This window comes from Penicillium canariense (assembly GCF_028826845.1).
Source record: "Penicillium canariense strain IBT 26290 chromosome Unknown utg000001l_segment0_segment0, whole genome shotgun sequence".
In the NCBI taxonomy this organism is placed as follows: domain Eukaryota; kingdom Fungi; phylum Ascomycota; class Eurotiomycetes; order Eurotiales; family Aspergillaceae; genus Penicillium; species Penicillium canariense.
In genome coordinates, this window is record NW_026622728.1 from 24,883 (window position 1) to 1,090,160 (window position 1,065,278).

Sequence of the window (1,065,278 nt, forward strand, 5' to 3'; positions counted from 1 at the left end):
GCGTAAGATTGTGTAAGAGGGTAATTTTGGAAAGAGGGTCGGCGCAGGTCATATGGGGACCAAAACTTATGGTATGAGAGACGGCCGATAAAAAATGGGCTGAGCCAACCTATAGTCACCCAGAAGGGCACTTTCCCTTCCTTTCTTGCTCTAATCTTACTCCTCAAATCCTGTGATATATGTAAATATCGCACCTACCAATACATAAGTTTCATTTCCGATCAACACATCCTATACACGCTGCTTCTGCATGTCACATCCACATTGACACCATCACCTGTCATGGCATGCGAAACGAACAAGGTGATATCTGAGAAGAGCCCCGCCGAAAGCTCCTCCAACAATGAGACTTTCGAGACCAGTCACGTGGGCAACCTCAGACGACGCCTGCCTGGCTTCAGCTGGGAAGTTCGTCAGGAGGAGGGCAGCTTCGCTGCCACGCCGAGAGCCTCTAATGCTGACTTCGACCCAATTCCCCCGTCAAAACGCACCTGGAATTGGGGCGCGTATGTCGCCTACTGGATGGCCGATGCCTGGGCTGTCTCCAACTGGGAAGTGGCTTCTTCCATGATTGCAGTCGGCCTCGACTGGAGGATGGCCATTGGTGCTTGTGTCCTTGGCAACACCATCATGGGTCTCGTCATCACGTTCAATGGCAGGATTGGGGCCATTCTTCATACCCCATTCCCCGTCCTCGCGCGAATGCCATTTGGTTACTACTTCAGCTACTTTGTCGTCCTATCCCGTTGCGTCCTCGCCATTGTTTGGCTTGGTGTCCAAACAACCACAGGTGGTCAATGCATGGCTGTCTTGCTCACAGCCATCTGGCCAAGCTTCGCCAACATTCCCAATCATATTTCTGAAGATGAGGGCATCACTACGTCGGGAATGGTTGCATTCCTTCTCTATTTCCTCCTCCAGCTGCCCTTCCTATGCATACCATATACCAAGGTACTTTCTATGATCTATGCAGCCAACAACCCCCCAATTGCTTCCTCAGGACTTTCCCTGGTTTACTCGCCTGGTGGACTTTTACTAATACTGCCAAGGTTCAATACTTCTTTGCCTTCAAGTCAGTAATCGCACCCATTACCTTCTTGGCTATTTTCGGAGACACGCTGCACAAGGCTGGTGGTACCATCAGCAAGAGTACAGTCATCACTGAAGGACCTACTGTGAGCGGCTCAGTCCTCGCCTGGGCCTTTTTCGGAAGTTAGTCACTTCTCGTTGCAATTGTAGTTCCTTTAATGCCTTTGCTGACCTGTGCTGTTCTCGTAGATCTCAACGGAGTTTTGGGCAACTACGCCACATTAGGTTTAAACATTGCCGATTTCTCGAGATACGCCGATAAGCCTAGCGCACAGAATGTCCAAGCAATCGTCATCCCGTGCATCTTCAGTATGTACACTACCAGACATGTCCACATACATTTTCTCTAGTTCTCTAACAAATTGGGCGTCTAGCAATTGTTGGCCTGCTAGGCATCTTCACCGCCGCTGCTGCTCAGACAGCATATGGTGAAGTTATATGGAATCCTATTGAAATTATCAGCTTGTGGATGGAGTCCGGTTCCAGCGCTGGACGTGCTGCTGCTGCGTTCGCCGCTATCGGTTTGATCATCGTCACTCTCGGTATCAACATTTCCGCAAACTCCATTAGTGCTGCTAACGACCTCATGGCGTTCGCCCCTAAATATATCAACATTCGCCGAGGCCAACTGCTCGCTGCCTTTATTGGTAGCTGGGCCTTTGTCCCGTGGAAGATTCTCGCATCAGCCGCGAAGTTTCTTGCCTTCCTCGGAGGCTACACTATCTTCTTGGGTCCCATGACATCCATTCTCATGTGCGACTACTTCATTGTCAGACGCGGCAACGTTTCTGTGCCTGACATGTATAACTTTCACGGCATATACCGATACTCTCCAAAATTTGCTACCAACTGGCGCGCCGTTGTTGCTTTCTTCATTGGCTGCGCTCCGCCCCTGCCTGGCTTTGTCAACAACATCGTTGACGCTGGAGGAGATACCACCAGTGTATCTGTTGGCGGCCAGCATCTGTAGGTCACTTTAACTCCGCACAATGTTCTCTGAGAGGGGGCTTGAGAAAAACTCCACTTAGACTGAACCCAAGCTGATTTATTTCTGTACAGCTTCGCCATCGGGTACATCTACTCTTTTATTGCTGCTGGTGTCTTCTACTGGGGGTTTAATCGATTCTTCCCCCATATGGAATCCCAGATGGACCACCCCGAAACGGGGGAGGAAATCATTGCAGAGCAAGATGCCAAGAATACTGAGAAACGTCGTGCGGAATTGCCTGGACAGAAGCGAAACATTATCTGTCGGGCCATTCAGGTGTAGGCTTCTATAACTACGGCTACTATGACGCGACCATCATCTAAGGCGGTGCTGCTGGCTTACTGCCATGGGCAGCGAGTACCTTTTTGTACTCTGCTGTCCCTCACTAAGCGCTGCCATTTTTAGTGACCCTGACAGGCCTCGCTCACCTTATTGTGAAATACCTTGTTGTGTAATGAGCTTTTTCATCCAAAGGATCAGCTGGTTGCCTGGCCATCTTACTAGTCCATCAAATACTTATGTGAATTGTAAGGTGATAGGAGTAACAATCAACAACGAATAAATGAGAACTGCATTGTACCGTAAAGCTGTATCTGTTTCCGTAAAGCTCTTTGTAATCGTGATTCCCCAAGAGCCCCAAGACAGGGCCATGAACAAGGCAAAACGGAAATGGCAAACGTCTTCACTGGCGCAGCAGGGGATGAACAAAAGGCTTTTGCAACCAAGGATCATGTTCCACCGCGGAAATTATCATGACGTATGCACCTATACGGAGTAAAGCACCAAAAGGAATACGCATTGGATATCGTCGACAATACAGAAATGCACTCGCTGATAGGTTTATAGCTACGACGTGAGCAAATGACACAGAGGAGCGGCCGACAAGGAGGCAGCATCGCCAGACAGCTTTATTGGACACCAATCGGGCAACAGAGTGCTGGTCGAGCTAGCTGATCGAACCTTTGATTCAACTATGAGTATGTCATTGCCTCAAAAAGGCCAACTTAATTTCTGCTAGGAACAAGGCTGCAACTAGTCAGGAACGCGCCATCGATCGATGTGCAGGCAGGAACACCCCATGCCGACCAAAGCATTCGCGCGAGGCTCAAAGCGCAGGTCAGCAAGCTCCGTCATAATTCAGATGACCCGAGCGGGCCGCCGGAGCTGGGCCGCTGGTAGTCATAATAATTGATGAGCATCTGGATAAGACCACAAAGCCCGAACCTGGGACATAAGATGTACATAGAGTTGGAAGCACACTATTGTCAGTAGTACAACCCATGTCTATGGATACAGGGCTCGGGCAAAATCTGGTATGAAAAAGAGGAAGCGAACCAAGCAGAGCAGGAATTGGCACGATGCAGGTGCCATCGCTCGTCGTAGTTAGGCGTACTGGCTTGATTAGAGAGAGCCCCCGGGGGAGTACCACATGCCCAGCGGCGAGTTGGGGAAGACCAGGAATGACCCAGACCAGGTCGACCAAAGAACGCTAATTGTTGGTGTCGGAGCTGGCCGACTGCTAATGTCGCACATTATAGCCACCACGTCAATGGAAGTACACATGATCACTCAAGATGTAGAGGGCTGTCGCTGCCAGATTGACTGCAGCTGTGGGCTTGCGGCTTTGAAGTGTACACGCCTACCCCCGAGCACAACCCCTTGTATGCCGAAACAGTTTGGCTGCTCAGAGCCCTAGAGAATAAATGGCGTACATCAGGGTAATAAGACCATGAATAGCCGTCCTTCATGGTACTGGAGAGCTGCACCTTCGCTGGCGGATTAGTGGAGGGATATGTACTTATTTACCAGGATCGAGATCTTTCTAATGTGGCGGATGCACCCCTTTATACTCCGGGTCCCGTTCCTATATTTCCGGTTATCCTATCTAGCGTGGAATCCTTCCGCTGATCCCACTATGCTCTCACCTTAACCTAGACGCGTGTTGAATCGATCTATAATGATAATATTAAAAAAATATAAGCGCCGTCCCCTCGGTCTAGCTGGCTGATTTACCCAATACTAGCGTAAGTATGCTATTTTAGTCCGCATTAAAGCTTTGATCTGGCCGGACTACGTGAATTGCTTCCTACTACTCTGCTTGTCTACCTAACCCATCCTATATTATGGTTCCCGACGACACTCCTGCAGGGAAAAAAAGTACAATCAAAAAAGTCTCTTGTCGGAGGAGTTAGCTAGGGGTCCCATGAAGGAGCTAGCTCATCTAACTAGCGTGCGGCTGTTCCTGGTGATGATTGCGCTACTACTAGGCATGTTTTTGGTAGACCACGGTAGCTCTTGATGTCTGGATTGTAGGCTAACCGTTCGCTTGCGAGCTTCGGTTTTTAGGTTGCCCTGGACATGGTAAGTCTTCCGGCCGAATACGAGGACGAAGGCGAGGGCTAACAGGCGTATAACATTGTGTCGACGGCAATCCCAAGGACCACGGCTCAATGCTCTCAATGGCCCCACCTAGACCTCGGCAAGGACCGCCTAGGACCGGACCAGGACCGGGACCGGACCGCACCATGTAGGGCTTGGTCCTTACTTTTAGGACCGCTGGGCGGTCCTGACTTTTTTAGGACCGCACTACTGCGGTCCCGGTCCCCTATGCGGTCCTGTAAACAAGATAAATATAGGAAACCCCGTGATATATATATTTTATGTAGAATCAGTTAGTATTTTTTAGTATTCTACTTTTATTCTTTATTTATATAGGCTAATTTTAGCTTAAAGAGGATTTCTGCAGAAAAAACTAATAATAATAATTTCGGCCGAAAAAATCTGATTCTTTGTCTCTGCTAATTATATATAAAATCTATATTATATCTTAATCTTTTTAGGATACGCCCTAATAAATGCCTCTAGATATTAAAATTAGGTAGAGGGATCTTATTATCTTCTAGCTTAGTAAGCTAACTATTAATAGCCCTTATTTTCCCTAGTGCTCGTTAACTAGGCTACTAAATAGATACTTCTATAGAAGTGTCTATTATCCTACTTTCTTTATTATCGCTAATAGGATTAAACTTTTTATCGTCTTACTTAGTATTATCTTATTCTTTTTTTATATACTTCTCTTAGGTAGAGAGAAACTTATCTATTAGTATAAGCTACTTTAACTATATATTAAATCTTATTATATATATAAATATTATTAGATCCTAAATAGTCTATAGTTTTAATAAGCTACGGCGATAGTAATATATATTATAAGTAGAGTTAAAAAGCTTTTTTACCCTAGAGTTACTAGCCGGAGTTATAAAGATATCTCGAGTAAGGCTTGCTAGGATAGGATACTCTACCTTATAGGCCTTCTAGAAGACTAGGGGTATTAATTAAATAATACCTAGAGAGATATAATATTAATAAAAGCTAAGATATATTAGTATAAAAGAGTATTATTAGACTTACTACTTCTAAGATATCTTATAACTTTATCTAGAGTAGTTAGCGTTAACTAGAGAGAGGTAATAGATCTTAGAAGTATATTAATATTAGAGATATCGTTACTTAGTAACTAGGTAATTAATATTAACTATATCTCTATATAGTACTATTAGTAAGGCTCGATATAAGTCTTAAGGGACTCTTAATACCGTAGTACCTAGTATTTCTCCTATTCTAATATCCTAAAGAACTTAAGCTTATTTTATAGGCCTAAGATAGTCCTAATTATATAGAGATTATTTAGAATATTATTAGTCTAGCTATAATACTCTATAAGCTTTTCGCGCCTATACTCTAGCGCTAGCTTTATTACCTTCTTCTACCTAACTCTCTTTCGTACTAGCTATACTTTTATTTTATTAATATAGGTAAATAAGGTATTATAGATCCTAAATATATTATAGATAGTTACATTAGTTATCGCTAATAGAGATAAAGTAAACTTAAAGAAAGGATAGGTAATTAATAGTAAATAGTTAACCTATCGCTATTCATCCTTATCTAGCTTTATATTAGTTAGATTAAACTAATCATAAAATCTATTAAATATAGTCTATAGCCGATATACGTACCGAAGCATCAGAAAGGTAGAATTCTAGCGTATTTAGATATCTTATATTAGTATAAGCTTTAGTTCTTTAGTCTAAAGTATACTAAAGCTCTTATAGCGCTAGGGGCTTTTATTAATATAGATAGTAATCTTTCGAACCTAGAGGATATTATATAGTTAGTATTAAATAGAGAAATAATAGCAGAAAGGAGGTATAGTATACTTTATTTAGGATCTATATAATCTTCCGATTCTCTTACCGGGCGCTATCTCCCTAATCGGCCTATTCTATCTCTTCCCTATTATTTCGTAGGTTCGTATCTATCTAGCTAAGTGTTACGCGGTGCCGACTGGTCACTATGAGTTGGAGCGGCCGGGTTATACTTGCCTAGTTCTAACTGCGGATTCCAAGAGTGTCTCGCAACCGTACCGTTGCTATGCTTAGCCTTACGTCGGGTTCGGGTCCTGTTGAGTATCTTGCAGAACGTGCCAGAGGTGCGCGCTAAGTAGGTTAGTCACTGAGTGTTGCCACGAAGTGAGCTCCCCTGCTTGTAGGTTGGGTTATCTTAAAGGTGAACTGTGAAGTAGAGTACTAAAGGTAGTAACTAAGTAATAATATGTAATTAATCGCGAAGAACTAAATACATAATGCTAAATGAGTGTCCTTATATATCTAGTCCTTCGTGATAGTATAGGTGGTAGATAGTAGAGTGGTAGATGAGTCTTGGTACGATCTACCTGTATACTAATCTACCCTTCTACTACTAGAGGTTACGTATAGTTTTACTAGTACCTAGCACTTAGGGCGTAATCTGAGTGCGGGTAAAATAGTAGCCGTTTCCTACGTTACGCTAGCTACCTTATTGTGTAAGTAGGTATTGTCCGTAGTGGTTAGCTATAGGCCGTTTCTAGTTCTCTTTTCGGAACGTCTTGGGGCCTTCCGGGGTATGCCTAAGTATACCGAAATGTACGTAATGACGCTACTCCTTAGCGTCCGTAGGCGATTAGTTTACGGTTGCTCCTTAAATAACTGCGGTCCCTGCGCCTTCTTAAGGTCCGTAATATTATCCCCTCCCTTCTAGTCCTTTATCCTTAAAGGATTTTCTTTTAAATGTTAGTGCCCCCTTAGGTAGGTATAGTATTTTTCTGTTTTTCTTTTTGCCCCGTTATATCTATTTATTATACCTAAACGTAAGGCTGACTCTGTTCTTAAAGGTATTCCTAAACTTCCTATTCCCCGCGATTAGGTCGCTAGTCGTATTCGTTAAGCTAAATATATCGTTATAAATAGCTTTATCGCGTCTGTTCCTTACGATTATTATCGGGAGTCTAGTGAAGAGTATATAATAGATCGGAGTCGTCGATATTCTAAGTGTGCTTCTTATACTCGCGCTGGTCGGATATATAAGCGAGAGTTTTATACTAGCCGGGAATAGGATTTATTACGTCGCGCTAAGGATAAACTTTCCTCCGACATCGAAAAGAATAAAAGTAAACTTAACTTATTAGAACCCGAGTTAAGCGATTTACAGTCTCGTCTCGTAGAGCTATATTAATAATTATTATATAAATAAAAATAGTATTAGGAAGCTATATCTCGATAGCGTCGTTTACGAAAATAAATAGCCTTCCTTAAGTAAAAAGGTTTTAAAATATCAGAATATAATACTAAATTGTTAAGAATTCTTAATAAAAAGACGTCGTCCCTAGAGTAGGCTACTCCTTCTGCCTTTAAAGTTTAGTAGTTAGCGTCTACTACCGAGGATCCGAACTTTAATTAGATATTTTAGGAGATTACTTAGTTGCCTTTATCCTTCTAGGATGGTTTAGACGTTTCCGGGCTAGGTAGCTCTCTTTTCGTTAATAGAACTATTAAACTAGCTAGTAGTAGCCTATTAGGTTCTTAATAGGTTCCTATATATTTTCTGAGGTATCGTATCCTTACTATTTTACGAGGTAGTAAGATTTCCCGTTAACTTTATCCGTTACTAGGATTTCCTCGATCTTATATTCGTTCTCTATTTCTTCCTCGATTTCTATATTAGTAGCGATTTCGACGTTTCTAGGTGCTTTTTCTAATAATAAGATATAAAATATTATATAGATACGTCGTATACTCTCTAGTAGCTTTAGTCGATAATTAAGTAGTCCTGTTTTTTCTATAATTTCGAATAGTCCTAATTTAAGGTAATCGAGTTTCGTACTAGGTCGTCTAGTACGAATATTACGTCGTAGGAGGTAAACTTTCTCTCCCTCTTAAAAGTCTAGCGCCTCCTAGCATAACTAATCGTAGTAGAATTTTATATATATATTAAGAAACTCGATGTCTCTAGATAGTTAAAGATATAATTACTTTATCCCTATTACTAGTAGTCGTAATAATTCCGTAATTAGTTATTTACCGATAGGTTCTCCGATGATTATAGGATTAAGCCTATAATTTACGAAGAATAGTATTTCTTTAGTCGTCGAGTATATAGCGTTATTATATACGAATTACGCTATTAGTAATAATCCTATCTAATTATTTTATTAGTAGTTTATATAATAACGTAGGTATTATTCTAGGGTCTAGTTAACTCGTTCTGTTTGTCTATTAGTTTAAGGATAGTATACAGTAGAGAGTCTATACTTAATACCGATCTAATCCGTAAGTGATTACTATATATTAGATATAAAGAGTTTATCTCTATCCGAGGTGATCTTACTCGGTGTTCTATAGTTAGCGAATATATATCTAAGTAGTAGGTTAGCTATTATTTACGCGTTAATAGTTTCGGTTGTTAGGATTATATATATATATTTAGTTAGTCGATCTACGACTACTATAATTATATCATTCCCCTCTAAGATAGGTAATTTTGTAATAAAATCTATAGTGATCTACTCCTATAGTCGGGTCGGTGTTTCCGCTACTTATAGCTCTCTATATAGTGCGTATCGAGACGGCTTATTCCGTTAATATAAGTTATATTACTAGATATATTTTTTAACTTTTCTGTATATCGCTAGGATATAGTAGTTCTGTATAATTTTCTCGATTATTTTTTCGATTCCTAAATATCCTTATGTTAGTTCGTCGTGGTATAATTAGATAATCTTAGTCTGTAAGTTTCTAGGAACGTATACTAAGCTATAAATATAGACTAAGCTATTTCTAGTTAGTGCGGTGTTATTGCCTAAAATCTTCTATATTAATTCGTCGTTAGTTATAGCTTCTCGAATCTTCTGTAGCTATTTATTATCCTATACTTCGCTAGTTACTACGAGGATTTAGTGGTTATAGATAATATATCCCTTGTCGTTCGTGGTTAAGATAGTAGGTACTGCTTCTTTAGTCCCTAGTTCGTAGTCGGGTCGTCGACTTAGTGCGTCTACGACTACGTTTTTAGTTCTTTTATAGTGTACTATTTTAAAGTCGTACTAGGCTAAGGTTTCTATCTATCTAGCTTATCGTTGTGTGAGTTTTTTCGTTATCGTGAAGTATATAAGGTTATAGTAGTCTGTTTATACGATTACGGTATGTTTCGCTCCTTCTAGGTACGCTCTCTAGGTTTAGAATGCTGATACTATAGCTAATAATTCCTTATTATAGATGTCGTAATTAAGCTCTGCTAGGATTATTTTCCGAGACTAAAAGGTAATAGGTCTGAACTTACCGTCTTCTCCTAGTTATATAAGTTATACGCCGAGCGCGAAGTCTAATGCGTCGGTTTCTATAATAATTAGTGCGTTATAGTTAAAGATTATAAGAATTACCTCTCCTGTTTTCTTATTATATATTTCTTTAAGTTCTGTAAACGACTTTTCCGCTTCGTCGTCCTATTTAAATAGTACCCCCTTTTTAGTAAATTAGTAGAGTCCGGCCGTATATTATGAGTATTTCGGAACGAGCTTTCGGTAGTAATTAGCTAATCCGAGGAAACTCTAAACGTCCTTAACGTATATCGGAGTTAGCTATTTAAGAATACTCTTAATCTTATCTTGTTCTATCCCTAACCCGTCGGGGCTAATAGTATATCCGAGGAAACTTGTTTCCTGGATATAGAACTCGTATTTCTTGAGTTTAAGTGTGACTTTTACTTCCCTTAGCTTCTATAGCACTTTCTTATTATATTAGAGGTATTCTTCCTTAGTTTTAGAGAATACGAGGATATTATCTAGGTACGTAATAACGAACTCGTCGAGATATTCTTCTAATACAGTAAAGATAAAGCGTTAAAATAATATAGGTATATTAGTAAGTCTAAAAGGTATAACGGTGTATTCGTAGTGACCGAACTTAGTCCTAAATGCCATTTTCTATTCGTCTCCTGCCTTAATTCGAAGTCGATTATATACGTTAGTGATGTCGTATTTACTAAAATATTTCGCTCCTTAAATGATATCTTATATCTTACTAATTAGTAGTAGCGGATGTCGGTCTTTAATCGTAATATCGTTAAGTTATCGATAATTAATGTATATCCGAAGTTCTCCTCCTTTCTTAGGTACGAATAGGATTAGGTATCCTACTAACGATTTCGATTTTCTGATATTTCCTTTCTTAAGGTTATCCCTGATATATTCTTATAGTGTCGCTGACTCCTTTTATAATAGTAGGTAAATTAGTATAAACTTTAGTTCCTTACTTTCCTTGATTTTGATCTTATAGTCGAACAGGCTATATTCCGGTAGTTTACCGTCTAGTAGTAGTATAAATATATCCTAGAATTCGATATATTCCTCGGGGATCTTATATGCTTCTTCTAGCGCTCCCGTAGCGTAAAGGGATGTTTCTTCGTCGCTAACGAGAACGTATTCTTTAAGTTCCTTATTAGTTATATCCGGTTATTATTCGGTTATCGCGATGTCCCTAATATCGGTTAATCTCTTATTAGGCCTACCTCCTAGCCGAAAACTCCTCTTAAGTTCTCCTTCGTAAGGGTTCTTATAAGTATCTACGTCCCCTTCGCTAGGTCTCTTTAGCGCTTTTCGTGTTTTATCTCCGGTCTATATCTCGCTAGTTTATCGGTAGTCGTATCTGTCGAATAATATATATCCCTGTTACTAATTAATAGCTAGGTTATACTTCCTTAGCTATAGTACTCCGAGTACTATATTATATTCTCCGAGGCTCGTAATATCGAAGTTGATTACCTTAAAGTAGTCTCCGATGACTACTAGTAATAGTCTACTCTTATACGTGATCCCTAGTCCTAGGCTCTCTCTGTTAAGTCCGATGATAGGTTAAGGTCGTAGCTTTTCTACGCCTTAGATCTTATAGCGGTATTTATACCGTAGGCTTATAAAGTTTCCTACTGCTCCTAAATCGAGTATTACTTTAGTTAATCGAAACGCGATGTTAGTAGTAATTTTTATATACGTACCCTATATAGTAGCTACGAGATATTATAGTCTAGTATTTATTCTCCGGTCTCTATACTAGAGTCCCGTATATTCCGAACTCTAATTTAGTTTCTTTTCTCGTCGTAGTGGCTTTAGTTCTAGACTATTTTCGATTTTTCTTGCTATATATATCGTACATCCTTCGTCGTAGTATCCTATTATAGATCTAAGTCGGTAGTTAGGGTATTATACGTATCTTTAGTATATATAATAGTCTTGCTAGTATAGATAAAGTCCGTCCTCGATCTTTACCTTTAACTAGTATAGTTCGTATAACTAATTAGTGATTTCGAGGGCTTTATCGATTATCTAGCTATTATTTCTTTCTTTATTTTAAAATAAATCTTAGAGTTTATTCTGTAGTCGCTTAATATCTGCGATGATATTAGCTTTCTAGGGTTTTCCTTAAGGCTGTTCAGTCGTATCCGTCCCTAGGAGCTAGGGTAGAGTCTCTAGGATCTCTAGGGTTCCTAGAATCTCGATTAGTGTTTTTAGGATCCCTGCGCCCTATTCCTAGTACTTATCGGATAGTTCCTAGGAGTCGATAGTATTCCCGGGACTGTACTAGGTCTACCCTTAGCTCTCGATGTTTTCTTAGTCTATCTCGGGGAAATTCTCTATTACGTACTCTACGCTGTTTAGGCTGCGGTATTCGATATCGTCCGTAAAGGTATCCGTGGTTTTACCTTTCGTGGCGTTCCTTATAATCTCTGCTCGGTCGTCGTAGGCGTGTTCGGCCTCTTCTAGGCTTAGTTCCTATTCTTTAGGCCCCTTAGTAGCTCGTAGCTATTGGGGTCGGACCTTGCTGTCCTAAGTGGCCCTTAGCTATTGTGGCTTTACGTTATTATGTCCGTTGTCTCGCTTACGTACCTATAGCTTTATGTTATTACGTTTATTATATTTATGCGCCCGATATCCTAGCTTCCTATACTCGAAGTATAGGTTATTGTCCTTCCGCCGTTTTTCTTCTTCGGTCGGGAGTCTCGCTGCGTTAAGCTCTATTAGTCGTGGTCTATAGGGGTCGCTGTATAACTCCCTCGGCTAGTTTCGTCGTTATCCTCGCCTGTCTTCGTGACGGCGGTATTAGTGTAGTACCGTCCCTCGGTTATCTCCTTATTACTACTCCCGTTACTAGAGTTTGCGTTTATAAAGTCGATTATCGAATTTAACTGCGAGTTTAATTATCTTATAAAGTTCTTCCGGTCAGTTAATCCTTATAAGTTCGTCCTTAACGTCTTCCTTAAGTCCTCGTTTAAAGAGCTAAATATAGGTATCGTCGTCGAAGTTAAGGTACGAAATAATCTATTAGAATTCAGCGGTGTATATATTAGCTGATCTAGTCTATCGTAGCCGATCTAGTTATCTCTCCGCTATTCTTGCGGTATCGATATTACTAAAGGTTTATTCTAATTTTTTCTTAAAAGTTCTATAGGATACGAAGATTTCCGTAGTAACGTCTCCCTAATCCCCTAGGGGTTTATCGTTGAATTCCCGGATATAAGGCTTAAACTATTCGAATGCTTGTCCGCGGAGGTAGGTAGAAGCGTAGATCACTCTATTAGCTTCTTCTATATAATTAATTAAGCGGAGTTATATATCTATCTAAGTTAAGAAGGAACGAAGCTTAGTTCGTTTACTATAATAAAACTTAGGTTTCGGTGGTTTAACTATAGCTAGCGTACGGGTATTACTTACCTATACGAGCTATTCTTATAACTAGGATATCATCTCTATAAGTTACGTATTAGTAGGTACAGCGTTCGATCTACTCGAAACGTTACTTAAGGTGCTATCGTTACCTACTATAATGACTATGCTCTACGGTTTAAAGATAGGGCGATTAATATATTACGCGGTACCGACTAGTCACTATAAGTTAGAGCGGCCGGGTTATACTTACCTAGTTCTAACTACGGATTCTAAGAGTGTCTCGTAACCGTACCGTTACTATGCTTAGCCTTACGTCGGGTTCGGGTCCTATTAAGTATCTTATAGAACGTGCTAGAGGTACGCACTAAGTAGGTCAGTTACTAAGTATTACTACGAAGTGAGCTCCCCTACTTATAGGTTAGGTTATCTTAAAGGTAAACTATAAAGTAGAGTACTAAAGGTAGTAACTAAGTAACAATATATAATTAATCGCGAAAAACTAAATACATAATGCTAAATAAGTGTCCTTATATATCCAGTCCTTCGTAATAGTATAGGTAGTAGATAGTAGAGTGGTAGATGAGTCTTAGTACGATCTACCCGTATACTAATCTACCCTTCTACCACTAGAGGTTACGTGCAGTTTTACCAGTACCTAGCACTTAGGGCGTAATCTGAGTGCGGGTAAAATGGTAGCCGTTTCCTGCGTTACGCTAGCCACCTTATTATATAAGTAGGTGTTGTCCGTAGTAGTTAGCTGCAGGCCGTTTCTGGTTCTCTTTTCGGAACGTCTTAGGGCCTTCCGGGGCATGCCCAAGTATACCGAAACGCACGTAATGACGCTACTCCTTAGCGTCCGTAGGCGATTGGTTCACGGTTGCTCCTCAAATAACTGCGGTCCCCGCGCCTTCTTGAGGTCCGTAACACTAAGAAGCTCCTTAAGACTAAGTTATATAATATATATAATATATAGTATACGAATAATTAGTATATAACTAGGAAGCTTAAGAGACGAAATAGCCTCTTTAAGAGTAATTAGTAATATACTATTATTCGATATATTATTAGTTATAACTATAAGTATATAATTAGTAATTTAATACTTCTTAAGTAGCCTAAGTAGAATATTACTTAGATAGGCGCCTATATAAGAGCTATAGAGAGGTTTAAAACTAAGTAGAATCTTATAATAGTTCTACTTAAGATTAATAAAATAGCTAGTAACTACTATAAATACTTAGCGAAAAGGAGAGGTCTAGTAATCTAATATAATAGAAAGCTTAGTACCCTCTAGGAGTATTTAAAGTAGAGACTCCTAACGTTCTATAACTATCTTCTAAAGATACCGACGGATAGTCCTAGTATTTAGTATTTTAGGGATAGATAGGGTAAAAGAAACTATCTCGATAAAGGCGTAAAATTTAGGATACTTAATAAGCTAAAATAGTAGGCGTATAGTAACGATAAAGGTAGTTAACCTATCTATCTAAGCGTTTACTAAGAAGCCTTTTTTACTAGATAGGTAATTTACCTAGAGATAATTATATAAATTAGTATAAATTAGCCTTATAGATAGTATTTATACCCTATTTAAGATTATCTTTCTAATATCTTATATCTTACTCCTTCCTTTTTAATAGGTAATAGCTTATAAATAATATCTATTTATAGTTAATATTCCTCGGTACCGGTCGGTAGAATAAGTAAAGATATAATTATACTACTTATATATTACCTTAAGAGACCTATTAGAGATAGTAGTAACCTAGTAGAAGTATTCCTAAGTACCTACCTAGCGTTTACCCTTAAAGATATTTTATTCTATTCGGCTTCTATAGTTAGTCCTTCGCTACTAGTCGATAAAATCTTTATTAACTATCTCTATCTAAAGAAGAAACTACTTCTTTCTATATAGACTAATAGGCTTAAGGGTCTCTAGAATTAGGATAGGTATTACTAGTTATATAAAGATTAAGCTAGGAGTTAAAGTTAGTATTTCGTCTTTATCTAGATTAAATAGCCTATCGGATATAAGAAAAGAGAGTATATCTATAGAGTTATCCTTAAAGACTAATAAAAGATAGTTATTAGAGAACTAGGATACCTAGCTCTATAATATATTAATAAGTAGTATATAAGAGAAGGTAGGAAGTAAGGCTAGGGGGTAATAGGAAAGATATATAATTATCTTTTTATTAAGGTAAATAAATAATTAGGGGGATTACTATAAGGGAAAAATTATTAATAGATAATTTAAGATAGAACTAGCTAGATTCTAGATAGTAATTAGCTAATAAGACCTACTTTACTATAGTCCTTACGGTCTAAAATTGTAAAGACCGCTAAAGGACCGCTAAAAGACCTCTAAGACCGCTAAAGGACCGCTAAAGGACCGTAAGGACCGCTAAAGGACCGCTAAAAGACCTTAAGGACTACTAAAAGACCTTAAGGACTACTAAAAAACCGCTACCCTCGCTTAAAAAGCGCTATCTTAGGGATAGCGGATTATATATAGGTTTCTAATAGCTATAATAGCTATTAGAGATCTAGGTTAAGGATATTAATAATATCTTAGTAGATAGCCTATATTTCTAACGGCCGTCAAGTATTTTATAACTAGGGAAATTAATAGTATCTAGGTAGTAGATAGTATTAAATTCTAATAGCTATCGAAATTTCCGACGGCTATCAGAAATTAATACTAAGGATATTAGCTAGCTAATATATATTTCTAACTATAAAACTAATAAAACTCCTACCCCCCCCCCCCTAATCTCTCTACTAGAGTAGTAAAATACTTAAATTTTAGTTAGTTCTTATACTTTAATAAATAAGATTCTAATATATAAGCTTATTTTACCTACTTTATCAATAATTAGGCCTAGTTTATCATGAATATTAGTATATATACTAAAACAGTATTTAATAATAGTAATAAACGCAGCTGAATTATCAGTTTATGCGGCCGAAAATGGAAGGTCTTGGCAGAATTATGAACATGCGGGGGACCGCACGGGGGACCGCAAAGGACTATAGGGGACCGTAGTGCGGTCCTGACTACTTCAAAAAAAGACCAAGGACCGGAGGTCCCGGTCCCGGTCCTAAGATTTGGGACCGGACCCGGTCTTTGCCGAGGTCTAGCCCCACCTTTTCTCCCGTAGTTAAGAGAAAGCCCCTAAATAGAATGCACTGAATTTCACCAATCCCCATAGGACAGCAAAGACGGTTTGAGATACGTTGAACAAGTATTGTGCATAACAAACTAAGTTATAAGAATAGACTCAACGCCACCCAAGTAATCCTAAAGTTAACTGCGGGCACGCGAGCAACTCCTCCCTCTTAGCTTTCAATTCGTCTACGTCCCAGTTCGCCCAGATGAATTTTCCTCTCCAGAAATCTGCTTCAGGGACTAGTCGCCCATATTATGAATGAAGCTGGAAATTCCACTGCGTTTTATATAAGTTTATATTCTTTCTATTTCCCTTGCTCTGTTCTTGGGATATGCATGTGTGAAGATGTAACTTACAATCGTCAAGCTTCGATGTGAAAGCGCGTTTTGGAAGATCCTTTGTTGCTGTCTCAATCATTGCGGTGGGCAGGATACCTGGATGAACGAACATGATGCGAACATTTTGGGTTCTCGTCGAGCCTACTTACGTACCCCTATCAGAGAATTAATCCTGTGGCTCTTTTCCGCTAAACCGTTCTGGATCTTAGTTGTTGGTAATGTGTCGGTTTCGGAAATGCCCGTCATGGATGCTGTTGATACTCTATTAATTGGCAACAGTCTTTATTACTGTATTGATTGATCGAATTAAATGCACTAGTCCAGTAATTATTACTTCACCGCGACGGTCAAAATGACAAACAATGGCGAGCTGTGAAACGGCACGTAAAATTCAATTCGAAGGTCCAAAACAGAAGGTGCAAAAGCGGAGGTTTAAATGAAATTGTAACTTTACTGCCCTATTTGCCCCTGCCCCACCCGGGATTCCCTACCAAAGCAGATCTTAGGTTGACCAAACTCGTCATTCTTCCTCGTACATCCTAGCGTTAAAATTAGCTCGCTCTCCTCATCCGGAACCGGCGCATTTACCGTTCACTACTTTTCCACTTTTCCCCGGAGAAGCGCCAATATTTCTTGGTGGCCGTTGGCTTCGGCGCAAGTAATGGCGGTTATTTCGTCCCCCTCCTGCCATTCCATGTTTGCGCCCCATTTAAGTAACAGCCGCACCATTTCTACATCTCCGTTGCACACCGCAATTAACAAAAGGGATTGGCCATTTTCCGCAGTGACGCTCACGTCCGCCTTGCGCAACAAAAGCAGCTCAGCCACTCGGAGGTGGTTTCGAGGCGTGTAAATATTCTCATGATTGGCAGTGGTATCTCGCTGCATCGACAAAGAATCGCCAATTTTCACTGTGGCAGTCGGATGGGACTCTGGCAACAAGACCTGTTCATCCGCTTGAACATGGTTTCGAGTTAAACTGTCGCGCTTCCTAGGACTATCATATGGTTTTCGCTGCTGGGAGTTCATGACAGCCAGCGCAAGGGGAGTCAGACCGCTCGTATTCTTGACTTCCACGTGGGCTCCCATCATGAGAAGTGTTGTCACAACTTGATACCAGCCTTCATAGGCGGCCTTCCCAAGAGGTGTAAACAGCAAGTTATCCCGGGTCTCGATTCTGGCTCCATGATTGAGCAGATTCCTGGCAAGGGAGTGGAAATTATGCATGCTCGCCAACGCAAGCGCAGTAAATCCCAAATTATCTTTGTGCTCGATGTTTGCTCCATGACGGAGCAAAATCTCCACCGATGGCTCTGCAGTGTAATGGAACATAAATTCCACCCCCGGTTTCTGGCTGCAAGCAATCTGGAGAGGAGTTCGATGCTTCAAGTCAACATGTTCAAGATTTGCCCCGCGCTCTAACAATAAATCTGCACCATAAAATGAGTTGTGGTATACAGCGCGTGATAGTGCTGTTTGGCCGTCGACATTTTCGATCTCAGGATCTGCTCCATTGTCCAGCAAAACCCTCATAGTCTCAAGGCATAGCTTTTTAGTCAACTCATGTTTATCGTCAGGCTCACATCTATAGAAAGATTCCGGTTTTAACGGCCAGAATTCAGCAGAGAGACATAGAGCGCTGCATCCTCGAGGGCCAATGGCATTGACATTGGCGTTACTTTCGAGGAATACTTTGAGCGCACGGGGACGCTTTTTAGCTGCAGCATATAGGAAAGGAGTCATGCCCTTTTTATCCTTGTGGTCCATGTTTGCACCTTTGCTGAGGATCAGCCTGACTAGTGACTCATCGTCGGTCAAAGCTGCCCAGAACAATACAGTTCGGCCGGCTCGATCCTGGTATTCAAGGTTGGCCCCCCAGTCAAGTAATGCTTTTATTATGGAAATGCTTTTCCCGCGGCAAACCGCGTACCACAGAGGCGGATGTCCGTGCTTGTCTTTGCATTCGACTTTAGCTCCATATTCGAGGAGTAGATTGGCTGTTGCCTCATGTCCCTCTGCGGCAGCCAGGGAAAGGGGCGGGGCGCCGTTTTTTTTCCTTGCATTCACATCTGCGCCATGTGTAAGTAGTATTGTGACCATTTCCAGGTCTCCCTTTTGTGCAACCAACGACAGTGCTGTCTGGCCAGATCCACCTTGCGCATTCACAAATCGCAAAGGACAAATACTGTGGTAGTAGGCAACCCCTTTCATTTCATCCAGCAAAGACTTGACTGCGACAGGAATTCCAAGAAGAGAAAAGCGCATCAAGGAATTAGGAATATGTCGAGGATCCTCAGGGAGAGGCTGGGGATTGCCGTGGGATCGATCTTGGTACACAGAAAACCAAAGTTTGTAACGAAATGAAGTGGTGTCACATATGCGGAGAACGAGCCCTGTTAGGACTGAACTTGACCCAGACCGTGCATGACGGTTGTGAGCGATCCAATTGGGGCCGGCGTAAGCTAAAAAGTGGTGCCTCTTCAACCATTCTGGTACATTCAATGGTTGAGTCTCTGTTTGACCAATTGGTACGATGTCGAATTCCCTCGAAATTCAAGAAGGCAATGCACACTTGCGTCAAAATTAACTTGGTCTCTATTGGATCTAGCGAATGCTTCCAAGACCCGGAACCTGGTGGATTTTTCCCGAGCAAGAAATCTTTTGCGGTGTGGTGAATCAGATAGACCTTGTTGTCGATAACACTCACAAACAAGCCACATAAATTTCTGACAGTCATCTCAAAGGTGCTTTCATTCTCTAGATCCAGTTGATCGTAAGATCGGCTGTCTGGTTTCAATGCCAAAGCGACACGCATCTCTCCCAGAGTCAAGGGACGAACGGCAGAAACCACAAGAGTAAGCAGCTTGCGAGCCCGCTCGATATCAGGGCTTCTATTAAGGATTGCATCATAGGCTTTGTCTAGCGAGCTGGGAATAGTTCCAAGGATCCGACGTAGTTTCGTTTCAGTGACAGACAGTTCATTGTGAATCACCTCAAGGATCAATTTTAGCCAGAGGTATGTCCTGTGCGGCACACTGAGGAGCTCCTGTTCCAGAAAGTCTTGTTCTTTTGAACTCAGATAGAACTCTTCGGTGATTTTTGGAATCTCTGATTTGATCACAAGATCAATTTCAACGCTGATTGCCTTCGACTCTTCTTCCCCTTTTAGGTGGATCACGGAGGACTGTTTTGTCATTGGGCGGAAAGACCGTTCAATATCAAAGTAAAGGCGGCTGGTGACCAGAAGTTTCAGTCTAGCTTTCTTTTCTTTATTGTCGTGGTTGTTTTCGAAGAGCTCCGTCAGCCTCCCTATGAATTGGCGACGACTCAGTTCTTCGCATTCATCGAGGGCATCAAGGACACAGACAATTTCGCCTGCCTCGGGATCAGATGAGGCCCTGACCAGTATGTCCCACAACTGAAAGGCCAGTTCCCGTAGGTTTTCCCCTTCCACGGAGTAAGCCGATTGAGCATGCCTGATGAGCGCGGGGTTTTGCGCGAAGAGCTGGTGTAGCAAGGCGCAGAGAGCGACAGTTATAGTACGCTGCCTATCATTGTCTTCTTTGAAGAAGAAATAGCATGTGCTGCGAGAATCGGTGCTCTTCAACTCATTTTCGATCAAAGACCTTGCTAGCACGGATTTCCCACATCCAGGGTCTGCAGACACCCAGAGCAAGCTGTAACCCATTGTACTAGTTTGCCAGTCCTGAAAAACTCTATGCCGTAGAAACCAACTGCATGTCCCAGGCACTCGTTTGCCGTTTCGTGCTTTAAATGTTTCGTAGTCAGTCGTGCGGAGCAGTTCAAGAATTTTCCGACTAGTCTTCTCCTCCAGTTGAAAAATTTTCAGGACCTCTTGGACCCTACACTCTTGCTCTTCCATTAATGATTTCAATGATTGCATCCGGTCGCGTTGATCTTTGATGTCCAAAATGCGCATGATCTTGTCGCATTCGGTCTCAGATGACTTTATCTTCTCAATAATGCCTTTCCAGTTATCTACCGTAACCATATTTCTCACAGTTTGAACCGCAGTGTTTCGGTTGAATTGGCATGAAGATCTGGCCTGGTATTCAAGGACCTGGCGATATAGCTGCACAATCGCGACCTCCAGATCGTGGCCTTCCGAGGTGGGTCTGTCTTGCAAATAAAGCTGTTCAATGTCGACGAAACGGCTGACAACAACGGAGATGTACTCGAGTCCATCTAATGCATCGTTCCGCTGGGTCGTATCGTTCACAAGCAACTTAGGAACCAACCGCTTCGTTAGCCTTTTACTTAGCATCTCAGCTGGTACTAACTTACCGGAAGTAGAACACAAATTCCAGCCCATGGTAATCCCACATGGACAGGATCCAAATTAGCAGCCGCAGACACACAATCTTTTGCTATCATCATGATCTTGACAATCTGGTCAACCATCTCTCGTACCTTCACATCTTTCTGTCCGATTTTGAATCGCCATTTTCGATTGTTCATCTGCTTAATCTTTTCGTTGACTAGGAGCGACAGTCGCTGCTGCCGATTCTGTGGCTGCGTCTCCTGGGCGCTGCTGGATCTGTCCCATTCCTGACTCGCCTGCGATTCTGATGTCATAATGCGTTCAAATGATGCCACCAGATCGGCTTCATCTCTGCGAAGCTCATCATAAGCTTTCTCCCAAAGGGGCTGCTTGTCCTTGGATGAAGACTGCGACGAGGAAGGTGAGACTGCGGGGTTGGGGCCCGCGTCACTTCCCGATCCTCCTGCCTTCTGCCGAGTCGATGTCGGGTGCTGTGGAATCCTCGATTTGTTGGTGCCACTTTTTCTCCATTTAAACTTCAATCCGAAGCGCATTATGGACCACGGTGGATGCTGTCTTCCGGGTAGTAGTGTGGCATAGTGGAAGTCCCGTTCTCTTCCTGCTTGGCACGAGGCACTGGGGCTGAGTAATCCACCAGAAGTAGAATGTGCTTCCCACTAAGTTGAGCAACCCGCTTGCGTGGGCCACCCAAAAACACATAGTAAATGCGAAAAGTTACAATTCCATATCTGAATAGCCAGGCTATATATCAATTTAAATTTTGCTTTATATGCTCTTATAAGCACCAAAAACAGTACATTCAAATCTAAGCCCGTTAAGAATAAGATTTCAACATATTACTAGCATTATGATAAATATCGTATATTGGATCAATATCTATTCTAACATAATATCATAGTGAGACTCAGCTATAAATATAGGACAAATCCCCAGCTAAATAATATAATTATCAAGGTTTCTTAACATCTTTTTCTACTCTTCATCCTGCCTTCACTACCAGTATTCATCTAGCCATCTTATGTTCCTACGCATCCTCTGGCATCCTCAGGCTGTTGTTAACTACTCCTTGAAGTTTCTGGAAGCTGTACATAGTAATAGTAAAGTCTCTAGAGGCCCTAGAGTAGATCTAGTCCTTACTAAGGCTAATTAGTAGCTATTATAGTATTGTGATAGATAAACTAGAACTTTCTAGACTAGTTAAATTGCGCTTTAAGAATTCCGCGGCCTTTGCTTATGCCGCCTTGAATACCAATACTTTGGTCCAGGATTGTGGTTGGGACTTTTGCTCAGACAGTTTCACCAAAAGGAGGGAGAACATAGATATCAGTAAACATACCACCAACATCAACCCTAAGTTGATATCCTTGATTCATGACAGGATTTACTTAGTTTGATGACAATAGGGCAGTGCTGGCTATGGACAAAGAAAGATGTTGCAAAGAGTAAGAATGGATGAGGGGTAAAATAAATATAATACATAATCTGGAAGTAGGGTGGAGTTTGATATATATTACCCCTCGCACCAGATTCTTGACATATGGTAAGATTCTGCCTAGAAGAAAAGTAAGATCAGACAACACAGAGGACCTCGAGGGCCCATGTCCTGCTCATATTCATGTGGTGGGAGTGGGAAATGCCAATCGGTCATCACAGGGTGTGGGCTCGAATAGTGTAGAGTTTATTAACTTTTAGGTCCATACCAGTGCGTACTCTACGGCCCAGCCCATGGGCCATATACCACGGCTCGGGGAACACACCCAAGAGTTCCACATTAGGAGCAATGTGGGCTTTTGGTGGACCCCAGCGGGAAGCGGTGTTGGGCCGAAGCAAGAGGGCCACCAAGTATCGTAGTAGGTAATTCGGGAACCAAAATCTAAGAAACAATGAAAAAAGTGAAGGACAAAAACAATAGAAATAAAAATTGAAAAACCCCTGGAAATGGTACTGTCTCAAACAATTTATAAACAAGCGTGCACATGCACCCCAGTCGATCCACGTGACAAATAGAAAGATGCTAATTATCTTTCCTTCCTGGTTCAGGCTCAGTACGACGAGGATTCCGAAATCCTCAGACCATTCTACAATGCCAGTCAAGGACCAGGGTCCCCTGACTTCTACGGACGCAGAGCACGCAAACATCTCTGACTCTGCCGAAGAATTTGAAGTCTTCAAGAAAACCGCGGACGGTGTCAGTTTTCGCGATGTGGGTCGGTTCAAAGCATGCGTTCTGTTCGTGAAAGTTCTATTCGCTACTGGTGTGCTGTCGCTTCCTTCGGCACTCCTCTCGCTCGGTGCTGTAGGTGGTGCGATTAGCATCGTAGCCTGGGGCGCGTTCAATACATATGCCTTTGTGATTCTGGGCAACTTTCGCCTGCGTCGTCCTCACTGTCACTCCATTGCGGACATGGCCGAGGTAGCAGGTGGAGTTACTGGCAAAGAAATTACTGGCTTTTTGTTCATTGTTGGCTACGTTCTTGTCACAGGTAGTGGGATAGTTGGGGTATCCACTGCCTTGAACGCCCTATCGCACCATGCCGCGTGTACGGTCTGGTGGTCATTTCTAGCCATGGTAGTAGTGATTGCGACGGCTTCAATCCGCAAACTTACTCATGTAGGCTGGCTCACATACGCAGGGTTTATCTCTATTTATGCTGCTGTGCTGATTGTGGTCATTGGTGTCACCAGACGAGATCGACCCGCTGCCGCTCCCCAGACGGGCCCCTACGATCTTGGATATGTCAATATCAACAATCCGGGTTTCACAGCTGGTATGGTTGCCTCTAGCACCATCTTCGTCTCCTCCGCCGACACGAGTGCCTTTCTTCCTGTCATCTCAGAGATGCGGAACCCAAAAGACTACAAGAAAGCCCTGTATCCGTGCATGGTGCTGGCCACGGCATCATATCTTGCCTTCAGCTTGGTTGTTTACCGTTGGTGCGGACAATGGGTCGCTAGTCCGTCATTGGGAGTATGTATATTCACTTACCCTGGAGCCAATCTAACTTCCATTCTGAACTAACCGGCTTCTTCCATAGAGTGCCGGCCAAACAATCAAGATGGTATCCTACGGCGTTGCGCTAGTAGGTCTGATTGTGAGCGCCACGCTCTACCTTCATGTATGAAACTTTTTTATGCCCTTTTCATATGGACCTTTCAACTAAAGCTAGCCTCTAGGTTGGGGCAAAATACCTCTTTGTCAGGATACTTGGCAAGTCCCGTCACTTGCAGGCAAACTCTGCTGTCCATTGGGGGACTTGGCTTGCTTGTACAATTGCGTTAGGCGCCCTCTATTTCAGTCTCGCTGAAGCTATTCCCATTTTCAATTATCTGATTGCATTGGTTGGATCGTTATCCTTTGCTCCACTCGCCATATCCATCCCTGGATTGCTTTGGCTACACGACCATGCCCACTACTTGAAGGGATCTCTTATGCAGAAAGTCAAGTTCCTTCTCCATATCGGAATGGTCCTCCTTGGTATATTCATCCTTGTTGGTACAACCTACGGCGTCATCATCCAGATCATGGCCGCCTACGCTGATGGAACTATCGGTATGTATCGGAGCTTTAGGGCAAGACTTCAACCATTCATTAATCTGTGCTATAGGTTGGACATTCTCCTGTGCCGACAACTCGAATTCCTCCTAAGCAAGACAAGCTGGTGTTTCTGGTAAGGGTCGTCGATTGGCCTGCGAGGTGGAATCTCGTATGATGGTAGCTTTGTCATTTGTTCGAGAGAAATCAGCATGCAAGTGGATAAAGGGAAATATGGTTACAAAATAAATAGAGTTCGGACCCGGCTTCATAAAGGGCGTCCAGTGAGTCCAGCCACAATAGTCCGTCAGTCATTCTTTTGAAGCCCCAGGGTAATGGTTTCCGCTTGATAAGAGATCTTTCCCAAACGTGGGAAAAGTTCTTGGGTTAGCTAGCACGAGGAGTATAACAAAAGTATAACTACCGCAATCGCAAGGTCGACCCGGGCTTGCTAACGCTTGTCTCATCAGATGACCTGCGCACACCCGGGCGAATTTCCTACAGCCCCGCAAGGGTCAAATTAATTCCGCACAGCGTACCACTAAGACACTGGTTGATGAAACACCAGGAAAGCTACAATAGAGATGGCTAGAGGTAAATTCTAATTCTTAAATAATTTGCCATCTTTGATTATGCTTTTTCAAAACTGTACGTTTTCTAGGTAACCCACGGACGGCTAAAATCTTGGTGCTTCAACAACCGAGCATCAGCAATTCGAGAGTTTTTTTTCAGGCTGTCCCCGAATTAACAATCGCACTTCTATGGGAAAGTTGCCGCACTTGATCTCAGTCGACAGGTATGGATACAGTGACGTTCCATATGTTTTCAACACGCATCTCAGATTATGTAATACCTTGTCCATAAAATGACTAGTTATCCATCGCAAACCCGAAATTCCCAACTCCCGCCATTGAACTCCAAGATATTATCGCAAATATTGATTAAATGATCAGGGTAATCATCAAAGTGCCAGATTTCCAGATTTAGGGCAAGATTGCGACTCGAGGAATCTCCAGCGCCCATATACAGTAGGCAGTGATAGCGGGAAACAGGTGGTCCAACGTGCGACAAAAATTAATGGAACTGGACTGTGTTTTTCATACGGTTTCAGCTTTTTTTGACAACAGGCAAGCCCAAGCTGTTTCTCTATCAGTAGGTAAGGATGATGATGCTGACAAACCTCAATTCTGGTCCTACCAAGTTTCGAACAATTGTTTGACGCTCTGCACAGCGTCCCAGGTTGGACAGCCAAGTGTGTCGCGGTCAACAGCAATACCAGGACAACCGAAACCCGTGTTTCTGCCGTCGTCGAATAAACACAGTCCGTGTTGTGCTCGCATGTGTGGACTGCTATTGTACTGTAGAATCAAGATCCCCTGTTGCTCCACCTGAGACAGCACAGGTTCGGGTGAAATGGAACCTTGCAAACTGAAGAAAACCCCGCCTTAACACAGAAACCAAAAATTTGAACTATTGCTTCTTCCCGTCAACAGCCCTGAGTATATATCGTGACCATACCCACATCCTCCACCAGAGTCGATTAAGTTACAGGACCAGCCATTTCTAGCTCACTGTCGGTCTCGGGTGATATCTTGTTAGGGCAAGGCCCGCTTGGCGTTGTTCCGCCCCGGGCGATCCTAGCCCCAACTGGTCCGAACTGGCCACTTCCAAAAATTAAAATGGTAATTTTTGATAGGGGCCAGGAACGGTTGAACTTCGTGATTCCTTCGCCGAACTGAAATTGTTCGCCTTGAACTTTCGGACCGGTGGGATCGGGATCCCCTCTATGATCCACTCTGATTGTGGTAGTCTCCGCCGCGAATATCCCGCAAAGCTGGCACAGACGAACCCAAGTCAATCATTCGTATACGCTGTAGTGAATGAGACTCTTGACCCGCAGCTGGATACCTTGAAGTTATGGTGCCTCTTTCCGCCTCGATCACAGTTTGTTCAGGCACTCTGAGGTGCTGATTCTAATTGGCGGCTCTTATAAATGGTAATAAGGCGATAAAAGAGGTGCAATCAATAACGCTTACGCGTCCATACGAGGGAATTGAGAAGTCTGCACTTCCGTGCTTGGATTTGCTGTACAGTATCTGCAGACTTATCTGAAACAGATGACACCTCATGACAGTATAGTGGCTTGTTTCTCCGTTACTACTGTACTATACAGTGGTATATCTACAGTGGCGTTCGATAAGTTTGCGTCTCTCCGTTTGATTATATAATTTTCTGCTACCCTTTCTGCCATACTAAAACCTCGCATTCTATAACTAGTTAGTTAATAACTAGTATACTATCCACTATTATCAATTACCTGCTTTATACGGTTAGGCATCGTTATAGCTAAAGTATCTAGTATATAAATATCTATCTCTAACTAAGCCTCTTACGTAGTAGCGATCAAAATCGTTAAGGTTTCGTCGTTATTAGGTATACGTTTAATCTCTAGATATATCTTATAGATTTTAGCCTTAAGAAACGCCTAAAAGTTCTTAATTAGGTTAAGGTCTAGCGAATAAGGTAGCTAGGCTATAACTTTAAACGCTTATTCTTTAAGCTAGTCTCTTACGACGTATATAGTATAAATAGAGGCGTTATCTTATTAAAAAATAGTACCCTCGATACTATTAATTAACGTTAGAAGTATATATTAGTATAATTTAAGGATAACCTATCGATTAATACCCCTTTAAGGTAAATCTAGGTCTCCGAAGAGTAGTATAAGCCCTAATCGCCGACTAGCCCTCGAGAAAGCAGCCTAAAATATCTATTTAATACCTTTATATATAGATATTAGCTCGATATCTTATATTGTAATTTAGTCGGCTAGTTAGGTAAAAGTATACTCGTAATACGCTCTTTTATCTCTCTTAATAGTCGATTCGTCGGTCTAAAAGATCTTCTTCTATTAATCCTCGGTATAGCCTTATACTCGTTCGGCCTATTCGAGACGTAACTAGGCGTAGGTTTCGGTAAGCTCCGGTCGTCGAAGTATAAGCTATTTTCGTAGATTCTCCTCATAAAAGAGTCTCTAAATCGTTTATCGTTTAACCTTATAATCGACTATTACGAGAAGGTTATCGTATTTGACTCGTAGGTTCTTATTAATAGCTTCGAGAAGCTTAGCTTTATCCTCTTAATTAAGCTTCTTCGGTACGCTAGATCGAGAGAGTAACTCTTAGGTAGGCCCTCTCTAGCTAGATCTATATACTATCGATTTTATTATAGTAATCGGAAGGTAAAGATAACGCTCCTAGATCTCTTTATATATTTAACCGATCGATTTTAGCTTAACAATCTTAATACGCTTATAAGGGGTAAGCTAGTAGCTAGATCGTTGTATAGTAACGTTTAGGTAGCTATTAGGCGTATTATATTACTACCCTATATGAAGAGGAGGTATTATTAGCGTTTAGATAGCTTTAAATTATATATAATAATAAGAGAGATATATTATACTAAGCGTATCGTAGCGTGGTTAGGGGCGGTTAGCTAAATATAGTAAGCGGTAGAAAAAGGCAGTTAAACGGAGAGACGCAGACTTATTAAACGCTACTATAAACCCTAGTACTTCCTGATAGAATAGGCTGATTCTATATAGGCTAGTATAAAAGTTATCTAATAGGATGAGACATAATTAATCAGATTAATAATGATAGAAAATTAAGGGGATTACCTATTGAATAGCTATCCTCTAGCTGTATAGATATATTTCTATCTATATAGCTAATACTCGGCTATTATAAAGCCTAAGTTTCTCTATAAGCTAGTATTATATATAAAAATATAAGAAACCTAGGTACTTAATAAATAAGCCTATTCTTAGTAATAAGTTACTACTCTATATATTTTAATATATTTTTTTAGTAAGCGGCTAATTTCGCCTAATCTATATATAGCCTATCTTACCTAGGTAGTATATCTTATTCTATAACTATTACTTTTTTTACGAGCTTTTTACTATATATAATTAGCTAACTATTTTCCTCTTTATTAAGGCTAATATTCTAAGATAGAGTATCGATAATATTATTAGATAGTCTAAGATATAGGGCCTACAAGGGCCTACCTATAAGATATATTTGATGTGGTCAAAACGGCTAGATATCTCGGCCAGATATCTCAGCCAGAAATCTTATCATGAATTTACCTCCTGCTACTACATAGCAGCTACCTATATCATAACGATATCATAAGCTACTACATAGCAGCCACCTATATCATAACGATATCATAAGCTATATCATAACCATACAATAGCAACCAATACTATGCAACTGGTGACAACCAGTGGCAACCAGAATCAGATATAAATATCCATCAAATCCCTAGCCAAATAATAATTGAACTAAGCTTCCTTTATATCTTTTCTTCCCCTTCTAAGTATCTTTATTATATCACACCTACCTATATTAACTATCCTAATATAACTTCCTACGCAGCCTTACTGCTTGCTAAGAGAATATCTATATATATAATTACTAAGAGAGCTTTAAAAACCTTACTAAAAATGAATTTACTATTAAAACTAGTAATAGCGACTCTATTATTAAAGGTAGAGGAATAATTATCCTTTAGTTAATAGATCTAAAGATAGGTAAGAAATAAGAGATAGTAATAGAAGTACTATATATATCTAATTTCTATATAAATCTACTATCCCTTAGCTGTATTAGTAAGAAAAGCTTTAAATTCTATAGTAAAATCCCTACTATTATTAAGAATAAAGTATCTATTAGAGCGTTAGAAAAGAGGTATAATCTCTATATTATAGGAAATACCTAAGATAGATAGAAACTACCTAAGAGTACTTTTTTAGTAATAGTAATAGATTACCCTAGATATAGTTAAAAATCTTTTATATCTATTATTATACTAAAATAATAGTATTAATAACTTACCTATATATATAATTAATAGATTAAGAGGCTCTTAGAGATAGTTAATAGTATCGAGATTAAAAGAGATACTATAGATAATATAGAGTATAATCCTAAGAGATATAAAATCTATTAGTATAATATAGCTAAGAGATAGATATCTAGGAGATCTATAGTAAGAGAGTATATCTTTAGAAGATATAGAAGGATTTATTTTAACCTTATTTAGCTTACTATAGCTTATAATAGCTACTACTAGATAACTTATATATATATTAAAGATATCTAGCTATTAATCGGTGATTATATATTTTATTACTATACTAGAGATATAGCTAAAAATAATAATCTAGATATTTAAAAATAACTATAAGAGAGCGTCCGGAAAGATAGTAGACAATTTCTATCTAGATAAAGGTATAATTATCGAGTATAGCGTTATTAGAACGCCGGAAATAAATAGCTATAGTAAATAATCTAAAGGGATAATTATCGGAGTAGCTAGAGGGCTTCTTATAGAATTAGGCCTATCTAGAAATCTCTAGCTAAAAGTAGTTATAGTAATAATTTATATTATTAATAGATTACTTACTAGGCTACCTAATAGTAAATAGATTATTCTATATATTAAAGTAATATACTAAGACTAGAATCAGCTAAAATTCCGCCTAAACCTATTAAACCTCTATATATATAGTTATAGAATATATATATATCGCTAGGACGTCCTAAGGATAGCTAAGATAGAAGATTATATAGAGATTAGCTATCTTATTAGTTATATAGCTTCTAATATATAGTAAATCTAGTTTCTATATAGGGGAGCTATTAAAAAAGCGTATAATATAGTATTTAATAAGAATATTAAATTTAATTCCTAAGAGCTTTAGGTTAGACTATCCGATAATATTATTAATACCCTACCTTAGAATATTAGCCTTAATAAAGAGGAAAATAGTTAGCTAAATATATATAGTAAAAAGCTTATAAAAGAAGTAATAGTTATAGAATAAGATATACTACTAATATAGGATATCTTTTAGCTAAGTATATTAACTAAAGAGATAATAGAAACTTAGAAGGACGGTTAGAAGGATAGATAGATAGTCTATTAGATACTATTCCTTATATTATTAGTAATATAGGAAATATTATAGCTAGTAAGGATCTCTCTATCTCTAATACTAGATATACTACTAAAGGTATTTCTAACTAAATTTTATTAAGAGATCCCTAATAAATAGCTTTAGGATAAGCTCTAAGAATATATAATACTAAGAGTACCTAGAGATATCGATAGGATAGTCTTATAGACTAATATTATTATAGGTACATACTAGAGAAAGGCTCTATAAGGTTATAGCTATCTCGTAATAATATAAGACCCTAATAAAAATTATAATAGAGTATTAGCTATATATATAACTAGCTTAAACCCTCCCTAGCTATATTAATAGCTATACTAGGATAACTTACCTTCTATACCTATAAATTAGCTAGAGATAATAAAATATCTATATTATAATATATTTATTACTATAGTATCGCTAGAAGTTAAAATACTAGACTAAAAAGAGATATACTAAGAGATCGACTACCTAATAGACCGAGGTATCTAGATCTTATTATTAAAATAGATCTTTATATATAAATTTAATAGTAATAGATTCCTAATAAAATATAAAGCTAGAATCTATATATATAGAGACCTCTAAACTATTAGTAATAATAAAAAATATAAAGAGATCTATATAGAACTACCTCTTAGACTATTCTTTTAGGGGAAGAAGAAGAGAGTCTAGAGGCTTATAAAAGCCTTATATAGCCTATAGAAGTCTCCTAGGCTATAGTAATATAAGGCCTCTTAGGTATTTATCTCTCTAGATCTCTATATTATCTAGGAAGATCTTTATCTCTTTATTAGTAATAGAATTATTATATTCTTCTATATCGATAATATTATTACTATTAACTACTCTATAAAATAGATAGCCGTAGATAATCTATAGAAGAAGCTCTATAAGATATAGGAACTAAGGAAGATAGGTAAAATATAGTAGTTCTTAGAGATATATATCCTTAGAGATCGCCGATAGAAGGCGTTTTAGCTATATTAAGATTCCTATATCTTTTTAATAGCTAACTAATATTATCTTACTAAGAGCTATAGATAACTATAATAACCCCCTTCTAAGCAAGCAGTAAGGCTGCGTAGGAAGTTATATTAGGATAGTTGATATAGGTAGGTGTGATATAATAAAGATACTCAGAAGGGGAAGAAAAGATGTGAAGGAAGCTTAGTTCAATTCTTATTTAGTTAGGAATTTTGTGGGTATTTATACCTGAGCTCGGCTGGCTGGCCTTAGGCTATAGTTTATATAATATTGGTTATAATTGCATCATCTCGGCTATAGTTGTATGTAATCGGCTAAGGTTGCCTATGGTTATATCATTATGATGTAGTTATGTTATAGTTATAGTATCATGATATTGGTCTAGATCATTTGTAATTGTATAGTGGTAGCTATAGTCTTGAAGTTGTATGATCTCGGCTATAGTTGCACATTATCGGCTAAAGTTGCCTAATAAGCTGTTATCTTTGATAAGATATCTAGCCGAGATATCTAACCGAAATGCCTCACCAGATTTTATATATCTTATAGGTAGGCCCTGGTGGTAGGTCTTTGTGAGCCCTATTATGAGCCCTATTAGTAGGCCCTGGTAGGCCCTATATCTTAGACCCCTCCCTAAAATAATAATAAAGCTATATAATAGTATAGCTATACTAGAGTAGATTTATTAATACTAATAGAAGGTTAGGTCTACCTAATATACTACTATAATTAGTCGACTAGATATAGCTAAAACTACTAGAGATCTAGCTTAGTTTCTAATAAACCCTAGGCCTAAATACCTCTATACTATTAATCGAGTTATCTCCTATCTCTACTAAATAAAATCTAGGGCTATTATATACTATATATCTTTATATCCATTAAAACTATATAGAGAGATAGCGGAGGTATAGATCTTTAGTAATATATCCTTCGCTAGTAACTATAACTAGAAGAGCTCGGAGGGATATATCTATATAATATATAGTAGACTAATTAATTAGAAAGCTTCTAAATAGATAACTATTACTACTAGTACTACCGAAGCTAAATTATTAGCGATCTTATTAGTAAAGAGATCGCTATATATATAGACTCGCTTATTTAAAGCGATTAATTATCTACTAAGTTAACCTATCGCCTTAAGATATAATAACTAGTAGACTATTAGTCTATTAACTAAAGAAATACCTTAACTACGTACTAAGCTTCGTTATATCGATATATATTACTACTAGCTTCGTTAGGAAGTTTAGGCCGGTAGAATACTAGTATAATAGGTACTAATAGGCGATATAGTAGCAGATAGGCTTACTAAGCTACTACCTAGGTAAAAATATACTAAATTCGTTCGTTTAATAGGTCTAGAGGATATTAAACGGCTATTAGAAGCTTCGTACACCTAGGTAAGATAGGCTACGCGTAGATTAGGCGAAATTGGCCGCTTACTAAAGGGGTATATCGAAATATATAGAGTAGTAACTTACTACTAAGAACGGGCTTATTCATTAAGCGCCTAGGTTTCTTATATTTTTGTATATAATACTAGCTTACAGAGAAACTCAGGCTTTATAACAGCCGAGTATCGGCCGTACGGATAGAAATACGTCCGTACAGCCAGGGGATAGCTATTCAACAGGCAATCCCCCTGATTTTCTATCATCATCAATCTGATCAATTATCTCTCGTCCCATTGGACATCTTTCATACTAGCCCATACAGAATCAGCCCATTCTGTCAACTTGTGGTCAGTCACTGTATGATACACACCAAAAATAGTGTTTTGCACACGGTGGGGCAAGGGTAGTAATTTAGGGGCAAGTCTTGCTCAGCCTCGCTTCACTTCGGAGACCGCCGTCTGGCCGATCTTAGACCTAACCAGGTTCCACTCCCGGAACTAAGTGATTTCTTCGCTGATCTTAGAAATTCCCAAAAGCCAGACCAGGTCAGGACAACCAGGCAATTTTTGCCGCTTTGGATTTCAACATCAAGAAGGTCAATCTCAAGACATTCCTCTAATCCGTACCAAGCGACACTCTAGACCCTCGTTGCAAGATGTTGTTGGAAATATCCTACGGCTTAGGACCCGTTTTCATTCCGGCTAGAGTCTATCCGGAGACTCAATTACCAATTCTTGGTGGAAGCTTCCATGTTGCCTCGGAGTATTATGTTGAACCCTTGCGATAGGTGACCAAGAAACTCGACTTCACGATATTGAAAATCTACAACAATCGCACTGCAACCTGTCGTCCCACCGCCGGTAGGGCTGGTCTCTAACTTCTCACATCATCAATATGTCTTACACACGGTGACTCTTGTAGCACAAGTGTTGTGCATCATTGTCGTTACGATATTTGTGGTCATACGAATTTGGATCAAAGCCCAGTTTCATCACAACCTGAACGCGGAAGACTGTGGGCAAAGCGTCTCGTCAAGATGCTGTGGACTTTGATACTGACCATTACCGCCAACAGATCTGACAGTTGCTGGATGGGTAAGGGTTTCTTAAACTGTCTCTTGCTCTGTTCTAATGCTGAACAATCCAAAGGCGTTATTCATGGGGTTTTGTGTATGCATGCTTTTACGTGCGCGTCCATGTCCCTGGCAAACGATATGAGCATGGCTGATCAAGACATAGTGAATGTCTATGGCGGTGGGTACAATGCTTGGGATGTCACGGAAAACGATTTCATGAAGTTTCAAAAAGTGTGAATCAGTTCAAACCTTATATTTTCAGCACGCTAACAAGGAAATCTAAAACAGGTCTCGTACGCAACCACGCTGATTTATGTTCCGATGGTCTTCGTTATCAAGATCACCCTCTTAGCAGTCATGGCGAGGGTTTTTGCTCCCCACCACCGGAAGGTTGAAGTTATATACATCAGCCTTTTCATCATGCTTTTTTACTATGTCCCAGCACTGTTCATCAAGATATTCTTCTGTGACCCTATCTCTGCATACTGGCTTGGTACTTCCAATGGTGGCAGGTGTCTCGACCAACGGAAGGTAATTATTGCCGACTCAGTCATCAGCATCGCCACCGACTTGTGGATTCTAGTATTGCCAGTCCCATTAATGTGGCCACTTCATATGACAACGTCGAAGAAAATGCGAGTCATGGGAATACTTGGTGCTGGGGGACTTGCCACGGGTTTCAGTATTTGGCGACTGCTGATCATGGTGGTGGAAAGCAAGACCACAAACACGACGTGGTTCTGGATCCACTGTGTGTTAACAGCGTGAGAGATGTCGCCTCTTCCCTCCAAATAGATTGTGAAATCACCACTGATTCCTGAACGTCAATAGCAACGCAGAAGCCGGAATCGGGCTAATCTGTGCCTGTCTACCTGCAATGAACCATTCTTTCAGCTCCGTGAAAAACATGAGAAGCAACAGCGCCTATAATGGCTATGTTAAAGCCAGGAACTGGAAAGTTGGCAGTATCAGTCCAGTCACACCGGCGCCCGGAAAGCCCCGGACAATTGCTTCCTCCCGAACCAAAACGATCAGGCATATCTTATTTCCGCTGCCGCCGGTCCCGAGCATCGCGAGAGCTCCAGTTCCAGCCTACACTCTGAGCCACATACTGCGAAGTACGGGGGGATCAGCAAGAACGTTACCGTGTCGCAAGTTTTTGAGGCTGTGAAATGATGGTATATAGGGTAGCATCGGTGCAGATTATTAGTTCAGGTTGTGGGACAGGACAGATTCTGCATTATTGGAATGTGACACATAAATTTTGATCATTGATCCTTCGGAGGTTCTATTATGATATGGTGAAAAATTGCCACTTGTCTACATTTGAGGCTCAAGTGGATTTGCCAGGCGCGAGGTTTGTCTGAAATGGCAAGATAGGCGAGAGCCGCGATGGTAGATCTCTGTCAATCCTTTCCTCTACCTCGTTGGTAATATTTAGACTAGAGTAGTCTTGGCTGGCTATCTGAGGCAGGAAAAATGTCTCATTGAAGCAGTTGTACAGTGCGTCTCGAAACCGGTGCATCCAGAACACTCTTAGACACTCTTTTTGGCCCCACTGCCAAGACCTTAGCGCAGATCATTTATTGAGGTGGGCGCACTAAGTTGAGGACCTCTACAATGAACATTGATGGTATCGTACCTCCCCCTCGTAAAAATAGATCCTATGCTGTGGATGTAGTGCAAAGTTGGTAGTTACTATACTACAGTAACATGAAAATTGAGTGCTTTTTAGTGGTAGAACTATTACGTACTCTTTTTCCCGGTGTCACTTCACATTACAGTGCCAAAACCTTCTGGAACTGGTCACTCCCAGTCACCTAGAACTATCTAGTGTAGTGGGGGAACCGCTGACGGGTCGGTAGTAGGTTGTTAGCACTGCAGTCCGCCTTAGGTGCTTGGGTCTTCCTTGCATTCTTGGCATACAGCGCTTGTTTCATCTGCGCTTTCTTGCTTGGTTTGTTTGAAGGGCATATCGAGGAGAGGATTTGGGAATGCTTCATGGAAGAGGCAGCGGACCGTTCGTTCGAAGCAGATTGCTCTTCCTAGTCGCTCATCACGCCCAATTAATTAATACTCCTCGCATTCTTTTCTCGAGTACCCTACAAGCTACGGAGCTTTCAGAAGAATAGAGAACTTGCGCGATGAAGCAGTCCTTAGCCAGGTTCTTCTATCTCTTCTGTCCTCTTTGATTCCCGAGCGGCCAAGTCTACTTCCTCTATTTGGTGGTGGATATCCTATTGTGCCTCGACCTGTCTGTTTTGCTCAGACTGCCGTTAGCGCATCCCCCTGTTTACTACTTATTTAAGGCAAACGAAATAGATCCTTACATAGGATTTGGAAGCTCGTGGAGCCGAAGGGCTCATTCCATAAGCCCTGTAGGGCAGTATTATATACATAATTTCCCCCAGAGTCCTTTTCCACAAAGAAATTAGAAAATAGAGGAAGGAATAAAAATGGAGATCATTGACGGCTGCTACGTACGAAATCGTATGAAAGAAACCCGCCCTGATTCGTGTCCTAAGGCAAGTGAATTCCCACTTGTCGCTGAACAGCTAGGCTGAAACTCAGGAGGAAGCCATAGTGCATTTTTGCCGTTCAGGTTTATCCACTGTCCTTGCTCAATGAAGATCGCCAGATTTCTATTGGTTGAATTAGAAGCATGATTTTCGTGTCCGGATTGAACATCGAGGATGCCTAAGTTGGTGATTAGATATGAACCATCTTGCGAGAACTGGAGTTCGGTGACTATTCCCTTAGACTTTAGGGTCTTTTGCAAGGCGCCCGTCGCTATGTCCCAGAGCCACACCATTTGATCTAAAGAGCAGGAAGCCAGCAGCCGGCCGTCCGGCGAGAAGGCCACTGACGTAACCGAGCCCGAATCGTCCTCATACAAGATTGTATCCCTGAGCCGCACCGTCTGATCTAGAGACCCTGTCGCAACCACCCAGCGGCCGGGCGAGAACAACGCTGGCAAATCCGAACCCGAATGGCCTTTGAGAGTCTGTTCTATAGCGCCCGTCGCCGTGTCCCAAAGCCGCACTGTCTGGTTATAGAAGCCGAATGCCAGCAGCCGGCCGTCTGGCGAGAAGGCCACCGACGGAGCAGAGCTTGAATAGGGCTGCGAGTAGCGCATCGGAACCCAGCCCGAATTGACCTCAATAGTCTGCTGCAAGGTGCCCGTCACTGTGTTCCAGAGCCGCACCGTCTGATCATGGGAGCTGGACGCCAGCAGCTGGCCGTCGGGCGAGAAGATCACCGACCGAACCGAACCCGAATGGCCTTTGAGAGTCTGTTGTATGGCGCCCGTCGCCGGGTCCCAGAGCCGCACCGTCTGATCAAGGGAGCCGGACGCTAGCAGCTGGCCGTCGGGCGAGAATGCCACCGACCGAACCGAACCTACATGGCCCTCAAGTGTCTGCTGCAAGCCGCCCGTCACTATGTCCCAGAGCCGCACAGTCAGGTCCAAAGAGCCGGACACCAGCAGCCGGCCGTCGGGCGAGAAGGCCACCGCCTGAACCCAGCGCGAATGGCCTTCCAGAGTCTGCTGCAAGCCGCCCGTCTCCGTGTCCCAGAGCCGCACCGTCTGATCCAAAGAGCCGGACGCCAGCAGCCGGCCATTGGCCGAGAAGCCCACCGACCGAACCCAGCCTAAATGGCCTTCGAGGGTGTGTTGTAGGGCTCCCGTCACCGTGTCCCAGAGCCGCACAGTGCGATCGTCGGAGCCGGATACAAGCAGCCGGCCGTCTGGCGAGAAGGCCACCGACCGAACTACCGAATGGCCCGCGAGCGTCTGCTGTATGGCACCCGTCACTATGTCCCAGAGCCGCACCGCCTGATCCAGAGAGCCGGACGCCAGCAGTCGGCCGTCGGGCGAGAAGGCTACCGACCGAACCGAACCTACATGGCCCTTAAGAGTCTGCTGCAGGCCGCCTGTCGCTGTGTCCCAGAGCCGCACAGTACCATCGTCGGAGCCGGATGCCAGCAGTCGGCCGTCGGGCGAGAAGGCTACCGACCGAACCGCACCTACATGGCCCCTAAGAGTCTGCTGCAGGTCACCAGTCGCTGTGTCCCAGAGCCGCACAGTGCGATCGTCGGAGCCAGATGCCAGCAGCCGGCCGTCTGGCGAGAAGACCACCGACCGAACCGAGCCCGAATAGCCCTTAAGAGTCTGCTGCAAGCCGCCCGTCGCCGTGTCCCAGAGCCGCACCGTCTGATCCAAAGAGCCAGACGCCACCAGCCGGCCGTCGGGCGAGAAGGCTACCGAGTTAACCGAGTCCGAATGGCCCTCGAGAGCTTGCAATTCTGCACTCCAGGTTTCGTTAACTTGTGGGAGCTGGCATATCCAGCTCGGAAGCTCTGACTGGAACTCTCTACGGATTATTGCCGTTCGAGGTGCAAATACCAGCCCTGCGCAATAAATTTGAAGTGGCGCTTCGTCGGCCATCTGGCGATTTTTCAGAACAAAGCGCTTTGCATCATGTAGGAAACTAGACAGTGCGAAATTATTGTCGCCCTATATTTGTTAGCCACGGCCACAAGTAGCGATGTCTTATGTTACTTACTGATATGTATCTATGAAGGAGATCAAGCAGACCCACTACATCCGATAAGAGACCCAGTAGACTCATCACCTCCACCCAGTGCAGAAAATGCTTCTTGAGGAATAGCCGCACATCTTCTATATCAGAAGATACGGCCTGACTCCTTTCGACATAATGTATCCAGTAGCGACAAGAGTATTGTAGCTCAGGTGGTAGATGTTGGCGGATATGTTGAGCGTCGATGTCTGCCGTACACGTACCAGGGCTGTCTAGGTTGCAGATATTTGTCTGTAGGTGGCAAGCCATTGTTTGCAGACAGAACTTTGCAATATCCTTATGCTTTCTCGGCTCATCCACATAAAATTGAGTCCCAGGCTGCACCAGAAAATCCCGGAATGATAGATGCAGAATCCTGATAGGCTCATCGCGGTTATCGGGAATGCTCAAAACTGATCGAAAGAATTTCAATCGAAAGCTGATTTGGTCCGCTCCTATACCAAGAAAAGCGGATAGCCCGTTTATTGAAAGCGGATCAGCAAGTAGGATGATAATACCGACTATGCTTTGGAACTCTTGCAGGATCTGCTGCTGCTCTAAATCGTCGTTTTCCTGTTCGTTGAGTAGATGCGTCAGAATTGGCCGGTAAGTCTTTTCCATTTTCGAAGCATATTTGCGTTGGTCCTTAAGGAGTCCCGCGAGGCGTAATTTGGGTTCCCATGATGAATTCTCGATATACCGGCACACAGTGGCAGCCGCAATAAATAGAGGGATAGATATCCTGAGCAAATCTTGGATGACGTCTTCTCCCGGCCAGTCGTCAGAAATATATTTGTCGAGTTTGATTTTCGCAAATCGATTCCTTAGGAATAAGTGTATATCACGTTCTATCACTTCTTTAGGTATCTCGTGAAGAGCTAGGTCCTGATATTCATGATTCGCAATTTCTAAAAAGCCGAGGTTGATTGGGAGTTCGGGCCTGCTAGTAATAAAGATCCGAAAGCGATACGCTTTTGCCTTCTGGAGAAGCGGCAGTAATCGAATTAAATTTCGGACGTCTTTACCCTGTTCACATTCGTCTAAAGCGTCGATCACTATCACAGTAGTTTGAGATTGTCGGCTGAGTTAGTCAAGATTAAGCAGTGGTTGAAGGAGTAGTTTCTCAAACTGGTCACTGACTGTCTTTGACGCAACGTCAGGCTCATGATCGAGTGCTTTTTGCACTTCAGATCTCAGGCCAGAAATTCTGAGCATCAGTTGCCATGTTATTGTCGGGAAAAAATTCTTCGCGTTACCTCGATCCCCTTCGCCCCTCTTGAAGAAGAAGCTGGCACCTAGATAGTTGGTGTCCTTGAGCGACCTTGCCACAGTCCGAGATATTGTAGATTTTCCTGTCCCAGCCATTCCTTTCAACCAGAAGATACACTTTCCGTGTGGTGACGCAGCCCATTCTTCAATCTCGTTGAGTAGTTCAGTTCTAGTGCCTGGAAGACATTCATCCTCATGTCGGTTCCCAAAAGAGTCAATTGCTGCCTCTTGAATAACTGGCAACCTGCCAAAATCAATCTTCCGGTCCAAACATTCAACCCCTGTCAGAATAATCCTATTCAATGTTAGTGATAGTGCACTTCACCATGATCAACCGAACAGAATACTACTTTTGGGTGTTGTTAAGACTGTTCAATTCCTGACTGACTAGACGTGGTCAGTACACTAGCTCGAACGAAGAATAGAATGCCTAAAAAATATACTATAATATATAATATAAAGGTCACTGAGTCACAAAAAACCATGGAAGCTAGAAAATCAGAATGTAGGTTCCTAACCTTTTTGAAGTTCTTGAGCTACTCGCTCGGTCGCCTCGGCCCAAGGAGGCATGGCATCCACACGTTGCGGCCTTAGAACTAAGAGTAGCTCGCGTGCATATGCAGCAGCAGTGAGCGCAGCATATTTGTGCCAGTCGTCATTTTTGTGAGAGTCACAGTAATCGCAGATTCCGCGTATTACCAGACATGGAATACTATTCATTAGACCCGCGGCTTCCATCTCGAAGCACAGAATGTTCAATTGCGGGTCTTTCGCATATGCATCTCGCACAATAGCGTCCTTGAGCACAGTATTTCCTGACGCGATATTTCCGTAGTGAACATGGAATACACGGTGGTTGCGGCGCTCTGGGCGGACCACTACCGAGTGTGAAGTACTTTCGTTGCAAGTTTTTCCATTCACTGGAGGATATTTGATGGCATATAACTGGTCAACGGCTGGTCGTTGATAATCTTCCATATCATCAAGACGCTGGAGATGTTCTGCGAGTCTGTCTGGCTTCTTTTTATCACTGAATAGTCGACGCAACTCCGGAATCACTCCCAGAAGTTTCTCAGGCGGCGCGTTAAGTTGACCTGTCCTCTGGAACCGACCATCTTTGAACTTGCCCAGATCATACTGTATCACTCCGCCAAATCCATCGCTTGGTTGGCTCACGACAACATCTCCTAATCGGATGTCATTTCGGGCGGTCGGAGCGCCGCCTCCGATTCCCACCATTAGTGCGAACCGTAGATGTGGGAACGTTCGAACCATATCTCGGGCAACACGGGCAGCTGAATTGGTGCCATACCGACCAGCCGGAAGACAACCTATCACCACATAATGCTTCGCAATACGACCGTAGACGTATGTGTTGTCGTCGTTGTCTTCGCTAATCTCTGGCCCCGTGAATTCTTCGTCAAGCATACGGCATGCACAGAAATATTCTTCTTGCAGGGCACAGATCCATGCTACCATGTAGGAGTCTGTTGAATCCGGGTCTCGTTGATGAGGTGGATTCATTATATCAGTAGAGAGATGAACTCCTGTTTTCACTTGTCAAACCAGAAATTGCTGGCTGGATCAAGTTAGACTTGTCTCAAAATAGACGGTAGGACGGTGAAATTAGGTGGAACCAGGGAATGCTTCAGCTTGAAGCTTGAGGAGAAAGAGGGGCAGGCGCCAACAGAGGTGCGGTGTGGGGCTGTTTTGAAGACGCGTTTCTATTGGTGCAATGGCTGGGCGGGCTTTCGGCTGGACTGTCGGCCCGAACCGGCCCAGAACCATCGCTTTTGCCAGCGCCCTTGGGCCACCTCATCAACTTCTTCGGTTGACAGTGCGACAAAGACCATCATGGCGCCTCGATTCGCCCACTCCCAGCTTCTGATAATCCACGACATGATTGACAGCAGATCATTGACTACCTCTCAGGTGACCGAAGAGGCTGGCTGCAGCAAACGTTCAATCATAACTATCAGGAACAATCTACGAATGTTTCGCGATGTCCGAGCGCCCTTGATTCCCGGTGGCTGTCCTCGTGTGATCACACCGTTCATGCTCGAAGCGCTATGCGACCACTTGCTAGGGAAACCGCATTTGTACTTGGACGAAATGGCAAATTAAACATACACATCGAAAAGTCATATAGCAAGTCTGACTATTACAGTATAAAGCTCAGGAAAGCGTCATTATTTAACACAGAATAATGTGTACAGTAGAAGCTCAGAGATCCTCTGTTGATATGTTCAGCAGTGGAAGCGAGTTATGTTCGTCAACTTTACGCGCAGGGCACTGCAAGCCATTTGTACTCCACAACCCATCGCCACATTAAGCAGAATGCTCATGACGTAATGTACACAGGACCATTTATATATGTATAACCAATTCCTGCACTAGCGGCTTGACAGTGGGGCCCAGGAAGACTGGGTGAGTGTAAATTGGTGAAGCTGGTTTTGCACTTCTCCGTGGCTAATGGGCCATTACGGCGGATTATAACCAGTGTGGTGGCGACCTCAATAAATGATCCGCGCTAAGGTCTGGGCAGTGGGGCCAAAAAGAGTGTCTAAGAGTGTCCTGGGTGCACCGGTTTCGAAACGCACTGTATCATCTAGCGTAGGGACTTTTCTACTGAATTGGTTTCTCCTCGAGGTGCTCCTGTTTCACTCTTTGTATTAATTATTAATAAAATTAATGAGAAGATCACTATATTAATAGAGTTAACTTTGTTATAGGATTTACTAACTAAATCTTCTACTAAACTTTCATTAAGAATATTGTTATGTTTTGTTTAAGAGTCTATAGTAGGTACAAAAATGTAATATATATTTCATACATGGAGCTTCGGCACTCCAATGGAAGGAACAACCTAATTTCCGTCAACTCCAAGCTAAAGCTAAATAACAGATGCATTTACGAAGAACCTTGATATACCAGTCAAAAGTTCTTGAGACTTTGGCCTAAAAACTACCACGAAAGTTGGTTTACATATGCAGATGCTCTCAGCCAGCCACCAATTTTTGCACATGGAGCGGTCTCTGCTTGACCCTTTCCGAATCCACTTAGGCGTGAATCTAGGAGAAATTCAGAAAGATGTGGGGCAATAAGCTGAGCCTTATTTTGTCTCCTTGACTCCAAAAAGAAAACTTCTAGAGAAGAATCTCAATATGGAGAAACAGGTCCATATTTGCACACACTTTCTGGGCACCCGACTCTCACAGATATTGTAACTATGATTCTTATTTTTAGGTCTGAATATATATACAACAAACAAATTTGCTAGCTTTTCTCGGTGCATAAAATGGCAAAAGTATGTCTTAGTGCCCAATTATGCACATATAGTTAGGTGGATAGGTGTCCAGGTAGTGCAGTACAGAAAAGTTCTGCAAGATGAATATGTAAGTTGAGCTCGGTCCATTCATATAGAATGTGGTGAATCTTTCATGTGCCTTGATTTTGGGGGCTTCTTCCCTCCTTTTCCAAAATATGGGTATAAAGAGCCTTGGATGCTTGGGTCAAATCGCAGATTCTTCTTCCTCGCGATAATCGCACCACTTTTTCCGCATAAGCGTGATGCCTTTCACTGTATGTAAAATGGACTCCTCCGAAGTGCGGCCCAAAGAGGGCACTATTAGCAGTATCAATCCAAACTATACTGGCTTTGACTACATCAGCTGGTACGTTGGTAATGCACGTCAAGCAGCTACCTACTTTGTCGCCCACTTTGGCTTCAAGATCAATGCCTACTGTGGGCCGGAAACAGGGTCGTACCTGACATCTTCCTATGTTGTCTCCAATGGCAATGCCAGATTTGTGTTTACCTGCCCAATCACTGGGCCCGACAACACATCTGAGACGCGCGCTTCCGAAGATGATCGCAGGTTCTTAAATGAGATATATGCCCATCTAACAAAACATGGTGACGGGGTCAAGGATATCGCCTTCCAGGTCGATGATGTGACGGGCGCATGGGAACATGCTATTGAGAATGGGGCAACTTCTATTCAGAAACCGACATTGATGCATGATGAAGATGGAGCCGTGCTCTGCGCGACAATCAAGACCTACGGAGACACAGCTCATTCATTGATCAACCGTCTTGAGTACCGGGGGGTGTTTCTCCCGGGTTTCCATCCTGTGACGAATATGGACCGTTTGAATGAGCAGTTGCCCAAAGTGGACCTGATTGAAATCGACCACTGCGTGGGAAATCAGCCATGGAACGGGCTGGATGATATGGTGAAATAGTAGGCCTTTGTTTTTTTTTTCTACGAACACATTCCTAGAAGAATTGCTGAGACTTGTTTTCGCAGTTATGAAAATGCCTTGAATTTCCACCGATATTGGTCCGTAGATGACAAAGACATGTGTTCAGAGTACTCTGCCCTGCGCTCTGTTGTGGTCGCTTCACCGAATGAAGTCATCAAAATGCCGATGAACGAGCCAGCAGCAGGTCTGAAAAAGTCCCAGATTGAGGAATTTGTCGAGTACTACAATGGGGCAGGCTGTCAACATATTGCCTTTCGAACGAACAATATCATCGAGGTAGTGGAAAGCCTGATGAAACGTGGAGTAGACTTTCTCTCGGTGCCTGAAAGTTATTACATTGATATTCGCGAACGGTTGGGATCCAAGAGTATCAGTATTGCGGAGGATATCAAGCTTCTGGAGATGTACAACATTCTGATCGATTTTGATGAAGGTGGATATCTTCTGCAAATATTCACAAAACACGTTGTCAATCGTCCCACCGTGTTTATGGAAATCATCCAGAGGGAGAATTTTGATGGATTCGGGGCTGGGAACTTTAAGAGTTTGTTCGAGGCTTTTGAGAGAGAGCAGGCATTGCGTGGTAATTTGTAGAACTACCTGGTCGTTGAACAAACGTAATGAATATTGGCATGTTAGGTGTATCATGCTATGGGTCAATTTTAGTCAAGGGAAACCAATCAGAGTGATACCAATGTTGATTGACCAACTTGAATTGTTTCAACTCAGCACATTCTGGGCTCGAGAATTCCATTTTCCATGAAAATGGCAGTTTTCGAATATGCCATAGAATTCAAGATCTGTATATTGGTTGTTCATTATGGGGCTGTGAATCAAAACCAGCAGCCTTTTCACATTTGACATAGTAGTAATCAAAGGACAAGCTGAGCTTCGCCGATGCACAAATTCCAAGGTTCTCGATACATATGGAGAAAAGGGACCAGCGAACATCCATTTTTTCGGCTGTCTTTGGAAAATATTCAGCCGCGGTAAAATTGGTGACTAATGAATATTCCGAGAGCTAGTGGACTGATGAAGGTGGTTGTAAGGTAGAAGGTTCAGTAACATAACAACAGCTCATGAAACATCCATCGTGAGGATGAGCGGAAAAGTAAACTGGATGAGAGATTCGCCATGCCACTTTGCGCCAGAAGTAGGTTGTACATCAAGGAAATGTTTCAAAGTCCAAGGATGTGAATAGGAAATACTTACTACACCTTTTCAGACATTGTGATCTTTTTACCGACGGAACCTACCTAGGAAATCCAGGTGTCAGCACAATCCCCCCAGGACAACAGCGCACAACGACCGAAATTTGAAGATAAACTACGTTTTTCGGTTACTACTATTGTACGCGATCGGGATTTTGATCATATTCGCCACTCACGTCGCCGATAAGATACTTCGGGGGGTGGGAATATTGGTTATTGCGAGTTAATAAAAGGGGTTTTACAGACGGTTTCAAGTCTTTACTTTCTGTTTGTTGTGGTCGTTGGACATTCGTGTGATCTGAGGAGGCTTTGTTCGTATATAGCTTTTGCTCTCCCTGGAATTTCCCTGGCTTCTAGGGCATCCTGATGACTGGCGTTGCAATTATAGGCATCTCGAACTCTCATAATGGCTTTCGCTGGAGCTAGAGTGGGCTTGGGTTTATGAGGCGTAGATAGGTGTGAGTCGAAGTCGCCAGGCTTTCCACGTGAGTTTAATCAGCATCACTGCAGTGGCTATAAGGTTGAACAGGTGTTGGCAATGATCCTACAGGAGTTGCTGGATAGAGCTGAAATTTAGCCAGCCACCTAGGCTAATCAAACAAGGTCCTCCGCGAGGGATATCATGAATCGTGATATGTGTCAAAAGCCACGCTGTATTGTGGTGTCCCCCCCAACCTGGCAGCTTCTATCTTGTGAAAAGCTTTAGCTTCAATGAAGTGGAGAAGAGAGTAGTGAAGGAGGGTAGGGATTGTAGTAATTAGTAAAAGGTAAGTCTCAAATAAGATAACGGCTCATAACCTGATGGAGCCAGCGGAGAAGGAAGACAGGTTGACGATGGTGGATGTTTAAGAGGGCAGCTCCCAGCTACCTAGAACCAGTGAGCCAGGGGACTGCCATATACGGCTGGGGCATCCGGGTTTCAACATCTCCTAAGCACACTAGCGTTGTGTGGCTAGTGGTTTGAAGCATCCTCAGCAGCTATGCATGTTGACCCATAGAATGGTAAATATATATGTGTAAGCCGGGTGTATGAATCGGGTGCGTTTGAATACTGCCATGCTCTGTCGATTGAGGCACTATTTGGTGCAATGGGTGGTCGATAGGAACACAAATATTAACAGGTCGCCGATGCCATACTTTGATACAGGCGTACGGCGGCCGATAGCGATCACCGGCCAAATGCGCTAAATATGCATATTCTAAGACCGGCAGAAAATTTAGATACCTGAATTACTATTACAGTGCCTATATTAAATCATGTACGTCTATCTCAACGGCCACTTACCTCGCTGTCGCTATAATAATCATATTAAAGCTATTTTTATGGTGTATCTTGGTTTTTTCCGCTGATATAATAATATTGAAGCTATTCTTATAGTGTATCTTGGTCTATATTGCTACCATCGCCGCCGCCTAAGCCGCTGGCTTCGTTGTGATAGAGAAGCTGCTCGCGTCCTCGATGAAGAAAGATACTACGAGAGATATAGTACCCTCTACTATTACTATAGGAGTAGTATCCTCTACTACTACTATAGAAATAGTAGAGGGTACTACTACTATAGAAGTAGTAGAGGATACTATATCGTAGTTAAAGAGCTACTCTATAAATAGCTTATCCTCTTCCTTTTATTATAGCGCTACCTATTCCGAGGCCTATAGGATTATAATATATATCTAATATTTTCCCTTCTCTATCTAGAAACGCTAGTAAAATTTACTAAAACTTCTAAATAGGAAGAGGTTCTACTTAGAGAGAAAATAAGCGATTAACGGCCTTTTCCCTCTACCTTATATAATATTCTCGGCTAAAAGGAACTAATCTTATAGCTTTTTTTAGTATCCTAATTACTAAAGTATATTCTAATCGAGCTTTAAGACGAGGTCTCTCGCGAAAGATAGGATATCGACGAAAGTCTTAGAGGAGAGGGAAATATAAGAAACTAATACTAATTGATAAAAGATAGGTTAGCTAGCTCTTTCTAGTAGTAGTAGTACTTATCCTATAGCCGCTCTATCTCTTTTAGGCTCTCCTAGAGATAGAAGGATATAGAGATATAAATCTCTTATAGTAGCAGCGGTAGTAGTAGTAGAGGATATCTTTCTTATTAATATAGTTATAAATAAGAGCTCTAGGCTATACTTACTATACTAGAAAGTAATAAAAAGTATAAGTTTAGCTACGCTAGTACTATAGTTACTAGTAAAGTAATAGCTATAAGTATTAAAGATATTAGTATTAATAGTATAGATATTAAAGCTACTACTATTAAAGATACTACTATTAAAGCTATTATTAAAGAAGCTACTATTAAAGAGGATAATATAGCTATAATAGTAGTAGCTAGAGCTTCCTATAGGGAGGACTATAGAGATACTATTTCAAAGTACTAGTACTAAAGTTTCGAGATTGATCGAGGCCTTAGATAAGTAGATCGAGGCCTTAGATAAGCTAATCGAGGCCTTTAAGCTTAATATAAGATATTAATTCTATTTTAAACTATATCTTAGCTCTCTACTATTATCTTAGCTATCTCGGCTACTAGTAACTATAAATATATACTATATAGCTTTATATAAATACCTAGGATAGGCTCCTTACTAGATTTATAGTAATATAATATATAAAGCCGAAGCACTTTATATACCGCTCGGTATAGCTAGTCTCTTTCTCTATAGAGCTAAAGTAGTAGATCTTTAGGGATAAAGCTAATACCTATAAGCTACTACCTAATCTACTAAAACTATAAGTAATACTATACTAAGGTTACTAGAGGGAGATATTCTATAGGATCCTATCTTTCTATATCTTACTATAGTCTTTAAAAGAGTTCTTAGTTAAAGGATTACTAATAATGTTAGATAATATCGGGATAGTAATAGTTTATAACTAGCTTCCCTAGGATAGTATTTAGCTAGTAAGACTATTACCGAATTAGATAGATATTCTAAGTATTTATATATAAATATATATAAGCTTAGAGGATAGATATATAGATAGTAAGAAGCGATACCTATTTATATATATATTAGTAGATATAAGCTTAGAGGATAGGTAGGAAGATAGTAATATCTACTCTAGAAGAGACTACTTTAAGAAGATCCTATTATACTATAGTATATAGAAATATTTATAGAAGAGGAAGGCGCTTAACCCTATAAACTATCCCTACTAGGATTTAATCTATTAATTTTTAGTATTTTAGCCGTAGAAAAAGTAGTCTTTTTACTAAAAATCTTTATCTAATACTAATTAGTAAAGAGTAAGATATATATTACTAAATATTACTATTTCTATACCTAGATTAGCGTATATAATATATAGTAGAAAGCCCTTCGAAGCTATATAGTTAAGATATTAATAAAATATACTTACTACTATTTAGGTAGAGATTCTTATATAGATCTATATCATAAATCGAGAGTATTTATTAATAGTAGTATATATCTTAAATCTAAATAGTTCTAACTTTATATAACTATTAATATACTATATCTAGTTTAGCCTAGGATAAGTATAAGCTCCTCTCCGGCGTTAGAGGGCCGACCGATAATACTTAATAGCTTTAGGGTTAATTCTTTAATAGACCTCGTAGATTCTATCTCTAGGGAAAAATAAGTATTAGTAGAGGCTACTTAAAGAGAGAAAATACTTAATAAAAAGAGAAAACACTTACTAAGAATAATAAAAGCCTTAGTTACGAAAGAAGATATATTATAGCCGCCGACTAAAGCCTTTAATATCTCTAATTTAGTCCTCTATAATTAGAATAGCTTTAATCTTAGCTTTCTACTGCTTACGTTCTTTAGGATTATTAACCCGAAGCTATATTCCGAGCTACTTACAAGCTCTACAAAGAGAGATCTTAGATAGAGGTATTATACCCTTTCTTTTAAGCACTTAGAGGATCTCTTAAGTACTTAGAGAGAGAAGGTAAAGCTCCTTAATAAGCTTATCTATTACTTCGATTATCTCGGCCGTATAAGAGGGGTTCGATAGGCAGATATTCTATAACTATAAGCGGTTATTAATTATACTCTTCGAGACGCTAATACCGTAGTTATTAAGCAGGGTAATACGAATAGCTTTAGCAGAGCGCCTAAGTTAGACGAGATCCTCGATCTCCTACCTATACGTATTAAGAGGGATACCAGCTAGCATAGTAGAGGGCGACAGCGAGGGTATTCAGCAATAGCCACAGCGATAGCAACAGCGAGGGTATTCAGCGACGGCCACAGCGAGGGCAACAGCGACGGCCATAGCGAGGGCGACAGCAGCGCAATAGCGAGGGTATTCAGCGACGGCCACAGAGAGGGCGACAGCGAGGGTATTCAACGCCTAGGGATATCGAAAGTTAGCAGATTGTATGGTACGAATAGCTTCACCTTACCACCTGGGATAGCGGCAAGAAATGGCGTCAAATAGTGGGTCAGTAGAAAATGGAGAATCTTATTTTGTATGGGAAAGACAGTGTAAAACACGATTCCTGCGTTACAGAGCGGTCCCTAGGGCGGTCTATAATATGCATATTTAGCGCATTTGGCCGGTGATCGCTATCGGCCGCCGTAGCAGGTGGCTGTCGTATGGACTAATCATCAAGTTACCAAGCTCCAATATGCAGGCAAGGAGCTAGCAAAATATACTCATGCATTATGATACCCCGCCCCTTTTAATTCCCTTAAGGACTTTCAGCAGCACCTCTTCCACATTCCTTACCTTCATCAGCTGTCGATTTCTTTGCTTCTCAAGTAAAATTTCTACCGTCTTGTCACCATGGAGTCCAATGCCAACAGCAAGCCCACAACAAACCGATTTACTAATACCGAAGCGGCCCTCTTAGCCGAACAGAACTTTTCCGCCAAAAATTACCAATCACTCCCTATAGTCTTCGCCCGCGCGCAGGGTGCTTCTGTTTGGGATCCCGAGGGGAATCATTTCCTAGACTTCCACTCTGCCTCAACTGCCCTGAATCATGGTCATTGCCACCCGAAACTCGTCGCCGCGCTTGTTGATCAGGCATCACGATTGACATTGACCTCTCGTGCCTTCCACAACGATGTATATCCCCGATTCGCGGAATTTGTTACCAAGCTCTTTGGCTACGATAGAGTCCTACCGTCGAGCACAGGAGCGGAGGCTTCGGAAACTGCAATCAAGATCGCACGGAAGTGGGCTTATAAGGTCAAAGGTGTCCCACAAGACAAAGCTATTGTTCTTGGTGCTGCAGGTAATCACCATGGACGAACAGTAAGTAGTAAGCTGGCTCGTGAATAAATAACGGGTGTGGATGGATAGTACTGACATCTACATCTTTTCTTATAGTTGGCCTCGATCTCCTTGGCCTCTGATGAGATGTCACGTCGAAACTATGGCCCATTGGTTCCCAATATCAGCTGTTCAATTCCCGGGACTGACAAGTTGATTACCTTCAACGATAAAGGTCTTCTGAGAGAAGCCTTCGAGATGGCGGGTTTCAACCTGGCTGCCTTCGTCATCGAGCCAATTCAAGGGGATGCAGGCGTTATTGTAGCTGATGATGACTATCTCCAAGCGATAAGAGCGCTCTGCGACGAACATAATGTTCTATTTGTCTGTGATGAGATTCAGACTGGCATCGCACGAACTGGAAAACTACTTGGTCACTACTGGAGTGGAATCAGGCCTGATATGGTGCTGCTGGGAAAGACCATTACAGGTGGCATGTATCCTGTCTCTTGTGTTCTAGGAGATGATGACGTGATGCTTACCGTCGAACCTGGAACCCATGGTTCAACCTATGGCGGCAATCCACTCGGCGCTGCGGTTGCCATGCGCGCTCTCCAAGTTATTGAGGAGGACGATCTCATTGAACGCGCAAACGATCTTGGACACGTCCTTCGGAACGGACTGGCCAGTGTCCAGGCTCGGACCCCGGGTCCAGTTATCGAAGTGATTCGTGGCAGGGGGTTGCTTTACGCGATTGTTATTGACCAGTCCAAAACAAATGGACATACGGGCATAGAACTGTGTGAGCTAATGAAGAGGAAGGGACTTTTGGTAAGCAATCTACTGTCTGCTCGACGCATTTGTTTGTCTGGTATTCTTGGCTAAAGTCTCTTGCCTGTAGCTCAAATCTAGCCGGACAGGCGTCATTCGCATCGCGCCTCCCCTTGTCGTGTCTGATTTCCAACTCGGAGAGGGGCTCAGGATCATTGAGGAATCCATCTGGGAACTTCTAGCTCTCCCTGCGGCTATCTAGGACAATGGTATCGTATCTGAAAATGATGGTTGCGAATAGTAGCATCGGAGATTTAGCAATAGAAGACTTCCCATCAACATAGGACAGCTTCTCCTACGACACAAACTATGAACCATTTGAATTCATTTTTGGTAAATTGAGGTGTAGTTGAACAACTCTGGGGATAGGGAACCACTCTGGTAAATGCTTCATGAATTACTCATCACCCCGTTAAGCACCCCAGCCGAACATCTAGCTAGATGTCTCCATCGGAGCTCTCTACCGCATCCCCGACAACTCCCACAACTTTGTGGTCTGCATCTTCATGAAATCACTTACATCCAGAATCTCAGTCTGCTCACCGCAAATTCTGTTCTCGCTGTCGAGCGGGAAAAATACTTTAATCGCTTTCACCATGGCAGTCTTATCCGACCACGTCCGAGGAACCGACTCGTGTTCCCTTAAGACCCTCAGCACAGTTGGCAATTGGTACGCAGGGAGGCCCATATCGGTGGCCAGGTCGTCTCGGATAGACTGCAAATCAAACTTCTTACGATCAGGATAATCGTCATTCTCACAAAAGCGCACAAGGGCCGCTGTCCGTGTGTCACACTGTGGATCAGCCACGGGCATGATATATGCCTCCGAGACATACGGCAGTGCGCTTAGAGCAGCCTCAACATTTCCTCGGGGAACTTTGTAGGTGTAAAATTTGAAAACTTTTATCAGGAAAATTGGTATCAGCAGAGGTGGAAGAATAAAAAAGAACTGGGAATACTGACGATCCATGTTTGCTCTTCCTTTGAAGATATACCGTCCATCTTGGAGGATGGCCAGATCCCCAGTCTTGAAAAATCCTGCGGAATCAAACCGTTTTGCCGTTGCGTCAGGAGAGTTCAAGTAACTGCAGAAGAACATGTGTTAGTGCTTTTTTCTTTCCGAAAAACATAAATCTACATACCCGATGAACAGAGAGGGTGTCTTGACAAGGACCTCTCCTTCGTCGCCTTCAGATAGCTTCATAATCACATTCGGGAGGGGAGTTCCCAAGTCATCCTACTAACAGATATTAGCCATGCTTATGACAGCCTATGGCCAGCGAGGAGCTTTGTCATGGTATCGATTTCTGACCTCTAGACTCCCCACTTCTCCATCGCTGACAGATATCTCCTGCGTCTCCGTAGAGCCATACAATTGCTTAAGCGGTAGACCTCCACACATCTCTCGCCAGAACTTCTTGATACGGCCCGAAGCCATAGCACCTGTTGCGCATGTATCGCGCAGGTACTGTGCCCCCTTTACGTACTCATCAACAACATCCCGGGGAAACTTGACGGAAATATGGGTCTGGAAATAAGTCATCATCCCATACCAAAAAGTCGGAGACAGCACGATTTTGGTAGCCGTTTGCTCCCGCAGCCTCTCCCAGATTAGGTTATAGTTTCGCCCGAAATTATGGACCTCGACACGGATACCTGTCAGTAGCATCTGGAATAGTTTTGTGAAATAGATTGACCAAAAGGCACCGCGTGGTATGATGCAGAGCTCGTCATTTGGCTCGATTGCTTCTTCCTGTCGGGCGTATTTGTTTATTGTCCGGCGGGCGTGTAGGACACCCTTTGGAGGGCCGGTTGTTCCTGATGTGAACAATAGTATACTTGGTGTTTCTTCTGACACTGCGAGGGCCGAGTCCAGGTGATAGCTTGCCAATGGAAGTATATTATCGTCCGCAGTTGCGCTGGCCTCTTCAATAATAAGAGCAGGGATGTTGACTTCATCTTTGATTTTTGCAGCGAGGCTGGCCAGCTCGGAGGTGGCAAGGAGGTATTTTGCATCACATTGCGTAAGAATGTACGATGCTTCCGCAGGGAGTGCGCCTGTTGCTGTTGTTTTATGGACATGCTGTTAACTGTTTGTTTTTTCATTCAAAACCCTTTGAAAACGAAATTCTTACGCATCGGTACGACTATTCCACCGATTGCCAGAACAGCAAGAACCCCTATGATAAATTCATATCCATTCGGGGCCAACAGAGCAATATAGAAGCCACCCGGGGTGTCTAGTGTATACTCGTTGAGGAGTGCTTGTAGCTTTCGTTTCAGCCTGACGGTACCGTCGAGGATTTGAAAATAGTTAAACTGTGTGCCACGACTACAGTCATTGACGATTATCTTCGAACTTCTCCGCGTGGCTATTTTCACCAGTCGAGAAAAGAGAACGTCGTCAGGAAGCGTAGCGGGATGTGGGACTGTCATGGTTGTGAGAGCGTGCAGGTGTAACTATTGAGGTGTGGGGACAGAGGAAATTGGTAGACCCCGGGGAAGGGATTTATTTGAATTTATGAGAAAGGGGGGCTTGCTCCGGCTTAGGCTACGCGGTGGAGTGGGTACCTTTTGATTAAACAGCCGTGAAAATAGTGCACATGTAATATCCTATCCGCAATGGACCGCTGAAGTGCGTTGTAAGATCAATATTTCAATTTTACCAGGCTCTTGAAACACGACTCGGAAATCTCGGCGCGTTAAACCCGTCGTTCTTTAAATCGCGTACCACCACAGCTTCGTTCCAACGTAGTCAATGACATCCTGAGCTTTAATATACAACCTGACGTTAGCTGTTGAAAGAAGAGTGATTGTACTATAGAACGAACAATCACGTACTCGTGGTAAAATCGTTCATATCCTCGTCCGCGACGTATATATCAAACCTCTGAAAAGCCTGTCAACAATAAAACTCTCAAGATATCTTATGGCCGTGGGATATGAACCTCACTGAGGGCCGTTAATATCTGTGTCTTTTTAAGGTCGTCTGTAGCCAGGCCGTCCTTAAGTTTGGTGTCGGCTGTCACCTGAATATCCATCACTTTCAATACCACTATGTGGATTCTACCTACGATCTCAAAAAGACTCATACCTCATGGATGGGCACATCAAATTTTTGTGCGATGATAGCTTTCACATTGTCCTCGTGGTTCGCCATTTGGACGTTCTGGAATGGCCTGCTTGTAGTTGAAGATTTAGCACCCAAGTCAATGGTGGGGGGATGTCGCCGGGGCAAAGAAACTCAGTAGGAACTGTACAGAGTGAGTCCTCCTGATAAAAGAGGATGAGCAACAGTTACAATATGACAATATGGTAATATTTATATGACCTGCTATTGTCCTGTTCCCGAATATTAATATGTATAAATCGTGTAAACCGAGACACAAATGTGACGTTCCTTTTCCTTCACCTTGCAGCAACAGAAGGTGTAACTACTTGTAAGAGAGAAACCGGCCTGCTAAGTAAAGAAATTGGAGTTATGCTCAATGAACGGAAAAGAAACCCCCGGCTTGTCCAATTGGGGATACTACGATCTCTGTACTACAGGTGCTATATCGAAGCTCCACCATCCTCACCAAGTCACAAATCGTGCAAATGATCCTTACAATTTAGAAACCGGAGAAAGAAATCTGTGAAAAACCTTGAACAGAGTTAAGGACTGGACCAGGATTGTTAAGATATCTAAAAAGTTATATTACCACACCCAATTTATTATCTTTGAGATCATGCTGTGAGCATTAGGGTGAGCTCTGATAAACCGTGGTGTGTAATACTAAAACCAGGCTATTCCCATATAGCAAACTACATGTATCCATATCGAAAAAGATGTCGATCTAACACAAGTTACAGATTGCTTATGCAACTGTCTACATAGGAACCACCTCAAAACCATCCTCCCCCACGGCTCGATACCCATTGGCCCCAGGTCCATGAGTTGGGTCATTGTATGTCTGCAGAGATTGGACGGCTGATGTGCAGATGGCATCAATATCCCCATGAATAATGAACGCATTCCAACCCATCTTCTTCCTAAGCTCCACTCCAGAAGGCGAGATACCGAAGCCCATGATGGGAAGATTTCTAGCCTTTGCCGCATCACGAATCCTGCGAAGCGCGGACAGAAATACTGGTTCATCGCCGTCGAGTGACCCGTGAGCTAGTTTCAAACACATGCGCAGATCACCCGTGCCGATAAATAGGCCGTCCACTGCAGGGGCCAGCATCCAGAGTTAGCGTATAAACTGGAGACTCATCTTGAATTTTATTGGATGGTCGGAAGGAAACACCCACCCCCTGGGACTTGACATATCTTTTCGACATTCTCCAGCCCCTCTAAATCTTCAATCTGACAGATCACAGCGGCGTGTTCATTCCACACATCATACGTAGTTTTGCCTTCTGGAGTTTGGTTCTGCTGCTCGCCAATCAAAGCTGCAGGTGGGAAACTGCGCTCCCCTGTTGGTGGAAACCGGCATAGCCGGACCAGTTCCTGTGCCTGTTTTTCATTCTGGACGTGAGGCATGACCACTCCGCCAGCACCCGCACCCAGAGCATAATTGTAAAGCTCGGGTGAGCATTTAGGGATCCGGACGAAGGGAACCATCGAGCCATTGGAGTGATATTGGATTGTTCGGATGAGACTGACGAGGAGCGTTGCATTAAGAGGCGCGTGTTCCTGTCCAAGAATAAGGTCAATCATATAACACCTTAATGCGCGTCCGGCACCTTAGTACTTACCGCGTCCAGAAAACAGAAATGATATGGCGTTGCAGCAACAATTCGCGCGGCCTCTGGATGGGGGATTCGGCATCCAGTACCCCAGAGAAGCTCGCCAGAGTTCAGCATTCCCTTGAAATCTGTGGGCTGAGCCAGACTTAGGGCATTGTAGTTTTTTGTGTTAAGCATTTTCTTTTATTCTTGGAGTATACTTTCTTGGTGAGGATATTCAATCCGTTGGGTATGAAGGGTATTGTCTGAATTTATGTACGCTTCATCCTGTATTGAGACTATCCCAAAAAGCATATTCGATATGCCCCCCTCCTAGTCTGATAGCCATGATTAATTCACAGCTCGAAGCAGTAAGTAACCAGTCTTCCATAATCAGATACGCAATACCCCTCACGATGCTAGAGAGGTATATCTCCAAGGACGGATATGCCGTTGGTCAATAGGCAGCGACAACATAGCATTGATAAATGCCCGCGTAATATGCAATGGTAAGGCGATTTCGGGAATTGGACCAGTAGCCTGCACCGTACTTACCATACTGATCCCTCTAGACCTATAGTGGACCGAATTTCCGAGAGCAGTTGAAACGATCTGTTGTCTAACGAAAGAAACCAGGCGGAGAAGCAATATTTTAAAGCCTGTTTCCCTTCTTGAAATCAAGAGTTAATCTTTTTACCCTACTTCTGTCACAATCTATTGAATTTCTCCTTTTCGATATGGAGCCTTCTATAACCAGACGAGCAGAGCTAAGCTCAATCTCACTAGCCGGCCTGCTGGAAGGCAACGCAGATGCAGTGAACGAGCTCGTGTATGCCTGTAAGACTAACGGATTTTTTTACCTCGATTTCCGGAATGGCTCCACATCCAAGACGTTGGAGCAAGTCGACGAACTTGTGAGCGTAGGAAACTCGGTTTTCAAGCTACCACTTGACGAAAAAGAGGAGTACAGCACCGAGAACCATCTACCGTCAAGACTGCAGGGGTATTTTATGCTTCTACCTACCGTCGACTTGGAATAATGACGTTTTGTGCTAGATATAAACGAGCTGGTTGTTCTGTTGGACCCTTTGATCAGAAGAAAGATGGCTATGAGAGCTTCTCGGTGTGTCCCTTCAATTTCTGCGTCGCAAATTTGACTAATGCAAATTGAAGATTCACAACAACGGCATATTTGGGCAGGATGCCCTGCAGCTCCCCCGGGGTTTCCGGGACATCCTCCCATTGCTGACGGCTTTTATGAGCCAAGTCCACGACTACACCGAATGCATTTTGTCCATCCTGTCAAAGGCCCTCGACCTCCCCTTTGACCTGAAAGATTGTCATCGCAAGGACAAGCCATCTTCCGCGAACATCGCGCTGCTCAAATACCTCCCCTGGAACAGCGACAGTGAGAGGATCGGAAACATGGCACACACCGACATGGGGACGTTGACTGTTGTTTTCACCCAATCCGAGGGATTGCAGGCGTTACTGCCTGGACCGTCCGGAGGAGATGAATGGTCCTATATCCCTCCACGACCCGGACACGCCGTTGTGAATGTGGGCGACTCGCTGCGCTTCTTGTCCAATGGGGCCCTGGCCTCGTCTCTGCATCGCGTCATCCCACCCCCGCCGCCCCATTTCCCTGGCCAAGATAAGTTTTCCTGTATTTATTTCCTGCGGCCGGAATTTGATGCCAAGTTCACGGACAGTTCTGGGAGGCAGGTCAACAGTGTTGAGTGGCATAACCAGAAGTATTCTCTGTTTCGCGAGGCTAGTCTGGACCCAAAGCAGCATGGCGCGATGTTGACTGGGCGCAAGGGATACCTTGGATCGACTGGTCAGACTGTTTAACCTACATTTCCATGCGTTCATTCCTGACCGCAGTATCTGTGCAAAGGTAGTTACTAGTGACAGATGGCTTGAAAGTTTTCTGATTGATGCAAAGAGCCCGAACCAGAATGAAAGCACTATCATGCATGGTCTGCCATGAAAATGAATTCTTAAGCAGCAGATCATCAATATGAGTGGTTCAATATTGCATTAGACTTTCGGTATAATTTGTATTCCAATCCCACTCATTCAATGGCCCCAGTGCATCATTATACCCAGGACTGGACCCTGGCCTTAAATAGGCAGACTGGTTCATATCCATTGTTTGAAGAGGGGTGTTCAAAATTGGTGACCCAGGAATGTCAGTCGTGCTATTTTCGAATGGATCGTTCAATGGGACAGCCCAGTCTTCCGCGATAGAACGGCAGACATCAACACTGGCATGATGATCTAAGGAGCGACGGTTCACGGGGTATTCCAATTCCATTTCCATCTCCAGTGAGGGGAAAATCCTAGTGTCCAAACTGGCAATTAGCGACTCGGGTGGGGTGGGGTTTTGGCCCGGCTGTATAGTGAGGATATGACTCGATAATCCGCTGAAGCCAGGCATCGGACGCGGAGAGTTGCAAGAATCCTGGGGCGTGTCTCCTGAATCAGACATGTAAGCATCATAATATATCCTTCCGGGATTAAAGAGCTTACCAAGCGCTCCCCTAGGCTTCCTGCCTGTCAGATCCCTTAATGTCACTGCAATGTGGTTACCCAATGCTGTAAGTTCAAATTCTATCACAAGGTCCTCAATCCCTAGGCCTTTTAACTCATTGGCGATTGCGTGCATTCGCTCCTTCGTGCATCTTGATGTGTATGCTGAATGAGGCACGTCTAAAGGAAGTGCAATAAGATAGCCCAAGTCGGTTATATTTCGCTTGAAATGGCCGGCCCACTCATGATATTTGCAGCCTTGATCAACCCAGTTCAAGCTCCTATTCGCAGCCTTTTGGTCCCGGAACCGCTGCGGGAACTCCCGACACAGTTTGTTCGCCAGGGTAGTGCGCATATCCCGGATCCAGTGGGTGCCGGTATGATACCCAGCCTCGACAACATGCTTGTAGATGTTGTAGCACTCAAACCTATGGTAGATCTTCATCCGGTCCCGTAGATTAGCATTGTCAACCTTCGTAGCTATTGCAGCCTCCCAGCCTTGCCCCGTTGGGAGCACTGCTCTGGCTTCCCCAATCTCTCGTAAGAATTTTCCCCGGTCTGTCCGACAGCTTTCCAAAAGTATTCTCATATTTGGAGAGAATTTCGGCGTACTCAGGATGGAATCATCATCGGTTGTACTCTGTAGAGGCGTCGTTTCTCTTGTATTCGGCGATGGAGTGGCTGCGTTTGTGTCGATATCCGAACTTGCGGTGCTCTGGCTACTATTACATGGCTCTCCTAGAGTTGGGCTGCCCATTGCTTGATTATGCTGAAAATTGTCCCTTTCAGAAACTGATGACAGAACGTCATGCGACTCTTGTTGGTGGTCGTGGCCAGAGGGCGAAATAGCAGAAGGCTGAGGGTGTCGCGCACGAAATTGCGATCGGCGCGCAGATACCGTCCTCGTGGCCGCAACTAGGAGCCCATTGTTTAGGTTCGTAGATGAAGGATGGCCCAATATAGCAGTGTTCGGGTTCTATCGATCCCAGACAGAGTTAGCGTTTGGATATGGGGCACTCTATACCTGCAAATCAATCGATCTCTGTGCCTGCAAATCGATCGATCGGGAGTAGGGATCTTACTTGTTTGTCCTGGTGCAGAAATAACCTAAATAGGCGGTCGAGAGCCGAAATGTCGCTCGCAGGAAGACAGTCCTGGCATCTCGATACCTGCTCAGCTGAGATGCTGGTTTCGTTTGCCCTGTAGAATCGGGCGAGTTGGGTAAGCAATTCTTGGAGCATTGGTTCCGGCCTCATCCTAAGAGTCTAGGGGACCCCAGCATCACGGTCAGTACCGCCATCTGTTAAATCGATTGCGAGATACGCTCAGACCCTCAACAACACAGACCCTCCACGGGCCGCACCGCACAGCTAGCCACGTTTTCCCCTCACAACCTCACGATCTGGATTCGTCGGTGGATGTGCAACCCCAAGGGGAGCGATCTTCGTTGACCGGGGAGTTACGATTGGCCAGGCATGCATTGAATATGGTATCCGAGCGCGACATCTCCACTTATGCATGATTCTGCCAAAATTTCGCAACGATGTGGGCCTAGAGCGACCGATCGCTGAAAGCCAAGGATCAGTGACGAATTCGATCCGGTTTAACTTACCACCCACATAGTTAATCTGCAGCATTGTCCCAAAGTCTCAGTGACTGTTCAGGAGGTTCGTAGAATTGCCTTTTGTGTTGTTTTCTCCATCAGGCTGGACAAGATCTCCTGGGTCTCTCTAGGTACTGTGCCCTGCCTTGCCTATAACTAACCGGAAATTATCTTACTTTTAACCTACCGGGGTTTGTGTTGAAAGTACAAGTGCCTTGCACATCTTTCATTTACTCCGTCAGTACGAATCTAATAATGGCTCGCAACAAGGACCTGCACGTCTTTGACATTGAGGCTGTTCGCAAGCAATTTCCAGGGCTTGACGCAGGCTCTGTCTGCCTGAACAATGGCTCGGGAGCTTTAGTCTACAGGGGCGCTATTGAGAGGCAAGTCGTTTGCTGCGTGTAGTATTATAGTGAATGATCGATCAAACTGACAACCGAAAATCCGTAGCATCGTTCGCACGATGTCTGCACCCCATATGAATCTCCGTGGTTTGGACTCGAAAAGCTTGGTCGACGTCAGGGAGCGTACTGCCCAATACAAAAAGCTTGCTTCTTTCATGAATGCAGAGCCGGATGAAATTGGTAAGCGATCTTTCATTAGGGGCCACTCAATTCCCCGGTGTTCCTGCCTGATTCAGTTCCTACTAGCATTTGGACCATCCACGACTGGTCTTTCGCGGAGTCTTGCCGCATCCCTCCTCCCAAATCTCAATGCCGACTCGGAGATTATCATATCCGTTCTCTGTCATGAGGCTGACGTAACTGCCTGCGTTGCCATGGCAAAGACTCTGGGCATCTCCATCAAGTGGTGGATTCCAGCTGGCGGTATGGGAAACAACAAAGATCCCAAGCTCAGCCTTGAGACCCTTCGACCTCTCCTGTCCCCAAAGACTCGTCTAGTGTGCTGCGGGCATGTGTCGAATATAACTGGAACCATCGAGAATGTCAAAGAGATTGCAGACCTCGTCCATACAATCCCTGATGCGTTAATATGGGTAGATGGGGTGGCGTGGGCTCCTCATCGGCCAATTGACGTGAAACAACTCGGTGTCGACTTTTATGTTTTTAGCTGGTACAAGGTGTTTGGTCCTCATATTGCGCAAATTTATGCTCGCCGTGATGTTCAGAAACGTTACCTCACCAGCCTAAACCACTACTTCTTTGACCCAACCGCTTTGCATGTGCGTTTGGGATTGGGTAACAGCTGTATTGAGCTTGAACATGCCGTCACGCCCATTATCAATTACCTCGCTGATGACATTGGCTGGGACGCACTCATTGCCCACGAAGAAGTTATCACAGCAGAAATTCTTGGCTATTTGACAGCACATCCGGATCTCTACACTGTGTACGGCTCTCAATCTGCAGACCCGAATGTTCGGGTCTCCTTGATCAGTTTTACCGTGAATGGGATCGCTTCTGACAAAGTGGCGGAAGTGATTCACGAAACTTCAAGCTTTCGGCTTATCACAGGTGACTGCTGGTCTCCTCGGACCGTTCATGATGTCCTGGGGCTTCCGGAGTACGGCATCATCCGAACAAGTCTGGTCCATTATAACACTGTGGATGAGATGAAGGCATTTGTACAAAAGTTGGATGAGGTGGTACATACCATGAAGCAGTAGCTGTACGGATGTATAAATATCAATAAAGGGTCTTCTCAGTTGACTAGATGGTCATTACTAGTTCGTTTTAGTAACCATGAGCCTGTTCTTTCTAGCGTTTGTCAAACTTTCATCCCAAAATTGTCTAAATTGTGTGAGAACTTGCTTTGCTGAAACTAGTCTGGACTGTCCCATTCTCTAGATTGACCGCCACATGCCTTTCCGAACCAATGACGCCCAAGTCTTCCAGTGGCCACAGATCCGGCAAGTAAGCCATTTTGCAGCGATCAATGAAAATCGTATTGAAGAGCTGGTTCCCCTGCTCTCATTTCAGCACGCTCTTCAATGCTCAGATATTGCATATCACCACGCATGTGAGCAGCTCCACCGAACACGATTTCCGAACGCACAATGTAGGTTCCGCGCGGATCATCTAAGTTGTTTGGCACTCGGCAGTGGGATCTAGAGAAACGGTGCCTTCGCTGAGCTAGCTTTCATAGACTCTTTGAACTGGTTCGCGTAGTCGTTAATGGCTGAGACGATTTTGGGAAGGTTTTCGCGCAACCTTTTGAAGTCATTCGTAAAGTAGATGCTATGTGGGAAGTCGGGGAATTTCTATTGTTGTCAACATGAAGGCTGTACCAAAGAGTCAGCTTTATGCTACTCTGAATTAGACAGAAAAATGCTTCGCTAGGTTCTGCTGAGGGCTGGGATTCCTCAGGTTACTGGGCCTAACGCGTTGTCCACACTAATGTAGCTAGCTGCGTCGCTCGTCTTGTTAGCACATATAGATGACCCCTACACACACCAGTCTCTCTCTGCTCGCAGGTGGTGTTTGGCCTGCCAAGCATTCTGTACGAACTCCAGATACACTGTCGTCTACAACAACGGCCAAACGTTAATGGAATTACCAGAAACGCAGTCCAAATTCGTATCCCCACCCCCACGCCATGTGTTCTTGTATGCACTCGGCATAGAGAAAGCTCATCGAACCATGCCACATCTCCCCATGATCTCATTCTGTCCCCACCCCAGGGATAAGTAGAGCCCCAGAGGTTGAAAGTCGATGTTCTTTGAAAAGCATGTTCTCTCCTACTTTTGGATGCGCAAAATTTACCTCCTTCCATCATGACCCACACTTGGGATTTGCCCACGATTCAAAATGGCGGCGGTCAGAAAAGCCTCATCAGGGAACCGCTGAAGCTGAAGGGTCTTCTGGACAATTACAAATCCTTCAACGTCACCCCTGCCATTGGGAAGGAATTCCCTGACGCCGACGTGGTAGAATGGATGAAAGCCCCCAACAGCGATGAGCTCCTGCGCGACTTGGCTATCACGAGTATGCACTTAAAACCCGCCATTCGAGTATAGCTAATGGGTATCAGTCTCTCGTAGAGGTGTTGTTTTCTTCCGCGCCCAAGCTAATTTGACCGATGAACTTCAAAAAGAGTTGGCACATCATCTGGGTGTTCTCTCCGGCAAACCAGCCGATTCAAGACTTCACATTCACCCTTTGACCAAGCATAACCTTGACAAGGACCCCGAACTCAACGTGATTACCACCGATAAAGCCACGAACCCAGCAGAAGACCTGTGGAAAAACAGACCCGCCGACATCAGAAACGCATGGCATACTGATACCGGTTACGAACCAAATCCAGCCGACTACTCGATCTTGAAACTTGTCAAGCTTCCTGAAACAGGCGGAGGTACTCGGATTTTGCACTGACAACTATCTCATGCGATACTGACCGTTTTCATTCAGATACAATCTGGAGCTCATCTTGTGAAATCTATGACAAAATCTCCCCCGCCTATCGCAAATTCCTCGAGGGCCTAACCGCCACGTTTTGCCAGTCCAGACTTCCAATCGCCGCCGCTGCTAAAGGGTTCGAGCTATATGAGGAGCCCCGCGGGTCCCCAAACAATGTTGGCGCTTCCCTCCGCGCTGTCCACCCGGTAGTCCGCAGCAACCCCGTAACCGGATGGAAGAGTCTGTTCGCCGTAGGTAACCACGTCGAACGGATCAACGAATTGACACCCGACGAAAGTAGGCGGCTGCACGACTGGTTCCTACAGATGATTGTAGAGGAGCATGATACTCAATTGAGGCATCGGTGGGAGAATCAGTATGATATCGGTTAGTATGATCCATCGTCCACCCATCCCTTACGTTCAATTTCATTTTATCTTCACATATCAGACAATAATTACCTTGGCCGCAGCTATCTGGGACAACCGCACCGTTTACCACTCGGCCATTTTCGATTTCGCGGGATTGGGAGCTCGTACAGGTCACCGGGCAGTGAGCATCGGCGAGAGGCCCTACTTTGACCCAAACAGCAAGACCCGCCGTGAAGCCCTTGCTGAAGAAGGATTGATGTTCTAGCGGAACAGAAGTTCGAAACTAACTTCACCAACATGCACTCTTCCATTCTTTCCGCACTGCCGATATGCTAGCTTGAGAAATGGGTAGATCTAAGTGGAGCCTGGGTACATTGATACATAAACGCAGATCCCTACCCCTCTAAGCCCCAAGATTTGGCAGCAAAATATACTGTGCCTTCACCTTCACCATTCCGAGCTCCATCTTCGGTCTACCAACCTTCTGCAAGATTATTTGAACCAGGAAACTTTGCAGAGTAGATAGGACGGTACTATTTCAAAGCTTGCTGTACTTGGAAATATATTGGATATCTATATATTTTCATTCTTCTTCAACTTCAACGTTTACGTTTACGTTCCAGGAATGACCCTATGCACTCGTACACCTTATTCCAACGATGTTCAGGCTCGACTCGAGAAAGTGTCCAAGCTACTAGGTATTACCCTATATATTTCTGCCAATTTCGTTTTCCAAATGATTTGAGCTCTAAAAGGAAGTCTTCGATTGGATTCAAGTAGGGTGAGTGCGGTGATAATTATGGCGAACTAACACCAACACTTGAACAACACAGCTTTCTCATCCGTTATGTATTGGGGGAAGAAGCATTGTCCATAATGAGGACGGATTTGGCTCTGGCCATGTACCGCAGTAATGGAGAAGCTGTTAATAAAGCTCTCGAGCATTGTGACATCAGTCGACCCTTGGAAAACTCGCGATATTAATATATCATCCTGGCAGTATGCTAGAATTATGAGATGGGTAAATACAGGTTTAGCTAGGAATGTAGTGCTATTGGCGATATCTGAGAGTGAGCCATCTAGGCATAGGCTGGATGATCCTGAAGAATCCCCTCGGCACAGAAGAATTTGGTACCGCGGATCCCGCTGGAAACACACATGCTGCGGGGACCAGCCAGTTATGCTGAAACCAGCCTGTTTTTTACAGTCTGATTCATCCATGTAAACTAATTGGTATATGCAGAAATCCGATAGATGATAGAGATAGTTCAGATTCGCATCCCGTTCTTCTGCTATCCGTCGAGCCACTTGCCTGGTCCAGCCATGCGATCGAATGGCTTGATTGATAGTGCATGTGGCTATGACCCCCCAAAATTTATTGAACAAGAAGTCCAGGTACAAATCAGGTTTTTCCACGGCCAGCGTACGGAGATGGGCCTGGGTTGGTTCGGGCCGAGTGTTCACCCGGCCAACCAGCCAGGACCATCCATGGACGTACGCGGGTTGTAAGTACCATTTCGTCTCCAAATAAACCCACTTATGCGTGAAAATAAAGGAAAATCAGGTGTATGTGCGACTTAGTCTCACCGCTAACCCTTATATTGGAGTCTAGATTGGGGCAGCAGAAATCGCACAACGCAGACTCATGGATAAAATAAACATTTATATAAAGGGGTAACCTGCAAATAGGGTTCTTGATACCTGTTAGATCACTGTGCCGTCCTTCAAGTTCCTGCGTCGAGTATCGGATTTCCAGTACCAATATGACCTCCGCGAGTTCGACAAAAATACTCACAATCAGCGAGTTGCGCGCAGCAGCATCCTCCAAGTTACCAAAAGAAGTTGGAGGTAAGAAAGCTTAGACTCACAAAGTGCAAACTTTCACTTCCAACTGTTACTCATGGTAAGCGGAATGACTAGAGTACTTCAATGAGGGGGCCGGGGATATGATCACGTATGTTCAAGTGCCATTCGCAGATGTGTAACACATTATCCATGTTAACCTCAAATCTTAGCTTGAGTGACAATGAGAGAGCCTTTGATCGCTTCAAGATTCGACCCCGTATTCTTTGCGATGTGTCCAAGATTGATACCTCGACAACATTTTTAGGTCAAAAGGCAAATTATATCATCCGTTTCCCTAGAATCCAATTAACAAATCCAGGTCTCCTTGCCGATAGGATTTTCTCCAACATGCATACAGTGTCTTGCACATCCCGACGGTGAAGCGGCCACATCCCGAGCAGCAAGTCAATTAAATATCCCAATGGCCCTATCAACATTCTCAACGGTTTCATTGGAAGATGTCATTTCTGAGCGTAAAGAGGGCCAGAATCCATACGCGTTCCAGCCAATTTTCCCCAGGGATCGCAGTAAAACACTTAATTGGATGAAGCGAGCTGAAAGTGAGAGGATTTCTCCTTACGACCAAGCTCATTTTTCTAACAAATCTGCTGTTTCCCTCAATAGAATGTGGTTACAAAGCTATTTTCATCACTGTCGACGCTCCAGTTACGGCAAATCGTCTGAGAAAGAAAAGAAACAGCTTAGAGCTGCCCCCTCACCTTTCCTTCCCTCTCCTGTCGGCCAGTCGGGACAGATCGGATCACGAGTCTGGTCACGATCCGAGTAAAACTTGGGACGACGTTATCCCATGGGTGAAAGCTAATACAAGTTTAGAAGTATGGTTGAAAGGGAGTAAGTGGGACATTTATGCTTTCGAAGAGAAATAAAAGGATGCTGAAATATACCAGTCTCTTGCCCATATGATGTTTCGAAAGCAATTGACTACGGCCTTGACGGCCTGATCATCTCAACCCACGGAGGAAGACAGTTAGATGGTGTTCCAGCAGCCATTGACATCTTGGCAGAATGTGCTCCATTGGCGAATGGTCGCATAAAGGTTGGATTCGACAGTGGAATCCGTCGAGGAGCTGATATATTCCGTGCTTTAGCTTTAGGTGCCGACTTTTGTTTCCTTGGAAGAATTCCCTTATGGGGTCTTGCTGTAAGTGGGTATAAAGAAATTTCCTGACTTGATCTAATAAAATATGTATCCACAGTACGACGGACAAAGTGGAGTTGAGCTAGCGGTGAGAATTCTGGAGGAGGAGCTTCGCAATACTATGGCACATGCAGGGTGGGTAATACATTCAAATGCGAAGTCATGTCACTTCGATACTAACTGTGCACAAGTTGTGCTTCATTAAAGGAAATATCAAGAACACATGTATCAGTGATTGGCGCCAACGGGCTGTTATGTAATGTCTGATTTTGTCAGAACGGGGTGCTGAAACTTTGTGAACCGCCTTGCATGTTCCCTGAATTCTAAACTTTTTAAGGCCTAGCGACAGCGGGTGTTTCAGGAGTGTGGACTCACGCTAGTGCTGCTAGCACGATTTGCTGCGTTGAGACCGTCCTGAATTGGCTGCCCACTAAACCTGATTTGACTCCTACTCCATCTATATAGAGGCTATCCCAGTACATATGAATATTGATAACACAGTAATACCACCAGAGCAAGAGATCCAACCTTGTACGACCTATAAAACTGATGCCACCTCTCCACGAAATGTTTTTGGTAGCTGCGGGCATGAACAGTCAGAGAGGTTGGACTAAAGCAGTGAATCAAACCAAACCTGGTTCATATCACCTGGTCAGATTTTGACTTCCAAGGTTTTCACCCCTACCTTCCTATCAACTACAGTGCTGGGGCCACTTCATCGATGATTCTGTGAGTGGGATGCTCACCAGTATTCAACCAGACGCCTACGCAGCGTACACCCTCCCATCCCCGACTGACAAGCAGGCCAGAGCCCCCCTGCAAATGAGATTGATTCTATAGAACCAAGTATTTAATCCTCTTTACAAGATATTAGTTGAGGTTTCAGGATAGCACTCCTAAAGTGGGTCGATGTCTCCTGCCTTACTGGGGGTCTGAGACTGGACCAGTTGGCGGCTTCTGCAGAACATCTCCTCTCAGTGCATTTCTTCCTCACTACGTACAGTTCAAGGGCAGGATAACTTCCAAGTGATCACCGTCTCATATTCCAGAGATGCGTCGCTGAAAACATCTTGGCTGGCAACCACATCCGCACAGCCCGCACAACGAAAGCCCGATCCACCTCGTGACCGAATTTAATTAGGATCATCCGGGTGAAAAATGAGAGCTCTGAGCTCGATACTCGCCCTAGGTGCCTCATGTTCTGTCGCGGGGTTAACAAAAGCAGTATGCGGCACCCGTCTCGCCCTACCGTCAACCTTAGAATCAAAAAGTTTGATCAAAGTGACCATCTCCGGCGGTTGTTTGTAGCGATAGTACCACTTGATTTTTGGATCAGCTTTAACAGCCCACCCCTCCACCTGTCGATCAGGGAAATGAATCTTGACAGGGAAAAGATCGCTTTCAGGCGTGGAGTGTGCATCCGCGACCGCTAGTGGGTCCTTCAGGATCGTTTGGATCGGACGCCAGACGCTGATCATCTGGTAGCGGTGCTTGAGGAGTTCTGGTGCCTCATGAGGAAAATGGTAGCGGACTCTGGCCGCAGCTCCGGCGTAAGATGAGTCGATGTGGACGCGTTGGACAGGACCACGGGCATCTCTCTCAGTAGTCCAGTCTTTTGAGGCTTGACGGATGGTGTGGTCAAAGACGCAGAAACGAGTGGCACCCGTGCTACACGGTTTAGTTTTATTTCTTGTTCATTCCAGGTCCAAGGGTTTTGGTTTACTTACACGTCTTTGAGCAGTCGCTCCGTCTCTAGATAGTACTCTGCTCTGATCTTCTTCTCATCAAAAAATTCCTTCATTTTGCTTTCGTGGTAATAAAATTGAAATCCATGGCTGTCAAGTGTGTAGTCGAGTTCATGGCCGCTGATATCATGGATAGTTGCAGGAAGGGTGGTGATGGGTCTATTGTAGCTTTCTGGTTTCCCAATGTACATCGCAGGTGGAGCAGAACCGTCTTCGTTTTCTTTGCTGAAGGTCAACGTAGTTCGAACATTTTGAGGGTTCTCAGCGAGAGGGATTTTGAACTTTTCCGAGTCCACAAGATCATGGGACCAGGGCAGATGAACAGCTGTCGAAGCCATACTCCAACGTTGATTTGCGGGTATCCAAGTTTGACGTGATATTCTTCGTTTGCGTGACGGTTCAAGAGCGGAGGGAGAAAGATTATATACGTACGTTGATTCTGCGAGAAGATTGATTTTTCAAAGGACAATACGTAATCTAGAAAGCAAAATGCAGAACTCTTTTGCATATATATGTGGATAATGCTCCGCTGTCTGAGAGGTTGATTCAACGGATAGGATAATGAAGCTCGAGGATAAACGACCATACTAAAATGAGCCGCCTCCTGGCTCCACATTTTGTGACAGGGGGAAATTCTGGTAATAAAAATGGAACAAGCAAAAATTCATTTCGAGCGATTTGAGCTTTGATATCCTCGTAGTGATTATCGGCTTATTTGCCCTCGCTTATTTGAAGGCTTCCAGTTCTTCTTTCGTATCATTTGTGCCACCTTAATTCATGACGGAGGAAGAATTGGGTCCTGGCTTTCTTACGCTTTACTCATAATTGCGTAAGATTATATAGGATTCTGGTCGTGCCCTCGAATTACCCGCTCGTTTAAAATGAAGCTTCCACGGTACTAATTCAACAGATGTCGAACGAATAGGCGCTGACTGACCACTAAAAACACAGTTTCCTAGAAGTATCCTACCCATTTCTCATCTTTGTACATAATCAGGGATAAAGGGCAGTGCTAGACATACTAGCAATAAGCTCTTTTGCCAACACCAGTTGCCACGGCGTTTAATTCAGCAGTGTCTTCGCTCCTCCTGGATACACCATTATCGGGGAATCAATATTTCTCAGTTTTTATCTATTCGATAGCTCCTATACGTATGCAGGTATGTAAATGTTAGCCTGTCCAATTGACCTTAATTAAGGGAGGTGTATCAGCGATCCATGCGGTTTTCAGTACCGCATCATTCCTTTGTTCGGTCATTAGAAGTGAATTCTTCACAGAGCTGACAGGATACGGGCTAAATTGGTTTGGATGCAGGTCTCGAACGGATAAGTGTGTTCGGTATCAAGGTAGCTTGATAACGACTGCTGGCTTCCAGCTAGGACCTCTTAGGAGATACTCTTGTCGTTTCCCCGAACCTTCTCTCTCTTTCCATGCTGCTCTAAGCTGTGGAGATCAAGCATCGACTTGCTGGAGTGTCAACTGAATCGTCTTCCGTTATAATTTTCTTATATTTTGCGCACGGATCCTTTTCCTCAGGCTCGGCAAAAGCAAAGGTAAGCTAAGGCTTGTCCAGATGAAAGCCCCACATAGGCCTTAATTTCTATCAGATTCATGCCTAGGTGGGTTCAGCATGAGATGAGTGGAGATCATGCGCATATGGCCCAATTACCGTGTGTTGGAAGCCGGTCGCTTAGTACTACCGAAATCTGGATTGATTGAAATTCTCATATATGCCAATCCTTGATATTAAGATTTGATCTTCTGAATGACAGAGACAGAGCCAGCTCCTACACCTTCACAAGACCCAGAGCACCGCGTCTAGCGTTGATCGCCATCCCATCAATGTCGTTACCGTCTAACAATCCAGTGTCTGGTTGCATGGCAGCCCTGATTATTTTATCGCCAATGCTGATGTCTTCCGATCGATTTTGCGCCTTCTGTATAACTGTCAAGCAAAAGGCAACCGCCTCGGAAGCATCCTCCGGCGCGGCCTTTCCGGTAGATTCTTCTGCGGACCCCTGGATAACTGCCACCCATGTTAAGTTAGCCAACAGAACTTGCTTCTCGATCAACAAAAATATCATGGCAAGAGCACGTACTAGGACGAATTAATTCAAAAGCATTGTCAAAGTTGCTCTCGCCTTCATCATTGAGAATCGATGCTTCTTTTCCAGTGATCTGCCCATATGTGCTCGCGACCACGAGCAAAAACCTTGCGTACGCTTCGTGGACTCTCTTTGAATGCCAATCCGCCGCAAACTTTTCAGAGCAGTCGCCCCTAATCGAGGAGCAAATAGTTGCTGCGGCCGAGAAAGCTCCAGTGAGCGCAAGGTGAATACCCGATGAAAAGAGTGGGTCAATAAAACACCCAGCATCTCCAACAATCCGGATATTTGTACTTGCATAGGTGGATGCAGTGTAGGACCAGTCGGAAGCACTCTTCACGTCGGAAACAAGAGTGGCCTTTGCAAGAAGAACACTTATCTCAGGCGCCTCTTTGACCTGTGCCAAAAGCCACGTGCGAGAAGAAGGGGACTCCATCAGCTTCTTCTTAGCAGTGGCACTTTTCTGTTCCATGACAACTCCAACAGAGACTCTATTCTCTTCCAGGGGGATGAACCATACCCAGCCCGATCCATCTGTAGTAGTGGTTAGGTTTCTCCCAGTTGAGTGATACGGCAAGTATAAAAGTTAGACATACCTGGAAAGCTTGCAAAATAGGGGCAACCTTCAGCAAATGTGCCGACTCCGTACATTTCAAACCCCTCAAAGTAACCCCAAGTAGCAACGTTTTTCAGCCCTTCATTGAACGTGCGATTTTTCATGTATTTAGTACTGATCAAGCCCGCTCGGCCGGAGGCATCCACCAGGTACCGAAACTTAATGCTGCCGGTGGTCTTGTTTTTGCTAATCCAGGAAGCAGAGACTGGCTTTCCAATATGTGCTTGCTCGCCGCTCTCTTGTCCATCCTGACAACCTGTTGGCAAAAATTCAATAGATTGGACCTTAACTCCGTCGAAGGCCCTCGCGCCACATTCTCGGGCATGTTTAAACATGAGGTCATCGCATTCAGATCGGTCCACATTCCACGCGTGTTGACCATGTTGAAGAAAGTTGGAGTCTATTTGTTCAGTCAGCAACGCTTGGGACGATTGAAACGCAGGTGTTATTCATTACATGCGGCTGGCTTGCTGTTGAATTTAAATGCAGCACCGTTCTTTGTTCACCAGAGGTTAGCTGCCTGTCTCTCAACGACTTCAACCAGTTGAACTGATCTAACCTTTTTTCTGAACCCATGGCTTTCGAATTTGTCATAAGCATCAACAAACTCAAGAAAAGACCCTGTAGTCCGCAATAAACTCTCTCCAATGTGGTATCTGGCTTTACATTTAACCTCTGTAGAGAATGGATTCTTGACGACCTTGGATGATCCGAAGATTTGCCTCGAATAATATTGAGGTGAACTCACCTCGGAAACTCGTCTGCCTCCAGGAGTACCGTATGAATGCCTTCCCTAGCGAGCACCGAAGCAGCATACGAGCCCCCCGGTCCGCCGCCTACTACCAACACCGTACATCTATCAGGGATATCCATTTATTCGTGCTGTTGGGATGATCGGTGTGTGAAGTCTTGCAGGGAGTAGAAAGACAGTATATAAATCAGGGAAAATATCAACTGTCTGCAGTAACTGGCTTGGATTTCTCGTTGTTTATATAGCCTTGGTTTTCTTGGTTTGTGCTGATTTTGTGACGAGCTGTCGTACAAACCTTTGGGGGATAATACCACTAGACTAAAAACGCTCCATGGGCTGCATTCTTAGTCTATACGGTCATTTGTCATTTCGGCACGAGCTTTTTCTGTTGATACCGCAGCATAGAAGGATTTCCCAGAAACCGGAAGCTACAATACCCCAAGGACTCCACGACGTATGAGATGAGCGTAGAGCTGAAAGCCCACAAAGTTGTGCGAACGGGGCCCTAGCGTCAGCAATTCGGAGCTAATGAAACTATTGGCTGACCAATATGTTCCACTTCGCTGTTCCGTTATCTTCCGTGGCTGCCCGTTCCTCAATATTACGTTTACTAAGTTTGCGGTGTCCTCATTGCATTTGCCTCTGTCCCCGTTTTCCCACTCGGTGACTGTCCAGGCGCAAGTCCTTCGTAGAAGGGTTGTTTGTCTCGAATCAAGTCGACCTACTACAAGTAGTATCGACAGTTTGTCTTGATTTTAACTTCTTAGTAACGGATAAGATATGATCTTCGTCAAAGCTTCTGACAATTTTGTTGTTAATTTCTCAGCGGACCATGTTGAACGTTGATCACATGTGATTACAAATAACACCAAGTCATGAAGTTCTCAATCTTTAGTTCCTTGATGCTACCGAAACTTCGGTAAAGATAGTTTGAATGGTTGCAGGTCCCAAAAGCGAAGAGTAATTATTCCTTGCGGGGTTTCATGCCACGAAGAATCTGCAAAATGCACGGGAAGCCTACGGAACTAAAATAAGGGATTCCATGTGTGAAAAGGCTGTACAACCTTTTAATCTCCATGTGGCAATTGAATATCGCGCCGCCCCACGACTACGTATCAATATAGAAAGCCTCAAAGCCCCTCAGCAGCGAACGCCTTTCTAGTCGCCTCCCTCCCACCAACTGCTTCATACAATGCCGTATACCTCGGATACAAACCAGGCATATCAACATCACATCCCAAGCCCCAACGATGAAAAACAAACAAATAAGCATCAACAGCCGTAAAGTCACCACCCACAGCAAACCTCCCATCACCCGCTTCACCCAACCTCTGCTCAATAATCTCAAAACAATCTGTTACGATTGTCATTCCCCTCTTCTTAAGCCCCTCAAACTGTGTCTCATCATCCGTGTACCGGCGGAATCGAAACAACAATCCGAAGCCCTGCCCGTGTAGTGTACCGGAGAGCCAAGCCAACCATTCATAAACACGGACCGTTTCCAATGGCGTCTTTCCGAAAAAGGTTTTCTCAGGTGCCAGGTTGGAGATCGCTTTCATGATGGCCGGGTTCTCGGTTATGATTGTATTGTTTTCGAGGGCAAGGACAGGAATTTTGCCTTTCGGGTTCAAAGCGTAGAGTGCTGCTGTGAATTGGCCAGTTTTCTCTTTGTGGATGGAGAATGGAAGCCCGCTTTCTTGGAGTAGGATGTGGGGCGCTAAGGAACAGGCACCTGGGGAGTAGTAGAGCGTTATTTCGCTCATCTCTTTGTAGTTGGTTTGGATATGAGGGGTAGCTTTTTGTCGAAGCTGTATTTGCTGGTGTTGCTATTCTGGTTATTGGTTGCTACTGAGGAAAATGGAAGCTTTTGTACCCTGGTCATTCCTTCTGAGAATGCGATCGTAGTTGTTTGCTTGCCAACACATGCATTGATTTTTAAGCGGGGGGCGGAAACGATCCATAGGCATTAGTTAACTAACTAGAAGACACATACGATTGGTAATCAAATACCCTTTCGATCTCAAGATGGAAGGTATCAGTGCACGCTGATACTGTATAGCCTAGTATGCGAAGACGACGAATGATATCAAGCGGAACCAATATAGATGAATAATATTGATTGATTTAGTAGAAAGATGGGGGGAGAAGCGCTGTTAAAAACACACACTCAGATACACCGCTATTCGATGTGTCTGATGTCTCCGGTACTCAGCTGTGGAAATGGCTGCATTACAGCTCGGCTCCCTGATTACATAGGAAATACTGTCGAAATATGTGGAGTGGTAACTTACCACTAAGAACGGGCTTATTCATCAAGCGCCTAGGTTTCTTATGTTTTTGTATGTAATACTGGCTTACAGAGAAACTCAGGCTTTGTAACAGCCGAGTATCGGCCGCACGGACAGAAATACGTCCGTACAGCCAGGGGATAGCTATTCAACAGGCGATCCCCCTGATCTTCTATCATCATCAATCTGATCAATTATCTCTCGTCCTATTTGGGCATCTTTTATACTAGCCTATACAGAATTAGCCTATTCTGTTAGTTATGAGCCCGAGTGCACACTGAAGCATCAAGATATAATTAACGAAGACCGTTGCTCTGTATCTTGACAGTGAGAGCCTTCCTATCGCCGAATACCCCTGAACGACTGTGCAAAATCCTGGAAGAGATTAATAAGGACTTAGACTAGAGGAGACACCGTCAGGATCACGGCAAAAGATATATATAAAGATGTCTGATGAGACTGAATCTCAAGCAATTTAACCTATCCTATAGGACTAGCGGTTGAGGACGAAGGCCTAGTAGAGGGTCTGGATTAGTTACTTTGAAACTAAAGCTATCGAAAACGACCTTTAGGAGTATCTTGACCCTGTAAAGATAGATGTAGAGATTAAAGAGCTTCTAAAGAAGGCTCCCCTGCCGCCGGTTAGTAAGATTAATAAGAATGCGACAGACGAAGTCGACCTTACCGATGATGAGTATAAGAAGTATATACGAATTCTTAACAGATACGACCGCGAAGAGGCCGAACGAGCGAGGACTGCCCGAGCCCTTAATAGGTTTAGTGATGCTATATCCCGTTTGTTAGCCGTAGAGTACTATTATATGCTTGTAGGCGTTATCTCTGCTCGTAAGAAGTTAGTGAAGCTAAGGTAGAAGTTCGTATAGAAGGAAGCCGACCGTATAGAAGACCTCCGAAGATAGTGGCGTTAAATGCTAACGTACCCGTCTAATAATATATCTATCGATAAGTGATTAACCGCCTAGACGTCTCTGTACGAAGAAGCTAAAGCTGCGGGTGTACTAGATATCTTATACGGTCTAACGCCTGCTAAATTCGCTATCAGAGACTTCCTCGGAGCTATCCAGGTCTAGGATGATCTCTTCTGTTTAACCTAGAGTGATAGGTTAGAGATAGAGAATCCTACCTTTAGTAAGGTTATATCCGTATACCGTATACGACGAAGTCTGCTAGAGCGTTTAGGAAAGGAAAGGGCTAGAAAGCTAGCTATATTAATACTAGATAGCTAACCGGAGGTAATACCTAAGTAAGGAAACACTAAGGGTTAGTAAGATACTAAAAATCATTAGAAAGACAAGAAAAGGACCCCCTATATATACGGAAGAAACCATCCCTAGAGATTCTACTATTATATCGTCGAAAGTATTAGGCTAGACTACTAGAAGCTACGAGCCGAGACGGAAGAACTAGTCGCGAAGGCTATCAAGAAGCTTAGTAAATTCGACTAAGAGAAGATCGCGAAGATTAAAGAGGATAGAGACACTACCTAGGCTACTGCCTAGCTAGCAGTAACCGAAGAGAAACAGGGATCGATTAGGAGAGTAGCTATATATACAGCCAACATATCCCGTTAGGTTAACCGAATAGCTAAGAGATATCCCCTTAAGGACTCTTAGATACTAGACTTAGGAGCGAACGTCTATATATATAACTACCGAGGGAGCTTTGAAAGCCTTACCGAGGAAGAATTTACTATTAAAACCGGTAATAGCGACTCTATTATCAAGGGCAGAGGAATAGCTATCCTCCGGTTAATAGACCTAAAGATAGGTAAGAAGCGAGAGGCAGTAGTAGAAGCGCTATACGCACCTAATTTCTATACGAATCTACTATCCCTCGGCCGTATTAGTAAGAAAGGCTTCGAATTCTATAGTAGAATCCCCGCTATTATTAAGAACAAAGAGCCTATTAGAGCGTTAGAAAAGAGGTATAACCTCTATATCGTGGGAAATACCTAAGACAGACAGAAACTACCTAAGAGCACTCCCCTAGCGATAGCAATAGATTACCCTAGGCATAGCCAAAAACCCCTTATATCCGTCGCTATACCGAAGCGATAGTATCAACGACTCGTGTATATATATGATTAACGGATCGAGAGGCTCTCGGAGATAGTCGATAGTATCGAGGTTAAGAGAGACACTACAGATAATATAGAGTATAATCCTAAGAGATATAAGGTCTATCAGCGTAATACAGCTAAGAGACAGATATCTAGGAGACCTACAGCAAGAGAGCATGTCTTTAGAAGATATAGAAGGATTCATTTCGACCTTATTCAGCTTACCACGGCCTATAACGGCCACTGCTAGATAACTTATATATATATTAAGGGTATCCGGCTGTATACGACAGTTTCTTACGAAAGAAAGAACGGCTATTAATCGGCGATCATACACTTTATCGCCGTACTAGAGATACAGCTAAAAATAACAATCCGGGTGTTCAAAAGCGACTATAAGAGAGCGTCCGGAAAGACAGTAGACGATTTCTGTCTAGACAGAGGCATAATCATCGAACACAGCGTTATTAGAACGCCGGAAACGAACAGCTACGGTAAACGATCTAGGGGGGTAATCATCGGAGTAGCTAGAGGGCTTCTCATAGAATCAGGCCTACCTAGAAACCTCTAGCCAGAAGCAGTCATAGCAGCGGTTTATATTATTAACAGATCGCCCACTAGGCTACCTAACGGCGAATAGATCATTCTATACGTTGAAGCGATGCACCAAGACCAGAATCGGCCAAAATTCCGCCTAAACCTATCGAACCTCCGTATATACGGTTACAGAGCGTACATACGCCGCCAGGGCGTCCCGAGGATAGCTAAGATAGAAGATCGTACAGAGATCGGCTATCTCGTCGGTTATATAGCTTCCAATATATAGCGAATCTAGTTTCCGCACAGGGGAGCTATCAGGGAAGCGCGCGACGTAGTATTTAATAAGAATATTAAATTTAATCCCCGAGAGCTTTAGGTTAGACCATCCGACGATATCATCGACACCCTACCTTAGAATATTAGCCTTAATAAAGAGGAAGATAGTTAGCTAAATATATATAGTAAAGGGCTCGTAGAAGAAGCAACAGTCGCAGAATAAGACACCCTACTAATATAAGATATCCCTTAGCCGAGTGCGTTAACCGAAGAGACGATAGAAACTCAGAAGGACGGTTAGAAGGATAGACAGGTAGTCTATTAGATACTATCCCCTATACCGTCGGTAACGCAGGAAGCGTCGTAGCCAGCAGAGATCTCTATATCTCTAACACCGGATATACCGCCAGAGGCGAGCCCGCCAGGGGCATTTCTAACTAAATTTCGTCAAGAGACCCCTAATAAACAGCTTCAGGATGAGCTCCAAGAATATATAACACCAAGAGCGCCTAGAGATATCGACGGGACGGTCTTACAGACTAATATCGTCACGGGTACGTACCAGAGAAGGGCTCCGTAGGGTTATAGCTATCTCGCAATAATACAGGACCCTAATGAAAATCACGACGGAGTATTAGCCGTATATATAACTAGCTTGAACCCTCCCTAGCCGTATCAACGGCCACACTAGGATAACTTACCTCCTATACCTACAAATTAGCTAGAGATGATAAAACACCTATACCGTAATATATTCATCGCCGCGGCATCGCTAGAAGTTAAAACGCTAGACAGAAAAGAGATATACTAAGAGATCGACCGCCTAATAGACCGAGGCATCTAGATCTTACTATTAAAATAGGTCTTTACGTATAAATTCGACAGTAATAGATTCCTAGTAAAGTATAAGGCCAGAATCTACGTACGTAGAGACCTCTAAGCCGTTAGCAGTAACGAAAAATACTCAGTAACGTTAGCAGTACGGACAGCGAGGTCCGTCTTTATACTAGTAGCTACATTCGACCTAGATACCTATTAGCACGACGCCGTTAACGCATTTCTGAACAGCCTACTAGATAAAGAGATCTATATAGAACTACCTCCTAGACTATTCCCTTAGGGGAAGAAGAAGAGAGTCTAGAGGCTTATAAAGGCCCTATATAGCCTACGGAAGTCTCCTAGGCTATAGCAGCGTAAGGCCTCTCGGGTACTTACCTCCCTAGGTCTCCGCATTGTCTAGGAAGATCTTTATCTCTTCGTCGGTAACGGAATTATTATATTCTTCTATATCGACGATATTATTACTATTAACTACCCTATAAAACGGATAGCCGCAGATAACCTACGGAAGAAGCTCTATAAGGTATAGGAACTAAGGGAAATAGGTAAAGCGTAGTGGTTCTTAGGGATACGTATCCTTAGAGATCGCCGACAGAAGGCGTTTTGGCTATATTAAGATTCCTATATCTCTTCAATAGCTAACCGATATTATCTTACCGAGAGCCGTAGGTACGATACCCCCCCTCCCCGAGACGACGATAAAGCTATATAACGGTATAGCTATACCAGAGTAGATTCATCAATACTAACAGAAGGTTAGGTCTGCCTAATATACTACTATAATCAGTCGACTAGATATAGCTAAAGCTACTAGAGGTCTAGCTCAGTTTCTAACGAACCCTAGGCCTAAATATCTCTACGCTATCGATCGAGTTATCTCCTACCTCTACCAGACGAAATCTAGGGCTATTATATACCGTACACCCTCGTATCCGTCCGAACTATATAGAGAGATAGCGGAGGTACAGATCTTTAGTAATACATCCTTCGCTAATAACTATAACCGGAAGAGCTCGGAGGGATATATCTATATAATATATAGTAGACCGGTTAATTAGAAGGCTTCTAAATAGACGACCGTCACTACCAGCACCACCGAAGCTGAATTATTAGCGATCTCATCGGTAGGGAGATCGCTATATATATAGACTCGCTTATTTAAAGCGATTAATTACCTACTAAGTCAACCCGTCGCCTTAAGATACGATAACTAGCAGACTATCGGTCTATTAACTAAGGAAACACCTTAACTGCGCACCAAGCTTCGTTACGTCGATATCCACTACTACTAGCTTCGTCAGGAAGTTCAGGCCGGTAGAATACCAGTGCAGTAGGTACCAACAGGCGATATAGTAGCCGATAGGCTTACCAAGCTGCTACCTAGGCAAAAACACACTAAATTCGTTCGTTTAATAGGTCTGGAGGATATTAAACAGCTATTAGAAGCTTCGCACACCTAGGTAAGATAGGCCACGCGCAGATTGGGCGAAATTAGCCGCTTGCTAAGGGGGTATATCGAAATATGTAGAGTAGTAACTTACCACTAAGAACAGGCTTATTCATCAAGCGCCCAGGTTTCTTATATTTTTATATATAATACTAGCTTACAGAGAAACTCAGGCTTTATAACAGCCGAGTATCGGCCGCACGGACAGAAATACGTCCGTACAGCCAGGGGATAGCTATTCAACAGGCGATCCCCCTAATCTTCTATCATCATCAATCTAATCAATTATCTCTCGTCCCATTTAGGCATCTTTCATACTAGCCCATACAGAATCAGCCCATTCTGTCAAATACAGTGGCAGTGCAAAAGTTTGAAACTATTGCTCCTTACCGCCCTACGACCCACCGCCTACACCGCCTACCTCGTAGACGCGTCGCGCCCTCTACCATTGCTATATCGCCCTACTATATTACCTACTACACTACCTACCACACTGCCTAGATGCCTCCTATACGCGTCGGTAGGCGACGGCCTATCGCTAGGCCTAGGCCGGCGGTTACACCACCACAACCTCGTCGGCCAAAGGCTAAGCTTAACGCCTACACACGCACCAAGTTCGTAGAGCTAAAGGATGTAGCTGGTTGGACCTTCCAACAGATTACCGACTACTACACCGACTATTCAATTAGCACAATCAAGACCTCTTACTATCGATCGCGCACACGAAGCAATAACGAGACCTCACCGCGCTCTGGCCGGCCGCGCAAGCTTGATGAATCGGATAAAACTAAGCTTCTTGAGGCTATTAACGAGAACCCTCGCATAACCTACGACGACCTCCTTGCTACGGTCAATAATAAGGTTAAACGACACTCGATCTGGCGTCTTTTACACGAGGAAGGTCGCCGAAAGTAGCTTATTCTTGATCGACCAGGGCTAACACCTTTTCATGCCGCTCAAAGACTTCGGTAGGCAACTACCTATGCGCACTACACACCCGATGATTAGGAGCGTATATTTTGGTCTGACGAATGCACAGTTAAGCGTAGTATTAGCGAGCGCCGCGAGTATACTTTTACTCCCCGACATCGATAGATTAAGGAACGTAATATTCGTAGAGTCGCAACCAAGGGAAAACAAGTAAAACAGATGTTTTGGGCAGCGTTTTCAGGGGCTACGCGTCGTACAGGCTTAATTCCACTCTTTCGAAACCCCGAGGGTACGTCTCGGGGTATTAATACGACCGTTATTCGCGATCTCTACCTTCAAGTTTTACCTACGTTATTTTTCAATCGGGACGGCATTTTTCAACAAGATAACGCGTCTACACATACTACGCGAATCGTCCGACAGGCTTTGGATAAGCTTGGTATTGAATTAATAGAATAGCCTGCAAAATCACCAGATTTAAACCCAATTGAAAACCTCTAGACGTTGCTTAAAAATAAGATCTATAAGATCTGTCCGGAGCTAAAAACGATGCGCAATAACGATACTACGCATGCTATATTGATTAAAAAGGCCCAAGAGGCTTGGGATGCGTTAGATCTTGATATATTAGCTAATTTATCTGCCACAATGCCTCACAGAGTGCAGGCAATTATTGAGGCCGACGGATGGTATACAAAATATTAGTTTTAGGAAGTTTCGAGCTAGCTATATTAGGCAATTTTGACTGGCAGAAAAGTCTTGGCATTGAGGGAAATAGTTTCAAACTTTTGCACTGCCACTGTACTAAACGAATGTGGGCCCATCAGCAACCAATCAGTTGCTAGCGGTAAGTTATCCCTTCATGTGTTGACAGAAGATGTTGCGGTGCACATGCAGTACAACGTGATGTACTATCTTAACTACTTGCCGCCCTCCGGCCTCACCGTATAAGAATCCACAGTTTATGATACCATGACCTTACAGAAGGTGATGACGACGTGGAGTATTACTTCTCGGTTTAAAATGGTACTAGTTAGTAATATTTGCTGACACCCGACGCCTCATGCAGGTTGCCGCAGCTCACCAGTCCACTGAGTATTCCGGAGCTTCCCAGCTACACACATCCAGCATCTTCATCGTGTCTCCCTTCCCCGTAGGCTCCATAAATCTTCTATTAGGACTTTGAGGCAATAATTGTGAATTGTTACACCAATTATATATTCTATTATTTTCATGTCATACTTCAACGAAATTTGGCTGTTTAGATCCTTTTGATCTTTAACGTGTTGAAATACGAGCAGATTGAAAACACTATTTCATGGATTTACATACGCGATCTAAATCGGTCCAGAGAGTATGTTGTCCGCTGCTAGCCGTAGTCTCCAAGGAACGTGGGTACCAAGTACAACATTATGGAGCGTTGGAAATAGATACCGCGAGAGTGGCAATCAAGAGCAGAACGGCGGTGAATAGAAAGGGGATTCCAACCCAGAAGTGCCCCAGCTGCAGTCCCCACTGAAATATGCTCGCCAGTAGTGGCCCTCCGGCCATGTGACCAACAGAATTCGCAGTCGTGACTCCGGTGTTCACAAGGCCTAAATGGTGCGAATCGACCATAGCAGTCAGAAAGCTGTGGGCGGTGACCGTAAAAGAAAATCCAATAGCAAAGAAAATCTGCCCCAGGATGAGAACGGCGGGGGAAGCAGCGAGGAAAATAATAAACGACCCAAGAGCTAGACAAGCGCCACTGATCAGGGTAATATATTTATCGGACTGAGCTTGGCCGCACCTCCCTGAATTGGTAAAAAGTCGTTTGAGAGTTGGTATTAGTGTAACTAGGACGAGCAGATTTATCCCAGAACGAAGAGAAATGAGATATGATGCCTATACTGTATGGTCAGCTCTTGTGCGGCACCGGGCTAATTACCATGTCAAGAAGGCCAACACCTTTGCATATCCCCAATTAAACTTAAACGAGCTGTACTGAAGAAGTATTCCGGAAACTTGTCGGCTCAACTGGCAGCTGAAGAAGGCACCGAGCATCAAGCAGACGTCCATAGTAATCCATTGACAATTATCACCCAATTTGGCCATAGTGTGGCTTAACCGATGCCTGATCTTTCCCGAACGCACGGATTTCGGGCCCTGGATCAGCCTATCGCTTTGAGAAAATCGCGAGCTTTTAGCGGAGTTGGCGAAGTTGGGCGCAAATAACAGCGCGAAACATATTGCTAGGGCCAGGAAGCCCAGAGACCCCAGGACTGGTATCCACGGTTCCAGTGAGATGAGAGAAGAACCAAGTGGAATAGATATCAACTCCGAGATGAGCACAGCAGCGTATAATTGAGAGAAGGCGGCGGTGCTATGCTCGAGCCTGTGTCAGTTCGTCATTCAGAAGTAAAAGGTGGTGCTCACGATACGTACCGCTTCTCAGGAGAACAAACATCACCGATCAGTGTATAACACATGGAAATGACTGATGCGCCACCTCCTCCGATCAGCTGCCATAGACCAGACACCCATACTGCGCGAAGCGGGAAGACCCGTGGGAAACGACCTTGAATTTGTTAGATGGCGTTCTTGAGTAACTGAGGAGAAATGCGTTAACTCAGAACACACAGACTATTGCCACCCAAGTATCACAAAGCAGACATCCGGTGAGGGCAAGGATCAAAACCTTCTTACGTCCAATGCGATCAGCCAAGGCTCCATAAGGAATCGACACCAACAAGGCTGAGAATTCGCAAAGTCAGAAAATGTGAGCTTCAAATTTGGGACCGTTGAGGGGCACGGTCTACCAGGAATCTTTTCAAATGTATCCTTCCATCCATTTATCAGAGCCAATTCGCCCTGAACTGCATTTACTTTGCAGTCCCCCAACCTCGAAATATCCCGCCACGCCGCATAGTGGTTACGACAAATGATGTCCTCGAAAATCACCATTCGAGGTGCCGTTGGAACCGAAGACGCGATGTCCAGTATAAGCATCACCACACAGGCAGTTATAGTAACTGCAAATGCACTTGGAACTGGACCATGCTGAGACCTCTCGTCGGCATCACTTGGCAGTGAGCAACTTGACGGTTGTAAAAATGGGACTCTTTCCGGGTCTTGATTCTCCGCTTCATCAGCTGGTGTGCTGTGGCTCCGATACGTAGCTTTGTTGCATCGTGACTGCGAGGGGATCCACGATGCACTACCCCGCGATCGCTGCTCTTCGGTATGCATCGTTGACATCTCGGGCATACAGGAGGGGAGTTTGGCAACCGTTGATGATGGTTAGAATATGCTCAGGCAGGGCCGCGAATGCGGAGATGTTATGAAACTCGTGATTACGGTCGCACCAGGCGGTTATTTAGAAAACCGAGCCACGTGATCTCTGTTATTCCATTCAGATCTGAGTGGGGCCCATTCCAAGGTTCAACGTTCCCAACGGCCCGTCCCCATCCGACCCTTCACATGGCTCTAGCGAAGATCTTATCTGAAACAAGGCTAGTATAGATGTATATGTAAGCCCAAGATTACGGTGAGGCAGAATGGAGCGCTGGGTTGTTTACCTATCCCTGGCGGTTGCTCCCCTGTGGTACCCCACTGTCTTGCACGTTACTCGCCTGCATTCAGGTGCAGAGGTCGCCTGACAAATGTCTAGTCGTATTTACCCACGTGCAGGGAACACATTATGCTGTCACACGGAGGCCCGCACACGTGCAGCCTAGCAGGAGGAGGATAAAAATAATCTGAGCCTGACGGAAATGACTCAGAGGGTGGAGCCCACCTGTGTAACCCCGGAATAAATCCGGAAGTGAGTTCCACTCGTTACAGTACATACTACGTATGGTGTAATTTTAGATTCTCCGTGACACTTTGAACTTCGAGGTCGCAACGTTACCGCTTGATTAGCTTGTCAAGTTTGCTACGTATCTCACACATTCTTTGCAATAGCGATTGTACTCAAGTAATTGTGTTACAGGCCGAACAATACATGACAAAAAGCGGTGTAGCCGTCGAGGGGTTTAAAATGATCACACATGTTCGCTATAACCAGTCCCCATCTCAAGGACTGGTAATACACGTCCCTTGCAACTTTCCTTGCTACCTAGCAATTTAACCTATATCATGTCACAACCCCGTCGTATGGATGATCGAGATGTGGAGAACCAGGTACAAAATTATCCCCCACCCCCTATCCACCCACTGATGTTGAGATACTAACCCTCACACAATTCTGTCGTAGTTTTCATTGAACTTGAGATCTTCTAATTCGAAGGTGAGCTATACGCAACTGCAAACCTCCCAGAAACATCGGCCAGGGGTTACTGCAATCATACCAAAATCAATAAAGCTCGGCGTTCTCGCTATTCTGTCGCTGTTTTTGATCATCAGTCATCCGCCCAACGCCAATATTTGGCCCTTCAAGACTCTCGAGCAAAATCCCGATACCGACGGTGCGTCGCAGGGCAAATATTCCCCTGGGCAGCTGGGGGCTGTTGCTAGTGAGAGCTCCATCTGCTCTCAACATGGAGTGGATATATTGAAGATGGGCGGTAATGCCGCAGATGTTGTGAGTATACCCCCAAGGCTCGGAGAGAACTATTGGCGACTATGGGTGCTGATACAATTGAATAGTTAGTTGCGAGCGAGCTTTGTGTTGGTGTAGTTGGTAAGAATACATGCGGTCAACCTTTATAAAGATCAGAAATGGCCAACAGAGAATAGCCATGTACCATAGTGGGATCGGCGGAGGTGGGATCATGCTAGTCAGGGCACCGAACAGTAGCTACGAGGTTATTGATTTCAGAGAGACTGCTCCGGCTGCAGCGTTCAAGGATATGTATGAACATAACAAAAATGCATCGCTCTATGGTGGCCTGGCCAGGTAAGATATTAATAAAATTTCCTAAAATATGTGAGCAAAACTAAAAACTGTTCTAGCGGAGTACCCGGTGAGATTCGAGGTCTTGAATACCTTCACAGCAAGTATGGTGTTCTTCCTTGGTCGACTGTCGTACAACCAGCTGTTCAAACAGCCCGTCAAGGGTTTCCTGTCGGAGAGGATCTTATCAGATATATGAATCATGCCACTGGCGACGAGGATTTCTTTACCAAGAACCCTACATGGGCGATTGACTTTGCTCCAGGTGGAACACGACTGAAGCTGGGTGACACAATGACTCGGCACCGATATGCGGATACTCTGGAAGCCATTGCCAAGTCCGGCCCCAGAGCATTCTACTCGGGGCACATCGCAGAGACAATGATCAACGCTCTACAGAATGAGAACGGTACAATGACGCTTGAAGATCTAGAAAGCTACACCGTGGCTATTCGGAATATCTCACAGATCGATTATCGTGGGTATAAGGTCACAAGCACATCGGCTCCTTCTAGCGGAGTTATCGCTTTGTTTATTCTTAAAATTCTAGAGACATATAAGGGTCTCTTCGCGACGGAACATTCTGTGAACCTAAGTACTCATCGTATGAATGAGGCGATGCGATTTGGATATGGTAGAGTAAGGTCCTTGACGGCGAATTCTTTCAGTGCGGAGACTCGCTGATACGGTGCCAGAGAACTTATCTCGGTGATCCGTCATTTATTGATAATATGGCTACGTATGAATCACAGACACTAGGCCAATCTATGATCGATGCCACTCGATCTAAGATCTCGGATCACCGAACTCAGAATATATCGGCTTATGACCCAGCCGGATTAGAAAGTTTGGAGACGTAAGTTCATCATCATATCATATTGCCTTTGATATTTGACTAAACTTCATCTTACTATCAGGCCTGGAACCTCACATATTGTAGCACTTGACAACACTGGCCTTGCAATTTCTTCAATTTCTACCATCAACCAGGTCTTTGGTGCTTATGTTATGGTCCCAGAGACTGGTATTATTATGAACAATCAAATGAATGGTAATCTCTAATAAGCACCCTCAATCAATACAGATTCGCCGCTAGGGGGATTTCCTTTCGTTTTTCCAAAAAAAGAAAAAATCTTTTTCTTCTAACTCTGTCTTTTCCACAGACTTTTCTATTCCTGGATCATCGGATCTGTTTGGATATATTCCCTCCAAGACAAATTACATCTTTCCTGGAAAGCGTGCACTTTCTTCTATTACACCAGTGATAGTAGAACGACCCAACGGTACACTGCTTTTGGTCACCGGATCCGCAGGTGGCAGTCGTATCATTACTGCCACTGTTCAAAATGTTATCCATTCGATTGACCAAGGACTCTCAGCTGCCGACGCACTGGCTAAACCGCGTTTGCATGATCAGCTGGTGCCAAACCAGGTCACCTTCGAGCACAGCTATGACAACGATACCGTTGGCTTCATGAAAAGTCTTGGCCATGAAGTTACTTGGGTTGCACCTGGACAAAGTAATGCTCAACTCGTTAGAGTATTACCCAATGGAACCTTTGATGCTGCCGGTGAGCCGAGACAAGTCAATTCGGCTGGATACTCTATATAGTGTATAGAGGAGGCTAGGATTGCATACTATGGCATATACTACAGCGTCTTACGAAGCATAAACAAGATATAGAAAAAGGGATCAAGTCCTGGCAATGGCATTTACCACATATCGCGACGGGAGTTCCTGAACCAAGGGAAGTGTAGTGAAGCTGAGATATAATTAGCTTTGCTAATAACAAATCTTTTATGGCTGAATTTGAAAACCCACTCAAGACAGAGATTCAGAGTTTTTTAGTAGAGCCTTTCGGTTCATGGAAGTTTTCTATGCTTGTGTTCAGTAGTGATTTCCTTGTAGGCTCTAGGGATCAGGTCATTTATCTGTTATAGAAGATGGTTTCTCTCTTTGGCCTTCTCATCATGCCTGGAGACAAAGGATTTTCAACCCATAGCTGGATATTAATCGTTAGCTTAAAGATAAAAAGCTGTCATTTCGAAGAACTAGAGTGAGTATTGATATAAACAGTGAATGCATGCTGCATTTTCTAGAATTTTGAGAGAGATAAAGTCTCCTTCTCTATTTAGATCACAAAATACTATATGAGAACACAAAGGCCTCTTTAAACTGTATTATCTTGAATAGGATATTCATCTTACCTTTGGCTTAGTTACTTAGGATCGAATGACTCAGCGGTCGCCAAGTAATCACATGACTACTAGTCTGTAGGACACTGACCAGATCACTGAGCATGGGCCCATGCTGAAATTAACTCAGTGAGCCTAAGCCTGATCGCCCTTATAAAAGCAGTGGTAGCGCAGGCAGTAAAGCCCCTCAGCGGAAATTAGCCCGCATATATAGCTACCTACAAGTGTGTTCAGAATCATGTTTCCATGAGCATGCGATATAATGTCCACTGTCGAAACATGGAGTGGTAACTTACCGCTAGGAACTCATTGGCTCTTCATGGGCCCACATTCATTAGGTATTTGTATGTAATTGGGGTACTGTCATGAGATCAGGCTTTGTAATAGCCCAGTATCGGACGCACACAAGGGGATATTCAACATCTCTCCCCCCTGATGATTTTTCTTCAATCAATCACTGTTATTCATTCAAATTGGTTCCACTTGATCTCATTGGTCTCCTTTTCATACTAGGCTATACAGTATCAGCTTGCTTCGATATTCCAATAACTCCAATCAAGTTGATTAGACCCCGCTCAAATTCAGGGAATCAAGGGCCGAAACATGGACGCGGTCTTGAACGTGTAACAATGCCATTGCTAGTACATTTGGTAGCGTGAATGACATGATTTAAATAGCCAAACCTCGGAAGTAGTCAAATAAAGGTCGAATCGTGTAAGTTTGACCGAGACGGATAACATCCTATCCGGGCCAATTGGGGGTCTCCTCTAAAGAGGTGCAAGCGGGTCAAAAATATAATAAAATCTGTACTATTTCCCGTTTCCTCGATACATCTCGAATTCTACATTTACAGTTATAGCTCCATACCTAGCCTCCTTCCCGTGTTCCAACCCCACAAAACCCCCGCAAAAGCCTGTGACCCGCGACGTGCCCCCACAAGCCCTACAGGCGCTTCAATGCCCCACGATACCTTTTAATACTGAATCTTACCTCCGTCAGCTACCTTACCTGCGGTCTTGGCCTTGCACCTCCGGACCCATCCTCCAAGCCCCAGTGTCGTACTACTGTAGGGCAGCGTGTCCACTCTGCACTGCTCGCGTATACTGCCTTAGTCCATCAGGCGTGCAAGTGACTTTGTCCCTTATGTCATGCTTGACAACTTCAGATTGGATGGAGTGCCGAAAGCTAATGCCCCATGGCCCACTGAGGTACAACTCTAGTACCGGAGGCTTGGAACCATCTCCTGAACGGAATTGAAATATATATATGAAGTCAACCCACTTGCCTTCGTATGTTATCATCCGTTTCGCCATTGGAAACGGAGGCCAGCATCCACCCAACTACCTGCTCATCACCATGAAGGCTTATCGCTTTGACAGCGTGGAGGGCGGGCTCCAACTTCAAGATATTGTGAAGCCAAGCCCATCGGCTGGGCAGGTGCAGATCAAAGTGGAGGTTTGTGGCCTCTGCCACTCAGACTGCCATATCATCAATGGGCAAACGACGCAGATCCAGCGGCCCCTTACTCTCGGTCACGAGGCTGCGGGAGTGGTGACTGAGCTAGGTGAGGGTGTCTCGAACTTCAAGATCGGCGACCGAGTCGTCATCGGGCTGGGTGGCCATCCAACGAGACCCGACAAAGTAATCGGTCTCTCCTGCGACGGCGCATACGCGGAATACGCAGTCTCTCCCGCGAGGATGGTCGTTCCGATTCCCGGGAGTCTTAGCTGGGAGCAAGCTGCTGTCGCCACGGATTCGGTCGTGACGGCTTACCATGCTGTGGTGGCGGAAGGGAAGGTGAACCGCTCTATGAAAGTTGCGGTCATCGGTCTAGGTGGTCTGGGATCCATTGGCCTTCAAATCGCGATCCTTCAAGGGGCCGAGGTCTATGCCTTCGACATCGACACTAAGAAGGTGGAAATGGCACGCACTTCTGGGGCCAAAGGTTGCTTCAGGACACTCGACGAGGCCGAGGACGTCAAGTTCGACGTGATCTTAGATTTCGTTGGAATGACCGTCACAATGGCGGCAGCCCTGAACGCGATAGTATACGGTGGCCGTATCGTTATGATCGGCCTCAATGAACCCACAGTGACTTTATCAACCTTTGGCATGGCTTGCAACAACGTCGAAATCAGGGCTGCATTAGGTGGGAGCCTCAAGGAGTTGAGTGTCGTACTCGACCTGCTTGATAAAGGCAAGATAGTTGCGACAGTAGAGGAGGTACCTTTTGACAAGCTCTCGGAAGGACTACATCGGCTGGAGACAGGCAAAGTAGTCGGAAGGCTTTTCACGAGGCCAAACAGGTCTTAGAGGACAGCTCCTCGTCGTTGATGCCTCATTGAACGTTTGAATGATCTGGTGCTGCAGTGGATATACCAGCTGTTGACGCAACCGAGGGGCGCTTTGGCGGCTCTCAAGACGAAAATGGAAGTGATCACACTATGCAGCCTTGCAACCTTGCAGTCTACCAGCCTTATACTTCCAGTGTTTCACGCACAAAATTGATAACATTAAGGGCACTCACACTACTACTACATCTTTCCAGCGCTCGAGAGCTGAGTCTCAAATTCTAAGGGACAGATTACTGTACCTGTACATGTAGCATATTTTCGCCGGTACTCTCATTGACATTGCGTCCACACGAGATCAGCAGATTGCTTGTTGTCCCCGACGAGTATTTTGGGGGCACCTCAACGCCTAGTTCCGTATTGTTGATTGATAACAAGATGATAGAATGCAAGGTATGCGGATGAGGCGCGACAGAGTGCCGTGCTCCACGATGTGGGGGTTTCCCCAGCATGTCGGAATGAAAAGTGCTCTGGTCTCCGCCCGAGTGATCTGATCGCGAACCCACCTACCCCACACCCTACTACCACAGTAGACAGCTTCGGCCTTGGGAATGCGTGCCTGAACTGAGTTAGTGGGCCCCGACGATGAGACGAAGGGTCTGGAGGGATAATGTGAAGGGCACCTAGACGATGCCGAACGCCATGCCGCACAGAAGGACTTGTTTTCTTTGCCTTTCTCCAACAACAGATCCCCCCACATGAGCGATTTAGTCAGAGGTTATCTTGTTGCATCACCATCTGCGGGAAGAACCTCGAAGGTCAGTTCAAATTAGAGTTGCAAGCCTTGTACTGCGGAATATTAATTCGCTCTCTTGTCAATAAGTACCTCTATCATTCTCTCCCATGAATGTTCAACGGTTGATCGCCTTTTATATCCGGAACAATGGTGTACACGATCCCAAACCTCCCTTGCTCTCTTCCCGTCGCTACCATCCCCAGATACACCGACCTTGAGGCAGTCTCTAAAGACATCAACCATTCCCTGGAACTCCTCAGCGGGTCCCACTTTACTTCGAATGCCATATGGCGAGACAGCTTTGCAATGACAGGAACTATGCGGACGTTTTATGGGCCGCACGCGATCGGGAGCGCATGGCAGCAGACATCGAAAGCTACCCAGCCCTCCGCATTTAAGATGCAAGGTGGGCCCAAAGTCGTCCGCATGGGCCCCAATGCCTGGGTAGAGCTTGAATTCACGTTTGAGACCACCGGCCCACCTGCGACAACCTGTTCAGGTATGCTGTCTGTGGTTCCCGGTGAGGACGGGGAATGGAAAATTTGGGTCATGCGAACAATCCTGGAGCAGCTCAAAGGCCAAGGAAATGTGGATATCCTTCAACAAGTTACTCAAGGTGGCCACGCCGACGGTGTCGAGGGAGCCGATGGTGTGAATAGCGCCACTGGTGACAACGGTACCATCGAAGTCAATGCCGTCAATGTTACCAGTGAGCTCAACGGTGCCAATGGCATCTCGAAGGTCAATGGAGTGCACACCGGGGACACACATTTTGATTGTGTAATTGTGGGTGGTGGTCAAGCAGGTCTGAGCACTGGCGGGCGACTGAAGGCTTTGGGGGTGTCGTACGTCATCTTGGAGAAGCAGGCAGAGGTGGGAGACAGCTGGAAATCCAGATACGACTCTACGAAGTGTAAGGATCGCAACTCCGCCCGTCATTTGATCCTTGATCTCGACACTGATGCCGCTGATAGTACATACATGTCGTGAGTTTGGTGAGTCTCTTATCTAGGAAGGCCAGTGTATATTTGTAGCATAGTGCTAAAGTTCCAAAGCACATCTGCCGTTTGAGCGGACATTCCCGGCTTCATACAACGAGTATCTCACAAAGAATGATTTGGCTCGGGGATATCAAGAATGGGTGGCAAAATACGATGTGGTAAGTCATATTTCATGGCACAGTGGATGGCGTTGACACTTGCTGTCCCAGAATGTCTGGCTTTCAACAAAGCTCGAAAAGGGGAAGTGGATTGCGGACCGGGAGATTTGGGAGCTCGAAATCACGAAACAGGGAGAACCAAAATCCATATCCGCCTCCTACATTGTATTCGCCGTTGGCGCGGGCTCACAAGTTCCTGTGATGCCGACGTATGAGAACAGAGTGCGTCACCTTTGTTCACATTCGTTTCTATTGAGACCCCATTCCAACATGATACACTAGGAAGCTTTCAAGGGCATCATCCTCCACTCAGGAGAGTACCATTCTGCAAAAGGATGGGCTGGCAAGCATGGTGTAGTAGTAGGGACAGCTAATACAGGTAAGCGGGAAAATAAATATCCAGATCGCTGAGAAATTAACATTTGACAGGCCACGATGTCGCCGAGGACATGCTTGCAGCTAATCTCGCATCTGTAACAATGATCCAACGATCGAAAACATGTATGTACTCAGAGGCCGCATACAGCCCAGCTCACCTATCTGCTCTCGATTGACTTCTATTGTACGCAGACGTGCTACCAGCAGAGCACTACCGAGAGACTCAAACAAGTAAGTGAACCGGGCATCACAACCAAAGCATGAGTCATTGTGGACAAACTAACGACTTTCAGGACTATACAATAATCGTATACCAACTGAGACAGCCGACCGGCTGTATTTTTCAGGTCCTCTGGCTCTTGGAAGATTGCTGGGCACAAGACATCTGCATGCCATGGCCCGGGCAGACCCAGAGCGTTTTGATGCCCTTGAGAGGGTTGGGTTCAAATTAGATCGCTTCGGCGACATCTTTGCATACCTTTTCGAGCGTTTTGGAGGGCACTATATGGACGTGGGTGCATCGGCGAAGATAGCAAAGGGCCTAGTAAGCTTGTTCCACCTTTTCATTTCCTTTGACTTGGTTGTCTCCTTTTTCGGGGGACCGTGCTGAGATGCCAATCACAACGAGCAGATCAAAATCAAGTCTGACGCTCTGCCGGTCCGTTACACAGAGGACGGCATACAATTTGACAATGGGGACCACTTGAGGGTCGACGTCATCGTCTTCGCAACCGGATTCGTCTTGAACACGAAGCTCCTCGTGGCCAACTTCTTCGGCGCTGAAGTCGCAGCTCAAATTGACGACTTCTGGGGAACAGATGAGGAAGGAGAACTCAAGGGCGCATACAAGACATGTGGACGTCAGTCATACCCCAATCCCTTCCTTTGGGCGTCAAGTTACTGAATTTTAATTTTGTGTAGATCCCGCATTCTGGTTTCATGGAGGGGCTATAGGCCAAGCACGGTACATGGCGCGCTTCATTGCGCTGCAGATTAAAGCGAAACTGCTTGGAACTCCTCTGCCGCTATATGAGGATACTCCTCGGTAGCTCTCTCCACTTTAACAAACTGAAGTCGATTGCGAGGGGATATAGGCCTTGAAGGCTAGAGCTGTGAACAGTTGTCTGTCTGCATTTCCGTCTGCTGGCTGTTGGTAGAGAACTTTTATATAGATGCAATCAAAGTAGGCTACCTACTTCACGAGAGCAGACCAGAATGATCATTTGCAAGAGTGAAGTGCCATGCCATCTCAAGTCTAGTTCCCCCTCGCAAGTCTCCTTTCCGTATGTTAGAATCCAGCATGGGATCAAACTCTAGACCATCTTCGACTGCAATATAGTAGACAGGACACTCATGTTCGACATATGGGCCGAACAACGGGTAAGTCGCCTGAGGCCGAAGCAGGAACTCTCCTCGAAAATCCGACTCCGTTGGCTAAACACCCCTATCCGGTCCGGAGACGCTGAAGGTACTCGCTGCGCTTCCCACGGCCACCAACATGAATGGGAAGCGCAGAAATTCTTGGTATCGGCGCCAATAAGATCAGTAATCAGAACAATCCAGATGAAAAGGGGCGATTTACCAATGCATTTGGAGCACAGGGACGGAACAATTTTAATTGCCTAGCACCAAGCAGTTGGTTGGAGCCACCATTAAAACGATACAGTATCACCAAACAGCCCTCGCGTTTCAGGGACTCAGAAGGGAGAAAGGATATATGGGGCGTCTCAACCGACTAGGCCTGGGGCCAAGGGCCCGGATACCGTTCAGGTGCTGAGAGCATCCTTACAATTGTGAACATCGGAAGGCTTCATTCCCGAGCACCCTTAGGATGACCGTGGGGCCTCCGGACTTTAGAGATTGGTATCTCCTACTGACATTGAGGTGCGAGTATGGGGATGATTCCGGAAGTGGGAACATGGAGATGAAGGGCGGGGATAAGTGCAGGCCCGGGATAAGGTACATATTCTGGCTCGCTGTACGAGTTACAAGGAGGGCGAACCGCGGTCTTCACCCCACTCCACTTGGTTGTCTGTGATTACCAAACCTGCTAGTAATAAAATACAGCAATGTAAGGTGGGGGAATGGGTATACATAGCGTCATATACTGTAGCACAAGCTCAAGCGCTGGCGGTATTACTGTATCCTTCTGAGGAATGTATGTACGTCGGAGTGATCCACCACATTTTCTGCTTGGCGCCTCGTCTCCTCATGGTGCGATGGCGATCATATCTGGTGTGTGTGTTTTCCTTTTGGAACACTGGTCAGCAGCTAAGAGGCGTGTATTACTAATGTAGGGTGCCTTTCTTTCATAACGTATATTGTGCAGTTTGCAGGCAGAATGCACTCCGGCAATTTCGGCTGCCTAAGCTCAGAGTTACGCTGAGCTCTACGTCTCCATTATAGTGGACTGGCAACACGCAAGTCCTAAAAACATCCCCGTCAATAAATGATTCTCGATGCTTGCGAGTACGAGTCTCCACCCCCGGACCCCGCATTTCGCAGCGAATTGGAGGAGGGGGGAGGGGGTTTCTAGTAGTAACATAGTTTCTATGTGGAGAACTGTCAAGCCCCTTCCATTCCGGCCTTCCCCTTGGTACCATTGTTCACTTGAGCTCATTAGGCTTATTATCGCCCGCAAGTCTCCGTTATCTTCAACCGACACGGATCTTGCGCCCATGGACTTCAAACTTTCCTTCCAGAAGCTGAAAATGCCTGACTTCCACGAATACCGCATCACGAATCTCAAGACTTCCCTTGGAGAGCTGCCGCCAGCGGTGCTCGCATTGGCCTGCGTTGGACTCCTGACCAGTCTAATCATACTCCGAACCCTCCTGAGGGCTGTGTTAGACCCATGCCGCTCATTGCCTGGACCCTTTTGGGCGCGGTTTACACGTTTCTGGTTATTCAAACAGACCATAAGTGGAGAATTCAATCACCGAAATATCGCGATGCATAGGAAATATGGTGAGAGACCAACTTTAATCTCAGCGAGCTCAGAAAATTTCTACTCGAAAAGGTCTAACATGAATACGAAGGTCCTATCGTTCGCATTGCACCGGGTTACTACTCCATTGATGACCCCGAGGCCATTAAAGTCATGTACGGGAGTGCAACCAACCTGAAGAAAGGGCCATGGTATGGAACGGTCTCGGATCCCGATGCAGTTATCCCCGACTTGTTCTCCGATAGAAATCAGGCGCGGCATGCGATCAACAGACGCTATGTCGCCGGCTTCTTCTCTCTCACAAACCAGTTGAAAATGGAGGAGCAGGTGCAAAATTGCATAGCTAAGATTGATGGGAAGTTCCGGGAGATCGCAATGTGAGTAATGTTGTATTTTGATAGCGAAGATTACAACACGATGAGATCGGTGGACTTTCGGCTGATATACAGGCAGGGGCGAGCAAGCGGTGAACCTCACTACGTGGCTTCAATGCTATGCATTTGACGTGATCGCTGAGATCACAGTAAGAGCGCCATCTTCCGCCCTGGGTAGCGTCACCCGGCTAACGGTAGCTCTTAGCTGGACAAGCGTTTCGGATTTCTCGAGGACGGCAAAGACAAGCTGAACATGTTCGACAACACGCATAAATCGCTCGTGTACGTGACGTATGTAAGCGCATATTACGAGATCCATCCCGTCGCTTTTGCGATGCTGAAGCGATTCGGGACCAACGGACTGCTTGGAGTTTTCGATTTCACGTGGGCGCATATCAAAGAACGTCTGAAAACGATCGATGGCAATGAGATTGACTCGGACAAGTCGGACTTCTTGACACGGGTCTTGGCGCTTCATAAGAAAGATCCCAAGTTCACGATGGACCACGTTTTTGCCGCGTGTATGCAAAATATTGGAGCCGGCAGTGACACGACAAGTATCTCCCTCAGCGCCATCATGGGCAATCTGATCGAAAACCCAAGGACCCTGGAAAAGGTGAGTAGCAACTTGACTCACGTCGTCCTATGCTCCTTCCTTTCCGAGACCGGTGGCTGATACATGGTGGCAAATAGCTTCGTGCTGAGATTGACGAGAAAGTCGCTGCCGGAGAACTTTCAGATCCCCCCGCCTTCAAGGAAACTCAGAAGATGCCCTACCTTCAAGCTGTCATCCACGAGGCTCTGAGAATTCACTCAGCTGTTGGCTTTCCCGTGGAAAGACTTGTTCCCCAAGGTGGGCTCATGATTTCTAGCCAATTCTTCCCAGAAGGAGTGGGTAGCCTTTCCTACAGTTCGCTTCTTGCCATTCGAACACAATTGCTCACTCAATATTTCAGACTATTGTTGCGACATCTCCATGGGTCTCTGCCTACAATAAGAGCGTCTACGGCGAAGACGTGGAAGTATTCCGGCCGGAGAGATGGATGGTGGATAAGGATCAATACGCAGCTATGGATAGATCCTGGCTTCCGGTATGTTTTTGGTTGGGGTCTTTTCTCCCTCTATCACTCTCATCAGTTCGGGATGATTAATTGACATAACTGATGGTTAACAATAACAGTTCGGCTACGGGCCAAGAAGTTGTCTCGGCAAGAACATCAGCCTCATGGAGATGGGAAAGCTGGTACCACATCTAGTGCGCAAATTCAATTTCGCTCTCGCCAACACAGACACCAAACTTGAGAGCACCTGTATGGGTTTTGTCAAGCATAAGAATTTCATGGTCAAGATCTCGGAGCGGGAAAAGTAGGGGCAGTTTTGAATGGTGAAGGGGGAATAGATGGAGCACATTTGCTTCTTCATTCTTTCCTTGGGAGAGTCCATCAGACAGACACACAGACAGACAGAAATTTGTTCATAGTCCGCATACTTGTGCGAGCGAATAGTAATGCCATGTCATGCCACTCGAGCCTTTCCACGCTTCCGGTATGGATAGATAGACAGATGGACGAGATTGGATAAATATTCATGCATTATGATTTAATGATGACTCCCACTATGTCTTCAATCCTCATTACTATCACACGCACAGTGGTATCTCCTTTATACATAAAATATGCTGAGCTGGCCGTATGCCACGATTCTTTTCCTTTCCAGAGTCTACGAGATCCACAGAGAAACTCACAGAACGCGTGCGAAACCTGGGTGAACCCGTTTAGTATTCCGCTACGGACCGTTAATGTAGTATTCAAGACCAAAAAAGGCTCAGATGTGGGGATGGCGCAGCCTGTGTGGGGGTTCGTTGCTCTTGGTGGCGGGAATACGGGAAAGGTGGAGCGGGGCGGAGTGATTAGAGTTCGGTACCGTGGGTTGTATCTGGGGTTGGGTGGCATGCTGAGCGCCGGTCACGAGTTGTTTGGAGGGGGAAGATGGGTAGGTGGACTGTGTTTTGGATGCGTGAATAGAATGGTCACATTGGTAGTAGGCCCGGTGGTTGTCTTTGGTTGAGTTTGGTGATGTAGAATAGATAATTTGGGAGGGCTTGGATTTTTTAGATCTACTTGTTGAGAGAGAGATTGGAGAACGGTAGGGTGTAAAGTTTATGTATGATTGGCGAGGTCGACAGTCTTTGAACTAATTTGAAAACTATTGCTTCGCTCGCGATTATTGGGATAGAATGTAGATAGATGGCTGGACAGATCGGCAAACAGACAGACAACACCTTAGACGAGCCCATCTTGCAAGAGGTAATCAGAACATGCACGTCACTTCATTTGCGCCGGCAATCCCCTTGCTCCTGTCTCTTCCCTCTTTTTGATCGACGCCTCACTCTCCCCTGACTGCAGCCTCTTCACCAAATCCTCCGGATCAAAATCTGTCCCAATGGGATTCGTTCTGAACTCCGGCGACATCATAAACTCCGTTGCGATATCATTATCGTCAAAATTGTCCACCTGGGTCTCCAGCCGATTACCATCGGGATCTTCATAGTAGATCGAAGTCGTGATGCCATGGTTGACACTCCACGTCGGGGTCATACCCAGCTGTTTCCGCTGACGATACGCCAGCGCGAGGTCTTCGAGAGTCGGGTAGCTGAACGCGATATGTTCGAGGCCGGCGCTGGTCTGCATCTTGTCGGTCGTGCCAGGGATAGCGGCGACAGCGATGCGGTGGTGCTCCTCGTCAAAGCAGATGAAGGAGATCTTGCTGCTCTCAAAGCGGGCTTCGCCGCCGGTGAATTTCTTGTAGAAATCCACCATCTCTTGGAACTTGTTGGTTCGGAGGAAAACATGGGCGAGCGACGAGGGCCGCTTGACCACGTTTCCAGGGGCGTCAAAGTCGACTGTCATGATCGATAGATAGCTGTCTTGAATGATTGGAGTAGTGGCAATGATGGATTGGGATGATGAGTGGGTTTGTTGAGATAGGTAGAGATAGTCTGATTCACAGATGGTACTCGGTAGACTATATAGCGAAGTCTGTACTGCCAGGACGTTGCCGGATTATAAGTTGCTGCCGTAGACGGAATGCATTCCGTCTTACTCGTCAGCGTGCCCAGACGCGAGGGATGTCGGTTCTTTCTTCTCTTTTGCATAATCAAGAGCCGTGTGGAGAGAGCCTCGCCCCGGAGGGATGTAGATTGGCAATCGGCAACAATGCGTATCGACCCCACCTCGGTCTACCCAGAGAACATCCGCTTTTAAGCCGAACAAGGGATAGATAGGCGTGCGTATGTTTTCATTGCCCACATGACCCGTATCATGTGATGTGAAATGGAGCAAGGAATGTTATCTACTTTGAGAAATACATACATGACTGGAGGATGCGCAGGCGGAAAGCTCAGACAAGCCCGTGGTGTTTCCGAAAAGATTGATTGAGTCAGGTTTGCCCTCTCACTACTGTAGGGCCGTCGTCGGAGTAGTGGCGATTATGACGATCAGCACCTTATACTTCTTGCTTACGATACGAGTGTTGGTAGTATTCCGTGACACGATCCCGTAAGGATGACCATCTGTTGGAGCAATGTCATAGCTGCCACCAACAGAAGTTCTCTTGCGAGAATTTGTCCATAGGTAAATATCACGAAGCATATATATGTGTTTCTCGATCATCTATATTCAACTGCCTTTGTGCGGCGCGATCTAGCAGAGATTTCCAATATGAGAAGCTTCCTTGTACTCTCAAAAATAGACAGAACGATCCCAAACCTATTTACCCTGGGCTTTTTGCTGGTATATAGCCTTTTCGAATGTAATGATCATCTGGTTGATCTTCCGATCTCCAGGTGGGATAGCCTCTCCGCCATATATCCCACATACTTGTGCTTCTCTGTCAATGAACTAAAGAAGAGTAACCAGTCAGAGTCTCCAAGCCTTCAAGAATTGGGGTCAGGAGCAGTATAGCATACCCAGAAGGAGTTCAGCGCGCCGCTCCAGGTCAAACAATTCCTTCGTCGATATCCTGGGCCGCATTCATTGACATCCTCCATCGTCAACAAGCCACCCAATCCCCAGCTGTATTTGGTGTCTGGAGGGAAGTACCCAATGCTGCAAGGTCCCGACTGCGGTTGGCTCTTGTACAGCGCTTGAAGCTCGCTGCGACTTTCTTCAGCCAGCTGCGGCGTGAACATCATCGCCGAAGTTTCCTTCTTCAAAAGCTTCTCGTTATCCACAAGAATGCTTTGCAGAATCTTCAGGTACGAGGGCACTGAAGCATAGAGTCCTTGACCTCCCAGTGGCGCTGTAGCTCCAGCAACAAAGCTGGGTCCCTTGAAGGGAACGACGTTTCCGTCGGGTGAACGCACTGAACCAGCCACTCTCTTGGCCTGCACTTGAGCGGACTTACCGGGCCAGAAAGTCATATCAAATATTCCCAGTGGCTCGAAAATGTTTTGCTTGAAATAGGTGTCAAGATCCATTCCGGAGAGTCGCTCGACTACCAGTCCAGCCCAGTCTACGGAACTGCCATAGTGCCAGGATGTTCCGGGCTCAAAGATTAGTGGGGACGCGTATGTCTCCACGACCGATCTGTTGGGCGGCATTGGTGGCAGACCTTTGGACTTGTTGTATTTCTGCAAGACGGGTGCCATGAAGTCATAAGACTTGCCCGATGAATGGGTAAGAAGGTGACTAGAATCATCAGCTTCATTCAGTGCAGCCTAGCATGTGGGTTTTCTCATACCGCAAGGTAATCGGTTGCGTTCGCTTGGTGAACTTGAGATCTCCGTCGGGTGTTTCGGACACAATTTCCAACCTTGCCAACTCCGGCACAACGCAGGCCACGTCATCTTCCAGTGAGATCTTGCCCTGCTCTATCTGCTGCAGGGCAGCAATGGTAGTGATGAGTTTCGTGCAGCTGGCGAGGGCAAATACTGCGCTCTTGTCGAGAGGAGTATGGTCTTCAAGTGAGCTGAACCCAAACGCCTTGCAGTAGGTGAAGCATCCATCTTTGCTGGATGCTGCAAGGACAGCTCCGGGGATGACCCCGTTCGAGCAAGCATCTTCGAATGTCTTTTCAAGTGAGTCCATCTTGGAAATGTGACAGAGCACGATTTACGAGAGGCGAATGTTTCGTCACCCACAGATATAGATTTAATTTTTCTTGGTAGAGATTGAATCCAATCCTACTGGAGGTGGAAAGGCAGAGTCTGAGAAGATACGGAGCCAGCTTGAAGATGACGGCTTGAACTTTGCGAGGGATCGGCAAAAGCTGCTCAGGAACCACCGCAAAGGCCTTGCTTCATGACCATATCGACTGAGGCCGATGAGCCACAGGGGAGAAGAAGCACACGCGCGGTGGGGGAGCGAAACGATGTGGGGGATCAGCGGAGGTCTCCACGCAGGAGCTCGCGCAACTCCACCCTCAACCGACAGGGTGGAGATCGCGAATAACCTCTACTGTGGGGTAGACCACCGCTGCCACCACCGCCATGGCTGCTGGCCACCACCGTCTGGGCCAAGCTGGTCTAAGCAGCATGAGAGTTGAACCGGCCACGATCGCACTTATTTGCTGCGCGGGACTTAGGCTCTCCAAGTCGAAAAACAGCTCCCCGTCACCTTCTCCCACTCTCGCACTTTCCGACGTCACAAAGCGACGAAAACAGACAATTCATTACCATGGCTTTCGAACGGCTCGTAAGATACGAACACAAGGCAGAAGTCACGTTTGGCAATCTGATTGAGACCCTCGACGACGGCTTTAAAGTTTCCAAACTGAATGGCGACCTCACACAAGGCTTCAGCGCCTCTGGCGAGGAGGCCATTACCGTGCAACGGGCAAGACGGACCCCAAACCTTCATCAATTGACCACACCACTAACCAGGGAATAGCTTCTTTGCCCGCTTGAGCGTACTCCCATAGTCCAGTGTGTGGGCGTCAACTACCGCAAACACGCCGAGGAAGCCAAGGTAAAACCGCACCACGGCAGAGCAGACACCAAGGAGTATGGACTGACACTGCAGACGGCTCCATCTCATAGATGAAAGTCCCCACATACCCCGTCATCTTCACCAAACCTGCCGATGCCCTTACGGGGCCGATGGATGACATCCCCATCCACCCGGACTGCCAGGACAAGATGGACTACGAAGGCGAACTGACGGTCGTCATTGGTCGCGACGCCAAAAACGTGACCGAAGCCCACGCCCTAGACTACGTTCTGGGATATTGTATCGGCAATGATGTTTCGTGCCGGACCTTCCAGATGCCCGACGCCTCGGGTGGGCAGTTCTGCTACTGCAAGTCCTTCGACAAGTTCGCGCCGATCGGCCCGGCCATCTGGTCGACAAGCCTTATCTCCGATCCGCAGAAGCTGAAATATGTCACCCGCGTCAACGGGGAGGTCCGGCAGGAGACGGGTACGGACGATATGATTTGGTCGGTGAGGCAGATCATCGCGCATTTGTCAAGGGGCATGACGCTGAGAAAGGGCACCGTCATCATGACGGGGACGCCGGCGGGGATTGGGGCCTTCCAGAAGAAGTTCCTCAAGGATGGCGATGTTGTTGAGGTGGAACTGCTCGGTTTCGGCAAGGTGGTCAATAAGATGTCCTTCTTGTAGACCCTGGCGTCCCACAAGTAGCTGTTCTATCTCCTTCCGCTCGTGTAGTGGGCAGTCTGTTGAGTTGCCCAACTTGCATGATGTGACCCAGCACGCAAGCCGTAGAAATGAAACTAGAGGCCATTCCGCTTTTGAGAAAGAAGCTGTTCAGAAAAAAAATAAAAAAAGTAACAACAAGGGTGTTTGTCTAGATGTATACGAAAGGTGATCCGAACCCAATCGAACAAGGACCCAAAGTCGGAGTATCCCGACGGCTCACCTGTGCTGGTTTTGACTGTATGGCAGTCATACACTCGGCTCCCCGATAAAAGAGTTGACAACCTCGAAGCGGTATTGCTGGAATAAAAAGGTGCATCAAATTCAAACAGACCTGCAGGTCATATTAATTGTGCGCCGACCATGATGCCATAGATAGCAGAGTGGCTGCGAAAGAGCAGGTGAACATGGTGAGATTCGGTCGCACGAATCTCGCTATACGAACACTGCACCCGCGCGTTCCGATATTCCCCGCGTACACATAATTACATACCAAATTCAATACCAAAACAGGGTAACCCGATGCATCAGTCCCAAAGGTCAGGCCCCTAGTGGACCCTCTATTCGACCGGTATTTCAACCGGCCCTCGAGGCGCATGTTGATTTCCTTCACTCACTCCAACTCTTTCACCTCGCATTGGATCCGCTGGATCTCATTCGTTCTGCATGCATACTAGTCCATTCACTATTAGCTTGCTGTGATAGGGACGTTTCAAGCCTGCCGATCTGAATTTTGGTTATTATCAGATATACTCATTGCATATTGAAGTCATCAGCGATCTGTCAGGAATACGAAAACAGAGCAGACGGGCAAATGTCGCGATTGGAGTTCCTGCAGGCGTTTCGGGACCGGGAGAATGAGCCTCAGATCGTTAAAGCGAAATGGTACATCGTGGCTGTATGTGTGAACTGTTTCTCGACGTCTTGGCCCTGCTGACCGAATCGAGGCGACCGCCTTGACAGCTGCTTGCGCAGGGGACCAAGTCCCTGCGCTTTACCACTTGGCCACCGAGGGCCTCACCATAGAGGAGAGGAAGATCGTGCAGCGGAGGATCAAGGAGGCCATACTGAAGGGAGGTATGCTGTACGGGGTGCCTCGCTTAGCGGACGCCCTGGGTCCGTTGGGTAAAGTCATCCCGCCGGACGAGATGGATCATTACGGGCCTAGGTGAGTATCTATGGCAGTATGAGTCGCCTTCCGTTTCGATCGTCGATGGGGTCATACTTCTACTGACACCGCTGATCAGGTCGGAACGGCCCCGTACGAAGGAAGAAGAAGAGAAACGAGCAGCCCGAGGCAAACGGTATTTCGAGACGCTCTGGACGCCCGCTGTGGCCCAAGCAGAGAGTGAGCGCGTCGCGGCAAGTCATCCAGATAACTGTAAGTGATGGATTCACTCTCCTGCCCTTCCTCTCATCCATTGGTGAGGCATTTGGCCCTTCTAATGCATTCGTCAGACTTGTTGAGCCTGAAATTGCATTACGAGTATTGGATCAGTGAGGATGCGATCCTGGGGCCAATAGAGACACAGATGTGCAATGCGGCTCTGCTCATCTGCAACCGATCTCCAGTTCAGGCCATCTGGCATACCCGCGGAGTGGTTCGTCATGGAGGAAGCATGGAGCAGGCACGCTTTGCGCAGGATCTGGGCTTGGCGGTTGCGGAACAGTTCGAGGTCAAGACTGGCGACATCACAATCGTTGACCAGATAGACTTCTGAGGTCGACAATCGAGATCGGTGTTGCAGTGTGGCGGCCAGCGCCAGAGCAACCCATCGCAGCGCTAACGATCCGCCCGCGGGGCATATGCTACTTGACATCTCTAATAAGCCACATAGCTAATGGAATGTGTGGCTCGTGTCGCAGAGAACAATATTCTAGTCCAGGGAATCATTCTACTTGGGAAAATCTTGAGTGGCCAGTGCAACAAAGGGACAGGGATTGGCTGGGCGCTAGTCGTTCTTTTTCGAATGCCCGCGAGTTGAAATGCCGGCTCTGCTAGGTCCTGCCCTAACACCATTCACCTCTCTACGATTACTGCTGCTGCTGTGAAGCATTTTACCACTGCTGTTATTCCGAGCTATTCGAAAGCTGAAAAAGCGTGGTGCAAGACCCGATTTGCTCTCCCTCTAGAGTTGCAGGTTGTGGGACAGTACATAGCAACAACAGTCCCGCCCATTGGCTCATACTCTCCCCACACTTCTCCCCACACTCTCCCCACCTCCACAAGGACTTGGGACGATCCCATTGCAGTACCGCACGGTATGGTAGTTCGCGCGGACCAACCGGCCAACCAAACCCCCTGTTCTACTGCTGAACTGGAGCCCTGGCTTTGCTCCAGCTCCAGATTAAAACCCCGAGGAGAAAAACTATAGAGACGGCGATAATTTAAGTGACAATCGTCTCGCCAACGTTGAGTAGAAGACACCAGAGGCAACCATGCCTATCGATTCCCCCTATCCTCGTCTTGACTTGGTCGAGACAGACATATTCTCTTTCCTCTTTGACCGCAAGGGTCGGCCATTTCCAGACCACAAAGGCAACCACTCCCTCTCTGGACCCTATCCACCCCATAGTTGTGTTCGGGGCAGAGTTATAGACGTGAACACTAACAGACACTTCACAGGCATCTTCCAGGATGCGACCGATTTCTCTCGGAGGTACACCTTCGGCCAGCTTCGCGAACATGCAATTGGATTTGGAAAAGGCCTGAGGAAAAGCTTCGATTTCAAGAAATCGGACGTACTGGGCATTTACGCACCAAACGATGTCGACATGCCTCCTGTCATCTTCGGGACACTGTGGGCCGGCGGCGTGGTCTCACCAGCGAACCCAGCCTACACCGCCACGGAGCTGGCATATCAACTAGGGGACAGCGGCGCTCGAGTGCTCGTTACGCATATCTCGGTCCTTGATACGGCGCGGGAAGCCTGCGCACAGGTTGGCATTCCGGAAGGCAATATCCTTCTCCTGGGCATGGAGAACCAATCACCCTCACATTTCACACATTGGAAAGCGATCAAGGATACCACAGGAGCAAATGCACCTGCGAAGATCTCGCCAAAGGTTGACGTCGCGTTCCTCGTGTATTCGTCGGGGACGACAGGACGACCGAAAGGAGTGTGCCTATCGCACTACAACATGACGTCGAACGTCCAGCAAATTGACGAGATAGAAAAGTATCTCTCGTGGGACGGGTCCAAGTCCTGTCCTGGAATCCCGGATGCACCCCAGGGAGAAGGTGACAAGATTATCGGATGCCTACCATTTTTCCATATCTACGGCCTGACCTCGATGATACACCACCCAGTTCTGACCGGCATCCACTGTTTCGTCATGGCGCGCTTCGACCTCGAGGACTGGTGCCGACTGGTCCAAGACCACAAAGTCACCTTCGGCTACCTGGTGCCACCGATTGTTCTGCTCCTTGCCAAGCATCCCGTGGTGGAAGGCTACGATCTCAGCTCACTGCGAATGTCAAACTCCGGCGCGGCGCCTCTGAAGAAAGAGCTAATCGACGCTGTGTATGCGCGCAAGGGCATCAGAGTCAAGCAAGGCTACGGGCTGAGCGAGACCAGCCCGGGTTTATTCGGTGGGCGATGGGAGGACTGGAATAAGGCCATCGGCTCCGTAGGCAACCTGGTCTCCAACGCGCAGGCGAAGTTCGTCGCCCTTCCGGAGGGAGAAGGCAAATCCGGCTGGACGGACGAGCTACCACAGGGCGAGGCAGGCGAACTCCTCGTCAAGGGACCCAACGTCTTCGCCGGCTACCACCACAACCCCGAGGCCACGGCCGAGTGTCTTCGAGACGGCTGGTTCAAGACCGGCGACGTCGGATATATCGATCCTGAGGGCTTCCTGTACATCACAGACCGCATTAAGGAGCTGATCAAGTACAAAGGTTTCCCTGTCGCGCCGGCAGAGCTGGAAGGCTCCCTAATCGTACATGAGCTTGTTGCTGATGGGGCTGTCGTGGGCGTGGAGTCTGAGGCGCATGGCACGGAGGTCCCTATGGCGTACGTGGTGCGGAAAGGCGGCATGGCGGCTGTGAGGGCCGGCGATGACCAGAAGATCATTGACTATATGAGTACGAAGGTCGCGAACCATAAGCGGTTGAGAGGAGGGATCAAGTTCGTGGAATCGATACCGAGGAATGCTTCTGGCAAGATCTTGCGGAGGGAGTTGCGCATTGAGGCGAATAGGGAGATGAAGGCCCGGGAGAAGGCGACAGGAGGGCCCGTGGCCAAGTTGTGAGAAAAGCGCCGTTCTCCTACCTAGGTACCTCATTTCGTTTAAAGGATCCTGCCGTTAGGGGTATCGTTATCCCTACGTGCATCTGGTCCGGCCCATCCTATAAACAAACGCTTGGGCAAGAGAACTTTAGACAGACAGACGGTTGAGGAGGAATAAAGTATTTGGTCGAACCGCAGGGAAAGATTTCCGGATTAATGATTCAGCGCTTGCTTTGATCCGAATGTAGGTACTTCCCGCTCACGCCGCTCACCCTACCGCCCATGACATATCTAGAAATCAAGCTTATCGATACAGATATAGCCTAAGCGCGAGTGAGCATAATTATATAATCAGATAATTGTTCTAGGCTAGCAAAGTAACTTATGTCTTGTGGCGGTAGGCGGTACGACGTATATGGTAGTATCCAGAGATATATAACCCGTGTTATCCTGGCAGATTTGATCGAATTAAGCCGATAGATGACTACCTACTACCTATGGCTATCAAGAATCAATAGGCACCATTTATCTCTTGTACACGCAGTAGTCGCTAGAATAAAGTGCTTTTGTAGCTACCGTAGGCCAATCTAATCGCTAGTCGAGCTATTCGGCGAGACCTTGAAACGCCCAGTCATGTAGTAGGCCTTGGAACTATTGTAGCCTCAGCAAACCTACTGGCAGGATCGCTCAACTCGATCCAGCACCTAGATAGAAGAACACTGTCTTAATTGGATCAAACTTGTACTGCTGCATCCACATATGCTCTAGTCCGAGCATTTCACTACATTACCTAGTTGTGGTGAAGCCTGTGTCCTTTTCCTTGCCTTTATCTCAAAGACAGATTTTACAGTACATAATACGGTACATGCGTCCAGATACAGTTCATTACAATACCCTGGTAACCTTCCCTCTCGGCGCGCAGCCATCAAGTCTCTGGCGAGACCTAAATAATGCACAGGGAACCCATAACCCTCAGGCGCGTAGGGAGTGGGAATGGGCAGGTCCTTGTTCAGAGTCGCGCCTCGGTATAGCCACGTGGGTTTTTGGGTCGGAGATTCGGCGTTTCAGCAACAGGAAACAAGGGCTACTGTATGGTACCGAGCCCGTCGGACTTCGAAATTACGCGATCCGTTGTATTGTATTGTTATTGTATTGGTTGTGATGGACGGAGGTTCGGTTGTGGTCGTGTGTATGGATGTATGACTTGGTCCACTAGAAGTTGAGGCGCAAGCAATGACACAGAGCAGATAATGGAAGGGAAGAAGGATGAGAGGCAAAAAAGAAAGAAGGAAAGAAAAGAGTATCACTAGTTTTGCTCATTCCGCTCCTGTGTTATCTCCCACTTATCCTTCCGTGTAGCTAGCTATCTTGCTTCCAAATTCACCTTGACACAACGTGGTTCAGACACGTCCACCATGCTTACGATTCTGCCGTCCCATTGCTCCAAAATTTGCCCGTGTCTATATGTGGAGTTCGTGTCTGATTTGAGGAGTTTCAGTATCTCAATAATCTTCCGCGGCAGCCTCCGCCCCCATCCTCTTGATCAACTCAACATGAGCCGGGCTTCGGGGCGTGACCTTCAGCCTGAAGGGTGAGTGGTTATAAGCTTCCCAAGTGGTGTTGTACGAGTCGATGGGGGAGTCCTGGATTGTAGATATTAGCATCAAGGCACCTTGAACCCCCTGCTGAGAGGGGGCCTAATCAATCTTGCACCGTGGTGGAGAACTCACAGGATATTGTTCAAAGTTGAAGCAGTACAGCAAGCAGGCCGTGGCTAGCCACACGTTATTGAAGCCGACGGTGTAGCCGATGCAAACTCTTCGGCCTAGGAGTTGTTTGGTTCGTAGTTAGCGAAAGTCTACTTATCCCTGGACGATTTCCGTTCGAAAACTACCAGGAAGGAACGACATACCTGTTCCAAACCCCCATGTTCCTTTCAACGGGAATTTTAAGTCCTCGTTCAAGAAGCGTTCTGGAATGAAGTCATGCGCCTGGTAGTAGTCGTCCTCATTCAAAGCGATAGCCATTGCGTTCCATGTCACCTGTGTTCCCTTGGGGAACTTGTAGCCCTCGTACTCGTCGTCCTGCGTCAGTTCGTGCGGGACTCCGCTCTGGATAAAAGGGCGCCATCTCAATGTCTCCTTGGTTGCAGCTGAGATGTAGGGTAGCGCCTCCTTGTCGGCGAAGGTGGGTAGGCGTTCCGCGTTCGCGCCGCAGACTTCGTCGAGGAGTCCTTGTGCTTTCTTCACCCACTCGGGGTAGAGAGCTGCGGCCGCGACCATCTGGGTGATGGCCGTGCGAGATGTGTCGCTGCCAGCTTCTAGAAGGGTAGCATAAACGAACAGCTTCTCTTCGTGATCCATTTGGAACTGCTTCTTCTCGGAGCCTTGAATCACATCCAGGGCGAAACAAGGCCGAGCCGTGCCTGCCTCCATCTTTTTCATCAGGTTATCGACTTCGATCTGATAAGTTCTGTAGTAATTCAATGTTGGCATCTCCATTCTTACCCCTTTCACAATTCTAGGGGTTGAAAGGAAGCTTACTCAACAGTGCGTCGGTAATAGTCTTCTCCCCACGGTCTCCACCACTGCATGAACTTCGGGAAACGCGCCATAATCGGGAATATGTCAGGAAGACTTTTCAAAGGGTCGAAGAAGATCTGTGCAAATTCCTCCATCTGGGTCATGATCCTCCGCAGCTGCTTGTCGTCCAGCTTGGCCCGTCGGCCAAACGTGACGCTCATGATGACCGAGTTGGAGAAGCGTTGATTGGCCACGTAGAACTTGTCGGGATTTTCCAAGTAGTCAACTACTAGCTGTTTCGACTCAAGCTCCTGGTAAGGCATGAAGGTCTTGTTGGCATTCGGTCCATTCAGCACTGAATGCATGACCTTGCGTTGGAGCTTCCATCTCTCCGTCGTCGACATCAAGAGAATGCGTCGGCCACCGCTTAGCAGGTCCTGGGCCAGGGGCCGATTAGGACGAGCCGAGTAGATGGCCGCCCGTTTCTCCATCAGATCATTGACGACTCGGGATGAGTTAATGTAGACCCAGAGCCTTCCAGCTAGGTTGCATGTGTACCTACAAGATTGCGAGTATGTCAGGAATAAATTGTCAGGAACAAATTATGCAGTCACACCAGGCTCGTGAGAAAGTGAAGGAAAGTGAAGATAGGAACTTGAAGTTACATACATTTCACCATATTTCATGGCCATCTCGTGTCCCCACATACCAGACGGAATTGGCATATTCAATGTATTCCCAACGATGGGCCATCCAGGAATCGTTGGAGGCAGCTTGTATTTCCGCTTGAATTGGATCTTAGCCACCACTTGACGAATGGCGAATATGGCGAGCATGACGAGTAGAGTGTACACCACTGGTGGGCCCCCCATATTGGCCAGCTAGCTAGCAAGCAAATCAAGTCAAGCCAAGAGAGTAAATGAATCGAGGAAAGGTTAACTCCTGAAATAATAGATGGGCTAAATGCAAATAATAATGCATGCGAAAAGAAATAGAGACTGAATCTTGAGAAAGTCTTCAAACTCAAATAGTGTGGGTGAAGTTACTTTTCAAAAGCAACGTACTGCGGGGAGAGGTGGAGAGAGAGGGGGAGTCTACCAGGCCTAGCCTTTTCTGATCATATATGTAGCGATTTAGCGGGTTGTCCACAACCGGATGGATATTGGTCTGGGGTAAGCAATTGAACGCATACGCAAAGGGATCACTCTCCTCGCTTCGCTATTATGCTAATACTTCGGCAAGGATTGGAATCGAAGGACTTAAATCTTAGCCATCCACCACTTGCTGTCCAGTATTCTTATCCTTGGTGTCAAAGCTCATCATTCAAGGGGGCAGCAAGGATGGGTGAGGGGGAGCTCTGTGCATCACCTTTGGACACAAGTCTATGTGGGGTACTGTGGAGAGAAGGTTTTACCAGTCGACCGACTCGGCTATCTGTCTTGATACTCTTGGTCCTCTATCAGTTGATGGCTTGCAGGGTCGTCTGTAACCCTAAAGTATTGCCCTCATGGACATCTTACGGTTACAAGAGAGAGATTCCGCGTGAAAATTTCTCGATTATGCCAGATCTCATAGCATAACGTTGCCCAAAAAATAAAAAAGAATACAAAACAGAAGCGCATAAATCCATCCAGTAGTCGGAACGAGATCGGCTCTAGGAAGAATCCGTTGGTGTGGCAGGATGATAACCAAACATGTTCGGATTGTGTCTTGTCGGTCTATCGCTAACCCAAGCCCCTAGCTCTACCGGTGCTTCTCTACACCTTTCCAACCCAAAATACTAGCCAAGCCCTGGGAAAGGAGCTCCGGGGCGCCTGGTCCAAAGGACCGCCACGCCACCATGGTATCAGGGCGGACAAGAATCGCACCGCCAGCCCCAAAGTCCTTCACAGATGTCCAATGTGACTCGATGTCGACGTAATCGTCATCGGAGGCAGATTGTCGTGGCTCAACTATCTGTGCAGTAGTGATCCCAACGCCTAACTCTGCGCTGGCCTTCTTTGCAGCCTCAATCCAGGGCTGACCGGCGCCGTCAGTGATGAGAAGAAAGTCGCCCTTGCTGCCCACGAGGTCGTGCGTCGAGCAGATTTTCCCATCTCTGCCGATCCATGCATGTGGTAAACGATGCCCAGGCCGCGTAGTGGGTGTGTATACCTGATGTCGCGGGTGTTCGGGAGGCGGGCTGGTCCCGTCTGACACTATCGAGCCCTGAGGGTAAAAGAAACCCAGGTCCATTTCGTGAGCCCCAAACTCTATTTCTTGTCCGTTTATGATGTATTGAAGCTGCGCACGGGCTGCGCGACCTGTCTCCGAACTCCCATCGAACATATTCGCGAAGTGCGCTTTGTTAGCCTCTGGCTTTCCATCCTGGAGACCCATCGCCGCTGCAATTACAGCATGGCATTTGAACGTGAAAAATGCCCAGTCGCAGTTGCGCTTGCCAATAAGCTGTCTTTCTGGCTCATAAGTGTCAAGGATGGTCGGTTCAGCCTTGCATTTCAGGACGTAGGCCAGCTTCCACGCAAGGTTGTGAGAATCACCGATTGCGGTGTTCAGACCAAGCCCAGTTGTAGGGGGGTGTCTATGTGCTGAGTCGCCTCCGATGAAGACACGGCCCTCTCGATATTTAGTTGCGTGAACTCTCTCCACCACCCAAGTACTCAGACGCATGATTTCCACGTCTAGTTGTGGGAGCTTCAAAAGGTTGCGAACGACACTCGCGGCCGCATCATCATTGAAGAGAGGCTCATCAACCTTTGCCACGAAGTTCATCATCCACTGTTCGGAATGTCGTCCCCATGTCGGCCCAATTGGCAGTATGGACCCACTGCGAAGGCCAGTGCCAAGCTCTGGATTAATGAAATGCGTCATGCAGGTTCGATCGTCCCAGTACTTGGACAGATCTGCCTTGAAATGGATAGAGGAAATCTGCCTGATGCCAGTCGGACCGACCATCTGCACGCCAATTTTCGGGCCAACTGATTTGCCCCCGTCCGCGCCAATAAGGTACTTTGCCCGATACAGCTTGAAGTCTCCCTCCTTGCTCTGGACATTGACCATGACATGATCTCCCTCGTCTTTAAAGTCAGTCACGGTGTGGCCAAAAAGGATTTTTCCAGGGTTTCGTTTCTCAGCAGCGGCGCGAAATATCGGTTCGGAGAAAAGCAGCGGAAGATTTGACGGCATATGAGGAGCGTCACGCCTTTATAGAAGCGTGTTTCAGCATCATTGCACTCCATAGCGTCCACGACTGAGCGTTGTCTAAGAGAGCGTTATGAGACTGTTTGGACTTACCTGTAGGTTGCATATCGTTCAGTGCCAACCTGGCAGCCCCATGTATCCAGAGAGCCTAGGACTTTTCTATCCAGCGGCCCATCCCCAGCTAAGGATGTCTGCCACAGAACCTGACACATCTGTTGCGGCGGCGTCGCCTCCTTCTCAATCGCATCCACCATGCCGTGCTGACGTAGGATCTCCATTGTTCGCTGATTGATGATGTGCGCTTTTGGGAGTATCGATGTGCTCAGGTGTCGCTCACATAGGACATGGTCAACGCCTTGATCTGATAGGAAAGTTGATAGCGTGAGACCGCATGCTGCGCAGTGTTAGTAGCGACATTTGGAGCGACTCGCAGACTCGAAAGGTAGTGCTCACATCCTCCCCCAACAATCAACACTGGAATATCTATTGTGTTCGCCATGTTCACGCCACTGATCTCGTTGAAAGAGCACTTTCCACTGCAGAGATGTGAAGAGTTTGCACAAACGGAATGATGAATAAATTTTACGACAGCGGGCCAACCAAAAACGAGTCCGACAATAATAATAGTTGCCAGTCCAGGACGGAAAAGGTATCGGAGTATGTATCATCGTTCGATGCCCGCTCGAGCAGTACTAACACGACCTGATGCGGGGATGCCAACCTTCGCTCTGCTTAGCTCAAGGTGCAGTGTGGTGGCTTCGATCTTGTCCGTCGGGGAATGATGTGGTAGGGAGGGGCAACATTGTGAACTTGTACAGTACCATACAGTACCGGTCAACATCCAGTGCACCGAGATACGGACGGGGAAGTAAATTTCGTACGACACTCCCGTCTGGGACGATGTGGGGGTAGGTTTACCCCGGACCCACAGAAACAAACTTGTGGGGGAGTGGAGGTTTTCTCGTTCGGAGCTCAGGCTCTGGAGAGGCGACCTGGTGGATGGGCTTCTCTAACTGCATTGATGTTGACGTATTATTATTGATAGAGTGAAATAAGCATGGCTCTTTGTATGTACCGCAGGCAATGGTCACCAGACCAGACACCCTCTTTATCGGTTCAGGTGGGGTCTTCGCTGGTGAGTGTTGGCCTCGAATTGCCCCTCTGATCGTGTTTGGTCACGACTATCTTTTTGGGACAACCTTGGTTCACGCAGGTTGGCAGTTGTCAATGTCCGATCGGTGGAAGACCACTAGCGATACAATAGGACGGGTCTTCGACATTGAAATACGGCCGGGCTGGAGGAGTTCAACCCAGCCAACGAACTAGAAAGGTACAGTACCAAACCCAGAGATTCTGGTGGCCAAGGCATGCTAATATCTTGGAAGTTGTCTAAAATTGGACACAGTCCTCGCAATGACCGGGTCAAAAGTTGCGATAGTCACCGGCGGTGCGGCAGGCATCGGCCTCCAGATGTCCAAACGCCTTCTCAGCAAGGGCTACCGTGTGGTCCTCGCAGATATTGACTCAGCTCGAGGTACAGAATCGCAGAAGCAGCTGGGTGACCAGACACATTTCGTACACTGCAATCTCGCCGATTGGGATTCACAGGCGGCAATGTTCAAAAAGGCATACCAGTGGGCTGGACGGCTCGATGTCTTCATCGCCAACGCCGGAATTGACGAAAAAGAACCTTTCTATGACACACCCAGTGTTGACGATGAACCTCGAAAGCCTAACATGGCTATTATGGATGTTGACCTCAGTGCTGTAATCTACGGACTGCGCCTGTTCCGATATTACGTGCGCAAGAGCGGAACTGGTGAGGTTGCTAAGATGATTGCAACCAGCAGCATAGCCGGCCTCTATTCATTCCATGTCGCGCCCATGTATGCGGCTGCAAAACACGGGGTACGTCCATGTCGAGTGGGAATGCGCCTTTCCTAATTTAAATTTACTGCAGGTAATTGGGATCCTTCGTGCTGCGGCCTTCAGGTTGCGAAAGAAGGAATCCATCACCTTAAACGTGATCTGCCCAGGGCCTGTTTTGACTGAGTTGGGAAATCAGATCCGAGAATTTGTTCCCGACGAGAGCTTTACGCCGATGAGCGTCATTTTGGCTGCATTCGACAAATTTCTTGACGAAGACATCACCGGAAAGGTGGCTGAATGCTCGAACAAGGAAGTTCACATTCGAGAGCCTGTGGACTATCCGAACGAAAACACGAAATGGTTGATCGAGTCCATGAAGGGTCTTTGAGCACCGAGTTTGAGATCTTTCTCCATGGGTGGATAGAAATAGTCGTGTCATAGTTTCAGATCAAGTCAGACGTTAGCAAGAAAAACGTTCCGCATCTGAAGAGAAGTATAGATGGTGCTGCTGAGGGGTTGATATCGTGTCCCATGGACGGTAGGGTACCGAGTCAATGTCATCCAGACTGGACAAGTACTTGTCAAAAAGTCCATCCCGTAGCCAGATTATACGGCTCAAATATGGCATTGTTCAGGTTGCGGGCCTCGAAAGATTTGGTACAGCGATCTATTTCCTACACCCTCTCCTGTCTTTCCTTGAAGACACACGTCACGAACTAGCTCCACCTACTCTAGCTCGCCAGGTGCAGGCAAGTCATTTCCCTCCCCTCCCGACCGACCAAAGTAGAAGGTGATGGTGCAAGAGTGACTGTCGGAATGACCTTTGGGTTCCTCCCCGTATAGTCCTGGGTAGCAGTCGCTGCCGTAAGATAAAGTCCGGTAGCTAGAAGAGAGAGTTTTCCGAATGAGCACAGAGTCATGGACTCGCATAATTCCCTTTAATCATAGTCTTGTTAGGGGCAGAATCTGAGACGGGATTGTGCACTATTTGAGATTTTCTAGGGTTGCTTGGAATTGTATTCGGGCGGGTTTGGGCTAAAGTCCGGGGAGTGCGGAGCCCCGCAAATTGTCGGCTGCTGGAGCCTGTCGGGCGTGCGGGGTATAGCGGGTCTCCAGAAAGGTCACCCAATCAGAGCCCTGGAGTTAGCCAGCCGGGGCTCGTAAGCAGACAGGCTGAGCCTGGACGTAGAGTTGCCCGTTCCCTCCTTGATCACTCCCTGCGTTAAGCTAGCCGCCACACTCTCGGGCCTCTCGCTAGGCGACTCAATGCATGGCCTCAGTTGAGACTCCATCTCATCAAGTCAGATCAACGACTTACCCTACCCTTCTCTACGAATGCAGCCGTTGTTTCTCTCGAATAACGCCGATGTGAGCCGCAAGCGTGCTCCCTGCCAACGAGAGGATATTGCAACCCAGCCGCGGTCCCAGGTCCAACTGACAGGTCCACCGATTGAGCCTCGAGTTTGCCCAGACAACTTGGAGGAGAGCTTACCTCACGACACGCAAAGTGAAGAGCTTCGAAGGCGAAGGTAAGACTTCGCTGAGTCCACCTCGTTCACAATTGGAATCCGAAACCCGACGTTGACATGGTTGCAACCGGTGAGTATCATGCCTTCTTGTCTTCGTTTCTGTGCGTATGTCGGCCAGCCGAACTACCAGTGTCGCTTGACACCTACTTAGCCATCAGTGTTTTGTACAGGAGCTGAAGATGCGACTCATGTAGCACGACCACGCACAAATGGCTCTACTACGGGCACCGAAGGAAAACGTCGCAACCATGCTTGCAAGACTTGTCAAAGAACCTTCGTTCGCTCCGAGCATCTTCAGCGGCACCAAATGTCGCGTGAGTTTCCCGGTGGTCAATCCTGTTCTACCGCCTCTACAAACATTCTGACTGATATTTCGGCAAAGACGAAAACAAGAAACCAAATGTGTGCGAGGCATGTGGTGCGAAATTCGCCCGTGCCGACGCGTTACGCCGTCATACGAGGAAGTGCGCGGAATTTCAACAGATGGGTGAAGCCGCGGAGCAGATGCGAGCACCTTCCCCCAACCGCGATACTGCAGTAGCCGCTGTCCAGTGGTCTGGCCCAGCACCGAAGAATACTGTCCACCAGCTCGGGTAAGATGCACGCCTTTCTGCTTCCTGGTTGGCGAGTGGGAATTGTACTGATGCGAGCTTTTGCTGGACAAAACAGAAGCGCGCACTCGCCGCCTCTCGACCCGACGTCCGCCTCTGTAAACGTTGCAGACCTCCTTGCTAACAATGACTTCAGACAGCGCATGGGTTCGGCAATTGGAGAAGTATGTCCAACTACTCTCATCTAACCCCCAGCATGTCCCACCAGACTAATTGAGCTCAGGCAACTGTTCCTAACGGCAGCGTACTCACAGCTTCTCTTTCTCCTCATTCTGTCCGCACAAACCCACGCTCCGTGGACGGCCAGCTCACGCACATTGACAGCGTTGGGAGCCATGGCCAATCACTCACTGAACAATCGCCTAACCGACAATATCCGTCAGGGATGGTTAATCTGGATCTCAATACTTCTCAGCAATCTCCAGATATGCAAAGAAGGCGACAAGACCTCCAACCTTTCTCGGTGAATGCCTTCGCCAACTCTCATACTTATAGTACGGGGCCGCCAGGCATGATGGTGGGAGATCCAGGGATGCCTTTGTTTGCAGAAGCGGCTGATTTTCAGATTTCAAGTTCGTTCCCTCCTAACATTGAGTTGGATGAGGACATGGCGTTTCTGGAAGAATTTCTTTTTCCGGAGTATACATTCAACCGCAAATCGATTCCGGCCCCAGCACCGGCCCCCGGGATCATCCCGGAGAAGCTTGAAGAGTCTAGTTACGTCCATGCTCTCTTCATCAGTCCCGAAGACGTGGCTGAATTTGAAAAGCATTTCATCGAGGCGGACTCACGTCGCCAACTTACAAACTTCGTATTCCCTAGGCAGTCACGGATTATACGATGTCTCACAGCATATTTCGAGTACTTCGACCCCCATGCACCGATAATCCAGCACGCAACCTTCAGTGTTGCAGGAGCCTCACCGGCTCTAGTGCTCGCGATGTTGGCTTTAGGTGCTCTTTATATCAAAGAGCACAAGTTCGCCACACCAGCTTACGAGGCCGCATGCATCCTGCTTGCAGACTTTGTAGGGGATCAAAACCCGGAGAGAAGATCTACTTTCCAGTTCTGGCCAGTTCAAGCTTCGCTCTTATGCGTACAGTTCGGCGCTTTCAGTGACAACGAGGTCTTTGCTCGTCGTGCTCAACAGCAGTTTGCTTGCGCCACGGAGATGCTTCGAGACGGGTTACAGAAGATGAAAGTCAATGGACCGCGACAAGAAAATGACTGGGCAAGTTGGTCACTTAACGAGACATTCAGCCGTCTCGCGTCGTGGACTTGTGCATTAAGCGCAACCATCCTTGCCAATGACCCGGCGGACAGTTATGTTGCGCCCTACCAATTGTTGGAAATATCGTTGCCCCGCAATGAAGAATACTGGCAGGCTCGTTCGGCTCAAGAGTGGAATTCCGGGAAAAGCGCAGCCATGCGGTACAATAATCTAGACTTCTCTAGCCTGACGAGATCCCTGCTCCGTGGCGAATCGATCTCTGAAAACATCAGCTCCTTCGGCCTGCTTTCCCTCGTCGGCTGGATCCTTTCATCAGTTTGTCACCATGAAAAGCTGATGATGTCTATGGGACCAATAGACGTTTTTGGGAATGATTTCACAATAAAGATAGAGCTTGCTCTCGCCGCGTGGGAAGTCACATTCCGGCGTTATCTGCGGACAGACCAATTCATATTCCGCCCTACCGATCCTCTGTTATCTGACTGTTTTCCACTCCTTGGTTCGGCATATTATCATCTCCTTGTTGGCGACCAGTTACGTACCCTGAAGGGTATGGCGGACAGACCTGCAAGTGTGGAAGCAAGCTCTATGACCTGGGGCACACTCCCTGCTATCCGACCAGTATCATCGGTGCGCAAAGCAGTGCGCTATGCCGCCAACTCCATCCTTATTCGTGCAAGGATGGGCTTGGGTCACTATCAATATATGGGCCCTTTGAACTACGGCGGCTACGTGATTTCGACCATCTGTGAGTCTGGTAAGTTGTTCACTCTTCACATCCAGAACTGTGATAGGAGGCGCAATATCCCCTCCACATCATGCAATCTAGAGCTTGAGAGCCAATAATAACATGACCCGTCTACAATTCAGCGCTCCTACTATCCTGGTGGCTTGTAGTCGCCCAACTGTCGCCGGGTTCCGGGGTATTGAGCGAGGGCGAAGAAGACGAGGCTGGCAACAAATCGTTAGAAGACATCATTGCCGACGTCTTCACCGAGCTCGAGGACCAGGACATTCCCTGCACCGACCCGGTGTCGCGTGTGCTTGCCCCACTTGTGTTCTCCCGGCAAACCATACCTCGATGCATATACGCCTGTAAGTCAGGTTCTTTGTTTTTGAGTTTTCTGCATGCATTGACAACGAGCACATAGACTCGGAGGCTTGGAAGCGCAAACTCGACGCATTCGGTGTTGAACTACGGCGGCGAATACTCCTAGATAGAAGCCAGCAACCGTCCAATGCATTCTAAGCGAGAAGAAACCACTCACCACAGCTTCTCAGAGCAACATCACCCCGCTGCAACGAACGCGCTTCTCTGTGTGAGTATGGGTATATGACGTTGCAGGCACATGCCCTCGAATGAAAGCGCAAAGTCATGATATCTGCTTCGCATCGGTTCGAACGGCTTCAGGGGACTCGGGGATTACTTCGAGATAAGACTATCAATCCTCGACGTGGGTGCCCACGGATATCTGAAGGCGAACGTGTCTGCAAGTTGCCGACTGCACAGATCCCTTCAGACCTTCCACAACTACCATAACGAAACCTGGCTCTTTTCAACTACCGCCTCGGACTCTCGGGTAGGCTCGTTCTCTCCCTATACATAAGGCAAGTAGTACTCGAAACAGGGCAACGGAGATGAAAGCCAGAATCCAATCCCCCAAGCCTAAGCCCGATTCTGCTCACACGGCCGGCACCAGTGGAAATGTTGCATCACGTCTGGAATGCGTGGGCGACGGTGCTGCAGAGAAGGCAGAGCTGGCCGCAATTGATAGCAATTAAGACGGCCGTGGCCGTGGGCCCTCAGATTGGTGACAGCATCTTTTTCGGGCGTGTCAGGGATCGCAACAGGTGCTACCGGGTCGGGATTGCCCCTTGGATTGAGGGCCAGATTTTCCGTCTCATTCTGCAGCCTGCAGCTCTTCCGACGCAGATTCCGACGGTAAAGTCAAGAAAACAGCACCTTCGACACGGTGTACACCATCCAGCGACTGTGCGTCTCGGAGATGGCGGCCACGATCAGGAGATGGAGATGACGAGTGTTGAGAGATTATACTTGTCAGAGCGCGATTCAGGGGTGGCGGCGGGGACCCCCCTGGCGATGATAGAGGACATTGATCTGCGCGAAATGGGTTTCCGTTAGCATGCGTTTCCCTTTTACCTTGTCCTGCTCACTCATCGTGTGTCGTGTCTACTCCATATGCGTCGGGTACGGGATGAATCAAAAATCGGGTATCTTCACGGTATGCATGTCTTAGTCTGTTTGTTTCTCGCGTCCAAACTGACCCAGGCCCATACCCGTGGGCTGGCCGGTAAATTCATTCGAACGCTCGTTCCGCATTGTCCTCGGTGAATTCTTCTGAGCATAACGCCGCTGCATTGAATGAGGGATGAGGCGGTCGGAGCCAGTCCACTCCAGTCCACCCGGGGATTCGATGCGGTACAGAGAGGCAGGCAGTGCGAGGTAGTTATGCGATGGGCCGAGGGGACAGGATCATATCTCAGCTTCCCCACATAATGGAGCGCTTACTTAGCTTACCTGCATGGTACATTATTGACGAACCGGAGATGGGTATGACTAGGGCCAGTCTCGGCTTGCATGGATACGCACTGGCACTTGTTCGTTCACTGGGTGTGTGTTCTGGGACCCATGCTAATATACTTCAGGGACGGTCGGGAAGGCAAGCAGGCGTGTGGGGGACAGGCGGTGGCTTGGGAGTGGCGGGTGGGGTCCAGTTGGAGCATTCGGTCTCCTGCTTCGCACTGGTTGACTGACCTACCTCACTGCTCGTACACGAGGCATCAGGAGGCTAAAAAGGAAATCTATTTAGGGAGTCTGGGCTAGGCGGACTTTCATGCTTGTCTCTGCAGCGGCTTGGTGGAAGTGCAGGCTGGGCTGCTGTTCTGTTTGTTTTGGTAAGATAAAAGAATACACGGATAATCAAGACAGATAAATTAAGTCTGAGAGATTGGGTAGATGGTTATGGACCCTTCGTAGAAGCCTCATTAACTGCGATAGTACAAACTGGGCTGCGGAAACGACACTCAGCGGACTAGAGTATCCTACGACATGGTCTCAATGTGATTGCATATTGAACAGTTCAAGTGTATGGGATAGTATTTGGTGCGTCAAGAACAGGATTCAAGAACGGGATCGTGATACATGATATGGTCCACAAACTCATAGGGAAGACGCACGCATAGTCACACCAGTGGGGTCCCGCGAGGAGCTATCAGGCCCGGATTGCAGAGTCGCAAGCAAAGGAAGCGGATCGGATGGGTCTGAAGCATCTTGCTTCGTGGCGGATGCCACCGCTACAGCTTTGACTCCTGACGAGGCAACACCGCCTTGTCGTGAATACAAGTCGCGCAGACCTTGCCATTGTATATGAGTTCCCCCCTGACATTGGCGGTCCGTTGACCCGCCGCCATTACCTGACATACGACTCTCGCAGTTGCCCCTCGTGGAATGGGTCGTAGGTAAGTCATGGTGATAGTGCGACTGATGTGGTTCCCGTCGAGTAGGCCCGGCTTCGCGATGGTGAAAAGCGCCGTGGATGTCAGGTTGTCCAAGATCGTGCATGCTGCCCCGCCATGAAGCGTTCCCATCTTGTTACATAGGTGCGGGAGAATCTCCACCTCGAACTCGGTCCGGCCGGGGATGGCGGAGAGGAACTTCATGTTATTGCGAAGCGCCAATACGTCAAAGCCGTTGAAAGCTGGGTCGTCGAGAACCTCCTCTTGCGCGATGCGGACACGCTCTTCGATGGGTTCGTCGAGGAAGTCCGGCGCGGTAAAGACGCTCCCTTTCCGTCTCAGTTTCGCCATAGTGGCTAATAGATCCAGGCCAGATTCTGGAAGGGGGCCGGGGAGGGTCAAACTATCGCAGGTGCAGAGGATTGTAAGACAAATCAGGTTGTGAGATGCATGGAGCTGGACTTTAATCGGACAGTGAGGTGCTGCTGGCGAGGGGCAATGCAATGTCGGCAGATCTCGGATTGGGCCAGGGCACGACGATATATTGGAAAAGGCAACCCCTTGGAAGCTGGTGCAGTGGCAAGCAAGTCTTTCAAAGCCTCTAAGTGACTGCCATGCAACCTCCGTCTGATCGTCAAGGTATGGAGTTCTTCACCCAACACAGGCATGTGTGTTCAGGGGCCGATCTTTGACGATTCAATGCAGTAATATAAGGAGCAAGGTGGAGAGTTAATCGGCGCGGGATATCACTACGGCACATTGCTATGATTATATACCCCACACGCTAGGCTGCATACGGATCCCTATTTTGGTCCGGCGGAAGAATTAACGTTGGCGAGGGGTCTGGACAAATGAAATCCTCCATCACTTGTCGACAAACAGAGCCCAAGAAAGCGATGGGGGGAGTGAATGTCTCAGAGCAGGCATATCCAGACAATGGGTCCTTGTGTGGCGGATACAGGTATCACTCCTAAATGGGGGTCTCCAATCTGCTCACGGCGGCTAGAAGATTAACGGATTCCAGAATATCCCTCATTTTTAGCCAAAGTACTGCAAATCAAAGGATATTTATTTATAGGTCTTTAGTGATAAAGCCTTCTATATTAAGGTGCGTCGTGGACCAGCAATATAGAGATGGTCCTTAGCGGTTACCTTCGATGATGAAATCACTCATTGCTCTCAGTAACCGCGAGTATCTTGATCCACGCCACCTACCAAAGTCATCCAGTAAACGCAAATAACTGAATAGTATCTTTCTTGCAGTAATCTCACTACCTCGCTGGACCTCCCCCGCAAACGATACAGGCCCTCCATTTCGTATAAACTTGCGCGCTGACCAGGCTGGGTCGTGTGAATGCTGGGTTTCATTGCCTGGCGTGGCTAAACTGGTCTGTGATGTATTTAGCAAACCCTCCTGACCAAGGTTCGTCCAATCCACATCTCGAAGAAGCTCGAAGGGGGAGCGTTGCAATAACCCTGTTCCCGGCAGGATACAAACAGGTACATGCTAAGCACAAGCGCTGAATTGAACAAGAGAAGATCCGGTCTAGAAATATTAGACTCCTTCAGTCGCGATGAAGACAGGATGTCAAATATTTGAGCTGCATGAAGTGCGGCCCTTCGAGCGCCCGGTGTCTGTGCCCATTTTGAAACCGCCATCAGTGCAGTCCTAGCCAAGTCAGGACCGTCACGTCCAGAGGCAATCTCCAAAAGATCCAGATCCACCGTCAGAGAGAGATTTACATTGTGCCATGCGAATGCGCAGGTTCTGTGCCGTTGTTGGAATAGACTTGGATAGCTTGAAGGCAGCATTAAAAGCGAGGCAATGACGTCCCTTGCTTTGCGGCTTTCCGAAAAGACATCCGGGGGACTGTGCGAGCGGACCTCAAGAGGTACATAATTCCCAATCGGGAGCCTGTGACGAATAGCAGCAATCTGCAAATACCATGCGACAAGGAAAGTTTCGATCGAGAAGTGGTTCAGAGTGGCTGGTGGGTTTGCGTAGAAGGTGTGGAATGAAACCCGCGGCATCATTAGCTGGGTTCCATGCTTCACCAGCTCTAGAAATACAGCTGAAGTTGGGGCATCGAACAGAGCATCGTCGCATGGTTGATAAAGCTCTACCCTGTCAATATCCACAACACCAGCGCTGCCCATCAAACGCGTATATGCCATATCCATCCATAAGAGACAGGAAATCATCCTAAATTGAGATCAGACGTCGGTTACTTAATAGTCACTGTCGAAGCCCGTACCTTTTGATAGATTCGACGCGGACCCACGACTTCCAGGAACCTTGATGGTCAGAGGGGCCCACTTGCAGTTGGGAAACAAGGCTATCATGATCAGAAGCAGCGAAAATCCCGTGCTTTTCCACAACCTGGAGACGACTCAATACAACGGTAACTTTCTTCGACAGGCGTAGAGGTACTTACGTGTAACATTTGTACGCAAAGCATGTGCGCTTGGCACTCGTCCAGGTCCTCCTATCACTCGCAGTCAGCTAAAGAAATATTCTTCTTCGCAACGGAGGGGGTCCATAAATACCAGGTAACCTAATGCCAGGTAAACAACCAGCAAAGTAGAAGCGGTGGATACGAGAAGATCCGATGGCGGGAAACTACCGAGGGCCTTTGACGCCATCTCGCTCCGACAGTACCCCATCAACCTCTAAAAGACGTGTAAGCGACAGATGGCTCACCGGGCCCGGGTGGAGGGAGGGGGAATGAGAGCCAAGATCAACCTTTAGGTACCGAAGAACAAATTGTTTCGATCGTTCTGGGTACAGGGATGAAAGACCAATGAAGTGTATGGGAAGCAATAATGACATCGAAACAGTTTGTGCGTCAAACGTGGCTTTGTGTAGGAAGGGCAAGTGGACGAACTGGAAAAAGACGTCTAAACTAGCTTTAATCAACTCTATACTAGCAAAGCCGTCAGTTGAGGACACGGGCATCAACTGTTCATGTTCTGCATCGGAACTGCTTTCGGGAGAAGTTGAGAGAGGTGTAAAGTCGGCCAAACTGTCAACGTAAATCTCTCTTTCGAGGTCTTTGCAGAAATCAATCATAGCCATCCGACAAGTTTCGTCAATGCCCCAGCCGCAAATGCCATGACTGCCGGAATTTGGCTCCGCGCGACCGTTCTCGGACGGGTCGGGCCGCGAAAAGATACTGTCGGCTTGATGCTGCACAACACTACGCCAGAGTGAAGGGCTAACGCGGACTCCGGGACCTGGCCGATGGCCACGCCATAGGGGGCGCATCCGTTGTACTTGGTGATCAGAAAATAGTATGTCTGGCTTGCCCCCTGTTTCTTTGGCGACATCTGGAGGGGTGGATCCCGGCGTACGAGGTGTTATGAAGTCAAAATGATCCAATATGCCTGGGCTCAGGGAGCTGTAGCCATTGAAATCATTATCAACTATGAAAAGTCCAATATCGGCACTTCCCAGCTGGGTTAACAATGGCATGTGATCAATGGTTGGCAAGGCTGGGACCTCCGAAGGCAGCTGTTGCGCTTGTTCTTGTTCGTGTTGTTCTTGTTGTTGTTGTCCAGATAGATCTTGAACATTGTTTACATTAGTCATTGGCAAGACCGCTGGTTGGTCGCGTATCATCTGCTCAAGAGATGACTGAAATCCAGCAGGCTGTGCACCGGCATTTTCATCAGTTCTGGCATGAATGTTTCCATTAGATGCAACACTGTCGAGCCTGGCACTATCCTCAATGTCGAAGTTTGGGAACGGTGCTAAGATATCTGGGGGCTGGCGACTGGAATCATAGGTCGAGTCATGTGGGATGTTGCCCCGAGGATCCGAAATCGAGGAGTACAGGGCTGGACTCGTTTGACTCCCAGGGCCATTTGCGTACTTCTCGGGTGCGGGGAAAGATCCTTTACCTACGAGCTCATTGTTGTTGAGACTCGATGGTTCAGGTGGTTGTACCGGGGTTACAAGTACTGTCGCTGGTTGAGCGAACCCGATAGCAGGTGTCGGTAACTGGTCGTGGTCGTGATCCGCCAACGGAATAGGTCGATGTTCGGATAGGAAAAGGAGACCTGATTCGGGTTGATTGGGGGCACATCGGAAAGGGGCTTGGTCCCGATGCTCAGTGGCTTTTGGTGAAATGTGATTTACACCGTTGCCGGCAAATTCGTTTGGTCGTGCCGTCTTGGTGATCTCCGATGGATGTGTTTGAAGATGTCGAGCAAGGACGTCACTGCGACCGTATCTTCTGTTGCATTTATGGCATTTGAACGGTTTTTCTCCGGTATGGGATCTCTCATGTCGCTTGAGATGCTCCTCCTTCGTGAATGTGCGATGACAATAAGCGCATGGCTTCTCGTTTTCCTTCGCCCTCGAGCGCATGCGATTACTTGGCATCATGAAACGGTTACCGCGATGTTGACAGCTTTCAGCGAACGACGAGACTGATTCAAAAATCGAGGAAGCACCGTTGTTCCAGACTTATCCTGACTGTTGAGCCTCGATTACAACAGTTGTGAATATCGCGGTCGGCACCCGTATGACCGGTTAGCTATTACTCGAGGCGAAGGGAGTGTTGGCGGGAAGAGAAACTCCCAGCGGGCAGCGGTGGCTGAAGGACCAAGGTTTTTTCAACTCGAGGATAAACCAAGTCGCGGAGTGGCCAAGGATGCGGCACTCTGCGGCAGTGATGAGGGGACTTAGAGACAGCAGGCGAGCGACGACGTGGATCGTCGTGTCCTGGGCTCGGGTTAAGGGTGCTGCAGTCTGGGTGGATTGGCTGCTCGATATGGAGCTTGGAGCTTGGAGCTTGGCCGTGGCAATGCCCTAGCCAGCGAGCGCTCCTAACTTAACCGACGTTCTACGGCGAATGGGAATCAGGTCATGCCAGCCGCCTTATTGACTGGGTTCGAGGCAGCGGCTTCCAATCAATAGGCTCAGCGCAACTGAAACATTCAAAGGTGCGAAGTTTCGAAGATCCGTGCTACGTCTCCAAAATTCCCAATGGCGGTCACTACCATATAATTGGTGTTCATATACCCGCCTTGTCCACTCGACTTGAACTTCTGCCTATAGCATCTGAATTCTCGACTTCTGGCTTTGGGTGGCGTTCCCAGAGCTACAGACCCACGCACCCCCTAATGTTCCAAGCCTTTTTTCCCCCACAGTCAACCCTCCGCTTTCCAAGGCTGATTGTAGTCGCCACGTTGACCAGCAATTGTTTCCTGAGGAAGTCGTGGTGCGTATCACCTTTTGTTGCCAAGGTTGGTCGCTCTTGGATTGTCTGCTCCGATGACGACGTAGTACGAGACCGGGCATTGGTCCCAAAAACACACGCTGTTAGCGGACTGTCCGAAGCACCACCACGCTATGGGTCAAGCATTCTGGTCCTGCGTAATTACCGGGACCCTGAATACGGCCATGGAAGTTTACGACGGCAGGTACAGCTCTTCGTGAACGTGATGGGTATGGACAAGGCTGGCGATCGCCCTCCTGGGCTCGTTACGTGATGACACGCTCCAAGCTTCTGTCGGTAGCGTGGCAACATTCGACACATCATTTAAGACCAATTTGATACATTGAACAACCCCCGATAGCCAGATGTTGGACTCGAATCGGTTTCCACAAGCGCAGCAGAATGCATTGATCTCCAAATGCCATTCTAGCAGACCCGCCTATCTTATGAAGGTGATGAGGCTAAACTGCCCCATGATAGCTATGTCCTTTTTTGGACTGCTTTGCCGCCCCTAATGACAAGATCTGGGACTTCCCCACGCTAACCCATCTCACATTGCGTCTTTGTTGGACGTGGGGTAAAGTCACTCCCCACAAGACCGAAGCTCGGGGTTCGGAAAATCCTCAAGGAGACGCATTCCGGGAGCTCCAGACGGGATTCCGATTCCCCGTGCCCCCACCCACACACGCGGCTCCACCCGTCTTCACAGAAATTCACAATGACCACGATCACGAGCCTGTTGCGCCAATTGCTGTTGCTCGTCGCGTCGATATTAAGGATGAATATCGGCGGAACCTTAGACCTAGGACAAAACGAAAATCAGAAAAATGCTGGTCGAAAATTTGTTGTGAAAGCAAGCTGAAAATGCGTATAGCCTTGTCTGCGTTCGGGACGAATAAGATTAAGCGGGATCAAAGTAAGATGAGTTGGCTGATCCGTTAGAGAGGAAAGGCTTTTGAAAGCGTTTCAATAATTTCCGTAAGGCGATGGACTTCCTCTGCCGGATGGAAGATGTTACTAAGGACCTCCGATCGACGCCCCTAAACGACTGGCAGCACATGTTTAGCTCCCTACGCTGGGAGATCAAGGCTATCAAATCCGCAGTCCCACTACTAGTAAGGCCTACAGTTGGGTCTCTCGCTGAAGTAGCAGCTAGAGCGCTGGGTGCTCGCGCACTGGCTCTCCTCTTATGGCTCCTCTAGCTCCGGTGTTCAGCTAGCAGAAGTTATATATACCCGCGAGGTGGTGGTCTATGTCAGTAACTAGACCTGGGTTGGCGTCTTCCGTTGCCTAGTTAATAACTAGTTACTAGTAGAGCCTACAAAGCGGACGAATGAGGCCAGGCGGACGGCCACTTCGGCGACCAAGATAGAAGTACTCGAGATAGTAATAGTACCAGCCTTAGGATAGTTAAAATCTACAAAGCGATTGATATGAACCGACTATGCATCTTCCTAGCAGGTATCTGAAGAATATAACCTAGAGGCCCAATGCATATTGAGAAGAATTTCCAATGGAATTTCAGCTTCTAGCTGTTGAATGCATTTGTTCGGCCAAACCATCCACATCAACTGGATGAATTGGACGATCGGCCCATTCAGAGATCTTCATAACGGTTTGGAGCACAGCCTTTACGCTGTCAACTGTGTTCTGGATACCCAAAGTCGCTTTTATGTGACTTCTTGCTTGTCTAGTGGCTCCTAATGCAGCGATGGCAGTTACAATAATCAAGTGTGACTCATTGGGCTGAAAGACCTCCTCGTTCGCCTTTGCGATCAAATAGCCCCACGTGACAACTGTGGAGCAGGTAACTGGTACTGGTTAGATATGATCTTTGGGTGGGTTTTTGAAACTGGCCAAACTCACATAAATCTGTGAAGTACTGATCCATTAAACCGAAGATTTGGGAGTTTCCCACTCCGCTATAGATCCGGTCTCGGAGAACTCGACCTCGGTGGACATCATCCTCACCAATGGTATCCTTGCGGAGTACTCTGGTCGATGCGTATTCAGGGCCTTTTCGTTGCACAACGCCGACCATGCCATAGCATGCTGGGATACATGTGGGCATCCCCAGGTAGGGAAAAATGATGGTAATTGCTTCTCGAAGACAAAGAAAAATATTTTCGGAATATTCTGGAGACGCGTCGGTTGTAATGTCGTCGAAAAACCGGCCAACGACATCAGCCCGGCCTACTGCGCAACATGCAGCTGCCTATTGGGAATCAGTGGGCAGCCATGACCTGAAGGTGTCAATTGCAAGTTCGGAGAGTTACACTTACAATAATTGCGTGGCTGAGGGTTTGCAACTCTGGTTGTAATCGGAACAATTCATCATTGAGCTTCAGGAAAAGCCCTCGGTCGTATGGCCTTGCCCCGGGTTTAACATTGGTCGATACGTAGGTCTTGTCCCATTCGGACATGAGTTTATCATTGTCCCAGTCCAACATAATGCCTATTCTGTCAGTGCAACCAAGCCGAAGCCGTATGCATAGGAGAGAATCGTCGAGCAAGATATCACGGTGAGCATCCAGGACACGTGCCCTTGTTATCCCCCACCACATCTTGGGCTGTCGCAAGGCGAGAGCACTGTGGATACTAGAATGCAGTGTGGCCTCAAGAAATCGTATTGGCCCCAAAGTGGGGGGACAGTATTGATGCACGGCAAGTCCAACTTGTACGCAATAGTTGCAAAGTCTGCTGATCAAGCTGGAGTGGGGTAATAACCCTATTGGCCCATGCCGTTAAACTACTACCCCACATTGCTCTAATAAATCCAACTGTTGCAAAAGTTCTATGCATATCATACGAAGAAAGGATTTCCATTACAAAATTACAACGCGAGCTCTTTCAACATATAAAATGAAGTAAGACAAGGATGACCGTGTGTGAGCCTGGTCCCTGAGCTTGTTCAAGCCAGGGAGACATACTGGGTTGTGTGGTTAACCGTACACAATTAATGAAATAGATATTCACTGCGACGGAACTGGGAAACCAATTTGATGATAATTATTATTTGTTCTGTAGGTTTGATACATTAGGCCCCAACATGAACAAATTTTCTGTGTTTGGCTGTTGGCAACGTCTGTGCCCGGGGGCTCATATTGCCAAAGGGAGCTTGAAAATACTTTTCCGCTAGTCATGCAAGATTCGGAAAGCCGTTGACCCGGTGACAGGATGAGAGATTGTGCCGCCGAAATACGACTCTAAGCACGGTTGACCTTTTTTTAACCCGTGATGGCAATAATTTAAGAAAGCTCCGGACATAAATGGTCAGAATGCAGCGGTATATCGATTCAAATCTGACCTAAGCCGCCCTTCCCTAGAGCGCTGGGAGATCATTCAACAAGAAGCCGACAAGGCCACCAAGGAGCTGAGACCACTGGGAGCGTGCAACTTTACCAACGAGAAGATTTTCTTCCAGAAAAGGAGTACATATCGTACCTAGACTTGGCTCATTGATCACAATACTATCTAGATACTGAGGCTGTAGAACATAGAACAAAACGGTAACGAGAAAAGCTTAGTAGATGAATTATAGAAAGAGATTGCAGGAAAATAGACCCATAATCAAAAGAGAGGCATAACGTGTCAGAGAGCTGGCAGATGGATGATTCACTGAAAGATGAGCGTAATAACCTCGACAACTTCCTGGTACTTGAATGACAGCGAACATCCAGAGATCGGAAAGCATGAGTTGCTTCTTTGCTTGGGTATTGTTGGTTGCCAGTCTTTATGCTGAATCGGAAGTGTACACCTCTCAAGGTTACTCAATCATTGGTGTCGAAACCGGAGACCATGATACGTTCTTCGGCAGGTATGAAGGACTTTTCGTGTCCAGGTTCACCAGTCGGAGTGCCTAACACCAGCTGTGCTTTTAACGACCAACTGCCGGGGACATTCCATGCCTCCACAACTCTTTGATCGACGGTGGGATTTACGTGTTGGAGGTTACAACCAAACCCTTCCAAGCAAAGTGCAGTCCATAGATTGAACGTCGACATTGCGTTATTGTGCTCGGAGAATGCTTGCAGATGCCATACAAAACGGGGGAACCTCTTCTGATATTCTCGTATCGTGTCGAGGTCTTCGAATAAGAGGATCTAAAACAAGTTGAGTGACGACTGGCCAGGCAGTTTATCTCATAGCTACTCACTGTTCCGTAGGCCGCCTGGCGGTCGAGTATTTTCATCTCATAGCCTTTGTAGTCTTCGGTTGACAGTGTGACCTTGAAGCATTCTTTTGTTATTTTCCAGAACTTGATATGCTCGTCACCCAGGAGGATGAGATATCTAGTCGACTGGCAATTGAATGAACTCGGGCTGTGCCTGATGACTTCGCTTGCAACCTGCTTGATCCGATCGTCAGTGACAGGTGATTTCGCCTTGATCGAATAGCAAGTTTTGCGCTGCTTAATGAGTTCAAGATATTCGTCGGCCATTTTGGTAGGAGAGATTTTTCCGCCGGGGTGGGTGCGTGGGGTTTCTATCTAAGCCAGAAAACGATTCCAGTTGAAACTGGTGGGTGTTTTCTGTTCTTCTCCAGCAGGACTTCTTGAACTCTTGACTATCATGTAGCGCCTGCTCGCGAAATGGTCCCCACCTGGCTACGCTCTTTTTCCCCTTGGATGTGGGAAATGGAACAGATTGCAGCGCCTCGGCGATATGGGCCCCATCGTTCGGGGCCCCACCTCTGCGCATCAACGCGAGGTGGAATAGCTTTGCCCAAAGTCGTTGTGGGAAGTTTTTTCCTCGCATTATTGGGCGATATGGTAAACATTGCAGGAATATAGAAAGGCCCAGTTCATCAGGGACCGTTACTTTTTCAGCGTTACCTTTTCATTCCGAGAAATCCCCACCCAGAAGTTCAAAAGATTGTGAAATAGTGCAACATTAAGATTGACAATGGGCGAGAAAACGATCTTGGTCCTAGGAGCGACCGGCACCCAGGGTGAGTGCATGAAGGCAGTACTAATAATAGTGATGGTCGTTGATATATGACATTAGGCGGCTCTGTTGCGAAACTGTTGCTCCAGTACCCACACCAGTACACCACGAGATGTCTGACCAGAAACCCAACTTCGGATAAGGCAAAAGCCCTAGCAGAAAGCGGAGCCAAGCTTGTCAAGGCCGACCTCACTGTTCCTTCCTCACTGCCAGAGGCGTTCAAGGGTGTATGGGGTGTCTTCGCTGTCACGGACTTTTATGATACGGTAACAAAACCACTCCTCTGCCCCATTATTCCTCTGAGTCCCAACCACGCAGACTCTCAGTAACATATCATCGTTTAGGCCGTCCTTGAAGATCCTATGAGTGAGGAAACTCAAGGACAAAACATTGTCGCAGCGGCAAAGGAGGCCGGAGTCCAATGTTTCATCTGGAGTACGCTGCCTAGCTCGTATGAAATTTCGGGCGGTAAATTTCTCACGCGGCTTTACGAGGGTATGAATCGCTTCTGATTGTTGGGTTCTGGAAATTTTGACATTGTTGCCACAGGAAAATACGCGGTGGACTCTATGATTCGCGAGGCTGGACTTCCAGCATGCTTTATTCGCACTGGTAACTTTTACGAAAATATGGTTCTTCGAAAATACGCTTCCTACGACAAGGAAAAAGACATCATAAACATGAGCCGCCCCGTTATCGGACCAGATGCTGAGAGTGAGCCACTCGGATGCTCCTATCTGCAGATTGTCGACTTATTCCTGACTCATAATCATAGTTACATCCCTATACGTGGAAAAAGACTTGTCGGCTGTCTGCAAGGCTGTTTTCGACCTCTGGGATACGGATAAGGACAAACTCAATTATAAGAATATGCTGGCAGCCGGAGCACGCGAGACTCCAGGAGATATCTGTGCAGCACTGGAACGAGGTAAGTACCCAAAGTTTCAATGATTGGACGTTTGACCCCATTCGCCTAATGATTCAATATTTCCTTTGTGAATAGTGTCCGGCAAGAAAGTAGTCTACACTACCCGACTAACGACGGGGATCAAGGACCGCGACATAATGCTGCAGCTATACAATTCGTTGGGGATGTATCCGGGAGTAGAAACCCCCAGTCAAGAGGTTATGGATCTCGGGGTGAAGTTCCACACCGCAGAGGATTACATCCGAGAGAGGCTACTGCCTCACCTTGGCCTTCCGGCGGTAAACTAGACAATGTCACTCCTACTGTGCCCTTGATCAGGTTTCAGAATGTTCCATTACGCTGCTACTATTTCTGCTGCGCCGACTTGTTGAGTAGAGAAGGAGCTAGTCTACTAGATCATTTGCTAGGGTTTTGGCGTTGCTCTTGACGTGATATACAATGAAGCTCTGGATATTCAGCAGGTTATCTATATGCACATGTTCCTAAATCTGGCTTGAGTCTTCGCGAACAATCAACCCTGTTATTCAAGTCTTGCTGGATTTGTGTCAGCAGATGAAGGGATATCTTACCGCTAGCAACTGATTGGTTGCTACTGGGTTCACACTCGTTTAGTATTTCGTATGTAATTAGAGATTAGTCAGTAACTCAGGCTTTGTAACAGCCGAGTATCGGCGACACGCCTGTATCACAGGGGATAGTCTACAGCAGCGCTTCCCCCCATTTTCCTTCTCAATCAATCAATGTTATTCATCTATATTGGTTCCGCTTGATATCATTCGTCGTCCCTGCATACCAGGCTATACAGTATCAGCTTGCCCTGATAGTTATGAGCCCGATGGCCCGTTGATATCACCAAGAAAGACACGCATCATAACGCCTGGATCCTTCTGTCAACGTGAGCTTCCAAAAACGATCAGCCCCTGAACTGTCACCCAGCGGTGGTTCATCCAACACCGAGGGACTGCAGGCCTCACTCAAAGAGCCTGTAAATCAGCCTGATTTGTATGCGAATATGACGACCTTTGAGATGACTCAAGCGTCAAATGCGAACCCCTGGGACCAACGGCTCCGGTCGGAGGCTCAGTGGAGAGTATGGATAAGCCATATCGAATCAGCTGCGACAGCTATGAAGGTATGGGGGTATATCAACCCTGAGCTGTCAGACGATGAGGTTAAGAAGCCACCTGTTGAACCAAGGGACACCTTCCCACGACCGAACGAAATCAACAGTGCGGTCGATGACCCCATCCAGCTCAGTAAGGCCGAATATCTTCGTTATACCCGCCTAGTCTCGCTGTTCAAAGAGGAGAGAGCGTTCTGCTATGCTATAGAGAAGAGCCTTGCTCAGATAAACGCTCATATCTACGCGATGACCCATCCTGAAAAGCACCATATCTTGACCGGCAAGCAGACTGCAAGAGAGAAGATGGTCAGATTAGCTCAGGAATTCAAGCCGAAGGGGGCCACACGGAAGCAAAACCTTCGAAATGCATGGAGACATCAAGTGTCTACCCAAATGGGTAAGACGTCGATGAATGAGTGGCTGTCGAACTGGTCTACCCTGTATGATGAGGCCTATGCAGCTAAAGTGCCGGATGTCTGGCGTTGTGCCTGTGTAGCGGATGATCCTGGGGATAATTCAGCTATCAGAGACTTCCTCTAAGCCATCCCTAGCTAGGATAGCTATTTTAGCAACTGGTATAGGGAGAAGCTGGAGAGGGAAACCCTGCGCTTCCAGGACGTCTTGACAGAGTACCGGACATACCGAGAAGTGCAAGACCAGAACAAGAAGGGCCATTCGAGCGCTGCAGCCTTCGCAACGACGCTGCATGGTTATCAACAGCCTGATCAAGGATAGTCAAATACGAAGAGACCACCACGCTGTGTGTGCGGCAGCCCGAAGCATCAGTGGAAAGACTGCTTTCATATTAATCCATCCAAGAGACCTTAGGGCTGGCAGCAATATGAGACCTCTCGCAAGAGGGTCGAAGACAGCATCAAGAAGCTAAGCCTCGCTGAACAGCAAGAAATAGCTAAGATAATGAGCACCGATACCTCATCATCGTCTAAGAAGGCTGTTTAGACAGCTCAGCTTGCAATCACCAGTGGAGACGACGATGATGGCTTCGATGAGATGCCAACCGAATCCATGGGCTTCTTCAGCTTCGATATCACTCCAGCAGTATGTAATGCAGCCCTATCCCTTCCGCTCAGAAACAGCTGGATCATCGACTCCGGAGCCAATATCCACATATGTAACCGTCTGGATCGTTTCGAAGGGGGTCTCGTGGAGGAACGAAGGATGGTCACACTCGGTAGTGGTAAAATTGCTGCAGCTGGCAGGGGAACTGCAAAGGTTATCATCCAGGACCCTACTAGCAAGGTCTTATGGGCAACCTTACCGGATGTGTGGTATATCCCAAGCTTCAAGACCAACGTCCTGTCTGTCTCAGAGATAGCAAAGAACGGCTTCTTCTTTAACAGCCGCCACCCAGCCATCACCAAGGACGACAAGCCAGTGGCTATGTGTGTCAGACGCTTTGGGCTCTATCTCCTAGAGTATTACTAGGGTGATAAGCGTGTCCCGATAGTAAAGGGCCCCCTAGTAGCCTTTCCCACCCTCAAAACGTCTCAGAAACCACTTATATCCGTCGCCTCACCGCAGACATGGCACCGAAGACTTGGCTATATGTACGACCAGCGTGTTGAGACCCTCGCGAAGATGGTTGATGGCATGATCATCAAGGGAGACTTCAAGGACGATCAGCTGTGTAACCCTAAACGATGTGCTGTCTGTCAGCTCACCAAGGCAAAGAAGCAGATCTCTCGGAGGTCAGCGGATAGATCAAAGACATACGGCCGGTTCGGGAGGATTCATTTTGATATGATACAGCTAGAGGAAGCGTATAACGGTCATAAATGGGCCTCTCACATGCTGCTTAAGGGTATTCGTCTTCATATGGTCCAGACACACGAGAAGAAGAGCGGTTGTGTCCGCGCTATTACCATATTCGTTGCCATCTATCGAAATCAGTTCAATATAGAGATCAGAGTGTTCGTTAGTGATAACGAACAGACCCTCGGCTATGTATTCCAAGAATGGTGTAACCGAGAGGGTATCTTGGTCGAATTCAGCGTCGTTGGAACGCCTGAACAGAATGGTTTCATCGAGAGAGCTGGAGGCATCATCATCACTATCGCAAGAGCTCTGATACAGGATGCAGGCTTACCGAAGAAGCTTTGGCCAGAGGCAGTGAACGCAGCGGTCTATTTAATTAACCGGACCCCTACGACACTGCCGGATGGTAGGGTGATTATCCCATGGATCGAAGCTATGCGGAAACCTCACCACCAACAGAATCAACTGCGCCTCAACCTCTCGAATCTTCGGGTATATAGCTACAGAGCGTATGTGCGCCGTCAGGGGATCCCCCAAAAGGACAAGATGGCGCCGCGCGCAGAGATAGGGTATCTAGTCGGATACGTCGCATCGAATATCTAGAAGGTATGGTTACCACATCTTGACACTGTTAGAGCCGTCAGAGATATTATATTCGATGAGAACGTCCGATTCGACCCAAAGGAGTTAGAGAGACCACTACCGATCGATATCCTAGACAAGATGCCATAGACGGTAGGCGAAGAACCAACAGAAATACCTATTACCGACGATAAGAGCCTCGAGATAGCTCTCACGACACCAGAAAGGCAAGGATCAATGCCAGAAAGGCAAGAAGAACGGAGAGAGGCAGAGCAGCGCTCAAGGAAAGAGACCACGCCAAATGCCCTGGTTCCCATGATAATAACACCATCGCCGACGCCCTCCCGTCAACCGACAGTGTTAGAGAGGTCATCAGAAGTTCTAGGAAGCTTTTCTACAGAGCCAGAGCCACTCACACCATCTCCGGAGACCTCGAACCGCCTCGAAGCTGAGGGGGTAAGAGGGTCAGGGCCTGATGAACAGCTTCAAGGAGAGCTTCGAGAAGCATCAGAGCCACTAGAAAGATCACAGATATCACCATCATTATCACCATCATCTCCACCGCCAGGATATCGTGCACACGGATCTCTTGCACTAAGAGACATCAGTGCATCATTCTCGGAAGACAATATCATCGAGGGCAAGCGTACCCGCAAGCGGGCACATTTCGCATCGACAGAGGAAGACGTCACAACGGTAAACGATCAGGAAGACTATCACGAAGGCATTTTGTTAGCGTTCTCTGCAGAAATGAGCTCACCACAGACCTACCAGCGTCCTCACCGTAACGATCTACCCCCGGAACCAACGAACTAGAAGGAAATGATGCAGCACCCTCACCGAGAGGGCTTCGTCGAAGCTGCAACGCAGGAAATCAAGACATTAGACAGAAAGGGCACCTATTAAGAGGTTGACAGACCGACGGACCGCGGCGTCCAGATCTTACCGTTGACATGGGTATTCACCTATAAGTTCGACAGCAACGGACTATTAGTCAAATACAAAGCCAGGATATACGTAAGGGGAGATCTCCAGAAGATGTCGACTGAAGAGAAATATTCAGCGACGCTGGCCGTTCGGACAGCCAGAGCTATCTTCGCTCTCGCAGCAGCTTTTGACCTCGACACCGCTCAATACGACGCTGTCAACGCATTCCTTAACAGCCAGATTGATGAGGAAGTGTATGTAGAACTTCCTCCTAGCCTATACCCCCCGGCACGAAGGATGAGGTGTTGGAAGCTCTTGAAAGCCCTGTACGGCCTAAGGAAATCACCGAGACTCTAGCAGTAGGAAGCATCAAGAGTCCTGACAGCGCTAGGCTTCAGGGTCGTTCATGAAGATATCTGCCTGTTCACCGCAGATAGAATCATCATCATCTTCTACGTTGACGATATCCTTATCTTCAACCACCCATCTATACGCCAGGAAGCTGCGAATGTAGCCAAAAGCCTCAGAGAGACCTAGGAGCTTCGCTCGATAGGCGAAGCGCAGTGGTTTCTGGGCATACGCATCGTGAGAGATCGTCGACAGGGCAAATTATGGCTCTGCCAGGATGCCTATATCTCCACTATGGCCAATAAGTATCATTTGACAACTGGAAAACGCCTTGAAGTCCCTCCAGTTTCCATCGCTGACCTAAAACCATATAGCGAAGTGGCTACCGACGAGCGAAAGCATGAATTCTCTGCTAAGGTCGGCTCAGCACAATATACCACGACGATTACCCGGCCGGACGTAGCGAAGGCCACCTCACATCTCGCTCAGTTCCTATCGAACCCTTCTCCTGATCATATCAACGCAATCAACCAGGTCATCACTTACCTCTACCACACACGGACGAGGGCAGTCTGCTATCGAAAGCTGCCTGATTCAGACCCGACCACCGTGCAGTTCTTCAGTGATGCATCATATGGGGATAACCACGACCGGAAGAGCTCATCGGGCTACGTCTGTCTGATATACGGAGGACCGGTGGACTGGAAGGCCACGAAGCAGAAGACTGTGACAACGAGCACCACTGAGGCTGAATTGCTGGCAATGTCAGACGCTGGCAAGTCTCTATGCATGTGGAATCGTCTGTTCGCGGCTATTATGTTCGCTCCTAGTCACCCAGTCGTCCTGCAATGTGATAACCAGCAGACTATCAACCTATTGACAGGCGAATCACCTCAGCTGCGCACGAAGCTCCGACATATTGACATCCACCAGCACTGGCTGCGGTAGGAAGTTCAGGCCAAACGCATACCGGTGCAGTGGGTCAAGACGTCGGATATGGTGGCTGACGGTCTGACGAAGCTATTACCTCGTCAGAAGTATACCGAATTCGTCAGACAGCTTGGTATGGAAGATATTGGACGTCTATTGGACGGAGAAACGAATGCCTGAGGTTGTCAGATGAAGTGGTGCAGCAAATTGCCACAGACATTTTGCTAAGGGGGTGTGTCAGCAGATGAAGGGATATCTTACCGCTAGCAACTGATTGGTTGCTACTGGGTTCACACTCGTTTAGTATTTCGTATGTAATTAGAGATTAGTCAGTAACTCAGGCTTTGTAACAGCCGAGTATCGGCGACACGCCTGTATCACAGGGGATAGTCTACAGCAGCGCTTCCCCCCATTTTCCTTCTCAATCAATCAATGTTATTCATCTATATTGGTTCCGCTTGATATCATTCGTCGTCCCTGCATACCAGGCTATACAGTATCAGCTTGCCCTGATAATTTGTTACCAGGTAGTAATTATGTACCGAGCGCTGATCTCGTAAGCAGCACTATTGTTGTTTGGGTCTTATATCCTCTGCTCTCCAGTTGGAGGAGGGGGCATAGTGGAGAAGATTTCCGTCGTGGGGACGGCATTTGTGGACCCCGCATCTGGGGCACAACAATACCGGCTGGCCTGTACTCCGTACAAAGTACTCCATGAACGCCACGCAACGGCAATACTCCCCACACTTGCTGCGCAAATCTGGCCCCTCCCCAGACGGGTGTTGCTCACTCTGCAGCAGCATCAGGCGATATTGTAGCCCTTGACAGGGAGAAGAGTACCACAAACCACACAAGCCACGCGTGTAATATACATATACCATGACCTGATACGGTACTCTACCATGATAATCGCCCCACGCTGTTTCCCCACCTTGCTCACCTCTCCAAGTCGCTGCCCGCATCACATTGTGGGTGACGGGGGCCTGTGGGCTGGATGGCATACCCGCCCAAATTATTACCTGTCTAGGTTGGCATAGCTAACGTCCGATTGCACCATGTGGGCCTGAAGCCCTGTAGTTAAATACTTAGCCTAATCAGTTCCCAACGATACATTACCAACTGGCAAAAGATCACTGAATCTAGCGACCACTCGGGGTATGTTAACCTACGTTCATCGTCAAATCAAAGGGACACCGAAAATATGGAGAAAATCAAGCTGAGGTCGACAAATTGGCGCGAATTCATCCCACCACAAGATTGCCAACGAAGCATCGAACTTGCCAAATCAAACACATACGAATGGGCTGATCACCGGTGTCGAGAGCCGTTCGTCATTGGATGGAGGAAAACCTGGGACCAGCTGTACAATGAGCCTTACAAAGGGATCACGACCGGCGGCCAAGTCATTCCAGATGTGCACCACCTAGCACCTGAAAGTGAAGACCTTGGAGCACCGACGGTTGACATGATAAAAGCAGCACAAAACATATTCTCGGCAGCCACCCCGCAACAAAGAAAAGCTTTGGTCCGAGAGATTGATGCAAACGAATGGCGGGCCTGGATTAATCCGGAAATTTACATTTTTCGCCACGGTTTACGCTTGGAAGAGGTTTCCAACGAGATGGTTGACGCAATTCACGGCCTCATGCGCGCAAGCTTGTCTAAAGAGGGATACTACAAGGCATATGGCTGCATGAGGATTAATCACTTCCTCGGCGAGGTAGTGAACGGAAAGGAGGTACTTAACGCCAACTCCTACAACTTCACCATTTTTGGAACACCATCTGAAACCGAGCCTTGGGGCTGGCAAATGTTTGGACATCATTTAGATATCAATTGTTTTGTGGTTGGGAAGCAGATGGTCGTCACGCCGGTTTTTATGGGTGCGGAACCTAATGTTATTGACGACGGGCCATATAAAGGGATCGAACTCTTTACGGACCAGGAACAGACGGCTCTTAAGCTGATCAACGCGATGGACCAGGAAGGTATCAAACGGGTACGAGTTTTTGAGGAGTTACAAGGTCCAGAATATCCTGGATGGCGGTATCACCATGCAGATCAACGGCATCTGGGCGGCGCCTTCCAGGATAACCGGGTGATTCCATACGAGGGCTCTAAAGTCACCACCTTCTCAATTGCGGAACAAGATCTAGTTCGCCAGCTGATTGGTTTAAGTATTAACTACCTCCCTGAAAGAGCCCTGGCTGCGAAGATGAAGGAAATCGAAGCGCAATGGGAGGAAACATATTTCGCCTGGATTGGGGCGTTCAAAAGAGAAAACGGCTTTTACTACAAAGTGCATTCACCAGTAATCATGGTGGAGTTTGATCACCATTCAGGGGTATTTCTGAACAATGCGCTTGCTTTGCCGTTTCACATCCATACCTTGGTGAGAACTCCGAATGGTAACGACTACGGGAAGGAAATACTTCGTCAATACCGTCAGAATAAGGGATCAGCGAATAATCAACAAGGGATCTGAGGGAGTGGCAAGTCGTGGATAAGGAAGATAACAAGGCAAGGCAGAAACCTATAAACAGTCTTCAAGTAAGCGTGTGCTCGTTCGTGATAACTCAGGGAGAAATGCTCATGCCTTAAATTCATGGGGTTTTCTGCGCTATTGTAGGTAAATTACATCTACTGTATACCCGCCCCACGGCCCTCGCCGCTAACACATTCGGGCCCTCCCTAGCTCAATGAAATCCCGATCTAATGAAAATTCTCTACCATTCTTAGCCAAAACTGATACTAATCAACAGCGCCAATCCCTGTCTGTCTAGATGTCTAGACAATAAAGTGGCTCTCCGTCTTCTCCTGTCTCACAGCTAAGCTCTGTCTCCCATTTTTTATTTTCCTGCTCCTTAATTTGGTTCCAGCGAAGTATTTCATTGTGCTGCTGCTGCTTGGCGTTCCCCGCCACTTCCGCTTCCTTCTCTTCCTCTGCAACATCCCGCGAGAGTATGAGGGTATTCTTAGCTCCATCCATTTTCTCTGCCTCTATTCGCTTCTGTACGGTCTGGTATGGTCGATGGCGAGGCGTGCGATGGGGGTTTAGGCCCAATTTTGCCAACGCGTCATGTAGAACCACCACGCGCCAAAATTCCATTCGTACAGCCCCTCGGTGTCCTATGGCGTTGGCAAATCCATTTCATCATCAAGGATTCCTGTGTAAGCAATTAACGCCTTATCTGTGCCAAGGCGCGTTGAACGAGAATTGCGACCGTGAGCGCGTCGTAAGAGTCTCTGGGAGTTCACGCCAAATTCCCGCGCCAAGGGCTGGATTCTGGGCTTTTTGCGATGATTGTAGGCTGGTTGGTTTCTTAACGCGATTCTCGACATCATCAATCATTGTGCTGGTTGGAAAATAGAAGTAGAAGAGAAGTCGTTTGTAGAAAACTTTCATTACGATCGGGATTTCACTTGAACCTTCCAATGATAGTGCTGAGGGCAGCTGGGGCGTGTATATATATGTAGGATATTGAAACGAAACCGGGGCTTTGGTGGCGCTAATATCTAACATCCTGCTTTCTATCGAGAAATAACGTCTTTATAACGTGTCTTTTCCTATTCATGGTGTGCTTATTCTATTCACTAAACTGGTTCGTCGCCTCCTTCCCGCTCCAATGACCAAGCACTTGTTGTAACGCGGATCGTAAGGCCTCAGTAGGCTCATCAGGGCGATCAAATGTCCGCCAGGCAATGTGACGATCAGGGCGTACCAAAATTGCACCACGATCGCCAATCTCACGTAGATTGTACCATTCTCCAAGCACGTCATCGTACGGGCAACGATACCCAATCTTGTAGACCGGTAGTTCGATACCCAGTTCTTGGCTCACTTTTTTTGCGGCATCCACGAAAGGCTCGCCACCGATTCCTACTATGAGCCCAAACCGGCCGTGTTCAAATATGTCCAACGTTGAGATGCGCTGGGTCAGGAACTCTATCCAGGCATGTGGTAGATAAGCTCCAGGATGTGTTGTAGGTTCGTAGAAGAGCACTAGGTCCCGTTGATACCGGGGGAAGGGTGTTCCATCGTATACTATCGCGTCGGAGCCATGATACCGATGACCCAACTGTAGACCAAGAGCGTTGGACCGGCGGTTCTGCAAGTCCACAGCCTCTTTCAGTTCCGCCCGACGTTTTTCAGCTGTCGGAGAGTCCGAAAAGAGGTCTTCCAGTGATTCGTAGCCCTCTTCGGTTGATTGGCCCTGTTTGAAGCCTAAAGCTTGCGGCACTCGTGCAAAATTATAGAGTGACTGGACCGCATGCTGTACTATTTGCTGGGCTATAGGTTGTCTTTCCTGGTTATAGCTCTCTAGCAGTTGATCTGCCGCCTTTCCAGCCACAACCAGCGCGAGTTTCCAGACTAGGTTGTACGCATCTTGTACACAGGTGTTGCTTCCCAGTCCGCTGGCAGGCGGGTGGCGGTGAGCCGCGTCCCCGGCTAAGAAGATGCGTCCGTGGCGAGTCTGGGTCGCATACATATTGTTTACCTGCCATTTGCTGGTTTCTATTACCTTGATCTTCAGATCGGGAATGCCCAAGGCCTTTTGTGCGTACGCAATGATAGCGTTGTCAGATAGGTCTGGCTCCTCGCTGGTGTTATACTGTCGGTTCAGGAGCCATTCGTTGTATGGTTTGACAGCAACCAATGTTCCCGAACCCACCCAGAATGCGTTTCCAGGCTGTGCCATCATGTAAATGCAGGCTGGCCGGTAAGCTGTATATTGCGTGACGTCGGCTTCCAGCCACGAAGTGAGCATGTTGATGAGCCCAGGCTCGCCTTTGAATTCAACGTCAGCTTGCTGAGCTACCACTGACCGGCCGCCATCGGCTCCGATCGCATATTTTGCGCGGACTGTATATTCAGCACCTGTCTGTCGGTTTCGCACTCGGCCGACAACGCCCTCGACTGTTTGTTCAATGCTGATCAATTCGTTGTTGAAACGAACTTCGGCTCCTTTTTCCTGTGCATGTGCCAATAAAATTCGTTCAAGAAAATGCTGTGGTGTATTCATCATTTCCGATGGGCTAGCCGCAGCAAAGTCGGAAAGCTGATGAGAGCCGGCCCCGTAGCAGCTATAACGTGCTATTTCCATGCCTGTCAGACTAGTGCATATGACCCCGTTCCCCAAAAGCCGCAGCGGCGTTGACACCTCCAGCACGCGCCCTTCAATGCCCATATCTCGAAAGACTTCCATGGTCCGTTGATTGGTGACATGGGCTCGTGGCGAGGGCGCTGTTCCACGATGTTTGGCTATTGTGAAAGCTCGCACACCGGCGGTCGCCAGTAACCCTGCGAAGGTAAGTCCGGTGACGCCAGCACCGACAACAAAGACATCGGTTTCGATGTCCTGAGGAGCACTCTCTCTCTTGGCAGACATGTTGAGCATCGATTCACAGTTTCTCGTGGGAACAACAGATTGGTAATCCTTGGTCTCTATATTCGATTGAATGATATCCCCAGGGTGGAGGGGAGTAAGAATGCTCAGAACAAACTATCTGAGGTCAGAGAATGGCAACAAGATGGGATATCGCGACGGTGCTTCCAAAGCCGGGCAGGGTGAAATCTAGCGGCCCACGGAATTTCCAAATGAGAGTGCCCTGGCCCCCACCCGGCGCCAACCAATTGTGGGGACGGTAAATGGTAATTCTGGGGATCTTTACCATTTCTATTAGACATCGCGTGGGGAATATAATCTGCCCCCCAAGTGCCACATAATAATGAAATAGCGGGGAGCACTGGGGTTGACCAATGATGGTCTCTCCCCACAAAATCCAAGTTCCCTTTTGTCGCTCTTGAAACATCGGGGTAGGAGTCTCCAAAATCACTAACTACTTCACTTCCATCAATATTTGGTAATCAAGTTTGATATCGCAAGTCCTCCTTCTTGAACATCTTTACCTAGTATATTCACCTAAGCAGATGTCATCTACGATGCCATTTCAACAAGCACCGGCACCCCCTTACTATTCAGCTGGGCATGGGGAACCAGCCAATCGTAATAAAATTCCACATCCTCGCAAGTCGTCTCGAACAACTCAAAATCAAATCGACGAATCAAAGTCGTAATCATCATATACATCGCTGCATAAGCCAATTGCATCCCCAAACACATCCTCCCCCCACGCCCAAATGCGACGTTATATCTGCTGAGCTGCTTAACACCATCCGAGCCCCGTAGATTTCCCAGCCACCGCTCTGGACGATAAGTTTTCGGATCTGGAAAAACATGCTCGTTGGTGTGCATGTGGTATGTATCTTCCGAGATAGGGGTACCAGGCGGGATGGTATACTTGCCGTAGATGAACGGCGTGGGAGAAATCCGAGGACTTCGTTGCACGGTACCGAATCCAATACGTAGCCCCTCTTCGATCCAAGCAGAAAGATAGGGCAGTTGTTGTAGCTCGGCCCAGGTAAGAATCTGTGATGGGTCGGGTATGGCGGTATGCAGCTCGTCGCGTAGCTTACGATAGGTTTCCGGGTTGGCCAGAACATGGTATGCGATTGTTGCCAGCATCTCACGTGTTGTATCAAATCCTGCTCCGACTATACTCACGGCTTCGTGTTGCAGGCGCGTTTGGGTGAGCTCCTCCGGAGGTAGAGAAGAAGCGAGCAGCACCTCAAATACTGTCGCATTCTTATAACTGGGCTCTTCAGCTGCCTGTCTCTTTTCTTCTGGGTCGAAAAGACGTCTAATCCGCTCATCGAGCGACTAAATAGTCAGGTTGGTTTAATAATTCTGCTTTCATTAAGTTCAAGAAACCGTATGCACTCACCCGGCGAAATTGCACAACTGGCCCAAAAGAAGGTGTTTTCAACAGTATCCATTCCGGAATCGCATTTGCTAGCGGAACCATAAAAGGAAACTGACAGTTCAAGTGGATAGACTTCACCAGAGCATCCATGGCGCACACGAAAGGTGTCTGCCATGTTGGTGTGTTGATGAAACTGGGTTCATCGCCATAAGCCAGCTACAAGATGGAGTCTGCGGAGAAGCAAGCAAAGACATGATTCAGAACAAGGGGTGTCTGATGTTTGACATTTTCTGATTCTAGTCGCTGACAGATCTTGTCAATGAGCTGCTGTAGGAAGGGGAACGCGCTTGAATTCGACTTTTGGTGAAGAACAGGCTTAAGGCCGCTCGACGTTTCTTGTGCACCGCGTGGGCTGCCGTCGAGAAGGCTGCCGTTGGGATGCCGAACCGATTTTCAAACACAGATAACTTATCGAATGAGGCGGACGGGGGATAAATGGTCTCATAAAACTCCGGGTCGTCAATATGGAGTTCCCAAGGGTTTATCCGCACAATGGGGCCATATTTGGCATGCAGCTCCTTAATGTGCCTGGTAAACATGCCCCCTCCACGATACCACATCTCATAGTATGTCACGTACCATTGCGTCGCGGCCGCCAATTTGGGACCGGGGAAATGTCGCAGTGGACTTAGATAAAGCCGATGGATGACTAGACCCAGCAGGTAAAGCCCGCCTGCAAGGGCCGTGTAACTAATCCAGGATAACACTGACAGGGATATCGACATAGCGCTTTCTAATCATCAATTGTGGATTGGTTGCATAGAGGGTTTAGGATACTCGTGCATTTTATCTATTTTAAATGGCGGTTCATTGTGACCATGAGTAGATTGAAGCTTTCATTCTTGCCATTTGCTGACGCCACACCAACGCAGCGAGTATTTACGCATGAGGGTGTATATTATTATCTAGTAGCGTGCTTATCGTGCAGGTGACAATGCAGTAGAGCCATATTCGCCATCGGCACTAGATTCTGCTTATCTTGGATTAGACAGGCATTAGAGATTACCAATTGTGATAGCAACTCTATTAACCTAATATAGCCTAACTCTAGAGATTACCAATGCTCGCAAATCAGATTAATTAATCGCGCTCTGGAGTTGACAATTCCGACATTCAAAGAAACAAATCAAAGTAAACACCAATAATGGAGAATCATGTCAATCAATTATTTAAAAGAAGATGACCATCCTTAAAAGTAGGAAAAAGCATTTATCTGAGCAAAAGTTGCAATATACACCACCCTAGTTTCTCCAAAGTTGAAAACAAAAGCACCACAGTCATCATGTCTACTATCTTGATTTCCGGTGCCAACAAAGGTAATATAAGCCTGCACATTAATTATTCGTCTTACTTTACGTTGACTAACTTTCTCAGGAATTGGCCGCGGTCTTGTCGCCAAGTACGGGGCACGCGATAATGTGACCGTGATCGCAGCCGTCCGCAACCCAAGCTCACCGGAGGCAACTTCTCTCTCTGACTTGCCCACGGGGAAGGGTAGTCGACTGATTATTGTCAAAATCGACGCCAGCTCTGACACCGACGCGAAAGCTGCAGTAGAGTCATTGTCAAGCCAGGGTGTGTCGGCTCTGGACATCGTTATCGCCAATGCGGGTGTCTTCGACACAGACGCTTTCACCACCGTAGCCGATTCTACCATTGCGCAGATCCAAACCCATCTAGATGTCAACACTGTAGGACCTGTACGCCTCTTTCAGGCTACACTCCCTCTCCTCAAAAAGTCGTCCTCTGCTCGCTTCATCCTGAGCAGTAGTCTTATGGCAACGATTGGAGGCATCAAAGACATCCCGATCAAAATTGCTCCTTATGGTGCTAGCAAGGCTGCCGCAAACTTCTTTGTCCGGAAAATTAACTTTGAACATGATGAAATTGCGACCTTGGCTATCCATCCTGGGTATGTGGTTACTTTTGAACTCTTTCTCCTGCGTAGGGCGTTGACTAATAACTTCTATAGGGCCGTCAAGACAGATGCTGGAAATGCCGCTGCCCGAGCTGTGGGTTACCCCAGCGCCTTCGTTGAAGTTGAGGACAGCGTGAATGCAATTGTCACCAAAATCGATGGCTTGACCAAGGAGAACGGAGCGGGAGATTTCTGGGGGTTTGACAACACCCTCATCGGCTGGTAGATACCGGAGGTTGGAGATGGACAGAATGATATATAAACACCTAAATGGGGGTAGAATATACAGTGAGAGAGCAGAAAGTAGAACAATTCTTGTTTTTTCTGTTCTGGTTATACAGTGGCCGTTCATTAATATGTCACTATGGTACTTCCCGAATGCACCGCCTTTTATTATCCATACCTTACTTTATCGTGAGATGAACCCACACTCCTCCCCCATTATTTAAGCAGCGCTGGGACCGAGTTCAATCAAGAAGTCTGCTGACCCAGTTGACAGCATGGAGCTACACGCTTCGTTAAATCGTACAGGAGAGACCATGTTGGTCTTCCAGTACTCTGGATCAGCCTCTCCCCGCATGGGCGAGCCAAGGACGGAGGAGAACAGTTTGACTGCGGATAGGCTGGCCAGAGGTTTCCCGCAATGGGCCTGCAGCAAAGAGATGTACCGGTCACCAATCTCAACCATATACTTAGAGTGATAGGCCAAATTGACCTGTAGCAACCGAGCAAAATGGGTATCTTGTTGGAGCCGGTCTTTGACTTCGTTCAAATGCTCCAGCTTTCCAGAGAGCGTTACGCTAGAGCTGCTATTAAAGCAGGCAATTTGCACCGTATCGGAGTTCGGGCCGATATATCTCACAGCATCTTCTGCGCCCAGGCCAACGGCCATCATTCCGACGCCCGTTTAAGCTGCTGGGGCTCCAGCCAATTCTTTGGCGGCCTGGCCACGGAAGATCGCAATCTTGATCGCATCTTCGGGTGTCAAGAGACCTGCAGCGCAGGCCGCAGCAATCTCCCCGGAGGCATGGCCGACCACGCTTTCGGGTTGAATTCCCCAGGATCTAAGCAGATCAATCAAGACCAGCTGTAATGCAGTTACGAGTGGCTGGGAGAATTCAGGCTGGCGTAAATGCTCTGGGCTTCTGGGTTCCACCAACTCCTGTAGCAATGACCAGGCTGGTGCCTGGGGCAAACTCTGTAGTGCCGAATCTAAGCCTTGGAGAACCTGCTGAGCTTGTGGGAAGAGCTCCACCACGCCTTTGCCCATTTGAGACCACTGGGCACCCTGACCGGTGAACACAAAGCCAATCCGAGGCCTCTCAGGGCTCCTTTTGCCGATTATAAGAGAGAAATCGTCCAGCAGGGGCTGCTCAGTGAGCAGAAAGCCGCGGGTGAAGAGACTACTTCGCTGGGCCAGGGTATGGGCCAGGTCGGATAGCTGAACTTTGACTCGGGGGTCGAGGAGATGCCGTTGAAGGTCCGCAACATATTTCTTCAACGAAATGTCATCATTTGCGGAAAAGGTGAGCAATTGGAGTCGTGTGTTTGGCGTATCCAGGTCGTCGTCAAAGAAGGAGTCAACTTTGGCGAAGGAGGACACATGCGGAGCCTGCTCGTGACCCAAGAAGGAACCGGCATCTTGAATCACCACATGGGCATTTGAACCGCCAGAACCGAAGGAATTTACGGAAGCAATTCGAGAGGCGAAATCCGTGGGCCAGGGCAAAGCCGCACGGGAGGCTTTGACTTTGAGACCCTCAAAATCAATCTTTGGGTTTGGGTCAATAAATGTCGGATTTGCCGGGATGACACCCTTCTCCACCGCCAGCACAGCTTTGATCAATCCGGAGACGCCAGCCGCAGGCTCAGAATGTCCAATGGTACTATTAACTGATCCAATGATCAGAGGTTGATGCGCGAGCCGGGTGGGAGCGAAGACTAAAGCAGCAGCCGCAACCTCAATTGGGTCCCCTGTATGTGTATCAGCATCAGGCCTCTCGGTGAAAGACAGCGTACTGGGAATTCTTACCTGCCAAGGTACCTGTTCCGTGCGCCTCCAAATATCCCACCTCGTTCATATCAGTGATACCCGCGGCAGCAAATGCGGCACGCATGGCGGCGACCTGAGCCTCCCCGTTTGGACTCGCAATCCCTAGTGTCCAGCCATCGCTATTTGTAGCAGTCCCGCGGATTATGGCACGAATCGGATCACGATTTAGCAGGCAGGAGAATATGATGAGTCCACTCGGACGTGGATTTGAACCTGGCCACACTCAGTAGGATAAATAAAGGGATTCTGAGTATGGCAGTCGTGCCATTCTCTACCTGGGAGAGATGACCTATCAGAGGAAATAACCATGATGTCCGTACAGATGAGGAGGTCTTATAAGGCTCTGCTGAACCTTGGCTGGCAGAGATGCTTCAGGAATATGAGAAATATGAAGAGGAGAAACGTTTCATATCGTGAATGTGATTGTGGAATCTGCCGTGGTGATTTAAGGTACTTTAAAGGTCCGGGGCGTAGGCGTCGCAGGAGGATCGAATGGCATTTCAAGAAACCCAGCAGGAAAGACAGACCACTCCAATGAATCTTGGAGCCGACTAGCCGACTCCGGAAATTAAGTGCAAACATTTGGCATGGCGCACGATAAGCGACCAATAAGTCATACCAACAACCACCCTATTATACATCCTTGTAGTTTCCCTCCAACGACGCCAGTTGAGAGGACTCCGATATACCGCGTAATATCTCCAATCGTCATCGAACCATGCAATGCGAGAATGCCTCAAAACGTGCCTATGCGGGGCCATCGTCAATCAGACTTATTCGCACCCCTTCCATGCCCATGGTGGTGGCAAGGCGGTCCATCCAGTCAGAAGTCGGGGGCTGGCGGGTTTCGGGAGTAACTCGTGATTCAATCATCAGATGAGGTCGTCCAGGTGAACCTGGCGGGGTTATTGGAGGAGAGGACTGGTCGAAGCTTTTGCGCGACCCAGACCCTCTTGCAGCCTGCATTCGATGGGTGACGATGCGGTTCTCCGCTTCGGCGGCAGGCCGCTGAGATGGATCTAGGAGGATGATGAGGTAGTTGAGAAGGAGAATACCAGACCGAATGCCCTGCATTGATAGGGTCGAGAACCCGTCAAAGAAATGGTAAGGGATCGGTCCGATGAAATCAGTCTTCGGTTCACGACCGGCCCGCAGGGTCGAAACCGTCATGCTGAACTCGGTGTGAATGCCTCGGAGGGAGGCGCGGGTAGCGAGGATGCCACGCAACAGTACGGGGCGCCTACGTTTCTGCATGTGTAGCGAGGCACCTTGGATGTTGCGCATCTGCTTCACAAAGCCTGGAAGTTTGACAATCTCGCGGAAAGCACGCTCCGTGATATCCGTGTAGACGGAGGAATCCGGTTGTTTGGCGTTTTCCGCTGCAATGTGCTCGTTGAGCGCCTGCCATTTGGGTTCCTCCAAGAAACACTCGTCACCATTCACCAACGCCGAGGTGACCAGAGTATTGCGGAATGCGATATACAACGCGCAACCGAATCCGTCCAAGTGCATTTCCGGCCCTCGAAGCTGCATCAAGGCCCGGATCCCTGCCGCATGATGCATCCACCCATCCTCTGAGGTGCAGGAGTGCATTTCATAGATCGCAAGGGTGATGGCAGTGGCTAGTGTCTCGTCCGATGTTGCCTTGGACACATTGTTCAAAGTACGCGAGAGACCGCGCATCGCACTGCTGTAGAGTTCTCGGCCGGCGTCAAGGTAGTGGGGGTCATTGTGCCGACTGCCAGCGTACATAGTCGTTACACTGCGGACGGCCAAATCGAACGGGTGTTACCGCTATCTCTTGCGGCGACATATTCCACCCAATTGATCGGCACTCGGGTCTCGGTGGCTTTGAAATAGCACGGATACGCGTCTAGAACGAAGTTGATGTACAGTTGGATCTGGCCCGCAGCAGCAGCTTTGGCAACGAGCGAAGGGGTTACATTTTCGTCAATGGGCGAGAGGGTGAGATAACGTGCGTTACTCCGTCCTTCCCGGGAAATCCATAGCAACTTCTGGCTCGACGACCGGTCCGTTGTTGAGAGTGACGTCGACGATGATGTTTCGGACAGAGTTAAATGAAAGCGATAAGGTAGGGCGGGATTGTCCTGGCCTTCGGGCGTGCTACTTTCGACGCGACATCGGAAACGAGAGCTATGGCATCGCAGACAAGGGGATCTCCCGTCACACTGCGAGAGTCAGACAAGGTCCATGTGGTAAAAATGAAGGTGTTTAGTGTGGTTGGGTTGTTGTGGCATCGGCCGTAGTGTTGAGTCAAGAGTCAAATGTTGTCAAACACCAAGTGCCGGGTCCTAGGACGCTAAGCCCAATGGCAGGAAAGGTCGTGAGCTGAAGCTCACATCCTGGTCGGGAGTTGCATAATCAAGACAAAGACGCCTTGCGGCCCCGTAATGCGGAGAGGGGGGGGGGCCAGGGGGGGGCGGGAGGCGGGGAACCCACCTGGACAGAGAGTTGGGCGCATCGCAGACAGCGGCGGGGCGCTGGGACCATGCTGTTCAAGGCATGAAGGGGAACCCAAGGTCGGAAGAGCCGGCCTTGAGGGGTGAAAGGGGGACGGCAATTTCGAAAACTTAGTTCGGAGGGACAGGAACAGGAGTCGTTAGGAGTCGGGCGTGCATCGTAGAGGGGACGATCCGTCGCTAAAAGACCGCATAGCCAATGGGTGGAACGTACGGAGTACTCCATACAGAGTAGAAAGGAAGGGCACGAAAATAGTAGCGATTGGCGGTGGGGGCAGCCGAAACGTTAATCCGGGAAGGTTATGATTGGCAGAAGAATCATGCTGCACCGAGTTTATGCGTGAATCGAACAAACCCATCAATCATGACGAAGCAATGGCTATTTGCAGGCGGCTGAAAAGAGGCTGAAGTGGTGTCACGAGACCGCGTCTACGCGACGGTCTGATAGTCATGTGGTCTGAGACTTCTGAGGGATGAGGTCTCCCAAGAGCCCACCCCCGGGCGGTTGATCCTAGTGCATAGGGGAGTACTCCGTATACTTGGTCGATGTACATGGACGAGAGAGATAGGAACAGGGGGCATCACAGAAACAAGAGACAGACGACAAGGAGCATGAAGCATATGCAAAACTAGATCAATCACGTACCCCAGCCTCCCGTCAAAAAAGAAGAGAAAAGAAAAGAAGAATCACATTTGCGCCGCATTCGCCTCCCCAAAGCGAACTATACCAACCCATCGTACAGCGATAGCGCGGAGACAATAGTCTCGTCGCGCTTGCTGCCCTCCTTGAACTCCTCGATGTCCAGGCTGCCATTCTCATCCTTGTCCATCATCCGGAAGATTTTCCGCACCCGCTTCTCCGGTGTATCCTCGTCCTCCGGGAGCTTCACCATCGATCCCACCTGTGCATACGGTCAGTGATGTTACCAACAATCCGCCATAAGAGACCCCTGAGAGACTCCACCCTTCCCCGGGACATACCATTTTGTAAATCGCCTCGACAATGGCCAGCATCTCGTCGTAAGTAATCTTGCCATCACCGTCAATATCGTACAGTTGGAATGCCCAGTCCAGCTTGTCCTCCATCTTGCCGCGTGAGGTGACCGAGAGCGCGCAGATAAACTCTTTAAAATCAATCATGCCGCTTTCGTCCGAGTCAAACACTCGGAACACATAGTTGGCAAAGGACGATGGGTCACCGAAGGGAAAGAATTGCCGGTAGATCTTTTGGAACTCCTCTTTGGTCAAGGTTCCTGATGGGCAGTCCTTGAGAAATCCTGCAGGTGAAGCGCCCCCGGTCAGACTATCGGCGTTGCGGGATTGCTTGATGATGACAGCCTGTCCGCTCAGGATTCACGTACCCTTGTACCATTGCTGGAGCTCCTTCTTGTCGAAATGGGTTGCTCTCTGCAGCTCCTCGAGCTGCGAGGGCGAGAGCTTCGATTGCCTGCGGAAACCGAGTCAGCACCAATGCAGAGGGATACGAACTACCTAGGGCAGCAGGCGCGCATGGCCTGGTCGTGAATGACCTCCCGGTTCACTCCCACAGAGACATCGCCAATGTCCCAGGGGCTTCCGCCGGGTCCCCGGCGCACCGTCGGAGGTGAGGGGGAGGGTAAGAGAGGGTTCGGTCGGACTTACGACTTGCCCATGGTCAAACACCCAAAACCCAGACTGGTACGGATGGTCGCAAGCGCATGCACGTCGAATACTCGGCGATATCGTCAAGGACGAGAGACTGGGAGGCGAAGGAGAGATAAATATGTGACGCGGGGTAGAAGGGGGGATGGTTGTGTGGCTGAGTCGCTCCGGCGGGGAGTCTACCTAGAGGGAGTGCGGGCGGGATGTGCGCCCAAGATGAAGCGAAAGCAGGGATCGAGGCCGATAGAAATTCGAGGGATCGTAGAATCGCGAGCGAAATTGTGTTGAAGGAACTGCAAGGGGAGGAAACTAACGGAAGTTGGAGTGGCGAGGATGTCCAGACCATCCGGGGGGCTTGGCTTGGCATGACACGACTACGCCGGCATTGCCGCGGACTCCGTTCGACATTATTTACAAGGATGCTTGCTCCTCCCCCAATGATGACAGGAACATCTCTTTTCCCGCCCCACCACCAACAATAACAGACCAGTCTATCCTGTTGCAAAAGAACAACAACAAAAGGGATGCAAATCATTTCCAGCCTATCAAGACACAGGATGACTAGAATGGGTGCCGGGCGCAGGTTACCCCGGATGAAAGCGCGGCTAGATAGAGCAGAACTACAGAGATGAGATTAATCCACCTTGATGGAACCGTAGATGCGGTAGATGAATGCCCAGCTGGCAAAGAAGCCAATAGAGCCTGCGGAGGGGAAATTAGCGGATTCTCGAGTCGGGGGAGTAGGAGGAAGAAAAAACGAAGACCACATACCAGTCAGAATAAAAACAACGAAGCCAATTAGCGCCGAATAACCCACGTAGAGCACTGCGCCTGTCAGGCCGCCGAAGCTGACCCTCGTTGCCCAAAAGGTAAGGGCATTCAGGAAGACGTAGCAACCAGTCATACCGGCACCCGCAAAGGCACGCCAGTGCCACCGGTAATTCTCGGCGCAGAGCAGGAAGTATACAAGTAGGACCGTCGTGGCCGCAGAGGTTATAATCATCAGACCGTAGCACAGGAACAAGAACCCGAACATGTAGTAGATCTTGTTGGTCCAGAGAGAGGTCATGATAAAGTATAGCTCGACGAAGATGGCGCCGAAGGGGAGAATACCAGTCAGGAGGATCGACGGGATGGTGCGCAGGCTGCCTGACATGGGAGGCACCTGTCGGGGGATCTGATTGGTTTTGGTTGGGCCCTCGATTGGCTAGAAAGCATCAGTCAGTATGAAAGAAATAATGCGGAGGACAAAGACCCAAGCAGGCTAGAACATACCGATTGCCTAAATCCAACCCAGCTACCGGCCACACTCAATGGCACACTGATAACGAACCATATCAAGACCAGTGCGACCATGGTGCCAAAAGGTACGGCACCACTGGAACCCTTGGCCCAGACAAACAGGTTGAGCAGGAAAAATGTGCCGAATATGACCCCGGGAAGCAAGAGGGGGGTCATGATAATGTTGCGCTTCCAAGATTCGCCGCCAAACGACTTATACACGCGAGCCGAGACGTAACCTCCAATGGCACCGAAGAGAGCGGAAATCAGGAGGATGGCAGTGGCCAAGAAGCCACGGTTAGCGGGAGAGAGAAGGCCGAGAAGGGCGAATGCTGCATGGCACGGTCAGATGGACCTGGAGAACAAACAAGTCGAATTGAATCACTTACCAACAGTCACACCGGTCATCATGAAAAGCTGAGCACCGTTGCCTAGCATCACACTCAGCAGCAGTGGTGACTTCGGGCAACGGAAGACATCGCCGTGGACCAGCTTCCATCCTGAATCCTCCTGAATGCCATCCTCAATCGCAGCCGAAGTGCCATCCAAATCATCCAAGCTGATCTGGTCCAGCCGGTTGTAGCGAGCAATGTCCTTCTTGAGCGCACGCACAAGGATCATGCTGACCATCCCCACCAGGAAAACGACAAAGACGGCCGAGTTGATGAGGGAAAACCAGTGAATCTTCGGGTCGTAGACGTGCAGATACTTGTCCCAGCGGGTGGCCCATGCTGTAGGCGACTCCTTCCAGTAAACGCTGTATGTCCAGGTTACTGGCGTCTCTCCATCTTCACTCAATCTGAGGATATTCCCTTGGGTGCCGCACTCGGCGGTCCCATCGTCCAGAATCCGCGAATCGAGCCGGGACTCGGGCTGCACGAGCACCCCAACAACCCGGTACTTGTCCTTTCCGCTGAAACCCACACGGTGGTAGTCGATTACGATATCGAAGTGATTGTTGAGCACGGATTGGCCATTCTCATCTAAGTCGCCCAGCGAGAATCCTGGGTTGTAGAACTGGGTGTTTGTGTTTCCGTCGTAGTTTAGCTGCGCCGCTGGCAGTCCGTCCACGATCCAGTTGATATTATATCCTTGCGAGATTCGGCGATTGGTGAACTTGGCGCTCCGATCGTCAAATGTTACCTCCCCGCAGACCGCTTTACAGGTCTCATTCTTGGCCATGTGCAGCTCCAGCGGGGATGTACGGATCCGGTCGCCGAACAGAATACTTCCCAAAGATTCCCTAACATCCTGGGCACCTCCCTCCGGCCGGCAGAAGTGGAATGCTGGGTGATAGTAGTCGTATGAGAAGACAGAATGAAGCTGGTCGTCGCGCGACAGCCCGGGCGTCAGATGGTTGACAAAGAGGGGGACGGATTGGCCTTGGTCGTAAGAAGTCGGAGCGACACCGGGAAGGTAAAAGGCCGAGGATAGCGAGGGAATTGAAAGGAGGACCGAGGTGAGGAGGGGGGGCTCGGTCGGTGAACCGCATGGTGACCGTAGAGCGTTTGAGCGGGTTGCTCAGCCTAGCTTCATGTGTTTTGACGGCTGGCTATGTAATTTGGGTTTCGGGGCAGCGCCTGTGAATCTGACCACTTATCCCACAATCCGGAACAAATACAATTCCAAGCTCACGGGGAGTGCACTTGTGTCGTCATGCGTGCTGCAATAGAGCGAAGGAAATCGTGGCTGCGAAAGGACAGAATGGCCCCCGGAGACAGGAACGATCCGCGAGGCGGCCTTGAGATACACGTGACATTGTATTACGGTCAAATCACGTGGTGATAAGGCACGTCGAAGAAAAAAACCCAGCGGAGGGCTTCATCGCGGAATAGTTCCAAATATACGCAACCACCATGGCTTCAGCAGAGACTGCGCCTGCGCGCGCTCAGACTCTATCCACACTTCTTGAGGGTCTTACGTCTTGTCTCACCAGCGCTAGCTCCTCCCTCCCAGCCCCTCGGAAAGATGCGCCCACCGACGTATCGATCGCGCCTCCGCAAGACGGCATCTCGCTTCTTGACACGAAGAGCGAAATTCTTCTTTCTTACCTTCACAACCTCGTTTTTCTGATAATTCTACAACTACGACAATCATCGTTGAATTCAAAGTCAGACGCGCCCGAAGATGCGGCCGACAGCTCTCTCCGGGATGAGGCAGTGAAAAAGCTGGTCGAGCTCCGGGTTTTTCTGGATCGCGGCGTTCGTCCTTTGGAAGGACGGCTCAAGTACCAGGTCGACAAAGTTGTCAAAGCAGCGGAGGATGCAGAGCGGGTGGAGAGCTCCGCTCAACCCAAAAAATCAAAGAAGAAGGTCGCCAGCCATGGGAAGTCCGAGGACGATGACGAGGCAAGCGATAGCGAGGCGGATGATTCCGAGGAAGATGATATGGATGAGATGGCATATCGGCCTAACGTCGCAGCCTTCTCCAAAGGCAAGGTGGAGCAGAAGCAACCTGAGGCCAAGGCGACCAGAGAGGAGCCTAGCGATGGCATCTACCGCCCACCAAAGATCATGCCCACTGCTCTACCCACCACTGAGCGTCGCGAACGGCAGGATCGTCGACCGCGGCGGTCTAATGTCATTGACGAATTCGTCAGTGCTGAGATGTCCGCCGCCCCCATGGCCGAACCCAGCATCGGTAGCACCATCATTGACGGTGGTCGCCAGACAAAGTCCAAGAAAGACCGTGAGCATGAAGCGGAGCGAACTCGATACGAAGAGACCAACTTCGTCCGTCTCCCCAAGGAAACCAAGAAGGAACTGGCCAAGCGAGGTGGCGGCCGCGATACTACATACGGTGGAGATGAATGGAAGGGCCTCACCGAGGGAGCGGATCGAATTGAACGCCTTACCCGTCGGTCGAAGAACAGTGGGTCTGCTCTCGAGAAGAGTCGGAAGCGCAGAAACGAGGATGGGCAGCGCGGTGACGGTGTGGGGATGGGCGAGATCTTTGACAAACGTCGGAAGAAGGTTGACAGCTGGAAGCGGTAGATTTACGATGCGATCCTTTTCTGGTTTCTTTCTTGGTCCTGCGACAGGCGGCGGGCCTTGATCATCACCCCGGAGTTGGTATGGCAAAATAGGGCTTTTTTTTGTATGTAATTGCACACCACTATATCTGCATTGTAGCATCCAATTCGACACAATTGGCCGCAATCGGCATTGGCTCACCATGTAGCTTCTTTCAGGCTAACCGTCCACCTCTCTGCTCGGGATGCCGAGTCCTGCACCAGAGTGGCTGGGTTGGCTCCAGCAGAGTGTCGATTACCGACAGCGTGCCCGCGGGTGTTTCTTGGCGGGCAGCCTCGATCTCACTTGACGCAATGCACTTGAGCGAATCGAATCCTTGCCGAGCGCTGTCCCAAGCCAGCCCGGCGCATTCACATGTCCGAACGGGCCATGATGTCATCGTCCCCAACTCTTGATCGATATCTTCTCCAAGCTCTTCTGTTAACATTCAACTTCACCATTGCAACCGCTGCTCACAAAAATCATGGAGAATCCTGGTAAGCCGGACCATCTAACATATCCTCCCATTTTCAGCGCTGAACCGGTTTGTCTTTAGTGGCCGAAATCCCGACGGTGATTCGTCTTCTTACTCAGTCCACCCCATCTTTGCAACACAAGGTTCTGGAGCGATTTTACACCCCCAATGCCGCCTTTGTACATCCCTTCTGTCGAGTACCCAGCTTTAGGGAAAGTCGCTGGTGGGTGACGAAGATCTTCCAGTGGTATAAGATTCTATCACCTCGGATTGAGATGCAGATTCATTCTGTCGGTCAGTAGCTCTCATTCCGATCGACCGATCCGCGTGCTGATACCTCCATAGCGTTTGACGAGACCCACCTGAAGCTCTATGTCCACATGTCCCAGATTTTTTCCATTTGGATAGTGCCTTTTTACGTCGCACCGGTGACACTGACAACGGTCCTGGATCTGACCACAGACCAGGCCCAGAGCAACGCGCCAACCAATGGTAACCGCACGCTGTATTACATTGCCAAGCAGGAAGATCTATATCAAACTTCCGAGTTTGTAAAGTTCGTCCTTCCCCACGTCGGATATTGGCTGGTCCTCGTCTGGCACTTAATTGCAACGTTCTTCTGCGTCCTCGGTGTGACTGTTCTGTGGCCTATGCTGTGGCTGGAGGAGAACGGCTACCTCCCCAGTCGAATTGCGCGGGGGGAAATCTGGCTTACAACATCGAGAACAAGATCCCGGAGATCAAGGATCAGTGATTGCGAGGGAGTTACCGTCTGGCCTTTTTTTCCTTCCTTTACAGGATGGTTACAAATTGAACCTTGTAGTGCCCGATTCAAAGGGCTGGAACGTTTTGGTACAAGCGTATCATTCACTGCTTCTTATTTTTGGCTTTGGTGCACATCAAGGAAGCAAGTTGCAGGATTGATGCTAATAGGTTATCATCATAGAAATGCAACGCTCGTGCCACACATGCATCCTGTGCCCCATGTTCTGATCAGAAGTCAGCTCCTTGCGGCGCGCTATCGTCATTACTGAGTCTTGCCAGCGTTGCGCTGCTTGCGCAATTCCTTGCGAAATTGGTTCTCTTGTCCCACCACCGTCAAAGGCAAGGTCCGTCCAAGACCGAAGAACACGAACAGGGCCCACTTCCACCGGAATGGGTTGATGATCAGGACGAAGATGTACCAGTAAATGAGCTCGGCATATGTGAAAAAGTCAAAGGCCCCCGTAGGCGCCAATCGCTTCATGAACCGCGTAAAATCAATCCAGGTTTTCATCCACTGCTCAGTCGGGCGAGTCAATGGGTCGGTCATAAACATGATCAGAAATCGCGTATAGATGCCGATGTGCATGTTCCCCACCGTACCGATAGCGTTGATGTACGTGCTGTTGTTCGCGCAGATGTCTGGATACTTGGGTGGGAAGACTTGCAGGTACCAATTAGGGGGACCGTATGGCTCTTCGAAAACCTCTTCCGGCAGAAAAGACAGCGAAGGTCGTTTAAACCCAGTTGCCATGACGACGATGTCGCTCTCGACGAGGCGCTCCCTGCCGGGGCCTCCCTTTGGTACTCCCTGGGCTCTGTGATTGAAGAGCACACCCCTCTCCTCCATGGAAACAATATCACCTCGAAACCAGTGCGCCTTACCCTCACGGATTTGATTGAACAGCTCCGAGTTGGCCATGGGGGTTTGGGTAAAGATTCCATCATCGGTGGGAGCAATATCCTGAAGATCGCGATAGAAGAATTTGCGTAGGAGCCACTCGGGGATCCATGAAAACGAGGTTTCCATGCCGAAGATATTAACGGCCAGCAAGGATTGAACCAGCACATTTCGGGGGATGATCCATTTGTCGGAGCGCGACAGGACATCAATCTCTGCGGCTCCCGATTTGACCGCGAACTCTAGAGCCTCGATCGCACTGGCACCGCCACCCACAATCACGATTTTCTTGCCCTTGGCGTCTTTGCCGTCCAGATTAGACGAGTGGTAAATCTGGCCCTTGAACTTCTCTTGGTCGGGCAGGGTCGGCATTTGCGGGTCTCCACAGACACCGACAGCTGCGACCACGCCATCGAATCGACCGTATTGCTCTTCGTCATTGTTGATGATCCATTGGCCATTATGGGTTTTCTTGACCGAGGTCACCCGCGTGTCAAACACCGTGCGTCTCTCGAGATCGTAACGTTTCCAAAGCTCGACGATCTGCTCACGGATCTGTTTCTGGCTGGGATAGGCACTGTCATAGTGGACCGAGGGATGGAATCGGTACATCAAGCTGTGCACCTGGAGGGCGGAGGTGGAATTGACTCGCTACGCCCAGTCAGCATTTTGGCGTTGGTGTGTTTTGGGGGTGAATCATGGGCAGCTCACACTCCAGATACCCCCCAGGCCTGCATCTTGGGGTCTCGACTCAAAGATCTGCACATCGAATCCATACCCCACGCAATGAGCCGCCGATGAAACACCTGTCAGGCCGGCGCCGATCACAGCGACCCTCTTTCGGGGAATGTTTGCGGTGTTTGTGGTCGGGGGAGGAGGGACCGGCGAAAAGATATACCTGAGCACCGCTTGGAGAATGAGATAGAGCCAGGTAAAGGTCTGGACGAACGGGTGCCTGATTAGGGCGAGGATAGACGATTGGGAGGCCGCCATAGCGATTGGAATTGACGAAGAGAACCAAACTCGGCCAGGCAGGGCTTTGTTGAGATTTTTGTATCTGGGCCATGGCAGTGACGTGATGAGCGGAGCAATGAAATCCCACTTCCCATGTGATTGTGCTAGTCATCACGAATTGATCTGTTCACTTGGTGGGCTTAACTAGTTATTGTGGAACGGTGCATGATGTCATCTCCCCGGAGCCCGGTTTACGCTGCATGACGGTTGAGCGTTGAGCTTTACATGGAAAAACTTCCAAAGTGTCCGATGTACAGTATTTCGTTGTGGGTCTCATACTTGCGCACGCAGCGCACCCCCGAGAATTGCTTTTTGACTAGGCGTGATTTGTCTTATTAGCGTGCCAATTGAGCTATGTATGTACTTGGCAGTTTTGAGAAAACAGCAAAGTCCTCCACATACCCACCACGTCTCCTCTGTAAACACCATCGATGGTACCAACCCAATAATCCTAAAAGAAGGTAAAATTAGAGCATAGGATTGGAAATTGCTGATTTGATACGCTAATCGCACCCTAATCCCTAGAATACCTCGGGTGGGACGGTGGACACCATCTGAGGAACCAGGAACCAATACCGGCAGGCGGTCAGGATGAGGCATGATTCTGCCGACGGCTTGGGTGGTCGGCCGTTGCCTTTTGTTGCGCTCGAGGACCATTTGCTCCAGTCCACTCCAATTGACACAGCGCATGACTGAGGACTGTGTGCTGGCTGAGTCTCGCCTCACCATGGTTGTGTCTTCTCAAATAACTTTCTAATCATTCGACCACTCCATTGTCTTGTTTCCGAACCCGTCTCCGCCTCGCCTCGTCATGGCCACCCCAACTCCCATTCTGGACCAATTTCTGGGTGGTGTGGCCGAGCTGGTCCAGAATCGCGATGGCGCCAAGCTGCAGGACTTTCTCCAGATCGAGCCTCCGCTCTCGGAGAACTACTTGCGCATGATCCAGGAGCTCCGAGGAGGATATCCTGCGGGTGGCCCGCAGAGCGACGCGGGCCTGTTACAGCGATGTGAGGCGTTGGTCCCGCGCACCAAGGGTGGTTCGTCGTGGACAGCCTTTCCAACCTTCATGAAGCTCTATTTTACTTTCTTGCGCGATGTCAATACCGACAATCTCCTCGACACATACAATCAGCTCAAGGGATTGCTGAAGTAAGTTGCGATTCCCGGATTGGAAGCTCTGCCACCGCCAGGCACATCGGACAGAGGCCTCATAAACCGCGTGAGGTGAATGGCTAATGAGGGTCCTTTTCCAACTGTAGTCAATGCGTTTTAGCCCTCGGAGACAGCCAGATGGGTGTCGTCGTCCTCCCTACCGTCCTCTATCTGTCCAAAGTGCTGGCTAAACTAGCAATGGGGTTAGACCGCCGGCCGGAACTAATCGCACATATATTGCGCATGGAAGGGGGTGCAGACAATGACGATAGCATCGAGAAAGTGACATTGGTGGAACAGTCGGCAAACGTGGTGCGCGAAGCCTTCATCAAATGTTTGACGGATCGCACCGGCACTGCCGGCACGCATGGAAAGCCCGAGGGCAAGCGTGTGGGAATCTATCTCATGGCCAATCTGTGCCTTAAGCTCTTGTTCCAGGTATGCGCCCTGAGCGGGAGGGTTCCTTCCCCTCGGGACTGAAGAGCCGCTCCAACTGACTCGTTGATTTAGTGCGGCAAGTTGCGCAATGCCGAACAGATGTTTGCCAGCATCAGTGCCCAATCTCCTCCTTTAGCCCATTTTCCTGCCGCGCAGCGGGTCACATATCTCTACTACCTTGGCCGTTATCTATTCTCGAACAACCTTTTTTATCCCGCCCTCATCGCCCTACAGGCTGCCTATGACCAATGCCATCGTCAAGCGCTCAGTCAACGACAATTGATTCTCACCTATCTGATCCCGTGTAATATCATCATGGGACGCTTCCCATCTGGAGAACTTCTACAACGGCCCGAGGCAAATGGCTTGGTGGAGAAATTTGAACCCTTGTGCCGACTAATTGTTCGTGGAGACTACATTGCGTTTCGAGAACATCTCTCCCCCAACTCGCCCGCTGCTGAGTGGTTTTCCCGCAAGGGTATCTTGCTGACCCTCCGCAACCGATGTGAAATTATGGTATGGCGATCATTCTGCCGGAAGGTGTTTATTCACGGTGGATTCCATGGGGACCCGCAGGCGCAGGCGCAGCGTGGACCCCCGCCTTACCTCTACCTTCAGAAGTTGGCTGTGGCCACTCGATGGCTTCAGTCACAGCACCAGCAGACGAAGCTGACGACCTATGTCAATCACGCGACACCGAATTTCCATTTCTATGGGTCTCAGATCATTTCGGAGTCAACCGATCCTGATTTCGTCGGTCTCGGAAGCCCCGATACCCCGACTGCCCGGCAACTGTTAGAGAAATATGGCGATTATCTCGCACCTGACGGATTTTTCGACGAAGGAGGCAACTGGCAGCACAATGTGCCTGGTCAGTTGATTGGGGGCAACCCAGGTGCGGATTATGATGGGTTCGAATTGGATCCCTATGCCGATGCCACTGAGGATGGCCCAGAAGCAAACAAGCAGTCGCTCCTCATGGATGAGATTGAATCCATTCTCGCCTCTCTTCTCACACAGGGATTGATGCGCGGCTACCTGACCCATCGCAACCCCCGTTTTGCCATCCCTGGGGCTCGACTCCGAGGGGCTTTGCCGACAGGATTCCCCAATATCTGGGAAACGATCTCCACCCGTGAAAAGGAAGATCCAAGTGTCCCTGGGTGGGTTCGGCCTCCGCCGACCACCTTTGGGGCTCCTGCCCTCGGCGGCAGTGGTGGGCGAGTGGTTAATCTGTCAGGTGCGCGACCGGTTGGCGTGCAGTGAGGCCCCATGTTGCCTGACTCTCTTCTTCATGATATTCGATCCTGTGCTAGCGATACCTATACTTCATGCACAATAGAGAAGTACTTGATGAAACAAGCGTGGCTTGTGATTTATGTTTTCTTTTTCTCTGTACTGATACGCGTAAAACTACAAAGCTGCATAGCAAGCGCCAAACAGGATATTGTGGTGCTAACAAGAAGCACAGGATATCTGTGTACCTGCAAGAATCCAAGTAACCTCATCATAGCTTGGACTTGTTCCACCAGATGTCTGGCCGCCACATCTCATTCAAGAGTCGGCTGGCGTTGACCCTACCGGGCCTGACTGCTCGCTTGCTCGACTCCGTAAGAGGCCATCGATCGGCGAGACTAGCTCTTCGCCCGTCGGCTACCAACCACTTCCTGTCGCGAGCCGATCGGCTAGCTGCTGGTGTTCCACCTTAGCGCTTCCATGTCCGGCCGATTATTGGTGGAATCGCTGGCCTTACTCAGAACGGGTCAGGACCGGCGGCTTCCTCCCCACAACACCCACAGCATCCACGCCACTACCAGGGGGAGTACCAGGGGCCGCTGCCAGCCCGTTGCCCGGCGAGGCTGCAATCCGGGGGTTCCAAACCCCGCCGAATTACCCCAGTCGGTCGGTCCTCTCCCGAAACGTGAATGCGACGAAGCTCGTGGCCTTGAAATATCCTGCGTGGCGCCACTTGTATGTCCCAACTGGCTTCATTGCCTATCAGGCGGACACTGCGGAAATCAAACCAGCACCAGCATGGGCTTCCGAGCCGCCGAGGATCGGCCGACCCCCAAGGAGGTCTACAACTGGCGGTTGTATTCCGAAGCCATCGTCATCGCCACCGGATCGTTACTGTAAGGTGGATAGCCGTCGGAGGCAGAGAATATCGTGCTAAATCGGTATAGTTTTGGCTACGACTCGGCCTTTGTGGGCACGACCATCGCGCGAAAGAGCTTCCTAGCCGACTTTCATATCACCAAGGCCAACAGCAGCGCCATTTCCAGTAATATCACCTCAATCTTTCAGGCGGGCGCCTTTTTTGGTGCTCTTTTCTGCTTTTTTTGTCAGTCAAGTTCCGTGGTCTTCTTCCGACCGAAATAATAACCCGACTTCTAGTTACCGAACGCTTCGGTCGAAAATGGACGCTGCAACTCAATGTTGTGGTCTTCATCATCGGTGCAGTGATGATGACCGCAGCCACCCATCAGTTGGGCCTGATCTGTAAGAATTGATTCCGACGTGTACCGTTTCTTGTCTGCGCTCCTAACAGACAGCGCTGCAGACGCCGGTCGCGTGTTGACGGGAATCGGCTGTGGTGCAATCACGGCCACCGTGCCTAGCTATATCGCCGAGTTGTCGATTCCTTCCATTCGAGGAATCTTGACGGGCTTTTTCGAGTGCGCCTATCAGATTGGTTCGGTCATCGGGTTCTGGATCAACTATGGCATTACAGAGAACATGTCCGCCACCGCGTCGATTAGTTGGCGAATTCCCATGGCAGTGCAACTGATCCCCGCGGTGCTGCTGCTGATGGGCGGGTTCTTCCTCCATGAGTCTCCCCTCTGGCTGATGCGCAAAGGGCGCCACGCCGAGGCTTATCGGGCCCTCGAAACATTGCGCAAATTGCCAGCGGAACATCCGTATCTCCAGCAGGAGGTCCAGCTAATTCAGAACCGTTTAAATGAAGAAGCCGGAGTGGCGAGCAAGTATGGCGTGGGGTCATGGGCCTTCTTCCGCGGAGCAATGGACGAGTTCTCGCGGCGGGGCATGCGAAATCGGGTGTTTCTCGTATTTTGTGCTTTTGCGTTGGCCAATCTGTCCGGCGCTTCTGGTATGGAATCAATCCTCCCTTGATCTGAATTTCACAAGCATCTCATTCTCAGCTACAGCTATCAACTATTACTCGCCAACTCTCTTTGCATCTATTGGGATCAAGGACACGGCCTTATACACGGGCATTTATGGCCTCGTCAAGGCGATTGCTTCACTGATCTTCTATATTGGCTTCGTCGACAAGGTTGGCCGTCGTCGCCCAGTCGTGCTATCCTCAATCGCCTGCTCCTGCTGCCTCTGGTATGTCGGCGCCTATGTCAAGATTGCCAACCCTGCCGCCGTCGTTTCCGATGGAGGTACACTGTCGGACTCTACGTCTCGAGGTGGTCACGCAGCGACTGCAATGATCATGATCTACGCCGTTTTCTGGTCATTCGGTCTGAATGGTATCCCCTGGATTGTCTCGGCGGAAATCTTCCCCGGTGCTTTACGAAACTTCTCTGGCACCTGGGCGGCCCTTGTCCAATGGGCCACACAATTCCCAATCAGCAAGTGCCTCCCATATATTTTCAACGCGTTTGGATATGGGACCTGGTTTTTCTTTGCGAGTTTCTTGGTCGTTGCGACGGTCTGGTCCTACTTCCTACTCCCAGAAACAAAGGGCCTGACGATTGATCAAATGGATATACTCTTGTATGTGCAGCTTCACACCATTTGATAGACATCTTGCTAATATTTATAGCGGTTATCATCAACCTGGGCACCGCGGCATTCCTCATACTCGTGTTACGAGGGATCACTTGGCGGCGTTAAATTCGAATGGCCCTGAGAAGACTGGCCAGACTACGCACTATGAGGTCGTTTGAAAAGGACTTACTATCTTTAGGTCTCGACCCACGCGAGCGGTTACTAGAGCTACACCCTTGATAATAAGGAGCGCGCTGCAGATTTGACTCGGGATGATTTCACGCGATCTCAGGGTTTGTATCTATTTATTGGACATTTTATCGACCAATGAATCAATGTCTGCCTGTGGACATGTGAAATGAGCAAGTATCCTATGATGGATGTTTTGCAATTTTCTATAAGCTTGACGGCATGAGCCGGTGATCTGCGCCCCCGGTCATCCATCTTTTGCTTGACCATCACCCTTGTGCACTATGCTAGCGAAGATAATCATCTTCTTTGCGTATTACTTTATTGAACCCCCTTCTCCCCTTCTGGGTCGCTTCTTCCATGTTCAAACTGTCTCCGTTTTTCGCGCCTATGAGTCCGGGGTACGCCCTCGGGGAAATGCATGACTTGCATGCCTGCGTGATCGGAAATGGCCGCTGCCCTACGATCCAGGGCTTCTCTTATCTTTAACTTCATATGAACAATTAAGAAAGGCACGAAAATGATTCAATATCACGTGAAACCTGATATTTAGATCACAAGTAGCAACAGAAATGATCATAAAAAAGAACACAGCTCCCGTCAATCATCAAGATCAAAAACACCGTTCAATCAACTTATCTCCGGCCCATCTAGGCCATTGCCATCAAGGTAGTGGGACCTTGACTAGAAGCTGCAATGTGCTGTTAGAGGATAGTCTCCAAGACGCCAGAGTCAAGAAGCATACAGCATCATCATCTTCTCAGCGTTCATGTGCTCTGGTTGCCTGTCACCGCGCATGGGCGAGGCGACTTTCATAGTGGCCGACGGAGTGGCCATAGAGGTGGGAGTTGCTTGCGTCGTCGGCATCGACATCGACATTGACATAGATGTTGTCGCTGGGCGTTCGATTTCCTGGTGATGCTATGAGGTATTCGATTAGTCTTGACCCGTTGCATGTTAGTAAAGAGAAAAACCAACCTGTTCGCTTCCGCCGCGGGGCAGGGCACTGGCGACCGCCGCAAACAGAACGAAGACGATTTCGAAGCGCATGACGGAAATAGTGAAGGTAGAAGAATATGTTTTAGAACAATGTAAATCGGTTGATCGGATTTGGTCAATGTTTGAGACCGATCGAGGACGTGCGTGTTGATGGAAGAGGCCATTTCTGTCGAAAAGCTCAAGCCCTTTTATATGGTGTCTGGGAGCTACACAGTCAGTCTGGTGACGGCATCATTGCTAGAAGGGAAGGCTCTATTACGAGGCCTCGCGAGGTTCACGCACATCAGATCACCGCCAAATGGGGAAAACAAACTCCCAGGACGTCACTGCCAGACCGGCTATGTGCATAATGCCGGTTCCTGCAGACTAAGGCTGATGTCAGTGGAATGCGGAAAGCAACGCAGCCTCATACCGGGTGACACGCATCTCCTGCCGACTCCCACGCCCGTTGATCCGCATGGCAACATGGATCAAAGCCAGGCATAGTCAGTCGTTCGAGAAAACCCCAAGAAACACAACGACAAAGAGGCTGTATTGGTTCTCCTCTGTTTTGCTTCTGTCCCACAGTTATTGTTTCTGTGGAAAACAATCCCGTATCCGGACTGCGGATCAAGTATATACATGCTTCTCCTGGACGGCATGGTGCCACCGCCAACTCATCCACTTGAAGCAAATGCACACCACAAGACCCAATCCCGCGAGGCCAATGCACAAGTATAGGGCGCCTTGACATGCCTGCAAAACATGACGACCTGCGTCATCCACATGCGACTCCACGGTACCCGCAAATCCGAGGCCCATGGAAATGGAGTAGTCGACCGTTGTGGCCACAAGGGATGCAGCCAGCCCTTGATGGTGGCAATGCATCGCGTTACTAAGGATGATCGTTCTCGAGGGGAAGGACATGTCCCTGCGAGGGCGACACGGTTCGCATATGAAGAGATGGGGGTTGAACACACGTACATTCCCCAGGAGGTGATCAGGCTATCAACAAAGGCGCCCAGCACCGTGGCGAAGATGGATAAGCCGGTTGTGAACAAGGCCATTGCACAGAGCATGATGACACTGGGTGGCCAGCGACCCAGCAGGAATCCAGTGACGAGCCAGGCAATGGCGTAGGGGGCCGCCGTGGCCAGCAACGGGGAGTCCCCTTTGATCACCTCCACGAACTGGTAGAAGTAGTAGATGATAATTTTGAAGCTGGACCATCCGGCCGCGACACGCCCAACCGCCCACGCCAGATCTCCCGTGAAGACTGCCCGCGGCAACGGGCATAATGGCCGGCGCTCCACGACGGCGAAGACGCCGAGACAAAGGAAACCCACGCTCAGGAGTGTATACGTGTAGGGGTTCCTCTAGCCCAAACGCGCGACCTCGTTCTAGGCAAAGTTGATCAGCATGAGCCCTGCAATGCCGGCTCCCTCCAGCAGATCCAGCCGCTCCCAGGAGGGCAAACTAGTGTTGAACTTGGGCTGCGGGCTATAGGGGATGATCAGGCGGCCGGCAATGGCGAGCAATGCCCAAAGGATGCCCATCACCCAGCACCCCCACGGCCACCAGACCAATTGGGCAAAGATGGATCAAAACAGGCCACCGATGAACGCCCCCGGGGGCCATCGCCCCGAAGAGAGTGAAGGTCATCTCTTCCCGAACACCCGGCGGTTCGCCCTAGGATGGCAAGGGCATTGGGGAGCAGCGGCCAACGCTATGTCCCGAGGCGATGGACATGCCGAGCCCGGCAGGGCTCACGAATTGAGCCATGCATACCATGCCGATGAAGAGGATTTCCCGAGACAAGAACTCTGACGGGAACATCTGTGATTGCGATCCCGAGGCAAGGCCTCGGGATCCCGGCCTCGCCGCGTGGGATTGCGTAGATCGACTGACTGGCTGATCATGGACGTGGCGTCCAGCGTCCCCGATGGAGAAGAAAAGCCGCGGAATATGGAATGGAAGAGAGGATAGGATCATTCTGAAGGTTCTTTCTTTTTCTCTTTGGTCTCTCCGATGCTTTATCTGATCCGACGCAGTGGAGCCGGGCCATCGCCCATCTCGCAACCGTCGGGCCGGCACCCGCCGGAAGTAACACACTGGGGCGCCATGGTTCTAGTGGGGGTTCGTCATTCGAGATTATAGGTCGGCCCGTCTTGGAAATCTGGTCGATCTTCTTTCGTGCCAGTCCCGCGGCAGCGATAGTTCAAGAGGCCGTGCATTGGTGATCATCTATATATCCTGTCCCAGTGCCCGGCCGCGGGCAATCGGGGCGTAACTCCACGTCATCATACCTCCGAGGAGAGGGCAGAGACGAAAGCCATTCTGTCCACCATCTCATCAGATATGCAATGGCAGTGGATGCGAGGGTGACTTATGTTGAAAGGCAGAATGTTCTCTCTATCCTTTCGTCAGTACAGTCTTACTGTGTAGTCCCTGGAAGTTATGAGGAGGGCCGAGGCTTGCGGTTTCTGCCAGGTGGAGGGGCAGTTACATAAGCATCACATGTCACCCTTTTTCTCTCGTGAATTGATATTGTTTTCTGTTTTTCGATCGCAACCCCGCGGCTCTCCAGCGCTGCATCCTGCCTGGCCATGTTGCGTTGAGCTCCCTGGAGCTTCTGTGACCGGCGTCTGTCGCTGCTGCTGTCGCTGTTGGAGACGTCGACGGCCTTGGTGAAGCCTCCACCACCGCCCTCCTCGCTCACCCTTTCTTTGTTCCGCTAGCCTCGATGACGGAGGCTCCGCCTATTGTCTTCATTGCCCGGTATGTAATGGTTTTTCTTGGAACACCGCGTATCTAATTCTGACTCGCCAAGGCACGGCGCGCGTCTCGACGCGGCCGACAAGGACTGGCATTTGACCTCCCCCACCCCATACGATCCTCCTCTTTCCTATGGTGGCTGGAACCAGGCGCGAGCGCTTGGTGTACGCATTGCCAGTCTCCTACGAGCCCCGGAGTTCACAGGGAACAAACCAGGGGCTGATCGTCTCCAGTCTCCGGCCTCGGATACCCCGACAACAAGCCTGCTCCCGCCCCCCGCATCCTCAGACTTGTACAACCAATACAACGTCATCATCCACACCTCCCCATATCTACGATGTATACAAACAGCCATCGGGGTCAGCGCAGGCCTCCAGCACTATCGGCCAGGTGCTGAATCGCCAGATTCATCGGGTCCCACGCCTGTCTCCCAGGCGGAGGGGATGAGCCATGACCCACGGCCCTTATTACGCGTCGACGCGTTCCTGGGAGAGTGGCTATCACCGGACTACTTCGACCAGATAGTCCCGCCACCCGCTTCCGACAGGATGGTTGCCTCAGCCAAAGCCGAGCTGCTCCGTCGCGGCGAAGTGATTCCGGTGGCGCGGGAGGGAACAAGGGCGTTATCGGGAAACTTCCCAGGTGGATGGGGCAGTCAGTCTCATCCCACCTCCCCGAACGAGGATGAGGACCGCTGTCTACCATCGCAGATGTCATCGACCACCTCTGCCCAGCAACCCCAGCGACAGCGGGCTAGCACCTTCGATACTCCCCAGAACGCTCTCTCGACCGGCTGCCCTCCCAAAGCCCTGGGTCGCTTGAACACCGATCGCCCACCGATTGTGGATGCGGCTTATGTGCCTCCGACTCCGGGGTATGCGGTTTCTCCCTCGGACCCCATCCCCGCCGGTTATGTGGCGCATGCACGGGACGCATGCACCAAAATCGATTACCAATGGGATAGCATGCGAGCACCATACTGGGGCACGGGCGGCGAGTACGGTGAGGAGTGGAGTAGCATGCATGAAAGGGTGCATACTGGATTCCGGCACATGGTGGACTGGTATCGGCAGCAGAGCGATGCCCACCCCGACCGTTCGAGGGCCATGTTTAATGGCACGGCGCGCAAGCACGGTCCCGCCCAGACTGTGCTCATTATCATCACTCATGGCGCGGATTGCAATGCTTTGGTGAGCTGTCTGGCCGGGCGCCCGGTGCTTTTAGACATTGGCACCGCGTCGGTCACTCTGGCGGTGCAACGGGACCGGGTAGAGAAGTGCACGACCCCAGACTCCGACCGTACTCCCGACCCCCCCGTCAATTCCTCCTCGCCCGGCAGTCGAAATGACCAGTCAGTCTCCCAAGAATACACACTGCAGCTCATCGCCTCGAGCGACCATCTGCGTGCGGGGGTGAACCCCTCTCAGCTCACATCGCTGGCATCTCCCTTGGCTCCACCGCCGCTCCCACCGCCGCCTCCGATCCCGAGCTATCGTAATCGCCTCGGCTCTCGCGCATCAGCATCGACCCTGCAGGGCTCCTTCATGATTGACCCCACCCCCAAAGGGGGAACCAGCTCTCGTAGTTGGTCCACGACTTCTCGCCCATCCCCGTCCGCGACATTTCCGCGAGGCAGCTCCGGTCTTTGGGGCTCCATCTCGTCTCCAGTCGTGAAGGATGACGAGGAGGCGGAAGACGACTTTGTACCCAACTTTGGAGACCCACGCCCCGTGAGTCACGGCTCGTCTCATTCAGATGCAGTCATTGACCGGTCGGGCTGGACGAAGCAGTTACCACAGCGGACGCTCTCGCAGCGTGGGCTGTGGGGCAGTGCGCCATCCTTGGAGGATCACGACGCGGCCTCGAGGCGGCGATGGACTGTGGCAGAGCAGAAACTGTGAAGCGGATCTATCTTTCATGAATTTTGCGTACCTTTGAGTTTTTTGGTTCTTCATCTAGGATACCTCTTTGCATGGCGCCGGGCGTTGAGCAACTGCATCTGATCTTTTGGTCATCGAATAAATCCACTTTTCCCTCGGCAGCCATCAAATTCAGGCACTCCGGCACCCCTCCGTGGCGGTTCCCCGGATTTCGCTTTGTTCCACCTTCCCTGCCCTCGTAACAGTACTCTTCTCTCTTCACGTTTCTACTTTCCTCCTGCTTGCACAGTTGCTTTGCTGCTTTTCAACCTCATCGGAATCCCATTTCGTCGGGCTTTCCATGTCCAGCCTCGAGTCCGACGGTCTCTCCGTCACGTATGCCTCAGATCGTACCGGCTTGCCCGATCTGCGGCTGATTCACTACAATGATGTCTATCACGTCGAGTATGAACTCTTACGGCCCTCGGATCCACTAGGAATAGAACAGCGCTAACTGAAGCTTTTCAGATCAGGATCTGCGGAACCTGTTGGTGGTGTCCCCCGCTTCCAATCCCTCGTGAACTACTACCGCTCCGCCCCGCGGTTTGCCGGCAATCCTGACATCCTTACCTTCTTTTCCGGCGATGCGTTCAATCCCAGCCTCGAGAGCACCGTAACAAAGGGTCGTCATATGGTACCCTTCCTCAACAAAGTCGGGACCGACGTGGCATGTGTGGGCGTGAGTGCGGGGCTTCATTCGATTTTGGGCGGGGACACTGCTGACACGGTCAGAATCATGATCTGGATTTCGGTGTGGCTCAATTTCGGCACCTGTCGAGTCAATGTCATTTTCCGTGGTTGCTGGCCAATGTTCTTGATCCAGCGCTCGGCGAGGGCGTTCCAATCGCCAATTGCAGGAAGACATGCATGTTGACCTCGTCCAATGGGATCAAGATCGGTGTGATCGGTCTAGGCGAGAGAGAATGGTACGAACTCTTGGCAATGCCCCCTGTCCCTGTCTCTCTTCCACGCATACTTATCGCGTCCTAGGCTTGGTACCATTAACTCGCTTCCGCCCGACTTGATTTACAAATCTGCATCCCAGACGGCAAAAGAACTGGCACCGCTGCTTCGAGAACAGGGCGCGGAGCTGATCGTCGTCGTGTCCCACCAACGTGAACCAAATGACCATAAGCTCGCCAAAAGCCTGCCTCCGGGGCTGGTGGACCTTATCCTCGGCGGCCATGACCACTACTACGCCCACACCATAGTCAATGAGACTCATGTCCTGCGATCTGGGACCGATTTCAGGCAGCTGAGTTACATCGAAGCTTTCCGTAAACCCGGTGAAAAATCAGGGTGGAACTTCAACATTATGCGTCGTGATGTCGTACGGTCCATTCCGGAGGATTCGGCGACTGTTGCCATGGTTGATCGGCTAACCTCCAGCCTCAAGGCGAAGTTAGAGAAACCAGTAGGATACACAGTCACTCCCCTGGATGGCCGGTTCTCCACGGTTCGTCAGCGCGAGTCCAACTTGGGCAACTTTGTCTGCGACCTGATGCGTTTCTACCACGCGGCTGACTGTGCGATGATGGCTGGTGGGACCATCCGCGGCGATCAGATCTATCCCCCTGGCGTCTTGCGACTAAAAGATCTGCTGAACTGTTTCCCTTTCGAAGACCCGGTGGTCCTGTTGCGTGTTCGCGGCCAGGCTTTGCTGAATGCTTTAGAAAACGGGGTCAGCCAACTCCCGGCTCTTGAGGGTCGTTTCACGCAAGTGTCCAACATCTCCTTCGCCTTCAAACTGGATGCCCCATCAGGTTCGCGTATCACCTTCGCACGGGTTGGTGGTGAACCTATTGACCTTCAACGAGAGTATGTCGTTGCCACGCGAGGTTATATGGCTCGCGGCAAGGATGGATTCACATCGCTGCTGGTGAAATCCGAGGGCGGTGAAGTTGAAGAACTCGTGTGCGAGGAAAATGGAGTCCTCATCAGCACCATCCTGCGCCAGTATTTCTTGAGTCTCAAGATTCTCGGGAAATGGAGTCGCTGGAGTGTCAGCCTTCGTCGACACTGGGGCTCGGTGCACCGCAATCTGCATAGCGGTGGATGGCTAAAGCCACCCTCTACGACGCCATCGCCGGTGACAGAGAAAGCGCCCGCTCATCGGTTGGATCCGCGACCGACGCTTCAACGAACCAGTCGGGAAGCTTACTATTATGGGCGTTTCCCCCAAGAGGTTGAACAGGAGCAAATGGTGGCCAATGGAACGAACAGTGATGCCATGGATTCGGACTCTGATGAAGACCCCGAGATTCTCACATCACCTCGGTCCACGAGTAACTACGTGACGCACCCCGCGAAGTCCTCTGCGGACGAAGATCATCGCCTGCAACTCGCACGGCGTGTTGTTCGCAAATGGATGCGACATGCTGGTCTAGAACCATCGGCCATCAATACCGTGGACGGTGAGTGGGAGTTTACACCCGCCTGGACGTCTGGCATCTGCCCTCGGCTCGAGGGACGTATCATAGTGGAGTAAGGTCTGCCAATAGACCGGATATCCTTTCGGAACTTCGCATTGCTTTTTTTCCCGCTTCTCATTTGGCAATCTCTTCTCGAACTATTCTGCATCTTTGCTGTACAAGGTCTACCGGCGTTGTGGGTTCAGGCAGGATGAAATGCATCAATGGCTACGACATCATGAAGACTACTGCTACATATAGATCAGACGCTGTCCATGGCAGTTACAATGAATGCCACGTACTTTCCGGATTCGACACTTATGTTCATTCTCCATGCCAATTTGGAAACATCTAACAGTGTGGGCGTGTGCCGAGTACCTCGTCAAGTAATACTGTGGCTCCTCTTACGAGCATATCGCATTGCACTGGCCATTTCAAGTTTCCTAATTGCTCGAGTCGGATTTCTTTTCCTTTGAAGCAACACTCATATCATTCAATTTTTATCATGGTATATCTATATAGGAGTCAAAATCAATGTTGTACAATGCGCTCACACGGCCGCCTCGACTGCACCCCATCCACCACCGCCGGCGGTCATGATAACCACGCGGTCATGTGTCTTCACCGAGACAGTATTCTTGCCGCCAATATTGATCCGTCGCTCTTCGCCAGTCTCAGTGTCCTTTGTGATCCACTGGTTCAGACCCGGTTGTGCATCTTCGCCGCCTTCCAATCCGTAAGGCCGGTGTACACGCCGCTCGGACAGAATAGAGCACTGCATTGGAGCGAGGAATTCGATATCACGCACTACGCCCTCTCCACCGGGGTTTTTGCCTCGACCACCAGATCCGTCCCGCAGCGTGAACTGGCGGAGCAGGGTCGGATAGCGTTTCTCGAGAATTTCGGGGTCCGTGATGCGGGTGTTGGTCATATGGACCTGAACACCAGACTCACCCCGCCAGGAGGGGCCAGCACCGCTGCCACCTGCAATAGTCTCGTAGTATCCGAATCCTGGAGTGATCACTTCTCCTGTACTAGGATCAAGCTTGGGGTTGGTGCCAAAGGTCAAATTATTGCAGCAACCCTGGGATGCAGCACAGGCCCGGAAAGCTTTGAAGACAACATCGGTGATGCGCTGCGAGGTGACTACATTGCCTCCCACAACGGCTGCCGTTTTAGTTGGTGACAGGATGCTGGGTGAAGGGACCTGGATATCAATAGGGGCCAGGCAGCCCTGGTTCAAAGGAACATCGGCGTTGATCATGCACCGCAGGCAATAGATGATGGCCGAGTGGGTAATGGCGATGGGGGCATTCCAGCTGCCATACACTTCGGGGCCGGTGCCCTCAAAATCGAAGATAGCGGATCCATTGGAGCCATCAATGGTGACCTTGAGGCAAATGGGTGTACCGTCGTCCATGTAATCCACCGCTTTCAGGGGCTGGCCACCAAATTTCTGGTACAGCCCCTTAAGGAGATTTCGGACAGCCGTCTCAGCAGTAGCCTGGATGGCGTACATATACTTTTGAACTGTTTCAACTCCATACTCGGCGAAGAGGGCCTGGATCAAGCTGATGCCTCGAGTGTTGGCGGCAATCTGTGCCTTGAGATCAGACAAATTGTCACTGATGCAGCGTGCACCAGAACAACCAGGATGTTGAGAGGGTTTGGTAACTAGCAATTCGATCAGGCGCGCTTCATCAAAAACTCCGTTGCTGACGATCTTGTCGCCTTCGATGGCAGCACCCTCTTGCCACAACTCGGTTGACTTGGGAGGCATGGAACCAGGCAGGATGCCGCCAATATCGGCATGATGCCCACGCGATGCGACGTAGAACATGATCTCAGTACCACCAGGCCGATCAAAGACGGGAGTAATAACCTATCGTAATGGTATCAGCTTGAATAGTTCCTGTAAATTGAAAGAAGCAATCTCTTACCGTGATATCAGGCAAATGGGTGCCGCCACAGCTAGGGTGATTAGCCACCAGCACGTCTCCATCCTTCAAATTACCCAGCCACTTCTGATGCTGGTAGCGCACAGCGAACTGCATCGATCCCAAGTGCACCGGGACGTGTGGGGCATTTGCCACAAGCCCTCCATCAGGAGAAAATAGAGCGCAAGAGAAATCCAATCGCTCTTTGATGTTAGTGGACACGGAGGTCTTTTGGAGAGTTCGTCCCATCTGCTCAGCAATGGACATGAACCGGTGACCAAAGATACTGAGACGAATGGGGTCAATCTCCGAAGTGATTTGGGTCTCCGATGTAGAGACGGTCGGCTTGTCCTGGAGGTCGATGACAATGCAGGTTTCCAGCAGGTTTGCAACTGCATCAGGGGCAACAACGATCGTTTGTGTCTGGTCAATGATGACGGCGGGTCCGATGATGCGACTGTACTTCTTCAATTGATCAAGCAGATACACGGGGGTGTCGATACGCTTGGAGAATCCATCGAAATAAGCAGGGGTCGAGTTGGCTGGCTTCGTCGTCACATCGTGCATACTGGCTTCCTTGAGCTGGAAGAGAGGGCTGCGCTCCGTGCGGACTTTGGAAGAAGCGATAGTGCGCACACGAATGTCATCAACAAGAACGGCTCGTTCGGAGTTGAAATTGAATTCGCGGCGGTGGCGCTCTCGGAATTCAGCTAGGAAGTCAGACGATCCTTCTGGCCGTAAGACCATTAAACTTGTGTCTGAACCTTCGTACCGCATGTTCAGGTACTGCTCATGCCGCACTTGGCTAGATGGGAATCCCTGTTCTTGCATCTCTGTTGTTGCAGCCGCGGCCATATCATCAAATCGTTGAAGGAGGTCCGAATGAGAGGAAAGATAGTCTGCAGACACCGGCTCCTGTGACTCTTTGACAACTTCCGCCAGGGCCAACCCATATGCGGATAAAACCGAGGAATATTTGTGAATGATAATGCGCGAGATGCCTAGAGAGGCCGCAACTGAGCACGCATGCTGGCCACCAGCGCCTCCAAAGCAGGCCAAGTGGTGAGATGCGGTCTCGAAGCCTCGAGCTTCTGTGAGATTACGAATTGGCCGAGCCATAGACTCGTCTGCGACCTTGAGGAACCCCAGGGCAACTTCCTCTGCGGTATATTCTGGCTGGAAATGGTGGCGGCGCTCCACATTGATCTTTTGGGTCAGCTCGTGGAACATCTGTGCTGTAGTCTCGGTGTCCAGCGGCTGGTCCTCGTTGGGACCGAAGATGTGCGGGAAGTACTCGGGCAGTAGTCGACCCAGAAACAGATTGGCATCCGTCACAGTCAAAGGGCCACCTTTCCGGTAGCACGCTGGCCCAGGGTGGGCACTGGCTGATTCGGGTCCAACGTAGAAGAGGCCATTGCGCCATGTGAGAATAGAGCCACCGCCGGCAGCGACCGTGTTGATATCAAGCTGGGGAGATTGGATCAGAACACCAGCGACTTTGGATCCGAAGACGTGTTCCAAGTGACCATCGAACCGAGAGACATCAGTGGATGTGCCACCCATGTCGAAGCCAATAACGGGGATTTTCTCGGCGGAATCCCAGCTCGTTGCCGCAAAACCCACCACTCCAGCAGCAGGTCCGGATAGGATTGCCTTCAGGCCACTGAATTTGCGGAAGTCGACTAGTCCACCGTCTGATTGCATAAATTCAAACCGACAGGCTTGCTGGCTTTCCAACCCACCTTCAAAACTGGCCGAAATGGAGTCGATATAAGTCTTAATGACAGGGGTCAGGTATGCATCGGCTGCGGCGGACATGCCGCGGGGCACAATCTTGATCATGGGCTGCAGTTTGGAAGATAATGTAACAGAAAAGCCCATCTGCTCCGCAAGCTCTCCAATCTTGCGTTCGTGATCGGGATAGGCAAACGAATGTACTAGAGCCACGGAGAGGGACTGGTAGCCTTGCTCCTTGAGGCGCTGGAGCTCTGTCTGCACCTGGGCAAGGTCCAACTCCTGCACTACGCGGAACTTCTCGCCAGTAACCCCCTCCACAAGGCGGGCTCCAGAGAAGCAGTCCTTGTCAGCAGAAGGATGGCATGGAACCACTCGCTCGTTGACTTCAACAACGCCCTCTGGCAGCACTCCCGGTCGGGCCATGGACAGGTCAAAGATGGCCGGGCGGGACTGGTCGCCGATTTTGAGCAGATCCCGGAATCCTTTGGTGGTTAATAGTACTGATCGAGCACCCTTGCGCTCAAGTAATGCATTGGTGGCAACAGTCGTGCCCATTCGGAGGCAGCCAATGCGGTCGAGCTTCAATGGTTGGCCACGGGGGTGTGGCTCGCCTGTGGCGAGCTCCAAAATTTGACGAATGCCTTCTGTGGGTGCATCCTGATAGTGAGAAGGGTCGACTGATAGGAGCTTCAAGATGATATCCGAACGGCCAGGCACAATGGCGTGAACGTCGGTGAAAGTACCCCCGCGGTCGATGGAGATGGTGATCTTCCCGGAGTCGGCCATCGTGTGTATATGGACGCTGGGAGTGCGGGGGGAAAGGGTAAGGATGAGTGATTGGGAGAGAATAGAGGGATACTCAGTGGACTCATATACCAACAACGCCTCTCAATTTCCTCGGACTGCTCCAATTATGACCTGCTCGTCGCCTTCTATGATGGTCACGTGTCGGGCCGATGGGCGGGTCGGTCGGTATCGTCGGGCCGATGGGTTGCGGGCGATAAGCAAATGGACGAGAGGGTGGGGAATGGAGGGGAACGGCGAGGAAGATCGGAGATTTGTGCGATATATGGAGTGGCTCGGGCTCCAATTTGATAATATCTATCTATGGTTGAGGGCAAAGGAACAAGATGAATGGGAACCCTGCACCGGTGCAGTGGGTGCACCACAGCGCTATCGGTAAGACTGACAATCCAGGTATCTTCTTTAAATGTAGGCGGGAAGAAGCAGTCACATTCATTGATATAGTGCTATACAGTGCTATCGTTTCAAAGTATTCTCAATCCAGTCCGTATCCATGTCGATGTCGATCTGGTTCAATGCGCCCTCCCAAAGCGCCGAATCGTCATTGAGATCAAATTGGAAGGAGATGTCTCGCAACAACGAAAGATCGGGAGGCTGCGGCCAGTCCCCGGCAAGTACAGGGGGTGAATTTGGGTCAAGGGCATCCATGCCTGAAACAGGTGGTCGATCGCTCCTAGGCGAGTCAGGGACGTTTGGAGCAGGGCTCAGGCGATCAATATCGCGTTGGACGGGTTTAGGGCCGATGGCCGCCCGTAGCTCTAGAAGCAGGGAGTGGCGGGAGCCCAAATAGGCATTTCCCCTGTCAGCCATGCTCCGAAGGAGATTCAGCGCCGTCTCCATCGACCGTGCGTTGGTTTCATTGTGTGGAAAGGCGGCGTTCACCATCACAAGCAGCAGTGCTGCAGAGAAAATATACTCGCCATCAAGGTAGCCGTAGGTAGCTGAGGGTTCAAAGGTCAGTCTGAATTTGGCGCAAACAGAAAAGAGAATGAAGGGTTATACCAATGAGATTTTGCCTGGCGGCCGCGTCCATAATCAACGTTGTAGCGCGGGCAGCCGTGATGCAGCTTTCGATGACAGCGACAGTGTTCGGAGCCAGGCCCTCTTTCCAATCTGCAGCTGAAGTCTCAAGGATACCTGCATCGAGCCGTCTTTGGATGATATAAAACACAAGGGGACGTGCAGTCATGTTCACACACGAGTAAAAGTGCAGGTTAATCGACACAGTCTCACGGTTTATGTGTGTCTCGAGTGTAGTGAAATCGATTCGAAGGCGATCTGGGATCGATCGGAGCCAGCTGGAAAGATCATTGGTGATGCTCTGTACAGACATGATCAGATTGGATCCGGAGCGGGGCTTCTTTCGATAAATCTCTGTAGTATGCGGTCAGTGTCATGCAATACGCGGTTTGAGAAGATGAAAAAAAGCGTTCTCACCCTCGCCAATTCTTCCCAATATACGGGAGAGTTGTGTGTAGTGAGTCAGGACAATAGATGGCCAGGGATCTGAAGTTGACCCATCCTAGAAAACAAGTTAGAACAGGTCGCCAAATGGGGGTATCTGTGCCGCATACTAGCGCAGCTGGCCATGTTGTGCCAATATCTTCATCATGAATTGTAATGGGGTTACCGGATTTGACCGAGAGAACGCTGTTCAAGGACATTAATATCAATTGCTTCCAAAAGGGTGGAGGGGGGGTTCATTCTACCGGTCTAGACTGTATACAGACCACCAAGCTCGGCGGCGGCGGTTTCGGTCTGTCTCACTAATTCCTGGATCTGAGACCTCTTGGTGGAGTCCGAGGGAGATAGCCATTCGAAGCGCGAGGCCGATCTATCGTTCATTAGTTGCTTGTGGTCTGCTCCCCAAAAGAAAGGTCATCCGGAGCATACATATATGAACGCTGCGTCCCGTCGATTGAGATTCTGCATGTAATATGCCACATAGCACAGCACTTCGACGAAGAATATCGAGCCTTCTTCGTGAATATCCGGCAAGAATCGCAAGGCATGTTTGAAGTATTTGAAGCCCGGGGGTCCCTCATCGCCTGACCACTGGTTGACCGAGTACATGAGCCCAAATGCAATGACCAGCAAGGCCTGGCAGTAGATCAGGCATGTTTCACGGTGTGAGAAGTCGGGTGGCTGATGATAGACAAAATCTAGCCGATCTTCAAATTGCCGAGGGTGGATCAAAGAGAAGATGGTGCCGATGTAGGCGTATTGCACCCAGAAGAGTCGTTTTGCAAACTCAAAGGGTGGTAGTTGAGGCAAGGATCCTGCTACGGGCCGTCGCAAGGATGTGGGGTCATCGTAGAGAGGGCGCACATCCCATGCCAGGTTCGTTGAACCCGGGTTGAGGCGCTTAGCCAGATGGGTGGTGGAGGATGCACCCACAAAATCTTGGGGGGCGGGTCAGTTACAAGCAATTATTTCTTCTCTGATGAACTAGTGAGTGGGTGGATGAATCCATACGATGTTCTCCCGATCGGTTCAGTAGCAGGTTGTCGGCACCCTTATACCACCAGTCGTCTCGCTCCAACGGCACCTCGCCTTCTGAATAGCGGGTCACTATAGACGGTGTGCTCGAAGGGATACTAGAAGGGGTAGGTCGATCGCTCTCTGTAATGGATGAATCGCGTGGTGCTCGGGCTTGCATGGGTGACTGCGACTCTGCGTGTGACTGCGACTGCGACTGTAGTTGGCGATAGTAACTTTTTTACCGCATCAGCCTTCAGCTTCTGCATGTCACAACTGGGGCCCTGTTTGAACCCTCACCTTTCAGTGATCGATATGCGCTTCTCCGCCTCAGAATACACGCATGCCTGGCCAACATCGACGCACGCAGCGCAAGGGAGAGGCGGGTTGCCGGCACAGCGGGTCTTCCGGCTACGGCATCGGTTGCAGCTGGTTTTGAGATCAGTTTCGTTATCTTCAACATTTCGGGGTTATACTATGTTCACTCACGCTACCATGGACCGTCTAGCCGACCGGTCCTGCGACCGTCGGACGATGCCTTTGCCATGGACCATTGCCGGGGTCTCACGCGGTGCGAGCAGAAAGTAAGCAGGTTTAGTGGGGAACGATACTCGGTGGATGGATGTTATCTGGGGTTATCAGGATGTTATCGATATCGGGGGTTAGGGGGTTTATCAGGTTATCGGAGGCTTCTTCCACACTTTTGGCTCTTATCTCTTTGCTTTTGTCGGTCCGACGTGAACTTGGAACTTTCCGCCCTCGGGACTCCATCTGACTCCATCTGACGACTCCAGAGGCCTGTGGAGGTATTTCGTGCCGACTGCCGGCCGCTCGCCATTGGACGGGTGATTGATTTCATACGCGACTGACGGCTACCCCGGTATATACAGAAATATCTTGAACCGCTTGTGATACACTCGGCATACTCAGCCCACGCATAATCAAAAGATGGCTACGCCATTCGGTGGACTGGCAACCCCGCCAGGCACTTTCAACGGGACGCTGCTGAAAAAGAAGCTATAGCGGCCCCTCTGGCGACACTCCCAACCAAGTCGCTCCAAATCGAACAATTCCCCGATGGGAACGCCCCAGCCCGCCAGCAACCACTCGTGCAGGAAGAATTCCGCGTTCTGGCAGGGGTACGCCTCGAAACTTGGCATGTCACCCGCCACGGCCGCGAAACTATTCTCCCAGATCCACTGCAGCATCTCCTCCGACGATTGAACTCCGATCACGGGCGGTGCTTGATAGTTGGCCAGCTGCTGACGCTCTGCCACCGACAGTTGCTCGTACGCGCGTGTCCAACCGGTTCGAATGAACAGAATGTCTCCGGGTCGAAAAGTGATTTTTTGGCTGGCGGCCACCTCCTGAAGCTCGGAGAGGGGGATGGGTTGGGTCTGGAAGCAATTTACGGGAATGCCATTAGCTTCAGCCCAGGCCCCGTAATCGAGAAGCACCCCCCGTCCAACAATGCCGCCATTCTCCACCCAAGCTACGCGATGAAGATGGTCAGATCAATTAGCCTCGTTGGAAGGGAACCGACCCTCTGTGGGGTTGCATCTATCCGCCTACCTTGGATACCATTGCGCGTCGAGGTCTGGATATCCTTCAGCGAACACCCGTTGAAGTAAGTTCCCTCCTTGGATCCGTAGTGGCGAAAACCGTCCCATTGGGAGCTACTCTGGGTGTTGAAGGTCAAGATATCGTCATTCACCGGCCGAGGTGCCTTGTTCTTGACGGTATGCTCGAAGGCCGACCGCCCAAAGCATGGGAAGGCCATACTGTCGAGAGCCCAGTCTGTCGACACCCGCACCCCCTCAACGATTTCCTTCGCTGCCATCGCTGTGTTTTCGGGGGTGAGCAGATTGAGCATGCCCATCTGGTCTTGCTCGCCAAAGAGACCCCATGCATTACCCCGCGGTCCCTCTGGGTGAAGAGGCAGGGTCTGGAATGCGGGCTTCTGGACTGGCATGCTGGAAGGCGAGGCAGTTAGGTCGGGTGGGTTCGATGGTAGGGCTCGTGATGCTAGTATTCTCTCGCCTCATTATGGCATCCATTACAGCGGATTGTGACTATATATATATTCTCCCCGATTCCGTTGGATAGGTCCCCTCTGTATCTCTCCAAGTTACCCCGCAAACCGGGGAATTTGCCCGCGATGACCTCGGCCGACGGCTGTTCAAGCTGATGGTACCCTGGAGTGCATAGTGTCGCCTGCCGGCGAGCCCGGACACACAAGGAACAGACATCATAGAACTGCCCCAAATGCCACGGTCGCTCTGCAGATAAATCAAGACTGATTCAGCCGTCAATTCAAGTGTGTATTGGAAATGAGGTCATCCTCTTCAATTAACTTGCTTTCGTACTTGGAAGCTGTCCGTCTCGCTGGGAAGTCCGGCCGTTGCGCTATGTTCTCGGACGAGCTCCGACCCCAGTCAGGCCGTCCCGCAAGGCGCAGCGGCATACTTCGAAATACCCCAAAGAAGCCGGGAGTCTGACTGCGAACTGGGCTCGTCCACTGGAAGAGAGAGAGAGAGAGATCTACGCGAGAAGAAGCACACAGAGGAGGATGGAGACGAAAGTGAAGAAGAAGAAGAAGAAGAATGGAAGGCTTGACTCGTGAGATAGGGGTCGGCGGGGCGTATAATAGGCAATCCCCATACCTACTTGTGTACCTACATCTACTTGTGTACCTACATTCGATCTCTAGCTTCCGGGGCTACATGAGTACCTTGTAAGGAGTGGTATGTTAGATTATAATCATGCTACGTTTTACGGTTTTGGGAGAAACTACAGCAACCCACATAAACTGCAAATATTGATATGTATATTTTCTGCATCCGGCCTACTCCGGTTGAACTGTCATCCATGGATACTGACTATTGACTGCCGGCATTAAGTTAGATGCAGTCCTCGGGACAAAGGTACCCCCCTGGATATTGTTCTGCATACATATGATGGGCCTTTATCGTTACCTACACCGCATACGTACTAGTTGCCTACTCCTACTTCTTTAGGGGTCCAGTTGTACCTGGACCCGGGAATGGTCGCCTTGACGCCTGAGGCCGCCAAAACACCTGGGCCATCGGCGTCCCACGTGACCCGCACATTACTTTCCAGTCCACTACTGTAAATCGCCAAAAAAAAAGAGCCTCTACCATCATCCAATCATAACCGCTTCAAAGTGGATCCGCTATGGATCCGCAGTGGCGCCGTCGCGACATGGCGGACGTCGAATCAGCCCCTGCGGGCGACACAGCCGATCATTTCCTTCCGCCCGTTGTCGTCATTGCCCGGCACTTTCGGCGCCCCGGCCGCCACACAGCGATGATCAGGTCTTGGCCGCCTCCTTCAGATGCTGAAACCCTGCGGCTGCGGAGCGCCTGTGGGTGGCCGGTGTGTGGGTGCCAATGTGTCTGTGTGGAGGTGTGTGAGTGGACAGTGAAGTCCCCCCAGAACGCTTCTCCTGCGCTGTGAGAAAGGGATAGGCGCCTATGAAGGCGATCGAGGCTTGTGATGGGTCTCCAGCAGGCATCTCGGCCAATGTGAAGTCGCGTTGCGTTGTCGACCCCGCCGACTGTCTCATCATGGACGAGTAAAGTCTCGCGCAATCAAAGATGGAGGGCCAGCGTCCATCGCGCATCCGTGGTACACACTGTACTCCGTACACACACACATGGGAGAGGAGATTGGAGACATGGGGATTCTGCTTTCCATTGAGATGCGCCCACTTCCTTTCAATGGCCGATCCATGGATGATCTCGGCCAGTCGCCAGTCGCCAGTCGCCAGCACCGCTCTTTACCTGCGGCCTGTGTGGCCGGCGCAGGGGAAACGGTTGCCAGCCCGGCGTGTCTTAGGACGCGGATCCATCTGTGTGGAGTCGCAAAGGCACCAGATGACGAACGACAGTTGCAGATGCCTCTGCGCGCCTCCACTGCCTTCATCGCCCTTCATTGAGCACCGCCTGCGCCTCCAATCACAATCTGCTGTACCAAAAATATCTTCTATTCCCGGGCCAGTGCATCCAAGCCCCAGGCTACCCAAAGAATTCCATACGTCCCTATCCTATCTTTAGCTCCTCAAAGCTACAGTAAGTGGACTTTTCATTGTCAACCAGAATTTCAGTGTCTTCCATGCGAATTTTTTTTTGTGGCATCGTGTGCTGCCAGTCTTTCTGATCCGCCCCAGCCCGCTTAGAACGGATCGTCCGGACATGAGCCTGGCAAGGCTACGACGTGTTCCAAAGATCTGGCATTATTATTGACTCTTTGTCTTCTCCCTGGATGTTCTAGCGTCTTACCCGACTAGGACCTTGATTTTCCTCTCTCCCATCCTCTCTCCCTCTCTCCTACCCTGTCGTCTCTCTCGTTCCTTGTCGACTAGATCCGCTGTCCGGTACCTTCTAGTCATTGCTGTTGAGATTTTCAAGCTCTATTTGACTTGACAACCGATCGTCTTTCCCAAAACCCGTTGATCGGGGAGCTGTGCACAATGGGTACCCCCATGCCGACGTCTCCCCATTCCCCCCTTCACCAACCCCATCTCCTTCGCCTCAGCCAGATGAGAGTAGCCCGTACTCTCACAATGTTATCGGTAGCGTGAGTGATGAAGACGAGCCCCAGCGAAGCTAATGAATACTGCGGGGAGGGAAGTGGCTAACATAGTGTTGTCGAACTAGCACGGATATGGCTATGAAGATAAGACCGAGCACCCCGATAGCCAACAGTCCCTCCTCTACCGGAACCAACCGAGCCCCTTAAATGCGCCGTTCGACGACCCCTACACCTCCACCGAGTCTCTACGGCGCTACACCCTGCAAGACCCTGGTGTAACCATCTTTCCCGATGGACCCTACCAGGATCCTGCCGTCTCGTCGGGGCTCAGCCACCGGTCGGGCGTGCAGTCTCCCATGTCGGAGACTCCATCGGAGGCCTGGCAGCAACGACAGGCACCTGCTGCGGGTCTGCGCCGCTATGCGACCCGAAAGATTAAGCTGGTGCAAGGCTCCGTGCTGAGTGTGGATTACCCGGTTCCCAGTGCCATCCAAAACGCCATCCAGCGAGAGTACCGCGAATCGGAAGAGGGATTTCCAGAAGAATTTTCCCACCTGCGCTGTGAGTACTTTTAGCAACTGTAGGTTCCCTTGCAGAGGAGCAAAAAAGCTGACTTGAAGGATCAGATACGGCCGCCACTTGTGATCCCGACGAATTCACCCTGCGGAACGGATACAATCTTCGTCCAGCCATGTACAACCGACACACCGAGTTGCTGATTGCGATCACCTACTACAACGAAGACAAGGTCCTCACAGCCCGAACCATGCACGGTATTATGCAGAACATCCGGGACATTGTGAATTTGAAGAGATCAGAGTTCTGGAACAAGGGTGGCCCGGCCTGGCAGAAGATTGTGTGTACCTTGGTATTCGATGGTATCGATCCTTGCGACAAGAATACCCTGGATATGCTGGCCACAATCGGTATCTACCAGGACGGTATCATGAAGCGGTCCGTTGATGGTAGAGAAACTGTTGCGCACATCGTGAGTTATTCCTATATAAATTTGCTATTCTGACCAGGCCTGTTTTGTATGGCCGTATTCAGGATCTAAGAATCCCCTCCGTATGCTGATAATGCTTCTTAGTTCGAGTACACTACGCAGCTCTCCGTTACAGCCAGCCAGCAGTTGATTCGGCCTCAAGGGGATGAGTCGACCAACCTCCCGCCAGTACAGATGATTTTTTGCCTCAAGCAGAAGAACAGCAAGAAGATCAACTCCCACCGCTGGCTATTTAACGGCTTTTGCCGTATTTTGAACCCCGAAGTGGTTATTCTAATTGATGCTGGTACAAAACCGGGCAAGAAGTCTTTGCTCGCTCTATGGGAGTCGTTCTATAATGACAAAAACCTCGGTGGATCCTGTGGTGAGATCCACGCCATGCTGGGAAAAGGTTGGAAGAACCTATTGAACCCTCTTGTTGCCGCGCAAAATTTCGAGTATAAGATCTCGAATATTCTCGATAAGCCCCTTGAGTCTGCCTTTGGATACGTGAGTGTGTTGCCGGGTGCCTTCTCGGCCTACCGTTACCGGGCTATCATGGGTCGGCCTCTTGAACAGTACTTCCACGGTGACCATACGCTCTCGAAACAACTCGGAAAGAAGGGTATTGAGGGTATGAACATCTTCAAGAAGAACATGTTCCTCGCCGAGGATCGTATTCTTTGCTTCGAACTGGTGGCCAAGGCTGGTTTCAAGTGGCATCTGACCTATGTCAAAGCCTCTAAGGGTGAGACCGATGTTCCAGAGGGCGCTGCCGAATTCATCGGCCAGCGACGTCGCTGGCTGAACGGTTCATTTGCCGCCAGTTTGTATGCCATGATGCATTTCGGCCGAATCTACAAGAGTGGACATAACATCATTCGACTCTTCTTCCTTCACATACAGATGGTTTACAACTTTGCGGGTCTTGTTATGACTTGGTTCTCTCTTGGTATGTGGAGGAACTCCATCTCTATTTGGACGTCTTTAGAGTCACCTCTGACTGCTGTTTGATAGCTTCTTTCTGGTTGACTACTTCGGTTATCATGGATCTTGTCGGAACTCCGAGTGGTGCCAACAAGTTTAAGGGCTGGCCCTTTGGTGATCATGCTACGCCGATTGTGAACAACTTCCTGAAATACGGCTATGTGTTCTTCCTGATGCTGCAGTTCATTCTGGCTCTGGGTAACCGACCTAAAGGGTATGTGTTTTGTGAGCCCGGATTGTGGGTCACGCGTATGCTAACAGCCATAGTTCTCGCCTGGCCTATACCCTCTCTTTTATTTACTTTAGCATTGTGCAGTGTTACATTCTGGTCTGTTCATTCTACCTGGTCAAAAATGCCTTTAGTGGAGGAACCTTGGATTTCAATATGCACCAAGGCATTGGCCAGTTTATGTCATCATTCTTCAGCTCCAATGGTGCTGGTATCGTCTTGATTGCCTTGGTGTCTACCTACGGTATCTATTTCCTTGCCAGTTTCCTGTACATGGATCCGTGGCATATGTTCACATCCTCTTGGGCCTACTTTGGCGGCATGACGTGCTCGATCAACATTTTGATGGTGTATGCATTCTGCAACTGGCATGACGTTTCCTGGGGTACCAAGGGATCAGACAAGAGTGAGGCACTGCCAGAGGCTCAGACCAAGAAGGACGATGCCAAGTCCAACTTTATTGAGGAAGTGGACAAACCGCAAGCCGATATCGACAGTCAATTTGAGGCGACTGTCAAGCGTGCGCTGGCGCCGTACGTGGAACCGGATGAGAAGGAGGAGAAGAGCATGGACGACTCCTATAAGGCCTTCCGGACTAATCTGGTGCTGCTGTGGATTTTCAGCAACCTGATTCTCGTGCTGTGCATCACCAGCGAGGGCGTCAACCGGTTCTGTTTGACGGTAAACATTTCTCTTCTCTTCACCCTGGTGGTGGTCGTGACTAGCAGAACACTGATCCGTCTCCTTAGAACACGTCGACCCTCCGGACATCCCACTACTTCTCGGCCATTCTGTGGACAACGGCCGGCTTGTGCGTCTTCCGTTTTATGGGCTCGCTCTACTTCTTGGGCAAGTCCGGTATCCTGTGCTGCGTGTCCCGACGCTAAGCTGCCTCGGGCGGGGTGGCGGGCGCCACCGAGCCGATCACGTCTGTATATAACATCGTCCAAGTGTGTGGCTTGTGCCGATAATGATGTCTTCTTTGGGGATCTTTGTGCGATAAAAAAAATTTGATAGATGGTCTCGTTCACGTTCGGATTTTACGGTTTACTTCCTGCACGGCTGCATCATCGGGGTGGCATCTGTGCGTTGGATTATTGGTGATTTATCTGTATGATCTGAATCTTTGGGGGAAACAATATTTTTCTTTACCGGCGGTGTATTTTGGTGCCGCCCTGGCCAACGAATTTCATTTTGTATGTTGCAGAGACTTGCTGAAATAGATCGGGTTGTCATGATTCTTTTCATCCCTCCGGACTCCTCCCTCTGATTTCTATCTTCTCCGCACTTCTGGGGTATCCTGCCTGTGCAGTCTGGGGGATCGACTCCCCACCAAGCCATGGTATTGGAGGTCATCAAGACCAAAAAGAGGGCAAGGTGGGCCCTTCCCCCGGGGGAAGCATCGTGATATTTTGGGAGGCGCGATGATCGATGCACCCCGAGGGCTAGCAACCGCAGGTTGACGAGAGCGCAGACTCCCTAGAATATGCTCGGTTCACACCATGGTGGACCTGCTCCACCGCCCGTCGGACGACTAACGAACTAGCCCGAGAGTACTCCTTAGTCTGATGCACTCGTGCATTCATGCATTCATGGCCAGGCCCACGTCTCTTCCAGCTATCTTGCGCTCGGGCGTTGCAACGACAAACCATCACACCCTCTTTGCACCGCCGAAGGACTCGGAGTACAGGGATCCGACACCCTCAATGCTCCAAGACCGCCCGATGGCGCCCGCGGGGCCAATGGGAACTGCTCGCTCGGACGGAAGATCAGCGCCCTCAGCACGCATCAACACGGCGGCTTGAAGCAGCTCAATCCCGCACGGGACAGTGCTTCATCAGTCATCGCATCGGCTGGGCCGCTTCTCCTTGTTCCCCGTAGATGGGAACAGTCCTGAGGCTACCTGAGATGCACTGCCCCGGCTGGACCGCATACACGGCCGATGCACATTATCGTCATTGCCCGTGTCCCCGCATCGTCCGGTGCCGATCGCCTGTGACTCGGCGGATCCCTGAGAATGAGTCGAGCTGCTCTCTGATTCCGTTGATTTGCCGTCGGCCTGCTCCTCAATGCAGTTTCATGGAGCTAATGCTTTCTTAGCGGCGGTTGGCTGGGGTACCGGCTCCTCCATTCTCTACCCCCCACCGCACACAGCGCGTCGCATCAGACGAAGCCATGGTTGTCCCGAACTCGCGTGGCACAGGCGACAATGATGCTATGCTGTCCTCGGAACCGATTTTTGGACCGGCATACTCTTTGATTCTGAGGCATTTTCCCCTCAGCCCCTTCGGCCTAGCTGCGACAATGAAACGCAAGATAGAAAACTATATAAACCTCGCTTTTCACCTGGCCTTGCGGGATGTCTCTTTCCCGCATTTCTCCTGCCATTAGTTTTGATTCATTCCCCGTTGACCCACTCTTCCGTCGACCTGGTCCCTATACCCGATGTCGCAGTACGTTCCCCAGTTTTCTTCCGAATCCCTCGAGGACAAGGTGATTCTCATTACTGGTAAGCTTTTGCGCTTCTATCCCCACTTCACCCCCTGTTTGTAATTGTATTATTTCTGGGCCGTCTTGTGCTCACCTGTTCGATCCCAGGAGGTGCCAATGGCATTGGCGCCAGTCTAGTGCAACAATGCCTTGAAAGCGGCGCGAACGTGTGCTTTGGTGACCTGGACAACATTACCGGCGAGCGTCTGCTGAAGAAATGCACCGAGGAGCACAAGCCCACCGAAGCCCGTCATCTTCCACGGGCAATCTTCCAGACTACCGACGTAACCAACTATCAATCGGTGCTGGCCCTATTTGATCTGGCTTTCAAAACATACAAGCGGATCGATCACGTTGTCTCTGCAGCTGGCATCGTAGAGATCGGCAATTCGTTTGATTTCGGACTCACCCTGCAGACAGTCCGCCAGGTAAGAGTGATGGAGTGCCTTCCTTCGCCAATTCGTAGAAGTCGGAAAATAACCGTCTTCCTTAAAAAAAAAAAAGACTCCCACCCACAAAGTCCTCGACGTCAATCTCCTCGGTTCTATGTACGTCTCTCGCATTGCCTCTGTCTATCTGCGTCACAACCGCGGCCCTGGCGCCGACCGCTCCATCTTGCTTTTCTCCTCGGTCTCTGGTTTCAAGGAGAGCCCATCCCTCTTTATCTATCAGGCCTCCAAGCATGGCGTGATTGGCCTGATGCGATCCTTGCGCAACTACATCTCTTCCCCGGATAAGCACTATCTCCGTATCAACACCATCTGCCCCTGGATGACTGAGACCGAAACTATGAGGAAGATCGAACAGCAATGGAAGCAAGCCAGCCTGCCGACCAACACCGTTCGTGAGGTCTCACATGTAGCTACTGGTATCTTGGCGGATCAGTCTCTGAATGGCACGTCCATGTTTGTCGAGGGTGGGCGCGCCTGGGAAATTGAGGGCAACATTGAGCGCCTGGAAGCCCAATGGCTTGGCGAAGCCCCCTCGAAGGCTCTTGCAGCCGGTCAGGAACTACTGGATGATGGTGCGATCTGGACCGCGGCTCCTCGTAAAAGGAGCAGCATCTCGAACGGCATCCCCCCTGGCGTTCCTCTCGAGAAGCTCCAAGGTATCCAGCTGAATGAAACCGAGAAGAAAGCTGCCAGCGGTCTCGCCAACGGCCACACACACGGGTTTACAAATGGAACCATCAATGTCATCACGAATGGTGTGCACTAGGCGTGCGTCGCATATGATTTCCACTTTGATACGAAGATGTTTGGCGACGGCAGGCTTGGGGGAAGGGTTCACACATAGAGTGAAGATAATGATACACTGCATGTTAGATGAGATATGTGAGAATATCCTACGGCTAGGAGAACAACGATCAATCGTTTTCTTAGCATAGATTGACCTCAAGTGAACAGTTCGCCAGGGTGCCAACTTTCTCCTTCTCCCATTCAACGAGATTTTGATCGCCCTGTAGATGCAGGGTGCGCTAATCCACGCCCCGCAAGTGGATCATCCTGTGGGTAAAATCACGATTGCCGTTCGCGTGCGATATTTCCAGAATGATACGCAGGAGGGGAGTCTTCAATGTCATTGACTTTGGATGGAGCGACCTGTCTAAAATATGTATAAGGAACCCCCAAAGAATAGGTATCTCGTGGCGCTGATAATTATGAAAACCCCACAAAAAAAAAAAGATTATAACATTATTTCTATCGAGTTGGAAGCCCCATAGACAAAAGAAAAACACCTAGACCTATGCAGTGAATGAACCTTGAGCAGGTGTCGCAATTAGAGTCGAGTTCCCTTTTCGCAACGCCCCATAAAGGGCTTTCTCTATTTGAACGACTCGCGAGTGTGCACGCGGTCAATATTGTAGGGATTGCCCTCGTAGGTGGGAACGCGCCGAACTTGCGCGATATCAGTGGATCCAAGCGAGAGGGAGCGATGCATTGAGGAGATATCCTCGGTGCTCTCGTCTTGCAAAGTGTGCGACGTGATTGCTGCCTCTTTCTCTTGGGGAGACGGCTGATCGGGCTGGGAAGGCTCCACTGGGGCCACAGCTTTCTCCCCGACGGAGTGAAGCAGACTTTGAACAAAGGCCTCGGACTGCGCTGAGAACTTGCAGTACTTGCGAATCGACAGGCCCCTGTGGTAGAGCACAAAGGGGAAGGGAACACAAGCCAGGGCCAGGAAGGCCGGGACACAAGAGGCCCAATGAATGCCCAGGTTTTCATACATATAGGTCGTGAATAGCGGGAAGGCAAAGCCGAACAGTGACCGCAGCAGCGAAGTGGCCGCGAGAACAGAAGCCGCGAAGATTGTGTAGGCATCGATCAGGTAGTTGAAGACACTCAGGAAAACGAGCACCATGCCAAAGCCGAAGGGAACACCGGCCGCAACACTGACTAGCCAGTGGGTGGATGGGGCGTTGGTCCAGGCAAACCAGAAGAGGCCGGCGGGCAGGGCAATCGAGGCGATCATACAGGGCGGAAGTCGACTTTCCGGGGGGGAGTATCCGCCGTTCTTCTCCAGCAGCTTCCCGTAGCGAGTATTCTCTGGGATCGAGTAGGCAATCGCCATCAACATCCCCACCATAACGCCCAGGAAGGCCAGGGCGGAGATGCCCTGGTTCCACCCACGGTGGATTTCGTACACAATCGGGAATGCGCCGAAAAGCATATAGAGTGTCCCGTAGATGATCGACAGGTAGATCGAGAGGAGCAGGACGATAGGCTCGCGGAACAAGAGCAGAAATGGACGGGAGAGCGCGATTTTCAAAGCCTCTTTGAGGATGGGACGACCTTGATCGATATCGAGCTTACTGACATAGACCTTGCCGGTGAGCTTGGACAGTGTCTTTGCGCGCTGGCGGAGCAGCACCGGCGCATATGTTTCCGGCTTCAAGGCAGCGCCGACGCACCACATCACGCCGCATAGGATAGCCAACAGGCCCATCACCCATTTCCATCCGGCATCCATGCCAAGGAATCCACCGACAATCGGCCCAATGACCGGCCCTAGGAACGGCGCCAGCGCAAAGGCCGATATGGCCAGCCCTCTCTCCCGGGCCGCAAACATATCGGCGATCACGCCCCCAGAGTTGGTGAAGGGCGAGGACCCAAAGGCGCCTGCCAGGAAGCGGAAGATCAGTAAGGTGGCCATGTGCTTGGCCCCGGTGGTCGCGGCACAGAAGATGGTCAAGCCGCAGTAGGTACTGATGAACACCACCTGACGACCGAAGAGCTCACTCATCGGAGCCCACAACAGAGGGCCCAGCGCGAAGCCCAGCACGTACAGCGAGACTCCCAGCGTGGCTATCTCGGTCGTCGTGGAAAATTGCTCTTCAATCTGGACGATCCCTCCGGTATATGCGGAGCTCACCAACGCGACCACCAAGGTTTCTAGCGCCGCGATCATCGTGATCGACCATTTCATCGGAAGGCTCAGCTGCAGCGGGTTGCGAAAGTCCTTTGGCAGCCATTGCACCACGAACGGGTCCTCCTCCGTCCCGGAGCCGGCATAGGGATGATCCAACACCTCCTGAGTGATTGCTCCGGGCTGGGTGACCAGTCGCCAGAAGGGGATTGATCGAGGCAGAGGCGATGGGCTGACTGTGGCCTCTGTGGCAGGCGTCTCCGTGGCCATCTGATCCAGTTGCCGACAATGCCCCTTGGCAAACCGAACCCGGCACCGACAAATCCTGAGCCCGAAACTGCAAATGCCCTTTGACGTTAGCACTTGCTTTGGCCCAGGAGAGACTGAATAAAGTTCAACGAGGCTACTGCGATCTGCAGGGAAGTGGTGGTGGTGGTGGTGGTGGGTGTTTCTTGTGGTCTCTTCTCAAGAAAAAAGTCGCCAGCCCCAGGCAGGCCCGACCGGTTTTGTTTCCTCTCGCCCGGGACTCATAACTGAGGGCTTCCGCTGGCCACGATTACTCAACAGAAAGCGGTTTGCCGGAGGACATACTGTATCGGGGATATTTTTCGGAGTGGGTCCAGGGCCGAGGGGGGGCCAACAAGCCTGCCGGCCAGCAGGATGGAGAGATACCCTCACGGCAGCCCCCGTCTCGTTGGACCCGGCCTCACTGTCTCGGTCATCGCGGTGGGCCCGTGAACGGTCGGGAAGAGGTCGAAGCCCGACAGCCTGGCAGCATCGTCGTCTATCGCCGAAATAACGGTATCTCGTCGTTAATCCGGCTGAACTGTTCCCCCGATCTCCTGATCGCATCGCCTGCCCCTTTTGGCTCCATTGGCCTCGGGCGGAACCCGCCGCATAAAAGCCACTCCCCTACCCACTTACCGAGGCTCAATGCTGTAATTGGCGTGTGGAATTGTGTGGCGGACGCAGGATTCCTATTGACCGCTGGACGAAAGAGCGCCAACTGGCACCAAAGCCGGAGGCCTCGTGGCGGCCGGACCATGCTTTTGTATTGTATCGCTCCAAGAATGTCGAGAGGACAGGAGGACTCGCCGTTCGGAGCGCAGCTACTGTAGTATGGATTATGGATATGGATATAGATACTGCCGTTCTGGCCAGGGCCCATCAGGACCGTTCGGGCTCGCAATACTCCGTACCGACCTGCTAACAGATCCTTCGTCGCCGTCGGGATCCCCCCGGGCACGATGCGACAAACCACAATTTCAGCCCGAGTGGGTCGGCAGGATTGGACGGAGAACCTCCTTTGGGCGGATTCTCGTTCTGTCTCGAGTCAATCCCGCCACGGCGAGCGAACCTAATCGGAATCAACAGACCACATCGGGAATGTGGAGGCTCTATCCGCGAACCACTCACCACTTGCCGTGACGCTGCCACAATGTCTCACCTATCCCTCTTGATGTCTGCGCGAGGGGGAACGACATGTTTTGCCTCTTCCGGGATGGTGCAGGCGATCCGTGCAGCATTCGCTGAGCTGCCAGAGGACCCTGCCGAGGATGTGATTTCCTCGTTTCCCCAGGACCGCGAATCACAATCGCCCCCGGCTACAGTAGCTACAGTGCTTTGCACGATGCGGGGCAATTCGATATCGGGAATGCTTGGACCATCTAACGCGTCGCTTGACATCGTGCTCGGTCTATCAGGCTCGTTATGACATGCTTTTTTCCAGTTCTCCCACTTCCGCCATCACCTCCCGAACGGCCTGTTTGGCCAGCTCCCCGGCGGGCTCATATGGATGCCGCGGCCGCAACTTCTCCTCAGCACCGGAAATCCCGGCCAAAGCAGCCGAATAGCAAGCGACCGCATATTTGGTGGAGGCGATGCCGCTCTTGATGGGACTTTCCGCCAAGGCGGCCTTGGCCTGCAGCTTCATGGCCTCCTCCGTCCGGCCCTTCTGGTATAGCGCATAGATGCGCGACGTGGTCTTGGGAAACACGTTGGCAAACGCGGCAATGCAGCCGGCACTACCTGCAGCGAGACCGCCGATGAGGAAGTCGGATTGCCCGCCAAACGTCGCGAACTCCTCGGGCGGGAAGGTGGCGGACAACCGGGTGATCTTGCCCACCGAACCGCAGGTAAGCTTGACGCCCACGACATTCGACTGACCATTCGCATTCGATGCGGCCGAGTCACGCGTGATGGCGGTGATGGTCTCCGAATCCATATCGACTCCGTTACACACCCCCGGGAAATTGTACAAGACCACCGGGATCGGGCATTTCGCCGCGACTTCGGAGAAGAACCGTTGCACGACATTCATAGTGGTTGTTTTGCCGAAATACGCCGGGGGGAGGACCAGGACATAGTTGGCCCCGGCCGCCGCGGCGTCCTGGGCGAGTTCCAGCGTCTGCTTCGTCGAGTGCGCACCCACGCCGGCCATCAAGGGGAAGTCGGGCCCCACGGCGGCGCGGGCAGTCGAGATGAGCGTCGCCCGTTCCTCGCGCGTGAGCAGAAAGGCCTCCGAGTTGGTGCCTAGAATCACCAAGCCCGCGAGGCCCGTTCGAGACAGATAGGCGAAGTACTGTGACTGCGCCGCCAGGTCGACCGTGTCCGTCGCGGAGTCGAAAAAGGTGACGGCGGGGCACCACACCCCCGCGGGGGGAACATGGGGCTGAGGGGAGACGGTTGCATGAGCGCCCATGTTCGCGAGCTGGCACGGGTTTCGATTTTTCTTTTCCCGCGAGAAGCACTAGGTGTACAGCGAGTCCAGCGGCAGGGGATGGTGGGAGGAAGAAGAAGGATGGGCTTCGAGCGTGGCCGATCTATGAGGGTTCGAACTATAAACCCTCCCCCCGCTTGCCACCACTTTCGCGGCAGAATTGGGAAGAGGGGGAAAAGGGGGAGCGGTGAATATGCTATCCAGCTATCCACTCGCAAGGCAATCAACAGAGTCAGACTTCATCGCGGACTCCTGCACGCACCGGGCGGGGGCTCGGGTCGCCGACCCGATCAGTGGGCACTCGGGACGGCGACCCGATCGATCCGCTTCCACGGGACTGCCCCGATAAGCGCGAGAGACCGGCTCCATGCTCCTGAGTCGCTGCCATATCGGAGAGGGTCGCCGAGACAATACCACAGAGGCTGCTGTGCACACTCTGTCGATAATGGAGATGCTTCGGCGGTCGGGGTTTCTAACCCCCTTGCATTTTGGGGCAAAGATTGCGAGCCAGGTGATGAGCATGGAGGGATCGAGGAGGATGTGGTTCGCAGAGATGGCCATGAGCGGTCAAGTTCAATCCATAAGGCAAGCGCTGTGCGAACATCCGGTCTATTTCGGTGAATGTGACCGCATTGAGGCTGTTATAGGAATCGAGCTCTTTGACGTCAGTAGCTGCACCGGGGTCCTATGAACGTCTGATTCACCAATCAGTGATGTTTGGATTCCTGGGGCTGTCCCCGGAGGTCGGCTTGAAGCTGAACGGTTTTTGTTTAATGCGTTTCTACCAAAGCAGATGCTCGGGATGCTGACTCGCTACTGGTGAACAGTTGAATACCATGTCTACATGGTAGCCAATTCTCGGATCTCAATAGATGACCTGAACCCAGGAAATGTGAAATATGTTGCTCACTCGATCACCCAGTGTCGTCTCCAGGGGTAGGCGAGTCAGACGCCGAACCCTGCGTGGTTGCTGCTCACGAGACAGAGCATTCCATCGAAACCTCCATCGCACGACTTCAAGAAGCAGCCACTTTTCAAGATCTCCCACGGGAGCGTGACCCATCTGAACGTGGATAGTATATTACGGAGGCTACCGGGTTGAGGCGTGCCGCTCGCGCTGATCCAGACCCGTCTCTGCGAGGCCCGACGACGAGGGCTGCTGCTGACCACGGCCAGCACTCGTGTTGGGGACGGCGGGTACCCGCAATGCAGAACGGGCGGGTCTGCGTGTTGCATCCAACACCACTATCCTCACTCGGCTGGGGCGTCGCTTCTGGAGCGGACGATGGCCGGGGCATCATCCCGCCCACGGGAATAGCGAGTCGCAGACTAGTTGGGTTAATCTGACTGGTTGGCATATATGATTTTTTGTCAATCTTTGGATGGACTCCAGGTCATGGAGGAATTGAAACGGCCTCTGCAGATGCCCCCTTACCTCTTCTCCGATTCACCCCATTTTTCTTGAGCGGGTACAGTCTAGCCCTGGCGGTTAGCAAAGTGCTAGCACAGTTGAGGAAGTAGTAGTATTCGCATGATCGGGCATGCCGATAGCACCCATGTTGTTCTCCTGTCTCTGTTCCCTTGTCCAAATAAGTAACCCCTGTTTTTACCGGCCCTTGCCTGGCCTTCAGCTGTCCTCTGGCGTCCGTGTTCCCCAGCACCTTCGTGTTTTAAGTTGTCTCCCAGCCCCAGAATCTCCGACGTTTCCCCCTCGTAAGGCGGCCCCAAGAACTCCACCGGTGGAACAAGATGGAGAATTGGAGGATTAAGCACAACCGATCCGATGCATGCATGTAGCCAATACGACGATCAGGCTTTGACGCGTCTTCAGTACCCCGAATTTCCCCTACCCCAACCCTCAAAAATGGCGCAGTTCCCGATGCTTCGAAACGGATCCTCCGGCGACCACAACAAATCACGGAAGCGCGCCTGCCCACGGCTAAGTTGACTCCCCTGGCGCGGCCCGGACTGACTAGGCTCGATGGCGTTGGTGGCGCTCCGCCCTCCCCGCCCTCCCCGCCCTCTCCAGGCTCACGGATCAGCCCAACCAACACGGGGGAAGTCGGGGAAATGAACATTTTGGGAGTGAGTGAGCAGGAGAAAAGGATAATTGCACAAAGGTGCCGATTCCTGGTGCCAGTGGCTGGCAAGATAGTCCAACATGCTGCGTGTACTGAGTATACTTCGCGGTCTGGCTGTTTCCGGCCGCCCACGTGACCTCAACCTCCCGCCGCCAAAATCTTGACTTTGCGCCAACTCTCACTCCTGGCCATGTCATTGGGTCATACACTGCTCGGCCAGCGCCAGCCGAGCAAGGATCGGTCGCTTGTGGCGTGCAGCGTCCGCGATGCTGATGACACTTCCGTGCTTTTGATATCCTGGTTTTCGCAACACCCATCTTCTCTCCTCCCCGCATTATTTTCTCATAACGCGGGGGGCTCCATCGGATGACATCTCGTACCCTTGCTGGAACCCAATGTCACATTTCTTTTACCTAAAAACCGAAACCTTCTTATCGCATGATCAGCAACTGGGCGTATCGGGGCGCAGGCTGCATCTCGCCCAGCGGGCTGGCAGTGGACCCCAAGGGCTTCAATGGAACCACTTGCTGCTGCTTGCGGGCATTTTGTTGGGCGGCCGATCACTTGGGTGGAGCAGCGTCGTACTCCACGTGTTGGAGGCCACCAAGCAGCGCTCACAAAATGCTGTTAGTCACCGAAATCCGCATTTTGCCCTTTGCCCTCGAGTGATGAGCGTGGCTAGAGATAATGCCGGATCCGAGGGCAAAATTTCTGGCCTGTGTGCCTTCATTTATATCGTCGTGTGTCGCCTCTTCCCCCTTTCCTCCTCTCCTCCAGTTTGATATCCCCTTTCCCTAATCTCTACTTCCTCCCTCCCCCTCTCTCCCATTCCAGTGGCACGATGGGGTTCGACGACATCTCCAATGGTCATGATTCCGGCAAGGTCATCGATTCCGATGGCGAGAAGGTCTACGCCGCCCCGCCGCCATTTGAGGGGGATATGGTGGGCGAGATGAGCGAGGCCGAGCGCAACATCTACGACCATGGCATCAAGAGATTTAGTCGTCTGGGTTGGAAGCGACTCACCGTGGTGCTCATCGTTGAGGCCATTGCGCTAGGTAGTCTGTCCATCCCTTCGACCTTCGCCGCGCTAGGCATGGTGGCCGGCGTCATTAGCTGTGTGGGTCTGGGTCTGGTAGCCATCTATACCAGTTACATCGTCGGTCAGGTCAAGCTGGTGTTCCCCCAGGTGGCCAATTATGCGGATGCGGGTCGCCTGATGTGGGGTCGCTTTGGCTATGAGCTCATCAACCTGATGCTCGCGCTACAGCTCATCTTCCTTACGGGGTCCCACTGTCTGACGGGAACGATTGCCTTCATGAACATCACCGAGAGTGGTATCTGCTCGGTGGTCTTTGCGGTTGTGTCTGCGATCATTCTGCTCTTGCTGGCGATACCGCCCAGTTTCACTGAGGTTGCGATTCTCGGCTATGTGGATTTCGCATCGATTGTCATTGCGATTGGTATCACCATTATCGGGACCGGTGTGGATGCGACCAACGCGCCGGGTGGCCTCGCGGCCGTGAACTGGTCCGCGTGGCCGAAACCCGACCTCACCTTCACCGACGCGTTCATTGCGGTCTCCAACATTATCTTCGCCTATAGCTTCGCGATGTGCCAGTTTTCCTTTATGGATGAAATGCACACCCCGGGCGATTTCGTCAAGTCGATCTGGACCCTCGGTATCACCGAAATCATTATCTACACGGTGACAGGTGCGACCATCTACGCGTTTGTGGGCCAGGATGTGAAGAGCCCGGCGCTCCTCTCGGCGGGAAGCCTTCTGAGCCGAGTTGCATTCGGCGTTGCCCTACCCGTGATCTTTATCAGTGGGTCGATCAATACCGTGGTCTTCGGACGTCTAGTTCACGGTCGGATTTTTGCCAACTCGCCCATTCGGTTCATCAACACCCGGATGGGCTGGATCACCTGGTTGGCCGTCATTACCGCGGCCACGATCATCGCCTTCATCATCGCGGAGGTGATTCCCTTCTTTAACGATTTGCTGTCGATCTCCTCCGCCTTGTTCATCTCGGGCTTTACCTTCTACTTCCCCGCGCTGATGTGGTTCCTCCTTCTCCGCAAGGGCGGCTGGACCGAAGGCCGGAACCTGATTCTGGCCATCATCAACGGCTTTATCCTGATTATTGGCCTGGTGATTCTGGTGGCCGGCACCTATTCGAGTATCGACGACATTGTGAGTGATCCTTTCCTGCGCTCCGCGCTCCTCCCGGCGAGGAAGCCCAGTTGCTAATCCAAAATGTGGTCTAGATCAACAACTACAAGAGTGGCTCCGTGCGGGGTGTTTTCACCTGTGCGGCCCCGGAATAGACGGACGACCGGCTCTTTCTGATTTTCTCTTTTGGGGGTGTCCTGGTTGACCTGCACGATCCTCCTGGTGGGGGCTGGCATATGGCAGGTTCGTCATGGGCGTGGACTCGATAGATATGGCGCAGGATTGCATCGCATTGTCACGATAAGAGGTCCGAGGCTGGCATTCGACCAGCGAGCGGGCTTTGTATATATATCTATACCGCATTTAGCTTCATCCTCCCTTGCCCGCAGGAGCGTTGACTCGCATACATACTGTCATCCTGATGGACCGGCAATAGATTCGCCTGTCACCTTTTGTATCCCGTGAGTTGCCTGGCCGTGCGCACCATAGGTACACACGTAAAAAGCCCACGACAACCTCACGTCAGGAGAGACGTGGTCCAACCCCATCGGAGCGCCGCGGCCGCTTCTAGGTTGTCGAGCACGGAACCAATCCGATTTAAATTGGGAATGGGGGTCATGGATGGTGACTGACCACTCCAGTGACCGGTCGGTTTTATCCAGCTTATTACGGCAGCGCGGAGGGCGCGGCTGCTCGACGCCGAGGCTGATGCGCGGCAGCTGCAGACGTACAGCGTGTGCGGCCCACGTAGCATGGAGGGCGTGAATGGAGTGTCATTCTCCTTCTCCATCTCCATCTCCAGTTCCATTCTCCATCGCCTTCTCATGGTGGACCCTGGGCAGATTGCTTCTCGAAGGGCCCCGCCGGGCTCCAGTCGGCGATAAGCCGTGGGCGCGTTCCCCGACCAACTGCTGCCCCTCGAAGGCTCAAGCCACCAATGCGTGACGGCCACCAGCCCATCTCCATCACCTCTCACCTTGAGTCTGCTCATTGCCTTGATGGCGCGCGAGTATGTATGCGATGAGCGTGGATGTGGGAAGACCTTTCTCCGACCCGAGCACCTCTCGCGCCATCGCCTGAACCGTACGGCTCCAACGATGATGATGACGTCTTGCGTGGGCAGACATTGACCGCTCGCTAGATCGCCCCAAGCAGATCTTCCAATGCACGACGTGCCCGAAACGATTCGTCCGAAATGATCTGCTGCGGAGGCACCAGAAACGCCATGAACGGGGCATGTGGTTTCGCAACAGTGGCGGGTTTAGACAGGAGGAAGAGGCGCCGAAGCCGCGCCCCGCGCATACTCGGTCCTCAGAGCCCGCGGCTCCCAGCGTCACTGCGGACGATGGCAGCGAGCTGCCCGCCATTCAGACCGACGCGCGAGACGGTCCCGATCCGCCGGTTCCAAACATCCGTCCTTGCGCCGCAGGGCACGCCCCGACGGTGGACTCGCTCCATCCCCCCGACGTCGCGCCGGAAGGAAATGTCACTTCCCTATTCTTAGATCCGTATTTCAGTGCTCCGGACCCCTTGTTGGACTTTGACTGGTTGTTTGAGAATGTACCCACGGGCTTCAGTACGACCGACAAGGCCCGTCTGGACATGATATCTCCAGCCCGAACCGCCAGCACATCGGACCTGTCACCGCCATCTTTCCCCATGGTGGCCCAGTCCATTCGATTTCCCATGCCATCGGATTCATCCTCCTTGGCCCCCTGGGCTGTCGTACAAGGGAGGCTATTCGACGCTCTCCGTACCCTCCCCCAAGCGATTCTGACGTCGCAATTCTTTTTCCCGTCGAATTTGTCTCATTTCTTTGACTTATACTTCGAGAACTATCACCCCCATTTCCCCATCTTGCATAGACCAACCCTGGATCCGACGGCCGTGCCGGCGTTGCTGATCGCTGCAATCGTGACGTTGGGGTCGACGCTTTCGACCGATGCAAGCCACTTCGAAACGTCAGTTCAGATCCATGACTCCCTTCGTTACATTATCTTTACTGTGAGTCTGCATCGTACGGAGAGGAGGAACCGTGCCGCCCAAAGACTGATCACATGTAGACCCCCGACTTTGAACCACCGGCGTCGTTATGGTGCGTGCAGACACTTCTTCTCATTCAAGCCCACGAGAAGATGTTCTCGACCCGAAAACATCATCAATTGGCACATATATTTCACGGGGCAATCATTACGGTAAGTGTTGCTGTTGCTACACAATGTGGTTCCATCTCACCGCAGCGCGAGACCCTTGATCTTTCCTACAGCTCCCATGGTTGACCGTTGATGTTGATTAGCTGATGAAACGGGGGGTATCGTATGTCAACTCCTATGAAGGGGCGGACGTTGTGGAACAGTCATGGTGGCAATGGATTGAAGTTCAGTCATCGAACCGCACCGCCTTCTTTGGCTTCATTATGGACGCACAGCATAGCTTTATGTTCGGACATACGTGCGTACTCTCCGTGCAAGACGTTCGACTTCCACTCCCATGCCCTGATTACCTGTGGGAATGTGGGAATGCTTTGCATTGGAACCGAATGTTGGGCAAGATTCCCGAACCGCCTGGCTTTCTTCCCGTTCTCAAGCGACTCATCGCGCGCGCTCCCATCCCACCTGATTGTACTGCGTACGGCCGACTGATTCTTCTTCATGGTCTCTTCAGCGTGACGGCCCATCTGAAAGCCAGAGACGCCGTCACGCTGGGCGTTGGTGGCACCTTGTCCGGGAGCTCTCCTTTAGCGACGGCGGAGAGTTGGAGAGACACATTGGAACGAGCAATGGATACCTGGTCGTTTTGTCTTGTGTCCCGAAGCTCTTCGCTGGCCCTTGAAGCGTCCAAACCCCTACACCGAATGGCTTATGTTGCGATATATACAGACATCACGGACATGCATATCCTGGCGGGCGCTCCATCTCTACTGGGTAATCTGCTCTCCGAGGCCGATCTCGCCGGGGCCACCACGCGAGTGCGGGCGTGGAGTGGGAAGCAAGAGGCCAGAAGAGCCCTGTACCACTGCCTGTTGTTGGTTCAGGAGATCCTGTTTACTGGAAGGCAGTACCACGCCTATCAAGATAATCTGGCGCTTCGACCCTGGTCTCTGTATCACGCTGCCCTCATTCTATGGGCCTATGGATTCATGGCGAAGAGCAGAGCCCCTGCCTCCAAGCTGGACACGTCCGTGACTGCCGAAGAGTATCTGGTGCGCATGTTGATGCTGCTTAGAAGCGATGAGGATATCAATATTGTATCTCAACGGACCGGCGAGTTACTCAAGGCGGTTCGGGAGAGCCTTGAAGGTTCTCGGTGGGAGCTCTTACAAGAGGCATATGACACTCTTGGTCGCCTCATTGATAGTTCGTGAATCCATCAATATACCGAGTACAATTGGTTCGTGAAAGTGGGAAAAAATGCTGTTTACGAGGTTTTTCCCCTATGATTGTACTGCTCCCCTGGGGTCCAGTCCGACATTGGTAAACTGCTACGGTCTTGCACTGTTGTAGATTACCATCACGGTCTGGCCCAGGCTCTTCGCGGTAAGCCCGAGGCTCGGGTCTCGATCGTGATTGGCCATGTACACCATTTGACCCGTTGATGGCGAAGTAATCTGCAGCAGACTGGGCCAAGAATTCTTCAACTGTATTGTGTGGTGACAAATCTATCGTGAACGGTGGTGGGTCTGACGTGCACTAAGCTGCCGGATCAGCTGCATCATTGCTGCAAGATCAGCCAAAATTCCTAACGCTGACACGCCGACGCCTCGTAATCAGCAGGCTAACCATATTCATGTTAGCTTAACCGGTCAACGAGCTGGCCATATGAGCGAACCGGCCACCCCAAACACATAGTGAATGTAATATCTTACAACTTTTTGCTACAGCCACTTTATCTCTACAAGATAGAAACCCTGGTGGATCATATTTCTCGTTCACTGGTGAGATTCAGGCTTAAGACTATTCGCTAGGCAGCGGCATATTGGATGTGGTAGTTGGTGGAAGAAGTCGTTCGAGTAAGTATTAGATGACTAGGGGTGGCGGACAAAGGCTTTTATACTTGCATTCGACATGTGGCCGAGCGCTTGGTCTGAATCATGGGCTGATCTTATGCGCTTGGCAGAGATGAGATCTTCGAGGGTGGTCACGATGGCTTGTCGTCTACTATCGCCTGTGCTGACGCCCTCACATTAGTGAGTTTGTGTCCGCTTCACTTCTTCCTCGGTTTGCTTGCAAACCGCCCATAGCGCTTTCCCGGAAGCAGTGTCTCTTAGATATCTCCTCGTTATCCGACCTGGGAAAATAGCGTTTTTGCCCCTGGATGTTTTTGCGGACGCCGTGCAGATGCCTGAGCGGCCGTAATTTCCAGCTGGTAACTTGGGCGCAGGGTTGAGCCCTTCCGCACTAATCAACCATGATAGATTAGGAGCCACGGGAAGATGTGTGGTCCAAAGGTCTTGTTGGACATCCACATCACCCAATATACTATATCGAGATTGGTTTATTAGAGTAATAAACTCCTCACAAATATTCAGGCCTATTTGTGCGCTTTTTTCTGGTCTAACTCTCAGGGCTTGGTTCACTGATGGGAGTGAGCCGCCGGCCCAGGTGAGAGTTTAGAGGGTGAGCCGCTTTAGCGTCGCGGGACACACACACTGGCCCTCTCAGCTAAAGTAGAGCTACAACGATTGGGGAACCTCCCTCCACCTGAAACGTTGGTCTCTTCGCATCTGCACACAGCCACTCCTTCGGATTTGCTTCGGTGGTTCCAAGCACTTTGATTGTTTATTATTACCTAACACCGAATAACGTAGTTCCCAAGCGGGTGGGCCATCATATCCTACACTATATCTTCAAAATAAAGTTTCACGACGAAAACGGCATCATTTATCTCAAATAAGCTCTTTATACATATATTAATTTTATGCTTAGTCTTTCTGTATCCGCTACACCTCGGTGTCGCCCTCCTGCTGGCCGAGCCAGCTGGGTAGCCGGTAGAACAGCTGGTAGCGGTGGTCTTTGAACGCAATCTATAGCCGTGTAGGAAGTTATAGGATGTGCAAGGCCTAGAGCCTGTTATAATGCCTTCATACGCCATTTGCGGAGCAGACCTATTACCTGGTCGAACAAAAGAAAGCAGTGTCCAAAGACTGAGTTAAATAAGTCGTTGGTGAAGGAGACTGATCGGTTAGAAGTTCACTCATTCTTACAATATACGTAAACTGTCGAGCTCTAATTCACCGATGAGAAGCGGTCTGGCAGCAATAATCATATGTTTTGACAAGTCAGAACTCCACTGCCCGGCGCAACGCCAGCAGGTAGTACTTCCCGCGGGGAAATATGGCATTGGTAGGAGACATATTTGAGAATCAGTAATCAGTAAACAATATCCATTTCGAAGGTTACCAAAAGGCTAGCCACAAAAATAGTATGTTCTTGGTAGCTCACTACCACGAACATGATGATTACCATGTGCCCGCTTCTCCTCACCAAGGTTTTGTATCCGATCCTGGATTGCCCATGAGCTCGAGCGTTGTAACCGTCAAGTATCGGCCACATTGACATGCGGACGCTCTCCTTAGCGACTCGTCGTTGTTTTACCACCATGATCTATTAATATGATTACTAACTCTAGTCCAATTGGGTTTATCTCAAAAGATTACAACGGGGTAGATGAAGAGAATTCAAAATTTTACGTATCAGGCTCTGCCTATGCCCCCACTTCTGTAGCCTCTCGATATTTGCTGCATATTTTGACCCTAACGTTCAACAGGTCAATGAGCCATTTCTTGCCCCTTCAGATGGTGAAGGGATCAACGTTCGAATACATGATTACAATTATGCGAAGGGTTGATTATAAATTAGCTGTATTCCGACGCTCTATTGCCGGGTTGAAGAGCGAAACATATCAGAAGCAAAAACCATGTATGTGATTTAATGTGCAGTACACATTGCAACTGCCTGTACAGCTGAAATCGGAAGGGCCTTATGTCATTGGTATTCTGGGCCTCCTGAACACTGCCCATGTAGACATCGGCAACGTATTGTCCACACTTGTGGTGTCATCTTCAGCGAGCACAGCTTGAAGAGGGCCCCTTCCGTGAAGGTAGAAGAAGGGACCGGTATATTCATCCTGGTAGGGATCAGTGAGAAGATCTTTGTGTTTGAGTTAGTTGGTGATGATCGTAGACCTCGGAGTACTAATCCCTATTTGGCCACTCCGCTCGGACTTGTTCGGGACCCCACACACCTACAAAATCCACTAGACTCCTGTGAGCGCTAGCGCCTCATGGGTTAACCTTCATGAATGCACTACTCGGGCGCCACAATCCTACACTGGCCAGGGGCTGTTTGCTCTTACTCCATAAAAGGGCAGTTTGATATGTGTGACTACATTAGTTGCTTCGCGTTGATTGTGTCCTGTTGAGAAATATAGGAAAAGGCCCGGTGGCACAAGCTGCTTAGTTAGCTCTAGACTCGTAAATATAATACCGCTAGTTTATGATTACGCAGCTATTCCTCTCAAACCTGGCGTCCGGGGCCCCGCATCTCTAGTCAAATCTACCAGACTAGTGTGGGAGCTAGCGCTCCTTCACGAGTGCACTACTCAGGCGCCACAATGCTACGCTGGCCAGGGACTGTCTCATTTTACCCCAATAATAGGGCAGCGTGTGATGCTTAGCTACATTTATTACCTCGGTTAATTAAGCCCTGTGGATGAAATATAGGAAAAAGCCCGGTGGCACAAGCTACTTCGTTAGTCCTAGACGCGTATGTGAAAACCGACCTTTTCACCATTAAATCATTTCCATATTACCTACCCTCTTGCGGGGTGCATATGAAGCGGCCCAGATAATCCCGTCGGAACGGAGCCATTGCTCTCTAGCTTTGCGTGAACAACATCCCGTGACACAGTAAGGCTGCTTCACGCAAGCATTAGAAGTGGAAGAAAAAGTTCCGTCCAACCTAATCACCTGGGCCAAGGAGTCTAAAATTCAATATCCGGTCACATGGGACTGATTAATATACAAATTAGCCGACCCTTCAACTAGTGCTGCCGGGTCGGCGTATTGCCGTGGGCCTGCCAGTTCAACATCAGACCCTTCCAACAACCCCGCAAACGTACATGAATGAGATTTCTGAAGACTTTTCAAGCTTTCTATAACAAGCAAAAGTGACACGTTCTCCCTGTCTCAAGTTACAATCAATGCTTTAGTCCGTCTGCTTCAGGTAGTCCGTTTGACCCCAATTCCCTTGGTAAGTTCAATTGTCAAAAATTTTCGCCAGACCAATCTACTGTAAATCTGCCAGGATGTAGCACGAACCTTCATCTCATAACAAATTTTCTCAATTTTTAAGAAATGGCAACCCCCCTAATTTACAAATCTCAATTGCTTTAATATCATAGTATATTGATGATCCCTTGTATCTTGACGCTCTCATTTACCTTCACTAAAAGAGGAAATAGATTGGTTATATAGCACCACAAGCTAAATTATGTAATGTTTCCGATATGTTCACTAAATCCAGGTCGTTGAATTTACTTACTAAACGCCTTAAATCATGAGTTATATAGCCTGAAACGTTGTGTCGCTTAGATATCTTATTGAATCTTCTTGTGGTATTAACCGAGCTTCTGAAGGCTAACATTCGCTTATATTATTAAGCATATATTTATACTCCCCCCATGTTCATTGGAGGAAAATCCTCAGCACTCTTGATCTCGAAAGATCTCTAGACAGAGTAAATGGAAATTATAAAAAGGTGGGCACTGCGCGGGTTATTACCCCACGAAGTATCAGTCTACATCAGTGGTCATTGAAACATCGCGTCGCTGTTTCCAATCCACCCACAGGCGTGCTAGTTCTGCACTTTCATCAACAAATGTGGTCAAATATGTCCTCACGATTAAATATCCAACGCGCCCGCGTACTTGCTCTGAGCCTCGTTGCCACCTGCTCCCTGGTCGCCGCCGGGCCCTGTGACATCTACGCCTCTGGTAATACGCCCTGCGTTGCCGCGCACAGCACCACTCGCGCCCTATATAGTGCCTACACTGGCGCACTGTACCAGGTGAAACGCGGTTCTGACGGTGCCACAACCACCATTGCACCGCTTTCCGCCGGTGGTGTCGCAAATGCAGCCACCCAAGACTCCTTCTGTGCTGGCACGACATGTCTCATCACGATCGTTTATGACCAGTCCGGCCGCGGTAATCACCTCACACAGGCTCCACCAGGCGGATTCAGCGGTCCGGAATCCAATGGCTACGACAACTTGGCCGGTGCCATTGGCGCACCGGTCACGCTGAACGGTCAGAAGGCGTACGGCGTCTTCATCTCGCCCGGCACCGGCTACAGGAACAACGCCGCCAGTGGCACAGCTACAGGTGACGCGGCGGAGGGTATGTACGCAGTCCTTGATGGGACCCACTACAACAGTGCCTGCTGTTTCGACTACGGCAACGCCGAGACTAGCAGTAAGGATACGGGCAACGGCCACATGGAGGCTATTTACTTTGGTGACAATACCGTCTGGGGCACCGGTTCTGGCAGTGGCCCTTGGGTCATGGCCGATCTCGAGAACGGCCTGTTCTCTGGCTCCAGCGCTAGCAACAATGCAGGCGACCCATCGGTCTCCTATCGGTTCCTCACTACCGTTGTGAAGGGGGAACCAAACCAGTGGTCAATCCGCGGCGCCAACGCAGCGTCGGGCTCGCTATCGACATACTATAGTGGCGCGCGCCCAAGCGTGTCTGGATACAACCCGATGAGCAAAGAAGGCGCCATTATTCTTGGCATCGGCGGCGATAACAGCAATGGTGCCCAGGGAACGTTCTATGAGGGCGTGATGACCTCCGGCTATCCATCCGATGCCACCGAAAACTCGGTCCAGGCGAACATCGTAGCTGCCAAATACGCCATCACATCACTGACCAGCGGCCCGGTGCTTACTGTCGGCTCCTCGATCTCGCTGCGGGCCACCACGGCCGGCTACACGACGCGCTACATCGCACATAGCGGCTCTACCATCAACACCCAGGTTGTCTCGTCATCCAGCACCACAACTCTCAAACAGCAGGCCAGCTGGATAGTTCGTACCGGTCTTGCCAATAGCGCCTGTTTCTCGTTCGAGTCCTACGATACCCCGGGAAGCTTCATACGGCACTATAACTTCGAGCTCCTGCTCAACGCCAACGCCGGGACAAAGCAGTTTTACGAAGACGCCACATTCTGTCCTCTGAGCGGCCTCAACGGACAGGGCAACTCGATTCGGTCCTGGAGCTATCCTACCCGCTATTTCCGCCACTACAACAACGTGCTCTACGCCGCAAGCAATGGCGGTGTTCACACGTTCGACGCCGCAACCTCGTTCACCAATGACGTGAGCTGGGTGATCAGCGCCGGGTTTGCTTAAGTTCTGACCTAACCCCGAGGCACTTTGTAGAAGTAAATTCTACTCGCTCCACATTTTCTGCCGAATGACTGTTACCAGTGCGGTTGACGATCCGCCAGGGCGGTGCATCACATACATATATCCTCCACTTGTGGTCAACACTGCTGCGGGGGTTGGGAGGGGGGGGGGAGGGGAGGCTGCTTCTTTCAGGGCTCTCCGGCGACTGAATATGCCCAACATTTATGCATGCTACACTTTCAGATCTCCTTAATTTTAGGTAGTGTCTCTGGCGCATCATACAAGATATATGAACATTTCACCAAAGGTTGCTCTCGGCTTAAAATGAATATGGTTAATTTATTGCGTAGGACCTGTGCGATTAACAATCTAACTAAGGCAATTTTGTAGACTGGATCTCTATTATATGCAATCTAGAATATTGAATTTTTTTTAGAGCTAGGCACGACGCATATTTGGAAATTACCAAACGCCTGAATGCCTATCGGTCTTTGTAAATATATCGACTACCCGGTATCTGGCGAAATGAGCTACACCAGAATCACAATGCGCCAGTCTCGTGGTGGGCGTCCTTTTCGTGACCCATGGAGCCATGTTGAGCTCATGGGCAAAGATTCTCCTCCCTTATCAAAGGAATGGCTTGATAGGTTCCTGAGTATCAGGCACCACAAACTCAGGAGTAAGAATCCGCATTCAATTTCATTGGCTACGTTCTTATTATCATGTTCTTTTTTTTTGATTGACAGACGGGTCTTTGCAGGGTTGCACAATGTGTCAAAATTTATCGAAGTTTAAATATTATGGGAGGACCATGCCGTCATTTAATCCTGGGGTAAGCCACCGGATGTACTGTATATATAATGACGTTTAGTTTGCGGCTGTTGGGAAGCTACAGTAGAAAGTGATTTCCGGCACGTGTCTGAAGATCTCTGGGTTACCCACCAGCGACCGCAACATCGGTACCTCACGACAAGACACCTGACTTACAACAATTGTTGACCAAGGGATCTCTCACATCATTGATTGTGTAGGAAAAGGCTCTGGGAGTGATTAATGTCGTTTTAATTCTCTGGTGGCAAATGGCTATCGAATGTGGAGTTCCGACGATAGGAAATAACTTGCACGTGTTCAATCGACAGCTGCTGATCATCCTACAACAGGCATGGCATTGTAGCAGCGCCATCCTTGCAATGCCACTAGTTGATCGAGAGCTGAGGTTCGTCGAGGCGGTAGAAGTAGAATACGACGGAACAAAAATCTCTCTAAAAATATTGCGCACTACCGGAATCGAACCGGTGGTCTCTTGATTTTTCTGAGGAAGAATCTTTCAATACCAGAAAGAATCTTTCCATACGAATTCTAGGTAATTTATATACGGTTTACTAATATATTTTATAATACGAGTAAAGTTTTGTTACTATCTGACAGACTATGCACCATTAATATAGGCTGGTATAGGAGATGTCCAATGGGATAAGATAATTGATCAGATTGATGATGATATTAGAAAAATCAGGCTGTACAGACGTATTTCTGTCCGTGCGGCTGATACTCGGCTGTTACAAAGCCTGGAGTTTCCCTGTAAGCCAGAATTACATACAAAAACATAATAGTTAAATGTGGGCATTTGATGAATAAGCCCGTACTTAACAGTGGTAAGTTACCACTCCACATCTTTCGACACTATCTTTCTCGTGATAAAGGGGGGCCTTAATAAAATGTAGCAAAAGAGAAAACCTATCTGCTCGCGGTCGGGGTCGAACCGACAACTCTCCGTTTCAACGGATCTTAAAAACCTATTAATATTTAATCAAAAGAAAAATTATTTATTTAAGTTTATTTATTATTAAAATTTTAAGAAAACACAAGCTGTTTATTATACGAGCGGACGGAGAGCTACTAGAAAGTGAAAAAAAGAAAGGATCATTGCTCGCGGTTAAGGTCAAACCGACGAATCTTTCTGTTTCTTATGTATTTGATACTATCTATCCTTATTTATACTTATATCCACGAGAATCTGTTCTATGGCAAGAGTTATTTATATATATCCTCAATCACGTCTTATATCTTAAGGTTTATATGTAGTAAGTAAGGTCTTGCCTACTTCTATATATACGATAATCGAGGGCTAAGGTGTCGAGGCGGTAGAAGTAGAATACGACGGAACAAAAATCTCTCTAAAAATATTGCGCACTGCCGGAATCGAACCGGCGATCTCTTGATTTCTGAGAAGAATCTTTCAATACAAGAAAGAATCTTACCATACGAGTCAAGCGCCTTACTGCTTGGCCAAGCGCGCTCTTATTGATTCAATGAGGGTGGCAAAAGCTTTTATGGATATGATGATGATGATGAATTCATACTCGGCCCTGTCACCATGCCCCTTCTTGTTAGTAGTTACATACTGTGGTCGCCCATAAAGCAGATCATGTCCTCTGCATCCTGATCTAACTGCAACGCCTGGGCGACGTGGCTGCCGGACTATAGAGGATTGTGCATGTTGAAATCCCCCACTACGACGTGGTGATCATTCCCCATGCCTAGCTGCTCGCGTAGCTGTCGGAGCGTCCTTCTCGCGGCCGCTACATTCCTGGCTCTCGTTATAGCGTCTGCACTAAAGGCCTTCCCTGCCACATACACGTTATGCATATGGATTTGGCCCATTGATGTCTTTACCGTCACTCTTCTATAGTCTCTGGAGTGGTGCTTGATATACCACGTCTTCGGGTCGATACCCTTGCTAATGTATGTGCACACACGACGGCGGCCTTTCTCCCCTGCGCTGTTAGGCTTGGCCTCATCAGCACGTGGAAGCGGCCACCTAGCGTTTGCGAATACACTCGCATCATCTCGCCGCCGACGCCGTCGTCGAAATCCCACACCTGCGGTTCCTGCACAGCCAAGATCTCTATCTCTTGCACCTCCTTCTCACCAAAGAGGTACATCATCACCTTATCTTTCGACCTCATTGTGTTCGCCTGTAATATCCGAAGCGTTGTGTCTAACATTTCGGCTGTGACGCGCTGTGAGACGCACTATTACTGCGAGTGATAACGTTGCGGACGATGGCGGGGGGCGGCTAGTACTCCTGGCTTTCGAGACTGAGCTCATCGTCCGACTCGTCTAGCACGCGCCGGCTCTTGCCTCGGCGGATACTGCCCGTTCGCTTTAGGGCCTGGCCGTCGAGAGACGCGGCGTCGTGCCGGTCTTCCGTCGGCTGGTCGCCTGTCGGCTGGTCATCTATCGGTTGTACTGTAAGATCGATCGTTGGCGGGGCTGTGAGTAGCAGCTGGATATCGCCGATTCTGTCAGCGGCAGGCTGAGTAGCGGCCTCGGCTTGCCGGAGCTGAAGGTCGATGTCCATCTCCTCCTCTCCAGCGGAGTCCTCAACGGCCTTTCGCTTATACCGGCGCTCATCGTCCTTGCTTTTATGAGAGACCACGACAGCCTTTGTCTTGGCTAGAGCCCTGTTGATCTCTACGGCCTCCGGTGCCGTCTGTTACGCTGCCCCGGCGTGTCTGGTGGTGCTTCTCGCTTTGGCGGATTCGGCAGGTGTGGGATGCGTCTCTGCGATGGGAATCGATGGGGACGAATTACTGCTTGGTCCAACGCTGGACCATAGGGGTTCTTGGTAGAGCTTAGGCCCCTGGCTGCGGTGGTTAGAGACTGTCGCGATAGCTTCGCCTCTCACCGGGCACTCCCGATCGAAAGCGACGTGATTCAGCTTAGGTCTGTTATGTTTGATACACATAGCATACTTTGCCCGGCGACGGTCGCGGGCATGCGTGCAATCCTAAGTATCATGGCCTTGCGCATAGTATGCGCACTGGGCCTCGCGCTTGCAGTTGCGGGCGATGTAGCCATAATCCTGGCAGCGGAAAAACTGCTGCAGGCGATGGCTGCTATCGAAATACCGGCAGTCGTGGGGCTCACTATGTAGGGAGAGCCCCTGGCGAATTGCGCAGTTCGCCGCTTTAGCATTGTTGAATTGGACGAGCAGTGTAGCGTACTGCGGCTTCGTTTCTTCCATCTTACTTCTCGGCATCAGCTAGCCGACTCTGACAATCTCTGCGTCCGGCGGCAAACGTCCGACATTGGCCGCCCGGATCGTTGCCTTCGCCCTAGTGTCTTTGTACGGGTCGAAGCTAGCGTAGCGCACTCCGTTCATGGTCACCGCATGGGTAGCCTGCCGGATACGCGCGTTAGCGCCAAAGACCTTGCACCATCGTTCGTTCTCATGTAGAGTCCTAACGTCTTCGAGCCTGTCAACCTGTATTAGAATGTCTCCGCTAGGGAGCCCCGGTACCTGTCTCCGTTGGATGACGTTGATTCCAACGACCGCATAGCAGTTTTGGCTGCTATTACCGAGCTCGACACCATGAAGGATCGCCTGGACTTCAACCGTCGGGCGTCGGTTCGTAGGCTGACGGAACTTGTGGCAGCGGAAGTCGCGCGGATCAACCAGACCTGGGATAATGCGCTTGGAGGGTAGTGGAGTGATGGACTCTGGTTGTATGGCGTCGGCGCCATACTGGTTTAGTTTATCCGAATGAATCTTTTGACCGATTCCATTCCCTTCGTAGTCGTTGCTGTCGTTTTGTGCGTCTCCACTTTCCACGACATCTAAGTTCGGCAATCAGTGGCTTTCAGTGCAATCGCACATTGCTTGCAACGAACCGTTCTCTTACCTCGGATTGTGACAATCACTTGCTGTGAGGCTCCTCTTGGCTTCATCCCAATGAAGGGACTACTGCACTCCAGCACCACGTTGAGGTGGGAGCCATCGTCGCTGGAGGTCTAAGAATGTCAGTATAACAATAAAACACGACGTCATTACCACTATAACTGCGTCTTCTTAATCATATTTAGATCAGCGGACGCTAAGAGAGTACTGTACTCATCAGCCAAAAAAGACAACATTCTTGACGGGAGACTTAGTAATGATCACGAGCCAACGCTTGGAGGCTCCCCATCCACCCTGCCAAGGTACACACATCTCGACAGCCATTGAAGGCCACGATCGTGCTGGTCTTGAACGGCCTTAGATACCGACGTCCGCAAGGTGGGCAAGACCAGCTGATGGTCTTTATCGTAATGCCGACGCAAATGGGTCTGTCTCTCTATTCCCCGTGTGTACTGACACCCGGGGTAGCGGCAGAATCGCTCGCCTCGATAGATAACAGGCGCGTCGGGATCGATTCTCGGCAACCTTAGAACTTCATCCACGTCCAATAGCCGGTACTCCTTGACGGCCCCCTGGACAACGGGAACAGTTGTCGGATCGACGGGGCGACGATACCGGCTAGTAGGCTTGGATTGAGATGGACCGGTCTCACGGTCCGGGTTGTCCGAGCAAATCTTTTCATGTCGACTTCGGGTATCAATTCGAGCGAGCAATTTCCCACAAAAGCCGCAGGTTCTCGCTCTTATATCCCTCGCAATCGCTTCCTCCGTCACCGGTGGCCGATGCTTCACTGACTGATGCTTATCGCGCGATCCAGCCGTGAAAAACTCCTCGTTACACCCTGTGAACCCACACTTGTGGCGCGGGCCTGCCCAGCGATGGACATTCCGTTCATGGGTGTACCGGTGGAGCTATAATCGAACTTAGGTTAATCACTTATACTTCAGCATGATGTTGAAGAAGTTAGTACTGACCTCAAGATAATCCTTAGACAGGTTCATCTTGCTCGTGGCGATTGCAGGGACGAATTTGAGGTATAATTCAGTCGACCAGTTAAACTTGACGTCCGGATCCTCCTGGTCAAGGTCTCCCGCCCAAACGGCGCAAACCTGGTGGATATCGACGTCATATAAACAGGGTGGAGGAACATTTTCCTCCAAACGCTCATGATTCACGGAAAGAATTCGTAGATGAACAGAGACACTCTCCGGTCGAAGCACGAAAAGCTTCTGGAATGCTCCTTGGTTCGTAGTAAGGCCATCCCAACCACTCACGATAAGCAGGATATCCCGATCCTGTTGCTGGGCCCGGGTGAAGAGGCCATAGAAGAAGCTCATAACGTCTCCGGTTTGTCTGAATGGAGAATTCGACGATTGGATGAACACGAACTTTTCGATGGAACTACCATCGAACACGCCTGGGAAGGACCCAGCATATTGCCTACTCTCACCTCACTCCCCACATTGACATTACCCATCCAATTCTCTTTCTTCTAGGAATGCAACTTCTTCTTTAAAAAAATCCAAACCCTCATCAACATGACCACTGAGACCAGAAACAGTGGCGCCGCCGGTAATGGCGGCCGTAAGCCGGGCCCGGGTGGTGTTTCGAAGGTAACGTACTGATATTCCCCTAATCCAAGTTGCTCTGCTGCTCTGCTCTGCTCTTCTCTGCTGCTCTGTTCTTTGAATCTTTGAACAGACGGACCTTGAAATATTTTGTATTTGTACTGACTGTTTGAGATGTAGAAAAAAAATCGCCGTACACACAAATGCCACGTTTGTGGACAGCGGGGTCATTTGATGGCAAACTGCTTTGATGTCTACTTAATGGACATTTCCCGAAGAATGGTTGCTGCAGTAAGTAAAGACATGCGGTAATCTCAAGTCTAAGAGCATCTGTATTGACGTATTTATAGGGCATGAATCCTACAGATCCGGTTAGTCGAACGCTCTGTCCTTTACGGTCCCTCGCTCTGACCACGGAAAAAGATGGGTAGTCGTCCCCGTCCCTCCGCGCGTGTGCGCTCCCCGGCCCCCGAGGCCGGCGAAGACCCCGCGGCGCCTACACAGCAAGAGCTAGATGCAAGATTTCTAATTTTTGACAACTGAGAGACCAGACTCGGTATTATTCCGAGTAGTCATTTTTTGATAAAACATGGATTTGAATATGTGATGCGCGCTTGGCCAAGCGGTAAGAGTCTTTTGAATTGTCTTTTGAATTGTCTTCCCAAAATAGCCCAAGCAATATATCTCTCCACCCCGTGTCTTTTCCCTGTGCGCCTTCTTGTACGTAGGTGTAGAGAGACGTGCGTGGTGTATTTTCGATAGCTTGCAGTAAAGCAGAAACTAGGATTCTACATCTCTACAGAAAACTTTGAAGAGACTCAGACCAACGAATTTTTGTTGATATCATAGCTGTTGGTTCTAAAAATGAATATGGTCGTAAACGTGCCCCTTAAGAGATAGAGATAGGGCAAGATAAGGGGGGGAGAGGGGGGAGGGGGGGCAGAAGGGAGGGGGAGGGGAGAAGGAAGAGGGGGAGGGGAGAAGGGAAAGAGGGACGAGAGAAAAGTGCCGAAGAGACTAGGCTTCTGCCTTTGGGTCCGGACGGGTACTACTATTCATCAGTTTCGCCACGAGCAGCATCGGGGTAGGTTGACTAGGATGAGAGGGGAGGGATAGAAGGGGAAGCTGATGTGTCTTTGTCAAGACGGCAAAGCGTAGGGATGATAACAAGTTCATGCGCTCTGAGAGGACTTGAAGAGTAGTAGCCGCAAGTAGCCCATATCGAGAGCTCCAAGAAGAACAGAGTGCTGGAGGTGAAATAAAAGTGCAACAGGGAGTCTTCACTAGAGGAGTAGGACCCAAGGGCAGTAAACAAAGGGCCAGCACACAACAGAGCAGCACACGACGGGGCAGCACACGACAGGGCAGCACACGACAGGGCAGCACACGACAGGGCAGCACACGACAGGGCAGCAGGAGTGGTAGAGTGATTGCACACGTATTACTTACACACGGCTCTCCAACGAGGGCTCGTCATACCCCGGCGTACTTGAGATATCCAATAGGGGTAGTAGGTGTTAGGTTAAGAGACCAACTCACAAGATCTATGATAATCCACGGCTTAAGTCCAGAGAGAATGACGCATTCAGGAACCAGTATTAGGTGACATAGCGGGAACCCGCTGATAAGGGTTTTTCATCATAAGTTCATCGAGGTCGTAGCTAATTTTACGTTGAAATCGAGGTGAAATGGATAATATTTGTGTACAGGAAACATTCGACCTATTTATTCAAACATCTTCCCACTGTCTTGTGGCGGCCGACTTGTAGAAAGCTTCGATTGTCTTGAAGATGTCCACATTCATTCGTAAATCACAGCACCCGTCTGGCGGGAGTTTCACTTCGCGAACTCTCGAACCCAAAGTTTCTAGTTGTTCACGATAGCATCTTGGAATGTTGGAGATTCCGTGGGGGTGTTCCGTCGCCATCTTGGTCTCACCAGCCACGAACTCACCCCTCTCCGTGCGTAGGTATAATGTGGCAACTGGAAAATCGGGAATAGCATGCAATGATCCATTGGTTCCGTATATATCAATTGCCCACTCGTTGCACCATTCTGTCGGCTCCCAGGCTGTTAGATCCAGAACAATTGTCTTGTCAGGATACTCCAGGATCCCAGAGCAGACATCCTCATAGAGTAGGGTCCCCACCCCAAACTCGCCTGTTTCGACAGTCCCGGTGAAGATATCGGGAATCCAGCCGACAACGGGATGAGGGGGTCTCGCTGGTAGCTTTCGAATCGAGGACACCACTCGATCGGGTGCTCCAAACAAATCCAGAACATTTTCCAGTGTATGACAGCCTGCCGTTTGCATGATCCCCCCGAGATCCTCGGGAATCGACTGCCAAAGATCCATGCCAGCTCCCGACGGGCAGCCACCGTGGAATCGCGCGGTGGTAATGTCGCCCAAAACGCCGTCACGAATCACTTTTCGCGCGAATCGAAGCGACTCGGAATAGTGTAGTTCATAGCCCAATTCCACCGCCAGGTGGGGTCTCTTCTGCTGAATCTCGTGGGCAAGGTTATAAAAGTCCTGCGGTCTGGCAGCCCCGGGTTTTTCGAGAAAAAGACCCTTGAATGACGCCGGGTGGTCAATCGCGAATCGGGCCCACCGCGGTACATCCGGATCCAAGGCGTGAATCATCACAATGTCCGGGTTGGTATCTAGCAAAGCGCTGGGTGTGCTGAAACGGATCAGCTGTGGAAGCCTTTCCGCGAGCCCCGCAGCGATCTCACCGTTTTCCTCGTAGAACCCGGCGCACTCGAACCCCCGGAGCTTTTCGAGGATCGCAAACCGGTACATCACATGAGGGTGACGGGTTCCCAAGAATGCGATTTTCAAGGGGGCATGTTGAGCACCTTGGGGAAAGCTCCCCCGATCGAAATTAAGATCGAGTTTCCGCACGTCCATTGTTGTGTCGACGGCAATGAGCACGGGCAGATCTATTGGTCAATCTGGCTCTTGTCCATATGCAGCTGCATAACACAGCCGCGTGGCACTGAGAACGACTGGCGCGAGTGGACGGAAAGAGGAAAAACCGCCACAAAGGTGCCACCGCCACGCGGGGGTGCCACATTCGGTCCGCCGGTCCCACGCAGATGGCGGCCCACGTAAGGCTCCCGTCATTATCGCCTTCGCTCACCTGGTTGTACGGAGTATATAGAGGTAAGTCCCGCAAAGGTTGATGCAACAGCCATGGCACAAACCCAAGCAAGCTCTGGGAGTTCCTCGAGCGTGGAGGCGTTGCCGCAAACGCACCACCCGCCTCACGATGGAGCCTCCAAGGCCATTATGACCGGTCGGGAAAGCCCCACACCGTCCGAACGCCGGGCGCCATGTTCGTCGAAGATATAGATCCGGCCGACTTTGACCCGGGCTTCTTTAACATATCGACTGCTGATGCCATCGCTATTGACCCTCAGCAGCGGCAGCTACTCGAAGTGGTCTATGAGGCGATGGAGAACACCGTATTGTCGTTGGAGTCCCTCAACAGAGCCCCCGACGGCTGTTTTGTGGGATCATATGCAGTCGATTATCAAGACATGCAAATGCGTGATCCTGAGGACCGAGTCGATGGGATGACGATTGGAGTAGGCCGAGCGATTTTGAGTAACCGTATCAGCCACTTCCTGAACCTCAGTGGAGCTAGTATGACTATCGATACCGCATGCTCGGGGAGTCTAGTTAGTGTTGATGTTGCCTGCCGATGCCTTCAAACCGGCCAGGTGGAAGGCGCGATTGTGGCCGGAGCGAACCTCTACCTCAGCCCCGACCAGAGCCGAGACATGGGAGCCATGCGTACCGCCTCGTCAGCTAGCGGCCGCTGTCATACTTTTGACGCAAAAGCAGATGGCTATTGTAAAGGTGAGGCCAACTGTAAATGATAGGTTATGGGGGGAAGTGAAGGGTGTCTGTTCGTTCCGACTGTGAAGTCGTGGAGATTATATCGTTGCAGGTCAGCCACATAAAATACCAGTCTTGCATACTTCAAGGTGGAAATATAAACATCAGCGCTTTTAATATACCTTCTCACGCGAAATATAGGCAAAAGGCGGTGCGAGGGGGAAAATCCATCCGGCGCTCGGATGTACCTACAGGATTGAAGTTTAGTTCGAATAAACTTAGCCTGGGCTTTTGTAGAAAAATTGCATGATACTTCGGCTCCGATGCTGAAGATCTAACAACCAAGGCCAGCTTGGTTGTCGAGATTCTCGACTCTCATCACCGTTTGATTCGCAGAAGCAAGTTGAATCAACTCCATACTCCCTTTCAGCTTCTCCAAACATCACTTCATATCTCGTTCCTCGGTCCTCAGTCCTCATTTTCCAGAATCCCATGCCCCGGCCAGCCGGGTCGAGGGTAACGATGTTCCGCGTCCAGTCCACAAGATTCCAGAAATTCATCAAAATTCATGTTCCCTCGGCTCAAATTCATATGGCCATCATGTGCATTTCGCCCCTTCACCCGGCCGTATAGCAGTCCTTTGGTAGAAGGATCTTCCACGTCGCTCAGGAGTTTGGTCGCTTGCTCATCATCGGGATGCCAGAAGAAATGATCAATGTCCACCATGATAACGGTCTGATCCACACCGGACTGCTCATCAATGAAGAAGATCGGCATCTCGCAAGATGTACATCGTCGCATATCCCAAAAGATGCTCCAAATGTCGTGAATAGTCCCATCGGGTGCATTTGGATCCCCATCTTCCCAAGGGACAAAACAGCACGCCTTTTGGTGATCAAGGAGCTCCTTATCCGTGAGCAACTCTGCCTTCAACGCCCGAATTTGATCGTCCGAGAGCTTGTTGGTCAGATAGAACACGGCAATGGAGATGAGTCCTTCTCCATCAACGGGCTCCCACAAGGGAGGATTATAGTAGAAAGGATCATCCGGTCCGATCAAAAACTCCACCTCGCTCGAGTCGGGCAAGGTGCCCTCTCTTACCTTCTGCTGGAGTTGTGCAATCTTACCGAGCTCGCCGTTGGGGTAGTTCAGTTTGGTTTTGGCCATGTGGTCAAGAGTGTTGCGAGCCATGAGGACAAATCCATCATTACTATGATAGATCGATCCAAATTGGGCTTCTCCGAGGGCCTGTCGCTGCCGAAGGGAGGACTCGATGGGCGCCAAAAGGTAGTTCAATGGACAGAGGGCCGGATCATGCACTTCTTTCCAATGGTACTCCAAGTCCCGGCGGGTCGCATGGCGCTTGTGCTCCCATGGAACCAGTTGGACGTTTATTTGCTGGTGGTCGTCATCTCGTTTTCTTTTCGCTGGACGTCCGGTCCTCTTCCCAACGCACCTTTGTACCTCCCGCTGGATCCCAAATTGCAAATGTTGCCTCTCATCCTCCGTGGTTGGGAATGCAAGAAAAATGACTAGATTCTCCTTCTCCACCGATGGGGGAACGAAATCCGACTGGCAGCGATGATCCATGCATGAGACAATGCTGGTGACCAGCTCGGCCGGCAGGGGTGTTGAATCTAATAACGCGGCTTTGGTATCGCGCTCGAACTTCTCGCGTCCGGTGGCCGTCGTATCAGAGATGAAGACTCCGTGGTCCGGATCATGAAGCTCAAGGCCGTACTCGCATAACCGGGTCGTGATATCGATACTGCTACCTCCCAGAAAGGTATACGAAAGGTCGAAGGATCCGAGAAGGTTAGGTATAGACTCGTTCTCGTGCTCTACTGGGTGTATGGTGTATCGCTTAGCAATGACCCGAACGTGTTCGCTCTGGGCGTCCTCCTCAGAGCTAAACCGGGTTCGCAAAGGTGGTCGAATGCCAACCATCACCAGCGACAATACAGGACTTTCGCCCGGTCGCGGATCACCGGTGAGTTGACGCTTGGTCAACCGGTCTGCGACAAGGAAGCTCGACTGCCCCGTCCGAAGGGCCAGAACTGCAAGGCCGTAGATGTTGGCCTTGGTATCGCGGCGGTCTTTTTTCTTCGATAGTGGCTGGGGTAAGCCGACTTTGGGAGGATGCCATATCTGCACGCAATAACCGTCTCCGAATGTGTGTTGCAATGTCTGGATGAGTCGCGCTTCGTCCACGGGACCAAACTCGGTCAACGATGCCACCAACACCGAACCCCTCCCCTCGGGCGATGGGATGCCGTACACCATCCCGCTAGTGTAGAGGGATGGGGAATGCTTCGTACTTGGTGCAGAACCACGGAGACTAAGAGCACCAAGATGTGCTACGGCTGAAAATGCAACGCGCCAGGCATCCGTCGGCCCCCACAAGAAGACACGAGGGCTATGTCGATCTTTTCAGCCTCACGCAGAGCCGCACCGATGACGTTGGGGGAGTCCCCGAATCAAATGATGGCCACGGTGGTTGGCCTGATCGCCCGGCCGTGGCGAGGCTGAGGGGATAAGAGGCCACAGGTAAGTGTGAGGTAGTAGGTGGACGCGCAAAGATCTATCAGAGGCCGATGCTGGAACTTCCAAGAAAATCCTGGGACTACAGTTATCATTGACAGTGTTGCGTATATAACATAACACCCTTCCTCCTTCTCCTCCTCCTCCTCCTCCTCCTCCACCTGCACTGATGATCAGATAATTAGGTCAAGCCATCGCTGCCATGGATTACCTATCAGCTCCACTGCATTCTATCTGGGTTTGATGTACAAAGGGTATCAGCAAGATCCACAAACCACCCCCGGCATGCAGGGCGCGATCTAATGTACTATAAAAGAAAGACAAAAAGAACACGAAATAGTCAACGTCACAGACGACAACAGCCAGGGTTTCCTCTGGCCTAGAGAGGGGGGTTGCAGTCCAATTAGGGACATGAACAAAATAAATGAGGAGAGATGAGACTCGTGGGACGGCGTTAGGGAGAGATCAGATTGAGCTGAAGGCCCGCGACAAGAGGACCAGCTGAAAAAAGTCCGGCTTCCACGGCAGACAACCATCAAGGTTCAAGAGGAGCATTGCCACGGACGAGCAACCCGTCGGAAGGAGCCGCCGGGTCATTTACGGTCGAAGAAACCAGCTCGAGCGCTTGCCCGACGCCTCTTGCGACTGCACGCCCGCGACGTTCGCATTCGCCGGTGCGTCCGACCCGCCCCCGCCACGCAACGGCTTCGCGATGCGGGAGCCTCCGAAGCTGAAACCCCCACTCCCATCCATGGCAGGGAGGCCTCGGGTGGAGCCTTGCTTGGCAGCCTCCAGGCGCTCTTTGACAGCCGTGAGCTGAGCTTCGAATCTATCATGGTGGTCAGAATCAGCAAGAACTTCGAGCACACTTATTCCGAGGTGTAATGGAAATCCTACCGGTGGTTGGCTTGGGTTAATTTCTCCTGGCTGTCCTGAAGCAAGCTCTCCAGGCTGGCAATGCGCTCGTTTCGTGCAATGAGCTTCCGCTCTGCAATGGCAACTTCCTTCTTCAGGCTGCCGTTTTGTTCGACCAACTGACGCTGGACATGCGTCAACTGCTCCAGGTTGCGCTCCAGGAAGGCCATCTTCTTCTGCTGGGCACGGTTGTTGGAGGAACGCAGTACATTGTTGTACTGCTCCCGTGCGTCATCCAGAGAAATTTCGAGCTCAACAACCCGCTCGCAGCGGTTCTGGAGATCTCGCATGAGGGACTTCTTCATGGCATCGAATTCGGTAATCTGCTGCTGCAGCGTCTTGGTAGCGACGCCGTTCGTGGAGGATCTTGACTCGGTGTCGGAAAGCGATTGCCGCAGCCTGTTCAGTTCCTCATCCTTTCGAGTGATATCGGCTCGAAGTTCATCGACAGCGGCGGTTTCAACGTCCTTCCGGCTGATGAAGGCCTGTTCCAACCGTTCGCGGATCTCCTCAACGTCACCCTCGCCCAGGTTACGGGTAAGAAGGCCCTCGTATTCCCGTTGGACTTGACCCAATTTCTTCTCCAGCTCGACCCGGCGGCTGTCCTGCAGCTCGCCAAGCTCCCCTCGATCATTCATTGTCAGCTCGGCCTGCCGAATGAATCCCTGCGTCTCCAGAAGACTGGCACGCAGTTCAAGAACGTCATCGGGCGCGATGGTTTCCCCAGCGGCGCTGATCTCATGCAATGCATCAACACGTGCGATCAAATCCTGTAACTTACGCTCATTGTTTGAGAACACATCGTCACCGAGATCAAAGCCTGCCATCATCTTGGCCATCTTCTCCGCCTTCTTCTTCTCCTTCTCATCCAGCGCCGCCGTGGTCTCCTTAGCCTTCATGCGGACATCAAGAAGTTGCTGCTTCACCTCGTCCAGCTCGCCGGTCAGCTCTGAGTTGGCTTCCCGTAGGCCGTCCATGGTAATGGCCGCCTCCTTGCTCTCGTATGACACCTTCTCCAGCTGCATACGCATTTCATTGATTTCGGTGTTGAGACGCTCGTTGTCTTTGCCTGACCGTCCTGCATTCTCTCTCATCGACTTGAGCTCCTCTCGAGCGTCACGGAGGCTGCGCTCGACATTGGCAATATGGGTTTCCTTTTCGGCAATCTGGTCCTGCAGCTCATTCTCGCGGCGGAGGAACTCCTCGCGCTCATCCTTCTCCAGCACCAGGCTGGGTGTGCTTGAGCGATCACCCACCCGGGAATCAGGGCGGGGGGTTTCCGAGCGAGCAGTTTCCTGCAGACGAGATGGGGTGCCCGGTCGAGGTGCGCGGGCTTCGGCCTTTGCAGCGCTGACAATCTCATTACCACGAGCCGGGGTCCATTGATCTTTAGGGACGCTGTCTCCACTGCGCCACGAGCTGACTTCGGTCTCCAGAGCCGAGATGTAGGTCTCGAAGCTGGTAACTTGAGTCTGGGCCTTGCGCAAAAGTTGCTTGAGCTCCGAAGGGCTGAGCTCGGCATTGACCTTCGCCTTGTTCTTGATAGCCTTCGCACGAACACCGAAGCGAAGAGTGGAAATGGTTTCTGCGTCGTTATAACTGCTGGGCGAGCAGTTGATAATCAGTGTGGTACGCGAGTTACCACCCAGGGATTCTTGCAGGATTCGAGTGAGTTTAGAGTCACGATACGGGACGTGGCTCGATTTGCCGTCTGTGAGGGCGTTGATGACCATGCCGAGTGCGCTCAAACTCTTGTTGATCTTCTTGGCTTCTTCCAGAGTCTGGCCACTGGCTCCCGTTTTGCCGACCTTCTCACTACCAGCCAAATCAACCAAGAACAGCTGGCCGCTCTTGGCCGATCCAGTCTCGACGTTCTTCTGACTGACGGTAATGACAAAAATCGAATGCGAACGAGATGACTCCTGGTTCATGTTGGTCGCGGCCACAGCTCGTGCATTTCCACCCCGGCGCATCACTTCATAGACCTCTTGCACACTGGACACATAAACTTCCAACAATCCCTTGACGTAAACTCCACGGGACTTCTCCTCATGAACTGGCAAGTTGTCGTTCTGCGGAACCAGCAGATCGCGAATACGCTCCATGTAGATCTCCATGTAACTAACTCGCACAGTGTATTCGATGTTGCTCGGACTCGTCAGGATACTGGCGAAGATTTGTTCCACGATTCGCGGAATCACACCTTTGCCAACGTCGTCATCAATATCAGAACCCATCATAGTATACGATTTCCCCGCGCCAGTTTGACCGTACGCAAATACCGTTCCATTATAGCCATTCAAAATATCGTCGACGGTGGGGCGAATCGAGAAGTCGAAGATGTCGCTCTGGGCGGTATCCATCGGGAATACACGGTCGAAGGTGAAGGATCCCATACCCTCATTTGACTAGGCATGCTCGTTAGCATACTCCCTATTCCTTATTCGCTCCGTCTTGGGTCGTCCGCTCACGTTGATAATACATGATTCTTCGCTTTCGAATTCGACGACTGGTTTGCCACCAGAAGACAATTCAATCTTGTTCTGGGGTCGGAATCTGGCAACCACTGCACACGTTGGGGGGTTAGCTGGGCTCTCCGTGCCATTTCTTGTCATCCCACGTGGTGCGTACCCTTAATGGTGTTCGACCCCGAGGACCTATAGTTTAAGTCAGTAAGGCCAGAGAGAATAGTCTATTGCATATGCCATGTACTTACGCCATCCTGGCGGTTAGCAAGCTCGCTCCTGGAAAGAAACAGACCGCAAAGAGGGGCAGACAGATCCCGGGGGTCGGGGTGTTTCACGCTGCCTCGAGGGACCAGGGTCAGGGGCTCCACGTACGCACGGCAAGAGGGCCGTGGAGGAACAGACGAAAAGAATCAATATGCAAGAAAAAAAGGCAATGAACCCAGCACGCCAGGCGAATTTTTGGGAGGGGGGGCGGAGGGAGGGGAGGGAACGAAACGGTTCGGAGGAGAGTGGGAGTGGATTTGTTGACAGACGCCCCGTTTAGGATTCTTGGCCGACCGCCCCGGACTGGAGGGTTGCGCTCCGTACAGAACGGACTATACTGCACACTATACCGCCAGTAGATCGGAACGAAACGAGCAGCACCACTAGAGCCGGGGTTTTTTTGGGACAAAAATTTTCAATTAAATATGAGGGGTAGATTGGGGTCCAGGTGCAATGTGGGAAAGGCTGATGCAGTGAACTATGGAACGGGGAATGAAACGGCGACAGATGCACGGGAAAATATAATCCAGAACAGAATACAGAACGAAAAGAAGAAAAACAAGAACCAAGCGCCCAAACCCCACGCTGTGCAGATCAAACGGCCCGTCCGAATGTGATACTCGACCCGCATACTTTCATCCCCGGACCTCGTTTCGGCCCCAACGTTGGATAAACAGAAAATGAAAATGACTGGCTTCGAGCAGAACTTAAACCCCGGTTTTACCACCATCACTATTCAATCTTCCCAACTTTTTTCCACCGTTTCGCGCACTCGCTTGATGTATTCCTTGCGGTTGTCCTTGTAAAGATTCGATGCTTCCACATTGGCCGGAGAGGAGGTGTTGGGGTCGTTGAGGAGACTAGAAACCACCATGCAAGTTAGCATTTCCAAATCTCTGCTGTCATCTCATCTGCAGTAGCCCACGGATCTGAGTGGTCCATACCTCTGAATACTCGTCAAGATGGCAGCCACATCGTATGTTGGGCTCCAGCGGTTCTGGAGAATATCGAGACAAAGCTCACCGGTGCCGTAGACATTGGGGTGAAACATCTGGCTGATAAACTTGACGCCCGGTGGTTTGTTAGGGTACTGCTCCTCGAAGTTCATCACCAAGCGGAACGTGCCATCCTCAAACGGAGTGTCGGCCGGGCCGATAATGACGGCATTCCTGAGAACTCATCAACCGAGTGCGCCGCTGGCCGGAGTCTATCTGCACATACCAAGTCATGACATTGTCGGCGACAGGAGATGCGGAAACGCCCGCGGGGGGATCGGTTTGCATGCGCTGTGATCAAAGAAGCTCGTGGTTAGTGGAGGGGCAAATAACTTGGAGAAGAGGATCTTTGGCGTGGGATAGAGGGGGGTCCGTGGGAGGGCAGGAAGCTCGAGGATTTTCATTGAGGGGTCTCTCATCAAATCCGGCTGAGGCTTTGGATGGAGGCCCGACGCCGGACTCTCAATTTCATTGTGTTGGCCGCCGTACATACCTTGAAGTCCCGCATGAGACGACGGCGGGCAGAGGTCGACATGATGATGGTGAATGCAGATAGAAGAAGCTGGCGAGATTGGAGCTTAGCGACCCTGCTGCCAGAGAAGAGAAATAGAGATAGTAGGAAGAAAGCTGAGGGATATTGCTGCACGAGGTGATTATGCTCATCACTTGGGAGAGCAGGAGGAGGGGAGCCGGGCTAAATATCCTAATGGAGAAATACTCCATGTTAGGATACCTGACTAGCTCCATTATGTCATATCATGTGATCTGTAACAACCTCGGTCCAGGCGGTTAGCGGCGGCGGGCAGGCGGGTGGCATGCTGGATGCGGCGGCCGGGCTCTTCCATTCCTTTTCCTTTCTTTCTCCGCTTGTCGTTCTTGTGATCAGCCAGTTTCATTCACTTTTCGAATCAACTCCATTCTACACCATGATCACCGCCACAGGGCTGCCTGCCCGTCTCTCGAAGCGGGCCACCATCCCCGCATTCCGTGCTCAGCGGCACTTCAGCTCCGCACGCCCAGCGTTGAAGGAGATCCAGGATGCCTACATTCTTAGCGCCTCTCGCACACCAACAGGCAAGGTAAGTTACTACCTCTGGGACATTGGCACCTGACACCCGAGAAACCACCACTCACCATCTCTGGCCAGTTTAACGGTGCCTTCACCTCCGTGTCGGCTCCCGAGCTGGGTGCAGTTGCCATCAAGTCTGCCCTGAGCAAGAGCAAGGTTCCTGTGGAGAAGATCACCGACGTTTATATGGGAAATGTGCTCCAGGGATCGGTTGGCCAGGCTCCCGCCCGCCAGGCGTCTATTTTCGCTGGCCTATCCTCGAGCGTGGAGTCCTTGACCGTCAATAAAGTGTGTGCATCCGGTCTGAAGGCGGTTGCGCTGGCAGCTCAGAACATCCAACTGGGTTTGGCTGAGGCTCAGGTGGCGGGTGGTATGGAGAGCATGACCCGTGTGCCTTACTACCTGCCCCGCTCCAGCCAGCTGCCTCCCTTTGGTGAAATCAAACTGGAGGACGGCCTCATCAAGGATGGCCTCTGGGATGTGTTCAATCAGTTCCACATGGGTATCTGTGCGGAGCAAACTGCGAAGAAGTACGAGGTCACGCGCAAGGACCAGGATGAGTATGCCATCCGCTCCTATGAGCGGGCCCAGCAGGCGTGGAAGGAGAACAAGTTTGCGGAAGAAATTGCCCCCGTCACGGTGAAGAGCAAGAAGGGCGAGACCGTCATTGAGCGGGATGAGGGTTATGAGAACCTTCGCATCGACAAATTGACGACTCTGAAGCCTGCCTTCTTGCGGGATGGAACTGGCACGATCACCGCTGCCAATGCCTCCTCCATGAACGATGGTGCGTCCGCCCTTGTTCTGGTTAACCGAGATCTTGCGCGGGAATTCGGCAATGGTGGTCGTGCGCTGGCACGTATTGTGTCCTCGGCCGATGCTGCCATCGATCCCATCGACTTCTCTGTGGCCCCATCCAAGGCGGTCCCGATAGCCCTGGAGCGTGCGGGTATCACCAAGGATCAGGTGGCAGTGTGGGAGTTTAATGAGGCCTTTGCCGCGGTGATCAAGGCTAACGAGAAGGTGAGGACATTGATCTCTCAGAATGACATCCCAACAATCATCAAGATTGTGCTAACTCAGATACTGCCTAGATCCTCGGCCTGCAAGATGCCAAGGTCAACATGTTGGGCGGCGCTATCTCTCTCGGCCACGCTTTGGGCAGCTCCGGTTCCCGCATCCTCGTCACCTTGCTCCACCAGCTACAACCCGGTGAGTATGGTGTGGCTGCCATCTGCAACGGCGGTGGTGCCGCGACGGCGATGGTTGTGCAGAAGCTGGACCGTGTGGACTAGAGTCCAATGCTGCCCCAAAACATCTTGATGATACCCTCGCATATCCACGCTGGATGCAGTGGTTCTTGCCCTTGTATATATTTTGCGAGCTCCCCCCCCCACGACCAAATTGAAGCAACTTTTACCGGTTAATCAGATCAGCAATGCCTATAAATATTAGAAGTAATCAGTAGCGTAGCTCTGATACTACTCATTACTGGATCACACGTCCTTTGATATAATTCCTTTCAGCAGAGAACCAAGTAATAATGGACGAACCACCGTAGAAAGTAGCGCGGCTGCGCCAGTCTGGCAAGAATGTAAGTAAAGGCGCTAGGCCCGATTGGGTCGGTTCAAGACATCGCGCTTAGCGCTGCGCACGTTCCCCTTCACCTCCTTGATGTATGCCAAAGATGCAAGCTTAAACAGCAAATGCAACAGATTGTTTGCTTCTAGCAAGATGCTGAGCCCTGTGGAATTGTCTCTCTCCGCCTCCTGTTTCGACGCACTCGCATGGTCGCCAGATGGCGACCTTGCTGTGGCGGCTGGTGAGCATGTCCAAATCTTGGTGCGTACACAGCCACAAATGAACTCGGGGCAGTGGACAAAGGCTGACTTGCTCTAAGACGTTAAAGAATACTGGTCAAAGGTCTCCAGTACCTCAAGGCCAGGATCAGTGGAACATTACTCGCATCCGCGTCAATCTCTTCACCAATACCGAGTGGCAGCCTATCAAACCACAGAATCGAGATGACTTCTCGATTGCGGCAGAGCAGTCAACCAGTACGGTGGTGGGCATAGCCTGGTCTCCACCAGGGCTTGGGTGTTTTCGCCGAAGCGTGCTGGCTGTGTTGACGTCGAATCTCCTCTTGTCTTTGTGGGAGCCAGTTGGCGTTAAAGGTCAATGGACCAGAGTCGCCATCGTAAACCATGCTTTCCATCTTGATCCTTCTGCCCCAGGGAAACTTGATGGCCTGGAACTTCGCAGATCAAACATCAGATCATTCCAATGGTGCCCCCCGTTACACGCTCCGCCTTCCCCAAGTTCGAATTCAGCACCCGGGCCTGAGACTCGCTGGGGGGTCCACTTTCTCATGGCAACTAATGATTCCAACGAAATTCTTCTTCTGCGCATCCGCAGGCTGATTAGTGCACAAAACCCATCCCTGCCTTACTCCATTGAAAAGCTGGCACTTTACCCGGTGGACGATGACCAACGGCGTTATCCTGCGGCTTGCTCTGGATCACTTCTTCAGAGTGCCCTTCACTCTAAAGCACGCGTCTTATCTGTCTCTTGTGGTCCGTGGCTTGAGCCATCCCAGCCGACCAAAGACAGTGCTTCTTCTGCAGTTGCAATGGTTGCCGCCGTATTTGGAACCCTCCCGAGGGTTTTCAAGATTACCGTCGCATTGCATGCCTCGGATCGGGTTGATGGCGATGCTCCGAAATTTGAGGCCAGAGCTAATTTTTCTGACCACCCATTGGGCCAGTTCGCCCCAGAGTGGACTACTCGCTGCGTTAATGGGCCGCTCAAATGGGCACCTGCGCCAGTATGTCCAAGTCCCCCAAATTGGGTCAATCCCTGCTGACCTTGGACCAACTCTAGAACCACTCAGGTTCAATTGTTCTTTTCGTTGCTACCAACATTGGGCTTCTTACCGTCTCCATTCCTCGTGGTGTGTATGATGGTAGCGCGACTCAGCCTGATCAGTTCGACAATCGAGAGTGGCCTTTATCGACTTTAGCCAAAGAGGATGGCGAAGGTCCCAAAAGGTTTCTGGATCCTATTTCAGGTAGGTGACAGTGTCACAAACCACGAGCAGCCGTGCGATTAACGATCTGTTATAGCCATGACTGCATTGTGTGATGAAACGTGCGGGGCTTGGAGCCTTCACATGGGCACAACGGGTGGGCTCGGTGCCGTTCTTAATATGGATGACCTTGAGACGGACGACGCTCAGAAATTTCCACGATGGAGTAAACTCATGGAGGATCGCCTTGAGCAATTCGACTTAAATCATGATCTGGGAGGACAGAGCGTCGCCCGAGTCTGGGGATTGGCGTCCCGTCGCGGTGTGATCGCAGTGCTCTTCTCGAAACATCCAACAGACATGATCGAGTATCGAATTACATCCGACGACAAGTCCACCATTGTATTTGCCTCTGAGGATCCAGATTACTCGCCTGATGTGCAGACACTATTTGCTCCCAATAGCTCCGCTACAGAGTCCTGGTCCGCTCAGGACCAGCGCGAGGCAGTAATAGTTTTTCTACTGTCTAGCACAGGCCAAATCGATAAGGATGACAAGGAGAGCCAGAGGCTCATTTATGCCTCAGCTTGTTGTGCCATTGTTGATCAACAGGGTGCATCTATACGCTCTCAAGCTCGACAATCGTTTGAACAACTGGCAAACTTGACAGGCGCAGACTTGAACGAGGAGATCTCGAAATGCAGTGATGACTCTGTCACGATATCCGCCAAATCAATTGATCAGCTCAGCGGACCCGGTGCACACCTGTTTGAGAGGTGCGAGATTTGTGAGGCAGGGATTGCCTGGGCCTCTGCCACAGAGGCCCAATGCGCAGGAGGCCATCTTTTTGGTATATCCCACGAACAACTCCACCAAATTCGAGTTTGCACTGACACTTTTTCCACGCAGCGCGCTGCGGACTGACCTTTCTGGCCATCCAAGAACCTGGGATATCCAAATACTGCTCCCTCTGCCAGAAGGAATACATAAACGAAGAGATAGTTGCTCGATCGCGTGAAGGCAGCCTGAGCTCCACATACAGAAGTCTCTTTGAGGCTTTTGATACTTGCCTCTACTGCAGGGGCAAATTCCAGGCTGGCATCTAGAGTCTGCCCTCATTCACTTTTGATGAGAATACCTGGGTTCACACAGCCCCAAGACAAGAGAACCAAGAGACTTACGATCGACAACTGTCTTTTGCTGAATACGCTTTATTTACACTGATTTGATATTTGAGAGCTGCTACGTCAAGCCAAGCAAAGCTCCTGCAATGGGATCCCATTCATCATCCCACCGTCGGGCGCTTTCGGTTTGAGCCCCCGCACGGAGATGATCCAGTTTCCGATTGTCACCAAAGAGCTCGACCAACCGATCTGTTAGCTCGTCTGAACTTCCAAAGCCCATCCCGTTGACACCCTCCGTCACCAGCTCAGGCCATGCCTCAAACCGATCCCAGCCTATGACTGGTAGACCCGTACCAAACATATCAACAACTTTCATCGGGAGGTCCACTCCGCTGCTGCTGGTATGCAGGCTGATACCCAGAGAGGCCGATGCCAATAATTGCGCATAGTCTGGTACAGTCAACCATGCCGTACGTATGGTGACTTTTTCCAACTTCCCCGCAGCTTCCAAAGTAGTGATTTGCTTCAAATACATGTCCTTTTGCGGGCCCTTCCCGGTAATAATGGCTAGGACTTCAGGCAGGTGTGGCTGGGCCTTGGCCAATTCGGAGTACTTCAACAAAGCCTCAATGAGCACCGAAAAATCCTCATCCGGGGTCCAGGATGTGGAGCTGACCAGGACGCGAAGGGTTCCTGATGCCAACAAGGGACGAACGGATTCTGTCTCTGGAAGAGTCGCGAGAAATTTAGCACGCTCTTGCGGGCTGAAAATGGGCTGGAAGTGACTGGCAGGCCGATCGTGCAAGGGCAGAATGGGTGCTCGAAGCTGGAAGTCCTTCTTCAGAACGGAACCCATCGCATCTGTTACGCACAGGTGGGCCGAAGCTGATCTGCAGAAGGTCTTTTCATACCAAATCGATAGCTTCACAAGTGGATGGTTCTGGCCAAGCTTCAGTGCGAGAATCGAGTACCCAAAGTTATGCCAATCAATAATTAGTCGTGTTTGCCGTAGGAAGCAGGACAAAGATGCCACCGCCAGAGTGGGAATTGAGGGTGGGTTCTATCAAACTAAGCATGAATCTGTGACTGCCCTGTCATGGTGAAGTATATTTACCTGCACTAGAAGCCAGCGGGCTGGAGTAGTTGTGTATGCAAGGCATTTCCAGAGGCTCGCGATCTGGAAGAGAACTTTCAATGGCCCCAGGATTGTAAATAGAAGTTTATTGCTGGTTTGTAGGATAGATGGGTGAGGATGCAGGGGAACAATTGTGATATTGGGGCTGGACACGATATCGGGATGCGGATCGGACTCTGTCGAGCGGAGTTTTGTGATTAGCCATTTCCCTCTTCCTAGTGGACGATCGGGGGAAAACCCACCTTTGTATCCAATGATAACCACCTCCCCGCCCTTCCTGGCAATGCTCAGGGCATGGTATTGCATGCGCGGGCTCCGGCCTATGTCTCCCAGGACGAGGATCTGCACGCTCGGCTTCGGTTTCTCCGCCTGCCCAGTTGATGAACGGGGTGGTTCATACTGAGAGGGCAGCAGCAGGATCACGACAGTCAGGGCACTGAGCAGGTAGAATGCAATGCTAATGAGTATTTCGATCATGTTGGGGAGCGCAAATCCACCATTCCGGCTCTGCTTCGTGGTTCGCGTGTCCAAAGCACCGCGCCGCTATCAGCGCCCGATAAGAGTCACGTGGCGGGCTCCAAGGTCCGCGGCGCTACTCTCCGCACGGTCTACGCCGTACTTGGGAGCCCTCTGCGCGCCTCCGTTGCCTCCCTTGGCTTCCTCGTGTCCAACCTTTCCTATTGGCAAAATAGTGATTGGTGCGCTTCTATAGATTGTCCAACTGCGCCATGCTGTGGGCTTCCTCGACACTAAACCATTCGATCTGAGCTTTGTACGCTCCACTACCCCCCGGGTTCTTGGCGCCGCCCCTGTTCTGTCCGCCGCTCCAGTCTCCTTTTTAGCTACGCATCAATACCAAGGAGACAATGTCAACGGGGGCGCTGCCCTCGAGCGCGAATTTCGCTGCTCCACCGAATGGACATTCGCATGGCCACAGCCGTGGTCGCGGTCACGGTCACAATCGATCCGCTCGCTGGGCGCAACCGCCACTTCCCCCTCGTCGGGGAACCCAAGTGCCAGCAGCTCACCACCTGTGGAGCGGACCGACACCATGAACGCAAGCTATTCTTACAGTCATGCATCACAGCCATCGCTGTCTCATTATCACCCTTCGGATTCCTCCCACTCGATCGCGCAACATAATCACACCCACAGCGTGTCGTCGATCCATCATGATGCGCCGCATCTCCACACCCATAATCATGTCCACGACCTGGAACCGGAATCTCCCATGCAAGCGGAGTACAAAACGGAGCAGATGTATGTGGATAGTTCTCAATCGCAAAGCGAGAGCTAATATTGAATCTTAGACATGAGCTGCTCACGGGCGCCCTCATCGCATTGCCTTGGATCGCCCTCTCTTGGTACCTGCGAAAATGCGCGCAGGGAGAGACTTCTGGAACACAGGCAACTGCATCCACTGGGACAATTGCAATTGGGCAAGTTGGACAAAAGGCTTGTTTTTTGACCGCAACAATTTTACTCGTCTTTGGTTGTTGTCAAATTGCGCGCGTGAACTACCAGCAAGGTGGACCTATACGCTACTCTTCCATCAAATTCCCAGCAGCCACCCCGAAAACAGTCCAAGCGGCTCTTATGCAAGTGTGTTCCGTCGGTCTTCCAATCTACGCTGCCTTGAAGCTTGGAGGATTTTTGGTTGCTTTCGCTCTCCTTCTTACAGCGGCCTCTGGATTGCCGAACGTGGTTGGCACAGAGCTACGCAGTGGGCCTTCTGAGCGATATAGTAAAAAGACCTTTACTATTGCCAGTCTGGGAGGGGTTGTGCTTTTAAGCTTGGTTGGTATGAATCAGCCGTGGGATGCTTCACCGCTAATGGGATACGCGGCGCTTCTCATTTCCGTCTTTGTTATTTCTCCTCCTTTTCCTGCGCTGCGTCGCCAAGGACCTATCTCAGAGCCGGGTCTCGTTGCTGAGTCTATGGCTCAGCGGGGCAAGGTCCACGCTGCAAGCCAATCATCTGTTGTTGTTACGACTGATGCGCCTCTCGCGCTCATCACCGGAGCTTCTCTCGCTGGTCTTACCTTGCTTTTTTCTCGTGGCTTGCCATTCGCCATTTCAGATCTGATCTATCTTCTGCCTTCGGTCGGGCTTTTCGCAGCATCGCTAATGATGTCGTTTCCCTCGGGTCTTCGTTCCTCTAATAAAGTCGGTCTCGCCGCCTGCACTGGAGCTGCGGCGCTTCTCTGCTCGCCTCATATCAAAGATGATTTCTTGGTTGTTTACGCCTCACGTGGTATCCTCGTTGCTGTCTCTTTCTTCGCTGCCAGAATGGATGATAGCCACCTACGTCTGGACGCCCATTCGCACACTCACGCCCATCATAGCCACCACCATGGCCATTCTCATGGCACTGCAGAATTGTCACGAGTGACAAAGTGGCTTCTCCACCGCAGTGAGAAATATCCATTGTTACATAGCATTCTCAAGGAGAAGGATTCTCGCAGTATATTTTACTTTATGTGGTAAGCTGTCCCTGTCCATGATGTTCTATTGTCAAAATCTCTTGCTCACATTTCTAGCCTAAACTTCACATTCATGCTCGTTCAATTATCATACGGTTTTGTGACCGGTTCCCTCGGTCTCCTCAGCGATAGTATTCACATGTTCTTCGACTGCCTTGCTCTGGTTGTCGGGCTTTGTGCGGCTGTCATGAGTAAATGGCCTCCAAATGCACGGTTTCCTTACGGCTATGGCAAGGTAGATACCTTGTCTGGATTTGCCAATGGTATTTTCCTCATGTGAGCACCCCTACTCAACAGGGGCCAAAGATGAGTGTTCTAACCATTACCAGGATCATAAGCGTGGAGATTATCTACGAAGCGGTGGAACGTTTGTCATCGGGAAGTCAAATGCATCGCATCGGTGAATTACTAGCTGTCAGTATTGCTGGCCTGCTTGTCAATCTTGTTGGCATTTTCAGCTTCGAGCACGGCCATCACCATCACGGCCATGATCATGGCCATGACCATTCTCACGGCAATGAGAACATGCATGGAATTTTCCTGCATATTCTCGCTGATACACTTGGCTCGGTGGCTGTGGTTATCTCGACCATTCTCGTGCACTACTCGGGCTGGGCGGGCTATGACCCTCTAGGGTCATGCTTCATCGCCATTTTGATCTTTGCTTCGGCTGTGCCGTTGGTCAGTAGCACGGCGAAAACCTTGCTTCTAACTCTACCGGCGGATACTGAGTATAATGTTCGTGAAACCCTGGCCGGGGTGAGTACCTTGCGGGGAGTTGTGAGCTACAGCGTTCCCAAATTCTGGCTTGACGATACCAGCTCATCGTCCTCGGATCATGACCATAGCCATGGACACACTGGCCATGGTGATTGTGATCACAGCCATAGCCATAGCCAGAGTCAGAGCCATAGTCATCATCACCATGACCATCAACATGATCACGACCACGATCATGACCCCAGTCACAGCCACAGCCACAACCACGGTCATGATCATGACCATGATCATGCCCATGCCCATGAGCACAAGAACCAGAAGGTCCTCGGAGTGATTCACGTGGTTGCCTCTCGTGGTTCAGACCTCGAAGATGTTCGCCAGCGGACGGTAAACTACCTCCGCGAAAAGGACATGGATATTGTGGTTCAGGTGGAGCGCGATGGAGAAGGCCGTTGCTGGTGCGGAGGCGGAAACAAGAGTCCTTGAATGGCATAAGCCGATTTCCTACCAAGCGGCCAAATTCAAACCTAGCTCACAAGCAGCATTTTGCTGCTCGGCATATTTCTATCTTCTTGACCACCCAAGTGGTCTCCGGTTCGACGCATATACATGGGCGTTGCCCTCAGGCGACCAGCCGGATTCGCCAATCAGCAGCACATATCAAGTCTCGATCAATACTACATACTTCGACGGTCTTCTGTCGACTCTACAGCAATCTTTATCTGTGTCACATGTAAGCGCAACAAGCGTTCCTAGGATCATTGTAGCATCTGTGCTACCAGTCTTTATAGTCACCGGTATTAGCCGCCCTCTCCTGCAGACCCTTTGTCACAGAGCCTGGACCCAGATCCAGTATCTGGGGGGTCTTAACATTCCTACATAGTCGTACAAAGTCCATCCAACCTCGGCTGCACATGGCTGGAAAGCCGGATGAAGCTGAGGTATCATTCAATTTGGCCGCGACACAGAATGAAGCCAAGAGAGAATATGAGGTTGTATACGTCTTACCCAGCCCGAGCCCGCCGCCAACTATTGGGTAACTCATAGAATATTAGATACGAAGAGTACTGGCATCTTTTCACAGGATACATGCTAGAGTCACCATGAATCGTTGTCCTACCAAACCAGCGCCAGGGGCCCGGATTTTTAAGTAGCATTACATTGCCAATATATCGCCCATATTCCCAGATGGGAATCATGGGAATCCTACAACTCCTTGATGGTGCCCAGTCATTCCAGGCAAGACCACGAAAGCCAAACTCAACCCTTCAATAGCCCTGGGCATTTCGCAAGCTCCCCCAATGTCATCGCTCCCAACCCCAACCCCATCCCATGTCGATCGGATCCTTCGGGGAGGATATGAAAACCTATTCGAGAGACACACGGTTTTCCTGACCGGAAGCACTGGTTCTTTAGGAGGCTGTCTCTTGTATAAATTGGCACTTCAGCTGCCTACACGAAAAATCTATGCCTTGATCCGTGGCACGCCCGAACAGGCGATTGAAAGATGGAAGAAAGCGATGCCCAGTCATACGTCCGCAATCCTGGCGTCAAAGAAAGTGGAATTCGTCATTGGCGACATCACGACAGTGGATTTCGGTCTTCAGCCCGCTGTTTTGGAGAAGTTGCAAAACCAAGTTACTCTGGTTATACACACGGCAGCGAAGATCAGCCTGGATGCCAGTCTCCACGATGCCTTTGAGAATAATTGTCTCCCCTCGCTCGAGATGGCCCGAATTTCTTCACGATTCCGACATCTGAAGCTTCTCATTCAAATTTCAACAGCCTATGCCAACAGCTTCCTCCCCGATGGACCGGTCCTAGAGCGACCATACACACTATCCGACGAAGACCCAGAGGAAGAATTGTCCTCGATTCTGTCGCTGGGCCAGTCCGCACACGCCGCGCGCTTCTCTTCGACCTATGCACAAGCCAAGTATCTGATGGAACGACTTCTGCCAACGCGCTTCCCACTTTTACCCATCCTACTTGTACGCCCAACTATTTTCGGCCAGGCACTCCGGTCTCCCTATCCGCTCTATGGCCTGGAAAACTCAACGCCCATGAACAAGTTTTTCCAGCTCTTCATGGCCGACCGCGGCGCAACGCAGGTCTGGCATGCGGCGGAAGGCTACAAGACCGGTGCAAACATCATTGATGAAATCCCGGTCGACTTTGTAGCGAATGCATGTCTGCTGCACGCGGCGGCCGGCACGATAGGCATTGTCCAGATCGGCTCGGAGCTGTACGAACCCATTACGTTTGACGAGTACCTTGAACTCGCCATCGCCAACGCCCCGCCAGCGATTCGCCGTGAACTGCCTCAGATAGTCTTCACCGAAGATCGGAATGCACCCCAATGCTTCTTGGCCGAATTGGTGCAGGTTGCATCCCGCAATTGGCTATTTGATTGCGGTCGGTCCTATTGGCTCAAACAAGTGAGTGGGCCGCTGAGTCTACGGTCGAGCAAGTATGAAGTGGATGAAGTGAATAAGAAGCGGATTCGTCAGATCTACCGTCGTAGTGCAGAGAAGGCCCGGATTTAAGAAAAGTGAGGGTCTGGAGGTCTGGATTGTGGTATAGCGGTATGCAGGATATTTTGAAATAGCTGGCATTTCCATCTTCTGCTCTTTCCCAAGGTAGATAGCCTTTTGTATGTAAGCCGAGGCCACGGATAGCTGAGGCTAAGCGATGCCAAGCAGCTTGTCGCTTTCTAGATAGGATGGGCCGTAAAAAAGAAAGCCTCCGGTAGGTGAGTTCACCGGCCATCTGAGGCCACGATGATGGAACTGCCAATGTCTTCTGCCCGTAGAGAGAACCACTCTCGGGATTGTTGTGCTGACTCTTAGACGGTGCGACCAGAGACATATCTGGACGTGTATCCGTAAGCGTTGCTCGAGGAACAGTGCTCACTGGGACAGCCACGGTAATAAGCTTGGTCTGATCACTGGCCATAGCTTGGATCACGGTGAGCCGTGTGAGCCAAGCATACGTTGAAACTGTTTGGTCCATCCCAAGTGCAGATATCATAGGCCCATTTTTTCTTGGGGCCACGACAGCGACTCAGTCCACCGAGTATCCCCCGGGCGCAGGACTTGTAGCAGCTCCAAGACCAAGGCCTTGCCCGAGTTTCGAGCCCACCACCACCGGCCATCGAGCTCGCCCAGTAACACACCCCAGTGCATGAGGACCAGCAGTGCCAGCGGCTGGCGGCGCCTCACGTTATCTACAAACTCTTTGTCGACGGCCGCGAGCCATGCGAGCACGTTCGCTGGATCCTGGGAGTTCACATACAACGTGTAGCAGTGACGGAGATGCTCAATGACATCTTTATTGATGCGGTACTGATCGGTGTCAATACTAGCCAATGTCGCCTCATTCAACAGAGCGAGCCGGTCGAAAGCCGTCGATGCGTCCGTGTCCAATTCAGTCGGGCCGGACGGAGAAAGAGCCTTCTGACGCGACCACAGGTGGATCTTGATCCAGGGGCGGCCGATGTGGATGATCCTTTTCACCCCTTGAAGAAGCTCAAACACTATGGAAATGTTCTCGGTCATGTTCGAATTCTCATCGCGCGGGGCAGTGACCCGGGGCAGGGCGATGCCAATCACCGTTGTGACGATGGACTGCGCCAGTACGGCCTCACAATTCTGCGGAGTGAGATTATCGATGGCGGCACGGAACGGTGCAAATGACAGATTGTGATACTGGAGGGCAGTGTCGACGTAAGCCAAGGAGGTGGGCGGCTCGGTGGTGGTGGCTAGGTGCAGGGACGCCAATGCCAGGATCCCGTTCATCAGAAAATCATACTGGAGCGCCAGGCGCGGAATGACCAGTTGCCAGACATCGTATTCGGATTCCGCAGTACACAGGCTGCTAAATGTCTCCGTGGCGAATTTATGCATCAATTCGAGGTCCCGCACCCCGGAGATGGCGGATGGGGTGGAGGCCGGACTGATGGGTGCCAATGGCCGGGGGGTCCCCAGCTCTCTGGCTGGGGCCGGATCGTGTTGTCGTATACCTGGCGCATTGCGCGGCGGGGCTCTCAGGTACGTACAGTTGATCTCCCGCGAAATACAATTCGAGCAAGGAGGACCCTGTTCGTCACACTGCGTTTGCGTTAGCCTATCAGCCGGAGTAGGGATGATTCCGGTGGACCGCACTCACCTTGACCCGACGCCGCTTGCACTGGTCGCAGCCATTGCGAGACTTTGTATGCGCCCGGCGAGGCGGCATATCGACCACGCGCAAGTTGACGAAGCGGGCGTCGCTGCGCGACGTAAAAAGGCCGAGGGTCACGTGGCATGGTTGGGGCAAGCTTGGATCGCGTTGCTTCTGGCAGGTTATCTCCGGAGCTTGCACCCCTCACCAGGCTGCTAACCCCAGGCCCATTCGTGTGAGTCCTGAGTTTTGACCGAGAAATAGAGGCCCAGAGAGGGTCCCGATGGTTCGGTCCGAACTGATTCACCTCGGGCTCAGCCCTGGCGTGCGAACAGAGCCTCCAAAAAACAGCTCAAGCAGTGCACATTCCCGATTTGTTATGTCGTGGGCGACCACGATTTCCGGTGGATCGGTGGATTTGGTGGATTTGGTGGATTTGGTGGATCGTTGGGCACGGACTTAATGCAAGCGAAGGCGGGTGCGAGAACGAGAACGACCGCGACCGCGAGGCCCAATCGGCGCGGCGGACGAGGTCGTTTCATACATGGCGGCTCCACCCAGTTGGCAGCTTGGCGTCGGCGTCACCCTTAGCAAGCTTAGCAAGTGCTCACTCTTCGTCTGACGGGTTTAAAGGGTGCAGAGATCAGCATGGGAGGTTTTTTTTCTCTCTCGGCGGGAGATTGTCAACGCCTGCAATTGTGAGTGAGCGACCTGGTCTTTTACAACCTCCCTGAGCTCTGAGCGGCCCGTTGCTCGTTACTCTACCTGCGTTGCCCTCCTCCAACGTGTTGCGCCCATAAAATGCCAAGCTACGCTGATTGTACGGCTGTCAGCCCGTTGTGCCCTGTGGAGGCTACCACCTACGGCTACTATCCCAACTTTGGCGGCAATGTCTTCTTCGCGGTGTTTTTCGGTGTTTTGGGTGTGTTCCAGATCGGCTTTGGAATCTACTTTCGGACCTGGTCCTTCATGGTCGCCTTGGGCGTTGGCGCCCTGATGGAAATGGCTGGATATATCGGCCGAGTTCTGATGAATGCCAACCCTTGGAACGAGGGTGCCTTCAAGTTGCAGATTGTGTGTCTGGTGCTGGCACCGACCTTTATCGCAGCAGGTGTCTATCTCACTCTCAAGCATATCGTGTTGAACCTGGGATCGGAGCACTCCAAATTGAAGCCGCGTCTATTCACCTGGATTTTCATCAGCTGCGATGTGGGATCATTGATTCTGCAGGCGGCGGGTGGCGGCGTTGCGGCGGCCGCTGGGAAGGATGAACGGCGCCTGCTGAAGGCGGGTGACAACATCATCATCACGGGTATCGCATTCCAGGTGGCCACCATGGCAGTTTGTGGTCTACTGGGCCTCCACTTCTTCTGGCGCGTCTTCCGCAGCGGCAATGGCTTGGTGGGCGAGAAGTCCCTGGACGATCCTACGCCAGCGATTCCTCCCCAGCGGATGCGACTCGTGATCGTTGCGGAAATTGTGGCCTACCTAACAATTCTGATTCGATGCATATATCGGTAGGAATCCAACCAGGTCTCCAGGCAGATTTATCCGGCTAACTGTGCGTTCTAGTATTCCCGAAATGGCTGGAGGCTGGGGTAGCGCGCTGATGCAGATGGAGGACGAGTTCCTCGTTCTGGATGGAATGTAAGTATAACCTGTATTACCCGGAAGGTGTCACTTTGGCTGATGAATGCAGGATGATTGCTCTGGCTTGTCTATCCTTCACCCTCGTCCACCCGGGTCTTTCCATTCCTTCGATGCGCTCTGGACACAAGAACCGCGCCTAGACGAGGAGATTGAATATCTCCTCGCCCATACGTTCCCCAATCATAATTGTTCTTTTTAGCATTTTGGCTCTTGCTGGTCCCAGTTCGCATTTGATTTTGCATTTGATAGAATTGGACCCGTCGTGATATTACCCTGACCACAGCATGAAGACACACTGGATGGCTTTGAGAGCACACTCTTCGCATCCTAGAAAATATAAACCAACGTGGAATCAAATCTGCTAAACCCATTTCCGTTCATTGTTGAGCACAAGCTTTGGTCCCCATGCTGCCAACATTATGCTACGAGATTACGCCCGGAGAGGGAGAGAAAGCATAGTTTCAGCCAATGAACGAAACAAAGGAAAGGGGAGAAAGAGTCCAAACAAGAGTCCAATAGCCCACAATAGAACAAAAAGTTGAACTCCAGGCACCCAGATTCGTGCAAGTCACATAAAATATAATACCCCCCTCCCCTCCCCAACCTTCCGTCCAATAAAAGGTCCCAATAAGCGCTCGCTCTATCATGCAATCAGGAGAACAACACCACGAGCAAGCAAAAGCAAAGAATCCTAGAGATAGAAACCCCGGAGTAAATCCAGAGCGAAGAGGGAAAATAATAATAAGACAACATGACCCGACGCAACCCAGCAAAATGCACCATGGAAGAGGGGGGAGAGAGAGAGAGAGAGAGAGGGAGAGGGAGAGCGAGGAAGAGAGATAGCTTTAGAAATTCATTTAATCCTCCCCCAGACTCTCCCGCACGCAACGGCGAACGCGCTTCTTGAACTCGGCCGGGTCCTCACGCCACAACCGGGCGGCTTCCACGTTGGCGGGGCTCTCGTCGTTGGGGCTCGATAGCATGGAAATGACGGACAGCAGGATGGTCTCAGGGGTCTGCACGGGCGACCAGCGCTCAGCGGCAGACTCATAGCCGAACTTGTCCTCCTCAGGTGGGTGCAGGATGGAGATGCAGACGTCACCGTTCTCGTAGACTACCGCGATGTATTCATTAGCTTGATGTATTCGGGCATAGATTCAGTCGGTCGGTCGGGACTCTGCCGGGCGATCGAATATCAACTGGTCCCTCGAGTCCACGAGGCATCGGAATGACGATTACTTACTGTTCGGGTGGAAGAGAGGCGACTCGAACTTCATCTTGGGCGGCATGTGGGGGTACTCCGTTGGGAACGAGAGGCGAGCGCGGAAGAAGCCACCTGCACTCGAAGAAAGAAACATTAGCAATCCGATCTATACTCTTGCCCTCATGCCTGCTCCACCGAGAAGATTTCGCACCGTCCCGACAAGGACCGAGGGCAGAAACAGGGAGCGACCACCACCATAGACACTCGGGGAATGGGGGAAAAAGGTCGAGCCATACCGCCATATAACTTCACATCGTCCGAGATCATCAGCATGACCTCCCATTCGAAGACGTTGTTGTCGACCAAACCACAGCTGATCCCGGGAATGTCCTTATCGGACTGCATCTGCTGCAGCTGGCGGGAGAGCATGCGGCCGGCGGGAGAGGTCGCCATGGTGGAGGGTCGATGGAGAAATGGAGGCAAGGGTTCAGCAATATAGGTGAGAGGGCGTCCAAGGAGCAAAAGCAAATTGTCGTGGAGGATCAAAGGAGGCGCAGGTGAGGGGGGAGAACCTTCGCAGGCCCAAGAAAGACATGAAGGCGGTGAGGAGGGGGGGGGGGGCGAAGAGCCGGCGGGGAGGGGAGCGGGGCGGTTGGGCGGAGCAGTTCGATCGACGGATTGGTTTTTGGCAAGTTAAAAACTGTTGATGTTCAACTACAGTAGTTGAGGGCAGTCCAGTAGTCTCATACATAATCCATTACTAGATATCCAGAAGCAGACAGGTTTTAGGTGACCATTCATCTCCTAGTTCATGTCTCTCAGACACTCTCGCCGAGACGGGACGAAAAGTATACGGCAAATAGGGCATCACAAAACGCGTGCATATTCATCCGAACAAACGATCAAAAACAGGGGCTATGGTCAAGACAGGAAAGAGAAAGCGCAGAAGGAGAAAGGGATCCGTAAAGGAAGAGACAGTCCCCGAGAATTTCTTCTACGAGTACCATCCGTCAATGAATGACACAACAGTCACAACGATCGGATTCAAAGAGAAATTGGTTTACGCGGGAGAGGGCTCTGCAGAGCCCTCGCCTTGGTGGACCGCGCTGGGAGCCATGGTGAAGATCTGGACGGCCAGCAGGATCCCGGCCAGCAGGCCCAGAGCAAGCTCGATAGCCAGCGTCTTGCCCATCACCTTGGCGAAGCGAACCCGGGCGGCCCAGTCAAAGGTGGTCCAGGCCTCCAGGAGACCAATCTTGCCGCTCCCGCCCACAATCTGGGGCTGGACCTTGCCGCCGAAGGAGCGGTCAAAGGGCACAATAGTCTCGTCCTCCTCGGGCAACATCGAGGCAGCGACACGGGTGAAGATGACGCGGGCGGGAATGGAGATCAGGAAGGCGAGCAGTGCCGGGATGGCAGACACGGCCAAGAAGCGGCACATGCCCATCATCGTGTTCTCCTGGCCCTGGACAGTCTCCATCCAGCCGGCAAAGCCGGCGATCGCCATGGGGAAGAAGAAGGCAGCCGCCGTCAGGATATCCCCCAGGGCCGCGGCGGGAGCAATCTTGATCCAGGTACGGAAGCTGGGGATCCGCTGGTAGAAGCGCTTGGGAGAAGGCTCGGAGATGACGATGTGGACCCAGGCCATCTGCCAGGTGGCCAGGAGAAGGCTGACCAGGGACTGCGCGAAGAACTGGCCGATGAACGAGCTGGTGGGGATGGGCATGAAGCCCGAAATGATGGCCCGGGCCAGACCGTAGGTCAGGTACATGGCCAGGCCACGGAAACGGGACCAGAAGCCCGCACGGGCACGCAGATGCTTGACGGCAGTGCGCAGGCCGCTGGTGATGGGCCGGGGACGAGGGACATCGGCGTGTTCGGGCTCATTGGGGTCGAATGGCTTGATGGGATCCTCTTCGGAGGTGTTGTCGATCCGAACATAGACATCCGGGTTGGAGTCCTCGATGGCCGCGAGGGTGGCCACGACATTGCCGTATGTGTATTCCACCTAGCGATGTGGTCAGTCTCGATCATGCAGAACCAGCCCGTCGTAGCTGGGAGATCTCCCCAAACCCCGAAAAGGAGAAAATGAAAAAGAAATGAAAGCACGTACAGCCCACATGGCACATGCAAAGACCAGGATGGTCACCACCATGAGGGCCATCAGGGCCCCCGACATCTGCTGAGGCTGCTCCTCGGGGTTCTTCAACTGGGTGGAGGCAAACTCCGCGCCCCGGCGCGCGAGATGGCCAACGATGGACGACATGGTGGAAGCCAGCAACCTGGATGATAAACTGGATAGAAATCCGATGAAAACCCCGACGGTCAGGAGAGGTGGAGGGAGATGACCAAAGAGGGGCGGAGGCTGCTTTTAAATAAGACGAGGCTGCGACTAAAAGCGAAAACGACCAATTGCCAAAGCAGGCAGCACCGCCCTGGGCGATGTGGCGGCTCCTTTCGCATCTCCACTTTTCCCTGCAGGGAGTCCCTCTGCTCGGCTCTGAATTCATTGTCATTCTTGTCATTCTTGTCATTCTTGTCCGGTAAACTGAGGTACATATTGTTATTGTGCGGCAACAAGTATCCTGTGAACCCTCGATCACCCTCTCCCCAAATCATACGGAGTGAAGGCATTCTTCTGCTTCTGTTTAGCCCGAGTAAAAAAAAAAAAAAAAAGTAAATATAGAAGCCCCCCTAACCGTCGGCGTTGGTCGTCTCCGACCGTCCCGACCAGATAGATGGCTCTCAAGTGGGGGCCAATCCGGAGCACTCGAGCCATCTGGCTGTCTGGCCGTCTGGCAGCCTGGCACCACACGCCTCGGCGCTTATCCCAAGCCAGCGCAGGGCCCTGACTGCAGTGCGCCACCGTGGCCCCAGCCAATCGTGGGCCGTGCGGGCTGCCCCCAAAGGCAATGGGCGGTTCCTTCCGTCTATCCTCCGGAACCATCGCGAGAACCCAGTCCTCGATGAACCCTTCCCCACTTTCGATCTATCCATCTTTTAGCCGAACAAAATGTCTCGTTAGGGATTAGCCCGAGTCAGGCCGGATCAGCAACCCGCCTCCTCATCATGACGTGCGATCGGGGAAATCATCTGCATAGCTCTATGGTACTCCGGAAACAAGGACAGAAAAGAACTACCTCGCCTAAACCCCCAGGGCACGTTCGAATTGGATGCAATCACAGATTGGTATATGAAACCCGATCTATACAACAGACAAAAGAATCCCGGACACAAACGAAACCTCGGGTGTATCTCTGACCCGGAAATCGCACCCAAAAAAGATCCATGCAAGCCAATCGGCCGGTCCTCTCAACCATCGCGGCCGTCCATCCGCGGACGAGAACCAACGCTGCAAAGAAACCCACAAAACAAGGAGATATATACACACAAGAAACAAGAAAACAAAGGTCAGGGTCTAGTCGAAGAGCTTCTTCATGAACTTGTGGGCAAGTTCGACACCCAGGCTAGAAAGAGAAAATTTCGTCAGTTTCAGGGAATCGTTAATATTGCGCAGGGATACGGGGGAGAAACGTACAAGGTGGCCGCATTGGCAGGCACGGCACGGCACAGCGCGGGGCCGAAACCAGGGAAGAAAGCCTTGAAACCACCGCTGGCATACACCGAGCGGATAGTGCCCCCGATGGTCGGCTTGCCCGGTGCGCTCTGCAGACGGGACTTGATCGTGTCGACAGGGAAAACGGGGATCCACATGGCGATACCGGCCGCACCACCAGCAGTCACCACGGCGGTCAGGGACAGCTCGCCAGTCACATTGCCATTCTCGTCCTTGGGGGTCAGCGTCCGCTTGATGTACTCGTAGGCCGCGAAGTACGCGGCCGAGCCGGGGCCATCACGGGCCAGCGTCATGGCGCTGCCGCGGAACACACTGCGGATACCCCCCTCCTTGTACAGCTGGCGCACAACATCCACACCACCGGAATACTTGGGCTTCTGGCCGGGTGGGGGTGGGTTCTGACCCTGGATCTGAAGCAGAACCTTGACCCGCTCGAAGGGGGCGGTGATCAGGGTCATGGGGACGGCGGAGAAGAACCCAGCGGTGGAGATCTGGGCAATCGAGTACTGCGGAGTGTTGTTGACCACCGGCACAGTCGAAAACTTCTCGACCAGGCCCTTGCCCACATCGTAACCCTAGTGGTTGCGTTAGAAATCAGCGCACGCTCGTCTCGGTCATCGAGACCCGACTGTTCACGACATACCCAGAAGCTAACAGCAACTATACCGGAAGGTAGGTTAGCACATCGTTCGACCAGGCCGCCCGCTGGAAAGCCATTGGAGTTGATCTGGATTTACTTACACATCGGAGTCACACCCACAAGCGGGGCAGACACACCGGCATACAAGCCCTACATCATGCGCCAGTTAGCGTCACTCTCCTCTGCCACCCTCCTGGGGATAGATATCCTACCCGGGCCAATCCCTCGCGGGCCACAGTCTTGCGCACAACATCCATTGCGCCCGCATAGACCCCCTTCTCCGCGGTCTGCAAGCGGACTTTGACCAGGTCGAAGGGATGTCCCACGACCACGGCGCAGAGACCACCCGCGGCACCCGCGGCCAGCGAGCGGATCTGCTGGATGGTCTGGTTCACCGTCTTCGCCTCAAGGGCCTTGATCTCCTCCTTGAGCTCCTGTGCGGGGGAAGTGGAGGTCGACATGGTAGCGTGGCGGTCGGGCGGTCACGCGGGGGAGTTTTCGAGATCCCGAGTTCAACGGGCGCGGGGGGTGGTGGGGAGGCGGAGAGGGAGAGGAAGGAGGGTTGGGCGGAGGTGAGATGGTAGAAGAAGGGGTAAGAGAATTGACGTGGTGGAGAGTCAGAATGGAAAAATGATCAAAAAAGAGGACGCAAGATCGGCCTAGCGATGCGGACCGAAGCCGAGCGGCGGCTCCCTCTTGCCTTGGGCCTTGGGATTCCCCGGACAACTGCGATGTGCCTCGGCTCGGAAGCGGAGAAACCAGATGGCCGCTGCTGGATCGATCCACCATTGATGTGCCCGACACTGGTATGTCCTTTCTGGCTCAGGCAGTTTGGAGGCGGGCTTGGGCGCTTTTTAGAGCGTGTCGAGGTGTTCATGCTGCAGACAATGTGCGCCTCATTTGTCGGACGGCGCCACTCCGGATGAACGGGAAAGTCAGCCCTGACGCTGCCGCTTCCCCGCCGGAAAGATGGAAAGTGTTCATTGGGGGCCGCTGCGTCATGTCTTACGGTCCCATGGACCACGTCTGAATTAGAGTATGCACTACTACAGGCTACTATACAAGTTGCTCGCATATGCAGTAACCACAGCCTCCCGCCATAAAAAAAGGGGTCCGCAATCACATGCGTGAGACCCCAGCACGTGCCAGGGTGGAGCATGACTTCATTATATCGACATTACACAGTTAACTACCGTATATCATAGAGGACTCCGTAGCAGAGTACGAGTCGTAGTCCATAACCCACATTGAAAATACACTGGCCGCCCGGTCGGTCCAGGCGACCATAACATCCCAGCCGATGCTTACAGCACCAGGAAGGCAGCCAGCCCCATAGCGCCAACGACACCGCTGCCAACAGTGGCCATGGGGTGGGCAGCGCCGGTGCTGGTGGAGGGAGCGGCTGAGCTCGAGTCCGTGGAGGTGCTTCCAGAGCCGGAGCCAGAGCCAGAGCCAGAGCCAGATTCCGTGGACGAGCCCGACCCTGAGCCGGAAGTAGTCTCAGTCGCAGAAGAGCCGGAGCCAGTAGTGGTGGTGGTCACCATGGTGGAAGCACCGGTGCCAATAGCGTTAGTGCCGGTCATCTATCACTTCATTAGCAGGCCGAATCAAGAGTCAAGCAATCCAATTGGGTGCTCACGGTGCCGCTGCCGCTGCCAGTGGAGTTGGTGCCGGTCGCAGCGCTGCCAGTGCCAGTGCTCTCACTGCCGGAGCCGGTGGTGGTCGCACTGCTGCCGGAGCCAGTGCCAGTGCTTTCACTGCTGGATCCAGTGGTGGTCTCCGAGCCCGAGGCCGAGCCCGAGGAGGTGCTGGAGCTGGAGCTAGAGCCAGAGCCAGAGCCGCCTGCAGCAACATGGTCAGCGATATAATTCATTTCCTACCCTGAGAGCGAGGTGTCAGGGTGACATACTAGGGCACTGGGCGAGGGCCATCTGGACAACAGTAGCGGCATCGTCTTTGGGGCAGGCTTGCGCAGTGCAGTCGCGAATACCGTACTGGTAGTTCTCGCTGTTGCACAGGCAAGCCATGTCGCCGGACGTGCAGTTCAGATCGCCGGCCTTGGCGTTCATGTTGTTGATGCACATTTGCTTTACCGTCACCACATATTAGTACGGCCTCTTCACATGATCTAGGTCCAGATCAATGGCGACGCAGGGCAGGTAAGACGTACAGCGCAGTCCGAGGCCGAGATGTCGGCAGCAGCGACCATGCTGGTAGCAGCCAGCAAAGCCAGAGCAACGTTCGAGAAGGACCTCATCGTGATGGATGGTATGAATTAGGAAGATATTCCAAGTTATCTCAGGAATGCAGGTGGGTATCAAGGGTAAAGGGGATGGGGACAAGAGAAGAGGGAGGGAGGAGAAAGGCGGATCACTTGCAGGGCTCGGCACAGGGTCTTATATAAAGCACCTAGGGGTGCGGGCAGATGAAGATCTGGTACAGGAGGAACCCTAGCTCAGAACCAAACAATCAATCTGCAAGAAGCCTATCAGACCGGCCAAGGGGAGCGAGTTGCGGCAGCAAGTGGGCACTGGCCAAGGACACTAGCACGACTCTGAGTCTGCTTTGCACCTCGGTCAGGAAGCCATTCGAAATGGAAGGAGGATTGGGGCAAGCGAAGCTCGCGCCCAACCCCCCCCCCCCAAAAATCCCCTACGGTCGAACAGCTGTGTGGATTGCCTTCTCTGGCGGTGACTGCTGGCGCTGTTTTGCTTCTGCTGGCTGCTACTCCTGCATTAGTGCTACCCAGCCAACGTGGCTGGGACCAGCATTCAAGGGCCCGGCGACCAAGGAGGCTGCGAACCTCCATGAAGTCATCGTGTTGCAGGGGTCCCCGAGGATGAGCGAGTGCTGGGGAAGCACCGAGATCTGAAAGCTCGATCAGGGATAGATCGGCCAGCGGAGATGAATTTCACGCCCTAGTTGCGTCCTCGCGGTCGATCCTTGTCGATCTGATAGGCTCGTCCGATGGAGCCAGGGCCCCAGTGGAGTCGCGAAGTCCCTTGGGGTTCGGGATTTGACTTTGGAGGGTTTCCCAGGGTGTGGGGGGGAGGAGCACGAAAGCTGGAACCTTGGGCGAGACGAGTATGATTCCAATTTCCCAGTGGATATATCGCGCAGGACGCAGGACGAGGTACAGCAAAGCGAGCCTTTCAGCATTGGGGCAATCGCGGGCAGGGCAGTGCTCAGTGCGCGCGTTGCTGGGTCTGATTGGCCTACCCCAGGAATCGCCGCGAAAATTGATTGCAGGCCGTCATGGTGGAATGTCCGCCGGAGTGACGGAGCTGGAGTGCCTCGTCATAAGTCACAAAAGGAAGAGAGAAAACCAGGCACAGGGTGGCGCTGGGTGATCGACCACTCCATCCCCAAAGGGTCCAAGTCCCGAACCCAAGACCGAATAGTCGCTGGAGACCTCCCGATCGCGCTATTGAATTCTGTGATGAATTGGGACTGCCCTCGTCACTTATTTCCCGGAGTCACCGCCAGTGTGGCTGAGGTTAGCCACACCGTAAAGAGTAAAGAAAGCAGGTCAATGAGTGGAGACCGCACGGCTAATGTGGGCTGGTGGGCTGGTGGGTTGAAGAGCTGAAGAGCTGAAGAGCTGAAGAGCTCGGGTCCGAGGTGCTGCTACGTTGCCACCCTCTATACTGCTCCGGCGACATCATACAGTAGCCTACAGTAGCCTACAGTATTAATGAATACCCAATGCCCAGGCAACAAGCTCGGAATACACGACGTACTCGAAGGCTTGTTTACCTCCCCAGAAAACGCGGCTGACATGCAGGTTCATTTGTTGTCTGTCTCACCTTGGTTGACATTAAGTCTGGTTTTATTCGTTGCTTCGCTGCCCTCGCAGCAGGGAATTTGCTGTTTTGTCCTGCTGTGTTGCCCTATACTTCCTACACCGTATTCCGATCCTCCATCTCGCTGGAGGAACCAGCCCACCATCCATCACCGATCCATCCCGTGTACCCTAAAGGTCCGCCACGCGTCAAATGGCCTGCAACGCGTGCGTCTAGACTCAGACTAGATGCATCTACTCGCACCCGTGCACGCGCTGTGTTCGGCGGTTGCCTGCAACGACGTCTCCCAACCCTCTGGCTCTGACGCGCAGCTGTCACACCCCATCGGTCAAGGCAGTTAGGTTACCAGGGCAGGGAAAAGGACAGCTACCTTGCATGGCTGGTTGGCAGCAACACCAGACCCCTGGGCGTTTCAGCTGTCCCGCCGTCGACAACTCCTGCTTCCACGGACGCGGTCCAACCTCTAGACGCGCCACGACCCACGCAAGGAGTAGTTGGCGGGATCATTTCCGCAACGACCGAGGTGGGCCCGTTCGCCTCTGGCGACTCACGGCCCGCTGGAGACTCGAGGAAGCTCGATGCGAGCTGCTGCGCGAGCGCGATCGAGACTCTCGGGGGGGGCTCACTTCTTATAGCACGCGATGGACGTGAAGTGCCAGAGAGAGCATCATCGAGGCGTGCTACCCCTCCTATCTGTGCATGCAGCAATCCGGTGCTTTCCATGCGGTGCTCGTATACTCCGCACAGGATCCTCCAGTGGCGGGGCCTCTCATATTGGTCTCATTTATCATGACAGCAGCCGAAGCCGGAAAGCCAGCGAGGGAACCGAAGTAAATTAAGCCAATCGAGGATTTCTACAGAATGAATGGACGAGGAAAAAAGGGGAAGGAGAAGTCACAATAGGCGATGTGAGACATCACATGCGAGGCCAGAAATATCCCAAAAATGAAGGCACCAGCTCCTCCATCAAATCTAGATAGTTTGGCGCTGATATGCAGCAAGCCGCCTTCTATGCGTATAACCCCTTTGTCGGAATTTCTGAGTCTGTCCCTTCGGATGTGAAATTAGTCGGTATTCATGTACGCAGGCTCATCAGTCCGGTAGCGTTGCGGTATCGATTCCACCCAAGTCTTTATAAATCTGCTCCACAATACCGTCCGGGAGGAATGTCAGCGACACCATTGAATCTAAAGCCGGCCACAGGGAGGTACTGTATCCCACTGGATGCCGGGATAGACATAGTATGCAGTCCACCAGTATACTTCGCCATATTGACTCCACCGAAAAGAATAGTTCCTTCGGTCCCCGTCGGCCCGTCCACCCATGGACTATATGCAGCTGATTTGATGTACCCGCTCTCGATCAAGGCTTGAAGAATCGCTGCCGGCACATCTGATGTCTTGCCTGCAATATAGCCCAGGCCAAGAATATGATCAGGGAGTAAGCCGAAATTAACGGCCAGGTCCATAGCTGATAGTGTAACACCTTCTATCGTCACATTGTCATTTCCAAAGTCTCCAGTGAAAACATCAGCCCAGGTGGATGTGGCATTGAAATTCTCGTTGCCGAACTGGTACGTTGAAGAGGTATTGACCTCAAAAAAGACTGTTTGCACCATGTTGCATTGGTGGCCGTGATCTCGAGATACCCGCTACTTGCATCCAACTCAACTTGGGTCTCGTGGGGTGGGTTACCAATAGTCAGATTGGAATAATATAACGGCAGGAATCCTGCATCCTATGAGACTTCGACTTTGTTCATCAAGAGCTCTAGCAAAGAAACCGTACTGACACCTCAAATGCTCCCGAGAAGAGATGGGATTCGAAATAGTTTTCAAGGTCATGTGCCTTTTTAAAATGAAAAAAATGAAAAAATCCAAAGCCTCCGTGGCGGCGCTCTCAAGATGGTGTATTTCTGCCTTCCTCCAGAAGCGGCTGCTGAAATATGCCTTTCAATCCATGCAATCGATACTAGTCGATACCGCACTCGCAGCCTCCAGCCGTCACTGCCCTGGAGGAGGCCCTACGGCGTGTTAGCTGCGGGCTATGTCAGTGCTTGTATCAAATGGGCCGTCGCATGTCGCCGAAACAATTTCCTGGTGGTGGTATAGCTCTTCGGAGATTTCAAATTTGAGCTCGGCTGTCGGACGGAAGGATCCAGGTGGGTTCTTGAGGTTACTGTGATTGAAAATGACCAAAATCCGATGTTTGACGGACTATGGACGGCTTGGAATGGCCTCAACTAATCCCGGGTGGTGGCGAGGGCGACACTACAAAACGGAGTCAACGTCTTCACATGAACAGTTTGAAAGCTACATTTCCTTCACTCACTCTCTTTTAAGTCATTACTCTCATTGTTATATTCATTCCTTGAATTTTACTTTCTCAGACCGCCATGCGGTCCATTTCGCTTCGCTTTTGGGGCAGGCCACCGCGACGGCCAGTGATGCAGGATATGATCCGGTCAGCTGGATGCTTATCATTCTGTGCAAGACTTGCTCTTTGCAATCAGACGATGCTTCTGGATTTCAGCTTGTACAATTCTCTTGGGGATCATTCTATCATACCAGTATTTGTTTCGGTACAGCGGACCGTCAGAATGACTTGAATGCCTTGGTGGAGAAGCAGGAAACCGCAACCTTTTCGACCGGGATTACTGTTCCCGTAACGCAGTCCGTGGTCACGTCGCAGTGAGCCTGGATTGACTCAGCCACCAAGAGCTCAATCTCCGATGTAGGCACTGCTCTCCAGCAAATTGGTGAGTTTTTGAATCAACAATCGACTCAGAAAGAGGGTGTTTCTTGTGCTTGGTCTGGAGAAACTATCGTTGGCCTCGCTGACTCTCTGGTTCAATAGCCGGGTCTCCTTTTGCGTTACGTCCTTCAGCGGGTTGTCGTCGTGGAAATCGATCACACTCGCCGTCCCGTCTATCCCAGCATCATCCAGCAACTCCACCATCAGCCCCGCTCATACGACCAATATTACATCGAGGACCATCAGTGCCCTTCATCCGCGTAATGTAGAGGCAAAAGAAAAAAGAGTCATGGCACCTTTATTTGATAATCATAACAGACTTCAGTCCATAGGCAAGAAAAGACACCTCGCGGTCCAGCGCTGATCGAGGCTGTATGCAGGCCTACAGCATCACGATACCAACACCTCCCATCCTCTTCTCATCCGGGAGATTCTTTTCGTTGATACCGCCGGCAATAGGGGTCGTCCGGTAGTTGTACAGGTAGAAGTGGAGCTGGCTAATACCTGCGCCGAACTTGAGCTGTTCGAGGAAGAGAGGGTTGTCCTGGGTGGTGAGTGCGTTGAAGACGTCGAAGTGGGCCTGACAGACACAGGAGGTGATTAGTATCGACAAATAAGGCGAGCAGTGGACTCTAATGAATAAGATAAGTGGGCTTACCCGCTTAGCAAGAATAAGTGCATCGTTCATCAGCATAAGGAGCCGGTCCTTGTGAGCCTTCATGTCGTTGGTGAAGGCGGTTTCGGAGGCGTAGTAGTGTAGGTATGCAGCGCGCACTTCCTGGTGTTTCGGGTGCTGGATCACAGTGGACGGAAGGCTATAAAAGGAGAAGAAGTCGGTGATATTATGCGTTTCAGCATCCTCCACCACGTACGACCACACCACCTGCTCCTTCCCGGAGCTCTCTTGGTGCACCAGCCAGTGGACGACTTCCTCTTTCGTGAACGCCGGGTTCATATCGTAGCGGCGCAGGTAGCGCTCTAGCAGATCATGAATAGCGTCGATGTCCTTAGGTTCCATAGGACGAAGCCGCGGGGTCGACGTACTACTCGGGAGATGGTTCTTGGTAACTTGGCGGGCCTTGGTTGAGCCGTAGGGGAGCGACGAGAAGCCGACCTCGTACAGCTTCAGCCAGTCCAGGGAACGGTGATAGTAGCGGCAGGAGCTCACCGGGGTGGGCAGAAGTACACCGGCAGTGTAGACAGCCTGGTAGATTCCATTCAGGTAGCAGCGACGGGTGATCTCCTTGATCAGAACGGGGGCCAACCGCTTGGACCGCAGCTTCTTGTGGATGCAAAGGAAGTTGATCTCTATGACCTTCAGCTTCTGGCCCCGGACGCGGACCTCCGTAGGCACTCCACAGATGGACGCGACTAGCTTGCGAGACTTGGTCGCACGCACGCCGACGTGCCATTCCTTTTTCCAGCCGGGAGACATCAAAGCCCTATATGTATAAGCATGCGTACCATGGTTTGATCTTCACTTCCCCCCTGATACGGGGACCACGGTAGCACCATCAACTCCCGCCAACGTACCAGTGTAGAAACGACTGAGAGTATCTGAAGCGGAACATGGCGTCATCGTCTTCCACATAGTGATAGGTCAGCAGATCCCACAGCTCCTGGAGCTGCGTCTCGTTCGTCAAGTCAAGGGTCGCCCACTCGAAACCGTCGATGAGCGAATCGGGCTTCTTTGATACCTTCTCGGAGTCAATTATCTTGATCGGTCCATCGCTGACCCCGTCAGACTCGTCGAAGCGAGGCACCGGCTGCGTCTGCCAAAACTTGAATGAAGCCATGTCTTTCTGGTTCGTTCCCCCCACCCCTGGTCCGGTCAATAGATGGGTGGTATCTATCTTGCGAGACGTGGCATTGTCCTTGTCTATCGCGCCCAGCACGTTCTTTAAGGCGGGGCTGCTCTTCAGCAGCGCTTCCGCGATTTTCGGGGTGCTCTCCTTACCAGACAATTTGGTTGCTTTTGCATTGTCGATATCGGAGGCCTGTGTTTTGCTCTTGCCATTGAGATCCCCAAGGTTGGACATCGTGGTGGGCGATTAGCATGGGGGGAGAAGAGGGAGCGGAAGAGGGGAGAAAATTGGGCCCTAGGTATGGAAATGATTCAATCGCGAGTGCGATAAGATTCTCTAGTGTAAAAAATCCTACATCTCCTTATCTCTTCCTAGTTCCTTAGGTATGAGTTAGTCTTTATTCTAGATTAACTAGTTATACTAGTTCCTCCTTACATAATCGATAGGCCATCTCGTTACCCTGCAAGTAGATACTGTAAGACCTCCCCAGGGTAGGAATAACTTTATATAAGGAGATAGGCATTTCGGAATACTAGATAATAAAGATAAGAGTAAAATATCTATATCCCAATATTAATTTTTAACTATAAAACTAATAAAATACTTATCCCTCCCCTCCCTAATCTCCTTACTAGACTATTGATGTACTCGAATTTATAGTGGGATTATATATTTTAGTGTACAAGGTTTTAATATAAGCTTATTTACCTATTTTATCAATAGCAATATAGAAACTAAAATAGTATTTACTAATCTTAAAAAATATAGCTAAACTATTGATTTATATAGCTAAAAAAGGAAGGTCTTTGTATAATTATAAACTATAGGGAACAGGTTCTGAAAGTTAGGACCGGACCCAGTCCTTACCGAGGGCTAGACTAGCAATCATTCTCTTTACGGCTTGGGTAAGCGGTAAGCTGTCAGGTCAGATGATACCTTCCATATAGCCTTACAGTAGGCAGCAAAATTAAGTCAAGCAACCAAATTACCGGACCGAGCGACGCGGCCAAAGTCAACCACCCCGATCGCGCAGTTTTTAACATTGCGATTGAAATGGGCAAAACCAAAGCGCGTACAAATTTTTTTTTGGGAACCACCAACGCTTAATGGGTGCGACGTGGGTCACCACTCAATCGACCCCGCCAAGGACGCAATATCCCCCCATCTCATTTCCATGAAGGTTTTCTTTTGACAGTAGTGACACAGGAAACTTTAATTTGCCCAATTTTCATGCTCTACACAGTATCCACTGGGTCGCTATTGTGTTCTATCGCGCGCGGGCTTAATCGTGTTCCACACCGAACCCCTGGGTTGGACCAACCCACGAGACAATGCAACAGTCACTGTTACAGCACGAGATCGACGAGCGCATACATACTCTGTCGAAGCTTTATGGGTGTGCTGCTAGTCGACTTGGCGTGCGGCGGGTCTGGCAACCCCCCACAGGCCGAGTCTGCTCAATGTCTTGGCTCTCTACTACTCAAGCGAGATGAGACATCACTGGGCTAGGGTGGTATCGAGGTGCTAAAATAAGCATGATCCACACAGGCTACTATCGAAAAGAAAGTCAGACAATGCTTAATACCGGTGAGACATCTCAAGTCGGTTTAGGGGCTATCTGCCTCCGATGGGGCCTGGTGGGTCGTCTGATCCGTTCGGACCGAGGACAGAAAAAATTCGGGTTGCCCACCATCCCACCTATCAGTGAGCCGAGTCCAGAGAGCCAAAAAATTGACCGACGCAGGGGTCGAACCTGCAATCTCTTGATTCGTAGTCAAGCGCCTTGCCATTGGGCCAGCCGGCCTTGCTTGTGAGATAGGGCGTTTGATGGCTACATGGATGCATGAGAGTGGATGTGGGGTATCGGAAGTGTGATTTGGATCTGGTTACGCGCATGTGCCTCAGGACAAGGTCTTGCCCGTGCCCATGCAAAAAAAAAAAAAAGTTCTTTTGATACAGAGAATGGGAAGAGACAAGAAAAGAAAGGGACAAAAAGAAAAGTGATGGTAGTCATGCATGGGAATGCGCCGGAATAAAATCAAATCGGAAAAAAACCCCCCAGCCCTTGCGCCGCGCCTGAAATGTCACGCTTTTGCCGTCAATCTAAGCATCCGAATCGGAATCTGTCACGTAGATCTCCGGGACCACGAGGCTAGATTTCTCTCCGCGCGTCCCATCTTCCACGTACCCGGACCCGGACCGGCGGTGTTGCCTCTTCTTGCGGAGGCCGAGACGGACGGAGAGGGACATGCATAGATGACCGATCAGGAAGCCCAGCAAGCAGGCGACTAGGCCCGCAGCGGCCCCCAGGACGGCGGGCAGGATGACGGGGCGCATCAGGCGCATAAAACTATGGTCGCGGTGATGAGGGCGGCCGTGGCGGTGGCCGGGGTGCGAGTAGGCCGAGGGCGACCAGTAGGGAGAGAAGATGAAGCCGACCTGGGTTTCTTCCTCACTGCCATCGTCTGTCTGGGCGGCGCCGGTCGGCCGCGACTGCGTCGAGTCTTCCGTCGCATTGTGCGCGTGCTGGGCGGCCGAGGCCGGCTGGTTCTCCGGGTGCTTTTTGTTGTAGTTGACGATGGCTGCCATCTGGGTCTGCCAGAACTTCATGTGCCAGGGGCGGTCATGGCCGGCGCGATGGCCTTGCCCTGGCTCCATCCGGATGCGCGTAATACGCTGGCTGCCGTCGGGATGGGCGAGCAGATCCAAGACGACCGCGTTCGGCGTGACCGGCGCTCCTTGGGGGTCCATCAGGTCCACGCGCACGCGGACAATCTGGGAGGTCGCCCCAACTTCCTCGGAAGAAAGCGGCCGGGCCGACAGCGCATACAAGAGCACCAGGTCATCGTCACCTACGCGCGACTGGGCCTGGCCTCTGAATTGAGGCGCATGGAGTTGCATCGACATTGTCGGCGGGAAGATTTGATCCTCGTTGGCATAGAGGGAGCCGTTGGTCACGGCCCAGGTGAGAGACTGGATAGGACGTTAGTGCCCCGATCTCCGGCGGCAGGGACAGAATGGACAACATACCAGATAGGTATCGGCATCGTGTTCGGGGCTGAGCGACGGAAGATAGGGGCAGATGGAGCTCGTGAGAGCTGGAGAGGGGGATCGACGATGCAATCGCACCGACCACGGAGAGGGTCGACCACGAATGCAGCCGCATGATGAACCAGGCCCAGACCGATCGGAAAAGGGAAAATGAAAGAGAGGCGTGGCACAGAAAAAGAGAAGGGGCGAGCGTGGATGAAATGGGACGATCGAGCGAGCAGACTGAAGGCGTGTAGGTTGGTTGAGGGCGCTCGAGGCGGGGCGGAGCCAGACGGAGGGTAGAATGAGGAGAAATGGGTCGAGGTAGAATGGAGGAGAGCCGAGGGGAAGCCTCGCTGTAATAAGCAGGGGGGAAAGGAAGAAGAATCAGCAAGTCGGACGAGGAATCATGCAAATAATATACGGCAAAGAGGAGTAAGCCTTGAGACCGGAACAAGGACTCTGGGCGGTTGGGGGCAGTGCTTTGTGATTGGAGCCCCGCTGTGCAGCTAGCTTTGGTCCGAACAATGGCGGAGAATAGCGTGGAAAGAGGTTAAAGGGGGCCCTACAAGGCGGAATGTGGATGCCTGGCAGTGTAGACGGGGAGACTGTACAGAGGCACAGTCCCCGTGTTCAGTGGATTTGGTACGAAGTATGGCTAGGGAAGGACTCCTCCAGGCTGAACCATCATTCTATCATCATCTGTCACACTATTTCCGGCCAATGTTCCCGTCGCTAGAATTGGGCAAGCTTTTCCTCCCGAGCGCGGGGGGCGGTGATTGGTGGGCCTCGCAGTGACTTTGGGCAAACCACTTCGCGCTGGTTGGTCGGGCGGGTTTGGGGGGGCGTGTTTCTGGGACTTGGGCGGGCTCCAACTCTGGATCACTGGGGAATACGCTGGTTTCACGGCCAGCTGTGGGAAACCGAGCTAATGATTGGTACCTCTACGCTGGATCAATCTATACCCAATATCAATATATCATCTCTCGCCCGAACCCTTCTGGGATGGCTTCACCGGGCTCTGGCTCCACGCCTCATCCTGATGCCCGCTCATGACGATTTCGATTTCGATTTCGATTTCGATTTCGATTTCGATTTCGATTTCGATTTCGATTTCGATTTCGATTTCGATTTCGATTTCGATTTCGATTTCATTCCTGGCCCTTTCCCTCGCCCCGCAGAGGTTCGCTCCTCTCGCTGGGTTCGTGGCCCGAGACCGAAAGCCCATAGAGGATGCAGTATGCATCCCCTGGGGGGATCGGCGTTGCGGCTGTGCTCGCAGTGGGTCATCCCCAACCGCCGAGACTTTCATGTCTTACTCGGCTGGCGCCCAAACGGTTGCAACCGATGCCCCCGGACGAACCCGACAAGCTCTGGCACAAGAGATCGCCGGAAAGCCTTGGCCGAAGCATCCACCATGGCGTGCTGCGTCATCCCCGTCTCCTCCGCAGGAATAAGGTTCCTTGGTGCAGAGACGCTGCTAATTGCAGAGTTTGTGCCCCCCTCAACCCTGCAGATAGGGCTTCTCGAGTCGATTGGGTATGTTTAGCATGCCATGTCTGTTGCGGAGATGGTCCTCCTCGACCGTTTCCCCCTTTCTAGCCCCGATTTTGGGAGGCGACGCGGACCGCTGAAGATTGCGAGACAGATAAATGAGAGAGGCCCGTCTTGACACTATCCAACGTTGCTCCCTTGACCTCGTTGGGGCCGACCGATGATCAACCAGAGGGGGCCATTGGACCCTTTCTCGATGTGAGATGGGGCAGCGCGGCCCTCTCGTCTTTCACGGCCCCAGTAGTATTTGCCCGAAACTGTCAGTGTCACACCGGTTCATCACGGATCACGGATCACGCATCCCCCGTGGAGAGAAGAAGAGGAGAAAATGAGATAGCTTGGTGCATCCACAGAGAACAGAGACGCGGTGGGGCGGTGAGACAGCCGGCGAGCTTCCCACCAGAGGCTGCTGGCTTCGGCTGCCCTGGCCCGCCAAACGAACCGCCAATCGCTTCCCTCAACCGTTACATCCGATCAAAGCAGATCGAGGGTGAGCTTAAAGGGTACCATCAGCTGGTGACGGGATCTTCTGGCTCGTATCTCCTTTCCCCAGCTGCGCCGACAAACTAGAACGAACCAGTAGGAGGACGACGATCTGCACGCCCGGCCCCGAAAATGGGGCCGAGGATGCAGGCGATCGATTCCATGCTATGAATAAATCCCCGACAGGACCTGCCATCCCGTGGACCACCAGTTCCAAGAAGAGATAGTGTCAACATGTCACGAGGAAGGTATCGCGACTGGGGACTACGACTACTGGTCCCCCAGCGATTTCTCACTGCCCCGGCTGGCCCCAGACTGTGCATCCCATGAACCCATGGTGATGAACTGCTAGATGAAGTGGATTAGGCCGTCTCCGGTCCAACTATCCATATCTTCAGGGGCGAATGAGAATTACTTTCCATTTGTGGCCTCCATTTGTGGCCCCCAAACGCCGTGACAAGGCTGAGGAGGGTGCAACGGCGGCTCGTGGTGGAAGCCCAGCCTCGACTAGTGCATTACTCGGTCGTGAGCTCTATTGACCGTGTTTTGGAAAGCCCATAATTCATTTCATTGGTCCGTTCGCATCTCTCGCCAAATCCCTACATACAAAACTATGGAGGACTCTAGGCGAAAGGCGCAGTCTGCCAAAACCGACAGCGTGGGTTGTCAGTCGGGTCCCGCTCCGGGCTAATGGTGTGGTTCCCGATGTTCATGAGCGAGCCTTGCTGGCCATACGAGTAGAAGGTGGGGCCAAGGGGGAGCTGGGCCGGCCCGACTGGGCGAAGCTGGTGAAGTAGTCCTGCATGACCTGCGCGACGGTGGCGTTGCTCACACTCACCAGGCTCGCCGCGGCCGCGCTGGAGCCTTTGTTGTAGAAGGTGTACTGGGTGTCCTGGCCATGCAGGGCGGGCGCGATGCTGAACTCGTACGCGTACGTCTGGTTGTGGTAGGCCCGGTTGAAGTAGTCGGTGTTGCAGACGAAGATGGCATCGGAGATCACCAGCGCCGTGCGAGTGAGCGGGCTGGTATACCCATAGGAGCCGTCGTATGTGGGTGGATAGAGGACGGCCGAGATCTGCTCGCGAACCGTCTGCTTCATTTTGGGGAATTGCGCCTGGAGCACAACATCCAGCCCCGTGCTGCTCCGGCTATCGGGCGAGGTGAATTCCAGCCCCTCGTCAGCATTGTGGCCCACCATGATGTTGAGGTTGTGGTCGAAATTTCCCTGCGCGAGAAGCTGTCCAGGCATGGCAGGGACGAAACTACCATCGACGACCGGGCCATACGTGAAGCCGCCATAGACGGATTGGGTCGCGACCTGATATGCGTTGGCAGCGATCAATTTCGCGGAGGAGAGGTTCCGTGCTTCTTCGATGGTGCTGACATTCAAGATGCCCAAGAACTGCTGCAGAGTCTTCTCGGTCTGTTCGTCGTCCATGATCGGAACCCATCCCGGGCTCTGTAGGATGGCCTGCTGAAATGGCGAGGGTCCGGCATTACCTCCGTAGGCAGTGACTTGATGCATAATGGAGCCTCCGCCCGCGGACTCGCCCATGACGGTGACCCGGGTGGGATCGCCACCAAACAGGTGAATATTCTTGTATACCCAATCCAGAGCAAACCGTTGATCATGAAGAGCCGCATTGGCAGTCCCATTCTTGATGATTGTTTCACCCCCGAGCCAGCCAAACGCACCGAGCTGTGGTTGAAAACAAGACGTTAGACCCGATGGAGATCATCCCGACCATCTCCCAGACTTACTCGATAGTTAATCGCAACATATACAATGCCGTCACCAACAACCATGCTTCGCTCGATCAGGCCAGTCGCGTTCTCCGAGCTCTTCTCGCCCGCCACGTACCCTCCACCATAAATCCACACCAGGACCGGGGCCAGGTTGCGCTTTGGCACCAAGGGCGTGTGCTGCGCAGTGTCAAATATTTTCTTGGGAACCACTACATCGAGGAATAGGCAGTCCTCGGTGGTCCGAGGGTCCATCTTGGCCGGCACATAGGGATACGAGGAGATATTCGTGGACTGATTGAATGCGGTGCCCGACAGCAAGCTCAGGAGGAAGGCAGTTTCAATATCACTTTCCCACAGGGGGGTTGCCTGAGGGCATATCCGACCCACTTCACCAGTTTGAACCTCAGTGCGGTTCTGCTTGGGCATTACAGGTGCACGGAAGCGCAGGTTGCCCACTGGAGGGGCAGCATATCGGATGTTGCTGAAGTTATACAGGCCGGAGGTGTTCTGCCATCGCTGGTCAGGTCTGTGCGACCCTTATAAAAATGTGGAAAGCGTGCTTACGCTCAACGAGATTGCCTGGTGCAATTCATATCCTAGGTCGACAATGGGCAGACGAGAGGCATAGCAGGCCGACACCAACGTCAGCAGGGTGAAGATGACCGTCATATTGACTGTGGGCCGTACTCGTCGCAGAATGCTGGGGAACAGGAAGTCATCTCCGCTGGTCGGGTGTTCGGGATTCTATATAAAAGCCGTGCCTGGCACAAACTCCTCATCCTGGGCCGGGGTACGCAGGACACTTGGCAGGGGACCATCAACATTCAACCGAACTTGTGCCGATTTTGTAAAATCCCCGCAGGGCGCCTAAGGCTGCGGGGGGCTGAAGGTGACCAATTTGACTGGGGAATGCTAAGCTATCCATCGCCGTCAGCCTGGAGGGATCCGAGCTAATGCCTCCGCTATGCGGAAAATACTCCGTACTGATCCCGGAGGACGTAATGGCGGCATTCCAGGCCCAGGATTGCAGCCGGATGATGTAACTATCCCGCTTCTTGTCTAGGCCAAGCACACAGACCGCGGGGTTACTGTAGCCACCACGCAAGGAACGCAAGAAAAGAGAGTTTAACTCGCCAAGTGGTTTGAACACGTTAATCCAGTCGGACCCTTGGACGCAACGCTGATGACCGGACAAAAGGACCAGCGGTCGCGGCACGTGGGGAGGGGAGGCCAGTGCATTTTCTCTGCGCAAGGCTGTCAGCAGGAGATGCATTAGACTGTCTCCACCGAGGCGAAGGCGGCGGCCATCCACGCAACGTTGTACAGCCGGGGGTGTTCAATTCAGATAAATGTGATGTAAAGGAAAAAAGCCAAAACAAAACAAAAAGACAAGCAATACTATTCCATAGTTCCCCGAAAGCCCAGGAACCAACAAAGCTTATCAAAGGAGGCTATTTAAAATTAGAAACCCTTTCACCGATCCTCCACTTCCCGAATTGCATAGTTGAACATCTCGTTCGACGGCACCTGGTGCTCATTCTGTAGTTTCTGGGCAGACTCGACCCCCGCCGCCGGCACGCGGTATTCGAATCGGTTCCCCGCCGCCGGCACCCGCCCGTCAGGCAGGGCATACGGGAACGGGAGATATTCGGGCATCAGACCCAGCTGCACCAGCACAGTCGCCTGATCCCACGCAATATGCTCATGATATAAGCGATCACCCCGAATATTGACTACCGATGTGAAGGGAATGCGAAGTTGTTGGCCGGTTGGAGGCACTCCGGGGAGTCTAGGGGGACCTGACGTGAGACGTTGTTCCTATATGCATGCGCCTATATGCGTGCATACCCACGTCACAGGGGGGCGGTTTACTCACAGCCAGTCAACCTGCTTCACGTGGGTGAGGCAGAAGATAAATTCGTCCACAATGCGATCGGTCCCTACTGTGCGGCTGATCAGCTCGAGGGCTGTGTCGTCCGGGTTGCTGAAGATGAAGTGGTTGAGGTAAAAATGGCTCAGACGAGCTCGGCCAATACCGCCCGTCATCTAATAGCTTCGACTTAGTATTCTGCATTCCGTGCACACACTCGAGAAGGACCTGCTCTCGTACCGTGGGGATGTGGTTAACGTATGGTTCCTGGACCATGGTGGCCATGGTCTTCTCAACAGACCGATCGCCGAACTCATAGTAGGTATGCTCCTCCCAGATCTGCTCCAGATCAAAATAGGGCCCACCCAGGTGCTTTTTGAGAAACGCGAGGGTGCGAGTATGGGCTACCCCGGCCGTCGAGATCACAAAATCGGGATGACCAGGAATCACGAAGCCCGGGGAAATAGCATCAGCATAACTATGCTTTGTCTGACTATCCTTCTTGGGAATCTTGTCGCCGTGAGCCCCTGGTGCATGCAGTATAGATGGCTTGTTATCGCCAAGGTCCCAGCTATCGTAATAGACAGCGGCAGCCACCTGATGGGTATCGGCTACTGCCTCCTGTAAGGAGACTTTGAACCCGGGGAGATAGTCAGTTGGAGAGCCGTAGACTAATACGAAGGGTCAGGATCATTGTCCGATGTCAGCGTTGTTTGTTTGGAGCCAACCTATCAGGCCCAACGGGGAATCAGTCTCGCATTCACGTAATGCTTGGAGCCCGTCTTCTGCAACCTTGATCGCATCTCGTAGACTGGCGGTATTTTGACCAGCATCGAAGGTAATCTGCACCACCGAGAAACTCTCTTCTGCCCATTTCTGAAGAGGTTCTGGGTCCAGACTTGTGTTGTACTGCTGGCATCCTGCGTAACGAGCAGGTCGGACAAGGATCAGTCCGGGACCACGCCCACAGCGCGAGAGGGGAGGCTGCAAGACGACATCAGGCCGCAGCTCAATACATATCGCACATGGTAATCCAGAGTCATTAGACATAGTGATGGTGTCTGTGGGGGGACTTGTTTTGCTTGGAATCCAAGAGATGTGATCTAGGTTAACTGCCAAGGTTTTGATCTGTGTAGGCCGACAACCTTCATGATAGCCTGCAACCCCACTCGATGACAGCGTGCCAGCCACTCCCGGCGATCGGATATCCAAGCTTGCCCGTCTCGACGCTGGCTTTTCAAAATGGCCATCAACTAACCTAGCACATAATTTGATCATTCAATGACCAGTCGTTTTCAGCCCCGTCCTGCTCCTGCGGACTATATGCCCACGTGACCGGCCTGTTTGGCCGACTCCCCACAGCTCCGCTCGAGCTGCCGCACCGCGTTGTGTGCTGCCTTGAATTGCGCTGCCATCTGGCAACCTGGACGAAAACCGATCGTGAGCGCCAAAGTGCCTATTACTGCCGACACTGAACAGACTCGCATTCCATCACTCTCCCCTTTCTCCCTGTCGACACACCAACCGGAGCTTGGAGGCGGCGCGTCTCTTTCCCCGCACATCTCCAAAATGAATGCGCTTGTGCAGTCCTCCCTGACCGATGTTGAGTCAAAGCTCAATACTCTCTTGAAGCACCTCACAACCTCCCCGGGTGCAGCTGGAGCGCCGGCCGCGGCGGTTGCCCTGCTGGAGGCTGACGACACTCTATCCTCATCCATCGAGATTCTTCGACGCCACCAAGAGAATTACGCGAAGCTCCTTCAACTGCGGTCCGAGGCGGAGCAATTAGAGGAGCGTGTCAAGATTATTGTGAGGGATCTTGAAGGGTTCGACAAGGAGATCCGAACGGTTTGCGACGACGACGACGACGAAGAGATTGACAGCGACCTGAATTCGGAAGACGAAGGCGAGGCGGCAAAGAGCCAGGCAGCCACTCGCAAAGAGATTGACTACCGACTGCTCCTGGACTTTGCGCGTCGCATCAGCAAATACAACCAGGAAGCCGCGGCAGATGCTGCCAATGGTACCGAAATGCGGCATCGCCAGGAATCGCGACCGCAGATCGCGGACAAGGATGTGACGATGACCGGGCTCAATGGGGAGCCGAGCGCAGAGGAAGACGCGGAGCCAGTCTCATCGGTCACAAAGAATGCGACACAGTGGCTGGACGATTCGGCAAACGTCACGCGTGAGGTGAACATGTTGCCATACCCGATGGAGGAACGGATACGGTTGGGCTTGATGGGTCGGATTCAGCTCGCCGCAGGCAATGACCCTGAAAAGGAGGTGGAACGGTTGATACGCGAGGCAGAGGGCCTTGGAGTAGTCACAGAAGCGCCGGCACCCGTTCAACCAACAGATACGAGGCAGGACGAGGCCGCGAAAGCTGCAGCCCAAGCCGGCTCCTCTGCTGCAGGTCCGATAATGCCATCGAGGACAGCACCAGGAGCAGCGCCAGCGCCAGCACCGAAGCCTAAACCGAAGGCCACTCTGGACCTCGACCTTTATGATCCCGACGATGACGATTTTTGAGCATTTCCGCGGCGGACCGGACCATGCAATTATTTATTATGATACCAAAAGAAGGTGACTAGCTCAACTGTTCAAAAATGAAGCAGAAAATACAGAAGAGGCATACATTGATACTATAATGTCCATTCTCCCATATAATTGGCGCGTCTCTGTGCACGCGTCTCCTGGCCATTCCTCATTCCTACATCTTATGTACCCAGGACTTGGCGGTCCACCCTCTGAACTTCTTCCCATAGAAGTAAAATGGAATAGCACAGAGACACCACAGGGTAGCCAAGCACATATTTAACATAATGGGCTTGATAAACCCGCTCTCCTCAACCCACGGGGTGATGAACTTGCTGAAGCCGTATCCCCAGAGATTCTTATTGACGGTGATGGAAACAAAGATCGAGCCTGCGACAGGCTTATAGCTGTCAACCGCGTAGGTGCTTGCGATGGCTGGCAGGGCAGCGACTTGAAGGCCCGCCGCAGTGTAGCCGATGAGGACAATTACCTGCTGAGGTTAGCTTGGGGCTCACATCTCTTTCTCGGAGTATATAGCAACCTACCCGCCAATCCCATTTATACTCGTACCCGAACGCAACCACAAAGTTTCCGATAATCATGATGACAACATAGATCGCCATTGCGGGCAATCGCATCTCCGGTTCACGAATACCTCGGTTCTTACGGGTAGCCCTCATGGAGATCCAATCCGAGAAGGGGCCATTAGTGGCTAAGCCGATGAAGGCACCGACCAGAATGGCAAAGTTGAAGAAGCCGATAGTCTGGCTGTTGAAGTTGTAGGGGGGCTCCGCAAAGGCCTGGCTCTGAGTGAGGTTCAACGTCAAGAAACAACTGGCCGACCAAGACACAATGAAGGCAGCGAACTCGACAATGGGGAAGGCTAATAGCTTCCACGGGATCCAGAAGCTGAGAAGGACGGTCTTCAAATTATGTCCATCCAGCTGCCAGAGCTTGAACTGCTTCTTGGAAGGGCGGCCTCGATGCAAGTACGGGTCTCGTTCAGCGGCGTCTTCCACGTTTACCGTCTCTTGCTGAGAGACCTCGATTGGTTTCTCAGATGCTGAGTCGTTGACCGCCGGGTTTGGGTCCTGCCCTTCGGGGGTAATCTCATCCGGGTGAGATCGGTGCCACTTTGTCTCGGGGAAGAGAAAGATCTGGAAGAGCAGCACGATGCCTAGGATACCAACGTTCAACCAGAAGAAACTGCGCCAGCCCACATGCTCTGCCATTGGCCCAGCAATAATCGGGCCAACCTATCGAGATGTCAGTAATGATTTCGTCCCAGATGACTGAGCCTTCTCACCATCAGAGACCCGAAGTAGGCGGTAAAATATAGTGTATTATAGGCTCCTCGTTCATGAAGGAACATGATATCCGTGATGATCTCGGGCTGAGAGGTCTCCGCTGGACCAGCGCCCAATCCATTGAGGACACATGCGCCCATATAGCTTCCATATGTAGTTGCGACCGCACGCCAGATATTGCTGACAAGGCAAATCAATGTGGAAAAGATCAAGACGGGTCGTCGGCCGTAAGAAGCTTGAATGGGGATCCTATGCAGACGTCAGGTAAATGAGGTAGTCTGGCACCGGAGAAAATGGGTAGCCTACCAAAAGAAATTGCTGAATCCCAGGACTAAAATACAAACACCGGTGAATTGCACCACACTGGCAAGATCCGAATTGAAGGACTCCATCAATTGTGGGAACATGGGTGCCAGAGCAAGAGGCCCTAGACCTTGACTAAACGAGGTTGCGGTCGCGATAGCCATGGCGCTCATTTTCCAGAAGCGGTTCCAATTCTACGTCGTACATGATTGTCAGTAATTTGAATCTCTTGACTGGTTGACAAAGCAGCAACACTGACCAGAGGGTCTTGAGGATCTTGCGATGGCTGAGGTACCAACACCCGTTCGGACGCGGCCGAGGACTTCACGAAATGATGTGTTCCTACATCAGCCATGATCTCCGTTCCCGGATAGATGGTCGTGCCCAGCTCTTCCTCAATTCTAGAAATAAGCATTAGCGCATGGCTGATCATCAACGGGTTGGACATTCCTACTGATGAAGAGCCTGGAGGGCAAGAGCTGTTAGTGACAATGTTCTGATGGTGTTGGTGCGAGAACGCCTACCCTTTCATCATAGTTCATTTCCATGCTGAGCTGATTTCACACTAAAAGGCGTAACTCGACAGTGAGGATGCGTGCCAGTCTTGAGTGGAATTGTTCAGGCCAGGCCGAGGAACTAGTTCTACCAACTTGCCAGCGATTCCATCGAACCAACCGGGAAACTGTTATGTTAAGTACCCACGCGCCCAAGCTCTCATAGAGCCCTGCAGGTGCGGAATCAGGCCGGCAATACCGATTTGACAATTACCGACAGCTCGGAGGGGCCATGCAGAGCATAAAACCATGCCTAGCCAGGCCACAGCGTGTGGCGTGATGAAGAGCCCCTTTTGCCCTAGAAAAGTCAGCCACTGGACACCCTGCCTAAGACCTAAGGGGTGCGAAATTCCCAGCTGCTTCGTTTGGACTAGAGTACAATAATGAAGGGATGGTTTGGTCAATAGTAATGGTGACTATGTCCCGGGTGCTCCACATTGACCCCAGATTTCTCCCCCACACACCCACTTATCTCCTTGAGCGACCCTCCCTTCGCGACAAATCTAAGTTTGAGGAGTCGCCTATCATTGCCACAAAATGTACCCCACTATGTCCCGCGGTATTAGGCCGCGTTTAGTGAGATAGGATGGAAAAAACGTTCTCGGGCGAAAAAGCTGGTACTTGATGGGGTGAGAACCCTTAGAATGGTGTCGTCATCCCAGCGCATGATCTGTTAGCTTTCCTTGTGGCTTCGGTGCCATGATTCATAGCAAATATGGCCAGAGGCCAGATCGAAATCGCGATATAGCTGCTCGGGATATTGCGGTGCATGAGCTGCCGAAACGTGTACTAACGGCTGTTGATGATGCCGAAAACTTGCTTTTCGACCATTCAATAATCATTGGCAATAGCCTACAGAGGTAAGGCAGGAAAAATCAACATCCAATGATACCAAAGGAATTTTATTCGCTAAATACCTGGGAGTCCCAAGCGCGCCTGGTGATGGCCAGGAGTCGAGCTTAGTATACACACTAAACGGAGATGTTCCGCAGACTGCATCGTAGCAGCTTGCTTGTATTCTAAGCATTATAACTAATCGTAGGCTGGCATGGTGGCCTTACACTGAGCATGCGACAGATAAACTGAATGTTGGATTGCCAACCTCATCGATTCCATGAAGATTGGAGTTTCTCAACCGCGTATTCGGTGGCCCAGCCCAGGTCCGCTTCCACGCCCCGCAAAAGATCCACAATAATTTGATGCTCATCCGCACTCTCCAAACACTGCCCCACCGCAAATAAAAGTGGGATCATGTATACTCGGACTTCGCCCTGGGGCCGTCCTACGGCAATGCCGCATACTTCCCGACAGCGGTACTCGACCTCCTTCGTCACTTCTCGGTAGCTTTGCAAACGGTCAAATGCTGTGCTTGGCCCACTTATGACGTCCTGTGGACGATTCAACAACAACGCAATTCTGCCAAAATGGTAATGTTGCATGGCAGCTGCACATGTCGCTAAGCTGTGGAAGACTTCGGGAAAAGGAAACTGGCTACCATTGGGTGGCCTCGACACATCTCTGGGGTGTTCGATGCGGACACATGGGCGAACTGTCTCGGGGACGCCCTCGAACCAAGTTTGAAACTCAAAGCATAGGTCTAACCAGGTGTTTGTGCCAGGATAGGCCTGTTGAATGGGACTAACTGGCACGTCTTGGGCTCCAGATAGATTATCTGGTGGTGATCCTGTCCACTGGGCAATCTGCGACTGTTTGGATTTGGCGAGGAAATTCACGACCTTGGAGACAAGCCAAGAAAGACCATTGAATGTTTTATCTTCCCGAGATAGGTTTATAGACCAGTCTTCGATGATCTGGAACTTCCCTTGGTCGTCGATTGATATTCCGGCGGCCCGCCATAGAGGCAAATTTGTGGTATCAAGATGCGTGGCTGAACGAATATAGTATGCACCGAGATAGTCTTGGCGAACGAAATTCCAGAAAGAAGCGCGGATTCCATGGGGAAACGATATCGACTGCATTTGCTTCATCTGAAGGAGAGCATCGAAAACGGAACGGATGCCCGTGAGGTACCTGTACCCCAATTAGGAAAGAAAGTAAAATTTTGGAGCGGCAAAGAAACATACGCGTGCCACTCCTCCCCTTTTGCGTCCAATAATTTGAATAATGACAGAAGTGTGATCGTTGCCAGAATCTCTTCGGTCTTTCGGATGAAAGGGCCGTCATCAAAGTTCTGGCTGGTCCCTTGTGTCGCCTGTGTGTTCAGCCACCGAGCGACCATTTCAATGGGTGAGTTGAGAACGGATGATGTGGATAGGATGGAATAGCCGTCTGACGTGGATGTAGTCAGATCCGACACAGCCAGATAGTAGTAGTTAGCAGCCTTCAAGAACCAGTCGACTTGTCCAGAATTTGGATACAACTCAGTCGAAGAAGGACTGGTGTAGATCCCTCCCCCAATGCTTGATTTGGAACCTTTCACCCGACCAAGTTGTTTCGCCGCCAGAGCTGCGATGGAATACTTGAGAGATGAACAATTGAGAGCTCTGATCGGAACATAAACCGAGAAGAACTTCCCAGCATCGGATAAGTCCAACCTAGCCGACTGTCAGTACTGAAGAGGGTGTATGAATGAAGTTTAAAGACAAACCATACCATGGGCCCAGGATTTCTGCAAAATGGCGGGTAAGGAATGCAATCTCATGCTCAGTGCCAGTCACGAGATCTGAGAAAATCTCCTGGAATTCTTCTTTCTCGCTTCTTTGCGACAAGCTTTCCGAGGAGAGCAGTCTTTGGTAATGCGGAAGGTCGGTTGGCAGGTTGTTGTGTATATTTTCAAGAGTTGAAGGTAGTCCCAAGGTGGCGTGTGGTGATACTTCCGAGCTTTGCATGGGGCTTCTTGGCGACCTCCCACTGTCTCCAAAGCCAGAGAAACGAGTGAGGTCCGACCCATAATGAGCCCCTGTTGCATTGGGGCTGCGTAACTGAGCTGCGGGGGCTGTGATACCCGATTGGCTTGGGAGACCCGGAGGCTGTGCCATTTGCATGTCGGTTCTAGATGCTGGCCTTATTTCTTCCAATTGGAAGCTAAATGTAGAGGCGCCTTTCCTGATATCAATTAAGTCTTGACCAGGCCGCTCCTGAGTCATCCCCACTTGGCCTTCATGCTGCGCTTGGCTAGGCGCATGTTCACTCCCCTATTCGACATGGTCAGTTCCCAACCAAATAAATAGATTGGGCAACACAGACTTGATCAGCATTGATTGGGGCGCTTGGTTTTGCATGTTTCTCCTGATATGGAGCATACCGGCGCCTCACTGTGGCGCCTTGGTCGATAAATTTACGGGTCTGGACATAACCCGGGCAGTCCACCCCAGCGGTGGTACACCGCTGGCAGTGAGGTCGCGTCTCGTCACACTGAGCATCATTAGTCTGAGCTCCCAAAAACGAAGAAGCTTAGAAACTTTCTGGTGATAACAAACCTTCAAATGCCTTTTCTTACACCGCTCGCATGCCTTATTAGAGGGAACCCCCGGCATGGTGTGTTCAGCGCAAAGAGGGTGTCTTCACCAACCACACGTTTCGGAGGCTGTGCACTGTGTTCCCTCGGAGCACATAAGGAATCCCAGCCGTGTGTTCTTGATCTTACATACCGGGAATCCAGACAATGGAGCTACGGCTGTATCGAATTGCACGGAGAAGGAAATTCATCATGAATGATGCTCATCAAGGGATCATATTATGTAAGCCGGAGAAGTTTCGGCCGGGAACCGGGGATTGGCCCACTTGTCACGTGAGCTAAAGCTGGCCGGTTGTTCTTTCGCGTCGTTAGGGGATCATTTCCCAAGTCCTCTACTTCTCACGGCTCCCCAAGGGTGATCATGCTTCGCGCATCTCGCGAACTATTTTTGAGTAATGATGTCCAAAGAATCCCGCACCAGTCGTAAGACCATCAATAGAAACGGACCCAGTGCATCCAACTTCCAAAGTGGGGCATGGCGATCATTTTCAAAAAGGGGGTCTGTCCGAGCATGAGCAGAGCCGAATATATCTTGGCTGGATCAGTATGATATTTCCCTGCTATCTTTATCTCTGTGTTTATATCAATTGCCATAGATGCTGGAAGAAAACATGTCTTCGTCTGCTTGGCATGCTACCTCTCGGAGAACTTGATCGGTTGTGGGAGATGCTGTAGATCCTAACACACAATGTTTGCCAAATACCGCACTTCAAACACCCTCTGATGGCTCCGATGGCTTTCATTTCCCATCATGCAGAGAGAAGGGCTGAGATCAGAACCCCCCTTTGCTACCTGGGTCTTTTTCAGCTTCAACCACCCTTCGGAATGTCACTCCGACTGCACTACCAGGATTAAGATCACTGTATGGAGATGCCCCGGCAGTGTTTGTGGTTCCCCATCGATCCCTAGGCATAGCATGCCGGATTTTCCTTTAGCATCAGCATTTATGTCAGAGAGAGCTGATGCCGCACAGTATGATCATCCCTCGACCAATCTACGACCGTTCTCAAACATGTATTCCCATATCCTAGCCTAATTATCCCAGCCAGATACCCAGAACTTCAACCATAATCCAGAGTTCGTACGTCAGCTGGATCTGATGATAAAAGATGTCCAGGCACGCCAGTCGCTGCTCCAGAAAATAGCAACACTTCGGGAGCAGTTTTCGAGAGTTCAGATCGAGAAAATTCAGATCCGAACGTACCTCAATTCCAGGATCCCCCTCTGGAAGGGAACCCGCTCCTCCACCCCAAAGATCTCACCCATCCCAAGGTCAACAACAGGTACTAGCGGGCAATCCTAGGATAGCATTGTTTTGGATCTCATATAAAGTCAAGCGGGCGATTCAACCTGGGAGAAATGGCATTTGTTGCTTCCCACACGAGCGCTCATTCCGCTAAACCCGTAAGCTCGACTGTGCCCAGTCTTGGATTCATGACGCCCGAGGTTGAGGGAGCTTTTGGCTCGAAATTAAGTTTTGTTCCGGTACTACAGCTCGGGGTCGCTGTTTTAGTGTATAACCTGCAATATGTACATGCGGGATGGCAGGGAGAGTAAATGTTGGTTGACTGATTCTAGAAAAGCTCCAAGCATGAGGTGAGCTAACTAATACAGTTGGAGAGGCGTATTTGAATTACTAGCTGCTCTGTTTATCCTCTTCTTCATGCTTTCAGTGGCGCGATAGCGTGCTTGCTAACCGTGCGTATTTAGTGCTTGGCCTTCGAGGGACTTGGCTGGGTGCCTGCAGATCAGCGTTCCGTCACCGACCCCGTGTACATCCTCCGCCATCCTCCATCCCCAACCCTCTCTGGAGTTTCGATGTTTGCCCCCGATGTAGCGTACGGAGGTTACATGTGCGACAAGCACCGGGTGAATGCCCATTCCCCACCCGATGGAGAACCCATGACTCTCGCACAACGGGGGATCCGCGTTCCCCGCAGCTTGGGGGGATCATTCGCCCATCCCGCCCGGAAGTCAACAAGGATCGGCACGCGACGAGGAAACCTAGAAGTCGCATTTCCCTGCCGCTATTAAATTTCCTGGTCGAGTTACTGTTTCCAGTATGAAAACTGCCCATCACTGCGGTCACTGCCGCTCTGCGGGGTGTGCTTTGGGCGTGGGGAAAGCACGCGCCCATTGCAGTATGATCCGCCCGCTGTGTTGGTAATGGCTGGATTTTTGCCGATTGCCGGAGATTGTAGATGTCACACCATGCAGCAGCGGATGCGACGTGCGTCGCTCTTGCGTTCTGGCCAAGTCCCCGAATTCTCGTGGAGTTTCAATAGTTTGGCTGGCCTAAAAAGGGGCTCCAGCCCTGTCAATCGAGGCGCGTGGAATGCGCTCCCCGCATAAATAAGGGAGCTTGGGTCCTGCGTGCAACCCATTCTCCTGCTAAAATTGTGACACTGTTTCATCCGCTGATTGTGTGCTGATTGTGTACAATTATTGGCGCGCCGGTGTACTTCCTACTCGAGATCGCCATGTTGTTGCAAATCGTTCGGCCCCGTACTGCACTTACCACGGCAATCTATGGCTCTGTTGTCTTAGCTACTTTGGCTTCTTCGGCGGATAGCTTTGATGTTTTGAACTATGTCGACCCTCTGATAGGGACGGCAAATGGAGGTGCGATATGGTAGAACAGCTTTCGTTGACTCCGTTTGGGCAGCTAATGGGTGCTTTCGCCAGGCCATGTATTCCCTGGCGCAACCTTGCCATTTGGTAAGCACTGGAACGCTCTCCTTGGGCCCATGGCTAACAGGCATAGGAATGGCAAAGGCTGTCGCCGATACAGTAGGCGAGAATCAAGCGGGATTTGCATTTGATACCAACGTCGTCACTGGGTTCTCTCATATGCATGATTCTGGCACCGGTGGTGTAGGTCCCTCTTTCAACCTTGAGGTATTAAACACAACTAACCCTCGCAGTCCCCCTCCATGGGAAACTTTCCGATATTTGCCCAACCTTCTTGTCCAAATGATGATATCAATCAATGCAAGTGGCGGCTCAACGACAGAGCGGTGGCCTGGGACAAGAACTCGGTCAACGCTCGTCCGGGATATTTTAGCATCTCGCTGGCAAACGGCGTGCAGGCGGAGATGACTACCACTAATAGATCTGCGTTGTATCGTTTCACCTTTGACGAGTCATCATCCAGCTCGCTGAGCCCAGTTGTTCTGGTGGACTTGATAGATTTGCCCCAATCGCGCACCAACGGAACTGCCGATGTTGACTCTGCCACTGGACGCCTGAGCGGTAATGGTACGTTCAGTCCCAGTTTCGGTATTGGAAGCTATAATCTCCATTTCTGTGTCGACTTCAAGGGTGCTGAGCTCCGTGATACCGGTACTTGGACCAAGAATCAAGCGAATGTCACAAGGAAAACTGTATCTGTGCAAGCTGATGGGACAAACACCCCCGGCGGTACATTTGCTCGATTTCACAGTCCCCAGGACAACATAATTCTGGCTCGCGTTGGTGTAAGCTTCATGAATGTTGAGCAAGCATGTTCCAATGCCGAGCGTGAGCAGCCGAACTTTGACTTTGACGGCACTAGATCCGCGGCCGAAGTTGCCTGGAGGAAGAAGCTGAATGTTATGTCTATTGACGCGGATGAAGTCTCGAATGACCTGCAAGCGGTCTTCTGGAGCGGAGCATACCGGTCCTTGATTAGCCCTCAAGACTATACTGGGGAAAATCCCCTATGGGAAAGTGACGAGCCGTACTATGACAGCTACTACTGGCAAGAAAACCCTGTATCTGCAAAACTTGCGTGACCGGATTTGACTAACCCATCTTAGCATTTGGGACTCCTACCGAAGCATCCATCCCTTATTGACATTGGTGGATCCTTTATCGCAGTCTCGGATGATGCGCAGCCTCCTCGATATTTACCGCTTTGAAGGATACCTACCCGACTGCCGGATGTCTCTCTGTAAGGGACTTACCCAAGGAGGCTCTAATGCCGATGTTCTCATGGCAGATGCGTATCTGAAGAATGTCGAAGGTATTGATTGGGACACTGCCTATGAGGCTGTTGTGAAGGATGCAGAGGTTGAGCCTGCGAACTGGGATGTCGAAGGACGCGGTGGCCTACAGAGTTGGAAGACCCTTGGATACATCCCGAAGGATGATTATGATCCATATGGCGCAGGTACCCATACTCGCAGCATATCGCGGACTGTGGAATATGCGTACAATGACTTTTGTATTGCTGAGATGGCGCAAGGAATGGGCAAGCAAGCGGACTACGAGAAGTATACCACTCGCTCGGGCAACTGGGCCCACATGTTCAAGGCGGATCAAAAGTCCAGTATCAAGGGGGTTGACACCAATTTCACTGGATTTTTGCAGCCTCGCTATACGAATGGTAGCTGGGCTTATCAAGACCCGATCTTCTGCAGCCCCTTGCTGAGTTTCACCTCCTGCTATCTCAACCCCAGTGGCCACGAGACTTATGAAGGAAGTTCTTGGCTCTATACCTTGTGAGCATTAACGTGTTACCGGTTGTCAATTAATGCGCTAACACTGGTCCTATAGCTATGCTCCACATGATATGGGTGCACTCATCCAAACTCTTGGTGGTGCAGAGCAATTCACCTCCCGCTTGGAGTTCCTTCACCAATCTGGACTTCTCTATGTGGGGGATGAACAAGCATTTTTGACCGTGTTCCAGTTTCACTATGCCGGACGGCCCGCTCTTTCGGCAAAGTACAGCCATTTCTACATCCCGTCCCAGTTTAACACCACGACCGCCGGTATCCCAGGCAATGACGATAGCGGTGCGATGGGCTCCTTTGTGGTGCTGAGTATGATGGGTCTCTGGCCCGTTCCTGGACAGAATGTTTACCTCATCACGCCGCCCTACTTTAAAGAAATAAGCATCGAGAATGCTGTCACTGGTAAAACGGCTACTGTTCGCAACATCAACTTTGACTCCAATTATGAGTCGATCTATATTCAGAGTGCCAAGCTAGATGGCCAGGCATGGACAAAGAACTGGGTCTCTCATGATTTCTTCGCCGAGGGAGGTATTCTGGAGCTAGAGCTGGGCCCGACCGAAAGCAAATGGGGAACTCAGACGGAGGATCTGCCTCCCAGTATGAGCAGCTATCAGTGAAAGCATCAGCTATAAGAGTTGATTAACATTGACATCTTTCCTTTTTAATAGCACAGATTCTTACTGTGTCATATATTGTGGTTGTCGTGTGTCGATCTCTTCTGCTTTCTATATTCACTATTACTTAAGTAATGAGCTCCCTCTTTGAGCATGTTTTGGACTGTATATCCGCACGCACCAACCACAAGCCGTACTTCTTGCCTGTGCGCCCAGTTTGGAAAATGGCCCCACAGTCTCATGGTTGCATATACGCCCGGCTTCATGTAATTCAACCGGACGCCGCGCATTGAGATTACAACTTCCAATTATTTTACCTGGATTTCAATTCACAATGTTGATATATACGCAGCCCCCCTGTTCCCCCTTCTACCACATGCCAATATCTCCATTCTTTGCGGATTCGTACGGTAGCCATTCACTAGCCCAGGCAGTCACCTCTTGGCCATGAGACCGACGGTATCGAAGACATAGACTTGGGTCATCTGGAGTAATCTCGACATTTATAGAGTCAATACGAGATTCCTCGGGAATCAGGTCTTCGGGTGTTAGCCCGTCTGTCTCAATCTCAATCACCCGCTTTAAAACAAGAGCGGTTGCGCAGGTGGACCAAATTCCTTCCTGTCGCTGCCATTGGCGAAGTAACAGTAGCGCCTCCTGCCGAACCAGCCAGTCACGGCATTTGAAAACACAAAAGAAGAGGGGCGGGATTACCCCCATATTGACGGAGAATGCTGGCAGAGGATTCTGGCTTGAGTCTGATGCCAGGAGTTTCTTAGCCAATTCAACAGCCTTCTGGAATCGTGGTAAATATTCATCGTATCTTGTTTCCCGGGGTAGCGGACCGTTCTCCACAAAGAGGATGATGTAAAGAATCTCACTCCATATCTCTAGGAGGGTCAGTGTGTCGAGGTCGCGCTGCGACAAACGATCATTATGAAGTATGAGTGACCCTTTAATCTGGCTTCTCCACACACGCAGTTTACTTAATACCGCATAGGGTTCCCCTCCAAGGTCGGAGCTCGCGGGACCCACGCTAAATCCCCGTGGATGACGGCGTAACACCATTCGAGCCAGGATCACCAAGAAATTGCCCGCTTTCTCGATGTTGTCCACAGTTTCAGGTAGCGCTTTGGGAACGAAGAAGGGAAAGGTCCGGTCTTCGTTCTCTGTGAATGAGTCAGGGTTGGTAAAGGTCGACCAGACCAAATGTATCCCGGCGAAGGCCTGAGCAACGGCCCGACTTGTCGAACTTCGATGGGCATCATCTCTCAGATATTCTCCCAGCAGCTTATAACCGGATCGCAGATGACGACCAGCTGACTCGGCATCCTCTTGGAACAGGATGATGGAAACCAGGACGATGCAGGTTATCAACGCAATCTCCACACGTAAGCGACCCAGGCGGTTGTCCATTAGGTTCTGTCGGAGACACGCAATGGCTTTGTTACACTGCTGCAGAGAAAAGGACCTATCCAGAGGGCCCTGACTCTCCCCTTTTCGGAGCTGGACGAATCTATAGTTCAGGGACCCCATGCCAATGACCGCATGGCAAACTGCAGGCTGGACCTCGCTGACCTGATGGACTAAGCGCTGCCAGAACTCGTCGTAGAAGTAGCCCGCGCACTGCAAGGAGGTACTTTTCCGAAAAAAGTCCAGATACCATCGCTCATCTGGAGTCAAATCTACCTGGCCTGTATACACTAAGTGGGCGGTCGGGCCGAGCTGACCATCAAGGAAGTTTCCAGCTGGTCCGGTCTCCCCTGAGGGTAAACTGTTGCGAGAAACGCGCACGACTTTGTCGCCCATGCGCGCAGCCCTTGTGCGACGGTCCGGGGTCTCGATATATTGACATTTCCTGCCTGAGCTAGTGCACATGGAGCAAGATGGGCGGCCTTCGTCACATTTCTTGTGTCGGGTCCTACCGCGCTATAAGTGCCTGTCTTGCCCCGCAGGAGAGCGGGCTAGAGGAGAGAGCTTACTTGCAGGTCACACAGCCGGTGCGCACCTTTGGGCGACTGGCTCGCTTCCTCCTCTCCTTTTCCTGTTGCTCACTCGACATCGATTGGGTCATTGCGGCTCTTCTGGAACCCTTAATCTGTCGCCGGAAAAATAATGATGCAAGAGGGTGAACATAGGGCTGGCACGGAGGTTCTCCATTCGTTTCTTGGCCCCAGCCAGCCTGATCTGCGCAGCCTGTTGACCATCCAATCACATGTGGGCGTTGCCAAGTGCTTTTGCGGAGCGTGTTACACAGCATCTGGTAATGTTTGTCAGCGAGTTGGGCATTTCTCAGGACTTCTGAATTGGCAGAGAGAGTTATAGGAGGCTTGACCTGAGCTAGCAACCAAGCTACGTAGAACGACGGTCTCCGCCATAGCCGGTCTGTTAACTGTCTTCAGTTGCATAGTGACAAGGACTCTCACGATTGCGATGCGGACAGGAGTTCAAGTGATTTGCCCTGGACATGCACAGGTCCGGCCTGACATTCCTTATCCGCGTGACCGCCCAGACTATGTGATTGCGGAGACCAGAGCGTTCGCCCTCAATCCAACCGACAACCACCATATCGACTTTTTGGCAGGCAGGGGGCCAATCATTGGCTGCGATTGGTCGGGAATCGTACGAAAGGTGGGGGAATAAGTTAGTCGATTCAAGCCTGGGGATGCGGTCTACGGAGTTTGCCATGGAGGTATGACGCTTCTCAATTCTTGTGTTTTGCTATAGCGGCCCGGACAGGGTTGATGAAGCCAAAAAGGCAATTCAGTCGAGCCGGAAGATGGCACCTATGCAGATATCATTGCCGGCAAAGAACACACCACGATGCACAATCCAGAATTCTTGAGCTTTGAAGAGTCTGCATCGCTGGGGGTTTGGCTGGCGACGGTTGTACAGGTACTTTACCCTGTGATGAAGCTTCCATTGCCATCTCCACATATCCTCGCCAATTCGGGCCCCGCCCTGCTCGTTTACGGCGGAAGCTCTGCTACGGGAACGATCGCGATTCAGGTGGCCAAATTGTATGTTCTGGTGTCGATACTGAGGGCACATGGCTAACAGGTCCTGGCTAGATCGGGATGCCGTGTTTATGCTACTTGCTCGGCCGCAAACAACGACCTTGTTATGTCTCGCGGTGCAGAAAAGTGGTTTGACTATAATCAGCTAGACTTTGTCGAGCAAATAGAGGCCGCCGGGTTGTCAATCACGCATATCGTGGATTGCATTGGAACGGAGGAGTCGGGTATCGCTTGCAGCAAGATTCTTGCGCTCGCAGGGGGGCACTATCACTCGATTAGGGTCCCCTGTCCCGAGTCCTTCAAGGAAAGGAGACCAGAGGATACCGCACTTGCAACCACGGCTTTGGGATATACAATGTTCGGCGAGAGGTTCGAATTCCCTGGTGTAGCAGAGTACCCTGCCGAGCCCGCGATGGAGGAATTTGCCAAAAAATGGGTCCTCGTCGCCGAAGAACTCGTCAAGACCGGAAAGGTCCAGCCGCATCCGCTTGATATACGCGGAGGAGGCCTGGAGGGACTACTACAGGGTCTCCAGGAAATGAGGACACAAGCACCTCGAGGAAAAAAGATTGTATACTCGCGAGAGTGGGGTCTTATAGAAGCAGACGCCGGACTACCCATCGAAAGTGTGACTGAAAAAGTCGTATGTCTCCCAGTAGCGATCAATGCAGTTGACAGAAGTACTTTTACTTAATGTGCGGATCTCCATGGGAGTTTGAGTGGACCAGAGATTGAATGTTTCAAAGATAGGTGGGAAACATGCATCGCGGTAGTAGGCATCCATTGACGAATTGGGCAGTATTTGCGTTGTGGAGATGGCCCAGTTATGACCGGTCTGTAGCATTTTAAGCCCATAGGGGACTAGACCTTCTCTACATTAACTGGTCTCAGGCAAAAGCGAGGAGCCTAAGTTTGGGAGAGCCGTGGAAAAGCAATATGTACAGTACAATTCTCGATTGCGGGAAGGGGATATCATCTATGTACGAGGAATAAGCAAACAAAGACAAGGCTCAAAACAAAGTCGACACACCGGAAAGTGTGTTCCACAAAAAAAAGAAGCTGCGCTCGCGAAGCCAATCACATTAAGGCCACAAGAAATTGCGCTCCATCCGTCTTTCATGACGGGGACTCATTGCTGGCAGGCGTGGCTCGTCGGCCCCACCCACTAAAGAAGCCACCGCCTCCAGCACCGATGTTACTGGAAGTTCCCGGGGACTTGGCCGGCTCGGTGGGTGACTTTAATACGCTAGCTCGGGATGGTGAGCTGCCAATGAAGGAATTGCGACTTTCGAGACTTGGGCTAGACTGGGAGTGGGTTGCGCTGATCATCTTTCGCAGAGAATCGAGTTTGCCCTTCACTTCCTCCAGCTCCTGCTTGGCGATTGCTTCTGCTGTCTTCGAGTTGACCAGCTCTAGTAGCAGCGTCTCCTCGGCAACAGGTTTGTTGTTCTCGGTAGCCAGCACGCTCTGAAGGCCCAAGCTACTAGCGCGCTTGCTGAAGGTAGGGCTCTTTTGCGAGTGCGAGTTAGTGCGGACCAACCTAAGTTCCCGAAGCCCAGTGGGAGAGGTCGATTCGGAATCAGTTGATGTGGAGACACTCTCGGAAGGTGTAGTTGATTCAGGCGTCTTGAGTGCGCGCAATTCTTTGTTCATTCGCTCCAATCGCTGTCGGTCGCGGTATCCGTCTTGGATTCGACCACGCGCTTCGCGCAGCTGCTCCTTCAGGGAAGCGTTCTCCTGCTCAAAGTCATCCATCCGCCGGGTGAGGTCCAGGCAACGGCGCGCTTCCACCTGATGCATTTCCTTCCATCGGGTCATATCATCGTGAAGCTGATGTTTTGTTTGAGTGATCGATGCATCTTTGGGCTCGCCCGCTACAAACCGAGCTTGCGCTTTTGAGACCAATTCTGCAGGTTGCTCTTCGGCTGGCAGCTCGAGGATGTGGTTGAGCATTTGCTTCGCCAACGTGCGGTCCTCCTCGCGTTCCTCCCGTTCTTGTTGGAGTTCGCGTGTCAGGTCTGCTTGTTGACGTTGAAGATCACTCAGTGCCATCAGCAGGTCCTCGATCTGGGTGTGAAGGTCACGGTCCTTGTGATGCGTGGACATGTTTGATTTGCGTGACTTTTGGTCACTGTTTGTGGCAGCTGACAGCTCGGTAGGTGCGGTGCTCGCGTCAGACACGGACTCCACAGAATTGAGCGTAGAAGTCATGCTTTGTTTGGAGGTAGAGCGACGAAGAATGCTCGTAGGACGCGAAGATGTCGGGTTGGGGTTGAGAGACTTTACCGAGTTGTGAGAGTTGGAGCCCGCCCAAAGGCGTCCGAGGAAGCGTGAAGCTGTCGCCTGCATCTGTGGGAATGAAATGCCGGTGGGCATGCCCTGGGATTGGTTGTAGCTGGCTTCAAGAGCCTGGAGGCTCTCAATGGTGACGAGGGAAGTCAGTGAGACAAAGTCATTGACGAGATCATCTGCGTTAAACGCGTATCTAGACCGACGCGTCAGCATGTTGACATTTTGCGAGGAAGAAAACAAAGCACAACTTACGTGTCCCACAAGCTGCGCGACAATAGCAGCTGCATCACATCCTCGAACTCAGAGCAAGCCAATATCCGCTTCTCGTTGCGCTGCATCAGGGAGAGTGCAACACGCATCAAAGTTTCACAGGCGCCCTCCAGGAAAATGACGTCGTAAATTCGAAGGAGCATTGGCAGAGGGCAAGCCACCGCGAAGAAAGACAAGAACCACTGTGACACGTATATCGGCTCAACATTCAATGACTCCAAGTGTTCGAAGAGCTCCGGGCGATGTCGCGCCAGGAGATTTTGGAACTGATAGACATGAAGATGTAGGCCTGACAAATCTGGAAGATAGCACGTTCGAAGGTTGTAATGATCCATGAGTCTAGTAAATCCCGTTAGTTTTTGCTCCGACAGCCTCCATCATCGTGGAATCTTACCGAACAAGCACACAGAACGCTTCTGCATCCGACATGTGCATCAGCAGCGGGCCGACCACAAACCCAAGACCTTGACAGTAGCCAATCTTGGCATCGTACAAGCTGAAGCACCTCAACACACGAGCCAGCATCTGCTGACCCTCACCATTGGGGTCTCGGAACATCTCCACATTTGGAAAGCTGCGACCAATGTCCTTCCCAATAAGACCATCATAAGGACTGCTCTCGCCGGAGAGTCGCTGGAACTCTTCCAAGAGAGTTGGGTCACGGGCACCTGCTAAGCTGGGCCACACCACGCCTCTGAGTGGTGGAGGAACGCCTTGTTGGATTTTATTGGAGGTGAGAGTCGGCAGGCGCTGAGCGGTTTGCGGATAATCTGCAACCAGTGCAGCCCAGAACTCCAGCTCGGTCATTGGAGGTGGTTGAAGCTGCGAGTAGCGCAATTCCGACCGTGCTGGCTCGTTGATCAATTTCTTGATCTGAACGAGCGACTCCGAGCGGGACTGCCGTTGGTGTCTTTGGGTGCGAGGGGCACTGGATAAGGCCGATTTAGGGTTGGTGGCTAGCGCATTATTCTCTTGCTCCAGGCGAGCGAGCAGTAGAGCGGTCGACTAGATCAGGAAAGAAGTGTCAATCTCACATTCCACGGCTACCGCACGGTCCATTGGGGGAGGTGGGGAGGGGTTCGCCTGTCAACCTACATTGTCAGATCCCTCTCCACGCGGCTCCTGTTCCTCTGTTCTATCCAGATTCTCCCAGTCCACCTCGTTGTCGGCCTCTTCTTCTGTCTGTCTGGCATTTGTTTGTCCGGCTTCCGCTAATGTCGGGGTCGGGGGCTCGTCAACGGGGGTGGGAGTCGTCCTGGCGGCATCCTGGAGGGCCATCGGGCCAAAAGACTCAGTCTTGGTCTTGTTATCCTCCTTGCAATGGGTCGCCTGGACGGGTGTGGGCGGGATGTCGAGAGTCCGCCAGTCGGGTTGTGTGTGCTCCGAATTGGACTGGATGTCGGAGAGCGCAACGGTCACCATAGAGTCGTGGTTGGGGCCGTGGGGCGCGCCCGGCGATGCGGGCTCGGGGCTCTCCATCATGCTCGGATGTGGTGGAAATCTCGAAATACAAAGTCAAGTCACCGAGATAAGTCAATCAGACTCCGGAACAAAGTCACAGGGCGGGTGGTGAGGAGATAGGCAAGACTAGCTTCATCTCTGGCAGGTAAATGAGATCAGTACCAACGTAGCGGCGAGTGCGAGGGCAAGGGACGCAGACGAACCTGTCGGTGGTCCAGCACCATCAAGGACGACGACACGCTTTGTATGGAATCGAAGGCGCGAAAGGCTGGAAAAAGAAGAAAGGAGTCGAAATGCACACTATTTCGCTAGCCCCTTTAGCCTTTTCAGGCTTTCCCCTCCAGGAGTCTCGCCCCCGTCGATCGCCCATACACCGACTGTCTGACGGGTGCACCACCACTGTTTAACCATTTCCTAGATCTTGGCATGTGCAGTATTAGTATTATCATTGGTCTTTTACAGAGCAAATCACTAGTTCCCCACGACGGAGAGGTTCTTTCTACAGGTGGTTTGCTCGGCTCCCCTTTACTACGCGCCTCGCCGCGTCCCTCCGATCGCCGTCCCATGGGAGGAGTGCGATCCCGTGGATCCCCCACAGTTCACCTCAACTTCAGCTAGATTACCGGGTGCAGGGTGGGCGATGATTTCGAGTCGCTTGTTGTGATAGAAATAATCGAGCTCGCCAAATCGGAATAATATGCAACTGAAACCTCTGCCCTTTATCCTGCAGGTACAACCGCCCAGATTGGAGGGGGGGCTGCGCGGTATCCTCCGTGGTACTGGAAGTACGGTAGGATATACTAGCGTAATTTATTTCACTTTCTATTGGATCAGTAATATCCTTCCGTTCAGCCATTGGATGGTCTTCAAGATCGACTGAGGAAATGATGAAACCTCGTTACCAGCCCCTGGCTGCCCTGTTTCAGCTGGTCCAGCCTCTGTGGTGCATGGCGCGGGGGAGACTAAGGGGCGTGATAAGGAAGGGGAGAAGAGAAAAGAAGCTGGCAAGCCTACGCAGGAGGTACAGCCCCTCTAATTTGTATTAGCGGAGGGCCCCGTACGGATTACGAGTGGGGAGAGTGGAGGGTACCACACTGTGATCACATGTCAGTGGGGCCCCACTGAGAGTTCAGTAGGGTGCGCAACCTTAGGCACCAATTCCACCCACTTTCATTTCAAACGCTTACCTTACCTTACACCTCTCTACGCATCTCCTCCACCCACTAATACCAGTTTTTACCTGGTTTTTTACACATCTACATCTACTTCCTAACTGGGAAGTATCTAGTTCTCTGCTTCTTTAAATCCCCGACCGACAGGCGTTGGCAAGATGGCCAAAGTTAAAAAGAATGTGAGTTAACTAGTTCTAGACTTATTTGGGGACTCCAAAGCTGACAGATTTGCAGCTTAACTACTAGCGTTACCTAGACCTTAGTAAGGCTGACCTAGAGCTCCCTTCCCTAAAGGAAGACGTTAGTTAACTAGTTCAGAACTTATTTTGTAGCTTAGAAACTGAGAGATTATATAGGATAAGGGGTACTATACTGTTAAGGTTAGGGAGTGTTACTGTCGCGTAGAGGGCTGTGTTAATAAGGTGAATTCCTACTTTTCTTTTACTTTTCTTTGTTCTAAACTAGTTACTAACTAATCCTAGACTCGTTTTATCTCTGCTAATAACCTCCGTAAGTATATCTATAAGTAGTATCCTTTAGTGTATCTAACTAGGGAGGACTCCGGTAGCCGCCCTACCTAGGGTGAGGAGGCTTAGGCTATAAGTAAGTGAATTAATACTAATTATTAACTAGTCCTTAACTAGTTAACTGAATTAGGGTTTTATTTTATTTCTTTATTATTTTATTATTTTTCGAACTAGTTACTAACTAGTTTATAGAGTTCTATAATGCCCTTATAAAGGCCTACGACGATCGCGAGGTAGAGAAGGAGGAGGTTTTGCCTCCTCTCTCTCTTAAGTATGATAGATCCGTAATTATTAATCCTTAATTAGTTTCTAACTAGTTCTTTGACTAATAATTTTAGGTATATATTACTAGAATACGTTACGCTATTCGTACCCTAAAACTTCCTGTTCCTTACGAGGTCTGTAAGGATAACGGTACTCCTCGGCGTAAGTACTCTAAAATACTATAATTACTTATTACTAACTAGTTTAGAATGCTACTATAACGAGGTTATCGATACTTACGAGTATTTCGATATGTTCGTCGACCCTTGTGTAGAGGTTGATAAGGAGGATAAGCCTAAGGATAAGAAGGGTAAGGGCGAGGCTGAGGCTAATAATAGGGACGATATATAGCGTAAGAACCTAGTTTATGACTAGTTTTCGACTAGTTTTCCCGGCGGTTTTATTTTCTTCTACGATAGATTTTACGAACTAGCCCTTAACTAGTTCTTAACTAGTTCTAGGCTTAGCTAAGAACTTTATAAATATAATATTAGTTAATAAGTAAAATGATAAATTTATAACTAGTAAAGTACTAGTAATTCCTACTTTTTATTCTATATGCTTTCTAACTCTAGCTATATCTTTCTTATCTCGAGCTCTTTTTACTATATTTCTAACTCTATTCGTCGATTCTTAAGCCGTATCCTCTTATCTTACGTAGGGGTAGTATAGTTTTACTAATAAAGGTTTATCGATATAGTATAATAAAGACTAGGAGATTCTCGCTATAATAAAGAGGGTATTCTAAAGTACTAGTTATTAACTAGTATCTTACTAGTAAAGTAGCTTTACTTACGTTATACCGCTTGCCGAACTACTCGTTAAACGGCTGCGTAAAGAAGGAGTTTGATTACTTCTTCTTTTTAGTCTTTTTGATCGTATACGTTAGATTATATAATCTAAGGAGCTAAATTTATAAAGCTCTTGATCCTCTAGGTCTACTTCGTTAAGATTATCTTAGTAGGCTTAGTAACGTCGTTAGCGTTTAGTTTCCTCCCGGTATAGGCTTCTCTTAAATCGTGTCTCTATATTATCTATATAATAGGAATGGCGAATATTAAACTAATTCCGGTAGAGATATTAATTAATATTACGATGATTAAGAAGCTTAGACCTAATACTAGTTAGTAACTAGTATTCTACTAGTAGCCTGACCTACTTTAGAACCGCTTAAAGTAAAGAGTCCTAGGTATCTATATAATAGGATTTATAGTAACTCTGCTCTATAGCGTTTATATATCGTCTCGCTTCTTTAAAGAACTTAGACTGTATTAGTAAGTAAGCGTTATAAAGACTAGCTATAATTATATTAATTTACTTATAGTTAACCTATCTAGTAAGATCGGGATTATATTCTAAATAATACTAGTAAGTAACTAGTTAAATACTAGTAATTTAGATCTTTATCTTTAATTAGGTCTGTTAGTTTTATATAATTAGCTTTAGTCTAATATTCTATTAAAGCTAGTAGTCGACTTTGTGCTTCGTAGTATATTATATTATTAGGATCTCCGCTCTCTGGTATTAATTTATAGACTATACGAGTGAAATAGATCTTATAGAATATAAGGATATTTATAGTATACTATCTCTAGCCTAGATCTTAACGACTAGTATTTTAAAGCACTCTTCTAAGCCCTATTACTAGTTAGTTACTAGTAGTAGACTAGTAAGAATATTAGAAACTTACCTATTATCTGCTTTAGGTATATATCGTAGACGATTAACTTTATCCTACTACTATATAGATAGTGAAACTTAATATTATAGCCTATATATTTTTTAATAAGGTTAAAGGTCCGGGTAAAGAGAAATTTATATCCTTTAGTGGTCTCTTAGTCGGTAAATACTCGAAGTAAAGTTATGACTAGGGAGAACTAGTTAGTTACTAGTATCTACCTAGTATCTTTATTAACTAAGCTTACCTTTTCTATGCTCTAGGATAAATCTTATAAATATCACCTCGTTAAAGATACCTTTTACTCGTTTATATAATATATTAACTTCGAAGGATTCGAGAGAGGCGAGATATTAAAGCTATTTATTAAGTATATAAAATATAAAGGTACTATAATCATTTTCTGTAATATCGTATATATAGGCCTAAGAGTTTTATTAGTAGCTTACTAGTAAGTTACTAGTTTAATAGACTTACCTTTAAGGTTAGATCTCGTTCTATTTTATGATAAATCCCTAAAAGCTATCTACTATATAGATATACTAGCGCTCGTTATTTTATAATAATTATAGAGAACCGCTTAGTATTAGTAAAGCTTTAGTATAGTCCCGATAGTGTTTTACTGCTATATTAGCGGTAAAATATTCGAAGCTCGTTACTACGAAGGAAGATACCTAATACTAGTTAGCTACTAGTAAGGTACTAGTATAATATATATATACTAAGTATTATATTAGGTGTTTATATATGAATAAGTAGATTTGAAATCTCTTAGATAAGCTCGTATAGTAGCCGGTTAGGTAGCGGTAGCGGGTAATTATGAATTCTACGAGAGTAGAAAATAGCGTATAGATACCTTTCTAAATCGAGTAGAATAAACGTTCGAAATCGTACTTAATAACCTAGGAATTATTTAATGATTTTACTACGCCCCTAGGGGTAAATAGTATCTTTTTATTAGTTAGTAACTAGTAATATACTAGTAAAATTGAAGGTCTTACCGTATTTTACTGCCCGACTATTTATTTAATAGATTAAATTATATAACTCTATAATCTCTTTAGAAAGGCCTTTATTAATAAGGTATCTTAGAAGAGATATATTAAGAGTAGACTGTCTAGCTATTAGACTGTTATAGAAATGCTACGGACGATTATCTTTTATAGTATTGATGTATATAATATATAGAAGATCTTAACTAGCGATACTCTACTAACTAGTTAGTTACTAGTAATCTACTAGTTTAGTATTTTATCGGGCTTACCGGGTAGGGATATTTACTATATATAAGCTTATAGGTTACGTTAGCGCTTATATATACTTTTTAGTCTCGAAATCTCTATTAAAGAGCTTCGTATATCCTAAATACTTATTAGATACTAGTTAAGTACTAGTAGAAGTAATTACTTACGCTATAGAAGCTCGCTGGCGCTGTCTAAACTGATATAACTACTTATTTTGCTGTCTAAATGTAAAAATCTTGCCGACTAGATCACTATCGATTACTAAATGCTATATAGTCTTAAGATAGCTATTAAGGTATTCATAATACTTAATCCTAGAGTATATATATCCTTGTTTTTGAACGTTATAGCCGAGAAATGAGTAGAAAATGACCTTTAATAAACTATCGCGTAAGCGAGAGTATTAGACCTAGTAGGATATTAGTAAATAACTAGTACTCGACTAGTAAAGATATTAACTTACTACGCCGAGCGTTTCCTTCTTCTCTGCTAATATTATATAGCGGAGATTTACTATATATATATACCTAGCTAGATAAGTACTTAGATACTCTAGGAGTAGCGGTATAAAGTCGATTTCTGTAGCAGAAATTGTATCTCGGGTCGTATCTATCAACGGAGTTACTATATACTCGTTATGCTAGAAAATCTACTAGTTAGGTACTAGTTATATACTAGTAAAAGCTTTACGTTATAGTTAAGATATATATTTACCTAAGATATATTGCGCTTATAGAAGATACGATCATCAGTTGAATTAAAAAGTTCTACGTTAACCTCCCGTAGAGGATCCTGCTTAAGAGAAAAAGGCGCAGTATTAATAAGATCTGAAATCTTAGTAGATCGATGCTGCTACTAAGTCGATACGTATTGCGCTATAATGCTGTAGGAGAGGGTTAACTAGTAGGTAAGTAGTAGAAAACTAGTAAAACGTTTATAGGAGATGGTAAGAACTAAATACCGGGTAAACAAAACAGGGCTAATTCAGGAATATAACTGCATAGATACCACATATTTCATACCATTACCGAGCTTACATAATCGAATATAGGGGGCGCCCTGCTGAGCATTGACCGTCGCACCCTACTAAGGGCTCAGTGGGGCCCCAGTGACCGAAGTTCTGTACCACACTTCCCTGCCTCCGTCGGTGCCTAGTTTCCTGAGAGGCCGGTGACGGGACGCTCTCCCCTTTCTTGGTGGATCTATCCGCTGGTCTATGCGGTCCGTCGCCGAGATTAACCTCCGAGGCGTCAACAGTGGGCCATAGGTAATTGATCGCTCTCAGGATTGCTATCATGGATTACCGAGTTAAAAAGATAGTGGTCAGCCGTTGGGCCTAGAAGCTGCTCCCCCACCCCATTATGTATTTTTAGGTATACGATGTGCGTGTTCAACTTCGGCGTCGAAGAGATCTCCTGTTTTGTATGTTCTCTCCAGTGGAGCGTCACACTTGTCCGATCTTATTCTCCGAATTGGGCGACATGCAAGGGCTAGCGAAGAAGAGCTGCACGCCTACAGCGCGCTATTACATGCCTACCTCTCGCTCCATCGATCGGGGTGTAGCTAGAAGACGCGATGTGCTATAAGGTCACTTGCTGGTCAAGTGCTTGTCTACAAAATGTGGGGAGTACTCTGAGTAAAGTTGCCATAAAACAATGCTCAGTACCCATCCAACCTTGATCATCATCTGCTACGACTGGACCTAGCTGAAGCAGTTGGGGCGGAACAGAGTACAATTACTCCGTGAAGTACATACACCTACAGATGTTGGAACGCACTTGGTTATCATTCAGAGTTATCTACGCATTACACTCGCCCAGCTTGGTGTTTCCGTGGTGGATTGTGATGTAATGGGCACAAGAGATTGTACCTTCAGAGCTCATCGTACAAGCAACTACTTAGTCCTGCCTCGCTAGGCTTATGTATTGCCTCTCATTTAGTCGCTACCTGCCATTGCCGATATCTCAGAACCTGCTAGCAGGTCAGGTCTGTTTATCAACCTAGGGGTGATACTTCGAATGAAAACTCTTCACGGTGCCTATTAGTTTTTGTCAATTGACGGATGCTTTACTCGGGAGACAGCGGAGGGCTATTCAGACTAGTTCTATTTATATCCCGGCCACCCACGCGAGGACACCCCCACCATATATCAATTTGGCCTTACTACGGCGTTAAATATGTGACGAAGAGTGATAGAGCCACAAGTACAACTGGCTGCGCCAAATCGAGATGCCGGTTCATACGATAGTTGTCGAAGTCATCTTGGCAGGTTCGCACCTGCCTTGAATGTGCTGATGATTATTGGGGGCGCGCTTGACCGCTTGCGACCGTTTGTTTGGGAATTGCCTTTTTGGATTGCGGGCGGCACGGGCGGTGGGGAAGAATAATGATCCGAGTGGCCACAGCACTCACCGCCCTAGTTGCGCTGGCAGTCGCGTTTCTCGTTTGAAAACAAAGCGTTAAAGAATCGAAGCCGTCCCCTCCTTCATCATTCCCTCCCAGCACCGCCATGCTGGGCTTCTGACCAACTCGGCACCAAGTCTCATTTTCTTCCCGACCTCACTGATCCTGTCATTCGTTTACTTTCGGGCCTGAAACCGGTCTTCTCGGTTTTTCAGCGCCAACCCGCCGACTCTCATTCGCCATGGACGACTCCATCATGGATGACGACTCGATCTTTAACATCAGCGATGGTGGCAGCTCTGACTTCGTACCCGAAAAGCCGGCACCGGTTCGTTCTGCCCCTCTCACTTTGGTGGAAGCTACTGACTCCTTCGCGTCTTCACAGAAAGCCAAGGCCAAGGCTGCTCCCAAGAAAGCTGCGACTGCCAAACCTGCGGCCAAAAAGACTACCCAGACCACACTCAAGCCCAAGCCCAAGTCAGCTGCGGCAAAGAAGAAGGCCCAGGCTGACAGTGAAGGAGAGATGTCTGACGTCCAAATGTCCGCTGATGAAGACTCGCTGCTCTCGCACACTCCTCCCAAGGCGAAGAAGACTGCCGCGCCCAAGAGGGCCGGCTCGAAGCCTCTCGCTGATGTGGAGAATGAGTCTTTCGGAGGTGATGCTTCCTCCGAGACGCCTAAGGAGAAGGGCAACGCATCAGAGAAATACCAGAAAGTGAGTAGCGCGCGAAGAAATGTTGCCGATGTTACGGGCGAGGTTACTGACGATGATTCCCTTAGCTTACGCAACTTGAACACATTGTCAAACGTCCCGATACATACATTGGTTCGATTGAACGCACCACTCAGCCGATGTGGGTTTACAACTCCGAATCCGAGTTAATGGAGTTCCGCCCCGTCTCCTACGTTCCCGGTCTTTACAAAATTTTCGACGAAATCATGGTCAATGCCGCCGACAACAAGCAGAACGACAAGAACATGAGCGAGATTCGGGTGACAATCAGCCGCGAGGAGGGCGAGATCAGTGTGTGGAACAACGGACGTGGTATTCCCATTGAAATCCACTCTAAGGAGAAGATTTACGTTCCAGAGCTCATTTTCGGTCACCTGCTCACCTCGTCCAACTATGATGATGCTCAAGCGAAGGTCACCGGTGGTCGAAATGGTTTCGGTGCTAAGCTCTGTAATGTGTTTTCCACCGAATTCTCCATTGAGACTCAAGATTCGCGCCAGAAGAAGAAGTACAGACAAACTTGGACGGAAAACATGACTAAGATGGGCAAGGCAAAGATCACCGATGCCAAAGGTGATGACTACACCAAGGTCACATTCAAGCCCGATTTTGCCAAATTCGGTATGGATGGTATCGACGATGATTTCGAGGCCCTTGCGAAGCGCCGTATCTACGATTTGGCGGGTACATCAGGCGTTGCCGTTAAGCTCAACGGCAGCCGCATTCCCATTCGGAACTTCCGGAAGTACATGGAGATGTACACCAAGGCCATCCGCAAGGAGCGTGGTGACGAGGGTCCTGCCGCGAAGGATGAGATCATCACTTGCAGCCCTGATCCCCGGTGGGAGATTGGTTTTGCAGTCTCGGACGGTGCTTTCCAACAGGTCTCGTTCGTCAACTCCATCGCCACCACCTCTGGCGGTACTCATGTCAACTACATCGCCGATCAGATCTGTAATCGTTTGGCTGACCAGGTGAAGAAGAAGAACAAGACCGGTGCCACTCTGAAACCAGCCCAGATCCGTAACCACATCTTCATTTTCGTGAACGCTCTCATTGTCAACCCGGCCTTCAATTCCCAGACCAAGGACCAGTTGACTACAAAGACTAGCCAGTTTGGCAGCAAGTGTATTCTCGAGGAAGATTTCTACAAGAAGGTCCTCAAGACTGATGTCATGAACAATATCCTGCATTTTGCCGCACAGAAGGCAGACCAGATTTTGAAGAAGGGGGATGTTGGGCGTCGCACTCGCATGAACAACCCCAAGCTGGTGGAGGCTAACAAGGCTGGAACCCGGGACGGTCATCACTGTACTTTGATTCTGACCGAGGGTGACTCCGCCAAGGGTTTGGCCATGGCTGGACGTTCTGTTGTTGGTCCCGATCTTTTTGGCGTTTTCCCTTTGCGTGGAAAGCTGCTCAACGTCCGTGATGCATCTTTTGATCAAATATCCAAAAATCAAGAGATCCAGAACATCAAGAACTTCATTGGTCTACAACACAAGAAGGAGTACTCTGAGACCAAGGGCCTTCGGTATGGCCATCTCATGATCATGACTGATCAGGATCATGACGGTAGTCACATCAAGGGTCTACTCATCAACTTCCTTCAGGCGCAATTCCCCAGCTTACTGAAAATTCCTGAGTTCCTCATCGAATTCATTACCCCCATCATCAAGGTCTGGAAGGGTGACCCAAAAAATCCGACCAAATCACGATCCTTTTTCACCATGCCCGAATATGAAGCGTGGAAAGAGGAGCACAAGGAGGAGCGCGGATGGGAGCACAAGTACTATAAGGGTCTGGGAACCAGTTCCACAGAGGATGCCCAAATCTACTTCCGCGATCTTGATCGCCATCTCAAGGAGTTCCACACCATGCAGGATGGCGAGGCAGAGCTCATTGAACTTGCCTTCTCGAAGAAGAAGGCCGATGAGCGAAAGGAGTGGCTGCGTCAATTCAAGCCCGGCACATACCTCGACCATTCCATGTCAAAGATCTCCTACACGGACTTCATCAACAAGGAGCTGATTCTGTTCAGTATGGCCGACAATATGCGTTCCATCCCTTCCGTGGTCGATGGTCTGAAGCCAGGTCAGCGCAAAGTTTTGTATGCTTGTTTCCGTCGTAATCTGAAGAAGGATATGAAGGTTGTCGAGCTGGCAGGTCTTGTGTCCGGGATGACCGGCTACCACCACGGTGAGAGCTCGCTTCAACAGACCATTGTCGGTTTGGCTCAGACTTTCGTCGGCTCCAACAATATCAACACGCTAGAGCCTAGTGGTAATTTCGGTAGTCGACTTCAAGGCGGCGGCGACTGTGCCAGTGCTCGTTACATCTACACTCGGTTGTCGCCCTTCGCTCGGAGGGTGTTCCACCCAGCCGATGAGCCGCTGCTGACTTACAACGAGGATGATGGCAAGAAGATTGAGCCCGAAACCTATATGCCTGTGGTCCCCATGATTTTGATCAACGGTGCGGATGGTATTGGAACGGGATGGAGTTCTTCTATTCCTAATTACAATCCCGAGGATATTGTGGCCAATCTGAATCGTCTGATGGATGGCGAGGAGGTTGTGCCGATGCAGCCCTGGTTCCGTGGGTTCACTGGTGAGGTTGTCGCAATAGGCGGAGATCGCTACAAGTTCAGCGGAATCATCAAGGAGACGGGAGACAAGGAGGTTGAGATTACCGAATTGCCTATCCGTACCTGGACTCAGGACTTCAAGGACAAACTGGAGGATATCATCAAGGCCGAGAAGGTGCCTTCCTTTATCAAGGACTATAAGGACTACAACACTCACAACAAGGTCCATTTCGTGATTCAGCTTGACGAGAAGAATATGAAGGCGTCCGTGTCCGAGGGTTTGGAGGAGAAGTTCAAGCTTTCCAAGACCATTGCGACGACCAACCTGGTTGCCTTCGACCCCGAGGGTCGCATCACGAAGTATGCCACTGTCGATGACATTCTCAAGGAGTTCTTCACCGTGCGGCTCAAGTATTATGAACGGCGCAAGCAGCATCAGCTGTCCGAGCTTCAGAAGGAGCTGGAGAAGCTGAGCAATCAAGCCCGCTTCATTCAAATGATCATTGACGGCTCCCTGGTCATCTCTAAGAAGAAGAAGACTGTACTGATTGCTGAGCTAAAGCAAAAGGGTTTCAAGCCGATTGCCAAGGTTGCCGACGCCTCTAAAATGGGCGAGGATGAACCCGTGGTTGAGGAAGGCGAAGAGGCTGACGACAAGCAAATCGAAGTGTTGTCCAGCTCCTATGACTACCTTCTTGGTATGCCGATGTGGTCGCTGACCCAGGAGCGTGTGGAGAAGCTCCGTCACCAAATCGGTGACCGTGAGATGGAAGTCGACGCTCTGATCAAGCTGTCCAAGGAGGACATCTGGAAGAAAGACCTGGACGATTTCATCAACGAGTGGCGCTTCCAGCTGGAAGATGAAGCCCGCCGTTTGCGTAAGGTGCAGAATATGGGCCGCCGGGCTTCGTCTAAACTCATGACTGGCGCAGGTCGCGCCACCGCAGCCTCGCGTAAACGTAAGGCTGCGACTGGGGACGATCCCGACGACGAAGACTTTGCAGCACCGAAATCCAAGAAGACGGCTGCGGCCAAGAAAAAGGAACAGCCGGTCAACAGCCTGGCTAATTTCCTTAACAATACATCGGCCAAGGCGCCTACTCCAACGATCGACGGAGCTGGCGATTCAGATGATGATTTTGACTTTGACATGGAAGTCCTTCCCACGAAGAGTCGTGGCGCAGCCAAGCCAAAACCAAAGCCCAAGGCCAAGGAAGAAGACCACGATATCGACATTGAAGACGTGCCCGCAAACAGCTCTTCCCGCGCGTCAGCACAGCCTGCCGCTGATCCTATGGATCTCGTTAAAAACGAACCTGCTCCGAAGACGAAGCCGGCAGCGAAACGTGGTCCCAAGCCCAAGGCAAAGCCCGCTGAAGATTCCGGTGATGACTTCCTTGAGATTGCAAAGACTGAGGCCTCCTCCAAGAATGCTGCCTCGAATAGCCGCGCTCGCAAGCCTGTCAAGTACACCGCACTCAGCGACTCGGACAGCGACAATGGCGATGATCTTCTGGGAGACGTCAGCCAGATGGTGAGAGGTATTGGTGACGATGACTCGAATACTCGACCGCTCATCTCGGAGCGTTCTCGTGCCGGCAGCAGTGCCAGTCTCATGGCGCCAGCCAAGTCCAAGATAAGCGATTTTGACGCCGATGAGACTGACTACAGCAAGCTTGTGCCGCAGAAGTCCCCGCGCCGCTCACTTCTGGTCAAGCCTAAGGACGTGTCAAGAATCGAGGATGATGAAGATGATGAGGAAGATTCCCCTGTCAAGCCTGCCACGAAAGCGAAGGCTGCGCCCAAGACCAAGGCTGCTACTTCCGCTCCCAAGTCTCGTGGTCGCCCAAAGAAGGATGCCGCAAAGCCTGCTGGTCCAGCTGCTCTCTCTCCGGCAGCCAAGGCCTATGCCTCTAAACAAGCCAAGACCACCAAGAAGAAACCTGCGGATGACTTCTCAGAAGATGACATCGATGCCATGGCCAACGATATTTTGGATTCTCCAGCTGGCAAGGTGGACCTCTCTGATGATGAGCCTGCGCCTCGCCGCGCTGCTGCCAGTCGTCCGTCTCGTCGCACCGCTGCATCGGCTAAGAGGAGCTATGTGATCGAGGATGATAGCGAAGATGAGGTGTCCGCTGATGATTTTGAGGAGGATGAGAGTGACTAAATAGCACCTACTTGGGCGTTGAGGTGTATTCTTTCCCTTTGCAGAGATTCGATCTGGCCTTTTTATTTATTTTCTCGAACCATTTTTCCTTGATTCTTTTATGTTTTCACTGCACATCTCTTCTGTTGTGATCGGACAGAGCCGGCCAGGGTGTGCTAAGATGCGAACTTTGATAGTTTGTATCCTTGAGTTTTTAGACTTTAAATACTATATCTTGCCTCCTGTTCTAATTCATCTATCTATACCCCGGACAAAGACCTCTTCCCTAGGTTCCTCCTTTTTGCTCGTACCTCTTTGGGCAGCCTGGATACCAAAAATTATTAAAATTTGCCAAGTTAGCTCTTATTGACTTTTTTGGCCATCATGCACTACGCTCTTCGAGCCAATATTGGTCAAAAACTATTCGGCCGGCGAAGCTTTCTTATTCATGAGAAAAAGTCCCTATTGACCTCTTCGACTAAAGTCCACCGAGAAGCACATTCAAAATGGCAACGGAACAGACTTTAGATCCAAATCCAGATTTCCACAACCATTTCCCTAGCAATGCCCACCCAGTCTAACCTAGGAACCATCTTGATGCATGTGATAGAAAAGGTCAATATTGCCCGCCAGAAACATCCGCTAGCCTCACATCCGAGGCTGTTAATTCTTATCACAGAGAGGCACGGCGTCTTTTGCGGTCTTCCGGCACAAGGCATCCGAATAGAGGGCCAAGAATTGGCTCCCCCATCGTCTCGTCGCCATCAGCATCCTTGAATGAAGCCCTCTGCATGTGTAAATGGAGCAAGGCATGGGCTGCTTTGACCTCTTTGGCAAAATGGCCGGAAGCTGGGGTTCGCTCGCCATTTTTGACCTTGGCCGAGCGGGAGGAATTCTTCTTGGGTTTAGGCTTGCCATGGGTGAGTTCAATGCTAGGCAGACTCTTGGAGCCGGTCTCGCAGTATTCCTCGTCATCTACATTGTCGGACATAGAACCTTCCCCAGAGGAAGATATGTCAGACTCGTTAATCTCCGATTCTGTATCCGCAGAAACACGCTCACCCTCATAGAGTGGCGGAAAGATCGACGTCTGGCGAAGATCTGAACAGGGCGTCAACGATAAGTCGGTTTCCGAGTCACTCCCATCATTCTTTTCCAGCAGTCCGCTCTTTCGTAACTCGGTCGCTTCTTTGAGGAAATCATATGGCGAACGAGGGGTTGGATGCGAGCTGGGAGGCCTGTTGATAGGAAGGAAGCCTCTGTATGTCGGACTTTGAGGCGAGCCGCAGTAGGGCTCTGAGGACGAACCTCGAGCACTGCTGATACTATCAGCATAGCTGCGCCGCTGCAGCTTTGGGGGCATTTGAGGATGTGGCGGAACTTGTTGCGTCGGATATCCTCCTTTGTTTCCCGGATCCTGGGAATGGCAAGAGCTCGTGGAAACATTGTCGTGACTCAGGGGACGTTCCAGGCGCTCGAGGGAACGGTAGTAGTGTGCAGTCTCCGCTGCTCTATTCAAGATAGCAGGGTCTATGACCATACGAGCGAAGCGGCCTCGGTCTGATGGGGGGATGCACATCCCCGGAAAGTCGGTTCCGAACAGCGGCGTCAACAGGTAGCGGATCTCCCAGCAGAACGTGGTGGCAACGGCTTTGGCGGCCTCGAAGGGCATCCAGTATCCTAAGTAAACAACAGTCAATGTGGATACGTAAGGGTATATGCGGAACATCCTCCAGTCTTACCTTGAGCTGCAAGCGCTCCCCCGGTGATGCTGTGACTGATCTCGCGCAAACCAGTATTGGAATTCAATACCTTGCCGGGGGTGGTCTATCATGATAAAATCAGATATTATGCACACCCAACCAGTTTTGACAGGAAGCATACCTTGGAATAGCCCATGCATTTGAACAGGTGAGTCGTGCGGACAAGCCCAATGTTGTAGTCCCACGTTATGGTCCACGGCTCCACATCCACACCCTTCCTCTGGAAAGTGTATTGGAACACTATCGAGAATCAATCATTAGTCCTAGGCAAAGGATAGGACAGCCAATTTCGGTATTGACTAACCATGGAAGCTATCCCGTCCAGTCTTTTCGTGAAAGGACTTCTTGTCACTCTGATAGGGGATGTGGCGTGGGAACTCGGCAATATTCCCGAAGGGCTTCAAATCGGCTTTGCGATGCTCCTCCTCCAGCAGCTGATCGCGCTGCTCACATGGGGGATAGCGAAGCTCCCCTTGGACAGGTCCAGGGCGAAATACAGCACCATCTTTGGCTATCTTCGATCTTCTCGGGCGCTCTGAAGACGTCGGACTGCTCGTTGCTGGCCGTATGCTGGACATGATAGGCCCGAAAAGGCCCGAGGTTACCCCGGGGAGCGGATTAAGGAGGTCGCGAATGGAGCCCATGAATAAAAGGTACGAGGTTCGGATTCCCCAAGCCAATTGACAAGGGAAGGAGAGGTATTCGACGGATGGGAGGATGGAGAGAACGACGACAAGGGGGAGGGTAGAAGCAGCTCGGCCCAAAGTAGAAGTAAAGGTAAAAGTTAGTAGAAGGAGAAGCAGGCAAAGCAGATCTAGCAATTCTAGTGTTGGAACAAAAGACGTTTTCCAGAAGCTTTGAGAAGCGAAACCTGAATGTCCACCCTCAATCGTGGCTGAAGCATCAAGCGAGACAGTGCCAGGCTTTGTTCAGATGTTTGTTCCAGGCGGTTTGATTTCTCGTCTTTTTTTGGTTTTACCAAATCGGAGCGTGATTACAGCTTAAGTTTACCTGTTTGGGCAAGTATACAGCCAGTGGCGTGATGAGTTGGAATGATGATTGGGAACAGACAATAGAGAAGAGCAGATAGAGGACAGTTGGAAGAAAATGGCGACGCATTAAAAGAAGCAGCACGTAGCGGTGTAATTCATGCAACCGCCAAAGGTCAACCAAAAGTTAACCAAAACAACCACGCTCACTCGAATTGGCACGTATCTTACGGGTGCATCGTGGCTTCCTCGGGGATGGATCCTCTTCACCTTCACCGGTTCCTCGCGGGGCATCACGAGGCCGGTGAAGTCGGATGAGTCTCCCCGGGCTCGGGCCTGTTTGTCGCTCTCCACAAAGCCGGATGCGAGATGGGCAGAAGCCCCGAACAATAAGGCCCGTTCCCCTCTCGCGAAGATCTTCAATCTGGACTGACCTGCAGTGTCCATGTTGTCATCTCTGACCGTTATTGAAGCCCCTGGAGGGACAGGCCGGGGGTCAGCGTCAGAGGCACGGAAGTATAGAACCCATGTCTCCAAGCTTCGAGGGCCTCGCCGGTTGCACTACCGCTGTGGGCACCCAAGTTGTGAAAGCCCAGAAGACAGAGGAATCCAACGACTGGTCTGCAGTGCTTCCTCTGGGACCATGTGGATATCCTGTCTCGCTGATAGGCAGAGGTGAGGCCGCTCCAGATCATCGACGCATGCAAACAGGCAACGGTGGCAGTCACCGGTATGGCGGTATAGTCAAACATCTACCCTCGTTACATGATTAGGGTTTAGCCTTACTTCTCCCACGCCACCTTAGATCCCATCCCCGAGCGCCCGCTTCGCTGCAAGTCCTATGAAATATATGGAGTTCGGCACGTTGATCGTCACCCTTGACGCCAGTCAGACTGTCAACAGGCCGATGGAACAACCGGAGAATTTAGAGGGCGATCTGAGCACCAATCAGTGGTCTTTCATGGGGCCGCTCAACGATACGAGCCTACGGGCATCAAAGAGGCCAGAGGCCCGCGGCAAGCTGCAGAGGGACTTCTTTCCTGGACGGGAGGCGGCATGGCCTGCTGGCAGTTGACTCTGAGTTTCTCGGCTCTGCTGTGAAAGCTATGCAGAAACTGAGATAAAATGTTGGACCCGATCAAAGATACTCGTCCATGTAGGGACCAAAGCATAAAGAGAAATGCAATGCGACTCCGGCTCTCATAGACATCTCCGTCCAATTGACTCCGTCTGGGTTTGATCCCCTGTCCATTTCAGTGAAACAGCTATACCTACAGGAAAGACATCCGTCTCGGCTACCGTCAGCGCCTATCCATAAAGCCTCAAGACATATCCGAGGTGACGGCCCTTTCAGTCCCTGTATCAAATCTGAACCACCGTGGATCTCCCACTGGACACAACACCGGCAGGAAACACCAGAGAACCTTCCATGCATGCTTCTCTGCAGAGGTCCTACATGTTGGCGGTTATACACCTCCCTCTTCCATTTCTGTTTCGGGCTCAGGTTGTCGATCCCAGCAGGCCACACTGACTCTCCGCTTCAGCCCATTCTCTAAGACCTCGGCCGTATACTTCCATCATGCATGCGTGGGTACATTTTTCCGACAGACACATTGTGGAGCATTCCACCAATACATGATACACGCGGTGGCATTCCCAGCACACCGCATACATGATGCAAGCATCATGGGGGACAGGACGCATGAAGAAGTCTTCTAGAGGCACGGCCATACCATATTGCTGAAGCTAAAGCGGGGTGTCTCCTTCCAGGTAATCTTCACAATTAGATTTCTCCAGACCAGGCCATCCATGCTGACAGAAGTGCTAGGGCTGTCCTCTATTCGGTCTGCAGCCCAATGGTACGAGTCTGAGACTAAGGCAGGCTGGGATCTCAATGTCTAAGACAGCACGGTCATGGTGGCTGGTATGTCGGATCTCAAACAGCGGTAAACCTGAGTATCGGTCGTTCCTTGCGATGGAGGGTCTCTGTTCTACTTGGCTTCTGGAAAAGGGGGATGAAAGTGGGAGGTCTCATTTGGGATCCTTGCTACAAAGGGCTCGCCTTGGGGGGTCCCAGTCTTGACTACCCCCAGGCTCATACTCATATTTGGACCCGGGATCGGAGAGGTCTCAAATATCACTTCTCGGGACAAGCACGGGGCCATATTCTTTACCTCTGGTTCGAAGCCACAGCTCGCATATAACCCCTCGCATGAATCGACCGGAATCATAGTAGTATCAACGTCATATCAGCACGAAATAAAGTACGCCGAGACTCGATACCACAACTGCCACCGCAAAGCACCTGAAATGTCGAGAAACAGCCCACAACTGACCGAAGAGGGGGCCAAAGTCCCGATCAACCCCAGAAAAGACGAGTCTCGCTCTCGGCAAGGAAGATGGCCAGAAGAGGACAGCAGATTAACCACCAGCCGGCCCAGACCGCGATGCGGGGAATTAGAGGCCTGGCAGACCGGGATGAAACTTAACGGCCGCCTCGCACGGCGTAGAGGCCGGTTACTCATGCGGGAGCGCGAAGCACTACGGGGCCTATGCGCGAGGCCGCTGGCAGGCCCCGAAGACAACAACTGCCCAAGCGGGTTGAGTCGATGTTCCAGCGCATCGATTTACCACCCATTGGCCATTTTGGCACACGACCGAGGGCTCTCATTGTTATTAAATGAGCATCGGGCCTTGTACAGGGCACAATGGTCTAGACCTCAAGGGTGCTTGCCAGGGCACTCCAGGACCGGAATGTTACATCAAAATCGGGTTGAGAGCGAAAGGGCTCCGGGTCTAAGGGGGACCCGGCCAAACGTCAAGAGTCATGAATTTATGATAGCACAGTTGCATTAAAAAAAATATGAACCCGAAACGAAGTTAACAGGGGGATGTGGAAGAAGACAGGATCAACAAAATGGGGGTTAAGCAGGTACAAGGGGAAGAAACGAAGTAAAGAAAAGGACAGACGCGAGACGTGAACATCAATTCAGCGTCTGGGCGTTTCCACGTAGTTTTTGGTGTGTCGTCATCGGTACGAGAATAGTGCTGGAGCCCAGTATACAATCCATCCCAGCGTTAACCCGGAGAGCAAATGGAAGGACTCCGCCATCAATCCTGCGTGCCTTCAAAACATATCCGGGGAGAAAGAAATCAATCATCCGAAGCATAGTCCATATTTCAGTTCTCGTCGAATTGGGTGTAGTTGACAAGCGTCCAGGCCCGAGAATAGTGGCACTTGCTCATTTAGAGCGCCAGAAGGGGCTCCTTCTCCACGACTGCGGGTGCGGGCTCCGCCGACTCCACCAACTGCGCAACGGGCTCAATCTTGGGGGCTTCAGGGAAGTCCTCGGTCTTAATTGTGGGTTCTGGCGCAGCCTCGGTCTTCACAGGGGCCGGAGCCTTGGTCATCTCGGGGGATGCGGACCGGCGGCCAATGTACTCCTGGGCCTTGTGGCTGTACTCGCCGACATACTGCTTCATGACACCGGTGGCGTGGGAAGTGCGCTCACCGGCAAGGTCCTTCAGCTGGTTGGTCTGCGAGCTGACGATCTCTTGAAGGTTGGCAATCTGCTCATCAATGATTTCACGGTTGCTGATGTACACGAGGGGTCCAAGGTAGGCGACGGTCACGGAAATCACGGCCAGGCCCCAGAGCGGAACGAAGCGGACGAGCCAGTAGCAAGTGAAGGCAGCAGTGAAGGCCTAGAAATTGATCAGGGTCTTCCTTCTATTCAGGTCGCAGGGGAACATACGGCAACAGTGTGGACGACATTCTCGGCAAAAAGAATGCGCTGGAATTCAATCAGGAAGAAGTCCAGCAGCTGCGAAAGGTCCTCCAGAATAGCCTCGTGGGTCTCTTTAGGGATGGTATAGTAGCGGCGAGGACGGAAAGAGCTGGCAATGCCCTGCTTGAGGATGACCTGACCGGCAATTTCAAAGGCGGCGGTCACTACAACGCGGGTCAGTGGTTTCGCGCCAAGTACCACGGGTCACGCGACCAACTCACATCCCAGCGACATATACAGGAACTTGAAGGCCCAGCGGAGAAGAGGCAGATAACGGGCGGCAAAAATGAAACCGATCACGCTGGCATAGGAAACGGCGGTCGCGCGCGGTTGTTCCCACTGTCAACAAAAAAAAAAAGGAGGGGTCAGCAAAACCACAAGGGGATCACGACTCAAATGGGAATCGATAGAACTCACGCTCAGAAGGCTGTACAGCAGCGAGTGGTAGTCTATCTGTGCATCAGCGTCTATTCCACCCATATCATATGCACTACCTCAATTAGACGGCACGTACGGGTCAACGGCTGGCCATTGGTAGTGGTGGTCGAAGGAGTGACCCGGGCGTTCTTCAGGTCGCGGAACTCATCGGAGGTCTTGGAAGCCTCAGACTTGATGTTATCGATGACGGGGCCTGAAAAAAGCAAATATTAGACGGATATGGTCTGAGGAAAGCGATTCCAGGTACACCCAGTGGAGGGCACCCATTACCCTTTGTCACAACATCGCGAAGGTCTAAACCCAGCAGAATCCAGGGTCAGTCGCCGTCATTTCGGGGAGCGGTCGGAGTATGAGGAATTAGGGGAAGGAAGTTACTGCAAGAAATGGGCTGGGTCAGCATCACGCTACAGCAGCAGACGGGAGGAGTCGGTTGTTCTGGAACGTACCTTACTGCCCGGGTTCGGGTAGCTCACGTCACCAGAGTCGGCCATGGCAAATTCAGGAGATGAGAAAGAAGATCACTGTCAGGGAACAAAGGCAGGGGAGGAAGCTGAAGCTTCAGGAGCAGCGTTGGAATGGTGGGGAGAGGAGTAGTAGAAAAAAGGAGCGATAAGAGCAGGGAACAGAATTGTTTTGGTGTGATGCAACTGCCGACTGTCATGTGCGGGCGCCAAGTGTTTCCGGCCGACCAACAACTGATGATGTCAAGGGCTGACCAAGTACCGCATGGACTCAAAGCTTGGAAATGGAAAGGAAAGGCGGTTTCTCCCATCGGTCTTTGAATTGGTCCTTGATCATGCAATCCCTCAAAAAGAGCTGGCTGTGGTGCTGTTCCCTACCCTGCCTTTTTCCCTTATCTTGTTAGAGCACTTCCATGAATCTCCGCGGACTTTACCATCTCTCCCTGGCCAGGGCATGTCCAAAGTACGGTATTGGTTGGAACTACTAGCTGCTCTCGTGTCGTTTTTATGAACTAAATTAACACATCTATAGGATTTTTCCCGGCAAATCTTGAAAGTATGCAACCCACAGTTTAGTAGCCACCATATCTACAGGAGAAAGCTTGGGTATGAGTGGACCAACAGACCGACTACTAGGTACTCATTGCTCTATCTCTTTTTTTCCTGCCTTATTTGTGGTTCATACATTCTCAGGGCCATAGACTGTAGATAGTTAGGATTGATTGAAAGTGGCGCAAGAGACACGCAATCATCTTATCCGGGGGAATCACTAGGGCCGAACGCGAGGAAACAACATGATGCTAAATCCTTCTTGGGGCCTCTCCCTTCTACGGGCGACTACAATAATGCTTCCTGGTCCCTGTGGAGGCAGGTGGAACCCACTTTTCCTTGCGGATAGACTGCTTATTCTTCGCTTCTGTCTGGCTTTGTCAATACCGATTTCCCAAGACGATTAAGCTCAAATAAGCTGACCAGTGATATGAGGGCTAGAATGATACCTGGCTCAGGCGCTGCCAATGCACACACCGTATTCACTAAATGGCCAATAGTCGACTACACACCGAAGTAGAGAATAGCGGCAATATCCCCCGGTCCAACCAGAATCTCGCCATATAATAACAACCAACTCCTAAAGAGGACCCCGACGAAAGCCCCTTCTTCCCCTGCGTGATTTGGTTGGCTGATCCCCGCCCGCGTGTGGCCCGAGCAGGCAGCATCGCCCGGGTTTTCAGCCTCATTTCCTACGGCCACGGTGGGGTCGAAAAGAGTCATAACAAGCATCCCTTCACGGCTCCCTCCATCCACTTCATAGAAGTTTCCCTTTCACCATGTCTCAACCAAATGTCAACCCGACAAGTTTCACATCATATGACGAGCAAACGCAAAGCAGCCTCTTCGCTGTCTTACCGCCCGAGATCCGCTATGAAATCTTTTCCCAGGCGCTGACAAGCACGCCAGACTTTACGGAGACATTCGACCAAGAAGGATATTCGACGCGACCAGGATATGAAACCCGCCATCGAACCTGGACCGAGCTACTGCGAACATGCAAGAAGGTCTACCGGGAAGCGTGGTTCATGCCATTCATGGGCTCAGAGCATGCATTCTACTTGGCATGGACTACGCGGTCACCCCGCCGACAGATGACAGTCCAAAAGATGCAGCAATATCTCGACCTGATTTATCAGCGGCATGGTGATATCCATGGAGGTCGCATCCGAATCTTTGCCCAACAATGCGAACTCCATGCCCCCTTTAAAGGAATATTCAAAATGCAACATTTCCACCCCACGTCTGTTACTGTCACTCTCCGGTATACCGACACCTGGAATTGGGAGAGTGATAGAGCTCTCGACATTGGAGCAAGCTGGTGCAAGGATATGATTCTACCGGCCAGCGTGACTAGCTTCACCCTCGACGTTGAAAGTCTGGAGCGGCGCAGCTATGAAGTGGATTGGGTTTCACAGCAAGCCATGGAGAAATGGCACTTTGCGCGTGATGACGGCGTTCTCCTCTTTTCTTGTCCGGAAGACATCGCCATCTCCCACTGGACGGGCAGTTCTGTGCTGGGCCAGGAACGCTGGATACGCGATGAAGAACAGGAGCGGCCCGGTAAACTCAGCTATTATGTTGGCTCCATAACATGGCGGCCTTCAAAGGAATCTCTCAATGACCGTCCCGTGCAAAATCCAGGTCTAAGATATCAGGGTGACCGTGTCAGACCTGCGCAGAGGGCTTACAATCACATTGATTGGAGGAATTTAGAGGTAGCCAATATATCACTCGATATCCCACCGGATGAAGTTTGCGAGCTATATCTTCGATGGATGGAGGTGGGAGAACCGATTGACGATGAGGAGGAGGATCTAAGGGAGGATTCTGACCGTGGTGTGGATAATGATGGGCACAGCGACGACTACAGTGAAGATGGTGAAGGGAGTGAGTATGAGCCCAGTGGTGATGACATGGATTGAGGGAGCCCCGGGAGAGCCAGGTGGGACATGTGTCCATATAGCCGGAGAAGGGATGGAAGAGAGTGGGTGTTTGGGGACAGGAAGTGTTGAGAAAGTTGCCAGGAGTTATAAAGATCTTGCACTTTGAACTCAAGGAGGCCTCATATGATGAGATAAGTGCACGGAGGCTAGAGCGTAGTATGGGTGTGCAGACGGTCTACGTTAGTTGCGTATCTACAGAATGGAAAAGGTCACTGGCCCGTCTTGCTATGCACGTGACTAGGCATCACCACGCGTTTCCCCGTCGGGATGTCTGTTTTGATCTCAAACCCACTTTCATTCTCGACAACCCAAAACCCAACACCGGCACCTTCCACCACCTAATTACGACCCAATGGGTGTTTTTCCAGCGCTAATTTGACCTTCAACCTGCAGATTCTATCTTTTTTATTGCGCCATTCGACCCTTTTAGCCCCGAGGCCCGCAGCGCGTTGTTTACATCATGGCCACGACTGGCGCGAGGGCTCAGAAGCCCGTCGGCTCTGCTGCATGGATCCAAGCAGAGAAAGAAAATATGGCAGAGCTGGTCGAGCAGGAGTTGGAGGAAGTGGAATACCCAGTTCGCCATGAAATGGACTGGCTGAATGAACATATGACGGAGATCTTCTCCAAGGGCCAAGCGTGAGTCGCGACCGGTCGATCTTGCGGGCATTCGCTTCAATGCTGACTCGTGGCCTAGAAACTTCACAGATGTGTTTAAAACCCCAGGCAAGATGCGAGGCAAGACTCCTCGCACGGCGCGGAAGCGTAACGTGGAAGAGAATCGAGTGGTGAGTTGCTGTGGATCTACCGTGATGAACGCCACCATCGCCGACCTAACCACCTCTTCCTTAGCCACTGAGCGAGATCTTCTCTTCCGCTCATAAAACCGTGGAGAGCAAAGGGATGCCCAGCCCCAGTCCTTTTATTCATCGTGTAGTCTCGAAACCCACTACACTGGCAACCGGGCCCGCATCCTCGGCCACCACTCGCTCCAAGGGTGCAGACAAGGGGTCGCAACCACAATACCCGGATCTCACTCAGAACCTGAACTCTTTCTCGCATTTTAACACAGACTCGGGTTACCATGGGATGGAGGATGATAACGGCCTGCCGGATACACAGCCAGCGACCCAGACATCCACACAGCCTTTTGAGGCGGACGAGCCTATGGGATTGAGTTCTCAGGTGGATGTGTCGATTGACCAGCAACCGACGGAGGATTCATTTCACTCTGCGCAAGAGAACGTCCTCGCGCGAGGAGAGACTGTTGAGCCTATGAACATGGATTCAACCCCAACACAGGAGCGAAAAATGCACCCAGCAGAGTCGGCCACAAATGATCTGCAACCAGAGGCGAACTCTACACCGAAGGCCAAGACGCAGCCTGAGCTCACTATGAATGTGGCTTCTCGGGAGCAGCAAGAGTGCCCAGCTCCTCAAGAGGAACCCGAACCGTCAGAGGATGACGAACCTATGTCGAAGGTCGACTCTTCGCAGGAGAAGCTGGAAGCCACACGGTCTTCAAAGGATCAAGAACATCAGAGTCACGACGAGGAGGTGGAAGATATAACCAAAGAAGACACGGTTCTCGACAACAATTTTGATGATATCGGGTCTCCATCGGATGGTTCTACCCCTGAACGACTACCAATGCGAAAGAGCAGCTTGACCTTTGCTTCTCTACCAGCGCGAGAGCCTCTGAAACGCCTCTCCCGCACCTCCCATATCGACATTCCGAGGCTAAACAGTGCAGCCCGGTCCAGTCTCTTGGGCAGGCAAGTCGCGGGCCGCCGAGCAACACAAGTGGCACCGGAGGATGATATGGCCGACGCTTCGGTGATGAATATCGACGATGAGCAGGAATCTGAGGAGACTATGGACATGGGCCAGGCCAGCAAGTTGCATAGCAAGAAGTCGACCCAGAGCCTCCATGAAAGGATCAGTATGCTCGGGAAACTTCAGCCATCCCGACCTAAGAAATCAATTGCGTCGATCCCTAGTTTGTCTGCTGGCCAAGTTGCCTACCCGGAGCTTCCTGCAGCGAAAGCAGAGTCAAACCCCGAACCTTCAAGCCAGAAGACACGCGAGACTCCCGCTCTGGAGCCAACTTCAATGGATGAGGCTGACTGGATTAAGCCTCTGAGCTCGCCTCAACGACCGAACCTTACGAAAAACAAGACCGCAGACGTGATGGAGAAGATCTTCGATGTTGATAAATCAACCGGCAAAAAGGATGGGGCCAACGTCCCAGAGCAGCATTCTACTGAACCAGAACGTCCCAAATCGGCATACTCCATTTTCTCTTCTCCACGCCCACACGGTCACCAACAAAGTGCCTCAGCGTCCCACATTGCCGCGGAAGCTTCAACCACTCCTACTGGATCTCCCAGACGTTTCGATGGACCACTTAGTGCCTCAAAGATGAGGTTGCAATCCATTATGAAATCCGCCAAGGGATTATTTACAAGCACTGGCAGCTCAATGAGAATTGAGAATTCGTCTCCCGAGCAACCTCGTGTTCAGCCCCAAGAACGGGCCAGTGCTGAGGTAGATCACAAGGACGACCAGCCTGCTCCCCAGCCCCGCCAGATCTCTAGCCCATCACGACAAGAAGGTCGCCGAACGCGGAGTTCCACAGAAAAGGAAGAGAAGCGTCGACAGAAAGAGCGGAATGATCGTCAGCAAGAAGAAGAAACCCGACAGGAAAAAGCACGGGAGAAGGAGAAGCAGCGAGCTATACAACTCAAGTCTGCTCAAGACAAATCATCGGTTGAACCGGAAGAGCTGGTAAGCACCACCGCCCAGAGGCCAGTGCAGTTGCAGCACCAGCAGTCGCGTGAGCCAGAGTCGGTTCATGAGGGATCAAGGTTTGGGCTTCTCCAGCCGAAGCAAAGCGATCGGCGTCCCAAACCACCAACCCGCGAGCCTGCACAAAAGCCCAACCCACGGCCGGTCTCGATTCGTGTTGGAAGCACTCTTTCCCGTCCAATGCCTATTGCCTCCTCGGTTACTCCTAACGTCCAGGAGCCTGCTGTCTCCGCTCCCACCCCCGCTCCCACTTCAAAGACAGCAACTTTGAAAAAGAAGGGTAGCAACCAATCTCTACACACATCTTCATCAGCGAGCAGCTTCAAAAGCTCTGTCTCAAGCCAAACACAAGCACAGCGAAAAAAGCGGGAACAGGAAGAGCGGGAGACCCGCCGAAAGGAGGACCAGAAGCGTGAGGTGGAACGCAAACGGGCTTTGCAGAAGCAACAGCAGCAGGAGGAAGAGGCTCGTCGACAGGCTGAGGCTGAGCGAGAACGTCGGGAGCGCTCTGCTCAGGAAGATGCCAAGAAGAGTGCACATATGCGGGCAATAGAAAGGCGACGACAAGAAAATAATGCCCGAAAACATGAGCGCCAGGGTAGTCAGCAGGCAATCAGCGAGGTAGAGAGGCTTAATGACAACCGTTCTGAGTATCCTGCTAACAGAAGCCAGGCTCCCATGCTCCAGCACGAGAAAGCCGCCTCACAGTCCTCTCAGCGAAGTGACCTGGGCGGGACAAGGCCACCATCTCGCTTGGGCTACGGTCGTCCTATCAACCCCCCTGCACCGAACCCTGCCAAACCGCCCAAGAGAAACATGGACGAGGAAGCTGGCCATCGTGCTGCAGTCACCAACCCTAGCAACGTCCAACCTTCCGGCGAGGCCAAGCGACGCAAGACGGAAGATGAGCACAATCCCATGCAGCCGATCCGACCTACTATGGCACCTCCAATCCGCCAATCAAATATCCGCAAGGTATGTCCAAGATTGTCCATACAGGTCGATAAATCGCACTGGAATTCTAAGAGTTTGCACAACAGCCTTCTACGTTTGGACAGTCTGGATCTTCAATCTTCAAGACCGGTCAGCCCCAACGACCCGCCCACCCAATGGACATGGCGAAGTATACAAACGGCAAAATTCCATTCGCTGAGCCCAACCACGCACCACCTCAGGCTGTGCACAAGCCCGCTGCACCTGGCTCTGCTCAGCGACCGGCTGCCCAGGTCAAGTCATCTCCTAAGTACCCGAACGGGGAGAACATACATCTACCAGAGATTGCCACAGATAGTGAAGATGAGGATGACTCGGACTCTGAGATATTCCCAGTCCCTAAATGGGCCCAATCTAAGGAATTGGAGGATCTGCTGCGGCGGCAGGATGGAATGGAAGTTGACTCCATTTTCGGTCCCATTGCACCGTTCTCCCTGGAGGAGACATTCAAGGCGGACAAGAAGATCAGGAAGTACCGTGACCGCACCAGCAGTGCCAACTGGAATGGTCCTGATGGCCTGACCCAAGAGGAGATCCGCAAGGATCGCGCCGAGCGGCAAAAGCTGAGGCTCAATGGCGGATGGTCCTTCCAGCAATAGACGGCCGTGCTGTCTATGGACCGTTGGACAATTAGCTGGGCTATCAGTGTCTTATATTGAAATACAGGAGAAGTTGGGAACTAATTTTGTATCAGCTCGGTGTTTGGAGCGTTGGGACGGTGTAATTCATTGGCGTGGCTTAGTTTTATTTAGTCTGCTGATGGAGAAGGCTCAAATCTGGAACCCTTAGGACTACATTGGCATACGAAGCATGCATCGGTTTGGATATGGTCATTAATTGAATATTGTTCGATTATTCCGCCGCGGATATTCCTCCCAAGTGTTGGTGGCGAAGAAGGCTTTTGGCAGGCACAACAGGTCTCTGCGAGGTGGTAAGAGACAGAATTATAGTGGCAGCGTTGAGATTATTATTGCTGTGGAAGTCATTTAGCTATTAGATTTTATATCCAGCTCCCTAACAAGAACTAGCATCATTGGTCTAGTGGTAGAATTCGTCGTTGCCATCGACGAGGCCCGTGTTCGATTCACGGATGATGCACAAAAATTATCTTTTTCTTTCCTTCATTTCATTCACGTCTTCTGCAAATACTTGGAATTTTTTTTCCCTTTATCTTGCTTTTGTTCACAATGACTACCTAGTCATTGTAGTCTAGATTATCATATCGCCGCCCGAAATAGTATCTAATCTCCAATTTGACTCCTGAAAGTTATTTGACGTAAGTATATCCTATTCCCGTGGTGGATGCGTCCGCTATATATATCGTCGCTTGAATGGATAGAATGGGGGTAAAATTGAGTTGAATTATAGAACCACACCACCTTGACGTTAAAGATTGAATCCCGACAATGTTAGTGGATTCACGACGAGCAAAGAGACTCTCAGTACCCATCCTAGATACTGTAACCTTTAGAAGCTGTATTTTAGTACAAGACCATACATATCCGGTTGTAGATTACAATGTATTTTTAGATTATTAATATAGATTTATGCTAACTAGCACCAGGGAAAGTTTACGTTCAAAATGGGCCAAATGGGCAGCCCATGGGCAGGGGGTACCCGCCCATCTGACAGGTCCAGCAGTTGGCCATCCACCCAACTATTAAAGCAGGTGATATTCAAAGATAGACATGGTCTAAAATCACAAGGAACCGCGCTTCATCCATCGAGAGTGAAGGGAGCTGTTGCTGCGCGCTTGACAAGTAGCCTGATAACCATTTCTATGACCGATCAAATGCCCAGACAGCCTGGAAGCAATGCGTATCCACCTGGGCTTTCTGGTTACTGGCCTGGGCATTGTACGAGCTGTAGGCTGGGAAGAGACCGATGATGTTGTAGAAGTAGGCCTCGTGAGGTGTCAGCATCTCATCGGCAATCTACTCAGGCCGTAGCAAAGAATTAATTAGGAAACTCACGTCAACGGCACTTTGCAAGATGCGAATTTCGAAAGGAACTTTGTTCTTGGTTGTTTGGTCGATGGATTTCAGCTGCGCTGCGCTGCTCGATAAAGCGTCCATGAGTTCGAGGAGGGATTGTACGAACTATCATAATTGAGTATAGATGACTCTGAGTGACTTCTCTTTTGTCATCAACCTACATTTGAGTATCCCTCATAGACGTCCTGCTCCTCCGCCTGATCGGTAATTATCGGCGTGTTCGTCATAAAGTTTACATCTGTTAGAACCACAGCGACCATCGTGTCCATCTCAGTGTAGATGTCCTGAATTTCATTATGAGCTGTCGTCATTCATGGGACTAAAAAAACCGACTTACCGGAATTGGACCAGCGTCCGCAGTGGAATCGATTTCCAATACGAGATCCTTGGCGGCGAACCCTTGCTGTGCTAGTTCGTTGAGAGAGTTGGCAATTTCAGCCGAGGTCAAAGCAGCGACCGCCCAGCGCGTGTACAGGCAGAGGCCCACGACGACCGATAAAAAAGGGCGATACATTGGATGAGAACGAGAGACTGGTAAATGCACGGAAAGAATGTATTAAAAGAATGGATTAAAAGAATGGAATAGAAGAATGGAATAGAAGAATGGATGAGTGTCGTGTTATCTTGAAAAGAGTGGCAGGAATAACAACTCGAGCAGATGCAGTTTGCAAAAACAAGTAAGGACTATCACGATAATATATGCCTGGTTACTCACAAGGGGGCTCGGAACAACCAGTTCCCCTGACTAGCCCTAAAATGGACCCTTGCACAATTATAGGTACCAATCAGGCTAGCCCCTGTCGCCCTAGTCTTATATTGGCGTAGGCTGTACTGTTCCATATTTGTTGATTTTCTCGCGATCGGGACGCGCCGCCGGGCTTGACAGAAAATTCAATTAAATGGGAAACGTTGCTCAATGAAGTCCAAACGAGGGAAACGGCTTCAAGGTAAAGATTAATGAATTTGATTTGAGACTGGAAGCATCGCTACCTATCTAGTATCATATGAACATGAATATTAAGTTTCGACACCTAAAGAACTTGTAAAACAGTAGTCTTTGTATACCATATACAAATCCAGAACATGGGGGCGACATTTACCAAGTCTATCGCGCCCCAGCAAATGCAATTCACTATATTATAATTAATCCCTTAATCACAGTACCTACGCCGCAAAATGTCAAGTGGATGCAAAACAGAGCAAAAGAAAAGAAAACGCTAGTCAAGATTGGAACAGCGATCAAGGTTTCGCGAGTTGTTCCTTGCGATAGAAGATAACGCAGAGCACGTTGATGGATAGTATGAAGAGCAGGCAGACCCAGAAGTCTGCCTTTCCCAAGCCGGCTGCGACGCCAGCGGAGAAATCAGGGAAAACATCACCAGGGCCTAACTTATTCGGTGCTGTCGCGCGGGCGAGGATAGTGGCAATGGAACCGACTACCTGTGCGGCTAGAAGTGTGAAGGTGATATGAAATCGAGTCATTGTGTTGAGGAGGATCATTCCAAACCCTGTATTGGCGTGAATCAGTTTGTGTTACGTTTTATTCGCTGCGAGAGGCAACTTACCGACACCCTGAAGGGAATCCAAAACTCCTAGCCAGAGCCACAGTGCTCTACCAAGCATAGCTCCGGCTACGGGACCACCGGCCCAGGGGATGTACGTAGCTGTGTTGGAGGTTGCCCACAACATCTGGGCCCATCGAGGAGCACCAAGACCGACGGCAAAGATCGGGATGAACCAAGCGTGTCTCTTGGAGAAGACGTGAAAGACCCAGAGGGCTGCCGCCCAGACAACGATGAAAAAGAGGAGGACAAGGAGCACGATTTGCCACGCGTGTGCATGCTTGCTAGACCAGAGATAGAGCCAGTTTCGTCCGTAAGGTGCCGAGAGCCAGTAGTTTGATATGAACGCCATGTAGAAAAACCACTGCAAAATACAGCGTCAGAATCAAGATTAGCTTGAGGGAGAACTGGAAGAGACATACAAGAATGATGCGACGGCGGAAGAGCGATAGGTAGAATGTGGGCACTTGACCTGGTGCTTGGCTGTAATATGCAGGAAGTCCAAAGAAGACCAGGGCTCCCAAAAGCCACAGAAGACAGGCAAGTCCGAGTCCGATCCCGAGCAAAGCACCTGAATCGGTCATGGCAAGGCTGAATTGTGTGTTACCTTTTTGATTGAGAGTTGCCATCCAGCTACCCCAGTACCAAACGAAACTGATAAACAACTGCTGAGTGCCCTGGATGACAGTGGCTCTATAAATCCAAGACCTCAGAGGCGCTCCACCTGGACAAGAATGTCAGATAACTTCCATACTTCCTAAGAGAATTGTTGCATACCTTCATCTCCAAAGTTGAGGGCGAAGAAAATCGAACCACTCGAAGATGCAAACGAATACAAGCCTGTTCCCACGTTTTGTAGCCATGTCTGAGTCGTGCTGTTGTGGATGGGCCCGGCAAGACCGACAAACAGAAAGGCAAACCCGTATATCTGCGCGTAGTTAGCTTGCAACCCCGTAAGCCAGATAGAGGAACGTGAACGTACAAAGAATGGAATCGTCAACACATAGACTGAGGGGATTAGACGGAAGACCATCCACCATATGATCGAAGAGGCAAGATAGATGGATGCTAGAATATATAGCTTTTCGGCCGTCTCTCCAATCTCACCGTTCAGGAGTGTGATCTGGTACGAGTTCAAGGCAAGGATTTGGCCCTAAAGGAATGCTGTCAACATCTGTTATGAAAGTTTTGGTAGGTTCCAACTCACAATAGCGAGGAAGATGGAGTACACAGGCCAATCACCCAGCTTCATCAACATGAAACGCTTTAGACCCGTGGGAGTAACATAGTTATTTGGGAGAAGGAATTGCCCGGCAATTGGGTCTGAAACTGGACCAGTAATTGGCGGGGTCTCTGGCCCATCGGTCTCATGAACCTTGAAGCGAAAGACAGAGGGAGCAGGAGATGGCAAGGGGGACTTGCCCAGTTTGACATCGCGGTATCGATTGAACCAGTCTTTCTCACTCTTCTCGAGAAACTCCTCGATGCACAGCTGGTCTTCGGAGTTCTTGCTGTTCAGATCCGCAAGCTTCTTCTCAAACTTATCCGCGTACTCCTTATTCACATCCGTGAAAAATGGATCAACTTTCTGGAGGTTGTAGTCTAGTTTCTCCTTGATTATATTATCAACGCTGACCAGACTCATCAAGGATACCCTTGCGTCGCTTCGCCCCAGCAGACTGTCTTCTGGTCCTGCACCGAGAACTGGTGTGCTGGCACCGGATTGAGCAAAATAGACAGTAGGTGTCCCAAATGGCGATGGACGAACACTGCCATCCTCTTGGAGGGCCCCAGAAATGAGCTCGAGATCTTCTCCATCGATTGCCGCAGAGTAAACGATTCGTGAGTCTGCGAGAGGGTTGGAGGACAAGGGCCTGCGTCTTGGGTCTGTGTCAGAATCGGGCTCGTTGTTGGACATGTTTAGATTGAAAGACGGATTTGTCGGCGAGAGGACGTGGTCAACGCCTGGTCGAAGTCCAGACAGTCTCATATCAGCCGTAACCGGCCTGCTCGGCGGGACAGACACGATAGAGCTGCGTGATCGACTCTGTTCGCGGCTATTGTCTGAGCTCGACGAGATTTTGCGAGTGCTTTCTGGGACAAGGGTGCTGCCACGGAAAATCCTCCATGAACTACGATCGTGGCGTTTAGAGTACTTGGCGTGCATTTCGATCGAGGTGGTTTGTAGGATTTCCAAATCCTCAACCCACTGTAATACGGGGAAGCGCTGCTTGCCGGATCGTGCACGCATGAGCGCTCGTGTCTCCTGGGATGATTTCAGAGCGTCGTTGATGGCCATCTTGAACTGTTGGAGAAGATGTTTGGTTGTCATAGACTCGCTAGAATGGGTTAGTCTGAACAGATCGTGAGAGAAGGGAACTCACATTGTGTACCACCATCCTGGCATCTGTCCAAGGCCACCAACACTAAAGAAACATAGGTTAGCACTGGTGGTAGATTCAAGCCAAGTCAGTCTTACCGTGATCCCACGCCCAACGCTCCTTTCCGTCCGAATTCCACGGCCACCAGACCGAACGGTTCATCACGCGAAGGAATCAAGGCGAATTCAGCGCCACTGAAAATGAAGGGCGGTAGTGCAGTGAACTCTGGTCTGGAAAACACCCGCCCAGGGTAGAGCTCGATGAGTCGATTCAGTTTTAAGGCGGCAAACCTTCCATAGAGATCAATGACTGGACCAATGCACATCAACTGGACCTTTGGGTGAGCGTCTAGAATGGAGGGGAAGATGTCTGCAATCAGATCAACGCCTTTTTGCATGGACCAACGACCGACAAACACAAACAGCTGGGCCTCTGGGTCAACTTCGAGCCCTGCCCATTCTTGTGCTTGTCTTTTGAGCGGGGCACGTCTGGCTTCAAACTCTGTATCGATGATAACGTCTTCGAGATTGTTGTTTGCGTTATGATCCCAGTCGGCGATGTCAGATGGATCGGGGTTTGGCAGCGCTCCAATATTCTTGAGACCCCAGAAAATAGGATATCTGGCGTACGATCTCTTGCCATATTTCTTGGAGACACCGACAGCGCCGAAGCCATTTTGGTGGATTTTCAGATAGTTGGCAGCTCCATGAAGAAGGTTGAACACCTCACCGAATTGTATATACTTCATCACCAATGCATGGTCAAGGTTATAGACACTGCAAACCTCTTGATTTTGCTGTGGAGTTTTCATTGGCCAGAGTCCTTGGAATTCGGCATTATGCAGAGACACGCAACATGGAATTGTGCGAGGTAGAAGATAGAGAGGGGCAGCGGCGCCATGGTAATCATTGATGTGATAGAGGTCGATAGCCGGAAATCTCCTGATAGCTTCAGCAATACACTGATTCCAACTAGAATAGAATATTGCCGAGTTCATGTCATCCATGCGGGCAGGGTACGGCTCTGATTGGGACTGAGCTCGGAACACAGGCGCGTCTAACAAGACGTATGTGATGTTGTGCAGCCGATGATACTGGATATCCACTTGGTATTTATTCCCAAGGACGGTGATCACCATCGGCTCACCGGGGTCGGCCTTGGGGTAGTCAACTCCCCCAACACAAGGGACCACCCATATGAGGTCCTGCTGGGTCAGATGTTTCCCCATCAGCTGGGCCATCACACCGAGCCCACCGATCTTGATCTTGATGCCCCAGTCTTCAATATCGTACTCCATCGTTGCAATGAGCACGGTTCGTCGGCGGGTGTTTACCATGGCACCGACGACGCCTCCACTTTCAGATGGGAAGGGGCCCACATTGGTTAGAGCAAGTCCGGGATTGGAGTCCCTGTCCTTAGATCGATGGGCCACCTTTTGAAAGACGCTCACCAGTGGAGCGAAGCCTGATCTTTTCTCAGTGACACCGATTTGGTTGAATTTGACCTGGTAAAATGCCTTCAGGTAAACATACACCGCACTGACAGCGGTGGCGACAGGCACAATCGCTAGCACAATGAAGATGGCCAGCTGAACCCACCTGGATCCTGTGGGCGTAGCGTAGACCCTAAGATCGCCGTCATCCACAGACAGCTTGAAGGAAAGATAGGGTGAAGGGGGTGGGATGGTGATGTTGAATCGATTGCTCAGCAGCGTGACTGGAGGGACCTGATCCAGAACGTTGTCTCCATTGATGTCCCCAAATACCTGTGTTTGATCGGGCAGGCCGTCTTCGTTTAATCCCCAGGCGTTGAACGCAACCTGCGCGGGCCACTCGCTCATGAAGTGAATTTCCCACAGGCCAGTGATGTTGCTAAGAGCCATTTTGTTGGAATAGCCAGCGTCATATCCGAACTGGTTGAACTCGCCTTCGATGAAGAGGTTTGGGAAGCGACGGGGGGGATTGTATGCCCATTGCGTGTCTCCATGCTGCCAGTGAGCACTACTTCCGGTCAATTTGTTCCAGTATTGGGCAAGGATGTGTTCTCCTTCCCAGGCCTGCTTCGCAGTGCCGGTCCAATTTTTCCCGGGGATCGACGTGTTGAAGCCAGTGTATGTCATCCAGGCACTGAATGTAGCTCCAAAATCCAGCGAGTAACGCCACATGTCTGCACCAGGAGCCTGTGGCATTACTGATAAGGGGTCAGTTTCAGACGACGGGTTGTCGAACAGTAGCGTTCTACTGTAGTTGGCCAACTGTGGCCAGACCATCGGATTGTTCATCTGTCCGATACGGAAAAGAAAGTGGTCGACGGACTGCGCGACTCGATCAGTATTGTGACTTTCTCGACCTGTATAGCGAGGAATATACTCACACCTGTGGATTGATTTCCATCTGCTGTAGTCACGTTGCTAAGCGTGACTCTGTGGACCCCTGGAAAGACATTGTCCAAATCTATCTCGTAGCTGAAAATGCTAGTGAATGCTCCCGGCCATGTCACGACATCAGTCTCTTCAATACGTTTACAAGAGACCGAGGTCGTGTCAAGCTGCGGGCTCTCGTCGCCAAGCGCTTTGGACGTGATCGTCAGCGAGTTGATGATATCCTCGCAATCCATCTCCTGAGAGAATTCGAAGCCAATTCGTACCGTCTCCCCACTTGTTCCCTGGGGCACAAGTCGAGCGTCATGCCCTGGGGAGAAGCGTGTTATATATGGGGAAGGGTGCACGAATTTATCTTTCGGAACAAAGGCTTTGAAACCCCAGGCCGGCATAGTAAGGTTGGGATAACATCCGTTGGGAACGTCAGACCCTTCAAATCTACTCATTGTCAGTAACAGGAATCAATTTCAGAGCAGCAATAATACCCAAGCGTGATCGAACTGTTGGCCAGGGTAAATTCCTCGAACGGTGGAAAAAGGTTCTTGACCGTTGTTCCCGTGGGAAATGGCGAGATCAAAGCGTCCTTACTGCTGCAGTTGAACTGGTGTTCGACGGTTTTGTTGTCATTAGAATACACCAGCCAGACGCTCTGATTTCCCTGGCCTTGGCCATCAAGATTCTGCGCCTCCACAAAGCGTGATCTTATGACACTCCACATCCCAATCTCGGTCGCCGTCCCATTACTGCCTGGAAGGTAGATATCGAACGTCTGGTTGGACAATTGTTGCAGGTACCAGCCATCATTCAGAGCGGGATAGTTTTGACGCATCTCAAACATCATCTTGATGAGGCCTCGCACTGGGTGAGAGGGATCGCGGTGATCGAGACTGACGGAATCATCTCCACACCCGGTCAGGGAGCGGTCGAGCGGGAAATCAACGTATTTCGATGACCCCAGCTTGTAGCATCCGTGCAGCTGCCATGCCTGAGCAGATGACATGGGTCCACGACCGAAGACATAGTTGTCAGCCTGGTTGTCCAGAACGTAAAAATCCTGTTCCTCGCCCCAGGAGAGGATGGGGATTCCAGGCATGAGCAACGAAGCGACGTACAGACCCAGATTCTGCTTTCGGGTCCCGTTTGTGATCCCTGGCCACCTGAAGATATCCTGATTTGTGACACCAAACAGGTGGCGAGGATCGAACTTACCAGTGTTCGTGTTGACCATATCGTTGGTCTTCACAAGACCATTCCAGGTCTCCACAAAGTTGACTGGCGGGTCGCCTTCGGCAGTGTAGGTACCGTCTAGACTGAAAGGGACGATGTTAGCTTGAGCAAACTGAAAGTGGTGAGCGGGAGAAACTAACCCTAGAAACCGGCACAGACCACGATATAACGTATAGTGGAACGCGGCCCCGTCCAACGCGGACCTCTCCGCGGGTCTCAGGAAGAGATCCTCATCTGACTTGTCTGTCGTGTTCGTCATCATAAACGCTTCCGTCATATTGGAGATGGTTTGATTTGTCTGGCGACCACGACCGATATAAAGCGAGCCAAAAGCGTTTCCCGCCACAATCTCTCCGGGTAGGTAGAAATTGTCCTTTCCCACCTGCTTGGCGCAATCCCGCATATACTCGGACCATTCTCCAAGAGAGTCAAGGGTAACTTGTAGAGCTTTGTCAACGCGAAATCCGTCGATATCAAGCATGGTGATGGTTAGACACGAAAAGTGTTTGATCTTGGCAAGTACGTCCGGCCGCCATCCGCGTAGACGATCCTGCACAAATGCGAATTTGGCTATCTGCCCTTGCCATTCGGTGTAGTTTCCAAAGGCGGCAACTTCTCCATACTGTAGAGATCAGTCATGCTCCATATCGAAAGAAAGGGAATGTTACCTGATCAAATTCACTATTCCGACATGAAGGACCAAGGGTTGTGGTGGTCAAACCGGTCCCGTCATCATCCCAGAACCGAGGATGCTCCCAGGGACATTCACTCTCAACTTCATTTCCAGGCTGAAAGTCCCAGTATCGACGGTCATCCTTCCAAACATAGTCGTACTCGTTGGGATTGATCGGCGCGGACGTGTTCAAGAAACCCTGGAAACCGATAAGATCGCCCATTCTATCCACAATCAGCAGACGACATTAGAGGTTGCACAGATGGATCTCACATACGTTGCAAAGGTATTATCGAAAAGAACATATATCCCCCGTCGATGCGCCTCAGATATCATTGTGCGCCACTCCTCGATCGTACCAAAGTGATGGTCTAGCAGAGTCAGGTCAAGCGGGGAGTATCCATCCGCGGCCCAAGGGAAGTTGATATACGGTGTTCCAGCGAGATAGACGCCCTGGATATGGTCAATATATTTTCCACATCCAGTCTTCCTGAAGCAACAAACGCACCTTGATCCCCATCCCCTGAAGATAATCAAACGTATCGACCAACCCAAGAACGTCGCCGCCATGGCGGAACTCGTTGGAGGTCAAGATATGTTCCCACTGTGTGCCATTTGCATTATCGTTACTCGGATCACCATTCACAAATCTGTCGAGGAATATCGTGTAAAAGGGGAATCGCCAATTCTCTGGCGAGGGGTTGTATGTGTGGCCATCCCACTGACCCGAGTAGTCGAGAGGGTGTGTCGCTGTCTGATTTTGATTGAGATTCCAGTCTGCTTCCTCTGGGAGATATGGCAGGGATTGTGCAAAGCGTATAGATAATGCAACAATGGCAAGGTAATGAGTGATGGAAGTGAGCAACTTCATTCTGCACAGTGAATGCCACTATGGTGACATTCACAGAACACGCTGTTCGAGCCTCGACTGCAAAAGAACAGCCACAAAGTGCTTCCCAAGGAAGAAAGGGATATATCGCTCATAGAAACAGAGACACTGAACGATTCATAGAGTGCAGATGCGCAAGAGAAGCATGTAAAAGATAATGAATACCCCGGAGCCGCCCAGGCCAATGCAAGAGTTGATTCCGAGCGCGTGAATACCAATTCACTGTTTTGTAAGTCAGCCTAGGTGCGGGAATCAGACTAACCGCTGGAGACACGAGCCAGCCTTGCTGTACAGCCTCAATCCACAGCAAAGCATCTCCATACGATAAGTGGCTGAATGCTCCTAATTTTGGACGATGGATCTCAGGCTGACATACGCCATATTTGGTGGGCGTTGGGATATATCTTTTCCTGGCCAATCAATCCAATTCGAACTTGAAATTATGTTAAAAAATAAGTTCACCGCATTGTTCGGGCATCTAGACCAGGTTCCAGGCCCAAGCCGGAAGTATCATGTCTCATAGAACTGGAGACAATCTGACATGCATCGATATAGGGCCTTCGGAGTGGTCTACAGGACTGAGCCAGTATACGAAGTGGGTCTTTGCTCGATAGCTTGCTGAGATGGTGGAGAATGGTTCATACGGGTTCGTTGCAAAGTTATACGAGGTTTCAAGACGAGTAGATAGAACACGTCATACCTGATACAGGGCTGACCTATGAGACAGGGTGGGGGTGGATATGATGATAAGGGTGTGACTCGTCGTGCGTCTCGTTCCTGTCTCCTACTTTTTTTGCTTTTGTTCCCGGCCACTCTGTCCCTGGCATGGCCGTTCTTGATGGTCGGCAATTTGTGCACTTTGAGCTAGACTTCGCTTGGCTGAAACTGCCAATGTTTTGCTATCAAAGCCAGTAAGGGCCAACAGATCAAACAGTCTGCGGGAAGACCGAACCTCTCCTTATCTGACCCCACTGATGCTGTCCAGACCCAAATGGAACAAATCTCAGTCATATTTGGATCCCCATGTGAACCCGATCAAGATATCTCGTCATGGAGAAATGTATCATCACGGAGTGACAGGAAACCACAGAGTATAGGGGAACGGGAAATAACCCAAGGATTGCTGCGACTCTACTACGCGAATGTCCAAGAAATCGGGCCGGATTGCAATCAACCACGCGGCTTTTCCACTCCGAGGCCAGCACACCAAAGCAACATGTCAGCTATCAGGTTCAACCAGGCTAGCGTGGCCCCAACCGAGACGAGTCACTCGCGAACCAACCAGGGCCTGATCAGTGCCCTCGATCGGGATGAGTGGTTCGAGGCGGGATTTTTTAGGGGCCAGCGAAGCCGACCGATCGGGCCGACACAATACATGACAGGAACTGTAGGAACAGATCAATATTACGGTATATGTATTTCAAATACAATATGATACACACGTACATACATCTCACCATAGATCATTTTCATCAGCATATATGACATTGTCAATTAATTTAAGTAGCCTTTTCATTGTCGTTGGCTCCATCCGACATTTAATTCTCCTTCGACCTGTCAGCAAACGCCACCGACAATGTGGTGGTGGAAGGTTTTGGTGGTTGCTGCCATTGGGACAGTACATGCGGCTTCCCGAGACCAATGGCTCGGTCGGTCGGTCTACCAAGTGGTCACCGATCGCTTCGCTCGATCCGATAACTCAACCACCGCTTCTTGTGATGCAGCACTGGGAGAGTACTGTGGAGGGAGTTTACAGGGCATCATCAATAAGCTGGATTATATTCAGGAACTCGGGTTCGATGCAGTTTGGATCTCTCCAGTGCAAAGCCAGGAGTCAACTCGCACGGCGGATCTCTCAGGTATGGTCATCTTCACTGTCAGCGGATATGGACAACTAACGATTGATGGATGATAGCATACCATGGGTATTGGCCAAACGACCTCTATTCTATCAACTCCCATTTTGGCACTTCCGACGACCTTCAAGCGTTATCCGCAGCTTTGCACGCGCTTGGCATGGTGAGTCGCCGGCTGCCATGTCTACTCACGAAACTGACATGAAAAATAGTACTTGATGCTGGACATTGTCGTTGGTGACATGGCCTGGGCCGGAAATGCCTCCACTGTCGACTACAGCACGTTCAATCCATTCAATGATAGGAAGTATTTTCACGACTACAAGCTACTTTCTGTGGACCCCGCAAATGACACATGTGTTCTGGATGTAAGTCTGTCATCGCGTATTATGAGGGCATTGCTAAGCCTTCATCAGTGTTGGATGGGAGACAACACCATATCGCTTCCAGATCTGCGAAACGAGGATCAGGAGGTTCAGCAGATTCTGGGCAACTGGGTTTCGCAGTTGGTTTCGAACTACTCCAGTATGTCTATACGTTTCCTATCTCTCCAACGGATTGATTAACATTTGTCTTTTGTAGTTGATGGCTTGCGAATTGACAGTGTCTTGAACATTCCTCCCGTCTTCTTCTCCAATTTCAGCAAGTCAGCGGGTGTTTTCACTATGGGCGAAGGTGCCACAAGAGACGCGTCCGGTTACTGTCCTCTACAGCCCAGTCTAAGCGGACTTTTGAATTATCCGTTGTGAGTAGTTCATCGAAATGAACAGAGGGCTTGCTAACACTTTTTTAGGTATTACGTCCTCTCAGAGGCCTTCAATACGACCAACGGAGACTTGAACAGGATCGTACAGTCTATTGACTACATCAGGACACAATGTGAGGACGTACTACCCCTGGGAACGTTCACATCGAATCAGGATGTCCCTCGCTTTGGCTCGTATACTTCAGACATATCGGTAAGTTGAGTGCATCGAGAATTTTGTCAGCACGTATTGAGTTTTGTCACTCCTGATTAGCTGGCTCGCAACATTCTCACAACCAGCATGCTCGCTGACGGTATCCCCATCCGTATGTTGCTCCCCCACAAATAGAAACGAAAGCCAAAGAGACTTATAAAAAGAATACAGTCTACTACGGGGAAGAACAGCACCTGTCAGGTGGATTCAACCCTGTCAACCGGGAGGCCCTATGGCTTACCAAATACTCGGTTAACTCGACCTCCCTACCTTTGCTAGTCCAATCATTGAATCGCATTCGATCATACGCGAGCGGCGACGGAGAAAAGTCCACGGTCGCCCCGAAGTCAGGGAGCGACTATCTATCGTACCTCTCATTGCCAATCTACAACACAACAAATATCTTGGCCATGCGCAAGGGATTTACCGGTAACCAGGTTGTGAGCGTCGTGTCCAACCTGGGAGCCAAGCCAGCCACCAAAGCCACCACCAAAATCACGCTTAGCTCCGACGGCACGGGATTTTCATCCGGACAAAATGTGACTGAGCTCTTATCTTGCAAAACATTTGTGACTGATTCAAGCGGAAATCTCAATGTGGACCTCAGCTCGGATGGAGGCCCTCGGGTGTTCTATCCTACTGAAAGCCTGAACCGAAGCACCAATATTTGTGGAGATCACACCCAAACATCGACAACCTCCTCAGCAAGTCCAAAGACTTCCACTGGCGCTGAGATACCTTCATTCAGTTTGTCGTGGGAGATGAAATCATTGATAGTCACGACTGTATTGACCACATCCTACGTTTCTATCTAAATTTTAGACCGCCATTCCTTCTGTTTTGATCATGTTTCGTATACTTCGTATACTTCGTATTAGTTTTCGATTTTGTTTGTTGACGTTCTTTTCGATAGTCTCTGTAGTGGTTTTACTATAGACGAGATACCCCGTACAATTAATTCTATTACTTTCATATTATATCTCGTGAATTACCACAGAAAATAGGAGATATACTAAGTAACTAGAAACTCCGTACTCAGAGCAGAATTCCGATAGTCGCTCTTGACTATTACAGTAGGCATACACAGTAGAACGGTAACGTAATTCACTACCGGGCCGGACACGGTCGGCCCGGACACCTAAAAAATCATACGCGGGTGCAGGCAAAGAACTCTCTCTCCGTCCACAGACTCGGGTAATGAAGGAAAGCGGTGGCTTCTAATATCAGCTGTGCAGATTACGTGGTCTTATATCGATCATGAGATCTTGCAGAGACTGTCAGATAGTATGCCTAGGCGTGTGCTGGCGATTATTGAGGCAGAAGGCTGGTATACTACATACTAAGAGATGCGTATATATTAGTATAGCCAATATACAGTGGCGTTCGATAAGTTTGAAACACCCTCTTTGACCGCCTTTCACTACCGCCCACCATACTTAGCTAACCGCTGCCAAACGCGCTTTAACACGCTTTTTATATGTATATCCCTCTGTTGTTTATGCTATTTAAAGCTATTTAGATACTCAAAATGCCTCTATGTCCTAGTATTTAATGTGGAATACGAGGTTTTAGCGAGCAGAAAATGTGGCAGAAAGTTATGTAATCAATGAGTGTGTTTCAAACTTATCGAACGCCACTGTAGCTACTGTACCATGGCAACTTTTGCTGGCAGAATTTTAAATTACTAAGCAGTGGGGTGTTCGGACTTGCTTGTACCGACCGTGTACAGACCTACAGTACATATTTAATCCCTAGTACCTTTTTTTCTGACCGCCTTACTTACACCGCCTACCACTACGCCCTACTCGATCAAAAATAATATTGAACATTTTGACGCGTTGCTCTCTGCCTATAGCTTTCTTGTACACTACACACACAAACACACGAAAAGATGCCTAGAGGTCGTGTAAATACTAGAGATGAATGGAAGAGATTAGAGGTTTCTGCTGGCAGAAATATTAGTAAGCTAGGCGGGCCAAAGTAGAGGGGATGGAGGACTTTTGGGCCGCCACTGTACTGTAGCTTATCTGGTAAATGTTACCAGTTATGACCGGTATTCATTCACGGCTGTAAGAAACGATATAATACTGTATAACTACAATAGATTTCTAATTATAGTACTGTATGATAATCTCGATTTCCAAGCCCTATCGGTATTTAATGCACCTCTCAACGCTAACCTAGCGCTGACATGATAGTAGCGCTTTGCTAGAAGTTTAATCCTTTGTTAGCACGGACCGTAGGTCAAAATGCGTTTTGGAAACTATTGGAAAGATAAGGTGCAATGCTCACTTTGATGGACCCAGTCGCTGACGCAGAGGTGCAGTGCCCCTTCGTTGTTACCCTACGTGGGCACCAGAATGACCTCTGGATTTTTTTCAGTCTCTCCATAAGAGGCGCAGTTCATGTTAGAGATCATATTCTGGTTCTGTGCAAGGCTTGGACTATCTCGTATTCTCAATGCGCTCGGCTTCAGCTGAAAGTTACTGATTTCTGTATATAGATCTTTCAACAATCTAGTCCCCAGTCTATCGATCAAATATATATAGCCTTTTCCTGGGAAATAGTGGGACATTCCCCTAGCGTGCTCTCTAGTGATTCAATAATTCTATTCAATCAAATGCGCTATTCATTCACCGTCACCGCCTTGAGCCTCCTCTCATCGGCTTTTGCCATCACCGTCACCACTCCATCATCGGGCACGGTGTGGGATTTCTCTACTGCCAAAACTATCAAATTCACTAGCGAGTCTGGTGATCCTTCAGTAATCAGCATCATCCTTCGAACTCAGGATGGCTCCTTCCAGACCAAATTGGCGGATAACGTCAAGACCTCTGACGGCGAATACACGACCCAGCCTAACCCTAGCATCTCCAGCGGGTATGTAGAAGATAGAGTGGGTGAATAAAGAAGAACGACACTAATACCATTCTTTCATGGCTTAGAAACGACTATGAGATCCAGATAATTGATTCTGCTGGCCAGCTCGCCATCAGTGACATTTTTACTGTCAAGAAGGGCGCTTCGGATGATGGTACCACATCCTCATCTTCTTCCACCTCGTCTTCTACCTCCTCTTCTTCCACCACCACCTCCTCCTCCACTTCTTCTTCCGCGACATCTAGTGCGACCACTTCTACATCCGTCACTTCCACCCTTACATCCTCGGTGTCTTCAACTCCCACGTCGTCGACTAGTCCTTTGTCTTCCTCAGGCATGATGCAACTCCACACAATGTTACAAGGCGATGATACTAATACACCTTTTCCATCACAGGCTCCACCACCACCGCATCCTCTTCTATCTCTTCTTTCACGACCACCTCTTCCACGTCTTCCGAAACTTCATCCACCAGTGCCTCTGCCTCCGCTCCACAGTCCGCTGGTGCTGGGTCGTCTCAGTTCAGCGCTCCTAAGGGAGCTATGGCTCTACTCGGTGCTGCTTTCGCGCTCTTCTACGTCTAGATCATGTCCATCAGACAGTATTGTGCCTGAAGCGTGTATACAATCTCCTTTCGAAATAAGCAGAATCAAGGAAAACACGTGTCATTATTTTGTTGGATTCTCTTATTCTTGAAAGCTTGTGTCGAGTTGGAGCGAAAGCGTATATCCTAGTACGGCATAATCTAATTGTGAGAGGGTTATATCTATATACTAAGTCGAGTTGAGCGATCCTGCTAGTTCGCAGAGACTAGTTATATGGCCCGTACGGAAGCTTACGTCTTAACTATATACAAGGATAGGGTTGGTTCTAGGACTTTGAGGGAGTCAGGGTGTGGTCAGTGTGTGCTCAGGAAGGCTCAGGGCGGCACAACTTAAAAGTAAACTGAAATGAAATACCCCGAGCTCCCCCATTTTTTTGTCATATTTGGTAAATGGTACCGCCCGCACCATTCTGCAGTACAGTATGTACTCGGTGAAACTTTTAATTAACTTAATTTACTATAAGATCCAGACATATCAACCTAATATACCTAGTACTTGACGAGGGTCTGCCTTCGACGTCGCGCGACCGGGGTAAGAAGGGTGAGAAGGGTGAGTGCGCCATAAACAAAGTGAGAATCTAGGTTAGATCCCCCGTCGCGTGACTGACCCTCAGCTGAGATTTAGCATACTCCAATTGGTTATCTTGAATCTTCTGAAAGCGTTACAAACCCTCGGCCACTTGGCATCTGCACATAGCCACAAACCGCCATCACCTCCTTGAACGATCGAGCTTAACGGAGTTCAGATTCATCTTCCTGGTCTCAAGGAGCTTCAGAATAGCCTCTTCCCTGGAGAGCTTCATTTAAAGGCTCCGATTTTTGAAAGGAGTTGTTGAAAAGCACATGATCAGCTTGGGGCCCCAAGCTCCGCTGGGCCTATCAACAAAACCCTCTCCTCATTTACTACGCTCGGCTATCTCAAAAATTTCAATTATATTTGTCCATTGCGCTAGGTGCTTTTTTGGGGAGACGGTGATCTGGCTGAACCCCCGACATGCACGAGTGGTGCTCATGCTCGGGCTTCAGCCGCTAACCAGTTGAATGATGTTGATCCAGATCTGAGTTAGGAAGCTCTCTATATAGTTAGAAACTGGTCCTAGAGGAAGACCGCTTTTGAACTTAGTTGTAGCAACCGTAGCTCTAGAACTGCAGATGAATCTCATATTATTGTAACCTAATTGGAACCAAGTGAGAATACAGCGGTCTTGACTCCCACCTCTCTCAATCATTACAATTCTGTCAGTGTATAAAATGCCTACAATTCCAAGCCAAGCCTCAAGGGGCATGCACAAGGAGATACAAACCCTGGAGGAGAGTCATGATGTGTGACAGGAAAATCACATCCAGCAATCTTACAATGAAGGGTCATGAAGTGCTCTAAGAGAAAACTGTTGCCGGTTCCAGAGGATGGCGCTAGAGTCTAGAGCGAACTGGAACTTGCAGCGAAAAGATAGTATGTGGCTTTTCCATTCTGTATATTTAAGTGCATTCATGATAAAAACAGGTCTCTTCGCCATATCAAAATCCAAAATCCAAAATCCCCATCACCGCAATGCCTCCGTCATTTTGGCGGCCAGCTCTTTCACACCGGGGTTTCTCATCATCGTGAAATGATCGCCAGGAATCACTGCACATGTCACGGGCACTCCTGAAACTAAACTGTCCCAGCCGTTGGGCCCGGCATTTTTTCGTGGGTCCAAGATCCAATCTTCGGCTTGGTTGCGGCGAATGCGGGCTAGATCTTGGAATTGAGACATCTTCGCTTCGCCCACTGTTTCCCAGACTCCATTTTGCGCCCACAGGGCCGTGATGGACTTGGGTCCTTGGCTCGAGATGGGGATTGGCTTGGGTTTGTAGGTTTTCAGTGCCTTAATTGAGCCAATGAAGTGTTCACGGACTCTCTGAGGAATTGAGCTCTGCTTCGTTGGGGACAAGCCGTTGCGCTTGTCGTTCTTCAGGCCGTTGAACGCCCCAATTGTTTCGAGGAGGTCGACTGTCTCAATTGGGAGGGGTGGGTACACACTCGGACACGGGGCGTCGATTAGGATCAGCGACTCGATTGTTTCGCCGTGCTTTTGGATCAACTGCGACGCGACCTCGAATGCAAAAGATCCGCCGATCGACCATCCACCCAAGCGATAGGGCCCGAGTGGCTGGACGCGTTGGATCTCGTGGACGTACATGGCGGCGACTTCTGGGATCGAGCAGTCGAAGGAAGACGGCGATTTTAGGAATGGGCTGTTCAACCCATAAATTGGACCGGGGGCATTTAGCGAGGGCAGCCCAACATAGCTGCTGGCACTGCCCGAGCCATCAGGTAGCATAAACAGCGATGCACCGTGGGAGACCGAAAGAGATCCCTGAAGCAGAACCGCTTCAGCCTTGTATTCGGATGATGCTGAGCTGGGTCGATCTTGAATCTCCTCGAGGGCCTTTGCAAGCTGAGGGGATGACACCACGGGTGCAGTCCTACGGCCATCAATAGCAACTTCGATCTCTGCCAGGGTTGGGTGGTCGATCAGGAAGCTGGACGGCAACACCCTGCCGGTTTGGGTCTTGATGGTGCTGATGATCGAGATTGAGAGCAGGCTGTCTACGCCGAGTTCCGCCAGAGGGATGTGCTCATCGATCTCAGCCACGTCAATCTCCAGTTCATTGGCGATGATCTTTCTAATATAATCGGTGGAGCTCACGCCCTCGTTAGCGGGAGATGCTGCCTCAGTAATCGGAGTGTCCAGGCTGGAGTCTTCGTCACTGCTGGAGGGTTCGTTACTGCTGTCGCTGCTGTCACTCGAAGGCGCGGGCGCAGTCTTGGCTGAGGCGGAGAAATACCCACAAAGCTCTCGAACTGACGGGAAATTCACGAAGAGCGAGCTTGGGATCTCCTGGTTGAGCTCGCTGCTCAGTCGAGCAGTGATGCTGATTGTGAGAAGACTGTCGATACCCAAGTCCGCAAACATAACATCGTCTGCAAGCTCAGACACATCGATACCAACCTCGGAGGCAATGATATGGAGCACATTGCTGTGATGTGGCACGGCGGTAACTGTATTCGTCTTGATAACGATTGTTGATTGCTGCTTAACAGTTTGAGCGAACTTCGCCTCGACCCCGGCGGGGGGAGTCGCCAGAGCGGGAGGCAGCAAGTGGTCGAGAATCGCGCGCTTGATACGTTGGAACTTGAGCTCTTGGCAGACAGCGACCACTTCACCGTCATCCAAAAAGAATACATCACCGGACAAAACACCCTTTGTCCTAGTCTGCTGCATGCGTACATAACTCTGGTAGCTTTTTTTCTCAGAGAGCTCCCCAACGATCTTCATGCTCTTCCACCCGTGCGAAATGTACACACTGTCGGCAGGCGTAGTATCGGCACCGTTCAACACGAAACCAGACAGATGCGCCAGACTGTCGATCCAATACGGGCTGTAGGTGAAGGTGCCATCTTCTGGTGTGGTGCGGAAGCGGACCTTGGCAGTAGCCTCCAAGAGATCGCTGTCCATGTAGACCTCCTGCAAGCCCTGGTACTTGTCGTCGTAGTCGACTAGAGCAGCGAACAGCTTGTATACCATCGGTCGTAGGATTTTGTGAACATATCCACTGCTTGAGTCCTTAATAAGCTGGCTCATCCGGGATTTGACAAGGTAGCTTGTCCGGGTCCATTCGGACTTCCACACGTCAGCCTCGCCGCGATGGACACGGCAATGGGCATGGTCCTGGAGAGCGCCGCCATCCTCAGAAGAGAACTTCACCATGATGGCATGACTGGAAGGCTCCAATGTGGCAGTGACCCGAATGATCTGCTTCGTTGCGCCTGGTTTAATCAAAAGGGGCTTGTGCACTTCCATGTCTCGGACATCCATGGGAGCAACCGGCGCCGACGGATTCAAGACGCTTTGGATGTAGCCAGCCGCCGTGAATGCCATGTCGGCATAGACTGAGCTAGGGCACAGACCAGCACCATTAACAAGGTGGCCTCGCAATGCCTTGTTCAACTTAGGTTCAGCTGCCTCGGACGCAAATGTGACCGAAATGCCCGTCTCGCCATCGCGGACAAGACTCTCAATGCGATGAAGTCCACTTGTGGAGAAGGTAGGCGGCAAACTCTTGATCGGTGCCTGGCTAGTCTCAGATGAGGCGCCCTTTCGAATGGCCCAGTCACCCTCGTACTGCAACCAGTAGTTCCTGAGATCAAACGCATAGCTGGGCAGATCAAGGAGATGCAGATCTTGCTCGTATGGACGATGCACTTCCCTCCAGTCGATGTTCACACCCGCATCGTACGCCAATGCAATGGATTGAGTCATGGTCTTCCAATCGTCCTCGTCTCGTTTCAAGGACGGCAGAAGAACCTGGTCCTTGCCTGCGATGTTGCGGATCATACCCAGGCAAAGCGGACTCGGTCCGATTTCTATCCAGACTGGCGAGGCTCTATTACCTGCGTGCAGGGACTCAAGCGCCTGCACGGCCTGGGTGAATTGGACTCTTTGGCGGGTCTGGCGTTTCAGATACTGTGAGTCAATAATGTCGCCTGTTGTAACTACTGTTCCCAACTGGGTAGATGCGAATGGTATAGAAGGCGTCGCAAAATGAACGGTCTTGGAAAATCTCACGAGGTCGTCGAGAAGGGGCTCCATCTGAGCTGAGTGGAATGCGTATTCAACCTCGAGGTGAGTAGACTTCTTCTTCTCCGCCTGTAGAAGCGCGTGTAGAGAAGCGATTTGATCAATTGGGCCGCTGACCACGGTGGAGATTGGTCCGTTGACGCACGCAATCTCGCACCCAGACAGGTTGTCATTGTTGCTCAGAATGTCCTCGAGGTTGCCTTGGGTCTCCTGGACTGCCAGCATGGAGTGCGAGGCAGCTTGGCACTTTTCCAACATGAGGGAGGCTCTGACTCCGACGAGATAGAGACAGTCGTTGACGGAAAGGACTCCTGCAACGCACAAGGCAGCATATTCTCCCAGGCTATGACCGATCACAGCAGTGGGCACCACACCCATTGATCGCCACAACTCCGCCAGGGCAAGCTCGACAGCGATAATAGACAACTGAGCCTGAACGGGGGTTGCAGACTTAGCACTCATTGTAGGATCAATGATTATTGGCAAGAACGACGGGAAACCATGAGCAGTTGACATCCTATCACAGTCCAGAATCGTTCCGCGGAAGCTAGGCTGGGTCATGAACAGATCCTTTGCCATGCCAGCACGCAGCGACCCTTGGCCAGTGAAGGTGAAGACTACTGGCCGATTGTTCGCAGGCTTGGCCCACTGTGAGCCATCTGCGGTCTGTTTTTCCAGCTTGGCGACAAGATCATCGACTGATGAGGCTACAAGCGCACAGCGAACATTGTAGTGCATTCGGCGAGCGGTCGTTGTATAGGAAATATCTTGTAGACGGACCCCGAGCTTGGTGCTCTGCTTCAAGTGAGCCAGCAATTGACGCAGGTTGTTGATAGCTGATGTTGGGGTCTTCGCGGAAACCGCGACTATATGGTGGCTTCTGGGATCAAGGAGGGGAGAATCAGCGGAGGTGGACCGCGCAGGGGGATCTTCTATGAGCATGCTAGTGTTTCCACCAGCCGCATCGAAGTTGTTGATCAAGATCCGTCGCTTCCCGTCGCCAACTGTTCTGGAAAAGAAGGGAGTTTTCCCGAACGAGATGTGAGTATTGAGTTCGGCGAATTGGGGCAACTTCTGGTTGATGCGACCTTTGATGCCAACGTGCGGAGGAATCATGTTCTTCCTCAGCATCATGATCGCCTTGATCAGCGAGGTGACTCCACTGGCAGCTTCTCCGTGGCCCAAGTTGGGCTTGACGGTTCCAATGTATAGGGGATTGGAAGCAGTCCGACCGCGTGCCAGGACATTTGTCACGGATCTTGACTCAATCGCGTCGCCCGCCTGGGTGCCAGTTCCGTGCAGCTCAGCATAGTCGACATTGTGAGGCAGGACACCGGCCTTGTCCAAAACTGTCATAAACAAGCGCTCTTGGGTCTCTGCGTGGGGATGAGTGATGGAGACAGCCTCGGCGGAATGATTGGTGGCGGTCGCCCTAATAACAGCTAGGATGTTGTCACGCTCGGCCACCGCATCCGACAAGCGCTTCAACACAACAACACCCACGGCATCTGCTCGGACATAACCATCGGCATCATGGTCGAACGTCTTGCAGCCACCGGTCTTAGACAAGAAACTTCCTCTGCTCAGACCGGCGAACAGATCAGACGCAGTGAGCAAATTGGCGCCTCCGCCCACAGCTGTGTCGCATTCGCGAGCAAGCAACGCCGAGCAAGCTAGCTGTATGGCCGCAGCACTTGACGAGCAGGCCGTGTCTAACGAGTAGCTGGGCCCCTCCCAGCCGAAGTGGTAGTTGAGTCGACCGGGTCCAAAAGCGCGGATACCGCCTGTGATGAAGTAGGTGTCGACATTCTGGCTAGCATTGACCTCTCGCCAGTCGTCACTTGTCTGACCAATCCAGGAGCCAATTCGACGAGTATTGGTCGAAGGGCTGCCGTTGGGCGTGTATCCAGCCATCTCCAGCGCCTCATATGTCGTCAGAAGCAGCATTCGCTGCTGGGGATCTGTCTGGGCCGCTTCACGAGGGGACATGTTGAACAGACGCGTATCGAAATATCCTGGTCGGTCAATGAACACTCCGTATGGAGTCAAGGTCGTGTTTTTGATCTTGCCGGTAGGGTCACAATGCGTGTCAACATCGAACCGGTCTGCACGGATCTTTTCATGGAGATCCCGTCCTTGCTCCAACACCTTCCAGAACTCCTCGAGAGTTTCACTACCTGGAAGACGTACTGACATGCCGACAATTGCAATGGCGTTTTTGGTATCAGGCTCGTCCGCGGGTGTTTTGAAAGTCGCTATGCTTTTGTCGTCCACTTCAATACCGGTCATTGCTTTTAAAGAAGTGATGATCGTCTTATTGGAGCTGTTCGCGCCAAAGGAGAGGAGTGAGATCGACGGGCTAGCCAGGCTTGCCACCCCCTTGACGGCTTTCTCAAAGATAATGGGCTGTTGCAGAATGTCGTCGACGACCTGGATCAGTAGCTCGGAGAGGTTATCGGCAGCATAAGGCAGACCGGAGCTCGGTGAGATCAATGGTATGTTTGGCCTGAATGTCTTAAAGAGCGCATCGATGCAGGTCTGAGTGAGTTTCTTCCAGGGTACTGCATTGAGATGCTCTGCGTGGAAGGCGGCGGCGATTGGCAACGGGATCGTCTTTCGTCCTTGAAAGACTGACTCTTGCCGGAGCAGCTCTCTCGTGTATGATGGCGGACCGCTAATGGTTACTGAAGATGCACTTTGTGCGCTGATATACACCTTTTGGCTACACTTTGAGGGCATCTGAGCGTTGAATGAGGCCACAGCCTTACGAACATCTTCCACCGAGACATTGCTCACAAGAGTAGCCCAGCTACCCCTGATCTTCGAGATTGTGGAGGGCTGAATGTACTCTGATCGTCGAGATGCTTCCAGCCCGAGCTGGAAGGCCAAGGCCACTGCGTGATGTGCGATACGGACTAGCTCAGTAATGTTTCGAGAGCAGGAAAAGACAGAGGCTGCGATTGAGCCGGTACAGAGTCCCAGAACGGCATCGTGGCCAGGTGTAGATGAAGAGCCAAATTCCATGGCTCTCGGAAACTGTTCAAGATACCTAGCCAGGGTGGCTTTGTTAGCGACCTCCATACATTGCATAATTTGCGCAGATTATAAGATCGTTGGATCACTAACAAGATAACATGGCCCAGTTGAGAGACGCAGCAAATGGCAGCCTTCAACGCAGGGCAATGGGCAGCATCGCATTCAACGGCAGTAGCAAGGTCCGTCAGAGAATCCCATGAAGGAAATCTCTGTCTCTCACTGAAGGATGCTTGATATATCGCCTTGCGCAGACTATCCGTTGAAGAGCGCAGGAAGCGACGCAGTCCGTCCGAGTTAGCGGCGCATCGACTGAGGTCTTGGAGGCATGGAAGAGCATCGGCAATTTGGTCTCCAAAGAGATATAGAACGGAAGACTTGGTTGCGATCATTGTGGAAGATAATGCTTGGTTTTTAGTTCTCTGGATTGCTGATCAAGGCATTCATGATGGGTTCTTATAATTCTCATTGTTCGTATACAATCTATACGCCCCATCCGACAAGAAAATTATACTTTTAGGCCCCAATTATCCGATACCTTAGTTTGAATTAGCGCCCTGTCAGCAAAATGTTTGTATTTTTACAGTATTAAACACTGGATATCACTACACACCAATTCAACTACTATTTCAACACCGATTTGAACACCAATTCTGAGAACATTCGAAGAAAGTGGTAAATTATATATGCTAAGCCAGGCAGCTTAAGAGCTTAATAACTTCTTTGAATAATACAAGTAGTCAAGGATCTGGGAGTTAGAAAAGATATTAACCAGAAAATTAGAAGTAATTAGGGTCTGTTTAGAAGTAGCGTTTACTATAGACACTGGGTCGATAATAGCTATTTTGCCTGTTCTAATCTTTATACTGCTATTTTCGGTAGCTGATTCTATAGGGGTGGAAGAAGAGAGATGACCAGATATTGTGATCTGGGCTGGTAAATTGATACCGATAAGGTATTACGATCTGAGCCAGGGTGTTGTTGGACAGAGGCTGTATGCAATTTATCTTTAGCGGTCAGGTCACGTTCTGCCACGAGGCTTCCATGCAAGTATCGGAGAAACACGTCCGCTTGTAGGCCCAACTGGCTCGATTCAGCCTTCCTGTTGCCTGCTATGCCATTAGAGCATCAAAATTGCATGATGAATTGGCCTTCAATTACCAAGAGGGGGTCCCTTAACGAGAGAAATCGCGATCCTTCCGTTTAGCCTTCCTAATGTCTCAGACAAGGTTTCCGTTGATCCTCCAAACCTAGTTCCAGTTCTCCAACTCGAACAGACTGAAACGCAATCCCATCCTTCGCCCGTTGACCCTCCAAACCTAGTTCCAGTTCTCCAACCCGAACTAGACTGAAACGCAATCCCATCCTTCGCCCCTCTTTTGGCTCTCTTCCAAATAGAACCAGAGCGGTTCCAGGTCGTCTGTCACTATGCGTGCGCTTCTTAAATATCTTGGGTTTCAGCCTACGCCAACTTACTTGTCTTCCCAGTTTCTACGTTTCTAGCAAATCATAGCTAATGAAGGATTTTGCGATGCCCCTCGCCTTCACCTCCGGCTCGCTCTATAACGAGCGCAGCTTTTGCAATGCCATTCTATTTCTCTTCGGTGTCCTCACCTTGTGGCTCTACCGTACCTGGAAGAAGCAGTCGCATGTTCCTGGGCCATTCATGGCTTCTATTTCGAACATCTCACGTTTAATTTGGGCGCGCTCGGGCAGGGCACATGAGACTCACATTCATCTTCACGAGAAGTATGGGTCACTCGTCAGGCTCGGCCCGAATTCCGTTAGTGTGGGAGATCCTCGCGAAATCTCCAAGATGTACGGTATTCGCTCGAATTTCGGGAAGGTCAGTTGCGCACACCCGTTAATTCCCTGTTGGCGACCAAGAGACGATATGATCTGACCGTAGTCTAGTCTGACTATTACAAAGCTCTCCAGCCGATGTCGAAGGGCAAAATCATTCAGGGTCTTTTCAACACGCAGGATGACCAACTGCACCGTTCCATGAAGAAACCCATTGCGGGGATCTACTCCATGAGCAACCTCGTCAGCTTCGAGCCTTACGTCGACTCCACCATCAGCTTTTTCTTGGAGCGTCTTGAGGACGCGCAAGGAGAAGCGAATGGGCGAATAGATCTAGGTACCTGGTTGCAGTGGTTCGCATTTGATGTGATGGGCGAAATCACATTCAGTAAGCGACTGGGCTTTCTGGACGAAGCCAAGGATGTGGATGGTATCATGCGTTCTATCTGGAAATTGTTCCGGTATTCCTGCTGGGTGAGTGAGACTTCATCGCCCAGTTGGCGGCTTTTCGTGACCGTCGCTAATCACACTGATACATCGGTAACAGGTTGGCCAAATGCCATGGCTGGATAAGATCTGGGCCAAGAATTCATTTGTGAGTCGCTTACTGCCGGCGAAGAACTCACCAGTCGTCATGTTTGCTCTCGAGCGAGCACAGGAAAGAATAGCCGAGAAGCTGTTGCAGGGTTCTGACAGCCAGGAAGCGGCTTCTTCGTCAGGGTATAATTCGAACGATTTCATGTCGCGCTTCCTGGCCACCCGAGTGAAAGACCCGAGCATTCCCGAGTGGTTCGTGACCGCATGGACGACATCGAATGTGCTGGCTGGCAGCGATACGACCGCGATCATGCTCCGAGCTATAATCTACTTCCTGATCACGAACTCGGCCAGCCTCCAAAAGCTCGAACGCGAGCTGGGGCAAGCCCGGAGCCAGGGTCAATTATCTGACATCGCCACATGGAAGGAATCCCGCAACCTGAGGTACCTGAATGCCTGCGTGAAGGAAGCAGGACGGCTGCATCCAGCCATCGGGCTGACGTTGGAGCGGGTGGTGCCGCGTGGCGGCGCCACGATCTGTGGGCAATTCTTTGAAGAGGGGACCAACATTGGCATGAACCCTTGGGTAATACATCGAAACAAGGAGGTTTTTGGTGCCGACGCCAACCATTGGAACCCGGATCGCTGGTTGGACACCGATGCGGAGCGGGTGACGCTCATGGAGAATTGTCTTCTGACGGTGAGTACTCGGTGGCGCTTTGGGCTTGTCCGCAGATTTGAGACTAAGAGGTCCCTAATCCACAGTTTGGATCCGGGAGTCGGACGTGCATCGGGAAGAATATCTCGTATCTGGAGATCTATAAGCTCATTCCGACTATGTTTGCGCGATATGAGGTAAGGACTTCCGTTGCCTGAGATTTGCTGTCGTACTTTGGGCTTTGGGCTTACCATGGGGACTAACTCGATCTAGATTCAACTATGGGACCCGACACGGGAGTGGAAAATCGAGAACTCGTGGTTGGTGGTTCAGAGCGACTTCTTCATAAAGCTGGAGCGACGAAAACCTCATCTGTGATGGCGCGGACCTTTAAACCTGTCAGACAACGACTGCCGTACATACCACGGAAGCACCGAGTCTAGATGACACAGTCATACAATTACATATTTATTCAATATTGAAACATGGATACCTGTCCTTCTCGTACGTGGACTCGGACTCGAAATGCCTCCTTTCCGTGTCGATACATCTTGTCCAAAGTAGACCACAATTCAATATCCACACAAACCCAAGACCCAGAGCTCTACGCCAACGTGTTTATAGATTCGAAATCTTATAGAGCGACACAGCCCTCAAGATGGCATGGCTGGGGAGGTAGGTGCACGCCCCCTCCGCTAACCCTCCGCCAGATCGTCAAAGTGTTCGAACACAGACCAAATGAGAGGTGCACATGCACTGTCCTCAAGCTATCAAGCCTTGATGGACAGTAAACACTAGATAAACACTTCAATCATTCAAGCTTGCCTGATGGAATCTTGATTAGTAATGTATATACTACGCCTTCCCCCTTGAAACTAGAGGGGTGTACATCTACACCCACCCCACCAGACGAACAAAGTAATATTCCCAATGCGACAATGTCAGTCTGTCGGGCACGAAACGGGAGCGAGGCTCATCCCCGATTAAAAATTATTTTCTGCTTTCCTTCACTTAGCGAGTGATATGATGAGAAGGAAGGTAATCCATGAATTCTCGCAGAGGCCTCAAGGCAATAAGGAATATAAATCAAACAGCCAATCTCCTCCCGAATTCTTGTCATGTTTCGTAGAAATTGCTCCTCATGAGCACAGGACTCTGATAGTTTGACTGCCGGCCGCAAATAAAAAGTAAGAATTACCCGTTTATTCTTTTTATCTTCTCAACTGGCTTCGTGGGTCTAGATACAGGGTAAATTCATAGTCCTTGGTTATTTTCCAATCATGGCAGGGACGTGTCTTCTGCTTTCTCTCGCAATATTTGCCCAAATGCGTCAGCCTGCGCAGAGAATTTGCAACCTTTCCGAATGGCAGACCCATACTTGAAAAATATGAAAGGAAATGGGACACACGCAAGGGCGAGGAAAGCAGGAATCGATGATGCCCAGTGTATACCAAGACTCTGATACATATAACTCGTAAACAATGGGAAGACTGCACCAAACAGGGAGCGAAGGACTGCGCTCGCAGCCAATACTGAAGCGGCATAAATGGTGTACGAATCAATGAGATAATTCACCACGCTGAGAAACACAAGAACCATACCAAATCCAAATGGAGCCCCTGCTGCAATAGACGATATCCAATGAATCGATGGGCTGTTGGTCCAAGCAAACCATAGTAGACCAATAGGAATAGTAATTCCCCCAATCATTGAAGGAAGTAGACGGGTTTCTGGAGGGGCAAATCCACCAAGTCTCGCCTGAACGCGAATATATCGACTGTTTTCTGGGATCATTGCTGCAACTGCTAATATCATGCCCACCAAGACGCCTAGGAAGGCCAGACTTCCAATGCCTTCACTCCAACCACGATTTTCTTGATAGACAATTGGAAATGCGGCGAATAGCATATAAAGTGTCCCATAAATAATGGCCATATAAACAGACAGTAGCAAGACAATAGGTTCTCGGAAAAGCAATATCCAAGGACGTGACAAGGCCGCTTTAAAAGCCTTTCCTAGCGAAGGGCTAGTTTCCATGTCTGCTCTATTTTGGTAGACAAATCCGGTTATCTTTGACAATCTTGTGGCTCTTTGGCGAAGGATCACAGGGGCATATGTCTCTGGAATGATAAGTCTGCCTATAACCCAAATCGCACCCACAAAAATGGCAAGGGCCCTTTCAACCCATCTCCAGCCTTCGCTTTCTGCCAGAAAACCTCCAACAATTGGGCCGAGAATTGGCCCGAGAAAAGGGGAGGCGGCGTAAAGACTCATAGCTAGACCTCTCTCCGAGGAGGGGAACATATCAGCAATAGTTCACCTGCATTTGTAATTACAGATGAGCCAAAGGAGCCACTTAAGACGAAGAATGACCAAAGTCTGGATATTTCGTGAGCCGGCGGTACCGGCAGTCAACGCAGTCAAGGCAGCAAAAGTACCAATGAATAGCTTTTGACGACCGAAAACTTCACTCATTGGGCCCCAAAGGAGAGGACCAATAGCGAAACATAGAACAAAGAGCGACGTCCCAAGAGTGGCTACCTCATCGCCAACGCGGAACTGACTGAGGATCTGCTGTATACCACCACTGTAGGCAGAAGAAATGAGAGTAACCGCGAGAGTTCCCATGGAGGCCGCACCTGTGATGCCCCATTTTTGGATTCGGCTGAAGTTCATCGGGTCGCGAGAATCATTGTGGATCCAAGAGACTAAAAATGGACTCTCATCTGTTCCTGACCCTACATATGAATGGCGGAGAACCTCCTTGGTCAAGCCAGCCTGGTCGTATATCAAGAGCCAGTGTGGGAGTCTGGATGCACGCAATACCTTGTTTGCATCGCGATTTGTTTCCATCTGTAAAATGTGAAAGGCGGCGTTTGAGATCCAAAGAGATGCGGTAGTAAAAGGAAATCAAGGATATCGTTCCTCAAGGAAGGAGAGAGGCAATCCAAGGTATCCTGTGTATGGAAGGATAGTCTTGAATGTGGCCTTGAGTTTGAAAGCTGTAAAGTCGTATCACGGGATGAATTGCACAGTGGAAGGAAGGGAGCCGGCGACAGTTTGTAGGGGGTGAAATTTGGGAAAACGGAACAACAATACTGAGAAGTGTGAATAGTAAGAAGTTAAGCAAGGAGATACATGAAGCCAAAATATATTAACGAAGAAGGTGTATTAGGAGCCGCAAGAAAATTTTAGGATCAGTGTTTGCAAAGATCCTACAGTAAATCCGCTATGTCCAGAACATACCCCACCCAGTTATACGGAAGAAATATTAGCCAGGAAATACAGAAAGGAGACGTGTGTCCTCAGACTGTGGGCTTTTGCCTTTTTCCCCACTTGGAAAGTAAACACATGGCTTCTAACCTTGGGACTTTAATAGCGCGTTTGATCCATAAGCGTATAGAGGATAGGAGCAAAAGGTAGTTTCGAGTGGATAGGGTTGGCCCGTGATCGCGAGGGATCCTGCCAAGCCCTCCTACCTCAGGTCACAAGAAAAGTGGAGTGTCATCATGTTAGAAATTGGATCGGTTATAACTGTTATCTCCGTCTAACAGAAAAAACAAAACAAAGAAAAAGAATGATTGAATACGCAAAGCTCAAATAGCGAACTTTGCTCCTTATACTCAAGCACAAGTGGGACTGTGTTTGTGCCCTTAAATTGATTCTCTCTTAAATTCAGGAATTAGCGGACATATTTGTTTAGTCCCGCCGAATTGGTTCGACTATTCCTGGAACTTTGCCGAACTTCAACCGGAATGAACTCAGAATAGCATAGAACTACCACATTTTTCTACTGTGTATCTATACGTAGAGGGGTCACCGGCTAAACTTCGGACAATATCCATGACTGGACAAAAGATATATGCTCCCTGCCCCATACTACCGAGAATTCTGCCGGCTGAAGTCCTCATACAGTATATTATATATGGTGTATACCACCTACCAGACCTTATAACAGCTTCCACGCTAAAACATCATCTCCAAGAGGTGCTCCAAATGCCTTATTTATCACATGTTTGCTCATCAGTAGCTCTTAAAGCCCTCTTATTTAGATATTCATTCAGCATATGAACTAGATATAGACGAAAATATCTTTTGGCTTACAGTAATGCCCAGGGATTTTGAATATCAGTTGAACAACGAGGCTACTCCATGACCTCAATCTACATCTCAGCTAAGGCATCTCGGAGCGACAAATACAGTTCATGTTAGAGCATAAATATGCTAGAACATTGTTATGATCCGGGTGGACATGGACGCTCCGTGAGGACCAGGTAGGCCTTCTGAGTCACACACCTTTAGTTGCCTTTTTGGAAGGCCAGATCAGGCCTTCGAAAAGTATATCCTCTAGTTATTTTCTTCTTTTTTATAACAGTGTAGCCGCGCGCGAGGGACGGCATATCATATGCACCTATATATGATGGTCCGGTCCAGTATTGTGAGGGAATCAGGCATGATCGTAACAGATGCGTACAAAATACTGGTGAGCTAACTTCGGCCGGTAGGAGTCCCGTCACGGATGGTTTTGTCGCCTGCACAATATAGTGGAGGAGCCTCCTCTTGCAAATGGGGATGTCAGTAATTTGACTAGACTTAGACTTTCGCCAAGTTCCGTGGTTCCATAGAAGTTGTTCTCAGCAAGGGTTTTACGTAATATGCTCATCGACGTCAATATCTGTCATCAACTACTCCGTACCATGGAGATAACTGGAGATAATACGGGCTTAAATAATTCTCTCTTTTCTTCAATTGGGATCAGAAAGATTTAAGTATTTGATTTTCGGAAACAAATTGATTTCCCTTTTTTATTGACATCCGATCATTTCTTTTTCAACACATCATTTTTCAACGCCCAACATGGGATTCCCACCCTTCACTTCACAACATCATACTGCTCCCTACCCTGGGATTGATCCCGCCAGCCAGCTGTGAGCGCCGCCGGCAAAACAATTCTCATCACTGGCGGCGGATCTGGAATTGGGCCTCGTATTGCTGAAGCGTTTGCAATTGCAGGAAGCAAGCAAATTGCACTTCTCGGACGGACCAAATCAACCCTTGAAAAGACCAAATCAACCCTGGAGTCGACACATAGCGGATTGAAGGTCTTTATTTTCGTGGCGGACATCACCGATGCTTCGGCCGTCAACGCTGCCTTCCAGGGCACGAGAGCAACGTTCGGGCCCATTGACATCTTTATCTCAAACGCGGCATACCTACCGGATACGGTGCCACTGAAGGATATGGCCATCTCCGATTTTGCGAAGGGACTGACCACTAATGTTGTGGGCAATCTTATCACTACACAGGCCTTTCTTGCAACCGCCGCTCCATCCAATGCCGTGCTCATCAACGTCACCACCGGCGCCGTTCATCTCCCCTCCATGCCCAACTATTCGGGTTATCAAACAAGTAAGACTGCGGCGCTGAAATTTTTCGAAGCGGTACAGGCGGAAAACCCAAGTGTGCGGGTCATGAATGTGCATCCAGGCTATCTTCCAACGGATATGAATGTCAAGTCTGCCAAGGGGGGACTTGGCAGTGACAACTCCATTCCATTTTGATGACCTCGACTTGCCAGGCCATTTCATGGTGTGGGCTGCTAGTCCGGAGGCAGCTTTCCTAAAGGGAAAGGTCATTTGGAGTAACTGGGACGTGGATGAGCTGAAGGAGCGAAAGGAGGAGCTCCAAGGTGGGGACAAGCTGACCATGGTGTTGAATGGATGGCCACGGAAGGATTGAACACGCTTTGTTCCACAGAGCGCTGGTGCCATCCTTTTTGGATCAATTTACTCGTCGCATGAAGGTATTTTCATCGCAGAGTATTTTTGGGGTCAATTGAACCGTTTGTAGAATTTAACAGTCAAATCCGGCCACCTACTGCACACCTACCCTCCAAGCAAATTCTGTGCACAGCCCGGATGAGTGCATAGACGTCATTTGGGCGGCCAATTATGGGCTCTTGACTCTTAGGCCACCAGAATACGGAGTTGCATACCGTTAATACAGAGATTCATTCACAAAGGTCTATATTACAACAAATCAATCGGTAATATTTAGAGTTTTAGGCAGGTCGAGGTTGGCTCGCCCATTGTCGCAAGAACAAATTGCGGACTAGGTTTCCGGTCACTTTGCTTACTTTACTGGCTAGGCTAAATAAGTTATCCGGAGGGTTGTGGATTGGAGATGATATAGTACTATGGTAATTTCTCTACCTAGTTCTATAATTGCTACTAATATGTTTATATAGCCCTATCTACTGCATAATATTAGTACCTACCGAATCTACCATAAATACCTAGTAATATCAATATCAATTATAATAGTGATAACGCGTAAGAGGTTTTGGTATCTACTACTTTCCTAAGGACCTTACGATTAGTGACCGCGAAAATACTATATGTCTTAGTTTAGACAATTCCACGCACGATAGAATACAAGGAAGAATAGGTCCCTAGAGCTCCTATTTACTTAGTTTCTTACTAATCTTTTTATTATCTAGACATTTTTCTAGGAAGATTTGTCTTTTTATAAACGCTATATCCTCCTACGAATACTTATAGAAGACTGCCTACAACCACCCCACCAGACGAACATACTATTCCCAATGCGGCAGTGTAAGTCCGTCGGACATGAAACGGGAGCGCCCCGATCAGCCCTATCCACTTCCCCTTTAGGTAACTAAACTCCGGATCGTGCACTTCCCGATGGGGTAATCTGCTGGAGAGATTCCAGATCCGTTAATGTGGTGCTTGTGCCTCCTGGTGATTGGGTATTGCGAATCGGCCAGATGTAGTTTGATTAGGGCCATTTGGTCAGTTTGGCCAGTTTGGTTGGGGTGATTGGTTTTGTGGATTAGAAGCTCGCTCAAGCAAACTATTTTAGCGCACCGTCAGTTGTTGTCAATTTCTTCCCAAGGTCCATGTTGGTGGTAGGATAACTTGAACATCTTCATTGATATTTTCATCACCCTAGTCTTCGGCGCTTTCAACTTCGACCTCAGTTCGATCCTATACCACCTCCCAATGCCATCTTCCCAACCGTCTCCCATGTTCGGAAAGGACGTCGAGTCCGACACAACGACCGTCAACAGCCAGGTCACGACAGAGTTAGTAGCAGCAGAACTATCAAAGCCCGCAGGGCCCCCTCCGCCACCTAATGGAGGCACGAAAGCATGGCTCCAAGTCCTCGGGGCCTTTTTTTTGAACTTCAACACTTGGGGTCTCTTGAATACTTTCGGCACATTCCAGTCTGAATATAGTACGGGCTTGCTAAGAGACTCGTCGCAGTCTTCAATTGCTTGGATTGGATCACTGCAGGCATTTCTGATGCTGGTTATTGGAGTTCTGTGTGGACGCGCTCTTGATGCCGGGTATTTCTACACGGATATCACTCTGGGAGTCTTTCTTGAGGTGTTCGGCATGATGAGTGAGTTTTGCCACCTATTTACAACGAGAGAAATGCTAACCCAACAGTGACTTCCATTTGCAAGGAGTACTGGCAGGTTATCCTGGCCCAGGGCCTGTGTGTCGGCATAGGCGCTGGAATGTCATTCATCCCCAGTGTTGCCATCGTGGGCACGTATTTCTCGACGCGACGATCCACTGCGCTGGGTCTGGCTGCCACCGGCTCAAGCATTGGAGGCATCATATATCCCGTCGTGCTGAGGCGTCTGATCCTCCAGATTGGATTGCCCTGGGCGGTCCGAGTGATGGCGTTCATCATGTTGGTTACGCTTCTCATCTCGGTCGCTGTTATGAAGCCTCGCCTTCCGCCTCGCAAGTCAGGCCCGCTGATCAACATCGAGTCGCTCCGGGACCCCGTCTTCGCCCTTTGGCTCTTCGCTGCATTCTTTATCTTCATCGGTCTCTACATTCCATTCTTCTATGTCGAGCAGCATGCTATCAGCCTCGGCATGTCGCGGGACATGTCCTTCTATATGCTGATCATCATGAATGCGGGCTCGGTCCCCGGCCGTGTCATGCCATCCATCATCGCTGACAAGATTGGTAACTTGTCGGTCATGATCCCATCCGTCTTGCTCACTGGTATTTTGATGCTCGCATGGATCAGCGTGGGATCTCAGTCGGGTCTGATCGCCATTTCGGTCTTTGTCGGCTTGACAAGCGGCTCTATCCAGGCTGTGCTTCCCGCGACGGTCGCCTTCCTCTGTCCTGATCTGTCTAAACTAGGAACCAACATTGGAATGACCCTCTTTGCGTCGGGTCTGGGATTGTTGATCGGTAGTCCTGTAGCGGGTGCGATTCTAGACCACCAGCGAACCTCTAGGGGAGATGTCTTCTGGGGTACGCTGACCTTTTCCGCGCTCTTCATCTTGACGGGAGGTGTGTGCTTGACCATTGCTCGCGTGGTCAAGGTGGGATTCGCTTTGAAGAAGGCTTGAGATTCTGTATAAGACGGGCACACGCTGAACTTGTCAGCATATCTGAGGCAAGATCAGATCATAACTGTGATAGAGAAGGCAATGAAAAATGTAAAGTGATGGCTAATCTCTATTCTTTATTTATGTGTAGGTGAAGAAAATTATGTGCCTGCGGATTCGAATTTACATATCTTCCCACAAAAGGTCAGGCCTGGACTGAATCGTCGAAACTGATTCGGATGGCGCCATGGAATATGGTAAAAATAGATCGGACTGCATACCCAGACCCGGAGAATCTGATTCTGGGTAGAAGTCGCAGTCGCTCGGAAACAACGTCTGAATTAAGGGATCTGGAACTTGTGCATGGTCCGTCCAATTCGCCGCAAGAGGAGTGGGGGCACTTGGTGGAGCTGACGTCCTTGCGTTATTGAATCCCAGCAAGGCGAGTGTTGAGTCTTGGTATTCTCTTTTCAGAGAAAGCGCCATCTCGGTTACAACCTCCTCAGCAGCTGTAATACCGACCTGAAAGAACTTGGAATCCTGTTGTGAGCCGCCAAAGTCGCTGATTAGGCTTGATGTGATAGCTGTTGCGACAGCAAGGACGAGTCTCGTCTTCGCTGCAACCGGTCCGAGGTGGTATCTTCCCACTAGAATCTCCGAGAAAGCGTCTAGATATTTCAGCAAAAGCTGTTGGAACATGACCAGCGTGGGCGGGGGCCCATTGGAGACGGCTGTGCTCAGATTGATGCCAAGCAGGCGACCAATTACCAAACATGCAGTCAATGCTGCGCGGGCAAGGTCAGTCCAGAGTAGATGATAAGCAACGCTAGACAGCTCAAAGCCGCTCTGTAAGACCTCCTGCAACTGATAGAGAATGGATACCGAATTGTCCCATGATTCATAAAGATCGCCCCGCTCTGGATTATGAGACGGAACTCCTAGGACAGAATTGAGTGTGATGATGATCATGAAGCTATGCACGTGCACTGATAATAAGGCTTGCTGAAGCTTTTCAATTGGACTGCACGACAAAGCTCCCTCTTGCAGATTCGGAGGCAATTCACGCAGGATCTTGTGGAAGGAGGCGCGCATTCGATCGCGTACCTCGCTTGACAATTGAGGAGTGGTGGAGCAAAGCCGCTGGTGTAATGGAGCTCTCACTATAGCAAGCTTCATTGCAGCAATATTAAAAGCTTGGTCCGTTGCTTCCTGGGCTTGGTTCAACAAGGTACCTGACTCCATCATGTTTCCCGGGTTAAGGGTCAGAAGGTCGATAGGGCTCGGGAGAGGACAGTCCACATCTTCCAGTCGAAGACCAAAGTGGGATCCACTCCGGATGCAATATTCGAGGTTCAATCGGAAGAAGCACGACCATAATCGTTTCCGAACTTCTGCGTAGTAAGGAGTGACACCGGGGAAAAAGGCCGGATCCCGGTGCAAGCCCATGCTCAGCGCCAATTGCGTAGTCAGCCCCACGATACCCATGAGGCTATAAATCTTGTCAGTATCAGAGGCAGTGATGGTCTTCATGATGATCATCAACAACAAAGCCTGCACGACGCCGATACAAGGTTTTTGGAACCATGTCGATGTATGAATACGGCTCTCCGTTTCTTGCAGTAGCAGACGCCCGTGTAGTCGCTCTGACTTGTCGGTCTGCATGGCAATCGCAATGACTAACAGAATCTTGAGAGTATGCACTTCATTGGCGTCGACGGATGCGATCGATATTTCCTCCAGCTCAGTGATCAGGCAGTTCTGGTCGATCACATGGTAGATTCTACCGTATGTTTCGCAAAATCGCCTGATCCACTTTTTGCAGGTCGATCGATCGGGAAGGAGATGCAGTAGCTTCTTACCATCTCCATTCGCCCTGGCTGGTACCGAATTTGCGACGCGAAGGAGAGACTTGACTTCCCCGAAAGTTCTCCACATCGGTTGAAAAACAACGGTTTTCTCCAGCATGGCCCCTATGACGGGCAAATCATTGCACACGGCCATCCAATGGGTGCCGCTAATCAACCTTGTTTTGAAGTTCGACCCTTTAAAGGCACTATTGGCATGATTAACGGTGGTCTGCTTGTGGGGCAGGACCGATCGTAGATCGAGGTTCTCGCCATCGGAGGAGCGGGGTGTCGCCTGTTGCAGCGCGTGTAGATCGATCTCTGTGCTTCGAGGGGATACTATTGGTCTGGCAGATTCCAAGTCTGCTGGACTTTTGGAACGGGAGTACGTGCACTGTGTGTCCATTCCACGATCTTGGCACGGCTTGCATGGTGACTTGCGATCGCAGCGCACTTTGGATTTTCGACAAGAATCGCATGCCACGGGCTCCCGAACGCGGGGTCTTTTTCGACCGTTGTTTTTCTTGGGGTTCTCAAATGCGTCTGCATTCAGATGGCTGAACGTCAGCGACATCTTGTCGCCGCCAGCTCTTCAGGGTAATGATCGGGATAAAGAATAAAAAAAAAAGTTTGACAAAGAACGAGGGTCAGCCTACGGCGGACGATAGCGATCACTGGGAAAATGGATAATTATGCATATTCAAGACCGCCCTAGGGACCGCTCTGTAACGCAGGAATAGTGTTTTACACTGACTTTCCTATACAAAAATAGATTCTCCACTTTCTACTGGCCCCCATCTTGACCGCTATTTCTCACCGCTAATCCTAGGTGGTAAGGTGAAGCTATTCATAACATATAATCCGTCAACTCTCTATATCCCTAGGCGTTGAATACCCTCGCTGTCGCCCTCGCTGTCGCCCTCGCTGTCGCCCTCGCTGTCGCCCTCGTCGAACACCCTCTGGTGTCGCTCGCAGCTTCAGCAGATTGGGTAGTAGCTTGTGGACGTTAGCTTTGACCCTGAAGATCCACTACTTCGGCTCTATAGGGAAGAGACTAGCTATACCGAACGGTATATAAAGCACTTCGGCTTCGTGTATTATACCACCACGAATCAGGTGAGGAGCCTATCCTAGGCGTATGTATGAAGCCGCATAGTGCTTATTTATGGTCGCTAGTAGCCGAGACAGTCCAAAATAGAATTTACGTACTCCGTACATAATTTAATATAGGCACTGTAATAGTAATTCAGGTATCCAAACTTTCTGCCGGTCTTGAGAATATGCATAATTATCCATTTTCCCAGTGATCGCTATCGTCCGCCGTAGTCAGCCGCTTTGAACGGGAATTAGGGAAACGCCGCTAGTGGATGGCTAATCATAGTTGGGAGTAAACCGGTTAGCACGGCCAGCAGGGATGTGATATGCAGGCTCTTTGTCATTGGATGGAGTGATTTGTAAAGACTAGGCCGCGGCTTAAGTACGGCTGAGAGGACGGGAAGCCCTTCCAGGGTTTTATGCCGGTTTTTGTATATATTAAGCGACCACAATTTGTGTCTAGCGACCTTCTTCTTGGACTTGTACAAGGGCATACCGCTCTTTTGATCGATATTAGGGCAGATTTGGCGAAATATGAGCTATTCAACAGAGAGAAATACTATTACAATAGAAAGAAGCTATTTGAAAAAGCCTATTTTTCGGAATATAACGGCCGATAGGTCTCAAGATATCCCTCTCAAGAATAAAAACTTAAATTATCATCTTTACCTAATTTTTGACACGGCTAGATATATTGAGATCCTGATAATATATATTTCAAGACGAAATCTAGCCAAATAGGTTAAAAATAACGATTTCCTTAAATATAGTCTAGCTAGTAGCACTTAATATAGAAAGTATAGCTCCGCGCTAATCTCCCAAATTCTAGGACAACAAGACATAAAAATATTCCTAGAGCACTACTAAGCCCACTACTCCTCTATAGATATAGTCTTAGCTATGATTTGTACGGAAGTTCAAACAAAATATATTAATTACTTCCAAGGCTACGGCTAATTTTGTCAGCTAGACCTCTTGAATTACCTACTCACATAAAGCAGAGTATTTCGATACTACCCGAAATAGTGGAAATAAGAGCAGACATCCAAATTACTGAAGTACGCAATGACCAATAGAACCTTTAGGCCATGAAGTGGGAATATAGAGAGGCATTGGCTCGGCAACGTCGAGCTAACCTAAAGAAATACCAACATTTATGGATTTGAGATCAAAACATCCTGAATTAGGAAAAGGGGAAGCCTATAAAAGTGATAAAGGACATTTGCACACGTGCTCAATACCTGATCATGCCAGAGCTTGCACGAATCGCAACGGCCATGTCTTGTACAACTAAGCTGATCTTTGAAGAGACTTTCTTTTTGGAGAACCGCCATACCCTCGCTCACGCCAAGATGATGTTATTTATCTTCCCAATGAACAGCCATGGCGAAAGAAGCAACAAAAGATCGCATTGAGCCTTCACAGAGCGCACGCTACGATGGACAGGCAAAGGGTAAGGCTTGTGGGCCTTGGGATTAATACAATATTGAGGACTCCATGGAAAGATTGGAACAACGATGTGATGATGCGTGGTGTGAATGACCACATGGTTCTTGACCGAAATGATTATTGGGTCGACTCCCCTCAGAAGATAGTATGTAAACGCCTCTTGTTCACCGTTGCAAGCATTTTGTGAAAAAAGAGCGGACAACAGGGCATGAGAAGCCCGCATGAACAAACAACGCACTTACCGAATGATTTCATATGCCAGTAAAATTGAGCATTGTCTAGCTAAGGGTTTTAATCAAAAGTCACATCAAGCTCGTAGTTGCTTATTGAAACTTGTAAGCTGAGGGTCGTGTGTTTTTGCTATTGACCATTGAAAGACTGTAATAATGATAATGAACGGGCTATCATCCACAGTCAACATCAACTAAAGCTTCGACTCTGGATCTGAGCTCCAATGTTCAGGCATCGGAGGGACAATTGCCATAAGCTCTTTTGTCTCCTTTATCGATTTATCAAGACGAGCTTTCCATGCCTCAGTTTTTGCATAAAGCTCACGTTCTCTCTCCGCTTTTTTGAGGTCTTCCATACGACGTCCCTATGAGAAAGTAAGATTTTCTGACTGGTTATTATTATCCAATTGCAGAGACTTACCGTGATCTATTTCTTCCAAGAAGTCTCCAATCTCTTCCTCTCTGCTTCATTCCTCGCCTTTTCCTATTTTTCCCTGGCCAGTTCAAATTTCTTCGAACTCCAACCGACCGGCATCTCAGGGACCTTTGCCATCGAATCTTTTACCTCCTTTAGTCTGCCATCTATATAGGAGCTTTCTGCCCCAGAAGGTAGATCACGACGCATTCCCTCCAATTCCTTGATTTCTTGGTTGTGACGTTCCTATAAGAAAGTAAGTCCTCTGACTTCTTATTATCATTCAATCGCAGAGACATACCAGCCACTCCTCCCTAAAATCAGGCTGTAACCCCTTTCTTTCTGCTTCTTTCTTCGCCTTATCCGCTTCTGTCCAGACTAGTCGAACTGCAAGTCCCTTTGGACTCAAACCCCCCTATATTTATAAAATTCTTAGACTCCAAGCAATGAATTCAGGTCAAGATGGGCCAAATCTTACCAGGTGAAAAAACCACGCCATCCTCATTCATGAGGTCATGGAGCGTTACGGTTCGCCATATTGGGCCCTTAGGCCCATGACCATATGCTATCAGATCAAGCTTTCTATTCATCATGACGACCCTAGGATGAGGAGACACAAGTTCGAAGATAAGGTATCTGGTCGGTAGCTAGGAATAGTGTGATACGAAATGCCATCTAATCCAAATCAGTGTTGAATTTCTTAAAAAATGATAGTGGATGCTCACCTGTTCCAAATTTGACATTTTCATCGAGAAGAAACCTACTTTTCTTCCAATTGCCATTTAAATCTTGAGCATCACACTCGAGGTAAGTTTTGCGCTATGATAAGTCATCGAAATTTTCAGTAACGCAGCGAAAGGTTCGGCAAGTGTCAGGCAGAGACTTCCACGTGTGCCGAAAAGGCGCTGTAGCTTCTCTAATGGACGACATGGTGCGAATGCGCGCAGATGTTGTTTCAAGGATTCTTATGGGTTGTAAAAAGATTAATTGTCAAGAGGAAGAATAAGATAGGACTCTGAGGAAATATTTATACCCAGTCTGCAAGTGCAGGATGGGCGGTTGACCCACAATAAGTGAAGCTGAGAACAGAGAGTGTCGAAGATCAGTATTGGCGTATGTCTAGCTTTCCGAACGTGGTTAAGATCAGATGTGGATCTGCGGGGCCGTGGTAGAAATGACGGAGTTTGTGTAATATACTGAACCTATGAGAACTCAAATTTAGCTAAAGGTAGTCAAACATGTCACTTCCTTCAATAACCTTTCATACAAAGAGGGGTATTTCAAAAGTGAGTGGGTGGCAAAAGTAAGGAGGATGTCTAGTGCCAACCTAATGGTCGTTGCTGGCTGAACTGTGGCGCGAGTTTGGAGTTGACAGAACCATGATAGGCGAGATTAGGACAAATGGAGATACACACTACTGACTACTGTAGTTGATATCTGAAAGTAGTACAATCCGTATATGCACCAAAATCGCGCAAATATGCCGAATTACGATCTCGATGTTGGCATGCGCGCCAAAGAGGAGAAAACTACTCTGTCAAAGTCTCGAAAGTAAACAGTCTCACGGAGTACTGCGCGCGGAAATGTCATTCTCCAATATTGCCATTGCTAATGTCAACGTCATTACTTTGACCGATTCTTGGAAGCTGGACGGGAACGGATCGAGCGGCGGAAATCAGTACCAACCCCCTTCGTTTTCACACGAACATGCGAACCCACAGGTCAAGATCTAGAATAACGGGATACATACTGTAGCTCGAGATAGTGCAGTCAGTACGTGTTTATGAGTGGAGAACGGAAACATGGACCTATTAGGAGCTCGGGTCTACAGGATCCACTGTTCGTCTGGTAGGCAACTAGCGTGATCGCCTCAGTGCCAAGTCACTAGATTCACACCAGTGTTTTATAATTGGTCTATCGCTATTGTAAGGTTTATTTTTCAGATTTTCAGATTTTTGATTGCCTGACATGTTCATTGAGGTCTTCAGTAGCTTGGATGGCCACTTATTTGATCTTCACTTTCTTGGGAGGCGTGAATCCTTGGCTTCACCCTCAGTCAGGTATTGCTCTTGAAACTGCGACATATCGCCACCGTTTCTTAGCAATATACAAATTGCGTCTCTTTTCACTGTCATCACGATCTTTTAAGTGTTCGGTGGTGCGCTTTACTACTTGAGGACATATACTCTCGAGGGCCATTCGGCTCTTGTTAACTCGGTGGCCTTATCTCCAGGCGACCGGATTGGCGTCTAGCTCCGATAACAGTGCGGCTCTGGGACCCTGCGACGGGCACCCTGCAACAGACTTGAAGTGTTGAGGAACTGCCAGAATTGCCACTCTTCTTTAATTTTCTCCGGTGGCTCATATTTACGGACTAACTAGCGCTCCCTCGAATTCAGTTTAGGTGTAATGATCATAATCCTTGCCCACCTCACGTGTATCTGGAAGTTATCGAGCAGGGGCAGTAAATAGCATTGAACGGTGACAGGGTACTATGTCTGCCTTCTGAGTCTCAGCCTAGCCGTTCCTCGATTAATGGTAGTATAATTGCCCAAGGGCATGCATCAGGGCGGATTTCATAAGATTTCGTGTATAGCAGATATCAATGCCTCTCATTTCATTCCTTCCTCAATTTCCTAATATCTTTGACAAAAGGGGAGGGGGGATTGGGAGAGAAAAAGACAATGTATACGGGTCTATTACGCTCATGGAATGTGCCACTAAATTCTGCAGAACTGACAGGTGATACTTGCCACTAGTTACGCCTATTATTACCTATACTCTCATCACCAGTGTCTACCCAAACCCCCATATGCCTTGCATGGTAAATCCGCTCAATTCTGAATACCAGTGTCGTAATATGCCAATACTAATCTCCCAGGCTACTACTGTTTGACACTTTCACAACAGCGACCTCCTTGAGAATCAACCAATGATGTCAATTAGCTACCTGAATACTACAGTAGGGTGAACAGGTTTCCAATGATCCGACAGATTCCGAAAACCATAATTACCAAGGATTGGCTATACCGCTACGAGATATGCATCATTGAATAATGTACCCCCGGGACGCGTTGTGCTTTATGTCAGACGTCCGACGTGACGCCTTCATAAGAAAAACAGGATTCCACTTTAACGCCTAGCTTGATGACAACTGAAACTTGAGTGCATATGTGGCCTCGACCATTGTACTGAAACTTAGTCCTACCATCTACCATCATTAGTCCAAATTCTATTTAATAGTGGCGCAGCAGGTTCTACCGTGGAGTCGTATAGTACCGATTATTGCATGGATATGTACTATACTGTAGATTTGGACCCACTGTGGACCAAAATTACGAATTCTCCGTGCCACAACGAACGGTTATTCGTTGCATTACTGACGATCCGCTTGTACCGAATGGTATCAAAGATCCCTGTCATATTTTTATACCCCGCAGAACTACAACAACAGAGAAAGGGCAAATGGCATCAGCGGTGTACCCCCAGTAAGACTTCATGAATGGCCTCAAAAGGCACCGATCTCCAGCCAAATATCTCGTGACAATACGAGCAAGATCGCTCGAGTCTTGACTTTTACTCAGTGAGCCTGAGCCTGAGCCTGAACGCCCTCATAAAAGTGGCGGCAGCTTCAAAGCCCGGTTGGCAGAGGAAATCCACTACGTCGAGAGTTTGACGCTACTCCGACCGAAACACGATGGACCGGGCATGGGCTGTTTCAGCCTATTCCGGCACTGAGATCAGCTAGATCATTCATGTATGTTGATACTTTTATCTTAAAGACATAGCTGATGGCTGCAGTACATGTTTTATCAAAGACCACGCCATATACAAGGAGATCTCAGTTCCAAAGCACCGCGACAAAGAAGCCTGAACCCTAACCTCACCGCTCGCGCCATCGACACCGAATATTATACAATAGTAGCCACTCCAGGAGACCGTGTTCACGTCTAGAGAAACTTAGGAGGAACGTATTACTCCATGTCAGGCTCCATGTCGCTGTCACCACCCTCAGCGCCCTCGTCCATAGCGTCGGGGTTCAGATTCACAGCATCTGGGGATGCGCCTAGCCCTCCCTTGGATGTGTCGTGGGAGATGGTGCGCCAGCCGGCAGGAACGGCCGGGTCCTTGATGTATTCGGACATGGGGAACTGGCAAATTTATTATTAGCAAGGCGGACTCGCAAATACCCAGAGTTACGAGGTAACTCACGTAATGATCGTTCTTCTTCATGGTAACCACCCACGGAACGTTGTCGAATGTCACCGCGCGCAGGCGGAAGTAGGTGTTGTCGGGAACCTTGCGGACTTGCTCGACAAAGGCGTCAAGATCCGGGGTTGCAACGCCATTGACAGCGGTGATGAAGTTGGTAGGGGCAAGGCCGTAGTGGTAAGCGGGAGAACCGCGGCTCTGCATGTAGTGTTAGTTACAGACAGATAAGTCTTTGATAAACAAGATATACTTACCCTAGCGCTCACATAGACCTCGCTGTGGAGCTTGGAGATTTGCTGCCGCACGGCATGATGGGGCTTTTGCAGGACAGCGCCGCAGAAGACAACGGCGCGATCAGTCTCAAGATCTTCAGTAGGAACAGTTGGGACACGGATGCGCATCTCCTGGCCATTCCGAACAATCAAAGCGTCTAGAACCTCCTTCTCATACATGACATCTAGCTCCGACACACGAGTGATGAGCTGGTTGTCCAAGGTGAGGATGATGTCAGCTTCCTGGAAGCTGTCGACACCGGCGATTAAAGTCGACGGTGGGCAATCGACCTTGCGAACCATGAAGAGTTGATGGCGGGAAGGATTGGCCTGCGCAACTTTTTGAATCCACTCCTCAGTTACACCCATGATGCGCGCCTGGCTCATCTGCACGACGTAGCTCTCCATATTCAGGATGCGCAGCTTGGGGGTGACACCTTGCTGAATTTTGGAAGTAACCGGGAGCAGAGACGGGGTAGCAAACCCGAGGTGGTACTCAACGTCCTTGTGAGAACTGGGGGTGCGCTCGCCGAGGTAGTTGAGCCACAGAGCCTGCACAACGCCATCCTCGCCGATCAATACACCGTTGGTGCACTGGCCACTCAATCCAGTATCCACAGTGATGGCATCTAAGTTGATGGCGCGGTACCGGGGAGCGGAGGCGTTAGCAGGAATCGACACGGTGGTGATATCAGTAACCGCCGTCTTGGCTACGACGATGCGGAAATTCTGATTGAAACCAACAAATATAGTGTCCTGTCCCTGTTTGATATACTCGGAGCTGAGACGAGCGCTCTGCACAGGCGCCTGCACAAGGCTGGGGTCGTATTGAATGATGGTGTAGTTCTGTAGGGGGTGAAGGAAAACGACCTTGGCACTGAGGATGACCGAGTCGGCGACTGTGATGTTAATATCACAAAGGTCATAGGGCACAATGGCCCTTGAGACGACAACCAGACCCTTCGCAGCATCAATAACCAGACCAAAGCCGGTCTTTTTGGCCTGTGGGTAGCCATCAAGCTTCAAGGGCATTGTGCATGACACACGCACGAAGCTGCGCACAATCTCTGCGGCAGCAGGTTGGCTCACACCATCCAGCTGGATGAAATCTGCCTTACGTGGAACAGGAGTCTCAGCAGGAATAGGATCAGACAGGTCCGAAAAGTCCCAGATGCCTGTCTCATCATTGCGGACCGCTAGACGCATCTTTGGATGCCAGTGACGGTCCACATAGATGATACTTGTGCCCTTGGTATGCAGATCCCGAATGTGGCGATAAGAGATGACCACACGGGAGCGGTCCGGGATGGACTTCATCACCTCTACGAACTCATCCAGGTTGCGAGTCGGCCGCTTGTCAACCGAATCGATGATCCATCCAGACAGAGTGTTCTCAAGTTTGAATGAGCCCGCAGCCTCGCACACATATACTCCGCGGGTGGCAATGGCATAGAGTCGGGATTGTTGGTATGACAGGTCGTGGAATGTACCCCCAGCAACCGTCACAAATCGATCGGGTGTGATAGCATGGAGGTCACCGACTTCACACTCCACCTCGAGGTCTTCACCTCCTCGTTGAACGAGCAACCGGACGGTTTTGCCCACACTGGAGTCCAGAATATCGTCCAGACGAACGAATTGGGTGAGAAGCTCACCATTCACCTGTAGCAGCACATCTCCCTCCTGCAATTTTCCATCCGCAGGTCCTTCAGGTAAGATGATCTCGGCCGCAAGCATGTTGGTCTCGGCGGGAGCGGCCTTGCGAACAGCCGCTTCCCACTCAGGTGTAAGACCAAGGCGGCGGCATTCATCGAAAGGCTTGAGGATCCACTGGGTTTGGATGGTGCCGCGGGTGATAGGCTTGCCTTGGCGGATACATTCCAATGCACGGAGCGGGCGGTCCAGAGGCAAGAAGTAATCCGTTGCAGCCCCATCAGCACGTCCGCCTGCTTGCAGAGCGACAGCATGACCATCGATATTGACTACAGGACTTCCGGAACTACCACCACTGGCTGCGGCTGCAGCTTGAATGTAGTTTGTGTTGAAGTCACTGTAGCCCTCGCCGTACTCCGGAGCGTTCCGGTCCAAACGACTGATCACACCAGACAGAATGCTCAGCTTTTCACCCGCATCGTTACCAACCACTCGAATCTCGACACCTACTCGAGCTCCCTCGGGCTGGAGCTTGAGCTCAGTGAGCTTCATGTAGCGAATGGCTTTCGGATCAAATTTGAGGATGCCGAAATCGTGCACGGGGTCTCGATATACGGGGCGAACGTCACACTATCAATATAAAAAAAGTTAGCATCCAGACATCCAAACGAAGATGTTAAGTGGTTTCTTCGCAAATAAGCCTACCTCTTCATGGTTGTCGAAAATACAGTATCCCCAGAACGGACCCGCGCAGACCACATGCCGGTTGGTCAGAATGTATCCTCGCTCGGCATCGACCACAAAACCTGTTGCTTGACTGCTCATAGAAAGCTCTGTATCAAACGAACACGTCTGGCAAAAGTGGATGGACACCACACTCTTCACGACTGTTTCAATAGTCGCCTGCCACTCCGGCGAATCCGCCTGCGCAGGACCAACGGCTAGCATACGTCCAGTGTCATCTTCCTCTTCCACATCGTATACGGTCCCATTGGCCGGGGTAGAGTCGCCGGGGGTTAAGACTGAGCCTTCAGGCTTGAGATGTTTGGCAGGCCGCTCCACGGCGCCAGCGATGGCGCTGCGCTTGCGCTTCGCACCAATGTCACCATTCGCATCCATGATACTCGCCGACAGCGACAAAGGGCGATGGACGAGACCGGTAGGGGCTTGAAAGGACTGCAGCAAGGGAATTTGGTGGAAAAGAGCGATGGAGCGAAACGGCTGGAGCCAGCGCGGACAAAGGTGGCGCGCAGATGACGGATCAGGTGAAAGCCGAGGGGGGATGAAGGGCCAATGCACGACAGAAGCAGCAGAAGCAGTAGCAGCAAAGACCAAGAGACTTTGAGGGCTATGTACGCTTTGTCTGCAGCGCAGCAGCAGAGACATTCGCGTTGGAAAAGAGGCGGAGTGAAGGAAGGGAGCTGATTGGGCGGGCAGGGCACACGATACGATCCCATGGCCGAACCACGCGCCTAACGAGCGCCGATCCTTGCAGGGTAGCTGTGCGTCGTAAGTTGACTAATAGAATTTAGTATGGCATTTAGTACGCGGTAGGCTACGTTATCGGACATCTGACACACATTTGGTGTATCGCGGGCATTTCTGGCGCTCCAGAATCGAGATCCATGGTCTATTAGTTCGCTAAAGTGTGTTCTGATCGGTTTCATTCAAAGATTGTAGATATCTCTAAACATAACTAGAATACATGGGATAGAAGAGGACCTCCAAATTCCTCCGGACGGTGGTGCGTGAGGTAGCAAAGATAGCATAGCAAAGAAATTTTGGGGTAGTCTTGAGTACTCGTTCAAAAAAAAATTTACTATCACCTCCATTTGAGGCAGCTCTTTCTCGAATTCTTGCTTGCATGTCTGCTTGAAAGGAGGGAGTTCTCAAGCGGCTGGGTGCGCTAACACATCCCACACAATAAGACAACAGGGTTCTGTCCACCTCCTCGAAGGTATAGAGCAGGGCGCCTCTCACTCAGGTGGTGCAAACAGGACGGGCAACCGGATGGACGGGAGCTGCCGTTCCGAGATCCTCACCCTCCGGGGTGGGGGGAAGCAACAGATATGGACAGGGTGTAAAGAAGGCCTAGATCTTGATTTACCCGTTCTTGGATAGGCAGATTCGGGAATGAAGATCAGTCTAGCACCAAAGGAGGGAAAACTTGCCCACAAGGACAACCTGGCTCGCTCCTCTTCAGACCACTGATTCCGAGACTGGTGACGGACTGGGCCCGCCATTACCCTGCATCGTTCCTGGACTGAGCTTCTGAGGGGTAGAGGCCTTGCCCGATCGTGGGAACAACTCATTCAGTTTAGTATAAAGGTCATGGACCGCAGGCAGGAGAGGAGGCGGGGTCATGATGGCCGGAGCCTGGGGAGCAACGCCGCCTGACTTTTTTGCGCGGTCGGCTATCGTCGCGAGGTAAGCCAGATTGGCCTGCAATCGGCGCATACACTCAATATACTCCTGGCTCGGCTTGGAGCCGGCCTTGGCGATCTCTCCACCCTGATCCGTAGGGGACGCACTGGCCTCCCCGCCTGCCCTCCCAGATGCCTGTAGATTGACCACTTCCTGTAATAATGCTGAATTGATATCGAGCAAGGTTGCGACGCGGGCCTTCTCACGGGCCGCCATGTGAGCTTGTGCCTGCGCTTGGGCCTGAGCTTGTGCTGGGGACTGGGCTTGGGCCGGAGTCCCGGGTTGGGTCGTTTGGGGAGAGCTCATCTGGGGAGGCTTCGGCTGGTTGACAAGTAGATTGTTTTGCTGGATCGACGCCATGTTCTGATTGAAGGCCTGCTGAACGGCCGAGGGCCCGTTGGGTACAGTGCCTGGTTGGGAGAATGGGGTCATATTGGCAGGGACGGGGGGCTGGGTGAACGGCGCGGAGAACGCGTCCATCGAGACTGCTGTTATGTTAGCAGTCAGATCCACATCAATCCAAGTTAGGCTGGACACCCGAGAACCCTCGTCGGGAGATAGGACATGATTGCACGAGTCGTAGCGTCCATGCTTGCCAAGGAACCGTTGATGCGACAGCTGGGGCTGGCACTATCAATGATATCCATCACAACTGCAGGGTCTCCAGGGGAAGGGAAGGAGGGGTGGCAAGGAGGGGTGGCGACGCGCCGTCCAGGAGGGAGGGGAAATGAAAGACAGCTCAACGCTAGATTAACCCCCAAAGCGGATCTAGCTGTCGTTTCCCGGAACGTTCTGGGGCGACAGGTCGACCCCGCCAGGGAAGGCGAAGGGTGTGTCGGGCTAATCATAATGAAGGGACAGAATAAGGGGGTGAGAATCGACCACGTACCGGATGACTGATGGGGAAAATTAGTGGACATCATAGCTCCTCCGGGGCCGCCTGGCTGCATGGGCATCGCGCCAAAGGAATGCTGTTGCTGCTGCTGCTGCTGCTGCTGCTGGACAGGTTGTATAGGTGTCTTGGACAGGGGGTACTGGGGAATCGAATTCGGGTAGAAAGACATTTGGTTCGGGGGGCTTTGAGTCGGCACGGGAAAGCCAGCAGGATAACCAGCATTGGGGTCCATTGTGTAATAAGGGACCATATCACGGCCCCGAGCTATTGGTGTGAGGAGAGAGGGGCCGCGGGATCAGTATAGGCCCGCTATATTAACCCTTTTTCCCTTCGTGTCTTCTTGGATCTCGGGAAGCCACTGGGAGGGTGGGAAGCGCCGTTGATTACGCACGCCGCACGGACTGGAGGTGAGCGAAGGGGAGGCGGACGGAGGACCTCACTTGCGGGAATCCAGGGATAGGGCGGGCTCGGGAGAGTCGAAGGAAGCGGCTGAAAGGGCCTGGACGACAGAGAGATCTCGAAAGAAAAACAAATAAAAGGGCGTTAATGATTGGCCCTCAGGCAGAGAGGCAGGCAGGGGGGTGGTGTTTTGGTGGTGTTGTTGTTTGCTGGACCGCGATCGACCTCTCCTTTGACAGAGCTGGCCTCGGAGCCACGACAGAATTTTGGTGGGTTGCGGTCCGGATTCAGAGCGATCGGCCGTGGGCGGTCGGGCTAATGCAGCGGAGCCTTTTCCGTTGGTGTGGGGACACGGACCCCGATGGCTTGAATGGATGAAGTAGGAAGTGGGAAGTGGTTCTCGGTGAATTTCGATCGGGGGATGTTGTTTCGCAGGGGAGATCGAGATTCTGCGCGCCAACTTGGAAGGCCGAACGGCCTGGGGTCGGCGGGAAGAAGACGACTGGATGAGGGGGGAGTCACGAGACCACCAAAGACAGCCTGTTTTTGGAGGTGTATTGATACCGAGAGGGATGAGGTCGCTAGTGACGGTGCAGGCATCGTAACAACGTATAACAGCCGTATTAGAGATTACAGTGCCAAGCACCGGGCCTAGCATGTGATAATACGCTAGTCCAAACCAAGACAGTTCGCCATAAATAGTTCACTAACGTGAATATGTCTGCCTCAGGCGGACATGCTGACAGGGACGGGGGGTTCGGCGGAAATCCACGAACGGCTCCCTTAGTGAATCTTCTTGCTGCGATGGCTAATGGCTAGGTGACTGGAATGGGACGCACGAGTCGCCAGCAGTACGGAGTACTACGGAGTACTCGGAGTACACCGTACTCCGTACACCCTTTTGCAGTAGTAGCTGAGTTTGCTCATCGCCCATGGCCTCAGCCGCAATGCATCTGCTGCGCCACATAAAGTGGATCCGCTGTGGCGCAAGAGACCATTCTTGGGCCCGACACTGGCACTTCATTGGCTTCAATCAGCAGGCTGACCTCCAGGATTGATTGCGGCTAGGCAGAACCCAATCTGGAAGAGACGATCCCATGCGGTGAGTAAGGATTGAAATAGTATTTCACAGATCTTCTGACCTCTCAATTTTTTTCCGAAAGGAGATAAAGGTACGGCGGGAAAGAGGTTCCTGCGAATGCAAGCATTATTTGTCAGATGTGAATAGACAAGGCGTGGAGATAAGATAGCTTGACTGGGTCAATTCGCGCTCGAGACAAGTATATACGGTGAAGTCGTCATCCACCGGTGAGTACAAGGTCGAGGCCATGTGGAATGCCTGCAATGAAGGCCCCGCTCGATTGGCTTCCCCTCTGAACCACGGTAGAGTCGATGGGTCCATCGTCTGGGCAAGTCAACGGTAACTCCGAACCTCGGAGCGGATCAAATGAGACAATGCGACCGCCAAGTGTTCAAGGCCGTGCCCGAGAGGACCAGTGCCCTGGGTAGGATCTACGAAGTCGAGGTAGATGACGTCAACTACGAGGACAGACAGGACCTGAAAAAAGGAGAATGGTGGACAAGGCGCTCATGCCGCGGTGGTTTCGATTTCAAATCGCCCCACCGTCTTAGGAGGAGGTTATCTGGAACGGGCAACCTGCAGCCCGCTAAGGGAGGGAGGTGCAGGTGGAGCAGGAGGTATCGCCCCGACGCCACAGGGCGATTTTAGAGGGATCCAGTTTTTCCCAGTTTCCAGGAAATGCAAGTTGGAGATCCTTTCCTCGCGTGAACGGACTACGGACTATGGTGTTGTGACAGCCAAATGGGGGAGGACTAAGAACAAATGACAGCCTCCCGTTCAGCCAGCCACTGTGGCTTCGAACCGACGGAGATGGATTTCCGCACAGGCACAGGCCCGCGTCTGTTGCCTCGAACTGGGGTAGCCCACCTGCTGTCGAGGAGGCAACTGGTGCTGTGCAGCAGCCGAGCATGTCAAGGGGAGAGAAGATGCATCTCCGCATGCACTCACGGAATGTACTTACATTGAGCGACAGTAGGGAAATCAGTGATCCCGGTGCTCGGTACAGCAATGCATGAACTAGCCTAGCCCTATTGATGCTGTGAAAAACAAAAGCGAAACCGAAGGCATCTTATACGTCTCGAGTACGGAGTACACGACACTAGTTCATGAATACCTAATATGTTATATGTAGGACTCGCTCCAAACTCAATCTGCTGCCTTATGGCGATAAGCTCCCGTGGACTATTATAGTATGTATTAAACGAAGTACTCCATGCTTATTCCGCTCTGTCTGCACCAGGGTGACGAGGGACCCCGCCCTGCACAGGAATTTGTCAACCCTAAATCGGGGTTGAATGGCGCACATCGTGTGCATGACTTGCAGCCCGGATAACTCTGATTAGTGTTCTCCGTTACGGTATGGCTTTGACACAGCAAGGCTCGGTACCACGGGGACTCCGAAATATGCCAGGAAGGCCCCCTCCAAGCATCCAAGCTGGGTCATCTGGGACCGCTTGCGCAATGAATGAATGACTTACAGGCGCCACTACCTCCTTTGAGGCTGGAATTTAAACCTATTGGGGAAAGATCTCACCGGTCTTCCATTCCTAGTGATAGGAACGGGCCCCTGGGAGAGGAACTACGGGCCGAACCATAGATCGAGCCCTTGGCGACCCTGAGTTTCTCCGACATGGAAAGACATTGTAGGTGTGCATCGATCGACAGACAGACTGTCACCAATCTACGGATATCGGTGGGGTGCTGACGTTCGGGATTTGGTCTTTCCAGCACGCCAGTGGGTCGCCCGGTCCAGACTGTTCACGGCTGTTTGGCATCCATCATCCATATCCTTCATAGAAGAGTAAAGGGTGCGACGCGCTGCGAAAAGGGAGACAGGAACTTTGAACGGTGATTAGTATACCGGACTTGAAGAATCATCCTTCGCTTGATGTTTGGGCCGAGTTGGGGCCGCGCCGGCCGAAGCTGGTCGTGGTCCAGCCCCGTCCCGGGTGGCAAAACCTATACGATAGCTTAATGACATCCCCACAGAGAAAAGCAATGTGGCCCTATCGTGCACCCACCGGGTGATGGTGTTGCATTGACTCTCAAGTTTCAGCTCCCCTCGCGGGGGAGATCCCTTCGTCCGATGTTCACGGTAATGATCATCTCTCCTCTCAGGGATAAGCGTGCTCGGCGACAGCTAACTCAGCCACAGAGTGGCGTATGAATGCATTATTGACTTTGGGATCTGGCTGTCCGGTAAAAAAAAAAAAAAAAAAAAGGAAAACCCGCCTTCCCCACCCAAAAATGCAAGTCCGAAATGAGGTACGAAGAGACGTCCATTTCTGACCGGGATACCCATGGTAAGATGATCGAGGATCTTCACGCGCGTATCGCCCGTATTCAGATCTGCCACAATTGCATACACGTGCAGCGACGAGTCCGAGGGCAGTTTACTGTGTATAGAAAAGCCTCCTGAGGGGGAATGTTTCTTACTGGCGGTTCTATTGGATACTTTGATCCTTACCGTTCACTTTTGCTTCTGCTGTTGTGCACTTGATAGATCGTCTCGGCTGGTCCCCGGGAAGCAGTGCCCGTAAAAGTCCAGTCTCGAGGCGATAAGATGCGATTTGTCACGGACTTTGAGAGAGTTGGGAGGTTCACAACTGACAACCCATGCACCCTCAGGCTTATCCCCGCTTGAAAAAAAAAAGGTCATCGTGCAGGTGCCAGCGGGTTAACCGGTAGTCAGCCTGCGGGTAGAGGCCGTTAAAGGACGAGAATTGATGCAGGAGTGACTGGGGAATTCCGGCGGTGAATAGTGATAGCACACGGAGACACTGCTATGCTGCACGAAAGCATTCCTCAACCAATTTCAGCCACAATCGATGGCTTGCTCGGGTGGCTCTTCGCTTCAAACCGCACTGGGAAACATCCCACGGCACTGGTTCTGGTCGCTGACCCTTACAGATTAGTTCAGAACAAGCCACAAATCGTCCCGATTACCCTTTTGATATTTAGGGGCCGAAAAAAGAGGCGGAAAAGAAAATTGAGGGAAAAAAGCCATCGCTCGCCCCACACAAGCCTCGGCCATGTGGACGGGTATCGTACATACACAGAGATCCGATCTTCATGCATTGGGGGACGCGGCCCGGCGCAAAGGAGGGCAGTTGTGGGCCTTGTGCCCCAACACTCGCCAGCCGATCTTCATCCTGGGTCCTGACTAGACGAACGCCACACTGGCACTTTCGAGGTTGAGACTGCTCGGACCTGATTGGGTGCTCAACACCTCACACCCTTCATCCCCAGCTGAGAATCCCTGGCCGGACACCAGTGACGATGTGGTGCTTGAAGCCCTACGCTACAGCTGCTTATCCTAGGGTGTGGGCTCGCAGCGGATAGCCGGCGGTTTTCTACTATTTCGGGTGCCTGGCGTCCATCTCGACGCATGGAACCCAAAAAAGCAACCCAGAAGATCCTAGAATCTCGACAGAGCACATGAGGTAGAAGATCCGTACTTCTGTCACAAACGGCTGGCACGGATCTGCATTCCAAAACCCGGTACAGACCAGAATCCGTCGTAATCAGCTCGACCTAACCTTGCTTCAGAGCTGGAACAGCGCGTAGTCGTGGGTCTATTTAGGGCTACCATCTACTTTGATCGATAGACTGCCGCTGACCCCCAATGAGGATCATTAGGAGCGCCCTGAACACTTGCCTTGTCTCCTAGTGCCATCTGACGGGGTCTCTGGTACTCTGTACGATCACCCCATCACCTTAAAAGTACCATAGTCTGCAATTGGTCTGGCATGCACCAGGAGGATCACTGGATAGTACAGCAGAAACACGCGGTGTGTGGAGAGCGAGAATCCTCGGCAGTCATCGACCTTGCCAAAATTCCTGGAGCTGCAGAGAAGCACCCGAAAGAGGAACTAAACGAACTGGTTGCAGAATCTCGCAGTATACGGTTATACAGTTATACAGCTTTACAGCTTTACAGTAGGCTAACGGTAAGGAAAATACCTCCGGGAAACGGTTCGGCCATAGTGCATCCGCCTAGCGGCCCAACCTCGGGGGCGCGGTTCATCACTGTATCTCTGGGCTGTCCGTGCTTTTTTCTCTTCCCATCTCGCACAGCTTCTCCTCCTACCTAGGAGGTTGGCTTTCTCCACACTTTCTGCTTGTCTGCCCCTATGGTGCGCCACAGTGAGGGCGGCCGGTGGCTGAGGAGATCGTCTATAAATCTCCGGATCCCAAGTGTCCCTCCCCTCTCGGTGGGACCCCCGTTAGCGACCTTTTATTATCTTCTTTGTGCCCTTACCAATGCTGCTGTGTGATTCTCACTTTATCAGACATGATCCCTGGCTGTAAGCCTCCCTTTTCTTCTATTCCTTTCTGCGGCTGGAGTGCCTTCAGCCTAGACAACCATCAGGCCAAGTGTGCATCCAAATCCCCGTCGATGAGCCTGTGCTCCATGGTATTGTCTTTGTACCCTACCTTGCAACATAGGGAATGAAGAGGCAGACTGACGAGTAACATAGGTCCCACCAACCATGTCGAGGCAGAACCAGCAGGACGAGCTGGAGTTTCCGCACTTTGCCCTGATCTACATCGATCGGGACGGCAATCTCCGCCACGAAGCCTCCCGCTCCATTGCCGACAGCCGCGAAGCCATTCTATCCCCCCGAGTCACAAATGCATTTCTGCAAGCTGTGGCGCGGTCGAATGAGGCTGTCCCGTCACATTCCACATGTAAGTGTCACATACCCCGTCAAATCCAGAACGGGGAAATTGATTGACTGTAGTTGAACTTGGAGCCCCAACGCCATCACCACCTCAAAGAACACCCAGTGGACAGATCCCTCTCCGACCACAACTAAATCGTGTTGTCAATATCCCAGAGGCCCCCGGGCCGGAAGGGCACGAGCGTATTCCTGTGACCCCCGGGTCTACAATTCAGCCGGCTATGTGGCCGCCGCCGCCGCCAGCCCAGCAAGGACTGTGGCCTGCCTGGTCTAGACAGGGCACGCAACACCAGCAGCACCAGCAACACCAGCAACACCAACAAAGCAGGCAAAGATCCTGGAATGAAGAGCCCAGTATGAGGAGCAACCAGAAGGCTGTAATCTCAATCCGAGACAAAGACTTCCTGCGCCAGTACTATGAGAAAGTTTTCCAAAACTTACAACAGACAAATTGTCGAGTCCTGGCAAAGGCCTACATCAAGCTTGTCGAGCCCCGCAAGCAGGTCAACTACCCCTACAACGGGCGAAAGATCGTTGCTGGTCGGACCCAACAGTTGGAGCCGGACGAGACCAAGCCGCCGTGGTGGCCCTCAGGAGTAAGCCATCGCGAGCCCGACCATCTCCCCAAGGCCGGTAGGAGAGCACCATTTCAAAACGGACGTCTGGCCGACCACTAATGAGATAAAAAGAACGCATCAGACTCCTAGTGCATATCCTATGCGAGTTACGCACCAGCCATGGAGTCACTGCCCGCAGACTCAAAGAAGCAGACCAACCGATTCGTCGCCAAATCTCTCCGCTCGAGCGATTACAAATACTGGACGAGGTCTACCAAGTTAGAGAAGAAGAGGAGAAGTTTCAGGAGGGAGCGACCGGTAGATATGCCCACATTCACTCTGCGCATGCATGGAAACTGACCAGCTCTAGACGGGAAAGCCCTAGTGTCGATTTCGCGAGCGAATCTGCCCGATACAGTCGAGGTCAATTTGAGCCCCGAGGAACGCAGCAGGAAAGGTTCCCCAACCGAAGAGCCTTTCACACACGATCGAGAAACGATAGCAGAAACCATGGTTGTTCGCAGCGGCCCTGTCCGTGCCACTACGGCTACCCAAACCGCATTTACGCCTGGCGAAATCCCCCCGAACTTAATCCCGACGAACTCTCGCCCTCCCTCCCATAGCCCGAGCCAATATATCAACCAAGATCTACCTATACAGCCCGTCTTCGATCCCACAGCCTCTACATCGGTGTCGCAGCAGGAACTGAAGAGAAAACGCCAATGCGTGGAGCCTGGTCCCCCTACCGCTACAAGCCCTGACGCCGTGGGATATTTCCCACCCATGTTTGTTGGCTCTCAACCATTCATGCCCGAGTCGTACGAAGAGCTCCGAAGCTTCCCGGCCCAAGGCGTTCCGACCACAGTCCCGCCCGACGCTGAACCATATGGGGAGAATATGGATAGCTATGCGTTTCCATACTATTTTGATAACTAATGGGCAGCATCTATTGTTTTGAAGCTTTCATCTCACAATAACGAGTTTCCTTGATTTATGGCATTGATGAATGGGAGCAGCTAGTTCGGCTTATCTGCTACATCCTTTATCTTGACTATTGGAGCGAGCATTGATTTGAGAAACAAAAGGGTGGAGTTTTCACGGGTTAGCTATTGACGAAGAATCAATGACTGAAGCATACTTTTCACACAGTATATAAGAGATGAGAATCACTTAATGTGCTGGTAGCGTATCTGAGATTCAAAGCTTGTGACAAAAGGTTGCTGCAAGTAGCAGCGCGCCTCAGGAGAGATCATAAGCTCCAAGATTCCGAACATGAAAAGAATCAAGAGGTACTCCATAAATCCTGCTTTCGCGGGGAATTGATGATATAGAGAGAAAAGACCCCGAAGAAGAGTTTGAAGAATGTATTGAACCGAGAATTAGAATCTCAGCCTAGCATTTGACATAGCAATCTGGAAAAAATGGTTGGGCAACCTGGCCTACGATACTGATGATCGAATCATAGACATAAAGCCGGCTACTTCTTATATTGATAGGTATGATACGGGCCATATCATTCCATCCTGCTTAATGTTCCGCCCCGAATGATCTGCCAAGGTTGTACACGCCCTTATAGACACTGCGAGTACCAGGAATTGGCGTATGTGCAGGTATACCCACTAGCACAACTTGTCGCCCCGGTCCAGCCGGAGCCACCGCACTGGCCATAATGAGCGGCGACGCTTGTAGATGTGCTCGAAATGGACGTGGTCGACATGGTGGAAGTGGTCCAAGTTCCTGTCGCCGTTGTAGCACCTCCCAGAGCAGTGAGGATACCAGTGTATGCAGGCTTCTTCACCAAATTTTCATCCCAGGGGCACGCATCACCTTGACCCGAGAAAGTGCTCGGAACCCAGGAATACTTGTCCGTCCAGTCCCAGATGGTGATGCCTACACAGCCCTCAGTTTCGACACATGCGCCGACAGTATTGCTGTAGTCGGTCTGCTGCTGCGAGAGCAATGCCTGGGTTGAGGGGAGTGTCATCCGGATATCCAGCTCAGTAATAGCAACTTCCACTCCTAGAGCTGTATACGCCGCCATTGTGCTTGCCTGGGAGCTCTTGCTAGGCGTACTGCCGACAATGAAATGAGCTTGTAGACCGACACCGTCAATCTTAACACCGTAAGATTGCACCAGTTTGACGATATTTTGCGCACCAGTTGCCTTGGCACCAGAGTATTCGATATTGTAATCGTTATAGTAGAGCTTGACATCTGAGTCGGCAGCTGCGGCGGTTGCGAATGCGATGGGGAGGTAGGCTTCGCCGATTGTCGTGTACCACAGGCTTTCGCGGTATGTTCCGTCCTCGTTAAGAGCTATACAAAATTAGACATGTAGTAGATAGAAACTCAGACTCCACGCGAACTACCTTCGTTCACGACATCCCACGCGTAGCACTGTCCCTTGTAGTGGGTAACAACCTTGGTGATGTGATTCTTCAGTGCCGCCACCAGCGTCTCATTCGTCCAAGTACCACTGGTAACTAGTGTATTATAAGCAAGAAGATCTCCGAGTAGGCGAGCATGGCTCTTACCCCAGTTGGGTAGCTGGTTGTGCCACACCAAATTATGGCATCGCAGCTTTTGACCATTGGCTTCTGCCAGGTCAGCAATGACGTCCCCATTAGTGAAAGTGAAAGTATTCTGTGTCGGCTCCGTTGCGTCCCACTATCCAGCAACTGTCAGTAACGGTAACTGAATCAGGATAGGCAGTCGTCGCCTAGGCCCACCTTTTGTGAGTTTCCGGGTGTGATTTGACCGAAGTCCGCTGTGTTGTTTAGCTGCGTGACGTAGGCAGTGTCCGTCAGCTCGGGGTTGTCGGTGCCTGTTCCAAAATAAGTCTTTCTAATGGCCACAGCAGCAGTATTCAGGCCATCTCCATATGCGCTGAGGTCGGAAAAATTAGCACCCATCATCTCAATATGGCACTTCCCCCGCATGGACGTACAGCTGAGGTAGGATACAGGCAGCGAATAGCAGAGAGCTTGCGGATAAGTGCATCATCTTGAAATCAAGCCTAGATTTTAGCTAGTGATATGGTCTACCTGACTGACAGTTAGGTTACAGCAAAGAAATAGACTTGTGTGGCGTTGTCTGGCTTTTATAAGAGAGAGGAGTGGGCTTCGAAGTCCCTGAAATGATTTCTCCAACCGCTAGAAGCCCACTACTACTCCCCTGCATGCTAAATTCGGACCCAGTGCCCGTGGCGTACTAGTCACGGCTATTCCGAAGACAACAAGGCATTTACCTCATCTCATGTTGGCGAGACGCTATGACTGACCCTTTCGCCTGTGACTCACTTCCTCAATTTGACAATTTTAGACATCAGATGGTAAGCTTTGAACAAAATTCTTAGGCTGAGCAAGTCTCCCCTTAGAGGGAAAAGAGGATATGACAAAGAAGAAGGGGTTTGCGCGGGCCTTGGAGGTTCCCGGTGTTTGGCCGCAAGCCCCCCGGTTTCAAGTTTGATGAAGGCCGACGGGGTTGTTTCGAGCAAGTTGACTAAGAAATCTCCGTTTACAATTTTGTATTCCACAAAATCTGTGTATTTCCGAGGGAACTTACAAATGAAAAGTATTAGGTTACTTGAGTGCTCCGCAAGAGAGAGAAAGCGCTGATGGCGGAGCAACCTCCGTCTTGACATGCCGGCAAAAGTGCCAAAACAGGCCCCTGCAGATGTTTATCCCCGCATTCCTCACAACTTAAAAGGCTAAATGGATCGCCCAACATGGTATCAACATGGTATTTCGGATAAATGTGGTGAATATTGACGTTTGGCCCTGTCGCTCATGTCCGGGGAAATTATGGACCACTTGCTGATTGGCGTCTCCGTGTGGCTGCGGCATCGCTGGCATCGCATCACGCAGGTTCCGATGGCCATACGATCACTTAGCCTGGAGAACGAACAACCCCTACATGGATGGCTTGTGGGTTCTCGGCTGAATACTTTCGTCTTGAGCGAACCACCATGCCCGCGTCAGACCCGGACACGAGCCCCTCTGACTCGGGTGTGGCGGGCAGGAATTCCTCCAGCCCAGGGCAGCTGCCACGAGCAAAACTCGCAGCTCGTAAGCATCCTACCAATCGGCGGAGACTGCGCTGCTCTCCCTGTAGAGAACACAAGCTTCGCTGCGACCGGCATGTTCCCTCTCACACACACGGTACCGCCGAGAAGGCCTAAGCGAGTGATTATCATACACAGGACTCGCTAGTGGAAGAGATGGCCTCCGTTTTTGGAGGTGAACAGCCGGCTGGCAAGTACTTACGATGCTGTGAGGTTGGATATGTTCTGAAAAAACTCCAGTACGAGTCTTGATCCACCGCATGCTGCTGACATAGATGGCCAAGGTGACCATAAAAGTGGAGTGGCAAAGTCGAGATCAAAGCCTGGGAAATTCTGGACTGAGTATGACCAGCCGGGTTTACTGTTTACTGCATGACGATGTTCAACTCACGTTGGACATGTTGAGCTCTGACCAATGGTTGGATCTTTTGTTTCCAGATGGGTCTTTCCCGTTTCAATGAGATGTATCTATATAGAATCTAAAGACATCGTCTATGTACCACATATGACTAATTTAAACAGGGGTATCAAGTATGCCATAGCAGCATACCTTTTGAGATGAACACAGCACAGAAGCTTAGGCCATTGTGCTGCCGAAAGAAACAATCCAATCCAGTAGTGTGACATGGGTCCATCGAAATGTGAGGCTGATGTTTTAGATGGAGACGTGGCTGCCTGCCCGATCAGGGGAGCTGTCTTGATGCTTCATAACACGGAAGGAAGGGGGAGGGGGTCCAAATGGGAGCTGAGGGATCTGTATTTCCCAATGAGAGTAGTGCAGAAGACTTGAAAGTGGCCATACCGAGCACCGGAATCACGATCTCAGCCCTCCTTCCGTGCCTTCATCTCAGCGATGAAAGCGCCAGTTTTGGAAAGAGGGACAACGAAGATTTTGACAAGCTCGTCGACAATCTCAACCTTGCCGCCAGAGAGAATCTGCAACAAGGGCAGCTTCTTGCCAGCTTTGATTAGACCACCCGAGACAGTCTCCATGAAGCACTCAACGTTGTTGATCGAGTACTCCTTCTTGGTGTCCCACGGCAGCGGGAAGATATAGTCCAGGTGATCCACAATCGAATGCAGCTCGGAGAACGCTTTGATGAAGTCGGACTGGGCCTCCATGGGATAAAGGAAGACAGCCGGGAATTCTACCGAGCTCTCTGGCGAGAGGGGATCGGGAACCAGGCGGATCCTGGTGTCTTCCATGTCTGGAGGCTGATCAGTCCTGCGAGTGCGGATCTGCCGGGCACGAAGAGCCGTGCTTAGAACCAGGTTCTGCTTGCGTACGAGCTCTTCTTCAGCCTTCCGCTTGGCCACGACGCGCTCCACCTGAGCCTTGCGATCGGCAATCTTGGATGCAGCGGTCTGAAGGGCTTTGTTCTCGGAGTCGATAGCCAGACCACGCGAAGCAGCGTCCTCAGCCTCAGCTACCTTATCCAACTTCAGCAGAGCCATTGACGAACGGTAGAAGGCCTTGACATTCTTGGGGTTGACTCTAAGAACAGCAGCGCAGTCGAGGGTGCAAGAGCGGTAGTTGCCTGCGAGAAAAATGAATAAGCAGGAAATTCAAGACAAACCAGCAGATTCAGAAACATACCAAGCTCAAGGTGGCACAATGCGCGGTTGATATGCGAGAGTTCCTCCATCTGACGTAGCAGTTTCTCTTCCGCCTTGGGATCCTCAGGCTTTTCCCACTTGTCCTCCTTGGCGAAGATAACGGCAATACTCTTGGTATACATTTCCTTGGCATCGATCCATCGCTTCTCTTGCACAGCTTCGTTGCCTTGTTCCTTGAAACTCTGGGCGACCTCGGCTCGGCTTCCCTCATTCTGAAGAGCGTGAAGTGCATCCAAAAGAACATTTTCACCCTCTGAGCAATAGAAAGAAGATTAGCATTTCATTCTGTAACATCTCCGTGAGGAATAAGCGAGACTGTCCGACATACTTTCATCACCCGCATTCTCAATATCGGTCATGAACAGCGGGGTTTGGTTCATCATCTTCATCAAGTCTTCTTTGGTATTTGATTTGACCGATGCCATGACGGGCGGCATTTTGGGCGCGTTCGGGTCATTTTGGACCTCCTTCAGCCTCTCTTCGTTGATTGGAAAAGGCGCATCGTTGGACGCGGCGAAGGCGTCGAAACCAGGTTGCGGCAGGTCTTGAGCGACCTGGGAAGGTGGCTCATGAAGATTGAGTGCCTCGTCAAAATCATCTGGGAGCTCCTCAATCCGCGACATTGTGACAAAGAGAGGGAGAGTCGTGTAAAGAAACTCTGTTGGTCATGGACTTTTTTGCGGGGAGTAGAAATCGCCGACAGACAAACAGTGCAAACATGAGGGGAATGTGATGTAAGCTCGGGCGATGTTCGAGTGGATTCCGCGGGGATCCTCATTTCGGCACGTATACTTTTTAGTCTTCACAGTTCAAGTGAATTGTAAATCTTGCGTTGAGAATATAAGCAAAAACCATGCTGATCACCAGCGAACCAAACAACGTTACTCCGCTACCAACTATGATCACATCGCCGAGCCATAACGTGTGGTTTTCCAGCCCCAGATCTCCCTCTGGCTAACGAGTTAGTTATTTGACGCCTAGTTGCTGGCCCAGGAAAGACGATTGCTTGAACCAGCTCTCCAAGATAACAGCATCTTTTCGCGATCTTATGTTGTGTAGTTATGTCACGTAGTTATGGGCGTGCCTACTCATAGAAGCCAAAGATTTTCCCATGACTTCAATCGCCCTCCGCATATCGGAACACCATCACACCGGAGAATGCCCGAGACCCCTCAACCCCGCAATTGCTCGGTTGAAAGACCGAGCCGCCAATATAGGAGTGCTCTTGTGCTTGGAATGAGAATCGGAACCCGAATTCATGGACTAATCCCAGATTGTGACTTCTATCCATTTCGATCAAAGACGGACAGTGAAGAAAGGGCAGAGGCCAACAAAAAAAATTATGGCACAGACTCACAGCATCCTCGTTCTCCCCGGCGACGGCATTGGCCCTGAGGTCATGACCGAAGCCATCAAAGTCCTTAAAGCATTCGAAGGCCCAGAACACAATTTCCAACTACGCCAGGAACTGATTGGGGGTTGCAGCATTGATGCGACGGGCAAATCGGTCACCGAGGAAGTCAAGCAGGCCGCTCTTGAGTCGGACGCCGTTCTTTTCGCTGCGGTTGGTGGTCCGAAATGGGACAATGCTCGCCGTGGACTAGATGGACCGGAGGGAGGGCTGTTGCAATTACGCAAGGCAATGGATATCTATGCAAATCTGCGACCGTGCTCATCTAGCTCACCCAGCGCATCGATTGCGAAGGAATTCAGCCCTTTTCGGCATGAGGTTCTTTTCGGCTCCGAGCAAGACCCCTCTGGCGAAGGCGTGGATTTTGTAGTGGTCAGGGAAAATTGTGGAGGGGCTTACTTTGGAAGAAAGGTGGAGGATCCGACTTACGGTAAGTGGACTACTCTCTTGCCTGGAGGGCTCTATATTTCCAGCTAACGATATACCGGCTCAGCAATGGATGAATGGGGCTATTCCGAAGCTGAGGTCGAGCGGGTCACTCGCCTTGCCGCAGAGGTTGCACTGCGACATGATCCCCCGTGGCCGGTAATCTCTCTGGACAAGGCAAATGTGTTGGCCTCGTCTCGTCTTTGGCGCCGTGTTGTTGAGAAGACTATGACAACTGAGTATCCACAGCTGAAGCTAATTCACCAGCTAGCTGATTCAGCCTCATTGATCATGGCAACCAACCCAAGATCTTTAAATGGTGTGATCCTTGCCGATAATACCTTTGGTGACATGATTTCCGACCAGGCGGGGTCTATTGTTGGGACCTTGGGAGTCCTACCAAGTGCCAGTCTGAACGGGCTTCCGGGTGACAAGACATTGAAGACCCGACCATACGGTTTGTATGAGCCTACGCATGGCTCGGCCCCAACGTAAGTTTGGCCGCATATAAAGATGACAGATACTGGCATATGGCATACTAATTTTGTATAGCATTGCCGGAAAAAACATCGCTAACCCAGTTGCGATGATCTTGTGTGTTGCCTTGATGTTCCGCTACTCGCTCAACATGGAAACCGAGGCGAGGCGTGTGGAGGATGCAGTGCGAAAAGTGTTGGACAAGGGCTTGCGCACACCCGACCTGGGAGGCAAGATGGGCACAAAGGAACTGGGAGATGCAATTGTGGCTGAGTTATAGACTTACAAAGCCAAATCAATTATATTCAGAATTAGATTTTGAATTCTTAGTGATAGGCCATCATCTTCCATACCCGGACCCGAAGGAGCCCTGTCCAGAAACCATAACATTATGCGCCAATGAAGCCACAGTTGTGTACGCAGGTTCTTAGATAGTTGAATACCACAGATACTCCCATTCAACTTCATTTGAAATGACAGGACCCATGATTTCCTCTTCGATATTTGCACCGCATTTTGGGAAAGGCGTTACGTAGACTGGCCTGAATATGCTTTAATGTGATCCTTGAAGGAGAGGCATAAATTATGTTTAAAACAAGATCTGACGTTCGCTCGGCCTAGGCTTGAACAAGGAGCAAAGGGGGCAGTAGTCAAAGAATCCTGAAAAACATAGGCCCTGTTTGCTTGCCATTTTGGACGCACCTGCCATGTTTGATGGACACAGTGGCCCAAAACGCGTCTATGACAACCTCAAAGCCCGCTCTTCTTTCCTTATAAGGCTACCTTCCCTCTTGTTCTCCCCCACGCGTCCTCCTCCATTGACTCAGCTGGTCTTGATACCCATAACATCATTGCTCCCAGTCCGTACCCCTCTCAGCCGGCCAACATGCCAAATGGCAATGATTCTCCTGACCGACAGGGTCTGAAGAGGCCCCTTTCGCGAACCACGCCTCCCGAATTGGCCCATGGATCTCTATTCCAGGCTCCAAGCCCTCCTGGCCCAAGTCCCCAGCCGGGGTTCAACATCATGCGCCTAGAAGGCATCGAGCAACATTCCGATGAGGGCAAAACACGTATCATGAACTCAATCGCCGACGACATGTCCGCAACCTTCAGGTGCATCGCACATCATATGAGAGAGGGCAACCTGGACGATCGCCACGTGGACGGAATGAATTCGACACTCGAGAACATTTGCGATGCTAATGTCAAATACCGATTGAAGCTGGAACACCAGGTAGAGCGACTGCGCACGCAGAGGCGCCTAATGCGACAAGAATACCGGGGCTTTGCACGGGAGATCGATACAATGGGACAGAGATATCGAGGGAAAGTGCAAAGTTTGGCGAGCCAAGTGAAGGATTTACAGAAGGAGGTTGCTTTGTTGACGGGGGAGAAGGGGCTCCTGCGCCAGTTCTGGGAGGAGCAGAGTCAACGGGAGAAGATGGCGATCGGCCGTTGTGTCTCGGAGGAGCGGGCGACGGATGAGGGCTACAACGCCCAGGGTCCCGAGGGTGATGCTGATGAAGCATGGGAGGAAGAGAGCGACCACCAGGAATAGGTGGTGGAGTGAACAGGGGCAATGGTGATTTCTTGTGTTTTCTATGGAGTTAGAGGCGAGTTGCAGGTGGTCGTTTGCAAATCAGTCATGTTTCACAAGATGGCCAGTTGTGGCCGTCGACGTCCGATTATCTGACACCTTTTCGGTGGTGAATGAAAACATCCTACTAGTCCCATGGCAAAATAGCGATGGTCCAAGTTCTGCATCAATTTGATTGAAGCAATCAGCTTGCAAATTAAAAACATGTAGTCTCCGACCCGAGAACACGATCGCGTGCTATGCCGCAGCTGGCATGGGTAGGGCCAGTCGCACGGGTTGGCGATAACGTCGGCTTCCAAAGTTCCGAGGCATTCAGATCTACCGCCGCCGGCTTATTCGGGCAACGATGACTTCACCCGCTTATCGCGAACACGTTTGATCCAGCCCCAGACCTCCCAGAATGCTTTGGAGAGTGACCGCGAGAACGGCCGACCGTCGGAACATTTCGCACTCGTCGAAGCGGCCGGACCGCGCTGTCTGGTTGTGGCAAACGAGGCCATCGCTGAAAAGCTCGACACTGATAGAGGGTTATCGTCGACCGACGAAAAGGGACCTCGGCATTTTCGCCGTCGAATGCGCGCAGGCTGATTCGACCCGCGGATCCACTTGCTGTCGTTCATGTGGGAATACTCCAGACTCTTGACCCTTTCCATTTCCCCGATTTGCCTTTTTTTCTCTTCTGTTCTCATATCCTTCAGCTCTTCATCATCTCTCTTGAAGACCAGACCATAATCGCCACTGAAGTGAATTTGCGTTCCTGACCCGGACTTTCTTTTGCCTTCCACGAAACTTTACCCCAACACTATCGGCCGAAAATGAGTCGCCACGGGGACTATGAGGCGGTCCGCAAGGATATCGCTGCTCAACTGCAGAAGCCTGGATACGACGATGGTAGTGCAGGCCCAGTCTTTGTCCGGTTGGCATGGTATGTTTTCTGCAATCTTCTTCTTCTAGCCGGGCCGGCCGGAGGGGGGGAGATTTGGGTCGGCTCGGTCGGCAATAGACACGATCTCGACGGTCGGCATGCCGGTCATCACAAAGAAACAAGATTTGCTGACAGCACTTCACACGCACAGGCACTCCTCGGGTACCTATGACCTCGAATCCGACACCGGCGGCTCGAACGGCGCCGGCATGCGCTATGAAGCAGAGGGTGGCGACCCGGCCAACGCTGGTCTGCAACACGGCCGGGCATTCCTAGAGCCGATTAAGGAGAAGCACCCGTGGATCACATATTCGGACCTCTGGACACTGGCAGGTGTCGTCGCGATCAAGGAGTTGGGTGGACCTGACATCCCGTGGCAGGGCGGGCGGACAGACCTGGTGGATGACTCCAAGGTACCGCCCCGGGGCCGGTTGCCCGACGGGGCCCTGGGCGCCGATCACCTGCGATTCATATTCAACCGTATGGGCTTCAACGACCAGGAGATCGTTGCATTGACCGGTGGCCACAACCTCGGCCGGTGCCACGGCGACCGCAGTGGCTTCGAGGGACCGTGGGTGACGAACCCAACCCGGTTCTCCAACTCGTTCTTCAAATTGCTGCTGCAGCTGGACTGGAAGCCCCGTAAGCTGGCGACGGGCATGACCCAGTTCGTGTATGAAGACCCTGATGCCGAGGAGGATGATGAGCCGCTCATGATGCTGCCAACCGACATGGCGCTGAAGACAGACCCGGCTTTTGCGCCCTGGGTGCAGCGCTATGCCGAAGACAAGGAGTTGTTCTTCGATCACTTTGCCAAGGTTTTTGCGAAACTGGTTGAGTTGGGTATCCAGCGTGACGCGCAGGGTAATGTGCTCAACTCTGACAACCAGTTGGGGGGTTATGTGTCCGCCCCCAAGAAGAGCAACGTGGCCACGGGCCCAAGCAAGGCCAAGCGTGAGCCTCGTGCTCGTCTGTAAGCCGGCATTATCTCTTATGCCTTGTTTTGTGAATACTCCCTCTTCCTGTTTTGTGTGATTGCGTTGGATGAACTCCCCCTTTGTGTTGATAGATCTGGCCTGTAGCTATAGCGGCTTGGTTCCAGACATGTAAATAAATCATAGACCATGAATGAACTATACCTACCAATCAACTCCTTTTAGCAGCAACGATGTATCGTGGGAAGGATTCTTATTAGTCGTCTGCTTCATTAGTGACCAGGAAACATGCCCCATGCCTAAGGGTTTTTGCATCATAAACTCGGTGTGTTAACTGAGTATATTTTTAAGCAGGATTGGGAGATAAATCCACGCTGCAAGGGTGGAAGAGTAGATGGAGAAGGGGAGGAGTCAAGAGGGGGAGAGTGAAGAGAGGAAGGAGGAAGGGAAAAGAAGGGGAAGAGTCCGGGGTATGCGGGGATACTGGCGGGCGACGACACCGGCCGCCTCCACTTAGGTGATATTTTGGTGTGTGTCGCCGGAGTGTAGTTGGTTTCCATACAAAATGCATCCCCCGGATGGTTAATAGCGGGGCCGTGATTGGCACAGCCCGCCCGCCCCTAGTATCGGCCTTGTTTTCTCTCGCTCAAATACTACACAGTACTAAGTTTCTACCTTGCAACAGGGCCAATGCTCATCGAGAACAGATTCTGCACAGGCAGCAAAAGCCGGAAGAGCTATTTACATGAACAAATAGCCCAAGGCTATCAAATATTATCGAACTAGATCCCCAATGCCTAAATTAAACATACATCGCTTTCGCAATCAGTTATACCGCTACAATGGAGATAATTTAGAATGTGCAAATGATCAATACCTCCGACCGCCAGACTGCTTCCTACTGTACGTGGATTAGTCTTTTTTTTTGCGATACGATTGTGGGACATCGAATAATGCATGGTACAAGAAACCGCTATCGTGAGAGTATAAGCCGAGTATCATGAAACACAGGGGAGGCGGGGCCCCCACCCCGGTCGGTGACACTCTTGAGGTAGGCCTTAAGTGCACTGCGAGCGGTTCCTTGTAATCAACATCTTGACAGTCTTGTCTAATGCCGAAATACCCTAGCTGGCTAAACCTAATTTGGAAGATTACCTCCAGGGATAGTCATTGCTCTTGAAACATGAGAGACCAACTTCCCATACTAGTTAGTTGGTTTCATATTCGTGGACCCTTTTCATCTACGTATAGGTACGGATGTAACTGCAATTGCCACTTGATCAGAATCTGAAACGAGATTAATAATTACACAGGAACCATGGCAAGTGTACTCCGGATAACATGGCAAGCTCTCATCCAGAGATATTATGATGCATGCATGGTCGTATCCTCGTCCTTTCTGTATAAGTATCAGTAGTTACCTACTTGGATTCACTAGTTGCTCTCAATTTCATTCTCTTCCAACAATAACCCACACTTCTTCGCTCCTGCGATTCTCCCAAGAACTCTGCCTCATTAATCATGTTGCACCCCTTTATATTCCTAGCACTGAGTGCCGTTGCTCAAGCACACACAGTTGCTTGGATCAAAGGCATGCACTGCCTAGGAGGTCCGGACCTTTCGACAGACAACGCGAATACAAACACAGCTGTGGGACCCCTCTATAATCTCACCCATGAAGAATGGTGGTTCCAACACGATCGTGGCTGTGACGCAGCACCTCCAGCGGATGGCGATATCCTGCAACTCCCAGCTGGCGGAAAGTTTACGGTGGAACTTGCACACAACCGCGTGCAGACTACGCTTTCGTACGATGGGAAATATACCTCTGAATGGCCGGACGGGAAAGAGCACCCCGAGGACTGGGCCGGTCCTGGAAGCCCGCCCGACTGCATTCAGGACGATGGAGCAATGCATACCAACAACCAATCCATGGCCGCTGGCACTGCTTTTGCCATCAGCTATCAGTCTAACCTGGCTGCGGTAACGATGGAGAACTTGGCTGTGTTTACGGTTTTGGAGCAGTAAGTTCTTTTCTGAAGCTGCTAGCACAATAGCTGCCTGGTTTCCTAATATCCGTGTAAAGTACCCCATGGAAGCGGATCGCTACCTATAAAGTACCTCAGGATCTTCCTGCTTGTCCTCCTGGGGGATGCACCTGTGCTTGGCTCTGGGTAAGTGTATGAATATTTAGTTAGGCTTTACTTGGCTGATACCAGATAGGTCCCGAACGGTTGTGGGCAGCCCAACATGTAAGTGTCCCTAATCTAGTTCGACTCCGTTCACTGACAAGAGAATCAGGTATATGGCTGGTTATAAATGCAATGTTACCGGCTCTACCTCCTCCAAAACGGTCGCCAGCGCTCAGGTCCCTGCTTATTGTGCGGATGATGCCAGCCAGTGCGTTAAGGGTGCTAAGCAAATGATTGCCTTCAACCGTGAGTTAGTCAGTCTCCTGGACGATATGGCCAGAAGTAACTTGAGATTATAGAGCAAACTGGGAACAACGTTCAAGTCCCCAATGGCAACACACCGATGTACAATAAGGCCTGGGGTTGGGAAAATGGTATGTCTTCATCTACTATAACCCTACAATAAGAATTGATTTGCTAATAACAATTCGCTCGCCAAAGGTGCGCAAAATGATATTTTTGTTTAAACGAGGCCTGCGTTCGAACAAATTGCTGTAATCGAGCAGATGGAATGTACAGTATATCTGATTTGGAAAACTACTGTACAATATCAAAACAAGCCGCCTGAATGTCGAGATCAGGCTCAATAGAAAATAGGAGACCAAAATAAAAGAACCGGAAAGATGGCCGCCGTATAAAACCCTCCAGTCAGTTCACTTCTACTTCTGAGACTTTCTCTGCTTCTTCGCGCTCGGAAGCTCCTCGTCCTTGAGTTCCTGCACCCGCGACTTCCTCTTCTTCAGTGGGCTCTGACTCTCCTGCTCTTTATCCGTAATCCGCCGTATCGCTGCCTTGATGGACCTGACAGGGACACGGTATAATCGGTACGGGGATGGGCCGGAGCGGCAGTCGTGGCGGATGTTCACGACGCTCACCGTTTCTTCCATCGGCGCGTCTCCGTCTTTGTCCACCTCCGCCTCCGCCTCCACCTTGTCGTTCTTAGCCGGTGATAAGTTCAGCCACTTCCAGAACGGGCTGCTTTGGTTGCTGCTGCCCCTCCAGCTCGGTGTCTTCGGGAGGTTAGGGAAGACTGTCGCACCGCCGGATTGGGGTGGTCCACCCTGGGGCCACATCTCTACGTGATCGATGAGATCAACAGGGCTGTTGAGCAACGAATCGAACAGGTTTGCACCATCCATAATTCGCTTGTACGCGCCTGGGTCCATTTGGGACGAGTCGACCTGCGATAGGTCATTGACGAGTTCCATTGGGTCCACGATTTCCATATCCCGAAGCATCCCCTCAGATGAGGGGGCGTCTGGTGCCGATCCCATTCTCCAGTGGGCCAGTGCTTCGGCCACTTTATTGGTTTTGGGGGACTCGAAGAGACTCGATTCTTCTTGCATATCGGTGTCAGAGGCAAGGTTCTTTTCGTAGAAACGTTCGCCAGTGTCCGCTAGGATCCGCTCCAGAGGCAGATAAGGCGACTGGTGTTGTAAGTGTGGTGGGAACCAAGGGTAATGCTGCACGAGGAATGGCTGCTTCCGGTCTACGATCTGGGACATCTCGGTGACGGTTTGGTTTGCGGCCTGCATTATGTCTGGGGATGGATTAATCAGTAGCTCGTATATCGCAATTGGAATGCCATCCCGGATCCAATCGGGATCCACTCGTTCATCGAGATCGTATGGCGCGACGTCGCCAATGATGCATCCCCCCGCATCCTGACCGTCATACTTGCGAAGATTGCCCATGTCATATTCGCCCCGTTCGGTATCAGTCCAATAGACTCGCGTATGGTTGTTTTGGTAATAGGCGCCACCAAGCCAGCGATACGTCGCTGTCTGTTCTAGTCCGTTGGAATCTCTGTAATGAAAATCGAAGTGGTTGGTGTGGTTGAGTACTTTGTACCCCGCGGTGGTCGACACCACCATGCGAAGGGGGAGACTATGTACGAGTCTGGTCCTCTGCGGCCCCTTCACCACAGCACAGCTTGCACAGCTGTACTGAACAGGATCAATAGACCAAGTCCGTTCGATCAGCTCCGACATCTGAACACCGTTCTCATCGCCGTCTTTGGTGTAGGGAAGGAAGCAAGTACCAGTGCAATCATTTGTCCCCGTTTCCGTATACCCACAGTCGGGACATGGAGCTGCCGGGTGTTCAGTATATCGGATGTGAAATTGTCCAAAGTTTCTCGTAGACTCGGCCCAGGTCGCCCAGATGGGGACGGGGACACCGCGGTTGATGTCGGCAACATGGTCACATAGCAGGTTGTAAAACGAATGGCGAAGTGCAATCGAGACCTGGTCCTCAAAGGCTTCCCAATTCATGTTCGTGACTTGAATGAAAGCCTTTTCGATTTCACTGAATTTTTCTTCCGCGCCATTCCTCCGGTCCGCAATGGTACAGCCTGCATCGGTCAATATCCCCAGGACGATGGCTACATCAATGGAACAGGAGCCATCAGCCCAAACGGGACCACGGCCACGACATGGATATGGAAAGCCCGCGGGGTCAAAGCTGTGAGTGATCGGGTTCAGCAGCAACTCCGCCACAGTGGCGTGTGTTCCGACCTGAACAATACCCAGATCACGCTCAGAACTGGCAATTCTGGTTGTAACTGGATGTCGATTCGGTGCATGAGGATGCCGCTCTAGATCGGCGTAGGCCAGTTTCATCAATGTCCTTTCAATCGCCTCTCGGATGGGGTTCGGGTTGAATGCAGCGCTATAGACAGGCTGAGGCTGCGGCTGAGGCTGCGGCTGCGGCTGCTGTAGCTGCAATTGTTGTAGCGGAGCTGTCTCAACAACGCTATTTTCTGGCGTTGATCTGGTCTTTCGCTTTTTGGGCTTTGGAGCCTCAACGGTCCCTTCTATGTCTAATATGCGCCTCTTCCTCCGATCTGGTCCAGGCTGACCTGCCTCGTTAGGGGAAAGTGCCTTGTTGGGCAAGCTACATTGAATGATGTAGTTGTCAGGGACGTCGGCCGGTGCATCTACTGGGCGGGTGTAATTTGCACCCCCTAGCGGTAGCAGTTCATCGACCGAAAGAATACAGGGGTAGTGACGACTAATGGGTGGTGGTGTAGGCGTGAGCGAGTATTTCAATAGTCGAGGTCCACCGTCCCGTTGGCTGTCGAAAAGATCCTGCTCGTCATACAGTCGGTGCTCCTCTGATGCATAGTAGTGGACCTTCCAAAGGGCTCGCAAGATGGGCAACCTTGTGCGTCTGCCGTAGTCAATGCCCCACAGATGGTATGTAGCCAACACCTTCAGGTTCGCACTCGTGTAAAGCCGATGGCCATTTAATTTGCCGAAATGACGCCCAAGAAATTCGAAATCCTTCGGAGGATCGGGAAGCTTCCACAATGGATATAGTTGGTCTGGCTCTGGCGGCACTTGGACCTGGTCTACCTCCGTAGGAAAAGAAGCCATAGTTGCTGTATAGGAATATAGGAATCCCCACTGATTCGACGGGAAAGAGGAGAGAATATTTCACAGTCAAAGCATGCGGGCCCTCAAAACTCTTCCAGTTCACTAATTGCTCTCTGAGTGACAAAACCATCCACAAGCTAAAAGACTATAGGGAAATTGATGTCCTTTTTATCTTTCCGAGGTCGAGAAACCTACAAGGGCAGTCTCTCAGGCGAGTTCATCTTCGAAAATAAAGAAACAATCTACATCCTCGAGATCTGTTGAAAGAGACTGGGTTTGAACAAAGACCATGCGTCTGCCCAACCCTTGATCCTTGGATAAGGACACCCTTGATTGAGGGTACTACCTTTGAATTCGACTCTATTGAGTGTCCGTTACTATTATTGGCAAGAGGCGTTCCCTTGAAGTGTCTCGAAGTATAGAACAAAAGTGAAAAGAGAAATCATCCACTGGGAAGTCAGAGACCTCCGGTGGCGTCGACTGATTCGGAGGAGTGGGCCGTTTAACTTGCCAGGAGTGGGTTCAATCGGGCAACGAAAAGAACCCGATCGAGTTTGTACGGTTGGTAGGGCTGGAGACCCGACGAGACTTGTGCCACATGCATTGTGGTGGAGGTGCTACAACATACTCGACAGGCTTGACTGCGTACATGATTGATGATGGCAGTGGGTGTTTTCACGGGCAGGGTTCTTGAGGCAGCTCTTGTCGTAGAAATGCAGGGCTTAGGGTCAGATCATTCACAGTCAAAGAAAGTATTTAAGGATACTCAGGTGGTGCTCCCATCTCCAAACATAGCACAAAGACGTGGCTAAAAATTCCCATGTATCTGAGGAACTTGATCAAGTCCAAATTATTAAAATTGAGACATGTATATCAATCAAATAGGCAAAGGAGATGTATACAAGCACCACGAAAGAATGTGGACGAGACCGAGGATATTTTTGAAAGATACAGGTAATCACCGCCATTGATTTTAGTTAGTGTGTACCAATATTACATACAGATCAGATGACCAGATGCCTTGTGGTGCACATGACTGCACATGACTGTGATCACCCAAAAGGGGCTAGCGCCTCCATCAAGCGAGCCCTTTCCTCGCACTTTCCCCTATTGGGCTAGCGCACCAATTACCCGATCCCACAACGGAAGCAAAGTCACTCGAGACTTCTCCTCTCCATTCCTCTTGTCGACAATCAATCGCGAGCCAGCGCGCCCATCGCCCATTATGTGTACGTTCATTCTTCCACGCCAGCTTCGATCCTGAAATGCAACGAGAGCATCACTCAACCCGCCTGTTGCCTGAAGTTGGCCCCTCGATGAAGAAATTGCCAGGCTAACGTGTCGCCTTTTGTGATTTACAGCGCTCGTGTCCGGCGAGAAGACGAACTTCCAGTACATTCTGCGTCTCCTTAACACCAATGTTGAGGGTAAGCAGAAGATCATGTACGCCCTGACCCAGATCAAGGGTGTCGGTCGCCGCTACTCCAACCTGGTCTGCAAGAAGGCCGATGTCGACCTCAGCAAGCGGTACGTTCATCGAACACTATCAAGCGACTCTCTGCAATGTTTCCGGGTGTTTTTGGCGGTCGGCAATATGGGGAGAATGATGGGTCTTCGATTTGTGGGCTACAATATTGTCAGCCTGGATTGCACCAAAAATCATGTGTGGATTGTGTGACAACCCGGAAGGGGGAACCCCCAAAATACTTCGGGGACATTGCAGAGTTTTCGCCAACTGATAGAACTCTTGAAAAATTAAAGCGAAAATACTGACGGACTTTTTGAACAGTGCTGGTGAACTCACCACCGAAGAGCTTGAGCGCATCGTCACCATCCTCCAGACCCCCACCCAGTACAAGATCCCCGCGTGGTTCCTGAACAGACAGCGCGACATCACCGATGGCAAGGACTCCCAGGTTGTTTCCAACGGTCTTGACAGCAAGCTGCGTGAGGACCTCGAGCGTCTGAAGAAGATCCGCTCCCACCGCGGTCTCCGTCACTACTGGGGCCTGCGTGTCCGTGGTCAGCACACCAAGACCACTGGCCGCCGCGGTCGCACCGTCGGTGTCAGCAAGAAGAAGGGCTAAACTATTGTGCTGTCGATTTTCCGGGGGTTTATGGAGGAATGCCTTTATTGTTGGTGTGTTTCTATGGGCATCCGAGGGATCTTTTCCCCGCTGGACTGGGTGTCATGCCAGTCCTAAAAATTGAAAATGAATCATACCAATATGAAATGAACCTGTTTCCTTTTTATCCATGGCCTGGACTTGATCCGGCCTAGTGAGAGTAGCTCTGTATCATAAATCGGCTGCCCCAGGTGGTCCCCACCCCTCTCGTCCCTGGCCTCGTAGGAGCTCTTCGAGATGTGTGCAGTAGTATAGTAGAGTAGTCTTTTACCTGTATATTCGTGGTGCATCTTCTCAGCCCATCCCGGAATGCCGGTCCAGACCAGATCATCTTTTCGATCAATAGGTAGTCTCATAGTACAAAACCTCGATGCCAGCCGGTCCCTATTATCCCCAATAAGTCAAATCTCACCCAGTCATCGAAATGATGCTACGATCCCACTACACAACATGCTAGGTCTGATCTCAAAATGTTTCCATTCAAAATAACATCGCATATATATACTTGTCAACGTTGAGCAAAGCAGCCCTTGGTCTAAAGGCAAGCAAGATAACGATTAATTGTTGATCTGCATCCAAATTTCTAAGTGCAGGCAAATGCATGCAGCCCAAACTTGTCAATCACAAATTGGTCAGGTAAAGATAGAAGTATCGATGCAGTAATCACAGCGATAGTGAGATGTTCTTAGAACCACTCACCACCCAGCCAGCGGTTGAAGAACTCCAGGCTGGACTCGGGTTGGTCCATGGGGACCATGTGACCACCACCGTAAATGCGCATGAAGGTGAAGTTGCCGTGGGACTTAACCTGGCCGATCTTCTTGCCAACGTGCTCGTTCTGCTCGATGACGAGGTCCTCCAGCTCCTTGCCGGCGAATTTCTTCTGGCCGGGCCACTCGAGGGCCTCAGTCCAGGCCTTGTTGCCGAGCCAGTTGCAGATGAAGTCAGCGTCACCAGCGTAGATGAGCACAGGGATCTGCTCAATCAGACCCGGCACCAGGCGGTGGTAGGGCTTCATCCAGTCACCGTGGAAGAGGAAATTACGGTTGATGTCGAAGTTGCACGAATCATAGCCATCGACCTCAGCGCCAAGAGCCTCACGCACACTTTCCTTATTGAGGTACTCAGACACGTAGCCCATGCCCTTGTAGCACAGGTTGGACGAATCCTCGCACTTGCTGCGAACATCATAGACATTCTGGCCGGTCTGCTGGTAAGGAGCAAGAAGGGCGTTGTTGCAGTAAATGGAGGCAGGAACACAGACCCAGGAGCTCTCGCTGTCGTAGCAGGCCTTGATCATCGACAAACAGCGGGGAAGGGCGTTATCCATGGACTGGCAGGAGCCCTCATCAAGGACAGCGGGGTAGCCACCATCACCGCAAGCCATAGGGCGGTAGTACTCATACTGAGTCAGACCATCAGTTAGACCGTTGCCGATAAGCACAGACTTCAGGTTGATGTTGCGGTTCTTGTGAGACAGAATCTCAGAGGCGAAGACGGGGATATAGTGGCCAGCGTAGGACTCGCCAGCAATGTGGAAGTCTTGCTTGGCATACTCAGGGAATTGCTTGAAGAACAGGGACAGCAGAGCATAGATGTCCTTGCCAGCAGCGACCGTATCGCTGACGCTGCTGCCGCTGTAGGAGTAGCCGACGTTGACGGGCTGATCCAGGAAGATCACCGAGGCATTAGAATTCCAGGAGAAGTCATTGTGGACGATCTTGATCTTGCTGTTGATGGAGCTGGGGCCGAGCTCCATGAAGAGACCGGTCAAAGAAGAGCAGCCGGGCCCACCGTTCAGCCAGAGGACGACGGGGTCGTTCTCGGGGTCGTTGCGGGACTCGAAGAACCCTTTCAGAGGTCAGCATTGTCAAAATCGGCCGCTAGGCAAGGCCCAACTTACAGTAGAACAGGTGCTTGTCGTTCTCGTTGTCATCGAGGTAACCACTGTACTGCTTGACGTTGGGATCCACACCAAGGGAGCTGGGGTCCACCTTCTTGACGCGGAGGTCGTACGCCTCAAGCTTGCCGTCAATCTCGCGCTGCTTGGTGCCGTCGGTACCAGAGACCCAGAGACTCTGCACGTCGGCTCCGCGGATAATACTGTCCCAGTGGGAGTCAGGACGGCGGGTGTGCTTCTTGGGGAGGGACAGCATGGGAGCATGATCCATTGTGTTGGGGAAGTGGTTAGCAACCTCTTCCCAGAGCCCACGGGCCTCATCCGAGAGGGTGCTGAAGTCATCCTTAAGCTTCTGGAGAGGCTTCGAGATGGCATCAGAGCCCTTCTTAGTCCAGTCTTCGATGATGTTAGAACCCTGCTGGGCCAAGTCCTCAATCTGATCCCGATGGGTCCCCATGACCTGCTGCAGGGGAGGGACCACCGCCGAGGCGGCTCCCACCAGCAGAGTGGCGGACAGAAGTCTCATGGTGACTGGTCTTTACAGGACGATGAAAGAGGATGACAATGAAAGGTTGTTGATGAGGAGCGGGCACCTGGGGCCTGGACGGCAACTCTTATCAGTAACCGCTCGGCCAGCTCCTCAATATAGGAGGCGAGTAGCAAGAAAGAAGGAGCATAACTTACACAACCACGCTACCGGATGTTTAGGAATCAAAGGTCGGAAGCGATGCAAGACAGGGGCCTGCAATCGTAGGTAGGGAGGAGAGGTTGCGGAAGAAGAGGGAACCCTGGAGACGATGACGCCGGATGAGGAGTCTCCGCGATAAGCGGCAGCCAATCACACCCCGGGTGGTCTTGTGATCGGCTGAGTCAAGCGGGGCTTGTGACCCAAAGTGGAATGTGCTGACTCATCTCACCCTGCGCAAGGCTTGGATAGTGGGAGGGTGCGGCCAGTGGGGAAAGTTGCAAATAACTTTAGACGGCCACTTTTCGCGCTGAAATACCCTCGTTCCCGTTGGATTCTGTGAAGCTACGCAAAGCTTCGCAAGTACTCTCTTTGGTGTTCTCTTACCGATTTCGACGCCGCCCTTAAGTGGCTTCTACTCAGCATGCCGATCAACCAACCCTCCAACCAGATTAAATTCACGAATGTGTCGGTTGTTCGACTAAAGAAAGGTATAAACAACGCCGGAAAACCCCTTCGGGGCCTGCAACTGGGCTGACTCCCATAATTCTGCCATAGGCAAAAAGCGATTTGAGCTCGCCTGCTACAAGAACAAATTGCTCGAATACCGATCCGGGGCCGAGAAAGATCTCGATAACGTCCTCCAAGTCCCCACAGTCTTCCTATCAGTATCAAAGGCACAGACAGCTCCATCTGCCGAGCTCGCAAAGGCCTTCGGTCCCGATACCCCCAGGGATGAAGTGCTGCAGGAGATTCTTCGCAAGGGCGAGGTGCAGGTCGGCGAACGCGAGCGCAAGGACATTCTTGAACGAGTAGAGAAGGAAGTGCTGGATATTGTGTCTGGACGGCTCGTCGATCCAAATACGAAGCGGGTATACACGTCGGGCATGATCTCCAAAGCACTGGACCAGCTGAGCTCGGCCAGTGGTCAGGTGCAACAAGGAGATGCGAATGCAACCGGAGAGGAGCAGCCGAAGAAGCCTCTGTGGACTGGTGTTTCTTCCAACCGATCGGCGAAGAGTCAGGCACTTGATGCTATGAAGGCCCTCATTGCGTGGCAGCCTATTCCTGTGATGCGAGCGCGAATGCGCCTTCGCGTTACTTGTCCTGTGTCATTGCTGAAGCAATCTGTTAAGGCGGCTCCGAGTTCTGCACCTGCCAAGGAAGAAAAGGTGCCGTCCAAAGGCAACAAGAAGGGAAACAAGGGAACCAAGAAGTCCAAGCGGAATGAATCCGATGATGAGGCTAGCGGGTCCGGCCCCGAAGCTGCGACCAAGGCCCCTGGCACGGTGAAGGACAAGATTTTGAACTACATCGAAGCGATTGAGTCACAGGAAATTAGCGGTGATGAGTGGGAAGTGGTGGGCTTTGCTGAGCCGGGGGCGTTCAAGGGACTGAACGATTTCATCGGTAACGAGACTCGCGGGCGAGGACGAGTGGAGGTGTTGGACATGTCGGTGACCCACGAGGATTGAAGGAGTGAAAGCCCACAAGCTTATGCCTCCACGGAGCGTAATTCTGCATATACCCTGAGCACGATGTTCATGACGACTCTACCAATGACTGATAATATGGCTAGAAGACCAAATAGAAAAAAGAAAAAGTGCTTATGTTGAAATAAGTTCTAATAGCAGCAGGCTGGACTACACTGGATCTTGTAGCCGTGAAACTGATTGGCTGCTGATGAAGCCCTAAGTGTAGTACAAATAAGACCCTGAAGGCGCCAGGAGTGGCTGTCTTGACGCGCACACAAAGGTGAAAGTCACGTCGCACTGCATTTGCCGATGCTATGCTTCTTGGATTTCGAGTCTCGCTATAGGGTGAAAGCCAGTAGGCGCCACTCTCGGGCAGAGGCGAGAAGGAAGGGAGTATGATACAAACACCAACCACAAAGGCAACAACAAAGGAAACTATCTTGAAAGCAACGCGATTTAACGCCATGATGAGCCAGTATCCCCGGGGTATTATAAATAGCATCTAACGTGAAATGTCAGGTAGAAGAACTACCGTGAAAAAGCAGGGGGACCTGTGGCCCGGCAATTCCTCCCGCCGCTAGTCACCTCCAAACGCACGTTCCCAATCTCCGCTCGCTTTCTCCCCCCGCAAACCTTGGGAGAAAAACCAGACTCATAAACTTCCAACCCACGCATGCCAATAGCATCACAGCCGGTCACCAACAAAACAAGATTCTTGCCCGGGCCCAGTTCCCTTGCTAGGTCAATGGCTCTGCCTACCGCGTGACTCGAGTCCAGGCCAGGCAGGATACACTCATGGCACTGCAGAGTTTTGAATCCGTCCAGGGCATCCGCGTCCGTGGCAGTTGAGATTTCAACTCGACCAGAGGTCTTCCAATGGGCCACTTCGGGCCCCACGGTAGAGAGGTTCATGTCTGGCGAGATCGAGTGCGAGTCGAGTATCTGCCCGTCACGATTCTGGAGCATCAAAGTCCGCGCACCCTGAAGAACGCCCACCGAGCCCTCGGTCAGCGCGGCAGCCCGTGCGCTCTCGACGCCAACCAGTCGAATTGATGAGTTGTGAAGAAAAGGTCGGAAGAGACCGACTGCCCCTGTCCCGCTGCCAACGGCGGTGACAACAGCGTCCGGCTGACAGCCCGCCGCCTCATGCATCTGGGCCGCGACCTCCTCGCCTAGGAGTGCCTGGAACGTGCGGGTCAAAGTCGGCAGGGGGTCGGGGCCCACCGGACCGCCAATTAGGTAGTATGCGGTCTCATAATTGCAGACTGAATAGCGAAGCGCTTCAGTGATTGCAGCGCGCAGCGTGCCCATGCCAGACGGGGTTCGTGCAGTCAGGACCTTGGCCCCGAGCATCTTCATCTCCAGCACATCTTCTTCCTGTGCCCGTGCGTCGTCTGCACCCATGACCACCACACACCGCAGGTTGAGCCGTGCGCACATTGCCGCTGTGAAGTTGCCATGCTTGGCCGAGGCACAATCGGTGACCACCTCTGCACGGCCCATACGCCGTGCCAACAGGAGCTGGCCGATGATGTTACGAGTTTTGTGGCTGCCGTAATCGGTTTGGTCCTCGCGCTTCAGCCAGATATTTGCACCACCGGCCAGGTCCGTGAGCTTGCTGGCCATCTGGAGAGGCGTGTTCATATGGCGCTGAAAAGTGGCATATTCCGCCCAGAAGGATGGATCCGAGATGACAACCTCGAAGACCGAGGTCAGCTCGTGCAGGAAACCCATGATCGATTCGGGAACAAACCGGCCCCCGAAGGAACCATAGCCACCGAATGAGATCGGTGGCGGTCTCAACGTGCCATCCAGTTGCATGATCGGGAAATACGGTGTGCCATTGTCCTGGGGTGGTATGATGGCCAGCTTGGCGAGCGCGCCGGACGTCAAGGAAGGGCCATCACTGGTCGCCGACGTCGCGGTGACTATGGATTCTTCAAGCGAGACCCCGCAGGTGGATATACAAGTACTCTGAGTACTTTGTATGCCAGGTGACGTTGAGATGGACAGCGCCCTGGTGGCGACCCGGGTGGTCCCAGTATTTCTCACCCGCGAGGCAGGGAGAGGGGCTGTGACAGCTGCCTCGCCGATGGTCCTCAAGCGAATGACATTGTTCGACGTACTCGAAGTTGAGTCCGTATTTGTGATAGTCTGCTGGTGGGAAAAGCAAAGAAACCCTCGCATCGACCGGAACATGGTGGACAGTCAAACAATGAATGGGGGAGTGAGGGAAGCGATTAGGACCTTCAGTATGCTATAAGGATCTCAAAATGCATGTAGATTAGCAGATGGGGGGAATAAAGGAGCCAATTGAGAAGGTAATAAGTGTCTTTGCCAATTCAAAGTATACAACTGACGCGCGATGGGGTGTGGCCCACGTGGGAGGTGAGCGTATGGCAAGAAGGGTGATACGGATCGGCCGGCGAAGGGACTGAGGGCACTGTTGGGCTTAAATAACGGTGTGCATAGTTACAGCCTGTCAATGGGATGCGGTATCCAGGTGCCCCATTCGCACGAGGCTTTCCAAATGATGCTTATGGTCATCGCACCCCCGGGCGATCTCGGGCCTCCCATTCCGTCGCCATCCCACTCACCTCAGGTCAACCCTCTCTTCCAGTGGGGAAGACCCGGGAAGAAAATACATGATATCGGGTACTGTGCTCCTTTTTTGCTTCCCATGGTCTACTTGGTCATATGAAGTAGCTAACTTTGTCATGTCTTTCGAGGTCCCAAACTGTGAGAAACTACGCCGCTATGCCTCCCATCAGCTATAACACGCCGAGAACCTTCGATGTGACGTTCCTACACTGTGGGGCCGAATACATCGCCAAGGGACTGGCTCGCGGCAAATGCAGGTTATCTTGCGATTAGTTGCCCGTCGTCGATACTGATACTGTCTGTGCTGATATTAACCCAATAGACCCATGCAGATTTGGTTTGGTTGCGACGCTGCCGTCCCAGGCTTAAACGGAGCACTGCCTCGCCTTCCACAGTTGAGATATCTCCCTTAGCTTCGCTCAGTCAAGTCGTGTCACAATGATCACTCATGCGCTGAGCTCGGCATTTGAATTTGCAGTACACCAGAAGTCGGCTATCCTTACTCACCGAGACTAAGCAGGTGTCCGGCATGAGACGAATGGATGAAACACATTCTTGGGCGTGAAGTTACCTCTCGGATTTTCAATTTTTGCTTCGTGCCGATCTTCATCACGAACACCTGTTTGTCCCGGTTTATAATGGTTATGTAGGATTCCTCTTCCGCATAGATTGGAGATGGAAATTTGATTACTTCATATCACAGAAGCCGGAGCTTCGAAAACTAGGGCAGTAATTGGTCATGTGACTTGGACGAGCTGACCCGGAAAGGACGAGTGAAATTTGCCAACACTTACATCTAGCCATCGACAGGAGTAAGATCAATAGCAATCCTGGCTTGAAAGTCCTTCTCCACCCTTTTCATTTATGGGGCTTTGTAAAGTTTGAACTGGGCGGCCACCTATGTTCGGGAATAGGTTCACAAGGCGGGTGGTCTTCTGTCGGGTACCAGGGTTACTAGACTGATGGTCGGGTACTACATCCAACAAAATATTTCCTAGAATTAGGCATTTTCGTGCCATCACAAACTTGCTTGTACCTCACTAGCCCAAATGACCGCTCTATATACACTTGTCTGCATGGTGTTCCGACCGGACTGGACAATATATATTTCGCACTTCAACCTTACGAGCTCACTACTTAGCCAAGACTCAAAGAGTCAACCACGAAAAGACCTCGAAAGGGTAAACCATGGGTCCTCGCAACAGATATCACCCACCTACTCCAATTGGTCAAGCTGGAGACTTGCCAACCTACCGCCAGACCGGTTCACTGGTCCACGACCCCTGTCCCGAGTACATAGCGGAGTGCAGGGTCGCAGCGAGAGACCGGGGTTTCTCCCACCCATGCGGCCAATCCCAGCAACCAGCGGCGGAGAATTTACGCCAGTACCAGGTGGGTGTGCTGCCGTACATATATGAAGCATGTGAAGATGTAGATGTCCACGGGGCACTGGAATGAGATACCACAGTGTCCGCACGGGCTGCAGGACGCCTGAGCTGAGCTGGGCATATATACAAGGACGACCTGCCCACCAACCCCTCAATCTTTCCTTCGAGCTGTGAGTGTATTTCATCCCGACTGAACTGACGGATCTTTCCACGTGGCTCACACGGTCCACTTCACAATGCATCACACGAGGGCGATGACGGGGGACTATGCGTCTGCTGATGGCGCGGATTGGAAATTCGTCCTCTGGCTATCGTACAAGATCATGATGAAGCTTGCGCAGGATGCAGTGACGTCCTTGACGTGAGAAAACGATGTGGTGAGGGAGATGAAGCGTTGAGATAATCCAGTGCTCGATGGCTAATTCCGTGTCGCAGGGGCTAGCGACATGTAGCGTTCCATTGTGGACGCCCAATACAAACCCGCCTCCACATCTCTTGCAGAATACCTCATGCACTGGAATGACCCCAGTGGCGGGCGATAGGACGAATCCAACAGACGCAATAGTACTTGCCGATATCGTCTTGAATGCATAATCCGGCAGAGACTCGGGGCGAAGCGTGCGCCAAACCGCCATACCCAAGCCGGGGTGCACCAGCATCCAATCACCAACCAAGCCTGCCAGCACCCTGTTGTAACGCATCGCACACCATCTCACCTCGGACCTCCATATTCCGTATATGCACCTCACATCAACCCTGGTTGCGTCTCACCCATGCCAAGAAAACACTTCCCGGACCACCCATCTCACACAGCATGCCGCAAAGTTATCTCACCTCCCGGCGGCATGCAAGTCCCCCGTTCGCAAGGTCGCCCACTCAAGCCCCGCGCAACAGGGGGTTGACAGGTGACACAGCTGACCTTGAAGCATCATTACCTAGATCGTCGATGCCGAGAGATGATGTGCAGCGGTAGTGCGGGGAGGTGGGCTTGGCTTTGCGGGGTTGAAGGCAGAAGAGGGTTTCTGGTTCGGATAACGTTGGTCTTGGCTCTATTTTGAGTCTTTTGGTTTTGGTTAGTTTATTTTTATTTCGACTCCATCTATCTCTTCCTCGGTTCTATTTCGTCTCTATTCTGCGTGTGCTCGTTTGATTCTGTAGCGACTCTCGTATTTCTCGTCTAGTCCTGTTTATTTTATCCAGTAGAGTACACTCTAGACCGGCCAGCGTCGCAGCGACACAGGATACAAAGGTTCCCGCAAGCGGCAAAGCCCAAAAAAAGAGAAACGCCAGCAACGGGTATACGCTCAAATGCAATATGGGTGACAGGGGGCAGACCGAGGGGAGACTTGTGTGTCAGTCTTCCTCGGTCCGCAAGCCAAGAAAGTCCCTAGCTAGAGCCAAGGACGGACGTAACCCGATGGAAAGAAACTCTCATGTTCTCCCATCGTGAGTCGTGGCCAGGGTAAGGGGAGGGGAAGGCGTCGGGGCTTCGGTGTCCAGCGGTCCGAAACCCATCCGGCCAAAAAGAAAGGGGGTGAAAAGCGAGGTGACATCAAAATCACGTCCAGAAGGGTGGAAGTTACAAAAAGGACCCATCTCCGGGATGTGGGGACGAAGGTAGGAAGTGGTGGTTGAGTGAAGGTGGTACAAGGGTGGATGGGAGTACGCCTTACGCGCAGACCTGCACGGCATTCAGCGCGCGGGTCAGGTCCTCGGGCGCAAAGGGTAGACTCTTGGTCTTGCCCCAGCCTCGGGGCGACTTGGGGTACGGCGAGGTGGGCGACATGGCACGGACGATGGGCGAGGTGTACCGGATGGACTCCTTCAGCAGGGCGATAGGATCATCGTGGATCGCGTAGACCCTGACGTCGTGCTCTTCGGGCAGCAGCGTCATCATGGAGCCGGAGTAGCTCTCCGAGTTGGAGTTGACGACGGTGGAGGACTGGGAGCCCGTGGGGCGGAAAGAGTCGGCCAGGCCGGGCACGGAGGAGCCGGAGTCGGGACCGAAGTCGGTTAGAGCTGAGGGGCGTCAGGACGGGACTTCGGATAAATCGGCGAGCAATGGAGAATTGATTCGAGCCGAGGTGGGGAATTTCCCAAGGCTCTTATCGGTGTTTTTTTTTTTTTTAGTACATACCTGGATCGATCGGCACGCCGTCGTGGTCGGGTGAGACCTCGGTGTTGTTGCTGCTGAGGGGTTCGAGAGGGCCGGGCAAGTCGTACGTGGCGCAAGGGGACAGCGACAAGTCGAGAGAGCGCGGGCGGTCCTCCATTGCGCGTTCAAAGGACCACGCCGCTAGGCGCTTTTGGTGCGCTTTATCGAAGGGACCTCGGAACTTGGAGGGGGGCACCTCATTGCGGCGATAGTACTCCACGTTGGGTTTGCCATTGCCCTTGCTGGGCGACGAACGTTGGAAGACCCGTCTGACTTTCTCGCGGAACGTCATATTGGGAGAGGAATGTCGGGGTTGCACCCTTCACCAATTGAAGGTACAAGAGTTCCTGACGGCCTCACAGGTGCAGACCACTCCCAGGGTGGGAACGGACGCGGAGGTTGTGCAAGCACGAAAAGCGGGTGGAACGGGCCAGACAGTGTATGCTCATTCTATCGTCATGGAGTGGAGAGGGTGGAAGGAAAAAGGGAAGAGGAAGAGGGAAAGGAAAGGGTGTTTAGAAAAGGAAGAAAAGAACGAAACGAAGCGAGGCCAGGGCGGGCGAAGGCGATAGTAATACTACGGAGTAGAAGATTCGAAGTATGGGATGAACCAAAAGAGAGGGTCCTGAAATGGAGTAGGTGGATGCAACAGGAAAGCGGGCGCGATAAGCCCCAGGAACCGTGGGATTTGCTGGACGGGAATTGCTTCTTCCCCAAGGAGCGCACGAAGTTCGGGGGTTCGATGGGAAATTACCGCCACGGCAGGCCGACTCCGGTGAAGGCGATGGGAATAGGATCCAGAATGGGGCCCGGGGCATTCCCGCGTCATTGGCGACGCCCATCGGGCACGGTCTGTGCGCCCCCAACCTGATATGACACGACTGAACGCTGATTGCTCCATTTGGGCTGCCCATCGAGACTAATGCGGGCAAGATCCGGAACGAGGTAAGGGCGGTTAGACGGTTAACCGGAGGGGTAGAAGGATTTTCTGCGGAGACGCACTGATACTCTCCGGGGCATGGGGCAAGAGGCGGCAAGAGACCAGGGTACGAGTAAAAGTAAGAGTAAAGAGTAATAGTAATAGTCATGTTAACTGTAACAGTAACACCACAATCGAGCTAGTGTGAGGTCAGTGGCAGATTATCGACCATCGACCAGACCAAACCCGATCCAACCCGACCCTAATGAGTCGTGCAGGCGCTGGTTGGGGGGACCACCCGTGGATGGTCCACGCCGCGTGCCTTGCACACCCAAACGGAGAGGCCCCTCGCATCGCCAGAGTTTGCCAGCCAGATGTTGGGCCGAGGCGCTGCACCGATGTTTCCAGAAGACGCTACCGCCCCCAAGGCGAGAGCCTCACGGTTGCATCATTGCCACTATCGGACGAGGCCAAGCAGCGCAGGACTGGGCGTGCCTCATCGACGTAGATCAGTGGTGGAGGGGAATCGAGATGGAATGCATCCACCTCAGCACACCAACGAGAGGGAAGATGGAGGCGAGACACACGAGAAACAGCCGGAAGCGGCCGCGGGGGGCCCCAAAAGGGCCCCGCTTGCCTGCTGTTTTGGTTGGCGGTGAGTGAGAAGGAGCGGGGGCTGAGTGGGGGTCACGGCACGCTTTACCCGAGAGTTCTGCCGCTTTTCTTTCCCTCCAAGGTGGTCTTTTGGATGTCTTCCGGTTGTCTTTTGGCTAATAGAGCCAATTTGGGGGTCAGGTCTCAACAACGGCCGGCTGGCCCAATGGCAAGGCGCTTGACTACGAATCAAGAGATTGCAGGTTCGACCCCTGCGTCGGTCAGATTTTTGGTTTTTCATTTTTGCGTCTGTCCCTCCTATCCCTTCATCTGGTCTTGATGGAGTAAGTAGTACGGAATACTGTTATGGCACTCGACATCGTATAGAGATATACACACATATTGTGGTCAAGTCCCCGGTGGCTGGACTTGGTTTTCACTGGCTATGTCGCCCCGGTTGGTCCGGAGTGCACATCCTCATCCCATCGTGATGCAGGATCTCCCTCCCAAAATTAGTTCTGATGACGATCGTCGGCGCCTTTACTACTCTGATCATACTCATTAAACGGACCACTCATCTCCGGCGCGTGGATCTGACACACGGACCGGGGATGACATAATCGGCCCAGCCACGTTGAAGAATGCCCCAAGTAGAGCGAAGATCATGGTGTGCGGCTGCGAGGGAGGCTGTATACCCTCTGGGGCCGACTACTACTCCTATGCCCGGGCAGGGATGCAGGTACAGGGCTTAGCCAGGAGCTACTCCGTAACGGTCGCGTCCCCCTCTCGATCGACTCCCTTCGGGCCCCTCAAAGTACTCTAGCGCGGCGCACTCTTGCAGCAGCCCTATTACCCAATCGGGCATTAGGGCTGTCCGTCTGCAGCAAAGAGTCTTGGCCGCAGGCACACGACACACCCTGGAAGCGGAACTATGAAAGGAGATGCACACCACCCTGCGCGATCGCTTTGCTTGCGGGGAAAATCTGAAGATCCAGGGACGTACGAGCATGCCCGAGCAAGACAGGGCAAATCATTCCGTTCATCCCATAGAGACATGCTGCGAGCGGCGAGGGAATGCGCTCCCGTCGCCGTAGAAGCAAAACACAGGCAAAAGCAAAAGATGCCAATTGTCCTCTCCCGGCCCCGGACGTAGTCGACGTGTAGAGTCTCCTCATGTCGAGCAATTTTTAGCAATTCTCTCCATCATCCGCGTTCCAGAACCATCTGCGTTCGACGAACCACGGGTCCCGCAGTTGCTCAGCATACCGGACGCCATCCATCCCTTACTGTAGGGGATCTTGGCCCACTCCCGTCAACTCATCTTCCCATCTTCAAACTCGTCCGCTCTTCACCTCATCCACCCACATTCACCTACTGTAAGTCGTCCTCAATCACTTCGCTAGCCGTGCGCCGGCCAGCAACGCACCCTCTCGTCTACCCTCCGCATTCCTCTCGCCGGGCGCCGCACTCCTGTCGTCATCCCGGCGTGGTAATTCTGACCGCATCCCAATCCAGACACACGAATCGTCACGACCATCATGCCCAAGAAGGGAGGAAAGAAGAAGAGCAAGGGCGGCGCAAAGCCCGCGGCCGTCGCTGCCATCGACAAGGTCGCCGATACTGCGAAGAGCGTCGTGTAAGTGTCAATGTCCATGCCACAAAGAAAAAAAAAAAAGACCAAAATGAGAAGAACATAGTGGTGGTCGCGTGCCATCGGCTTTTCTCGGGTCGCAACCAATTTGTTGACGCAGCGCTGACCCTCACACTCCCAGTCATCCCAACCAGGAGGTCGAGGATAACACTGTTCATGAGAATGGCCAGACCGAGGCCGCCGAGGCCGCCGAGACGCCAGAGGCTCCCGCCGCCGAGTCACAGGTGGCCGATAGCACTGCACCCGCCGTGACCGAGACCAAGGAGGCTGAGAAGCCCGTGGAGACGGTCGCGGAGCCCACGGCAGCTGCAGAGCCCGTCGTAGAGGCGAAGGAGGAGGGCAGCGTGCAGGACGTCGTGGACAAGGCGCAGGCCTCCAAGGCCGGCCAGGTTGCTGAGGTGGAGAGCGAGAGCAAGGGCAAGGGTAAGCAGCAACACAGTGAAGCACCGGAACAAGCGATGACAAGAAGCTAACATGGCCCCTCATCCAGCCGTCCTCCCCACGACCGCCACCACGGAGTCTACCACCGCCGCCGACCTCTATCCCTCCACCACCGAGACTGCCGCCGAAGAGTCCGCCACGTCGACTGCTGCGACCACCGGCGCCGCCGCGCCCACCTCCTCCCTGCCCGAGCGCCCCAAGACCGGCGAGTCGCCCACCGCCGCGGCTGTCGTGCCGGCCGCGACCCCGGGCGAAACCGATGTCTCCCACTCCAAGCGTCCCTACGAGAAGCCCATCTTCTCCAACGACGAGGTGAAGCCGCACAAGATGGCCAAGACCGAGGAGGAGCAGGTGGCCGACCAGATGGCTCTGGCCGGTGCTGGCCCGGCCTCGACCGCCGCGTACACGGCTCCCGAGCCCGAGCCCGTGCCCGAGCCCAAGACGCTCGAGGAACAGAAGACCGAGGAGAAGAAGCAGCCCGCTGCCGCCGAGGCGCCTAAGGCCTCGCCCGACGCCGTCGCTGCTGCTGCGGCCGCCATCGGCTCGTCCAAGACCAACAAGGCCGCCACCGCCCCCACCGCCCCTATTCCGGTCACCGAGGAGCCCAAGAAGCCCGAGCCCGCGGCGAAGCGTGGCGAGGCGCCCAAGGCCAAGGCTGACGTGCCCAAGGAGGCTCCCAAGGAGGCACCCAAGGATACTGTATCTCCTGCAGGCGAGGCGGCGAAGAAGAGCGACGAGGCCAAGGCCGAGCCGTCAGCAGAGGCACAGGCCGAAAAGAAGAAGGGCGGATTCTTCGCTAAGCTCAAGCGCATGTTCAAGTAAAGAAGCAAGTCTTCTTTTCTGGCCATGAGTAGCTTAGTGCAGGAGTAAGAAGGAGAGAAGAGAGAAAGAGAGGAGAGAAGGAAAGAAAGAAAGAGTGGGTGTACGATATGCAGCGCCGATGAGGGCTGTGGTAGTTGCTGCATGCTTGGAGACGTGTTTGATTTTCCCTGTTTCCTTTTTCTCTCTCCTTTTTTTTTTTTTTTTTTGTGCAAGTCCGGTTTTTTTGAATGATACACCAATCGAAATTTATATAACATCTAACATACCCGAGTGTTGATTGACTAAGATTTTTCCCTGGAGGAATTTGGAACGCCTTCCCCTTTTCTCTACGTAGTCGAGACCCGACCTTACCGGAGTTGTCTGTGCTCCGTTGAGGGACTCCACGATATACACCGCTAGTCCTCCTGGTCCTGGCCCTGGTCCATGCGGTGGCTCCCTTGTGGGGGGACTGCAGGGCCCAACAACCTGGTATCTTGGTTGTAGCTGTAGGATGGAACTAGCGATGATCACGCCGTCATAGCTTAGCTTCTCTGGGGCATACGGGGCTGCAGTGGAGTCGTGGATGACGAGGCTGTGACGGGCTGGAGCTGGAGAGCGTTGGGATCGCATCTCCACTTACGCCAGCACACGATAGTTGAACGTGGAGGGGCCTGGTAGACAGGTGGGGAGCTGATCTAATTTGTTTTCTCAACTCATCGAGTCGGTCCGACTTCTCTCAGTGTACACCAATCCTCGGCTGTTACACCTACAGTAGTTGCTACTCTGGGCTACTTTATGGCCATGAGAATAAATTCTGCGTCTGCTCCACCAGCACCCAAAGCGTCAACGCCAAACCCAACCCTAAACCGCTCCATTTCAGTGGTCGGCATTATGTTTCCGACAGTTTGGTGACCGACGCAGAGACTGCTCAGGGAGTTTGCCCTTGGCCTGCATCCTTCTTTGCAAGTGTTCCTGAGACGTGCCAGAAGCCCGAGAGCTGAGGACGAAGAGAACTCGAGAACAGCTTGAGGGGGTCTCACTGGATGGAATCGACCGGCTTGCGAGCATCAAAGATTCCCATTCTGACCCAATCTGACCGCAATCAGGAGAATCAATCTCCATCACGCCGACATCAAGACCTCAACCACAACGGCATCGCACAATGACTGCGCTACTCCAGTGAGGCGGAGTTGCTCTTCCCAGTTTTGCAGAAGCCAACGACTCTCGTGCCATCTCAACTGCAACCAGTTCAGCCCTTTTGATGAAGATCTCCCATATATTTAGGACTTTTCTCCGTGGTAGCCATACTGCAAGGGCCGTGGTGGCTACTCATTGCAAGTTTGGGCTGGTCCCGGCTATCGATAGATTGCATCTATCTTTATATTGATGATGACGATACAACAAGCCTTGGTGCTTTGCTTGCCTCTCAAGAAGAGCCTATGGGTATCATGAAGGTACATTTTCCCCACGCAATGGATTGTATCTCAAAGACCCAGCAATTCCTGGAACCATCAGGTTCAAACGAGTTGGAACTCAGCGAAAGACGGTGCCTGCTTCGAAGAAATCCCCTACCACGTGCTTCTCAAGAACATGGTCATATTTCTCATGGCCAGTCTATCTGTCTTATGGGCCAGGTATCAGAAGGCTCGGTTGGCGTGTTTTTATCACTTTCCGGCGTTGAACAGACGATTTATGCCCTGGCTGCATATCATGTTCTGCCATTCAAGACAGTCAACGAGCTCAGCAAACCTATGTCTTTCCGAGACTCACAATGAGAGAAGAAGAAAACCTCGTCGGAGAGTCGAAAGGAGCGAACATCACCGCAAGAGAGCATCGAGTCGTCGCTTGAAAACATTCCTCCTGCATCTTCAATAGGCAATGGATCGTTTCTGCAAACTGGGCTTCGGTGCCCCCTCTGACCGCACTTCCAGCATGTGATGAATGCGTCCATATCCTGCGTGGATGATGAGGTGAGGGTGTTTGATGGAGGATTTGCAGATCGCTTGGTCGCCAAGATGACCAAGATGTGTCATATCCAAAGACAGAGAAGAAAAAATGTCGAGGCACTTGAGGATCTTAGTTACAGTCAGGACAGCAGTTAGAGGAGGGGGCGCGGCTAATCCACTCAGCAAATTCATGATCTAGAACAGACTCCCCGTCGCCAGCCTGCGCGGCTGCAACCCACCAATCTGCTCCAGGAACATGCCTACATATCTGGTCGCGGTGCCAGGCGGGCGTATGCCAATACCCGCTCTTCCGCACAGCCACCGGTGCGCAATTCGCCCGGTCGCGCTGTGCGACTCCCGCCCACACCCGCGGGGCTACGACGAGACGCTGCTGTGGAAGAGTGTTGGCGCCAAGCGGTACGTGATTCTGCGATTCGACCGGTTTGTCTTTGTGGCTTGCGAGGACAAGACAGAGCTTGAGAAGGCGGTTGCCACCTCAACGCGTTATTCGAATCGTAGTGGGAGTCGGACAAGTACAGCTGTCCCGATGGTACCTCCCCACCAATCCCAGCAAGATATGCAATAGACGCAGCCCGATCCGATAAGCCCTAGATGTTCTATCACTTTTGTAGCCGCATAGAAATTGGAAGCAAGCGCCATCTGGGAAAAATGCCGGATAGGTCCCGCATACCCCGGGCCCGGCGGGGCTTACCGTCCAGACCCCGCGGAGTTCAAGCGGGCTGGGGAAGCTTGGCGCGTCGGCCCTCGGTTAGTGGCTGGGTAATGAGGGACAATGAGTGATAAAAGGCACCGTAATCCCATCACAAATCACCCCTCGACTACCTAGACTTTGTTTTTTTATTTTAATTCGAGACTGATAGAAATGACGGCACCTCTCCCCCGCAAGCTCTGGGAGCATCCTGACCCGGGATCGACGCAGATGGCTCAGTTCCGGGGGAGCTGGAGCGGTCCGTGGGGAGGAAGTTCGACGTGAGTACCCCGAATGAGGCATACATGAATCCGGCTGATGATGTGTTTACTAGACATTCCACGATATGTATCTCTACTCGGTCCAGCACCGCTCCGCGTTCTGGGATTTCTGTTGGAAGTTCTTCCCGATCATCCACGAGGGCGCTTACGCCCGCGTCGTGGACGAGTCGGCGCGCATGGACAGCGTGCCATCCTGGTTTGCCGGGGTGAAGCTCAACTTTGCCGAGAACCTGCTCTTCTCGCGGAGCGCAGGAGAGACGGTGGGTAAGGAGGATGATAAGGTTGCCGTCACCGAAGTCCGCGAGGGCGGTTCCTCGAGTGCGGTCCATCTAACCTGGGGTCAATTGAGGCAACGAACTGGCGCCCTTGTGCAGGCAATGAAAGCCAATGGGGTGCTTCGGGGCGATCGCGTTAGCGTCTGTTCGGCGAACAGCATTGATACGCTGCTGGTGATGCTGGCGACGACCGCTCTCGGCGCGATCTTCTCTTCAAGCTCGACCGATATGGGCGTGAAGGGCGTGCTGGATCGATTATTGCAGATTAAGCCTCGGTGGCTGTTCATGGATGATTTTGCGGTATATAACGGGAAGAAGATCGACTTGCGAGGCAAGATGAGGGACATTTCTCACGGGATGGACGCAGTATCGGAGTTCCAGGGCGTCGTCTCGCTACCCCGATTCCCCTCGGAGCCGGCTGATATCAACAGCATTCCTCGGGGCTGGACGTTGTCAAGCTTTCTCTCCAAGGCCGGTGGTCGGGATCGCTTGGAGTTTGAGCGAATCCATTTCCGGGACCCCTTTCTCGTGGTGTACTCGTCCGGCACGACGGGCCAGCCCAAGTGCATTGTCCATTCGGTGGGAGGGGTGTTGCTGAATGCCTTCAAGGAGGGCAGTTTGCATACCGAATTCGGACCGCAGAGTGTCGCCCTACAGTACACGACGACGGGGTGGATCATGTACCTAAGCGCCATCCAGACCCTGCTCTTTGGAGCCCGAGCGGTCCTCTACGACGGCAGCCCATTCCTGCCCGACGTGACCTCGTTGGTGACTCTAGCGGCTCAAGAAAGGTAATTATCGTTCCGTTCTAGCCTCCTCTCCGAGACGGGATCTATCTGATTGACCATGCAGGGTGACCCATCTGGGTATTTCCCCGCGGTGGCTGCAGGAGCTGCAGCGAGCGAAGATCAGGCCCCGCGAGATGGTCGACCTCAGCGCTCTGAAGGTTGTCACCAGCACCGGCATGGTCCTGCGGGATGCTCTTTTCGAGTGGTTCTACGACGAAGGATTCCCGTCTCACACCCGCCTGAACAACATCTCGGGTGGCACTGATATCGCCGGTTGTTTTGGGATCGGCAATCCGCTGACCCCCGTGTATGTAGGCGGATGTGCGGGATGCAGTTTGGGTGTGCCAGTCGAAGTCTACGACTCGACGATCGAAGGAGGCACCGGCGTCCCAGGCGCTGCCATCGAAGAGGGCATGCCGGGAGAACTGGTGGCTACTTCAGCCTTCCCTAACATGCCCACGCAGTTCTGGGGCGATGCGGATGGCAAGAAGTACTTCAATGCGTATTTCGCCCGGTTCGATAGTATGTCCCACCCCTCCCCCCTGGCAACTCGTCTACGCTGGAGTCATTGCTCACTTCTACAGATGTCTGGACCCACGGTGACTTCGTAGCCATCCATCCCACCACCAGACAGCTTGTTTTCCACGGCCGCGCCGACGGGGTCCTCAATCCGTCGGGAGTTCGCTTCGGCTCAACAGAAATCTACCGCGTCATCGAGGGCCAATTCTCACAGGAGATCGCCGATTCCATCTGTGTGGGCCAGCGCCGCCCGTCGGATCCGGACGAGCGCGTCATGCTCTTCCTGCTAATGAAGCCTGGGGCCGCCTTCACAGCTGACCTGAGGACGCGCGTAAAGAGCGCGATCCGGACCGAACTTAGCGCGCGCCATGTGCCCATGTTCATCTTTGAGACGCCCGAGATCCCCGTAAGTGGCCCTGGCGCTCGACCCCTCTCTTCTCGCCGACAGGCGGGACTAACCCGGGACATATTTCACTAGACAACGGTCAACCTGAAGAAAGTGGAGCTCCCAGTAAAGCAGATTGTGTGCGGCAAACGGATCCAGCCCTCGGGGACGCTGCTCAACCCGGACAGCCTGGAGTTTTACTACCGATTCGCCGAGGTGGAGAGGCTTGAGCGCGAGAGTAAGCTCTAAGCGAAAACGCGTGTTTGGAGAGTTTGGGAAGTTTGGAATAGGCAGCGTGAAATCGACCAGCATCCACTTCCAGATAGAACGTGTCCGGATAGGAATGAATGATTCGTGTCTCACACTATCGCTGTATCATGGAAACCATTATCACCGACCGATTATTGAATGTGCCAGTATCGGGCGCACCCACACCGCTAGCGCTGGCTCGACGTGGCGCCAGTGAGGGTCGGCCAGCCCAGCGCCAGTGGCTGTCGCGGGGAGGGGCATGGGAGGGGCAGATCGGATGTACCGGGAGGGCCGATCGTCACTCTGCCAAGCTTTCACCAAGCTTTGTTGTTGAAAGGAGTATCGACAGAGCCGGGTTGAGTGGGGTGGTCCCAGACATGGAAGGGAAAAGGTTGAGGCACGCGAAATAGCAGGGCGATCGGATGAAACAGGAGGTCAAGCAAGACGGGCCAATGGAAATGCCGGAAAGTACGAGCTGCGCTGGTCGAGCTGCAAGCTGGTTAGCTGTCGGCCACGGCGGCAACGTCATCCCCCGCACGGCTTGTTTTGTCCTGCGTAGCGGTTGTGCTCCCCTCTTTAGCGCTCCTCTTCCTCTTTCCCTTTTCCCTTCTTCCTTTCCTCCATCTCTATCCCTCTCCCTCATTGCAATCATGGTTCATCTCGCCTCTGTGAAGAATGACGACGAGGTCTTTGACCCCAAGTCCCGCACCTTCGACTCCATCGTGGCCACTCCGCCTGACGAGAATGACTTCTACACCAACGTCTACGGCAGCCATTTTGCCGCCGACCACATGCCCCTGCATGAGATGCCCGAGCGTGAAATGCCCCGGCAGATTGCCGCCCGTATGATCAAGGATGAGCTGAGCCTGGATGGCAACCCCAAGCTCAAGTATGTCGTTGCCAATGGCATGCCCAACACCGAAGACACCGAACGATGGGCTGACTCGTCTCTTGCAGTTTGGCCAGTTTTGTCACCACCTATATGGTATGATCGCATCTGAGAACGGTCAGGAGGACCAATGGTATTTCAGATCACCGCTAATGCGAACGCTCCCATGTTTTGTAGGAAGAGGAGATCGAGGACATCATGACTGAGGCCTTCAGCAAGAACTTCATCGACTACGAGGAGTACCCGCACTCCGCTGAGATCCAGAACCGCTGCGTCAACATGATTGCCCGCCTGTACAACTGCCCGACCGACCCCGATAGTGAGAATGCCATGGGCACTTCAACCATTGGCTCGTCCGAGGCCATCATGCTGGGCACCCTGGCCATGAAGAAGCGTTGGCAGAACAAGCGCAAGGCCGAGGGTAAGGACTACTCGCGCCCCAACATCGTCATGAACAGCGCGGTCCAGGTCTGCTGGGAGAAGGCTGCCCGCTACTTTGACGTCGAGGAGAAGTATGTCTACTGCACCGACACCCGCTATGTCATCGACCCCCAGCAGGCCGTCGACCTCGTTGATGAGAACACCATTGGAATCTGTGCCATTATCGGTACCACCTATACTGGAGAGTACGAGGACGTCAAGGCGATTAACGACCTCCTCGTGGAGCGCGGCATCGACTGCCCGATCCACGTCGACGCCGCCAGCGGTGGCTTTGTCGCCCCCTTCACCAAGCCCGATCTCGAGTGGGACTTCCGTCTCGAGAAGGTGGTCTCCATAAACGTCTCCGGACACAAGTATGGTCTCGTCTACCCCGGTGTGGGCTGGGTGATCTGGCGATCGCCCGAGTTCCTGCCGCAGGAGCTGGTCTTCAACATCAACTACCTGGGCGCCGACCAGGCCAGTTTCACCCTGAACTTCTCCAAGGGTGCTTCGCAGGTGATTGGACAGTACTACCAGCTGATCCGCCTCGGCAAGCACGGCTACCGCTCGATCATGGTCAACCTGACCCGCATTGCGGACTACATGGCCGCACAGCTGACGCAGATGGGTATGATTATCATGAGCCAGGGTCAGGGCAACGGCCTGCCTCTGGTGGCGTTCCGCCTGTCGCCGAACCCGGACCGCGTATTCGACGAATTCACACTGGCGCACCAGTTGCGCGAGCGCGGCTGGATCGTTCCCGCATACACCATGGCTCCGAACAGTGGTAAGCTGCAGCTCATGCGCATCGTTGTCCGCGAGGACTTCAGCATGAACCGCTGCGATAGCCTGATTACCGACATCAAGCTGGCGCTACAGACCCTCGAGGCCATGGACCTGGCCATGATGGACAAGTACAAGGCGTATGTTCTTCCCACCCTGTCCGGTGCTGTCATAACTATTTCTCAACTAACTTTCAAATCCAGGCACATAGTCAGCCACCGCGCCCACCCGCGCCACAAGAAGCACACCCACAATCACTACCATGACGAGAAGCACTCGCTGCAGGGCAAGACTGGCAAGTCGCACGGGGTGTGCTAATTGGGTCGATGATCGATGCCGGGCATCGCAGATCCCGGAACGAACCATCCCCTGTCCGTGTCCATGATTGTTTTCGAGTTGCCCAGAGGGAATCCCGGGAGGATTTGTGGCTGGGCCCGATCTTGCCTTACTGTTGATGCCGCGGGGGCGAGGGGGGAGTCCCCTCTTATCTGTCCGCCATTTGTATGTATGTTCTTTTTCACATAGCAGACGCCTGTTCCGATGGGTTGATTACAATTTGATATTGGCTATGGTTATGGCTTAGAGACTTAATTGGTTTGATCCGTGACGTCACGTCGACGCGGTCTTTGATGTCTCCTGTGGTTGTAGACAGAGTAGGTAACGTGCTCAGCGGCATTTCTTTCGTCTGATTCTCCAAGATCATCAGGATCTCTGCACGGAATGTGAATCCCCAGCACCATGCAGCATATCTTCATCAACCCGGACGCGGACCGGCCCCCAACCCGCGATCTTCCTCGGGCAGTTGTCATGCCAGATCGACTGCCACCGGCAAAGGAGACAAAGCATCATCCCTCTGATGGCGGTAACGAGAACGCCTCGTTGTTCTTTGTCGGGACGGCGACGACCATCATGTTCGTGGTGCTGGACTATACTTGGGATCCCGGGCTAACAGGGACAGCGAATGGGCCGGAATCCGAATCATGACCGATGCAAGTGCTCCTCTTCGCGCTTCCCTCTTACCTTCGCACTGACTCTTCCAGCCCAACTTTCTCCCTGCCGGCGATGAGGCTGCCTTCGGTGCCGGTGTGTCGAGTGAACGACGCACCCATCCCGCCGTCGAATTACATGATCTGCCGCGCATTGACCTCGTCCTCCTTTCCCATTACCACAAGTAGGTCCTCTCTTCTCCAAGTGGACCCCCAAAGGGCTCTCACTCGGGAGGCAGCTAATGGTCGAAGGGACCATTTCGACCAGAAGGTCGAAGCCTCGCTCCGCCGGGATCTTTCCATCATCACCACGCCGCACGCCCGGGTCCAGCTCACCAACAAAGACGATTCATTCACCAATGTCTTTGCGCTCGCCCCCTTCGAGACGGGGATGGTCGAGGTGGCCGGCACCGGGGGACCGAAACGACCGCTCGTTCGCGTGACGGGGATGCCCGGGAAACACGTACCCTGCAATGCGGTGGTGGAGCGGCTCAATAAACTGGCCCATGCAGTGCGTCGTCCGACACCCCCAAAGTTCTCCCCAAGTTCCTGCGGGGCAGGTCCGAAATCCGATATCAGATGTTGTAGCTCACCGTCGGCTCTTCCGCTCTACTAGATTCCCCCCACCAACGGCTGGATGCTGGAACTCGGCACGGGCGCCGACACCAGTGACCCCACCGACTTCACCTGCGGCTACCGCATCTACATCGCCGGCGACACGCTGGTCTCCGAGGAACTCTACGCAATCCCAGAGCGCTTCGCCGACCAGCCGATCGACCTGATGCTAGCGCACCTGGGCGGCACGCTGATCCCGTCTCCGGCACTGGCGCCGCTCGCGTTTATGGTGAGCATGGACGCGACGCAGGGCGTGCAGATGATGCGGCTGATCGGGGCGGACGTCACCATCCCGATCCATTATGATGATTATGCGGTGTTTGCGAGCCCCGTGGAGGACTTCGCGAGGGAGGTGGAGAGGGCTGGGTTGGGCGGGAAGATGGTGCTTTTGGAGCGGATGGAGAGTTATGCGTTTCGGGTGCGGGAGGAGGTTGGCCGGGCGAGGGAGGAGGAGACGTATTTTGGGGGTGGGGGGCATTACTTCTAGTTCGAGCGCGAGACAGTTGTAGCCGCTATTGCCATTGCCATTGCCCATCACGATAGCCGCTCTCGTTATCGTTGGCGGTTGGAGCGTGGGTGGTGAGCCGATCTGACGGCTTATCATGCATACTGCATGTCCATCTCCTGCACGACTGGCACAATCCGAATGCGATACATCCCATAGGCGACGCATGGATCGGGCATGGCAGCGCCGTGGTTTCAGGTGAAGCAGGGTCTTGTTTAAGGCGGGGTTCCTGGAAGCCCCGAACCTATTAGCGCCCGCACCCAAGGAATCAACCTACGCAACCCCAGTGGCGCGGCGGGTGAGCCTCTGGCCCCCTAAACATGCGTCCGCGCATACGAGGCCTGCTCCGGGACTGCTCCTGGACTGCTCCTGCTGTTCTCCTGGACCTTGGATCGCCTGGGAACTCTGCTCGAACCCTCGAGGCAACCGGTCTCGGCGCCGCCAGCGGTCCATTGCGCATGGTTCACTGTCATGTTGTTGCTCCCATCTCCTTGATCCTCCTCGTCTTCCACATTCCTCCCCTGGACGAGGAGAGGGCGACATATTTAAATATAGAACAGCCGCCCAATGACTGCTGACCCCCGCCGATCGCACCTCCACCTCAGCCTTCCCTCGTCTTCGTGTTGTCCTCTTTGCGAACCCCCCCCCCCCTCCCCCTTGGATCTTGGATCTGGGATCTGATCTTGGAAAGTCATGCCCCTCTTTAAGAAGTCCAAGTCGCCGTCCAATCCATCCACCCCTGCTCGTTATCCTGCCCGCTCGGCTGAGCAACTGGTCCACCCCGCGTTTGTGGCTCCACCAGGCCCCAACACCGCCAACGCCAGCAACCACAACCACAACCATAACCACAACAGCCACCGTGACGACTACACGGACCACCGCATTTCCGACTACCGTATCGGTAACGACGGGTCGGGCTCGAACCCACCAACGTGGCCTCCGCCACCCCATCAGCATCCGCATCAGCATCCACATCAGCATCCACATCAGCATTCGCATCAGCGTTCACCTCCGCTTCAAGAACCCACGCAATCCTCCTTGCACCGTTCCCAGAGCCAGCGTCAGCCCCACCTGCAACAACGCGACCGACCGACCGTCGCCCCCGAGGATCCGCAGCCTCGTCGCACCAGAAAGGGCTTATTTGTGCGGCCGTCGTCCGGCTTCCTCGATCGCAGTCACTCCGTCAAGGGGAAGACCGTCTCCCATCCAATCTCTCAACCGACCTCACCGCAGCACCCGCCTCCCCACCACTCCCTGGCCGACACCACCGAGGAGGATCAGTACACCCCGCACAGCTACTCGGACGACCCGGCTCCAGTGTCGAACAGTCACTCCTATGAGCCGCGGTCTGCCTCAATAGCCTACCAGGAACAACATCACCCGCAGCCGCAGCCGCAGATCCAGCGTTCTTCACGCGACAACCTCGAGTGGCCCCCCCCGCAGCCACCGCAGCAGCAACCGCAGCGCCTCCCCCATCATCAGCAGTTCCAACGCCCCCTACCATCCCCTCTCGAGCGCTCCAGCGCCGAGCCAAGCCTGTTCGAGCAAAACAGCAGCCGACCATCGCCCACCGACGCGCCGCCCGAGTCACCTCGCTACACTCCAGATCAACAGGGCCACCGGGGCCAGCCCCAACCGCGCATCCAGCAGGATCTGGTATTCATTTCCCGGCCCCCTTCCCGGCAGACTATCGAGCCACTTTCCCCAGTCCGTCAGCAGACCCATCCTGACGCCATGCAGCAGGCTTCCGCACCGGTGCCACCGCCTCAGGGTCAACAACAACAACAACAACAACAACAACAACAACAACAACAACAACAACAACAACAACAACAACAACAGCAGCAGCAGCAGCAGCAGCAGCAACCACAGCAACTACCTCCTTCGAACGACCGGCCCCCGGGCGATTCCAGCCGACGGGGCAGTACGGTTCAGACCATGCCGGAACCGGGACGGGCCACTCCAACCGGAACTCGGATACGCGATGACGCTGGCGAAATTGATGTGCGAGCATTGCTGCAGAAACATGAAGAGTTGCGTGAGTTGCAAGAATGGAAAAGCGGGACCCATTGGAGCGCAGGATTCTAACTGAGGAGCAGAGACCAAATATTCCAAGGTGAAGCGCTACTACTTTGACAAGGAAGCCCAGGTGCAGCATCTCCAGAACACGGTGGCGCATCAGCGTATGGCCGTGTCCCGTACCGTGCTCGACGATAACGAATATGCAAATCGGTTTCAACGATTGGACGGGGCGATCAAGGACTTGGCATTCTCCGTTCGCAAGGACTGGCGCGCCATTCCGTCATGGCTACAGGGCCTGGTGACGGATGATGCGACGGCGGTGGGGACCAAGGAGATGACGGCGGTGGGCCGGGCTGTGATCAGTCGGTGGTTGGTGGAAGAGGTCTTCCAGCGACACTTCCATCCGGGCCTGGATCCCGCTCTAAGTATTCAGCTGAAGAGCATTGAGATGAACTTGCGACGACAGCAGACGCGACCGGCCACGGACGAAGACCGCGAGAACGCGGTGGTGCGGCTCTCGAACTGGCGCCGGACGACCTTTGATGGGCTTGGTGACACCCTTTCCACACCCGCCGCCCAAGAGCATCGCGCAGAACTGGTCGAGCACTCCATTGCGGAGCTTGCCTCCTTCCTGAGCGGCCAATTGCATGACAATGCCCTCCCGGGCTTGGAGGCGGGCGTGCGGATGATTATTGAGAACACCATCAACATCACCGAGAAAATCCCGCTCGAAGCCCGCGACGTTCATGTGGAGTACTTCCCACCCAACATCTCCTTTGTCGAGAGATACATGAAGGTGGAAGGCGGCCTGCCCCCTCTCACACACCAGCCCCCACCACCAGCAGACCACGCACCCGACGAGTCCGCCGCAGTGGAGGATGACTCCTCCCCTGGCTCCAACTCCACGGGGGCTGGAGATATCGGTTCTCCGCCCACATACAAGCCGCCCAAGAAATCGGTTTTCGGCGCCCTGATGGGCCGCAAACCCGAACCCACCCGTCCCCCGGCCGGGCCTCAACACGAGGAGAAACCCGCAACCGCCGAGGAACGCGAGACCCCGACACGCATCCGCTTCGCATCGTTCCTAACCGTCGAGGTGCGCGGCAAGGGTTCGCCGATGGTCCTGGTCAAAGCGCCCGTGTGGATGATAGAGTGAAGCGAATGCATCTCAAAACACAAAGGCCGAGCAGGAGAGCGCTGTTGTATATAGGACGCAGGAGTGGCACATGATGGCATGGCAATGACGACCACGATTGATAGCATTGATATCCCCATTCGTTTTGTTGGGTTCCAGTGGCCCGAGGATCTGGGTGTTGACATATAGGAGGATTAGGATTTCTTATCTTCACATTCTCTCCCTCTTTCCCTCTCATCTTCCCTAGTATGTATGGCGGCCGTATAAACCCCACTTACTGTACTAGCCAGGGTCTCTTATGATGCACATAAACGAAGGTCTTTCTTTTCTCGATCATTCCTCCACTGCCTCCCTCGGCCGGTTGGTATTATCGTATATCTAGACTGGTCGTCGATCAATCCCTCAACTCTCGCCATATATCTAATGATGGCAACCAACGAATGTATCTGGGGATAACGACCAAATTTTATACACCGAGATGCCCGAGCGAGGGTACGACGAAAGGGCAGGAGAAGGAAAAGCGCCATGGAAGAAGTGATTCAAATAACCTTTTTATAGGAACCAGAGGTAAAGGCTCACTCGATGGGATTCTCCAGTGAACGATAAACGCTCTGGACGACAAGAAGATGATGGTCAGCTATTACTGTGCCTGAAATTGAAATTGAACTTATTTTCGCAAGGCGAGCTCGATATTTGCTAAAGCACTACCACCCTAGAAGATGGGCCGGGATTCAAGGTATAGCAGGTCGACCTCGAATCATGCCATACCATACGGGCCGAACTTTGACATGAGCGCAATAGCGGGCCCTTCATACCGGCGGTGGACTCAATTCGAGGCCCTCCACAGTGAGCTTAAACGCATCACTTCGAGAATAACTCCCCGCCACATCCAAATCCAGCCGCCCGCGCTCACAGTCATCCAGATCGATTTGCGCAATGGCCAGCCCATTCCCAGCAGCGACGTCCTGCACGCCGCCATCAGCGGTCGATGTGCCCAGTGGCGCACTACGAACGGCCGCGTCCTCGCTGTCTGGTGCGTCGTCGGTGCAGACTTCCCACAGAGGCCCGGCGAGGACATCGCCGAGCGGCGAGATGATGCAGCTTCCGCCGCGGCAGATGTACTCGGATTCAGAGCTGCAGATGTTGAAGTCTGATGCAAAAGTGGCGGTGTCAGTGTCAGCCTGCGCCGCAGGCTGATCCGGTGTTTGGGTATGGCACTGCGGCCAGACAATCTCGTGCGGACCCTCCGCCGTAATAGACAATTTCCTCCCGCTAGGAGTCGTCTGTATCTGCGGTGGTATCTGCGGTGGTGGGACTGGGACATTACTTTTCAACGGTGACGGGGCTTCGGCTTCTTTTTCGACACCCTTAGTCTGGCCCGTAATCCAGGCAGGCAACTCGTTTCCCCGGACACACTGATTTGCCGATAGTACGAAGCACCGCCCCTCGGCGCCAACGGTGCGCATGAGTGCTAGCCAGGTATCTCGGGCATCGGCGGTGGGAGCGAGGTAGATGTTGACGTTTTGAGCGTACAAGCTCTGCCGGAGGAGCGGCATGTAATTCTCCCAGCAGATAGCCGAGCCCAAGGTCAGGGGGATACCGTTGAGGGTTGTCGTTACGGCGCGGAGAGTCGCTGGAGAGCCTTGGGCCCAGATGAGACGCTCTGAGCCGGTCTATACAATACATAGCAAATGAGCGCACGTCAAACTGAGGTACGTGAGAGATCACCAGAAGAGTACGGTCTATTCCGACTGGTGTCCGTTGACGATATGATCAGAAAAAGGGAAGGGGGAGGGAACGGGGAAGGAGGAACATACCGGCATCACCTTCCTCCTCTTGCCCAACACGCCCCTCACCGGATCCACATACACCACCGCGCAATACAAACTGCCCCCAGCCCTCTCGACTACCCCCACCACCAAAAACACCTGCGTCTGCTTCGCAATTCTCTCCAACACCTCTCTCGTCCCATCGCCGCGCTGCGCCTTACCCGCCGCAACCTCCAGCCTCCGCTCTACCCAGTCGTCCCCGCCGCCAGCCGGGGTATCCCCCAGATCGACCGCGGCCTTGAAGTACGCGAGGAACTGGTCGCGCCCTCGCGGGTCGCGGCTCCCCACGGCTGCGCCGAAGCCACAAGTGCGCGGGTATCCGCCCAGGTAGGCTTCGGGGAAGAGGAGGAGGTGCACGCCGCGGCGAGCGGCGAGGTGGGCTGTTCGTTCGAGGGCGGCGAGGGTGAGCGGGGTGGTGAGGAGAGTACGGGATTGGGAGACTGCGACAGTGAGGGAGGGCATGGTTGTAGAGCAGGAGGAAAAGAAACTCAATAAGGTGGGGGGCGGATATACAATTAGGACAGTCAATACCAATGAGAATGAAAAGGTGAGAACTGGATGAAAGAGGGAAGTATACTGGGGTTGGTGAGGAGACGACTGGAGCTCGCCCGAGGGTCCCCGCGTGTGGGGGTGGACCGAATTAAAGTACGTACTTTTATACTTCCCGCCGGTGGTGACATCATGCATTGTTCATCTCCAGCAGAATACGTCGCTAGCGCAGAGTATAATATACTCCAAAACTATATCTCTTGTTTATACCGACCCCCGCCGCAACACCGTAAGCGTAACTGACTGCATTCAATATCGCACACTATATACCCAGTCTGAAGATCTACCTACCCCATGGCACTTCCCCTCCCAACTTCAAGGGCGAGCGAGCATGCCCAACCCGGGATGAGAAAACAATGTATGGAACAAAAGTACCCGTAATTTGTAGTTCTGCAACACATCATTCTGATATGCAGATTGGTAGAGAAAATGCGACGAAATGAATATTGACACGAGGAAAGAAGGATTCCCGGGTATAGCGCCTCGCTGATGATGTAAAAAGCGCACAAAAAATGTCTCGAAAGAACCCAAACATAAAACGAAAGAAAGATATGGAAATGCCATGCGGTATGCTCAAAACGCCATGAGAAATCAGGTCAAAAGGGGTCATCCATACGCAGAAAGGAATTTTTTATACAGTCTTGTCTCGGATCAGATCGGATCGGATCAGATCAGATCAAACTGTGCGGTGCGTCTCCGTGGGAAAATGTTCCAGTTCAAGGGGAGATGCCGTTCGCAGTGGCAGCCTGTTGCAACACGCGCGGCCAGCGCGAGATCATCTCGACGTCGTCGAGCACGCCTTTGCCCCGGTTGCGCACGTACTGGGTGCTGGGGTCAACGCGCGGCTCGTAGTCCCACAGCGCGGGGGTGCCCTGGATCAGGGCCGAGTACACCAGGCGCCGGCGGCGCTGCGACCGCAGCACGTCCTGCCGGATCGCTTCGAGGTCCCAACGTTTGTGGGTCTCCTCGACAAAGTAGGCCAGCAACTCGGCAGGGTCGGTGGTGTTAGGCAGCGCGTGGAACGTGGCGGGGCTGGGGGATCGCGGCGGGGTGGGCGAGGGGAACGGGTACTGGGCCGAGGCGTCGATGGCACGCTGCGGGATGGGCGAGACACGCGGGGTGTCGATGGGAGTGGGCAAGCTGGCCGGCACGGACAGAGGGTTGGCGAACTTGACGGGGGCGGCCTTGGGCGTCGCGGGGATGGGCAGGCCCGCGACCAGGTTGGTCTTCTCCTCTGGGTCATTAACCAGATCATAGAGCATCGGCGGGTCGATGGTCGAATAGATGAACTTCCAGCGGCCGCGGCGGATCATGACCAAGGGAGCCTGGGTACCCTCGCCCATGTACTCGCCGTACACGGTGTCGGTGCGAGGACCATCCTCGCCGGTCAAGTAGGGCACCAGGGAGACACCATCGAGCGGGAGCCCCGGCACAATAGGCGCCCCAACCAGACCGGCGAACGTGGGCAGCAGATCCATCGTCGAGACGTTCTCGGACACCCGCTTCGCCGCAAACCTCTTGGGAGCGTGGAAGACCATCGGCACGCGAGCCGAATTCTCGAACCAGGTCATCTTGTACCACAGACCGCGCTCGCCGAGCATGTCACCGTGGTCACCCGTGAAGACGATAATCGTATCCTCGTCCAGACCGGTATCCTTCAGCACCTTGAGCAGCTTGCCGATGTTGGTATCGACATAAGTGCACGCGGCATAGTAGGCGCGACGGGCGGCGCGGATGCGCTCATCAGAAATCTCCTTGCCGAACAGATCAATGCACTTCAGCACACGCTGCGAGTGCGCATCCTGCTGGTCGTGCGGGATGGCCCCGTTCGTGGGCAACGGGATGTCGACATCCTCGTACAGATCCCAGAATTCCTTGGTCATGGCGTAGGGGTCGTGCGGGTGCGTCATGGAGACGGTCAAGCAGAAGGGCTGTTCGGTGCGGTGACGCACGTGGTCGTACAAGTACTGCGTGGACTTGTAGATGACCTCCTCGTCAAAGTCAAGCTGGTTGGTGCGCACCACGGGACCGGCTTCCAGGACAGAAGACATGTTGTGGTAGTAGTCGAGGCGGATTTCCTGGCGGGTCGGAATGTCAGCCTGGCGGGTCCAATTGCGGACAATGGAGTCAATTGGATGCAGGGGAACTCACCGGCTCATCCCAGTTGACCGACCAGCCGTAGTCGCCGGGGTAGATGTCGCTGGTCAAACGCTGCTCATAGCCGTGTAGCTGGTCGGGCCCACAGAAGTGCATCTTGCCGGCTAGAGCCGTGTGGTAGCCCTCGCGGCGGAGATAGTGGGCGTAGGTCGGTGTGTCGGCGGGCAGATCTGCCGCATTGTCGTAAGCGCCGATCTTGGAGGGCAGCTGGCCGCTGACCATGACGAAGCGCGAGGGCGCACACAGTGGGGCGTTGCAGTAGGCCGAGTCGAAGACCACACCCTCGCTGCCCAGACGGTCCAGGTTGGGGGTCTTGATGGGCGAGTCCTTGTCATGCAGAGACAACAAGGGCGCGGCCATCTGGTCGGCCATAATGTAGAGGATGTTAGGCTTCTTGGTCGCCATGATGAATTGCGTTGCCAATATTCAGAGGACGGCCAGGAGGGACGGAAAAGAAACCACGAGGATGCTATGTGAAGAAAAAGGAGGAAGAAGATGGAACCAGACTTGGGGGGAGGGCGGGTAGATATATGAAGCTGAGCGGATGGCGTATGTGGGGAACGGAAGCAAAAGGAAAAAGAAAAGAAAAAAAGATAGCCAGAGAGGCCCGGGCTCGACCCAAGAAATGAAAGGAGTTCCTACAGTTGGTGAGCTACCCACTGGATCGTGATCAGAAAGATTGTAGGCAGGACGATTATCAGCCAAGCCCTGTGAATGGAAAAAAAAAAGGTGGTAATGGGTGGTATGGCGCTTGTACGGAACAATTGCCGGGGTAGTCGCACTCGGTACGGCATCGTTACAGGAGTATAACTGTACTCCAGACCAAGCCTAGCCAAATGCCAGGCTGAAGGGCATGGGGCAGTGGGCCAATACCATGAACACTCCGGGTGCTTAGCCTCCTGCATGGGAGATCAGGGGGCGGCTGATTCGGCACACTGACGTACGCTCCCGCAAAGATGCAAGATGGGCTCATTTTCGAGTGCGATGGTGTGATTGAAGGCGAGCAACGGTGGAGTAATCCGTTTCAACCGGGATGAGTCAGCCGGCAATGGTATTGGATGGCGTATTGGATTGCGTATCTGGATCGTAATCTATCAGGTATGGTCAGGGATGCATACGGAAGATACGGAAGTATAGACCTGGTCGCCAGCACGATGAATAATGGGAATCCCGGTCAAATCCGCCGAATCAGCGGAACTGCAGATCAATGATCATGGTCATGTGGTCGCTGACAACGGCAGGAATGGACTCGGTCACCAGCTCGAGGCACTCGATCCTGTCCATTCAGAATGCTGGGGTCGTTGCTAGCGAGCCTTTGGTCGCGCAGTGGTGTGCCGAGTTGCCACTTGCAGCGAGAGTGGGAACAACTGACGGTCATTTATACCGGGTAATACAGACGTGATACACGGCCGCGCGCGTAACAATGGGCAGCCATCCCGCCCCCTCGCCGCACCACCCAGGGGAGAAAGGCATAATGTGCACTCCGCATTGGCAAGGTACACTTCCCACGAGCAGTTTTCTTGCGATATTCACTCGACCGCGGAGTGGTGTGCGTCTACTACGGCAGCCAACGGCGCTCGCGACAGACCCTTGTACCGAAGCCGATCCCCCCGTCGCTCCGGGCAAACTCTAGTCTCCACCGGATCGTGTCATTGCACGCAGATCCAATCAGCAGCCGGCGGAGTTGCCCCTGGGTTTCCCATTCCCAGCACTAGTCGCTCCCGAGGCCTCCTGACTGTGATGGGGCCCAGCCCGTACCACTGGCTAGTCGCTCCCAAGGAGGCTTAGCGGGGTCTCGCTCCACTTGCTTATCTGCATGGCGAATCAGGAGCTGCAGGCACCACATCCGAACCGCATGAAGAGAAGAGAGAAAAAAAAAAATAACAAAGGTCCCGGACCGAGCGAGCTAGCAGGACGGAGGTGTGCGGAGGTACGGATGTCAGGCAAGTGGGACAGGCGGTGTATGGGATACTCATCCTCGTTGCCTGTTTGATCGATCAAATCAACTAACTGGACAAGGGTCCCGGGATGCTCCAGTTTCACTATGGATGAGCAATCCCCCCTGCGCAAGCACGCCATGAGGTCCTTCAGCCGCCTCCCCGGATCTCCACAGAAGGGCGACGGACCGCCCTGTTCTCCTTGGCATTCTAAATGCCAAGCGGCGTCACCGCTGTTTCGCGCTCCTGGTTGTGCGCAGGCTGGACGTCCACAGAAGTGTTCGGGGGAAGGTCTCCACACCAGCCGGCTGCCGCACGGCATCATCGCTCGTGGCGGGACTATTTCACCCGATCCAGAATGGCGCAACCACAGCCGATCAGATGAATCCTGGCCGGGGTGGCGGCCCAGCGCCAAGTTGCGAGTCACTCCGTAGCTATGTAGTTGGTCTTGCAGGAATACTACTCCACCTATCGGTACGAGGAACTCCGTATACCTTGTGCGGTCGGCCGTCCATGTATACGTATCTACGTGGAGGTACTACGGGAAGTGCGAGGCATGATACCCCCGACTGGATCACCCGCGAATGAAGGACCAAGCACTGCCCCGATCACAGTCCGCTGGCCACGAGTCCATCATGACTGGATTGGTATCTCCTCCCGAGGAGGTTCACTTAGTGGCTGCACGATATAGGGGGATGTGTTGCTGTTTCGTTTTGTCGTGCCCGCCGGAGATAAACCTGCAGGCCCCCATAGGACGGGACGGCTGCGCTTGTATGGGTCATTCCTGCAGTGTGGTGATTGCTGATTGATATGGATAGATGGTTTGCATAGATAGGTCAATATGCAACGAACTCAGGTTTCAACGAGGTGATGGCGAGGCAGAATAATGCCTGAAGACGGTCATCGGGTGTCAGGTGGCGTTATCGGTTCATCGATAGGTGAATTATCTACGAAATCAATGCTATGGCAAGCAAGAAGGAGAGATGAGGATTGCTGGTCCATACGTGTTGTATCTTTGGGTTTTGGGTTTCTGGTGTAGAAAGCTTCCGCGTGAAACGAGTCACCTGCCGGCCCCAGCCCTCGCAAACTCCACCTCGTCCCCCTCCCGGTTCTGGCTCTGGCTCATATTATGCAGCAATTCCATTTGAGGAACCTCTCATCAGGTGTTGGACTAATCACGACGGGTTCCACTCGATCCCCGTGCTTGGAACCCCCTTTGCCACAATATCCTCCCAGCTCACGTGGACATAGACCGGGGGCACCACCTTCACCTTCATTTTGGCAGGCAAATTCTGGACGTACCAATGAAGCAAGTCACGGCAGGCTCGAGCATCCTCCAGGCTGTCATGTCCCCGACCTGTGCGCTGAATCTCGCGGCCCAGGTGGACTTTGGCTAGATTCTTCAAAGTGCGAGGGTGCTCCGGGTCAAATCGTCGGTCCTCACACTCCAAAGTGTCGATCACATTGGGGTGGAGCCAGCGCAAGGCAAGGAAGTCTTCACGGCCACCATGGGTGATGACAATGGTCTCAGGTCCCACGAAATTCCACAGCAGTTGGCGGGCCACGTCGCGCCCAGCAATGGTGTTGTCCTTTAGGTGGGCGTCGTAAAGCATCGGCCAGCTCACACCCGAGTACTGAGTGTTGAGATGCCACATCTTGACCTTGGGGAATACGAGCGCGTCTAGCAGCGTCTCGCCACTGAAATAGTCGACCGCACTGACGCGAATGAGCTCGGGCTCTCCCATATCAGTCAGACCCATTTCGCAGTCCAGAGCAATGCAACGGCGTGCGTGCTTGCAATCCTGGGGAGTTTCATGAAGCTGGAAGTCCTCCTGGAGCTCCCACACGGCTTGGGTCGCGCCGTGACGAGGACTTTGGTGGCAGCCAAAGTTACCGATACCTTTACCGCAGCAGGTGTATCGCTATGATGAATTAGAGTATTAGGTGATAAGACCGAAATATAAAGAATGGGGCATAACCTACCCCGAGACGAAGATGACCAGGGTGGCCGTGGCAGAAAGCTTGCTTCTGCTGGTGTTGCTTCTGTTGCTTCTTCAGATGGCGCTGGTATTCTTCCTCGGTAATGGGGACTTCATGATAGGTGGTAACATTTGTCGCCTCGTTCCACGCAATCAAAGTTCGGTAGTGCAGGATTGTGCCATCCGGTCCCGGCTTGTGGTGATTCCCGGTATCTGCAGTGCTGAATTCGGAATAATCCACCGCAGCGTCCGGCTTGGGAGTAGCTGAAGACGACGGTGAGAGAATTGAAAGCCCATCAGGAAGCACCACTCCGTTCAAACCGGGAGCCTCCTCAACTTTCGTGTCGGCGGTGAAGACGTCTCGCTGTGCAACCAGAAGGGCAAACTCCTGGTCTTCCATCATTTTCTTTTCCAAGGCGTTCTTCATCCGAGCGAGGTACTCGTCATCGCGCTTGCTCTGGGCTTGCATAAGCTGCATCTCACGTTCTTCCTCCTTGCGGTGCGCGGCGGTCTTGCGGCGCTTGTGCGCTTTGTATGAAAGGCGAACTGTATATGTCAGTCAGAAAAGCCGGCACAACAACCAACGGAAAAAGCAAATGTCAAACCCATAGGAACATACTGCGACAGATCTTACAGCGCCGCATCTTGACCAGCTCGTGATATGCAAAATCAGTCACCCGAATGCCCTGCTGTCTCATTTGAAATTCGGAGAGAACCAGACCCTGCATGTCTGCCCATTCTTCGGGAGTGTCCACGATGGTAATCAGCCCCATGTCAGCTTGAATGGCCGTGGGATCCATAGTGAGGAGTTGTAAGAGAGATCAAGGAATACGAAAGGGGTCGAGGTTGGTAGGGGAGAGATGAAAGGGTTGAGAAGGGAGCGAAGTGTAACGCGGGATATGTGACAAGATAGTTCGGGGTCCGAGCTTTGTAAATGGGAAAGATGAGAAGGAAAGTAGCAGATAGGTTGGGAAACTCCTGGAAGTCTATTGATATAGGACTCCAGGTCTGAATCGTGGCTGTTGGATGGGAGATAAGGAATGAATGAAGGGCGAGGAAAGAAGGTTGATAGAATCGCGGGGGAGGATGGATTGGGGGGAATGCGGGCAATTTTCACGGGGCGCGGAAGCTGGATGGCAAGTTCTGGAGGGGGTTATCGTATAAGGCTACGGAAGTTGGGAGTACCTACGCACCGGGGAATTTGGGCCTGGGACCGCAACTGGGATCGAGGGTAGGCATATACTCTTCAATGCAGATTTTCACGGACGTCCCCTCAGGTGCCAATCGTGGCCGTGAGAGAAGCCTACGTAATCAGAAGGGAACTCCAGGACCGTGAAATGCTGAGAGGACGTCGTGAATATCGTGAATACGATTGAAGGCCGCCGTATGTTCTACAGGACAGATATGTACGGACGCACCGGCGCCCACGATGCAAATACTGGAAGGGCACGAGAAGGCTCGGGTTCAATAAGGATAAATTGACGCTCAACGCAGTAAACACTGGCTAGCGCCAGCACCCAGATCCAACGGGGTGGGCCAGCCAACCGTGAATGCAGCATCGCCTGCCTAGGTTGCAGGATGACTCTGGTCAGATGGACACAAGAACGAGAGAAGTATGAAATGACAGATGGGAACAAGATCAGAAGGGAGGCGTGTAGTTGAGAATGGAAGGTGCTTAGACATTTAGAGTCAAGGCATGCAATTCAGGACAGGACGCCGTGGTGGTGAACAACACCATCAATGCTTATCGGACAGATTAGATCATAAGATATGTAGGGAGATAGAGACGGAATGAATCGAATGGTGGTCGAGAAATGGCCAGGACGTTTGACCCCGGAAATATTGAAGAAGGGGGTTAACAAGAGTGTTGCCAGGCTTAGTCGACCTTGATAGCGCTGCGGTAATCACCATATTAGTATGAATACCAGTCAAGTGTTGGTGGTATATGGTTACGTACCTATAGACACGCCGGACAAAGGTGTATGCGGCCAAGAAGCCGACGGTACCGGTCAGCAGACCGTAGACGGCGCAGGCGAGCAAACTGTAGCTGAAGAAGAGCAGTGTGGAGACAAAGCCGGTAATGTGCAGCTTGAACATGTAATACCAGATACAGTAGGCAAAGATCCAGAAGGCGCTGCTTCCACCAGTCAGGAAACTCTGCCACCACCAGTGATAATTCTGGAAGCATAGAGGTGAGTAAAACGCGGAAACATGTGACATAAAGAAAGAACTAACCTCAGAGCAGAGCTGGCTGTAGGTAGCAATTACCGTCACTTCGATGATCGTAACGATGAGCACGGTAGAGACGACGCTCAGGAAGCCAAACACATAGTAGTAGCCACTTTTATCTTGCCACAAGTTCTTGAACACAAAGAGCAGCTCAATGAAGAGAACTGCAAAGGGGATTAAGCCGGTCAGCAGGGGGCCAGCAGGGCTACGCAGGTACCACGGCTGCGGTGGAATTTGGCGAGCAATAGCGTTGGTCTTCAAAGGATGTTCCCAAGGGATCGCCCGCACATAGCCGAACCAGCTGCCGATGTACACAAGCGGAACCTGAATGAGGAGCCAAAGGGCGAGAAGGCCAATCAGAGTGCCGAATGGGATTGCGGTGCTGGATGCCTGGGCCCAAACAAATAAGTTCAAGATCAAGACGAGGCAGAAAGTCAGGCCAGGGAAAAGAAGAGCCGTCTAGAGTTCATATTAGCCTCGAGAATTCAACTTCATCCGTTTTGGCTGGGAAAACCTACAATCAAGGTGTTCTTTCGCCAGCCTGTCCCGCCAAAGGTCTTGTAGAGGCGGCCAGAGAAGTAGCCGGAGAAAACTCCAGCAAACACAAACAGACCCATGCCAACGCTGACAAACCCACCTCGGAAGCTGGGGTTCAAAATACCCAGGCAAGACAGCACAAGCAGACCCGTGGCCATAAACAAGAGCTGCATACCGGATCCCACGAGCGGGGCCAGAAGCCCGCTATAGGCTGGGACACGGAAAACATCACCGTGGAGAAGCTTCCAGCCGCTGGTGTCTTCGAAAGCCTCATCGTCCGAGGACATGTCTGCATCATGCTCGACATCTGCGTTATCCAAAAGGCCCTCACTTTTCTTCTCGCCAGAACGCTTCCGTCGAGACTGCACCTTCAGCTTACGGTCTTCCATAGCACCATCACCGCGGCCTTTGATGTCACCTTGCACAGTGCGGCTCCATATGACAAACACAGTCACCCCCAGCACCGTGGAAATAGTCAGGGAGTTGATAATCGCCAGCCAGTGGGTCATCGAGCCCTCCCCCTGGTTAGTGAAATACAGGTCCCAGCGATTGGCCCAATCGACCTTGTTCTCCTCCCGGAAGTAAACGGAGTATGTGTAAGGGATTTTCAGTGTGGCACCATCGTCATCGTCATCGTCCTCCGGGATATACGACAGCCCGCCATACTTCTCCCGCAGCCGAGACATGTTCGGCGCGATGTACAGGCCAAGGCCCTCGTTGTCCTTGTGCACAGCCTTGGGGCAGCCGTCCTCCTTGCGGTCATCTGCGGTGACACTCTTAGGATACACCTCGAACCCGACAATGACTTTGCCGCCCTCCGGTGCGCTCCGCCAGCGGATGACAATGGTGAAATGGTTGTTAATGAAGTAACGCGGTTGGCCAGTAGCTGGGGAGATATCGCGGTAGCCCAACTTGAACCCGGAGGCATAGTATTTGCGGCTGCGGTCGACGGTCACAAAGCTCGTTGCTCCGGGCAGGTTGTCGACGATCCACTCGATCACATAGTTTTCCTTGATAAGTTCGCGTGCCCACTTCACATTTGAGCGACTCACTTCCGCGGTGCAGAGGGACTGGCATTCCACGTCTTTGCCCATGGTGAGCTCAAAATCAGAGGTCATGATGCGATCGCCGCGCAGAACTTCGCCCAGGTTAAGCGAGATGCTCTGGCCAGATCCGAATGGTGACCCGCCATGGGTCCGGCCGCTCGGGGGACAAACGAAGGGGAGGTCAAAGTAGGCATATTGAAGCTGAGTGTGGTCGGAAAAGATCTTGTTTACGAGCAGGGGAATTGGCTGATCGTCATTGTACCGGGACACCGAGTAACCTGGGTTAGAAGAGATCTAGGTCAGAGTTGCATGAGCAGAGTAGGCCATGTTTTGGAGGCTCACCAGGGATGTAGAATGCCCAAGTAGTGGACACGAAAAAGAGAAGCCACAAAGCCCAATTATGAGCCCGAAGTGGCGCAGAAGCCATTGTGTTCATTGCAAAGGGGATCTCGGTTCGCCGCTCTACTCGGAGAAAAGGCAGTTTCTAGATACCCATGCACGTAGGTCGTGGTCGAGTGATCGGAGATGTGTGGGTAAAGAAGCGCAGATCAAAACGCCCTTGATCTTCGTCCAGGGAGATAGACTCGGGACCCGGGGAGGTTATATAGGTGATCGACAAGGGAGGTAGGTGAGCGGCGGATGCGCGGGCGATGCTGGTGATCGTTCGGCGGATTATTGATCACTAGAGTTCGGCTGCACAGGGCACGATGGGCGATAGCGGATCGGAGATGGCCGAGGGTAACGAGCGCAATCGGCACTGAATGCCGCAGTGCCAGCAATGGGTAATCCGATGCACGAGCAAAGGGTTGAGAGGGGTGAGGGTGTCGGCTTCTCCAGCGTGTCAATACAGATTACCTAATGGGCGGCATGCGGAAGGCAAATTGCTGGGATCGCCAATCACAGGAGGATTCCTTACTCCGCGCATGCAATGCTACTGAAAGCATACATCGCTGAAATCGCTCGTTCGGTGTGAGATTGAATTGGTTTCGATCAGGGAAAGGACGTTGAATGCTGAGTACTCAACACCAATCCCGAACCCACCAAAATATAGCCCCAAAGCCTAAGGCGAGTAAAGATATCTTTCTGCCTTGGCACCTGTTGAATCTCTGTGGAAACGCTACTACACAGGATCGAGATGCCTTCCATGCAGAGTCTAATTAAAATATGAAATCTAATATACCCCCGAATTTCTACCTGATGTGGCTGCAACAAGGATGATTATCGAGGAGCTCCAAAGTGAGAGCACCGAGTACCAAAGGAAATATGACAATGAAGATGGTTAACCACCGCAAGAAGAGACGCTAGTGGCAAGGCTAGTCCAAACTGCATACATAAAGACACAATTCATATCCAGGAAATTATATGCGAAAAGGGGAATGGAAAAATGATCGACATTCAAAAGGCCAGTCGTAACGACGCATCATAAAATCAAGGGCCATGAAATACATATGGTTTGAAAAAGGACATAACAAGAAGGTCATCGTCCAGAAACCAGAAAAAAAGCCAAAAAGCATCTCATGAGTCGTGGGTCAGCAGGTACTCGACAGCTCCCTGGACACTGCCACCCGACCGACGCAGAGCCTCAATATTTCGCTCGAATTCAAAAAAACCCATGTCGTTCAATTGACGAAGCTGATCGGCATATCTATCCTCTGGTGGTCTGTTATCCGGAGGTTGTGGAGAGCCAAAGCCACCACCCCCAAACAGAGCTGCTAGGGGATTGGCACCAGTGGCACCACCCTCAGCACCCGGTCCTCCCATTCCCTGCATCATCTGGCTAAGGAGGGCCGGATCACGTAGGAATGGGTTCTGTTGTGGGTCGAACGGGTTGATGCCTCCTTGGCCGCCATTGCCGCCATTGCCAAACAAAGCGGGGTTAAGAAGAGAGGCGAATGGATTCTGAGCAGTCTCGGGATTCGGAGCCTGTCCATCTCCAGTCGCGGATCGGTCTGTAGTGCTCTGAGCATCTTGGACACCCTCAGTTTGGTTGTTTCCCGGGGTGGCAGTGCTGGCCGGAGGCTGACCGAAGCCCTGGCCGCCAAAGAGAGCGGCGAATGGATTTCCTCCCATCATTGGGTTCTGAGGCATTTGGCCGAATGGATTGGCTGGTGTATTATTCTGGTTTCCCTCGGTCGTGTTGGTCACGCCAGGGGCCGGGAAAGCACTATCACCACCACCCATGCCGCCACCTCCCATCCCCATTGCCCGCTGCATCTGCATCATTTGGCGGAGAGACGCAGGATCGGTAAGCATACGGCGGAATGCAGGCCGTTGCATCAGCTCTCGTGCCATGGGTCCCATGTCGCGAAGCATAGGGTTCTGTTGGATCATCATGTCGATCATCGCAGGATTCTGCAGGGCCTCGTTGATCTGGGACTGGATTTGGGGATTTTCAAGCATGTTCAGCATCGCTTCGCTGTCCGGGGAGGGCCCATCTAATGCAGCCGCACGAAAGTTAGTAAACTGCAGACAGAAACAAGAAAGGCCGACGCAGTTGAGGGACCTTGAGTAGTATATGATATGGGTGATAAAACGTACCCCACCGTCAGGGCCAAAAAGACCTGCCCCAGGAAGCTGGGCAAAACCAGCATATCGGGCGCCTGTCAGACCAGCAAGAGGGTTGTTACCGGTACCAGCAGCGAGATTAGTGGGAACACCGGGAGCGGGCTGGCTTGGGGTGGTGCCGGCACCGGCTGTTGTAGCGCTGGATTGGGTGGATGTATTCGAGCGTTGTTGGTTGCTGGCGGCACTCTTTACCAGGTGAATGGTATGGCCATCCTTGATCTTATAAGTCTCCAGCGTCTCGCTATCTTTCAGTACTCGACCGGAGTAGATCAGACGCTGGCGATCGGAGGGGGTATCGGCATATTCAGGGCTCGAGAGCTTCTCCTTGAGTTCCGAGACAAGGGTTGAAAGAGGGAGAGTAAGAGTAAACTTGGCATCGGTAGAGGACTTGACGGTGAAGGTGATGGGAGTTTCCTCCGTAGCTGTGGTGTCGTCGGCCATGGTTGGTAGGTAGGTAGGCAGCCGCTGCCAAGTGGGGTGGAGAGGGGAGGATAGGGGAGCACCGAGATTCACGTAATTCGGGAGTGATAATGATTGTGAAAAGCAGTGAAATGAGCTACAGCCTGGTAAGCTGAGAAAGCAATGCCGGGAGAAGATCAGAGACAGTGGTAGGAGGGGTCAGATATGCGGAAGAGATGATGCTTTCTTTGATTTAGTCCAACAGGCATTACATAAGGTAAGGGCGGTGATGGCGGAAGGCGGTCGAATCCGATCGTGCGGCAACCCACGTGATTTTCCCAAACAGCTTTCGGCGCACTTGGAATTTTGCACCTTCTCCCAGCCGTCCGAGCTCCAACACAAACCCTCATTTTCCACCTCTCTCGAGGCCCCCAGGATTCAGGAGTATTTCTTTCTCTTGACTCCACTCGGCAGCTATGGGATTGGTGTGATCATCGCATCCTCTGGACTGCAATTGCGTGTGATACCTCCAGTCTTTCTGCTTCGTGTGCCGGGGTGCAAAAGACCTGGCGTCGAGCTTCAGTTGCCCACCATGGCCACCACCTCGCACATGTTTATGTACTCCCTGACGATCCAGCCTCCTACTGCGATCACACAGGCCATTCTTGGTCAGTTTGCGGGAACCAAGGAGCAGCAGATCGTCACTGCCTCTGGTTCCAAGCTGACCATCCATCGTCCGGACCCAACTCAGGGAAAGGTCACGCCGATCTATTCGCAAGATGTATTCGGCATCATCCGCTCCTTGGCAGCGTTCCGGCTGGCTGGGAGTAATAAAGGTATGTCTCTATTGTGGCCCGATTCTGAATTTACGAGTTCAACTTAGTGATTCTTCAAGCTTCCCGGGTAGCACGGTCTTGGTTTTCCGATCCGGCCCCTTGACGGGCGAGGGACCTGCCCCGGCCAGCAACGTTGACGCTGTATAAAAGCTTTATATAATGCGCGAACTGTGCTGAGTCTATTTTTTTTTACTTCAGATTACATTATCATCGGGTCTGATTCGGGTCGCATCACGATCATTGAATATGTCCCCTCCGAGAACCGCTTTAACCGGATTCACTTGGAGACATTCGGCAAGTCTGGAGTACGCCGGGTAGTTCCGGGCCAGTATCTGGCCGTGGATCCCAAAGGACGTGCATGTTTGATTGCCTCGGTGGAGAAGAACAAGCTGGTCTATGTTCTGAACCGCAACTCCCAGGCGGAACTCACCATCTCGTCTCCGCTTGAAGCACACAAGCCACAGACACTGGTCTTTGCCATGACAGCGCTTGATATCGGCTATGACAACCCGGTCTTTGCTGCTCTCGAAGTGGATTACTCGGAAGCTGATCAGGATCCCACGGGCCAGGCATACGAGGAGATTGAGAAAGTTCTCGTCTACTATGAGCTTGACTTGGGTCTCAACCATGTTGTTCGTAAGTGGTCTGATCCTGTAGACCGGACGGCGAACATGCTGTTCCAGGTTCCTGGAGGAGCAGATGGCCCAAGTGGTGTACTGGTGTGTGCCGAGGACAACATCACCTACCGCCACTCAAATCAGGACGCCTTCCGCGTACCCATCCCTCGTCGGAGCGGTCCCACCGAGAACCCTGAGCGGAAACGGACTATTGTCTCGGGTGTGATGCACAAGATGAGAGGCGCCTTCTTTTTCCTCCTTCAGACAGAGGACGGTGACATGTTCAAGCTGACTCTTGACATGATTGAGGATGACAATGGCCAACTGACGGGCGAGGTCAAGAGGTTGAAGATCAAATACTTTGACACTGTTCCTGTGGCGTCAAGCCTGTTAATTCTGAAGAGTGGTTTCCTCTACGTTGCCAGTGAATCAGGCAACCACAACTTCTACCAATTTGAAAAACTTGGTGATGATGATGAGGAGACAGAATTCACTAGTGATGACTTTTCCGCCAATCCCTCTGTTCCTTACGACCCGATCTTCTTCCGCCCTCGCCCTGCGGAGAACTTGAACCTCATGGAAAGCTTGAACTCACTCAACCCATTGATCGACAGCAAGATTGCCAATCTCACAGAGGATGATGCTCCACAAATTTACTCGGTATGCGGCACTGGTGCTCGCAGCTCATTCCGAACACTCAAGCATGGGCTGGAAGTCTCTGAGATTGTCGAGTCGGAACTTCGAACAGTACCGTCCGCGGTCTGGACAACGAAACTGACTCGCGGAGATGAGTATGATGCTTACATCGTCCTCTCCTTTGCCAACGGTACTCTCGTCCTGAGTATCGGTGAGGTTGTGGAAGAGGTCTCCGATACGGGATTCCTCTCTACAGCACCGACGCTGGCCGTACAACAGCTAGGCGAGGATTCTTTGATTCAAGTTCATCCTCGTGGTATTCGCCATTTACTCGCCGATCGCCGGGTCAACGAGTGGCCTGCTCCGCAGCACCGTTCCATAGTGGCCGCCGCTACAAACGAACGCCAGGTGGCAGTGGCTCTCAGCTCCGGTGAGATTGTCTATTTCGAAATGGATGCCGATGGATCTCTAGCCGAGTACGACGAGCGCCGACAGATGTCTGGCACAGTTACCTGCCTGAGCTTGGGCGAGGTTCCAGAGGGCCGTATGCGCAGCTCGTTCCTAGCCGTTGGCTGCGATGATTCCACCGTCCGAATCCTTAGTCTGGATCCTGATTCTACCCTTGAAAACAAGTCTGTTCAGGCTTTGACTTCGGCCCCTTCGGCTCTGAACATCATTGCCATGGCCGATTCGAGCTCAGGTGGCACAACACTGTACCTGCATATCGGTCTTTACTCAGGCGTTTACCTCCGTACTGTTCTGGATGAAGTGACCGGTGAGCTTTCCGATACTCGCACGCGTTTCCTGGGAGCAAAGCCTGTCAAGCTGTCCCAGGTTTCCGTCAAGGGTCAAACGGCCGTTCTGGCGCTCAGTTCGCGCCCATGGCTTGGGTACTCTGATATCCAAACAAAGAGCTTCATGCTCACTCCTCTTGACTGTGCCGGCATCGAATGGGGATGGAACTTCTCCAGCGAGCAATGTGAAGAGGGTATGATTGGTATTCAAGGCAAAAACCTTCGGTATGTTTCCCCTTTGTATTCCTCCTTTCCTTCTACAACTCCACCCGCCTCATACCTCCTTGATCATATGATGAAGAAAAGGATCCGAATTTCTATGTGGATGAAAATATTTTATATATATATCCAATTGTTCCTACTGAGATCAACAACACACGTTCCCTTTCGTCACAACCATTCATAGCCGTTTTTGAGCGTCGCAACTGACGAATATCAGGATTTTCTCTGTTGATAAGTTGGACAACAACATGCTACAGGAGTCCATTCCCTTGGCTTATACCCCTCGTCGCTTTGTTAAGCACCCCGAGCAGCCTCTCTTCTACGTGATCGAATCCGATAACAACATCTTGTCTCCAGCAACGCGTCAGAGCCTTATCGAGGACTCCAAGACTCGCAATGGAGAGTTCAATATTCTCCCACCTGAAGACTTTGGTTACCCTCGCGGTACCGGTCATTGGGCATCCTGCATTCAAATTGTGGACCCCATTTCTTCTAAACAGGTGGTCTTTACCCTTGACCTTGAAGAAAATGAGGCTGCAGTTAGTATTGCTGCCGTACCGTTCTCGAGCCAAGATGACGAGACCTTCCTGGTTGTTGGAACTGCCAAGGATATGACAGTCAGCCCTCCTTCGTCTTCCGGCGGCTTCATCCACATTTACCGTTTCCAGGAGGAGGGGCGCGAGCTAGAGTTTATCCACAAGACAAAAGTTGACGAGCCTCCTCTGGCTCTGCTACCCTTCCAGGGCCGAGTTCTTGTCGGTATCGGTTCACTCCTTCGTTTATACGATCTGGGTATGAAACAGCTGCTCCGCAAATGCCAGGCCCATGTTGTCCCTCGGACCATCGTCGGTCTCCAGACACAGGGCAGCCGCATTGTGGTTAGCGATGTCCGCGAAAGTGTTACCTATGTTGCGTACAAGTACCAGGAGAACATTTTGATTCCTTTTGTGGATGACTCCATCGCTCGTTGGACGACCTCTACCGCCATGGTCGACTACGAGACTACTGCCGGTGGTGACAAGTTCGGTAACCTCTGGCTACTTCGGTGCCCCAGCAAGGTTTCGGAGGAGGCTGATGAGGATGGATCTGGTGCTCACCTTGTCCACGAGCGTGGCTATCTGCAGGGCACCCCCCACCGTCTTGAGCTGATGATGCACTACTACGTCCAGGATATCCCCACCAGCCTGCACAAGGCGCAGCTGGTGGCAGGTGGCCGTGACATTATCGTATGGACCGGCTTCCAAGGCACGATCGGCATGTTTATTCCATTCGCCAGCCGGGAAGATGTCGATTTCTTCCAGAGTCTGGAGATGCAGCTGGCCTCCCAGCACCCTCCCTTAGCTGGTCGTGACCACCTAATCTATCGGGGCTACTACGCCCCCTCCAAGGGTGTCATCGACGGCGACCTGTGCGAGATGTACTTCCTGTTGCCGAATGACACGAAAATGATGATTGCCGGTGAGCTCGATCGCTCTGTGCGCGAGATTGAGCGTAAGATCTCGGTATGTTCAGTCGACTTGATACCTCTCTACAAGATTCATAACTGACCTGCCCATAGGATATGCGAACGAGGGTGGCATACTAATTTCATAACGGTACTTATGGCGTCTAATGCGGCGTTTGCACTCTCTGGCTGGTGTACTTCAGATACCTAGTTATTTGCTAATGGATATCCCGATGCGCGGTTTTTGCACCGCCTACCTTTCCTTCCCAATCTTCACACTTAAGACTCCTCCCATTGAAAGGTCGTCTCTTGCCTCGCTCGGTCTGCCGTCTTCACTCGGCTAATCTTGAGCTGGATGCAGTCCAGTCACTTTCGTGTCTGGTCTGTATGAGACAAGAATGGGCGTGGATTTCCATGCGTCGACGTTTTTTGAGTACGGTTCTATCCGCATTGCACCACGGATCTGCACCGTAATTTATCTGTCGGGACAACCCTTGTAAGCATTGATAGTGTATTAGGTCAGATTGAATGTCATGAAATCTTTCTCAACCAGAGTTCAATAGCGTAACCCAGGTCGATCAGAAACCTTCGAAAGTGAGGGGCATGTACTCTGTCTACCTTGTCGAGAGGCTCGACCACCTGACGGCGATCTCGGACCATCGTCAGGGTTCAACGCCGATGGTCGCCTCGTAACCCCGAGATGGACGGACAGCTTTGCCGCCAGCTAAACAATTTTCCTGATCCGGTCGCCGATCCGAAAGTGCATCCACCCGACATGGCCAGATGCAGGCTCGGTTACGGGTGGAAAATTCTGGAGCCTGCCGAGAATCGGCTCTGTTTCTCCTCGGGGAAGTCCTTCACCGGGCCGCATGTTGTCATGGCAGGGTCGACAACAGACCATCTTCGATAGGCTCGTAGAAAGTGCGCAAAAAGTTGATGTTAGCGCCTGGCTGACATGATACGAGGACAGCCAAGTTCCCCATGCTTTGAAATCCCCCGGCATAACGTCAGTTAGCCAGCTCTGCTCCAATCAGTTCCCGCGATAGCGCCAGGGAAGTGATTGGTTCCTTCTACTGTCAACGACCGATGTTCAGCGCGAGGCTGACATGATACGAGGACGGCCAAGTTCCCCATGCTTTGAAATCCCCCGGCATAACGTTTCAGTTGGCCGGCACTGCGCCAATCAGTCCCCACGATTGGCGCCAGGGAAGTGAATGTGGTCCTTCTATTGTCAACGACCGAGCGTCTGCCACGGGACAATGTGAGTGGATCAAGCCGGCTTTCGTAAGCCGCAAGTGGAGACATGAAGGACGCGCATTTGTCAGCGTAAGGCCTCCACCGACTGTCCCGGCCTTGCTCGACCCACTGCTGCTTCGAGTCAGAGCTTGGTGTGCTTCGCGATCAGATCGGATTGCAGTGGACGAAGTATTCCCATCAAGGACGCCGCTCAAGGCGTGGCTGTCAAGGTCACAAATTCCTTGGTGTCACTCTTCCTCTTCAGCTCGTCATGTCTGCGGGATACAGCTTTGATCCCTAGCCGAGCTAGCCAATGGTTTTTTTCCTCCGGACAATGCCCTTTGACGACCATGGGAATGTCGATCCAAGGGCGTGAACATGTCTCCATTAGGGAGCGAGGAAGGCGCCACCTACCAATCACTCCGCACCCTGCACGACACATTCGCTAGCTTGACACGTCCGCTTTCCCATTCACTACATTTTCTACGATCGCTTGGCCTGTCCGTCCACGCCCTGTGCACCCCGCTATCCATCCCGAGGACTTGGACTCCGGAAAGGAAGCCACAAAGATTAGCTTTAGGTGAGAGTGATGCAGATGACTCACGGCCTGCACCTCCCTCTAAGGCTCCCATGGATTTGTAAACCATCTCTGACGCGATCGAGGATCATCTGTTGGTGCAGTGATGTCGGTTCTATAAAACGAGGTGGCCCCTCCGCAACTTGCGCATCCACCAGACCCATCGTGTTCCTCCCTGCGTAATCGCACTGTATACAACAAGCCCCGGTGCGGTTGTCGACGGCTCCACTTTCTACTACTTTTTCTTCTTTAGCATCTACTTGCCGCATAAAATAAACGACCAGCTTACACACCCGATTTCTGCTGCCTTTTATTCTGTGAATCCATTGCGAACTTAGAATCGCCCGCGATAGTGCAGGGGTTCCAATCCAAGTCGCGTGCCTGTTGTTCCCCGCCCCGCAAACTGCAAGAAGCTCCTCGCTCGCATTCCACACTCCCACACTTCCACACTTCCTATCCCATCGCTGCCAGGCCCGAGGACCTGAATTTCAACACGATGGCCGCAAGATCAATTATGAGCCATGGCTCCGAAACGCTAGACCTATTCACGTGCCGGTCGCAGCCCAAAATCGAGATTGAGCTGGTCGGCCAGGTCCCGGGTCTCGTCAACTCATATACCACCGGCGACCTGATCGAGGGCACAGCGAAAATCACTGTGGACCACGAAACACGCTTTGACAAAGTTGAAATCATGTTCCAAGGTAATTAGTCTCCCCTGGAACATTTTGGTATCACCACGAGGGGCGTTTGGTTAACCCGACGCAGGCACATCGCACACGGCCGTCGAGCGGGCATCGTGCCCCGGCCGTACAGGGTCACAGCATATGTTCCTCAAGCTCCGCCAGCCAATCGAGGAGTCTGAATATCCCTTCCCCCGGATTCTGGAGGCAGGCCGCTCATACGACTTTCCGTTCACATTCGTCGTGCCAGATCGTCTCCTGCCGCAGGTCTGCACCCACGCACGAACCAATGTTCACATTCACCATGCGCACACCATGCTTCCACCGACACTAGGGGATCCTATGATTGCAGGCAATGGGAAAACCCTGCTGGATGATATGGTGCCCGATATGAGTCAAATCTCATATATTGTTCGGGCGGCTGTTCTAAAGAGATCTCGAACGGACTCGCACAACCTTAAGACCCTGGCGAACCTTGCAAAGAAGGTTCGCATTATCCCGACTGTGGAGGAGGAGCCTCCGATCAATGTTGTCGACCACCCCGTCTACTGCACGCGAAAGGAGAAGAATGTTAAGCGCGGGTTCCTGCGAGGCAAGCTCGGCCGACTGCTTGCTTCTGCGCCGCAGCCGAAGCCAATTCGCTTGCTTCCCCCGAGCTGCGAGTCCAGCGATACAGTCAGCACTATGACAACGGTACAGCTCCGGTTCGACCCTGTTGATGACGAGCAGCCACCCCGGCTCGGCTCGATGACTAGCAAGATCAAGGCTAGCACCTTCTACAGCGCAGGCCCCTGGGATGATTTCCCTTCGCAGTCTAGCACCGCGGCCTTCTCCCAGACTGGCCGGGGCCTCTTTACCGAGTCTGTTCCACTCTCCAACATGTGCGTCGGCTCCGCGAAATGGGTCAAGCACTCTGCATCGACCGAGTGTGAGCGCCGCGACTCCCTGCAGTCCACTACCTCGGATGATTCAACCGTCTCATCGGCTTCCTTCTCGGGCGACACCTACTACACAGCATCAGTAGTGGTGCCTATCAGCCTCCCGAGCAATAAAACCTTCGTCCCGACCTTCCACTCCTGCCTGATGTCTCGCACCTACTCGCTCGAGCTATCGTTGACCTACCACACCCCGAGCACAAACGTCCTCACGCCTACCATCTCTCTCCGTTTGCCCATTCAGGTCATTACTCCAAAGTACGTCGAATCGTTCAAGTCTGATTTAGGCATGAGTGTGACACAGGAAGAACTGGACGAATTCTTCCAGCCGCACTCGGGGGCTCCCCGCAGCGAACCGGTTGTCGATGTCAGCCTTGGGCCTCCTGGGTACTCGGAGACGGTCCTCAGCTCGCGTTTTAGAGGCGTGCGGGCTACACATTGAGCGTGGAGATGCAATTCTTACTTTCCTGTTTGTCTATTTCACCCTTTTTTATACCCTAATGCCCGGTGGCTTACAAAAAGTTTCTTCGTTTTCCTGTTGTCGTTGCCTGGCTTTGCATGGCAATCATTTACATTCAGAGTTTGAGCCTTCTATTTGTTTAGCACGATGGATATACCCTTTACCTATTCCGTTTTGATTTTGATATTTTCTTTTTCAGTCTTTAACCGTGCGCAATAGTGTACTCTCTCCCATATTCTTCTTATTAATATGGATGTTGTCAAATAGCTTCTTTTTCAGACTTGTAGAATCCGCCCAGGTGTCGATGTATCGAAGGAAGACCCTCACTTGCGTCTGCTCTTCTGGCGACCACACTCCCCCTCCCATCTTGAATCTTCGCCTTTCCCTCACCATCGCTGTACTCCTCTGCTCATCATCCATGCTACTTTTCTACCTTCGGGAGTCTCACGCTTTGAAGGCTAGACGACACTGTGGGGCGCCACTAGCTTGTCAGCCGTTTAGTGAGTAGTCTCAACGAATGAGCTGGGTCCGGGAGGTGGCTGGCAGTTGCCATCGGTAACACTAGAGCACTCCTTTGAAACATATCGTGGACTCCGCCAGACAATTTCCCCTCATCCTTCTCTTGGCTGATGGCAAACAACCGTACACACTGCTCGCCTCAGAGCGCACGCGCCGTTGTTACATCCGCTGTTCATTGGCCGAGGTCAGAGTCAAGGATTCGGGTAGATGATCTATGGACGCCAGAAGCCGGCGCCTATTTATGAAATATATTCCCGTCCGATGTAATCCATATTTAGGCTTCTTCAGGGAGCATCAAATTGATTAGTCATGGGTATTCTCGAGGGTATTTCAACCCCCTCTGAAGTCTGATAGTTCAGTGCATCACAATCAAAACTCTTTTCATCTCATCTCTGCATTACCCGTTTTTGATTCCGTTGCTCTCAATGGGTAGTAAATCCTTAGTAATCCATATCTTATAAAGGATAATTCTGTTACAAACAAGCGGCAAAGCAGGATAATTAAGTCAAATAATGTCACTGGATCCCCACTACAATATGTACGTTACGGAGGTTTGACGATACCCGATTATGCACCTTAAATACGAGCGCCGTGCAGTAAGATGAATTTGATGGAAGCACTTGGGGTCCTATTTAGCTATCCGTCCGAAGACGCGGCATTATCAAGAGGCGATAACTTGCCAAAGATATAGAGTGTATGTTGGCAGCCTCCCGTGGTCCTCGGGAGGATGGCACATAGGATTTATAAATTGCTATGCTCACTGAAGTTCACGACAAATATAAAATTGGCGGCTTGATCCTTGCTTTAAGTCATTTTCCAAGCTGAATTGCTGATTGTTTAGTCGGGGACGAGGGGAGCAGGGGAGGCTGAATGTAGACCAACTGGCTCTTCTTAATTCATCCTTCGTCGCTCTCTACATTGGCCGATCGCTTTCCCTATGCCAAAATGTGCAAGTGTTCCTTTTGCCTGCGTGCCTACACCTTTAACGGTTTTTGGGTGCAGAATACTCAGGTGGTTAAACTGCCGCCTGGAGGCGCCTGACGTGTGTCTGAATAAAGCTGCGAGTCGCCCACGACCGAAACGTGGGCGCTGGGCGACGCCGGCCATACTTTTGGTTACTGTATGTTTTTTACTGTATAAGCGCGCGTGTAAATTGTTCGCTTGCGGCTACTACCTATCACACGAGCCTGTCTAGTAGAATCTTCAGCCCTTTTTTCAGATTATAGCTTCTTCAAGGATCTGTTGATTCTTTGATCCTCTCTTTCTTTCTTATAAATGTAGTGTTTAGGCAAGCTGAGTGGCCCATGAGACGAACATTGTTCGTGTAGCATATTAATACAGCTCGACAAGGTTGATCACATGACTTTGTAGCAGTACTCTGGTCAATTCCGTCACCTATACGAGTAAGTGTCAAGCTCGTGACGAAGCTCGGAATTGGATGCAGGCAACTCTTGAGGAGCGGTATAGAGTTCTTGTGGGAGGTCCGTGTAGATTTGCTCTTGTGACTTTTCAGACTCCGTCTCCTTTTGCTTTCGCCGAAACATGAACCACGCAAGACCTGCAATTACAGCTACGCCTGCAACAGGTCCAACAACAGCGCCTGCAATCCAAGCCTTGCTCGAGTTTGACTCTGACGTGCTGGTAGTCGAAGCACTGGTCTGGGAAGGGATAGATGAGCTTGTTCGTGTTTGGGACTGGGTTGATGAGACCGTGGAAGCCGTGGATGAACCTACGAAGTATTATCAGTAAGTTGTTCAACTTTAACCTAGTCCTGAGGTGTAGGGAATGCTCGTACTTGAGCTGGAAGAGCTAGTTGTCGAAACCGGCAGTTCGCGATAAAGGGAGAATGCACTCCAAACCTCCGCACAGAAGATATTAGTGGCGGTTGGTGTTCCGTATGGTGATGTTTGGAATATCGTCATAGTGCGACAAGCTGCACCTCCACTACAAACAGCGGAGACGAAACATTTCGACTTAGCCTCCTATTTCAAGGTTTTAAAATCTTCATCATGTTCCAAGACTCACCAGTCATCTGTGACCCCATTATCATAGGTAATCTGGTTCGAAAAGCAGGCTGTGGCGTATGCACAAACACTTGTTCCTGAAGTTGCACACCCACGCGCATACGTCCCAGAAGTTGTCCAGGGAAGAGGGTCCGTCATTGCTTCGGCTACGCCGGGTGGGGTCAATATAAGTATGACAAAAACACACAATTCTCAGGAAGGATTCTCACTGGTCGATGGGCCAATATACCACCCAATAAAGTGAGGATCATCTTGCATTGTGATATTGACAGTTGTAGTCTGCGCCATGCTCCGATAAGAACCAAGGATGTTGAGGAGAAGCACCAGCCATGTTGACAATGGCACGGTAGAAGATGGAGTCATTGAAGGGAATGGCGGTTTTGCTTTTCTTCCCTAGGAATGGTCTCGTGAAGTTGGAATAACCGCACGCCCTCCTAAAGAGTCTCAATCTAATCAAGGCTGGCCGAGGTCGGAGTTGATGTGTTGCAACTTGGTCCGTTATGAGTCGTCTAGGCTGATCTCTAGCTTTGGATCATCTGCTAGAAAAGCTTTCCATTCAGACATATGTTTGGATATAGCAAGAAAATTTAGGATATGTGCGTACACTTTCAAGAGTGAGAATTAGTGCGGAATCAGGGGGCGGACGGAAAACTTGCGAGGCAGACTCCCTCCATGACTTGTGATAATAATACCGGCCATGGGGCTATGCTCTAGTGTCTTTAGTTGCCGCCCCATTGCTGAAGGATGCAGAGGGCTAGCAAAAGCGTCCAATTGACTATGGGTCTCCATCGACCATTTTAGGGCTTACCATTTAGTGCCCGGCCTAACGCGCCTTGGTGTTCGAGCCACGTACTCGTAGCGCTTAAGCCATTTTGGGCTGAGCCTCAACCAATGGGTAGCAGCTAGGCGGATCCCCATGTGGCTCCCTAGCCGCCTGTTTAACCGATTAAGGCAAAGATCTGTCAAGCTTTGTGAGACGGCCCCTAACTGATAAGCCTCCCAGACGTCCCGTAAGCCATCATGATAAATCATCGTATAGCGTCTTTCGCCCCGCTCCCATCTCCCCGGATATTTTGCGCTTTTCCATGTCCGACATTCTTCGCCAAAGCTTTCATTCCACACAAATTGACTCGAGTCCCCTCTGAGGACCGCTATCCGATGTTATCGGTCTCCACACTGATGACGGCGCGCTCTTTTCGCCTAGTCCTTGCTGCCATCATTTCTTTGTTTTTCTTTCACGCCCTCTATGTATGGGACCCCCTAGACTGGGCACTCCATGATGTGAGCACTGGGCGGGCTCAGTCTTTCGAAACAACTACAAACAGCGATGCTGGTGCAGCTTCCAAAATACCTTTGAAGACTGTCGGAACTAGCGAGCTGAAAACTCATTCCCTTATCCCCGACACTGCGATCCGTCATATCCCAGACAAGGTGTGGCACTCGGCCAAAGATAACCATGTCACGGATACTCAGCGGACATGGATCGATAGCTGGACAGACAAGAATCCCTCTCACCGCGAAGAATTGTTGACCGATAGTTCGGGTGAGGCATTTGTCCAGGCTTATTACCAGCAGACGCGACCAGACATTGTCGAGGTCTACAAAGCGATTCCGATCCCGATCTTGCGTGCAGATCTCCTTCGCTACTTGATCGTTCTCGCCGAGGGCGGGATATGGAGCGATTTGGATGTTACCTGTGAGAACCCAGTTGTCAACTGGGTACCTCCGGAGTACAAAGATCAGGATATTGATATGATCGTCGGATTAGAATTCGACTTTGACTGGCGAGGACCTGGGACCGAAGTTGCATCCCAATTTTGCAATTGGGCCTTTGCAGCACGACCTTCTTCGCGCAATTTGCAAGTTGTTGTCGACTCCGTCATCAAGGTATTGACAGATATCGCTCGCACCAATGGTGTTCAAATTTCAGGGATTACCCTGGAAATGCTCTCGGACGTTGTGAATGTCACGGGGCCCAAAATAATGACTATTGCACTTCTGGAGAGTCTTGGTCAATTGCTGGGCAGGGAAGTGGACGATCGCGATTTTTCAGGTATCAAACACCCAAAGTTAGTGGGCGATCTTCTGATTATGCCCGGAGTGTCCTTCGCTGCTGGACAGAACAGATATCCAAAGGACCAAGGAGATGCTCTCGTGACCCATCATTACGAAGGCTCCTGGAAGCAAGCAGATGCGGAAGCCAAAGAGAGAAAAAAGCAGAACCAGCACCCATGAGCGCATGTAAAGAGACGTTATGAAGCATGCTATCACCGGCAACATTAGATTAAGCAGTCAAGTTATGGGTTGCGTACAAGGGAGGTGGTGATGGCTGTCGGTGTGCCTGAAATCCCTAGAGTACAGTGTATTAGTATCGACAACGAGGGCGTATCGAGTGGATCGTCACTCGAGCCATGATTGTATTCAATAAGCGATGATTTCAATGAAGGATAGAACATGCCATGAAGTACGTAGATTTGCAAATACGATTTGTCTGAGACATTGTGGACTGCCTTACCTTACGGCGAAGTCACTGCCGGTGCACGAACAAGGCGACGAGGTGCCTACGTACAAACAGATCCTGGGCGCTCGATGAGGCCGGTTACGACTTTCGAATGTTGCGCGCTTTTGTCTGTTAAATCCATAACCTTGGCTTTGCCGTCCAGGTCTATCTCGGCGACATGAGATGCTCTTGTTGATTTCGGGTATATGCAAATGCATAGGTATGGTTGCTCTTTCAAGCGCCTACTACTCCGTACGGTTGCGGGCATCGGAATTATATATATTCCGGTGGTGGAAATGCTTCCACAATGAACGCACTGAGACTAACCGCTGATCAGAGCGGAAGGATCCGAGCGTGACCTACGAACAGGCATTGTCTATGGCCCCTACCTAGTCTAGGCCAAGTTGGCAGTGCCGTCGGGAGCAATGTGAACGTAGACAAAGGCAAGATCCAGCAATGCTCCGGTAATGATGACAGAAGCGTTGAATACCATGGTGGAGCTTCCAGGGACGTTGGTGGAATGGCAAAGGCTCGGGTCTATGGACTGCGGATTATATGAAGATCGCATTCCGATGGACTGTACTATCCCTATTGAGGCCAAAGAATTCAAATATAACGAAGGGTAGATATTGATGAAAGTGCTGATGTCTTATTTTTGGGATATTACAGGTCTTGTTCATGTGATGTCCGCAACCTTCCCTTCTCTTCTGTTCTCCTTTTCTGTTCCCCTTCTCTCCTATTTTTGTTTACACTGTAGAGATATACAGCCTGCTTAATCCACAGAGGTTCCGTCTACAGCTTCTTATGATCAATATTTGGGTCCCAGATCTTCCTTTTGAAATTAATGGTGAAAGGCATCAGGTGGACCAATGTGATAAATCTGCGGTCAAGGCGTCTCGAATGCTTATAATAAAGATCTGGTAGCATTCGTGGAAACAGTTATCCCAGGCTTCTATATTGGGAGTCGCATATACGAGCCGATAGTTGGCCCGCTCTCCATATCATTGGGTTGTTGCAAGTCGATGAACACCCCAGAGAAAGCTGTCAACGCGGGGGTAAGCAGTCACGGCCGAGACATTGTCTGACACGACCTCGAGTCCAGAAGCCAAGATGCGGGGCTGTGTGCTATCCATGAACAAAGCTCGTAACGGAAAGACTTAATCTGGGGTCAAGGTTTCATGAGCCAGGGAATTGCATCCTTGTCCGGGTGTGCTCCGGAAGATCGCCCGTTTTCCACAAGGTTGAGGTTTAGTCTCATCATGGGATCAAATGACATGTTTCGAAGGATATTGACTTGTCCTCTTTGAACATCCGTGTAGCATAGATAGCCTGAAAGGGTTGTTGTCATACTTGCGTTCACGCAGACCAGCCGACAAGCTGCTGGCTTACCGGGGGCAAGACCTCGTACGCTGATCACGCCATTGAACTACTGAATGCCTTGGGTTCTACACTTCGCGATATCAACCGCAACTGAAGACAAAATTCCTCGCTGTGGCCGTGTACGGATACCAATATGCCAACACGGCTGAGATGCTCAGCGTCAATCCTGGCTGGGGAAAGGAAGATCAGACTGGCTTTGGCAACATGTTTACCAGTCTCGTTGCAAAGTACAACCGCGATATCCTCGAGAATTATAGCTACACAACGAATTTCTATGCGAATTGGGATTTGTGTAATATTGCACCTTGGATGGCGATTGGGTTCCTCCTTGAGGCTCGTACTATGTTCAACTATGATAGCTATCTAGAGGCTCTACTCCCCAGGAAGGCCATTCTCTTGCAAATTTATTGATGTTAGAGTACTTTGAACGATTCGACTTAAAAAATTCAAATGACGATAGTGCTCAGACTGGGCGAATGAGTGCAATTTCCAACTGTAGTTTCTGAGAGTGGGGAGATATATCTGTTCTGAGATACCTCAGCCCGAAGAAGAACTTTAAGAAAGGCGATACACGAGGGTGCCAAAGCCAAGGCTATCAAACCCTCCCGAGGTAGTGGCATAGTTGCCCCCACCACCTTCCACGCCACTGGTGGAGTTGGCGTTCACCATATCACGATAAGCGTCAGACCACGAGGAGTTGAGTCTTTTCAGCTGACCGTAGTGAGCTGAGATAAGTTCAAATCCTGGGCGTATATTTCCCCGGGAGGTAGCGGAAATAACAGTCTGGTCTCCTTCGTAGCTTTCGTATGGAGTGTAGGGAACACTGTAGCCGACATTGTACTTTCCTACATACTCCGCCCTTTAAAAGCAGGTTAGTTAAGTGGGCACACATTTCAAGTAGATCGTGACTTACGCATTTAAGATTTCGTTTTTATATGTCGCGAATAGGTCGATGCCCTGGTTGTATGCCTGCTGAGCAATCACTCCTAATAGCATTATGTCTAAGGTAGCATGGCCTTGATCCCGACCAGCCTCCTGACCCTGTGTCAAGGTCTTCCCGGAGCCAGCCTCTGCGTAGTTGGCAATATCAAACACAGGCAAAGCTCCGTTAGCGGGCCCTGATCGCGCGTAATCGATAGCGTAATCGAACATGGTTTGGTTGTCGGTAAAAATCCCAATGGCGAGGAGGGACGCTATATTGCACTGGTCCCAATTGGCGTAGAAGATGTAGTCACCCTTCCCGTCATGGTCTTCCAGAAAAACAGTGTTCATTGGTGCAAAGATGTTAGTCAACATCTTCGTCGTTGCAGTCTTATTGCTACTGGCCCAGCCAGAATAGCTTCGCATCAGTTCCGCCGCATTGGCCATTTGGTATCCATATAGCCCAGATGCTAGGTACCTGTCGCTAGTACCGCTGATAGCCGTCAAGGTTACTGCCCATGAACTGAGAATATTGACGGCAGCATCTGCGTAGCTTGTATCACCGGAGATCAACCAGCGTAAGGCGAGCTGATACGCAGCTGCGGCATCCCTGTAAAGATATTGATAATTCTCTGCATTTACTCCATTGTATCCACGGTAGACTGTCTTCTGCGGAGTAGGTACATAGGCTGCCCGCGCAAAGGAACTGGAGGTTAGGAGGGTCCAAGTGGTACTCCACGGCTCATCCTCGTTGACAACGTGGCTTTTGATGCGCACGAGATCTTTAGTGGTATGCAGCGCACCTGGGTGAACAAAGGCAGCTATTGCAGGCAATGAAAAAGCTAGCAGAGAGAAAAGTGAAATCATTTCGAAGATTGAATGGCTGTGGATCTGCTAAGCATGTAGTTTGATATGTGCTTTCAAGCGCTTTCACGAAGCACTCGTCACGGCTTTTATACGTAAGATCCTGACTACCTTCAAGCGATACCTTCAAGCGACCCCTCCCAGTTTCAAAACTTGTTTACATTCTTTCTTGCAACAATGCCTTTACCAGACAGGCATTTGATCAGCAGGTTCGGCTAGAGAGAAGTCGTTAATGGGACAGGGAGGTTAGGTGCAACGGTCGGATTTCGCCAGCAGCGGTTAGATCCATTGCGGAAAATAAAAACTCCGAGATCAGCAATTTGGGGAGAAATAGGATATACATTGACCTTGAGTTTTTCCGTGTACTGTCCGTGCTGATGAATTATCGGCCGGCGATCTCTCCGGTATATCCTCCGAACAAAAAGTTTCGAGGCTCTTACTGAGGTGCCAGCTAAATCGCATTCCTTTCATCACCCGGCATTCCTTTCCTCACCTGGCATTCCTTTCATCACCCTTATTACTCTATGTTAGACAACTCTAGCACTAACGCGATACTATCACCAGAAAAAAAATTTGTTGTGGAAATCTTATCGTATGACTATCAATCACGGGACCATTCATAACTTCTTTGAAGATATGTACATATTTAATTCTGAAACTTACAGTAAAGAATTCCCCACCCATACGGGAGATATACCGGCGAATTCCCCGGTTATGTCTGTTTCCTAAGGACTTCACTTGACGAGCGGGCCAAATATTCGGATTATTAAATGTGGTAGAGCTCCTTTTAGGTCAATAATTTTCTGATATAGTTTTGAACACTATTTCCTTTGACGGACAGTTCCTACAGCCATACTAACGCGATGTTACTAGACGAATTTGCTATGGTATTTCTCCCATCCAATCACTGATTCAGTACTTGTTATGCCAACGGTTAAACTAGGAACCACAATCAAATGGAGTCAAAGCGCATGACCAGCACGACACAGGTATTTCTCATGATGTGAGCAGCACCCAAGGCTCTCCAAATGCTCTATCAGCGCGGGTAATGGAGGCGTTGTACTCCGAATCTGTGATGGCAAAGGTGTGGAGGATTGCAGCCAAGGCAATGGGAAACGTAAGTTCAGTTTCATGTTTCTTTCTCAAGACAAAACCATTGAATATAGCACAGACCAACCCCCCAGTGCTCTACCCCGAGTACACTGGCAAAGATGGCGCTACCTACGTCTACCGTTCCCTCGACTTCTGGACATCTGGCTTCTTTCCAGGATCTCTATATCTCCTACTCGAGCGCATAATTCGATACCCACATATATCTCTATCGAAATCAGCCGACGACGACCCGCCAACACGCCCTCATAAGCTTCAACTCGAGTACCTGTGTCGCTGGTGGACAGTCAACCTTCACCAGAATGCTCTGAAACGCGATACCCACGACTTGGGCTTCATGATCGCACCGTGGGCTATGAAGTCCTGGGACCTACACCGTGACCCAGCGGCATATAGCAGTCTGATTATGGCAGCGCATTCGCTCGCCAGCCGGTTTAGTTCTACTACGCAATGTCTGCGTAGCTGGGATACTTGTATCACAAAGCGATACTCCTTCACGGATCCCTCAATGGATTTTCTCTTTATCATCGACAACATGCTGAATCTGGATCTGCTCTTTTGGGCTGCAAAAGAGACGGAAAACCCGGAACTGTATCGTATTGCGCTGGCACATGCGCGCACGTCGCGGATACATCACATTCGCGAGGACAATAGTACATTCCATGTTGTGAATCTTGATCCGGAGACAGGTGATGTTAAGGCTAAATTCACAAATCAGGGTTACAGTGATGAAAGCTGCTGGGCACGTGGCCAAGCATGGGGGATTTTGGGCTTCATGCAAACCTTTCAGTGGACGGGCAAGATTGAATTCCTCGACACGGCAAAGGCTTTGGCTGATTACTTCATTGCGCACTTGCCAGCTGACGGCGTGCCATATTGGGATCTTACTGCTCCAATCATCGAGACCAGTCCACGAGATACCTCTGCGGCGATGATCGCTGCTTGTGGTATGTTGCTGCTCTATAAAGCGCTGAAACCCAGTTGTGAGGCGGACCGATTTTTGCGCGAGGCAATGAACCTGGTTGATGCAACAGTTGGCAAGTTTGTGGATGTGCCAACATTGCATTTCCAATCTACTCGGCCTCAGTCACAGTGCGACGTTTTTAGGGATGGTTGTGTTGAGTATTCTGATGATGCATTCGATACCCTGACGGTTGTGGATCGCATCGACTTGAAACTACGCGATACAATCGTGCATGGAGCTACAATTAACAATTATGAGTTTGCTCCAAGGAGATGGGCAAATCATGGGTTGGTTTACGCAGATTACTACTTCCTGCTGTTTGGCAACATGCTTCTCGAGTTGGGCTTGGTCGGTGTAGCTGATTGCAATATCGGTCGTCTATAGATCCCCTAGGGCATTTTGCAAACGTCTTCGTGTTTAGATAGCTGGGAATACTTCGAGATAGACTCTCTTCTGTTCAATCCATACATTGTGAAGAATAGGTTACATCAACTTCTACTACCTATTCTAGTACGAATAAGCTATTATACAAAAGACGCAACTAATCCAGAAGTATCTAAGTAGGAATAGTAACCTCGAACTCATTATTGATATCAACAATCCGTCCCTACAGACAAACATAGTCTCATCCTAACGCAAAACTGCATCCGGCTTATAAAAAGCCGCTTCAAGCTGCCGCACCAGGTGAGGTGGATGTGTTTTCTGTCACAAACAGGGCATTATTATTATGCTGGTGAATGCTGTTGGTGCTATCTGCCATTGCCTGGTATATTTGACCCTTGCGGTGATAGAATGGGTACATGGCTATCAGCATGTGTTCCATCATAGCGACTTATCCTCTGGCCTGGACTGGGTGTGAAGTTGAAAACGTAGGACAATTCATCTTGAGCCCCAGTTACAAACGGCAGACTAGCAGCTTGCCACTGGTTCATCTGCTGGGTGTGAAATGATTGGAGTCCCAATGGCGATGGGGCCTGGCCGTCAATAGCTTGTGTAAAGTTTGATAAGCCATCAGACGCCGGGAACCCAGGTTGGAAAGCTAGGGGGAGAGGTGGGTAAGCGAGACTCAAAGGGTCATCGTTGTATGAATCTTGCATGTATGCTCTGCTCATATATCCAGCCGGAGAGAGAGCTTCTTTCGACCTCGATGGGAACGTGTCCACTTCGCAACGTGAAGTGCTTGTGAAAGATGGTTGCAACTGCTCTTTAGACTCGTCTGAGTATGCGGTTTGTCTGATATCCAGACTGGGAACAGGGGCAGCTGGTACGTTGTTTTGCGCTTCGATCAATCGTTTTGCGAAGCTCGCGGCGAGATTGTCATTTTGTATGTCATAGCTCCCACTTCGACCTTTCCACCGCTCTGAAATTTCAAGTAGGCTTGCAGTCAAAGTACCAAGCGCGGATGGCATAGCAACTTGGTAGTATTTTGCATGAGCTAGCAGCATCCGTCCAGCAATAAAGAGGCAGAAAGAGAATTGGGGGTTAGTGAAAATGTGCGAGTGTGATAAGAACTGCTGGCCTATTCTTGCAATCTCCGAAGCTGCCTCTAGGCATGTCTCCGCCGATGAGGCTGACGGGGGTTTGACTGCGCAGATCTTCCAGTGTGGGGGTGGATAAGCGATGCCTTGATGCAATAGAATCACAGCCGTATTATGTGTAATATGGGCCAGTGTTAAATTGGGGTCCATAACTCCGTCGCCGTTAAGTACGGACGCCTCACGCCATTTTGGGGGCAGGTATAACTTCCATCTAGGGAGAATTATAGCGTTATTAATAGATCTTAAAGATAGCCAGAATATTTAGGTACTCACTGTATAAGTCGTAAATCCAACTCCTTGAATTTCATCATCCACATTTGGGCCTTTTCAGTATCATCAACAATAAATGCATGACGAAGGAAGAAGTTTGTCACTAAAGCAAGTGACTCGGTTGCCTCAATGTTATACGCTAAACCGCCGATAGAGTCCTGATCCTCGGGGTTTGCCGAATCTCGATTTTCCGAGAGTATAGAGCTAGTGGAGGTCGTATCCTTGAAGTCCGGGATCCCGAAGTATGGTGTGCAGACCTCTCTCTCTTTCTCCCAGTGAGCACCTTCACATGGAAGTCGGCGCTTCATATCAGCACTATTCAGACTCGTTTTCCAACCCGTGGACACGCTACAGAAGCGGTCCATCAAGAAAACCGCCCAAAATACCCGTCGACGCTCTTCTGCTTCATGCCACGATTTTGATGGTGTTAAAAACACCATACGTCGAATAAGTATCTCTCCTGTATTGGATACGCGGTAGAGATCATCTTCCTCCACACTCAGCTGTAATTGCTCCACGACGCCGACCATACTTCCGATTATAGACCATGATGAAGGACCGCGCCCCCGACCGATCTGCATATTGAATCTGTTAATTTGGGTATCTTTCAACATTTAGAAGCAACGACTTACGGTCTCAAATGCAACGATGACCAAGGCCTGTAGATTCTCGACCGAGAATGACTCCGTACTGTCCAATATCACTTTCTGCCGACTCCTTTCTGCAATTCGGGACTTCGTCTCTTCGTCCGGTAGTCTCTCGTGTTGACAGAAGCGGACACACACAGCAATAATCGCATGAAGAATGCACGTGATACGCGGAAGCTCGGTTTCTGACTTCATGCGCTCTCGGAATTTTGTTACATGGAGAATGGGAATCCAATGATGAATATTCACATAATAGAAATCAACCAGCTCAGTCATAATCTCGGGAGGCAAAAGCCCGCTCGGATCACTAGCAAGATCGTGCGTGATGTTCGGGGAATCGGGATCCGGCTTGTCAAGTCGTCGTCTCTTTGTGACCCGTGAAGCTGGCTCCAGGCCCTCTGTATCCTTGTCCGAGAAGTTCTGTTCAACACTGGACTTCGAACCCGATGCAGATTGGAGTAAGGATTCTCTCATCTGCTCTCGGCGTTGATCTAGCTCCGCGATGGTGGTTGATTGTCCAGTCGACTCTGGAAAGGTTTTATTGGGATGAAGGACCTGCCACATTTGCTGCCAGAGCATTTCTTGGCCAAGAAACATGTTCTCGAGTGTTTCAATGCGGCGATAGAGTTGATCGACCGCACCCGCGCGGAGGCCCGGCTTCATGCGTCGATCATCGTAGACGCAGGAGATGTTGTACCGAGTACATTGGTCACAGGGCTGTGAGCGGCTGCAGCGGGCCTTTTTCCTTCGGCACGACTGGCAAGCGGGCCCATCGTCCTCCGGCTTCGAATTCTCCTGCGCCTGCTCGCGGCTGGGATCACCGTCGGAGTTGTGGTTGGATTTGGGTGGCATTGGAGACGTTCGCGAGACAGATCTTCTGCATGAAATATGGCGCAAGGCACATCGCTCTTTTTAGGCGAGGCGAGGATCTGGTTTCTGAGGATGATAGGGGAATTATAGACGTCACCCTGCAAGAATCATGGGATGTGCGAACGAGGGCCCCTTTCTAGCCTTGGGTGTTCAATTTTCCACGGCGGTACCTGTGTCTGCAAATCAGGGGAAATGCAGAGGAGCGGGGAGGTGCTGACGGGGGAAGGCCGGAGAGTGTTTGGGGCCCCAGACTATTTCCCCGCATTAGCGTAATCATGTGCACTCTGCTGCTTTACACTAGTCCAACCCGAGGATGTCCGAAAAATTCTGATCGGTCGGATTAATCATACACCACCTCTGCTATGTAGAACCATGTGGTATCTAGTATCAAAACAAGCAAGAGCCTAGTATGCTTTCATGACGACTAGAATCAAGCGGAGTCTAAATCAGGAAGAAAAGCTTGATTGGGTTGAAGGAAGGAGACCCAGGGGGGTTGTGAGCGTACCCGTGGTACGGCGCGCTGATACCCGTACAACCGATACTTGGCGGTTACAAAGCTCGAGTCATTATAATTTAGAATTACACTTTTAGCTTACGACAACGTAGAACTCCGTTGTGAGCTATCACTTGCTAGCGGTTCTTTGAAGCAATAAGACTGGCTTAGTATAGCTTATTAATGCATACCGGATTTTCCTCCAACCAAGAGCCAAGCCCGCTGCTCCTCGCCAAATTATTGCTTCCTACCTATCTTCAATAAAATCAACCATGGAGTGTCTTTGAGATTTTAAGAGTCGAACTAATGACCGGGAGCGGTAACTTACCACTAGCAACTAATGGGTCGCATACAGTAGGAGACCACGTTTCCTACGCTTTTGTATGTAATTCTAGGTTCTTTTGTAACTCTGGTGGTAATCAACAAGCATCGCTGCATTCAACGCATTTGACACTCGGATATTCCGGCCCCTGATCGCATGTTTTCTCTCCATTTAATCAACCTTGTCATCCTAATATTAATTCCGGTTGATATTAGTCCTCCTGCATGCACACTAGACCATAAACTATTAGCCTGCTTTGATATCGAAGTATTCCCTCCAAGCTGGTGACCGGCCTCGTCAAATCTGCGATGGCGATGATACGCCCATCTAATTTCAGCTTCCTAGCTACACTGCGTCAACTCCGCCCTACCCCGGAAAACCTCCCCGAGCGGTCATTATGCTGATACGATTTCGGTCAGTAGTGTAAGCAACAGGCATATCTTTCTACGGCGTATCCAAAGATCTGCGTTCTCGGGCGGGTGGCCAGAATTCAACATGAGGTCTCTGTGAACGTTGCCTCCGATAACCTGTATCCGGATAAATAGGGTGAAAAGGATATCTCTAAGGGGAATTTCAATTATTGAGATCATAAAAGCCAGCCCAGTAAGCTCCCCGGCCCATTAAACTCACTTTACTGTGTCGGGTTGTTTCCGAGAGGAAAATTCGCCGTCCCGATCACATCGCGTGGACAGAGCAAGCTTAGCTGAGGACTGGATATCGGAAGGGCGGTCAACCAGCTCCACAATTTGGAGTGGATCCTCTGCGATGCCCGGAGGCGTGGATCTCCCCAGATTAACAGAGTTGACGATGCGGGAAGAACCACTCAAGACTCGACTGGTCGTCAGGGTAACCTTGAAGTGGAGTTTTTGGAGTCGTGACGCCCGACTACCCGTTCAATACTGGCAATTCAGGATCAAATATGTCAACCATCTTTCGATTGCTCATGCAATAATGTCGTATATACAATGATCAGGCATGTTATCGCGATGTAGTCCGTGGAGAGATAACCGAAGAAGGACCAAATTAGCGAAATGAATGTGTCTACCCAACATTCAGCAATTTCTCTCGTAAACGGACATTATGAACAGGTTAGATGGCTAGAAACTGCCGCCCTCATGATGTAGACGTTACCTCTGACTTCGCGTTTTGTCTCTGATAGTATCTTCAAAGTCTATTTTGGACTAGACTTCTCGGACTGTATAGAACGGGTGTCGTGGGTTTGATCATTCGCTATTCGTACCTCACGTGGGTTGCCCGGTTGCAGTGCCACCTTCAAATTCAATCTGACGGATCCGGACAGCCTTCATAATTACCCTCGCCGTCGGAGTTGAGGACCGCCCCTCAGCAGCAGCACAGACCGTGGTTTGGGCTTCGGACAATAGCATTGTGGCTAGTCCAAGCTTTGCCAGTGCTACTGCTACGGTGTCCTCGATTGTTTTCGCGTCTGCGGGGACCCCGCCCATCTACTCCATAGTACTATACCAGATCATTATTTGCATGCTAGTCAGTGGTAACGTTGGATTACCGCGCGATCGGATGCGCGCTATGCTCCCTATACTACTATTGCGGCTCTTACGTTGCTTCAACTGCTTTTGTTTCGGCCGTCTGACCGCCGAAGAAGATCAGCTACGGGTTCGCACTGCCCAGTCTGATTGCCAGCACGATGCTAGTTATTGATGTATCTTTATCCGGCCGACCATCTTATCTTTATCCGGCCGACCATCTTATTGCCTTACACCCGTCTAACAAGCTGTACTTGCCGGCCAAGTACATCTTTATCCAGGTCTTACCAGGCCCCAGACATCTCACTGCCGACACCGCTGTCTCATCTTTCATGACTGTGCGTGGCTATACGATGGCTGGAGCCAAACCACAGTGGATCGATTGCGGAAGTGGACGGTGATGGTCTGTTGGAGCCGCTGGGTGGTCGTTTCCGGGCCATTCCTGATGGTAGCGGGAATGGACGGGTGTTGACCAGCTACGGTCGGGGGGAGGAGAAGGAGGAGGTCCTGCGCCGACCACTCCAGGTCGACCCAGACCGGCTGAGTGGGCAATTTGGAATGACGGTGTTTTGACTTCTGGAGAGAGAATGTCATTTGATCGCACTTCCCAGTTAAAAAGAAAAGTAGCAAAGTAAAAAAGGTAAAAGAAAGAAAAAGCAAAACCGCAATGCTGGTCGAGAGTGCGTGACTCGTTAGCGAAATTAAGCTCAGAGAGATGCGGGTACGGAAGCCGATAGCGGCCACACGAAGAAAGTGTATAATATGCATATTCTAAGACCGGCAGAAAGTTTAGATACCTGAATTACTATTACAGCGCCCATATTAAATCATGTATGTCTCTCTCAGAGGCTATTCACCTCGCTGTCGCGATATTGAGGCTATTTTTGTAGTGCATCTTGGTCATCTCCGCTAATTTCAGGCGGTGCGCCCATATTAAATCATGTGCATCTCTCTCGAAGGCCATTTATATCGCTGTCGCTATATTGAAGCTATTTTTATAGTGCATCTTGGTCATTCCCGCTGATTTTAGGTGGTGCGCCGTCTAATTGAAGCTCTCTATACAATTTGAACTACCACCGCCGCCGGCGAAGCCGCTGGCTTCGGCGCATCGGCGAAGCTGCTCGCTTCTTCGATATAGCACCCTCTGGTACGACTGTAGTAGCAGCATTATCTGTTGCTACTGCAGTAGTAGCATCATCTATTACTACTATAGAAGTAGCATCCTCCGCTGCTACTATAGAAGTAGCACCGCTAGTATCACCGCCAGTATCACCACTAATAATCCATGGATCATCAAAATCAAACTCCCCCTGCTCTGTCTCCGCTGTCGTCATCCGCTCTGTCTCTACCTCCGAGGGCCGTATAATCACGACGTGCATATAATACTCTCCCTTCACCTTCCGTAACCGCTGGCAAAGTTCACCAAGGGTCTTGGATACGAAAGAATATTGCTGCGAGAGGAACTGCGCGATCAACGGCCCTTTACCCTGCCGGGTAATATCCTTGGCTATAAGGAACCGATCTTGTGGCCTCCTCTGGTATCCTCCTGAATATTGGATAGTGCACCAATCGAGTAGCGAGACGAGGTCTCCGGCGAAGAATGGTATATTAACGATGGTCTTGGAGGAGGGAAAAACGTGTGAAAGCGATACTAACCGATGAATGAGAGGTTAGCTAGCTGCTTCTATAGTAGTGGTCGTACTCACTTAGTAGCCGCTCTATCTCTCTTAGGCTCTCCCAGAGATAGAAGGACGCAGAGATATGAACCTCCTACGGCGCTGCCGGCGCTACCGGCGCTGCTAGCGGCGGCGGTGGTAGTGGTAGGAGAGGACGTCTCTCTCGCTGACGCATATAAGATCTCCGGGCTGCGCTTACCGTGCCAGAAAGAGAAGAGAGAGAATCAAAACGTAGGATTAGCTACGCTGGTGCTAGCGAAGATGCGGCCACAGGTGTCGAAGGTGTAGGCGTCGATATAGGCGTTAATAAAGCTACCGTAGTTAAAGATATTGCTGCCGTAATAGCAGTAGCTATAGCTTCCTATAGGGAGGACTGTAGAGACGCCATTTCGATAAGGGTTGAATCGATTAACGGAGGGAGGACCTTTCAGCTTAATATAGATGAAATTCTGATTTGAACTAGGCCTCAGCCGTAGCTATCGGAGCTATCACGGCCGTCTCGGCTGCTGGCGACCATGAATATGCACCACGCGGCTTCATACATACGCCAAGGATAGGCTCTTCCCCTGATTCGTGGTAGTGTAATGCACGAAGCCGAAGTGCTTCATATACTACTCGGTATAGCTAGTCTCTTTCCCCCTTGAGCAGAAGCAGTGGATCTTCAGGGTCAAAGCTAACGCCCACAAGCTGCTACCCAATTTGCTGAAGCTACGAGAGACACCATGCCAAGGTCGCTGGTGGAAGATATTCCATAGAATCCCACCCTTCCACGTCTTGCTGTAGTCTTCGAAGGAGGTCTTGATCAAAAGATTGCTGGTAATCTTGAACGTCGGCGTCGGGATGGTAGTAGTTTATAACTGGCTTCCCTAGGATAGTGTCTGGCCTATTAGACTGTGGCCGAATTAAGTGTATATTCCAAATATTCGTGTATGAGTGTATACGAGCTCGGAGGATAGGCATATAGATAGCAAGAAGCGACACCTGCTCTGGAAGAGACTCTTTTAAAAAGATCCCATCGCGGTGTAGTATATAGAAATATTTGTAGTAGAGGAAGACGCTCGAGCTAGCGAGCTGTCCCCACCAGGATTCAATCCGTTGATTCTCAGTGCTTCGGCCGTAGAAGAAGCAGTCTTCTAGCTGAAGATATAACGCTAACGGTGACGCTTCGTGTGAGGCTTCGGCTGATAGTGAGGCTTCGGCTGATGGTAACGCTTCGGCTGATAGTAAGGCTGATGGTAAGGCTGATGGTGACGCTGACCGGCGAAGGGCGAGATGCGCATCACCAATCATCGTTGTTTCTGAGCCTAGATCAGCCCGTATAACGCGCGGTAGAAAGCCCGTCGAAGCTACGCAGTCAAGATACTGACGTAGTACGCTTATTGCTGTTCGTGTAGAGATTCCTACGTAGATCCATATGATATATCGAGAGTATCCATCGATAGCAGCATATATCTCGAATCCGAAGGGTTCCAGCTTCATATAACCATCAATATGCCATATCCAGTTTGGCCTAGGGCAAGTATAAGCTCCTCTCCGGCGTTGGAGGTCTGACCGACGACGTTCGATAGCTTCCGGGTTGATTCTACGGTAGACCTCGTAGATTCTATCTCTAGATGAGTATTAGTAGTCTGCTCACTAAGGACGAGGATAGACCTTGACTCACCGAGGATAGAAATGACCTTGGTTGCGAAGGAAGATATATTGTAGCCGAGAACCATAGCCTTTAATATCTCCAATCTGGTCCTCTATGCCCAGAATAGCTTTAATCTCAGCTTCCTGCCGCTCACGTTCTTCAGGATCGTCGACCCGAAGCTTTATTCTAAGCCGCTTACGAGCTCTGCGAAGACTACGCTCAGATGAGGGCATACCCTGTCTTTTGAGTACTTGGAGAATCTCTTCAGTGCTTAGAGAGAGACAGAGAAGCTCATAAACACGCTTATCCAGAGCTTCGGTAGACTTCGCTGGGTAGCTGATATTCTATAACTATAGGCGGTTATTGATTATGCGTATTGTAACGCTAACGCCATAGTCGTTAAGCAGCATAATGCGAATAGCTTCAGTAGAGCGCCCAAGTTAGATATAATCCTCGATCTCCTGCCTATACGGGTCAAGAGGGATACGAGGTGTCATAGTAGAGAGCAATACACAACGAGGGCAACAGCGAGGCCGACAGCGAGGGCCACAGCGAGGGTATTCAGCGACGGCCACAGCGAGGGTATTCAGCGACGGCCACAGCGAGGGTATTCAGCGACGGCCACAGCGACGGAAATAGCGACGGCCACAGCGAGGATATTCAGCGAGGGTATTCAGCGACGGCCACAGCGACGGTCACAGCGAGGATATTCAGCGAGGATATTCAGCGACGGCCACAGCGAGGATATTCAGCGAGGGTATTCAGCGACGGCCACAGCGACGGTCACAGCGAGGATATTCAGCGAGGATATTCAGCGACGGCCACAGCGAGGATATTCAGCGAGGGTATTCAGCGACGGCCACAGCGAGGATATTCAGCGAGGGTATTCAGCGACGGCCACAGCGACGGTCACAGCGAGGATATTCAGCGAGGATATTCAGCGACGGCCACAGCGACGGTCACAGCGAGGATATTCAGCGAGGATATTCAGCGACGGCCACAGCGAGGATATTCAGCGAGGGTATTCAGCGACGGCCACAGCGACGGCCACAGCGAGGATATTCAGCGAGGGTATTCAGCGACGGCCACAGCGACGGTCACAGCGAGGATATTCAGCGAGGATATTCAGCGAGGATATTCAGCGACGGAAACAGCGACGGAAACAGCGACGGCCACAGCGAGGATATTCAGCGACGGCGACAGCGACGGAAATAGCGAGGGCGACAGCGAGGGCGACAGCGAGGGCGACAGCGAGGGTATTCAACGCCTAGGGATATCGAAAGTTAGCAGATTGTATAGTATGAATAGCTTCATCTTACCACCTGGGATAGCGGCAAGAAATGGCGTCAAGATGGGGGGGTCAGTAGAAAATGGAGAATCTATTTTTGTATGGGAAAGATAGTATAAAATACGATTCCTGCGTTACAGAGCGGTCCCTAGGGCGGTCTAGAATATGCATATTATACACTTTCTTCGGGTGGCCGCTATCAGCTTCCGTAATGCGGGGACCAAGCGCAGCCGTGCAACAATCCGACGGGCTCGGTTCCTGTTCACACCACGCCAAGCAGCCGTGGTTTCACCTTGTTCTCCGCAGCTTTGGCGTGCAGCTGTCTGAGATCAGATCTGAGACATTTATTCCGCAACCATACACTGGCTACCATGGCCCTGTTACGAAAAAAGAGCGATGAGGCTCTCTGCCGGGCTCCGAGTCGGGACACCCTGTCAGCCCCCTTCTTCATGCCCCGACAAATCTACTTCTGCAGAATGACGCGAATAATCGCGCATGCGCTCACCACCTCCCTCTCGTCGTCTTCTGAACAGCCAGATGTTAGGCCGCTCCGTCTTGGGTGGTATGGCACATGCCCCGGTCGCATGGTATGAGTGTTACATTGGCTTATCGTGCGGGTGATGCGTTCCTGCAGCTTGCGGGCGCCGAGGAGGAGGACCCTGCCTGATCTGATTCGCCCGTCGCGAACCCTGGTCGGCGGCCCTAGACGGCTTGTCCGCGTCCATCAGGGCTATCAAGCCTTCCATCAGGAGGTGGATGATACTGTGATCCGAGTTACATCCTTCACTGCAAGACCACCCTACGCCGGGCCTAGCGGGATAGCGCGATAGTGGGATGTGTACGGAGGATGCAACATCTTCAACCATGCTCGGGGCCCCGAGGTCAACTAGGACCCCAAGATACACCCCGAAGCATCAGGGGCAATCGGGGCAGTTGCTGCAAATGACAATGTTACCCCTTCCGGTGACTTGGCGCCCCCCTGATTGGATGCCGACATCAACTATGCCGATTGTCGGGAGCGGTACAGGATCCGACAACGAGGCCGCAGGGGTTCCGGATGAGCACGTTGTTCCATGCTCTCCTGTTACATATTTGAATGCAGCGATGGTTGCCAGAATCGGCTTGGCTTGGTTATCGGATGCCTCCGAATGGGCTCCTCGCGCTCCTGGGACACCCCCAGGAATGTGGCGTTCTCTCCGTTGGCTGCTGGAACTGCTATGGTGACCACGTTGGCCATGTGCGAGCACCGAAACCTCCGATCTTCCCTTTATTGTCCATTTTGATCAAACGGCATGGCAGTCGGGGCGAGTAAAAAGCGGAGATGAGATTACGGGGTTTCCTGCGTGCAGTCACTCTGCGGGCACCGTGCCGTTCGGTCTGGCGGACCATGAGGCGATCGGTTGAGGAATTCCTGTGGTCCGGCTGGGAGATGGTTAGGAGAAGAAGTGTGTTAGAGTTCTGTGCGAATACAAATAGTGACGTTGGCCTCTCAGACGTTACGTTCGATATTCTCCCAATTCAGTGTCGCTGGCTCGACGAGACCTCCTCTTAAGATACACCTCGAACTTCCCTTCACTATGCGATCTGTCCTTCCTTTCCTCCTCAGCCTGGGATGGCTCGCTACTGCGGCCGTCATTCCCTCCTATGATAAGCACACGGCCGAGCTGGATGCTCGCGATGCAACTGGATATCGCTCCGTTGCCTATTTTGTCAACTGGGTGAGTGCCATGACGTAACTGGATCATCTAGCATGAGCCGCGACTGGGGCTAAACATCTTATCCTAGGCGATCTATGGACGCAATTTTAACCCTCAAGACCTCCCGGCCGAGAGACTAACACATGTATTGTACGCATTTGCCAATGTGCACCCGGACACCGGAGAGGTGTACTTGTCAGATTCCTATGCCGACATTGAGAAACATTATACGGGAGATTCCTGGAGCGACACTGGAACCAACGTTTACGGATGCATCAAGCAGCTTTTCTTACTCAAACAAAGGAACCGAAAACTGAAGGTTCTTCTGTCGATTGGTGGGTGGACTTACTCCAGCAACTTTGCCAGCCCTCTGAGCACTGCCGCTGGCCAAGCGACCTTCGCTTCATCTGCAACAACCCTGGTGAAAAACCTAGGTTTCGATGGTGTTGATATTGATTGGGAGGTACCTTTTGCACTGCCTCCTTCTTAAACAATCCATCTCACTGACGGAACTAGTACCCTACCAACAGTGCTCAGGCTGACAACTTTGTTTCTACGCTCCAACAATTACGCTCGGTAAGGTTATCCGGTGTGAAATATCAATGTATTGGAGACTGATCATGGTTTAGTCGCTGGACTCGTACAGTGCAGCTAATGCGAATAATTACCATTTCTTGATCACTGTTGCCTGTCCTGCGGGTACGTTCTATTCCTCGGAACCATTACTATGCTGGGCTCTATATTAATGAAGGACCTAGGCCCATCAAACTATCAGGCGCTCCATCTATCACAAATGGACCAGTACTTGGACTTCTGGAATCTCATGGCATATGATTATTCAGGAAGCTGGGACACCATCGCTGGCCACGATGCTAATATCTACGCGTCAACCAGCAACCCGGCTAGCACACCCTTCAACACAGACCAGGCCATCAGCTACTATACTTCTAACGGCGTACCAGCAAACAAGATTGTCCTGGGTATGCCGCTCTATGGTCGCTCGTTCATGAACACGGATGGACCTGGCACGAGCTACAATGGGGTTGGCGGCGGCAGCTGGGAGAACGGCGTGTGGGACTACAAGGCACTACCCATGACTGGCGCATCTGTGAACTACCTGAGCCAGCCTGTTGCAAGCTACAGCTATGATTCCTCGCAGCGGATGATGGTTAGCTATGACACACCCCAGGTTGCGCAGCTGAAGGCGCAGTACATTCAGTCCAAGGGTCTCGGTGGTGGCATGTGGTGGGAGAGTAGCAGCGACAAGAATGGCTCGGATAGCTTGATCACTACGGTTTGTCTCCTAAGGAATCCCTCATTCGAAACATGCATTGACTGACCGTCCGATCCTGCTAGGTTGTCACCGCGTTTGGCGGCACCGGTGCTCTGGACCAAAGCCAGAACGAACTGAGCTACCCCGCGTCCGCGTATGATAACCTGAAGGCTGGGTTTCCAGCCACATAGCCAGATTCAAAGGACTGAGGATATCGCGGCGAATAACCAACTGATGAGCATCTCCTTTCGTTGGCTTTTTCTGTAAGACGTTATGGAAGAGATAGTTTGCTATGGGGGATATCTTTCGCTTGGTCCACGTTTATTCAATATCTGACAGTGATTGGGGTTGATCTTCCTTTTTTTTTTTTTTTTTTCTAAATTCCAGACGTATGGAGTCCGGAAAGCAAACGTATCTCCTCTCTATAACCTTCACGTAGGGTTGAGCCTCTTACGTAAATTGTGGGTCTCTGGCCAACCGAGCACCTCTCGAACCAAAATACTAGAGAGACTGGTTACGATCGGCAATTGTCCTGATTTTGTTTGGGCCTCATAATTAGCAGCGAGGCTCTCAGAGGGTGACATGGCAACATGGCAAATTGGTAAGCTAGAAACTCTCTACATGGCAACATAGGCATTAGTCCAGTACTCAAAGTCAGAACAACCCCCATAAACCCCAGTCGCAAGAAAGGGAGCCCGAGCCCCTACAAAAGGAATCACCAGAAGCTATTTCTTTCTGACTTGTTGTTCCTAATGTAAGTCCCGTCTCTTGAATTCAGTTATATAGTTTCGCTCTTGGACCCCTGACCCTGAGGACTTTCACTGATCGATCCTGCAGATGGCGAAGACGGGGATATGCTTGTGTCAACGTTCTGTTTAGTATCGACACTACCAGTCACAATTTCTGCTTTTCCTGTCATGCCTTTATAGACCTGCTGGACCTGTTGGATTCCACCATCGAGGAGAGGGTAGAAAATCGCAACGAGCATCGTGCCCCAAAGCCAAATGATAGCAACCACAACCCAAGCAATAAAGAACTGTTCAGAACCAGATGAGAATTTGATCAATTCCGAAGTGGCATGCCAAGAGAGCTCATTAAAAGAGCAGGAGCGGCAATGGAATGAAGCAGACGTACCTTCTTCTCAAAAACATAGCGAGATCCATACATCGGCAAGGGCCAAATCACCCAGTGACCCAAGAACGTTGCGGTAGACCAGACAGCCGCGATGCGACCCCATCGCTTCAGCTCTTTCGATTGTATGGCAGCAATATGGCCTCCATCCTCGGTGCTATTTTTTTCACTGCGACCGGGCGAATAGTGGACATGGGATGTGGTCAAGTCACTATCCAACTTCTCAAGCGCGAGCTTTTCTTTCCGGAAATCGGCCCAGTCATAGTTCTGCGGCCGGAGAAGCGTGATCAAAACTGAATAAAGAATTGGCGAGAAGCAAGATGCCACTGTGCCGTACATGCAAGGGAGTACTTCACCCGTACTTGCGACGGAGACCTCGCCTCCGAAGTGGGCAGCTGTTCCGAGCCAGACGGCGAGGCCGGTTGTTAGGCCCAGAATTGGGGACAGAATGGCTGCAGCCTTGCTCTGACGACGCCAGAGGACAGTGAATACCATTGGAAAGATCCCAGGGCAGGTAACCACTCCTGCAGAAGCTTTTAGTTCGGGGCTTTAGTGGAACGGGTCGAGTAAGTAGCTGACCTAGCATATACAAAGTCCAACCAAGGTCAATGCCAACATAGTGCAGCATGGTGCTAAATCCGGCGGAGAAAGCAGCAAAGAAGATGACGCCGAAGTGACTAGACCGAATTAAATCGCGGTCGGTCGCAAATTTGTTGAAATACTCGCGGTACACATCAAAGCTGAGAATTGAACTGACCGCAATGACTTGCGCCGAAAGGGTAGAGGTCACAGCCATGAAAGTCATAAGGAGGACAGCAGCTGCACCACCTTTACCTGCAATGGTGATCGCTGCATATGGAAGGACTAAGCCACCGCTGACCTCGGATGTCGTCATTCGCTATATGTTTATGTTAGTAAAGGCCTCCAAGCGAGCTATTGACGCGCTTACTCGAGGATATGTCGGAAAATTGGGCTGGTTTTCTAGACCGAGGGCAACAGAGCTCATCACCGTCCCCAGAGCCCAAGGAATAGCAAAGTAGGCAATTCCACCGATGGTGTAGCCGGGGACAACCGCCGCGGGAGATGCGGAGAAGGCCTTGATGAAATAGCTAGTATCCATCTAGACGCGTGGTCAGTAATACGTATCATTGTTATAAAGATATGAGGGGCATCACTTACAACGACCAGGCCAAAGTTGCCACAAGTATGCAAGATGCCGAATAGTATTGCCTATACGCGTCAGTAAATGGGAGTCATGCGCCAGAAATGGGACGCATCCTTACGCTCTTTGATGTCATGGTCAAGTATGTCCCGTTTTGGTTTCCGGAGACAGGGTGACGCTCGGCAGCAGCTTTGAGAAGCTCGAAGAGATTACCCACGGAGCCAACTTGGTCGGAAGAAAACGCTTTGACAGAAAAGTAGCATGCGATGATAAGGATGACCGCCGTGTGGAAGTAGTCCGTCAGGAACCTGCTAGATGTTAGGAGGCCTGGCCACATGACTGAGTCAATGGAACCCACGTTGCCTTGATCCCTCCGACAAAAGTGTACACCGTCACACCGACCGGAAGCAAGAAAGTTGCCGCAATGATATGCATACCGGATCTACATTGATTAGTGTGTGGTACGTATTTAGGACTCGGGATGCTCACATACACGGCAGAAATGACAGCAGCTGCGCCAAGAAGCATGTTCGCACAAGCGAAGATATTATTGATCAGGCATAAGATCATGAACACGATATGAGCCGTCCGGCCTTGGACCCGTTAGAAGAATATTATTAGCGAAGTCAGAGATACTCCGGGTATATGGAAATATGGAAACATACCGTAGCGAATCCGCACCACCTCCAGGGAGGTATGTGCTTCTGGAATCTTTCGCTTGCATGAAATCCCCAGGAGGGCAAAGAAAACGATCATAGGACTACACCCGGCAGCAAACCAGAACGGCCCGGCGACGCCGTAGTCATACCCGACGAAAGAGGAACCCAGTAGTGCAGTCGACCATAACCAAGACTATCGATTGCGTGTCAGCAAGGTTTAGAGTGTCCGCAAAGTGAAGGTCAACCGACAGAGATCACGGCCGATGCAGTAAGACCAGTTCGCACGGTGCGATTCGCTGTCATAAACCTGGAATATCGAATCAGGTCATGTTCATGAATAAAGATCCGTGGAAGAGTAGCGCTGGCGGTACATTTCAGTTTTCTTATTATCTTCGCCCGTAGTCTTCTTCAAGATCTTCGTGACAAGCATCATGACTATCATTTCATTAGTTTTGATTGAAGTAGAAGCAATCTTAATTACCATACCCAAAGCGATCATAATACCAATTAAGACAACGACAATATATCCCACCGCCTGTGGAAGCGGTGGTTGCACCGTAGAGATGCCATCGCGAACGTACAACGTGGACATAGTGGTAGATCCACGGGGCTGATGAAGGAAAGGGAGAGGAAGGCCCGAGGCAGTGTCTTGTGTGTACAAGTTGGCAGATACTGCACCGCAGAGACAAGGACAAAACGACCAGCTCAGTATATATTACTGAGACTATGGGAAGGCCAGGACTTATGCATATTTGTATGCCATCTGTCTTCAGCACTATGCAACCCGTCTCCCGGTACGGGGGCGCTCCTGATCTCCGGGGTGCAAGCCACGGCGTCGGCGTCGTCACAGCGAATGAGCACGATGTGACCCGCAATGATTTGATATATGCGATGAGGTGCTTTGGGGGATAGAAGGCGAGTGATAAAGGGCTGGATTTAACTTTGGAAGGGTCGACCTCCATGCAGCCGAAGAAATGATGTGCCGTGCCACCACAGGACAATGTTTCGACTTTGGGGATATCCGCAGCCGAATTAACTCTCTAGTTCAACTCCAATTCTCTCTCGATTTGGATTTACACGTGCGCTACTGTGGTATCTACGAAGAATGGATGAGTAGCTTCCCCTGGGACTTGAAAAGTCGGGTAAGCTCGCGCAAATAGTGATCACCAATAGCGCACATGATATAATCCCTGAGTTCACGCTGTGGACCATTCCCAAAGACCGATTGGTTCCTTGGGGTTCTCCAATGAGATTGAGGGAATTCAGGGCTGCTAACGAATGATCCCGGGCCCTTCGATGCATCCCAAGGTTTTGCGGCATCGCATTGACACAGTCTTTCGTCAGTATCCCTCTCGCCCGAGAGATCAAAAAGAGATCAGAAGCAAAAAATCAGCCAGTTAAGTCGTCGACTGAGCCAATTCTAATTACCTCTGAACCAGTCAGGTCGGGCGCAGGTACATTTGGGGCCCCTCAGGATCTCCCGCATCGCGCCATCCTGGCCCACTTTGATGCTATGTGCGCAAGCCGGCTCTGAGAATGAAGCGGAGGGTGTGATGCACGCGGGGATGAATGATGTGCTCGATCATCGCGGTACAAATTGTGAGCTACCCCTCCAGTTACGCTGGACTTTGCTAGTGAAAGTCTTTACAAGGTCATCTAACCGGTTACGCTGCTCGGTCTATAGAGCGTCTGACACCACCATTGAAATACATCAGCATTTGTCCAAAATGACCGAGAACAATAATGTTGCGCGGGCTGACAAACCCCGCAAGTCACTGATTCTTAATGCCTTCGTGGAGATGTGTGCGTCTCTGCTCGCGTCGTATCCCCTGATAGCCCTGCGTACCTAACTGGAATGCAGGTAGCGGACACCAGTCGCCGGGCCTCTGGCGCCACCCTGAAGACGAGTCGCACCGTTTCAACGATATAGACCACTGGGTGGAGCTAGCACAGCTTCTAGAGTCAGCCAAGTTCCATGGCATCTTTATTGCAGATGTTCTAGGTAAGCCGACTCGTGGTCGCGTGGACAAAAGGGCGATGTATGTCGGATGCTTATGCAAAGCCGCGTGAAGGCGGCTACGATGTGTACAAGGGACCCCAGAATCTCGACCCTGCAGTCATCTCCGGTGCACAATGGCCAGTAAATGAGCCCCTGGCTGTTGTCCCCGCCATGGCTGCAGCGACAAAGAATATCGGCTTTGGAGTGACCGTTACGACCACATACGAGCAGCCGTATCATCTGGCAAGGAGACTGTCTACGGTGGATCACCTCACAAAAGGCCGGTATGTGTATCATCCTATTTATTTCGTGAAAGATTGCTGAGCACTCAACTACCAGCGTTGGTTGGAATGTAAGAGTTCAATCCCACAGCACGCAAAACAGAATTGCTGGACAAGACAATTGACTACGCATTGTGTAGGTTGTGACAGGCTATCTGGACTCTGCGGCACGAAACATGGGTCAAGCTGAGCAGCCACATGTACATGGGCCCCTTCCCCCAATCATACGCATGCGTGAATTGACGATGATGCAGCACGATGACCGGTATGCCCTGGCAGAAGAGTACGTCAAAGTCACATATAAGCTCTGGGAATCTTCCTGGCGCCAAGATGCCGTGGTCCTCGATCGCGAGCGCGGTATCTACACAGATCCAACACGCGTGCGACAGATCAACCACGTCGGAAAATATTTCAACGTGCCCGGTCCTCATCTCTGCCAACCCAGCCCACAGCGCACTCCGGTCATCCTGCAAGCTGGTACTTCCAAGGCTGGAAAAACATTCGCGGCTCAACATGCGGAAGCCATCTTCGTGGCAGGTCATAGTCCGTCCGTAGTCGCCAAGAATGTGGCCGAGATTCGACAGCTCGCAAAGACGGAGTTTGGCCGTGATCCGCGGAGCATCAAGTTCCTGGCCCTGCTCTGCCCGGTGCTAGGGCACACGGAGGAGGAAGCCGTGGAGAAATTCAAGTACTACCGTAGCCTGGGCTCCATTGATGGTGCTCTCGCGCTCTTTGGAGGCTGGACCGGGATTGATCTGAACAAGTATGGCGATGACGAAGAGCTGCGACATGTTGAGAGCAATGCCATCAGGTGAGGTAATCACCGAATCAGGGCTGGATCACCGTCGATTAATGTCGTGAATAGGTCCGCCGTGGAAGGCTGGTCAAAGGCAACCCCCGAAGTCGCCAAGTGGACCAAGGCAACGGTCGGTCAGCATATCACTGTCGGTGGCCTTGGTGCGACTCCCGTGGGGACGGCTGCACAGGTTGCTGACAACATGGAACGCTGGGTGCAAGAGGCTGATGTAGATGGGTTCAACCTGGTAAGATCGTCATCCCGTCCAGAATTCCAGGCCAAGGCACTTCTGACAGAGTGTCGAATCAGGCCTATGCCATCAAGCCGGGGTCTTTCCTGGACATCATCGAACTGCTTATCCCTGAGTTGCGCCGACGGGGTCTCTTCTGGGACGACTACGCGGTACCGAAGGGAACATATCGCGAAAACCTGTATTCGCAAGCTGGCCAATCGGGCCCGCGAGATGACCACCCAGCGTCGAGGTACCGCTGGAAAGCAGGAGTCGCTTCTGCTGACCATCCAGTCCCGGAGAACTGAATCACGAAATGGTCTTTACGATGCGAGAACCGGGAGAAGAAATGGATGAGCCATAAAGGGTTACCGCAAACTGTATGAAGTGTAAATGAATAAGATTCTTTTTCGTAGGCTAATGCCTGCACGCCCTCCCAAAGGGGTCTATGTTACAAACGCCGAACAAATGCCGTTTTTCGTACAAGGGTCACCATGAACAACCCCTATGTCAACATATCATCAAGTCGCTCACCGAGCACACCTTCAATCTGCTTCACCCATTTCCGCACCTCTCTCTCAACGCTCTCGTCCTCGTCCTCCATCAGCTCGCTAATGTAGGGCAGCATCTCCGGAAGCAGAGCGAGCCATTCCTCACCAAGCTGCTCCGTAAGGGCCTGCTCGGCCTTCAAGGCAGCAAGACGGGTGAAGGGGTTGTCACCATCCGTAGACTTGGCATTCGGAGCAGACGAGGGACGAAGATACTTCATGAGAGCCATGTTGAGCTCCTTGTGGTTATCAGTCGAATCGGCAGCAACGGCCAGTTCGGTGATGGCGGGGACAACCTCCTCGGCGACAAGAGCCGCAGTCTTGGAGGTGGTTGCGTGGGCAAGCTGAGAAATGAGAGGTCCCGAGATGCTGGCGAGGTGCGAAGGAGATTGCCAGAATTCTGAATACAGGTAAGCGGAGTTTGTAGAAAGTATTTTCGACAAAAACATACCATCTTGATCATGTTCAAAGGAGTTGCGGAGCGTGCGGAGTGCTGCAAGCCAAAGGGCCTTGGTGGCCTTGGCGGGATCGACTGTGCCCAAGACCTCGACAACACTATCCAGGATATAGTTGGAATAACCAGTAACGATGGATTGTAGAGTACCGAAGAACACTTGTAGGAAGCTGTAGAAAGTGGTGAGACGCGAGACCCGACCCTGTTCATCCTTCTTCGACACGCCGGTGGTAGCCCATTCGACGAACTGGATGAAAAGCGGGCGGAAAGTGCTGTCATTGAGCTTGTAGATCATCTTGATCGTGATATCGTTCAATGCACTCTCAGCCTCGTCGAGGTCGGAGGAGTCAAAGTCGGTGGCGTCACCAAGGTTGGCTTGCTCGCGGCGCAGGTCGAAAGCGTCGAAAAGAATCTTTGACAGAACATTGACGTTCTTGACAACAGCAGATTTAGGATTCTTTTCAATAGCAAGGGCGAGGACTTCCAAGACTTCATTGACGGCAGTAGGGCCAGTTTCAACAGCATGCTGCCAGTTGCGGGCGATAGCACCAAGGGTGGCAGTGAGATCCATCTTGCGGGACGCCATGAGACGAAGAGTTTCCAGGCGCGTGTCATCAGAGCTTTCCCCAAGGTCCGCTTCGGTAGACTTGAACGAGAGCAGCAGAATCTTGTCAAGATGAGCAGCCGAGATCATGAATGGCAAATTGACCAAGAGGGCGGAGAACAGCGAGTACACAGCATCGTGGAGGCGCGAGTTCTCCTTCTCAGGGGTCAGGCTCAGCTCCAACAGCTTCAAAGACTGGCTCATCGCATCGGGAAGGGCGGGAATCATGGCTTGGCCCAAGACCTCAGCCATGGAGGCGAGGCACAGAACACCCATAATGCGAATGCGCTCATCATCGTGGCCAAGGCAGGATGTACTAGCGACGACCTTGGCGGCGGCAATAACCTTCGACGGATCCTTGCGACCATACTTCTCGGTGATGCGATCAATGCAGGCAATGGCAGCATGCTTGAGAAGCGAGTCGGGGGATGATTCGACAATGTTGACCAGAGTAGGCAGGAAGTCGAGAATACGAATCTGAGACTCGCTGTCACGCTCAGGGGTTTGGCGGAGACGGTTCTCCAGCAGCCGAAGTACCTTGCGTCGGAGGTCGTCATTAGGTCCCTGAAGCAGGACTTCAATGGTATCCAGGAAGTCGACGAGTGACAAGGTGCTGAACAAGGAGCCCAGAACCTCACCACACGCCTGGCTAACAGGCTTCATGCTCTGCACAGACTCACTAATGCCCAGGACCTGTTCGAGTACTCGAGAGAAGCAAGCCCGGACTTGGTCCGCAACCTCATTCTCGGTCTCGAATGCTGCCTCTAGCTTGGACTTGAGGGAGGAGTGCTTGAGCAAGTGAGCAAGATCGCGGAGCAGATCAACGGCAACCTTCTGGGGGTCGCGTCCATCGTCGCTACCAATTCCAAGGAGGACCTTGGAGATGCCAGGCTTGGGACGCAAGGCATCGATGACGAGGTTCAGATACTTGCTGTAGGTAGTGAGTTCCACCACAGGAGTGGTATCCGAGGCGACCCCAGTCATCAACATAAGTACATCCTTATCCATGGCATAGCGATTGGCAAGCATGGCCAGAACGGCAAACAGGAAGTCTTGGGTGCCAAGCTTAGTGATCAAAGCGTGGAAGAGGCGGAGACGGCGGTGCGACGGAATATGCTCAAAGGCAGCGGTGAAACTGAGCAAGAGCTCGGAAGTGCCTGATACAATATCCCGCTTCTGGTTTCGAAGGGACTGAATAAGAGCCGGAACAACCTGGTCGATAGTCTGGTCAATGACAGCAACGGAGTAGTCATCGTCCTTGCGGAGAACACTAGACCCCATGAATGTGAAGATGGGCATCACGCTGTGAAGGACAAGCTCAGGAGCAATGACAGACAGACCAGCCACGAGCAGGAGCGCGCCATTTTGCACCTGAGGGCTGTCCGTAGTTCGCACACAGTCCACGACGAGATCGGCGCGAATAACCGAGGTATCGAAAAGGGGCTTGGGGGATCCCTTGGATTGGTTCACAATAGCCAAGAGGCTTCCCAGAGTCAAGCTCAAAAGGTAGCTCATGCCAGACTGGATCTGAGATTTGAAATGGTGAAGGGCAGCAAGAGTCTGGAAGAGGCCGTCCGCCAGCTCGGGGTGCGAGCCGGGGCTCGAGCTATCAATGACCTCCAGAATGAAGGTCATCTTGTCCATGAGCTTGCTCAGCTCTGCCTCGTCCTTAACGGTCATGGCGACCATGTTGTTCTGACTTGTACGTCGGCGCTTGGGTGCGGGGCCGAGAGAGTCAATGTCTGTCAGAGAAACAGGAATTTTCTTAACAAAGTTCACAAGAATGGGACCGGACAGCTCCACGCTGCGGAGAACATCACGGCAGTAGTCTGCTACAGATGTGGTACCGGTAGACAAGCCAAGAGAAATGTCCAACAGTTTTTGAGCTGCGACCAATTGACCTTCCTCAGAAACCTTGGGCCAGATGTTCTTCATCCGATCAAACCCAGCTGCCACGAAGGAGGCCCTAGGAGACTTGGCGGGGTGAGCGATATTGGACAAAAGGACTTCGAATGCATCGCTCTCCTTGGCAGTAACAATAGCCACAATATGGCTGTCACTGTCAGCAAGGGACAGTCGCTCCTTGGCACAGATTTCATCAACATCTTTCTGGCTTAGATCACGCCAGTTCTCAAGTAACGGAAGAAGCTCCTTCGTGCGAGTAGTGCCCGAAACCTTCTTAACATTGTTGAGAATGCGCAGCAGAGTGAACTTGGGGGCGAAGACTGGCATTCGAATAACATGCGAGCAAAGGAAAGTGAAAAGGCTAGTCCGGATAGACTTCTTCAGCTCCTGGGCGCCCGGATCCTCGGACAGAACGCTGCCCCGCAGCGTAGCGTCAATAACCTTGCCAATATGATTGGGATCAAGAATGTACTCCTCCAATGCGGGGAGCAATGCACGTTCCAGCACCTTTTGCACATCAGAAGAAGACATCCACGAAATGCTAGTGGATTCCTTGCCCTTGCCATAGATGGCATCGGAGGCCCAAGCCTTCAGATTATCGGCCTTCTTGTTATTCCTATACAGAGAACCAACAATGGCCAGAACACCAGCCGCCTCGCGACGAATGCGCTCGGATGAGTCTGTAAGAGCAACAATGAGGAATGGCAGCAGGGCTTGAGGGTCCATGTCGCCCGAGATTGATGAGAGAACAGACGACAAAATGTTCAAAGCGGCAACTTTAGTGCCAATCGGGTATGGACCAGAAAGCACACGCACGAAGAATGAGATAAATTGGGGGCTCGTTGCGGCGTTACCTCTGCCCAGAATCGGTAGGCTGGCGAACTGTTCGATCTGAACGTCAGAATCCCCGGCCAGTGCGAAGACCTGCACGAGATTGTCAAACTCGGGAATAGATTGACTGCTGAGAAAAGATGTTGCGAAAAGTGATTCCTTGGTTAAGGACTCCAGGGCTGGCGTAAAGTTGTCCACCTCCTCATCGTCGACCTCCTTCATATCCACATCTTCAAGAGCTTGCGGTGGGACAGGTGCCTCCACCACAGTTTGCAGGTTGTGCTCCAGTGCCGGGATGTTGAGGGACGACTCGGTCAAGGCCATCTGGAAAATGGGCTGCAGCGAGCTATCTCGAGTGAAGCTTTGCACAAGCTCGGCAAGTTGGGATTGAGCATCCAGAGACATGCGACGCGTCTCATCAGTGGCGCTTGCAGCCTTAAGGACCAAAGTCATGGCCTGTTTCATGTCATTATCTTGTAGGACATTGGCTTCAAAAATAGATGAGAGAAGGGAAAGGCAAGTATTGTCCTTCTGCTTATCAAGATCGCTAACACACCCAGCAACAAGACCAAGCAACAGATTGGATGTCTGATACTGAGCAGTAACCTCGGACAATTGCTGCATGGGGTTCTCAAGCCGAATGATAGCTTTGAAAACCTTCTTAGGAAGAGTCCCTGCCGGTGTTTGTTGTGCCAAGACAGACAGACAGATCAGACCGGAGCTGAAAGTCTCTTCTGTCCAAGAGGTAACCACACTTTCCATCAAACCATTCAGCACATCATCGGTAAGCATGGCCTTCTGAGCGAGCACCACAGAGATCATATAGCAACTGATGATCAGCTCTGGAACCTTCTTCATAGCGAAGAAACCGCTCAGAAGCGGCAGAACGCGGATAAGAACATCCTCATGCTTCTGCTTCTCAGCTTCTCTCCGACCAGAACGAGCGCTATCCAACATGCCCGCTACTGCCTCTGTGATAATACCCGCCCAGAATGAAAGGAGAGTATGGCTTTGGGCCTGCTGCTGACAGGCCTTCAGAACGTAATCATTCAATGCGGCAAAAAACGCCTTGTTCGTGGTAGCGCTATGCACTATCGGATGCCGAGGTGGATTGATGAGACCGGTCTTATATGGGTAAAGCACTTTGAATGTAGGCGTCAAATCATTGGGCAAGATCGACAGCAGGTTGAGGAAGAGGGGTGTCGTGTGATAAGGAAGGAAAGTGAGTAGGATGCAAGCGGTATTGTATTCATGAATCCTAATTGTGATGGTTAGTTGTACTCTTCCTCTCCTAATCGTTAGATTGAAGTATGCGCACCTAAAACGTCTGACCAGCCAGTCCACAGCTTTGACTGCGGGGCTCAACTGCAATCGTCCTCCAACAAGAGCCAAGAAAGATTCAATTACACTGTCCAGCTCCTTGTTCTGGGCGCTGTTCAATTGCGTTCGGTCTTCGGCCTTGCTCTGCTCGCTGAAGATGGAGCGCGCAAACTCTTCGAATCGAGGATCCAGGGAGCAAAGCTCTCGGAACCCATCATAGCATATGTCGTAAATTGTATCAAAATCCTGCGCAGAGGCAACCTTCCGGTCGAAAATCAAGGACTGCGAATGGGAGACCCGCTGCTGTTTGAGGTCAAGCTCGTGCGTCGACTTGGCCGCAAGCTGCGACAGCTGCGCTGCGAGAGAAGAGGCCATCGTAGAAGTGGAGGTAATGCGAAAATTCTCAGAGTAAACCACCGTGACCCATCTCTGTAATCTTCGAATCGGTTGATTGCTTCCTCCCAGGTGAGCGCGCAAGTTTCTCGTCGGGCGGTTTACCAGCAACTTTTTTTTCTGTCCGGCCCGCTTTCACCGCCTTACTCACCCGGAACATCATTTCCCCGGTTTATCAGATCACTCCGCCCACGCGATAACAAAACCACCGGTCCACGACGATGGACTCGTCGAGTTCACAGGCAAGTTTATGATCTATCTTCAGGGTCAAATTGATATTCTGACTCTGAACTCAGGACAAAAAGTCCGTTCCCAGATTCTCTAGTTTCAAGCCCCCGCCAAAACCCTCGGACGCCGATCGCGTCACCGATAGCTCCCAATGGGAAACCTCGAAGCGCGACGATCGCGAATCTCGTCGTTCTAAGCATCTTCGCTATGAACGTCGATCCCGCTCTCCCAGGCGATCTGGTGAACGAGAGCGACGCCGCTCCCCTCGTCGTCGCTCTGACTCTAAGCTCCACCATCGTTCCCGCCCCCGAGATGATCGAGCTCCGGGGAGCACGAGGTGACACACGATGATCGCCCATCGCGTGGCAATTATGGCCGACTGGAGGTGGAATCGGGCCCTTCAACTGTGGCTTCAGCATCTTCTGTACAGCCTAGATCCGGGGACGCCGAGCTCTACGCCATCGACCTGAAAGGCGATCGGTTTATTATTACGTACGGAACATCGCATCGCTATGAAGTCCCTTCGTACCGCCGGGTTGGCTTTGGTCAGGTGCTGGGTGTAGCTACAAATCTGGTCATTGATCGAAATCAGCCAGATATCGATAGCGTCGTTCTACGCCCCAAAGGCACGGCAACTGCAAAGGATAAGGCTTCCCAACCGCTGTCCAAGCTTCTCAAGCAGCCAACACAGCTCTACCGTCTCCGAAAGAGTGATGACCCATCTTCTATTGAGGATTGGATGAATGACACTATTCAACTCAGCTCTTCTATCTCAGGGAAGCCTGGCACCACCGCCGATGACGGTGGCTCCGACGATGAGCGTCATGCCTACCGCTCTATCCTTGGCAAGGCAAAGGATGAAGACATGGTTCCAAGTGATATGGAACTTGTTAGTGGCCAAGAAAATCGGGATGATGACTTTCGTGTCAGTTTTGATGCGGAACGCCGAGCTCGTAATGCAGATCTATTACGTGCGGTTGATTCTAATCCAAAAGACGTTGCAGCATGGCTTCGGCTCATTGACCACCAAAATACTCTGGTCCTCGGTGCCGGGGAGGATTCCCGTCAATTGACGGCTGCAGAGCGCAGGAGCGTGGCCGATGTGAAGATGTCCCTTTATGACAAGGCTTTGAAAAAGTCTGGCGATGCTATACATAGAGACTTCCTGTTATTAGGACGCCTACAGGATGGCGGGCAGGTCTGGGACCGAAAGAAACTTTTGGCGGAGTGGAACACTACCTTGAAAAAAAACACTGAATCGATCAGTCTCCAGGTGAAGTATCTCGACTTCCGCCAGACGGACTTCCAAGATTTTTCCCTGGATGAGTGCAAGGAACTCTTTATCGATTGCATGAAATGCATTGACGCCAACCCTAACTATTCTCGCCACTCTCAAGTTCAATGCTACTTGCTTCTGCGTCTCACGCTCTTGCTTCGCGAAGCAGGGTATGCAGAACTTGCTGTTGGCTTCTGGCAGGCTGTGCTTGAGTTCAGTTGTTTTCGATCGCCTTCTCTCCTAGAGACGCAGCATCGGGAGGCCGTCCTCCAGTTCTCTGAATTTTGGGATTCAGAAGTGGCACGCATCGGAGAGGCTGGTGGAACAGGATGGCGGAGCGGCACAAGCCCCAAAGTTGATCCTGTGAATCATCACCTACGCGTCCACGTCGACCCTTCGACCCTTTTCCCATCATGGCGGGATGCCGAGAGAGCGCGGATACAATTGTTCCAGATGCCAGCCCGAAGTTTGGATGAATACGGAGCCGATGTGGATACGGCATACTCGGTGGTGCTCGGGTCAGACTTCCACGACATTTTGCCGTCATTTTGGGGTGATACTGTCTGCGAGTATATCATTGATGCTTTCCTGTACTTCTGCCATTTGCCACATTTGACTGTACCTTCAAATTTGAAGACAACTCGACTGTGGAGCGGTGATAATTTCCTACGAAACGAATTCGTGGCCAGTGTTAAGAGCAAACTCTCTGATTGGGTTCCTTCCGAGGTCGATGGCTCGCGAACTTCCGTATCACCTTTCTCATTCCCAGTCGCGAACTTCTTGCATACTACGGAGACCTTGTTCGCTCCAGAGAAGTGGTTTTATTCTCTTCAATCATGGAGCAAAGCCATTTTTGACACGCCGAGCTTCATCGACTTTGACTGGGCACGACGGACCCTGCGATCATTGGTTGACCGTTTCGATCAGGATTGCGAATTAGCTGAGTATGCTCTGGCGGTGGAATTCGCGTGCGACCGCGAAGCAGCAACAAAATTCGGAAAACGGTTGTTAAAAACCCGCTCATCCAAGTTAAGACTCTACAATGCCTTCGCTTTGATGCAGTGGCGGTCCGATAAACAAGATCTTGCTGTTGAAGTATGGTCCAAGGCTATCAATATGAGCAAAAGCTTCCGGGGGTGGAAAAGCTGAACTGCGGACTCCTCTGGAACACATGGGCCTGGGAAGTTCTTCAATCTGGAGACTTTCGGAGAGCATCGTATCTCCTGCATGCTATGTCCCTGGAAGAGGTCGACTTGACAGCATTCCATGCCGCCATCGCTCCCAATCAGTACAACCCCACTGAGAGGCTCAGAACGCAAAAGGTTAGTAGTCTATTCACTTTTTTTGGAAAATAAAGCAACGTGCTGATTTTCCCTAGTTCTTGCAAGAAACTTGCCACCGTGCCCTGGCCCACAGGGAGTCCCAGGTGTACGCGGCTTACACTGACTGCCTCGGCCTTCTTCTCTATATCTCAGACAGATCCCTCGGTGCAGCACTTGACGCTTACTCCGCGGCAGTCTTGGAACTGAGAAACTTGCCGCCTGATGAGGAAAACTACAAGGCGTTTACCGCCGAGCTTCTACATCAGGCGCGGGCCAGACTCATCTATTTTCACGTCAGCCAGAATAGGGAATTCAAGCCTCTTCAGATTCATACTTTCTTGAAGGAAAGTATATCACTCTTCCCCCACAACACTATGTTCCTATCCCTCTTCATGTGGAACGAGTTACGCTTTCCGATCTTTGATCGGGTCCGTGATCCCTTGGCTCTCATCAACGCTGACCCTGAGAGGCGGTATCAGCTGCATGAGCAATCTGCTCTGCCAATCATCATTCCCCAGAGGGTACCTGTGTCCACCCATCTGTTTTCCATCTACATGGAACTTTGTCGGCCAGTGTTCACGGGTGGGACCATACACTCTGTGCGGGCCGCATTTGAAAGAGCCATTGGCGAGCATTCAAACTCGGTGTCAAATGGAGCGGATGACAAGGTGGCAGGCAAGAGCTTCGATGGCGACAGCGCGCGGTCCAATCTCACCATCTGGAAGCTGTACATGCTCTTTGAGCTGGACCGTGCGCAGGATATCAAGGCCGCTAAGGCCGTCTTTTACCGCGCGATCCGTGCCTGTCCCTGGTCCAAGGAGTTACCCATGCTCGCCTTTGAGCGTCTTGGGGGGCAACAGCAAGGTCTGAGCTTCGATGACCTGCGTGAGCTGTACAATGTGCTGGATGAGAAGCAGCTGCGCATCCATGTGGACATTAGCAAGGAACTGAAGGAGGCGACTGTCCAAAGCTCGAAGGAGGATGCAGATATGGGTGCCAAGGGACAATCGGAGGACGGTGAGGGGGCGTAAGTAGCTGAGACGCCGAAAACGCCAATGCCACTGGGAGATTCCTATAGCACCTTTGTATACTACATGTGCGATCACCAGAATTATTGTTTTTTAAATGGATATTCGTCACTCGAAACAGTTCAGTATTCATCAACTATAGTACAGGGCATCAGACTATCCGACGTATATACGCTTCACTACAGGTACGTACTTGAACGCAGAACAAGAAAAGTCAGGGACAGATTCGTCACTCGTAATGTCGTAGGCGAGGCAATTGTGCAGCATCGTCAGAAGGTAAAATAAACCGCAAGAAAAAGACATGATAACTAGAAGTACTCCTTCCAGAACTTAAAACGCACTGCTTTCGTGGATGAGTTCTTGGCTGCGTCGCTAATCTGTCGGGCCGCTGTGTTCGGCCCACAGAAGTACACACCAATTTCGGTGGTAGACGCGCTTTGGAGGCCTTGCATGTAAGTCTGGTCGAGCAAGCCGATGCGCATGGCAGTGAAGAGACGGTTGAAATCCGGGCGACCAAAGTTCGTTTGAGCTTTCAATTCGGTCAGCGGGTCAAGAGCTTGACCCACGGAGTTGAGGTAGATATTTGCTGCGGTGTCGTCGTCCAGTTTCTGGGTCAGGTAGGTATGGATGCGCAAGAACTCGGTGCTGCCCTGGTGTGCGGCCGCGCTGGCAGATTGTGCTTCCAGTGAGGAAAGCAGGGCTTGAAACCATTCAAAGGATGTGGTATCCTTGCAGATCCAGATGAACTCCACACGCCTGAGTCGGCGAGGCGGGTTGGGGCTCGAGCGCAGGTGCCAGATATTCTTCAAAATAGAAGCCCACGGCGTGACCCCAATGCCAGTCCCAATGAGGACGGCGATTTCGTTTTCAAAGACATCTTCTGCCGGTGCACCGTAGGGCCCGTCAATCCGCAGCTTCGGCATCATCTGGCCGTTCTGCAAGGCGACTTCGTACATGCCGAGAGGGTCCAGGCCTTCCAGGTCCTTGGCCTGGGCGGGACCACATCCAAGAGCATCTCCGAGGGCCCGCGTGAAGTCGCCAACTTGGCGTACATGGACACTGATGTACGGATCAAAAGGGCAGGAAGTGATTGTGAAGGGATGCCACTGAGTACTGGACACGTCGGGCACCTGCAGAAAAAGCCATTGGCCGGGTTTGTACTTCATGCTTGGTTTGAGGAATTGGATCTCCATGGCATCTATTCCAGAATGTCAGCAAACAGTGTTTCAGGAGAAGACATGTGGAATCCCCACATACCATACGGATGGCGGATCACTTTGGTGATCACGGTCTCCCGACGAGATCGGATCTCACGATAAAGCCGTTCAGAGAGATAAAAGGCGCCTGCAACAAGCTCCCACCTCCATCCTTCATACCAGAGACAGTGGTTCCAAAATTGCTTGCCTGCAAATGGGGAGAACGGGTCGGCTGTGTCGCGAACAAAACATCCGGTGGTATGGGTATATAGAGCCAGCAAGAATGGAATGAACAGGTGGTGTGTGTACCAGAAGGTTTCATACGCCTGCTGTCGAATGCGGTGGTGTGCCGTCGTGTACATCAGCATCATGCACAGCAGCATGACGTGGCCTGTGATTCCAGCTGCCTGTGTGTAATGGATCTGTACCGCCAACTCGGGACGGATCTGACTCTTTTCGATATTATAGAAGCTGTGCAGGGATTAGCATGTTGTCTCGGCTGATAGGGGTAGATATCATGAAACCTACTTGACGTAGTGAGCTCCAGTATGAACCGCAGCAAAGACCACCAGGGCATAAGCTGTTTGGCGATGGAACCATACGGACTCGTCGAGCGGTAGCCATCGGACCTGGGGTCGAAGCCATCGGATCACATTCCGGCACATGGGAAAAAGGATCAAGGTTCCGTCCACGGAGAGCACAAGACCTGCACCTCTGGAAATCCAGACTGAGTAACTGAGGACATTCAAGCCCGCTAGTTGGGTGTTGATTGCTTGAAGATACCTGCATTGGAGTCAGTTGCTATACCAGCCACGTCGAGGGGGGGGGTTTCGTACCATCCAAGGGCAAAAAGGCCCCACTGTATCACCCAAAACACGGCGCAGAACAGTAACTTGGAGGGGGTGAGATCAGCTCGTCTGAGCCAAGATTCATTAGATGCGACCATGTTGCCGTCTTGAATTTGGAGGAATGTCGACCAGCGACAGCTTTCGTCCGGCTGTGATTAAAAGAATGACGAGCAGAGGTTGGCCAGCAACCGGAACTTTTGAATAGGAGCTGTCGATCTGTGGCGGACCACCGATCTGCTCGGACGCGATACTAGGTCAAGATGCCCTGACGCGCAATAGATGGTTATGTCGTCGGCGTCTTTGCTTCTCCATGAACCTAGTCCCAGAACACCTACCCCGACCGGGGAATTGTGAGGCCAACTTCGGCCTGACCGACAATCCACAGATGCAACGGAAGAAACTCTGCCTAGACCTTCAGAGTACGCGATCGGCCCGCAGCTCTCGCAAGGATAATTTTGCTAGGCGCACGAAACGGCGTGTTGGGTGGATGCTCTATGCGAAACACCCTCAGTGCAGAAGGGAAGAACACAAGCTCATGTGCGGTGAACGTCCTAGAATCACGGTGGTCGCAGTTAATATCCCGCGGGAAGGATGGCTAGAGACAAGAGGTTGGAGGGAGGTTCAAGATTCCCAGCGGTGTGGTTTTAGCTGCCGGACAGGGGGGAAGAGGGGGGCCGATCTATAATTACCTTCGACGCATGAGGGGGCACTTCAACCGAGCGCGAACCAGTGGATGCCCGAACTCAACCCTAAGTCAGTGCGTCTCCCTCTCAGCGCAAGGCCTACGGTGTGATCCATTGGGGAACCTTGCCCAGCACGCGGTGGCTGGATCCCTCTTCGACTACACCGTCTTCTCTTATCCAACCGCTCTCGCTCGTCATTGCCTCGCTTTCTCGAGGCTTCCTTGGCTGTGGCCCTATTGGAACCGATTGTTGCCGGAGCTGTTGCCGGACCTTGGCAGGGTCGAGATACAGATGGTCGCATGATGGTAGCATGTCTCCATGGTGCTATCAATCACAGAGGCTTTGGGCTATGAGCCACCTCGATTGTGATTATGGTGATTATGGTGATTCTTGTGCTCTCGAGGTCGCAAGGCTGCCAAGGTACAAGCGAATCCAGATAGACGAGGAAGAAGCGTGTTCGTCTCGAGTCAGTTTGCCTCGCACCTCGCACATGGCCGACTGATGGTGGCATGGGTGGAGCAACGCCTTCAGGGCCTAGAAACCGAAGGCTGCTGAGTGGCTCGCGGCAAGGGAAGCCACGGCAGGAGGTTACTCGGGGGCGGGCCTATAGAAGGCATTCTGCAAGCGCTCGCGGTCGTCACAGCCGTCACACGGGTCCTCCGGCGCTAGCAGTTCGAGTAGTGGGTATGGCACTGGGCTCAGACCTCCCCAGGCTTAGTGTGCAAGGGTAGCAAAAATAGCACCGCAAAGAGCATGGATGGACTGGAGGACGCTTGTGGGTGTGACTTCGTCCCCGCTTCGGGGGATCGGGCTTGGCACTGCATATCACATCTGCCATCACAATTCTCTCCTCTCTCACTGTTTCCGCATTGAGCTTCGCAGATCGGACGGGCTGGATGTGCAGACGCTGGACAGTAACGTCCAGTGTACGCCATACGACAAGGGCTGGCACGATGATCGGACCTGGTTGTAAACGTAAACATTGTCAACATTCCCTTGTCTCAGGCACAATAGCGGCCTAGACGGAGGACAGAATCAACCTCCCAGCCACTCGCCACAACAATTCCAGTGTGTGTGAAACGGGCCAACATCCCAGAACCGAAAGCCCCGGAGACGCGTGCCACCGGGTGCATCTCTGTATCTCGTCACACCAAGTCCATGCGCTGCGGGCTGTGATTTGCTCGCGCCCGCATCACGATCCGCTCCGTCACATCACCCGTCCGCCAATCAGCCCACGGACGTGCCCTCTTGAAGAAGCTCGATCAGAACAGCTAGCACACATCAAGCCATGGGACAAAGAGGGGATGTCCAGGACTCGTCCCCCGCCAGGAGAACTTATTGGCCCGCGGCGCTTAAGTGCATCCGTGCGGATCACAGCCAACAGCCATGCCCTGAGATGCAGCCGAAGTTCGGATCAACCCATGCACCCCGTCACCTTTTCTGGGCTTTTGGCGCCCAAGCGGCACAATCCTGCCTCGATTCTCGTAGGTCGGCTCCAGTTGCTGGGAGCTGGTCTGTCTAAGTATAGAATTCTTATACTCGACCCCTCCCGCGCCAGCTGCGGGAGTCGCCTCAACGCATCCTACCAGCTTTTTTCCCCAGGCCGCTACAATCATGCTCCTACGATAAGACGTGGGTGCTGGAAATTTCCCCTCTCTCTTTGAAGGATTGCCGTACTCCTCTCGGGAACTGGGTGGAATTTTCACTGGATGGACTGGTCGCAGAGCCTGTCGCAAAGCCTGTCGCAAAGCTCGTCGCAAAGTCCCATTTCCCTCCCACTTATATCGCCATAATCACCATCATATACGTTGTGCAGCGAAAAATCCCCGCTTCTACCCAAGCGGCTGCCATAAGAGACGTTGAATCTGTCGCCGGTCGAGAGATTGACTGCGCTATACGCTATTTCCTCAGAAACCTATAATCCAACCAGATGGGCAGGCTCATCAAGAACCACTGGGGGCGACTCATCATCCTCACAGCCTCCGCATGTATGTTTTCCTCAGCCGTCGGTATCATTTTCATCATAAACGCAGCTCTGACTGATTGTACCACAGTCCAAATCGCGAGCGCCATCGAGGGCTTCTTCTGGCCGAAAGTCTTCTGGGACTTCATCTCAAAGAACCTGGACGCGGCCGTCGCCCCGATCCCCATCCTCCAAACCCTCAACTTAGTGATGGGCCTCATTGGTTTGGCCTGGGAGTGGCCCTTACGACCTTTGGCTGGGTCATTTCCGCATCGCAGCATTGAGTTCCGACTGGTCGTATACCCTCTGAGTGCTACTCTGGCGGCCCTGCTCTACCAAGGGACCGATCCTGCACTATATTATTTGATTGGTATCGGAGTTTATTTTTGGGCCTATAGTGAAGGCGAGGTAAGTGGATTCTATGGGTTTGAGATTCGCACGGCACCTGCTAATCGGGGGCACAGATTGTTTGTCCGGAACCTTGGACATTACCCAAACGATCGAATTCACTGAAAGCATAGCATCTTGGGTCGGTCTGGTGTATTGGACGCATTGGACGCAGATCATGTACATATTTAATGGAACATATTACACATGGCATATCAGTCATTCTTCCCGAGTAGTAAACTGTATGCCTACTACCCAGGTATGAGGTTGTCTGCAGGATAATCTTACCGGTTTGCAGCGGGAGCCTGGATTCCATGGAAACCTAGGTACTCCCCCAGGTTTAGTTCCAATCAAGCATGTCCATAAGGCCCAGACTTATCTATATCTTACAGGTCGTAGATTCTAATCACGTAGGCCCTGTAGTCTCGAGTCGTTTGCTGCCGTCCATCCCAACGTGGACCATGTGACGCCTGATAAATAAGGCATACACTCTATACACGTGATCACTCAATCCGTTTGCCTCGAATCTGGAGAGTACAAGCCACTTCCGTCAAAACAGCAAGAGCTAATTGCCTCGATCGCCTCACGATTCGGTATTGATCGCAGGCGGGCAGCATCATTTGGTGGCACCGAACGAATCAGACTAATGACCACCCCTGAACCTAGCACATATACACACTGACAAGGCCAAGATGGCATCATCTACCATCTCGCGGGAGGACTCCTCGAAAGTGCATGAAAGCTCTCCAGAGCCCATGGCAGGGGACTTACCTGTCGACAGGATCACTACCTTCAATGGCAAACTGAATCGATTCCTCCTCTCAAGCAGCACAGCCACACGGTCGACCAGCAGGCCGACTCGTCCATCCAAGATAGAACGGGGTGCTCCAGAAGTTAAACGAGAATTACCAACCAGTGACCTCGACCATGCGGCCCTCAATGGGCATAGAGCTCGCAGTGTTACTGCCAGTCCCAAGAGGCAAAAAGTGGACGGCACTATCTCCGCGAGTATCGCCCAACCGCCGCGCCTTACTCGCAGCCGCTCCTCAACATCCATATCCCAGTCCTCATCATCAACAACAAGAACAACAACAACAACATCCTCTCCCAAAAAGTCACCTCGCCGGCGAAAATCTCCGCCAACCCACACGCCCACCGCTTCAGACTCCCTGCTCCGTGACACCATCCCCCCAAACCTCACGCTCCTTCTAGTAGGCGTAAACCCAGGCCTCCTAACCGGCACAACGGGCTTCGCCTATGCCCACCCATCGAACCTCTTCTGGAAACTCCTCTACTCCTCCGGCATCACCTCCATCCGACACCCACCGTCGGACACATACAAGCTGCCCGCCCTCTACAGCGTGGGCAACACCAATATCGTGGAGCGGCCTTCACGGGACGCCAGCATGCTCAGCAAAGCCGAGATGGACGCGGGCGTGCCCGTCCTCGAAGCCAAGGTCGCCGCACAGCGGCCGGAGGCCGTGTGCCTTGTGGGGAAGAGCATTTGGGAGGCTGTGTGGCGGGTGCGGCATGGGCGGGCAATTCGCAAGGAAGAGTTCCGGTATGGATGGCAGGACGAGGCGGAGAATATGGGGTGTACGGCGGAGAGTGATTGGGGCGGGGCACCGGTGTTTGTGGCAACGACGACAAGTGGGCTTGCGGCAGGGATGAGTATTGCAGAAAAGGAGGCTGTTTGGGCGGAGTTGGGAGCTTGGGTCATCAAGAGGAGGGCGGAGAGGGGATTCGTTGCTTCTGGCGGATAAATTATAGGACTATCTGGCGATGTACTGGTTTGCGCCATGTCAGTGTTTTTTTATTTATTGCTATATACTTTATATACCCGTGGTCAGGGCTGATATCTGGAGGGCTAGACCTCTCCCTACCATGCTGCAATATGAGCACACTTTGCTACGTGATGCTTCAACTGCTAAGGGGTAACTGCTCACGGACATTGCATAAATATTGTGATTGTATGACGAGTTCAATGACTCGTTCATCTCGTTCTCTCATGATATCAGGTATGGAATCGTGTCACTGCTAATGCAATACAACCCAGATAAGAACACCCCTCAGAGCACTCCTCCCAGAGGATCGGCAGCTGTTCAAGGTGCCGTAGATCAATAAATGGATTTCCTTTCAAGCGATGAACCCTGAACCAGCTGCGCCAAGGTCATACAAGCGAGACGGCAGGGATGAACAATATCGTAGATTGGACGGATGGCGACGATGGCATAGTCAAGAGCACTCGCGCGGGTGGCCGCGCTTCGTGTCTTCATCCACTTCAGATGCGTCAATTTACCGGGTAATTCCCAGGGAGCCCTTAGAGTCGTTCTTGCTGCCTTCACGCTCGCGTGTCTATATGGAGGAGAATCAGTATATCAATGGACCTGGGAGAGGTAGAACGGCAGACAGGGGGACGAACCGTGCTGGACTGGTACTCGCCGCCTTCCAGGATCTTGACCATACAGTCGTCCTCGTTGGAGGTGCCGAACTCGTTCTCCAAAGCGGCCTTGCTAGCGCCGTCCAGGACGCCCTGGGCTCCGTGACTGGTGACAACATGTGAGTATACATCGGACGAGAAACATGAGGGGCCAGAGGTAACTCACCCGTGAGTCAGGAAGATCTTCCAGCCGTTGAGCACGTCAGTCAATGGGATGCTATGGTCGCTCCTCCACTTCTTCAGGCTATCCTGGTCGTCCACGAAGACAATGAAGTCGTCGGAGCGACCCTTGTAGAAGATCTTGGAGGTGGGTTCGTTGGCACGAGGCATTTTGAGTTTCTGAAAGATTTGAAGATTCCAATTGGTGTGGAATAAGTGGTAGCAAAGATGGCGGGGGAAGGTTGGAGGCTTTAAAGTGATGAAGATGATGGATGACGTCACGTCCCCGTGTCTTTGACCAAATGCTCGTGTGTCATGGAAAGCTCCCTTCTCCCTGCTTTACGACGTCATCTACCAGCTCGGCTGGCCCTTCTGGTTGGTCGCGGATCCACTGGTGGAGAAGTCTCCATGCTTGGCTCTTCGTGATCATTCCACGCGCATTATGTTCCAGCCACAGCTAACCTCCTATTGTCTACGGTCACGATGCCTGGACTGCACTCCACAGTTGCGTCAGGCTCGACATCTTGCGGGGCGTATTTGTTGTGATTAATTCCCCACCAGCTCTCCACCCCTGGCTTCAGTTGGATAGCTTCAATTGGATAGCTTCAGTTGGATAGCTTCACTTGTTTGAGGTCTCTTACTGCACCAGCAGAAGCAGCCCCCTCGTCATCAGCTCCATATACTTTTTTGTAGTCAAGCTTTCTGATGATGAGTACCTTACAGCGCTAACGATCTCAAAGCCACGTCCGCCTAAGAATGCCCCACCTTACTACCCTAGAGTGTTTTTGCATCGGATGAGAGCGTGCGATGGTGTCAAATTAGCCGCTGATGGAAGCAGTGCTTTGAACTAGGAGCCTCTGAACATAGAGTATGCCCTTAGAGCAATTTGACTGTAAAAATATCCTGTCCTTCCATGCTTGCCATACCCACATCCCGCCTGTCTCCGACACCATATCGAGCTATAATAGCTGACGATCTTCTTCACCTTCCTGCCCGTTCCCCTGCCCCATGTTGGGTCGCGGCCGCATCAAATTCTTCGGTGAGAGCGCACTCAGCAGGCTGATGGGAGATGTCCATTTCTTCCGTAATGGAGACGTTCCAGAACTGCTTTCCTGGCTGAGGCGTTTCTCACTGCGTGGCGAAGATGCCGATTCTGAAGCCCGCTTGGGGGTGTTCTGAAATCGAAGGGTTCTCGAGCGTCCAAGTGTGGACATGGGTGTTTTCGGTGACTCACGGTCCGGCTCTGTCGAGGAGCGATGGTCGGCGCACCCATCATGAGTAGGCACCAATTCTCTCCCCTCCCTGCTGTGACGGTCTATGGAGTGTGCATCGGTGAGCACCGGCCCAGAATGAACCGTACTGACGGACCTGGATCGTTTGGTAAAGGTAGCATGGAGGCTGAGGCGTTGCATGATCGAACCACGCCGGAAGAGATCCCCTCGGCCGAGCACCATTCCCGGCAGAGGAAGTACATCGCGGGTGTAAACATCCGAGATCAGTCGCTCGAGTCGGATTCGGTCCACCCGTCTCGCAGTCACCGTCAGGGACCCTCGTGCAGCCGTTGTCTTTGGTCGTTCGATCTCCCCCTCGGGTGACGGACTGGTGGTTTCCTCCAAGGTGTGTGGGAAATGCGTCTTTTTGATGACCACATGCTGGACCTTAGCCTTCCGTGTGACCGCCGTGGAGTCCATTGATGAACGTCGGGCCAAGGAAGCCACCGCATACTGCACGCGGCCCAATGGTACCAGCGGGAGCTTCAGGATCGTATACTTTCTGGGGTCCCAGGACCCGCCTGGCTTGGCCATCCCAGCGAGCGCTGCAGAGCATTTCAAGGTCTCTGTCTTCCATAGTCTCTCCTCAGTTGCGCATGATGCACTGAGCACGAACTCGTAGTTCTCTTCTTGTCGTTGGAACTGGAATTTCCAGGAAAACGGGCACCCATAGCAGAAAAGTCCTGGAAGAATCAGAAGACTTACACAGATGCAGATGACGAACTGAGGGTTGCGTACCGTGTCCGTTTTGAAGAGTTTCCTCTTTCAAGTCATCCAAGTAGATACAAGCCATGACCTCCAACCGACGAAAATCGTCTAGTTCTCTGGCAAGAACTATATAGCAGTTGAAAAGAACACACGCCATGAATTCTCCAGTCGTGTGGCCTGGTGTCTGGTAGGTGACATGGAGAACGCCGCACAGAGTCAATGGGCCCAGATCTTGATATACATCCTGCAATGTGTACTTCCAAGTCTCAAAGAGTCAGTGTTTCTTCTCCCAGCCATCAGGTTCAAAATGCATACCGAATCAGAAAACTCAATTCTCCCTTGGAGGAGGATGGTCTTTTGAATGCGATCCTTTTTGACGGGATTCCCAGTCGCCGAATTGATTCGGACCACCAAAATGCGCAGGCTTTCCAAAATCTGCCGAATTCCATCATGGGAGGAAGGACAATCACCAACAGGGGTATGTCGGAGCAGGTCTTGAAGAAGGAGTGGATACTTGCACAGTCGCTGGATGGGCTACCTCGTTATCAGCTCTTGAAGCATATGAAAGAAAGGAGTTGCAGGGCTGACCTTGATCATCAGGTCGCTCATAGTCATAGACTTGTTGTCTTCATGTTTTCTACTCTCCACGGAGGCAACTGACTTGGACAGCGCTTCAATACCCTGGTCATACGTTGCCCAGTTTGGAACGGAACGCCGCAAAATCGCCAAATCTTGGGTGAACAGGTCATAGTTACTACAAAATTCCTCGTATGCAAAAAAAGACAGCGACTGGGGCGGGACATCTAATTAGCGCTCTTACAACACTCAACAGACAGAAACAGCTTACCAATTTCTCCACTGCGCATGCAACTTTGAGGGCCTCCAACGGCTCTGCTTGTATAGCCTTGAGTCGCTGGTTCATGGTCGCTTTCAAGTTTCGGGCTCTCAGGGACCGATTCTGCATACCTTTCAGTCCAGGTAGGTCAATACCCCCCAGGCGCATTGAGAGCCCGCGAGACACGTCGGACACGCCAATTGGGACTTGTGGAGAGGACATAGGGGATATAGTTTGAAGTTGGATCAGGAAGTGCTCATGAATCTTCCGAATATTCTGGATGTTGTGATATATCTGAGGTCTGGTGTTGAACATTGAGAGAACCTTGCAAGCATTGATTAGTTTGGTTTCTCCAGAATATAGAGCAGGTGCTATTCGACCTACCTCTGTGAGAGCCTTGAGTCCTAGAACATAATCGGCCTCAGTCGCGAGCATTTCCCGCAGCACTTGACGCCTCTTGTTTGCACGCATGTCTGCCTGCTCATCAGCGTGTTGGCTCGATGTCGGGCGAGAGCTATCGCCAGAGTCTCGAGTATCCGAAACGCTACTCTTGCCAGTGGTACTCTGGGTCGCCCCTCTCGATCTTCCGAAGCTGCGGCTAGTGATACTAACGGTGGTGGTCTTGACAGTCCCTAACTGTGATGAATGTCCCGACCGCAACGAGTCTCGACGAGCAGCCAAGTTGTGTTGTGAAAAGTTGGGTGGGGAGGAATCTGACCAGCTCTCGACATATCGCTCTGGGGTTGTCGAAGGCACCCGTGTGCGTACTCGGAAACTGTCCATCCATTTTTGAAACGGATGGGAGGTAGTCTGTCTCAGTGGTAGCAGCTCTTCCTCTTTCTCTGCTAGCAGCTGTTCAGTTTCGCTTTCCATAGGGGGTTCATCTGTCTTATCGTTGAACGCATCGACATCCGTGTGGTCCATCATGCCCACAAAGCGGCAGGCCCGCTGTTTGGATGTCGGACTCCTGATGCTGGAGTCATGAAGGTTGTGGACAGGGGGGTAATGTCGACACGGCCATAACAGAAGCTGCTACATCCGATGCTAAAGCACTCATCGTTCGGCAGTCACGACAGAGGATGCGCCGACCGGGGAAAGTGGTGCGCGCAGCCTGGTCTTCTCTTTCTCCTTCCTGTGCTTGCTCGCTTTCTCTCCGGGCTTCACAAGGTTAATTAATTCACCCGCTCCGAGCCTCCAAGGGAAGAACGACGTGTTTGGCGACATGGCCACAGCCGGGCTAGCTCCAGGCAGCTGTAAAGACCGCTGAGGAACCGATGATTTGAATCTGATCCGTGTACGCTATGACGTGAGGCAGCTCAACAGGTGGGATTTAAATCCTGCTTCCAGGTCCAGAGCGCAGGTGTACGCTCTGAAGAGGTGTTCTTTCCCTCCTTTGTGGGGATTTGATAGCATACTGCAGAGAGCGCGAGCCAGTTACGGACATGACGGAACATAAGCCAGGGCTAGGGTGTGGAGTATAGAGGTGTGTAGGTCTGCTGGAAGCCCCAGGGTAGATCGCTGTATAACTTAGTTGTGGCGCCAAGTCGCGCTTAGATAAAAGGCGAGCCACGCCCGAGACCCACCGCCCTTCACGCCGCGATGCTGCCAATTTCCCCACCTTCAGACTATGGGCATCCCCATGGACGACAATATCCACGCTCCTACGGTGGCCTCCGGACCGACGTCCGGAGGCACGCCTCTCGACTTTTCCAAGCTGTCGATGGCCGACCTCATGCAGGAGAAGGAGCGGATCGAGGCGGAGCTCTCAGCGCTCAGCAGTGTGCTCAACTCGGTGATTACCCTCTCTCTTTCGTCTGAATTTTGTGCTGACCCGTATTGATCCCTCTAGCATGGAGTCAGAATGAGCTCATCCCTCACGACATTTGACGGCTTTCCCCGCGACGATATCGACATTGCTCAAGGTGTGTGAAGATACTGGGAGAGGGCCGTGAACTACGACATGCTAAGACGAAGGAAGTTCGAACAACGCGGGTGCGGATTATCCACCTACGAAATGACCACAAGGAAGTCATGGCGCACCTCGAGAAGGGTCTCCATGCCCATTTCGCCCAACTACAAAATGCACAAGGCGCGATGGCGACTACCAATGGCACCAGTGTTCCCTCGGTCGCACCGGCGTCGGTGACAGATAACAGCATTGGGGATGCTGGCACACAAAGCACGCCGTTCGCGAAAGTCAATAGCGTGGAGCCAAGGAGTCCGGCTGCTGAGGCAGGCCTGAAGGCAGGCGATACTATTCGAGGTTTTGGAGGGGTTCATTGGCTGAACCACGAGCGCCTGTCCAAGGTTGCCGAGACTGTGCAGCAGAACGAAGGGGTACGTATTATTGTGCACCTCATTGCCTGGCTTATACTAATTCCCTATACAGCGCTCGCTTACGGTCAAGGTAACAAGGAAGAACGAGGATGGACCAGGGACAACGGAGTTGGACTTGCAGCTAACCCCACGGCGCAATTGGGGTGGTCGAGGACTTCTGGGGTGTCATCTCGTACCTTTGTAGTTACTAGTCCGAAACTGGTCTCCTTGCTGTTGCCGCGGCTACGGGGGTCGTCCTTGCTGCGTTTCCCTTATCTGTATACATTGATGATGCGCTTTGAGAATGAATCACGAGACACGAGCCTATTCTGTGGTTATTTTGTTCAGATGTTGTATTCGTATATGCCTGTAGAAAGGGTACAGTATGCAGTGCGCCTGGATGAAAGGATGTTCTTTCATGCATCGGGCTCCTTTGTAAATTTTGGGGGGTTCATAAAAAGGAAATCATATTTTGTCGACATTAGAGATTGTCTTCCAACAACCCTGTGGAGTAGTTATATCAATTGCCAACTGCTCACTAATCAAAGTCCACTAAAATCTCAATGACCAGCCCACTTACTTACATCGTACTAGTTCGTTATCACTTCGCACCACGCAGTGCGGTGCAAGTAAGGCGGTGTTGACACTACGTCAGGCCAATTGGCACCACACAGCACGTGACCTGCCCGCGCCCGGGGCAAAAATTCCATCGCGCATTATTCAGACCTTCCCCTTCTTTCTCCCCATCCCCTTAACAATCCACCCCCGTTCCATTCCTCATCCGCAGATTCCCCGTTCGGCGAATCCTATCTTCCTCAGACATCGTCTTTGCGAAAAAATATCCATCATGACTGAGCAGGCCCCACCTACCTTCAAGCTCGTTCTGGTCGGTGACGGTGGTACTGGCAAGGTAAGCCGCTCTCTTGGAGCTCTTGGGTTTCGATCGCCGGTCAAGGAGGAGGGTATCGAAGTTGCGGCCATCATTGATGCCTGATGGTCGCTATGACGGCCCTGTTGTTGGCAACGACCCCTCCCCTCCTCCCTTGCCCCGCGATTGCCAACTAGAATGAAAAATATCTGCCCAACGCTCCCCTCGTCGTCAGAAGGGCTTTCGCTAACGCAATCAATACAACAGACCACCTTCGTCAAGCGCCATCTGACTGGAGAATTCGAGAAGAAGTACATTGCCACCCTCGGTGTCGAGGTTCACCCTCTCGCCTTCACTACCGTATGCTATGCCCCGCCGAGCCCCGCTCCGAAACCGTTGCTCGCCCCCTCTCGTATGACGACCGACTAACTCGAGCACGATAGAACTTGGGAAACATCCAGTTCGATGTCTGGGATACCGCCGGTCAGGAGAAGTTCGGTGGTCTCCGTGATGGTTACTACATCAACGGCCAGGCCGGTATCATCATGTTCGATGTCACTTCCCGTATCACCTACAAGAACGTTCCCAACTGGCACCGTGCGTATCTTCCGTATCAATGCGACGACTAGTATGGTTTCATGTCGACTAACTGGTTTTCAGGCGATCTCGTCCGTGTTTGCGAGAACATCCCCATTGTGCTGTGCGGTAACAAGGTCGATGTGAAGGAGCGCAAGGTCAAGGCCAAGACCATCACCTTCCACCGCAAGAAGAACCTGCAGTACTACGATATCTCCGCCAAGTCCAACTACAACTTCGAGAAGCCCTTCCTCTGGCTCGCCCGTAAACTGGTTGGCAACCCCCAGCTGGTGCGTATACCCTGTCTCCATTCTACACCGCCACAACTAGCCTACTAACTACCAACACAGGAGTTCGTCGCTGCCCCTGCCCTCGCTCCCCCCGAGGTCACTGTCGACCACGCGGCGCTGGAGAGGTACCGCCAGGAGATGGAGGACGCGGCGGCAAAGCCCCTGCCCGACGAGGACGATGCCGACCTGTAAAGTGGTGCACCTACCAAACTGGCCCCCGATGGTTACCTTCCATTCCGACCCCCGGGAGCCCTCGCAGCCACTTGCCCTTTTGCCTCTGTTATTGACAGCGACATGAAAAAGGGGCGGCACATTCCACGACCGAAAGTTTGGGCTTGACCCAAACCAGTTCTGAGAATCACGATACAATGAAAGCGGTTGGGGCAGTGGCTGTTTGAAGAAAGGGACGGCACGATAATGCATTTCTTTTTTTGTTTTCCCCCCAAACCACACAGTAGCTTAGACTTTTTACCTACCATCTCAATGCCCTTTTTTTCTCTCCCCTGAAATGAGCTCACCTGCATGAAAAATAGCAAGTCCTCTTTCAACAAGGTCTAAAAAGCCGACGATCTTCTTTGCTTCTACCTATCTCAATGAAAACAAAAGGCATTTTTTCGCCAAGCAAAGCATAAATTGGTTGCGAGATTCTCATCTTGAAGAAAAACAACTGAGATAACAATCATAACGCTAAGCGACGAACTGGGAAGTAAAGCTTCACAAGGAGATGACAGGGTATATGGGGTACCAGGAGTAGAACCAAAAAAGTGGCCGCTGCGCCTCAAGCACCCGGAAATTAAAATTGCGCAAAATGAGATCTTCTAGATGATGGGCAAAACCCTAGGGCAGTCGTGGTGCTCTGGATTTGTCACTCAGGTACGAACTCCCTGTGTAGCAGAGCATGGTGAGCAAAAGGTTCTGAGCAAAAGATTTTGATAATCAAGAGCCATCAGTAGAGAAGTAGGAAACTTACAAAGAGATATGCTAGCTCCCGGATATCCAGTCGCGAAACATTCATAGAGCCGCCCTCATCGAGGGCGCCGCTGATAAGTTCTCGCTTCTGCTCCTGGAGATCGATAATACGGTCTTCAACCGTACCCTCGATAAGCAATCGGTGCACGAAAACATCTTTGGTCTGACCGATGCGGTGGGCGCGGTCAATGGCCTGGTCCTCGACATACGGATTCCAGAAGGGGTCGAACAAGATGACATGAGAAGCAGCCACGAGGTTGAGGCCGGCGTTGCCGGCTTTGAGAGAGACGAGCATGATCTTGACATCAGGGTCATCGGTGAAAGTAGTAACAGAGTCATTGCGCTCGTTGATATTCATGCTGCCGTCGAAGCGGACATATTTCCAGCCTTGGCGATTGATGGGGACCTCCAGGAGATCCAGGAGTGAGGTAAACTGGCTGAAGATGATGGTCTTCTCGCCCTTGCCACGCTCCTCATTCTCTTTGAGGATCTGCATGGATTTCTCGATCTTGGCGCTGGGGATCCAAGACTTCTCAAGGCGGCGGAGGTACCTGCGCTTCGCGCGCTTATTCTTCTGGGCCGCCTGGCGGAGCTCCGCCAGTGATTTCTTTTTGGGTCTCGCGGAGGATCCGTCGGTCTCTGTATCTGAGTCCGAATCATCGGAGTTGGATTCATTCGACTGGTCATCCTCTTCATCCGCTTTTGCAGATGGATCGGATGCAGTGTCTGAATCGTGAGCTTTCTTGAACGACTGGGCGTCAGTAATTTTGAGGGGGTCAACAGGGCCACGGCAGTTCTGGCATTTGAAACTGCCAGTGTCGTCAATACGGGCCAGGACCTGTGGGTCGGAAATCCGGGCGAAGCATTCACAGCAGACAGAGTGGCCGCAAGGGATGTAGATAACGGCATTCTCAACGCTGTCCATGCAGATGGGACATGTGCCATCGTCCTCGCCGCCTTCGTTGTTTTTGATACGGTCCACGACAGCAGCGCTCAATAACTTCGCGTTTGCAACCATATCCACACCCTGGGCAGACGGTGTTTCAACGCTGAATCCCTGCATGAGATGTGGGTGGCAGCATGCCTGCCGTAGGCGGAGCAGAAGAACCAAGACATGACTATAGTTCTTACCCAGAATACCGGCGTTAAGGAATTTCCGAATTTGCTCTTGCGTCCGGGAATTTAGTGCTTCATAAACCTCCTTCTCTTTCTCGTCGAAGACTACATGAATCTTTTCAATGACCTTCGGGGGAAGCTGTAGGATTGGCTGGCCGTCAATCTTGGACAACTTCGTGCGACGGAAGCAGACGGATTTGACAAGGATACGCAGCTGCTGCATCACAGGCTCAGGTACAAAACCTCCCTTCACGCGGAAGTCCTGAATGTAATTGTTAGCTTTATTCTTTTATGCAAGTGAAAGTGTTGGCTTACCCGTTTAAACTTCTCCTTGTTGTTGTAGGGTCGAATCCGAAGGAAACACAGTAGAGACTGGAAGTCTTCAAGCCGATTCATCATCGGTGTTCCGGTAAGGCACCAGCGGTATGTGGCATTCAGTCTGCAGCATGCCTTGGTCGATTTGGCCGATGGGTTCTTGATATTCTGCGCCTCATCAACGATGACGCGATGCCACTTGCTAGCCGGCGTGAACAGTGCTGCCGTGTCTTTGACCTTCTTAACAGTGCTAGCGTCCTTGCCTTCCTCCTCCATATTTTCCGCTCGCAGCAATATTTTGTGATTAGCAGTCAGAGTGCCAAAGGTTGTGATAACGACATCATAGGACTTGAGGTCTCTCCAACCCGCACGATTGAGCCCATGAAAGATGAAAACCGACAGCTGATGCTTTCCAGGTTGGACATGTCTCTGGATCTCCCGTTTCCATTGATCCATCAGAGCCTTGGGCGCAACAATTAAGGAGGGATGTCGTTCAGGATCGGTTGGGGGCCTGGCCATCATGAGAGCAATGGCCTGGATAGTTTTCCCGAGACCCATGTCGTCAGCGAGAATACCTCCTTTGTGGTTACTCTCCTCTTTGGCCTTCATCCATGCTACACCAATCTTTTGGTGCTTCATCAATGTTACTTTCAGACCCTTTGGCGTGTCATCCTTTTCGGCTTTGGTGGCCTCGCGAATGTCTTTAATACCGGTAATCAAATTCTTGATATCCTCAGGGAAGTTTTGCTCCTCATATCGTCTATAAGCACGCGAGTCAGTAGCCGTAATTAACAGAGCCGTGCAGGAGCTACTTACTCAAGGTCATCATCATCTTCTAAACCAAGTGGATTGTCTCGAAGGAGGTCCAAAGCCGCCATCTCGGGTGCGGGACCGCGCATCCACGGAAGGGACCGACCGCCCAGGGCAGCAGAACCCGATGCGCCGCCAAACATGGGAGTGAAGCGCGGTGGGCCAAAACCAAATGGTTCCGGATAGCGCGAATGAAAGTATTCCGCTGGTATCTCCCGAAGATCATCATCCTGGTCTAAATATGAACCAGGTGGAGCTGGGTTAAAGTCGAACTGCGTGGGAACAGGATAAGGATATAGACGTTGTGGCGGAGGGCTAATCAGTGAAGAACTGGCGTAAGGTCGTGGCGAATGGTAGGTTAAAGTGCGGTCAGGAATATCGAATATTGGCAGCGGACTCGGCGTGGGGCCATAATCGCTTTCGCTGCGTGCCTCCTCTGCCTGCATCATGCGAGCCATTTGTTCGTCAATGTCAATTTGGAATTCAGCGCGAATCGCATCCTCATCTTCCGCCTGCTCTTTTTCGATTTTTTCCAAGACCTCCTCAATTGAGATACCCTCCGCCATTGCCCTGGTTTGAACAAACTGAAAATCCTTTGCCTCCTCATGCATTTCCCGATTCTCATCCAGTCGGCGTTCCATCTCTGCCTTCACTTCCTCATATTCGGACTTGGTCTGGTCCACGACCGCCCTTTTGGAAGACTGGGGCCGGACTGCCGAGCTTGAGGAGTCTTGACGTGGTCGTTTGCGAGATGCATCAGGTTGGAACGATAGTGAAGGCTCGGGAGAGCGGCTGGGATAGGCAGCAAATGGAGAAGGTGCTGCAGATGGGTAATACTGTGCTGAGGAAGGGTCCACAGGCATGGTATGCAAATAAGAAGATTGCATGGTGGGATGCGGAGGTGGACGAGGGGAGACCACATTCTGGGAAACCTGGGGGGTATCCGAGGGGCCAGCCTGGACACCACCTATTAGGTTGGCAATCTGCTCCTCATACCTTTTGATGGTCTCATGAAGTTCTGAAATTCCAGCGGCATCACCGGGACTTTTCTCGATAAGATCTTCGAGGAGAAATCTATAGGTCTCCTGGTCTTCCAGGAGACTGTTGATTTGGCTTTCTTTTGAGGAATCCATGATTGCAGCTAGGAGTCGGGAGATCACAGGGTAATGGACAAGTTCGTCAAAATGAACAGGTAAGTAGAGCCGCGCGGTTAAAGATGATTAGAGGTGAGTGGTAAGCCAAAGAAAAGCGAATATCAATGGAGACCGATCCGTGTTGAGTAGCGGCAAATAATTTAGTAGCAGCGAATGATGGCCTCAGATAGATGAACGCTGGTCATGGGAAGGTAGAGTTGATCAATGAAAGGATGTTGAGCAGTGTATGCCAACAGAAGCCGGGTATCAACCGAGAACCAGCGATCGACAGCAGTATGGAACAATTATCTGAACAGAACGGATCAGCCAACGATAAATCCCCACAGAACAGCGAAAAGTAAGCGCCAGAGCCAGAGACAGCTGGAGATGGGGCGGATCTGGCAGGTGTATCAACCTTAGAAGCCCGGAGTCGCGAAGCGCAAACAGAGCAGTGGCACCCGGGCGGAGAACAGAATGCCAAAAAAGCAAATACGACGCACGTAGCGTCATCCGCCGATCACCAAAGGAGGGGTTGTGATCGCTGCACTGTCGAAGAACGCTATGAGAAGACTCACCTTCGTCCGCACGATCCGGCCCTGGCAGATGGAGGCAGTCGCGGAGAGTGGGGAACACGGGGAGGGGGCGGCCGTGCGGCAGGAGATAACGGGAACTGGGAGGTCGGATTAGGTGTCGGTGGTTGCACTAAGAACCACTCATATGGTAACCTCACTGAGGCTCGACGGTCTCCTTGGCCTCGTTGATCGCGCGGAAAATTTGACAGGCGATGTCATCCTAAGTATTGCCATTGCCAAGGCTTATCGCTAGCATGTCTGGGTTGTCATGCTATGCGGCTCCGCGGGGCTTACTCGACAACTCATGTCTTTACTATCAGGCCCCGGTACGAGACTATGGAACTATAAATTCTGACTCCTTAATCTATTTCTTTCTTTGGTGGAATCCGTCTATCGCTCCCTGGTTATCCCTGACCAGACTCAAGGCGCCTTATCTGTCCTTATCAGCACGTGCAGATAAGGCGCGCCCACGCGTTCGTGGGGGCAAACACAGCAAACAGAAGGGCTTCTTAACTCCAGCCCTAACTTCCAGTTAGGGAAGTACATCTCTATCTGGACTCTCAGAGGCGCTTAGCCGCTGCATTGCATCCATGACCATCGCCCCGTGAGCCATGTTCTGAAATGCAATTAAAACTGGTGAATATCCGGGTACATGGCAAGGACAGGAACTCCATGTCTCCATCAACTAGGCGACATGATATCAGGGCGGTTTCAAGCTTCCCGTATTCCTTCTTTTCTTCAAAGTCGAGGCAGTATAGATTCCAACGCCATCATTACCGAAGTAGAAGTTCAATTTGGAGATGCAAAATGCTTCAGCAGACAAACGCTATTGACTTTGTCCAAGCGCTTATTGTATCCCACTTCCCTTTTTTGTCTCTGTCCTTGGGGGGGGGCCCATCACGATCTGGCAGTTGTCCTGCCTCATCTTCCGTCTTCCCAACCTGTAGATTCCGACGTGGCTGTGAGGCAACTTGCAGCACTTCGGCTTAGTTACGGCCCGTTCTCTTTTCCAAGATAACAGTTCTATCCCATTGTCGTTCGCTGAGCCAACCATCAAGAGTATCTCTCTGTTCTTGAGCACATCGGGCAACTTATAGAGAAGGTGATATTTGTGATTACACAGGATACAGAGACCTCTCTTCTACCATTCATTGATCCGGATACGGAAAGAGAGCAGACATTGATTTTACATTCCTCAGCACGAGAAGACAGCGCCTAGAAACCCAAGTACGGGACCAGAGAAATGACGGATCTGCTAATCAGGCAATATCCATCCCTATTCCAGGCCGCCACTGATGTTCCCTCATTTATGCGAATATTATCTCTGATGAGGAACTTGCGCCACATGAGTGTTAGCTGCGAGAGCGAACTGCGTGGCTATTGGTACCGGTGGAGCGTGGTGGACTACGCGCTGATTTCGCTGTGAAGAGCGATTGAGCAGGCACCGCTAAAGTTTACGAATAGTCTTCCGTTTCTGTTAGTCTGCCCCGTAGCTTTAATCTGCCTTCAGCCAAATCAGGGGTTCGGTGCATCGCCTGTCTCTCATAAACGCCGGTCTCAACTCCGACACTTGATCGTTCATATGAAGAGCCGACCCCCCCATGCAGGCATGCCCAAGGATGATCTTAAGCTTCTTCATGCGCATCCCCAAATCTTACCCAATCTTTGGGCATTAATATTCCACTGGAAATGCGAAAGGGGCCTATCGCCATCACTGCTGGCCAAGTGAGCCATGTCTCCAAGAGTTAGTCAACACAGCTCAGTGGCTTCAGCGAGTGAGTGTGCCATTCCTGGAGCAGACGGAGCTGGTCAATGTGAGGATGAATGCATCGCAGGTAGCAGCCTTCATCTTCGATCACCGACACTCTTTGCATGGACTCAGCTTTCAAGACATCGACATTCGTACGTACCGGCACTTGGGACGACGGGCTTGTACCCGGGACTGGTAGTGACCCAGTGGAAACAAAATCAGGGATGAATGTGAAGGCACTCTAAACGCGCCGATGGTGGTTGAGTCCTCCAAATTTCAAAAAACAGCAAATGCAGCGGGTCATCTTTGCGGTGCAGCGACAGAAAGAAGAACTGCGCAGTTTGGCGGAAGCGCGGGTGCACGAGCGATTCTGGGGAAAGACCAATCATATGAAGCGGCGGCTGCCATCGTTGGGCTGGCGGTGACGTCGCGCCCACGCGAGCAGAGGCTTCCTCGGAGAAAAAGGGGGAAAGGATTGTCGGAAATTAGCGTCGCGATGAATACCGGATTTGTTAGAAGGGTCCATCAAAGTCGGAAACGGAATAATAGCTCCGGTTCAGGTGGAGTCCAAGGCAGAGGGGCATTTCCATGTGGGATTTGTTCCAGGTTTGTTGGTGAAGACAAGGCGCGTACCAGCACTGCCAGTCCGGGGAGACTATGAAGAATTAGTGGAGATCATCTCAGCCATAGGAGAGCAGTTATAAATGGGTGGATGGATCAAGGCTGTGTGCATACATCATAGGAGGCTAGCGCGAAGCTGCACGGAGCTCTCCTGGGTTGCAGTACGGAGTAGGCGTGTGGGGTGGAGAACGGGCGGATTCACGGGGAACGGGGGTCACGGGTCACGGGGGCCTCGGCACGGGTAAGGCGCCAGTTCACATGTTGAGCTGTCCCGGCGATTCTCTCATCTTTCGTCATATATAATTGCACCCGCTGAACCCTTCTTTATTCACTAGTCCCCTAGCCTATTTACCCGCTCTATCCTATCAACTCATTCACAATGTCTCTCAAGAAGGGTATGTCTCATCATATATCTGCCTCCCTTCACATCAGCGACCCTGGTCGCCAGGGAACACAAATCCACGAAGCTCTGCTAACCCACTTTCCTACCCAGATTCTTTCCCCTCGTCTGCCGCTTTCGATGCGATCAATCAGACGCTGCAGGCCGATGCTGCCGAGCGCAAGGATGCCATCGAGAAGGCCAAGGCCATCGTCGCCTTCAACTTGAAGAACGACAAGGGCGAGGAGCAGAGCTGGTACCTCGACCTGAAGAACAAGGGCGAGGTTGGGCAGGGTGCCGCCCCCGCTGGCGGCAAGGCTGATGGTGAGTGCGATCCTAGTTAGGCATATTAAGAACCCTACGTTCTTTAATTTCGGTCAAGACTAATGTCTACTCTCGCATAGTCACCCTCTCGCTCTCCGACGCAGACTTCACCTCCCTCGTGACCGGCAAGGCCAACGCCCAGCGCCTGTTTATGGGCGGCAAGCTCAAGATCAAGGGCAACATTATGAAGGCCACCAAGATGGAACCCATCCTCAAGAAGGCTCAGGGCAAGGCCAAGCTGTAAAGATCTAGATACCCTATGTTTTTTGACTCCGAAATATGTACATGAATACGCTCCCCTTGGGTAACGCTTGGACTTTCCGGTTCATCTTGCGCTCATCCGTAATGTTCCTGCTACTAGTGCCACCCTGCAGAGACATGAAGCTTCTTTGGTTTTGGAAGGAGCCTCACTAGTATACTGACTGGTCACTAGGATGACTTGGGAGGTGTGTTAGCAATAAAGGAGGGAATGAAATGGCGGGCTTCCTCGTTGATGTTGATAATTTCTGGCCGGAAAGGCATTTCAGTATTTCGTTGTATCTATATACGTAACATGCTCCCTATAGCGAAGGCACCACTTTAGGAGAATGAGCGTTAACGCGCATATCGAATTGCTTTAGAAGAAGATATACTATACGCCTGCTACTATTTCCTAGCTACTGTGGTCGGGGAGGTCCAGATTGATATAGTCGGCTTCTACCAAGATCCCGACGGGCTCTTGTGTTCACGGTATCCACTATATAGTATACAGCGGAGCGTCCTTGGCGGTCCTAGCATATTTCTATTAATTTAGGTACCGGAAAGCAAGAATCAATAATAAATGGAGGTTTGATTTCTGATCAGTAGTGATGAACATACTACCCATTCTCATAGCTCCAAATAGCCATCGACCCCTGAAGAGAATGATTCGGAACAAGAAGACCTCGAGCAGGAAGACCAACATCCTGCTAGAGATTATTCTCCTTCTGTGTACTCTGGGAGAAGGAGAATTAGCGTGTGAGAAGACAGAGACAGTGAGACACAACGCTGGTTCGAAGAAAACTTAATCCAGGCAATCCAGGAACGAGAGAGACTTAATGAGGACTATGGAACGAGAACGGCTTGAGCAAGAATGTGGACCGCTACCATTGGATACTTGACAGGATGAACCAGTGTATTCACGAGACAGTAAGGAGGTGCTATCTCATGCCGATACCACTCTCATCTTTGGAGAGGCACCACAGATAGCTTGGGAAACTGGGCAACTTCCGAGGTGTGGATGGCAGTGACCGCGTACACTCTTGGAGTATGTTCCATACAGCCCCTGTACGGCAGACTGAGCGACGTTTTTGACGAGAACAAATGTTCCTCTTAGCCTATTCTATTCTATCTATTGGATGCGTTCTGTGCAGCTTGAGCAGGTCGAGTATACATATGATGACTCCACGGGCTGTCAGTGGACTTGGTGGAGCCGGGTGCTGACCGTGGCATCAATAATCATAACTGACTCCGTGCCGAATGGATACGGAAAGTGTCGATCCTATATCGATTTAGCAACCACACTCCGAAGAAGCATTGGTGGTAAGTTCGGAGGTCTTGTGTTTGACACAACGGGCTGGCGGTGGCCTTTCTGTAGTTGACTTCTATCCTCTAGATTCTCGGTGTTGCTAATTGTTTTCTGCGAGTGAAGACTGTCGTGGCCACGTATGTGGTTTGGATGGCACCTTTGGCGGCACGACCGTTGGGCCGCCACTTCTGAACTAGCTGACTTACTTCCTGGGCTTCTTGCTGGGCCTGGTGCTCATTCGCAAAGGTTTTCCAGGCGCTTGAAACGGCGTCAAAGTCGCCGTCTTTAGCGCACAATTTACCTTCACACAGCGTTGTGGTGCACTACGAGATTATCGAAATGAAATGAAAGAAAGTATTTGTTGGCAGGGAGCTGCAAGAGACCTCGAGATCATGAAACGTGCAGTTCTCAATTAAAAACGGCTATTCGGCTACAAGTCTCGGGTGGTCCCCTGTCGAGAGACCTTTCCTTGGTCTAGTACCACAAAGTAGTCTGCATCCTTCACAGCTTCGATTCGATGCGCAATTGTGATCACAGTTGAGAGTTGTAACTCCTCTCGAATAATCTGCTGGATTTCAAGCGAGGTGTCATGATCAATGGAAGCAGTGGCCTCGTCGAGAATAACAACCGGGCTGCGTCGAAGAACAGCACGTGTGAGAGCAATGAGTTGTCGTTGGCCTTGGCTCAGGTTTTTTCCACCTGCTTCTATGTGCATATCGAGAGTCCAGCCATGGCGGCCGCAAAGGCGCTCCAAAACGTCCGCGCACTGTTGGTCGGAGAACTCTTCAGTGGGGTCAAGGTTGAGACGGATACTACCGGGGAAAAGAACAGGGTCTTGGGCGACGAAGGTGACCCGAGTTCGAAGCGCTTGCGTGTTGACATCGGCAATGTTGATGCCATCAAGCATTATGCGACCAGTCTCTGGTCGAATGACACTAAGAAGCGATACGGCCAAGGTGGACTTGCCACTCCCGGTACGACCAGTGAGCGCGGTGGTAGATCCACCAGGAATTTGAAGAGATACATCGGTCAAGGAAGGATCGAGGTGTGGGGCGTATCGAATGGTGACATTTTCGAATATGATATCGCTTCCGTAGGTTGGCCAGGCGGCCGGTGGGTCGATGGTACCCGGTGTTTCCTCTTCGATATGAAGTAATTCATCAACTCTTTCCACTGATACAAAATCCATTTGCAGTTGGCCATATTGCTTGCACAGGGCATGAGTAGAGTCGACAAAGTTGTTGGCAGCGATGAGCACGAACGCCACTAGCCCAGGGGCTGTATTCGTATATAGAGCCAAGGCAGTAAGGCAAAACGTTGAGAAAGCGGAAAGGCTCTCGAAGCGATACATAAGCCATGCCTGCAATGACCAGTAGAAGTGGTCCATCCCCTGGAACTTATCAACCACCGAGATGACGCGGCTTTGGAAGCGCTCTTCCGCAAGGAAGGCACGGACAGTAGTCAGCCCATGCAACAGTTCTCCAAAATTGGATAATAATGGGGTCAATGAGACCATCTCGAGTCGCCGGAGACTTTGAGACGTTGGCAGGAAGCGTAAGAAGATGAGAACGAAGGCTATGGTGAGGATCAACGAGAAGACGAGGAAGACCGGGGTGGCCGTAGCAATCACCAGTACCGAAGAGATCCAAGTGATTGCATAGAATGCAATCGCCTGGAATTGTTCACTAATGTTGCCATCCACCACGCCAATATCCGACGTCAAGCGGTTCATCAACCGACCCACGGGAGTGACGTCGAAAAAGCGGAAGTTGGCATGACTGACCCGGACCATTACCTGCTGGAAGAGCGTCCTGCCAGCGCAGTAGACAATGACCAGCATCAGCAGCTGGGAGACAAGGAGCGCGATTGCCTGAAAAGAAATGATACCAAAGAACGCCCATAACCAAGGGCGAACATCCTCGTGTGGGGGCGGGAGCTGGTCGACAGAAATTTGTGGCATCAAGTATGTGTCCACGCTCGTCACGGAGACCAGCGGAATGTCTCTAGAGGGCTTAAGCCAGGCTGAGAGGTGATTGAGAGTCCAAGGTACATGGCTATAAGCTTCACCCCATTCCTTAAGGAACCACGATTGTCCAACGGCCGTGAGCCGGTAAATTGCCAGAACCAGGACCAGGATAACCCACCATCGATACTTTCCGGCCTTAATGTAGTTCCAGTATACACGGGCCTTCACACCCCATTCTGCGCGGTGCTCTTCCTCAATGAACTTATCCGGTATTGCAACCGCTTCTTCCTCCATGCTGATTTCTTCATTCTCAGTTTCAGAGTCATTCAAATCCATCACAATCTCAAGTCCATTTCGAGTGAACGCAGAGATCTCAGCCTTGTTGTAAACAGTCGCGCGGCTTTCCTCGAGTTCAACAATCTGATCAGCGATTTCACGTACTAATGCAGTACGATGTGTCACCAAGACAACTGTGCGATCCTGCATCAAGGGCCCGGACAGGCATTTGCGCACTACCAACTCTGCGGTGTTGTGGTCCAATGCGGATAGTGGGTCATCTAGAAGCAACACTCGAGAAGCACTGTATACCGCTCGAGCAAGTGCCACTCGTGCCTTCTGCCCTCCTGAGAGGCCAATGCCATTTTCGCCAATGAAGGTCAAGTCGCCATGCTTGAACTGCGATAGATCTGGAAGTAGAGCACAGGCGTCCAAGGTACGCTTATAGCGTTGCTCTTCATAAGGAGCAGAGAACAGGATATTGTCGCGGATGCTCATGCTCTGAAGCCATGGTGTTTGCGCACAGTATCCCACCATTTCGCTCGGCAGGTGTGAGGTCCCACTAAGTTGGTCCAGTTCTCCTAGCAGAGATTGAAGGAGGGCAGTCTTGCCGGCGCCAACTTTTCCAATGATGACAGTGAGGCCTTTCGAAATAGTCACGTTGATGTCTCTGAGCACTGGAGATACTTGGCCGGGCCAGGCAAAAGAGCAGGAATCGAGGGTAAAAGGCATGTTCTCCAAAGGGTGGCTAGAGTCGGTTTTTTCCTTGTCCGGCTCCGCCATGAAATCCTCGATACGCCCAAGTGCGATGGATGCGTTGATCAGTGCGGTGATCAGGCCTGGGATGTCACGCAAGCGGGTCTCAAGCATTGTAAATAGCTGCAATGCAGGAAAAATGATATCAATGCGGAGCTCATGGCCGGCTAACATGGTGTAGGCATATAAAGCCACTACGGGAAATACACCGCTTGCGAAAGCATTGATGAAACGGATCAAGGTACTCCATAGGCGGGTGATGATTCGCAGGTTTAACTCGTGTTGTCGGGCTTCCATGACTTGTCGAAGCCAGTGATCTTGCCAGCCATACCAACGAAGATGGCGGATTGCTTCCACGAATTGCGATGTTCTTTGCAATCGAACATCTGTGGCTGCTCGTGTGATGCGTTCCCGCCTAAGAAGAGTCCGAGTGATGACAGCGTTAACGGCTTGTGCAACCAATACTGCCAGTATACCAAGGATACAGGATGGCCCGAAAAGGGTCCATACCAGGGCAACAGCGATGACCAAGCCCAAGGGCTTGTCGATGAGAATGTCAATCTCCCAGAATCGCTGTGCCACATCATACACATCGCCTCTGAGAAGATTAAAAATCTTGCCCAACGAAGCAGCCTCTTTAGCTTTCTTTGGCTGGGATTTCCGTTTCCTGAAAAATAGACAGTTCCATAGATTCTGCCTGGCCGGGGAAGGCTCAACCTCGTGTGTTGTGGCATCCTCACTGATGATTCCCTCCTCTTCATTTGCTTGCTTTCGCTCGCCCTCAACATGCAAGCCTATGATATTTTTGCGCGAGAGGGCCTTGCCGTAAACCATCATCACCATCTCCCCTCTAGATCTCTCATAGCAGCGTCTCCCATACCACAAGTTCAGGACCTGAGACTGCACACCAACTAGGCGAAGCACAAGTGACAAAAGTGCATAAGTCAGTGGCACACGTTTCGGTCTAGTTGGATCTTGCATGGCCTGCAAAAGTTGCTGTAGAAGGATTGGTGTAGAGAAGTCGCAAAACATCTGCACGGTGGCAATCCCAGAAATGATGAGAACATCAAGTCCATTCGCCTTCAGTACTCGGCGAAGGACGGATCCACGGATACGACGAAACTTCTCATGCAGCCGACTGTGTTGGAACTCAAATCCTAGTTGCCACACATCTTGCTCGTTAAGCTGTCTTTTCCGCCCGAGGGAGATCAGCGGTGCCATCCATGAGACAGTCAGAAATTGCCACAGTCGGAGATTGTCTTCTGGGCTGCGGAAGTCGCTGCATGGTGGTTGGCCTACGGCACTAATATCCATCGACGAAAGCGACGGTTTTCGAAAAGGCATCAACAGAATTGTGAAGCAAGCCACAAGCGCAGCGCAGGCAGCAATGCACCGAGAAACTGTCTTAAATCCTGGGTCGTTGCTATTATATGCAATGCTCAGAAGGATCTCAACAATCGATACTGAAAAAAAGAAGGCCAGCATCAATATCGAACAGGACCTCGGTCGTTTGGCCGCAATCAGCACGGCCGCTATGCCCTGAGCCTCTGTTAATCATAATCTGCCCTCGTTCGTGAATACTAACATACCCATGATGCGACAAGCACAATTGCAGAGAAATCGAAGTTTTGAGGGAAACAGTGCACGATTTCAGCAGAGAATCCAATGCTTGTGAGCGTAAGAAGAGCAAGAGTCCATCCAAGAGGTTGTTTTGCGCTGTCCAGCGGGGGGTCCCGATGTTCATCTTGCTCAGATATAAATGGGAAGGTCCAATTGGGTCGCCATCTCCGAAACAATGGACCTGTTAAATGGAAAGCGGCAACAAGCAAAACCACACTGGCCGGGGCGATCACAAGGTAAGGCAATGCACAGAGTGACAACCATGCATTATCCGAGTCCTGGATTGGTCAGCTCGGGAGCAGCGGTGCGGGATGCAAGGAGGTCACAAACCCAGAATTGTCGACAACTCTGCCTAGCAGCATCTTGAAGGAGAGGAATCTGATTCATCGTTCATCTCATCAAGAGCTAGACCAATCCCCGGCGTTCATGAACTCACGTTCGAGTTAGTGCCGAGGTGGTTCCGCTGCGTGCTCTCGCTGCTTTCATATCGCGGGGGTTGGTGGAACAATATTCCTCCGGTAGGAGACAGATCTCTATTTACTTCAAGAGCGAGTATTCCGTAGATTCACGATCTATTAGTTGATTTAGATTGAGGCTATTAGTGGCTATATCATTCATCCTGGTCCATGAGCTGGTGAGAGGACGTTACTATATAGTCCTCAATAATCAGAATAGCCTCGTGATGGGAAATTGACCAAATGTTGCTGCATGTGTTCCGCTGAAGGCAAATCGATCATGTACTCAGCTCGCCAAAAACAGACATTCAAAAAATTGCAAATGCATTTGGTGGACTAGCCACTCCACCGATTACCTGTTGCCAGAATTTGCATAAGTGCTTTCAGGATACGATGTACTAGGAGGAAGACATACCTTGATTGGCATACTGGACAAGAAGAAGCTATATCTTCTAGTCGCCTTGCAGTGCCGAGACAATTTCTCCAAGTCAAACATCTCTCCGATCGGCGTGCCCCATCCTGCCAATATCCATTCATGCAGGTTGAAATCTGGGTCTGCGTGACTGCCGCGGATCGGGGCGCGCTCGAAGCTCGGAGCATCCCCAGCCACAGCCGCAAATTGGTGATCCCACAACCACCGCACCATCCCTTCGGTCGCTTCCACGCCGTTGAAATCCGGCGACGGGCGATGTGCAAGATCCTTTCGCTGTTGGTCGTTCAATTGCTTATATGCATCGGTAAAGCCGCTGCGGATGAATAGAATATCACCCTTTCGGAACTCAAGTTTGTGGTCCTTGACCACCTGTTTGATACTCTCGAGCGTGATGGCCTGCGACTCGAGAGCCGAGACTGATACTGCATTGGATGCTGCCCAATCGGCGAAATCCAGTAGAATGCCGCGACCGGTCATGCCGCCATGTTCGGCAACGGCTACCATGAAAAAATGAGTGAGTGTGGAGCAGAAGTGGGAGTGAGTCGCGTTCTTCATACTGTGAAGCCCTATTACATCAGAACTCTCGATCTCCTCCGTCGTGTGTCCATTATAGAAGCGTCGCATTTTCTGGTTAGCTAGAAGATTCATTCAAAGTTAGTCTTGTCCACCTGAGCGCTCAAGGGTGGGTTTTTTGACCATAGTGTCTAAAACCGTCCCACTGTGTCGACCCCTGGCTGTTAAACGTTAAGATGTCATCATAAACACAATTCGGGCTTCGAAGAACCAGCTGTTGCTGGAATGGATTGCGATCGAAGCTGGGATAGGTCGGCATGCTGAGCGGCAAGTCGAGCGATATGCGTACTCCAGTCCGAATCTCCTTCGCAGCCTCGACGATGACCTCAGGGGTGAGGAGGTTCAAGGTACCGAGCTCGTCGTTCGGTCCGAATCTACCCCAGGCATTTCCGCGGGGACCAGTAGGGTCCAACGGGAGAGCCTCAAATGGTATCACTTTATCCTCGGAGGTTGCTGACATGTTGAGCAAGTCCCAAGCTTGTATAGGCCAGATTGGGAAGGGACACCCAAAATCAGTCGTGGGAATGGCACTCTAAATATACCGACGGCTTAGCCAACAAGCTGTCCTCGGGATATCTTTGCCTTCTCCGCCCAAGCTGTGGCCCCTCATCGCACCAACTTCTCCCCCACACCCCCCACCACCCCGGATCTCCACGCCCGGATTCATATCCGGCGGCTTGGGCACCTCTTCTGTCTCATGAAATAACCCTTGTAGGGCTAGTTGCTTACGAATGACGCTGCGCGACTCCTTTGAACCCTCCGTACGGTTTTCGATTTGTTGACATGTTCCATAAACAAGATATTTAATGTGAAGGACCAAGTTTTTGTTGAAAATCCTGTGCCAAACCCCCGATATCTTGTCTTTGGCGTAGAATTCGGAAGATATCAGGAAAATAAGTAGAAACGTCATTCAATAACTATCCACAAATCTGCTGACACATCTTGAATGCAAACCCCAAAATAGAATAGAATAAACATAGAAGAAAGAGAGTAAGGATGATCGAAGTATGTACTGAACATAAGAACATAAACCGAAAGATGGCCTAAAGAGTGAAATACGCAATGGTAGCAGCAAAAGTCGCCAGGTTATCACTGACAACTGCCAGTGAGCTGCCATCTTTGACAATCATGTTCGTTGTTCCCACAGTGCTAAGCGAATAAACCACCAGGGAGCTTGTGGTACCTTCGATACTGAAGATCTCGCTCTGGCAATTCTCGGGGGTAGGGAACGTAGAGCAGGCAGTGCTATAATTGTTGAAGAAGCTGTACAGGCCGGCTCCGTATACAATGATGTTCTGGCTGTTAAGAACCCGGAGTCCAAGTGCGTCGCAGTTTCCAGAAAGACATTTGCTGTAGTCGGGATCATTCAAGGTCGAGTTCGTTGGGTAGGGTCCATTAGCTGCGTTAGGGTTGGGTTGGTAGTACCTGAACAATGTATGTTAATTTCAAGCGACGAAGAAATGATTTCATCTGTCTCAACTTACGGCGTCTCTGTTTGGATGAATCCTGCCACCACTGAGCTAGCACCAGAGAATTGGTATTGATACAACGAGTGGTGCTCTACTGCGGTTCCGTACCTAAGATGGATGTGAGCGATACTTATCGTGGGTAATCGGGGCAGGACACGACTTACAGCCAAACATTCTTTCCCTCGATCAGCATACCACGGCCACTATAGACAGAGATCCGAGTATTATCGGCACTATCAAGGTCATGATCGGCTGTCCAAAGCCACACATTCTCCAAATACACGCCACTTGCGGTGCTAGTGATATGCATAGACATATATGCAACCTCGCAAGCAGCAGCGACAGCCGCCGAAGTGGGACACTGGGCAACCTGTTGTTGCGAGCCGGTGAATCCTCCAATCCTGGTGTGAACATCCCACATGCCGGAGCCAGATCCTGCAGCCAGGTTCCACTCAATAAGAACGGCCCCTGGCGTGGATCCTTGGGTGCTTACGATCATGTCTGACCATTCGACTGATCCAGACTCGCCGGATTTGCCCACCTGGATGACAGGAACAGGCTTAGAGATACTTGCAAATGTACTCCCACTGGCCATGATCACCGGGTAGGCCTCACCAACAATCCGAGAACCAGAGGGGATGTAGATAGTACCTGTGACTTTGTAGGTTCCTTGGTCGAAGAAGACTATCTTACCAGACGATGCCGCCGAGGTGATTGCAGACTGGATGGCTGACGTGTCATCAGTCGAGCCATCCCCGGTAGCACCTGCACCGCGAATGCTAACAAAGGAAGATGTAGGCGAAGCTTCATACTGAGGCTTGGTCTTGGTGTAATACCTAGACGAGCCACTCGCAAGTAGAGCACCCGGACGAGTTGGCGGAGTGAAGGTGCCTTGGAAGTTGGTGGGGCCACTAGGAGTGTATTTATGACCCTGGCCCCAGGCACTGATGGTAGTAGTTCCAGATGACCCGGCGAGAACAGTGCCACTGGTTCCTTTGACTGCAACAGGAACATTGTCCAGAGCAATGTTCTCCAGGATGAGACTACCGTTGGTGGAGGTCGAGCTCGCCCAAGCAGTAGTCACGAAAGTCGAGCAGTCCTGGATGGTACTGTCGAGAACGTTGACCGAGCCAACTAACTGGTTACCAGCGCCTCCGTTGCTAATGGAGAGGGCAGTGGAGCAATTGGTCAGAGTGAGACCCTGATAGGTCCAGCCCCAATCCCAAATCTGGGAAATGCAAGTCACCGCATCTGAAATACGCAGATTGCTCATAGTAAACTGCTGGTTACCGATATTGGCTCCATAGAGTCCACCAGTAATGGTCAGGTTGGTCAAGAAGCCTCCAGAGCCTTTGCAAAATATCAGTAAATATTCAATGTATATTGCACTTGGTCTTACCATTCTCGATAAAAATGCCTTGGTGCTGGGTGCCCGCCGCAGAACTCAACTGAATTTGAACATTCTGGATACTAGTAGCCTGGCCGGTTGGCCAGTGGATACCAGTAGCAGCAGAGCTGGCTGGGATTGAAGTCAAGTCCAGCTTCAAGTTCCGGATCTGCCTAAAGAACACATTTGTCGAGGTCCAGCCCTGGTTGCCATCGCTTTGGTATTGGTCCCCATCAATCAGCCCAAGGCCTGTGAATCCAGCAGTGGCCTTGATCACCGGCAGCGAATTTGGGTTTCCAATCAATTGGGTGAAGTAATAATCAATGATCGAAGACGAGATTAGGTAAGTACCGGCTGGGAAATACACTATGGCCGGACTTGTTGTGGTAGACTCGCGGCTTGCTGGGCTATAATGGCCACCATCGCTGATAGCATTATTGATAGCAGCTGTATCATCGGTCACGCCATCACCTATGTCGCGCGTTAGACGCGTCTTCCTATCAGTCTTTTACCGGTACACATTACCTGCAGCACCATAGTCCTTCACATTGCGGAAGACTTTATACCCGGATGGGTTAGAATTAAACGCGGCACGGCCTTGATGAGGAATGTCTGCCAGCCAATAAGAAGGATCACTGATGGCTTCAGACACAACATGCACGCTGGCGGCCACGGTTTGCACGTTCAAGGCAGAGGAGACACTCTCAGTGGGGCCATCATAGTCTGTATACTGGGTCAGGGGCTTCAGCGCCTCGCTGACCAGCTCCTCAACCTGCGGGAGATGCAATAGCTGCGCATGCGCACACGCGATCAAGGAGAGACAGGAGACCAGCGGCGCGTAATGCATGTTGACTTCAACCTCTGAGCAAAGCAAGTGTGGGCCACACTGTCAGAGCACAGGGCACACGGTCGTTCTTATACGCACCCTCCTTGCGGTGCTCAGGAGCTGAGATCAACTAGGCTCAATATGCTGCATGAAATGTACATGGCCATTAAAAAGGGGTGGAGCCCGCGTCCTCCACGCGCACTTTAGGGCATCGCAGATGCTAGCTCGAAAGCAATGCCACCCCCGAATACCACTCAAGGCGGGGAAATAAATGGCGCGAATGACCCTATATCCCGGGCTAGCTCGCAAAGGTGGTATTGAAGTCCATGGCTGAAGCAAGCCATCATCATCAGTCCGGCCTGTGAGGTTGTCACGCCGGCTTTTTTGCCTCATGATCGGGGGAGCCTAAGATTAAGAATGGGCATCAACCATGCCGATCGGGCCCCACGGGAGTCGAGAACGGGTGTCGGGCCAATCGGGGCACCGAGAGCTGCAACATTATGGAGTACATTGTGCGAAAAGAGGTCAGGAACACCAGCCCGGCGGACCGCAGCGAAAAGGGGAATAGAATGTGACTAGCTGCAGAGTTTATCGCCGCCACCTCCATGTAGGAAATGTGACTCAGGGGTCATGCTTGGTGGAACAACTACGGATCTTGGACGCGACTGGAGAATGGAAGGAGCCTTCGCATGGCTTAGCCTTCGCATGGCTTTGCCTTCGAATACCTAGGTAGGCAGGGGCTGGAAGTTATCATCAATGAGCGTTAATGAGAAGCGCGCCTTCGGATTTGCTGGTATATTCAAGAGCTACTGTAGGTATGTGGCAGGTGTAATGTCAATAAACACGGATCCACGTCCACAGTAGAACACTAGATTATATATTTTTGAGTCGTGGAAATACATGCACACCCGCCCGGAGGGATTGAGAACCATACTACATAACTAAAGAGAGGATCGAAATCTTCTGCTGTGACAAGTGCTGTACGAAGTAACCGGTCTAAAGCGAGGTGGGCGCTCGCTCGAGTCGTTCTAAACAAACCCACGCAGCGCGCGATCGCGATTGTGCCTGATCTGATCGGCGCTCAAGGCCCCCCCGTGCAAGCACCCATGCTCTCTCGAAAAAACAAATCAATGTGGGCTGTTCATGTTTAGAGAAGAAGAGATCAGACTGAGGAGCAAACCCGGGTACACATAATGTGCTGCAATACTGATTGACGCGATGAGAAACACCATTGCCGGCACCAGGATCCTTAGCGAATGACCATCTGCCACTCATCACTTGAACACGGCCTTGAGTGCACCGTGCACGGATGCTGGCAGCGCGCTGCCTCTGTCCAGCTAGACGGGTTTAAGACGGACTTTTCCCTCCAAGCTCGCGACGTCATGTTCGGGACCCTTTTCGAGAGCAAGAAAGCGAGCTTCCCCTTCATAGATCCCTAAGCGGGATTCTCCGGTCAAAAATTTCCCTTGAAACTGCGCATATGACAGCGCTCTGGCCGCAGCAGCATGATTCCTCCGTAAGACGAGCAGCTGGTACGCTGACGCTGTTTCCGCTCAGCGTAGCCGTCGTGCCAAGAACCACGTGACCTCATTTTTCTGCTGTGATGTTCTTGCCTCCGCGAGAGCCTCCGCGACCAAAAAAAATAACCAGGGTCGTCCTCACTCCTCCTCCCTCCCGCTATCCCGCCCAGACTGTTTCTCCATCAAGAGAACCAGATCTCCTCTACCCTTCTTCCATCGAAATTGACCCTGGTCACCCCCGTTGGAGCCAGCTCGCACGACCGATCGCGAACGAGGTCGTGTCCCGGAACGAGACACCGCCGACCACCAACGAGTCCAACAGGGACAAATTGGCGTTTAGTCTCTGCGCGACTGAGAATCCGCCCGCGGCGTGTATATACCCATCATCTTCATCCTAGTTGAGCTGCGCGTGGAATCCGAGCTCCGCCTGCGACCAGGTCCTCCCACACGCGGTTGGGACTCGAGTGCATCCGAGGTTCGATCGCCATCGCGAGACGAGAACGAACGTCCGTCCATCAGGGCCCATTCAATACTCGTGGAGTCGCGTCGTACATGAACGAGCGCTCGGATTGAGGATCGCCGTCGATCTGAGGAAGGAAGTCTTACTCGAGGTCCGCGAACGTTGAGCTTCGAGCCTTGTGCGAGCACGGGTGATCTCAGTCAGCCGTAGCATGTCCAAACGCACGGCGCAAGGTCCTCAAGGGTCCAAAGAGAGTGAACAGGAGTTCGCCATGTCGAGCACACCTGATGATAAGCCCCACCGGGCGACGGCCGCCCAGATGGCCAACAGAAAGTAAGTGATTTCTTCGCTTTTGGATCGTTCGTTGTATTTTCAAGTTTCGATGTACAAGTAACTATCGCGGACTGGAGAGGTCGAAGAGCTCGCATTACATGAGATGCTTTTGAAAGACAGCCTTGGCAGGTCGTGCAGGCCGGGTGCGCGGGAATGCTCTTTTACTTTTCGCCTGGTTGGGATTTGTCGTGACGGTGTTGAACCCATGTTGATACTGAGCTCAACTATGCTCCTCGGGCTTTTCTCTGTCGTTTCTTACCCACCACTTGCCTCTCTAGTTTATCTTTTCTTTGTCTTTTGTGCTACACCATCCTCCGCTTTTCATCATGTCCAAGCGAAGTGGGCAAGGTATACTGACTTCTGGCCCCGCCGCTTCCCCCAGGATTAAGGACATTCGCAAACGTCCTCGTGGTACAACCCCTACCGGCGGGACTGGTGCTTCTGAATCGTCGGGGACTTTCTCTCAGCTGTCTTCTACCCCAGCCTTCTCTGCTTCTACATTTTCAGCGCCCTCAAACCAGTCGGGTGGCTTCAATTTTGGTCAGAGCCAGAGTCAGAGCTTCCCAGGAGCTAGTGCAGCACCTAGCCAGCCCAGTCAGGCCGGCGCCGCGCCATTCTCTTTTGGCGGCAGTGGCTCGACGTCTTTCAACTTCGGTGGTGGATTTGGGTCTGCCCCGAGCAATCCTTTTGCGAACAATCCCTTTAGTGCAGCCAATTCTGCCCCTGCGCAGCCTGCTCCCGCCACCGGATCTACAAGCTTTGGCGGATTTGGAAATCAATCTAACCCCCGTCCTGCTTTCTCGTTCGGTGCCCCGCAAAATGGAAGCAGCTCAGTAGGCACCGGCCTGTTTGGGCAACCGGCGGCTACAAGTGCCACTGGAAACCCTGCTGCTGATTCCATGCAGACTTCTCCGGACTCCAAACCAAAAGGGCCCTTTGCGCTGTCTCCATCCTTCCCGACCAAGAATCTCTTCAGTGACTCGGGTGCCTCAAACCTATTTTCTCCAAAGCCTGCTACTCCGGCCAGCAACCCGTTCGGTGGCCTCAGCATCCCCCCTGCTTCGGAGAAGCCCTCAAGTGACAAGGCAGAAAGCTTAGCGGCCAAGCCTGCATTTGGCAGCCAGACTTCCACCGCTAGCTCTCAGGCACAGCCGTTTGGGACCATTTTTGGATCGCCAGCTACCACCACGCCATCGGAGCCTGAGAAAGCTGCAACGAACAATATTTTTGCACCGAAGGCAGCAACGCCAGGGTCTGTCTCCAGTAACCCCTTCATGCCTAAGCCGCCATCCTCCGAGCCTGAGAAAGTGAATACGACTCAACCGGCAAACAACAATATCTTCTCTCCAAAGCCCGCTGCTGTGCAATCTACTACAAGTAATTTGTTCGCTCCCAAGCCAGCAGAGCAGACCTCTACCTCCAACCTGTTTACCTCCAAAACTTCTTCGGGCGATACATCGTCTAACCTTACCAATCCGCAACCGTTCAAGAATCTCTTCGGAGCAACTACCGAAGCGCAGTTATCTCCAGCTAAGCCTGCTGCTGAACAAGCTTCATCGAACAATCTATTCGCGCCGAAGTTTACCACAGGTCATGGCCCCGAAAAGCCTGCAGAGAATCAACCCTTCACATCTATGTTCGGAACGACGACCAAGCCTGCAGCTGACCAGAGTTTGAGCAAGCCTGCAGAGGCTCAGCCTTTCAAAAATCTCTTCGGTGCCGCTTCTCCGACTCCGAAGCCAGCTGAGCCGGCGACGACATCGAGCCTATTCGCATCCAAGCCAGCGGCGGAGCTGCCTTCCGACAAGCCTTCAGACGGTCAACCCTTCAAATCCCACTTTGGGGCGACAACATCGACCCCCACGACCTCCGAGCCTGCAAATTCTTCGTCTATCTTAGCTGGGACTCCGAATCTCTTCGCGCCGAAGTCTGCTACAGAGCAGCCTGCAGCGAGCCCCGCGAAGCCATTTGCCAACCTGTTCGGTGGCAATAATGCAGCTCCCCAGATAAACCCAGTGAAGGCATCCCCAACAGCATCTTCTAGTTTCACTAGCGCCCAAAAAGCCCAAGGCGCTGCAGCAATGCCGTCGCCCAGTCTTCCGGCCGGATCAAGCAAGGAGGTGACTGAGAATGCGGAGTTGCTGTGGAAGATCCGGGCATTGGATACACATTTCAAGCAAGAATTTATGAAGTACGAACCTGGGACTAACAGTTTCGATGATTTGATTCTGTTCTACATCAACATTCGTCATGGCATGGGCGCCCCACTCAAAGGCGCTCCCGAATTGCGGGCTAAAAAGTTGTCCGAGAAACCTGTGAACGCCGATGGCCCCAACGGTTCTGTCACATCCAATGTATTTGCAAAGTCTTTCTCTTCGCCTAGTCCCAGCCCGGCTAAGCCAGTTGCCGCCCCCAACCAGACGAAGAGCTCTGCGGAGAATCTCTTCGCCAAGTCGCTCACAGATGGCAATGCTAATTCCTCGGCGCCCGCAGCTTCGCCTGCCGCCAAGTTGGCAGGCAACATGTTCGCACAGGCGACTTCGAGCAATGCTCAGAGTGGCTCTGCTTCTCCTGCAATTCCCAAGTTCGGAAATGGTACTGGTGCTGTGGATTTCATGGCGCAGTTTAAGCAGCAGGCGGAGAAGACCATGGCTGAAGAGAAAGCCAAGCGGAAGGCGGAAGATTTTGATTCTGATGAGGATGATGAAGCAGAATGGGACCGCCGTGATGCTGAAGAGCAGCGCGAGAAACGTGCCAAGCTCGAAGCTGGCAATCAAAAGAAGCCCGTTTTCAAGAATGGGAAGTTCGAGTGGGTTGATGTTGATGAGCCAACGCCATCGGCACCTGCAGGAAACACTTTCAAGCCTGTAGAGAAGGCTGCAGCTAGCCCTCTGTTCGTGCCCACCGACAATTCCGCTGCGAATGCTCTTTCCCCCGCCTCGTCCACTGGCTCCATCTTCGAATCCGCCAGCCGTCCTCTTCCCGCATCCGAGAACATTTTTGGTAGTCTTACTCCGAAGCACAATGACGCCGACAAGGACAGTGACGGGTCTGATGATGAGGGCAAGGCGGAGTCTTCTAAGCGTCAGGCCGAAGAGGATGGCAGCACCGACGATGACTTTGCCTCTGCCCTGCGCAAGTCCAAGCGGACTAAGCCATCTGAGACCAAATCTAGCCTAAATACACCTCTCCCGGCACCGACTGCTACTGCTGGTCGCAGTCTGTTCGATCGAATTGGATCTCCTACACCTACACCCCAAAAGGAGACCTCGACTTCTACTTCGAGTCTATTCTCGGCTAGCTTCGGCCAGTCTACTTCTTTCGGCCAGTCCAACTCTGCTCCAGCTGACAACACCTGGAAGCCCGACAGCCCAATCAAGTTCTCTAGTGACTCTACGCCGGCTGCTACTCCTGCTCCTGCATCAACACTGGCTCCTTCAACTCTGCCTTCGAGCGGCATTAACTCCGGAGAGGCCACTCCTGAGGAGGAAGCCCCCCCTGGTGCCATCTTTGACATGTCCCAGGCTAATGCGGGTGAGGAGGAGGAGACGCTTATCTTCGAATGCCGTGCTCGTGCTTTCAAGTTGGCCACCGGCTGGACCTCAAAGGGTACCGGTATCGTTCGCCTGCTGAAGCACCCCGAGACTGGCCGTGCCCGTATCGTGCTCCGTGCCGACCCCGGTGGTAACGTCATTCTGAACACGTTCCTTAAGAAGGAATTTGACTATGCTCGTCAGAGCAATAGCGTTCAGTTTATGGTTCCGCAGCCCGGCGAGCAGCAGCCGGAACACTGGGCCATCCGCGTCAATGCGAAGTCAATTGAGGATCTCTATAACAAGATCCAAGAAATCAAGAACTAGAACACACGGGGTTCGTAGTTTCGAGATGATGATCGCAAGGTTGCGAAAAGGGAAATCTTCCTGGTCAAAGCAGCGGATCTTTTCCATTTATTGATTGTACGATATCAAATTCGGTCGGAGTTTCCATGTTTGTGTTCTTAATTGCATTTCTTATTGACATACTACATCCGCCAAGAACATGCATCCTAGCTCTGTTTCTGAAAGAAGAGTTTCCGCACCGAGGACTTCATCTAGTCAAATATTCAGTAAAGACTTTCGTAGATACCAAGGGCATTACGGAGATAAAATCAGGTGACCAGGAGGAGATCTCGAGCCTGAGATGAACCTTCCGACTACGAAGAGACAACTACGAGAAGAAGCCATAAGATAACGATGGTGCAACAAGGTATTTTTAATTTTGAAAGCCCCGACCGAACCCCAGTTGTAACATGGAATCATAGAAGCAAAGACACCGATAGGATTAAACCTCCCATTTATGCGTCATCAACGGTAGCGGTGTGGAGACCCTTGGGGTTCTTGACGTTCACAGCCTGGACGTGGGAGTACAGACGCTCCTTAGCACCCTCCTCGTCGTTACGCTTGCGGGAGATGCGGATACGGAGGCGGAAAGGAACGCCCTTGATGCCAGCCTCCCAGACCTTCTTGTTCAGGGCGGGGTCGACACGAACATCCTTGGTGCCCTACAATGCACAGGCGGGTTAGGGATTAAGCCCAAAGGAGTTGACGGAATGGGAGTTCAGTCACTTACCATAGCCTGCTCGGCAAAGGCGCGGATCTCCTTGATGGCACGGGGAGCACGCTTCTTGAAGCTGACACCGTGGCACTATAACCAAAAAGAAGGATGCAATTAGTCTTCCGTCCGAATGCCATCTCGTAGAGATCGAGTCCCTGCGTCGTTCTGGTTCGGCCATAGAGGTGGACTTCATCAAACTAATTCTTCTTTTTGTCTGCCATGCCAACCGGGAGGGTTCCCTCCTCTCCTGAGGAAAATTCGGGAAAGTCGAGCTCCCTCCCAATTGTCAGACTGTCGTTCCGAGGGCGGTTGTGTGGTGTGGTTGGAGGTGGTTAAGGGAACATTTTTCAGTCGATCCCTTTTCGCACCCATGTGCGCACACACACTAATTTCCTCGTAGAAGAACTCCGTATTTCAGGAGAGTGTGTTCTCTGTCCATTGTACCTCCACAGATTCTCGCAGAATCGATTCTCGCGGGTAAGGGGGATCTCGAGGGGGTGAATTTTTTATTTTTCAACATACCCGCTTGTGGAGGTTGATGGTGTACTCGCGCGACACCACGTCGGAGATAGCCGAGCGGGTCTTCTTGCCGGTGTTGACGTTGGACATCTCTGGGGGATGTTAACAGAATTCTGAGAGGACTGGGATGCTGGGGGACTGACTGATGGGGGTGGTCGGCGACTGTGGGCGGATGTTGTCGATGGGGGAGAAATTCAGATTTGTGGCCGGCGGGTGAAAGTGGAGTGGGCCGAGTCGAGTGTGGCTCGCTTATCGGTGGGCGCGGATGTGATTGGTCTACAGTCATGTGATACGGCCCGAAGACGATACTTGCCTCAGGAATTAGGCATTAGTTTATGCCTGAGGTGGACATATACGCAGTCGACCCGGCCCCTTCAAAGAGACAGTGCATGGTCTTGCCGTGAGATGTCCAGATAATCAGTGATACAAAAGCTGACAGTGGTTGTGAATACATCATTCTAGGGATATATTCTGACACTTTGGTCTCGTGGGATTGATCTTGACTACCTCCACCTGTCTATTTTGCCCCCTCGCCGCTCACATCAGGGTACACATCAAATCGTCGCTGGGTGTAGATCGGAATGCCCTTGCGAATATTCACAATGGTATCATTATCCAAATCAGCATATATGATAGTCTCTTTTTCCTCCGCTTCTGCCAAAATGTGCGCGCTAGGGTCAGCAATCAAGCTGTGGCCGTAGGCATGATAGGTGGCCTGTAAATCGCGCGAGGGACTGCACAGCGCCACATATGTCTGGTTATCCACCGCACGAGCGCGTCCCAAAAGTGACCAGTGCAAGGGCCCCGTCGTGGTGTTGAACGCGCCCGGGTAGACAAGCAGGAACGCACCCTTGCGGGCCGCAATCATGGCTGACTCCGGGAATCGAATATCATAGCAGATGGCGAGGGCAATCTTGCCATATTCGGGGAGATCAATCACTGTCAGCTCATTCCCCGGCGACAGCACCTCACTCTCCTTGAACTTGATCTTTCCCGGGATATCGATATCAAACAGATGCGTCTTGCGGTGGGAGCCGATCAAGGAACCCGTAGGCGAGAAAACCAGCGAGGTATTGTAGTATCTCTTGGTTTCCGGTTCCAACTCTGGGATACTGCCACCGACAAGGTATGCGTTTGCCTCGGCGGCGATCGCCGACAGGGCGTGGAACGAGGGTGACTGCTCCTTCGTTGGCGGGGAAGGGTGGAGCGTCTCAGCATATGTAGGGAAATACTGTGTGCCATAGGGAGAGTTGAAGCACTCGGGGAGGACGATCAGTCGTGCGCCAGCTTGCGCAGCCTCGAGGACCTTGCTTCGGGCGTGGGAGAGATTGACGGCCTTGTCCGCGCCTAGACAGCTGTGTCAGTGGAGAGAGCCAGACAGGGCAAAGACGGGCCAATTACCGGATGCAAGTTGCACCAGGGCCAGCTTCAGGGGCTTCTTCAGAAAGGCAGCCATAAGTGGTTGTTTTGGTGGGATTGAGTCGAGGAAGAAGAGGAGTTGAGCAGTCCTGAGGCGATAGTCGGGGCCGCTCCGAGTTCCGATTAGAAGTGCGGGGAGTGTGGCCGCTGATAAGCCTGCGCCTCCAATATGCCTATACCGTTGGGGTCAAGTTGCTCTAATTCGCTGGCGATGGTTGGAGAAGATATGATAACACGAAGGTAAGACTAAATTGTTGTTGGAGTAGGGTAATACAATTGAGAGGATGGAGTACAGGATACTAGATATGTATAATAGCACCCATTGACGCGTAGCATAGTACATGACATAGTTCACTTGCGCAACTGATCAGTGCCAATCTCACCGGTGACAAACCGACACCAGGGCTCCCGTGTAAAGCCTGAAATACAGTGCTAGCGCAATATGAACATGAGCATATGCGTCTGATCCGCCGTTGGGTAATGATTGGTGAATATAAGGGGATAGGGATTTCCCTAAAGACAGTTCTGCCCTGACATTCCATCCCATATACTTTCTTTCAGGAATGCCCAGCTGCTCCGTACCAACTTGCCAGAAATTTACGACCATTGAAAAACTCAACCACCTTGGATTATTATGTTGAATTTGGGACTAGCACACTAATTGGCCGTGCTAAATAGGTCATGTGACTTGTCGTGGATGTTGTTGGTGCTGATCGATCGATATCAATTGACTACCTGTCGAGCGTGGTGTCGGTGCTCGAGGCTGGCGGCAAAGAGCCTCTCATCCTGGATGACTTGTCCCCGAAGAAGCACTCTATTCGCTCCGCAATTGCGCCAAGCATGCTATTACTATAACATCCCTGTCCATGGAGCACCTAGCCTGTGCGGACCCGGCGACGTCGTTTGTGCATGCCTACCCAAGGTTGGTGGAGACGGGCCTGATGCGCGAGTTCGGGGTAATCACTCGCACTGCCGTGAGTGCACTACTCGTTCTGGGCCGGCCCTGGATGGTGCCGCTGGATGAGAGTGGCAAGCGGCATCTATACGCCGCCACTAGCCCATGGTTTCCCCATGACCCTCCAGCGATGTGGAGGATGCGGCACCGGGTTCCGATGCCACTAAGGGCAGTGGTGCATATCTGGTCCGACAATGGGAAACGAAAGCCCCTACAAGAGCTGCGCCAGAATGATGCAGGGAAGTTGGTGTGGCAGCATACTATGGGTGTGCTGGAGTCGATTTGTGGCAAAAGAAGTGGGTACTAAATGGGGTTGAATTGAGTGTCTGTCTTTGTTTTGACCCTGCAATGTCACTGTTTCCAATGTAATAATCTCGATAATTCCACTCTAAACCACAGAGATACCGAAAACAAAAAGTTTTCCCGAGTCAATCTGAAACAAATGAAGCCAGCCCGAAGAAAGGCATTGAGACTGGGACACGATCACGTGGTCTTGCCTCCCTCCAACCGCCGGTTGACCAAATAGATTTTTCGTCCTGGGGCAAATCACAGATCGCCCGTTTTCCCGCGGTTACTATATCTCCATGCGCCCTGCCTCGCAAAGCGCTGGTAGACTTTGTTTCACCGCGGAATCGGGCGCAGATTGACAATTCGAACGACCACCTCCCGACCCCCTCAAGGCTACACCCGCCTCAACTCCCGCCTACGGTCACATACGGTCATGTTCGAGGACTTCTCCTTCTCGTCTCCCTCATCACGACCCAGTCACTTGGCAGTGGATGCAGATGACCGGCTTATGGTCGACTGCGATGGCGCTCTGATTTCGCCCTTGTCGTCGCGATGCCCCTCGCCGCAGTCGCACCGGTTCCGCACTCTGTCCCGCCCCCGATCCTCCTACTTTCGCTCCCAGCAGCCGCCTCCGACCTCCGTGCCTTTCCCATACGATCAAAAGCGTCTGTCAATTTCGACTCTCACCCAGAAATTGCATGAGCACACCCTGCAGACCCCCAGCCGCGGAGAGATTCCCGATCCTGGGTGGTTACGGAACAATGAGGCCAGACTGTCCAACCGGTATTCAGGCTATGTCCTGACGCCACCGGATACTGATCACGATGAAGACGGACCCTGGAACTCCTCGCCTTCACTATGTTCTAACCCCAGTCCAACGTCCATTCCGCCGGAGTTTCCCCTTCTAGACAGACCAGAAGCTCAGAACCAGACCTCGAATCTACCAGACCACCTGGACGTCCGGATGCAACGACAGCATATCTCACAACTGCAATGTAATGAAGGCGATATCGATGCAATCCGCCGAACTATCATGACGGAGGACTCCTTCCCTCCGGACACGCGCGAAGATGACTGCCACCCTAGTTCGTTGCCACCGCGGTCCTCCCCACGGCGCAGGGCACCCACATTGCACCGCAGCCGTTTTGGGCCAGCGGATTCTTCGGCGGGTGAGTCCCGCGGGCGAAGAAGAAGCAGCTCAGCCGCCATGCAGCCGCACCGGATAGAGAAAAGCCACTACAATTCCCACACGGGGCGGGATGCTTCCAAACGAGGCGATCACCATGGTCTCCGCAGGAAGAGCATGGTGAGTGCGGCTCTAGCATCAGTGGTGGAACAGCCTTGATCCTTGCTGATTTCGGCTTATACTTTTATCTTCGCTGTACATAGTTGAAGTTGATACCCAATTTTCCCCCGAGATACCTTTTCCAACCGGAGAGCACATGTAAACTCCCTTGGTAGTTTTCATATATGTAACAATGCGGAAACGAAATTCTATCTGCCTACACTTATCGACTATCAACCAAAGCGAGCTGCGCGGAGCCCGGAGGCTCCAGCCGCTAAGTTCGGAAAGTTGGCGGGGAGGCCTGACCGCGGCTTTCTCCGATATATTTCCGGGGATGAGACTTCCCTGGCTGCCAGTCCCAAGTTCTACAGCGATAATAAAGAACAATGTCCCCCAAACGAAGCAAGTCGGGAACAAAGCCATTCCATCTGGCCCCATATATCTTTGGCATCCAAACTGTTCCTCTCCTAGCCAGCGGGGTCTACAGCCTGTTATTTCCTGCAGCTGCAGCCGGTCTTCCAGACTCACCTTTGCAGGGTGTAAGCAACGGCACCATCCAGGCAATTAGGTATATCTCGCTCTGAGTATAGGTGAGTTTAATGCTGACGAGTGAGATTAGCCTTACATCCTTATCCTTAGGGACATTTTACGCCATCGCGTCATACCAGAACAATGTCCCTATGATGATTGCCGCCGTTCCTGGTCGGCTGTTGGCTATGTTTGTCTTTCATCGCAGTGGTGGTGGATGGAAGACGGTTGCACCATTCGAAGGGTTCATGAGCCTACTAACTGCTCTAGGGCTTTGGTGGGACTGGCATACGGCCAGTTTGACAGATGAGAAGCCAAAGTGAACCTATAAACCGGGTATTTGTGCCCTTGTATACTGTGTCTCTCTCCTCAATGCGAAGGTGATAAAAACAATATCCACCGTAACGATTGACTACTATACTTGCGTAAAACAGGGTAGTATAATCTTTGGAGAATGTTTGGATGGGACCGTCACAATCCGAGTATAGCCCAGCGGCTCCAGTGCACGGCATGTCCAATTGTGTACCGGAAGCCTGGGAGTTCCTCAATCAAGACCAGAGCTTAATCAGCTTGCCAGTTCTGGAAACGAACTCTAACTACAAAACAGTCGAGAGCGCGAGAATAACACCCTTCGCCCTTAATCTAATCGGTAACCCTCTACCCACCATAGCCCATGATCGAAAAGCTTAAATTAGACAGGCAAAAATTTCAGGTAGATCTTTCAGTGGCGCTCTGCCTCAGAAATACTTACATTTCAACTTTGTCGGAGGCCAATGGCTGCGACTTTTTTCCTAAAGATATGCCAACCCAGGGTAGCTAGCTGATTCAGTGGCTAATCGAAGTAGCCTGACCGGGTGCTGACGTATAGGAAGCGCATGCACTTATAGATGAAGAAGAGAAGGATTCTACTGTCTTTATATCAAACCCATCATACCCGCCTCGAGTCCCGGACCCAAAAAAGAGAGATATATGTATATAAAAATAAAGAATATACAAGGTATAAAAAAGACAAGATAGAAGAAGAAGAGAGAAAAAAGAAAAGAAAAAAAGGGAGACGGCAATACGCCACCAAATCGTAACCGTATCCATATCCATCATCATATCATATTCGGCCTTCGTGTCTGCTTCATAGACAATCCAGGCCCTCAATGTCCAGACCTCCAGCTGAAAAGCTTCTTGAGCCCTTTTTTCTGCGAGAAGGATTGCTTTCTGTCTCCCTTACGGAGCAGTCCATCACCAGATCCGGTCCCACCTAATGAGACAGAGCTACCAAACCTGCGCTGCAGATCATCCAGGGCACGTGCCGGGTGCCCGCGCAGACCCATGGTCTCCGCGTTCGCAGCTGCTAGCACGGATTGGACGTGCGGGTCAAAGTAAACGGGGTCGTAGGGATCGTAGTGCTGAGCATAGGATGGATTTGATGGCAAGGGAGTGGACATGGTGTTTGTGCAGTAGATGTCATAGGGAGAAGGCGGCTCGGACATCCCGGATGATGTAGCTGAATGAGGTGGGAGCTCGAGGAAGATACCGCGGTCGCGCTCGTCGACTTGGGCCCATTCGCCATTGGCGTAGACAGGCGAGCCCGGCTCGCCGATGTCGCTTTCTTCGGAGAAGAGAGTTGGTTGGGAGGAGGGGGATTGGGGTTCTGAGGGGTGGAGCTTAAGCTCCGGCTCGGAAGCTCCTAGGCGCTCGGAAATCGAAGCCATGCGTGTTTTCCGCGGGCCACTGACTAGTTCCTGGTACATTTGGTCATCTTGGGGGCAAGCATTGCCGTCGCGTTGGCGGTTTGGTGTCCAGTAGTCATGGTCGTGGAGGGAATAGTAGGAGGGCGATCGAACTCGGTCATGCACACCAGGTGACGACGAAGGCATATCAGCTGCCTGCCACTTGGGTGTGGAGAATCCCACTGAAGGTGAAGTAGTGCACAGAGATGGGGAAGAGTAATGCGATGGCAAAGAGGCATCTGTAAATTGCGAAAGGGAGACTCTGTCAAAGCCTTGGTCGACATAATATGGGTTGGAGGAGACTATAGACTCTCCGGGGGGATCCAACGACAAAATCGAGCAGCCATCGACATCCTCAATAAAGGAGACAATCCGAGCCACATCAAGAGACTTGCGTGGGTTCAGGATCTCAAAGGAGGTGCCACCGTGCGAGATGGTGGCGACGGCTGGCGTGTTGTCCAGCATCGGATTAGATGCTCGAGCACGGGAGAGAGGCGAATGTTGCTGAGCCTGACCCCGAGCCTGGCCGTTCTTCTCAAGCTTCTCGCGGAAGGTATTCTAAAAAGAGGAATGAATCAGAAGGGGGAGGGAAGAAGACGCTTATGAGTGTTTCAGGAACTCACCAATCGCTTCCTGTTTGGTCTAGGGCGTGTCGCCTTTTCCGAGACAAGATGCACTCGTGGGCCCTGGGGTGGTGGAAGGACAACTGCAACGGGGTCAGTGCTTAATTCTCTTGCATAAAAACACCGTACAAATCGGGATGTGGCTGCAACATACCAGACGCTGCCTCTGAAACCTCGGGCTCCTGCTCGCTCTGATAGGAGATGATGCTGTGCGAATACGACGGTGATAGTGGCGGAGGACTAGATGCCGTCGAGGATACCGACACCGCACAGGAAGAAAGCGACATGAGCGGTGATGGACGGTTTAGATTCAATGTCGCGGTCTTGCGCTTGAGAGTCTTCTCAGACCGATCGACAGGATCGTTAACACACTCTGCGGACTGCGACAAATACTTGCGATAGTCGTGCAGGGACAGCGCACCCGTGATGCCAGACTTGATTGACCGAGGAGGAAGTGACACCGCATCTGCAGGAAGGGGCTTGAGGGGCGTGCATGGTGCATGAACGCCATGAAGCTCCAGGCACTTGCAGCACAGCGAGCTGTCCGGCAGCTCGCCGTTGCGCCAGGCCCCCGACGGGTTGGGGTAGTCCAGATCTTCATACATCTGGTTTTCTTTCTCTTTGATAGTTTCCCCAGTTCCTCTTTCTCTCGAATTTACACCTGGATCGATTCACGAGTTTTGAGAAGAGGGGTTCGTCTCCAATTGCTTTTAGCGCGTTGACATATCTCTTGCAGGGCGAAGATCGGAAGATCGATCCAAAACAGCCGCTATACATCTGATTCGTCAGAGCGCGGGAACTGCAAGGGACAACGAGCCCATCGGCATACCAGTACACAGTCAATGCAAGGTACAATAACATCCACCAAGGACAGGACTGGGTGGCCAGGGCCAAGAGCGACAATAATGATTATAAGTAAAAAAGCGGCTCAACGGTAGCCTCCGTCCGGAGCCGAATGGAAATGTCTGGACTCCTCTTTTTCTTTTCTCTTTACCCACATCTCCACATGGGAGGACGACGCGGTCTGGAACCCGCCTGGTCGCCAGGAACACTGGGTCGCAAGAGCAGCGAACCGTTGGTTCGACCGGTCATGCTGGGCTCATAACCGGGCGGTAGCCGGAGATTATGTAGGATGGACGACGTCACAATGCCCCTTTCGGCGAGGAGGAGTAAAAAGGGCGAAAAGTCGGTCTGACAAAGTGTGTTGTATATGCAGCAAGTCTCCTGGTGGTGTGTGGGTGAGCGACCAAGTGCTGTGTCCTCTGGTGCCCCAGAGGCGTCCCTCCGACTGACCACGGACCAGTCACCGGCCGCGGAAACCACCCAGCAGACTGGATGTATCGCAGCTCCAGAAGATGACATGCAGATGAAGTGTCCACCCACCTTGGCTCGCGATCGCCCGCTGGGAATCTCCTTCCTGATCCTCTGATCTTCTCCGTCGTGATCTTAGTGATCTTAGCGCCTCGTTAGTCGCACACCCTCCCGTCCCACCACCCGCCAATCACCCGCCCCGGGCGCGCTTTTGACATGAACCCCGATCCACCACCGTGGCTTGCGACGGGCCAGTCAGTGCGCAGGGCCAGCCTGTGGGGTTTGGTGCGACTTCGCTCAGGGCTGAACGAAAAGCGCGATGCCTGTTGGGCAGAAATTAGAAACCGGGCCACTGGGCATTCGTTGGTTCCTAGTCATTCCGAGGGGCGCCGCCAGGTGGCAAGGCCCAAAGACCCAGAGTTAAAGAGCCCAGAAGGAGAGACTCAACGCGTAGCGGGGATCGTAAAAGGTCGTCAGCCTAGTCGAGTGGATGATGCATGGCGGAGCCGGTGCTCCACAGGGGCCTCCACAATCTCTGACCTTGATGAACTGAAGAGACTCCGGACAATGACACAATGCAACGGAATCAAGGGACAAGTCGGCATGGCCCTGGTGAGGAACTTTCCAACACTTGCTCGTTGGGGATTTCTCGCGAATTCTTTTCGGACGACCCATGGTTCACGCTGGCCAATCCAAGGTTGGGGGTCGTACCTGGCAATGCATGATTCATGAGTGCATCAAAAGGGTTATGGAGAGCGAGGGGAACAAAAGCATGGCCATGCCATCCACCAACAGTTGATCGTCTTCTTCATCTGGCTCATCTGGCTCATCTGGTTCATCTGGTTCGTGGTTGGTCCAGGCGATCGATACGTCGGGCAACTCGCAAAGGCCCAAGTCACCACCACTGCCACCTCACCCTTCAGGCAAACCACTCGTGCCTCTCAGCCCGAGCGGCGTGGCGGATTCGATCTGGAACGGTTTGACATTGAACTCGGGCCAGGCTGATGCCCCAATGACACTCCTACCCATCATTACCACCCAACAATACGGTTATGGTTTAAGTTCAGTGCCCAAGTTTCACATATTTTCGGCTGATGCCCCTGGATATGATGACGATTCGCTGGAGATTCAATCTACTTGGCGCTTGGATGATAGATGGGTAATCACAGGCATAATCCCAAAATAAAGCAAACCCAACCCATGCGCCCGAACAAATCAGATCAAGTAGAGTAAGGAACTACGGCAAAAGACGCCCAGATCATGCGTTGCAGAGCAGCAATTTTCAATGCAGTCGTCATCCGTCATGTCCCGGCAGGGAGGGTGGTATCATCGCAGCAAAAGCAGGCAGGAAGTGTATCTACGGGCTCATGTAAAACGACAAAGGGGCCAAATCACGAAAACACAAATACCAGAAACAAAACAAAAAGCAAAATAGGCGAAGGCCGTATCGCCTCGGTCGGCAGGGACGCCCCTGGATCAGGGTCGAGATCAGTGACGTTTATATTTCTAGAAATAGAGTCAGTTCTTGCATGTGCATATGCCTCCACTGAAAGACAAAGAATATGGTCCACTTACATCTTCCATTCGGCGCCGATTACTCGGGTCCAACGTGTTCCCGGCCCCCAAAAGCGTCTGTCCGACGGCCTTAGAGACTCCAATTGCTGGCCGAAGAATGACCGTCGGTGCGCGCCTCAACACTGCTTTGGCCGCATCCCTTGCGCTGCCGCTTTCAACGACCTCGCCAGGCACCGCGACGATCGCATCGCGTGCAAGGAGGAGATCACGCTCGAGGCCACTGAAGGCGCCCCGCAGACCCTGGACGACGCCGATCGGCTGATCGGCATAGAGTGAAATTTTCTTGGTTTCCTCCTCGTCGCCGCGGTCTTCCTCGAAAGCGGTGGATGGGCCATTCGGAGAGGTTAGCAGGTCTTCCGCGCCCTGCAGGACGGTTTGTGTGCCGATGGCCAGTTTGGCACCCAGTCTAACAAGCTCGTTGGATGTCGTCTTGGCAAATGCTGCCGCGCCCTTCTGGATGCTACGCACGATCCGGCCATCTTTCTTGTACTCGCGCATCGGAACGACAAATAGCTGTCGTACACCACCACCTACATTGACCAAAGAGCGGATAGGCGCAAGGCCGGCCAGCACGCCAGGAAGCTGGTTGCTCTTGACATCCGGCATCCAGATGTCATTCAGGGTGTTACCCAGCCGGTCAAACCCGGACACGCCGTAGATGATGACATGCCGTAGCACCATGTCAGACCCATCCAGAACGAAGAAATTCATAAACTCGGTTGTGCGACCGGATCGGAGCCCGGCATAGTCCACTCGCTTGGGTTTGAAGTCTAGCTTGACTTGTACGGCATTGACTTCGACACGCTGCAGGAACGGGACATCTCCGGGGGTGCTGGAGGCCTCGACAGATGCATCTCGGAACTCGAAGAATCGACTCATGAAGTCCAGTGCATCCTGGTCAACATGTAGTCGAAGGGGTAGAACGGTGGCCTGGAAAATATTAGTTCCAGCTCTAAAATGAACCCCCTAGAATCGCATTCTTACCTTCAAAACAATTTCAGATGCCGCAAGCTCCGGTATGGGCTTCACGGTCAAAATCTCCAGATGAATCATGCTCGTTCCACTCTCTCGCTCTCCCGCCTCATGCAGATATGTCGCAAATTTCTTCCATGTCGACGTAGGCACATGGTCATAGATTTCTAAATCCTTCACCCGAACATCCAAGGAGCTTTGGGTCTCTCCCGAGCCCGACGGGAACACAACCAAGTCCGCACAAACACCGGATAACTCGAATGTCATCTTGTGGTGTTTGCTGCGATGTAGGCGAAGCCTCTTCTCCCTTCCCGATGCAGGTCGACCCTGTCGATTGGTAGCGCCAGTAACGGTAGTTGACGTGGCATAACTACCCGTCTCGCTTGCAAGGTCATTGATGTCGCGATTGATGTCGCGGTGGAGCTCCCGCGGGTCTTTATTGGCAGGGATCCCGATATAGATCGAGTTAAAGAGAAAATCGCCAATGACAGATTCCTCTTCATCCTCGGCTGCGGGAGACATGCGGGAGGTTCGGGCACGCCGCTCAGTAGCCTTGACTTCGACGTCTTCGACTGCTTTAGAGATGGTGTCTCGGGTTCCCTGCCAGTCGTAGCCATCGAACAAATTCCAGATCACATGCACATCCCGCACTCTTACACGGAGAGGGCTCTTCTGGAGCTTTGCATCGTTCGAGAGGCCGTAGGTGTTGTACGACGAGTCCCACCGATGTGCAGTGCCCCCGACAGCAGACTGTTTCGCAAAATGGTCATCTTGGAAGTCGAGCTCAGTGAGGCTTGACGAGACATGAGAATGGAAACTGTCCAGAAGACCCTGATTACCACCCACAGCTGTTGGCTCAATATTCTCATAGCCGATGGGCCCTTCCTGCTGCTTGGGGTAGAAATCGCTGACATACTCAAGCTCGTCATCCTCATGCTCCTCCTCTTCGGGAATTCCGCCAAGATTGATTACAGGGTCAACTTTCTCGCCCAAAGAAGGATCAGCATTAAAGGCATCCCCAGAAAACGAGGCAAGCATATCCTGAATTGGCGTGACCTCGGTGCGGTACTTGGCAGTGACACTGGGAGGCGTTGGGGGTTGAAGGCCATTGAGAATACCGATGAGCGTCTGGGTTGAGTCTGCACACGTCTCCAGTATCAGGAGACGGTTCTTCAATTCAACGTCTAGGGATTTGGCCCCATCCTCGGCGAGACGCATCATTTTGACTACTACCGTCGCAGTAGATATGGAAGAGACAGGGACGTATCCCTTTTCGATGTACTCTTGAACCTGATCGCTCTGGGTGACTGCAGAAGTACGTTGATGGAGGTTATCAGTGTTACCCACATTTGCCACGTTGTCAATGATCATGATTGACGCTTTTCTGATGTCCAGTGTGGCTTCCGTGGACTCATCACCATGTAAAGTGCCATTGAATTTGGAGTTCGTGAGTACCACGAGTCCCTTGGAAGGAGAGTTGCGCGGGTTGAGCCCAAGCACGCAGTCTCTAAATACGACGGCTAACTTCGTTGGCTTGCTTGATGCTCCTGAAGCATCTGATCGGGACGGAGAGAAAGCCGAGACCCCAGTAGCTCGATCAGAGTGATCCGCGAGATTAGCGATGGAGTTTGCCATCTTGCCTGCCAACTCCCCGCCTGTTGTGTCCTGACCGAGCCCTAGGAATGCCATGACCGATGGAATCGTATATTCGACACGCAAGTGGTGTAATTTAATCTTGAAGGTGGGGTCCATTTCATCAGGGATGTAGCGAGCCATGAGGACAGGCGGGTGTGGTGCAATAGGGATTTTCTCTTTGCTTGACACTAAGGCCTCTCCAGCCAGCTCTTCCTTGTGGTTCCGGGTGATGGTTACCGTCCCAATCTGCGTAGCAGTGAGCGAGGGCATGCTAATCCAGGCTACCTCGACATTTGTGAAATGTCCATTGATATCGCCAGCCTCTCCTCCAAGATGTACTTGAGTTTCAAATTCCCGTACAAGCGTCAGAGTGAGAATTCCAGGGCGATCATCTTCTGGCAAGTATTTCGTCACATTTGACAAGCGGCCTAACTCAGATCCAAGGGAAGACAGAGGAGCCAGCCCAACGGTGTTGGAAATGACAGTCTTCATCCCCGCTACTGTAACGCGAAGAACAGATCCCTGTCTGCGCTGTCGCAGCAGAGTGTCGAGCATGATATCATCGTCATCGTCATATTTGTCCTTGGACGGTGTGATCAAGGTCAAAAGGCGATCAAGATCCACTTCTTTGGGCGAGAACAGGAATTCCACTCTGATATTGGTCAACGTCACCTTTGCAGGCGCATCAGATAACTCGTCGAGTGGGTGTGGTCCACTCAGTCTCGCCTTGTCAATCTGAACACCAATGCCCTCGAATCTGCTGACAATCTTGATTGCGGTCGTACTGAGCTTGAGGTAATGTGTCTCGCCAGTGACATCGAGTACGAAACCGCCCATCCGAGCATTCACTTTCCATGGGACAGAGGCTTTCTGGTCTTTACCAGCAGCTGGAGGTGGTGTCTCGAAGTGTACACCCCGTGGGCGCTTCTTGGGCGGCCGTTGTGCCCCTTTCATAGCCGAGGTAGAGGAAATAGAATTTCCAAGCTCTAGAATTGTACTCAAGCCGCCCATCCATCCCAGGACCTCCTCCAGACGTTGGATATGGAGATTGACATGAAGAGGGAGAGTAGATATATCAAGCTTGGCAGACTCGACCGATTTCGTCAATGAGAACGAGATGTCACCTTGAGAAGGTGTCATAATGTCCCGAGAAGATTCGCGCATTCTCAAAGACTCATTGAATGAGATGAGATCCTCGGAAGCAAATCCAAATGTGAGTTTCGAAATGTCGAGGTGAAGATTAGTGCGCTTTTCATTTGCGGAGAGATAAGTTCGGAGACCAGAGGCAGTAACCTGAAGAATGATGTCTTCCATAGAAGTGAAGGGTGGTGGCGGAGGGGGTGGGGAGTCCACTTGGGGGTAAGAATGCCCCACTACATGCTCTATGAACTTGACAGAAAGGTTGTGTACATCAAGCTTGAGAGCTGTTTGCTGGGAAGGTTGGTTAGGTAAGGTCTGCTTTTGGGTTTGAGCTTTCTCAGGTCCCTTGAACATCTGCGATATTCTTTGACCTGTTTTGACCAGAAGCCATCCAGTTGCTATGTCAAAGCGAGCTGTCACCGCACATAGCTCCACCTCCAGTTCATGAGATTTATTCTCCGTGTGCCCCTGTTGGTGGTCCAGATGGCTCCGTTCAGGCGACACTCGGTATTCGGCCGAGCCCTTCGAAGACCGTGTAGGTACATAGGCTTTCGAGGCAAACATGCTTTCTTCGGCGGTGGAATCGCGTAGACCAGACAAAAAGTCCTTGGGGTCACTCTCTGTCCGTTCTATAGGCATTCTAGACGATGCGAAGTCTGATTCTGCGTCGTCGATAGTTGATGGCAGCCAGATCAGGATCTTATCAATATTGAGAACAGGCTTTCTCGTCTCATTCATCCTGTGCAAAATCGGAGAGGGTGTGGACGCCCTGTCTGTGCTTGCAGATTGGGACTGAGCTTGACTTTCCTTTCGTTGCTCGCCGAAGTAGGACTCCGATGGAACCGTCAACTTCGGAGTCGACCCTGCGACTTCATCTTGCTCTTCTTGGCTGGTATGTATATCATGGATCGGTTCAGTTCCCACTTTGTGGTTCTCAGAATGATTCCCTGCATCTTCGCCAGGAATAAATGAGTCCCATGCACCAGGCATGTTTGGAATGAAGCTCCTACCAGTACCATGGCTCATAGCACTCATATACAAGCTTTGTGCCTCGTCATGTGAGAAGTACTTGGACTCCATCAGATCAGCTTCAGGAGTGGCCGCTTCAGAAGTCGCACTCTCAGGCTCAGATGGCGGAGCAGATGTTTGGGAGGGGAAATGTGGAAAGCTTTGCCGAGAGGTGGAAATGTCTTCATAGCCATGAGACTGTTTCGTAGATCGCGGTGCTATGTCTGACTCAAGATCAAACTGGCTTCCCCTCTGTGAACCATAAGCTTGTGGCGCACGAAAACTTTCAGCTTGCGACGAAACTATTTCAGAGTGCCCCAAATCGGTGGACCCTCCAAGTCTGGGGTTAGAACGCAATGCAAGACCGAGATGGTACGAACTGTCACCGCTCTCTTCCATGGGCTGCATTTGAAGCTGCGTTGCTGCGGATGGTTCATCATCAAAATCGTCAAATTGGGTATCGATCACTGAATCCAAATACCCGGGGTTGTCGTGGAACGGATCATCGTCTATGGTCTGAGAATCATCGGGGTATCTGTCATGCCGATGCTCCGCTTCTGAGTCTGCATCTGAGAAACGACCATCATGGGAGAATGTCTCATGGGAGAAAATCGACGTATCCATGCCATCGTCTGCGGCGCTTCCAAAGCCAGACCCAAGAGAAGGCTCAAAGATGGTTGACCTTGTCATAGCCAGCCCTGGATCGGAATCAGAAGGCGCCAAGGGTGGAGGCGAAAATGCTCGGCTTGAAGATTGACTTTCTTTCGAATGCATCGTAGTCGTGGGAGATGCAGGTGCGGTAAAACGCGCATAATTAGAAAACACAACGGAATCCGATACGAGGCCCAGATTGATATCAACGAGCGAAACCAGCCGTTTTCCTTCGCGCATCGGCAGGGATTCGCCGGAGCCCGCAGTGAACCCCGACACGCCATGAACATCAATCTCGCCTACACTCAACAACCCCGCGACGAGATCCGGCTTAGCCTCAGGCTGTCGCTTGGAAGGACCGTCTTGCTTCAGTTCCATGTCCAGTCGCACGACCACATTCTTTATCTTCAGCTGTAACCGATCCGCCACGCCTTTGAAGAAACCCGCCACAAAGCTCGGTAGCGATAAGGTCTCACTCCCCAACCCAAGTTCATCGTCTTCCTCGTCTGTAAAGGACGAACTCTTTTGCAAAATATGGGACTGTGATGATATTGCCGCCTGCAGCTCCTCCTTTTCTTCTTTTGGCTCCGCTTCGAGAAATGATTCCGCCAGATTGGACGGTGTCGGCAGGACTTGTCCATCCCCCGACCCGTGCACCCCCGCGGCGGATGGAGGTGGGTATTTTGTAGCTCCATACTTCCCCTGGCATGCTTCATCTGATAATAACTGAATATGCACGTTGATACCGCTGGCTTCGCAGATGATTCCGCTGCTGTAAATATCGGCAGGGACGGTGATTCTGAGCAACTGGACTCGGGCACTGAGGAGCTTGCATGTCGCAGGCAGGTTGAGAAGTGTCGCTAGTTTCTATTACAACCAATGCCAGACGTCAGCAGATACCTCCAAACACCTCGACCAGAGAGCAACGAAACGACCCCCCTGCGGGGTTCCCGCCTCACACTCACCTCCAACCTTAGTCCGATATCTCGCAGTTCCACCGTACTCCGCTGGCCCCAGCAAATACCCAGGTTGTCTAGGTCCAGCGCCTCCGTGTCCACAACGCCCAGCCGCGACAAGGCATATTTCAGCAGCCGCTTCTGGAGGAATGAAGGCAGAAAATATGCCATCTTGAAAGAGCCGCCACGAAGGCTCGGTCATGCAAGGGCAAGATTCATGGAAGGACAAACATCATCACAGGTCATATAACGAAGGAAGCGCGCACAACCTGCGGCGAAAGGAGCAGTAGGAGTGGATGGAAGGTGATGGTGAGGGTTGACGATGACGTGCGGAGCATCTGGTGGGCACCTGATAAAGCCGATAAGGGATCGGCCCAAGTCAGGCGGGCCAGGGGCCGTCTGTAGACACTCCACTCTGTCGCCGGTACCACTCAACTCTGTTACGACTCAATTTGGGTGGCAGAGGACTTCGCTGCGAGCTAACTATGATTCATGCAGAGATGATTTACAATTTACATCGCCCAATTCCTAGTCTTCCCCAGCCATGTCTCGTGATGTTCCGTCGGAGAAGCCCGCGAAAGCGATCACTTTTTTAATCGTCCTCATCAAACTCCGCAAACTCCAATACGACCCATTCACAAAACTTCTCAAACTCCGTGTGCCATTCTCGTAGGCGAGCCGCCTTCAAACCTTCGCCCAAGATCCCTTCCCCAATTTCATGCTTCCATTCGGCGGTCGACTGGTCCTCATAGCAGCTCCATCGGATAGAATTCTGAACCATCATAGCCAGACCGGCCAAGTCAACATTCTGCAGACCCTGCAGTGCCTGCCAAAAGTCGTGTGTCAACCCGTTCTTCCCGTGGCCAAGAATGGCTGGGTCATCGTTGCAGAGTGAGACGGGCACGCCGCGGGATAATAGCGCAGGTAATGGGTGCGACTTGATGGAACTTGCAAGGCGGAGGATCTCGTTCGAGATAGGGCAACATTCGACCATGATCTTCTTCTCCTTGATCAAGTCGATGAGTAGTGGGTGTTTGTACAGGGAGAAGCCGTGGCCGATTCTCCTGGTTCCCAATAAGATAGCATCGAAGAGGTTATGGTCTGTCTCGTCCCCGTCGCCCAGGCACTCGCCAGCATGGAAGAAAAAAGGGATATCGACCTCTTCCTCCGCGCAGCGTTTTCGGAACCAGAATAGCACTGGCACAAGATCCTTGAGAGGTCTTCCCAGGTCTTCCTGTCCGACCAGATCAAAGCCACAGATGAGATCGGGGAAGGCATGCTTGGTGGCAATACAATGCTTCATGCTGTCAACAATTTCCTTATTAGGGAAGCGCCGCAAGGTAGTCCAGATGATCCGCGCTTCGTAGAATGTTTTTCCTTCTTCCGTCCCCTTGAAATGTTCCACCTCTTCCTCAACTACTCGGCACCACTCCTCATAGCCGTCTTCGGGCTGGTCGCTCCCCTCTTTTCTCCACCGGAAGACAAACGCAATGCGGAATTCCACATAGCGAACCCCATCCGCGGTCAGCTGTCCTAGCATTCGGCGGAAGCATGCACGGAAAATTGGCTCATACATCAGGATAGAGTTGATCACTGGGAAGGTCGTCGTGAAGATGGCCCAGATCGCATCGACTCCGTGATAGTGGTTATACGAATGTTCCGGCATGAGCATGCACCGACTTTGTAGCCACTCACGGAAGCCAGTCTCGCCACCATTAGGAAATGATGCAGCAGCTGTCTTGATAGGGATCAATGAGGAGGACTCGTAGCCCTCTGTCCAGATGCTAGCCTTCTTCTCACCCTCTGCCGCGGGCTGCGACGAAAATTGGAAGAACACCGGTGCAACCTCATAATCCTTCTGCGACAGTAACGGCTTCGGCGCCAACATATGAATACCAGGCGTCGAAAATGCCTGATCGATCAGGAAGTCGATGTCGAACATGGCATCCATGTGGGCATGCAGGAGCGATCCCTTGGGCATTCTCTCGACAATTTTCCAGAGGTTCGTCTTCTCCATGCGGCCCTTCGCATGATGGAACATAACCCCGGGATAGAGGATCTCATCGACCTGGTGTGCCGTAGCCGCATCCAAGCCGGTACTCCACACCTCCTTCTGCTCGCGGGCCCGGATTTGCGAGACGATTTTGCAGGCCCGGGCGGCGATGGGCGACAAAGACACGCGATAGGTGGCATCTACAGAGATATTAGCATATATCTTCAGATATAAGGGGGCGTTTGTGGTTCATTTCACCGTGACGTCTCTTTTGTTCCTCCGCGATCAGCGCATCGCGGCCTTTGAGGTATTGTTGGATGAACGGGTCCTCGACCTGAGGAAGACCCTCCTCCAGCTCCCAGTCGGGGTTATCGCTCCCCATATTTTCGTGCTTGAACGGTCAGGCGTCAATAGAGAAGTGGTGAATAGTACGTGTCGAGCAAGCTTCTCAACCAAGGAACCTGATTTGGTGCGGGAGGGGTACCCCGCCTGCGGCCTGCAGACCGCGTCCGGCCATCGCCCTGGAATGCTGACCGATGCTAAACGCGTTTAGCAGCTCCTATCAACAAGAAGGATGGTCACAGTATGTATTCAATTTAGTTCTGTGGATCAGCCCATCCTATCCTGTTAGGTCGACGCTCTTTTTTTTTTTTTTTTTTTTTTTTTTTTTTTTTTTTTTCCCCCCCTCTTAATAGTCAATTTCTGATGTTATGCTATCTACCTACGGGTTTTCCCGAATATATCCGTGGTAACGACCAAAAGAGGCCTAGTCTGCTCCACTGGATCTATCACTCACCGAGGTAAATATGCGCATTCGCCGCCCGCTAGGTAAACGGTTAGAAATATGGGCTTTTCCATGTCCAGCCACTAGGGACGTGCGCCCCTTAGGCCCCCGGAGATCGTACGGTCAACCCTGGGCGATAGCAGCGCCATAAGCACTATGTTTGCCAAGATCAGCGGGCTAGCGTGGCGGAGGTCGCCTATGGGTGTTGGTGGACAAGGATTACTTCATAGGTAGGGTGGTATGGAATTCAAGAGCCAAGACCTGAAATTGTAGAAGTTGAATCTTGGCTGAAGCGCCTATCTATGTTCTTGAGCACGGTAAGACTGGGTGGAGAGATAGGCAAATTAGCTTCGCAAGTGGTAGGCCACCACATCCACAACTAAGTACGGTGTATACCACATATCCAAGACTACGGAGTATACACTGATGCTGTCCATCGCGCAGAAATCCCTAACACGGCTATTTTCCGCTATTTCCCCAGTCTTGGCTTGTTTTCTAGAAGGACAACAGGTAGGGCACACGACCTCCTGAACCCAAACCCAAAAACCCAAACACCACACGCTCCCCCACTTGCCGTTCGGTGCGGAGCTTCCACCCTTCTGAGCAGGGTGGATCGTCCACGCAACAAACCACACGCCGCCAGTGGCAAGATAGCAGCACCAGCGAGGCCAAAAAGGTGCGCGGCCCCCGAGATAGCGGGCGCTGGTGCCCAGCGTAGCGCTATCATTTGCCCGCGTCTCCTTGCGCAAAGACGTTACATGCGCCTCTCAGGTGGGACGGGGTCGTCCGTCGGCGAACCCGCCCTAGAGATATGGCCCGAAGAACCCCACCCCTGTCCATTGCTTCACTTATCTTGCGCTGAGTTCTTTCCCCGCACAAAAGAAAAAAGGCCTGCTGCTAGCGCGCTTGATAAACGAAAATTCGCCCCCCAATGGCACGCCCGGAATGCGCTCGCCCAAGCCAGCCACAATGAAACCTCCCTCCCACCTTTGATAACCTAGTCTTCTCCCGGACGCTCCCTGGGTCGGTGATAAATTGGCTGGCCTGCGCGTTCCATAGCAGATCTTTCCTGCGCTGGTTGATCTTGCACTTTTGCACCGTCCGAAGTTAAGCTTATTTCTGGCCTACGTGCTCGAAGGGAGGGCTGTTCACGCGGTAGATTCCAGAGCAAGTCAATAAGGCTCGATCACCACAGAGGACTTGGATTAAGCGTTCAATCCCCACCGACGACGCTATGGCCGAGAACCCCCCTGCGGCCAACACCGCGTCTACGGACACCGGGCCCTCGAGCTCGCCGCGCGTAGATCCGGTGCTGCAGCCCGACAATCAGCACCACCATGCGCACCACCACCACACAGCCTTCGCAGAGAAAGGCCGGGAGGACGAGATGATCTTTTCAACAGACACCTCGTTCGAGAAGGGCATCGTCTCCGAACCTACGCCCCTTGACCACGGCAGTCAAAGCCACAGCCAGGCCGAGAAGGATGAAGAAAACGGAGCGAACGATCCCGCACCGCGTCCGTGGCACCGACGCATGCTCAAGCACTGGAGGCACGCAATGCACGCCGTGATCTGGCTCCTGTTTACCGGGTGAGTAAATAACTGACACCATCCATCTCCAAGGTTACCCGGAAACCCAGAGAACTTATGCTGTCTTTTCTAGCTGGTGGATTGCCGGCCTCATCCTGCACCGGTATGATCTGGGCTGGCTGATCCCCTTCCTGCTGTACCTGGCCATTACCCTGCGGATTCTCTTCTTCTACATCCCGATCACCATCGTCACCAGACCCGCGTATTTCATCTGGAATAAGACCGCCACCCCATTCGTGAACATTATTCCCCAGAAGCTACGCACTCCCCTTGGAGCTCTCCTCTGCATCGCTGTGATCATCATCGGCTCCTTCGCCTCCCCCGAGTCTGCGGACAATACGCGTGCAAACCGCGCAGTCAGCCTATTCGGCCTACTCGTGTTCCTCTTCGTGCTGTGGTTGTCGTCGCGAGACCGCAAGAAGATCGTGTGGCAGACGGTGATCGTAGGCATGCTGGTGCAGTTTATCATTGCGCTGTTTGTACTGCGCACGAAGGCCGGATATGATATCTTTAATTTCATTTCTTACCTTGCGCGCGCACTGCTCGGCTTTGCATCGGACGGTGTGATCTTCCTTACCGCTGAGAACTTCTACACCATGAAAACGCCATTTTCCCCGGCGACATGGTTCCTTATTGGAGTGTGTCCAGCAATTATCTTCTTCGTGTCGTTTGTCCAGCTGCTGTACTACACGGGCGTATTGCAATGGTTCATCCAGAAATTCGCCGTGTTCTTCTTCTGGTCCATGCGGGTTTCGGGTGCCGAGGCGGTTGTGGCTGCTGCGTCGCCCTTCATTGGACAAGGCGAGTCGGCAATGCTGATTCGGCCGTTCGTGGCGCATCTCACCATGGCCGAGCTGCACCAGGTGATGTGCTCGGGTTTCGCGACTATCGCCGGGAGTGTGTTGATCGCTTATATCCAGATGGGCCTCAATGCTCAAGCCCTGGTGTCTTCGTGCGTCATGAGTATTCCTGCATCGCTGGCGTGCTCGAAGCTGCGCTGGCCGGAGAAGGAAGAGAGTTTAACAGCTGGTCGTGTTGTCGTTCCTGATAATGAGGAGCACCGCGCTACTAATGCTCTGCATGCCTTCGCCACCGGTGCTTGGCTTGGTCTCAAGATCGCCGCCATGATCACTTGCACTCTGCTTTGCATTATTTCGCTGATCGGTCTGGCAAACGGCCTGCTTACCTGGTGGGGCCATTACTTGAATATCAATGACCCACCCTTGACTCTCGAGCTCATTGTCGGCTACATCTGCTACCCGATTGCGTTTTTGCTCGGCGTCTCGCGCGACGGAGATCTACTCAAGGTTGGCCAGCTGATTGGTCTCAAATTGGTCGCGGTAGGCTTGAAACCCCCCTCCCCTGTCAAGACATGCTCTGACTAACTTCATTTCCACAGAACGAATTTGTGGCCTACGATGCCCTCCAGAACAACGAGGCTTATGCCGGCCTTTCCGACCGCTCGCGCCTGATTGCCACTTATGCTCTCTGTGGGTTTGCCAACATCGGGTCGCTGGGTAACCAGATCGGTGTCCTGGCTCAGATCTCGCCTGGTCGTAGTGCCGACGTTTCCCGTGTTGCCGTCAGCGCGATGCTCACGGGTGCGATCAGTACCTTCACCAGTGCGACGATTGCGGGTCTACTCATTACGAACGAGAAGCAATATTTCGGCTCATCCTAAGTGGCGATGTGTGCCTTACTTTTGTAATGCACAAAGAATATGGACGATATGTTTTACCTAGGTACATCGAGCGACGATGTGAAGTACAAAGCCAAATAAACAGTCCCAGGAGCAAAACTTAGGGCCGACACGCCTGTACTCGTATGCGTGTAGGAAAGATAATAAGAGACACATAAACAACCATAAAGAACAAGAACCAATAACTCCTAGCCCAATAATAACCAGGCCATTATGCATGTGCACCACGCCGTCCGCAGCCCGAAAGAAACGGCCGCGCCAGGGAGCATCCGGGGGGGCGACTTGACGCCAATACGGAATCTCTAAACCATGCAGAAAGGAGGGTCTACTCGTCGTCGAGATCGCGGTGACGGGCCAGGACATGCTTCTTGAACTCTTCTTGGTCAGAGTCCCAGAGCTCGGCTGCTTGGGCGTTCAGTGGACTCGCGCTGTAGTTACATGTTAGCAATTGGACCAGCTGGGAGAGTGACAAGGTAACTCGGAGAGTGCCGGCTTACTTGTTAGGCTCGCCCAAGAGACTTTGCAGACTCAAGAGCACGCTCTGCACGTTATACACAGCGCTCCATTTGTCCTTCAGGATATCCAGACAGATCCGGCCAGAGAAGTCGAAGTTGGGGTGGTAGATGGGGGTTTTGAAGAGGACGGTCGGAGGCGAGTAGGGGTAGTTGTTAGGGAAAGTGAATGAGAGCTTCAGCGTCAACCCCTCATAGGGCGTCTCCGTTGGGCCGGTAATGGTCGCAGTCCATGAGAGGAGGTTGCCGTCGGCGTCTGGGAAGGCGGAGATCCCAGGCGAAGGCGACAGCATGAGCTGCATCAGCTCTGCCTGCAGGCTATTCACAGAATCAGGACAAGTCAGCACTCCGCACCAAATCCCCACAATAGTGGTTACGAGCCGCTAGAACAACGAACCGCTTGGTCACGCTCTGCGTGTCATTCCGCTGGGCGGCGGAATTCAGCTTTGTAGCTTCCAGCGCATCGGGCGCCGAGTTCTGGGTATCCTCCATCGTGTAGTCCATAGCGAAGAGAGTCTAGAGAGCACGACAATTCAAAAAAGAGGTGATCTCGAAGGCCACAGATTCCCGGGCCGTCCGTGGAATGCGAGTCACTGTAGCACGAGGGTTGCTGTCTGGAATGACGACGGATCCGAACAACAGCGGACCCACAACGACCAAAAGCGACGGGGGGTAGATCGAGGCGAAGCGGGAGTGGAAGGAGAGTGGGAAACCTGTGGTTGAGAGGTAAATGGGAGAATGAGGGAATGGGATGACAGTAGTAGACACAAAGAAAGAGGAGAGGGCGAAGAAAGAGACGGGCGCTAGCAGAAACCAACGACCGTTTTGTTTACTCGGCGCCCCCCGGCAACGAAATGGGCCCCCGCTCTGCGAACGGCGAGCAGCAAAGAGACACCAGCTACCACAGGCTGTATGATGGGATAGACCAATTCTGTGCCACTCTGATATCCTAGGAAGGAAAATGGTATCCAAGGTGAGGAAATAAAATATTATAAAGTATATGTGCAAGGAGAAATACCTGCGAACAGTCCCAAGCACAGACCGATCTGCGGAGAATTTAGTGCGATCGAGGGGTCACCTGCGGGTCACGCTGCCCACGCTGGGTAGAATGATCTAGTGGTTGAGTGGTCGAGTAGTGATACTTAGAGCCAATACAAACCCAATGAGACCTATTGGAACTGTATTTCATCCTAGTATGCTATATGCTGGAAAGTCTTCTTCCCACGCTGTTATTGCCCCCCTAGTGACGCTATCAACACATTACCCAAACAGGATAAAGTGGCCCGCGTCTCGTCCCGCGTTTTGTCGCCTGCGCACTTCGGCCCTTGCTGCCGTCGCGCATCTCACTTGTCCATCGCCCATCTCTCATTTCACATCACGCAATGTATATTTAATTCTAGCGGCCGTCAGCCAGATTATCTGCCTGTACCCTATCCCCAGGTTCTCTCCCTACCCACACAGAGCCTACGATGCAGCACTCGCAGCTGGCCCCACTGCCAAGCGACGTGCCTTTTCGCATCGTCTCCAAGACAATCGGCCAGGGCGCGTATGCCTGGTAAGTACAGGCCCCAGTCGGGATCTAAAGAGATGTTCTAACCCGACGGCCATGATTCCAGTATTAAAAAAGCCTGTCCCCTCAACTCGGATAATCCCGTCTTCGCAGTCAAGTACATCCACAAGGACTACGCCGCGCGCCATGGCAAGATCAGTGCCAGACAACTGCAACTGGAGGTGACAGTACACCGGCACGTTACGGGTCACAATAATATCATCAGTTTCTTCCAGACCGGTGAGGACGAGATATGGCGGTGGATTGCGATGGAACTGGCCGAGGGTGGGGATCTGTTCGACAAGATTGAGGCGGATGAGGGCGTGGGCGAGGATATCGCACACGTCTACTTCTCGCAACTGATTAGTGCCGTGAGCTTCATGCATTCCAAGGGCGTGGGCCATCGCGATATCAAGCCAGAGAACATGCTCCTCACAGGAGATGGGAATTTGAAGATTGCGGACTTTGGCCTGGCAGCGCTGTTCGAGTATAAGGGGACCCGCAAGCTCTCGACTACGTTCTGCGGCAGTCCCCCGTACATTGCTCCCGAGGTGATCTCCTGCAGCACTCGTGGTCAAAACAAAGGATCAGGGTATCATCCAGACTTGGTCGATATCTGGTCCTGTGGCATTGTGCTGTTCGTCCTCCTCGCGGGCAATACGCCATGGGACAGCCCGACAGATGATAGTTACGAATTTCATGAATACCTCACGACGAATGCGCGAACCACCGATGAGCTGTGGCAGAAGCTGCCGCCCGCCACACTATCACTCCTACGTGGTATGTTGACGATCGACCCCAAGGGTCGCTTCTCGCTGGAAGATGTGAGAAGGCACCCTTGGTATACTCGATCGAACAAATACCTTTCATCCGAAGGTAAATTAAGAGACCCTATCAACCTCGCCACATCTATGTTCGAATCGCTGCATATCGACTTCAGTCAAGACCCTCTCTCCCAGAAGAGGAAGGGCGCCAGTCGAAGCTTCGACCCGATGGACATGGATATGGATGACAACGGTGACGCTACCTCTGGAGGTATGTCATCCACGCAGCCGGAGATGTTAGGGGGTGGCATGGTCATGGACTGGGACACCCCACACCTGGCTGGAGAGTTTTCTTCCACGCAGCCCGCCGAAAAGCCATTTGCATCGCAGGACATTGCAATAGCAACGCACCTTGAAGACGAGCCTTCGTTGTCACAATTCTCCCAGCAGCCTTCTGTGCCCTTGAGTCGAACTCAGAATGCCCAAAAGTTCCAGGACATTATCCCCTCGCGCTCAATGACGCGCTTCTATTCTGCATGGGAGCTGAAGCTACTGGTCCCATTGATCTGTGAAGGCCTACACCGTCTGGGAGTACCTGTTCCCTCAGTCCCTGCCGTGAGTGCTGGTGACACTGCTGCTATGATTCGGGTGATTGCCAAGGATGGTAGAATGTGCTCACTCCAGGGCAAGGTCCTCATTGAGTGTGTTTCCGAGGGACTCTTTGAGGTGGAGTTTGTCAAGATCAAGGGGGATCCCTTGGAGTGGCGCCGATTCTTCAAAAAAGTGGCTATCCTCTGCAAGGATGCGGTTTTCAAGCCAGACGAATAAACCAGTGTGGTTCCCCCTTGCTCGTCTTTCGTCTTTTTTTTTTTTTTTTTTTTTTGGTTCCCCCTGCTTATGTCGGCTTCGGATGTATGAGTAACGACGGGATGGAACATCTTGGGTTGAGCCGGCGTTTGGCTGTGGAGAACCCAAACCTTACTTCGCCCGCAACTTCCTCACTGTCCATATAGCGTAATGTCTATACACCTTTCACGTTCTTCGAATAGATTGCAATCTCATTCCGCTTGTGTGCCGTGGTGGACCTTCGGTGGGCCTGCTCCATGTAAATTGGGCCCCAGGGATTCTAGATCGAACCCCATGCACCAGAGAAGCGCCACGAGTGGTATCTGATTTTTGTATTTACCTCAATTCAATATAAACTCGAATGACATGCAATTCCCGATTCTCAATTCTCAATATCATAATCCAAGTAAACAAGGAAGACGCTTCTTTCCCTGAACCACGTGACGGCGTCGGCGCAGATCGCAGGGACAAGAGGCTTCTGGAACTTTTTTCAAGGCACAACATTACAGGCTACCTCGCCCTCGGTCCCCGTCCATCATCTTCTCCTTCATCTGCCCCTGATGCTGCAGTCACCCCGGCCTCCCTCATGGACAAGCTGCCGGTAGAGATCCTAACCAAAATCATCAACCGTAAGCGCCGCCGCAAACCCCTCCACTCCCGCGTGTTCCCCGCACCACTTCCTACTCCTCAACGCAAAAGAACGCCCACCGCTGACAACTCCGGGATACCCCAGTTCTCACCCCTCGTGAGAAGGTGCAGCTGCAACTGGTTTGCAAAAAGTTCTTCGACCTTGCACGCGATAACAACCTTTGGAAATTACATTGCTATGAGCAGTCATGGGCTGCGCTACAATCCGCCGGTCCGGCTGGCCGGACTTCCGAGAGTCTTCTTTCAAACCCAACGGCACCATTGAGTACACTAGGGCAGAGCTCGCTGCGTGATCTGATTCAACCTCTGGCTCCGCAGCCGGGAAATGGTGGATTAGAGGAGCGGGACTTTTCGCCGAGCGAGATAGCGAGGGCGGCCGCAGATTGGGATTCTTCGGCGGAGGGAGAACACGTGGATTGGTATTCAGAATATATTGCCCGCCATGGGCCTATGTCTCTATCATGGGCGGAGCAGCCTATGCTACAAAATGGTGAGGGTCGGAGGAAACATCCACATGAAGTCAAGGGCATGGGTTTGCTGAAGGACTGGAGCTCTGCGAGGGAGAACAAGATTGTGGCGCCTCTTGAGGATGGTACCGTCTGCATTTGGGATCTAAATCATTCCCACCGCGCGGATTCACAATCGACTAAAGGCAAAATTCTTGGCATGAGTGAGCCAGGCGTTCTCATGGCCAATCTTTCTAGACGGAGAGAGCATTCGCCTTCGAAATCTTCGTTGGAATTCATCAACCTTGGAGAAGGTGTCAGTATAGATTCGTTCCGGCGACGAGCCTATCTTGCTGTTGGCAACGTCCTCAATGAGGTTGATCTGGAGACGTTGAGGGTTGTTTCGCAGCAGCGATACCCTTGGTCGATCTTTGCACTGTCGCAAGAGACCGATTATTCAGTGCCGCTGACACTAGCTACTACACTCAGTCTTCAGATTCATGATGCCCGATTATCCGCAGTAGAAGAAGAGGAGGCTATCAGCTTGCGGTGCGAGAAGAACTCCGCGCTATTAGTGCCAGAGTTGGACATATTTGCTCGCGCAGACTCGCCATTACTACAACTGCAACCAAATGGACAGCCTCCCACTCGCATTCGCAGCCCTGAACCTACGGCCAGGGAGAACTATGCCCCTCTCTTCCAGCCTGGGCCACTTTCGATTCTACACCCCCCAGCCCCCCATGTTAACTCCATTCTTCTTGCGGGCCGTTTCCCCAGCATCCTCTGCTATGACCGGCGCTTCTTCCCTCGATTGCAAAGTACTGTGCATTCTGGCGGTCGGCTATGCAGTCTTGCCTCTGCTCCAGAGCCTCGGTTCCCCGTCTTCTCAGATTCGACATACCCACAATCCCATGCCATTGTGGCCTGTGGCGAGTACAATGGCAGAGGCTCGCTAGAATTATACCGCCTGGAGTCTTCATCACAAGACTGCAATGGCAGCCCATCCCATCATACATCGCTATTGACGCCAGAATATAGGAATCGACAAAGCGCAGCTAGTTCCAAGCTGCTCTCTGTGGCGTCACATGGGAACCGCCTCGTCTACTCCGACTCCGAGGGGAACATCAAATGGGTTGAACGAAATGGCCGGTCAGAAGTCCGCCGCTGGAACATTAACACCTCTCAACCACAAATTTCGTGCTCTCGACGCAGTCAACCACCGTCATTTGCACAACCAGAGGAAGCCTCCATGCCTCGTGGACTATGGCCGAGCTCAAACCCGCAGAACAATAGCAGCGAGGTAGCGCGTAAAATCCTACCCACCGGTGGAAACCTCTCAGGCGACGAACTGTTAATATGGACTGGAGAGCGCATTGGCCGTCTCAAGTTCTCCATACCGGCCGATCTTGATCGTGGCATGGGGGACAATGAGGATGATTTGTTCATGCATGCAGAGGTGGACGAAGACACCCGCACAGCAATGCGAAAAAAGCACCGTGACGAGTGGGAGAAGGAACAAAGGTATGCGAATATGATGCGTCGGGCACTTGAGCGGCAGGCCGATGAAGTTCGATGGATGGGGACCGATGGGATGAGTTGATTCCGCTCCATCTGCGCATCTTTTCGGCCGATACCTGTGCTATCTGTCTCGTTCTCCGGTAGTTATTTCACCACTTTAGTTCTTGTCTATACACTGTTACCTGTCTTTGCATAGTCCTAGTTGTTTTTTGAGCGATTCATGAACCTGAGAACAATTGTTTTGAACTTTAACGAAATATATATAATATATCGCAATCTTGGGAGCTTGGACTGAGAAGCCTCACTATTTGTCTCCAAAGGCACTGCGGTAGTTATACCTGTAAACTGCAAAAATACCTAGCCGGATCCATGATCTATAGCCTTTTGATACATAGCCCCATCCGGCTCTAGTATCTTCCACCCACTCACCGCCCGGCTCCCCGGGCTGATTGTAGCGTCACGAGCATTTCTAATGCACTGTCAGCGATTACGGACACTAGCAAGAGGCAACTTTTCTGGAACAATCCAAACTTCTCCTGGTTGTGTGATTTCTCGAGAACATAGTCCCGCACATACTTCGTTCAGGGGTCCCCAATTCCCCTCTTTTCTTTCACGTCTTGGAATTGCGCACTGAGGGGCAAAAATAACGGCGCCGATAACCCACACCCATTGCCCGAAGATGCCTTCCACCACAGAGGTTGCTCAGCGATTCGACTCGATCGAGGATACAATTGCCGCCTTTAGTGAGTAGCTATGCGACGATTGCTTTTCCTCCCGACTTGGCCTGATCTCGCGCCTCGGCGGCCTTCCGAGTGACTTCGTGACTGACGGTGACTCACCACAGAGAATGGCGAATTCATCATTGTGCTCGACTCGCAAGACCGTGAGAATGAAGGAGATCTTATAATTGCGGCCGAGTCAATTACCACTGCACAGATGGCATTCCTCGTGCGCTACACAAGGTGAGCACGCCACCCAATGCCGCCATTCGCGGAGAACACGGCTCCCCGCAGACACGACGGCTGCCACCGCAGCGAGCGGCCACGTGAATACAGTAGTCTAACCAGGCCCTACTTGACAGTGGATTAATATGCGCTCCCATACTTCCGGACCTGGCAGCCCGCCTCGCGCTCCCACAAATGGTTGCCGAAAACGCCGACCCGAAAGGTACCGCGTACACCGTCACCATTGACGCCAGTGACGCCTCCGTGACAACCGGCATATCCGCTGAAGATCGCGCGCTGACCTGCCGCACGCTCGCCTCCCCCAATGCCCAGATCGACTCCTTCCGCCGCCCCGGCCATATCATCCCGCTCCAGGCGCGCCCCGGCGGCGTGCGCGAGCGCAAAGGCCACACCGAGGCTGCGGTCGAGTTCTGCCGGCTGGCGGGCAAGGCGCCGGCGGGCGTGATTGCGGAGCTGGTGGAGGGTGGAGAGGTTGTTGAGGGTCTGGCCGAGATCCGAGGGAATAATGGGATGATGCGGCGGGATGGATGTTTGTCGTTTGGCAAGAAGTGGGGTATTAAGGTGTGCACCATTGAGGATTTGCTGGAGTATTTGGAGCGCACAGAGGGGGGGGAAGAATGGGCATTGATTGGCTGATTGATTGATATTGGTCTTAATATTGATTGGGAGTGTTATGCTTCTTTTTTGTGTATAAAGGGGTTCTTTTTCTTTTTGTGCCTTGTACATCACGGCGGCTTTGAGTGCATACCTTTAGATGAATGGACAAAAGCATTAAGGATTTGAACCTGAGTACAAAGAGGCAGATGTTGATACTGTTCAGGACAAGGATACTGGGTAGAATAGCCTTGGAAAGGCTTGGCCGTGCGCATCAATGGAAAGACGAGAGGACGTGAGATAGCAAGCGGTTTCACTGCTTTTTAGGAAGGCCACCAACTGACTTTCAAGAGTTTGTGAGTAAATTTTGTAGAAGTTTATCTGGGTATCTATCATTGTCATAATTTACAATCTGGGCAAATCGCATTGCCGAACTTGTGCAAGAAAAAGGCCACTCGAAGGAGGGCACCATGAGAACATACTAGCCGCCCATAACACCAATGCAATGCAGATAAATAGTAAAAGCCCCCTCGGACCAAGCATCCCCACCGAACGTCCCTACTTTTCAGATGAACTGTGAAAAGCCGATCACCGCTTAAGGTGAGAGTAGTCCCTCAGAATACCCTGCATGTGGGTGTTGGTCGTTTTGCCACTGCGTCGGGGCTTCTTGGTCTTTTTCTGCTCCACCTTCACCCGCGGCTTGATGACCTTGTTCTTGTTCGTGGGAATAATGCCCGCCTTATCCAGCGCCTCCTTGACAGCCTGCGGATCCGGGATCTTGATCTTGTCCCAGATTTGCTTGAACTCAGCGTCGAAGTGCTCGATCAGCGATGGGTCATTCGCCCAGACCATCTTGGCGTGATCGTCCTTCTTGTTCCGAGTCACGAGCAGTTTGCCTTCCTTCTCCAACTGGTTGATAGCTTCTTCGACATTCGGCCAGCCCTCTCGGAGTTCACGAACACTCATTCCGGTGGCAGTAGTTTGCGACTGTAGCTTTTGTAGAAGCTGCTCAGAGTTGCGGACATTGTGAGGGGGTCGGAATCTGAAGGTGCCTTCGCCACCAGCACCGGCCGGATCATAGTCCACCTTCTCGTGCCTCTGGAGGATGCTGCGGAGCGCCTGAACGTAGGCTGGTTCATGTGCACGGTGCTGGAGTGACAGGTAGGAGATGATATCCGCAAACCTGAGAGGCACGCCCTTGGTTTTCATGTGTTCGATCGCAAAAAGCACCTGAGTCATGATATCTTTGCCTGTGCCCGTATTGGCCGGCTGCGAGTAGACAATGTCGGCATCGTGTCGCTTCTTCTTCGGATCGCCGGTCGAGGAGGGTGTCGGCGCAGAAGACGGTATCTGTGAACTGCTGCCAGAAGCTGGAGGGTTGTTGGTCACCATCCGTCGCTGCTGGGGCAGGCGGTTCGCCGACTCCACAACGCTAGCGTTGAAGCTCTTGAGCTGCTGCTGAAGATACGACATGACTGTGACAAGGTATCCAGAATCACTAGATTTCGGACTCGAGAGACGTATAGATGGAAGGAAGCTGAGATGGACTCCAGTACGAGGTGCTGACAAGCAGTTGAGCTGGGAGAAGCTCAAAGAGTTCACTGGATCAGAACATATGAGAAACGGCGGCTCAAAGGAGTGCGAGGCAGTCCGTTGAACAGGATGAAGGAATGAGGAGGATAGAAGGTCGCCGCCCTGTCCGAGTCAAAGAGATCAAAGCTGAAGTGTAGGCTGCAATGGGCAGTCAAAGGAAGGATCACGTGATACGCGCGCCGCTAGCCGCCTTTGACGGAAGCAACCCCAAAGCGCGCGTAAGGCACCCTCACTCTTTGATTCTCGGCCTCACCTCATCGATCGATTGCCCTCCGACATCCCCTCAGTCAAGTCTTGCCTTTTCGATCTCTATAACTTTACCTTCCTTCGTTGGATCGCCATGTCCTAAGGTTCCCCCAACGGCGCTGTGTGTACTTGGCTCTGAGCAGTGCACACCGCGCGTTGAAACCTCGAAAGCTTCTCATACAGCTCTAGGACTGCGCTGCAACTCTCTCTTTCCCCCAACATAGCGGCCACATACTCTCACTATCGGTGAGCTTCATCTCACAATGGCGGATGCGGCAATTGAACTGCCGTATCTGTCTTCGCATTATGCGATCCCAGAAGCTACCCTCTCCACGTTGACTGAGGCCCCGACCGTCGACCTGGTTAACCAACTTCTACAATCGATCACAAAGAAGGCGCATGAATACGATGAGCTCAAATCTGACAAGCTTCGCTTGGAGGTTGAGCTTGAGAATGCCGTGCGCTCCAATGAGTCGAGGGTGAAGGTGTTGAAAACAAATGTGGAAAAGGAACAAGCGGAGGTCCAAGATCTAAGGAAGAAACTGCACGAATCTGGTAGGTATATGGTTGGAAATTTCTACAATTGGAGTTTTTCTGACCTCTTGCAGAAAACACGCGCTCAACCTTGGAGTCCGAGATTTCGCTGCTCAAATCGTCATCCACCTCAAATGAGACCGAGTTCAACTCACTCAAATCACGCATCTCGACCCTCGAATCTGAAAATCGTGAAAGCCTTGCGTTACTTGAATCCAAGTCTTCCGCGCACGACAAGCTAGCTGAGGAGCTCTCAGCCCAACACAAGAAGACTATTGAGCTGCGCCGTGAACTCTCCACTGCCGAGCAGAACCTTCAGGCCGCCAACTCGGCCTCAGCAAGTGCACGATTCCGCGAACAAAATCTCCAGCAAGAATTGGATCTTACCAAGAAGAACAATGAATGGTTCGAGACCGAGCTGAAGACCAAGAGTGCAGAATACACCAAGTTCCGCAAGGAGAAGACTGCGCGAATCTCCGACCTCCAACGTGAAAATGAGGAGGCGGTAACCACCATCGACTCTCTGCGACGTAGCGAGAACTCTCTCAAGGCTCGTCTCGACGAAACCGAGCAGCGCTACGAAGAGTCCCTCGTCAGCATCAACCAGCTGAAGGAAAATGCGATACAAGCCGAAGAGACATTCCGAATTGAGCTTGAGACTGCCAACCGACTTGCTAATCTGCAAGAATCATCCGCCAATTCTGCGAAGCAACGTGCGCAAGAGTGCCAGATCGCGCTGGAGAATGCCAAGCATGAAGCTGCGGAGGAAATTTCTCGCCTGCGTGTCGAGATGGAGGCGGAGCATTCTGACAAGGAGGCTGCTGAGGCTCATGTGACAGAGCTCGAAAGGACAGTCGCTCAACTTGAATCTCAAGGCTCCCGAAATCGGTCTGCTAGCCCTGCTCCTTCTCTTAATGGAGCGGGACCAAGCACACCTATGCGTCCAGGAACTCCTGGTAGTACTTTCTCACCAAGAACTTCTCGTACTAAGGGTGGCCTGTCACTCACTCAGATGTACACCGAATACGACAAGATGCGGACTCAGCTGTCCGCTGAGCAAAGGACGAATCAAGAACTCCGTTCTACTCTGGACGAGATGCTCCAAGAGCTCGAGTCTACCAAACCAGAAATCGACGACCTTCGGAGTGATCACAAACGCCTCGAAGATGCAGTCATGGATTTGTCGGGCCTTTTGGAAACATCTGGGAAGGAACGTGATGATGCCATCAAGGAGGCAAGGAAATGGCAGGGTCAGGTTGAGGGTCTTACTCGCGAGGGGGGTATTCTTCGCCAACAACTCCGGGATCTTAGCGCTGAGGTTAAGGTTCTTGTCCTGGAAGTGGCTATTGCCAAGCAAGGCGAGAACTACGATCGTGCAGAGCTCGAGAAGATTGCTCGCAACGAAATCGAAGAATCTGCGGCAGAGCTGAACGAAACTGGTCGTTTCATTAGCCGCAACCTGGTCACTTTCAAGGATCTCCATGAACTCCAAGAGCAAAACCTTACGCTCCGACGTATGCTGCGGGACCTCGGGGATAAGATGGAAGGCGAGGAAGCCCAAGCCAAGGATGCTATTCGTCAACAGGAAGCGGAGGAATTGAAAGAATTGAGAATCCGAGTCCAGACCTATCGCGACGAGATTGCCAATCTTGTTGCACAGACGAAGAGCTACGTGAAGGAACGCGATACGTTCCGAAGCTTGCTCACCCACCGTCGCCAGACCGTTGGAGGGGATACCTCTTTCTCTCAATCTGTCCCTCCGGGTGCTGCTCCCCCAGGTGCTTTTGATAGCCAAGTCAAGGACACCACGGACTACGCCGACCTCCTCCGCAAGTTGCAAGCTCATTACGACACTTTCCGCAACGAGACACTCACAGACCACTCCTCCCTGCGCCAACAGGTCAACGAGCTCTCGCGGAAGAACAGTGAGCTTATGAGTGAGATCAGCCGTTCTAACAGTCAGCTTGCTGCGGCGTCACAACGTGCCGAACTTCTGCAAACTAACTTTAATATGCTGAAAAATGATAATAGCGAGATTCAAAAGCGCTATTCTACCCTGTTCGAGAATTCCAGCAGACAGGAACTTCGAGCTCAGCAAGCTGCTGAGGATCTTGTCGAGGCTAAGGGTCTTGTCGATAGTCTGCAGCGAGAAAACTCCAACCTCAAGGCCGAGAAGGACCTTTGGAAAAGTATCGAAAAGCGCTTGATTGACGACGTTGAGAGCCTGCGGAATGAGCGCGGCCGCCTTGACTCCTTGAACGCAAATCTGCAGACAATTCTCAACGAGCGTGAGCATGCCGAATCCGAGAGCCGTCGCCGACTCCAGTCAAGTGTGGAAGCACTCGAATCCGAGCTTCAATCCACAAAACGGAAGCTCAACGACGAAACTGAAAGCTCCAAGCAAGCTGCCCTGCGTCGAGACTACGATAAGGAACAGTCTCAGAAGCGGATTAATGATCTGGTTACCAGCCTGAGCTCAGTTCGCGAGGAATTGGTCGCGACCAAGACTACGAGAGACCACCTTCAATCGCGCGTGGACGAGCTTACTGTCGAGCTGAAGAGTGCAGAAGAGCGTCTTCAGGTTATTCAATCACGACCGAGCATTTCTGCAGCCCCGACAGAGACCCCGGCCGTTACGGACGAAGCTGGAGATGGCAGTGGCCTCAGTCGCGAACAGGAGCTGCTTATGGAAATTTCCGAACTCAAGCGTGATCTGGATCTTGCGAAGGGTGAACTTGCTCATTCCAAGGAACAAGTCGAAGAATACCAGGCTATCAGCCAGTCGACCGAGGAACGCATGGAGTCAGAAGCTGAAACTCACGCGCAATACCGCGAGGAGACTGACCGGCTTATCGAGGAGAAGGATAAGAAGATCCAAAATCTTGAGGGCCGGATTGAAGAGATATCTACTGAGCTGTCCGCCACCAACACGGAGATTTCGAAGCTTCGTGATGAACAGGGTGAAGCGACACGTCATCTGGAAGAGCAGAAGGCGAATTTGGAATCGGAAATTACCCGTCTGAAGGATGACAACGAAAGACACGTCGCCACAGCTCAGTTCCACCAAGAGGACCTAAAGGCACAGGCTGAGATTGCGCAAAATGCGCAGCAAAACTATGAAAGAGAACTTGTCAAGCATGCTGAGGCTGCGAAGAACGTCCAAACTGTCCGCGCCGAAGCCAACCAATTGAAGCTTGACGTAACTGAGTTGCGCACTCAAGTTGAGACTTACAAGAAGGACCTTACCCAGAAAGAAGAGAGCTGGGCTGAGCAGAGGGCAAGATATGACGGCGAACTCGCTGAGCTGCACAAACGCCGGGAGGAGGTCAATCATCAAAACTCTGTCCTCCACATCCAGCTTGAGAATATCAGCACCCAGATTGCTGCTCTTCAGCGTGATCGTGCCGGCATCGCTGATATTGATGGGCAAGACGGCGAGCAGTCGGCTCCTAACCTGGAGGGTCTGCAAGAGGTTATCAAATTCCTTCGACGTGAGAAAGAGATCGTCGAAGTCCAATATCACCTCTCTACCCAAGAAGGCAAGCGGCTCCGCCAGCAGTTCGAGTATACTCAAGCCCAACTTGACGAGACTCGACTCAAGCTCGAACAGCAACGTCGCGCCGCTGCAGATAACGAGCACAATGCTCTCAACCACAACAAACTCATGGAAACTCTCAACGAGCTCAATCTGTTCCGCGAAAGCAGCGTCACTCTTCGTAACCAGGTCAAGGAGACCGAAGCTGCTCTTGCAGAAAAGTCCGCTCGCCTCGATGAGCTTACTCAACAAATCGAGCCTCTGGAGACCAAGATCCATGAATTGGAGGGTGTTGTTGAGGCCAAGGATGGTGAGATACGGTTGTTGCAAGCAGACCGCGACCACTACCAGAAACGTGTGCAGAACATTCTGCAGAAGTATGACCGCGTCGACCCGCAGGAAATGGAGGCATTGAATGAGAAACTGGCCACCCTCCAGAAAGAGCGCGACGAGGCCATCTCTGCACGCGACGAGGCTATCTCTGCTCGCGATACCCTCCAATCCGCGGCTGAATCAGTCCCAGAACAACTCAAAGCCGCGGAGCAGACGACGGAAACTCGCCTCGCTGATCTGCGGAAGCGACTTGGCGAGCAATTCAAGAGCCGTTCTAGGGAGCTTACTGCACGGATCAAGGCCATTACGGAGGAGAAGGAGGTTCTGCAGGGAGAGTTGGCTACTACGAAGGCAGAGCTAGAGACAGCCAAGACCAAGGCTTCGGAAGCCGCGGTCGAACCAGCGACTACATCGCCGGCGCCAGTTGCTGACGAGGCTGCACCGGTGAACGCAACCCCCGCCTCTCAATTCCCGACGGCAACCACCACTGTCATAACATCTGGCGACGATCAGAAGATCAAGGAGCTGGAAGCGAAGATCCAACGCTTGGAAGCGGCTCTGGCTGAGAAGAATGCCCTTCTGGCTGCCAAAGATACCGAGCTGGATGCCAAGGTCAAGGAACGTGCGGACAAGCTCAAAGACTCTTACAACACCAAGTTGGCCGAAATCAAAGCCAACCACCGCCAAGAACTCGAAAAGCTATCCTCCGGAGAGCTCACCACCCCTGCCACCCCTGGTGCAGGCGCAGAACCAACACCCGCTACGCCGTCCAAGAGTGGTGTTAATCTTCCCACCCTTACTGATACCCAGGCCCGTGAGCTTGTTGCGAGTAATGAAACTATTCGCACCATTGTCAAGAACAATATCCGTACGATGGTCAGCAAGAATGAAGATAAGGCGAAGCAGGAAGCCCAGGCAGCTGCAAAGACCCATGAAGAGACTCTGGTCACGCTAAAGAAGACCCACGAGGAGGAACTGAGTGAGAAGGTCAAGTCTGCTGTGCAGCTTTCTGACAAGAAATCAGCGGCTCGGATTAGCATGCTCGATACTCGCCTCAAGACCTCACTTGCGAAGATTGAGGTCGTTTCGAAGGCTGCTGAGGAAACTCCGCAAAAGCCTGTTGTCGAAGTCTGGGAGGTAGCCAAGACAGCGCGACCTCCGCCTCAAGCTCCCAAGCCTGTAGCGGCAGCATCGCCGGCCCCGCCTGCCTCTCCTGCCCCGGCCGCTCCTTCCACAGCACCGGCTGTGGCAATCAGCCCGGCACCTGCAGCTCCTGCTCCTGCAGCAGCTCCCACTCCTGCAGCCGAGCCAGCTGCCGTGCCCGCGACGGACGCTACTGTCCCCGAGGCCACTGCACCTGACGGACAGCAAGTCCAGTCAGGGGGTGCTGATACAACAGCTGCAGCACCTTCCAATCCATTCGGCCAAATCCAACAGAATGCCCAGCAAAACAAGCAGCCTCCCTCGCTGCCGACCAAACCACCCGCAGGCACGGCTCCGGGTATGCTGAGAGCATTGCAGTCAGGACTTCCTGTTGCTCGTGGAGGCCGTGGTGGTCGTGGCGGTGGCCAACAGAATCCCTTTGGACATGCCCAGCAGCAAGGCCAGCAGCAGCAACAAGGCGATCAACCACAAGCTCAGGGCCCAGCCCAGAGCCAACGTGGTGCTGGTGTCCCTAGAGGCCGCGGTGGTCGCGGAGGCCAGGGTCGTGGCGGAAACCAGAACCAGAATCAGAACCAGCCTAGCCCCACAGCCAACCGCGGAGCTCTGAACGTTCAAGCCCGCCAGTTCATCCCTCAGGGCAACAAGCGTTCACGCGAAGATGGATCTGACGCAACCAATGAAACAAGCGGTGGCAAGCGTATGAGGGGCGGCGGTGCATCATCCTAGAGCGATTTATTTCCTGTATCTTTCCATCGATGTATTCTTTCCCACTCATGAGGCGGCCAATAGGGTGCCACGGATGCTTTAGTCTGCCTTGAGGGCAATTCGGTTTCAGGTCGCAGTGCCAAATTTTCTTTTGTCTGTCTGTATCTACTTAATGTACGATGGAGTTTCTGGGAGTTCAATCGTTTCGCCAACTTGGCCCTGGAATGATCTTGATTTCGTAGCTGCCGGATCTCCATGTGGAGTATCAACCTTTATGCTGTGGGGGAATGGTATTTATGTCAGACCATTGTACGTAACTAACGCCTTGCACTCCTTTCGCAAATTGGTCGGGCCTGGATCAGCTAGAGGGTCTATTGGGAGGCGCCACGCCTTACACTACGGGCTTATTTAGCAACGACGTGGACTTGACCAAGGCATGTGGGAATTCATTGGATGGTACATAAAGGGTATTCAACAAGACCGAACTCCTTCGACGAGAACATGACAACGCCGCCCATAACCACCGATCAATCTCAACCCCCGGCCCAAACTTATTTCTTCTTTGTAGCCCCAGCCGGCACAATCATTCGCTCGAGTACCTCCCTCTCTTTCTGAAGCACCATCAGCCTCGCATCCTCAATGACCTTCCCTTCCGGCGCAGGCGGCGGCACAGGTATCTGCGCAACCTGCGCCGCAACCACGACCGCCGGCGCAGGCTCTTTCGCGCCGCGCGCTCTTTTCCGCCGCTGTCCAACCCCGGAGCCCCAGACTACCGTCCACTCGGGGACGCATCCATTCGCGGGGATCTGGCACCCAGAGCAGATCTTGGAGTGCGCGCCGATGTCCGCATATCGGTTTATAGTTACCAGGGACTCGACCGTGGCGGACGAGTGTACGGTTGCGCCGGGGAGAACGGTGGAATGCGGGCCGATGGTGACAAAGTAGGAGATGCGGGTGGCTGTTTTGTGTCCTTGGACTTGCGACGCGGGGGATGTGACATTGGTGGATGAGGATGTGGGGGACGGCCCTGTTGACGCGGACGGTGATGGACCGGTCGACCGTGATGTGCCGGGTGCCGCTCCAATTATGGCTTTTTCACTGACGATGCATCCGTCGCCTACGGAAATTGGGCCCTCGAAGGCATAGAATCGGGCGCGCGGGTGGATGACGGTCCCTGCGCCGATGGTGATGGGGTATGTTCCCTGAAAGACTGCGGTGTCTGCGATTGTGGCCGAGGCATCGGCCTTCAGGGGGGCTTTCGGTGGACCAGCGGGAGGATGTGAGGATGACGAGCGGCGCTGTGCTGAAGGCGGTTTGAGGGTGGCCATCGCGGTGTTGTGTTTCTTTGAGCGTTGAGCGGTGGTCGGTGGTGTTTTGGGGTCGGCGATTGCGGAGTTTGGGTGGCTCCGGTGGGTCGAGTCGGGGCCTGCGCACGCACTTCGAGGGCGGTCTTTACTACGGAGTAGCATACCTGGAAAGAAGCAATGCATATTGGCAGAACAATATACTCATATACTCATTCGAAGGGTCGTGGATAATCCGCAAATGCAAAGTTCCATAGGGTATCTAACATCGAGCGTCTAACATGTACAAACCAACGCCCCCATTATTCTAGTCCACGCAATCATCTCCCCGCAACCGTCCACGGAGCTCATCAGAAGCTCAAGCATCCTCCCCTGCAGTCTTCTGCTTAATGCCATTGCGCTTTCTCCATGCCCAAACACCACGATCGACCTCTTCCCGGGTCATACCATCCCGCACAAGGTAAAATGTCACGCCCAGCTCGGTCTCCACATTGCGGTTCCGCGCCTCATCATCGAAGAACAGCATCTCTTCGTACGCAACCCCGCTCGTCTGGTGGATACGTGAGAAATGCTGTGTCTTGTTGGCAGGGAAGATCTGGATGAAGTCAAAGTAGTCCAGGGCACGGATGGACTTTGCGTTGTTGGCCGCGAGATTGTCTGAGAAGGAAGGGATGATATGGAGGGCTTTGAGCATGTCGCGGGCCAAATCGGGCGCGTGGGTGCGCGAGGCAAGAGCCATGGGAATCGATCGACTCTTGCAGGCGTAGATGATAGAGGAGACGGCCGGGTAGAAGGCGAAGGATTCGCCCCAACTGCAGGAAGACATGAATTAGAAAGAAAACCCGAAGGTGCATGGGTGTTGGGAACATGCCGGTCCACAGCGCGCGAGTTGTTGTCGCGGGCCTTGACAGGCGCACTGACGTGCGTGTCGACCCAGAAGGGCCACAGCGTATAGTCCAGGTCGAAAGCAATCAGCTTGGGAAGCGGCAGGCCGTCGGTGAAGGTCGCGGGGGCCACCGAGGCATCCTCCAGGGGCTGTGTGTTCTGGCGCTTGGCGCGTACCATTGTGAGGGAATATAGAATGGAAAAGGAAGAAATGCAATTAAGAGAACACGGCTAAACCAAATGCGATGCAGGCGACGGCTGAAGAACAGAAGAACGGAAGGAATCCAGAAGCAGCCACCGCGGGGAGAACCCCGGAACCCAGGCACGTGCCCGTGGATCCATCCCCTCTATACATCTCTGTCGTCCAATGAAACGCGCCGAGGTTCAGACTAAGATCTAGCGTTGCTGGTCCATTGCATACTCACAGACACATGGTTGAATCATATTTTCGGTGGCCACTACTGGCATGGCCGAGCGAGTGGTTCCTGATTGAACATGAACCCACGAAACCGACATGTAGAGCCGTTCTACGAAGAAGAGCGAATCAATCTTGATAATGACTAGATTCAGTGTGCACGTTTCTTTCCAGGTTGACCGCGTAATGTTTTTAATTCAAGCAAACTCGAAACTACTCAGTCACAATTTGGGACAGATATTAATCAGAGCAGAAATCAAGGGACCGATAAGGAGCGACATAAAAGCGAGTAACGGCAAGGCAAAGAAAGGCTCGCAGCATCTTTGTCATCCCAACCTCTCTCAAACGGCAATCTAGCAAAGGATCCAAGTGGTTAGTATTGAAGCTTCAACCCCTACCAAGCATTCTGACACCTTATATTAGGACTGGTTGTCCTGATGAAGATGGGGCATCTTATCAAAGACAAGGCTGTCCCTATTCGGAGCCTTGAATTCAAGGGGATCTTGTTTACGCAAGACGGGGCGGGATTCTCTCTCTTCAAGGGGGAGTGGCCGCGGCACGGGACTAACCTTCAAGCCTTTCGCAGGGATTTGAACGAACCCGCCGGATCCGTTGAGTGCGGCTGCATCAATTTCCGCGAAGGAAAGGGATTTCTTCTTGGAAACACCGTTCGATGATCCATTCATTGGGGCGGATTCGGATGAGCCAGCCAGCTTCTTCTGCAGAACGTTGACGGCAATGGGAACAAGAGTGCTGATTACCTTGGGCGCAGCCTTCACAACGGCGCTACCAATGCTCTGCACTGCCCCCTTGATGCTGTCAAAGAAACCCTCGGCGCCGGTGCCAGAATCCCCCGAAGAGGAGGAGGCCTTCGCCAGATCGTCCGCGTTGAGTTTCATCACGGCGCGCAGTGCCGCCTCGGCCATGACAGCTCGCTTCGTGACGAGAGTGGCTGCGTCCAGATCTGCCTGGTCATCGGGCGAGAGAGATTCGGTGCTTTCGGTGCCAGATGGAGCCAGGGCATTATTCAGCATCTGCAATCCAATCTTTGCACCCGTGATTGCGAAAGGCTTGGCCACCGACACGGCCTTGCTGAGGAAAGATCCCAACCCGCCGAAGAAGCCTTCTTCGCCATCTACCGCCTTGGTAGGAGCCAACAGACCATCCACAAATGGCGAGCGAGCAATAGCCGACTCGGTACCTTCCACAATGTTTTGACGCTGGTTGAGCAAGATCGGCTTCTTGCGCAGATAGTCCTGGTTGACGGCCAGACGAAGAGCAGAGTCCTTCAACAGAGGGACTAGCTTGGGCGCCAGGTTGGTGACATGGGGTGACAGCTGGGAATAGGTGGCCTGCATGTCTTTCATAATCTTGCCGGACAGGTCGGGATCGTTGATCTTCAGGACCGACTGCAGAGTTGCTTCGGCGAGAACGGCTCGCTCGGTGGCTCCCTGAGAAGCCTTGGGGACATCGACAAAGGCCGACTCGGTAGCAGTGGCATTAGCGACTGCGCCCAGAGCAGCGCCCGCGATAGCAGAGACCGGGCCGCCCAGTGGACCCAGCAATGGGGATGCCAGGGGCAGCACTGTTTGGCCCACTTTGGAAACCACGTTGATCACAGATTTGAGACTATCGAAGAAGCCTTCGCTGTCTGGGGTACCGAAAAAGTCTTCAGTTCCAGGCGCAGCCTTAGGGTCCGAGGCAACCGGGACGGTTACAGTCGAGCCAGTGGAAGAAGAGGTTGGCTTGACAAACTTGATCCCGCCCACAGCCTTGACACTTGGGTAGGAAGTATTAAACACCGACAGGTACGCATTATAGTCGTTGCCAAAGTCGGGGCCAATGGGACTCGCCGAGTTTGTGTCTGCTCCGCCATAACAGTGAGCTCCAATGGATACCTGTCCCGCCTTCTTGCGGATCACAGGCGAGCCGGACTGGCCTGGGACCGAAACGCCTTCGTTAGACCGAGTCCTATGCAGGAATGACAAGGGGAAGAAGGATGATGGAACGGACCTCCGAAAGTGGATATTCTGTATTGCAGCATCTTCAACGCGTTGTCGTTGCGGTCGTACTTGATTTCGGAGAAGAGCTCATACATTTGAGCCCCCGGCTCGTCGACGCCATCGCTATCGTTGATTCGCATATCACCGGGGTATCCGACGACGCCAATCATCTCTGTGCTCTTCATTGGAGTGGAGACAAACGAGAAGAGACGGAGATTGCCTTTGAATGGGGTCGCCAGCTGAATAAAGGCAACATCACGATGGCGATTGTCTCGGCTATCCACCCACTCGCCCGTGGTGACCACTTTCTTTGCGAATCTGGATTGCACTGAGCCGTCCTTCAAGCCCGTGGTCAGGGAGTCCCGGCCATTATAACCAATGTAGCATTGCATGATCCGCAGCTTGCCATAGCCGTTGCCATCGTTGCCGGAGTGATCGTACACCACATGTCCTGCAGTGACCAGAAGATCCGGCTTGATGAGCCATCCAGTCCCCATGGCTCCCATGTCACTCCCAGCGGGCATCCCATCGTATGCCATCTGGAGCTTGACGATTGCTAGATATGGTCAGCTTGGAGAAGTCTCCCTTCGCGATGGGCAGAGGGCTCACATCGATACTTTCCGCCATCCCGGTAGTCATTGGAATCGACCAGACTGCGGTTATCAGGCTGATACACAGCTTCCGTGGATCCCGCGTCCAGCTGGATGAAATTCTCGGTAGGCGGGGCCTCTCCAACCTTGAGGTTCCATGTGGCGGCCAAGCCGGCGTATTGAGAAGGAGCAGCAGCCATGATGCAAAGATGCAGAAAAAGGTCACGAGTTAAGGGCCAGAGGAGGTATGTAGGAGATTGAGACTGGAGTGAAGGCTGATGGAGTTCATTCCCGGGAATTGGGCTAGTATTTATAGCTTTCTCTTTGTAGGTCAATTCTATCTCGGCTCAATTGTCTCATGCCTCTTTACCTTTTCCCGTTTTGTCAAGCAGGATGCCGAGCACCCCGCTGCGCCTTGATTTTCAGCTCATCCTGTCAAGCCAGTTCCATTGTGGCTGCACAGTCACTGCCTGCCGACGGCGAGACCGTGACCTGTGATTCTGACTGCATGAGTAGACGCTCTTGTATACACTACCCTCACTACTCCTGGGATGAGCTTCACGAATCTTTCCAATGGTGTTCTATATCGTTATCGGGCTCGATGCGAGTCCTGATACAGGTTTCGTCGCTATAAGACCAGCGTGACAGAGAGTATAGTTGATTCAGAGCCGATAGATCATTGAGCGGTGGTGCGTACTCTCCTATTTGATTATTGGATGGGAGCAATGAATTGGATCTATCTCATGGACGTGGGGCTCAGGAGACTGCCAAGTTCGTCACGTATACTTCTGAAACTGTATAGTTCGAATGGAACCAATCTTTCGGTACCGATGACGTCTGCCAGGGACAAAAACCGCCCAAAAAGGGTGGGGTAAAGTGAGAGTGACTGGAGTTTAGACCCTCCGTCAGCTCTCCGGTTCGTCCATGCTCGGCGGGTCAAACGGGACGACAAGTCATGATGTGGGGATTCGTCGAGACGTGCTTCTGCAGTTGGCCGACGCAGAGGCTAGATGTGCCCATGCCGCCACTACGCACCACGTCCTCGTGTTCGCCTGGAGTTCCCAGCCTTACGGGCATTAAGTTTACCAAGCCAGCTTGACGAACTCCGCGCCAAGAAACTGAGATGTGCGGAGATGCATCCTGCAGCAGACGCGCTCTCCTCGGATCGGCCCGGTCAGAGTTCGGACCATATGCTCTCCGACTGGCATCGGCAATTATCACCCGCCTTCACAGCTGGTCTCATCGCCCACCAAAAGGGTACACGCCACACTTTTCAGCTGTGGAATTGCGGGTGGCCTGGATTAAGGCTATACGAGGATCACGGTTCATTTCTCCGCAGGGCACGGTGGAAACGTCTGGGGTCGTTGGAAGAATGAATTTTGTGGGGGGAAGAAAGAAGAAAGACCAGTATCAATTGGCGATTTGAGGGGCTTTCCAGGGAGAAAATGGGCAATCGCAATCGAGCCGCATGCCATCCCATCGACCAGTCGTTAAATTACCTAATTTACCGCGGATTGTTGCCTGCAGCACAGCCAACAAAGCCGTCACATGAGATGAGACTCGGGGTTTGCCCCCCGATATTGAGGCTGCAGGGGATTTTGGGACATTGGCTGCTTATTCCCCGTTCGCGAGGACACGGCCACGCTGATATAGTGCTGGGGAAAATACTTATATACAGCACCAGACTCTAGACTCTACGTGCACGGTTCACTCATTTTATCTCCATCTGGATTCGGAGAAGCAAGCGAACAACTGGGTGGACTCTACTCTACACGTTGAAAAAGATGTCGCCCCAGCCCTCGTTGAAAGCAGTCCAGGGTCTCCCAAACTTGCCTTATGGAGACACGGCTGATTCCTCTTCTCCTTCAAACGGCAACTATGTAGTCAAGTCGGACCCTTGCAAAAATGAGCATAAGCCGCTTGTTTCAGGCGATTCAGACGCTATCGAAACTCGCATTTGGTTCAAAACGAACGTGGGTATCCCCCCATCAAAGCCGATGTTGATGCTTTCTTTCACTAACGAGCCATTAGGCACTGAATGCTGCGACCATCAAGAGTTTCCAAACCATCCAGCTCTTTGCAGAAACACACGATCAAGGTCATGCAGATGATTCCTCCATGGGGAACTGGACTTGGCTAGAGTTGGCCATCTTTGAGGATGAGTCGTCGGATAAGCCTCGCGTGAAGGACGGCGTGGAGCTTGTATGGTTGAGTCACAAGAACCGCTTCCTCACAGACGAATATGGCTGGGTAAGCTGCCTTCTTTTCACAAACCGAAAAATGGGGACATTCCTGACAATCCTGGAGGGTACAGATGGCTGGCCAGATTTTTGATCGCCATCACGATCTGTTGAGGCTGCTAGAGGTCAGAATGCTCATCATCCCCCCATTGTGTTGTGACTGACCGACGTAGCCGAGTAATGTTCTGGCCATTCGCGCCTGTGCTCGTTTCCCGGGCTGGGAGCTATACGGACGAGACGCATATCTGATCTTCGATATCGGTGACGAGAAAGGTGGGAAAAATCCAAATCTTCACATAGTTCGCCAGCCATTAACGAACAGGAAACAGACATTGACCCGCCACCCGCTTATTCCAATATTATGGAGCAGATGATGAGTGTGCAGCAAACACTCGATGAAGTCAATGAGCTTAAGCTCAAAATTAACGATAAAGAGATCGACCGGCAAAATGACGCGTTCAAGCCCCAGATCCCTCTTGACTTGACGCGCGCAGATGCGTATGCGGGTAGAGATGAGCGCCCTCTGCGCGTGCTTTCACTGGGTTGGTTCAATATTCTACTTCAAAATTCAAGCCGATTCCCCCAAGGCTGACTGAACGGTTTGCTCCAGATGGTGGCGGGGTTCGTGGAATTGCGAGCCTTCTGATTTTGCAAGCCGTTCTCGACAAAGCGGCTCCCGGCAAGAAGCCGTGTGAGATCTTTGACATGATCGGTGGCACTAGTACTGGAGGGTAAGTGTCCGTATTTTCCTTTTTGTTGATGTGCCCGGCAATTCCATCCATCTGCCGTGGTTCCCTTGCTGAACGGTGCATTAGTCTGATCGCCATCATGTTGGGCCGCCTCCAAATGAGCGTCGCCGAATGCATTACCCAGTATGATAACGTCATGAAGGAGGTCTTTCCAGAGACGGGCGATATCAAGAAAGCTTTTAATCTTGCTACGCAAGGCGAATTTTACGATTCCAGCAATTTGGAAAGTATTATCAAGAAGCTGATCAAGGACAAGCTCGGCGATTCTGAGGTAGACTTGCTGGACGAGAAGGGTGCTTGCAAGATGTATGTATACCATACCGTACAGCGGGCCCTGATCCACGGCAGTAGACTAACCCTCTTTCCAAATGTGCACAGTTTCCTCATGGCGACTAATTCCCAGGCTGCGAACAACCGTGCTCCTATCTTCCTGCGCTCATACACGAACCCCAATAACGTAGAAGACAGCGCACTGGTGAATATGAAATTGTGGCAGGCGGCTCGCGCCACCTCGGCTGCTCCGGCATATTTCAAGCCACTGCAGGTGAACGGATATACATTGGTCGATGGCGGCCTGGGTGCAAATAACCCATTGGGATGGTATGTGAAAATCTCTCAGGTTGGCAGACCCATAAAAGCCGGAAGCTAAAACTATAACTCTCCTATAAAGGCTCTGGACCGAAGTCCTCGGGGTCTTCGGCCCCACCCGAGCCACCGACTGCTTCCTTAGCATCGGCACCGGTATGGCTGCCAATGCCCCGGTCCTCCAGCCGGGCATCATCCCGTCTCACGCGGTCGAGGAAAGTTACGTCTCCGTCGCCACGAACAGTGAGCTTATCAATATCATGTTCCGGACTCTGATGGATGCATTTGCCCCGCTGGTTCGCCAGAGTAAGTACTGGCGGATGAATGTACACAAGGATATTGTGAATGAGAAGAAGGTTGTTGAAGGGGGATGGTTGAACTGGAAAAAGGATGCTGTGACCGGGATTAATAACTATGAGAACCCGGGAGCGTTGGATGATGTCAAAGCGGCATTGGGCAAGTTGACTGATTGGACGAAGGAGTATATCGTGCAGGAGCAGACAATGATTGGGGAGTGTGCGGCTGCTATTGGAAGGAATATCCGTGGTGAGAAATGAGGGGATCCATTGCTGATGTGTTGATTAATTTGGAGTTCACGTATTCGCTAAGGATGTATCAAGTACACAAAGAGACTCCGTCCATTCCCTGGTTATCATCACTTAATCCATGCTGCATAGAGGAGCGAATTCCTTCCCCTTGGCGCACAATGGCATGCCGTGTCCGTCATAACAAATATCACCCATTCTCGCCATATTGCAGTGAATAATTAGTATCAGAATTTCAAGAAAAGGCCACCTGGAACAGCTTATCCTAATAATGATGGATGATATCTTGGAACTCTTCCAGCAAAAGCCGATCGACATCGTCCCATCCGGATGAACTATCCGTGGACGGGAGGTGCTCGTCGTCTACGAACGCCTGATCAACAGCAGCCATAGTCTTCAGTTGATGCATGGTGCGTCCTGTATTCAATTCAGGAAGATGATATTCTGGAGACGGAGATTGTTGAGCTCGTTGCAAAAACAACTCTTCGTAGGCTTGGCAAAAACTGCCCGACTTTCGAACTGGGGGGTGGATAACGTGCCCGCTTGATGCAGCAAAAGGGGCGGTGGTGATGGGGCTCTCGGGAGCATCGAGACTGGTGAAGACGTGTTTTCCAGATTCAGGTGTAGAGGTGTCGGGAATTTCAATAATGTCGTGGGGTTGGGGGATTTGGAGGGGTTGAAGCTCCTGGGTTTGGTTTCTTGTCGATGTGGGCTCGATGTCTGGGAATGGACTAATAACAATACTATCTCCTCTCTGGGGTGAATGTTCGGTCACAGCCAAATCAACTTTAGTAAGACCTGATCCTGGGTTTTCCATAATCCAGGAGAGCGGTGGCAAATCATTGAGGCTATCGTCATCGAAGTCACTAGAGAAGATCTTTGGTGGGTCTCTTGACTTGCACTTCACCTTCCTTGAGGCGGATCGCACCGTTTTACTTTGGGTCCTGTTTCGTGCTTGATTGGAGGCTTTCCTTGTGGCCGGCAATCTCGGAAATCGCGACTGAGAAAGATTGCTTGCGTTTCTTTTTGCCGTCAGCTTGGGAACCTGGTTTGCCGGCTGCTTTCCCTTGCTGGAATTATCTGGATTGTCTCGCTTTGCAATCACAGCAGATAGTGTCAACTGATTGAGATTCCCTGCTTTGTGGTTTGAAGCAGCTCGCCTCCTGGGCCTTCGTGGTTTCTCCAACCCCTCCCGACAGCATAAGTGTTTGCAACTATTGCTGTCAAAAGCGATTTCGACCTTTCATAGGAAGTGTCATACCTTGTCTTGTCCTTGCATTTGTGGCTGCAGGCCCAGTTTCCGTTCGGAAGATGAATAGGCTCGAACTCATCCTCATCTTGCTGTCCCATGTCTGTGGTCCACTCTTTCTCCTTGCTTAGCGCCTTCTCTGGCTCCCGTTGCGGACTTGAAGAACTGTTGTGAATTGAAAACCAGTCAAGCTCATCTGGCTGAGCCTTTGAGACACCGATTGGTTTCCTTTGCATTTCGCAGCGACGAGACACTGCCATGAAATCATCCACTTGTAAGTCTTCCCCATCGAAAGAATCCGACCCGGCACAAGGTCTGTGAGGGCTTTTGGGTGAATCCCGATTCCTTTCGCGCGACCTGTTCGGGGAAAATCGCTGTGAAGTTTTTGGACTGCCCTTTTCGAGTCCATTGCTTGGGAAGAGAGACCTCAGCAAATCGGGTTTGATTTCAGCTTGTCTTGCAGTTCCAGCTTAGGGAATATTAGCATAGGGTAGTATAATTGGACGTCCAAACCCACCAATGTCATCACACATTACATGACAGAGGATATACTGGTCTTTCTCTCTCAGATATGCAACCAGGGTGACCTCCATGCCGTCTTGAAGCTTGCTGGCACTGTTGTTTGTCAGTTGGGAAAAACAGAACGATCCGCGAGGCACTGACTTCATGCGCCGGAAATCGATCAATCGGCCGTCAGATGTCTCTGTCAAGCAGCAAACATAGACTGGCCTTCGTTGAAAGAAACTCGGAACCTTATCATTCATGAATGCAAGTTCAATCTTGAAACGATTTCTGACACTGCCACTCATCGATTCCTAGGAGATAAAGTTAGTAGCGCTCATAATATAATCTGAGATAGTCACTCGCCTTGCCTAGCAACTTCACAGCTACCCTCAACTTCGGGAATTCTTTCAACCTCGCCAACAACTTCGACCCAAAAGGCGGATTCTTACTCAGGATCATATCAATCTGTGGCGCTTCAGTAGCTTCAAGCTCCTCGAGGTTTTTAATACCCGCAGTAACCAGTTTTCTGACTGCTACTACCCCAATCTGTTCAATCTGCTTCATCTGGAGCGGCGAATGATCCCAAACCCTAGCGCCGAAACTGCGGGCCAGCTCAAGTGCATTCCGAGTGGCCACTGAATCTTCGCGGATAATCAGACAGTCGATCACACAGCGAATCAGTCGGTTCACATGGGCAAAGACGAGGCTTTTTTCCTGGTGGAATGTGAACCTGTGCTTCTGGAGTTGGTCGCTGGTGGGGAAGTCGATTGCACCGAGTTCGGACTGGAGAAGTAGCGATATTTTGTGAGATGGAAGAGCTATGTCAACCTTGATCGGATAGCGTATGCCCGGATCCTTGTTTATTTCTCGATAGAGCGACTTCTCGCCGACTTTGAGACGTACTTCGCGAAATTCTTCGGCTTGAGTAATTAGATCATGCTATTTTTGTCAGATTGACACAATAAATGGATCAAAATGGACGCACGATCTGAGGTAGTGTTGCCTGGGCTTCCACGGACAACAGTATCTTCATGGTCTCGAATCGGACATAATATCGAGCCATGGCATCGCCGAATCGAGTCGAGCAAAGCTTTTCAGCGTCCACAAGACCACACTCCCGAAGAAGTTTGATATCCTTCTCGCAGATCTGACGAAGCAACTCATCCTCATCTTTCTGACTGGCTCCCTCCTTGAGCTTATAGTAAGTTGGATTTCGACGGAGTCGCACAAAAAGAAAGGTACCTGCGAGCCACCTGGTCGCTGATTGAACATCAGTCACGCTCCCCAGACCAATTTCCGCATTCAAGTGGTCGATGAGATTTAAATGCAGACAGCTTTCAAGACTCTCAGAGCCTGAGACTAGTCGTTCATAGTGAGATACACGCTCTTTTCGGGTGAATATAACTGCTGTTGCGCTGTCGTCGAACTGAGGCCGTCCTGCGCGACCGAGCATTTGCATCATCTCGAGGTCAGAGTACTCTTTGCAACCACCACCCTGCCAGCCAACCGTATTCTTGATAATCACCAGCTGACAAGGTAGGTTGACGCCTATGGCGAGAGTTGAAGTGCAGCAAATGACGTTTATTTCCCCTTCCAGGAAGCCCTTTTCGACCAAGTGCCTGTCACTTGCACCGAGGCCAGCGTGGTGGAATGCAACTCCGGCAGTGATCGTTGCTGTGTTTGGTCAGTGTCATTCACTTCATTTTATTGGAGCGACTGACCTTTCAGATCGTCATTGTTCATTTCAATGCGCTTGCCAGGGCCGTTCCAGAGTCGAGCAGGAGGATTTGTCTGGGTCCACAACCGGGCAAGCTCTTTGGCAGTTGCGACTGATGAATTCCTGGTACAACAGAAAATCATTATAGGCTTTTGACAAGAGTGCTTCCCAATAATCTCAGGCAGACTGTCAGAACTATGGTTAGCAGCACGGTATTTTCACATAAAACAAACTTGAGGATAACTAACTGCGATGCGCAGACTTTATCGAAAGCAAAATCATTCCCAGTCGACCGATACCCATACACGAACTTTTGCAGCTTGACAGGACGAAATTCCTCCCCAAAATGCTCCCGGTGCGCAGGAACATGTTGAGTTGTTGCATCCTTGCCGAGCCATGTCGCAATGTCTTCGGAATTTGGAACAGTCGCACTCAACGCCACGAAGCGGACATTCGATCCAATATTCTTCATACGCGATACAACAGCTTCAAGAGTGGCTCCACGGGACTCTTTGAGGATGTGAACCTCGTCGATGAGGAATAGTTTCACGAGTTGCATCAGCCGCATGTGGTCCTTCCACTTACGCGTCATACTGTCCCATTTCTCAGGCGTCGTGATGATGATCTGGCAGGTTTGGATACTGCGCAACTGGATATGATCTGTATCACTAGTCAACTCTGCACATTTCAGATCCAGAGCTGCGAACTTGGTATTCCAGTCTCGGAATCGTTCGGAGCAGAGGGATTTTGTCGGTGCTTGGTAGACCACTCGGAAGCGCTCGTCTTTCAAGACGTTAAAAAGTCTGCATATAGCAAGCTCCATGACGACAGTCTTTCCGCTTCCCGTTGGTGCTGAGAGGACAATATTGTCATTGGTATTGTATACAGGGTGGAAGCATTTGGACTGGATTGCGTTGAAAAGTGGGAATGAGTACATGGAGCGATATCGTTCGGGTAACTCGTCCACGGAGACCAAAATAATGCCTTGTACCGACGGCAGGATGTGGCAGAATGGAAGGTTTCCTTGACTTCGCTGGCCACTTGCGGATATGTTGAGACTGGGATGAGAAGAGGGGGATGGCTGGGATGAGTATTGATTCGAGTCAAACTGCTGCGAATCAACCTGGGGTTCCAGGTGTCCTCTTCCCAGCCATGGTTTTTCTTTGTTTTGATGCATCACCATCAATGGGTTCGAGAATGGACCAGAGTTACTTTCGGAGGGGCTGGACCCTACATTACGAACAGGCGTGGCCCTATGGAAGGCTACTAACCGTTAGCATCAAAGTATATCGTACTAATCAGTAACAATGAACTATTGGATGAGCACTGACGGTCAAAGAAGCGGGACTTCCGCAGTGGAGCGTTCTCATGCTCGAGGCCCGCGGAGTATATTGTTTGCTGTGCACAGTGGGCAACATCTATATTTGGTGGTTGGTAGATGCCAGGGTGATGCTCCTGTGCTAGTAACTCGAGATCTAGAACCACCTTAGCTGATCGCATCGGAATTCGTAGGGCGAAACGCACCAAATGCATCCAACTGTGCATCCTCTTCATGAAAGAACGGAATGAGCTCTTGGGTTGGTGAAGGCTGTCGGGCAATCGAACTGGAATAATCCTGCCGCTGTGAGCCCTCTATCAACTTCTGGTCGATGACACTGAGCCTCCTGGCCTGACGAGAGCCGGCAAGCGTAGTGTCAACTCGGCGCCGCTTGGGCGAGCACTGGAAGGAATTGGGTCGAGGATAGAAACCCCGCTTCATGATGAAGGATGGAGATCAAAGGAGATGGGATGGGGGAGGAATCTCAAGAGGAAGTGGGATGAGGTGCATGGGCGCTGGGTATGAAGAACAATGGCACGTGGATGTAAGTCCCGTGCCGACAGCACCGTTGCTGGATCTTGAGTCGGAATATATGGAAGTGTTTCATTGCTTCGTATATATGCATACATGACCAAAAGTCCCAACCAGTTCTCAACGTTATACAACCCACCGCACATCGACCGGTCCCAGCCCACAGACAGCTAGATAGAATGCTACAGATGCCTCATCTCAGGTTGGCTTGCAGCAAAGCGGTCTTGCCGCCTCTATCAGCTATCCAAGATTCGTATCTCCATTAACACATCAAAATGAGAGCACAGCAAGTTTAGCCAAGGTGTCTTCGTTGGATCACTATTCCTTTTCGAAGAAGTTTCCTCCACTGGCGTTCCGGCTGGAGCTTACCCGCGTCTGGCCGGGGTTCGGGGATGTGGGGCGGGAGGATGACACGCCGTCTGAGAGGAAGGGAGTGGTCGGAAGCTTGATAGAGAAGTCATTCGGGGCACCTGCAACAGAGGGGCTGTTGTCATGGCCGGAGTCCTTTTCGAAATTGTCGACCCGGATGGGTGGCGGACGCATTCCGCCCGCTTTGGCTGCAGTGGGGCTGAAACTTGGATTGCCGTAGTAGTGGGTGGCTACCAGGACCGTAGCAGAGCCAAGGAGGAACTAGAAGTTGCTGCGTCAGTATGTGGTCGAGATCTTGAGAGAATAGTGGACTTGGACCTACGCTTGTGGTGAGCTCAAAGTCAAACAGCCAAACGCTACCAATGATGCTCAGAACGATGCTGACGGTTATGGCCAAGCACCCGGGATCGCGTTGCGTATTGCTGATCGAGAATGTGGAAACGATACCACCCAGAGCCTGGATCAGGATCGTGGCCCAGACAGCCCAGTTGTATCCCTGGAAGAAGCCATCATTGGCGATCCGATCACCATCCCGGAATACCACACCGATGAAGAGCGCCGGAAAAATAGAGTATATCGCCAATTGTACATTACGCACCCACATGGAGGTATGGCTGGAGCTATCCTTCTGAACTTTCTCAAAGTAGACACCTCCAAGGCCAGAGGCAAGGGCTGCGCCAATGATCGCAAGGAGGCCCACGGCGGGGTTCAGCCGTGGCTCTGCTGTTAGAATGTCCTCTTCGATACCCTCGTATGTAGCAGAGCGCTTGTGCAGGTTTGCAGCAGCACCACCGCCCTTCATGGCCTTCCACTCCTGCAATGATCGGGGGAAGTGATGGGGTGACGCCTCGTCGTGGAGCGACATCTGCTCAGCATTGGCATCAGGGAACTGGATCAAGGTCACGCCGAGCAACAGGAGCAGTAGCAGACCCCACTTGCGGGGGGCAATGCTCCGCCGGAGAGCTATCAGGCCAAAGATCGCTGTCGCTACGAACTGCAGCTGGAATGTAACCTGGAAAGTTGCCGCGCGCATATTCGAGAGCGCAATATATTGGAGAGAGTTCGAGAGAACACCGAGGCCCGCGGGGATCGCCAATTTCCAGCTGTCACCTGAAAGCACGGCGCTTGAGAGTGAAAAGAAGAGGGAGGTTGCGGGCATGGATGGTGGCGCAGTTTTTGAGACATCGTAGAGCGCCATTGTGAGGGCGATCGCTAACTTAACGACTTCGTTCAGGAAGACGGCGGTAGAGGTAAGGTATCGCTTACCACCCGCCGGTGGCATGATTCGGGAATAGTGAGATAGCTTAGTGCGCGAAAGATGTGTTTGTTAGTCCGCTGAAGCTCAATAATATCATCGTGAATGGTGAGGCGACTCACCAGCACAAACCCAGTGGACTGCGCAGCGAGCTGCAATAACGAAACGAAGTCAGCGGTTGATCTCACTTAGCCAACTCCAACATAATCACAATATCGATTCATACCAGTACCCACGGCACATTCTTCGTTGTACCTCGCAGCCACGAGGGCTGGCGTTGTGTGCGGTCCCCCATGGTGACAAATGTGTCGAAATAGTTGTTCGCGCCTTTTGGGGGGGGGATTCTCCGCGGAACAAAGACGGGAGCCTCCTAGCTAAACAGTGCCAGCGCAGCGCAACGGGCGCACGAAATGAGGTTGGAATAGGGAGCGACAGAGGCCTGGAGGGAAGACGACAAAAAGGGAAAACAGATTCCCACAAGCCAGCACAGGGGGAAATCGAGGATCACCCGTCTAGGGCCCAGCGTCAGGGCTTCGGATGATGATCACAGTAGGGCTCCGTGCGAGGGTGGCTGGGATGCTGCAGAAAGGAGAGGCACAGTGGATCGGCCTTTCTCGAAGCGTCATAAAACGGTCGCGTCGTAGGACTGACGGGGTCAAGTAAAGGAATGGACAGGGCACAGGCGAGGAGCAGAGAAGGAGTCGAGCGCTTGAAACCAGAACCAGGATCCGGGGTAGCGATGGGCTTGGGTCAGGCGAATCGGCGGTGTGGATCACGGGGTTGCTTGTTGTCACGGGCCCAGAACTCGACGGCTTGGCTGTCAACGTTAAGGTTTGCTGTCCTGTGGGCATCCCAAGTTACAAATGCAAATTACATCCAGACGAATCTACGTCCCAATGACGGATTGACGGCCTCAGCGCGGTAATTGGGAGGCGTGTTTTGGGAGCCCAACCTCCAGGGGCTTATCGACTGACGTCAAACCCACCCACCGCGTCGCCTCGTTAACCCCCCTCATTCCGATGCCATCATTCGCCCTTCTTGTCCCTCAATACTCAAACTGTCGTGGAATGCATGCGTAGTGAGGCAATATCAATCCACCAGGCACCTGCGGCCTCAGATCGATTGTACCAGTCGGCACCACCCCAGCCAGCCACGGTCTGATTGGGCTGGGGCCCATATGCAAGTCAGCCACACGGGCTAGGGTTTGCCGCGACCGCCTTTTCTGGAAGGGAGAGAACGAGGTCTACGTGCGGCGCAGAGAGATATTCGCATCATGTAAATGCTGCAGTGGATTTGGCGGGTTGCTTGCTAGCTAGTGAGACTGGTAACGAGGGCCGGGCAATGAATGAATCCCCTTGTAAAAGCCGAAGGCTACCAAATGCCTAAGTCTAAAAAGAAAATGAAGAAGAGAAAATGAAAATGAAAACATAGGAGCGGGTATATAAGAAGCCTATGAGGGGGAGGAGATAATTGGCAAGGAAAAGGGTGACGTAAGAGAAAGGTGAATAGACAGAAAAGGTCCATCAGACAAGGTTTGAGAAGACAGAGCTCGGTGGTTCCAATTGGCCAAGACAGGACAAAGAAGAACCACATGCAACAATGATGCAAGGTACGAAATCAAATATCGGCGGTGAAGGATGTTGAGTGGCTGAGGAATGTCCATTCCGGACGAAAAAACAATGCTTATACAAAAGGTCGAAAGGTAGGTAAGATGTTGAGTAAATGAATGTGTGGCGCATCGAAAGGCCATGCATCTTCGTGCAACTCTAATGCACAGGGCCCACGCTAGCCCGGTCGTGGTTCCAATCGAAGTCGAACGACCAGAGCGGAAGATCGTGCTTTAGTTGTGGCTCACCATGGTCGTTCAGCATGATAGCCTCGCTACTATCGGTGCGACGGCGGGTATGCTGCTTTTGATCCTCGGGGATAGCCGGCGGAGGGCCGCGTGGAGGGGGCTTCGGCGAGGGCAGCGGCGAGAAACGGTAGATGGGGAGGGTCGGCGTAAGGGGAGAAGCACTGCTCGTGGCAGGGGATGGAAGGCTTTCGGAGTAGCCCATACTGAACTTGGGCGAGGCAATCGAATTACCAGTTTTCTGTTCAGTATCAGAACCTGAACTCTGCGCGGGGGAACCGTCTTTGTCCATGTGAGTTGCACCTTGGTCTGTCCGCCCGTGAAATGGCGGGAACGCAGCGCTGAGGCGCAAGAAAGACGTGTCGGAGCCGCAGAACGAGTCCCGCGACGGGCCTGAGGCCATTGAGTTACGGTCGGTTTCCGGCGCGCTGGTGTTGTACTGGAAGATGCTGGGTGTGATCTTGCCTTTCCGCTGTCGCATCGCCTCAAGGAGATCCTGCTCTTGCCGGGTCACCGCGATGACTCGGCTTCGTCGGTTCATCTCCTTCAATTCCTGGGGGGTACGCAGCGGCTGTTGCGGGAACTGCTTCAAAATATCCGGTTCGGCGATAATGGGAACATGGCTTGACCGCTTGGAATTAGCGGTGCGACGAGTGGTGGTCGAGGACTTGCCGGTAGAGGCAATGGAGCTATGTCTGCGGTTTGATTGGCTCCGTGCATTCGGATGAGATCCCCGGCTGCTAACTGATGGTACTCGCTCAACCTTTTTAACGGTGGCAGCCTGGGCAGCCTGAGCCGTGTAGATCTCAGGCTCGAATTCACCGTAGGTGGTCACGCTATCTCGGAAGATCTTGTGGGTGTTCTTGCCATTCACATTGGTGGGTGTCTCCCGATCTTCCTCGTCCTCATCCTCCGATGAAGAGAGACAGAGGACGCTGGAGTTCTGCAAGTCCTGGTTCCTCAAGGTGCTCTTGCTGCTTTTCTTGCTCACAGCACTCTTCCCGCCTCGCGAGGTGCTTGATTCAGTGGTCAACGCGCGGTGACGAGTTGGCCCCTGCTGTGCAGTAGGATTCAAGTACAAATCCTTGTGTTGAATGTTAGCAGGGCTGTGACCTCTCCGAGCAGCAAGTCCGCTTTCCGTGGGACGCTGAATATCGGCCCTTAACTGTTCCCGACTAGCCGCTGTGTAGAGACTGGACCGGCTTAAAAGCGAGCGTCGACCGGCGTATTGGTCCAGGGCGAGGTCAATTTCGCTTGTCCCCACCGTCCGCTCAAGCGGGTGATCATGCCACTCGCCGCCCTTTGACTCGGGAATCGAAAGCAAATCGGAGCGATCAGCAGTGTGCTTGGGCCATTCATTCTGAATGACGGATGCCTGCGACGGCAAGGGCTCTCCAAACTTCTTCGCAGAGGAGGCGCTTTTAACTTTGTCAATTCGGCTAGATGGATAGTCTGAAACAACAGTGGAGACAGATGAGGGAGAATGGGTCATGCGTTGGGGTGACAATAACGGAGGGGCGGGATTTCGAGGTTTCGGGAAGAGAATGGACAGATCAATGCGGTGAGGGCGCAACCTCCGCTTGGGTTCTTTTTCCTTTTCCTTCTCCTTCTCCTTCTCCTTCTCCTTTGCTGCACTGCGAGATTGTTTGTAGGTCACTTGAGGGTCCATGCCCAGTTCATGACGGATATGCGGCTGGAGGCTCGGGTGCTTGGGCGTGGTCGGGCTGGATTTTGAAGCCGATTTTGTCGACTCCTTGGAGCTGAAATATGAGAAAAGAGTGGACGAAGATCCGGTGTGATGGATCTTCTTGGAGGATTTGGGCAACGGTGGTGCTGGTTCCTGAGAATGATAGTTGTGGCCGAGCAGAGGCGACGAGGCGCGAACGCGCAGGTTCGGAGGCGGCGCCATATGCACTCTTGACGAAGGAAATGCGGCGAAGCCCGAGTGCTGACTCTGTTGTGTCGAATTGTTATCGGGTGTCCGCAGGCTCTCTCGACGAGACTTTTGCGGCTTGTCCCATCCAGCCTGGCGGTTGGGGAGGGGCAAGTCGGTGCCCAAGATGCGCTGCGCCTTAGAGGCTTTCCGCTCGACATAACCAACGTCCTCGTGGCTGTTCATTGCACCGGGTTTGCGAGGGTTCCGGCTCGAGGTTCGAAGGGGCACATGCACCGGGGAGGGATCCCGATGCGCCATTGGATTATTGCAGAGCGGACGAAAGCTGGTCGCTTAGCATGAACCCCAGCGAGATCATACAATGGTCGTTCCCTGGGGGTTTGAGTTCGTCGAATTCAGGGTTTGCGGCGTCCGATGGGGTTCAGGTGAAATTGGGTCCCTCTTCGCTTCCAGCTCGATTTGATCTCTGCCACTGTCGGAACGGTTAGTGATTCTCTTGTTAGGTATTCAGCTCCCGTCGGAGCCGATAGAAGAGTGGGCTTTCTCACGTGGGCCTCCACAGCGTACCGTGTTCGAGTTGAAATGATTTGTGGTTCGAGATGAGAGGGCAACGGAGACCAGGTCGATCGGGAGGTAGGGCAGAGTAACCGAGGGGGACGGGAGAGGAGAAAAAGGAAAAAGGGAAACAAAGAAGATACAGTAGGATAGGAGATCAGGCTGAGCCAGGGCCAGGGATCTTTTTTGTAGAAACGACGGGGATTGATCGGAGGAGAGCACGATCGATTGGCTCGGCCCTCTCAGTTCTCGTCCGCCCATTCCTCCCGCATGCTCAGTGTCCATTGCCTGCCAGTGTTCAGTCCACAACCCCATCCACCCTGATTCAATACCCACTAGCCGCTCACTTAGTCGCGAACTCACGACCAGCATCGTCAATAGGGGCGACCCACCCTGGGCTGTCGCTGCGGCATTGACCAACCCTCCCATCCAATGAATATAGACTCCTCCTAGGCTGCGACTAAGGCCATCCTGCCTCATGGGTGTGTTTCATTTCAACCGGTGGAGCACGGCATCAACGACGGGGTCTGCCATTGGAACACCAACTCAGCCGGTTCCTGGCTTTCTCCCCAAGGATCCGTCTGTGATGGGCCGCGATGGGCCGTGATGGGCCGGAATCAAGATGCGATCGACACCACAGCGGCTGGATCCCTTCGCCTCGACCAGAACAGCAAGTATCGACAGGCACCCACCCTAGCACTGGGCCGATATCACAGCGCGAGTCCGAGTTTTGTGTCTGATTTGTGTTCGGCGGGCTGCAACTCCGGTTCCTGGCGCACGGAGACCCATGGGGTTCCATGGGTGCGCAGCTGTGCGAAGATGCACGCGGGAATTGGACTTCTCACCTGCCCACTTGCGTACTCCGTATGACAGACGCAATGATTGCGGAGTACTACTAGCGACGAAGAGATTTTGCTGCTTTACACGAGGTCAGCACGAATTCTTCGGCCCTCGTGCGCCTCCGACGCCCCTTACTGCGGTTGACTGCGCTTCGGCGGTAACCACACCTTAAAAATACACGTGTTGCTATGCACAAAAATAACAGCAATTATAGCCATGCCCATGCCCATGCCCAAGACCCGGACCAGGGTCGACGGGGGATCAAATGAACAACTTCGACGTTTGACCAAGATCCACTAACATGGCGCTCACGTGGGTACCACTGGATCTGCTCCTAGAAAGTCCCCGTGGAGCGCGTGGCAGACTAGGAAGTCTATCGAGGAGTCTCTTCCCAGTGTCGTGGCCATTGCGGCTTGGTCTCTGCAGCCCCATGGCGTGCCTCCCAATTTCCACCCGAGCTTCTTCTGCTTCGTCTGTTCATCTGCATCCCCATCGCTTACAGAATGCTCTAAATTTACCAGCACACTAGTGCGTCACCCCCCTTTCCATGCTCCATCCATATTTAGGGTCAAGCGGGGTGTTTGACGTTCCGCGCCATCAGCACGGTTAGAACGGCCGAGGGTGGATTATGCCTGGCCGAATAGGGGAACTATGGAGCCTGCGACCGCCATAGTGTCTGTTTCGCTCATCGCAGGCCTCTCACACATATGATCGACAGTTCGATCGTTTATCGACCCAGTCCGCCGGCGCGTCCACCGAGATCGTAAGCAAACTGCCTTGCCCCGTGGAGCCAGTCCTCCACTCGATGTGGCGCGTTGACAAATACTTGGGCTGTTGCGTCCGTCGCATGCCCAGATAGAAAGGTAATGATCGCCATATCTGCTCCCGGGGGTTCTGGTGATGATCATGGCTATGCTGCCCACGCTGGGGCGGATTTCCGTGGCAACTCGACAAAATACTCAACCCCTCCTGGTAATAGTCCTCTCCGCTCAATGGATGGCTGAAACATTGCTCACCCATGGACCTCGACCCTGTAACAGATTTGACAGGTTGACACCCGCCTTAGCCGGCGGAGCTGTCTCGGCAGTATCCTGTCAAGAGTGTCGAGCCCAAAGCATCGAGGATCGAGGAATCGGTGAAACCCTCAGCATGACGGCTGTTTGACGGGCAGACCAGTGCAGGCCAGCGACAGGGACTGGTCCTGTCGCGTTCTAGTTCGTGCAGCTTTGATCCTGGTCCGAGCAAATCAACTGCGATCTCAAGGAGATCATCGTGCCGGGCTGCTCTGTTCTAGCCGTGTCTGAGACCCACCAATGACGGAGCAAGATGCGGTGACACTCCGGGGCAATTCCGTTCACTTGTGAGATTGTGAGATCGAAGAGTGTTCCGAGTACAGCGACCGTGTCATTGGCTCACAGCCGATCAGGCTAACCCCTCTGGTGCAAGTACAGCAAAGTAGTACCCACCATGCCGTTTCGGTCGGCTTGGGGTATCTCAATCTGCATGAAATAGGGGTAATGGCAAATTTAGAAGATCAAAGCAGCGAACACGAATAGGAGCACAACCGCACCCATTTTGCAGCCCTTGCGAATTCCCCGAGACAAAGAATGGCCAGAACGTTGAGTCTGGAGAAATGCCCACCAAACACTATTGAACCCACACGGGCGGTTTGACAGGTGGAAGGCCACTTCATTTCCCATATGCCAATGGCTGGGCAAGCTAGCGTCTAATGGTTCCCCAATAGTCCATCTCAATATTCGCCAGACACAATAGTCGACTGTTGGCCCATGAATCTGGGTTCGTTCCAGAGTCCTGAATATTGTGCCACCCTTGAGGTTGCAGATCATGGGTACATCATTGCCTTCAAAGGCAAACTACACGGGAGGTCTGAACGCCGCTGACCACGGGGTCGAACTGGGTGGTCGGCTATCCCCCATCAGCAAATCATCGAGGCCCCAAAAATGGCTTTCCGGGAAACCCCCATGCAATTGCCTGATTAAAGTTTCATTTAAGTTCTATACAGTCGGATCAATTTCGAGGGTTTTTTCGGATGAACCCCAATTTCCCAGGTGCATTTTTGTATCTCTACGCTCGTTCAACTTGCGGGTGGTGTAGTATGTAGCTCTATTCGAAATGTTGCACTCAAATTGGCGTGAAAAGAATATGTAGTAATATTGTCTGACGAAGAGCTCAAACGCATTTCCCATCGTGCAACTAATCATACATTCCCTCCTTCTGGTCGTTACCTGCTATAGTCATGCGGAAGGCGCCCATCAAAGAAACCCGAGATCAACAAATCGACTTCTGCGGTCGTCACATCTCTGCGCAGTCGATTCAGGCATAGCCACAGAATCAACGCCCAATGGGATAGGAGGTGTGAGGTATGTCACTTTCAGAGTAGCACTTTTGATCATTAGCCAAGCCAGTCAGAATGAGATGCACGACATAGCTAATTTACGTGTAGGATCCAGTGTCAATGCCACCACAGGTGACAGTTGTTCTCGTCCAACTGGGAAGTCGGGGGTAGCTGATTCGCTCATCGTAAGTCTCCGCGAAGCCGTGAGATTGATAAACTTCTGGACAATCAGGGGTATAGAGGAGGTGGAAGCCGAGGGTTCGTTCATCTGCTACATCGTCAGTTCATGAGAGTCGATGCGTACGGAAGGAGACTAGGCTGTAGTACTGGGCACAGTGCTAAGCCTGGTACCTAGCACGGTGATCTTGTGAAGCATGCGCATGATGCCCTTCCTGGCCTCTAGAGATGACTGCCAACTCTCCTTGCCGGCGAGCTTTCGATCTGGGGGTCCGCGATTTCCATTGTAGTCCAGTGAGATAGTGTATGTCTCGAAGACATTCGTTCGACCGTCCTGGCTCTTGCAGATCGCGATTTGGACGCCCTGGAGTCTACGCGTCATCAGCGCTTCGAAGATCCCATGCTCCTGCTCCGATGTCAGCGATGATCGATCGTGGATTTCATGTAATACCGCTTACTAGGAGGTTAAGAATTGCGTTCATCCGCTCATCCTTGTCTCGCTCCATCACCATGATTCGATCCATGTGCACGCATTGCGGAGAATAGTTGGGGTCTGGCGTGAAGCTGCCTTTGAGAAAATGCTCTTGGTAGCAGAACTTCTCATCGGTCAAGTCGGTTGGGAAATTTCGAGCACCGAAGCAATCAGCTGGTAGAAGTTCCCTGTCGATTTGAGTTAGAAAGGTTACTAAAGTGTACCTGTTTCAGCCGTGGAAAGCAAACCGAATATAGAACAAAAATGAGATCTGAGGTACAGGAAGTCAGCACCATTTGTGCCATCGATCAAGGAGAACCCCAATAGAGCACTTTCCATACCGTCGCGTGCAGCACCACCTTCAGCAACTCCACACTGGTCGCCTGTTGCATGTTAGTATGATCAGGAAACCTTTCGACAGGGCCCCTTCACGCCGGATCACTATTGACCACGCATGATAACGGAGTATCGGTATGGACTCGCCTCCAGTGGAGATGGGACCTGAGATACAAGTGGCAGTTGCCCCCGATGGGATGTAGCAAGCGCCTGCGTTCTTCTTCCATTCTGCCTCTTTCTCTTTCTCTTCTCGCTCCTCTCCTTCCTCTTCGCACCTCCGTCAACCGTTCTCGCAATATCAACCATGACAGCTTCTCCAGAAAAGCTGTTTGAGAATGGTTGTATATGGTGAAGGTGGTCGACTGCCTTGGGGCTTGGTTCACTGTAGACCGATTGGCCCTTTTTTCTCACCGCGCCAGCCACCGCAGCATATGCCAGTCGGCACGTGTCTTCCTACACCATCTCCTCCATTGTCATATGTTCCCATTTAAGCTGTACCCAGGCTCTGTGTGAGTAGGCTCGATCTCACTTTGTGTCTGGATAAGGCAGCTGTTCCGGGGAGGCCATTTGAATCGCCTCGGGTTATCAGCCTCTTGATGAGCACATTGCACCAGATGTTATTTGTGGTATGAACGCTATTTAGCATTCCTCCGATAGTTCTGCCAAATGCGGTGTCGCAGGATGCTTTGAGTCTTCTTAGATTACCTGTCAATTGGACCTGCGAAAGACGACCGGGAAACTGTCATAAGCCATATACGTTAAGTTAGGAACTTCAAAGGCTCTGGAATTGGGGCCGCGCAAGGAAAACATGAGGAAAGCTAGAGCGCTCGCAAGGACCAATGACCTGGACAATTGAGCGTGGAAAGCCCCCAAGGACGGTAGCGATCTAAACATTACCATTCACTATCCTGAAAAGCATGATCTGTGCTATGCTACCGACGAGGTTGCTTCTGGTACCAGGCTTCACCTGGATCTCAACTTGTCACGCTATATTGACACTCTATATTGACACGCTACATGAAGTTTGAGCCCTGCTGGGCGCTTGTCGAAAAAGTCCCTGATTCTATCTGTGGCTGTTTGTTGGAAATGAAACCTGTGCGGGATAGAATGCTCGAGGAGGTATTCGACCATGAACTGGGAATTCCTTGGGAACCAAAAGACCAAGCGCTAGCTAATCAACAGCATCACAAATGATGCAGCCTCTCCACTACCGCGAGTATCATAGTTATCTATAGTTTCCAGTGAATATCCGAACATATCTGATCTTCAAAGCACATGTGGATTGTTCAATTCTGGAAACTAACACTTGCTCTGGCGCAATACGTGGGTGATAGTTCTAGACAGATCCTACCAGTTCTATCTTTTTTGTACAGGTTTGTGTATTACCTGGAAACCCCATATTTGGTCTCGGTTCCTCTTGAGCTGTGTTACACCTCCAGTATTCCGTGCTTGTGAATACCAAATTCTCAGTTCTGGTTAATCCATCCTCGTGGGTTGGAGAATAGTAGACTTATGTGTATGTCAAGAGGAGCAGGGGCTGGGTACCTGCAGGTGACGCACAGGGTACCGACGAGTCTAGGGGTAGTGGAGACCTAGTACGAACCGGTATCCCTTTGATCAGATCATGTGGGGACTGATTTTATTACCCCTGGAGGGAGCTATTCCTTTGTCACCTTACTGGAGACTTGTGGGATAAACAAACACTGACGCGTGGAATACCTGTTGATTCCGCTGAGAGCGTCTCCAAGAGCTATCGGATTCATGTATCATCCACAACCGGAAACCCCCTGTCCATTTTTCCAGATTCCAAGTTCAAGCCCAGTCAATATTTCTCGGTTTAGTCCTCGGTCTTACCAACAGGGGTTGCCACGTTGATAGAAGATGTGTTCATAGAGTGGACTCCGGGCCACAGCGCCCCAAGCTAACCAAAAAGAACGGGGCTCCCCCGCCCCACGTGACTGGGAAGTGGCAAGCGTCTGGAACCCCCCGGCTGCTCTCCACAATGCCCCGACGAGTCGTAAACAGGTTTGCTCTGCATCCGCCCGAGATGGTATCGATCCCGGAGGCCTGAAGATTTCAACTAGCTGCATATCAGGCAGGATTCTGTCACCTAAGGCTCTCTCAATATTTGAAGAAAATTATTGTGAGTGGCAAGTCGAAGACAAAAGCCGTAGAACCAAAAAATCGGCAGGGTTCAAAGTTTTTCACGCCGCAGAAAGCACCCGGTGAATTTCTCGGTCGCGCTAGAAGGTCAGGAGAATGGTGAAAACTCATATAGAGGGTGCATTCAGGTATTGAAATGCAGAAAAAAGAGTGCTGTCCTCTAAATATCAGGCTGAAGAGAGCGAAATCCCACTACAAAGATGAGGCGCACGTTCGGCCAGCCATGACATCGTCCATTGTAACTGAGGTGTAGCGTACTTACTGCCGGCCCTCGGATTAATTGTTGTTCTCCGCCCCAACTCGGCCCTTGTCAGCCGCCACTGTCTCTTTCCTCCCCTTTGAACCTTCCTTGCTTCCATCCTCCTCTCCTCGTCCTTTGATCTTCTTGTCCGCAATGTTCTAACCTCTCGCTGCTCCCCGTAAATGGTTCTGCAGCCCTACGTTGACGGGGTGTTGTGCTAACACCCCCCCCCCCCCCCCCCCTCTCCATCGAGGAACCTGATTCTGGTGGAATCGGACCGTTCGATCAACAACGCCTCACCAACAACCCCACCTGAACTTGTTCAAGTGTGAAATGTCTTCACTCCCTCCCACATCGCTTCACGCCACCGACCCCGACTCAACGGCCGACCTGAACGCGTCTTCATCGTATTCCCATGTCACTCGCCACGCGGATTCCCGCTTAGTTCAGTCTCGAAGACGAGATATGGATGACCACGAAGAACGCGAGGTTGGGCAGGGTCCCTCCAATAACAACGACTCGTTTGGCCGGTTTTCCTTCGCACCCACAACCCGGACAACAGTGGTCACAACCACTACTACCACTACCACGTCTTTCCCGCCTCTCATTATCAAACCCCCGCGCGCCACAAGCCAACTGGACGCGAGACTCTATCCCCTCGCCTCTGCCCCGACCCCGGCCGCCTTGAGAAGTCTTCGGTTCCGACTTGGGGACAAGTCGATTGTCTTCAATGAACCAAATGATACGACGGCGGCTATCACTGAGGTGCGCTCCTTCCCCCCTCGGTTGGTCAGGCCCGACATGCTCACATCATTTTAGCTGAACGAGACGAACGACGCGCTCAAATCTTCAAATGGTTTGATCCGGTCTATGAATTCGTTTACCACCGAGGATGATAGCTCTTCCCGACGACTGGCGCCCCCGCGGTCGTTCACTCGCATCAGCCATCCCACCCCTCAGCACCGACCCGTCTCCCCTGTCTCCATCCCTGATCCTCGCCCAGCCATCCTCCCTCGGACACGAGCAACTCGAGTTCCTTCCGAGCCTGTAGCACGTCGCACCCGCCATTGTGCCTCGACTTCCACGCATTTGTCGGCTGCCGGCCTAGCCACTCCGGAGACCGAGCACAATGTTGAGAGTCTGGGTGAGGGCCCCGCCTCGAAGCAGAGGTATCATAGCGCAACATTTCCTCGCAGAGAAACCCTGTTGCGGTCCCCGCTATCCTCCGAAGTTGGCCCGGCCGATTCTGCTGCCCAGAAATCCTTGGAAGACTTAGCGAAACAACGGGAGCTGCAAAACACTAAACCAGACGCAAATGCGGCGGCTACGTCCGACCCAACCTCCTTCAGCCAAACAGCATCCTTTAGCGCTACTGAGCAAGCCTTTCAGCAGAGGCCGGACTTGAGTGCTCAGCTTTCAGCTATTGACAATGCCATGGCGCAAGATATGTGCCTGCCGAGCCCTAGTCTGTCTCCGGTTGCCGCCATGAATGCATTGCACGGAGAATCCTCTTTCGATTCCGAGGGGCCGGACGTTGACACGGATTCCAGCTTGGATCACAATGTTTCGCGACATTCGAAAGCCGTGCGCCTTATCGATCCGGATGCCTCTCGGGTGAAGAGCCTTGCCACATCCAATACGTCACGACCTCCGCCGTCTCTGATGGATATGCCCAAAGTGCTCGAGTTCTTTGACTCTGTACCGGAAGAACTGAAAACTTACCTAATGTACCAGTTTCTCAGGCGCTGCCCTAAGCCCACCCTGCACTTCGTGGCCGATGTCGTCAACCCCACACTGAAATGCGATTTCTTGGCATTGCTCCCTCTCGAACTCAGTCTGAATATTGTGAAATATTTCGATGTTCAAACCATGTGCCGCGCGTCGCGGGTTTCCAAGAAATGGCGCCACATTGTCAGCTCTGACGAGAAGACGTGGAAGGAGTTACTTGACCGCGATGGTTATGCCCTGTCTGAGGGCGAGCTGGAGCGAGCGATCCGAGAGGGCTGGGGCTGGCAGTGTAGCAGCATTGATGATTTTGAGAAGGATCTTAGCACACCTTTCTCGTCCAAGGCTGAGAAGGATGCCTCACCAGTTCCTTCCTCCTCTCATGGTAATGAGAGAGCTCCTCTAGCCTCTTTGGCTCTGAACAGACGCCCCAAACGGAAAGCAAACACCCGTGCTTCGAGTCGCAAGCTAGCCAAGCGGAAGATCTCATCCAGTGGCACCGACCACTCAGAGCCCGATTGGAGGAAGGACATCGCTGCATCAGAGGCTCCTTATGCCGCGGCCAACGCGGCAGCTGCAGCTGTTCCCTACCCTGATGTTGGTATGCCCTCTCTCCGTGGCTTATACCTCTACAAGGCTCTCTACCGCCGGCATCATGCCATCCGCAGAGGATGGATGAAACCCGAGGTCAAGCCCCAACACATCGCCTTCCGTGCTCATGATCGCCACGTAGTCACTTGTCTGCAGTTCGACACGGACAAGATTCTGACTGGAAGCGATGACACAAACATCAACGTCTATGACACAAAGACCGGTGCTTTGAAGGCCACCCTAGAGGGTCATGAGGGTGGCGTCTGGGCCCTCGAATACCATGGAAACACGCTAGTGTCCGGCTCTACCGATCGATCCGTTCGCGTATGGGATATTGAGCGCGCTAGGTGCACCCAGGTCTTCAACGGTCACACATCTACTGTTCGTTGCTTGCAGATTGTCTTGCCTACTGAGGTGGGTAAGGATGCAAATGGCCGTGTGGAGATCATGCCCAAGGTTCCTCTCATCATCACTGGGTCTCGTGATTCCAATCTGCGCGTGTGGAAGCTCCCCAAATTGGGCGACCCCACGTATTACCCCGACGGACCTCTAGCGGACGATACGGACTGCCCTTACTTTGTCCGTGTATTATCTGGCCACGCCCACTCTGTGCGTGCAATTGCAGCCCATGGCGACACCCTGGTGAGTGGCAGTTATGATTGTACTGTGAGGGTTTGGAAGATCTCCACCGGTCAGGTGCTGCATACACTACAAGGCCACTCTTTGAAGGTTTATAGTGTTGTGCTGGACCACAAACGCAACCGCTGCATCAGCGGTGCAATGGACCACATGGTCAAGGTGTGGTCGCTGGAGGATGGATCTCTCCTGCACAATCTGGAAGGTCACACCTCCCTGGTTGGTCTGCTTTCCTTGCAAAGTGAGTACCTTGTCTCGGCGGCGGCAGATTCCACCCTCCGTATCTGGGATCCCGAGCACGGTCACTGCAAGAACATGTTGAGTGCACACACTGGCGCCATAACTTGCTTCCAGCATGATGGTCAAAAGGTGATCTCCGGATCGGATCGGACCTTGAAGATGTGGGACGTGGGCACTGGTGCATGCGTCCGAGACCTTCTCACCGACCTCAGCGGCGTGTGGCAAGTCAAATTTAATGACCGTCGATGTGTTGCTGCTGTTCAGCGCGACAGTCTAACCTATATCGAAGTAAGTTACTTCCCTACCGACATACATGACTATTTGATTCTAGCCTAATAATCCAGGTTCTCGATTTCGGTGCTGCGCGAGACGGCGTTCCCGAGAACAAACTCGGCAAACGTGTAGTTGTCAACCGTCGCGGACGAGAGATTGCTCCCAGCAATGTCGACTCGGACTCTGACTCGGACTGAGCCTGATGCTATTTGAATCAGCTCCCACAATTATTTCCAGACGTCAGGCAACCCTCCTTTCTCTGCTCGTCTTGCGCTGTTAGTCCTTTTGCTCTTTCCCATCTCCCTATTTCCCAACGAGCCACCTATTCTTCGTTACACTCTATTCACGATACCCTATCCTTATGGCTCTTGTCTCTTCCCTTGAAAAACCCTTTGCATAGCGCGGTCGGCATTCTTTGGGTCATCCAGCATTACGACGGGGGGACAGGCGTTAGACGTTTCCTGATTCTCATTTTCATTCTCATTCTCGATTCTCGTTCTCAATCTTCGCAAGGGGTTTCCTATGTCCGTCATCTCAATATTCCCACTGTCGGTCCTCGCATCCCTTTCCTATCCTGCATTCATCCTATCATGTTATGTCTCTTTTTTTCTGTTATATTTTCTTTGTCATTGTACTGCCTTCTATGTTATTACCATTCCTTGTATTTGAGCCCTTTATCGATGGTAACTGGCTTCTGCGGTGTTCTGAGGCTGGTGCGACTTTTCCTCAGGTTTTACAAATCTTATCTCCCGTTTTATGCTTGTTAGGTAGTAATAGATGCATTGCATTACAATTTGACTACCGACATAAGTTCTTGCATGTTTTGAGCTAGAAGAGTCTGGATCCTGCTGGCTACCAGCCAATCCCCAGGGCTATCTTGCGCAAGGGTGAGTGAATAAACGACCACCGGGGATAGTTCCATGCGTTGATTTGAGGACTGGTGGGCGGGGCTTGATCTTGACCAATCTAGCTAACAAGCAGGGGGGGATTCATCACTGAAGAGGGCGTTTAGCACTGGCGTATGGCACCATCATGACATGGTGTTCGCGGGGTCCTCGTTAGTGGATGACCAGAGTAGGTTGGTATGCAACCCACTTCCAGCATGGGTGTATGAAGTGCCTTGTCTCGGTGATCTATCCTATCTTCCAAGGTGGACCGGAGGAACTATATCGAAGTCTCCACAGGGATACTTCAGGCGAATCAAGTTGAAACAGCCGACGGAGGCTGTACACCCTCTAAACTCCCATCAATGCCCGCCGCCGACAAAATAGCCCACCGCACTGCGTCAACACCCAATACCCGGCCAGGTCCTATGGGCGTATCTGCACTGCACGTCAAAATCTCACCAAGAGCACCAGGCCCCTCCGAGGCACTCGGGTCCGGCTGGACCTTTGGCTTTAATTTGTGCAGCAAATCATGGAGGCGCTGGATACCAATGGCCGACGCGCCAGTTTTCATTTGCTTCTTATTCTTCACAAGGACTTTGTCAACCTTGGAAAGAATGATTTGGTGGGGAATCGCATAGCGCCGGAAGAGGTTTAGAATGTTGGCGTCGTTCTGTTTGATCCCGTGTTCGCTGTCGATGAGGATGAAGGCTCGGCGGAGTCTGCAACACGAGCAATCAGTCAGAGTAATCATAAAAATGGCTCGGCAGTATTAAGGCTTACTGTTTCCGCCCCTGGAGATATTTCATAATCTCCATCCCCCACTCCGCGCGACTCGCCTTGCCATATCCAGGCATATCCAGCAGTACAACCTTATGCTCCCCACCCTTCGTGCCTCCAATCCCAAACGCATTCATTTCCCGTGTTCGACCCGGCTTCGAGGATGTCCAGCATATATCCTGGCCCATAATCGCGTTTAGCAGCGAGCTCTTGCCAACATTTGAGCGACCGAGGAATGCGACTTCGGGCTCGACTGAGGAGAGTGGCGTTGTGCGGAACTTGCTGGCGGACCATAGCTTGAGGGGCGAGTGGCGAGAGGGTGTAAATATTTTGTCGGCGAAGGCTAATTGGGATGGGTTTGGGGGTTTGGTGTCCCAGTAGTAGCAGAGGTCGGAGGGCGTCAGGTCTTTGAGGTTGCGCTTGTTTGGATTTGGTGGGGATGGGGGTTTTGAAACAGTTGGGGAGTGTATTGAAGTCCTTGGTATGGATTCCAAGGCCCTTGTGGGCGCAGAGGCCCGGACAGCACGTATCCTCATCTTCAAATTGCTGTTGGCAGTGTTGTTGAAGCAGGCCCATTGCGATCTCCAGAAAATTGACCGCACGGGCCAGGCCGCGCCGCAGCTATCAGTGCCGATAAGCGCATCGTCATTCAAGACCAGGGCTCGACTCGACGTCCACTGCTCTGCTTTGCTTGACTTTGCTTTGCCGCCAGGCCTCAGTCTACAAGATGATCAACGCAGTACTCGTCTTCAATAACAATGGCCAGCCTCGGCTGACCAAGTTCTATACAACGCTGGTATGTCCCCCGCGCATCCACCATCCACGCTCGACAGACCCGCTAACGCAGCCTTCAGGACACCCAAACCCAGCAATCGCTCATCGCGCAAATATACCACCTGGTGGCTCAGCGCCCATCTAGCGCCTGCAACTTCCTGCCCCTCCCACCCCTCCTCTCCCAGGGCGCCGCCAGCTCGACCGGGCCCTCCGATGCGCCGACGCAAATCACCTACCGCACCTACGCTACGCTCTCCTTCATCATGATCTCCACATCGACAGAGTCCCCGCTCGCACTGATTGATCTGATTCAAGTTTTTGTGGAGGCACTGGACCGCATGTTCGAGAACGTTTGCGAGCTGGACCTGATCTTCGGGTATGAGACGATGCACGCGGTGCTGAGCGAGATGATTGTTGGTGGCGTGGTCGTTGAGACGAACATTGAAAGGATTATCGCTGGCGTGCGCAGCCAGGAAGGTACGTCTGGGAAGAGGAAGGCCGTTCAGGCCGCCAGTGCAAGTTTGGGACGTGGAGCGATGCCAGGGTTGGGGGCCTGGCGGTGATGCTGGAGCAGTGGCTCTCTGAGTAGTCTTTTCTCGCTTACTCCGATGCATCTGGTGATGGTACTTGCATTGGATTTCTTTCTACGGCGTCTTGATTGCATATAGACTCTTTCTTGCTACCCGCCGGTATGTGATATGATAATGAGCCATGGTTTTCGGTATACCAAATAGCTTCGGGCGGTCAAGCAAACAATCCAAATCTACCTGTTCGAAGCCAATAGAAAAACCCGCAAACTGAATCAAATTAAGGCTCGGGCACCAATGACAGTTGGTACTGCCGCACCCATTCACTACGAAACACTGTCACGTGATCACTATATCGAGGTCCTTACATGGTTAGCCCTAAGCCCTAGTCACATGCCCACGCTAGCGCGACCCACGAGAAATTCATAAGATCGTCCACCGACCAGCGAACTTTTTCTCTCTTCTTCTCCCTGTCAACCGTCAACCAGCGCACCCATCTCCAGTCGACAAAATGGTAAGCATTTGAACACTCTTGTTCAGGCTTCGCCCGTTGCAGCGATGCCTTAAGACAATTCTGTCTCGCTTCCGATTTTTTCAAATCGAAGCACAATTCCGTTGATTGCCCACGGCCTCGAAAGAGACGTGGACAATCGGCGATGATTTGGCTGGAGTCAGTCATGCATTGAAAGCCCGTAACACGGCTTTCAATTGCATGGCGCTCCTTAGAGTTTAAAGAAGATGCAGCCCGTAGTGGACCCGATCGCTGATCTTCTTTTCTCAATGATAGCCTCCCAAGTCCGGAAAGAAGGCCGCCGCCATGCCCTACCCCCAGGGCAAGGCTGGCTCGTCCAAGAAGGCCGCTAAGGTTCGTACTTCTTCTTTCCCTGGGAGCGCGAGAAAAGAAGGTATCGTACTAACGGGATTTTGCAGAGCCCTCTCATCGAGAAGCGTACCCGCAACTTCGGTATCGGCCAGGACATCCAGCCCAAGCGCAACCTGTCCCGCTTCGTCAAGTGGCCCGAATATGTTCGCCTGCAGCGCCAGAAGAAGATTCTGAACATGCGTCTGAAGGTTCCTCCTTCAATCGCTCAGTTCCAGAACACCCTGGACCGCAACACCGCTGCCCAGACCTTCAAGCTCCTCGCCAAGTACCGCCCTGAGACCAAGGCCGAGAAGAAGGAGCGTCTCGTCCAGGAGGCCACCGCTGTCTCCGAGGGCAAGAAGAAGGAGGATGTCTCCAAGAAGCCCTACCACGTCAAGTACGGTCTGAACCACGTCGTCGGCCTGGTTGAGAACAAGAAGGCTTCTCTCGTCCTCATTGCCCACGATGTCGACCCCATTGAGCTGGTTGTCTTCCTGCCCGCTCTCTGCCGCAAGATGGGTGTCCCCTACGCCATCGTCAAGGGCAAGGCCCGTCTCGGTACCGTCGTCCACAAGAAGGTATGTTTCATGCTCTCCCACTGCATACTCCAAGAACCACACTAACCTCTTCTTTCCAGACCTCCGCTGTTCTGGCTCTGACCGAGACCCGCGCTGAGGACAAGGCTGAATTCTCCAAGCTGCTGTCTGCCATCAAGGAGGGTTACACCGACAAGTACGATGAGTCCCGCCGCCACTGGGGTGGTGGTATCATGGGTGCCAAGGCCAACGCCCGCCAGGAGAAGAAGCGCAAGGCTGTTGAGACCGCCATCAAGGTCTAAGCTCGCCCTTTCCAGGATGACTTATTTTGTTTGACCGGATCGGCTGCTTGGCAAAGCGCTCCCAAAAAGTTCCAATGGGAAAAATCAAAAGGTGTTCCAAGGCTCCGGATGACTTGTTGACGGCCAAAAATTCTTTAGCTTTAGATGGGTGGGACAGAGCCCTGCAGCCCTTGGAATCCCATTCTAACCAAAAAGAAAAAATATTTCTCACGAACCTCCTCGACGGCCTTATGTACCACTTTTCCTGCAGATACCCATGAATGCATTTCTCAAACTGTTCAATATGCCCCTGTCGCATTCCCGTGACGCTTATGGCCAGTGTAGTAAATGTTTAGAATGGCATTCATGCAGTCTGCTTGTACTCTTTTTAATTATCCATCTTTATTTTCGTACTATTCTTCCCTTCCGACCTCCGTCTGCTCGTCCATACCTACCTCCGCGAAGACTTAAGGACCAACACAATTCGTAAAGTCACGTGATTGGGTGTATATTCTGAATCGAGTGAAGTGCCCAGGATCCCATTTTGTACTGTACCTAGATAAGCAGTTAAGACGATAGTCTAGTAATAAGGTTCTTTACCTAGGTAGTTCTGATATTTCGTATTTATGTTCTGAGACGAGGATTCTTATCAATGTCCAGGACCAGAGCTCAGTTCCCCGGGCAGGAGATATATTTGACCTCACCTACTGCCTTTCCCTCGATAGATCACTCTACCATCAGCTGGAGAGGATATACAAACCGTGATGTTTCAATCACGTGCCTGCTATTCATCATACTAGTCAGTGGCTGGACAAAGCATCGTCTTTCCGAGTCATATTTAGCGTACTTAGGGGGAGTAACATCCGGAATGGCGAGGAGGGTGCCTGCGAAGGTGCGGCTTGAAATCCCTCCGTCGGTTACATCCATGCCGGTAATCCTCTCTCCTCGTCCACTTCTTCACATACGAGTGGCATATTCCGTCGATCTAGTTCTTCTGGCAATTTTTTGGTGAATAATTCGCCTATCACATACACAACCAATATGAGCGGTGGGAGGCCTAACCTCATCTCTACTGGGGATTATCCTATATTAATTTGAACTTACTGCAGAGAATCACAACAACAGGGAAGCTCTCCACATCGGGGTGGTCCTGTATCCTGGCTTCCAGGCTCTAGACGCCTTCGGCCCCCTTGATTGCATCAACGTCCTCTCTTGGACCGAGAACATTTCTCTAAGCCTCCTCTCCACGACCCTGGACCCCGTATCAACGAAACCACCCACATCGCCAGGCGCCACTGGCCAGTCCATCTTGCCAACCCACACATTTGCAACAGCTCCGCCGCTGGACGTCCTGCTCATCCCGGGTGGTCGAGGCTCACGCGGCTCCAGCCCGCCGGTGCAAGAAGCTATCGCTTTCATCACGAATACTTATCCAAGCTTGAAGTATTTGATCACCGTATGCACTGGCTCGGGGCTTGCGGCACGCGCCAGGGTGTTGGATCGCAGACGCGCTACTACGAATAAGTCCTCGTGGCAGGAAATCACGGCTATGGGGCCAGATGTGGATTGGATTCCTCGAGCGCGCTGGGTGACTGATGGAAACATCTGGACATCTTCGGGTGTGAGTGCAGGAATTGATGTGACGCTTGCATGGATAGAGGAGGTTTTTGGGAAGCAGAAGGCGCGGAATATCGCTGAGGAGATTGAGTATAGCCGACATGAAGATCCGAATTTGGATCCTTTTGCTGAGCTTTATGGCCTGTAAGTGTGTTTGCTACCTTGGTATGTACCCTTGAAACCAGCAAAGTCTACGCTTGATCATAGAAAGCAAGCTTCAAGATAGAGAGTACTGGCCATGAGACATGGAAGGCCGCTTTATAATAGTTATTACGAATTCGTTCTGTAATTGCGAATCGCTAGATGTTCCAAAAATCAAGTGAGGTTAAAGAAACCTAGAGAGAGCATTGGGAGAACCTAAAAGAGTTACTCATAAGGAGTCAATTTGTATTGAAGGACAACATGAAAGAGATGAAGAATGCAAAGTAATCCAGTTATCTAAAAAAAAGGGTATACCCCAAACACGACCCCTATGATACAAAAGGACGACCTTGAGCACAAAGCATCGAGAGAAGAAAAACAGCAAGAGGGTTGGTATGGAGAAATTACACGAAAATAGAAAGCTCCAGCGCAAAAAAAGTACAAACCCCAAGAGATCCAGCCCAAGCCCAGCGCGCCTAAAAGACCAGATATGTCCCCTCGAAAGGTCATGAATCGTGTTGTATTCACGAATGAAGCCTAGTCTAAGACACGCGCAGAATAGAAAAAGTAGTTAGGTAAGTAGGTAGAGGCGTAATCATGATCAAAGTCATCCTGATTGGTCATTAACGTGGTGCAGGGGGTCGTGAGAGTCCTTGTCGAGCCTATTTTCAAATGTCAGCAGTGGATTCAGAAGATGACAGAGAGGTGGAGGTGAAAACTCACTTTCATCTGTTCGATTCTCGCCTTCAGCTGGCTGGTCACTTCCGCAGCACGCTTCCAGTTTTCGGCAGGCTCTGCGGACCGAGGCGCTGCCTCATCCTCAGTTGCGTGCAACGAACCCCGAGATGAGCGTGTTGGGCTTCCAATACCAGAAAGTCCGTAGGTAGGGCTCAGCTTGCGTCGGCCCAGGCCCAGGCCACCCTCCCGTCCTCCTGGTGACTCTAGCCCATTGTTTTCCTTCTCCTCACTTGGGCTGGCCGAGGCATAGCTCCGTGGGCGCGTACTTTCAAAGCGAGATCCCATATGGAGACCCGATCGGGCAGCGTGTCCATTGCCGGCAGATTCTTGGTAGATAGAGGTGGTCTCTGGAATGCCCAGGCTGCCGGCTTCGGATCCCGCGTTGGGCGGGCTCATCGCGGATGCGCGGAGAGCTCGTGCTAACTCGCGCTTCAACCGTTCGATCTCACGCTGTTGCTTTTGAACATTTTGCTCGGCAGCTTCAGCGTCACTTCGCGCCCGGACCAACTGTGTCTCCTTAGCCTTGATGCTCAAAACGTCTCTGGTATGATCCTCAATCAACTGTGCGTTCTGGTTCTGTAGCTCTGTAATCTGCGAGTTGAACCTGGAGCGTTCAGATTTCATCTCTTCGCTTATCCGAGTGAACCTGTCTTTCTCCGCTCGAAGCTCCTCCAACTCGGCACGGTCTGCTGCAGACATCGCATTCATAGCTGGAGGAGCCGGAACCGGAGCTGGCTCGACAGGTGCTGCAGGCTTCGCAATGGGACGGCCAGCAAGACCGCGTCCAAGGCCAAATTTGGGTGCAGGTGCTGCTTCTTCTGACGGCGGAGAGGCGATTCTTCGCTGCGGCGAACTCGTGCCTCCAGGACCGGCGAGCTTGCGCTGAAGCTTAAGCCCCGCCCCCGGAGGAGCAAGGCCGGGTTTTCCAAGCTTGGAGGGAATTGCCTTGGGAGCTGCCTTGACTGGAGCTTCTGCGGCGGCTGGGGCTGGTTTCTTCAACCCCGGTGCGGGCTTTTTCCCGGGAACAACCTTCCTGCCAGCGGGAGCAGCGGGCTTGGGGGGAGCCATGATCGGCTTTGGTCGTTCCTTGGCCTTCACCTCCGCTGTCTCAAAGTACTCCTTGATTTTGGTCTTTCGAATCTCGTCCAGTCCATCAAGGTAAGGGTTCATGGCCCGTTCGCCCAAGATCTTCATCAGTGTACCCAAAATCTCAGCACCGCCTGATCGGATAGCTTCCGTGGATTCTGTCAGCAATTTTGTGCCTGCATCGGCGATTGACTTGATCTCCGGCTTGGCTGGTACAGTGCGAGTCGTGCGAAGGCAGCGAATCAGGAACTTGACAGTCTCCTGCTTCACCTGCGGGTTCTTGTGCTTGAGATATTCTAGAATTTCCTCCAGACAGTCTGAGAGGTTTGTTGACAAGAACACCGCATCCAGTGCCTGACCCAGCGCATCTGCCACAGACTGCTTCTTCTCCTTCAGACGCTCCAGCATAGGTACCAGAATCGTAGATCGATACTTCATGAAGCCATTGCGCAAGCCCTTTGCTAACAGATCGACACAGTTGGCGGCCACCGTAACGACTGCAATGTTGGCATCTTTCATGCACTTAGCTAGACCTCTCACAATGTCATCGTATGGACCATCCTTGATCCGAGGCACGTTAATGGCATTATAGAGAGCGTCCAATGCTTCCTTTCTGTCTTTCCATTTCGATGAACCGAGCTGGTCTTGGAGGTCCTTGGGAACTTTAGGCATGACGTCGACGGGCTCGGCCAGATCAAACACTTCCACCTCTTCTGTTTCCTCCTCGGCGAATTCATCACCACCATGGTCGTCTGCTCCATCGCCGCCTCCCGGGGCGGCACTGGCTGCAGCCATAGCATCCTGCTGGGCTCGGGTGAACCGTTCTTGCTTGGGCGAGGGCTCTTGCTGGACGACCTCGAAAAGCTTCTCCAGATCCTGCTGTTGTACCGGCTTTAGGTCGGCCCAGAAGAGAGGCTTAATCGCCTCCCGCAGCCATCGATATAATTCCACCGTCAAGTTCTGTGCTTCGGCTCGGACGTTCTTGTCTGCGTGGCCGAATACCTTCGTGAGCGCCTTCAGTGTCGGTTTCGGGTCCACAATCTTGCATCCAAAGTTATGGTAGATGGTAGTTAACGCCGCGAGAGCACCAGCAACGACTTTGGGGACTTTGTGGCTCAGGGTAGGCAATATATCCTCGAGTACGTGGTCGGCTCTATCGAGTTCGATGCATAATAGGAGGGCTTCCTGGGCACTGGCCTTGCCAGCTGGTCTGGCGCAGGGAAGACCCTTTTCCGCGATCGGGCCAACGGTCATGGATCGGGTCCTAGGACATTGTCAATACCATAACCAAGCATGATCACCGGTAAATAGAGGATAAGACATACCTTGTGCATGCCTGGACTCCACCAAACTTCAAGAACGCGCAGTATGACCCCATACCCTCCACTTGCGCGGCGACATTGGAGTCTGCGACTGCTCCCTTCCACAACCCGGGATCTTGCAGGAATGGCGCAAATACCGGGTCTGATTCATCGGGAGACTTTTCGAACTGTGCTTTGGCGTCCTCATAGCCCTCCTTGCGCACTTTCCAGTTCTATGGAGTTGCAATGTCAGTTCTCTGTCCACGGACGGCTGCACCGCAACATATTCAACAATGCACAAAGGAGATCGAACCTTGTGGGTGAACCGGTCGGTTAGCGGCAGAGAGGAGAAGTCCTCTTCCCCGTCAGCCATGGTGACGAGCTAGATTATCAAAGGAAGGGTCTGAGACCGAGCGAGGGCTGGGTATGCCTTCTAGTTAGCACACCTTGCCATCCGTTACGCAGCGCATACAGCCACGACAAAGCAGCGAAGAAATCAGGGATCTCTGAGCTGGTGGGGATCATATTCTCGTACCGGGAGGCGTTTGATGCCCAAAGAATTGGACGGGGGAGAATGCCGGACAGTCTCAGTTGGCGATCAGGGATGTCGATCAACTAAAGGAGGGAGCACCGGGTGGCATTCAAGACACAAGAGGCGACCCCAAGGAAAATAGCCCGACGATAAATAAGAATGGGCGGGTCTGGCAAGGGTCTGGATTCTGGAGAAAATGGAAATAAACAGCGGGCGGCGCTGGAGATCGGAGAGTAAACAAGCGGGCTTGGCGGTGTCGAGGGTTGTTTTTGTTGTGACCCCGCGGTGGATCAACGCTGGCCTCTGCGATCCCGACTTTCCACTTTCTTACGCAATTCCGATCAATCCTGAGGCCTGGTTCGATTTCCCTTCAAGTTCTCCCGGCGCACTTTTATCAAAATTCCCTTGTCGACGTGGGCCTGCGAGCGACAGCCTCCGGTGCACGCGGAGGTGCATTGAAGGACTGCCGGGGAAACACACAAATCCGCCGGCACCATGAGCCAGCTACTCACGGCGCGACAGGCGGAGGAGCTGTATGTGCCCTGATCGGGATCTTCATGGCTACAGAACTGACAGAGGGGTCTTTCTGCTGCAGACACAAGTCAATAATCGCCTACCTGGCCTCTGCGAACCTACCCCAGAGTTCCACAGCGCTACGTCAAGAGCTCGGCGAGTCCATTTCCGTTGATGACAGCACACTGAAGAAATATGAGGGGCTGCTAGAGAAGAAATGGACGAGCGTAGTCCGACTACAGAAGAAGGTGGGGGAGTCATCTGCGGCACACCGCATACGCGGGGACTAGAAAAAGGGGACTAATGAGCTGTGGGCATAGATTATGGACTTGGAGTCCCGATGCGCCTCCCTCCAGACCGAACTGGACACTGCCACCCCGACGTCGCTCTCCCGAAGAAACCAGGATCCGGCATCCTGGCTGCCTCGAGCTCCGGCTCGCCACGACCTGGAGTCGCACCGGCAACCGGTCACCTGTGTTGCCTTTCACCCTATATTCTCCTCACTCGCCTCCGGGTCCGAAGACACAACAATCAAAATCTGGGACTGGGAACTGGGTGAACTGGAGCGGACAATCAAAGGCCACACGAGAGCGGTGCTTGACGTGGATTACGGCGGACCGCGAGGGGGAACTCTCCTTGCGTCATGCTCCTCTGATCTGACTATCAAACTGTGGGATCCTGCCGATGAATACAAAAATATTCGCACCTTACCCGGGCATGATCACAGTGTGTCAGCCGTTCGCTTCATCCCATCAGGGGCCGCGGGATCCCCAACGTCCGGCAACCTGTTAGTGTCGGCTTCCCGTGACATGACACTACGGATATGGGATGTGACGACTGGGTATTGTGTGAAGACATTGCAAGGACACTCGGCTTGGGTACGAGATGTAGCACCATCCCCAGACGGGCGTTTTCTGTTCTCTGCTGGAGATGATCAAGTCCCTCGTCTCTGGGATATCACTTCAGGGGAACCCAAGGCCACTTTCCTAGGGCACGAACATGTCATCGAGTGTGTTACCTTTGCGCCCACGACAAGTTATCCATATCTGGCGACTCTGGCAGGGCAGAAAAAACCACCCCCTGCGTCATCATCAGCCGAGTTTGTTGCTACGGGTGCTCGTGACAAGACCATTCGTCTGTGGGACGCCCGGGGCAATCTGATCAAGACATTGGTTGGGCATGACAATTGGGTACGTGCCCTTGTTTTCCATCCTGGTGGGAAGTATCTGCTCTCGGTGGCGGATGATAAGACACTACGATGCTGGGATCTCACACAGGAGTGCAAATGTGTGCGCACCATTTTTGCTCATGATCACTTCATCAGCTCGATCCGCTGGGCACCTCCTCTGATCAAGGACAGCAATGCCAATGCAGATTCTGGAGCCAACGGTTCAGCAGAGCCTGCAGCATCAAACGGGGCGAAGGAAGACTCCAACGCGGCGAGCAAGATGTCCATTCGGTGCGTGCTCGCCACTGGCAGTGTCGACCTCAAGGTGCGCGTCTTCGCCTCATGAGAGCCGCTATATGCTGTCAGGGACAACGCTCATAGCAGGATCTTGACGAGACCTGATTCAGCACAGCCTGGGAAGCCACGAAGGGCCATCCAGACCATTTCGTCTACGAAGATACGGTACGTCGGGGTTGACTCCCGACACTGGAGGATTTGGGATTTAGAAGCATCGCCGTTCGTCGTTTCTGGGCAAAGGAGTTGGTTTCTCTTCCGTGATACCAGTGACTTACTTTCCATTCACAAGTGATCAGATCAAGGGATTGGGGATGATCAGCCACGACCGGGCACCAGAGAAAAAGACCTAGGAAGTCTTTTTGTTGCGGTGTACACACTTGTTTACTTTCCTCCGGCCGGGCGGATGGGGCTCTATTCTCGTACATACTCCTCTAATGCCGCTACGTTCAATTATTTGCTTTCTGTGCCCTCATAAATATTTATTTGACAGAAAGAGGAACATTTCTGGACACCACAAGGAGTCTTCAGTGATGGAGAAGAGATAGAAACCCTCGAAGAAAATGGTGAATCAGTAAATAAATGCTGTATATAGTATAGTACAAATGATCCGATATGCAACCCCAGCGCGGATATCAAAAATGACAAGCCAACAGGCCTGATAAGCTCAATGGCTAGTGTCCAAAGTTCCTTGAAATTTGATCCTACCACAAATCTAGACCTGGACCTCGGCAGTCCGCTCCTGCACCAGCTTCTTCACCTTTCCAATACGCTCCTGTCCTAGGAAAATCCGGTGAATCAATGCTGCCGTAGAAAGTGTTTCACCCTCCTGCACAAGTCCCTCCTCTTGGGCGATAGCCTGGAGATCAATCTCCTCACCCAATCGCCTCGACTCCCTGCGCACGTACTTTGCAGCCCAGCGCTTTTCGCGCTCCTGCTCGCGCTCCTGGCGCGTCAGAACGGCCGGACGATCCTCAATGGGCACAGCGAAAGGGGTAATGATGCGCTCGACGACGTGGTGGACGTGGCGGCTCTTGGGGGCACCGGACGAGAACTCAATCACGTCGCCGGTGCGGAGGGAGTTCTGCGGGTCCGATACCAGCTTCTTGTTTTCCTTCTGGTAGTATTTCCGGATGTGCTTGTCCCACTCGTTAGAGCGGTAGACTACGGTGACGGTGCGGTCCATGCGGCCGACGGAGACGACGGTTCCGGTCTTGATCGAGGAGGCATAATCACGGAGCAGAGTGGGCGGCTTGAGGGTTTGGGATTTTGGGAGAGTCGGAATCGATGTGGTGTTGGAGGTGGGGGGTGTGGTGATGTGTTCAGGCGTCACTTTGGTAGTTGTTGTCGAGTTGTATCGAATGGTCTGAGTCAAAAAAAAGGTTGAAGGAACAATCATTGATCGCGTCAGGCTCATCGGCGATGCAATTGAGCGGAGAGGCATTGTCGCCCGGAGGAGGTGGCTCGGCGCCATGGTTGAAGGCTCCTGTCGCGCACAGTCCTTGATCAGGGTGTGGGAAGATCGTGAAGGCAGTCCCCGAAAGGCGTCGAGCAGGGGCAAATTGGCAAATTGGAGGAGCGCCAAACACTGAAGTTGCGGAGTCGCGGAGTTCATTCTGAGAATTTCTCGGGGCATGTTTGCAGTGTTTGCACCAGCTCTCCAACCAAGCCAACACCGTCTGCACGCCCATACATACTGTCCCATCTATTGCACTCCGATGAATTGCATGGGGCCTGCTCTACGTTGCAGTATGTTAAATCGAGTGTGATAATTAGAGATTGAAAAAGTATGGGAATAGTGGTATCCGACGAGTCCCTCACAAGAAGCTGTTCTGATGCCACCCTATCCAACTCCTGGAAGAAGAAGGTAGGTTCTCACTCCGAAACTGATCCTGACCTTGCTCTGAACACATCAGAGAGAGTGTTTCGCCACGCGGGATCTGATGTTCCATGCCAAATGTTTTTGGCCTTTTCCTAAGCATCTAAGCTCAACCATGTGGCCCGCAGACTGTTGCTTGGACGGAGAGATATACTTCAGCCTCAGAACATCTGTATAGAGATAGGAAGAATGATTAACCAGTGATTACGTCTTTTGTTGGGTGTCTTCGGCTGCGATTGATGCCTCTTCTGGCTATAATCACCCCCCTGCTTCCGAAACAACAAATTCTGAGCCCATGACGCCTCGGATGGAGAAGGCGAGAAATATCAAGAGTGGCAAACCCGCTGGTGGAATGAGAGAATTGAGGAGAGATTCGGCGCGCTGATGACAAACACCCGGCTAGACTGCGTTGCTGCCTTTGCTTCTGGAATTTGGAAGCCTACCAAAAGCGGGGGACAGGTTGAAGTCTTCCAAGTGACTGATATCAGGAAAGAAAGAGATGAAAGGAACTCTGTGTACTGCCATGTAATAAAGATGGGATTCATCGGATCCCAAGAGTTCCTCAACTGGGGCACAAAATCAAGTACTTGGGCAGCGATAGATGCTCGATCTTTGCATACCGAGGCCGAAACAATACGCTCTCTGCCGCAGAAGACAAAATTTCCACTATTCGAGCTAGTGGCACATGCGACAATAAACTCAACCGTCCGTTTGTTCTCGTGAGCTACGTACAAGGACAGCTTGCCGAAGGTCTGGTTTGGCGGATATACCGGAAGACGTTCGCTGAGAACAACGAACTCGGTCACTACGAGATATTGCAGGCGCCATGAGCTAACCGGATGTATTCTCATTATGTAGGGAGAAATTACTGATCATCCGGAAAGGATGATCAACTAGAGGGAATTGGTTTCAAAAGATATCGTTAGACAGCTCCTTAGAGTCTACGTACGTGCAAATGATATTCAAGGTCGTGAAATATCCATTTTGAACCTGGAACCCTGAACCCCAACCGGGAATGTCGCTGAATTTCACCTCAGAGGCTGGTTTATCAGATGAAGGCTTTTCCACGACCGCGACGAAGTGTTCATGTTTCAGATTTTGAAACTCCATATTAGAGAACTGCTTCTTCGTGACAAATTTCTCCCTTAACATATTTATACGTCCAAGCCTTTGAAGTCAGCGTTGACAATTATGATCTTATTTGATAGCTTTTCGATATTGCGTATTACTCGAGGCAAGCTTTGCGCGTTCTATCGCAACTTGGAACTATTCTATATATCCTGTTAGCTCTCTGGTAATATTTTATGTAAGGTCGAGATTGTTTCACACCCTTATCCATTATGGCACGGGGGCCGACTCTTGGCTCCTGCACAGTTCGATAGGCTTGAACTTTAACTGGCCTTGAGAGGATTAGAGCTTGGTACATCGGACCAAAACAACATAGAACTTACTGCTGAGGGCTACAATAGTCTCGATAAGAAGGAATCCAAGAATAATCGGATCAAAAAGGTCGAAAAATGAGTTAGAGAAGGAATTTAACGAGGAGTCTGGGGAGTTTGAGGTATGCAGATGTTTGATAAGGTAATTTCGTACGAGAAAGCTGGTAAGAAAGATACATTGAAAATGTTTATAAAGTTAGAGCCGATTGAATAAACGAGACATCGTGATATGGCTCCCTTGAATACCCGCAGAAAGCTGAAGACTAGCCTTGAGAACGGCGAACTGACGTTTCTGCAGCGGCTGTTTGACTGTATATAGAGCCGCGTAGCTGACGAAAGCCATTTGCTTTGATTCATCCAGATCTTTCAATATTTAAAATCACGCTCTCCGAGGATGGCCTACTGCAAAGAATCATCAACTGGAGTGACATCAGTGTTGATTTTGGGACCCTAGGGTACGAGCCCGCATACTTCTGATGCGATTGGGAGAAGGTCAAGATATTGACAAGCGCCACCTACAAGTATTGTGATACCACATTCTTAGCGAAATTCTTGCGGTTGTAGGGCGCCCTAACAGTGATGTCCTCGTCTGGGTTAAGCGTTATGTTATCGATTAATGTCCGTGAGAACTCCTCCGTCCTAGCAGAAATATCAACATTGAGAATCCAAGGAGTTTATGTGATTAAGTCTGTGGCTATTAGGTCTGAAATTCCAGATAGGGGAAAGATTGTGGAGCAAGACGAGTGTCGAATGGCGATATCAATGTTCTCCGATGTACTTTTGGTGAGAACCTTTATAGGTTCAAATTCATAACTGAGGACTTCTCGGTGACTAGCGTTCTCATTATAGTGCCTAAGGACACGGACTCAGGAGAACATCCATCTTTGGAATAGATGCCGCTCAATTGATCTATCTGATATGTGTGGCTTAGGATCCACGGCAAGGTGACGTGGAAGGCTGAACGCCTCATCTGGGAACCACAAAATCATCGATATCTCGAAGCTAGCCAATCCGTCAACACTTCCCATTATTGAGTCGCTCTCCACTCCAGCCGGACGATCTTCGACATGGCCCCTGCGCTGCCGATCGCCAAAGATTTCAGCTTGTACCATCCTGGGCGATCGGTTTCGCGGCTGGCGGTTCCGTGGTGGAGCCAAACTGTCGTGCGTGGGTCTCGCGGCCCGCACACGTCTGCTGCCGGCGATATGCCCGAACCCCAGCGTAGACGGATCCCATAGTCCGCACAGTCGAGATTACGGTTCTAGCAGTTCTAGCAGGCGAGTCATTCGCTGTCACATTTTCTTCGCAGGGCTAGCGGTCCGCATGAGACCGTTTGAGTGGCAGGGCTCGACCTACTGGATTTGGGATCATGGGATAGAAAGGGCTGAGATGGCGGAGAGAGGGGATACGCGGTGAAGAGCATACGATGCGCAGTGGCTCAGCCTGCCCATTGTGGGACGGTGTGAAGGCGCGCAAACCTTGAGGCCGCGTGGAGGGATGCGTGAGGGTTGAATCTCATTCATTATTATAACTAATACTAGTCCAGACGCTTATATAGCACCCAGTATATGCAACCATAACCACGTAAAGACAAAGATCATATAGATAGGATTATATACATAAGATTATATAGATAAGATTATATAGATATCAAACATGCCGCGCTGGGTCGTCCGAGATCACTGAAATCTCGACCTGCTTGGTGATGCCGGGATGCTCCCGCTCCAGCGAATCGGGGCGCCCTCCAATTGTGGTGCTGGTATGCGTGCTTTGATCGAGAATCCGCTCGATGCTGTCATTGTCCGCCTGGTGAGACTTGGTGAGACGCCGCGACCGCCCCAGCCGTGAGTGGCTCGTGTCGTTCCCTCCAGTCCGGTGGCCGCTGAAGGGTCCGCTGAGTTCGTAGGAGCGGGTGACACTCGAGAACTTGCGCACCGAGGAGATGACCAGGGGGCGGATGCAGGGGATGGAAGAGGTGATGATAATAATCGTATTTTCAACGTAGCCCCAACGGATCAGCTCGAGGCCGCCCGTGGCACCGAGGTTGGTGACGCCGGGTACCTGGTCGAGTTTGGTGGTCTTGATGATGGAGGCGATCATTGCGCTAATGGAATTGTTAGCTTCGGTCTCCGAACAGGTGGTGATTTGAGGGGAGACGAACACACTGCCCAGGCTCAACAGACCGATCAAACTGATCTTGATGCCCAGCTTGAGGTTAAGGTTCCAGAATACCAGAGTCGGGAAGATCGCCAGGAACAGGTCGGTGGCGGAGTTGAAAGCTGCAGAGATGTCAGCCTATGCGGAACGAGACGAGTAGTTCCAAACCACATACTATTGGAATAATAGGCGAATTTAATGACGTCCCCCGTATTGCCACAGTGAACATTCACGAAGGCCGCTGGATCCCATAGTACGGCGACATTGCTACAGATGGTCAGCGGTAGCACCGCCGAAGCAATATTCCCCGCTGCCTGGATAAACAGAAGAATCCATAACACAATCACGTATGCCTTGTTGGTACTGAGGACGCCGAGGAGGTATATCATAAAGGCCGAGCGGGCAATAGTGGTGCTGAAGGTCACGATGGGCACTTGAATGGCGATATACTTCAAGACCATCATCTGGTCGTAAGGGGCCAGCTTGGTCAGATCACCACCAAACCCATGCTTCACGCTCAGCGTCAGGAATACCGTTGACACTATAATGAGAATCTAGACGTGGTCAGTGCACTGCGCATCCAGAACCAAGCAGATGAACTACGGAGTAGTTCCGGGCGCATACCTCCGCAAGGATCATTAAGACATCGTCGACCTGGAACCGTTTGATTTTGATCTTCGCAAAGACCCTCAAAATTAGGATCACTAGGGCGACCATCACCCCGGCCCAGATGCCCCTTTCGAGGGATTCGCCCTTACCATTCGACATGGTGACAACCCGCGGGAGAGAAGGAGACGAATCGAATCTCTAGAACTCCCGCATAGCCATCGGAACCGCGCAGCAGAGCAGCGTTCCTTAATAAATCAGTTGCAGCAGCGCTGCCGCAAGAGCCTGGTGCTGGAAATTGCGGATTATACTTTCCAGCTACAAAGTTACCAGCATCGTTGAACGTTGTTCCTGAGCGTGTGTGCGCCACCCAGGGCCCGTGTGTACGCGACTTCCACGGTACGCTGTGGTTATAAATTGCTTGCGGCCCATGATGAGCTTCCACATTAGCAGCACTGGTGTGGTGAAGCCCTAAAGAGAAGCCTTGGTCCGTCGCTTCCGGCGCATACGAGGATGGCGTTGGCTCACCAAACTCTGGTAGAGTGGGAGTGCCCCATTGCATTTCCACCAAATCTCCACCGTTTCCACTCAACACCTGCGGGATTTCCCTCTTCAGGCTTGACGGCTCCAACCCGTGGACAGCACTCCACTTTCCCTCCCAAGACTGGAGCCATCCCGGCCATTGATTGGCCCTGAACCTCCCCTGCCTGAGACATGCGATCGATCGGATCTCAGGTTTGTGTTTGATTTCCCGGCACACAGTTGCTCGTCTTTTTGCAGAATCCGGCTATGCTCCCGTCGCTTCCGCTCCAGCGGATCCCAAGGTTGCACTGACCTGCCCGTGGTGGACATTTTAAGCTTCCTGCAATCTGTCTGGCTTTCCCTTCTGGAAGGACGTTCTGTTCCAATGGCAGCTATCCATCTGGCGTGAACGTTGTGGCAAAGGATGTACCCTGCCACTTGGCGTCTGCAGGTTGATGGACCCGCATATCCCTCCACCTCCCCCTGGGAGTTGCTAGTTGCATAAAGCTGCACAATCCCGGTTGTAGGGTTCGTCCCGCAAGACCCAGCTGTCACTGGGGTCAATACCGGCAAAAACATTTGCGCGGTTACGGTGGAAGCCTATGAACTGGGATCCCTCGAATGCCACAACCCACCCGGTGCCAGCCACCATCCGTCCACGTTCTGATGAACTATTGTCTAAGCTAGACGCTCTGGGGAACATCTCCGAGCGGCTGGGAAATCCTGTAGCGGCCCGGCCGAGGTGTTGTTGCCAACAGACACTCCATAAGTCAAGCCATGTGGCCGCCCCCATGTGGCCGCCCCCCTGGGGATAATTTAAACTCGCGATCGGCAAACTCACCCTCCAGTTTTGTCTGCCATCTCCAGTCCTCTTCCACCTCACTCCACCATGAAGATCTGGTCGGCAACCATTGTGGCCCTTGCCTCAACGGCAATTGCCCACTCGCCTTTGCGCGGTTCGCACGGTTCGCGCGATTCGAGCTATTCGAGCTATTCGAGCTCTCAGTGCCGCTGCTTGCCCGGGGATGCCTGCTGGCCGGCCCCGTCGGCCTGGGCGTCGCTCAACAGCACCGTCGGTGGCCGTCTCATTGCGACCGTGCCAATTGGCAGCCCTTGCCACGATCCCAACTATGATGCCGTTGCCTGCGCCGCTCTGCAGGCGGGCTGGACGGAACCGCAGACCCAGTATGTAGAAGAATCCCCTCAATCTCGGTTCCATCAAGGGGATATTAACCAGTCTCCAGCCTCGCCTCCTCCTCGTCCGTGATGCAGGTGTACTTTGCCAACCAAACTTGCGATCCCTTTACCGCAGAGAGCCAGCCGTGTCAGCTCGGCAACTTCCCTGACTACTCGGTCAACGTCTCCTCCAGTGCCGATATTGTGGCCGCAGTTCAGTTTGCTCAGGCCAAGAACATCCGCTTCGTGATCAAGAACACTGGCCATGAGTAAGTTTTGCCCCCCCCCCCTCCCCCTTTCGGCGGCATCTCCGGCCCTGAGGAACTCTAGACTGATCCGATTGATGCAGCTACCTGGGCCGCTCGACTGGTGCTGGTGCGCTCTCCGTCTGGACCCACAACCTCAATGACATCGAATACCTCGATTGGTCGGACTCGACCTACCAGGGCCCCGCATTCAAGGTCGCTGCCGGTGTGATGGGCTACCAGATCCTCGAGGCCGCTACGGCGAAGGGTCTGGTCGTCGTCACGGGTGAATGCCCCACGGTTGGCCTCGCGGGTGGTTACACCCAGGGTGGTGGCCACTCCGCTCTCAGCACCGCCTTCGGTCTCGGTGCCGATCAGACTTTGGAGTTCGAGGTGGTCACTGCTGCGGGTGAGGTAGTGACCGCGTCGCGTTCCCAGAACTCCGATCTCTACTGGGCCCTCAGCGGTGGCGGTGCTGGTAACTACGGCGTTGTCGTGTCGATGACCGTCAAGGCTTACCCGGATGCCATCATCTCTGGTGCTGCCCTCGAGTTCACGGCGGCCGGCATCACCACCGACACCTTCTACGAGGCTGTCGCTCAGTTCCACAAGCTGCTGCCCGCGATGACCGACCAGGGTACGACCGTCATCTACCAGATGACCAGCAGCGTCTTCATCATCTACCCTGTGACTGCCTACAACCAGACCCAGGCCCAAGTGCAGGCCATTCTGACTCCCTTCACCGACGCCCTCACCGCGCTTGGCATCACCTATGCGATGGGTCTCACCCAGTTTGACTCGTACTATGATCACTACAACCATTACATGGGTCCTCTGCCTTGGGGTAACCTGGCCGTGGCCACGTACCAATATGGCGGCCGTCTGATTCCCCGCGATACTCTGGACAACAACTATGAGGGCATGGCCTCCGCCCTGCGCAACATCACCCAGTCCGGCGTGGTCGCCGTTGGTGTCGGCATGAACGTCACCAACCCCGGCAACGTCTCGAACGCCGTCTTCCCGGCCCTGCGCAACGCCGCCGTGACCATGCAGATTGGCACCCCGTGGAACGAGACTGCCCCGTGGTCGGACATGGTCGCTGATCAGTGGAAGCTGACCGACGAGTACGTTCCCCAGCTGGAGGCTGTCACCCCTAACAGCGGCTGCTACCAGAACGAGGCCAACTTCCGCCAGCCCAACTGGCGAGAGACCTTCTTCGGGGGCAACTTTAGAGCCCTCCTCTCGGTGAAGAACAAGTGGGATCCCCAGCACTTCTTCTATGCCCTCAAGGCTGTGGGCAGTGATGCTTGGAACGTGTCCGATTCGGGCCGCATGTGCCGTATTTAAGTGGCGCAGATTCATGGCGTGGGTGGTACAGTGTCGCGGGACGTGACTTGATTTCTGTATAGAGATGCATTTTAGATGCGCTTGTTTGGGGAGTTTTGATCCCATCTTGTATAAATGAATAGACTTATATACTAATTTACTTCTACAATCTTTTTTTTTTCTTCTTCTTCCTTGTTACATTAGCCTATCCTCGCAATTCGTGCATATTTGTAGCCGGTTCTAACGTGAGGTGGTCTATCATCCATAACTGCCTTGGCTGCGAGATCCATATATCACTACACTAAGTGCACACTAAGTGCACAACATTTGACTTTTTCAAAGCACCAACCTTGATCCACCTGCCACATTTGACATCTTGAATCTGGCTAGGAACAAGGGGCCCGGTGGGGGCTGGCTCCGCAGGGCTTTGTCACAAGAAGCTTTGTGTATTCGGAGCACACTAGCGGTGACGCTCTACAAAGGCTTGTCTCCTCTTCCCGTTTATGGAACCATGGTCTGCACACGCGGCTATCGTCAGGGGCGACATTGGGTCGTGGTGCCGAACTTCCGAGCCGGAGCAATCTTCTCGGTGGGCTCATCAGGTTACCGGCTTTGCGCCGTCCTGCTCTAAATGCGGATCAGAGGAATTTGGCATGTAGTGCTAACATTGGACTTATTGCCCTCTCAAGTGTACGGCTGATGGAAAGGGGGCCCCTAGCAGGACGAGATTCTCCAAAATAACAAAATAAAATGAGATGAATCTCTTCAGTCCGTGCGGAGAACAGAATGTCACACTGTGGACTCGATGCAGTGGGGTGGTGCCTTTCAGAATCCTCCCGCCGGCCGGGTGTGCCCGAATCTACAAGGAAGCTAGTAGAGGAAGCTGAATGGAACGGTCTGAATGAGGAGATGGTATTCGCCTTTTTGGATACCAGGACCGAATCCACTTATGCTATCTTGACGAATCCCTTGAGAAGTAGCCCGTACAAGGAAGAGAGAGAGGATTCAAAGGCATCGAAGCCATCCATAATACCCACAACTCACCACATTCTCCTATTTCTCCGGCACCCCACAATCCTGTGTTTCTCCAAGTCCCGTTGGGTCATAACTGCCGAGCATTTGGGGCACAGGGCCTGGGCCATTGGGCTCCCGGCACGGCCGCCGCGTGGCATCTTGTGCGCGATTTCTAACTTAGCGCTCCATTCTCTGGCAATTTGCAGCATTCCCTCTCCGAGGCCATGTTCGAAGAACCCCGGTAGCATTTCCGTCTCATCCCCCCAGCTCCCCCGCGACAGCTCCGGGCGTATCTCCCAGGGAGTGGTGATTTGCACAATAGCCTTCCAATGTTGGAGGAAGTTGAAGCGGGCCCGATTGAAGTTGTATAGTGCCCTGAGCCCGCCGCCGGTCCCCTTTTCCCGTCGGGCGACGTCGAGAGCCGAGAGAATATTTTCCTGCAGTTGCTGGAAATTGCCCGCGTAATTAATGATGGTAGCTGTTTCAAACCACCGGAGACATCTGTCGGTGCTCAAAAAGTGGGTCAGGACGTCCAACATCTTCTCTGCTTCTTGAAACAAGGGCTCCGACAGACACAGCAGATAGTTATGCCGTGCCTTCAGCGCGTCCCACAGGCAGTAGGTCATGGGGAAATAGGAGTCGGGCCACTCCGTCGCGAGAAGGCTCGAATCATTGCTTCGCAAAGCCTCGAGATGCAGCATCGAATCTGGACAGTCCGTAAAGTACCACACGGCCATGGCACCGCGGTACAGATCTCTGGCTTGCCGCGTTTGTACCAATTCCGGCAAATCTCCCGCCTTTGCATATCTGCTTGGGTCTGCGAGATATTGATAGACGGAGAGGTGCACGAATCGCAACTCATATGTTAGCGGCGTCGGGCGCAGGACTTCGATTAAGGGCGCACCAAGCTTTTCCGCCAGACCCGGCGCATCAAATGGCATATTGCCCCCATTGACGAAGCGAAAGACAAGGTCCAACATGCCTCGCTGAATGCTATCCATGGCTTGCGCCAGAAAGTCGGGCATATAGTTGCTGATATCTGCGCACAGAAACAAGTACCGTGCGAATTCCTTCTCCGGACGGGTCATCTTGGCCTCACTGGTCCACAGAATATGATTGTAGAGTTCCTCCAACCCATTTGGGAGAGAATCCAGGCACGCTTGAACCACCTCGCGGCTCGGTGCACGCTCCATCTCATCCAGAAGCAGCCGTGCATATAACCACAGCCCATCGGCTTGCTCGACCGTCTTTCTCACGGCTTGCGTACCCAGATCCGTATTGGCGAGGTGAGTCATTTCCTGGATGCGAGCTTCGGCATACGCTCGAATGTGCTCCACAGCTTTGCTCGGCTGCATGGTGATCGCAAGAGGATGGGGGGAAACAGGATCTGGGGAGGAGAAGGTGGGTGATACTCGTCCCAGCAGGACAATCTTGACGGGAGCTTCCGGCGGCAAGCTGGTTCGAAAGTGATACTGAGAGCTGGACCAGTCCTTACATTCGTCGATCCCATCAAACACAATGTAGTAAGATGGGCTACCGGGTTGACGTGGCAGTTGAGAAAACACCTGCCCGAGCATGCTCATCACCTCGACCAGAGAATCCGCGACGACACGCCCGCTGTTCTTGTACGCGAGCAGGATGTTCTCCGTCAGCTCGGGGTGGACGTGGATCAGTTGCGCAAGAATGGTTCTCGACGCATGGAGCATGCTGTGTCTTTCCGAGTCCTGTTTGTTGAACAGGAAATATAAAGTCGTTCCACACTGCGACAGGTAGCGGATCAAGTAAGCGGCCATCATACTCTTTCCACTGCCGGGTCGCCCGATGACCTGAAGGGCCGTGTTGAGCGGTCCTCCAAGTGACGAGATGTCCGCCGCACCATGTTCATCGCTCGAGGGGCCGTACCACTGCCTAAACTCATCAGCCTGCAAGATCCAGGCACAAGAGCCGTCGCGGTAGCCGGAGAGGCGCTGGAGATCGTCCTCGACCCGTGCTGGAGCTAGCCAGCACTGTAAACGGCGGATATTCTGCTCTATACGCAACAGTCAGCCATGATCACACCGTCCGAACGGCCTCGGCTCACCTCGCGTCTCGGCCAGCAATCGGTCCCTGGCCGCCTTCGATTCCTGAAAGTGAGCCGCTTGGGCGGCACGGTCAATCTCGATTGCACGTTGATCGATTGCAGTCCCGACAGTGGCAAACTCTTTACCAAACGGGTTCATGATGTACCGGATCCGGCTCGTTTCATACGTCGAGATGCAAGCACAAAGCCGGAGGAGCTCGCAATAAAGTCGCCCCATCGCATCTCGCACCCCCTCATGGTCAGCGAACAACGTCTTCAAATTCTCGTAACGCTGAGTCGACTGGGCGATCTTGTCGAGAATAACCACCAGTTGTTCCAAGGTCGCCAGATGCTGGCTAGCTATCTTAGCGGCCGTCAGCGAGATCCCACCCGGGCCTTGGCCTTTTCACCGTGAAGACCAACCGTGATTGCCACTCGAAGAGGACCCCAAATCGGAGAAGCGATTCCCGCGCTGACCTGTACGACCACATCGATCGCGCCTTCGAATCGTCGCAAAGGATCGATGAGGGGTCGCAAGAATTCGAGAATCCGAGTGAAGGCTCGTCTTCGCCCGCCATTCAGCACGACGGTTTGCAAGCATTCATCGACGGTTGCGGGTGCTTGAAACTGCTGTCGCTTCGATGGGCCCAGTCCGTTGACATAGAGTGCAAGAGCCTGCTCCCACGGGTCTGTAGACGCTGGTTGCGCGGGCAATCTGCTGGCTGCGTAGCTGCGCGTCCCGAACCATATAGACGACCGGGAATTCATATTGCGAGGCACGCCTAGCTCAGGTGAAATGAAACGTTTCTCCAGGATGAAGCCCGTTTATGATGCTCACTGGCAGCCTCATCTTCGATCCATTGACGCCAATCGCTTCCGCTGCCCCGCCGCCAATACGAGGGCACGCGGCGCAGTCGCCATGGCGTTTTCTACGCAGACTACAGAGATACTGCGGCCGATTCTGGAGATGTTTCAAAAGAGCATTTTAGCCGATAGAAAGTCCACACCCTTTAACCGATCTTGCCAATCATGTATAACTATGCTGTATAACCTACCGTCTCTATGAAACGCCGGGCTCGAGATCAAAAGCCTGCCCTAAGTGAATAGAACATGTCAAGAGTAAGACCACCATATCCCAAAAATAGTTCATCCATACTCTGACAGAAACTTCACCAAACAAAGGAATCGATCACGGTGAGTTGGAGGGCGTCATACCCGTCATCGTCTCCTTGTATACTTCATGCCTGGCTTCCTCCGCTCCTCTGATCAGGCAATGGGAGAGGCAGTGGGGGTTTGATCTTCCAGAACAGGCGTCTGGCAAAGCTTCTCGCTGTCTGTCGTTCGCGTTGCAAAGATTCTTGAATACGGTTTCTAGATTTCTGAACCACGCTTGAGCGCTCCCTGTAACCATTCACGCGACGACTTCACCCAGTTGCAGCCTTACTCTTGGTAGCTAAACCTAGTTGACATCTTACCCTGCCTCGGACCCATGATGGCTCGTGAACAGGGGCATTACTCAACCCAAAATATCCCTCTGAAAGAGGCCACTAGTCTTATAGTGATACTTGAATATATAGTTCAAGATCGCCCGTTGGTTATCATTTGCCTAGATAAGGAGTATAGCCTCCAGCATAGTCTACTATACCGGATCAAAGTCGGACTCCCACTCAAAGAGGACACTAGCTGGACCTGCCGTTTGTTGTACGAGAGGGAGAGGCGGCAGTGCGACTCGGCATGGGCTACCCGGGTCTGTTAGGAAATAGAAAGGTTGGCGATTCGGGAGAACAAGGCCAATCAATGGCGGCCGACTTCTTCGCGTCTGGCAACGCGCCTTGTTCTCAGACAACTACCCGGCTACCATACGGTAGATCCAGCATAGGCGAAATCCCGAACAGAGAGAGAGAGGATGAGCGCGCAACGGATGGTTTTGTATATAGAGCCAGATGATTATTCCTTAGCCCAACTGTCGGCAAGAACGAAACAGACACAAAAGTGAACAAGTAAACCCATGCAACCCCAAAGCAAGAGAAGAAAGTCAAAAACATTTCGCCACATCCATGTCGTAAGACCATCTATGGTAATTTCATTGGAACGCGCCCTCGATGAACCAAGGGCCGATTACGCAAGCTGCTCCGGAGTCACGTTTCCGTCAGCCGAATTAGAAGCACCCACGGCTAACTTCTTCGCCTGGAACTTGTCGGCGGACTGCGCGGATATGCGGGTGAGTTCGGTGACGAAGGATTGGCCCCAGAAGGCACTGTTGGGGGAGGCAGGGTCAGCGCAAGTGATGGAATGGTAGTCGGGGCAAGAAAAAATTACCTGGTATATTTGGAAACGTATTTGTCAAGCTTGGCGAAGTTCAGCGCGCGTTGTTCGTCACTCATGGTCACAGCTTCTTGGTAGGCACCCGCCAGCTCTTCCGTATTCCAGGGGTTCACAATAATACTGCCGTTCAAACTCTGGGCCGCGCCGGCAAATTCGGAGAGGACGAGGACACCGTGTCGCTTCTGCTGGGTGGCGATGTACTCATAGGCGACCAGGTTCATGCCGTCACGAGTCGACGAGACGATGCAAGCATCCGATACGGCGTAGAGAGCAATAAGTTCGTCAAAGTTGACGGACTTGTGGAGGAAATGAATGGGCATAAACTCGACCGTGCCAAACTTGCCGTTGATTCGGCCCACCAACTCGTTGACGACAGCTCGCAGGTTCTGGTATTCCTCCACATCCTGTCGACTGGGGACGGCAACTTGTACCAGAACGACCTTGCCCACCCATTCGGGATGGTCGCTGAGGAAGACCTCGAGCGCATGTAACTTCTGCGGCACACCCTTGATATAGTCAAGGCGGTCGACGCCCACCATGAGCTTGACACCCTGGAACTTCTGCTCGAGCATGGCAATGCGCTTCTGCACCTTCTCCTTCTTGAGACCTTCCGTGAACTTCTCGGGGTCAATACCAATCGGGAAAGCGCCGCAAGTGATGATCTTGCCCTGGAATTCGATGCCATTCGGGGTCGTCGCCAGTCCACTGCCTTCATTAGCAAACCGCCCAGGCGGAACTGATGACATTCTCCACTTACAGTAAGCGCGAGCAACTGCTCAGGAAATGCCGAGTGTAGTCATAAGTGTGGAAACCAATCAGGTCGCAGTGCAGGACTCCCAGGAGGAGCTCATTGCGGACGGGGAGAATCCGGTAGATCTCGCTACTCGGGAACGGAGTGTGCAGGAAGAAGCCGATCTTGACGTTCTGCTTGTCGTTGCCGATCTCTTCGCGCAGCATCTCTGGGAGCAGCATGAGATGGTAGTCATGGACCCAGATCAGGTCCCCGTCCTTCACTTCTTTGGCAATGGCTTTGGCGAAGAGCCGGTTGGCCTCCTTGTAGGCATCCCATGCGGACTCGTCAAAGGTAATCTCACCGGGGTGATAGTGGAACAGCGGCCAGAGGATGGAGTCTATCCGCCAGAACGGCCAAAGGTTAGTATATGCCCCCGCTTCGTCCCCGTCGATATCTATAAGAGCAACTGACTGGAGAATCCATTGTAGTGGCGATCCGCCAGATCATCGTCGATGAACACCGGCACGGCACCATATTCTTCCTTCAACCGCTGCTTGACCACGGGAATCTCGGCCTCGGGCACTTCCAAGCCCGGCCAGCCGTACCACTGGAAGGTGGTCGACTTGGACAGTCCACTCAGGCCACTCACCAAGCCCCCGGAGGACATAGAGAAATCGTATTTGCCATCTTCCGACCGCTTGATGGTAATTGGGAGACGGTTCGACACGAGCAGCAGACGCGCCTCATTCTGCTCGGGTTCTTCCAGCGACGGCATGACGGCGGACAGCGCGGGGGTTCAGCGCGCAACGTTGGTGATGGGAACGAGGATCAGGAATCAAAAAGAAGAGTCCAGCGTCTTGGGACGAGAAAGAATAAAAGGTAAACAGACGAGGAGCACTCCCTACAGCGTGGAACAGGTCGCAATTAGCACGGCTTTTCTTCCGAGTGGTGGGTTCGCGGGGAAAGACCAGCTCAGACTCACCGAACAAGCACGATGGACCAGGCACAGATGACCGCCAATCAAGCCAGCACACTCGATTGGGCACTTGAATGGCAACCGATACTTGGAATGACGACTGACACTTCAGGGCACGGGCAGCGCAAAAGCAAAAGGCGGTGGTGACAAAAAAGGCGGGAGCAGCAAGGCGGGGAGGGGGGGGGAAAGGAAGGGTGAGGTCAGCGTTCCGAATCTTGGAACAAAGCTACAGTGGAGCTCCTCAATAGCGCTCACATCAGGGCTGGACCACAAGAAAAGCCAGCCGGCGGGGGGAGGGTGGAAGCCTCTAGAGTCACTGATAAACTGGGAATTTTGGAAGAGGTGGTAACTATGATCTTATACATGGGTCGTTGATTTGGTTCCAGCTGCACGCCGATCCCGTCGGGTTAGCGTTGTCCGTTTCCCCTCCTCCTCGGGTGTGACAGTTCGACAGACTTCGGAGATTCACTGACGATGCCACTCCGATGACATCTGTGATTGGGTCTTCCATCCTCCAGCCAGACAGCAGGTGGCGGGCTCTAGGGTTCTCTCTGCAGCGACTTATGACCTTGGTACTGGCCTGGCCCCGTGGGATGACCGCTCACTGACGTCGACGAGACCGGCCATCTTACGTAACAAGGCCCGGGCAAGGACAACTGAACTCGTTCACTAGTTACTGATGCTGATAACTGATGCTGATAACTGATGCTGATAACTGATGCTAAAAGAGCATCAGAACAACCGCTTCATCGCGGGAATAGCTTGCTGGGGGACCTGCCGGTCCCCACCGAGAATCTACCAATCCAACAAGCGATTGTGGAATGTTATTGTTCTCCAGACAAGTAGATACTTCTAGAACAACCAGCTCATAACGCACTCCTCTTCTCGGCCAACTTCCACGCCCCCGAATCCGCCTGCACCGTTCTCCCCTCCCCTTCCAACTTAGCCAAAACCAGCGACACCCCATGCGACGCCGGCAGATGCAGATTCTCCGGCACGCCAACATAGATCTGCCGAACCAGCTCAAGCGGCGTCCATGCCTGCCGCTGCTCCGGCTCAGGTTCACCAGCCGCAACATCCAGCTTGCCATACCGCAGGACCCGCAGCACCTCGTCCTCGCGCTGCTGCCGGTGCTGGATGTACTCGGTAATGCGGGCAGTGGCGCTTTCCACTACCGCGCCGTGGCCGGGGTACCCGCGGCCCTGGACGCGGTCGCGCATGCGGTGCAGGCTGGCCAGGTAGGTCGTCAGGTCTTCAAAGACGGCGGTGCCGTGGCCGAGGACGTCTGGTCAAACCCCCCGTTAACACCTGGTATACTCGACATACAGTATACATGGGACGTAAGAGAGAAGAGGAAGAAATGGGGGCTCACGCACTATCGCCCGTAAACATAGCATCCTCCTCCTCCAGCACGAACACCATATGGTCCTCCGTATGCCCCGGGGTGTACAGGGCCCTCAGCGTAGCCCCCTCCACGCGAAACACCTGCCCATCCTGGATATCCGTATACTTGTCCTCAGGCTCACGGTGGTGCTTGAAGACCTGGGCACCCGGGCAGAGCCGCTGCAGGTCGGGTAGCCCGCCGACATGGTCGCCGTGCCAGTGGGTGAGCAGGGCCTGGTGCACGGTGGCTTGCTCGACGGAAAGCACGGATTGCAAGTGCTTGGCCCACGTGGGCTCGCCCTGGCCGGTGTCAATCAGGATGCGCTGGCGGCCGCGGCCGATGAGGTATGTGTTTGTTCCTGGTGGTGTGTCAGAGGATAGACCACGGTAGGGGAGTGCGTGTGGGTAACGTACCTTGTAGAGTGAACTATGTAAGGCGCCGTGCAGTGCGGTCAGCCACTTCGTGCCCAAGATCCTCTTCGAGACATCTCCGCTGCTCACCTTGCCGGGATTCCCGCCCAGAATCCTGATCACCGACGCGCTGAGGCGCTCGACTTCCGGAAGCGGGACGAGCTGCGTCCCCATGGCTGGGAGATGCTGTATCGATGCCCGCCCACGGACAACCCACTGTCACTGGATGGGCACGGTCCAGAGATGATATTGATCCACCCTTGGTCGGCCCGTCTCAATACTTAAGTAATAACCGGCCTGATGGCGGGGAAGTAGGAGCTATTCGGGGTATATCTCAGCACAGTCGCGTGTTGAGGAGTTGGCCGGAGTGAAGTCGCCGTCCGCATCCTGGGCCAATGGTCGATAGGGCTGATATGGCTAATATGACTTATACACCAATCACGAAATCCCTTGATCCGATTGCGCCGCAGCCTCCCACAAGTTTGGAGTCAATTCCACTCTTCCCTTCCTGCGGGGCAGAGACGGGCCTCGGCAGATTAGCTCCGCTCAGTAGGTCCTCGGGAGCTCTTTTCTGAAGACTAGCTGGTAGACTGCATTTACTTCCCCCCACCTCTACGCAAGAAACCTACCAGGGTCAGTGACAGAGTACGAGAACGGATAGAGGTAACACAATGAAATAGTGTATGCATGCTATCCTGAAAGACATACGAAAACATTGTAGCGAGAAAATCAGATAGTTATATCCATTGAGCCCACCCAAAACATAATCGGGAATCCAACGCAAGGCCGAGGCCTAAAAGACAAAGATCATAAAATTTTCCCAGAGCGCAACTCCTCGTACCCGGCTCAAAAAGGGTCAGGCACGCATACACACAATTGAGCGATAGACCTTCCCCGCCCAAATCACCCCCAGGCGGAAATGGAAGGGGGGGGAGGCGACCACTCTGCACTCTTTCTTAGGCCGCTAAACACATCGAGAGAACGTAGTTTACACGGGACATGCCAGCTCAGCCGAAGTGATCGACTGCATGGCAGGCCCCTGGAGAACTTCCGAGACCAAAACACAAATTAACCACTCTATCTGGAAGGATAACTTCCATTTAGTTGCCCGCCTTGCGAGCCATGGTGTTCAGGGCGGAACCGTCGCGGAACCACTCGATCTGGGACTCGTTGAAGGTGTGGCTGAGGGAAATGTCGAAGGGCTCGCTGCCATCAGCGGGGTGGACACGCAGGGTCATGGGCTTGCCCACGGCGAGCTCAGTGCACATCAGGTCGACCTTGTCATCGGGACGGATCTTGTCGTAGTCGGCGGGGTCGGTGAAGGTCAGGGGCAGCATACCCTGCTTCTTCAGGTTGGTCTCGTGGATACGAGCGAAGGAGCGGGTGATGACGGCCAGACCACCGAGGTGACGGGGCTCCAGAGCGGCGTGCTCACGGGAAGAACCCTCACCGTAGTTCCAGTCACCAATGACAACCCACTTGACGCCACGGGCCTTGTAGTCACGGGCAGTGGCGGGGACGGCGTCGTACTCGCCGGTGAAGGCGTTCTTGACCTTGTTGGCCTCGCCGTTCTCCTCGTTAATGGCACCGATCAGCATGTTGTTGGAGATGTTGTCCAAGTGGCCACGGTACTTCAACCAAGGGCCGGCCATGGAGATGTGGTCAGTGGTGGTCTTGCCCTGGCACTTGATCAGGATAGGGATGTTCTCGGCGTTCTTGCCGTCCCAGGCGGGGAAACCGGCAAGGACCTGCAGACGGTCACTGGTGGGGGAGACGGCGACGGAGACAGATTCACGGTCGGCGGGGGGAGCCTGGTAGGTGTTCTGGCCGGGGTCGTAGCCACGCTCGGGCAGACCATCACCGGTGGGAGCCTTCAGCATGAACTCGTTGCCGTTGGCATCCTTCAGCTTGTCGGTCAGGGGGTTGAAGTTGAGGGTACCGGCAACGGTCATGGCGACGACGAGGTCGGGAGAGGCAACGAAGGCGTGAGTGGCAGGGTTGGCATCGTTACGGCCAGTGAAGTTACGGTTGTAGGAAGAGATGATCGAGTTGGCCTCGCCCTTCTTCACGTCCTTGCGGTCCCACTGACCAATGCAAGGACCGCAGGCGTTGGCGAGGATCACACCACCGTACTCCTCCATGGTGGCCATCTGGCCATCACGCTCGATGGTGGCACGAATCTGCTCGGAACCAGGGGTGATGGTGAACAGAGACTTGGACTTCAGACCATGGTCAAGAGCATCCTGGGCAATCGAGGCGGCACGGGACATGTCCTCGTAGGAGGAGTTGGTGCAAGAGCCGATCAGACCGACCTTGAGCTCCTCAGGCCACTTGTTGGCCTTGACGGCCTCCTTGAACTGGGAGATGGGGGTGGCAAGATCGGGGGTGAAGGGACCGTTGATGTGGGGCTCGAGCTCGTCCAGGTTGATCTCGACGAGCTGGTCGTACTCGGCACCCTCGTCCTCACGGAGCTGAGCGGCGTACTCGCGGGAGAAGTCACCGATGTGCTGACGCTTGGTGGCCTTCAGGTAGTCGTACATGCGGTCATTGAAGGGGAACATGGAGGTGGTAGCACCGATCTCCGCACCCATGTTACAGATAGTACCCATGCCAGTGCAGGACAGGGAGTTGACACCGGGACCGTGGTACTCAATGATAGCACCAGTACCACCCTTGACGGTCAGGAGACCAGCAACCTTCAGGATGATATCCTTGGGGGTGGTCCAGCCAGACATCTGGCCAGTGAGGCGAACACCAATGACCTTGGGGGCCTTCAGCTCCCAGGGCAGACCAGCCATGACGTCGACAGCATCAGCACCACCGACACCAATGGCAGCCATACCGAGACCACCAGCGTTAGGGGTGTGAGAGTCAGTACCGATCATCAGACCACCGGGGAAGGCGTAGTTCTCCAGAACGATCTGGTGAATGATACCGGAACCGGGCTTCCAGAAACCGATGTTGTACTTAGCGGTAGCGGAGGCAAGGAAGTCGTAAACCTCCTTGTTGATATCGTTGGCACGGGCCAGATCCTTCTCGCCACCAACCTGGGCCTCAATCAAGTGGTCACAGTGGACGGTGGTGGGGGTCTGGACGGAAGGCAGGCCAGCGGACATGAACTGGAGAATAGCCATCTGGGCAGTGGCGTCCTGGCAAGCGACGCGGTCGGGGCGAAGCTTGAGGTAAGAGGTACCACGCTCGATCTCCTGGCCATGGGGATCGTCAAGGTGAGAGTACAGAACCTTCTCGGCGTAGGTGAGAGGGCGCTGCAGACGAGCACGAACGATGTCGAGGTTCTCGGACATCTTCTTGTAGTTGATGTAGTTACCCTTCTCGTGGTTGGTCATCTCGACCTTCTTGTCCAGAGGGTCATTGCCAATGGTAGCGAAGGCCCGAGTTCCGCTGAGCTAAACAAAGAAGATTGCCATGTTAGCCGCCATCACGTATGTCTTTCGTCATGCCACGGTTGTCTCCGTGAGCCAGAGCCGCGGGCGGGCGATTGCTTTGATGCTATGGGTTGTTGCTTACGAGACGGAACTTGGGAGCCTAAAGAGGGAGGTCCGGTTAGCTTTGATATGAACTTTGTAGAGGGAATCAATCCCAGGTTTGCAGATGAGCGATACTCTGCGCATCGCCCACCGGCAACCCAAGGACGCAGGGCTGAGAGCTTACCAGCGCACCGGCACGCGCAAGCCGAGTGGAGATCATGATGGACAGCTCTCTCTATGAAGAGGCAGCACAACGCAAATAAAGAAAGCAACCACCTTCACCTGTGGAAGCAACAAAGAGTGGAGAATGGGAAGAGAAGAGAAGGAGAAGAAAAAAGGAAAGCTTGGAGGTTTTGAGTGGGCGAGAGAATTCGACTGGGACGGAAGAGCCGTGACCGCTGTTACCATGGCGATACACCCATACCGTATCGGTACTGGCCGTGTGGCCTCCGCATGCAACGGAACTGGGAAGAGGCTGGGGAGGTGGAGCGACTGCTAGTCCATGCCCTTGACCATGCAGCTAGCATTCGAGAATTTTTGACTATACCATGCGAACATCAAGCAAGCTCTCTGCTGATATCTCTCATGCTATTGAAGAAAGTAGAGGCTATACCTCCTTGCGACTTCCATGTGAGAGCAGCTGGACAACCCGAGCGCGACCGTAATGACAATACGTGGCATGTGACGAGGTGACGGCGGCCACCAATCATGGAGATGGCAATTACAGGCATGGGGAGGGGAACTACCAGGAAAGGCAACCCTCGGGCCAAAGGGCAAATGGAGCAGTCAATGCGGGTTTGGGGGTCTCAGACACTCGGCCTGTACCCCGTTCATCCGCAAGAAGTCCTACAGTCCACTCCCCGGATACCTCGACGTGGATGTGGCTGGGCCATACCCCCTCGCCCTCGAGGAATCAGTGGATACCGTCCTCACTCCCATAGAAACTATTGAGACATCATATACACAGACCCATGTCAGACATATCATTCTTCTTGCCTCCATGCAATTAGGGAGTCTACGGGCATCAACCCGTGGCCGCAACGAGACCCCAGAACTACGTGCCGCGATGCAAACGTCATAGAATACCAACATTACTGACGATACCAGCAATACGGACCCCCGTAAACCGGTGACGAAACCGAGCGAGCCGAGGCGAGCCGACTGCTTCTCCCGCCCGCTACGAGCTGATGGCCGACCGCCAATCAGACCCGAGGTGTTTCGAACGCTCTTGCGGCCCACAAACCGGCCGAAATTTCAATCCAAAACTTCGCCCATCGTTTCTTCCTAGCTCGTCTCCGTGCTCCACTCCGCCCGAGTATCACTCCGGAATCGGCGATAACGCTTTTTTTCTTTCGTCTTCATTTTTTAATACTAGCAGCGCGGAAAGCCAGCCGGGTCTAACACAAGATGGGTGCTCTCAGAAAGGTCAAGAACAAGCGTCGCACCAGGTACATACGATCGACTATACTTTTAGATGCATTAGAGGTGTGCTGACCATCTGTGCAGAGACTATGACCAGGTCCGCGCCGACATTGATTCTCCTCGCCATCTCGCGCAGTACCAGGCGACCAAGGATGCGGAGGATCTCCCGGGCCTTGGACGGCATTACTGTACCGAATGCTCGAAATGGTTTGAGAGCGAGTACAACATGAAGGCACACACGAAAGGCAAGAACCACAAGCGCAGGTGAGTGTCCAACCAGATCCGTATAGCCTCTCTCGCGACATCGCTGACCGACCGACCTATCCTTCCAGACTCCGCCTTCTGCGCGAAGAGCCGCACAGCCAGAGGATTGCCGAAGCTGCAGTTGGACAGGGAGCACCAGATAACGGCAAGCGATCGGAGGACGGCAACGTGGAAATGCAAGACTGAGCTGGACTCCGGGTCGCGATAACCAAAAACCATCGGGAAAAACACACACACCACCCTTGCGGCTGTCATCCAGCTCGGTCTGGACACGACTGGCTCACAAAACCCCCAAAAGTATGCACGTCGAACACGATTCTCATGTCCAAAACACGCGACTCTGGTCTACTGCAAAGTTCGGTGGAGACTCACGTGAGGCATTTTTATATGCCGATATTCGGCGGGTTTCCGTTCTGCCGGTTCACGGTCCCACGGGTAGAAACCGCCGGTGCTCGGCAACCCCGACGGGCTGCGAGATCTGGCCGAAATTTACCCCCTTACTAGCAGTACTCCGAAGTAATTCCAATAGAAATCCCTCAATACCAAAGATTAGAGTCTAACCACAATCGGGTGCTCGGTCTACATTCATTGCTTGGCTCATCCCTCTCCTCTGTATGAATCTGTACACATCTATAGACGGTCCGCGCCTGACAAAGGTGTGCTCGCATCGTTAAAGCTCCTCATCAACCATTCGTAAGCCGCCCACTGGACTCATGTTAGCCTTGAGGCCCTAAAGCATGGCAGACTTCTGGAAAGAAAACCCACCTGGACAGCGTTCACGATAAACGCTCTGATACTACAGATCCCGAGGCCCCGATAGAAGGCCGCCATGCCCTCGGTCTGGTAGACTCCTCGGGCCACCTGAAAGGAATTTAATGTTCCTCGGGACTGCCGCAAAAGGTTCTGGTTTTCAGTTGTTCCAGTCTGCGTAAAGGAAGTATCATGCATTGTCTGCGCCTGCAGTCTTGTCTTAACCATATCCAGCGGGAAGACTGAGCCCCAGGTGACAATGCCTGCAATGCCACCACAGAGAAGAATCTTCAGTGTAGCTTGGTGAGAAGTTTCATTCTCATTTGTCATAAAACGCTTGCAAATTTCATAAGACCAGAAACTACAGTGGTGGGTTAGTAAATATTTCATAGGTGCGAGTATTCTGCGAGGGAAGGGGCTGTCTTCGTACTAGAATCCATAACCAATTGAATCTCGAGCACTCGTAATCCCTCCTCCAAAGTACAGGCCTCTCCAGCCGCGGTTGCGATATATATCCTTGGCAACGCTCCAGGACGAGACCTCTGGGCGTGAATCTAGCTGCGCTCTGCACTTGATGAACTCTGTCGGAGACGAAATAGTCCAGCTGGCTAGGCCACCTATGGCACCAGCAAGCCAAATTTTGTACAATGGCACACCAGCGGGGTTGGTAGGATCTGCAATGGTGCTGTCCATGGCCATTAGCGACCGATTGTAGGCCACAAAGAGCAGCGCATTGAGAGCTCCGTATCCCAGAATTGGGGCGGCCGCACCTATGGCTGGAATCAATACACATCTTCATGGATTTAAGAACAAAAATATGACATCAAGGTCACAAACGCACCTCGTACAAGCGAGCTGGCCCTCTCAAAGCGGCTCAATTGTGATTGGGTAGATACATCTCTTGAATGCCCTGCTTGCAGCTGAACCTTGATCACATCCAGGGGGTTGCCGATAATAATCCCAAGGGCACCGCTGAGGTAGCCAGCCCAGAAGTCCGATGACATTGAGCTTCGATATATGACGAACGTGCAGTCCCACTTGCGAGACCCTCCAGCTTTCCATGGCGGGGAGACCCGGGGTCACGTGGGGCCGCGGCACTTTGGTGTTGCAGGCAGACGCGAGGCAAGCACGCGTCGGTGGCAACCACCTCAGCAACGCCCAGCGCCTTTTGCATTGGGGAATTTGTACAGTTAGATCTGATAAAGGATTGGTATTTGATTTGATATTGCACTGATCTATGTTCGTTTCTCATTATCAAGTCTCATGGAGCCTTTGCTTACGGCTAAACAGGTATCGCCCTCGGCCAGACGCGGCAGACGGCGGTGTCAAGACGCCGTTACAGCCAAAATCTGTGAACGCCCTCGATCGCCTCGCCAAACCATTCAAATGTCCAGGCACTGCAACGCCCACTCGAGCATCCGTCAAACCAGCAAGGAAAAGGCGCAAGGTTAACTATGCAGACGCGGACGGTAGCGTGGAGGATGGAGCAGAGAAGGCGTACACAAATGATGATCGACTCGCATTGGCGACCCGAGAAGTGAATAAGTTTCCCGTGTTCAAGCCCAAGGACAAAGACGCAGCCTTCAGGCAGAGATTCCGAATCCCGTTGCTCAACAAGGACACGGGCGAATACGACCCCGGCCGAGCTGCTCCCACCTTGGGCATGCGACAAGGCGCGACATTTGTCGCCAAACCACTGCATGACCCGAGCGGAGAATTTGCGATTGTGCTATACGACCCGACTGTCGACGATATCCCCGAAGAGCCCAAACCCACGGACTCGGAAGCACCCAAGGAAGAGGCCGAACAGAAATTGGATGAGCCTCTGGTACATAAAAGCCTGGCAGATATTCTTGGTATAAAAAAGAAGGTGGAAGGGAGACCAAAGGTGCCCGTTGTTATCGATCCGAGGCTGGCCAAGGTCCTTCGGCCACATCAAGTAGAGGGAGTTAAAGTACTATTTCCTCCGAACACCCCTTCCCTCTTCCTTTTCGCGGAATCAAATGCTGACGTTACTGGCTTGGAAAGTTTCTGTATCGATGCACGACAGGCTTGATTGATAAGAACGCAAATGGCTGCATCATGGCAGATGGGATGGGGTTGGGAAAAACTGTAAGCAAAAGGATACGAACTACGTACATGGTCCTGGCTGCTGACTTCTCCAGCTTCAATGTATCTCATTGATGTGGTCATTGCTTAAACAAGACCCAGAGGCTGGGAGAACAACTATTCAGAAATGTGTGATTGCATGCCCATCCAGTTTGGTCGGCAACTGGGCGAATGAATTGACTAAATGGTTGGGGAAGGATGCTACTACTCCTTTTGCCATTGACGGAAAAGCCTCCAAGGCCGAACTCACTCTTCAAATCAAGCAGTGGGCAATTGCATCGGGGCGAAGTGTTGTGAGACCTGTTCTCATCGTTTCCTATGAAACACTTCGCATGTATGTGGAGGCACTAAAGGATACGCCTATTGGGCTGCTTTTGTGTGACGAGGGCCATCGACTCAAAAATAAGGAAAGCTTGACGTGGACGGCTTTGAATAGTCTTAACGTCAGTCGTCGCGTCATTCTCTCCGGAACGCCTATCCAGAACGATTTGTCGGAGTATTTTGCTCTACTTCACTTTGCCAACCCCAACTTGCTGGGTTCCCAGAATGACTTTCGCAAAAGATTTGAGCTCCCGATTCTTCGAGGACGAGACGCAGCCGGTACAGAAGAAGACCGCAAGTTGGGCGACGAACGTCTCCTGGAACTGTCTGGCATTGTCAACAAATTCATCATCCGCCGAACTAACGACATTCTATCTAAGTACTTGCCTGTCAAGTATGAGCATGTCGTTTTCTGCAACATGTCTAAGTTCCAACTCGATCTATACAATCACTTCATTCAGAGTCCTGAAATCCGGAGCCTGCTCCGAGGAAAGGGAAGTCAGCCTTTGAAGGCGATTGGTCTTTTGAAGAAGCTTTGCAATCACCCAGATCTCCTCAATTTGGCAGTAGATCTTCCAGGATGCGAGTACACGTACCCCGAAGACTTCACACCTCCAGATGCGCGAGGCCGCGACAGAGATGTCAAAAGCTGGTACTCTGGAAAGATGATGGTGCTCGATCGCATGCTTGCACGCATTCGCCAGGATACTAATGACAAGATCGTTCTCATCAGTAACTACACCCAGACCCTTGATCTATTTGAGAGGCTTTGCCGATCGCGTGCCTATGGCTGTCTGCGGCTGGATGGATCGATGAGCATCAAGAAGCGATCAAAACTGGTTGACAAGTTCAACGACCCCGATGGGGAGGAATTTGTCTTCCTCCTCAGCAGCAAGGCCGGTGGATGCGGTCTCAATCTAATCGGCGCCAACCGACTCGTCCTCTTCGATCCAGACTGGAACCCAGCCGCTGACCAACAGGCGCTGGCTCGGGTTTGGCGAGACGGACAGAAGAAAGACTGCTTCGTCTACCGATTCATCGCCACCGGATCAATTGAGGAGAAGATCTTCCAGCGCCAGTCACATAAGCAATCTCTCTCATCCTGCGTCGTAGACTCAGCCGAAGACGTGGAGCGTCACTTTTCCCTGGAGTCGTTACGAGAGTTGTTCCAGTTTAAACCCGAGACTCGCAGCGATACACACGACACATTCAAGTGCAAGCGCTGCCGCGAGGATGGCACACAATTCGTCAAGGCACCCGCCATGCTCTACGGTGACACGAGCTCTTGGAACCATTTTGTCAATAACGGAGACCAGGGCCCGCTTTCTAAGATTCAGGATCTGCTCATACGGCAGGAAACCAGCGAAAGGGATGTCTCAGCTGTTTTCCAGTATATCAGTCATTGATAAATTCTAATGGTCGGGATCATGGTTTGTGCAGGGCGTGGTTTGTTAAGGGGGGATTTTGTCTTCTGTAGCGATTATTGGATAGAAGGTTTCAGTTCATAAAGCCATTTTGTCACTTATTCTTAACAAACCCGACCTTGCTGATTTGGCTACGATGGAGTACGCTAGCGAATTTTCGAATCGTAGGAAGAGGGAGGAAGTGTTTTGCAGACTGGGGTTTTGCTATAGAAGGAAACATTATACAGATGAGCATACCACCCTAGACCCGTAGTTTCATCTGATTCTCAAAATTGAATACCGATAACTGCCACGAGTTTTGTTCAGCCACGCTCTGATTTCCAACCGCTAGCTTGAGGAGAAGAATAAACGCGGGGGTTCCTGGCCGATGAGATAGGGCTAAGCAAGTTGTGGGTTCCAGATCTACTGGTAGAGTTAGTATCAATAGTGGTAAGCTAGCGATCTGGAAACCCTACCTTGCTTAGCCCTATCTCGTCGACCAGAAACCCCCGGCCTTTATTCCTCTCCTCCAATAGTAGGGTATACACAGTCCACGCCTGGTATGGCTTGAGTCCCGGACCGATACCAGGTATGTGCACAAGGGTCTAGCGGAAGACAGGATTGGACTCTTCATCATGCCGACGATCGGATTCTCGCAGGATGAACTTGAAGAAAAAGAGATACCGCTGCTATCGGGCCTTGTCGGACCTGGAGATTCGGTCCATGTTGGCGATCAGGGTGCGGCTCCTAGTAGGTATTAAGTAAGTCTAGATAGAGCATGTCACTTAGGTAGGGACAGACTTACGCTTCAGCAATATCATAATCCACGGCAGTACTGATAAGGCTATCAATCACCCTATCCTGCCCAGGGATTTCTGCACTTGAGGGGGACGACTAGGGTCGGAGAGGTCAGGAAGGTAGGTTATAGCAAATTGTCACGGCTGCGATGGCAAGATGCATGGTCATCCCTTAGGACATGCATCTTGCCACCGCAGCCGTGACAATCTGCCATAACCTATGTAGGGATCAGAGCAGAGAGCCTGTGGTATGAGTAGCATGGTTAGCCTCTGATCTTGATCGGAGCCTCACTGACCATAGTCAGGCTTGAGATATGTCTCCGTCATGTGGGTACTGACCGGCTCACTTTCCACTGGCCGTGGCACTGCAGGAAAGGGCGAGGGACCTAGTAGCATACAAAGACAGTCTGAGATGCTGATGATAAGAGTGATAATAATGAGAATGATGGTGATGAGAGTGATGAATGCGATAATGAAAGTAGATCAAAGTGGTGATGGAAGGGGATGAAGGTGGTGGTGGAGGAAGGATGTAGGATGGAGAGAGATGGAAGAGGAGGAAAGTAATGGAGGCAGATACTTGAAATGGAAGCGATGTAGGGAGCAGGACAGTAGTTGACGGAATTTGCCTGGAGCTCGCATCATGTTCGGAGAGATGGATGAACATCGTAAATCTTCCAACGCTACAAACCCAGATTGTTGGGTCACAATATCGGAGGTATTTGGCTTCAAGGTATTGCTCGGTTTTTAATATTAAGGGGCAGCTCCGCCCTCCACGTTTGTCTAAAGAATATATATCCCAGAGCCAGAGACTTCTGCTGCGCAATTTTCCAAAACAGTAACATGCCACCAAGCCCCATGCCTCATTTCCGCGTCAAAGGCTGGAGTCTGCTACCCCGGGTCTTCATGGAAGATGCCGTCGCATTTTATGACCCTGCACACAAGCAAAGCATGAGGCTGTCGGAGAGGGTATGTGCCTCCAAGTTAGGGTTTTAAATAAATAACATCATTTCAATCACGATGTATGCTTGACTGTGCTTCAAGGCAAATTTCCTGCCTCACCTTGCACTTGTCGGTCCAAGGAGCTGCTGCATGGATGCCCGACACGGAGGGCTCTTCACTTTTGACCAAGGTATAAACATCTTTGAAAGTGCTCTTGACGAGGTACCCCATGAATTTAAAAACAAAGGAAAAGAGTACTTTTAAATAAGCTTAAGCCTTCCGCATTTCCCTTGTTGGCTCAGGCAGGGTAAAAGGAGAACGAACGTGCATGTTATCGGGCCGAGCCCAGCCCGTTGCTGACATACGTCACACCGCGCTTGGACTCCCATCTCCGCGTTGACAACGCATCTTCCTTCCCCCACTATCGAGCTTGTGCGTGTAATTAACGAGGCTCTGCCTAGTCGAAACACTCGAGGCCAGCGATATTCACCGATCTACGTTCCCTGCGAAGTGGTCTCGGCCCGCGAGCTTGTGACCCGACCCCGACCGACGCGAACCTCTACACCATGACCATTGCCTAGCCGAAGCTCGGAACAGCTATCTCTACCTGCTGGAGCGATGGACCACTCAATCCAGCGGTTGCTCAACGATAAGCTCTACGACAAGAGGAAACAGGGGGCTCTCGAGTAGGTTGTTTTGGAACGGGGAGGGTCGTGCGGTGACCGCTGCTAACACGCGACACTACTTCAGGCTAGAGAAAATCGTCCGAGATGCTGTTTTCAAAGGAGAACACGAGAAGATTGCGAAGATTGTTGAACAGCTCTGCCACGATTATGCCTACGCTGTACACCAACCGCACGCCCGCAATGGTGGCCTGATCGGGTTGGCGGCCGCCTCGATCGCGCTAGGATCTGTGAGTCACTGGAGACAAAAGTAAGCTTTGGAGAGCTCGGGCTGATACGCTGGGTCTATAGGAAGGGGTTGCGCCGTACTTGAAAGAGATCGTTCCTCCGGTCTTAGCTTGCTTTACCGACCAAGATGCACGAGTTCGATACTATGCCTGCGAGAGCATGTATAACATTGCCAAGGTGGCCAAGGGAGAGGTTTTGCTCTTCTTCAATGAAATATTCGATGCGTTGGCTAAGGTGAGGATGGCTTGGTATTGTGGTCACTACCTGGAGCTATGCTAATGCGCATCATAGCTTGCGTCTGATTCGGAGCTCTCCGTCAAGAATGGCGCGGAGCTTCTCGATCGACTGGTCAAGGACATTGTGGCTGAGTCCGCGGCATCATATGTCTCAGTGCTGCAATTGACGGGAAAGGAGACAGACGATCCAAACGATGTGGATGAGACGGAAATTCCCACCGCATTCTCTCTCGCGAAGTTTATACCTTTGCTCAAGGACCGAATCCATGTGATTGGGCCGTACACTCGCAATTTCCTAGTCTCCTGGTTGACTTTGCTGGATACCATTCCTGATTTGGAACTGGTCACCTTCTTACCTGAATTTCTAGAGGGATTAATCAAGTTTTTAGGCGGGCCTCACAAAGATGTCAACGTTGCTACACAGGGACTTCTAGACCGATTCCTGGTGGAGATAAAAAGGATAACCCGTCTGAAGAAAGGAATTGAAGAAAGTCGAAAAGGACAAGAGAGTCGCAGACGCTCCGCTGCTAGTGACACCGTGAGCGCCAAGACTGAGCAGACAAGTGAGACTACCGGTGCGGATGGCGGTGAGAGGGATGACATCGCTATTGATGATTCGGCTTCGGGATCAATGTTCGATGACGAAGTGGTCCAAGCTGATGGTGACTGGATTCCGGGGCAAGATGTCCACATCGACAACCCGAAGATTCTGGATATTCTGGTTAGCTTTGTTGACACCTCATACGGTAAAACCAACTCATCTTTGTGCTTGCGGGGTGCGGTACTAACAAGTACATAGAGGAGGAAATGCAGCTGACTGCACTTCGCTGGATTGATGCATTCTTTGAGATCAGCCCCGAGGACATCCTTCCGTTTGTCCCACGCCTGTTGACTCAGGTACTGCCGGCTATGTCCAGTGGTTCAGATTCAGTGCGACAGGCAGCAAATCGAGTCAATAAGTCCTTGCTTGAGTACATCTACTCCCTTTCAGATGATGCGCCTGAAGAACTCGTCCAGTCCTCATACAAAGTTCCATCGACGGCCCCTAGTAAGGAGAGTATGGACAGGAAATCATCAGAAATCACCAGCGTCGATGCCAGGAAAGCAACACAGGAGTCTTCTAGGGCTGCGACACCGCTGAGCAGTATCATTTCAACACCATTGCAGCCAGCCGATCTCGATTACGCCGCAGCGGTGAGCTCGCTCACTTTGCAATTCTTAAATGAGAACGAAGCCACTCGAGTAGCTGCACTCTCTTGGCTGATCATGTTACACCGGAAGGCCCCGCGAAAGGTGGTTGCATTCAATGACGGGACCTTCCCAGCTCTGTTGAAAACTCTCTCGGACCCTGCAGAAGCGGTTGTGACCAAGGATTTGCAACTGTTGTCGCAAATCTCAAGAAACAGCGAGGATAGCTATTTCACATCGTTTATGGTGAACCTGCTTCAGCTATTTTCCACCGATCGTCACTTGCTGGAGGTTCGTGGCAATCTGATCATTAGACAGCTTTGTCTGAATCTGAGTCCGGAACGTATCTACCGGACTCTGGCAGATTGCCTCGAAAAGGAGGAGGTAAGTCATTCGGCTCCAGTCGGGTGAGATTTTACTGATGCCTTGCCAGGACATCGAATTCGCTAGTATCATGGTGCAGAACCTGAACAACAATCTTATCACCGCGCCTGAGCTGTCGGACATGAGGAAGCGGTTGAGAAACCTGGACACCAGGGTATGCTTCCGATGTTGTTCCGGTGTTTTTGACGTGGAAACTAACAGGTTCTTAGGAGGGACAAATGTTTTTCGTGGCCCTATTCCGGTCCTGGTGCCACAATGCTGTGTCTACCTTCTCTCTCTGTCTTCTTGCACAGGCTTATGAGCAGGCCTACAATCTTCTCCAAATTTTGTAAGATTTCCGCCACCCAGGGTCTTGCATAATCTTTTCTAACCTATCTAGTGCTGAGCTTGAAATGACGGTCAACATGCTAATCCAGATTGACAAATTGGTGCAACTCCTTGAGTCTCCCGTATTCACATGTACAATATCTTCCCTTCCTCATCCAGAAAGAGCCTCATGCTAATCGCGTCTTCAGACCTCCGCCTCCAACTCCTCGAACCCGAAAAATACCCCTACCTGTACAAATGCCTCTACGGCGTCCTCATGCTCCTTCCCCAGAGCTCCGCCTTTGCCGCCCTCAAAAACCGGCTGAACAGCGTCAGCAACATCGGTTTCCTCCACGGTGGTCCCCGCAGGTACGCAAATGGAATCCCGCCTGCCAAGACACCAGGCAGTCCTCCCTTTGAAAGGACGCACATGCTCATGACTCCCACTAGCACGGCCCAAACTGCACCGTCATACGATCGTTCCTCCAGCGCGCGTGGCAAGACCCGCGATGACATTCGCTGGACCGAGCTTCTCGATAAATTCAAGGCTGTTCAGGAACGGGCGCGCCGCGCGCAGGCTGCGCAGCGACACTCGCTCGATCCGACAGACATTCTGCACAATCCCTCGCTGACTGCTGCACTATCTGCGGCTACCACTGACCGAGCGCGAGACCGAATGGGCTTATCTGAGCCGCCGCGAGCGGGTATTGTGACTGTGGGCGGCGTCCCTGGGGTCCCCGTGCCTGGTACGGCGAGCATGGGTGGTGCCGGGAACCGTGGATCGCTGGATTCCAAAGGCCCCAGCCCCACGTCTCTGCTGGGCGCTGCACATAAACACAAGTCAAGTCTGCCGAATCTAGGGCGGCTGGGAATTGGCGGGCGCAAGTCAAAGAGATGATGTGACGAGGGTGGTTGTCGTGTTCGCATACTTAGTTTAGCTCGGTTGGCGGTAGGATGACGAAGATACCCCACGTCCGTTCTTACTGCAGATCTGGAGCAGGGACACTTGATTTTGAAGTCCGTCTACATGCGTGCTGTGCGGTCGATCTCAAGGGATAAAGTCAGTTCTCAGGTATTTGTACTTTAGCTAGTACTTGATCATAGATCAAATGTCGAGCAATTAATATCTACACCGTACTGCCCAAAACAGCCCGAGGGAGCAGGACCGGAGCCAGAACCAAACCATTGAATTTAGTGCTACAGTATGGACAAAGACGACAAGCATCAAATGCAAGCTGGATAACAGAGAAAAGTGAAAAGAACATGAAAATACCATATGCTCACACAGCAGATGCAAAGAGAGAAGGAGAGAAATTCACAAGCATGAAGGAAACATATCCCAAAAAGCGGAGTATCAAATGCCAAAATCAACAGAGACCCCAACTTTTTGGCGTTGGCATCACCGAAACAAAATCATGAGCTGCTGCTTTGTGCAGCGCCGAGGTAGGGTAGGGTGAGGTATACATTTCAAAGGAACAGGCATGGCGACTATGTACGAGGTCGTCAAGAAATGAGTCGGTCTTCGCAGGTACATCACGCGAAGAGCGATAGCCGAACAAAAGCAATGCTAAGAAGAGCAGAGCCGCAAGGGGCCCGAACGGAGGGGAAGGGAGGTGTAAAAGGAACGGCGCTAGTATATCGGGTCGCACCGAGGTCAAGAATGCAAGAGTGGAGCGATCATGTATCACCTCCCGCGCAAGTCGTGCGATCCGCGCAATCCAGAGGGGCGCCAGCTGCCGGTGGACTGCTTGGAGACGGTGCTGGTGGGCGAGTTCGAGCCGGTGTTGAAGACGTACTCGCCGTCGACATACTGGGCGCCCGTGGAGAAGGTGCTGCGGTGCTTGCGGCGGGCGTAGCGCTGCTCGAGGCGGTACAGCTCGAGTTCTATTGATCCCACCGTTAGCTTTCCTGTGTTCATGGCGGGGGTTTCCGTGACCGCGTGCGACGTACTTGCTTGTAGCTTCTCAATCAGACCCATAGTAGCGATGTAGATGCAGAAGCCCAATTATGGCGATTATTCCGATCGTGTCAGTTCAACGGTGCGATAGGCCGTAGATAGGGCAGACAGCTGATGCGCCGATGGGGGCTCTCGTGTCTGTGCCTGGCGGGGACGTTTATATGAGGAAGCGCGCTGTCAATCCTCCCCACGTGCAGCGAGCGGAACGGAATGTGAGCGGTTGACAGTGTTGTCGCCGGCAACGGACGGAAGTTTGGATTCACGTTACTATCGTTCCAGGTCAGCCCAGTCACATTCAACCATATAGACAGCTCAATGGGCGGGGGTATTGCTCACCAATGTACGCAATAATTCAGCTTCGACACTGAAAAAGGGGACTGTGGAGGGCGGAGGGGGAGGAGGGGAGGAGCAGGAACGCAATCGCGGAGGAGGGGGACACGAGTTGGGGCGCACGAGGGCGAGTGGAACTGGTGCCACAAGGGGTTTGCAGGTGGCACGTTTCCCGCTAAATGTGGGATTGGCTTTCAAGGACGCAAGGAATGTTCCTCTTCCTGGCCGGTTGCGGGAAAGGAACGCGAGGGTGAAGTTGAAAGAGCGTGGTGGCTGGAATGTGCCCTGGGAATGAGTGGCTGCAGGAGTGCGATAAGAGGAAGCGGAAGAATAGAAGGCGTGGAAGGCCACAGGAACGAAGGAACGAAAGGAAAGGAGATGAGTGGGGAAATGGCGTGGGCATTAGCGCCGAGTCTCGAGTAGTCCAAAGTAGTTAGTTGGGGAGTTAGTACCTGGTGGACGACGTCCATGCGCGTGTTTACCAGCCCCGGCGGGTCCTGATTGGTCCATTTCGGGTCTAGCCAGGGGAAAATGACCGGAGAAGACTCCAAATCAAACCCGACGACGCTAACCTCCCACTAGCGACAAATGGCCCGCCGTCTGGACACCAGTCGGCTCCCATTGACAAGGTTTACAATGCAGCGGGGGACCTAGACCGTGCGGCGTGTTTCATCAGTATTGATTTGGCTAGATTGTGTGGTCGGGATGCAAGTATGGCTTGAATTTGCTGTTCATCTGCTTCCCACATGGCTAAATAGGACTCTGTATAACGGGATATTACTGGAAATGGCTGCTTCACTCAGGTGTCTTCGTCTGCTCCTGCCGCGTCTCGTCCTCCTCGTGCGCCAGCGACAGTTCCTGGGCTATGGGGCACGTCAGCAACTGCATATCATTGAACCCACTCGGCCCCCCACAGGAGACCGCGTGGTTCCTAATCAAGGGATCAAAGCACTTACCGTTCCAGAGCTCCGCATAAACGCCCTCCAGATCCAAGAGCTCCCGGTGGGACCCCATCTCCACCACCTGCCCATCCTTCAGCACCAGGATCTGGTCGCTGTCATAGATCGTCCGCAATCGGTGCGCAACAAACACGCTCGTGCGGCTCTTCTCCTTGAGAATGCCGTTGATGTTCTGCAGGAGCGCCTGCTCCGTGTAGGTGTCCAGTGCGGAGGTCTACCTCATTTCCGGGGGAGTCAGCCACATTACGCACGCATTGCAAAGCATTAAAACCTTGATCTCGCACTTACCGCCTCGTCAAAGAATAAAAGCTGCGGGTCCTTTAGCAGCAGCCGCGAAATCGCCAGCCGTTGCTTCTCGCCGCCCGAGATCATCATGCCGCGCTCGCCAACTGCCGTCTCATATCCGTCGGGCAGCCGCTCGACCAGCTCGTGGATGCGGGCGCGCTCAGCGGCCTGACGCACCTCTGCATCTGATGCATCGATCCGACCGTAGCGGATGTTGTGGCCGATCGTGTCGTTGAAGAGCGGGGTATCCTGCGGCACCACGCCGATGGCCCGCCGAAGGCTATCGATACTCACGTCGCGCACGTCCTGGCCATCAATCAAGATGCGGCCCGACTGGGTGTCGTAGAAGCGGAACAGCAGGCGCAGGATCGTCGACTTGCCGCAGCCACTAGGGCCCACGATGGCAAACTTCGAGCCAGCCGGAATCGTGAACGTCGCGTGCTTCAGGATTGGACGGTCCGGGTGGTAGCCGAACGTGACATTTTCGAAGCGAATCTCGCCGCCGCGCGTCAGTTCGAGCGGCTTGGCATTGGGCTTTTCCTGGATGGTCACGTTGACCTTCTGCAGGTTGAACAGCGTCTCCATGTCCAGCAGAGACTGACGCAGTTCGCGGTACACGGAGCCGAGGAAGTTGAGCGGCACGGAGAGTTGGAAGACAAGCTGGTTGACCATGACCAGATCGCCGACGGTCAGGGCGCCAGTAGCGACGCCGTCGGCTGCCAGATACATCATTGCGGCCAGCGCAGTCGAGAAGATCATGTTCTGGCCGGAGTTCAGGAAGGCCAGGGAGGTAGTGACTTTAATCGAGGCATCTTCGTAGCTCTTCAGCGCCTTGTCGTAGCGGGCGACCTCGAACTTCTCGTTATTGAAGTACTTGACGGCCTCGTAGTTGATCAGCGAGTCGACGGCGACAGTAGCGCCACGGTTGTCAGCTGCATTGGCCTGTCGGCGGAACTTGGTGCGCCAGGCTGTAGTGGTAATGGTGAATGCCGTGTACGCAAGCATCGTAGTAGCGGTGATGGCAGCGAATTGGAAACCATACTGATAGGTCTGCACGAAGAAATTAGGAGAGGTTCATAGCAGAATACAAGCAGGGGGCCCTCACAAGAATACCGCACACGAGCGAGATCTCGAGGGCAGTCGGTACGACATGGAAAACCATAGAGGTGAGCAAGAAGCTGATACCCTTGGTTCCGCGATCGATGGCACGGGTGAGGCCGCCCGTCTGACGCGAGAGGTGGAAGTTGAGATCCAGTCTGAGAAGATGATCGAACACATTTCGGGCCACTTTGCGTATGGCCTTTTGCGCGACACTCGCGAAGACTGCGTTACGTAGTTCCTGGAAGATGGTCGCCCCGATGCGCGTTGCGCCATCTGTAAATGATGGTTAATGACAGTTCTCGGAATCGAAATGAAACTTCGCTTACAAGCTATGATCATTGAGCCTGCCACGGTGTAGGCCGTGCCTCCGAGGGTCGCAAAGTCGACGTTCATGGAATCGACAATGTTCTTAAAATAGAATGGTACCTCGACATTAAGGATCTAGAAGCACTTTCTGTCAGCAACCCAGACGGCATGAACGTAGACATCAGACAAATACATGCCTTTGCACCAATGAGCAGTGACAATGCTGTGCCAACCCGGAGCTTGGTTCCCCAATCATCCTATCATACCCGGTCAGTGCTTCTGAGGCCGAATATACTTCGGTCGTAGGAGCATTACCTTTGGCCACAGGTATTTGGCCATCTCCCGCATGATAGCCCAGTCTGCCTTGCGCTGTTCCTTGCTTGCAATAGATGACTCACTCAGCAAGTCTTTCTTCGGAGTGCTCTTTGCCTCGCTACCCGGTGGCTTCTCGACAATACTGGCATTTGCAAATTCGGCCGCGGTCGCAACGGGTGTGGAGTCATTCTTCAGGAAGTTCGGGTCTCTGCCTTCCGGTGTATGCTTTCGCCATGGACTGCCCGAGGTGAACACGCGCAGCTGGATGCCATTCGGAGTCATCCACCGTGCCCGGCCGGCGAAGCTCGGATGTGCGTACCGCGTCGTGCGCCAGCATGGAGATCGGGCAGCTCTGAGCAGCATGGCTGCTGGTTGGAAAAAAGGTTGACCGCTAGAGGTTTGTTGCTGTACCAATTGGATTCACAGGAGCATAATGTAGCACTCGCGAGGAGAACGACGTATGCAGGTGCGCTTTGCGATAGCTCGTGGGGGGATCCTGGGGCGTCGCCGGCTTCGGAAAGAGTCGTGTTGCGCGAATGGACACGAATAGGCTCGAGATAACGGAGAATATTCAAGAGAAAGGTATAGAAAAGAAAAAAGAACCAGACCTGCCCCGACAGAATGAGGTCTTCTCTTATGTGTGGCGGTACAAGACAATGTCGCAATCCAATGCGGGCGTGGTGTACCTCCGCTCGCCGCCCGCCACCAAACCGCGACCTTCGGCGCCACGATTTCCCGGCTTGATTTCCCTCGCGAGCTCCAAAACTGACGTAAAGTCTTCCAGCACCACGCGGTCTCCGGTCTTTTTCCAAGCACCATGAGTCCAGCCCTCCAGCGAGGTGTCCGGACTCTGTCATGGACACGAGTTGTTCCTCGCGCCCACCGACAGACCAGATGCATCCAGATTCGCGCGGCGTCCTCGGAAGAGCCCTCCGCCAACGGGGACCATCTGCCCCTCGCCAGCACGCCTAGTTCCGCGGAGTCGCGAGGTAGGTTCTCTCGGCGGTGTTTGATACTCAATTCCATTAGTGTGGCTTTGGGCTGACCATGATTACCTGCAGATGCGCGGTTCGAGGTCATCGGCGCCCCATATTCGCTCCTCTCGGTATCGCTCTCGGCTTCGCAGAACCTGTACACGCGCCGGGGAACCTTGGTGGGGTTGAGCGGCAAAGCGGATAATGTATGCAACTTGATTGCAATGGAGACTACAGACTCATGTCACGCTGACATTCCGTGATCGCAACAGGTGGTTTCAACGCTGAGCGTCCTCGAACCTTTCCGCAGAGCTCCTCTTGGTGTGCCCTTCCTCTATCAGAAGGTATGGCATGTGGAATTGGTTGGTAAGGAACTGTAAAGCAGCAGCTAACGATAACTCAGGTCTCCTCCGCGAGCCCAGTCACAGCCCTTGTCTCTGTTCGGTCGCCGACGACCTCCTTCGCGGTCGTGAATCTTAATGGCTCTGTTGATTGGATGGTGGCCCAGCGGCGCGCTCTGCTGGCATGGACGGGCCGGTCTTTGTCCATCAAGCCAACCATCAATAGCAATCTGGTTTGTGGCGCTTCTCGATTGCAGTGATAGGATAAACGGCTGATTTTTGTGCAGAGCTTGGCTCATTGGGGGAGCTCCGAAGTCACTGGCAGAGGACTGGTGGCGTTGGTCGGCAACGGTCAGGTATACTCCGTGGAGTTGAAAGACGGCGAGCAGTACATCGCTCATCCCAGGTACGTCGCACGCCGACCCAGCGTCGAGTCACATTTTGATAGAGCACTAACCCAAATATTGCAGCAACGTCGTCGCCTACACCATGTCCTCCAACCCCCCTCATCCCTACCGCTTCAAATCCACCACTCTCAACTTCCAGGTCCCCGGTCTGAAAACACTACCCCGATTGCTGCAGAGCAACAAGTTCATCCGGAACATGTCCGACACCAAGACTTGGAAGACTACCATGAGTTTCCTGCACAAGGTGCGAACATGGTCTCGGATGACCATCTGGGGTGATAGAGTACGTCATTGATCACGATCATTCTTTCCGGAAATAGCACGGGCTAACGATGCTTTCTTTTTTAGCTGTTCCTGCAATTTGACGGACCCGCAACGATCCTCATACAATCGCGCGGCCCTCGTGTGAACGATATCCTCTCCGAACGTCAAGTCAACGAGATCGCCGACGCTCCCCGCGGAGTCACCTCCCCCGCCTCTCAAGAGGCTGAGAAAGCCGTCCTCTCCGAAGCCGATATCTCTCGCTCCGTCGAGGATCTTAACCAGGAGCTCCGAGGAATCAGCCAGAGTGTTGCGCAGATTCGGAAGGATGGCACGGTCGAGGTCAAGGAGGTTGGCCGGACAAACCCTAAGGATCTGTAAGGGCGGGTCTTCTTCTCTACCTCTTTCTGCACTAGAGGCGGGTTTCTTTTCGAATGGTTCACTTTGCATCTTGTACAATATCCTGGGCCTCTCGACATCTAGCTATAGGCCCTTCGAATCAATCTCTAATTTTCTTTGCCTGGCTCCTTCCTTCATGATTCTCATCGGCATAAATCGATGGCACCAGGTATTTCACTCAGTCTGAAGAATAAGCTCCAAGTTCATGGACTGGACAGTGGCAAATACACCATTCGATAGGCGCATATTTCGCCTCCCCCAGCCTCTAACTCAGCACCAGATGGAACGCATCATCCTATGATCTCTTGTGTTTCTCAACGGCCTTCTGCAAGATCTCTAACAACCAATAGATCCCGCAACATCTAACTTCCTACCGGAGATATTGCACCGCGCGGGATTTAAAACCCAGTAGTGGTCTGCGGTCCTCCGATATGGTTGGCTAATGTTACTCCATCCGCCTGTGGGTAGATGCGTTGGACTACTGCAGACCATCATGCAGAACTGTAGCCGTTTCTCATGCCGTAGGACCCACTTGAGAGCCCCTTTTCCGATATCTCCGGACTGCGCGGGTTAAGCCGCCTCCCGACCCAAGCACAACCCTACCAAGCACAAACAATCCCCCTGGAACTTTGAATTCGGCCTTCGGCCTTCGGCGTATTGCAGTCGATATCCGAGAGCGTTTGCCAACTTGCGCCTACTCTGCACCAATGGTCCAAAAGAAGTCTGCTTTTGGGGGTGATCCTTAGTCGACCACGAGGTCGAAGTGGAGAAGAAGCTATGCCTTCCAATGGCACGGGCCGTCGACTTCCTCCGTTCGTGGTTAGTGGCACCGTCAACACATTGGTAATGAGCCCGGAGAATCTTTAACTCGGAGTTTAGCCTGGCGCAATGTCCGAGTCCGCGAGGACTTTTCCTCCTCGGTGCAGTCGCCGGCGACTTCTCTTTTCCTGTTTGTACGTCGGATATCTACATCTTCGCCATACTCGCGCCCTGAGATCATCCCGCTTGGATACACAGAGTCTATAGGAGGACGGCGTATACCCAACCCCCAAAACCCAGATCTTCCAACCCGAGGTTGGGACTGCAGCTGGTTTTAGGTTTTCTCGTTTGTTGCCGAACGTTATCCGTCAAGGCAAGTCGCATCGCATGTCAGCTTCAGCGGGGGGTTTCCGGTCAAATGGACTCTTATACTCCTGCTAGCATCGTGCCTCCTCATCGGAGCCCCCTGGTCGGCAATGCGCCTCTAGAAATCCTCCCTCAGTGACACGCCGGGTATCCAAGCATACAAGCTTCTAATACATCTACTGTCGGACAGACTACCATTGAACCGACGAGAAAGGCACATGTATACTGCCTGTGCGCGGCCGCGAACGAATCGACCATGGGCGCTACCAATGACCACCCCGCTCCCTCCATCGACAGTGCCACAACACACACTGCGACGTCGGATCATTCCACTCCAGCCATGAGCGATCAAGTGAACGATGACCCCGAGAAGGGGATGCGCACAACCGACCTCGTCGAACCAGCGACAACGGATGCCAATGCGGAGCCCGTATCGGAGAAAAAGGAGGGTTTTGCTGCAGCTCCTGCAGGTCCTCCGGGTCCAGGTCCTCCCCCGGATGGAGGAGCTGAGGCGTGGATGTCTGTGCTAGGAGCGTTTTGCGGGCTGTTTGTCAGTTTCGGATGGATCAACTGTGCGTGTGACAGGGCCTGGTCAATTCCACGTAACGCTGATCATGTTTAGGCATCGGGGTCTTCCAGACGTACTACGAGAGCCATCAACTAAGCGACATGTCCACCAGTACTGTGACATGGATCACGTCAATTGAAACATTCGTGATGTTCTTTGCGGTGAGTTGGCTTCTTTATAGCTCGGAGCGAATAACCAGTCTAGTCAAATGCTAACATCAATATCGTGTAGGGCCCGATATTCGGCACCCTCTTCGATAGCTATGGCCCCCGATATATCCTGCTGGGCGGTACCTTCCTCCACGTCTTTGGCCTTATGATGACTTCGCTTTCAACTGAATACTACCAATTCATCCTCGCGCAAGGAATCTGCAGCCCGCTCGGCGCCAGCGCCGTGTTCAACGCCAGCGTGAACTCGGTTAGCACCTGGTTTGCGAAACGCCGTGGGTTCGCGCTGGGGGTCACGGCTTCCGGGTCGAGTCTTGGAGGCGTGATCTTCCCCATCATGGTGACAAAACTGATTCCCCAGGTCGGATTCCCGTGGGCGATGCGCATCTGCGCCTTCTTGATTCTGGCCTTGCTGGCCGTTTCCAATCTGACCCTGAAGTCGAGGTTGACGCACACAAAGAAGCCTTTCGACATCATGAATTTTGTTCGGCCGTTGAAGGATCTTAAGTTTGTCGTCACGGTTGCAGCGTGTTTCTGTTTCTTCTGGGGCATGTTCTTGCCGTTCACGTTTGTGATTACTCAGGCTCAGCGATATGGCATGTCGCAGAACTTGTCGCAGTATCTCATTCCGATCCTGAATGCGGCTAGGTAAGCTTCTCTCTTGCTTGTCATAAGTGACGATGTCAATGGCTCATATGTTCATGCAGTATCCTTGGCCGTACGATTCCCGGTTACCTGGCAGACCGCGTTGGCCGATACAACGTGATGATCATCTTCAGCTATCTCTCCAGCATCCTCGTACTGGCCCTGTGGCTCCCATCACGCGGCAACGCGCCCGCAATCGTGTTCAGCGTCCTATACGGCTTTGGATCAGGAGCGTTTGTGTCCCTCACCCCAGCTCTTATTGCGCAAATCTCTGATATGCGAGAGGTGGGTGTCCGCAATGGTACTTGCTTCTCTATCATCTCCTTCGCCGCTCTCACTGGTACCCCGATCGGTGGTGCCCTGATTCCCGATGTACTCCACGGCTCGTACACAAGGCTACAGATTTTCTGCGGCGTGGTCATGCTGGCGGGTGCGACTTTATTCATTGTCGCCCGAATTATTCTTGGCGGACTGAAGTGGGCCAAGGTATAAATGAAAACTGGTGCTGATCAACTAGAGCTGGCTGGGGAGGCTGAGCCCGTCGCGTCTTAGCGGATTTGCATCAAAAACGGTATTAATTGAGCATTAATTATAGACGGGGCATTATAGATTTCAATCAAAGAATAATTGACTCATCACCTTGTAGACCTTATCGAGACTGTACCGGATCATGTGCATCCTCGGGTGAAGAGATATAAACCAAATGGGGAAAACTTCGTTGTTCTAAATAGAGACAAGTCTCAATCTGCCAGAGCTAGACCTGAACGCCCAAGCACCATCGCTGAAGGAAGATGAATGAAAAGTAGACCAACAAAAAGCCCGAGTAAATGCTCAAGACAGCGAAAATGCAAATGCAGGTCAGACCAAAACTCCATTTCGCATGTTCTCCACCGTGCGAACGCCCACCCCCTTCAACGTACTCAGTTCGGCCAGGCTACTCACTTGGAACTGAGGATGGTCCGAGATCATTTCGTCGGCTGTGGTCAATGACGCCTGGTCCATCTCACAAAGGCAGTCGACAATGGCCTCAGCCTTTTTGGCCCCAACGCCCTTCAACAGCTTGATTTGGCTCACATCTCGTGAGTTGATGATAGAGAGGAGGTGGATAGTTCGTGGAGAGACGGACGGGTCCTTGTAGTCATCCAGGGCACTCCGATCACCCAACCTATGACGAAGAGCTTTGACCGTAGCGCGCTTCTTTGACACGGGGAGGATACTCTCCTCGCCGCTAGAAAATCCGCCGCCACCAACCCGGTCCACATCGTCATCGTCCATGTCCCCCACCTGACGCTTGCCGAGAGTAAGAGTCGGCTCCTTCTTGAGAGACAGCATGCTTCCGAATCTGCCTTTGGGCGGAGATACAGGGGCAATGGACTGACGAGCCTTGGAATTTCCGTGCAGGCTTTCCTTCAGAGCAGCAATCTTAGATGCCAGCTTCTCATTGTGCGGGAAGTGTGGAAGAGCCAGTTGGTACATCCTCAAGGCGGAGCTGTTCTCGCCGCGGGCGTGGTGCTGCTTGGCCATGAGCAGATAGGACAGACCCTCGGCACGAGCATCCTCGGTGCCCTCAATACGCTGCTCTAGCTGTTCCAGGCGCCGCTGAAGTTGTTCGTTGAGTTCATGGACTTGGGTCTGTCTTGACTGTTCGCTCACAGCCCGCACGGCCAAGATCTCCTCAACTTTCTTCTCTACCATCTCCTCGATTCTAGCAGCGGAAATATCACCATAGCTTAAGGGAGCCTGAGAGGGAGCAAAGGTCGGGCGAGGGGGCTTCAATGTGCGAATAGGATGCGCCTCTGAGGAGAGAGACGTTCTCTTTGGCATCTCAGCCTTTCGAATTTGGGTCACAGGCTTGGGCTGTGATCGATCAGAATAAACGCTGAAGGCTTTCAATGGCTTGTCATCGTCCTTCTGGGTCGGGTCCTTTGCAACAGCAGCGGGCATATTGACATTGACCGACGCCGTGAGAGGCTGCAGCGGCTTCCGGCTTGCTGCCATGGAGGGCCGAGCTGAGGGCCGGGCAGGGCCCTTGAAGATTGGATCGTTCTCAACTTCCCGCACCTCAATCTTCCTGGTGCGGTTGGCGACATTCAGCGAGCTGATTGTGTCCAGGTGATATGATCGGACAGGTGCAAGGTTGAGAATCATCACCGTCAGGCCGTTGTTCTGTCCTAATGACAAGATTCGGGTCATCTTCGACTCGCGGTACGGGATGCGGTGTTGCTTCTTGGTGATTGCCTCCACACACTGTGCCAGGACGAAGAGACTCTTGTTGATGCTGGCCGACTCCACCATGCGCTCCTTATCATTCTCTGTTCGCCGATTGTCTTCCGATCCTGCAAGATCAATTGCAGAGGCGGTGCTGATGCGGGTTTTCTCCGGTGTCGTGATCGTGACCTTCACTCCAAGGATTGCATGGGAACGAGATGAATGGGCGTTCAACTAGTAATCTATCGTCAGCCACTACGTAAACCCAAGATATAGTCCGAGTACGGTGACTAACCTTCGTGGCAGAAGTTGAGCGATTAGTGTTTGCTTGATCATAAAGCCCTTCAAACTCCTTCAAACTTGTGCATGTCTTCTCCGTCAGACCACAGACCACTGTCTTGCCCCCGTTATCCCGAAGAGGAAGCCCGGCCAGAGTGCGCTTCTCCGGCGGCTCAAACAGATCATACACCTTATCGTTGTAGATTTCGTAGTAGCTCAGAGATACTTGGACAGTAGTCTCTCCATTGCTGTCCTTTTCCATCTTCCGGCTCCGTCTGTAGATGCCACTCAGGAGTCGTGGGATGACACCTCGATCCGCGAGACTCTTACCGCCGCGCATGGTGTGTGTCTTGCCGGTTCCGGTCACACCATAGGCAAACAGAGTGATATCAAATCCATTGAAAAGATGCTTGATCGTCGGAGCGACTAGTGTAACAACAATTGATGAGCGTCGACCATTGACAACGCGGAGCCTGCATCAAACTCCGACTCGAGATGGCACTCACCCTCGGCATCAAACAACTCCTGTTGCGCCACATCCGCATCGTAGACGGCATTGAATTGAAAGGTATACTCCTCCCCCTCGTTCTTGGGGTTGGGGATGCGAACCACGTTATCCCTATCCCTCAACGCCGCCAGCTTTCGGTCGCCATTCAGTGACTGCTGCGACTTGGTCTCGGCGGCACCAGCAGACGCACCCGTGCGAAGAATAACATCGAGCTCCCGTTCGGACTTGAGAAGGGGTCGAACCCGCGCGACGACCCGGACGCTCATTGTGACCGTTCACACATCCACCGTTGCTGACCAATTGTGCTGAATATCCAGGGGGGATTGGACCAATCCGAATTTCACCTCGCTGAACGGACCGCAGGAAAGGAAAAGAGAAAATATAAATAAAATCCCCCCAAAAGAAAGAAAAAGAAAAAGAAAAAAGCTACCTACAGTGGCGGACGTTGGATGCAGAACCGGAGATTGAAGGTGTGGAGGTGTTCGCACGCAGTGGAAGACATTGTGGTTGGGCCGTTGGCAGGGCAACGGGTCTGCCCTACCTGGCCACATTCTTTCTCATGGCCATGACTCTCACACTGCGCGATTGAGATAAGGGACTGAATGCGGTGTGTGAAGGCATCGTGGTTACTACGAAGAGAACCCAAGTGCGCTAATCGACTCAGCGAACATCAGTCTATAGGTTGATGGGTCAGTGCCTTCATGCATAGACTCGTGCTACATAGATTATTCGATTTTCAGATGCTCCCGCTGGGTACGAGGATATATATCCAATGGTCGTATTTCATATATGCTCTTCATCTTATGTGTCCCCTAGGTTCCGATCACAAATCTGGACCGCCTTCCTCGCCCATCGCCTGTAGTTGGACTGTAGTACATCTCGTAGTTTGGTATCACTTTTCCCTGTTGGTCGTGGCCGAGCTCCCATGTGCCCGCGACCCCGTGATTGGCTGGCCTGCCGCAACCTAAAGGCCACCTTCGCCATCACCGCCTCCTCTGCTTCTCTCCCCCTCCGGTGTTTTGTGTCCTCGGTACGATCTGAACCCCCTCCTGTGCTTTTGTGCTTCTGTGCTATTTTGGGCCGTGCAGCTGTGATCGCTGGTCCCATCTTGACACCCTCCTGGCTGATGGTAAAGCTGATTGTGGGGTTCTAGCGAAGCTGTCACCCGCGACCCCATATCAATCCAAATTCCCCCTCCCCCCGAATTCGTTGCCCTCGCCCAACCCGACTCCCCATTCCCGTGGAGGTATTTGTTTCTGCATACTACGACCGCTAGCAGTCCTTCATGGCAGCTCCACAAGGGGGTTATCCTCCCCAGGAAGGGTACGCCCAGCCCGGCTATGGCTCCCCGGATCTCACACAACAGCAAGAGTCTGCAGTCCCCGCGCAGGGAGCGCCGCCCGCTGGGGCCGCAGCAAAGAAGAAGAGAGCATACGCAGGCGAGGCTTTTGAGTTCGGTTCCGGTGCCAATGCTGCGCTTGGAGGACAGCCCACCGCGGGAGGCGCCTACGGTGCCTACCCCCAGCAGCCGCAAGCTGCGGGATATCAGCAGCCGGCGTACGGCGCCGACCCAAGTCAACTGCAGCCGGCGTACGGCGCCGACCCGAGTCAACTGCAGCCCTCCACCGCAGGCTATGCTCCCACTTCATCAGGCGTCGCGCAAATGACGCAGCAATTTGGTGGAATGGGCATGAGCGAGCCGCACCATATGCCCCCTCCGCAACCACAGCCCGCGGTGCAGCCCCAGCGCCAGATCCAACTCAACCAGCTCTACCCGACAGATCTCATCTCTCAGCCCTTTAATGTCGCGGAGCTGGACTACCCCCTCCCCCCATTATTCTGCCCCCGCAGGTATGCCCTGGAGCTTCTCTCCCCCCACTTAATGAGTTTGCGGGCGAGATGCTGATATCCCACAGACCAGTGTTTTCGAGTCTCCTACCGCCAATTGCCCTCCTAAATATATGCGGTCCACATTGAACGCAGTGCCCACGAACAATTCACTCCTCAAGAAGTCCAAGTTGCCATTTGCCCTTGTCATTCAGCCTTATGGCGCTCTCCACGACGCGGAGGACCCGATTCCTGTGATTCCGGACCAAGTGATTTCACGATGCCGACGCTGCCGTTCCTATATCAACCCCTTCGTCACCTTCCTCGACCACGGCCACCGATGGCGCTGTAACATGTGCAACCTGACCAATGATGTGCCCCAGGCCTTCGATTGGGACTCGACACACCAGAGGCCGGCCGACCGCTCGCTCCGCGCTGATCTGAACCATAGTATGGTCGAGTTCGTTGCGCCGCAGGAATACATGGTTCGGCCTCCACAGCCGCTGGTCTACCTCTTCTTGATCGACGTGAGCTATGCTTCCGTGACTAGCGGTCTTCTGGCCACTAGTGCACGCTGCATTAAGGAGAGCCTTGACCGTATCCCCAACGCAGACCGACGGACCCGCCTCGGCTTTATCGCGGTGGACTCTAGCCTGCACTACTTCAGCATCCCTCGGGATGGCTCAGACAGCTCAGACCCCCGGATGCTGGTTATCAGCGACCTGGACGAGCCCTTCCTGCCCATCCCTGGTGACCTTCTGGTGACGATGAGTGAATGCCGGGAGAACATTGAAACGTTCTTGGACAAGCTGCAGGAAATGTTCCAGAACACCCAGAACAACAGCTGCGCCATGGGCTCGGCTTTGCGTGCCGGCTACAAGCTTATCTCGGCCGTTGGAGGCAAGATGACTGTTCTGAGCGCATCCCTGCCCAACATTGGTCACGGTGCGCTTACGATGCGCGAGGATAAGAAGGTACTCGGCACCAGCAAGGAGTCCAGCCTTCTGCAAACCGCAAACTCCTTTTACAAGAGCTTCGCGGTGGAGTGCTCCAAGTCCCAGGTGTCCGTGGATATGTTCCTCTTCTCGTCCCAGTACCAGGATGTCGCGTCTCTCAGCTGCCTGCCCCGGTACACCGGTGGTCAGACCTACTTCTACCCCGGGTGGAACGCTGCTCGAAGTGAGGATGCTATCAAGTTTGCTCGCGAGTTCTCCGAGTATCTCTCTTCGGAGATCGGCCTGGAGGCCGTTCTCCGCGTACGTGCCACCACGGGCCTGCGCATGAGCACTTTCTACGGCAATTTCTTCAACCGCAGCTCCGATCTCTGCGCTTTCCCTGCCTTCCCTCGCGACCAGGCATACGTCGTCGAGGTCGCCATTGATGAGACCGTGGCCAAGCCTGTCGTGTGCTTGCAGGCCGCTGTGCTCCACACCACCTGCAACGGCGAGCGCCGGATTCGTGTCCTGACTCTGGCTCTCCCTACTACCACGAACCTGGCCGACATCTATGCTTCGGCTGACCAGCAGGCCGTGGCCACCTTCTTCAGCCACAAGGCCGTTGAGCGGACCCTGAGCAGCGGCCTGGAGCCCGCTCGTGAGGCTTTGCAGGCGAAGGTCATCGAGCTGCTGACCACCTACCGCAAGGAGCTTGCTGGTGGCAGCGTCAGCGGTAGTGGGCTTCAATTCCCAGCTAACCTGCGCGGTCTGCCTGTTCTGTTCCTTGCCATGATCAAAAACGTGAGTTCCCTCCCACTCCTTTGCCATGTCCCCTTGGTTGCTAATTGCCCGGTATAGCTTGGTCTTCGCAAGTCCGCCCAGATCCCGACGGATATGCGCTCTGCCGCGCTCTGCCTCCTGTCGACCCTGCCCCTGCCGCTCCTCATCCAATACATCTATCCCAGGATGTATTCCCTCCACGACATGCCCGACACCGCTGGTGTGCCTGACGAGCAGACCGGCGAGATCACCCTTCCGCCGACGGTCAACCTGTCGTCGAGCCGGATTGCCGCGTACGGCCTGTACCTCATCGACGATGGCCAGACGCAGTTCCTGTGGGTCGGTCGCGACGCCGTTCCCCAGCTGATTGAGGATGTGTTTGGGGTGCCGGACAAGAGCCAACTGCGGGTGGGCAAGCAGAAGCTGCCGGAAGTGGACAATGAGTTCAGCCAGCGGGTGCGAGCGGTCATTGACAAGAGCCGGGACCACCGCTCGAAGGGCGTGGGCAGCATGATCGTGCCGCATCTGTACGTGGTGCGCGAGGACGGCGAGCCTGGGCTGCGCCTTTGGGCCCAGACGATGTTGGTGGAGGACCGCGCGGACCAGAGCGTCAGCCTGGACCAATGGATGACGACGTTGCGGGAGAAGGTATGACCTGACAGATTCCTCTGCTTCTCTCCCCGGTCTCCCCACTGACTCCCTCGTTCAGGTTGTGCAGTAATTGCTCCTCTTGGTCCGCCGTTCCGTTTACCCCATTTCCCCAGCCCCATTCCCCATTTCCCCATCCTCAATGAAGTCCACGTCCCTCTTGTGTCCTGTTGCTCGATCTCGCCCGCCTGTACCATTACGGATAAAGGGCTCGGCTCTCTGTGCGGGCATCTCCCCCCCTTTCCCCATTGGAAGTAGACCAGGGTTCTCTCTTTCTTTTCTCTCTAGGGCACCTAGAAGCCCGCTGACCATCTATGCCGGCCACGAGTCGTTTCCCGAAAATCGATGTTATTTTTGTATCCCACGTTGCGCCTCAGCCTCAATAGTGTCATTAGTAGCCTTAGTTTCAGCCCCACGGCGGGTGCATGCGGTCTCTCCTCTGGGGATGCACCTCCGCCTCTCGGTCTCGACGTCGCTGGACAGCCCGACCCCGAGTCGCTGGCGCCTCGTTTGACGGTTTGATCATCACGCCAATCAGCAAGCATGCGACGCCGGCCCCTGGTGGTGAAACGGGGAGGAGGCCGGCGCTCCAATCACACGGCTCTCTGGCGGTGCACGGGTGGGGACGGCCAGTCACTGTGATTGTGACCAGTTCCGACAGTAGCGCCGTTCAGTCGGGCTCGCGAGAAGAGGAGCGTGGTCCATTTGGCGCTGGTGGCGGGAACTCTCTTCGCAATGGCTCGTGTGGGTGGTTGGTAGTGGAGGGTAGGAGGAATATCCCTCTGCGCGTGCAGTTGACTCTCATAAGGTGCAGCGTTCTGGCCGTGTGGAGAAAAGGGCCGGGCGAGAGCCACGGTTCAGCAGCAGATCCGATCAACAACTGGGCACCAAACCAAACCACGAGCATCACCAGGTTCGGGCCTAGAAGCGTCCCTGGGAGATCCAAGGACTAAACCCAGGAGAGCACCGTATTGCCTCATTGCATCAACGCATTGGAGTCCGGCAAGACGGGAAGACGGGCATACACCTGTAGAAGACCAAGACTAGAATCCGGGATCGCTGGATGACAGGATAGATCCCATCTTCCGCGATGAGTCTGCCAGAGCCCATACCAATCAACATAGCTGAGCGAGTCGTTACGGCGTAGCTCCTCCATAAAGGCGGTCCTTTCCCCTTCCGCCTTTCCTTCTTTTCCCAAACCCCCTGCTCGTCTGCCCCACCACCACTCTGCGGCCCGTGGCTGAGTTCCGCTGATTTCGTTCTCTCCCCCACCTTCGTCTCGCTCCCTCCTCCAGGGCCCCGACGGTACCAACAACCGAGAACAGAGACAAGTGACGGGTACGTCGTGTCCGTGGCTGTTGCCAGCCGATCGGCGCCAACCCCCGCCTCGGCAACGGCTTCACCACCACCGCCTTCACCTCCACCTTCACCTTCCTCCGCTAGCAGCTGGCGCGGCTAACCAGACACCTTTCAGCTTCCCGAAACTGTGCCCACTCCCCGCGGTCTTCCTTCTTTCCGATCCACGCCTCAAAGCTCGCTCGATCTACACCCTGTCGCGGACTCCATCTCCCTCTCCCTCCCCCTCCCCCCTGCCCCTGATCGCATCGTCGCCAGAGCTCGCCGTGCAACCCCTCTGCCCTCCTTTCCTGTCCCCGGACTCGCGACCCTGATTGTGTGACGAAGACCCAACAGACGCCAGGGACGGATATCAATATCGAAAAGGACACGCATTCAGACCCAGCGCACAACCGAATGTAAGCTTGTTTCCACCCCCTCCGTGGTCCTCCCAAAATCGGATACTCGCAGTCAGCTCGCTCGGGGCTCGTGTGTTTGCTGTTGCTTCCCAACTCCCTTCGGCGTAGTTGGGCCACTCTGTCTCGGAGTGTGTCAAGCCTCTTCGTGGGCCAGCTTTCCCGTCCTCTGGGGTCGGAATCTGCTCCCCCAGCATTATGGAATGCTTCTCTATCTCTCGCGCCCTATCCTGGGCTCTCGCACCTATGATTGGAGCTGACATTGCACCCCTGCTCCACAGAAACGGCGACATGGTTCAGCAGAACGCCTCGCAGGGAGGCTCGCGGAAGATCTCCTTCAACGTGTCCGACCAATACGAAATTCAGGATGTGATCGGCGAGGGCGCATACGGTGTGGTCTGGTAAGCACTGCTGGAGTGGGGTAGGATACCCCGGGCCATAGCATCCAGCTCATGATCATCTAGCTCCGCCATTCACAAGCCTTCCGGCCAGAAGGTCGCCATCAAAAAGATTACCCCGTTCGACCACTCCATGTTCTGCCTGCGGACGCTGCGTGAGATGAAGCTGCTGCGCTATTTTAACCACGAGAACATCATCTCCATTCTGGATATCCAACGACCCCGTAACTACGAGGGCTTCAACGAGGTGTACTTGATTCAGGTACGCTAGCTGCCGGAGAAGGTGGTATGCTGGGACCCTCCCCCCAACTGACTTCTTCCTCCAGGAGTTGATGGAAACCGACATGCACCGAGTCATCCGCACACAAGATCTGTCGGACGACCACTGCCAATACTTTATCTACCAGACACTGCGCGCACTCAAGGCCATGCACTCGGCCAACGTTCTGCACCGTGATCTCAAGCCCTCCAACCTCCTGCTCAACGCCAACTGCGATTTGAAAGTGTGTGACTTCGGTCTGGCCCGCTCCGCCGCCTCCACCGACGACAACTCTGGCTTCATGACGGAATATGTGGCCACTCGTTGGTACCGTGCGCCGGAGATCATGTTGACATTCAAGGAATACACCAAGGCCATCGACGTGTGGAGTGTAGGCTGCATATTGGCCGAGATGCTGAGCGGCAAGCCGCTGTTCCCCGGAAAGGATTGTATGCGACAGCCCCCCTTTCCCCCCTACCCCTGGGAGCTTTCTTTGAATCGCATTTCTCTAACTTGTTGTATCCAGACCACCACCAGCTCACCCTCATCCTGGATGTTCTCGGCACGCCAACAATGGAAGATTACTACGGCATCAAATCCCGACGAGCACGCGAGTACATCCGCTCCCTCCCATTTAAGAAGAAGATCCCCTTCCGCGCCCTCTTCCCAAAGAGCAACGAGCTGGCCTTGGATCTGCTCGAGAAGCTGCTGGCCTTCAACCCGGCCAAGCGCATTTCCGTCGAGGACGCCCTGCGCCACCCATACCTGGAGCCGTACCACGACCCCGATGACGAGCCGACAGCGCCGCCCATTCCGGAGGGCTTCTTTGATTTCGACAAGAACAAGGATGCGCTCAGTAAGGAGCAATTGAAGGGTGAGTTCCTGCATTTTACTCCCTTCGCCCCCGCTCTCTGGCGTGTGTGTGTTGTGTGGGTATTCGCTAACTGACATTTGGTTAGGCCTGATCTACGAGGAGATCATGCGGTAAAGGGCGCCGTACGAGGGATCATAGCAATTCCTTTCTATTTCTGTTTAAGCATGCAATCGATCAAACGACCCATTTCAATCCGTCCGCTTGGACGCGATTTCGCCGTGATTTAGATAGCAAGGGCAATCCTGGAAGTAGCAATCCACATGGTGTTTGCCAAAGTCAATATCAATCCACAATGAAACGAGCAGCCGTATCTAGCAGCCAGCATCCAGCATCCACTCCCATTTTCTTATTAACAAGCTTTGTATGGTATATACACTGTTCTATAAATATGTACAAAAGAAGGACCTCCCAGTAGCACGTGTAGATCTACTCCCCCCGTCGAGCCTCCATAAACCTGCGAATCCCCTCTCCCCACACCTTCAGGACTAGGCGTTTCCGCACAAACGTCCGCCTCAAATGCAAACGTCTTCCTCAGGAAATCCCTCGTCGTCGGCCCAATAGTCGCAACAAAGATCCTCCGCGTCCCTCGGTCAGCCGCACCAGCAGTTCCGAACGGACCGAGCCCAAGAACGCGGAGCATCGCCTCACAGCCCGTCGGCGAGAAAACAACGACCCAAAGCGCCTCGACGCCCTCGTATTTCTGCACCGCGGCCGCAAAGTCAGACTCGAACGAGTCCATTTCCCCAGTCTCGTAGACGACGATCTCGTTGACGGGGATTCGCTCGTGCGCGGGGCGGGCCGGGTCCATTAGCGTTTTGGGTATGATGTCGCGACGCTGTTCGCCGACGAGAAAGAGGAGGGCTGGGTTCGTGGACCCGCTGTGAATGCCATTGTAGTGGTCCAGCATGAGGTGCGCGAGGTTCTCGCCGTTGCCGGCGTCGGCGCCGTGAATCGTCGCGGTGGGGAGGTATTTGTCGCGCAAGGTAGTGAGGGAGCGGGCGGTGGCGGGGCCGACGGTGTAGAGGAGTAGTGGGGGTTTGGATGGCGTGGATGGGACTATAGACGGTTGGTGATGAGTTAGGTGAGCAATTTGGCCGTCGGTCCTCTGCTTGGAGTAGCTTGCAGAGCGCGCGGGACTCGAGTAGCCAAGGCTGCGATGGGATACGTACGGCCGTTCTCTTCGATCATCTTTGCAAATCCCTCCACTGCACGCTGACTGGTGAAGATCATGCCGCCATACTTCATGTCATGTCCATTGGGTTCGGGTCCATGTCTAGGTGGCGTATCGGCATCTGTGTCGAATGCGCCGGACGCGAAGAGCTTGCGTACGGTAGCTAGGTTCTCGGTGTGGAAGCGGTGCTCCAGAACGGGGATGAAGGCTGGCGTGTAGTCGGTCGCGGAGAAGAAGTCATCGTAGCCGTCGTGTGGGGAGGATTTGGTTTTGAGGAGGAGGATGGGGGGTTGAGGGGGCATTGTGGTTTTGATGGGTGCGGTTGGAGAATGGAAGGTGAGGAGGTGTAGATATGATGTTTCTCCGATTGCGGGGCGGAGCTTTTTCTGCATTCACCACGGCGCATTCATGCCGGAACGCTACGGGGGGGGGAGACCGAGAGGTAGAAAGGCTGTATGACGGAGACTATAGAGGGATTGAATTGAGAAAACAAACGAGAATCTCGTTTTGGGTGAATCCAGACAACACAAGAAAATCGGATTGAGTCTAGGAAGCAGCTTATGTACACATTAAAAACACAACTACTGGTCATCCAGCACATGCAGGTACTTCTTCTCCTCGCGGGCCTCGCGCTCGGTCGCCGGGGGAAGATCGTAGTAGGACGAGCTACGGTAGCCCTGCAGGTAGTGGAAGGTCAGGTCCGCCAGGTCGGCGGTCTCCTCCATGCCGAGATCCTTGAAGGTCTTGGCCGTCGGGTCGATTTCCTGGTCCATGAACTCGCGCTCGACCTCGTCGGCGGAAATGGTGTGCCACCACAAGTACTTGTTGAGGTAGTAAGCAAAGGGCTTAAGGAGAGCCTTGGGGACGTTAATGTGGGTGCGCTTCTTGACGATTTCGCGATCCACCAGCTCGGCGATCTCCGCAGTGGAGTAGTTCTTGGGACCATAGAGCTCGAAGGTCTGACCAACGGTGCTCTCGTCATGCAACATCTTCTCGAGGGCGGCGCCGACGTCAATGGCCTAGAAAAATGAAGTGTTAGGCTGGGAGTATCCGTCGGGATCTTGTGACAGGAAGCTTACGTGGACGGGCCAGTAGCGCTCCTGCATGTGGTTGGCAGTGAACAAGTTGGAGACGCCAGCAAGCTTGTGAAGGAGATTGTCCTCGAAACCGAACATTGGGGCAGGGCGGACAATGGTGGTCTCGGGGTAGATGGAGCGGACGACCTCCTCACCCCAGGCCTATTTGTCTTGTATCAGAATCCCTGTGCCGATCCACAACAGATCAAATATGACCAACCTTAGTAGCGAAGTACTCGGAGGGCGAGTCACGGCGGGCGTTATAGGAGGAAACGTGGATGAAGCGGTCCACATCGTACTTGGCGACAGCCTCGGCGATGCGCTCAGCACCGTCAACGTGGACGTCGGCGTAGGTGAAGTTCCTGGTTTACTGTCAATTGACTATCCTAGCAACCACAGGCTCCAAAATTGCGCTCACTTAGTAGGGTATTGGCGACCCGTCAAGTTGTAGACGACATCGGAGTGACGGACGCTCTCCTCGATCGACTGGGTGTTGCGGAGATCGTATTCCTGTGGGCGGGTCAGACAATCTGCCTCTCTCAACCACAATCTCGCCTCAATGGGCTCCATACCATGAAAGTGACACGGCCCAGATCACCAGTCACCTTTAAGTGACGCTTGGCCATTTCCTCGCGGTAGGGGATCACCACGTTGCATCCCTGGGTAGCTGCGGGATGTCAGTCCTCCACCCCTCTCAAGTGTATTCTGAAGGGGACGCTCAACCTACCGAGCCTGTTGACAATATAACGACCCAGGAAACCAGTGGCGCCGAAGACGGTCGCGGTGTGGCCTAAAATGAAGTGGTGAGCATATGCCGCACGTATAGGCAGTATCGAGTCAAGGGCTGGGCGGTACCTCCGAGAGACGAGCTGAGGGTCGAAGAGACATTAGCGACCAGGAAACTTCGTAATCAGCGCAATTGAGTGCTTACCGGCCACCCTGGAGCTTCAGAATAGGACGTCCGGTACGACTAATAGCGACATCCTGGAGGTTGCGGCGCTGGAACTGAACCTGAACCCGCGGGGCAGGGGCGAAGGCCCGCGACCCCAGGGCAGGATTGATGGACCGGCACTTTTGCATGGCCTCTGCGTGCGAATCGCGAGACCTGGTGGAGGGGAGTGGTAGCCGAATGGCGTGGTGAGGAGCAGTTGAATGGGCTTTCGCAGGTCGCTGCAATTCGGGAACACGGGACTCTGACGCTAGTCCCTATTCGGAAGTCAGTGACACTCTCCGTTTTCCCTCTTTGTGGGTGCTAGTTTTCTTCTTGTTTTCCCTTGGAACTGAAGGCGAAAAGCTTGAACCATATGTTAAAGTGATCTCATAAGGTCATAGTGCATGCATTGTGGTGTTGACAACAATTCGACCTCGATCACCCACAGCAGGTCTGACAATATGCCGAATGTGATTGGATGGGCACTAAGCCCCATCTCCAACCCAAGTCTTCCATCGGCGTCTAGATTGAATAGATTTATTTACTGTGTTATAATTATATATGAATCACCAGGGCTATCTGGTGCCATTTTACCGTCTTTTAAACCCCAACGGTGTTCTATGTTGCGGGTGTATATGGCATTTGAGATTCACAGGTTTTGAGGCACTCGAGTCCCGCCTATTTAGAAATTCTTGGCAATCTCGTAGCAAAGAACTATACCCATTGATAGTTATTCGGCAGAAGAAAGCCAGTCCTTCCATCATTGAGCTTCCTCTAAAGCCAACGGAAAGTGGTGAATGCACGCCGCCATGGAATCGCTCATCGTTCCCCCAATACGTCATGGCGTTAGTGTGTGCGGGAAAACCGGTCGGGGCCTGAGTCCCTCCGTATAGCAGTTGGTCTCACACCGCGTCTTCACCTCTGACACAACGAACGTGTTGGAAGTGAGACAGCTATATAAATGGCAGTCAGAGTTGCAGTTATAGGTGCAGGGTGAATATCTCTCTTTCGGCCCTCAATATCTACTCTAACCTTCTCTTCCCGACAGCCCTGGTGGCCTGGTGGCCCTCAAGACCTTACTAGAGGCATCGACGCCGGAAAAACAGATCGAGGCTTGTCTATTTGAAGCGTGTGTACCCGTGAACCTTTCCCCGTTGACATCGAATTCCCGAATTCACCACCCTAACAATATCACACAGCGAAGCAGATATTGGTGGTACATTCAACTATCGATCCTACCAGAATGCAGAACTGGTAAGCAGCAAGCAGTTGACGACCTTTTCGGATCACCGCCTGCCGCTAGATACTCCGGACCATATCTCACTGCCTGAATATGTGGATTACCTCCGGTCTTATGTTCGCAGATTTAAGTTGGGGAACCATATCAAGCTAAACAGCCCCGTTGTGCGTGTCGAGCGACTTCTAGACGGCTCCCAGTGGAAACATCGAGTGACCTATCTGGAGACAGACGCCGAAGAGAAGCAGGAAAGGGTTTATGATTGCTCCCATATCGCTATTTGCACCGGATTACATGTTGAACCCAATATTCCATCGATCCCCGGAATTGAGAATATCAACGGAGATGTGTTTCATTCAGCACTTTACAAAGATCGCTCTCAGGTGGCAGGTCGGAATATCTTAATCCTGGGATGTGGTGAAACGGCCATGGGTGAGTTCGTCTGGCGATTGGTTGCTTTTCCTCCCATTAATGCGTTTGGAAGATATTGCCTACGAATCCATCAAAGCCGATGCCAAATCCGTCACGATGTGCTTCCGGACTGGGTTTCTCTCTTTTCCCAAGTCACTCAGTCGCTTTCAGGTATTCGGCAAGACTTTCAGTGGAGGTCTTCCCATTGACGGCCTCATCACAAATCTATTCGAGACCGCATACGTGCACCGGGCGATCGCTCAGAGCAGGTTACGCTGGTTCGTCTCTGACTTTGTCATCAAGCGAGTTCTGTGGTTCCTGACTGGCACCCAAGCTGGTATGAACCAGCATATCGGTGGTCTTCCTCGTGAACGACTAGGCAGGGCTTTTGTGTTCCTCAACAAGAGTAATAAGGCGATGCCCTATCTCAACCGGCCCTACCAGCGACATAACCCTTTCTTAGCCTGTATTGGGAATCGCTATATTGACCCGCCAGAAGATGCAAACTCCGACCGAGTAGTCGATACTTGCACATGGCCGGAGTCCATCGATGAGACAGGAAGAGTTACTTTTCAGGAGATTCCCAACCGCAAGGATTGGCAGCGTCTGAAGAACAGGGTTATCAAGCCAGACTGTGTGGTCTACTGCACTGGGTCAGTGTTTATATAAGATATGAAATTTTGGTTGCTCGAGCTAACTTGCTAGCAGGTACAAACAAACATTCCCATACCTCGATAGGACATATCCCACGTCAGCAGATGCCAAAATTCGAAACATAATTCATCCATCCCACCAAGATATCGCCTTCATTGGCTTTGTCAGACCCGGCGTCGGTGCCATCCCCCCGATTGCTGAACAGCAAGCCATGTGGTGGACTGCCCTTATTACAGGCCAAATGACAATGCCGACGGACCCTCCACACTATCATCTTTTGGCGGCCAAGAGGTCTCGCATACAATATGGGGTCGACCACAGCGCCTACATGAGTACGCTCGCTCGCGACTTCGGCGGGGCTCCGGGGCTGATAGAGCTATATCGTCACCACGGATTGCGCATTCTACTTACCTATTGCTTCGGTGCGTCTTTTGTCACATTCTACCGATTACTCGGCCCCTTCAAGTCGCCTGTTGCGCCGGAGATTGCGGGAACAGAATTAGCGGAGACAATTCTTCGACGTGGAATCATTGGGAATATCTTCTTTGGGCTTATACCTATGTTGTTTTATGGGATGATCAATACAGTGGCCTTTTTACTCGAAAAGGTTGGGTTGATACCTGCGGAGAGCAAGGTGGGCTGTAACTGGGCCGAGGGAAATTATGAGTAGTACCAGGAGGGCTATATCGATTCAGTCAGAATAAATACTCATCTCGGGTTGTCCTTATGATATTTCTTCACTCAAACTAAGTCAGTACGCTGGTGGTTTCAGCCGCGTCGGAGCGCATCGTGTGTGCGCACGGCCAGCGGCCGTACTATATGCACGCACCCATATCGCCAAAACCCCCAACAAACCACCCCAGAGACCCGGAAAGTCACTAAAAGAAAAAGACAGGCCGAAAGCAGAGAGGATGAATATGGTGCAACTGTAAAAAAGTAAAAAATGAACGACGGCTATGTCGTAGCAGGTTGTGTCCAAAGATTGAGTAGAGGAGTATTGTGGGCAAACCACGGCCATCTCTGGTAAAAGGCAAGAAATGGGTTCTGTACTAGCCTGTCCCACTCCTCGGGGGAGAGACCCATTTTTGATACATAACCCCCCTCTTTCTCAAATTTGCTGACCCGCGTTCGAACCCGAGCCGCATCGCCTTGTTTTTTTTTTTTTTTTCGGCGACCGCCCACAGCTGCGGGAGCTGACCCCGCATATCGATGACTTCAGTCTGGTAGGTCGGTCCACGCTTTCTCGCGTCTACGAACCACCCTGTTCAATCTAGTCCTCCCGAATTCCTATTCCCACCGATAGAAAGGCAACAAAAATCCGCAGGAAACATGTCTTCTAGCGCCGCGTGTATCTTCTGCAAGATCATTAAGGGTGGGTGGTCGTCTCGACGCGCTTGTCGTGAAGCTCTTACGGTCCCATCCGAGGCTGGATGCAATCAGTCGCTAACACTCCATTCACGGCCCAGGTGATATCCCTTCCTTTAAGGTCTTTGAGAGCGACAAGGTCTTTGCCTTCCTCGATATTCAGCCGCTCAGCCGCGGCCATGCGGTATGTTGCGTCCCCTCTGTATACTTCCCCGCACCGGTCGTGGGTCACCTCGGTGCGGTTCGAATTCGCGTCTCGAGGCCATTCTTGTTGCTACCAGTCTTGTTGTTAGACACGATGGGGGACTGCTTGGATATGGATGGTCTCGAACTGCAAGGATAGACAGGAGGCTGATTTGCTTTCGAACAGCTCGTGATCCCCAAGTTTCACGGCGCCAAGCTGACCGACATCCCTGATGAGGACTTGCTCGAGGTTTTGGTAAGTCGATCAAACAAGTACTGTGGCGGACAGAGGTGAAGATGGAGAGAATAGGGAAGAGGGGGCCGACAGTCAATGCGGCAGGCCGGCAGTGAACCACGGGCCGCCAACCCCCCAGGGTCCTTGTCCAGATACACAACTAGACGAACATGATGCTAGTTTGAGAAGGCCACCCCGCTAACAAGATTCATCTTACCACAGCCCGTCGCAAAGAAGATTGCCAAGGCCAGTGGCGCTGAGGACTTCAACATCCTGCAGAACAACGGGCGCATTGCCCACCAGGTCGTTGACCACGTACGTTTACCGCTTCCTGATACTCATACGGGTGACAAAATGTTAATCTATGTCTCGTTAGGTTCACTTCCACATGGTATGACCCCTTCATCGACATTGTTTACCACCTTCTCTAGACCCTCTCCCAGTTTCTGTTACTTGGGTCTACCCAGAGGATATATACTTACCCCCTTCATATAGATCCCCAAGCCCAATGAGCAGGAAGGTTTGGGCATCAGCTGGCCCGCCAAAGAGTCCGACATGGACAAGCTGAAGGCCCTGCATGAGGAGATCAAGTCGAAGATGTAAACGGGGTTCCCATACATAACAGCAACAGACCGTAGCGGCTTGCCTGCCTACCTAGTCCGATGTGGCTGACGTCCTATCAATAGCATACTCTTTGAATGCCATCGAGTCCCCATTTTCTTATTAATCTATTCCATCATTGGTATGGCTTGACATGCACCAGCTGTGTAAAAAAAATCTTCTCTCCCAAATGCTCTCTGAATACATAGATCCTGTGTATAATCTCTAACTGGCGATTCAAGAGGACCAGTTCTGTTGGTATATACTACACAACCATGCAGCACGCACGATTCGAAACAGCCAATGTGGCAAGTCTAATCAAAACGGAAAATCAAACGAGGAACGCAGCCACCAACAATAATCTGGTGCCTTAAGCAGTCTAAGCAGCCCCTGTCGTCTCCGCAGCCGCATTGCTGCTGGCCTTCTTTTCGTCCTCCCGACTCTTCTCCGCCTCAGGATAGAACTCGATCTTGCCGTTACCCTTGAGAATGTTGAGGCGGTCGTACAGCGAGCGAGAGCGGATGTAGGGGTCCAGGATCCAGTACTGCTCACGCAACTTCTCAATCAGGCCGTTGCGTTTGTTCTTGGCGGCGGTCGCGGCATCAGTTTCCTTCATGTAGCTGGCACGGATCCACTCAATGGTGATGTCCTGAATCTCCTTCGCCAGAGCCTGGCGCTCGGCGATCAGCTTATCGCGGGTCTCCTTGTCTTCCATTTGGGTGTTCTCGCCCTCTTGGATCTCGGCGTACTCGTATTCCCAGTTCTCATCACCTTCAAGTTCCTTCATGATTTGGCTTGGGGGAATGAAAGCTTCGAGGTCTTCGCGGTTCTTAGTGAAGTGGATCTTGGAGGCAACGACGGGGTCGAGCCAGCCCTTGATGATACTCCAGATACCTATAGCTGGGTTAGCAATGATGTTGGGGGTGATAGCGATGGAAATAGACGAACTAGAGAAGATCCACGGCGCCTTGTGGATGAGAACGGTGCCCAGAGATTCAGGGTAGTTGGCTTCGAAGCACTTGATCATGAATTTGACAGGTGTATAGTCCTGAAGGGAAGAATCAGTATGTGATAACTACCAAAAGACAAGGGAGAGAAACCGACCATGTTCGCCACTGTGAAGTTAGTCATATCAAAAATGATAGTCTATGATCGTCAGATGGAGGTTTCAGATTAGATTTGCCAATGCTATCTTACCGCAGTCTCAACCGGAGGCGCCAATAGCAACCGGGCAGTCTCAATAGTATAGACCGTAAATCGCTCCAACGATTCTGCCTCCTGCTCGGCAGCCCGGTGCAGCCGCACACGGACAACACAGATCGGGCGGCCAAGCTTATCCACGCCGTGCAGGAAACTCTTACCCAGGCGCATCTGCTTCAGAAAGTCCTCGCCCTTCTTCTTCTCGGCCGCGTCGGAACTTGAGGCCTGCTTCAGGGCCTTGGCCTCACCGTTGGCCATGATATCGTCGTCCACGTGCACTTCCTGCAGGCGCCAGCGCATAGTCGAGATCAGCATGATGAGCGCTTTGTTGACGTCCCACTTGCGTGCGCGCAAGAACCGCAGCAGTAGCGCATCCGGGTTATCATGCTTCACCATGTTCCAGAAGGCCGTGCGGATCTCCTCTGGTTGCAGCTCGACGAGCGCCCGTTGGAACTCCTTGGACTGGCCGTGCTTGTCGTCGCCCTCGGTGATGCTGATCGAGGCCAGGCTCGAGGTGTTGCCGTTCGCCGAGGAGGCGCTCTTGGTGTCATCATCGTCCTCGTTGCTGCGGCCCCAGAGCCAACCCCGGCGTTTGCCGGACTTCTTCTTGTCTTGGGCCGAACTGGACGGGGCAGCGTCCGCATTGCCCTTGCCATTGGCCGGCTCGGTCTCGAGCGCATCGAGCGGCACGCCAAAGACTTTGAGGGTCAGCACCCAGAACTCCTGCAGCTTCGCCTCTTGTTCCGGGGTGAGGGTTCCGACGGTACCCGGAGCGGGCTCGGTAGGCATGGTGGTGAGGGTATCAATGACACCGAGGAAGGAGGGTATGTGCGGCGCGGCTGGGGAAGGATGCAATGGCGGGTGGTCAGTGGAATTGACGTATTTATCGTGGAGCCAGGCGCCTCCGCCAAGGGCGAGTAGGGTGAATGTGATAGTCCAGAGAGCGGATGCTTCCCTCGGTTGTTCCTGGGATCGCGGACGTGTGGAGAAGGGGCACGCGAGTGGGAAAGACCGGGGTCGACGAGCGTATTGGGAGGCGATCTGTGCGCCTCTTGCCGGGGAAGCAGAAGCAGAAGCAGACGTAGATGCAGGGCAATGCACAGGAAAGGGCTTGGCCGAGGGAGAGATGCGGCGCAGAATCGAACAGGCCAGCATGTGGCGGGCTAGAAGAGGGCTTGGGTATGTTTTCGTTACAGGAGGGCGAAGATAAGAGGAACTGGCCGGCGGATTGGGATTGGGGGCAGATTCCAAGGGTCTCGGGGCGAAGTTGAGACCGGCGGATGGCGAAAAGTGGATTCGCTCAAACCAGGACGATGGCGATCTGCCCGGCGATGCGGGGAACGCCAATTCCTTGCTGTAGACGTTATGGAATGGGGAATTACTTCTATGTGTCTTCTGATCCGTACGGAGAGCTCTAGCTCGAGTCGATGTACGGAGTATGTAATGCACTCCACGATTCTACCGGGCTGGGACGCTACCATATGTACAGTAGCCGTGCATGCTTGCAGCCGGGCCAGACCGGTGGAGTCATGGGCGCGTCAACTCGCACGGATCAACACCCAACCTTCCAGCAAATCGCATCGGTCGGAACCAAATACCCCGAATAAGCCCAATCGCCTGTGGTCTCAGCCCAATTTCCAACTACTGGCCGTTGCCAAAACGCTCACGTTAACCCACTCGGAACCTCTCCTTCCACCCCACCGATTGCCTCCTGGGCCTCGAAATCCCTCTCAAAACAATCAACACCGCCGCAGCCCCAACGATGGACGCAGTTGCACCACGATCCTCCTCGCGTCCGAGACCATCCTCTCGCCCCACGACGCCCTTGCGACCGAGTTCGCGCTCTTCGCTCCGGGAAGCCCATGGATATGGTCATAACATCAGCCATGTCGGGTACAACCAGCCCGCCATCAATGCCCTGGAGCCTCAATTCGCGGAACTCGCCGACTCCATGGCAGACCTGGAGGCCAACTTCATGCATCTGCAGCTGATGCACGAGAGCTTGACGCGCTTTAGCGAGAGTTTCGCTAGTTTCTTATACGGCATGAATATGAACGCGTTCTGTGTGGATTTCCCAGAGGTATGGCTGTCGGAGACGCCGTCCGGCGCGGACCTGCACGCTTAGATGCTGATGAGTTTCAGGCCCCGATGGCCGATTCCTTCAAAAGAGCAAAGCAAGCGGCGGCTCAGAAAGGTATGGAGCGCACCAGCTGCAGCATATGGTTGGGATTCTCCGATGGCGGCGGCTCACTAATAGCTCGCGCAGAAGCGGAAAACGAACCAGCCCGACCGGACGATGGCGAGATGACTTTCCTGTGAGTGATGGCAATTCGACATCACAGATGGCGCAATAGTCGCGCTCCTCTACCGGCGACCCTCCTTCTCCTTATTGACTTCCCGCCTAGGACGACGGACACATCCTTTGTCGAGCACCCGCCCAGCACCGTTTCCTCCAAGCCAACATCGAAGTACCCTGCGTCCACCCGGGGCACCACTCGAGGCGGCGCCACTCGAGGAGGTACGACACGAGGCTCGGCGACCAGCCGGTACACAACGAGAGGGTCCAACCGGGCGCGACCAAGTGCGCTACCTCGGGGTCGCGGCGTGCGGTGATCGGCTTCTGGCATTGTATTCTGCCCACTACACTTGCGATTTCCTGCGCGGGGCAAGGATCTGATATGATTTGGGAACACCGTAAATGGATCATACTCCGAAGATCCCTCTGGGCTTCCTCCATCCAAACTAGTCGGGACGACTCTTGTTGCGCGCGACTACGAGCCCGCACTGGGCCGCATGCGCGCGGCCCTCGGGGACGAATGATGAGCATCTCCTGTAATTGTGATGACTGTACATGAATAAAATTGCATAGAGCATTAAGAACCTCCGAATAGAAAATTATCCATCAATATAGTCATTCTTCTGTGTGTGGGCCGCATGGTGGTTGCATGGTCCTGTCCCAGTGGTCCCTTGGCAGAGGATCGCGGCACCTCCGAGATCGATCCGGCGGTAAATCGGTTCAGGCGAAAAAAAGGCCCGCCCGATGACAACCTCTCCGCCCCCGAGGACTAGCAGGACCGTCGCGGAAACCGGGGATCACCGTGTATTCTTTTCCCAACCAGTTCAAGCAGCTTCTCATCTGGTCTCTCGCTGCTTGTGGGATCGTTGCCTTCCATTGAACCAGGCGGGGCATGGTTGCGGCCTTGCAGGCGACGTGAGCTGCCGCGGCAACCCTTGGTGACAGAGCAGCCCTATAGCGCCTCTGTTCACGCATCCCCCCCTCCCCAACACGACAACGTTTATTCTCTGGCTCCTATTTTGTAAGTTTCGTCTTATCTGTGTGCTTGTGCCGTTGCTCAGTGATACTCATTGTTCGCCTGGCAGTGCAATGCTGGTCCTCCTCAGGGGGAGTCCTTGAGGCTGAACTGGATATCTCTGCGCATCCCACGGCTAGAAAGAACTTGAATCAGCCTAGGAGATTTCTGGGTATCATTGAATTTGTCGTTCTTCTCTTCGATCGTTGCCGCGAGGGCTGGGTCCTTCGATTAACCTGTTTCTCGCTCTGCCTCTTTGCATTATACCTCCCACTTCACATCTCCCCGACGTTTATCCCTTTTTCATCCTCTGCACCTGAACTGCATCATCGAGGGTTTCATCCAAAATGGCGAGCCTCGATTCTATCCATCTCCTTTCGGAGGCGGCGTTTGGCTGCGGTGCGTATATACTTCCTTTTGGTCCCCGGTCCTGGTCCAGATCATACTGACCCCAATTAGAACATCTTGCCACTGTCCTGCAGGATAAATCGGCTGCTGGGCAGTTCAAGAGTGGTTATCGCAAGCAGTTTGAGTCCCTTGCGCCGTACACCAAGCCCGAGACCGTCGCAGTGCCTGCTAGTGGTCTGCGGACGGTGGCAACTCTGAAACCAAAGTACCACTGTTTGACTTGTTCTGAATCCTGTCTCAACTCGGAGCGGCGGGCACACACAAAGAAGACTGGACATGTATTCTGTAAGTCTGAGAGCGGGCTCTGATTGGCTTGTTTTCGCCCTTAACACTGGCCTTCTAGACCTGGAGTCACGCAATCGCTTCATTTTCTGTGAGACTTGTAGGGATTTCGTCTACGACCATGGCCTGGAGAGGCTCTGTGGCCCTGCTGGCAAGTTTGAGGCCCAGGGTGAGTTTGGTAACACCTATCAGCCCTGCTTATAGTATGGCCCAGCAACTCACTATCTGCTAGATGGCAAGGGCCGATGGAATGATGACTCGGCTGCCGAGCTTTATGTCAAGACCAACGCCACCAAGAACCCCTGCTCCCGTCGTGGGGCTCGTGGTGTCTGGAACATGGGACAAACCTGTTATCAGGCTGTCATCCTCCAAGCGCTGTTGCACGACCCGATTCTCAATGCCTATTTCCTGGCTGGGGGTCATGATATCCACACTTGCAAGAGAAGCTTTTGCATGGCCTGCGCTACCACTGAAGTGTTCATGGAGTTCAACAGCGGCGAAAAGACCGAAGCGGTGTCGGCCGCTACCCTCCTCTACCATGGCTGGGATGCGTCTAGAGTACGAGAAAAGGCCCGGAGATGAGAATGCCAAGTAAAATTCGGCTAACCTTGCTTTACAGGAAATGGCAGGCTATCGCCAGCAGGATGCCCACGAGTACTTCCAGTTTCTAGTGAATGCCCTGCACGCCAGCACTCCCGGCCACTCCGAAAGCTACGACACCAAATGCGAATGCTTCTTCCACCGCACTTTCTATGGCGAACTCCGCAGCAGCGTGATGTGCCACAAGTGCGGCAAAACCACCCATACCTACGATCCCATGGCCGACCTGAGTCTTGACGTACAGCTGCAGAGCAAGAAGCGCAAGCTGGGACGGTCGAGTGCCGCGGGCACTGCGACCCTGATCAGCTGCCTGGAGAGTTTCACTGCCGTCGAGGACCTACAGCACCACACTGAGGCGGCATACCACTGCGAAAAATGCGGCAACACTCCACAGCGAGCCTCAAAGCGGCTGCAGATCAACAAGCTCCCTTCTATCCTGTGCATGCAACTGAAGGTCTGTATTTCGATTGCGCTTAGTGTCTGGCTAGATCTAATGTGATCCTTTAGCGATATGAGCACCACCAGGCATCTTCGGAGAAGATGGATGGCCACATTGACTTCCCTATTACTCTCAACATGCTCCCATACACCGTGAAGAAGGACAAGGAGCGCGTCGACACATCCAAATACCTCTATGATCTCTCGACCGTTGTGGTGCACCAGGGTTCTATGGACTCTGGTCACTACTACTCTTACACTCGCCTGGGAGGCGACAAGGTACGTCTAGCCCTGCTGCCGTTAACTCACTCCTGATAGTTGTGCTAATCATCCGTTCTATAGTGGGTGCTGATGGACGACAACAAAGTCACTGTCGCCAGCATCGCCGATGTTCTGAAGCAGAATGCTTACCTGCTATTTTATGGCATTCGCTCCATTGACCCGGAGAAGGGGCAATCTTGAACAATAGGCGGGAACAATATGCGTGAACAACTAACGTTAACAAAATGTCGTTTCTGTTTGATCATGGGGCTCGGGGTGTTTAGCATACGGTTCTTTTGGCTGATGTACATAGCGCGAAACGGGATTTGACCAACAATGGATTCTTCGTTCAACTAGATATATTCGTAAATGGAGACTCTGAAGAGGTATTCACAGTGGTTGGTGTTGACTACGACCACTAAAAGAGCAGGTGGGTGCAGGTTCCCCAGAGCCGCCATAAATCAGGATCTACAGCCATTTCTACCCGAATGCGTTGAATACCATGATAGCCGGGGTATGGACTGGATAGACATTCACGTCTCCGAGAAAAATAGGGCGAATTTTGAGGCGAAGGAGTGCCCAAGATGATAATTCGTCATCTCAGGCACCATCCACACTATTCCGGTAGGCAGTACCAATGTCCAAGTGAGAATCTCAGTAAAGAAAATCCGTCATTGATATTGGTTAAGGAAAAAAGGATGAGGATAAACATGACAACCTCGTTTTGCGAATTCTTCACACAACAACCCCAGTCCCCTTCGATCCATCCGAGACACCAAGCAGACGAATATGAAAAAAAATGTCCCCTCCATCAAGAGCCAACAACCATTTCTGGAGCCGCCATGCGAAAGAACGGAGCGCACGCGCAATGCATATTTTCCCGGACGCTTCGAAACATTCCCCACCCCTGGACACTATCGACACCGAGGAGCGCCAGGGTACGTTCACGAGTCAACGGATCGTAGACGTGAACGGATCGAGAAGGGTGTTAAAGGGTGGACATGGTTTTTGTTTTGCTTAGCGGTACTGTAGGTGAGAGCAGGTGAGTTAGTATTACTTTCTCTCTTCTGGTGGTCGACAAAACCCAGGGCAGTCCTTGAGAAACACTCCAATGACATTCATCTCTGATCTGGGCGCTCGTCTCGAGTCGGCAGAGGCGGGTGAAGGTACGAACCTTGGTGAAACCGATGTCGGTGGACTTCTCACGGAAGCACTGACGGCAGATGTTCATCTGTAACACCACCCGTGTTAGTGGACCAGTTCACTTCTGCACATATGGCACCCGGTGTGCGCTCTCAAAGAGATATCAGGGAAGATTCCACGTACGCCGTACTTGCGGATCAGACCGGCGCGGTGGGCGCAGACACGGCTGTAATCGACCAGGCACTAATTAGCATTCCGATCTCCCAAGCTCCCTGATTTCAATGTCTATTCCAGAATCCTCCAGCTGTCGTATCCAATTTGTCGTTCTCATCGGGGAATTGCAGATCTGAGGGGCGAACACACCATTCACGGGAACCCTTGCCGTACCTGTAAGGTGAGAGTAACGAGTCAGTCGCTTGGCGCCATTTTTGTGCTGCGGTCGCTCTCGAAGTTGACTTACTTGCGGGGCCGGGAGTACCAAACGGACTCGTGAGTCATCTTGAGATGTCGAAGGGGGAAGTTGACGGGGGGTTGTTGACGGGGGACGAGGGTCGTTGGCGCTGTTGAAGAAGGACGAAGGTCGAATCGAACTTAGGGTTGGAAAATCGTTGTGTGCTGCCCCAATGGGGAATAGGGCACGGGCCAACTCGCTTGATCTAACACTAGTCCGCTTTTAGTCGTCATGTGTAGCTGCTTATGTCATCGACTCTGGGCGGGGGTGGAACTGGCTGTACATTTACTGAGCCTCTTCACATTAATCAGGAAAAGCTTACATTACTCTGATCTCATGAGAATCACCTCTAAATGTTATTAGTTTGGGAATTCTATCAAATTGGCTACACAATTTCTAAATTGAATCGTAGAGTGCACCCGCATAAGTCCAGTTCCCAATAAAATCCTCCTACGTAGGAAGCAGTTACGAGGAAGAATGGCCGGATAAATGGCTGGAAAAGGATTTTGAAGAGGCAATAAGTGAGACATTTCAAAATGACCCCAGGAATAATCCTCTGGAGGAAATCACCTACTACAGACTGAACATCCCCTCTCACAATTCGAGCGTTATCTTCTTCCAATTTGGATGGATGATGCTAACATCACCGTTTTGACAGCTTAACAATGGTTTCAAGTAGGGTAGAAGTTATAACTATACACAACGGACTATAATGGTACATTTTGCCCATCTAGGATGACAAGTTCCTATGTTCGTGAAGAACACTGCAGCGGCAGGTTCTTCACATTCCCTTCAAGCTGCTCAGTCACCTCCCCAAATTCAGTTCCATGATCATTTGGATGAGCTTTTCCCTAGCAAGGTGACCCTGTAGAAATTGTTCGACAACTTCGAACGAAGTTCCCACCTAATCCACACGGCCTCTCGGAGTCATCGTCGACCGCATTTAGGGATGTGTCTCCTTGTTGGCTTTTTGATAGTATTGGTCAACGCGAAAAGCAGCCTCAAGTAGTGAAATAGGAGGTTACGACTGTCAGCAGTCTACCAAAATGTGAAAATATTGGCAGACTCTAGCTTCTTCAGCTTCATCAAGCTCCAGACGGAGGGTCATTCTGTTTTGCGATGCTTAATGGCAGTGAAATTGGGACCTAGTCCAGCTAGAAGATGAGATAATTATTTTCATTCAAGGGCTAATTTTGCATTATGCAAGCGCCGTCGTATAGGAAAGGCGCCTATACTGCTAAGGAGCCTCGTGCCAATCATGCGGGTACTCTTATGCATGATGCAACAGAATGTATCTTCATCAACTATTGTGAATAGCCAAGAGCTTTTGTCCCCGAAGCGCCTTTCACATGCCATATCAGGCCCTTCAGACCCTTGAAGTTCTTCCCACTGTCTCTGAACGCTCTATCTAACCATAGATGCTTCCACGGATCCCCGTAGCCGGCGTAATTCAGAACCCAGAGCTGTACATTCATTTTCCATGCTTTTCTATGAAAAGGCAGAGCCACAACCTTTCTATCTTACTCTCAGGTAAGATACGCGATTTTGATATTTCAGAATGTAGGGTAAAGACAATAGTGCTTCTATCTAAAGTACCTGGGGCGGGATTTACATCTCATTCTACCCAACAGGCACAAGAAATCAAGCAAAGATCCCAAACCTACCATTCTTATTATGACCTGGCCTACCGAGAAGGACGAAATGTAGAGATCTGATGAATCTTGTACCTGATGCGTGTCGCGACATGGCCTCCTCTGAGCTCTACCACAATATATTTTCGTAATAACTAGCTACGTTGGAAAGTAGATCAGGATGAAACCAGCTCGTCTAGAGTACCACAAAGTGAAAACTGGGTGGGAAAAGGCCTGGAGCAGGTTGACACGGAAACCCCCGATGGTGTACTTTCCTAAGTGACACCTCATTTCATTGATTTTATGCAAGTTATTCGTATTCATATCTCATCCAGACCAAAAATACGGTCCTTGCTGATCGCGCGGGATGAGAGACCAGGTTCTGGCGGCGCTGATTGGGCACCCGCGGTGTCTGGGGAACGCTTAGAGGGAAGTACGGCTTGTGGGCGGCGGTGGTGCCGAACATCCGATGCTCTGCAGGGCTGTCTTGCTGAAGATGGTAGTACCGCTCGAGTCCGCTTCATGCGGGTCGATCTGCTGATCGGCATGGAGGGGCTGGGTTAGGAGGTCACCCTGAGTACGGAGTCCAGCAGGGGGCATGAGGGAAGGGAGACAAGGGCCGAGAGTAAGGCCCACTGAAAGCTAATCAGAGAGCACAATAGTATCAGCCGAGCTATAGAGAAGGAACCATTGGCTATTGACTACGCTAACTGAAGAAAGCCCGGCTCACCACTCAGGCCTTTCACGAGCAAGCACGAAGTGGGCAGGTGCATGAGCCTGTCACACCACGTCTGATCTCAGCACCCGCAGCACGGATACCGAAGTACACGGGAACAGCAACTTTGGGTCGACGCGCCCATGCAATGCAGCAACAAAGGAGGGGAAAAGCAGGAAGGGAGCAAAAGAACTACTTCGAAGTGACTAGAAGGGGGACCCAGTCCCGATCAAACGTCACCAACAAGCCTGAAAGAGTGATTAACAAGCATATGTCATATGTCAGCTCTGATGGAGTCACCACGGATGCAGCGAATGTCCTCGGGCTTTGTATTCCGCAAGAGAAGAATTGAGCACTAAATGAGATCGGCCGGGCTTGGGAGTGCGTGGTGGGAGGTGCGTGTGCGTTGGCCCGCCCCCACGAAAGCGCAGCGGCGCCCGGAAGCTCGCGGATGTAGATTCAATCGCGTCCAATCGCGGCGCGGCGAGGATCGCCAGGTTAGCAGGTGACAACGGGCCCAAGCTGGACCTGTTCATTTTGGGTCTTGGCTAGTCGGATTTTTCTGTTCATTTCTAATTTATATCTTGCTTATTGCGCCTTTCTCGAATAGAGCACGCACGGTTTAGGACGTGTCGTTCGTGGGCAAGAACTATCCCCCTGCGTACTTACAATCTATATAGACAACTGGGAAAGCCCACCTACCAGACAGGTCAAACCCGCCTCCTAGTAGTTATGCACTAGTACTATGCTCTTCACGATCAAGGGGTCCGAGCCCCGAGAACCGAGTGGGTCCCGGAATTATGGCTTCAAAAGCCTGTTAACTGTGTCCCTTTTTCTACTGTCGCGAGGAACCAGGTGCCCGATTGCGAAGCGACATCTAGCTAGCCCGAATTAAAGCCGAATCCCAAATGCCGGTTCTTCCCATTTGCAGTGTTACACTTCGACCAAGATATGTCCATTGTGATGGGATGATCCAGCTGCATACGGTGACGAACAGATGACTGACGGCATTTCAATACAGTAATGAGTAAGGGGGTTTCCCACTCCGATCTCAAAAGTCAACTGTGGCCGTGACCCACTCATATCATTCATGGCTGCTCGTGCGTCGGCTTGAGCTGGCCCGGATTTTCGCCGTTGTTCGAGGATCAGCTCAAGTACCCCGCCTGGTGGAAGAAAGTATTCAAACCAACACTCCTATGGTGGCGTCTCATACAGTAGTACAGTAGGCTAGCAGCCACCACTACGTCCTGTACTGTTTGCTTCAGATCTGCAGATCTGCAGAACTATGCCTTTCCACAGCCTCGCATCCAGGACCCCCGCGATGGAGGGGTCAGCCCTTTCGAAGTAATACTTGAAGATCTGCTTTTCAGTCCGGCCATGGAGATTTGGAATCTAGTTTTGCTCTTTGTTCTTTGAGACTGTCGTGGTAATCGCGCAAGTGCTTTTTGATGGCGGCATGCGGGAGGAGTCGACGAAGTAAGGCTGTTCAGTGCTAGGCTACTGTCGACAGGAACGGGGTGGTCGACGCCTTTCTTTGACGAAGGTTCCGGATCCATTTTTGAAATAGATAGCATCCAGAATGACTCAAAATATCTAGGGCTAGTTAACTAACCATCGCAGCTTCGCATTAGTAAGCGGCGGTCGGATGAAGAACGGATCTGGCTTGGCTCAAGAAGCCGTTTGGGATAGTGCCAGAGCAGGCTTGGGCCTCTTTAGCTGAGGATGAGTACAGATCGTGACACAGGTTATGGTGTCTGCTCTGCTTGAGTGGTCTGTCAGTTGAGCTGCTGGCCCGGATCACAACAGGCGACTCTGCTCATCTTTAGTTTTATATTACTTGAATTTTATGGTCTCTCTAGTGCTATGCACTAGATTTGGGCCGGGGCCGGCACGGTGCTAGGAGAGTTATTTAGCCCGCGGATCACATCATTGTGCATCGAGGATGATTCATACTCCCATGCATGACTAGGCCCTACGTGCATGTGGACATGTCTCGACCAAGCCCTGGGCGCCGAGGGGCCATGCTCGAAGAGAGGGGCCCATTCTCCCTTCCGTGGAGCTCATGGCTGGCGACACTATACATGGCTTCCCAGCCACCAAGTGCGCGCTATCATGGTGTTTACGAGGTTCGAGGCTGGGCACGCCCGACCGGAGCTTCGGGGGTTGGCGCACCGCGCCGCACGACCCCACCGTAGCGGACAACTCAAAAGTGCGGCTCGGAGACGGAGGGCGTGCAAGGCCGAGACACGGATGGTCACAGGCCGCTGGAGATGCCGGGAAGGCTGCTGACCGAGGCGGGGACTGGAAAAGGCCAATGTCCAGGATCGGCCATATGCGTCCTAACAAACACTGTAACCGGCATAGTATGTATTTTCTTGAGGATACGAGGATTTTCTAGCCAGATGACTGGGTGGGGCCAATTGCAGACGCATCGTCTGATGTTCAAATCTGGTCGCTTTTCGGACGTGTTGGTGAAGCAGACCTATACTTCCAAGGCTGACTCGACCTCGACCTTGGAGCCAGTCATGATGGATAACGTAAGATGTGGAGTAAGCTGATGCAGTTGTTGTGTTCTGGCATGAACAACCAGAACTACGACTGATGTGATTCCGGCAGCCGTGTCCCAGAGTCCGCAAAGCCGAAGAATTCCTGGCGGTGTATGCAAATTCCCAACAGGGCAGCGATCGACTATGTCATGGGAAATACAAACAAACCCAAACAAAGTCCAGCAATAGCAGGATTTCTACAATATGCAAGCGGTTCTTGGCGTGCCATTAACTTCGTGCTTATTTCCTGCCCCGGCCAGCCAGTGCCGTGGACATGAGGTCACCGGGGCCCAGTCCGCTAGCCAAGATGGATCCTGCCCTGAGCCGTCTAGATCCCGGCCTATCCGAATAAGAGGGAAAATATTCCACCTAATGGCAATTATCGAAAAGCAGAAATAGGATATCGCCAAGACTTTTCCACTCTAGTCGAGCTATCCAAGATGGTGTTTCCTCTGTTGTCACCGTCAAGCGAGGATGCTTAGAGTTATAGAAGGGGTCTGGGAGGATGAGGCGGGTAAGGAATAGTCGAATAGGCTCCCAATAGTGTATATAATATACAGTTCATACCACCGATGTACTGTAGGCACAAGGTATGGCGGCCTTCAGTGAAGAGAACATTTTGACACATGCCGTATTCGTCCACGCGACGACAGGAAAGGCAACTCGGACGAAGCTCGTGAATCATCAGCACAGGAACGATCGGCTCTCGGAAGCGCAAGGAAGAGGGAGAGAGAGCTAACGCCGGAGCTCCTTGGTACTGCCACGCACCCTCGGTGCCCGCAATTCTTATCCCCGCCCAATACGAAGCATTGGAAATCAGCGCCGATGCGGAAAAAGAAAAAAAAAAGGTTGGAAATCAGAAAATACTCATTATTACTATTCCTTAATTTCTCGGGAATCCGTGACACAGCTCCCGGTGCTTCGTTCCTATTGCCTTATTTATTCCCTGCTGCCCCGCCACAGCACAGCTCTTTTAATACTTGCGCCCCCTCCCTGTTCAGAGAGCTGATCCGCCTATACTTCCCCTTCAGCCCTACCACCTAACTTGCCCCTACCACCACCTCCCAGTTCCCAAGTCTACCCCCAACCCAGGATACCCTTTTGAAGTTGTCCGTGGATTCACCGCTTCCTCGGTTGACGGCTTATTTTGACCCTGGAGTTAATCAGGAAACAGGCAGAAGCTTGACAGTCCCCTGGGTTTGGCAGCGTCGTTACGTCACGATTCGGTAGAGCTTCAATCTCGCGCTGATTGGAGCTCTACAGTCTCTTTTCCTTTCCCTCGTAACCATCGCACTGGTCATCCCTCGGAGTAGAACATAATTTTACCCCCCAGGGAGCTTTGCGAATGCCTCCTCTGAGCTCGATGCGGCTTCTAGCTACTCGCGCTGCCTTTGTGGCAGTTTTTGTCGCGTCGCTTGCGACGGCGATTCCGCATGGCGACGACGAGGAAATGAGCATGGATATGCATTCTGCTGCTGCGGCGACGCCGTCACCGACGGCGCATGCAAATAGCGAGGGGCCTATGAGCTACTTCGCCTATGGGAAGCACTCGGGCGCCATCATGGCGCACATTACGCTGATGATGCTGGGGTGGTGCCTTGTCCTGCCTGCAGGTAAGTTAACACGAATTTTATCCGCAGTTAAAAGAGCGCGTAGCAATTGACTCGTTTGCGATAGCCGTCATGCTCAGCATTGCACGCTCGCGCCTCGCACTGCCGTCGCAGTTTGTCTTCTTGCTGTTTAATGCCTTCGGTCTGCTCCTTGGTATTATCTATAACAGCCAGACCCCCGATCTCTACGAGAATAATGCCCACCACAAGATTGGCTGGATCGCGACCTGGGTGGTGAGCGCACAAGTCATTCTGGCTCTGATTTTCGCCTACGCTGGCCGCGGCGAGTTGGACTCGAGCTCGAACTCGAACTCGGTCTCCTATGAGCATGCTAGCTTCCTGCCCGTCGCGACGGACGAGCGGGAGCAGCGCACGTTCCCGACTGGCCCGATGCACGGGTACCGCTGGTCTAGAGACAGTGGCCAGGGTACCGAGCCGAACTCCCCTAACCGCAGCCCCGGATCGCCCTCCTTTGACTCTCCTTCTGAGTGCGATGGCTTTGAAAAACCCGATGAGGGGCTTCCGGTGCCATCGGCCGAGCCGCGCGGGTATTTTCACAGCACTTTTGTGGACCGATTCCTGTCGAACCGCGTGCCGGGTATGGTCTCTAACCGGGTGCTGCGCATCTTCAATGGGGTGTATAATGTGATCGATCGCATTATTCTGCCATTCGGATTCGCCGCTATTGCGACTGGTGCGGTGACCTACGGCGGGATCATGCGAGGCAATGAGATCTTCAATGGCCTGGCCCACTTCATCAAGGGTGGCATCTTCTTCTGGTATGGTGTGCTGACACTGGGCCGCTATGTTGGATGCTGGGCAGATCTGGGATGGGCCTGGAACAAGAAGCCTCCCGCGTCTGTTGTTGGCTGGAAGGCAAAGGTCCCATCGGGCGAGTTCACCGAGTCCTTCGTGATCTGGCTGTATGGGGTCACGAATGTGTTCCTGGAACACCTGTCCAGCCCAGCGGGGGAATGGTCTGCAACTGATCTGGAGCACGTCTCCATCTCTATCATGTTTTTTGGTGGTGGCTTGGTAAGAGACCCTGGTCGATCGGTCCACAGAATGACCATGACCATCCTGCTAACACCGATCTCCTAACAGGTCGGTATGCTCTTCGAGTCCTCGCGCATTCGCGACGCCCTCAACGATGCCATCCTCCGATCTCCTGCACAAAGCACTCGCGATGAGAATTGGCGAGCTCCCAAGTCTCAGGGCGTACCTCTCAACCCAATGCCGGCTCTGATCATCCTACTGCTGGGCATGATGATGGGATCGCACCATCAGACCAGCATGACCTCGACTATGGTGCACAAGCAGTGGGGCAACATGCTGGTGGGCTTCGCCCTGGCCCGCGCCATGACTTACGTCCTGCTGTTCCTGCGCCCGCCCCCCTCGTACCTGCCATCTCGCCCGCCCACCGAGGCGGTCGCGGCGTTCTGTCTTATGGCCGGTGGTCTGATCTTCATGCTGAGCACCCGCAACGTGATCGACGCTATGGAGTACTATGAGGTGGATGCGATGTTTACCTTCACGGTGGGCCTGGGTTTCACCGCGTTCATCATGGCGATGGAGATTCTCTTCATCGCCCTGAAGGCCTGGGCAGTGAAGCGCGAGCAGCGCCCGCAGCTGAGCTTCCGCTTCCCCTAATGGGCGCAGTTAGCCCTCTAATGATTTGTTTTCGTTTGATACCCCTTTACACTCGGTGACGTTGATTTTGATTTTGATGCGGATTTCTATGTGGGATTTCGGACATCTCGCCTTCTATGCATACGGGGGGAGGGGGACGACAGACACCGTTCCGATAATGATCGGAACGAATGCTTACGGAATTAATGATGCAGTAATAACTTGCGCAAATAACTGGTGGATGCATAGCTTGCTGGTCATCTACTGCATATGTTTAGTATAGATGTTGGCTCAAGATATTTGAAATGAATGGAGGGTTTTGTGAATATATACAATCTCCCCTCGACTTAGCCCATAGGACCTTCTTCCCTTCTGTTGATGCTTGATGCTTGATGCTCGTTGCTTATGGTGGCAGACGTAGAATTCGTCTCCGGCTTCGGAGCTAACGATGCTTAACGCCGGGCCGCGTGCCGAGTACCGAGTGGCGGCTTGAACGTACCTGTCGGAGTGCCCCTGGATTCTACCTGTCTGGGTGTCACGATATAGATATGGCCTGGAATAGCGGGAGCTGTGCTATGCTAGCACAATATCTCACATCTTACCAGGGCTCGGCAGAGCGCGCAGTCCGGCTGGTTACACATCCATGTACATTAATGATGCACAGTACCTTCCCGACCCGACCATGAGGGGCAGTGGGCCAAGTGGGTCAGTCCCAATATGGAGGGGGAAGCCCAATGCGCAAAAAGCTTTCCCGTTAGCAACAGCTGCGATTGGGTCACCAGAGAGCAAAGGTGGATGATTACCGAAGAAGAATGGGGGGTCCTGTCGTCCTCGCTGGAGGGGCAGTCGAGATTTAATAGCTGCTCCGGTTCTCCGACCTGATATCCGGACACTCTCTTTTCTGTCCACATTCACCACTTCACCAACTTCATCATGGCCTCCAACCCCCCTGCCGCCTGCTGTGCCACTGGCTTCAAGCACGAGGGCACCCCCGTCGGCGAGGTGAAGAACATTGATGGTGGTAAGTGACAAAGCTACTAGGCACCCTTTATGGCATCACCAGCCCGTCCGAAAGCCTGCAACCCCAACATTCATCGAGTTAATCATTGCCACTCTTCCCTGCACAGTCAACACCTACATCACCTACCCCAAGGACAACAAGACCCCCGAGAAGGCCATCGTCTTCCTGACCGACATCTTCGGCATCTTCCCCAATGCCCAGCTGCTCGCCGATGCGTTTGCTAAGAGTGGATATCTGACCGTCGTCCCGGACTTGTTCCAGGGCGACCAGATCAGCGTCGCCGACATGGAGTCTGGCAAGGCCGACCTGGGCGCATGGTTCCCCAACCACCAGCCCGCAAACGTGGACCCCGTCGTCGAGGCGTCTATCAAGTACGTTCGTGAGACTCTGGGCGTGAAGAAGGTTGGCGCTGTTGGTTACTGCTTTGGTGCCAAGGTATGTTGTGTTTCCTAAGTCCAGTGCAGCGTGCGATATCTGTAAGGACAGAGTTCTCTAACGCTTCCGCCTTTTTGATAGTACGTCACCCGCTTCCTGAAGAACGGCAAGGTCGACGTCGGCTTCGTCGCACACCCCTCATTCGTGACCCACGAGGAGCTCGGTGCTATTGAGGGCCCCTTCTCCATCGCTGCCGCCGGTAAGTTTCCCAAGTGAAAAACCAGCTTGAGTTCCATTATACAGAGCAATGCCACTAATATGCCCGCTCTCACAGAGACCGACTCCATCTTCACCACCCAGCTCCGTCACGAGTCCGAGGACACCCTCATCAAGACTGGCCAGCCCTGGCAGATCAACCTGTTCGGCGGTGTGAGCCACGGCTTCGCCGTCCGTGGCGACCTGAACGTCAAGGTCCAGAAGTGGGCCAAGGAGCAGGCTTTCGTCCAGGCCGTTGCCTGGTTCAACCAATACCTGTAAGGAATGCGCCGACTACCGATATATAAGGGCTGTTGAAGGGGCCTTGGTCGTGTATTGTATGGTTCTTTTCGGCTGGAGAATCAAGCCGGATGGTTCCGTAGAGATGTTGTCAGTGATATACGGACAGCAAAATTATGAGGAATGAAATGATATCCTTTTTCTGGTATATTAATTCACAGACGCTGTTATGTGAAGTTATAGAAACAATTGCAACATGTGCATACCATGAGGACCCCATTGATCGTGATTCTAGGTGGACAGGTGGATCCTCAGAGTGGTCAGCATAGCGAGCCTTTTATGCCCCGAGGATGCCTGCAAACCCAGTCACTTCCTCGGCAAAATAACCAGTAGACAAAAAATGCACTGTAGGAAATATTCTTAGTCTATACCGTCATTTAGTGCCATGACACTTGAGCTTGGTTTGTTTACAGCCGTATTGCGGTCTTCTGTAGCCCAACGTTTCCATATTCTCATGATTTCCATGAACATTCTACCGAATATTACTAAACTTTATCTCGGACTCACGGAATGACAAAAATTCAAGCAATATATGACGCAGGCCTATCTAGTAGCTGGTCATGGACAGATGCACTTTCGTTTTGAGAAAAGCCCGGTACGAATTACGGGTGATATTTAGGCAAAAAGGTTTTTGTTGAACTCATATTTCCCATGTCTGGCCCTAACTAACTAGTTCAGAACCGTCTTCACTGATGAAGCCGGCAAACAAGACGTACCCATGCGATCAGCCCCCAACATACAAGATTCCGGGTACAGAAACATGAGAGTAAACTGAACTGAAAATTCCCCGGTCTACCCTTTTCATCCAGGTCCTCTCCTCTGGCTCGCCTTACATAATGCAATGGTCAATATTACGCCAATATGAGATCTTTCCTGCATAGTGAGAAGGCTCTAGCCGAAGATTGATGTCCTTATCAAACCCCGTCTCCCAGGTCATACCCGGAAGTTCTGTTGATACGCCGTATTTCTTTTTCCTCTTTCCGCTAAGAAAGAAATCGAAGGATTCCAGATTCAGAGCATATCCTCAACCCAGAACTTCAACTCAAATGGCCATGGCAGAAAATCCCGATGGCTCCGTTGATTTTCTCTCCTCGAACGCCCCGGACTTGCCCAGCAAAAACCTAATTAAAAAGCTTTGCAGGGAGCAGCAACGAAAAGCGTCTGCGTTGAACAAGAATGACAACCATTTTACATATAATCACTACGGACAGGAGATTTTCATCAAATTCGGCATCTACAATAGCGAATGGCGGAACCAGCAATTTTTATTTCATCAAATTAACCAACGAGCTGATCTAACTATTCGAATTCCAGAGATATACGCCTGTTTTGGCAGCTAAAACTACTTGTATATCATCATGGAGTATATCGAGATTGATCACACTGCCTCTGATGCACAAAGGGCTAAAGCTCTTGCCGAAATCGTATCCATCAAGCCTCCATTCAATGCGACACCAGGCCCCATTGGCGGTGGTCGTATTTATATGCATACTTTTTGGCAACGAGGGGGTTCAGATATGGAGTATACTTCTGTCCAGGCTTTAGAGAGCCATATAAACCGCGTAAGTTCTCCTCAACTTAGATCAACACCAGTTCTAATACGGTATTTATATTAGGTTCTGGAAGTATTCAAAATGCCCCAACAGGAGCAGCACGAGGTCAATTTCAGACATGAGAGGATGTTATGTTGCTATACAGCAATTCATAAACCACATTTCCTAGTTGACGCAGATGATCAGCTCTGGGTCGTCGCGTTTTCCCAGTTCAACGTTCTTCCCGAGTCATTCATGGATCTTGCTCTCAGGATGGATGCAGTTGAAAGGAGATCCCCTCCCACCGCAGTATCATGGCTTGATTCCGATTGAGCACACCGATAATCTAAAAGGGATGTGTGCTGCAAGAAGGTGGTTCTTAAATGGCAGTAGCTTTTCTTGTGGGTCACATTCCCCGATACTTTCGGGTCTATGAGAATAGTGCTAACTGATTTGAGCCGGTAGACATTGATAAAACCAAGAGTTACCATATTATGCATCATCAGTAACCAGGATCAATCGAAAGTATTTATTCGGTAGGCGGGGAATTTCGGCCTACCTTAGCTCACTTGTCTGTCGTCCATTAGCTTAGCTTTTCCTCATGGACATATCGTACACACAGCGGGTCCAGCCACCTTCACACTGTATTGATGCAAGATTCGACAGTGCCGTGGCTTTATATAACTGAAATGAATTTCAAGCATGGCGTCTGCTTTACGGAATCCTGCTTCATTCTTAGTCGATCGAGGATCGGTGTCCGTCTGAAGGTTTCCCCTAGTTATCGACGTGGCGATGTATTCCTCCGCGGCCTCTTGGTAGGCCGCGGCTCTGGCGTTCTATATACCTAGCATCTTCACTCCCTATGCCGTTACTGGTTGGTTTATCGCCAGCAGGGGGCGCCGGTCCGATATCGATATGCCGGAACTGTCCCAGTAGGCCTATTCTCAGTATAAATTCGGCCACGTAGCGCGTGGCCTGCGAGTCCGACACGATCGCGCCATAGTCGGTTACGTTAACATCCGTCCGTGCCCAGATATTCTAGCATGTTCTTTCTCAGATCAGCGTACAATGGGCACTATAGCAAGATATATATCTCGGCGTTTAAGACCGTTCACCACAGTAGCACTCATCCAATTCGACCGCGTTGATCTTTGTAACGAAGTGTTATAATATTGTGCGCTACTATATATATCGGTCCTGAGCATGTTAGCCTTGACGGCTAACATAGTGGTCTTTTTGGCCTAGTTGTACGCTCATGTGACTCAGGCATGTTTCGTAACACTACAGCGAATATCGGGGTTTCTTATAGGGTATTTTAGCAGCCGGTATTTCCCCTATTGTTCTGTTCAATCAATCAATATTATTCATCCAAATTAGTTCCGCTTAGTCTCATTCGTTGTCTTTGCATACAAGGTTATACAGTATCAACTTACTATGATAATTTATTAAAGCTGGGTCGAGAGTTGGCGGGGAAGAAGAGGAGGAGGAAGACGGGGTAGAACTCATGCTTTGAAAGTGAAAGAGCATAAAATATGCAAAAAGCAGCAGAAGAAAGAGATAATATACGATGTAGAGATCCATTGTATGGAGGAAAAGAAAGCCTATAGCAGTCCTACTAAGTATCAGTGCCCTTCGGCGTTAGGGAGCCTTTTAAGCCTCGAGGATGCGTGACACTAATGTCGTGACCTGATAGAAGATTCCCTTTGCACCTTCTTTTCACAATAAATCTCTCGCGCATGTGGGGTAATCTTTCCTTCTTCCGTTCTCTTTTGTCCTCATTTTCTTAAACTAGCGTTCCCTCGATGTATCTCGTTTCTGCTTCCTCTGCGCGTCACAGCGTCCTTTCTGCTGCGCTCCCGAGTTTTACCTTCCCTTGCCCTCCTTGCGCCTGAAATCTTGACTTCTCGGCTGTATCATTGAATCAGCCTCCTTGATTGATATATCTAGAGGCCGACCGAATCCTGCTTCCTATACGTTCACACCTTCCCCTTTTGTAATCGTAAGCCCTGTGGTTTCGTCCCAGACTCGCACAAGAATGAAGGGGGGGGTTTCAAACCAATCTTGGCCGGATTCATGCGAACTGTCTAAAGGCGACCTGAAGAGATTTGTTACAAGGATGGGTCTGATAACTCTACAATAAAAGTCTACTTTCAATATTCCGTGATCGAGCACGCGACTTCAGCACCAAATGTTCCCAAATTTTACGGCTACGAAAATTCTGTCTCCGCCGGAATCTTGTCCCAAGATTGCGAGCGAGTAGCCCTGGGTTACGACTCAAACGCTACCAGCTACCATTGAGCGATTGTGTGCCCTCTGTATGAGTGGCAATATACAGAAATCTCGGGAGATTTTCGACTCTTGCACCCCGATCCTGTGCCACAAGACTTCGAGATATGCGGAAGAGATAACATCTGGGCTTCTTGTCTTTTGGTCATGGAGCTGATCCAAATCAACAATGTATTAAAAACTATTAAAACCTATTAAAACCTATTAAAACCTATTAAAACCTATTAAAACCTATTAAAACCTATTAAAACCTATTAAAACCTATTAAAACCTATTAAAACCTATAGGAAAACTACTAAACCCTATTAAAAACTATTAGAAAACTACTAAAAACTATTAAAACTTACTAAATACTATCTAAATTCCAAGATAATTTCTAGTCATGTTGGGTTGAAATAGCTAATGGTAGGCGAAGCGTCAAAATATGACGGTGAAATAGGGATAAGGGTAAAGCCGGGCGCACCCATAAGCGAACGCGGTGGGTGCGCGAAGGCACGGATAACACGATGAGATACTATCAAAGCGGGATAGTTTGGTGGGTCTACACGGATGGTAGTGGCTACGAAGGCCGCGTGGGCGCTAGTGTAGTGGGTAGTGGGGATGAGATCACCCGTGCCCGGTCGCAGATAGGCATGGAAGGAATCTCCATAGTCTACGCCGGCCCAATCCCCGATGTGTAGGAAAGCAGACGACGGCGTGCCGTGTACGGAGGTGCATTTCAAAAGTTCGGCGTCGCGCACCGACCACCACCTACTACACTAGGCGATTTTTAGCTAGATTATATTGTATTGTATTGTATTGCCTATAGCCTACCCTCTTTATATTCGTTGCTACCATCTAATTCGATAATCTTTTTGATATACGTAGGGATACGCTCAATCTAACGCTGGATCTTCTCCTGCGGTATCTCTCGCTATGTAGCTTGCTAAGCAATATAGGCCTCCTGCCTACTTTTTGGTACGCCTTTCTTAGTTATAATACGTTTCAACTAAGGCTAGGCAGGCTTAATTGGATTTACAGTCAGATTGCATTAGTATTTGCACTGTAGTACCTTGGCATGCCAAGGTACCCACTAATTCTTTCTGCGCTTCAAGTTCCTCCACATCAATTCCCGTAGGAAGTTCCCAATTAATAGGGTACTAGCTGTCGTATCAAATTCCCTAAGCTCTATATTATAAGGCGATACTAGGTAGAGGATAGAGAATAAAGGGGGAGGGGTGTAGGTTTATCTTATCAATAAAGGAAGGTATGATTAATAAAAGAAGGCGGTATATACGGGAAGTACTATAGTGTAAATACTAATGTAACGCTATTATAGATTAGGCGAATTACTACACCAAATTAGCCGATTAACCTTAGCTATATCAAAAATACGTTGTTAGATATAGTAGCTATATACCGGTACTTTATCCTCTTAAATAAGCGTATTCGGCTGTTAAATAGCGTATTCCTTTATAAAAGGTAATAGCTTTAGTATCAAAATCAGTTTTTGATATCGATACTAATCAATTCTACCTGTACGACTACGACCAAGCTTACTAGTTTTCTAGTTAAATTTCTATATAGGCCTTTTACTAGTAGGTTATCGTCGAAAATTTATATAACGTATCTACGTTTTAAGCTCCTAATCAGCTTTTAAAATAGGCTCAATCTCGCAATTTAATTACTCAATCTCTTACTCAGATTTACGTTTCTCTTACACAGTTTTAGGTTTCTAATAATAATAAGGGCCTTTTTTATTATAGGTAAAGCAGCCCTAAAATATAAATTTATAAGCGCCTTTCTAACGCTTACGAATATAAGATCGAATAAAAGCTTTATCCTTAGAACGCTAAACTCGATAGCTACTACGTCGATATAGTAGAATAACCGAAGTTTTATCGGACTATATTATATTCTTCTAATCATTAAGTGTCTAAGCTTAGTATTCAAGATACTAAATAAGCCGATTAGCTTTTATCTTCTTCGTTAACCTAGGCTTCCGAGTTAGCTTCATTTTACGTAGGCCGGCGTTCTTAAGGATACGCTAAATAGTAGTAGTAGAGATATTAATTCCTTCCTTACTAAGCTTACCAGCAAGATCAATATAAGATTTCTCTCGGCTATAACGATCTAGACGTACCTTAGATAGGATAGTCGTCGTTATTAGTTAGTCTTGCTTAGTTAGCCGGCCAGTACGTTAGGCGTCTTATACAAAAGTATCTTAAATATTATTATAGTTAACCTTAAAGCCTCGCTCGATTACGTATACGTAGATCTTGTTAACTAACAGCTAACGTAATTCCCGGCCGACCCGATTACCCGGCCGTCCCGATCAACCCCCCCATTAGAAAACTTTGAATCAAAATATATCAACCAAAACGCATCAATTTAGCTATATCTGACGATTTTTACATTGATTGATCTTATGGCCAATTTCCCTACACCCACTACACCTTGGTGGAGCCCTAGTTGCTGGCTGGGCTAGTTGAATAGCCTCATCGGCCTGCTCATGCGAAACGACCCGATTAGCTTTAACTGGCTGATTTAGCTGCGTAACTAGCTGTTGACCCTCTTCGACCGATAGGCCTCCTTCGTGAGCTATCTGCCGATTTGATCGTGTGCGTTTTTAGCGTATTTTCTTATTCCCTATGCGTAGATTAGCGTTTTCTTGCGCATATATCGCAAGGTTATGAAGCGATATATAGTAGCCTTTGATGATTTGATCTAGAACGGTTTTTGATGGGCTCGGAGGGCTATTTGACCGTTATTTTAATAGATCTTTGAGTAACGAAGCTGATTTTTCAAGTTGAACGACGGTTCTAGGTATTTTTAGGCTAAAATAGCTATCGCTGCTAGTGGTTAGCCGGCTATTCGGTAGTAACGGTGTTTTGAGTAAGATATTAAGCTTCGAAAGCACCCGTTCTGGGTTAATTAGAATAAGACCAGTAGCTGCGAAGGCGCTTTAAATAATATTTAGTTAAAAGGCCTCTGCGTACGCCCGAGGGTAATCAGCGAGGAAATCAAATTTGTCGATGTAGTTATATAATACGCGAGCCAGATCGCTTACGAAGCGGCCGTATGTGCGTTTTAATATAGTAAAATAGCTAACGTTAAGCGGTTGTAAGAGATGCGAACTATACGGAGGTATATAAAGTGGTATTATATTATTTTTAGCGTAGATTCGGTCGAATTAAGGTATAAGATAGCTACCGTAGCTATTAAGAATTAATAGCCGATATTCTTTTCGTATATGTCGTCGTCGCTAGGATGAAAAGCTTTTATAGCTAACGAAGGCTAATTTTATCGGTTGTCTAGCCGTTTAGCGATACCTCGATACGCTAGTCTTTTAGAAGATGAAGCTATTCGTCGAACTAAGAAGCGATGAAGTTTTTGCCTTTGAATATTATGTAGGGCGGCAGCGAATAGCCGTCAGCGCTTACTGCTTCGACCGTAGTAATCTATTTACGATTGCCTAGTTATAAAAGCGATCGCCGACCGTAATATTTAGCTCTCGTAACCACTTTTTATGTAGCTATAAGACCTATAGCGAAGCCTATCTTATTAAAGTTATAGATATCCCCCGGTTAGATACTTTTCTTATTAATAATATGTCGGACGGTCGTAAACCAGGCTCGTAGTAAGTTTAGGTCTTCGTTTTAGGCACGTTGGTAATCGTAGCGTCGTGAGAAGGCTAAACGAAGCTCGTCTCGTCGGTTAACGAAGCTTGATAGCTAATTCTTGCCTACTGTAGCTAGAGGGTTCTTACTATACGTAGCTAATAGAATATTAGCTATTTCTCGTATAGTAGACGGCCTAGGCGCTACTCTACGCGTATCTATAGAGATAACCTACTTAGTAAGCGAATCCTCTTCTAATTAGGTTAATTTATAGCTAGATAGGCGTTTATCAACGCGTAGGGCTCGGCCGTCGACGCGGTGTTGTAGTGTTGAACGCGGTATTCTATATAGCTTCGCTGCTGCGTTGACAGACTTGATGCGGCCATTTTTGATATCATTAATAGCCAATAAGAACTTGCCCTCTTGGTCAACCAATTTTGACGCGTTTTTGACGCGTTGTGGTGGCATAGTAGGTGGTTGAATTAGGTAGGTGGGTAAAGAAGCATGATTTTGGATGGGGTTGCTCGGTCGGCCGGGTTGCTCGGTCGGCCGGGAATTACGTTACGAAGATTTACTAGTGTAAGCCTTCAAAGTAACTACGGTCACTCTTATAGCGATATCTAGCTGTTTTGGCATATTTTAAATAGCTCGTAGGTTAGTAGGTAGGTAGGCAGGTAGGTAGGTAGGTAGGTAGGTCGGTCGGTCGGTCGGTCGGTCGGTTAGTGATAGGTAGGTAGCTATAGGAAGATAGAAAATAATATTATTAGGGGGTAGTTCGACGTTACTGTGTGTATTCGTCTGTTCGATATGACTAGTGGTAAATATGGTGGTCGGTGCGCGACGCCGAACTTTTGAAATGCACCTCCGTAATCGTACTGGTGGCCCCTTTAGGCTTTGGGGGCCAAAGTTTCGACACCTCCAGTCTCACGGCGACTTCAGGTGGGTTCGTTCGGATAGCCCGCGGGCTTCCGGGTCATCGCTGGTGCGGCGTAGAACATAGGGAAAGGGGGAAGGTGAAGGGAGCGGCGAATGTGAGACCGTGAGGGAGAGTAGGAGAAAAGAGGGAGTGAGAGCTAGGGCACGTGGCCCTTAGCGGGTGCAGAACCTGGCGTAGAAGCCCGTGGCGCGGAGGAGTTCAGCAAACTCCCCTGATAGTTCTACACGTGGGTGGGCTTAGTGTCGGTGAATCTCGGGCCCCCTGTAATAGACCTCGGCAAGGACCGCCAAGACCTGCTCTTGGCGGTCCGAATATAGAGCTCCAATGACCGCCAAGATATTTTTCCAAGTATAAATATACATAGAGTACCCTAATTAGGAAACTACTTACTTATAAATCAGTATTTATGTATTATTATACGTCTTGGCGGTCCTTATAGCGGTCCTCCTGGCGGTCCTGGTCCTAAGATTTGGGACCGGACCCGGTCTTTGCCGAGGTCTACCCTGTAATGAAAAGCTTGAACCTTTAGCTAGTCTTATCGAGTATAGTGGCTGTTTATTAGTATAAGTGGAGCATGTTACATGTGGTCCAAATACTAATGAACGCTAACTATAGATGAAGTGCATACCTACTTACTCTGTGAGTATAGATGTGGATATGTGAGTATAGGTGTAGATATGCCAGAAGTGTATTTATGTCTAATAAAGAAAAGAAAATAGGAAATAAAGGCGATATAACCTTGTACGTGCTTATAGATATGTTGAAGAGCTGGCTCTCTTGGGGGGAGGGGGTGGTCCAAGGAGTTCCTTCTAGGGGGGTACCCACTTGGTTATTCGCTGGTAGGTAGGGGTGGATTCGGTAGGGTGTCGGAAGCGATAGGATTTGGTGGGGGGTATCGGAAGCGACAACAGAGCGGGTTCTTGGTGCCATAACTCCTTAGATGACCGAAGAAGAAGAATCAGAATTGTTATAGTATCTACTTGTAGGGTAGAGGGCCTGTCGATTAGGTAAGGAGAAGTAGTATAGTCAGATTGGGACAAAGACTGATTTTTAGGGAATTAGAATGGAATAGAAGATAGGGGATTCTTCATACCCGAGCAAGGGTGTATCGGTGGTGTTGGACCACGGGGTCGGCCCAAGATTAGACTGCGCCAAAAACCGCAAAACCGCAAATTTGGGGCCAATTCTAGAAACCGTAATGGTTTTTGGTTTCTACAGTGGTGTTCGTTTAGTTTGAAACACCGTATTGATTACATAACTTTCTGCCACATTTTCTGCTAGCTACAACCTCGTATTCCACACAAAATGCTAGTACGTAGAGGCATTTTTAGTGTCTAAATAGCTTTAAAATATATAAAATAATAGAGGAATACACGTATACTAAGCGTGTTAGAGCGCGTTGGGAGTGGTCAGCTCAATATGGTGGGTGGTAGGAAAAGGGGGTCAAATAGGGTGTTTCAAACTAAACGAACGCCACTGTAGGTTAGAAACGGCAATGATTTATTGGGGGCCCCATGGTTTTTAAAGTTGGGGCTAAAATATCACGTGTATAATATATAAGTTAACTATTGGCTAAGATAGCTTACTAAGCTTTTTTTCCCATGGATTTTATGAAATATCATGAAATTTTATGCAAAAACCAATGGGTTGGTTTGGGGGCAAGGTTTGACCCCAATTGCGGTTTTTGGCGTAGTCTACCCAAGATACGTGGTGGAACGCCACCTTCCAAAGATAGGGGTAACGGCGGGATCACATAGTGGAAGATAGGGCTTACCGATAAGATATCTGTAGGGGGTCGGTGTCTCAGACGTAGAGGCATGTGGCCCACATAAATAAGACCCATGCCTTAACACCTTCCCTCAACAATCTGTTGAACATCATAAGACAGCTCTCATCAAGGTAAGTCTAGCTTTACAGTCCCCAAACAAAGATATTAAGCATTATTCAGATGAAGTTTCAACTCCTTGCTGCTCTGGCACTTATATTTGCTGCCTTCGTCAATGGCAATGCCGAGAGCTGTCAATGTAACAATGATGCTCTCTGTTGCTGCTGCGCGGTACGTGCTAATTGGATTTAACCAGACAGATCTCGGATATTTTCCAGTTGCTAACTATTGAGTATTAGGACGATGAAGTAATCATAGAGGATGGCTATGTGTTAACTATGTGGAGTGCACGTCCATTATGTTTCGGCAAGACAACCTGTTTTGATGCGTGCGATAGTCCCGCTGTGAATTCTGGCAACGACTGCGAGTTCTATGATCCTAAAGGCTATCCTTCTTGCACGCTGACCAGTGTGCCTCCGGTTGGGGCAAACTCCAACTTCCGTTTCAACGGCGATGTCCTCGGCAGTGCATGGGCCTGGGAGTCGGGCACAATTTGGGGTGTAAACCTCCATGATAATGGTCTTCTTACTTGGAATCCTTATAATGACAAAATCCAATCCGTTTGCATCGCATATAAGAACGGAGGATATTACTGCTACTTGAGACAACAGCCGGCATGTGTGATAGTTACATCACCAGAGGGCATCGAGAATATGTGGGGCTTTCCTTAAACAGGAGGAGATGTCTTGGATTCAAATGGGGGCTTAAACTGAAGTCTAAAGATGAGATTAGACAAGAAGGCTTGATTTATCTGTCTAGTTCTATTTCTATTTACATTGCTATCTCTATTTCTATTTCTATGTCTATTTCTATGATTCTTCTATGCTCGAGAAACAACTCCGATAAGTACCACGATTTCAGTGAACATCTACTTTCGAAGGGGTAGATGTCTTTAAGATACTAAATGAGATCTCGTGGCGCACGGGAATCGGAACTAAACGCGGACCATCAGGACAGCCAGGTCAGCCAGGAAACGGGCGCGGTCGAGTGTCTAGGCGATGTGATAGAGGAGATAAGGATAGATCAGGCCACCCGGGCCAAGGAACAGACCACACAGGATAGTGAGCAAGAGGTCGAGGCCGCACTTGTGGAGACGCGCTTTGCATTCCGCAGGAAGCGAAGATTCTAGGGATCAGGCGGCGAGCCCGTCGACTCCCGGCACCGGGGACGGGGAGAAGGCCTGGACTACCTCCGAAAGGGCTTAAGCGGATCTAAACACGTCAAAAAGAAAGTTATGCTAGGGGGTAGCGGGGATTTCGAAGGAATGGGATCACTCAAGGCTCATTCGAATGCTCAGACTACGGACGAAGATTTACGTGCGGACAAAATCAACAGGAAAAGAAAAGAACGTCGCTCGTCAAGGTCTACATTGTCGTCGCCCCAATTCTGAACAATCTTTGCAGTATCTGCCGCAGCCAGAACCGCCGCCCGACGCCGCAACACTGCTTGGTCGTACTCAACATGTGTAAGTACCAGACCGACCCCGCCGAGCCCAGTTAATAAGGAGCGACGATCGTTAGAATCGACGTCAAGCAAGGAAGATTGGTATCGGGAGCAAGGAGGAGGTACACTGCGCGAACGACCGGCTGAAGGAGCCACCGGAGAACGTAGATCACCGGTGTTGACAGCCGTCGTGGCCGATGTAATAGTCACATGATATGGAAGGCCCCGACATGGAAGGTTCCGATGTGTAGTAGCAAAAAGAGAGCTCATCTCTGTTTCTCTTTCTCTTTCTTTTACCTTCTCAGATTCGATACCTTCGTTGAATGGACGTTTCTTCTTGATAACTTGCCAAGCATAACAAGACTTACGTTACTGACGAGTGAAACCCTTCCTATTATTCATGCCGAAGGTAAATTTTGGAAGGAGATCTATATTACATGCCATATCCGACCGTCAGATTCTTTCCCTCAGACCCAGCACGTAATAGGCAAGAGCGCCCACGACCATACTGAACGAAGTCAAGAAATTCAGAGGTTTCGAGACGAGTAATGAAGTGGTAGAAGTTGTAGAGTTACACCGTGCGGACTGGTGTTGAGGAGCTTAGTGGGGGCAACCACATGAACGAATTCTAGGTTATAGTCACTGGCAGATTGGCTCACAGTAACGCTTTCTGATATCATCAAGTCTTGAATAAAGCTCACAAACAGTTGGATTTTCAGCAAATAATGATGTCTTTGGCCTCTACTAACTTGCGGTAGTAATTTTATATATAATAGGCTCTAAATATTACCGTAGTCCCTTACGGTCCCTACCAAGGTCTACTACATAGCCATATGACACTAGTTAGGCTGTATTAGGTTAATAGAGTATCATCATCATCATCGTCACGCTAGAATGCAGGCGAGGTACGGCTATACCAGTCGTTAATTTTCAAACTCATTTTAGGTATCCACTTATTCAACTCCTTTAGTCCTGCTTTAGGCCTCGAATGATTGGATACGCCCAATAACTGACATTCGTTGTGCCGTACTCCCAGCCCCTATGCATCTGAACCTGACCGGTGCAGGCCTATCTGAGAACCAATTTCAGCTAGGGCAGAGTACTATACTAGGCATGGGCATGTTCTTTACTTATAACAGCGATAATTAGCTATAGTTATAGTTAGAGCTTGTTGTCGAAATACTTAGGCTTTGTACTATAATAGCTGAGTATCGGCTATGTGGGCGCCTATACGTCCGTCCGGATAGGGGAAACCTCTTAATAGGCCGTTCCCCCTGATTTCTATCTTTATTATTATTAATCTGATTAATATTATCCTATTAGATATCTTACATACTAGCCGATATAGATTTTATATCGTCTAATAGTTATAAGCCTGAATATATACTAAAATTATCAAGATATAATCAATATAGACTATTACTCTATATCTTAATAATAAGAGCCTTTCTACTATCGATTACCTCTAAATAATAGAGATAATCCTACCTTAAAATGTATAATTTATATAGGTCCAGAATCTTAGTGTGTTTATAATATTTGTTACCTAATTAGATCCCCAAGGGTTGGGTTGGGGTTGGGTCGGGAAAACTTGGGTTCTGCCGAAGCCTATACCTAGATAAAGTCCTAGCCCACCCACTCTGATTCATTTTCGACACCAAGTCGGTCTTTCTCCTTAGACACCGGATACATTCTTCGATTAAACTTCATTATCTCGGGTAGAGGATGGCCGCCATTATGAAATCAAGCTCATCTCTCGGGCGGGTGTTGACGGTAGCAGCGCTGTCCCTACAGACATCAGCCCTGCAGTTGTTTAATACTACTCCTTCAGGGGTTCCCTCCGCGTGTGGAGATGCTTTGATGACCAACATCACTTGAAATGAACTCATCCCGGTCCCCGTGGTCACGAATCAGCAGTACATTGGGAATACAACACTTGAGTCGCTGTGTGCTGTGGACTGCAGAGACTTTCGGAATGAGCGCATGAGGAACAGACGTATATAATTTTTCGGGGGTGATATTAAAAAGACCAAATCCTCTACCACGCTATCAAATGGCAATCTGCGCGATCAAGTCGTCAATGTTCTGAGGCAAGGAAGCGTAGCTCGTACGCTCTTAGCGCTGCAGTCAAATGTCTTTATATACTCGACGTTTTGGACGGATCTATCTTAGGCGCATCACCATATACGTAGATTATGGGCAGCACGAATACAACCTGGTGTAGTCAAATTGTGTTTAGGCCGGATACATACTGTACATGAGGTTTACATAGCTGTCTCAAGTAGTGAAAACTGCATTTGAGCGATTATTAGACTGGCCCGCGCTGCCCGTCGAGTTCAAGGTCTACCTAGCACGAGGAATCATAGGCTCGCATTTCACGATTGATTGATTGATTGATTGATTATTGCCTTATACTCGATTTCAGCTCCCGTCTGGGGCTCTTTCCGAGTTGCCAGCGGCCGCGAGGCCTTATCCTGTGGGGATGAGGATGGATGCTTATGTACAGATTCCCCCTTTCTTGGCCAGTTGGCTGTTCCTCGCTTTCCTACCCCTTTCCTATGGTTCTCTTCGCCTCTTCCCTTCCTGTGCGGCTTGGTGTGCGGTTTGGTATGCGGCTTGATGTACGGCCTGTGTTGGCTTGTCGGACTGTCTGGGGAGTGGCTTAAGGTATGGTTCGGGGTGTGGTTTGGCGTGTGTCTCGTAGTGCGGCCTAGTAGTTTTCTGTGTACCCTTGTTCTGTGTCTCTATCCTCTAAGTACTGTATCCCTCGGACTAGTAGTCTCGTAGCTCGTACTGACGGTTGTATCTTGTAATATAAGGTTCCTTCTAGAATGTTGAATTCCTTAGGAGGGAGAATTAGGAATACGGTAAATCGGAGGTAGTCGCGTATTATACTCGCGTCCCCTACGTAAAGCCTTCCTACGCGGTTGACCCGGCATCCTTGTGTAGGGCTACCTACCGTTAGTGATCCAGAGAGAAGTATTCCTGTGTCCTGCGGTGGTTAGTCGTCCGAGTCCGAGTCCCGGTCTAAGCTTTCGATATCCGGCGGTGGAAGTAGGTAGGTAAGTCGGCCTGTTACTAGTAGGAAGCCGGCGGGGCCATTGGCCCGTTCAATCCAGCCCGCTTAAATGCAAGCCAAGCCCTGACAAGCAAGAGGGATCCATTCCTTAACGTATTTTATGTCGTTTAAGGCTTGGTCTAGTAATGTCGGGGGTCCGTAGGGCTAGGAGTTTCGCCGGAGGTCGTTGTATGCTAGGCAGAAGAGGATGATGTAATAGGTTGTTTCGTTGTCCTCGTATCCGGGGTAAGTAGCTGTGTCTGCTTTTCCGATGTGGTAGAGCGAGGCATTTAGCCCGATGTAGCCGGTGCGCGCTTAGACTATCGCGGCCCGCTCTGCCGCCGATAGCCCGTGAAAGAGCTCAAGATATGATTTTGAGAGCTGAGGCATGATCTTCCTTAACGCTTAGCCCGGGGCGCCCGCGGGAGGGTTGCCCTAGGCGTCCTCCTACTGTTGCTTGACTGTACGGCGAATCCAGGTGTTAATAGAAGATTGAAGAGTCTTCATTGTGATTCCCGGAGGAGGCGGGGCGCGGGGTCCGAGGCAGTCCTTCTTCTCCGCTCGCCATCCGGTGGCTTGCTTGGCCAGTTGGTCCGCACGTTCGTTGCCGGGCACCGCTGAGCTCGCATTTCACGTAATTGCCTTAAAGCAGGAAGATTGAGATGCGCTCATCCTCAGATACCTCAATATATATATTTATTTTCTCTTGGGATCGGGTTGGTTCTTTTCGGCGCAGATACCTTGTTAGGTTGAGTCTTCTGGTTGAGCAGCACATGAAGTACCCCTTTGAAAAGGGATGAGTGATAGGTAATAAAAGGTACTACAGATGGGATACGAATGAATATCGCCTAGCTAACGGAAGCGGAAGTGGTTTGGAAATCTCAGCTATACAGGCAGTCACTTCCATAAAGGAGCTTCCGACCAAACATGACAAAAGTCCCCCTAGACGATATTTGGGAGCCAACTCTATCCAAGGCTATTGGAACCAGGTGGTTACAAGTTCAATCTAGCACACGGGCATCTCACTGCCCAGAGATTACGGAGAGACTTATCGTAAGAAATCAAAACAAAGCAAATTTGACCGTGGCCGACCGAGGAAGAAGCAAAACATTGCATATACGAGGTTTGCCCCATGTAGGTTCCGACTCCGTGTCGAGGGTAAATAGGGGCTTAACAAGGAAGACGGGAGAAAACGTTAACAAAACTGTTGACGTTGGGAGAGGGGGCTGCTTCTCGTGCACAAAAGTCCGAAATTGCCAAGGACGCGGGCATGTTTCTTTTTGAAGGCGATTTGTTTGATCTTCCTGCCAGAATGACAACGCTACGCGAGGCTGACGGGGCAGACTCGAAAGCCAAGATTTTATTGAACGGACAATCAGCACTAATGACTGGTGAAAGTGATAGCTCATTTCGGTCACAACAAAGAATATATCCCGTAGAGGAATTAGGGTGTCTATTGGATGCAAGACGCCGGGAAACTCGGACCAAATGAGGGTCGACAGGCCGAGCCCGGTGGGCCTCAAACGCATTAGCGATGATTGATTGGTGTTTTGGCATTGAAAGGCACGCTATGCTATGGGCGCTTATAGCCGGGAAGATCAGATCTAGATATGGAGCTATCACTACGTCGTGCTGTGACAACTCGTGCAGTAGCACAGGTGTTTCATTCCAAAAATGCGCCGGATATGTGTAGATACTGACATAGTAGTCCAATACGGAGGGATAGTACCATATCGGATCTCTCGCCAACTCTGCTCCCGAGAACCCCAGGGTTGACCGGGTCCGCAAAAGGACCAATAAAGGTGGCGCCAGGAAAACTTTCCTGGTCGTACGGAGCGCTATATTTATAGACTCTTTTGCTGATCGTTCTAGAACAAAATCCCTCATAAAAAACAAACATTTATTCGAGAGCAATGGGCGCTGTAGGACGAGTTACAACATAGAAGACGAAAGACGCGCCGCCCCCCCACCTTTTTTTTGGAGCCGAGTCATGCATACTTTCGAATTGAGAACCCGTGCTGATTATAATCCTTGAACATTATGATTGGAAGGTGACAGATCCAATTTTTGGAGCATTCTATCTATCCCCTGTTACCTGCCCCGAGCTTTTGGCCACCGGCTCATAAGATGGGGGGCTTTATGTGAGTTTTAGATAAATAGGAGTTGGAAGCAATCATAATATCCAGTGAGACCGCATTTGACTTCGATTAATACCTCCTTACCATCACCCAATAATCGTTTCTCCATTCTTCTTGGAATCACTCAGAGGACTACACTAGTGGCCAAAATGGGCAAAGACGGCCCTTCGCTTCCCCAGGGTCCGCGGTGCAGAGGATCCCTGCAGAATCTCAACTTTGTAAGACGCCGCAAAGATATTCAACTGAAAAGTCTCGATCATGCGCGAAACAACTTGGATCCCATATACCGACAGATCGATGCCTACTCGAGTCTTCTTGACGACGAGGAAAGCCTTGCTCTCTACATGGATGAGAGATTGTCTACCCGTGAAGTGGAGGCTCAAATAAGGAAGACATTCAATCGCCATGCTCCACTATTGTCAGAAGCTGACAACGGAGTATTTAAAGAGGCCATCGGCATTGGCTGGATCGACGTCGCTCGGAAAGCCAAATTAAGTCAATTTGAGACTCGGACAGAGGGGGGGTATCAGATCTATGTCCGGGATCAACTGATCCAAGTTTCCGAGACAGAAATGGAAGAAATCCTCAGTTTCCCGATGTGGCTCGTGGAAGTCTGGCCAGGAGATGTAGAAAAGGAGAACGAGGTGACAGCTGAAGTTATAAGTCATGTTGAGCAGCTGGTGGATGCTTGCAGAAATGGTAAGTGAGCCTTTTGAACCACCCCCTGTTCTAGACTAGCGGCTAAACAGTTAATGGATTTAGTGACTTCATCCGTTGAGCAGCTTCGTGCGAAGCTGAACCGGCGAGGCTCTGAAGTCGGTGCCTTCCTCACATCTCGAGAGGAGCGGTGGTCTCACAGCCCACCTTGTCCCAGCCCTTCTGAAAAGTCCTCTGTCAACTCCCTCGATACGGAAATGAGAGGTGATATTCCCTATTCCTCATCCCACACAACAAGTTACGTTCCTCTAAAGTCTCCGAAGCAAGGAAGGGGGGGCTGTAGGAGTGTGGTGACAACAGTCCACGACTCGTCCGTGGACTGCTCGCGTGGCCCACCTCTAGCTCTTGACGGCCTAAACAGGGATTTTGACGATGCGGTCAATACACCTAACGAACTAGTCGTGTCTCAATCAGACCAAACTCACATTCTAGATGTTGACACTTACTCCCAGAGTAGGCCATCTGCGAGGGAGGCTGGGCAGTCTCCAAAGATTAGGGAGCCCGAAGCATCGCGATCCACCCGCAACAGCGCACGGAGGACGAGACTCGAGTGGGAAAAAGGGCCAATTTTCTGCCACATTCGATTGTTGAGAGGAATGGAATGGGATCAAATTCGGAATGAGTATCTGGAAGAATTTCCTTCCGTGGCCCGCAAGATTGTGACTCTGAAGAGATTCTATGACGAGGCTTTGAAGCGAGGCAGGTTGAGAGGATACGTGGTATTGAGAATCTCCGTTCCGTCGTGTCTACACAATAAATCATCACGCAGTTGCTCATCATTGATGTCGCAGGCTGAGTCTGCCGGAGCCGTGCTCCCAGCAAGAGAATATCGGGCAATATGTCCTGTCCCAACGAACAATATACGTCAGAGTCCATCCGCAGAAGCGACCTCCACTCAAAGCGACACTAAGAGAGAGCTTCCAATGCCGACGTACACTCCCACGCTGTCTGGTCTGCCACCATCCCAACCAGAGAAGGATGTGCAAGATGGGGTTGGAGATTCTCCGGGCATTCGTCCTTCTGTTACCGTTGATCTTACTCAAAGTTAAGAAGCTGTCAGTAGAAGCTTATTTGACTATATTTTGGGGTCTGCTGAGATGACCAAGTTGGAAAGGCTGAGTCTGTATTTCTTATAACAATGTCTCCTCATATCAACAATATGAGACAAAGAGATCTATCAAAAATGACTGTTGCGATACATTGCTTTTTAACATCACGAAAATCGGAGCCTTGTACTGCCTAAAGAGTCGAAAGAGGGAAGATAATAACGGGTAAGCAAAGAAAATCAAAAGGGGGCTGCAGAAAAGAACATGCAACAGTCGATTTACGAAGGCAGGCTTTATAACAACATGGCGCCGAAATGACACGGATCGGATTCGGAACTTGACCAGTCACAAGAGGTGTTACCGAACCCACTTACCCCTCCCCCTTTCCCAAAGATTCAAGACTCAAAAGTGAACTGAATAGTAGTCACAATGAAATAGGCAAAGCCGAATCTATGTATTAGAATTCTGATTAAGCTGAAGGCCGTGGCTCGCGCCGCTGGGCGCAGAGGAAACGGAAAAATCGAATGTCAAAAAAGGCGTAGGGAATCGGGCTATTTAAGCAAATCTACGGAGTAAAAGAGACGGAAAGCGTAAAATCAAAGAAAGGAACCACAGGCGCTGCGGGGCATCACACACGGAGCCCGGAACATCCCAAAGAGGAAAGCACTAGCTCTTTCATCAAAACGAAATTCACCAATGAGGGCAAGCTGACTTTTCAAATACCCATAGCCGCTAAAAACAAAATTAATTTGCTAGCGGAAGTAATCTTGATGAAATATCTTATCGATTCAATGTTGTTAGCTGCTCTGCAGCGAAGGTAGCTTTGTAAGGCCAGATTCTAAGGAGACCATGAGACTTGTGATCCCTGGGATCCGAACAGTTGGGAAGTTAAGCTTTGATTTATCAGTACATGGAGTATGGCTGCTGGCGAGTGAATTGATGAAAGCTCGTACTTGATTCTTGACCAACCAGTTAGAACCCTTTGACAACCTAGTTTCAGTGAAGGTAACATAGCAACATGATGCATTATCTTCATGTATTCAAACAACACCCTAAGGTATCCAAATTATGCCACTGAAGCAGATTAGATTTGGCTGGCAGAACCTGACTCGCGGCTGGAGGGGCTTTTTGGGTTCTTGATAATGTTATGATTGCCTTGAGAGATAGGGGTTTGTCAGTTTTGCGCAAGGTTGCTGCATGTTATCACATACTATTGAAATCTGACTGACTCTCCAAAGAAGACCGGCTACACTTTGGGGTAATTGATGAGGTGGCTCCTCCTACGATGACTGCTTATTCTCTGATAGTTTTTAGCTTGAGCAGCTATGCTGAATGAAACGTGACCTTACTAGCACACTGTAAGTAAAATGCTCTTGCAAATAGCTTACATTCTCATCGAGTACTTCTACTCGGCAATTATCAGTATTTCAACTTGTCTCATACAATCCAAATCATTCTACCGTGGGGCGATAATTTGTGGTCAACAAATCCAAGCCAGGGGACGGTTTTGCTCTGGAGTTGCTGGGCGAGCTAATGTCTTAGAATTGTAGGCCCTTTTGTGGAAAACGACCATCCCTAGGCCACGCACTTGTACCACTTGGTTGGCGCTGGCTGGTACCAGTAGTAGGTGTTCTTCATGAACGGCGGGTTCGAGATACTCGAGACGACCTCGCTCCGCGGCGAGATGCAGACTATGACAAATGTGAGCGGGGACTTGCCAGGAGCATTTTATTAGTGCGCGGCATAAGGGCTTCTCATACCCATTGCCTTTTGTCTCCATGTTCCCCTTTCTTTCGATCATGAAGAGATATCAAAGATTGCTTCGAACAATCTATGCCAAATGCTGTATTGTATTCCTGCGAGATTTGATCCCAAGCCATCTTAGAGGCCAGCCGGTCTTTGACAAACTTATATCCACTTTTCTTCTCCTCTTCTGACTGAATCAGTGGCGGTCGTCGCTTCGAAGTTGGAGTATGAGGACTCTCCAAGTCCCTAGGCTCCGAACTTTCACAATCAGAGAATGCCATGGGATTGTTGAGCAAGTCATCCATTGTCCAGCCCGCCGCCTGCGGGGTGCTTGTAGGTGGACGTCCGTTGAAAATTGGCATGTCAGTGTCTCGGGTTCCTTCTCTCTGCTCCGTGTTTGGTTCAATATCCATACTGGGTCCGAGAGAATTTTCAGTTTGATCCCCATGTATTTCCATGTTCTGCTCTGAGTATTGATCAGTGCTCAAAGGAAGCTGGGTAGGAGTCGCGTAGGCTATGTCGCCTCTCGTATCATGTATGATGGAGTTCACAGGAGAAGCCTCCTTAGATGGCAAACGAGGAATGGGAGAACCAAGCGTCGCAGACGGTTGTGATTGAGCTGTCAAATAGTGACGAACCATTTTACGGCGTTCATTCAATTTTGTCACAATTACCTTCTTGCGCTTAACGGCTGACAATACAAATTAATATCAATGAATCTCAATACTGATTTAGGAGCTACTCACCAGCCATCAGTGCTTGCTCATATGTTTCCAACTCTCCAATCAAGTGCCGAACTATCACATCCTCCATCTTCAAATCTTGTGGATGTGGCCACGGTTCAAGAAGTTTAGGGAACCCGAGAATGTACCTCCATTCGTGCTCAGATAACTGAATCAAGAGCCCCCGGGTTTGATAGTGATATGTGCCATCATCTTGGAGGGTGAAATCGGTATCTTTTGCCTCTCGAATAATATCGACCCAGTTGAGGGAATTTGTGGGCTGATCTTGTGCGTTGTCCCCTACTACCAGATATGGCTGACGATGATTGAGCTCTCTTCGTATATTCTCTTCGAGTGTGCTCCCGTAGAGAACATAAGGGTCTCGGTAGGAATGCCGAGCAAGGCTTCCATTTCCGTCCAGAATAGATTGGCATCTTTCGAGCAGTTTGGTAGCCCTGTGTTCTCCATCAGGATTGCATATCTCATGATCCTCGTTGTAAGTCACAAAGTCTAGATCAGATGCGCGTGTGTTTGCATCCGGATCTGGAGTAGAATTGCGGCCAGACTCCATAATAGCGACTGAAAATGGCCTTGATAGCCCAAGCCCCTATATGCTACTCTCTGTGAAAAGCAAGTAAAAATTTGAGATAGGCGAGAAAAGGTAGCACCGGAGTTGTAAGGTGAAAGGGTATAAGTTATGGTAGATCTGAGATTAAGTGAGGCGAAACTGGAATTAAATAACTTTTCCGTCTTGCTGCCTCCCCTGAAAGGTGTGCATCATCCGGCAAGGCAGAAAGTAAAATCTGGCAAAGGAAAACCTATTTTAGCGACTAGATTGTTATCACCCCTGCTAGGCTGTAGACGAACGGGCAGATGGCAAAGCCACCGCGCGTTAGAAGCTAATGCGATGATAATTAAATCCAGCTGTGGCTACCACAAAATATGGAGGCTAATGCATGGGCTAACTAGATCTATTTTAGACAAGTCATGCGACGGTGTAAAAATAAGTCTGGTGTCCATGTTGGGAGATTGTCGCTTATCTTGTAAATTTGGATCAAGCTTTCTAACTTAATATAATTAAACGCCGTACACGGTATTGAAGCCTGATTGCCAATAAAGCGATGGGGTAGGAAGTGAAGATCCGCCCCCTTGTTTGGTCCCTAAAACTCGTGGGTTCCTCGTGCCCAATGGATTTCTTGGTCCTCTCCCTTCCTCAGTCAAGGCTAGTCGATATTCTGTTTTTTTTTCTATCTCTAAATAGAATCCGTGCATTTCAGGGGAAAACTTTTCTTATCAATTAATGCGTTTACCTAGTTTGAGATTTCCTACGCCCACATAGGTAGACGAGATCATACTGTGTTGGATTGCGCGTGTGGAGCCTGATTTTGGTGACTTGGTACTTTTGCATGCATGAGAACTTGGCTTAATGGAGAAATCGCGATCTGCCTTGCACCGCCTCAAATTATTCTCGTCAGGTTATGCGGGCTCTGTATCCATACCCTATTGAAGAGATCATAAAAAATTGAAGGTCGAGGAAACCAAGATCGAATACCGACTTCCAGCACATACCCCAGCCAACCGAACTTTCTCTGGCGGCGCAGCAAGAATTTTTCAAATTGCAGCATCTGAACTATGATAGAAATCACTCTCTTAATAAAAGCCAATATCTCCACCGTGATAGCAAAAGGCTAGATCTCATCTCTGGCAAGGTAGTCGTTATCATTATCATGACCATTCCTCGTATTTCGGGTCATGCTCGTATGGGTCGATTGCAGAGTCAACTTTCCTAATTGGGATTAGCGGGGATCGGCGCGGCGGCCCTTCTTTGCCGAAGCCCCAGAGTCTACGGAACGCCGGAGCATTCACGAACGCCTCTCTCGACTGCTTCCTTGTCGTGGGAAGATTGCCGTCGCTTGCTTGGCTTTGTCGCCTTTGATTCCTTCAGTCTTTGATGGTCTGTGCTTTATCTTGCCCCGCTCGTCGCGTCCTCGAAGCCTGACGAACCGATCGCGTGCGTCTCGTAAGTCCATCCCTGGCAAACGCTGGACACCAAGTCGGCATGTTCAGTGACAATCATCCCGTGGACTCACTAACTGTGATCATTACTCTACAGTGATTTCCCTTCTATTGCACCGTAAGCGACAAGATCTCTGCCGAATCGAGATCTGTCCCTTGGTCGTCGCGCGTACTTCACCGAGAAAAGCCAGATCGTCCTACCTGCCCCCTCGAAGCCCGAGTCTAGAGTACGGCGATCGTCTTGAGATCCCACCTAGAAATCGGCATACTTACATCTGGATCCACGTCACTTGTGGTCCTGTACACTTGACTTGTTTTTAAACTTCCATTGCCCGCCGCCCGCTGCCCGCCAATCGACATGGCTACGCCGGCTGCTTTGCCTCCGCTGCCCTTCAACCCTGGCAGGGTCCGATCCTACCTGGTGCGGTTGCCGCTTTTTACGCGTGTTGTACTTTTGGTAATTCTCGCATTCTGGTTGCTAGAACTTCAGAGTATCTGGAGCGTGGTACCATGGGGGTCCTTAATTCCGGATGAAATCAACCTTGGGACGAGTATGTGCCACTCTGCTGATAATCTCGGCATTCAAAACTACCTTAGGGAGACGGTGCTAACAAATATTATAGTGTACCGACTCAATACTTACCCTATCATCCATACTGGTTTCTTCCACGCAGCATTGAATGCGCTGGCGCTGACACCACTCTTGGAACGGTTTGAGGCGGAGCATGGCACACTTACCTCGATTGCCCTTTTTGTTGGACGTGAGTTTTTCCATACGATACCAAGTATTAGATGTGATAGGCATTTGCACAGATCCAGGGTTCGTTCAATTTACTAACTCGATACGTCCTTGGACAGCGCTTTCTACGTTCCCAGCGGGGTTGTACATTTTAATTGAGAAGGTTATCTTGCACAGCAATACCCCGGTCGTTGGCGCAAGGTGAGTTCTGTCTAATTCGCAGGTCTTTCTGAATTGATCTAATTGAGTTCAAAGTGTTTGGGTCTTTTTGCTTTTGGGCTCGGAGGCGATCCGGACGTACAAGTCTAACCCCTACTTCAGGTGAGTTGAATTATCGAGACTCTTCTTCATTCATTGCTAACAGACTTTCAGCCTGGGCCCATACAAGATTCCCACTTGGACATCGCCGTTGCTTGCCTGTGCCGTCCTTTCCATCCTGGTGTCAAGTGTCAGCTTTCTTGGCCATCTCTGCGCTATACTCGTGGGGTATCTATGTAAGAATCCTCCCGAGTCTCCGCCTATTCATCCCATAATTTATCAATCGCTGACTTATCCAGTTGGACTCGGTTATCTGAAGATCTTTGTGCCCCCCGAGAAGGTCCTGCGATGGATCGAGGGCAAGTTAAATCTCCTAGGAAGACTTCCGCACTATGTGTCCGTCGACCAGAAGACCTACGGCCGATATGGCGTTCTGCCCTCGAACAGCGCAGCTGGCAACAACGGAAACCAGGTGCCTATGAGCTTCCTGGGTTCCAACCAGCGCCTGGGCGCTTGAACCCTCTCTATTATGCCAGTATCTACTTAATCTTCCGTGTATATTTTGCCATAGTTTTTCTTTTTTGTCTGCAGGGTACAAGGCTGTGGGGTTTGGATCGGATCATAGCATAGCGACTGCATCTATAATTCTGCGCATTTGGTCTATTCCGTCCGTCGTAAATTCCCCATTGACAAACACCGAGCTCCGCGGTCCGCAACAAGCTGGCCACTGACTGTCCAACTCGACGGACCATCTCAATTGACAGGCTCGCCGTGGAGGAGTGGGAAGGGATCCGCCAATGGTTCTCATCCAATGGCGCTAAAATGTGAGTTTGGGAATAAATCCTTGTTGAACAACCATCCCCCTTCCCCCCACGAAACCCATTACTCGAAACGAGATCAAAGCCCTGACAGGTATATCATGCCAGCTGCGATCCGCAACCTGCGGAGCGATCCTCAGCTCCTCTTCGTTCGCCTTCCAAATCTTCTATCTTTGCTCTGCATCGTCGTCGGCGTTGTCTGGCTGCTCCTCCTCCCCTTGAACGACTACTCCCGACAAACCTACATCTCCGAAAATGCGCTGCTACCGGGCCAGGTGCATGCCTATTTCACTGGTAGCGAGCAGAATATCTTCCGAGGCTACAAGAAAGAACTGGAAGGTTTGATAAACGAGGAACGTGAGGACGGGGCCCAGAATCCCGAGGTGGAATCAACTCCAGCGTATGTGCAGTGGGTAGGAGAACGATCTGAGATGAAAAAGGCGCTGACAAGGAGAAAAGGATCTCGAATAAGATCCACTCGATCTTGCAAGCTGCCGGTTTGAAAGTTGCGACCCAGAAATACGAATACACATCTGCCGGTATCACACATCGGGGAGAGAACGTCTATGGGATTATTCATGCGCCGCGGGGCGATGCGACAGAGGCAATCGTGTTGGTGGCAGCATGGAAGACTGCAGACGATGAATTGAACCTGAATGGTGTGACCCTGGCCCTCACTTTAGCGAGGTACTTCAAACGTGAGTTCTCCATTGGCTTTGGGCGCCATATCCTTGGATAAACACTGATGCTTTCCGTCAGGCTGGTCGCTGTGGTCCAAAGATATCATCTTCATTTTCCCACCCGACAGCAAGACCGGAACTCAGGCATGGATCGATGCCTACCATGACCTCCACCCATCATCTGTGCAACCTCTGCCATTGAAGAGTGGAGCATTGCAAGGCGCGCTGGTCATCGAATACCCTTTCGATCACCGCTTCAAGACGCTCCACATCGTCTACGATGGGGTTAATGGCCAATTGCCGAATCTCGATCTCTTCAACACAGCCGTGGCCATCGCAGGTGGGCAAATGGGCATCGGAGCCAATCTTCAAGAGATGTGGCAGCATGACGACAGCTACGAGGCGCGTCTGAAGACCATTCTGCGAGGCATGACCAAGCAAGGACTTGGCTATGCCACTGGAGCGCATAGCAGCTTCATGCCATATCACATCGATGCCATCACTCTCCAGCCTAAGGGCGAAGGCTGGGAAGACGAAATGGCTTTAGGTCGGACGATCGAGAGTCTCTGTCGCAGCTTGAACAACTTGCTCGAGCACCTCCACCAGAGTTTCTTCTTTTACCTGCTCATGCAGTCCAACCGTTTCGTCAGTATTGGAACATATCTGCCCAGTGCCATGCTGCTTGCCGGTAACTTTACTATCATGGCAATCGCACTGTGGATGCGGACAGGCTACCACTCGGACCCTAAGCTGAGTGGCCCCACTGGTTCTGAGTCTTCCAAGTTAAAGAGCGAGAAGTCCTCCAGTCCCGGTACTCAGAAAGATGTTGCTGAGACCAAAACTGATGGAAGTGCCGTTGCGGAACGAGTTTTGGCTTTGCCACTTACTCTTGTCAGCGGACTGCATTTGCTGGGCTTGGTTCCGTTGTGGATATTCAATACCATCTTCCATCAGGTAAGCTATTGAAACGATGATGATAGAATGAATCATACGCTGACTGGTATGATAGTATTTCACGACCGTGACATATATCTTCGTCGCCGTAGATATCGTCCTTCCATTACTTCTGGCCGCACTACTCTCCAATGGCTTGGGTATCTCGACGCCCATCGTTCGTCAGCAGTACCTCTTGATTAAGTCTTTCGCGCTGCTCCTGCTTGGCCTCTCGCTTTCCACTCTGGCGACCCTCAATTTCTCCCTCGCCTTTATGATCGGTCTTCTCTGTACGCCGCTCAGCTTTGTTGTCCGTCTCGAAGGTGCTGCGCCATTGCGGTATGCCATCTCCAGCCTGGGGCTAGTACTGCTGAATATTCTTTCTCCACCCACAGTTCTCATCGGCATCTGTTGGTATACAGGCGTGCCTATTGAGACTGTCTTGACACAAGCTGCCTTTGGCTGGGATGTGTGGGGTATGTGGACACAAGTGGTGGTCTGGTGTGTGTGGTGGCCGGCCTGGCTGATTGGATGTGTCTTGCTGGGATCCTCTATGTTTTAATTACTTTGAATGGCCACGGAATCAGTCCTGGCCTGGCCTCAATTTATATTTCTCGGAAATAATCTGAGCAGGCATTGCTTCAATGCGAGAAGTAACCACTCCTGTTCATTATAGATAAAAGCGGCTAGAAAGAATACAGGTAAAGCGTCTATGCAGCCCAAACATCCTTACCAACGCCCTCGATCCAATGACCAAGCTGATTAACACCGGCATCCCAGTCCTTCAAACGGTTCCGCATGCCATCAATCTGCTTCATGTCCAACACCTTCGGCTGCACCCAATGAATCTGCGCCACCTGTCCAACCTGATCAATCGATCCCTTCAGCAAACCCAGCGACAGAGCCTTCATAACCAGATGCTCAATCTCGTCAGGCTGCACCTTCGTCTCGGAGGCGATATCACCGAAGGCGAGTGAGCGGTCGTGCGGCGGGCGCCGGAAGACCATCTCCGTCAGCGCGGACAGCGAGATCTTCTGGTACAGGAACATCCGGTGTGACTCCAGCAGCTTGTTCTTGCTGATGTTGCCGGCAAGCACATCGTATGCAGTCAGGTCGCCCCGGTTGAAGGCGAAGAGGAGGTCGCGTAGCCAGTTGTGCGGTGTCTCAGTCAGGGAATCCAGGATTGGGTGCAGGAGGAGCTCGCCGAAGTTGTAAATGGAGTCCGAGACCAGCGCGGCGACGCTGAGGTTATAGGCGCGAGAGACACGCTCGCTCTCGGGAAGATCTTCGAGATCGATACAGGCCAGGTAGAGGAGGGCGTTTTTGTAGAAGGAGGCGAATTCTTGCTTAGTCTGCGACAATGTTAGTTTCACGAGGCTGTTCTTCCATTTCCCACGTCGTCGCCTCGTTCAGACTCTGGTTTCAAGGGTGATGATACGTACGTGATAGTAGTCTGCGTTCACTTTGTAGAATGACGCATGTACGACGGTCTCGACCGAATCAAACGAGTCCAACACCTTCTGGCTGTCTGCGAGATCCTTCTGTGCTCCATCCAAATCTGGTAGCCGCAGCTTGACACTGGCGACATCGGCGAGCGCATAGACGTATGCATCTTGTGATTCGGGTTTGTTGACCTTGTTGGCAAGGGCTGTGAGGAAAGCGAGCCGTTCCTGGTCATCTATCATTCCCCCGGGGACATTTAGCAATTCATTCAGAAGGCAGGACATGAAAAAATGGGCCTCGCAATAATTCACCCAAGTACAAACTCACCTGAGCATTCTGTCGATGCCATCAACCCCAGCGACACGAACTTCAGTTGGTTGATCCGATCAGCGAAGCTGAGCACGAACGCCTTGAAGATGGCTAGGCGCTGCGGGGCGCTCTCTGGCATGCGGAAGAATTCCACCAGCGCGTCTGTAAGCTGATGCCATAGCTTCCGCTCCCAGAAGTCTTCAAAGGTGAGGAAATAGGTCTGCGTCTCGGGCGTGCCTTGTGCTTGCTGCTCAGCCAAGAAATCCGGGATCTTGGAGGAGTCCATGGCGGAGAGCTGGACGCAGATCAATGAGGATTCGTAGATAAGATCACAGACAGGAGGAGATGGTAATTAGGACAAGAGATAGAGGGTCAGGAAGAGAACTCGTTAGATGTGGGGATTGGTGGAGGACGCTGGCGGACGGAGCTGATGATGTCTTTTTGGCAGTTTGGAGCTCGCGGGCGGTGAGGTAGCTGTTCTGTTCCTGGCCCCGTGCCCCAGGCTCGCTATCCTCCTCATCTTGGTTACACAGCCTGTCCGCCTCGTTGGAGAAGCATGGTTCATTCCAACTGGTTATTTGTAAATATAATGAATGGCTACTAAAAATTGGTGTATTGAAGTCTGGTGCTAGAAGGTGCATGGATGCCAGCTCCATCCGCAGTGAAAGCCTGTCAAGACAGTGGAATTTCCAATAATGGCTTTAGCTCTTGCTTCACGCTTTCGGAGACATTTAGACTTTTAGGTACCTTGAAAACTACGTATATCTCCGAGGGGTTTTGATGGTTGTCTTATTCCGTAGAAAGCTGACTCCGTGAGCGTTGGAAGTCTCCGAGGAAGTCTCCGAAGCACCACATACATAAACACTCTTCCGTTCAACAACGGTTCATCCGTCCACACTACACGGCTTTCCTCGACCTTTTCAGATTCATTTGACCAACCACCTTTATTCGCAATTCTTATATTGACCTCCTTGCATAATGACTGAATTCACAGAAGCAAATCGGAACTATTTTGAGTAAGGGATTTAGCACTCAATTTACTCCGAGATATACATCATTTGGAGTTGGCTGACTCCGACATTATCTAGTCAAATGGCAGCTACTTACCAAAGCAAATTTGCCGATTCCATGAAAATACTCTCCAACCAGACTCTCAAGCACCGGCTTTGGCTAGGTGATCGATGGACCGATACCGAAGCGGGCAGGGGCCAGGAAATTAAGATGCTCGAATATGCCTGTGGGCCTGGCGTCATCTCAACGGTGAGCAACCTGGTACCCCACGATTGCAGTTAAATGTTGAAATCCGTACTGATGCACCGGAAAGACGCTGGCACCATTCCTGACGAAAGTAGTCGGGATCGATGTCTCCGAAAAAATGGTGAACGAGTTCAACCGCAATTCCAGTGCAATCGGACTAAGCAACAAGATGATCGGTTACAAGGCCGATCTACTTGCTGAACCTGCCCCAGCAGAGTTTTCTGGACCCGAGTTCACCGACTTTGATTTGGTGGTCGTCAGCATGGCGCTGCACCACTTTGAACACCCTGATATGGCGCTGCAGCGGCTAGCCACGCGGTTAAAGAAGGGTGGCGCATTCTTGATCATCGACTTGGTGCCGCACTCAGGGCATGACCATGAAAACGATCATGGACACGGTCACAGCCACGGGCATGGCAAGCCTGGCCACGATTTCGGCGAGGCGGCCCACACTGTCAAGACGCACGGATTCTCTCAGCAGGATATGGAGAATTTGTTTCAGGATGCGGGGCTGGATACTCAATTTAAATATGAGGTAATTCCGGAGGAGTTGGTCTTCAAAACGGAGGAGAAGACTCACCGCAAGACGGTCTTTATTGCGCGCGCTCAACGCACTTGATGCCGATGTTGATGCCGATGTTTTCTTTTCGCGATCTGAGATTTTTCTTTGCGTCTTGTGTTTTTAGGAGATCAGGAACAGCCAAGAGGCTAGGTAGTTAGTCTGAATATTCAAACTCGTTCGTTCCATGCATTCTTTTCGAAAAGGTTGCCTTCTATACTGGGTATTCAACTAGTGTCATAGTCGCCTAGAAAGGACCCTGAGGCGGCGAGGCAGCGAGGCGCTCCAAGTGTGGGAAAAGTGTGGGAAAGCATGACCCACGCGCGACTGTCGCAATCCCCCTCGAAATTTTCCCCAATCATGCGAGCCAAAATAAAACCTCCGCTGGGTCATATCCCCACTGGACATGATTTCCCCCAACGCGAGCGTTTTCTATCGCGTCCTATGATTGTGATCCATGCTCCACGCTATAAATAAACCCCAGATCGGAGGTTCGGCATCAACTTCTAGGGGGGCAAAACCCTACCAATCAAACAGGCTGAACACCCCTGGCCCGAGCCAGGATCCGAAATTTCCCCCAGCAAACAGGACCCTGAGGCTCACTAATTGCCAAATGGCTCCTCCACCAGGCTCGGTTCGAGCCCGGCAGTCCAATGGCGCGCCGGCAATGGGCGCCACTCATTTCTTGGCGGGGACCCCAACTGCACCTTTTCTCGCTTTTAGGCGGACTAGATGGGCCCAAATCTAGATGTGGCCGGTGACACCGGCAGAGAGTTTGGTGCTAGATCTAATACGGGTTCCAAAGCCGGAGGAACAGAAATGACACATAAACCAGCACTCGCGGGCTTTCTGCTGAAGCGTCTTGCCGCGAATGATCGAATTTCTACGCCGTCGCTCGTTTGAACCGATCAACTAAGACCACTCTTTTCTTGCATTCTGCACCGTCCATTCGTTATATACCACCCGCAAACATGAAGGCCTTTGCCCTGCCCGTTCTCCTCGGCCTTGCTGGCCTCGCAACTGCCCGCACCGACATCAGCGGCTGCATCTCCTCGCAAACCACCAACCAGTGGCAAGAAGCCAGTATGATCTGGTGGGTTCCTGACACCGGCGAGATCTGCGACTTCGTGGACTGCGGCGGCGGTCGTGCTCCCCCAAAGACCACCCAGCCTGGCTGCCCTCTGTATTCCGGCACCGCGACATTGACCCCTAGCTACATGCCTGGCTGGGGCCCCAACGGCAAGCTTGCCGCGACTACCACCACCATCTCGCAGACTTCGTCCTCCACCAAGGCGGAATCGACTGGTGACTTTACCGAATCGTCCGTCACCTTGCCCGTCACCCTATCCGCCACCCATACTCAAACCCGTAGCAGCGTGATTACTGCTGCGCCGACTAGCTCGCCTGTTGTTTCTATGAAAACTACCACCTCGCCTGTCTCGAAGGCCGGAAACTCAACCTCTTCTGCTGCGACTACCACTCAGACTGGCGGTGCTACTGGTCTTGCTGCTACCAACTTGGCTGGCATCATGGCCATCGTTGCTGCTGCGATTGCCGCCGTTGCTCTCTAGTACTACACCCGAGCACTCTATGTGCATAGGAACCAGGGGTCAAGACTACTAGAGGTCTCTACTTGTACTCTAGACTAATACTCCTAGAGGAAAATCTTTCTAATACCTATCCGAAGTTAAATAACCTATCTTTAATATTATTGTTCTTGTATTCATAATAGCAATTTTTAACGATATGTTTACGGCAGATAGTATCTTCCGCCTTCCCTGAATTCTCTTCCCGGCGCATATCAAAGCCAGTAGGATTGCAATAACAGCATATGACGGTGCGGAAGCGGGGAAGATCTTTCTAGTAGCTTTAGGGAGGTATAAGTCGAGATAGACTATGACCTAAATGGAGAAAGAGACCATGTTTTCTCACTCAGACGAATCTTTGTGCTTTCTATTAATCCCTATTAGTAGGTCTATAATCTACCACCATTCAGTACTTCCATGCACCTATGCAAAGCTCTTCCCCACTCTAGTATGGACCTTTCACAGCCTGTGCGAATGATTTTTCAAGCCACCCGAGGGCCCCGTTTGGGCCGTTCCAATACAATTGGATAGATATTTCCCTCCTCATCCTGCGCTTCCCCAGTTCCACCATCATAGACGGGGATCAAACCCTCGGGAACGGAGAACAAATACGGATAGGGAATCGACTCGCGCATATTCTCCCGGCACAATTGGCAGTACAAATCCCACAGAGAACGGACATACACCCGCATGAAGCCAGTATATCGCGGATGATCCCGACTTTCAGGATACAGCCCATCGATCATACCAACAACACCTAAGCAATACTGACCCATATTAGGCGATCTCCCGCCGAGCCAGGGCTGAGGGACATCGCTGAAAACAATCGACTTCAGGGACAGTTCATCAATGACAAGGCATCCTTTGAATCGGCCATAGATTGTGCCCTTGCTTGCACGAAGATACTCGCGAAAGTGTTGACGAATCTGCTCAATCCCGGCCCTATCCCAGAACCTCTTGTCTGAAAAAATGACATCCTTGCGCGATTCCTTCACGAGTCGCTCTGGCTCTTCATTGGATTCCGGGTCCTCGGGCCTATTATGACGAATCTTAGCGTGGAGTCCGGCGTCAATCGAAGAATTTATAATATGACCGAGTTTTTCCATAGCAATGGGCCATAGCTCGTCTGATTTAGGAGTGTAGACGGTTCGATATATGATGTAACCCCACGGGAACTTATACTCCATTGAGGGGGAAAGAAACCGTGTCGTTTGGCCTTCCGCCTGTCTGCGCCATGACGCGCTCCAAGCTTTAGTGTAATCGCCGGTGAAGTCTGGGTGCGACCATCGCTGGGGCCAGGACGGGTGATGGTAGAAAGAATTTTCGTCAATTTCATCCACCAGTTTGTTCATTGAAGCTGGGTCGACGGTCGTCGGGGAAGAAGAAGCAGAATGACCAGGGCGGACAAGAGTCATGCGTTGAAAGTGAAAGAGCATGAAATATCCGAAAAGCAGCAGCAGAAAGAGATAATACAATATGTAGAGATCCATTATCTGGAGAACAGGGAAAGTCTGAGACCGGGGGTAAGACCCTGAGTGGGAAGCCCAGTCGTACAGTCGCACTTATACGATTCTGGAACAACTAACCAGTTAGCGAGCTTGGCGTGGCGCTACTGAGTACTGATCGGGCAAGTCTGGTCTACCGGCAAATCGCCCTCATTTTTATGGCAGCCATCCTGACTGGAACATTACCGGCTGTAACAGGCTGACCCTAGCGTAATCCACGGGTTGGAGTACCTACATAAGTATCAAAAGTCTGTGGAAGGTTGGGAAAAATTAGAGTAAATGCAGAAAGTACCTATAGGAAAGTTTGATATAAACCTGAAACTAAAATGCTTCTTCACATATCTGCGACTGTGCCTTCTCCTGAGCCTTTTGCCTGCGCCGGTGTATGTCCTTTATTAATTCGATTCTTGCGGGTATCCTAAAGATTTCGGGTAGTTTAGCACACGGTCCTTGACTCAAGTCACCAGGTTGTTGAATTAAATTCCGGGTTTCTAACCCCCATCTAAGGCTAATGGATAGTTTGGTTAGAGTGGATCGTACTTTTGAATATACCTCCTAAGTTTGCTTATCGCCTTGATAGAAAGTTAATCGTGATAATGGGACGATTAGTTATCCGATTCTATAGGAAAGTGTAAATGGGAGAAAGCAAAAGTAAACCGCTAGAGGCGTAAATAAGTCGTAGAAGAAGAAGAAGAAGAAGAAGAAGAAGAAGAAGAAGAAGAAGAAGAAGAAGAAGAAGAAGAAGAAGAAGAAGAAGAAGAAGAAGAAGAAGAAGAAGAAGAAGAAGAAGAAGAAGAAGAAGAAGAAGAAGAAGAAGAAGAAGAAGAAAAAGAAAAAGAAAAAGAAAAAGAAAAAGAAAAAGAAAATGAAAATGAAAATGAAAATGAAAATGAAAATGAAAATGAATAAGGACTTAGTAAGCCCTTAAATAGCGGAAGGAGGAGATCTAATCGTGGCGTGGAGTAATCAACATAGATTCGAAAAATTACTTCCGAGTCAAAATCCAACGAGCATGAATTTAGCCTGAAGCGCTTGTTCGCGGATAGTCTCGAGGACTGGCCATGAATCTTGTAGGAAGGGAAAGCGCGGACGCGTGAAGTCCACCGCAGCGGGACGCATTAGGGGGCCGAATGGCCTTTGCTTGTCATCAAGCGAACTTGCCAATACGCGCAGAAACAAGCAAAATAGGAAGTAATAATAGTCGAGCATATTAAACGTTTTGATGGAAGAAATTAACGTTAGCTCTTGGGGCGATCTGCTGAATAACGTTCATCAGCCACATCTCCACGGTTGGAGGGGGTAAGTTCCGGCTCGGATATAAGATGGTGGGGGGACGGTTGATCTGCGGGGCCTGCTAGTGGGGACATCTTGGTTTAATAGCCCCGAACATAGCTCTCGCACCTATGTTAGCTTTGAGAATGTAAAGTCCATTCCACCACCCTATCAGTTATGGCTCGTCCAAATCACGGTGCCTCAGTGCCCGACGTCGTTGCCATCAGCAGCGAGCGAGAGAGTGTAACAAAATGGCAACAGCAATGCGGCATCAAGAAAGGCGACCAAATTCGCCTGGTCAAGCTGGCACACATGCGGTACCAACATCCCGATCTAGATCAGATCACCACCTTCCTTGAGGGTATGTTAGGGCTCAACACTCTATTATCCTCTTAGTTTCGGTATGTGAGCTCACACTTAAATCGTCTAGACTTTGGTATGACGGTGGCAAAGCGAACGGAAGAGCAGATCTGGTATCGAGGCTATGGAGATGATCAGTACGTTTACTACGCTCGCAAGGGGCCTAAGGAGTTTCTTGGAGGCACTTTTGCCGTGGAGACTTACCAGGATCTAGAGAAGTATGGAGCCTTCATGCATCTTGAACTACAAATCTAACAGGAATTTTGACAGAGCCGCTCAGCTGCCAACAGCTGGCGAAATCCGAGAGCTGTCTGATGCTCCTGGGGGTGGATCTATGGTGACATTGACAGACCCTGAAGGGTTTCCCGTCAACTTGATGTTCGGACAAGAAGCACCGAAGAAGACTGAATTTCCAGAGAAGCTCATACTCAACTACGAAACGGAAAAGCCTCGGACGCGTAGATTTCAGCGGTTCCAGCCAGGTCCTGCCGCTGTGCATAAAGTGCGTACCCTCCCAAAGCGTTTACATCCAACTTTCACCTAACTAATCTCACTGGTGATAGCTTGGACACTTTGGAGTTTGCACGCAGAGATTTGACGATCTAGTCACTTTCTACACCACAAACTTCAATATCGTGCCAACTGATTTCCTCTATGTGGAAAGAGAGGGCCAGAAGAAGAACGTCGCGCTGTTCGCTCACATTGACCGTGGCGGCGATTATGTGGACCACCACAGCTTCTTCATAAGTACAAATGTGACAACACATGTCCATCACTGCTCATTTGAAGTTCATGACTTTGACACACAGAAGCTAGGACACCAGTGGCTGTCAGGCAAGAAGTATCAATCCGTATGGGGCGTTGGCCGACATATTTTAGGTTCACAGATTTTTGATTACTGGTGGGACACCACCGGTAACATGATCGAGCACTATGCAGATGGTGATCTGGTAAATGATCAGACACCTATAGGATACGGGCCGGCTGGGGATGAGTCTCTAGCAGTTTGGGGACCAGAGGTCCCCTCTTGGTTTTTGAAGTGATTTGATGGAAAACGCATGCCTTCCTAGTTCGGTTCCTCCAGCTGCCCGGATGGTCGGTGATATATACTCAAGCCATGGAGTAGGATTGAATGTGCGCCAACTGGCCCTGTTTTTCGACTAGAAATGGGAACCCCTTTTCTTTTTTTCTTTTCTTTTTTTTAGAAACTAGATCCAACACCAAGGCTTCACATGATTACCAGAATAGCAGTACTATATCCTACGCACTCAAATGTTCTTGTCTATGCTCGCCTTTCCCCCCCGGCCACGAAACGAAAACCCGCTTGAAAAGACACTAGACCGCCGCCTATAACTCGACGCCCTATCTATGGCAGGATCACTCCTACCCTTCTTCCCAACCCAGCTAGCATTGATCGTAGGTTTCTTTGCGTTCTGGTAGAGCAACCAACAAATCATAACCACTACCGTCAAAGGCACCGTGATCCCCACCCAAACCCACCAAACCTTCGCTCCAGTAATCTCACCCCCAAAGACTCCCGCGCCGACGATTGTACCTGCAAACGTACCCGGCAAGAATACCATAGTCAAAGCAGCTATCGCATTCATAGACGTAGAATCCTGCTTCATACTATGAGCAATCTGGATATTGTTCGCAGCATCCTGCTGGGTCACGAGGTTATAGACCAGCGACATGGTACTGTCCTTGCGCTGCTTGTAGTTTAAGAACCAAATTTTCTGCTTCTTCATTGAACCAATGACATAGGATATTGAGTCATCTACTCGTTGGTAGATGAAGGGACTGGATCGCGGTAGTGATGGTATGAGGCGGGAGTGTGCGTTTTGGATAGCCGTGGCTGTGATGATGGCCACATCGGCGTTGCCGATATGAGAATCAGCGTTCTGGGAAATGATCTGGAGTTGTTTGGTGAGATCTCCTAGTTTCGCTCGGTCGCTGGTCTCGAGGCCGCCGAGATGGTCGTCTACTTTGTTGATCTGGGCCCACATAAACCTTTGAAAGCGTTTGACGTGAAATTTTGAGGACTCAAATGATAGTGTTGAGAGAATGACATGGATATCGAATGGGTCGTCTAGGAAGACAGCTGGTTTCTGGGCCGCGGATGCCGTGTTGAGTGCTATGCCCAGGAGAGATTTCAGTGTGGTAACGGAGGTATCGAATTCTTTATGGGATATGATGTATGTTGTCAAGTCGCGAGTAATATCGTGGCGCATATAAACTGAGAGTGGAGCCCCTTGAAAATGGAGGTTCCAGCGAGGGTGTTGACAAAACAAATCTGAAGAAAGTTCAGAGTTGTCTCATAGATCTTGAGTCTCTTTCTTACCGCAAGCCAGCAACCTGCCATCATCATCGGCTTCCCAATGAGTCTGCGGTGCCCAGTAATCAGGCCGACCGATCATGTTCAACAAGAACAAAGGATTGACATCAAAAGTCTTTAGGAATTGGTTGGCATTTTCCAGAGTCATTAAGATGCGGGAACCGTAAGAGGTATTCTCAACAGGCACCAAGGGTAAAAGGCTAACCGAATCAGCACGACTTCAAGCGGTAGGTAGGGACGAGCTTCTCACAAAACAAGCATGTTGCGACCACGAGAATTATCGATCGGGAGCGGAAGGGAATTCTCAGAAAATGACTCCAAATAAATTAGTTGAGTAAAGCTAGTTCGAAATGGGACGAAAGTACCCGTAGAAGGTTGTCCATGCCATCCTCATCCAGACTTGACCACTCTAGACCACAATCAGCCTCAAATAAAAGAAAAGTCAGAACAGCTGAACTGGTCTGTAAACTTACCTCCTCCCTGTGAATTGACCTTCAAACACTCAACACGAGTCTTAAGCGAAAAGTTTTCTTCCTTCTCCAATTCGCGATGACATTGCACAGCATCAAAGACCTGCTGAAGTGATCTGAGATTGCCTAAAGGATAATGGCCCGTATCGAGGTCGTAATTGAAGTCCAGCTCATTGACAGAAAGATCAGAGCTCTCAGCATGGCGATAGACATCATTTTGTGCCCTTGAGTTCGGGCGCTGTACAACCTCAGTTTGAACAAGTGAAGCCTCAAGCTTTGAAAATGTGGTGAGATCGCCTGTCTCGGCCAGATCGAGAGGATCTTTCCGCTCAGACATGATGTTGTCTCGATGGTGTGAGTCTAGGGAAACACAAGATAACTGATGGGCCACTTCGACGAAGAATGAAATGTGGATGTTCAAGAAACAAACTTAGGATTTTTTGAGGCGCGTTCGGTAGCAAAGGAGCCTGGCCCCATGGGCTTGCACCTGGGTAAAGATGTGTTTGAGAACACGAGACGGGTGAACCTATCGAAACACCCTGAAGGATTGGCATTTTTAGTCCATTGGCTGATTCATGCAGCAGTCCATTTTCTTGGCGGCAATACGCAGATGTCACGCGGATTTCGTTTCACCAAGGTTATTTTATCTCAAAGCTCGACCTGGATGTGATGATTTGTTGGATGTAAATCTGCCCCAATGTGGCTTGAGGGCAGATCTCGGCTGTGGAGGCTGGGGTTTCTCGCAAGTGCCTATTGGTGTATGGAAGAGGGGTATCACAACCTTCGTGGGAAATAAAGGTGGCGGGATAACTATCTGACAGGCTGGATAACCTGATTCTTATTCGATAAGTAACTGGACCAGACCTAAACCAGAATAGATAGGCGTATTCCGTGTTGCATATAAGCGCTAGTGACAAGCCACTTCGTACGGTAGTCCAAACCCCAATATTTGCCTTGTTCCAACGATTTTGCTTCCTTTCAGCACGTGTATACTTTATCATTGCAGCCATTTGATAACATTGTTGGCGGTGTACTCTGCGAGAAAATATATACAGTGAACAATGTGCACTTTTCCATAATGCGCCTCCCTGACGGGAAGCCTTCAAATCTTGCTCTTGCACTCACTGAACATAGTGTGAAAGCTTCATGCTCACTCACCACTAGTTGACTTACCCAAAAAAAAAAGTAATGAGGAAGAAGATGGATCATCATATTCGACTTCGCCATTGTGATTGACATAGCGTATCGCCATTCACGCCACTACAAAGTAGATCATGTGTTAACCGAACCTTATGCTCAACCATTCTCGTCGGATAAACTCTGCATACGAAACTATAATGCTGATGAACATCTAGTTGGCAGCCAAATATCTGCCTATCTAAACAGTGGGGCAGGTCCCGTGATCTCTCGGACCGTGTTTCTGCCCCTCGATTCTAAACTTGGCATTTGCCTCATCAATCTGATAGTACGCGTTGGTCGTCACTCTGAGCGTGAGATCTCTTTTCCGAAATGCCCCTCAACCTAAGTTACGAAGAAATATGCACCACATTCGACCGCCTCATCTCCAATGGCACCATAACCTACCAACCCAGCAAACCAATCCTCGTCACAGATAACGGGATGATCGTTCGTCCCCACCGCCCTCGCATCCAACAACCAACTAATCAATATAAAAATAATCAATGCAGTTCTCTTTCCACTTCGTTGAGTCACTCAAAACCAAACCCCAAGCTGAAGATGCCCCCGAGACCACAAAGTCAAGCATGATCAATGGCGTCGCCTCTCAGCCCATATCCTTCGGCCCAGGGAGCGACATTGCAAACGACCACCCAGATGTCTGTATCACGACGGTCAATGAGACGCATTACCTGGTCATGAATAAGTTTCCCGTCTTCAGACCCATGTTGCTGTTGTTAACGGTTGATTCGTACCGTCGACAGCACGAGCCTCTTGAGCTTGATGACTTGGAGGCTGGGTGGAGTGCCATTTGCGGGCTGAAGGAAGAACATTACGTTTTTTTTAATTGCGGGCTTTTGGCCGGTTCAAGTAGGGAGCACAAGCATTTACAGGTTATTCCGGCACCAGGGAGGCATGAAGGGTATGATGAGGGTTTCAAGTTCTTTCTGGATGATCCTGAACAGAGAGAGCCTGGGTTTGTAAATTTTGTGCAGAGGTTCGAGGAGTTACCAGAGAAACGGGTGAAGGACGGTCAACAGCTGCTAGAAATCTATCAAAAATTGCTGCAACAGGCCCGAGAGGTGCTCAACTTGTCGACTAATGTTGCTTGTCCTCACAATTTTGTTCTCACGCAAAGGTGGATGGTGGTTATTCCACGACAGGCCAAGGAGTTCCATGGACTTACGGCGAACTCGGCTGGGATGATGGGTTCAATTGCTATCTGGACTCAGGAGCAATTGGATTCATGGAAGGAACTTGGGCCCATGAATGTTTTGAGGGGGCTCGGGCTGCCAAGGGGAGAGTGATGAAGCTTTGCAAATACTTGCCAATAGACTTGACTCACGAATGCATTCAAATATACATAAACTACATATTGATTTCTCACCATCTCGCAATTTCCATACGTTCAATCATAAAATTCCGAGCTATCCCATCAACCCGACAGATCCAACACCACACGACCCCCTGCAACTTCCCGTCTCCCGTCTCCTTAACCACCTCAGTCAGCTTATCCATCTTCTCAGTCCTATAATGAGCCGTAAGAATCCCCCTCTCGGCAAACTTGAATGTCTCAATAGCCTCCGTGCGATTCCTACCGCCGACCCCGTAACAGTCAAATGCTTATTGTTAAACGAAGAAGGGAACGCCGACCCAATAGCCTTAGGCTCATTCTCCGGAATGGCTACACAGACTAGCGTTCCATTAAACCTCAACAACGGTAACGCCTGCGCGTACGCTGCATTCGCAGCTGTACAGACCACCGCAGCATGGGCAACGAGAGCCCATCTGCCAGTTCATGGACATGCTTAGTCAAAGTCTCGCCCTTATCATCGGAGGGGAACTGTGTAATGTCGACGAAATGTTCAGCGCCGGAAGCTTTCGTGAGCTCAGCTTCGCTGCCGTGGTCAATTCCGATTACGCGCAGGCCCATGGCTTTGCTGGCGAGTTGTGTTGCGAAGTGGCCTAGGCCGGCGCCGGCGCTGGAGATGACTACCCACTGGCACGGGCGGGCGTTGCTGTGCTTCAGGGCTAAGTAGACGGTTACGCCGGCACAGCGCATTGCGCCGGATTCGGCGGAGTCGAGGCCGTCAGCGATCGGAGTTACATATAGTCGGTCCGAGCGAAGATTGACCTACCGAGTTTCTTTGGGCTAGAGTTACTTGTGTCGCTTTGTCATATAATCTTTTACCCTTGTCAAGTCTGCTGTGACGTCTCTATATTCTCAAACCCTTTGTCTATCAGGCTAGGAATAAAATCATCGCATTATTATCTCAACAAACGCTAGCGAGTATCGTAACGAACTTTGTTGACGAGAGTTCCGATCTGGTCAATCTGGATGGAAATTTCGTCCCCGTCTTTCAGCACCACTCTCGGCTCGCGGTAGTGACCGATGCCAGCGGGTGTTCCCGTCAAAAAGAGAGTTCCAGCTTCCAATGTCGTACCTTGAGAAAGATATGAAATTTGCTTCTTGATGGAAAATATCATATCCTTGGTGTGGCCATCCTGGACCGTAGCGCCGTTATGAATTGCCTGAATGGACAGTGCCTGGGGGTCATTAATCACGGACGAAGCTATCAGAACGGGCCCTGTAAAATGGTTCAAGATTAATCTGAGGCCGAATTAAACCGTTATGGTGAATTGGTTGACCTACCGATTGGGCAACTCCCGTCAAGGCCCTTGGAGAACGACCACTGTGTAGTAATCAACTGCAGGGTTCTGGCAGACACATCGTTCGACGCCGTATATCCAAGCACATATTCAAGCGCTTCTTCTTCCGGGATGTCACGGCCACTCTTGCCAATTACCACACAAAGCTCAGCTTCATAGTCACTGGTATCATCTTGTGCACACTTGGGGACATTGATAGCGGCCGGGTACGGTCCGATCAGGGCAGTGCGCGGCTTGGTGAAAAGGATCGGGGCCTTGGGGATAGCCAAGTTCGCTTCCTTGAGGTTATGAGCCTGTAAATACTTCTTTGTAGTGTACTATTTCCGCTTACATTGGCATGATCCCTGTAGTTCAGTCCCAAACATCGAATGTAGTTGCATTCTTCCCTAGAAACGGGCGACAATAACTAGAGAAGTAAGTCTTCTATCTAGATCAGTTTCCGGAGGCCAGTGTACCTGCTTGACATGCAAGATTTCCTTGGTGACCTTGCCATCAAAAATCGTTCCTTCAATCACGTAGGCTGCAATCTCAACCCCATCCACGCTGTCGCGACCGATATCGCGAGTAGTATCGACAAGTTGGCCGAGGTGGACGAGGCTATCCTCCACCGCGATGAAACGAATCAAATGAGTCCAGTAAGGCATGTTTTGCGAAATTATTAGGAAATTGGTTCACGATTTCGAAAAGTAGAAATATGAGTTGAGCCAAGCGTCTTTACCATATAGACTGCCGGACAGTTGGGGTCCCCACATTTTGCGGAACGTGGGGCCGGGGTGACTTTGGTCTCGGATATACGAACGTGTGTCTTTCACTACGGATATAGTATCTACTGTATGCACGAGGACGAAACTACCCCACACTAGGAATGTAGATTCCATGCCCCACGTATACTGTGCAGCAGTCGGTGCTCTGCTTCCCTAGTGCGGGACTTGTTTGACTGAATAAGCGAGATCCGCTGAGTAACGTGGGACCCTCCGCATCCCTACTGGGAAGAAGGGATGAGCGGCTGTGTTCGTCAACCGAGGATGCGAAGGTCTCTATACGACATGTTATAGATTGCTATATTGAATATTTGGCTGTCTTTTCCATTCGCTCGAAATGTCCGACCTAGAGTGCGAAACCACAGCCGTGGTCATTTGCGGCTGTGGCCCAACTGGGGCGATGTTGTCTGCGTACCTGGGCAAAATGAACATCCGCAACATTGTTTTGGAAAAAGAAACAGAGATTACAACAGACCCTCGCGGCATTGCCTTGGATGAAGATGGTATTCGCTTGTTACAGGGAGTTGGCCTGTACCCATCGGTCTACTCAGAAATCGGGACTTGTGAGACGCTGCCCTCCTTGCCGACCGACAGAATCCGGGAATTGGAACTCAGGTGCTACTCAGGACCAGATAGATTGGCTAATTTATATGCAGGCATGTACACATTCAAGTTTATTGGAGGAACTGACCCCGTTTTGGATAAGCGAGCGTTTATTGAAATGAACTACGCAACAGTAAGATGCCATTTGGTTCCAATAGGAGCATACTACTGATCATCCGATTGTCTGTCGGTAGACTGAGGGAGGCACAGGACACGTAGGGTTCATCTGTCATAAACAGCCTGCTTTGGAAAGATGCCTACGAAATGCAATGGCAGCCTCGAAGGACTGCAACCTGCGATCTGGGTGTGAAATAATTGATCTCTCAGAAGATGGGGAAGGGACGCTATGCCAATATCGGGATGCGCAAGGCAAAGAGCGCCAAATACGATCGCAATTTTTCGTCGGTGCTGATGGCAAAACCGGCTTCACACGGAAGCAGTATCTTGAGCCCCGGGGAATCCGTATGGAGCAGGCTCACCAGTAAGTGGTTTTAGGCGCGATCAGAACGGAACTGCTCTCAACCTTGACAGGTCATTTTATGAAGAGACATGGGTCGCCCTGAATTGGGAAATAAGCCTTCCAGATGAGAAGACTCACCCCGATTTTCCGTTGTGGGCACTTGGGTACACGCCTGAACAAGTATACGATCTTTTCTTTCCGCACAACTTTCGGTTCCTTTGCAACCCAAACCGGCCAGCTGTCTGTGGACGCTTCGGATTGCCATCAGACCGGCTGTGGAGATTCGAGTTTGTTGTCCAGAAAGATGAGGATGGGGAAGAAATGTCGAAGCCAGAAATGATAAAGAAAGTGGTTTTCCCCTACATAACACACGCTGGGAGCCGATATGGGTACATACACCCCCGGAATTCTCTTAAATTTCTATGCTGAAGATTTTCCCAGCCTGCCCGAGGAGGTTGCTTTCCCGGAGGACTGCATTAAAGTGCTTCGATCGCGGCCCTTCATCTTCTCCGCTCGGAGCTGCAACAGATGGTCTGATGGTCGAGTTGTCCTATGTGGTGATGCAGCCCACGTCTTCCCTCCATGTTTGTTGATATAATGCCCTGATTCACAATTTGGTCAAAGCTAATCGTATTGGCAGTTGGAGGTCAAGCAATTGCATCTGGCTTCCGTGACGCAATTTCTCTGGCTTGGCGTCTTGCTCTACTCTGTCGCATCCAGTCAAAAAATTCCAGCTCTCACAAGCAGGTTTTGAAGGCGTGGTACGAGGAGCGAAAGCAGCAACTTGAGAAGTCACTGGCATCAACTATTGAAAACGGACAATTTGTGACGGAAAAAAATACCTTGAAGATATTCATACGAAATGCATACCTCTGGTTCATACAGTTGATACCATCCTGGCGGCATGAAGTGTCTCTGGGGCGACGCAAAGAAGGGCTCGTGCGTTATGAGCATTCCAGTGGGATGCCATTCCTTCCCGAATATAATGGGGGATTGTGCCTTCCTCAGGTCTACTGCAAGTCCCTGGCAAGTGATCAGTCAGAGGTTTGCTTCACCGATGATGTTTTATTCGGACCAGAAAAGAAGGGCTTGTTTCAGCTTTTGGTCTATGTCAAGACAATCGAAGAAGTCTCTTCAGCCCAGGAAATTGTGGCAGATATTGATGACATGTCCCGTGGTGAGGTTCGTGCTAATGAAGCCATCTTTATCGTTGAGGATACGACCTGTGATCCGTGCAAAATTGGCCAGAACCTCTATCGCCTTGCTTCTGCAGAGGAATTTGCCCAGTCTCGGTTGTGTGCCAAGAGGCCCAAGCCGGAATTCTACGACCCTTTCTACCTTGGAAAGGCATTGAGACGGGTGCGGTTCGTCATTGTCCGGCCGGATAGATTTATATTTGCAGCGTGTAATAGCAGAGGAGACTTGAGAGACATAGCAAGAGCTGTAGTATCATACCTCCAAGGATGAATAATGGGATGTGGGTTTCGTGGGCAACATCGAAGCAAGGAGATCTAGTGCTTGAAAGATCTTTTTGTGATAGCTGTGATGCACTAGGTGACGATCCAAAGAGCATGCTATGGGCTTCACTTTCTTATTTATCTGACGCATCTCGTATTCAATTTGGCACTTCTTTCTCAAATGACCAGACGGGATGTTGTCGCTAGGTTCGCCAGTGTGACCTGGTAAGCTGGGCTTGCACGGGTATATCTCATTCCATACACGCCTGATACATGCCTCTTCGTGGGCATTTCATATTCTAATTTGCTGTGTTGTTGTTTCTCACTCAATTCCTTGACTAACCCAGCTCGGCCACCGAGCACGCGAACGGTCTACCGACAATTCCGGCCTTCGACTCTGATATCTATTTACCTGGATTAGCTTCGAGCGACATATTAGCCGTCACTTGACTTCACTTACCAGATTCAGGATGTTGGCGTACATGCCACAGACCAGAACACCTATGCCAAACAGGAAAACAACCCCATTGTAAAAAGCGGTCCGAACATTTTCTCCCGAAAGCAAACTCCCGTCTTTGAGAAGAACGAGCCACATGACTGAGGGCACGTAAAAACACAGGCCCGAATTAAACAAGGCAGCACAGATGGATAACATGTCGGAAAACACCGGGATAGCCTCGGCAACTATCCATGAGAGGAATGTGAGAACAGACACAAGCGCGATCCAGGTGATCCACCCCATTTTCGTATTCACATAACGAACGACGGAATTCCGGTAAACATGTCCATGCAGATACCGAGCGATAACGGAGGTATTGATGGAACCGGATATAAAGATGACTGGGAGGGCAACCCCGAAAGCGATTCTCGAGACAAGGGGACCAGCTGATAGCAATGCAGGGGACTGCACCTCCTGGCCAACAAAACAGTAGACAAGAGATCCAATGAGTGTATAAAGGATGATCTCAATAAATCCGATTAAATAGACGGATTTGACATAATCCTTCGGTGTATGCATCTCGGTCATAAACGTTGGCAAGGTGGGAGCGAATGAATATGCGAATACGATATTGTTGATTGCAACCATCACCTTCGGAAAGTCGGCGTCTTCTTTAGGCCAGGCCGACCAAGTTGAACTTGCTAGTCCACCCGGGTTTTGAGCACGCTGTACGCCCGTGGCAATGATCGTGATGCCTATGGCGATAACAATTGATGCAAAATCAATATAGCCCAGCACAGCGAGCTCCGCAAACGTTGGTGGGATAGCAGCCAGGAGAAGGATAATAGCGGAGACCAACCCGAATATCACTGTGCATATATCACTTTCAGTGATCCTCACCAAGGCAATTATGCCAGTGAGACAATGTGAACCCACCCCAAGCAGAAGCGACAACACGAAAACTGCAGTAATGATCCAAAAGCCCGCCTCTCCGAGTAGCAATCTTCCGATATCTCCGTAATTTTCAACTTGTGGATATTTGATCTTCACAGCGCCAACAATAAAGCTCGCGTATGTGGCAATGAGACCGATCACAACAGAGCAAATGACACCGGCAACCATGCCGAGTGTTGCAAATGCTGCAGGAAGGCTAAGACTTCCAAGAGCAATGGCTTCCACGATGAGGACAATAGTAAGACGTTTCCAGCCAAGTCGATTGAACTTTTCGCTTCCTTGGATCATTCGATCCCTTTCAAACTCGGTCTGAGAGCTATGCGATGAAGGATCCCTATCGTCAAGATACTTCGGTGGCTGGAAAACCGTCGGGTCCTTTTCCTCGTCAAGTGCGACAGCATTGTGATGGTGAGGAAGTTGACTGTTGATGGCCTCATTGCCCATGGTTGAAATATTATGGTTCGTTAAGGGAGGAGCACGTTGATTAATCGATGGATTGAACCGGGCTGCACGTCTTTCCAGATCTCAAATTTTACGTCGGACCACCTTTCGCGCATGCTGCGCACTCTTAAATTAGAGATACTGGCCGTCTTCTATCTTTTCCGAGATTCGCTGAGGGGGCACCCCGGGAGAACTATGCAGACGGCCCACAGAAAAGGTGCAGAATCATGCAGGATACTGCAGTGACCAAACATGTGAATCGATGAATGAATATGACACGAGGCCAATCATCTCATCCTGAGAAAGGCAAACTCATCGCGATCAGACTTTGAGGAGTCAAGTGGAGAAGAATGAACTGGTAGATAGGCTCGTCTGAGTTGCTAGAAAATTCAATAGCACGTTTCATGCGCTATCCTGCATAAACCACTCAAAGGGAACATCCCTTCACCACATGCACAGCATGCACAGCCAACAGGTTTGTGTAATCTCAAACTTTGGGCAGTGCAGGTGAAAAAGCAAAAATGATAGGTCATGGCCAATCTTTAAGCCTCTCCGAGAGGTCATGATGAAGCAAGGGTTATCACGTGCCCTCTTTTCCTTCTGGGGATCCGATGGGCTGGACGGTAGGTTTTTCCATGTCCCGTCCGAAGTTTGAGACTAATTGGAAACCCAATACCGAGAGCAGAGGTGAGAATGAATAATTGGTGTCCTCAAGAATGGAGGTCGGTTACTGTTTGACAAGACAAACTTTGACCTACGGTGGAATTAGACAATTGATATATGAACGAAGATTTTCAAACAGAAGAGCCCCTGCCCACCTCCCCCCTTGCTGAAATAAAGAAGTTCGGATTATTGCGGGCCGGCTTAATGCACAGTCGAGCTCGACTGATAAGAAATAATCTAGTCAAGGCGAAGCCCCGCAGCCCCTTCTATAGAAAGTCAATCTCTATAAATGAGGCGTAACTAAGCTTTCTGGATTTCTACAGTTAAGAGGATAAACAACTTTGGCAAAATCATCCGATCTCGTGAATTGAATATGTCTATACGCATAATGAAGCTGGAGAAAGTGATGATACCAGTATCTAGGGGAAAAGAGCCGATCGGAGAAGAGCGAAGGAAAAGAAAAGATATGGGTATCCCGATGTGGCGTGACCCCACACCAGCTTTCCATACGGAACTTCACCACGCCACACAATGCCGCGTTTCGCGGGGAACTAATCAAAGATAGTTATTCCGATTATGTATGTCATATAGATCCCGTATTACTCCAGAGTCTTGCCCCAAAACCTTATAAAAGAGGCTGAAGGAGTTATGGTATCTTTCAGGGCTTCCCAGGGGTCAAAATTAGTCAAAAGCGATATCTCATGAGTGCATTCAACTATGAAAGTCAGCGCGGGACTACTAATCAAGCGAAGCCACAAGTGGGAAGTCAGAAGTCATGCATTGAGTCATAACCGTGACAGCAGGTACCACTCCTGTCTTCAAATGCCTTTGAATGCCTTCGAACTTTGGATTGCTCCAGCACACGCCTCGGGAGCACCACCGAACAAATAGTCGGAAAAGGCACGGTGCCATGCCTACGGACCCATACGCAACAGGAATCTTTGTATAAAGATAAATATCAGACAGAAAGCAGCAGAGAGAAAATCAGAAAGAAGTGTTTCCTTTAGTCAGCACAGCTGTTCGTTGGCGTAGGTTGGCCCCCTGCCCGGCTAGGAACACACCAGAAGCCGTTTAGGCCCCTTGGTGTTTGACTGGCGAAGACGCTTATTAGAGAGCAAGTCAGGTAGCTTAGTGGCTGTAAAGCTCCAGGATCCGACGGATTGGGGGTTTAACAGGACAAGATAGATTAATTTACTTGGATGATATCTCAAATCAGAACTTAGCATACTAGGCTGAGATACTTCACGAGGCCGAATGGCCAGCTTCATGCGAGTCGGCTTATGGATCATATTTTTCGAAAGCTCATACACTCTAACAGATAATTTATCTGAACATTGAGCTCTCATTACTAGGCTACTAGTGTTCGTTAATCATTGAAGCAGGAGGAGTGAAGTCAACGGACTCATTTTGTCTCCCAAGGTCTGGATTGGTGGTGGGTTTTTTTCAGAACGGGCTGAGATGCTGCTTCCAGGACTGCTCTGCGGGCGACATGTTTATGACCGTAACGAGGAAGTTGTATTTGTGTTGCCTGAAAGTAGATATCAATTAATTAATTAATCATGCTCCGCGGGTAGATTTAGAAGGCACGCTATGGCCGACTCTGGCCGACATAGTGTAACTAGAAGGTGTCTTGTTAGGGGAGAGGAGGGGGTTTGCGGCTCTCTTAGCTTTTTCCCAGCTTCACTTCGCTACAGGAATGCTTCTTAGAGGTCTTCGACAAGCCCGACCAGTTTTCTTGACGCGACGGCCGCTGGGTCATTCCGGCTGCATTCTCCACCAGGTGAGTGATTCTGCCCATCGACGACCACCAAACCATTCAAACGGCGCACCGATCTGGCTCTGTTCACTACTTTGACCTCAATCTACGCCATTAACCACACATTTAGCCATTCCTCGCGCTCCGCTTCAAATCCACCATGCCGCTCACCCGCTCCAATGATCCGCTGGTCTGGATCGACTGCGAGGTGCGTTTCCCCCAAGCACCCAAGCCAGGCGCGTCACTCACCCCCTCCCACCAGATGACGGGCCTCGACCCCGAAAACGATACTATCCTTCAAATCTGCTGTTTCATCACAGACGCACAGCTCCGGCTCCTCGAGCCCCACGGCTTTGACGCGGTTATCCACCACCCGGACACCGCCCTTGACCGCATGTCGGCCTGGTGCATCGACACCCACGGCCGCACGGGCCTGACGGCAGCCGTGCGGGCCTCGACGACCAGTGCGGCCGACGCCGCCAACGCGCTGCTGGCGTACATCCGCCAGCATGTCCCGGCTCCGCGCACTGCCCTGCTAGCGGGCAACAGTGTCCACGCTGATAAGGCCTTCTTGGCACGTGGGCCCTACGCGAAGGTGCTCGAGTTTTTGCATTACCGCATCTTGGATGTGAGTACTATCAAGGAGGCTGCGCGCCGTTGGGGCAACGAGGAGTTGTTGGCGCAGGTTCCGCCCAAGCGAGAGGTGCATCTGGCGCGCGACGACATCTTGGAGAGCATTGCCGAGATGCGCTTCTACCGAGAAAAGTTGTTCGACTAAAGGCGGGTTTCTAGGCAGTTCTTATTTATGTGTTTCCACGTTATTTGATACCAATTGAGTCCGAGATCGGTTGTTGCTGTGGTTGTTGTGACTTGTAGAAAATGTTGGGGAGCTCTCTGCCCCGCGGGCGAATGGTTAGATTTCTCCCCGTGCGGAAACAGAGCTCTGCTGGGGCAGGGGGCTTCCAGGGTACCACAACACCTCTCTAGGACTATATACAAGATGTGGCCAGCTAAAGCAACAAGTCTGGGTGGAATTGAAAGGTCCGGGCAGCTTCGTGTTAAAAAATTTCGTGGCAGGGGCCCGGTGGGATGCATGGCTGAGCTGTCTCAGCTAGTGCCACTCAAGGTGGGATGTGGGATGATCAACACATGACGCCAGCCCCTCGTCTGTCGGTGAACTTCCCCTTCTTCCTCCCCTTCACACCCTCACAACGTTCACCATGTCGGTCCAAACGGTCTCCATCCAGCCCTTTGCCGACCAGAAGCCGGGCACGTACGTTGAATCCCGAATCCCCTCCCCCCCCCCCCCCCTTCGTTGATTCTCCCTTGCTTACCCCCTCCCGCCCCCTCTAGTTCTGGTCTCCGCAAGAAGGTCAAGGTCTTCCAGCAGCCCAATTACTCCGAGTCCTTCATCACCAGTATCCTTCTGTCGATCCCGGAGGGTGTCGAGGGCTCCTTCCTCGTCATTGGTGGCGACGGCCGTTACTACAACGATGAGGTGATCAACAAGATCGCCAAGATCTCCGCCGCCTACGGCGTCAAGAAGCTGCTGGTCGGCCAGGATGGCATTATGAGCACCCCCGCTGCGAGCAACCTGATTCGCGTGCGTAAGGCGACTGGTGGTATTCTTCTGACTGCCAGTCACAACCCCGGTGGTAAGTGGAGAGGAGAGAGACGCTTGTTATGTCGTCAATGTTTGGTGCTAACCTTGTGTTCATCTCACAGGCCCGGACAACGACTTTGGCATCAAGTACAACCTGGCCAACGGTGCCCCTGCCCCTGAGGCCATCACCAACAAGATCTACGAGACCTCCAAGTCTCTGACCTCCTTCAAGTACGCTGACATCCCGGATGTCGACATCTCCAGCATTGGCACCAAGACCTACGGTCCCCTCGAGGTCGAGGTCGTCCACTCCACCGCCGACTACGTCACCATGATGAAGGAGATCTTCGACTTCGACCTGATCAAGGAGTTCCTCAGCACCCACAAGGACTTCAAGGTGCTCTTCGACGGTATGCACGGTGTCACCGGGCCCTACGGCGTGGACATCTTCGTCAAGGAGCTTGGGTTGCCTGCCAGCAGCACCATGAACTGCGTGCCCAAGCCGGACTTTGGCGGCGGCCACCCCGACCCCAACCTCGTGTACGCTCACGAGCTCGTCGAGGCTGTCGACAAGGGTGGCGTGCACTTCGGTGCTGCCAGCGACGGCGATGGTGACCGCAACATGATCTATGGCGCCAATAGCTTCGTCTCGCCCGGCGACAGCCTGGCGATCATTGCCCACCACGCCAAGCTGATTCCCTGGTTCCAGAAGCAGGGTGTTTACGGCCTGGCCCGCTCCATGCCCACCTCTGGTGCCGTCGACCGCGTCGCCGAGAAGCAGGGCCTGCAGAGCTATGAGGTGCCGACCGGCTGGAAGTTCTTCTGCAACCTGTTCGACAACAAGAAGATCTCCATCTGCGGCGAGGAGAGCTTCGGTACTGGCAGCAACCACATCCGTGAGAAGGATGGCGTGTGGGCGATCGTCGCGTGGCTGAACATCATCGCCGGCGTTTCCAAGCAGAAGCCCGAGGAGACTCCCAGCATCGCCTCCATCCAGAACGACTTCTGGAAGACCTACGGCCGCACCTTCTTCACTCGTTACGACTACGAGAACGTTGACAGCGACGGCGCCAACAAGGTCGTCGGCACCTTGTCCGACCTCGTCGCCAGCGACTCCTTTGTCGGCTCCACCATCGCCGGCCGCAAGGTCGTCGATGCCGGCAACTTCTCCTACACCGACCTCGATGGCAGCGTCTCCAAGAATCAGGGTCTGTACGCCAAGTTCGACGACGGCAGCCGCATTGTCGTGCGTCTGTCCGGTACTGGCAGCAGCGGCGCGACTATCCGTCTGTACATTGAGCGCTACGAGAGCGATGCCTCCAAGTTCGGTCTCAGCGCTCAGGAGTACTTGGCGGATAACGTGGCCCTGGCCCTGTCGCTGCTTAAGTTCAAGGAGTATGTCGGCCGTGAGGAGCCGGATGTCAAGACTTAAAAAGCGCAGGCTTTCTCTGGTTTGCGTGTGACCCGCTGGATGGCGATCGCGATATTTCTGTTCGTGCAAGTTTTTTGAAATAAGCGGATATGATAATGGATGAATCGGATGAAGTATGAAGTGCCGACGCAACGTATGGCATAGACCGAGGACTTTTGATTCGAGTAATATGAAAACGATATTCACTTCCCAGCGCAGACAATATTCCCAAATATTTCCAACAACCCTTACTCACACATTGATTTTCGATCAATCGTAATGTAATGCATAGTTGTGTGTAAATATATGGAGCGGCGTTTGCCTTGTCCACGAAACTCTGTATTCTCGTATCTGCTATAATGCGTTCGCATGCAAGCCCTGGAACTATCTTCGTAGAATCGAGTTAACAGCAATAGATACGTTCCTGCTACCTAGATAGGACCGACAGGCAAGCAGTAGGTTGAGACATTCATATTGGGTCTACATCGGGTTCCTGCCGACGAAAAAGTTAAGAGATTTCCTTCGTGGTCCAGTTATCTCGTCAAGCACTGATCAAAGCAGCATCATGATCATCACTCATCACATCGTGGAAATCATACACGAAGGCAACTTGCAAGGCATAATTACCCCGTACAAGCAGCAGCCGAGCTCCTCAATTTCTCCTGCCACCATTCCTTCCACTTTAGGACCCGCTCCTCGCGCCTCGCTTCCTCGGCCGCAAACACAACGGCATGGCTTTGAACTGCCTCCTCGAGCGTACACCCGATAAACCGCGCCTGTGCAGTTTCGACATCCAGCCCGCTATTCATCACGGCGTCGACAGCCTTCACATACTGGCCCGCAAGGCCGTAGTCCCCCCCACCATGCGACTCGGCTCTCTCAGGAGGTGGACGCGGTACGTCAATAGTAGTCGTCTCCGCGGACGCAAAGTTATAGATCGAAATCCTGCTGCTATCATACTCGATCTCACCGGTGGTCCCGTACACACGACCACGGCGCTCGCACTGCTTCTCCGTCGGGGCAATCATATGGAACGTCGCCGTCTTCGCGAGCCGCTTCGGCGCAGCCTCCTCGTCGTCCCACGCAAGCATCACAACCTGGTCGTCGCACACGTTGTTGTCCGCCTCGTACACGCACCGCCCATACCACGGCCGCGCAGCAACATCCGCGTCCGCCTCAGCACGAACATCGTAGTCCTCGCGCAGCCGGGAAAGCAGATGCTCCTCCGCAGCCGCCGCCCCTTGCACCTGGTACACATCCTCGATATCCGGGCATACGATATCAACCGGCCAAGTACGATGCCCCTTCGCCAGGTGCCGATCCTGATAGATCCGCACCGCACTGTAGCTGCACTCTCGCTCGGCGGGGCACGAGACGCAATTCGTCGCGTCGCCTGCCGCAACGGGCTTCCTGGCGCGTCGGAACTGCGTCAACGAGCCGGCTGACGAGATCGACCGCGGGAAATGCGACTGGTAGCCTGCGGCCCGCGCGCCCTCCAGCGAGGCCGGGGAGCATAGTAGCCACAGGATGAAATCGATGTCGTGACAGGACTTGGTGAGCAGCGAGCCGTCGCCGGCGGGCGTCTCGCGCCGCCAGTTGCCGCGCACGTAGCTGTGCGAAAAGTGCCACCAGCCGACAGGCTCGGTGTGCTCGAGCGCGACGATGTCGCCGATAATGCGGTCGCTCAGGAGAAGCTTGCGGAGGAGTATGTTGTGCGGGCTGTAGCGGAGGACGTGTCCGATGGAGAAGATTGTTGTTGGAGGCCGTGGTCGTTCGTCGGTCCCTTGGGGCGGCTGGAGCGTCCGGTAGACGGCGAGACAGTCGGCTAGCGAGAGGGCGAGTGGTTTCTCGCAGAGGATGTGTAATTGTAGCGGCGCAATGGCTTGGATGATTCCGACGTGGGTGTCGTCCAAGGTGCAGATGAAAACTCCGTCCACGCCTGTGGGAGTTGTGGCCTGCGAAGTGCCGGAGCCGTCGTTGTCGCCGTTGGTCTTCTTGCGCCGCTCAAATTCCCAACGCAGCCAGTCTCTCCAGTCTGCAAATTCTTGGCCTTCCCTTGGAGACCCTTCTGTACCCCATATATATTTCCGTCCGAATTCACGTCGTTTGAAATCGTGCGGCTCGGCGACGGCGTGGACAACGCCAGGCGTGGTGGTTGCTACGGCGCGGGCGTAGGCATTACCGCGAGAACCGGCGCCAATGACGAGAAATCGGGGGGCTCTTCGTCCAGTAGAATTCGATGAGCTGAGAGTGCTGACTGGGATATCTGCTGGAGAAAGCTGGGGTTCTTTCATGATGCTGGGATGAAGTCGGAAAGCGCTCAGTGCTAAAGCGTGCGCGCTGAGGCTATCCTCTCTCCAATATCGTTGGTTTTGGGACTTAGGGATGGTCCTTCGCCCAGATCAATTTGCGAATAGTGAGATCGAAGAAAGCGAGGGAGTATTGTTCCTTCTTAATAGGGGCTCGAGAATAATGAGGTTGCACTGGTGGGGTGTTGCATGCGGGGAACGAACATATCAGCAGCATCGGGGCCGTCCCAATTGGCTGTAGATCAAGTATATCACCTCCGGGCTTCACCCCCCTTCCTCGTATTTGAATGATAGTATCTTCCCTTGAACGACAAGTTTGCGGTAGAAGGCAGAGTGATATTCTCTCGAATCTAATATTGCTATCTAGCGAACGCCTCTTTGAAGATATCGAGACTACCAAAGTCAGGGGTATCTCCACTTACCCAAAATTCAATTTAAGCTAGAAGAGGGGGAAAAGATCATTGTATCGTCCGATTTCCAAAAGCTAAGATCCTAAACAAGAAGGGGTAAATTATTAGCAGATGATCGGCGCAATCCATAATCCAAAGAGGACCGGCATCCTCTAATTGTACTAAGATCTTGAGGTCATGATGTCATTCGGACCATTTAGACCTTCCTCTCCATGCGATCATCCATGGATGGCGATAGCGCCCAAGCAAGCTCGGAGTACCTGCTGACTGCTATGATTTGACTCGGGTTATAAATTCCTACGCCGACCCAACTGAAGGAATATGCGAAACACTCCGAGCACGACATGTCCACCTGCACGGTTTCGGCTAATAGCCCCAACTTTTTGACCGATGAGACCTTACAAGAGGCCTACGAACTTGATCTACAGTCACAAAATGGTGAACATATCCGATTTGGCGAGCTTGTGGCGGGAAAGGGGGACTCAGTAACCACAATTGTCGTTTTCGGTGCGTGGCTTCGGTTTGTAGTTCTTCGAATCTGGCGCCTGATCATACCTTCATACGCTAACTTCCGAATTCCAGTGCGCCATTTCTTCTGCCTCTATGAGCAAGGCTATGTCAGAACGCTTGCTCGACAACTCAGCGAGTCCCTCCTTGACACGATCCCAGCCAGCGCCAAACCAGCCCAGGTAATCATCATTGGGTGCGGAGACCACACCCTTATAGGGCCATACATGGAAGAAACATCCGACGCATTCCCCATCTACAGCGACCCGTCTGAGAGGTTATACGACCAACTACTTATGAAGAGAGCCTGGAAAGGATTTACTGATCCTCCACCCTATGCACCTGGATCACTCTACAGCGCTTTCGGGAAGTGTCTCAAGCAAATGTGGAAGCGGGGGTGGGCGGGGCTGAAAGGCGGGCCTTGGAGCCAACAGGGAGGTGAATGGATCTTTCAACGGGGGAAGCTTCGGTATGCACATCGAATGGAGGGCGCGAATGACCATCTCACGGCGGACCAATTGTTCAATATCTTGAAGACGGGCCAAGAGAAGGACTGCTCTTCATTCCTTGAAACGTCATCTCGGAGCCGTGACGAAACGGAGGAAGGATCTCAGGGTACAACATCCTGAAAAGCATACAGGATGATAGAGAAGAAAATATGCAATGGACACCGTGTACAGTTAGTTCTCAATATTCCACTGCGTAGTAGATAAAGTCCTTTCTCACCCTTAACTATTATATCTCTTGACTCTCACCCAGTACCCATCGCCGCTGGCAACCACCAGAGCCAAAAGTTGCTTCTCTTGACCAATTGGTTCCCTAAATGCCTTGCCTTCGGTCATTCCGATGGTCTCAAATGTCTGCAGCAGTCTGGTTAAGGTGTAACCAGCATCGAGAGTGCACAGTTTTGGACCTAGGCACACACGAGGTCCCATCCAACTTCCTTCCAGGAACCATTTTCCTACCTCTCACGACGAAAATTTGTCGGCCTACTACTGACTTCCTTCATAGACAAATTTAAGCCCAACGAAAAGTGACCGCATCGGGGCGAATGATGATGCTAACAAATGCTGGAAACAGCGAGACAAGAGTTGACGAAGACATTCAAATTTGTGACAAAAATTGTTTTGAATTCAAAGGATCAGCTCAAAGCCACGTCTGTCGCAGAAAAAGATGCAAGCCGCGGAGATTGAAGCTGATCGAGATGACTTGGGGGGGCGGGTGGAAAGAGGGCAGTCCAAGGTGAGCATTGGATTTGTATAGAGTTCGAGAATCTGATTCTTTATTTTCCTGGACTATTTATTCCTGTTTCATTGTTTGGTTCGACTACCTTATTTGATCTTTTTTAATCGTTGTGAATATACAAGAATGCAGTTGCTTATTTTGCAGTAGTATCTAAAGTTTCGCCAATTTTTCCCCATAAGCATCGCCCACTCATATATTCAACAGCGTACTTTGATTGATAGCGCCACCGTACTTTCCTACCCTTCAGTTTTTGTGTCACTGGAATCCTCACTCCGCACTTCCTTCCGATCAAAAATCCTGGAAACCTCCTCCAGCGATCTCCCCTTCGTCTCCGGAAAGAGGAAATACACTGTTGCCAAAAACCACATCAAGCATCCCACATAGACAAGATAGTACTTCCACTGCATTGCTGAAAATGCAAGCGGATTTACATACTGATTGAAGAAGCATGCAACAGCATCCGTTGACAGCGTGATGGCCATACCCTTTGCCCGAAGCGGAAATGGCAGGATCTCAGCAGGATAGGCAATGAATAAAGGCGAATATGCGAGGTTGAAGCCGGAAAAGAAGAGGAAGATCATAGGAACCACGGCCAGACCGGCAGCTGCTATGTGCTTCTCCTGGAAAAGGCCTGCCACGATTGTCATAATGGAAAGGAAGACGAGCATAATCATTGTTCCTAAGAGCCAAAGAATGCGCCGACCATATCGCTCGGAGGCAACGGCGCCTCCTGCAGAGAGAAATAGATTCCAGACTTGCAAGCCCAAGTTGACTGCTGCTTGATCTGCTGCGCGAGTTACCCCGACCGATGCCAGAATGGGGGCCAAGTAGTATGATATAATGCCTGCGTTTAATCAGCCGATATCCTGAAGTTTGTGAGATAGCGTTCATACCGTTCCCAGCCCATTCCTGCATAAGACCAACCATGACACAAATCACTACACGATGTATATCACCTTTGGACGAGAAGAATGAGCTCCAGTTGCTTGGCTCCAGGGCCTCGACGCTGATGGTATTGCATATCTGATGGAACTCGTGCTGAACCAGCTCATCATGTTTATCGCCATTTGCATGGTATTTGGCCAGCATTGCAAGAGCCTCGTCATGTCTTCCCTTGGAAACCAACCAACGAGGACTCTCGGGCACAATGAATAGACCCACTAGCTGGGCCAACGGAAAACAGGCTTGAAGGAGACAAGGGACCCGCCATGACCAGCTGTTACTCACAGCCAGCGTTGCGAAGCATATACCAGCCGATGCAATTGATCCGATGGACCAACACGCATTATACAGGGCTGTTGCTGTTTGTCGTTGGCGTGGATGGGCAATCTCCGTTGCCAGTAGTGGTGCCGCGGTCTGGGCGGTCCCCACGCCGGCGCCAGCAAGGACTCGGCAACCGAAAAAGACCCAGTGGTTTTGTACAGTGACCTGTATGACGGAGGAGACAATCACCAAGCAGCATCCTACACCAACGCACCACTTCCGGCCCAATCTATCCGCCATATAGGATGCTGGTGTGAAGGCAAAAAAAGCGCCCAAAGAGGTCGCAGCGATCAGGAGACCGATGATACTAGGTTTCAAGCCGCCGTAAATCATGGAAACTATACAATGACAAGTGTTCAGTACCTTAATCTCTTTCAGATTACTTCAGACGAAACCATACATTCGGGCAACACAAGCAAACCGTTGAACAGACTCCCATTATACCCCGTCCCAGCCGAGGACGCGAACATGAACGCAATCCCAAGGTTCAGCTTCCGCAGACCCCGATCCTTGATCCATTTCGGGTGCGTATTGTTCGGAAGAATCTTTAGTGCCTCCACCGGTGTAGTTGAATCTGTAGTCAGCGGCATGGTGATCTGTTGAGTTAGCTACCTCGACCTCGAGGCCCCGATGTTCATCACAAGAGTAATATACGAAATCAGAAGCTCTGCTTTTAGGTTCTAATAAGCTTTATATTGGATGGAGCTCTACGGACAAATCCTGCGGAACAAGGGATTACCCACATTCTTGCCATTTCTGCCCGCGAAACCTCCCCAGCGGCGTGGTCAAGCGGTGATCTAAAAGCGCGGAGAATGAAGGGAGGAATGGATAAGCTGGTCGGTCCTTGTGCAAGAAACGGCGACCAATAAAATGGTGAGTGGCCAGGAAAGTAAGTGCCCCCATGACACTATGTCACTTAGTAAAGCAGGAAATGATCGAGGTTGCTGGCCGTGACGAACTATATCAGATTCACCCGAGCTATGCAGCCCTAGTTATTCCTCCCCATAGTCGTCGCCCTCCCCCGCCAGCGAGGCATACCGGTTCCCCAGTCCACAGAATCCCTCGCACTGGTCCCCAACCTCCCGGTTCTTCTCGAGGATCTCCTCCAAGCTCCAAGCGATCCTCTCGGCGCCAAGTCTGGCTCCTTCAAGATTTGGTGCGCCAGGTCCCAGTCGTAGACCCCCTAGTCGCCCCGTGATGTAGAGAGGCACATCTTCCCGCCACATGAGATCATCTGTGAGACAAGGAAATCCCTCCTTGACTTCGATAGGAAACTGATCATTAATATTACTCAAGATTGGCATTTCGCGGACGTCAGAGCGTGCTCCGGTCGCGAAGTAGATGTAGTCGATTGGGGGCAGATTCGGGATCGGTGGGTCGGTAGTTAGGGCCCACGTCCGAGTTTCTGGGTTATAGCTATGAGAAGTAACTTCCGTGCGTGTGTGAATAGACGCTCGGTGGTTTGCGACGTGTTGCTTAACGATTCTCGTGTAGCGAGGGGTGATGCTACCTCCATTGCGAGCGGTCTTCATCATCTCGAGGCGCTCTGTTTCCAGAATACACATCAGACGAAAACAGCATCTTTAGTCTCATCCTCATATATCAAGATCGCTTACCTTCATCGGTATCGGCTGACCAAAAGGCTGCTTTCTCCCAATTCTTGTATTTTCCCATCCACTGCAAACCAATATCGAAATGCTTGACTATGCGTACCCATTAACCAGAGTCTCCGGTGCACATTCTTCAACCATACACTCACCTTTGTATTCGGAACGCATCAAGAACCAGACTTTGGTAACGCCCTTTCGCACGGCCATATCAACAATCTGGGCTGATGATAGTCCACCTCCGACAACGACCACATTGGTCTGCTCTCTCTGCTGGATCTTACTTCGTACATTGGGACTCGGGAAGGTCCTGATTTCCATGCTGTGGCAGCAAGCATCGGCCCCTTCTGTTTCATTTGAGGGCTTCCAGGGGAAGATCTTTTGTATTCCAGCGCCACCGGCACCCACTGCAAGCACAACGGCTCGGCTATAGAACTTCTGCCCGGTCGAAGTAGTAAGCGTGAAGACTTTGGAGTTCGGGGCTACAACCTCTAAATTGCCGGGTAGGTAATCGTAGCTGATGTCTGTGACCTCTTGCTTGAGGATCTGGCCAGCTTCATTCAGGCCGTATCGTTCGATGATGGAGGCGCAGTAATCGGCGAAGAGATCGGTTGAGGGCGAGAAGTAGTCTTTGCGATCGCGCTCATCGATTTCAACGCCCAAGGTCCTATATACGATGGGACAATGAGTGCTGCTTGAACCATCTGTGGTCGCAAAAGGACAATTTCCAGTCGCAGAAAAAAAGAAGGGGGGAACCGCCACTTACTGGGGTTTTCCACTCTGCCGTCTCTTCTTTTTCTTATGCTTGCTCATTTCCTTCCCAACACACCCCGAAATCTCCCACAAATCCTTCTCTCTTCCAACCTCTTGCGTATAGGCCAACATACCATCCCGGTCGCCAGGATCAACATGGAAGAACATCGGGCTCCTCAGTTGCTTGATTTCCAAGGTCCGAAACGCGTTGTTCCACCGCTGCAACCACTGATCCCCTGTCCCATCCAAAACCAGCGTCGAGATAGATGCTGCAGATGATGTCGAAGAGTCCGAGGAAAGCGACGGTACTGATGAGGCAGAGTCGGTAGACCCCCGGCGTGCTGAAACAGCCCCCCCATCTTCGTAGGGGCAAGTCCTCTGTCCGCGATTCCACTTTTCCGCCCGCACGCCGTTTTTCTTGCAGCGGCCTGCTTGCACAAGGTTCATCTTGCCAGTGTGCTTTTTGATCCAGTGGTACCGCTGGTGCTCCTCGTCAGTGAACACCGCTGAGGGCGTTTGTTCGTGAAGACGAGCAGCGACGGCTAGGCCGCAAGGTCCGGCGCCGACAATGATAACATCGTGGATGTCGCTCGCTGGGGTCAAGTTGGCGGACATCTTGACTGGATCGACGAACACTAATTGTACACCAATATTTACACACTATGAAATTACATGGAGGTCTCTACCCCTTTATAAGTATGCAGCCGACCGGGTCGTCTTACCGTCTTCTGCAATGTCCTCGGTGTACTTGGCCATCGAGGTACTCTTTCCCCAAGGTCCTTAGGGCTGATGTGACACGATGAATGCCGCAAGAGGAAATCTCCCTACCCCACAGCAGTAAACGCTGATCTGAGCGCCGATTGGGAGCTGTCAGGGTTTTGAGGACCTTGGGAGAGGTTCACCTTGCTCATGGGGCATGTGCTCGATAGACCCTCTAGAATACATGATTAAGCTTCAAAAAGTCGTAGCAATAGCTAATATATGATGTAGAAGTTTAACCAAAGGTTGTAGATGGCTTGTCGAGGAGATATACAGGCTGGCGCGAACGATGCGAGAAGACATCCAAAGTAGTGGTACATGGAAAATCCATAGGTCAGAGAAGACAATCATGTAACTCAAAGCATTACATTACTGTCAAAAGGCCAGAAAACCACTCGCCAATGGGGAATCCCAAAAAAACCAGCCATAGCCACCATGAAAAAGCCACAAACAGACACAATCCAAACGCAATCCCACCGGACCAAACTGAAGACAAAAAATCAAGTTAAACACCGAAAATCAAACAAAAAATAACCTGATCATGGAAAGAAAATTTACTCCAGCCCAAGCCAAAATGCTCCATGCCTTACGCCTCTCCATGCCAATCAAACACCCATTTATTTATGCCACTTCTTCGACTTGCTCTCCACAGCCCTCGCCCTCGCCGCACCACCCCCTTCTCTGCGATGCCACGCATCGCCAGGCCAAACCCAGCCACGCACACGCTTCGCATCACGGCGCTCGCCAATCTGCGGCTCGGGAATCCATTTATCTTTGGGCTCGGGCAGGATTCGCTGCCGCGTGAGCGCGCCCGGCCCGCCCACGTTGAGGTGGGCGGACGGCTGGTCGGGTAGTGGGACAGACTTGGACAGCATGAGGAGGAAGTACAAAGCCAGGCTCGCCGTCATCGGGGCCGTGAATCCCTCGTCGTCCTCAGGCGTCGGCGAATCATGCTGAAAATGAACCGATGACGCGTGCGAGGAGGACGAGAACGACCGCACGCTGATAGGCGTTGCAAGAGGCGGCGCGTCGCGGGATCCCGGGTGTGACTGGGAAGCGGCTGTTTTGAGGGGAATCGGCGCGGCGATCTCGAGGAAGCCGAAGTAGGGCACGTCGTCTCCGGCGTCGCAGCCGGCGCGCACGCAGACAAGCTCGATCTCTGTGATGATGAAGCCGTAGCGGCAGGAGTGCTCGCGCATGCAGCGCTGTAGGTGCGCCAGCCCGTTGAGGTACTCGACGCGCCGGTGTGGCGCCTCGTTCCGCATGCCGGAGTTCCAGCGATCGAAGCTCTTGACTATGCCAACGAGGCGGCCGCGTGGGAGGCCGGCGCTTGTGCGCTCGGTGTCTGTGGCATAGTTGGCGAGGAAGTGCGGGTGGCCGTGGTTCTTGTGGCCGGTGTGCCGCATGTCTGGAGCGGCGTAGAGCTGGAGATGCTCGGTGCCCTGGGAAACGGCCAATGCGGCATTGACGCGCGGTGCATAGAGATCCCTGATCAGGCTGACCAGGGCAGGCTCGGATTCGGGCCCCAAGCGTCCGGGGACAACGCCCACTGGAGGTGCGAGAGAGCTCGGGATTTCTGTTTTGAGGAGCTGTGTGAGGCCGCGGATGGAGTCGAAGGTTGGGATTGAGAAAGAGGTCCAGCTGCGGAGGTTGCGGATATCCCACCAGAAATAGTCGTGCATGCCCCGAGTGGGAACAACGCTCACGTTCCGGACGAGGTTGATCGCTTGCGTGGGGGAGGTGAGGTATGACAGCAAGTTGGTAGATGGGGGTGCCAGATCTTCCCGGGGGCTGAGCAGCGCAACAGGCGATTGCTGGGCTACAGGTGTCTGGTTGTAGTTGTACGGGGGCGTTGGCACCGTCAATGGATTTGGAGGTCGTACAGGGGCTTGTTGCGGCACCTCTGCTGTCGGCTGTTGAGAATACGACTGAACAACAATGTTCGGGGTGATTGGGGTCACTGGTGTAGCTGGTGTGTTTGGCATTGTTTGTGCCTGCATTTGCGGGACATACTTGGGGAGATGCCGATAGGTGGGATATCCATACCGGTTCAGGGTAGCTTCATCAATGCTGGATGTCGACACTGAGCGGACGTGGCCTCCACCAGCTTTGCGCTTGTGGGAATGATTGATGGTCACTGGAGAAGACAAGGCAGAGGAGCTGCCATGACCAGTGGTGATGATGGGCGAAAGCGAAGATGCTAGGGCTAAGCGGTTTGAGACATCTACCCCGTTGCGCTGAAGGGGTGGCCGGCTAGGATAAGGCACAAAGCCCGGTGGATTCCGCGTGTTGGATAAGACCCGTCGATGCCGCATGGGGCCGCCGGCAGACACGGGTTCGATTACGACATCTTGAGGCCGGATCTTGGGTAGAAGAGCCGGGCCATGGTGATGCCGAGTAGGCGAGGTGGTCGGGCTGGTGTTGCCCGTCATCGTCGACCATGGAGACGAATCATTGGAGTAAATGGATGAGTTGGACGCATTACGACTATGTCCTGACCCAATATGCACTTCAAGAGGCATACCCGGTGGAGTCCTCGGTTGATAATGAGCGTATCCGAGGGACATCATCATGGAAGAGGGTGGCGAGGGTGTAGGGTGTTCTGAATTGGGTCCACCGTCTGCTGAGATAGGAAGTACCAGCTTCCCGGCGTCCAAGGTCACAAAGAGGAAAGTAACGAATGTAGATCAAGGTCAATGTCGAGGACCAGAGCAGGGTCGTTCAGATCAAAACACCTTGTGCGAGAAGAAACAAGGACATGATCCAGAAGCGAGAAGGTTTGGATATTAAATGCTCTTCAACAAGGCAAGTTTTCAAAACAGCCAAGTTATGGAGTGATATATAAACAAAGAGCCGTAGCCAGGCCCACTGACGAACCCAAGCCGATCTGGATAACCTGAAACATGGAGTAGCACTCCATCGTGACGCCAGCGGAGGCTCGAATTCTTTTTTTGGGATCCTGGCTCCGATCCGAGGAACACCTGCCCACGCGATGAAACGCGAAACTGCCGACCATTATGCCTGAGGTCGTGCGACAGGGCAGAAATTAGGTATTGAAACTCCGGCTAGGGGCTCTGCTCTGGGGATAGTGCGGTTTCAGCGGACAGTCGCGCGTTAAGGTGTTGCTATATTTTGCATCAACTTCGACGACATTCTTCAGATTCCTTGTTGGGTTTAGCGGCCTGCAGCGTGAGTGAACGCTTCTATATTCAGCAACAATTAGGTCGCAATTCCTGGGAAATTAGTGGCCTCGCCGGCCAAAGACCGGTCTCCCGGTGGGAGCGCCATGCCTCAGGAATCGCCAGATGGGCGGTTAGAGTGGAAGGCAAGTTAAAAATAGTTCGGCGTGTGCTGTGACAGTGCATCGAGCCATGTGGATGCAGCTCAGTCGTCTATGAGAGGTGGAAAAGAAATAACATATGGGGGAGGAAGGGGGGGGGGTTTGATCCGAGGCGTTCGCGGAGTCGCGGAGGGAGTGTGATATCCAGGGTTCGGCGGCTACAGCTGTACGCCAAGTCTCAAGTACGCGCCGGGCGATCGGCGTCACGCACTTGACCTTCCTGAGACGAATGTCCCATAATCCCATAATTAGCAGACAATCACGTCGCTCGCGTATGAGGATTTCGGGCTAATTGCTCCAGAAAAAGAAAGGAGAGTAGAAAGAAAAATAATAAGCCCATGCACGTACCATCGGTTGAGTTTCTTGGCCTTCAGCCTAAAGTAGGCTGGATGCAGCTTATCTCATCCTGTTCATCTTTGCCAGACGGGGAGCAAGATAACATAAGCCAATTAAAGTCACAGTAAAAAAAACAAGTAGAAAAAACAGAATATGCTGTCCTCTCAAAGATTACCACGCCAGCGTTCACATAGTAATATTTCCACTTCTCATCTAGAGCATGTCAAGCATCCGCAAGTGTTCGATCTGATATCCTATGTAAAAGGTAGAGCCGGTTGTTTTATTCCGTGTAGTGTAGACTATTCGGTTCTTCCAATGCTAATAGACTGTTGCTTCTGCACAAACCCCACGGTGGTACCACGTTGCGGCATCGAAATATCCGCTTGAACAACGGAAGATCGGGGTTCCGATGAGCCATGTATTTTTATCAACCTGTTTGATGGAAGACCTTCGCGAGTCCCTTGGTGCAATGCGTGGCTGTGACTAGGGTACTATGCCCCCCTCGATAAATCTGATCTTATGATGCAGAGATAAATAGAGGAGTGAGTTGGAATCTGGAAGCTACGGGAATGTAGAGCGAGATATTGACACATGTTCATATTACCCATGAAATTTGTAGTTTGGAGTCCTGCCAAGAATGGGCGAGGATGCAGCTTATCTCATCACGTTCATCTTCGCCAAGAGGCGAGAAAAATAGCACAAGCCATTAGAAATCACAGTAGTAAAAAGTAAAGATAAGGAAAAGAAAATATTAGCAAAGGTCGGGGCCCTTGCATGGTCTATACCGAAGCAGAAACGCAAAAAAACGCTCGGGGGAATCTTGTCTGGAACCGTCTAAACAAGGGTCATATCCAACGGCAAAAGAAATGGAACGGAACAGCACTGCTGTCGTTTTCTATGCCTTGATCTCGTACTTGCGGCGGAACATGTCGTCGACCTCGGTGAGGTAGTAAGTACCCTTCTGCAGAGTCTCGACGCTGCCAGTGGGCTTGAAGTTCTTCTTCAGGTGGGCGTGCTCGCGCAGCTTGCACATGTCGTCGTAGGCCTGGGGGGCCAGGATGGTGCGGGAGTCCAGGCGGTTCTTGAGGTCCAGCTTCTCAACCATCTGGGAGACATCACCGACGATCTTGGCGCTGAACATGGAGGAGGCCAGGCCACTGCCGTAGGAGAACAGAGCGATGCGCTTGGGCTCACTCGGGGAGAAATCGACGTGGCTCAGCAGGCTGGCCAGGCCGGCGTAGACGGTAGCAGTGTACATGTTACCGCACAGGGTAGCAACTTGGAGACCGGGTTGCACGCGCTCGGCGAAGCGCTTCTTGGTGAGACCCATGAAGGTCTTCTCGACGGCCTTGTCGCTCAGCGAGGCGGCGTAGTCGAGATCGCGCAGCTCAGGGGCGACCTCCGCGAAGGCGGGGTGGGAGGGGTTGGTCAGGAAGTCGTTGTAGAGCATACGGCCGTAGGACTTCTGGACCAGCTTGCAGGTGGGAGCATGGTACAGGATGTAGTCGAAGTGGTCCAGAGGGGTCTGGGACTCGACGGCAGCACCGTTGGTGCCGTTCTGGTTGGCCTTGAGGACCTTCTCGCGGGCGTGGTAGGCCTTGTAGCAAGCATCGACGGCCTCGGTGTAGCACTTGAGAGAGTGCTGGCCATCAACCACGGGGTACTCGCTAGTGAGGTCAGGCTTGTAGAAGTCGTAGGCGTGGGTGAGGTAGGAGCCACGGAGACCGGGCTCGATGACAATAGGGGCGTCGGGGCCAATCAGCATGGCAACGCAGCCAGCACCACCAGTGGGGCGGGCAGCACCCTTGGCGTACAGGGCAATGTCACCGCAGACCACGATGGCGTCCCGGCCGTCCCAGGCAGAGGACTCGAGCCAGTTGAGGCTGTTGAAGACGGCGTTGGTGCCACCGTAGCAAGCGTTGACGGTGTCAATACCCTCAATGTTGGTGTTACCGTGAGGAGCAAACAGTTGCATCAGCACGGACTTGACAGACTTGGACTTGTCCAGGAGGGTCTCAGTGCCGACCTCGAGGCGGCCAACAGACTTGGGGTCGATGTTGTACTTGTTCATGAGGGAGGAGAGAGTGGTGAGGCACATGGAGTAGATGTCTGTAGGAGCGCCAAATGTTAACGTCTTCTCCATCAATGCCTATTCTCTTGCCATTGGTAGTACATACCCTCACGGTCGTCGCAGAAGCTCATCTTGGTCTGGCCGAGCCCAATGGTGTACTTGCCGGCACTGACGCCATCGTACTGCTCCAACTCGGCCTGATCAACGCACTGAAGGGGGAGAAGAAAGTCAGTATTAAGCATCTCAGGGGCGTCTGATTTCAGGGGCCACTCACCTGAGTGGGGAAGTAGACCTCAATGGCCTTGATGCCGATGTTCTGGGGGCGGACAGACATGGTGGGGGAGGGGTGAATATTTGGTTTGGAGAGGGACGGGTCGCAACAACACAACACAGTCAGAGAACAGATGGGGAGGGAGATAGTGAAGAAGAGAGGAATGCAAAGAGAGGGGATTATTTGTACAAGGAATGGGAGTATCAACGGGCGCCGCCCGAGCAATTAAAAGGAAAAGGAGGTTGTTGTGTACTCGGATCTACCGTGTACGATCAGTCACCGTCACTGTTTTTTTCTGCGGTGGGGAACCCAAGCAGACTGACGGCTGATCTTCCTTTAAGCCGAACGAATCTCAGTTGCAGACTTCGCAGTCCAGAAGTACTGAGTACTCCAGAGCGAACTCGAAGGGGAGAATCCCCAGTTGATTTATAGTTGACGAAGGCTTCGGATTCGAGCGCAGAGGGGAATCCCCGCCTGGTCTCGTGCCTCCAGCTGCCTTGGTCGTCACCCCAACTTAAAACTCCAGTTGAACATTGACGGAAGGTACCGATTGTACAGATAGTAACAGATAGTAACAGATGGTAACAGATGGTAATTGAGGCCAACGACGCTGCAGCAGGCCGCGCTGTACATCTCCTCCTGCAGTAGTGTGTCTAATTCCTTCTGGTGCGTTGGCCTGTTGCTCTTCACCGCCTGCTTCTTCTTCCTCCCCGACAGCGGCCGGTCTGAAGTCTACCCCTTTCCAGTTGCCGTCCTCGATGTATATTTTATACTCCTGTCCTCTGTTTTGATGTATACTCCGTATTCAGGTTGAAGTAGTACTGTACGCTTCCTGGGACGGTCCCTTGCTGCCTAACCTGTGTATATCTCGCTTCGTGTTGATGGGACCTGTCTGTCTACCCTTGCGGGATCTTTCAAGGGCCAGTACTGACCTACGCCATACTCGCTCCCCGCTTCCAAGGCAGATGGAGTCTCTTATGGCCCTTCCGTACTGCAGACGCTGACGGCGTGGTCACCTATGGCTACGTGATTATGGCTACCGAGTATAACTCAGCCGGCCATCTTATCTCTCTGCAGCGGATCCACTCTTCCGTTGCGGAATTTTTCTTTTGGGAAATGAATCAACCATCGGAGTGGATCACCCGATCCGATGGTCTCCGTACAACAGCTGCTACTAGTGGCATCACTTCGGATGCCCGAGACCCCCTGCCAAGTTTTAGTAGGCCGTACAGAGTAATGTCCCGTAGATGCCCGTTACATAGTTCCTGGTGCCTGAGTACTTGAAGAGCCGAAATGGACCTCTCAGGAGGAGGTACCGACTACGAGGCGAACTGTGGGTGGACACCGTTGATTATTTAGTTAGGCAGCATTCTGGGGAATGATCGCCCGCGGTGTCATCAGCCGGTCTTCAAGGTGCGATTTCCTGGGGGTTTATAAACCGCATGAAACATGCAGAAGGCGGCATAGGTCCGCATGTTGCCAATACTTGCCAATGTGTGCAATCGCGACGCGTGTTGAGAAGTGATCTCGGCGTGGGTCGCTGCGCCACGAGCAGTCCGGGGGTGCCTCATGGCAGCGAAACTTCCCCCCCCGTCCGCTACTTGGACTTCTCACACCTCCCCTCAAACCACATCCACCGCCACAACCACCCCCGTCCCTTCATCTCATCCCTACCGTACAGAGCGGGGATGATGCTGGTCGCTCGTTACCCCTTCTAGAAAAGCAGATCATGATCGTCCAGATCGCAGTATCCGCGCCCTCCGCTTGCCACGGCTCCCCGGAGCCTACCCCGTGCCGCCATGGGCGACGATAAGTTCGACTACCAAGCCCTCCCCATCCCCAGCTACGAGGAGGCCACCGCCCAGCCTTCCTCCTCCCGGTCCGATGTAGGCGATAGCACCGATGCCGAACGACAGGGGCTCCTCGATCACAATGCCTCCAACTACCAACCCCCGACGGTGGAATCGGCGCGCGGCAGTCTCGATGACCTCGCTTCCTCCGCATCGGGCTCGACCCGGGGCTCGACCGATCAGCTGCGGAGGGAACTGGATCAGATGGATGTCGATGACTCTGCAGTAGGCTCCTCTAGCAGTACTCGCCCCCGGCTCCGACATCACTTCTCCAAACGCCTCTCCAGTCTCACCCGCACCTTGTCTGCGATCCAACGACCCCTGCAACGTTACCTCCCACGCATGCCCAGCTTCCGCTTCACGATCAATCTCGGCGAGACCCGGGCGCGCATGAAGGATCATGGCTGTATCATGCTCTTGCGGCTATTTGCCTTGATGCTGGTGGTGTCGCTGGTATATGTCTTCTTCATCGGAGATATCTTCAATTTGAACAATCGCATGGTGATGGGCCAATCCTACAGTGCATCTTCCGTCGAGAACTTCATCCAGGGGCACATCAATGAAACCAACATCGCCGAGAATCTGAGAATAGTCAGCGGTAACACTCGTGTCGCGGGCACCGAGGGAAGCTTTGTGTTGGCAGAATGGATCGAGCATGAGTTCCATAAGGCTGGGTTTGATAAGGTCCAGCGGGAAGAGTTCCAGGTCTACCTGAACTATCCTCGCGACGATGGCCGTAAAGTGGCCATCGTTGATCCACCCCATATGGTTTGGGAAGCCACTCTCGAGGAAAACGGCGCGCAGTACCCGGTATTCCACGGGCATTCCAAGTCAGGAAATGTGACGGGACCTCTGGTTTATGCCAATTTTGGATCCCGTGCCGATTTCCAGCTTTTGGCTGACAAAGGCATCTCGCTCAACGGCTCGATCGCTCTGGTGCGCTACTACGGGACGGAAGGAGATCGAGCGTTGAAGATCAAGGCCGCCGAACTGGCTGGAGCGGTGGGCTGCATCATATATTCCGATCCAGCTCAGGATGGCTTTGTACAAGGCCCTGCCTACCCGAAAGGACGCTTTATGCCGTCGGACGGAGTACAGCGAGGCGGGGTCAGCCTGATGTCTCATATTGTTGGCGACGTTCTTAGCCCTGGCTTTGCATCCACACCCGAGGAGAAGCACAGGTTGTCACCGGAAGACAGCCCTGCTTTAGTCAAAATCCCAAGTCTGCCAATCGCCTGGCGCGATGCGCAGCGACTCTTGCAGGCCATTGAAGGCCACGGCTTCAAGGTACCGCAGGAATGGGTGGGCGGTGTGCCTAAAGTCCAGGAATGGTGGACAGGCGATGAAAGGTCGCCCACCGTGCACTTGATGAATTTGCAAGATGAAGTTGAGCGACGGCCCATTTATAATGTGCATGGGACGATCATCGGACTGGAGGAACGTGACAAGAAAATCATTGTTGGCAATCACCGAGACGCATGGTGCTTGGGCAGCGTCGACCCTGGCAGTGGTACTGCGGTCTTTTTGGAAATCGTGCGAGCCTTCGGTGAGCTGCTCACCTATGGATGGCGGCCGCTTCGGACAATCGAGTTCGTCAGTTGGGACGGTGAAGAGTATAACCTCATCGGCTCAACAGAGCATGTTGAAAAAGAGATAGACAACCTCCGAGCCAACGGATACGCCTACTTGAATGTCGACGTGGGCGTGTCCGGTTCTAAGTTCCGCGCAGCAGGGTCCCCAGTTTTCGAGCGCTCGGTCCATCAGATATTGGGCCGCCTCTCCGACCCCTTCGCCAACAAGACTCTAAAAGAACTCTGGGATGACAGAGGCCAGCGGCTTGAGCCCCTCGGCGCTGGCAGTGATTACGTCGCATTTCAGGACATTGCGGGCACCTCGAGTATCGATTTCGGATTCGAGGGTGAGGCATTTCCTTACCACACTTGCTATGAAACATACGACTGGATGGAGAAATTTGGCGATCCTGGCTTCGTGTACCACAAACTACTTGCTCAATTCTGGGCCCTGCTTTTGCTCGATGTCTCGGAGAATCCGATGTTGCCATTTGACATGGAGGCCTACGCTAAATCCGTGACGGGCTGGGTGAAGGACCTGGACGAATTCGCCAAAACCAAGAAAGCCGAGGTCGACATGCAACTTTTGTACAACGCTGCGGCTGAACTCGAGGCGAACACGGCTCGATTTCAGTCCTGGAATGAGGTCTGGCACGATAATGTCTGGGGCTCTGGTGGGTATGAAAGTAACGTCATGGCGATCCAGCGGGTCAACCACAACGTCCGAATGGCCAGTTTCGACACCCATCTTCTAGATCTAGACGTGGGCGGCGGTGTACGTGATCCCTTTCTGTCATTTATCTCGTTGTTTATCTCTGACTGACGATATTTCTTGTTTCCAGATCCCCAACCGCACCCAATTCCGCCATGTCGTCTTCGGTCCAGAACTTTGGTCTGGCTACGATGCTTCCATCTTCCCTGCGATTCGTGATAGCATCAATACGGGTAACTGGTCGCTCACTCAGCACTGGATCAACCGGGTTGCCAACACCATCCACTATGCCAGCAACAAGCTCCTGTATTAAATGTAATTTACCTCCTGCTACATTTCCTCACCCCCTCACCCCGTTCCTGTTTTCTCTCGTCCTCCCTCTCTCCCCCCTCTCTCATTGTCCAATCATTCATCATAACTATGCATACCCCACACGCTTTCTGTCTCCTTCCTCGGCATCTCATCTCCGTTTTGTTTTGACGGGTCCACTTCGAGCATTGTACAGCCTGGCTCTGGTTGGATCCTTTCTCCTTGCTCGCAGCTATATTTCCGTTTCTGCATATTCGGCAAGATCCATCCTCCGTTTTCTTTCGTGCGTCATATACCAGCCGAGTTACTTGCCCTTTGTGCTTGCTTTAGTAGCGACAGGCTCTAGACTTATGGATCTGGCTGGGTAGCTACATCTCTTGATATCAATCAATACATACGCTCCTGGATTTCACAGATACTGCTTTGTAAACCGACAACTCCGGCTAAGCCTTGACTGCCACAAAAATTCCATTTGGACTGCACTGGAAGTCTCGGAGCAAAGCTGCATTCTGCATTCTGCATCCTTTCTGGGCGTGTCGATACATCACACACGGCTACAGCCCGAACTTGGGGATGTCGGTCGGATTCCCCGATGTGGCACGAACAAGTGAATTATGTGTCGATCCATGAGAACCCTCATCTAGAAGAAACATCTCCCTGCATCGGCAGGGTCTAGCTCTCCATTTTGTATCATCTGTTCAAATGCCGGATACCGCGGTTTGGTAGTTCTGAAATTCATTGTACTTGGTGTTTCGCCCTTCGATATTCGCTGGAGGTACTTTGTCTTTTGACAGTGGACCTTCCGGCTGATGGCAGATTGGATTTTATCAGCGTTATCCGCATGACGTCGTTCACAACACAACTCCACAAGGGCAACATCCATATTCAAGGGCTTCGGCAACTGTTAATCATGAGGTCTGATCTACCGAGGCGGGATAGCAAGAATGGCAGGGTCTCGCAAAGTTTGCTCTGTCACACGGTGAAACATGATGCCATGAAACAGGGTCCACCGTTTCAGGGGCGTTCCCAATTGCCCGATGGGTCGAAGTCAGGTATACCTAGTGCAGAAGTTATTCATGAGGAAATAACAAATAACACAATATCTTTGTCCTCAGCCGGCCAGTCTTGGCGTTTCAAAGGCGATATAAAAGCCGTCGTCTTACTGCCATGGGAGTCTCTCAAGCGCCTCCTTCAGCGGCCAACTCCTTCATCTTAGAAGTTGTATAATCTTCAGAGCTGGTCTCTTGCGTTTTCTACTTCATTCTCTCGTTACCGTCAGCATGAAAACTGTCATCGTTCTCTCCTTAGTTGGTGCTGCCCTGGGGGCGCCCACCAAAACCATTGAGAACCGCCAGCTCAGTAGCGTGGGGAGTGGTCTTGGATCTAGCAGTGCCTGGGTGCCCCGTCGTCCCTCCTTCCAAGCTCCGGCAGCGGTCTTAGCTCTCTGGGTTCTGGCGGCAGTAACGGTCTCGGTGCCCTATCGTCAGTCATCCCTAGCTCTGGCAGTGACAGCGGGCTCGGTGCTCTAGCGTCACTCCTCCCCAGCTCTGGCAGCGGCCTCGAATCCCTTGGTGGGTCCAGCAGTGATAGCGGCTGGGGTGCCCTGTCTTCTCTGATTCCAAGCCTGGGCTCAGGTCTGAGTGACGCTTCCTCCGACTCCGGGATCAGCAGCCTGCTAGGAGGCATCGCTAAGCGGCAGCTCACTGGCTCGATGACAGCCAACGACGTCACTGATAACGCGGGCTGCAAGGCACTGACCTTCATCTTTGCACGGGGAAGCGATGAGATGGGCAACATGGGCTCCATCGTTGGGCCCGAGGTTGCGACTCAGTTGAAGTCGCTGACCGACCACAAGGTCAGCGTCCAAGGTGTTACTTACAGTGCGACCGCCGAGGTATGTGTACTCCCACCCGATGATATCAATTCATGTTTGCATTGTTGGTCGTGGAATCAGACTGATGAGTCAACACAGAGCAACGTTGCGCTCGGTGCCAACGGCGGCCCGATTATGGCCAACCTGGTCGAGACGGCTCTCAAGCAGTGCCCCAACACCAAGGTGGTGCTAGGTGGATACTCGCAGGGATCGATGGTCGTGCATAATGCGGCGAACAGACTCACCGCGAGCCAGGTGTCTGGTGCTGTTCTCTTTGGCGACCCATTCAAGACCGAGGCCGTTGGTAAGCTCGCGAGCAGCAAGGTCAAGGAGTACTGTGCCAGCGGCGACCCCGTCTGCGGGAATGGATTCAACGTTATGGCGCACTTGTCTTATGGCAGCGACGCGAAGGAGGCGGCACAGTTCCTCATCCAGGCCGCCGGACTTTCGACTTCCTCGTGAGTGTCACCAAAGATGGATAGCTGGTGAGGATGGCGTGGATTGCCTCAGGATCGTGGAAATGGAAGATGAGTCAGTTGAGCCTCCCAGCAACTCGACCAGCCGGGCTTAGGCCTTAAGGCTATCACCGCGTGATCGGCGCTAAAGTTTCGGGATGGCGTGCGATGAATCACCGAGAGTAATGGAAAAATGCCAAGCCAGCTCCAGATTGTGAATTGTAAGCAGATAGATTAAACCTCGTATTCAGACCTCGCGCCGAGCTTGCGCGGTCCGAAGACTTTCGTATAGTAGGCGCTGTCACGGAGATAAGGTGGTTCGGCTTCGGGCTTCGGGGCAATTTGGACACCTTGACATGCAAGAATATTGACGTAATGGGGCCTGAAACGCATCTTTGGTTCGTGGGCGAGAGTGTGATTGGACGAAGAGCTGGATTTCTAAGGAGATTAATAATATGCAATCCCAGAACGGGTTGGAGAAGGCCCTGTCTTGCGTTATAATTCGTTGGTTGTATTTGTTGCTTACCGTGGGCACGCCTTAACGTTATGCATGAGATAGGTTGTCTCGAAGATATTGGAAACGGTCGTAAGAAGCTACCGATAGAATCAGCATCATCATAATTATAAATCCTCCTCTCTTCCCTCGTACAGCTTCTATCATTTAATTAGCTATCCTGTCGCATTTGCCATTTCTTTCTGGTGACCTCCATACTCCAGTTATTAGTTCCGCGGGTGGATCAAGATTGTCAGCTACGAGCCTTATAATTCTCAAACCAGCCAATCAGCCCCTACGAAGGGACCCGCCAAGGCCTCCATACTGCGGAACATTCACACGCAACATACTTCGGAGTATTGAAATGGCAGCTGTCATTCGAGATGCCCCCTTCGGGCAACTAGTTCGTTATTTGACGAAAAACAAATACTTCCAATATCCTGAAGAGAAGCCCGGCTTTGAACTGCCCGAGACGTGGCTTCAATTATTGAACGAGTTGGACACTGCAAAGGGGCCTGATCCAGAGAAGGACGAACCGCAACGGGAGCCGCGAAGTCACGACGCGAGCAGTGAAACTATCAGTCGTGCCTCGACCCAACACACCCTCCCCTTCACAGAAGCCCGGCTCCAAGCTGATGAGCAACAAGAAATTGAGAAAGTCAAGTCTATTCCGATCCAACCCAAAAAGACTAAGGACGGTGCCATCCTAGTCGACTGGTACTATACCGATGACAACGAGAATCCCCACAACTGGTCGAATACCAAGCGCGCTCTTCTGGCTACACTTATTTGTCTCTATACATTCGTGGTCTACACTACCTCGGCCATCTATACATCCTCTGTGCCGGGTATCATGCAGCAATTCGGGGTGAGTGACTTGCTTGCCACCTTGGGGCTGTCGCTGTATGTGCTTGGGTATGGTACTGGGCCGTTGATCTTCTCCCCCCTGAGTGAGATTCCCGTCATTGGACGCAACCCCGTTTATATTGTGACTATGTTCCTTTTCGTCATCATCTCTATCCCGACTGCATTTGTGGGCAACTTCCCGGGCCTCATGGTGCTCCGGTTCCTTCAAGGGTTCTTCGGTTCGCCATGTCTCGCTTCCGGGGGCGCTTCGATTGGCGACATGTATAGCCTCATGTCTCTGCCCTATGCCATGATGGCTTGGGTCTCTGCCGCCTACTGTGGACGTAAGTGGACTTGTCCCATTTCCCGCATTGAATGTTGACCTCTAAACATGATTCTAATATCTGTTCTATATAGCCGCCCTTGGTCCGCTCCTCAGTGGCTTTGCTGTCCCCGTCAAGGGCTGGCGCTGGTCCCTGTTTGAGTCTATCTGGGCCTCTGCCCCGGTGTTCGTCCTGATGTTCCTCTTCCTCCCCGAGACCAGCACCGCAACCATCCTGCTCCGTCGGGCGGAGCGCCTTCGCAAGATCCACAACAATGACCGCTTCATGTCTCAATCGGAGATCGACCAACGCAATATGAAGGTCTCTGACATTGCAGTCGACGCCCTGATCAAGCCACTGGAAATCACCATCAAGGACCCCGCTGTGCTTTTTGTCCAGATCTATACTGCCATTATCTACGGGATCTACTACTCTTTCTTCGAGGTGTTCCCCCTGGTGTACCCGGTTTATTACAACATGAACCTGGGCCAAATTGGTCTAGTTTTCCTGTGTATCCTGGTGTCGTGCCTTATTGGCATCGCCATTTACTTCTCCTACCTCTACTTCTGGATGAATCCCCGCATTGCGCGCTTTGGATTCCCCGCTCAGGAAGAACGCCTCATTCCCGCTCTACCCGCCTCTATCGGCCCCACGGTTGGTCTGTTCCTCTTTGCCTGGACAGCCCGTGCCTCTATTCACTGGATTGTGCCCACGATCGGCATTACGATTTACGGCGCCACAGTCTTCATCGTCATGCAGTGCGTGTTTGTCTACATCCCGTTGAGCTACCCGATGTATGCAGCCAGTCTGTTTGCGGCAAATGATTTCTTCCGCAGTGCCCTGGCTTGTGGTAGTGTCTTGTTTGCTCACCCACTGTTTGGTAACCTGGGCGTTGCGCGGGGCACCAGTCTCCTTGGTGGACTGAGTGTCATTGGCATTATTGGTATCTGGCTGCTCTATTTCTATGGTGCTCGGCTTCGTGCACTGAGTAAGTTTGCTCTCTCGGAGTGAAAGGCTCAACCTGGCTTTATGCATTTTCTTGACACAATGTGTCGCGAAACATCTTCGGTCTCGAACTTAAATGGCGGAGGTAGATTAGAAGAAGGTATTTATTAATTGGGGATGGAGTTTTGATGCGTTACGATTAGCAAAGAGTGTTTACGTTTAATAATGCTAATCCGCAATAATAATAACTTATTGACCAAATTGTCTCGATTTACTGATATAAAAACATGATACAAAGGGACAGGCTGTTAACTTTCAATTATGGACATTGGGAGGCAGCTCGCTTAGTGCGTACCCAGGCCCGGGGGTAGAGTCCAAATTATGGAACGAGAAAGCAGATATGCAAAAGAAAAGACAGCCACCTGATCACTCAATAGTAATTAAATATGAGGCTTTTACAAACGTCGCATGACACCAGCGGCCACAAGAATATGCGCACGATATTTGCCACTGGTGTGTTTTGGGAAAGACATCAAGGGAACGCTTTTCCCTTAGCACACTGTAATGAACAGACCAATACTGAAAGCAAGTTAGCAGACACTCGATAAAAAACAGAAACCTGCTTCTGAAGTACTTACGGAGCGGGATTGAAATCCTCAAAGAACTCCAGATTAGTGCTGCCAGCGTTCTTCATCTCGAAGGCAACAGTCTGACCGGCAGGGCAAGAGAAGGTTGAGACAACAAACGAGTTGCCAGGGGAAACGGTGATTGTTCCCAGGTCAGCGGAGACGGACGGAGCATTATTAAAGGTCGTGGAGCTCGAGGCAGGTTGAGATAGCTTGGCAAAATCGATCTTACCGTCACCGCTAAAGGTGAAAGACGAGGTTTGCAGATCGGCTTTCTGGGGGAAGAGGAAGACCAAACTGCAAGTCTTGCCGGAGTCGGCCTGGGGAATGTCAAAGTTGAAGATGCTGGAGACGGTTGAGGTCACTTTGCCGTTGAACTGGGTGCTGTGGGCGGTATTAGGAGACGACGAGTCAATCGGGGTGATCAAGTGAGGAAACTCAAAGTTTCCTGAGGTTAGAGTGGTGGGACAGCTGTTTTGAGCAGGCGAAGTCGAGGTCGAGGGAATGCAAGAGTCGGCTGTTAATTCAATGGTTTGACAATCGCTGAGAGCGGAACTCAAGGTGGTATGGATGTTCGAACCGCCGTTCTGGCCAGTCTGGCAGGAGAAGAAAGTCGAACTTCCTTGGAACTGCAGCATTCCAGTGGAGCTAATGGAGAAGCCCGAAGTGGGAGTGGCACCCACGTCACACTGGAACTGAGTAGTCGGCGCTAAGGTATTCATTAGTGGGTGAAGCTCTTCCAGGGGATCAGTCCTCTGTAGCACTCACGAGTTAGAATACATCCACGGCCACTGCCATCGGTAATGGAGCCATCCGAGCTGATACAAAACTCCGCGGGAGATAGGCTATTATCGCCGATGCGGTTTTGTCCGTCACTGAGCTGACCCACCGAGCCGGAGGAGCCACCAGAGGCGGTTAAGTGGAAGCAACAGCTTGCAGCGCGGCTCGCAAGGGCATGAGTACCAACAGCAAAAGCTGCGAGGGTGAAGAAGCTCTTCATGTTAATCAATGAAGATGGAAGGGATACAAAGCGTGACTAAATTGCAACTCTTCTGGAAGATGAGGAGGAGCTTAGGTCCTGGAAATCACAGTAAATTTATACCTGGGGGTCAAGAAAAAAGCCTTGATCCCAAGAAAAAGATAGTAGACCGAGGTCAGCTGGGCAGTGATACAGAAGAGATAGTAGACGTCATCCAGCATCTCAGAACCCTAGGGGTCCCCAACAGCACGATACTGTTGAGCCCCAATTGCAACCTGATTCTACTCCTTTCGCATTTGCCAGAACGGGGCATAATGTAGCGCAGTATAGGTGGCGAGCCTGCTTACCACGGCTCGCATCCTAAGCGTCTCTATCTAGGACGGGTTGCTAGTGGCTACAACAAGTATGGAACGGATGCAAGCTCCAGTAACCGTGGTTTTCGTGCGTAATGTCTCTGATCTTGGTTGCTTATTTTGCCTATTGAGTCTGCAAGTAGTCAAGGTATCCGCAACAGCTAAGCGTAAATGGAAAGACCTCCCCCGCCCCGCAATTCCCCAGTCCTTAGCTGGGAATACCATGGAACAACTTTGATTATGGCTGAGGTGATCGGGGTACTCGTTCAGTTTTCATATAAACACGCAGCATCGAGACCGCACATGCAATGCTCTGTCGCCTTTGAAAAGGGTCTTTTGTGAGTACCCCGGCGGATTTACCTCAAGCGTGGGGTACTATCTCTCAAATCTGGGCTATGAAAAATGCATCCTCAGGACCTAGGTGGTTCTGGGGCAACATTCAAGGGCCGTAGAACCACTCACAACCTATTACGAGTCAAAAAAACAAAACAAAGGGATCGAATCGGATCGTGAGGGGGTTTATGACTGTTGCAGAGGTAATTAGTGGGTCCGGGTCGAGACTGGACCCAACGACAGCCATTCTATTTTTGTTCGTTTGGTCCGAACCACGGGTGCACCATATTTGGATACGAATTATGATCACTTGTGATCCTGTTTGTTCTGCTCGGGTACGAGAGGGAACGAGAAGCTAGCCACTCTGCGTCATTACCACCTGGTGTCTTACTGGATTTAACGTCTAGATAGCTGCGGGGTGTTACATGATCGACATACTCCTGAGTCAATTCTCAAGAATAATTGGCGGTTGACGGTCAACGGACGGAAGCTCGATAGGACAAGCCACGAGAGTCCGAATGCCCTGTTATTAGGGCCCCCGGGCTCTCGTTCTATTGCGATAGTCGACGTCAAAGATATCATACATGAGGCAATGGTGGATCCAACACCCCCAAGGACGGATGATCGGCCAGACTCTGCCAAAATCCGGCTTCGAAATCCCAAAGATCTTGACTCAACAAAGCTGCCCAATCTTCATTGGCATCATCATGCCCCGCCTCGCGAGGGGGTTGCCCTGTGTCTGTGTTGAATGAGTCCAGGAACCGTTGAATCGTTTGCGTGGCTTTGGATAGCAACGCATAATTTGGATCCCCCGTTTTCACGATTGTTCCGATCTGCACCTCTGCGACAAATACGCTCAGATCTCGCAGCATTTTGGTTCGCGATATGCCAGGTGCTGAGTGAGAGTGTTGTTTAAGTAAGGCGAGGAGAATAATTCCCGCTGCTGGGAGCCCGTAGTACGCGACCTGGTAGATACCGCTGCTCAGTCCTCTGGTGATACAGGTGTAGTATAGCTTGTGTTACATACCTTCCAGATGAGACCAGTCCCAGAATTGATCAATTGGTCCCGAAGCAGGATAATCTCCACCACAAGAGCGAGCATTTGCCCCGCTGTTTCTATAATGGGAACGTCTGGCTCAGTCAGAGTATTCAGAAGCAAAAGTCTGAGCAAAAACAGAACATGTAAATGGTTTAGCCGAACATGTGCGAGAAAATCCCGATCAAAGGGGCTCTGCGCGCACTGCTTCAAACTACTCTCCAATCGAAAATGAGCAGGTAGAGCCTGCCACTGCTCCTCAGCTCTTCGCTGAATAACGCTAGATGTTTATCAGCCTCTTATCTCCTACATAATCACGCTTTTAGAAAGATATAGGAGCAAAGAATTAAATGTTACCTTGCCTTCCGCGCACAGTCAACATCCTGTGCATCCTGCAACAGCTCCCATACTTCCTCTTTCAACGAAGCACAGAGCGCAGACCAACAGGTATCTGCCCTGTATCCAGCTCTTGCATCTGGGCTCCAGGTATGATGACGTCCACGTGAAGGAAATCGTGTTCCGCAGGCTGGAATCTGAAAGTGACAAAAGCGTTTGTTCATCCGCGGTGGGCGGCCAAGAAAGATGGCAATATTCTTGTCGGCAGAGTAAATCCTGGCAAAGGCTGTTTTGCGCAGCTCCATCAAGAACTGTGGAATTCCGGCCTTCGCTTCGAGGTTCTCATGATAGCCCAGCGCAAAAGTTGAGGAGATGACATCGCCCAGTTTGCGCCACGTGTGGTAGCCTTGACAGGTTAACTGATGAAGGAGTGAAACAAGAGGATAGTTCGACTCGGCTTGGAATAAAGACTCACTTTGATCCCCATCCACGTATGAATGGACGATAAAATTCTCATACTGCACAATCAACTGCAGGTCATTCAAACAGTCCAGCGAAAGAGCAATCTCCAATGAAAAGTCACTGAGTTTGGTCGCAAGGCGCCTCAGAGTATACTGCTGGTCCTCGGTGTTGTATAGCAGCGGAAAGAAGGGAATGTCAATCGTCGCTCGGCTGACCGCCGCAAAGAAAATCCCCAATGTTTCCCATCGCGCATTGTGATCCAGAAAGTGGGCTGAAAAGCTCAGGAGATCCGAGGACTCGTCGAATTGCAACGGCTTGGCAGAATTTTGCAGTAGCCGTTGCGCGTACACCAAATGCCATTTCTCATCATGCGAAGTAAATAATTGACTAATGCTCTCGGCGCATTGCGCAACAAAAGGCTCCGCAAGCGCTAGATTGGCGCCCTTGGCCAGCCAGAAGAGAACGAGGTCCTTCATCGCCGACAAGGAGTACATAGTTAAAAGGTGTCGCAGGACATCGGCACCCTGTAGCAGCAGATGATTGTCACCAATCCATTGTGCGCTCGGATGATCGGAGCGCAACAGCTGGTTACTCGCGCTTTGCTCGCCCTCCGCGGACGGGGTGATATGCTTGAAAATCGCTGCATGGCTCGACGAGCCCAAGTACCCCGGATTCGGGTACAAATTGCGCCTGGGCTCGAACGAGGGCGATAGATCAGGCGATCTCAAGCTGCTTTCGGAATCAGCATCTTCTTTCCATCAGGGGGGAGGGCGGGGTGTTGGAGCCGCCATGCGCCTTACCGCGCCCTACCGCGCCCTACGGGCTTCCTACCTCGGTTTCTCGACCCGCCGCCTTTTGAACGGGGCGGTGCGGTAGATACACACGCCGCGACTCTTCTGGCAGCGCGAACACACCGGCTGCTGGTGATCGCACGCGAGCTTGGCCTTGCGACATGCCTCGCAGGCCGCGAGTCGCGAGGCCATGCAGGGGTAAAGACGTATATATACGATAGTTAGCACGGGTAACGAAATGGTCGGAGGGGGTGAAAAGATTCGGCTACCGCCGGGGCCGGCGATAAGAAAGAAGAGTGGGGCGGAAGGCGGGGCGGGTAGTTGGTTCTTGGTATAAGATGCAGCTCTCGGCTCTCTCCAGGCGGCCTGAGCTGCCACCTCACCCTCTTACGCCATGGCTTCAACAGACTCTCTCAAGCTGGGTGACTACCTCTTTACCCGGCTGCGCCAGCTAGGCGTCAATTCCATCTTCGGCGTCCCCGGCGACTACAACCTGCGCCTGCTGGACTACGTCGTACCTTCTGGCCTGCACTGGGTAGGTAACTGCAACGAGCTCAACGCCGCATACGCCGCTGATGGATATGCCCGCCTCAACGGGCTGTCTGCGCTGGTGACGACCTTTGGAGTCGGCGAGCTGTCGGCGGCCAACGGCATCGCCGGCGCATACGCCGAGAGGTCGGCCGTTGTTCACATCGTCGGGACGCCACCCCGGGCACTGCAGAGCTCGCGCGCGTTGATGCACCACACCTTCTCGGACGGTGAGTACCGCCGTTTTGCGGCCATGTCGACGCATATCACGGCTGCCCAGACGAATGTAATGGACTCGGTAACGGCACCAGACCAGATCGACTGGATCTTGCAACAGGCACTGATCCACTGCAGGCCGGTGTATCTGGAGATCCCTGATGATATGGGCGATGTGCTGGTATCGGCAGCAAACCTAAAGACGGCACTTCGTGTCCCATCGGTACCGAGTGCCCCCCATGAACCGAAGGTCGTCGCCCGTATTTTGGAGCGGGTGTATGGCGCCAAGAAGCCGGTGATCTTTGTGGATGGCGAGAGCAGAGCTCTGGGCATCTTGGACCAACTCGATGCTCTCATCAAGGCTACAGGTTGGCCTACATGGACTACTGTCTATGGCAAGGGCCTCGTGAATGAACAACTCCCCAATGTCTATGGCCTGTACGCCGCGGGATTCGGCGATCAGCCCGCAAAGGAATACTTCGAGTCGGCAGATCTAGTCTTGACCTTTGGCCCGCACTACAGCGATACCAACAGCTACTTCTACACGACCGTCCCCAAATCTGCTGCAGCGATCTCGTTCAAGGACAGCACAATACAAATCGAAAATGACATCTTCCGGGACCTGTCGGCTAGCGACGTCCTCGCCCAGCTGCTGCAGACTCTTGACTCCACCCGCCTGGTCAAAGCCACCGGCCCTCCCAAGGTCGAGATAACGACCTCCGACATCCAGGGCTCTGACATCATCGCCCAGAACAACTTCTACCGCCTCTTGAACCCGCTCTTCCGCGAGGGCGATATCATCCTCACCGAGACCGGCACCGCCTCCTACGGCGGCCGCTCCTTCAAACTGCCCCCCAACTCCCGGCTCTTCGGAGCCGTCACCTGGCTCTCAATCGGATTCATGCTCCCTGCCACCCTAGGCGCCGCCCTCGCAAAGAGGGAGCTCAACAAGGCCACCGGCGGCAAGAACCAGACGGTGCTGATCATCGGCGACGGCAGCATCCAGATGACGGCGCAGGAAATCAGCGTGATGATCAAGGAAAAGCTGGATATTCTCATTTTCATCATCAACAATGAAGGGTACACCATCGAGCGGGTGATTCACGGCCGAAACCAGGCGTACAATGACGTCCCCTTCTGGCGGCACACGCAGGCACTGACCTATTTCGGCGCGGATGAGGAGCATATTAAGAATAGTACTTTCCAAGCGTGGACATGCGGAGAGTTGCAGGAAGTGCTGAAGAATGAACAGGTACACAGTGGTAGCGGAGTGCGAATTGTCGAGGTCTTCATGGAGCGGGAGGATGTACAGGGCCCGCTGCTGTACCTGCTCAACAAGCAAATTGCGGAGGAAAAGGAGCAGGAGCAGCCGGGGCAATGAACAATCATGGTAGCCCAGGGGCGTTATATGAACTATACGAGCAAATAGTCTAGACCAGAGAACGAAAGACCTCGGAAATAATACCCAGCCCGCCATTCCATCCATTCCAGATCAGAGTCGGGACGATGGAAGGTTCCAATTGAGTTATGATCTCATTATGATTACCACGGCAACAGTGTGCATCTTGCTCCAAGAGAAAAAGAAAAGTAGGAGGTGGCGACAAGTGAGTCGAAAGAAGAAAAGCAGACCAGCCCAGCCCATCAAATGAAGAAAATAAAATCAGGCTCGAGAAAAAACGCCGGTACCTATGCCCCCAAGTCCTGCGATGCACACGGTGCAGTGTCGAAGTAGAAAAGACCAAAGATGAAAAGAGAAGACGGGAGAAAGGAGAGAGGAGAAAGGAGAAAGGAGAAAGGGAGAGGAGGGAAGAAAGTAAACGCCACCAAGATTATTAAACACGGCTGCTTCCATTCACTGGAAGAGCCATGGGACGTCTATATTCGCTTCAGTGGAGGGAGGGGAAGGGGGGAGAGCGGGATTAAAGGTGTGGAGGTAGTGGTAGGCTTGTTGGTCTCGCGAAGAACAAATCAAAGCCAGGTTCGGAGTGAGCGAGTCCTTCTATTTCCGAAAGTTCTCTACGCCCAGACTGGGCGTTTCGACCATGCGATCAGATGGCACGCCCTCATCGCGGCGGCGTGCGAAGAAACTGTCGCATTCGGAGACTATGTGCGCCCATTCGGCCAGAGCACGGCCGGTGTACTTGCTAGCCACGAGGTGATCGTATGGCGATCGAGGCGGGAGCTCTGGAAGAGGCGAGTCTTTAGTAGTTGGTATCCTCGTCTGGCTGTCCGCGGCTAGTTCAAACGAGGGGTCTGTGTTGTCTTTGGACGCTTCTGTCGGGTTTTCATCGGTTGTCTCATCTGAGGTGGACACGTTCTCCGCGGTGTGGAAGTCGGTGGACTTGGAGGGCGAGCGGCGGTGTTGTACATGCAGTTGAGATGCCACGGGGAGGCAGGGCGTGAATAGGCGCTTATTCTTGGTGGGCCACTGCGGCCTATCCATCCATTCCAGTGAGAATTTGAAGAAGTACGGCTGATGAGGCGTCTTGGGCCGGACAAGCTCATCACTGCTACTGTGCGGGGGTTGCTCATGGTCGTCCATGCACCGGCTATCAGGTGTCACAGTGAAGTCCATGGCACCGTTATCAGACTCATCTGAGCTACTGCCACCTGCAGGATCCCCAGATTTGGCGGAATTGCCAAACATGGCACGGAGAAGACCCCATCGCCGCTTAGAGGGCTGGTCATCGGACCCAGTGGAGTCGGAAGAGCTAGATCTCCGGTGTGACAGGACCTGGTCCGACGGGACAGGAGGAACCACTCGGTCAAATGACACAAAGAGGTTCACCGGAGATAACTGGTTATCACATCTAATGATGATGATCCTCCGCCCTGGAGCCGGGGTGCAAGGAGCAGAAGACAGCGGCGCTGTAAGCCCCTGCTCTGCCTTAGATTGGAAGCTAATGTAATACTCCCAGACCCGCAGCAGCCGGTCAGAAAGGGTCTCATATACCGTTCTAAAGTTTCATTCATTAGCAAGAATATCACGGGTTTCAAGGCATTTCGCACTCACGAATCAACCGGCGAGGGTTCTCCATGAAACCGACCAACCCTCCAGCACAGAACGCGATGGTAGTAGGCGCGCACCATCGGACTCCAATGATTAAAGTAGTGATAAAACACAGGCTCATGCAACAGGAAGTCCATGCAGAGGCCCGCCTTCCGCTCCTCCGTCGCAGCCCAGGTGCCCCAGATGGAGTAGAGGAAGGAGAACACGCGCACTTCTGTCAGCGAGTTGTGGCTCTGCATCATCTGCCGGCAGACCTCCTGCCAGAAGCTCCAATCGAACAGCTCAGTTTCAATGGACTGGGCATATCGCGTGATTATCGGGATTACCTCCTCCAGAAAATCACAAAGGAGGAAGCATGCATTGTGGTCGAAGAGAGAGATCCGTTGAGCAGCAACCTTGAGCAGTCCACAGAAGGTCTCCGCATAAAGCAAGCGGGCACGATTAGGTTCAGCAGAGGATTCAGAGAGGAAGTCCCGCAGGAGGATAATCAGACGATTTTCGGCCATGGATCGGTGGCTGTTCCTACCGCCTCCAAGGGGGTGGGGGAAGCCGAGGCATCTGGTGACTCAATGAAATCATCAAAGGTGATTGCTGCTGCTGCATGGGTGTTTTCCGGCTGGTGCAAGGACTGCTTGTAGATCGTATCCTCCACCGCAACCAGCAGCTGCGCATGGACAAGAAGCAAGCCCGGCGCCAGAATCCTCTTTGCTTTCTCCGTCTCCGGGGGCATATATTCTGCGTACAGAATATGAATGTACTTCACGAAGACAAAGAACAAATCCGTGTCGCGCCCGCACCAGCGTGCGATCCAAGGGCCGTGCCAAGGGATATTAGTGGTATTCAAGGGTGCCTCGGGTTTGTGACGGAGATATCGCAACAAAGGTGCATGCGAGTGGAACGCTAAAGGTTGGAGGGCCGCGGGGAAGCTCAGAGCCAACTCCTGGGTGAATGAACGCATATTCCCCGCGCGAGACTGAGAAGTATCGGCCAGAATGCGGCGGAAGATGGTTGGGGACGTGTTCCACAGGCGAACCATGATGTCGGCTACTCCTGGGCAGAAAAAGAAGGCGTACGCACTAGCTTTGCCACAGAAGGCCACCAGGCTCGCGGGTGCATGTCTCATGGACATTCGCTCCACTACAAAAGCCATTTGCGAGAGGAGATTCTGGATAAAGATGTTGCGGATGTTGTGGTGGATCGACTCCACCAGAAAGTCCGATCCGGACGAGCCTGACCCTTCAGAAGTCTCGGACACTGAAGTCGACGCATACTTCAACGAGTCCGTAGGTGAACCGTCTTGCTGAGCGGTGGGAAACGGGATCCGCCATTCTGGTCGGGTCATGATGCCCACCACCGCCTCGAGAAATACAGGTCGGTCGGTTCCAGATATCGACTGGTTGTTCTTGCCGTTGAGCATCTCCAGCATCCCCATCCACCACTTGTTCAGAATATTGATTCGACGGTCCAAATCCTCGGGTCTAAGGTTCTTGCTCGAGGCGTGCAGATGATGGCGGCCGAGAAACGGGAGCAGAGAGGAGCGAATGACGTTGGCTTTCAAGGAGCTCGATTTGGATTGGAACCTGATGGTAATCAATGAGCAATTGGCCATCTACCATGTGAATAGCTCCCTGTACTCACTTTTGGAAATCCGCTTCCAGACCACGGAACATGCCCCACAGTTCATCCTTCTTTCGCAAGCTCTCACTTGTACTGCTGTTTGCGAATGACGCTGCAGTTGCCGCGGCCCCCTTTGGCATAGGTGGAAGAACCGGTGTCGAGACGGAGAGAGACGCTGTGAATTTTTCGAATGAGGTTCGGTGCCGTAACGAATTGGACGGACTGTTCGGCGAATCTGGAGAGTCCGAATTCCCCTTCTTTACCACCGCCACCATGGGCCGCCGCGGGCGTTTGTATAGTACCGTTCGCTTGCGCGATGGCGGGGTCCCGTCCAGATCGGTTGTCTCCATTTTGCGTCCCCCCGACCGGGTAGGAGATTGCTCTTCGACCCTTTGCTTGGTCCTCTTCGCCGCCGGGGACGGGGATCGAGACGAAGATCCCCATGGTTTCCGCGCCAGACTAACGATCCGTCCGGACATGGAACGGCTCTTCGAGGGGCGAGCCACCGGCTCGGGCACCTTGGTCGCATTCACATGCTGTGCGTCCGTGTCCTTCAGATCTTCGGAGGAAGAGAGGGTGAAATGAGCGACGGAAGCGGGCGACTTCCCCGGCTTGTTCTTGGAGCGAAGGGAGGTCCGGCGCAGGATGTCCTTGCCCGCCGCCACGGTCTCCTTCGTCGGCGAATCGGACAGGGTGGGCACCGCGTAGTCGGAGAATGTTCGTCGGAGACCCGGGGAACTGGATTCCACAGATTGGGTTGGGAGGTCGGTGTAGCTCGCGGCACGGGAAAGCGCGGCATTCTTCTCTTCGTTCGGGTAAATGCTGCTTGTCGTCCTCGTCGTTGTCGTCTCGGGAAAGAGCGAAGACATTGTCTCAAAGACAGGGGAGGCGAGGCGAGGGGAAGCGGGTTAGGGAAACAGCTGTCGACGAGTGCACATTTCCCCCGGGAGGGCACCGCAGACAGACGCGAGGTTGGTGTCGAAAAAGTCCAGCTCCTCCATGCACACCGAGTGAGTCCTGTGGTTTTGGTGATGGTAGGGTCGGTTCTGCTCAGGCGCGTAGCATTGCAAGGCAGAAGAAATAACACAACACAACACAACAAACACAGGCGTCCAAAAGCAAGCTCGATCAGTCCGACGCGGGAGTCGTGACCAGTCACACCGAACCTAGCAACAGAGGTGATCGTCTGCGTGCAGACAAGCGCGCATCCAGCAGAGGAGAGTCGGTCTAGAAAACGATAGTACGATGGGTCGATCGTCTATGCAGCTGCACACCCGCTTAGACAGGGCGCCGCGGGCACCAAAGCAGCAACTGATCGGCAGGTTTGGCAGGTTGAGGGGGGAACTCCAGCGGGCGGGTTCGACTGGGTTACCGGAACAAGGGACCTCTCTGTGCTCTGTCTTTCTTGCTGGTGTCGGGGCGGCAGAGGCCGGAGAAGCGGGACAGGGTTTGGACGTGAGGGAGGTTCAATCGGCGGGGAATAATTGAGGCGTGGAGGGAAGGGGGATTCCTCGGAGTTAGAGGGAGGTGAGGCCCGCACTTGGGGGGGGGGGGGCGTGGGGATCAGCTACAGAGTAGAAGAAAAGAAGAGAGGGGGAGGGCAGGAAGACAAGACCAAAGACTAAAGACGAAATGATGAGGAGAGAACAAAGTCAATGATGTCTCGTGTTCTGTGACGCTTCCTAGCTCGGCCCTAGTTCATACCTCACCACTCGTTCGTACAGGACTATTTTGACTCCAAGACTCCGTAATAACTGGAAATCTATTTCAGCCCCTTCTACTCCACCGCTGAGACACGCTGTCCACCTTTCCCATTCGTTCCGTCCACTCCGTGCACTTCATCCGTTCTCCCCTCGGGGCCAACCTACTGCGGAGGACCATACTAAAACTATACTACTCCGACTGTTGCAACCCGTTTCTCTCCAACCTTTCAACCCGCCATCCACCTTTCTAATTCCCTAACCCTTCCTAGCCTTCTCCGCCCACGGATCCCCGGGGTAGCCATCATTCTCGCGTAATCCTAGAGAGGCTGAGTGTCTGTACCGCCTGCCCGTCCTCCTGCATGGACGAGTCTGGTTCGCGCTGGCACCCTCTCAGCCCCGATGGTAAGCCCGGGCGCCAATCGCAACTGCCCCGCAGGATTAGAGGCAGAATCCGCCGAGGCGCCTCGCTCCGGACCTACCGGGTGAGGTACCAGACGAGAGATATCCGGCGAGTCGATGGCGAGAGGCCCAGGTATCGGGACGCGGACTGTATAGACTAGGCCCGGTGCCTGGCCCTCATTTTTATTGACTTGTTACCCGATCCGCCACTTCCGCTGACGTCCAAGCGTGTCGACCCGCGGGTTTCATTCTTCTTGGCCAGGGACCACAGCATTCTCGCTACCACATTCGCCCCCCCAGGCATACCAGATAGCCCTGCGCACTCCGGAATGTCGCTTCGGTCTAGCCGGACGACCCATCGGCAGCCCTAACAGCAGAGCCGGGCCATACCACGAACCTAAACTCGGTCGCGCATCCAATAACATGGTCTGGCGTGTGCGGAGGAATAATGCCGGCATAAACTACGTACGGAGGTGCATTTCAAAAGTTCGGCGTCGCGCACCGACCACCATATTTACCACTAGTCATATCGAACAGACGAATACACACAGTAACGTCGAACTACCCCTAATAATATTATTTTCTATCTTCCCATAGCCACCTACCTACCACCAACCGACCGACCGACCGACCGACCGACCTACCTACCTACCTACCTACCTACCTACCTACCTACCTACCTGCCTACCTACCTACCAACCTACGAGCTATTCAAAATATGCCAAAACAGCCAGATATCGCCACAAGAGCAACCGTGGTTGCTTTAAAGGCTTACACTAGCAAATCTTCGCATGAGATTGCTACGATTACCAATCTATCTATCTCAGCTGTCAACAAGATCTACGCACGCGCAATCGAGCGAGGCTTTGAGGTTAATCATAATAATATTCAAGATGCTTTTGTACAAGACGCCCAACGTACTGGCCGGCCAACTAAGCAAGACCAACCAACAACGACGACTATCCTATCTAAGGTGCGTCTGGATCGTTATGGCCGAGAGAAATCTTGTGCTGATCTTGCTGGTGAGCTTAGCAAGGAAGGAATCATTATCTCTGCTGCTACTATTTGGCGTATCCTCAAGAACGCCGGCCTACGCAAGACGAAGCCAACTCGGAAGCCTGGGTTGACGAAGAAGATGAAAGCTGATCGGCTTGCTTGGTGTCTTGAACACCAAGCTTGGACACTTGATGATTGGAAGAATGTGATTTGGTCCGATGAAACTTCGGTTATTCTACTACATCGACGTGGTAGCTATCGAGTTTGGCGTTCTAAGGATGAAGCTTTTGTTCGATCTTGTATTCGTGAGCGTTGGAAAGGCGCTTGTGAATTCATGTTTTGGGGCTGCTTTACCTATGATAAAAAAGGCCCTTATCATTGTTGGAAACCTGAAACTGCGCAAGAGAAACGTGAATCTGAGCAAGAGATTGAGCAATTAAATTGCGAGATTGAGCCTATTTTAAAAGCTGATTGGGAGCTTGAAACGCAGATGCGTCGTGTGAATCTTCGACGACAACCTGCTGGTAAAAGGCCTATATGGAAATTTAACCAGAAAACTGGCAAGCTTGGTCGTGGTCGTAAGGGTGGAATTGATTGGTATCGATATCAAAAACTGATTTTGATACCAAAGCTATTACCTTTTGCAAAGGAATGCGCTATTCAACGGCCGAATACGCTTGTTCAAGAGGATAAAGCACCGGCACATAGCCACTATATCCAACAACGTGTTTTTGATGCAGCTAAGGTTAATCGGCTAATTTGGTGTGGCAATTCGCCTGATCTAAATCCAATTGAGCCTGCCTGGCCTTGGTTGAAACGTGTTACAACCAAGAAAGGCGCACCAAAGAGTAGGCAGGAGGCCTATATTGCTTGGCAAGCTGCATGGCGAGAGATGCCGCAGGAGAAGATCCAGCGTTGGATTGAGCGTATCCCTACGCATATCAAAAAGATCATCGAATTAGATGGTGGTAACGAATATAAAGAGGGTAGGCTATAGGCAATACAATACAATACAATATAATCTAGCTAAAAATCGCCTAGTGTAGTAGGTGGTGGTCGGTGCGCGACGCCGAACTTTTGAAATGCACCTCCGTACAAATGGACGTATGGTCCCGCATTCCTTACATCGTATACGACAAAAAGAGGCAATGGGCAAATTCTATACTCCGTACTCCGTACCATCAACTGCCCCTGGTTCGCATGACAACTCCGCTGGGGCATTCAGCCTCGCCCTTGACGAATGCTTTGGCTTTCCCCAGCCAGCCTGGATCACCGTCGAATGGGCGTTGCGCATCGGGTATCGGGTAATGCATGCCCGGCCAGACCAGTCCAACCGCCCTCGCAATGGTCTCGATCCGCCCAGATAGGGCTCGTCGCCAGCAACTGGTTAAATAGCCATGGGCCACGCCGGATCCTCGTGGCTTGCCCTCGGTTGCGCCCGATGTTTATCCCCCAGAAAGTCCAACTGCGGGTGCAAGCCGCCCAACAACCCACACGCCCCCGCCCTTCTGCCCCAGACCGACCGACCGATCAATTGGCGAATGGATCGATGGATCGGATCCGGCACTGCTCTCAGGCCCCAATAGGTCCCCACAGATGCCACGTCGAAAATGCAGGCCCGTGAGGTAGTCTCGGCACAAAGGTCGAGCTCAGCGGCTGGGCAGTCTTCTCGCGATAAGCAAACATGTAAGCGAAGCGAGCCCGAACAGACCCTACACTAAATAGTTCAACTTAGACGAGGCCGGGGGTGAAATAAGCTTGCGCGACTGCTCCACCGAAATGGCACCACGTCGACGCGCAAGGTGCAGTCCAGCCCGACCCCACCTTTACGACGCCCGCATCGGCCCTTCCGTGGATGCCCTCGGCAGATGAACTAAACTAACGATGTTGTAGTTAGTGAGGAATCCTCCTCATACGACCGAATGGCAACGGGTCCATGCATTATGGGTTATAATGTTTAAAGTCAAGTCTCTTTCCATCAGTTGGTAAGATGGCCGAGTTGGTCCAAGGCGTCAGGTTAAGGTCCACCTTAGCATAAAATCCTGATCTCGTTTACGGGGCGTGAGTTCGAATCTCACTCTTATCACTCATTTATCTTTTTGCCTTCACTCTAATGCGGGGCTTTTTTTTATCCTTTTATAAGTGAGACAATCCCAGAACGGAAAAATAAATGGACGAGTAATAGTGGAGGAAGGACATCGATTCGCCTTGCTAGCTTTTCAGGCGCGAACGGAGACAGCCCAGAAATGTCAGCGTGCGTGTGAATGAACACGATGGGCTTCAGTCACAAAGGGGTTTTTCAGCCTGCAGTATCCCATCCAGTCATCAAATCATTACTTAAAAACACAATTACAAACGGGAGCGTCTTCGACAGTGGTCTACACGTAAGATTGACATGCACGGCCAACGCCATCTTAAATTAGAGAAGCAGCACATAAACGGGCCTATGCAACACCTTTTTTTTGCAGTTTTTATCTGATGTAGAACATAAAACCGGATGCACATCCATCGGGGAAGCTGCAGAACCTATGTAATGACCGTGCATAAGAATTGTATGTCAAACCTGCTTACAACGGGGATATTTGAAATAGAAAATGTAAAGAGAAAAAGAAACAGGAAAAATCAAAGGTCAGCTAAATCGTCAATCTTTCGTGCCCTAGTGTGCCCTAGCAGTCATCCAGCGCCTTCAGCCTACGGGCAGCTTGTTCATATCGCCCTTGCCATCCTTGATCCATTCCGGGTCGATGAGACGCTCACGTTGAGGATAGATCTGCTTATATGCACCACGAATGGTCCCGTCGCTGACGTGGACGACGGTGGAAATCACCTTGGGGGTCCGGGGATCGCCCATAAGGTGGCAAGCCATGTAGATGGCAGCTGCGACAACAGACAGCGGAGAGCGCCCAGCCAAGATACCCATGGCCGTGACTTTGTCCGAGAGTTCTCCAGAAATGCGGGGAATCGGGTAGGGGAGATCCAGCATATTGCAGAAGCGGTTGCATAGATCACTCGGCTTGGTCGAAGTGGTGGCGGTGTAAGTGTCATTGTTGTCGGGCACACCGCCACTCGCCAGAACAGCAGCCTTACGCGCATCGTTGTGCTGAGTGAAGAACTTCTCCAGGGCCTTGTAGATGCGGCCGATCTCCTTTCGGCTGACCTTGGTGACGGCGAAAATCTCGGTGAAAGAACGGGGGACCTTGCACTGGCGACAAGCGATGAAAATGCAACCAGCGATCAGGACATCCTGGGACTTGCCCTTGAAAACTTTGTTGTCGTCCACGATCTTGAAAAGGTACTTGGCAGTGTCGGCCACATTCTTCTGGATATTAAACCCATCGCACATGGCCCCGATCTCCTTGTATGCTGCAAGCAACTGCTTGTTTGCCTTGTCGCTAGACTGTTTGTTCTGGGCGCGGTAGAGATCACGAGCCCGACCCGAGGCGCCACTGGCGATCGAGGTTTCCAACTGGTCACCATTCAGCAACGGGTTCATGGCATCTCCAACACGAGACGGGTCGTCGGAGTTCTGGTCGTCGTTCGAAAATGTGCGCCATTCAGAGCCCATGTCAATTCCGCGGTCTCCAAGAACCAGCCCGCAAGTCCCACAGGTCGTCTGATGAGAGTCGAACTCAAGGTTAGGAGGCACTTCTTTGCATTCACCACAGATGACATGCGCGGAGAGATTCTTCCTGAACGGAGCCGCGGCCGCGGCCGCTTCCGCTTTCGCGGCAGGTGACATGGTAGCCATCTTTTTCACTTGTTGAATTCCTTCGATCCGGGCCAGGCGTCGTTGGGCGAGGTTCCTGTACGAGACAGGAATGTGGTATTTTCGTGTATAATACCGATGGAACAGAGGCGAATACAATTTGGCGGCTTGCGAGAGACGGCCGCTTATCAAGCAAGAACCCGATGGGATGCAGACAGGAAATAGGCTATCGCCTTGGATCGCAAGCCACTACTTGCATAGTCACTGTTAGCCCAGTTCGTGTTTTCTCAAACGTGAAAAGGCAAGACTAAGCCATCATGGTGTCGTTCCCGGGATGGAAGCATCCGCGACGCCACTACCCTCTCCGTTCTCTGAGATGAGGCTGGCATTACCTTTTCAGCTCGTGGCCACTGGCAGCTCGATGGATCACCCCCTCCTTGAAGGCGTGGAAGAACGGTCACCAAAATCTGCGCTTTCTGGGGAGAAAAGTGAGAAAAGTGAGAATCCTTGATGCCTCGGTTTTGTCCGACCGCGATGAACCAGTCAAGGTCTCGTAAGAGAGAAATCTCACGAAAGGGGTCGTAGAACCGGCCGAGTCGCTGCAAATGCGGTGCAAAGAACAACGTCAAGGAGTCGAAGTTCCACAGAGACAGGCTGAAGACGAAGGGGGGGGGGATCGAGGGGCGAAGAGAGAGATGGTGTCAGGTCAAGGCGGCGAACGAGGTGAATCGAAGTGAGGCTGCCGGACGAATGCATGGATCACGTGATGCGGGTGCGGGTCAGATGACTCAGCACGCCAAGCCGAGTTTCCGAAGAGAAGTCGTTTCCAACCTCGCCCTGCACGGAGAACCGATCAGATCCATCCTGTCGCGCACCACCCCTCCCTCATCCCCCCTCATCTTCAACGCCCACCCGTCAAGATGATGTCCCAGTCTCTCCGGGCTTCGGTTAGTGACACAGACTATCGATTGCGCTGCTGGACCTGCTAACGCGGAACATCTAGCGCTCTATCCTCACCCGTGCCTCTCGGCAACAGGTCCCTGTCGCTGCTCGCCGCACCTTCCTGACTTCCGCTGTTCGCCGGGGTACGTCTTTGCTCCCAGAACTCCTTAAGCCACCTCAAGGGATGATGCTCAATCTCCGTTCGCCCTTTCGCTAACTCGCATAATCCCCCTCTAGCCGACCAGGTCCAGGACCTCTACCTCCGTGAGCTCAAGGCCTACAAGCCCACCCCCGTCAAGCCCAGCGACGCCGAGGGCAACGTTCACAAGTTCGCCCTTCCCCAGGCCCCCGCTTCCCCCGAGGAAGCCAACCTGGCCAGCGAGCTGTCCGCCTACGAAGCCCAGCAGGTTGAGGTTGAGGGCCAGGCTGCCGCTGGCGAGGCTGCCCCTGTTGAGGAGAGCTGGTTCGAGGAGGATGAGGAGGAGGCTGCTGCTGCCCACTAAATGCTCTCTTTCCTTTCTTTTGGTAAGGTCTGGGGAAATATGAGGGGGCGGTTGTGCATTCTCGTGGCATCACTACTCCGGCCGCCTCCTCGGGTCCTGAAGCTTGTAAATTAGACCACCCTTGAAATTTTACACCTCTTTTACTTTGTTCTCCACATATCTTTTCTTCCCTTGTTGCGATACCATCATTGTGGACTTAGCCCTGTGGATCATTCGGTCGCAAAAAGGCGAAAATGGCCCTTCGCCCTGCGGGGGAACACAAAGTCTCAAAGAGTATGTATTCATACAAAGGCGTGATTGATCAGTCTATTGCTAAATGACTTGGGCGTTGGACCAGGAACACAATGCATATACTACGATTTTTACTTGAGTTAGTCATAACTCCGATGCCGGAGGTCGTGTTTACCAATATAGCAAGCATACTCGACATGTGCTGATGACAATCACATTCTTTCAGCACGCTGATATGTCATATCATCGCACGAGCCGTGTGTCTTATCAACGCGCAATGTAACCTGGCTGAAGAAATGTGGGGGGATCCAAGGGGTCAGGAACAGCGAGCTCACAGGCACGGAATCAACACGCCACATACCTGACCATATCGAAGCCAGGGTCTCACAAGAGCGTGTCACAGCCTACAGATATCACAGGTCCCGCTTGATACTACCAAGTAAACAGCATCTGCAAGAGTTCATCTAGGTAGACGACATGCTTGTATACTTTTGTTGTACCTAGATCTACGGTATCAATTCATGACTACTACCAGCGGGCACGGCTGAAAGGAAATATCTCTACTGGAGTACCTGGTTTGAATTTTATCTAAGTACCGTCGATTTCCAGATATCCTAATTTACTTGACCCTAATCCTTGATACTCGGGTGCTTAAAACGTATACACAGCCCGGGATCCAGGTGAGAAGAAAAAGCGGAAAGAACGCATAATTTGGTTCGTGCATCTAGGCTAGATGTCACGATGGGAATGAATTTATGATCTCAAGGACGACCACTCATTAGAACGCACTGATAAAAGACAGACGTAAGGCTTGACAAGGTCTGGTTGGTCAAGACACTTGCCCCCAGTCCCTGTTGGGCATGGAGTGTAGTTTGATAAGAAGCGAGTGAAGACAATGTATGAAATAGAGTAAATGAACAATTGCTTAAGCAGATGTTTCCTCGTCGTGAATTTCACCATCAGATACCCTCTTGCCATCGGCTGATGCAGCCATGTCCTCGAGAGCGTCATCCACCTCGGTCGAGGAGACGGCTTCGGCGAGGGGGCCGGGCTCCAACTGCCGGTCGCTTGGGTTCTTCTGGCTTGGAAGTGAGCTCAGCGGCTGATGGAGGGATTTCAACAGGAATTGGGGACTCTATCGAGGCTTGCGCCTGGACTGGTTCCTGAACTGGTTCGACCTCCGGGGCTGCAGCAGTGCTAGGCGAGACCTTACCAACTACAGGAGACTCTGGGGTCGGATCAACAGGTTCGCCGGCAGTGTTCTTGGCTAACTCTGGTGCCATTGGGGTTTCGGAAGGAATAGAAGTCTCAGTCGCGGAGACAGAAGGCTTAGTATCTTCACTGCCCACGGTTAGGTTGCCATCTGCACCAACTGACCACACATTCCACGTTTCAGTGATCTTGATCTCCGGGATAGTGGGCAGTCTAGCATTGGCGTTTTCTGCCGCGGGCTTTCGTCGAGCCGGGCCACGGGCTCTTCCCTTACGAGCATCACTAAGCGGCTGCTTCTCTGCTGGTGGTTCGGGCTCTTTCTCCTGGGGCTTGGGTTGCTGGGGACCCAACTGAAGACGCGAGTTCAGATCTGTGAGGAAACCGGCCTTCAGAGCCGCAATCTTGCTGCCACCTGGACGGGCGGGAACCGCGGGCTTTGGCTTTGATGCAGCAGCGGCTTCGGGTGAGGCCTGAGAGACAGACTTAGCTGGTCGAGATGGAATCTGAGGCTTCGGTCTGTCTGGAATGACAGGTGGTTGACGCTTGTCGGTTGGCGATGTTGCCTGTGCTTGCTTCTGCGGCCGAGGAGGAATTGATGGTTTCGATGGCACTTCTGGGCTCTTGACTTCATCTGTAGTTGGCTCGACAGTGGTCACCAGTTGCTGACTGTCAGGGGCATCTTCCCAGATGTCTCTACTAGGGAACCGTTGCTTAATCGCATCGGGCCGAACAGGCGCTTTGACTTTATCGCGAGCGCCCTCTCCTTCAAGAATTTGACGCGCGACTTGATGCGAATTGACCTTGGAAGTTTGCATCTTCCGCACAGCCTCTTGTTCGGGGGTCTCAAAAGCCCCAAAAGAATCACGCTTCGGAATATCTGGGGTAGTCACAGTGGCGTGGAGCTGCAGACTGTTCGGGGTATCCTCCCAGATATCTTCGCTGGGGAATCTGTGCTTGAGCATATCCGGGCGCTTCTTGAAACGCTCAGAGGCTGAAAGAGAGCGTTGCTTCTTGGCATCCCCCTCATCGGGGAACAGGGGCTCATATTCCTCGACGTCCTCCAGGGGAGTGAACGTTTCATCATGCAGCTCACGGGAATCAAAGCGAGTCAGCATAGGCGCACCTTGAGCACTTGCGGATCTGCTGTTGGAGCGACTGTGCGAGGCGCTTGGGGTGCGGCTGCGCTCCTCGTCAAAGCTTGCGCGATGGTCGAACGTGGGCGAAACTGCGGGGTGCAGATAGGCGGAATCCGGGCGCACTTCATCAGCAGCCAAAATAGGCTCGTCTTCCTCGAAGGGCTCATCAACCTCCAGTGCATGCTCGTGGGGTGCCGGGGTAGGAGCGAATCCGTCTGGATGGTGAAGAGGGTGCATCGGATCATCGACATGGATCACGTCGCCGTCCGAATGATGCCCGCGCGAGGTACTCCGGCCATGCCGCAATGGTGAGGCGGGAACTTTAGGCTCAATCTCGGAGGCCGGGAAACTCATCTGCCGAAGAGGGGATTCCACGGCGGGTTGGGTCTCGTGGCGGGCATCGGGCGGCGGAGACGCAATGCGATGCATGTACTCGTCCGAAGCGAGGTATCCCACTTCTTCGTCCGGGGTGCCCGCGATGGCAGGAGACGTGCCTGGGTTTGACGAGAAGTAAGTCTTCATGCCTCATTGTGCGCAATCACAACAAATGTTCTTACCAAGGCCTGAGCTACCAGAACCGTAACCGCGAACAATTTTGTTTAAGTCATCGCTGCTCAGAGCCCAATCGGGTCGAGGGGTTCCCACGCCAGGGCCATATTGTCCTTCTTCCTTGACGAACTCATCCGGATGCTTGTCATACCATGCCTTCTCGAACTTATCAGTGTGCTGAACGCCATGCCCATGCAGGCCGTAACTTCCGGGGGGCAGAGAGGAATCCCGGGCACTGCGAGAGCGGTGATGATTGCGGCCTTGCCGCTGTGAGCCCTGTTCAAGGTAAGGACTTGGGGATGGTGCCTGGACGTCACCGGCGTTCGGGTACATGGGAACTCGGAAGCCATGCTCTTCGCCGAGCTGTGCGGAAAGCCGACGGTCGGATGACGCGGTGGACTCGGCCCGCGAGCCACTTGCCCGGGAGTGCAACGTGCGGCTAGAACGTTCCTGCTCCTCCATTGCTGGGGAATCAGAGCTTTCACGGCCCAACCCCGCGGCTGCGGCCTGCCGGGAATCCGTACGGGTGACCGCCTGCACTCTTGCCTTAGCGCTTGATGTGGGCAAAGAAGGGCGTGGTGCATGGATTTTGAGGTCAGTGCTGATGTTGCGCGTCTCTGCTGGCGCCTGATGATGGCTGTCCGACATATTTCCGACATCAAGATCAGCATACTCAATCCCCTCCTCGCCTAACGATGGTATTGTGACACTCGGTGGGCGTGGGGGGAGATCATTCGATATGGTACGGCTCATACTGGGTCCGCTCCACTCATTGAAGGGAGATGGCGCATAGCTATCCCGCATCGGAGAGACCGATCGGTCCAGGCGGCGATTCGCCGGGCGTGGGGGTATCTTTGGCATGTCTATTGAGGCGTGCGGTTGTGGTGATCGAGCCGGTCGAGGAGGGACGACCGGAGCAGTGTGGGTAGGCATGATGGAGGAGGTTTTGAAGCTACCGTCTTTCAATATCAGCTAAATGCCCAACAATTCCAGCCCAAGAACCATAGGCTGAGGGTGACAGCTTGGACCCTCTCTTCCCTTCTGACTGTTGGTGCCAAGAATAAATCACAGGATCGAGACGAGTCTGGGGTTGACCATTCAAGGACCTGCATGGATGCAAGGAAGATGGGGGTCCCATAACCCGGCTATAGCCAAGGAGGGGGAGAGGGCTGCCGCTGATAAGCGGATGCAGGGTGATTTGCTTACCCAGATTGATATACCCGATATCGAGGTCTGGAGAATTTCCAATTGGATTAGGTCAAACCGTGAAGAGAGCGGTCAAGGAGTTCAGGGGAGTAGAAAATAGCAGGATTGAAGCGATCTGGCGAGCGACAAGGATGATGTATGTCTCGTTCTGCCACGACCCACCGGCCGCGTGACGTGCTCTGACCGCATCCAGTCCAGCCGAAGGCCGGATTACCGTCAGATTACCGTACGGTTACTTCTGGCGCTGGCCTGCCGACGGTTGACGCCCACAGCTAACTATAGCAGTGCTTGTCTACAATATTCCCATAGAGCTCATCATGGAGCTACAGAATCCCTAGTCATGGACTCGATCATTCTCGAGGGATTAATTCCAAGACCTGATTTTGAGAGTGCATGCTTTTGCGGCATTTTTGAGCAAATGCCTCATGACTGGTCGCCAAGTGGAGTGGTCAAGATCGTTTACACTCGGGGGCAAATCATGGCCCAGGCAGCTTGTCCAACCACCGCTTTCTCGGCATTGCGTGCAGGTAACAGGCGTCTTCTCCTTTTCGTATGGGGGGCATCGGACCGATAATCCCTGGTGGCTAGACCATGGGCCCAAAGTATATTAATAGCGCTGGTATTTCTGTTTCAGTCTCCGTGGCTGTGCTAAAGAGGGTTTTAGGGGCGTCTAGGGGTCCATTTTAATTAGTGTGGTTTCTCGACTCTTCAAGGAGAACAGCACGAATGCTGTAAACTCTCTCTCGTCCCTCGCGATAAGGAAAGACTTGTCTCGGCCGCCGCAGATTATTTCTTTGCCTTGTGATTGGCCACCGTGTCCGAGGCGGTGAGAAAATAATTCATCCTCCGCATCCCATGGGATTGCATCATCTAGCGTCTGCTTTCCGATCCATATATATCCTAAACATTCCATCCAATAGATAGGATGCTCATTAGTGGTTGATAGTTGTTATTTCTGCGAATTGCTGTTCTTTATCTCTCTCTCAAAGTTTTCAAAAACAAAAGCGAGAGCGTGGATCACGTGGGTATTATTGTACTAAGTGAAAGCGTATGTGATCCACTCCCAATAGACCCTACTGTAGCCCTGTGAGAATTACCGCCACTGGACCGGGTGTATGACGCGGGACTCCTAGGAAACCGGACGTGGTTCCTGAACAGGCTTACACTACACACAGAAAGGGCTAGGCCAGATTTACACTAAGGGAGGGATGGTCATGTGGATTGCAGAGATTTACCACCAGGTGGTCTCTTCCCGGTATTGTAACTGCAGTTCTGGGGTTGCGGGGTGAAAATCGTGATGGTACATGTATAGACCGGCCACGGTAGATGGGAATTCAACAGAAATAGGGCCTGGCTCGAAGGCGGAATTCACTGCTCATTTGCTATGTGACAGTCGCAGCGAGGGCTAGGCTGGCTTCCCGTGTCTTCCTTTTTACTGATGGAAGTATAAGAGAAAACAGAATAAAAGGCATTAGACTGGAACGTGACCGGTGCAATGCACATAGTGGGGAAAAAAAGAAAAAAGATAATTGAGTGATAAGAGTGAGATTCGAACTCACGCCCCGTAAACGAGATCAGGATTTTATGCTAAGGTGGACCTTAACCTGACGCCTTGGACCAACTCGGCCATCTTACCAATTCCATGTAAGTAGAGAATAGTTTTGATTATATTAAGCTTGCTATTATTTCCATTGATTCTATATGGCAGTTCAGATCATGGATCTGGATATCTTAATTATGTGCCCAAATCTATGCGTATTATCACGAGCTTGCCTCGCCTATTGTGTTTTGGTCGCCTGGGCAGGGTTGGTGGAATGTCGTAGCATTTTATTTAATGGCGACTCTCCGTTGTATATATATCGTACTCTAGCTGTTGATCGGAACCGCAGGAAACAGTGGACGAAGTCACTCAAAAACCCTCCATAGTTAAACAACATAAGACTCATAGATAAATAATAGGTACTCCCACAAAAGCCCAAAGAATAGTGCTATTGCCGACTCCACCGGGCCTGCGCGACCAACCCCTACTCTACTCCGTACACAGATATGGATTATGGAAGTACCCAGGTAGTCGCAGATCAGGTAACACAGAAATTACACCGTCATTGTAGAGAAAAGGACAATTCTCAAAAATTATTATGAATTTGATACCTGGCATAAGAACGCTTCAAAAGCAGCAGTACTCGAACCCAATAGCGCGGGCCCGAACCACAGATAGAAATATCAAATATGTCCGCGCTGCGAACGTGTTGAGCAGGCGTTCCCCAACATGGGAGACATACAAGTACAGAGGACAAAAACGGTAGCAAGTAGGGTCGTGGCGCATTCTAATGTGTGTGGACCCTGGGGGTCATTATCCAGAATTTCGCATTGAGCATTTCATCATTTCACCCAGATATTGGACCAGCCAAGGGACATCCTGTTCCGCATATAAGCCGGATGCGGGAAGACGCAGAGGACCTGTCCGAAGCCAAAGGCTATTAAACAATCATCTGTGCAACACCATGGCCACCCAAGGTCTTGCTGCCGACAAACTCCTGGCTCTTCAGACCAGCAAGCCCGTAGCAGAGAGCGGCAATAAGGAGCATGACGGCGGCAGCAATTAAACTAGAAGCACCGGTACAGAGGCTGGCCCACTGGATAGCACTCATAGCGGTATACATAGCGGCGCGCATCCAGTTAGTGGTGAAGCGGCGGATGAAAGCATCGAACTTGGCAGACGTCGGGCAGATGCGGAGGAGAAAAGGTACTTCAATGAAAAGGATGACGAATGAACAAGCACTGCGGATGTTAAAATGATGTATCACCCCTCGCGAGAGATTGGTTGGACTCACAGGCAGATGACGGAGAAAATGATCCGGACGATGGGAGAAAAGATGTTGGCGATGCCGAGGGCAAAGCACAAAATCATGCACACCACGCCGGTCCTAAAATAAAACCGTCAGAAATGCTGTTTTGTGCAACCCAGGGAGAGCTACAGAGGTGCCCGAGGACCTCTCGAGGAAAACAGGCACCCGTCCGGCATCTCGCCACAATCCACTCTTCCACGATGATGTTTGAGCTCGAATGAGACCCGACTAGGGCTGCGGAGGAGGCGAAGGAATTAGTTCACTAACCATTGGCCGTAGATGCCTGGGTGAGTGCAATGTTAGCCAGACTGTCAATCAATAGGCTGATCGACATTTGCCGCCGCATCAGCACCAGGGGGATACGTACTGAAATTTCTCGAACGGAACTCCTCAGCAAGGGTCATGATAGGCAAGTGGACGATAAAATGACAAAAGCGACCGCAAAGAGAGTCAACCTGGGATCACTGGTGACGGAGTAGTCCAAGAGTCTTGAGGTGAAGTGGTCAGAAGAGAAAGGTGTACACGCGGCTGATTAGCCAGGACGCCGGGCGGTCAACCGTTGAAACGCAAACAAAACAAAGCGAAAAGCACAGCGAACGGGCTTTGTCGATCAGGTACGAGGGAGTCTGCAGAACTGGGGTCCAAAGGATTGCTGATTAGATGGAGACCTACTCAACACTCGTTCCAGGGCGATATTCAGCCCCCTTTAATCAATTGCATTACCAGGCAGACACCAACTTTTAGTTACACCTTCATTCATGCCTCACCCAACCCGGAAGGCTCCAACATTTCACTACCATCCGAGTTCTCTTGGACCGGAAGGTGCATATGTAGTATGGAAATAGACCGTCTGGGTACGGTACCAGTCAGTGTCCATAGCAATAATGTACGGCGCACCCGGTGAGAGTCTCATGATTCTAAAGGCTCTAGCTGACTAAATGTGATATTAAACAGAACAAACATACAAGCTTACGATATATTAAACTCGCACCATGTGACCAAATAGCACGAAAAGGAATTTATAGCCTATTCTTCATAACGTGACGTCCAGAATGGCAAAAATAACAAGGCAAAAAGTTAATGCAATGACAAGAGTGGGATTCGAACCCACGCCCCTTTCGAGACACGGAAGTTTGGATCAGGTAAACCTGAACCGTGCGCCATAGACCAACTCGGCCATCTTGCCTTACTTGATGAAAGCTGCAAAAGATTTCGTATCATGATCCAGAACAGAATATGTATATGATCATGCATGCTAAAATCATTCGACTGGCTGCTTCCCACGAACTGTTTCAATCTTTCTCTGGGTTGAGAATACAGTGCAAGCGCAAGATATTCTACACCCGCAAATTTTGCACCACTGACCCTGATACCCTTGATCAGGAACTGGAGTTATTGTCTGGCTTAGCCTTTCACAGCCCCCAACTCATCGATAGCGCGGGAACCGGTGGCCAAGTCAACGGCCACATGCTTGTCTCTACTCTCAACAGCAGCCTGGGATGATATCAACCCAGCCTGTGGGAGGGTTTCGACTTTGTGAGGGTATTCCTCTATCAGACCTGCGGGACCCCCTTTTGTCGGAATTGACTGCTCATTCCGATGAGCAATTGGCATCACTGGCAGCAGAATAGTCGTTTTGTTTCAATGACCAATGACTCTTACTGAGACTCCCTGAACCACATACAAACACCATCACTCCTCGTCGACCGGACAACCCGCGTGAAACATCTTCTACATAAGTTCAAACTTTCAATGATCGGTATGCCGCATGTTGTCTGGGCCTAACACCTTATACATGTATAAGTATGAGGAAGGAAAAGTCAAGGTACACTGTAGAGACCAAGGGCGAATCGTATGTATTTTGCCGGAAGAGCTTGAAGGTCAAAAGAAATTAGCTAGCGATCCAGCCAACTTTCCACACCAAGAAAGGCAATTTGCCGACAGGTGTCCTTAAACTGTACTAATAGAGATTTAACGACTGATTTTGAGATTGGAGCTCCTCTTCCAAGACATCTTCATGGGTGGTCTCGGGCTAGACCGCTCAAAATTTGAAGAGCATCCCGATGGAAGTGAAGAGAGAGCAGACGCGCAGCAAAAGAATGACGAACTATCTCAGGGAGACAAGAAAGCCTGGAGATACGATGGATCAGCAGGGAAAGTTATTCAGCTTCGAGCAAATTCTGAGCGATACTCACCATAGACCTTCTTGCACCAAGCCACCATGGCAAAGGAATCATGACACCCGCAATACGAACTATGATCCATAATTGGGCTATTCCTCAAATGAATGCCCAAAAGTTGAAGAGCTGGGCATTTGAAGGAAATGGGGGCAGAATGAACGGATTTTTATTTGTGGACAATGCTCTGCAATGGTACCCTGGACTTGGCACCGGTCTCTGAAACCAGAGGTGGAACAAGTCGAATGCGGTGGTGAAATGGCAAGGAGTAGATTACACAGAAACCATCCCCTCATCAATATTGCACCAATAAGCGATTGGTCCCAGAGTATGGAGTATTTAGTTTGTGGAACTATTGCGACCCTAGCATTACCATCTAGGCCCGCCTTTGAATCCATACATTGTATGGACACTACCCGCACATTTAACGTAGATCGAGAATCCTACAACAAGAATCCTACGACGGAGGGGAGATAAAAAGTGACAACCGCGCCCTTCATGTCAGCTCATCACCCAGGGCCATGGGTGTTGATTCGACAAACTAACTACCATAAACTCTCGCTGTAGCTGGTGTAGCACCTGGGTAAAATGTGGTTGGGACAGTCGGGATTGCAATGGATTTGGTGAGCCCCAACCCGGCAGTCAGCTGCCCGGGCATTGTCGTCGCCGAGTAGCCTGATGGAGCAGATGTCACTGTTGAGGTCACTGTACCGTACTCGGTATGTGCTGTTCCTGAGTGCAAGCAGTAACCTGAGCCCCAGGCATCAGCACACTTATAGTACTCAGTGCTTCCAGATTCAGTCCACATGGCGAAATCCTCGATGACGATGTTTGTACAGGGTTGACTCGAAGGGCAGAGCACGTAGAGAGGGGCCTGAGTAGCACCATTTGCGCACGTACCCTTCCAGTTGCTGAAAGTGATAGAATTGTAAAAGACACCGTCTCCCGCAGCCTGTGTTTGTGACGACCAGTATGCGTCAAGGTAGAGGGAATACGCATTCTCGTGCCCAATGAAGTTCTGGAGAGTAACTTCTGTAACTGTTGATATTACGTTGTTAGCAAATGCTTTTCAATGAGGCGTATCCAGAAAGCTACTCTTTCAGAAACACTTACCAGATCCATTTCCTCCATTGCTTCTGTGTGACAGATTAGATCAAATTAATCAGGATCAGCGTTCAGATATCAAGGGAAAGGAGCATACTTGAACATAAACATCTGGTTTGAATTCACCGTGTAGATATTGTTGTAGACGACTTTTGTAATGTCTTTAACGACCAAAGTTAGCTTTCTTTATATCTATCCCTCTTCTGCTCTCTACTAAACAGTAGACCACTCTAGTACAGTAACTTACCTGTGTTAGTTCCCAAGGAGCCCATTGCACAGCCGCCAGACCAGTTGCAATAGATGTTCTCAACGAGGATGTGATTTGCCGGGCTCTTGACAGTGACGCATTCGTCCTTGTTCGTTACCTCGACATCATGAACCCAGATGTCAAATCCCCACAAGTCAATGCCATCAAGACCTCCTTCGTTTCCACCTCGAATGATCATATTATAGACTTCGCCCTGGTTGCAAGTATCGAGAGTGAGGTGAAAAGCTGGAGAATCAACGAGAGCAATATCATGGATGGCAAAATTTGTGACTACAGACAATTAGCGTGGGTGCCTGGCATCCGGGAAAATGACGAGAGTACTTGCCCTCATAAAGGCGCAGGAGACGCGGGCCATACTCTCCCTGAGAGTGAAATTGATATCCGTAGCCCTGGATCGCACCTTCGCCTCTGGAAGAGTAGATCTCGAAATCAGTGCTATGCTCGATATAAATCATGTTTCCCCCGGAGGTTCCGGTGCGAACGATGATGCCTTCTAAGTTGATGGCCCATGCGCTTCCACCAGAGAGTGTGACCCAAGTCTCCATGGCAAAAGTCCCCCAGGGAATGTTCACAACGCCTCCTGAAGCGCAGGCATCAAAGGCCGCTAGAATAGCAGGCCCAGCATCTGTCTCCCCATCTGCAACAGCGCCATATTTGGTGATGTCACAAACTTTTTTAGCCCATTTGGCGGCTGACGAAGTTAATGGTCCGATCGGGTAGTCAGAGGTATCCGCAAGCTGTGCCAATGCCACAGAGACGCAGCCAAGTAGAAGGATCGCGGCATACATTGTGCCTCTAAATGATAGTTCCGAGGATATGAATCAGGTCGAGAGTTGCGAAGCTTTGTTTTTTGGGGAAAAAAGGATTCAGCTTTGTTTTAAGTTCCCATTGATGTTGATCGGAAGAAATTTTCTCAGCTTGCCATCCTGCGTCCATAAGGTTAGGGACGGACCAGGCTACTGAATCCTGTCAAGACTAAATGGGGCCAGATCCTAGGAAAAATAACCACTAGACCAAAAATGCACTATAGGCAACATTCTTAGTCTATACCGTCATTTATTGCTCCGACACACCCCCTCAGGATATACTGAATCGGAGTATTCCTGATGAAGTGTATCCTGGCCATCTCGCGGTCTTGTGCGCATATCATTCGATCTAGGTCACTTCCTATTCTGACGGAAGGCCGTGCTCCATTCTGGCTCCGGCTGGGATTGAACCCGTGACTCTATAGATCTTCTCAAGCTTTATCGCGAACCGCTATCGGGCTCATAACTGTCAGTGCAAGCTGATACTGTATAGCCTAGTATGCAAAGACGACGAATGATATCAAGCGGAACCAATATAGATAAATAACATTGATTGATTCAGTAGAAAGATGGGAGGAGAAGCGCTCTTAAAAGCACACACTTAGATATACCGTTATTCGATGTGTCTGATGTCTCCGGTACTCAGCTGTGACAACGGCTGCATTACAGCTCGGCTCCCTGATTACATAGGAAATACTAAACAAATGTGGGCCCATCAGCAACCAATCAGTTGCTAGCGGTAAGTTATCCCTTCATGTGCTGACAAATCCTCCATAATATGGAAACACTCCTATTGCACTCAAATTATTTTTTCCTATAATGAAAGCATGGTGCTGAAAGCACTAGCTCGGAATCGGGCATTGAAGGCCCAAGATCCTTCTGCGTCTGCGTTCTATTCAAGGGAAAATTACAGGAAGTGGTTCATGTGATGCTACCTTCTTAGCCAAGCCTCACCGAGAACCGGCTATTTTCCAGAGAAACCCCGCAAAGCTTGAGATGACTCGGGACATATAAATGCACCAGTTATCTTTTTATCAATACCCGTTATCGTGATAGTAAAGACGACAAGCTTCCATCTCCAATTTTCAAATAACGTGGTATGTAGCCAAGAAAAGCTTGCGTGCTGGATCCACCTGGACGGTTGACGACTACGTTCAGTGTTGTGATTTCTGTGGAGCGAATACCACTAAACCTGTAACTGATGGGCTTTTAAGGGCGGAGCCCTTTAATTAATATTGCACGCCGACTGCTCGAGAAAAAGCGAAGTCACCAAGGTCCTATAAAATAATTTGGATTCAAATGCTCATAAGACTAGACTTTTTGTCTTCGGCTGCCTCGACACCTCGTCGCTGTGGCCATGACTGATTCGCTTAAAATCATGGGTGTATCGCCATATTTCAGCCTCAACAATGCAAATAGCCCTACCTTAGCAACTCCTTCAATCTTGTCTGCTAGGGCCATGTCTGATATCTCTTTGAGTGGGGGTTATTTCATCAACGATTCCTGTCCAAGCCTCCGTTCCAGAATTGTGTGTTGAACTTGATTATAGGTGGTAAGCAGCGAGATATGGTCGCGCGCCAGAAACTCGTCGACAATACCGTAGACCAGCGACGACACGAGGACATTTACTGCCGTGGAGGCTTCATGCGGCGTCGCCACTCTGTGGAGGATTGGCAGGGTTATGAAGTATCGGACGTGCAGACTACGGGTGCGGACGTTGGGGGTTTTTCCTTCTCGGGGGAATAATCTATGGGTGAAGAGGTGGAGATTTCTTGGTCGCTCGGTCACCCGGCGGTACAGCGCATTGCGAATTTCGCGTCTCTTGAGGGGTGTGAGCTGGATGGTGTAGAGAGGACTCGGTCACGTCGTCCAGAACTTAGCGAGATATTGACGGATGCCACGAAAAGGTCTCCTTTGCTGTCGCTGTTGGGGACGTCCGAGTCTTCTAGGCTGGTTGCCGTGGGCCGGCGGCGGGGGAGCAGCAGAGTGCCGACTGCTTTGAGAATGCTCTCGTTTAAAGGGAATCTCTGAGGAATATTTGGCTCTGGCGTTGTCAGGGCCAAGAGTGCGGGGAAGAGTGCTCCGCATCTGATCGATCATGGCGCTTTGGGTGCAGGGACCAGGCTGAATTGGGAGTCGAATCGCCGGAGAAATGCGGATCCAATCAGGTTGCTGAATGGGGTGATATCTCACCCTACATGGTCGACTGCAAACAGGTGGTAGTTAAGTTGGCGCATGAAGTTCTACTGGTACGGGTAGAGAGCCAGGAAGGGATTGTTTCCGACAAAGTACAGTGGAGGCTGAGGCTAAGGATGGCGAGGGATGAGGCTGATCCTCGATGCGGCTCTTGATGCAGACACATACTTATTGAGCGGGGTGAGGAAGAGGGTAGAACCAGCTACTGTACTCTGTATTACTGTTCTACTGTTCTACTTTCTACTGTTCTACAGTACTATCCGATCGGTTGATGTGCTACTGTATAGTTCGTGGAGTTGCCGAATTTGGCAAGCCCCCAGTCCCAAGCCATCACGTCATCGGAACAGGGGATTATCCTTTCCCGAGCTGAGTCAGCTCTCACGTGCATTACGTCATGGTCCCTCACCGCATCCAGTCGACCTCCACTTTTGACGAATCCAGTTTGGTTTCGCATTCTTCCTCGCTGCTGAATGGCCAATGGCCCCTTCCACGGCCCCACCTGCGCTGGCCCGACAGCCGGGACACATTCCTGTCGTCGTCATCGTGAAATCATCCATCGCCCAGAACATGCCCAGGTCGCGTATCCCGCGTATACTCGATACGTTCTGTCATACCGCCCGATCTATCTTACAGTATTCAGCCGCTTCAGATATGCGATAGAAAACCAGGGAAGTCTCACTCACCACTGAGAATTCTAGTGATTTCACTCGGTGCAGCCTCACATCTTTCCGATCGACCAAGCGAACCAAAATATTACGCAATTTTTTTTTTTTTTTCACAGGAAGGCGAGTGGCCAATCTGCCCGAGCAGCGTCCAGTCTCCGCTTCTGCCATACATAGTCCTGATTGGATCAAGACGATACCGGGAGCCCACCAGCTCTCCAGGTTGGTTCGAGATGGACATTCGCCCCCATCCCTGTTGATTCCCACCCCCCTTCGTGGATGCGAGGGAAGGACTTTTCGCAACTGAGGTCCATGGTTTCGTGATCGCAAGCGTGATCGGTAGCCATGGCAAATTCTATGAGAGAGTTGAAAAAGTCAGTGTATCAAACGCGACCAAAGGAGTCAACAGTCTCCCCTGAAGCAGAAGTCCCACCCTGGATCCAGGCCGACTCCCGCCCTTTGTGTAGACGTTCGAGGCCACCCCGAGTAGCATGGGAGCCAACCACAACGCCAGGTCAACCCCCTCCCGCCCCGAATATCATTTCATCGGTTTGCCATTTTATTGATTTTTCTGGCCTTCCCTGATACGAATGCGACCAACGCTCTCGGCCGTCCCTGGCCAGTTACATCGGCCTTACCAGCTATCAGTACCCTGTCGCGTGGGCTGTGAACGTACCGAGCGAGTGCACTCCGTCTGTTACTTCTGTACTGTCACGGCTGTAACGGTACCACCTCCCCCCCCCCCCCCCCCCCCTTCGATTATTTCAGCCAGACGCGGACTGCACTTACTTAATGTTTTCCCTCCCCTAAAATTGTCGTCATCTCCCTTTCCTCTACGTCACTTTTTTTCCTCTTCTCCATTCTCATCTTTCGCTACAAGCCACGGGATAGCCTCTGTAGTTGCGCGTTCGCCACGCTCTCTTTTGACTTCGGTGATGTCTGCCGCAGTCGCTCCTAGTGTGTCGACTCTCTCGAACACCTTGACCTCGATGGACTCCAAAAAGATTGCCCACAAAGAAGGTTCGTGCGTCAGGAATGCCTCGTGATCCCGTTCGACCCTCTGTTGCCCTACCAGCATCTATCTATCTGGCCTTCTTTCCCTTTTCCTATTATTCCTCTCCCCTCCCCTCTCCCTTTGCTGCAATTCCTCCGTATAGGGTCGCGGTCGCATGATAAACGCGAAAAAAAGAAGAAGGGAATTTGTGTTCTCTCCCTATCGGAAAATTCAGTGGCGGTGATTGATTATACATCCATCTCTTCTTCGCTGGTTATCCTTTTCCCCCCCCCTTTCGGCTTGGTAATACGCCACCTGGGGGTGCCGATACTTTTAACTCAAGCCCCTCTGCCCGTTGGGATGATCTCACAACTGGCGTCATCGACCTCCTCCCACCACTACCACTTCCCCAGGCCCTCCACCTCCACAATGAAGGGCCCTCGTTCTCGTCCTGCCGGTACCTTTGCGCTGTCGCTGTCGCATCGTCTTCTGATTCTTGGGAATTGCTAACTCAACCCGACAGACTCGCGGGCCGTCCCTTCAGACAATAAGGACCAAAGGTCGGTTGTAGAGGCGCCCACCTCGCTGGCGCCGCCGCCTCGCCCTGCTGGTACCACCGCCAGCGATACCCCTGACTACTTCAATTCCGTCCATAACCCCTTCTCACTCGAGCCCAACCCCTTCGAGCAGTCTTTCGGTACCGGGAACTCAGGCGAGACCCCCGGAAAATCGCTCCTGCCGCCCGTCGCGTCCCTCACCTCTCCTGCCCTGCCTGGGCCGTCCTCCGCTGGCGGCTACAACTGGTCCAACTCCCTGCGCTCAGGGCCTCTCAGCCCGGCAATGCTTCCTGGCCCAACCGGATCTAATGAGTATTTCGACAGCATTGGTCGAGGCTTCCCGACCCCGAACGAGTCCTCGCTCCGTACCGGCCTGACCCCGGGTGGTGGTGGCTCCATGTTCCCGGCTCCGAGCCCGAACTCTCAAGCTTTGCTGCAACAACTCCAAAGCGGCGGTGCCACCCCGTCCACCATCGAATTTCACCGCACCGCTCTGGCCGCCAAGAAGAACAGTGGGAGCGGTCCTACCTCGAATGCGACCGAACAAGTACAGAACGCGCCCAACACAACCATGGATGCAAAGGTCCAGCACACGGCTGCTGACTTCACTCAACACGACGCCACCGATGCCGCCAACGGTCTGTTCATGCTGGCCAAGGGTGGTCAGGCGAACAATATGCAGATGAACCAGGCCGCGGCCATGCAGAACGAATCCCGCGCGGCGGCTGCGCGGCGCGTGTCGCAAAATACGAACGGCACCAGTGGCCGTGAGATGAGCGGTGATGGATCAGAGCAGGAGCTCTCGAAGCCCGCTGCCAAGGGTAAAGGCAAGAAGAATGCGCCCAAAGCCAATGCTGCTGCCAACAACCGACGCAAGGCGGATGATGCTGGCAAGGGTTCCAATAAGAAGATGAAGACGATGGAGTCGCCGTCGGATGATTCGGATGATGAAGAGTTGAGGAACGCCAACCTCGACCCGAAGAAGATGACCGACGAGGAGAAGCGACGCAACTTCCTGGAGCGGAATCGGTATGTCTCGTAGCCTTCCTGTTAATTATTTTACATGGCCCATATCTAACGTGATGGCAGTGTCGCGGCTCTGAAGTGTCGTCAACGGAAGAAGCAATGGCTTGCCAACCTTCAGGCCAAGGTCGAGCTCTTCACGACGGAAAATGATGCGCTAACCGCCACAGTGACCCAGCTCCGCGAGGAGATTGTCAACCTTAAGACGCTCCTGCTGGCTCACAAGGACTGTCCCGTCTCCCAAGCCCAAGGCCTAGGCCCTCTCATGATGAATGGCATGTCTACTGGATTCGACCCTCACGGCTACGGCATGGGTCAGATGGGTATGCCGCCAGGTGCGCCGATCCCTACCCAGGGCATGCGCCGGGCGTGAATGTGAACGAAACCTCAATTTTCAAAACGTCACTTCTCATTCTGGAGCCGGTTATAAACTATTTTCTTGCTCCACCGCATAGCAGGGGGATGTGATGATCCTTTCCTTAGACTCGGCGGTTGCTTTTCTCTTCGGGGGGAAACTATTCCCGTTTTCCTTCTCCCCCAAACATCTCTTTTTTTCCGGCTATGGCTGTGGCTATGGCTATGGCTATGGCTCCGCCGAACCTTTGGCATGGGCAGGTGTTAATGATTCACACGACTCAAAAATTGGACGGGCTGATTTCGGTGGTCTGGAATGGAAACGAATGAATCTCGTTATCGTCTTTGGAGGGCGCGTCAATTTCGGCGTCTTTGACATTCTTATGGCTGCTTCCAGGTTGTTTCTGCTTTTCCATGGCTCATGTTTACTCTTCCTTCTTTATCGCCCCCCCCTTCCCACGTTGTTCCCACGTTGTATTTTTTACTCCCTCCTCCCATTTCCCCTTTCTAATTTTCTCGTTCTTTTGACGGCCTCAAGAGAACTTTTTTTTCTTTTCTTTTTTTCGCTTGTCTAATACTTGACGGACCCGCAGGTGCATGTTTTTTGATCCGGGTTGCTTTTGTGTTGAGATACATGATTTCAGGGCGGCGTAAGAGGTGGCTTTGTGTTTTCTGTCTGTTTTGTCTGTCTGACTAGTTTCCTTACACAGGATACTTGAGCAATCGACCTGAATTGTCGGCTCTGTATTGGATATTCCTTTTGTAGTAGTTTATTTAAGGCTGAAGATTTATAGTGGGTGAAAGTGATAAGCTTGATAAGAGCCCCGACGCGCCCCTGCCAAACAACCCAAACATCGCAAACACGAACCCACGCGCTCAACGCATAACCTTCATCTCAAGGATGGCCTACAATCCTCCGAATCAATTCCAATTGCACGACCTTTCCGAGCCTGATACACCAGTGTAGCCGGATTTGAGCGGGGTGCAATCATTTGAAACCTCAGCCCGACCGCATCTCGTTGCCCAAGACTCTCTAGAACCCAACGTCCATCACCACTCCGCAATCAAGCCAAACCCGCACCTCACGCCCCAAACACCACCGACATTGCCCAATCGGCGGGGGAAGGGCAGGATCATGTCGGCTTCCACCCGCCCAGCCACACGCCCGCGCCGCATCGACGACGCCCTCTCCCAACTAGTCGACTCGCTGACCCCCGCGCTCCCGCTCTCCGCCATCCCCCAAGACCACGATTACTCTGACGACGAAGAAGCCCTCGCCGCTGCTGAGGAAGACCGCCACCATGCCCAGCTCGACCGCGTCTGGCGCATCATCGACGCGCACTCCGCCAACGCCGCAGGCCCGGGCTCTCCGGCCGGCCGGCGCGGCAGCTTCGTCGGCGAGAGCGTCAACAACGCGCCAGATCTGATCAAGCGTAAGCTACGGCGTGAGAACGCCAGTCCGGACAAGGTGGTGCGGTTCTCGAACCTGTATACGCGCCTGCTCACGCAGCCCGTGCTCTCACAGAAATGGGGTATCTTGTACCTGCTCTACAAGCTGGGCGAGACCGGAGCCGGGGTCGAGGACGGCGAGCCCGTCGAGCGCAGCCGTAGTCCACTCATGGACGACGGTAACCTGCACAATATGCTTGGTCGGCGTGCGGGGCGGCCGCGCCGTGGGACGATCGTTGAGTCGGAGGACGATGAAGGTCCTGCCGTGAGCTCGTCTGCGTCGCAGCAGCCGCGTATGTCGCGCGAACTGAAGGCAGAGCGCCCGAGTTCGCTGCGCAGGGATTGGGAGGGGTCTACGGAGCGGGCAAGCGCGAGCCGGGCTAGTCACCACGAGGCCCGGGATGAGGGCGAAGATATAGCGTCGCCGACTGAGACGCCCGGCAGCGCTGCTCGCTCGGCGGAACTTGTTGAGTATAGGCTTTTGCGGGATCTCCCGTTTAATTTGCAGGGATTGTCGTCGACAAATTTGCAGTTCCAGTCGTCGTCAGTGTTGAAGTTGCCGCCGAATCTGCCAGCGCCGATTGTCTCGCTCCTGAATGCCCTGGCAGAGCCGTGTTTGCTTTATAAGGAGCTTGCTGGGTTTGTGGAGGGAGTAGAGGGAGGACTGGTGAGTCAGAGTTTGAGGGCTGCCATTGCGAATGAGTTGCGCTCGTATTTGGCCTTGGTTGCGACGCTGGAGGCGGAGATTCGGCAGGCCTTGGCTGCCATTGGGGATGCGAGTGGGATGAACGGTGTGAGGAAGGGTGGTGTTACGTTGAAGAGGTGTGTGGTGTGGACGAGAGATGCGACAATGGCACTTAGGTTGATGAGTCTGATTGTTGAGGAAGCTCGAGGTTGGTTGCGCCGAGAACGCTTCTAATCTTTGCTTTTGCCTGAAGATACTGATATCAGAGACAGAGAAAAAGGGAGGGCAATTAGTTTCCTTGATTCACGGCTTCTCATCGTCCCATGGTGATCCGTTCGTCGGCGCCTTTGCGGAGAAGCTTCTTGTCCATGTTACCCGTCCATTTTACGACATGCTCCGATTATGGATCTACGACGGCGAGCTGTCGGATCCGTATAAGGAGTTCTTCGTTGCAGAGCCAGATCACCGGACCAGCACCGACCCCCGGCGTATTGCGACGAGCGTCTGGGAAGACAAGTATAAACTGGACGACGACATGGTGCCTTCAATTATCACCCAGGACTTTGCCAAAAAGGTCTTTTTGATCGGAAAGTCTCTGAATTTCATTCGATATGGCTGCGGGGATGCTGCATGGGTGGAAGCTTATTCTAAGGAAGCGTCGAAAGAGCTGCGATATGGCGACACAGCTACACTGGAGACGTCTATTGACGAAGCCTATAAGACTACAATGGCGCGACTGATCTATCTTATGGACGACAAGTTCAAGCTTTTCGACCACCTACGGGCTTTGAAGAAGTACCTCTTGCTGGGACAAGGTGATTTCATCGCTCTACTCATGGAGTCGCTGGCTTCGAACCTGGACCGCCCCGCAAACTCACAGTACCGCCATACCCTCACGGCGCAGTTGGAACATGCCATCCGCGCTTCCAACGCGCAATATGACTCGCCAGACGTGCTCCGCCGGCTGGACGCACGTATGCTCGAGCTCAGCCACGGCGAGATTGGCTGGGACTGCTTCACTCTGGAGTACAAGATCGACGCCCCCGTTGACGTGGTCATCACTCCCTGGGGGTCAACACAATACCTGAAGGTATTCAACTTCCTCTGGCGCGTGAAGCGCGTCGAGTTCGCCCTAAGCAGCACCTGGCGCCGTTGCATGACCGGCGCACGAGGCGTGCTGGGCAGCGTGGACGACAAGGTAGGGCCAGACTGGAAGCGGGCGCGCTGCGTCATCGCCGAAATGATTCACTTCGTCTGCCAGCTACAGTACTACATCCTCTTCGAGGTGATCGAGTCCAGCTGGGACCAGCTGCAGGCCGCAGTCTCGAAACCGGGTTGCACGCTCGACGACCTCATCGAAGCACACACCAACTACCTCAACTCAATCACTCACAAGGGCCTGCTGGGCTCGACCTCGACCTCTCGATATGGCGTTTCTACCTCCGCCTCCGCCAAGCAGCCTGAGGAAAGTTTCCTCAGCCAGCTTCACCAGATCCTCAAGATCATGCTCGCGTACAAAGATGCCGTGGACGGCTTGTACTCTTTTTCCGTTGCAGAATTCACCCGTCGCCAGGAACTGAGTGCAAAGATCGAGACGCGCACCGCACAGGGCCGCTGGGGCGTCACGGATCGTGACATGCAGCCGCGCCGCGCGAATAGCCGCCCCGGCGCATCAATAGCGTCGACACCGGATGTCCGGCCCGCCAGCGCTGGACCCGACAGCATCGACACCCCATTTTCGCTCTCGGCGCAGGACCTGGCCGCGGACGACAACATGCTGGCGTCGCTGCGGGTACGACTCCGTGATCTTTCTGCCGAGTTCCGGTCCCGCTTGAATATCCTCCTGGGCGATCTGGCCTACCAGCCTGACGTGGACATGCGCTTCCTCGGCGTCGTGATGAACTTCAACGATGTTTACGAGCCTGCCCGGCGCCGACGGGCGACGGGGCCTAGCTCGCGGGATAAAGAAAAGGAGAAGGAGAAGGAACGGGCGAAGCGCAAGGCTGCTGCTGCTGCTGCTGCTGGCACTGCTGGCTCGGGTACGGAATCGAATATATCTCGAGAGATGCGGCAAGAGCGAAACACTGGTGGTCCCGAGCTTGGGAATGGTAATGGGAATACCTCCGCAACATAGCTACTGCATATTATTACTATTCCAATGAAGCAGTGATTGTAATCATCACCATTACGCGAGACGAATCTATGATTCACTTTCTTTCTTTTTCTCTGTGAAAGGCAGGATATATCTATACATACAATGTAAAGAGTTCTTTCTATAATGGTCCAAGCTAAGCTTATCACGGACTTGCCGCCCTCACGTGGACCGGCAGAAAAAAAAAGTTGATTCCGCCCTCGACAAGCCCAGCAACAGCGATAGGCCTGGGTGAACTTTGGTAGGACACACGAAACAAGCCACTCTCACAATTGGATCTCTCGGTCTGTGTGCCTCAATCGAACATACCTGCTGCAATATCACTCCAACAATCTGCTGCAGCAACAATGGCCAAAGACAAGTCCCAAGAAGGGACGCAAGCCAAGAAGATGGGCGAGAAGCTGAAACACGCCAAAGACACTGCTGAAGAGGACATGAGCGCCGAGACACAAAAATCCACCTACACCGAAAAGACCAACAAGTCTGAAACCAAGGACAAGAAGAAGCGCAAGAAGTCGTCCAACGAGACCGATGGCGATGTGTCTATCAAGAAGAAGCGACGACACAGCACGGAAAACGATAATCAGGATAAAGAGGAGGACAAGCCTAAGAAGAAGAAGAAGAGGGTTTCCTTCGGACCTGACACGAAAACCAAAGACGCAGACAGCGACAGCGACAGTCCCGCCGACGATGAGCACGATGACGACGATAGCTCCGAGACAGTGACGGGCACCGATTCCGAAGCCAAAGAAGCCGAAGAAGCCGAGAACAAGTTAATCGAGGAGATGAAGAAGCGCAAGCGCGAGAAGAAGAAGGCGCGCAAGGAGGGGACGAAGTCTGGGTCTACGTCCACGGCCACATCATCAGCTGCAGAGATCCACGAGACGCCTATCCTGTCCTATCTGAGCTGGTACTATCGTGACCGCGCGTCGTGGAAGTTCCAAAAGAATCGCGAGACCAACCTTTTCAAACACCTCTACTCGGCCGAGCATGTCCCCGCGCCTTACAACCTGCCGCTCCTGACGTACCTGCAGGGTCTGAAGGGCGACGCCGCAAAGGCTCGGCTTAGGCAGGGCGCGGTGCAGATCCTCAAGGGCGACGCCGACGACGCGGGCGTTGAGTACCAGCAGGCTGTGAATGCGTTCCGGACATCGTTGCTCGGCGGTGGTGATGAGCTGAACGTCGCTGGCGCCGTGGACGGCTTAGATGCCGAGGCGGACAAGCGTCTCCGGAAGAGGCAGAGGGCGGAGCTGGTTTTCTTCGCTGTCACAGGAGAGGTGTTTGATCGGGAGGAGGTTGTTCGCAAGCAGAAGGAGGCTGCGAAGGCGGAGGCGCAGAAGCAGAAGAAGAGGAAGAATCGGACTGTTGTTGTTGATATCTCCAGCAGTGAGAGCGACGGCGACGAGGATAAGCCTGCGAAGGCTAAGAAGAGTGTTGCTGCGACAGAAAGCAGCGATGACTACACCAGCAGTAGTGGCAGTGATTCATCAAGCAGTGACGGTGACAGCGACAGCGGCAGTGACACTGCTCCTGCTGCGAAGAAACGCGCACCGAAGAAGTCTGCACCGGCTCCTCTGAAGGAGGAGCCTGCTGCAACCGTGCCTAGCAAGAACAAGAAAAAGCAAAAGCGCAAGATGCGGACTGCGCAGATTGATATCTCGAGTAGCAGCGAAAGTGATAGTGATTAGGGGCTGAGTGGATTTCGACTGGAAATTGGGGTCTGCATGGGTTCTTTTTTTGGTGTTTTTATTAAACTTGCATATTCTATACCATGATGATATATCATACCAAGTGTTTATATGAGAATTGGTATATGATGATAGTCTTATCGGTGATTATCTATTGGTATTAAAACTCAAGTCGCCCTGGCTGTGCTACCTAATCTGCCTGTATTAAGTTGGAACAGCGAGTATCGATAGGCCTGGTCATAATTTTGGTGTAAATGCCGAGTTGAGATAACATTGATGCAATTACATGGAAGGATATATAGGTGAAATTGGATCTTTTCTCACCCGCCGTGGCGATTGTAAGCTAGCCATAGAGAGCTCTATGAAATCACATCTTATTTGGACATTCCATACTTCGATATTTGATGTTGCTTGGTCATATCGAGTTACATACAAAATCTCTGTGGCCGAATGCTCTCAGCAGGGCTAAACAGCGGACGAAGGCGGTGAGCGGTGCTGAAGCTCAAGCTGAAGCTTAGGCACCGTTGGCACGCGTCACTGCCAATCCCACCTCCCATCCACCTGCCAACCTCCGTCTCTCCCCTCAATCCTGACATTTGACCATTCTCCTATAAAAGAGTTCAGAAACCGCCATCATGTCTGGTATGCAGCCCCGAAAATGCCGATGCTGGCCGGCACCCAAGTCCCCCAAGACCTCCACCCCGACTCCGACTAACGTCCATCTTCTCCACACTAGGAAGCGCAGGCTACGACAGACATATCACTATCTTCTCCGACCAGGGTCGTCTGTACCAAGTCGGTACGTACTTCGCGTCCCCCACTGAATGCCCGGCCACCGTGGCTGCTTACTGACTGCTGATCAACGCTCGCATTGTCATGACCGCTGATCAACCATCTCCATTCTCCAGAATATGCGTTCAAGGCCATCACCTCTGCAAACATCACCTCTATCGGCGTGAGGGGGAAGGACTGTGCTATTGTCGTCTCCCAGAAGAAAGTGGCTGTAAGCATGATGCCTGAAACGACCTTTTTGGCTGCGCCGGAGACTGACCCGCTTTGCTTCTAGGACAAACTAATCGACCCGTCCTCCGTCTCACATGTCTTCAAGATCTCGCCCTCCGTGGGTTGTGTGATGACCGGCTCGATAGCAGATGCCCGCGCCTCCGTCGACCGAGCCCGCGGAGAGGCTGCTGAGTTCCGCTACAAGTTCGGATATGAGATGCCCTGCGATGTACTGGCGAAGCGATTGGCAAATATCAACCAGGTCTACACACAACGAGTAAGTACCCTAGACGTCACTGGTACTCCAAATCATATGGCCTTTCCGTAGGCTCACTGTCCAATCTCTCTAGGCCTACATGCGACCACTCGGTGTGGCCATGACCCTGATCTCCGTCGATGACGAGAATGGTCCGCAGCTCTACAAGTGCGACCCGGCTGGCTACTATGTCGGGTACAAGGCGACATCCTCTGGCCCCAAGCAGCAGGAGGCGCAGAACTACCTGGAGAAGAAGCTGAAGAACAAGGATGCGGCGCCCGGCAGCTGGGAGGAAGTTGTGGAGCTGGGCATTACGGCCCTGAGCAATGTGCTGAGTGTCGACTTCAAGAAACACGAGCTGGAGGTTGGCATTGTGGGTGGCCCGCAATCAGACGGCAAGGAGGGTACTACTACAGGGTTCCGGGCTCTGACAGAGGAGGAGATTGATGAACGGCTGCAGGCCATAGCCGAGAAGGACTAGGCGGACCGTGTGCAGAATTGGCGGATGGACCGATGAAGGAAACGAAGGCAAGAGACAGAGAGATCGGCCAAATAGGTCCGGGCCGTGTATGCTGCTCCGGTGATATTTTTTCTATTATTTTATGTGCTCTAGAGAGAAAGATTCATGGACGATCTGTGCATGACCACTTCATTGGCCCATGTCGCCTTTACTTTTCTTCCTCTTCCTGCAAGGCTTCAAGTTTCGGCCGTGTTTCACACGCACAACGGCCGAGGACCTGCCAACCTGCTCTGCCGCACGACTGCACCGCTGCACTGCTGCACTGAGGGACCGCTCCCTTTGCGCCAGGCGGGCCCTTCGTAATGGTCGGCCCCGGCAGATTGGGGATCACCTCAGCAGCATTCAGCAGAACCTACGAAGTGGGGCACTGTTCTTTGCCACCATCAGTCTGGAGACCGAGACCCGGACAGCGCGAGATGGATCACTCTCGGCTGCTCGTCCCTTCGGACCATGAAAGTATACAGGACCACAGGGCCACAGGACCACAGGACCACAGGACCACAGGACCACAGGACTACGACGAACATGCAGGCAAGGGACGACGATGTGCGTACGCTTCAGCTCTTGTGTGCCAGCGCCACAAGGTGCCACCTGTGGCTCAGCACCTGGTGGCTGAGGCCTCTGAGGGTTCATCGTTTGCATTGCACGAACTAGTCGCACTATCGATCACTTCGTTTGCGAGCTGAGGCATTGACCGGCCAAACAGCGACTAGCCCCCCTTGAACCTGACTCGAATGAACCTATGGCCCTTTGAAACCACCCGCCAATCTTTCCCCTCTGATGCTCGGCCCTGGTCGGGGCGGCGCGCTGTTCATCTGGCCATTGTTATTTTTACCTTCTGCGCTTCGATCCGCTCGGGGGACGCGCCACACTGAGCCCAGCCCGATCTCGCCTATCATGCAGGTCCCCTCTGGATTCTCTGGATTCTGGATTCTGGAGTGGATGTGACAGGGGTCCCACGAGCCGTGAGGCGATGGTACCCCCGGCTCGTCCGTTCCTGTCAAAGTTCAAAGTTCTCTCGTCTCCACCGACTCTTGAGGAGTTCGCACGGTGCGCTCCAATCACCCGTCCCAAGAGCCATCTCGTCCTTCCGGCCGCTGAAGAAGGCCGAGTTGGCCGCACAGGAACCTAATCTCTGGTCGCGGCTGCTGCTCCACCTCGTCATAGCGCCCCATTTCAGAACTGCCGCGCCCCGCTCCAAACACCTACACGGACGGACTGGCCAACTAACTATTTGACACTATCCAGTAGGAATCTGAGCTGGTCGTGTACGAGTATGTACCCTGCCGACGTGCACCGACCGATCGGACTAACTGCCTCCCTCCCCCCAAACCCACAGACCGTCCATGCTCCACTCGCTTCTGATCCCTTCCCTTGGGAGGAACAAGGATGTGCCCGGACGCAGTAGTAGTCGTCCTCTTGATGCCGGTCCTGCCGTTGTGACGGTTGCTCGGAATCTATCGTTGTGGCTTGATCCATCCTCGCATTTCGTCCCAGCTGTGCTCGACTCCTCGGCGTTCCTGATCGTGGTTCTCCACCGTCTATTGGTGCAGCCCAGCCATGCACCGTCGATGATCCTCCTGACGTTCGTCTCCGCTGTCACGGGCTGATAATTCCTGTGATTTTATTTTGTGCATTTTATTTGAATTTTATTTCGAAGTCTTTAATTTTTATATTATCATTGTTCTTTTATTTTATTTTATTTTTCCCTCACCCCAAAAACCCTGGCTCTTACTTCTCTGGGAGATCGCCCTATTCCAGAAGCGTTTGGTTGTCATGTATGGGGTAATGAGGGAGACTCGAAGTTCGGTGTTTCCCTCGCTCTGAGTCCAGATTATAAAGATCTCAGCATCGTCGTCTCTTCCGTTCTCCCGGGACCGTTGACAGCACGCCCGTTGAACGCTTTTCTTCTCATGCCTATCCACTGGGCTTGAACATTTCTTTCTTTAATTGGTCTCCGTTGATGTTATTGCGACGACGTTCCCTTTCCGTCCTTCTCTCTCTTCTCCTCTATCTTCTACTCTTCTAATAATAACGTGCAACACGCTCAACGATCACTTCCTGTTCTCAATGGCGGACGGACGTAAGCATTGCTCACCTCGAACCACCCCGCTTGATCGATGCCGTCGCTCAAATACTGATTATCCACCGGAGCAACTACAGTCAACCAGGCCCGCGCTGTGCGAGTGGCCGAGCTCATCAATGATTACCGGACTCTGTTGCTGCACATCTCCCACCAACAAGTCGACGCAATCCCCGAGGACTACTACGAAGAAGGCTTCGTGGTGCTTCGAGAATGCCACGCCGCCGCCCAACGCCTCCTCAGCGCCAACTATCAGCCATGCCCAGTGACCGGACGGGGGAATGCGGAGACCGAGAAAGCAGAGCTACAACGGTATACATACCTTTCCATCCTGTGACCTTGGAGTCAATCGCTCCCGTGAGCCCATTTCTGATCATTTCTGGGGATTCTGGTTTACAGAGTCATCATCGACAGCAGCACGCGCCGATTCCAAGCACACAAGATCTACCTCCGGGCCGCCGCCGCACGGCGATGGGCAATGACCCGGACGAACATCCTTCGCGGCCAACGGCCCACCCCCGCGCACGCAGCAGCTCTGAAAGGTGTCCACGCTACGCTACAGCAGGAGTTGGCTCGCGTCACCGACCAGCACGTTGTCGCTGACCTGCGAGCCGCTGACTTGCGAGCAGGTCATTGGCTTGACGACGATCCGTCCTTGGATACGATGCGGCGCTGGATCCAAGGGCGGTAATGGTCATGCACATGACCTCACGACACCGACCTTGATGCACGGCCGGTATTATTTGTTGGTGTTCCCACTAATTCCCGAGCGTCTGCGATGGCTCGTTGGTATCCGGGAACGTCTGATCTCTTCTTTTGTAATGGAGGGTGTCTACGTGGGATGCGCAGGTGGGCGGACCTTTTGTTTTTTTTTTTTTGGTTTTTACTTCTTTGCCTTGGCGGGTACAGCGCAGGTCGCGATCTGGCCGGGGAGGACACAGGAGAGACGGAGAGAAAGACTGAAAAAAAGCAAGGCTGGGTTTTTTGTTGAGCTTGTTGAGCATGGCGACGATATCCCCTCTTGTCTTGCTTATGGATTGGATTCATTTGATTGGGTGGTTTTGAATTTCTCTGCATTGTTTTACCTTGGCTTGTTGCGGCGTTCGGGCTGTTGTATGTGGGTGGGTAGACTAGAGACTGCGTTGCATCATCCCTCCCGGGGAGGACATTCCCAATACATGGCTATGGCTAATTTCCACACCTTACAACGGATACTATGGAGATATGGGGTCATTCTCCTCTTGACCACGGGATCTTCAGGCCCAGAGCGGGGGCTTTTCGTCGTCGGAGCCAGGAATGTAGTCTAGAAATGGGGAACGAGCCCCGATGGAGGCGGCTAGTCTGTCACTCTGACAATCCCTGTTGCGCGAGGGTTTTGCCCAGTTACTCATCTCGTAACCCATACGAGATACCGAAGTCGGGACGCTCGCAAATCAGTGGCGGTTGGGAGAACGTCAGGGCCGTCTGTTTCAACCCTGGTTGATGGCGATGGGGCACTTCGCACAGACCGGAACCAGACACCTGGGTCGCGAGGCAGACATGCCAGCTGAGAGAGGAGTCAAGAGGAGAAAGAGGGAAGGGAGAAAGAGGATCAGGGACCACACCGGGTCCGCGGTTTGACGTACCGCCACTAGTGAATGGGGGACTGCGGACTCCTCCATGCCTAAGGTATCCAGTCAGAAGGACCGGAGAGCTGATGAACCGACGGTGCCATGCCATGCATGGCACTGCTTTCGGTAGCTCCTCGGTCCCAGGATATGGGATCGACTGCATGGACCAGCGCCAAGGGGATTCGACGGAGTGGGGAACTGCCAGAGAGAGAGGGGGGGGGGGGGGAGGCGACAGGATGGAACTCCAGAGTGGCGGATATATAAAACGGTTTGGCGCGACCCTCAATCTGGACAGCGAATCGCTATGTGTTGTGCGAGGGATTGGAGAAGACGGGCTTAGATCTGGAGTGGATCCCGGGCTAAGATGTTAGTACGCCCAGCGCTATGCCAATCGGCGTTGAGATCGGCTGTCGGTCGGCCTCGAGTTCAGCTGGTGTTGGTTGCTGGCGGTCCCCTTTGGGTGTCCTGGTTTTCCAGGAACAAAAAGGTCTGCTTCCTCCTACTCCACTTAACCTTATAATGATACGGTGGGTACTCATAATTATTGCCCGGAGTGATTCCAGGCCTGTAATGGCCTGCTCGTCGCTTTTCGATGGGGTCCGTTTCAGCTGGAACCAGCAGTGTGGCCGTGGGGTTTTCTGGGTTCGGCGCGTCTCAACAGTGCCCACGATGTCCCGTACGTAGGAGTGCCTCATTGGGAAGTACTTGTCCACTTTCACTTTCACTTTCACTTTCACTTTCTCCTCCTACTGGTTTCGGGTCATGAACAGCCATGTGTCGAGTTCCCTCGCGTGTCTCCCCGATCAATTGATCTTTTTCAGCGTCCCACGGCCCGCCCGGCCTGGCTCCACTACGCGTGGCATCATATGGGTCTTTGCAATCCAGAAAGCTTCTAGCCTCTAATCCACAAATTAGCGTGCTGAGTTTCATTTTTCATTTTCATTTTGCATAATTCATGCATCGGGCCCTGAGCTCGAGGATCTAGCTCCACCCAGGGGAGCTGTGGTAGTACAGTACTTTGGTGCGAAGGCACAACCTGAGATGTGGGCAAGTTTTATTTCGTAACGTGATGTGTAACTGTATGGAGAGTGATGCATGAGACCGGCCTTGCGAGAGATCTAGTAGACCCCATTTTGGATAGCCTCTGCTTTGATGTAAAGTCTTGTCTTGTCTAGTAGAAAAGAAAAGAACACCATCGGTTTGCCTCTCGATGAAAACCCACTCCCCTTTTCCAACTCGGATTCCAATAACCCGTGCTTTCGACATGGCCCACCGGCAAGATCATACCAACTACGAGGGCCTCCGCATATCCTCAAGCTTCCAGCTTTTCATACTATGGTCATTTGTCGGGTGGGGGTATGATGGCGAGCGATATGTTGATTCGAGGCAATCCACACATCCAGGTTATATGTCCCGTGTTCTCAATGGTCATTCTAAATCTATCAAGCGACAGATGTATATAGTTATGATAGCTCTCATGACCTCAATCTCATCCTATTCACAGCCGATGGTGACCGAACCCCTCCCGCATCCGATTTGGTAATCGAGGTTACCACCGGTGATGAGGCCTCGTTACTGGCTTTTTCAGGCAGTAAGAGGGGGAATTTGCTTTACCAAAGGACTAATCCTACTCGAGGACATGTTGCAGGATCTGCTGGCAACATGTCTGATCTCTCAGGTCACACGGAGACCCTGCGCAGGTGAAGATGTCACGCTGCATGCTTCCATGAGTTTGTGTGATCGCCTATAAGAAGGGAATTCCGGGCTCATGGTCAGACCCGCTCGCAAGTTCGTTTTGATCGTGGCTAAGCCGGGCACGTTTCGCTTTGTTTGTGGATCGCTAAAGATCACCGTATACCTTCTACGTGACACCGCCACGGCAATCCCGGGACTCCAGCCACACCGGGCGCACCGGACGCACAGCCACCGCGCACTGGCCAATGTCGTCGTGTTGTTATTTATAAACTGGCAGGTACATTGGCCCGCTACCATTTAGGCGGCGATATTAGGTACCCTCTCATCCCTCTATTTATCAGATTGAGGGTCTCTTGGTGCGTCTTTCACAACGTTGGAGCCCAGTTCCTGAATCATCTTTGATAGTGGCTGTTCGACATCAGCTCATCGTCTCGCTCACCGCGTTTGTGGTGTTTGTGGCTTTCCTCGTGCAATATTTATCCTTCACTTGTACGACCCCTCCTGCACCAGCCATGTCGTCTGGGATGAAATCAGTCGTTTACTTCGTCAACTGGGTACGTTCCTGTTTTGTCTTCCATCCACATTCTCTTGATTACATGCATACGGCCTAAGTTGCCCCCCGCATGCTGCGCGGATGGCCGCCCATTGACCGTTCAAATGTTGACCCCGCGTCGTCGCAGGCCATTTATGGGCGCAACTACAACCCACAAGATTTGCCCGCGGAGAAGCTGACGCATGTCCTCTACGCATTTGCTAATATCCACCCCGAGACTGGTGAGGTGTAAGATACCCCTCGCAAAGCTTGTGCTGCTGGACAGTGAATTGATACCGTACTGGCAGATATTTGACCGACAGTTGGTCTGATGTCGAGAAGCACTACACGGGTGACTCGTGGAATGAAACCGGAAGCAATGTCTACGGTTGTGTCAAGCAGCTGTTCCTGCTCAAGAAGCAAAATCGCAAACTGAAGACACTGATTTCTATCGGTGGCTGGACTTATTCAGCCAATTTTGCTGGGCCTGCGAGCAGTGAGGCCGGGCGGGCGACATTTGCGGAGTCGGCTACTCGACTTGTTCTCGATCTCGGACTTGATGGTGCGTTTCATATCTGTTTGGACGGCAAGGTCGAGGCCATGGTTAATTGATATTCGCAGGCATTGATATTGACTGGGAGTACCCTCAAGGTAGATACCATCCCTCCCAAGTATTGACTGTTTCACCTTGAGCAAGAACGGACGTCTGACGCGACATGCAGATGAGAACCAGGCCCAGCATTTGGTTGAGCTGCTGCGTGCGTGCCGCGAAGTATGGCCTCATACACCCTCTCTCCGCCTCTCGATGGAACCAGCTCCGGTACTGACAGGACTCAAAGAGCCTAGATAGAGCGGCTGGCCCGAGCCGTAAATTCTACCTTTCAATTGCTTGCCCTGCAGGCCCAGGCAACTTCACAAAGCTTAAGCTGCCCGAGATGACACCTCTCCTGGATTTCTACAACCTGATGGCGTACGACTATGCCGGCAGTTGGGACAGCACCGCTGGCCACCAGGCCAACATCTTCCCATCGAACCCGAACCCGACCTCAACGCCGTTCTCGACCGTTGCCGCCTTGAACCACTACATCAATGTCAGCGGTGTGCCTCCCGAGAAGATGGTCCTAGGCATGCCGCTGTACGGACGTGCGTTTGAGAACACCGATGGCCCTGGCAAACCATACAGCGGCGTTGGCCAGGGTAGCTGGGAGAACGGGGTCTGGGACTACAAGGCACTACCGCGCCCCGGTGCCACAGAGCATATGGATACGGAAGCGGACGCGTCGTGGAGCTACGATAATGGCTCGCGCACACTGATTTCGTACGACAACGTCGAGATGAGCCAAAGAAAGGCTGCTTTCGTTAAGGAGCGCGGGCTGGGTGGAGGTATGTGGTGGGAGAGTAGCGGTGACAAGGGAGGCAAGGACGGCAATGCAGCAGATGGCAGTCTGATCGGCACCTTTGTGGACGGCATCGGTGGCGTCAACGCACTGGAGCAGGCGGACAACGCTATTGACTATCCCGAGAGCAAGTACGATAACCTGCGGGCGGGATTTCCTGAACAGTAGATGGGTTATCGATGTATGAAGCCGGGTGTGATGCTCGAATGAGGTCCGGACCGTGGATTGTCGGTTCACAGCCTTTCGTTACCTTTCCGCAGCGCACGCATGCAGCCTATCGTTTACAGTTTACAACGGGCAATTGAAATTGGCAAGAAGCCGAATTTGGGTAATTTCTTTTTGTATTCATAGCAGTCCAGGTTCCAACGTAGGTGCCCGTCAACCATAACATCCATCGTGAGACCCCCATTACTCGCATCCTAGCCTAGTGTAACCCATGCCCGAACTCGATGACAGAAATCCCCCGGTCAGACGCAGTCCATTTACTTGGACTCGTCGAAGACGTAGGTGAGGTGGCACTTGCCGCAGTACTGACGGTTGTGCATGGCAGCCATGAAGATACCGGCACCGCACTAAAGGAAAAGGATTAGTCACTGCCATGAAATATTCGACAGATTGTCCGCATATCACATACCTCGGGGGCGGGGCACTCGCGGCGCAGACGCTCGATCTTGCCGTCACCGTCGACCTTGTAGTACTTCAGGATGGCGAGCTTGGTCTTCTTGTGCTTGTGCTTGATCTTCTTGGGGGTGGTGTAAACCTTCTTCTTGCGCTTCTTGCCACCACCACGCAGGCGGAGCACGAGGTGAAGGGTCGACTCCTTCTGGATGTTGTAGTCCGAAAGAGTGCGGCCGTCCTCGAGCTGCTTGCCAGCGAAGATCAGACGCTGCTGGTCAGGGGGAATACCCTCCTTGTCTGTGCCGGGAAATCATCGTTAGTCTCGCTTGGCGATATGTTGGTTTTCGGGGAGAGAGATGTTCATACCCTGGATCTTGGACTTGACATTGTCGATGGTGTCGGAGGACTCCACCTCAAGGGTGATAGTCTTACCCGTAAGGGTCTTGACGAAGATCTGCATCTTGATGAAGGCCTGATGGTGGGATGTTAGCAGCTGATGTGGGATTTTTCAGTGTGCGCGCGCGACAAGAGTGCGCGAGGTCAAGTGCGCGCATGATGCTTGCATCTTAACCTGCAGTCTCAGGCGTTGAAGCGCATCAATATAGGGACGTTAGACTCACCTCGACAAGTTGTCTTCCTCAACCTTACAAGAGTAAAAGAAAATCAGTGTGTGTGGAACTCGGCTGGTGGTTAAAATCGTTGTGCGGTCACGTGGATTCCACTGATACCAGTTTGAGACTAGCGTAGGGATATGAGGATTAAATATAAGCCGAGACCCGGACCCGTCAGGACTGAATCTATAATCACATGATCTTGAATAGCTGAATGTCGGGGCCTTGCTGCCTGAGGCCACATATGACATCGTTCGCATCACAAGTAACAACCGCGATCAGAACCTACGATCCAGTCGAGATTGGCTGTGTACTATTGCCGAATAAGGGATATCTCCATGGCGACTATACTAGGAGGGCGCACCCCCTACCCAGGGAGGAAGCGATGCCTAATCTCCTCACAGGACGATTGCGAACCCTTGCAGGGTAGGAGAGCAGGGAGATGAAGGAAGTCAGGGACCTCGAACAAAAGAGGATGTCTGCGAGGCCTGGATCTCCAGTATGAAATAGCATGATCGTTCAAAGTGGGCAGAAGTGGGCCCATCCGTCGTCACAGCCGTGCAGCGCTGGTTTCCCAGACGCCCGGCACGGCGCGTTGCCATGCCAACCTGCGGCTTGTTGATGGGAACCGTGGGTGCACTTGATAGATCGCCAATGCGCTCGGTGGCCCGCTTCAAGGCCCGGACCTTCACACTTATTGAGTTTCTTCCGCTCTTCTCTTCAATCCTCCAAGTTCAGAATCCTGAACCTGTTGCGACTGCCATTACTACAGTACTGCTATAGCAGGGCGCTGGTGACTTTGAGAACGATCCAATCTACAAACCCCACAGAAAACATACTCTATTGACAGCTGAAACCCTCGATTTGAGGCTCTAGCGTCGTCGCTTTCCTTTCGTCTTTTTCGTTTTAATTGTTGCGTTTTTTGGTCAGGCTCACAGACTGACACCGTGACAGGGCCGTGATCACCGAGAGGCTGGATAGCCATGATTTCCGCCAACTCGACGTCGCTACGTCCCGGTCACCACCGCCGTCAACTCTCGACTCCAGCACCCTTCGACGCTGCAATCGCACCTCAAGCTATGTCTGCAGGCCAACCTCGCCGAACACATCGTCGAGGACAGACAATGGACTACGGCTCGTACGGTCAACAGATCCCCGCAGTTGACCTGCGACATGCGTCGAAGACGGTTCCAGAGCTTCGAGATTTCTTTAACGCAAAATCAGCAGGTTTCTTTCAACAGGCAGGGGCTGCTCAGCAGTTTCCCGACTATCTCCAACAAGCAGAGCAATCTTTTATCCCGTCTGGATTGCCTGCGCAAGAACCTTATCAATATCAGTCATCGCCAATGTGGAGCCAAGAGGAGTTGCACGGACTATACTCGGCATCTACTGCCACGACTTCGCTTGCGACAAAGATTGCCCCCCCTCTTTCAAGATCCGCTAGTGAAAGCTCCGACAAGAACGCTTCATTGAAAAACGCTCTCCACCGTATGCGCCAGGAGCGCAATCTGTCGATGATGCAGAGAGAGCAGGTCACCGGATACCCTCGAGCGATGCAACCACTCTCTGTTCAACCAGAGGCTATTTCTCCCAAGATGAACCCATACATTTCGTGTAAGATGAGATGCCTTATGCTGCACCATTCTAATAACCAACTGACGTTGTGCGACAGACACTTCTCCCCTTACCCCCGAGTCTACCCCGATGAAGGCTTCCTTTGATTTTACCATGTACAGCAATGACCAAACCCCCACAAAGTCCCAGAGCTTTTCAATTCCCCGTACCCCAGCCAGCTCCGAAATGCAGAGGGCTCAGTCTCTGCAGGGAATCTCTTTGGCTAGTCCGGTGCAACTTAAGCACCAAATGCCTTCCCCCGCTGAATCCCCCTCTGCCTCATTTGCCGAATTGGCCGCAATGCCCTCTCCCCGCTCCTGTGGTCTATCTGATATCCCCGAAACACCTTCCACTGGTGATCGCCACCAGCGTGCAGATTCAATCGAGTCCTCCCTTATGAGGTCCGGGTCTGATCTGGATGCCGAACCCGTTGCAGAATTCGACCTGGATGCTCGAGTCAAAGCGTCTGTTCGAGAGACCGGTGTCTCTAATGATGAGATCAATAAGTATATCTCCGGCCCCGATCCTAAGGACGGCAAGTGGGTGTGCTTGTGGCATGATTGTGAGAACTGTCGCTTCGGTCGCAAGGAGAATATCAAATCCCACGTGCAGACCCATCTGGATGATCGCCCCTACAAGTGCGACGTTTGTGATAAGAAGTTTGTTCGAGGGCACGACCTCAAGCGCCACCTGAAAACCCATACCGGCAAGAAGCCGTTTGCCTGCCGCTGTGGCGCCAGTTTTGCCCGACAAGACGCCCTGACCCGCCATCGTCAGCGCGATATGTGCGTTGGAGGCTACAATGGCCACACCCTGAAGACCACCCGGCGTGGCCGCCCGCCCAAGAAGAACCGCCCAGATATCGAAACCCGTCAGACCAAATCCACCCGTACCCGTCAACGCGTGGCCGATAAGCCCCAGTCGATCACACCCATCAAGGCAGAGGGCGCTCATCTCCAACAGACCCCTGTCTTCGGGTCGCCCAATTATGCCCCGTCTAACAGCATGTCGTCGTTCACGCCACCTACTTCTCCCGGTGGAAGCCTCAGTGACGTCTCATCCCCTCTCCCAGGTGGCAGCTCGTTCGCCTCTCAATTCGACGATGACATGCTGCCGCCTCTGTCGCCGCCCCAGATGGCCCACGCCCGATACGAGCAAGCCATTGCTCAATTCAACCCAAATATGGTTGGAGACCATGCTACCCACGAGTATCTTTACAGTGACACTGCCCTATCTCCTTCTCACGACATGTCCTCGCCTCATACCGCACCTACGCTCGCCGAGTCCTCTGTGGGCTCGGAGATTGATCTTTTCATGACCCAGGATCCTTCGGAGCAAGTGCAGGAGGAGTTCCGCCATATTACCAGCCAGGCTTTGTCAAGCTTTTCCAACACCTACTCCTATGTCGATACGTCCGATTTTCCCACCTCGTCGTTCTATACCGATATGCCAGAGAAGACCTTCCCTGGCCTTAACCCCCTGGACGACCCTTACGCGGATCAAATCGACTCGCTCTCCAACGAGTTCCTGGTTGACCCATGAGCGGGAGCACCGATATTTCACTGCGGCCTTAAAAATCTGTCTTCCACCATGATGACATACACGATGTTATTTGCCTTTTTCTCTTCTTTCCGGCCTGACGCAATTTCGCGATGACACGATACGAGCCTGTACAATCTGACGATGCACGACAAAACACGGGGAGTTCTTCTTTCGGCATGACCGTCCACTCGGTTTTTTTTTTCGCCGGATGCCGCTGGGTAATTGGTGTTTTCCTTCTGCACATTCAGACTTTAGCGCACATGACAACGATCCTTCTGACGAGGGTTTCGGGGATTATTTGGTTCAACTTGGGGACCTTGGGAGTTCTGGCTCTTGCTTTTCTGTCCCCCATTTGCTTGCATATTTGCCCCCAATTTTGTATTTTCTTTTCCATTTCCCATTGCGACTTTCTCAACATGATTCTTTGAAATCCATGGGATATGGAAGAGTGTTTTCTTTTTTTCATTCTCCTCATCGGCGACTTTTACCACCTGTGGGATTGCTGGGATTTCGAGATTGCCTTGGTGGCGCGCGTTGTTCTCTTTCCCTCTCCCTTAATTTTCTGTCCTTTTCAACATTCGTTGTGTACTTCATGGGTTCTCAATGGAAATTTCTGTAGCTAACTTTGTGTGGGTAGACTATCCTGGTGTACTTTTATCTGCAGTAGCGAAGCGTGATTGATAGCCTGTATTCTAAGAGTTTATCTTGCCTGCCGAGAGATCTGCCGCCAAATGCAATATCCTACTTCCACATCCATTCTTCACGTATACCTCACCGCAAATAGCGTAGCACCTATTATTCCCCTCGTTCCCTGCCTGGGCTGGTTCATGTTCTGTGAGGCCAAAGGGGTCAGGTACTGTGCGCATCACATCAGAGTACCAGGGCCGAAGTTCAGGCTCTGCCAACTAGCTAGATTGGAACATCATGCATTAGTGCCTCCCATGACCTGACACTCGATCAGACATTGGCAGTTGGAAATCACATCAAAATCTCTAACATTTCGCGATGTCTAAAAGATCACCTTTTCAAATGCCTCTTGCAGCCCTTTACTCCCTAACCATGCCTCTAGTGCTTGCATATCACCTCGATTGGCCCGCTGCCCACCTCGTTCCCCCAGCGAGTCCGTAATCTCTTCCATCCTTGCAAACACTCTCTTAATACCCTCCGTCTCTCGGAACCTTTCGCTGACTTTTTTCTGGTGACTGGGGATGTCGCCCCACGAATGTGTCTTGATGAAGCTCATATAAGCGTCGATATCGGGCGAAGCGCCTTCGAGGCATAATACGCCTGGCTTTCCCGCCAGCACAAAGCCCGTCAGAGAATACCCGGGTGCGTGGTTGACCATATCGTCTCTCTTTTTCCGTGTCGACAAGGACGGGAAATAGAACCAGACTCTCACAATTGGACCGCGGGAGCTCGTATGTGCGTCCGTCCCTGCTGAAGCCACAGCCTGGCTTTGCTTGGTCTCAAGAAAGCGGGCAGATTCTGCTTGGATGTATTCAAATGCTTCTAATGCATCATCTTTCGGCATCGACGCGGCAAGTTGCGCGACCTCCGCTTTAGACATCCAGTCTGGCTGTCGAAGTGAATAGCCTAGGGGCGGGGCCTGGTCGATTGACTCTGGGCCCTCAGATTGCAGTGGCACGGAGATGTTGACAGGAATGGTTTTGTCTCCATTCGCGATTGGTAGGCATACGGTGAGGGAGATGCTTGAGGGCATCATAGACGGCGTGGAGGTCGGTTCCTGGCACCAATCTCGGAGCCTCTCGATACACTGCATTGTGAAATCAGGGATTTCAAGCTCGCCGGGGGACGGAAACATCGCCATTATAAGGTCAATTGTAGACAATTGAGACTCTATAATGTCCACTGATAGGGTGGATAGTTCTTTTGAGGCCATTCTGGATACGCGATATGCCAGGTTGCCAATATTGAAGAACTTTGCATACACCCGAGTGAAAAAGGAAGATTTGCAGCTTTTGAGCCTAATGTGAATCGCTTGGAATCACGCACACGCTTGACTAGAAGGCTGGAAGGGGCAATTGCGCCTTACGAGTCACCTATTCGGGAGTTTGACACCTGGGTGTGAGCAATGCAATTATTTGAGAAACAACGTCGGTTTGTGAGGTGTGGTAGAGTGTTGCCCGCACGTCTCCGTGTCGGGTAGCGATCGGCTGCGGTTTTGGGTTCGCCAGTTGGTTATCCGAGCGCGAAGGTGTGAATGCAGTGGCCATTCTTTGGCAGGTATCTAATAATCGAATATAAAGTTGAAATATGATATTGTAAGCAATAAACTCATAATCGTAAGCTACCTATCTCATCTCAACGTCAATCGCTATAGTATCGAATTGGGGGCTCCATTGATCCATGCGCCATTAAGTACCTTCCGGATACCACGCATTAAAACGAACACCCGAATAAAGAGGGAATAGATAAAGACTCATACCTTCTGGCCGGATCCGTACCCTGAGGCAGACTTGGGTTCATTGTTATCTTTCCCAGCCCAGCAAACGAAGATGCCGAATCACTTGGCTCTTGGAGGCAATTTCGCCATCCTCATCATACGTGAGACCATTCCAGCAATTTAAGTCATGGTGGTAGTGGAAGAGAGGGATTGTAAAGTCTAGAGATGGAAACTAAGAAGGTTTCGCTCGACAGCACCAGTTCACATCGATCAAGATTCCCCAGCATCTTCAAGTTTACTCTCTAAAAAGCTCCTCAGCGTGGCTACTCGAGTCTATTGTGATTGTACTATATCTTTGTATCCCACGCCCTGGGGAAGCCTCCTATGCAAACCTTTGGCTCCTGATCCACTCACCAGATATATGACAGGCATTTATATTGGCGCCTGAGTTGGGGAGTGCTCTAGCAGAAGGCCTACTCTGGTCTCTCCCAGTGTATAGGATGCCATCTCCCTTGATTCCTCTTGTCTGGGTCTATAGTTGGCGAGAACGCTGCACAATTCGACAACCCCCGTTATTTAGGTTATCTCAATTCCAGTAGAAAATAGATACCATGGATTGCACACCCAGCATTTGAACCACCCTCAATTCAACCTTTCGGTCTTTGGCTGCTGTCTCATTTCGCGGTCACGAAGGAGCTCAACTTCCAGGATCACTGATGGGCAATTTTCTGCTGTGCCATCTCCGAATGCAAATAGACTTGACCAGCTGGCTCAAAGTCTGGTTCAATGCAGTCTCCTGAAGTCTGGGAAGACTAGGCAGACTTGGCAGACTGGGGGCAGAAGTGGTCGAATTTTTGACGTAGACACTTCGCAGCGTAGTCATGGTAATTCTGAATACCCATATTGTCAGCATACTACCCGCGTACTTGAGAATACTTCAATCCCAGCAAAGTTCATTCAACTTACTTTGAAATGGTTAGGTAGGTGAATTGATTTTCTTGATGATTATTCAGGGGAGGATAGGGGATAGCTAGAAATATAGATAGGGTAAGGACGACTAGCCTTATGACCCTCTACTATGAGCATAACTTTGGTCCATTAGGAGGCTAAGCTTTGTAGTGGAGGCAGGCAAAGCTTAACAGCAAGGGGAATCAGGCGCTACGTAGTACCTTCTATAGGTGCTATCGAAGTACATATTTACTTTCCCTTTAGTTGTATCTTATCCTTTTCTTACTTGATCTCTAGATACTACTTTCTACTCAAATTTTCAGAGAAAAACGTCTTCTTTTCCTTCTGAAGTCCCCTTTTGACGCAACTGGAAACAATTTTTGGCAAGGGAACTCGCCCTGGGCATGTTATTGGGGCTACAATTGGTTTGGTGGCTTTTTTGGCATTGATCTTCTTCTGCTCCACTTGGTGGTGCACTTTTCTTGCACTCAAGTAAGACCTTCTCTTGATAAGCCTCGAAAGATGTGTATTAACAGCCTATTGCAGATACATCACAATTGATCCCATCCCCGCCGATGCCTCCGCTGAAGCTCGTGCTTTTGCGCTGGAAGCGCTACATGAGAGCCGGCCAAGTATGCCCCCCTGATTGGATATATCCCTAGATCTTAGAATCTTTGCTAACATATATCATCTAATCGTAGCTTGGCCGAAACGAGTGGCCCGCGGCCAAAAACTCGCTCGCTCCGACGCAGCCTTGAGCCGACCGCAGAGCGTGGTAATCAGCCACGGGGGGTGACGATGCCGCTCGACGCTGTGGAATTGCTAGAGCCTGGGTGGAAGTTCGGGACTTTCCCCGCCAGCTTGGGCGAGATTGCTCCACGTTAGCTCGGGCACCAGCACTAGCGAATATTTCAATTTTTACAGTCATGCTCCCAATTGGTTGTTTCAGGTGTCGACCAGGGTACAGACAGCATCATACATTCCTCGGCATTACACCTCGGCATTATACCACATTCCAATGGCCTTGCTGAATTGTTTGCCTGTGACGATGCTTGTTGGATTGTTTATCGTTCTGGACAGCTCGGCTTGGTACAATGAATAAGGAAAGCAGTGCCAAACAAGGAAATCTTATTCCTGACGGGAGATTGTTTGGTTTGACACCATTTGAGCCCTTGGTGGAAGCGGTGGGCAGTAAGTTCCGTAGTAGCAAGATTCGAGTTTCGAGAAAATCACCGCCTCGCAGGAGCAGTCCGTCGAATGACCACAAGCAATCGTGAACAAGAGCAATTGGTATATCTGTCTGGACTGACTACTCCGGCAGTGGTTCTTTGAATCTCACGTCCTAGGCTTCGGCTTGTTTCAAGTAGTGCTTTGCAGTCCGACCCTAGCTCCAGAAACTCTCATCCGCAATCTGACTCTAGGGATTTTGCAATTGTGTTAGTAATTGAACAATGCGCATTGAAGCGTGAAGGATATGAGTTTTGATGATGAAGGCCTTGGACGCGATTGCTCGTTTCGGAAGGGTTTTGTCGGAGTATTTCCCGCCTTGGCACCGGTGCGCAACCTCCCCCGCACTCCGTGGCTTGCCGGCCCTGAAATGTCCTAGTTATTTACCGAAGAGTCCGCACACAGACAGTGCTTTTTGACCAGGATTGTGACTCGTAGCACAATATGACTTTCGGTGTGGCACTAGTAGGGGGAGGTATCTGGGCCAAAGAGGAGCATCTGGTAGGTGGATCGGAGAGTCAATGTGAGAGACAGTAGCTAACTCCGCACTCATAGCCGGCGGTACTCGCATCGAAGGACTTGTGTTTGAAGGCAATCTATTCTCGGTCCCTGAAATCTGCAGAAGATGTTGCTCGGGCTTCCGGAAAGGAGGTTGATCTGTATTCGGACGACTCGAAACAAGGCTATGAAGATATGTTGAAAGAGGAAGATATCAGCGCAGTGATCATAGCGTGAGCATTCCCCTCTCTAATTCATATTTCATGTGTTCCATTCTCATAGTTCTCAGTCTTCCCATTGCTTCCCAAGCCTCTTACATCCGCACTGCGCTCTCTGCAGGAAAGCATGTGTTGTCAGAGAAACCTGTGGCCGAAAACGTGACAGAGGCTATGGACTTGATCAAGTGGTATAATGAGCACATTGAGCCTGACCGAAAAGCCACCTGGAGTGTAGCCGAGAATTTTCGTTATCTGGATAGCTTCCGATACGCTCGGGAGAAAGTCCAGCATCTCGGGAAGATAGTGGGCTTCCGTGTCAGGGTGTACGGCAACATTCAGCAGGATGGGAAATTTTTCAGTAATTCACTCATGTTTGTGACTTACCTGGACATCGAAAAGCTGACATTCATCTAGACACTGATTGGAGAAAAGTGCCCACACACCAAGGCGGCTTTCTGCTCGACGGCGGAGTGCATTACACGGCTGGGCTACGGTACCTTCTTGGAACCGACACCTACATCACTCGATTGTCCGCCTTCACCACTCTACTAAAGGAGCACTTACCACCTGTCGATACAGTTGATGCCATTCTCAAAACCAACACTGGAGTCCAAGGTACTTTTCAGGTGTCCTATGGAACCAGCCTAGTAGGCCCCGAATGGACGATCGGGTGCGAAAATGGGAGTATAAGTGTTGAGGACTCCAAAATCACCGTGCAGACACTGGATGGCAAAGTGGACGTCCAGTTTGTCGAAGATGAGCGGACAGGAGTCCCACCCGAAGTCCGACAATGGGGACAGGCTCTAGCGGCCGGCAGGATTAACCCCGAACAGAGTCCAAGCCAGGCACTGGCAGATCTTGAGCTGGTAGATCATCCCCATCCCCCATCCCCATTCCCTTCTAATTTTCACGCATATTACGGAACTAACGTGGGATAGATTGAATTGATGCTTCGCAGTGGAGAAGCTGAGGGCCAGCTGCAGACGTGCCACTGTCAACATTCAGTGAATATCTGATTAGATTGCCATTTGATAAATTCTCTTATCTTATTAAGAAACGACATGTCGATCCTATCCACTGGTAAAAGAAGCTCATTTGTACATTTGTGTATTCACATAACCCTGTATAAGTGGTATGGCTCCGTTCTAAAACAGCGAATCTAATAATATCACAACCCGATTGAGAGACGAAGCTACTCCCTGGGTAGATGCTAAGGAGTATCTGACACAAAACATGTAATCAATATGCGCCTTGTGACTTCCAGGTAATCTCTAATTCGATCGGGTGATCTTCCTGAGAGGCAAAGATGGTGCTCTGAACCTGTCCCTTGGGAGCCTTGTCAGCATAGAAAGTCGTATTGCCAAGGTAAGAAAGCCTATCATCTTTGACCTGTACCGTAATAGCCGATTAGCAATCAGAGTACGCAGACGGCCTGACCATCGGATGAATAACACATACCGTGAATTTGCTTGGAGTATTGACATGAATGCCACAGCTCAAGGCATCCCCTTTGATTGCGCAAAAACCCTTCCTAGACTCCAAAGTGAAGGTATCGTCTGCCAAGTTCGAATCAGCCCCCAGATATGACAGATATGAGATAAAAATCGCCGGAGATGACAAAAAGAGAACGAACCTGACACTTTCTGCGCCCGGAAACTAGCGCAAGATCCAGACGCATACCATGTTCCGTAGCTGATGATACAACCACGTTTTTGATTGAGTGTAGACACCATCAGGTTTCCTCCGCCCGAGAACGGAATCCCCGTGACTGTAGGCTCCACGCCATGGGTAGTAGTCCTTGTTGGCTCAGGCTGAGATCGTTTAGGCGGGTAATGAATGCCGTTCCTGGGACAGTTTGAAGATTGCCCATCTTGGGTATTCTCAGCACCCTGCTCTAGCAGAAGGATTCACCTTGGATATGACGAACCTGGAGATGCGGAAACAAACTTTCCAGATTGCAGGCTTCCGGCAATATTAAAATGGTACCAGATTTCACTCAGGGACCCATAGCGACAATGGACCGTGACGGGAGCACCGTGACCTCGCTCTAACGCGTCTTCGATATCCGCAAGTTCGTAGGTTTGGGTATGCGATGGAAGGATCCCAGCCGCTTGCAGGAACTGAATGAGACTGAGTAACATGATCAAACACTTGGGATGGGAGTGTAGCCAACCTCGTAGGAAGGAACCTGCTTAAAGACCTCGACTGATTTACTGAAATAGTCGACTACCTCCTGCTGTGGGATATAGTCCTCGTAGCAATGCGTCTCCAGGGTGCTGACGCAGGTTCCATGCTTCTCCCACTCGTGTTCCCACAAATGAGCATCATCGCCGCGGAAATCTTTCCAGAATTCGCTCATATATTCGAGCAAGTCTCCGCGGCCAGAGTCGATTAGGATCAGCGAGATATTACTATACTTGCGTTTGGAATCACAGAACTGATCAAAACCGCCATTGCAATGATCGGGCCTTGTTCTTGTTAGCATTACACTAACAATGAGCCTTTCGTGGCGGTAGACATAGCTTACCATAGACCATGAATGGTCCAGGAGTCATCGGGTCCAAGCGCGGGGTCGACGTCCCAAAATTGCGTCTGCAGCATTTGGCCACCCGGATAATTGAAGCAGCAAGTATCTTGACCATGATACTTAGCCTGACAGCTAACTTCCGACAGGGGGCAAGATGTCGAAGCTCCTGCGACTGGCTTCTCATCTGCGGCCGACGACATCCACAAGGTGCCTAGCGCCTTGAGGATCTTCCGGGGTCCTGGGATCCCCAGGACCTGTTGGGTTGGGTTCCACATGATCGTGGATCGATTTTGTTTCAAGAGCCTTGATGAACAGCGCCGACAGAGACGCAGGTAGAATCTATTCAATTCAACAAAGAAGAAAACCAAATGGAATAGAGGCTGGGGTTGTTATCGCCCCAGGCTGCCAAGCCCCCGATGACTAAGGCGATCATCGGGCAGGTGATCTGATCATGCTCTCCGGACGGCTCCACAGTGGATACGGCTTAGAATAATGGACACCAGAAGAGTGAAGGGGTATCTTGTTATTGCATGCTACAGGATGATCCGAGAGTATGTGAAACATCACACAGTCCTAGATTCAGGTGATCGTTTCCGCGCATTCTCCTCTTTCTCGTGGACCCTCTCCTTCCACAACCGCATCACCTCGAAGCAAACCTCGACAGCAATAAGGAGAATGATGATCCATTCAAGCCGAAGACCATGCGTCTCACTAAGACGCTCGCGAAGCACGCTTGCGATTTCTTGCGCATAGTCCATCTTCTCATTCAAGAGCTTGATGCGGATCCCCACGTCGAGGGCTCGGCCCACCTGTTCATAGTATCCCTCAAGACCAAGCTCATGTCGACTGTCCCAAAAAAGGTCGGGAAGTGAGTCTGTAAGCTCCGAGTAGAGATTGAGCTGTGCGCGCACACTCAGTAGCTGTCCGGTCTTGCGGAGAATGAAGTCCCGCGTGTAGGGCAGGCGGGAGCCCTGCGATAGGAGAGTGGGAATGGTTCGGGTTGATTCGAAATAGTTAGACAGAAGGCTCTCGAGCACTGCGAGCTTAGTACTTCTTGCGAGGCCTGAGGAAAACGCAACTTTGGTTAGGACTGTGTCAATTGATTGTTGTTTTGCGAGCGGCGTTTCCAGTCCTTCATCCCCCGGCCTAGTGCCCAGAATGATGGTGTCACCCTTGATGCTGCTGTTTTCTCGATTAGGATCCTCCACAAACTCGAGGTCTTCAGTTTCCAAGTCATCGGCATGAGCCCCTTCAGCCGCCGGAAGTAGAGTTCTCGTCGCCAAGAATGATGTAAAGCCCTCTGGGAGTGACCATGCCACTACAGTACCGGACGGGAAAACAAATACATCGCCAACTTCATCGGATGGTAAATCAGTTGTGGAAGGGTTTCCTACCCGCCGTATTGCATCGATAGGTATTTGGACGTGAACCACTTGCGGGTAGAGTCCGGTGGCCAGCGGATCGGGCTCATAGCCCTTGTCTTGTAAAATCTCTCGTACTTTGCGTATATTGAATTGTTCGGCTACGGCGTAAGCAGTGACTGTCTAGGAGACAAGGAGACAAATTTTAGCATCAGAAGCTTGTGGCTTGTTCACGGTGGCATTTACCTTAGTTTGATGAATGCCCTGCTCCTTCAGCTGGACCTTGGAGAGAATTCCATCTTTCGACCTTTGCGCTTCTACTGCGACTCGTCGGAGGGAAGTGGGGGCTGCAGGCGTCCTGCTACTGCGCCTTCGCTGCTTCTGGGAGTCTAGGTTGTCCGAGAACCCCTCATTTTTGCCGAGCTGTTTTTGCGCAAGGTGAGCGTTAGAGGAGAAGAAGTCCTTCCGGCGCGGAAGCTCCAATGCCGGGGAGGCGTGGAGGTATTGACTCTGCGGCCGCCTCAAGAGACGTGCCGCAATTGGCCGCTTACAAGCGGAGCAGACGAATGTTCTTGTGAACATGGCGGGTGTGGAGTCAAGTAAAGAAATCGCGAGAATGCGAGCACCTGCAGAAGCCGAGGATCCTTCCCGCTTAGTCATCTGCTCCACCCCGAACCCCAGCTCCCAGCTGCCAGCTAAGTCCCGCTCGCTGCTTCGTGCTTGTCGCATTTCCATTTTAAGTCGCCTGGGAGCTCTGGGCGCCACGAGGGACTCGCCATGGTTGCGCCTGGTGCGATAACGGCGAAAGAGGGTGCTAGTAGAGACACCTCGGAGCACGACACGTTGACTGCACGGAGCCGATCATCCTCGGGCGCCAACCCTGACGGACGCGAGGAACGCCATCGAGATGGCGACCATGACTCCGGGGCAAGTGATGATCACGACGAAGACGAAGACGACGAAGAGGAGGAGGATTCAGACGATGAGGATGAGGAGCCCCGACTCAAATACGCCTATCTTACCAAGCACTTGGGATCGGTATTCCGCAACGGAGACGCGACCAGTACATTCCTTGTTGCAGGAGACAAGATGGTGCGTCTTCTTTAGCTTAACAGCACTTATTTAGCTGATGACCAGTCATAGATCATTGGAACGCACAATGGTGTTGTTGTAAGTGGCTTATTCTTGTTCGCATTCATCAAAAGCATGGACTAACTCTTGTTCAGCATGTCCTATCTTTACCCCTTCTGCAGCCCCTCCGCGTATATCATGCACACTCAGCAAGCGTCACCTCCATATCTATATCACCTTTCCCACCTCCTCTGCAGAGTATCAAGCTCGATGCCTTCAATAAACCAGTCGCAGATGACCCCCGACCTCCGACACGGACATCAACAAGCTCGGGCAGCATCCGCGGACATCCTAAGTCGAGTCAACAGACGCCTATCCCACCCACACCGTCAAACTCAATATACATTGCATCTTCCTCAATCGACGGTATTGTGTGCATATTCTCCTTGGTAGACCCCAAGGATATCATCAAACGGAATTTTGGCCGGCCAATTCAAGCGGTTGCACTCTCCCCAGACTACAAGAATGATAGGACATTCATTTCTGGCGGACGAGCTGGCGAGTTGATTCTCACTACTGGCGGCCGTATTGGGGTCAGTTCAAATGCTACTACAATGGGAGGTGCAACTGCGACAGCTTCGAGCTGGCTGGGATCGATGGGCTTGGGCACTGGCAGCGGGAAGGACATCATATTACACAGCGGAGAAGGTGCTATCAGTACTATTCGGTGGTCATTGTCAGGGCGATATATCACCTGGGTCAACGAGGAAGGGATCAAGATCATGCGATCCAATCTGCACCTCGAATCTTCTGAGTCGGAGTTTGCGTGGAAGCGGATCAGTCATATTGACCGGCCAAACCGACCGGGATGGGAAGAAATGGCTAGTGTTTGGAAAGCGCGCGCAGAGTGGATCGACCAATCTGCTTTGGACGATGACAAAAATCTAGATCCTAATGACGAGACGACGGAGAATCAGGCAGCCCGGATTGTGGCAACTGAGAAAACCGAAAAGCTTGTCGTAGGCTGGGGAGGTACTGTGTGGGTCATCGATGTCTTCCCTGATCGGGCAAGCAAGTCCTCGAAAGGGGAGAGATATGGCTCTGCAGAGGTGTCTACGATGTAAGTTGCACGCCTGATGGGTCCTTGGGGTTCAGCATTAATATTTCAAATACAGATTACGAACGGATTGTGTGGTATCTGGTATTTCGATGTACAGTCCTCGTCTTCTTGTCGTTCTCGCATTCATCGAAGCCGAAGACGATTCTTCAGAGAATCCAGTGAGAACCTCTGGGCGGCGTCACCGACAGAGGAGCCTCGAGCCTGAACTGCGGATCATCGATATTGAAACAAAGGAAGAGCTGAGTGCAGATACGCTGTCTGTCAGCCGATTTGAAGGCCTCACATCTTCGGACTACCATCTGAGTGTTTTGCCTCCGTGGAAGACCCCGGAGGGACAAGTGGTCCAGCGGGGCGCTTTGGGCACTATTGGACATGGCCTTCTGGATGCTACGATGTACTCGGCTCGGCTCTTCAGCTCTGCTGGCAGTATCCGCAGCACTACCAGCAGCGGGGACAAAATCTCAGCCAGAGTGGCCCCGTCCTTCACCTCCAGACGTCTCTCCGCCGATGAACCCCTTCCTAAGGAAGTGCAAGATATCTCAGCAGCTCCAGGCGCCAAAGTTTTTGTTCACAGCCCGTACGACTGTGTTGTTGCGGTCAAGAGAGACCTCTCAGATCGGCTTTCGTGGCTAACCTCTCATGGCCAGTATGAAGAAGCGTGGAGCCTCATTGATGAACATCCCGAGGCCGCAGGACTGGCTTCAGACTTGGTCGAAGTCCCCTCTGGGTCCCTCAAATCCCAAAGCAGCCTGGGAGACTTTTTCGCTGATGATCGAGACTCGGTCACTACTACTGGTCGACCAAAGGTCTCCGCTTCCGACCAAGAAAAGGCTCGGATCGGTGAACTTTGGGCTGGGCAACTTGTTAGTGAAGACAAGTGGTCAGAAGCTGCTGAAGTCTGTAGCAAGGTTCTTCCCAATGCCTCCCGGTGGGAGCATTGGGCATGGATATTCATCAAGAAAGACAAGTTGGATGAGATCACCCCGCACATCCCCATCGACTTGCATCCTTCACTTTCTGCTGAGATCTACGAGTTTGTTCTCAACCATTACGTTTCGCGGGATTTCGGCCGCTTTAAGGAGTTACTGGAGGCTTGGCCCTCGGATTTGTTTGACCCTAACAAGGTGACTTTGTCGATCGAAGATCAGCTGAAGTCGGATTCAATAGCCGTCGAGTCAGAAGAATGGCGAATTCTCACCGATTGTCTTGCAAAGCTGTACCTGGTGGGTGGCCATTACTGCGAGGCTCTGCATTGCTACATCCGTCTCCAGGATGCAGAGGCGGCAATGTCTTTGATTCGGGAGCACCGCCTGGTAGATGCGGTGTCTGATGATATTCCTGCTTTCATCATGATCCGGGTGACAAAAGAGCAGATGAAATCAGCACCAAGATCTGAGCTGGAAGAGATGACCGCGGAGCCAATTCAGCTCCTGGTCAGTGAGGCTTACACGGGCATTGTCCCTCCCGAGTCTGTCGTTTCCCAGCTCAAGGCCGCAAATCGGATCTTGTTCCTCTACTTCTATCTTCGTGCTCTCTGGCGCGGTGAAGCTCTACCCCACAAGACTTCCAAACCCAGACGAGGCCGTGGAATCCATGCCCTTGATGCAGCAAGCAAACTGGCAGCGGACGAAGGGAAAGCTTTGATCGATGGCTTTGCTGATACTGCCGTTGAGGTTTTTGCCGATTATGACCGGCCCTTGTTGATGGAGTTCCTGCAAACCAGTATCTCGTATACCTTTGAGACAGCCACTCATATCTGTGAGCAGTACCACTTTACTCAGGAGCTAATCTACCTGCTGTCAAAGATGGGGCAGACGAAACGAGCCTTGAACCTTATTCTATCAGATTTGAAGGATGTGTCTCAGGCCATCTCCTTCGCCAAGTCGCAAGAGGATCCAGATCTCTGGGAAGACCTTCTTGATTACTCCATGGACAAGCCGAAATTCATTCATGGGCTCCTTGTCGAGGCTGGAACATCCATTGATCCTATCAAGCTAGTCCGTCGGATCCCGAGCGGGCTTGAAATTGAGGGCCTGCGGGACGGCCTCACTCGACTGATACGCGAGCATGATCTACAGGCTAGTATTAGCCAAGGTGCTTCTCGGGTCATGCAGAGCGAGGTTGCCCTGGGGATGGACACACTTCGCCGAGGACAACGACGCGGGATCAAATTCAATACTACCGAGGAGAGCGCTGTTGATGAAGGGAAGACCGCACGTATAGTCCAGACCAAGGACCAAGGTCGTGATGACCTGTCGGATTCCAGTGGTTCAACTCGATGCGCGGGCCCCGGACAAGGGCGATGTGGTGGTTGCAATGCCCCATTCCAAGCAAACGGTATGTCACTTTGCACTACTTGAAACGGCAAATTATCAATGAGATTATTAAAGGCTAACGATTTATATTCTTCCATAGAATCTGAAATCCTTATTGGGTTCGCTTGTGGGCATGTCTTCCATCTTTCGCACCTGCACCCCGCGCCATCGCAGCAGCAATCTACTGTGGGGACTCCCGACCGGTCCGCAGACCGTACACCCCGGCCGTCATCTCCATCCGAAGAGCCCACCTTTTCATCTGCCTCTCGCACTGTGGGTCCCAAAGTTACCACCGCACGTCTTTTGCGAGACAAGATCGGTGAGGGATGTCGGATCTGTGCTCTGACAAGGAAGATTGAGTCTCTTGGCATTGAAGGCGAGGTCTAAACTGTTGGCCGTTTTCATATATCTAATTCTGCCTGTGCATCCCCATGTATACCCTTTGTTTCCTATCAGATACCCCGTCAATTTCCTCGGGCCACCTGGCCATGCTGAAAGGCACCATTCGATACTTGCGAACCCACCGCCACGGGCGTATAAGTATCACGCATATACCTTGATCGGTTAACAGCCTGGTAACAGCCCCCCGTTTCGGACTCTCGGATGAGGCTTTCCATTATCAGCTACCGTGTAAATAAGTCTGTAATGTTAGTTAGGATTGCAATATATATGCTAAGTATCTGGCCATTTCTGCTACTATAAACTATACAAACATCTTGCCTCTGCGACGGATTAAGCGACGGGTTAAGCCCCGGAATATTGATCCTCTGAAGAATGAGGCTCCATGAGACCAGGGTAATAGGACCCAGAGGCAGAGGCTTGCCCCGCATAACCTGCTGTTAGTCACCTCAAAAGGTCGTCAACGATCGCACTTGTCCAAATTGTGGCGCTCTATCAAGCGAGCGGGAAAGCCGCGGCAGCTGAAGCAATTCAAATGGCTCTGGTGGGGGGGTCAATCATCGATGACGGACAGCAGCAGAGCTGTCCACCGTCCAATTCCAGGTGCACAACACCCGGAGTCCGGCCGGAAATGCAGCAATTGGGTCCAACTTCTGCCATGCAGCTGGCAAATTGCGATATGCTCCATATTGGTCATTTCATGCCTTTGGGTGGCACAGGGCCGTGCAGTGGACTGAATCTTCCCGAGAGCATCACCAGCTGCTCGGTGGCTTGATAACTAAACCCGATCTCCATCCCGAAGGTGCAGCTGAATTGGGCAATCTCCGATAGATGTCATCATCCGCTTTGGTTAGCACTTGACGGTTCATATGAAGTGTCACTTACGTTACTGTTGCAATGTTGACCAGATTGCTAGGCCTCTTGTGCAACGCTCAGTGGGAGTGGCCTCGAGTCTTGCGGTGATTGCTGCTAGTTGATAACCTATTTAGCTTGTTTGCCACGGAACATGGCGCAGCAAATAATGAGTTATCTGAAGCGAGGTTTTTTAATTTGATACTTTCCAACGTCTCTGAGATCGCTGCCTGAAAGAAGGTGATTGATATTGTGACTATAAACAGGTGAGATAATGAGAAAAAGAAACAGGAGACATGCCGTCAACACCACTGTAGATCAAGCAAGTGAATAAATAAAAAAATCTCAAATCTGACAGGATTCCGTAGTTGGTCTTGTCGCAAGCAGCGCACTGCGTCGCCCGAGCTCCCTGGATCTCAAAGAACGCCATCAATGCCATCAACCCGCTCAATTACTGTAGTGATGGAAACAGAAACTAAGCAAAAAGCACCATCGTCTGGCTTCTATCCACTCGTGGTCTTGGTTGCGGTTTTCTCCAAATGCTTATACCTCCACTCGTACTGTGCTAACTGCCTTTTATCGGTCGGCGAGAGGCTCTTGCCTTTCTCTGCTAGCTCCTTCTCAAGTTGTTTGAGCATCTCCCATCGCTTGATGATTTTGGCCTGGGCTTCCGAAATCGACGCGAGATTGGTGTCCTGGGAGGCAATGCGCTCGTCAATAGTGGAGTGGTATGACAGCTTGGCGTGGAAGAGGGCCATCTCGGATTCGTCATACTTGAGCCCTTGTGCCTCGGGTATCGCAGAGGTATCTTGGGCTCCCTTAAGAGGCATCGTGAGGTTATTAAGTAGGCAGGTAAATAGCGAGCGACAGGTCTCACGGAAAAGCTGATGCCGAATTCCGCCTGTTGGAGGTTGGGCTTCGGGGGAGAGGACCACGAAGGTGAACAGGAGGCAGGAGGGGCAATATATCATACTATGTGAACGAAACGCGATGTATAGAAATCCCGAGCAATCGAAAATAGAAGAGTGGTTCACCGAGCAATGTCTTTTCTGGGTGCAAACAATTTAGATCATGGTTTTAAAAAAAAGGCGATTTCAAGGATGGAAGGAAAAGGACCGACGATGGGGAATTCTAGTAAGAGGCTTGATGAACAAAGTATCCAATACTCCTTAAGTATATAGCAGTAACCCGTAAGCTCACCTTATTTGCCCTCCATGAAAGACCTACCCTACAACCCACCCCCAGGGTGTCACCAAAGGGGGAGGGGGGCAGCGACCACAAAAGCCCCCCATTGCAGCGCGGGGGGGCTGTAAACAGGACCAAGCCATCCCGGGAAAAGAAGGAGATCGAAAGGCAGGCACAAAGTTCATGAAGCCTTTCCAACAACGGGACCCTCGATGGGACTCTTTAAGCGGGACTCGAAGCATTGCCAGCGCGCACCGAAAGGTGACGTCCCGTTTACGTCCCCAAAGAAAAAGAAAGTGACATTTGTCTCGTGATGACGATCATCAAGCCAATGGACACCACTGCGGTACTCTCTCAGGTGCCTATTGGCAGTTCGATGGTGACACCATTTTTCCTCAACCGTCCGCACACCCGGACAAGCACGGCTGGAAGGGTCTGTTGATAGCAGAGGCATGGACGATGCAGCAGTACTGTCTCGGTCCGTATGGCCGTGCGCGCATGTTGAGGCCTGTGTGTCAGGGTCAAGAACAGAGAGGCAGAGAGGCAAAGAGGCAGGGAGGCAGAAAGGCACGGTTACAGAGTCGCTAGCAGCTTGTCTCAGGCTGTCGCCAGCCAGTTGGATCTTCGCCCGGCTTACACTGTCAAAGATTTGAAAAGAGAAATGGAGCACGAAAAGCCAGAGACGAGACTAACTCCACTACTCATCACGCGGGAAATCGGGAATCACAAGGGCGGAGCTGCTCAACCGATGGGGAGCGAACGATGTTGATAGGCGACCCCTCCAAATTACACGAAAATAGAGTTGATGTAGCCTCCAGTAATCGAGCCTACCCGCCGTCTCACCATCGCTCCCTATATTTTGTCGTTCTGTGGATGAGGAGAGTCGCAAGGTGGGCCACTACCCGCTATGCGGTCTAAGACTCTTCGATATCTGCATGGAAGAATGGAACAAGAGAGAAGTCCGTTCCGACTCTCCCCAAGGTTCCGACGTGTGCTATCTTAAGCATTACAAATAGAGGCCGGTACTGTGGGACCCAGGAAGACAAGTAGAATACAATGATCTCGAGAGCTTTCCAGCAACGGGGATCCGCCTGATTTCTAATGATAATCTGGAATTTTGACAATGGATGACAGCAATCAGGCACAGCAAAACCCAACCAAACAAGCCAATGGCATGATATTTATTAACAACATCAGCCCTCCCGTCATGCGGTATACATGATGTGTATGGCAGCACATCATAGCACCTGTAGCACTGTTGGATGCAAGGAGTCGGTTGATCACTCTGCATTTAGAACGATACATGATATCCCAATCCAATTCTGGAGAGACATCTATATGGAACGTTTGGATCTCTGAATGTAGAGGTTGCAGTGATCGAGGACAAGACAGACAGGGAGGAGGGAGTTTGGGGGGTCACGTAACTCGGTACCTGATCCGTTCGTGTTACGCTGCCTGCCGACATGTATGAGACCTCTTAAGATTTGATTTGAATCCAGCCTAGTGGCAATGGTGCTCGGAGAAAAAAAGAGTTAAGGTTGACACTATTTGTCATTGGGGGTGCATTGGCGTGGGTCGCCAGGCTAATTAGGGCTGAGATGTATCATCTGATTTGGCGCGTTACCCGTTAAGCGTAAAGTCGGGAACATGGCCCTAGTGCTCCATTGACAATGACCAAATCTTGAACCGATGCTTTGATGCTTTCTTTGCCATGCTATCGGTGGGGGTAATGGAAGACGGAAATGGTGCAACAGAACGAAGCACCGCTCCCGACGGGTAGGCGCAGCTACATCGGATCCAACTTCGTTTCATCCATTCCGCACAGACACTTGTCCTTCTAATATGTGTAGCATATCCTAGGAGAGAGACTTGATCTTCCAAATCCCACTCTTCTGGGGAGATACATAATGGCTAAGAAAAATGCATGTCCTCGCGAAGCAACTTTACACGTCAGCTAAGTGCAAAACGGGAATTGGTGAGCGGATAGATGCAGATTGTTGATTTCAAGTGCGGCCCCCGCAATAAAAGTCGCAGACATTTGACCCTCGTGCTATATAAAAAGCTTTAGCAGTGGCGTCTGAATGGCAATGCACACTATCGCCGCACTACCTAGATCGGGCCTCCTCATCTCGTGTTGCTGCCAATCTCTCCTTCTTGGCCCTTTGGATATCCAGCGACATTTTGACAGGGGGCACGCCAGGTGTTTCAAACACAGTGTCTATCTCCTCCAAGCTAAGACCGCCTGTCTCCGGGAAGATGAAATAGGACAAAATCAGCTGGACGGTGTTGTAGACGATGTATACCACCCAGATCTTATATCCCACTTTAGCAATGCCGACGCTAATGCCATATGTCTGCGCTGCACTCGCACCACCCTGAATGAGACTGTAGAGACCCATACCCTTCGCACGAAGTGGCAGCGACAGCACCTCAATAGGGTACAAATTATGCATAGTCGCAATGAGCGTTGCCGAGAAAGTCTGGTACAAAAAGATCCAGAGGAGCGTAAGCGCGGCCGCAGCATGGGTTGCATGGAGACTATACTGCCACGAAGTGATGGTTGTTGCGGTCTGGAAGATGATCATGCTGATCAAACCCGATATGATAAGAGTTCGTCTGCGGAACTTATCGACAAGGAGAGAGCCGACGGCCGTAAAGACGAAGTAGACCGCTGTGGTGCCGATCGTAATACCGAGTTGTTGCTTCGTGCCGGTGATACCGACGGTTTCAAGTGCATCGACCATCTATCAAGGAGGTCAGGGAGTTTGGTTAGTAACCGCAGAGATACACGCAACAGAGAGACAGCCTCTTACGTAGTATGTGATGATGCTTCCTCCATTCCATTGTTGGAAGACTGAGTACAGTGCCAGAACCAGCAGACGGTAGCGAGCCATCTTTGTAAAGAACACCCGGTAATCCCAAAAGGCTCGGAAGCCAGTCTGGTCATTCTCAAGGGATTCCTCAATTTGAGATACCACAATCTCAACCACAGGCTCATTGATGTCGGTGCTGGTGGTGTGATACTTAGCCACGACCTGCTTAGCCTTTTCACGGTTGCCTCTCATGACATAATAACGTGGAGATTCAGGAGTCAGCAAGTAGATGGTCAAGCAGACAATCGCCGGAAATACCGCCTCGAGAAGGAGGGGGATTCTCCAGCATTTATTTCCAGCGAGGTTGGCGAGGCCGATCATGGCACCCAGCATGGCCAGACTACCCACCTGGAAACACGCACCAAAGAAACCGACCATGCGGCCGCGGAGGTGAATGGGGGAAATTTCACCAATATACTGGGAGCTGGACATAAGTGCAGTGCCAAAGCCCATGAAGAAGCGGCCAGCCATAAACATTGGCAGGTTAATCGCGCAACCCTGCAGAATGGCGGCAAAGATGACAATTGCGTTTCCGAGAAAATTGATTCCACGACGACCAATGACATCGGCGAGGGCCATGAACGGAGCGCCGCACACCGTGCCGATACTCATCAAGGCATTGATGAGGCCGTATGTGCCACCGCTGGTGCCAAAGCCAAAATATGTGTGCCATGCCTCCAGCGCATTGATGCCGCTAATCACGCCCCAGTCAATCCCGAAGCCGGCTTGGTTGCAGCCATGCACAAACATGATGAGACCCAGGCGAAATCCAGTCCATGAAAAAACGGTTAGGGACTCCTGAGATAACTTCCATAAATCCTCTTCAGTCAACCGTGCCAACACCACCTCCTCAATATGCTCCTGTCCTTTCTCCTTGACCACCTCGGCTTCAGTGACGTCTGTCTTCGCCATGATACCAGAGTGTCGGAGATCGATGTCGGTGATCGATATATCTCAGGCAAGAGGGTCGTTCAAGGAACGAAGCCAGCCAAGAATTGTCGGGCTATGAAGTTATCCTCCGTCACACCCGATGGGAAGCAAGGGGGGTTAACTCGTGGTATTTCTGCACCGGCGGGCATCAGTCACCCAACCAAGCTAGGAGATATAAGAATTCAGGCGGCTAAGCTACCGATTACCCCAGCCAGTTCTGTCACGGATATGCAGATGGGCCGAGACTAAAACAGAAGCGCGTGAGCTTGATGGTCGGGGTCGGTAGACTCGTCATGGCGTGACCTACCTGCAAATACAGAAACCATTGGCGGTTTATCGCCGTTTGTGGAAAACTGGCGCTAGTCACGTTGACCATTTGGAGGTGGACTTCGTATTGATTGGATTCCATGTCTCGCTAGCAATGCAAGCTTTGTTCGCTGGACGCACCCTAATTGGGCCTTGGTCTCTTAGTCTCTTAAGAGGCCAACGCCAAATGCAAGAGATTCTCCACCACTGAGAAGCGAGTGCGGGGAACCCAGTAGATGGTGGTGGCTAGACCGGGATACAGGGCTGATCATTCTTGGCTTTCTACGCTAGTCCTGATATTCGGTTCAAAGCTAATCTGGGTGGGAACATCCGGGGCGTGGCTAAAATTTACCCGGTTTGCATCCGAGGGCGGACTTCATGGCTGAATTGAGAGATGATAAGGTGTTTACTCTTTACTCCATTCGGGTATTCGGGTATTAGGGTATATTACATATTCCAACGCCTACTGCACCTCACCTCATGCCAAGCTGCCATTCGCTTGCCCGGAGATTAGCTCATCTCAAGTCACTCTACACACGCGCAAAGGATATAGTCGACCGATCGTTTCGTACACTCGACTAAAGCAGGGGAACAAGATGAGCAAACTTTGGTACAAGCAGCCCGCAACTAGTTGGAATGAAGCCCTTCCAGTGGGAAATGGGCGCCTGGGTGCTATGGTCTACGGCCGCACCGAAACAGAAATGCTCCAGTTGAACGAAGACTCGGTGTGGTATGGGGGTCCTCAAGACCGTACCCCCCAAGATGCTTTACAATATCTCCCACGATTGAGAGAGGCTATCCGCACAGAAAACCATACCGAAGCTGAGAAACTGTCCAAACTCGCATTCTTTGCCAATCCAATTAGCCAGCGACAATATGAACCTCTCGGCACCCTTTTCCTGGACTTTGGTCATGTACCGGATCAAGTCACGAACTATGAACGCGAATTGGACCTTGAATCTGCTACGGTGAATGTGAGCTATAGTTATCGTGGGACGGAATATGGACGACAAGTCCTAGCAAGCTACCCGGACAATGTTCTCGCCGTTCGAGTTGTCTCTTCGCCGAAGGCCGAATACGTGGTCCGGTTGACCCGGATGAGCGAGCTGGAATTCGAGACAAACGAGTACCTGGATGATGTTTCTGCTTCAAATGATTCTATCATGATGAATGTTACACCGGGGGGCCGAAATAGCAACCGTGCTTGCTGCATTGTTCGTGTCCAATGCGACGACGTGGGGACAGTCACCAAGGTTGGAAACAACTTGGTGGTTAAGGCTTCCGAAGCTCTTATTCTGATCGCAGCGCACACAACGTTTCGTCATGGATATCCCAGTCAGGGAGTATTCGAAGATATCGGGAGGGCACTTTGCTACGACGTCGCACAGCTAAGGGAGAGACATGTCACGGACTACCAGGCGTTGTATAACCGGATGCATTTGCAACTATCCTCTGACTCGCCAAACATTCCAACGGACATACGGCTACAGACCGCTCGGGATCCCGAATTGATAGCATTATATCACAACTATAGTCGATATCTTCTGATATCATCCAGTCGCGATGGAAACAAGCCCCTCCCTGCGAACTTGCAAGGCATCTGGAATCCCTCCTTTCACCCAGCATGGGGCTCTAAGTTTACCATCAATGTCAATCTGCAAATGAACTACTGGCCCGCCAATGTGTGTAATCTGTCCGAATGCGAGGCTCCACTGTTCAGCCTGCTCGAGCGCATGGCAGAGACTGGGAAGGCCACGGCCCGTGTCATGTACGGATGTCGAGGCTGGACTGCCCATTCATGTACCGATATATGGGCGGATACCTCCCCAGTTGACCGGTGGATGCCGGCGACAATCTGGCCACTGGGGGGTGCCTGGCTATGCTATCACATCTGGGAGCATTTTCAGTTCACTCGAGACCACGCATGCCTGCGGAAGATGTTCCCTGTCTTGCGAGGATGTGTGGAGTTTCTTCTTGATTTTTTGATTGAAGATGCCTCTGGAGAATATCTGGTGACAAACCCTTCAGTTTCGCCGGAAAATTCATTCTATGACCTCCAGGGGCAGAAAGGGGTGTTGTGTGAGGGATCTACAGTCGATAATCAAATTGTGGATGCTATTCTAGGCGCATTCGAATCTTCTACAGAGCAACTCGGCATTTCGGATAGCCTTCTTCCATCGGTCCACGCGACACGAGGCCGACTGCCGCCCATGAAAATAAGCGATTCGGGCTATCTTCAAGAATGGGCCGTTGATTATGCCGAGGTCGAACCTGGACACCGTCATACCTCGCACTTATGGGCGTTATACCCCGGAAACGCGATCATACCCGCAAAAGAGCCTGACTTGGCGCACGCTTGTGGTGTGGTCCTGCGTCGACGCGCTGAGCACGGCGGCGGCCATACAGGCTGGAGCCGAGCTTGGCTTGTCAATCTCCACGCTCGGCTGTTTGAAGCTGAGGAGTGTAGTAAACACTTGGATCTGCTCTTTGCCCAGTCCACATTGCCGAATCTACTGGATAGTCATCCGCCATTCCAGATTGATGGCAACTTTGGCGGTGGTGCGGGAATCATCGAAATGCTGATACAATCTCATGAGCCAGGGTTGATTCGGTTGCTTCCAGCTTGCCCAAAGGACTGGAAAGGGGCCATTCGGGGAGTACGCGCGCGTGGAGGCGTGGAACTGAATTTCAGTTGGGATGCTAGATCTCTTCTCTCGCTGACTGCCATAATACCAAAGTCTGGGGGACTGTTTACCATTTGCTTCCCCTATGGAGATGAGACCCGCCTGGAAGAAGTTGAGGGTCCGGGTCATCATATTATAATTGAGGCATAGAATAACCCAATGTATAGAGAGAGAGGCAAAAGTCGAACAGATCCTGTAACACAAGGAGTGTTTCAATATGTCGTAGTCGAATTCAGTCATTTTGTTTCTGGACCACTATAATTCGGTGCATTTGACGCATCGTCCCCACATAAACTAATCCCTGCTCGCTCGGCCTTGCCTAGATCAGCACGGAATAACCTCCGTGTGTCCCGAGTCCTGGATAAAATAAAACACAGAATCCGACAGATCATGAGCCCTTAGCCGGGTAGCTCATTGATGAGATTATTCTGAAATTATTGGACCGCGCAAATTAGCGATATCAACACCGCCCTCCTAATTAAAGACATCGCCTCCGGTGACAAACCATAACATTCCTCGACGATGGATTTGCAGTCTGTGCAAGATCTCAAAGGCGTTCTCCGGTCTGATTTTTATCACGGCTATGCTACCGCGGCAGCGCAGATTGAAGGTGCTTGGAACAAAGATGGCAAGGGCATTTCGATCTGGGATACCTTCGGCCATACCCCCGGCAAAGTCTCCGACGGAAGTACGGCGGACGACGCGGTGCGATCGTACGAGTTTTATCGCGAAGATGTAGCGCTGATGAAGACCTACGGAGTGAATGCATACCGTTTCTCGATCGCCTGGTCCCGCATTATTCCGTTAGGTGGCTGTGATGATCCCGTCAACGAGCAAGGCATTCAATACTATTCGAGCTTGATTGACGAGCTTATCCGGAATGGCATCACCCCGTTTGCCACGCTTTTTCACTGGGACATCCCCCAGGCCTTGGAGGATCGGTATGGCGGTATGCTGAACCAGAACGCGTATACGCCGGATTTCGTGCGCTACGCGCGGGTCTGTTTCGAGCGATTCGGCGATCGCGTTAAGCACTGGATCACTTACAATGAGCCTGGGGTCTACACTCTGGCCGGCTATGCGGCTGGTGTGCATGCCCCCGCTCGATCGTCTTTCCGAGAGCGCAATGCAGAAGGCGACTCGTCCACCGAGCCTTTCATTGTCGCTCACACCGAGCTGGTGTCCCATGGATATGTCTCTCGAATGTACCGCGAGGAATTCCAGCCACATCAGAAAGGTAGCATCGGGATTACCCTACATGGTAACTGGTCTGAGCCGTGGGACGAGGAAGATCCCCTTGACCAAGCCGCAGCAGAGCGGGCACGCGAGTTCGAGATTTCCTGGTTTGCCGATCCCGTATACAAAACAGGGGATTATCCGGCATCCATGCGTGCGCAACTTGGCGACCGATTGCCTCGATTCACAGCTGAGGAATCCAAACTGGTCCTCGGAAGTTCCGAGTTCTATGGCATGAACAGCTATACGACCTTTTTCGTGAAGCATAAGACGACCCCACCGGATATCAACGATCACAAGGGCAATGTGGAGATCCACGATGAGAATCGCCACGGCATTCCACGAGGCGAGGAAAGTGATACTCCGTGGCTTCGCGCTGCCCCGGAGGGGTTCCGGAAGCTGCTGAACTGGATCTACAAGCGGTATCAAATGCCGATCTATGTCACGGAAAATGGTACTACCGCCAAGGGAGAAGTGGCCCCAACCCCGGATGTCCTCGACGATCAATTCCGCATCAAGTTCTTTGAGGGATATGTGGGAAGCGCTCTCGCGCGAGCCGTCAAGGAAGATGGGGTCGACATCCGATCTTATTTCGCGTGGACATTCACCGACAATTGGGGTAAGTACCCGGTCCCCTTCTCGCAACTCACGACAACGACGACTGACTGTCTGTAGAATGGGCCGCTGGATATTCCGATCGATTCGGGTGCACATTTATTGACTTTGAATCGGAAGAAAAGAAGCGCTACCCCAAGCAGTCCGCTTATTATCTGGACAAGTTGTTCACACATTTGATCAGGGAGGCCTAGAGGCTGGCTGGTCTGTCATTGTCAGAAGGATGAATCAAGCCCCATTGAATTAATTTATCAAATTAGAACAAATTCTGTACCTCTGATCCTTTGTCCCAATTAGCCCGTCATTCGCATATCATAGGTACAGTACGTCGGATGGTTCATCGCACCATCTCTAGCGCATGGAGAGTGGAGTACGAAGCAACTTGAACTCATATCTGAGTCACCCAGAGGCATCATCATATCTGTACGCAGATAGTGTTCTCCGCAGCATAGACCTTCCCTTCCGAGGCACAATCTGACAACATGGCCAATTGGGGGAGTTCATTGCGATGGGCTTATCGGCTAGTCCCCGCGCGACCCCAACTGACGGAAGCGCAGCTCGGCTGTTGACGGACTCGGCGTAACCGCCGATAAACGACTCATTTAACAAGCAGAGACTCTTCCTTGGTGATTTTGGACATATCAGATATCATATAACTGGAGTGAAGGTTAAACGAACGCACTGCGATGGCCGACGGAGGACCGATCCAACTTAGGCTGAGGGGTAGCCCGCAAGAGGTACTGTGCTTTCATGCTCGGGGGTTTGGGATTTCCCGTTGTATTTGCCCAGGTGGAAGCTGACATGGGTTTCTTATACAGATTGGTCTTGAACATGGGCGGGCATTGCGGGACCAGATCCGCAGTCAAATCAGCATCTACGAAGAGATGTTCGAATACACCTCCAAGCTATCCTGGCAGGCGGTCCGCGAAGTCGCTAAGGAGTTTCAGCCTGTGCTCCAAAAACTGACTCCCCATCTCTTTGCGGAGATGGAAGGTATCGCCGAGGGAGCGGAGCTCGATGTACTCGATATCGTGGCGCTTAACTGTCGCAGCGAGATTGCCCTGGGCAAGTTCTCCGACGGATGTACGACATTATGCTGGAAGAAGAGTGACAATGCTCGCGTACTATCTCAGAACTGGGACTGGACGGCGCGAGTGAAGAAGAATCTGGCTATGGTCTCCATCGAGCAGCCGGGAAAGCCGACGATATACATGATCACCGAGGTGAGATCTTCCATGGTTCCATTCAGAATGGATTCGTAATTGATGGATTAACTCCGGTCGTCTTCATCTAGGCAGGAATTGTTGGCAAGATTGGATTCAATTCCGCCACCGTGGGGACCTGCCTGAATGCCATTCGTGCCAACCCGATGATCAGCAGCAAGCTCCCCATCCACGTCGCTCTTCGACTATGTCTGGAGAGTACCTCTGTTGCCAACGCTGTGAACACCCTCGAGACGCTGGGCGGTGTTGCGTCTGCCCAGCACATTCTGGTCGCCGACAGCACCACGGCATTGGGGCTCGAGTTATCGCCAGTGGGCGACAAACATATCCCTGAAGACGCATCTGGGCTGATTGGCCACACCAACCACTTCATTGAGAACCGATTTGTGGAGGAGCCGCCGTGGCTGTCGGGCTCTCCCATCCGCCTGAAGCGATTGGGACAATTGACCTCGGAGCTGATCGCGAGTGGGGTGAAGGGCGATGCCATTACGCCTTCCTTGCTGCGGGAACGGATCTTCTCCGACACTTTTAATGCCCCGCAGGCAATCTGCTGCCGCGAGGACGAGTCTCGTCACATCTCGACGCGCAGTAGCTCACTGTTCAACATTATCATGAATCTGGACCCACAGAATCTCGGCGCGGAGGTCGTCTGGGGTCGACTGGGCTCTGGAGAAGAAGGCCCTGTCTTGAAAATGCCCTGGTAAACGTATGATCTGCGGCATCGTTGATCTATGACCCATTTGGTTGGACTTGTTGAACGGAGAATGGCTGTAGAGGCTTGCAGACTGTGTGATAGGCCGAGACTAGGATTGGAAATGAAAGCCCCCGCAACCACCATGGCCATCTTGGTAGAACTGGGGGTTCTGTCAGTATGATCAGACCAGGGGATCCTACCTGATCGAGACTTGGGATCCCAGATCGGAGTAGAAATACGGACTTCGTAGATAGGCTTGCCAAGTAGCACCACCAAGTAGCACCATCAAGTAAGGTGTTTGCTCCCTGCAGGATTGGGGCTGTCTGGACGTGCGCTCTCGAGAGTGATTGGCAATTGGCAATTAGCAATTAGCAATTTGTAGCAGTGGACATGGCTCGGCAAATTGGGCCTCCACTTGCCGACTGCGTACTTTGGATCGTCATTTACGCCGGCAATCACGCCAAGTCCCGGCCTGTTGTAGTTGATGCCCATAGTGCATTGCCTCGGTCGTGCAGCGCATAACAATCGTCCCACTGCATATTTATGATCGCCCTCTCGGCCTGTCCAACGCCATAACGTGGCCCGCCCCCGGCTGCGGTGGAATTGGCAGCTCAGATACTGTTCCATTTCAGTGCGCTTCATTGAGTCTCATAGAGTCGGCCTCGTATGGCGGAAACTGTTCAGTCTGGGGAACGCGAGCCCCTGCTGGGCCAGGCTGGCCACACGAACGACATTGTTCGCAATCTGATTACGGGTGACTGCTTTCCGCATTGCATATCTCTTCATCACTGACGGACTCTAGGCTCCGCCAGCGTGGCCCAGGCGGGGATTTGGATTGTACGTGGTTCCTCGCGCTCGTTCCACCGATCCTCTGATCCTCTGATCCTCTGATCCTCTGATCCTCTGATCCTTCGATCCTCTGATACTTCGATAGCTGGCTGCTCTTGTCTGGTCCAACCTTCTGGCCCACCCGCTCGCGCTCTTCACGGGCCATCCTGTACGTCTCCAGTTCCCCTCATGCAGCCACCTCCCGCTCGTCTTCTCCTTGATTGCGCTTTGTCTAACCCCCGCTCTCCTCAGCTGCTCGCTAGTTCGGCCCTACTTCTGCAAGTCCAGGCAGCCCTCATCCTCCAACCCACCGCCACTCCCGACCAGAAACGTCTCGGGACCCGCATCCACTACAGCATTCAACTGCTCAGCATCCTGTGCTTCCTCGGCGCCTTTGTTGTCATCGAGCTGAACAAGGGAAGTCATCCTCACTTCGTTTCGCCGCACGGTATCCTCGGCCTGATCACCGTCATTGCCGTGGTTCTCCAAGCCTCAGTCGGAGTCGTCCAGTTCTTCCTACCCATTCCTGTTCTCGGCAGTGCCAACGCCGGAAAGCGGATCTACAAGTATCATCGCGGGGCCGGCTATGTTCTGCTACTGCTGGAGGTTTCGACTGTCCTGGCGGCGACCCAGACGCCGTACAACTTCAATGTCATACACATCCCAACCTGGCCGGTCGTCGTCGCGATGATCCTCACCGTGCTGGGTGTGGGTGCCCGGATTAACACACATAAATTGGGACTGGGGGATACTTGAGATGCCGAATATGACGGATGTGCCCGCTATACTACCAGCTAGTCGGATTGGACATTGGAAGAATTGTTCAATAAACTTTCATGAAATTAGAATCCCAAATAAATCGAGTAGACGGGAGCGCGCGTCCCAGTGGCCCCACCCAGCGAGCCCGCGCGAAACGATCCACTTCTTCCTTCTCCAAACGCTCTCTTTCTCAACCCTCTCGTCCATGGCGCCCTCTCCCTCGCCGTACATCTGCTTTAATTGCAGATTAACGCCCCAAAATGCATTGACCCGACTTCAGCGACGCACCTTCTCCACCACCCGGCGCCACCAGCAGATTCTCCGTCCTGCGACTGCGCCAAAGCCCACGCCGGACGTGAAGCATATCCGCAACAATGTCGAGCTCTACGCCCGGAATTGCATAGACAGGAACTACGCCGGCCATGCGGAGTATCCGTCGAGAATCCAGCTTCTCTCTGATGAAGCGAGGCAACTCGATCAAGACCTGAAGTCGCCGCGCTCACGGATAAAGCAGCTGGAAAAAAGATCGCCGAGCTGGCCATCGCGGCGAAACAAACCCCCGCCAACGGGACACAGAGCAGGGAGAAAGGGTTGGAGTCAGAGGGAGAACTGGAAAGCCTCAAGTCCGAGGCGCAGCGCTTGAAGGACGACTCGCACGCCATGACCATCCGCAAGTCCAATTGTACCGATGAGATCCACCAACTCGCCCTGTCCCTCCCGAATCTGTCATCCGCCGAGACCCCCGTCGGCGACGTCCCCCGTCTCGTCAACTACCTCAACTTTGACCCCCAAGCACCACCCGCCTGGACGCGTCAGTCACCCGCCGAGCTCCAGGCTCGGTCGCACGTCGCCATCGGCACCGAGCTCGGCCTCCTCGACTTCACAAGCTCGGCAACCACGACCGGATGGGGGTGGTACTTCCTCGTCAACGAAGGCGCCATGCTCGAGCAAGCGCTGGTCCAGTACGCGCTGGGCGTGGCACGCCGCCGCGGCTGGAAGATGGTCGCCCCGCCATCCATCGTCTACTCCTACATCGCCGAGGCATGCGGCTTCCAGCCGCGTGACCAGCACAACGAGCAGCAGATCTGGTCGATCGAGCAGAACGAGCGCGACCGCGACACCAAGCCGCCGCGCTCGCTAACGGCCACCGCGGAAATCCCCCTCGCGGCCATGTACGCGGGCCGCGAGATCCGTGCCGCAGAGCTCCCCATTAAACTGGTGGGTGCGAGCCGGTGCTATCGTGCGGAAGCCGGCTCGCGCGGTGTAGACACGAAGGGGCTGTACCGCGTACACGAGTTCACCAAGGTCGAGCTGTTCGGCTGGGCGGATATTCTCGACGCCGCAACCGGCCAGCCGACCTCGGACACGCTCTTTACCGAGCTGCTCGACATTCAAACGGAGATCCTGACGGCCCTCGGGCTCCCCTGCCGTGTACTGGAGATGCCGACCGGCGATCTGGGCGCTAGCGCAACCCGCAAGCGCGACATCGAGGCGCTCTTCCCCTCGAGATACCGCCCTGCGGCTGCCGCCTCGAGCGCTGTCGACCCAGCGGTGTCAGAGCTTGAATCTGCCTGGGGCGAGGTCACCTCTGCCTCCATCTGTACCGACTACCAGAGCCGGCGACTAGCGACCCGTGTCCGCGGCAGTGTGCCGAAGGAGTCGCGGTTCCCGCATACCGTCAATGGAACTGCTATGGCTGTTCCACGGGTGCTAGCCGCTATTCTGGAGCATGGGTGGGATGCGGAGCGTGGTGTGGTAGTTGTGCCGGAGGTCCTGCGGCCCTGGATGGATGGCATGGAGATCATTGGCCGGCGGGACTAGCATAAATGGGTGGATGATTCTCCAGTCTCCATTTCTAGGATTTGTATATTATTGTAGTAAATCTCGGGGGCTGTATGTATGTATGTATGTATTACTTGGATAATCGAGATATCCAGTTTGCGTGATGCTTACTATCTGCTTTCACGGGGATGTCTGTAGCTACATTACGGCATCCCCGACGTAGATGGAACCTCGACGCAGTGGAGAACCAATACCGATGTATTCAATTGAATCCGAATAGAGGAGGATCAAGGCACAGATAAAGAGGAATGGGCCAGCTGCGGATGGTATGCTATAGTACACGCGCGGAGCAATGATAATCCAAGGGAATACAACGGTGGTGATAGATTAATGCACAGCGACCGAGCCCAGGCACGGAAACCGCAGGAGAGAGGGCAAAATAATACAACAGGGAAACAATGGTGGGGAGAGTCATTCGAAATGAGCCCGCAGTTTGCAGTGCGCCAGGTCGTTAAACGATTAATTTCGGTCGTTGAAACGATTAATATCCAGTTAATTAGTGTGCCGCCACCTTGCCAGTCGTTTTGGCTATAGTGTCATCACCGATTGAATATGAGGAGCTCCCGTCGCCAAACATGGAAGAAATTTCGTTCACGGAACATGAAACATGGCGATTGCCGTATCTGAACGCATGGCGCGTCATACGCTGGTAGAGTCAAGACGACAGGGACAGAAAGGAAAATATGAAAATGAAAGACATGCCAAACATGCTATTGTGATAGAACAGAGTTCGGAAAGAACAATTGCTGAAGATCATGCCGTGGTTCCATTGGTCATGGGCATGCTTGCTTGTTCTCGCTGGCTAGCAATGGGTTCGCCCGAAGCACCGTCGGGGATGTTAGACCCATCGATAGACTTCAGATCAGACATGAAATCTTTGGCGTCGGCGGCATTCGTCTGGTCCGCATCGCCGTCATTGAAGTTAGGCATCTCCAGCGCAACACCGCTATTCTTCTTCACCTTCTTCTTGCTGGGCTCTGATGGACCTGCCTTGGCCGCGGCGGCATTGGGCGGTGCAGGGCGCTTCTGAGGGCTCGAGGTGTTTCCAGACACACCAGCCATGTGAGGGATCTTACCAGATGCGGGAAGACGAGGCTTAGTAGCCATGGGCCTTTGCTTGGGGGTAACTCGAGATCTTCCACGAGCGGCTCGTCATTGTTCGCATCCAGCTTGCCCTTGAAGTATTGTTGAACCAGCCCGATCTGGTCACCCACATTCTCCACCGTAATCCGAGGATACGGAGGCGGCGGGGTGAAGACATCTTCAGTCTGAATGGAAGTGGTGTTCTGTGCCTGCGCCGCGTTGAACATGCGGCTCGGGAGCAAGTGCAGTGGCACACTATTGAAGGCAATGCCGAACTCGACGTCTAGTCCAAGTTCCTTGAAGCCAAGGAAATCATCATTGATATCGTCCGCAAATGTTCCAGTGACAAACTGATCGCTGCCATCGGCAAAGGCTTTGGAACCGTCCTCGCCACCATCTGTAAGAGCCGGGCGCAAGAGCTCAGTGAAGAGATACTTCAGGCGATCGTGTGCCGAGGCAAGCTTAGTTCCCAGTCGTTCGACGTCGTCTTTGATGTAGGACTCAAGCTCCTCAATATCAATACCAACGGCGGCCAGAGAGTGAAGAACAATTTCAGGTTCAGTGTACGCAGGTTTCCATTCCGCGGAAGACGTAGCATCCTCACATTCAGTGACAGGAACCTTCGGGGCTTCGATATAGGATTTAACTGTCTCGCCAATCTTTTGGAAGAAGTCCGCTGCGATATCGGTCGCGACCTCGAGAGCGGAAGGCTGGTACTCCTCAAAACCAGTGTGATAGAAGATTTTAGCGACAGATCGCTGCAGTGCTGCTCGGCAGGTTCCAGGTGCAATCACAGGGCCATTATCGTTCATAACGTGAGGTGAGATGTCTTGTTCGGCAAAAGGCTCAGGGTTGTACTTTTGAAATTGATTTGCATACATCTGACAACTTATTAGTCTCACATTCCAATGTCGTCTGAGGTATCGGGATATTAAGTGTTCATCTAAGCACATACCTGAGCCTGCAGCTGCATCTGTTTCACGATGCCCATCTTCGAACAAATCTTACGCGTGTCCTGCATCTGTCGCATATTGGCATCCAGCTTGCGAGACAACTTGCTATCGGGTTGAGTGAACCTGCCCTGAGGGAGGACCCTGAGGAACTCTTCGGATGCATCCACGATATTTCCGTCGGCATCTTCCCTCCAGGCAAGACGCTCTGGAAGGTCGGGTACACCAGACATAACATCGTAGTAATACGGAAGCATTTTGTCTTCTTCGACCTCGATACCCTCTGCCAGGGATTCGCCAGCAGCCTCGGGCTCCATGGCTTGGGATCCCGGATCATGTACCTTGTCACCTTCAATCGCAGCTTGCTTTTCGTGACGAAGCCATCGGCGCATACCGGCTTTGGTTCGGAGCAAAGCTGGCTCGTCAGGATTGAGCTTGTCGCCCTTGAGGAGACGATGTCTCTCCGCGGCGATTAGAGCTCGATCTTTCTTTGTCACCTGCTTCCACACTTTGAACTCGGGATCTTCAAATTCCACGCCGGAAACTGAGAGCGCACTGAGGGAAGTAGTGGAAGTTGTGGGCACGTCGATCTCCATCGCATCGCCCTGCTGGCTAGCTGCAGTACCCACGCCTGCACCAGCGGGATGATCGGAAGGAGTGTGGGACCCAGGAGGCGGGGTGGAGAAACCGTTTTGGCTTGCTTCCATGGCGGTATCCGAATCCGCACTAACAAGAACCGGCGGTTGGCTGGAAGGGGCAGCTGGAGGTCCTTCAGAACCACTAGGGGTGTTGCGAGATGGAGCTGTACCCTTCTTAGAGGATTTGCCCGGAGCCTTCCGTCCCCGAGAAGACATGATGGGTTCATCATCACTTTCTTCAGCACCATCGAGCTCTGCAAGCTGCAGTCGACGTTCCTCAGCTTCAACCTCGGCACGGTCCCTAATGGTGATTTCAGGGATCAAAGGTACAAGCTTCTCAGTCTCCTTTCGCATGTACAGAGCATGCTTCCGTAGAAAGTGCTCCGGGTTTGTGTTGTACTTCAGACAGTTCAGCCAAATCAGATTGAGGTCATCCACAAAATCTTGCTTCGACTTGTATTGCAGGCCCTTGAGCTTCTTGGTCATCGTTCCGAGATCCATTGGGTGTTTAATGACTGTTACAAGGGGTTAGTGCAAGGCAAAGAAGGTAAGAGTGCACAAGTCTTACTTGTGTAATAATCCGGCGCATCACGCTTATTGACGCGAGTCAAAAAAGCAGTCGAATGTTCGGTCATAGCTTTGAGTTCGCTGAGAACCTTCTCCGCAGCTTCATACAGCTCCTCCTGGCCAATCTTGTCCTCGCTAGCCCATTTGCTGCGATTCTTGCGGACTTCGCTCAGAAGACTACGAAGCTCGGCATCAGATGCCTGCACCATATCGCGCTTCTTGTCGATTCGAGCGATGAGGTTCTTTAGCGTCAAGCTGGAAGCACCGAGGTTCGTGTTGCTCAGGGAGCTATACCCATTGGAACCGCCAGCCGCATTATTACCACCATTTGCTTGCTGGCCAGAAATTTCAGCCTCAACCTGGCGCTCAGACTCCTCCAACCGTTGTTGGTCCAGCATAGCGTCTCGATCGCTCTCGAGTGTATAGAACAAGGTATGGAAGCTCCGCTTAGCAGCTTCTTCCGTCGCCTTTTTGTCCTCTGCAAGCTGTTTCCGAATATCCTCAAGTGTCTCCTTCTTTGGTTCTTTCATCCCGTCGGCACTGATGGAGGCTGCGGTGCCCGGGCGTTGCGCCGGGGGTGCAGCGCCGGGGGTATCTTGCGACGGCAGGAAGGACTTCGCTTTCACAGGGGAGTCGGTGGAATCAGCCATATCCGCATCGTCATCTTCGTCGTAGTCGTCATAGTCGTCATCGAGTTTGCGGGCAGGCTTGGTGGGTGCCGTTGAAGGGGGTGCCGGCGCATCGACGCGTTCAGGTTGGCTCTCCGGCTGGTCGGAGTCCGTGACCACGGCGCCGACAGCATCGTTCTCAGAGTAGCGGCCTGAAAAGAGCGCGTTTATTTTCGCTTCACTGCGCCGATACAAGTCACGGAATTGGGCAATGCGCGGATCCTCCTCGATCGCGATATCTGGCTCCGATGTCATACTACCGGGGTTCGGCCCATCGGCGCTGATAGAGCCGCGCATTTGGGGAGTTCGCGAGCCTGATAGGGTCTTGACCAAGCCATTGACGGGGCGCGGTGAGTCCTGATGCTCATCCGGAGGACGAATATTGCCCGGGGGCCAGGCGTTGTGACCGAGCGACATGCTCGCTCCAAAACCCCGGATATGGGGCGGGCGAGACTCGATCCTCCACGGTTGGGATCACAGTCCGAAGAAATCACGACAAATGCGTTTGACAAGGGGAAAAAGGCATAGAGATGTGCCTCACAAGTGGCCGAAGCAGCAGGCGATGTCAAAAAGCCCAACAGCGATGGCACGGCGGCGAGGTTTGATGAAGAAGATGACGGCTTCTGTAGGGAAGTTTCTCTGGACGGGGATGAAGTACGCCAGGCGCGAAGGCGGAGAGACGCGGCAGATTGCAAGGGAGCCATCGACGGCGACGACATACACTCTGTCATTGACGCTGGACTGCGCGACCTCCCTTAGTCGATTGTTCTATTGCCTCTTGGATTGTCCTGCGGGATATATTGACTGCCTTGGTACTTTCACCTCGCAGCGTTCAGAAACACCGTCCAGCTCCACATATGACGCACTGGCACCAGCTGGGGCCAAGTGATCATCGTCCGCTTTACTATCACTCCGGTGCTAGCTGAGAACTGTGCTGCCACCCTGTCCACCGGGACATTGTGTAACTTTAGACCAAAATCACCAAGCTTTCTCTTCTCTTCTCTTTCTTCATTATGCGGATCCGCTACCCTTTTGCAGGTATGTGCTTGACAGTCAGAGCATCCTCTGATAGCCCATTTCCGCTAACCACCACACTTAGGAGCTTTCGTCTTCCTCCTGATCCTGGCTGGGTATATCGGTCTTCTCCCACACAGCACCTCCTCCACTATCCCGACAAATCTCCAGCCAAATGATAAGCTCCTTCACCTCGTCACCTTTTTCCTCCTATCCGTTGCTTTCTACTGGGTCTTGGATACCACGCGGCGGCGCACTCTACACATAACTCTGCTGGTCTGCACACTGGGTTTGGGCATTGGCTCGGAAGTTGTACAGGGGTTCCTTCCAAACGACCGCGCTTTCGATCCTTTCGATGTCCTCGCCAATGTTGTCGGCAGCCTCGGCGCCGTGGGTCTGTGTGGCTGGTACCACCGCCGTATGCTGGACCGTCGCCGCAAGAACCGCTTTGGCATGATGGAAGGTGAATCTGATGACGTCGAGCTTGGAGTCGGAGTTGGGGGCTCCAGGGAAGAAGATGGGCTCGAGCCACAGGAGTCCGGTGTGATGAACTTGGAACAAGAAGTGGACAATTGGGATGAGAATGCTGTTGACAATTGGGACAATGAGGATGGCCCGGGATCTTCCGAGCATCAAGCTGAACCTCCAAGCTACCATGAAAGCCAACCGGCGGGAGAGGTCACGACGAAACGCATTGACTAACGGTTCTAGGCCTATTTGGACTACCTCGAATCAACAGAACGACAAATTGATGCACCGCCGATTTTGATGTTGGCTGTCGTATTTCCCGTTTCATGATTATTATACTGATGCCTTGATCGATCTCATGGTGATATGATACCAGTCATTTTAGTTCTGATGTATTTTGCACAGCGTTTGTGTTGTTTTTGATTTCACTTCGTTTTGGGGGTCGGCAATAGCTCTACATCGGATCTTGGTGAACGGTAGATCTTGCTTGGTCTCGAGTTATATTGCAGGTTCCTTTGTCGACAATTGTTTCCCAGAAACTTCTCCAATGCCGGTGCTTTTCTGGGCAACACCCGGCACAATGCAACTAAAGCTATAACCAGCTACAGTAACCACGTTGGTTTCCTCATAATATATATAACTTTTCAAGGCTGGCGATATGTAAAGTTACCTATGGAGACAGACGGTTCATCAGAGCCATGAGGCATGAGAGGGACTATTATGTCTACCATAGACTTCCTTACAATTTGTATATAGATTGCTGGTTGCGCGAATCTGGAGTTCGATCGACCGAGCAGTTGCAGAAACCATTCGAGAAACCGCTAATATACAGCAATTCTAAGGCAAAGACTAGGTAACTCCAGTCAACGGGCATAGAACTACAGAGGGGGCCAAGGGGCGAAAAACAAGTGACCGTGCAGACTGGGGGTATTTCAAAAAAGGGCAAAGTATAATCAAGGGTGTTTCAAACGCAGGCGAAGACATGGAAGGCAGGATAGGTAAACAAGACAAGTAAAGAAGCAATCAGAAAGATAACAAAACAAGATGATCACAAACACCGGATGCCATGGTATGATGCAAGAGGACAAATGAAATCTTCAGGGACTCATGATCAAATCGTGTCGAGTAGGAAGGGGTAGATAGCACGCCGAGCCCATCTAGCAGCGGATGCAATAGCCAGCTTCCGAGAATAAAAAGATAGAAACAACGGTGACGAACGGCTGAGCTGCGCATTAATCATTGTCGGAGACCTCGGACGTTCCATTCGGAGTTGCAACTCGGTCGGGGACAGCCTCCAATTCAGGCTTCGACGCAGGCAAGTAGTCGGGTTGGTCGCCCAACTTGGCCACCTTGGCAGATCGCGGCTCATCCGGTTGGCTTTCAGGCGACTCATTGTTCTGCACTGGGATCTTGCCCAGCTTCGAATCCGCCTGCTCTCGGAGAACCTCGTAGATGAACTGCATCTGCATTTCGTTGTAGACCATCATCATGCGTTGTTCCCGCATCTGATTCACTGTTTCAAAAACAGGGTCGGTCTCGGGATCGGCTACCTGCAGCAGCTGGCCCGATTCCAGCTCTTGCAAGAGGTGGTCGAGAGCGATGAAGGTTCCTGTGCGGCCGACGCCGGCGCTGCAGTGGACCACACGTGGATTGTCAGGGCTGCATTTGGAGGCCGACAGTCTAATCAGTTCAAGCAGTGCTTCACGGTCGCTTCCCTCTGGCTTGGAATAATCCGCCCAGCCTGCGAAGAGAAAGTGCCAGACGATCTTCGACTCCGAGCCGATGGTCAGCTCAAGCTTTCGGATCTCTGAGCGTGATTTGGCATCGAAAGTCGACTCTAACAAGCTGACCTTGCCAACGCCCCGGGAAGGTTCCTCCTGGCTGGATTCATCATTCACGAAGGGGTCCGACTCCTCTTCCGATAGAATCATCGAAGGCTGCTCCGAGTCCAGAGGGAAGTACTGGGCGCATTTCTCCCGGCCCGCCTCGAAGGTCTGGGTCAGCATGACAATCACCCCCACATCCTTGCTTTCATGGAAGACCATGTGCCAAAAGTGTGAGAGATGGCCAAGCTTGGGTCCCTGCAGCATGAAATGAGTGGTGCGTTCCACCGGTGGCCCCAAAGAACCACGCATGCCCAAGGGGGTTGTCCACGTACCTGTGTCGCAATATAGCTCCTCTCCTCCTGCGTGACGGAGTCCTTCAAGGTGATGGGAGAGGCGTTGATGAAGTCACACTCGCCCTCGGGCACCCGCAGATGGATGCGGCAGTTGGCCCACGCCTGCACATTGACATATCGATTCCGGGCCTTGACTTTCGGATCGCCCTCGAGGGCGTAGGGGTGGGCGGGATCATTGGACAGCATGCCCTCGGCCAGGCGCGTCCGCTGCATCCACTCGAGGTCCTCAAACTTGTCGTGAATCTCTGCAGGAACAAAGCGGTCAGTCCACAGGCTCCCACGTGTGTGTGCGGGAGGAATTTGGCTATTCTCCGATCGGCGCATGCACCCCTCACTCACCCGAGACCGATTGGCACAGGAACGGCGGGACATCGTCCGTATCTCCCACCTCCAACCGGGGATTTCCCTGCTCAGGCATCTCAAGGCCATCGCTGTCAGCCGGCAGACCTCGCTTGGTAGTCTGGACGGTTGTGTCGATCTTGATGGACGGATGCGACATTTTGGCGGCTGCAATCTTTTGGAATGCGCGAACCTTGCCGATCACGCCGCGCGCCTTCCGGGAGACGGCTTGGCCCTTGGAGCGTTTTTTGGTGCTGCGCGGGGCCGGGGCCGGGGAGGGGTCGGGGGAAGGCGAACGAGAGGCTTCGTGGTCGGTGCTGATTTCCAGTTGATCGATACCGTAGGCCGCGGCCGAGACCTGTGATATCTGCAGCGATGACAGATCGGGACAGCTATGAAAGCTGTCCCGGGAAGGTGTGTCCAGGGCCAGAATTTTAGAGATCGCGGGGAGGGGACGGGGCACGTTTGGGCGTCGAGCGAGGGGGCTGAGAGCGTCGCAATACGCAAATCGTGTGACCTCGTATAAGGCCGAAACGCATAGAACCCGCAGGGTCGTTCGAACCTTTGCCTGAGCGGGTGATTAGGTTTCTGCAGGAGCCGAAGCAGAGTGAGACGGGAATGCGGCGAGGGCGTTTTTCAGATCTGGAATCAGGGACTAAAGCGAAGGGCCCGAGGTCCGTCTAGCGGGGAGGGAAGTATAAAGACCGGTGACTTGGACGGTGGACTGGGGATTGGGTATGGATCAGGTTCAGGTTCTGCCCTCGGTCAAGCATATATTTATTTTTACAATGCCATAGATAGACGCCCCCGGAGGCGGCATTGGTCATGGCACCATCCGGTCATTGGTAATTGGCCAGGCCAGCGCTTTGCCACTTCAACTCAGCTGCTTGCGGCGATCCACATGGGACCACAGCACGCGGGAGAGGACCCATCATGGTTAACCGGAGATTTCCAGGAACAGGACCATCGGTGATTCTGCCTGGTCTTTCTTTGAAACATCCATCGAGCATTCTGCCTTCCGCTCATCCCACCCAACCCCGTGCTCTACGGGATCTACTGGGCCCCTCTCTACTTGCGACCCGGCGTCGAAGAACCAGGGAGCTGCACTAAACTCCGCCTCGGGCCCGTCGCGGCAAAACGAAAACATCCCGCGACAGCAACGCCCTGAAACAACTCGCCCGTCACCACATCGTTTTGGACTGCCGTGGATGTCGGCCTTCGTGACCGCTGGAAGGTGTTGATCGCCGTGCTTCCTCTGCCCCTCTTGCTTCGCAGACCATGCCAACTGCCCAGCGTTCGCGCCCTCGCAATATGGTCTCACAAGCGCAAATCGTCGATCGCATCGCGCCCCTTCAAAGCGCCCCCTCCCTCGTGTCGCGACCCTCTCAGTCCGGCCACCGACACCATCGGCCAGGCCGCTCACACCATGGTGGCTCCATGCAGTCCTACTCGAACGATTTCCCCATCTTCACCTACACCGGCGACACCGAGATCGTGATCCGCGCTGGCTCGCAGGAGCGCCGCTACCTTCTCCACCGCCTCATATTAGCACAGTGCTCGGGGTTCTTCGAGGCAAGCACCAACGAGGACTGGTCGCGTCAGGGTGCCCCTCCGCCGGCGAAGCCAGACGGCACGTTGTCGCGCGTGAGTGAGGACTCATTGTCTAATGGATCAACGCTAGTCCCCTCGGACCAGGGCACGATCCCGGCGCGCGCGGAAGAGAAGCGCCGATGGAGGTATGAGCTCGATTGGGAGAATCGCGGGGAGGATGAGGAGCCGATCCTGGTCCAAAAGGTACCGAACTCAGTGCCTCTATCTATACCAAGCGCTGAGTGCGGATGGCTAACATGCGCTCGAACAGCAACCCACCTACGCCCCAATGCTCAGCGGCGCCCAAATCGTATACCCTCCGACATCGACGAAGCCGTCCAATGCGCAGGCAGGCTTCTTCCGATCTATGGCGAACTTGGCTGGTATGCAGTCGGTAGTCCATCTACCACAGACCGGCAGTGGAGACCATGGCCCCGTCGATCCGTTGATCCGCGACTACGACAACTTCTTCCGGTTGTTTTACAATCATCCGCCAGTCCTCAATAGTGTCAACATTGCCTCTGCTTACACAGAGTGCAAGTCTCTCCTCGCCTTGGCGGACATGTACGACGCACTGCCGGTGACCGGTCCACGGGTCGACCACCATCTTTTGGGATTTGGCTCGCGCCTGTTCAAACAAATCGCCAAGTACCCGCCCAGCTACCTCAAACTGGGATACCTGGCTCGCAGCCGAGTCATCTTCTCCGAAGCGTTGATTCATGTGGTGGGCCAATGGCCCGCGGCCCTACCGAATCTACGCAACGGCTCATACGCCCCTCTGCCCAACTCGGTTCTCGATCTTATAGAGGACAAGTACGAGGATCTCGAGGACCTCAAGGCCCGCGTCGAATCCAAGCTCTTCCGCCTTTCCCTTACAACCTCCCGCGGGGAACGTGTCGGGCCGTCGAATGCATACCTGGATTGGGTAGCCGTCTCCTTATTCCGCCAATGGCTAATTGAAAACACCACTCCCCCGCCCGCGCCCATCCTCAAGAACTCTTCCAACGCCTCCAGCACCGCTCCGCCACCGACAATGTCCGGCTCACAAACAACCTCCACAAAACCAACCGCCCCGCCCGACCCAACCGCCCGCGTGTACCGCTTGATCGGGTCCCCCTCGTCCCAGGCATACCTCGGCCACGATGAAGTCAAGCGCTTCCTCAAATTGCACCCCACCCCCTCCTCGGATGCTCTGTACACGCGCGAGACCCTGAAACGCTTCGAGCGCAAACTAGACGAGATCAAGCGGCTGGCCCGCGAGATCGTCAAGCCGCTAATGCGGAACTTCCTCGAGCTGGAGCTGAAGAGCAGCATTGAGCAGGCCACTGCTACCGCCAGTGCCCACGACAGCGGCACCTCCGCCGGACTCCCATATTTGACCTGTACCCGCGTAGAAGAAGCTGATTTACCCTGGGACCTGGGACCTTTGAAATGATTTGAAACTGTGTCGTAAGTGCGTTGCCATCTATCTTGCGACATCTATTGGAGTCACCACTACCTTGGCGCTTTTTGAGGGCATTTTCGTCTGCGGCCCTTCTCCCCAGACTGCTGGTCTTGTCTCGTGGGGAAGGGTTAGGACCGGCTGGCTGTGCTACTGCCTATCTACAGACCGTTTTTACCGTGATGATGTGATGTGTATTTGATTGATGCCCCGTGTTTTACTTCTACCCGAACCACTAGTTAATGCGTCTATGATACCATGAATCACTCTTATACTACATATGTTCTTTTTTCTTTTTCCGACTCTCTCGCGCCAGCTTCTGTATGACTGAGGGTGATTCAATGATACCTGCAAGCATTCCAAGGCGGGTCCTCGGAGTGAACTCATTCAAGGGCTCACTAGCTGTCGCCATAGCCTTACTCTCATTCCTGGGTAGTATCCTGCATTACGGAGTGTTGTACCATGATTCCTCTGGAACACTGAACCCGGAGTGGACGGGGAGCTTTGGTTAAAAGGATATTGAGCTGGGGAAGGCTATGATATTGTTGATCAAATGGACTGTTTTACAAAATATCCCTCTATATATTCTTCTGCAATAGAAAGCAGAATCTAGAATTTTCTGTGACACCCTGGTGCAGATAAGGTAAAACAGTAGAGCCGCGCATTAGGGTCTTTCCACTTTTCAATCCTAATTAAAAAGACACGAAGCAACCGAGGATAAACCGTGTCTATTATTTAGATAAACTGCGAAAGCACTTAATCCTGCCCCTTAGCCTCTAAGACAGGCCAGAATTGAGGAATGGCAATAGCTGCTTCAGCCAAACAGGCTGTTGCTAGGCTCATGTACTACCCCTCTTGTGGTGGTTATTGCAGCCCTGTGGTTGGTGCAATCCCAAGGGCATAAAGACCACCCAGCCTCACTTTTCTCACAACTTCAGATCCGTTTACCCTCCAGCTTCTGGCGTTGGTATATTCATTATCTCGTCTCTGACAGAGGAAGATATTTTCTGCACTTCTTTGAGCTTTTTTGCTAGCTTTTGCTATCCTTAGCTGAAATGCACCCGAAAAGCCGCCGCGATTTTGCAATAGCCATTATTTGTGCACTTCCTGTGGAAGCTGACGCTGTGGAAGGACTTTTCGATGAAACCTACGACCGGTTGGGAAGATCCTACGGAAAACAGCCCGGAGATACGAACGCATATATCAACGGAAGGATCGGCCATCATAATGTTGTTCTGTGTTATATGCCAGGAATGGGAAAAGACAGCGCAGCAAGCGTGGCCTCTACCCTTCGCATCAGCTACACTGCAATCCAGGTTGCACTGATTGTTGGGATCTGTGGCGGAGTACCATCACCGTCCCCTGGTAGGCAGATCTACCTAGGTGATGTTCTTATTAGCGATTCCGTGGTTGCATACGATTTCGGTAGACAATACCCGGCTGGTTTTCGGAGAAAGACAAATGTCAAGGACACATTGGGAAGGCCAAATCTAGAGATTCGATCTCTTCTCGCCGGCCTCAAAGCAAGTCGATCCCAAACTGAATTTCAACATCAGATGTTACTGAATCTTCGCTGTCTCCAGAAAGGAGAGACAAGATGGCAGCACCCAGGACGTGAAGATATTCTTTTCTAGGCTTCTTATCTTCACAAGCATCACCCACAATTCTCACCTAGCCGATGTGGCTGCTCCGCTGATGACTCGCCCTATAATATATGTGATGGGGCACTGGAGATAGAATGTTACGATCTCGGGTTTGATGATAACCGAGTTATTCGTCAACGAAACGATACAACAATAACCAAACCCTCCGTGCACATTGGAACAATCGCGTCCGCTGACACAGTGATGAAGTCTGGAGAGCATCGCGATGCAATAACAAGAGAAGAGAGAGTTCTTGGGTTTGAAATGGAGGCGGCAGCAGTGTGGGATAACATTCCATGTATCATCATCAAGGGAATATGTGATTATGCAGATATGCATAAAACCAAAGCGTGGCAATGTTACGCAGCAGCAACTGGAGCTTCAGCAAGGCCTTTTTGGGATACTGGAGACCTGTTGGCACAGGTGGTGAGTACAGTACATGCAAGAACTATTTTAGATGATCTACTAAAGATAATACCATATAGGGATCATGATTGATGATGAGATAGCACACTTGCAGTGTCTATCTCTTAGCTCCCAAGCAAATGACGAAAGCAACCAAACTCCCCCTATAATGGTTGATGAGCAAAGTATCCGGACCGTACAGGGGTCAGAGGGGAAATCGACAGCCCTACAGGAGCACACGTCCACGAAGGGAATCTCGACTACCGGTCTGGTCAATGATACAAAGCTGCGCCAGGTAGAAACGCTTGGATCTCTGCAAACACTAGGCGATGCTCTTTACTGTCAAGCAATGTATGGTGAAGCTGAGAGATCATACCGGGTCTCCTGGAACGGCCGCAGGCGAATCCTTGGGGGGATCCACTCAGACACACTCAGGTCTCGTAATAGTTTAGGGGATGCTCTCTACAGGCAAGGGAAGTATGCTCTAGCCGAGACAACATACCGGGACGCCTGGGACGGCCGCAAGAAAACCCTTGGGGACGACCACCCAGACACACTTATGTCTCTCCATTGGGTTGGTCAGGCTCTCTATTCTCAGGAGAAGTACGTCCAAGCGCAAGCACCATACCGAGACGCCTGGGAGGGACAAAAGCGAGTACTTGGTGAGAAACACGCAGACACGTTAGCTTCTTTCCATGGACTAGAGGATGCTCTCCGTAAGAGTCCCTTCGCTCCAAAAAAGAAAGCGCCAACACCGAAAGGAATTACCACAACGTTGAGGAGTGTAACGAAATGTTTCCCTTATCAATGCACATATGCGAATCTCTTTCACATTCCCTCTGTCAACACTACATTTCGAGAGCTAAAGCTCCTACTTCCGTAGACCTTGACTTTTGGATTTTGCTCAGATCGCAGATGGATCGCATGATTGCCCACCCATACGCAGCTAATACACAATAGATATGATAGAATACCATGACTCATTACTTATTTTGAAATGCATTTTTGAACGGTATCCAATCTTCCCCCTAAGTGAAATTGGGCCATGTAAGAAAGATCCATGGTTTCATTGATATATTGCACCCGCAAAGTTAAGGATGGTAAAGTGAGAGAGTTGCCTCTTCGAATTGAACCAACTACAGTTAACTGGTTCTCTGCGAACATACGAGCATTAATGTTTTGGTGGTGGGAGGTGAGTTTATGTCCGAAAGTGGAAGGTGCCGGAAGGGGGGTGGAGGGAGTGAATGAGGAAAGTGCGATGACACATGCGATGGAGACGATGGAAGCTGTGATTTACTGTCTGGATGGTGAGCCTTCGCAGGTGAAGCCTCCAGCGTGCGAATCTAGCTGATTTTAGTGGATATTGGCGAGCAAAGGCCTCACCCAGTCAATAGTCTCAAGCAACTAGAGTTGGCGGATCGATATAGACGACACGAACAGCTTGCTTGAAGTGGCTCGAGGTCACGAGTTCCTGCCGTTGTCTCGGTCAGATAATAGCCTCTAACCAAGTTTGATTCCTTTTGACTGAAGTGGTTGACTCGGATTCACGCCTATGACTAGTACGTTCAGAGGCGCATGCACATGATATTTTCTGTATAGAGGGACGAGTCGGCATGGTGCTGGTAAGGCTAGACTTTCATCAAAGAAGCCTGTGAAAGTTATTTGATACATTGTCCCCCTACTTGGCTAGGTATTGCGCTACCCCTGGTTGGATTGCAGTGATCGTCGGGGTAGTCGGGTAATATCTAGCAAATTCAACAAATCATCGGAGCAATGCAAAATTTACGCCTGCCAATGGCAAGTACTACCGAACGAGGAGAGAAAAATTAGATCCGTAGATTAGAGTATCATTGGAGTGTCTTCACTAGTTGCCGGGAACTGTACAGGTGTAGTGTGTATTGCGTCAAGAAGAAACTCCCCGTCAAAAATAATGCTCAACTTGGAAACAAGAAGACTGAATCGCAGGGCAACCGATGCCCAAGGGGGAAGAAGGAATGCCGATCAGACCGACGCCGACAGATGCAACGGGTTCTAAGACAATCGAGGAGATTCCTCATCACATCCCTCATGAGGCCTTGGCTTCATCGAGAACGATAGGGATGTCATCAGATGGGAATCACCGAATTTGCACGCCTCGCAGATGAAATGAAAGATTTCGCGTGGTAGGTGGCGAGATTATACACAGAAGATGAATGGTAGCGGTAGTTTGTTGGGCAAATGCAGGTGCTCAGCGATATGATCCTGTCCACGTTCAATGTTAGTAAAATCTGCGGGTATATGGCCAATCATAGATATGGGTAGGTGAGAGAGAAAGAAATCTCCGTGCGACTTACCACCATACGGGTTCATACCAGAGCTCTGGGCAGCCCCAAGCCCTCGCACATTAGCTGGGAGTGGAATCTGGCTGGTAGAAACGGGGATGTCAATGCGTTGGAGAAGGTCAACCATCTTCTCTGGCGACAGACGTGAGATATTGTAGGAAGATGCGGGAGGAATGATGCTAAGAAGATGAACCACGTCCCGGGGAAGGGGAGCCGGTGATCCTTGGGGCTTATACGCGGACGTAGTCTGCCCGTTCAATTGGGTAACTCGCTTCGGCTGATCGAGACGGCGGCCCTGAGTACCCTTGAGCGGAGACTCGGCGCGGACAAACTTGCGCGGGCGGTCAGAGTCGTAGTCAAACTCATCCGCGGGATAGGGTCTCTTCGGTGAGTTCAAGGATGTATCCTGGTATGATGTGGGCGAGCTACGAGTTTCCGGTGCAGCAGCAGCAGCATGCAGTGTCTTGGGCCGGGTCTGCGAGGGTGACAGGATAGGGCGGACAGTCATTGGGTTGAAGGAGGGTGTCGCGTAGCGGCGCGAAAATTGTTCCAAGGCCGGGTCTTCCGGGTAGAGCTCGCGCATGCGATGCTCCAGGTTGACTACCTGGACTAAGTCGCCGTAGCGGGACTCATATTCATGGAGGAATGCAAATATAGGCTTGGCCTTGTGGGCATTCTCAGCATTGGCTGCCAATCTCCTGACAGTTGTCTCGAAAACGGCACGAGCATCTGACAGATGTTAGCAAACGTATACCACACTAGACACTTGGGGTCTCCTGCTTACTGATAATGTCGTTGATGTCAATCAAATGCTTCAAATACTCCAGAGCAAAGTTCTCGTCCTCCGGGAAGAGTTTTGCACCTCGCTCAAAAATCTTGGTAGCTGCGGGGTCCTTGTAGCAGTGATACTCCATAAGAGCGCTAGCAATGTAAACATCGCTGGTGATACGGCCTCGCTTCCGGGCTTCGGCAAAGACCTGGCGAGAGCCAGCCAGCTCTCCCGGCTTTCCTTTACCCTGCAGGCGGCGCATAGCACGCATAAGCGCAATCCAGGCAAAGGAGATCGTCTTGGAGAGAATGTTGATTTGAATAGAGTGAGCCTTTCGAACAGCATCAATCTGAGTCTGTTTCGCAGCCTCCTTCTCCTTCGCTGCACTCGGGGCACCGTCATCATCCTCGTCCTGTGCGGTTTGGGCTTCCGGGTTCAGCATCGCGAAAGTCTCTTCAATTCGGGACACATCCTGTGACTCCTGGGTTCGAGCCTTGGTGATCAATTCGTAAAGAGCATCGAGGAGCTTGTCGTACGGCTCTCTGACTTTCGCTGCGCGCTTAGAGGAATCCTGCTCGGAGTCCGTAGTGACCTCAAGTCGGTCTGCCAGTTTGAACGACAGCAAGCAGCTTTCGGGGTTTGCCTCGATGCCCTGCTTCAACAGATCGGTGCCATCGCTTTCCATATCGTTCAGGAAGCAGAATTCGGCGGCCTCAAACCAGATCTCAGGGAGGAATCTCAGAGCCATAAGCGCCTGCTTGTAGACATAAAGTACGCGACCTTTGAATGCAGCGGCGTCGTCCTCTTTCAGAACCAGGGGGTCTCCTTTCTCCCAGGCAATCCAGCGCTTCCAAATGTCGACTTGTTGAGCAAACTCGACATCGCCTTCAGAGCCAGGAACAGGAGGTAGCCTCGGCAGCGAGGTACGGACCAGGTCGCGAGTGATATTCTGCAGTTCAGTGTACGAACTACGAGCGGTCATGTATGACGGCGACTGCTCTTGCAGGAACTTCCGACCCTAAACATTAAAGTTAGTCACAGGTAGAAGCTATAGAAAAGAAAGGCCGTAGGTACCGTAAGCTTGTTCAAGCCCATTTCAAACTGATCATATTCCTTCCACAAAGCGTTGACAGCCTGGGTGGGAACACAGAGTGCTTTCTGGTAGGCCTTTCGAAGCAAGTCCATCTTCTGCTGGTCCTGCCAGCCTGAACCTCCAACAGTGCCTGGCCCAGAGCGAATGAACTCCACGTAGTCAGTCCAGATATTTCCAGAGTCTTTGTCCATCCCCACATATTGAAGAGCCAGGTCATAGGCCGACGAGATCACCCGCCGTGCCTCTCCACTGGTGTCAGTCGTCAAGGGGTTCCGGCGACGAACATAATCCAGATAGACCGACCAGAGTTGGACACTGGGAATAGTAAGAAGTGTTCGGTTGAAGATCTGTTCCAACCGGAAGAGCTCATTCAGCTCTGACTCCATCGTGGCATACGCCACCCATTGGTCAGCCTGCCAATCCATTGTTAGTTAAACGCTGTTCATCTTTGCGCACAAGCAAGTCACAAGCTTACCGCCATGGGGAATTCCTTCAAAAACCGCTCATAAATCTCGCGTGCACTGTCCAGCCGGTTACGAGCTCTGTGCTCCGCAATCAACTCCAACCAGGCCGAGAGATCTCCGCGAGGATCCTCGTCGACCCTGTCCTGCAGGATTCCCACGCGGTCATGCGGTAAGCGGCCTCTGGAAGCAGAAGGCGAGTCAGGTACAGGAGTAGGAACAGTACTGTTCTGCATGCTCGGATCATGCGAAGCCCACTGAATAGGACCAGAAACAGAAGGATCGATATTTGGAACAGGAGCAGAAGAATAAGAACTATTGGCAACAGTTGGCACAGAGGCAGAGGACTGCACAGTCAAGTGCGATGATACATCAGGGGAAGTGTCTTGATTTGGATTTCCTGAACTTGGATCTTCAGACATGGTCATAGGCATGGCATTCGAGTCATCCACCCCCAGCGCCGCCGGCGGCTCATAGTCCGCCTCCTCTTTGTCATCCTCATCCTCATCCTCAATGTCAAATCCCCCAATCGTTCTGGTCTGGGGCTGCGCCGACGCACCCGCGCGGGGGACCGGCGTGGACGTCTGAGACTCAGTACGGGAGGGGTTCTGGAAAGGATCGGGCGCATCACCAGCAGCGCTAGTGTCCATGTCTGATGATGTAGACGGGTTGGGGGCTGTCACTTCTTCTGCTGCTACTGCCTCCTCTGTCTGCTGGGGCTCTGGCACGGGGCTTTGGTATTGGTCATCCAGTCTAGAGGGGTCGTATTCTTCTTCGTCCGAGTTATCAGCAGCTTCTGCCTCGTCGGCGATAGTCTCTGTGAGGGTGTCGTCCATTGCCTGTACTTCAGAGAAGGTCTGCTCAGCTTCATTGTCCGCCATGGCTGGCGATGTCTGAGATGATCTCTGTGACTGGAAAGTGAGAACCTATGACACGAGCTTTGGGGATTGATTGTTGCGCGGAATTGGGGGAGAAGGAGGGTTAGAGCGATGGGTGGACTGGGCAGGCTGTCCCACCAAGCAGCAGCATCAGAGAAGGGCGAGAAGTCCGGTCGAAGTAAAAAGTTGATGAGCAGGCGGATGGGGAAGCTCCTGAGCTTCGCTTCTGAATGCATCCGAGTCTGCAGGCCATGGGCGCGTCACGTGGGCGGTGGGCGCGCAAGGGACGCGAAGGCGCGTCGAGCGACGGGCTCCTCGCATATGCCTCGTTGCGGCCGTCGAAAGTCCCCTTGACATTCCTTGCGGTGAACAACTGTTTGTTTCTCTTTTCCCCGTCCCCCAGATTCGAGAGTTTATAAAACCCTTTTCCTCCTTCTACCCTCGCAGTCCCACTCGTACATAATCGCACATCATACCCTAGCACTATGTCTGTCGTCTCGCTACTTGGGGTCAAAATCCTCAACAACCCAGCCGCCTTCACGGCCTCTTACCAATTTGAAATCACCTTCGAGTGCCTGGAACAGTTGCAAAAGGGTGAGTGTTCCACTCTGTGATGATTGCTCCCAACCTGTTAATCCTCCTAATATTTGCCTCCTTAGATCTCGAGTGGAAACTGACTTATGTCGGATCCGCCACTTCGTAAATCCTCCTGCTCACCGCGCCCATTTGCCCCTCACTAACACTTTCTTAGCTCGGAGTATGACCAGGAACTCGACTCCCTCCTGGTTGGCCCTATCCCCGTTGGCGTGAATAAATTCATCTTCGAGGCCGAGGCGCCTGATCTGCAGCGCATTCCATCCTCGGAGATCCTGGGTGTTACTGTCATCCTCCTGACCTGCAGCTACGACGGCCGAGAGTTCGTTCGTGTGGGTTACTATGTCAACAATGAGTACGACTCTGAGGAGCTGGCTGCAGAGCCCCCTGCGAAGCCTGTGATCGAGCGGATTCGTCGCAATGTTCTCGCTGAGAAGCCCCGTGTGACTCGCTTCGCCATCAAATGGTACTATCCTTCCTTATTGATTGACCTCTCATCGCGCAATACTAACATATCCTCTCAAGGGATTCCGAGGAGTCTGCGCCCGCTGAGTACCCGCCCGACCAGCCGGAGGCCGACAACCTGGATGACGACAGCAATGCCTATGGTGCTGAAGAGCGCGAGCTGGAGGCCGCCCTTGTCAAGGAGCTCGAGGATGCCAACAAGCAGGGCGAAGGCGAGGGTGAGGACCAAGAAATGGAGGGTGGCGACAACACTGCCGGCAACGAGGAGGATGATGTCTCCGACGCCGGCAGCGAGGACCTCGAGGAGGAAAGCGATGATGATGATGACGACTTGGACGAGGACGAGGCCGGCGAGGGCGATGAGGATGTCGAGATGGGTGACGACTCCGAGCAGAAGGACGAGTCTGGCAAGCCTGCCCACCAGGCTCAGCCCGAGGTCATGGTGCATTAAACGAACGATGAGCCCATCGCCGATTAGACCCATCCTCCCCCTCCCCCTATCTTTTTCTCTCCCCCCCCTTCCCATTTTCTATGATGACAGCCAGTATGCTACGTTTATGACACCTGGACCAAACCTACCTTATTTTTTTTACCATACCCTTTTTCAACGTGGACGTTGAACAGGGTATACGAAATAGAATTCAACGTGATTTTGAAAAATCAATGCCATTGTGCGCTCACCCATCGTATCTAGGTAGGTGTCGAGGACATGGATCTTGTCGGGTATGTAGGAGGACTAACCGGTAAGTAGATTTCCGGAGCTTTTCTTGGAAGGCGCTCATTGTCATTTTGTGGTAGCGATATCCTCAATGGCCCGTGGCCTAGTCTAGGACCTACAGGATCGGCCTTTCTTGAGCCGTGGCTTACATTGAATACAAGGTGAGCGGGTCAGATATATACCTACCTAAACATTGCTCGTCCTCGAATGTAGCAACTGTGGAGATATGTACCCATGACTTCCATGCCCGAGGAGGTGGTACAAAATATATCTCGATCCATACGAGTGTGGATATCCTACATCGAGGCTAGCGAGAGGCAAATGTAAACAAAAACAAACGGGTTAAATAAACACAGCTGTATAGCGCGAGTACCCATGGTCTATGCCATCCTCCTGTACAAATAAAATGCCTGCGTAGGCGAAACTAAAACCCGAATTTCGACCCCAGCGCTGCGCAAAGGTCGGTCAGTGTCATGTACCTAATGACGCAAGGGGGGGGGCGGGGGGGTTTGAGAAAGGATGCCCTCGAGATCACTTACCGCCAAAGACAGCCTTCCTCTTCTGGCTCTGTACGTACTTTCCCACGTCGCTCACAAAATTGCTGCTGTTCTCCTCTAACCGGTCCATCGAGTCACCGACAATTCCGAGACGCTCGGTTCGTTCCTGGACTTGGCGTGACATGTATGCGAGGTAGCCCTCTTGGTTACCCTGGGGCTCTGAGGGGGGCGCACGACCTTCTCGAAGTGCTTGGCGGCGCTCTTGCTCGTCCAGCCTCATCTGTTCGATCATTCGCTTTGAAAGTGGGCGGTCTGGGCCTCCAACTATTCTTGACGTTAGATGATGGTCTTCAACCTCGATCATGAGTGTGTTAAATGAGGATGGTCACATACTCAGCAGGTCCATATCTGCTGGCGAGACATATTGAGTGCCAGAGATCCACTGGATGTTAGAAATAGTAGGACGCGCGGGAATCACTTTTTCGGGGTCATAGAGACGATCTTGCGAGGGGCTCCTGTGAAGGTCGTTAGCACTGCCCTGAGGATAGAGATCGAGAATCGTACAATGTATTTCCAGATCCCCAGACATTGAACAGTCCGACCTCAGAAGGGCCAACCCATGTCATGACGTTACCAGAGGGTGTAATGCATGCTTCCGAGAGTCGTCGCATTTCGGCAATGCGGTTAATACTTGCGCAGCCAATATCCCGGAGAGCAGGAATGGAGAAAGCGCGAGCATTCCCATCACCGAAAAGGCCAACCAAGCTATATCCGCGTCCTTCAACCTTCACGACAGCGGCTGCATCGCAGAGATAGTCGTCCCAGGTCTTATGAGCACCCTTGGAGGTCGGGGGTTTGAAGATGCGGCAGCTTGAGGGGGTAACTGCGACAACAACACCGTTGGTCTTCACGCCGTGTCTCAAGCCACCGACGGCATTGGGAGTGGCAAGCGCCGGGCTGCCCGAGTCCGCATCAATCGGAATAAGCTGGATGATTTTGTCTTCGACCGGCGAGAACCCAGCAAAAGCGGCCGAGTAAGTGCCATTGGATGCAGGGAGAATCTTGAAAGTTGCTACGTTGCCTCCGTTTGTGCCCACAAAGCAGCAAATGCTGGAGTAGTCTGAAGTTAAAAAGTCAGTTGAGAGAACGGGGGTTTCAGTGATGACACAAAATCCATACCATCGCCTTCCAAAGTCATCACCCCAAATTCAATGCTGGTTGGCCACTCCACCGAAATGTCCTCTGAGCCACGGGGCTTGCGGAAGCTGCTTCGTTTCGGAGCCTTGATAAAATCGGACAGATGCGCTGTGTGAATAATTGCAGGGCCGCGCAAGTCAAGAATAACTAAGCTACCACCTTCGAAACCAGCAGCGACAAAGCCAACCTGGCTATGCTTCAAAGCTGTCACCGGCCCGAGCTGCATATCAAGAAGGGTCAAGGGAAGCAGACCTGTCTTCAGGCCAGGGTCCGCCCGGTTACTGATTGGGGTCAACTTTCCAGGACCCTGATTGGCACCGGGGGACTGTTCGTTGCCGTACGAGGCATTGTTGGCCCATCGGAAAACAACCACCTCACCGCTGCGGAGGCCAACAGACAGCTCACCTGTTGTGCTAGCAAGAGACATCTCGGTCACCTCCACGTTACCAACTCGGCCAACAGCCCGAGCCAGATCCACCTGAACCACCTCGCCGTTCTCAATTTCGTCGTCATGGCCAGCATCCCAGAGCCGGATTGTTCCATCGGCATGAGCAGTAGAAAGGATATTCCGGTTCTCGAAGCGCTTGAGAGGATTCTTCGCTTCTGCGCCTCCAAACACAAATTTGGGTCCATGCGCTCGGCTCTCCTTCAGCCCTAACCAGGCACTGCGATCAACTGACGTAAGAGTAGCCTTGTTCACAAACGGATGAACGAAGGATAGGTATGGGTGGATCATATTGGTCGGTGTAATTGCGTGGCCACTCGGGAAGCTCATTGTGATCAACTCCCCCGACGAAAGCACAACGATAATGACAATTGGGTCATGAGCACCTCCAAAATAGGGAGTGGAGCGAGGGATAGGGCAAAAGTTGATGGCGTGCGCACCCGGCGGAATCGGAAGATTCATGTGACGGCGAGGTCTCTCAAAGTAACCCGACAGTACCTGCCAAGACGAGGTGGAGTAGTTGGGAGTCGGACCCATATCCAGGAAAGTGAGGCCTTTGTTTGGATCGCCTGCAGCTTTGCCGCCGGCTACCAGAAGACCAGTATCATCCGGGTTGTCTTTGGCACACCATGCAACTTTCGTGATGGGTTCCTTGGGCCCGGTAGACGAGCCAGCCGAGCCAGCCGAGCCAGGTCGACCCGAGGAGCCTGGCTGGTCAACATTGGCGGCCTGAATAGTCCTGGCATGAAGCCTGCGGCCGTCTTTCGAATCCCAGAGGACAAGGCTTGTGTCTTCATGGACAGTCAACACGAAGATACCATTTGGATGCCAGATCGCATTGGTCAGCCTGGGTCGGCGCACTCCCATAGAAGACAACTCGGGGTCCCCGCCCCGGGCTCCAGCGGGAACCTCATAGACAAAGAACTTCTGAGCAATATTTTGCTTGAATGAAAATGTGACTGCTCCCTCCGGATATCCAACGAGAATTTTGCCAATGTCACGTGTAGAAAATGCTAGCGAAATAACCGGACACAGCCGTGATCGGGGATTGCGTTCCAACCACAGGTTCGGGATCTTGAAAGGCGTCAAGCCCTGTCGGTCGAGATCGTAAGCAATGGTTTCACCTGTTCCGCTGTCAGTGATTTCAGAATCCCCGGAGCATAAGCATCGGGGACCAACGAACCGTTCGACAAGCCAATGAAGGCGTACTCCAGGCTAGGGTCGGTTGCGAGCGCAGTGGGTTGGCCCGGCGGCGCATAGGATGTCACCAGGCTGTTTGATTCAAGGGAGAATATGCAAATCTCATTCTTTGAATCAACACTGATGAGCTTGTCCGCGCAAAACTGGAGGAACTTCGCGGAGGCCTTGCGCGGGAAGTTAAAGACGACCGCCACGCGCCGTTGTCCAAAGACATAGATCTGGCCACTCCCAAACGAGGTATCATTGGTGCCGACAGCGAGGAGAGATTGAACCGGATCGTAGGCGACTGCGCTGATCTGGGAGTTGATGCCGCATCGCGCAAACTGGGAGAGCCGGTCTGTCAGTGTTTCGACCGCAGAAGAGGATGCCTAGACCGCTAAGAACGTACGTCGTCGAGCTGAAACAAGTCCGGGGACAAGCCCTCGGACAAGTCCTTCTGAATACCAGCTTGCTTGCCTCTCAGAAATTGGGCCATTTCCGGCAAGTGAGTGGTGGCAGGCTGTAGAGGTAGGAAGGATGGGGAAAAAAGTGGTGAATCTGTCTGCGGACCGCTCCCAGCTGACGACATGGCGGCGGCGGCTAAACAGATCTGCCCCGCTCCCGCCTTACCGTCGGGACGCCCAGCAAGCTAAGCGGCCATCCTATGGAAAGAAACACTTTCAGGCTGGAGAAAAAGAAGGGAGATCAAGAAGAGATTCGGTATAGTACGTTCATCTATATAATTTGAAACTTGCGGGCAGTCCGTGGATTTCATCACTGTCGATGATAGTATGTATGAGAACCCCAAGTATCACATGCCGAACGGTATATACATGGAGGCTCCACAGCGGAACGGTCTGCACAGCGGAGGCCGCTGAACAACAATTGATGCAAATCGCGCTGTTTTAGGTGTAATTCTGGAACTCAAGGGTATCATCTCATCTTAATGCTCCTCCCATGCAAATGACCGTCTACCGTGCCTCTTCATGCCGATTCAATCACCATCAACTTCGCGATGGCGGCGGTCAGTCGCCTTCGCGCATAGAATTCCTTTGGTTCATCGCGACTACGATAGTATTGTATGGTGATTTGGCATACCAATCGGTAGCAGGAATACCTAGTCGGATGCAGCATGTCAGTGAGACCGTCGATCTAGGGGTCGGGTGGATGGGGAAAGAGCGGGACAATCAACCACCTACATCAGTACACGGATATTCGCTTTCTTCGTTCGGAACAAAGGTAGCGCGGCTCCTTCTAACACGGCGGGTGATGGATCCTCGAAGATTTCCGCCATTAATAGGTCGCCCCAGAAGGCACTGCTGAAGTCCACAACACCAGAGAGTTGTTTGGATTCCTCATCCAAGAAGACATGGGTCGGTCGACCAAAGCCCACCACCGTGAGACGGGGCAAGGTGACTTCTTCAAGCGCAGCGGCTAAGCGGACCAGCTCATGCCGAATCTCTGCGTAGGGTAGGTGAATGAACATATCTTCGGCGTCCCGGAGCACGCTCTCAAATAGAGCACAGAATGCTTCCCGCCACGACCGTTTCCCAGCTCCGATGGCGACTTGCTGCAAAGTGCCAAAACCAGGAGCAACATTCTGGCCAATCGTAGCGGCCAGGAATCCCAGATGACGGTCAATATCGTTGCATTGTCGGGCAGTGAGTCGGCCTTGCATGTCCGAGAGTCTACTCCCCTTCACATACTGCCGCACAAGGAAGGCAGATCCTAAATGCGCCCCGCGAGGATCGTAGTGATAGAGTCGAGGAATGCACGGATTTGCATTGTGCCCTAGAAGAGCCAAGACACGGGCTTCCGTCTCCAGATAAAGACGTTCGTGCCGAAGAAGGGGGGTCCTCGGGAGAGGAGAACTTTTGAGCAGTAATCGAACTCTGTTGGAGAGGGTGAGGCGGCGCAAACAATGCATATGACCGAGGATATTCTGCGATTGTTGCACACGAACCGTGGGAGGGAATAGCAATGACAGCACAGCATCTAGTCGCTGGTATTCCTCCGATTCAGCAGCCAGGGCGTCATGATAAGTGGAGGGCATATTGAGTCCCTTCAGGGATAAGAAAGCAGACTGCGTCGTCACATCGGAGTGATGCATTCTGTGCTGTATGTGGATCGGGGGGAAGCCCGCCGAAATAGATGATCAGAGAACCCCTGACCGTAATCAGTGGTTATCAGAGATACAGTAGGATACCGAGCAGATCCCTCCGAGGACATTGTTTTGACATGCAACGCATCCTTGACCCTGGGGGCGTTTTCGGCACTAGGAGGTAGGAAGAAATGAATTAACTCCACGGTATCCATCCACAAAGGGGAGGTCTCCCAGCGAGGGGGCCCAGCAGACCGCCATCGTTGCACGCCCACGTAACCCTCAATCCTCAGCAGGGTAAGTGGCCGCGGGGCCCAAGACGCGCCATGACATGGACCTACGGTAGGTTTAGCTACGCGAGATACGGGGGCTGGTGGAGGCTCGACCCGAGCTTGTCTGGAGACCGTGAGCTATAGTTGGGCATTGGTCCGAGAAATCTGACTTGACCATGGTGCAAGGATTGTGTCATTTACAGACTCCACTGAATGATTGTCGAGCAGGGCAAATGAAAAGTAAGGAACCGTTCAAAGCCCCAACAGAACGAGTAGAGAGGCCGGGCTAATCAAAAGAGGCGAGGATGTCAGCGATGCTTTCTCGCCTAAGGATCCCGCTTGAAGACAACGCGGACATCCGAGCACCCGCCCGCGGGCCAATCACAAGCGCGTCTTGCCGAATGTCCCTTGGTGGATCTCCAGTTGCGGGCCTGCGATGGCACCAAGAATCGCTGGCGTTTCGGCAAGCCCTTCCCAATGGTTCCAAAGGTTCCAAATGTTCCACACCTTCCTTCATACATCCAGTGTCATCACCCTAATTCTCGCCTTGCATCGCCTCGTCCCGAGATTGCTTTCGTTCCCGATTGCTGGGCGTTCGCTAACCGCCCGCCCCCTCCCCACACAACCGGCGCTCCGGAGACGGTATGCAAGCCTAGCACGGGCTTACAAGCAGACAGCCACAAGCGATGGTGGAATTGTTGGCCATGTGCTGAACTTCTACCGTGGACACCCGATGGAAAACCCTGACCCGATAGTCGGGTTGTAGGCTCCCCAGTTCGTGCGAGTAAGAATTTGGAGACTCGGACAGGTTCCGCACCGTGGGAGCCAACTTGGGGGTCCTTGAATCCTATGAGGTACCGGGGTAGGCATAAACAAACATTTCTTCCCAACGGGTGAGCTGGTGGCTGCATAAAATCGCTCCGGGCTAGGAAATATGATAGATTGCTCGCGGCTCGACCCGCGCGCTCGTATGCAAAGCTACCGCAATATATCATCTCGATTCGTAAGTGGTTTTCCACCCTGGGCTTGAGAGGTCTGTCGAAGCAACAACCCTGTTGATTGGCTCGGTGCCACACGGTACCTAAGACGTCTCTGCGACCCTATCCTCCGGACCCGGACCCGTCGGGTCTTCCTTCGGGGCTGGCTTCGGGGCCGGATCGTAGATCTCGGCCAGATTAAACCGTTTCAGCTGATCGTAATCACTTCCCACGACGCTCATCCCAATGATATTCTATCGAGCCTGTCAGCCTTTCCTGGGATGACTCACCGCGTGTGAACTCACCTGGCTGACATCCACCAGAATAATCTGGTCGTAGTTTTTCAGATTCACGGGGTGCTCAGGCCCCACAATGTCGGCAACAGTCTTGATGATAGAGTCTCGATTGAATTTGTTGTTTCCTCGTACCGAAGGCCGAATCGCGTACTACAACCAACAAGCCATCAGCACAGTCCCCAACAAGTCTGACAGCTGCCAGCCCCATCCCGGCTCAAATGCAGGATCGGGCGTCGAGCCAGCAACGGCACGAAAGCCGGCGCGGCAACAGGGGCCTCCCAACCCACCTTCTTCGGTGGACCCCCAGAATGGAAGTGCGGCTTGAGAATCTCGCGAGCGAAGGCTTCGAGATCCACGCTAAGAGTCTTCCGGACCTCAGTGACCGGGGTCATGCGCTTAATATATCGGCTCCGCTTCGTCTCCGGATTGGCCTGTGCTTCAGCACACAGGCGGTGCACCAGCTCCACCGGATCAATCGACTTCTCGAGTCGTACGAATATCACTTGTTCGGGGTTAGCAGGGGCACCATGGGCTGTTTCGTGAACCGACCGCTGCTGCACGATTGCGTCAAGGAAAGATCGCGAACGCACCACAGGGCATTTCTAAGCGAATAGCTTCGAAGGGGCGCTTTTTATCCTTGTTGGGTTTCAAGCCTGCAAGCTCCTTCTGGATCTGGGCCTCGATATCGCCGTCATCCTCATCCTCGGGCTCATCTTCGTCCACCTCTTTTGCCGCCGAGGTTTCAAGAGCCTAGAACATCAGATTAGTGGCTACTGCGACCATCTTGGCAGGCTGACCACATGCAGGACGCGCAGTCTGTTCGGTGAGATGGACTCACCTGGGAGAAGATGTCGAGTGTTTCGGCGACGCACTTTCCCTCCCTGCCCATGTCGCAGGTCACAATCACACCCACATCACCAGTGTCGATGTTGATTTTGCGGCTGGATTTCTGCCATGCTGGTTTCCCGCCCTGTGGAATAATTTAGCGTCTACTTCCTTCCAAATGCTTCCTAAGGACTGGGAGGAAGCGGGTACGGGCACGCGCGCACTCCGCACTCCGCAAACCCTTGTGATGCGCGTACCTTCTGGCGCTTGGCCGACTGACCGGCGTTATTCGGCATACTGCGTTTCTCCCCAGCCATCGGGAAGGAGGAAGAGAGTGGTTGTCCAGCAGCAGGCTAATTTTCTGCGACTGATAAACTGCTAGGCGGAGGAGTGGGGGAAGGCCCCGAGGTTTGTGTGATCGGCCCTTTGTCAATTGGGTTTAGCGGGCGCACATCAAGTGGATCACCTCGAGCTGGACGGCTGCCAAAGCTTAAGTATTTGGCTGTTTCCATCTCCGTTCTGCTGACGAGATCAATCAGTTACTACAGAATCTACTATAGTAATTGATTGGGAGTTGGCTGGAGAGCAAACCAAGCCAGTTGTGAATATAGGAATTGGCCCACCGGCCTCGTGGTCCATCCCTGTCATACAACCATAAACAATGCGGTGGTGGTGATGACATGACATCAACGGTCCATTCATGACGTAGTCCAGGTCTCAGCATCGCCAGAGGTTAAAGGGCAAGCCCGAGTGCCCTGTTTCTCTGTCGCAGAATTCTGATGGCTCATCACACTGGCTAAAAGGTACGCTGCTCACCCCGCCCTTGACTAGGCTCGCCGACCTTCACCTTTCCCCTCGCCAACTCGCCAACCCTCCGTCAATCAATCCACCATGGTGTCCGACGATATTGTTACGCGGGAGCTCGAGAATCCAATGGACGTCGCCGAGTACCTTTTTCGGCGTCTGCACGAGGTCGGTATTCGTGCGGTGCACGGCGTGCCGGGCGACTACAATCTCGCTGCATTGGACTACCTGCCCAAGTGCGGTCTCGACTGGGTGGGGAACTGTAATGAGCTCAATGCGGGTATGTCTTTAAAAACCCGCAGTGAAGAGTTTGTGGTCGCATCTAACGCGGGTTATGGTGATAGGTTATGCGGCCGATGGCTACGCGCGTGTGAAGGGCATCAGTGCTCTGATCACTACATTTGGCGTCGGAGAGTTGTCAGCCTTGAACGCCATCGCAGGTGCATACTCTGAATTTGTCCCCATCATCCACATCGTTGGTCAGCCAACTACCCAGTCGCAGAAGAATGGGATGCTGCTGCACCACACCCTCGGCAATGGCGATTTCAATGTCTTTAACCGTATGAGTGCGGCAATCTCCTGCTACGTTGCCCGCCTTGAGGACCCCCGCGATGCGGCGACTCTTATCGACAGCGCAATTCGTGAGTGCTGGGTCCGTAGTCGTCCAGTCTACGTGACTCTCCCCACCGATATGATTGCCTCCAAGGTCAATGGCAACCGCCTGAAGCAGCCAATTGACCTGTCATTGCCCGGTAATGACCCTGAGAAGGAGGACTACGTTGTTGATGTGGTTCTGAAGTATCTCCATGCCGCCAAGAACCCTGTTATCCTGGTTGATGCCTGTGCCATTCGCCACCGTGTTCTGGACGAGGTCCATGATCTGGTCGAGGCCTCTGGCCTACCCACCTTCGTGGCACCAATGGGCAAGGGCGCAGTGAATGAGGCACACAAGAATTTCGGCGGTGTCTACGCTGGAAATGGATCCAACCCGGGCGTAAGCGAGGTGATCGAGTCATCAGATCTCATTCTCAGCATTGGCGCCATTAAGTCCGACTTTAATACGACCGGATTCACGTATCGCATTGGCCAGCTGAACACCATCGATTTCCACAGCACCTACGTGCGCGTGCGGTATTCCGAGTACCCCGATGTCCACATGAAGGGTGTGCTCCGTAAGGTTGTTCAGCGTATGGGCAAGCTCAACCTTTCGCCAATTCCCCATATCACCAACAAGGTCCCCGAAAGTGAGCAGACTTCAAGCCAGACCATCACTCACGCCTGGCTCTGGCCGACTGTTGGCCAGTGGCTCAAGGAGAACGACGTGGTCATTACGGAGACAGGTACTGCCAACTTCGGCATCTGGGATACTCGCTTCCCTGCCAATGTCACCGCACTTAGCCAGGTGCTTTGGGGGAGTATTGGGTATTCAATGGGCGCTTGCCAGGGTGCTGCGCTGGCTGCCAAGGAACAAAACAATCGCCGCACGATCTTGTTTATTGGAGACGGCAGCACCCAGTTGACGGTGCAGGAGCTCAGCACGATGCTTCGGAATAAGCTGAACCCCATTATGTAAGTCCGGGCTATGGGAAGAAGGTACAATACCGTGATTTCAAAACGCACGTGCTGATGATACCATATCTAGATTTGTGATCTGCAATGAGGGTTACACCATTGAGCGATACATCCACGGATGGGAGGCGGGCTACAACGACATCCAGCCCTGGGACTATGCCAATATCCCCAAGGTTTTCGGCGGCCAGGATGCGTACAAGAGCTACCGCATCAAGACCAGAGATGAGCTGACCAAGCTCTTTGCCAACAAGGATTTCAGCACCCCCAACCAACTCCAGGTGAGTCGTTTCTGCTGTTCTGCTGTTCTGCTGTTTGGATGTTTCACCGAAGAAAGTCCGAACAAGGCTAATTCGTTGGCTAGCTGGTCGAGCTGTACATGCCTCGCAACGATGCTCCCGCTGGGTTGAAGCTGACCGCCGAGGCCGCAGCTGAGCGCAACAAATAAGGGATCCGTTGAGGCGACCGGTCGCCAATTATCGCGAGCTCTTCTCCTGGTCGTTAGATTTGATCCCCAGCATTGCGCTTCAACCATTTGGATAGTCTCTTCGGCAAATGGCTTCGAACGGCTCGGGACATGTGCGCAGCCCCTCATATGGCCTGTATCCTGGTTTACGTCTCCATATTTTCTCCTGAATTTCTATCCATTTAATGGCTAGAAAAGCATCTCTCCTTCAGAAATTGAAGTTGATATTAGAAATTGGATCTGGACAGCTACATTGCCCACCAGGACAGGTGGTGATCTCGAGGTAGCATTGGGCAGAAAGATGCTACTTACATAGTAAACTAGTTCGAGCCATGTTGGCAGGCCGACCTGACCGCCAGACGGGCGGGACCACCGTAGCTGCTTCAGCTGTCAAGTCACCCGCCCCCAGGCCATTTTTCGGTCTGAAGCCTGCCGGCCGGGGAACTGGTCAAACTTGGCGGTTTCATGGAGGGAAAGGGGGCCAGGGATCCCCGACGCGGATATGACACCGGCTGGAGCTAGCGACGTTCGAACAGGGGGCCCAATCCCTAGCTACCGCTTAGCCCTCAGGGGGAGAGAGGAGACCTGTTGGCCTTGTTACTCGTGTCTTTTGCAGAGTCTCTCATATGTGTGTGGCCGCACGCAGTAGTCGGTAGTCAGTACAGAGCAGCGAGCCAAGTGTAGCCCGACCCGACCAAACGGGGCCCATCCGCCACAAACAAATCCGCGTCTCCACTCTTGACTGCGGGCCCACGTGACGATCGCAGCGCCCTGATCATGAGGCATCCAAGCTCTTTCCCGGCCCTTTGTTTCCCAAACAATATCTTTTATCCCTCGAGATTTCGCCTCGGTTAGTAAGTGTAAGTGTATGTGTGTGTGTGTGTGTGTGTGTGTGTGGGCTTCCTTGGGGATGAATTCTCCGAAGCAAGGAGCCCATGACTGGATTGCTCACCCGTCGCTTTTGGTTGCGCCGGCTTTACGATCGGAGGGGGATCGCCCTTGCCGTTCCTTACCTTGAGATTTGCTGACGATAAGACTTATTTGAGCAGCACCGAGCCCAGCCTCTTTCAGCTGGTTGTAAAGTTTGGTCGTGCGCACGACGACGCCATCCTTCCTACTCGCAACTCGAATCCTGGCCTCGACACACCCTGGCCTTCGGCGACAGCTTCGGACACGCCGATCTGGACCATGTCGGCTACGGAGTTCGCTATCTGAAGAGCACTGTGATGCGGAGACACTGGCGAGAATCTCACTAGACTTTTTTCTCCTCGCCAAGTGGCCTAGTGCTCACAGCTTGAGATTGTGCGCTCAGTGAGCACTGTCCACCATGGACGGTCAACGACAATACATCCCTGGGCCACCAACCAACCAGCATCCTGTTAACCTGCCTCCGCCTCCTCCACGACCCCCCCATCAGCAGGTACAACAACACCAGACTGGGGTGCCACCTCCACCTCCTGGTCCCCCTCCTGGGCCGCCCCCGGGAACCGGGTATGGCGCACCTACGGGTTGGCAGCAAAGCTGGGGCAGACAGCCGATGCCTAGCGGATTTCCACCTCCACCCCCTCCGCCGCTTCACCAAAATCAACATATAGCAGCATACCGTCCACCTGCTCCTCTAGCGATTGTCCCCCAATCCGACACCCAACCACTCACTTCCGCAACCTATATACCCGGAAATGATACAATTGGAGTTGGTATTCCGCCCTTGTTCGAGACGAACGGACAAGCCTACGACTCCTACCCCCAGCAACGACAAGCGAGTAGCCAAACGTATCACCCTGGCACCGATGGAACCTATAACCCACAAACACCAGCGGCCCGAGTTGCTCCTCCGTTTGCCCTACACAACAATGTTCACGAGTTGGTGACCCACGAGAATCCGCTGCAGAATTCGGCTCAAGGCATAGACCTCGCGAAATCACCGAGCCATCGACATCAACCCAGTGGTGCGTCGCTCGGTGGAATGTCTCCTAGCGAAGCTGCTATTCAGTGGCCGCTGGACCGGGTACTTCTTTGGCTTGCAAAAAATGGCTTCTCCAAAGATTGGCAAGAAACCTTCATGTCCTTGGAGCTCCAAGGAGCTGATTTCCTCGAGCTTGGCTTGGCATCTGGTGGACGAGGAAATCTTGGGAAAATTCACAAGGTTGTGTATCCCCAGTTGGCCAAGGAATGTGCGCGAAGTGGCACCGGATGGGATTCAACTCGCGAGCGAGAGGAGGGCCTGCGCATGCGCAAGTTAATCCGCCAGATTCACGATAATGGATCTGACTCTTCGATCTCCACACCGATGCGCGGAGAGCCGCCGGCATGGGCTAGCACCTCTGCTGAGAGTGGGACTGGATTCTATACAAGCCAGATGATAGAGCCTCGTTCGGCTGGCCCGACGCCTGGTATCAACGATATTACTCCTGAGCAACTGACCAATGCTCAAAATTCGTCAAATGCGCAAAAGAACCTGCAAATGCGCTCTGTCACCTTGCCCATCCCCTCCGGTCATGATTCGCCAATGTACGATTCTCCCTCAAGAGAATTTCCCACATGGCTGCGATCTGACTATTCTAGAAATGCCTTGGCGACAGTCAATGATCATCGGCGCCAGAGCCCTTCCGTTTCTAGCGAGAACGGCACCCTTCCTCCTTCTCTGCGGGCCCAGGATAGCCCGAAGAGTGGCAGTCCCGCGGCCCAATATGTGTCTCCTTCATATGCGGGGCTAACATCCTCATCTACCGGGGACCTGACATTGAAGTATGAACATTCTCGTGGAAATAGCACAGAGTCTATTCCTGGGGTAGGACGGGGCTCTGCCACAATGGGTCGGTACTACGACAGCCGCAGGCAAGGTCAGGATGGTAACCGGCCGCAGGACCCAGGTCGACCATGGAGCGGAGAAACTTCTTCGTCGTATTCCAGAGATCATGGAAAGGGCATCCTGAATCTTTTTACCCGGAAAAAGGCGCATAAAGCCGATTCTTCGAGCCATCCCTCACCAGAGGATCTGGAGTCTCCCCCAAGCCCCGAACCTCGCACAAATGGCTACCTGCCATATCAGCCTGGTTTCAATACAAGTGACATGTCTCTGGGCGAGCGTCCTTCTTCGGCCACAACGGTTAAGTCAAAGAAATGGATCTTCGCGACCATGGATGGCGTCAACTACCGCCTGATTGATATCTCCGATTGGGATTCTGTGGAAACTCTACGCGCCGGCATTTGCCAGAAGTTGGGCATCTTCGACTGGAGCAGTGCCCAAATTTTCCTCACTCAACCTGGTCAGACCGAGCACGAGGATCCCATGAGTGATTCAATCTTGGCAGTCAGCCGCCGGACTAAGTCTGACGCCTATGGCTCTCTGAAAGTATTCGTGAAAGGGGCCGCTGTTCAAGCCCCAGCAAACCACCTTCCTCGGTTCGACGGCCTTGGAGTCTCGATACCCGTTGACAAGCCGGCCTCCCCCACGGCGGCGACTCATGCCCCAATCCATCGGAAACCACTTGAAGAGGGAGCTCTTAACAGACTATCACCGCATGCCCAGACTAAGCCTAGTTCTGACCTTCTGGGCTCTCGGCAGACCACACTGAAGGCATCAACGCCGAAAACGCCGGCAGACGGTTCTCCGGACCCTGGCCAAGCCTTTGATGCCGACAAGACGGATCTACTTGCTCGCCATGAGGCACATATGCGCGAAGTCGAGCGGAAGCAAAAAGAGCACCGCATTTCCCGACTTCCTCCGTCCACCACACAACAATCACGGAAAGATGCCTACGGCGAGACAGGGTATAGACGTGAAGGTGTGATTGACTTTGATACACCACGCATTTCACCGTACGAAGAGAAGAAGTCTGACAAGTCTGACACGCTGGTGCCTCTTCGGAAACCACCAGTTGCGCCAAACGAATCTAACACCCTCACCAAAATCAACTCGCTTAGGAAAGCTCCAGGTGAGCGCGGAGATCGTCACCGGCCCCAGCCACAGTCTGCAGTGCAAACACATGGTCTTGGAGCAGTACTTGCGAGCGTTGGTCGAATGACGAGTGCCATTGGCACTCCATCCCCTTCGGTCCCGGTGCCTTCGACGCCGTCGTCAACCAATCGGGACAGTGCTGGCTCGGATTCAGACCCACCGAATACGATGGATTCTGCCGTAACAGCTTCAAGTAGGACTACCTTGGGTAAGGCACACAGGCAGCTTGGCTATTATTCTGCAACCCCTTCTGTTGTAACCATAGATACTGACAAGTTGTCCGATCCAGACTCCTCTAGGACTGCTTCCAAATTTGCCGCCGAGCAAGGTCAAAAATCACCTTCATCGTTTGCTGCTCGCTCTGCTACAAATACTTATTCGCCCCAGAGCACGATCTCTCAAAAACCGGGCTTGGTATCTCGCAAGTCATTTGGTCCCGAGTTCGATTTCGAAGAGTCGGAAGTGTCCTTTTTGCGAACGCCACAACAGCCTGTGGCGCAAGCAGATGATGATGGTGATTCATCTGATGATGGCCTCTTTGCAATTCGACCTACAAGAAACGAGTCCCAGAAGCCCGAGCCCGAGCCTGAAAAGAAACGGAAGCCTTCTCTTACCCTGGATACGGATAATAACAACCCGCGTCGGGCGGTCAGCTTCATATCTCCGAATACTGCTTCCGGTGAGAGCTTTCCCGGACCAGCGGGGCACAGTTCCGGTGGAGAGGCTTCCGAATCTCCAGAAAAATTTTCAGGCACCTTTTATGGGACAGACTCTTCAGACGACGAGAAGCCCCAACGGAGAGATTCGTTTGCCAATGGAGATGTTTGGGCTAGCAGACCCGCCGTAGAGGGCGTTATCGACAACCTGGATAGTTTCTTCCCGGATGTCGACCTGGATGCTCCTTACCTCGATGAGCCTCCGTCGCCAAATGCCAAAGGGGACGTTGACAACGGGGCAACCATCAGAGGCAAGCAAGAGGTTGCACATGCACCGCAGCCGCCTGTCGATATAGGCAGTTACACACCGGATGTATTGACAATGCAGCCTCCACCACCGCCACAAGGCGCATCAATCGTTGCTAGACGCAATGTGGACCGCAGTGGCGGTCTGTCGCGGAAGAAGTCAATTCGTGAAGTGGCTAGAGGTGCTGCACACAGAACCAAGAGTATCAGCTCTTCGGGCCCTCAGCGATCAGGCGATCTACTTCGCCGTAAGAGTACCAAGATGTTCGGCGCGAAGATTATGCAAATCAGTCCCAAGCCAGGTACCAGACTCAGTCAGCTCGATCCCATCCCGCAAAACACCCCTCCAGGACCGAGCGGCTCTGTCCCACAGCGTCAGCCCACTTTCCGTATCATCCGTGGTCAACTTATTGGCAAGGGAACCTATGGTCGTGTGTATCTGGGCATGAACGCAGACAATGGTGAAGTCTTGGCGGTGAAGCAAGTCGAGATCAACGCCAGGATCGCAGGAACAGACCGAGACCGTATCAAGGAAATGGTTGCTGCCCTGGACCAGGAGATTGACACGATGCAACATCTCGAGCACCCAAATATTGTGCAGTACTTGGGGTGCGAGCGGGGCGAAATGTCGATTTCCATCTACCTCGAGTATATTTCTGGCGGTTCCATCGGAAGTTGTCTTCGCAAACATGGCAAATTTGAGGAGAGCGTTGTCAAGTCTTTGACCCGCCAAACCCTTGGTGGCTTGGCTTATCTGCATGACATGGGTATTCTCCATCGCGACCTGAAGGCGGATAATATCCTCCTCGACCTTGACGGAACTTGCAAGATCTCCGACTTTGGTATCTCCAAGAAAACAGATGACATCTACGGCAACGACTCCACCAACTCCATGCAGGGCTCAGTCTTCTGGATGGCCCCGGAGGTCATCCAGTCCCAGGGCCAGGGCTACAGTGCTAAAGTCGACATCTGGTCCCTTGGGTGCGTGGTGCTGGAGATGTTTGCTGGCCGCCGGCCGTGGAGCAAGGAAGAAGCCATCGGGGCTATCTTCAAGCTGGGAAGCCTCAACCAGGCTCCGCCTATCCCCGACGACGTTTCCATGAACATCAGTCCTGCAGCTCTTGCATTTATGTACGACTGCTTCACAGTGTAAGTTTTCTATCATGATTCGTATCCGAAGAACCAGCATCTGACTAATTTCTTAAATAGGGATTCCTCCGAACGTCCCACTGCGGGCACCTTGCTCACCCGTCACCCCTTCTGCGAGTCAGATCCTACTTACAATTTCCTGGACACGGCGCTATATGCCAAGATCCGTCACGTTCTGTGAGGTGGTTGCAGCTTTTCAAGAGGCTGATGGAAAGAAATGCTGTGCATCTTTCATTGAGCCTGTGGTTTTATGTTGTGCCTTTTGCTCCCTTGTCCTGCATCGTACATACATACCCTTTTCTCAGTTTCTCTTTTCGTTCGAGCGAGGATTGGCCAGGATGGATTGCCTCTTCGGTGCTCGTGGGCTGAATTCTTGTACATAGTATCGTTTCCCGCAGATACCTAATGATTGTGCATTGCACGTAAATACAATGGTGCCTTTCGAGGGTGGTTGTTCTGCGAAACAATCTTCTTCCATTGCTTCTCAAATAGACTTGGAAATGCGTATCAAACATACGGCGGAAAACTATCCAGGATAATGTTATGTTGGGGGCACCAGTTTAAATGAATCTACAAAGCGTGGGTGCCTTTCGTCTTCTCAGCCATCACATGGGCACTTTTCACACTCTGCAAAAGAACCTCCTTATCCTCAAGCCCAACAGAGACCCGCACAATCGTCTCTCTTAAGCCATGACTAGCCGCCCATTTCTTTTCCTTCTGAAGCACCATCTGAACATACGGCTGGGCTAATGTGATATGCGCACCTAAAGATGGGCCCTTCCGCACATCTAGACTATCAAAGAAAGCTCTTGAAGCCTCAATGGTGTCAAAATCGACAGTGAAGAGACACCCATAACCCGGTATGAACTCGTCTGTTGCTTGACGCATGCGTGATTTGTATTGCTGCGCGGACTCGCAAGTTTTAGGATAATGGACCGCATTGACGACGCTTGATGGATCGGAGGCGAAGGGAACGAGGTAGTCAACCACGCATTCGGCGGTATCGTTCATCTGCGCTGCGCGCTTGAGAAAGTTGCGGCTGTTGCGCTCGAGTTGGATTGCATCGTCGATATAGAGAGTGTTGGTGTAGCCACCTGTCAAGCAGGCCTTCAGGGCTCCATAGTAGTCGGAATTCGGATTCAGAGTCACACTGCTCTTCGTATGTTAGCCTCAGTCCGCGGTTGTCGAGAGTAGGGTATCATTGGTACCTCCCCGCCAGCAAATCGGCATATCCATTGAAGGACTTGCTCAATGAAGTCACCACGACGTCTGCCACACCCAAGGCGTCGACATTGGCGAAGCTGCCGATTGTCTCATCAACGACCACCACAAAGCGATGCTTGTCCGCGAGTCTTCTAATTCTCTCCATATCGACGGTTCGTAACAACGGGTTCGAAGGACATTCGCACCAGACGGCTTGGATCATGGAGCCAGCTTGTGCCTTGGTGTCGAGATATGCCTCAAAGTCGTCGATCTGCTCATCCGTACCGAGACTATAAAACTTGTACGACGGACCATAGGTTTTCATCATCTTGATGGTCAGTTCATATGGGAATCCGATGATCACGCTCTCGAGGCCTCGCCATTTCAAAAGCGCTTGGTGCACATGGTAGATGGCCGACATGCCGGATGGGTAGAGAAAGACGTCGGAGTGGTTCACAGTCAGACTTCGACGGGGACCAGCCGGGGCACGTTCCATCAAGCATGCGATGCGAGTGCAAATGGTTCGGTATACGGGATGAACTGTGGCCATTGCGGAGTAAAATCGCTTCACAGGTGGTTCAATCCGTTGCATCGCCTCAATTCTCCGGAGGCAGTGCTCGGCAAAGCGAGATGATATACCAGTTCCCGTGAGACGCCAGAAGAAAGCTCCAATTGGTGCTGATTCTTCTGGATAAACCACAGCCCAGAGTGTTGTCGGCCGGGGCGTGTTGCCAGCACGTACCATCGTGGGATGAGACTCCCCAATTTCAAGAGCAAATACTGATACTGACTTAGCTGGAGCAGCTTTATCACCATTAATTGCGGGTGAAGTCACAAAGCTTTTGCATGCTTGGGCGTGCCTTTGTTCGAGGAAGAGTAGTACTTTCGCTGGGGACGAAAGAAAGCGCCTCTGGCATGCTTGAAACAGCTGAATCAATTGTTAGCACCGATGCTTCCAATCTTCCGAGTGAACCCCCTTCCAAAGAGATAAAAACATACCTTTTGGATGTCCTTGTGCACAAATGTGCGGGGATATCCATTTCGTAGAGCTTTCATGACCTGAGGGTCGCCCCGTCCTATACTACACATGCCATTCCATGTCGGTATGTGGACCGAGATAGCATGGGGTCCTTCTGGGATGGCCCTCCCGAGCGGCGGCAATGTGGTGGTGATGGTCATAGTAACTCTGTCATAATGAAAAGTTTGTATCAAGAGTTGTCAACACTAAGTTCCGTGGGTGATGGCCAATATATTGGTGGTGCACCTTACGAAAGCGGATATTCGCAACCGATGCCAGCATTCCACGTCAATCACTACCTGACACAGCGACGCAGACGCCGCGAAAATCAATCCCCCATGCAATCATAATCATAATCAAGTTGTTTTCCCTGTTTTACTTCGGACATTGAACTTCGTTCTCGGAATCTTTTTCTTTCCTAGGAGTGTTGATCATACGCACCCATTATGATCGCCGTAATCCTTGCTGAACACCCCACAAGCTACCCAAACCCTATCGAGGGATGATCGTAACCCAGCCGGAGCGAAAGCAGTTTGATAGAAAGATGTGCACCTCGAACATGCTGTCGACCCTACATATAGCTACGAAGAGACCCCGGCATGGAGAATAGCAGCATTAATCGCACCATGTTCCTAGTTCATACATGTACATGACAGCGCTATTCCACATGGTATCTATGCTCAAGATGCGAGGCTCAAAATAAGGATAAGAAAGGGTTGATCTCTAAGAGCTGGTGCTCAACAGATCATCGTCGTCCTCATCAAGGCCATCCACCTGCTCTGATTGGAGACCCGCGACGCCGACTCGGAAAACGCCTTCGCACCACTCAGCAAAGGTCTCCACATTCCAGATAGCATCGTCCCGGCCCTTGCCCTTTTTACTGAGGGCGTGGCCTTTGGCTTTCTCAGATGAGGTGTATTTATCGAAGAAGTCCTCGTAGACCTGGATTGTACGATCCTGCACAGCGCCAACGAGGGTCTCTTTCATTCGCGTATCGTCAATATACTCGTTCAGGATCTTGCGCAGAGCCGGTACCTCCTTCTCAATGGTGTGGCAGGAAGGGTGGATCAGTTCCCCGGGCTCCAGGTTGCGGGTATCGACAAACTTGGTGGGGAGGGAAGCTGTCATGCGAGAGGCGTAAGCGTTGATAAAGTCGTTAATCACAGTCCGGAGACGGCCGTCCAGTTCGACTTTAGCGTCGAGCATGTTTTCTACAACGCGCGGAAGAAGGCCGTGACCGACCAGGCGCATCAGGTTGCGCGGGTTGAAGAGGCCGCCGCGCTCACGTAGCTCCCAGAACGTGCTCGTTACGCCGGAGAAGTCAAATGACACTTCTGGGGCGACGTATTCGATATCGAATGCCACGATCTGCTGCTTTAGGATGAGGAGATGGCTCATGAGGAAGAGTTGGCCATCTGCTGCAGTGGATTTGCTTGAGATGAGATTACTGGCATTATGAAGAGATAAGGTGGTTTGATGGACGATCTGATGAGCGAGATCGTCGAAGACGGTGGACTGGAGTGGGCCGTTAGCATGAAGATAAAACATCACATCTGAGCAAGACCCTTACATTTACGAGACGGTATATCCGGCTGAGAAGCCAGATAGCCTTTCGCAAGGTGGGATACCATCCCTTAAGCGCAGATTGTGTCTCGAAGTCCCAATTCCCATCATGCTCCGAAGGAGCCGTAGTATCGTCACCCTCTTTGGTAGATTTGGTCATGTCGATCATAGTATCCGCAGATGTATCCTTCTTTCCAGAGATTTGAGTATCCGTCACGGTAAGCGATACTTGTTTACTGTACATGGGATAATCAATGTCCTCCGGGCGAGGCTTGTATCTCTCAATTTCATCACGAAGAACCGCCTGGGCCCGGAAGACTAGTCGAGTCTGGACGTCTTGCAGAGCAGGCTGAATCAGAATAGAAAAGTCGAGCTGGTTCACATCAGCTTGTTCTGGCTCTTCTTCGGGATCCAGAAAGTATCGAGTCTGTAGTAGCGTGCAGAGTTGACAAAGCTTGCGAATGTCGGTCTCGTGGATGATCCGGGGACGGAGATGATCGTAGAGAGGCTCGCAAATGGTTTCAAGGAAGTCATACAGTCCTCCCTGGCCATGAAACCATTCGCCCCATAAGTCGAATTCATCCAGGCACAATCCGCGGATGTAGCTGATACTTGCCCGAGCAAACGCCATCAGGTCTTTCGATGAACTGGGTGTCTGCATGATTTCATTGAGCTTTTTGCGGGCCAGGGGTATGATGAGCCGTGCCCGGGTCGCTGAGTAGTTGGTATGCAGCTCATTCATCAGGCTCTGGTACTCTGCCTCATTGTTCTGGTTTGGGTTTAGCGGCGGCACCGCTCGCTTCTGAATTTCCACTCCAATCTGCTTCAGCTCTGGAGCCCCGACCCTGAATTTAGCATAAAGAAGAGCCGACAGGGCGGCATCGTTCAGTGACTGATCCGAAATTTTCTTTGAGACACTTTGGTAGATATCTCGAAGTGAAGACACGAAGTTGCCTCGGATCAGCGTGAGGGCGCGTGTCAAGAGAAGCCGGTATCGAGAGCGATAAACTTCCGCCTCCTTTTGCTCAGGCTAGGAATGGTGTCAATACAAGCTATCACGAGATCAGATAGTCCAGACAAGTCTCACATGCGTTTCCATGTAATCCAAGCAGACATCGAGGCGGCGGAGCATGCCAGAAAACTCCGGATCGCGAACCGTATTTCCAGCTCCTGGGGCATTGAGCCGCCTTGAGGCAGGATCCAAGAAATCATAGTAATGAAGATTGGTCTGTATGCCATTTGCAAGCTTTGTATCTCGCTCCTGCGCAGAGAGAAGCCCCTCGCATTGTTTCTCGAAGTTGGAGGTTTGCGACTCGACGGATTTGAAAGATTCCGACAGGCTGGAGAGGTCATCAAGGAGGGTCAGGGTATTCGTTAAGATTTCGTCAATGTGCTCGCGCGATTGCTGTAGTTCATCCAAGCACGTCCTAGAACATATCAAAGGCCCGGGTTAGCCTGGATAAACATATCCCCCGCGCGTTGACCGGACATACTGGTATTGATCGTAGCTCTCCTCGATCAAGTCATCCTGAACGTCATTGAGCCACTTAGAGAACTCAAGCTCACTTTTCCAATTGGGTATGCTCCATTGCAGAACGCCAGCTGATTGTTCCTGTGTTGTCTCGAGGTTCGGCTGTGTTTCGTGGGCGGTTGGCTTCCGCGGCGGGCCAGATGGTGCGGTCTGGCGGCGTGCGCGCTGCTGCTTTGTGGATGGCATGTTGCAGTCAGGGCCCTGAGTGATAAGGAGAGTTTACTCTCCATTCATGTCTTTCACGAGCCGTAAAGTTACTGAGAAGCGGAGTTTTTGGAGTGATTGTTAGGCCAAGTCGTGATGTGTTCACTGCGGTAGCCTATTCTGCCGCATGATCCCGCCCTGTACTGACGCAACAAATTAAGCTTCCCCGGTTTCCTGTAAAGCTCACGGACAATCATCGACAATGTTGGCAACTCGAACGCTACGCCCTGCGGCAAAAGCTACCCGTCTCCTTCATCCCACCCCCGTTGCCGCTCGGTCGGCCCTTCATACTCCATGGCGAAGACTAGCAAGCAATAAGTCGAGGAAGTCGGGTACGTCACCCAACTGGATTGTCAACTCTCTGGGTGTGGCAGTTGCCGGCGCTGCGGCATATTTCGGTTATTCCTACGTAAATGGCGACTTCAAGGGTGCATGGATCGAGAGTCAGACAGGTGGAGAAAAGCAGGTCATTGATGTCAACGACCTTCGTGCCCAGTTTATCCAGGAGAAACGAAGCCTGAAGAGCCCTGCGGTCTACATATGGGGCTCGAATGCCTATAAGGTGGTGGATCCAGGATCGAACGATAAAGATATCAAGACTCCCCGGCGCTTCAAATATTTCAACGGCCAGGTCCTGCGGGATTTCAAGGTCGACGAAAAGTCCGGCGCTGCGATCACTGAAAGTGGCGATCTCATTCAGTGGGGCAAAGGGTTCTCCGAGACCGATTTCAAGCCAAGCAAGACTTTGACTGGCAAGAACCTGAAATCTGTCGCGCTGTCTGAAAACCGAGTCATCGCGCTGTCCTCGGACGGGAGTGTTTTCTCTCTGCCTATCTCGAAGGAGGAGCAAGGCACTGGCCCAAAGCCGCGGGAAAGTTCTTGGGTGCCTTTCTGGGCCGGTCAGTCTACTTTAAGCTATCGCCTCCTGAAGCCCTCGTTGGGACTGGGTGAAAAGGTCACCGCTGTCTCAGCTGGCCAAGAGCATGTCCTTCTGCTCACCAGCTCCGGCCGTGTGTTTACTGCTGCCGCGTCTACCGAACACTATCCGTCACTTGGCCAGCTTGGCGTGTCTGGTTTGACCTGGTCCACACGGGCTAAGGGCCCGGTCGATGCATGCCATGAGGTCACAGCTCTCAAAGGCTCCAAAGTTACTCAAATCAGCACTGGCGACTATCACGCTCTTGCGTTAACCAAGGATGGGCGTGTGTTTGCTTGGGGTGACAATTCCTTTGGCCAACTGGGCGTTGAATATGAGCCTGAACTGCCTTACAAAGACACTCCCTTCGCCCTTCCTCTGCACAAGCTCTATGGACGAGGTAAATATTCATCAACAGCTACCAATATTGCCGCAGGTGGAGCCGGCAGCTTCTTTATGGTGGACGCCAAACGAATTCTCGGCCCCGAGGAAGAACCCAAGGATGTTCGTGACTTGAACAGCGTGACTGCCGATACATGGTCTTGCGGCCGGGGTATCTGGGGCACCCTAGGCACTGGCCGGTGGATCCATCTGCAAGATTCACCTTCCAAGGTGAAGGACTTGAGCGGACTGGCTGAGTACGACGAGAAGAAAAAGCAGATGTCGCCGATCCGCCTTCGCTACATTTCTGTAGGCACAACTCACGTCGCTGCCGTAATGGACAACAAGACAAGCGTTAGCTCGGAAACTACAGAGTCGCTCGACAAGTCGCGCGACTTTGGCCTTGATGTGCTTTGGTGGGGAGGCAACGAGCATTTCCAGCTGGGCACTGGAAAGCGAACCAATCTGCCTCGGCCAAGCTATATCAAGGCGCCCTCAGAATCGAAGAAGGATGAGCCAGAAGCGCGGTTGCAAATTATGCCTCAACACAAGGGCAAGGTGGGCAACCGCTCTGTCAACATGGAGCAGCGGGTGGAATGTGGGCGTCACGTTTCTGCCATTTACTCGGCTGTCTAAGATGTGACGAAGCAAAAGCAATGTACATTATCTGTCTAACTATATCTAATTACCGGCAATTAACGACCATCCCAATTCGTTTACTCGTGACTTTCTGTCAACCCAATCAATGCCTCTGTCTGCATATTGCGCGGCCAACATGGATCCGTCGCCAAATGATGGGTGTGCTCCTCAAATATTACTGGAAGCACAGCGGTGATGACTCTAATTCAGTAGCTGGGGAACACCAGCTTCTCGCACTTGTTTCCTCGAAAATAAGCGTGGACGGTATCAATACTCGTTGCCCCAGTCTGAATACACTAGCGCGTAGTTGCCGCGGGAGCTCATCAGCAGCCCAGCAACACTCCTTGTGGCCTCGACCCAATGTTTCGTCGACACCGAACAAGGTTTTGTCAATTCGCTTTTAGCGCGAACCAAAGCGGTTACTATCATCTGGAACAAATGGGCTATTGGAGTCATGAGAAAGTTACTACTTGTTGAACAGGATTTAACTACTACTTTCAAGATCCCCAGTAAAACCGACTTATTACATGAGAGCAGCTCAAACATCTAGAAAGATTGAAGATTAATTCCAGCTCGCGCATTGTTCGCTGGGTGGACGATTGAGTAGGTGCAAACCAGACAAACAATCGCCGCGGAGACGCTTGGACCACTGCTTATCCAAAAAATTTCCCTGCGCGGCCTGTCGGTTTTCTCTCCCCAATCACCATCGCCATGCCCCGTGAAAAGCAGAAGAGAGGCCGTCGGGCCGAGCAGAAAGCTCAAAAAGATGACTCAAAGCACGAGTACGATGATGCGCTTGAAGCGCCCTCCGCAAAACGCATCAAGCCTTCCGACGACACCGATCAGAACGCCGAAGCCTCGTATGAGGAGAACGCAGACTACATTCCCCTCGCCATGGGAGATGATCAGGGAGATATTGAAGAGACCGCCGATGCAGGAAATGGGGATATGCCATTCTACGGTCTGCTCGACACGGATGAGCAGGAATATTTTGCGCGCGCCAACGAGATGCTCGAGGCGAACCAATTCCAAGACGCCGAAGAGAGGAATCTGTTCGTGGAGAGTGTATACCAGGAGGCCAATGGCAAGGAGTTAAAAATTGCTTGCAGTCAGGGCTGTTCGAGACTTATGGAAAAGTTGATCTCCATGTCAGATGTCAAGCAAATTCGTCGGGTCTTCGGCAAATTTCTCGGTCACTTCCTTCACCTTGTGCAGCACCGATTCGCGAGCCACTGTTGCGAAACACTCTTCATCCACGCTGCCCCGGCCGTTATGCAGAAGACACCGAAAGCCCCGCCCAAGAAATCGGAGGACGGTGAAGACGAGACGGATCTGTCACTCGCCGAGATGTTCATGAGTGTGATTGAGGAACTGAAAGAAAACTGGGGTTATCTCTTGACGGAACGGTTTGCGTCGCATACAATTCGAGTGCTACTACTAGTTCTCGCTGGAGAGCCTGTGGATGTTACGTCGAAAGATTCGGTGGTCGCGAGCCGCAAAAAGGAAAGATTGGGTCTCCCGGCAGCCGGCGCGCAAGAGGAGAGTACCCCTACGCAAAAGCGGAGCGTTCCGGAATCTTTCGAGCCCGCACTGAAGAAGATGATGGCCGATATGGTTTCAGGGCTGGACGACACGTACCTGCGCGCTCTGGCTACGCAGCCCATCGGAAATCCCGTTCTTCAGGTGATGCTCTTCTTGGAGCTCTGTCACTTCGGAAAGTCTAGCGCCAAGGATCCGAAGTCCATTCTTCGTAGACTCGTCCCCGACGAGTCATTTGAGGAGGGAACAGACAGTGCAACATTTATCCGCGGTCTGCTATATGATCCAGTGGGCTCCCGATTGGTGGAGACTATGGTGCGGTATATGCCCGGCAAGGTGTTCAAAAACTTGTACAAAAACAACATTCGCGATCGCATTGGTTCCCTGTCCCGAAACAGCACTGCAGGCTACGTTGTTCTGCGGACCTTGGAGAGACTTGGAAAGGACGACTTGCAGAGCGCAATGGATCTCATCATCCCCGAAGTTCCAGGTCTGGTCGAACGGTCACGCCTCATCGTCCCTCGGGTGCTAATTGAGCGTTGCGTTATTCGGAATGTTGACACGAAACCTTTCGCCCAGGCACTCGAGGAGGCGTACGATGCGGACCCGACGACCCGGCTCCGACAGATGCTCAGACTCGGCGAGCCAACAGACAAAATGGTAGAGGATGAAGAGGATGAAGAAATGGGGGATGTGGACGAGGGTAGGATGGAACGCAAGCACAAGACCCACACTGGTGGCTCGTCGACGTCTGCCGCGGAGAAGCTGCACGGCTCTCTACTGGCACAGGCGATGCTCACTGTGCCGGGGCCTCTCAGTGAGCTGGTTTACTCCAGTCTTCTTGCACAATCGTCCGAGACTATTGTCCAGCTCGCGAAGGAAGCCACTTCCTCTCGTGTTCTGCAACAAGCCCTGACTCTTCCGACTTCAACCGCCCAATTCCGGCGACAATTCATCACCCGGTTCCAGGGCCATTTGGTCGAACTCGCCCAGGACAACAGCGGATCCCACGTTGTGGATGCCCTCTGGTCCGCCACCAAGGATATCTTCTTTGTGAAGGAGCGGATGGCTCAGGAGCTTGCACAGAACGAGATGACTCTCCGCGACTCTTTCTTAGGTCGTGCCGTGTGGAGGAATTGGTCGATGGATCTATACAAGCGCCGGCGGGGCGAGTGGACTGCTCGGGCGAAGGGTATTGAACGAGACCCTGCGAGCAATGAAGGCACCGGAGAACGGCCCAAGTCGAAGTCGAAGCTCGAGTTGGCTCGCGAGCGATTCGCAGCCAAGGAGGCCGCGGCTGCGAACGCTTGACGAGATTGACGAAGTAAATAATTCAATTGATGACCTTGTTTAGGAGGTTAATACCACCACTCTGGATCGAGCCAGGCTGCATGGTTACACTGCAGGAAAAATGCAGACCCATGCGCCGCCGTTCATTTTTTATTGGCTGCCCTTTACAATATCCTCTGTATTCAACCACTATGGTCTTCCATTCGGCATAACCCACACGTTTACTGTCTTTATATAGATCCAAGTAGTACAGCCGTGGGCTGCGATAAGATTGCCCACTGCGGGGCACCTTTGACAGTCGAGAGGCGCTGCAAGAAAATAAGGGCCCTCAATTTGAAGGTTGGGCTGCTCGTCCGCTCGTATAACGTCGCATACCTATCCCTCACAGATCTATTGATCTATATCTCTTCAGCTTCATCAAATGATCTGCTTATCGACCGCGTCCCAGCGTGTCCGCGGGGTACTCTCCGGCCGATGATGTAAGGCGCTCGGTGAGTGTCGCCATCTCCGGCGACATCGGCTCGCGAGAACTTTTTTTTCGCTGCTGCGGTGGATGCCCTCGTCTCCAATCCCTTTGCTGGGCATCTTTTTCATATCTCTTGATACCTGCACATATAGACTTGGCTATTTGAGATCTCTATTGCACATATATTCCCGTAGACTGCGATCTACATTCAGCCAAATGTCAAACCCACCGTCCAGTCGCGCTGACGAGGTGCAGAATGTGAGTCCCCCCAAACCTGCCAATGCCCCCGTCCCTGCTTTTTCTCGCATGGTTTCAGCATTGAGTTGATGGCCAATGGACGATATAGCTTCTGAAAGCCGTCGAAGACCTTCTTATTCCCTTTATCCGATCCGCAGACGAGCACTCGGCCCTTACCCAAAAGAACGGTGCAAATGGACATGCCGCAACACAAGGAACATCATTAGTGGATTACAAGAAGCCAGGGGAGCTGCGCGATATCCTCCAGCTCGGGATCCCAGAGAAAGGCCAAGCGCAGGATGGCTTGATCGAGGTGCTGCAGAAGGTCCTGAAATACTCGGTCAATACCTGGCATCAGGGCTTCCTGGACAAGCTTTATGCGTCCACGAATGCACCAGGGGTGGCGGCGGAGCTTATTCTCGCTGTATTAAACACCAACGTGCATGTCTATCAGGTTTCACCTGCCCTCACCGTCATCGAGAAATATACCGGCCAGCGGCTGGCAAATCTCTTTGGGTTGAACGGGCCCCGAGCCGGAGGCATTTCGGTTCAGGGAGGATCGGCCTCGAACACAACGTCCATTGTCATCGCTCGCAACAATCTCTACCCGAGCACGAAGACGGACGGCAACGGCGGGTACAAATTTGTGCTCTTCACCAGCGCCCATGGCCATTACAGCGTCGAGAAGGCGGCGCAGATGCTCGGATTCGGTAGCAGTGCAGTTTGGCCTGTGCCCATCGATAAGCAGGGCCGAATGATCCCAGCTGAGTTGGAGAAGCGTGTGCAGAAAGCGCAAAGCGAGGGTCGCACTCCCTTCTACGTGAACGCCACGGCCGGTACAACGGTTCTGGGATCCTTCGATCCCTTCGAGGAAATTGCAGCCATCTGCCAGAAATATAATCTGTGGTTCCATGTTGATGGATCCTGGGGTGGTTCCTTCGTCTTCTCCCGCCGACAGAGACAGAAGCTGGCAGGCTCCGAGAAGGCGAACAGTATTGCGATTAACCCGCACAAGATGATCGGCGTGCCGGTGACATGCTCATATCTCTTGGCCTCGGACATGCGCCAGTTCCACCGGGCCAACACCCTGCCTGCAGGCTATCTTTTCCACAATGAGGATACCGAGCCGACTCAGAATGGAGATGCGCACGAGTCCGAACTGGAAGTTGAGTCGCCTGAGGTGTGGGATCTAGCGGATCTGACTCTGCAGTGCGGCCGCCGCGCCGATTCCCTGAAGCTGTTCTTGGGATGGACATACTATGGAACCGAAGGTTACGAGCAGCAGATCGACACTGCATGCGATGTCGCCACCCACCTGGCTACCCTCATGTCTCAGAACCCGAACTTCACTCTTGTTAGCGAGAATGCGCCTCCTTGTCTGCAGGTCTGCTTCTATTATGCGCCCGGCAAGGAAATGGTCTATCCGCGTGGCATTGTGTCGAATGAGAAGCAGCGGGCCAAGAACAATAGCAAAGTCACCGAGCAGATCACGCATGCTATTGTCCGCAAGGGCTTCATGGTCGACTTCGCACCTCCCAGCGGGGACGAGGATGCGGTTGGAAATGGCAAATTCTTCCGCTGCGTGGTGAATATTTTGACTACCAAGCAAACCGTCGAGTCTCTTGTGCGTGCCATTGAAGAGGTCGGTCCTGGTATTGTTGAGTCCTTGAAGTCGATCACGCCGGTCGTTCCTCACAAACGACCTGGTGAGCACGGGCATGGTCCAGTTGTCCACCACACGTGATGTAATTTTTAATTCTTTTTTAGAGAAACATAGATTTGAGCCGGAAGTCCCGCTACTGCCATAGACTTTACATTGCATTCTAGATAGATATACTAGATTATTACACGTAGGCACTTGGAGCTAATAAGTCAGATGTCGATCCTTGCGGAAAATGGGTTGATGCGATATATATTATGTCCCAAGTTCCTAACCATGTCGAGGGGGGAGGGTATTCCCTCTGCTTTTTCTACTTCGCCATTTGGTAGACTCAGGATTGGTATCCAGCAAACATCAGAAGGCTGCCTCCCGCAATGCAAGGCTGTAGAACAAACTTCTCAACTACCAATCTCAACCCTTCGCTCCAAGACAGATCGTGCCTCAGCTTCAGTCAGACCATCTATCTGCAGCTCAGCAAGCACAGCGCGGGCGCTCTCATTGTCCCTGAACAGCCTCTTCTCTACATCCCACAATCCTATTGCAGCGCCAGCTCCGTCCATATTTTCCGCATCTGGATCCGCAGATGCGCTCAAGTTAAGCAGACGCAGTCCCTCTTTGAGCTTTTTCACAATTCGCATCGAACCGCCCACATGGCCCGCCACACCCAGAGCGTTATCAACAACACTGCACAGATGGTCGGTATCGCTAGCCAGCTGAGCGGCGCCTACGTCAGAGAAGGTATTCCTCGTCAACACGTTGTCCCAAATGTAAGTCTGGATTGAGAGAAGGAGCTGACGCGAAACTCGTCGGAGAGGTGCAACACCTAGAGCTCGAGCAAGGAAGTTGAGCTGAGTCGACAGAGTGCGCATTGCATGCGCCAAGTCAGAAGAAAGCGACATGGAAGATGCGGTTGCGCCAGCTGAAGGGTTAGACAGCGTCGCCCAAGTGGCCAGGCGGGAGTAGGGTTTCAAGGCTGCGGTGATATTCGAGGTCAACGTGGATGTGATGATTGATTCGGATTGCAGCCGGAGACGACGGTATGCGGAAGCGGTTTCATCGAAGAGGGCGGCGCCATCCGAGGTCTGGGCACTGGCGGCACCGTGGTTGGCGACAGCGGGCGATGTGCGGGATGCAACTTCCGCGACGGACATGCTGCCGGCCATATTTCGGCCACCGCCACGGTTTTGCTGAACCCGTACTTGGAGCTCGGTCCAGAGCTCAACGAAGAAAACATCATTGCTCCAATCTTCCATCTTTTTCTCCAGGTATTCGGCACTGCCGAAAACCCTACAGAGCCGTTCAAGACCCGCCACGCCCTCCACGCTGGCTTGCCCGTCAGATCCCTGGACTGTACGGCCAAGAGTGGAAGTCATTGTCCGATAAGCGCCCAATGCCTCGTGGAGACGCTCGTGGAACTGGTCGAAGATGGTAATTTGGATGTCAATGAGGAAGCGCAGCTTCTGGCTGAAGGATGACAATGGCTGATAACGCTCGGTAATAGTTTCCAGCAGGTCATTTACTCGGATGGCGGCCTTGGTAGGCTTGGTAGCTGTAATCTCAACTCCATCGTAGTCGATCTCTCCGCTATCTGGGGTGTCGATGATATCCTGGTATCGGGCCAATGCGAATTCTTTCTCCACCTGAAGCCAACGATCGTACCACCCTTGCTTTGTGAGGACTTCCCAGGTTATTCCTTTCCAGTTTTCCTCCGCATAGGGGTCTGGCAAATAGTTCCATGTTTCCTGGAGGTCGTTATCAAAGCTCATCAACTCGTGGATGAAATGGCTGAGCAACCGAGGATGGTTTGCGATTTGTGGGAGAAAGGACTCGATCTTCTGTCTCAGCATGGGAAGCAATGCAGTGATGAAGGCATGCAGAGCATTATAGAAGTTCCATTCGAAGCTTGGGCCGGCGACTTGTGCTTTTTCATCGAGAATTGGTTGCAGATATGACGTGAAGAAACCACCAAACTGGTTGATAAGATCCATAATGTGGGCCAGGAAATATTCGGGCTAATAGAGAAAATTAGACAATGTAAACTCTCGACGAGGTAAGACTATTCACCTTGTCCAGTCGATTTGTTGGCTTGTCACCGCTAAAGTGGTACTTGAACCGTAGGTCTAGCGGATGCACCATCACTTCTAAGGGGAACAGAGCGGGCGGCACAAGACTGTTAGCAATATCCAGGACATCGCGACATTCAAGCTCCCTAGACATATTTATTAGAAAGGGATCCATCATTTTGTCAACGATCCACATACGGCATCTGCAAATCGATCAAGAGCTCAACATCCTGCCTCCATTGACCCAGCAGTTTATCGGTGATGTTCAGCTCGTGCGTCGGCCATTTCAAACTCTCGAGTGTCTTTTGGAGTCGATTGCTGAAGAAAGTCTTGAGTTGCAGTCGCAGAGCGGACGCCAACTTCTCCGTATAGTCGATAAGATGAGGGGCAGCTCCCTCGGCAGCAGGCTGAGCTTCTTTCAGAGACAGCACGATACTTCGCAGTCGAGCATAGGGTTTCAAAGAGGCACGAGGATCCGAGGATATGCTGGCGAGAGCTTCCTTGCTGTATCGCAGTCTTCAGCCTCTATCCGTTATTGTTGTCCACCCATCGGCGACTCTTACCTTAACTCCTCGGCCTCCTTCAGCAGCTCCACATACCCCTTGGAAAGCTCCAGTAGCTGCAGTCTTTCCATCCCATTCTCGAGCCGCCGTACCGCTTCATCGGTAGTCTGCGATGGTGTGATGGCCTTCAGCCGCCGATCGATGTCCGCCTGCTCTGCCGCAAATGCCTCGGCACGCATTCGCGTGGCCTCCGCATGGTCGTTAGAGGCCTTGGTCGCATTTGAGAGTGCTTCTTGCGCTTCCGATAGCTAATTGCCCGCTGTGTTAGTCGCATGTGCCAGTGGAGATTCGGCGTCGGGGAACGAAGAGGGAGGGAGTGTACCTGCTTCCGTTGAAGCTCCTGTTGCGCGCGGAGGCTGGAGAGCAATGAATCCAGGCTTTCAAGATCAGCAGAAACCTGGATCTTGTCATTCAGATAGTCCTCTACCCTTGTCCGCTCGTGCGACGACAGGGACGTGGGAGGCGCCATGGTTGTGGAGGAAAATAATTGGCAGAAGCGCAACGGTGTCGCGATTGTTAAGCTCCCCGCCTTTGCGGACTGACGTACGGATACCTCTGGCATCCGCAACCCCAGCTCCAGTGGCAATTGCGTTGCTTCCCTGGAAGATCCACGCAATGAAAACATGTCAAGCCCAGCTAAAAAGCGCAAACGAAATGACGCTGAATCCTCGCCGCAGCAGATGCGAAGTATTGAATCGTTCTTCAAGGGGCAAGCTACCAAGAAGGCACAGCAGGCTGAGCCGGAGCCGGAGGTGACTGAAGGGACCTTAGCGGATGAAGCTTTGGCACGAAAGCTTCAGGCAGAATGGGATAAAGAAGAAATCGCACAACCTGCGAATACAGACAATAACCACGCTGTCGCAGCAAAGCCTGGAGTAAGTCCGGCTCCATCGGCGCCTACAATACCGTTTGATGCGATTCCGGCGACTCCAACGACACCTAAGAAGAATACGCTGTCTTTACAATCCTCTGCTGGTACAGAGGATACTGTGTCACTTGCAGTGCCCTTTGATCAGAGCCCGCAGACCTTTGACGCCGGCAAATATGCCGCTGAGTTACGGTCGCATTGGGCCATTGAGGGCGGCGATGCTTCCTACGCGCTTCTCACAAGGGCATTCGTGCTTGCCAATGCGACCACAAGCAGGATCAAAATTGTTGATACGTTGGTCAATTTCCTCCGCGTTTTGATCGAAGGGGACCCGTCCAGCTTGCTTCCTGCGGTGTGGTTAGCAACCAACTCCATCTCGCCGCCTTACGAGGAGATAGAGCTTGGACTAGGAGGCTCTTCCATCTCCAAGGCCCTAAAGAAAATATACGGCCTTGATAATCAAGGCCTCAAGTCTCTCTACAATAAACATGGCGATGCGGGCGATGTCGCGTTTGAGGCAAAGAAACGACAGGCCTTTACCTTGGCCAAGCCGAAGCCACTCAAGATCAAGGGCGTGTACCGGTCACTACTGAAGATCGCTACTAGCAAAGGATCTGGTAGCCAAGAGACAAAACAAAGAATAGTCGAGAAACTCCTGCAGGATACTCGAGGTGCGGAGGAGAGCCGATATATTGTGAGGACTCTAGTCCAGAACCTGCGAATCGGCGCCGTCAAAACTACCATGCTCATTGCTCTTGCTCGCGCATTCCTTCACTCCAAGCCCGATGGCGCCGAGTTCACGATCCGGTCGCAACATGAGATTGCACGCTTAAAAAAGACGAGCTCGCCGAAATCTACACCAATGCGGAAGAACTGGTCAAAGCATCTTATGCAAGGCACCCAAACTACAACGATCTTGTGCCATGTCTTTTGGAGATTGGCGTGACGGATGAGCTTCTCGTTCGTTGTGGCTTGGTGCTGCATATTCCATTGCGACCTATGCTAGGAAGCATCACACGCGACCTGTCAGATATGTTGACGAAGCTTCAAGGAAGAAACTTCAGCTGTGAATATAAGTATGACGGACAACGCGCCCAAGTACATTGCGATATATCGGGCAAGGTATCGATATTTTCTCGACACCTGGAGCTCATGACGGATAAATACCCCGACCTCGTGTCTTTGGTGCCTCAAATCCGTGGTGAAAGCGTTTCCAGCTTCATTCTCGAGGGTGAAGTCGTGGCCGTGGACAGCGAGACCGGCGATCTGAAATCTTTCCAAACACTCACCAACCGCGCAAAGAAGAACGTTGAGATCGGGGCTATCAAAGTCAATGTCTGTCTTTTTGCATTTGACTTGATGTATCTCAACGGAGAACCATTGCTGGATCGGTCATTCCGGGAACGTCGCGAGCTGCTCCGGAGTCTCTTCGTCGATATCCCGACCAGGTTCACCTGGGTCAAACATCTGGATGCGACGTCCGCCGATTCTGAGACGGTACTTGAGTTCTTCAAAGGCGCAACTGATGCCAAATGCGAAGGCATTATGGTCAAAGTCCTCGACAATGTGACAAGGACCAACGACACTGTCCAAGCCACCGATCAAACAGACCGCACAGACAAGAACAATCAACTCGAGCCACCAGAAGCAAACAATGGCACCAAAATCCTCAAAGAGAAGAGCGGTCGTCGCAAAGCCCTCCTCTCCACTTACGAACCAGACAAGCGCCTAGAATCCTGGCTCAAAGTGAAAAAGGATTACAGCACCTCCTCCGAAACCCTCGACCTCATCCCCGTCGCAGGCTGGCACGGCAACGGCCGCAAAGCCAAATGGTGGTCCCCCATCCTTCTCGCCGTCCGCAACCCAGAAACAGGATCCCTCGAAGCCGTCACGAAATGCATGTCCGGCTTCACAGACAAATTCTACCAGTCCAACAAAGACAAGTATGCTCCGGGCTATCCGAACGTGATATCGCGGCCCAGCTACGTGGAGTACTACGGCGAGCCGGACGTGTGGTTTGAGCCGCAGGAGGTGTGGGAGATGGCGTTTGCGGATATCACGCTCAGCCCGACGTATACGGCGGCGATTGGGTTGGTGAGTGAGGAGCGGGGGTTGAGTCTGCGGTTTCCGCGGTTTTTGAAGGTTCGAGAGGATAAGTCGATTGATGAGGCGACTACGTCGGACTATTTGGCGCTGTTGTGGAGGAAGCAGGGGGACAAGGCTCAAGTTCAGGGTGAGGGTGAGGGTGAGAGTGGAGTGGAGCGATTGGGGTGGCAAGAGGAGTGAACCTCACAAGACCTCCGCATCAAGAGATCTTACCTTGTTTGCAGGAATGGGTTCTACATGGGTCCCTTGACAGGATAGAGGAATGGATATACACGCAGTCAACACTGACAATAAACCTGACATGGACTTGATTTATCAAGACGCTAGATACATGTTGCGTTTTTGTGCCAAAACTCGAGCAGACTCGTCATCAGTCTTCAGAATTGGACTAAATACACAACTGGATTAGGAAGCCTGGTCACCAGCGGCAATCGGTGGTGAGGTGCAAAATATCGTCACAAGGCACGTTGGATGCACAGACAAGAACACATGCAATGAATGGCAGAACATGCCATATGACAGAAGAAACATTCACGGGGGGCAATAGAAAAAACGAAACGTGATTCGTGATAACAAGAGAAATGCAGGACTCGGGCCCTGCAAGGGCATGGGAAATAGTCGAACGCCATGAATGCAGAGATGGAAAGGTGCTGTGAAAGTAATGGGATACCTCGGGATGAAGATGCAGAAGGTCCTCGGTCCAGACAGCAAGGGGGTTTACAAAGGAGACAGAACACCGCAAATGTGGAACGTGCAACATAGAAGAATCGTTAAGCCGTCATAAAAGGAAATCAGCAAAAAGGATAGCGGGGCAGGTATAGACAAAGAATTGGAGTAGATAAGGAGCGGTCCAGTTTTAAGGCCGTAGCTCGCCACCAAGCTGCAGAGCCAGTCCGCTCTCATTTCCACGAAAGCGGGGACTCGACGTACTGGGCGGAACTAGCGCGTCAAAGTTCAGTCGCTTGCGGGCATCCTTAGTGGAAAGAGGCGTACGAGCCGGATTGCCCGGAGTACGGCCTCCCCATGCAGGCTGAGCCGGACTGGGAGTCACGTTGACGAAATCAGCAAAGTTGAACTGCTGGCCTGGAGTCCCCAGGTTGGGAGTGAGGGTCGGCAGGACTGTATGCTGGCTGGGTGGTGTGGAAGGTGGGAACACCTGCTGCGAGCCGCCGGCCATGCGGGCTGGAGTGGGCGAATTGGCCAGGTATAAAAGCAGATCGGCTCCATCCTCGTGCTGCGAGGGACGGTCACCCCGGGACAAGCGGGCATGCTTGGGAGGTGGGGTCCGAGGGGGCGAAGAGCCCACCATGGAGCTCACATGCTGGAAGCTATGTAGAGGGAGATCGGGGTCGTTCTCCTCATCAGAGGGACCGTGATATGCAGGGGAGGACAGCTCGGGGATCGTGGCTTCGGACATGGAGACATGAGTTCGCCGGCTTGTCAGATGCCGATTGAGGCCTGGAGAGGACGCCGGGAGTTGGTAGGAACTCTTCCATGACACTCGAGCCGCCTTGGCCGGACGTTCAGCATCAGAATCGGCCCGGACACGCTTGCGGCTGGCCGACAGCATGGGCTGCATGATCCGAGAATTGAAGGTGACAGCATGCTTGTTGCGGGCCGACCGAGGCAGCTCCTTGGAATAAGTTGCGGCTCGGAGGGGAGGGGAGGTCATCGGGGTCTCGCAGCGGCTGCGAGAGAAGTTGGACGAGGAGTCGGAGGGCTTGTCGCTGCTGTCCTGAGTCGGCATCAAACCATGAAGCCGGCCATGTTGGTACTTGAGTTTGGCGAGGCCGAGTCGGTCCTGTAGACTCAGAGAAACCTGCGAAGGGGCAGTTTGAGTCAGCTAGGTTGGTTCCTCCGTTTTTCTCTCCAGTTTTTCTAGTCGAGCTGTCCCTTGGGAGTTGTTTCCTAGGGCGCAGACAGCCTGGATGCAACCTGCACCTCTGAGGGCCCACCAGCTGAATTCGTGTTCTTTTCCATTTTTTTTTTTTTTTGGTGAGTGCATAAGAACGAGAATTTCATACCTGAGCGATGTCAATCTTGCGGATAGCCTTCTCCGCCGAGCTAGGCTGCGACGACAGGGTCATGGTGGGCAGTGAGCAGAAAGAAAGCCCCTCGAAGCAGAGAAAGGATGGTCTTTGCAGGGTCGGGCTGAAGTCACTAGAGTCGAGGCAAGGGCGGCTGGGAAGGGAGAGAGCCAATTGGCGATCGAAAATGGATCCGCTTAGCCCGGGATCGACTTTTGGGCAAATGAGAGCAGGTGGAATAGCCAATTTAAATTGCGATCTTATTCTCTGGGGGAGGGAGTAAATGCTCGTGTGGTCAAAGTTGGGCCGGGTTGTGTACAGCTGAGGGTGACGAGAAAACGCGTGCCGCGCAGGTTTGCAGGTTTGCACGCGTTTTCCCGCGATTCCTTCCGGGCTGGCTGATCCTGCTTCTTCCCCGCCATCTCCTACGACTACGACCAACGGTGTATACACTGCTTACTCGCCATTGTCAAAGAGTTTGCCGGAGAATTCTTCTCGCCTGTCATGTTGCCTGAGACCCTGACACGCCGAAAAATTCGATCTATCCAGCGGCCTAGTGGGCTCGCCAGCCTCGTTCTTTAGTGCCCCCACTTCCGCAAGCTCCAAGCTCCAGGCTCTGGGTTTGGTCCTCTGGGCCTGTGGAAAGGACCTGAAATTTGCATGGCAAATTCCTGGCCAACCTCAGTGTGGGCCTGGCTCCCCCTAGAAACGATCCGGAATGCCAACCAAGATTCCGATCCACTGCCATGCCGGGATTGGCGACCCCAGTAGCATGCGGCACCCTGCCTGATGTCATCGCCTGGAGGAGAAAGGAGACATTCTCCTCCAAGCGCTCTGTGATCGGTGCGGTATGCTGGGCGTCTACGCCGTGCGGTTGAAGTCGCCGGAAGGGTGTTGGAGTCTCCAGACTCTGCCCCCAATCTGGATGCCAGACTTAATTTTTTCTGTTATTCTGTATTCTGTATTCTGTATTCTTGGTTGTTTTCTTGGGAGGGATGTGACCGAGCAACAGCAGAAGAGATGGGGGTCAATTGGGGAAAAAGCAAGCTCCGGTGGCTTGTCAATAGCTCGAGCCAGCAAAAACACTATCGCGACTCCCGATCGTGGGGATGGCATTTCCAGCCCGGTGGACCACGGGTCGGGGATGAAAAGGAGCTGGTTAGAGGACGGAGTACTCCGTATAGTTGATTAGTTCCAGGGATCTCGAGACCCCAATGCGAACCAGACGTGGAGGTGCCGTGCCATGTATGTATCAGCGGCAACAATTGCCCCAGTCCAGTAGATAATGCACAGATCGCGTGTCTTGCGGCAGACTAATGCGGGCTTAGGGCCGGCGTCAATATTGGGAGAGGGCCGTCCGACCAAGGAAGGCCCCCGGCTTGGGAATGGAATTGGCAGCTGGGCATTCGTCAGAGATGGCAACCTACCGAGTCCGGTTGTGTTGGACGATGGCCGGTGTCGCCCGTACTGAAGGACTGAAGTGACCTGCAGGCTAAGAGAGTGGGGACTCTGGGCGCCGGGGCTGAGAAGCTCCAACAATATTGAAGATCCGAACATGCAGCATAACTGGAAGCCGAAGCAAGTTTGCGTTATCAGCGTCGACCCAGCCGCCAGCCAGCCGAGGGGGGGTCCAGTCAGAGGATCACGACTTATCACGACCGCGACAACGGCACGGGAGCCAGTTGGCTTCTGCAACAGGCCGTGGAGGTGGAGGATGAGATACACCTCAGACGTGGCATCGTGGAATCGTTGAATCAGCTACGAGCATTTTGTGAGCCCGCAAATAAGCCAGAAACAGCAGGGGTAGCCCCATCCACGGGCCTCCAACATGCCTTGGTATGCGATGGTTAGCCCAGATCTAGCGTCAGAGCTAGGAGCAGTAGGGCGATCATTCAATATCCACCGGTGAGACATTGCGACTCCTAGCGACAGACATCATGGCCGTGAGGGCGGGGGTACGTAATGGGCCTGCAATTGGAGCCCGAGGGCCTGTTGAGTTTGCGTGCTAAGTATAGCTAGCTAGCTAGCTGGCTTGGGCTGCCTCGTGGGAGGTTGGTGGTTGTTGGTTGATTACACCGTGTACTCGTCTCAGCAGATGGCCCCCGAACTAACTAGGAGCCTTTGTTTTCCTTGTTTTTTCTTTCTTCTCTTCTCTCTTTGGAGCCATTGGCAGGGTTCTGAGTTTTTTGGACATTGAATCTGGACGTGCTCCCTTTCCCTCCTCTCGCCCCTGCCTCCTTTTCCCGCGCAACCTGCCATCTCCGGGTTCTTGCGGGGCGGCTCCAGCGTCGTCACCCGCAAACGGTCGTGCTCTCCTGTTCCTGACGCCCCAACTCCCACTCCCCCAATTACGGCAGTTGCCCACCGCCAGGGCTGAAGGGGCCTGGTTCGACTTCTCCTGGCGAGAAGTTCCTGGCCTACTCATCTCTGCTGGTACCACACCTCCTCCGTACTGGCCTCGTCATGTCGTTTCTCAAGCAGCTGCGCCGCCGCTCGAAAGCGAGCTTCCATGCGGCCGACTCCAAGAGCGCCTCGCATAAGGTGGAAGTCGTCTCGGGCAAATCCACCTCTACGATCGACACCTCCTCCCACACCTCCATCACCCCGCCCTCCTCGATCAAGCCCACGCTCTCCTCACCCAATCTTCCCTCGTTAGTCGAATCCAATGACGGCAGCACCCCGAGCACACCTCTCCCGCCCGCCCCACAACGGCCAGGACCTTTCGTGACCCATCCGCAGCGGAACAGCGTCGTGGTATGTATTTGTCTCTGGTGTTATGTCGCGCCATTTCGGAGCTGATGTGAGATTTCCATGTGCAGGGCAGCTCTTCCTCATCGATCAATGGGTTATACCGCTCGCCGACACCAAGCTCGCCTTACGTGCCAAGACTGGTGTCGATCGCTGACAACTCGTGGGTCAGTAGCTCTCGCAGACACCAACGACCACGTAGTATACGGAGGAAATAGCTCACACAATGGCTTTTAGGTCCATCAAAAAGTCCTGCTTATATACGGCCAGATTGGAGATCCGCGACATCACTCGCTGGATGGAACGATCACGGTCTATCACCATCAAGATAATTTCCCGTCGATCGGCTGGCCCGTCACGGCCTCGCACTTCAAAACCTTAGTGCACCTCGTTCCTGGTCCCAATCGCCTGCGTTTCGACTTCGTGTCACCGAAGCTATCCTCGGGGAGCACTCAGCCGGTCATCCACTCGGCCTGGATTTGCATCAACTACCTCCCGCTGGTCAACTCCCCGCCGTTGCATCTGGTCGTTCTACTCGGTAAGGATTCGGACGGAACCTACGACGCGGTTCCTGAGAGAGCGGAGCGCGAAGGGAATGGCCTGGAGACGGCAATTCGAAAGTACCGAACAGCGGCCTATTTATGGCAAGCATTCACAGGGGAGCAAATGTTCCGCAACAATTTTGGGCGGCGTTGCTTTCGTTTCGAGGAGGAGTGGCAGTCGGGCAGTCTCAGTCGACGCGATTCAACGATGGGACAGATGCGCAATGAAGCGAAGATCCACGTGATTCGCACCGAGAAAACAGTAGCCGAACTACGGGATCTCAACATCGCGCAACAGTGTGACGCCGCCCAGAAAAAGGATGAGCTGTTTGCCATCGCCAAGGACGCTGTGCGAAAGCATTTCAGCCCACAGCCTGGCCAAAAACAATATGTCTCTGTTCTCCTGCTCGACTCTCATTGGGATACGCAGGCACAGACTATTACGGGCCATGCCGCCCTGGGCTCAGATGACGACGATATCAAGATGGCCATTTTCGGATCCCACTGCCTCCAAAGTTATCCTTCATGTCTCGAAGAGGTGGTGGATGCATTTTCGGACTGCACTCGAACGGATACTAATTATGTGGCGAACGACTGTGGTGACGCCGGGTCCAACTGGGAATCCGCGAATCTGGGGATTGGGGCGCACCTGCATGAGGTCGGACATCTTTTCGGGTGCCCACACCAGGAATCCGGTGTTATGCTCCGGGACTATGTGCGTTTAAATCGGACCTTCTTGATCAAGGAGCCTTTCTGTACTCGCACCAAGGCACCGGGGCTGAAGGTATGCTTACCGAATGATGAGTGTGGATGGCATCGCTTGGATGCGCTCCGTTTCCGCTTTCATCCTTGCTTCCGCCTTCCTAGCGACAGCTCCGCGATCAACGATGACAGTGTTCAAGTGTGGCCGGTGGAACACGGAAAGATTTTGTTTACGGCCTCCTCAGGCATTGCATTTGTGGAGCTATATGCGGAGGGTGACAGCGTTTGTCGTCATTTCATCGAATATGTGAACAGCGAGTCAAGCAGCAACGGTCTTCCAAAACAAGTCACCATCACCGAGAACGAGCTGCGGCAACAAGTGTTTGGCAGTGAAAAGGAGAAGAAGAAGAAGATCCGGATGGTGGTCTTCTCGGGTGCTCTGGGAAGCTACACCGTTGAGGACGTGGGCGCTTTGAAGTCCAAGGATTCTTTGGTCAAGCTTCCGAAAGGCCAGTCCGGCTATAAAAGTGGTACGCTGGGCTGCTCCACGATGGAAGGCAGCGAGCCCGAGCAATTACTTCTTGAATGTGCATTTATTAAGACCAAACTCTTGACGTCTGTGAAGGTATACCACGGATCTGCAGTGGATGGGATTGAATTCTGCTACGAAGACTCGACCAGCCAACTGTTTGGCAAGCGGGGCGGTAAACCTGGTGGTGACGAGTTCGTTCTCGGTAAGCAAATTCCATGACATTCCTGGGGGAAACACCTGCTAACCCACTTCAGACACCCGCCGTGGGGAGATTCTGCTTGGGTTCTATGTCCGAGCTGGGCTCTGGATTGATGGAATCGAGATTCTTACCAGCCTGGGGAGGAAGTCCGGCTTCTATGGAAACGCCGCTGGCGGATCAGGGTAAGAGAATGGAATGGGTCGAGGACCCCCGGCGGGTCGAGACATCGGATGCTAATCATCTCAATCTTGACAGCCACACCTTGATCCCGCCGCTCGGATATAAGATTGCCGGAGTCGCAGGCTCCAGTGCCTCTTGGATCGATGGTCTCTCTCTTATCATCCAACATTGACCTTGATCTGTTTATTGGTATCGTACGCTACCTTTTTGACGGTCCCGTCTTCGCTTCCTTTCCAGTTATTTGGTTTGTTTTGTTCTTCCCGCGATCGGATCATCGTTCTGGGAGACCGGGCTGGCCCGAGGTCAGCGAACACGCCTCCACACGGTTCTGTCCGGCTGAGGGCTGCCTCTGTGCATATACTTCCTCTTCTGTTGTCACTGACAGGCGTTGTGCGGGCGGTATTGTTGCGATGGCATTTACTCATTGTACTATTTCTTTTCTCTTTTTGGCGGGTCGATCGCATACGGTGGTTGATTTGAGCACGAACAACACCGTATTGGGACATCTTGTACAAGGGGCATTCATATCGTGCAGACAGTTTATACATGGGTAATATCACGTGGAACGAGTGTCCAGCTCCGTTCTCACCAAAGTAATCCCGGTTGCCAAACACAGTAAACGGTAGACGATCGCGTAGCCGCTTCCTGCACCCTGACATCACATCCCAATTGGACCTGAACAGCCAGTTTCGAACTGAGGTCATCCCACATATCACCTGGCAGCCACACCAATGACGAATCGTTCTGTCCCGCACCGCAAAAGGTATCCGCTTGGTATTTGTGTTGCTCATTAAGGAGACTCTACGGAGGTGCATTTCAAAAGTTCGGCGTCGCGCACCGACCACCATATTTACCACTAGTCATATCGAACAGACGAATACACACAGTAACGTCGAACTACCCCTAATAATATTATTTTCTATCTTCCCATAGCCACCTACCTACCACCAACCGACCGACCGACCGACCGACCGACCTACCTACCTACCTACCTACCTACCTACCTACCTACCTACCTGCCTACCTACCTACCAACCTACGAGCTATTCAAAATATGCCAAAACAGCCAGATATCGCCACAAGAGCAACCGTGGTTGCTTTAAAGGCTTACACTAGCAAATCTTCGCATGAGATTGCTACGATTACCAATCTATCTATCTCAGCTGTCAACAAGATCTACGCACGCGCAATCGAGCGAGGCTTTGAGGTTAATCATAATAATATTCAAGATGCTTTTGTACAAGACGCCCAACGTACTGGCCGGCCAACTAAGCAAGACCAACCAACAACGACGACTATCCTATCTAAGGTGCGTCTGGATCGTTATGGCCGAGAGAAATCTTGTGCTGATCTTGCTGGTGAGCTTAGCAAGGAAGGAATCATTATCTCTGCTGCTACTATTTGGCGTATCCTCAAGAACGCCGGCCTACGCAAGACGAAGCCAACTCGGAAGCCTGGGTTGACGAAGAAGATGAAAGCTGATCGGCTTGCTTGGTGTCTTGAACACCAAGCTTGGACACTTGATGATTGGAAGAATGTGATTTGGTCCGATGAAACTTCGGTTATTCTACTACATCGACGTGGTAGCTATCGAGTTTGGCGTTCTAAGGATGAAGCTTTTGTTCGATCTTGTATTCGTGAGCGTTGGAAAGGCGCTTGTGAATTCATGTTTTGGGGCTGCTTTACCTATGATAAAAAAGGCCCTTATCATTGTTGGAAACCTGAAACTGCGCAAGAGAAACGTGAATCTGAGCAAGAGATTGAGCAATTAAATTGCGAGATTGAGCCTATTTTAAAAGCTGATTGGGAGCTTGAAACGCAGATGCGTCGTGTGAATCTTCGACGACAACCTGCTGGTAAAAGGCCTATATGGAAATTTAACCAGAAAACTGGCAAGCTTGGTCGTGGTCGTAAGGGTGGAATTGATTGGTATCGATATCAAAAACTGATTTTGATACCAAAGCTATTACCTTTTGCAAAGGAATGCGCTATTCAACGGCCGAATACGCTTGTTCAAGAGGATAAAGCACCGGCACATAGCCACTATATCCAACAACGTGTTTTTGATGCAGCTAAGGTTAATCGGCTAATTTGGTGTGGCAATTCGCCTGATCTAAATCCAATTGAGCCTGCCTGGCCTTGGTTGAAACGTGTTACAACCAAGAAAGGCGCACCAAAGAGTAGGCAGGAGGCCTATATTGCTTGGCAAGCTGCATGGCGAGAGATGCCGCAGGAGAAGATCCAGCGTTGGATTGAGCGTATCCCTACGCATATCAAAAAGATCATCGAATTAGATGGTGGTAACGAATATAAAGAGGGTAGGCTATAGGCAATACAATACAATACAATATAATCTAGCTAAAAATCGCCTAGTGTAGTAGGTGGTGGTCGGTGCGCGACGCCGAACTTTTGAAATGCACCTCCGTACATAAGTGTACATCGAGGCTGCACGCCAGGGAGGTCGGGGCAAAGGTGATTGACCGGATTCTCAGCCCAAGCACTGAGAGCCAATCGATTGGAACAGATTGTGGGGTCCAGATACAGATCGACAGAGCAGGGAGTTTCACAATGTAGCCCCATCCCTGTACGTGCACCGTGACAGTGTGGACCTCCCGAGGTCATCCCAGTGAAGGTTCTGGATAGGACGGTATCAGCCAGTCAGTAATCGCAGTTGCTCACTGTGGTTCTCATTTGGGAACCGTGAAGTCATTGAATGCTCGCCACAGCCATCTGTCATGCTCCATTTGGCATCCAGCTTACTTCTGCCGGTGTTCATTCGGAGATGCAGGTGTCCCATCAGAGTTCGCCACACCTTCTTCCGTCGCCTCTTCCACAAGCCCTGATTGGGGACTCCGCCCGCGCTGCCGGTCCCCGCCAGCTCCTCTGTCCGCGGAGAAAGTAAAGTACTTGGCTTGAAGCCTCTCAGTACGGAGAACTTTCTTCCGAATGGCTCGGTGGACCTGGAGGACGAGCGGACCCATAGCATTCCTGTGGCTGACGTTTACTTTTCCTTCCCAGGAAGGAGGGTACGTCAGAGACTAAAAGCATCCAAGCACCAAAGTACCTCAGCGCCTGCCGTCTGTGGCGGATGTGGCGTGTGGCGGACGAGCTCCCCACGGAAAGCCGGGTGCCTCAGTCCGACGTGGCAAAACCTCTCGATAGTATGACTGGCTACAAGTTGAAGCCTGGTCCCACATGCTCGATACCGCCCGCGCCCAGGATGCTCAAGCGACTCGGTACAGCTAGATGATCCTCGCCACTGTCTTTCAAACGAGGTGGAAAAAGCAGCCGCTTTGCTGCTGCGTGGCCATGTATCAGCTTTGTCCCTCGCCCGCCGCCGTTTGGCGTTGATGCCGTATGGGATCTGCACGCCCGCGCGGGCTACGACTGGATGCATATCTGCTGGGCCTCGCTGTCGTGGTGAATATGGTGAATACTCCGACGATAGACGGAGGTCTGAGACCGCGATGGCTGCGATGGCTGCGATCGGCATCATGGTGCCATGTCGCACGAGTTCGCAGCATGCTTTGCTGGCTGCTTGACCCGGACCCCCGACACTCAACCTTCGTCCGCCGGACTAGCAAACGCCCACCGTGGCTAGGACGCGCCATACTCAAGCCTCCGCTGTACCTGTCAGGGAGCGATCGGCCAACCAGCGTCGCACTGACATACCGTCGGGCGCGATGTACCCCAATGTGCTTTTCAAAAGGTGTCGACAAACATCAGAAAAGTCCATATATATCGCTGCCTGTCACCTCGAAAGATTACCTTCTGATTCATGTATATCCGCGGAAATGTATATCCATGGATATGGCAGTGCCAACAAACACAATCCCATCCACATCCCGTCGAACCGTCGGTTCCCTCGGACCGCATTTTTTAATCCCCCCCGGTGGCGTCTGTCCCTTGGTCCCCCATCCCTTCTCCCCGCCTCCCTCTCTCCTCCCCCCCCCCCCCACACCCCGATAACACCCATGACGGGGTGGCTTCGAGCCCGGGCTGGGATCCCTTTCCTCTCATCCAATGCTCCGTGTAACTCGATGCAGAGAGCAGTCCTGACGCTGGGTCGGGGTAGTTGTGGTGGCTTGCCCGGCGTGACCTTGGGAAGGGAGACGCTCGATAGGGCATCACTCAAGCTGTACTTCGTACACGAAGCACAAGAGACGGTACGGAGTGAACAGTGACTTGAGCAGCAGAACGTATGTACCGCTTTATGGCTAATGATGGCGCGTATGGGCCTATTGGAAGCATTTTCCATTTGTCTCGTAAGATCGGCGAGCTAACAGCAGTTATCCTTTAGCGGTTATTACCGTCGTCTGTACGTAGCTCGTAGCTTAAATGCGAAATTCCACTGGGGTTGCCCGTGGTGAATGCCTGTGGGTCCCATTGCTTACTGTTAAGCGTTTAGCAGACGCTCGGGCTAAACACCGAGTATTACTTACGGTCGTGGACGTGTCTCGGGGGTTTCGTCTTTTTCTCGGGAGGAGCGGCGAGTAACCCTACCGCATCGGGACACTGCCTTTTCAGCCATTTGTTCCCTTCGGAATCTATCCGGAGTCAGTTTGCAGCGAATGGAAGCGCGGGCCACTAGGTAGATTGGCCACGATCCATCTCTACTGGGGGTTGTAGTGTAAGAAGTGTAAGATCTCGATCGATCTAAGATTGTTCTCCGGACATGGAAAATGAACGCGTATTGGATGGGACTCTGTAGGCGCAGTTCTGTACGTAACTTTGAACGAACCCATCCAAGCACAAATCATCCAGCGAAATGCTGCAATCGGAAGCCACGAGAAAAGCCATCGAAGCCCATGGGCGCACCGAAGTCCGAGGCTCAATTGGTACGGTACTGTTTTCGGTACGTAATCGAGCCATCCGGGCAGTGATACCAGCCATCTGATTGGCGGGTTCTCATTCCAGCAATGAGCCAGCCTGACTCCACGGGCGAATCGTATAGTCACGCTTACGTATTGCTGTATTGGGGTCTGAACGATACGGGCGCTGCGTTTCAACGTCGAGTCTGCGATGGACAGCATGCATTGAAACACCCCAGCAGTACAGAGTCTCCAATTGAAACCGCCCAAGGAACAACTTCCACCTGCAGTCGGACCAGCCACAAACCCGGGACCTCGCCAGGTTAAGTAACAACCCGAACAGGTACAATCCCAGGGGAAGCCAACGGACATTCCGCCGATCCACGCCGAATCACATCGGGGTCGTCCACTGCTGTTGCTTGAGATCATTGACACCGGCACGCAGTACGACCAGTGGTGTCATGCTTTTTTCCAATGCTCAATCAGAAGCGTTGTAGGCGCAGCAAAGTGACCGATCTAGATATATCAGTCCATCATGACGTCGAGACTGTCTACGGTGTACTCCCCGGGCCCAGCAACCACCTATCAATGTACGCTGAGCATGGCCTCCATGGCTCGTTCCATGGGCATTGTAGCCGCACGCCACACCTAACGAGCAACCTTCTTTCTGTGGGCTGCGGCAAATGCGTTCGAACAATCTCGTTGCCTGTGCGGTTCATACCCGTTGCATCATCTGGGGCGGTTGGAGTCGCATATCCGCCCTATCTGATTTGTGAAGAGAAGATGTGGCGCACTCTCCATGCGGGTGCACCGCCACTCAAGCCACCGGCCGCCACCAATGATCCCCTTGTTGTCGAACACCATTCTGGCTGTGATAGAACGGTAGGTGGGCTATTCTGGGGAGAGCTCTTGGAGGAAAGCGTTTTTGTGAATTGATCTTGCCGTCAGGCCGCAAGGCACGGCCGTTAGCAAAGTGTGGCGTTGGTGTGGGGAGGCCGAACCCGGAGGGCTGGTACTCCCTTTCTATCGATAGGCGGAGTGCATCCGGCTGGTCCAAAGTTCCCCTGGGATCCTCGGGCCCAGAGGGCAGAAGTAGATGATGCTTTTGACGTCATTCACGAGCGGCTAATGGAGGTGTCTTTTGGAACCTTTCGAAGAGTTTCTCATGAGTCAGTAACTGTCTGGAGAATTTTCCATATCCTCTATTCCCTACCATTACTGTACTACACCCTGTGCGAGATGTGTGGAATACACCGTCGATACACCGTAAATTACACTGGGTACTCGAGATGGGCGGTTCGAATGTCATTTTGGTTCTCATTTGCAGTCAATTTCCATTTCATTTCCCCCACCGATTCCTTGGGTCTGTGTTCCATTCCCCCGTCCAATGGTCTCCATAGTTTCCGTAATTTTTCTAATTAAATCATTTTCCATCTCCTCTTGCGTTCCCCTTCCCGCTGGTCCTTTTCGGCAGTGTCCTGTGGCGATATCTCTCTTCTTTCACGCCTCGGCGAACCAACTAATCTTCCGAGGGCTCACTCCCCTCCCCGGCCCTCTCACCTTACCCACTCTGACCCAACCATACTCTACCCACCAACGACATCCCCCCCCTCCGACCACCACCTCTCCAACTGTGGCTCAGTCACTATCAGTTGGTTCCTCAAGCACATTCCTATACATCATTATTGGAGGGGCCCCATAGACCGTACCGTCGTCACTTTTTTTTTTTTCCTTTTCCCTTTCTTAGTCCGCTCGTCATATAGTCCACCCCTCCTTCATCCCTCGCCTCTTGAGCATTTCCCATCTTCGAATTAAAAGGGGTCCCTTTCGCTACTCACCCATACCCATCCATATTCACCCAACACCCGATTTTTCTTGGTTCCTCTTTCTTCCTCCCCGCCGACACCCTTCCGAAATTCTTGCCATCAACACCGACTAGCCACCGGCATCTTGGGACATCTCGAGACCTTCCGTTGGCCTGGACATCGCTTTTTTTCCCTTCAGCCTCATATGTCCACAACCCCGTCAACTTCGCGCCTGCACGTCCCCACGCTCCTTATTCTAACCGATCCTCCACGATAATCGCCGAATCGCGACTTTTACCTCTTCTTCTCCTCTTAATCACCAAAAACTGCCCTCTTGTTTCTCGATCACCGCCGGAACTCGATTGCCCGGCCTGGCATCGGAATACTGGAGGAAGATAACCACCTATTGCCCACGCTCCACGAGCCACCGACAACGCAGCGCTCGTCCTCTTACGTTACCAGCCTGCTTCAGATGAGGCATCTTAGCCTGCCACCTGTTTCCCTACTCGACACCTTTCCAGCTTCCTGCGTATCCCCCGGCGCAAAGCGTCTGTAGCCTCACCCTCAATGTTCCGCAATCGGTGCGTCCCCTGTTGTTAAGCGCGTGGAAATACCGCGTCTGCTAGAAGGAGCTATCACTCATGTGCCTGTTTATTCATAGAAATAACACCCAGAAGCCCGATGACGAGTTCATCACCCGCTTCCAAAGAACATTTGCAGATGTCGTCCCCCGACGAGACAGCCAGGATATGCCGCATGGCTCCCTCCACACCGGGACGGGTGATCCGATGATGTCGGGCAGGTACGTGAACCCAGATCACACCATGTCGGGACTCAGAGCTGATGTGGCAAATTACGGACATAGACCCATGGGACATGAGATGAAATCGGAAGAGCACGAATTGAAGTTTACTAGCGAGCGAACCCCCCGGAATCTCCAGGACCTCGATTTCACGCAATCATGGATCGACCCGCAGCCAATGCACACGATGTCCCTCGCCGGGCAGCACCCGGGCTTCTTCACGCCGAACTCGGGTGGAATGGGCGCCATCTTTCACAACCAGGCTGGCGACCTGCACACGCCCACTATGGGACTGAACATGATAACGCCTCTCTCCCTCTCGAACTCAATTTCTCAGGGCCAGCCCAACGGCCAGTCTACATTGGACCACTTCAATCAGCAGTACCTCGGTCAGCATATGCCCGACATGAACCCTTATGTTCAACAACAGTCGTTCGCACCCAGCGCATTCATGCACCGCGATTCCTACGAACCAATGGATGAGTCCGTGGACAGCGCATCCCTCAATGGCGTTCCCATGGATCAAGTATCAACCATATCTACCTCCACGGACTATTCGGTTGCAATGAACCCGGCTTATGCTGAAGGTGAAAAGTACGTGACTTCTGCCCCGAGGCCTATTTGCCACCCTACTAATAGTAGCTCCTGCACCAGATTCCGCTATAATGTCTCCTTGCGGGCCCCGACAGCGATGGTCAAACATCCGCGAGAAGTTCCCATCTCTTACCTCAACAAGGGTCAAACATATAATCTCTCCGTCACGGACTCCAACCCGCCCATGATTGGCTCCGAGCCGCTGCAATACCGAACCTTCGTCCGAGTCTCATTCGAGGAAGACGAGCAGCGTTCCAAGCCGGCAGCCTGTTGGCAATTATGGAAGGAGGGTCGCGGCACGAGCGAGGCGCACCAGCGCGGAGGCAAGCTTTGGGCAGTCGAATACGTGGACCCGCTCCAAGGTGGCGACGACCAGAAGCACCGCCAAATTCAAATTGAGCAAACGTCTTTCGATGGATTCTGCGTTACTTGGACTGCCAATTCGGCCACCGGCTCTTCCGGCTGTTCCATTCCCGTGCGATTCAATTTCCTATCAACCGATTTTAGTCATTCGAAAGGTGTGAAGGGTATCCCGGTACGGTTGTGCGCGAAGACACAGCTCCTATCACCAGGCGACGAGTCTGGAGCCTCCCGGGAGCCAGAAGTATGCTACTGCAAAGTGAAACTTTTCCGTGACCACGGTGCGGAGCGCAAATTGTCCAATGATGTCGCACATGTGAAGAAAACAATTGAGAAGCTCAAGCAGCAGATTACGCAGGCAGAGATGGGCGGCGGATTCGGCAAGCGCAAGCGTGGCAGCAATGTTGCGACAAACCTCAAAACATCAGACCGGTCGAAGACGAAGCACAAGCGCTCGTGGTCCATGAGCTCGCAGAATGGACAGCCAGAAAAATTGTCTCTGGAAGATGATCTGCAAGCCAAGCTGTTCATGATGCAGGAGATGTTCTCTTCTACCCGCACTATGAGCGTTCTCGCACTGCGCGGCGATGAGGAGGATGACCCTGATCTGTACCCTGTTCGGCTGCCCGCCGAAGGCGAGTCCGTGAAGATGGAATCGCTCAGCTGCCAAAACACGGAGGCATCGCGATCAATGGAGTCTCTCATTCTCTCACCGACTAGCAGCAATGTCTCTCTAAACTCGCCTCGAATACACGCGAGCAAATTGGCCAGCTTCAAGGAGCCAAAGTACCTGACGGCGGTGCAGCGGGTGTCACCGGGAGATTCTGGTATCTCCACGGGATACATTGAAGCCGTTGATATTGACCCCACATATCGTCCGCCAGCGGAGCGTCCACCCAAGCCGAGTTAGTTTCCCTTTCCCCCTGTAGCACCTCGTGTACACTGCTAACAGCCTCTCAGTCGCATGTTTCTACGTCCGCTTCGCTGGCATTGATCAGCAGCCCGACTACTACCGTGCCATCTATCTCACCGAGCGTACGGTCCGGGACCTGATGAGGAAGATCTCCGAGAAGCACCAAATTGATCCAACTCGCATCGTGCGCGTTATGCATGTCACCCAGAATGGCCTTCGAATAATGGTTGACGACGATGTGGTCCGTGAGCTTCCGGAAGGACAAGACATGATCGCCGACATTTACGAGTCCCCTGAACGCACACCCGACTCTTCGGTGGAGATCAAATTAACATATTGATCTACCTACGCCGCACCGCATCGCGCCGTCTAGGCTTGATCATGACGCCTTTCAGTTTGCACCTGACCTTGTGGCCGCATAATGACTCGACTCTGTTTTCCAACACTTACGATCATTAATTTGTTACCGCTCGGCCTTTATTTTTTATCTCTTTCTCTAGATATTGAGCTGTACCTGGTGTACAACCGATCTCTCATTCTGCGACTGCCGCAGTTTGCGGTCTTTGAATCCACTAATTTTAGGTCTCACATTTCTTTTATTGTCATGCTTCATTGGGTCGGCGGTCATTGTTCATCTCAAGGCGTTGGATACGGAGGTAATACACGAATCTCCGGGCAATGATACCTTGTGTTATACGTTATGATTTTTTGTCGTGATTTTTAGTTTTTGGTTTCATCCAGGGCGTTGGCATTCCATTCCCTACGGTGATATATGAGTCGATGGGCCACGGAGCAACGCTTTTGATATACACATATTGCTTTTGCGTTCATTGTTTTCCCGGGTTTGTTTTGATCTGGTCTTGGTATGACGCACACGAATCTGATACCCCGTCCCGAATTCTTTTTGAGGCCCACATGATCCCGATCTGTATTGTGGCCTCAGTGCATTTATTTATCTCGTCGAGCGTCTGCTTCTTATTCATGTTACGCTCATCCCCTCCCTTACTTCTTGCTGGTCGTGCTTGCAAGGGCACACCTGCATGGGCTACCAATCGTTTTGATATCGATAGTCACCAGGGGACGGGGGTCAACATATTCGATGCATAGGTTCAAAAACAACGCCTATTGATCCATCGCGATCTTCATCTCAACACTATCACAGTAAGACCATTGTACACTTCTGCAGCAAGGGCTCTTTAAAAAATCCATATTTGACTTGTTATTCGGGGTATTCCGTAGGGGTACGCACGGCAGTGGACTTGTGACGGACTCGCAAGAAGACACGAACGGTGCCTTGTATGTACAGTAGAGACCGCAAAAGGTAAATTACGACTACCTGGACACCATCTCCCCGGGAGCTGGTCCCAACCACTAGATCCTACGCACAAGGCTGTGGTGGGCTCGACAGTTGGGCACGGTTGAACCGCAATTGCCGACTCCCATCTCCGATATATCCCATGGTCCGGCGCCCTAGTCGCTAAAAACCATCCTATCACCTTAAAGACGGGATAGATGTAAGAACCCGAGGGCGATCATTGGCTGGGCTCTCGGCCCGCCCGCGACTTCAAATCTACCACTCGGGATGCAAGGGAGAAATAGTAGAAATTTCCCCGAAATTACCTTGCACCACATATGGTTAGTTCGATTTGGCGTACACCATCTTGTTCTGTGTAAGATTATACTGTAGCAGATCGCCGTGTCCTTCCGAGTCCCGGGCTTCGGCCAATCTCCTTCCATTCCACGCTACTAAACCCTTCTCAACACTGTATTGAACCCGCGGGCCGCCACAGGCGTTTCATCTTATTTCATCCTCTCTCATAGACGGGTTCTCTAGCCGAACCCCACACTCGGCTCTCTGTTTCCCTCTTCATCTGCTCATCCCCAACTGGTCTCTACGACGCCAGGAAGACTCCCCGCTTCTCCCACTCATTCAACAGCTTGGCGCCGAGTCGACCATCGATCCGTCGATAGGAAATAATCCATAGGACACTGCCGATCCCCCTGTAATTCATTGCATCATCCCGTCTTGCTTGGTGGACCCCCTGATCTAGGTGCCCCATTGCCTCTTCTTCTAGTCCTTCGACGATGCGGCTGACTCACGCCCATCCAACGCTGCCCCTCCAAGCTATTAGAATCATCTCCCCCGAAACAATACCAGAACATCCGAACCCCGCACGCGCCATTTCCCATTATCCCTGCCTGGCATAACCCGGACCCAAACCATGACATCATCTGTGGGGTATTCTTGGAAGCGGAGACTTTCTGCCTGACGCAACCACCGTTCTTTATTTATCCACGTGGGGCGCCCGTTATGGACTGATGAGGTCCAATCGCAAGCATCATGCGCCACTGAACTGTATTTGGGGCCTGAAAGCTGGAAGCGGTGGGTCCTATAGTATCTTCCGTTCAGTGTTCAGTATGTACATGTAGCGCTGTTTGTATGGCAATACTGTTCGCCTATACGTTCGTCCCCCCTATCTGTCGGATGTACGTATGCGTCCCGCCGGCGACCCCCTCTACCTGTGCGCTTGGGCTGGTCAATAGGTGGGACTCGCTTAACGGCATGGGGATTGACCCGTGTTTGCGATTGGGTTTTCGGTTGTTACAGGCCTTGCGAGATGACTTGTGAGATCAGCGGTGAGGCCGGATCCAGACTCTTGGGGGGGGGGGGAACACGGTTATACTCGGTTAGGCGTTTCCAGTTTGTCCTCATATTGGGAAGATAAACCCCGAGCTATGGTTCAGCGGGCATCTAGTGGGGTTTCTTCGTCTTGGTCACGAACGCCGTCGCTTGTGGCGGTGTCAGGATAAAGCCTACCACCTGGTGGAGATTGCCCTGACAAGCGTGCCTAGGGCGCTGACTCGTAGGGCTGAGGACAGGTGTGGCTGAGGGGTTTTAGTTTTAATGCGGACCAACCACGGCGCTGGAACTATATATAAACTCTATTTTTGTGAGCGATAATATTTATGCCCTAACACCCTGGCTTCGCAGAGTTCTGAGGCATTTCACATTATTCTCAGCTTCTTTTTTCCAAATTCACTCAAGTGTTCGCCCACTTAAGAAGTAAAGTCTCGATTTATATTGCATCTAGCACCAGGAACTACACTCGTAGGCAAGAATGCGACTATTTGCTGATCCATGCTCTGACTATATCCCCTATGATGTCCTAAGCAACTGTCTCCACAGACTTAAGGGCTTTATCTAGGCTGCACACTTCTTATAGGCCCTCCCCGTTCATTAATTCCAGCAGGCCCTTTGTCTGAATAAGGTATCACGGGTACTAATCATCTTGGCCATCTCCATAGATTCTTGCCCTGGTTGACAGTTCAGGGCGAGTACACGTACCATTGAAGGCTTAGGTATGGGTCGAGTCTGTTGACGCCCGTCTCGGGTACGCTCCTTCCCAAAGCGCGGATTTCGTGACTACCTTGCCATGCCCACCTCGCCTCGCATCTTTCCCCTTCTCCTCCCCGTTCGTTCTCTTTCCCTCCTCTTCACCTCTCTCCATCCGCATTCCTTTGAATTTCCATTAACAGTGCGTTTGGTTCATCATATAAACCCAGCGTACACTCTTTCCTCTTTTAAGCATCCCAATTCCGTCGAAATGGCACTCTTTGCGAGTATCCACTTCGCCATCCTGTTGATCACCATGTTCCTGGCGGCCAAGGGTATTGCTGAGAGTAATCTCGCCCGCTGCCAGCAGTCATCTCATCACCTCACATGCTGACTTGTGGTTGAACAGATATAGACATTCTCGAAGAGCTCCACAATGTTTACAGTCGTAGGACTTACTTGTTCACTCCAGGGTATCCAGCTGACCTAATTTAGCTTATACGGTCGATCAATTCCCTGCTCTCGCGACTCATTCTTTCGCCCGTCCTGCTCGCGGTCCGGCTTTTCGTTCCCTGGTGTTCAAATTCCCGGTCCCTGTGCTAACAAACTATCAGACATTCACGGGAATGTTACCCTTGTCTCGCCAACTTCGGCACCAGTCTACCCACCATCCATCCCGGACAGTGTCCTAATACCTCCCATGATTCCCATTGTCGCTCATCTTGGGCCTATTCGGACCCGCGATACTACCACTGGGATGGAGACTGAGCCTTGCTCGACCCCTTCGCCTATCCAGACCGAGACCAAGACTGAGACTGTGTCATGCTTGACTCGGTGCCCCAGCGAGAAGAGGACCACCTCTGCTGTCCTTGTTACTACCATCCCTTTCACGAACTCGTTCACTCACACCCAGGCTATTACTGCACCGCTTGTTCCTGACACCGTCGTCACTTACCCGCACGAGGCTTCCTCGGAGATTTTGACTCTTCCCAGTGGTCTGGTCTTGACTCACCCTTATGACGCGTCGGGCAGTACCATTACTGCATATGTTTTGCCCAAGCCTCCTCCTACAGAGATTAAGCCTCCCAGCACCAAGACTGCTATTAAGAGTACACTTAGTAAGACATTTGCTTCACACATCTCGACCTCCGATAGCTTGAGCCTGGGAGCCCCCACTGCTGCTCGCACTTCCACTGTTCCACCCACTGTCCACGTGAACAGTGCTCAGAGGCTAAAGATCCACGAGCTGTTTGCTACCGGCATCTTCCTTCTTGTCTGCTACTTTATTCAGTGAAGTGGGCACAGCTGACCATGTCTCTTCGGATGACGACTGAGAGTGGATGCCTCGATCGACCAAGGTACCATGTGCATATAAAATCGGGTACTCTGGAGTTCATTATCCATATCTTGCTTTTTCCGGTGATTGTCTTCTGGTTTGCAGCCTCTGCTTACCTGACATTGCGTGAGCTCTTTAATTACTTCATATCACAACTGTTTAGCCAATACTGACAAGATTGTGGGCCTTATTGATGGGGAAATGGCTTGTTCTTTTTTCTCGTTGAGAGACGGCTGCAGAAGCCCAGTGCAGGATCAGAACACTTCTGAATGAGGAAAGGCTCCGATCTGGAATGCCCGGGATGGGCATGATATGTGGCAGGCGGGCACGCGGTGGGCTCTGTGTGGAAGGGTAGCTGTTTCGAGCCTCCAAAACGGTTATTTCGTCGCCACTCTCCCGGGTCTTTGCATTCCATATGCTTCAATACAAGTGCATTCGATCTTTATACATCAACGAACTAAAAGTGGAACATAATACCCGGTCGAGAGGTCGCAGTCTAAGTCCTCCTGGAACATCTTCCGCCTCTTCAGCTTCATCATCTTCATCCACCCGTTCTCCATTGCATTCCCGCTGGCAGTAGCAATGATCATCTTCTTCTCTCCGGGGATGATCTTTTGCACTGTGAGGGCTGCTTCTCCCAGCAAAAAATGATCGCGAGGGACCAGCTGCTCTGCCTCGTTTTCCATGGGCCAATGTGTCACGTGGCACTCATGATTTTCTGTACAGTTCGACCGAAACGGCGGGTTGAGCAAGATTCGAGTACACAGCGCTGTCTGTGGCATATTTAGATGCCTCTCCTGGCAGGGAAACGTACACATCCGTATGAATCGCTCGTCCTGTAACTCCATGCACCGCTGGCTGGCGACGGCAAATGTTGCGACATCCCGTGTATCTTTGATCACTTTGAGCCAATTGTTGATCCTCCCCCCGCACTCACAGCCTCTATGCGGTGAGTGCGGGGATTGTCTGTGAACGGCCAAAATGCTTGCAGGTGATCATTGTGATCGACTCCGGCATCCTCGAGAGCGATGATTGCATTGAGCACGAGACGTCGAATGTATTCCTTTCTTGTCGGGGAGCCCTCTGGTGGGATGTTGATTGAGCAATCGATGTCATCAGTGGAGAAAAGTCGAGTCCAACACGATTTGATGCAGTCTGGATCGGCAACTCGGTGTTGACAGGTCACTGTCCCCGGTTTTTGGGATGTGGTGTTCGACGGCACGGCCTTTGTCTGTGATAGACGGAGCGCATCCCAAAGTGTCACTCGGCGGGCGTTGCCAGTACATGCACTTAGTTCCAGCCCAATATGACTTGTGAGTAGCGACCGTAGATTGGGCTGTCCGTACTTGCATTTTTCAATGATGGAGGCTTTCCATTTGCGTGCTGGGTTTCGCTTCCATTTGAGCGCACCGCCTGCTTGGACGTAGCTGCCGATAGACGCCTGCAGAGTCGCATCCCATCCATCGAGAGTATGGTAGGCATTGTATGCCCCGGAGGGTTGCAGCTGCGGCCGGATGCGTGCTTGGAGGAAGTTGACTTGGGCCTGGCATTCGTGATTGACGGTCAGTCCAGCCGTGGTCAAAGAGTCGGTGCCGATCAAGATTCGTGATGAACTTCTCAACAGAAGAGGGTTGTCGGTGTCGTAACCAGTACATGACTTTGCCCAATGACATTCAATTTCCTCCAGGGATGGATCGGGTTGATGGTGTCGCGGAAGAGGGACGATGTATCCTGTTTCCGTCCGGAGAAAGAGGCCTTCATCTTCCGTGCCTCCCATCAGCCAGATAGGACCCCACAGCTCTTGAAGGTCCCGGACGGTGAGCGATACTTTGAGCCCTTGCCGCGCCGGTGCAGGGTGATGCTTTCCGAGAACCCAGGCTGGTCCGCCGACAAAATCTTTCATACAAGCCAATTCTCGGGGAGTTAACGAGTATCCCTGCCCAAGGGGGATTTCATTCATCTTCTCCCCCCAAAGGTTCTCGTCAAATCGGCACACATGGGAGCCCGAGAAGGACAGGAGGCCCACAGACAAAGTGGTGGTTAGGAACTGCCAAATGGGAAGCTGCTCCACAGCCACGGACGGTGTCGAGGCCAAAGACGGGAGCAAGTGGCCAAAAGGCGCGTTGAAACTCCACCGCATGTGAGCATCAAGAGACCTGTCAGGAATGCCCCGCGGCGCCAGCGTTGTCCGATGTTCGCGGGCCGATATCAGAAACAGTGCTTGGTCGATGTGCACCATCGATATTCGGACGACTTCGGCAATATCCGGCCGAAATTCGTCTTCGACCAGAAAAGACATTTCATCATCGCAGAATCCCTCGCTCTTCAGGTTGCAGAGCGCCTCTCTGCACCTTTCCAAGCCCTCTCTACATTCTTTCCAGTCGCCTTCTTGCTGTTTGGGGTTTTCCTTGATCCCGCAGATTTCTGCTGTCTTTGCTTCCAGCAGATCCAGCTTCCGGTAATAGGCGCCAGGATTTCGAATATGCTCATCGTCCGTGGAATCCGCGATGCCCGCATCGAGGTCGAACTCGTCTTCGCAGTCGGGCTGTGTCATGTTGGTTTGCATCGAACGCCGCTCCTCATCATCCGAAGGTTGAGATGACTTGCTTGTGTTTGAGTCTGTTAGGTTCTGGTTGGGCCCGGTTGAATCTTTATTGCTGGAATCCGCGTCGCCAGGCCCAAGCGGTTCTGTGACCAATGGTGGGTTGTATTCCAGCGCAGAAGTTTGGGTTTCCATGGGCTCCGGCGAATCTAACTCGCTCATCAAGGTAAGCTCTTCGCTGGCTTGCCCATCCCTTCTTTCATGACGAAGCAAGCTCGGACCCTGAGGTGCATAGGAATCAGGGCTAACGAGCATGTCATGCGAGGGAAACGGTGGGGATATAGCATGCCAGTCCCAAGGAGATGGAGCCGGTGGGGGCATATCATCTGTGCCCGAAGGAGTGGTCATATCCAACTTGGACCCCTCATCCGCTTCATATTGAATGTCACCATCACCATGCTCGCCCCTGGGGTTACTTCTGGGCTCATTCTCCTCAGGAGCCCGTAGTAAACAGTGATCCAAAAGGCACTGGTAAAGCCTATCCCAAGTTGAGGAGGTACGGCTACAGAGGGGACAAGCTCCTGGATATGGAAGCTGACTGGTGTTCTGGTCCAAATCCTCTTTTCGCGGAAGTCGTTTATGCTCCGTGAGAACGTGGTTTCGCAACCGGTCCCGCCTGCGGTAAACCCTCGCACACCCTTCCTGGGTGCAGTGATATTCATGCTGGGGATAGTGCTGGTCTATTATATGCCTTTTGAAGCTGCCCGTGTTCTTGAAATAGGCCGACTTGGTTCCCCGGGTCTCGCATAATTGGCAGCGATATTCTCTTTGGGATCGAGTCGATATGGAAGATGGACTCGGTGCCACGGCGGGTGTTATTCGAATGAGATCATCCAATTGCCTGTTCAAGTCTCGAAGACCACTTTGGAGACCCCGCAGCTGGGTAAGAGACATTCTAGGGCTTTCGCACAGGCTCCTGCCCATGACTTCAAGACGTCGGCCCATTATCTCAATATCTGAAATAATCTCAGGCGCGATCATCGTGGGGTTATGCTCGGCAGAAGGGAGACCTAACAGTAAACGGGAATATAAGTCGTCATCTTGAAAGACCTCAGATGCAACACTGGTTGGCCTGGTCTCGCCTCCCAGAATGGAGGAGGAGGGGCGCGGCCATCGATTGGACCGTCTCGTTGAACCACTGATCAAACTTGATCCCCCTGAGAAGACTGACCCGCTGCGGGAGGAAACCTCAGTCGAGGTTGATGCAGTATAGACTGAAGGGTGACGGAAAGAGCTTGGTGTGATCCCAGGGTATAAATCAATGGTTTCTGCGGGGTTCCGAACAAACTCAGAATAGTCGTCCTCCATCTCCATCTCCATTGGTATATCCTCCAAATAGTTATGCAGATCCGGCATAAACAGGTCGGAACCTCCAACCTGGCGATTCAGTGGCCAAGGCGAGGACCAGTCTGACTCGTCCATCTTGGACTGGATCAACGAAAAGGCCAAGCTAAGAACACAACGACACTGGATCCAGTCTGAACGACGCAGGGAGAACCCCCTCCTTTTTAAGGTTGCGGCTCGCTAGAGATTCCTTGGATTACTCGGGCACTGTCAGCGGTGGCGGGGGCGCGGGCATTGGTCCCCTCTGTGACCGGCTGCCGACCAGGGCCCAATCCATCGACATTATGGGACGCCATCCACGATCTGGACGGCAGCTAGCAGTCAGCCTGCATGAAGTCCCATTCTATGAGCGAATCTACGCGAGCCAGCAATGCCGCCCACGCGAAACTGAGCCTCCTCATGCGCTCCCGGAAACTTCATCCCTCTGGAGAACGCCGACCAGCACAGCCTCATTTGAGGCTGTGAGGAGCCCTTTGCAAAGGAGACTGATCAGATTTCCCAATGAGGTCAGCAAAATCGTGGCGGTGCTTGAGCATGCAGCATATATTTGCTGCGGTCAATGTTGAGATGCATCACTGGAGGCTTGAGGATAGCATATCGGCTTAAGGTAAGGACCCATACATAGAAGCGCATATGGGTGAGGAAATATGAGGGAACAAGTAGAAACCAACGCTCAATAAGCCATGTTTCGGTCGTAAACACAACACGTCCCTGCATCAACACAACACGCCGAACGTAAGCCGAAAGGATTAACAGAGTGGAACGGCCTCGCGTGAAGATAAGCAGGTGTTGACATCAGCTTTGTTATCGCTGGCTGATTGCCCCCTTTGAATCACGGATCGGTCCCTTCCCAACCCGGTCGGCTGTCCCGCCGGGCCCAGCTCGGACGGTACCACGGTACGACATAACAGCTGCCTGTTCTTCTTCCTTTCCGTCTTTTATCTTGTCCGTCTGTATCGCAGCCCCATCGGACGGCTCGACTATGTATACCCATAGATGTTTTCCAGGAACTTGTTCGACCAGGACCAACCAGCATGGTTTGAGACCTATACTAACCCCACACGCTCTACTTCCCGGGCGCTTTGTATGAGCAACCTTCACGCAGTTGGCAGAGACTTAGGGAGGGCTGTCAAAGGAAGTAGAGACCTCCTTCGGTATATAAGGACAAGTCAAATGACAGGAAAGGTATCAGAATTCGGCTGCACAGACCTAGCTCGAGAAGGAAATCTTGTTCCTCACCACGACGATCGTCAATCACGATAAGAACCAATAGAAAGAGGCATGCTTACGAGCGCAAGTTCACAAAGATCATACATTAGATCATAGAATCATACCGAAAACGATCATTGTAAACGGAAATAAGCCTTGTGCAACTACAAAACCGGAAAGCACCAGATAGCGCAAAAATCAGGAAATTGGACAATGGTCAAACCGCATTGCAAAAAGATCAATAACACCAAAAGAATCCCAAAAAATCCCCAAAAAATTGACGCCTCATGCCTTCTATCCGAGTGCAACTGTGCAGGGTATCTATCATTTGAGAGTGTGTAAAATCAATTTGTCTTTATCTCGACGGTGGCGGATGCTTCAGAGATCTATCCGACCCCGAGGAGGAGACACTAGTTGGCGTGCCCGCATCGAAGCTAATACTGCCCCGGGAGCCCTTTTCGCGAATTGTCAGGCGAGTGCGTGGGTGGGAGGGAACCGGCGCAAGGTATCGATCCAGGAGCTCACTCAAAATAGGCGACCGTACCGGTTTGGGGAGGTAGTTGTTCATGCCTGCGTCGAGACATTTTTCTCGGTCGCCTTCAATCGCACTGGCGGTCATAGCGATGACGAGAACCTCGTTGACATTGGGGTCTGGGTCTCGCCGCAGTTCGCGGGTGGCGTTATAGCCATCAAGAGTGGGCATCATGACATCCATCAAGACCACATGGAACGGGTTGCCTTCTTTGGATCGCGCTCGCAGGGCCTCCACGGCTTGCTTTCCATCGCTGTAGGCCTCGCATTGGAGGCCGAGACCAGTCACAAATTTGACCGCGATCTTCTGGTTGATGGGATTGTCTTCGGCGATACAAACTCGGATCTGGTCACGTGGGATGTGTGAGAGGTCGCGTGCTTTCGCTCGAGGTTCCTTGGTTTCTGCTTGACTGAGCTCCTGAGACCAGGGAGCCTTCACTGCCGTTTTCTTGGGTGCTTTGTTGAATACCAGATGAAATGTCACAGTGGTTCCGACTCCCGTGGTTGAATCCAGCCAGATAGCACCGCCGAGGACGTCCTCAATAATGGCCTTGCAAATGCTGAGGCCGAGTCCGCTGCCACCGTAAGATCGCTCTGTGGATGCATCGGCCTGAGAGAAGGGCCGGAATAGTCGGGCCTTTTGCTCGTCTGGAATACCAATCCCAGTATCAGATACAGAGCATTCCAAACGTACACGGCCTTTGCCTTCCCGGGCAACCTTTGCTGTGACAGTTATGGAGCCTTTAGGGGTGAACTTGTAGCTGTTGCTAAGCAAGTTCATGAAAATCTGATGGAGACGGACAGGATCACCAAGAACGACTAGCTCAGGTGGCACACGTTCCAGATCCTCAATTGTATCCAGTCCACAATCACGATGAGTGTAACGGAGAGCACGGATCACCTCGGAAATTGTCTCCTTCAGATTGAGCGGAACAGTGGAGATTTTCATTTTTCCGGCTTCTAACTTGGAGAAATCAAGTATGTCGTTGATGAGCGTCAGCAGCGTGTCGGCGCATACACGAATGGATTCAACATATTCATCCTGTTCTTTGTTCAAAGAGGTGCCTTTGAGCAGCTCCGAGAGACCAATCACACCGTTCATTGGAGTGCGCAGATCATGGGAGATGTTCGCAAGGAAGATAGACTTCGCTCGAGCAGCGTCCTCTTTCAGCTTGACATTGTGTTTGGCCTCGGCTTCGGCCACCTTCGCTTTCTGCTCCGCCTCGCGTGCTTGTGCGAGAGCCCGCTTCTGAGACTCGATCATCGTGGCATTCTTGGCACTGACCTTGCGAATCTCACGGAACAGCAACGCGTTCGACAGTGAAATGCCAATCTGGTTGCAGAGTAGATGGAGCACAACTACATTTCGTTGAGTGAACCAGTTGGGCTTCCCTTCGAGGTGAATAACTCCAAGAAGCTGGTCCGCCTGAACAATGGGCAAAGCAATAACAGATCGACCCAGCGGGAAATTTGCCTGGTATCCTTCACTGACATTGGAAAAGCGCTCGTCTTCAAGAACGTTGTGGACAAGGACCTCTTCCTTTGTACGCATGACATAATAGGTGATCTCTTGAGCCATTCGTCCCTCCAGTTCCGAGAGTGGAAGACCATCTGGGTAGGACCTTTGGCCCTTGTCAGCATCCGCAGCCGCAGCAATTGCAAAGCCCTGCTCGTCAAAGTCCGTGGCAATGACGGCGAAGTCAGAGCCGTTGCATGATTCGATGATGATCTCGAGCATTTTCGTGAAGAGCTTTTCAATTTGAAGTTCAGATGACATGACTTGGCTGGACTCAAGGATGCTGGAAAGATCAATAATGTCGAGACCGACACTCGAGATATCCATGGATCTCTCGCCGGTGGCCACGCCATTCTGTTCGATCCAGAGATGTCTCCGTTCATCTTCCTCGATTTGCGAAGGGATGGCAATTTCTTCCTGAACAGAGTCACGAGTGATTTCAAGGAGCGAGTCAACAGTCTGACAACCAACATCAACGGTTCTGGCTGAGGTTGCTGTCTTCAACAACCACTCATGTTTCTCTGCAACCATTGCGGCTTTGCCACCGGCACTGATGGAGCTCCATGCGGCAATGGCATCTTGCATCACAGCACGGGCAGCTCTCTTGGCACCGCGCCGAACAAGAAATTCTCCTTGCAGCTCGAGAGCAAGTGCTTCCTCCAAAGGCCATCCATAGATCTGACAGTGGTCGATCGCAGCTTCATAAGCCCGGATGGCAGCGCTGTGGTCGTTCCGAACCTCACAGATAAGGGCCTCCAACAGCAACGCCCACATGCCATAGTTTGCATCAGAGCAGCTTCGGGCGAAATCGATCTCGGCCTTGTACCGGAGAACGGTGTCCATCTTGCCGTCAAGGTATCCTTGGGCAGGATAGTCATTGTGAAGAGACAGAAGTGAGACAGAGAGGTAAAAATAGATCAGGTAGGACACACGCACGGACCAGAGCCTGTGTGTTGTCTCAAGTAATTGAGTGCCCACCTCGATCGCTTTGGCGTGATGGCCAAACAAGAACAAGGGGATCATAGCAAGGCCATAGTAGATGTCACGAGGTCTGTCAACATTACTGGCATTGGCATCCAGGAAGGCCATGTAAGCGCTGGTCTTGTGCTCATCATCTGACAAAACATTATCAGAGGTTCGATAGTCAGTCTTGCCTTGGAGAGCCCGTGCAACTTGTCGGATCGCAAGGATGCTTGCACCGCCGCGAGTATCTTCGGACCATCTTGGGATTTCTTCAGGAGCTTCGAGGCAGAATGCTTCAAGTTGGGCCATATCTTGGCCCAGATAAAGCCTGCTCATTGCCATTGAAGAGATGCTGATCAAAGTAATATATGGATCGCCTATTGTGAATGATGCCTCTAAGGAAGCTTCCAGCGCAGGCAACGTCGATGCCATAGGAACGCGTAGGTGACTGACGTATAGATTGTGAACTATGGACCCTCGGCTTTGAGTCCACAGTTCTGGGCAGTGCTCAAGAAGGGACAGAGAGAGATCGCTGAGCCTAGACCCGAAAGCAGAGTCTTTGAAGCGACTGAACGAGATCATAGCCAGATGGGAACACCCAATCGAGACTTGGGTGAAACCTCCTCGGAAGATGTGAATGTTCATCATCTCGATTGCCATGCGATAGAATGTCAGAGCATCGTCCCAATAGGTGACGGCCATCGCTTCGGCCATGACAGCTCCAATAGTCACTAAACTGGGATCCTTGCTGACGGGCTTCTGGGCAATGGCTTCCAGATCGGCTGACTCGACGTAATCCTTAAGTTTCAAGTAAGCAATGTCACAATCCTCAAACGACGTGGGCGAACGGAGGTGGACACCCAGCTCATCAAGGCATGTCAGTAAAGATTCCATCGATCGATGATGGTCTCCAAGCTGAGCATAGATCTTGGCTTTGATGATCCAAGCTCTCGACTTGTCCATCGCATCCTTGCCATGGACGAAGACCGCATTGATCAGGCTGAGGGCATCATCATTATGGCCCTGGGACCACGACATTTCGGCAGTTGCAATGAAAAGACGCATGGTCTCATCATAGTAAACGTCGACCTGGCGGTCATCCCATGGGTCATCTTGAAGAAGCGCGATGCAGTGGCGGAAGTACCAAAGAGCGGTTGGCCGAGCACCGGACTGGGCAGCAGTTTGTCCAGCCTCCCACAAAATCCGTCGATAGTCAACGCGCTGAGGTACGTGAGACTTTAGAGTACGCGACGAGAGCGCCACGTGGTGAGCCATCGAATAGCGACTGCGATGGTCGTGATAATATTTCATCAAGACTTGTGAAACGATGAAATGCATTTTTTCCACATTGCGGCTCTCGCTCAGAGAAAGTGCAGCTTGCGCAAGCCGGTCATTCCCAAGTCTGCAAATTAAGTTAGCCGAAGTTCACTTCAAAAGCGGATGGCTCTCGTTTGCAGCACATACTTAAACTCATCGTCGGTTTTACCTGGGTTCAGAAGGTTTGACTGGACCAAGTACTGCAGTCCAACGACCATATCACCTTCAGATCGCCTAATCAGTGTGACATTTTGAGGACACGTGAGATCAAATTCCTCGTCATCATCATCTGACGAGAAAAGAAATTCGCTTGTCAGAAGCTTTTGAACCAACGAGAAAGAGAACGGGCTTCCCAGGAGAGCACCCCAGACCATAATAGATCGAGCAGCAGATGGAATCTCTTGGAGCTGTTTGGTGAGGAAGCCAAGCCCGAGACCTTCCCCATAGACAGGAGCTACAAATTCAGTGAAAATGCGATCAAGATCAAAGAGCCATTTGGAGTCCTTCCACGAATACCAAAGACAATTCTTCCTATAACATGTCTCAAGCATCACTCGCACGTAGAAAGGATTGCCGTGGCTCTTCTCTTGAATCACGGCCGCAAGGGGAGTCATTGTTGGGTTGGGCTCCTGATGCATTGTCGCTGCCACAAACTCCATAATCTCTGCTTCGTTGAGTGGCTGGATCTCAATCCGTGTAATATTGGAGTTGTCGGCCTCAAACAGCGACCTGACGTTGTCCGGTGCAATCTCATCCTTGCGGCTCGTGAGAATAAGCACGCAGGGCAATTTCGCTCTGATGATATTCAACACTAGTTCCAAGGTCTCGTCATCCGCATATTCGAGGTCGTCTAAGCATACAACCATCAATTTGAACTGGCACAGTGTTCTCAAAATCTCGAGGAATATTTCCATTAGTCGCATATTGTTCGAGGCAGCATTAGACAAGAAGAATTCGACTGATGTTTGACCTTGCTGCAACCAGGGAATGTTGATGCGCTTAGCTGGCTCACCCTTGGCAGGATCGCCCGTTACGATGTGCGAGGCAACCGAGGTCTTGGGTGAATTTGGTTTGTACTTCGAGCCAGGGGACATCAGCTGTTCCGGAAGGTCTAACACCTTGTGGAGAGTAGGCCACAACGGCCGCAGCGCCACTCGGATGCTGTTGTGATAATCTGTCGTGACATCGCGCTCGGAGAAAATTTGGCGCAAGAGGCTGGCTAAAATCTTGGCAAACGGTTCGAACGGCACTCTCTTCGCTCGATCCAGACGAGTGATAGCAATATAGCCCGACTTGCGAATGATTGGCTGTACTCGATTGAGAAGGTCGGTTTTACCAATCCCGGCGGCGCCGCTAATCGCAATGACTTCACATCGCCCACTCCGACGAAACTTCCCACCAGCTCTCTGTTTGGAAAGGGAGCCCATGGAATCCGACTGGCTATAAGCATGGGTTGACTGTTGACTGTTCGTATTTGTGCCGATGGATGGATGGCTCTCTCGGTCTGTGGTATGGGAAGACCGAGAATGTGACGGACTCTTCATTTTGCTAGAGAACGGCATGGCCGCCGTTGTATGAGAAGACATATCCTGGCTGGTGGGCGTCTGTCCCTGCCTCGAGGTTTGGAACGTCACATCGCTGCTCGCGGAAGAATCAAGGGTGCTGATGTGAGAAGAATGATAGTTGGTAGCATTGGAGCTCGACCGAGGGGGGAAGTGGAAGGAGCCAGAATCGCTAGAGACGGATGCAAGCTCAAAACTATCCACACGCCCTTCTGAGAGTGAAGAGGTGGAGGCGAGAGGATGCGCAGTTCCTAGGCTCTGCGTAAATGCTTTGGCAGAGGTAGACGCTTGTCGCTTATTGACTTTTTCGATGACGTTCATGATCGTGTCGTACTCTTTCTGGCGCCCGAACATTCGGGAGGGAAGAGTGAAAAAGGACGACACATCTCGTTGCGCAACTTGAAATTTGTTCAAGGCTTCACTGTCACCGTCACCCAACAGCTGCGCTATCTGCGTCAAGTCCCTTTTCACTGAGGAAATCGTATGGTATCGATCATGGACAACCTTCTGTGTCATCTTCTGAACCACGGCAGAAAGTGCATCTGGAACGTCCATTCGCTTCGCAGAGACGGGGGTCAACTTCTTGCCCAGGACATTTTGAACAACTTCGACGGGGTCGGTTCCGGCAAAAGGCAGCTTGCCTACCAGCATCGACCAAAAGAAGATACCCAGGGCATAGATATCTGTACGACTATCCGGTTCTGTGGGCATTCTGCCAGTCTGTTCGGGGGCGATAAACTGTAGCTTGTACTTTGCGCCAAGCTCGCGAGAAACAGAGGACCAGCCTTCGCTGAGAACATTGTCGAATGACCGTGCACCATTGCCGATATTGGCGAGTTTAACTGCTCCGGTCTCAGCGCCGAAGTGAAAAGCGTCCCCACGAATCTCTCCGTGCACAGTTTTCACCCCGTAATGCAGAATTTCCAAGCAATCACAAGCCCCGATCGCGAAGTCCAAGAAGGCCGGTAACGGAATCTGCTCGTCTGGCGTGCTGTTGTTATCACCCTTGGCCCCGGCTACAAAAGAAGCAGGGCCAAATGTGACCAAATCTCGCAACCTATCGTGGCCCGGCGACTCAAATATTGCTACCAACAGTGTGCCCACGTCTCCAGGATCTGGGGGGAGTCGTATCAAGTCGAGGGGTCTGATCGTGTAGTTACAGTCCGGATCCGAGGATTGCACAATGGACCTGAGCATATGAAACTCCCGCTCAAGTCTGATAACATTGGTGGAAACACGCGCGACAACGGGGATCCATACCTGTTCCTGATCGCCCCGGGAAAACGAAAGCTCACTGCTTGTTTCGCTCACGCTCGCTCTTCGGATGATGCGCGCGGACGGGCGAAATTCAGTGCGTGGTGAAAAGCGGGTGAGGCTGGATGGCCCCGAGGAAGCAGGGCCGGAGGAGGTTGCGATAGGGGTCGAGATATCGTATTCGACCGCATGACGCGAACCACAAATGTGCCAATGATTGTAGGTCGAGTGAAACGGCTCAATAGACTGATCCCAGGTATATCCGGGCAGGTGGCTGAGGCGTTCAAAAAGTCGAGCGGGCGGAAGCGGCAAATCGTCGCCGATAAGTTCGCTTTCCTCCATGTCCGAGTTTCCTGCCGGTGTAGGTGGCCCCTATGGCCATCGGCCAGTTATCCCAGAATTTCTTGCGAGTGGACGGCGCGAAGGTGTCAGGGAAGGTGCGATAGCGCCGGGACGGACATAGAGGAAGGACAAAAGCGGCGGCGATAGCGGGAGAGGATCAGCCCCAAATTTCTAATGATAGACGGCGTGGAAGAGTTGGAGTCTGAAGTAAAAAACGACAGCACGCCGTGGCCCCTGCAGAGCAGATCACAAGGAAGGGAAAGGGCGGCCGCGACGTCAGTGGGTGTCCTGGTTGCTGTCGCGCAGTGCACGAGAACGTTGCGGGTGGGACAGCCAGATCGGAAAATCTATTTTTACGAGGGGTCTGGTGGTTGCATGTGGAATATCGCCTTGGGTCGCAGTCGACCGCGAGTTATCTGGTAAGACTTGGGTTTTATCTTTTCATAGGCAAGGTTAGGTCAATATGGCCACTTTCTGGCAAATAAACTGATTGTAGGAATGCGTTGTCTATCTAGGAGCCAAGGCCCTACCGCAATCTGGGTGGCGTTTTGAGGGGAATTCTCCAGAGGCCCAATGCACCGTATATGGGACTCTCAAGCCAGCCAGCCCTATCGGAAGAGTTGACCTTAGACCCCCAAGTAGCTTATATTTGATTTCGATTAACATACGTACGACTCAACCGGCCATTTCGCCCAAGCCTTGACGAGATCGGGACCCGGAGAATGGGTTGCGGAGATGCGCTGCGTCTCACCCTACCAGCGGCAGGTTCACGATACTGAGACCTCCCGTCAGTTTTTCCGCATTTGCTTCACGCAATCTGCCTACTCGCCTAGTACACCAGTTGACTCTCCTGGAATGGCCCACGCCGGATGACGACGGACTGTGGGAACCCCTGTCGCCCATGGCGATTGGATGACGCGAAGCCCGTGAAAGAGTGACTCGTATCAAAACGCGGGTTACCCCACATGCCAGCAGTATGAGGCAAAGCACCTTGACCGTGCCCTGTGCGATTGCCGCAAGTTGAGGAATCACGGACTAGCGGGCGGCTGGTGGCGCACCACTGCGAGTCGATCGCTTCGTTTCCAGGGGCTCAACGGGTATCTCGGCGCAGTATCCCCAGAGGACAACCCGTTTCTAGAACAACCGCTAATGCGGCCATTGTCGCGTGCATCATGACGACACGCATTTGGCCCTGATCGCCAAGGGATACCTACCCCCAGGTCTAGACCATATCGCCAAAAAATCCCTTGCCCTGCTGCCGGCCTGCTCATAGTACGGAGCCCTGCGACGTCAATTACGACGGCCGTTCCAACTCCCGTGAGCAGGAGCTATATAGTGTCGTGCATCTACAATACCATGGGCAAAAAGCCTTCCACCCCGTCTGCACTATATGCCTGGACGGAATACTCCATAGGCATCTCCCCCCTCTGGTTGGATCGGCCACCAACACCCCTTATTGATTTATGGGTAAATTTATGATGGTCGCTGGTGGGAGCTGATCCGCATAAACTATCACCGAGTGATGGCAAACCATTGGATCTGAGGCTAGAGGTAACAATAGGTCCATGTTCGCATGCAGAGTCAGTGGGGCGAAGGCGGAATTGACATCACGGCTGGAGAGAAAGGGACTCGGGCACCTGGCTTTTGACACAAACAGCGGTCAGCGAGATGAAGAGCACGCGAATGGTTCTCTCTCTACACTGTCTAGACATACGATAATACCATAGAACCAAACGAGCCTATCTATAGACCTACAAGCCTTTGGTGTGGACCTACGGAGTATGTCATCTCCGCGCGTGAGCGTGCAGTAGTGCATTGTTGATCGGGCGGGCTCCATCATCACTAGTCATCTGACCGGAACCCTCGCCACATACCCAGGTTGTGGTGGAGCGTAGAATATCAGTACGGAGTATATCCGTAGCCAGCTTGTGGATAACAGCCGCTCGAAGAGGGGGGATGCCGCTAGTCGGTGCTCCAGTGTGACCTGGATGGAACTGCCACCCATTCGACGCCTTGTCAGAGCAGGGCGGCCAGACCAGAGACATGCCGTGCCAGGGCGTCAAGGTTTTTTATTTTCCAGGGCCGGCTACGTCATAGGCCCCCGGAGACGGAGCATCAGCGAGAGTCCACTTTTCCTCCCTCCTTCATCCACTCCCTGGACGATCCAAACAATGGGTTGGCGGGTACTGACGCCAGTTCCAGAGTCACCAGCAGTACTGCTTGTTCCTTCCATCTCGAAAACCCACCCACTTCCCCCGAACCACACACGCCCACTCTGTTGACTCTCGCACCACCTCCACCTCCCACCTCCTCGCATCCCATCCTCCTCCTGGCCATACACCGCCTGAAACTTAATTTACTTTGCTCTGATCCTCCCGACCCGGCTCCTTCTTGCGTGATCGTCCCTTTCTGTTCTTCGAGACCGCAGTGTTACCTCCTACGGCCTCCCTCACCAGCCTTCCCCCACACCCACCAGACCCTCTCGACGGACCGCTGTGGCCGAGACATGATCGCCCGACCGTGCTCCTGCGCTGTTCTTATCGCCCAGGTGTACTGAAAATATCGTGGTCAGCGGAGGAGCGAGAGAGAATGGAGGATACGCATAGCAAGAGGAGTCCTCCATTTCCATCGCCAACCGAGACTGTGTCGCCTGTCGCCGTGCCTCAACCTCCCCACCTACAGCCTGCCCGGCTGACGGCAAGCTGCCGAATCCCCGATCATGATCATGCGGGCAGTTTATCCATGGGTAGGATCGCGCACAGCGTGGACGGTTCATTAAAATCGGCACCGACACTGCAAACGCCCCGTTTCTCGCGGAGAGACTCTGCTGAACACATCGGCCTGACACCGATCACGGAGGACACCCGATCAGCAACCGAGCGACAGGAGGACGAGGGACGTAGCTCGCAAACCCTCAAGGATTTGCGGAGACAGATGGAGGAGCTGCTGGTTTATCAACAAATGCAGCAACACCAAAATCAATTCTCGTCCCTAACTCAACCCGTTCCTGGGCCTCTACATGAAACCCCGAAGAAACGACGGCTCTCGAACGCCTCCACCAACATCCCTCCGACCATTGTGCAGCCCTCATCCGGCTCAATAGGATCCGGCCGAACAATCAAAGGAGTGGATAGCCATGGCGCAACGGCAACATCTCCGGATCAGATGGTCCCCCGAACACCCGCATATCCGTTCCCAAGCGTACAGACGTACAGCCCTAAACCAGAAGTCCACCAAACAGGGCGCCAGTCACAATTTCGGTTGAAGCTACCTTCAGAAAAGCCCAGAACATTTACACCGGGATCGCAACTATCGAAGGCCCAGCAGGCTCCGTCGGAGATCTCCAGCGCACAGCCTAGGTTTCTTCCGCCCGAACACATGCACCCGGCTGACGACTTGGACATTGTGACCCCCAATTTATACGATTTAACACTCAAGTTGAACGCAGACCCGGGACTGGAAGCTTGGTGGTCTAACCTTGTGGAAATCTTGCAAACTCACTATGGCGCAGAACGCGTCTCACTGGCCATCCCAGGGGACCTGACTGACCTTGAGAATGTGCCCTGGGGCCAGAAAGCCATTTTTAACCAGAATGTGAGCTCCAGATTCGAGGATGCCCAGTCTTCTAGGGTTCCCGATCGCACGTTGTCGGACACCACAGGCACCCGCAGACCGAACGAAGAGACGAATCGGAGGCAAGATGAAGACTTGGTCCCGAAGTTGAAAACTCCCGTGTCCACTCGTCCGCCTCTGGCATCGCGCCACTCGTTCGCAGGATTTGGCCACGGCAAAGGGCCAACCCCGGTATCAACTCTGGACCAACAGCAGCAGACACCAAAAGCCTCTGCGAAGGCGGAGAGAAAGCACGCCCGTATTGCAGGGTCATCTACTGTGGTGGCGATAACGACAACCTGCAGCAGCCAATGGCAATCGCCCCCTCGTTTAGAGCCGAATGACTCTGCGAATCCGGCGTATCCAGTACGACAAGCTGTCTTCCCGTTTTCGAGACCGTTAGAAGTGGAGGCGGACCCTCTGGTCAAGCGGACTGGTGTAGTCAAGCTGTTTGGACGAACAACCCCTGTCGTTCTTACCCGCGAGTACTCTTCAGAGCCCAGTCATTATCCACTGGAAGGAAATGATATGGCCCGGAGTCCGAACGAGACGCTGCAGAAAACTCCAAATGCGGATGGTCCTGAACCCACAACGGCCGAGGGTGGCCAAAATGCGCTTTTAACCAGCCTCGGCGCGACTGGGATGCGGCATTATGATGAGTATGAACAGGTTCCACAGTCTCCATGGTCTCAATCCCCCGCACCTTCACCAGCTCCTCGAACGCACGCGGATCAAAACCCTTTTTTCACGTGCCATACTGTTGATGAAGGTGCTTTCTCAAAAAGTCCACCCCCACATGACTACTCCAACACGCATCCGTTAGAGGCCATTGGGGTAGACCACTCCAAGACGGTGATCCACATTCCTCTCCTACATGGTGGTCATCTCACCCAAGGCTCTCCCTCAACCTTGAGATTTCCGGTCGCCATAGTCTCATTACTGTCTACAATTGTGCCATATCCCGCTCATCTTCGCCAGTCCCTTGCACACCTCATGCCCCACCTCACAACGTCCTTTTGCCTAGCACAACAGTACAGTCAGCTGGAACGACAATTGACATCAAAGGTGGAGGCTCCTCGATACGGACATCTACTTGGACTTGGTGGAACCTTCTCCGATGCGAGTAGCGAGTTGGAGCTCGTGGCGGGCCTAAGTGGCCATGTCAGCTACTCCGTTGGCGACGAGAACTCTATGTCTGCTAGAGCTAGTGTTGCCAGTCCAAGTGACCGTTCGTCAACCAAACTTAGTCCTGCCGTATCCGGCTTTGGAACACCTGGGTTTGAGCTTGGCCAGATGGGCCTGAGTTCGGCGACACAGTCTCCAGCCTTACTCTCTCGCCCTGGAGATACCACAGATAGTTATTTCAACGTCCAACAGCCCAGGGCTCCTCGCGACAATATCCCACCGCAGCGACGCCGTCTTTCTAAATCCAAGTCAAACTTCGCATCCTCAACACCATCATCTCCGGGCAGGTTGACAGGCAAACCTTCCACCGAGGAGGCTGGCGGCAATTCCCACGATCCAACTTTAATTGCCGCATCCCCATTACAGGAAATGAGGCCACCAAACGTTCTGTCTCCCATTCAGCAGTCGTCACGGCAGGCGTCAACCACCTCCTTGTATGCCCAGCTTCAGCGTGAGATGCCTCGACCTTTCTCGGACACAATAGCACAGTTGATGCTCAACTCTGTTCCTCTCCATCTTTTTCTGGCCAAGCCCCAGAGCGGTGAAGTGATTTGGACCAATGCAAAGTTTGACGCCTATCGAAGGAGCAAACCGCAGGAACAAAAGCTGCGTGACCCCTGGCAAAATATCCACAGCACCGAACGGGATCATGTCTCCAATGAGTGGGCCAATGCCCTGCGTACTGGTTCTCAGTTCACAGAGCGAGTTCGAGTGAGACGGTTCAATGACGAGACTGCATATCGATGGTTTATCTTCCGAGCCAATCCTTTGTTGTCATCGACGGGTGAGGTTCTTTATTGGATCGGCTCCTTCCTCGACATCCATGAACAGCATATTGCCGAGCTGAAAGCAACCCAAGAGAGGGAAAAGTTTGCTACTGATGCAAAGTATCGGGCATTCTCAAATTCGATACCCCAGATTGTTTTTGAGGCAACCGAGATAAGGGGATTGATTTTTGTCAACGAGCAGTGGAACTTGTACACAGGCCAAAGTCTCGAGGAGGCTCTGAACCTCGGGTTTGCGAAGCATGTTCACCCTGATGACCTCGAAAGATGCGGCGGCCTCTCAATGCGAGCGAAGCAAGGGAATTTAAACGATGATACCAAATCTTCCAGTGACGATGCACGGAGCAGATCGTCCTCGGACAGCCACGCTGTCTCATCTACCCTTGATGAACTTGTGAAACGCGGCGTCGCTTCCTTGCAAAGGGATGAAAATGGACGTGTCTTCTACTCCACCGAGATCCGCCTTCGATCCAGAGGTGGTGACTTCCGATGGCATCTGGTTCGCCTAGTTCTAGTTGAGACAAGCAGCTTCGGTAGCGAAGAAGCCTCCTGGTACGGCACCTGTACTGACATCAACGATCGAAAGAACCTCGAGCGAGAGCTCAACAAGGCAATGACTCAGCTCAACAATCAAATGGAGTCCAAGACGAAGTTCTTCAGCAACATGTCTCACGAAATTCGAACTCCTCTCAACGGTATTCTGGGCACTATCCCATTCATTTTGGATACGCAGCTCGATACAGACCAACGACGAATGCTTGATACCATTCAAAACAGCTCCGCCAACCTTCGTGAACTCGTCGACAATATTTTGGATGTCTCCCGCGTTGAAGCAGGCAAGATGTCGATGGTCAACTCTTGGTTCCATGTTCGGTCAATGATCGAGGATGTAATTGATACCATCGCCTCCCGAGCAATCGATAAGGGCCTTGAAATCAATTATTTGATGGAGGCAGACGTTCCATCAATGGTGATCGGTGACCGATTCCGGATTCGTCAGGTTCTTATTAATTTAGCTGGAAATGCTGTCAAATTCACTGCACAGGGTGAAATCTACATCCGCTGCAATCTTTCCCGTGATCCAGTAGGGAAGCTGAAGGATACGGAAGCGTTCCTGAACTTTGATGTCGTCGATACTGGCAAAGGCTTCAGCTCGCAGGAGGCAGAACGTCTCATGCAGAGATTTAGCCAATTAGGCGAAACCGGTTCACAGCAAAACGCTGGCAGTGGCTTGGGCTTGTTCTTGTCGAAGCAACTTGTGGAGATGCACGGCGGCAAACTCACACCTAGCAGCAAAGAGGGCCAGGGAGCTCAATTTTCCTTCAATGTGACGGTAGATGCTCCTCTCCCCCATCTCCTCCCGAACCCTCCCGGCTGCTTCATCAAGCATCCACCACTACATCGCGAAGGCCAGGTACATCCAGGACGACATCCTATGAACAAAGCACTTCATTGTCAGCGAGAATCCTGGAGCCAAACCTGGACCCTGCGGGCCTTTGGCCTGAACTTGATTCTCCCGAACTTGGACCGGGATCAAGGAGCTTGTATCCATTATCTGCTGCGTCGTCTGCTTTGCCAACTCCAGAGATTACTACAGCGCACTTGTCGCCCGGACTGGGCCTACCTAGGCCCAATGCGGATTCAGGCTTCCAGTCTGAAAACAACTTGAACGTACCTTCTAATGAAAGTGCATCGAGTCCAGCAGTTCGTCAGACCCCGCCACCGCCTCCAGGCTCTTCTTTTCTAGGCAAGCTTTGGGCTGGATCCTCACCAGTGCCTCCGCAAGGCCCCCTTTCCATCGTCATCCTATGCCCTCTGGACAATACTCGCAAAGCTACCAAACAGCACATTGAACAAGTCGTTCCACAAGAGATTCCATTTACGATCACGGCCCTGCCGGATATTGACGAATGGAAGGACTTGATGCAGCCTGGTTCTAGCGCTCCTTGCACCCATCTAGTCCTCAATCTGCCTGCAACAGATGACATTTTGGAGGTCATTCAGCATGTTTCCGAACCGGAAATGAATGTTTCCCCTGTTGTCGTGATTATATCGGACCTGTACCAGAAACGTCAGATCAGCAGCCGAGTCAAGGAATTGGCCGCAACAGGGAAGCAGGTTTTCATCGTGCCGAAGCCTCTCAAGCCCTCGGCCTTCTCTACTATCTTTGATCCGGATAGCAAACGTGAACTGAGCAAGGATCGCAACCAAGACATGGCTCGGGAAATCAATAACAACTTCAAGACTGTGTCCAAAATGGTCAAGGAGGTCCTTGGAAATAAGGGCTACCGGATCTTGCTTGTTGAGGATGACGAAACTAATCGCGATGTAAGCTCCTCTTGTCATCTTTGTCTAAGAATACTAGATGCTAATAAATCTCTAGGTCATGCTGAAATACCTGGCCAAGATCAATCTCATGTCTGAGACTGCCTCCAATGGGCAAGAGTGTACTGACATGGTCCTTTCCAAAGAACCGGGCTACTACTCCCTCATCATTGTAAGTCACAGCCTAAGTTTGCCTGTCAGACCCGTCCCATTAACTCTTCCAATCCACAGTGCGATATCCAAATGCCTATCAAGAACGGTTACGATACGTGCCGAGATATTCGCGCATGGGAGCAGAAGAACCACTATCCTCAAATTCCGATCATGGCTCTGTCAGCCAACGCGATGACCGATCAAATCGAGAATGCTGCTCGTGCTGGTTTCAACGACTATGTTACGAAACCTATCAAGCACAACGAACTGGGCAAAATGATGATGGGGCTACTAGATCCCAGCCGACCGTTACTACTCCTCCGGGAACGCCTCAATGGGACAGGAGGTGAAAATGCCTCCTCTGCTCGTCGCTAGCGATTCTCAACTCACCCTATGCACCACCTTCCTCACACCTGATATGGCCATCTCACCATCGCTTCTTCGTGGTTTGGTGGCACTTTTTCTCTCACACCATATTCCTCTCCGCATCCTTGTTTATTTTAGCTATCTAGCACACGATTGAGCGGGCTTTTGGTTCTTGTTGTTTTACAATCAGGTTACGGTGCAATTCTGGGGGGCTTCGGGACGGTACAGGTGGAACCTGGGTTTTAGAAGGCGAAGGGCATACACAATACCGGCGTGTGAACGCTGCCTATCCTCGCCTACGATCTCGCTTTTCATCGCATTGCCCCATCTGACGGACCTTGAACATTTCACGCGTTATTTGCATCTGCATTGGGCATTGAGCCACCGGTGCCATATTTACAGCATCTTTCTACCGAGTCGAAGGGCTCTTCTTTCTTGTATTATCGCCTTTCACCACCGTGCCCTTCTGGTGGTTTTGCTTTCTAGCCTTTTCGACCCCGAACGCATGGCGCCAGTGCCTGATGCGGGCGTGTGTGCTTTCTCCCCCTTTCCCTTCCTCTTCCCAATTTTCTTTTCTGAGCCTCGTGTTTTTTTCTTCCCTTGTGATACCAAATGACGAGCGCATTAACGACACTTATGTAACTCCTGGGTGTGTATTTTTCAATAATCCAATTTCTACTTTTTAGTCTCTCTCGCATCGCTGCATGGGCTTCAAGAGGACTTTATAAGACGCACATGACTGTATTCTATGACTTCATAGCGAGCAAAGTAAGCTGTCATGATGGGAGAATTTGTAGAGCAAACAAAAGGCACGATTTCAGTCATGAATGTCACAATTCCCGCCATCAAGAGCCGCATCAAGGGGGTGGAAGGGATTAGACTCCTCACTCTGACGGAGACAAAAGCTTCAAAAAGAATGAAACTTTCCATTAACTTTCTGATAGACTTCCATTATGAAAAGGGTATCAAGGAGGACGACAGGATGCAAGGCGTGAACCATCTGAATCCCGAGGCAAGCCAATCGGGACGGCAAAGTTTCGGAGCCGATCGCCAGAAGGAAAGATAAGAGCAGGGAGAAAACTGTAGAAGACCCAAAGACCGAAATACCCAGAATGTAATTAATAAATGGGAATGTTAGTGTTTCGCTAGAGTTATTTGCACTGGTATTATCCTAGAGGCCGTGAGTATCCGATAGTTTCCTCATGGACCTGTCGCACATCTGCGGCCTCCAGCCGATCTCTGTACGTACCAAACGTCCGACTGGCCTTAGATTTGTCCACCTCGCGCCAAAAGCGAACCACCCCCAAAGAGGAAAGGGAGATGAGTTGGCGAGCCCAACTGTCCAGTCATCGTGCTGCATGTGGCGGTGAAGGAGCAGAGGGAAAAAAATCCCCGCCTCAACCCCACTTGACGCTGGCGAATTATTCGGTGACTCGCCCGGGGGGTTCCAAGATGATTCTTCCTAGGGAAATCAGCGGTAATCCGAGGCATTGCTGAGGTGATCGACTCGAGGCAAAAAGAAGTGGTTCGTGGGTTCCGCCTGCCTGGCCATCATACCATAATATGGCCACATCGTGGGTCACTATCGGGCGACGGGTGGTGGAACGACCCAATCCCAAGGGGTTAGTCTGTTGCTCTGGATCGCCTCGGACCAAGACGGTGGGCTCGTGTAACGCATGCAACTGTACCTCCGTTGGCCCGTTGTTGACAGCGTGCAGTGCATGTATACTGGGGACGAACAGTAGGTTCGTTTCAATGTCCCCGGTGCTGGAGGCATGGGGGCGAGCGGAAAGACAGAGCTCCCAAACCCTGGTTCTCCATCTGGTCTCAAGGGCTCGAGGAGGGGGCGGATCAGTGACCGGCAAATGGACAAACACCGTTCCGGGCGGCCCATGACGCTGCGCAGGGCCGAACGGGTAGAGGTTTCCCCATTGGCAGGTCTGTTGTTGGCGTGTTCTGCGCGTCATTGCTGTGCTGCCCGATTGCTTTGGGTTTGGGAGTAACGAGGGGGCCAGAAAACGAGATTGGGCGGAGAGCATTCGGCGTCGCACCCCTGCCGACTTTTCGGGGATGGCAAAAAATATAATAGTCCATGGAGGAGGGTGGTGGCACGGTGTAATTCGGCGGCCGTCTGCGAGTCAACGGGGCATATCGCCCTTCGTCAGGCTGCAAGGCATGCGGAACGTCCACGGCTAGGGTGCGGTGCAGTGAGGCAGCATACTACCTCCATCCCAGTGTCCAGATGGTACAGAGTGGCCGAGTAGCAAGGTACCAACGTAGGGTAGCGGTAGGGTACTACTTGCCCAGCGCAGCCCAGCGTAGGGCAGTAAGCGGTTGCCAAGGGTGCCTTGCCGCAGGGCTCATTTGCGTATTTTTCGCATTCTCGAAGCCTGCGCATTCTTCCTGTCAGCAGGCAATCTGGGACCAATGATGAGGTGGCCGCTCTGCCATTTTCTGGGTCCGTTGCGTTTACCGACGGAGCCTGCAGTGGGGTTGATTGTCGAAGACCCGATCCACGTAGAGAAGCAAGTCATTGCCCATCTGCATGGAGAATGGGGGATCCCTCTCTCTGCCATGCTGTGACGGGCGTCTAGAGCGCTTGTCGGTGCTGTATTGCTCTTCTTCCCTGCTTTTCTAGCCACTTGTGGGCTGATTCGAGGGGGTGCTGCTCTTCGGGGAGCAGCAATAGCCGCATCGAGACGGGCAGAGGCCACAGGGATCCGCATGGCAGCTCGTTTTTCCTTCTTCCATTTTGAGTACCTCGTTTGGTGGACCGAATTTGGCACACTTCACGAATACCTTTTCCCCTTTCGGTACGCCAGGGTGGTTTTGGCTGGGAACATTGGCGCCCCAGAAGGACATGGCCAGCCGCCGAGATTCGGCTGGCAGTCCCGAGTGGGTTGGAAGCGTTGCCGGCTTCTCCACGGTTCGTCGGACCATGCAATGATGTCCAACATTGGGATCTTCAGGCCGTGTGACCAGGTTCCCATTTTGCTGCCTTGCCGTCCTTTCCTTTTTTGAGTTTCTGATGATTGGATTGCAGATGATGTCAGGCCGTCAGAGCATGGCTCTTTGCTTTTTCTTTTCACTGGCAAAGGAAAGTAACTCGGACGAAATGCCGTTTCTGCGGGCTGATGTGACCCACTGTGCAGAACGCATCAACACCTAACGGTCATTTTCAGCGGTCCTGTTGAGGGGCTGTGGAAAGGCACGGCACGTATGAAGATCTATGACATCGTTAATCTTTCAATAGCAATCATGGGGCCGAGTGTGTGGTTAAAGCACCTAACTTGTCTGTGGTCCCGTTTCCTCTGTAGTTCGCAGCTCGTCTCGGCACGTCCAACGAGCGAATTAACCTCGATCTTCGAGCCCAACATATGCCTCCCAGCCACCGAATTTTAAAAATGTGCAATCGAACCGAGGGAGTGGGGGGCGATAAGGAAGGATGGGAGACAAGTTGAAAAAAGCGAGGTGCAAAGGCACAATTGAGAAGTCAGGGGAAGGGGCGGGGCGTCACTTTTATATACCTTCTTTCCATGGCCAACTCCACCACTCCCATTGCCTTGTTTACCCACCCTCCCCCCCTCGATTTCAGCAATCCGGACATTACCGGGCGCCGCTCGGACCCAGCACACAATCAGGAAGGAGGAGGGGCTGCGTAGACCAAGACCGAAGATCCCAGGGAGGAAAAGCCACCGGAGGGCGGAAATGCTTGTGGACGGGGCCAGACACAGCTCGTTTTTCCACCCTTCCCACCGGGAGCGGGGTCACAGTGACTCCCGAGACGAATCAGCGGGCACAAATGGAGGAGATGCAGCCGAATCTCGGGGATTGGGGGGCAATTGGAAGTTACAGAGGGAGGGGTGCGAGTCCTAGGCCCTCCGATGGTCCAATGGCCCTCGTCGGACCCGTCCACCCTCGCCCTCCTTCCCGCGCCTCCTCATCATGGATCAAGTGCCACCGTGTCCCCGCCGGATGGAAAACCCTCCGTGGACGTCTATAAATTCCGCCGTTTGGTCCGGCGGACCTGGGACTCCTCCTTCTTCCCTAGTCATCCTTGATCCCAGCTTCGTTTGCATCCCAGTCCAAGACCCAACACCCTTGGCCTTTACCTTCTTATATTGCTACCTTTACCTTGACCTAGGGCCTGCTCACCCTTCTGCCCCTTCTTGTCAGGTCTTGCCGAGACCTACTTGTCGTTCGATATACCCATTCACCCCACAGTTCATCAACAATTTACCACAATGGCCACCCAACGTCACTACTACCAGCCCACCGCTCATCCGATGAACATGCCATCCAAGGCCCCGGCGCCGGCCAGCATGTACCCCATCTCTCGGGTTCCTGGCTCACCACCGGACTATTCTGATGCCAGCACCACTGCCGGCAGCCGCTCCTCTGGCGGACTCACATTCAGCTCCGTCGGCGGCGCAGACTACGACACAAGCTCGACATCCTATGCCGGCGTCGATGTCGTGGATGTCTTGAGCGACCGCATCCAGCATGCGTTTGATCCGACCCCATTGGACAGGGGCGTGGCGAAGCAGGCGCAATCGTGAGTTTCCTAGTTCCCTGCCATTCAAACACCACGCTTGCCAAACGGCGACTCGCCGTTCTTGGACCGAGAAAGCGTTGCGCTTTGCTGCATTTCTGTGGCAATTCAAGAGTTGAGAATCAATAAGCTGATAACTTGCGTGCTCTTCAGTTCCGGTCATCTCAACGCAAAGCAGCGAGAGCTGCTAGAACTGCAAGCCCTGGCTCAGCGCCGCCTGAAGGGCGTCCGCGCAAACTTCGCCGAAGGAGTGAAGACTGCGCGAGAAACCAAGCGGGATTTGGAATGGACTCAAAAGCGTGTCAGGTAAGAACGCAGATAATCCTCCGAGACATTCCTCACCCCCTAGAATGAACGTTCCAAGTTCCGCCCCGCTCCGCGCAAGGGGGGGGGGGGCCTGCTACCTCCGCTCCGCCGGGGCAGCGCTTGGCACGTGCGTCTGGGGGGATCGACGCACCAAATTAGCGCCGCATGTGCTTCAGGGAAGGCTAACGAAGCTCGTACCAATAGCACGCTGAAAAGCAAGGCCGAGAAGGCCCACCCGGACGAGTACCGTCGGGCAGCGAAGAAGTACACCCTCGACCAGTACTGATTCAGGCAGTGGGGCGAGACCCTGCACGAGCGTTGCTTTATGCTGTGATGCTTATCTGTTTGCTTATTTTAACGACTGTGATGACGAACTCCGGACAAATTCGGGATGCTTGGGACTACTGGGACGGGCTAATTTGCTTTTCTGGGCTGGGTTGGCGTGTTTCGACTGTGTTTTGTGTGTATATCTTTCCCCCTGTGACGTGTGGATATTGTGCGCGTTGCGGGCTTATACCTGGGCGGATGCCTTGAATCGTACGTGTTTTACTCCTGTCACTGTAAAAATGGGGTCTTGTAGCCACTCAGTGGACGTCGTAGCATGAGTCTAGCGTATTGGGCTCTGTATCGTACGTAGCAAGCCCTAGATAGGGTTATTCCCATGAACGAAGGCTGGTCATAGGCTGTTTTGGAAGTTTAGCCCACCAGTGAGGGTAAGTAAGTCTAAAAATAGGCAAAGCTGGTCCTCAGGTGACCATTGGCCAGTTTCTTTAGTGGTGGATATGGGTAGTGTTCAGGTACTTGCACTAGCAATCAGCCATGATTGCTAGGCTCACCTTGAAGCAGTTATACATGGAAAAAGGATTAAGGATATGTTAAGTAAGAAAGGGATGGACTTATGGCTTCCAAGCTTTTGCCTCATAACGCAGATGTGAGAGTTTAGTATGGAATATAATACACATGGTCTTCAGGGCATGCCTAGAGTAGGAGCTGTCAGTAGCAAATGCATGGATATATTTTAGGAAGAGTGCTGAAATCGAGCAATGAAACTAGCCTATAAAGAATATTCTGAACGGTGATTTATATCTATCGTCTACAAGAATGCATCTTCCTCGCAACCACCATCACTAAAGCACCCCACGCCGAGAAAGGCAAAAGCAAGCATCTTGTTCCACAATTGCAATGGTCTGCCTCGATTACTTGCCCTCGCCCTCATCATCTTTCACATTCGCAGATTAAAACCCTATCTAGCATAGCCGCTCGAATTGAGTGGAAGGAATGGTAGCTTCTCTAGGGGGAAATCTAGAGGGAACACGCGTGCTGTGGAAGGAACGTAAGGAATTAACCCAAATACAGTATTTGATGCTACTGTATTTGGTGCTCTGTGTTCATTATTACAGGACTTTGATACATGTAACTTCTGTCTATGTACCCTTTTAAGCAAAAGTTTGCTCCTCCTCAATGGCCCGGTTAATGACGCGGACAAAACGACCCACCTTGTCCACGTCTTGCTTGGCAGTCTCGATACCAAGGAGAACCTTCTTGATACCCACGCTGAGCCGGCCATCATCCGCCAAACCGCCAACTCCCTCGAGGGCCCGCGCAATCTCTTGTGCATCAAATGCGCCAGACTTTTCCATGACAAACCGCAGCTCGCCAAATGATCGGACGTTGGGAACCATGATATCGGAGTTGAACGAGTTGTAGATATCCAACTGCTTCATCAAAGCACGCTCGGTTGTTGTGGCCAAGATCAGTAGACGACGGCCCTGGGTAGGGGGCTTCCGGAGGAAGACCATGAGGGCTTGCAACACGCTGTTGCTAAAGCGGGGGCCAATAGGAACCCAGTCGATGATACGCTCAATGTTATCAACAACGACAATACTGGTCCGACTCTTATAAGCACTGTCGAAGATACGGCTAATGTGCGAAACCTTAGCAGCCTCGTTGAAACCAACCATATCCTCAGGGCTGATCAACTTGATGAATGGGAAGCCGGAGTCGATGGCCATGCGTGCTGCTAGAGCCGTCTTGCCGCTTCCAGGGGGACCGTGAAGCAAGACAGAGAAGAGTGGGGTGGCCTCTGCCTGGCCGACCTGCTTCACAAAGAGTTCGCCCTCTCGCAAGATATCGTTGATAGTCTCGGAGTAATGGATTACACCATACTGAATACGGCTGGAAAGCTCCTCCTCTGAAACACCGAAGGCGGGCTTCACTTCGTCAAGAGCGTGGTGGAAGTCAGCTCGGTTGACCTTCATGTTCACCACATCATCGTTGATGCTGGCCATTGTGCCAACTTTGACATGACGCGAAAAAGCAAACGAGGAAGCTGACTTGACCAAACCGGCGATTTCGGCACCGGAGAAGTTCTTGGTCATGTGGGCCAGCTCGTCCAAGTTGACGTCCGTGTCCATCACGTCGTTCGTCCGCATCTTCTCTGTGTGGATCCTGAGAATCTGGCTTCGACCCTTCTCATCAGGGAGCGAGATTTCCATGTGCACCTCGAGACGGCCAGGACGCAGCAATGCCTCATCAATCATATCCATACGGTTCGTCATACCAATCAACAGGATGTTGTTGAGCTGATCAACACCATCCAGCTTCGATAGAAGCTGGTTGACAACACTGTCGCCAACGCCAGTACCACCACCTGCCCCACTGCCACGCTGCTTGCAAACAGCATCCAGTTCGTCAAAGATGATAATGTGTAGACCACTGTCGTCACCCTTCTCCTTGTACTCTTTCTCGGCATCGGCGAACATCTTTCGAATGTTTTCTTCTGACTGACCGACGTACTTATTCAAGACTTCCGGGCCATTGATAATCTTCGGTTCCCTAGCGTTGAGCATCTTTCCGATCTGGCGGGCAATCAAGGTTTTACCAGTACCGGGAGGTCCAAAGAGCAAAAGACCCTTAACGTGCTGGATACCCAACTTCTCTACCAGACCGGGAGGGAAGATACGGGAAGCAAAAGCACGACGGAAGATGGTGCTAAATTCAGAGTCCAGGCCACCAATACCCATGTCCTCAAACTTGAAGCCCGGCTGAATGATCGAGTTCGCAGCGGGACGACGGTTTGATGGCTTCACATTGATTCCACTTTGAGAATCCTTGAAGAAGTTAAGCTGGGTATGCCGGGTGATGATTCCTCGAGCCGTGGGGTGGGTCTCAATATCCCCGGAGCTGAGATCTGCCTTCTCAGCTGTCAGGTCAACGCGCTGAACAGTCTTGACCTGCAATAAAAGCGGAATGCTCCTGTGGTCCATCAGAATTCGTTGGCCTGGGGCAAATAATTGATTTTCGAAGTTCTGAGCGTCTTAGCAACATAGTCACCCATGTTCTCATTGAGTCAACTTACTCTAATCACGGCATTTGTCAAATCTTCCTGATCATACGGCGCTTCCGTTCGTTTCTTTGTGGATGCAAAGCTGACTTCAATGTCCGCGGATCCCAAATAAGCTTGGCCTCCTTGGCTGAATGGGTCATATAGCTGTACTTTGACGGCGTCTCGCATTCCAACGCTCGCCCATGTGCGCTGAGGATCCGACATGCTGATATATCCAGGGGGAAAACCCTCAAGCGGGCGGCTGGAGAAGACGTAGAGGTCATTTATCAGGAGGAGAACATCGGCTCCGTCTCGAGAAGGTGGGATATCCTGTGGTGATACGGCGACACTGCACAAGGTCAGTACAGAGGTAGGAATAGATACAAAAACAACACATACAGGTTGCCAAATGTGAAGTTGTCGTTCGGACTCTTGCTAGGATGGAGCGTCCATGTCGGTCCTCCAGCTGCGCCGCCACCTGGGCGTCCTCCGGCGTGCGGGCGTGCGGGCATCTGCTGCGGCGGTCTCCCCATCGATGGCTGCGGAGCTCCATATCCCCTTGGATCATTATACGCATCAGTCATGGGCACATCGTAGTCGCGGGCATGCCCTGCGCTGTCTCTGGGGGGAAGGCCGCGGCCGTAATCATACCGTGGCGGTGCTTGGTTGGGATTCGAGTGTCCGTGTGGCGAAGGAGTTCCGCCATCTGATCTGCCCCCAAAGGGATTTGGGACAGAAGGAAGGTTGTTTCGATTGAACATTTCGAATTGCGTGAGAGTTGAGAACCCGAAGAATAGGTGTAAGAGGTAGAGGGTGGCCTGGTGAGCTCCGTCACTCCGAGAACAGCGTGGGCGGTGGAGTGTTATCGATAAGCCCAGAGGGCAACTCCGAATTGGAGCTTGATCTGGCAGAAAACAAAGATATTGTAAATTGTTCTACTTGTTTTCAAAAAGCAACGAACAGTTTAAGGCTTAGCCTAATAAGAAATTTGGCTACAAGTCTTCTCGGTGTTGATATTGGGGGAATCAGCGTATTTTAATTAGCTCAACCTGAAAAGCAAAGTGGTATCATTATATGGCTAGTCGTTCAATGAATATCCCGAATCAATCAACGCTTCTAGGAAGCCGAGCTCTTCCCTGACTGCCGGGGACGCCGTTCATCTCCATGGGTCGTCCTATCATGCTGGCGGCTAGACTGGCCCGAAGAGCGATGCGATCGGCGATGTGAGCGATCCCGACTTCGATCCCGATGGTGGTGTCGGTGCTGCCGCCGGGAACTTCCATGCTCCTTCTCATCGCGGTCTCTGGTGGCGGGTGCATCAAGACTGAAGCCTTCCAGACTGTCTACCGATCGTCTTCTCCCATGATGTCTTGAGCGATGGCGTTCTTCGGCTTTCAGTGCCTCAAATTCTTTCCGTTTCTCCTCATTCCACCGTTTCCGCTCTTCTTCCGTAGCTTTCAACTGCCGAACACCACGTTTCATAGCTGCAAGGGGATCATTGGAACACATGCGCACTTTCTCCCGTTCTTTGCGCCTTGGGTCTTCGTTTCCCCAGACGTCTTTGTCTGGCATTGAATCTGGAGCAGCCACATTCTGACTGGAAGATGAATACCATGGCTGGCGACCGACGTTCTCCTTGAAGCCTGCGGCATTGGAAAATCGCATCGTGTATTGGTCTTCATAGCTCTGTTTCTTCTTCGCGGCTTCGGCTTCGGCTTCGGTATTCTTCTCTGCCTTCTTGTTGCCACCCTCATCAGGGAAGAGGTTGATGTGGCCCGCATGATCCATTATCGGTGCCTGTGAACCTTTGCCGTTTCGGCTGGAAGTAAGAGCGAGTTCATCTCGCTTGGTACCAGCATGCACCGCATCCTCTCTGGCTAATCTGATATCCCTGTCTGTGTCATCCTCCCCTGCAAGGCGCCGCCTTTTCCTGTACCGCCCTGCATCATCGGGATGTGCCCTATTTGGTCCACTATGAACTTCTGATGAACGATGCGAAGGCGGTGGTGGAGGTGGTGTAGATGGGCGCTCTCCTCGCAATATCTGAATCCGACGCTCGGCATCGACCTCCTGCATACGACGTTCATCCTCCTCCTCACGGGCCTTGGCCTGGGCTTCGTCGCGCTTGACGCGCTCGATGTTGTCGGGGTTGTAGACGTTCCATGACTTCTTGCCAAGAAGATGACTGCTCAGATGTCAATAATAGCTATATGTTGTAACAGGAGGTAAACTTACAGCGGCATCGTGAATAGCGAGTTGAATGAAGAAGCAGGCCGGTCGGAGCTGGCTTATCGATAGACGGCCCCACGGGTACGGCTGCCGATAGCACCGACCTTAGTCAAAGCTTACCGCCCTCTAGACTTTATTTTCCCTTTTCTGGCGGGGTGTTCCCTACAAAGGATGCGTAAAATATTAGTCACGGAGAATGTACTGTCATAATTCTTAAAGCGCGATGTATGTACTCTTGCAGAAGATCAATTTGAAAGCCATATCCAGGTTATGGGTAGAATGCCATCCTTTGCTGGGTATTGCGCACTTTATCCAGGGGAAACGCTCCCGGAAAGAAGTCTATATATCAAGCTCATAAAACACAAATCAACTTTTGGATCGCATGGTTCTTATTGAAGGGACCAGTGCTGGCTACCCTTGGTGGCATCATCTGCTTGCCACTGGACATCAATGTCCAGCAGTCGTGACCCTTGTTCCTTCTTCTGGTAGCCAATCTTACCAGTAAGAACCTGGCCCTTCTTGAAAGGCCGGGGCTCCTGCTTGCCGTGATCGATCAGACAGATAGTCTGCTGCCAGTGGGTCTCAGTTCCATAGGGGCCAGTGGTGAAACCAACGAAGCCTTTCTTCTGCATATCAGAAGGGACAGCGTTTTCCGGGACAGTAGATTCAGATGAGGGCATAAAGAACATGTCAAACCAGATAGCCCAGCCATCGAGGGCGTCAATATCCTTATCAAGGGTTACCTTGAAGTCTTTCAAGAAGGTCAACTCATCGACAGTGATGGTGTGCAGCGGCAATGGCAGGAAGACAGCCGACTCCGCAGGGATGGAGGTAGTAGGGACATGACGAACAAGAGCTTCGTCGTGAATGTTCAGCTGCATGCTAGTCATCTTGAAGCCGTACACATTGTTCCAGAAGGAAACATGGGACGCAATGAAATCCGGATCGGCGAAGGGAGCAATGCGGAGGGTAGCGTGAGATGGGACCATTAGACCACCGGGGGCGAGGTAGCGATCCCGAGCGTAGATGACAGAGTCAAACATGGCCTCGAAGAGCAATGCATAGCCCATCCATTCGGAGATGATGATATCGACCTGATCAACGGGCAGAGTGACCTCTTCGATCTTGCCACGAATGCATCTGCGGGGCTTCTTAGCGGCCGAACATACTAACAATTTTATCGGGGGAAATACATACGTGATCACATCACCCAGGCCATTGTCATACACAATTTCCCGAGCCCGGTCGATAATGTTAGAATTGTCGACCGAGATGACCTTCTTCGCACCCGCCTTGGCACAGAACATGGACAGAATGCCGGTTCCACAACCCACATCCAAGACAACCTTATCCTTGAAAAGATGCTTGTTTTCGTAGACGAAATCACGGTAAGCATCGGTACGGATGGCGTCTTTCAGCATAGACTCGTGGATGGCTTAGTAAAGAAACATGTTAGACAGAGAATCGGAGAAATGGGCCAGCACAAGTCTCGCGAACATACTGTTGTAAGAATAAGAACTGAAGTAGTCGGCGTCGGCATCCTCAAGGCGATCCTTGACCGGCCTCTTCGCATTTTGACCGGGCTCAAGCTTCTCATCTTCCTTGGTCAACTGGTCTTCCATCGACTTTTGCACGGCGAGTCTGTACTCGGAGAACTGAGTCTGCAGGCGCTCCAGATCCTCCTGGAGCTCAAGAACCTTGCGCTCTGCCTCGCTACCGGGGGCTGCATCCTCGCCCTGGTCCTCAGCAATGTCATCCAAGCTGTACAGAACAGCGTCATCCTCCAGAACAGGCTTCAGGTAGGCATCATCGGCGAATTTCTCTTTGGAGGAAACATCGGGAGTCTTGTTCCCTGCCTGCACCTCGGACCGCACATAGTTGACCAATTTAATGGTGTCCAGGAAATCCAGATCTGGGATGAGACAAGAAATGTAAGCTATGATTCACTGACTTTGGGCGATTGATTTACCCCGTCTATTGCAGCTGGGGGAGACTACGAAGCAAAACTTGGCCAAATCATGAACGGAATGACGTACCAAGGTCTTTCTGGATCTTCAGCAGATCAAAGTTGTTCTTCTCCTTGCTTTCCTTCAACATCGAACGCACGTCAGGGAAAACAGTGTCCGAAAACAGTCCTATGACAGGCTGCGACTCATCCTCAGGCTCGACATCTTCCCAGCCCTCCTCGTTGCTGGAGTCCGATTCGTCCGATACCGAGCAGGCATCAGCAGGAACCTCGTTGACAGGAGGCTCGGCAGCACCGCTAGAAGATGCCATAATGAACAAAATACAAGCAAGAACGAAAGGCTGGTCAATTGCTTGTGGGGGAGGATGGAGGGGCAGAATTTTGACTGATAAAAAAAATCCCCGTTATCAGCGGTTGGGGCCTCAGGCCGACGGTTGCCCCGCCCCGTTTGTTTATTACTTTACTGCCCGTACCAAAGCCGTACCAACCCTGACTTCCCAAGCGCATCAGATCCCTCGTTTTCCCAACCCTCTCAGCCCGGGGACTATGGCGTTCTTCTTCAATCGTGGCCGGTCGCGGCAACCAGCGGACGTGGCCCGCTCCACAAAGGAATTGTTGCTCAGGCTCCAGGAGGGCCCCAGCAACCCCAAGGTCCGGAGACTCCAAGCCCAAGCTGGACACCGCTAACCCCAGCAGGCCGACGAGGAGCTGGCAAAGCAGCTCAGCCAGATGAAAGTGATTGTGCAAGGAACCCAAGGTCTGTTTTCCGCTTGCTGCTTAATTGATCTTGAATCAATCTACCACCATTCCCGTCATTCTGGACTGGATCGGATTGCATGACTGACGCTGCTTTACTCCGGTAGAGGTCAACACATCGCCCGACCAGGTTCACGCGTTGGTCCAGGCGACCCTCCAGGAAGATCTGCTTTATGATTTATCGCGAAATATCCACCTGCTCCCGTTCGAAGCCCGAAAAGATACGCAGACCATCTTCTCCCACATCCTACGCTTCCGCCCCGCCTCGTATTCGACCGACAAAGATCCCCCAGTCATCTCGTACATTGTCCACCATCGGCCAGAGATCCTTGTTGAACTATGTCGCGGCTATACAGAAAGTCAGAGTGCAATGCCATGTGGTGTCATTCTTAGGGAGGCCCTCAAATTCGACGTGGTCACCGCGGTGGTATTATATGATCAATCACACGAGGGAGAGCCCGCGGTCCGGCTCTCGGACCTGAAGCCCAACCTGCCCCAGAAAGGGGACGGAGTGTTCTGGAATTTCTTTGAATGGATTGACAAAAGCAATTTCGAAGTCAGCGCCGATGCATTCACCACGTTTAGGGTATGAATCCATCGGCAAGTAAACATTTGCGGGGAGTGGAACTGACGGACTCGTCTGCAGGAAATTTTGACCCGCCATAAGAGCCTTGTGACAGCATATCTAGCCACCAACTTCGAATTGTTCTTTGGGCGATTTAATAACCTCCTTATCCAGTCCGACTCCTATGTGACCAAGCGACAAAGCATCAAGCTGCTGGGCGAAATCCTGTTGGACCGCGCCAACTATAATGTGATGATGGCCTATGTGGAGAGCGGGGAGAATCTCAAGCTCTGTATGAAACTGTTGCGCGATGATCGCAAGATGGTGCAGTACGAGGGGTTCCACGTTTTCAAGGTATGTCGGGCTCGCCGATCCGAGGGGGAGAACGCGCTGACGGAAGCAGGTATTTGTGGCCAATCCGAACAAATCGGTGGCGGTGCAGCGAATTCTCATTAACAATCGGGACCGGCTGCTGAGATTCTTGCCTAAATTCCTGGAAGACCGGACGGATGACGACCAGTTCACAGACGAAAAGAGCTTCCTGGTGCGCCAGATCGAACTCCTTCCCAAGGAGCCCGTCGACCGGAGCCGGCCTTCTCGGGAATCCCAGCCCGGGGCCAACACCGCCGCAGTGGCTTGAATTACATACAGTACATGGATCTAATGCTGGGCCGTTGGATCGCAATGACTACTCTCTGTCCTTCCCAGTCTACTTTTTTTTATGGTTCCCTTTGGTTTCACGCTTTGATCAATTTTTGGGTATAGCCGGGTTTGTTAATGCGCTTTTGCCCCTTTGCATTGGCAGCTGATGGCCTGCTGGATTTACAGCCTCGGCTACTGGAGTTTTAGGCGGTTTCTTTGTGTACATTTGTCCATTTGCCCAAGAGGGGTCTACTAGGTTGCGCCAAAATTGAACAGGTTCCTTGCATTGCAGGAGATGCACTCCAGACTCTATACTCCATACTCCATACTTCCATACTTCCATTCTTTTTGCAGCTTCCATAGTCTGCCCGACCTGCCGTGAGCTCATCCTGCAGCACAAAGATGTGGTGGTCATGTCCACGAGGATCTCGATCTGTCGATTTCTCTATCTCCAGTCGAATCCACCTTACTCCGTACCGTGGTCTGCTCAGCCTCTTCAATTTCCACCTCCATGATCCCACAATCCCATAATTAGACATCCAGACTCCCCTCCACCTGCATGACACCATGGTTGTGTTCTAAACTAAGCACCTTAGCGCGCTCCACTTGGCCTCCTTGTCTGGCCTCGTCGCGCTCCACTGCTGCGCGGCCCAAAAAAGCCTGGTGGGACGGGGCCGTGATGCCCCTAGAAATCCTTGAGGTCCTAGAAATTCTAGATTGCTCCCCACTGCTCAAGATCAAAGCTCGGTCTGAGACAGTTTAATTAGAGAAATTGCATCGTCTTCCCAGCATCTCACATTTTGCCTCCGCAGTGGCATTTCCTGGCATTGCGTCGTTCTTCCTTTGTTGCGCGGAATGAAAGTGGCCCGCGCCAAGACTCCACATCTCCAGACCATCGCCAGGAGTCAATTTTATTCATTTCCAGACCCTGACGAAACGGTGATGCCTGTCTATCGCCTGTCCCTCCTTTTCGCCGTTTGAATTTGCCGGTGCACAACTACTCTCGCTCACGCTCCTTACATCCCTCTCGCCCTCCCGTGTGCGCAAGTCATGCCGGGATAATGGCAGAGGCTCCTGCATCGCTATCGCCCGTGGGTTTGGAGTTGCGCCCGGCGACACAAGCTTCCTTTGACAACACGGTCGCAGCCCAGCGCCCCGTTGCCATCCGCTCGATCTCTCTACCCTCGACGGCTGATGCACCACCGGAACCCAATGGCCGGTCCCTCAGCACCAGCGCCGCGTCTCCTGAGTCCGGCAGTCGTCCCGCAACTGCTCGCTCAGTGCGCAACCCAAGTCAAAATGGAGGATTGACACCGTCTACACCAAGATGGGAGGATGATCGGACAGAGGCGCCCTCATTGCGCAGTGTTCCCAGCATTGTCATCAATGACAGCTCGCGTCCGAGCTCACGCCCAGGCTCTCGGCCAGGCTCTCGGTGGTCGGAGCGCAAGTGGGGTGGCTTGAGGAAGAGGTCGGAAGAGTTGGAGCGCAAGATGAGCACGGAGGAGCTTCCGCCTGTGCCTCAGATCGAGCCGGCGTTCAGTGGGATTAGCTTGGATATACCGACGGGGTCGTTGAGCGGACTGGATCAGCCTATGAAGTTCTCCAACCGTGGCAGCCTCATTAGAGATCGATCAAAGCGTCCGTATCCCGCGTTACCAAAGGACCAGCAACCGAATGAGCCGTCTGAACCGTGTTCAGCGTCACCATCAGAGAAGCCATCTATCCAGCGGCTTGCAGACATGACACCAGACCCTACGCCTACAACCTCAACCGGCACCAATGATGGAACTGATGATGGGAAAAAGAACGGCGCAAATGGGGTGCCCAAGGTGACGCCACGACCTCCCAGACCACAAAGTACCCTCCGCCCCAGACAGACAAGCCTCCAGATTAGAGCCATCTCGGCAGACGAGGATATGCTGTCCCGACGCGTTCGGCTCATGTACGAGAAAGGCGACGAGAATGTGACTGATACGGAGGTTGCAAAAGCAATGGCAGCCGACAATGGTGTTCTCTGGGAAGAACCAGCTACCCCCAGTGTGGAGACCACTCCGACGCCTACCGCCGAGGTGAACGGAGCAGAAGCGAAGGGCCGAGCCTCTGAAGAAGTGGAGCGTATCAGGATGAAGAGGGAAACACAGGAATTAGCGGGAGGTATCGAGTATTGGCAAAATATTGGGGCCGGACAAGTGGACCGCTATGGGTTCATTCATGTCCCGACCGATTCCGCTCCTCACCCTATCCAAAGAGTGACCACAAGCCTTCTCCTGGCCTCTGAGACACCCCGAAGGAAGCGTTCTATTCGACCAACGACTGCCCGGGCCAGCACTCGCTCCTTCAGTGCTCGATCCCCGCCCCGCCACCTCTCTCAATACTCCGCGAATGGCCGTCCTTCCTCATCCGCAAGCACCGTTAGTGCTCCGATACGACGCTCCACATCTCGTCTTCGTTCGGCAACCAACCACCTTCCACACAACAGAGACCGCAAGGTCACGGATGAGGCAGGTGATATGCTCACTCTCCCTGTGGATGCCCCCGAGGAAGGACCAGACACTCCTGCTGCGCGTGCGATGCGGAGGAAAGAGTGGGAGCGCGAAGACAAGTGGACCAAGATGGCCAAGCCGACGAAGAAGAGCCGAGATGGTGGCGGTATGAGGTTCGAGTTCGATACGCATAGCTCCAAGTTGATTGAGCGGACGTGGAAGGGCATCCCCGACCGGTGGCGTTCAACAGCCTGGTACTCCTTCCTCGAGGCAAGCGCCAAACGACATCCGAACAGTCCCTCCGAGGACGAGCTTGTTGATGCCTTCCACGAATACCAATATCTCTCCTCGCCGGATGATGTCCAGATCGATATTGACGTGCCGCGCACTATTACCAGCCACATCATGTTCCGTCGGCGGTATCGCGGTGGGCAGAGGTTGCTGTTCCGTGTCCTGCACGCCATGTCATTATATTTCCCTGACACTGGATATGTGCAAGGCATGGCGGCTCTTGCAGCAACGTTACTGGCATATTACGACGAGGAGCATGCGTTCGTCATGCTCGCCCGACTCTGGCAGTTACGGGGCCTGGAAGAGCTGTATAAGTCTGGCTTCGCCGGGCTCATGGAGGCGCTAGACGACTTCGAGCGGGAATGGCTGGCTGGTGGTGAAGTGGCCTCGAAACTGGTAAGTCAAATCCAATATATAGCTTATTCCCCTGGAGAGCCGCGCACTCACATTACCTTATAGCACGAAGTCGGAATCCCTCCTACAGCCTACGGAACCCGTTGGTACCTCACTCTTTTCAACTACTCCATTCCTTTCCCCGCCCAGCTTCGGGTATGGGACGTCTTTATGCTCCTTGGTGACGCGGACGACCTTCCTGCCCCAAGCCGGCCAAACACCTCGTCCGGGAAAAGCAAAAAGGATACGCCCGCCTCACGCCCCGGCACCTTTGGACAAGGCCTGGATGTGCTTCACGCCACCTCCGCTGCCCTCATTGATGGCATGCGCGACATTATCCTCGAATCTGATTTTGAAAATGGCATGAAAGTCCTCACCAGTTGGGTCCCAATCAAGGACATTGAAATCTTCATGCGTGTTGCCAAAACGGAGTGGAAGGTTCACCGTCGCAAGAAGGCGACTTGATCCCTTTCTTTCCCTCCCGGTCGTATCTCTGCCTACTGTGTTTGAGATTGACGTGGCCCCCTTTTTTCTCTCTCACTAATTATTGCCCTGACGGTCGTTTTATACCCTAATGATCCGGGGTGCATCCCGAGTACCACCCTTGATGTCTAATTTCTTATACCCCTTCTTCTGTCTTGGTTACCTCCGACTGTGGGGTATTGAATTATTCTGGGAGACTTATCATGTTGACTCCCATGTTCCTAATACCTTTGTCACCATATTGTCTCTGTCCCGTTCATTGCCGGATTCCCTTCTCTACCCCACACCTACTATTTTCTTATGGCTGACTGCCTTTGGGCCACTTTGGTTTCCTTGAACGATACCTGTCCTTATACGCTCCTTTCATATTTCCTTACGATGTTTTCTGCTTTCATCCCATGTGTCTGTCTCCACCCTTGTACAGGTTCCCTTCTCATTGGCATCTGGCTTATGCTGCTGTTCCTGCTCAGAAGAAGGAGTCATTGGTCCAACGGTAAACGTCATACCCGCTGAGTCAAGTCTGCCGTGTCTGGTTCATTGCATGCGTTTCAGCATCTAGTGTGACTTGTACCGAGGTTTCCTTGTGAATCAATCTTATATAGAGCGCGTAACCCCTTTCCATCAGGAGCTTTTCTCATTGGATCGTCATTGCCGTATTGATTAACTAGAATTTCATAGTTCCAGCAGAACAGCACTTGTACAAAGTCAACGCTAGTTTATTTTTATCCCGATAATTCCTTCTTTCCCTCGTTTTCTTGCACAGTAACACGTTGTACCCTGATGGCACCGCCATCGTCGCGACACGGCGGCCCATCACCCCAACGCCGATGACCGCAATTGGACATATGCTGGTCTCTGGCTTGGTCCAAGGGGGTAGAAAAGAAGCATCTGAATGTTTCTCTCGAAGACATTCGATGGGAATGAGATGGGGGAGCTGCCGTTAGCCGATGGAATTTCTACCTCTGCGTTGGTCCAATTGCAGTCAGGGAGACGGCAATGGGCTTGAGGATACCATGATGATACTTGATGGCTGACGAGAGTCGGAGCCACAGTCCACAATGATATAACCCTTGAGTACAGCTGTGGTAATACTTTGTGGGCGTCAAGCGGTTGAGAGCCGATAGCTCGGATCAGAACCGATCGACCGGTTCGGAACCGAGGCACGAGATCGTCTAAAATGGAGTGCGGAGGTCACTGACAGCGGTGGAAAGCACTTGTCGATCCTTTTCCTACGTCGGTTCAGTCACCCTCGCTCGGACGTCTCGACGCCACTGTTCAGACCCGCTTGCTGTGCCGACAAAGGTCCCAAAGGAAGGCAGATAGGACCGCAACATATCACGAAATATTTTATGACTGAACTTTGTTGCTGGCCATCTAGACCGACCGACAAATGAAAGCCTCGGAAAACACCTCCCCCGCCTCGCTGAAGTATGAGGCGGGCCTCCCCCCTCATGCCAAGGATTAGCATGGAGATCGGACCCAGCTTGTGCCCACCAGAATTCCGGGGGGACGTGGGGTAGTACTGCACGAAATATAAATACCCTCGGTTGGGCTCCGCGCAATGAGGAATCCGAGTTTCGCCATTGCCGCCGGTCGCCATGCCTGACTCCACTGATACCTCCGTTGGGAAACCCTCAGAACATCATTTTGAGCATGCTCACCACGATGAGAAGCGCCCCGACACAGAATTGGCCCTAGCCAGCCCGCCCCTTTTCGCGGGGGTGGACGAGGCAGCTGTCCTGCGCAAGATGGATATTCGTTTGATTCCTATGCTGAGCCTGCTCTACCTCCTGGCATTTTTGGACCGAGGCAATATTGGTAACGCCAAAATCGAGGGTTTGGTGGATGATCTACACATGACGGGGCCGCAGTACAACTGGACGTGTATGTGACCATTTATAACGCACCGGATGGACGAAGGATTGGGGTTGGTTAACATACGGTCGATGGGGATAGTGACCGTGTTCTTCTTTACCTACTGCGTCTTCGAGTTGCCCAGCAATCTTCTTCTCAAGAAACTGCGGCCGTCCAGATGGCTACCATTGATTATGGTTGCATGGGGAATTGTAATGGTGAGCAACCCATCCAGAATCGCTTGGATAGGGATCTCGACAGGACCGAGTTGGCTGATTCCATAGACCCTGATGGGTATTGTTCAAAGCTATGGCGGGCTCCTCGCAACTCGTCTTTGCCTCGGAATTGCTGGTATGACAAGACAGCTACCTTTTGGCCATAGAGACCACGCTGACCACCACGTGAAGAGGCGGGTTTATACCCGGGAGTGGCCTATTACATTACGTTGTGGTATCCACGCCACCGCGCGCAATTCCGACAAGCACTGTTCTTCAGTGCCGCCAGTATCGCTGGGGCATTCTCCGGACTACTAGCCTATGGCATTGCGGTAAGCCGTCAGTGTCCGACAAAGTGTTCAGGTCGCTGATGTGGGACAGAAAATGGACGGAGTCGGTGGCTACGCGGGCTGGCGCTGGATCTTTATCCTGGAGGGGATTCTCACCGTCCTCGTGGCGTTCATCGCTCCATTTGCGATTCACGACTCCCCCGAGACAGCCACCTTTCTCACGGAGCAAGAGCGTCGGTTCGTGATCCACAGCCTCCGGATCCAAAACTCAGCAGACTCGCGCGAAATGGTGCAGGACGAGGCCAAATTTCAGATCAAATATGTGATTGACGCTTTCACCGACTGGCAGATTTGGCTGGGGCTGTTCAGTGAGTGTCGAACCGCAGGATAATCGCGGTGCGATAATTGTACTGACTTGGTGCACAAAGTGTACTGGGGCATCACTTGCCCACTCTATGGCATCTCTTTCTTCCTCCCATCCATCATCAAAGATCTGGGATATAAGTCTTCGACGGCACAGCTTCTGACGGTTGGTTTACATCTCCCATCGTGAGCGAATTCGAATTCGCTTTGACAGAATTCCTGCAGGTCCCAATCTACATCACCGCCGCGATAGTCGCCGTCGTGGCAGCATGGTTCTCCGACCGCCGCAAGCAACGCTCTCCCTTCATTCTGTTCTTCATGTCCTTGATCGCCATTGGCTTCATAATTTGCCTGGCGGCCAGTGGGCGGGGCGTTCCTGGTGTGGTATACTTTGGCGTATTTATCGCGGTCATTGGTATGTTCTCTGTCAACGTCCCAACCGCTGGGTGGTGAAACTAATGGACCGGGCAAAGGAATCTACCCGGCTTTCCCAGGGAATGTTACTTGGATAAGCGTCAATTTGGCCGGCGACTACAAGCGCGCAGCCGGAATGGCCATCTATATTGGAATGGGCAATCTTGCAGGAGGTGAGGCGAACACCAAAACTATCCTTGAAGCACAGTAGTGGAAGCTCTAACTTGTTGCCTCTCACCAGCAATGGCATCAAACTTCTATCGCGCCAAGGATGCGCCACAGTATGTTCTCGGTCACTCCCTGGAACTTGGCTTCGTGATCGTGGGTATGATCGCAACCGTTCTCCTGCGATTCTCATACCAGCGCATCAACCGGAAACGCGACCAGCTTGACCCTTCGCAATATCCTGATGATCCAGACTCTATGGGAGACAGATCTCCTCTGTTCAGGTACATGTTGTAAAGCATGGATAGTGTGGGGGAATTGTGTTGCCAAGATGGACGGAGGTCCGGTCTTTCAACTTTCAATAGTTCGTGAGGTCATATGGTTAGAAGCGCACGTATCACTGTTAGGAAACAGAATGCAACTTTTTCAATGACCACACATGCAGGCGCAGGGTGGAATCCGGAAACAGGATGAAGCAGGGGAAATTCTATGACAGGATGCGCCAGAAGCTAGAGCAAGCCTTCCTCCGCCCAGGCCACCCAGATGGCCAATTCTGACCAAGGATACTAAGAAGTTTAAGAATACACAATGAGAACTTATGATGCTCCTGTGTTCGGATACTCATGGCAGCCTAGAATGAAGTTCTTATCGAGTACTTTACACGACGCAGCGGACCCCCAGACAGGTCCAGCACCAATAGAAATAGAAATTGACCCACCCCCACTCGCGGAAGGCATCTAAATGCCGTCACCAGAACAGAGCATTCCCGACGCGAAAGCACTTTCTAACAATCCATAGGGTATCTGGAACAGGAAAAAGCAAGAAGCCTGAAACAATCGGTGCTTGAACAGAGTCGAAAATCATTCCCTGTCACCCCGACCAGCCATCCCACCAGACCTGGTGTTCCTGCCTGTGCCTTGTGGGGGAGCAGAAGTTTTTTCCGCATGAGATGCTTGCCCTCGAGAGGAAGATCGACTATCGTTTTCTCGGTCCGGCCCTCTGTTGTCCTCCTCGCGTTTGATATCTCCACCCGGCGATCGTCCCTCGTCTTTCTCAAGGCCCTGTTCAGTGGCTACTGATGGTTCGACAGGCCGAGGCTGCACTGCATCTCGAACTTGATTGGTATAACCTCGCGCTGTGGCCAAGATTTCATGGGAGCTGGATACATGACTTTGCTGTCGATGATCCCCGTGCAGGCCAGCCTGCCCGGCATGGCTATCAGTCGGGCTTTGTCGACGGTACCGAGAGCTTCTCTCAGGCGCATCAGATAATCGGGACGATGGTGGAGGCAACTGCCGATGGATAGATTGCGATTTTCGTTTGCGGCCCGGAGAATCCTGCATCTCGGAGCGGATGTGAAACGGTGCGTTTGATGGCAGTACACGCTCCTCTTGGGTCGTGTTTGACCGAACCTGAGTTTGCGACTGGCCTGGAGGGACCCAGTGATGAAAGGATATCGATGGGGAAGGACGGCCAGGTTGTGGTTCCCGTGGACCGCGGGGAGAAGGGTGTTGTGGCGGTGGTGGAGCACCAATGTAATGAACAGCGTGAACTCCGGTAGCGGATTGACTTCGCGCAGTCGATTCCATCGGCCGAGGCAGATGAAAAACGGCCCCCTTATTTGAAGTGCTTACAGTCGAGATAAACGGGGTATGACTACCACCTCGTCCACCAGCTGGCAGTTGTGATGAACTGTTTCCGCCTCTCGTGGACTGATTATGCGCAGGCGAGGCATATGCATGGGAAGGAACGGTGCGCATATCCCGTGGCGACTCTTCTGTCGCTGGTTGACAGAATTGATGACTGAGTGGTGGAAGAGGCGGTGGGGATGGGCGAGAATGGACTGGCTGTTGAGGCGGCGGCACTGGGGGATCTCTAGTTAGATCTGTAACGTGCTGCTGGAGTATATCGAGCGTAGCTTTTGCGCTGCCACCTCCGTTCAATACAACCAAGGGGATCAGGTGCGGCGGCACACCTGCACGCAGTGCATCCACGAGGATCGCATGGTCAGCTTTGCGCCGCTCCAGCTTCAGCGTTTCTTGACGGGTCTTTTCCTCCTCTTGACAGCGACGGTCCTCTTCGATCTTGGCCTGTAACCAATGGTACATCGTCTCGGCACTTTCCCAGGAGCCAGGCGCCGGAGGTAGAGCAGCAGGCATCTTGGGGGCCAAGCGGTGACCTGTCATTGAATGGTATAGTGGAGTAGGCGAGGGGAGGCTTCTAGGAGAGGATTCCATAGACGTCGAACCGGACCAGGATGAGGACTGAGACCACTGCGAAGCCCGCGAGGGCGCTCTCCGTTGATCAACGAGCGTGTACTCATTGGATTCACTGTCACCGGTCGGAGGTTTAAGAGTCAGCAACATGGTGAAAGACCGGGTACCCGGGAATCAGATATGAGCATGACACCAGAAGGCGTGGGGTTGTGGAATTGAGCAGCACAGCAGCAGCGCAGAAGCCCCATGCCGTGCAAGCCGACCATATCGGCTGTCCCAATGAGGCAGCTGTCTGATTGCCCAAATAGGAAAGCACCTACCCTGTTGCGTGCACAGTGGTGCTGAGTCAGCGTCGAGGCCAGGTCTGCGTAATCGAACGAGGGCGATGCTATTTCCAGGCTTTCTTTTGGCAGAAGGCGGGGGCGGCGAGAGAAGGCGACGTGAGGATGGCCCGTTGACGTTTGAAAGAGCCGAGAACAGTTCAAGAATAGGTCAAACATGGAACATCTAGAAGGCGGGGCAGACGAGATCTGAGGCAATCTGAAACCCCAAGCTTCATCATCAAAGCACGGGCCGCAACGATGGGATGCGTCGCATCGCTCTTAGGAGCGCCAAGAGGGGGTCCTGGGCTCCTGGTCAAAACCGAACAGGGTTAGCAACGAGGGAGGAAACGAGGAAATGAGGCTAGGACAGGGAATAATCGTGTCCCTGGGCGTACATTAGCCCATCACCATAGCCGGGATCGATCATCTTACGAGGACGATGACACAGCCGGGGGCAAGCGGGCGAAGACGGTCCAGCGGTGCAAGAACAGCGTCCCGATGTCTGTTAGCCTCAACTAGGAGCCGCCTCCTGCGGGCACTGGGATGTTGCGAGCACCAATGGCGATGCTCAGCAGTGTTGTGGGAACCAGCGGGTTAGAGGTTCCACGCAAGCGCTGAGGTCCACTACGCCATGGCGCTGATCCGGATGTTTTAGGGGGAGCGGTTCGGCAATGGTGCCAATCGAATCCCGGGAATCGGAGGGTACTAGATGAGATCGGCTCTCGGAAGGGGCTTGCGCGTGCGTTTGAGCTCCGGTGCAGCGAATGCAGCCATCGGTGACCAGTGCAACGAGGTGGCCGGGAAGCGAGAGCTCTGGTCGACCGTCGATCATCGAGGAGAAAGACAACCGGAGCGTGCTGAAACGAACTCGACACGGGCGGGCTATCCTCCAAGTGGAAACTCTCTGCGCCAGTCACCCCTGGGATGCGTTCGTAATCGGTCCAGTAGGTTTTACGAGCCAGACATCCAATGACCGATGGCTAGAGACAGCCCGACGCGGGATTGGGAGAGTTCAGCGCCTCGACATTTGTAACCCCCAGTCATGGAGGCGTCTGCCCGTCTTGTCTGCAGGGCAAAAGACCGGGAGTCGGAGGTCGGAGGCCGGAGATCCAACTCTTTTCCCTGCTGCTGATGTGTGATGTGTGAAGTTGACCTGGATGCGAGTTTATCACCAAATAACACGAAATTATGCTCTAGTACCCTCGAAGTTTTCATTGGGGAATATATATGTTCAGGTCAATGTCCTCATGCCCGTCCATCAGACGCAATAAACTAGATAAAAGCAAGGATAAAAGGGTATCGCGTTGCTCATGCCTTCCTCCAAGGCCTGCCCGAAATCGCATGCAACACACTATCCGAACCCCAAAATCCGAGCCTGGGAGTAGCTAGAACAAGATGATGCCATATAGAGGCCGACGGGATGGGAAAGAGGTATGGAAGGGGGTCTCCAGCTTTGGGTTTATACGGCGGCGCCGCGGTCAAACCGACTGAGGACTTCGGGTGGAACGGTGGGGATGTACTTGCGTGCGCGCTCGCGATTGGTTCCACCCAGTCCGGCCCCGTAACTGATGAGCATGTCAGTGCTCGTGGGCAGGGAGAAGGGAAGGAAGAACGTGGGATCGAGAAAAACACTGTCCGGGCCCGGGCGGTCATCGCTTCGAGATGGTGCGGACATGCTGGTGGGCCGTGAGGTTGCAGCCACAGTGCCTGGAGAGGGTAGGCCGGGATCTGGACTTCCAGGGGGTTGTGAGGGAGCATCGGTCTTAGTTTTGTCTTTCGTGGGTGTCTTCGGACGGTCTTCCTTTGCTTTGTTAGCAGCCGTCCCCGCATCAGCTCTCGCCTTTTCTTCCTGGATCCTGAATTGCTCCCGGTACATGAGCTCAGGATCCCGCTGCAGGTCCAAAAGGAACCGCATGGCTTGCTTGGTTAGACCCTTTTCGCCAACCTCGGGCCGGTAGGACTTGACAGCATGCAAGAGCTGAATCGGATTGAGCTGCTGGAGCTGCAACAGAGTTGTCACAAAGGACTCGTGGTCCTCGCCAAGCGAGGAAAAGCATTGCAACCACTGGAGGAGCTGAATGACCGGGGCCAGGTGTCGACGAGCAGCATCCACCGTGGTTTCTCCCGTGCTTGTCAAGGACCCGTTCTCGTAGTGTTCAGGCTGACGGTTATTGGTGCGGGCCCAATCCTCCAATGTAGAAACATTCATGCGAATCTGCATTGCTTTTGTCCGCGCCAGATATCGTCTCGTGCTCAAGATGCGGTTGAAAATCTCCGCACTAAGCCAGTATAAAAGTTGAGAGAGGATTTGGGTGGTAATCACAGAGTGGACGTCGTAGAGGTCAAGGACGAAAAGGGTTGACGAGAGAAGGGAGGTAATGTTACGAGGCGAGATCTGCGCACGCCGTCGAGGAGAGGGCGGCCTGAATCGCTTCTCTGCAGGCTCGGGCGCTTCAGACTTCTTTTTCCGGAAAAGCTTCCACTCGTTTTGGAAAGCAATGTCTTCCATTCCAGGGATGGTTTCATGGTCCAGCATTGCCGCATCCAGGACTTTGTTCATTCGCCGCTCGGCGTCACGGATGATGAGCACGAAAATCTCATTGATGAGCTCGGCCAGGTGGAGCTGGAACTGTACGGTGGCTTCCACCAACCCAGCATCTTTCTTGAGGTAGTGAAGCAGTAGGGTGGCGTTAGACAGCCAGAACGCCTGCATGGTCATATCCCACTGATAACGTTCCACCACGTCGTTGATCTTTTCCGTTGCAGAAGTAAGAAGAGTCGCCAGCAGCTCAGGGCTGGCATGATAGTGTGCATAACGCGCACTGAGGAAGAGCAGATTTGCCGGCACGGGCTTTTGAGACGGGGACCGCTGTGGCGTCATGTTGGTGATTATCATGTCCAAAATACGCTCCAATTCGTGCTCTTGAAACACAAACATCTGATCGTTCAGGCATCGGTCCCAAACAAACTCTTGTTGTTCATCATCCAAATCCTCGTCATCCGATGGCTAGAATGTCTCTGCATCAGCGTCGCCTTCTGTAGAATTTTAGAATCCTGACGGTACTCACCTCGAATTTCTCGTCCAGGCCCAGGCTTGACAGATCCACCTCCAAGTTGATTGCGCTCTCCTCCATCATCATGCGGCGCTTCATCTCGTTCTCCGCAAGTTCCTCCTCGAAACGACCGTGTGCGAGACCGGCATCATAGAAATCATCCTCAACAGCACCGGGTCCAAAGCTATAACCATTTTCGTGCAGGTACTCCGAAATCTCACTTCCCGGTTGGGCGAAGTCGAATGCTGTGCCACCGGATGACGACTTGATATCTGGCGAGGCTCCATGGTCGAGGAGTATCTTCGCGATCGTCTTGTGTCGATTGGTCATAGCCCACATCAGCGCGCTCCACTGGTTGCGATCCTGCTGGTCGACAAAGGCACCGGCGTCGAGAAGCGCTGAAACCACATCTTGGTGACCCTAAAAAGGCACTCGTCAGCATTTACCCTATCCATCAAAGCTCTGGGCGCGGGAGGGAAAAGAAGCGCATCCCGGTCCCCGGAATGCGCCAGCGGAACAGAAAGGGTCACCCACGAAACAGCTGGCGTAGATCAAGGGTACTGTGCCCTCCTCGTCGAACATATTCACGTCAACATAGCTCTTTGCAGGCCCTTGTACAAGCTTTCGCACGCGCTCGACGTCGCCGTTGCTGGCCGCCATGTTGAGACTTTTCTGCAGAATATCCCGTTTCTCCGTATCGGTCAGTTTTTCATCCGCGGCTATGCTCTCTTCATCGGCGCCGAGCGAGTCCACTTCGCGATGAGCGGCCTGCGCTGCAAGCATTTCCATCAGTCGGGCATCACTATCCTCCAGGTCGCGAGCTCGTAGTTCGGTTTCTGAGTCGTGTATGTGGTCATCGAGGGCGAGACTGAAGCTCAAGGGTTTCGCAGCGACGGGCGTTGTAAGGAATTGGGATTGTCCTAGGGAGTCATTTCACACCTTAGCTTTGTCCACGCGAGAATCTGGCCGGTATGCCACAACCTCAGACAGGGCGGAGACAGCGGCCAGACGGGGCTCATGGGACCCCGAAACACGGGTGCTTACCCTGCCACGCATCGTACATTTCGGTCTCCTGGAAGACCGGCACCGACCGGCGATCGTCCAGCGACTTGGGTAGGTCATCGGGGAGCTCCTGCTGAATCCCTGGGGACGCGGGGCTATGGGCAGGGTCGCGAGCAACCTCCTCTGAAGCCCCGCGCCGGGGCTCGGTCATGTCCATCGTGGCGGGCCTACAGTCGTGGGGACTGGAGGCGGGACATCAAAAGTTGGCGAAGATAGTCCCTGAGGCAAGAAAGAGCGAGATGGAGGAGCCCTCCTCGGTCGGAATTGGGTGTCTGGCGGAGGGTGATGGGTCCGCACTGAAAATGGTGGTCCGGTCCGTAGATCAAACACCACCAGTGATGCCGCTTTTTATGACGCACGCCGGAACCCGCTTTATATGAAACGGAGGTTCGAAGATGCCACACCTACTAGATAGCGTTACAGAATTGGAGAAAGAATGGACATCGCTGCAGGATGATCTACTGGGCTCGTATTGGGAAATTTTGAATTAATAAACTCGCTCAATTTGATCGACACGTTGCAATGCAAGCAACCGGGGTATTTGGGTATGTCTTGGCGTACTAAGGTGGAAGCAAAACAAGAGTATAGCTACCATTCAACCGTGATATTTCCAAAAATCCCAAATCGTATGCAAATGCTCGCTACAAACGCAGAAAAAGATGACCAAGCGCAAGCAATAAAGATCGACGAATGCAACTATAGATACAGGATATATGGCAGAGTCCAAAAATGCCTCTGCAGCAAAAGGGGGTATGAAGGATTCAATCATTAAAAAAAGGAAAAAAAGGGAAAAAAAGGGGAAGAAAGAAAATACAGAAAGATGTGACTCTCAACAATGAGAGATGATATCTCGGCTTATTCAAGTCGTTTGCTGCGTAGTTGGATATCCTCTTCGGAGAGAGATGCGATCCACAAGCATCGCTCGATAATGCCTTGAACAGGCACGAAACGGTATTTCGCGCTAGCATCGATCAAACGAAGCAGGTTCTTGACAATGCGAGCGGCTGTGCGATAACGCTCGAAGTTGACCAATAGTCCGCCACTGTGGCTATGGATTTGGGCTGGCTTTTGCGCATTATAGGTGAGGTCGTGCACGTACAGACCTGCATGGTGTTCGACAATCAGAACCTCACATAATATTAGGAAGAGGGAGAAGAGGGAAGCTTACCAATGAAGGGAATACAGCCTTCTTGCAAATTAGCTGTCTCCATTTCAACACGGAGATCATGGAAGTTGCGCACGGGCTGTATCAAACACTCCATGTCCTTGAACAGCCGCTTGTCTTCCTGGGGAATCAGCTGCCAGGTTTTCTGCAGCCGAGTACAATCAGACGAAGACAAAGCAATGGCGACCTGGAGCATTGTAGCATAGTTGCAGAGGCGACGCGCATGAGCGGCGGTGTGGATGTACTTGATGATGGTGCGGGCTCGTTCATGAATGTCACGTGTCAGAACAATCTCCGACACCACCCATTTCACCATGAGATTGAAGCGGCCAACTACCAGATCAATGCCTTTGCGTTCCTCAGTAGAAAGATATTGGACCCAGTTAAGGATGGACGGCGATGCGCTGCTCCACTTCATTTCGACCAAGTCTCGCCAATCAACTTCACTCAATGCAGCCATTTCAACCAAAGTCAACTGCTGAGCAAGCACTTGAGACCCACAGGCGAGGATGAAAGGAACGTGATCCGGGCCGATTTCACTCAGAGATAGTTCTGCAGGACGGTGTTTCTCCGAATTGGAAAGAACGTCAGTCGAGAACTGCGGAACGTTTCTATTTCGAGTATAGGGAGATTCCAGGTCCCGGTGCCTGGGAGAGGTATCTGGCGTGAGAGGCTGGGGCTGGAACCGCACCTTATCCATTGGCGAAGCAATGGAACCGAACGAACCGGGATGCTGAATAGTCATCGGAGGAGACGGGGGATGTGCCAGGGGGTGAGGTGGGATGTCAACAGTCGAAGCAGTCAGGCTGCGAGTACCCGTAGACAGGCGGTTGTCCATGGCTTCGCGAGAATCAATCATGTCAACGGATAATTCTGAGGACAAGGCGGACAGGCGCTTGGGAGTGTGCTGCCCGCCAGCCTCAGGAATCGTTGACCCGCGGGGGATGCGTCGCATGCTTTCGGTCTCTTGGATGATCTGAATTGATGGGTGTGATGATGCCAATTCAGAAGTGTCCCGGCTAGATATGAGACTGAGAGGAGCACCGTGAGTATGGGTGACGTGGGTAAGATCTGTAAGTGGCCGCTTCATCGACTCGTCCGTCAGTCCTCGCTCGAGAAGAGGTATAGAATTGTACGACTCCTCAGACTCGGCCACGGAATCCGAGTAGGGTCTGGGTGGCGCAAGTCTCCCTTCAACGGTAGAGTAGGTCGACTTATCCGTCTGTCGCCGCCGAGAAAGAACTTCCCAGCCAGGTCTCTCATGCCTTTCGCCACCAACACGAGAGTTTTCATCCTGTTCGCTAGTCTCGCGGTCGTCACACGGGCCTCTCCACTTGCCCTCGAGCTTGAGCAACGTTGACTCAATGCCTCCATCATCGTCATCAGGAATCTGTGCAAAACGAGCAATGGCTGCTTCAAAAGAGCGCCGCAAGTTTCGGTTCGATCCCCCCTGGGTTAAAGAAAATTGAGGGTTTGAAGGAATTAGGGCTGACGGTGGGCGCTCAGCCATGTCATTAGCTGTGGTTGCTGTCTCCGCTAGAGAGTCATCATAGGAGCGAGCGGACACAAAGGATCCGTGGCCAGACCCTGGCTCCAGTTCATCCACAAACTGCATCTGGCGCAAGTTACCCCCAGGTCGTCGACGAAGTGATGGAACGATCGACCTATCTGTGAGTTCTTGTGTAGCAACTGAGCCAGCAATGGACTTCCTGGCATCGCTATTTATCGACAGACGATGCTTGGAAATCCCACTCTGGAAGGAGGCATACTTTCGGAGCCGGAGAGAAAGCGACATCTGTTTGTTGGGCGTAGACTGGCGTTCGTTCGAGAAGGACTGCCGTTGCAAAGAAGAGCCAGATTTGATTGAGGGGGCTGGGTGCAGAGTATTGCTTTCTGGGCCCTCGCCCTTGTAGTAGATTGGGAGCAAGTATTCGCCCTCTCTCGGTACTGATTTCTGGGATTGGACATCCAACATACTTGACATCATCTTACTGTCGGAATCGGATCGAACATGAGGATTCATGGCGGCAGGCTCAGCTCCCTGCACGGCTCCTGACATGACAGGCAGATCAAACCTAGTATCATCAACAATGACAATGGATCCGCTGCCTGTAGTTAGTCCGCTCTTCTTTTTTGAGCCATCCGCCTTGGGGGTTTCAAGATATGACGGATCAAGGGCGTCTGCAGAAGAATTCTGCAAGGTGTTTTGCAGACCAGGGGCAGTGGGTATCTGCTGAGTCGCCTCTCTCTTAGCTTCGTTTGAACCCATGACTTGGCGGTATTGTTTCAAAGCTTCATCGCAGAGTATGTCTATCCGGGCTGGCCGCTTGGGGATGGCAGCCATCTTCCTTTCGCGATAAAATTCCGATCCCAAAGCAATATGATTAGGCATGGCAGATGTCTTCCCACGCGAAGGCAAGGAGATAGCCTCAGAAGCATTCGCAATCCGAGCAGAAACACTTTGGCCGCCATTTCTTGTGTGAAGTACTCGTTTTATAGACCCAATAATAGTCCTCACTCCAGAGTTCGATGGTCCCGTTTTGGAACCGCCGTCAGGAATGCTTCGTCGATCAGGATTGGATGAGTTCGAGGGTGGAGCCAAAGGCGGCGAGTCTGGAGCCATCATTGCCATGTACGACTCTGCCGGAGGATATAGTGCCCCGCGGATGAAGCTGACAGGGTCGAGAATCTCTTGCGGAGCAGGCCCCGCCGAGCCGAGTTCCATGCCGAACATAGGCACTCGATCATCTCGCACCGAATCCGAGAAGCTACCACTTCTCTTGTGCGCGTGGCTATGAAAGGGATGCCGTGATTTCATTGGCGACGCAGGAGGTGGTTCATGGGGAGACGTGCTTTTGGTGAGTGATAAAGGTACTGGACGCGGCGCCTTGCTTTTCGAGTAAGGCATGGACAGGCGCTTAGGAGACTTAGGAGGCAGAGAGCAAGAAAGGGCTACTAGGCTTTGCTCGCTCTTGATTGAGAATGGAATACTCTGTACGGTTGAAGCAGAATTGTTTCGGTCGTGTTGTGCAGAAGGAGGGAGGCTGTCACGGAAGTTGGTATCCGCAGAGGGAACCGTTCCATCAGGAGGAATGTCCGGTTGAGCTGCATCAGCGGGGACCAGCTCAATCTGATTGCTTCCAGGAACAATCGGAGTATCGGGATCGTTGTATGCACGAGAGAACTCGGAAGCGGTCCAGTAGACGGAGCACTTGCCATTCCAACACCGCTTCAAGTCGATGAGAATCTTCAAATCACTCATGCCGCCGTTTTTTCGCGATTTCACCTCTGTGTAGAGTGTATTGATAGTCTCACAAAAGTGAGTCCGGAGATCATAGTTTGCAACGAAGTCATCCACAAAGTAATTCAGGATCCAGTGGCGGAGGGCTGCAAATGTACGAATACGGATGATGCGGCCATCTTCCTGGAGTCGATTGATAGCCCATTTCAAACGTGCAAGAAGAAGGGCAAGCAGGTGACTTGGGGAGAGATATGAGCGGAACGTGAGGAAGAAGTCTGACACCAGCTCATAATCCATGAACGACTCGGAAGAGATCTGTGCAACAATGCGGGCAGGCGTAGCTGCACTGATATCTCTCGTGCCGGGAATATATCGCACGACAGATTCACTATCCATGTCCGACACCAAAGCTTCATAAATAGAGGGCTCGACAGGTCCCTTCAACTCGTAGACCACCGAGTTCCTCGGTATGGGGGAAGCTCGGCTGAGATCTATGGCCCCAGTTCCGGAAAATAAGGAGACTGCAAAAGAGGGACGGTTGAAAGAAAAAGAGTCTCTGCTGTATGCGCTTTGGAAATGAGTCGGCAAAGGGTCAGCCATACCACCCAGCAAGGTCGAGTTCCGGAAATTATCGGACACTGAGGTCCGCGTGTAAACGGAGCTATGTAGAATCGCACCCCCCTCAGCGTTGAATCGCGGTGACCCGAGCCGGTAATGAGGGATGGTGACTTCCAAAGCGGAGTGACCGGTTTTCTCGCCCGCAGACTTGGGTCGATCTTCGGGTCGGTCAATCACAATACGCAACTCTCCACGTTTTCCCTCGCCGAGTATTGACGGCTGTTCTGAAATCGTTGAGAACGAATTTGCTCGCTGGCGCGGATGGTTGGTAGGCTCGGGCCACGGGGCTTCGGAAGAGACCGACTCGGTATCGTCGCCAGCGGCACCACGCGGGCGAAGTTCAGAGAGCTGGGAACTCGACCACCGTGATGGGTCATGTCGAACCTGCGCATGTTTCTGCGGCTGAAGACCGTCGGTCACGACTTGATCCATGGGGGAGAACGGTACTATTGAGCGGCCTTTGTGCGGTGGATTTGCAACCGGCCTAGCCATGGAAAAGGTATTGTCAGCTCTCCTGCAGACGGTGTGCGACACGGAAGGCTATCGCCGAGATTATCGATCGAGATCGTACCTGAGAAAGATCTTGCCATTCTGGCCGACACTTCCAACCGTAAAATGACCTGCTTTACGCCCGGCCGGGCGTGTTTCTAGCGGGCCCCGGTGCATCTGGGTCTGGGATCGTTGTAACGGAGACTTTTGTAACAGTTCATGACTACCTTTGATCCGTAACCCCGTGGTCGTGGCGGTCCTTTCTCGTGTAGCCTTCAGTTCGAGGTTCCTCCTGATGATATTCCCACTCTGTGCCACCGTGTTGGCACGGCGTAATAGAGACGTCGCATTCGGAGACCCTCCACTGCGTGTTCGGATCAATGCCGGTAATTCATCGACACGGACTCTAGGCTCCGCCGGCTTATCTCTGGAGTGGGCGGGCGAGTCGGTAGCCGAAGGAATGGGCTCCATCGCGGGCGATTCGCGAGAGCTCCCGAATAACAGCTCTGCGGCGAACCGCTCCGTCGCGTCGAGAAGCTCGGAAGGTGTCCAGCGGTCGTAGCTTTCGTAGGTCGGGGATTAAGAACGCATCAGCAGCCCAGGTCGGGATCGGAAATGACGCTGGCACGACATGACCCGGCTGCCTCGAGTCAGGAGAGGGGGTTTGGTTGGAAGAGTAGGGAGCTCTTGTTTTGCCTGAGTGGAGTTGGGGAAGTGACCCGGCGCGGCGGAACCACAGGCGAACGCTGGGTAACCGTTCTTGCCACGGCCCCTGATCCCTTCAATTCATTTCGCCGTCACTCCTGGCGAACTTGACCAATTACGCCCCGAGGATCATTCGTCCACTCGGTACGGAGTGCACTGGACGGACTCCAACTTGGTCCCCTGCCATCCTTCAGGAATACTTTCACCCGGCCATACAACCGCCAGCTGAAAAGCTCCGGGACTGTGTAACGGCTCAAAATGGGGCCATGACAGCCGAGTTGATAGGTCGTCGCCTCTTCCTACTAGGCCCTCCCATTCGCCCCAGTGAAGCGAACCTCCATTGGAGCGCCAGCGCGCCCTTTGGTTGGCCGCTGCTCCCGCCGTTATGCCTGCTCCACTTAGTTTTCCTTAGTTTTCGGATCGGAGTGACGCGGCTCTGGAACCTGTGAGCAGATCGATGTATAAATGGAGCTCAGCTCCTGACACGTCTGCCGCAGAACCCCAGACCTGTCCCATCGCGGTGCTTGCGGTGCCTCATGTCTCATGCAGCCATGCAGCCCATGCAGCTTGACCGGGGCCCGGGAGGCCAGAGTTGGTATAGCTGACACTCTACCCATCCTCCTGGTGCTGGAGGGGTGCTGGGGGCTGCCGTGCTGGTCGCCCTGTGTGACTGGTGTCGCCGGTTCCACCGGTCGCCAATGCCAAGCCGTGGGTTTTCTCTCTCTCTCTCTCTCTCTCCTTTCATAGTCAAACCATCGGGTGATTGGGAACTTCACCCCGAGGCCTCACATGATCTCCTTTTCCCAGAGCAGGATCCACTGCGACTTCCTTCCCAGCAGAGTTGTTGCAGGACATACTACTCCGTAGGACATATTAAGTCGGCTCCAATCTGAGTGAGCTGATCTCCCTTCTCAACTTGACCGCCCCTCATGATCTGCGGGGAAGGTTTGCTTGGGGCGCGGGATCCTTTTGCTTGCTTCGACTAGGCTAACTTAAAACGGATATCGGATGGATCGCAGAGATCGCTGTGGGAGGGGAAGCTGTGCACGATAAGCCCGAGGAGGGGCTTTCTGGGTCTTACAGCCGATGCCTCGGAAACAAGAAAATGATTGATGGCAATAACATGGATACTACAGCTTTGGGCACCGAAAGAAAAGAGAGTGAAAGAAAAAGGAAAAAAACGAGACGGCTAAAGGAGGGCCTTTATGCATACAACATAATTTCAACCCATAAATTAACATCTCAGAGGACCACCGAAATCAGCGCACAGCTCCATAATAATTACAAGACCCGGTGGATGATTACCAAAGCTTGCAGGCAGGCTTCTTCTCGGGGCAGCTGAATGCATCCTTGAACTCTCGTGAGTTCGCCATGGTTTCCTGCGACCGTTTGGATTAGCTGGAGATTCTTGAACACGCAGGCGACGGGCCCAAACTCACAATGATCCGTGCGGACTTGGGCGCATGCGGGTCGTTGTAGATGGCTTGCTCTGCAGCCTCCTTGGTGCTCTTGCCACACCACCAGTTTCCGTAAGAGATGAAGAATAGCTGCTCCTTGCTAAAAGCATCCAGGCCGGGCAGGTGAAGATCCGGAGATGCCTCATCATGCTTCTTCCAGGCGTGGAACGAGGCCGTCAGGCCGCCCGCATCAGCGATGTTCTCGCCTAGCGTCAACCGTCCATTGACATGTAGAACCTTATCGCCAGGGCCGTCAACAGTGAACTGCGAATATTGGTCTACAAAGCACTGGGCTCGCTCCTCAAAGGCCTTGACGGTGTCGTCATCCCACCAATTTGTATAGTTTCCAGTCTCGTCGTAGTGCCGACCGGTGGAATCGAATGCTGCGGCTGATTAGCGATCGCAAAACAAGAATGCTCCGGTTAGATTGCCAACTTGACAGGGACATACGTACCATGAGAGAGCTCATGGCCACTGACAGCACCGAACGCACCATAGGCCAGGTATAAGGGGGCAGCAGGCCCGTAGAACGCTGGGGGCTGCATGATGCCGGCAGGGAAGACAATCTCGTTTCCTGGAGGGTTATAGTAGGCATTAACGGTTGGCGCAGTCATATCCCATTCATCCCGGTTGGTCGGTTTCCCCAATTTGGACCACTCGTTACGGAGATGGAACTTGGCCACGGCAACTTCATTCTCGAAGTACTTTTCGTCGGACACGGCCAGGTCGCGATAGTACTTCTCCACATCCTGCGCATCCAACACATTGGGACTCTTGGTTGGGTATCCGATCTTTTGAACAATGTTCTCCACCTTCTTTATACCAAGCTTCCGCACGTCGGGGGACATCCATGAGGTTTGGGTCAGGGTGAAAACGAATCGTTCCTTGATATCAGACACAACTTGATCGCCCAGTTTCTTCGACTCCTCTGAAAATGAGTCAAGAATATAGAAGCGACTGAGGCTCCAGCCGAGACCTTCATCTAGGCGTCTGAGGCACTTGCGCCATCGTTCTTCGGTCGCTTGCGGATCCTTGCCTTGGAGCTTATTGTTGAACTGTCGAAGAGGAGTAATCTTGTCATCTTCAATGCTAGCAGAGTATGCCTGGATGAGCTTCCACTGCAAGAAGAACGACACCGTTTCCCGAGAGGCATCATTCAGAATGTCAGACAAGTCCTTCATGTAAGAGGGTGATCCCACGATCAAGCGATTGCCCTTATAGTCGTGCGGTGCCAGCTCCGTAATAATATCTGCAAAGGAGATCTCGGGAACTAACGACTCGGTTTCCTTGATGCTGTGTGGGTTGTAGTATTTGGTAACGTCCTCCTGGGTTGCTGTGTCCGGGGTCACCTGTGCGAGCTTTGTTTCAAGGGCGACTATATCTTCAGCAATCTTGGCGTTTCCACCGAATTCTTGAAGTGTCTCCTTCAAGACCCGCGAGTAGTCGGCCAGTGTCTCAGTGTCATTATAGTATTCTCTCGCCGGGAGTCCAATTTCTCGAGGTGGGGAGGCAAATATCACCACATTATCAGGGTCCCGATCGTCGGGCTAAAGCTGTCAGTTTGATGTGCAGATAAACCAACCCTGGTCAGCCTAACTAGAAAGACAAACTTACAGAAACACTGGAGGACACCAAAGCCTCAACACCCAATTCCATCAGGAATAGGATCGCGCGAGTAAGATGATCCTGTGTTCCTGCGACAAGCCCACTCTTGGGAGGATAGATATTCTGTAGCGCCGCTAGCAAGTCGGCCAAAGGCTGGGCGCCACGTTTTCTGATCGAGGACTCGTCCAAACAAGCATCGTATCCAGCCTTGAGCTTCTCGAAGTTTTCCACATCAGCCGACTCCGGAGGTTCCGAGAGCTCCAGTATATGGCGCAGCCGGGTTTGAGAGTTCTCTGCCATGATCGTCCCAGCAAAGATCGAGCCCTGATCAGCTCGCATATCATGGCGCTCTCGCCATCCACCGCAAACGAACTGGTCGAAGTCAGTGCAGGGGTCAACTTTGTCATAGTTGGGATCCAAGTTGTAGATTATTTCCGATGCTGCATGAATGCATTCTGGTGTCTGACAGATGGCAGGTGGTGATTGCGGATACGGGGAAGATGGCTCGGTGGTCTCGGTCGGCGTGCCTTATAAGCAAGGGCGATTGTTAGAGATTGTCTTGGTCTTAGGAATTGATGGGGATAAATACTGTTGTACGATCGTAGCAAGCCATAAAGAAGAAGACCCATGCAGCCAACTGTCACGGCGCTTTTGATCCTGCCAAGGAGACGCGCTCTTTGTTTACAGCATCGCCGACCATGCGGTGCGCTCTGGACAAAAGCATTGTTCTCCCTCCCAAAATCATATCCATTGCTCAGAAGCCCTTGCTCCTCTTCAAGCTCCAACGTGTTAATCAAGATCGTCCCCGCTTTGTCGTCCTCGCTGGGTAGTAGTTAGTCCAATGTCTCCTAATCGGGATCCACTAATAAGATAAGCCAACCTGTGGAATGGCTTTGCCATTTTCATCGGATTCCTGGTGACTAGCCAGTACGAATCTTGTGAGTTGAGAATACAATCAACCCCTGGTTGTTGACTGACCAGGAGATGGCTACTCCGCACGGGGGTCTGGGGGGATGGCGTCACACACGCGATGGATGAGTCAGCGGACTGCCACTGCCCCGGATTCGCGCAGCCCCGGTTAGGTTAAGAGCGACAGGGAGCTGTGGTGGTTACACAACTGCCATTGGACACATACAACTCGCGATTTTCAGATCACAGATTCGAATATGGTCTTTGTCGATTTAAATATCAAGATATACACACTATTTACACAGGATAATGTCTGGTGGGTTACTGGTACATGTGCAAGCCAAATTGACTAATAGCCGCTACCGTTCTAGAGCCACCGGAGCCCCGCCTAGAGTCTCTGTCGACCGTGCCGTTCTTGCACGACCAAGACTTTATCAGTCGCAATGCACTTCTTGCCCAAATTCACGAGAAATCGTCGGTCCCGGAGTCCGGAATCGTTCTCGCTGGTCTCGGCAGCGTGGGTCCGCCGGGAAGAACAAACCCGCCACTTTCCTTAACAGTGCGCCTTCCACAAGACCCCAATTATTTCCAAAAGCCTTCCATAAGCGTAAGGCCCAAATACATGACATGAGAAAAGCGGTAGGAAACTCTTTCGTACAGTATGAACGTTGAATATTATCCACGGGCGTGAGTGACCAGCATATATCGAACATCAAATCAAACACCCCAAGACCATAGGAAATATGACCACAGCAGCCGAGACAGAAGCCAACATTAATGTCAATTTGATCTTGAAAATCAAATTGGGGACGTCTTGCAATGACCATAGCTGAAAGGCAGTGATGATAATGAGAAACACGGTGCAAGAGAGAAATCCGATCTGGGGTTTGGTGAGGGTGTGCGCCGGCGAGACAGCAGAGCCGGAGTTGGCGCGGGTTTCACCCGAGGATGCTGAACTTGGGTCCAATTTTGATATGTCTGTGATGACTCTTGCAACAAGGTCCGATAGATCGGAGTCAGTTGGTAGAGCCCTGTCAGCTGGTGGTAACTTCCTCCAAGATGACCCGGATAGGGTGAGCGCTTGCGTGATAATGTTTTTCGTCAAGGATACTTTCCGCTCCTTTGCCACTGTGGTGGAAACCTTCATTGCGTTTTTGATTTGTCGGCCGTTCATGGGAAGCTTTGAAAGTTCTATGATTTCCTCTTCCGAGACGAAATGGCTGGCCGATCGCGACAGGAATTGGGACCAGATTTGGCGCCGGGCAAGCTCGCTCAAGTCATCATACTCAAAGCAAAAGTGGATGCGACTCTGGAAAGCTGGGTCAATGCTGGACATTCGATTGGTGGTAAGCAGAATGATTCCCTGATAATATTCCAGATCGCGCAGGAATATCGAGGTGATCGCGTTCCTGGTTAGGTTGACATTGTCTCGCTCAGACAAGAAAACATCCGCTTCATCAAGTAGTAGCACCGCTTTCCATGTTTCCGCCAGTGCCAAAGCTGAAGCAAGATTTTTCTCGAGGGCAGAAGTTGATTGTCCCAGCTCTCCAGAGCTGATCATGTACAGCGGCCGACGGGTGATCTCCGCAACCACCTCGGCGGTTAGCGTCTTGCCCACTCCGGGAGGGCCAGCCAGCAGGCCTACAAGCCCTTTGCCCTTATTCCGCACGAAATCGTCGAAGCTGTCGGAGCCAGAATCTAGCCGCTGGGACTTGACCAGCGATTTTACGAAATCCTTTCGGTCCTCTGGGAGAACCAGCATTTCATCAATTCGCTTATTCCACTCGACGTTCTGCAGATGCATCACATCAAAGCCTCCTACAATCTGAGTGAGACTCATTTCCGCTTCGGAGATACGAAATGCACCTACCCCATCGCTTCTCCGTTAGGCTGAAGCCGTACAATATGGGACTGAGAAGACCCATCTGGTCTTCGGCCAAGGATTGTGTATTAATAGGGGTGGAGATGCTTGGCAAGAGATCGTTATTTGGTTTCGTGTTATCGAAGGTCACTGGATCCAGCATGACACGTCCATTGACCTAGCATGCATCGATTCGGTCAGTTCTCGGTAAGGGAGCTCTGTGGACAATCACTGGTCAATCTCACTGTGAATTTCTGGACACGTCCATTTCCATGCCCTTCATCTCCATCGATCGCATGACCTTTATATTCTTGCAGATGACCAGAGATGTGGAGACCCAGAAGTCGCTCTCCTCGTTGGACTAATTTACGCTCAAGCCTGGCGCAATTCTCATGATACACAATTGGGAAGAATGGTAACTGGCAAATCGGCTTGGATCCATGAAATGAACCGATCCCGTAGATAGTTGGTTCGACCCACCCCATGGAGTGCCCGTTAAAGTCCAGGTAGTCCATCTCTAGGATGAAGGATGACGAGCCATCCTGGCTCTGCTTGTATCCGGACGTACTTAAACGGAAGACTCGCTCTTCTCGCAGGGTACCCATGCCAAAGACCCTTGTGTTGGGACGAAACAATGTCCAGAGGAGATCATAAGTGACACGGTCCGTGGGAAGTTGCGAAAGCTCATAGGTCACCGAGGAAAAGTGTTCGTCAATGAAGCTCACGAGAGCAGTCAGCTCGAAAATCATGGCTCTCAGGATCGGATCTGAGCCTGACGTCTCAGTCTGCTGGGCGTTCTGTAGTTTCCGGGCAAAAGTAACCCGCTCATAGAAAAGGAGCTTCAATTCCTCTTTCTCCTGTCCTGTCCGTTAGCAAAGCTAGCTCAACGGCTCTGAGCGGCCCCAGTCGGAAGAGCCCAGGGATTCTGTGAGGACTTACTAAAGTGATCAAACTGGAAAACGGGATACTAGGCATATCCTGATATGCCTCTGAGATGATCTGCTGTAGGTGCTTTCCCCTGATGTCGACCACGTATTCGCCAGTAAAGACACCCTGAGCGCTGATGCGTCGCGCCACGATGATCACATAGCGGCTGAATGCTTGTGATCGGCTTTTGGGTTTGCTGGACTTGACGTAACGAAATCGCTGTTTCTTCCTAGAGAAAAGGGTGATTCAGAACCAAGGACTGTGGAGAGCCTCACCAGGTTGGCAGGTGCATGAGGGCGCGCATACTTATCCCAGCTGGGTCAAAGCGGTCAACATCGTGATCCTCGAGGTGAGACCTCATACATCATCTCGAAGGAGGGAGTGCATGACACTCACATTTGGTCAACCCGCACAATCGGCTGCCGCTCTTCTTTCTCTTGGCCATTGTCGACATCATTCTCATGCTCAGGCTCTTTCTCCGTTGGTGGTTCGACGCCGGTTGATGGGTCCATGTTGACTGCGCGTGTTGGCGCGGTTCCGATCCGCAGCTTCTGCCTAGCTTACGTTCAACATTAGAAAGAGAAGATGTTCATATGGCGAAGCCTAGTTATATTGTGTCCAGGTCAGTCCAGGCCGGTCCAGGTCGTGTGAGCGAGGCTGCCCCCCAAAATCCTAGTATGTCATCGTCATGCCAATCATCTCGTATCGACATTGCTTCCGCTCACTACAGAGTGTATTATGCACGATTGATGGGACGGGCACACTGTTCATGAGATAAAACCCCGCCTCTCATTCCTCTCAGCCTCCATGGGGCGCAGGAAGGAATGTGACGCCGTGTTCTATTGGCTGCAGCAGCCACCCCGTCTGCCTATTTACACAGACCAGCTTCCTCAAGAGGCTTGGAGGTGGGGAAGACGGGAATGTGACTTTGGGGTTGCACAGCCAGGGCCCTCGCAGGCGGAGGCACAGATCGCTGAGCCCAATTGCTCCGCAGAGCAGCGTTGATTTACCCCATTGGGCATCAAGAAAAACAAAACACCGTGCCGGGAATCAGAGTGCATTGGACTATTGGGCGGGTGCATGAAGCCATCATTCGGGCCTTCTGACCTATTCGATGGGCTATACCCTGCACAATTATCAGCCTCGAGCTATCGGACAACCAGACATGTTGTTTTCCTACCTGAAACACCCGGGTGAATGAGGCTGAGAGGTGACTGTTTCCCCGCCCCCAACACCCTTCATCCTTGAAGCCCAACCAGAGCAGCACATGCAGAGCGCATTGACTCAATGATTGTGCGCCAACATGAGGACGGGGGGCTGAGATTGTGAAGTGATGCTGCCCGTCTTCCCCTCCTTCACCCCTGGCCCATAAGCAAACAAACACATCCGAAATAGTGAACTCATGGAAATAATACGATTTGATTCGCCAACTAAAACCGGTGACTTTCTCCTTCTTGCCTGAGACGCGGCGAGCTGGTAGAGCCCGACTTCCCTGCACCCAACCCGATGCGATCACGGCGGGTAGGAGATACTTTATATAGGGGCACAGGATTTGCAGCTAACCGAGTATACGAGGTTCTTTAACCTTAGTCAACCAGATATTCTCTCAAGGAGTGGACAAACAGCCCAGATTTTTGATCTTCGTGTTGCTTTCTAACAGCTTTCATATCCTTCAGCCGAAGAACGATGGCCGCCGACACTACGCAGTCGAATCCGCGCTCGCTCGTTCGCGAAGACTATACAATCGGCTGGATTTCAACTCTTGCCGTAGAGTCCGCAGCGGCTAACGCCATGCTCACGGAGAAACATCAACGTCTCTCAACGGCGGAGGGTGACACTAATTCCTACGTGCTCGGCTCGATTGGAGGTCATAACATCGCCATGGCGTGCATCAACGAAGCTGGCGGGTTGCCTGCCCACATCGTCGCGAGCCATTTGATGACGTCGTTTCCGAATGTGCGGTACGTACTCATGGTGGGCCTTGGAGGGGGCATCCCCAGCGACCGCTATGACATTCGGCTGGGTGACATTGTCGTGAGTGAGCCTATGGAGGGGTCGCCCGGTGTGGTGCAGAGCGATTTCGGGAAGTGGGAAAGCGAGGGGTTCAAGCGAACAGGATCCTTGAATAGACCCGCCGAGGGGCTGGTCCGAGTGATGGGCGCCATGAAACGGTTGGATATCCTGGGAGAAAGCCGCATCCATAGCTATGTGAAACACCTCCCCACGGGGCGGTTCCGCCACCCGAACCAGTGGGCGTTCCAGGGCATCAACAATGATCCGATGTATGAAAACGATCAAACTCCCCGGAAGGTGGGAATATGCCCGGAGTGTGAGTTGCTCACAGAATACCATTCACCCGACCCCATCGTCCACTACGGCATCATTGCGTCCGGCAATCATGTCGTCAAGAACGAGCACCAGAGAACCGAGCTCCTGAATGCGCTGGGTGTCTGCTGTGTAGAGATGGAGGCGTTTGGACTCATGAATAACTTCCCATGTCTGGTTATCAGAGGGATCTCGGACTATGCCGACGGACGGAAGAATGATAAATGGCAAAGCTATGCAGCTCTGACCGCTGCGGCCTATGCAAAAGAGCTCCTGCTAGAGCTGCCGGCTGTGGACGTGTTCAGCACGCCCCCGGTGAGCGACCAGCTGCTGAAGCGTCAGTATGCCAGAGCCAAGAGCCATGTCGGAAGTTTCTAATACTATCTCTTGTCGGTACGTTTCCAGTGACCCAGCAGATCGATACGTTGGGCCACCAAGCCGCCGAGGAAAGAGCTGCCGCGCAGCAATTCCGAGATGAGGATGGAACCTGGAAACGGGACCAAGCTCGCCAGCAGACGAGTAAGACTGTCTCCTGCGCTCGGCGTCGACACGAGCTGTTGAAGAGTAACTAGCATACTGAATGAAACAGAGGACAAACTCCAAGCTTTGATTGGCCACGTCGACGTAGATGATTCCTTCAGCGGGGGCATCTTTGACAGTGCGACGGCAGAAACTCATCCAGAAACCTGTACCTGGCTCTTTGAGCATGGCTTCTTCAAGGAATGGATTGATTTCGACTCGGCCCATCCTGTTCTCTGGTTGCATGGAAATCACGGAGCGGGGAAAACTTGCCTGTGTGCAGCAGCGATTCGACAGGTGCAGGATCTGGCTCGACAGGATTCTAGTGGACGAGCCCCAGCCCTTGCCTGGCACTTCATTACCAAAGAGCAATATGTGCCACGGAATCAGATGCTCCGTTCCCTCGCGACGCAGTTGTTAGGATGCCTGAAAAAAGATATCAACGACAATATACCCGACTCAATCAAACCGTTTCTGACTATCAACAAAATTGACTCAACCAGGGTTGAACATCTAATCAGTGCTCTCTTCAGCGAGCTTCCTCAAACGGTTCTCTTCCTTGACGGCCTTGATGAGACAGAATACGTAGAGAACAATCCTTCGTCGCACGCCATCCGCCACGAGAGTGAAGTCCCCACTCTTGTTACCTTTCTCCTCCGAGAAGTCGGCAAGCATCCCACAAAAGTGAGAGTGTGGTTTGGTAGCCAACCACTTCCCTCAATCCGACAGTACCTTTCTGGTTCGGGGTTGTTCGACAGGATCCGAGAATTCCCACTGCAACCAGCAGACACGAGCAATGACATCCTGAGGTATCTACTTTCGGGAATGGGCCAGGACGGGAGTCTTGCCCAGGCTTTTCTCAAAGCTGTCATAGCAACAGAGGTCGAGGGAAGCTTTCTGTGGGCACGCCTCATGCTTGATGACTTGAAACAAGAAGCTGAGAATCGCGATGACATGCTTGACTTGGTATTGAGAGGCCTTCCAAATGAGATGACTGAGGTATACGAACGTATCATTAAGCGCATTCAGGCGAAGGAGAAGGGAAAGAAAAATAGACAGCCGCTGTGGAAGTAGGTTATTATCTCTTGCTTGAATCGTATGAAGGTTGAATTAACCTCATTGACTTTGCAGGGTTGTCCTTTCGCTTTTGACATTTTCCAAACGCCCGCTGAAAATCGACGAGGTGATCGAAGCCGTGGCAATTCTTCGCACAGACAAATATTGTGACCTCAGCGACAACACGAAATCGAGTCGAGATAAGATCCTCAATAGCTGTCTCTCTCTAATACGATGCATCAAGACTGGTAAGAACCGTGAGACCGAGGTGCTGCGGCTGTCACACTCGGCTGTTGGAAAATTTCTCATGGAAAGATCTGAGAATCAAGCAAACGGCCAACAGTTGGTCGATCGCTGCATCATCGGGAGATGCTGTCTTCAATACCTCTCCCAACCCCGGTATAGCCGGCCTCTCCATCGGGCCAAGTCGACGGGTATATGGAAGAGTGGTGATGATGACATTACGTCCCATCGGTTCCTGCTTTATGCATCCAAGTACTGGTATATACATCTTGATGATCCCCGTCTGGACTCTGCCTTGACTTCCAGTGAGTCCGTCTCGGTGGACTCGCGTATCGAGAATGGAGAGGCTGTGGTCTGCTTCTTGAAATCGCAAAACCTCTCGACTATGTTCCAGGTCCAGAGTCTGTTTGTGATCGGACACTTCTTGCAGCGGTTTGACCCCATCACGGAACGAAGCAATGCAATCCGGCGGACATTGCCAAATTGGATGAAGCTGTATGATCCTGATCTCGATCAGGAGTATCGAAATTTCCAATGTGAATGGTGCTATCTGCTTCAATCCGGGCCAGGCTTTCAGTTCAGTGGAGAGTTGGACCGCTGTTTTTGGCAGTCTTATGGGTCCGCGAGTTTTCTATTTCACCAAAAGAGCCGCTACAAGAGCTTCGAGCTCAGCACAGCCCCGGGTCCTGGGGGTGTGCCTCAAGATAGCTGCCAAATCCAACAGGGATCCCACGACGGAAGGCACTTTGTGACATACCAAATCCACACAGTTAGGTACGTTGCCGTGTGGGACTTATTTTCGATATCGCTCACAGGACTCTTAGTGGCTCCAGTGAACTTGTCCTACATCAATGGACCCTCAATGGTGCGGACACGCCTCGACTCCAGAAACAGAGCCGCCTTTTATTTTCCGCGGAGGCAGCTCACCTTGACCGCTATTCATTTCCGTGCTCAACCTCATTCCGATCTATGCCCTTGATCCCACGCTTCCACGCCGTTGTCCCACCAGAAGCAGTCTTTATCCATGAGGAAGCTTCTGTTGTCAGAGTCGGGGCCATGTTATTCCGCAAGGTCACAGATGCAGGCCAGGGGACCATTTACGAAGAGCTCTGTGATAAGGTCCTAGAAGACGGATGGGAGGACATCATCTGTCGTGGAGATTTCTTGGTCTTATGCCGCAGGCGCAAGTCAACAGCAGCACACAAGCCACTCACGGAAGAGAAAAAAAGACAGAGAGTCCAGGCAATGAGACAGCGAATGAAGACTGTGCATGCTAGACAGGATCGTTTGCTATCTAAGAGCTCCTCTCGCGATTCTCGACAGATAATGTCGTCAATGAGACGTCAAATCGCAAGGGATATTCTCGGCGGACACGCTTCGGATCTGGAAGTCGATACTGACTCATCCGAGACAGGGTCGGATAGCTCTAGCTCGAATGGACTACCAGACTTTCCATCTGCAGAGGAATCATGGAGTGAGGAATTTGAAAGCGAACATGACCTGCTCGAAAACATCAGTGAAGGCGATAGTGCTGAAAGTGATCTGGACCTGGAGTCGTGCCCTTCGAGCAGCACGGACTCTGACATTGAATCTCGCATCAGCAACAACTCCGGGGGAAGTAGCGAACTAGGTGATACCGAGTCCCTGGAATCCCACGTGAACCTGAGTTCCTGCTTTGAATCTGAGGGCACAGAAAGTAGCTTTGAGTCAGATGAGGATTCTATCACCGAATTCACGCCGGTCTCTCCGAGCTTCGAGAATAAAAACAGCGTCAAGATCAACGACCACGGTGTTCCCAATATCTGTTGCGATATGTGCGTGAACATCTCACTTCGAATATGGTACCACTGTGTTCATTGCGAGGATGATAGTTTCGACCTCTGTCAGCGCTGCGAACGGGAGGGACGATGGTGCTTTGACCTCGACCATCAACTGTATCGGTACGTTGCCAGGAAGCCGGTTGGGGTCATTTCTCGGCGCAGCTTCACCATCCGTCAAGAAATCGCCATCCTTCGCCTGGACCAGAAGACCCCAAAGCTCCTTTTCCACCTACACAAGAAGTACCGGGATGTGATTTACGGGTCGCCTCCCGTGATTCATGCCTGCCATCCCTTGGTTGTCTGGCCATTGAGTGGCTCCCGCCTCCTCTTTGCTGATTTTGAGAACAATAAGTTCTTCGAGTACAAGATTGCGAGCTACACGAGAAGAAAATGTGAGCCTTTCCCCTCCGTCTTGCTTTCCCCATCCGAGAGAATCAGGATCTTGGGCTGACCCCTCGGCTGTTGTACAAAGCCTATCCTATATGCACCAGTCTTTCGTTCTCCCCTTGCGGCGAATTCCTCCGCATGGCCGCCATTGATGCCACCCCGGAGAAGAGGAAGAAGGTCACATCACAGGTGGCCGGTCAGGCATCCGCAACCAAAGGCGACAAGCCCAGGATGTACATCAGCTGCCATGTGTTGGTGCTGCAGCTGTCCGCTACCAGCCCATCCCGCACCCCACCCAAACTATACGCCACCACCACCGTACATCTGGGGTGCTCCAGTTGGCGGCCGTTTGTGCCCACACTGCCCTTTGCGTTCACATGGACTCCGACGGAGCTGTACCTCTGTATCAGCGAGTCAATTCTCCGTACCTACCGCATCATCTTTCCCGCCCTGTCGCCTGTCCGCCCCAATGCTACTGAGAAAGAACCGGCCAGCCAGGCAGCCTTCAACGTTCTGGTGCCGGAAGAGAGCATCCTGCTCCCCCGTTCGGCACGCATTCGGTCCGTGCAGTTCTTCCCTCCGGCTACAGCGGGGGGCAACGCAACGGTGGTCATCGGGCCGCGCTACGGCAAGCATCCCGCACCCTCGATTGGCATCTACCTCCAAGAAAAGGATCTCGGGGCATGGGTTGCGGCCGACCCGGCGATGATCGGCCGCCGGCTGTGTATGCCTGAAGATCGGTGGACTGGCGAGTTCGAGGACTTTGACGAGCTCCAGGACTGTGATATTATTCCCTTTGATGATTAGGTCGCCGACTTCTAGTTTTATTTCTATTTTCTCTCTAGGTGGCAGCAATACAGTATATTCCGCAGCCAGGCTAGTGTTGGTGAGCTCCCTGTTTACTATGGATAGATTATCTCTATCAATATAAGAAGTATCGATTGGTGGCAGCCTGCGAACAATATATGCAATGGAATCGGCGCTTCGATTTACCCCACACAGCCAACTGAAAGCTATCGACCAGCGGGTCGGCTTTCCCTGGATCGCCAGCCCGCTCAACCCCACTTAAGTACTGTCCGGTTGGTCCCGGCCGCTGTCGATGCTGCCGTGGAACGGTGGAGAGCAAAAGGACACTGCTCCAGATGCATTATCCCGTCCATGGATGTGATCCAGTTTGACATACTCCCCGGTGATAAGGGGTAAGGCCGGATTGTGTCGAGGCTACCTTGCGGGAGACCAGGAGGCGAAGAGTGAAGAAACATCTGCAAAAGACTTACTTCAAATTGATATACGAGACCTTGAAGTGGCTTCTGACGGCCGCAAATACCGTCGTGAAGGGCTTGGCAAGGATGAAACGATTCGGCGATGGCCGGCCCCAGCAAAAGATTAGGATAATATACCCCAACGTCTGCAAAGAAAGACCTTTCCTGCCGGTGTCAAACTTCTCTGCAGCCCAGATAATGCGAGACAAGAGTACGTAAATAGTTAGACTATGAAGCAATCCTAATCTTTCTCACTCAGACTCGTCTTTGTCCATGGCCTGACAGGGGATCGTGATGTAACATGGGCTCTTGCAGGTAGTCTGCGGATTCCCCAACCCTTTAGGCGGCGAGGAAGTGTGCGATACGAGAGATATCAGTTAAATGACGCTGCTTGAGGTGGGCACAGATTGGTAAGGGTAGAACTAATGGTAGTGGTGGTAGGTAGCTGATCGGGAAAAGATTAGCGACGCCATGAAAAGACCCGTGACCGTGACAGTGACCGCGTAAAGCATACCCCACGCCCAGGAAGAAAAAGAAAAGCGAGCTACCTTCCTCCGATTTCGGGGCAGGCGGCATATTGACATTGCCGCTTTTTTGGAATATATATGCCTTTAATACATCGCGACGGCAGTGACTCCGAGTCTCAAGTCAGAAAGTGCCCATGTCAGCCTTCCCTAAGCATACGACGAGGTTGGCAGTGTTTATTCAACATTGATGTTGGGTGTCTAATAATATTCACTTCATATCGATCAAACACTGGATTAATCTTAGATGGCTTGACAAGGATGCGAGGTTCAAAGTAAATGGACAATACACCGTAATCCTGCGCATAGACACACCAAGAGCTCCGTACAATTCTCTACGAGGGCCTAAAAAGATCTCCTACTGTATGCGAAACCAACACGCGCGGTGTGTATAGCATCTAGACCGTATCTCACAGCATTGCGAGACGAGTCAAAAATGGCAGCGTCAGGGGAGCTGCATGTCTCAGCATCAGGACGGAAAGCTTACCCCAACCGATGAAACGGGTTAAAGATAGAAGCGAAGAGCCACGAGGCAAACTCGTGCTAAAACTCACAATTCTCCGGCAACGACGATCCCACACCAGGAACGATGGCTTGGCAGAGCGGAGAGGTCAACCTGACGTCTCGCGCAACAAATCCCGAAGACCAGGCGGTCAGGGTACTTAACCCCTTGAAGACCGGCAGCTGGCCTGCTGTCAAATGCAGATCGACAACGGTTAATTTGCTAGGTCCCACTGGACAACGGTTTCGGCCTCCTTGTCCGTTGAGCGTTATCATCGATCGCCATTTCTCCAACGGCGATGACTTCCCGGAGTTAAGTCGTGCCCATCAAAAGCGGAGATTCGCGTTGCGATGTACTTCGTACTCGCGGTCTGGCGGTCTGGACCCCCTTGTCCCCTCCCCACGCCAAGAAAGAGCGCGGGAATCACGGATAGTACGGAGTAGCTAGGTGACCTTTAAACTTTAGAGAGCGTTGAAGTTTCCTTGCGCGTCTCTGGACGTTTTTGGAGGTGAGGACCGAAATCAAGGGTTGTTGATCGCCGCTGGGAAAGGAGGTTGCCCATGTGGCGGGAACGCTTTTTTCGCGCAACGCGGCCTGTTGGTGGATACATCCACTGGTATCTGGCGAGAACTTGTTTGGCAGCGAATAGGATGCGAAGCCTGTCTCTTTCCCAATTTGTCCAGAAGGTCGCACCGTTTTTTGGGTGGGAGCTAGGGATCTCGGCACAACTCGTCAGTTGAGAGAACGGAAGCTGTGGAGGAGGTTAGCGTGTTGACTAGTTTGCTCGAAAAGCACTCCATCTTGCAGGTATGTATCTGCTTCGATGTCTAGTCTCTTCCATGTGGTCATTGCTTCCGGGTAAATGGCATTTGTATCCGTACTTTGTGCTTTGTGCATAATTCCGGATCCTTGGCACGTGCAATGGAGAGTTTAGAAGGGGCGCCTCAACGCCCGCAGGAATGTGTAGTTTTCCCCCACCTTTTACGCTTCAGCCTCCCGCAGTCTTGACTCGTGTCCTTTTTGCATCCGTTGGCACTGTTACTAGCCATGAATAATGAGGATTGTTACCTGTACAATCCAGTACTTATGCATGTCGCATCTTTTACATAATGCCCAGCCGGGAAGAATTCGTCTTAGGTCGGACGCGAGGTAGTGCCTGCGATCCCACATGCCTGGATCCTAGGGGAATATATCTCCACATCCAAGCATGCTGAGGATGACCCCTGCAGTAGTTTCACGGGGCGCATGACATATCGCCCGGACAACATGAAACCGAAAACGATGAACCGAGGTGGCCTATCAGGACAGGGAGAATGGCGAGCGGACAGACCAGCAGATCAGCAGTCACTAGTCAGCATTGGGTTAGGAAGCCCTGTATTGGGCGAGTGAAAGATACGGAGACTACGGACTCGGAGGCCCCGTCCTTCGCGATCAGGGGAAATTTCCCGGCTTGTACTGTATGATGTCCCAAGCTCAGCTCATGGAAAATACGAGTCCAACCTCGGTTCTTGTGGGAGGAGATGCTTGGAGGGCCGGACTTGGTTTCTGTGTGGAGTTTGACTGCCCACAGTATGACAGGCTCCACCGTACTGCCGAACCTTCGTTTGGCCCAGGTGGACGGGTCACTTTGCCCAGGAGTCTCGGACTGTGCCTGACAGTCCACTAAGCGAAGGGCGCTTCTGCCCGCGAAACCCAATCTCCCTGATTGGCAGCGGCCTCGTACAGTAAGCATCTCTCCACCACAAGCTGGCCCATGAGGAGGGGGACAAACATGCCACCACGAGGCTACAGCCGCAGGAATCCTCAGGGGAGGCATTTGGGGTCCTGGCAATGAGATCTTTCTGGGATGGGCTCTCCCGGCTTAGCGGAATAAACCCGGGCCAAGAACCCAAAAACCGGCATCAGTCGACGGAGCAGATTCTTGGTATGAGGGACTATGCCGTAGTTGGAGTAGTGAGCCATGCGCCGCGATAAAGAGCGCCCGGAAGACCCCCCCCTCCTCCCAACCCCGAATAGGGCCGGCGTAGGGTCATCGCTGGGGACTGCATTCTGCCATTGTTTCAGAAAATTTCTCGAGTTCTGCCGCCAGCACGGTTTCAGCAATTGCATGCCGATCGCTAGCAGACCGCATGGTGGCTTGGCGTGCAGTTCGAAGAACCGTCGAAACCTATGCGCGGCGCAGGGACCGTACCCACCTGCGTCTCTGACCCGGTTGGCCGCAGCAGAGCATGGCCCTGGTCACGAACGGACTTGGTAGATCTTCACATGGCAGGCTCGAAGGGATGGGAGGAGGTACAGCATGTACAAAATACTGTCCTGAGTACTGTGCGAGCAGGATGCAAGGGGAGCTTCGATGAAGAATCCTGTGTTCGAGAACGACCCGCGCAATCGCTCTGATTGGCCCCTCGCAGGGGACCGAGAGCGAGCTTCAATAGTCTGCCACGCCTTGTCCACGCCTTGTCCACGATGATGGATCGGTCGGATCTTTCAGGCCTGGTATGATGTACGATCCTGGGGGCCGTATTCGGCTATTTCTTCAGGATGCTGACGCTTGCGTATAAGGGCGGCAGATCAGAGAGAGTGCGAGCAGCCGGGACCCAGCGTGAAACCTGGAGCCGCTTGACACGCGCCGCGCAGCATTAGGCAGTCTGAGGCGCGGAATGCATGCCGGGCGCATGGCTGCCCACCGTTCGAGCGAAGTACAATTAATTCTGCCGTACTATGAATATTATCCTATTTACAGTAGTGTCTTTTTCTCCTCGGGACGGAGAACAGTACAGTGTGGAGTACTGTACAGTAGGTACCGGGTACTGTACCGACTGGACGGAGCAGTACATTTTGTAAGCACCGAGTTCTCCGTACATGTATTCGTACGACTCTATTCTCCATTATTTATGTATATTTCATCGTGAGTACGTACAGACTGCTCGGATATACAGAAGGATATACTGTACATAGTACGGTGTATCAGATCATGGATTCCTGGTATTATTTGAGCAAATCAAACAGGGGGGAGGGGGGCAAAGGCCCCATTCCCAGGTGGATCAGCCTAGTGCCACTGCTGGTACGAGCTTTTGTACTCCGTGGGCGGAGAAGAGGAGGACAAGGGGCAAGAGAAGGGGCAAGAGCAGGGGAAGCCAATACAGCTGCCAAAATACTCGGTACCTATTGTAGAGAGTAACTCGTCGATTTACATGCCGACAGCGAAAAGAAGTATAAGAAGAAGAGCCCCCTAACGGATACTCTGTCCACATTCCTAGACGAATCTCCGCGCGAGGAGAAGACTCGATCAACGGAGCCAGTCTAGCCAGCCATCCTCTCTCCCCGCTTGGGTGGGCTTCGTGTGGGACGGCAGAGATGTACTACCGCGCTCTTTGAATGCGCTACGCTTTGCTTTCGTCTCCGCCGACTGACTCTTCTTCTCCCTTTTCCTTTCCTCCCCCCTCCCCTCTCCCTGCCGAGTCCACGATTCCCTTTCGTGACATCCATCGCTCAGCCCATCCGTGCTTTTGGTTCTCGCTTACCCCTGTGTCCTTGGAGGAAGCGCGCCGGTTCTCCAAAGCTTGAGACCCAATCAGACCGACCAGCTCTAGCTTCAGCTCCCCCCCCGGAACCCAAAGTCTGGAACACTCCCGCGCGTCGACATCACCACGCGGTATCGGCACAGCACCGTCCCTCGATCCCTCGCTTTTTCCCTCCGCTCTCCAAATCGTCCTGCGAACCGACGTCGCCCTTGGCACGCCACGGATACAGTCCTCTCCCTCGGAGGAGAGTCTAGCCCAGTTGGAAACTCGGCGACACAGAACCCCTTCACGGAACGTGGCCGATCCTAGCCGTGGGGAAAGAATCGATCAGAGCGCTCTCCGACGGGCCTTTGGATACTGCCGCTATTCCTTGCCGCATGCGTCGACTGGCAGGCGAGCAAGCGTTCTGGGTACCAGGTAGGCGCAACACCTATCAGGCGGCTTCGAGACACCTCACGGTGCCTTTGGAATCTGGAATCGAAGTCCCGGTGTCTCTGGATCTTGCCCGGTGTGGCGCCGAGCCATCGCATCCCTGATTCAGATTCAACCAGGGCACCGTTGATGTGCCGATTCTCGAGGCCGCAGCAAGTCTTCTCGATCACTGCTAACGATTAGCACCCTAAAGAATTTGAATTTTCGCCTTTGTGTTGCTGAGCCCTGAATCATGGGCTGTATCAATTCCAAACCCGCCGAGGCGGACAAGGAAGCTCTGTCGCGCAATGCCCGTATAGAACGGACCCTCAAGAATGACAAGAAGACATTGGATCGGACGATCAAGATTCTGCTGCTGGGTGCGTTATGCATAGAATTGCCTCAGGTTTGCGGCCACGCGAACGTGCTAACAGCTTATTAGGTGCGGGAGAGTCTGGAAAGTCAACCATTATCAAGCAAATGCGAATCATTCACAGCGGAGGTTTCCCCGACGAAGAGCGCCACCAAACGCGAGCGGTCATCTACTCGAATATTGTTATCGCCTTCAAGGTTTTGTTGGATATCATGAAATCTGAAGGTATTGACTTTGAGCATGAAAGCACAAAGGTACGCTTCACTCTCTGCGGCCTGCTTAGGTGGTTGGACTGACAAGTTTCTCCGTCAAGCCATTGGCACAACTATTAGAAAGTACCGAGCCGGACGTAGGGTCAGACGAGGCCTTCTCCGACCTCCAGGTCCGTGATGCGATGAGGGGGATGTGGAGCGATGCGGGCGTCCAAAAGGCCGTGGCTCGTGGCCATGAATTCGCCCTTCACGATAACCTGTGCTTGTGAGTCAAAACTGGGCGCGTGCCGACTTGCAATTTATGCTAACGATGTTCCATCCAGCTTTTACGATTCCTTGGATCGCATTTTCACGCCCAATTGGCTTCCTGATAACCAGGACATGCTCCAAGCGCGACTTCGAACAACAGGAATTACGGAGACCCTGTTTGAACTGGGCCAGATGAACTTTCGTATGATGGATGTTGGTGGACAGCGGTCAGAACGGAAGAAGTGGATCCATTGCTTCGAGGGCGTACAGTGCTTGTTGTTCATGGTTGCATTGTCTGGTTACGACCAGTGCCTGGTTGAAGATCAAAACGCGGTAAGTGCGCCTTTTGCTTTGCCTTGTCCTAGGACCACTCGCCAGACAGGTAGCTAACCATATTTCTTATGCAGAACCAAATGCACGAAGCCATGATGCTCTTTGAGTCGCTCGTCAATGGCGAGTGGTTCAAGCGCAAGCCCATCATCCTTTTCCTTAATAAGATGGATCTGTTCAGGGGAAAACTCGAAATTTCCTCTATCTCGAAACACTTCCCAGATTACACAGGCTCTAACACCGATTTTGATGCCGCGGTACGATACTTCTCAGACCGATTCCGTGGTATCAACCGCATTCCCGATCGCGAGATCTACATCCACCGGACCAATGCCACGGACACGACCTTGCTCAAGGCGACCATGGATTCGGTACAGGACATGATCATCCAGAAAAATCTACATACCTTGATACTATAAGGCAGCGGCATTAAAAAATACCGGTGGCCTTTATGATGAACGTCATTGTTGCCACGAAGTTGATTTTCGTTTCTTGTCGAGCTCTCTAGCCTACCCTTTTTCCGTGTTGTATACCTCGGCGGCTCCGTTTCCTTCTGTCATCTGCAACTTGACTATACCTCCCCTCCTATGTTTCTTCATATCTTTTTCGTGTTCTTTCTTTTTATTGCGATCTCTTCCAGTATGAGGCGTCTTATAGAGGAGTCGTCGGCACTCTGCCGCATCCTTGATTCGGTCACATTGCATCTAAAAGCCCGTTCGATTTTCGCCAGCTAATGCCACGCTTCGGTTTGCAGGGACGGTGTCTTTTTTTTTCGTTTTTTTCTTTTTATTATTTCACTTCTCTCGTCTCATTTCTCTTACCATGCGGGATGATACCACTTGTTCTATTGCAGATGTGTTATACGTGACGACCAAGCCCCTTGTATTATCGCGAATTTCTTTGTTCCAACATGTTCATCTCGAATGAACTCGAATTATTACTCTTCTCATTTAGCAGTCAATATTACAAAGCCTTTCCGTATTCTGCTCTTTGGATTTCAATCACAAGCACTAGATCAAGAACGTAACTGTGATTGGTAGTTCCTGTACGTCGATGCGGCTGATCTACTCTGATCAAATGACACCTGAGGCTCTAACATTACATAATATCCGCATGATCAGAGTCGCCGACTTCCGGCCCGACGATTTCGCCTTCAATCGAGACTTATCTTCACCGTCTTCCCAGTTGCTGGGTCCCACGCCAACCATGTTGTCAACATCCTTACGCCGGGCTGCATGGGCGCCTCTGTCCGGCATACCTCGTTCTGCCCAGAACATATCTTCTGCCGTGCTCGGCGCAACCCGAAATGTGCACCAGCGTCGGTACTCCTCTTCCTCCAAACCGCCGGTCCCGCCCAGTGATGGCTCTCGCCGAATGGATACCTCGACCCCGGCAAAAGGTGTGAACTCGTCTGGTGAGAAAGGCAAGGCTGCCCGCCGACGTGGGAAGGAGAACGGCGCTCGGAACGGTTCTTCGAAAGCTAGCCAGCAGCATGCGGCATTCTTGAAGCTTCCGAGTGTCCCCTCAACCCAGCACCGCCAGCCGCATGGTTAGTTCCTGGAGCTTTGAACTATTTCCTTCTCCTTCACTTGGTGGTTCATAGCTGACCGCCTATGCTACAGATGTCCATGTCGCCTCTTTCTTTTCCATCCACCGCCCGATCTCCGTGACCACCACGGTCCCCCCGACCTCGACCCCCGAAGCCTTCGATGCGATCTTCTCAAAGAAGTTCCTCAAGAACGAGCCTGAAGATGTCATCTTCACCCTCTCCTCGACTGTGCAGTCCATGGAGAACGCAGCACCAGCCATGTCGGAGTCCGAAGATCAGTTCGGCCAGCTCCACCAAAGCTTCACAAGCGATGCGAATGGCGAGTTGCGCATGCTGGATGGCCCCGAGGCCGGAATGACCGTGGAGGAATACACCCGCCGCCTTCGCCCCTTCCACCCTCCCCCTCCTCCCGTCCCCATGGACCTGAACACCTCGGCCGACGCTCTGACCGAGCAGGAGACCTCGACCTACTCGACCGTGCTGACGATCCGGGAGCAGCGCCATGCTGATGGTCGCAAGACCTACGAGGCGTCTACGGGCCCCTTTGTGCGCAGCGATGTGGAGGATCCCGCCGACGGAGTCACTATTGATGCCCCGACCGGCTCGACCTCTGGCATGACATACATCGAGCGTGTGCGCCATAACCGAACCCTGCACGCCATCAGCACTAAGAGACGGCGCAAGGTCAAGATGAAGAAGCACAAGTTCAAGAAGCTGATGCGGAGGACACGCACTCTTAGACGGAAACTCGACAAGGCTTAGATTTCTTGCCTTTCCTCTCATCGTTTCCTTTGTCTGTCCTTTCGTTCGGTTTCGTCTCGGATGCATCTGTTGGCCTGCGTCTTGCATCGTCCTGGGTTGAGGGTTAGTATCGTCCGAGTTTACCCGGGCATATATCCTGTCTTTTATTGTCTTCAGTACATTGCGGGAGCTTCTCTTCTCGTCCTCTGCTATTTTTGCCCTTATCCGCTCTCCTATACTCTATCAAATATCCATTTCTATCCATATTCCTCTTTTCCCTTCGAACCTCATTGTCGGGTTTGAACCCCACTGTGGCCAAGAGCTGTTGAGATTTTTTTATACGTGGCATTGTTGCCCTCATGCATGGTGGATTGTCCAATAGATTCTGTACTCTTGATATCCGGTTTGCTACTGCCATTCTGTATTTGCGATCTGCCCTTGTCATGTTTTGGATTGACAGCGCTAGAAATATCAAAGACTTTGGCTCAGAGATACTGATTTGCATCCTTCCATAATAAGCTTCAAATGACCTTCTACAGCTGAACAGAAAGAATTATTGTAATGCACAAATCGGGATTCCTATATCATAACGAATACAAACCCCCATCAAACCAAAAAAAAGAAAAGACAAGAAGGAGCCAAACCGAGAGGAATTGAAAGTGTGAGAGAGGGTTTGTCCACAGGGCGCATCCAGATCGACGAGGAACTTGTCAGATCTCTGTGCACTGCGAATGAAAAGGGAAGAGAATCCAGTCCCAGACCGGGACGAGGACCCATATAAAGTACAGTAATCCAGCGCGCATTCATGCAATGTTAAAAGCCAATCCAATATCTACCCACAACCTGTTCCACCCAGTTCGGGATTCAATGCTTGGTAGTTATTTCCTGATTCTACATACCACGGATAATCACGAAGAGAAGTCCCTTCCAGAGTCAAATGAATTCAACACAGCCGAAACATTTTCCATTCTTGCACCATACTTGCCCCCAGTCCTGACATAAAGTTACATCGTGACCGAGGGCGTTGAGAAAAAGCACTTTGGAAAACGAATGGTCCCCACCTCGCAAAGGGAGCTAGGAGTACAAGATACGTCTTCGGCGTGCGACGAGACGCGTCTCGTTTAGCAAACGGCTTTCGAGCGGGAGTTCATGAGAAGGGCGACAATCAGACCGTAAAGACCTGTATTCCAGCATCCAGTTAGAACTAACCACCGAGGTCATCAAAAGGCTGGGAAATGCTTACCCAGGACTTCAGCGAAAATGAGAATCAAAATCATTCCGACGTAGAGGCGAGGTTGCTGAGCAGTTCCACGGACACCAGCGTCACCGACAATACCAATAGCAAATCTATAGTACAAGATTCCCGTTAGTCATGAAACAGCCACTTGGGGGTCGATCATTCAGGAGTCAAGTGGACATACCCAGCAGCAAGACCAGCCAGACCGACAGACAGACCAGCGCCCAGCTGAATGAAACCAGTATACAGGGGAAGCTTCTGGGTCAGGTCGTTGGCGACCAAGACCGACACGACCAGACCGTAGATACCGATAATACCCGCCATGACAATGGGGACAATGTCTAGAAGTATTTTCATCAGCAAACCATGAACGAAGGATCATGAGACCTCAAGTCTCTCGAGAGTCTGGGCGGTACGTACTCTTAACGATCAGATCGGGGCGGAGGACAGCCATGCTGCAAACTCCGACACCAGCCTTAGCGGTACCATAGGCAGCTCCGAAGCAGGTGAAGACGATGGCGGACGTGCAGCCCAGCGCACCAAAGAAGGGCTATAAATCAAAGATCAGTCATCCCGTCGAGCTCTTCTGGCTGTGTATGGTTGTGAAAGTGGAGGGGGTCCGTTGAAGCACGGGAGACGACGGATCGAACTCGAGCGTGACGGGATCGAGGAAGCTAGACTCACCGCATAGACGGGGCTAATCACGACAGATGTCAGCAATAATTCATCAATGGTAGCAAATAACCAAGGGCGAGACAGCAGGACCGACGGCCGATAGCTGTCAACCACCCAGGGGCTGAAGGCGACTCGATGACAACGTACCAAAGTTCTGTGGCCATTTTGATGGTAAAGAGGGCTCAACAAGAGTCTCAAGAGGGGTTTGGAGCTTTGAATTGATAGGAGGAGGCTCGAGATGTGCGAACTCAAGCCGTGGGCGAGGAGGTTTCTGTGGTCGGAGAGGATGGTGAGTGCTACGAGGTCAGAGGCCTCCACGCTGGTGCTTAGTCACGTGGTCTTGGCGCTAAGAGAGGTTCCCACCAAGTAGTATACGTCCACTTCGGCATCTCTTTTTTTTTGGCGGTCAATCGTTTCTATTGTTACATGCTTTATGCTACAGGCTCGCTATGATACAGGACTCAGGATGACCCGGCACCCTGGGATATCCAGTTTTGTACTAGATTCCGATGTTGCTCCTCCTTGCGCCACAGGCTGAGCGTAGGCAATCGCCTTCTCAGATAGTGCTCCGAAAGAGTTCGGTACAACAGTGATATCTTTTTCTCCATCGTTTGTATCGCGCGAAGATAGCTCTTCCGCACGCGAGACAACCCCAAAGCGGTAGGTGATGCTGCTATCAGCAAGGCTGGCATCCTTGGGGACAGCATGAAGCGAATATGCCGGGTCCACCGACACAAAGAATTGGATGAAATCGCCAGCTGTTGCGACCTGCGATAACAGGGAAAGATCGTCTCCGACCATGCTCTTAGTAAGGAACGGTGGTATATCCAATTCAGCATCTGCCTTGGGTTTGAAAAGTTGGTCTAGGCCAACCAGTTCCCTCCGCCGAGTTGTGCCTGGAAAGCTAACCTCCGGATCCAGGGAAAGAAGGCCCTGCTTCTTTCCCCATCCACCACCTCCACTCATGACACGGTGCAGTTTACCGCCCTGATGCAGGGACTGTACCACGCGATCCTGGGTAGAGGAATCCTGGTTGGCAATCAGGATGCTGGGGTTCTCAACCAGAGCCCAGACGGAGACCCTTTGATCCATGATATTGTGCTCCTCAATGTATCGAGGGAGATCCTTCTCCAGCTCCGAGGACGCAGGAATTGGCTCATTGGAAGTCGGATCGGTCGATTTTGAGATCTGCCGCAAAATATTTCCCATGCTGGCGATCACTTTTCTCCGTTCACCAACAGGATAGAGCGGAAGTGTCAGAGTTGGTTTGATGTCGGAAGCAGCTGATGTAGGTGCGATATAGCAGCTTGTCAAATCGATCGTATTGTGTAGGGTAACTGCATTTGCAGCAGCATCACGAGCCCACCGCATCCCGACAAGAGTCGATTCCTTTCCATTGACAAAGACGGTATTTGATAGACGCAAGCCAATTTCATGAGTAGCGCGTACTGAATTTCGGGCGACCGGTCTTCCCTGAATTGAGACCACCAGATCGGCGTCCTCGCTGGCAGGTCCTCCAATACGCCGAGTAGGCGCAGCTTTTCCTTGTACATTCTCCTTATCAACAACCAAGAGGGACAGGCCCTCAGACTCCAGTTCATTCACAACAGAGCTTTCATTTCCCTCCAGTTTTGGTTTATCGGCTGGTGTTTGATTGGTAGGAATCTTATCGATCACGGCAGCAACACCGTAAAGGGTCGAGCTCGAGTCGTTGCCATACAACCGGCACATCAGGTTGGGAAGAAAGTCATCGGAGGGATCGAGCCAGTGGGCAAAGCTCGGAGTAACAAGGAGTACAGGGACGGAATCTTTGGCAAGCAGCGGAGTCGGGGAGGATGGAAGGGACGATAAGATGTCTTGTGGGCTCTTGAGCTATTCGTCAGAAGATGCGATATGTCATTGGGACATCGAGGAGCTCACAATAGCTTCTGGCGTCTTGGTGAGCCAGGTGTATGCGAATGCAGAGTAGCTGTTGGTGATATACCGTCTGCTGGAGTAGCCCGAGCTCCGCCGACCTCTAGATAAGCTGCGCGACACGCTTAGCGAGCCCAACTTGGGGCTAAGCCGGAGAGACATGGAGCTCAGCACTCGGGAGTCATCGACACCACGACATGGACATCTGGTAGAGTAATGGTGCGCAAGTAAACAGCCGGATCGCGAGGGTCCCGACTCTCCGATACGAAGATTCGGGTTTGAAGAATGGCCAGTAATGGGAAAGTATTCATTACAATATTGGCTGGTTGGATAGGTTGCCGTTCTGTCACACAAAACGCATACAACGCTAAACCTCTTTTGGCATACAGCCCGCGGACTCTCTCCTTGCTCCTCCAGCCCCTCTCCTCAACTGCTATTAGACTACAGCTTACTCCGTATTCAATTGGAGGTGGGGTCTCATTGGTTCCCTCCAGAGAAGGACTTCCCTTCATGATTGGATGCCATTGTGCTTTATATAAGAAATAGCCCCCGCGGATTTCCGCGGACACCTGATCTACATACCTCCGCCCGCCACATCATAACTGATCCTCTGAGTATGCAACATGAAACGGGATAACAGAGGTAATTCCATTACGATGGTCCATAGATGGAACCGACCACCTTTATCATGCCGTGCATGTCGCGAGAAAAAACGGCGTTGCGATCGTACGCAGCCATGCTCGAACTGCGTCCTCAGGAAGATCTCGTGCGAATACCCCGGCCAAAGCCTGGAAGATGCAGGTGCCCCAGACGCATCGATGGGATCCACTGCTCTTGGCTCTGATCTGACGGCTGCGCCACAGCCTGCTGCTCGATCGGAGCTGGCTGCAAAGTACGTAATTCTAGCTTTGGTCTGATATATCACCAGCTAAAGGTCTTAAAGCAACTCAGACGAGCTGTTGTTTCGGATCCGTAGGCTAGAAGAAGCATTGGCTGAGAGGCCCAATCCATTTCAAGTTCTGGCTGATAAGCGCCAGCGAATACCCTCGGCTGCAGGATCAGTGAGTCTAGCTTATATTGGGTTAATTAGTTTTCATGTATACTAATGTAGCTGACAGACTTTCAGCTCCCACTATGTTACTCCATTCAGCTATCATCTCTTGGCCTCCCAGGATCAAAATGATGAGAGCCCAACCATCATTGATATCACACGGAAGTTCCCTCCCCTACGACAGGCTCGAGAACTATTCGACCACTTTGCAAGAACACTGCAACCAACATTTGGAGTCCTCCACATCCCATCAGCCCGATCTTTGATGGAGGCGACATATGAGTGCCTGCTTGAAGGCGAGGAGCCTTCTGCGGCGGACTTGATGTTGCTGTTCAGCATCTTTGCAGGGGCTGCACTGGTGTGGACTCCCCAGCTGCTTGAGAAGTTGAATTCCACTCGCGAGGAAGCTAAGGCGGCCTTCATAGCGTACACTCGTGTTGCTTTGGCCATTTTGGATCACCCTCATCGTGCTGTCCAAGCATCGACTACCTTTCTAGTGGCTACTGGTACTATGGCTCATCTGCTGATGAACACTGACGGTTTCCCACTCAAGGTCCATCTTCTTCGGCATCGTTGTCTTTTGATTTCACGAGAAATGCAAATCCATCGTTTAGATACCGCAAGATGTCGCGAGGAGCGGAGGTTGAAGGGATGTGATATGATCGATATTGAAGTCCAGAGACGTATGTGGTGGAATATGGTGGCATCTGATTGGTAGGTACTGACCCTTTCCATATATTCCAGTCTGTTGAAATAGTGCTGACCACCACCTATAGGCTTCTTTCATTTTCTGGTGGGCCCCAGGAAGGAGCGTACACTTTTCAGCCCAAACATATGAACGTGAACCTACCGAGCAACACGGACGACGAATTCATCACATCCTCAGGCATTCAGCAAGAATTTCCTATGTCCATTCCCACCTCCATGTCTGCCTTTATTATACGAGTCAAGTCCTCCTCGCTGTGCCGAGAAGTCATCGACGCCCTACCGTCCATCCTACTGGATTCTACAGAGCCCGACTATGACACCATCCTTGCCCTCGATGCCAAATTCCATAATCTCATCAACGAGCTTCCCGTCCATTTCAGACTGGACCCCGACAGTGTCGAGCAAAGTCGGGGGATCTGCAAAGAACGGCCCTACCTTGCCTGGCAGCGAGTCAGCATCCATTTCAGCATCCACACCCGGCTTTGCCGGCTCCACCGGCCATATCATCTCGAGGGGATCATGAACTCTAATTATGCATATTCTCACATGATGTGCATCCGGTCTGCCCAGACCGTGCTGGAACTGCGACGGTCGATGGATGAGCTCGACACCGATTTTGGTCTGAAACCAGCACGGTTCTGGACGGTTATGCATCATGTCTTCTTTGCGGCTTTGATTCTAGCCATGGACGTATCATTCAATCCACTTGCGCCGGACGCTGCGGATCGCAAGGCCAAAGTACTGGCCGCATATCAGACGCTGGAGAAGTCGAAGCAGGAATCAAATTACTTGATGGAAGGGATCCAGAAGAACCTGCAAACGCTGATGTCTACGCTTCAAAAGCACCGGCCACAAGCATCTCATTCTGCAGGTAAAGATGCTGCTATGCGGGCCAACCAGTCTACTGGCCACGGGGTTGTGGATTCTATGATGACCCCGGGCGCCGACAATCCCACCACGATTCCGCCATCATCCACGATGATGACCGACGACTCTTTGACGGGTGTTGTACTCAACCATATTGATGAAGCAGGCTGGGAGCAGCTATGGTCTGAATTTGTGGCTGTGGCGCCCGAGCTAGATGCACCGCAGTGGAATTCGCTGCTCGAAAACGTCGATTTCAACCCGCAGCTGGATGTCTGATGGGCCGGGTAAATTAAAATAGAACCACGCTCGCCCGTTAAGAGTTCCTTCCCTTGTCACTCGGACCTTAGCCTAGTTATCTGCTCTCCGCTTTGCTTGAACCAGCCACTAGGCGGAATTCGAGTCCGAGTGACGAAATCACTCGTACCATGCGGGCGCACTTGCGGTAGGGGCTCGATCTTCGTGCCTGGTGCTCGGTCTTATTTGTTGTTCCTCCAGCCACCGTTCCGTACGAACCTGGTTGATTGAGGCGAGGGGAAGTCACTGGCGCTGCGAGCCTGCAGCATGGCCTTGGCAAGTGGGGGCGGGCACAAAATTGTTATAGGGCTGGGCCGTTGGCAGGCTAGCGCCACAGATGACGATGTACGTGCGCAACTAGTCGGGTTCGCGGCCCAGGATCGGCGCTATGGCGCTATGGCGCTATTACGAGACGAAGGACTATGGCGAATATCCTTAGTACTATCACTGGTACGGTGAACCCTGTCCCTGTCCCTGTCCCTGTCCTAGATCATTATCATTATTCTTATTTTTGGGGCTCCTGTGCGACATTTCGTTGAGCCAAAGTCAGGGTGCCAAGCATCGTCAGCCAGGCAACGAGCAAACGGGGGGCGCGGATAGGGCAGCTCGGGATGGAGTCTGCAGCCGTATGCAGACTGCTCGTTGCCATTGGGGCCCAAAGAAGAACATGCAGCAGATCCTGTCGGTGGGAGGGAGAAGTGGGTGGAGTGTGGCCAGGCCGAGGATGCGACTATCGTAATTTCGTAATTCCCCACGCTGTAGTAGGCGGTTACTGTACGGAGTACGGAGTACTCTCAGGGGAAGAGCAGGAAACGCCACTGAACAGGAAACGGGGGCCTGCTAATGTCCGTGCTGCGCCACAGGCCGCCATAATTAACTGTACTGCGTCTGGGAAAGCGGGATGGCTACTCTGACGAACTTAAATTACCGGGAAGAATGGGGATCGCCTGAGCCACATGTGGCGGGTCATGACGCAATAGAACAAGAGCTCCCGAAACAGTGAACCTGCCTGCTCCTGCGTTTCCGTTTAAAAGAGCCACTCTCCACATTCCCGTCTCTTTCTCCCAATCTCTCCCGTCCAAGAGCCACTCTCCACATTCCCGTCTCTTTCTTCCCAGTCTCTTCCATCCCCATCTTCGTCCCCAGAAGTCCAGAACCACCCGTCACCATGCCTTTCACTGCCTCGTAAGTGCTCCCCTCCTGGCGCTGTCAATGTCAGATACTGCTTGCCGACGCGGAGCTGTCCAAAGCAGCGCCGCAGTCTGATGGCCCGCATTTCTTGCCCGACCATGCGAAACGGCCAAACTGACTCAATCCCACAGCGATATCTGCAAGATCATCTTCGCCATCATCCTGCCCCCTCTGGGTGTCTTCCTGGAGCGCGGATGTGGTGCGGATCTCATGATCAACATCCTTCTGACCATCCTGGGTTGGATCCCCGGTATCATCCACGCCATGTACGTGATCAGCCGATAGCCCAGGACCTCGGTTGGAAGCACCTCGCTAACCTGCTCGCAGGTACATTATTTTCAAATACTAGACTGCCGAGCGGAGCCCCCGGCCGCCTTTCCGCCCATGTTCCGGCCAATCTTGCTCTGAAACAGCATGCGAAGAGTGACATTTCTTTCATGGCGTCGATTGTGCTGGGTTGTGGGTGCAACAGGCATGTCCTGGGCGCCGGGGCCACCGTGCTTCCGCAGAGGTCCGGTCGAACAACCAGCCTCCTGCAGCTCCCCCCCCTTTCTTGGCATCGCTGCGATGTCCATGATTCCCTAATTATGGCAGCGTCACGTGGGTCTCGCTGGTTATTGTTATGCTTTCCTTTGTCTATGTTGGTTTTGCCGGGTTGTCTCCGTTTTCGTCTTTCTTGCTTTTCAAATGATACCTTCTCATATTGTGTGACCTTCAGGGCTTGTGCATCTTAGCCCGGGGTCGGCTAGCTTTTACGATGGAATGGCAATTATTTGAAAACCGAAACCCTTCAATGGCGGTCCAGGAATCGCGTGTAGATGCCCTCGCTGGAAGGCTAGAGATTAACTATTCACTGATCTCCTGTTAATCCCCAAATCCCCAATTTCCCGGGGAAACGCCATGTGTGTTATTGATTAGCGTAGGCGATTGGCGTAGGCGATTGAACGGCAGCAGACTATACAGCAGACTATGTGGAATCGGGAACATGCGGCGCCAGCCCACCCACACCAGCGTTGCAAAATAATACAGCGCATAAAGCAGATCGTCTGATATTACGTAGCATGGATTGCAGCCACGCGCTCCATGTCAGTCGCTCCATGTCAGCGTGGAATCGATTTCCAGAAGCCTCGCGGAGTTCAGCACAACACCGACGCCGATCACCCAACCGCCAGCAACCAGCAACATCAGTTGAGAAAGCAGCCCGACCCCGGAACTCATTCAGGGGCCCCACAGAGGCTCTCCATAAATCGTAAAGGATCATCCAACAATAATCCTTTGCGATCTGAAACTCCTCCCAGCGCTCGAGTCGACTCGCGCTGCACGGCAAACGCCCACCCCTCGCCCCGGCGCGTATCGCAGGCGCCAACGCCGCATCCACCCAACCAGCGCCAAAGCAGTCAGGGCGCTCCACATTGACAACGATTCGCCTGCATCGACGAACTAGGGTCCTCATGAGGTCGCCTGGTTTCACACTGGCGCCTACACAAGCACCGCTGCACCAGCCGTGTTTCAGGTCCAGGGTCGAACTGGTCTGCTTGGTCCGCTGGGCAGATCGTCATGTCGGATGGGATTTGCCTCGCGCGTAGGGCCGCGCATCGACAGGACCTTTGATGTTTAACTATGGGATCCTTGGCTCATTGCAGGCGAAGAGGTTCTCCTTCTATTTTCATTTTCTTTCTTTGCTCGTGGATCCTACCTGCTTTCTCATATTGCGTTGTTGGCGCAGCTTTGCATCTGAGTTCGATAATGCTAACCCCAAAGATCCTATGGCTTCAAGGGTAGTCATTCCCACGCAAGATAGCTTATAGGTTGGTCCACTCGGTTCACGCTAGGGGAAGAAGACTTAGCTCACGAGGGATAGTGTCGCCACAGAATGCTCCTCCCTCCTGTCTACAGGATACTCGCTGCGGTCCTCCCATTAGTCGCCCTGTGTACAGCGAGCGCAGATAACACCAGTGATACTTCGGACTCTTCTCTCTGGAATGCTATTCCTGACTGCGCCAAGACGTGCGTCAGTAATTTCATTGAGGGCCAGTACACCTCCGATGAATGCGCCTCTGCGTCAGACATCAAGTGCCTCTGTCGGACTAAAACGGTCATCGGGCTTACACTGGGAGAGGCAGCGTTGAGCTGTCTATATGCTCTCTGTTCGCAAAAGGATATTTCCAGCAAGGCATCGAGTGTTTACCGTGTGTGTGACTCGGTGTCTGGTGCTATCCCCGAAACACATGCTACGATCACCGCCACAACGTTCGATCCCCCGAGCTCGACGACCACGACGGCGGGTGCAACTACAAGTGTCAGTACAACATCTCAAAGTACTTCGCATACCGCACTGGGTACATCGACAACGACATCCACAAGTCCAACGACAACCACCTCTCCGATTATTACTTTCCAACCGACATCAGACTCAGGAGTGGTCTCTACAACCACCAGCGCTGATCTCTCCTCGACCACTCCCACCAGCACCGCTACATCATCTGTGTCAAATGACGGCAGTGCAAAGCACAATGTCAGTGCAGGCACGGTCATTGGTGTCTCGGTTGCATCCGGGGTGGCTGGTACCTTCATCATTGGAGTGGCTGTATTCTTCTGCTGCAAACGATGGCGGAAGAACCGTACAACAGCTCCAGATTCAGACCAAGACTTCTTCGAGATTGGAGGCACAATGTCTGAGCCTCCCGGATTTTCGCAGCCACCCTCGCGGCGTTCATCACCAGCTCCAGGACCAAATCCGACAGGACCGTCGTCATTCAGCCACGCCGGAGGCCATCAAGAAGCGTCAGAGCTACCTTGTACTCACACGCCAACTTCGCAACTTCCACCACCTACCGCCATCATAAGGTATTTTTCAAGTACAGAGAAGCTGCGAGAACAAGAACAAGTCGGACTTGCTGTCAGCTCCGAAGACGACTGGGAGACTTCACCAAGGAGGACATTATCCTCGCAGAACACGCTCGCAGAGCTAATTCCCACTCAAAGCACTGGGCTCTACCCCAAGCCACTGAAATGGTGCCATCGCCCCATCAGCGGAGATACCCTCTTCGAAGAAGACGAATTTCAACAAGCTGCCTTAGAGAAGCGACCAAACGGCTTTCAAAGATCCGAATCCCCAAACGTGATGACAGGACTGCCGGCCAACCCTCGCGCTCTTAAGAACGGCTTCCCAGCCCAGAAGTTCCTGCGCACTTCAGCTCTCCAGCGACCAACCCCGAGTCAAACTCCCATCCCACCATCAGCACAAGCTTTCCACCAAGGAACCCTCACCCCAGGCTTCTCCACAACCGCTCTCCGCAGCTCCCCGCTCTCAAACTCCGACAACACTCCGCATAACAGTTCCGGTTCTTCCCACCGCAATTCTGCAAACACCCATCTCACAACGCCGTTTAGCACCGGGCAAGGCTGCAACGTAAGCGGCATGTCACTCGGCACACCAAATTCAGCTTCAGCGCCAGCTCCAGTTCCCAGACCAGGACCAGGGCCAGGCCCGTCTACACGAGTCCCGCCGTCCCATGGCCTCGGCCTCGGCCCTGCAGCGGAAATTGTATCGCGGCCGCGCGTAGTCCGCGGAGACGACATCAAGCGCGTACAGATCCGCAGCAGTCCGCGCCCACCCAATGAAGTCGCCACACCATATTGTCCCGAGGACTTCTGGCTCGAGCGAGGCCGTCAACGCCCCCCGGCGCCAAACCCGTCTGTGGGACTTCCATATCCATCAGAAGCTTCTCCAGGTACGGTGTTGTATCCGCGAAGCCCCAAGAAACGGCCGCAGGGTGCCGAGACGCAGAGATGGTCGGCGACAGGCCCGAATTTGACGCCTTCGAAGAGAGGGCAGGATTTGATCTTAAGGGTTGATTGAGGCGGGGGTGGATTGTTTTCATGTTCCTTCTTTTTCTTCTCCATATTTCCTTTCTCTTTCTCCTTTCTCTTTATGGTACCAGATTGGCTTTGGCTTTCATCTGGTGCGCTTTCATCTTCTGTATATTACGACTTCGTTATTTGGTGTACAGACCTGACCTCGGCTGGTATATTGCATCATGCATGATGACAAACGCCATTGTATAGATATATGCTTTTGGACAAGTGAATTCTTCTGCTGGCAGTCCTGTTTTGGTCCTAGATTTCCATTCCATTTCCTGATTACCGTTTTGTATTTACTCTGGGGATCTAGTCATTGAATCCACAGCTACTGACCTTGGCGGGTGTAGACAGCTCTCAACCCGTACCACAACAAGTGGTAATACCTAAGCCTAATAGAACCGCAGCACGATGAACAGTGATATTCGGTACAATGCTATTTATAGGCAATTTCTGTCTTCCTAATTGTGGAGAATCCCGACAGTTCTTCTTACTATTATCATAATACACAACATAGTTAGAAAGACGTCGGTAACCCAAGAAACCTGTTCGGATGATATCGTAATAGATAATACTCCTACAACTACTTCTACACGAGCTCTTTCAATATCTTTATCTTATGAGGATACATCAATAAAGATACAAGTGTATATTTAGAAAACCGCCATTATTACGGAAATAGGGATAAGCTAGATACCTAATCGCCGTTTGAAGTACTGTTCTTGCTATAACCACTCTTAAAGACCTAGATAAATAAGCTTAAGCTAGAAAGTACTGCTAGAATCCCTCGTTATAGATTTGACTGCAGCAAAGCCATCATTTCTTCTTGAGGGAAATTGTCGATCTATAGGGCTGGAAAATTATGGTGGGCTGCGCTACAGTATCTTCACTAATATTCTTAAATTCTGTTCTGGTTTGTTCAAATGGAACCCCCTGTATATACTCAAATAAAGTGTATCTGGTGTGATTGAGACCATGAGAGCAAAGTAGCAATTAGATGGATCACATCATTTGCTAATCAAAATCACCGTAAGCTCCTCATTGGAAAAAAAATCACTAATATTCGTTAGGATTCTCATCAGAAGAACTTCCTTGTGATCCGCAAAGCGCAGAACAGCAGGAGAGAGTTTAATAGGACTATCTATCACAACAATTCCATCGCAGGGCGTATACCGGAAATACTAAAACTTGGCATAAACCAATTAGTACCTCATTCCTGGCTCATAAAATAGTAGCGGTCAGTAATTAGCGTAGACTGGCGTTGCACGTCGAACTTCATAAGAAATATCCATGACACCATCCCCCCGCAGTATAGATGGAATTATCGGTACAAGTGAATGTGTCACGGATATAAATTTGGCGAATTTGCCGTTTTATGAGCCATTAGTATCACTATCTATATCATCTGCTCGTTCAACTTCGACGACTTAGCTCTTTCTTTCTTCTTTTCCCACCAAACCAATTATAACGACAACTCAACGCTAATATGCCAGGCATTGGAGGTCCTGCCAGGGATGCCACTCTATTAGAGGGTGTAGTCAGTCGGTTGAACTTTGCCAACCTAAGGGTTTTCCTGAGTTATGAAGAATGGGACCAATGGGTCAAGGGAGTGCAGCAGAGGCGGGTTGCCAGGGAGAAGGCCGAGGAAGATGAGGAAGAGCGCAAGTTCCAAGCTGAGCTTCGGCAAAAGGAAATCCTTGAGCAGGTCAAGCAATTTGAAAATCGAATGGCGCGAGACATCAACTGGGATGCGAGACACTACCGGTTTTACGAGATGTTTTTCAAAATCTTCGGCCAGCCCGCAAAAGAGGGCGGATTCTCGGATACAACATGGGAGAAGACCTACGAAAGACTGGCTTGCTTTATGACAAATATCGATGGGAGAATTCGACAAGCGGCATAAATAGACGGTTGTCAGGGCGCTGCCATTCCAACGAGAGGAATATAGCATACTTTGCCGAGCTGGTGAATAGGAAGAATAACGGCAAGAAGGTGAGGGCTTCGTGTGCTAGAGGGGCTTCAAGTGGCTCGGGGTAAATCAGAGGCTCACCTTCTCATGCTAGTTATCTCATGCCGACGGCTTGTCAACTGCACTCGCTGAAGAATTAAAATACAACTCGAAGGTTAACCCTTGAGCAAAATAATCACGGAAGGAGCCCATGAAGATCTTATTTATGCCCTCCCTGCAATCAATCACCTAGTGGATGATAATAACCCGAAGGACCTAGCAGCGTGGAAACAGTTGATGAGAAGCGGCCTTGACAGCAAAAAGCACGCAAAGCTTCCGAACATGAAATGGAGATTGGAAGAGGCTTTTGAACTGAAGATTCATACTCTGGACGAGGCCAAGATGTTGAAGAGTATGATCATTGACCCTGAGTTCCTTCCAGACTACGCTTTGCTATGTACTAGAGTGGAGTTGATCAAGGGCATAATGAATTTCAGAATCAACTAGACTATTGTTTGAAGATGTGACACTCATGAAATAAGAAAAATGGATGAAGAGCTCATTGCAAAAATGGAGGAAGACAAGTTTGCTGTCATCTCTGTAGATGGAGGAACTGAATTCTAGCGGGTCTCCCTCATCCTCGATTCCCATTGCTGATATTTTGTTTTCAGGAATCCTTCAGTGTTTCGGTAATTTGCTGCGCTCTTCCTCTGCTGCCCTACCTGTTTTTCATGATCCTCTATGGCTTGAGAACTCCCATATGCTCGAGGGTACTTGTTCATGAAGCCTGCACGCTCCTGCCCACCCCTATAGACATAAGTTTAGCCATATCACACGGGACAAGTCAGCTAGTGGATGATGCTGCAATTACCTGTTTGCTTGAATTATACCAGCTCTAGCCTTTTCAATCCCATCTCGAATTTGGGACCCATGACTGGCCTCGGGAACAATGTTTTTGCCAACTTTGACATCCTTTGCTGCATTAGAAATCCGTTTGTTGTCTGCATTGGACTTGCATTGTTGACGATAGTGGGCATATTCTTCATCCATTCGGGCTGTCCAAGGGACCGGTCGCTTTTCGTAGGGACTGGAATATTCATGATGCCTTATTGGGTCATGGAATGAGTGAGAGCGACCCCGTATATCTTCTGGGGTCACCGTATGGTTCTCTCTCCGAGAGTTCCAAATAGCCTCCTGAGCTGGTCCTTTCTCGAAATGTGGACCGTGGTAGCTTGGTGGAGGGCGCGGATGATCTGCGTGTGCTGCTCTAGGCTCTCGGATGTCGTATTCTGTTTCGCTGGCTCTTTTATCTCTCTTGTTGCGAGTGAAGAGCCCCATCTTGGGAGAGTGTGAGAGTGTGTTTGTGTGAGCGTGAGAGGAGTGTGTGAGCGTGAGAGTGAGAGAGAGTGAGAGTGAGAGAGAGTGAGTGTGTGAGTGTGTGTGAGAGAGTGTGAGGGATTGTGTGAGTGTGAGTGAGTGAATGAGATGAGAGACAGAGAGAGTGAATGAGAGAGAGAGAGAGGGTGTGTGTGTGTGTATGTGAATGAGAGAGTTCTATTGTCGAATTCATTCCGACTGATGCGCAATACAACCCACCATAATAAGGTGGAAGAGGTAGAAAAAGAAAGGCCAATATCTCCGAGATAAATGCTTCGAATACAACCTTCAGGCTGCTAGTAAAGACGCCTCCGAGACAATCAAAGCCTTGGAACAGAATTAAAGTAACAACTCTACTAGAAGATGCATGCTCGTGAAATGTGGACTCGACTAGATTAGATATGCTGTTTGATTCTGCGTTAGCTTAGATCAATCTAGGAGAACACAATCGACTACTTCATCGCCAGTCTGCCCTAGTTAATATTATATACAAAGTTTAGGCAGGGATTAGCCCCGCCTGTGATCTCGGAGTAAGGCGCCATGTAGCGACAAGTGATATCTGCCTCTAAATATAATTTTATTGGCTCGTGGTTAGTTTTCGCCAAAAGGGAGGCTGAAAAACACAAATCACGCAGCGCATAGATCACGCAGAGCATAGATCACTGGCTGAAAGGCCTTTTCGTCTTGACACGCGAGTATTAAGGGGTCAATTTTTGCAGTCTATCAAAATATTTGTTCATTACCGATCCACTTTTTGGTGGACTGGACCTCGGGTGGCTGCAGTAACTGCATTCATTATTATCATTATTGGATCCTTCATCCACAGCCGTGGCTCAGGCATCGAGGAACAAAGGTTACGCTGACTCATCAGGTTTGCTCCAGCTCCCACCGTTCAAGGCCAAGTCAACGCACCTCTCCTTCTTCCTCTCCTTCTTCCTCTCCTCCTTCCTCTCCTGAATACCGGGAACTTATCGTTGATACAAAAAGAATGGTGCGCTCTATCATCTCTACCATACTTAACCTTGCTGACGTCTCAGGCGAAACCGACGCTCGAAGGCCTCCCAGCTGAGCTGCTTCTGATCGTTCTGTCTCAGGTCTCAGATTGGGAGTCTCTGAGGTCCATCGTGCATGCATCACCAACTTGTCACAGCGTATATCTCATTGTGCGTAGTGAGTTGCTTTGTGGCATTTTGAAAAGGCAATATGGAGCACTTCTGGATCTACCCGAGGCAATCCTTGCCATTCGCTCAAAAGGCCTTTTTTTCTTCGAAAACAAAGAGAAGGTCATTGCCTTGTTAGACACCTGGCGTCGCAGGGAAGAGATCAAACGACTGTCTTCAATGTCTGCGACTCGACTGGATGAGCCCGATAGCCTAGAAGAGACTATCGACTTGCTCTGGCTACACAAGGAATTACAGTTCTTTCTGAAAGACTACTCGACGAACGTACCACGACCTTCGTGGATAGATCCAGCTCAGTGGAATCACGAATTACCAATCCAGATGTCACATGCCGAACAACGCCGGTTCATGAGAGCACTATGTCGGTTATACACCCATGCCAATATTTTTGGGCAACCAGAAAAACACCCGTATGACGGTTGTGAACTGAGAATCAACACGTTCGACGACGAAGAGGCATATCGCATCTTTTTCGGAACAATGCCCCCTTGGGAATATGAAGAAATGGGGTGCGTGTGGTCTTATCTCAGACTCAAATACGATCCAGTCTACAAGGAGATTACCGACACGCTAAGTGCGCTGATCCAAAGCGCTAAATCGAGCAAAAGGGAGTGCTTCTGGTTTCGGGATGTCATTCCAAAAGACCAATATCCACCAAACTGGTCTGTCCTAGTGGATTGTGTCGATTGTCTTGAAGAGATTCCCGACTATACAGACGGATTAGCCTCCATTGGTCCAGGGTTTCTTTACCGTGTCCTGCATGCGAAGCCTCTAGTTCGACGCAATATGGTTATGGCAAATCTTGATTCCTTTCCATGTGATACCTTTATTGGATTGGGACTCGGGATATCTTGGGATGAGAGACTGCCTCTCACTGATCCAGCAGATCGACATGATGTTCCGGATTTCGAACACTACTGGTCGAACTTGCCACCTCTTGAACAGCCTAACCTCGGCTGGAAAAGATTGGGCTTAGTTCCTCACACGCCCGACCAAACACTCCAAGAGGCGCTTGAATATTTCCACAACCGGGAAAGAGAAGCAGAATGGCTATGGGGGTATGCACTGTGGGATGCTGAGAGGCTGAAAGCATGGAAAGCCCCTCAAGTTTAAGGACAGGAGGTACAAATCACTTATGTTCTCAATAATCGCACGTCGCATAGGGCGATAGCAAAGGGGGTTATTGTGATATGAAACTCAACAAAGCAAGCAAGCGATTTTTACACCACACGTTAGCCACAATGAATTAGACCCCAGAATAATACATTCTCGAATGCGTCTTGAGAGCACCGTAACATAGCCGGAATGGACACATCAAAGTATCTGGTTTCTCTTTGAAAAGAGAGTTATCAGGAAGACTGCAAAAGATATTAAACGAGGTAAACGCCCTATATAGCTAGCAAACCAGCAAGTTCTATCAGATCAAGGGTCAGGAGAACAGCTGTTTCTGGTAAATTATGCTGGAAGCTTGGCCAGGATCAACATCAAGGCTGTCAAAATTCTGAAACGTCGCATTGCATGGCAAATTACACGCCTAGATACATAGGAGATCTTGGATGCAGTGTTGTTTTTGTACCCACGAACTAGAGCATAGCCATCAATGCCCCTGTTTTGCTCCAGCATTAGCCCAAACAACTCTGCCACCGGAATATCATAGCCTGCTTCCTATGCTAATTACGCCATCTATTCATTAGAAGATAGGGGTCGAAGTAGGCGTTCCTGGAACTCATTTAGTGGATCAAGATACGGCTGCTGGTATGTTCTGTTTACAAGACGGCGGTTAGTGATACTCATTCCAAAAATAGGCAAATCAAATTGGCTGAGATCCCGCAAGCGATACATTTTCTGAAATCCTATTGACGGGTCAAGATACGCGTGCGGCCGCAATATGCGTTCTGTGTGCAAGGGCGGTTAGCAATACTCAATCCAAAAAATATAGTTCGCAAAACAATTGGCTCACAGTTCTCGTCGGCGTTTCATCGGCGATATACATGTCTCCCACTGCATATACGCCATTTATTGAAGAAAAGGTCAATTTCGCCGGGGTACATAGCTGGCGGAGCTCCCGTTTTTGGTATCTACCCAGAGGCCATACTTATCAGATCCATTCATATGAAGTTCCAACTATTCACGTGTTTGGATAAGGGTGGCAAAAGTTAACTACTATATTACATAATTTATGATGAGTCAGCGGGCCGCCAGCCAGGCCTGGAACCCATGACAACAGGGTGAACTCAGGTTCGTCCAAATCAATTAGGTCACCGTCACCGCTTCCTCCATTAACAACACAACTGATTTATTCCCTAGAAGAGATGGTATGTCTCGCTAGACTGACTGGTATGGGAATTTTCTGATCCATTTGTAGGCCAAACCAACGCTTGAAGGTCTCCCGGCAGAGCTACTTATTATCATTCTGTCGCAGATCTCAGATTGGGAATCTCTCAGATCTATCGTGCTCTCATCACCAACATGCCATAGAGCATACCTCGCAAGTCGGCATGAACTGCTCTATAATATCCTTAAACGTCAGTACGGGCAGCTTCTTGACCTACCAGAGGCAATCACCGCTATCCGATCAAAAGGCCTCTATCTTCACCACAACGAGGAAGAAGCTATAGCGTTATTAGACCGCTGGCGTCGCAGAGACGAGATCAGCCGATGGTCTTTAACACTCACAGAACCAATTGGCCTAGAAGAGGTCATTAAGCTACTGCATCTACATAAGCAGCTGCAATTTTTCTTAGAAGATTACTCGACCAACATACCACGACCGTCGTGGATGGACCCCGCTCAATGGGAGCATGAATTACCTCTCAAGATGTCTGATTGCGAGAAACGCCGCTTCTTGCGGGCATTATATCGGCTTTATACCCACGCCAATATTTTTGGGCTCCCCGAAGTTCATCCTCAAAGCAACTCGATTGACAATGGATTTGACAATGAACAAGCATATCGGTTGTTCTTTGGGGCAATGCCCCCGTGGGAGTACCAAGAAATAGGGTGCGTATGGTCATATCTCATGACCCAGTACGGCTCAGTCTTCAATGAGATCTCTCACGCCTTGCGCAACGCTATGAGGGATACCGAAAGCCGCTTTTTTGGGGATGTGTTGCCAGACAATGAGTGTCCACCGTCCGGGGTAGTGGACACCGTCGACCATCTTGAGAAGCTTCCTAAGTACGCCCAATCATTAACGTCTGTGGGACCGGATTTCCTTTACCGTGTTTTACATGCAAAGCCCTTACATCGACGCAATCTGGTGATAGCCAACCTCCGTACCTATCGGCCCCTCATGGGGTGTTGGCTTCTAAACTGGGTCTTTAGAGTTCCTTTCACTGACCCAGCAGATCGATATGATGTTCCGTATTTCAAACTGTTCTGGTCGACCTTGCCGCCCATTGATCAGCCTAACCTGGGTTGGAAAAGACTAGGTTTGATGCCTCACACCCCTGAGCAACAACTGGAGGACGTCCTTGAGATGAACGAAGAAGCCCTTGAACAAGAATGGCCTTGGGGGTATGCTTTGTGGGATGATTCAAGGTTGAAGGCGTGGAAAGCGCCTCTGTTAAAAGATCGACGCGGGTATGCCCAAATAGCTGCTGCTCCTCCTCTTCTGCTCCTCACCGCACCGTAGGAGCCCTGTACTTAGATACGAATCAATTTCACATGTCGGCGGTCAAATTCACCGTGCGCGCCATTCGGATGGGCCAAAGATACAAAGCTGAGGAAATTCCCGCGCTCTCCTCCATACGGAATGGCCAGATGTGTGAGCGCACGCTCATCGCTCAGGATTTATTGGTTGGAAGAGCAACTTGAGGATCTCTGACCACCATGCAGATTTCCAATGAGCCATATCCGTCATTGCAACAAAGCTCGTGGCCGGGCAGCTAGATAGATCCTGGAGGCGGATGAACTATAATAGAGTACTATCAGGAAAGGTCATGCAGGGTGACACCATCGTCGGCCGACCACTCGGACATAATCTTTGAAACCCTGGTTCAAGCCGGGCTTTCTCGCACTGGAGTAATGCTGTAACCCGCCCTCTGTAAATGTGTTCGGCGGCGCCATCTATACGTAAACATGTCGAGTCTTCGAAGCGCTCCGCCGCCTTTTGCTTGTGATAGTGAATCCTCGAGTGTATTTAAAGTGCAGGCCCGCGCCGGCCTCGCTAGATCCTCCATGCTTCCCCGGGTAGGCTGGCTGCAGTGGTGGCTTGTCCTCTCTAGACCAATACCAGGGCCGAGCTGGCGGCTGATGCGCCACATACCATCATCGCCGAAGGCCAAGGCGGGTGCAGCTTTCTCCCTTGTGCCGTTTTCCGGCCAGGGATGAGCGGCACAACGCCGTTCCGTCTTTCGTCTCTCGGCCTGGTCGGTTCCTGAGGCTGTTGACTCAGCCGGGGCATGACGTCAAGGCTCCGATCCGCCCCGCGATGATGCGCGGTGATTCGACCGCGGCGCACATGGAGAATTCTCGGGATACTCTGAAAGGAATATCTGGGCAGGGCCCGGGCTGGTAGAGCGAATCGGCAGTACGGAACCCCCCTCTCATCGCGGAACGGCCGAGGGGTCGAGGTCGAGGGGCGAAGGAAGTATGTTATCTCGCCCTTGTCCTGCCCACCACGCCCATGGAGAGCGGGAGATCGTACACGTCGTTGATTCAATGACATAAACCGGGTCGGATGTTCTAGAGGAATGAGCCCTCGTAGTGGAGTAGGCATGATGTCGCAGCGATCGCCATGTCATCATCGGTATTTTTAACGCAGTACTCTGCGCAGCCCTCCCCGCGACGTCCAACGGTCCATTCACACACTCCATAGATTCCCGGCGGACTCCACTCCGTATATTCGGTAAACTCGCGACCCTTGCTTCTTTCTTCCATTCGTACGGATCAATCAGCGCCGGCGGAGGGGCGCGTGGGTATGAGGGTATGGGTCACGCCAAGGGCCATGGTGGACCCACAGCGCACTTCCTTCTCTGGAGTGGGCAGGGTATGCGATGCACGCCCGTGGAAACCCGGTGAAGGGGATTATGACGATGGCAACGTCTGAGCAGAGGGTGGGTCCCGCAGACTGCAGACAGTCCTGGAGGGTATTCACCGATGTAGATGCGCCTCAGGGTGGTATATTAATGGCCCTTCGTCTCCCCCTCCTCCCCCACAATATCCATTGTTCTAGCTTGCTTTCGACACGATTTTCTTCTCTCTGCTTACTCCTGCTGCCTGCATCCTGCATATCGTTCACCATAACTGTATTATTGTGGGAACGTTCCCCATCCTCTTCAACCCATCCCCACGTTCATCAAGGGCGTGTCTCTCTTGATTAGACAATCACTCGCCGCGTCACATTCGGAATCATACCAAGTGCTTGGACCCAACCCGCTCATAGATCCACCTTGTGCATTCCCCATTCACAATGACCACCGCCGATGGATTCGGAGCCCGTAAGGTCCGCCGACTCTCCAGTCTGGACGCCGATCGGGCCGACCTCTACGGAGGCCCCAACGTCGTCATGCCTCCAAAACACTTGATGGCCTCTCATGGCCGCGACCTGGCCTCTGAAATAGCCAAGGCCAACCACCATCTTGACGAAGAAGCCAGTTCCTCAGACGCCAGTTCCTCCGAAGCCATTTTCTCAGATGAAGAGTCCTCTCAAGTGACTACCCCCCTGTCTCCCCCGCCAATGACTATCAGCGATGATTTTGCACTGGCCTTCGATATCGATGGCGTCCTTATCAGAGGCGGCCAGGCCATTCCCGAGGCCGTCGAGGCCATGAAGTACATTAACGGCGAGAATCCATATGGAATCAAAGTGTGAGTCTTGCATCATGCGCTGGCCCCGGTGCTATGAGGGCTCGAGGAGTCACAGATTGTGCTGACACAAACCTCCACAGACCATACATTTTCCTCACCAACGGAGGCGGCAAGACCGAACAAGAACGATGCCAGGATCTCAGTCGTCAGCTCGAGTATGAAGTGTGCCCGGGGCAATTCATTTGCGGCCACACTCCCATGCGCGAAATGGTGGAACGGTACAAGACCGTCCTGGTGGTAGGCGGCGAAGGCGAGAAGTGCCGCATTGTCGCCGAGGAATACGGATTCGAGAATGTCGTGACGCCGGGAGACATTATCAAGACACGACACGACACGACGCCTTTCCGCAAATTGACCGACGAGGAATTCAAGAACTCACGGGTGCTCGATCTCGATTCCATCCGGATTGAAGCCATCTTCGTCTTTGCCGATAGTCGTGACTGGGCGGGTGACCAGCAGATTATTCTGGACTGCCTGATGTCCAAGGATGGCCAGCTAGGCACACGCTCGGAAACGTATGACGAGGGTCCGCCAATCTACTTCTCCCACAATGATGTGGTGTGGTCCACATCGCATGAGCACTCACGCCTCGGCATGGGCGCTCTGCGCGCCTCTCTCGAGGCTCTCTACAAGGCCGTCGTCGGCAAGGAGCTGAAGACCGTTGCCTTTGGCAAGCCACAGGTGGGCACATTCCAATTTGCCACCCGGCTTTTGCAGCAGTGGCGCAGCGATTCTCACGGCATCGACACGCCACCTTCGACAATCTACTTTGTTGGCGACACTCCCGAATCCGACATTCGCGGGACGAATGAATTCAATGAGATTTCGGAGAACGAATGGTACTCTATCTTGGTCCGAACTGGCGTCTACCAGGAAGGCACCATCCCACGCTTCCCACCCAAGAAGATCGTGAACAACATTTACGACGCCGTAAAGTTTGCAATCGACCGTGAGCAGCAGAAGTTCTACTCGAAGAAAGGTCCCGCTAGGGACGGCTTACCAGAGGCTGGCATGGAGAGCAAGCTCACAAACTAAGTTGCTTTCTGATCCTGCTGGTTGCTGGCCTTCTCATCTCTCCCGCTACCCCGGTTGATTTCTCCTTCCCGATCACCCTTTTCTCAACCGACTCCCAGCAGGATCATGCGGTCCACCCAATCATTATACTTTCCTCACGGCGTACTCACCATGATTCCCGCTTCACGAAATTTCATGTATTATGAGCTTTCCCCCTTTTCCTTCTGTACAGTTTGGAGCATGGATTTCCTGGTCTTCATTTCATCCGCATCGTCGGAATTTTTCCCAAATGGTAGATATCATGAACAATTGAACAATATCAAAGAAACCTTGAAGGGCATTTTGGGTTCTTTTTCTTTTCCTCTATAGATCCTTGGACTGGCTATTAAAGGCTTCGTCTTCAGGACCTGTCATAATGATCTCGCTCCAGCGGAGTACTTATTTTTTCCAGATTTCGGCCCGCGATACTATACCAATCACACGGCATCACCACTCAAAATAGCATGCCACTTCTATCCTCGCACAGCTCTAGGAAACCAGACTCGCGCCCAGGACCCCGGTGACAGTTCTATTTTACCCCAGATCTCCAGGCAATCTTCCTAATCGGCTGAAATGCAGCACCCCGCCGAACACGATGTAACGTATCCCAATGCGCCCACGAGCTAGGCCCTCGTGCGGCGATGATGAAATTGTTTGAGCCGGCTCTCCCTCTCCACAGACTAAGGACCTCGGGTAGACGCATCCTGGTCCTCATCAACAAATCAGAGGCGTGCGAACACGGCAGGACGGAAGAGACTGATTAGGAACACCGAGGTCATTTAGCCTTGCGAATTTGGGGTCCAGTTGGACTCGGCGGTTTTGCGGGGCGGGGAGCGTGGATGGTGGGGGGCAAATCCGGGGGTGAGGAGGTAGTCGATTTAAGGTTGGCCCTGGGAAGGGGGAGAGTGTCAGCGTATCATCACATTCCTGTGCGCTCGTGGAGTGCTATGGTTCTCAGATGGATGCCATGGAGGTGTTATACTAATTGTCCAGCTTATGTACCGCTCTGGAAAGGATTCGCCATGATGGTGTTGCTTGCTGTCGCGGTCCACGCCTTACAAAAGGGCTTGATGATAGCATCAAGAGCTACATTTCTACGGATGCATGCCAGGGACCGCAAAGGGACCATTCCTTTGCCTCTTCAAAGGAGGATGACCGAAAAAGATTTATTTCTATCCTGGTCGGAGTAGACAAGTTTACATCGTAGCCTGAGAATCCGGGCAGCCAATCCCGCGCTGGACATGACATGACCCACTCCGCGGGGAAGTCGAGTCATTGGACGAAGATTGGCTTGAGAGAAGACAACACACACAAGCAGGTCTCCGCATTGGCGTGCTAGTAACACCAAAAAATGGTATGAGAAGGCTTTCTATCTGGATAACAACTATGCTAATCGTCCAGATCAGGTCCCGCCTACGGATGCACTGTACCTGCACGATGCTTCGCTACAAACCCTCACCACGGAGATCGTCTCTTATCAACCCGTCTCCTCGCTCCCGGAAAATGAAAGAAGCTTGATCAAGGCTGCCGACCCAGAGGTCTCGGCGATTACTATGCGCCAGACCATCTTGTACCCGCAGGGGGGCGGTCAGCCTAGCGACACTGGGTCCATCGCACTGGTCGACAAAGAGCCCGCGTTCACCGTCTCTTTAGTGCGGAAGACGGAGGATGGGAGGATCCTTCATTTCGGCAAGTCAGCCGGTGGAATTATCCCCTTCGTTGAAGGCCAGAGTGTCATTCAACGGGTTGACGGTGCCAAGCGCAACTACCATTCCCGGCTGCATACGGGAGGACATGTTGTGGGCCTGGCGATGCAGCTTCTCTTCCCGGAAATGAAGAAAGTCAAAGCAAACCATTTCCCCAAAGAAGCATGTATGGAATATGAAGGATTGCTGTATAACGAGCAAAATCCATTGATCCAGGCAAAAGTGGATGAATTGGTTCAGCAAGATCTGCCTATCCTGATCTCTTGGGTGGAAGATGGCTCGGATCTGGAGGGCCGTGGGGCATTGAGGGACGGTCCTATCCGGGTTGCGAGCATAGGTGGGCTCGATCAGAATCCCTGCGGTGGCACTCATGTGCTGACGACCAGCCTGGTGGGACCTATTACAATACGCAAGATCAGTCGGCAGAAGGGTATTAGCCGAGTGTCATATGAGGTGCCTGTGATATTGTAGAGAATAGATTTGTGTGGATAGTCGTGTTATTTATGAGAGGACCTCGCTGAATCTATGTTACCATTGAAAAGAATCTTCCTGTACGAAACTCGCTCGCACAGACGAACAAAACCTATTCTCTATGCCAAAAGTGAGACGCCGCCGAAAATGCTGTGCAAAGAAAATCACAAGATTTAGCCTCTAATCAGACCACGAACTCATTGTCCAGCCAATGCTTCATGACAATTTCACCCTCGCCAAATCCATCCTTCCGCACTCTGACGATAATTGCTGCGTGGCTGTGTCGGTGCTTGTGAATGTAGACTGGATATTTGCGGAACCCAACCGCATTGAGGGAATCAATGATGGCAAATTGATCATCGGTCAACGCAAGCTTGTGATGATGACTGGCCGGATATTCCTCTTCATAAGCATGAGAATTGGTGGGCTGGTATAGGCCAGCACTGGACACTTCACTGCCTGGCTTCGAAGTCTTGATTCCAACCTTCTCAGTCGACGAATCAGAAAGGTTGTCCTCCTCGGTGCTCGAGAGATAGGCGGGCTCCTGTCGAGCGTTGACGTTCTCGAAAACTTCCTCCATCACATGGTGGACATCCTGCACTAAAAGAGGCACTTTGTATCTTCCAAAGAGCACTTTATTCTTGCCCTCGGTATGCAGTCGTATCCGCTGGCGACTGCGGCATGTTTGCACAGCAGCATTCGCGAGAAAGATGGTCGAGGCAGGCGGCACAAGCAGGATGACAAGCAACCAAAAAGGTAAGCCTTGCACAACTGTTTTGAGCTGCTTCCACCAGCGAGACGCCACGTTCTCTGGTTCTTCCGGTGTAGATGGAAGTAGATAGTTGTCAGGGTCGATGATAACTTGATCGTAGCCTTTAACGTAGTTGATATTGATATTGTCCAAGTCCCGGAAGGGGTCCACCTTGGAGAGTGCCGATGTATAAAACACAACGGAGCGGTCATTAACAATGTTTGCGTAAGCGGATCGGTGTTGAAACTGTTTCAGTCCTTGAATGAAGATGCTCTCCGGGTCAGCTAGAACGCTGAGGAGGGGCCGACCCGTGTTCCGGAAAGAGTCAACCATAAAAAGTTGTTGACCAGACATGGAGATTGTCTTTGGCCCCAGCCCGTTCCAAATTTGACCTCGGATTCCTTTAAGCGGCGTTCTTACCCCAACATGGGGCGAAGCGAAGGTCGTGAAGTTGACAGGCTGCAACTTCTCTAGCCAGCCGTGGGCATGCAACAAGCCGATCGCATATCGGGACACAAGCCCACCGAGAGAATAGCCGACGATGCTCAGCTTCTTGATCTTTTGCCCTTTCTTATCTAAGGTCTCCAGTGTCTCCTCGATCTCATGCGCCAGTCGCTCGCCGCCGAGCTCGATTCCATCGTACGTCCAATTGCCGCTGTTGCCTTTTGCGCTTAGAATGTAAAGACTGTCCTCATCATGGCGCTCCCTTAGCGCAGAAGCCACATAGTCCAGATGAGATGGGTTTCCCCAAAGTCTATCCCGGGGAGGTCAGTTTGGTTCAGCTCCCTGCAACGTCATCCCGCAGCGATCTGGATGGGACTCTTACCCATGCACCAGGACACAAAGGTGATCAGCTTTGGTTGTAGTGTCAGGCATCGTGTCTTGGAAGGATTATCTAGTGAGTCAAGATCGCGCCAGGAGGGCCAGGCTGTTAAAAACACTTTTGCCTACCGGAGTTAAGCTGCCTGGCCCGGCCTGCTGATGCGCTTGCTTCCGATAAGGCCGGTGATAAGCCCCCTTGTTGCCACCCCATATTTCAGGCGTTGTCCGGTGTCCACTTTGTCTGGTTTGCACCTTGACGTTCTCCGCTGAAGGCTGGCTTGCTTTCCTTTGAGATAGTTACGGCTCTCTGCGAATACATCCTACAAGTGCTGTCGGTTTGATATCGACGGCTTAGTCCAGGATCCAGATCAAAAACTTGTCACGTGAGGCTCGGATCTGAAAGCTTTTAAACGTATCCTACTGACCATAAGACAGGCGCTATGGTGCTGCGTGGGACAACGGGCATTCAATTTGACCTGCATTTCTGATCAAAATCTGGATGAATGAGCTATCTTTCCAAAAAGACAAACATACTGTCCATTCTTATTCTCTTTGTGTGCTCACACTGCCCGCCACAATGACACTCGCCGGAAATCTCATCTCATGATTTGACGCCAAATCGATCAAGGACCTGGGGCGCTGTTTACTCAAATCGAATATCTTAGCCCGGCATCTCCTCATTATTCTATCATGTTCACAACACTGGGGCTATTTACAGAGGTGGCTTGTCCACAGGGAGAACATTGCTCTCTTCTGACATGCATGTTCTCCCACAAGGCCTCCGATTCATCTTCGGCCAACAAGCGCTCTGCTCGTACTACGGCAGCGTCAAAGATGGATAACACACATCCTTCGAAGAAGCTCAAAACTCGAACTGATACGTCCTCCCTGGATGATTATTCGATCTCGTCTCACGAAACGCCGTTGCTTGAGGATACAGCATCAACATCGAAGCCAATTCAGCAATTACCGCAACAAAATGCTGGCCCGGGTACTTCAAAACTATCTTCAACTTCTCGGGGAGTATCTCCGCCACCACCACGCTCAAACTCGAAGCCTGCGAATGGCGGACCTTCAAGCACCACCGCCACCCTAAAGCGAACAACATCGCAGCTCCCCCGCGGAATGCGCCTAAAGAAAGCTTAAATCCTCGCCTGTTAACGAAAGCTCCTGCTCCTCATGGTGTCCGGACCGCTATTCTCCAGAAACTACATTCTACCATGGTTTCACAGAATGAAAAGCTCGCCAAGAGCAAGGAAAGCTCGAATAAATGTTTCAAATTAACCGGCAATGAGCTTGTGACGATGGCCCTAGATGAAGAGGAAAGGGTGGCAAAGGACAGCCCTGATGTTTACTCCAATGTGATAAAGCTTCGAATTGTGAAATTGGCGAAGATGAGCACGGAAGAGTGGGCCAAAGAGGTCATGGAACATCTCAATGCCCGGTACTACAAACTTCCACCAGCCGACCCAACCCCAAAGGCTCCCAAGCAGATCGAGACCGGTCTTACCACCAAACAAGAAATTGTTCTTATCTCTAAGCTGATCACCCCCCTGAACGGCCTTGAGGAGTTTGGATATGTAACAAAAGCGCCCACCGCAGCAGAAATCGAGACGGCCAGGCAAGGTGTCCTCGATTCCAAGGGCTGGGAGAAGTGCGACCGTTGTGGCAGTCGATTCCAGGTTTTCCCTGGTCGCCGTGAGGACGGCGCATTGACCACTGGTGGCCTATGTATTCACCACAACAGCCGTCCCATCTACCCTCCTCGCAAGAAGACGGATCATTATACCGGCTCTGCAGATCCATATTTCTCTTGCTGCGGTGAATCTGTGGGCACGTCTGTTGGTTGCACCAAAAGTCCTCACCATGTTTTCAAAGTCTCGGAGCCCAAGCGCCTTGCATCAATCCTCCAATTCGAACCAACCCCGCAACAACCGGACAAAGGACCAATGGACCCGGTGTGTTTCGACTGTGAGATGGGCTACACGACACAAGGCTTGGAGTTGATTCGCCTCACCGCCGTCAGCTGGCCAGAAGGCCGTGAGCTTCTTGACATCCTCGTCAGGCCCATTGGCGAGGTTTTAGACCTCAACTCGCGATACTCGGGTGTGTTCCCTGAGCACTACGCCAACGCCATACCCTACGGCACCTCAAGTTCTACCTCGATGCCACATTCTCAAGGCGAGGATAAGAAGCAGCAGAAGCCAATGCAAGTCGTCGAATCACCGGCCGCAGCACGTAAACTGCTCTTCGAATTCCTTCAACCTGATACTCCCCTGATTGGCCATGCCATCGACAATGACCTCAACGTTTGCAGGATAATTCACCCAACTATCATCGACACAGTGATCTTATATCCAGCCCCGAGGGGTGGTCTCCCCAATCGCCAGAGCCTCAAGAACCTCGCTCGCAAGTACCTCGACCGTGACATCCAGACTGGCGGTGATAAGGGCCACGATTCGAAGGAGGACTCCATTGCTACTGGCGAGTTGGTGCGGGCCGCACTGGGTGAAAGATGGAAGAATTGGAGGCACAAGGGTTGGCATTTTGAAGACAACGAGTTGGTTCCGCCGCCTAGTCAAGGGTTGAACCTTGCTGGGCTTGAACAGAAGAGGAAGCACACATCTTCTCCATGATAGTTTAATGCGATATTGCCGCTTATGTAGGGGATATCATGAGTCTTTACACTTACGCTGGGTTGAATCAAATTGGGCCTTCGCCTAACCCCCTTAGGTTGACTCGGCCCCGCAAAAGTGCAAGCGTGGGGGACAATGCACATATATCTAAATAGCGCATACGAGCGAGTGTTGGTACGAGTTTCTTTCAAAGGATATGATCACGACTTGTTTAATCTATGACCTTTCATCCACGCATATCACGACTACGAGGACATGATAGTATTCGCTGTGGACATTCCTTCTGACGATCACCAGCCCCTCCCAGAATCAGTGAAACCGCGAACTAGCCTCTTTATCAGTATCATTCTGCTCGCTGTCTCGTAGAAGATTGTAAATCGAACAAGATAGATCCAGTAAGATACAGTAGACTCGGCCCGCAGGCGAAGGAATCGGCTGCGTTGAAAGGCTGGACATCTAAATACATCATAGGAGCTTCGACTACGTGCATTGTCTACACAAAATGGCACTTAACAGAAGTCTCTACGCCTACACCAAGGAAATTGATCTTTGAGGGTATAAACTTTTTTTGATTCGTAGCCTACAAATGAAGTAGGCTAGTCTATTCCCACATATCATCACGACAGGACGCCGTGACCCTCACCAATTGATCCGGCGGTAATCCAACCAAGTCAACGTGCGACAATCACAGACCCTTTCCATCGATCGACAAATGGGTCAAAAGCCGAAGGAGCGCATTTACTCCTCATCCTCCTCAGCCTCGTCGTTGACGACGTTGTAGAAGCGGAGCTCGTAGACACCCTTGGAGGTGGAGACGACGCGGAGCCAGTCACGGAGCTGCTGCTTCTTGAGGTACTTCTTGGTCCTGTCGAGGAAAAATGGTATGGTTAGCGGACTAAGTCCGAATATCACCACGAGCGGTATAGAGCAGGACGAAACTCACAGGTACTTGAGGTAGCGACCGGAGAAGGGGATGTGAGCAACGACCTCGATCTTGCCCTCACCAGCCTGGGAGATGACAACATCGTCACCCAGGTTGCCGACGCGACCCTCGACCTTGATGCGGTCGTGCAGGAACTTCTCGAAGGCGGAGACATCGAAGATCTTGTCAGAGGCGGGCTGAGAAGCATTGATGATGTACTGTACAGAGGGAGCCCGTTAGTCTCGGATGGAAATTGGCATTCGGAGTGTCGTAGCATACCTTCTTAGTAACCTTCTGAGCCTTGCGGCCACGAGCCTATTACCAGGGAAAAAACTGAATTAGCCTACTGCTCCATCATATTGGAAACCCCAGTAGCAGCCTGGGTAGACATGGTTCTTGGAAATCGACCACCCGATAGATTTTTCAATATCTGGTGGCTGCATGACGGCAAGATCCAAGTCTACCCAGTCTGATCTTGGGGGGAACAGCAAAGCGGTTCGCGGAGTAGTCTTTCAACGTACAGCAGCGGGAGCCATTGTGATGGTATGGGGTGATGAAGAAATTGGACTTGAAGTTGGTCGCAAAGAGGTGATTATCCTGCGCCGGCGAGAGGGATGGTCAAAAGAAGATCGCTTTCGATGTGGTGGAGCCCTTTGGCCTCGAAAATTCGCCAGTGCCCGGCTGGCGGTGTGTGGACTAGTCCTGTTCTGGAGGGGTTAGGGCTGGGGGCTTTTCCAGTCATGTGAATTCAGGTGATGTGTTGCCACGTGACTTTATTGAGTAGGTGTGTGTGGATCACATGCTTGGTGTGAGTCACGGTCTGCCGTAAGGTGGGCTGTAATTGGCTCGGCTAGACGAGGCTAAGGGGCATCAGTGACAGGACCCACTCTAAGAAAGGTATTTAAGAGCCCCCCTCTTGCCGCCCTTCCTCTCTTTTTTTTCTTCTCCAGCTCTCTTTGCCAATTGGCTTAGATCAAGTGTAGTATCTGTTCTTTTCAGTTTAATCTCTGAAAGTTTTCCACTGGAAAACAACATTGATTATTCCCATTTTTGGATCCCGCGACTTGGCCTCTGTGCTTGCGCATGCCTCGTTGCACAGTGTCATCGGACTTACACTACCTCCGATCGACGCGAACCCCCTTTTTCATCAATTGTGTCGGCTTGTCCGATCGCTTGGAGAAGAAGTCGTTTCCTGCATTGTCTTTGTGAAGATAAAACCCGTTCCCTGCTATCCGCGCACCACATTCCATGATGTCGTGCGTGCCACTAGCTGTACTGTGCGCTATGGTGTCCAGTTCATGCTGTAATCAAGCTCTTCGTATAGTCGCGACCGTTATTGCCTTCAAGTCGGGAAATACACAGGCACTCTTTCAAATCATAATCACATGACACACTAATCCCGATGTGGCGGCTTCCGTATGTAAAGACTTGTTCCAGGCTTGCATAGTAATACGCAAAACATGAGTACTGTAAGCTGTAGAGAGTACTGTATGTATGTGACGCTACAGATCCAAAAATCGTCACTACCAAGGCATCATGCGTACACACAGAAGCAAATACCCAAACCATTACAAAAATGGCAAGACATATCGATCCCTGGTAGGGTAGGATGATGTCAATATTATACACGGCAAGAACAGACTCTCTAGGTAACAAATGGCAAAGATAGCGAATTATTATGAGCGTTCTATTCTTCACATACAGTAGGTAATGATGTCATTTCAGGAATGTACGGTACGCATGCAGGGAAGTTGGCGTAAACGCGGAAGTTCTTACTTGGCTTTTGGAATTATTGGTGTCGCTGCGTTGAAACCCCTCTCTTTATGTCACAGGCCAAAATTCTAATCCGTCGATGTACTCGTCATAGGCTTCAGGATGACAACAACATTTGAAGCGGCTAACGAGGACCTATCCTTTGTTTTTAAGCTGGAAATATCTGTGCAATTCAAACGACCACATGCTACATGCGGCGACGGAGAAGTCAACCATCACCCTCAAAATCAGTTGCTCGGATCAATTCTCTGATCCTTGATCGATGTCTACTCAAGATGCAGATCGTGGCTTTATCGCAAAGCTTGAGCCTTGCACAATCAAAAATCACGATGGTCATGTTATTTGGAATAACGACGCATATGATTTCTTGACCAACGCGCCTTGTCCAGAGACGGCCAACCCGAAACTATGGCGACAAGCGCAGCTTGTAAGCAAGCAAGGCTTATTCAAGGTCGCTAGCGGTATCTATCAAATTCGCGGATTTGACCTTTCAAATATGACTATCATTGAAGGTGATAGTGGAATCATTGTGGTCGACCCCCTCACTTCAGCCGAATGCGCACAAGCAGCCCTCAACTTATATTATGAGAATTGTTCCAGGAAATCCGTGTTAGGCATGATCTATACACACTCGCACGCCGACCATTTTGGGGGAGCAAAGGGGGTCGTCGGATCAAACGAATCTTGCACTATGCCTATCTTGGCACCGTATGGCTTTCTTGACCATGCTGTCACTGAGAATATTTATGCCGGGAACGCTATGGCTCGCAGGGCTGCATACATGTACGGCGACCAGTTACCAAAAGGACCGTCTGGTCAAATCAGCTGTGGTCTGGGAGCAACAGTTTCTGCGGGAAGAGTAACGTTAATACCTCCATCGGTCGATATCACGCATACCGGCCAAGTAGAGGTGATCGACGGGGTAGAATTTGTCTTCCAACTCACTCCTGGCACAGAGGCGCCAGCGGAAATGAATTTTTATCTGCCCCAACGGCGGGCCTTGTGCGTTGCGGAAAATGCGACCCAATGCCTTCACAATATTGCCACTCTCCGAGGTGCTGCCGTTCGGGATGCTCAAGCATGGTCTTCATATTTGGACGAGACGATTGTTCTCTTCGCTGGAACTTCAGACGTCGTATTTGCTTCTCATCATTGGCCCACCTGGGGTCAAAAGTCTCTGTTGAACTATCTTACGCAACAGCGTGACCTCTACGCTTTTCTGCATGACCAGACTCTGCGCCTGATGAATGAGGGTTTAACAGGCGTTGAAATTGCCGAGGAGTTGGAGCTCCCTGTTCGACTGCGAGACTCTTGGCACACGCAGGGGTTTTATGGCTCTGTAAGCCACAATGTCAAGGCCATTTATCAGCGCTACATGACATGGTTCGATGGAAATCCATCTCATCTATGGGAACACCCGCCAGTCGAAGCCGCGAAACGTTATGTTTCCTGTATAGGCGGTGTGGAAGCAGTGCTCCAAAAAGCGAGAGAGTTCTCTGACGAAGGGGATTTACGATTCGCTGCATCACTTCTCAACCATGCCGTGTTCGCCGATCCCGAGAACACAAAGGCCAAATCTTTACTCGCATCTACGTACGAGAGCTTGGGTTATGGATGTGAGAACGGCCCATGGCGGAATTTTTACATTTCCGGCGCAATGGAACTACGTGGCATTAGGCCAGAGGGCAATGTACTGTCTGGCCAGTCCGGGTTGATTGAGGCTTTGTCACTTCACCATCTCATGGCATCGGTTGCTGTTCGGCTGGATGGCACTCGGGCGCAAACAAAAGATTTCGTCATCGATCTATATGTGACCGATCGAGACGAGCACTGCCGTTTACTAGTTAGTAACGGGGCGTTGATACACCGCACTGGAAAAGGCTCTCCGAAATCATCTACGTTGGATTCGGCGGATTTCTCATGTGCTCTTACATATGGGCAATTGGTTCAGTCCTTGTCGGCTGGGCAAGCGGTAGGAAATTTTGGTGAAGAACAGGGAGATCGCTCTTATTGGAACAGACTGCTTGGTCTACTCTCCACCCCGAACGCAACGTTCGAGATCGTTGTTCCTTAACGAAGATTTCATAGTCTAAAATTGGGGTTCAAGGTATCACAGAAGTCCCGCACATATCAAGTTAATCAATGATTTAGGAGCCTCAAGCATATGCCAGTAGTACCGTGTTGACCCTGACGAAAGTTAGATACTTGGACTAGTGTTACCCCGAGCAGTTATCAGCCAGTCCGCCTATACCCCCACACTTTCATCACATCCGGACTCGTCGATAAATACATGATATGACCGAAACTGAGATCGCTTATGCTGGTGGAGAGCTCGTAGTTCAGGGTTCTGTTCTTTGGCTTTCTGCTGGACTTTCCGTTATGTCCAGCCAGGCCGGCATGCTGGGCAACAATGGTAATTTGTTGAACGTGGAAATCACGCGACAAATCCTACTGTGGAGCCTTACAACTTTGACCCAATATAGACACCCGGGGCAACGCCAGACCCTCTACAGGTAAGCAACATAGATGGAGAAGTTAAAAGGTTGCCCCGCAAGTCATCCAGGCCTCCAGAGGGTTCTAAACTCTTGCATCCATACTGGTGCATAGAAGATCAGGTATCATTACAATGTACATACCAAACCCGTAATTTACGCCTAGTCCATGTTAAATTTAGTGCATCATGTGATTAGGGTTTGAAAGAGTGTCTGTATGTTTCCCGACATGGAAGGCAATACCTAACGGTCACCACTGTATCCCTGTAGGTGTAGATTGTACTCTTAGGTGCTTACTTGGTATTATTGGGCATTCGTGCAAAGAAGCACCATGTACCTTCCGTATGCGGCTGGACGGGTATGCATACGGGAGAGGAGAGCTTGTCGCATGGCATAGAAACTTGATGGCGCCATGGAAGAAGTCCAACCAAGGTCAGTTTCACCAGATAGAGAGCTTTGGAGTCCGTACTAGGTTGCCATTGGAACTGTGATAGTGAGTTGAGCCTACTAAGATCTTCAACCCTTTGGTGCTGGTTCAACCAGGCATATATATATATCTCCCGGGCCCGGCTATGAGGCCAGGGGGCAACGCTTAACCTGGAATGATATCTACACCCACCCAAAAATTGTACATGGCCACCTGTAGCTCATAAACCCCTATATCGCAAAAGACGTCGCCTGTATGGAGTATTCGCTGTGATGAAGCTTTCCAGCTACCCCAAAAAGGCATAGAATTCATAGTCACATGATGTCAGTCTATCGTGGGCGTGCCAGCGATAAGCTCTGGGCCCTCCAAATTTCTCTGTTCTGCGCCTCCTCGTTGTCTTTCGTCACGCTGCGATGGGTTCAATCGTACTGCCTCACCTGCCGACAGCCTGGCATGTCGACCAGGCCATTCTCTCGGAGGAGGAGCGCCTCGTGGTGATACGCTTCGGGCGCGACCATGATCCCGACTGTGAGCCGCTCCCCTCCACGGTCGCATGCTCGCAAGACTGACCATCAATTCGCAGGTATCCGCCAGGATGAAGTCCTGTACAAGATTGCCGAGCGTGTGAAAAGTGAGTGTTTATTTATCACCCCAGATCAGAAGGCTAGCTGCTCACATACACCTCGTGTAGACTTCGCCGCCATCTACCTGTGCGACCTTGACGAGGTCCCCGATTTCAGCTCGATGTACGAGCTCTACGATCCAATGACAATCATGTTCTTCTACCGGAACAAGCATATGATGTGCGATTTCGGAACAGGAAACAATAACAAGTTGAACTGGGTGCTTGAGGACAAGCAGGAGCTGATCGATATCATTGAAACCATATACAAGGGCGCGAAGAAGGGCCGTGGTCTGGTTGTCAGTCCCAAGGGTAAGATATTGCCTCTCCGCTGTACGAAGAGAAAGCACCCGCTGACCGTCGTCCAGATTACTCGACGAGATACCGATACTGAGCGCGCCCTCTCCCGGAGGACCGCGATATTAGCGACGTTCAACGGACCTCGCGCCTTTCATGAAGCTTATGATTACGATCGCTGGGGAAGCAGTGATGACAGAATAAAACCTTGGAGATGTGTGTTCTTGGAGTTGTATACAGCATTGTTTTTTTGCGGCGGCCATGCAGGCCTGCCTGAATCTGAAAGACCCGTTTCTAGCACCTCAAGGAGCACCAATCCGGTGCACCAGCGAAAGAGGAGTTCTGTAGAAGCCTGGCCAATATATTCATGGCTATCCAAGGGTACCCAAGTAGCCTGTACCTAAAGCCTGTAGATAGCCCCGCGAGCTCCCGCGGTGCTCCTAAGCTGCCAATCAGCTGTGAAGTGAATGATGATTTTGTTAAAAGTAAAACCTCCAGACTATTTCTTGGCTCCTAAGAAAAAACAAGTTCTTAAACCTTTCATACGGATTGAGATTTGGCCGTGGTGGCAATTGACCTTCAATTTTGACGGAACTCGCTCGCCGGCACGATCACCACCACCGCAGCGTCCCTCTCATTTCCCAAACACGATATACCCTCTCACCCTCCCCTATATCCCCGCCAAAATGATTGACCAACGCATCTTTGAGGATCTGCAAACGAAGATCGACGAGGAGACCACCGTCCGCGACGTGAGTATTCTTCGTCCGCCCAGCCTAGCCCCTACAATGATTTCTGCGCCTGCCAAGCCCAAGCTCCAGCAAAGCCGCCGCCCACACAAAACCGGCTCAGAGCTAACGTCCGGCGATTAGGAGCTTCACGAGATCGTTCAGACCCTGGCCAGAAAAGGTACCTTGCTTCTGATACTCCGATTGAGAGCTAGACGCCTTTCTTTCCGCATGACGGAGGGCCCGCCCGCTCTCATCGTCGGAGTTCAAGCGTCGAAGAAGGGAGGCTGACCAAGCTACTTTAGGCCGGTCTACACAGGCTATTCTCTCAAGGGCACACTCTACCCCTTCCGATCAGCGTATGTTCTTCTTCTTCGTGCCACATCAAAGGGCGTTTTCGCCGTTATTGCTACTCCTCCTCCCTTTGTCCGACGGGAACTGGCACGTCGACTAGGGTTTATGATTCAATTTCCACTGACTTTTAGTAAACAGTCAAGCCCGTGCTCGACGATGCTGCAGTCGAGATCATCGCCCAGAAGCAGGAGGTCCTCCGCCTGAAGGCCGTGGCGGACCAACACCCATTCTACAAGTACAATGGGCTGTGGACTCGCGAGCTGCAGAATCTGGTTCGTGCCGGACCCCAGGATCTGCGCCCATGGCTACTTTGATGCTAAATTCTCATAATAGGTTGCCTCCATCGAGCTGTGTGCTTGGCTCGGAGGCCTGCAGGAATATAAGGGTCCTAGCTCGGCTTCGTTCATGACCATCGAAGACGTGGGCAAGTTCCTGGAAAGTAAGTTGGATTTGTGCTTGTGCTTGGATTCCATTTTGGTAGGCCGCCAAGGCTGACCGATTTTCTTGCGCTAGTCCCTGTCAACTTGAAGGAGCAGGATGCGTTCCACCTCACAATTGAGGAGTACCTCCTGGCTTTGATTGCGCTTGTCGAGGAGCTGGTGAGTATCGTTCTTTCGGATCGTCCCCGCTCTCCTGTTAAGATTACTGACGATGTCGAACAGTCGCGTCTGGCCGTCAATTCGGTTACCCTTGGTGACTATGAACGCCCTCTCCAGATTGGCAACTTCATCAAGGATCTCTTCGCTGGATTCCAGCTTCTCAATTTGAAAAATGATATTCTCCGGAAGCGGAGCGACGGAATCAAGTATAACGTGAGTTACTAGCTGACCTACTAGATGTTGGTCCACAGGCCGTGTTGAACTGACTATTTTTTCTGTCTACAGGTCAAGAAGGTGGAGGATGTGGTCTACGATCTTTCGCTGCGAGGTCTGATCCCAAAGAGTGAGACTGCTGCTTGATTGAAGAATGGGTAGCTTTTGAAAGAAAAAAGTTATTGACGGCATGAATGGTAAATCTACGAGAACATTGGCCGAAGCCCGAACAGAAAATCTCAACGCATTATGGAGTATCAATTTGTCATCGTAAAGCACATGGACCTGCGTAGTCGTACAGGGGGAAGCCGCCAAAGTATGAATACAAGGATTAGGGCGACGTAATCACATGAGAAAAGAGAAGAACGTAGTGCATGAGACAAAAGCTCACGAAAGCTTAGCCTGCTCAGCCTGCTCAGCCTGCTCAGCCTGCTCAGTCTGCTCAGCACCTTCACCAGCCTTCTGAGCCGAAGCCAGAGTACCCGCCTTCTGCGCCTTCTCAATCTCCTGGACGATGGGATCCTTCAGGGTTTCGGGCTTGGTGATCGTTGACCAGCGGTTGACGACCTTCCCATCAGCCGAGATCAGGAACTTCTCGAAGTTCCACTTGACGCGCTTGAGGCCAAGGGTGCCAGGCATCATCTCCTTCATCCAGGTGAAAACAGGTGCGGCAGAGTCGCCATTGACGTCCAGCTTGCCCAGCACGGGGAAGGTCACGCCGTAGTTGAGCTGACAGAAAGACTGAATCTCATCGTTGGAACCGGGGTCTTGAGCTTTGAACTGGTTGCAGGGGAATCCCAGGATGGTGAAGTCCTCCGGGTACTGAGCCTTGAGCTCCTTGTAGAGCTTCTCGAGACCCTCGAACTGCGGGGTGAAGCCGCACTTGGAGGCGGTATTGACGACTAGAATGACTTTGCCCTTGAGCGAGGAGAGGGGGAAGGGTTCGCCCTTCTCTGTTGGATGCGAATAAGCGTGTTAGTAGCTGGTTTCTAGGAGCTTGCCACGGGCCAAGGGTTGGCCCCGGAACCATAGAAAAAAGGGTGTACATGAGTACGTACTGTCGGCGGGCTCAAAATCGTAAAAGCTGGTCGCGGACGACATGGTGCTGGAGCGCGCGCGTGAAGAGGTGGAAAGAGGTTGCGGTGCGAGAAAGCCCAAGGGTTGAGAGTGGTACAATGACGTGGTAGAGAATTGACAGTTGCGGGGAGGAGCGAGCCGAACCACTTGAGACCGAAGGAGTGGGAGAGCTTGGCGTTGGCAAAGGACTAAAGGGCGCATGGCGGACGGTTTTGTAGGGAGCCGAGGTCCTTCTGCGTCTCCCCAAAGACCAACATCTCGAGGGGCATTACCAATGATCAAAGACCCAGACACGGGCGTAAAGGGCCGACGGTCGCAGTTGTGCTCCGAGCCGATCGACGCAATATCTGCGCGCTGATTGGCAGAGTCGGTTCTCGTCAACGGCGCTCTCTCCTTTCTTGCTGCGATCCACGTCTACGGCATAAGATCATTAAGCTTAACTAGTCTAGGGTGCTGCACAATTCCATATAGGGGAATAAATATTTGGAATAATGGGAACATCCCGGCATAACTTGCGGATTTTATGGGCCGGTAGGCTTGCTAAGCAGAACTTCGAGGCCTCGACTCCACAAACCTTTGAGGCTTGCGAGGAGTCATTGCATGACGTGGAACCACGCGATTCCCACCATTTCCTTTTCGAGGAAAAGAAGGTCGGCGTACTTGTGCCGTCAATGGTATCCTGCGTCTGTAATCATTCCGCATGACTCCGCCAGCCCAATGAGGATCGGTCCCTCCGAGCTGCCGAGGCTCGACGGTCCGCACAATATAGTGTATACCGCGTATTTGACGGGGATTTCACCCAAAACAGATATCGAAGAGTTTCGAGCAAGGCATAGCCACAGCCAGGGTTCCCGGGACCTAAGCCTAGCGCATCGCGTGTTCTAAGTCGTGTTGTTCCGACGCCGACCTGGGGGGCACAGCCACCACCGTAATGTAGACAAAGATGCCAGGCCTCGCAAGGTTCATACGTCGCCCACCTGCCCCGTAGATTTCTCGAACGATGAGGAATTAGCCCTCTTGGTGCTCACTCACCCCTCAATCTCTTCCGCGTTGAGCACGTCCACATCGAGCTCCGCCATCACGCCCAGAATAACACCCAGGCTTTCCATGAACCCATTGACGGCGACGCGAAGCATGCGATTTGTGGTCGCACAGTAGGTGGTCTGCAGAACTGTTTTGGACTCATCCGGGTCCGGCTTTTGCTTCTTTTCTTGAGGCTCGCCGGGATTGTTCGAGGACGGGGCCGTGAGGAGGAAGGTGCGCCGCACAAATGGGGAGAGCTCGGTGTCGACTTCGAGGGTCTGGAGGGCAGACGATGCGAGGCGATGGGTTGGGAGTGGCAGGGAGATGGTCCTATACCCTGTGTTAGTGTCCCATGCCTTGTAACAAGGTGCAGCAAATGCAGATTTGCAGGCCCCGAAAGGCGGGGTGGGATCGTACAGAGAGTATGGGAACTCGTTGTTGGAGGTTTGTGTATTGGCCATGGTGGGTGGTGGTGGTTAGGTAAGAATGGTAATAATAATGCCAGGTCCAATTGAATTTGCCAGCAAAAGAGAAGCCGAGCTCCACTGTGATGGTAGGGGTTAATTGTTGGCTGGTGCTGAGCAGAGTAGCAACTGATCACGGCGATCTGAAGATTCGGGAATCTAAAATTACACGTAAGGATGTAGTATATAATACAATATAATGTGAAAAAATGAGATGTAATATATGACGCACATTACATACCAACCTAACCGGATGGGGATATGAGCACAGGGACCTGGGATTAGTCTACAGGAAGAGATTAGGTCCATCGAGGGCACAAATACGACTAATTACAGGTTAGAAAAGATATCCTGATGTGTGTTCCCCGAGGTGGTGATATAATTAGAGAAATCAACAAATTGATATTACAACAAATAAGAACTTTCTCTCAGAGAAAGTAGTCCCATACAGGATTCTGGTGAGAGTCCTCAAAGTATAAAAGGACACTTATTAAAATATATACTGTACATCGAGTTGCAGGAACCCAGAATCACAGCTAGTATATAGCCCTCGAGGGATGAAAGAAGTGAAGACAAGAAAGTAAGGGTAGAGATCATGCCGACCAAACGAAGTCATGACACCTTCCATGCATATAAAAGTCCAAAAATGTGCTCGTTCAGTGATGGAAGGTCATTTACAAGACGGCAGGGTTGGCAATAACGCGCTGGACGGCAGCGGGAAGGTTGGAGATGTCGCTGGGAGAGAGCTGACCAGCATCGACAATCATCTTGAGGTTGGCGAGAGCGCCATAGATGCCGCTAGGATCTGGAAACTGAGTCAGCAAGTTTCATAACTATAGAATGGAAGGCGTTTAGACGTACTGCCAGAAAGACCGGCACCAGTGTCAGAGCCTGTCTGGGTGAGAGTGGCGGGGAGATTGTCAAATTGGCGCTTAGCAGCTGCAATGTGCGAAGCGGTTTCACAGTGAGCACGAATGGCAGCGGGTGCTCCGTGAGCAACAAAAGATTGACGAAGAGTTGGCTCTGGCCGAAAAACAACAAATGGATTTGATGACGAAAATAATTCGGTTGCACAAACAGCGCTAATTCCTTCGAACCTGTAACGATCGGATGTTAGATCACGATACTTCCTTGATGGAGCAGTTGGATGCTGAGGATCTTGGCCGAGCAGGACCGTCTGGCCGATGCAGAGGATGCTCGTGCGTTGGCGGCAACGTCGGAGAATCCTACTCTGACGCAGATGATTGCGAGTGCCGGTCCGTCGTCCGCGTCCTTCTGGGACGGTTTGGGCTTCTCCGGGTTGGGTAGTGGTTCCCCCCTCCCTGCTGGTGGAGCTGTTGAACTAGCTGGTGGTAGCTTGTTACGTTCTCGATAGGTTCCTACGTGTTTTCCGAGGTATCGTACTCCTTCTATTTCACAAGGTAGTAAAGTTTCCAGCTGATTTTGTTTATCGCTAGAATTTTCTCGACCTTGTATTCGTTTTCTGTTTCTTCCTTGATCTCGATATTAATAGCGATTTTAGCTTTCTTGGGTGCCCGTTCTAGCAATGAGACATAAATTGTTGCATATAGGGGTCGCATGCTTTCCGGTAACTTTAAGCGGTAATTGACTGATCCTAATTTCTCCTCGAGTTTAAATGGTCCGAGTCTGAGATGATCGAGATTTGCACTGGGTCGCCTGGTGCGGATGTTTCGACGTAGGAGGTAAACTTTCTCCCCCTTTTGAAAGTCTGGCGCCTCCTGGCGCGATTGGGTATAGTACCATTTCATGCGTATGTTGAAAAACTCAATGTCTATGGATAGTTGAAGATGCGTTTGCCTTACCGTAGTTGCTAACAGCCGGTACGTAGATGAGCCCGTGGACGAGCATTAGTCGTGTTTCATCTCGTCGGATATTTTCTTGCACGTTTTCGGTTACGAACTGTATCGTGCCATCTGTTGCTGTTGCGTTTCTGATGATCTGTGTCTATTGATCATCTTGGGTTTCTACCGTTGCGGCGAGGATCTATTTGTTGTAGACGATGGTCCCGTCGTCTTGTCGCAGGATTGCTGCTTTAGCCTGTTTTGTGCCTTCTTCGTAATCGCGTCTCCTATTGAGCGCGTCGGTAACGGCGTCTTCGGTCCATTTGCAATGCACGATTCTGAAATCGTACTATGCGAGGAAATCTGCCCACCTTGCCTGTTGTCGGGTAAGTTTCTTCGTCGTGGTGAAGAACGTGAGGTTGTGGTGATCTATCCGAACAATCACCGTGTGCTTGGCTCCATCCAGATACGCTCTCCAGACTTGGAATACTAACACTATAGCCAATAGTTCCGTGTTGTGGATGTCATAATTCAATTCCGCTGGGATCATTTTTTGAGACCAGAAAGCGACAGGTCTAAGCTTGCCGTCTTCGCCTGGTTGCATGAGTTGCGCTCCGAGCGCGAAGTCAGATGCGTCGGTTTCCATAATGATCGGTGCGTCATAGTTAAAGATGGCCAGGATTGCTTTTCCTGCTTCTTGTCGGTGAAGGTCCTTGAGACTTCGATTCCTCTTCTAGGTCGGCTAACCTAGTGTACCATATTCAATAGCCCTCGACGTCAGGTGGTACAAAGGAGGACATTGACAGGACAAGAGTGACAAAATTAGGACACGTTATTCAGAGTCAAAGGCCTACTTACCTAATAGTGAGTGTTCAGAAGACAAAGAAAGAGATTGAGAGGCCCATAAGTGTATAATTGAGTAACTTGGTAAATTAGACACATACGCCTAGTTAGTACCCAAATGCTTCGAGAGCCAATCGGGTGGGGGGATGAGCCGCTGTGCTTAGCCCCGCAGGAAATGCCAGGGTAGCTACGCAAACAACGCACCCAATTTTCGCACACCCACGCTGACTTGGAAATTCTCAAAGAAGCGAGTGCAGAGGTCGCTTCATCTTTGAATTTTTGAGCTCTGTTTGGCAACTGGCCGCCAAGCGAAACCGTATATAGCTGACTATCTCGGGGCAGTGTAGAGAGAAGGAGCTGGGGACTAGCTAGGGAAACGACGTTATTAAACCTTTATTGTCGTGGGCGCAGTTGAGATTCATAATTCCCAAGTCAAAATCGGCCATATGCCCTCAAGAATGCAAGAGCTTGATTTTGAACAACGCGATCGCGTGGCTACCATGTCAGCTAGTCCTATATGGCTTTTCTAGTAAAGATCATATCACTACTAACGTAGGCCAACTCGATGACTACTAATTCGAAACACAAACCGGTTCGGCGAAGCTGAGGGTTAAAAGAAGAGGCATTCAATCGGCTTTACCTGGGCTTTGACCAAGTATTAGTGAGTAATGGATCGCAGATAACTTGAGGGCATATGATGAAAAGCTAGTTAGCCTAAACCTTGGGAGTACTGCTCCTTTTCATGCAATTTCATATTTTGTACTATCCAATTTCGGTATTTCTCCTTTTCTCCATTGGAGGAGATTCAGGATCCGTCCGGGGTCATAGCGCGGGGTAGTGACCGTCCGGGGTAAAACTGGCCGAACCCCTAGCCCGCGGATAAGATGACACCGAGCCGTGTCCGACTCAGGGAATCGTTAGGTTCTTTAAAAATCGACAATATTTATCTTGGATACTGCACGTCCACTTGTCCCCCACTGAGCATGGTATTCTACAGAGATAGAGAGATCAAGCATCATGAGCATCCGACTTCTTTAGAGGCCGTTCGAAGACCTGAATGGGTCACGTTTGCTGAGCATTTGCCCCTGGTCGATACCCGGAGTCAAGCACAGCGCTAACTAATATTTAGCGCTTATCCTCAGCTCCTCGGTTAAATTTCCTCGTTATGATAGGCTCAACAGAATTGAACCACGCTGACAGGGAGTCAGGAGGGTCAGATTTTAGAGTGCACAACAAGAAAAAACCTGGGGGCACAGGCATGACTCGCACTAACTGCAGGAGGGAGGATCTGGACTCTCCCCTACGACCCAAACTAGGAAATTTCCCGGCGAATGGAACGCCACATCTCAACTCACACCACCACGCCCTACCAACCAAATTGCCACTTCAGCTGACCCCGCAAAGGAAGTACATTTCCTCCCGACTACCTATCAGATTACTTCGCTCGACGCCAACCATAATCAAGTGACGCTGCTACCGTAGTGCCCGGAAAAATGACCCTCGTGAGTGGAGATGTGGGGTTTGGGTCAAGGTGCGGAGCAAGCTTTACTCAATTATTAGATCGGGATCACCATCACGAGCGTGTCGCAGGTATAAAGATCTGAAACCCCCAGTCGTGTCTGCCTCTCTTTCTTTCACCCGTTTCTCTCAGAAATCGTCAACATGAGCGACATTACAGAGAAGCAGACAGCGTCGGAGGTCGAGGCGCAGCCCACCTCGGGCGGACCTGTTTACGATGTTGGCGAGAAGGTCGACTACGACAGAGCGGGCGCCATCGATGCCGAGGAGGTCGAACATAATATGACTGTGCTCCAGGCTGTCAAGGCCTATCCCGCTGCCAGCTGGTGGGCATTTGTGATGTCATGCACCATTGTAAGCTCTAGCCCGTGATAGGCAGATCATTTCTCTAACGTTGCGATAGATCATGGAGTCATACTGTGTTTTCTTAATGGGACAGTTCATAGCCACACATGAATTTGCCAAGGATTTTGGTGTATGGAGCGACAAAACAAATGACTGGATTATCGAAGCTTCATGGCAGTCAGCATTCCAGTGCAGCGGGCCAATCGGTGCCTTCATCGGTGTATTCATCGCAGGTCCCATTACCAGTTGGATTGGATATCGATGGGCAACCATTGGCGGTCTCATGTTCTTGAATGGCTTCATCTTCATCTTCTATTTCGGCAACAGCCAGGAGATGTTTTTCGCGGCCCAGATCCTGGAAGGTATCCCGTGGGGCATTTTTATCGCCAATGCACCCGCCTACTGTGCCGAAATTGTGCCAATGAGATTGAGAGCTCCAGCGACGCAGATGTTGCAGATGTTCTGGGCGATTGGGTCGATCATCGTCGGCGGTATCACTTACCACTACCAATCCAGGCAGGACTCGTCAGCGTACAGGTTCGTCCGCTCCCATGGATGCCATCGAGGGGCACTATACTAACAGTCATCCCAGAGTTCCCATTGCACTCCAGTGGATTTTTCCTACTCCCCTCGCTATCCTACTCTTCCTTGCGCCTGAATCGCCATGGTGGCTCGTACGAAAGGGCCGTCTGGCGGAGGCAGAGAAGGCTGTCAAACGCCTTGGACGCGCGAGTGCAAATGATAATCCCGCTGACGCAGTCGCAATGATGCGTCGCACGATCGAACTCGAGAAGTCTGAGAAGAAGCCCAGTCTCATTGAACTGTGGAAAGGTACCGATCGCTACCGCACATTGATTGTGTGCGGTGTGTACGCATCTCAGAATCTGACGGGCAATCTGATTGCAAACCAAGCGGTTTACTTTTTCAAACGTGAGTCCAGCCATTTCCTGCAACCTCATAGCAGACTAACACCAGTTCAGAGGCCGGCATGGCAGACAACACCGCATTTGCACTTGGTCTCATCACTTCTGCCCTCCAGTGGATAATGGTCATGCTCTCCTGGGTCCTCACCACATACCTCGGCCGACGCACCATCTATGTCTATGGTCAATTCATCAACTGTGCATTCTTGATCGCGCTCGGTATTGCGGCTTCATGTGGCGGTGGTAACGCGGCTAGCAATGCGCAAGCATCACTTGGCTTGATCGTCTCCGTCCTGTTCTGCTTGGGACCCGCCCCTGCCTCATGGGTTATCATCGGCGAGACATCTTCCGTTCGTCTCCGGCCACTGACAACCGGTATTGGACGAGGTGCCTACTACTTGGTCAACATTCCTTGCATCTTCCTTGCCAGCTACATGCTCAACACTGATAAGTGGAACCTGGGCGGCAAGAGCGGCTACGTCTGGGCTGGCACCGCCTTTGTCTGCACCGCCATGGCTTGGATGTGGGTTCCAGAGATGAAGCACAGGTCCTTCCGTGAGATCGACATTCTGTTCCGTCGTCGTGTGCAGGCTCGCAAATGGAAGCAGACAGTCGTCGATATCCGCGATGATGAGTAGATGGAAACTGGAGTGGTACTGCTGGTGCAGGAATGAGCGGTAGAGATGAGTTCCTTACTAGGTACTTACAAGTAATTATTTCCAACATGAGGTCGTTCGTGAACAAACAAGTCTGCAAGCGCTCATGCGTGTTTACGTGATAGTCTTCGGCGGAAGGTGAGGTGATGCCCAGTACATATGTATATCCTCTAAATATCTCCTAATATTTCCGTAAAATGGGAATGATCTCCCTATGTCGATGCGAACGATATTCAAAATCCACCAGTCGTACAGAAACAATAATATGCACTGACATATTCGTCTTGAGATCCAGCCTTCCCTTCTACCAGAGCTTGCGCAAAGGATTGGCCGGACTAGGTCCGATTAGGGTCCGTCTAACTGGTAGTTGTCAAGACAAAATAGAGCCAAAGCCTAGGCAAAATAACCACTAGACCAAAAATGCACTATAGGCAACATTCTTAGTCTATACCGTCATTTATTGCTCTAACAAATGATTAGTTGGTCGATTTTGCACAAACAATGTATTGGAAGGACATACCAGATCCCGCACCAGCAACCGTGCTCTCAACAGTACCGACTGCGCCCTGGCCTGTGCTCTCAGCAGTACCAGCAGTACTGCCAACAAGGCCGGTGCCGCCGCCATTCAGGGAGCTAGCCGCAGCCTCAGTGACGGGCTGCGCAGCATTCAATTGGCGCTTAGCAGCTCCGGCTGCGCCAGCGACAGTGCTTTCAGCGGTGCCAACGGCACCTTGGCTGGTGCTCTCAGCCGTACCAGCAACACTGCCGACAATGCCAGTAGCCCCGTTGAGCGAGCTAGCGCCACCATCAGTGACGGGCTGGGCAGCATTCAGTTGGCGCTTAGCAGCTCCGGCTGCGCCAGCGACAGTGCTCTCACCGGTGCCAACGGCACCTTGGCTGGTGCTCTCAGCCGTACCAGCAGCACTCCCGACAATGCCGGTGCCGCCATTCAGAGAGCTAGCCGCAGCCTCAGTGACGGGCTGGGCAGCATTCAGTTGGCGCTTGATGTGGCTACCGGTGATGGCGGCAACCGTTCCCTCGGCAGCACCCTCCAGACCACCAACGGCACCATCAGCACCAGGCATGCTAGGAATAGCGGCGGCAGTGACCATACCGGTCAAAGCGAGAGACAGAACAAATCCAGTGAACTTCATAATTGCGTTTGTGGTGATGAAAATTTGTAAAAAGAGAGTGATATGGTGAAAGAATTGTGTACAATGGAAAGGCCGGAGAGTTTCAGAAAGAGTGACTGGAAGCGAATGAGTGAGCTGAGTAGAGAAAAGTTCGTCGAGAAGGAACGAGGCTGGGGCCGGGTTATATACACTCTGCTGACGCTGTTTTGATGAGCTCCCACACGCTGCATCAAGGTCTCCTCGCATGCCCTGCAGCCTATGGTTAGTCCGTGACTTTCTCTTCGCGTTCGTCTTGGTCGCGACTAATCACGATCGGCATGCATAACCTGTCATCCGGTCTGCCGCGGAGGCAGTCTAGTGGACCAATGCTCAGCAACAATCAGGGATGTTCCACATGGGCCCCAGTGATACGTCCCAATGCGAAATTGTAGAGATCCTCGAGTCCACGGCTCCTCAATCTGGATAAGCTCCAGTCTGTGGCAGTAAGGTTCAATATTGGTCTCAGCAGGCACTAGAGTACCTGCTGCTGAAAGCTTGCTTTCGGCTAAGCAACTTTCTGACTGCTCATAACCCTATATGCTTGGCGAGTAGGAAGAATGACCATTAAGCTTGAGCAATGGATGCGGCTTGGGCGAGTCGCGTGAATTTCGTTAGTGAAATTTAAAGGTGTATAGTGTTGTGAGTAGTGAAGCCGATCATTAGTTCGGGAGTAGAGTGTTCGCCCTCATCCCGCCTCTTATGCGAGGGGTGATACCGATATGATGCATGGACCTGTGAGGCCGAGAGGGCGCCGGCAAGGGCTGCGGCTGTGGCGGAGCCTCGACAAATAGCTTTCGTAGTACCCTGTCGATCACGCAGACCTCTTTGCGAGGCTTTTCCAGGAACCAAGTGGCCGTGGAATTTTCTCAAATTGGGAACTTCGAGAACAGACTCTGTCGTTTGATGCCCTTGCCTTCACGGTGCGGAGAAGAGCCGACCGCGCCGGCGCTCGTAAGGTTCTATCTGGGAAATCAACTTAACTACTTCAATGCGACTTGAGCTGTCTTTTTCTGGGTAGTCATTCGACAATCTGGATCATGAAAGCGAAATGTAGACAAACTGTGGTATTTTGTGATCATCTAAATGGAAATTCTTCCGGATTCATTTCACTTCAGATGTGACTGGAAATAACTACCTGAATTGTGGCTTACCTGCTCTAGGTACTGTAGTTCTGGAATATATATCTACGAGCTTGTACACGCACCAACCTAAGAAGTCCGGGACCAAGGTTCAAGGCTCTGGCGGTGGCAACCGACTCTTAATCTACTATTCATCCCGCCGGTGGCAACCAAAGATGGGAGGTCCCACACATGTGTTCAGGCAGGAGTGAGTTGACTTGCTATCTGATCGCACAATGGCTATGTCAAGGGGTTACGATTCGCATCAATAGTACTTCCTTGTGCTCTTCTTGTGACTTAGGGCAGTATATCCATGTCCTGAGCCTATCGCATAAGAAAGGGCAACCTTAGGTCTCGAGGGGCGGTAGGCAGATCTCGAATGTGCAATGGTCAGTGTTATGATGGTATACACGCCTACGGAAACTGACGCAACCTCCGAGCCGAAGGCAAACCCGAACGGAGTACAAGCATAGCTGGGGATCTCCGGCATTTGGGCAATTGGTCTGCTTGTCATCCGGAATGCTTTAGCCGCACATGGGTTGCACTTTCCGGGCATTGTGTGTATGGAGAAATTATGACTGATCACGAGACTAATGCCGTTGACCCAGCCAGCTCATGGAAAGTCGAGGTTTGTTAGAGAGTATAAGTCGGAAGTATCTTTGATGTTGCATCGCCTGGTCGCTGGGCCATGGGTGCTTGAATGGTCACGGGGCCCAGAGAGCCCAAGCAAGCGAAAAATGCGATGGACCTATCACGTTGTTGTTGTTTTGTTGTTTTGTTGTTTGGCTGTTTGGCTGTTTGGCTGTTTTGTTTGATTGTTTGATTATTTGTGACTGGGGAGGCAAAACGATGACATAATCCAGAACGTTGTGGTTGCCTGAGGCGGCAGACGGTTGCCGAGTCAACGCAGGGGCACTAGTCCCAAAGGGGGACAGCACAACATAACAGCGGGTTAGCGTGGCATGGCAGCTGCCCCAACACCATGAGATTATTATTCTCCTCCCGCCTCTGTTTGTTCTCCAACTCCCCTCTTCCCTCTTCCTACTACATCGTCCTGTACAGCTTCTCTCTTACCGGGACTATCGTTATCCTAATCATTCTTCTCAACTATCGACTTCAGATCAATCAGATCATGAGCCTCTGAATTCCACTGCGTCCTATTATTGCACTGACTGTGACCTGCTGTCGGACAATTGATCCGGCCCGCCATCACACATTTGACGACAATTCTCCAGCACTCTTGTTGCGGCCGACGCCATCTGCCCCATCTCCTGCATCTCTGATAGCCGCGCGACCTAAAAACGACCGACAAAATGACAATCGATGGTGGCCATGCGGGCCAGATGATCGAGTACATTCAAGGTTCGTGAATGGCATTGCTTGACGATAGCGCAGAACAATCGGCCAGGAATTGTGGTGTAATAACAACCGACAATATAGATCGCCTGTATCTGGCATCTTACGACTCGACTCCGTCGTCGCGAACACCATTCCCCTACCCGCTGGAGCAGTCCAAGTCTCCAAGCAAGCGGGCAGCGCGGGCTCAGCCATCTACTCCGACATCCAAGCGCCGATCCCCTGTCTACTTCACCGTTGATGATACTCTCCTCTACAATGCATTCCATGCGGACTTTGGACCCCTCCACATCGGTCACCTGTACCGATTCGCCGTGCTCTTCCATGAGATTCTCGGAGACCCAGCAAACAGTGATCGCCCGGTTGTCTTCTATAGCAAAACCGATGCGCGGAGCCGCGCAAACGCCGCCTGTCTCGTGGCCTGCTACATGGTTCTCATCCAATCCTGGCCACCCCATCTGGCCCTGGCGCCGATCGCGCAGGCCGACCCTCCTTACATGCCCTTTCGTGATGCCGGCTACAGCCAGGCCGATTTCATTCTGAACATCCAGGATGTTGTTTATGGTGTGTGGAAGGCCAAGGAGCAGGGTCTGTGTGGACTGAGGGATTTCAACCTTGAAGAGTATGATTTGAACTCTTGTTTGTTTTGAGAATTACACCCTCGGTATTGACTGTCAATCACAGGTATGAAAAGTTCGAAAGAGTCGATATGGGCGACTTCAACTGGGTTACACCAAACTTCCTTGCTTTCGCCTCACCCCAACACCAACCCGTTGCGCCTGTTCCCATGAACACTCCCGAGTACGACGCCCTGCCTTCCTCCATCTCCGAAATCTGCTCTTCCAAGCTTCCACTCCCATTCAAAAACGTTCTAGTCCACTTCTATTCTCGCAACGTGGGCCTTGTTGTCCGTTTGAACTCTGAGCTTTACAGCCCATCATACTTCACCGCTATGGGCATCCAACACATTGATATGATTTTTGAGGATGGCACGTGCCCGCCTCTGACACTCGTCCGAAGGTTTATCAAGATGGCCCACGACATGATTACTGTCAAGAATAAGGGTATTGCTGTGCACTGCAAGGCTGGTCTGGGCCGTACAGGATGCTTGATAGGTGCTTATCTGATCTATCGTTATGGATTCACTGCAAACGAGGTCATTGCATTCATGCGATTCATGCGCCCTGGTATGGTTGTGGGACCCCAACAGCACTGGCTCCACCTCAACCAGGGCTCTTTCCGGGAGTGGTGGTTCGAGGACAGCATGCGCGAGAAGTTGGCTCAGTCTGCTCCGGTCACCCCAGCTCGTGTCTCTGCCAAGAAGCGTGGAAGCAACGGTGTTGTGGCCACTCCCCCCAATAACAGCCACTCCAAGCGCGCCGCGCTCGGTGAAATCGACCACAATGAAGGTGCTGGCAGCCACCACGAGGAGAACCTTCCTGCTCCGACCCCTGGACAGCCTCGTAAATCCCACCGGAAGGATTCCCGCCACCACCCATACGCGCGCACAGCCTCTGGCTCCTTGGCTGTTGACAATGATGGCCACAAGCAGGGTGAGGCGCGCAGCCCCCGTGGGCATCGATTGAGCAATGAAAGCAGTGAGAGCGATGAGGAAATCCAACTTCGTATGCTGGCCAAGCGGTCGTCGAGATCTCCTGTCGCAACCTCGACCTCGCGCTCGATCAGCTACTCGGCGACCGTCACAGCGAGCTATACTCTCACTGACGATATTCACGAAGATCGCGAGAACTGGGTTGAGACCGCCGCTCCCAAGACTCCTGTCAGCCGCAAGAGTGCTGGTGGGGCCATTTCTGTCAGTAAGGTTCGCTCTAGCCCCCGGCGGGTTACAGACAGCAATAAGAGTGAATCGCGAGGAGTGCGTAAGGCTAGTGGCCGTATCGGCAGCACCTCTAGTCCATCTCGGGCCACTCGTACAGCCGCCTAATGGGCTATGGATTTCCTGCTATCGACAATTTGGCACATTCTGTTACTGTGGTTGACACATTTCTATTCTTCCTGTCCTCAATGGGCAGCTTTTTGCATACCCCCTTCTTCTGCTGCATGTTGAAATGTCTAATGTTTCACCTCGATTCGTGCTTCGTGGACTTCCACATTTCTTGTTTGGCTCTCTTTTTCTCGGCGCAAAAACAATGGGGCTTTGGGCATGTTCTACATGGCGTCTGGTTGCACTTCTTTGTCTATACGTTGAAATGGGTTACTTGTTTAGGGGAAGCTGCCATGATCTGGGGGTTTTGTGGTTATTTCTATTAAACTCCACAATTGCGTCCCAGTCTCTTCTCACCCCCAGGCCATGGTGCTCTGCTTGTTGGGGGGTTGGGGAGGGTTTCTGTACGTCTTGATTACTACGGCGATACGACAATTGGTTTCATGATCTCGCGCAAATTATCTTCAGTTATTTCCATTCATTTCTCTCGTAGCTAAGTGATGGTTATGATGGTGTAGGGGTATCACGCAAATATCCGCAATATTGTGTTCTAGTAGAACTTTCACCGTAAGGATAGAGCAGTGGTCCACTGATCGGTTTCCCTCCGACCTTCAGAAGGGGGATCGGGTCTTTCTTTAGCATAAGTGATAATGTCGAAGGCTTCCAGCCCCATCGATGCAGCCACAACATCGAGCCATTTATCTGCGGCAGGGATGTTGTCACCAGTTTCATTTACAACTGGTCCTATCCTTGTTACTTGGTCAACATTCAACTTGGAGACCAGTCGAAACGGCAGCGGATCCGGGATCTCAGTGTCGTCTTGTCCACTCCACATGCGGTGCTTTTCCCGCACTGCATCACTCGCGAGGTGGTCGAGTAGAAGGTGGAGAAGGCGCAGGCAGTTATCAGAGCCTCGCAGGACGCTGTTTGCAAATTCTTGCGGGAATATGGACGGGATGGGCCCGATAAAGGGCGTCTTCCTATTGTCGACCGCGCCATCATTACACCATTGGTAACTCTGCACCGCAGCAGCAAGACGCAGATGAGCCGACAGAGTACATAAGGTCTGACTGCTGCGAAGGACCTGCGCGGCTAGGTTCCGACTTGCCTTCAGCGGCTCATCTGCAAGATGTAGCTGGCGCGCCACAACAAGCAAGCCCGGTACCTTGACAACTTCTTTGAAGATGCGATCTTGCAGATCAATAAAGAGTGCGATAGGACCGTTCACGCGCGGCGAAGCCATATCCTCTATCCGAACCTGGTCAATGTGTTCCTGCCATTCAGGTAGTTCGAAGATACACCGCTTGCCATTGACAAAGGCCTCTGCGACAAGAAAGCTCCGGAAAGACAGATATAGGCATCGATCGAAGCCAGTCAAATGCGCCTTGGGGCCGCGATGCGCCATCAGCAGTGCCGTACCTGCCGCATGGCGCGCCCACGAGTCCGGATTCGTCCGCGAGTATGCCTCAAACAGACTCAGCGCAATGGTAATGCTCACACTCTCAGTTGACTTCATCGCGTCTGCATCGCGAATTCGATCACCGAAGAGCCGCAGTGCTTTGCTGTAGACCTCGCGACTCGAGCGCTGCAGCTTATTATTGTTGTGTGTCTGACCCATAAAGATCGAGTTGACGCAGTAAATGGCTGCATCGAAAGCAGGACTCTGGCCCACATGCTGGGCAATATATCCTGTCCATGGCACATGCACGCGGAATTGATTCAGCCCGAACCAGCGTGTGAAGGCTGTGAGAACGAAGGAACCGAAGATGACGGGTTGTTGCTTGCCCATTGACTTGGCTGCGAGGGATGGTATGATGCGCTCGTCGATCGATTCGGAGGGTTGGGCGGAGGTAGATTGAGATTGTTTATTAGTGAAATGTTGGCGTAGATGTGGGCCTTCATCCATGAACTTATAGGGGCGTGTGTAGCCAGGGCAGTCAACGCCGTATCGCATGCACTGAGTGCACTCTGGTCGCAGCAGATCGCACTAGTGTGGAATCGTGTCAGAGGGAGTATTTCGAGTCCTTATCGAAGATTCTACATACCTTCACCCGCCGCTGGAGACATGTCTGGCATCCTTTGCTCTTTGGAACGCCAACCATTTTGAGGATGTGCTTGTTGGTGGTAGAATGCACATCCCCAAATCGATGCGCCGGTCCCGGGGCAGTTTTCCCGGTGAGATCTGGCTGATCCTGTGTTCTCAGACTCGCGTCACGGTCATTATGCGCAACTAAGCCTTTTTCTTCACCTGCGAGATTCAAAAACAGGTCCGCTGAGAGTCACGAGTGAGATATGCAAAAATGTTGCGGCTCAGCCTGCCAGCGCAAGAAAGTTCGCCGCAGATAGCGCCGCAGATAGCACCGCAGCCGTTCAGCGGACAGATACAAGTCTGACACACCTGCTCGCCTTGTGGGATTGTCCCTCCTGCTTGTTCTGCCGGCCCGTGCAGTCCAACGCAGGATCAGTGCAAGGGAGATGGAGGGGCCCGAGAAGGGCCCTGCATATTAATAGAACAGCGGCAAAGGGTGCAGTATCCGCCCTCGATGGAATTGGACTCCGGGATCACAGGCGACCGATGGCGCGCCCGAAGCGAACCAATGGTTTGCCTGCCAAGCTGCCCCCGAGCTTAAAATGGGACGGTGGGGAGGCGCTTGTCTCCTCCAGCGGCTTGGCTTGGGGGCGGATCTTACGCCATGATGGACGCATTTCAGCCTGAGTTCCTATCGCAATCGCAATCGGTCGACTTTTCCTTCTCGAGGCGGGCATTTATGAGGCTGGCAGAAAAGCCGTGTCTCGCCCGCTCCAGTGTGGCCGTGGCTTACTCATGACCGTCGTGGTTGTGGCCAAATAAGCTCGAGGCTAGAAGCCTACCCAAGGTTCACCCTCGGCCGTGCGCCGGGCCACTTTGGAACTCTCATTCGGTTGGCCAATGAGGCGCTTTCGAAGAGAGATTGCTGATCCCTTCGTGGAACGGATGAGATGATCTCAAAATAAGGTCGACCTTGTGGATGGTAGCTCGGGAGCCTGAGAATATGGGCGGAAGGTAGGTTAACTATGGGTGGTTCGCTCATTAACTTCAACTACGTCATTGAATTCCGGACGAGAATTCCTCTTGAACGAGACTGGACGGGCCCAGTTGGAGGTTTCTTATCTTAAATTTGAACCTTCTTTGACATACTTTTGGCGTAGACGCTTAATTTTTCTAAGTAATGTACTCAATTGTACCCCTCTTAGATAATGTACTGAGGTTGATCTGGAAAAATTTTGGCCGTTCAGTGCCAGACGGCATCATAGCAGTCTGCAAACTACTTTTACGCCATATTTCTACAGTCACAGTCTCGTTCATACGTCCATGTTTGGCAGTTCGAAGGGTACCAGGTGAAATACTCCGAGCTTGGTCAAGCCCACCCTGAGTCATGGTATGTCCTCCATAACATACCAATCGATTATGGCTCCAACTTTGCCCTGCCATACATAAACGAGCCCAACCCCACTGCTCGGTACCCCGATGTAGACCCCTCTACTCTGATACCCAGCCAGTGACAAGCGATTCTGTCCCATGAGCATCAAAGTTAAGTTGCATTGAGTTGAGGTCATCTACTGAATGCCTCTCCACACAGCCCGTCCGATTGGGAAGTAAAGCCGATGGCAGACGCATTATGCTCAGCAGGCACGTCATCTTAATTCAGCAGCGACTCGGCTGACCCAGAACCTGACTGTCACTTAATTCTGGAGCTGACCAGGGGTCCTGTGGACCCAAAATAATGCTGCATCCACCGCGTAGCAACAGGTGTACACGAGCGATATTGTACATGGTCTCTGTGACAGATTGGCGCAGAGGTCTTGGTGATCAGGTCTTTCAGAATCAAGTTTAGCTGCAAGATGTTATCCCTGAAAGCCTCATTGCTCACCCGTGACTACTGCCATTCGGTATATTCCTCCACAGCTACATCAACCAGTCCGTGAACCAGAATTGGGTCAACACAAGCGGAATCAGCAGTCGAAGTCTCATTAGCAGAAGGGTTAGGCATCAAATGTTCAGATGAGCTAGCCGGGAAGAAATTGTTGATATTGATCGGAGGACACATTGGGCCGATGGTAGAATGATCTGAGCTTTCTTCTTCTTTTCGCATTGCTAGTTTCCCTCGGCATAAAGCTGCTCACGAATAGTGCCAGGGATGTCTTCATATATCTCAAGGTCTCCGCCCTGCTCCACGTATTCAACACGGGCTTTAATGTAGTCTGTTTTCAATCTATAGTGCTTTTTGCTCTCCGGGTCTTGCCAACAGTATTGCCCTTTGTGGCGATATGGGGGTCCGGATCGCATTACATAGTACACATCCCGCCAGACGGGATATTGACTAGAGGATTGCTCGGCGTCAATTCGAGCATCTCGTTGGATTAGCCTCCTCTTAGTGGCCGATAAGTTTCCTCGTTTATCGGTTCTTGAATATAAGGGGCCACCATTCTCTATGTAGTTAATGGATATCTGGAGTAAAAGCTTCTTACTGTTAACACTTAGCAAGTCATCAAAAAGAAGAGTCTGTTAACGAAGATATCGAATCTAAGGAAAGAAAAGAAGAGAAAGAGAAAGAGGTGAGCTCTTGGTTTTACTCTATACATCGCCAAAACCTTCTATATTATGTGATCGTTATAGTACCCCCACCCAAGATACACTTAGCCCCAATGTGTAGGTTTATCGTCGTTGGGGTAGTTATCGATGAAGCGTGATTAAGTGTAGCTTGCGTCTAGATTAGTAGATGAATTGGTAGTCTAGCCTTTATAGGATATCTATCTTAGAAGTCTAATGTGATCTTGGGGGCATTTTTACCTTATGTTTTAGGCCACTTACGGTCTATTTCTGCTAGATTTTACTATATTCCTATCTATATAGATAGATATATTCGCTATAACAAGCAGATATATCCTTGTGCTCCTATAATCTTATATCCTAGTAAGCCCCTAAGTAGATAGTCTGCTATAACTATTTTAGGAGGATATTGTCTTTGTAAAAAGGTAAGATTCCTCCATCTCCCACACTTTCTCCTCCGTGTCACGATGTTGAATATTCCCGTCGTTACTAGCTACTACGTCGATTCTTTTCATTCTTTCGTCTATTGATATCTAGATCACGTATCTGAGCGACCGTGACACTTGGAAAGGAACAGTGGGGTCTTCATGATATTTATCACTCTGGAGGACAACTCAAGAGTGAGCTTCTGTACTACAAACATGTTACTACACCCCTGTAGCCGCCACATATTTGAGGGCAGCAACTTACTGAAGGGCCACCGAGAGCCAACCAAACTACACGCTATTCAAGTCACTTGCTGATGCAAGTACTCAGACACCACCCACCTCTATGCCAGACCGGAACCATTCTGCCCTGGGCACAAGGATGAGTACCCACTGAGTATAGTTTTGTTCAACATCAGTTATAGCTCCACACTCTTACAACTTCTTTCCCAGAAAATAACTCCGAAATGCCCCAATCTACTTGATGTCACCATGTAAGTTCATGTTCGCAAATTACTCACGTGCTGATCTGAAGTAGAATTTGGTCAACTGTTGCGCAGCGTCGGGAATCGTCCATTGTCTGCTTTTGAGAGAACAACGACGCAATTGACTTCAGCCACAACAATGCGACGATGTCTTGGCCTGCCAAGTCTCCTTAAACCGGCGCATCTTTGCCGTTTTTTGGTTGCATGCGAAGGGCCGCAAGCCTGGGGTGGGGCTCACATTCTTCCCATTTATCCTTTTACCCTGCCGTTCGGGCCGTGCCGTTACACTAAATATTTAGGTTAGCGGACATTCTAAGGAAAAACTTGGAACTACCAAATCAGGTGGTAGCAACAACTCGGGCAAGAAAGACATGCGGAGCATTCCTTATCCATCGCCTAATTAGCGTAGCATAGTTCCTCTACACTATCTCCACACATTACACAACTTCGCGAGTGTTGCAGTAATTCGGATCAACGGGGTTGCGCACAGATTAGTACTGGGGAAACCAAATGAGAACGTTGAATAGAGAACTTTTAGAGGAATTTTACCACTACAGAGATCGACCAATTTAGTGGACCTTCATATCTCCCGTTCAAACATTGAACAGGGGAACGGACTGACCACAGGGACAGAGCTTATACCCGCTATTAGAGGGCAAAGAATCGTCCCAGACGACATATCCGCCGACTCCGCCGGGCTTTTCCCCACCGCCGCCAGGCTTTGAACCATCCCAGACGCCAGCGCTGCCGCTACCACCGCCGCCATAGCTGCCGCTACCACCACCGCCGGGCTTCGAACCATCCCAGGCGCCAGAGTTGCCGCTACCACCGCCGCCGGGCTTCGAACCATCCCAAACGCCAGAGTTGCCGCTACCACCGCCGCCATAGCTGCCGCTACCACCACCGCCGGGCTTCGAACCATCCCAGGCGCCAGAGTTGCCGCTACCACCGCCGCCGGGCTTCGAACCATCCCAAACGCCAGAGTTGCCGCTACCACCGCCGCCATAGCTGCCGCTACCACCACCGCCGGGCTTCGAACCATCCCAGGCGCCAGAGTTGCCGCTACCACCGCCACCGGGCTTCGAACCATCCCAGGCGCCAGAGTTGCCGCTGCCACCACCGCCGCCAGGCTTCGAACCATCCCAGGCGCCAGAGTTGCCGCTACCGCCGCCACCGGGCTTCGAACCATCCCAGGCGCCAGAGTTGCCGCTGCCACCACCGCCGCCAGGCTTCGAACCATCCCAGACGCCAGAGCTGCCGCTACCACCGCCGCCAGGCTTCGAACCATCCCAGGCGCCAGAGTTGCCGCTGCCACCACCGCCGCCAGGCTTCGAACCATCCCAGACGCCAGAGTTGCCGCTGCCACCACCGCCGCCAGGCTTCGAACCATCCCAGACGCCAGAGCTGCCGCTACCACCGCCGCCGGACTTCGAACCATCCCAGGCGCCAGAGTTGCCGCTGCCACCACCGCCGCCAGGCTTCGAACCATCCCAGGCGCCAGAGTTGCCGCTGCCACCACCGCCGCCAGGCTTCGAACCATCCCAGACGCCAGAGCTGCCGCTGCCACCACCGCCGCCAGGCTTCGAACCATCCCAGACGCCAGAGCTGCCGCTACCACCGCCGCCGGACTTCGAACCATCCCAGGCGTCAGAGCTGCTGCTGTCACCATAGGAGGAAGAACAATACCAGCGACAGTGACTTCCTCTGTCGTCCCCATGAGTTGCGACTGGTGGGGCAAAGCTATCCCCGTCAGATGGTACCACTCAGTATAGCGTTCGAGCAAACCTACTTCAAGTCTCCTCCCAAGTTTCCATTATTGGGTGGGTTCTCTGCTTGAAGAACCGCCTGGTCATATGATAGGCCCGCGGTGAGGGACGTATGATATGCGAGGGACGCAATTAGCAGTCCTGAAAAAGGGTGTGGTCCCCACATTTCGCGTAGAAGGCAGGAATGAGTAATTCAGTTTAGGGTGATAAGCGGCTACAGGTTTAGTTAACCTGGCAATGTATGGTTGGTATGGGGACTTGACACCTGTGCGCATTTATAGTTGAATAATGGTTTATATGATACATTGCCATGTACAATATCTGGTCGTAGTTTACTGGTTTCATCGGGATTTCTCTCCATGGATCTAGAACGCATCATAGCTAGGTGGCAAGATCTGCTCATGGTAACCCTTCCTTTGTTTTCAAACTACTCGTGCCTCGGAATGACAGCGAGACCATCCCTGGCATGCGGTCAGCTAGCTTTCTTCCAGAGAATCTATTGCAAGGCTAGATTTGTCCCCGTTTGTGGTTCCTCTTCATACCATGGGTTGAAGCAAATCCAAACATTAGTAGGGTATCAAGGTAGAGCGTGGGTAGGTGGTATTCAAAAAAATTTCCGCTGCCACAGCTCCTGGTGGTGTCATCGACCAAGAAGAGAAGGCAACAGGACCCAGGTATGGTTCTAGCCACTGAGTGGTACTCTGATTTATCCAAGCTGTAGCTGAGAACCATTAGCAATATACGTTCAATTGAATTTTGGGACAGGTTGTACAAGGGATATCTTTCGTGGGCATGCCTGTCCCCACCCGTCCGTTTGCGAGCCGAGCCTTTCGTGTGGAACTTAACTACTCCTCGATTCAAGTTTTTCTCTCTAAGTCATGCAATAAAGCGAGACCTTCAGAAAGAGCCAGTAAGGAAACAGAAATTGACGTTTTCGGAAATAATTACCTCTCTCCTGCGTGATTGAAAGCCAATCACTTCTCACTGCGCGGCTTCGGGCACCTTTAATGATAGGTTACTACATTTTCCGCTGCTTAAACACGGTCTCATACGTGTGCACGAAGTAATGTCTCAAGTATATGACTCAGAGTGCACATATTGTGGTGGTTGGCTATAGTGAGCGATCAGTTCCGAGGAAGCCGCTTTTTCCATTCTAGCGTTGATGGATACGTAGCAATTTTTGATTTTTTATCATCCACCCAGACGCTCGTTCTCCACTATCATGTACCCATACAGGCCTGGACTTACCACCAACATGGCATCCCGAGCATTCGTCGTAATGAACCGCCCAGCCGGGCGGTTGCACTGGGATTGCATTTTTCTAGGTCATAAGTCACTAAACGTCCGTGTAGCTATGGTAGAGTGACAGTGGCAGCGCCAAGAATAAGGAACATCAGCCGTCGAGGTGTTCGTCCTATGTGCTTTTGGTCCAGCAGTTCTAGGCCCTAGTTTCCTCTGAACTCCGTGTTAGCTTGCTTTAGCAATTACCTTTATTGCCAATACCACCTTCAAACTTTGATCATACCTGCTCTTGAATGAAGCTTCTATGGAGTTAAGTTTTAGAATGCATATGTCGCCCAATGTGTCTTGGAAAGTCGAGTCTAGAATCCCACTGCTTGCGGAAGCTGCCACAACATATTGACGCCGTCTTCAAGCATGTCATATGCACTAGCGGTAACGTTCCTCGGAATAATGAGGCTTGATTTCATACACAGCTCGTTGCAACTCTATCCAAGTCTAATCTCAATGATGCATACATTTTCATTCGGCTCGACAGATTAACGACAATGATGTAGAAGGGATTTTTTGACAGAAAGAAAGGATCGTAAAGCCAGCAAAACTGGTGAAGAAAATTGGTTATTTAAACCGCCAACCCTTGCTCACCGGCCAGAAATGCGCGAAGGACGAATATCTTCTCAACACATTCCATAAGTCTCCTGAGGACCAAGCAGACCGTCAGTACTCCCCTTTCCAACGAGTTGATTAGACTATTTACGCCTTCTTCTTGCAGAAAATGAAGCTCTCCCTTATCCCACTTGCAATCTTGTTCTCTGCAGCCCTCGGCGCGAGAGTCACGCAAAGCGAAGCCGACGACTGGTATGACTGCACCAGACGTGCCCTTAAGATGGTGGATAATGGCAAAGATGATAGTGGGACTACTTGTGCCCTATTCGACTGCCTGGCAAGCAATGCGGATGAATATCACAGGGGCGGTATGTTCGGTGGACTTGCCGGCATTTTGAATGGCTTCTGCGCCGCTCGTGGTGTACCCATTATTGGTTCTTTCATAAAATGAGCATGGCTTTGGTTGAGGCCCTCCTGTTAGGCTTCGATACAGGTTTTTCTGTCAAATGTGTGCAGTTTTTCCCTGCGTCTTAATGCAAATGCAGAGGTCTTACGGACTGCCTGTTAGACTTGGCAAATCTTCAAGAAGAAAAGTCCATTTAACGAATATATCGAATCTGAGGAAGTAAAGGAAGAGAAAGAGACAGAGAAATGAGCTCCCTGTTTTACTACTACAATGCCGGAACCTTGATCATATATGAATTCGTCATTGAGTGTCGCTTGTGTCCAGATTAGTAGGCGGATTGGCGGTCCAGCCTTGGCAAGAGATCTGTCATGGAAGTCCAGTAGCTTCTGTGGCACGCTTTTGAAGTTTCCTGCTGGATACCAGGTGTTGTGATGATGATGATAGTCTATTAACCTGATGCAGCCCAACTAGTGTCGTATGGCTATGCAGGCGCTTCCTCTGGCGGAAGCAAGAGCATTCCGAACGCCAGCCCACGCGCATGGAACAGTATATACATAAGAAAAACGGCGTTTTGCCGTATTAAATCCACCAAAACCCATACAAAAACAGTAACAAAACACCTATTGTGTGTTCCACGCCCTCAGATCACCCTTAGTCTGGCTGGGCCCCTGCCTCTCCTGTATCTCCATATCTTCTGCCATCTCTATTAGCTAGCTACCTAGATACTATTAATATTATTAGTGTTACGAAATGTGTGTCTCCCCATATGAAGCTATTCCCTCCCATGGGAGGTTATATAGCCTAGCATTTACATACCAATCTCCTAACGATACCCAATCGATAACCCGCTCTCCTACCTAGGTACCCTCCGGACTACCCTACTCCGGAGAGGTAGTATATCTTAGTATATTATATATTACCTATATAGTAGAATACCACTAGTTTCTCCGAGTAATTACCGTAGCACACAGAACTAATCTGGCATTGTTTGTGCGGCCTGTAGGGACTCGCACACATTCATGGCTGCGGTGAGGAAATTGACCAGTTTGATTCGATATGGTTAGCTTTGGGCGACTTCTGGAACAACCATCTCAATACGTCTGACATTTAAGGCAAAAAAAGAGCAAAGATTTAAAATGCCAAGATGCAAAGCAGAGCCATCTTTCTAGTAGCCACTCTATCATCAGCGTGGGTGTTGGAAGATTTGGACGGCTTAAGCAGTAATCTCGAAGCTTTAGTGAGGGTGGTGAGGGGTGGTTCGGGAAATGATGTCTTACAGTTTAGGTTACGTTTACGGTTGAGCCGAGAAGTTATGTTGGTCGACTGCATCATTTGCAGCATTTCAAAATCTCGATGATCGGTCTAATTAGAGCAAAGTGGATTTTGTTTCAGTCTGGTTAGCTAAATAGAAGAGACTGGGCTTTATGTCGGCGAGTAAAGCAAAGAAAAGTCTCAATATTCCGATTATTCATTACTTACCTAGTCCTCCAACCTGTTATATGTCACGCAATTGAAGATGAATCAACCGCCAACAGGCTCTATGTCAAACCGCAGCTGGATGCCATAGACGGAAGCAACCCAAAGAACGACTCGTGCAATCCGCCGAGTACCCCGGGCGAATGCATTCAAGACCAGATAGGCGACGACTTTGCCAATTCGAGTACCTAGAATTGCCTTATACTCGGGTGAATTGGGCTCCATAGACTGAATCCCATCAATACAGTCCGGCCAAAAGTTGTCCAAGATAAACTCAAGAGTCTCCTTGTTGATAACATTGGCTACAAACACGTGGTTGAGAGTTTCAATACGGAAGTCCTTCTCGTAAACAGCCTTGGTAACCTCAGAGCTGAATGGGCAACTGGTGTTTTCACCGCGTTTGATGAACTCAATGAAGATCACACCCTCTGCAGTTCTGCCTACCCACCTAGAAACAGTCTGCCTATATCCTGGGATATTTGGATCCCGGTGACGTTTGACGATGTCAGTCCACTGATACGAGTCTTCCTGGATAGGGAAACTGGTCGCTCCTGGCACACCAGGAGGGAGGAATCTGGGATCGTCATACATGTCCGGCAGGCTCTTATGTCGCTGGGAAAGCTGCCATCCGTCATCTAGAAGATCACGGAAAGCAAGCCTAGAGAGATTGATTGGACAATGTACTTTGGAGTCATTGATCCACTTCAGTCGTACTGCGCCCGCCTCTTGTAGCTGGCTGTACTTCTCCAACGGGTCTTTCTCCGGGTCATCCGGACTGAGATTCTGAGCGTTGACTAGAGGGCCCAGTGAAGTATGGGACCTAGAAAATTTTAAGAGGCGTCTCGATCCGGATGCCGTTTCCCCCTCAAAAACCCCAGTAGACTCACCAGAGAACCCGCGTACGAGCCCACTGTAGGAACTCCATTCCTCTTCCTCTAGAGTAAAGGAAGGGGAAAGATCGGGAGAATCGGGAGGCCCGGTGAAGAATTTGGGCCCGGAGAGTCTCGGCAGGGACCTACGTTCGGGCACCTTACCACCCTGAACACTGCTGGTAGACTCACTGATGGGGTTGTCCTTCTCCTCTGGAGCATCAAAAGGACGAAGAGACTCATGGGAATCCCCACTACAAGGGTTAGCACAAGGGTCGGTGAGATTAAGTTCCCTGGCATCAACATCAGGACGACCTGCAACGGGGTCATCGCGACTCGAAGGCATTGTGGTGGTGGATTATTCCTGAGAGACAGATACTCACTAGCTCGGATGAGGTGTTAGGTCGAATGATGGAGGTGAATTTGGTGTTCGTGTGTGGATTTGGAAAGATGAACAGGTGTGAAAAGCCAGGGCTCAAGGGTCATTATATACCAGTCTTCTAGCTCGAACATGTCGCAGAACATGCCGGAGGTTCATTGTATGAACAAAGGACTGAGCTCCATAAAGTAGGGACAAGGACAAAGAAATACTCTGTCCATACAAAGACATAGGAGAACACAACACAAAGACGACAGACTGTAATAGAGCGGTAAAAATGAGGAGGCGATGAATTATGCATTGAGGACCTGAAAGCCTACAAACAGTTTTGAGGACAGAGACCTAGGGAGAGATTCGAGAGACATCAAAAGCGAGATAGAAAACGTTTGCAAATCGAAAGATAAGAGCCTTTCTTGAAGGAAAGTAGATAGTACCATAGGCCTTCTTTGAACCTATGATCAAGGGAAATTTAATTAGATATTTCGAAAGAATGCCAGGTTTGCACTATTTGACGCCCAATTGTCCCGACGAGGCGGTTAGGAGCACAGCCTTGATGATATGTGATGAAAAATTCATACAGTTCACAGGGATCAGCATTATAATTTGAGGATTGATTATAACTGGCCACCACACGGAGATAACATTTACAGACACCCTTGTCAGTAGTTACTACCAATTCTATCTCTGCAGAACAGGGTATCGCCCTTGCTCCGTACACATTCTGTTATTCATTGCGTCATAGCTTATGCACTGAGCTGCTGAGAGAACAGAAAGCTATGAGTACAGAAGTGACTCAATGGCCAAGATGGCCATAAAGTGAGTGAGAAACAAGCATAGCATTGGCCATGAAAAAGGCACTGCAGATCTCGAGCTAGCGTTGGGCGAGCTTGCCCACCTGCAGGGGGCATTTTGCGGCAGGGATGGCAACATGGCAACCTTAAAAGGGAGACTGGTACGCTAAACCTCGTTGGTCAGCACTAGGGGTTTTACCGCGGACTTCAACTAAACTTCTCCACAACTTGTCAGCCACAGGATTCGTTTCCTGAGAGATGAGAAATACCGATCGCCGGTCGCGGTCACCGGCTACCCGCCGGAACGGCGCACTACAGTCATGCGAGCCATGTCGGCGGTCGAAGCAGCGATGCGACCACGAACGGCCCGTTTGCCGCAGATGCGCTGCAAAGAGAATCAGCGACCAATGTTTCTACCATCCAGCCCCGATGACCCGCCGGAGAGCCTCGGACCATACCAGGTCAAATCCGGTGTCCTCGAGAAGACTTACCAGTCAGCCAACTTCCAAGTAGGTCTGCGTTGGACTCGTGGGAGCTCAGCTCAAACAAAACTAACCGTCCCCATTAGTGCTTCTAGCCCAGGTTCACTGCATGGTGGGCGCCTATATGCGCCCTTGGAACCGCCCTCTGCACTGCCGGGTTATCTGGGCTCTACAAGCTTCACGGCAGTTCTGACCGAGCATCGCAATGAGATTGCCTTTGAGCAGGAGAGTGTGGAGTCATTCCCAGTTTTGGTAGTGGAGCCCGACCGGGTCCAGTCTGGAGCGGAGGTGTTGCTTTTCTTGTACAATCTCAAAGATCGCCGCAGGCTGGTCGAAAAGTTCTATGTGCAATCGTGGAATGTGATTGTTCCCAAAATAGTCATGGATGCTATCATGAACTCTATTGGCGAAATCTTTGATGGGTTCAACCCGAATGATCTGATGCCCCAACTGCAGAACTTGGCCACCCAGATTTTTCAAAATTCCTCGCGGGCATTGGTTACACATCAGTCTATGACTATTAAGGAGTATTGTGCTTCATTTACGGGGCGTAACTTCCGTTGGGAAGCACTGGGAAATATCTTCACGCTGTGCGGACAGCAACTAGTGATTACTCCCGACAATGACCCAGAAGTAGCTGAAGGCGATGATCCACGAGCCAAGGACCGACTGTTGGAACAAGTGACTGTGGCTAGTACGATATGTCTCAATTTCTGTGACCAGGCCTCCGCAGCCAACGAAATGCTCGCGTACCTACAATACAACGATGTCATGCTGCGAACACAGCAATACGGAGACTCAAGTAGGTCTTCCCTTTTGAGCTAGAATTGCAGATGGAAGCTAACAAGGAGTTCTAGGCTACCAAGCATGGCGTCGGCTGGGTGATCTAACAGCTACCATCTACGCCGCAGGGTTGCACATGGACACTGAGAATTCAGATGATTGTCCCTTTTTTCTTCGGCAATGGCGGAGATGCTGCTTTACCTCGGCATTCTACATGGACAAAATGATGGCGACATTCGTCGGCCGGCCACCCTTATTGAACTACCGATATTGCACATTAACCTCCCCTCTGGATTTAAGTGATGAGGCCCTTGTAGCAGGGGGTGATGCGCTAAAACAAGCTATTTCCGAACTTGACCCTGCAGGCTGGAGTACTCAAGGGGTTCGTCACCGAATGTCGTCTGGAAGAATTCGTTTCCACCTCTCCTTATTCAGGGAAAAAACACTTGAGATTGCACTGGGCACCTATGAGCCGCATGATCTGATTCAAAAGTGCAAGTAAGAGCGACCTCCATGAGATGATTCCAATCACTCTTCGAGGCTAACAAAAGAGCGTCCACCAGTGGAATACGAGAAGGTGTGCGTGCAGTGTGGGAGGCAACTCCAGACCATCTTCGATATGATCGTTGGCCGGAAGGTGATTTCCACTACGGGTGGCTAACCACCGTATATCTCTATCTCAACTACCTGTACACCTGCTTTCTGCTCCAGCGGGCCCTGATCAAGCATACGAATACCGGACAGGAGGAGCTCTGCGACATATCGCGCCAGGTTCTGGGCATTGTGAACAGGATCACCACCAAGCGCAGCCCGATGGTGGACCTTGATAGGCATTATTCTTGGATCGTATGTTTACCAAGTCGCATCCCCATCGAGTTGTTTCTGCACATTTGACTTACGGTTATACAGGCCTTGACCTACGGTGTCCCGAGCTCCGCTGTTCTTCTGCTTGAACTTCTGCGTCAGTCCCACGAGCCCGGACCACACAACATGGTCCTTCCACGCGCCGAGCTAGTTCGTAACCTGAGCGTTTTCATATCAATGCTTTCCTGGATTGCACGTCCTGGGCATGGCAATTACCACACATGCAAAGAAGCCGAGAAAAACCTGTCCCGCATGTTAGACCAGGTTCTTGATCCGCAGCCTGTACATGCCGAGATTGTGCACGACGTCACGTCTGGCCTGTCTAACTTCTTAAACTTGCCGAATTACAACAGCTGGGACTTTAGCTCGGAGTACTTTCCTGTGACGAATGGGTTTGCGCCGTGAACAAGAGATGGTTTGTGATCTACGCTAGGATATACGCGGAGTCATCTGCAGTTCATCAAGTCATAATCTTTGGCGATAAGGGGCATTGAAAATTAACACCAGAAACGATTCCATTACATCCAGACAGCCGCACCTTCCTCCGCGCTTAAAACCCCCGAAAGATCATACCATCCATATGTAGTTATTCCGCGGTGGATTTTCCGGCACAAAATAGGCCCGGTGACACAGAGGGCAGTTAAAGTGGTCTCCCAAGAACCACTTTTCCAGGCATTCTCGATGGAAGACATGCAAGCATCGCAACTCGCGGATTTCCTCCGAGCGATTTACTTGCTCCAAACAAACGGCACTAGGTGTCCTTGTTAATCCACAAAGGAAACACTAGGTGTTCAATGAAAGGACGTGGGGGTCCTACCATACAAAATGACCATCCACAGCTTCGGGAAGACCTATTTTCCCCTTCGTGGTGGTCCACCACTGCTCCAGCGTGCGAGTCGGTGAGACGGCATCGAGATTGCGCAGGCGCTCGTCAGGACTTTTCTTCGATCGTAATAATGCCTGGCGATCACGCCGGTTGACAATAATGGTCAAGCTGGCAGCGTCAGCATCAAGTTGCGAGTGGCCGTATAACACGAGCCAGGGGTTCATTAGAGATTGGGTGATGGGTAATCAGAAAACGAAGTGGGTTTCAAGTTTGAAGTTAGACGCGATTGTGCATCCAAATGAAACTATTCCTCCGCGGAGTGAGATCAAAAGAAACAACAGGGCTCTTACATTAAGCTTAGTACAATCAGCAGCACCACACCCAGCCCGATCCCCAGGACGATGGCCATATGGCTCGTCTTCAAACTATGGTCGTCAGCCATATCCCCTGGTGCTCTCACTGATGTGCGACGGCCAGTTAGTAGGGAATCCTCGACCCCAGTGCTTGGTGCAGCTTCCCGAGCCAAGACTGTGCGCCGTGGGTGAAGGGAACCCCAGCAAAGAGCCTAGCTGGACAGAAGGGGAATAAGATGCAAAAGGCGACCGCACTTGGGCAGCTGGCTCGGGCTTTCAAATGGAAATCCTCGACAGGAGCCGAGTGCAGCATGTCAGTTCACGACAGCCCGGCCAGAGGATAATAATCCACCAAGTGCGGCAGGCCTCACGCGGACTGTGGCTAGGGAGCAGACGATGATCGACCTGTCAAAGCGGGGGGAGCTCGCCAGTGGAGCGCAACGCAGCGATACGATCCCTGGGGGTTCACGGATTCACAGCGATCATGACCTTCCCCTCCCTTGTCACCGGGAGCCAATCGTAGCGAGTGGCGCTCAAAGGGATACGAAGGCTAAGGTGCTAGCGGCTGGGAATGTTGATCGGCTGAATTGTCCTTTTCTTGGGTTCTGGCTGAGGGCGGGCTTTGGCACGCGCTGTGCGACTGCGGGTTCCCGCATCGTATGATGATCGCGGGGTCTGACTGGTTCGGCTGAGTAGTCGGCGTTCCTCGAGTTGCCCAGAAGCTCCCTGTCAGGTGGTTGATTCTGTC

At 51.5% G+C, this 1,065,278-nt stretch overlaps 363 protein-coding genes across 363 annotated transcripts; 188 read left to right on the forward strand and 175 right to left on the reverse strand.

Annotated features, from left to right (window-relative positions):
• Positions 1–282: 282 nt before the first annotated feature.
• N7482_000003 (nucleobase cation symporter-1 family protein) lies at positions 283–2,359 on the forward strand (the record flags this gene model as incomplete). Its single annotated transcript, XM_056682128.1, has 5 exons — positions 283–951; positions 1,050–1,212; positions 1,279–1,398; positions 1,464–2,055; positions 2,149–2,359. The coding sequence occupies 5 exons, from the start codon at positions 283–285 to the stop codon at positions 2,357–2,359; spliced, it is 1,755 nt and encodes a 584-aa protein (XP_056545734.1).
• Positions 2,360–17,214: 14,855 nt separating this feature from the next.
• N7482_000004 (uncharacterized protein) lies at positions 17,215–21,456 on the reverse strand (the record flags this gene model as incomplete). Its single annotated transcript, XM_056682129.1, has 3 exons — positions 17,215–18,924; positions 19,328–20,842; positions 20,926–21,456. The coding sequence occupies 3 exons, from the start codon at positions 21,454–21,456 to the stop codon at positions 17,215–17,217; spliced, it is 3,756 nt and encodes a 1,251-aa protein (XP_056545735.1).
• Positions 21,457–23,006: 1,550 nt separating this feature from the next.
• Positions 23,007–24,569, forward strand: N7482_000005 (uncharacterized protein; the record flags this gene model as incomplete). The annotated part of the gene is made up of 4 exons (XM_056682130.1): positions 23,007–23,891; positions 23,959–24,039; positions 24,098–24,473; positions 24,529–24,569. 4 exons carry the CDS (start codon positions 23,007–23,009, stop codon positions 24,567–24,569), a joined length of 1,383 nt encoding a protein of 460 aa, XP_056545736.1.
• Positions 24,570–34,047: 9,478 nt separating this feature from the next.
• On the forward strand, positions 34,048–34,857 carry N7482_000006 (uncharacterized protein; the record flags this gene model as incomplete). The annotated part of the gene is made up of 3 exons (XM_056682131.1): positions 34,048–34,158; positions 34,216–34,680; positions 34,759–34,857. The coding sequence occupies 3 exons, from the start codon at positions 34,048–34,050 to the stop codon at positions 34,855–34,857; spliced, it is 675 nt and encodes a 224-aa protein (XP_056545737.1).
• Positions 34,858–36,403: 1,546 nt separating this feature from the next.
• On the reverse strand, positions 36,404–41,300 carry N7482_000007 (uncharacterized protein; the record flags this gene model as incomplete). The annotated part of the gene is made up of 4 exons (XM_056682132.1): positions 36,404–38,443; positions 38,493–39,588; positions 39,637–40,057; positions 40,295–41,300. The coding sequence occupies 4 exons, from the start codon at positions 41,298–41,300 to the stop codon at positions 36,404–36,406; spliced, it is 4,563 nt and encodes a 1,520-aa protein (XP_056545738.1).
• Positions 41,301–43,367: 2,067 nt separating this feature from the next.
• Positions 43,368–44,636, forward strand: N7482_000008 (4-hydroxyphenylpyruvate dioxygenase family protein; the record flags this gene model as incomplete). The annotated part of the gene is made up of 2 exons (XM_056682133.1): positions 43,368–44,020; positions 44,087–44,636. The coding sequence occupies 2 exons, from the start codon at positions 43,368–43,370 to the stop codon at positions 44,634–44,636; spliced, it is 1,203 nt and encodes a 400-aa protein (XP_056545739.1).
• A 5,388-nt stretch (positions 44,637–50,024) lies between these two features.
• On the forward strand, positions 50,025–51,489 carry N7482_000009 (uncharacterized protein; the record flags this gene model as incomplete). Its single annotated transcript, XM_056682134.1, has 3 exons — positions 50,025–50,498; positions 50,574–51,287; positions 51,358–51,489. 3 exons carry the CDS (start codon positions 50,025–50,027, stop codon positions 51,487–51,489), a joined length of 1,320 nt encoding a protein of 439 aa, XP_056545740.1.
• A 258-nt stretch (positions 51,490–51,747) lies between these two features.
• Positions 51,748–54,447, reverse strand: N7482_000010 (NRPS-like protein biosynthetic cluster; the record flags this gene model as incomplete). Its single annotated transcript, XM_056682135.1, has 9 exons — positions 51,748–52,187; positions 52,251–52,372; positions 52,430–52,524; positions 52,600–53,351; positions 53,423–53,619; positions 54,019–54,082; positions 54,129–54,177; positions 54,236–54,316; positions 54,382–54,447. 9 exons carry the CDS (start codon positions 54,445–54,447, stop codon positions 51,748–51,750), a joined length of 1,866 nt encoding a protein of 621 aa, XP_056545741.1.
• A 709-nt stretch (positions 54,448–55,156) lies between these two features.
• On the reverse strand, positions 55,157–56,195 carry N7482_000011 (HpcH/HpaI aldolase family protein; the record flags this gene model as incomplete). Its single annotated transcript, XM_056682136.1, has 3 exons — positions 55,157–55,497; positions 55,581–55,965; positions 56,028–56,195. The coding sequence occupies 3 exons, from the start codon at positions 56,193–56,195 to the stop codon at positions 55,157–55,159; spliced, it is 894 nt and encodes a 297-aa protein (XP_056545742.1).
• Positions 56,196–56,734: 539 nt separating this feature from the next.
• Positions 56,735–57,851, forward strand: N7482_000012 (2OG-Fe(II) oxygenase family oxidoreductase; the record flags this gene model as incomplete). The annotated part of the gene is made up of 3 exons (XM_056682137.1): positions 56,735–57,000; positions 57,054–57,120; positions 57,171–57,851. 3 exons carry the CDS (start codon positions 56,735–56,737, stop codon positions 57,849–57,851), a joined length of 1,014 nt encoding a protein of 337 aa, XP_056545743.1.
• Positions 57,852–58,029: 178 nt separating this feature from the next.
• On the reverse strand, positions 58,030–59,289 carry N7482_000013 (uncharacterized protein; the record flags this gene model as incomplete). The annotated part of the gene is made up of 1 exon (XM_056682138.1): positions 58,030–59,289. The coding sequence occupies one exon, from the start codon at positions 59,287–59,289 to the stop codon at positions 58,030–58,032; it is 1,260 nt and encodes a 419-aa protein (XP_056545744.1).
• Positions 59,290–60,390: 1,101 nt separating this feature from the next.
• On the forward strand, positions 60,391–61,765 carry N7482_000014 (aminotransferase; the record flags this gene model as incomplete). The annotated part of the gene is made up of 2 exons (XM_056682139.1): positions 60,391–60,542; positions 60,589–61,765. The coding sequence occupies 2 exons, from the start codon at positions 60,391–60,393 to the stop codon at positions 61,763–61,765; spliced, it is 1,329 nt and encodes a 442-aa protein (XP_056545745.1).
• A 1,107-nt stretch (positions 61,766–62,872) lies between these two features.
• On the forward strand, positions 62,873–64,133 carry N7482_000015 (TauD/TfdA dioxygenase family protein; the record flags this gene model as incomplete). The annotated part of the gene is made up of 4 exons (XM_056682140.1): positions 62,873–63,083; positions 63,130–63,453; positions 63,510–63,884; positions 63,970–64,133. The coding sequence occupies 4 exons, from the start codon at positions 62,873–62,875 to the stop codon at positions 64,131–64,133; spliced, it is 1,074 nt and encodes a 357-aa protein (XP_056545746.1).
• Positions 64,134–66,134: 2,001 nt separating this feature from the next.
• N7482_000016 (alpha-hydroxy acid oxidase) lies at positions 66,135–67,077 on the forward strand (the record flags this gene model as incomplete). Its single annotated transcript, XM_056682141.1, has 4 exons — positions 66,135–66,273; positions 66,338–66,565; positions 66,622–66,875; positions 66,931–67,077. 4 exons carry the CDS (start codon positions 66,135–66,137, stop codon positions 67,075–67,077), a joined length of 768 nt encoding a protein of 255 aa, XP_056545747.1.
• Positions 67,078–68,005: 928 nt separating this feature from the next.
• On the reverse strand, positions 68,006–68,955 carry N7482_000017 (uncharacterized protein; the record flags this gene model as incomplete). Its single annotated transcript, XM_056682142.1, has 2 exons — positions 68,006–68,540; positions 68,600–68,955. The coding sequence occupies 2 exons, from the start codon at positions 68,953–68,955 to the stop codon at positions 68,006–68,008; spliced, it is 891 nt and encodes a 296-aa protein (XP_056545748.1).
• Positions 68,956–70,405: 1,450 nt separating this feature from the next.
• Positions 70,406–72,212, reverse strand: N7482_000018 (NAD(P)/FAD-dependent oxidoreductase; the record flags this gene model as incomplete). Its single annotated transcript, XM_056682143.1, has 5 exons — positions 70,406–70,644; positions 70,718–71,257; positions 71,320–71,739; positions 71,796–71,809; positions 72,088–72,212. The coding sequence occupies 5 exons, from the start codon at positions 72,210–72,212 to the stop codon at positions 70,406–70,408; spliced, it is 1,338 nt and encodes a 445-aa protein (XP_056545749.1).
• A 1,008-nt stretch (positions 72,213–73,220) lies between these two features.
• N7482_000019 (glutathione S-transferase GST-6.0) lies at positions 73,221–73,853 on the reverse strand (the record flags this gene model as incomplete). The annotated part of the gene is made up of 1 exon (XM_056682144.1): positions 73,221–73,853. The coding sequence occupies one exon, from the start codon at positions 73,851–73,853 to the stop codon at positions 73,221–73,223; it is 633 nt and encodes a 210-aa protein (XP_056545750.1).
• An 8,048-nt stretch (positions 73,854–81,901) lies between these two features.
• Positions 81,902–83,737, reverse strand: N7482_000020 (MFS multidrug transporter; the record flags this gene model as incomplete). Its single annotated transcript, XM_056682145.1, has 5 exons — positions 81,902–82,375; positions 82,439–82,865; positions 82,916–83,048; positions 83,111–83,224; positions 83,290–83,737. 5 exons carry the CDS (start codon positions 83,735–83,737, stop codon positions 81,902–81,904), a joined length of 1,596 nt encoding a protein of 531 aa, XP_056545751.1.
• Positions 83,738–84,461: 724 nt separating this feature from the next.
• N7482_000021 (gamma-glutamyltransferase family protein) lies at positions 84,462–86,976 on the forward strand (the record flags this gene model as incomplete). Its single annotated transcript, XM_056682146.1, has 8 exons — positions 84,462–84,554; positions 84,789–85,052; positions 85,118–85,151; positions 85,208–85,367; positions 85,424–86,003; positions 86,060–86,220; positions 86,282–86,415; positions 86,528–86,976. Coding segments are annotated over 8 exons (1,875 nt in total), but the record flags the coding sequence as incomplete, so codon positions are not given.
• Positions 86,977–88,916: 1,940 nt separating this feature from the next.
• Positions 88,917–89,873, forward strand: N7482_000022 (zinc-binding dehydrogenase; the record flags this gene model as incomplete). Its single annotated transcript, XM_056682147.1, has 1 exon — positions 88,917–89,873. One exon carries the CDS (start codon positions 88,917–88,919, stop codon positions 89,871–89,873), a length of 957 nt encoding a protein of 318 aa, XP_056545753.1.
• Positions 89,874–90,794: 921 nt separating this feature from the next.
• N7482_000023 (flavin-containing monooxygenase) lies at positions 90,795–93,233 on the forward strand (the record flags this gene model as incomplete). The annotated part of the gene is made up of 9 exons (XM_056682148.1): positions 90,795–91,633; positions 91,695–91,806; positions 91,858–92,028; positions 92,089–92,185; positions 92,236–92,307; positions 92,377–92,415; positions 92,478–92,728; positions 92,816–93,044; positions 93,106–93,233. 9 exons carry the CDS (start codon positions 90,795–90,797, stop codon positions 93,231–93,233), a joined length of 1,938 nt encoding a protein of 645 aa, XP_056545754.1.
• A 1,575-nt stretch (positions 93,234–94,808) lies between these two features.
• On the forward strand, positions 94,809–96,874 carry N7482_000024 (cytochrome P450; the record flags this gene model as incomplete). The annotated part of the gene is made up of 7 exons (XM_056682149.1): positions 94,809–95,286; positions 95,352–95,508; positions 95,585–95,699; positions 95,738–96,121; positions 96,199–96,396; positions 96,462–96,641; positions 96,686–96,874. Coding segments are annotated over 7 exons (1,701 nt in total), but the record flags the coding sequence as incomplete, so codon positions are not given.
• A 955-nt stretch (positions 96,875–97,829) lies between these two features.
• Positions 97,830–98,414, reverse strand: N7482_000025 (Glyoxalase/Bleomycin resistance protein/Dihydroxybiphenyl dioxygenase; the record flags this gene model as incomplete). The annotated part of the gene is made up of 1 exon (XM_056682150.1): positions 97,830–98,414. One exon carries the CDS (start codon positions 98,412–98,414, stop codon positions 97,830–97,832), a length of 585 nt encoding a protein of 194 aa, XP_056545756.1.
• A 546-nt stretch (positions 98,415–98,960) lies between these two features.
• N7482_000026 (serine hydrolase domain-containing protein) lies at positions 98,961–100,592 on the reverse strand (the record flags this gene model as incomplete). Its single annotated transcript, XM_056682151.1, has 4 exons — positions 98,961–99,076; positions 99,281–99,404; positions 99,473–100,193; positions 100,246–100,592. The coding sequence occupies 4 exons, from the start codon at positions 100,590–100,592 to the stop codon at positions 98,961–98,963; spliced, it is 1,308 nt and encodes a 435-aa protein (XP_056545757.1).
• Positions 100,593–101,180: 588 nt separating this feature from the next.
• N7482_000027 (fumarylacetoacetate hydrolase family protein) lies at positions 101,181–102,124 on the forward strand (the record flags this gene model as incomplete). Its single annotated transcript, XM_056682152.1, has 3 exons — positions 101,181–101,330; positions 101,394–101,471; positions 101,543–102,124. The coding sequence occupies 3 exons, from the start codon at positions 101,181–101,183 to the stop codon at positions 102,122–102,124; spliced, it is 810 nt and encodes a 269-aa protein (XP_056545758.1).
• Positions 102,125–102,974: 850 nt separating this feature from the next.
• N7482_000028 (uncharacterized protein) lies at positions 102,975–103,881 on the forward strand (the record flags this gene model as incomplete). The annotated part of the gene is made up of 4 exons (XM_056682153.1): positions 102,975–103,058; positions 103,108–103,328; positions 103,408–103,541; positions 103,619–103,881. The coding sequence occupies 4 exons, from the start codon at positions 102,975–102,977 to the stop codon at positions 103,879–103,881; spliced, it is 702 nt and encodes a 233-aa protein (XP_056545759.1).
• A 718-nt stretch (positions 103,882–104,599) lies between these two features.
• N7482_000029 (acyl--CoA ligase) lies at positions 104,600–106,414 on the forward strand (the record flags this gene model as incomplete). The annotated part of the gene is made up of 1 exon (XM_056682154.1): positions 104,600–106,414. The coding sequence occupies one exon, from the start codon at positions 104,600–104,602 to the stop codon at positions 106,412–106,414; it is 1,815 nt and encodes a 604-aa protein (XP_056545760.1).
• A 1,480-nt stretch (positions 106,415–107,894) lies between these two features.
• Positions 107,895–109,786, reverse strand: N7482_000030 (cytochrome P450; the record flags this gene model as incomplete). The annotated part of the gene is made up of 5 exons (XM_056682155.1): positions 107,895–108,035; positions 108,123–108,217; positions 108,305–108,864; positions 108,936–109,472; positions 109,584–109,786. The coding sequence occupies 5 exons, from the start codon at positions 109,784–109,786 to the stop codon at positions 107,895–107,897; spliced, it is 1,536 nt and encodes a 511-aa protein (XP_056545761.1).
• An 871-nt stretch (positions 109,787–110,657) lies between these two features.
• Positions 110,658–113,134, reverse strand: N7482_000031 (uncharacterized protein; the record flags this gene model as incomplete). Its single annotated transcript, XM_056682156.1, has 4 exons — positions 110,658–112,116; positions 112,209–112,509; positions 112,569–112,651; positions 113,034–113,134. 4 exons carry the CDS (start codon positions 113,132–113,134, stop codon positions 110,658–110,660), a joined length of 1,944 nt encoding a protein of 647 aa, XP_056545762.1.
• Positions 113,135–113,528: 394 nt separating this feature from the next.
• On the forward strand, positions 113,529–114,372 carry N7482_000032 (15-hydroxyprostaglandin dehydrogenase (NAD(+)); the record flags this gene model as incomplete). Its single annotated transcript, XM_056682157.1, has 2 exons — positions 113,529–114,023; positions 114,076–114,372. The coding sequence occupies 2 exons, from the start codon at positions 113,529–113,531 to the stop codon at positions 114,370–114,372; spliced, it is 792 nt and encodes a 263-aa protein (XP_056545763.1).
• Positions 114,373–115,319: 947 nt separating this feature from the next.
• Positions 115,320–115,653, forward strand: N7482_000033 (uncharacterized protein; the record flags this gene model as incomplete). Its single annotated transcript, XM_056682158.1, has 2 exons — positions 115,320–115,513; positions 115,632–115,653. 2 exons carry the CDS (start codon positions 115,320–115,322, stop codon positions 115,651–115,653), a joined length of 216 nt encoding a protein of 71 aa, XP_056545764.1.
• Positions 115,654–115,820: 167 nt separating this feature from the next.
• On the forward strand, positions 115,821–118,678 carry N7482_000034 (uncharacterized protein; the record flags this gene model as incomplete). Its single annotated transcript, XM_056682159.1, has 6 exons — positions 115,821–115,827; positions 115,896–116,106; positions 116,261–116,288; positions 116,348–118,112; positions 118,226–118,450; positions 118,584–118,678. 6 exons carry the CDS (start codon positions 115,821–115,823, stop codon positions 118,676–118,678), a joined length of 2,331 nt encoding a protein of 776 aa, XP_056545765.1.
• A 382-nt stretch (positions 118,679–119,060) lies between these two features.
• Positions 119,061–119,498, forward strand: N7482_000035 (uncharacterized protein; the record flags this gene model as incomplete). The annotated part of the gene is made up of 1 exon (XM_056682160.1): positions 119,061–119,498. The coding sequence occupies one exon, from the start codon at positions 119,061–119,063 to the stop codon at positions 119,496–119,498; it is 438 nt and encodes a 145-aa protein (XP_056545766.1).
• A 1,172-nt stretch (positions 119,499–120,670) lies between these two features.
• Positions 120,671–121,183, reverse strand: N7482_000036 (PaaI family thioesterase; the record flags this gene model as incomplete). Its single annotated transcript, XM_056682161.1, has 1 exon — positions 120,671–121,183. One exon carries the CDS (start codon positions 121,181–121,183, stop codon positions 120,671–120,673), a length of 513 nt encoding a protein of 170 aa, XP_056545767.1.
• A 1,050-nt stretch (positions 121,184–122,233) lies between these two features.
• N7482_000037 (uncharacterized protein) lies at positions 122,234–125,201 on the reverse strand (the record flags this gene model as incomplete). The annotated part of the gene is made up of 4 exons (XM_056682162.1): positions 122,234–123,035; positions 123,088–123,212; positions 123,268–123,318; positions 123,534–125,201. The coding sequence occupies 4 exons, from the start codon at positions 125,199–125,201 to the stop codon at positions 122,234–122,236; spliced, it is 2,646 nt and encodes an 881-aa protein (XP_056545768.1).
• A 2,374-nt stretch (positions 125,202–127,575) lies between these two features.
• Positions 127,576–128,504, reverse strand: N7482_000038 (uncharacterized protein; the record flags this gene model as incomplete). Its single annotated transcript, XM_056682163.1, has 3 exons — positions 127,576–127,865; positions 127,921–128,269; positions 128,337–128,504. 3 exons carry the CDS (start codon positions 128,502–128,504, stop codon positions 127,576–127,578), a joined length of 807 nt encoding a protein of 268 aa, XP_056545769.1.
• Positions 128,505–129,824: 1,320 nt separating this feature from the next.
• Positions 129,825–130,495, reverse strand: N7482_000039 (nitroreductase family protein; the record flags this gene model as incomplete). Its single annotated transcript, XM_056682164.1, has 2 exons — positions 129,825–130,157; positions 130,211–130,495. The coding sequence occupies 2 exons, from the start codon at positions 130,493–130,495 to the stop codon at positions 129,825–129,827; spliced, it is 618 nt and encodes a 205-aa protein (XP_056545770.1).
• Positions 130,496–130,958: 463 nt separating this feature from the next.
• N7482_000040 (NmrA/HSCARG family protein) lies at positions 130,959–132,215 on the forward strand (the record flags this gene model as incomplete). The annotated part of the gene is made up of 6 exons (XM_056682165.1): positions 130,959–131,004; positions 131,061–131,266; positions 131,345–131,495; positions 131,550–131,714; positions 131,776–131,928; positions 132,004–132,215. 6 exons carry the CDS (start codon positions 130,959–130,961, stop codon positions 132,213–132,215), a joined length of 933 nt encoding a protein of 310 aa, XP_056545771.1.
• Positions 132,216–138,815: 6,600 nt separating this feature from the next.
• On the forward strand, positions 138,816–140,099 carry N7482_000041 (DUF3500 domain-containing protein; the record flags this gene model as incomplete). The annotated part of the gene is made up of 1 exon (XM_056682166.1): positions 138,816–140,099. One exon carries the CDS (start codon positions 138,816–138,818, stop codon positions 140,097–140,099), a length of 1,284 nt encoding a protein of 427 aa, XP_056545772.1.
• Positions 140,100–140,393: 294 nt separating this feature from the next.
• Positions 140,394–140,603, reverse strand: N7482_000042 (uncharacterized protein; the record flags this gene model as incomplete). The annotated part of the gene is made up of 1 exon (XM_056682167.1): positions 140,394–140,603. The coding sequence occupies one exon, from the start codon at positions 140,601–140,603 to the stop codon at positions 140,394–140,396; it is 210 nt and encodes a 69-aa protein (XP_056545773.1).
• Positions 140,604–141,201: 598 nt separating this feature from the next.
• N7482_000043 (uncharacterized protein) lies at positions 141,202–143,013 on the reverse strand (the record flags this gene model as incomplete). Its single annotated transcript, XM_056682168.1, has 1 exon — positions 141,202–143,013. The coding sequence occupies one exon, from the start codon at positions 143,011–143,013 to the stop codon at positions 141,202–141,204; it is 1,812 nt and encodes a 603-aa protein (XP_056545774.1).
• Positions 143,014–143,553: 540 nt separating this feature from the next.
• Positions 143,554–145,164, reverse strand: N7482_000044 (cytochrome P450; the record flags this gene model as incomplete). Its single annotated transcript, XM_056682169.1, has 3 exons — positions 143,554–144,336; positions 144,401–144,595; positions 144,688–145,164. 3 exons carry the CDS (start codon positions 145,162–145,164, stop codon positions 143,554–143,556), a joined length of 1,455 nt encoding a protein of 484 aa, XP_056545775.1.
• Positions 145,165–145,721: 557 nt separating this feature from the next.
• On the forward strand, positions 145,722–146,583 carry N7482_000045 (SDR family oxidoreductase; the record flags this gene model as incomplete). The annotated part of the gene is made up of 3 exons (XM_056682170.1): positions 145,722–145,755; positions 145,814–146,351; positions 146,412–146,583. The coding sequence occupies 3 exons, from the start codon at positions 145,722–145,724 to the stop codon at positions 146,581–146,583; spliced, it is 744 nt and encodes a 247-aa protein (XP_056545776.1).
• Positions 146,584–147,264: 681 nt separating this feature from the next.
• Positions 147,265–148,474, reverse strand: N7482_000046 (uncharacterized protein; the record flags this gene model as incomplete). Its single annotated transcript, XM_056682171.1, has 2 exons — positions 147,265–148,331; positions 148,390–148,474. 2 exons carry the CDS (start codon positions 148,472–148,474, stop codon positions 147,265–147,267), a joined length of 1,152 nt encoding a protein of 383 aa, XP_056545777.1.
• A 683-nt stretch (positions 148,475–149,157) lies between these two features.
• Positions 149,158–150,162, reverse strand: N7482_000047 (uncharacterized protein; the record flags this gene model as incomplete). Its single annotated transcript, XM_056682172.1, has 1 exon — positions 149,158–150,162. One exon carries the CDS (start codon positions 150,160–150,162, stop codon positions 149,158–149,160), a length of 1,005 nt encoding a protein of 334 aa, XP_056545778.1.
• A 1,450-nt stretch (positions 150,163–151,612) lies between these two features.
• Positions 151,613–152,542, reverse strand: N7482_000048 (EF-hand domain-containing protein; the record flags this gene model as incomplete). Its single annotated transcript, XM_056682173.1, has 4 exons — positions 151,613–151,792; positions 151,872–152,167; positions 152,252–152,337; positions 152,532–152,542. 4 exons carry the CDS (start codon positions 152,540–152,542, stop codon positions 151,613–151,615), a joined length of 573 nt encoding a protein of 190 aa, XP_056545779.1.
• A 623-nt stretch (positions 152,543–153,165) lies between these two features.
• N7482_000049 (transmembrane 9 family protein) lies at positions 153,166–155,330 on the reverse strand (the record flags this gene model as incomplete). Its single annotated transcript, XM_056682174.1, has 4 exons — positions 153,166–153,233; positions 153,303–153,738; positions 153,807–154,144; positions 154,202–155,330. Coding segments are annotated over 4 exons (1,971 nt in total), but the record flags the coding sequence as incomplete, so codon positions are not given.
• Positions 155,331–155,668: 338 nt separating this feature from the next.
• lcp5 (small subunit rRNA maturation protein LCP5) lies at positions 155,669–156,805 on the forward strand (the record flags this gene model as incomplete). Its single annotated transcript, XM_056682175.1, has 1 exon — positions 155,669–156,805. The coding sequence occupies one exon, from the start codon at positions 155,669–155,671 to the stop codon at positions 156,803–156,805; it is 1,137 nt and encodes a 378-aa protein (XP_056545781.1).
• Positions 156,806–157,307: 502 nt separating this feature from the next.
• Positions 157,308–158,052, forward strand: N7482_000051 (uncharacterized protein; the record flags this gene model as incomplete). The annotated part of the gene is made up of 4 exons (XM_056682176.1): positions 157,308–157,320; positions 157,380–157,592; positions 157,644–157,930; positions 157,984–158,052. 4 exons carry the CDS (start codon positions 157,308–157,310, stop codon positions 158,050–158,052), a joined length of 582 nt encoding a protein of 193 aa, XP_056545782.1.
• Positions 158,053–158,325: 273 nt separating this feature from the next.
• N7482_000052 (flavin-containing monooxygenase) lies at positions 158,326–160,665 on the reverse strand (the record flags this gene model as incomplete). The annotated part of the gene is made up of 4 exons (XM_056682177.1): positions 158,326–159,612; positions 159,673–160,079; positions 160,378–160,426; positions 160,489–160,665. The coding sequence occupies 4 exons, from the start codon at positions 160,663–160,665 to the stop codon at positions 158,326–158,328; spliced, it is 1,920 nt and encodes a 639-aa protein (XP_056545783.1).
• Positions 160,666–160,786: 121 nt separating this feature from the next.
• N7482_000053 (uncharacterized protein) lies at positions 160,787–162,834 on the forward strand (the record flags this gene model as incomplete). Its single annotated transcript, XM_056682178.1, has 3 exons — positions 160,787–161,127; positions 161,238–161,568; positions 161,641–162,834. 3 exons carry the CDS (start codon positions 160,787–160,789, stop codon positions 162,832–162,834), a joined length of 1,866 nt encoding a protein of 621 aa, XP_056545784.1.
• A 768-nt stretch (positions 162,835–163,602) lies between these two features.
• On the forward strand, positions 163,603–165,485 carry N7482_000054 (sugar porter family MFS transporter; the record flags this gene model as incomplete). The annotated part of the gene is made up of 6 exons (XM_056682179.1): positions 163,603–163,700; positions 163,752–163,909; positions 163,963–164,067; positions 164,129–164,677; positions 164,736–165,312; positions 165,362–165,485. The coding sequence occupies 6 exons, from the start codon at positions 163,603–163,605 to the stop codon at positions 165,483–165,485; spliced, it is 1,611 nt and encodes a 536-aa protein (XP_056545785.1).
• A 797-nt stretch (positions 165,486–166,282) lies between these two features.
• On the reverse strand, positions 166,283–166,545 carry N7482_000055 (uncharacterized protein; the record flags this gene model as incomplete). Its single annotated transcript, XM_056682180.1, has 2 exons — positions 166,283–166,416; positions 166,470–166,545. 2 exons carry the CDS (start codon positions 166,543–166,545, stop codon positions 166,283–166,285), a joined length of 210 nt encoding a protein of 69 aa, XP_056545786.1.
• Positions 166,546–167,103: 558 nt separating this feature from the next.
• Positions 167,104–168,309, reverse strand: N7482_000056 (uncharacterized protein; the record flags this gene model as incomplete). Its single annotated transcript, XM_056682181.1, has 3 exons — positions 167,104–167,404; positions 167,458–167,849; positions 168,262–168,309. 3 exons carry the CDS (start codon positions 168,307–168,309, stop codon positions 167,104–167,106), a joined length of 741 nt encoding a protein of 246 aa, XP_056545787.1.
• A 907-nt stretch (positions 168,310–169,216) lies between these two features.
• Positions 169,217–171,149, forward strand: N7482_000057 (uncharacterized protein; the record flags this gene model as incomplete). Its single annotated transcript, XM_056682182.1, has 2 exons — positions 169,217–169,251; positions 169,304–171,149. The coding sequence occupies 2 exons, from the start codon at positions 169,217–169,219 to the stop codon at positions 171,147–171,149; spliced, it is 1,881 nt and encodes a 626-aa protein (XP_056545788.1).
• A 319-nt stretch (positions 171,150–171,468) lies between these two features.
• N7482_000058 (putative 5'-nucleotidase) lies at positions 171,469–173,655 on the forward strand (the record flags this gene model as incomplete). The annotated part of the gene is made up of 4 exons (XM_056682183.1): positions 171,469–171,572; positions 171,636–171,846; positions 171,900–172,093; positions 172,158–173,655. 4 exons carry the CDS (start codon positions 171,469–171,471, stop codon positions 173,653–173,655), a joined length of 2,007 nt encoding a protein of 668 aa, XP_056545789.1.
• Positions 173,656–174,128: 473 nt separating this feature from the next.
• On the reverse strand, positions 174,129–178,038 carry N7482_000059 (5-oxoprolinase; the record flags this gene model as incomplete). The annotated part of the gene is made up of 2 exons (XM_056682184.1): positions 174,129–175,460; positions 175,519–178,038. The coding sequence occupies 2 exons, from the start codon at positions 178,036–178,038 to the stop codon at positions 174,129–174,131; spliced, it is 3,852 nt and encodes a 1,283-aa protein (XP_056545790.1).
• A 474-nt stretch (positions 178,039–178,512) lies between these two features.
• N7482_000060 (transcription factor domain-containing protein) lies at positions 178,513–181,372 on the reverse strand (the record flags this gene model as incomplete). The annotated part of the gene is made up of 10 exons (XM_056682185.1): positions 178,513–178,997; positions 179,059–179,430; positions 179,494–179,578; positions 179,631–179,706; positions 179,787–179,890; positions 179,950–180,458; positions 180,532–180,770; positions 180,835–180,963; positions 181,024–181,163; positions 181,301–181,372. 10 exons carry the CDS (start codon positions 181,370–181,372, stop codon positions 178,513–178,515), a joined length of 2,211 nt encoding a protein of 736 aa, XP_056545791.1.
• A 103-nt stretch (positions 181,373–181,475) lies between these two features.
• On the reverse strand, positions 181,476–182,557 carry N7482_000061 (uncharacterized protein; the record flags this gene model as incomplete). Its single annotated transcript, XM_056682186.1, has 2 exons — positions 181,476–182,026; positions 182,107–182,557. Coding segments are annotated over 2 exons (1,002 nt in total), but the record flags the coding sequence as incomplete, so codon positions are not given.
• Positions 182,558–183,729: 1,172 nt separating this feature from the next.
• Positions 183,730–184,492, forward strand: N7482_000062 (uncharacterized protein; the record flags this gene model as incomplete). Its single annotated transcript, XM_056682187.1, has 2 exons — positions 183,730–183,930; positions 184,136–184,492. The coding sequence occupies 2 exons, from the start codon at positions 183,730–183,732 to the stop codon at positions 184,490–184,492; spliced, it is 558 nt and encodes a 185-aa protein (XP_056545793.1).
• A 527-nt stretch (positions 184,493–185,019) lies between these two features.
• N7482_000063 (uncharacterized protein) lies at positions 185,020–188,176 on the forward strand (the record flags this gene model as incomplete). The annotated part of the gene is made up of 7 exons (XM_056682188.1): positions 185,020–185,133; positions 185,214–185,649; positions 185,715–186,076; positions 186,179–187,025; positions 187,091–187,274; positions 187,328–187,970; positions 188,039–188,176. Coding segments are annotated over 7 exons (2,724 nt in total), but the record flags the coding sequence as incomplete, so codon positions are not given.
• Positions 188,177–189,734: 1,558 nt separating this feature from the next.
• N7482_000064 (Short-chain dehydrogenase/reductase SDR) lies at positions 189,735–190,997 on the forward strand (the record flags this gene model as incomplete). Its single annotated transcript, XM_056682189.1, has 3 exons — positions 189,735–189,798; positions 189,888–190,207; positions 190,284–190,997. 3 exons carry the CDS (start codon positions 189,735–189,737, stop codon positions 190,995–190,997), a joined length of 1,098 nt encoding a protein of 365 aa, XP_056545795.1.
• A 606-nt stretch (positions 190,998–191,603) lies between these two features.
• On the reverse strand, positions 191,604–193,415 carry N7482_000065 (MFS transporter; the record flags this gene model as incomplete). Its single annotated transcript, XM_056682190.1, has 1 exon — positions 191,604–193,415. The coding sequence occupies one exon, from the start codon at positions 193,413–193,415 to the stop codon at positions 191,604–191,606; it is 1,812 nt and encodes a 603-aa protein (XP_056545796.1).
• A 1,173-nt stretch (positions 193,416–194,588) lies between these two features.
• N7482_000066 (uncharacterized protein) lies at positions 194,589–194,831 on the reverse strand (the record flags this gene model as incomplete). Its single annotated transcript, XM_056682191.1, has 1 exon — positions 194,589–194,831. The coding sequence occupies one exon, from the start codon at positions 194,829–194,831 to the stop codon at positions 194,589–194,591; it is 243 nt and encodes an 80-aa protein (XP_056545797.1).
• Positions 194,832–194,853: 22 nt separating this feature from the next.
• On the reverse strand, positions 194,854–195,846 carry N7482_000067 (dihydrodipicolinate synthase family protein; the record flags this gene model as incomplete). Its single annotated transcript, XM_056682192.1, has 1 exon — positions 194,854–195,846. The coding sequence occupies one exon, from the start codon at positions 195,844–195,846 to the stop codon at positions 194,854–194,856; it is 993 nt and encodes a 330-aa protein (XP_056545798.1).
• Positions 195,847–198,786: 2,940 nt separating this feature from the next.
• N7482_000068 (putative amino acid transporter) lies at positions 198,787–200,276 on the forward strand (the record flags this gene model as incomplete). Its single annotated transcript, XM_056682193.1, has 2 exons — positions 198,787–200,142; positions 200,217–200,276. 2 exons carry the CDS (start codon positions 198,787–198,789, stop codon positions 200,274–200,276), a joined length of 1,416 nt encoding a protein of 471 aa, XP_056545799.1.
• An 843-nt stretch (positions 200,277–201,119) lies between these two features.
• N7482_000069 (Krueppel c2h2-type zinc finger protein) lies at positions 201,120–203,485 on the forward strand (the record flags this gene model as incomplete). The annotated part of the gene is made up of 4 exons (XM_056682194.1): positions 201,120–201,204; positions 201,263–202,125; positions 202,185–202,316; positions 202,418–203,485. 4 exons carry the CDS (start codon positions 201,120–201,122, stop codon positions 203,483–203,485), a joined length of 2,148 nt encoding a protein of 715 aa, XP_056545800.1.
• A 4,525-nt stretch (positions 203,486–208,010) lies between these two features.
• N7482_000070 (alpha-L-arabinofuranosidase B) lies at positions 208,011–209,531 on the forward strand (the record flags this gene model as incomplete). Its single annotated transcript, XM_056682195.1, has 1 exon — positions 208,011–209,531. The coding sequence occupies one exon, from the start codon at positions 208,011–208,013 to the stop codon at positions 209,529–209,531; it is 1,521 nt and encodes a 506-aa protein (XP_056545801.1).
• A 4,941-nt stretch (positions 209,532–214,472) lies between these two features.
• Positions 214,473–215,549, reverse strand: N7482_000071 (uncharacterized protein; the record flags this gene model as incomplete). The annotated part of the gene is made up of 2 exons (XM_056682196.1): positions 214,473–215,123; positions 215,187–215,549. The coding sequence occupies 2 exons, from the start codon at positions 215,547–215,549 to the stop codon at positions 214,473–214,475; spliced, it is 1,014 nt and encodes a 337-aa protein (XP_056545802.1).
• A 1,960-nt stretch (positions 215,550–217,509) lies between these two features.
• On the reverse strand, positions 217,510–218,691 carry N7482_000072 (Gfo/Idh/MocA family protein; the record flags this gene model as incomplete). Its single annotated transcript, XM_056682197.1, has 1 exon — positions 217,510–218,691. One exon carries the CDS (start codon positions 218,689–218,691, stop codon positions 217,510–217,512), a length of 1,182 nt encoding a protein of 393 aa, XP_056545803.1.
• A 188-nt stretch (positions 218,692–218,879) lies between these two features.
• On the forward strand, positions 218,880–219,665 carry N7482_000073 (beta-ketoacyl [acyl carrier protein] synthase domain-containing protein; the record flags this gene model as incomplete). Its single annotated transcript, XM_056682198.1, has 2 exons — positions 218,880–218,929; positions 218,975–219,665. The coding sequence occupies 2 exons, from the start codon at positions 218,880–218,882 to the stop codon at positions 219,663–219,665; spliced, it is 741 nt and encodes a 246-aa protein (XP_056545804.1).
• Positions 219,666–220,092: 427 nt separating this feature from the next.
• N7482_000074 (uncharacterized protein) lies at positions 220,093–221,907 on the reverse strand (the record flags this gene model as incomplete). The annotated part of the gene is made up of 1 exon (XM_056682199.1): positions 220,093–221,907. One exon carries the CDS (start codon positions 221,905–221,907, stop codon positions 220,093–220,095), a length of 1,815 nt encoding a protein of 604 aa, XP_056545805.1.
• An 855-nt stretch (positions 221,908–222,762) lies between these two features.
• Positions 222,763–225,801, reverse strand: N7482_000075 (putative kinesin family protein (KinA); the record flags this gene model as incomplete). The annotated part of the gene is made up of 5 exons (XM_056682200.1): positions 222,763–222,994; positions 223,063–225,488; positions 225,552–225,646; positions 225,712–225,737; positions 225,797–225,801. 5 exons carry the CDS (start codon positions 225,799–225,801, stop codon positions 222,763–222,765), a joined length of 2,784 nt encoding a protein of 927 aa, XP_056545806.1.
• Positions 225,802–226,548: 747 nt separating this feature from the next.
• Positions 226,549–227,342, reverse strand: ubc2 (E2 ubiquitin-conjugating protein RAD6; the record flags this gene model as incomplete). The annotated part of the gene is made up of 4 exons (XM_056682201.1): positions 226,549–226,672; positions 226,757–226,981; positions 227,034–227,098; positions 227,301–227,342. The coding sequence occupies 4 exons, from the start codon at positions 227,340–227,342 to the stop codon at positions 226,549–226,551; spliced, it is 456 nt and encodes a 151-aa protein (XP_056545807.1).
• A 391-nt stretch (positions 227,343–227,733) lies between these two features.
• Positions 227,734–229,171, forward strand: N7482_000077 (thiolase family protein; the record flags this gene model as incomplete). The annotated part of the gene is made up of 3 exons (XM_056682202.1): positions 227,734–227,886; positions 227,955–228,899; positions 228,971–229,171. 3 exons carry the CDS (start codon positions 227,734–227,736, stop codon positions 229,169–229,171), a joined length of 1,299 nt encoding a protein of 432 aa, XP_056545808.1.
• A 439-nt stretch (positions 229,172–229,610) lies between these two features.
• On the forward strand, positions 229,611–232,007 carry N7482_000078 (uncharacterized protein; the record flags this gene model as incomplete). The annotated part of the gene is made up of 5 exons (XM_056682203.1): positions 229,611–229,718; positions 229,777–230,700; positions 230,757–230,943; positions 230,999–231,751; positions 231,811–232,007. 5 exons carry the CDS (start codon positions 229,611–229,613, stop codon positions 232,005–232,007), a joined length of 2,169 nt encoding a protein of 722 aa, XP_056545809.1.
• Positions 232,008–232,143: 136 nt separating this feature from the next.
• Positions 232,144–234,213, reverse strand: N7482_000079 (chitobiosyldiphosphodolichol beta-1,4 mannosyltransferase; the record flags this gene model as incomplete). Its single annotated transcript, XM_056682204.1, has 5 exons — positions 232,144–233,085; positions 233,140–233,667; positions 233,728–233,837; positions 233,911–233,969; positions 234,017–234,213. 5 exons carry the CDS (start codon positions 234,211–234,213, stop codon positions 232,144–232,146), a joined length of 1,836 nt encoding a protein of 611 aa, XP_056545810.1.
• N7482_000080 (metal cation transporter MSC2) lies at positions 234,212–236,849 on the forward strand (the record flags this gene model as incomplete). Its single annotated transcript, XM_056682205.1, has 4 exons — positions 234,212–234,420; positions 234,471–235,643; positions 235,701–235,919; positions 235,973–236,849. The coding sequence occupies 4 exons, from the start codon at positions 234,212–234,214 to the stop codon at positions 236,847–236,849; spliced, it is 2,478 nt and encodes an 825-aa protein (XP_056545811.1).
• An 815-nt stretch (positions 236,850–237,664) lies between these two features.
• Positions 237,665–238,909, forward strand: N7482_000081 (fatty acyl-CoA reductase; the record flags this gene model as incomplete). Its single annotated transcript, XM_056682206.1, has 1 exon — positions 237,665–238,909. The coding sequence occupies one exon, from the start codon at positions 237,665–237,667 to the stop codon at positions 238,907–238,909; it is 1,245 nt and encodes a 414-aa protein (XP_056545812.1).
• A 480-nt stretch (positions 238,910–239,389) lies between these two features.
• On the reverse strand, positions 239,390–240,599 carry N7482_000082 (Zn(II)2Cys6 transcription factor domain-containing protein; the record flags this gene model as incomplete). Its single annotated transcript, XM_056682207.1, has 2 exons — positions 239,390–240,472; positions 240,531–240,599. 2 exons carry the CDS (start codon positions 240,597–240,599, stop codon positions 239,390–239,392), a joined length of 1,152 nt encoding a protein of 383 aa, XP_056545813.1.
• A 726-nt stretch (positions 240,600–241,325) lies between these two features.
• Positions 241,326–242,314, forward strand: N7482_000083 (RTA1 domain-containing protein; the record flags this gene model as incomplete). Its single annotated transcript, XM_056682208.1, has 3 exons — positions 241,326–242,041; positions 242,097–242,171; positions 242,224–242,314. 3 exons carry the CDS (start codon positions 241,326–241,328, stop codon positions 242,312–242,314), a joined length of 882 nt encoding a protein of 293 aa, XP_056545814.1.
• A 717-nt stretch (positions 242,315–243,031) lies between these two features.
• On the reverse strand, positions 243,032–243,831 carry N7482_000084 (putative ubiquitin conjugating enzyme; the record flags this gene model as incomplete). The annotated part of the gene is made up of 3 exons (XM_056682209.1): positions 243,032–243,288; positions 243,418–243,510; positions 243,675–243,831. 3 exons carry the CDS (start codon positions 243,829–243,831, stop codon positions 243,032–243,034), a joined length of 507 nt encoding a protein of 168 aa, XP_056545815.1.
• Positions 243,832–244,438: 607 nt separating this feature from the next.
• N7482_000085 (uncharacterized protein) lies at positions 244,439–245,644 on the reverse strand (the record flags this gene model as incomplete). Its single annotated transcript, XM_056682210.1, has 2 exons — positions 244,439–245,386; positions 245,492–245,644. 2 exons carry the CDS (start codon positions 245,642–245,644, stop codon positions 244,439–244,441), a joined length of 1,101 nt encoding a protein of 366 aa, XP_056545816.1.
• A 1,152-nt stretch (positions 245,645–246,796) lies between these two features.
• N7482_000086 (carnitine:acyl carnitine antiporter) lies at positions 246,797–248,056 on the reverse strand (the record flags this gene model as incomplete). Its single annotated transcript, XM_056682211.1, has 5 exons — positions 246,797–246,845; positions 246,917–247,530; positions 247,599–247,615; positions 247,697–247,745; positions 247,808–248,056. 5 exons carry the CDS (start codon positions 248,054–248,056, stop codon positions 246,797–246,799), a joined length of 978 nt encoding a protein of 325 aa, XP_056545817.1.
• Positions 248,057–248,899: 843 nt separating this feature from the next.
• Positions 248,900–249,852, reverse strand: N7482_000087 (CFEM domain-containing protein; the record flags this gene model as incomplete). Its single annotated transcript, XM_056682212.1, has 4 exons — positions 248,900–249,178; positions 249,235–249,437; positions 249,505–249,682; positions 249,766–249,852. The coding sequence occupies 4 exons, from the start codon at positions 249,850–249,852 to the stop codon at positions 248,900–248,902; spliced, it is 747 nt and encodes a 248-aa protein (XP_056545818.1).
• A 2,678-nt stretch (positions 249,853–252,530) lies between these two features.
• On the reverse strand, positions 252,531–253,016 carry N7482_000088 (uncharacterized protein; the record flags this gene model as incomplete). The annotated part of the gene is made up of 1 exon (XM_056682213.1): positions 252,531–253,016. The coding sequence occupies one exon, from the start codon at positions 253,014–253,016 to the stop codon at positions 252,531–252,533; it is 486 nt and encodes a 161-aa protein (XP_056545819.1).
• A 1,517-nt stretch (positions 253,017–254,533) lies between these two features.
• N7482_000089 (Glycylpeptide N-tetradecanoyltransferase) lies at positions 254,534–256,190 on the reverse strand (the record flags this gene model as incomplete). Its single annotated transcript, XM_056682214.1, has 3 exons — positions 254,534–254,731; positions 254,810–255,593; positions 255,685–256,190. 3 exons carry the CDS (start codon positions 256,188–256,190, stop codon positions 254,534–254,536), a joined length of 1,488 nt encoding a protein of 495 aa, XP_056545820.1.
• Positions 256,191–258,059: 1,869 nt separating this feature from the next.
• N7482_000090 (uncharacterized protein) lies at positions 258,060–259,122 on the reverse strand (the record flags this gene model as incomplete). The annotated part of the gene is made up of 3 exons (XM_056682215.1): positions 258,060–258,929; positions 258,987–259,054; positions 259,086–259,122. 3 exons carry the CDS (start codon positions 259,120–259,122, stop codon positions 258,060–258,062), a joined length of 975 nt encoding a protein of 324 aa, XP_056545821.1.
• Positions 259,123–259,965: 843 nt separating this feature from the next.
• N7482_000091 (uncharacterized protein) lies at positions 259,966–260,214 on the reverse strand (the record flags this gene model as incomplete). The annotated part of the gene is made up of 1 exon (XM_056682216.1): positions 259,966–260,214. The coding sequence occupies one exon, from the start codon at positions 260,212–260,214 to the stop codon at positions 259,966–259,968; it is 249 nt and encodes an 82-aa protein (XP_056545822.1).
• A 1,518-nt stretch (positions 260,215–261,732) lies between these two features.
• N7482_000092 (uncharacterized protein) lies at positions 261,733–263,438 on the reverse strand (the record flags this gene model as incomplete). Its single annotated transcript, XM_056682217.1, has 3 exons — positions 261,733–262,722; positions 262,785–263,276; positions 263,334–263,438. The coding sequence occupies 3 exons, from the start codon at positions 263,436–263,438 to the stop codon at positions 261,733–261,735; spliced, it is 1,587 nt and encodes a 528-aa protein (XP_056545823.1).
• Positions 263,439–264,242: 804 nt separating this feature from the next.
• Positions 264,243–265,689, reverse strand: N7482_000093 (uncharacterized protein; the record flags this gene model as incomplete). The annotated part of the gene is made up of 4 exons (XM_056682218.1): positions 264,243–264,558; positions 264,646–264,815; positions 264,880–265,310; positions 265,404–265,689. 4 exons carry the CDS (start codon positions 265,687–265,689, stop codon positions 264,243–264,245), a joined length of 1,203 nt encoding a protein of 400 aa, XP_056545824.1.
• A 519-nt stretch (positions 265,690–266,208) lies between these two features.
• N7482_000094 (uncharacterized protein) lies at positions 266,209–267,171 on the forward strand (the record flags this gene model as incomplete). The annotated part of the gene is made up of 1 exon (XM_056682219.1): positions 266,209–267,171. The coding sequence occupies one exon, from the start codon at positions 266,209–266,211 to the stop codon at positions 267,169–267,171; it is 963 nt and encodes a 320-aa protein (XP_056545825.1).
• A 181-nt stretch (positions 267,172–267,352) lies between these two features.
• Positions 267,353–269,235, reverse strand: N7482_000095 (putative MFS transporter; the record flags this gene model as incomplete). Its single annotated transcript, XM_056682220.1, has 5 exons — positions 267,353–267,667; positions 267,723–268,433; positions 268,484–268,733; positions 268,791–268,981; positions 269,047–269,235. The coding sequence occupies 5 exons, from the start codon at positions 269,233–269,235 to the stop codon at positions 267,353–267,355; spliced, it is 1,656 nt and encodes a 551-aa protein (XP_056545826.1).
• Positions 269,236–270,444: 1,209 nt separating this feature from the next.
• N7482_000096 (Zn(II)2Cys6 transcription factor domain-containing protein) lies at positions 270,445–272,838 on the reverse strand (the record flags this gene model as incomplete). Its single annotated transcript, XM_056682221.1, has 5 exons — positions 270,445–271,372; positions 271,426–271,896; positions 271,955–272,496; positions 272,549–272,716; positions 272,782–272,838. 5 exons carry the CDS (start codon positions 272,836–272,838, stop codon positions 270,445–270,447), a joined length of 2,166 nt encoding a protein of 721 aa, XP_056545827.1.
• Positions 272,839–273,570: 732 nt separating this feature from the next.
• On the forward strand, positions 273,571–274,122 carry N7482_000097 (uncharacterized protein; the record flags this gene model as incomplete). Its single annotated transcript, XM_056682222.1, has 2 exons — positions 273,571–273,681; positions 273,865–274,122. 2 exons carry the CDS (start codon positions 273,571–273,573, stop codon positions 274,120–274,122), a joined length of 369 nt encoding a protein of 122 aa, XP_056545828.1.
• Positions 274,123–275,299: 1,177 nt separating this feature from the next.
• N7482_000098 (glycoside hydrolase family 92 protein) lies at positions 275,300–277,935 on the forward strand (the record flags this gene model as incomplete). Its single annotated transcript, XM_056682223.1, has 6 exons — positions 275,300–275,441; positions 275,505–275,537; positions 275,584–275,693; positions 275,744–276,588; positions 276,617–277,300; positions 277,356–277,935. The coding sequence occupies 6 exons, from the start codon at positions 275,300–275,302 to the stop codon at positions 277,933–277,935; spliced, it is 2,394 nt and encodes a 797-aa protein (XP_056545829.1).
• Positions 277,936–278,301: 366 nt separating this feature from the next.
• N7482_000099 (Zn(II)2Cys6 transcription factor domain-containing protein) lies at positions 278,302–280,006 on the reverse strand (the record flags this gene model as incomplete). Its single annotated transcript, XM_056682224.1, has 2 exons — positions 278,302–279,853; positions 279,915–280,006. The coding sequence occupies 2 exons, from the start codon at positions 280,004–280,006 to the stop codon at positions 278,302–278,304; spliced, it is 1,644 nt and encodes a 547-aa protein (XP_056545830.1).
• A 749-nt stretch (positions 280,007–280,755) lies between these two features.
• N7482_000100 (uncharacterized protein) lies at positions 280,756–281,643 on the forward strand (the record flags this gene model as incomplete). The annotated part of the gene is made up of 2 exons (XM_056682225.1): positions 280,756–280,952; positions 281,004–281,643. The coding sequence occupies 2 exons, from the start codon at positions 280,756–280,758 to the stop codon at positions 281,641–281,643; spliced, it is 837 nt and encodes a 278-aa protein (XP_056545831.1).
• A 422-nt stretch (positions 281,644–282,065) lies between these two features.
• Positions 282,066–284,993, reverse strand: N7482_000101 (putative GTPase activating protein (Evi5); the record flags this gene model as incomplete). Its single annotated transcript, XM_056682226.1, has 4 exons — positions 282,066–283,434; positions 283,494–283,850; positions 283,906–284,516; positions 284,607–284,993. The coding sequence occupies 4 exons, from the start codon at positions 284,991–284,993 to the stop codon at positions 282,066–282,068; spliced, it is 2,724 nt and encodes a 907-aa protein (XP_056545832.1).
• A 1,309-nt stretch (positions 284,994–286,302) lies between these two features.
• On the forward strand, positions 286,303–287,321 carry N7482_000102 (uncharacterized protein; the record flags this gene model as incomplete). The annotated part of the gene is made up of 7 exons (XM_056682227.1): positions 286,303–286,323; positions 286,391–286,444; positions 286,627–286,654; positions 286,864–286,955; positions 287,010–287,097; positions 287,144–287,245; positions 287,311–287,321. The coding sequence occupies 7 exons, from the start codon at positions 286,303–286,305 to the stop codon at positions 287,319–287,321; spliced, it is 396 nt and encodes a 131-aa protein (XP_056545833.1).
• A 5,180-nt stretch (positions 287,322–292,501) lies between these two features.
• N7482_000103 (DNA topoisomerase 2) lies at positions 292,502–297,750 on the forward strand (the record flags this gene model as incomplete). Its single annotated transcript, XM_056682228.1, has 2 exons — positions 292,502–292,975; positions 293,041–297,750. 2 exons carry the CDS (start codon positions 292,502–292,504, stop codon positions 297,748–297,750), a joined length of 5,184 nt encoding a protein of 1,727 aa, XP_056545834.1.
• A 652-nt stretch (positions 297,751–298,402) lies between these two features.
• On the reverse strand, positions 298,403–300,136 carry N7482_000104 (uncharacterized protein; the record flags this gene model as incomplete). Its single annotated transcript, XM_056682229.1, has 4 exons — positions 298,403–299,409; positions 299,472–299,556; positions 299,614–299,732; positions 299,797–300,136. 4 exons carry the CDS (start codon positions 300,134–300,136, stop codon positions 298,403–298,405), a joined length of 1,551 nt encoding a protein of 516 aa, XP_056545835.1.
• Positions 300,137–301,008: 872 nt separating this feature from the next.
• Positions 301,009–301,556, forward strand: N7482_000105 (uncharacterized protein; the record flags this gene model as incomplete). Its single annotated transcript, XM_056682230.1, has 2 exons — positions 301,009–301,211; positions 301,301–301,556. The coding sequence occupies 2 exons, from the start codon at positions 301,009–301,011 to the stop codon at positions 301,554–301,556; spliced, it is 459 nt and encodes a 152-aa protein (XP_056545836.1).
• Positions 301,557–303,727: 2,171 nt separating this feature from the next.
• N7482_000106 (uncharacterized protein) lies at positions 303,728–305,198 on the reverse strand (the record flags this gene model as incomplete). Its single annotated transcript, XM_056682231.1, has 6 exons — positions 303,728–304,186; positions 304,237–304,433; positions 304,491–304,608; positions 304,687–304,718; positions 304,784–304,900; positions 305,159–305,198. 6 exons carry the CDS (start codon positions 305,196–305,198, stop codon positions 303,728–303,730), a joined length of 963 nt encoding a protein of 320 aa, XP_056545837.1.
• Positions 305,199–306,496: 1,298 nt separating this feature from the next.
• On the forward strand, positions 306,497–307,642 carry N7482_000107 (uncharacterized protein; the record flags this gene model as incomplete). Its single annotated transcript, XM_056682232.1, has 1 exon — positions 306,497–307,642. The coding sequence occupies one exon, from the start codon at positions 306,497–306,499 to the stop codon at positions 307,640–307,642; it is 1,146 nt and encodes a 381-aa protein (XP_056545838.1).
• Positions 307,643–308,123: 481 nt separating this feature from the next.
• On the forward strand, positions 308,124–312,063 carry N7482_000108 (uncharacterized protein; the record flags this gene model as incomplete). The annotated part of the gene is made up of 4 exons (XM_056682233.1): positions 308,124–308,302; positions 308,361–308,451; positions 308,516–311,446; positions 311,512–312,063. The coding sequence occupies 4 exons, from the start codon at positions 308,124–308,126 to the stop codon at positions 312,061–312,063; spliced, it is 3,753 nt and encodes a 1,250-aa protein (XP_056545839.1).
• A 1,179-nt stretch (positions 312,064–313,242) lies between these two features.
• On the reverse strand, positions 313,243–313,972 carry N7482_000109 (uncharacterized protein; the record flags this gene model as incomplete). Its single annotated transcript, XM_056682234.1, has 4 exons — positions 313,243–313,398; positions 313,438–313,563; positions 313,620–313,742; positions 313,796–313,972. 4 exons carry the CDS (start codon positions 313,970–313,972, stop codon positions 313,243–313,245), a joined length of 582 nt encoding a protein of 193 aa, XP_056545840.1.
• A 725-nt stretch (positions 313,973–314,697) lies between these two features.
• N7482_000110 (uncharacterized protein) lies at positions 314,698–322,552 on the reverse strand (the record flags this gene model as incomplete). The annotated part of the gene is made up of 14 exons (XM_056682235.1): positions 314,698–314,966; positions 315,024–315,384; positions 315,443–315,744; positions 315,798–315,948; positions 316,003–316,173; positions 316,228–317,359; positions 317,405–317,446; positions 317,500–319,715; positions 319,775–320,219; positions 320,267–321,091; positions 321,149–321,630; positions 321,677–321,905; positions 321,959–322,134; positions 322,190–322,552. 14 exons carry the CDS (start codon positions 322,550–322,552, stop codon positions 314,698–314,700), a joined length of 7,164 nt encoding a protein of 2,387 aa, XP_056545841.1.
• Positions 322,553–324,146: 1,594 nt separating this feature from the next.
• N7482_000111 (alpha-amylase) lies at positions 324,147–326,200 on the forward strand (the record flags this gene model as incomplete). The annotated part of the gene is made up of 8 exons (XM_056682236.1): positions 324,147–324,429; positions 324,486–324,589; positions 324,639–324,794; positions 324,843–324,951; positions 325,009–325,171; positions 325,220–325,385; positions 325,446–325,497; positions 325,557–326,200. 8 exons carry the CDS (start codon positions 324,147–324,149, stop codon positions 326,198–326,200), a joined length of 1,677 nt encoding a protein of 558 aa, XP_056545842.1.
• Positions 326,201–328,005: 1,805 nt separating this feature from the next.
• Positions 328,006–328,849, forward strand: N7482_000112 (GPI anchored serine-threonine rich family protein; the record flags this gene model as incomplete). Its single annotated transcript, XM_056682237.1, has 3 exons — positions 328,006–328,265; positions 328,331–328,581; positions 328,662–328,849. The coding sequence occupies 3 exons, from the start codon at positions 328,006–328,008 to the stop codon at positions 328,847–328,849; spliced, it is 699 nt and encodes a 232-aa protein (XP_056545843.1).
• Positions 328,850–330,413: 1,564 nt separating this feature from the next.
• N7482_000113 (type I polyketide synthase) lies at positions 330,414–336,919 on the reverse strand (the record flags this gene model as incomplete). The annotated part of the gene is made up of 2 exons (XM_056682238.1): positions 330,414–336,543; positions 336,621–336,919. The coding sequence occupies 2 exons, from the start codon at positions 336,917–336,919 to the stop codon at positions 330,414–330,416; spliced, it is 6,429 nt and encodes a 2,142-aa protein (XP_056545844.1).
• A 1,139-nt stretch (positions 336,920–338,058) lies between these two features.
• On the forward strand, positions 338,059–339,903 carry N7482_000114 (cytochrome P450; the record flags this gene model as incomplete). The annotated part of the gene is made up of 5 exons (XM_056682239.1): positions 338,059–338,373; positions 338,442–338,804; positions 338,878–339,567; positions 339,633–339,722; positions 339,799–339,903. 5 exons carry the CDS (start codon positions 338,059–338,061, stop codon positions 339,901–339,903), a joined length of 1,563 nt encoding a protein of 520 aa, XP_056545845.1.
• Positions 339,904–344,447: 4,544 nt separating this feature from the next.
• Positions 344,448–345,264, forward strand: N7482_000115 (SDR family NAD(P)-dependent oxidoreductase; the record flags this gene model as incomplete). The annotated part of the gene is made up of 2 exons (XM_056682240.1): positions 344,448–344,985; positions 345,065–345,264. Coding segments are annotated over 2 exons (738 nt in total), but the record flags the coding sequence as incomplete, so codon positions are not given.
• Positions 345,265–346,547: 1,283 nt separating this feature from the next.
• On the forward strand, positions 346,548–347,926 carry N7482_000116 (MCT family MFS transporter; the record flags this gene model as incomplete). The annotated part of the gene is made up of 2 exons (XM_056682241.1): positions 346,548–346,950; positions 346,998–347,926. 2 exons carry the CDS (start codon positions 346,548–346,550, stop codon positions 347,924–347,926), a joined length of 1,332 nt encoding a protein of 443 aa, XP_056545847.1.
• Positions 347,927–348,088: 162 nt separating this feature from the next.
• N7482_000117 (uncharacterized protein) lies at positions 348,089–350,323 on the reverse strand (the record flags this gene model as incomplete). The annotated part of the gene is made up of 1 exon (XM_056682242.1): positions 348,089–350,323. One exon carries the CDS (start codon positions 350,321–350,323, stop codon positions 348,089–348,091), a length of 2,235 nt encoding a protein of 744 aa, XP_056545848.1.
• A 2,684-nt stretch (positions 350,324–353,007) lies between these two features.
• N7482_000118 (uncharacterized protein) lies at positions 353,008–353,681 on the reverse strand (the record flags this gene model as incomplete). Its single annotated transcript, XM_056682243.1, has 4 exons — positions 353,008–353,184; positions 353,240–353,353; positions 353,430–353,585; positions 353,664–353,681. 4 exons carry the CDS (start codon positions 353,679–353,681, stop codon positions 353,008–353,010), a joined length of 465 nt encoding a protein of 154 aa, XP_056545849.1.
• Positions 353,682–354,418: 737 nt separating this feature from the next.
• On the forward strand, positions 354,419–354,671 carry N7482_000119 (uncharacterized protein; the record flags this gene model as incomplete). Its single annotated transcript, XM_056682244.1, is given in 2 exon segments — positions 354,419–354,480; positions 354,491–354,671. 2 exon segments carry the CDS (start codon positions 354,419–354,421, stop codon positions 354,669–354,671), a joined length of 243 nt encoding a protein of 80 aa, XP_056545850.1.
• A 2,241-nt stretch (positions 354,672–356,912) lies between these two features.
• On the reverse strand, positions 356,913–360,194 carry N7482_000120 (putative nuclear serine protease HtrA2/Nma111; the record flags this gene model as incomplete). The annotated part of the gene is made up of 4 exons (XM_056682245.1): positions 356,913–357,089; positions 357,151–357,348; positions 357,405–359,705; positions 359,781–360,194. 4 exons carry the CDS (start codon positions 360,192–360,194, stop codon positions 356,913–356,915), a joined length of 3,090 nt encoding a protein of 1,029 aa, XP_056545851.1.
• A 1,080-nt stretch (positions 360,195–361,274) lies between these two features.
• On the reverse strand, positions 361,275–362,626 carry N7482_000121 (uncharacterized protein; the record flags this gene model as incomplete). Its single annotated transcript, XM_056682246.1, has 2 exons — positions 361,275–361,984; positions 362,389–362,626. 2 exons carry the CDS (start codon positions 362,624–362,626, stop codon positions 361,275–361,277), a joined length of 948 nt encoding a protein of 315 aa, XP_056545852.1.
• A 5,741-nt stretch (positions 362,627–368,367) lies between these two features.
• Positions 368,368–370,052, forward strand: N7482_000122 (DUF2841 domain-containing protein; the record flags this gene model as incomplete). Its single annotated transcript, XM_056682247.1, has 4 exons — positions 368,368–368,572; positions 368,620–369,192; positions 369,249–369,434; positions 369,487–370,052. The coding sequence occupies 4 exons, from the start codon at positions 368,368–368,370 to the stop codon at positions 370,050–370,052; spliced, it is 1,530 nt and encodes a 509-aa protein (XP_056545853.1).
• Positions 370,053–370,686: 634 nt separating this feature from the next.
• On the reverse strand, positions 370,687–372,119 carry N7482_000123 (putative endo-1,4-beta-xylanase; the record flags this gene model as incomplete). Its single annotated transcript, XM_056682248.1, has 5 exons — positions 370,687–371,432; positions 371,486–371,599; positions 371,651–371,783; positions 371,846–372,002; positions 372,064–372,119. The coding sequence occupies 5 exons, from the start codon at positions 372,117–372,119 to the stop codon at positions 370,687–370,689; spliced, it is 1,206 nt and encodes a 401-aa protein (XP_056545854.1).
• Positions 372,120–374,001: 1,882 nt separating this feature from the next.
• Positions 374,002–375,419, reverse strand: N7482_000124 (HSP70/90 family co-chaperone CNS1; the record flags this gene model as incomplete). Its single annotated transcript, XM_056682249.1, has 3 exons — positions 374,002–374,717; positions 374,777–375,049; positions 375,125–375,419. The coding sequence occupies 3 exons, from the start codon at positions 375,417–375,419 to the stop codon at positions 374,002–374,004; spliced, it is 1,284 nt and encodes a 427-aa protein (XP_056545855.1).
• Positions 375,420–376,138: 719 nt separating this feature from the next.
• N7482_000125 (3-isopropylmalate dehydrogenase) lies at positions 376,139–377,390 on the forward strand (the record flags this gene model as incomplete). Its single annotated transcript, XM_056682250.1, has 3 exons — positions 376,139–376,637; positions 376,701–377,124; positions 377,186–377,390. The coding sequence occupies 3 exons, from the start codon at positions 376,139–376,141 to the stop codon at positions 377,388–377,390; spliced, it is 1,128 nt and encodes a 375-aa protein (XP_056545856.1).
• Positions 377,391–377,996: 606 nt separating this feature from the next.
• On the forward strand, positions 377,997–378,671 carry N7482_000126 (uncharacterized protein; the record flags this gene model as incomplete). The annotated part of the gene is made up of 1 exon (XM_056682251.1): positions 377,997–378,671. One exon carries the CDS (start codon positions 377,997–377,999, stop codon positions 378,669–378,671), a length of 675 nt encoding a protein of 224 aa, XP_056545857.1.
• A 371-nt stretch (positions 378,672–379,042) lies between these two features.
• On the reverse strand, positions 379,043–379,330 carry N7482_000127 (uncharacterized protein; the record flags this gene model as incomplete). Its single annotated transcript, XM_056682252.1, has 1 exon — positions 379,043–379,330. One exon carries the CDS (start codon positions 379,328–379,330, stop codon positions 379,043–379,045), a length of 288 nt encoding a protein of 95 aa, XP_056545858.1.
• Positions 379,331–379,525: 195 nt separating this feature from the next.
• N7482_000128 (peroxidase) lies at positions 379,526–380,612 on the forward strand (the record flags this gene model as incomplete). Its single annotated transcript, XM_056682253.1, has 2 exons — positions 379,526–379,635; positions 379,787–380,612. The coding sequence occupies 2 exons, from the start codon at positions 379,526–379,528 to the stop codon at positions 380,610–380,612; spliced, it is 936 nt and encodes a 311-aa protein (XP_056545859.1).
• A 1,479-nt stretch (positions 380,613–382,091) lies between these two features.
• On the forward strand, positions 382,092–383,229 carry N7482_000129 (lignocellulolytic auxiliary activity family 14 protein; the record flags this gene model as incomplete). Its single annotated transcript, XM_056682254.1, has 6 exons — positions 382,092–382,594; positions 382,657–382,744; positions 382,794–382,822; positions 382,872–383,008; positions 383,062–383,136; positions 383,204–383,229. The coding sequence occupies 6 exons, from the start codon at positions 382,092–382,094 to the stop codon at positions 383,227–383,229; spliced, it is 858 nt and encodes a 285-aa protein (XP_056545860.1).
• A 192-nt stretch (positions 383,230–383,421) lies between these two features.
• Positions 383,422–386,139, reverse strand: N7482_000130 (uncharacterized protein; the record flags this gene model as incomplete). Its single annotated transcript, XM_056682255.1, has 1 exon — positions 383,422–386,139. One exon carries the CDS (start codon positions 386,137–386,139, stop codon positions 383,422–383,424), a length of 2,718 nt encoding a protein of 905 aa, XP_056545861.1.
• A 1,225-nt stretch (positions 386,140–387,364) lies between these two features.
• Positions 387,365–388,226, forward strand: N7482_000131 (40S ribosomal protein uS13; the record flags this gene model as incomplete). The annotated part of the gene is made up of 3 exons (XM_056682256.1): positions 387,365–387,368; positions 387,501–387,666; positions 387,929–388,226. The coding sequence occupies 3 exons, from the start codon at positions 387,365–387,367 to the stop codon at positions 388,224–388,226; spliced, it is 468 nt and encodes a 155-aa protein (XP_056545862.1).
• Positions 388,227–388,950: 724 nt separating this feature from the next.
• On the reverse strand, positions 388,951–390,691 carry cp3 (carboxypeptidase C PRC1; the record flags this gene model as incomplete). Its single annotated transcript, XM_056682257.1, has 2 exons — positions 388,951–390,116; positions 390,169–390,691. 2 exons carry the CDS (start codon positions 390,689–390,691, stop codon positions 388,951–388,953), a joined length of 1,689 nt encoding a protein of 562 aa, XP_056545863.1.
• Positions 390,692–391,274: 583 nt separating this feature from the next.
• On the forward strand, positions 391,275–392,325 carry N7482_000133 (guanine nucleotide exchange factor SDO1; the record flags this gene model as incomplete). The annotated part of the gene is made up of 2 exons (XM_056682258.1): positions 391,275–391,341; positions 391,409–392,325. The coding sequence occupies 2 exons, from the start codon at positions 391,275–391,277 to the stop codon at positions 392,323–392,325; spliced, it is 984 nt and encodes a 327-aa protein (XP_056545864.1).
• Positions 392,326–392,853: 528 nt separating this feature from the next.
• Positions 392,854–394,524, reverse strand: N7482_000134 (tryptophan synthase; the record flags this gene model as incomplete). The annotated part of the gene is made up of 1 exon (XM_056682259.1): positions 392,854–394,524. The coding sequence occupies one exon, from the start codon at positions 394,522–394,524 to the stop codon at positions 392,854–392,856; it is 1,671 nt and encodes a 556-aa protein (XP_056545865.1).
• Positions 394,525–397,983: 3,459 nt separating this feature from the next.
• On the reverse strand, positions 397,984–398,761 carry N7482_000135 (uncharacterized protein; the record flags this gene model as incomplete). The annotated part of the gene is made up of 2 exons (XM_056682260.1): positions 397,984–398,333; positions 398,452–398,761. The coding sequence occupies 2 exons, from the start codon at positions 398,759–398,761 to the stop codon at positions 397,984–397,986; spliced, it is 660 nt and encodes a 219-aa protein (XP_056545866.1).
• A 2,759-nt stretch (positions 398,762–401,520) lies between these two features.
• N7482_000136 (uncharacterized protein) lies at positions 401,521–402,896 on the forward strand (the record flags this gene model as incomplete). The annotated part of the gene is made up of 3 exons (XM_056682261.1): positions 401,521–401,618; positions 401,755–402,056; positions 402,124–402,896. The coding sequence occupies 3 exons, from the start codon at positions 401,521–401,523 to the stop codon at positions 402,894–402,896; spliced, it is 1,173 nt and encodes a 390-aa protein (XP_056545867.1).
• A 2,181-nt stretch (positions 402,897–405,077) lies between these two features.
• On the forward strand, positions 405,078–405,407 carry N7482_000137 (monooxygenase; the record flags this gene model as incomplete). The annotated part of the gene is made up of 1 exon (XM_056682262.1): positions 405,078–405,407. The coding sequence occupies one exon, from the start codon at positions 405,078–405,080 to the stop codon at positions 405,405–405,407; it is 330 nt and encodes a 109-aa protein (XP_056545868.1).
• Positions 405,408–405,704: 297 nt separating this feature from the next.
• N7482_000138 (acetoacetyl-CoA synthase) lies at positions 405,705–408,027 on the forward strand (the record flags this gene model as incomplete). Its single annotated transcript, XM_056682263.1, is given in 6 exon segments — positions 405,705–405,789; positions 405,865–405,878; positions 405,898–406,877; positions 406,939–407,388; positions 407,505–407,799; positions 407,872–408,027. The coding sequence occupies 6 exon segments, from the start codon at positions 405,705–405,707 to the stop codon at positions 408,025–408,027; spliced, it is 1,980 nt and encodes a 659-aa protein (XP_056545869.1).
• A 650-nt stretch (positions 408,028–408,677) lies between these two features.
• On the forward strand, positions 408,678–410,437 carry N7482_000139 (glutamate decarboxylase; the record flags this gene model as incomplete). The annotated part of the gene is made up of 4 exons (XM_056682264.1): positions 408,678–408,916; positions 408,985–409,012; positions 409,094–410,259; positions 410,323–410,437. The coding sequence occupies 4 exons, from the start codon at positions 408,678–408,680 to the stop codon at positions 410,435–410,437; spliced, it is 1,548 nt and encodes a 515-aa protein (XP_056545870.1).
• A 420-nt stretch (positions 410,438–410,857) lies between these two features.
• On the forward strand, positions 410,858–412,207 carry N7482_000140 (MBL fold metallo-hydrolase; the record flags this gene model as incomplete). Its single annotated transcript, XM_056682265.1, has 4 exons — positions 410,858–411,037; positions 411,160–411,290; positions 411,358–411,616; positions 411,722–412,207. 4 exons carry the CDS (start codon positions 410,858–410,860, stop codon positions 412,205–412,207), a joined length of 1,056 nt encoding a protein of 351 aa, XP_056545871.1.
• Positions 412,208–412,545: 338 nt separating this feature from the next.
• N7482_000141 (uncharacterized protein) lies at positions 412,546–412,803 on the forward strand (the record flags this gene model as incomplete). The annotated part of the gene is made up of 1 exon (XM_056682266.1): positions 412,546–412,803. The coding sequence occupies one exon, from the start codon at positions 412,546–412,548 to the stop codon at positions 412,801–412,803; it is 258 nt and encodes an 85-aa protein (XP_056545872.1).
• Positions 412,804–412,918: 115 nt separating this feature from the next.
• Positions 412,919–415,403, forward strand: N7482_000142 (uncharacterized protein; the record flags this gene model as incomplete). The annotated part of the gene is made up of 2 exons (XM_056682267.1): positions 412,919–414,263; positions 414,325–415,403. 2 exons carry the CDS (start codon positions 412,919–412,921, stop codon positions 415,401–415,403), a joined length of 2,424 nt encoding a protein of 807 aa, XP_056545873.1.
• Positions 415,404–416,191: 788 nt separating this feature from the next.
• On the reverse strand, positions 416,192–417,673 carry N7482_000143 (nitrilase; the record flags this gene model as incomplete). Its single annotated transcript, XM_056682268.1, has 2 exons — positions 416,192–417,055; positions 417,200–417,673. 2 exons carry the CDS (start codon positions 417,671–417,673, stop codon positions 416,192–416,194), a joined length of 1,338 nt encoding a protein of 445 aa, XP_056545874.1.
• An 803-nt stretch (positions 417,674–418,476) lies between these two features.
• N7482_000144 (putative choline sulfatase) lies at positions 418,477–420,322 on the reverse strand (the record flags this gene model as incomplete). Its single annotated transcript, XM_056682269.1, has 2 exons — positions 418,477–419,859; positions 419,912–420,322. 2 exons carry the CDS (start codon positions 420,320–420,322, stop codon positions 418,477–418,479), a joined length of 1,794 nt encoding a protein of 597 aa, XP_056545875.1.
• Positions 420,323–423,029: 2,707 nt separating this feature from the next.
• On the reverse strand, positions 423,030–424,633 carry N7482_000145 (3'-5' exonuclease; the record flags this gene model as incomplete). The annotated part of the gene is made up of 3 exons (XM_056682270.1): positions 423,030–423,776; positions 423,838–424,379; positions 424,468–424,633. 3 exons carry the CDS (start codon positions 424,631–424,633, stop codon positions 423,030–423,032), a joined length of 1,455 nt encoding a protein of 484 aa, XP_056545876.1.
• A 1,076-nt stretch (positions 424,634–425,709) lies between these two features.
• Positions 425,710–428,072, reverse strand: N7482_000146 (transmembrane 9 family protein; the record flags this gene model as incomplete). The annotated part of the gene is made up of 5 exons (XM_056682271.1): positions 425,710–425,728; positions 425,791–426,011; positions 426,069–426,521; positions 426,581–427,923; positions 427,988–428,072. 5 exons carry the CDS (start codon positions 428,070–428,072, stop codon positions 425,710–425,712), a joined length of 2,121 nt encoding a protein of 706 aa, XP_056545877.1.
• A 1,088-nt stretch (positions 428,073–429,160) lies between these two features.
• Positions 429,161–430,651, reverse strand: N7482_000147 (ubiquitin domain-containing protein DSK2; the record flags this gene model as incomplete). The annotated part of the gene is made up of 1 exon (XM_056682272.1): positions 429,161–430,651. The coding sequence occupies one exon, from the start codon at positions 430,649–430,651 to the stop codon at positions 429,161–429,163; it is 1,491 nt and encodes a 496-aa protein (XP_056545878.1).
• Positions 430,652–431,201: 550 nt separating this feature from the next.
• Positions 431,202–435,299, forward strand: N7482_000148 (DDB1/RSE1 family protein; the record flags this gene model as incomplete). The annotated part of the gene is made up of 4 exons (XM_056682273.1): positions 431,202–431,445; positions 431,644–433,717; positions 433,932–435,216; positions 435,273–435,299. 4 exons carry the CDS (start codon positions 431,202–431,204, stop codon positions 435,297–435,299), a joined length of 3,630 nt encoding a protein of 1,209 aa, XP_056545879.1.
• A 2,168-nt stretch (positions 435,300–437,467) lies between these two features.
• On the forward strand, positions 437,468–439,028 carry N7482_000149 (arrestin (or S-antigen), N-terminal domain protein; the record flags this gene model as incomplete). The annotated part of the gene is made up of 2 exons (XM_056682274.1): positions 437,468–437,672; positions 437,737–439,028. The coding sequence occupies 2 exons, from the start codon at positions 437,468–437,470 to the stop codon at positions 439,026–439,028; spliced, it is 1,497 nt and encodes a 498-aa protein (XP_056545880.1).
• Positions 439,029–440,956: 1,928 nt separating this feature from the next.
• On the reverse strand, positions 440,957–441,487 carry N7482_000150 (uncharacterized protein; the record flags this gene model as incomplete). Its single annotated transcript, XM_056682275.1, has 2 exons — positions 440,957–441,294; positions 441,361–441,487. 2 exons carry the CDS (start codon positions 441,485–441,487, stop codon positions 440,957–440,959), a joined length of 465 nt encoding a protein of 154 aa, XP_056545881.1.
• A 1,260-nt stretch (positions 441,488–442,747) lies between these two features.
• Positions 442,748–443,824, forward strand: N7482_000151 (glycosyltransferase family 32 protein; the record flags this gene model as incomplete). The annotated part of the gene is made up of 1 exon (XM_056682276.1): positions 442,748–443,824. One exon carries the CDS (start codon positions 442,748–442,750, stop codon positions 443,822–443,824), a length of 1,077 nt encoding a protein of 358 aa, XP_056545882.1.
• A 1,795-nt stretch (positions 443,825–445,619) lies between these two features.
• On the forward strand, positions 445,620–445,880 carry N7482_000152 (GPI anchored protein-like protein; the record flags this gene model as incomplete). The annotated part of the gene is made up of 1 exon (XM_056682277.1): positions 445,620–445,880. One exon carries the CDS (start codon positions 445,620–445,622, stop codon positions 445,878–445,880), a length of 261 nt encoding a protein of 86 aa, XP_056545883.1.
• A 144-nt stretch (positions 445,881–446,024) lies between these two features.
• Positions 446,025–447,257, reverse strand: N7482_000153 (uncharacterized protein; the record flags this gene model as incomplete). The annotated part of the gene is made up of 2 exons (XM_056682278.1): positions 446,025–446,328; positions 446,383–447,257. The coding sequence occupies 2 exons, from the start codon at positions 447,255–447,257 to the stop codon at positions 446,025–446,027; spliced, it is 1,179 nt and encodes a 392-aa protein (XP_056545884.1).
• Positions 447,258–448,117: 860 nt separating this feature from the next.
• Positions 448,118–449,712, forward strand: N7482_000154 (glycoside hydrolase family 88 protein; the record flags this gene model as incomplete). The annotated part of the gene is made up of 3 exons (XM_056682279.1): positions 448,118–448,141; positions 448,198–448,371; positions 448,426–449,712. The coding sequence occupies 3 exons, from the start codon at positions 448,118–448,120 to the stop codon at positions 449,710–449,712; spliced, it is 1,485 nt and encodes a 494-aa protein (XP_056545885.1).
• Positions 449,713–450,077: 365 nt separating this feature from the next.
• On the reverse strand, positions 450,078–452,635 carry N7482_000155 (uncharacterized protein; the record flags this gene model as incomplete). Its single annotated transcript, XM_056682280.1, has 3 exons — positions 450,078–451,077; positions 451,140–451,711; positions 451,769–452,635. The coding sequence occupies 3 exons, from the start codon at positions 452,633–452,635 to the stop codon at positions 450,078–450,080; spliced, it is 2,439 nt and encodes an 812-aa protein (XP_056545886.1).
• Positions 452,636–459,417: 6,782 nt separating this feature from the next.
• On the reverse strand, positions 459,418–459,940 carry N7482_000156 (uncharacterized protein; the record flags this gene model as incomplete). The annotated part of the gene is made up of 2 exons (XM_056682281.1): positions 459,418–459,546; positions 459,836–459,940. The coding sequence occupies 2 exons, from the start codon at positions 459,938–459,940 to the stop codon at positions 459,418–459,420; spliced, it is 234 nt and encodes a 77-aa protein (XP_056545887.1).
• A 1,204-nt stretch (positions 459,941–461,144) lies between these two features.
• Positions 461,145–462,728, forward strand: N7482_000157 (glycoside hydrolase family 18 protein; the record flags this gene model as incomplete). The annotated part of the gene is made up of 6 exons (XM_056682282.1): positions 461,145–461,285; positions 461,353–461,727; positions 461,781–461,840; positions 461,894–461,963; positions 462,023–462,558; positions 462,621–462,728. The coding sequence occupies 6 exons, from the start codon at positions 461,145–461,147 to the stop codon at positions 462,726–462,728; spliced, it is 1,290 nt and encodes a 429-aa protein (XP_056545888.1).
• Positions 462,729–463,315: 587 nt separating this feature from the next.
• N7482_000158 (sodium:solute symporter family protein) lies at positions 463,316–466,081 on the reverse strand (the record flags this gene model as incomplete). The annotated part of the gene is made up of 12 exons (XM_056682283.1): positions 463,316–463,573; positions 463,672–464,192; positions 464,248–464,566; positions 464,618–464,788; positions 464,848–464,898; positions 464,952–465,138; positions 465,189–465,272; positions 465,324–465,423; positions 465,496–465,682; positions 465,739–465,796; positions 465,861–465,924; positions 465,976–466,081. The coding sequence occupies 12 exons, from the start codon at positions 466,079–466,081 to the stop codon at positions 463,316–463,318; spliced, it is 2,106 nt and encodes a 701-aa protein (XP_056545889.1).
• Positions 466,082–467,999: 1,918 nt separating this feature from the next.
• On the forward strand, positions 468,000–469,102 carry N7482_000159 (uncharacterized protein; the record flags this gene model as incomplete). Its single annotated transcript, XM_056682284.1, has 3 exons — positions 468,000–468,580; positions 468,635–468,812; positions 468,875–469,102. The coding sequence occupies 3 exons, from the start codon at positions 468,000–468,002 to the stop codon at positions 469,100–469,102; spliced, it is 987 nt and encodes a 328-aa protein (XP_056545890.1).
• A 197-nt stretch (positions 469,103–469,299) lies between these two features.
• utp10 (snoRNA-binding rRNA-processing protein UTP10) lies at positions 469,300–474,831 on the reverse strand (the record flags this gene model as incomplete). Its single annotated transcript, XM_056682285.1, has 2 exons — positions 469,300–474,394; positions 474,455–474,831. 2 exons carry the CDS (start codon positions 474,829–474,831, stop codon positions 469,300–469,302), a joined length of 5,472 nt encoding a protein of 1,823 aa, XP_056545891.1.
• Positions 474,832–475,284: 453 nt separating this feature from the next.
• N7482_000161 (uncharacterized protein) lies at positions 475,285–478,706 on the forward strand (the record flags this gene model as incomplete). Its single annotated transcript, XM_056682286.1, has 4 exons — positions 475,285–475,414; positions 475,494–477,448; positions 477,481–477,675; positions 477,732–478,706. 4 exons carry the CDS (start codon positions 475,285–475,287, stop codon positions 478,704–478,706), a joined length of 3,255 nt encoding a protein of 1,084 aa, XP_056545892.1.
• Positions 478,707–479,011: 305 nt separating this feature from the next.
• N7482_000162 (putative NADPH oxidase (NoxA)) lies at positions 479,012–480,845 on the reverse strand (the record flags this gene model as incomplete). Its single annotated transcript, XM_056682287.1, has 4 exons — positions 479,012–479,901; positions 479,961–480,370; positions 480,428–480,682; positions 480,736–480,845. The coding sequence occupies 4 exons, from the start codon at positions 480,843–480,845 to the stop codon at positions 479,012–479,014; spliced, it is 1,665 nt and encodes a 554-aa protein (XP_056545893.1).
• Positions 480,846–483,360: 2,515 nt separating this feature from the next.
• On the forward strand, positions 483,361–483,914 carry N7482_000163 (uncharacterized protein; the record flags this gene model as incomplete). Its single annotated transcript, XM_056682288.1, has 3 exons — positions 483,361–483,418; positions 483,485–483,801; positions 483,858–483,914. The coding sequence occupies 3 exons, from the start codon at positions 483,361–483,363 to the stop codon at positions 483,912–483,914; spliced, it is 432 nt and encodes a 143-aa protein (XP_056545894.1).
• A 558-nt stretch (positions 483,915–484,472) lies between these two features.
• N7482_000164 (mismatch-specific DNA-glycosylase) lies at positions 484,473–485,543 on the forward strand (the record flags this gene model as incomplete). The annotated part of the gene is made up of 1 exon (XM_056682289.1): positions 484,473–485,543. One exon carries the CDS (start codon positions 484,473–484,475, stop codon positions 485,541–485,543), a length of 1,071 nt encoding a protein of 356 aa, XP_056545895.1.
• A 532-nt stretch (positions 485,544–486,075) lies between these two features.
• On the reverse strand, positions 486,076–486,550 carry N7482_000165 (SBDS family protein; the record flags this gene model as incomplete). Its single annotated transcript, XM_056682290.1, has 3 exons — positions 486,076–486,135; positions 486,203–486,326; positions 486,387–486,550. 3 exons carry the CDS (start codon positions 486,548–486,550, stop codon positions 486,076–486,078), a joined length of 348 nt encoding a protein of 115 aa, XP_056545896.1.
• A 788-nt stretch (positions 486,551–487,338) lies between these two features.
• N7482_000166 (putative Rho guanyl nucleotide exchange factor) lies at positions 487,339–490,117 on the reverse strand (the record flags this gene model as incomplete). The annotated part of the gene is made up of 6 exons (XM_056682291.1): positions 487,339–488,333; positions 488,389–488,614; positions 488,674–488,892; positions 488,947–489,147; positions 489,206–489,517; positions 489,578–490,117. The coding sequence occupies 6 exons, from the start codon at positions 490,115–490,117 to the stop codon at positions 487,339–487,341; spliced, it is 2,493 nt and encodes an 830-aa protein (XP_056545897.1).
• Positions 490,118–490,820: 703 nt separating this feature from the next.
• On the forward strand, positions 490,821–491,714 carry N7482_000167 (putative 26S proteasome non-ATPase regulatory subunit Nas2; the record flags this gene model as incomplete). Its single annotated transcript, XM_056682292.1, has 4 exons — positions 490,821–490,985; positions 491,043–491,115; positions 491,172–491,530; positions 491,583–491,714. The coding sequence occupies 4 exons, from the start codon at positions 490,821–490,823 to the stop codon at positions 491,712–491,714; spliced, it is 729 nt and encodes a 242-aa protein (XP_056545898.1).
• Positions 491,715–492,356: 642 nt separating this feature from the next.
• Positions 492,357–493,435, forward strand: N7482_000168 (Ran family GTP-binding nuclear protein; the record flags this gene model as incomplete). Its single annotated transcript, XM_056682293.1, has 5 exons — positions 492,357–492,419; positions 492,645–492,737; positions 492,821–492,974; positions 493,038–493,243; positions 493,304–493,435. The coding sequence occupies 5 exons, from the start codon at positions 492,357–492,359 to the stop codon at positions 493,433–493,435; spliced, it is 648 nt and encodes a 215-aa protein (XP_056545899.1).
• Positions 493,436–494,189: 754 nt separating this feature from the next.
• Positions 494,190–497,586, reverse strand: N7482_000169 (uncharacterized protein; the record flags this gene model as incomplete). The annotated part of the gene is made up of 3 exons (XM_056682294.1): positions 494,190–495,590; positions 495,644–496,403; positions 496,460–497,586. The coding sequence occupies 3 exons, from the start codon at positions 497,584–497,586 to the stop codon at positions 494,190–494,192; spliced, it is 3,288 nt and encodes a 1,095-aa protein (XP_056545900.1).
• A 3,322-nt stretch (positions 497,587–500,908) lies between these two features.
• On the forward strand, positions 500,909–501,476 carry N7482_000170 (SCP2 sterol-binding domain-containing protein; the record flags this gene model as incomplete). Its single annotated transcript, XM_056682295.1, has 3 exons — positions 500,909–500,924; positions 501,023–501,232; positions 501,313–501,476. The coding sequence occupies 3 exons, from the start codon at positions 500,909–500,911 to the stop codon at positions 501,474–501,476; spliced, it is 390 nt and encodes a 129-aa protein (XP_056545901.1).
• A 1,732-nt stretch (positions 501,477–503,208) lies between these two features.
• Positions 503,209–507,090, reverse strand: N7482_000171 (uncharacterized protein; the record flags this gene model as incomplete). Its single annotated transcript, XM_056682296.1, has 1 exon — positions 503,209–507,090. The coding sequence occupies one exon, from the start codon at positions 507,088–507,090 to the stop codon at positions 503,209–503,211; it is 3,882 nt and encodes a 1,293-aa protein (XP_056545902.1).
• Positions 507,091–508,203: 1,113 nt separating this feature from the next.
• Positions 508,204–509,317, reverse strand: N7482_000172 (cyclase; the record flags this gene model as incomplete). Its single annotated transcript, XM_056682297.1, has 2 exons — positions 508,204–508,919; positions 508,996–509,317. 2 exons carry the CDS (start codon positions 509,315–509,317, stop codon positions 508,204–508,206), a joined length of 1,038 nt encoding a protein of 345 aa, XP_056545903.1.
• Positions 509,318–509,900: 583 nt separating this feature from the next.
• N7482_000173 (glycoside hydrolase family 55 protein) lies at positions 509,901–512,560 on the reverse strand (the record flags this gene model as incomplete). The annotated part of the gene is made up of 5 exons (XM_056682298.1): positions 509,901–510,282; positions 510,342–510,434; positions 510,491–511,676; positions 511,726–512,184; positions 512,239–512,560. The coding sequence occupies 5 exons, from the start codon at positions 512,558–512,560 to the stop codon at positions 509,901–509,903; spliced, it is 2,442 nt and encodes an 813-aa protein (XP_056545904.1).
• A 2,170-nt stretch (positions 512,561–514,730) lies between these two features.
• Positions 514,731–518,712, forward strand: N7482_000174 (uncharacterized protein; the record flags this gene model as incomplete). Its single annotated transcript, XM_056682299.1, has 2 exons — positions 514,731–514,852; positions 515,235–518,712. The coding sequence occupies 2 exons, from the start codon at positions 514,731–514,733 to the stop codon at positions 518,710–518,712; spliced, it is 3,600 nt and encodes a 1,199-aa protein (XP_056545905.1).
• Positions 518,713–519,185: 473 nt separating this feature from the next.
• Positions 519,186–520,054, reverse strand: N7482_000175 (60S ribosomal protein eL31; the record flags this gene model as incomplete). The annotated part of the gene is made up of 3 exons (XM_056682300.1): positions 519,186–519,392; positions 519,461–519,535; positions 519,968–520,054. 3 exons carry the CDS (start codon positions 520,052–520,054, stop codon positions 519,186–519,188), a joined length of 369 nt encoding a protein of 122 aa, XP_056545906.1.
• A 427-nt stretch (positions 520,055–520,481) lies between these two features.
• N7482_000176 (carbon-nitrogen hydrolase family protein) lies at positions 520,482–521,420 on the reverse strand (the record flags this gene model as incomplete). Its single annotated transcript, XM_056682301.1, has 2 exons — positions 520,482–521,311; positions 521,366–521,420. The coding sequence occupies 2 exons, from the start codon at positions 521,418–521,420 to the stop codon at positions 520,482–520,484; spliced, it is 885 nt and encodes a 294-aa protein (XP_056545907.1).
• An 829-nt stretch (positions 521,421–522,249) lies between these two features.
• N7482_000177 (uncharacterized protein) lies at positions 522,250–522,645 on the forward strand (the record flags this gene model as incomplete). Its single annotated transcript, XM_056682302.1, has 1 exon — positions 522,250–522,645. One exon carries the CDS (start codon positions 522,250–522,252, stop codon positions 522,643–522,645), a length of 396 nt encoding a protein of 131 aa, XP_056545908.1.
• A 414-nt stretch (positions 522,646–523,059) lies between these two features.
• Positions 523,060–523,971, forward strand: N7482_000178 (uncharacterized protein; the record flags this gene model as incomplete). The annotated part of the gene is made up of 1 exon (XM_056682303.1): positions 523,060–523,971. One exon carries the CDS (start codon positions 523,060–523,062, stop codon positions 523,969–523,971), a length of 912 nt encoding a protein of 303 aa, XP_056545909.1.
• A 326-nt stretch (positions 523,972–524,297) lies between these two features.
• On the forward strand, positions 524,298–524,762 carry N7482_000179 (uncharacterized protein; the record flags this gene model as incomplete). Its single annotated transcript, XM_056682304.1, has 2 exons — positions 524,298–524,448; positions 524,551–524,762. The coding sequence occupies 2 exons, from the start codon at positions 524,298–524,300 to the stop codon at positions 524,760–524,762; spliced, it is 363 nt and encodes a 120-aa protein (XP_056545910.1).
• An 822-nt stretch (positions 524,763–525,584) lies between these two features.
• Positions 525,585–527,391, reverse strand: N7482_000180 (oxidoreductase, short-chain dehydrogenase/reductase family; the record flags this gene model as incomplete). Its single annotated transcript, XM_056682305.1, has 3 exons — positions 525,585–526,721; positions 526,787–526,869; positions 526,941–527,391. 3 exons carry the CDS (start codon positions 527,389–527,391, stop codon positions 525,585–525,587), a joined length of 1,671 nt encoding a protein of 556 aa, XP_056545911.1.
• A 2,194-nt stretch (positions 527,392–529,585) lies between these two features.
• atg2 (uncharacterized protein) lies at positions 529,586–536,205 on the reverse strand (the record flags this gene model as incomplete). Its single annotated transcript, XM_056682306.1, has 4 exons — positions 529,586–529,603; positions 529,673–530,602; positions 530,657–535,945; positions 536,044–536,205. The coding sequence occupies 4 exons, from the start codon at positions 536,203–536,205 to the stop codon at positions 529,586–529,588; spliced, it is 6,399 nt and encodes a 2,132-aa protein (XP_056545912.1).
• Positions 536,206–536,626: 421 nt separating this feature from the next.
• N7482_000182 (putative CECR1 family adenosine deaminase) lies at positions 536,627–538,409 on the reverse strand (the record flags this gene model as incomplete). Its single annotated transcript, XM_056682307.1, has 2 exons — positions 536,627–538,227; positions 538,286–538,409. The coding sequence occupies 2 exons, from the start codon at positions 538,407–538,409 to the stop codon at positions 536,627–536,629; spliced, it is 1,725 nt and encodes a 574-aa protein (XP_056545913.1).
• A 1,636-nt stretch (positions 538,410–540,045) lies between these two features.
• On the forward strand, positions 540,046–542,082 carry N7482_000183 (NupC/NupG family nucleoside CNT transporter; the record flags this gene model as incomplete). Its single annotated transcript, XM_056682308.1, has 3 exons — positions 540,046–540,401; positions 540,475–541,741; positions 541,801–542,082. The coding sequence occupies 3 exons, from the start codon at positions 540,046–540,048 to the stop codon at positions 542,080–542,082; spliced, it is 1,905 nt and encodes a 634-aa protein (XP_056545914.1).
• Positions 542,083–542,425: 343 nt separating this feature from the next.
• N7482_000184 (putative ubiquitin conjugating enzyme (UbcK)) lies at positions 542,426–543,116 on the reverse strand (the record flags this gene model as incomplete). The annotated part of the gene is made up of 3 exons (XM_056682309.1): positions 542,426–542,528; positions 542,598–542,930; positions 543,010–543,116. 3 exons carry the CDS (start codon positions 543,114–543,116, stop codon positions 542,426–542,428), a joined length of 543 nt encoding a protein of 180 aa, XP_056545915.1.
• A 965-nt stretch (positions 543,117–544,081) lies between these two features.
• Positions 544,082–545,753, forward strand: N7482_000185 (uncharacterized protein; the record flags this gene model as incomplete). Its single annotated transcript, XM_056682310.1, has 2 exons — positions 544,082–544,167; positions 544,229–545,753. 2 exons carry the CDS (start codon positions 544,082–544,084, stop codon positions 545,751–545,753), a joined length of 1,611 nt encoding a protein of 536 aa, XP_056545916.1.
• Positions 545,754–546,357: 604 nt separating this feature from the next.
• On the forward strand, positions 546,358–548,465 carry N7482_000186 (uncharacterized protein; the record flags this gene model as incomplete). The annotated part of the gene is made up of 2 exons (XM_056682311.1): positions 546,358–546,400; positions 546,505–548,465. 2 exons carry the CDS (start codon positions 546,358–546,360, stop codon positions 548,463–548,465), a joined length of 2,004 nt encoding a protein of 667 aa, XP_056545917.1.
• Positions 548,466–549,062: 597 nt separating this feature from the next.
• Positions 549,063–549,984, forward strand: N7482_000187 (3,4-dihydroxy-2-butanone-4-phosphate synthase RIB3; the record flags this gene model as incomplete). The annotated part of the gene is made up of 3 exons (XM_056682312.1): positions 549,063–549,126; positions 549,228–549,345; positions 549,465–549,984. The coding sequence occupies 3 exons, from the start codon at positions 549,063–549,065 to the stop codon at positions 549,982–549,984; spliced, it is 702 nt and encodes a 233-aa protein (XP_056545918.1).
• Positions 549,985–550,530: 546 nt separating this feature from the next.
• On the reverse strand, positions 550,531–551,415 carry N7482_000188 (transcription factor TFIIE subunit TFA2; the record flags this gene model as incomplete). The annotated part of the gene is made up of 1 exon (XM_056682313.1): positions 550,531–551,415. The coding sequence occupies one exon, from the start codon at positions 551,413–551,415 to the stop codon at positions 550,531–550,533; it is 885 nt and encodes a 294-aa protein (XP_056545919.1).
• Positions 551,416–552,044: 629 nt separating this feature from the next.
• N7482_000189 (putative filament-forming protein (Tpr/p270)) lies at positions 552,045–558,073 on the forward strand (the record flags this gene model as incomplete). Its single annotated transcript, XM_056682314.1, has 2 exons — positions 552,045–552,336; positions 552,390–558,073. The coding sequence occupies 2 exons, from the start codon at positions 552,045–552,047 to the stop codon at positions 558,071–558,073; spliced, it is 5,976 nt and encodes a 1,991-aa protein (XP_056545920.1).
• A 530-nt stretch (positions 558,074–558,603) lies between these two features.
• N7482_000190 (transferase hexapeptide domain protein) lies at positions 558,604–559,521 on the reverse strand (the record flags this gene model as incomplete). The annotated part of the gene is made up of 1 exon (XM_056682315.1): positions 558,604–559,521. The coding sequence occupies one exon, from the start codon at positions 559,519–559,521 to the stop codon at positions 558,604–558,606; it is 918 nt and encodes a 305-aa protein (XP_056545921.1).
• Positions 559,522–559,714: 193 nt separating this feature from the next.
• On the reverse strand, positions 559,715–560,421 carry N7482_000191 (Mg-dependent acid phosphatase; the record flags this gene model as incomplete). The annotated part of the gene is made up of 2 exons (XM_056682316.1): positions 559,715–560,168; positions 560,303–560,421. 2 exons carry the CDS (start codon positions 560,419–560,421, stop codon positions 559,715–559,717), a joined length of 573 nt encoding a protein of 190 aa, XP_056545922.1.
• Positions 560,422–561,075: 654 nt separating this feature from the next.
• On the reverse strand, positions 561,076–563,183 carry N7482_000192 (trypsin-like serine peptidase; the record flags this gene model as incomplete). The annotated part of the gene is made up of 2 exons (XM_056682317.1): positions 561,076–562,595; positions 562,670–563,183. The coding sequence occupies 2 exons, from the start codon at positions 563,181–563,183 to the stop codon at positions 561,076–561,078; spliced, it is 2,034 nt and encodes a 677-aa protein (XP_056545923.1).
• A 32-nt stretch (positions 563,184–563,215) lies between these two features.
• Positions 563,216–563,449, reverse strand: N7482_000193 (trypsin-like cysteine/serine peptidase domain-containing protein; the record flags this gene model as incomplete). Its single annotated transcript, XM_056682318.1, has 1 exon — positions 563,216–563,449. One exon carries the CDS (start codon positions 563,447–563,449, stop codon positions 563,216–563,218), a length of 234 nt encoding a protein of 77 aa, XP_056545924.1.
• Positions 563,450–565,850: 2,401 nt separating this feature from the next.
• N7482_000194 (uncharacterized protein) lies at positions 565,851–567,380 on the forward strand (the record flags this gene model as incomplete). The annotated part of the gene is made up of 5 exons (XM_056682319.1): positions 565,851–565,987; positions 566,077–566,220; positions 566,305–566,544; positions 566,617–566,838; positions 566,909–567,380. 5 exons carry the CDS (start codon positions 565,851–565,853, stop codon positions 567,378–567,380), a joined length of 1,215 nt encoding a protein of 404 aa, XP_056545925.1.
• Positions 567,381–567,633: 253 nt separating this feature from the next.
• On the reverse strand, positions 567,634–572,597 carry N7482_000195 (uncharacterized protein; the record flags this gene model as incomplete). Its single annotated transcript, XM_056682320.1, has 10 exons — positions 567,634–568,582; positions 568,630–569,086; positions 569,135–569,232; positions 569,281–569,432; positions 569,509–570,060; positions 570,107–570,795; positions 570,843–571,024; positions 571,087–572,101; positions 572,170–572,313; positions 572,363–572,597. 10 exons carry the CDS (start codon positions 572,595–572,597, stop codon positions 567,634–567,636), a joined length of 4,473 nt encoding a protein of 1,490 aa, XP_056545926.1.
• A 408-nt stretch (positions 572,598–573,005) lies between these two features.
• Positions 573,006–574,606, reverse strand: N7482_000196 (putative UDP-galactose transporter; the record flags this gene model as incomplete). Its single annotated transcript, XM_056682321.1, has 4 exons — positions 573,006–573,317; positions 573,379–574,359; positions 574,434–574,463; positions 574,538–574,606. The coding sequence occupies 4 exons, from the start codon at positions 574,604–574,606 to the stop codon at positions 573,006–573,008; spliced, it is 1,392 nt and encodes a 463-aa protein (XP_056545927.1).
• Positions 574,607–576,077: 1,471 nt separating this feature from the next.
• On the reverse strand, positions 576,078–578,357 carry N7482_000197 (uncharacterized protein; the record flags this gene model as incomplete). The annotated part of the gene is made up of 1 exon (XM_056682322.1): positions 576,078–578,357. One exon carries the CDS (start codon positions 578,355–578,357, stop codon positions 576,078–576,080), a length of 2,280 nt encoding a protein of 759 aa, XP_056545928.1.
• Positions 578,358–581,725: 3,368 nt separating this feature from the next.
• Positions 581,726–582,913, reverse strand: N7482_000198 (uncharacterized protein; the record flags this gene model as incomplete). Its single annotated transcript, XM_056682323.1, has 6 exons — positions 581,726–581,855; positions 581,911–582,079; positions 582,160–582,391; positions 582,444–582,645; positions 582,738–582,840; positions 582,907–582,913. 6 exons carry the CDS (start codon positions 582,911–582,913, stop codon positions 581,726–581,728), a joined length of 843 nt encoding a protein of 280 aa, XP_056545929.1.
• Positions 582,914–585,530: 2,617 nt separating this feature from the next.
• N7482_000199 (F-box/WD repeat-containing protein) lies at positions 585,531–588,859 on the forward strand (the record flags this gene model as incomplete). Its single annotated transcript, XM_056682324.1, has 3 exons — positions 585,531–585,962; positions 586,017–588,677; positions 588,734–588,859. The coding sequence occupies 3 exons, from the start codon at positions 585,531–585,533 to the stop codon at positions 588,857–588,859; spliced, it is 3,219 nt and encodes a 1,072-aa protein (XP_056545930.1).
• Positions 588,860–589,862: 1,003 nt separating this feature from the next.
• On the reverse strand, positions 589,863–590,862 carry N7482_000200 (translation initiation/elongation factor MRX8; the record flags this gene model as incomplete). The annotated part of the gene is made up of 2 exons (XM_056682325.1): positions 589,863–590,268; positions 590,330–590,862. 2 exons carry the CDS (start codon positions 590,860–590,862, stop codon positions 589,863–589,865), a joined length of 939 nt encoding a protein of 312 aa, XP_056545931.1.
• Positions 590,863–591,053: 191 nt separating this feature from the next.
• On the forward strand, positions 591,054–591,663 carry N7482_000201 (putative AP-3 adaptor complex subunit sigma; the record flags this gene model as incomplete). Its single annotated transcript, XM_056682326.1, has 2 exons — positions 591,054–591,122; positions 591,181–591,663. The coding sequence occupies 2 exons, from the start codon at positions 591,054–591,056 to the stop codon at positions 591,661–591,663; spliced, it is 552 nt and encodes a 183-aa protein (XP_056545932.1).
• A 475-nt stretch (positions 591,664–592,138) lies between these two features.
• On the forward strand, positions 592,139–593,327 carry N7482_000202 (60S ribosomal protein eL8; the record flags this gene model as incomplete). Its single annotated transcript, XM_056682327.1, has 4 exons — positions 592,139–592,141; positions 592,415–592,492; positions 592,558–593,067; positions 593,127–593,327. The coding sequence occupies 4 exons, from the start codon at positions 592,139–592,141 to the stop codon at positions 593,325–593,327; spliced, it is 792 nt and encodes a 263-aa protein (XP_056545933.1).
• A 1,020-nt stretch (positions 593,328–594,347) lies between these two features.
• On the forward strand, positions 594,348–595,071 carry N7482_000203 (DJ-1/PfpI family protein; the record flags this gene model as incomplete). Its single annotated transcript, XM_056682328.1, has 2 exons — positions 594,348–594,354; positions 594,416–595,071. The coding sequence occupies 2 exons, from the start codon at positions 594,348–594,350 to the stop codon at positions 595,069–595,071; spliced, it is 663 nt and encodes a 220-aa protein (XP_056545934.1).
• A 616-nt stretch (positions 595,072–595,687) lies between these two features.
• N7482_000204 (putative spindle pole body component) lies at positions 595,688–598,562 on the reverse strand (the record flags this gene model as incomplete). The annotated part of the gene is made up of 4 exons (XM_056682329.1): positions 595,688–595,726; positions 595,788–598,152; positions 598,214–598,422; positions 598,503–598,562. 4 exons carry the CDS (start codon positions 598,560–598,562, stop codon positions 595,688–595,690), a joined length of 2,673 nt encoding a protein of 890 aa, XP_056545935.1.
• Positions 598,563–599,216: 654 nt separating this feature from the next.
• N7482_000205 (WD40 repeat domain-containing protein) lies at positions 599,217–600,748 on the forward strand (the record flags this gene model as incomplete). The annotated part of the gene is made up of 3 exons (XM_056682330.1): positions 599,217–599,254; positions 599,317–599,482; positions 599,555–600,748. The coding sequence occupies 3 exons, from the start codon at positions 599,217–599,219 to the stop codon at positions 600,746–600,748; spliced, it is 1,398 nt and encodes a 465-aa protein (XP_056545936.1).
• Positions 600,749–601,411: 663 nt separating this feature from the next.
• On the reverse strand, positions 601,412–602,311 carry N7482_000206 (uS17 family ribosomal protein; the record flags this gene model as incomplete). The annotated part of the gene is made up of 1 exon (XM_056682331.1): positions 601,412–602,311. One exon carries the CDS (start codon positions 602,309–602,311, stop codon positions 601,412–601,414), a length of 900 nt encoding a protein of 299 aa, XP_056545937.1.
• Positions 602,312–605,664: 3,353 nt separating this feature from the next.
• Positions 605,665–606,939, reverse strand: N7482_000207 (uncharacterized protein; the record flags this gene model as incomplete). Its single annotated transcript, XM_056682332.1, has 3 exons — positions 605,665–606,293; positions 606,347–606,725; positions 606,796–606,939. The coding sequence occupies 3 exons, from the start codon at positions 606,937–606,939 to the stop codon at positions 605,665–605,667; spliced, it is 1,152 nt and encodes a 383-aa protein (XP_056545938.1).
• A 1,249-nt stretch (positions 606,940–608,188) lies between these two features.
• N7482_000208 (FAD-dependent oxidoreductase) lies at positions 608,189–610,067 on the forward strand (the record flags this gene model as incomplete). Its single annotated transcript, XM_056682333.1, has 3 exons — positions 608,189–608,484; positions 608,544–608,744; positions 608,825–610,067. The coding sequence occupies 3 exons, from the start codon at positions 608,189–608,191 to the stop codon at positions 610,065–610,067; spliced, it is 1,740 nt and encodes a 579-aa protein (XP_056545939.1).
• A 13-nt stretch (positions 610,068–610,080) lies between these two features.
• Positions 610,081–610,677, forward strand: N7482_000209 (uncharacterized protein; the record flags this gene model as incomplete). Its single annotated transcript, XM_056682334.1, has 2 exons — positions 610,081–610,085; positions 610,389–610,677. The coding sequence occupies 2 exons, from the start codon at positions 610,081–610,083 to the stop codon at positions 610,675–610,677; spliced, it is 294 nt and encodes a 97-aa protein (XP_056545940.1).
• Positions 610,678–611,086: 409 nt separating this feature from the next.
• On the reverse strand, positions 611,087–613,887 carry N7482_000210 (uncharacterized protein; the record flags this gene model as incomplete). Its single annotated transcript, XM_056682335.1, has 3 exons — positions 611,087–613,089; positions 613,141–613,471; positions 613,543–613,887. The coding sequence occupies 3 exons, from the start codon at positions 613,885–613,887 to the stop codon at positions 611,087–611,089; spliced, it is 2,679 nt and encodes an 892-aa protein (XP_056545941.1).
• Positions 613,888–615,237: 1,350 nt separating this feature from the next.
• On the reverse strand, positions 615,238–616,952 carry N7482_000211 (glycosyltransferase family 20 protein; the record flags this gene model as incomplete). Its single annotated transcript, XM_056682336.1, has 4 exons — positions 615,238–615,376; positions 615,439–616,149; positions 616,202–616,574; positions 616,649–616,952. The coding sequence occupies 4 exons, from the start codon at positions 616,950–616,952 to the stop codon at positions 615,238–615,240; spliced, it is 1,527 nt and encodes a 508-aa protein (XP_056545942.1).
• Positions 616,953–618,019: 1,067 nt separating this feature from the next.
• N7482_000212 (uncharacterized protein) lies at positions 618,020–619,121 on the reverse strand (the record flags this gene model as incomplete). Its single annotated transcript, XM_056682337.1, has 2 exons — positions 618,020–618,438; positions 618,530–619,121. 2 exons carry the CDS (start codon positions 619,119–619,121, stop codon positions 618,020–618,022), a joined length of 1,011 nt encoding a protein of 336 aa, XP_056545943.1.
• A 926-nt stretch (positions 619,122–620,047) lies between these two features.
• acoA (aconitate hydratase ACO1) lies at positions 620,048–622,655 on the reverse strand (the record flags this gene model as incomplete). Its single annotated transcript, XM_056682338.1, has 3 exons — positions 620,048–622,354; positions 622,476–622,493; positions 622,620–622,655. The coding sequence occupies 3 exons, from the start codon at positions 622,653–622,655 to the stop codon at positions 620,048–620,050; spliced, it is 2,361 nt and encodes a 786-aa protein (XP_056545944.1).
• A 1,187-nt stretch (positions 622,656–623,842) lies between these two features.
• N7482_000214 (putative C2H2 finger domain protein) lies at positions 623,843–624,307 on the forward strand (the record flags this gene model as incomplete). Its single annotated transcript, XM_056682339.1, has 3 exons — positions 623,843–623,883; positions 623,942–624,121; positions 624,190–624,307. The coding sequence occupies 3 exons, from the start codon at positions 623,843–623,845 to the stop codon at positions 624,305–624,307; spliced, it is 339 nt and encodes a 112-aa protein (XP_056545945.1).
• A 444-nt stretch (positions 624,308–624,751) lies between these two features.
• N7482_000215 (uncharacterized protein) lies at positions 624,752–625,875 on the reverse strand (the record flags this gene model as incomplete). The annotated part of the gene is made up of 4 exons (XM_056682340.1): positions 624,752–624,826; positions 624,887–625,232; positions 625,302–625,641; positions 625,713–625,875. The coding sequence occupies 4 exons, from the start codon at positions 625,873–625,875 to the stop codon at positions 624,752–624,754; spliced, it is 924 nt and encodes a 307-aa protein (XP_056545946.1).
• A 233-nt stretch (positions 625,876–626,108) lies between these two features.
• Positions 626,109–628,707, forward strand: N7482_000216 (DNA-dependent ATPase RAD54; the record flags this gene model as incomplete). Its single annotated transcript, XM_056682341.1, has 3 exons — positions 626,109–626,825; positions 626,900–626,983; positions 627,037–628,707. The coding sequence occupies 3 exons, from the start codon at positions 626,109–626,111 to the stop codon at positions 628,705–628,707; spliced, it is 2,472 nt and encodes an 823-aa protein (XP_056545947.1).
• Positions 628,708–631,058: 2,351 nt separating this feature from the next.
• N7482_000217 (VAC14 family protein) lies at positions 631,059–634,363 on the forward strand (the record flags this gene model as incomplete). Its single annotated transcript, XM_056682342.1, has 9 exons — positions 631,059–631,126; positions 631,191–631,353; positions 631,415–631,585; positions 631,643–632,333; positions 632,387–633,159; positions 633,209–633,313; positions 633,369–633,487; positions 633,539–633,618; positions 633,675–634,363. 9 exons carry the CDS (start codon positions 631,059–631,061, stop codon positions 634,361–634,363), a joined length of 2,859 nt encoding a protein of 952 aa, XP_056545948.1.
• A 786-nt stretch (positions 634,364–635,149) lies between these two features.
• N7482_000218 (uncharacterized protein) lies at positions 635,150–635,443 on the reverse strand (the record flags this gene model as incomplete). The annotated part of the gene is made up of 1 exon (XM_056682343.1): positions 635,150–635,443. One exon carries the CDS (start codon positions 635,441–635,443, stop codon positions 635,150–635,152), a length of 294 nt encoding a protein of 97 aa, XP_056545949.1.
• Positions 635,444–636,547: 1,104 nt separating this feature from the next.
• atm1 (ATP-binding cassette Fe/S cluster precursor transporter ATM1) lies at positions 636,548–639,081 on the reverse strand (the record flags this gene model as incomplete). The annotated part of the gene is made up of 7 exons (XM_056682344.1): positions 636,548–636,615; positions 636,709–636,925; positions 637,000–638,046; positions 638,102–638,370; positions 638,424–638,538; positions 638,601–638,660; positions 638,719–639,081. The coding sequence occupies 7 exons, from the start codon at positions 639,079–639,081 to the stop codon at positions 636,548–636,550; spliced, it is 2,139 nt and encodes a 712-aa protein (XP_056545950.1).
• Positions 639,082–639,535: 454 nt separating this feature from the next.
• Positions 639,536–641,082, forward strand: N7482_000220 (AIM24 family protein; the record flags this gene model as incomplete). Its single annotated transcript, XM_056682345.1, has 7 exons — positions 639,536–639,707; positions 639,780–639,898; positions 639,965–640,036; positions 640,096–640,266; positions 640,321–640,439; positions 640,504–640,723; positions 640,789–641,082. The coding sequence occupies 7 exons, from the start codon at positions 639,536–639,538 to the stop codon at positions 641,080–641,082; spliced, it is 1,167 nt and encodes a 388-aa protein (XP_056545951.1).
• A 1,399-nt stretch (positions 641,083–642,481) lies between these two features.
• On the forward strand, positions 642,482–644,097 carry N7482_000221 (putative MFS monocarboxylate transporter (Mct); the record flags this gene model as incomplete). The annotated part of the gene is made up of 4 exons (XM_056682346.1): positions 642,482–642,797; positions 642,848–642,954; positions 643,025–643,608; positions 643,668–644,097. 4 exons carry the CDS (start codon positions 642,482–642,484, stop codon positions 644,095–644,097), a joined length of 1,437 nt encoding a protein of 478 aa, XP_056545952.1.
• A 366-nt stretch (positions 644,098–644,463) lies between these two features.
• On the reverse strand, positions 644,464–646,866 carry N7482_000222 (kinesin family protein; the record flags this gene model as incomplete). Its single annotated transcript, XM_056682347.1, has 3 exons — positions 644,464–646,047; positions 646,109–646,518; positions 646,599–646,866. The coding sequence occupies 3 exons, from the start codon at positions 646,864–646,866 to the stop codon at positions 644,464–644,466; spliced, it is 2,262 nt and encodes a 753-aa protein (XP_056545953.1).
• A 1,019-nt stretch (positions 646,867–647,885) lies between these two features.
• Positions 647,886–650,863, forward strand: N7482_000223 (COPII subunit SEC24; the record flags this gene model as incomplete). Its single annotated transcript, XM_056682348.1, has 4 exons — positions 647,886–648,451; positions 648,522–650,163; positions 650,221–650,790; positions 650,852–650,863. The coding sequence occupies 4 exons, from the start codon at positions 647,886–647,888 to the stop codon at positions 650,861–650,863; spliced, it is 2,790 nt and encodes a 929-aa protein (XP_056545954.1).
• Positions 650,864–652,739: 1,876 nt separating this feature from the next.
• Positions 652,740–654,186, forward strand: N7482_000224 (mitogen-activated protein kinase; the record flags this gene model as incomplete). The annotated part of the gene is made up of 5 exons (XM_056682349.1): positions 652,740–652,942; positions 653,006–653,201; positions 653,269–653,647; positions 653,725–654,072; positions 654,158–654,186. The coding sequence occupies 5 exons, from the start codon at positions 652,740–652,742 to the stop codon at positions 654,184–654,186; spliced, it is 1,155 nt and encodes a 384-aa protein (XP_056545955.1).
• Positions 654,187–654,502: 316 nt separating this feature from the next.
• On the reverse strand, positions 654,503–655,545 carry N7482_000225 (uroporphyrinogen-III synthase HEM4; the record flags this gene model as incomplete). The annotated part of the gene is made up of 2 exons (XM_056682350.1): positions 654,503–655,190; positions 655,238–655,545. Coding segments are annotated over 2 exons (996 nt in total), but the record flags the coding sequence as incomplete, so codon positions are not given.
• A 279-nt stretch (positions 655,546–655,824) lies between these two features.
• N7482_000226 (complex I NDUFA9 subunit family protein) lies at positions 655,825–657,399 on the reverse strand (the record flags this gene model as incomplete). Its single annotated transcript, XM_056682351.1, has 8 exons — positions 655,825–656,262; positions 656,323–656,481; positions 656,540–656,681; positions 656,738–656,829; positions 656,892–656,986; positions 657,047–657,109; positions 657,175–657,188; positions 657,251–657,399. The coding sequence occupies 8 exons, from the start codon at positions 657,397–657,399 to the stop codon at positions 655,825–655,827; spliced, it is 1,152 nt and encodes a 383-aa protein (XP_056545957.1).
• An 812-nt stretch (positions 657,400–658,211) lies between these two features.
• Positions 658,212–660,222, forward strand: N7482_000227 (flavin-containing monooxygenase; the record flags this gene model as incomplete). The annotated part of the gene is made up of 5 exons (XM_056682352.1): positions 658,212–658,243; positions 658,299–658,379; positions 658,450–658,919; positions 658,972–659,551; positions 659,607–660,222. The coding sequence occupies 5 exons, from the start codon at positions 658,212–658,214 to the stop codon at positions 660,220–660,222; spliced, it is 1,779 nt and encodes a 592-aa protein (XP_056545958.1).
• A 659-nt stretch (positions 660,223–660,881) lies between these two features.
• Positions 660,882–661,938, forward strand: N7482_000228 (HIT family protein; the record flags this gene model as incomplete). The annotated part of the gene is made up of 6 exons (XM_056682353.1): positions 660,882–660,924; positions 661,019–661,101; positions 661,288–661,356; positions 661,558–661,650; positions 661,712–661,726; positions 661,831–661,938. 6 exons carry the CDS (start codon positions 660,882–660,884, stop codon positions 661,936–661,938), a joined length of 411 nt encoding a protein of 136 aa, XP_056545959.1.
• Positions 661,939–662,314: 376 nt separating this feature from the next.
• N7482_000229 (CRAL-TRIO domain-containing protein) lies at positions 662,315–664,290 on the reverse strand (the record flags this gene model as incomplete). Its single annotated transcript, XM_056682354.1, has 3 exons — positions 662,315–662,983; positions 663,040–663,081; positions 663,133–664,290. The coding sequence occupies 3 exons, from the start codon at positions 664,288–664,290 to the stop codon at positions 662,315–662,317; spliced, it is 1,869 nt and encodes a 622-aa protein (XP_056545960.1).
• Positions 664,291–664,897: 607 nt separating this feature from the next.
• Positions 664,898–665,955, forward strand: N7482_000230 (DASH complex subunit DAM1; the record flags this gene model as incomplete). The annotated part of the gene is made up of 4 exons (XM_056682355.1): positions 664,898–665,215; positions 665,278–665,450; positions 665,490–665,653; positions 665,852–665,955. 4 exons carry the CDS (start codon positions 664,898–664,900, stop codon positions 665,953–665,955), a joined length of 759 nt encoding a protein of 252 aa, XP_056545961.1.
• Positions 665,956–666,793: 838 nt separating this feature from the next.
• On the forward strand, positions 666,794–668,636 carry N7482_000231 (uncharacterized protein; the record flags this gene model as incomplete). Its single annotated transcript, XM_056682356.1, has 7 exons — positions 666,794–666,845; positions 666,906–667,139; positions 667,198–667,305; positions 667,369–667,694; positions 667,756–668,190; positions 668,244–668,453; positions 668,517–668,636. The coding sequence occupies 7 exons, from the start codon at positions 666,794–666,796 to the stop codon at positions 668,634–668,636; spliced, it is 1,485 nt and encodes a 494-aa protein (XP_056545962.1).
• An 803-nt stretch (positions 668,637–669,439) lies between these two features.
• N7482_000232 (40S ribosomal protein uS14) lies at positions 669,440–670,095 on the reverse strand. Its single transcript, XM_056682357.1, has 5 exons — positions 670,039–670,095; positions 669,942–669,965; positions 669,762–669,804; positions 669,610–669,666; positions 669,440–669,461 (listed from the first exon to the last, which is right to left on the reverse strand). Exons 1-5 carry the CDS (start codon positions 670,074–670,076, stop codon positions 669,453–669,455), a joined length of 171 nt encoding a protein of 56 aa, XP_056545963.1. The 5' UTR covers positions 670,077–670,095; the 3' UTR covers positions 669,440–669,452.
• A 1,885-nt stretch (positions 670,096–671,980) lies between these two features.
• Positions 671,981–672,260, reverse strand: N7482_000233 (uncharacterized protein; the record flags this gene model as incomplete). The annotated part of the gene is made up of 2 exons (XM_056682358.1): positions 671,981–672,072; positions 672,098–672,260. The coding sequence occupies 2 exons, from the start codon at positions 672,258–672,260 to the stop codon at positions 671,981–671,983; spliced, it is 255 nt and encodes an 84-aa protein (XP_056545964.1).
• Positions 672,261–676,266: 4,006 nt separating this feature from the next.
• Positions 676,267–678,181, forward strand: N7482_000234 (Ytp1 family protein; the record flags this gene model as incomplete). Its single annotated transcript, XM_056682359.1, has 3 exons — positions 676,267–676,534; positions 676,599–677,566; positions 677,636–678,181. 3 exons carry the CDS (start codon positions 676,267–676,269, stop codon positions 678,179–678,181), a joined length of 1,782 nt encoding a protein of 593 aa, XP_056545965.1.
• A 912-nt stretch (positions 678,182–679,093) lies between these two features.
• Positions 679,094–680,093, forward strand: N7482_000235 (dienelactone hydrolase family protein; the record flags this gene model as incomplete). Its single annotated transcript, XM_056682360.1, has 4 exons — positions 679,094–679,181; positions 679,288–679,616; positions 679,698–679,815; positions 679,891–680,093. The coding sequence occupies 4 exons, from the start codon at positions 679,094–679,096 to the stop codon at positions 680,091–680,093; spliced, it is 738 nt and encodes a 245-aa protein (XP_056545966.1).
• Positions 680,094–681,469: 1,376 nt separating this feature from the next.
• N7482_000236 (uncharacterized protein) lies at positions 681,470–681,976 on the forward strand (the record flags this gene model as incomplete). Its single annotated transcript, XM_056682361.1, has 2 exons — positions 681,470–681,673; positions 681,728–681,976. 2 exons carry the CDS (start codon positions 681,470–681,472, stop codon positions 681,974–681,976), a joined length of 453 nt encoding a protein of 150 aa, XP_056545967.1.
• Positions 681,977–697,138: 15,162 nt separating this feature from the next.
• Positions 697,139–698,755, forward strand: N7482_000237 (uncharacterized protein; the record flags this gene model as incomplete). Its single annotated transcript, XM_056682362.1, has 2 exons — positions 697,139–697,688; positions 698,589–698,755. The coding sequence occupies 2 exons, from the start codon at positions 697,139–697,141 to the stop codon at positions 698,753–698,755; spliced, it is 717 nt and encodes a 238-aa protein (XP_056545968.1).
• A 1,572-nt stretch (positions 698,756–700,327) lies between these two features.
• N7482_000238 (uncharacterized protein) lies at positions 700,328–701,791 on the reverse strand (the record flags this gene model as incomplete). The annotated part of the gene is made up of 3 exons (XM_056682363.1): positions 700,328–700,465; positions 700,513–701,189; positions 701,245–701,791. 3 exons carry the CDS (start codon positions 701,789–701,791, stop codon positions 700,328–700,330), a joined length of 1,362 nt encoding a protein of 453 aa, XP_056545969.1.
• Positions 701,792–703,594: 1,803 nt separating this feature from the next.
• rbd2 (rhomboid protease family protein RBD2) lies at positions 703,595–704,750 on the forward strand (the record flags this gene model as incomplete). Its single annotated transcript, XM_056682364.1, has 6 exons — positions 703,595–703,787; positions 703,860–703,997; positions 704,095–704,176; positions 704,231–704,296; positions 704,348–704,469; positions 704,533–704,750. The coding sequence occupies 6 exons, from the start codon at positions 703,595–703,597 to the stop codon at positions 704,748–704,750; spliced, it is 819 nt and encodes a 272-aa protein (XP_056545970.1).
• A 402-nt stretch (positions 704,751–705,152) lies between these two features.
• Positions 705,153–707,226, forward strand: N7482_000240 (GPI-anchored transamidase subunit GAA1; the record flags this gene model as incomplete). Its single annotated transcript, XM_056682365.1, has 4 exons — positions 705,153–705,451; positions 705,511–705,749; positions 705,811–706,685; positions 706,741–707,226. 4 exons carry the CDS (start codon positions 705,153–705,155, stop codon positions 707,224–707,226), a joined length of 1,899 nt encoding a protein of 632 aa, XP_056545971.1.
• Positions 707,227–707,374: 148 nt separating this feature from the next.
• On the reverse strand, positions 707,375–708,702 carry N7482_000241 (proteasome regulatory particle lid subunit RPN9; the record flags this gene model as incomplete). Its single annotated transcript, XM_056682366.1, has 3 exons — positions 707,375–708,016; positions 708,107–708,342; positions 708,435–708,702. The coding sequence occupies 3 exons, from the start codon at positions 708,700–708,702 to the stop codon at positions 707,375–707,377; spliced, it is 1,146 nt and encodes a 381-aa protein (XP_056545972.1).
• A 692-nt stretch (positions 708,703–709,394) lies between these two features.
• Positions 709,395–710,292, forward strand: N7482_000242 (class I SAM-dependent methyltransferase; the record flags this gene model as incomplete). Its single annotated transcript, XM_056682367.1, has 3 exons — positions 709,395–709,432; positions 709,505–709,676; positions 709,741–710,292. 3 exons carry the CDS (start codon positions 709,395–709,397, stop codon positions 710,290–710,292), a joined length of 762 nt encoding a protein of 253 aa, XP_056545973.1.
• A 911-nt stretch (positions 710,293–711,203) lies between these two features.
• Positions 711,204–711,803, forward strand: N7482_000243 (putative cell surface protein; the record flags this gene model as incomplete). Its single annotated transcript, XM_056682368.1, has 1 exon — positions 711,204–711,803. One exon carries the CDS (start codon positions 711,204–711,206, stop codon positions 711,801–711,803), a length of 600 nt encoding a protein of 199 aa, XP_056545974.1.
• Positions 711,804–712,300: 497 nt separating this feature from the next.
• On the reverse strand, positions 712,301–713,233 carry N7482_000244 (uncharacterized protein; the record flags this gene model as incomplete). The annotated part of the gene is made up of 1 exon (XM_056682369.1): positions 712,301–713,233. One exon carries the CDS (start codon positions 713,231–713,233, stop codon positions 712,301–712,303), a length of 933 nt encoding a protein of 310 aa, XP_056545975.1.
• A 416-nt stretch (positions 713,234–713,649) lies between these two features.
• Positions 713,650–714,251, forward strand: N7482_000245 (uncharacterized protein; the record flags this gene model as incomplete). The annotated part of the gene is made up of 2 exons (XM_056682370.1): positions 713,650–713,706; positions 714,006–714,251. The coding sequence occupies 2 exons, from the start codon at positions 713,650–713,652 to the stop codon at positions 714,249–714,251; spliced, it is 303 nt and encodes a 100-aa protein (XP_056545976.1).
• Positions 714,252–714,772: 521 nt separating this feature from the next.
• On the forward strand, positions 714,773–715,998 carry N7482_000246 (trihydroxytoluene oxygenase; the record flags this gene model as incomplete). The annotated part of the gene is made up of 4 exons (XM_056682371.1): positions 714,773–714,956; positions 715,026–715,173; positions 715,214–715,457; positions 715,519–715,998. The coding sequence occupies 4 exons, from the start codon at positions 714,773–714,775 to the stop codon at positions 715,996–715,998; spliced, it is 1,056 nt and encodes a 351-aa protein (XP_056545977.1).
• A 345-nt stretch (positions 715,999–716,343) lies between these two features.
• N7482_000247 (uncharacterized protein) lies at positions 716,344–718,097 on the reverse strand (the record flags this gene model as incomplete). The annotated part of the gene is made up of 5 exons (XM_056682372.1): positions 716,344–717,248; positions 717,297–717,490; positions 717,541–717,605; positions 717,656–717,699; positions 717,764–718,097. Coding segments are annotated over 5 exons (1,542 nt in total), but the record flags the coding sequence as incomplete, so codon positions are not given.
• Positions 718,098–719,269: 1,172 nt separating this feature from the next.
• N7482_000248 (putative phosphorylase) lies at positions 719,270–720,243 on the forward strand (the record flags this gene model as incomplete). Its single annotated transcript, XM_056682373.1, has 2 exons — positions 719,270–719,386; positions 719,449–720,243. 2 exons carry the CDS (start codon positions 719,270–719,272, stop codon positions 720,241–720,243), a joined length of 912 nt encoding a protein of 303 aa, XP_056545979.1.
• Positions 720,244–720,647: 404 nt separating this feature from the next.
• Positions 720,648–720,998, reverse strand: N7482_000249 (uncharacterized protein; the record flags this gene model as incomplete). Its single annotated transcript, XM_056682374.1, has 1 exon — positions 720,648–720,998. One exon carries the CDS (start codon positions 720,996–720,998, stop codon positions 720,648–720,650), a length of 351 nt encoding a protein of 116 aa, XP_056545980.1.
• Positions 720,999–721,219: 221 nt separating this feature from the next.
• N7482_000250 (fumarylacetoacetate hydrolase family protein) lies at positions 721,220–722,250 on the reverse strand (the record flags this gene model as incomplete). Its single annotated transcript, XM_056682375.1, has 3 exons — positions 721,220–721,524; positions 721,590–721,899; positions 722,062–722,250. 3 exons carry the CDS (start codon positions 722,248–722,250, stop codon positions 721,220–721,222), a joined length of 804 nt encoding a protein of 267 aa, XP_056545981.1.
• A 454-nt stretch (positions 722,251–722,704) lies between these two features.
• N7482_000251 (uncharacterized protein) lies at positions 722,705–724,897 on the forward strand (the record flags this gene model as incomplete). The annotated part of the gene is made up of 6 exons (XM_056682376.1): positions 722,705–722,930; positions 723,024–723,103; positions 723,165–723,451; positions 723,502–723,819; positions 723,872–724,014; positions 724,071–724,897. The coding sequence occupies 6 exons, from the start codon at positions 722,705–722,707 to the stop codon at positions 724,895–724,897; spliced, it is 1,881 nt and encodes a 626-aa protein (XP_056545982.1).
• A 432-nt stretch (positions 724,898–725,329) lies between these two features.
• N7482_000252 (uncharacterized protein) lies at positions 725,330–726,724 on the reverse strand (the record flags this gene model as incomplete). Its single annotated transcript, XM_056682377.1, has 1 exon — positions 725,330–726,724. The coding sequence occupies one exon, from the start codon at positions 726,722–726,724 to the stop codon at positions 725,330–725,332; it is 1,395 nt and encodes a 464-aa protein (XP_056545983.1).
• A 2,576-nt stretch (positions 726,725–729,300) lies between these two features.
• Positions 729,301–729,918, forward strand: N7482_000253 (oligoribonuclease; the record flags this gene model as incomplete). The annotated part of the gene is made up of 1 exon (XM_056682378.1): positions 729,301–729,918. The coding sequence occupies one exon, from the start codon at positions 729,301–729,303 to the stop codon at positions 729,916–729,918; it is 618 nt and encodes a 205-aa protein (XP_056545984.1).
• A 442-nt stretch (positions 729,919–730,360) lies between these two features.
• pgmA (phosphoglucomutase PGM2) lies at positions 730,361–732,175 on the forward strand (the record flags this gene model as incomplete). The annotated part of the gene is made up of 3 exons (XM_056682379.1): positions 730,361–730,413; positions 730,494–730,795; positions 730,866–732,175. The coding sequence occupies 3 exons, from the start codon at positions 730,361–730,363 to the stop codon at positions 732,173–732,175; spliced, it is 1,665 nt and encodes a 554-aa protein (XP_056545985.1).
• Positions 732,176–732,777: 602 nt separating this feature from the next.
• Positions 732,778–734,448, reverse strand: N7482_000255 (Gfo/Idh/MocA family protein; the record flags this gene model as incomplete). The annotated part of the gene is made up of 1 exon (XM_056682380.1): positions 732,778–734,448. The coding sequence occupies one exon, from the start codon at positions 734,446–734,448 to the stop codon at positions 732,778–732,780; it is 1,671 nt and encodes a 556-aa protein (XP_056545986.1).
• A 769-nt stretch (positions 734,449–735,217) lies between these two features.
• On the forward strand, positions 735,218–736,009 carry N7482_000256 (peroxiredoxin-like family protein; the record flags this gene model as incomplete). The annotated part of the gene is made up of 2 exons (XM_056682381.1): positions 735,218–735,380; positions 735,456–736,009. 2 exons carry the CDS (start codon positions 735,218–735,220, stop codon positions 736,007–736,009), a joined length of 717 nt encoding a protein of 238 aa, XP_056545987.1.
• An 852-nt stretch (positions 736,010–736,861) lies between these two features.
• N7482_000257 (uncharacterized protein) lies at positions 736,862–738,478 on the reverse strand (the record flags this gene model as incomplete). Its single annotated transcript, XM_056682382.1, has 3 exons — positions 736,862–737,469; positions 737,519–738,226; positions 738,289–738,478. 3 exons carry the CDS (start codon positions 738,476–738,478, stop codon positions 736,862–736,864), a joined length of 1,506 nt encoding a protein of 501 aa, XP_056545988.1.
• A 402-nt stretch (positions 738,479–738,880) lies between these two features.
• On the reverse strand, positions 738,881–741,004 carry N7482_000258 (FAD binding domain protein; the record flags this gene model as incomplete). Its single annotated transcript, XM_056682383.1, has 5 exons — positions 738,881–739,434; positions 739,505–739,591; positions 739,648–740,162; positions 740,262–740,883; positions 740,971–741,004. The coding sequence occupies 5 exons, from the start codon at positions 741,002–741,004 to the stop codon at positions 738,881–738,883; spliced, it is 1,812 nt and encodes a 603-aa protein (XP_056545989.1).
• A 620-nt stretch (positions 741,005–741,624) lies between these two features.
• Positions 741,625–743,439, reverse strand: N7482_000259 (uncharacterized protein; the record flags this gene model as incomplete). The annotated part of the gene is made up of 1 exon (XM_056682384.1): positions 741,625–743,439. The coding sequence occupies one exon, from the start codon at positions 743,437–743,439 to the stop codon at positions 741,625–741,627; it is 1,815 nt and encodes a 604-aa protein (XP_056545990.1).
• A 2,139-nt stretch (positions 743,440–745,578) lies between these two features.
• On the reverse strand, positions 745,579–747,088 carry erg13 (hydroxymethylglutaryl-CoA synthase; the record flags this gene model as incomplete). The annotated part of the gene is made up of 3 exons (XM_056682385.1): positions 745,579–746,792; positions 746,861–746,963; positions 747,029–747,088. 3 exons carry the CDS (start codon positions 747,086–747,088, stop codon positions 745,579–745,581), a joined length of 1,377 nt encoding a protein of 458 aa, XP_056545991.1.
• Positions 747,089–748,824: 1,736 nt separating this feature from the next.
• On the forward strand, positions 748,825–751,471 carry N7482_000261 (M28 family metallopeptidase; the record flags this gene model as incomplete). Its single annotated transcript, XM_056682386.1, has 2 exons — positions 748,825–751,221; positions 751,289–751,471. The coding sequence occupies 2 exons, from the start codon at positions 748,825–748,827 to the stop codon at positions 751,469–751,471; spliced, it is 2,580 nt and encodes an 859-aa protein (XP_056545992.1).
• Positions 751,472–752,747: 1,276 nt separating this feature from the next.
• Positions 752,748–753,802, forward strand: N7482_000262 (uncharacterized protein; the record flags this gene model as incomplete). The annotated part of the gene is made up of 2 exons (XM_056682387.1): positions 752,748–752,949; positions 752,997–753,802. 2 exons carry the CDS (start codon positions 752,748–752,750, stop codon positions 753,800–753,802), a joined length of 1,008 nt encoding a protein of 335 aa, XP_056545993.1.
• An 850-nt stretch (positions 753,803–754,652) lies between these two features.
• N7482_000263 (MFS transporter) lies at positions 754,653–756,468 on the forward strand (the record flags this gene model as incomplete). The annotated part of the gene is made up of 2 exons (XM_056682388.1): positions 754,653–755,478; positions 755,552–756,468. The coding sequence occupies 2 exons, from the start codon at positions 754,653–754,655 to the stop codon at positions 756,466–756,468; spliced, it is 1,743 nt and encodes a 580-aa protein (XP_056545994.1).
• Positions 756,469–756,977: 509 nt separating this feature from the next.
• On the reverse strand, positions 756,978–758,028 carry N7482_000264 (uncharacterized protein; the record flags this gene model as incomplete). Its single annotated transcript, XM_056682389.1, has 3 exons — positions 756,978–756,981; positions 757,041–757,737; positions 757,797–758,028. Coding segments are annotated over 3 exons (933 nt in total), but the record flags the coding sequence as incomplete, so codon positions are not given.
• A 1,243-nt stretch (positions 758,029–759,271) lies between these two features.
• Positions 759,272–761,510, reverse strand: N7482_000265 (uncharacterized protein; the record flags this gene model as incomplete). Its single annotated transcript, XM_056682390.1, has 4 exons — positions 759,272–759,658; positions 759,721–760,009; positions 760,087–761,256; positions 761,359–761,510. 4 exons carry the CDS (start codon positions 761,508–761,510, stop codon positions 759,272–759,274), a joined length of 1,998 nt encoding a protein of 665 aa, XP_056545996.1.
• A 202-nt stretch (positions 761,511–761,712) lies between these two features.
• On the forward strand, positions 761,713–763,443 carry N7482_000266 (alpha-keto acid decarboxylase family protein; the record flags this gene model as incomplete). The annotated part of the gene is made up of 1 exon (XM_056682391.1): positions 761,713–763,443. One exon carries the CDS (start codon positions 761,713–761,715, stop codon positions 763,441–763,443), a length of 1,731 nt encoding a protein of 576 aa, XP_056545997.1.
• A 618-nt stretch (positions 763,444–764,061) lies between these two features.
• On the reverse strand, positions 764,062–767,558 carry N7482_000267 (DUF1765 domain-containing protein; the record flags this gene model as incomplete). The annotated part of the gene is made up of 4 exons (XM_056682392.1): positions 764,062–765,019; positions 765,076–765,488; positions 765,599–766,652; positions 766,711–767,558. 4 exons carry the CDS (start codon positions 767,556–767,558, stop codon positions 764,062–764,064), a joined length of 3,273 nt encoding a protein of 1,090 aa, XP_056545998.1.
• Positions 767,559–769,509: 1,951 nt separating this feature from the next.
• Positions 769,510–770,784, forward strand: N7482_000268 (uncharacterized protein; the record flags this gene model as incomplete). The annotated part of the gene is made up of 1 exon (XM_056682393.1): positions 769,510–770,784. The coding sequence occupies one exon, from the start codon at positions 769,510–769,512 to the stop codon at positions 770,782–770,784; it is 1,275 nt and encodes a 424-aa protein (XP_056545999.1).
• Positions 770,785–772,473: 1,689 nt separating this feature from the next.
• On the reverse strand, positions 772,474–773,535 carry N7482_000269 (transcription factor SUA7; the record flags this gene model as incomplete). The annotated part of the gene is made up of 1 exon (XM_056682394.1): positions 772,474–773,535. The coding sequence occupies one exon, from the start codon at positions 773,533–773,535 to the stop codon at positions 772,474–772,476; it is 1,062 nt and encodes a 353-aa protein (XP_056546000.1).
• An 878-nt stretch (positions 773,536–774,413) lies between these two features.
• N7482_000270 (ATP synthase subunit H) lies at positions 774,414–774,938 on the forward strand (the record flags this gene model as incomplete). The annotated part of the gene is made up of 3 exons (XM_056682395.1): positions 774,414–774,440; positions 774,497–774,578; positions 774,673–774,938. The coding sequence occupies 3 exons, from the start codon at positions 774,414–774,416 to the stop codon at positions 774,936–774,938; spliced, it is 375 nt and encodes a 124-aa protein (XP_056546001.1).
• A 1,238-nt stretch (positions 774,939–776,176) lies between these two features.
• N7482_000271 (Aim21 family protein) lies at positions 776,177–778,999 on the reverse strand (the record flags this gene model as incomplete). Its single annotated transcript, XM_056682396.1, has 2 exons — positions 776,177–778,011; positions 778,075–778,999. The coding sequence occupies 2 exons, from the start codon at positions 778,997–778,999 to the stop codon at positions 776,177–776,179; spliced, it is 2,760 nt and encodes a 919-aa protein (XP_056546002.1).
• Positions 779,000–781,752: 2,753 nt separating this feature from the next.
• N7482_000272 (Tvp18 family protein) lies at positions 781,753–782,525 on the reverse strand (the record flags this gene model as incomplete). Its single annotated transcript, XM_056682397.1, has 4 exons — positions 781,753–782,053; positions 782,107–782,199; positions 782,389–782,404; positions 782,489–782,525. The coding sequence occupies 4 exons, from the start codon at positions 782,523–782,525 to the stop codon at positions 781,753–781,755; spliced, it is 447 nt and encodes a 148-aa protein (XP_056546003.1).
• A 2,320-nt stretch (positions 782,526–784,845) lies between these two features.
• On the reverse strand, positions 784,846–786,458 carry N7482_000273 (uncharacterized protein; the record flags this gene model as incomplete). Its single annotated transcript, XM_056682398.1, has 5 exons — positions 784,846–785,336; positions 785,412–785,434; positions 785,500–785,563; positions 785,650–785,940; positions 785,984–786,458. Coding segments are annotated over 5 exons (1,344 nt in total), but the record flags the coding sequence as incomplete, so codon positions are not given.
• Positions 786,459–790,757: 4,299 nt separating this feature from the next.
• atfA (bZIP transcription factor atfA) lies at positions 790,758–792,281 on the forward strand (the record flags this gene model as incomplete). Its single annotated transcript, XM_056682399.1, has 3 exons — positions 790,758–790,785; positions 790,852–791,914; positions 791,975–792,281. 3 exons carry the CDS (start codon positions 790,758–790,760, stop codon positions 792,279–792,281), a joined length of 1,398 nt encoding a protein of 465 aa, XP_056546005.1.
• A 1,116-nt stretch (positions 792,282–793,397) lies between these two features.
• On the forward strand, positions 793,398–796,530 carry N7482_000275 (tubulin gamma complex associated family protein; the record flags this gene model as incomplete). The annotated part of the gene is made up of 2 exons (XM_056682400.1): positions 793,398–794,604; positions 794,669–796,530. 2 exons carry the CDS (start codon positions 793,398–793,400, stop codon positions 796,528–796,530), a joined length of 3,069 nt encoding a protein of 1,022 aa, XP_056546006.1.
• A 365-nt stretch (positions 796,531–796,895) lies between these two features.
• N7482_000276 (WKF domain-containing protein) lies at positions 796,896–798,236 on the forward strand (the record flags this gene model as incomplete). The annotated part of the gene is made up of 1 exon (XM_056682401.1): positions 796,896–798,236. One exon carries the CDS (start codon positions 796,896–796,898, stop codon positions 798,234–798,236), a length of 1,341 nt encoding a protein of 446 aa, XP_056546007.1.
• A 635-nt stretch (positions 798,237–798,871) lies between these two features.
• Positions 798,872–799,975, forward strand: prs2 (proteasome core particle subunit alpha 1; the record flags this gene model as incomplete). Its single annotated transcript, XM_056682402.1, has 5 exons — positions 798,872–798,878; positions 798,973–799,035; positions 799,145–799,239; positions 799,303–799,515; positions 799,589–799,975. The coding sequence occupies 5 exons, from the start codon at positions 798,872–798,874 to the stop codon at positions 799,973–799,975; spliced, it is 765 nt and encodes a 254-aa protein (XP_056546008.1).
• A 1,385-nt stretch (positions 799,976–801,360) lies between these two features.
• Positions 801,361–801,624, forward strand: N7482_000278 (uncharacterized protein; the record flags this gene model as incomplete). The annotated part of the gene is made up of 1 exon (XM_056682403.1): positions 801,361–801,624. One exon carries the CDS (start codon positions 801,361–801,363, stop codon positions 801,622–801,624), a length of 264 nt encoding a protein of 87 aa, XP_056546009.1.
• A 460-nt stretch (positions 801,625–802,084) lies between these two features.
• N7482_000279 (uncharacterized protein) lies at positions 802,085–802,788 on the forward strand (the record flags this gene model as incomplete). The annotated part of the gene is made up of 3 exons (XM_056682404.1): positions 802,085–802,097; positions 802,178–802,409; positions 802,497–802,788. 3 exons carry the CDS (start codon positions 802,085–802,087, stop codon positions 802,786–802,788), a joined length of 537 nt encoding a protein of 178 aa, XP_056546010.1.
• A 3,237-nt stretch (positions 802,789–806,025) lies between these two features.
• Positions 806,026–807,499, forward strand: N7482_000280 (glycoside hydrolase family 18 protein; the record flags this gene model as incomplete). The annotated part of the gene is made up of 5 exons (XM_056682405.1): positions 806,026–806,183; positions 806,243–806,496; positions 806,556–806,585; positions 806,657–806,706; positions 806,765–807,499. The coding sequence occupies 5 exons, from the start codon at positions 806,026–806,028 to the stop codon at positions 807,497–807,499; spliced, it is 1,227 nt and encodes a 408-aa protein (XP_056546011.1).
• Positions 807,500–809,543: 2,044 nt separating this feature from the next.
• Positions 809,544–811,716, forward strand: ace2 (putative C2H2 transcription factor (Swi5); the record flags this gene model as incomplete). Its single annotated transcript, XM_056682406.1, has 2 exons — positions 809,544–810,174; positions 810,233–811,716. The coding sequence occupies 2 exons, from the start codon at positions 809,544–809,546 to the stop codon at positions 811,714–811,716; spliced, it is 2,115 nt and encodes a 704-aa protein (XP_056546012.1).
• A 1,009-nt stretch (positions 811,717–812,725) lies between these two features.
• N7482_000282 (DUF1115 domain protein) lies at positions 812,726–813,616 on the reverse strand (the record flags this gene model as incomplete). The annotated part of the gene is made up of 1 exon (XM_056682407.1): positions 812,726–813,616. The coding sequence occupies one exon, from the start codon at positions 813,614–813,616 to the stop codon at positions 812,726–812,728; it is 891 nt and encodes a 296-aa protein (XP_056546013.1).
• A 3,123-nt stretch (positions 813,617–816,739) lies between these two features.
• Positions 816,740–818,027, forward strand: N7482_000283 (Gfo/Idh/MocA family protein; the record flags this gene model as incomplete). Its single annotated transcript, XM_056682408.1, has 5 exons — positions 816,740–816,796; positions 816,851–817,026; positions 817,083–817,369; positions 817,426–817,877; positions 817,950–818,027. 5 exons carry the CDS (start codon positions 816,740–816,742, stop codon positions 818,025–818,027), a joined length of 1,050 nt encoding a protein of 349 aa, XP_056546014.1.
• A 223-nt stretch (positions 818,028–818,250) lies between these two features.
• Positions 818,251–819,813, reverse strand: N7482_000284 (T2 family ribonuclease; the record flags this gene model as incomplete). The annotated part of the gene is made up of 6 exons (XM_056682409.1): positions 818,251–818,400; positions 818,470–818,567; positions 818,645–818,881; positions 818,939–819,131; positions 819,185–819,479; positions 819,539–819,813. 6 exons carry the CDS (start codon positions 819,811–819,813, stop codon positions 818,251–818,253), a joined length of 1,248 nt encoding a protein of 415 aa, XP_056546015.1.
• A 288-nt stretch (positions 819,814–820,101) lies between these two features.
• N7482_000285 (RMD1 family protein) lies at positions 820,102–821,634 on the reverse strand (the record flags this gene model as incomplete). The annotated part of the gene is made up of 2 exons (XM_056682410.1): positions 820,102–821,082; positions 821,146–821,634. 2 exons carry the CDS (start codon positions 821,632–821,634, stop codon positions 820,102–820,104), a joined length of 1,470 nt encoding a protein of 489 aa, XP_056546016.1.
• A 42-nt stretch (positions 821,635–821,676) lies between these two features.
• Positions 821,677–825,792, forward strand: N7482_000286 (uncharacterized protein; the record flags this gene model as incomplete). The annotated part of the gene is made up of 5 exons (XM_056682411.1): positions 821,677–821,991; positions 822,043–822,069; positions 822,126–823,090; positions 823,146–825,427; positions 825,506–825,792. 5 exons carry the CDS (start codon positions 821,677–821,679, stop codon positions 825,790–825,792), a joined length of 3,876 nt encoding a protein of 1,291 aa, XP_056546017.1.
• A 1,367-nt stretch (positions 825,793–827,159) lies between these two features.
• Positions 827,160–827,486, reverse strand: N7482_000287 (uncharacterized protein; the record flags this gene model as incomplete). Its single annotated transcript, XM_056682412.1, has 1 exon — positions 827,160–827,486. The coding sequence occupies one exon, from the start codon at positions 827,484–827,486 to the stop codon at positions 827,160–827,162; it is 327 nt and encodes a 108-aa protein (XP_056546018.1).
• Positions 827,487–829,946: 2,460 nt separating this feature from the next.
• Positions 829,947–831,626, reverse strand: N7482_000288 (putative MFS sugar transporter protein; the record flags this gene model as incomplete). Its single annotated transcript, XM_056682413.1, has 2 exons — positions 829,947–830,585; positions 830,655–831,626. The coding sequence occupies 2 exons, from the start codon at positions 831,624–831,626 to the stop codon at positions 829,947–829,949; spliced, it is 1,611 nt and encodes a 536-aa protein (XP_056546019.1).
• A 920-nt stretch (positions 831,627–832,546) lies between these two features.
• On the forward strand, positions 832,547–834,784 carry N7482_000289 (glycoside hydrolase family 95 protein; the record flags this gene model as incomplete). The annotated part of the gene is made up of 1 exon (XM_056682414.1): positions 832,547–834,784. One exon carries the CDS (start codon positions 832,547–832,549, stop codon positions 834,782–834,784), a length of 2,238 nt encoding a protein of 745 aa, XP_056546020.1.
• Positions 834,785–835,156: 372 nt separating this feature from the next.
• N7482_000290 (uncharacterized protein) lies at positions 835,157–836,679 on the forward strand (the record flags this gene model as incomplete). The annotated part of the gene is made up of 2 exons (XM_056682415.1): positions 835,157–836,489; positions 836,546–836,679. The coding sequence occupies 2 exons, from the start codon at positions 835,157–835,159 to the stop codon at positions 836,677–836,679; spliced, it is 1,467 nt and encodes a 488-aa protein (XP_056546021.1).
• Positions 836,680–837,171: 492 nt separating this feature from the next.
• Positions 837,172–838,412, forward strand: N7482_000291 (putative acyl-CoA:6-aminopenicillanic-acid-acyltransferase; the record flags this gene model as incomplete). The annotated part of the gene is made up of 3 exons (XM_056682416.1): positions 837,172–837,222; positions 837,304–837,708; positions 837,780–838,412. The coding sequence occupies 3 exons, from the start codon at positions 837,172–837,174 to the stop codon at positions 838,410–838,412; spliced, it is 1,089 nt and encodes a 362-aa protein (XP_056546022.1).
• Positions 838,413–839,419: 1,007 nt separating this feature from the next.
• N7482_000292 (cytochrome b561 domain-containing protein) lies at positions 839,420–839,986 on the forward strand (the record flags this gene model as incomplete). Its single annotated transcript, XM_056682417.1, has 1 exon — positions 839,420–839,986. One exon carries the CDS (start codon positions 839,420–839,422, stop codon positions 839,984–839,986), a length of 567 nt encoding a protein of 188 aa, XP_056546023.1.
• A 208-nt stretch (positions 839,987–840,194) lies between these two features.
• Positions 840,195–841,810, forward strand: N7482_000293 (putative serine--tRNA ligase DIA4; the record flags this gene model as incomplete). Its single annotated transcript, XM_056682418.1, has 2 exons — positions 840,195–840,418; positions 840,472–841,810. The coding sequence occupies 2 exons, from the start codon at positions 840,195–840,197 to the stop codon at positions 841,808–841,810; spliced, it is 1,563 nt and encodes a 520-aa protein (XP_056546024.1).
• A 774-nt stretch (positions 841,811–842,584) lies between these two features.
• On the reverse strand, positions 842,585–846,154 carry N7482_000294 (SAGA histone acetyltransferase complex subunit SPT7; the record flags this gene model as incomplete). Its single annotated transcript, XM_056682419.1, has 4 exons — positions 842,585–842,854; positions 842,908–843,795; positions 843,870–845,017; positions 845,071–846,154. 4 exons carry the CDS (start codon positions 846,152–846,154, stop codon positions 842,585–842,587), a joined length of 3,390 nt encoding a protein of 1,129 aa, XP_056546025.1.
• Positions 846,155–846,750: 596 nt separating this feature from the next.
• N7482_000295 (VanZ family protein) lies at positions 846,751–847,453 on the forward strand (the record flags this gene model as incomplete). Its single annotated transcript, XM_056682420.1, has 2 exons — positions 846,751–846,775; positions 846,837–847,453. The coding sequence occupies 2 exons, from the start codon at positions 846,751–846,753 to the stop codon at positions 847,451–847,453; spliced, it is 642 nt and encodes a 213-aa protein (XP_056546026.1).
• Positions 847,454–848,451: 998 nt separating this feature from the next.
• On the reverse strand, positions 848,452–849,897 carry ptpB (tyrosine protein phosphatase PTP1; the record flags this gene model as incomplete). Its single annotated transcript, XM_056682421.1, has 3 exons — positions 848,452–849,300; positions 849,378–849,643; positions 849,738–849,897. The coding sequence occupies 3 exons, from the start codon at positions 849,895–849,897 to the stop codon at positions 848,452–848,454; spliced, it is 1,275 nt and encodes a 424-aa protein (XP_056546027.1).
• A 1,118-nt stretch (positions 849,898–851,015) lies between these two features.
• On the forward strand, positions 851,016–852,762 carry N7482_000297 (uncharacterized protein; the record flags this gene model as incomplete). Its single annotated transcript, XM_056682422.1, has 2 exons — positions 851,016–851,531; positions 851,599–852,762. The coding sequence occupies 2 exons, from the start codon at positions 851,016–851,018 to the stop codon at positions 852,760–852,762; spliced, it is 1,680 nt and encodes a 559-aa protein (XP_056546028.1).
• A 1,061-nt stretch (positions 852,763–853,823) lies between these two features.
• N7482_000298 (5'-methylthioadenosine/S-adenosylhomocysteine nucleosidase family protein) lies at positions 853,824–855,699 on the forward strand (the record flags this gene model as incomplete). Its single annotated transcript, XM_056682423.1, has 4 exons — positions 853,824–854,326; positions 854,352–854,382; positions 854,403–854,837; positions 854,932–855,699. The coding sequence occupies 4 exons, from the start codon at positions 853,824–853,826 to the stop codon at positions 855,697–855,699; spliced, it is 1,737 nt and encodes a 578-aa protein (XP_056546029.1).
• Positions 855,700–857,043: 1,344 nt separating this feature from the next.
• On the reverse strand, positions 857,044–860,341 carry rna14 (cleavage polyadenylation factor subunit RNA14; the record flags this gene model as incomplete). The annotated part of the gene is made up of 5 exons (XM_056682424.1): positions 857,044–857,057; positions 857,150–857,866; positions 857,922–858,924; positions 858,981–859,412; positions 859,475–860,341. The coding sequence occupies 5 exons, from the start codon at positions 860,339–860,341 to the stop codon at positions 857,044–857,046; spliced, it is 3,033 nt and encodes a 1,010-aa protein (XP_056546030.1).
• A 482-nt stretch (positions 860,342–860,823) lies between these two features.
• On the forward strand, positions 860,824–861,848 carry asf1 (nucleosome assembly factor ASF1; the record flags this gene model as incomplete). Its single annotated transcript, XM_056682425.1, has 4 exons — positions 860,824–860,932; positions 860,998–861,037; positions 861,090–861,398; positions 861,458–861,848. 4 exons carry the CDS (start codon positions 860,824–860,826, stop codon positions 861,846–861,848), a joined length of 849 nt encoding a protein of 282 aa, XP_056546031.1.
• A 691-nt stretch (positions 861,849–862,539) lies between these two features.
• Positions 862,540–865,929, reverse strand: N7482_000301 (uncharacterized protein; the record flags this gene model as incomplete). Its single annotated transcript, XM_056682426.1, has 7 exons — positions 862,540–862,565; positions 862,655–862,936; positions 863,006–863,127; positions 863,177–863,732; positions 863,792–865,378; positions 865,438–865,777; positions 865,843–865,929. 7 exons carry the CDS (start codon positions 865,927–865,929, stop codon positions 862,540–862,542), a joined length of 3,000 nt encoding a protein of 999 aa, XP_056546032.1.
• A 488-nt stretch (positions 865,930–866,417) lies between these two features.
• N7482_000302 (phosphotransferase family protein) lies at positions 866,418–867,543 on the reverse strand (the record flags this gene model as incomplete). Its single annotated transcript, XM_056682427.1, has 2 exons — positions 866,418–866,550; positions 866,633–867,543. The coding sequence occupies 2 exons, from the start codon at positions 867,541–867,543 to the stop codon at positions 866,418–866,420; spliced, it is 1,044 nt and encodes a 347-aa protein (XP_056546033.1).
• A 1,344-nt stretch (positions 867,544–868,887) lies between these two features.
• Positions 868,888–870,221, reverse strand: N7482_000303 (THUMP domain-containing protein; the record flags this gene model as incomplete). Its single annotated transcript, XM_056682428.1, has 6 exons — positions 868,888–869,037; positions 869,089–869,229; positions 869,367–869,611; positions 869,670–869,829; positions 869,918–870,049; positions 870,162–870,221. 6 exons carry the CDS (start codon positions 870,219–870,221, stop codon positions 868,888–868,890), a joined length of 888 nt encoding a protein of 295 aa, XP_056546034.1.
• Positions 870,222–870,795: 574 nt separating this feature from the next.
• Positions 870,796–872,725, forward strand: N7482_000304 (alpha-keto acid decarboxylase family protein; the record flags this gene model as incomplete). Its single annotated transcript, XM_056682429.1, has 4 exons — positions 870,796–870,988; positions 871,053–872,277; positions 872,351–872,558; positions 872,642–872,725. 4 exons carry the CDS (start codon positions 870,796–870,798, stop codon positions 872,723–872,725), a joined length of 1,710 nt encoding a protein of 569 aa, XP_056546035.1.
• Positions 872,726–874,070: 1,345 nt separating this feature from the next.
• Positions 874,071–878,996, forward strand: bck1 (uncharacterized protein; the record flags this gene model as incomplete). Its single annotated transcript, XM_056682430.1, has 2 exons — positions 874,071–878,815; positions 878,876–878,996. 2 exons carry the CDS (start codon positions 874,071–874,073, stop codon positions 878,994–878,996), a joined length of 4,866 nt encoding a protein of 1,621 aa, XP_056546036.1.
• A 389-nt stretch (positions 878,997–879,385) lies between these two features.
• N7482_000306 (uncharacterized protein) lies at positions 879,386–881,197 on the reverse strand (the record flags this gene model as incomplete). The annotated part of the gene is made up of 3 exons (XM_056682431.1): positions 879,386–879,965; positions 880,024–880,946; positions 881,018–881,197. The coding sequence occupies 3 exons, from the start codon at positions 881,195–881,197 to the stop codon at positions 879,386–879,388; spliced, it is 1,683 nt and encodes a 560-aa protein (XP_056546037.1).
• A 562-nt stretch (positions 881,198–881,759) lies between these two features.
• N7482_000307 (Golgi transport complex subunit COG3) lies at positions 881,760–884,316 on the reverse strand (the record flags this gene model as incomplete). Its single annotated transcript, XM_056682432.1, has 4 exons — positions 881,760–882,551; positions 882,607–883,629; positions 883,687–884,026; positions 884,093–884,316. 4 exons carry the CDS (start codon positions 884,314–884,316, stop codon positions 881,760–881,762), a joined length of 2,379 nt encoding a protein of 792 aa, XP_056546038.1.
• A 220-nt stretch (positions 884,317–884,536) lies between these two features.
• On the forward strand, positions 884,537–886,267 carry N7482_000308 (RCC1 domain-containing protein; the record flags this gene model as incomplete). The annotated part of the gene is made up of 1 exon (XM_056682433.1): positions 884,537–886,267. The coding sequence occupies one exon, from the start codon at positions 884,537–884,539 to the stop codon at positions 886,265–886,267; it is 1,731 nt and encodes a 576-aa protein (XP_056546039.1).
• A 714-nt stretch (positions 886,268–886,981) lies between these two features.
• nop9 (RNA-binding RNA processing protein NOP9) lies at positions 886,982–889,120 on the forward strand (the record flags this gene model as incomplete). The annotated part of the gene is made up of 1 exon (XM_056682434.1): positions 886,982–889,120. The coding sequence occupies one exon, from the start codon at positions 886,982–886,984 to the stop codon at positions 889,118–889,120; it is 2,139 nt and encodes a 712-aa protein (XP_056546040.1).
• A 661-nt stretch (positions 889,121–889,781) lies between these two features.
• Positions 889,782–891,546, forward strand: N7482_000310 (pyridoxal phosphate-dependent decarboxylase family protein; the record flags this gene model as incomplete). The annotated part of the gene is made up of 2 exons (XM_056682435.1): positions 889,782–889,823; positions 889,912–891,546. The coding sequence occupies 2 exons, from the start codon at positions 889,782–889,784 to the stop codon at positions 891,544–891,546; spliced, it is 1,677 nt and encodes a 558-aa protein (XP_056546041.1).
• A 314-nt stretch (positions 891,547–891,860) lies between these two features.
• On the reverse strand, positions 891,861–894,557 carry N7482_000311 (RINT-1 family protein; the record flags this gene model as incomplete). Its single annotated transcript, XM_056682436.1, has 5 exons — positions 891,861–893,474; positions 893,527–893,671; positions 893,724–894,029; positions 894,089–894,336; positions 894,411–894,557. 5 exons carry the CDS (start codon positions 894,555–894,557, stop codon positions 891,861–891,863), a joined length of 2,460 nt encoding a protein of 819 aa, XP_056546042.1.
• Positions 894,558–894,711: 154 nt separating this feature from the next.
• Positions 894,712–895,902, forward strand: N7482_000312 (putative DNA ligase I; the record flags this gene model as incomplete). The annotated part of the gene is made up of 1 exon (XM_056682437.1): positions 894,712–895,902. The coding sequence occupies one exon, from the start codon at positions 894,712–894,714 to the stop codon at positions 895,900–895,902; it is 1,191 nt and encodes a 396-aa protein (XP_056546043.1).
• Positions 895,903–896,108: 206 nt separating this feature from the next.
• Positions 896,109–897,242, forward strand: N7482_000313 (uncharacterized protein; the record flags this gene model as incomplete). The annotated part of the gene is made up of 1 exon (XM_056682438.1): positions 896,109–897,242. One exon carries the CDS (start codon positions 896,109–896,111, stop codon positions 897,240–897,242), a length of 1,134 nt encoding a protein of 377 aa, XP_056546044.1.
• A 676-nt stretch (positions 897,243–897,918) lies between these two features.
• Positions 897,919–899,149, reverse strand: N7482_000314 (uncharacterized protein; the record flags this gene model as incomplete). Its single annotated transcript, XM_056682439.1, has 2 exons — positions 897,919–898,881; positions 899,087–899,149. 2 exons carry the CDS (start codon positions 899,147–899,149, stop codon positions 897,919–897,921), a joined length of 1,026 nt encoding a protein of 341 aa, XP_056546045.1.
• Positions 899,150–901,552: 2,403 nt separating this feature from the next.
• N7482_000315 (zinc metalloproteinase family protein) lies at positions 901,553–904,164 on the forward strand (the record flags this gene model as incomplete). Its single annotated transcript, XM_056682440.1, has 5 exons — positions 901,553–901,843; positions 901,909–902,004; positions 902,075–903,815; positions 903,868–903,994; positions 904,068–904,164. 5 exons carry the CDS (start codon positions 901,553–901,555, stop codon positions 904,162–904,164), a joined length of 2,352 nt encoding a protein of 783 aa, XP_056546046.1.
• An 882-nt stretch (positions 904,165–905,046) lies between these two features.
• N7482_000316 (uncharacterized protein) lies at positions 905,047–906,321 on the forward strand (the record flags this gene model as incomplete). Its single annotated transcript, XM_056682441.1, has 1 exon — positions 905,047–906,321. The coding sequence occupies one exon, from the start codon at positions 905,047–905,049 to the stop codon at positions 906,319–906,321; it is 1,275 nt and encodes a 424-aa protein (XP_056546047.1).
• A 4,854-nt stretch (positions 906,322–911,175) lies between these two features.
• Positions 911,176–913,617, forward strand: N7482_000317 (grainyhead-like protein; the record flags this gene model as incomplete). Its single annotated transcript, XM_056682442.1, has 5 exons — positions 911,176–911,189; positions 911,270–911,410; positions 911,474–912,004; positions 912,065–913,269; positions 913,325–913,617. 5 exons carry the CDS (start codon positions 911,176–911,178, stop codon positions 913,615–913,617), a joined length of 2,184 nt encoding a protein of 727 aa, XP_056546048.1.
• A 3,265-nt stretch (positions 913,618–916,882) lies between these two features.
• N7482_000318 (uncharacterized protein) lies at positions 916,883–917,905 on the forward strand (the record flags this gene model as incomplete). Its single annotated transcript, XM_056682443.1, has 2 exons — positions 916,883–916,958; positions 917,226–917,905. 2 exons carry the CDS (start codon positions 916,883–916,885, stop codon positions 917,903–917,905), a joined length of 756 nt encoding a protein of 251 aa, XP_056546049.1.
• Positions 917,906–918,396: 491 nt separating this feature from the next.
• Positions 918,397–921,971, reverse strand: N7482_000319 (uncharacterized protein; the record flags this gene model as incomplete). The annotated part of the gene is made up of 2 exons (XM_056682444.1): positions 918,397–918,720; positions 918,885–921,971. The coding sequence occupies 2 exons, from the start codon at positions 921,969–921,971 to the stop codon at positions 918,397–918,399; spliced, it is 3,411 nt and encodes a 1,136-aa protein (XP_056546050.1).
• Positions 921,972–923,457: 1,486 nt separating this feature from the next.
• Positions 923,458–930,587, reverse strand: N7482_000320 (putative sensor histidine kinase/response regulator; the record flags this gene model as incomplete). Its single annotated transcript, XM_056682445.1, has 2 exons — positions 923,458–927,514; positions 927,577–930,587. The coding sequence occupies 2 exons, from the start codon at positions 930,585–930,587 to the stop codon at positions 923,458–923,460; spliced, it is 7,068 nt and encodes a 2,355-aa protein (XP_056546051.1).
• A 2,589-nt stretch (positions 930,588–933,176) lies between these two features.
• pkhB (putative sensor histidine kinase/response regulator) lies at positions 933,177–939,022 on the forward strand (the record flags this gene model as incomplete). Its single annotated transcript, XM_056682446.1, has 4 exons — positions 933,177–937,583; positions 937,643–938,497; positions 938,553–938,666; positions 938,726–939,022. 4 exons carry the CDS (start codon positions 933,177–933,179, stop codon positions 939,020–939,022), a joined length of 5,673 nt encoding a protein of 1,890 aa, XP_056546052.1.
• Positions 939,023–943,257: 4,235 nt separating this feature from the next.
• N7482_000322 (KxDL motif-containing protein) lies at positions 943,258–944,157 on the forward strand (the record flags this gene model as incomplete). The annotated part of the gene is made up of 3 exons (XM_056682447.1): positions 943,258–943,568; positions 943,719–943,871; positions 944,076–944,157. 3 exons carry the CDS (start codon positions 943,258–943,260, stop codon positions 944,155–944,157), a joined length of 546 nt encoding a protein of 181 aa, XP_056546053.1.
• A 1,150-nt stretch (positions 944,158–945,307) lies between these two features.
• On the reverse strand, positions 945,308–947,957 carry N7482_000323 (AAA family ATPase SEC18; the record flags this gene model as incomplete). Its single annotated transcript, XM_056682448.1, has 3 exons — positions 945,308–947,179; positions 947,230–947,545; positions 947,596–947,957. The coding sequence occupies 3 exons, from the start codon at positions 947,955–947,957 to the stop codon at positions 945,308–945,310; spliced, it is 2,550 nt and encodes an 849-aa protein (XP_056546054.1).
• Positions 947,958–948,312: 355 nt separating this feature from the next.
• On the reverse strand, positions 948,313–949,439 carry N7482_000324 (uncharacterized protein; the record flags this gene model as incomplete). The annotated part of the gene is made up of 2 exons (XM_056682449.1): positions 948,313–949,381; positions 949,432–949,439. 2 exons carry the CDS (start codon positions 949,437–949,439, stop codon positions 948,313–948,315), a joined length of 1,077 nt encoding a protein of 358 aa, XP_056546055.1.
• A 375-nt stretch (positions 949,440–949,814) lies between these two features.
• On the reverse strand, positions 949,815–951,702 carry N7482_000325 (protein arginine methyltransferase RmtB; the record flags this gene model as incomplete). The annotated part of the gene is made up of 4 exons (XM_056682450.1): positions 949,815–950,565; positions 950,623–950,860; positions 950,927–951,337; positions 951,462–951,702. The coding sequence occupies 4 exons, from the start codon at positions 951,700–951,702 to the stop codon at positions 949,815–949,817; spliced, it is 1,641 nt and encodes a 546-aa protein (XP_056546056.1).
• A 235-nt stretch (positions 951,703–951,937) lies between these two features.
• Positions 951,938–953,352, forward strand: N7482_000326 (Mo25 family protein; the record flags this gene model as incomplete). The annotated part of the gene is made up of 5 exons (XM_056682451.1): positions 951,938–952,042; positions 952,088–952,148; positions 952,255–952,733; positions 952,794–953,066; positions 953,116–953,352. The coding sequence occupies 5 exons, from the start codon at positions 951,938–951,940 to the stop codon at positions 953,350–953,352; spliced, it is 1,155 nt and encodes a 384-aa protein (XP_056546057.1).
• Positions 953,353–954,415: 1,063 nt separating this feature from the next.
• N7482_000327 (putative TBC domain protein) lies at positions 954,416–956,989 on the forward strand (the record flags this gene model as incomplete). The annotated part of the gene is made up of 2 exons (XM_056682452.1): positions 954,416–956,527; positions 956,591–956,989. The coding sequence occupies 2 exons, from the start codon at positions 954,416–954,418 to the stop codon at positions 956,987–956,989; spliced, it is 2,511 nt and encodes an 836-aa protein (XP_056546058.1).
• A 1,616-nt stretch (positions 956,990–958,605) lies between these two features.
• Positions 958,606–960,605, forward strand: N7482_000328 (Major facilitator superfamily domain general substrate transporter; the record flags this gene model as incomplete). Its single annotated transcript, XM_056682453.1, has 9 exons — positions 958,606–958,891; positions 958,964–959,079; positions 959,146–959,212; positions 959,269–959,408; positions 959,458–959,734; positions 959,795–959,895; positions 959,955–960,144; positions 960,203–960,316; positions 960,385–960,605. The coding sequence occupies 9 exons, from the start codon at positions 958,606–958,608 to the stop codon at positions 960,603–960,605; spliced, it is 1,512 nt and encodes a 503-aa protein (XP_056546059.1).
• A 563-nt stretch (positions 960,606–961,168) lies between these two features.
• On the reverse strand, positions 961,169–962,674 carry N7482_000329 (uncharacterized protein; the record flags this gene model as incomplete). The annotated part of the gene is made up of 1 exon (XM_056682454.1): positions 961,169–962,674. The coding sequence occupies one exon, from the start codon at positions 962,672–962,674 to the stop codon at positions 961,169–961,171; it is 1,506 nt and encodes a 501-aa protein (XP_056546060.1).
• Positions 962,675–964,306: 1,632 nt separating this feature from the next.
• N7482_000330 (uncharacterized protein) lies at positions 964,307–967,119 on the reverse strand (the record flags this gene model as incomplete). The annotated part of the gene is made up of 4 exons (XM_056682455.1): positions 964,307–965,854; positions 965,916–966,320; positions 966,435–966,820; positions 966,945–967,119. 4 exons carry the CDS (start codon positions 967,117–967,119, stop codon positions 964,307–964,309), a joined length of 2,514 nt encoding a protein of 837 aa, XP_056546061.1.
• A 698-nt stretch (positions 967,120–967,817) lies between these two features.
• On the reverse strand, positions 967,818–972,946 carry N7482_000331 (mitotic regulator LTE1; the record flags this gene model as incomplete). The annotated part of the gene is made up of 3 exons (XM_056682456.1): positions 967,818–968,065; positions 968,131–972,470; positions 972,558–972,946. 3 exons carry the CDS (start codon positions 972,944–972,946, stop codon positions 967,818–967,820), a joined length of 4,977 nt encoding a protein of 1,658 aa, XP_056546062.1.
• Positions 972,947–974,481: 1,535 nt separating this feature from the next.
• Positions 974,482–977,142, reverse strand: N7482_000332 (M13 family metallopeptidase; the record flags this gene model as incomplete). Its single annotated transcript, XM_056682457.1, has 6 exons — positions 974,482–974,559; positions 974,620–975,020; positions 975,092–976,184; positions 976,252–976,769; positions 976,832–977,064; positions 977,123–977,142. The coding sequence occupies 6 exons, from the start codon at positions 977,140–977,142 to the stop codon at positions 974,482–974,484; spliced, it is 2,343 nt and encodes a 780-aa protein (XP_056546063.1).
• A 721-nt stretch (positions 977,143–977,863) lies between these two features.
• N7482_000333 (ATP-binding protein) lies at positions 977,864–980,451 on the reverse strand (the record flags this gene model as incomplete). The annotated part of the gene is made up of 5 exons (XM_056682458.1): positions 977,864–978,969; positions 979,022–979,190; positions 979,258–979,869; positions 979,952–980,168; positions 980,336–980,451. 5 exons carry the CDS (start codon positions 980,449–980,451, stop codon positions 977,864–977,866), a joined length of 2,220 nt encoding a protein of 739 aa, XP_056546064.1.
• A 1,174-nt stretch (positions 980,452–981,625) lies between these two features.
• N7482_000334 (5'-methylthioadenosine/S-adenosylhomocysteine nucleosidase family protein) lies at positions 981,626–982,642 on the forward strand (the record flags this gene model as incomplete). The annotated part of the gene is made up of 1 exon (XM_056682459.1): positions 981,626–982,642. One exon carries the CDS (start codon positions 981,626–981,628, stop codon positions 982,640–982,642), a length of 1,017 nt encoding a protein of 338 aa, XP_056546065.1.
• Positions 982,643–985,051: 2,409 nt separating this feature from the next.
• On the forward strand, positions 985,052–986,353 carry N7482_000335 (uncharacterized protein; the record flags this gene model as incomplete). Its single annotated transcript, XM_056682460.1, has 1 exon — positions 985,052–986,353. The coding sequence occupies one exon, from the start codon at positions 985,052–985,054 to the stop codon at positions 986,351–986,353; it is 1,302 nt and encodes a 433-aa protein (XP_056546066.1).
• A 74-nt stretch (positions 986,354–986,427) lies between these two features.
• N7482_000336 (uncharacterized protein) lies at positions 986,428–987,096 on the forward strand (the record flags this gene model as incomplete). The annotated part of the gene is made up of 1 exon (XM_056682461.1): positions 986,428–987,096. One exon carries the CDS (start codon positions 986,428–986,430, stop codon positions 987,094–987,096), a length of 669 nt encoding a protein of 222 aa, XP_056546067.1.
• Positions 987,097–992,765: 5,669 nt separating this feature from the next.
• Positions 992,766–994,095, forward strand: N7482_000337 (guanine nucleotide-binding protein subunit alpha; the record flags this gene model as incomplete). The annotated part of the gene is made up of 5 exons (XM_056682462.1): positions 992,766–992,892; positions 992,955–993,139; positions 993,199–993,362; positions 993,421–993,679; positions 993,754–994,095. The coding sequence occupies 5 exons, from the start codon at positions 992,766–992,768 to the stop codon at positions 994,093–994,095; spliced, it is 1,077 nt and encodes a 358-aa protein (XP_056546068.1).
• A 787-nt stretch (positions 994,096–994,882) lies between these two features.
• Positions 994,883–995,987, forward strand: N7482_000338 (mitochondrial 37S ribosomal protein mS38; the record flags this gene model as incomplete). The annotated part of the gene is made up of 2 exons (XM_056682463.1): positions 994,883–995,225; positions 995,299–995,987. The coding sequence occupies 2 exons, from the start codon at positions 994,883–994,885 to the stop codon at positions 995,985–995,987; spliced, it is 1,032 nt and encodes a 343-aa protein (XP_056546069.1).
• A 1,100-nt stretch (positions 995,988–997,087) lies between these two features.
• On the reverse strand, positions 997,088–998,042 carry N7482_000339 (H(+)-transporting V0 sector ATPase subunit c; the record flags this gene model as incomplete). Its single annotated transcript, XM_056682464.1, has 6 exons — positions 997,088–997,146; positions 997,210–997,313; positions 997,388–997,544; positions 997,624–997,753; positions 997,888–997,900; positions 998,026–998,042. The coding sequence occupies 6 exons, from the start codon at positions 998,040–998,042 to the stop codon at positions 997,088–997,090; spliced, it is 480 nt and encodes a 159-aa protein (XP_056546070.1).
• A 283-nt stretch (positions 998,043–998,325) lies between these two features.
• On the reverse strand, positions 998,326–999,954 carry N7482_000340 (uncharacterized protein; the record flags this gene model as incomplete). Its single annotated transcript, XM_056682465.1, has 2 exons — positions 998,326–999,750; positions 999,799–999,954. 2 exons carry the CDS (start codon positions 999,952–999,954, stop codon positions 998,326–998,328), a joined length of 1,581 nt encoding a protein of 526 aa, XP_056546071.1.
• A 461-nt stretch (positions 999,955–1,000,415) lies between these two features.
• N7482_000341 (uncharacterized protein) lies at positions 1,000,416–1,002,694 on the forward strand (the record flags this gene model as incomplete). Its single annotated transcript, XM_056682466.1, has 4 exons — positions 1,000,416–1,000,684; positions 1,000,769–1,000,853; positions 1,000,911–1,001,557; positions 1,001,620–1,002,694. 4 exons carry the CDS (start codon positions 1,000,416–1,000,418, stop codon positions 1,002,692–1,002,694), a joined length of 2,076 nt encoding a protein of 691 aa, XP_056546072.1.
• Positions 1,002,695–1,003,880: 1,186 nt separating this feature from the next.
• N7482_000342 (YqaE/Pmp3 family membrane protein) lies at positions 1,003,881–1,004,252 on the forward strand (the record flags this gene model as incomplete). Its single annotated transcript, XM_056682467.1, has 3 exons — positions 1,003,881–1,003,897; positions 1,004,035–1,004,169; positions 1,004,231–1,004,252. 3 exons carry the CDS (start codon positions 1,003,881–1,003,883, stop codon positions 1,004,250–1,004,252), a joined length of 174 nt encoding a protein of 57 aa, XP_056546073.1.
• A 1,524-nt stretch (positions 1,004,253–1,005,776) lies between these two features.
• N7482_000343 (uncharacterized protein) lies at positions 1,005,777–1,007,765 on the forward strand (the record flags this gene model as incomplete). The annotated part of the gene is made up of 1 exon (XM_056682468.1): positions 1,005,777–1,007,765. One exon carries the CDS (start codon positions 1,005,777–1,005,779, stop codon positions 1,007,763–1,007,765), a length of 1,989 nt encoding a protein of 662 aa, XP_056546074.1.
• Positions 1,007,766–1,009,250: 1,485 nt separating this feature from the next.
• On the forward strand, positions 1,009,251–1,009,667 carry N7482_000344 (uncharacterized protein; the record flags this gene model as incomplete). Its single annotated transcript, XM_056682469.1, has 1 exon — positions 1,009,251–1,009,667. The coding sequence occupies one exon, from the start codon at positions 1,009,251–1,009,253 to the stop codon at positions 1,009,665–1,009,667; it is 417 nt and encodes a 138-aa protein (XP_056546075.1).
• Positions 1,009,668–1,010,332: 665 nt separating this feature from the next.
• N7482_000345 (uncharacterized protein) lies at positions 1,010,333–1,011,050 on the reverse strand (the record flags this gene model as incomplete). The annotated part of the gene is made up of 2 exons (XM_056682470.1): positions 1,010,333–1,010,519; positions 1,010,584–1,011,050. 2 exons carry the CDS (start codon positions 1,011,048–1,011,050, stop codon positions 1,010,333–1,010,335), a joined length of 654 nt encoding a protein of 217 aa, XP_056546076.1.
• Positions 1,011,051–1,012,077: 1,027 nt separating this feature from the next.
• N7482_000346 (uncharacterized protein) lies at positions 1,012,078–1,013,383 on the forward strand (the record flags this gene model as incomplete). The annotated part of the gene is made up of 2 exons (XM_056682471.1): positions 1,012,078–1,012,080; positions 1,012,127–1,013,383. 2 exons carry the CDS (start codon positions 1,012,078–1,012,080, stop codon positions 1,013,381–1,013,383), a joined length of 1,260 nt encoding a protein of 419 aa, XP_056546077.1.
• Positions 1,013,384–1,014,582: 1,199 nt separating this feature from the next.
• Positions 1,014,583–1,015,904, forward strand: N7482_000347 (uncharacterized protein; the record flags this gene model as incomplete). Its single annotated transcript, XM_056682472.1, has 2 exons — positions 1,014,583–1,014,585; positions 1,014,636–1,015,904. 2 exons carry the CDS (start codon positions 1,014,583–1,014,585, stop codon positions 1,015,902–1,015,904), a joined length of 1,272 nt encoding a protein of 423 aa, XP_056546078.1.
• Positions 1,015,905–1,017,683: 1,779 nt separating this feature from the next.
• Positions 1,017,684–1,019,116, forward strand: N7482_000348 (phosphatidyl synthase; the record flags this gene model as incomplete). The annotated part of the gene is made up of 2 exons (XM_056682473.1): positions 1,017,684–1,018,081; positions 1,018,162–1,019,116. 2 exons carry the CDS (start codon positions 1,017,684–1,017,686, stop codon positions 1,019,114–1,019,116), a joined length of 1,353 nt encoding a protein of 450 aa, XP_056546079.1.
• A 1,369-nt stretch (positions 1,019,117–1,020,485) lies between these two features.
• On the forward strand, positions 1,020,486–1,021,311 carry N7482_000349 (uncharacterized protein; the record flags this gene model as incomplete). Its single annotated transcript, XM_056682474.1, has 2 exons — positions 1,020,486–1,020,488; positions 1,020,541–1,021,311. 2 exons carry the CDS (start codon positions 1,020,486–1,020,488, stop codon positions 1,021,309–1,021,311), a joined length of 774 nt encoding a protein of 257 aa, XP_056546080.1.
• Positions 1,021,312–1,021,495: 184 nt separating this feature from the next.
• On the reverse strand, positions 1,021,496–1,022,938 carry N7482_000350 (lipase ROG1 family protein; the record flags this gene model as incomplete). The annotated part of the gene is made up of 2 exons (XM_056682475.1): positions 1,021,496–1,022,816; positions 1,022,889–1,022,938. The coding sequence occupies 2 exons, from the start codon at positions 1,022,936–1,022,938 to the stop codon at positions 1,021,496–1,021,498; spliced, it is 1,371 nt and encodes a 456-aa protein (XP_056546081.1).
• A 636-nt stretch (positions 1,022,939–1,023,574) lies between these two features.
• Positions 1,023,575–1,025,520, forward strand: rex3 (putative RNA exonuclease Rex3; the record flags this gene model as incomplete). Its single annotated transcript, XM_056682476.1, is given in 2 exon segments — positions 1,023,575–1,023,807; positions 1,023,825–1,025,520. The coding sequence occupies 2 exon segments, from the start codon at positions 1,023,575–1,023,577 to the stop codon at positions 1,025,518–1,025,520; spliced, it is 1,929 nt and encodes a 642-aa protein (XP_056546082.1).
• A 738-nt stretch (positions 1,025,521–1,026,258) lies between these two features.
• Positions 1,026,259–1,026,978, reverse strand: N7482_000352 (60S ribosomal protein eL22; the record flags this gene model as incomplete). The annotated part of the gene is made up of 4 exons (XM_056682477.1): positions 1,026,259–1,026,385; positions 1,026,464–1,026,660; positions 1,026,722–1,026,757; positions 1,026,964–1,026,978. 4 exons carry the CDS (start codon positions 1,026,976–1,026,978, stop codon positions 1,026,259–1,026,261), a joined length of 375 nt encoding a protein of 124 aa, XP_056546083.1.
• A 1,499-nt stretch (positions 1,026,979–1,028,477) lies between these two features.
• N7482_000353 (alkyl/aryl-sulfatase) lies at positions 1,028,478–1,030,289 on the forward strand (the record flags this gene model as incomplete). Its single annotated transcript, XM_056682478.1, has 1 exon — positions 1,028,478–1,030,289. The coding sequence occupies one exon, from the start codon at positions 1,028,478–1,028,480 to the stop codon at positions 1,030,287–1,030,289; it is 1,812 nt and encodes a 603-aa protein (XP_056546084.1).
• A 1,361-nt stretch (positions 1,030,290–1,031,650) lies between these two features.
• Positions 1,031,651–1,032,213, forward strand: N7482_000354 (mRNA splicing factor thioredoxin-like U5 snRNP; the record flags this gene model as incomplete). Its single annotated transcript, XM_056682479.1, has 2 exons — positions 1,031,651–1,032,068; positions 1,032,152–1,032,213. The coding sequence occupies 2 exons, from the start codon at positions 1,031,651–1,031,653 to the stop codon at positions 1,032,211–1,032,213; spliced, it is 480 nt and encodes a 159-aa protein (XP_056546085.1).
• Positions 1,032,214–1,032,739: 526 nt separating this feature from the next.
• N7482_000355 (translin) lies at positions 1,032,740–1,034,094 on the forward strand (the record flags this gene model as incomplete). Its single annotated transcript, XM_056682480.1, has 6 exons — positions 1,032,740–1,032,805; positions 1,032,929–1,032,962; positions 1,033,274–1,033,407; positions 1,033,469–1,033,574; positions 1,033,649–1,033,947; positions 1,034,020–1,034,094. The coding sequence occupies 6 exons, from the start codon at positions 1,032,740–1,032,742 to the stop codon at positions 1,034,092–1,034,094; spliced, it is 714 nt and encodes a 237-aa protein (XP_056546086.1).
• Positions 1,034,095–1,034,334: 240 nt separating this feature from the next.
• Positions 1,034,335–1,035,048, reverse strand: N7482_000356 (glutathione peroxidase; the record flags this gene model as incomplete). Its single annotated transcript, XM_056682481.1, has 2 exons — positions 1,034,335–1,034,900; positions 1,035,006–1,035,048. The coding sequence occupies 2 exons, from the start codon at positions 1,035,046–1,035,048 to the stop codon at positions 1,034,335–1,034,337; spliced, it is 609 nt and encodes a 202-aa protein (XP_056546087.1).
• A 1,004-nt stretch (positions 1,035,049–1,036,052) lies between these two features.
• On the reverse strand, positions 1,036,053–1,036,508 carry N7482_000357 (CTAG/PCC1 family protein; the record flags this gene model as incomplete). Its single annotated transcript, XM_056682482.1, has 1 exon — positions 1,036,053–1,036,508. One exon carries the CDS (start codon positions 1,036,506–1,036,508, stop codon positions 1,036,053–1,036,055), a length of 456 nt encoding a protein of 151 aa, XP_056546088.1.
• Positions 1,036,509–1,040,818: 4,310 nt separating this feature from the next.
• Positions 1,040,819–1,042,580, forward strand: N7482_000358 (putative MFS maltose transporter; the record flags this gene model as incomplete). The annotated part of the gene is made up of 4 exons (XM_056682483.1): positions 1,040,819–1,041,028; positions 1,041,078–1,041,556; positions 1,041,612–1,041,949; positions 1,042,000–1,042,580. The coding sequence occupies 4 exons, from the start codon at positions 1,040,819–1,040,821 to the stop codon at positions 1,042,578–1,042,580; spliced, it is 1,608 nt and encodes a 535-aa protein (XP_056546089.1).
• A 475-nt stretch (positions 1,042,581–1,043,055) lies between these two features.
• Positions 1,043,056–1,043,752, reverse strand: N7482_000359 (uncharacterized protein; the record flags this gene model as incomplete). Its single annotated transcript, XM_056682484.1, has 2 exons — positions 1,043,056–1,043,063; positions 1,043,119–1,043,752. The coding sequence occupies 2 exons, from the start codon at positions 1,043,750–1,043,752 to the stop codon at positions 1,043,056–1,043,058; spliced, it is 642 nt and encodes a 213-aa protein (XP_056546090.1).
• Positions 1,043,753–1,046,201: 2,449 nt separating this feature from the next.
• cdcA (phosphoprotein phosphatase CDC14) lies at positions 1,046,202–1,048,189 on the forward strand (the record flags this gene model as incomplete). Its single annotated transcript, XM_056682485.1, has 3 exons — positions 1,046,202–1,046,250; positions 1,046,329–1,046,866; positions 1,046,929–1,048,189. 3 exons carry the CDS (start codon positions 1,046,202–1,046,204, stop codon positions 1,048,187–1,048,189), a joined length of 1,848 nt encoding a protein of 615 aa, XP_056546091.1.
• A 562-nt stretch (positions 1,048,190–1,048,751) lies between these two features.
• On the reverse strand, positions 1,048,752–1,050,143 carry N7482_000361 (uncharacterized protein; the record flags this gene model as incomplete). Its single annotated transcript, XM_056682486.1, has 1 exon — positions 1,048,752–1,050,143. The coding sequence occupies one exon, from the start codon at positions 1,050,141–1,050,143 to the stop codon at positions 1,048,752–1,048,754; it is 1,392 nt and encodes a 463-aa protein (XP_056546092.1).
• Positions 1,050,144–1,053,689: 3,546 nt separating this feature from the next.
• Positions 1,053,690–1,055,462, forward strand: N7482_000362 (uncharacterized protein; the record flags this gene model as incomplete). The annotated part of the gene is made up of 2 exons (XM_056682487.1): positions 1,053,690–1,053,699; positions 1,054,459–1,055,462. 2 exons carry the CDS (start codon positions 1,053,690–1,053,692, stop codon positions 1,055,460–1,055,462), a joined length of 1,014 nt encoding a protein of 337 aa, XP_056546093.1.
• A 3,766-nt stretch (positions 1,055,463–1,059,228) lies between these two features.
• N7482_000363 (uncharacterized protein) lies at positions 1,059,229–1,060,398 on the reverse strand (the record flags this gene model as incomplete). The annotated part of the gene is made up of 1 exon (XM_056682488.1): positions 1,059,229–1,060,398. The coding sequence occupies one exon, from the start codon at positions 1,060,396–1,060,398 to the stop codon at positions 1,059,229–1,059,231; it is 1,170 nt and encodes a 389-aa protein (XP_056546094.1).
• Positions 1,060,399–1,061,551: 1,153 nt separating this feature from the next.
• On the forward strand, positions 1,061,552–1,063,756 carry N7482_000364 (putative C6 transcription factor; the record flags this gene model as incomplete). The annotated part of the gene is made up of 5 exons (XM_056682489.1): positions 1,061,552–1,061,715; positions 1,061,791–1,062,506; positions 1,062,562–1,062,985; positions 1,063,051–1,063,333; positions 1,063,397–1,063,756. 5 exons carry the CDS (start codon positions 1,061,552–1,061,554, stop codon positions 1,063,754–1,063,756), a joined length of 1,947 nt encoding a protein of 648 aa, XP_056546095.1.
• A 408-nt stretch (positions 1,063,757–1,064,164) lies between these two features.
• Positions 1,064,165–1,064,401, reverse strand: N7482_000365 (putative RING finger domain protein; the record flags this gene model as incomplete). The annotated part of the gene is made up of 1 exon (XM_056682490.1): positions 1,064,165–1,064,401. The coding sequence occupies one exon, from the start codon at positions 1,064,399–1,064,401 to the stop codon at positions 1,064,165–1,064,167; it is 237 nt and encodes a 78-aa protein (XP_056546096.1).
• Between the last annotated feature and the right edge of the window lie 877 nt (positions 1,064,402–1,065,278).

What these genes read in the sequence shown, in the direction of transcription:
- N7482_000232 (XM_056682357.1), bottom strand. Translation starts at nt 670,076, where the DNA reads ATGACTCACGAGTCCGTTTGGTACTCCCGGCCCCGCAA. An exon ending in GGCAAGGGTTCCCGTGAATG is followed by an intron (nt 669,805 to 669,941) that starts GTGTGTTCGCCC and finishes GGTCGATTACAG; the next exon opens with CCGTGTCTGCGCCCACCGCG. An exon ending in GTCTGATCCGCAAGTACGGC is followed by an intron (nt 669,667 to 669,761) that starts GTACGTGGAATC and finishes GTGGTGTTACAG; the next exon opens with ATGAACATCTGCCGTCAGTG.